The sequence below is a fragment of the Loxodonta africana genome, chromosome 1, assembly GCF_030014295.1.
Source record: "Loxodonta africana isolate mLoxAfr1 chromosome 1, mLoxAfr1.hap2, whole genome shotgun sequence".
Taxonomy (NCBI): Eukaryota; Metazoa; Chordata; class Mammalia; order Proboscidea; family Elephantidae; genus Loxodonta; species Loxodonta africana.
The window spans coordinates 57,906,943-59,025,261 of record NC_087342.1 but is presented as its reverse complement, the minus strand read 5'-3'; the positions used below and the strand labels follow the sequence as shown (position 1 = coordinate 59,025,261).

The 1,118,319-nt window shown below is 41.8% G+C and overlaps 2 protein-coding genes across 9 annotated transcripts; one reads left to right on the top strand and one right to left on the bottom strand.

Annotated features, from left to right (window-relative positions):
* Positions 1 to 274,035: 274,035 nt before the first annotated feature.
* DTNBP1 (dystrobrevin binding protein 1) lies at positions 274,036 to 467,133 on the top strand. Of its 4 annotated transcripts, none has more exons than XM_064280954.1 (10): positions 274,036 to 274,150; positions 312,853 to 312,906; positions 313,811 to 313,861; positions 331,096 to 331,156; positions 339,670 to 339,802; positions 359,247 to 359,379; positions 392,086 to 392,108; positions 453,306 to 453,461; positions 462,413 to 462,553; positions 464,496 to 467,133. In XM_064280954.1, exons 1-10 carry the CDS (start codon positions 274,095 to 274,097, stop codon positions 464,738 to 464,740), a joined length of 1,053 nt encoding a protein of 350 aa, XP_064137024.1. In that variant the 5' UTR covers positions 274,036 to 274,094; the 3' UTR covers positions 464,741 to 467,133. The 4 variants fall into 4 exon arrangements, with proteins under 4 accessions (XP_064137024.1, XP_023411575.1, XP_023411574.1 ...); XM_023555807.2 differs by lacking the exon at positions 274,036 to 274,150 and adding an exon at positions 315,578 to 315,644; XM_023555806.2 differs by lacking the exons at positions 274,036 to 274,150; positions 312,853 to 312,906; positions 313,811 to 313,861; positions 331,096 to 331,156 and adding an exon at positions 334,345 to 334,539.
* Positions 466,278 to 783,669, bottom strand: JARID2 (jumonji and AT-rich interaction domain containing 2). 5 transcript variants are annotated; one of them, XM_064280939.1, is made up of 20 exons: positions 782,923 to 783,659; positions 779,955 to 780,045; positions 650,992 to 651,127; positions 648,622 to 648,674; positions 615,251 to 615,392; positions 556,724 to 556,893; positions 538,235 to 538,411; positions 505,185 to 505,420; positions 494,944 to 495,982; positions 490,385 to 490,887; positions 486,624 to 486,716; positions 483,791 to 483,909; positions 483,598 to 483,668; positions 482,362 to 482,476; positions 478,275 to 478,380; positions 477,156 to 477,338; positions 476,485 to 476,615; positions 474,981 to 475,164; positions 472,156 to 472,263; positions 466,278 to 467,548 (listed from the first exon to the last, which is right to left on the bottom strand). In XM_064280939.1, the coding sequence occupies exons 4-20, from the start codon at positions 648,632 to 648,634 to the stop codon at positions 467,387 to 467,389; spliced, it is 3,552 nt and encodes a 1,183-aa protein (XP_064137009.1). In that variant the 5' UTR covers positions 648,635 to 648,674; positions 650,992 to 651,127; positions 779,955 to 780,045; positions 782,923 to 783,659; the 3' UTR covers positions 466,278 to 467,386. The 5 variants fall into 5 exon arrangements, with proteins under 5 accessions (XP_064137009.1, XP_064137015.1, XP_010594511.1 ...); XM_064280945.1 differs by lacking the exons at positions 615,251 to 615,392; positions 648,622 to 648,674; XM_010596209.3 differs by lacking the exons at positions 648,622 to 648,674; positions 779,955 to 780,045.
* Positions 783,670 to 1,118,319: the final 334,650 nt, after the last annotated feature.

Genomic DNA, 1,118,319 nt, shown 5'->3' with positions numbered 1-1,118,319 from the left:
AAAGATAAAGGGCATCCTCCTACCTTATCTTCTACATCCTTCTCAAGATAATGGTGGTAATGGCACTAGTAATAATAAAAATGAGGAGGATGATAGCTTACATTTACAGGGAATTTAATATGTGTCACTGTGCTAAATGCTTTACAGATGCCTTCTCATTTAACACTGCCAACAAAGTAATGAAGTTGGTACTATTATTACACCCATTTTACAGATAAAGAAACCGAGGCTTATATATGGTAGCTGCCTGGCCCAAAGTCACAATGCTGGAATTCACCCTCAGCCATCAGCTCAGGGGTTCCCACCCTTGAAGAACAACTCTTGCTTCTGTGTTCTTCTGCTGTTGTATCTCTTAAAACATCAACACAGTCAGTGGGAGAAATTGAAAGGGACCAGGATCTTCAGAGACTCTCAGACAGGCAAGCCCAGCTGCAGGTGGAGGTGGGATGATGTCCCACAGAGGATGGTAACAGGTAGCAGAGAAGAGGTGACCCTCTGGGCAGGCAGCTGACATACGACACAGGAAGAGAGCAGACCCAAGTTTCAGAAAGGTGGGAAGTATCAGATACCTGTGTCAGTAGAGCAGGCAAGGTCAATACCTGGACAAAGATTCAGGTACCAGTCCTAAGCACTGTGAGCGGGGGGCCAACTGGAAACTAGAAGTGGACCTTGGGCCCAGTCAGAGTGAATTGCTGCTGTGGTCCATACACACAAGGGAATATTATTCAGCTATAAAAAGAACGGAAGCTCTGGCACATGCTGTGACATGGACGAACCTCTTGAAAGCATTATGCCAAGTGAAATAACTTGGACACAAAAGGACAAATATTGTATGGTCCCGTATCTATGAACTATCTAGAAGAGGCAAAAGCACAGGGACAAAAGGTGGTCACTTGGGGTCGGGGCACGTCGAATGGGAAGTTACTGCTGAAGGGGTGTAGAGCTTCTGCCTGAGGTGATAAAACACTTTGGAAATGAATAGCAGTGAGGTGTGTGGAACATGGTGAATGTAATTAGTATCACTGGATTGTACACTTAAAAATGGTTAAAACGGTAAATTGTTTATGATGTATATTTTATCGCAATTAAAGTTTAAAGAGACAGAGAGGTGCTGAGTCAGCTGGCTATTCTTTGGATCTCCCTTGAATATTGGCTGACCAGTGTTTTCCAGACTTCTTCAATCCCAAGGCTTCCCTGAGTTCTTGGTAAATTTCACATTCCCAGGACCTGCCCTGAATCTCTGAATAAGAATCACTAGGAGTGAAGTCTGGGAATCTCTGTTTTTATAAGCACCCCAAGGTTGTTCTTACGATCAAGGAAGTATGGGAAACACTGAACGAGATTATCCAGAGTCTGGGAGTCGAATCTGTGCGTAGACTTCAAGAAGGCTTAGCTCTGAGGAGAGGAGAGATGTGGGGGCAGGAAATTAGACAGAAATCACTAACAGTGCCTGTCATGAATCGAATTGTGTCCCACCAAAATACCTGTCAACTTGGCTAGGCCATAATTCCCAGTATTGTGTGATTGTCCACCATTTTGTCATCTGATACGATTTTCCTATGTGTTGTAAATCCTATCTCTGTGATGTAAAGAGGTGGGATTAGCAGCAGTTATGTTGATGAGACTCAATCTACAAGATTGGATTGTGCCTTAAGCCAATCTCTTTTGAGATATAAAAGAGAGAAGTGAGCAGAGAGACAGGGATTCCTCACACCACCAAGAAAGCAGCGCTGGGAACAGAGCGCATCCTTTGGACTTAAGCTTCCTGTGAGGAGAAGCTCCCAGACCCAGGAAGATGGATGACAAGGACCTTTAGCCAGAGCCAACAGAGAAAGAAAGCTTTCCCCTGGAGTTGACATCCTGAATTTGGACTTGTAGCCTACTAGACTGTGAGAGAATAAATTTCTTTTTGTTAAAGCCATCCACTTATGGTATTTATGTTACAGCAGCGCTGGATAACTAAGACAGTGCTCAAAGATGTTAGGATGACCAGCTGTTCAGGTTTGCTCGGGATGGAGGGGATTCTTGGGACACAGAACTTTCAGCATTAAAATTGGAGCCATTCCGGGAAAGACCTGTTTCTATCATGAAACCACATCCATTCTTGCCATAAGCCTCACCTGACCTCAGAATTGGAAAACTAATTCTTTTCCCATAGAATCTGGCTTCCCTGGGCATTAAAAGGGAAGTATGGCTGAATAATTTTTATGGCTGAATAAAGCATTGCATATTAAATTGTATATGACTGATAGCTCCACTGGCCTCCCGGAGGTACTTGCCTTTTTTACAGAGAAGAACTAGAATTTGTTTTGCCTCCTGCATTGCCGTTGTAGCTGAAGTTACTTTCTGAGTATCTTCAAAAAAACAACAGTAAAACTCAGAGCCAAATTTCGTAAGCATGATACAAGCACCTGATTTGTAGTTTATTTTCAGTTTGCCTTTGCTTCTCACTAGTCAGACTTAGACATGAATTCTCATGGTCCCTTCAACACAATTTTAATTTCTTTTTAATTTCCTTTTTCTAAATGTAGGACTATGGCTTTAAGAAAAAACATTTCCACACACATCTGAAGTTGTTTGCTTGGGGCTGGCTAGGACAAATTAAAAAAGCAAGATGGATAATGAAACTAAATTTTGTACATAGATTTAATTCAAATTCCAGAGCAGTAGGCTTCACACACACAAAACAATTATAACAAAATATAAATACAGAATTAATGGAAGGCAGAAAGGCCTCCTCGAGTCAATGACAGACAGACACAGGCTTGACCTTGCCCGCCAGGCAGGGCAGCCAATCTCCTACAAGGAGGGAGACGAGGGCTTCTCACAGAACTGAGTCCACGCTGGACTTGATGTCTGCAGGGGAGTTTGCCTCACAGCAGCCACTGAAAAGCATCTCAGACATAACTTTCCCTCCAAGCCAGGATGAGAGTATTAACCGGGAGGGGACCTTGACTCTGGAGCCAGTTAGAGAAGAGACAGAAACAGAGCCAATCTCTCCACCTGGTTTTATCTCTATTGCTGAAGCCAGCTGTTGCTGGCTGCCATGGAGTAGGCCCCCAACTCACGGCGACCCCACGCACAAAGAACTAACCACTGCCCGGTCCTGTGCCATCCCCATGATCAGTTGTGGATCAGATCATTGTGATCCATTGGGTTTTCACTGGCTGATATTCAGAAGTAGGTTGCCAGGTCTTTCTTCCTAGTCCATCTTAGTCTGGAAGCTGACACCTGCTCAGCATCATAGCAACACATAAGCCTCCACTGACAGACGAGTGGTGGCTGCACTTGAAGTACTTTGGCCTAGGAATTGAACCCAGGTCCCCAGCATGGAAGGTGAGAAGAATACCACTGAACCATCACTGTCACCATTGCTGAAACTTAGTACAGGGTTAAAAGAAGAAGGCAGCCCAAGAGGAAGATAGTTCACATAGTGGTATACCTGCACAGAGTCTATCCTTGTGGTGCTCAGGTTTAAATCCCCTCTCTGCCATTCCCTAGCTGTGTGTCCTGGGGCAAGTTACTCAACCTTTCTCTGCCTAAAGTGAAATAGTAATATCTACCTTACAGGCTCTTGTGACGATAGTTAATGAATTAATGGATAGAGAGCACCTATATCAGTTGGTAACTGACATGCCTGTTTATGTTTCATCATTTATAATTGTCTCTCCTTGGCTCCGTAGACATTTGGGCAAGGAGTGAACTTTCCTTCCCCATCTTCCTCGCCCATCACAGCCTCAAGTGCAGTGTAAGCCCAGAGCACGTAGTCAAGGCAAAGCTGCTCTATGAAGGACTTACGGAATTACAGCCATCAGGGAGAAAAGAAGGGCATTACATTTAGAGGAGATTTTTGGTAAACTAGAGATTTTCCCAGCACTCCTGGCATTGAATCACTGCCAAATCTCAGGCAGACACCAAAAATTGAAAGCTCCAATTGTTAGAGTTCTGTTTTATTTTCTTTTTAAGAAATAAAATGGTGAGACTCACAAGTGATGTGTAAGGTCCTTTCAGCTCTAACCTTCTCTGACTCTGTCATCTACAAATCAGGTCAGAACGAGTGTTCACCCAGGAGAGCCATAAGGAAGGAGGACACACAATGTGGGATACAGGTCAGAAAAGCTACGGAGCTTAGAAGTCTGCAAAGAAGGGCAGGCCTTGATGAGGCCAGAGTAGTGAGTTCTGAGTAGTCAGGAATAGATAAAAATAAAAATAGCTAAGCTTTATTGAACACTTCCTCCATGCCAAGATGTATTCTAATCAATTTACCTGTTACTTCATTTAATGTCGAACTGCAAGGATTGCCTTAGTTATCTAGTTCTGCTATAACAGAAATGCCGCATATGGTGGCTTTAACAAACTGAAATTTATTTTCTCACTGTTTAGGAGGCTAGAAGTCTGAATTCAGGGTACTGGCTCTAGAGGAAAGCTTTCTCTCTCTGTCGACTCTGGAGGAAGGTCCTTGTCTCTTCAGCTACTACTTCCTGGTTCCTTGGAGATCTCCATGTGGCTTGGCATGTATTTTATAGCACCCCCCCCCACTTGTTTACTGTCTTTTATATCTCAAAAGAGATTGACTCAAGATACACCCTACATAATCCTACAGCATTAACACAACAAAGACAACCCATTCCCAAACAGGATTATAACCACAGGTTTAGAGGTTAGGATTTACAACACATATTTTGGGGGGATAAAATTCAATCCATAATGGGGATGAAAGGAGCTTATGTATGTAAAACGTTTGGCACAGCTACCTGGCACGTGGAAAACCCCTCAGAGTGGTGGTTCTTATTGTTGCTTTCTTGTAGTTGTTATTTGTGTCCTTCCAAATTTTGCCCCGGTATTGGTCCTTGTTCTGTTAATTGACTTTCTGATGGTGTGTTTACTCCTGAAAGCCTCTATCAGATGCAAACCTGCCTTACAAAAACAGAATCGTGGCAGAGAGAGTCATCTCTCTATCTGAGAGCATCAAGAATTAAGGTGGTAAAAACAGTTCTCATAGGACAGAGGTGTCATGAATTGAATTGTGTCCCCCAAAAGATCTGTCAAGTTAGCTGGGCCATGAGTCCCCGTATTGTGTGATTGTCCACCATGTTATGTGATTTCCCTATGTGTTGTAAATCCTATCACTATGATGAAATGAGATGGATTAGTGGCAGTTATATTGATGAGATATACACGATTAGATAGTGTCTTAAGCCAATTTCTTTGAAATATAAAAAAGAGAAGCGAGCAGAGAGAGCGGGCACCTCATACCACCAAGAAAGCAGCACCAGGAACAGGGCGCATCCTTTGGACAGGGGGTCCCTGCGTCTGAGAAGCTCCTCAACCAGAGGAAGATTGATGACAAGGAATCTTCCTCAGGGGCCAATAGAGAGAGAAAGCCATCCCCGGGAGCTGACACCCTGAATTTGGACCTGTAACCTACTAGACCGTGAGAATAAATTTCTTTGTCAAAGCCATCCACTTGTGGTATTTCTGTTGTAGCAGCACTAGAGCACTAAGACAGGCCTCATAGGACAGAAGTCTTAAGTCCCAGATGTGTGCTGCCCAGATGATCTTTGGTATTTGCACAAACCACGAGCCCATACCATCTTCCAAATGGCAGTTACAGAAAATTTTGACAGTTTACCAGTTCTGTTTTTAGTGGACCAGGAGAATTCCCCTCACAGATGTGAGGCAGGGTAAATGGGCTCTTGCTGAGTCCCTGGTGCGGTCAGCAGACCAGAGAGCACAATGAGAACATGAGCAGTGCTAGGGGACCTTCTCACAGAGGCCATGGCCTTCTCAGAATAGATAGTAACTTTGTCTACTGCATTGATCAAATAACTTCAGCTTTGGCACTCAACCACTATTTGTATGTATTCATCATCTATTTATACAAGTACGGTTTTTGGGGGGGTGGGGAAAGGGAGGAGTTAAGTTTCTTTATTTGTAAAATGGGAAGACTGGGAAGAAGGCTGCTAAACATTCTGCCGTCTCTAACATTCCATGATTCCCTAGAGTTTCCTGGTGGGAAAAAGAAACCAGGTAAAGTGTTTCTGGTGGTCTTGGTGTTCTGCACAAGGAGTTTTGAAGGGAAATATTTTCCACAGTGATTGGTTCATAGCCCAATTGTGTTATGTGTATTAAAAACCCATTTTTCATAAATTTATATAAATAATATAATATCATACAATAGAATGCAATAGAATACAATAGAATGCAATATAATACAATAAAATACAATATAATAGAAATAATGCAATAGATAATAATAGAAAAAATAATAGAAATAATATCTATAATAGAAATACTATAATAGAAATAATATGCTGTAATAGAATATGATAGAGATAATAGAATATGATAGAGATAATAGAATATGATAGAAATAGTATAGTGTAGCGTAGTGTAGTATAATGTAATATAGTATAAAAAAGAAATTTTTTTTGTATAATGTAATATAGTATAATATAATGTAATATAGCTTAATATAATGTAATATAGTATAATATAGTATAAATAACATAATATAGTACAAATAGTATAATACAGTATAAATAGTATAATACAGTATAATAGTATAATACAGTATAGAGTATAATACAGTATAAAGAGTCTAATACAGTATAAAGAGTATTATATAGTATAAATTGTATAATATAGTATAAATAAATTTAATGTAAATAATATAGTATAATATAAAAATATAATATAATATAAATAATATAATACATTATAAATAATATAATTTAAAGAATATATTATAAATAATAAAATAATATGAATAATATAAATACTATAAATAATGTAATGTAATACAATAATACAATAGAATATAATAAATAGAATAGAAATAATATAATAAATATAATATGGTTTTTATGATATTATTTGATATATGATATAATATAATGGATATGATATAATATAATGGATATGATATAATATAATGAATAGACTAGAAGAGATAGAATAGATAGAATAGAATAGAATAGATAGAATAGGATAGAATAGAATAGAATAGATTAATAGATATAATACAATAGAAATAATAGATATAAAATAATAGGTATAATATAATAGACATAGTAGATATAATATAATAGAAATAGTAGATATAATAGAAAGAATAGATATAATAGAAAGAATAGATATCATACAATACAATACAACAGAATAGAAATAATATAATCAAAATAATAGAAATAATATAATAGAAACGCTAGAAATGATAGAAATAATATAATAGAAATGATAGAAATAATATAATAGAAATGATAGAAATATAATACAATACAATACAATCTAATAGAAATAATAGAATATAATGGAATAGAAATAATAGAATACAATGGAATAGAAATAATAAATATAATATAATAGAAATAATGTAATAGAATAGAAATGATATACTAGAATAGAAAAGAAATAATACAATAGAATAGAAAAAAAATAATAGAATAGAATAGAAAAGAAAAGAATGGAATAGAAAAGAAATAATAGAATAGAACAGAAAGAATAGAAAGAATAGAATCGAATAGAAATAATAGAATTGAATAGAATAGAAACAATATAATAGAATAGAAATAATATAATATAATAAATAAAATAATATCACATAAATAATATATCACATAAATAATATCATACCATAAAATATCATATCATATAAATAATATCTTATCATAAATAATATCATTTTATATAAATAAGATAATATAATAAATATCATATAAATAGTATAGTATAACAAATAATAGAATATAATATAAATAATAGAATAGACTAGAATAGAATAGAAATAATAAATACAAGACAATACAACACAATATAATACGATATAATAGAAGAGAAATAATATAATGTAATAGAAAGAATAGAATAGAATAGAAATAATTAGAATAGAATAGAAATAATATAATATAATACAAATAATGATATAAATAATATAACATAATATAATACAAAATAGAATACAATATAATATATACAATATATTATAATATAATATAATACAAATACTGTAATACAATATAATATAATACAAATACTATAAATAATATAATAGAACTAATATAATTAATATAAATAAAATAATAGAATAGAAATAATACAATATAATATGAATAATATTAATAATGCAATATAATAGAAATAATATAGTATAATAGAAATAATAAATATAATACAAATAAAATAATATAATACAATAGAAAGAATATAATAGAATATAAATAAAAACCCATTTTTCAAGCCAACTCTCAGTGTCTTTCATTATAACCTGTGTCTGTCCACCTTGAACCACATTGCCATATGGTGCAATAAATAAAATTTCAAATCCACAGCCTTCAGTAATATATGTGAGCAAAATTATTTGTGCATAATTAAACCAATTACAGGCATATTAGAGAAACATGTTTACCAATTGGAACTATAAAACTATAAGCCAAGTCTAGCATTGGTCTTATTCTTGACAGGAGGAGAGATATTTCATAAACTCATGGACAATTTTCAAGTGGCTCAAATCAGCCCCCTGAAACTCTTCTGAGTCCCAGATCTGCTTTTTGTCTTGGAATCATCATCTATTTCATTAGTTCTCAACTTTGACTAAACATTGAAATCACCTGAGGAAATTTGAAAACACCCCACCGGTTCTGATTTAATGTGTCAAGGGCACGACCTGGGTATCAAAATTGTTAGTGCTCCCTGGGTGACTCTAATTGCAGCAAAATTTGTGAACCACTGATTTATGCTATTGTCAAACATAAAACTTGTTGCCCATTGAGTCAATTCCGACTCATTGTGATCCTATGAGACAGCCTAGAATTGCCCCATAGGGTTTCAAAGGAGCGATTCGTGGATTCCAACTGCAGACTTTTGGTTAGCAGCCACAGCTCTTAACCACTTTGCCACCAGGGCTCCGTATAGGCTTGTTTAAAAGACTATAGTGTGCCTTGCCCTCTAAGATTTATAAAATACCTCAAAATTCTCAAACACTGTAGGCTCTATTGTATTCCAGATAATGTACAGGGAGCGAGACATTTCCAGAACATTCTATGCTCTGATATCTTTTGATGTGTTGCATAATTATGTAACTCAGTGATGGGTAAACAAATGTTCGCCTAGATATTAATAGGGGCTATAGGAAAAAAAAAAAAAAAGAGGTTCAAAACCACAGAAATAAAATTAAATCACTCTTTGCTATGGGATTTCTCAGAAACTTTAATATACTAATGTGCATATAAACCTTCAAGAGCATTTCCCAAGCTCATTTGAATATAGAATCTTGTCCCATTTTCTCCACCACCCCAGTGCCTCTTAACATTTCCCAGAATATTCTACTGAACACTTTGAGAAACATTGATTCAAAAGGTCAGTGTTTGGGAAAGAGGGGAGAGGTGGGAGGTGCTGAAGAAAACACAGAGCACAGAGATGGCTCCAAGGACCAGACACCACATGGGGAACAAGGGTCCCAACTTGGCAGTTGACCTCAGAAGTCGATGGGTCCTTCTTCACTGTTGCCTATTGAAGTGAGTAAGAAGACCTGCTGGCACAGTGGTTAAGCAGTTTGAACCCACCAGCCGCTCTTCGAGAGAAAGATGTGACAGTCTGCTCCGTAAAGATTACGGCCTTGGAAACCCTATGCGACAGTTCTACTCTGTCCTGTAGGGTTGCTATGGGTCAGAATCAATTCAACAGGTTTGGTTTTATAGGAGTAGCAGGATGCTTAATTGCTCATCTCTGCCCATAACTGTGTGGGCAATATCTTTGGGTGGTGAGGAGGTCCACATGTAGGAACTGTAAGTGACTCAGGACACTTAGTGTCCCCATGAAGAGGGAGTGAGGAGGTAGCAGTGAGGTTCAGTGCTAGGTGTTTAGAGCTCTTCCTTGGCCAGAGCAGAGAGGAAAGCAGAAGCGAATTAAGGATATAATCTTGCTCTGACCTAGCAATTCTTAGGATTGCTCTACTAAATTCCACCAAATTCTGGAGGCATGAGCTTGTGTCACTTTTTTCGTCTGTAAAATAGGGATATATAATACCTAAATGAAAGGGCCGCATGTACCGTAATGACCCATGTACCATATTGGACATTACTTCTATTGCCATGGTTACTATTATCATCTCTTAGAATTCACTCACCATCTGAATATAATTCAGGGAAAGCTTGATTAGACAATTCATAACCATGGAAAATATTCAAAATAATTTTTTTCTAGTTTTTCATAAATGTCCCAAAGGAAGGAGAGAGAGAGAATGATTGAACAATTCAACAATGCGGGGGGCTCCTGAAGCTTTCCGAATCAACTATTCTGTTTTAATTGTTCTCCTCTGAAACCTTGAGAGTGAGCTGAAAGTTCATATCATTCCACCGTTTAATAGTTTGGTGTCTCCTACCATCACTTCACATATATCCTATTGACATACGGTTCCTTTGGGAGAACACCTTAATGATTAATTGTGCAGAAAACACTACTCAACTTTCTGCAGGTCGACGCTTATTTAGTAAGGCTAAATTGAAGGAGCACAAAATGAGTTGACAGAATATGAATTGTGTTTTATTTCCCTTTAGGTTTTTCTCATTGTCTCAGTTCTATTTTTTGCAGACATGGCTGTGAACGTTGCCACACACCTTAACCAGACATGCAAGGTCCTGTTGGCTGCTCAGAAGTTAGAACGTAGCTGCGTTTTAAGTCATAGTTCTTTTAATTAATAATCTTTCTTGGTCAACTGTTTCTCATTCTATTCCATTTGCTAATTTACCAGAATGCGTACTTTACTTACTCTCTAGTTGGTACGATAAACTCTCCGTTCTTCCTTTTATTGCACACTTTCGTAATGGATGTTTTTGTTTTGTTTCCCACTAAGCGCTTCCCTCCCTTCCCCTCCACCCTTCCTGTTTTGAAATCCTCCCTTTCTCTCTGTGGTGCCACTTTTAGGACACTTTAGGCTGACCCTGGGCAGCCTTCTATCATGGATGGGCTTATACCTCAGAGACAACTGCCTGGAGTCTTTCTTCCTGCTTAAACTCATCCCATGTTGGGTGTGATCAAACATGCGCCAACCAAAAACCAAATCAGTGCCCCAGCTTGCCTTAAAAAACAAACAAAAAACCATTGTCTTCAAGTTGCTTCCAACTCAGAGTTACCATATAGGGCAGAGAAGAACTGCCTCATAGGGTTTCCAAGGATCAGCTGGTGGATTCAAACTAGGTCACCTTTTTGGTTATTGCTCTTTAAAGTTTATAATAGGTTTCCCTACATTTTATAGAGCTTATGGCCCATCAACCCATAAACTCTATAAAATGTAAGGAAATCTATTATAAAATTTAAATAGCAATGTGCTAACTTAGGATATGCTATAAATTGTGTAGAAATGTACACACAGAGCCAAGTGTACTCTGCCTGAGGTACCCTCACCCTACCCTCTCCACCCTCAGTATTTCCATTGATTCTCCCCCTCAATTCTTCAAGGTTTCTGTTCAGACATCATCTAATATGGGACACCTCCTCAGAACTCTTTTAAGGAAACAGTCAGCTTGTCCCATCTCATCGCCTTATCTTGGTTTACATTTCCTTTTAGCACTTGTCTTAGTCATCTAGTGCTGCTATAACAGAAATACCACAAGTGGGTGGCTTTAACAAAAAGAAATTTAGTTTCTCATAGTCTAGGAGGCTAGAAGTCCAAATTCAGTGTGCCAGCTCCAGGGGAAGGCTTTCTTTCTGTGTCAGCTCTGGAGGATGGTCCTTGTCATCAATCTTCCCTGGTTGAGGAGCTTCTCAGGGCAGGGACTCCTATTCTCCTGGTTCTTGTTTCTTGGTGCTACAAGGTTCCCCTGCCTCTCTGCTTGATTCTTTTATATCTCAAAAGGGATTGACTTAAGACACAACCATCTTGTAGATTGAGTCCTGCCTAGTTAACAATACTGCCTCTAATCCCACCTGATTATCATCATAGAGAAAGGATTTACAACAGTTAGGAAAATCACATTAGATGACAAAATGGTAGACAATTACACAAACATGGCCTAGCCAAGTTGACAGATATTTTTGGGAGACACAATTCAATCCATGACAGCACTTATTAACTAATAACCAGTTACCATTGAGTCAACACCAACTCATGTGTGTCAGAGTAGAACTGTGCTCTGTAGGGTTTTCAATTGCTGAGTTTTGGGGAGTAGATCTTAAAGTCTTTCTTCCAAAGTGCCTCTGGGTGGACTTGAACCTCCAGTCTTTCGTTTAAAGTGACTTGCTCTCTCTCTTTTTTTACCCTGTTTAGAAAATATTCAACACCATATAAAAAGTAGTAAAAACCCCAAAAATCAAACCTGTTGCTGTTGAATTGATTCCAACTCACAGCAACCCTTTAGACAGAGTAGGACTGCCCCATAGAGTTTCCAAGGAGCACCTCGTGGATTTGAACTGCCAACCTTTTTGTTAGCAGCCATAGCACTTAACCACTGTACCACCAGGTTTTCCTAAAAAAAAAAAAAAAAGTAGTAGAGGATGTAATTCACAAACAATAAAAATGATCTTTTAAAATGATGGACCAGGGCAAGGTGAAAGAAGAAGATACGGAAAATACTTAAAATATGACTGTGCTATTTCTTTTGCTATGCTATTCTTGGGGATGCAGCGTGATATGGGGGAAAGTGCTTGGGTTTGAGAAGGCAAAGGCTTTTATTCCATTTCTGGCTCTGTTGCTTCCAAGCTCGATGGCCTTGATGCAATCCCTTATCCTTTGAACCTCAAGGTCTTCATCTGAAAATGGAAATAGTAGTTCCTACCTTTGTAGGATTGTGGTGAAAATCAGCAACAAAACATAGACTGTGCCTGGCACACGGTCGGCCTACATCAAATTAGAGTTACTATTATTATCTTGATCTAAATTCCATGAGTGGTATGTTTCCTTATTTAATTCAAGGAGGTGGTGGAATTTAATTTGTCAAATCAGCCTCAGGAATAACATTTCTAGCTTTGGACAGTAACTGAATCTACTTATTACCATGTAAGAGTAGGCTCATTTACTTTACAGTTACAATATTAAGGTAGATTTCTGGTTAATCAGAAACTGTTCAACCTTATTGATAGCATCTTGAAAATTTAAATGATAACAATAATAAAAAAATATCTTAGGAAAGCATAGCCTCACAAAAGGAGCCCCTGATCTCAGAAAAACAACCCAAAAGTACAGGACAAACTGATGATAGCTTCTTAATAACTACCCATTATCTGGGAGCCTGGCTTTTTTTTTTTTTTTTTAGTATTTCCCTTTTTGGTTATTATTAAATCAATTTAAAAATATTATTAAGTGCATGCAACTTGTCAGGTGCTCTGTTCAGCCTGGGATATCACTGTGAACAAATAGGACTAACATCTGCCCACCAAGATTAGAGCCCAGTGAGATATAGAGACAAGTAGAGAGGTACAGCATGATGGGTTTCTCTTATATATGACCTTTCTGGCCTTGGGTTTACAATTCTGCCAAAAGTGATTGGCTCGGCCACAATCTTACAAGGGATTGCTTAGTCAACTATGTAAATAGGGTGTGTAAAACCACCCAATAGGATTAAGTGACCTTGCAGGAATTGGTAGATTGCTATGCAAATTAAGTGATTGTGGCCTACCAAAGGGATTGGTCAGTTTTGCCATCCTGCTAGGCTTATAAGGGTCAATCCCACAGAGATTGAGGGAGGCCTCACTACCATCAAAAGGAATGGTCCCTGTGCTGAGAACCTCCTAGACACAGGAGAGAAAGAGTTGTAACATTGGAAATGGCATGAGACAGGGAGAAACAGTGGCAGCAGTATGAGTGGCAGGAACTAGAAGACTGGAGCAAGGCAGCTGTGGTGGGCTTGTCAACACACGGAGCAAGAAAGAGCTGAACGCCTTTGGACAGGAAGCTTGCTGGTGGAGTAGGGTGCCTCAGGGCACTTCTTGGCAGAGTTAAAGAGCTGTAACACTTGTTTGAGCAAGACAGAGGTCGAGAGAAAGCCTGGTGATGGGCATAGCTGAGACAAGGCCTGTCTGCCTGCAGGCATGACCAAGTTGCTGACAGCCATCCTGGTTGGAAGCTGTGTGGGTGGACATTCCGTATCCTGACTCCTGAGTTGGGTCTTTTTACTTCCAGTTGATCTGGATCCTGAGTTGTAGCCTATTACTTCCCTAATAAACCACATAATAATGAGCATGGTCTATGAGTTCTGTGTGTGTGTGTGGCCATTGCAATGAATGATCAAACCCAGTAGAGAAGTAGAGCGTGCCGTGGGCGGGATGGCTGGTGTCAGAAATGGTGAAAAAGTTAAGATAGTGGAGGTACATCTGACCTCCACCTCATAAGAACCAGCTTTGTGGTGATCCTCTGATTCTTATCCCCCATGAATGTAGACGAGGTCTGATGCTAGCAGGTTATAATGGGTCATTACCACACAGGGTGGTAAGAGCAGTGATGGACAGAAGAGAGCACACATGGCAGTGTTGGCAACCATGTGGGGTGCATAGATGTTTGTTTGTATGATTATGCTTCATACATGTTGCATATGTAATTCAGTATGTATCAAATCTTACATAATTAAAAAGATGAAGTATAGGGGGTTATGGAGGCAGCCATGGGGTTCCCCATTATAACCTAATGGCTGCCACATTGAAGCTGAAACCTGAATGATGGGTCAGTGTAAGCTAGAGAAAAGCAGACAGAAAGGGGAGAGTGTCCCCAAGCAGAAGGAGCACAGAAGAGAGGCCTGGAGGAGGTGAGAGAGAACAGGACATGTCTGGGCAAGGCAGAGTAGTCTAGAGGGCTGGAATGTGCAGTACAAGGTATGAAGAGATGAGAAATGGTGGAGGCCTAAGCAAGAGTCCAAACACAAAGAGTCTCGCAAGCCTGTTAAGGAAATGGAACTTGACCCAAGGGCAACGAGGAGCCATGGAAAAATTTCATACAACTGAGTTACAGGATCTGATTCATATTTGAGAAGAGGACTCTAGCTGCAGGGTGAATAGTGAATTGAAGGGAGTAAGACCAGAAGCAAGAAGACCCCTTGAGATATACTCGTTTACATGTACATTTTGTAAAGATCCCAAAGTTTGAATATACACAGCACTGGCAAGAGTAGAGAGAAGCAGGGAATATAAATCAGTATGTTCTTTTTAGAAGGCAATTTGTCAATTTGTAACAAAATAAAAAATGTATCTGCCTTTCCATCTAATAGTTCCACTACTTGGAATATATCTGGGAGATATACTTGTGCACCTGATAAGAGATCTATGTACAAGATGTTCAGTGCAGCACCTGTAGTTTAGAGTTTATAAAATGAGTTAGAATCACTCACACAGCCTAAAGATGGAAACAACTCAAGTGTCCATCAACAGGTGAAAGGATAACCAAAATGTGGTAGACACGTAATATGGAATATTACTCAGCCCTAAAGAGAAATGAAGACCTGATACATGCTACCACATGGATAAATCTTGAAAACATCACACTGAGTGAAGTAAATCAGACACAAAAGGGCAATACTGTTGGATATTACTGCTATGAAATATCTAGAATAGGCAAATGCATGCAGATAGAATGCAGATTAGAGGTTACCAGGGGCTGGAGGAGGAGGGAAGAGGGAGTTTAAAAAAAAAAAAGAATGACTGGAAAAAAGAATGAGAGGGCAGAAGCAGGAAAAGGACCCTGTGTGGTTCACTGCTTCCCTTCCCAGTGGCTTCCTACACAATCCTCTCTGGCCCACACTCCTTGCCAAGCCTCCATCCTAGCCACTTTTCTCAAGGATATTATGTGGCGACAGATATGCATCGCTGTGAAGCTAGAGGGGAAACTTAGGTATGAAAATACCTCTTAGATATGTTGTTAAGTGAATCAAGTATTAGGTATGATATTCTCTTACGCATCTAAAAAAGACACACACATATCCTCACTGACATGTACGGTCAGTGTCGTTACTCACAGATTCCTTATTTGCAAACTTTTCTTCTTGCTAAAATTTATTAGTAACCCCAAATCAATACTCACATTGCTATCATGATCATCTGTGGCTGGTGTAGAGTGAGGAAAAATATGAGTCTCCTGACACACACATGAAGCAATGCTTTGCCACCTTGTTACAGCTCTTATACTATAAACAAATGTCCTTTTTGCAGTCTATTTAGTGCCACACTTTTTATCATTTTTTGGTGATTCTGCTGTTTAAAGTGGCCCCCAAGTACAGTGCTGAAGCATGGCTAGTGCTACTAAGTGCAAGAAGGCTATGATGTGGAAGATAAGTTTCACTCAGACATGAGTTATAGTGCGATTGGCCATCAATTCAATGTTAATGAATCAACAATATGTATTAATAAAATGTCTTTGAATAGAAACACACATAAAACAAGGATATATATTAATCAGTTGACAAAATTGTTGTGACCAGAGGCTCTCAGTAACCTAACCCTGCATTTTTCTCTGAGCAATGGTTCAGTATTCACTCATGCAGGGTTAATGATGACTTTATAGAACATGTTGTTGTAGTTATTAGTTACTGACAGGTCCATTCCGACTCATGGTGACCCATGTGTGTAGAGTAGAACTGATCCATAGGATTTTCAAAGATGTGACTTTTCAGAAGCAAATCTCCAGGCTTATCCTCCCAGATGCCTCTGGGTGGGTTTGAACCGCTGATCTTTTGGCTTGTAGTGATGCCCTTAACTGTTTGTACCACCCAGGGGCTCCTTTATAGAGCATAACTACTGTGAATAATGAGAATCAGCCATATATCTTCGTAACTTCACAGAAAAATATTTGGAAAAATATACTCTGAAGAGGGAGCCTGAAGATTTGGAAGAGAAGAAAGCTTACTTTTCATTAAATATACTTTTTTATGATGTGATATTTTCATCATGTGTCTGTATTATTTTTTAATTAAAAACTGTGGAGATTTTTGTGTATACATGTTTAAGAAGGATAGTCCAGTACTGGCAAAAGATGGCATAACCTGCCATTCCTTGCCTGGGCCTGGTCAACCCTTTCTACACCCAGAGATCCAGTAAGGGGTTGTTTTCAGGCTGGTCTGCATTTTTCACTGTTTTCTAGGATAAGGAAGTGAAGAGAAAAAAGCAGAAGTGACCTATAGCCCTCAGAAGGTTGTTCTAAAGGCCTAATACCTGGGAAGTGCCTGGTCTACTTTGGAAACTTAGAATACTATGAAGTCTAAATATAAACCTTGTACTGTTCATTTCTCCATTCCAAAAAAATTTTTGGTTAAGCTTTGACACCTACTCAGATTATCTCCTTTTGGTCTTCGCCTTCCTCTAGCAGCTGCTAAAGCCCTTGGGCTTGGCTGGGCCCATAGAGAGTTGGAAATCAGGCCCTGGAAAGTCACCCCAGGGAGGACTTCCTGAATGCCAAAGGCTGCCTGTTACAGATTGTGCCCCCACTAAAATATGTGTTGTAATCCTAACCCCTAAAACTGTGGATGTAATATAATGCAATGTAATCACTTCCCATAAAGAAATCTAGTGTTATGCTAATGAGGCCATATCAGTATAAGTGGGTCCTAAACCTAATCACTTCTGAGTTATAAAAAGAGCAGATTAGACACAGAAGTGAGCACATACTGGGGAAGACAGATGCCATGTGAGAATCACCAAGAACCAAGGAAGACGTGGGGCAACCAACAAGGAAGGAATTGATGTGACCAAGATGCTCATTTGGACTCTTAGCCTCCAGAACTGTAAGACAGTAAATTTCTGTTCTTTAAAGCCACCCACTTGTGGTATTTGTTACAAGAAACGAATAAAGGAAACTAAGCAGCACAAGGAAACTAAGTCACCACTCCAGCCCACGTTTGCTCTCCTCCTCTGGACCCACCCTCCCCCTCTTCACAGGGCAAGTGTTTGTGTGAATAGCAGCCTCAACAGAGACAGTACATCCTCATCAGTGGCCGAAGAGTTTCAGTGTTCATCATGCTCAGGGGGTGAAAACTAGGGCTGGAGAAGAGGATTCTTTCCCAATACACACACAGGACACACAAAGTGTTTTTTTTTTTTAAACCTTTTCACTAGACTCTCAGAGGTAGAAGCATTACCCCCAAGGACTTCCCAAAGCCTCCCCAGCAGGTACGCTGAGGCCTGTGCTGGGAAAGTGATTTTCCTTAAGGTTAGCCCAGAGTGGGATCCATTCCATCCTCACGTTCCCGGCCCCCCTCCTTAGCCCTGTTTATAAAAAGCTCTTCATTTATACTTTGATGTGTACTTCAAAATACTCCAGGGGCCTTCTGCTCCATCTTCCAGCTTCCAAAACCTTGAATAAATGATTTTAAAAGTAGCTCAAAGAGTATTTGCTCTATGATGGGCGGTAGAGGAAAAGACAATGTTATTTAGAAAAGCAGTTTAAGTGGGCAGAAAGACAGGTGAACAATCTTTTTTTTTTTTTCTGAAAATCTCAAGTAATGTGTGTGTTCATGTAATAGCTAATGATAACTCAGCAAATTTGGCTCAGCATCAAATGAGAGACTCAGTAGCAGAATAGGCAAGTGGTAAGATGACCCAAGCCATGGTCTTTTCAGTCACCTCATATGTGTGTAAAAGCTGGACAACGAAAAAGGAAGACAGAAGAAGAACTGATACACCCCAATTGTGGTGCTGGTGAAGAATGTTGACTATACTGTGGGCCAAAAGTCAGTCTTAGCGGAAATACAACCAGAATGCTCCTTAGAAACAAGGATGATGAGACTTCTGCTCCCTTACTTTGGACGCGTCATCAGGAAAGACCAATAGCTAGAACAGGACATCGTGGTTGGTAAGGTAAAGGGTCAGCAAAAGCAAGGGACACTCTCAATGAGGTGGACTGACACAATAGCCCCAACAATGGACTCAAGCATACCAACAATCACGAGGGCAAAATGTTGTTCTGCTCTACATAAAGTTGTCATGAGTCAGAGCCAACTCGAAGGCAGCTAACAACGATAAAAACGGATGAGCGCCATGAGGCCTCTCTGTCCAGGTTCCTCTCCAACATTCCTGGCTACCAATCCAGCCATTTTATTGACAGCAATGCTTCTTAATATTGAGAGAGAAAAAAAAGCCCCTTTTGGAAAGGGGGAAAAAAAATTGTCTTGCAAACCTCAATTTAAAGAAGATTTATTTAAACTCTAATGTTTTATTGTATAAAAATTACACTGAATTTAATAATCACTGCAAAATAGTTTTGGTTTTATAACTGGCAAAATACTTTTTTTTTTTTTTTTTTGAGTGGTCTTGCAAATTGATTCCAACTCATGGTGGTGCTGTGTGTTACAGACTAGACCTGCTCCACAGGGTTTTCTTGGCTGTAATCTTTATGGAAGCAGATTGCCAGGTCTTTCATCTGCAGTGCTGCTGGAGGGTTTGAACCACCAATCTTTAGGTTAGCAGCCAATTGCAAACAACTTGCACCACCTGTACTGCTGTACTGTGAGTTTGCTCTTAGGTAGTCATTTCATTAATAATTAATCATGTCAAAAAGGGCAAGGTCATGGGGAAGTGGGACATAAGATGAATATGTTTTGGGTAGGGGACAAAGAAGGGAAGAATTGCCATTTAGAACTGTTGAATATTAAATAAAATTAACGATCTTTTGTGTCAGGTGCAAAAACCTTTCCGAGAACAAATAAATCAAAACGGGCATTTGTGCCAAGAACAAATCCTGACAGAACAATAGAGAATCTTTCAAAGTGTTCAAACCACAGAGACTCTCTGAAAAGCACAACTTGACAGTTAAAAATGTTTCTAACTCACCACACTAGACTCCACCGATTCCCAAGAAATAAGTATAGTTATAGAACCAACGTCCAAAAGACCTCAGCTTTGTAAGACTCTCCATTAAAGGCATACCTCAGATCCAATCATTATAAAGTCCCTACTGAAAATCCAACTGCTTTTAAAAATGCTATATTCATGCTGCTTCAGCCAGCTCCCTTTGGGTGCTCTCTGTTCCCAAACAGCTTCACATTCAATAAACCATGTTAACTCTAATTGACATGTTGATCAAATTTTTCTTTCCGACAGAACACTGCCAGAGTGGGTTACCACAATGGAGGAACTCTGGGCTGCAAGGAGGGTATTAGAGGGGTAGGGAGGGTTTGGAGGAACACCCTGAATCCTGGGTGGGTCGGGGGAAGGATGGCCCAAAACCAGAAGGGGGAATGGAGAGGCTGTCAAATCTAACTTTAACCCATTTTATAGAGCGTTATGAATTTAATTGTGCCCCCCAAAAAAGATATTTTGAAATCCTAACCCCTGTACCGTTGAATGTGGCCCTGTTTGGAAACAGGGTTTTCTTTTGTTATGTTAATGAGGCCATTCTGGGTACCATAGGTCCTAAACCTAATCTCTTCTGAGTGGTCTCATAAAAGAAGAAAACCAAGAGACAATACACTAAAACCAAACCCATTGCCTTCAAGTCGATTCCAGCTCATGGCAACCCTATAGGACAGAGTAGAACTGCCCCATAGGGTTTCCAAGGAGCACCTGGTGGGTTCAAACTGCTGACCTCTTGGATAGTAGCCACAGCTCTTAACCACTAAGCCACCAGGGTTTCCAAGAGACAATACACAGGAGGAATACAGGTGCCATGTGAAGATGAAGCACCTACATCTGCAAACCCAGAAACACCAAGGATTGACAGCAGCTACTAGAAGCTGAAACAGACAAAGAAGGACCCTCCACGAGAGCTGATGCCCTGACTTGAACTTTCAGCCTTCAGAACTATGAGAAGTAAATCACTGTTCTTTAAAGCCACTCACTTTTGGTATCCTGTTATGGCAGCCCTAGCGAACTAAGACACAGTGTTTCCTGAAGTTGCTTGGATTCTGTCTATTAAGGTAGAAAATGAAAACATAACCGTCTATAGCACAAAACACCACAGAGCCCCATCGTTTGCCTCCAGACTGTGGTGTAGATGTAGCTCCAGCACAGCGGCAGGAAATTGAGAGCACAAAGTAAGACATACTTTTTCTGTTATTAAGAGAACTCTCAGCAAAGAGAGACTCTCCACGTAATAAACTCACAGAGGGGAAAACGCCCTCCTAGGAGCCATGGCAGAGGAGGCTGGCGGCCAGCCAGGAAAAGCACATCTGTTGGTGCTCAGCAGGATGCCCTGGGTGGGTGATATTTAAAGTAAAATATAGCAGCTCTAATGAAGTTTCCACAGCGGTTATTTGGCAAATTGATGATTCTGCTGAAGTGAGGAGAAAGACGCGAGTGGGGGAAGGGCGAGACTGAGAAAAAGAACGTTTTAGTCGATGTAAAAAGAGGCAGTTGTGAGCTTGCAAGCCAAACACTTGTGATTTAGGTCAGAAAACCGTTATGATTTCAGGGGGACTCCAACCTTCAGGGCAGGGGGAGACCTGGCCTTACAGCCATACATTTTAAAGTGATTTCTGGTTTAAGGGCACTCACAGCACACATACTTAAAAGCATAGCCTCTGCTTTCAAGGGACATGTGATGTTTTAAAGGAAGCTCTAACTGCCACTAGAAACAGGCCTAAAATTAACAAGTGACTTTCAAGGACACATCCGTTTTTTATTGAGAGTCTAGCTAAACATGTGGTTGTTGTGACAGGGACTTAAAAACTATCATTTAATTATGTGTTCCTTCCCTTGTAAATGGGTTGTTCCATTCATGCCTGGGAAACTTGCTTGGGTCAAACTATACATAAAAAGACCACACCCAACATTCCATTTATAAAGGGCTGAGGGTTTCTGTCCTGCTCACAAAGGTGACAGTGAAACCAGCTTACTTTTCAGAGGTCAGAAGAGCCATCCTGTAATCTGTAAGATATTTGAGAAGAAAAGCTTTGTCCTAAGGTTTACTTAAGGAGCCCTGGTCACATAAATGGTTAAGCATTCAGATGCTTATCAAAAGGTTGGCAGTTTGAACCCACTCAGTGGCTGTGCAGGAGGAAGACCTGGAGATCTAGTTCTGTAAAGATTACAGCCTAGGAAACCCTGTGGGGAAGTTCTGCTCTGTCACATGGGATCCATATGAGTTGGAATTAATTGACTCAACTGCACCCAACAACAACAATGTTTAATTACTTTAAATCCTTTTTTGAGAGTAGGCTGGGTTAAATAATAAAGAAATGAAGAGCCCAGAACTCTCCCCTAAGCATGGATTCCAACAATCATCACGCTGAAACAGATCTGCTGAGTTTAAATTATGTTCAGGGAACAATGCTAGGTTTGAGAGTACAAAGAGGCATAACACAAGCTCTAGCCTCCTGGGACCTGCAATTTATTTGTCCATTCATCCCTTCACCCATCCATTTAGGCAGCAAACATTTGTTGAAGATCTACCATATACCATAAACATTTCCATTCACCAGGGAGAGAGAGGACATAAAGTAAAAACTCTCCCATCAAGGGCTTCAGAGTCTATTGGGGAAAGAAACAGGTAACAATTAGGCTGCACCATATAGATGCAAGAAAAAGGCCTCTGGGTGGGGCAAACAGTTTGCACTTGGCTGTTAACCTAATGTTGGTGGTCTGAACCCACCCAGTGGCGCCACAGGAGAAAGGCCTGGTGATCAGCTTCCATAAAGACTATAGCCAAGAAGACACTATGGAGCAGTTCTACTCTGTAACACACGGGGTCACCATGATTCAGAATCGAATCAACTAGACCGCAACAGGCTTGAGTTTATTTTGTTTTGTTTTGTTGTGACCAGGGCTATGGGATTATAGAGGCAGGAGAGAGAATTCATAGGAAATTAAACCATCTAAGGCTGTAGGAACCACACGTGTTCCAAGAGGCAGAAAGGTGGGGATTAAGCACACCTGAATGTATTGGGTTTCCAAGAGTATTAGAGAACAAAAATAGGAAAGGTATTAAAAAGAATTTCATGACTGAGATGTATATATACGTGGCCCATCTCTCTTGTTTCCTCCCCATAATTACCACTGAGCTACCAGACACAGCTCCTACGGTGATTTGGGGTGGGGTAACGGGTGGAGGCTTGGATGCTGGAATTGGAAGTAGGATGGATCCAATTGAAAATAAACATGGAAAGAGGCTCTCGTGGGTGATTCCCCCTTGAGTCCATATTGGAGCCCCCAGAGCCCGTTCTCTCCACTGCTTGCCGATCCCTGATCCTTCTTTACTGCTGCCCCCTTGTCTGTCCGCCCTTCTAGAAAATGATCAGCTTGGCTTGGCTTTATTGGCATTCCTAGATAATTCTTCGCTGAAAACTACTAATGAACCACCAGCCCCTTCTCCCTTAACAAGCCAGCAGCCCTCTCTTGGTTATAGACAGCCAGTATCTTCTCCTCTTACACTCTTTGTTCCAGTAGATATTCTCAGTGTTCTCCACTTCCTGTGGCAAGGGCTGTAAGAGAGCTCTTTGAAATAAAGGTATCTACACAAAGCGTTTTTATAATGAGAAGTTCAAATGTATAGAGACAAAATTTATTAGCGATTATCAGGGGCTGAGAGGAGAGGGAAATGGAGAGTTCTTGCTGCCTTGGGCTGTGGTTTATTTTCCTACAAGTCCTTTGTCCTTCCTCTGTGATCCCATAGTTCTGGTACTTGCATCGGTATGATGCAGCCTAATTGTTACCTGTTTCTCTTCCCCCATAGACTGTGAGTTTCTGTTTGGGGAGACGAGACACTTTTAGAAATAGTCACTGGTGATGGTAGCACAACGTGGTGAATGTCATTAATGTCACTGAATTGTACCCTAAAAGTTGTCAAAATGGCAAATATTTTGTTATATATATTCTACCACGATAGGATTTTTTTAAGTAGATGCTAATCCACGAGAAGAAATTGTAGAAGAAAATACCTTCAACGGAACTGCAACAGCAACAAGTTTAGATTACTGAAAGAGGAACAGAATCTAGGAGAAAACAAGAAAAAACTCCCCTAATATATTAGAAAGACTATGTCATATGGCGTATAGAGAGTCCTCTCAATAATGAGTATGTATTTGCATGTCTTGCGAAGGGAGAAATCAAGGGAATTGTCTCAAAAAGGTACATAAAAGAATGAACATCAGTAGGTAAAAAGAAATGTACTCTTGTTGATTAGTTGACTGGCTAAGGGTCTCGCTTCTGAAAAAACTGTGTACAACCAGGTTTTCATTGCTCTTATGCCTATTTTAGGAGCCTTGGTGGTTCAGTGGTTAAGAGCTTGGTTGCTAACCAAAAGGTTGGCAGTTGGAATCCACCATCTGTTCCCCGGAAACCCTATGGACCAGTTCTGCTCTGTCCTATAGGGTCGCTATGAGTCAGTCGACTCAATGGCAACAGGTTTTTTTTTGTTTAATGCTTGTTTTAAGGGTTCTTATTTCACTGGACAGCTCTACAGATGCCTCCTCTTTGTCTTTTTCTATGCCTTCCCCGTCTTCTTCACCTCTTGGAATCCTATCAGCCCTTCAAATCCTAGCTCATCTCTCCTCTCTGATGTGAAGACTTCCCTAACCACACCAGGCTCTCATCTGATTTGTTACTGCAATTACTTCTTGTACAGGTTATTGGCACTTTCCACATATTATCTTAGATATATATATGAGTAATGAGTATATTACTAAGATAGGTCTCTGTTCTTCAGGCGCTTACTGTCAAACTGTGGAGACAACATATGTATTACCGTACTTTTGTGCAAATAACACGTGCCTTCTACATTTCTTTACCAAATCACACCCTCCCCCAGCAAGGTATTTTAATAAGCACCACTATGTCAAAATTTTTTTTTTTTTTACATGTTGCTGTAAGCATAGTGTGCTTACAAAAATAACTCACAGCGGGAGGGCATAGCTGGCAAACAGGAAGCACACGTTATTTGCACAAAAAATACGGTATGTTGTCTTCTCAATTTGACGGTTAGCACCCCAAGAATAGGGACCTATCTTACTAATACACTTATTAATAGCAGTTTACACATTGATTTATTTAACCTACTGCATGATGGACAATGAAGATAGAAAGGCCTGGGGATCTGCTTCCAAAAGATCATAGCCATTGAAAACTCTACGGAGCACGGTTCTACTCTGAATCGTATGGAGTCACCACGCATTGGAATTGACTCAACAGCAAAGGGTTTACTGGCTCATTTGTAGAAAAGCCTCCATGAAGTGTGAGGAAGTGGGCCAGCACAGGGGAAATGGCCCTTTTTTTTTCAGAATAGTCTTTGCCCTGTGACTAATTAGCCATAAAAGGAAATGAAACAATCAATGAGGAAAGTATTTGAATTGTGTAAAATATATACCTCATCCGAACCACTGCTTAAAAATAATTAGGTACTTTTCCTTTGGTGTCCTCAAAGGACCCAGTCAGTTGTGCGGACTTCCCTAGTCAGTGGGTACGAACAGAGCTTGTGCAGGCCCTGAGGAAAATACATGCTTCACCATCTCTTTCAGGATTTCTGACTGTTCTGAGAATATTCTGATAATGAGCTGACAAACTGTTAAGGCCAGGAGCATTTGAACATGTGTGACAGCAAATACAGGAATACTCTGCTCCACTGAGAATAACAGTCACCCTACAGGTCAAGAAAATCCAATTTCAAAGAGCTCTAGAAGAATCCCCCATCCCCCACCCTTGAAAGGAGCCAGTAGAAAGAATTGGGATGAGGCAGATTACTATGAGAAGTTATGAAGGTCATAATTGGAAGAAATATCCAAGTCCTCCAGCTACCTTTTAACCCTTTCTAAACATATATGGGAGTCACTGGATGGTACGAATGGTTAACATACTCTGCTGCTAATCAAAAGGTTAGAAGTTGAAGTCCACGGTCCACCCAGAGGTACATCTGAAGAAAGGGCTGGTGATCTGCTTCTGAAAAATCAGCCATTGAAAAGCCAGTGGAGCACAGTTCTACTCCGACACACATGGGGTCGCCATGAGTTGGAGTCGACTTCACAAGTGTTTTTTTTTTTTTTTTCTCTTTTAAGGTTGTGTTTGTCAAAGTTTCTCATAATTCTAGAAGCTTAGTCAGTCTAAAGGAAGCCAGTGAAGTAGGAGAAATACTCAGAAGCTTCCCACCTCCCTTTGGTACATTTTGTTGCCTCCTAAACTTTATCTTCTGCCATCCAGGTGTCCTGTATCCTCTTGCTGCCTACTGGCTACTCAGAAAGACTAACCCCATACCCCACCACCTTTATACCAAAAACAAACCAAACCATTGCCATCGAGTCAATTCCAACCTATAGTGACCTTATAGGACAGAGTAGAACTGTTGCCCTACAGTCTTTCCAAGGAGCTGCTGGTAGAATCGAACTGCTGCCCTTTTGGTTAGCAGCTATAGCTCTTGACCACTGTGCCACCGTGGCTGTACACAGTGAACTGGAATCTTGCTAACTCAGTCTAAAGTGTGAATGACTGAGAGTTAGTTTACTGTGCTGATTCTCCCAATATACTTGCATTTTAAAACAGAATCTTATAAAGACAAATGAATCAAGTCTTTATAGTATGTTGTGAGGGTTAGAGGTGAGAAAACATTCTTGTTCTACCTAGTATATCTTCAGGGTGGTTTACATCTGCTGTATAACACTCCTCTGTAATAATTGATCTAGTAAACTATTAGATCAGGTTGAAGGCCTAGACTTTCCATAATATCAGAAATCTGGATTTAAACCAATCATGGAAATATGTGTTGATTTTTTTTAAGTGCAGACCATCACATTTTAATTCTCTCACAATTCAAGCCTAGAATAACAGAGTCAGGTTTTTGTTTTTTCTTTCTTTGGTACATTCTTGACCTATGAAATGAACAGTTTCTTTCCAAAACATCCTGTGACTAGGAGGGTGAAGGCAGGACAAATATGTAGTATTAGTGGGTGTGTTGTGGAGTAATTACATAGAAAAGGAAGAGCTCTTCGATGGGCTATATTTTTAGCTGTTTTTCACTGTGCTGGTTTTGACATTGTTGCTGTTATGAAATGCTGCATGACAAAATACTCCAATGCTTCTGGTTTAAAATCATAATTTCATTATTTTCACAAATGTGTGAGTCAGGAATTCGGGAAGGACCCAACTGGAAAGTTCATCTCTGCTGTACAGGCACTAGCTGGTGTGGGTTGGCTGAGGCTGCATGACCCATTACCAGATGGCTTATTCACACGATTGGCAAGCTGGTGCTACTACAGGCTGAGACCTCAGCTGTGGCTCTCAGCCAGAGGCCTTGGTTTTTCTCCTTGCTGGCCTCTCCACAGGGCTGAGTAGGCTTCCTCACAGTGTGGCGGCTGGGTTCTAAAAGTGAGTGTTATGAGAGACCAAGGTGGAAGCTGAAAGGCTTTTTCTTCTCACCTAACATGGAAGTCATGTAGCATTATTCCACACATTCTGTTGGTCAAGAAAATCACTAAGTTCAGCCCAGATTCAAGAAGAGGGTCATGAGACTCCAACTCTCAATGAAAGGAAGAGCAAAAGATTTGTGGTCATTTTTAATCTACTGTAGACATTCTCAGATCAGAACTATCATAAAGGTCATAAAACATTATTTACTATGTTATTAACACAACCACAGAGGAAGCTCTCTCCTAAAGTTACATTTCATCTTCCCCCTAAATGCAACTTTTCATCCATTGGCAACTGTATCACTGAAAAATTGCCTCATATGGTAAAAATTGCTTAGTCTTCACATTCAAGGGCTCTCTGGGTACTCATCTGGGCCTATGTTCCCACAGCTGGAGTGGACTCTTCATTTACTTTTCCTACAATCCATCTCAGAAGTGACAGAAAAGCTTTAGAGTTTTAAACTCTTGTGAGCAGTTTGGATTTAAAAGAGTAGAACAGGAACAATTCTCTACAAGACTTTATTTAGCAAATACACCTACATGTCCAGAGCACTGCTCTGTGCTCTGAAACAGAGGGAAGCAGAGGAGATGAGGAAGTCATTTTTGCTATCCTTAAAGTTGCTTCTGGTCTAATAAGGGAGACAGATGTGTTTATAAATAATAGAACAGAAAGAAAGCCTATAAACACTGACTGTGGGTTGAGAAAGGCAACAGCCAACTTGACCTATTGTGACTCAATTTGGGTGTTTGCATGCAGGTGGGGTAGCATTCCAGTGGCACAGAAAGTGGTCCACACTAGTAGAAAGTAGAGGTTAAGAACACAAGGTCTGAAGTCAAGCATATGGCAAGGAGAGTGGCAGCGTGCGTAATTGTTAAGTGCCCAGGCTCTAAAGCCAGACTACTAGTGTAGCCAGACTAGAGCCAGAGATCTAATCCTAGCTCTGTAAGCTGTGGGATTTTGGACGAGTTGCTTAAACTCTTTGTGCCTCAATATCCTTACTTGAAAGATAGGGATAATGATCATTAAAAAAAAAAAAAAAAAAATTTTTTTATCTACAAATAAAACCAAAAAACCAAACCCAGTGCCGTCGAGTTGATTCCGACTCATAGCGACAAAATTAAAAGAGTTCAGCTTTATAAAGCCCTTAGAATGGTGCCTGGCACACAGTAAGTGCAATGTGAGTGTTTTAAAATAAATATATATTAAGTCCTCAATAAGATAGTATTATATTAATATACATATTATATATAATATAGTATTATATATTATAATATTATATACACCGGGGGAGCTGGTGGCACAGTGGCTAAGAGCCAGAGCTGCTAACCAAAAGGTTGGTAGTTTTTGAATCCACCAGCCACTCCTTAGAAACCCTATTGGGCAGTTCTACGCTGTTCTGTAGGGTCGCTGTGAGTCGGAATTGACTTGATGGCAATGGGTTTGGTTTTTATTCTTGTTTATTTTTTATTGGAATCCCTGGGTCATGCAAATGGTTAACATGCTTAACTATTAACCAAAAGTGTCTTGGAAGAAAAGCCTGGAGATCTACTGAACAATCAGCCATTGAAAACTCTATGGAGCACAGTTCTACTCTGACACACATGAGGTGGAGATGAGTTGGAACCGACTCAACAGCTACTGCTTTATTATCTTATTGCAACCTGGGTCTGGAATTGGAAGACATTATCTTCATGTGTTATTGAGACCCAGTATTTTCACTCATCAGCAATTGTAGGATGCTCATACTTTATGTAAAGGAAACCTGTAATTTGGAAGTGGAAACAACTAAATATACATGTAAATGCCAATACAGTAACACAATATTGGATATGTGTAGAAAAAAAAAGACTCCTATTTAATTGTGTTGAATGAATGGAAAGTTTTACTGTTCTCTTTCTCAGGAGAAGGGCCTTGATGTTTGGATAGAATTTGAGTATTAATCATTGAATTGCGTTTGACGAATAGGTACAGAGTGCCTGACACTGTTCCAGGCATACAGTGTGAATGATATGACTGTGACATGCCTAATGACACAGCTGTGAGCAAACACTCCCAGACTGGGCATTCTGGTGGTGAGACAAAGAGGTAGGGTGTTCCAGGTGGGGACACGGCATGGATGAAGCAGAGACAGTTCAGGGGACACGGAGGAGACTAATCACATCAGAAGAGGTGGCCCCTGTAGTGGAGCCCAGGAGACATGGGTAGGTAGAAAGGCATCTTCATTCCCAGAGAGGAGGTCAAACAAAATGTCCTATGCCAGAGTTTTTAAACCCTTAGAGCTCCCAAGAAATGGAATGTATCTAATGCACAGGTAATTGATATTACAGGCTTCAGTCAAGACCAAAGAAGCAAGGTCAGGCACAGACTGCAGCAAGAGTTTGGGTTTCACATAACTTTCTGATTCTAGGGCTGTCAAGCATTAAAACAAGGCCAAGAGAATGTAGGAAGTTTTCCTTCCCTAGAAAATGTTAGAAATGTTTTTAGAATTTTTTAAAAATGTTTTTAACATTTTTTTTAATTAAAAAAATATTTTTTAATGTTTTTAAAATGTTTTTAGAAAATGTTAAGGGTAAAACAGAACATCAAATCTTGGGAATGAGTTAGAAAGAAAATACTGCTTAAAAAAAATCATTAAAGAATTTCTGTGCCTTTCAAGACTCTCATTCTAGAAGTCTGTGGAATGCTGTATGTTTACCATGAACTTTTCTGGATTTGGGGGGCTTTATAATTCCAAAAGAAGTCCTGGTGGTACATCAGTTAAGCGCATGGCCGTTAAGAGAAAGGCAGGTACTTGAAACCCACCAAGCAGATCTGAATGAGAAAGGCGCAGCGAACTGCTGTCTTAAAGAGTCCAAAACCCAAACCCCTTGCCATCCAGTGGATTCAGATCTATAGCGACTCTACAGAACAGACTAGAACTGCCCCATAAGGTTTGCAAGGAGCAGCTTGGTCCTTTTGGTTAACAGTTGAGCTCTTAACCAGTGTACCACCAGAGCTCCTCATAAAGGTTTATAGCCTAGAAAACCCTATGGGCCATTTCTACTCTATCATATGGGGTCACTATGAGTGGAAAATCAACTCCACGGTACACAACAAAAGCATAATTCTAATGACCGAAGTTGTTTTCCATGGCCCCAGGCCTAAAAGAATCTCAGATGGGCAGAGGGTTGAAGAGAGTAAGGAACTCTCAAATTTTAAGATTATATCATCTGATAAATGAGAAAAAATGGCCTGAAGAAGCAAATTCCTAAATCACACATTAAAGACAGAAATCAAAAAATCAACGGATGCTCCCAAGTTGGAGAACTGAGTAGTAAATCATCACATCCCAAAATACAGGTAAATTGGATTAAAATGAGACGTGAGAAACCATTGGAAAACAGACCAGAAGGTAGGAAGAGATTGGAGAATAACAGGAAACGTGAGTAATCCTAGATTCACATGTGAAAAGGCAGAGGCTGCTTGGTTCAAGGGTTTCTGACTAAATCACATGGCAACAGGACTCTCTTTGCCACTGAAAGGTCTACTGTGAAGTCAAGTCTAACGGGCATTTAATTAGGAACTTCTTAAAAGCTAGTCTATAAAAACAGTGCTATTTAAATTAATTCCATGAAAAACCAAGTTTGGGGCTCAATAACTCCCAAATTCTTCTTGCTGTATGAACCACAGTGGAAATGATTAAAAAAAAAAAAAAAAAATCTGCCTTAGAGTTTTTTAAATCAATTTATGCCCAAATCTAGGGTGCAATTCAATAATGCAGATAAAAGTTGCAAGCAGAGCCCTTCAGAACGTAAACAAAACAAGCTGTTCTCAATTCCTTTTCCGAAACCAAAGGAAATTTACTGACTACTTCCTTGACCTTCTGTGCTCTTTGGGGGCCTATACTCTAAAAACAGATCCCTGGTGGTACAGTGGTTAAACGGTTGGCTGCTAACCAAAAGGTCAGCAGATGAACCCACCAGCCCCCCTGCAGGGGAAAGACGTGGGAGCCTGCTGCCTTAAAGATTTCAGCCTTGGAAATCCTATGGGGTAGTTCTACTCTATCCTACAGGGTCTCTATGAGTTGGAACCAACTCAACGGCAACGGGTTTGATTTTTGGTTTTACTCTAAAAACAAGTCAAGCATTTAGATCACATTCCACATCCCCAGTGGCAGAATTCTGATTGGAATTTGATGTTTAGCTGCTGTGAAAAACATTATCCAGCCACCTTTGAAACTTTTCTGTCAATCTATTTTAATTTAAAAGCTAGTAAGTGCACACAGACTGTACATATGGAACTTTACAGAACGTGTTTTATTCCTGACCCCAAAGAGCTTGTGGCCTAATTGAACAGCTAAGACATGCACTCATGAAAAGTAAAATAACGATGTTGTTCTTAGGTGCTGTCCAGTCTCTTCCGATCCATAGTAACCCCGTGTACAACACAATGAAACACGGCCAGGTCCTGCACTACCCTCACAATCATTGCTATGTTTGAGCCCATTGTTGTAGCCACTGTGTCAGTCTGTCTCGTTGAGGATCCTCCTCTTTTTCGCTGACCCTCTGCTTTACTACCCACAATGTCCTTCTCCAGGGACTGACCCCTCCTGATAATATGTCCAAACTACACGAGATGAAGTCTCACCATCCTTTCTTCTAAAGAGAATTTAGGTTGTACTTCTTCCAATACAGTTTGTTCATTCTTCTGGCAGTCCGTGGTTTATTTAATATTCTTCACTGACACTGTAATTCAAAGCCATCCATTTTTCTTCAGCCTTCCTTACTCACTGTTCAGCTTTTGCATGCATATAATATAAGGCGATTGAAAACACCATGGCTTGGACCAAGCACACCTTAGTCCTCAAAGTGACATCTTTGCTTTTTAACACTCTAAAGAGATCTTTCCAGCAGATTTGCCCAATGCAATATGTGATTTGATTTCCTGACTGCTGCTTCCATGGGCATTGATTATGGATCCACGTAAAATGAAATTCTTGACAACTTCAATCTTTTCTCTTCGATCTTTTATCATGATATTGCTTACTGGTCCAGTTGTGAGGATTTTTGTTTTCTTTATGTGGAGGTGTGATCAGTTAAAGGCAATACATGATAAAGAGTAACCTGAGTAATGTAGATGAGTATTATAAGCATTCTAAGGAACAGGCATTCATACTGGGTTTAAGTGGTCCTAGCAGGTGAAACTAGAATTGGCCTTGAAGTATCAGTAGGAGCTGGTCAGGCAGACTGGGCAAAAGAAAGTTACTCTGGCAAAAACATAGGCTCAGAGATGGCAAAAAGCGGGTAGAAGGTGACTGGTCAACCTCTGAAAATCACCATGGTCACACAAAGTGACAATTTCAATTTTTCAAAACCCTTGCTATTCAATTCATCTATAATATTACACTGGGTTCGTGTTTATTTCTACCTCATACCATTTTTGTACCCTCCCTTTCCTACAGCTATGGCTGCTAACCAAAAGGTTAGCAGTTCAAATCCACGGGGCACTCCTTGGAAACCCTATGGGGGCAGTTGCACTCTGTCCTTTAGGATCGCTATGAATCGGAATCTACTCAACAGCAACAAGTTTGGTTCTTTGTTTTGTTTTATTCTTATTTGTACCCAACACATTCCACCAGAGCTGCCTAAAAACACAAACATCAAAAGCCAGAGTTTTTGGCATTAAGTCAGTAATAGATTTTTCCTTCATAGGTCAAGACATTGTTTTTGCCAGACAAAAGGAGAGGAAGAAGCAGTAAAGCTGACAGACAGCTTATAAAAACCACATGAGAGGACTTACTGTGTTTCCTTAGGGGAGAGTTACAAGAAATTGGATCATGGTTTGTTCTATTTGTGTCAGAACTGAACACAATTATTACACGAAGCTTGTAAAATTTTGGCTGCTTTGTCTAGCAGCATGTTTTCGTTTTTAGGGATTTGTAGTACGTCTTCAAGCTGCTCATGTGAGCATACATGAGACCTAGAACCTGCATCACATACATTTTCAATGGGACACCTAAACCAGAGCCACACAAGGGTGACTTGGTGACAGCAGAAGTTGAAGTGGCTACGATCTAACTTGTCTCCTGTGCTTATGATTATATTCCCACCATTCATTTTATAGTACTTGGGGTTTATGGCATTTTTGCACACCTTATTTCATTTAATCCTCATAATAACTCTAGAAGGTAGACATTGTTAGCTCCATTTTATAGCTATGGAGAAATTTAAGCCCAAAGAGTTTCTAAGTTACTAAGAGAGCAAACCATTATCTGGCAAGTCTTTTTGATTGCAATAAAAACGACTGTTTTGTGTGTGATCGCGGTAGTGACGTGATTGTTGTTGTTGTCGTTAGTTGCCATCGAGTTGATGCCGACTCATGGAGACCCCATGTGTACAGAGTAGAACTGCATTCCATAGGGTTTTCCAGGTTGTGACCTTTCAGACTTTACTTCCCAGGTGCCTCTGGGTGGGTGTGAACTACCAACCTTTCAGTTAGTAGCCTAGTACTTAACCATTTGCGACTACCCAGGGATTCCTGATAACATAATTAGATGTTCTCCAATGTTGCTGGATGTAGTAATATGTGGTTGGCATTAATAATGTTGTATAACCATATTACCATATTGATTACAATATGGGAAAGAAAGCAGAAATTCAAAATGTGAAAATCACATCTAGTATAGCCACATCAATGGATTTTAAAGTGTTCCCGATACTATTGACATGGTTGAAATGGAAAGATATTAACAAAGCAAATTCAAAAGTGAAACAACCAGCAATCATTTTTAAAGTTAAATAATTAAGGGTAAAAGAGAGTTTTCCTAAATATTCCCTAAATACCTACAATTTGGCTGTGATACAAGGAAGTATGGAAACATCTATATTTATGGTCAATCTCTAGCATATATCTCAAAAAGACGTAGATCCTTAGAACATTTTGGAACATTTTGATCTTCTGTTTAATGGATTAATTTACTAAATTAAATACGTTGCATATTGCTACACCTGTATACACATACAGACTATGTAAAAGTTACTAAGTACACATTCCAAGATTGTGTACAGAGTTCAGTTAAACGCAACTCAAGAGAGAGTTTAGAAGTTCAAATATAGCCATTTCCAAGACATTCTTTTTGTCCTGATATTAAGTGCAAATATTTTTTATTCCCCCTCCCCACCCTTTTTTAATCAGATTGAGTTAAATTCACTTCATGTATCTGAACTTACCTAGAGACCAGAAAGCCTTCCTTATAACTGTCCTCTGCCCTTCAACCAGATACTCCCTGGGCAGCTGTTCGCAGAAGGGGGTGATGGGCTTGAGGTTCCAGGAGAGACTGAGCATCTTCCCTAGTCTAGACATTAATCAGTAATTGCTTCAATAGTTTAAGATTGACGCAAAGACCATTCATCCATAATTCTGCACATATTATACCTTCAGGCATACGAAATGGGAGACAATTCTCTACAACTTCCAAGGGCCAGGTAACAGACAGCTTTTCAGTCATTTTTCCAGAGGCTACTTTTACCACGAAGTACATTTTCTTTCTTCAAGTGAACAGTTTTTGAACTATTCTTCCTGGAGTTCTAAGGGTTCCTAGGAGTTGCCCCAGGGGCCTCCAAGAAGTTTGAAGATGGTAAGAGCAGGCACTGTGTTTAATCCTTCATCTGACCTCCCCCTGTAGATGAGTGAAACTATTTTGAACATTGATATTCTTTGTAATGTTTGTCTAAAGGCTCCCAAGACCAAAACACTGATTGAAAACCATTGCTTTAAGGCTATTCCATATGGTGTCTCTAAATATCTAGTAGGGTATTATGGATTGAATTATGTCCCCAAAATACATATTGTAAATCCTAACCCCTATCCTGTGGTTGTAATTCAATTTGAGAATGGATTTTGTTATGTTAGTGAGGCAGTATTAGTGCAGGGTGTGTCTTAAGTCAAACTCTTTTGAGATATAAAAAGAGCAGACTGAGAAAGCAATGAGGCAAATAAGTACAGATGGGGGAAGGAAATGCCAAGCCACATGAAGATCAGAAGCTCGAAAGAGACAAGGATCTTCCCCCAGAGCTGACAGAGAAAGTCTTCCCCTAGAGCCTCCAAAACTGTTAGAAAATAAATTTCTGTTCATTAAAGCTACCCACTTGTGGTATTTCTGTTATAGCAGTACTAGATAATTAAGACATAGGGTCCATTGAAAAATTCTCAGAAGCCATGTCAAAACAAGTTTAAATCACTTCCACTTAAAAAAAAAAAAAATGCCATATTACTATTTTAGGAGAAAAATGAGGATGTCAAAAAATAAAAAGCAGTAGGGCTTCACTTTGTTTGGGCTTTATTGTAATAAGGAACTACCTTTAAAAATCCTGTGTTTGGCTGCCTAAGTGCCCATAACTCCCCCTTTCTGTTCTCAAGGGAAGCTATGGGAACTCAGAAAATGGCTTATTCTTTCTTTGTTGCTTCAAAGACTGTCTCTGCTTCACTTCTTTCTGCCGTTTCAAACCTGTTGGCTCATTCTTGCCTGAACTCAGTGGTATGTCACTAGCTTCTGTTGCATTCCCATCTCTCTGACTGTCCACTTGGGACTTGATATTCCAGACGATCCTTGGAGCCCCAGGTTGCCCTCCCCATGATACTACATGTAGACACCCTTTGCCAGCCTCTCCTTACAACCAGCCTCAATTCTCTAAACCTTATCCTTGTCCTACTGGAGGTCATCAAGAAAAGAACTCAGAGTCGATTTATTACACCAAATTAGAAACACCAGTCACTCTAGAAGTTAATCTTGAATATAACATTATGGAATCATAGAACAACAGGTCTTTGAGGGCCATGAAAGACCTGGCCAGTTGATCCCAAGGCCATGCCTGTCCTCTCCCACAGTCTTGGCGCTTACTAAAAATGACTTCCAATAGATCAAAATGAACTCCCTTCAGAGGAAAAAAAGCTGAAAGGAAATAAAATTAAAAGTTAACAGTTTAAAAAAAAAAAGACTTCCAAAGAATTCACTGCTTTCCTAACTGAATAATCATTCATTCCTACACTCCCTGATAAGATATTCATCAAATTAACTTATATTTTATAATTACCTTTTTTAAGTAGGAAACAAACATTTTGCCACATATTGGACACTGGTTGTTAAGACAGTGTGTAATAAAAAACTGAATCAACTATCAGAAAATTATAGGCCAGCTGCTTCAACCTTCCAAGCTTCAATTGTCTTCTCTGTGGAATGGGGAAAATAATGTTAATTTCTTCATAGGGTTGTTCTGGAGGCTTAAATGGGTTCCCCCATGTAAAGTGATTGGCCCACCAAACCAGTTACCATTGAATCAATTCTGACTCATGGTAGCGCCATGTGTTGCAGAAGAGAACTGGGTTTTCATGGCCCTGTCCTTTTAGAAGCAGATTGCCAGGTCTTTCTTCCAAGAAGCCAATGGGTGAGTTTGGACTGCCAACTTTTCAGTTAGTAGCTAAGTGCTTAATCATTTCACCACCAGCCTAGTATACAGGAAATATTCAATTAATTTGCCTTGTTCATGGTGGTTGTTGGTATTAGCAAGACCAGGGCTTTGAGTTTTCTGCTCGCTTAGTATGATAGTAAGTATCAAGTCACTTATACCCAGATTGCTGAAAAATCACTAGCTACTAGCACAGTGAATCATTTCCAGTTACAGTCCAAATCAGCATTTTTCATTTATATCCAGGATGTTCCTTTTTAACCACAATTCCTAAAGTTACTTCCTCGTATATGTGTGTGTGTGTGTGTTTAAACAAGGAAGCAAGCTAAAAAGGATTAACAAATGCTTTCCTATTTTTCCATTCCCTCTCTATCCCATGAGAGTCCAAAAAAATCACACATGCACGACATGGAAAATTTGTTTTCCAGGAACAATTTTGGTTAAGTTTTGGCATTGAGTGCTGACTTATTAAGAAAAAACAAAGTCTTTTTTATTTATTTAGCACTTTCTTCAAAATGTAGTCAAACCTTCTTTGGCTATGAGGCCTGATCAAATGCCCTCCTTATTGTTGTTTAATCTACTTCATTTAGCTTTGATTTTATGAAGAGCTCTCAGACATTTTTATTAACTATTTTTTAAATAAAAATGTCTAGAGTCTATTACTGTCATTTAGCAAACAAGGGGGACATTTATTCTTATAAAATGAAGTGTACCACCCCATTCATCAATAATTCCCATGCTTTTAATCCATAGATTAAAAAATAAATAAAAACTTGAGAAGGAACTTGGTAGATCCAAGTCCAGTGTGATGAAGCAGAAAGAATACAGCACCTGAGTTAGAAGACTCAGTTTTAAATCCCAGCCACTTTACATGGTAGCTGTATGACCTTGGGCATATGAAGCCTCTGATCTTTTTGAGCTTTTCCATATCCATGAAAAGGAAATGACAATTCCTGCTTTTCACTTCCCCAAAGGGTTCTTGTGAGGCTCAAATATGGCAGAGTATGTAGGAGAACTTTGGTGAAAATAAGAACTTGCTCCCAAGCCTCTTTCTCAACTCTTCCTGACTCCTCTAGTTGGATCTCCATTACTAAATTTGTTCAACAGCACAGCTCACTGGGGTGTGATCCTCTTGTCTAAGAAGAGAAGTACTCCAGCCTTTTATGGAATTACAACTTATTCATTGACGAGTCCAGACAACTCCTTCTGAGAGACTCCAAAGGGCTTAATAAAATCCGAAAACAAAAAACCTTCCAAACATAATTATCTTCTCAGTGTAATTCACTTATGAAAAACCCCATGTTCCCACTGTATCCCTATCAGTCTGGTCACTCTGTTATTCAACAGAATGACACAGTAAAAGTCATTTCATAGAATGTTGCTCTCTCTTTCTCATACCCACACACACACACACACACACGTGACTTTCTTTGTCCTGTTGGCAGCTATTCATGGTTGAATAATGAATTCATTTTAAAATTCTTAACTATCCCTTATACAAGATAACGTCTGGTAAAACCACATTTTAATAACATTTTTATTCATATGGATCATAGCTACTTTGTAAAGCTATTCGGATACTATGAGCATATAATATCTATTGAAAAAAAAAAGTTGTTGTTCTGTTGATTCCAACTCATGGTGACCCCATATGTGTCAGAGTAAAACTGCTCCATAGCGTTTTCAATAGCCATGACCTTTCGGAAGTAGATTGCCAAGTCTTTCTTCTGAGGTATCTCTGGCAGGATTTGAACCACCAACCAGTCTGTTAGTAGCTAAGCACTTAACGAATTATGCCACCGAGATAGCCTATAATTTCTGTATATATAGAGATAAACCTATATACGTCTACATAGAAAGAAAGAAAATTTTAAATATATTTACATATGTATATGTGTGTGATCTCTCTCTCTATATACAAAACATTTGGGAGTTTGAAATGGTTTATTTAAGTTTATTTTATTTAAAATATAATTACAGCAACTCCCCATCACCTTCCAGCTTGAAGGTCTAACCTAAGTCATCATTCTTATTGGGCTCCATGACATTTTTTTCTTTTTTAATTTTGGGATGGATTTTACTGACTGTAAAATTGAAAAGCACCACACTTGTGATATATGCTATTTTCTGACAAATTGGTTGTAGCCTATTATGATTAAAGAAAGTTGTGTTTGGCTGTCTTTCTGCTCCCAACCAAAGTCACAATGCTGCCTAAGCAGCTGCGTCTTCCTACTTGCTATTTTCATTATTAACCCCCATGGTGGCTTTTTCTACTTACTTTAATTTTTTAAAAATTTGCATTTCAAATTTAGAACTTATCTGGATGGCACAGTAACATCAGGCTCTCCGTCATTCTGAGGCGGAGAAACAGCCTCGGAGACGTAGAGGCTGAGTGTACACGGAAGTGTGAGGGGTCCTGAAATTACTGAAGAGCTTGAGGACCCAAGCATGAACCCCGCAGCCCAGCAACAACCTCCGCATCTAGCATTGCTATCCAAGTAACATTGACTGAAGGTGAATGTCAAGGACAGTCTATAAAGAGGCTGCATGGGGCACAGTCTCAGGTTCACAGGATATTAGCAAAGCCAGGCAGGAGCACTATAAACTACTATTTTTGATTCTCAGTCCTTTTCAACACTGGTTGTCAGAGTCATCTCTGTGCGCCCTCCCCCCACCAACCTTTCTTGCAACCCATCCACCCTCCCTCCATCTCCCAAAGTGCTAGGACCTATTAAAGGCTAGCTGTCTGATTGATTCTCCATCAGCTGTCTGAAAACTGGAAAATCGACCCACTCTTCCTTCTACCTGACCCCTAACAACCAACTTGACTTCGTCACTGATTTGGCTGACTTCATTGCATTTTTTTGTTTGTTTGTTTGGCACTGACAATACAGTACATGGCAAGAGCAACTCGGTTATGCTATTGGAAATGAAATCATTTAGCGGGCAATTAGTTAAATACATAGATTGGCTGCACAATTTTGCCCAAGTAGAGCATCATTACTATCTATCTCATCATCCATATAAAAAAAAAACAACGAAACCCATTGCCACTGAGTCCATTCCGACTCATAGCAACCCTGTATGGACCCTGTAAAAACCAAACCATTGCTATCAATTCCAACTCATAGCGACCCTATAGGACAGAGTACAACTGCCCCCTGGGGTTTCCGAGGAGCACCTGGCAGATTCAAACTGCCGACCTTTTGGTTAGCAGCAGTAGCTCTTAACCATTATGACACCGGTGTTTCCTAGTGCTCCATACAGTTTCCAAGGAGTGGCTGCTGGATTTGAACTGCCAACTTTTTGGCTAGCAGCCAAGCTCTTAACCACTGGTCTACCAGGGCTCCTCCATATATATCAGGGTTCTACAAATCTGAGGATGTATACCCGCGGATGTATACATCAGCATAAATGCCAAATTCCTTTGGCATCTGAGTGAGTCAGACTGCCAGCCCCCGGTCCCTTTCTACCTTCTCAACGCTTATAGAAGGTACTCTGTATCACCATAAATGGCAATATCCTCCTGAGCCAGTTATCAATGTATTGCCTCTCAGCTTCAAATTCATCTTTCAATACCTGCTCTTCACTAATGGACTGGACTGTTTAAGCATTTGCCCTTTACAGTGAACATGATGTAAACATTGTCAGTAGAGGGTGCTGCAGGGCGCTGCAGGACACTGCAGGAGAAAGGAGGCTTCTCTTGCTGGTTCCAGTTGCTGTGTTTTGATTTTCTTTGTTTCTACTGCATGGTCTGTCAAGGGCACGTGGGCGGGACACCTGTGGTGTTCTCCAGCCACACATTTGGAACATCAGCTCTCAGTGATTTTGCAGTCCCAACCCAGGCCCTCTGACCACCCAAGGTGGACACAAAGCGATCCAGGCCTTCACCCAGAGTGGCAACCTGATTCCCTCTGTGTACAAGCCCACTTCTCTGCTCACTTGCACCCCAAAGTGTTGCTGCTTCCTGCTTGCCCAGTGACTATGGAGGAGCTCTTGCTCTCACAACCCCAGTGAACTTCAACATCCAGTGGCTCCAAGATCAGACTTGGAGAGGGGTTTTTTTCTAAGTTTGTCCACTCTCCCTCATCCCTAGAGTGTCTTTTAGAGTTATCTTTACAACTAACTTAAATATAGTTTCCTTGCTACTATAGCTTAATAATTCTTTAAATTAAACTTCACTTGTTTAAATTTGCTATGTGGTTGCTTTCTCCTGACTGGACCCCAACCGATACACCCCCTTCCCATCTGGGAGTAACTTGGACATTCAGCAGCCTCCCAACCGGCCATTAAACTGTTCACCATTCACAACCTTGACTCTTTCGTGGACTTGTTCAATATTCATCAAGGTTCTGTTGAACGAGTCAGAAATAACTTGGTCAATAAGCGAATGTCCCTACCCAATGGCTTTGCCATGTCTCACTCAGTGAAGCCTATTCTCTCTGTGAATGTTTTCACCAGGTAAAATGGATAAAAACAAGTCGGTTTAAAACAGCACACCTTGAAAGAGACACTATCTAAGCCCCTAAGAAATTCTTTTTCTGGAGAGACCTATAGGGCCAATTTATGGTATAGTTTTTGTCACTGTTAATATCCATGAACTCCAGCTGAGCACATAGGCTCTACCATTCTCAAGTAACTAAGTAACCAGTATTTTTTTTTTATATTGTACTTTTTTTTTAAATAATTTTTATTGTGCATTAAGTGAAAGTTTACAAATCAAGCCAGCCTCTCACACAAAAACCCTTATACAACTTGCTACACACTCCCAATTACTCTCCCCTTAATGAGACAGCCCGCTCTCTTCCTCCACTCTCTCTTTTCGTGTCCATTTCACCAGCTTCTAACCCCCTCCACCCTCTCGTCTCCCCTCCAGGCAGGAGATGCCAGCGTAGTCTCAAGTGTCCCCCTGATCCAAGAAGCTCACTCCTCACCAGCATCCCTCTCCAACCCATTGTCCAGTCCGATCCACGTCTGAAGAGTTGGCTTCGGGAATAGTTTCTGTCCTGGGGCAACAGGAGGTCTGGGGGCCGTGACCTCCGGGGTCCTTCCAGTCTGAGTCAGACCATTAAGTCTGGTCTTTTTACGAGAATTTGGGGTCTGCATCCCACTGCTCTCCTGCTCCCTCAGGGGTTCTCTGTTGTGTTCCCTGTCAGGGCAGTCATTGGTTGTAGCCGGGCCCCATCTAGTTCTTCTGGTCTCAAGATGATGTAGTCTCTGGTTCATGTGGCCCTTTCTGTCTCTTGGGCTCGTAATCACCTTGTGTCCTTGGTGTTCTTCATTCTTCTTTGATCCAGGTGGGTTGAGACCAGTTGATGCATCTTAGATGGCTGCTTGCTAGCGTTTAAGACCCCAGATGCCACTCTTCAAGTTGGGATGCAGAATGTTTTCTTAATAGATTTTATTATGCCAGTATTTTTTTTTTATTAAGAAAAGTTTTGAGAGTGACAGGTGAGTAATTGTGGTCTCTATGCACCAAAGACATTGTGAATCCAGACACTAGTGATGAAATGGTAACTCTATCATCTTGTCTATTGTGATCCTTTCCACAAAACTGGCTCATAGGACAGCTTCCATTCCTCACTGATTACCATACAGTCACGGAATGCTACACAGAAAGTATTCATCGGCTTTCTAGGTAGTAATCTTTTTCCGAGGCAACTGCCAGTTTGGAGAATTCATTTTATTTTGTGACACTGAAAGCTATTTGATTTTCAGAGCATTTTCCTACTTAACGGCATAGAGATTGAACCTGTCTTTTTTTTTTTTTTTTTAATAATGAGCTTTAATTAGGAGAAACTTTTAATAAAATGGATGGTAAGAAGTTTTCATGGAGAGAAAAATCAATTTGAAAATAGCTCATTCCCATCAGGTCTTGTGGCTACTGAGAATGGAGTGAAGCCTATTTGGGGTGAAACCACCCTGAAATCATTAACTACAGCAGGAAAAACATCCCATTAGCAACAGCTGTCTTGGGTGATGAAGAGTCAATAAAAGCTTTTCCCTGGTAAATTGGACACTGCCCCATCGGGTTCTCAAGGAGCACCTGGTAGATTCGAACCGCCGACCCTTTTGGTTAGCAGCCGAACTTTTAACCACTACTCCACCAGTGCTTCCTTTCTGAAGATTTGAAAATTAAAGAAAAAAAAATTTATTAGATTTAGACTTTGACTCTCCCTATTAAAGAAGTAGATTTATATGTAACAAAGACAATGACCACTTATGTAGATGAGTAAAAAAAACAAACCACATCCATTGCCATTGAATCGATTGTGACTCATGGCATCCCATGGGTTACAGAGTAGAACTACACCCCAAAGGGTTTTCTTGGCTGTAATCTTTATGGAAGCTGTTTGCCAGGCCTTTCTTCTGCAAAGCCACTTGGTGAGCTTGAACAGCAGCTGATCGCAAACCACTTGTGCGGCCCAGGGACCTTAATGCAGATGAGTAGATGCCAGGAAAAAAATACCTCCAACAGTACTCCTTCCGTCAGTTTGTGCAAAGCATTCCCATGAAAGACTCATTCCTTTAGACCCTTAAGGGTTTGGGATCTCTAAAAGTTGCTTATTGGAATACAGATATTCCTAACAGGAATGACCATTTAAGCCCTTATGAACTCAATTTATCAGAGATAAGTCTATACAAACCAAAAAAACCAAACCCACTGCTGTCAAGTCGATTCTGACTCATAGCGACCCTATACAGCTGCTTTGTAATCATGGAGGTCCACAGGTGAAATAGACACAAGCTAGGTTGTTGGTGAGAGGGGCAGAGGTATCAGAAGAATTACCACGCACTTTCTCCAGCCCTTTATGGTTTATAAAGCTCGTTGACATGCATTATCTTGTTTAATTCAGTAAGAATTGCTTGAAGCACACACGGCCCACGCACTCTCCCAGATGGGCAAGCCAGACCATCGGGGTGCAAGACACCTAGAAACACATTCTAAGCAACTTCTGCAGGTTTTGTTTTTGTTTGTTTTTGGTTGTATTTCACTTTGAGGCAATTCCATCAAAAATCAATATAACAAATAGTCCTACGAAGCTTGTCATTGCATTGGACTAAGACAATTATCAAAGATTTTGCTCATTACCTTATGCACTGTCTTCTTTATGTGGAAAAATGTTCTTTTCCTGGTCTTGGAACCAGTGATGTTTGGTAGTTCTTTTGGACAACTAGTTTATTTTATGAACACCATGAATTATGTTATAGACTAGGTTTCCTTATATATTTTTTTGCTAGCTGCTCTAAAGATTAGGACCAAATTTCTATCCTACTCATCTTTTAATTTTCTTTTCTGGTTTCATTGTATGTTCCCATCATTGTTTATCTTTCATCTTTTATGCCTATTTTTAATGTCTGTTACTTTAGTATGTAGTCAGTGTGAGTCATGTGTGCCTGTTTATGACATAAGTTTGTGTGTGTGTGTGTGTGTGTCTATGGTATGTGTGTGTATGCTTAATAGACCTTTATTTATAAGCTGCTTTAAATCCTTTCTAGAACAAAGAAAACTGTAAACACACAAATAATTGGTTTCATTTACTTTAATGACAACCCTATGTGTCTAACCCTATGAGATGGATCTAAATATTCTTCCAATGTTAAAAATTAATAAAATGCAAAGATGTAAAATACCTTATCAATGTCACACAGCTAGTAACAGAGTTAGTCTGAAACCCAGTTTCTTCTTTCTTTTTAACTGAAAACCCCATTCTTTTCCTCTCATAATTAATACCATGTTCAAGGTGAAAAAGATACTGAAGGGAGAAATGGAAAATCACAATTTTTCCTAGAAAAAGTCATTTCCCATTTTGCTGTATAAACAGAATGTTAAAACGAACAGAATTAAGCCATCTTGGCTCCTAGAGTGAAATATTCCAAAATCTGGCTTCCTATAGGATCATGCCAAATGGGCCCATAAACTTAGTGGAGCCGCTTGGATAGCCACTCTATGTACAATAGAACCGAACTTTACCCAGACACTCAAGGACTCTCCCTCAGTAATTGCTAACGAGTTGGTTTTGTAATCTCTTCTTCATTCCCTGCATTCAGAGACTTGGGAATCGCACTTGTGTATGCTGAAGTTGATGAGTCGACATGACCCCTTTCTTTGCAACAAATAAAACATGAAACTTCAATCTCCAGAGCTCTTTGAACATTTATTTTTAATGAGTAGTGTTCCCTGATCAGACATTCAAATTACGAGGTCACCCAGAGAAGCCTGCAATCTGAACAAGATGCCAAATAAAACCTATGAGAAAAAAAATAGCCTGAATGAATGGTTCTCTAGCTGTCAAGATCAGTTATGTGTACTCGTTATATTTAGAAGTCTACCCGTACATGAAGGATACATACCGCATTTCTTATTTCATCTTTGTCTCTGTGAATATGGGAATTCATTGCAGGGTTGGAGAGAAGCTGGTGAAATGTTTTTGGCCTTGTGATTTCTTGGCCCTTGTTTCCAAGGCTAATAAATAACCTTATGTTGGATATCTAATTAGCGTTGTAATCTGAGTTAATAAGGCAGGCTATTAACTTAGGACAAGACTGCTGGCAATGGAGGATGGGTAGAATTAAAAATGTCATTCGGTCAAATACAGGCTGCTCTGGAGGAAGGGAATGGAAGAAGGTAAAACTTGGACTCATATCCTGAATTAGAAGAAGCCTTAGAGATCATCTAGTCCAAAGGATCTCAGTAACATCCTCCAAACGCTTCTCTTGATTCTGCTTAAATACCTCCAGTGCTGGGAAACTCGCTTTTTCTCCAAGTACCTATTCCATTTTCAAGGCATTCTTAACTACCGAGCCCTGGTGGCACAGTGGTTAAGCGCTCGGCTGCTAACCAAAAGGTCAGCAGTTCGAATCCACCAGCAGCTCCTTAGAAACACTATGAAGCAGTTCTACTCTGTCCTATAGGGTTGCTATGAGTCAGAATCAACTCAACAGCAACGGTCTTTAACTGTCCAAGGAAGTCTAATCCCAACCCAGGTAGGCCTGTCACCTAGAATTAAACACTTGGCAGCAGAGCACACTCTTCCATAAAAAAAAAATTTTCAAAGGACCTTTCCCTCACTCTTCTGAAGTAACTGGGAATAATCAAAGCACGTTCAAGTGTTTCCATCTGAAAGATGGCTAAAATGTCATTTGGGCTGACCATTGATTATAGGACAATAGACTAATCTGATGGAGTCCATAAGTGGTACAAGCAGTTAGCATACTTGGCTGCTAACCAAAAGGCTGGAGGTTTGAGTCCACCCAGAGGCGCCTTGAAAGAAAAGACTGGCAATCTAGTTCTGAAAAATCAGCCATTAAAAGCCCTAAGGAGCACAGTTCTACTCTGATACACATGGGGTTGCCATGAGTCAGAATCAACTCAATGGCGGCTGATAGGCTAATTTGAAAAATGGATAAATGTGTACTGCAAGAGAGCTGTTGGTAACCAAGTTGTCTTTGAGATTTTGTGGTCTCCACATGGGGGAAAGGGACACATACAAAGTTCAGTAAGCAGTCCCTTACACACCTGTATGGTTTTAAAAAGAAATTTCTAGCACTACGCCCCTGACAAATGGGATCAGTGGCCTCTGCTTGAACCATTCCAACAACAATCTATGTTTTTCTTCCTTTTCTTTCTGCTGCTTCTCTTCCTCCTTTTTTGAAACTCAGATGCACATAATTAAATTAACTCTAATCCTTGGTTCATGAGAGATTCTTTTCATTGGTTCAAGCTTGGCTCTCTTTTAAATTTTTATTTATTTAATTATCTATTCAATAAGAAAAAAAAATGTATCTATTCACTTATTAATAATGTAATGAACCCCCATGAAACTACCACCCAAGACAAAAACTAGAATGATGTTAATTTATATCTACCTATCTGCCCTCCGTGGGAGAAAGATGTGGCAGTCTGCTTCTGTGAAGGTTTACAGCTTTGGAAACCACGTGGGACAGTTCTACTCTGTCCAATTGGGTAGCTATGAGTTGGAATCAACTCGACCGCAATGGGTTTTTGTTTTTTTTTAATGCTCTTCATTCATCCTATCCCTAAGCCTTCCCCCACCAAAGATAATAACTCCTATATTATTTGTTTATATTATTTATAGAATACTATAGGTGGTGCAGCAGTTAAGAGCTCAGCTGCCAACCAAAAGGTCAGCAATTCAAATCCAACAACCACTCCTTGGAAACCCTATGGGGAAGTTCTACTCTGTCCTATAGGGTCACTATGAGTCAGAATTGATTCATTGGCAGTGGTTTTGGTTTGATTTTGGTTGTTTTTATATATCTGTAGTTTTATCACCTCTGTATGTATTGCAAGATATATTGTTTACTTTTACTTTTTAACTTTATAAAAAGAATATCATATTGTAACTGATATTCTAGAATTTACTTTTTTTTGGACATTTGGGTAGTTTCTAGGTTTTTTCTGTTTCAAATAGTGCTCGTACTATGTCTATTCTTATATATGTGCAAGAGTGTACCTATGAGAATTGCTGGGTGGTATCGTATGTGAATATTCAATTTTACAAGGTAAAGCCAAACTGTCTTACAAAGTGGTTACAACAATTTATACTGCCATCAACAGTATACAGTAAAACCTATGAAACCAAGAACGTGTTTAAGGCAGAAACCTGTCAGAGAAGAAAAACTCAAGTATTTTCCACTAGTAAAAAAAAACCCCATTGCCGTGGAGAACTGTTCAATAGGGTTTCCAAGGAGCACCTGGGGAATTCTAACTGCTGAACTATTGGTTAGCAGCCATAAGTCTTAATCACTACGCCATCAGGGTTTCCTTTCCACTAACAGACGGCAATCAAAAAGCTGTAAGGCTGCACCCTGTCAAAGGTGAAAAACTTGCGAGATCCAGAAAAACAAGGCAGCCCTGTCGAGTTCTGGCTCTCACAAGTTTCACTGTATAGGAAAATCTGTTGATCCACATGCCCTTTAATAGTTGTACCATCAGACTTCTTAATTTTTATCTATCAAATGTATATAAAATTATATCTCACTATGGACTGCACTTGTATTTCTCTGATCACTAGCAATATTAAACACATTTCCAATGTGTTTGCTGGCCATCTGTTTTTTGTTTAATATAAAATGTCTGTTCATGGTTTTTACCCATTTTCTTACTGAATTCCTTGCCCTTTCAGTAACGATAATGTAGGAGCTCTTTATATATTCTCGATATTAATTCTTTATCAGTTTTGTGTTAACATCTTCTCCCAAATTATGTCATTTTTTTCATTTTCTTTGTAGAATCTTTTCATAAACAAAAGCTCTTAGTTTAATAAAGTCATATAAATCAATACATATGAATATGTACAGCTTTTCACGTCTCTTTAAAAAATTCCTACCCTATCCCAAAGCATGATGAATGCTGTAATAAGCCACTCAGATCCCTGTTCAAAGATGAACAACTCCAAGGGCTAAGAGTGTTGCTGTCGAACAGTCCTCAGCTGAAGAGAGCCTCTTGGACCAAGGGCAAACGTCCTTCCTAGGCTGGCCTGGATCCAGTGATTGGAGTGAAAGTGTGAAGACTGGATGCCTTCATGCCAACTTTGATAGCTCTGAAAGGTCATCCCTTCTTCACAACTAATCCTACACTCTACCCTTTCCTTCCCTTCCACAATTATCTACCCTGAGAGTATTCCCTAATTACCTTCTGCAGGTCATCTCTGTCTCTGAGTCTGCTTCCCAGGCTTTCTTCGTAAACCACCCTGATCTCATTTTGGGGCAAATGCACCTATTAGGATTTTCTTATTCTGAAACACAATCAATCTCCTAGTTATCTCTACTCAATGATCCTAGTTTCTGTTCTTTGAAACTAAACAGAGAAAGCTTCCTCTCTCTTCCACATAACATCCCTTAAATTAGCAGAGGTCCCTCTATCCCAAGCCCACTAAAGCCTCTTTTTCCAGGCAAAAGAGCCCGAGTTCCTTCCGCTGTTCCATGTAAGACAGGGTTTCCAGACCTGTCTCATTCTAGTCGGCCTCTTTATTTTGTCCATATAGCTCTAATGCTCCCTTTACTACTTGATATTATTGAAAAATATTTTTTTCAATGAGTAAAGAACATGGTTGCTTTACTTGTTGATGTATACCATATGTAATGTTGAAAAGCTGGGACCAGCCCAGCCCCAGTATTTACTTCATAAACCAAAAACCAGTTGCCTTTAAGTCAGCTCTGACTCACTACGATCTCATATGTTGCAGAGCAGAACTGCATTCCATAGGGTTTTCAGTGGCTGACTGTTTCAGATGCATCTCACCAGGCCTTTCTTCCCTGATGCCTCTGGGTGGCTTCAAACTATCAACCTTTCTATTAACAGCTGCTTACTTAAATGTTAGCACTATCCAAGGACTCCACTCACTTCATACATGACCTTAAATGGAATACATTTGGAGTATTGAAAAACTGAGGGCTGAAAAGTGTCATGTCATTCATCTCATGCACTCTACTTGCTGGCGACTCAATCTGCTGAAGTAGAAATAAGGAATCTCTTTTTCTATTTGTTCCATTTTGTTTCTAACTAAAGTAGTTTACTGTTTATCATCCTCATTACCTCCAATTTCCAATATATTTACTTTAAAAATCCAGACTAAAGAGGGAAAAAAAGGGTACATCTAGACATTTCTCTATTCAGTATTAGCCCAAAGTAATACCTATTCTTTATAGGTAACTTAAAAAAAAAAGAGCTAAAACATCACCTACATTTACCAAATGGACATTGAGAAGATAACTGAGGTTTTAAAAACTGGGCTTAGAGCAAAGAAGTTTCTGGGATAAAATGAATGCTTCAAAGCTCAGCGGAGCAAGCACGGGGGTCTGGGGAACATGGTTTGCGGGGACTTCTAAGTCAATTGGCAAAATAATTCTATTATGAAATCATTCTGCATCCCACTTTGAAATGTGGCGTCTGGGGTCTTAAATGCTAACAAGCGGCCATCTAAGATGCAGCAATTGGTCTCAACCCACCTGGAGCAAAGGAAAATGAAGAACACCAAGCCCACACGGCAACTAAGAGCCCAAGAGACAGAAAGGGCCACATGAACCAGAGACGTACATCATCCTGAGACCAGAAGAACTAGTTGGTGCCCGGCCACAATCGATGACTGCCCTGACAGGGAGCACAGCAGAGGACCCCTGAGGGAGCAGGAGGATCAGTGGGATGCAGACCCCAAATTCTCATAAAAAGATCAGACTTAATGGTCTGACTGAGACTAGAGGAATCCCGGTGGTCATGGTCCCCAAACCTTCTGTTGGCCCAGGACAGGAACCATCCCCGAAGACAACTCATCAGACATGAAAGGGACTAGACAGTGGGTAGGAGAGAGATGCTGATGAAGAGTGAGCTAATTATATCAGGTGGACACTTGAGACTGTGTTGGCATCTCCTGTCTGGAGGGGGGATGGGAGGATAGAGAGAGTTGGAAGCTGGCAAAATTGTCACGAAAGGAGAGACTGGAAGGGCTGACTCAAGACGGGGAGAGCAAGTGGGAGTAAGGAGTAAGGTGTATATAAACTTATATGTGACAGACTGACTTGATTTGTAAACGTTCACTTGAAGCTCAATAAAAGTTAATAAAAAAAAAAAACTGGGCTTAGAGAGAACAGCACTGGTATCTTCTGCAGGCAAAATTGTCTTTGGTGTTTCCCATAATTTTGTCTGTATCTTGCTCCCACCTATAGATCTTTCTCCCTCCTGTCAACTATACCCAAGGTCCCATTAAGCTTCTGGAGGTTCTCCTGCCTGCTTACTCCCAAATGCCCCAAGTTGCAAAATTGACTTCTTTTATTCTGTTCCTGCTTGTGATGATTAAGATTGTCAATGGTTGGGCCATGATTCTCAGTGGTTTGGCAGTCATATGATGTTATGTTCACTTCCAGGATGAGATCTGGTATAATGTGATCACCTCCATGATGGAATCTACTGTGAGTAGCCAATCAGTTGAAAGGGAGTTCCCTTGGGCATGTGGCTTGCATCGAATATAAGCCGACATTCTGGCAAGGCTCGAGTTTTTGCTTGTTCTGGATCCTGCAGCTTCTGTTCATCTGACCTCCAGTTCTTGGGATTTGTGTGTGCAGCTTACCTGTGGTCTTGCCTGCCAATCTCGGGATTCACCAATCTTCACAGCCTGTGAGCAAGAGACTTGCTCTCTGACCTGCTGATCTTGGGTTCACGAGGCCCCTTGGCTATGAGAATCAGGGGAAGCCTCTATTCTGACTCTGAGGCTTGGGACATTCCAGCCTCTACAACAACATGAGCCATTTCCTTGCTATAAATCTCTCTATATATACTTAAAAGCTTTACTGGTTTTGCTTCTCTAGAGAACCCAGTCTAAGATACTACTCTTTCTTGAAAACAAGTCAGCCAAGCTAGTTGGATACAAGTGACTGTTCACCTGACCCTTCCCAGAGATGCTCTCATGTTAAAAAAAAAAAAAAAAGCAAAAAATGCTAATAATCCCCAAATATTAAAGAAGTACACATCCCCTGGTAGACACACTGAAAGATACAAAAAATCGCGACAGAGACTCCATCACAATGAAATAATTAGTATTAACATTTTGATGTATACCCTTCCAATCTGTTTTCTAGATCAATAGATACACTTATTTTCTTTTTCAAAGTTGGCATAATACCATTTTATAAGTCCCATTTTCACTGGACAATATGCCAGAAACATTTTCATATGTCATTAAGTGCCCGAGAACATGATTTCTAATGACTACTTTGTATTCTATCATATGGGTGCACCATGATTTATTTTACCAATTCCACATAGTTGAATTTGTGGCTATTTTCCAATTTTCTTATTTTAAATAACTCTGTAATAAATATCCTTTAGATAAACCTCTGCATACAACCATGTTCATTTCCTTGGAATAAATTTCTAGGAGCGAAACTGAGTAGCCACATTTTTAGTACCTCAAATAAATATATCTAAATAGTCCTCCAATTTACTGTGCAGCCAGCAGTGTTTGAAAAATATCTGTTTCCTTGCATCTTCAATATCGTTAAATGTTATCATGGAAAATAAAATACTTCCCAATTTGATTGGAGGTAAGGGGCTGTTTCTCATTGTGACATATGTCTTATCTATTTTCTTTGCTTACTGGTAAAGTTAATTTATTTAATAAAAAATTAATTGACCATTACTATACCAGTGCTCCCCACGCATCTGTCAGTTTCTTGTACTGCGGAGGGTTGTGTGTTGCTGTGATGCTGGAAACTCTGTCACCAGTATTCAAATACCAGCACAGTCTCTCATCGTGGACAGGTTTCAGCTGACCTTCCAGACTAACACAGACTAGGAAGAAGGACCCAGTGGTCTACTTCTGAAAATAATTAGCCAGTGAAAACCTTATTAATAGCAATGTAACATTGTCTGATATAGTGCCAAAAGATGAGTCTCTCAGGTTGGAAGGCACTCAGAAGACGAGTAGGGAAGAGCTGCCTCCTCAAAGTACAATCAACCTTAATGATGTGGATGGAGTCAAGTTTTCAGAGCCTTTTTACTCGCTGATGTGGCATGACTTAAAATGAGAAGAAACAGCTGCAAACATCCATTAACAATCTGGAATGTACAAAGTACGAATCTAGGAAAATTGGAAATCATCAAATATGGAATGGAATGCATAAACATCAATTAGTGAGCTGAAATGCATTGGTATTGGCCATTTTGAATTGGACAATCATATGGTCTATTATGCTGGGAATGACAACTTGAAAAGGAATGACATTGCATTCATCATCAAAAAGAATATTTCAAGATCTACTCCTACGTACAATACAGTGAGTGATAGGATAATATCCATATGCCTACAAGGAAGACCAGTTAATACGTCTATTATTCAAATTTACACACCAACCACAAAGGCCAAAGGTAAAGAAATTGAAGATGTTTACCAACTTCTGCAGTCTGTAATTGATTGAACATGCAGTCAGGGATGCATTGACAATTACTGGTGATTGGAATGTAAACGTTGGAAACAAAGAAGAAGAATCGGGAGTTGGAAAATATGGCCTCAGTGACAGAAATGATGTCAGAGATTGCATGACAGAATTTTGCAAGACCAATGACTTCTTCATTGCAAATACCTTTTGTTCACCAACATAAACTGTGACTATACATGTGGGCCTCGCTAGATGGAATACGCAGGAATCAAATTGACTACATTTGTGGAAAGAGACAATGGAAATGCTCAATATCACCAGTTTTAACGAGGCCAGGGGCTGACTGTGGAACGGACCATCAATTGCTCATATACAAGTTCAAGTTGGAGCTGAAGAAAACTATAACAACTCCATGAGAGCCAAAATACAACCTTGCGTATATCCCACCTGAATTTAGAGACCACCTCAAGAATATATTTGACGCACTGAACACTAATGACTGAAGACCAGATGAGTTATGGGATGACAGGTACATCATACATGAAGAATGCAAGAGGTCATTAAAAAGACAGTAAGAAAGAAAAGACCAAAATAGATGTCAGAAGAGACTTTGAAACTTGCTCTTGAACATCCAATAGCTAAAGCAAAAGGAAGAAATGATGAAGTAAAATAGCTGAAAAGAAGATTTCAAAGAGCAGCTCGAGAAAACAAAGTAGAGTATTACAATGACATGTGCAAAGACCTGGAGTTAGAAAACCAAAAGAGAAGAATACGCTCAGCATTTCTCAAGCTGAAAGAACTGAAGAAAAAATTCAAGCCTCGAGTTGCACTATTGAAGGATTCCATGGGGAAGATATTAAATGAAGCAGAAAGCATCAAAAGAAGATGGAAGGAATACACAGAGTCACTATACCAAAAAGGATTGGTCGAAGTTCAACCATTTCAGGAGGCAGCATATGATCAGAAACCGATGGTACTGAAGGAAGGGGTCCAAGCTGCACTGAAGGCATTGGTGAAAAACAAGGCTCCAGGAATTGACAGAATACCAACTGAGACGTTTCAACACACTGATGCAGCACTGGAAGTGCTCACTCGTCTTTGCCAAGAAATTTGGAAGACAGCTACCTGGCTAACTGACTGGAAGAAATCCATATTTATGCCTATTCTCAAGAAAGCTGATCCAATTGAATGTAGAAATTATCACGAAATATCATTAATATCACATGCAAGCAAAATTATGGTAAAGATCATTCAAAAGTGGCTGCAGCAGTACATCAACAGGGAACTGCCAGAAATTCAAGCAGAATTCAGAAGAGGATGTGGAATGAGGCATATCATTGCTGATGTCAGGTGGATCCTGGCTAAAAGCAGACAATACCAGGGAAATGTTCACCTGTGTTTTATTGACTATGCAAAGGCATTTGACTGTGTGGATCATAACAAATTATGGATAATATTGCAAAGAATGAGAATTTCAGAACACTTAATTGTGCTCATGAGGAACCCATACATAGATCAAGAGGCAGCCATTCAAACAGAAAAAGAGGATACTGTGTGGTTTGATGTTAGGAAAAGTGTACCTCAAGGTTGTATCCTTTCACTATACTTATTCAATCTGTATGCTGAGCAAATAATCAGAGAAGCTGGACTATATGAAGAAGAATATGGCTTCAGGATTAGAGGAAGGCTCGTTAACAACCTGTGTTATGCAGATGACACACCTCACTTGCTGAAAATGAAGAGAACTTGAAGCACTTACTGAGGAAGATCAAAGCCCACAGCCTTCAGTATGGATTACACCTCAATATAAAACAAAAATCCTCACAACTGGACCAATAAGCAACATCACGATAAATGGAGAAAAGATCGAAGTTGTCAAGAATTTCATTTTACTTGGATCCATAATCAACACCCACGAATCAGCAGCCTAGAAATCAAAGGACGCATTGCATTGGGCAAATCTGCTGCAAAAGACCTCTTTATTGTGTTAAAAAGCAAAGATGTCATTTTGAAGACTAAGATGTGCCTGTCCCAAGCCATGATCTTTTCAATCACCTCATATGCATGCAAAAGCTGGATAACAAATAAGGAAGACCGAAGAATTGATGCATTCGAATTACAGTGTTGACAAAGAATTTTGAGTATACCGTAGACTGCCAAAAGAACAAACAACTCTGTATTGGAAGAAGTACAGCCAGAATAATCCTTAGAAACAAGGATGGCAAGACTTTGTCTTACATACTTTGGAGATGTTATCAGGAGGGACCAGTCCCTAGAGATGGACATCGTGCTTGGTAAATAGAGGGCCAGCAAAAAAGAGGAAGATGGTCAACGAGGTGGTTGACACAGTGGCTGCAACAATGGGATCAGGCATAAAAACAATTGTGAGGATGGCACAGGACAGGGCAGTGTTTTGTTCTGTTGTACGTAGGGTCGCTATGAGTTGGAATCAACTCAACGGCACCTAACAACAACAAACCAGTTGGTGTTGAGTCAGCTCCAACTCATGGCAACCCCACGTGTGTCAGAGTAGAACTGTGCTCCGTAGTGTTTTCAACAGCTGGTTTTTCAGAAGTAGATCACCTGGACTTTTTTGGAAAGTTCCTCTGGGTGAACATGAACCTCCAACATTTTGGTTAGCAGCCGAGCGCTTATTTCATATTTTCATGCCCCTTCTTTTTTGGTTGTTTTTCAATTGGTCTGTTTGTCTTTTTGTCCTTGATTTGCACATTCTCCTTATGCATTAAGGATAGACCCCTTGCTTTCTATTTATGTTGTAGTTTATCCCATTTTTGCAGAGGAGATTCCCTGATCCTCTTCATTCAAATGACTCTAATTAAAGAAATTGGAGACAGAGCAAAAAAGTGATGTGGAATTTTTCATAAAATGGAAAGGAGAGGAATGCTTCCCCAAGCAGGTTACCCATTGCCGTCGAGTTGATTCTGACTCATAGTGACCCTATAGGACAGAGTAGAACTGTCACATAGAGTTTCCAAGGAATGCCTGGTGGATTCAAACTGTTGACCTTTTGGACAGCAGCTATAGCACTTAACCATTATGCCACCTGGGTTTCCCCAAGCAGGTTACCCAACTCAGCAAGCAGGTTAGAAGCCCAAATTAAGGAGGGAGGCTCTTTCTCACGAGCGCATGGGCTGCCAGGGCATGCTAAAGGCACACACTCAAGGGACAGCGTGACATGAACATTTCCAGCCCTGATTTGACAGGCCCCGTAATGGCTTCAGCCACTATGGTCAATGGGACAAAGGCCTCGGAGCTTTCCTGTCTCCTAAAAACGAGATTTCTATCAATTAGTATGTTTACTGTGTCACCACAGACAAAAGGAAGAAACAGCATTTCCTCCTGAGATAAACATTTCCATTTAGAGCTCGTTAATAAAACCTAGCTTAGAAAGTTGTAATCATAATTTAAGCAACAAAGACACACTTCCAGGTCAATGCTTTTGTGCGTTCATTTTCTTTGCCTGCTAAGGACCTTATTAGGGCTTTAAGACACATTTAAAACCTTTGCCTCAGCAAGACATCTGTGCTCGTTTAAATTCCCAGCATGCTAGTGTGGCTAGTATTAGCTTTTCCATGTTTAATGTTTATTTCTGACAAGAGAGAAATAAACGCACCATTCTTTGTGAATGGGTCCTCTGGGAACCAATAAAGAGCTGTAACCACAACGGGAGGGAAGTCCCCTGGGGACTGGATGTGAATAGTTGTCCTGAAGCCCGGAATAGTGAAAGAAAGACCAAGGTAACCTCCTATGTTATACTGTTTTTAGTGGACTTTTATGTGAATATTTTTATATTCTTAACCTCTACTGCACAAGGTCGGTACATTCTTTGAAGAAGGACATTCAATGACAACCATTTCAACAAGCACTTCCTCCCTCCCTGTATCACTCACCTCCAACCAAGAGCTTTGAGGCAAATCACTTATACATTGTGATGGTTAATTTTATGTGTCAACTTGGCTAGGCTATAGTCCCCAGTTGTTTGATCAAATACTATTCTAGTTGCTATTATTATTAAGTCATATGGCCTTATGCAGACCTTACACACTTGTGATTTTATCATGTGATTAAATCAGTTGGCCTCAGGTAGAGCAGATTACCTTGGGTAATATAATAGAAAGTAATTATATTACATCTAATTTAATGTAATGCAATCACCTTCCATAATGCAATCTAATGTAATATACTCAATCAATCAGTTGAGGTCCTACCAGTGTAGGGTAGATCCTAAATCTAATCACCTCTGAATTATAAAAAGAGCAGAATAAATGAAGACAACACAAACAGGTAGAAAAGGAAGATAGATGTCAGAGACAGAGAAATCTACAAGCCCAAGAACTCCAAGCATTGCTGGCATCCACTCGAAACTGAAATAGGCAAGAGGAACCTCCCCCCAAGAGCTATGCCTTAAATTCAGACGTTTAGCTCCAAAACTGTAAGAAAATTAATTTCTATTCTTTAAAGCCACCCACTTGTAGTATTTTGTGTGACAGCTATACTAGGTAACTAAAACACACATGTATTAGTGATAACAACAAATCCTGAGGCCAGTAAAGTGATGTCATTTTAAACAAGTTGCTGTCTCTGAGGAAAAAGAAAAATTACATGGTTAAGTCATCATTTTCATTCCCTTAGCCTTTGATAGTAGTAGGGGTAATTCATGTTGCTTGCTGTAACAAACAACCTCAAAATCTCAGTGGTTTAATGTAACACTCATTTATAGTCCTCTCACATCACAGTCCAGTGTGGGCCAGGCAGCTCTCCTTGGAGACTCTTCCAAACAGTAACTCAGGGATCCAAGCTCCTTCGATCTTGTGGTGCTGCCATCTTAAATATGGCACATAGCTGCCATAGAGGTAGCTGTAGAAGGATGAGAAAGAGTATACGGAGGAGGCAGAAGATGACGAAGAAAGTTTTGGGCTAAAGGGGTCTTTGGGGTCATACCGTTCATGGGTAAAGCAACTGAGATGTGGAAGAGGCAGTACTATATGGTCACTAAATCAGGCTTCGTTTTCTCCTTTCTGGGCACTTTCTAGTCTTCTTTGCAGTTAGGCTGGGGCACTGTTTAAAACTCAGTTACATGGAGTTACCCAGAAATCCATTACATTCTTTATCGTCTTTAATTACTAATGTGATATATCATTAAGTCATAAAAATGGGGGTATCAATAATTCTAGCATAATTCACTGAATTATAAAAGTAGGTCTGAGAATAATAGTTAATGACACAATTCAGAATAATGTCTTAACTGTAAATAGTAAGTAGGATGCCAGAGGGAATATAAGTTATACAAAGTGTGGTGGTTATGAACTTGGGTTTGAATTCTGGCTCCATCACTTACCACCTGTGCAACTTTGGACAAATTAAACTTTCTGTGCTTTAGTTTTTTCCTCTGTAAAATGAGATTTAAAAAGTACAGTTGTCTTTGAGGGAATTCTGACTCATGGCAATCCCATGTGTGTCAGAGTAGGACTGTTCTCCAAAGGTTTTCAACAGCTGATTTTTCAGAAGGAGATCACCAGACCTTTCTTCCATTTCTTCTGGGTAGAATAGAGTCTACATAACAGGGTTATTGTGAAAATTAAATGACTTGATATATTTAAAGGGCTTAGAACTGTATCTGGCACAAAGTGAGCATTCAGCGAGTGTTAATTATTGCCACAATTAACTATAATTATCTTAAGCCCTGATGGCATAGTGGTTAAGAGCTTGGCTCCTAACCAAAAGGTCAGCAGTTTGAATCCACCAGCCACTCCTTGGAAACGCTATGGGGCAGTTCTACTCTGTCCTATAGGGCCTCTGTGAGTCGGAATCAACTCAATGGGAGTGGGTTTTTTTGGTGGGTATTAACTATATGTGTTGGGACAATAAATTTGCGACTGTATTGATTTCAAACATGGAACCAAAAAAGAAAACGTAAATAGGAAGTAATCATAATGAATATTTGACAACTGGATTTTATCTGACCAGCATTCCATTTGCCCCTGTTTCCTCCTGACTTGTCTGTTACAAAATGATCAAATATTGACTTGAAACCTGTGAAGCTTTCTTACCAATTTTAAACAAACACAATGATATCTTTGGGAAATCAGTCAATTTTTTTTTCCAGAATAGCATAAATTAACGCTTTTTAGGTCAAAAGGAATGAAAAAAATAATGAAATTGTAAGACCAAATTGGAGCTATTGAATACTTATCCTTTCCAATGTGCTGCAAAAAAATCGGCTTCAATTGCTGGGTTCTGCTTTTCCACACTGAACTTTGCTGACCGTTGAAAGCAGAGTTGCTAAAATGAGTGTCTGAAATGAGGGTGGACGTAAAAACATTTTGTGTGTTACCACTAGTGCCAATGAAAACCATTTCTATAATTTCAAGCGACTAGTTCAATTGTAGTACAGCAGCAAGGTACTTAATATCTTGAATAGCCTGAACCTATCAGTTTGAGGGCTAAAATATTGTTGTTAGGTGCCGTCGAATCGGTTCCGACTCATAGCGACCCTATGCACAACGAAACACTACCCAGTCCTGTGCCATCCTTACACTTGTTGTTATGTTTGAGCTCATTGTTGCAGCCACTGTGTCAATCCACCTTGTTGAGGGTCTTCCTCTTTTCCGCTGACCCTGTACTCTGCCAAGCATGATGTCCTTCTCCAGGGACTGAGCCCTCCTAACAACATGTCCAAAGTATGTAAGAAGCAGTCTCGCCATCCTTGCCTCTAAGGAGCATTCTGGCCGCACTTCTTCCAAGACAGATTTGTTTATTCTTTTGGCAGTCCATGGTATATTCAATATTCTTCACAAACACCACAATTCAAAGGCGTCAACTCTTCTTCGGTCTTCCTTATTCATTGTCCAGCTTTCATATGCACATGATGTGATTGATAATACCATGGCTTGGGTCAGGCGCACCTTAGTCTTCAGGATGACATCTTTGCTCTTCAATACTTTGAAGAGGTCCTTTGCAGCAGATTTGCCCAATGCAATGCATTTTTTGATTTCTTGACTGCTGCTTCCATAGCTGCTGATTGTGGGTCCAAGTAAAATGAAATCCTTGACAACTTCAATCTTTTCTCCGTTTATCATGATGTTGCTCATTGGTCCAGTTGTGAGGATTTTGGTTTTCTTTATGTTGAGGTGCAATCCATACTGAAGGCTGTGGCCTTTGATCTTCATTAGTAAGTGCTTCAAGTCCTCTTCACTTTCAACAAGCAAGGTTGTGTCATCTGCATAATGCAGGTTGTTAATGAGTCTTCCTCCAATCCTGATGCCCTGTTCTTCATATAGTCCAGCTTCTCGTATTATTTGTTCAGCATACAGATTAAATAGGTATAGTGAAAGAATACAACACTGCCGCACACCTTTCCTGACTTTAAACCAATCAGTATCCCCTTGTTCTGTCCGAACAACTGCTTCTTGATCTATATAAAGGTTCTTCGTGAGCACAATTAAGTGTTCTGGAATTCCCATTCTTCGCAGTGTTATCCATAGTTAGTTATGATCCACACAGTCGAATGCCTTTGCATAGTCAATAAAACACAGGTAAACATCCTTCTGGTATTCTCTGCTTTCAGCCAGGATCCATCTGACATCAGCAATGATATCCCTGGTTCCACGTCCTCTTCTGAAACCGGCCTGAATTTCTTGCAGTTCCCTGTCGATATACTGCTGCAGCCGTTTTTGAATGATCTTCAGCAAAATTTTGCTTGCATGTGATATTAACGATATTGTTCTATAATTTCCACATTCAGTTGGATCACCTTTCTTGGGAATAGGCATAAATATGGATCTCTTCCAGTCAGTTGGCCAGGAAACTGTCTTCCATATTTCTTGGCACAGATGAGTGAGCACCTCCAGCATTGCATCTGTTTGTTGAAACATCTCAGTTGATATTCCATCAATTCCTGGAGCCTTGTTTTTCGCCAATGCCTTCAGAGCAGCTTGGACTTCTTCCTTCAACACCATCGCTTCCTGATCATATGCCACCTCTTGAAATGGTTGAACATTGACTAATTCTTTTTGGTATAATGACTCTGTGTATTCCTTCCATCTTCTTTTGATGTTTCCTGCATTGTTTAATATTTTCCCCATGGAATCCTTCAATATTGCAACTTGAGGCTTGAATTTTTTCTTCAGTTCTTTCAGCTTGAGAAACGCCGAGTGTGTTCTTCCCTTTTGGTTTTCCATCTCCAGCTCTTTGCACATGTCATTATAATACTTTATCTTCTTGAGAGGCCCTTTGAAATCTTCTGTTCAGTTCTTTTACTTCATCAATTCTTCCATTTGCTTTAGCTGCTCAACTCTCAAGAGCAAGTTTCAGAGTCTCCTCTGACATCCACCTTGGTCTTTTCTTTCTTTCCTGTCTTTTCAGTGACCTCTTGCATTCTTCGTGGATGATGTCCTTGATGTCATTCCACAACTCGTCTGGTCTTCAGTCACTAGTGTTCAATGCGACAAATCTATTCTTCAGATGGTCTCTAAATTCAGGTGGGATATACTCAAGGTCATATTTTGGCTCTCGTGGACTTGCTCTGATTTTCTTCAGTTTCAGCTTGAACTTGCATATGATCAGTTGATGGTCTGTTCCACAGTCGGCCCCTGGCCTTGTTCTGACTGATGATATTGAGCTTTTCCATCATCTTTTTCCACAGATGTAGTCAATTTGATTTCTTTGTGTTCCATCTGGTGAGGCCCATGTGTATAGTCACCATTTATGTTGGTGAAAGAAGGTATTCGCAATGAAGAAGTTGTTGGTCTTGCAAAATTCTATCATTCGATCTCTGGCATTGTTTCTATCACCAAGGCCATATTTTCCAACTACTGATCCTTCTTCTTTGTTTCCAGTTTTCACATTCCAATTGCCAGTAATTATCAATCCATCTTGATTGCCTGTTCGATCAATTTCAGACTGCAGCAGCTGATAAAAATCTTCTATTTCTTCATCTTTGGCCCTAGTGGTTGGTGTGTAAATTTGAATAATAGTCGTATTAACTGGTCTTCCTTGTAGGCTTGTAGATATTATCTTATCACTGACAGCATTGTACTTCAGGACAGATCTTGAAACATTCTTTTTGACGACGAATGCAGCACCATTCCTCTTCGAGTTGTCATTCCCAGCAAAGTAGATTATATAACTGTCTGATTCAAAATGGCCAATACCAGTCCCTTTCAGCTCACTAATGCCTAGGATATCGATGTTTAGGAGTTCCATTTCATTTTTGATGATTTCCAATTCTCCTAGATTCATACTTCGTGCATTCCAGGTTCCAATTATTAATGGATGTTTGTAGCTGTTTCTTCTCATTTTGAGTTGTGCCACATTAGCAAACGAAGGTCCCGAAAGCTTTACTCCATCCCCGGCGTTAAGGTCGACTCTACTTTGAGGAGGCAGCTGTTCCCCAGTCATCTTTTAAGTGCCTTCCAACCTGGGTTTTTTTTTTTTTTTTCCTTCCTAACTCAAGTAACTCAGAATTATTGCTGTTGTTGTGTGCCGTCCAGTCAATTCCAACTCATAGCCACCCTACAGGACAGAGTAGAACTGCCCCATAGGGTTTCCTACATGGCACAATGGCTAAGCACTCAGCTGCTAACTGAAAGATTGGCAGTTGGAACCCACCAACTGCTCCACAGGAGAAAAGACCAGGCAATCGGCTCCTGTAAAGATTACAGCCTGGGAAATCCCATGGGACATTTCTACTCTGTCCTATAGGGTCACTATGAGTTGAAATTTACTCAATGCCACACAACAATTACAACATTACAAGAACAGATCACCAGGTCTTTTCTCCCGCTCGGTGGCTGGTGGGATCAAACCTTTCCGTTAGCTTCACTATTGTGCCATCAGGGCTCCTTAACTTTGAATTAGTCCTTCTAATATGGATAAATATTCCCTGGGGGTTGGATGGTACTGACACAGGCAAATTCATGGCATGTGGTTGCTCTCATCTGGATTTAACTGCAGGTGAAACGTTATTACATAACCTGCTGAACTAGTGAGAATTACTACTACAGTTTCACCTAACCTTCTGAAGGAGTTTGGAATGATTTCTTTCCTTTTTTCATTGTTAAATAAGAAGAATCGTGTGAAAAGCACTATGGAAATTATGTAGCACCATAAAACATTGGTTATTATGGTTATTTCAAACATTACTCTGGTTGACGATACGGCTATATTGAAATATCTCAAAAAAAGTTAGCCAGGCCAATTCTTGGATAATACCAAGGGGCTAAAGATCAGACGAACAGTAGGTTATAACCAGGACAAACTTATGGAGATTCAACTTTCGTGTCTCCTTAGCAACTATGAGACCATTCAGTTGTTCAACAAACATTTATTGAGCGTTTACTCTGTGGCATGTGCTGTTTTATGTAATGAGCTTTCAGGGTTGAACATTATAGGCAAGACCCCCACCCAAGAGCAAGGGCTCTGGAGCCATGGAGGGAGATAGAGGGAACATGGGAGACAGTGGGAAATGGGGAGAAATGGAGACGGGTGAAATAAGGGGGTGGGAGAGAAGGTCTGGGACAGCAGAGTTTGGGTCATGTGGGGCTTTGTGTGTTGGCAGCTGGGGTGAAGATTTTAGAGTTTATTAAAAGGTCAATTAGAAGTTTCTGAGCAGGGAAGGAACAGAATTTGATTTATGTTTTAGGAGAGTCTCCTGGCTGCTGTGTGGAGAATAGACTATAAGGATGTAAGAATGGAAGCAGGAGGCCAGGTGGGCAGCTGTTACAGTTGTTTGGGTGAGAGGAGATGTAATTTGGAGTGGGATGTATGAGGAGGGACTAGAACATATCTGGGACATGGCTTGCAAGCACAATGGAAGAACATAATGATGTATTGGATGTGAGAGGTGATGGGTAAAGAGGAAAGAGGTCCTTGAACACCTGGGTGGGTGGTAGTGCCAGATGGAAAGTGGGGTGGGAGAGCTTGTGTGGTGGGAACACCGGGCACCTGACTAGAAAACCTGAGCTGCAGCCCCAGCTCAGCATCTTCCTAGCATTGTGACTGGGCATCGCTTCAAGTCTCATCCTCACTTTCTTGGTCAGTGGAATTAGAGTGACAATAACCTTCTTGATTACTTCTTATGGAGTTTTAAAGGATCAAATTAGATAATAAAAGAGCTCTAAAAGACATTTAAAAAAAAGAAACCCTGCAAACCCATTGCTTTTGAGTCAATTCCAACTTATGACCCCACGTGTGTCAGAGTAGAACTATGCACAATAGGGTCTTCAGTGGCTGATTTTTCAGAAATAGGTCACTAGGGCCTTTCCATCCTAGGCACCTCTCGATGGACCCAAACCTCTAACCTTTCGATTAGCAGCTGAGTATATTAACCATTTGCATCACCCAGTGTTGGGTGCTGTCGAGTCACTTCCAACTCATAGCAACCCTATGCACAATAGAACAAAACACTTCCTGGTCCTGCACCATCCTCACAACCATTGTTATGCTTGAGCCCATTGTTGCAGCCACTGAGTCAATCCATCTCATTGAGGGCCTTTCCCTTTCTCGCTGACTCTTTACTTTACCAAGTGTGATGTCCTTCTCCAGGGCCTGATCCCTTCTCCAGCAAGTGCTCTAGGGACTGATCCAAAGTACATGAGACGAAGTCTTGCCATCCCCCCTTTAAGGAGCATCCCAGTGACTTTACCCTATAAATACAGTTTATGGTAATTATAATAGTCAGCATATTCGGGGCCTGACATCTCAGTCATTTGGATAGTAGTGTTTGATAGAATTCTACTAAAGATTCAACCCATATATTTTTAAAGACCTGGTAAATCAGGATGCTCCCTTTAACTCACTAGTAGAAGAAGCAAAGTGAAAGCACAGCCATGTTGTATATCCACTGCCTCATCTCTCTTCCTGGTTACAACCCAGTGGCACTGGCTTCATGACCCCAGTGATTATATTCTTGATCTAATGCACTCTGACACTAGTTCCAGGAATTTTATGTTACATTTTTAAGTGGGATAGAAGTCATAATGTTCTCATGTCACTCCCAAGGTTACAAAGCTAGTCAGAAAAGAACTCTGAAACAGGGAAAAATCAATCTTTTCTAGCTTTCATGGAGTAATAGTCTGTAACTGACAAAGAGCTAAGGGCTTCCTCACAGTTTAATGAATTTTCAGAGAAACCAAACTCCTGCATTTCATTATGTCCAACAATGCTACCTTTGTCAAAATCTATTTCTTTCATTGTAGCACTGTTTATTACATTAAAAGAATAAAAATGATTGAAAAGTATAAAAGAATTGAGCTTTAAAAAAATGCTTATTTATTTGAATTATGGTATGTACCTACAAGGGGGCAGTGGTAGAATTCTCACCTTCCATGCGGGAGATGTAGGTGTGATTCCCAGCTAATGTACCTCACGAGCGGCTACCACCTGTCTGTCAGTGCAGGCTTGCATGTTGCTGTGATGCTGAACAGGTTTTATCACAACTTCCAGACTGTGACGGACTAGGAATGAAGGCCTCGTGATCTACTTCTGGAAGTCAGCCAGTGAAAACCCTATGGATCACAACAGTCCAATCCACAACTGATCATGGAGATGGCACAGGACCAGGCAGCATTTCATTCTTTCGTGCATGGGGTCACCATAAGTCAGGGACCAACTTGACAGCAGCTAACAACAACAACAACAATATACTTACAGTGAACTTATGTATGTTAAAAATGATTATGCCTATATTAATGTGGATATGTTTATAACATACTGTTAAGTGAAAAAAATGTCAGCTTATAGGCTTTAGGTAGAATGTCCCCCTCTGTTTATGTTTTTAAAATATATATTTATATGTGCATTATATGTGTGTGTTTCTTTTTAAAATATTGAAACAATTTCAAATGCACAGAAATATTAGCAGTATAGTACAAAAGGACTTTTTTCTTGAGTTATTTGAGGTAAGTTACTGATACGAAGGGCTTCAAATGAATCCCTCTGAGAGTTTGACTCAGTCCCTGGAGTTCAAGAAACATGGAAGTTGGCATTTGACTCCTGCTTGGAAGGGGAGCTGGCTGTTCTGGGAATGGCCTGCACTTCCCAATTCCTAGGGCAAAGTACTGGAAGCTAGGTGGTTTAAAACAACAGAAATTTATTTTCTCATAGTTCTGGAGGCCAGAAGCCTGAAATCAAGGTGTCAGCAGGACCATATACCCTCTAAAATCTCTAGGGGAGGGTCCTTCCTTGTCTCTTCTAGTTTCTAGTGTCCCAAGAGTTCCTTGGCTTGTGGCAGAATCACTTCAACCCCTGCTACCATCTTCACTGCTGTCTTCCATCTGCATCTGTCTCTGTATCTCCTCTCTTCCCCTCCCCTTCCCTCTCTTCTCTTCTAAGGGCACCACTTACCTTGGATTAGGACCCACCCTACACCAGCATGACCTCATATTAACTAAAACATCAGCAAAGACCCTATTTCCAAATAAGGTCTCATTCACAGGTGCTGGGAGTTAGGACTTGAGCATGCCTTTTTGACAGACACACTATTCAACCCATAACACCAAGGATGCCTAGGTTTCCCATGGAGCAGAGACGGACTCTGCAGGTTCCCTGCAGTGCTTTGCAGAAGGGAGCCAGACTGGGTCATCTTGAGAAGAACTCCACTCAGGAGGTATACTTGGAGAAGCCAGGTGACTACAGAAGCCAGTGGACCTGGCTGGAGGAGACATTGCCCACATTAGGGGAACTGTAGGTAGAGGTACCTGGTGATGGGGACACCTCCAAAAGAACCACTGAGGAGCCCCACAAGAGAGAAAAATCAGTATCTCAATCTCGTCACACCTAGAGGACCCAACGGTATATTACAACTTTACCAGTTAACCAGAAATCTATGTGCTACTGGCCTCTCCCCATTCTCCAGCCTGCAGCCCTGAAACAGCCTTATGCTGCTGAGAATGAGGAGGAAAAGAAGGAAGCAGGGAGTGGGTATCTGATCACGCCCTGTCCCTCCACGCTCACTCCCGGACTCCTAAACAAGAGCCAGGACCTAGGTGGAATGAAAGATTAATTGGATGAGACTTTGGATAGAGATGGACTTATTTCCTGAATCAGACTAGTAGACTTCATTTGGTATGAGAAGAAGTGATAGGACCCACCTAAGACTGTACCCAGGGGCAGGGAAGAACACATTGACAGGACCAGTTCAAAGAGGCAGAGTTGGAAAATGATAAAGCTATTCTGTTTGTCTTCTATTGAGTCCAACTTGTTCAATACACTGGATACATCTGACTTAACGTGAAACACAATATAGAGTTTAAGTAGGGAACCTATCTCTAAATGTGAGAAAGAATTCTGCTTATTTTTAATGGGCTAATATTCCTTTATTTATTTATTCATTTTTGCCAATTATCATCTATTGATAAATGACTAGTTTTCAAAACTTGACTCTGTAAACCTGTGCTTGGGAGCAGTGGTAGAATTCTCACCTTCCATGCAGAAGACCCAGGTTCAATTCCTAGCCAATACACCTCATGCACAGCCACCGCCCGTCTGTCAGAGGAGGCTTTCAGATTACTATCTATGATGCTGAACAGGTTTCAGTGGGACTTCCAGACAAAGATGCACAAGGAAGAAAGGCCTGATGACATCTTTCCAAAAATCAACCAATGAAAACTGTATGGATCACAACGGCCCAATCCACAACCAATCATGGGGGTGGGGCAAGTCCAGGCATCATTTCCTTCTGTTGTGCATGAAGTCACCACAAGGCAGGGGTGACTCAAGGGCAGCTAACAATGACAACAATAACCCTCTGCTACATTTCCCATTTAACTATTTTGTTTGTGTGTTTTAAGAATCCTGATAGCAAAACATTAATAATTTCTATTTCAAAAAACACCTCAGGAAGGACATTTCATTATCCATATGGAAGTTCTCTAACATACCTCAGAAGAAAGTGTGGTCTGTACATAAATCCTGAAATAACCCTTCATCTCAGGTGACACTGAACTAAGCTTGGGGCAAAAATACACTCTCTATAGCATTCTGTTTTGTACGGATATGACACTTATTAACAACTAACTGGCAAAAATAAATTGCCCAGGGCATTCATTTAAGTGTGACCTGAATTAGTAAGATCCCACATGCCAAATATCCGTTTTTTAACTTATAATTATTTAAAGATAATGATTCTTTCTAGAACTGAACAAATTCCATCTTTCCAGCTGCTTTTTATCATTTTATTCCATCCTCCTGGTTGTCCTAGAAACAGTACCAGAATTATTCATTTTTAGAAAACATTTTCTTATTGCCTGCATGGCAAGTTCCTCCCATTATTTTGGAAAATATATGAATTGAATGTTCTTTGAAAATAAACTACTTTGTAATACAGGAAAATGAACATTACAAGAAAATTACAAAGTTCCAAGTTCAAAAAAAGAAAAGGAAATGAAGAGGTTCATAAGAGTCAACTAAATTATTTTTTGCCAGCATGGTTTCCGGCATAGTCCTGTCAGATTTCAGGATTTGAAGAGCTTGTTTGCCTTTTGTGCCCAACATTTAACATGGTGGCAATGGTCGCAGAAGCTCACCCATTGGCAGATGTGTCCAAACGTCCTCTAGGAGGCCCACATGTACCTAGAGACAGTGGTTAGATAGGCAGAGGGGACTTCTGGGAGGTTAAGTGCTGTCTCTCCTGAGATGCTGAGATAAATGTGGAAAGAGACATCCTTAAGTTTAGGCCCAGAAGGAAAAGGTAGTTCTAAACTTTTGCTGTGCTCTCCCTTTTACAAAATCAAAAGCCCTAATTCCCTCTTCATGCATCCCATCCAAGAAAGAGAATGGAACTAAAAATCAATTTAAAAACTATCTATTGATGCCATCAAAACTAAAATGCCCTCTGGAACTGAAGCCAATTAACAGGTCTTAGTGTTGTTGTTAGTTGCCCTCAATTACCCTCTGACTCATGGTGACCCCATACACAACAGAACGATACATTGCCTGGTCCTCTACCATCTTCACAATCATTGTTGTGGCCACTGTATATTTTGAGTGCTTTCCAACCTAGGGAACTCACCTTTCAGCACTATAATGAACAATGTTCTATTGTGATCCATAGTGTTCTCATTGGCTAATTCTTGTCATTTATTATTGTTATTGTTAATTGTACTTTACATGAAGGTTTACAGAACAAGGTAGCTTCTCATTAAGCAGTTAATATACATATTGTTTTATGACATTGGTTAACAACCCCTCGATATGTCAACCCTCTCCCTTCTCAACCTTGGGTTCCCTATTACCAGCTTTCCTGCCCCCTCCTGCCTTCTAGTCCTTGCCCCTGGGCTGGTGTGCCCCTTTAGTCTCATTTTGTTTTATGGGCCTGCCTAATCTTCGACTGAAGGGTGAACCTCAGGAGTGACTTCATTACTGAGCTAATGGGTGCCCAGGGGGCCATACTCTCAGGGCTTCTCCAGTCTCTCACTGGCTAATTTTTGGAATTAGATCTCCAAGCATTTCTCCCTAGTCTGGAAGCTCCCCTGAAACCTGTCCAACACGGGTGACCCTGCTGGTATTTGAAGTACCAGTGGCATAGCTTTCAGCATCACAGCAACACACAAGCCACCACAGTATGGCAAACTGACAAACTGGTGGTAATAGTAGATTTTTACTCAATTCCTTCTTCAGATTTCAGTGCAATTTCAGAGGAACTACTTTAGCCACAAGGATCCCATTTATCTCATCCGCAAACACTCCTGTATTAGACCTTTACTTTAAATAACGCTAACATCTCAGGAGGTCATGATTTGGCCTTCAATATACCTAAAGCCTATTTTTGCTTTAAAAATATACATAGGCAAAACCCAATGCAATCTGGCCCCTTCAGGATCACCAGAACAAGACACATGTGTAAGGAAGACTGTAGATTAGGCACTTTTTGAACACTTCTAACCAAATTTGTGTCATTTGCAGCTACTACCATGTGGTGCAAACAAGAATCTCCCCCCAAAATCAAGCCCACTACCATTGAGTTGATTCCGACTCATAGCTACCCTATAGGACAGAGCAGAACTCTGCCCCATAGGGTTTCCAAGGCTCTCATCTTTATAGAAGCGGAGTCCACCTCGTTCTCCTGTGGAGAAGCTGGTGGGTTCGAATGGCTGACCTTTCGGTTAACAGGTCGGTGCTTAACCACTGGCCACCAGGGCTTCTCTAAATAAGGATACCTGAGTGCTATTTCTGGCTTTATCCATAACCAGCTAAGGAAGACTCTTAACTTCATGGCCTAAGTTACCAGACAACCCTAAGATCCTTTCTGACCTTAAAAAGGGTCTATGATTCTAGGTTAAGGAACTTTACACATTAACAAACGCATGACCAGACCTGTTACAATAACCATAAAATAATTTTACAGAATTCAAAGAAGTCGGTAATGTACCACAACTGTAATTTATCCATGACAAGAAGACAGTTTTATAATGCCTGAAATGGCAACGGTTCCAGCCATCGTTATTTTATCATGTGGAAAACAGTTACTCAGTCATTTTACTTTTAAACAAGGAGAAGATGCTGCTCTCTCTCTTGACCTTCACAATTAGGTCCTCTGTTCCTCTAATGCAGGAAGTTTCTTTGTTTTGTTTTTGTTTTACTTAGAGTGCTCTGTAACAGGAGAAAAGAAATCCGGTGGCAACATCAGCAAGTGCTCCTGGGGATGGTCTCTGCGAGAAATTTTTCAGGATTTCAAATTTCTGAGATTGAAGAGTATGAGACGTGTCTTGAGAACATGGTAAAAAATGATATATTTGGACAGAAATTTCTAGGGAAAAAAATAAGGGGAAAAAACACTGCCTTGATTTTGCAGTAAAATTGCCGTATAGATTAAAGAGTAGTTTAGCAGTCCCAGAAAATATCATGTCGCAGCAAAGCTGAGCAATTTTGTGTTGTAGATGAAAATGGGCTGCAGTTCTAAGTCACCCAGACAAAGAAGCCAGACAGACGCAAGAAAGTTGTGTAAAGAGAATGGCAAAGAAGAGAATGATGGGGAGGGAGGCAGCTACAATAAGCCACTTACTAGGTGTTCTCTCAGAACCCTGCAGTGGTTAAGCACTTGCTCATCTGCTAACCAAAAGTTGGCTGGTTCACTCCCATCAGCCACTCCATGGAAGAAAGACGTGACAGTCTGCTTCCGTAAAGATTAAAAAAAGAGAGAGAGATTACAGCCTTGGAAACCCTATGGGACAGTTCTACTCTGTTCTATAGAGTCGCTAATATTTGGAATCGACTTGACGGCAAGGCGTTTTGTTTCTTTTGGTGGGGGGAGGGTGCTTTTTCCTGAAGTCCCAGTTGCTGCGCTCTGGTCCCACAGAAGAGATCCTCATGTTTAAAGACCATCAGCTACAAGAACATCTATCCATCCCTTGATGGACAGGAATATTTTTACTGACGTATTGCAGAGAAAGTAACTTCCTGTGTGGCCCGTACAGCACCAAAGCACATAGCTAATCTATTTTGCTCACATTCTAAAGCTTGTCTGGGGTCCTAAGTACGAATGCAGAGGTAGGACTCAGAGAATCAGTGAACGTTGTCTTTAGTCATAGAGGACAAGCCTGTGATGGGGAGCCAGGGGTGCTATGAGGAAGGGGGGAAGGAGCAGAAAGGCAGGGTATAGGAAGTAAAACTTAATGAGCTCCTACTCCCTGTTAGGAAACCCCGGTGGAGCAGTGGCTAAAAGCTACGGCTGCTAACCAAAAGGTCAGCAGTTTGAATCTACCGGGTGCTCCTTGGAAACTCTGTGGGGCAGTTCTACTCTGTCCTATAGGGTTACTGAGTTAAAATCGACGGGACGGCAACAGGTTTGGTTTCTTTTGTTTGGTACTCCCTATTAGGCCTGTGCTAGGTCTTTTACACCTGTAATCCTAACAACAGTCCTGTGAGGTTGATGCTTCTTAAAGTAACTCATATGAGGCATCGGTGGTTCAGTGGTAGAATTCTCGCCTTCCATGTAGGAGATTAGGGTTTGACTCCCAGCCAACGCACCTCATGTGCAGCCACCACCTGTCTGTCAGTGGGGGCTGGCGTGTTGCTATAATGCTAATACTAGGTTTCAATGGAGCTTCCAGACTAACATGGACAATGAAAAAAAACAGGCACTGAAAACCCTATGGATCACAACGGTCTGATCTGCATCCAATCATGGGGATGGCGCAGAAACAGGCAACAGTTTCATTCTGTTGTGCACGGGGTCACCATGAGTTGGAGGTTGGCCTGATGACACCTAACAACAACAACAAAGCAACTTATAAAATCATGTAATCCCACTGATTTAAAAGATTGGTAGGTCAAGAAAGCAAAGAGAAAATGAGACGAATCCAGGGGTGAAGTTCATCCCCAAAATGCAAATCATAAGATCTTGTGTACCAGCTGGAAGTGGGGCGTAGTTTGTCCTAGCAGGGTCCTACCCTCACCATCTAGTACAAAGAGGAGCACACACAAGACCAGGTTTGTGACTCATTGTGTACAGAGGATAAAGGCAAGGGAACCGCCTTGGTATATGGAGGACAACTAATCTAAGAGAGAAGTTTCTGCCAGGCATCCTTGGATAAAGGGCTCTGCGTGATGTTGTGAGCAGTGACATCCCTACAGAAGTTGTAACAAGCAATTTCATAGGTGGTTTCACATTATGGCCTTTAGCGTGGGCAAATACAATAATGCCAAGTATGACCTGAGCAATGGGGAAGAATAAGGTCAAGAAGTTTTAGGAATCAGAATATGAGATATTCCACAACTGGGGTGGACTCTTCAAAAAAAATCGATGTCATTGAGGAAACAGGTAGAAGGACTGTTCTAGCTTAAAATAAACTGATAAAATATTGATCAGATCTCAGTTTAAAAAATCAGAGCTACAAAAGTAATGCTTGGTTCAATGGGAGAAATTTGCATATGGACTAAGTATTAGATGATATTATAAAATTATTAATTTTCTTTTCTTTTTATTTTTTATTGTACTTTAGATGAAGGTTTGCAGAACTAGTTTCTCAGTAAACAGTACACACATTGTTTTATGGCATTGGGTAACAAACCCATGACACATCAACACTCTTCCTTCTCAACCTTGGGTTCCCTATTATCAGCTTCCTGTTCTCTCCTGCCTTCTAGTCCTTGCCCCTGGGCTTGTGTGCCCCTTTGGTCTCGTTTTGTTTTACGGGTCTGCCCAGTCTTTGGCTGAAAGGTGAACATCAGGAGTGACTTCATTACTGAGCTGAAAGGGTGTCCAGAAGCCATAGTCTCAGGGTTTCTCCAGTCTCTGTCAGGCCAGCAACTCTGGACTTTCTTTCTGAATTAGAATTTTGTTCTACCAAATCGCCACCAGGGTTTCTTTCGCATGATAACTGTTGCACATTCACAATGACAAATGCCTTTCGTCATCTAGAGTGATTGTGGTAAGCATTTAATACTTTCTATAAAAAATACATACCATTGCATTACAAATTAATCTCCTTTATGTCTTCTTTATATTCTAATTAAAATAGTATGCTGATTTTAATAGTGTGTGTAGGTAGGTTATGTTTCCCATGAATTTCGTTTTAGGATAGTAAAAGGGGTCATTATGAAAATGTGGCATAAAAGGTCCTGCTGGGTCTATTCACTGAAAAGGACATCTCACAACAATGAGCACACCTAGTGCCCACATTTTAGTTTCTAAATATATACTCCACTAAAAGGAATTAGGTATCCTTAGAGAAAGGGCTGATTCTAGTTCTAAGAAGAGAAAATCAAAAATGCTTTCAAAGAGTAAAGGTGAATTACTTGGCTGAGGAGTGGACACCATACACATCCTTTTCAGACCAAACTACCAGTACCAGTTGCCAATGAGTCAATTCCAACTCATGGTGACCCCATGTTTATCAAAGTAGAACTGTACTCCACAGGGTTTTCAATGGTTGATTTTTCGGAAGTAGATCTCCAAGCCTTTCTTCCGAGGTGCCTCTGGGTGGACGCAAACTTCCCACCTTTCTGTTAGCCACTAAGTGTGTTAACTTAGGTCAAACTACACAGCCATTATTTTTAACAACTAAGCTCTTGAAAGAAATTGAGTAGTAACCCCCTTAAAGGGGATGTCCATTAGAGAACTGCCCGACGGCAGAGATATCTGAACCCCAAAGGTGGACCTAAATTCAGCACAAGATGGCCACTCCTTTAATTTGTGCTCAAGAATAGAAAAGTCACCAAGAGACAGATATTTAAAACCTATAGAGGAACCCTGGTGGCGCAATTGTTAAGCGCTTAGCTGCTAGCTGAAAGGTCAATGATTCCCACCCACCAGCAGCTGTGCAGGAGAAAGATATGGCAGTCTCCTTCCCTAAAGATTACAGTCTTGGGAACTCTGTGGGGCAGTTCTACTCCACCCTATAGCATCATTATGAGTCAGAATCGACTGGACAGCTGTGGATTTTAAAGGTTTCTTTTTAGTCTTCATAAGAAGAAATTTGCAGTGAGGTACTTTTCTTCTTATAGCATTTGAAGAAGTATGTGATATCTCTGATGGTAATTATAGGAATTACTTTCTTCTGGACCGAAATTGAGACATGGCTTGACAAAGAATCATCTATGATTTGAGAAGGTATTATAAGGAAAATTTAACAATTGTACAAAAACATCCAGTTAGTTAATGAGTAGTCTTTGCGGAGAAGAAGAAAATTTCACCATTGATTGTTCCAGAAAATATAGGACATGTTTGCTTTAAACATTGAGCAAAAAATACAAAGGGAAGCAACATTCATTCACTGAGCTAGTATTTATTAGATGTCTTATATGTGCCAGGTCTTCCACTAGCTGCAGAGGATAAAAGAATAAGAAACAGTATCTGCCCTCAAGAAGCACGTAAAACCAAACCAAACCCGTTGCTTTCAAGTCAATTCTGACTCATAGAAACCCTATTGGAGAGTAGAACTGCTGCATAGGGTTTCCAGGGAGTGGCCGGTGGGTTCTAACTACCAGCCTTTTGGCTGGCAGGTGAGCTCTTAACCACTATGCCACCAGGGCTCCATCGTTTAAGGGAAAACAGGGTTAGTTAACACACGTGCTATGTGTTATGTGTTTTGAAGACAGGGTTGAAGGCAGGCAAGAAGAGACATACTTGCTGAGAATCATGAATGGAGAAAGCCTTTACAGAAAAATCAGCTTTCATGGAGAGATATAAAAAGTAAAATTCTACATAAAACAAGGTCACTGCACCAGGAGGAGGGTGAAAGATACACCCCTACCTTAAAACACCATGCCGGAGCACCTGGGGGTACAGATGGTTAACATACCCGCCTGCTAATCAAAAGATTCAAGTCCACCCAGAAGTACCTCAGAAGAAAGGCCTGGTGATCTACTTCTGAAAAATCAGCCACTGAAAACCCTAGAGAACACAGTTCTATTTTGAACCACATGGGCTCACCATGAGTTGGAATCGACTCAGTTGCAACTGGTTTGGTTTTAATACTATGCCACAGGCAGAGACTTCCTTATGAAAAGTCTGTAAGAACATATGCATAGACTTGAAAAAAAAATCAAGACTGTAGAATAACAGATAAAATTAGGTCTATATGCTTCATGTACCCCATTAAAAATTGCAAAGGACGTTGGTTTTGTCTATGCATTCATTCATTTTTACTGTCCAGAATCTGAACTTTCTCCCCGTACGTGTGCATGGAGGATCCCTCTTTTGTATGAGTCTTGGTGGGAGTCCCACCATGGAAGCCAAAGGGGGCAAACCTTCTCTCCACCCATGGCAGTGAGGGTGTGGACACCTGACCTAAGCACAGCCCATCAGATGCTCCAGCCACAGACTCTGATTCCCAGCTGAATACATAAGGAACAGAGACAGCTTGATATCAGTTTTTTAGTCACAGTGTTTCATGGTGACAGTAGCTGCTATGTTAAGTCAGTGGTGGTGTCTAACCAGATGGTTTCTACAGCATGACCTTGAAGCAACTCAGCTTCCCTTGGTTCTTACTTACTTTCTGACCTTGTTTTTCAGCTTTCCCCATCAATTGCGAGCTTATCTCAATATTCTTGCTAAGGGTATGTAGCATTAAGTAATTTTTTTATACAGGAGGAGAACCAGTGAAGGTAAGCCAAATAATTGATGAGCAGAAAATCCTTCTTAGCCTTAAAAAATGGACAAGATTGATGGGCAATTGTGGGAAAAAAGACATGAAGAAGGCAGGGAGAAGTAGAATCAATGCAAGGCAATTTAAGAGACAAACTAGGTATGGAGAACCAATGAGAGGACTGCAGAACATATTGACAAGAATGCAGGGAGAGAGAAAATGATACTAACAACATGAGAGCAGGCTGCATAAAGAAAGCTAACACAGCGGAAGGGAGAAATGGCAGAAGCAAACTTTCCTAGAAGAATGTGAAAATATACCAGCTGATGCAGAAAAGGGAAGTTTATCATGACAGCTAAGCTCAATCTTAGATAAATCTAAACCAGACCACCCAAAAGAGGTATGAGAATGTTTCATCGATCCTTTACGTTATGTATATGACCAATGTGACAAGTTCAGAGACATTCAGAGTTGTGTGTTCTGCCACAAGTATATGGTAGAGCAAGTTTGTATTCAGATTTTCCTGATTCCAAGTGCCTTTTTCATGATGCCTGGTGATGCAGTGGTTAAGAGCTCCACTGCTAACCAAAAGGTTGGCAGTTTGAATCCACCAGTTTCTCCTTGGAAACCCTATGGGGCCGTTCTACTCTGTCCTATAGGGTCACCGTGAGTCTGAATTGACTTGACAGCAACAGGTTTGGTTTGGTTTGGTTTGATATGATGCCTCCCAGCTGGTTATTGACAAATTTTTGTTCCTTTGAATAATGCTGGAATTAATATCTTCCTGTTGATAGTTTTTTTCTTAGTTTGGATTTATTCCTTAGAATAGTTACCCAGAAGTAGAATTATTAGATCATATATTTTAGTATTCTAATACATATTGTCAAATTGCTTTCCAAAAGACTGATTCTTAACTATAGTTTTGTCAATAATGAGTAAGTGTATTTCAATAAACCCTCACCAGCATTAAGGATTATCATTTTCTTCCTAGTTTACTATTAAATTGTCTTCATTTTCTGGTTTAGACTTTTTATGTAACTGGGTAAAAAAAAAAATGACAAATCATATAAGGCAAAGATGCTTGACTTTTTAGTTTAAAAATGATTTTAGCATGATAGTATCCTAGAGGCCTATCAGTCACCATTCCTCCTTCCTTGCCGTCAGAACCTCAATGACCTTTAAGAATCCACATCATTCCACGAAACCAAGTGCCTGCAGGAAGGCTGGCCCCATCTTATCCCCATAGGGGTAAATCCTAATTGGTTTAAACCAAGCATGGTTTAGCTATCCATTGATGCTATAACAGAAATACCACAGGGGGATGGCCTTAACAAAGAGAAACTTATCCTCTCACAGTCTAGGAGGCTAGAAGTCCAAATTCAGGGTGCCAGCTCCAGGGGAAGCCTTTCTCTCTCTGTTGGCTCTGAGGGAAGGTCCTTGTTATCCATCTTTCCCTGGTCTAGCAGCTTCTCAGCACAGGTACCCCGGGCGCACTCTGTTCCCAGCTCTGCTTTCTTGATGTAGGAGGACCCTCTCTTCTCTGTTCACTTCTCTCTTTTATATCTCAAAAGAGATAGACTCAAGACACTCCTTATCTTGTCGATTGAGTCTTGCCTCATTAACACAACTGCCTCTAATCCTACTTCATTAACATCATAGAGGTAGGATTTATAACACATAGGAAAATCACATCAGATGACAAAACAGTGGACAATCACACAATACTGAGAATCATGGCCTAGCGAAGTTGACACACATTTTGGGGGACACAATTCAATCTATAACACATGGCAATTCCATTTCCCTTGCTTGCGATGGACTCAGAAAGTGGCATCTGACCCTATTCCAGGCAATGAGTAGGGAGTGTGATTCCTGAGGACAGCTTCTTTGCTCTTGTACAAGGGAAGAGAGAGTTCCCATTTCTGCCTCTAGATACTGGCAGATGTAAGGATGGGATGCCTGGACCTACTGTAGACATTTTGAAACCATGAAGGGAGCTAGGTGGCACACGGAGATTGGCAGGTCAGACAATATCGTGAAGGCCCTTAAGTGACCACTGTCAGAATGCTTTCTAGAAATTGGTTCATGCAACAGTAACTCCCCTTATTAGCTGGTAGCGTTGGCTCATGTACCTCTAGGAAGAACAGCACAGAGGAAAATCAACACTCTCTCGAATTCAAAGTCAATTTTCAAATGTGCACAGTTCTCAGGGCAAGAAGAGTGTAGAAAAAAAAAAGTTATCTAAAAATAGAAGAGGAAGCTGTCTTATTTTACTAGTGCTGCCATAACAAAAAATACATCAAATGGATGGCTTTAAAGAACAAAAGTTTATTTTCACATAATTTATAAGGCTAGAAGTCTAAATTCAGTGCGTCAGCTCTAGGGAAAGGTCCTTTTTTGTCTCTTTCAACTTCCATTAGCTACCAGAAATCCTTGACATTCCTGGGCTTGTAGACACACCTGCCTCTCTTGTCACATGGCATCTTCCTTTGTGTGTGTCTATGTCTATTCTGCTCCTTCTGTAAGACACCATTCGGAAGGGGTTAAGTTTAAAAGCTACCAACTCCGGTATAGCCTCATTAATGTAACAAAAGAAAATCCCTATTTCCAAACAGGGTCATATTTACAGGTACATGGAGTAAGGAGCCCTGCTGGTGTAGTGGTTAAGCACTCAGCTGCTAACCAGGTCAGTGGTTCAAACCCACCAGCCACTCCATGGGGGAAAGACTTGGCAGTCTGCTTCTGTAAACATTAACCCAAAACAAAACCCATTGCTGTTGAGTCAATCACAACCCTAGAGGACAGAGTAGAATTGCCCCATAGGGTTTCCAAGGAGCAGCTGGTGGATTTGAACTGCCAAACTGCTTTTAGTTAGCAGCCGTATCACTTAACCGTTGTACCACAGCCTTAGAAACCTTGTGAGGCTGTTTTACTTTGCCCCATAGGGTATAAGGGTTTGGGTTTTTTATTGGGTCACTATGAGTTGAAATTGACTGTTTTTTTTGGTGGGGGGGAGAGGTTTAGGAGTTTAGTTCAACCTAATTTTTTTAGGGGGGAACACAACTCAATCCATAACAGAAGCCATTAAAAATAGAGCAGCATATTTAGTGGGAAAGGATAGCAAACAAGAAAGATGAACAGACTCTACCTCATTGGAGAATTTCTAATTCCTTTAGAAAAGAAATACGTGTTATATCTGGCTATAGACAAGGACAGTCATGCCATCTTGGTTCAGCTTGGTTTTCATTGTTATTGTTACTGTTGCTTTTGTTGTTTGTTTTTATAGAATGGTAGCCAAGATAGCATAGCAACATATTCAGGCTACAGTTTAGACAAAGGAAGGGGTAAAGAAAGTAGAGAAAGATGTCTTTTATTCCACTTGCAGTTGTTATCTGATAGTCATAATAACGTTTAAGAAGGATAAGAAAAAAAAGCTTAAGAAACAAAGACAAAAATGAACACTCTGAGAACTGGAGAGCAGAGTTGATTCTCCCTTTGCCTCTTCTTGAAAGCCTCAATTCACCATATGTAAACGAAATGCAGGAGCCCTGGTGGTGCAGTGGTTAAATGCTCAGCTAATATTCAAAAGTTCAGCAGTTTGAACCCACCAGCTGCTCCGCGGGAGAAAAATGTGTCAGCCTGCTTCTACAAAGATTGCAAACCCTGTGGGGCAGTTCTACTCTGTCCTATAGGGTGCTTTGAGTCAGAATAGACTTGACAGTGATGCATTTTAAAGGAAATGCACAAAGGAGAAGTTTCAGGATTGAAATTGGGGCAGGAAAATAAAGTTAAAGTTCCCAAATTGGAAACTATTACTATTAAAGAGAAATCTAAAATCTGAGACAATAAAGTGTGCCCTTCAAAAGTCATAAATGTCTCCAAGAATTAGAAAGAGAAGAGCAAACCAAGCCTAAATCTACCAGAAGAAAGGAAATAGCAAAGGTAAGAGCAGAAAAAGAAATAAAATCAAAAACAGTAGAGAGAATCGATAAAACCAGAAATTAGTTCTTCAAGAGATCAATAAGATTGACAAAACTTTAGCTAGACTGACAAAGAAAATAAGAGAAAAGATGCAAATAACTAATAAGAAGTGAAAGAGGGGAAATTACAACTGACCTGATGTAAATAAAGAGAATTATGACAGAATATTATGAAAAACTATACAGCAACAAATGTATAATCTAGATGAAATGGACAAACTCTTCAAAGCACACAACCTACCCTAATTGACTCAAGAGGAAATTGAAAGTCTCAACACACCCATAACAAGTGAAGAGATTGAATCGGTGATCAAAAACCTCCCAAGAGCAACAACAAAAAATTTCTGGACCAGATGGTTTCACTGGAGAGTTCTACCAAACATTTAGAGAAGAATTGACACCAATATTGTTTTAACTCTTCCAAAAGATAGAGAAGGAAGGAATAGTCCCTTATTCATTCCATGAAATAAATACAACCCTGATACCCAAACCAGACAAAGATAACACAAGAGAAGAAAACTACAGGCCAATATCTCTTATGTATATAGATGAAAAATCTTCAACAAAATACTAGTGAATAGAATCCAACAGCATATTGAAAGAGTCAGAGACTGTGACCAAGTGGGATTTATTCCAGGAATGCAGGAATTAGAAAATCAGTCAATGTAATACACCACACTAACAGAGCAAAGGAAAAGAACCACAGGTCCATCTCTATGGATGGAGAAAAAGTATTTGATAAAATCCCATACCCTTCCTTATATGCAGGGCATATATGAAAAGACAACAGCTAATATTATACTTAAAGGAGAAAGACTGAGAGTTTCCCCTTGAAATCAGGAACAAGATAAGGGTGCCCGCTCTTACCGCTTCTCTTCAATATTGTATTAGAAGTCCTAGCCAGAGCAATAAGACAAGAAAGAAAGAAAAAAAAAGTTATCCAGATTGGAAAAGAAGTAAAATTATCTCTATTCACAGATGATATGATCCTACAAATAGAAAATCCCAGAGTCCCCCCCCCCCAAAAAAAACTTCTAGAGCTAATAGAGGAATTCGGCAAAATTGCAGGGTACAAGGTTAACAAACAAAAATCAGTTGAATTTCTATACACCAGCAATGATAAATCTGACAGAGAAATTAAGGAAATAATTCCACTTACAGTAGCATTTAAGAGAATAAAATATCTAGGAATAAATCTAACCAGGGACGTGAAAGACTTATACAATGAAAACTAAAACACTGCTGAAAGAAATCAAAGAAGACTTAAATAAGTGAAAAGACGTTCCATGTTCATGGATTAGAAGACTTAATATTGTTAAGATGTTAATACTACCCAAAAGGAAATACAGATTCAATGCAATCACTATAAAAATTCCAACGGCCTTCTTAACAGAAAGAGAAAAGCCGATCCTCAACTTTATATGGAATGGCAAGAGGCCCCAAATAGCTAAAGCAATGATAAAAGAGAAGAACAAAGTAGGAGGACTCACATTTCCTGATCTTAAAACATACCATGCCACATGCTCATGATGATGATGAGCATGCTGTATGGTATGTTTTAAGATCAGGAAATGTGAGTCCTCCCATGAGTGGGAATCGACTCAACGGCAGTGGGTTTGGGTTTTTTGTTTTTTCTTTAATGCAGCATGTAACATACTATGCAGCTACAGGAAACCCTGGTGGTATACTGGTTAATTGCTACAGCTGCTAACCAAAAGGTGGGCAGTTTGAATCCACCAGGCACTCCTTGGAAACTCTATGGGGCAGTTCTACTCTGTTTTATAGGGTTGCTATGAGTCGGAATCGACTCAACGGCAACAGGTTTGGTTTTGGTTTGTGCAGGTACAGTAATCAAAACAGCCTGGTACTGACTTCACCAAAAGAGTAAAAAGACTACCTACAGACTGGGAATAAGTTTTTAGCTATGAAATTTCTGATCAGCGCCTGATCTCTAAAATCTACATGATACTGCAAAAACTCAACTGCAAAAAGACAAATAACCCAATTAAAAAATGGGCAAAAGATATGAATAGACACTTTACTAAAGAAGACATTCAGGTAGCTAACAGATATATGAGGAAATGTTCATGATCATTAGCCATTAGAGAAATGCAGATCAAAACTATAATGAGATTTCATCTCACTCCAAGAAGGCTGGCATTAATCCAAAAAACACAAAATAATAAATGTTAGAGAGACTGTGGAGAGCTTGGAACACTTATACACTGCTGGCGGGAATGTCAAATGGTACAACCATTTTGGAAATCGATTTGCCGCTTCCTTAAAAAGCTAGAAATAGAACTACCATACGATCCAGCAATCCCACTTCTTGGAATATATCCTAGAGAAATAAGAGCCTTTACACGAACAGATATATGCACACCCATGTTTATTGCAGCACTGTTTACAATAGCAAAAAGATGGAAGCAACCAAGGTACCCATCAATGGATGAATGGATGAATAAATTATGGTATATTCACACAATGGAATACTATGCATCGATAAAGAACAGTGAGGAATCTGTGAAACATTTCATAACATGGAGGAACCTGGAAGGCATTATGCTGAGTGAAATTAGTCAGTTGCAAAAGGACAAACATTGTATAAGTCCTCTATTATAAGAACTTGAGAAATAGTTTAAACTGAGAAGAAAACATCCTTTTGTGGTTATGAGGTGGGGGAGAGAGGGAAAGTGGGAGGTGACATTCACTAATTAGATAGTAGATAAAAACTACTTTAGGTGAAGTGAAAGACAGCACACAATACAGGGGAGGTCAACACAATTGGACTAAACCAAAAGCAAAGAAGTTTCTGAATAAACTGAATGCTTCAAAGGCCAGCGTAGCAGGGGCAGGGGTCTGGGGACCATGGTTTCAGGGGGCATCTAAGTCAATTGGCATAATAAAATCTATTAAGAGGGCATTCTGCATCCCACTTTGAAGTGTGGCGTCTGGGGTCTTAAACGCTAGCAAGCGGCCATCTATAATGCATCAATTGGTCTCAACCCACCTGGATCAAAGGAGAATGAAGAACACCAAGGACAGAAGGCGATTATGAACCCAAGAGACAGAAAGGGCCACATGAACCAGCAACTATATCATCCTGAGACCAGAAGAACTAGACGGTGCCCGGCTACAACCGATGACTGCCCTGACAGGGAACACAACACAGAACCCCTGAGGGAGCAGGAGAGCAGTGGGATACAGACCCCAAATTCTCATAAGACCAGACTTAATGGTCTGACTGAGACTAGAAGGGCCCTGGTGATCATGGCCCCCAGACCTCCTGTTGGCCCAGGACAGGAACCATTCCCGAAGCCAACTCTTCAGACATGGATTGGACTGGACAATGAGTTGGAGAGGGATGCTGATGAGGAGTGAGCTTCTTGGATCAGGTGGACACTTGAGACTACATTGGCATCTCCTGCCTGGAGGGGAGATGAGAGGGTGGAGGGGGGTTAGAATCTGGCAAAATGGACATGAAAAGAGAGAGTGGAGGGAGGGAGCGGACTGTCTCATTAGGGAGAGAGTAATTGGGAGTGTGTAGCTAGATGTATATGGGTTTTTGTGTGAGAGACTGATTTGATTTGTAAACTTTCACTTAAAGCACAATAAAAATTATGGAAAAAAAAAAAAAAACAGCCTGGTACTGGTATAACAATAGACACATAGAACAATTGAGTATAATTGAGAGGCCAGAAATAAACTCACACCTCTATGGTCATCTGATTTTTGATAGGGGTGCTAAGTTCATTAGATGGGCAAAGAAGAGTTTCTCAATAAATGGTGCTAGGAAAATTGAATTTCTATACACAGAAAATGAAACAGGGTCCATGCCTCACACCATACACAAAAACAAACTCGAAATGGTTTAAGGGCCTAAATGTTCAAAGTAAAATAATAAAATTCTCAATAGAAAAAGCAGGGTCAATACTGTCAGTCCTAGCTTTTAACAATGGATTATCTAATATAATAACAAAAGTACAAGCAGCAAAAGACAAAATAAATAAATGGGACCTCATAAAAATTAAAAACTTTTGTTCATCAAAAGACTTTACCAAAAAAGCGAAAAGTTAAGCTACCAACTGGGAGAATATCTTGAGAAACCATATATCTGATAAGAATCTGATAACCAAAATGCATATAAAACTCAACAACTTAACAACGGAAAGGCAAAAAACTCAATCATAAAATGGGCAAAGGACATGAATAAACATTTCACCAAAGAAGACATACAAATGGCCACCAGATGCATGAAAAGATGCTCAGCATCATTAGTCGTCAGAGAGATTCAAATAAAAACCACAATGAGATGCCATTTCACTCCCATTAGGATGGCTAAGATAAAAAAAGAAAATAACAAATGTTGGTGAGGATTTGGAGAAATTGGAACCCCTATCCATTGCTGGTGGGAATGCAAAATGGTACAGCCATTCTGGAAAACAGTATGGCACTTCTTCAAAAAACTAAAAATAGAACTACCATATAACTCAGCAATTCCACTCCTATGTATGTATGCAGAAGGCTTGAAAGAAGGGACTCAAACAGAGACTTGTACATCAGCGTTCAAGACTTGTACACCAATGTTCATTGCAGCACTATTCACAATAGCCAAAAGATGAAAACAACCTAAACACCCATCAACAGATGAATGGATAAATAAAATGTGGTATACACATACAGTAAAATACTACTCAGCCTATAGGAAAAAGAAAGTCTTGATACATGATACAATGTGGATAGAGCTTGAAGACATTACGCTGAGTGAACTAAGCCAATCAGAAAAGAAAAGAAAAAAAAAAAAAGTATGACCATACTTATATAAAACAAGAAGAGGTAAATGCATACAGACCAAAGTTTATTAGTGGTTACCAGAGGCAGGAGGGAGGGGGGAAAAGGAGGATTAACAGTGATGGAAAAATCACATTGATTAAAGGGTAGGGTTGCACAGCTAATTATTGTAATTGCTGTCAGTAAGTTGCACACCTGTAAAAAGTTGAATGGAAAAAGCTGTGTGATACACTTACAACAACGACAAAAAAAAAGGTGGCTACTGAGGCTGCTTATGAACAACCAAGCACCTCACGGGATTTGGTTCCTTGGTTTGAAGGTTTACGGTTGTGGTTTCATGGGACATCCCAGTTAATTGGCCTAATAATGTGTTTAGTTCCTCTGTCGTAACTCCTAGTTCAATACATAGTGCCTGGGATCTTAAAAGCTTGCAAGCAGCCATCCAAGGCACAACAATTAGTCTCTATTCATCTGGAGCAACAAAGGAAGAAGGAAAGTCAGGAATAGAAGGTGGATACGGAAGTTGTGGCTAACTGCTTCCGTGAACAACTGCCTATTTGTCATTAGACCAGAAGGTGCTCAACTACCATTACTGAACATTTTGATCAAAGATTCTATAGAAAAATCATGATCAAAAGGAGGAAAATGCAGAACAGAATTGTAAATTTTCATGGACTCCAGACTTTTTGAAGCCATGCAGGGTGAATGAACCCCTGAAACTATCACCATGAGATAATCTTGAAACGTTAAACCATAAATATCCCCCTGAAGTCTTCTTAAAAACCAAACAAGCCTAGCTTAAAAAAAAAAAAAAGTTACCATCAATTTCAACTCATAGAGACCTTAAAGGACAGAGTAGAACTGTCCCACAGGGTTTCCAAGGAGCACCTGGTGAATTCGAACTTCCGACCTTTTGGCTAGCAGCCCTACCACTATGCCGCCAGGGTTTCCTAGTTTAGCTTAACTAGTAAAAAAAAAAAAAAATCTGCCTTGAGCATTATACTCTTTTAAGAACTCTATGGGATGAAATTGACAACAGCAACTCAAAAGATTAGGTAGGAACCCTAGGGGGCCATGAGTTTGTCTTAATGAAGGAGGAACAACTCCAAAAAAGGAGGGTGAGAATGGTTGAAAAACTCGAAGAATGTAATCAATGTCACTAAATTGTACATATAGAAAATGTTGAATTGGTGTATGTTTTGCTGTGTATATTCTCAATAATAACAACAAAACAAATAAAATTTAGTTTAAAATATCATAAATGTAAAAGAAAAAAATCCATAGACACCCCAACTGGGGGTTTTAATGGGGACCAAAAAAACCAAAACCAAACCCGTTCACTTTGAGTCGATTCTGAATCGTAGTGACCCTATAGGACAGATTAGAACTGCCCCATAGAGTTTCCAAGGAGCACCTGGTAGATTCGAATCGCCAACCTTTTGATTAGCAGCTGTAGTGCTTAACCACTATGCCACCAGGATTTCCTTAATGGGGACAGGGGGATACCAAATCACCAAAATTCTCAAAAATCACTCGAGAAAGTTCTAGAAATCCTAGTTATTCTGAAGGGATACAAATCATGTCAAAGGGAACAGGAAGAGGAAATGAGCGCCACATGACATAAAGAGCAATAATTAAGACCCATTACACTGGATGTTCAAGTAAACAAGCCAAGAATTATTTAACTAATTGGAAATTTACAATTACAGTGTTAAAGAAAGATGGATCATTCTTACCAAGAGGAAGAAGAAATGCAATGCAGTTTGGGTAAACAGAAGGGAGCAACTTCCCTAAAAACTCCCTAAAAACAAACAAAAAACTGTATACATTTTCAGTTATAAAAATCTTTTCACATTAAGTTTGATCTAAATGAGCAGTGGATAACTGGCCAGGATATAAATATATTACAACTGAAAAAGAAGGAAAATAAGCAAAAGTTACACATAGAAATTTCTCAGTCTTCAACTGGTCTGTGTCCCAAAAGTTAGCTTGGAAGTCCATTGTCCTTGAGGACAAACTCATTTTGACAAAGGGCACATTAATAATGGTGGATACATTCTATATACACACCACGTTGGTCAAGGTTTAAAAAGAGCAAAATCTGAAACGAGGGTGGGATGGGGATTTAAGAGAAAATGAAAGAACATCAGAGGTAATCCAGGATGCAAGAGCAGAGGTGGTGCCAGAATTAGTGGCCAGGTTTAAGGATCCCAAACACGAAACAGGCAACAGGAGCTGCCAGGTAGGGGTATTCCGAGGCTATGGATGGAGAGTTGGTAGATTAATCTGAATTCTGGAACAACATGATCTTGATCTCAAGAACCATAAATATTCCTCTGGAAAATGCTACTATCAGACTTCAAGATGCTATTGTGCTTTCTGACAAAGCACCCCTAATCGCTATTGAACAAATTGGTTTATATGAGAAAAATGCATTCCAGGCTCCAGTTTGGGATACCAAATCCCAAGTGGAAGGGGCTGTGGAAGACTGTGATTAGAACTTGGGATGGAACACAAAGGGACCTTGGAAATATTCAAGTCCAGCTCCCGCAAACTGAGGTGGGCATGGACTATTTTTGTTGTTAGGTGCCACCTAGTCAGTTCCAAGTCATAGAGACCCTACATACAACAACACTGCCTGGTCCTGCACCATCCTCACAATCCTTATTATGCTTGAGTCCATCATTACAGCCACTCTGTCAATCCATCTTGTTGAGGGTCTTCCTCTTTTTCACTGACCCTCTAGTTTACCAAGCATAATGTCCTTCTCCAGGGACTGGTTCCTCTTAACAACATATCCAACGAAGTCTTACCATTCTCGCTCCTAAGGAGAATTCTGGCTATATGTCTTCCATCGTTCTTCTGTCAGTCCATGATATATTCAGTATTTTTCATCAACACCATAATTTAAAGGCATCATTTCTTCAGGCTTCCTTATTCATTGTCCAGCTTTTCCATGCATATAAGGCAATTGAAAATAGCGTGTCATGGGTAGAGGTATGTGATTTACCCCCAGGTCACAGAGTTAGAGTTTAGATGAGAGGCCACTTAAGCAAATCCATAGGAAGGAAGTCCTCTCAGCCCTTCAAGGAGGATTAACTGCTCCTCCCTCTACCTTCACACACTTCTATTACTGCACTTAACAAAGTGTAACCAAGTAAACCTCTATCACACCTTCCTTTCCCTCTCTCCCACCTTCCACAACCACACTTCAGGGTAAGGACAATCTTTCATCTGTCTCTTTAACCACAGACCTTAGTATAATGCCCCATAGTTGGGACTTGATAAATGGTCATGGAACAAATTCATGAACATCAGAAATGTAAATGACATTGCAGGAGGATACCCAGGGGTGCCTTCAAAAAATGTTAGTTGTAGGGTTTAGTCATTGGCACAAAAGGCCAAACCAGGAAGGATCAGTGCCCAGGAAAAACAAAATATAAGCAACAACAAATACTTGTTAAATACCTCCTATGTGCCAGGCGTTGTTTCAGGCACTTGGGCTACACCTGTGAGCAAGGCAAAGCTGTCTTAAAGTCAATGAGCTCGCTCTGACAAAACACAGCTCACCTGGGAAAGGGTAGCTCAATGGATGAAGGTTCTGAAAGCTTAAAAGTGCGTTGAGGAGCTATGGAGGGAGCCGGAGATATTTATCCTAAAAAAGAGAAGTCTCAGGGAAGTGGTTTTCAAACTGCATTTATAATGTCACAGAGATGCCTTGGGTGCTACCAAAAAAAGATGAAGCAGGGTGGGAGTGGGTAGAACAACAGGCCCCAACCCAGCTTCAAAAGGACAGTTCTGCTTTTATCTGCTTTACATATTGGCTTGTAGCATAAGATTCTCATCAAAGAATGGCAGGCAGTGGGCGGGGAGAGCCCTTCTGCTAATAAAGCATGAAAATCACAGTCCAGGGTACTAAAAAAAAAACGATTTAAAAAAAAGAAGTTGCTACGGAGCCTGACTCATGGCAACCACATATGTGTCAGAGTGAACTGTGCTCCAAAGGGTTTTCGATGGCTGATTTTTCAGAAGCAGATCACCAGGCCTTTCTTCCAAGATGTTTCTGGGTGGACTTGAACCTCCAACCTTTAGGTTAGCAGCTGAGCACATTAACTGTTTATATCACCCAGGGACTCCAGGGTACTATGATACCAAAAAAAAAAAAAACCTGTTGCCATCCAGTTGATTTAAACTATGATTTTTTTTTTAGATGTTTTTAAATATTTGGAAGGTTGTCGTATGGAAGATTTAGACTTGCTATGTGGAAACCCTGGTGGCATAGTAGTTAAGTGCTATGGCTGCTAACCAAAAGGTCGGTAGCTTGAATCCACTAGGCGCTCCTTGGAAACTCTATGGGGCAGTTCTACTCTGTGCTAGCTCGCTATGAGTAGGAATCAACTCGACGGCAATGGGTTTGAGTTTTTGCTTTTTTTGTAACTCTAACAGTGAGAAACAGTAGCACAAGCCAGGTCTCAGGTCACAGAAGGGAACTAACACCAGAGATGAGTCCTGATTGTAAGGGCCTGTGTAGATTCCTATCCTACAGAGTCCTGTCGGCACAGCAGGGGCCACTCAAACCTAAGACCTAATTAGTACAACTCCCTGCCCTGCCCACTCCCAACCTTGAAAAGGGATTAAGAGGGCCTGAGGTGGGCAGCTCAGAAGTCTATTGCTAAATGCTCCTTGCTGTTGATTCCACTCTGATCCTGGGCTGGGTTTTTCTTGTCTTTTTCCTCAGAGGCCAGCCCCCTAACGACATCCCAGTTTCTGCATTGTCCCCACACATCCAAGCTTTAGAAATTTCCCAGTGCTACTACCTACTCTTAGAAGACAGTGATTTCATTTCTGAGTCCTAATCCTCTGCCTTAGTTTCCTAGGTCTGCCGTAACAAAATCCCCAAAAGAGAGTAGTTTAACAAACAGAAATTTATTCTCTTATAATTCTGGAGGCTGAGTCTGAATTCAGGGCATCAGCAGGGCTATGCTGTCTGTTGACTCTAGGGGAAGATCCTTGTCTCCTTCAGTTTCTGGCAAGGCTTCAAATCAGTTTATTTCAGTTTGGCTCCTGCTGGGGATTTGCCTTTCCACCCCAGATATACCGAATCAGAATCTACAGTTAACAAGATTCCATAAGAATCACCTGAGTATCTTGTTAAAAATCTTGTCCAAGTAAGAATCACCTGGGGCTCTTGTTAAACTACAGATTCTGATTCAGTATATCTGGGGTGAAAATGCAAATTCTCAACAAAAGGTTGAATGAAATAAACCAGTTTGAACCCCTGGTCTGGTAGCCCCAGGTATTTCTTGGTGTTTCTTGGCTCGTAGACAGAACTTTACATGCTGTCTTTCCCGTGTGTATATGATGCTTTGTGTCTATTCCCCCCTTTCTAAGACGCTTCTCAGAAGGGCTTAGGACCCACCCTATTCCAGTATGACCTTGTTTAACGTAACTGATAACAAAAGAAAAGACCTCATCTCCAATCACTGTCACATTCACAGTTACAGGGGTTAGAACTTTAACATATCTTTTTGAGGGCACAATTCAACCCCTAATACCCTCACTACCAGGTCCCTCTTACCATAGCTGTCCACCCATCTTGGTCCACTCCATAATGCCTGCTGCATGATTCCCTTAGGATTGAGCCCCACCATCTTTTGGAACCCCACCAGCCCTACTGCTAGCCTTCCATGACACCCTTCCTCCCATAACCCTGCTTCTCTGCCCACTACCTGCTACTCGGCCCCTGCTTGGAGAGTCAGCAAGGACCCTTGTGATTATATTGGGCCCACTCACGTAATCCAGGATTATCTCACCATCATAAAGTCCTTAACCTAAATCACACCTGCGAAATCCCTTTTACCATATATGCCATGTATTCAGAGGTTCTAGGGATTAAGACATGAACATCGTTAGGGGCCATTATTCTGCCTACCACAGGGAATCCCCAAAGGCACTAAAGTAGACTGAGCTTTCACAGATATCCCAAAATGCCATAAGTCAGCTAGTAGAGGGCTGATGAAATTTTAAATGCTTTAAAAAAAAATTTTTTTTTTTTTAAAACAGAGAGGAATGGAGCTGGCAAGCAGGCAAACAGCCCTCTCCTCATCACCTAAGAGGAGCGCCTTCTCCATGTTCTCAGTGCTGGTTTCCATATCTTACATAAACATGGGGGTTCCTGGGATTGTGGGCTTGATTTAAAATGCAAGGTGAGAGTCTCTCAGTCGTTTGCACAAAGTCTTATTAGCATTGCAATGAATAAGCAAGCAGTGTGGTGAGCGCAAGACAGGCAAGAACTGTAGAAGAGACGGATGTAGACCCACCTTTGATTAGGACCCAGCCTCATCACAGAAATTTATTTGGCTATATTTCACTCAGAAGATCCTGTTGACAGCCTGGATGCACACTGCTAGGTAATTACAGGCCTCTAAGAAATGAAATGAAATGACAGGGAGAGATGAGCATAAATGATAATGAGCCTGGCAACATCTCTGACTGACATCTCAGAGTTGTACGACACGACTGTTTATGACAAGGGGAGAAACAGGGAGGAAGGACCTGCCCTGTTCCAGTTGGTTCCCTTTGAGCCCTTGTTCAGGCTTTCTGTCTGTTGGAGAAGGAACCTCAGGCAGCTTATTCAATGTTTAGCTGGAAAGGAGCCTTAAAGGCCTAGGGTTTCTTGGAAATTCCAGGTTGGTCCATTTAAGAAGCAGTTGTTTTGTTGTTAGTCGTGGTTGAGTTGATTCTGACTCATGGCAACCCCAGACATGCAAAGTAGAACTGCTCTGTAGAGTTTTCAAGGCTGTTACCTTTTGGAAGCCTTTCATGAGGCCTGTCTTCTGGGTGCCTCTGGGTGAGTTTGAACTGCCAAGCTTTCGGCTAGTAGTTAACTGTTTGCGCCATCCAAGGCTTCCTTTTAAGAAGCAGAGATGTTTATATATATATATATATATATATATATAACCTTTTGTTGGACTCAGTTTCTCAGAAGATATATCAGTCCCCAATAGCCAGAGCGTAGAAATTGGTGACTAGATTATCCCACCATAACCAGGATACTCAGATGCCCTCCAGCCCCACCATTCCTGGCTTATAGAGACTCCAGACAGATCATGCCACAAGGATTCCATATAGATTTGTCAAGAAAACTAAACCGATATGATTCAAACATGTTTATCCTTTTCGATTTGATACCAAGTCATGTTTCAGACATGGCCTGAAGCCCACAGGGCATCTTCTAACACCTTAAGTGCCAAAGAGAACTATATTAGGCTCAATATAGTAAAAATTCCAAGTTTTTAGACTGAGTTAAGAAATCACGTTCATTAGGTGTTCTGTTTGGACATTTTTAGGTTGCTGGGACGAAAATAAGGAGCCCTCACGGCGCAGTAGTTAAGCACTCAGCAGCTACCCGAAAGGTGGACAGTTCAAACTCACCAGCAGTTCCATGGGAGAGACCTGGCTCCCATAAAGATTACAGCCTTGGAAACCCTGTGGGGCAGCTCTACTCTGGCTTATACCGTCTCTATGAGTCAGAACCGACTTGACAGCAACAGGGTTTTGGGGGCCAATTGCTAATACCAAATATCTTTAGTAGGGAAATATCTTTAGTGTTTCCTAGGTCTACAAAAGCCAAGTGTAAAGCCTGTATGTGGAGTCAGATGACCACAACTTCTGTTTTCAGCTTCTTTATGAGCCCTGCAGCCCTGAGGTTCCTCGTGTGAGAACACGGTTTTTCCACCGTGATTAGTGAGGATTATAGAACAACCAGAGAGCGGATTGTGTAACAAATCAGATAAGAAGAAAAAAGAGAGAAAGGAAATGTATGTCCACATAAAAACCTGCACACCAGTGTTTATAGCAGCTTCATTCGTAATTCCCCAAAATTGGAAAGCAACCAAGATAAGCGAATGGATAAACAGTGTTACATCCATGCAGTCAAGTGTTACTCGGAGATAAAAAGAAATGAGCTATCATGCTGCAAAAGACACGGAGGAACCTCAAATGCATATGCTAAGTGAACGAAACCAGTCTAAAAAAGCTATGTGCTGTATGATTCTAACTATATGAAATTCTAGAAAAGGCAAAACTATAGGAAAAAAACCCAGTGCCGTCGATTGAAAATATCTGTGACAGGAGTTAGTAAGGGGATGAATAGGGAAAAAGCCCAGGGCATTTTTAGGATAGTGAAACTATTCTGTATGACACGGTAATGGTGGATACATGATATTATTTATGAGTTTCTCAAAATCCATAGAACTTCACAACACAAAGAGTGAACCCTAAACTATGGGCTCTAGTTAATAATGTATCCATATTGGCTTATCAATTGTAACAAATATACCGCACAAATACAAGATGTTAATAATAGCAGAAACAATGTGAAGGAAGGAGAAGGGGTATATGGGAACTCTACTATCTGTGCAGTGTTTCTGTAAACCTAAAACTGTTCTAAAAAATAAGGTATGTAAAAAAAAGAGGATGAAATGATACTACTTTCTACCTGCTAAAATAACCTAAGATTTTTTGTAATACATAGGACAGCTGGTATGACTAGTCAGAGCCAATAGCTAAGCTAATTTCGTTTTGGATGTGACCTCAAAAAAGACTCATGAAGAAGGAAGCCCAAGAGGAGCAAGCACACACTTGGCTCTGAGGATGGGTTTATCCTGACAAGAGAGCCACGCTAAAGAGGACTGAAAACAGAGAGAGCAAACCAAAAAACCAGCTGCCATTGAGTCAGTTCCGACTCCTGGTGACCCCACGTGTATCAGGGTAGAACTATGCTACATAAGGCTTTCAATGGCTGCTTTTTTGGAAGTAGATCACCAGGCCTTTCTTCCTAGGCACCTCTGGGTGGACTCAGACCTCCAACCTTTTGATTAGCAGCCCAGCACTTAGTCCTTTGTGCCACCCAGGGACTCCTCCATATATTAAAAAAAAAAAAAAAAAACCCGTCGCTGTCAATTCCGACTCATAGCAACCCTATGAAGGAATACGGTAGGGTGGGGATTCCATAATGGGTTACCTAGAAATACCGAGGCTTAGGAGCACAGAGGCTTAGAATGCTTGTTCTGGAATAAGATACACTGGTGCTCTGAGACTTGGTTCCAAATTTTGTGTCTTCAGATAAAAAGCCAGAGGCACAGCTCTTATGGTCTCAGAGGGAAGATTAACAAAACAGCTTCCAGAAAACCCAAGCAGGACTATTTTGAGGGCAGAAGTGTCTTCACCACTATAGCCTGAGAATCACAAATAGCACGGTAACATTAAATAAAGATTATAGAAGCAGGAAAAAAAATTTTTTCCTAAATGCCATGGTAGGCAGAATAATAGCCGCCCAAGAATATCTACATCCTAATTCCCAGGATCTATGAATATGTTATGTTACATGGCAAAGTGAAATTAAGATTGCTGATCAGATGACCTTGAAATGGGGAAATTATTCTGGATTATCTTTGTGAGTCCGTTGTACTCCCAAAGGTCCTTAAAAATGGAAGAGAGGCAAAAGAGGAGGCCAGAGTGAAGCAATATGAAAAGAATTCGTCCCATGGTTGCTGCCTTTGAACATGGAGGAAAGGGCTACACAGGAGCTGAGAAAGGTAGGCAGTCTCTACAGTCTGGAAAGGCAAGGAAACGACTCTCCCTTACAGGTTTCAGAAGGCACGCAGCCCTGCCAACACCTTAATTTTAGCCAGTGGGACCATTTCAGACTTCTAACCTCCAGAACTGTAAGATTATAAATTTGTGTTGTTTTAAACTACTAACCGACCAGTTTTCATAGAGACATATCCAACTCATGACAACCCAATGTGAGTCAGCGTAGAACCATGCTCCTCAGAATTTTCTTTTTTTTTTTTTCTTCTCTTTTTTTATTGAACTTTAGATGAAGGTTTACAGAACAAACTAGTTTCTCATCAAACAGTTAGTACACACCTTGTTGTATGACATTGGTTAACAACCCCATGACATGTCAACACTCTCCCTTCTCAACCCTGGGTTCCCTATCACCAGCTTTCCTGTTCCCTCCTACCTTCCATTCCCTGCCCCAGGGCTAGTGTGCCCCTTTAGCCTTGTTTTGTTCCATTGGCCTGTTCGATCTTTGGCTGAAGGGTGAACCTCAGGAGTGGCCTCATTACTGAACTGAAAGGGTGTCCGGGGGCCATAGTCTCAGGGTTTCTCTAATCTCTTTCAAGCCAGCAAGTCTAGTCTTTCTTTTTGAGTTAGATTTTTCTTTTTTTCTACATTTTTCTCTAGCTCTGTCTAGGACACTCTATTCTGATCCCTGTCAGAGCAGTCAGCGGTGGTAGCTGGCAACCATCTAGTTGTACAGGGCTCAGTCTGGTGGAGGCCATGATAGATGTGACTCATTAGTCCTTTGAACTAAAATTTCCCTTGTGTCTTTAGTTTTCTTTATTCTTCCTTGCTCCTGAAGGGGTGAGACCAATGGAGCATCCTAGATGGCTGCTCACAGGCTTTTAAGACTCCAGACACTACTCACCAAAGTAGAATGTAGAACAGTTTCTTTATAAACTCTGTTATGCCAACTGACTCCTCAGAATTTTTAATGGCTGATTTCTCAGAAGTAGATCACCAGACCATTTTTCCAAAACAGCCATGGGTGGACTTGAACCATGAACATCTTGGTTAGCGGTGAGCACATTAACTGTTTGCACCACTCAAGGATTCCTGTTAAAGTCAGTAAGTTTGTGGTAATTTGTTACAGCAGCAATAGGAAACTCATACACTTGCCAAGCAAGTAGGAGAACACTCGGGATGTCTGAACTGGTCTTGATGAGAATGAGATGTATACACCATGCCCCTTCAGAGCAATGTAGGGTCTTTAAGGACCTCTAAACAGAAGTTAGGAGGAAAGAAAATGTTTTCAGACTCCCTCATTTTAATGCCTCTGACTGTTAAGCAGGGAAGTCTGACCTCCAATGGGGCTCAGGCACTTCTGCTAAGGATCGTGCCCAAGCCATGAAGAGACTTCCCTGACTAACATGACCTCTGTGCTGAGAAAGACCTGAGACATGCTACCTTTTTGTTTCAAAACTTTAATTTCATTTCTGACAGTCATCGTGTAGCAAATACTACCGGTAGCAAATCCAAAGGCCATCCTCCCATTCTTCCTTGCTAAGAGAGTGTCCATGTTGTCCAGGCATCCACTCCTTGCCCATGTGGCTCGGGATCAAGTGGTGACAGACCAAAGACAACCACAACAGTCTGCTTTGCCAGGGACTGCTGTCATCAAGGGCATATTGCAGTTATGGACAATGAGATGGAAGGGAAGTCTGCTTGAGAGCTTCCGGAAAAGGTTTTCCCTAAGCTTGTAAAGAGAATCATGGAAGAGAAAGGTCTTTTTTTTGTCTCTGGATGTTGTTGTGATGAGAAGATATTTCTGGAGTTAGAAGTCACCATCCCCAGACCAAGAAGGTGTGAGGCTGAAATAAAAGCCAGTATGTTGAGGATGGCAGATAGAAAGAACCTGCGTCCCTGATGATGTCATGAAGCCCCCAGATTAACCAACTCCAGAGCTTCATGAGACTGTAAATCCTTTTACTTATTGTTAGCTGTCGTTGAGTCTGCCCCCAACTCATGGTAACCCCATGCACAACAGAACAAATCTCTGTCTGGTCCTGTGCCATCCCCATGACCATTGCAGATCAGGTTGTTGTAATGATCCATAGGGTCTTCATTGACTGATTATCTGAAATAGATCCACAGCCCTTTCTTCCTAGACTGTCTTAGGGTGAAAGTTCTGCAGAAACCTGTTCATAGCAACACACAAGCCTCTGCTGATACATGGGTGGTAGCTGCACACGAGGTACCTTGGCCAGCAATCAAACCGTGGACTCCACAATCGAAGGCTAGAATTCTACCACCGAACCACCACTGCCCCTCATCCCTTTACTGAGGGATAATAAATTGGATTTTCTGTTGATCGCAACAGAAAGTATCCCACCTGGTGAACAGATGGTTAATTAACATTTTTAAAACATAAAAGTTAATGAGAAAAAGATGATTATTTCAAGGTTTTAAAAAATAAGCAAAAGAAAAGAACAGAAAATTCCCAAATGAGGAAAAACAAAGATACAGTAAACATTTAAAATCGTGTTCAACTTCACTAATAATTAACTGAATGCCAATAAAAATGACACAATTCTATCTTGCCTCTAAATTGGCAAAACCTTTTGCTTACTAATGATATCCAATGTTTTTGATGGTTTAGGGAAGTGGAGGAGAGCCCTGGTCACACAATGGTTAAAGCACTCACCTTTAACTGAAAAGTCAGTGGTTTGAACCCATCAGCCATTCTGAGGGGGAAAAGACATGGTGGTCTGCTCCTGTAAAGATTTACAGCCTTGGAAACCCTATGGGGCAGTTCTACTCTGTCCTATAGGGTTGCTATGAGTCAGAATCAACTTGACAGTACACAACAGGGAAGTGGATACATTATCAGGAAAGAATAATCACCAGGAAAGGACATCATGTTTCATAGAGGGTCAGCGAAAACAAGGGAAACCCTCAGTAAGGTGGGTTGAAACAATAGCTAGAACAATGTTGTTGTTGTTGTTAGGTGCCATCGAGTCAGTTCCAACTCATAGCAACCCTATGTACAACAGAACAAAACACTGCCCAGTCCTGCACCATCCTCACAGCCGTTGTTATGCTTGAGCCCATTGTTGCAGCCACTGTGTCAGTTCATCTTGTTGAGGGTCTTCTTTTTTTCCCACTGGTCCTCTACTTTACCAAGCATGATGTCCTTCTGGAATTATGGGCTCAAACATATTAATGATCATGAAGATGGCATGGGACCGGGCAATATTTTGTTATGTTATACACAAGGTCACCGGGAGTGGGAACTTACACGACAACAAAGAATGTAGAATAGAGAGGAGGGGAGTTGAGCAGGGCAGCCCATAGCATCAAGGAGCAGCTAAGCTGTACCCTAAGCACACATTGTCGTGAAAGCATGAGAATGTCCTGTGGGACCTCTGACCAGTGTGAGACCCTTCTAAGTACTTCCTGACATGCTAGGGAGGAAAATGAAGCTGTAAAAGGGACTTAACTAACTGCAGTCACTCAAGTAAGAAGAAGGCTGTCAAGCTAATAAGAAGGGGGTCTCTTATTGTGATCTCACCTGAGCCCACATGCGAGAGAGATCTGAGTGACATTTACTGCTGCGGGAGTCCTAAATCTGCTCATATCCTTTGACCCAGTAATCTTCTAAAATTTTATCCTAAGAAAATAATCAAGATTCACCCAAAGGTCTTTATAAAAGAATAATTGTCATGTTGTTGTTGTTGTTGTTAGGTGCCATTGAGTCGACTCTGACTCATAGATAGCAACCCTACAGGACAGAGTAGAGCTGCCCCACAGAATTTCCAAGGAGCAGCTGGTGGATTTGAACTGCCAACCTTTTGGTTAGCAGCCAAGCTCTTAACCACTACCCCACCAGAGCTCCATAGTCATCACAGTATTTTCATAATAACAAAATACTGAAAACAAAAATGTTCAGCAGTTGGGGAAAGGCTAAGTAATTTATGGTATGGCCCTCAGAAATTTATGTTTCTAAAAACTGTTTAATAATATGGAAAGTATTAAAAAATTAACTAAAGGAAAAACTAATATGAAGAAGAAAAATTTAATGTACATTATGATCTTAACTCCTTGTTTTTGCTTTTTTTTAAAAAAAAAAGCATGGAAAAAAAACTGGAAAGTAATGTACCCAAATTTTCACAGTAATTAACTCAGTTCTGTTTTTGGGGAGATAATGCTAGATTTCACTTTTCATTCTTTTATTTTTCAAGTTTTGCAATTGCTTTACCATAAGTGCTGGAAACCCTGGTGGCATAGTGGTTAAGTGCTACAGCTGCTAACCAAAAGGTCCACAGTTCAAATCCACCAGGTGCTCATTGGAAGCTCTATGGGGCAGTTCTACTCTGTCCTATAGTGTCACTATGAGTCGAAATCAACTTGACGGTAATGGGCTTGGTTTGGTTTTTTGGGTTTACCATAAGTTTGAGTTACTTTTATAATCAATAACAAGTTATAATGAAGTTATAAAAACTCTTTGCTAATGAATTTGAAAACCCCTATTCAAAATCTGATATTTCAAACTTACCATTTTAAGAGAAAGAAAAAAATAGAACACTGATGGGCATCTTGTCCAGACCTAACAGCAAATTTCTCCACCAAGTTCTTTTCTGCTAATCAATTTGCAAGACATTGTACAAGATGATTGCATTCCGAAGCAGGCTAGTCTAAAGCTGTTTCTTTGTGAGCATGCATTACATGTCTCTAATTTAAAGGAGATGATTAGTTCCATGCTGAATGACTTCATTGTCGTAAAATTTTCCTCTGAATTAAGATATTCAGTTTTAACATGAAATTGAAATATTATTTCTCTTCTCATCTTTCATTTGTCTTCATTTATGTAAACACAATTAAAATATACCTTTTCACACATTAAGTTGAATATATTATACATGTAATGTGTATCAATGTATATTAATATTAATTATATTATAATATAGTCTATATTGTAGTTTCTATATATATAGACAGTCATGTCCTAAGTAACATCTGTTCCAGCAGCATCCAACTGCATATATATCACTGGTCCCATAAGGTTATAATAGAGTTCAGAAATTCCTATTGGAGCACAGGATGCAGCAGACATAATTGGACCTAGCAGACACAACAACTTCCAGCACCCAACACATGTACCTCATGTCTCTTGTCCTGAAAGCAATTGCGACACCAGGCATATGATGGTACAGTAGGTACATAACTTGTAATACATATGTCTTGGTAGTCATAATAAATGCCTATGTTACTGGCTTATGTATTACTGTACTGTACTTTCTTTCATAGTTTAATTGAACTCTCCCTACTTAGAAATAAAAAGTTTTCCATATAACAGTGTATGCTTCGACTGGTAGGCAGCAGTATTGTGTATCTCTTGAGTGTTTTAGCGTTATCGCTCTGTTTAATTTTCTTTTGAAAATATTACTGTGAAGTGTATCATGGCTCCCAAATGCAGCAAAACCAGAGCTAGGGATACCAGCAGCAAGAAGCAAAGGAGAAGTATTGATTTGGAAGTGAAACAAAAGGCTATTAAACAACACGAAGGTGGAAAATTAGTAAATGCTATTGTTCTCAAATTAGGCGTTCTCAAATTAGGCATGTTTGTACAACCTCCAAATCACATAATGTCCTATTTCACAGAACGTTTCATAGATGGTAAACAACACATGACTGTATACATATATTTACAGCAACTGGTTTGGTTTTCTTTGGAGAGACGTAAGGCTTAGCTCAGCAGCAGGCAGTCTCAGGGTCAGAAAGAAGGTGATAGGGTCCTTCTGCAGCACTGAACTCCACACTCTTTGGGCTGCCATCCCCAGAGACTGCCAGGTCCGCCCCTTGGTGGAGTAGAGAGCCGATCAGAGAGCACATTAGAACTTGCCATTAAGTCAATTCTGACTCATGAAGACCCCATATGTTTCAGCGTAGAACTAGCTTGCCAGCGTCCCTTTAGCTGTGTTACCTACGAGTTATTCAATCTCAGAAGCCTTGGCTATCCCCTTCTCTTTCCTGGGCAGCAAGGCCTGACATAGGGTTTTCTAATGGCTGATGTTTCAAAAGTAGATTGCCAGGCCTTTCTTCCAAGTCACCTCTGGGTGGACTGAAACTAACCCTTCAGTTAGTAGCCAAGTGCATTTACTATTTACACCACCCCAGGACTCCATATTATATTAATATTATAATGGTATTAATGTTAGTAATTTTATTAATAATACTAATGTACATTAATACATATAAAACCAAATCTTATGTAAATCTTAAAAGTAAAAAATAAATAAAATAAAAATATTTAACCAAGCATTTATCCCCCAATTTTTATATTTATTATAATCCTGCCTCACAAGAAGAACAAATGAAATATTTACTTGAGTGCCGTGTAGCAACGAATAATAGTTGTTTGGAAGAGCCCCATTGATTCAGCTTTGCAGTCGGCTCTCTGGCCAGTCCTAATCCTGCACTCCACCAAGGGGTAGGCCTGGCAGTCTCTGGGGATGACAGCCCAGAAGGTGTGGGGTTGAGAGCTGCAGAAGGCCCCTATCCTCTCCTTTCTGCCCCTGAGACTCCCTGCTACTGAGCTAAGCCTTATGTCTCTCCAAAAAAAACCAAACCAGTTGCTTTTAAGTCAACTCTGACTCATCATGATGACTCCAGGTATGTCAGAGTAGAATTGTGCTCTATAGGGTTTTCACTAGCTGATTTTTCAGAAGGTCACCAGGTCTTTCTTCTGAGATGCCTCTGGGTGGACTCAAACCTCCAACCTTTTGGTTAGCAGCCAAGCTCACTAACTCGTTTACACCATCCAGGGGCTCCTACATTTCTCCACCAGAAAGGAACTTAAACACTCCAGATGATTAGGAGCTTGCCAGTGTCCCGTCAGCCCCATTGCCTATGAGTAAGTCATTCAAGCCCAGAAGCCTTCATCATCCACATCTCTTTTCAGGACATCAAGGCCTGACATGGATTCCTTAAGGCCTCCAAGGAGCTGGGCCTTCTTGGATCCAGAAGCTGGTTGAGAAACACAAGAAACATAGGGCAAATCGGCAGTTCTTCAGAGACCTCTCACCAAATGCTCGTCTCAGCCCATGGTTGTTGACTCCCTATCTTGCTCTTTCCCAAACTTCTCATCTTGCTCTCTCTGGCCTTTCCTTCAGTATCCATTCACGTCCCCCACACACCAACAGCCAAGCTCTCTCACTATTTTGCGCACACTCACGCTCTCCCACTTGCTCACCTGTTCTCTCTTTCATCCTCTTCTTTCACACAAGGATGCACAAGCATGTGCACACATGTGTACATACACATATACCAGTGTTTTTAGAAGATGAAGTTTTAAATTGCCCACTATCAATTCATGGAAACTTTTTGCTTTCATATTATTTGATTGTCTCAGTTGCTGTCTTCCTGCTCTCTCTGCTCTGGTTCTCCTCTTTATCACTATACCCATTGCCATCTAGTCGATTCAGACTCATGGTGACCATACAGGACAGAGTAGAACTGCCCAGTAGGGTTTCCAAGGCTGTAATCTTTACGGAAGCTGCCACATCTTTCTCCCACGAAGGCTGGTGATTTTGAACCACTGACCTTTCAGTTAGCAGCCAAGTACTTAACCATTGCACCACCAGGGCTTCTCTTTATCAGTACAAAATTCCTTAAAATGTTCTGGGTCCCTACAGGACAACAGTTGTGCCTTGAGCAAGGTCATGGAAGCTGCACAGACACATCCAAACTCCCTGAGGGACCAAAGTACTGGGTTGAGAGCTGCAGGAACCATGGTCTCGGGAAACATCTAGCTCAATTGGCATAACGTAGTTTATGAAGAAAGCATTCTATATTCTACTTTGGTGAGTAGCATCTGGGGTATTAAAAGCTTGTGAGTGGCCATCTAAGATACTCCACTGGTCTCACCCCTTTGGAAGTAAGGGAGATGAAGAAAACCAAAGATACAAGGGAAAGATTAGTCCAAAGGACTAATGGACCACAACTACCATGGCCTCCACCAGACTGAGTCCAGCACAGCTGGATGGTACCTGGCTACCACTACCAGCTGCTCTGACAGGGATCACAATAAAGGATCCTGGACAGAGCTGGAGAAAAATGCAGAACAAAATTCTAACTCACAAAAAAGAAAAAAATAAAAAGCCAGGTTTACTGGTCTGAAAGAGACTGGAGAAACCCCGAGAGTATGGCCCTCAGACATCCTTTTAGCTCAGTAATGAAGTCACTCCTGAGGTTCACCTTTTAGCCAAAGATTAGACAGGTCCATAAAACAAAATGAGACTAAATGGGCATACCAGCCCAGGGACAAGGACGAGAAGGTAGGAGGGGACAGGAAAGCAGGTGATGAGCAACCCAAGGTCAAGAAGGGGCGAGTGTTGACATGTCGTGGGGTTGGCAACCAATGTCCAAAATGATATGGGTATTAGTTGTTTAATGAGGAACTAGTTTGCTCTGTAAACCTTCATCTAAAGTAAATAAAAAAAAAAAAAAATTGTACCTTGAATATACACTGACTGAGAACCCACATTCACACATACAGATTCCCAAAATCTTTTCAATACCTCCGAGGCTCCCCTAGGCACCAAGGCAGGAGGGCTGGGAATCCTGCTGTAGGCCAGGGCAATGTCATTCTATCTCAGCTCTGCATAGAGCCAATCAGAGCACCAGGAAACTCCGGCTGCACCATACCATTGCATGATGATGATTTGCTCAGCTCAGAGAGTGCCCAAGGCTAATCACATTATTAAATTATAGGCTCAGCTCCTCCAGGACTCTGAGCTGATGTGTATCTGGATTGCTCTGATCGTTCTTTTGGTTCAATAACAACTCCTTTACAAGAAAAAAAAAAAAAAAAGAAGCCTCAGATAAATTGGGAAAGAGGGTTGGGTGATCAAAGCCCCATGGGGATGGTCACAGTGTAATCTCCATTTATGAGACGGCACCTCTCTGTGATCTGTCAGGCTCCCTGCCCTCACATACCTAAAACCCACTCCTGCAGGCCAGTTCCTTCCTGGCCTGGAACTCTACCCTGAAACCTGATCTTCCCAGCTGTGCTTCTGACCCTCTGCCTCATTCTTGCCAACCCCATCTTCTTTATGGCCTTTTCCAGCTCCATGAACTCCAACTTGTGGGGTTCATGGCTTTGCTGCAAATGGCTCAGTGTCCGGAACCTCAGCCTGGATGTCCCCTAACTTCAAGAGTGGGTGCTGCTCCTAGGCCAAATCAGGGAATTAGAACCCTAGAACTGTGACAGCCTCTGGAATCCAGTCTATCTTTGACACAGGCTTGAGACATCTCCCCTCAGGGAAGAAAGTCCTACAGCTCTATTAGTTTGCCCAACGTCTTTCCTGTCCCACCCTCCAGGTCTCCCCACCATCCCCAGGTCATTTGGTGGGGTAGAAAGCACGTAGAAGGGGATGAGTGTGGAGTCAGAAACACCTGGATTCCAGTTCCAGCACTGGTTTCCTACTAGCAGTACAACATCAGGCAGGTCACTTTACGCCTGTCTGTCTCCCCTACCTCATCTAAGAAATGGAAATAATACCTGTTTTGTAAGGTTTTAATGAGGATTAAGAGTAATGGATGCAAATATGATATTTGACACATAGTAGATGATCAAAAAAAAAATAACCACTATTATTATTCAGTCTCAGCATATACTTTTCTGGTGTTTCCCAGAAATTCTGGAGATTCTAGCCATATGGCTGCTTGCCTGCCACATCCAAGGAACTGGTAACAACCACAGCACATTCCTGAAGGTGACTGCAAGACTGGTAAATTGTCAGTTTTCCAGTAGCTCTCTGCATGCCTGCAGAGTATTGCTGAAATTTCTTAACTTGGATTTCTGCCTACATGTAATTTTCCTGAAGCCTTCCTTTCACAACACCCAGCCATCTAGTCATATACTAGAACTGGTTTGTACCGGCTAAAACCAGTTGCCATCAAGTCGACTCCAACTTATGGCAACCCCATGTGTGTGAGATAGAACTGTACTCCATAGGGTTTTCAATCTCTCTCTCTTTTTTTTTTTTAAGTAGGTTGTCAGGCCTTTCTTCTAGGGTGCGTTGAGGTGGACTTGAACCACCCACCTTCCGGTTAGCAGCCAGGAGCTTTTGTACCACACGGGGGCTTGCACTGGCTAATGAGAGCCCACTGTAAAATTTTCAGAAATTTTGCTTGTCAATTGAAATTAGCCCTGGGAGGAGTATTTACGCCAGGCACATCGGCAACCATTTACAAATAAGTCAGGTCTCCCCCTCACCAGATGTTTGTGGAACATTTACCAGCCCACCTCTGTACTCATCACTCGCTCCTGAGCCTGGTTCATGGTGCCACATTCCCCAAACCATGTACCTCCCACCAGCCCATTGCCTGTTACTGAGACCTCACCCAGGTGACACACATCTCACCCAGGTGGGACCTGGATCTGGTCTCCAGGCCCCTGTTATCCTAGTGTGGCATGGACAACCCCAGATCTGGTACCACCCAGTAGAAAAGTACAAACCAAGACATCTCAAGGGGACTCACTGCTTTGTTTATTCTCAAATTTCCATCCATTTGAGACAGCTCCTGTCAAAATAAAGGCAATAAACCACTTCACACATTCATCAGCTCAGGCTATAAACCTATAGGGAAGATTTCAGAGGTTCTCCTATTGAATAAACAGACCCTGTCAATGGTGTATATAAAAGATTCTGAAAAGACATGACAATCTCCTGATAATATTGTAATTGAGATGATGCCAGGTGGCAGAATGAGTTCCATCCCCAACTTTCTGTGGATTTCCGTGTGACCTTTTCTCCCATTTCTTGACAGATTCATCTCACTGAACATCTTGTGGAGAATATAAAAAAAAAAAAAAAAAAATCCCTTTTTTTCCTCTGTCATGCTAGAAATTTGAATCTCATGAATTTCTTTTCCTTAAAATAACAGTTGCTGCATATTCTGATCACTTCTTGTTTCTATTATGGGTGGTCTCGACACTCATCTTCTAAATAGCTTCATATGTTCTCTCTCCTTTCTACTGTCCTCCATAGTCTTGACTTATGAGTGGAAGACTACTGCTTTGAATGTATTCTAAGTTGACCAGAGCAAGGGAAATATCAAAGGGGTCAAATATTGTAGCTTCCGTGGGCATAAATTCAGAGTCTAGTTTTTGAGGCTTGACCATCTTTGATGTTTTTAAGCTAAGGAGGGCAGCTTGGGAAGTTCCTGGTAAGACAGTTATAGATTTAAGATGGCTTGGGAGAGTAACAATCAAATATTCTTAGTTATTCACAGGTTAATTCGGTTCACTCACATTACTTAAGCCTATCATGTTAAGAGTTGGTCTGCTAACCAAAAGGTCGACAGTTGGAATCCACCAGGTGCTCCTTGGAAACCCTATGGGGCAGTTCTGCTCTGTCCTACAGGGTCACTATGAGTTGGAATTGACTCGATAGCAATGGGTTTAGTTTTGGTTTTGTTATGTACCAAGGTCCTTTGGTGGCACAAACTGCTGGCGCTTGACTGCCAGCTTAAAGGTTGGCTGTTAGTACTCACCCAGCAGTGCTACAGAAGAAAGGCCTGGCAATCTCCTTCCATAAAGATTAAAAACCCTGTGGAGCACAGTTCTACTCTGCAACACTTGGGGTCACCATGAGTCAGAATCAACTCGATGGCAGCAGGTTTTGGTTTTACTATGTATTAAGTCCTTTGCTAGGCTTTGAGGAATAAGAAAGGGCTCCTGCCCTGGAGGAGCTTATAACCTATCTAGTAGGGAAGACAGATAGGTAGACAAGTAAACACAATAGGCTCTGATAGGTGCAGCAGTGTAGGTAGGAACAAAGTACAAAACCAGGAAGTAGTAAGGAAGAAAGGGAATGGATTTGTTGGACAGTGTATTAGTTTCATATTGCTGTGTATCAATTACCACAATCTTAAAGGCTTAAAACAACACAAATTTATTCTCTTACAGTTCTGGAGGTAGGAAGTGTGAAATGATTTTTAATGGAGCTAAAATCAAGATGACAGCAGGGCTAGTTCCTTATAAGGGTTTCAGGGGAAAATCCATTCTTTTGCCTCCAGCTCCAAGAGGCTGCTGACATGCCTTGGCTTGTGGCCCTATCACTCCAATCTCTGCTTCCATCATCATATTGTCTTCTCCTTCTCTGACCTCCTGCCTCCCTCTTATAAGTACCCTTGTGGTTACATTGGACTCATCCACATAGAAGCCCTGGTGGATAATCCAGGATCATCTTCCCATCTCAAGATCCTAAACTTAATTCACACCTGCAAAGTCCCTTTTACCATGTAAGGCCACATACTTGCAGGTTCTGGGGATTCTGATTGACATCTTTGGAGCACCATTATTCAGCCTACCAGAGGCAGGATAGGAGAAAGGGGACTTTGGTGAAACTTCTCCAGGTTTTTTAAAAGACAATGAGTTTCCAGGTTTCAGGCAAAGGTTGGTGGAATCATTGCTGAGTCTTGGCTAGATCTTGCACAGACAACTTCTTTTGAGCAGATGCTGCCCAGGATGCCACCTGGCATGTGTTTATCTCTGGAGGGTGTATCAGCCTCTAGCACCCCAAGGACTGTGGGGGCTTATCATGCTGGAGCTACCCAGTGGTTCCCTCCAAAAACTGGCTAGCAGTCTATCATAGAGGTAGACCACCAACCGCCGCCTTTCTCAAGTCCTACAAGAAAAGTGCAAAGGATTCCACAATTTTATACTGGAAAATAATGATGATAGTTTCAGAAGTTACCTTTTATTAACACTCATTATGTGTAATGAATGACTCTAAATTTTTATGATGAATTATCTCATCTAATCCTTAAAAATAGCCCCTATGATAAATATTATCTTCACCCCCATTTTCAAGATGAGGAAACTGAGGCTTACTGAGATTGATCAGTTCATCCAGTGCTACTCAACTAGCGGAGCCCTGGTGGCGCTGTGGTCAAGAGCTTAGCTGCTAACCAAAAGGTTAGCAGTTTGAATCCACCAGGTGCTCCTTAGAAACTCTATGGGGCAGTTCTACTCTGTCCTATAGGTCACTATGAGTCGGAATTGACTCACAGGCAATGGGTTTGGTTTTGGTTTGATACTCAGGCTGCAAGTACAGTAAAAACCAGCTGTTTTCAAGTCGACTGAACTCATAGTGACCCCACGTATGTCCATAGAAGTAGAACTATGCTCCATGGGGTTTTTGATGTCTGATTTTTCAGAAATAGATCACCAGGCCTTTGTTCCAAGGTGAACTTGAACCTCTAACCTTTCGCTTAGCAGCAGGGTGCTTTAACTATTCACATCACCCCAGGACTCCAGCAAGTACAGTAGCTCTGACTTAAAACCAGCTTTGTCTGGTTCTAAAGCCCTTGTTCTAACCACAAGTCTATTCCAGTGCCTAAATCAGCCAACTTCAAGTCTAGAGTTCTATTCTGTAGATGACTACAGGTAATGAAGTGGAAAAGAGCACGAGTCCTGGACTTTCGCCATTCATAAACTAATAAAACTGGGCCAATTTCTTAATTCTTGTGTGCCTTGGTTTCTCATCCATAAAATGAAGATAAAAATAGTACCTATATGGTAGGGCTATAATGGGGACTATATGAGATAATGTTTGTAAGTATTTTGTACCTGGCACACAGTATGTAATCAATAAATATTAGCTATTTTATTATTTAACTGAAGAAAAGTTACTGAGAGTATAGATAGACATATCTTCTTGAGAACTAGAGTAGGGAAAGTTATTCAATGACAAGGAATCATCAAATGAGGTTGGTGATAAGTAGCTTTGTGTACAAATAAATGTGAACTCTCCTACAAAGGGTCGTTGCGTGCCTTCGATTCCAATTCCTAGTGTCCCCATGTGACAGACTAGAACTGCCCTATAGGGTTTTCTTGGCTGTAATTTTTACAGGAGCAGATCACCAGGTCTTTTCTCCCATGGAGCCATTGGTGGGTTTGAACCACTGACCTTTTGGTTAACAGCTGAGTGCTTAAACTTTGTGCCACCAGGGCTCCTTCTACAAAGCGTATGCAGAGGCAATCACCATGAGAAAAGAACCTTTGTGTGTCAGGATGCTATTAAGCTGTTTTCTCTCAGCTCTAAACTCTCCCTCCCGACAATTTGTTCAGCCATTTCCCTTTGCCAGCTCTCTCTCTGCTAGGTTCTACCAACCAAACCGGTTGCTGTTGAGTCAATTCTAACTCATAGCGACCCTGTAGAACAGAGTGGAACTGACCCGTAGAGTTTCCAAGGAGCAGCTGGTAGATTTGAACTGCCGGCCTTTTGGTTAGCAGCTGTAGCACTTAATCGCTACACCACCAGGGTTCTACCAATAGTAGGCATTAGAAGAAGACTGGAAGACAGAAGGAGGAAGCAGGAACTTGCTACTTTCTAGTGGCCTGCCGTCCCTGTCAGCAACACCCAGGGAATGGCCCCTCATACTGGCAGCAGTAATTTGGTTACAGTAGCAGTTGGTTCCAAGCCCCAGCTTCTCACCACACACCCAGAACCTGGCTCACAGTGCCTCCTATCCCTCTGAGTGACATCTCCTCCTTAAGGGTCTGAGCTCCAACTCCAGGGCCCTCCTCCTCCAAGCTCCTGAGGTACCAGCAACAGTTAGGCAGTGTTATCTCCTCAGAAGTCTATGTCACAGCCATGTGGGAGCCCCATCCAAGCTTCTACATTTTGATGACCCCAACGTCTCCCCTTTGTTCTCCCAGCCCTAGAGATCACAGCTTCTTCCTGCAGTCACTACCTTTCTGTCAATTCTGTGTTACGTCAGTGTTCCCATTTTGCTGTTTCAATCCTCCAAGTGCTATTTAATCAATTCCCTATAATAATAAATTATTTCTGTTAAAGTAACTAGTGTGGATTCTGTTTCCTGACTAGACCCTGAATGATATGATAGATTAAGAGAGCTGCCGTCAAGTCCAACTCATAGTTTCATTATGTACAACAGAACGAAACGTCGTCCAGTCCCTTGTCATCATCCAATCACCAGCACGTTTGAGTCCATCCTTGCAGCTATTTCATCAGTCCATCTCGCCAAGGGTCTCCCTTGTCCTCTCTGGCCCTCTACTTCACCAAACATAATTTCTTCCTCCAGCAATTGATCCTTCCTAACGATGTGTCCAAAGCAAGTGAGTCAGGCATGATTCATTGTGATCCATAGGGTTTTCAATGGCTGATTTTTAGAAATGGATCATCAGGCCTTTCTTCCTAGTCTGTCTTAGGAAACACCACTGAAACTCGTCCACTGTGGGTGACCCTGCTCGTATTTGACACGCTAGTGGCATAGCTTCCAGCATCACGGCAACAAGCAAGTCACCACAGTACAACAAACTGACAGACTGGTGGTGGAAACTACATCTAGTAGTTTTGTGCAGACGTAAAACACCATACATGGATATTTGTATATACACACACACATACACACACACGTATATGCTTCATATATGCATATTCATAACACTTTCCTCAGCACGTTCCAGCCCTACTATCTGCTCCACTGGCCCTCATTAATGCTTTACATTTTCCAGATTCTAAGATGTATTAGAAAGAACTAGTTACAGTGTTCTAGATGCATCATCTTTTCCCTCTTACAAATATTAGCAGCTGTTCGATGCTCCTGTATTTAAAAACTTACAGCCCAACTCTTTTTATCATCAGTAATTAATGGTGTTAACACTTATTAAGAACTTACTGGCTTAAACAGGAAATTTTACATTTGTAAGATCTTTTTTCTGTTTTAATTCTACTTTAGATGAAGGTTTACAGAACAAACCAGTTTCTCATTAAACAGTCAGCACACACATTGTTCTACGACCTTAGTTAAAAACCCCACAACATGTCAACACTCTTCTAGACTTTGGGTTCCCTATTACCAACTTTCCTGTTCCCTCCCACCTCCTAGTCCCTGTCCCTGGGCTGGTGTGCCCCTTTAGTCTTCTTTTGTTCCATGGGCCTGTCCAATCTTTGGCTGAAGGGTGAACCTCAGGAGTGACTTCATTACTGAGCTGAAAGCGTGTCCAGGGGCCATAATCTCAGGGTTTCTCCAGTTTCTGTCAGGCCAGCAAGTTTGGTCTTTCTTTTTGAGTTAGAACTTTGTTCTACATTTTTCTCCAGCTCTGTCTAGGACCCTGTATTGTGATCCTTGTCAGAACAGCCAATGGCGGTAGACAGGCACCATCTAGTTGTGCTGGACTCAGTCTGGTAGATGTGGTCCATTAGTCCTTCAGACTAATCTTTCCCTTGTATCTTTAGTTTTCTTCATTCTTCCTTGCTCCCAAAGCAGTGAGACCAGTGGAGTATCCTAGATGGCTGCTCACAGGCTTTTAAGACCCCAGGTGCTACTCACCAAAGTTGAATGTAGAACATTTTCCTTATAAATTATGTTATACCCGTTGAGCGAGATGTTCCCTTAGAACTATGGTCCCCACAGCCCTCAGTCCAGCAATTCTGTCCCTCAGGGAGTTCGGATGTATCTGTGGAGCTTCCATGACCTTGCCTCGTACAAGTTGTGCTAGCTTCCCCAGTATTGTGTACTGTCTTACCCTTCAACAAAGTTACCACTTATCTATTGTCTATTTAGTGTTTTTCCATCCCCATCCCTCCCCTCCCTCATAACCATCAATGATTGTTTCTTTTTTTCTGTGTAAACCTTTTGATGAGTTTTTACAGTAGTGGTCTCATACAATATTTGTCCTTTTTGTGATTGACTTATTTCACCCAGCATAATGCCCTCCAGATTCATCCATGTCATGGGATGCTTCACAGATTCATCATTGTCCTTTATCTTTGTGTAATGCTCCATTGTGTGTGTGTACCATAGTTTGTTTATCTGTTCATCTGTTGAAGGGCATCTAGGTTGTTTCCATCTTTTTGCTATTGTGAACAATGCTGCAATGAACATGGGTGTGCATATGTCTGTTCATGTGATGAGTCTTATTTCTCTAGGATATATTCCTAGGAGTGGGATTGCTGGATCATATGGTATTTCTATTTCTAGCTTTCTAAGGAAGCACCATATCGTTTTCCAAAATGGTTGTATCATTTTACATTCCCACCAGCAGTGCAATCTCCTTGAAGCCTCTTCAACAATTGTTATTTCCTTTAAACAGGAAATTTTAAACCATTAGATGATATGAAATTCCCACATTAAAATTTTCACTGCTTCCTTCATTTCTTTAATGTCCATCATTGTCCACTCTGTGTCTAGTTCTTCTGGATGCCGCAGAGACAGGAAAGAAGAAGACAGACAAGGTCACAGGCTCATAGGGGAAAAGAAGGAGAATAAGGAACAGGGAAATGATGTGTACACAGACCTGTGGTAGGGAAGGCCACCTGTGTGTGAGGGTGATTACAGGCAGGGCAGAGGGGTGGTTACATGGGAGGGCTCCGGAATCCAACCTTCCAGTTTCAAATCCTGCCTCCACTACTTACTGGCCAAGAGACCTTGAGAAACTCACTAAAGTTTTCTGGGCCTCCTGTTTTCTCTTTTTATAAAATGGGATGCTCATTGGAAACGAGGGTGGTGAGACTTTGTCTCATATACTTTGGCCATGTTATCAGGAGGGATCAGTCCCTGGAGAAGGACTTCATGCTTAGTAAAGCAGAGGGTTAGCGAAAAAGAGGAAGACCCTGAATGAGATGGATTGACATAGTGGCTGCAACAATGTGCTCAAGCATAACAACGATTGTGAGCATGGCACAGGACCAGGTAGTGTTTTGTTTTGTTGTACACAGGGTCACTATGAGTCAGAAGTGGCTCAATGGCACCTAACAACAACAATATAAATACCTTCTTCAAAGAGTTGCTAGAAAGGCTAAAGGAGCAACTAAATAGTGCTAGGAGGGTGTAGGCACTTGATTAGTGCTTGCTGTTATTACTATCAATGTCATCATTACAGGTGTGTAGGAAGGTTCATTGGTGCTACAACATCTCATCCATTAATCTTCCAGGTAACTCAGGAGGGCCAGTGGTCAAATCCCACCACTTAGCAACTATGTCATCCTAGAAAATTTACAGAGCCTCTCTGAGCTTCCATTTCTTCATGTGTAAAATGATGATAGTGATGCCTGCCTCCCAGCGTTGTGGTGAGGAATGAGTGAGCCAATGCATACAAAACCACTAGCAACTAGTAGGTGCTTAAGAAATAGAGCTCATTTATCCAACAAATACATTTGAGTGTCTACAATTGGCCTGGCATTATTCTAGCTGATTCTAGCTGTGGAATACAGCAGTAAACGAGACAAAGTTCCTACCCTCACAGAGCTTACATTCTATGGGGCAGACAGACGGTAAGTACATGGACAAGCCAATGTATACAATTCTGTAAAGAAAAATAAAACAGGGCAAAGGGATAGAGTTCAGGAGGGCAGTGGAGCTATTTTAAGCAGGGTGTCAGGAAAGTACTCTCTGTGGAGGTAGTGTTTGAGCAAAGACCTGAAGGAAGTGAGGGAATTGGTTGTGCAAAGATTTGGGAAAGTCCGAGGAGAAAACAAGTGCACAGCCTGTGAGATGGGAATCAAACAGGGGTGTCAAGAAGCAGGAAGAAGCAATATGGCCAGAGTTGGGGTGAGGGGAGATGTTGCAGTGCAGGGACCAGATCCGGTAGGGCCTTATAGGCATGGTAAGAACTTTGGATTTTATGCGGATTATTAGGAGAGGCCATAGGAGGGTTGAGCTTCCCCTTGGCTCTGGAGAGAGGTCAAGGAGCCCAGAAGAGTGGAAGGAACAGAAGGGGGAGGTGGGGCGGCACTAGACATGATCTGCTCCCACATGGCAGGGCCAGCCCTGTGTAAGTAACCTGTGCTGCCTTAGAATTTCACACAAGGCTTTCACTGTGAGTGGCGCCTTCGGGTCATTTACTTTCATCTATCAATTACTAGGCAAGCGAGACACAGTCTGAATTTAAACTAAATGACAATCGCTTTATCCACCCACCACTCATTGAAAACCTCATCCACATCGTTATGGGGAACTGCAGGAGTTTCCATCCTTTCAGAGAGGGAGACATAAAAACACCCACATTGGAAAATAACCTTTCCAATTACCTTCCTGCTCCCTCCTGATGAGCCTGGCAGATTGTGAACCCCGTCTCCCAATCTCGTAAGCGTCTCCACAGAGCAAGAGACAGGCAGTACCTCTCCTGTTCATCAGCTCCTCATCCCCAGCTTGCGCAAAGCACGGCTCTTTGGTGTTATCTTCTTAATTGCATCTCTCATGCCCACCTTTTCTGCTTGAGGAGCTCTGGGTATTAATGGCTTCTGAGTCGCTTTGGGTAATGCTGACTGCTTTATCATTTGCCCTGTCACCAACATACTGATACAGGAGGCAGCAAGCAAGCAAATGGCTTTCTCTTCCATCACATCTGGCCTAAATCCTCACCGCTCACCAAGATGGTGTAAAACTTCTAGCCCTTTCTTCTGCGTATCCATTCCTCACTATCACAAGTTGCCACTGAGACTAAATTCATCACTGCCCATTGTAAAATCACCACCAACCACCTGATGTTTTATTAACCCTTTGCAAGCACCTCCCACAAAGGCGAATGACAGGTTGCAATAGAGGTGTAGTATCAAAGTACCAGCAGCGTCAGCATACCTGAGAACTTGTTAAAAATGCAAATTCTCAGACCCCCACCCCAGACCTACTGAATCAGAAATGCTGAGTGTGTATCAGAATCACCTGGAGAGCTGGAACACTCAGGTGTGAGAGCCACTGCTGAAGGGCTCTGGGTGGGAGCAGGAGGCCCATGTTGTTCCTCCAGTGGTCAAGACACTTCACCTTGTGGGTCACTTCACTTTGCAGTGCTCAGTTTTCACATCTACACTGGGAAGCTATAACTCAATCATCTCTATAACCATTTGCAGATCCAAAATACTAAGACTACATATGGAAGAGCCATCACTCATCTGTCAACTTGTCATACTATGGTGGCTTTCATGTTGTTGTGATGCTGGAAGCTTTACCACTGGTATTTCAAATACCAGCAGGGTCACTCAGAGTGGACAGGGTTCAGCAAAGCTTCCAGACTAAGACAGACTAGGAAGAAAGGCCTGGCAATCTACTTCTAAAAATTAGCCAATGGGAAAAAACCCCATTGATCACAATAGAATGTTGTCTGGTAATAGTGCTGGAAGGTGGGCCCCCCAGTTGGAAGGCACTTAAAATACACAGTGGCCACAACAATGAACTCAAGCATACCAATGATATGAAGATGGCACAGGACCAGGCAATGTTATGTTCTCTTGCACATAAAGACACCATGAGTAGGAGCCAATATACAGCAACTAACAACAATAACAAATAAAGGAGAGGGGAGAGGCCACGCTGTGAGATGACAATGAAGATAAACATTAATATTTACTGAGCCCCCCCTACAAGCCTAGCACTCCGACATTTTCATTGTCTATGAAAGTGGGCATATGTCAGAATACCCACTCACCCTCTAAGACTCAGCTTGGGTTTCTCGGACACACCCTCCCAGTTAGAGTTAGGTGTGTGCTCCTGGATTCACCATCTGCCATGTGTATACCTTTCTTGGCACCCACCACTGGACTTATGACTATCTGCCCTTCTCGTAGTATCTCACACTATGAGGAACTTAGATGTGAGCTCCTTGAGAGTAGGGAGCATATCATATTCGTGTTTGTATCCCAGCATCTAGTCAAATGTCTAACACTTAGTAAATGAGTGAATCAAGGATGAATAAATATGTGTTTGTATTATGCTCTTCACTCTGTGCTCAGAAATTCTGCAGATGTTGGCAGGGCAATGCCGTTGGAGCCCCTTCAGTCCTCATCTCCTCTCCCCTACTCACCCCATACCATTGCTGTTGAGTCGATTGCAACTCATAGCAACCCTATGGGACAGAGTAGAACTGCCCCATAGGGTTTCCAAGGCTATAATCTTTATTGAAGCAGACTGCCACATCTTTCTCCTGCAAAGCAGCTGGCAGGTTCAAACCGTTGACCCTTGGGTTAGCAGCCAAGTGCTCAACCACTGCACCATCAGGGCTCCTTCTACTCACCCCCAACCACCCTCTATTTGTTTTTATGCCTCTTTCCGATAAAATTGTATGTTGTGAGTCTCTTAATATTGCTTAAGCCACATTCCTCAGCAAAGTCCACACTCTGCATATCTTGTAAGCTCTGTCTTTGTCTCATCTCACAAAGACTTGACAAGTCCTTTACCTTCGCCAAAGATGTATAAAAAAACATGTCCTCTGAAAATATATTTTCAGACCTGTTGTTTTAAAGTGTGATACGAAATTCCTAAGTGGAAAGTGTAATACGACTATATTTTCATTAAAACTTTCCTGTACTTCCCCCCCACCTCGCCAATGCAACAGCTCTTACCCCTAACAGCCCACTCCCTCAATAACTGTTTGTCCCATTGTAAATTAGCTGGAAAGTTCAGCCTCAAGACTTCTTAATGAGTTGACGTTAGCATTTCTGTAAGCCAGTCACAAAATAAATATGCACTGTATAAAGACTTTATTACCAATTTTGAGACTATCCCCATAGACCAGGCATTATTGTGACCAAGGATAGCAGAGGAGGAAGCCTCCGGGAATGCAGATCTAAACAGAAATGACCCGTTGGATCAATACACTCTACGTGCTCACTAGTGTGTTTTCAGAAACACTGCTTAAGATGTTGTGGCAGGCAGAATTCTGAAATGGCCCCTGAGAGTCCACTCCTCCCTGGTCGTCATACATCTGGTCCCAGTTATTCGATCAAATACCAATCTAGATGCTACTGGGAAGGGAGTTTACAGATGTAATTAAGGTCCCTAATCAGTTGGCTTTAAGAAAGGGAGAGTATCCTGATGGGTGAAACCTTAAAAGAGACAGGACTACACCGGGCAAGAGAGTTGAATCAAGAGGAGGATTCAACGTGAGAGACATTCTCTGTAGATGCCTTTGAAGATGGAGAAGGCCACTGACTGCCAGCTAGCAAGGCAACAGGAGCTCAGGCTAAATGACTGCAAGGAACTGAGTTCTGCTAACAACCAGAATGAGCTTAGTCAAGCCTCCGGATGAAAATACAGTCTGGCAGACAACTTGTGAAACTCCGAGCAGAGAACCCAGCCATGCTACGCCCAAACTTCTGACCTACAGAACTATGAACTAATAAGTCAGCATTGTCTGAAGCTGCTAAACTTGGGGTGATTTGTTACACAGCAATGAGAAAATAACCAAAACCAAACCATTTTGCTGTCAAGCCAATTCTAACTCATAGCGACCCTATAGGACAAAGTAGGACTGTGCCATAGTTTCCAAGGTTGTAGTATTTAAGGAATCAGACTGCAACATCTTTCCCACTTGGAGCAGCTGGTGGGTTCAAACCGCCAACCTTTTGGTTAGCAGCCAGGTGCTTAACCACTATGTCACCATGGCTCCTGTGAGAAACTAACAGAGATGCTAATAGGTAACTTCCCCTACTTTACCCTAAAAGGTAAGTCTGATCTACTACGTTGTTGCTGTTGTTGTTAGTTGCCATGGAGTCAGCCCCTGACTCGTGGTGACCCCATGGTGACCCCATGGTGACCCCATCACACCGGAATGAAACACTGCCTGGTCCTACGCCATCCCCATGGCTGGTTGGGGATTGGACCACTTTGATCCACAGGGTTTTCATTGGCTGACTTTCAGAAGTAGATCACCAGGCCTTTCTTCCCAGTCCATCTTAGTCTGGAGGCACCACTAAAACTCGTTCGGCATCATAGAAACGTCCAAGCCTCCACTGACAGATGGGTGGTGGCTGTGCATGAGGTGCGTTGGCTGGGAACTGAACCCGGGTCCCCCACACGGAAGGTTAGAATTCTATCACTGAACCACCACTGCCTCTTGGCCTACTACACATACATCTCATATACTTCGCTCTTACCCCTCACCCCTACTGTCATTCGTAACCTTGCCAGAGAAGGATCCATGATCTGTCACCACGGTGTCCAGAAACATGACAAATCCCCCATTATAAAAGGAGGTAAACACAGTATGTGAGGACAGGAGGGGACCAGGCTGCTTTGTGACAGGCAATGTCCCCCTTACATTCCCCACCTTGCCCCTGATTGCAGGCATCATGTGTTTTTTGCAAGCTATCCATTGCTTTTAGGCCTCACATCATCTAGCTTATAACCTCATATCCTCACGCCGATGCCGCTCTGTACTCAGGACCCTGAAATATGATGGAGGCAGCCAACTGCCTTGTGACTTCCACAGCCCTCCAGGTGTCGGCTTCGTTTTATGGGCTGTAAAAAAAAAAAAAAAAAAAATTTTTTTTTTTTTTTTAATCAATGGCCTGACCTTGCTGGACTACAAACCCGAGACAGGCCCTATTCTTCACATTCCTCCACGTGCACACTGATGGAGAAGGAGAGTCATTTACAGTCACTCCTGCAGGAGGCTCTGTAAATCCCAAGGCTGAGTTTATAGGCTGAATGTTCAGCTGAAATATCCAGCTCAAGGCTGAGGAATTTCCCTGCGGGTGTGATTACAGGGAAAGTGAGGGCGGTGTTGTTTTTTTACTTTTTGGCCTGAGCAGTTAGCATTTAATGCAATACATCATGGTGACTCACTGGGGGAGGCTCTCCCACAGTGCTTATTAGCTTATTAAAATGAACACAGCTGTTCTCTCGGATCTAAATTGTATAATGATAACAAAAATAGCAATAATCATAAATCATAGGTCCGTGCAATCATTTCTCCTGGATCATTCCAGATTGGCCTCACCTGAATCTGTGAGGCATGGATGAGAAATCGTGATTACAAGGGAGATTTGCCTCTCCAGTCCAGGGAATTCATCCTCTCAGCCCAGATGGGTTCTGCCCTGGAACCTCAGGGGACAGTAGGAAGGGGGTGAGTGCTCCCCCTTGTGCACCCCAGCCCAAGGCCAGGCCTCTGTCACCTTCATTTGAGAGGTAATATAGCCTAGTAATGTGGTTCCCAAAGTTTTCTTTACACTGGAATCAGCTGGGGATCTTTCAACACTACTCATGCCTGGCTTCCATTCTAGATGTTCTGATCTAATTTGTCTGGGGTTATGGGTTGTTATGGATTGAATTGTATTCCAAAAAAATATATGTTGAAGTTCTAACCCCTGTACCTGTCAACATGTCCCTGTTTTGAAACAGAGCCCTTAAAGATGATATCAGTTAATATGAGGTCCTATTGGAATAGGGTGGGTCTTGATCCAATATGACTGGTATCCTTATAAAACGAGGCAAAGAGACACAGAAAGAGATACACAGAGAAAAAGACCATGTGGAGGCAGATCTAATAAGCAAAATATATATAAAACTTTGACAACAGTAAAAAGCCAAGTAACCAAGTCATAAAATAGGCAAAGGACTTGAATAGACATTTCACTGAAGAGGACATTCAAATAGCCACCAAACACATGGAAAGATGTTCAATGTCACTTGCCATCAGAGAGATGCAAATAAAAATCACAATGAGATACTATTTTACTACCACTAGGATGGCTAAAGGGAGGCCCGGTAGCACAGTGTTTAAAGCATTGGACTGCTAACCAAACGGCTAGTGGTTCTAAACCACCCAGAGCTTCACAGGAGAAAGATGTGATAGTCTGACTCCATAGAGATTTACAGCCTTGGAAGCCCAATGGAGGCGCTATGAGTCAGAATCAATTCAATGGCAATAGGTTTAGGGTTTAGGATGGCAGGTTTAGGAGGCAGGGCCAAGATGGCAGAGTAGTCAGACATTTCCAGTGATCCCTATTACAATAAAGACCCCCAAAAAACAAGTGAAGTGATTATATATATGACACATTAGGAGCCCTGAATATCAAAGGTAAAGTTAGGAAGTCAGACTGAGCGGGGGGGGGGGTGGGAAGGCGGGAGGGGGGGTGGGAGGGCGGGCGGGGAGAGACAGTTCAGAACTGGCAAGGAGTTGCTGGACCTGACTCGGCAGGAATGGGACCCCTCAGGCACAATCGCCTGGCGTGACAGTAGCGGTGCTGGTGGTGTTCAGGACACAAGTTCCTCAGGGAGTGACAGCAAGTCACACAGTCTACTCATGCCTCTGGAATCAGAGAACAGTGATCTAGGCAAAAGCTAAGTACTTGCATCTAATTTACTGTGTCACCAGCCCCCAAGCCATCTTTGGTGGTGGTTGACTTCCCTGGGCCTGAGATAGGTCCAGCTGTGCGCCCTGAGCCATTATCCAAGCATTAAAGAAGGAATAAATTAACAACTGGGGGACAAGATAATCTGCCACCTCCCCTAAGTTAAGAACTCAGGGCAGAAGCAGCTCCTGTCCAGGCACAAATGGTCCACGGACTTTGAATGCCTTTCGCCACTGCATGGACCTGTGTGAGCCCATTTCAGGAGCTTAGGCCCTTGTTGGCAGACTGCAACAGCATATGTGCCTGCAATCTGACTTTAACTGTTTCAGCTGTGCAGTGAAGAGGTTGGGGGGAGTTTGATGTTTGACACTGCCCTGCCTATTAAACAGGGCCCTCACCTACCCACATAAGGGGCCTGAGGACTGGTGGCTCCACCCATGCCACCTAGCACCCACAACAGGGGTCCAAGGCTAAGTGGTATCTCCCAGTCGTAAGAACCCATGGTCCAGCTGCAGAACCCACCCACCTGCGTGCTTTAGGGAACAGGGACATGCTTTCCTCATAGACATTCAGGGGATGGTTGTCAGCTCCCTGCCTTGCTCAGAGCATGACCTACTGCTACAACCAGATACCTGGGCCTATACAGATCACTCCGTCCCTATAAGACTGTGGGATAGCCTCCAACACACACTTGGCGACTGACTAACTGGACACCTAAGCCGAATCTATACAAGAAAAGTGAATGGACTCCTAGGATTATATACCTGGTAACAGCTCTAGTCATCTGGTGACAGGATGTTAGAGCTTCAAAGACACAAATAATCAAGCTAGCTCTCCCAAGCAGCCTATTTGGGCATATCAAAACAAAACAAAGCAAGAAAGTAGGATACAGTGAAATACATATATAAATTAATACAATAACTTGTAGATGGCTCGAAGACAACAGTCAATATCAAATTACAAAAAGAAGTAGAACATGATCACTTAAACAAGCTCTCAAAACAAAGACTCAAGAAACCTTCCAGACAAAGAGGTATTCCTGGAATTAACAGAGGCAGATTACAAAAGATTAGTTTACAGAACTCTTTAAGACATCAGGAAGGAGATTAGCCAAAACACAGAGCAAACCAAGGAACACACAGATAAAGCAGTGGAGGGAATTAAGAAGGTTATTCAAGAGCATAATGAAAAATTTAATAGGCCGCAAGAATCCACAGAGAGACAGCAATCACAAATTTAGAAGATTAACAATAAAATTTCAGAATTAGACAACTCAACAGAAAGATGAGCAGAAATGAGGAAACAGAAGTCAGAATTAGTAAGATTGAAGATAAAACACTTCGCACCAATATATTCAAAGAAAAATCAGATAAAAGAATTAAAAAAAATGAAGAAACCCTAAGAATCAAGTGAGACTGTATCAAGAGAAATAACCTACGAGTGATTGGAGTACCAGAACAGGAAGGGAGAACAGAAAATAGGGAGAATTGTTGAAGATTTGTTGGCAGAGAACTTCCCCGATATTATGAAAGATGAGAAAATATCTATCCAAGATGCTCATCAAACTCCTCATAAGGTAGATCCCAAAAGAAAGTCACCAAGACATATTATAATCAAACTTGCCAAAACCAAAGATAGAGAATTTTAAGAGCAGCTAAGGATAAACGAAAAGTCACCTACAAAGGAGAGTCAATAAGAATAAGCTCGGACTACTCGGCAGAACCCATGCAGGCAAGAAGGCAATGGAATGACATATATAAAGCACTGAAGGAAAAAAAATTACCAACCAAGAATCATATATCCAGCAAAACTATCCCTCAAATATGAAGGTGAAATTAGGACGTTTCAAGATAAACAGAAGTTTAGGGAATTTGCAAAAACCAATCCAAAACTACAAGGAATACTAAAGAGAGTCCTCTGGCTAGAAGATCAATAACATCAGGTATCAACCCAAGACTAGAACACAGGACAGAACAACCAGATATCAACCCGGATAGGGAAATCACAAAAATAAATCAAGATTAAAGATTGCACAAAACAGGGAAACAGCGATGTCATAATGTAAAAGATGACAACATTAAATCAATAAACAAGGACTAAAAAAATGTACTCATACATATTTCATATGGAGAAGAAGTCAAGGCAACATAAAGAAAAGGTTGGCTTAAACTTAGAAAAATGGGGGTAAATGTTAAGGTAACCACAAAAGGAGACTGACAGTCCTACACTTCAAAATAAAATACACACAAAAAAATGAAGTCTCAGCAAAAACAAAATCAACAACAATGAAAAAGAGGAAAAGACAATATACAGAGGAAAACTACTCAGCACAAAAAATTAAGTGAATCAAGAAACTGTCAACAACACACAAAAGAAAGACATCAAAATGACAGCACTAAAAAAAAAAAATCATACCTACCCATAATTATGCTGAATGTAAATGGACTAAATGCACCAATAAAGAGACAAACAGTGGCAGAATGGATTAAAAAAACATGATCCCAATATATGCTGCCTACAAGAGACACACTTTAGACTTAAAGACAAAAACAAACTAAAACTCAAAGGATGGAAAAATATATATCAAGCAAACAACAGTCAAAAAAGAAGAGGAGTGGCAATATTAATTTCTGACAAAATAGACTTTAAAGTTAAATCCACCACAAAGGATAAGGAAGGACACTATATAATGATTAAAGGGACAATATACCAAGAAGATATAACCAAATTAAATATTTATGAACCCAATGACAGGGGTTCAAGATACATAAAACAAACTCTACCAGCATTGAAAAGTGAGGTAGACAGCTCCATAATAATAGTAGGAGACTTGGTGAAGGACAGAACAACCAGAAAGAAGCTCAGTAAAGACATGGAAGATCTAAATGCAACAATCAACCAACCTGGCCTCATAAACATATACAGAGCACTCCACCCAACAGCAGTCAAGTATACTTTCTTTCCAATGCACATGGAACGTTCTCTAAAATAGACCACATAGTAAGTCACAAAGCAAGCCTTAAGAGAATCCAAAATATCGAAATATTACAAAGCGTCTTCTCTGACCATAAGGCCATAAAAGTAGAAATCAATAACAGAAAAAGCAGGGAAAAGAAATCAAACACTTGGAAAATGAACAACACCTTGCTCAAAAATGATTGGGTTATAGAAGAAATTAAGGACAGGATAAAGAAATTCATAGAATCCAATGAGAATGAAAACACTTCCTATCAGAACCATTGGGGCACAGATAAAGTAGTGCTCAGAGGTCAATTTATAGCAATAAATGCATACATCCAAAAAGAAGAAAGGGCCAAAATCAAAGAATTAGCCCTACAGCTTGAACAAAAAGAAAGACAGCACCAAAAGAAGCCCTCAGGCACCAAAAGAAAACAAATAATGAAAATTACAGCAGAATTAAATAAAATAAAGAACAGAAAAACAATTGAAAGAATTAACAAGACCAAAATCTGGTTCCTTGAAAAAGCAACAAAATTTACAAACCACTTGCCAAGCTGGCAAAAGAAAAACAGGAGAGGAAGCAAATAACCAAGATAAGAAATGACATAGGTGATATCACAACACACCTAACTCAAATTAAAAGAATCATATCAGACTACTACAAAAAGTTGTAATGTAACAAATTTGAAAACCTAGAAGAAATGGATGAACTTCTAGAAACACACTACTTACCTAAACTACCACAAAGAGAGGTAGAACAACTAAATAAACCCATAACAAGAGAAGAGATTGAAGAGGTAACTGAAAAACTCCTAACACAAAAAAGCCCTGACCCTGATGGCTTCACTGGAGAATTCTGCCCAACTTTCTTGGAAGAGTTAATACCACTACTACTAAAGGTATTTCAGAGCATAGAAAAGGATGGAATACTCCCAAATTCATTCTATGAAGCCAGCACGTCCCTGATACCAAAACCAGGTTAAGACACCACAAAAAAAAGAAAATTATAGACCAGTATCTCTCATGAACTTAAATGCAAAAATCCTCAACAAAATTCTAGTCAGTAGAATTCAACAACATATCAAAAAAATAATTCACCATGACCAAGTGGGATTCATACCAGGTATGCAGGGATGGTAAAACATTAGAAAACAATTAATGTAATCCATCATATAAATAAAACAAAAGCCAAGAACCACATGACCTTATCAATTGATGCAGAAAAGGCATTTGACAAAGTTCAACACACATTCATGAGAAAAACTCTCAGCAAAATAGGAATAGAAGGAAAATTCCTCAACATAATAAAGGGCATTTATACAAAGCCAACAGCCAACATCATCCTAAATGGAGAGAGTCTGAAAGCATTCCCCTTGAGACCAGGAACCAGACAAGAATGCCCTTTATCACAACTCTTATTCAACATTGTGCTGGAGGTCCTAGCCAGAGCAATTCGGCTAGATAAAGAAATAAAAGGCATCCAAATTGGTAAGGAAGAAGTAAAAATGTCTGTATTTGCAGATAACATGATCTTATACACAGAAAACCCTAAAGAATCCTCAAAAAAACTACTGGAGCTAATAGAAGAGTTCAGAAGAGTATCAGGATACAAAATAAACATGCAAAAATCAGTTGGATTCCTCTACACCAAGAAGGAGAACATCAAAGAGGAAATCACCAAATCAATGCCATTTAAAATAGCACCCAAGAAGATAAAATACTTAGGAATAAATCTAAGCAGAGACATAAAAGACCTATAGAAAGAAAACTAGAGGAAATTACTGCAAGAAACCAAAAAAGACCTACACAAGTGGAAAAGCATGCCTTGCTCATGGATTGAAAGACTCAACATTGTAAAAATGTCTCTTCTACCCAAAGCGACCTATAGATACAATGCCATTCCAATCCAAATTCCAATGACATTTTTTAATGCGATGGAGAAACAAATCACCAACTTCATATGGAAGGGAAAGAGGCCTCGGATAAGGGGAGCATTACTGAAAAAGGACAAAGTGGGAGGCCTCACACTACCTGATTTTAGAACCTATTATACTGCCACAATAGTCAAAACAGCCTGGTACTGGTACAACAGCACATACATAGACCAGTGGAACAGAATTGAGAATTCAGACATAAATCCATCCACATATGAGCAGCTGATATTTGACAAAGGCCCAAAGACAGTTAAATGGGGAAAAGACAGTCTTTTTAACAAATGGTGCCGGCCTACCTGGATATCCACCTGCAAAAAATTGAAACAAGACCTGTGCCTTACACCATGAACAAAAACCAACTGAAAATGGATCAAAGACCTAAATATAAAATCTAAAATGATAAGGATCATGGAAGAAAAAATAGGGACAACACTAGGAGCCCCAATACCTGGCATAAACAGTATATAAAACATTACTAACAATGCACAAACACCAGAAGAGAAACGAGATAACTGGGAGCTCCTAAAAACAAACACTTATCCTCATCCAAAGACCTCACCAAAACAGTAAAAAGATTACCTACAGACTGGGGAAAAAAATTTAGCTATGACAATCCCAATCAGCACCTGATCTCTAAAATCTACATGATACTGCAAAAACTCAACAACAAAAAGACAAATAACCCAGTTAAAAAATAGGCAAATGATATGAACAGGCACTTCACCAAAGAAGACATTCAGGCAGCTAACAGATACATGAGGAAATGCTCTCGATCATTAGCCATTAGAGAAATGCAAATCAAAACTGCAATGAGATAACATCTCAGTCCAACAAGGCTGGCATTAATCCAAAAAAACACAAAATAATCAGTGTTGGAGAGGTTGTGGAGAGACTGGTACAACCACTTTGGAAATCGATTTGGCGCTGCCTTAAAAAGCTAGAAATAGAATTACCATACGATCCAGCAATCCCACTTCTCGAAACATATCCTAGAGAAATAAGAGCCTTCACACGGATATACGCACACCCATGTTCATTTGCAACACTGTTTGTAATAGCAAAAAGACAGAAGCAACCAATGTGCCCATCAATGGATGAATGGATAAATAAATTATGGTATAGTCACATAATGGAATACTACGCAATGATAAAGAACATTGATGAATCTATGAAACATTTCATAACATGGAGGAATCTGGAAGGCATTATGCTGAGTGAAATTCGTCAGTTGCAAAAGGACAAATAGTGTATGATGCCACTATTATAATAACTTAAGAAATAGTTGAAACACAGAAAAAAATATTCTTTCATGGTTACAGGGTGGGAAGGGAGGGAGAGGGGTGTTCACTAATTAGACAGTAGACAAGAACTATTTTAGGAAATACAACACACAATACAGGAGAGGTCAGCCCAACTGGACTAAATCAAAAGCAAAGAGGTTTCCTGAATAAAACAAATGCTTCAAAGGCTGGAGTAGCAGAGGTGGGGGTTTGGGGACCATGGTTTCAGGGTACATCTAGGTCAATTGGCATAATAAAATCTATTAAGAAAACATTCTGCATCCCACTTTGGTGAGTGGCTTCTGGGGTCTTAAATGCTAGCAAGTGGCCATCTCAGATGCATCAATTGGTCTCAACCCACCTGGAGCAAAGGAGAATGAAGAACACCAAAGACATAAGGTAATTATGAGCCCAAGAGACAGAAAGGGCAGCATAAACCAGAGACTACATCAGCCTGAGACCAGAAGAACCAGATGGTGCCCAGCTACAACCAATGACTGTCCTGATAGGGAACACAACAGGGAATCCCTGATGGAGCAGGAGAGCAGTGGGATGCAGACCTCAAATTCTTGTTAAAAGACCAGACTTAATGGTCTGACTGAGACTGGAGGGGCTCCAGAGGTTGTGGTCCCTGGACCTTCTGTTAGCCCAAGACTGGAACTATTCCCAAAGCCAACTCTTCAGACAGAGATTAGACTGGACTGTAAGACAGAAAATGATACTGGTGAGGAGTGAGCTTCTTGGCTCAAGTAGACATATGAGACTACGTGCGCAGCTTCTGTCTGGAGGTGAGATGAGAAGGCAGAGGGGGACAGGAGCTGGCTGAATGGATACGGGGAATACAGGGTAGAGAGCATGAGTGTGCTGTCTCACTAGGGAAAGAACAATTAGGAATACATAGCAAGATGTATTTATGTTTTTGAGTGAGAGACTGACATGGTTTATACACTTTCACTTAAAGCACAAGAAATAAATAAAAATACTGATAATACAACAACAAAAAACAAAACAGAAAATAAGAAACATTGGGGAATATGTGGAGAAATAGGAACCCTTATCCATTGCGGAAAGGAATGCAAAATGGTACAGACACTATGGAAAATAGTGTGGTGATTCCTCAAAAAGATAAAAATAGAACTACCATATGACCCAGCAATTCCACTCCTAGATATACACCCAAAAGATTTGAAAGCAGGGACTTGTACACCAATGCTCATGGCAGCACAATTCACAAAACCCAAAAGGTGGAAACAACCTAAATGCCCATCAACAGATGAATGGATAAGCAAAGTGTGATACATACATATAATGTAATACTGCTCAGCCGTTAAGAGGAATGAAGTTATTATGCCGAGTGAAATAAGTCAATCATAAAAGGGCAAATATTGTATGACTTAAAAAAAAACAGGCAAATGTATAGAGACCAAAGTTTGTTAGTGGTTGCCAGGGGCACAAGGAAGGGAGTAAGAGGGGCACTGAGTTTTGGTTTACAATGATGGGAGAATCACATTGTAATTGCTGTCAGTAAATTGAATGGGCAAAAGCTGTGTGACAGATATATTTACAATGACAAAGAAGAGTAGCCGCTGAGGTTGCTTATGTACAATCGAACACCTCATGGGATTTTGTTCCTTGGCTTGGAGGTTTAGGGTCATGGTTTCATGGGACTTCCCAGTTAATAGGCTGATAACATATTTAGTGCTTCTGTTTTACCTCCTAGTTCATTGCACTGAGCTGCTAACGGAAAGGTTAGAGGTTCAAATCTACCCAGAGGTGCCTCAGAAGAAAGGCCTAGGGATCTGCTTCTGAAGCTCAATCATTGATAATCTTATGGAGCACAGTTCTACTCTGACACACATGGGCTTGCCATGAGTTAGAACCAACTCCACAGCAACTGGTATACCTGTGGAAGTAATCCGATGTAATGCTACCATTTTCCATAATGTAAACAGTCAGTTGAGGCCATACCAGTATAGGGTGGATCCTAACCCTATGCATGTCCGAGTTCTCAACAGAGCGGACTAGGCACAGGGCATGCACCAAGAGGGGAAGACAGACACCATCTGCTGACGAGGGAGGCAGATGGATCTACAAGCCTAGGCACTCCAAGGATTGCTGGCTACCAGAAGTTGAAATAGACCAGGAAGGACGTTTCCCTGGAGCCATACCCTGAATTCAACTTCTAGCCTCCAGAACGGAGAGAAAACAAATTTCTGTTCTTTCAAGCCACCCACCTGGGATATTTCTGTTACAGCAGCTCTAGGAAACTAAGACACTCTCTAAGCCTTAGTTTCTTCATCTGTAAAATAGGGGTAATAGTAATCTTGCTGTGAAGAGTAAATGAGATAGTGTATGTAAACCCCTTAGCACAGTGCCTAACACCCAGGAAGAGCCTAATATGTGATAGCTTACTAATAATATTATCAGTACAGAATTATCTCCCATCGCACATGTGGCTAAACAGTCACCTGGGCACTGCAAGCATTGCCTACCCAATGTCCATTATCCATTATCTCCTCCCTTACTAATAGAGCCCGTTTTCTTGGATACGACAACGTTGCCAGCCAAAAACATTGCATAATGGCAGCCATGGAATACAGCTCTGGCAGATGATCTCTAAACACAAGTCTTTGGGTCTAGGGTTGCCAGATTTAGCAAATAAAAATGCAAGATTCCCAGTGAAACTCGAGTTTTATATAAATAATGAATAATTTGTTAGTACGGTGAAACCAGTGAGAACTGGAACTCGACGGGAGGTCTCGCAAGTTTTCCTCCTTTGACAGGGTGCAGTCTTACCACTTTTCCATCTCTATTAGTGGAAAATATTTGAGTTTTCCTTCTCTGACAGGTTTCTGCCTTACACAGCTTCTGGCTTTTGCAGGTTTTACTGTATAAGTATATCCCATGCAACATTTGGGATGTGGTTATATTTTTTAGAAAAGTGTTATTTTATCTGAAATTCAAATTTAATAGACATTGTAGATTTTATCTGGCAACACTTCTTGGGTGGGACTTCTGACAAATCTCCGTAAGGGAGCGGGAGTAATCAGCTGGCATGTGCCATATTGACTTTAGCCTTTTCTTCTTTGTGCTGCCTGGAACCAGGTATCTAAGCTCCAGCAACTACTTGGTGAGCCTGTGAACCAAGGACCTGCTCTAACAATAATGGATCAAGAATCTAGGAAGAGTCTGGATTTCTGATAGCCCAAAGAGCCATGAACTGCCTACTCCAGATTTCTCATTATGAGAGAAAAATAAACCCCGTTGACCTTTCTTCCTAGTCTGTAAGCTCCTCTGAAACCTGTCCACGATGGGTGACACTGCTGGTATTTGAAATAGTGGTGGCATAGCATCCAGCATCATAGCAATACTTAAAGAACCACACTACAACAAACTGACAGACAGGCAGTGGAAAGAAGGGCCTGATGATCTACTCCCAAAAATTAGCTAATGAAAATCCTATGGATCACAATAGAATATTGTCTGATATAGTGCTTGAAAGGTGAGCCCCCCAAGTTGGAAGTCTCTCAAAATACACAGTGGCCACAACAGTGAACTCGAACATACCAATGACCGTGACAATGGTGCAGGACCAAGCAATTACATGAGTCAAAGCCAAGTCAATGGCAACTAATAACAACAATATTTATTGATGTCGCAGTTTTGCTTTTAATTTTTCTGCGACGTGCAGCTAAACTCAATTCTTAACGTATACAGAGTTAGAGTTCAGGGGCTCTGCATCCCAGCCTTGTGTCTTTTCACTTCACCCCTCCGGGAAGAATTGTTTATGAAGCACGCTGTCCTCCGTGAGTCAGCACCATATTTTTACCCTGTAATTGTAAAGCAGTAACCAGACTCAAAACTGCATTAGCAGTCAACCCACAAGACGGGTCCCACTCATTGCATCTGTACCTCTTTTCAACTCCTTCCAAATATTTGCTCCACCACAGAGTACCATCAGTCATGGCCATCGGCAAAGCTGAGGGGCCGCCCAGGGCCCAGACAGAAAGAGAATCCAAATGGTTTACTTTAAAGCAGTACAACAGCAAACAAAGACTCATGGCTTCCATTTCTGTAACACATCCAAATTGTTTGGGAATTTATCAAAAACACTTGGAAGATATAAACACTAAAAGAGGAAAAATCTATGAATTTGCTCAGCTGTCCACAGCGTCTTGTACACAAAGCTAAGCTGTTTAAGTGCTTGTACATGACTGCTTTCCTTGCCAGGGGGCTGAATCAGAACTACAATTATGCTTTGACCTTGACTCTGAGGTGTGCATGGCTGGTCCCCGAGTTTATCCAGATGGTAAGATTTTTGAGAGCTGGGAGCTTGTCCTCACCATCTTCAAATATGGTGAGGACAAACAGGTAATCCCTGTTGCTGAGCCCCATTTATAACCAGAGCTCAATAGACCTGGAATGGTTTAGTGGCATATGTCAGTGAAATGCGACCGGGCTTTGGAGAGCTTGATACATTAATGAATGGAGGGAATATTTTGTTTAATAAAATGCACTTAGCTTATAGATTATGAAAAGAGAGTTCATAATGTACAGAAAGAGTGCCTGGGTGGTGCAAACAGTTAACGCTCTCAGCTGCTAACCAAAAGATTGGAGGTTTGAGTTCACCCAGAGATGCCTCTGAAGAAAAGCCTGGTGGTCTATTTCCAAAAAATCAGCCATTGAAAATCCTATGGAGTACAATTCTACCCTGATGCACATGGGTCGCCATGAGTCAGAGCTGACTTGATGGCAGCTGTTCTGTTTTGTTTTTTTGGTTAATGTACAGAAAGAACAGTCTGGAAAAATTTTTTTTTTCATTTATAGCACTAATGAAGAGAAGAAATGGCACAGGTAATTTTAAATAAGAATAAGAAAAAGCAGGTGTTTTGCTGTTCGTAGCAGAGAGCTATTCTGAAGGGGCTCAGTATCAGTTCTTCCGGATGGTCAAGGCAATGGTCCAGCTACTATAGACTTACTCACAGACACCTGGTGGCTCAGCAGTTAGGAAATGACCTAGAGGCCTGACCAGGCTGCAGGAGAAACTATCAGACGCTTCGCGTGCCAGGAGTAATAAACTGTGCCCCAAGCCCTATACGTAAGCGATTTGTGAGTGGTTCCTTACGAAGTTGACACATCCATCCTAAATGCAGGGGGCCCTCTCTATCAGTTCACATTTCTCTGGGTGCCCGCCATGTTCTTCTCTGTCTCTGCAGCCAGGCTTTCTCCATGTGGGAAGAGGTATACCCACCACACTTGATCACTGATAGCTACAATGACTTCCCAGCTTTAGTTTTCATAGCTTCTGCACCTAGACAGCAATTCTCTCAGTCAACCTACTAGTTCTAAGATACCCTGGCAGGATGGGCCTGGTGTCAAGTCAGGTGTCCACTCTTGGACCAATCAATTTTGGCCAGAACCTCCAGGACCCAGAAGTGCAAACACAAGCAGGCCTGCAACCCTACTGATTCAGTTAGAGTTCTGTAAGAGAAGCAGAACCACTGAGATAGACATACATTCATACGTGTAGACATGTACATTTAGTCCAGAGATACTACCTTACCCAATTGTTGTTAGCTGGCATCAAGTCGGCCCGCTACTCATGGTTACCCCATGCACAGTGGACAAAACACTGCCCAGTCCTGTGCCATCCCCATGAAATGTTGTAGATCGAACTGTTGTGATCCATAGGGTTTCATAGGCTGGTTTTTGGAAGTAGATCACAAGGCCTTTCTTCTTAGCCTGCCTTAGTCTGGATGCACCACCATCATGGATTGAATTATGTCCCCCAAAACATGTGTGTAACAATTTGGCTGGGCCATGATTCCCAGTATTGTGTGGTTGTCCCCCATTTTGTGATTGTAATTTTATGTCAAAGAGGGTTAGGGTGGGATTGCAACACCTTACTAAGGTCATATTCCTGATCCAATGTAAAGGGAGTTTCCCCGGGGTGTGGCCTGCACCACCTTTTATCTTATAAGAGATAAAAGGGAAGGGAAGCAAGCAGAGAGTTGGGGACTTCATATCACCAAGAAAGAAGCACCAGGAGCAAAGTGCATCCTTTGGACCCAGGGTTCCTGCACAGAGAAGCTCCTAGTCCAGGGGGAGATTGATGACAAGGACCTTGCACCAGAGCCGACAGAGAGAGAAAGTCTTCCCCTGGAGCTGGTGCCCTGAATTTGGACTTCTAGCCTGCTAGACTGTGAGAAAATTAATTTATCTTTGTTAAAGCCATCCACTTGTGGTACTTCTGTTATAGCGGCACTAGATGACCAAGACAACCACTGACACCTGTTCAGCATTGTAGCAACATGTAAGCCTCTACTGACAGACAGGTGGTGACTACACCTGAGGTGCATTGGCCTGGAATCAGACCCAGGTCTCCCACACGGAAGGTGAAAATTCTAGCATTGAACCACCACTGCCTCTACCCAATTGTAGACACTGGTTGAACAGTCTCCACAAGGCTGTTTCTTCATGTCAGATGCCGGAAGTTGAAATTTGCCAGTCAGATAGAAGGGAAGAAGGAAGCAAAGTAGAGGGGACAAGCTGGAACCCCCGAGGTCAGACTGGCAGGGTTGGATTTCCCAATAAGCAAGTCCAATGGGCTTACCTGTGCTTGCTTACTAATCTCTACTGCCCAATTTCGCCTGTTTTTCACCACAGCTTTGATGAAACCCATGTGAAACTGGGCGCTACAGATTAGCAAGTAAACACAGTTAAGCCTATGTTAAAAAAAAAAAAAAATTTTTTTTTTTTTTTATACCTTGCGTACTAGTTAATCCGCCCCTGCAGACTGGAACGCATGTCATCCTCTCACTTCCTCCAACTGTGATGACCTGTTCAGCAGGACTCAGAAGCTTCCCCTCTTTGTCATGGAGCTAAACATTTACCAGGCTCAGAGGTCAGAAAAGCTGAGGGAGGATCTGGGAGAAAGTGGAGTAAATACAGGCCAGCTGCTGTCCCACACCAGCGACCTGAGCCCGCAGATAAATGACAACTTACCTGTGTTGGCACAGCACCTAGTGCTTCAGCACCAATCCACCCAGTCAAAAGCAATATGACCGCCACTTTACATCTACTCTCCAAATCTTGTGTACAATGTCTCTTGTGTCCCACCCTCAGTGACGATACATAAGGAAGGGAATTCAGAGAAGCATGGTTCAGCCTAGCCAAGTCGACATTACAACTTTTCGAGAGCAGCTCCTCTTGCAGAACTGCATATATCTACGCCTGAGGCAGCTTGCTCTTTTTCTTTCCCCACATCCCTTTGCCCACCTGTTTCCCACACTATTTCCTTTCCATTTTCTCCATTATCCAGGAAGTCCAAAGTGCTAGGTGGCTGGGACTGTTTCAAAAATTGTTAGGATCAGGATGGGGCCCAGAAGGGCACTGCAGACACCAAGCCAGGCCGTGTGGAACCTTGCTCTTCTATGGGCTGGAGACCAGAGGCACAGACCCTCCCACCCAGCACTGCTAGCATCCTGGGGCCAGTGTGAGAGGCTTGGAAGGGAGTTTGGTTCTATCCTTTGGAGTCCGGAAAGTGAGAATGAGACAGTTAATGACAATTTTACTTTCTCATATTTGGAAACATATTTACCAAGTATTGAGCAATATTCTTGAAATGGAGGACCTTTTTCCTCCTTCTCCAAAGAGACAAGTATCTTATTATTGCCAATGAAACTTTAACAGATTCAGAGAAAAGTGCTGTATCACCCCAAAGAGTTGTCTAAATCCAGATCCATCATACATTTTCCATGGAAATAAATCTCAATTGTTCACAACACTTTGTTGATCCTAAGCAAAAGATAGAAGAGACAAATTTTCAAGGGGAGCATTTGTCCTCAAGTAGAAATGCCTGTTTCCATGGTGACAGCCTATTAAGTCACAATTTGAAACAAGGGACTGAGAAAAGTAGTTGATCAGAGATTTCAAATTTTAAATCCATATCATTAGGGTGTTAGGGGATTTGGACACCTCCAGAATGACTATCATGAGTCATTTCATAAGTGCCATTCCTAACCCAGATAGGTGGCTTTATACCCAGACCTACCAGGAAGAGTCAAGGAGGACATAAGTTAGTGCAGTAACTGACCTTAAATTGAGGAAACACACCTTTCTTTGCCCAAGTAACTCAAACCTTTTTGAAGCATGACTTAGAAATTAGCTATTCAACAGGTGGGTTTTCCTTTCTTGGGGCCAATTAAATTTTCATTAGATCAATTATCACAACGTTTAAAAATACCAGTCCCAGAGTCCAACCCCCAGAGATTCTGATTCCATCAAATTGGGCTGGGACCCAAGCAGTGATATTGTTTATAAGTTCCCCCAGATAATTCTAGCATGTGTGCAGGGTTGAGGACCACAACACCAGAGTCTCTCTCCTGGTTAACCACTTTGTCTTGATAGGAGGCAGGTCTCTACTTCCCCTACTCCATTTATTGAGTATTTATTATGAAACAGAATAAAGATCTTAATTAAAATTATATCATTTAACCTGTTAGCAACCCTTGGTGGTTATTATGATCTCCATTTTATAAACACAAATACTGAAGTATGCAAAGGTTAAATATTTGCCCAGGTTTACATAGCTAAAAAGCATAGAGCTGGATTCAAGCACAAACCTGGTTCCATGGTGACACCAAGCCCATGCTTGTAATCACCATGATAGTGCCTTCTCCGTCACTGGTTAGCCCATTGGCCACTGAGAAAATTCCTAGCTGTCTAATTCTCATCTCCTTTACAGAGGAGGCAGAAGCAAGGAGAGAAGATAAATGCATTTCATTGGCTGTACTTTAGAGATATGATAAAAAAAATTCATGGAGCCTTAGTGCTGGTAGAGACTTTCAAGGACAACCTGCTTCAACTATTTCATTTTATAGTGACTATATTAGTTTCCTAGGGCTGCCTAACTAAGTACCACAAACTGGGTTGCTTTAAACAATAGAAATTTATTGTCTCACAGTTCTGGAGACCAGAAGTCCTAAATCAGTGTGTCAGTAGGGCCACATTCTGTCTGAAGTTTCTAAGGAAAGATCCTTTCTTATCTCTCCCAGCTTCTGGAAGCCCCAGATGTTCCTTGGCTTGTGTCAGCATTACTCCAACCTCTGCCACTGTTTTAACACGACCTTCTTCCCTCTGTGTCTTTCTCTCTCTGTCTTCCCACCCTAATGACCTCATCTTAACCAATTATATCTGCAATGGCCCTATTTCCAAATGGGGCCACAAAGGGAAAGGCAAAGGGAGAGGAAATGCTGGGGGTGGGGTGGGGACAGAAGGACCTCAAAGGCAAATGTCATTTTTCTACCCTTTGGCCTGGCAGAATAGATGGCCAAAGTGGTCTCGGTAGGACAGATTGTACATGGGCCCACTAGTTCATGGCCGTACAGTGAACATAGCAATAGTACATACAAGAATACGTAGAACATACAATATAGTAAATGTGATATAGTACATGCAATGAACAACATGCTGGGGGAACTATGAATTCAACTTTATTGAATCAAATCCTCTTGAATGCAGTGTATTCCACTGTTCCAGTTGGGATCCTGGAAAGAGGCAAATTCCATTCATATGCTTTAACGGAAGAGGCTTTAAAGAAGGTCCACAGCAAGGCGAAGGAATACAAGAGACCTTGAGCCGCCCAGAGACAACAGCAGAAAACTGTATCACTCACCCCTAGGCCTGAATGTTGTTGTCCCTAGGTGATGCAAATTGTTAATATGCTCAGCTACTAACCAAAAGGCTAGAGGTCCCAGTCCACCCAGAAGTGCGTTTGAAGAAAGGCCAAGTGATCTACTTCTGAAAAACCAGCCATTGAAAGCCCTATGGAACCCAGTTCTACCCTGACATCCATGAGGTTGCCATGATTTGGAGTCAACTCAATAGCAACTATTAGGCCTGTTGTTGTCAGGTGCCATCGAGTCAGTTCTGACTCATGGCAACCCTATGTACAACAGAACCAAACACTGCCCAGTCTTGGGCCATCCTCACAATCATGGCTATGTTTGAGTCCATTGTTAGGCCTGGAGAGAGAGCAATGAAGGAAGGGGCAGCCTATAGAAACTGTGGTCACAGAAGTGCACAGCCACTGTCATCATCGTGCTGCAAAGCAGACATGGCAGAGAAAAAAATACCTTGACCTCTCTTCTCCTACCTACCAGCCTTTTTAGGTGATTCCCGTTGGTTGGACGGCAGGAGAACCTGGATGTTGGAATTCTTAGGGATCAGCCATGCCAGTCCCAGAGAAGGGCGGAGAATGGATTTGAGGTGTGGCATATGGAGAGAACTAGCACACGCAGCAAGCCCAATGCCCTTGGCCCTGAGTTGTGGAAGTCTCAGAGCCCGCTGATGCATAAGGCTGCTCCTTGTCAGTGCTGGTGACTGCCACTTCCCCAGGAAGGGGGAAGATACTGGCTCTGCACAATATTGCTGCTACAATTCTAAAGCTTCTTTTTCAAATGCCTGGTAACTAGCATCTTTGGAATCTTTGTTGGGTGTTTTGTTTTGTAAAGCATGCAACCAGATGGACATGACTCTTTCAAGTAAGAGCAGATCTTGCACTCTATGCCCCTATTTTCCATGAACTAAAACGGCCTACACAGCCAGTTAAAGTATTTTTGTCCTTTCTAGATGTGAAAGGAAGCTTCAGAGATGTGGTTTGGCAGGTGAGTTGTTGAAATTCCAGGATATTTTGGTTTTTGAAGAAAAGAAGCACAGCATTGCACTGGACTACTCATAAGGCATTTTGCCTCTCCAAAAGCCAGGAAAATCACAAACCTATAGTTTTTTGAGCAGGAGAAAGAAAACGCAGGAACAAACAACTCATGATCAAAACAGAAAGTCATGTAAGATTAGAAAAGGTGCTTACAGAATAGATGGCACATTGCAAAACCTGGGGAAAGTGAGATTTTACTTGCTCAATAGCAGACTTGCAGTGCTTTCCTGCCATGGCCCCTCACCTCTGGCTGCACCCTGCACCTAGCCTCAGGGACCAGGGTCGTCTTGACGCTTCTGATTACCAGCAGGCCCTACCACAGCACCCCACAGGCTGGCTCACCCCCTCACCCTAGTTTGATGGGGTTCTAAGACTCCATCAAATCAAAATTGTACCACCGGTTTAAAAAAAAAAGCAAAAGCAATTTTCAAGGCAAAAAAGACACTACCACATCATAGATACACATCGATTTATAGAAACATAAAATTAGGAAAATATCTTCAGTCAAACTTTAAATTTTCCAACTTCCAGGTTGCCAGCTAGAACTTGTTTTCTTGATTACAGTTATTCTCATGAAAGTGCCAATGAGACTTAGTTCACATGGGGAGAATTTTTCTCTTCAAAAGAATAGTCTTTTAACCTAAAAGACTCTCCTATTTGTCGAACAGAAAAGAGGATATATTTTCAATCCAGAAATCCATCTTCAGCCATTTGGCATCTCACTTCCAAATACTACAGCCTACAGATTTTCATCTTAAGACCTCAAAGCATTTTATGGAGTTACCTTTTGTTTTCCAAGGGTATACGCTAAAGAAATAATAGAAAGGGGTGATCCTCAATCCCAATTTCCAGCCTAGCATGAAGAGGCCTCCTGAAGTCACCTAATTATAGGAACTATCCATGATTTTAAGTGAAGTGACACCAATGACAAGTAAGGTATGATACGTCTCTTTTAACATGAAGTAAAAAGGTAGACCTTATTACCTATAAAGACTTATAGGTGGTCCAAACAGTTTGCACAGGACTACTAACCTAAAGGTTGGTGGTTCAAACACACAGCAGCACCAGAAGAAAGGTCTGCCAATCAGTTCCCATAAAGATTACAGCTAAGAAAACTCCATGGAGCAATTCTACTCGGTAACTCATGCGGTCACCATGAGTCAGAACTCGACAGCAATGGGTTTACTACCTGTAAACCAAGGTGAAGGTTTGCATGTGACCAGTGCTAAGAAGAGAAATATGCAACACAGGACAGGTGATAAGGGGGTTTGCTTTGTGAGTGTCTAAGGCTGGGTTCTCTAGAGAAGCAAAACCAGTGACACATGTATTTATATGGAGAGAGATTTATCTCAAGAAAATGGTTGACATGGTTTTAGGGGCTGGCAAGTCCCAGTCTGTGGGTCAGGCATCAGGCTGGAGTCTTCTCCTGACTCATGTAGTTGCAGGGGCTGATGAATCCAAGATTGACAGGTAAGATGGCAAGCTGCTGGCTCACAGGCTGTAGAGGCCAACAAATCCCCAAATCAGCAGGCAATACCATAGGCCACTGGCTCAAGTCTCAAAAACCAGAGGTCAGATGATAATGAGCTGGATGTAGGATCCAGGGCAAGCAAAAGCCAGTGAGCTTTGCCACAACATCCATATATATTCTTTGCAGGCCACGCCCCTGAGGAGACACCTCTTAAGACTGATTGGCTGATCACATCAAATCACATCATGGAGGTGATTACAGTATATCACAAAATAGAAGTACATCATTACATAACTGCCAAACTACTGAGAACCATGGCCTAGCCAAGTTGACACACAACCTTAATGATCACAGTCCACCCCGTGTCAACTTGGCACCTGTACACACCTCCTTAAACCCTAGACAATCTGTAAATAAAGATTATTACAAAGTCATACTTGTGCCTAACATAATACAACAAACATGCCTATATCTGAAAATGCACTAGCCCCCTTTACAACTTATATATTATAAGCAAAGAAAACAAAAATATTTGATGCACACATACAAGGAAGAAATACTCAATCATTATAGCTCTCGTATCTTCAACTGGTCATGTGGTCGTAACTGGTATTTAGAACTACCTTCTTCCATCACTCATTCTGTATTCTCTTTACCTTCAGCAAGCACATCAGCTGGTTGTTGTCTTTGCCTGGTGGGGTGATCCAAACCTGCATTCCTGAAGGGTCATGTAGTAATCATGTCAGAATTGCGCTGCTGTAGTTCTCCATTGACTTTAATCACAGGGCATGGTAGTACTCAGAGATACTCTATGCGCTGTCCTGCATTCCAGATATACTCTTCTTTATCTCCATTGTGAAACATCAATCCAATTTCCCCTTGGCCGACAGGGTCACCAACACCAGCCAATATGGAAACTCCTTTCTTGGCCTTTTCATCCAGAGGCATGAGGAACCCAAAGTGGCCGGATGGCATTCTTAAATTCCAGTTCAATGGAATTCGTGTTGTATCACCAGGTGGGAGCATTCCTCCTTTTGGATCTAAGACCTCTAGACTCACAGAGTATAAAGTCACAGGGACAGGAAGCAAAAATTTTTATGAGTGGGTCACTTGGGGTAATAAAGAGTGGCACCACTTCCATCTCCACCCCTTGATTCCTGGAACCATGAATCCTGGCTATGGGAGAAACAGCACCATATATTGGATGCTGGTTTAAAGCATATACAACCTCCTGAAGAACACTGCCCCAAACTTGCAAAGTGTTGCCACTCAGCTGGCACTGTAATCGTGTCTTTAGAAAGCCATTCCATTGTTCTATTGAGCCAGCTGCTTGAGGATTATGGGAAAGATGATAAGACCAGTGAGTTGCATGATCAGGGGCCCATTTCCATACCTCATTTGCTGTGAAATGAATCCCTTGATTTGAGGTGATGCTGCGTGGGATAACATGGTGGTGGGTAAGGCATTCTGTGAGTCCATGGATAGTAGTTTTGACAGAGGAATTGTGTGCAGAGAAGGCAAATCTGTGTCCTGATTAAGTGTCTATCCCAGTAAGAATGAAATGCTGCCCTTTCCATGATGGAAGCGATCCATCATAATCAACTTGCCACCAGGTTGCTGGCTGATTGCCTTGAGGAATGGTGCCATATCGGGAATTCAGTGTTGTTCTCTGCTGCTGACAAATTGGTCACTCAGCAGTGGCTGTAGCCAAGTCGGCCTTGCTGAGTGGAAGTCCAAGTTGCTCAGCTCATGCATAACCTCTATCCCTGTGGCCACGGCCACTTTTTTCATAGCCCACTGGGCAATGAAGAGAGTGGCTGGGGAAAGAAGATGACTGGTTTCCACAGAATGCATCGTCCTCTCCTCTTGATGGTTAAAATCTTCCTCTGAGGAGGTCACCTTTTGGTGAGCATTCACGTGAGACACAAATGTCTTCACTTCTTTGGCCTGTTCAGAAAGATGTATGTCATACCTCTTCCCCATACCTCCTTGTCACCAATTTTCCAATCATGTTCTTTCCAAGTCTATCCAGTCAAACCACTGGCCACAGCCCATGAATCACTGTACAATTGCACATCTGGCCATTTCTCCTTCCAAGTAAAGTGAACATCCAGGTCCCCTGCTCTAAGTTCTGCCCATTAGGAGGACATTCTTTCACCACTGTACTTCAGGGAGGTCCCAGAAAGGGGCTGCAGTGCTTTAGAATTGTGCCTGCGTATCAGGCAGAACAATCTGTAAACTAGGCACGAGTTTTCTCTTCCTCAGTCGACTGATCATAAGGAACTCCCCATGAGGCCATAGGTGTAGAATGGGAGAGGGAAAGAAATGTGACAGGAGTGGAGACCGTGGGCAATTGCGCCACTTCCTCATGCAATTTATTTGTGTCTTTAGGTCCTGCTCGGGTCTGATCTCGTATATACCACTTACATTTAATGACAGAGTGCTGCTGTGCAAGTTCGACTTTCTGGCTCTGTGGGTCAGACAACACCCAGTTTGTGATGGGCACCTCATACCACATGGTGACTTGGTGGCCCATGCTTAAGCCTTCAGTCTTCTAAGGCCCAGTAACAAGCGAAAATCTGTTTCTCAAAAGAAGAGTGGTTAACTGCAGAGGATGGCAGGGATTTGCTCCAAAATCCTAAGGTTCTGCATTGTGATTCACCAACAGGGGCCTGCTAAATACCCCAAACAGCATCTTTCTCTACCACTGACACTTCAAGCAGCATTAGATCAGCCTCATCATATGGCCCAAGTGGTAGAGTGGCTTGCACGGGAGCCTGAACCTGTTGCAGAGCCTTCTCTTGTTCTTGGCCTCCCTCAAAACTAGCAGCTTTTCAGGTCATTTGATAAATAAACAGGAGTACTACATCCACATGAGGGATATGTTGCCTCTAAAATACAAAGAGGCCCACCAAATGTTATGCCTCCTTTTTAGTTGTGGGAGGGGCCAGATGAAATAACTTATCTTTCACTTTAGAACGACAATCTAGACCTGCTTCACACCACTAGACCCCTAGAAATTTCACTGAGGTGGAAGGTGCCTGAATTTTTTTTTTAATAATTTTTATTTTGCTTTAAGAGAAAGTTTACAAATCAAGTCAGTCTCTCACATATAAACTTATATACACCTTACTACGTACTCCCACTTACTCTCCCCCTGGTGAGTCAGCCCACTCCCTCCTTCCAGTCTCTCCTTTTGTGACTGTTTTGCCAGTTTCTAACCACCTCTACCCTCCCATCTCCCCTCCAGACAGGAGATGCCAACATAGTCTCAAGTGTTCACCTGATGCAAGTAGCTTGCTCCTCATGAGCATCTCTCTCCAACCCATTGTCCAGTCCAATCCATGTCTGCTGAATTGGTGCCTGAATTTTTGTCAGATTAATTTCCCACCCTCTCACGCACAAATAGAGCCCTGGTAGCACAGTAGTTAATTGGTCAACTGCTAACCAAAAGGTTAGCACTTCAAATTCACCAGCCTCTCCTTGGAAACACTGTGGGACAGTTCTACTCTGTCCTATAGGGTTGCTGTGAGTCGGAATCAACTCAATGGCAATGGCTTTTTGAGTTAGCATGTAAATGTTTTACCAATAAGTCCAGAGTCATTGATTGACACTACTTCCTTACTAGGTCCAATCAACCTAATGTCATCAATGTAATGGGCTGGTGTGATGTCTTGTGGAAGGGAAAGGGGATCAAGGTCCCTGTGGACTAAATTATGACATAGGGCTGGAGAGTTGACATATCTCTGAGGTAGAACAATGAAGGTGTATTGTTGGCCTTGCCAGCTGAAGGCAAACTGCTTCTGGTGTTCCTTCAAACCAGAATTGAGAAAAAGGCATTGGCCAGATCAATAGCTGCATACCAGGTACCAGGAAATGTATTAATTTGCTCAAGCAATGAAACTACACCTGGAACAGCAGCTGCAATTGGAGTCACCAGCTGGTTAAGTTTACGATAACCCACTGTCATTCTCCAGGATCTATCTGTTTTTTGCACAGGCCAAATAGGCAAGTTGAATGGGGGATGTGATGGGAACATCTTTCAATTCTTTGATGGTGCCAGCAATCTCTATAGCCCCTCCAGGAAGGCAATATTATTTTTGGTTTACTATATTCTTAGGTAGGGAAAGTTCTAATGGATTTCACTTGGCTTTTCCTACTATAATAGCCCTTAACTCCCCTTGTCAGGAATCCAACATGGGAGTTCTGCCAGTTGCTGAGTATATCACTTCCAATTATGCACTCTGGAACTGGAGAAATCACTACAGGATGTGTTCAAGGACCCACTGGGCCCACTGTGAGATGAGCCTGATCTAAGACTCCATTCATAACCTGACCTCCATATGCTCCCACTCTGACTGATGGGCCACAGTGACATTTCGGGTCTCCTGGAATTAGTGTCAGTTCAGAGGGTGTATCCGGTAATCCCCCAAAAGTCTGATTGTTTCCTTTTCCATGATGAACAGTCACTCTTGTAAAAGGCCATAGACGCATTTGGGAAAGGCTGGAAGAAAGACTAATAGTATAAATTTTTGGTAGTGTAGTGGGGTCCTTCCTTAAGGGAGCCCGATCTCCCCTTCATTCAAGGGGTTGTGGGTCTTTAAACTCACTCAAGTTTGGGAATTGATTGAGGGGCTGTGACTCTCTATTCTGGTGATTTGAGTTAGACTGTCATTCACTTGCCCTAGAATTTGTCCACTTGTATAGATCAAGTGAATATTTAGTAGATTTCCCATCTATTTCACTCCAGGATTATCACAACTATGTAGCCAATGCCATAAGTCCATACAAGTCAGACTATTCTGATTACTGCTTTGACTCCAGTGTCCATTATGATAACCACGCCCACCTTGTCTTTGTTGATTCAGTGCCACCACTTGGCCCCTACCCCCATGGGGTCCAAATACTCCATTACAGTTAGGTATCTTAATTCAGTTAAGGCAGTTTCCACTGTCAAATGTGACTTACATAAGACAGCAATCACAGCAGTCTTCAAGGATGCTGGGGCTCCTTTAAGAAATTTTCTCCTTGCTGTTGTGGTAAAAGGTGGGTCCTCTGGGAACTCCACATGTGGGTCTGTGGTTCTACCCTGATAAATCCATTCTAACATGCTAATTTCCCTAAGCCTTTAGATACCACTTCTACAGTATACCAAGGCAGATCTGGTACTTCAAGTTGATTTAATGTAGGCCACTGTGTAATCCATGCTTCACTGAACGAACCAAATAAACTATTAGATCCTTTCCTAACTTCTCGAGCTGAAACATTGAATGAAGAATCTGTGCTAATAGACCCATATTAATAAACTCAGGCTGATCCAACTTTATGTTCCTTGCACGGTTATCCTACACCCTTAATAGCCATTCTCACACATAATCCCCAGGTTTCTGTTGGTACGTATTAGAAAAGTCGAGCTGTTCTTTTGTACCTCCTCCTTCGTCACAATTTGTACTTCACCTTTTGGGGCTCACTGGGACTTAAGTCTAGTTATAAGTCTAGAAGCAAAAATGGGTGGTGGTGATGTATTCTAAGAACATTCAGCAATGTCATGTAAGGCATCTGCCTTAGGTAATGTCCCAGATGATGACTCAGACAATAGCTCTTCAGACACAGCTGGGTTAATCTCATTGGATGGGGGTGAAGGGGCTAATGGTTTTACTGGGGAGGGTGGTTTGGTAGACAAAAATGGAGTAATCTCTTCAGATGGGATTATTTGCCTGTATCTGCCTAAGTTTCAGGATCCCATTTCTTCCCAATCATTGTCCTCACTTTAACTTCAGGCACCACTCAAATTTGGGAATTCAACTCGAGTTGTAACTCAGCCACTCTTATGACACAGTTTGGTTTTTGGCAATATCAGCTGTTGCTACAAGAAATAAGGCTTCCTTTCAGAACACAAGTGACAAATTTGAGGTCATTTATGTGGTGCTTGGAAGCCCTGGTGGTGTAGTGGTTAAGTGCTGCTAACCAAAGGGTCAGCAGTTTGAATCCACCAGGTGCTCCTTGGAAACTCTATGGGGCAGTTCTACTCTGTCCTATAAGGTCGCTATGAGTCGGAATCGACTCGACAGCACTGGGCTTGGCTTTTTTTTTTTTTTTTTTGGTTTTGAGCTGACTCTGAAGCCCTGAGCTCATCTCTTTCTTTCACCACTTTGTCTAGTGAAAGATGGACCAACCAACCAGCTTCCTTATACTTTTCATTCTGACAAAATTGTAGAAAAGCATCAAACATACAATCACCCAGACTCTTGCTGCTCACCAATACTTGATTTATTAGTGATGATATTTTGCATATTTCTATAGCCACCTCACGCCATGGATTAGCAGTTCCTTTACTACTGGGAAACCCTAGTGGTGTAGTGGTTAAGAGCTATGGGTGATAACCAAAAAATCAGCAGTTCAAATCCACCAGGCACTCCTTGGAAACCCCATGGAGCAGTACTACTCTGTCGCATAGGGTCGCCATGAGTTGGAATTGACTCAACAGCAGTGGGTTTTTGGTCTCTACTACTGGAAGTATAGTCATCAACATCTTTAGGACTAACCTGACTTGAGAGCCAATTTAGAAAACATATCCTTACAATTTTGTTTCTCTAGAACCGCTCTTGATACCAAATGTCTTAGGCTGGGTTCTCTAGTTCTATAGAGAAGGAAAACGAGTGAAGGGTATGTATATACATAGAGCGAGAGAGAGAAAGAGAGAGAGACTTATCTCTTTAGATATAAAGAGATTTATCTCAATGAAATGGCTAATGCAGTTGCAAAGGAAGCTGGCAAGTCCCAAGTCCACGGGTCAGGCATCGAGCTGGAGGCTTCTCCTCACTCACGTAGCTTCAGTGGCTGATGAACCCAAGATTAGCAGGTCAGATGGCAGGCCACTGGCTCACAGGCTGTGGAGGCCAACAAATCCCAAGATCCACAGGCAATATGGCAGGCCAGTGGCTCAAGTCCCAAGAACCAGAGGTCCCATGATGATGAACTGGATGTAGGATCCAGAGCAAGCAAAACCCAGCAAGTTTTGCCAGAATGTCCATATATATTGGATGCAGGCCACATCCCCAAGGAAACTCCTCCTACAACTGATTGGCTGATCACATCAGATCACTTCATAGGGGTGATTACATAGTACATTGAAATGGAGGATAAATACATCACTACATAACTGCCAAATTACATCATTATATAAATGCCAATCTACATCATTACACAATGCCAAACTACATCATTATGTAACTGCCAAACCATTGAGAATCATGGCCCAGCCAAGTTGACACACAACCTTAACCATCACTGTGAGGAAGGTCAGCAAAGTCTTGATCTAAGATCTGAAAAATAAGTAAAAGTCAACTAGGCAAAGAGAGAGGGGAAAGCATGTGCAAAGGCCCTGTAGTAGAAAGGAGGGCTAATAGGAGGGGCTGAAAGAAGTCAGTATGATTGGGACATGGAGAGTGAGGAGGGAGCATACGGTAAGGCGGGGCCAGGGAGGTTCAGAGCCAGTCCATTCAGCATCTTGTAGCCCTAGTTCAAGAGTTGTTTTTGTTTGTTTGCTTGTTTTGTTTTTTCCATCCTTCAAGCAATGGGAGACCCTTGAAGGGCTTTAAGGAGGAAGATGCCATTAGTGAACTTGTCTTTCAAGATTAGTCTGGCTGTAGTATAGAGAATGGAACACAGAGGGCAAGAGTAATATGGAAGATCAGTTAATAGACTACTGCAATAGTTCAGATAAGAAATGATGGGAGTTTGAAATGGCCAGATTTGAGAGACATTTAGAAAAAAAAATCATTGAACCTGGTGACAGACTGGAAATGGCAGGGAAAGAGAAACTTATCAAGGATGGCACCTACATTTCTGGCTAGTGTTAACAATGGCAGAATCATTCACCAAGATGGGAAACACTGGAAGAAGACCAGTTTAGGGGGAGAATATGATGAGTTAAATTTGGAGTGTGCTGAGTTTAGGACGTCTTTGAGAAATCCAAGAGTAAAGACCCAGGAGAAAGTCAGATTGGCTGGTTAGAGGAGAGGGCAGGACTAGAAATGGAAATATGGGCATTATCTACATAAGAATATTTAAAACCATAGGTGTAAAGAGAGGGAGTATAGAGGTTAGGGAGGAGATGAGTTTGAGTAGAGTAGACTATGTCTACAATGGAGAGTGGTCAAAGAGGTAGGAAAAAAATAAAGAAGTGGCGGGGGGCGGGGGTTCAGTTTTCAGAAATCTAGGAAAGAGTATTTGAAGAAGGAGAACGTGGTCGATGGTACCAGAACACCTAAAAGGTCAAAAAAGATGAGGCCTGAAAGTTATGTCTTTTAGATTGGTTAGTGATCTTGGTAAGAAATAATAAAAGAATACTCAATTACGGTTCCCTGATTAAAATATAAATATATAGCCCCCATGTCTCTGTCAGTTTGTTATACTGTGACGGTTTGCGTGTTGCTGTGATGCTGGAAGCTATGCCACCGGTATTCAGATACTAGCAGAGTCACCCATGGTGGACAGGTTTCAGCTGAGCTTCCAGATGAAAACAGACTGGGAAGAAGGACCTGGCAGTCTACTTCTGAAAAGAATTAGCCAGTGAAAACCTTATGAATAGCAGCAGAACACTGTCTGAAGCCTGTAGAGGGTCAGTGAAAAAGAGGAAGACCCTCAAAGAGATGGCTTGACACAGTGGCTGCAACAATGGGCTCAAGCAAAACAACAATTCTGAGCATGGTGCAGGACTGGGCAGTGTTTTGTTCTGTGGTACATAGGGTCACTATGAGTCAGAACCCACTTGACAGCACCTAACAAGAACAACGACATAAAGCCTGGAAACATTTCAGTATTTCTTGAATGTGCTGTTACAGGAAAAAATAAAATCTGTGCTTTAGTGATCTAGAATCAATTGACTCGAGTTTAAAGTCCACTGGAGACTTGTAGGTGATTTTTATAGCACCCCTGGGTGGTGTAAACCGTCAATACACTAAGCTGCTAACTGAAAGGTTGGAGTTTCAAGTGCACCCAGGAGCATTTTGAAAGAAAGACCTGGTGATCTACTTCCCCAAAAATCAGCCATTGAAACCCTGTGGAGTACTTTTCTACTTTGACATACATGGAGTCACCATGAGTCAGAGTTGACTCCATGGCAGCTGGTACTGGTACTAGTACTGAAACTGTCTGGCTGTTTCCTATACACGTTTTGTTTGTTCTGTTTCTCTGGAGAACCCAGACTAATGCAGAAGAGGGCTAACTCTCCCTTCTGACTCTGAGAGAATGACGCACATGCTTCGTACTGTTTTCACATCAATGATCAAAGAGCTTTTTATGGGCTTCATGACTTAAGAACTGTTTTTTCTTTCCAAGATGATCAAGAACAAAAGGTGACACTTGATTTAGCTGCTACAGTAAAGTGCTATTTTAATAATAAGACCTTGAATTTCTTTCTTCCAAAGAGCTCATAGTACTCTACGTATGGATTTAATTTATCGCCACAAGATTTCAGAAAAGCCCTTCCAGATACCACTTCATCATGCATTTGGAGAAACTAAGGCACAGGGTAAGGTGCAGAGAAGGGAAATGACTGCTGTGCTTTGTTTTGGTCACTTGAGAGGCAACTTACCTGTTCTCACCATCAGAAAAGACACTTAAGATTCAAAATTGTCCTTCAAAATTTAGTTTGTAGCTCAGAAAGTAATAGAGTCCAGGTCTCATTTTCCCAGTTCTCTGATTTGTCTTATAAATCCGTAGTTCCCAAATCAGGCATCGATTAAATCTGCTTGTTAAAAGTTCACCTTTCAGTCCTATCTCTACCCAGGGGATCAGAATCTCCAGAGGGTAGGGACAGGTATAGGTAAGATGCACCCTCCTCCTTTCTGATGCTCCATTGGAACTTTGCTTGGCTGCATCTAGGTACTCTGCCTCCTGGACCTTCCAGTAGTAACAGTAACAGGACTTGCCATCTCTGGATCCGTTTGCTCCTTGGTATCCAAGCCTAGACCTATATTCTCTCCTGGCAGATAAAGTTGTGCTAAAGAATGGTTCCTCTGGCGGTTCTCCTAGTCACAAAAATTAGCCCAGGTGCTTCCTCAGGGAAACTAATGAAGCCCATTCTCCGTGCTTGGCCTCCAGTTAGTATAATGGATAGAGCGCGGAGTCAGACAGCCGTGGGAACTTGGGCAAGTCCTTAACCTTTCCCCTGGCCTGAGCCTCAATTTCCTCATCTGTACAATGGAGAAAAGGGGAATGTAAAAGCAAGGTTACTAAAAGGATCAAATTCAATTATTGTTAGTTGCCGCTGAGTGGCTCTGACTCACGGCAACCTTACATATAACAAAACAAAATGTTGCCCGGTCTAGTGCCATCTCCACAATTGTTGATATGTTTGAGTCCATTGTTGTGGCTAGTGTGTCAGTCTAAAGCTGGTCTGAAACTTACCTGTGGCATGGTTTTCCCAAACCATGATCACATGTCTTCTGTCTGTATACAGGTCTGCTCATCTGGAATATGCCTGCCCCAAAGCCCCCAGAGACACCTCCATTCTGTAGCAGACCATCTCAAACATAAGTCCAAATGTGACGACATGACAGATCAACTGGCAGAAATGGGATTTTATGTATTTTGTTCATGGAATAGGGGGTTGTCCTCACTGGAAATTCAGCTCTCAGGAAACAGTAGAGTGACCAACCATCCCAGTTTTCCTAGGACTGAGGAGGTTCCCTGGACCTAGAGCTCTCAGTTTTAAAACCATGAATATCTTGGGCTAGCTGAGACAAGTTAGTCACCCAGGTAGGGAAGGGATGGGATGTGACAGAAGACCTTTCCAGCCTCTTCAAACAATGTAACTGGTCATTTACCCTCCACCCACGGACAAAGCTGGCCCAGGTAACATTTGCTCCTTAGGAACGACACACTTCATGCTGGACTTCAGAGCCAGGCTCTTTGAAAACTAAAGAACACAGAGCAGCAGGGACCCCCCACACTGGAATCATGGGAATTTTCCCAGGTTTTTTTTTTTTTCAGTCAAATATTATGCACAGGGCTAGTCTTAGAGTAAATAAAGAAGGTAAAACTCATTGACTCGGCCTATCTGTGTGGCCTTGAGGAAGTCCTCTCTAAGTCTCTGTTTCCTCATCTGCGCTTGCACTTAGGTGATAACAATAACTACATCAAAGAGTAGTGGTAGATCCTGTAGGTAACAAGCCTGCTCTTAACAAAAGGCACTTAATTTATATCAGTTCCTCTCCCCATCTCCATGCCCATGATGAATAGTATATTCAGGGATGGTTTGAAGTCTTCTTCAAAACACTCTCCCATGAGTTTAAACTTAAACACTCACTCTTAGAACTGTAGAATATCAGAACTGGGGATCAGGAGAAGAGGAATCTTTCAGTGTTCTGATTTCCTCTTTCCCCAAAATGAGCCATGAGCCTTGTTGGTTTTTTGTTAGTTGCCAGCAAGTCAGTTATGACTTATGGTGACCCCATGTACAACAGAATGAAATGTTGCCTGGCCCTGCACCATCTTCATGATTGTTGACATACTCTTGTCCATTGTTGTGACCACTGTGTATTTTGAGTGTCTTCCAACATAGGGGACTCATCTTCCAGCACTATATCAGACAATATTCTCTTGTGATCCATAAGGCTTTCATTGGCTAAGTTTCACACACCAGAGATAGTATGATAGAATTTTGCAAGACCATTGACTTCTTTATTGCAGTTACCTTTTTTCAATAACGTAAATAGCAACTCTACATGTGGACCTCAGCACATGGAATACACAGGAATCAAATCTACTACACCCGTGGAAAGAGATGATAGAAAAGCTCAATTTCATCAGTCAGAACAAGGCCACCGGCTGACTGTGGAACAGACCACCAATTGCTCATATGCAAATTCAAGTTGAAGTTGAAGAAAATTAGAACAAGTCCACGAGAGGCAAAGTACAACCTTGAATATACCCCACCTGAATTTAGAGACAATTTCAAGAATAGATTTGATGCATTGAACGCTAATGACCAAAAGCCAGATGAGTTGTGGAATGACATCAAGTACATCATATATGAGGAAAGCAAGAGATCATTAAAAAGACAGGAAAGAAAAGATCAAAATGGATGTCAGAAGAGACTCTGAAACTTGCTCTTTAACATAGAGTAGCTAAAGGGGAAGGAAGAAATGACGAAGCAAAAGAGCTGAACAGAAGATTTCAAAGAGTGGTTTGAGAAGACAAAGTAAAGTATTATAATGAAATGTGCAAAGACCTGGAGTTAGGAAACCAAAGGGAAGAAAAAGCTTGGTATTTCTCCAGCTGAAAGAACTGAAGAAAAATTCAAGCTTTGAATTGCAATATTGAACAATTCTATGGCGAAAACATTAAATAATGCAGGAAGCATCAAAACAAGATGGAAGGAATACAGAGTCACTGTACCAAAAAGAATTGGTTGACGTTCAACCATTTCAGGAGGTAGCACTGATCAAGAACCTATGGTACTGAAGGAAGAGGTCCAAGCTGCACTGAAGGCATTGGCAAAAAAAACAAGGCTCCAGGAACGGACAGAATACCAATTGAGATGTTTCAACAAATGGATGCAGTGCTGGAAGCACTCACTTATCTATGCCAAGAAATTTGAAGCTCAGCTACCTGGCCAGCCGACTGAAAGAGATCCATATTTGTTGCCCATTCCAAAGACAGATGATCCAACAGAATGCAGAAATTATCAAACCATATCATTAATACCACATGCAAGTAAAATTTTGCTGAAAATCATTCAAAAGCTGTTGCAGCAGTACATAGACAGGGAACTGCCAGAAGTTGAAGCCAGATTCAGAAGAGGATGCAGAAAAGGGATATCACCACTGATGACACATGGATCGTAGCTGAAAGCAGAGAATGTTAGCAAGATGTTATCTCAGGTATCTAGTGCTGCTATAGCAGAAATACCACCAGTGGATGGTGTTAACAAAGAGAAATTTATTCTCTCACACTCTAGGAGGCTGGAAGTCCGAATTCAGGGTACCAGCTCTAGGGGAAGGCTTTATCTCTCTGTCGGCTCTGGGGAAAGATCCTTGTCATCAAGCTTCCCTGGTTGAGGAGCTTCTCAGTGTAGGGACCTTGGGTCCAAAGGACAAGATATTCTCTTGGCTCCTATTTCTTGGTGGTATGAGGCCCCCATGTCTCTCTGCTTGCTTCTTTTATCTCAAAAGAGATTAACTTAAAATACAATCTAACCTTGTAGTTTGAGTCCTGCCTCATTAACATAACTGCCTCCAAACCTGCCTCATTAACATCATAGAAGTAGGATTTACAACACATAGGAAAGTCACATCAGATGACAAAATGGTGAACAATCTTACAATGCTGGGAATCATGGCCTAGCCAAGTTAACACACATTTTTTAGAGACACAATTCAACCCATAACAGAAGTTTATCTGTATTTCATTGACTGGGCAAAGGCTTTTGACTGTGTGGATCGTAACAAATTATGGATAACATTGCAAAGAACAGAAATTTCAAAACACTTAATCGTGCTCATGAAGAACCTGTACGAAGACCAAGAGGCAGTCATTTGAACAGGACAAGGGGATACTGCATGGTTTAAAGTCAAGAAAGGTGTGCATCAAGGTTGTATCCTTTCACTGTCTTATTCAATCTGTATGCTGAGTAAATAATATGAGAAGCTGGACTATATGAAGAAGAATGTGGCATCAGGATTGGAGGAAGGCTCATTAAACACCTGTAATACACAGATGGCAAAACCTTGCTTGCTGAAAGTGAAGAGGACTTGAAGCACTTAGTGATGAAGATCAAAGTCCACAGCCTTCAGTATGGATTGCACCTCAACATAAAGAAAACAAAAATCCTGACAACTGGACCAATAAGCAATGTCATGATAAATGGAGAAAAGGTTAAAGTTGTCAAGGATTTCATTTTACTTGGATCCACAATCACCGCCTATGGAAGCAGCTGTCGAGAAATCAAATGACGTATTGCATTGGGCAAATCTGCTGAAAAAGATCTCCTTTAAGTGTTAAAAAAGCAAAGATGTCACCTTAAGGACTAAAATGCACCTGACCCAAGCCATGGTGTTTTCCATTCCCTCACATGCATGTGGAAGTTGGACAATGAATAAGGAAGACCAAAGAAGAATTACTGTATTTGAATTATGGTGTTCGCAAAGAATTTTGAATATACCATAGACTGCCAAAAGTAAGAACAAATCTGTTTTAGAAGAAGTGCAGCCAGAACACTCCTTAGAAGCAAGGATGGCAAAACTTCACCTCACAAACTTTGGACATGTTATCAGGAGGGACCAGTCCCTAGAGAAGGACATCATGGTTGGTAAAGTAGAGGGTCAGGGAAAAAGAGTAAGACCCTCAATGAGATGGATTGACACAGTGGCTGCAACAGTGGGCTCAAGCATAACAACGATTAAGAGGATGGCACAGGACCAGACAGTGTTTCATTCTGTTGTACATAGGGTCACTATGAGTCAGAACCGACTCGATGGCACCTAACAACAACAAATTTTCAAATTTAGATTGCCAGGCCTTTCTTGCTAGTCTGTTTTGGTCTGGAAGCTCTGCTGAAACCTGTTCACTCTGGATGACCTCACTGGTATTTGAAATACTGGTGGCTTAGCTTCCAGCATCATGTTAACACTCAAGCCACCACAAAAACTGACAGGTGATGTGCCATGAGCCTATGAGTAGTAAAAACCCAGATTCTCCAACCCAACCATTTGACAGCTAGGGAAACTGAGGCCCAGAGTACATAAGCGGACAACATGCCTGCTAGATAATAGAACTAAAACCCAGTCTTCTATTAGTTCCGTGCTGTTGCTCCTCCAGCAAACTATCTCCCTACGCTTTCTTTAAGGATTTGGTTTCTGTGACAGCGGAAAGAGGTGGGTAAGGCAAGAGAGAGTAAAAGCCTTAAGAAGATATTAGCACATTACTAATGTTTGATTAAAGGGTCCGCAAGCTGGTTTTGCTCGAAAGAAGTAGGAAGTACTTGTAGGCATCAAATGCCTCAAGAAGGACAATGGGGGAGGGGCAAGGAGATGGATTTAGAGCCACTAACCAGAAAGAAAGCGACAAATCTTACCCAACTAGTTGGCCTCAGGCTGACCTTGGTCAAGGGAATGTACTTGGCTGCTTAATGGCAGTGACCCAAACTTGATTGTTGATTACAAAATGAGTGCAATTCTAGCAATTGTGACGATAAACAAGAAGCGTGGCTCCCTCACCTTGAGAGGGGGAAGCAACTGTCCACTTACAAAGTGGGGTGCTTAGAGCTGGCTTTTCCGTACTGTCAAATGAGCAGCTTTCATAACTAGGTCATGGGTAATAGCAGGCTCACCTTTTTCATTATATCTGAATTTCTACAGTGCTTTTGCTTACACTCCAGGGCCTTCTCTCTAATTTAGGCTTCGGCCATAAGATGGCTCTTCCCTTGATAAATCATGCTGGTAATGTGAAATCACTTTTTAAGCAGAGAAGGAACTGAATGAGTGATGGAAAAGCTGCCCCCAATTTGCTCAGCCCGAGAATCTGACAGTTCAGAAGATAGTAAGTGCTTCTTGCAAGAATGGACTGTGAGATGGAGTAGAAAGTAAAGTCTGTTATTGCAGTTGCTACTTGAGCTCCTAGGGAGCCCTGGCAGCTCCTAGAGAACCTCATCACCTCGGCTGAGATGAGGACTGTGACCAGGATTGCCAGCCACTTCAACTATTTTTTTCCCTTAAACTGTAGATAAGAACCAGGATTCAGGGTTAATTCCCTTCTCCTTATTAGTATGTGAAGAAAACTGAGCCTGTTTATCAGGTTCTTAGGAAGTGGGAGATTCAGCTAGATTTAGTAATACCCTATGACAAAGACGAAATATTTCAGAGAATAACAGAAGCAATATATTACATGATATTCTAAAAAATGTGTTCAATCATGCATTCGATTAAAATGGGAAATAAATGATGGGTGGAATTGTATACAGCAAAAATGATTCCTCAGCTCTATCCATGACCCACTTACTACGAGCCATATTTAAGACATCAGAATTCCAATCTACCAAAAGAATTGGGTGATCTTTTGAAGTTTGTCAAAATAAGTACGATATGTAGTAATAAAATAATAATAATAGTAATGTTGTTGCTGTTAGTTGCCATTGAGTGGATTCTGACCCCCGGCGACCCCATGTGTGCAGGGTAGAACTGCTTCATACGGTTTTCATGGCTAGGACTTTTCCGAAGCAAATAACCACGCCTGTCTTCCAAGGCACCTCTGGGTTCAAACCGCCAGCCTTTCAGTTATTAGTCAAGCACTTAACTGTTTGTAACACCCTGGGACTCCATAGGACAGGCTGAAACTGCCCCACAGAGTTTCCAAAGAGCACTTGGTGGATTTGAACTGCTGACCTTTTGGTTAGCAGCCATAGCGCTTAACAACTATGCCACCAGGGTTTCCATAATAATAATTTAAAAAAAGAAAAAAAACCTATTGCTGTCGAATCAATCCTGACTCACATCGACCCTATAGGACAGAGTGGAACTGCCCCATAGAGTTTCCAAGGAGCACCTGGTGGATTCAAACTGCCAACCTTTTGGTTAGCAGCCATAGGTCTTAACCACTACACTACCAGGGTTTCTATAATAATAACTTATTTTGTGCCAGGGATGATGCTAAATCATTCCCATGCATCTTATACTTGACACAAAATAAGTATCCAATAAATGTTAAATATTGTTATAGTTTTCACATACAACCATTACAACCTCGTGACTTACGTGCCCTTATTGTTCCCATTTTGCAGATGAGGAATCAGGTTTAGAGACATTAGGTAGTTTGCTCAAGCTCACACAGCTATATGTATTGGACCTGAGGTATCAACTCATTTCTATTTGACCCCGGGAGCCCTTGCTTTGAACGATTTTGCTCCAGGGCCTCCCTGCAGTCCCTATTGCCGTTGTCCGAGCTGTCTCTGACCATGTGGTAAAATCAGTTAGGTAGCTGAAGGTAAGAATCACACAGGTTACATATATGAATTTTCGTATCATGGTTAAGAGTGTGGGCTTTGGAACCAGCTCTGCTCTCTACCAACCATGTGACCTCCCTCAAGTTACTGACCTCTCTGTGTCTCACTTTCCTAATCTATAAAATGGGGACAATAATACCTCTCTCAGAGTTTGAGGAAAAAATTAGCACCTAATAAGCTTTCCGCATGTTACCCACTGTTATCACTGAATGTACCTGCAATGTTAAGCTTAAATAGAATTTAAGCGACATACTTGCCTATATAAAAAACAAAAACAAAAAACCTGTTGCCATCGAGTCGATTCTGGCTCATAGTGACCCTATAGAGTAGAACTGCCCCGTGGGGTTCCCAAGGAGTGGCTGATGGATTCAAACTGCAGATCTTTTTGTTAGCAGCCAGTCTCTTAACCACTGCACCACCAGGATTCCGTAGTATTTGTTAGAAGTTGTAATCATGACTTAAGACTTTTTTTCACCTTGGAAAGACACCATCATCTAGCTGATGGCTGTAAATTCTAGACTCAGCCCATCTCAGCCCTGTGAGCGATGGTCCAGGAGTGCCTTAAGCCACAAGGGATCAGCATCTACTGTATCAAGTACTTCATGCCTTTGGAATTTGCAGACACTGATGCTCATACATTGTGCAAAGAGGACTAAAAGGACCAGCATCTTTTTCACACTAAACGTGTGGAACTGTCATTTCCAGTCACGGCCAGAGCTACCGTCTTCAGAGCAGCCAACTTAGTCAGCCTCTAGTTGAAGGGAGCAGGCTCCTGCCTTCATCGGAGAGATGGGAGACACGCCAGGCAGGCGCTCCTGCCAGAGAGTAGGAAGCCCACGTCTGTCATTCCTCCATTATAGCTTCATTTCTCTAGCTCTCCAAGGCCCTTTCTCCTGAAGAATCCGCTAATAGGATTTAAATATGCCTGGAGGGTTCCAAGCCTGATCAGAACACACTTTAGCTAACCAGTTGACATCTTCTGTAAGCATCCAAATGAAAAGTAAAATGTTTGCAGAGATTGGGCACTGGAGGGTGAGGGAGCAGGAAATGAAGCCAACCTAGGGGGTTCTGTGCTTATGGGGGTCTCCAAGCGCCCCCCGCCCCGAGTCATTAACACTGTGTCTTGAAGTCCAGCTGCTGTCGAGTCAATTCTGACTCATGGAAACCCCATGTGTGTCAGAGTAGGACTGCACTCCATAGGGTTTTCAACAGCTGATTTTCAGAAGTAGATCTCCGGGCCTTTCTTCTGAGGCACCTCTGGGTGGGCTCCAACTTCCAATCTTTCACTTAGCAGCCAAGTGCATTAATCGTTTGCACTACCCAGGGATTCCTTTGCCTATAAAGAGACATTCGGTGAGATTGAATTAGTTCTTTGTGCCTACGTGTATATAATTTCTGAACCTGTAACTCTCACAGTCTTCACATGGCCAGCATTGAGAATCCCAGGAAAAATCAGAGGCTTCCCAGAACAAATGAAGGGCCTGATTGTTCAATTATGTTTGTCATTAAACCATTAGTGATGTACACATTTAAGTGTAATTAAAAATCGGCTACTCCGCTTAATGGTTGTCGCAAAGGAGGTAACTCTTCAGTAATTTTAAACACTTAACCTCCAACTGTAACAGGAAACATGGTTCTTACCAAAGGCTGCAATATCACAGCTTTCTCATTAAATGCAGGAGTCTCTCAGACAGGGTGAACTCTCATCCTCCCTGTTAAAAGATGTTGTCCTCAAGTGCTTGCATGCTCATATTACTCAATTATTTTTAAGGTGAAGAGGCAAAAGAGGAGCTGAAGCTGGTGCATTGACCCAAAAAACCTGTTGCTGTCGAGTCGATTCTGACTCATAGCGACCCTATAGGACAGAGTAGAACTGCCCCATAGAGTTTACAAAGAGCACCTGGTGGACTCAAACTGCCAACCTTTTGGTTAGCAGCCATAGCATTAACCGTAGAATAAATTCTCTCTCCAGTTCTTTGTAAGCGTGAATGAAAAAGTTTCCTCATCCAAGAAAAAGTCCTTCAAGATTCATACTTCAAAGTTAATTTTGAAAAACAAGACTGTCTCATTTTCTAGTATATTGTGTTTGCTTTTTTTCCCTCCAAAGTATATTTGCTCATTCTAAATTCAAAGTGTTATAATTAGTTTCCAGAGGTGGGGGGGAACCTTATTGGTTTTGGTTTTTTTTTTTTGGTTGTTTTGTTTTTATTGAAGGATGAAACTGATTACTAAATTGTCATGTTGATACCTTAGCATACTCTTGCTCAAGCTCCGCCCTTAAAAATCACGTTTAGATTTTTCAGGCTTATCCTACCCATTCAGTTTGCTAGAGATGGAGATGCAACAGAGATAAAGGTGGGTGGGAGAGGAGCCCTGATCACCATCATTTCTTTCCTCTCCTTCCTAATACAGAATCCAGGAACTATCAGCCTAGTTCAAGGACTCAACTTTTGCCAAGGCCTCGAGAGCTCTTTCCTCTCCTCCCCATCAGGGAGGCCAGCAAAGGGGGAACACAAGCGGTGACAGCTACTCTGAGTCCCAGAGATCCCCTCTCCAGACTGGAAAAGAAGCACCCTTTGGACGCGAGAACACTGGGCTTGGCTTTGAATCCTGGCTCTACCCTTATTACCTGGTAAGTCTTGGGAATGTTACCTAACTCTTTGAGCCTCTATTTCCCCATTTGTAGAAGTATAGATAATCAGAGGTACACTACAGATTTATTATGAGAATAAAGGAAATCAAACTTGAAAGCAAACAACAGAAGGTATTTAGCCCATGTTAATTTCCTTCCTCTGATCTATTGATTACCAGCTTCTAACTCCCTTTACCCCCACGTGTCTGTCAGTTTGTCGTACTGTGGGGGCTTGTGGGTTGCTGTGATGCTGGAAGCTATGCCACCAGTATTCAGATACCAGCAGGGTCACCCATGTAGGATAGGTTTCAGCTGAGCTTCCAGACTAAGACAGACTAGGAAAAAGGACCTGGCAGTCTACTTCTGAAAAACATTAGTCAGTGAAAACCTTATGAATAGCAGCAGAACATTGTCTGATATAGTGCTGGAAGATGAGCCCCCCAGGTTGGAAGGCACTCAAAAGATGACTGGGGAAGAGCTGCCTCCTCAAAGTAGAGTTGACCTTAATGACGCGGATGGAGTAAAGCTTTCGGGACCTTCATTTGCTGATGTGGCATGACTCAAAATGAGAAGAAACAGCTACAAACATCCATTAATAATCGGAACCTGGAATGTACGAAGTATGAATCTAGGAAAATTGGAAATCGTCAAAAATGAAATGGAACACATAAACATTAATATCTAGGCGTTAGTGAGCTGAAATGGACTGGTATTGGCCATTTTGAATTGGACAATCATATAGTCTACTATGCTGGGAATGACAACTCGAAGAGGAATGGTATTGCATTCATCGCCAAAAAGAACATTTTAAGATCTATCCTGAAGTACAACGCTGTCAGTGATAGGGTAATATCCATATGCCTACAAGGAAGACCAGTTAATATATTATTCAAATTTACGCACCAACCACTAGGGCCAAGGATGAAGAAATAGATTTTTATCAGCTGCTGCAGTCTGAAATTGATCGAACATGCAATCAAGATGCATTGATAATTACTGGGGATTGGAATGTGAAAGTTGGAAACAAAGAAGGATCAGTAGTTGGAAAATATGGCTTTGGTCATAGAAACAATGCCAGAGATCGAATGATAGAATTCTGCAAGACCAACAGCTTCTTCATTGCAAATACCTTCTTTCACCAACATAAACAGCAACTATACACATGGACCTCACCAGATGGAACACAGAGAAATCAAATTGACTACATCTGTGGAAAGAGATGATGGAAAAGCTCAATATCATCAGTCAGAACAAGGCCAGGGACTGACTGTGGAACAGACCATCAATTGCTCGTATGCAAGTTCAAGCTGAAGCTGAAGAAAATCAGAGCAAGTCCACGAGAGCCAAAATATGACCTTGAGTATATCCCACCTGAATTTAAAGACCATCTGAAGAATAGATTTGATGCTTTGAACCCTAGTGAACGAAGACCAGATGAGTTGTGGAATGACATCAAGGACATCATACATGAAGAAAGCAAGAGGTCATTGAAAAGATAGGAAAGAAAGAAAGACCAAGATGGATGTCAGAGTAGACTCTGAAACTTGCTCTCAAAAGTTGAGCAGCTAAAGGAAAAGGAAGAACTGATGAAGTAAAAGAACTTAACAGAAGATTTTGAAGGGCATCTCGAGAAGACAAAGTATTATACTGACACATGCAAAGAGCTGGAGGTGGAAAACCAAAAGGGATGAACACGCTCGGCGTTTCTCAAGCTGAAAGAACTGAAGAAAAAATTCAAGCCTCGAGTTGCAATAGTGAAAAATTCCATGGGGAAAATATTAAACAATGCAGGAAGCATCAAAAGAAGATGGAAGGGATACACAGAGTCATTATACCAAAAAGAATTAGTCGATGTTCAACCATTTCAAGAGGTGGCATATGATCAGGAACCAATGGTACGGAAGGAAGAAGTCCAAGCTGCTCTGAAGGCATTGGTGAAAAACAAGGCTCCAGGAATTGATGGAATATCAATTGGGATGTTTCAACAAACAGATGCAGCGCTGGAGGTGCTCACTCGTCTATGCCAAGAAACATGGAAGACAGCTTCCTGGCCAACTGATTGGAAGAGATCCGTATTCATGCCTATTTCCAAGAAAGGTGATCCAACAGAATGTGGAAATTTTAGAACAATATCATTAATATCACATGCAAGCAAAATTTTGCTGAAGATCATTCAAAAACGGCTGCAGCAGTATATCGACAGGGAACTGCAAGAAATTCAGGCCGGTTTCAGAAGAGGATGTGGAACCAGGGATACCATTGCTGATGTCAGATGGATCCTGGCTGAAAGCAGAGAATACCAGAAGGATGTTTATCTGTGTTTTATTGACTATGCAAAGGCATTCGACTGTGTAGATCATAACAAACTATGGATAACATTGCGAAGAATGGGAATTTCAGAACACATTAATTGTGCTCACGAGCAACCTTTACATAGATCAAGAAGCAGTTGTTTGGACAGAACAAGGGGATACTGATTGGTTTAAGGTCAGGAAAGGTATGTGTCAGGGTTGTATTCTTTTGGTTAGCAGCCGTAGCTCTTAACCACTACACCACCACGGTTTCCGAAGCAGCAAAAGAGAACAATAAATACTAGGTGCTACTGTTTTTTTTTACTGTTATTACTATAGACCCCGACTGGTGCAAATGGTTAACATTCAGCTACTAATCAAAAGGTTGGCATTTCGAGACCACCCAGAGGTGCCTCAGAAGAAGGTTCTAGCAATCTACTTCTGAAAAATCAGCCATTGAAAACCCTGTGGAGCCCTGTTCTACTCTGACACACATGAGGTCACCATGAGTCGAAGTTAATTAGACAGCGACTGGAACTGGTATTATTATTAATAAATGTATGTTGATTTTATTTTCTTTTAAATCTTTACTTTTTAGCCCTGAAATGGAGAAGGTAGGAAAGTTCCTACTCTTTCCCCAACTCTTTTAGTATTTTTCTAGCAAGAATCCTCACTAGAACAGTAGCAGTTGAGGTGGGAGTCAAGGGTAGATAGAATTTTCTCAGAACACTTAAGGTATATTAAATTATTCTGCTTTTAATCATCAAAAGTGTTCTCATAAGCACTCTGGAGAAATAAAAAGAGCGACTGCATGTAAAGAAAGCGTTTACCTTTACATTCTTGTAAATCAACATCGATGGCACTTAGGGGCCTGGTGAGAACCAACACACTAGACATTATTATCAGTAGGGGACTTCCCATACCTGTCCCACAACCAGCCTAGATCCAGTAACAAGGGTAACAAAGACATTTTGTGAATTGATCATGCCTGATGCATTAAGTTGCAATGCTGATAACCTCCAACACTTCACTCTTAAAGTAAAATTGTTGGCTCAGTTCTCTGACCTTCTTTAAAAAGTCCATATATCACTATTTGGCATCTTCAGGTTTGACTCATTCAGGATATTGTGTTCTTTTCGTAAGTACACAATGAGCTAATGTTCTCTCAAGGGTATAGCTATGCACTTATGAAGAAAACTTTATAAGCTTTTCTTCTTAACTCTAATAATTGAAAATTAGCTTTCTCATAAAAAAACAATTTCACTTTTTCCTAGGGGCGTAGTACAATGGGAAGATCAGAGCGCATCAAGAAGAAAATACCAAGTTGCATGTTAAAAGTTTATTAAAGTGGTACAGAACTTTGAGCACCAGCGGGAACCTTCGGTACCTGCGCTATTTTCAAAATTGGAGCTTCCAGTGGTTGTCTTACATCTCAGTTCAAATGAGGTTAATGGATTTTCAAATCATCACTGGGGAAAGGCAGGCAGAACCTAGCAACTTTTCTACAATGCATATGTGGTTTTTTATCTTGTTTTGCAATTCTTTCCGTAAGTATCTGAACTTTTACTTATGTCAATCCTCCCTCTTTTCATTTCCTCCACTTAGTTGGTAATTTTATTGCTCTCTTCCACAAGAGGCAGGAAAACGTCAGATAGAATAGCATTTAACCTATTCCTGACTCTATTTCTTCCAGAAAAAGTTTTATATAGGCATTCTTTGCTTTTGAATACAAGCTATCCCTGGAGACTAGGTGGCTCACTATGGGACAAAATGCTAACTTTTCATATTCCTGGACCTTTGTTCCCAGCACTTAGTAGGTACTTGATAAACATTAACTGGCTACTGAATGAATATGCATGTTTAGTACCCTAAGTAAAAGCATCAACTGAGTAGGTAACTCATGAAGCAAAGGATGCGTCCTTCTTAGGCAGCATGAAAAGAACGGAGTGGAGAAATGCAGAGCACCAAAAATGTATCCACAATTAACCAGCCCCTACTAAACAAAACAGTTGGAAACCCTGGTGGCGTAGTGGTTAAGTGCTACAGCTGTTAACCAAAGGGTCGGCAGTTCGAATCAGCCAGGCGCTCCTTGGAAACTCTATCAGGCAGTTCTACTCTGTACTGTAGGGTCGCTATGAGTCGGAATTGATTCGACAGCTCAAGGTTTGGCTTGGTTTTGGTTTACGAAACAGTTAATGCCCTCAGCTGTTAACAGAAAGGTTGAATTTTTTAATCCAGCCAGAGGTGGCTTGGAAGAAAGGCCTGATGATATACTTCTGAAAAATCAACCACTGAAAACCCAGCGGAACACAGTTCTATTCTGACACACTTGAGGTTGCCCTGAATCGGAATCAACTTGATGGAAACTGGTTACTACATGTCAGGCACTATGTAGGCATGGGGAATATGGAAGTGACCAAAACAAAGTCTCTTCTGTCATGGGGCTGTCATTCTAGCCGGAGAAACATGCAATAAATAAGTAAACAAGTGTAAGTTTGAAGTTTGGGGCTCTTCGTGAGATGTAAGTAGACATTCACCCAAAACCAAACATGAACGTTAGTTGGCTGCCACGTCAACTGACTCTGGTCCTTTTTTTTTTATTTAATTTATTTATTGTGCTTTAAATGAAAGTTAACAAATCAAGTCAGTCTCTCATACAAAAACTTATATACACCTTGCTATGTACTCCTAGTTGTTCTCCCACTAATGAGACAGCACATTCCTCCTCTCCACCCTATATTCCCCACGTCTATTCAACAAGCTCTTGTCCTCCTCTTCCTTCTCGCCTCCAAACAGGACCTTCCCACATTGTCTCATGTGTCCACTTGAGCCAAGAAGCTAACTCCTCATGCTTCTGGTCCTTTTTGACCCCTTGTTTTAAGCCACATATTTTAATCTTTTCACAGTACACCATATTTTAAATGGAAGAAACCCATATTTTTAAGCCTATGTTTAGAGCTACCATTTTATTAAGGCCTTTCCCAACTTTCTAGCTGTACCCCTTGCAAATACACTGAACTTAAAAAGTTATGAGTTATAGACAACTCATCAGGCATGAAAAGGACTGGTCAGAGGGGGGGAGAGAGATGCTGATGAAGAGTGAGCTAATTAAATCAGGTGGACACTGGAGAGTGTGTTGGCAACTCTTGACTGAAGGGGGGATGGGAAGATAGAGAGAGAGGGAAGATGGCAAAATTGGCACGAAACGAGAGACTGAAGGGGCTGACTCAATAGGGGGAGAGCAAGTGGGAAAAGGGAGTAAGATGTATGTAAACCTACATGTGACAGACTGATTGGAATGGTAAATGTTCACTTGAAGCTTAATAAAAATTAATTTAAAAAAAAGAAAGCGTAAATAAAAAAAAAGTTATGAGTTATAAAATACAATATGTAGAGATTAGATTAGCCACCCCCAGGGAACTCTCTAGAAGTAGCCCACCCATCCCTGTGACTTGGAGGTTGTTTACTGATGATATTGTTACCAATCTTAAATGTAACCAGCATAAAATATAGTCTGGAAAATTGCCAGGATAGGCAAATATCAAGAATGATTTTGCTTTGCAACAACCAAAAAAAAAAGTGTGTGGTTACATATGCATATACAATGCATACAATATGCATATATCTGTATGGGTATATGTGTGTGTGTACATATGTATATATGATTAGATGTATCTATATGCATATGTATATACAGGTATGTGTGTGCATGCATATATATTCATATATATATATATATATATAGTAAACCATACAGTGGGTACCATTACAGATACTTCTTAGACATAACCAAACACCTCAAGAGTTTGGTTTTCTGGGTTTGAAGGCTTAGGACCATAGTCTCATGGGACAACTTGGGCAATTAACATAATATAGTTCATAAAGTTTATGTTCTATATCGTAGTTTGAATAGTGCCTGGGGTCTTCAAAGCTTGTGAACAGGCATCTAACATATACCTGTTGATCTCTACTCATTCAGAGCAAAAGAGGAAGGAAGTCAGAAACTCGGAGGAGGAACTAGTCTACAGAACTAATAGTCTACACGAATCATGACCTCATCTACCCTGAGAACAGAAGAACTAGATGGTACCCAGCTATCACTGCCAACCATTCTGAGCAGGGTCACAATAGATGGAACAGAACTCAAATTCTTAAAAAGTCTAGACTTGCTGGACCAGTTGAGACTGAAGGACTCTCTGAGACTATTGCCTTGAGATGCTTTTTAAACCTTGAACCAAAACTAGCCCCTGTGGTTACCTTTTAGCTAAATAACATGGTGGCTTATAAAATAAAGGATATAACCTGTGAACACTGTGCTTCTTTAAAATATCAACTATGTAAGACCAAATGATCAACAGTACCCTAAATCAAAGATGAGAAGGTAAGGGGACAGGGAGACTAGATTACTGGAAGCAAAACAACCAGAATGGAATTAATGAGAATGTTGATACATTGTGAAAATGTAACCAATGTCACTGAATAATCTATATAAAAAAAACTATATAGAAACTGTTAAATGGGAACATAATCTGCTGTGTAAACTCTCACCAAAGACACAATAAAATACTATTTTTAAAAAAAGAATGATCTTGAACATGTTAAGCTTAAGATGTCTGTTACACATCCAAGAGCAGCTATCTATTAGACAGATATGCCAGGCCAGAAGTGAGGTCCAGTACATAGGTAAAAGAGTTCGTCTTAGTTATCTAGTGCTGCTATAACAGAAGTATCACAAGTGGATGTCTTTAACAAAGAGAAATTTATTCCCTCACAGGCTAGAAGTCCAAATTCAGGGCACCAGCTCCAGGGGAAGGCTTTCTCTGTGTGTCAGCTTTGGGGTAAAGTCCTTGTCATCAATCTTCCCCTGGTCTAGAAGCTTCTCAGTGTAGGGACCCCAGGTCCGAAGGATGTGCTCTGCTCCTGGTGCTGCTTTCTTGGTGGTATGAAGTTCCCCTGTCTCTCTGTTTGCTTCTCTCTTTTATATCTCAAAAGAGATTGACTTAAGACACAACCCAATCTTGTAGATTGAGTCCTGTTCCATTGACAATACTGCCTCTAATCCTGCCTCATTAACATCATAGATATAGGATTTACAACACGTAAGAAACTCACATCAGATGACAAAATGGTGGATAATCACACAACACCAGGAATCAGGGCGCAACCAAGTTGACACACATTTTAGGGGAACACAATTCAATCCATGACAGAGGTCTACAGTAAAATGATTTGGAAATATGCTGGGTTAAGCATAACAACCTGCTTTATTCTAGCACTCAAAGTTTTTAACCCAAGTGTACTTTGTGAACATCCAAGAGAAGGATGTAAGTGTGGCAGACTAGTTTAGCCAAGGCACACTTATTTTGAGGAGCTTCCAGTCACACTATTATACCCTTTGGAGAATACTACTAAAGACAGATAATACCAGTAAGCAAGACGATGCTTATAACTGCAACGTCATTTTAAAGCAGGCAATTAAGTTTGGATTTTATATCTTTTAAACACAATTATTTTTGTGCCTCTTTGCTCTCCAAAAGGCTACAATTTGTTCTTTTGCTACCAGAAGGAAATGCTCTCCAAATACGGCCAGTCAGCTCTGAGGCCAGATATGTTTCCCCTTGTGAACTCATATAATCTCATTCTAGTTTGGAGATCAGATCCCTGTGAGGTTGGTTACATAAATTAGACCCTACAATCTTGATCACCTTACCACTTTGGTGAATAAAATAATTTCTGAACCTGCAGGGCGAAGGACTCAACCTCATGAAGCCCAACCTGAAAAGGTCCAATGTACCTTTATCCATCACTTCTCTTCACTCATTGAATTGTGTGATCAGGTTTTTTGTAGGAACTAGTTTTGATCAGGTTTTCTAGGAACTAGTTTTGATCAGGTTTTTTCTAGGAACTCTTGTCCTATCACCACCTCTGTACCCCTCTCTGATGATCCCATGTCCTCCCATAACTTAAACCACAGGCACACCAATAACTCCCAAATCCATGTCTTCATCCCCCAGCTTTCCCCCAGGTTATAGGATGATATTACCAACTGCTGTCCTCCATCTCTATTGCAGTATCCTAGAAGCATCTCAAACTCCGTATTTTTCAAACTGAGATCAACCTTCCCCTCCAAACCTATTCTTCTCTTGTAATGTTTATTCCAACATACAGTACCACCATGAACCCTGTTGCCCTAAATAGAAACGAGAATAATCCTCCCTACATTGCCTCTAACTCCTTCACCCCCATGTCCAGGCATTCATCAAGCCCCATTGTTGCAGCTTTCTACTTCTGTCCCCGTCTTCCTTTTCCTCTCCATCTTCCACTGTCACAGACTCATTTCAGTCCTCATCCTATCCTGTTCTGCCCCAACTGATTCATGAGACTCCCACTGGTCTTTCTGCCTCCAGTATGAGACCACCATCACCAATCAGTCTTTTTGCTACTGCCAGAGCTATCTTGTCAAATCTAAGACTGGTCAAGCAATTCCCCTGACTAAAAGCCACAACCAGCATCTTATCCAACCACCCATCTGTCAGTTTGTTGTACTGTGTTGGCTTATATTTTCCTGCGATGCTAGAAGCTATGCCAACAGTATTTCAAATACCATTAGGGTAACCCATGGTGGACAAGTTTCAGTGGAGCTTCCAGACTAAGATAGATGAAGAAGAAAGGTCTGGCAAACTACCTTCAAAAATTAGCCAATGAAAACCTTATAGATCACAACAGACCATTTTCTGACTCACTCCCTCTGAGCATGTTATCAGAAGAAATCAACCTATGGAGGAGGACATCATATTTGGTAAAGTAGAGGGCTGGTAAGGGCAAGCGGCACCCTCAGTGAGTTGGATTGACTCAGTGGCCAAAACAGTAGGCTTGAACATGCCAGCAATCATGAGGATGATACAGGACTGGGCAGTGTTTCCTTCTATTGTACATATGGTCACCATGAGTTGGAGTCCATTCAAGAGCAGCTATCTATTTAGCATCTTATCACCCCCAGAGTAAAGCCCACATGCCTTAGAATGGCATCAGAGCATATCCTAGTCTGGACCAACCTACCTTCTTTGCCTCTCCTCCCACAACACCCTCAAGGCACACAGAACTATTCTCACCATGACGTAACATTTCAAACCTCCATCTCAAATGAAACCTTCTTTGTAGAGCCTTTCTTCCTCACCCCTCAAGCAGTCAGATCCCATTCTCTCTGGACTCCTATGACCTTAATATGCAGCACAGGTTTTCTTGGGCATGGGCAGTCTGGAGACACAATGGCAGAATATAACCAACCAATCAGTGGGGTCCTAAACCTAATCTCTTCTGAGTTACATAAAAAGCAGCATAGACACAAAGACACACACACATAAGGGTTGAAGACAAACACCATGTGAAGGTTGTCAAGGCACTGAGGAATGCCTGGGGCTACTGACAAGGTAGGAATGACATGGTTGAGATCCTGATTTGGACTTCTATCCCCCAGAACCATGAGAAAATTAATTTCTGTTCTTCGAAGCCACCCGCTTGTGGTGTTTCTTTTACAGCAGCACTAGGTGACTAAGACACCTCAACACCTGCTCTGTGGCCCCCTGGTCACTGCATAGATGCATTCCCCACATACAGATGGTGCTCCTGGGCTGCCTTGCCTTTAAACTTCAGATACAGCTCCCAAGGGCGGCTCGGAACCTCACTGTTGTCAGCTTGGTCTGCAGCCACGCTTAAGGCAGAGAGAAATGTCCTCATCCAACTCATGCTAAACACTGTTAGGCCACAAAACGGAGTTTCCTGTAGCATTTCTTATGACGCAACTCTTGTCTTCTAGTTTGTTTGTTTACTTCCTTATAGCTCACTCTCTTCAGAGGAACCTGACAATTCCCAGGGTGACACCAGAAGACAGTGTGAACACTAACCTCGACAGCATTCCTCCTTGCCAGTCCTTAGCCAGTATCCCTAACCAGATTGTGCATGTTGATGCTCTCTCTTCAGAGTGACTTCCTTCTCCCTCAAGGACACCACCTAGTGAGTGAATTGCTTATAAGTCTTGGCATGGACCCAAAACATCAGCTCAATTTCTCCATGGAGACATCGTCTGCCCCAGGAAGCTCATCAAACTCCCATAATCCATGACATTAGCACCCTATGGCTCACCTACCCCACTGTCCAGGGATGGTTTACCCAATGAGGGAGGTATGCATGAGCTTACTTGTATTTACTTAGTAATTTGTAAGAAACCCATGTGAAATTGTGTGCTACAGATTAGTAAGTAAATACAAGTGAGCCTGTGCTGTGCATACCTTGCTTAGTGCAAGCCCGTGCTTACTGGTTAATACGCTCCTACCACTGTCACCCCCACAGTGTCCCTGATAGGTAGAGGTTCAGAGTTCCAGTTCTCTTTCTTGTTTCAGGAATACACAACTTTTAGGATCTTAGCACTTGCCATAATTATTTGAGAGGGAAGGGAACTAATATTTATTGAGCACCTAGTGTTGTGGATTCAGTTGTGACCCCCAAAAAGGAATATTGAAGTCCTAACCTCTGTACCTGTAAAGGTGATCTTGTTTGGGGAAATAGGGCTTTTCTTTGCAGATGTTATCAGTTGAGTTAACTGATAACTGGAGTAGGGTGGGTCCTAATTTTACTTGATTTGTGTCTTGTAAAGGAGCAGGACAGACAAGAAATAGGATCACACACAGGGGAGAGGCACCATGTGAGGATCTGTCTACAAGCCAAGGAATGCTAAGAAACACCTGGAGCTACCAGAAGCTGAAAGGAACAAAAATCTTCCCTAGAGCTGACAGAAAGCGTGGTCTTGCCAGTATCCTGAATTGGGACTTCTAGTCTCCAGAACTGTTTTTTAAAGCCACCTACTTTGTTGTATTCTGTTACAGCAGCCCTTAGAAACTGGTGGTGCAGTGGTTAAGAGCTACAGCGAACTACAGCTGCTAACCAAAACATCAGCAGTTCAAATCCATCAGCCACTCCTCAGAAACCCTATGGGGCAGTTCTACTCTGTCCTGTAGGGTCGCTATGAGTCGGAATCGATTAGACACCAAAGGGTTTGGTTTTTTGGCTTAGTATGATTCAGTTTTTGGATTAGATGCTTTACAAACATGATACTATTTAATCTTCATGTTGACCCTTTGAGATGGGTATAACTATCCGTATTTTGTTGTTATTAGCTGCCATTGAGTTGGTGTCAACTCATTTGTAACCCCATGTACAACACATCAAGCTCAGTCCTGCATCATCTTCATGGTCATTGGCGCGTTTGAGTCTATTGTGATGGCCACTGTGTATTTTGAGTGCCTTCCAGCATAGGGGATCATCTTCCAGCACGATATCAAACAATATTCTGTTGGCTCCACAGAGTTTTCATTGGCTAATTTTTAGAAGTAGATTCCCAGGCCTTTCTTCCTAGTCTGTCTTACGCTGGAAGCTCTGCTGAAACCTGTCCACCATGAGTGACCCTGCTGGTATTTGAAAGCCGGTGGCATAGCTTACAGCATTGTAGCAAAACACAAACCACCACAGTAGAACAAACTGACAGATGGGTGGTGGATCCCTATTTTACACATAAGGAAATAACTCAGAGAAGTGACGTGTTTGATCACAAGGTCACATGGTTAATGAGAGCTGGAGCAGGGATTGACACCCAGGTTTGTCTGATTCTGAAGTCTGTGTCCTCTGCTCTCCACCACGCTGCTTCATGTTTATTTATATGTCTATCTCCCCCTCCGCGCATGGGTTCCTCTTGGCAGTGACTGACTGTTATTTGTCACTGTATCTCCACAGCATCTGTCACACTCAAAGTGAGGGTTCAAACAATATTTCTCAAAAGAAAGAAGAAAAGAAAGGTGGCAGGGAGGGAGGGAGGAAGAGTAAAGACCTAGATTTGCCTTGCAATAAGTAAGTGCTTAATAAATGCTTATGAATGAGTACCAAGGTTTTAGAGGAGCCCTCAAAGCCATCCCCTCGGGCAACCAAGGGATCTGATTGGCAGGACTCAATTTATCAGCCTCCCACAGGCGAGCTTGTGAAACAGAGCAAGAATGATGTGGCTGGAGCTAATGTAATTTCAGATGAATCCATTAGAGTCCCTGGACTGCTGAAACTGGGACATAGAATTAAAGTGCCTTCCATAATTTATACTCAAACCCAAATGGGATGTATAAAGAGGAACTCTTGCTTTATATTCCAATACCTTTTCCTCTGGTCATGGAATTGGTTATTGAATAAAGAGCACTTCTGTAAGGGAGGAAAGCTGCCCACTTGGGGTGATTTAGAAGCAGTTTTTACCCAGTCCTGGAACTAAATGAACTGACCTATTGAGCTCTCCTCCAGTCTTTCGATTTTATGATTCTATTATTTGGGTTAACAGGAGGCATGAGGGGAGAGGCAGCCAGACGGGAGACAGTACCACCTGATGAGACACTGTCCGGTCCAAGACAGCGTAGAGAAACAGTGGGACTCTATTTCATCACGACCCTGCTCTGACCCTGAGACACTGTAATCAGTCCCTGTATATGAAGGTGCCAATGACTCCACAGCCTCTGTGCATAGGTGGGGCAGCCGGAAGAGTCTGAGGTCTGCGTCTGTGAAACACTGCTTATTTTACCATTCACAATGAGGAAAAAGGGAGATTTCAGGCATTTCTGTGTGGCGCAGAAATGGAGAGGAAAAACAAATTTTTAATTTGCTCCATTAAGTAGCCTCTGGGAAGAATTCAGGGGGATCAAATATGTGAAAAACAGGTGAAATGGTGCACTATAGATTAGTAAGTACAAGTAAGCCTGTGCTTACCTTGTTTACTGGGTAATCCATCCGTACTTAAATGGGAATGACTATACCTACTCTTCACAGAGAAGGAGTCCCGGTGGCACAATGGTTAAGTGCTCAGCAGCTAACTGAAAGGTCAACGATTTGAACCCATGGGAGAAGACCTGGCGATCTGCTCCCATAAAGGCTACAGCCTGGAAAACCCTACGAGGCAGTTCTACTCTGTTGTATAGGGTCGTTATCAGCAGGAATTGACTTGACAACAAACAACAAAATCAACAATTCTTTACAGACTTGTTTTAGGTATCAAATGAGATCATAGATGTGGCATAAAATGCTTTGCAAATTGTAAAGCCCTATAACATATTACAGGAAACCCTGCTGGTGTAGTGGTTAAGAGTTACAGCTGCTAACCAAAAGGTCGGCAGTTCGAATCCACTAGGCACTCCTAGGAAACCCTACAGGACAGTTCTACCCCGTCCTATTCGGTCACTACGAGTAGGAATTGACTCAGTGGCAACGGGTTTGGTTTTTTGTTTTTTTGTTTTTAAGGTATTACAAATCTCTATGCAAACATGCAAATATAAGTACTATTAACATTGTTGACATGAAAAATTACTTACCACTATTTTTTCACTAGTATAGATTTCTATTCTTTATATAGGATTTTCAGTTGACAGTTTCAATCCCTTAGTAACAAAGTTTCTTTATACAAAGTTTTCTTTACAGGATCTTTTTTCTCATTACAAAAAGTAATATATGCTCATTTTAGATAATTATAAAATATAAAAAGGCATAAAGAAAAGATATCACCTATAGTTCCCAAACCCAAGATAATCTATTGTTACATTTCCTTCCAATTTTTCCCCATGCATATTTTAGCAGAGTTATGATCATATTCAATTGAATATTCTGTTTCCTGAATTTTCCATTTAACATTATAACATATATTTATTTTCCAGTTACTAAAAGTTGTTTTTAAAATGCCTTAATGGTTGCGTAGTATTTTATTCTATGAGTCTACTGTGCTCTAATTAATCATCCCCTTTAATTAGCTATTAGGCTGTTTCCTTTTTAAATTATCGCACATAATGCAGTAATTAATTGTGATTAAATTTGTTCTGTATCTCAACTTATGAACAATGTATTAGGATACCAAACCCACTGCCATCAAGTCAATTCCGACTCATAGCGACCCTATAGGAGACAGCAGAACTGCCCCATGGGGTTTCCAAGGAGCAGCTGGTGGATTTGAACTGCTGACCTTTTGGTTAGCAGCCAAGCTCTTAACCACTGCTCCACCAGGGTATCATATTAGGATGTGTGTTAGAAATAGGAATCCTAAGAATACGAATTTTTTAAGGTTTTGATATATTTGCTGAATTACTTTTAAGACAAGTTTATCAATTTACCACTCGCCCGTCAGTGGTGCGTTAGTTTCCTGGGATTTCCATAACTAAGTACCACAAACTGGGTGACCTAAAACAGCAATTTTGTCTCACAGTTCTGGAAGCCAGAAGTCCAAAATCCGAGTGTCAGCAGAACCATGATCCATCCAAAAGCTCTAGAGGAAGAATCCTTCCTTGCCTTTTCTAGCTTCTCATGGTTGCTGGCAATCATTGACTTTCTCTGATTTGTAGAAGCATAAAATCCAGTCTCTGCCTCCCCCTTCACCTGACCTTCTTCCCTTTGTGTCTGGTGTTTTCAAATCTCTTTTTGTCCTTATAAGGACACACTACCCATTGTCTCGAGTTGATTCTGACTCACAGACGCCCTATGAGACAGAGTAGTACTGCCCCACAGGGTTTCCAAAGAGCGGCTGGTGGATTAGAATTGTTGACCTTTTGTTTAGCAGCCAAGCTCTTAACCACTGCACCACCAGGGCTCTAGTGGTTGGAACTGGAACCCACCCTAATCCAGTATGACCTCATCTAAACTTCAAAGACCCTATTTCCAAATAAGGCCAAGTAAGTTACCAAGGCTTACAACTTCAACATATCTTTTGGGGGGATACAATTCAACCCACAAGTGTTTCCATCGTATCATGAGCTCCCCAGCAATATCACTTCATGTTTTGATTGCTTTGTTTATAGCCTTAAAATAGACAATAGATTTCCAGAAAGATCGCCACTCTGTGGAATATGGTGGAGTGATTACCTTTTGGGGTTTTTTTAGGCAGGTCTTTTTCACATAACCAGGTTGGATATTTATTTTCATTCTGGAAACAGCACTGATTTTCTTTGAGGTGTCCCTGTTTGGCATCCTTGATGTGGACTCAAACTTCCCCAGAGCCTCAGGGAAAGAGCTTCTATCAGGAGTCATCCTGAAAAGGGGAAGTTTTTGAGCTTGATAGCTAGACAAAGCTAGATTCAAATCCCAGTTCTGCCACTTATTAACTGTGTCAACTTGAGTAATGTACTTAATCCTTCTAAATCTCACCTTTCTCCTCTGCTAAATGAGAATAGAAAACATGTATGAGTCAAGCACTTAGCCCAGAACATAGTAAGTGCTCAGGACATGGTAACTATAGTTATTCATGTTTATTACTGTCATCATTATCATCTTGCTGCTGATCCTTCCCAGTTTTTTGTGTAATAGGGCTCTGTCCTCCAGCTTGGGCACACCATGTCTGGGCACTGTTTCCGGGGCTCAAGCATATTCTGTCTGGGCTATGGCCTTGCTACTCAGCCATTTGTTGTCTAGGTTCCTAATATGCACGTTGCATGCCTGGACATTTCTAGACCCCTTGGAGAGCATTGATTTCTGCTTCCAGATCTTTCCCCCTTTGTCAGTGGATATCCTCTGCTACAGAGCCAAGCCCATACAGTTTGATTTCTTTCCTCTTGTGTCCTCCAGAAAGATATGTTGAATTCTGTCTTAGTCATCTAGTGCTGCTATAACAGAAATACCACAAGTGGATGGCTTTAACCGAGGTTTATTTTCTCACAGTTTAGTAGGCTAGAAGTCCAGATTCAGGGTGTCAGCTCCAGGGGAAGGCTTTCTCTGTCAGCTCTGGAGGAAGGGCCTTGTCATTAATCTTCCCCTGGACTAGAAGCTTCTCCATGCAGGAACCCTGGGTCCAAAGGACTTGCTCTGCTCCTGGTGCTGTTTTTTTGATGGTAGGTGGTCCCCAATCCTCTGCTTGCTTTCCTTTCCTTTTATCTCTTGTAAGATAAAAGGTGGTACAGGTCACATCCCAGGGAAACCCTGTTTACGTTGGATCAGGGATGTGACCTGAGTAAGGGTGTTACATCCCACCCTAATCCTCTTTAACCACAGGCAGAGATTATGATTTATAACACTTAGGAAAATCACAGAATGGAGGACAACCATACAATACTGGGAATCATGACCTAACCAAGTTGACATGTATTTTGGGGGGGACACAATTCAATCCATGACTAAGTCTTAAACCCCAGTACCTGTTGTCTTAACTATCCAGTGCTGCTACAACAGAAATACCACAAGTGGATAGCCTTAACAAACAGAAATTTATTCTCTCACAGTCCAGGAGGCTAGAAGCCCAAATTCATCTATATCTATTTTATCTTCTGTATTTTTGTTAATTTGGGGGCCCTGATAACACTTACTACAGTGAAATTTATTAAAGATGGCTTTCCTTTTATTTCTTCTTAATGTCAGAGCCATCTGCTTGACCTCCCTTCATGCATATTCATGGTGTCATTAACAGCTAGGTCATGCCCCTCAAGATAACAGGCATAGAACAATGAGTCCTGCATGACCTGGAAGTGTATGGTAAAATATCACAGTTTAAATGATATTCCACACAAGCAAGACAGAGATAGACTTCTTGCTGTTGTTACGTGCCATTGAGTTGACTTTGACTCATAACAACCCTATAGGACAGAAATGAACTGCCCCCATCGAGTTTCCTAGGCTGTAATCTTTACAGGAGCAGATGGACAGGTCTTTTCTCCCAGTATTGTATTATATATATGCCTATTGAAAACTCCTAGTGTGACATTCTCATACTCAGATTTACAAACTGGCCATGATGCTACTCAAAGACTTGACCTTCTCAAATTTTATCAGGCAGAGTGGTGATATAGCCTAGGGATGAGAAAGTTTTTTCCCCAGGCTCTTGAAGTCACTGGAGCTTTGAATCTTGAGAGAGATTCAGGGTCTTCTTGGGGTAGTCACCACAATCTAAAATTTAACATCCAGGATAGTGCTGAGCTCAAGATCAAGTTAAAAAAAACAACAACTTCTCTGTGGAATTCTAGAAAACTGAGAGCTGGGCTGTTCTTACTGTTGTTGCTTTATTTTTAAAGATTAGGATCTCATGGGAAATCAGATGCCATGGGAGACTGACATGACTAAATGATAAGCAAATGAAGGAAGTTAAGATAGCTAGAAACCAAATTAGAATCTCCTTAAATCTAACCAAGGTTAACAGCTAAGATTTGACCATCAAAAAAAGAATATTTACTTTTATTTTCCCAGGGAAAATGGGTTGATGCCAACGCACAAGCAGTAAAGAAAAATGTGCTTCGCAGCACTAGAGAGCTGCTTGACATACATGAATTATTTGTTATAATGATGGATGAGCAGAGAAAGACTAGTAATGAAGTGAAGGAAGATGAACTCTTCACTTGTTGGAGGTTGAGGACCTCAGAGCCAATGACGCACCAAAGTCCCACTGTGGTTTGGTCTCAGAGGAGGTTTGAGACTAATGTCTCAGAAAAAGGCAACTGTCAGTGCAGTCACGGAGACAGGCATAATATGCTGACCATGCTATCTAATTTTAATCTGGATTTCTAGACTAACAGCTATGTTCTTTGAGAAAAACATGCTTTTCCTCGGTGGTCAAAACCAGGATGTGAAACCATATGCCCCGAGGGGTCTTGACCAAGTGAGCATCTGCACCCTCAAAATATACATACTCACGAGTAGTGCTGTCTGGGTGCTGTCGCCAACAAGATATTTTTGCAAGTTAGACAAAGAAAATATACGTAAGCGTCTTGTAACCATGATGTAAGATCTGTAAACACTAACTATGCTATTAATAATCAGTAACCAGAGTGTGATTATTATAATATTCCTTGATTTTCCTGTAATTGCCCTCCCCATGGTTTGGTTCCTCTTTTCACCTCATAAGAACACTTGTATAACAAAACTTTCCCTTGACTACCTGGTTCCATTTTCAATGGGCTACACAGTTCCCCAACTGCAATTGTTTTAAACCATTAATAAATCTCTGTATTTTAACTTGAAACAGCGTTCAAGTTTTTCTCTACGACACTAGAAATTAGGTCTCTGACTCAGTCAGGGTTACAGCCTAATATCAAAGGGCATTTAGTTCCCTCTCCAGCCCACTGATGGCCTCAGAAGTCAATCACCCTGCACACCCCTCTCTTGGGGCAGTTTGTCTAGACTTAAACCCAGGAGCTTTCCCTGACCCCTTGGCTCTGTCCAGTGCTGGAATGCTGCTCTTCTAACCAGCGGGGGCAGCTCATTGTCATTCATTGCAAAGAGGGAAAAATTCTTTTCTCATGATCCTGTGCCTCTCAGCAAGGGTGACAAGACGAAACATGAATTTCACTTGGCTTCTGAATAAATAAAAACCTATTAGCCTACGTTTCTTAAATTTTTTTTTCTGCATCATATTCTCCATACCAGGAATCAAGAACTATGTTAGTCACCCCATTCCCTGAAACCAGTCCATTCCTTCACTTTCGAGAGTGTTCCTATTTCAGGAAGCTGTTGTCAGGGTTTTTATCTTTATATTATTCAACAACTACTGTGCATTGACTTAGCTCTGCAATGTCTGAGACTTTGAAAACTGTGTGGCCAGCATTACCATTCCTCCCTTATTCATTCACTTGCCCTTTTTAACAAACATTTCTTCAATTCCCTTTGATTGCTTTGTGGATTACAGATTCGGGGATACAAATACACAACTGACACCCCCCAAAATTTGATAATCAAACAGAAAGTGTGGGGGTAGGAAAGTTTAAGGTAATTCGGAAAGATTGGCTATCAGATATATGGGATAATTTCATAAGGCCTGGAAACCCTGGTGGCATAGTGGTTAAGTGCTATGGCTGCTAACCAAAGAGTCAGCAGTTCGAATCTGCCAGGTGCTCCTTGGAAACTCTATGGGGCAGTTCTACTCTGTCCTGTAGGGTCACTATGAGTCAGAATCGACTCAACAGCACTGGGTTTGGTTTGGGTTTCATAAGGCCTTTAAGAGTCTTGATTAAAGGTCTGAAATTCCTATATGTCCTTAAAAATACATTACAAAAACAAAGAAAACTTCCTACCAGCATTCAGAAAGGAAGGAAAAAGAGCGGGGTGGGGGGGTTGGGGGAAAAGACGGTTGTCCAAAGAGGAAAAAAAAATCAGACTTCAGAGTGAGTGTTAGAAGACAATGGTCCAACTTTCTGAGAGTTCTGAGAAGAAAAGGCTATAACTCAAGAATTCTGTACCCAAATAGAGTTGCCAGATTTAACAAATAAAAATACAGGACACCCAGCTACATCTGGATTTCAGAAAAACAACAAATATGTTTTTAATATACTGTATTTTTATGCAAATAACACACACAGCCTAAGTTTGTTTGACAACCACTCCCTCTCCCCTTGAGGTATTTTCATAAGCATTGCTATGCCAAATTTTTTTTTTACATATTGCTGTAAAAAAAATTAGCACAGCGCACTTAAGAAAATACCTCATGGGGGAGTGAGTTATTGGCAAACATGTGTAGAAGGCACATATTATTTGTGCAAAAATAAGATAAGTATGTTCCAAATATTACATGGGACATACTTATACCAAAACACTGTTCATTGTTTATCTGAAATTCAGATGTAACTGGGTGTCCAGTATTTTATGTGGCAAGCCTGATATAAAGGAAACAGAAAAACATGTTCAGACAAAAAAAGAGCTGGAAGATTTACTGCTCATGTATTTTTTCTAAGACAACTACTTGGAAATATTTACAAAGTAATATAAAAAAACCAAACCAAACCCAGGGCCGTCAAGTCGATTCCGACTCATAGTGACCCTATAGGACAGAGTAGAACTGCCCCGTAGAATTTCCAAGGAGCACCTGGCAAATTTGAATTGCCTACCCTTGGGTTAGCAGCTGTAGCACTTAACCACTACGCCACCAGGGTTTCCAAAAAGTAATACAGAGATGTTAAAATTAAGAACTGAAAAATTGGAAAGTCATGATTTAAGAGGACTACTGTGAGAACTAAAACCAAGTATAAATAATTGATGTAAATATGGTTAAGATTCTAGGAGAAGCTACATATTATTTAAAAAGTAATGATTGAAAATGAGTACAAATGCTCATAATTTGGAGTATATAACCTTAAATTCATCTCATAGCTCATACACATAGTGACCCTACAGGACAGTAGAATTATCCCATAGGGTTTCCAAGGCTGTAATGTTTACGGAAGTAGGCTGCCACATCTTTCTCCTGAGGAGCAGCGGCTGGTGGGTTCAAACTGCTGACCTTTCGATTAGAAGGCAAGCGCTTAACCACTGACCCACCAGGGTTGCTAGGAGTTGGAATCGGCTTGACGGCAAAGGGTTTTTGTTGTTGTTGTTTTTTAATCTTAGATTATGTTAACAAGAAGTGGTTGTGATTGGTGGCTGGAGATAAATTCTAAGCGTTTTCACAGCACATTTCATACATCATAGCAAGGTTAGAAAGTGGAATGATAGCATACCCTCTTATTTTTTGTAGAGCTCTGTTTATGTGTTATGTTATTTGAACACTATCTCATTTGGTTCTCATATAACCCTGCGTTGAAAGAATCAGTAAGGTAAGCAAATACACATTTTCTCAACTATATGGTTGGAAAAGTGAGGCTGAGAGAGCTTTAATGTATCACTCCATGTTTAAAAACATTTACTGTCAAGTTGATTCCAACTCACGGTTACCCCATGAGTGTCAGAGTAGAACTGCACTCTATAAGATTTTCAATGGCTGATTTTTCAAAGTAGATTGCCAGGCTTTTCTTCCAAGGAGCCTCTGGGTGGACTCAAAACACCAACCTTTCGGTTAGCATCCAAGCACATTAACAGTTTGCACCACTGCTAGTAAGTGCCGTGACCTTCTGTCTCCACATTCAGGGTTTTATTACAATCCAGAGTCAAATCCCCCACGTGTCTGTCAGTTTGTCATACTGTGGGGGCTTACATGTTACTGTGATGCTGGAAGCTATTCCACCGGTATTTCAAATACCAGCAGGGTCACCTGTGATGGACAGGTTTCGGCTAAGCTTCCAGACTTAGACAGACTAGGAAGAAGGACCCGACAGTCTACTTCTGAAAAAAATAACCATTGAAAAACTTATGAATAGCAGCAAGACATTGTCTGATATACTGCCAGAAGGTGACTCTTTCAGGTTGGAAGGCACTGAAAGATGACTGAGAAAGGGCTGCCTCCGAAAAGTAGAGTCAACCTTAATGACGTGGATGGAGTCAAGCCTTTGGGACCTTCATTGGCTGATGTGGCACAACTCAATATGAGAAGAAAAAGCTGCAAACATCCATTAATAATCAGAACCTGCAATGTTCGAAGTGTGAATCTAGGAAAATTGGAAATCATCAAAAATTAAATGGAACTCATGAACATCGATATCCTAGGCATTAGTGAGCTGAAATGGACTGGTATTGGCTATTTTGAATCAGACAATCATATGGTCTACTATGCCGGGAATGACAACTTGAAGAGGAATGGTGTTGCATTCATCCTGAAAAAGAAGATTTCAAGATCTGTCTTCAAGAACAAAGCTGTCTGTGATAGGATAATATCCAAACACCTACAGGGAAGACCAGTTAATACGACTATTATTCAAATTTACACACCAACCATTAAAGCCAAAGATGAAGAAATTGAAGATTTTTACCAACTTCTGCAGTCTGAAATTGATCTAACATGCAATCAGGATGCATTAGTAATTACTGGTGACTGGAATGTGAAAGTTGGAAACAAAGAAGGATCCTAGGCATTAGTGAGCTGAAATGGGCTGGTATTGGCTAGACAATGAATAAGAAAGACCAAAGAAGAATTGATGCTTTTGAGCTGTGGTGTTGGTGAAGAATATTGAATATACCATGGACTGCCAAAAGAACCAACAAATCTGACTTGGAAGAAGTACCAGAAAGTTCCTTAGAAGCAAGGATGGTAAGACTTCGTCTCACAACTTTGAACATGCTATTAGGAGGGACCAGTCCCTGGAGAAGGACATCATGCTTGGTAAAGTGGAGGGTCATCGGAAAAGAGGAAGACCCTCAAAAAGGTAGATTGACACAGTGGCTGCAACAATGGACTGGAGCATAACAGTGACTGTGAGGATGGCACAGGCCTGGGTGGTGTTTCGTTCTGTTGCACATAGGGTCACTGCGGGTCGGAACCGACTCGACAGCATGTAACAACAACAAAGCTGTTTAGTTGGGTTTGTCCGGCCCTCAAATCCAGTTTATTTTTAATTAAGGGATCAGGGATGCCTGCTCCCACCCATAAATACTTGTTGATAAATCAACATTTCTTTCCCAATCACTCAATTCAAGGGTTTATTGAATGTGTGCCCTGTACCCAATCATATACTTTGAGATATATGGAAATGGTATGATATATAACCTCTGTCTTCTAGAAAACCAACATACATGGAGCAACATGAAAACTTAGGGAAGGACTGTGCTTCCAAGCCAAAAACATTACAAAATAGTATTAACAGAATGATTATATACATAAAATATATATATATATATATGTGTGTGTATATATCTATACCTATCTATATATATCTATAGATATATAGCTGTTGTTTTAGGTATGCTTAGAAAAAATAACCCTGGAAAGTTCGAATAATGTGAAGCTTCATTTTTTTCTTTGCAATTTTTTTGTATTTTCCAGGTTTTCTACAATGAATATAAAGTACTTTAGAAATTAAGAAAAAACACACCTTGTTTTGTTGTCTTTAAAGGTGATATTTTAGGGAAGAGCAGAACTTGGAAACGTGGCCTTTGTAAAGAATTGTATATTACTAATACATGGTGGGTGAGCCCCTGAAATGTGGCTAATCCAAATTGAGATGGGCTCTAAGTGTGACCTATGTGCTAGATTTTGAAGACATAGTACACAGAAAAAAAAAAAAATGTAAAATATCTCAATTTTTTTTTGTTTTATCGATTACATTTTAGAATGAATGTTTTTGGATACATCGGGTTAAATAAAATACATTATCAAGATTAATTTCGTTTGTATCTTTCTACTTTTTTATATATGGTTACTAGAAAATTTTTATAGATAAAGCCGTGGATGTGCCATCAGCGTGCCTGTATAGCCCAGGTGTTGTGGACTGAATTGTGCTCCCCTCCCCAATTCCTGTAGCCCTAACCCCTGGTACATATGAACATGATCTTCTTTGGAAATAGGGTGCAAATGTGAACAGTTAAGCTAACATGAGGTCATACTGGAGTAGAGTGGGTTCTAATCCAATCTGAGTGGTATCCTTACGAAAGAGGAGAAAGAGACACAGAGACAGAGGAAGGATGGCCATGTGAAGATGTATCTAGAAGCCAAGGAAGAGCTGAAGCTACCAGAAGCTAGGAGAGAGAAAAAGATTCTCACTCAAAGACCTCAGAAGAAATCAAGATGGCTGATACCCTGATTTCAGGCAGGACTGTGAGACAATAAGTTTCTGTTCTTATAAGCCACCCAGTTTATGGTACTTAGTTACAATACCACCTACAATGCCCTAGGAATCTAATACACCAGAGGAGTTCTAAGTGCATGTGTTACCAAAAAAAGTGAGCTATTTCTATGTAAAGTGGGGGATAATTTTAAGTAGTGAATTCAGAAAGTCAAGAATCGTTGGGTAGAAACAACTTTAGGTTGATTTTTTTTCTTTTTTAAATCTTCTTCTACGTGTTAGAGAGAGAGAGGAAGATTTAAAAAAGAAAAAAATCAACTTACATGTTCGGTAACGCTGGTGGCATAGTGGTTAAGAGCTACAGCTGCTAACCAAAATGTTGGTGGCTTGAATCAACCAGGCACTTCTTGGAAACCCTATGGGGCAGCTCTACCCTGTGCTATAGGGTCACTATGAGTCGGAATCAACTTGACGGCAATGGGTTTTGGTTTTCTACATGTTATATTCTTTTCAAATAAGTGCTTTGAATTTTAAAAATTACAAAACAGAATTTAATTTTTACAGTTTTGGAGATAGACTTTACCGACAATTTACAGGCAGTTCAGAGAAAGGCAGCTGATGGATATGGAGGGGAGGATCATGGAGAAGGGAATACATTCACTAAGTCTAGAATGATGGTAGATTTAGTGGCACAGTGGTTAAGCACTCAATTGCTAACTGAAAGGTCAGCAGTTCAAACCCACTAGCCACTGCTCGGGAAAAAGATGTGGCAGTCTGCTTCTGTAAAGATTACAGCCTTGGAGACCCTATGAGGCAGTTCTACTCTGCCCTATAGGGTTGGTATGGGTTGGAATCAACTCGATGGCCATGGGTTTATTGGACAACAAGGCTCTCAGACAGCGCCGCTACTGTCCCGGGCAGGGGATGCATACTGAGCACTAGAGCACCCTGGCTGACAGCCTGAGCATGCCTCCAGCTCTACCACTCACACTGGCCAGCCGTTTAACTTCTTTGGGCCTCAGTTTCATCACCTGTAAAGTAAGTATAATTTTGCCAACCTGAATGTGTTGTTTCAAGGATGAAATATAATACTTTCTATAAGGTGCTCAGCACAATGCTTAGCACATCGAACAAAAGATAACATACGTGACGAATGTGCTTCTGAACTAAGATTGAACTAAATCAGATACACAAGACCAAATGAGCAGACCAGAAGGCAGGAACAGACAGGAACTGGTCGAAGGGACACAGGGAACCCAGGGTGGAAAGGGGGAGTGTGCTGTCTCATTGTGGGGATTGCAACTGTCACAAAACCACATACGTATAAATTTTTGTAGGAGAAATTACCTTGAGCTGTAAACTTTCACCTAAAGCACAATTTAAAAAAAAAAAAAGATGCCTAGCAAAACAAAAGCACTCAATAATTTATTATTATTACTATTATTGATACTATTATTACTATTAGTAGTAATATTACTACTATTATTAATTATAATTATTGCTAATTAATATTATTTAAATAAATTTTTTAAAAAACCATTGCCATCTAGTCAATCCCAACTCATAGCAACTCTATAGGACAGAGTAGAGCTGCCCATAGGGTTTCCAAGGAGCAGTTGGTGGATTAAAACTGCAGACCTTTTGGTTAGCAGAGAGCTGTTAATCACTGTGCAACCAGGGCTCCATGATTCAGGCCGGAGGTAGCATATTAGTTTCCTAGAGTTCTGTAACAAATGACCACAAACTAGGTCACTCCAAACAACAGGAAATTATTCTCTCAAAGTTTTCGAGTTCTGAAATCCAAAATTAGTATCACTGGACTGAAATCAAGGTATGGGCAGGGGCACACTCCCTCTGGAGGCTCTAGGGAAGAATCCTTTCTTGCCTCTTCCAGTGTCTTGTGGCTCCGGCTTTCCTTGACTTTGACCGAATCACTCCAAACTCTGCCTCTGTAGTAACACTGCCTCCTTCTTTTCTGTTTATGTCGAATCTCCTTCCCCCTCCCTCATATAAAGAAATGTGTGATTGCAATTCCAACTTACCTGGAGAATCCAGGCTTATCTCCCCATCTCAGGATCCTTAAATGAATCACATTTCTTGCCATCTAAGGTAATATTCACAGGCTCTGGGGATTAGTGGCTGATGTCTTTGAGGGCCCTCTTCAGTCTGCCACAGCTGGGAAGGACCTAGGCAGAGCTGGTCAGGGAGAAGTCCTGGTGCTCCCCTGACAGCAGGCTATTAACCCCTGATCCTGAGTGAGTGGGCAAGCGCTGAGGTGGGGTGAAAGGAAGAATTCGTGGGCTTGCAGCTGTGGCTATTTGACTTTTACCAGTTGTTTTTTGTTTTTAGTTTTTTTTGTTTGTTTTTCCAGTTGCCATGGAATTGACTCTGAACCCATGGAGACAAATGTGTGTCAGAGTTGCACTGTGCTCCATAGGTTTTCAATGGCTGATTTTTTGAAAGTAGATTGACAGGCCTTTCTTCCAAGGCACCTTTGGGTGGGATTCATGCCTCCAACTTTTCAGTTATAGCGGAGCGCATTTACCATTTGCACCACCCAGGCCACAACCTAGCTGAACATGAGCCCTGGCTGTAGGATGGGAGAAGCCCTGGCAGCACAGTGGTTAAGAACTTGGCTGCTAACCAAAAGGTCAGCAGTTTGAATTCACCAGCCACTCCTTGGAAACCCTAGGGGGCAGTGCTACTCTGTCCTATAGGATCTCTGTAAGCTGGGATCCACTCGACGGCAACAGGTTTGGTTCGGTTTTGGGTAGGATGGGAAAAGAGAGATAAAGGCAACTATGAGAAACTTTTTGTAGGCAAAACTGATGGGTCTGTTTATGGGGGATGAAGCACGAGAGACAAAGATCACTGGGTAAAGAGGAATATCGCTGACGCGAGGGCTTGTTTCCCAAGTAATCTGAGATTGAGGCTCCCAGTACATTTTCCAGTGCATTCTGTGTCCTGGTTCCTGGTGCTGCTGGACCAGAGCAGGACCCTGTCTGGAAGGGAGATGTTAATGACTTCACTTCTCAGTCTTTAGACCTGGACCTGATGAGGCTCCTGGTATGAATCTGCCAGCCACCGCACTGTGTTAGAACAGACTGTTTACCAACCTCTTGCAAACATTGCTAACCCCAGGGGACTGCTCTAAATTAGGAGAAAACAAGTTCTTACAAGACAGTGCCCAAGCCAGAAACTACTAATGGAGGGTTGCTTTTCAAAACCTTGTGAGTTGATTAGGAGGTCAATGAATGCCAGTTAGCATGTGAGGTTTATTTATCTGTGTTATTTGCAAAAGGAATGCTCTCAGGGGAATTTGAATCAGAGAGAACTGTTGTTCCCATTGCCTTGTGTCATGGATTGAACTGTGTCCCCTCAAAAAATCTGTCAACTTGGCTAGGCCACAATTCTCAGTATTGTGTGATTGTTCACCATTTTGTCATCCAGGGTGATTTTCCTATGCGTTGTAAATCCTATCACTATGATGTTAATGAGACAGATTAGCAGCAATTATATTGATGAAATCTACAAGATTAGATTGTCTTAAGTAAATCTATTTTGAGATATAAAAGAGAGAAGTGACCAGAGAGACATGGGAACTTCATACCACCAAGGAAGCAGCACCAGGAGCAGAGCACCTCCTTTGGACCCAGGGTCCCTGTGTCTCAGAACTTCCTGAGCCAGGGGAAGATTGAGAACAAGAACATTCCTCCAGGCAGACAGGGAAAGAAAGACTTTCCCTGGAGCTGACGCCATGAATTTGAACTTGTAACCTACTAGGCTGTGAGAGAATAAATTTCTGTTTGTTAAAGCCATCCACTTGTAGTATTTCTGTTAGAGCAGCACTAGATGTCTTAATAAGAAACAATTTGCCTCTGTGTTATTCCTGTTGGGATATTCCTAGAAAGATCATTCCTTGATGACCTTCTTCAAGTATCTATCAGAAAATCAGTATAGGTTTCAGTAATCTAGCAAGTCAGCTCCTAATATTTTAAATGAAAAAAATGACATGAATGTCCATTAAAATGTATAATTTGACCCAAAGCCTAGGGAATTGAGAGCTAAGGTGGACAGAGCAGCTCATACTCCATTCTTTGCATAAAGGAGTAATCAAGATGATGGTCCTATGCATGATAGGAAAATCTCTAGTCAGCATTACATAAAAAGTGGAATTGCAAAGCAGTGGAGTTTGTTTGCTACAAGCACAATATAGTAATAACAGGTTGCAGTAAGGCCATGTCTCATTCCACTCCACCTCCTGCCCCCACACGAACAATGTGAATTTATTTTGTTTTGTTGTTAACGCAGTTAAGGAAAGAAAACTCACAATTCAATAGAATCGTATCACCAAACAGCAACTAATGTTCTGTGCAGGACACTGTGCTAGGTGATAACACAGCATCAGGAAAACAATCCTCACCTTCCAGGAGTTAACAGTTGAAGGAATCCTTAACTTTCCATTGCCATTTGTTACTGATGCCTCCATTTGGTTTCTCAAGAGAATAGGAGTAAAAGACTGAAGAAAATGCTTCAACCTATATTTTTCTAATCCCAATCTCTAACAAATCCCATACTTCCCCCCTCACAGCAGGTTCTGGTTTTTTGTTTGTTTGTTTTGTTTTCCTTAAGAAATGGGTAATATATCACAAGGAATCAGATTTGTTTAATACTCAGCCAAACGCTTTTAAGAAATACCCTAAAGTTAGACCAATTATGTGGTCAAAGCAGCATCTTGCATCTGGATACTCTAGAACTACCTTCACCTCCAAGTTTCCTCACCATCTACTCCTAGCAAAGCTTATCCTCACTGAACGAAAATCAGACATTGGGCAGAAGAGGTGCCAGCAAGAAGATTCCTGGCCCCAATTAAGTTACTTTTCACACTCCAAAAGAGGAAAGCTGCTCTGAGTCTGGGATACAGAATAAAAAATAAGAACTAGGAAGTGTGGTAAGCCACAAGAATAAGCCCTCAGATTGTTGACTGCCAAGGGCGTGATTGTCTAAGATCCCCATCTGCTGTGCTCTGAAATCCTTCCCCACATTTCCGCAGGCCATGCTTTCCACCCTCCCCCGCCACCACCCCTTTTCAATATAGATCACACCTCAACATAAGAAAACAAAAATCCTCACAACTGGACCAATAAGCAACATCATGATAAATGGGGAAAAGATTGAAGTTGTCAAGGATTTCATTTTACTTGGATCCACAATCAACACCCATGCAAGCAGCAGTCAAGAAATCAAAAGATGCACTGCATTGGGCAAATCTGCTGCAAAAGACCTCTTTAAAGTGTTGAAAAGCAAAGATGTCACCTTGAAGACTAAGGTGAGCCTGACCCAAGCCATGGTGTTTTCACTCTCCTCATATGCATGTGAAAGCTGGACAATGAATAAGGAAGACGGAAGAAGAATTATAACGCCTTTGAATTGTGGTGTTGAAGGAGAATATTGAATATATCATGGACTGCCAAAAGAGTGAATAAATCTGTATTGGAAGAAGTACAACCGGAATGCTCTTTAGAAGCAAGGATGGCAGGACTACATCTTACATACTTTGGACATGTTGTCAGGAGAGATCAGTCCCTGGAGAAGAACATCATGCTTGGTAAAGTAGAGGGCCTGTGAAAAAAAAAGGAAGACCCTCAATGAGATGGATTGACACAGTGGCTGCAACAATGGGCTTAAGCATAACAACGATAGTGAGGAGGGCACGGGACCGCGTAGTGTTTCGTTCTGTTGTACACAGTCTCGCTATCTACTCGTGGGCCCCTAAGAACAACAACCCCTTTTTAAGCTGCTTCCAGTGGCGGGGACACTAATGCAGGCCCGGTCCCTGGGAAATGCTGGACTCCTCATGCAGGCAGCTTTTGCAGAACTTTCCACAGAATTGCACTGCAGTCAAAGTCACTTCTACCCAAACTTCTTTTCTTCCTTCCTGGGTGGGGTCAGATTTGCATCAGGCTCTGATGGCTCTCCCAGCCTCCTGCATTTTCTTGGACAGAAATTTCGCCTAATACATTTCTGGCACTTTTAATACAATCTTGTCAACTGCTTCTCCGAGGACCTGGACTGACATAAGAAAGGATCTGCCAGGGAGAGCAGAAAGCAGCCGGAGGAGAGCGAGAAGGAAAAAGAGGAGCCGCGGTATTGGTTTAAAGACCAAACTTTCTTCCTGAGTCAAGGACCACAGTCCCAGGTCTAGAGAGCAGCAGGCTCAGGGAGACTTCACTCAACGTCCATTGTGTTAGTTTTGTAAAGTGTCAACTTGACTAGGCTGGACCACACTTCCCAGAATTCTCTTTACTCGTATGTTTCCGGGTAGGATGGACTACAAGGGATATCCTCTCGCGAGAGTTGAAAGGAGGCTTGCCCGCCGCTCCGTTTTGTAGCGTAGGAATAGAGGATGCTCCTGAACTGCTGACTCACCTCATTGCCATGAAGCAGCGGCTGGCCATGCAATTGCTTTCCCTTCTATCTGCATATATCTTTAATTTTCCTGACTCCTCGCCCAGGTTTATGCTTGTTCAGCAACATGACACAGGGCCTTGCTTCTGTAGAATACCCTCGTTACCGCGGTCAGAGGAAGAGGGAACAAAACAGGACGTGGGTTTCATTAAGCCTAGGTGGGCTTCCAGCCTGTTCCCATGAGGTTCTGTGCCTGCCTGCCTGCCTATGGTTTTAGCATTAAATGAGGAGACAGCTTGTACAGACTGCAGCTTGTAGTTATCCAGTGGGTGAATCAGCCCCCAACTTAATGGTGACCCCGTGCACAACACAATGAAACGCTGCAAGGTCTTCTGCCATCCCTATGATCATTTGTGATCCACCAGGTTTTCACTGGCTGATTTTCAGAAGCGGATCTCCAGGACCTTCCTCCTAATCCATCTTATTTTAGAAGCTCTGCTGAAACCTGTTCATCAAAACAAGGGACAAGCCGCCACTGACAAACCAGGTGGAGGCAGCGCATGAGGTGCGCTGACCAGATGGCACTAGTCTCTGCATGGAAGGCAAAACTCTGCCACTGAACCGCCACTGCCCCCTGGAGACTGCTTAGCCAGAACCCAACCTTGTAAGCCAATTTCTAATAAATTACATCTAGCTTCTTCTCTGCTCTGAATAATACACCCATTGCGTGCCCTTCTCCCAGTTCACTTCCAGGCGGTGGTACACATTAGGGACTGTTACAGGGCACTTGGGCTTCTGCGTGTGTACAGAGAAACACGGTGCCAATCCACTGCTCTGATGTTTCAGGTCAGACCTGGACATCAACATCAAGGAAGGTGAAACTGCATTGTGGGGGCAGGTGACCATTCTCGCCCGCATCTGGCAGTGGGGAGGATGGACTTGCTATGCTACAGCTGCTAACCAAAAGGTCGGCAGTTCAAATGCACCAGACACTCCTTGGAAACCCTATGAGGCAGTTCTGCTCTGCCCTGTAGGGTTGCTATGAGTTGGAATCAACTCAAAGGCAATGGGTTTGGTTTATATGTAGTTATAGTATAAACACTTGGCCGTCGAGTCAATTCCAACTCATAGTGACCCCATAGGACAGAGTAGAACTGCCCCATAGAGCTTCCAAGGAGTGCCTGGTGGATTTGAACTGCCAGTCTTTTGGTTAGCAGCCATAGTTCTTAACCACTATACCACCAGGGTTTCCCAGTTATAGTGTATGTATAGGGTTTCCCCCATAGGGCTTCCTAGGCTGTAATCTATATGGGAACAGATGCTAGGTCTTTATTCCCATGGAATGGCTGGTGGGTTCAAATTGCAAACCTTTTGGTTAGCAGTCAAGTGCTTAATCATTGCACCACCAGGGTACACTCTCTGTCTTTCTGTCTCTCTCTACATATGTGTGTGTGTACATACATATGTCTGGAGCTCTGGCGGCGTAGTGGTTGAAAGCTCAGCTGCTAACCAAAAGGTAGGCAGTTAAGTCTACCAGCTGCTCCTGGAAACCCTATGGGGCAGTTCTCCTCTGTCCTGTAGGGTTGCTATGAGTAGGAATCGACGGCAACGGGTTTGGTTTTCTGGTTTGGACTCAGATAACAGCAGCAGCAAAGAGGTCCTCCCTACTCCAGTGTTTCCTCTTCTATCCCATGAAAGTCGAGGAGAGAAAGGGACATGGTTTTGCCAAACTCCAGGGCAAGGTCGGCAAATACGTAGTATAGCTTTTGATGCACCCATGGTAGATGCTACCAATAAATCCCAGCACTTTTTCTGCTGAGTCTAGACATGGCCCAAAGATCCAGGGGCTAGAGACAACATGACTTTGTTTTGTATTTTGTGTTTTAAGCAATGATATCCGGTTCTGTGTCCCCACCTCCCTGGTTGGGAGGGCATCCAAAAAGCAGTCATTACTGGACACCTACTACCTACCACCACCATCACCTCCCCATTGTACAGAACAGGAATCCTGAGGGTGAGACCTGGCCTTTAATCTAGTGTGGTTGCTATCACTTCCCTTTTTCCTTTTATTTCACAGCCAGTGTTGAGCCTGAGAAGCTCCCCAGTATTCCAGTTGGCCACATTCTGGGCCACCAGGCTCCAAGACCAAGGTGTTTAATGATCAGTCCCAGGCAGCCAGATGCCACAGCACTGGAGGTGTTGACAGCTTCTTGGGGAATACATGGAGGCAGGTAATATCTTGTAAAACCTTCCATTCTCTGAGTCTGAGAGAATCCAATTCTCCCTGGGTCTGGCTACTTCCTGTATTATTCAACCCCAGGAGCCTAGACCCACTCTTTACACCTATTAAATTTCCATTTTCTAAAATAACAGCCTATTCAATCTCACCTGAGTTTAGAGAAACCCTATGAGTATGTTACCTTCTACTCCCTCATGGAAAGTGTATGAATATTCATTTCTTTTTAATTTTAATCTACGGGATTAAAAATCAGGATAATGTTGGGAGGAAGAGAAACTGGGAGGGGTCACAAATTGGGCTTCTGGGGTGCTGGCAATGTTTTATTTCTTGATGTAGGTGATAATTATGTGAATGAATTCACTTTGTGGTAATTCACTGAGCTGCATATTTATGATTTGTGTGCTTCAATGTATATGTCATACGTCAGTTTTTATAAGTTTAAGAAAATCCAAATGTTAACAAAAAGATATACAGTAAAAAAATTCCTGTTTCCCTACTTATCTCTAGAAGCCCTGGTGGCGTAGTGGTTAAGAGCTATGGCTGCTAGACAAAAGGTCAGCAGTTCAAATCCGTTAGGAGCTCCTTGGAAACTCTATGGGACAGTTCTACTCTGTCCTATATGGTCTCTATGAGTCGGAATTAACTCGACGGTGTGAGGTTTGGTTTGGTGTTTCATACTTATCTCCAGCCCTCCTCCCTTAATGAATAGCCACATTTATAAGCCCAATACTTATAACATTTTGCTAGCCGCTAGTGCATGTAAGGAGCCCTGGTGATGCAGTGGTTAAGTGGCTGCTAACCAAAAGGTTGGCATTTCAAATCCACCAGCCTCTCCCTGGAAACCGTTTGGGCAGTTCTACTCTGTCCTATAGGGTGGCTATGAGCTGGAATCGACTCAACGGCAATGGGTTTGTTGTTTTTGGTTCAGTGCAGGTAAAGGTCTTAGAATAATCCCTAAACATGTAGTAAGTACTCAATAAATCTTTGCTTCTACTTTATATACTATATATAGCTTTAAATAAGAAGATTGAGGAAATTGAAGAGGGTGAAATAATATAGGGTTGATCCTTTAAAAATGAATTCACTAGTATGAACCACCATGGTCATCTTAATTATCAGGATCGGTAATAAATTTTCACTGGACATCTCTAAGTTTGGTACATAGCAACTGACAAATACGGAACGAAGTTATCAGCCCAGAAGTGCTCTGTGATGGTTAAGATTGTATGTCAACTTGGCTGGGCCATGATTCTCAGTGTTTTGGTAGTCTTATGTTGTGATTACTTCCCTGTTGCGATTTGATATGTGGTAACACCCATAATGGGATCTGCTCTGAGTAGTCAGTTCAAAGGGAGTTTCCTTGGGTGTGTGGTCTGCATCTGAATATAAGTGCACATTCTGGCAAGGCTCAGGGGCTTTTTACTCATGCTGGATCCTGCAGCTGGCTCCTGTTCATGTAACCTCTGGTTCTTGGGACTTGAGCTAGCATCTTGCCTGCCGATCTTAGGATTTATCGATCTTCACAGGCTACGAGCAAGAGCCCTGTTCTCCAACTTGCTGATCTTGGGTTCACCAGCCCCTCCAGCTAAGTGAATCAGAAGAACCCTCTATCCTGATCCATGAACTCAGGACGTTCAGCCTCTACAACTTGTGAGCCATTGCCTTGATATAAATATATATATGTGTGTGTATAAATGTGTGTGTGTATATATATACTTTACCGGTTTTGCTTCTCTGGAGAACCCAGCCTAAGACATGCTCTAACAACTTTTTAGACATCTGAGTTATACAAATCATTTTTTAAAAACCTCCTATAAAAAACTGTCAAGGAAATATTTAATTGATACTTATAGCCATCAGCGTATTTCTTATTGATTAAATTTATAATACTGAATATTTATATTTTATGTTTTTTTTCTATAGAGTTTATAGTTCATTAGAGCAGTTTATGTTATCATTGTGAACCATCCTCATACTTCTTTTAAAAATCTTGGAATAGAACCATTTGGGATGATCTTTTAGTTTGTAGCTTTGGAATTATATCAAAAATTGTTTTATTTCAAGCCCTGGTATTTATCGTTGACAGGTAGGCCCCGTTGCACAGAAGAAAGGGAAGGAATACAAGTAAATGAGCACTTACTAAGTGCTTCTACATGTTCATGAAGTCGTGGTGATACAGTGGTTATTAAAGTGCTTGGCTGCTAACCAAAAGGTCGGTCGTTTGAACCCACCAGCTGCTCTGTGGGAGAAAGATGTGGCAGCCTGCTTTCATAAACATCACAGCCTTGGAAACCCTATGGGGCAGCTCTACTCTGTCTAATAGGGTCACTATGAGTCAGAATTGACTCAATGGCAATGGGGTTTTTTTGTCTGTTCATTTGTTCGCTTTTGGTCTTTTGGTTTTCTGTGTGTTCTTAGGATGATATCTAATCCACACCACAACCTTGCTTTGTGGTATTATCTCCTTTGGGGGAACTAAGATGCAGAAGTTACATGACTTAAAAAGAGTGGGAACCAGCCATCTAAGATACAACTATTGTTCTCTACTTATCAAGAGCAAAAGAGTAAGAATGTAACCAAAGTCTCAGAGAAGAAACAAGTCTAAAAGGCTGATGATCTGCGTGAGCCATGACCTTATTTACCCTCAGACCAGAAGAACTAGATGGTGTCCAACTATCATGACTGACCATTCTGACCAGGGTCACAATAGATGGTCCCAGATAGAATGAGAGAAAAAAATACAGAACAAAACTGAAATTATTTTTTAAAAAAGCCCAAAGTAACTGGACCAGTGGAGACCAGAGGACTTCCTGAGACTATAGCCCTAAGACACTCTTTAAACCTTGAACTGAAACTATCCCCTGAGATCACCTTTTAGTGAAATAGCAGAGTGGTGCACAAAATAAAGAATATTACCCATAAGATTGCTGCTCTACTAAAAAACTATCTGTATGGGACCAAAAAGTCAACATTTCCTCTAAACAAAGATGAGAAAATAAGGAGACAGGGAAACGTGAGTACAGGAAATAGAACAACCAGAACACAAAGAGAATGTTGACACATTGTAAAAATGTAACTAATGTCACTGAACAATTTATGTGAAAATTGTCAAAGGGAAACCTAATTTGTTGTGTAAGCTTTCATCAAAAGTATGATAAAATATTATTTTTTTTAAAAAAGAGTAGGAACCAGGAATTGGATAGTGGAAGACTGGAAATCAGGCAACAAATAGGGTAATCCAGGTGAATAAAGACTGGATATCGTACACAGCTGTCTTTTAGATTACAACTCCCTGCTGTGCTTGAAGAGAGTATATATATGTATATATACACACACACACGCATACATGTATATACATACATATATATATGTATATGTGTATGTGTATATTTGGAAACCCTGGTGGTGTAGTGGGTAAGAGCTACAGCTACTAACCAAAAGTTTGGTGGTTCAAATCCACCAGGTGCTACTTGGAAACCCTATGGGGCAGTTTTACTATGTCCTATAGGGCCGCCATGAGTCAGAATCAACTTGACTGCAATGGTGGGTTTAGATATATATAGATATATATATAGACATCTATCTATATCTATATATCTCTATCTCTATCTCTGTCTCTATCTCTATCTCTATCTATCTATCTATCTATCTATCTATCTATCTATATATATATATATATATATATAAGGTAATGTCTAAGAATGCACCTACAGGAATAAATGTAGATTTCCTTTTGTTGAGTATGGTTCTGAGTGGGCATATAGTAAATGCTAACTAGCATTGTTTGCAAGTATAAAATTAATAACGGAGTTGGGTCTGATTAGGAAAATAAAATCAGAGCTTGTAGTGTTCTTGTGGTTACAGCCCAAGAAGTCCAACTTTCAAAAAAACAGTCTACTCAGTGAAAAAAAAAAAAAAAAAAATCCACCTCCCACCTGGTCACTAATTAAGCATTCATTAAACCAAGTAGAGCAACTTAAAATAGCACAGTGTCATCTAGTGAATAAACTAAAAAATAAAACTTTTTTCTTCTTGATCACCTTGACGAGCCAGCGTTGTGCTAGGCAACAGGATGACCAAGGGGCACAGAGTTTAACAACTATAGTTAACCAACTTCAAAGTGATAACAGTTCCCACAAGCCTGCCCTCACTTCTGACACTTACTGCAAGTTTGAAGGGGGTTCCCAAAACCACCCTCAGGTTTGATAATTCACTAGGAGGACTCACAGGACTCACTGAAAGCTGTTTTACTCATGGTTATGATTTAGTAGAAGGAAAGGATACACATTAAAATCAGCCAAGGGAAAAGACACACAGGGCAGATTCCAGGAGGGGTCCAGATGCAGAATTTCCAGTTGTCCTGTCCCCATGGAGTCACGGATGACGTTCTCTCTTCCCCACCATGATGTGTGACAGTATGCACAGAGTATCGCCAGCGAAGGAAGCTCACCTGAGCCTTTGGTGTTCAGAGTTTTTATTGGAGTTTGATCACATACTACCTGTGTGGCTGACCCCAAGTTGCCAGCCCCTCCTGGAGACTGGAACTAACACTATGTAGTCAAAGCCCCCATCACATTGTTAGACTCTCAGGTAGCTAAAGCCCCCAGGCAGACAAAGACTTTCACTGTCCTATCAGGTAAGACCTTTCAGGGGCCTAGAGATCACCTCCCAATAGCTGAGGGCAAATGCTAGACCTCTCCCATGAGTAAGGCTGATTCTTCACTGGGAATAAGGGCAATGAGACACAGTCTTACGGAGCATGGTGTGGGGCAGTGAGCAGGTAAACAACTATGAAGTGGCCTCTTACAGTGTGCAGGGCTGTAACTTTGTTTTTATTTTGTTGTTGTCTTAACTTTTTATTTTTAAATAATTTTAGACTTAGTGAAAAGTTGCAAAAATAATTTCAAGAGCTCACACATACTCTTGACCCAGCTTCTTCTAATATTAACAACTACAAAACCTAGTACAATTATCAAAACTAGGAAAATTAACATTGGCACAGTACTATTAATTTAGCAATAGACCTTATTTAAATTTCATGTATTTTCCCCCAATGCCTCTTTGTTATTCTAGGATATAATCTGGGATTCCACTTGGCATTTAGTTGTTATGTCTCCCTAGTGTCCTCCAATCTGTAACAGCTCCTCAGTCCTTCCTTATTTTTCAAGATCTGGACACTTTTGATGAGTACTGCTCAGTTATTTCATAGAGGTCCCTCAATCTGAGTTTTCTTATGTTGTCTCTTGATTCAATTAAGGTTATACATTTTTGGCAAGAGTACCTTGGAACTGATATTTTGTCCTCCTCAGTGCATCATATCAAGGGGTTCATGAGGTCAATGTCTTGTTACTGGTGATGTTCACGTTGATCTATTGGTTATGTGGCAAGTTTCGCCACTATAGAGGTACTATTTCCTCCTTTGTAATTGACACATATCTTGGGGGAGATATTTTGAGACTGTGCTAATATTTTGTTCCTCCTCAAACTTTTGTCCACTAATTTTAGCATCCATCAGTGGATCCTCTCTGTAACAATTATGACTGTGGTATTTGCCTAACAGCAATTTTGTATTTCTCTCAGCCCTTCCATATTTATTAATTAGAATTATTCTGTAAATAAAAGCTGTCCTTTCTCCCTCCATTTAGTCAATTATTTATATTACTGTGGACTCTTGGATATGCTGTTTATTCTGTGGGTTATAATCCAGTGCTATCAGTATTATTTTTGCTTAAATTGTTTCATCTTTGTTAACTAGGAGCTCCTTGAGGTTGACTCTTGTGTCCTTTTAAAGTGGCCTATCCTTTCTCAAGCACTTTCTTAATTTCTGGTACCATGAGAAGTTTCAGACTCATCCTGTATTTTCCCCTCCCCCCGCCCATCTTCTCCAAGTAGCCTGGCTCCTTTTTTTGTTGAATGTGGTGCAAACAGTTATACGTTCAACTACTAGCCAGAAGGCTGGCAGTTCAAACCCACCCAGAGGCACCCTGGAAGACAGGCCTGGTGATCCATTTCTAAAAGGTCACAGCCTTGAAAACCCTATGGAGCAGTTCTGCTCTGCACACATAGGGTCACTATGAGTCCAAATTGACTCAATGGCAGCTAACAACATTTAAGAACAGAGAGCTGCATGCTACTGGATGTCATTGCCCTTAAACCTTCTCAGGAGACAGAAAACATGTGTATGTATACTAATTCCTTCAGACATACTCATCTGTATATAGATATGTCCTCTATCTACCTATCTATGTATATAATAAAAACCATAAGTTCATGTTGGCACCTCCAGTTCCAATCCAGTGCAAGATTCATTCTATCCTTCTCCCTTTCATTATTTGTAAGTTTTTTGCCCAATGGTGAAATGTCTCATTTTCATGATTTAAAATATAGTCACATGTTTTTAGGGTGACCAAGCATCCTGGTTTGCCTGAGACTGAGAGGGCTTTCTGGACATGGGGCTTTGCGTTTTAAATCCGGGGAAGTCCTGGGCAAACCAGAGTGAATTGGTCACCCGATGCGTTTGTCCAAATTACATATAGAATAGTTACCGAATTGCTAACCTATATGCCTGTGGGAAACAGACTTCCCAACTAGGGTACGGTATTTATCTACAGTTTTTTTTTTATCCAGTCAAAACACTGTTTTCAGAGTTACTCAGGTTAGTTCTTTTCTTCCCCATTTCTTTCAGTGTGGTTATGTTATTCATTTGTAATGTAGTTAGGTTCATTTGTTTTTCCTTATATTCCATTTTGGGTTCCCTCTTCTTCCCCACAGCCCCCGTACTAGCTGACTTACTTACTTTAGAGGGCATACAAAAGATTACTATATTTCTAAGAGTCATCTCCCTGAGAACAGGAACAAGACATGGATGCCCTTTATTACCACTCCTATTTAACATTGTGCTGGAAGTCCTAGCTAAAGCAACAAGACAAGAAAAAGAAACAAAGGGCATCCAAATTGGTAAGGAAGAAGTAAAACTATCCCTATTCATGGATGATATGATATTACACATAGAGAACCCTAAGGACTGTACAAGAAAACTACTGGAACTAATAGAAAGATTCAGCAGAGTAGCAGGATATAAGACAAACATACAAAAATCAGTTGGATTCCTATACACCGATAAAGAGAACCACGAAAAGGAAATCAGGAAAGCAATACCATTTATAAGAGCCCCTAAAAAAATAATATAGTTAGGAATAAATCTAACCAGGGACATAAAAGACTATACTTCTAAGAGTTAGAACAATACAAAAAGGTCCTCAGAAAAGTGTGACAACCTCTTCATCCCTATGACCATGTTCCCAGTAGGCAACCAATTGTTTTAGTTTCTGGTTTATCCTTTCTGTATTTCTTTTGCACAAATGAGGAGATACATATGTATTTTCTTAAGTCCCTTTCTTTCTTTGATGAAGAGTAGCATAGTATAGACATTCTTTTTCATTTTGTTTTTTTCACTTAACAGTACAGTATATCCTGGAAATCATTCTAAGTCAGATCATGGAGATCTTCCTCAGTCTTTGTTATAGTTGCATAGTACATAGTACTTCATTGTGTGTATGGACATTTAGGTTGTTCCCAATATTTTGCAATCATAAATAATGTAGCAATGCATTTTCTTGTACTTATATATTTTCATATTGTTGGAAGTGAATCTTCAGGGTAAATTCTTAGAAGAAGGATTGTTGGATCAAATAGTAAATGCACATGTACTTTTGTTAAGTATTGAGGCAGTGACCTCTGAATACCAATTCTGCTACTTCCTGGATGAAATTTGGCCAACCTCTATCATCAGTCATAACCTTTGTTGTTGTTGTTAGTTGCGGTCAAGTCAATTCTGACTCGTAACCGTATTACTCAATATATGGCCCAAGAATTAGCAGCATCACCATCACCTAGAAGCTTGTTAGAAATGCAAAATCTCAGGTCTACTGCATCAGAATTTGCATTTTAACAAGGCAATTCCTATGTACATTAAAGTTTGTGAGGCTCTGATCTATAAAACAGGACTGATGGTAGTAGTAATAGTAGTTGTTGTTACCACAGATCAATGAACCTAGTATAAGAAAAAGTAGATAAAGCCTGAAACCAAATAGCAAAGCCTTTAGAGAAAAAACAACAGCCATTCACTCCTAACCACACCAATAGCTCACCCTTACTTTTTCCAAGTACTTGTAACTTCAGAAGGAGCCCCGATGACACAGTGGTTAAGTGCTTGGCCGCTAACCAAAAGGTTGGCAATTCAAACCCACCAGCTGCTCCCTGGGAGAAAGATGTGGCAGTCTGCTTCCGTAAAGATTACAGCTTTGGATGCCCTCTGGGACAGTTCTACTCTGTCCTATAGGGTCTCTGTGTGTTGTAATTGACTTGACAGCAATTGGTTCATTTTTTTGTTAGGGTGTAACTTCAGGAAGTCACTGAGAGAGGTAAGAGGAACCTAGTAGTAGAGGATCTGTGTCTCTTTGGTTGGAACTTTAAACCTTAAAGAAATTATTTCATCAGATGTATATGACAACTGTGATATGTTTGTCATCATATCATGGTTTGTTTTATGAGGGCCCACAGTTCAGGGACTACATTTCTTAAGGATTTCTATGCTTTATTGGCACCAGGCAAGAGCCATTGTTAGCCCTGGTCCATGAACTACAATTGGAACCACCTCTAGAGCTTTGTAAATGCAATGCCAGGCTACCCCACAGACCAATTAAATCAGAATCTCTCTGGGGTGGGTCACAGGCTCAGGACACCTGATGCTTTAAAACATCTCAGGTGATTCCAGAGTGCATTTGGGCTTTTTGGGGACACTATTGAATGAAATTAAACAAAGATTGTTGCCTTTTTTTAAATTATGCCTTTTTATTGAGAATATAATTCTCTACTATAATATTAGTATATACAGTTACTAACCAATCCTTTTAAGATTCAGGAAAAATTAAAACTTTTGTGCCTAAAAAAAATTCACAATAAAATTAAATTTCACATGACAGTGTAAGAAAAACATCTTATAGCATATAAAAGTCCAAAAGGTAATATTTTTAATATATTGGGCTTTCAAATATTGGTGAGAAAAAAAGATGAACAGTCTACTGTGAAAAAAAAGGGGGACACTAACAAGAAAAAATAAAGGATTCATAAAAGAAAAACATAAAAATAGCAAACATGAAAATATTCAACCTTTTTAGTAATAAAAGAAATGAACTTAATATACCAATTATATACCATTTTCCACTCAAAATTGGATATGTGTGTGTGTGTTTATGTAGCAGTATTTGTGAGATTTCAGAGAAATTGACCATTTTATAGCTGCTAATGATTTTTTTTTTTTTTAATGGTATAAAGTGGGACAAACTTTCTGTAAGACGGTTTTGTCCTACTTATCAAAACCTCATTATATGCATGCCCTTTGATCCAGCAATTCTACTTCTGGAAATTTATCTTGGAAAAATAATTAAGGATGTGTGCAAATGTTTAGCTAAAATGGGGATATTCATATCATTACGATTTCAGTAAACAAAAGTTGAAAAAGATGACGATGTCCAACAACATGTCTAGGTAATACATGGGCCCTCCATATAGCAGCTGCCTAAAATGATGTTGCAGAAATCAAAATCCATGATATAAGAAAAGGCAGGTTACAATATGGTACCTATGGTATGACCCCATTGTTGAAGCATACGTAGAAAAAGAACAGAAAGGATATAGACCAAGGAGTTAACGGAGTTGGGCAGAGAGCAGTGTGTCCTTTTTATTTCTTGTCTGTGTTGGCTGATTTTTCTAGGAGCAAATATTGCATTTGTGTTCCAAATTAAAAAAACAAACAAAAAACTTCCTTTTCCTAAAAGAAAGGGAGGAAAGGCATTACATCATTTTAAGAGTAATAGATGGTACCTTCTTAAATTTAGTAATCCCTTGAAAACTGACAACTATTTAATGCCTAACAATATGGAAATTCTTTTTTAAAAACTTTTTAACACATAGATATATGCATATACATATCATCAGTTTTATGAAGCATTATGCCATCCTTAAAAATAATTAGAAAAACAGTGTAAAATTATAAAAAATATGTGAGACAAGGTTAAGAAAATGAAGCAGAATACAGACTTGTTATAATACAATATTAAAACCCATTGCCTTCAAGTCTGTTTCAACTCATGGCTACCCTATAGGACATAGTGAAATTGCCCCATAGGGTTTCCAAGGCTATAATCTTAATGGAAGCAGACTGTCACATCTTTCTTCCCTGGAGCAGCTGGTGGGTTTGAACCACCCACCTTTTGGCTAGCAGGCGAACACTTAACCACTGTACCACCAGGGCAACCATAAAAAATAAAACTACACAGAGACAAAAAACTTGAAGAGACTATACAAACATGGAAATAGTTTTTGTGTTTGAAATGGTTCATAGTATTCTGATTTTTTTTTTCTTAAAAAAAAATTCTTTTATATTGTTTTTTATTTAAAAAAAAATCTCAAATTACTAGCATTCTCCTCTTTTCAACTCATTAGGCTAAAGTGGGAACTTTTCCAGGGAAATAGTATTCCCAAGTTTAACAAAAAATAATGCAGGACACATAGTTAAATTTTAAATTTCAGATAAACTATAAATACTTTTTCTAGTATTATATCTCATGCAATAACCAGGATATACTAAACAGTTCACACTCAGCTGGATTTCCTGTATTTTATCTGGCAAGCCCACCAGGTTGTTGTTGTTAAGTGCTGTCGAGTCCGTTCTGACTCATAGCAACCCTATGAACAACAGAACGAAGCACTGCCCGGTCCTGCGCCATGCCGACAATCGTCGTTATGCTTGACCTCATTGTTGCAGCCACTGTGCCAGTCCATCTCACTGAGGGTCTTTGTCTTTTTCATTGACCTTGTGCTTTACCAAGCATTACGTCCTTCTACAGGGACTGATCTCTCCTGAGAACATGTCCAAAGTATGTAAGACATAGCCTCGCCATCCTTGCTTCTAAGGAGCATTCTGGTTGTACTTCTTCCAAGATAGATTTGTTTGTTTTTTGGCAGTCCGTGGTATATTCAGTACACTTTGCCAACACCGCAATTCAAAGGTGTCAATTCTTCTGGAAACAGAAAACCAAAAAAGAAGAACACCCTTGGCGTTTCTCAAGCTGAAAGAACTGAAGAAAAAATACAAGCCTCAAGTTGCAATAGTGAAGGATTCTATGAGGAAAATATTAAACGACACAGGAAGCATCAAAAGAAGGTGGAAGGAATACACACAGTCATTATACCAAAAAGAATTGGTCGACGTTCAACCATTTCAAGAGGTAGTTTATGATCAGGAACCGATGGTACTGAAGAAGTCCAAGCTGCACTGAAGACACTCGCGAAAAGGCTCCAGAATTGATGGAATATCAATTGAGATGTTTCAACAAATGGGTGCAGCACTAGAAGTTCTCACTCGTTTATGCCAAGAAATTTGGAAGACAGCTACCTGGCCAATCGACTGGAGGAGATCCATATTTATGGCTATTCCCAAGAAAGGTGACCCAACCAAATGCAGAAATTATCTAACAATATCATTAATATCACACACAAGTAAAATTTTGCTGCAGATCATTCAAAAGCAGCTGCAGTAGTATATCGACAGGGAACTGGCAGAAATTCAGGCTGGATTCAGAAGAGGATGGAGAACCAGGAATATCATTGCTGCTGTCAGGTGGAACCTGGCTGAAAGCAGAGAATATCGGGAAGATGCTTACCTGTGTTTTATTGACTATGCTAAGGCATTTAACTATGTGGATCATGACAAATTATAGATAACATTGTGAAAAATGGGAATTCCAGAACACTTATTTGTGCTTGTGAGGAACCTGTACGTAGATCAAGAGGCAGCCGTTCGAACAGAACAAGCAGATACTACGTGGTTTAAAGTCAGGAAAAGCGTGTCAGGGTTGCATCCTTTCACCATACCTACTCAATCTGTATGCTGAGCAAATAATCCGAGGAGCTGGACTATATGAAGAAGAATGGAGCATCAGGATTGGAGGAAGATTTATTAACAACCTGCATTATGCAGATGACACCACCTTGCTTGTTGAACATGAAGAGGACTTGAAGCACTTACTGATGAAGATCAAAGACCACAGCCTTCAGTATGGAAAAAACCTCAACATAAAGAAAACAAAAATCCTCACAACTGTACCAATAAGCCACATCATGATAAATGGAAAGAAGATTGAAGTTGTCAAGGATTTCATTTTACCGGGATCCACAATCAACAGCCATGGAAGCAGCAGTCAAGAAATCAAAAGATGCATTACATTGGGCAAATCTGCTGCAAAAGACCTCTTTAAAGTGTTAAAAAGCAAAGATGTCACCTTGAAGACTAAGGTGTGCCTGACCCAAGCCCTAAGCAGCCCTGCCAGGAAGGAATGCAAATACTGACAGTGGAGCCTGGTATACTGCACCCAGGGCCCCTGGGTAACAAGAAGGGAGTTGACAGCACACCTTCTCGGGTAGGAAGAGGCAAAAATTTTTCTTCCTGCCCTGTGATGGTTAAGATTGTGTGTCAACTTGGCTGGGCCATGATTCTTAGTGTTTTGGTAGTCGTATTTTTTATAATGTGATTATTTCCCTGTCGAGATTTGACGCGTGTTCACCCCCGTAATGGGATCTGCTGCGAGTAGTCAATCAGTTGAAAGAGAGTTTCCTTGGGCATGTGGCCTGCATCGAGTGTGGGTAGACGTTCTGGCAGGGCTTGGGGGCTTTTGCTCATTCTGGATCCTGCAGCTGGCTCCTGTTTGTCAGACCTCCAGTTCCTGGGACTTGAGCTAGCAGCTTACCTGTGATCTTGCCTGCTGATCTTGGGATTCATTGACCTGCTCTCTGACCTGCTGATCGTGGGTTTGCCAGCCCCCGCGGCTACATGAAACCTCTATCCTGACGGATAGACTTGGGACGTCCCTGCCTCTACAACAGCGTAAGCTATTTCCTTGATATAGACCTCTCTCTATAAATATATATGTTTATGTGCTTTACTGGTTTTGCTTCTCTAGAGAACCCAGCCTAAGATATACCCCATGGTACATTCTCCCCTCCAACATTCTTATCATGGTCTGCTAAAGCGAAGATTTCTCCAACAGAGAATAGAAAGAGGCTAGAGGGAAAGGAAAGCCATTAAACCATTTTGGAAGCTATTTAATGCTTCTGTTACCTGGGCCTGGCCCACCTCAGCCAGACCTAGTTGGAAGGTAGGGTTTGCAGAGGGGGCAGTAAGCATGGGGACCTGGGAATAATGCAAGGAGAGAAGTAAACGTCCGCAGTACCATAAGCAGGGTAGAGACTGCCTTTTCTACACATTGGCCTTAAAGGAAATAAAACTGTGGGCCCATTCAGGTTCTAGTAGAACTGAAAATATGTCTGTCCAGGCCAATGCCAATTTTCTATTGCTGCCTCTAGGGCCAAACTGTAGTCCTAAGCAGACTCCAGATCTCTTTCTAAGCAGCTTGCTGCAGTGCTTAGTTCCATTATAAAATTTCTGGAATTCAAAGCAGCCATTTAGAAACACCATAAAAAGTATCCTGAGGATTTAACCAGCAAAAACCCCATAATCTGACAGATTTACTTGGCATGGGAAATGCTGGCTGCTGCCTGGCTTACCCTGCCCCACTAGCAATGCTCAGAGTTACCAGTGCAGGGGGCTGGGAGTCACCAGTGCAGGGCATACTGGGTGGGGGTGGGGGGCGCCTAGGCGAGCTCGTAAATTCACAAGCGTGTCCTCAGGGCCCTTTATCTATCATACGGAAGCAACTGCTACCACCTGACAACTGCAGAACATTTGAGTCCCATCCCTCCCACAGCATTTTCAATTGCAAATAAAAAAATTTCCTTGGTGTGCTAGAGTTTTCATTTCTCTATATGAACCCTCTGTATTTTTCCACCTGCTTCTACTACTTCCCCTCAAAGCCCTCGCTCTTAAGTGATTTGCTCCCACTGTGTTTAAATAACTGAAGACCTGGTGGTACAGTGGTTAACCACTCAACTGCTGGCTGAAACGTTCAAACCTACCCGCTGCTGCATGGGAGAAAGATGCGGCAGTCTGCTTCTGTAAAGATTACAGCCTTGGAAGCCGTATGGGGGCAGTTCTACTCTGCCCTATGGGAATTGACTCAGTGGCAACAGGTTTTTGTATTTACATACTTATTGACATCTACCCTCAGAATAGTCCTTGAAAATGCATAGAGGCTCCCAGATCCATGGTAGGTAGTAGAAACAGCATAGGATCTTTGAGGCAGAAAATCTGGATTCAAGTACTAACTTTGTTCCTTACTACCTGTATGACCTTAGAAGAGTTACTTAACCTCTTCAGATTCCCCGTCTCTTAAAATAGGATATGATCCATCCTGCTTAATGCAAAGAAATGATGGAGGTTTATAAGCTACGAACGTGCCACGATGATAATGGTAAACATTTATCACTATTTGTCATATACCAAATGCTGAGCTTTATGTGGTTTATCTCATATGACCCTCACAATAACCTCACAAGGAAAGTATTAGTCCCCATTTTAAAGATGATTATACTGAGGTATAGAGAGCTTAAGTACCTGTCCAAAGCATCATACCAGCAGTAAGTGGCAAACCTGGGATTTGAACCCAGCCATCCAGCAGCCAAGTATACTCACTTATCGGCTACCCTGTGCTGCTTTCTGATATAGTGTATTAAACTCATTGTTAGAAGTTGAGGCTGAAGTTGCTTCTGCCAACCTCACTGGAGTGAAGGGCAGGGTCGGGGCCATGGACTCTCTCCTACCACCCCTTTCCTCTGTACACTTCACTTTGGATCCCTTTGTGAGGCTGGTTTGGAGGAATCAGAACGACTGTCTTTTCTATGACCTTTTCCATAAGGCCTAACTTATGTTTTAGGAGACATATCTGGCTAGCAGCATACCCAAATTTGCATAGTAACAAGTTATGTCATAACAGAGTCCTACTATGTTAAGACAGATCACAAAGCAGAAACAACCCAATACTTTCATGGGCTTTACACTGGTAGCTGGGTGTCGCCTGGGATTTCTTCAATGTGAGTCACGTATAGACATGTTTTTAAGGAAAAACATTTGCCTGGATCACAAAGACTACCTCTATCAACCCTGTGTTTGAGAAATGCTGATGTGCAGTAGAAAGAGCAGCACCGAACCTGAACGTAGGATATACAGGTTCTTGTCCTGCCATTGCCACTACCCAGCCAGGTCACTACTGTTGTCTCATTTGTAAAATGAGGCAGCTGGGCCAGATCAGAGGTCTCAGGAGGACACAAACCCATAAATGGGGTAGGCAGGTGACCTGGTGAGGGTCCCAGGCAATAGTGAGCAGAAACACAGCACCAATTCACTGCCACCATGAGGGATTGCAAATGCTGTCTCACCTCGTCTTCCAATTTGTCAGGAGAATGTATTTATGTCTTTATGCAAAAATCTGCTGATTCTAAATGTTAGAAGCTAATACAACAATGTTAAATACTGAGAGAACCAAACAAAAAACTCCTCTTTAACTGAAATATCCATCAACCAATGAACAGATAAACAAAATGCGGTATATGCACACAACAGAGTATTACTTAACCATTCCATGGATAAGAATCAGCATAAATCCAATCCCCAGAATGTGGTGAGTAATCAAATCCCCACTTTTCCACTTCTCCCTTGTCCCTAACACCAGCCACCTACATGGCACTTTCTCTCTCAGACTGTAGCTAAAGCAGATCTCACAAGTTAAAAGGGCACAGTCCTTCAGACTGTCAAATAGGCAGAAGCCAGCTGCAAGTTTGGGGAGTCCACATGATACCCCAAACTTCTGACCTGCTGGCCACAGATTTGGGATTGTCCCACTGCCCCTTCAGGATGCCAGTGGCAAGCTTGGGGGCCTCCCGGGGGCTGCCTTACTTTCATCTACTGGCTCCCTCACTCCTTTGGGTTCTGCAGTTTGCTGGATTGACTCACAGAACTCACAGAAAGTACTATATTTAAGATTCCAGATTTCTTATAGCAAAAGGATACAAATCCGGATCATGACAAGGAAGAAACACATGGGCAAGGTCTGGCAGGGTTCCCAATACGGGGATTCTGTATCCAAAAGAGGGACACACTACCCCCCTACCTGCGTCTGTGTCTTTGACCAACCAGGAATCTCCCTGAACCTCCATGTCCAGAGCTTTCATCAGCCAGTCGTGACTGAGCCCTCATTGCATATGCATGATAGGTTAAATCATGCCTCCTGAGGTTGGTTGACATCAGCCTACCAGATGAGCCTTTTCTGGTCTGGCCACCCCCCCCCCAAAAAAAAAACCACTTGTTAGCACAAATCCTCAGGTGTGGGCTGGAGGTTTCAGATGAAGGCACCTCAATTACTCCCAGAGTTACTTCACAGAAACCAAGGACAATGGCAAAAATTGTTTTCCATTACCACCCAGCCATAAAAACAAACGAAGTTCCAGCACATGCCACAATATGGATGAACCTTGAAGGCATTATGCTGAGTGAAATAAGACAATCACAAAAAGACAAATATTGTATGATCCCACTTATATGAAATATCTAGAATAGGCAAATGAGTGGAGAGAAAAGTTTATTAATGGTTACCAGGGGCTGAAGGGGTGGGGAGGGGGAGCGGAACTGGGAGGTATTGTTGAAGTTATTACAGAAACTAAGTTTCGGTTTAGGATGTTGAAAAACTTAGAAGTGAATAGTGGTGACGGTTGCACAACCTGGTGAATATAATTAATTCCACTGAACTGTACACTTAAAAATGGCTAAAAATAAGTATTTTGTTACATATATTTTACCACAATAAATTTAAAAAATATATATTTTTTAAGCATCTCTGTGAGACAGAGCTGAGGCTTGAAAACCACCAGTGTGACTCTGAACTGGATCAAGAGTTTTCAAAGAGTTATGCCCACCAAAGGATTCCATGGAGGTTCCATGAAGGTTGCCATGGCGGGTGGGAGAAACCAACTCTTCCTCCATGTCAACCAGAACAGCTCAACCTGCTTTTATAGTGAGACTCTACCAAGTTGTTTAGGAAAAGATCCCACTGTTTACCAACGGAATAGCTGATACTTAAGAGCATTTCCAGCTCTAAGATCATGTCCACAACTCTAGAGGTAGATATAAATAGAAAAGTCTATATGGCATGTTTGTTAAAAAGAAAAAAGAAACGATTCCTTAGAACCAGAGGACTGGAGCAAGGAGATGCCACCCCTCTCAGAGGGAGCAACACTCTGGTTATGCTTTGGGGCTCACAGCTTTGGTGGGCTCAGTTTTGTGTTTTTAATTTTTTTTTTTTTTTTGGTGGGTTCAGTTTCAATATGCACCCTGACCACACCTATGCATTTCTCCAAAACTGAAGCATGAGATCGCAATTCCAGAAAGAGAAAATCAGCTTTAAAGAAATATCAAGTTCAGCCAGCCAGCCGTTCTCAGCCCCTCCCAAGTTCTTTGGGCTTATTTAGCAGTGAATGGTGGCGACGTTGCTTTCCTGAAATAGTACTGGAAAAAGTGATTAGTCTCTGAATGCAGTTCAGCCTCCCCTGCTTGTAACACATCTTCTTGGACCTTTCACAGCCCCCGTGTTTACCCTGTGGAGAAAGAGGCTGTCATGTTCAGGAATGCACACCGCAGAGCTGCTGGAGGTGACACAATAACACAACAGTTGGAGATCTTCTCCTGGAAGCATGTGAGGGAGTTTGTGCTGCATTGCACAGCTGAAAGGATGTAGGGTGTTGACAATCCTGGCAGACCCAACAGTTAAAACTCTCACTTGGATGTGGCAGTGAACCAGAGTGTTTGTGTATGTGTGTATTAGTTACAGACTTGTCTACCTTCTTTCCTCCAGTGATAAATGGTTTTACAGTTATTTTACCATGTTTTAAACCCCTAATTAGAATAGTCTGAGGAAACCAAGGAGCCCCAGGTGGTGTAAACGGTTACCGTGTTCGACTGCTAACCACAAAGTTGGTGGTTCGAGTCCACCCAGAGATGCCTCAGAAGACATGCCAGGCAGACTACTTCTGAAAAATCAGCCACTGAAAACTCCATGGAGCAGAGTTCTACTGTGACACGTATGGAGTCTCCGTGAGTTGGAATCGACTCTATAGCATCTTCTTTGTTTTTTTTTTTTTTTTTTTAGGAAACCAAAGAGGGGGTAGGAGAATAAAATTGAAGGAAAGGCATACAAAGATATTAGCAGGAAAATTTCTTGAACATTGCAATTTGATTAGCTTAATAGAGTTTCTCAAAGGGAAATAACTGGAAGGTCCATTATAGAGAATAATGTAAAACTGAGACAAGCAAAGCCACCTCATGGCATTTCATAAAAAGGAACTTGATGTTGAGTGATGACATGATGTTTTCCAAAACCTGCCCACACCTCTACGCCTCATCCCTACAAATCTCGAAACCTTGATTGGTGAGAAGATTTCCAGGATTCGCCTCATTTTCCACAACACCACAGCTTTCTCTTGAGAAGCAAAGATGTCTGACTCCCCGCATCTTCTTTCAGCTTGATCCAGTTTATCCTGTATCTAGTGTGAGGTTCGGAGTCCTGGTGGCGCAGTGGTTAAGAGCTTCACTGCTAATCAAAAGGTCAGCAGTTTGAATCCACCAGGTGCTCCTTGGAAACCCTATGGGGCAGTTCCACTCTGTCCCATTGGGTTGCCATGAGTCAGAATCACGACAACGGGTTTTTGGTTTAGTATGAGGTTGACACTGTTTCAGCAATGGTCTAGTATTTGTGTTTGTGCGTCTTTCTGTTTGTTTTCACCGGATGAAACTTACACGCCTGCATTCATGTCATCGACTTTCCTGGCGGTCTACCTAAATCACATTTTTTTTTCCAGAGGCGCTCGTGTGAGTTTGGGGATAGAAACACTCCAATAATGTACTTGGATAACTCAAGAGCTATATGGAAATTCTATCTAGCACCGTGGCATGCTTTTCATTCTCAAAAGCTTTAATAGTCCATTTTCCTTCTGAATTGAATCAATGGCATGGCCTTTCTTTGCTTTTGACGCAAACCCATAATTACAGGTGGTCTGCAAGGCCAGCTACACGCCTTTCTTTCCTGTGCTGTCTGTTCAGGAGCAGACGGAGCTGCACCCACATTGAGTGCACTATTAGTCTGTCATGAACTGGAGCTCAGACATGAAACATCACTGGCAGCTCTAACTCAGCCCTCATCTCTTCTGGTTTCCTAGACATGCGTGTTCTGAGTGTAAACCGAAGCACAAAAGTTGCTGACAAAAACACCATTACTTAGATGTTCACTGACAGACCCTGCATATTAGATGTTCTTTTGCCATTTTACGCAAATTGATGTTTTGGCAGGTGCCATTTTATTTGGTTGGCAGGACTTACTCTACTGTTTTTCTATTTGGCCCTCTTTGAACTTCCTCTACAAGGCACAGATACCCTGCTGGTGTTAATACGTAGCTTTGGTTGGCCAGAGGTGATCATCAAAAGCCAAAGTTAACAAGTTCTAGAAAAGACCCCAGCAGTACTTGCACAAGCTATTTCATGGCATTTTATAAGCTGGTTTAAATGTAGTTTAATTAATTCTTTTTCTATCCTCTGGTGAATTATTGATTCTTCAGCCTTGAGACGGAGATTCAAATACATACTCAGCAAAGCAGATCTGACGACCCTGTCTGCTCTAGTGGGAGAGAAACATCCATCGTCTCCGTAACAGCTCTGTGGGCTTCACTGAAGTGTTATTTAGTAGCCTCTCTGGAGAATCATGACACTCACTCACTCCTCCGCTATGACCCCCTGAGGAGAATTATATTTCTTTCTATTGTTATAAAGGAAACCCTGGTGACATAGTGATTAAGTGCTACAGCTGCTAACCAAAAGGTCGGCAGTTCAAATCCACCAGGTGCTCCTTGGAAAGCCTATGGGGCAGTTCTACTCTGTCCTATAGGGTCGTTATGAATTGGAATCGACACCACAGCAATGGGTTTTTTGTTGTTGTTTTTATAAGGAGATGAGTTTCATGGAAGAGTACAGTTATTTAGACAACTCTTGGCCTCTGCATTTGATTTAAGATGAAAAATAGGTACCTTTCATCAGTAGTATCTCCAGAGACTAAAATTTTCTGAGGTTGCTTTCTTAGGGAGAGTTTAGAGAGCACAGTGCCCCCACCCCCTTTTTTGGAAAATGCTTTTCCTTTGCAAGAAAGTCCTGCTGTTTGCATTCTGCCACTTAGGTTTACAATTTCTGTATTTGAATTTCTAAGCTGGAGTATACCACATAAGCCCTCATTTTCTCTCATAATCTTAAGGATGTTGGATATGGCTATGCCTATAGAACTTGATGGACTTCAAATCTCTTGGAGGTTGTGCTTTTTCAACATTTCCTTCTCTCAGCCTACCTCAGATTTTTTCATGTTCCTTTGACAGGCTTCATGTGAAGCCTGTCTGCTTCCTGTCTTTCAACCCTGACTAATTCACTCAGAAGAACTGGGAGTTGCTTTTCAAATGAGATGGCAGATAACTCTGTCTCCCTTGGAAACCATTGTATCTCTCTCAAACTTCTGTAGAAACTGCTAATAAAAGAATTAGAAGGAACTGGATAATGTTAACATTCTCTGTATCTTTAAAAGTGGCAGGGCAATCCAAGAAAGAGATCCTCTTCATCGTGTGTGGTAGGCAATGATGCACTGTCCAGATCCCCCTTCAATGAGGAACTTGCCCCCACCCACTACCAGCCCCGTCAAGGATTTCCTCAGCTGTGAAGAACCTCCTTGCCAGATCAGCCACATGCTGTGATTGATGTGGGTGTATAAAGGCCAGGCCATCTTGGCCCAACTTGGGACAACTCTGAAGGGCCATTCTAGCTCCAGAGGTCCCCGTGGAGTTGACTGAGGCTGTTGTTAGGCCTACATCACAGCTCAACTTCTCTTCTGCCCTGCTTTCTTCCACAGGTGTTGAATCCAAGGGCACTCCCTAATAAACATCCTGTACATTAAGCTCCATCTCAGAATCTGATTTTCGGAAGCCACCTTGTGACATGTAGCAATGTTGTTTATTTGGACAAAGGAAGCACTGTCATCTTTGTCATCATCAGATAGATGTTAGTCTGTTATCACTATCAACAAATCTGTCTCACTCTCTCTCTGCTTCATAGGATCATGGCTGTGGACTGAACTGAACTTTCCCTAGTGCTCTGAAGGAGAGGGAAAGGGGACTCCCAGGAGTCACCACTGGCAGTAGCAACAGAGCTTCTTCCCCATATCACAGAACCTATCAACTAGACAATCCAGTTCCTTTGGTTATCTTGAAGACACAAAGGGACAGACGCCCTAATACTAACTAGGATTTTACTCACTCATTATCCTGGCAGAATTTACTGGCCCAAGGGAAACCTGAAAAACACTGAAGACTTGAGAAGCTCCAAAAGGGAAGGATGCCTCTGTTGTTTGAGTAAAGGTGATTAACTTTGAAGATAAGAACTTTGTCCATTAGTTTAGAATTGCAATATTTTCAGATTCCTATTTTGTCCTGGCTAAGTGCCTATAGGGGAAACCCTAGTATCTTCAGGTTGGATAATTTGATTATAAGTACTTAAGAGTTAGGCAGACTTTGGATACACCATTGTTTCAACTTTTCTGTATTTTGAAATACCTGAATACTAGCTCTATCTTGCAATCTGTATGATTTTGAATAGGCTCATTACTTTCTGTAAGCTCTGGTTTTCTCGTCTGTTAAAAGAGAGGGTGGAGGTAATAAAACCTATGTCTTAAGACATTGTAAGGAATATGTAGTGTCTAGCATATAAACATGTAAGGGAAGATGTAATAAAATAATCATGGTGGGGGAGCTGGGCTGTATTTTAAAGCCACAGTGAAATGGTCGACAAAACAGAAACATCTCTCTGGCAGTGTTGCAGCATAAGAAATCACCACCCCGAGTTCTCAGCCTTTGGAAAATGTAAAAATGCACTGGGCCATCACAGCGTGACGCTGAAATCACATTCTGGCAAAATCTGGGACTTTTCTGAATCTGTTAGTCGTTCTCCTTTTGTCATTTATGTATTCCAGGTTTTGCTCTTCCAGCTCATTTCCAGTTAGTCATCCCCAAATGGGGGCCCCGCTGGTGTGAGGAGATAACTGATAAACAGACCACGATAACACCGCTTAAGGTGCCTCCTTTAGCTTCCTAAAAGGGCCTCTAAAGAATAGGTTCTTGAGATAAAGTAATTTGTTGTAATTACTTGATCTGTTAATGTGTTCCTAGTACATCCCAGTAGGTATAGTAACAAATACCAGGGACATTAAATCCCATTGTCTTAACTGGCCCAGCAGACTTGGCCTATATTGTCAACTTATCCATCAGATAAGTCTTCTTTCTTGACTCTTCAAATTAAGACACCAGCTTGACAAACCATTTTTTGTCCAACATTCTGCATTTAGTCTACTGTGACTTATAATTCATATACCTATATGGCTAACAGGGAACCCTGGTGGTGCAGTGGTTAAGCACTTGAATGCTAACCAAAAGGTCAGCAGTTCAAAGCCACAAGATTCTCCATGGGAGAAAAGACCTGACGATCTGCTCCTGTAAAGATTAGAAGAAAAAAAACTGTTGCCATTGAGTTGTTTCCTGTAGGACAGAGTAGAATTGCCCCCATAGGGTTTCCAAGGCTGAAATCTTCATGGAAGCAGACTACCACATCTTTTGCCTGTGGAGGCTGGTGGTTCAAACCACTGACCTTTCAGTTAACAGTCTAGTGCTTTAACCACTGCATCACCACGGTTCTCTCATAAAGGTTCCAAACCGACAAAACCATACCCAGAGCAGCTGGTGGATTCAAACTGCTGGCATTTTGTTTAGCAGCCAAGCTCTTAACCACTGTACCACCAGGGCTCCTCATAAAGTTTACAGCCTTGGAAACGCTATGAGTCAAATCAACTTGATGGCACACAACAACATATATTGAACACTTGGCGTACAGGCAGCAGATACAAAACTTTACATGTTAATACAACATCCCTAGGAGTTAGTTATTTTATTATCCCCATTTAACAAATGAAGAACCTGTATTTCCCCCAAGTAGACACAACTGTTAAGAGGCATATCAGGATTTGAATCCAGGTCTATCTGACACCAAAGTCCCAGCTTATAAACTCTTCAGGGCTTCCTAAACTTTTTTGACCCACGGATCTTTATGGCAGTCTCAGAAAGCCTGTGGATTCCTTCTTAGAATAATGTTTTAAAATGTAAAAAAGAGAGAGAAATTACAAAGGAAACCAATTATATTGAAATACAGTTATGATCAAAATGCTAAAAATAAACTTGTAATATAGTAATTTTATTAACATTATATAGCAAAATCTAGTGGCAAGTATAATAACTACCTAATTGCTAAAATAATTGTGGGTTTAAATAATATTTTGAGATAGCAGTAACAACCATGATGCAGTATAAGCATATCTATGATTTCTATCAGGAACAAGTCCTCCAAAAACTACTGGAGATTGATTCCTATATTCATAACTGAAAGCAATGCTAAATTTCTCCTTAAAGTTTGTTGAAAATAAGTAATTTTGTTCTGTCCAAACCTGTGGCCTTCTGAAATCTCTCCATGAACCCCTACATGTCTGTGGATTTCAGATTAGGAACTCCTATAAATATATTGGCTCTAAAAAATAACTTAAGACCTGTATTTCTGCTATATCTTTCATTTGTTCAACCAACATTTATTGAGCACATAGTATATGCTAGGTGTCTTAGGCTGGGTTCTCTAGAGAAGCAAAACCAGTAAAGCATATAAATATAGAGATTTATATCAAGGAAATGGTTGTAGAGGCTGGAACATCCCAAGTCCGTGAGTCAGGCTGGAGGCTTCTCCTCATTCATGTAGCCTCAGGGGCTGGCAAACCCAAGATCAGCAAGTCAGACAGCAGGGCCTTGGCTCACGCCGCAAAGACCAACAAATCCCAAGATCAGCAGGCAAGACGGCAGGTAAGCTGCTAGCTGAAGTCCCACAAACTGGAGGTAAGACTAAGAGGAGCCAGCTATGGAATCCAGAGTGAGCAAAAGCTCATGAGCCTTGCCGGAAAGTCTGCCAATATTGGATGCAGGCCACACCCACAAGGAAACTCCCTTTCAACTGATTGGCTACTAACAGCATATCCCATCATGGAGGCGATCACATTATATCAGATCTCATCATGGAGGTGATTACATCATCAGAGGACTGCCAAGCTACATCATAACTGCCAAACTACTGAGAGTCAGGCCCTGCCAAGTTGACATACAACCTTAACTATCTCACTAGGCATTGTGCTAAGTACTGGGTACTACATACTACTGTCCTAGCCTACCTAAAGAATCAAATCTATAAACTGACAATATACCTTAAAATGTAGAACCAAGGCATAAGAAAATCAGTGTGGATGTACTTGTTTGTGACATCTAAGTGTAAGATATTGTCTAAAACCCTCCCTCTGGCTAAGCAGTTTGAAACAGGTTTCTATAATCACATCTCTTTTATTTCTCGCGATTGTCTTCCACCATGCATCCATGTTTAATTTTTGGTGTTTTTTAATTAGCTGATCTATTAGTCAGGGACTGAGCAACTAAAAACAGAATATTTAATGCAGGGAATAGTGACATAGATGTTGGAGGAGCTGAGAAGAGAATAGGGAATGCTGGTGGCACAGTGGTTAAGTGCTACAGCTGCTATCCAAAAGGTTGGTAGTTTGAATCTACCAGGCACTCCTTGGAAATTCTATGGGGCCGTTCTCTTCTGCCCTATAGGATCGCTATGAGTCAGAATCCCCTCGACAGCAAAGGGTCTAATGGGAGCAACTGAAAGATTAGAAATGGAAATCCGTAACACCCATAGGCTCAAGAAATAAAGGGAAGAGGTCATGTTATCGGAGCCCAAAGGCTAAGACAGCCCACTGGAAGCTGGAACCACAGTGGGCCAGCCTTCAGCAAGAGTTGGAACCATAGAAAATGCATAGCCATGACAGAGACAGAGGAGTGGAAATACCTTGGCTTCTCGCGTTTCTTCCCATCCTCCAGTCTCCCACACTACCTCCAACTGAACAAACCTAACAGAAAGCCAGCTGGCATGAGAGCCTTAGGAGTGTGACCAGTAGTAGTCAGCCCCTTGCTGAACAGAGCTGAGATGGGGAAAAGCAAGGAGTGGGTTCAAAGGCAAACAGGCCCAGGACCAGCATAGTTGCACTCCTTGACACAGTGCTACTTCCTGTTCCTTCTCTTAGATACAGAATTTTAAAAAGATATGCTTTCATAAAGATATATCTGTTAAATTTAGTAATATTGGTAAGATGAAATTTCACCTAATGGTAGAATTTTAAGTTCACTTTTTTTGTCTCCGCTTTGTATTCTGCTATATGCATGAGGGTGTATGTATTTCTCCACCTTATTTTCCTGTTTCCTTATTAGAGTTATAGAAACTTCTTTTGTTACTGATCTTTCTTTACCATATTAATAGTTTCTGGATATTTTAGTCTCACCAAAACATACACTCACCTCAAATTTCATTTTAAAGCTCCCTCATCAGGCATAGTTTCCAGCTATATCATTAGTGTTCAGAAGTTAAATTTCATACAAAGTTAAATTCTGCCCTTTTATACCATCTCTACAGCGAATCTTTACTTCCAGCATCTTCCTTTAACTTGCAGATTTGAGACCTTCAATGGAAAAAAAAGAAATGACACCACTACCTGTGATCTACTAAGTCCTTTCATTTACTAGTGAGGGCTTCAGAGTCATTGAAGATATGCTCCACATTACTTCATATGGCAGAGTCAGTCTATCTAATATAAACATTGGAAAAGACAAGGTAGAATTAGAAAATACAAGAGACCCTGTTAAAAAAAAAAAAGAGACTACTCGACGGCACTGGGTTACTGGGTATGAGAAGTAGGTAAAGTGGCTGGATGAAAGATAAGTGTACAAAAACAATAACTTTTCTCTCTCTAGAAATCAGCATCTAAAAGTGGATATGAGAGGAATATTCCATTCACAACAGATACAAAAAACTATAAAATGCGTAAGAACAAATTTAATAAGAAAAGCAGAGTGTAGGATATTATCAGAATCTAATGAAGGATATAAACTAAGATATGCACAAATGGAAAGGCAAACCATGACTGGATGAAAAAATTGATATCACTAAAATGTCAATTCTCCCCAAATGAAGATATAAATTTAATAAAATTCTAATTAAAATCCCAAAAGAGATTCATCCTTGGCAAAGAGGAGGTAAGAAGGAAGGGACAATTAAATGAAATGATCTTAGAGTTTATATTAATGGATAAGTACCCAACAATAACAAAGAAATGTATGAAAAGGAAAATTAGTGAGGGGGGAGGGGATATGCCTCAACAGTTAAGAGTACACCATAAATCTTCTCCAAAAAAATTAATGTGGTATAGGCATAGAATAGAACAATACACCAAAATGTAACAGGACAAAAAATACAAAATTTAAATCCAATTTTATATGAGAATCCAGTATATGATAAAGAATACTTTTAAGTGGGAACATAATGGTTATTTAATAAATGGTTGTGACACAAATAGTTATCGAACTGAAAGAAAATATAATTGGACCTCCCTCTATCCTATACTGTGGGAAACCCTGGTGGCATACTGGTTAAGTGCTACAGCTGCTAACCAAAGGGTCGGCAGTTCGAATCTGCCAGGCGCTCCTTGGAAACTCTACAGGGCAGTTCTACTCTGTCCTATAGGGTCACTATGAGTCGGAATCGACTCGACAGCACTGGGTTTTTATCCTATACAGTAAACAAAAATAAATTCTAGATGGCTAAAGGGAGCCCTGGTGGCACAGTATTTAAGAGCTTGGCTGCTAACCAAAAGGCAGCAGTTTGAATCTACCAGCCGCTCCTTGGAAACCTTATAGAGCAGTTCCACAATGTTCTGTAGGGTTGCTATGAGTTAGTACTGACTCGGTGACACATAACAACAACAATAACAGAAGGCTAAAAGACTTAAATATAGAATAGCTTTAGAATTCCACAAGAAAATCTAGGAGACAAAATGTAGACAAAAATGGAAAAAGAGATCATTCAAATTTAAAAATATATGTATATTTTATCATAAATAAATGTAAACCTATTTTATAGCTGTATAAAACAGTCAACAACAAATATGCTTGGAAAGGTACTTGCAGTTTGGATGACATATAAGAGTTATGTATTATAAAAATATATATATACTATATAAAAATCTCTTTCAAATAGGCAGAAAGGAATTTAAAAAAAAATAATAAAAATTAAGCTAAGGATACGAAGAGACCATTCACAAGAGGGCAAATTCAAATGGTCAAATCAACACCATATGGAAAGAGCAAACTCACTAAGAGTTGAGAAAATGCAAATTAAAGTAACAAAAAGACATCACTTCATACTCAACAGAATGGTAAATATTTTAAAGAATGGTAACACCTGTTGCTGGCAAAGATACTGATAGAAATGTGAGTTGTTTCAGCTTTTTGAGAAAGCAATCTGGCATTATCTATTACATTTAAATACACACACAACTTTTGAGCATTTGAGGGGAAAAACAGAAAAACTCATACTTAATAATAAAGCATTAAAAATTTTCCCTTTGAGATGAAGAACAAGAGAAGGATTCTTGATAACACATCTCTAACTTAGCATTATATTGCAGGTGCTAGCCCGTGCAGTAAGGCAGGAAAAATAAGTGAAAATTATAAGAATTGTCAAATAATAAGAATTAGAACAGAATTAAGTGAAATAGAGAATAGAAAAACAGAAGAGCTAAGACCAAAAGCTGGTTCTTTGAAAAGATCAATAAAATCAATAAAATATTGGCCAAACTGATAAGAGAAAAACAGGAGAGGAAGCAAATAACTGGAATAAGAAAAGAAATGGGCACTATCACAACAGACCCAACTGAAATTAAAAGAATCATATGAGACTACTACAAAAAATTGTACTCTAACAAATTTGAAAACCTAGAAGAAAGGAATTTCTAGAAACACACTACCTACCTAAACTAACACAAACGGAGGTAGGACAACTAAATAAACCCATAACGAAAGAAGAGATTGAAAAGGTAATTTAAAATCTCCCAACAAATAAAAGCCCTGGCCCTGACGGCTTCACTGGAGAGCTCTACCAAACTTCAGAGAAGAGTTAACACCACTACTACTAAAGGTATTTCAGAGCATAGAAAAGGATGGAATACTCCCAACCCATTCCATGAAGCCAGTATATCCCTGATACCAAAACCAGGTAAAGACACCACAAAAAGAAGAAAATTACAGACCAATATCTCTCATGAACTTAGACTCAAAAATCCTCAGTAAAATTCTAGCCAGTAGAATTCAACAACATATCAAAAAAATAATTCACCCTGACCAAGTGGAATTCATACCAGCTATGCAAGGATGGTTCAACATTAGAAAAACAATCAGTGTAATCCACCACATAAATAAAAGACTAGAACCACATGATCTTATCAATTGATGCAGAAGAGGCATTTGACAAAGTCCAACACCCATTCATGATAAAAAACTCTCAGCAAAATGGGAATAGAAGGGAAATTCTTCAACATAATAAAGGGCCTTTATACAAAGCCAACAGCCAACATCATCCGAAATGGCGAGAGTCTGAAAGCATTCCCCTTGAGAACGAGAATCAGGCAAAGATGCCCTTTATCACCACTCTTACTCAACATTGTGCTAGTGGTCCTGGTCATTAGAGAAGTAAAAAGTAAAACCATGATGAGATATCACTATACATCCACTAAAAAAAAAAAAAAAACCCATTACACTTGAGTCAATTCTGACTCATAGTGACCCTGTAGAACAGAGTAGAACTGCCCCATAGAGTTTCCAAGGAGCGCCTGGCGCTTGGAACTGCAGACCTTTTGGTTAGCCGCCGGAGCACTTAACCACTACACCACGAGAGTTTCCATACATCCACTAGAATTGCTAAAAGAGTAACAATACCTAGTATTGGCAAGGATGTTGGGCAGTTAGAACTCTCTTATATTACTAGGGGGAATGTAAAATGGTACAGCCACTTTGGAAAACAGTTTGATAGTTCTCTAAAAAATTAAACATGTATCATATGACCCAGCCATTCTACTCCTAGGTATTTACCCAAGAGAAATGAAGACGTATGTCCATACCAAGACTGGTACATGAATATCTGTAATGTTCATAGCAACTTTATTTATAGTAGCCAAAATCTGGGGGAAAAACAAATGCCCATCAACAAGAGAATGGAAAAACAATTGTGGTATACCCAAATGATGAAATACTACCCTGCAATAAAAGAACAAAGTGCTGATATGCGTTATAACTTGGATATTCTTCAAGATAATCATGCGGAGTGAAAGAAGCTGGTCAAAAAAGAATACATACTTAGTAATTCCACGTAGATACAATTCTAGAACTGTACTGTGCAATGTAGTAGCCACTGGCCACATGTAGTTATTGAGCAATTGAAATGTGACCAATCCAAATCAGATATGCTATAAATATAAGATACATACCAGATTTTCAAGGCTTGGTGTGAAAAAAGAGAATATAAAATGTCTCATTAATAATTTTATATGGATTACATGTCAAAATACTAATATTTTTAATGTTATGTTAAATGAAATATCTTATTAAAGTTAACTTCTGTTTCCTCTTACTTCTTTAACATGGCTACTAGAAAATTTACAATTACATATGTGAATCACTTTTGTAGCCCAGGTTATATTTATTTTGGATAGTGTTCTTATAGAAAATGCAAAGTAGCTATGTTTTTGTTGTTGATGGTTGCCCTCGAGTTGATTCCGACTCATGGTGACCCTATGTGTGCAGAGTAAAACTGCTCCATGAGGTTTTCAAGGCTGTGACCTTTCGGAGGTAGCTCACCAGGCCTGTCTTCTAAGGCACCTCTGCGTAGATTGGAACCACCAACCTTGGGCTAGTAGTGGAGCACTATAGTGACAGAAAATAGATCAGTGATTGCCTAGAAATGAGGTGGGAGCAGGAATGGGGGGATGTACTACAACGAGGCACAAGGAAACTTTTGGCAGTAACGAAAATGTTTATGGTATTGATTGTGGTGGTGTCTTCATGAATGTATATATATGTCAAACTCATTAGATTGTGTACTTCAAATATGTATGATTTATTGTGTGTCAATAATACCTCAAGAAATCTGTAAAAAGTATTTTGAAGTTATTAACATGTTTCAGATTCCACATTGCAACTAACTTTTAGGAAACTATCACTTGTCAAGTTCTGGTGTAGTAGCAAAGAAGAATATCCATAATTATTTGAAAAAGCTATTAAAATACAGTTAAGTGATCGGCTAACCAAGAGGTTGTCAGTTTGAAACCACCAAGCCTCTCTGTGGAAGAAAGACCTCGCAATTTGCTCCCATAAAGACTATATACTAGAAAATCCTATGGGGCAGTTCTACTCTGTCAGATGGGGTTGCTGTAAGTCAGAATCAATCTGACAGAACCCAACAACAACACCAAATTAAATACACCTCACTTTTCAAACTGTATATCTATGTGAGGCCGCATTATTTTTCATATACTTCAACCAAAAATATCTAAACAGATTGAATGCAAAGGCATATATGAGGATCCTGATGTCTTCAATTAAGCCAGACATTAAAGATATTTGCAAAAATTGTCCCACTTTGGTGAGTGGTATCTGAGGTCTTAAAAGCTAGCAAGTGGCCCTCTAAGATGCATCAGTTGGTCTCAACCCACCTGGAGTAAAGGAGAATGAAAAACACCAAAGACATAGGAAAATATGAGCCCAAGAGACAGAAAGGGCCACATAAACCAGAGACTCCCTCAGTCTGAGACAAGAAGACCTAGATGGTACCTGGCTACCACCAATGACCCCCTGACAGGGAACACAACAGAGAATCTCTGATGGAGGGGGAGAAAAGTGGGGTGTAGAACTCAAATTCTAGTAAAAAGATCAAACTTGATGATCTGACTGAGACTGGAGGGACCGCAGAAGCCATGGCCCCCAGATTCTCTGTTAGCCCAGAGCTAAAACCATTCCCAAAGCCAACTCTTCAGACAAAGACTAGACTGGACTGTAAGACATAAAATGATACTGGTGAAGAGTGTGCTTCTTGGCTCAAGTAGATACATGAGACTATGTGGGCAGCTCCTGTCTGGAGGTGAGATGAGAAGGCAGAAGGGGACAGGAGCTGGTTGAATGGGCACGGGTAGTACAGGATGGAGAGGAGGAGTGTGCTGTCACATTGTAGGCAGAGCAACTAGGGTCATATAACAATGTGTGTATAAGTTTTTCTATGAGAATCTGACTTGAATTATAAATGTTCACTTAAAGCAAAATTTAAAAAAAAAAGATATTTGCAAAAATTGAAAACATTGCCACTCATCTGACTAAATCTTTGGTGTTTTGGAAAATGTAGTTATTTTTCACTAAAAAATAAGTTGTGTTAACACATAATGGGGTTTCTTGTTGGTTACTTATAATTGAATTAATTAATGAGTATTTAATTTTTTTTCAGTTCAATGAACTCTGTCCATTTTAAAGATAGAAACAATGAGACCATGTTTGTAAAGACAAACATAGTTTGTTTTTTTTTAACATGTCCTTGGAATCCTATAGAATGTCTGGATAGGTCTTGTGGTTTACAGGAGTGGTAACATCTACAAGAAGCTTTTATGCAAGTAAGAAGAAAAAATACACACGTGTGCAAACCATCTTCCATAAAACCAAAAAAAAAAAAAAAACCAAACCCATTGCCATCGAGTCGATTCCGACTCATAGCGACCTTATAGGACAGAGTGGAACTGCCCGCATAGAGTTTCCAAGGAGCATCTGGTGGATTCGAACTGCTGACCTTTTGGTTAGCAGCCATAGCTCTTAACCACTATACCACCAGGGTTCCCCACCATCTTCCATACAGCTGATTAAATATGTGTCTTTTTAAAATCAGTTTCTGTATAGCTCAGCCAGTTGGGCTTTTTGGAAAGTTCTCTGTGCTAGAAATGAACAAGTAATTTTTTCCCCTTATCAGCAGGAAGTAATCAGCAACCCAGCGCTCTCATGAGGATTAACATTGAACCCAATCTCATTGTTTTAGGAGGCTGTATCAGTCAGGATCCAGAAGGAAGACAGAAATCACACCAATTATTTTAACAGAGAGATTGTAGCATAAAGGACTGCTAGCCAGATACTGTAGAACTACAAAGGCAACGAGGGAACAGTAAGCTAGCAGAGAGACAGCATCCATACGACTGAGGAACTAAAGGAAGAAGTCCGAATTATCTAAACTTCAAATGGAGCCCACAGACTGGAATATGGACTTTTGAGGAGGGCAGCTGCTCAGATAATACTAGTGCCTCAGAAACCTGGGAGAAGAGCTCCATGGAGCTGGGATCCAGACCCCCAAGGGAGAGAGAGAGGGTCTCCTGTTGACTGAGGCCTGGTCCTGATAGCACATGCTAAGACTGATTCCGCAAGTTTCTGGAATCAGCTGCTGCTTCCCACAGGAACATGCTGCTGGGGTGAAGAGGTGTTGTGAGGGGGTGCTGATAAAACAGGAAGCAAACAGGAGAGCATCCTTTCTTCCTCTCCTAGCTTTACAGTCTCCCTCCAGTGCCCCCTACTGGCAGAGACTAAAGGAGCTAGCCAGCCAAGAAGAGAGTGGTTTACAGAGTCTCAGCCCCAGAATGGCAACACAGACCATAGAAGGATGGGTTTGAAGCTGAGAGACAACAGCTTAATAAAAACAGTGGCAGCGCTTAATTCCTCCCTCCTCCCGTATTATCTCCATAAACATGAACTTTGCATTATTTATTTTTACCCCCCATATCGCCTGAATGAAGCACATGTGTAAAATACTGATTAATTAAATAAAATTCACCAGACAATCAGAGAAGTTGCATGCTGTTCGATTCAAACTTTAAAATTTAGCAAGGTGAATGAAACCTTGTCTGAGGAGTTAACAGAAGCAGGGGTTATTTATTCTGAAGGATTTTTAAGATGTTCTTTTTTTAGCATAAATTTAATGGTAGCTAAAGATGAGATGATGCTTTGTGGGCCATGGTGTGAGATACAACAGATGAATTGTTTAATTCTGAAATGACCCTTTACCAATACTTAGAAAGAAGCAAAAACCCCACTCCGTATAGTCCTATGAAAAGGAGTAAAGAACAAGCAACTCATCGTCCCTGCACGTAGGTGATTTGATCACCTTCAAAATAAAAGCTCCAAGGATTAAGAATACAAACTCATTTCCTCTTTGCATAGTCAGTAAGAACATTAGACTGCATTTCAAATAAACCCAGTGCATTTCAAATATGAATACACTAATACACTTAATAAAGCCATTGTTTATTTAGCGGAAGGGAATCACACCACGCAAAAAAAACTTCTTAAGGTCAAACAGAACCCAGCCTGTGAAGGGTTCTCCTGGTCGGAGTCATGGTGAGGGGCCCCACCCCAGAACATTCTCCAGCATCCCTGCCCTCCGCTACTCCTGACTCCTTAGCAGAGATGTTTCAGATTTTTATTTCCCGAAGAGGGGAAAAAAATTCAAGAAGTTCTTATCACAGCATTCAAATTGAAGATCTTTTTTTTTCTAGTGCTTTCTTTCCCGTCAGTTTTACGTCACGCCTCTTCTTTCAGAGTGCACCCACTGTTTTCAGCATTATGCTCCAAGCTGTGGGGAATACAGAAGAAATCAGAGACATAGCTCCCGCTCACTGCTAGTTTTTTAATCTATTTGGGGAAGTAAGCCAACATCTACAAAACAATTTATTAATTCATAAAGTAGCAGTTGTCGTTAGATGCTGTCAAGTCAATTCTGACTCATAGTGACCCCATGCGATAGAGTAGAACTGCCCCCATAGAGTTTTCTAGGCTGTAAACTGTACAGGAACAGATAGCCAGGTCTTTCTCCCACGGAGCCTCTGGGTGGGTTCGAACCACCCCACCTTTTGGTTAGCAGCCCAGCGCTTAACCACTTTGCTACCAGGGTGCCTAGAGCAGCAGTATATGCTTAATATTATATATTAGCAAAGCAAAGTGCTGATCTCCCACAGAAAAAAACAGTCAATTCATCTCAGCTAAGCTAAACCAAAAACTTTTTCAAGTACCTAAGGAGCCTTGTTTAAATATCCCTGATGTAATGTGTGAGACTTCTAGGATCAAAAGATACTTTAAAAGGAAGATATCTATAAACTTGACTTTATGAACATTTCTAATTAAAGTTAAATTGTCATTTAGTGTTTGGGGGTAATTTTTTTTTTTTTTTAAGTGCCATATAGTAAATACTGAAGAACCACCTTGAAAAGTTAAAGTTATTATGGGGCTTCCCTTGTATGTAGCTGCCGAGCCTGGCCTTTGACCTTTCTTTAACCCAAACCTGGTTTTGCAAAGGACCCCGCCTGTGACCAGTGGTATATGCCATGCCACTCTTAAACTGGCCCTTTCAGTCTAAGCATTATATATATTTAGGGAAGGACCTGACCAAGAAAACCCAGAGCACCAACTCTAAGTAAAATTTGACTATGGACCCTTGCTCACCCTACCCTTACCACCAAATTATAAAGAGTTTTTGCCAAAATCCAGAAATTTAATGCTCTTAAACTCAGCAATTAATGTTCTGTAAACATATTCTTCCCTCAGTGAAATTATTTTAATATAGCAATGCTCTAGTCAAAGGCTATTGCCAGAAAACATCGGAGGGTTTGAAACACGTGGCTTCACAAATCTTTGTAATCAGCCAACTTCGTTATACCTTGCTGCTTAATAATTATTAAGATCTTATTAACAGTGTTGTTGTTAGGTGCCATTGAGTCAGTTCCGACTCATAGCAACCCTATGCACAACAGAATGAAACGCTGCCCGGTCATGTGCCATCCTCACAATTGTTGTTATATTTGAGCCCACTGTGTCAGTCCATCTCGCTGAAGGTCTTCCTATTTATCACCGACCTTCTACTTTACCAAGCAGGGACTGGTCTCTCCTGATAACATGTCCAAAGTACATGAGACAGTCTCGCCATCCTCACTGATAAGGAACATTTTGGCCTCACTTTTTCCAACACACATTTGTTCATTCTTCTGGTAGTCCCTGATATATTCATTATTCTTCACCAACTCCGCAATTCAAAGGCATCAGTTTTTCTTCTGTCTCCCTTATTCATTGTCCAGCTTTCACATGCATATGAGGCAATTGAAAATACCATGGCTTAGGTCAGGTACACCTTAGTCCTTGAAGTAATATTTTGGATTTTTAACACATTCAAGAGGTCTTTTGAAGCAGATTTGTCCAATGCAGTATGTCATTTGATTTCTCAACTGCTGCTTCCATGGGCGTTGATTGTGGCTTCAAGTAAAATGAAATGCTTGACAACTTCAAAATTTTCTCCATTTATCATGATGCTGCTTACTGGTCCAGTTGTGAAGACTTTTGTTTTCTTTATGGTGAGGTACAATCCATACCGAAGGCTGTGGTCTTTGATCTTCATCAGTAAGTGCTTCAAGTCCTCCTCGCTTTCAGCAAGGAAGGTTGCATCATCTGCGTATTGCTGGGCACTCATTGTTAATGAGTCTTCCTCCATTGCTGATGCCCTGTTCTTCTTCACAGAGTCCAGCTTCTTGGATTATTGCTCAGCATACAGGTTGAATAGGTATGGTGAGAGGATACAACCTTTCCTGACTTTAAACCAAGGCACTAGAGTTCTCTGAATATAGTGAAATGATACAATTTAATAGTGATGTAAGCTGCACATGCTCTGAGAAATATACCATTTTAACCCTGCTTTGAGGAAGTGAAAATGGTATCATACCTATATCATTATATCTTTCTCCCATATACATACAATTCAAATATAACCAATAAGGAAATATGCCACCATCCCAGAATTTTTTAATACCTTTTTTTTATTATAATGGGAATATGTGCTTATTGTAGAAAATTTGGACAATGATAGTACAAAGAAGAAAATAAAAATCACTTATAAACTCACAATCCCAAAATAACCACTTGTTAGTATTTTGGCTTATTTTATTCCAATATTTTTATGAATATATATTTTGAATAAAAACCATTGCTGTCTAGTCAATTCTGACTCATAGTGACCCTATAGGGCAGAGTAGACCCGCCCCATCAGGTTTCCGAGGAGCAGCTAGTGCATTTAAATTGCCGACCTTTTGGTAATAACTCTTAACCACTGAGCCACCAGGGCTCCATATAGATAAGATCAAAACTTTGTACCATTTCTATACTTTTTTTTAATGTAGCATTGTGACACTTTTGGTTTTTCCTCTATACTATGAGTGCACCATAAGTTACTTTATGATTTTCTATTGGTGAATATCTAGATAGCTCAGTTTTTCACCACTATTAGAAATACCTGATAAATATACGTGGACATTAAGTCTATGAAGATAATTTTTACACTTTATAGAACTAGCCCTGGTAGAATTATAAGGTCAAAGAATATAATCATGTTTAGAGCTGTTACTACCTATTGACAAATTGTTTTTCAAAAGATTTACACTTTTGGGCACAAGAATGCCCTCTTCCCCATACCTTTGGCAGGACTGAGTACTAATATATTTTTGAGGTGAAATGATTTCTTGATATTTTTAATAGATTTTATTTGTCAGAGCAGTTTTAGGTGTACAGAAAATTGTGCAGACAGTACAGAGCGTTCCCATTTCCCCCTCCCCCTGCACACTGCTTCTCCTGTTATGAACATCCGGCATCAGTGTGGACAATTGAGCTTACAGTTAGTGCAACTGAGGAACAAATATCGATGCATCATTATTAACTAAAGTCCATAGTTCACATTGTTGTTGTCAGGTGCCCTCAAGTCTATTTCCAACTCATGACAACCCCATATGACAGAGTAGAACTGCCACATAGGGTTTTGTAGGCTGTAATCTCTTTTTTTTAATTGAACTTTAGTTGAAGGTTTAAAAAAAAAACTAGTTACTCATCAAACAGTACACACATCATTGTATGACGTTGGTTAACAACCCCACGACATGTCAACACTCTCCCTTCTCAACCCTGGGTTCCCTATTACCAGCTTTCTTATTCCCTCCTACCTTCCAGTTGCTGCCCCAAGGCTGGTGCACCCCTTTAGTCTTGTTTTGTTCCATGGGCCTGTTCAATCTTTGGCTGAAGGACGAACTGGAGTGGCCTCATGACTGAGCTGGAAGGGTGTCCAGGGGCCATACTCTCAGGGTCTCTCCAGTCTCTGCCAGACCAGCGAGTCTGGTCTTTCTTTTTGAGTTGGAATTTTGTTCTATATTTTTCTCCAGCTCTGTCTGGGACCCTCTGTTGTGATCCCTGTCAGAGCAGTCAGCGGTGGTAGCTGGGCACCATCTAGTTGTACTGGACTCAGTCTGGTGGAGGCCGTGGTAGATGTGGGTCATTAATCCTTTGGACTAATCTTTCCCTTATGTCTTTAGTTTTCTTCATTCTTCCTTGCTCCCAAAGGGGTGAGGCCAGTGGAGTATCCTAGATGGCCACCCACAGGCTTTTAAGACCCTAGACGCTACTCACCAAAGTAGAATGTAGAACATATTCTTTATAAACTCTGTATGCCAATTGAGCTAGAGGTTCCCTGCCACCATGGTCCCCACAGCCCTCAGCCCAGCAATTCGGTCCCTCAGGTCCATGTGTCTATGGAGCTACCATGGGCTTGTGTTGGCTATAATCTTTACAGGGAGCCCTGGTGGCACAGTGGTTAAGCGCTCAGCTGCTAACCAAAGTCAGCAGTTTAAACCTACCAGCCGCCCATGGGAGAAAGACGTGGCTCCATGAGAGAAAGATGTGGCGATCTGTTTCAGTAAAATATTACAGCCTTGGAAACCCTATGGGGCAGCTTTACTCTGCTCTATAGGGTTGCTATGAGTAGGAATAGACATGACTGTAATGGGTTTATGGGTAACCTTTACAGGAGTAGATCACCAAGTCTCTTTCCTGTGGAGCCAGCGGGTGGGTTTGAACTGCCAACGATTTGGTTAACAGCCAAGAGCTCACTCTTTGTCTTATACTGCCCTATGAGTTTTGACAAATTTATACAATGTCATGTGGCCACCATTACAGTATCATACAGACTAGTTTCGCTGCTTTAAAAATGCCCTGTGCCCCACCTATTCATCCTCCTCTCCCGCTGAACCCCTGGAAAACATTGATTTTTTTTCAGTCTCTATAGCTTTGCCTTTTCCAGAATGTCATATAGTTGGACATACAGTATGTAGGTTTTTTGAACTGGCTTCTTTCACTTAGCAGTATACATTTAAGTTTTCCTCCATGTTTTTTTCGTGGCTCGATAGTTTTTTTTTTTTTTTGCTGAATAATATTCCATTCTATGAGTTTGTTTATCCATTCACCTTTTGAAGGACATCTTGGTTGCTTCCAATTTTGTGGAATTATTAATAAAGCTGCTGTAAACATTTGTGTGCAGGTTTTTATGTGGACATATGTTTTCTTTTACTTGGCATCTTAGGCTGAGTTCTCTAGAGAAGCAAAACCAGTAAAGCATATAAATATAGAGAGAGATTTATATCAAAGAAACGGCTCACGGGATTGTAGAGACTGGAACGTCACAAGTCCGTGGATTAGAACAGAGACTTCTCCCGATTCATAGCCACAGGGGCTGGCGAACCCAAGATCAGCAGGCTGGAAAGCAAGGCTATTGCTCACAGGCTGTGGATTCACATAGGTGCAGGGGCTGGCAAACCGAAGACTGGCAGTTTGGAGAGCAGGGCTCCACTCAAAGGCTGTGAAAATCGAGAAATCCCAAGATGGGCAAATGAGCTGATGGCTCAAGTCCCAAGAACCAGGGATCAGACGAACAGAAGGCAGCCACAAGACGAGAGCCAGCAAAAAAAGACAGAATGTCTGCTTATATTTGGATGCAGACCAAACTCCCAAGGAAACTCCGTTCCAACTGATTGGCTAATCACAGCAGATCCCATCATGGGAGTGATCACATATTAACACTGAGAATCATGGCTCAGCCAGGTTGACACACAATCTGAACCATCACACTTGGGTAAATACCTAGGAGCATGATTGTTGGGTCATATGATAAGCCTATGTTTAGCTTTGTAGGAAACCCTCGTAACTGGTTAAGAGCCAAAAAAAGGTGGGCAGGTCAAATCCACCAGGTGCTCCTTGGAAACTCTATGGGGCAATTCTACTCTGTCCTATAGGGTCACTATCAGTCGAAATCAACTCAACAACAGTGGGTTTTTTAGCTTTGTAAGAAATTGCCAAACTGTCTTCCCAAGTAGTTGTACTACTTTGCATTCCCGTCAGCAATGAATTAGAGTTCCTGTTACTCCATATCCTTGCCAGCATTTGGTGTTTTCAGTGTTCTAGATTTTACCCCTTTTAATAGATGTGTATTGGTACTTCAAGGAGTCCTGGCGGTATAGTGGTTAAAGCACTCAGCTGCTAACCAAAAGGTTGGTGGTTCAAACCCACCAGCCACTCTGCAGGGGAAAAGATGCGGCAGTCTGCTTCCGTAAGATTTACAGCCTCGGAAATCTTATTGGCAGTTCTACTCTGTCCTATAGGGTCACTATGAATAGGAATTGACTGGACAGCAGTGTGTTGGTATTTGTACCTCATTGTTGTTTTGATTTGCAATTTCCTAAGGAGCCCTGGTGGCCCAGTGGTTAACCAAAAGGTCAGCACTTTGAATCCACCAGCTGCTCCTTGGGAATCCTATGGAACAGTTCTACTCTGTCCTATAGGGCTGCTATGAGTCAGAATTGACTCAGTGACAATGGGTTTATTTGGTTTTTTGTTTTTGGAATGACATATAAAGTTGAGCACTTTTTCAGATGCTTATATGCATCTGTCTATCTTTTTTGGTGTAAACCCTGGTGGCGTAATGGCTAAGAGCTACAGGTGATAGCCAAAAGGTCGGCAGTTCGAATCCACCAGGTACTCCGTGGAAACTCTGTGGGACAGTTCTACTCTGTACTATAGGGTCGCTATGAGTCGGAATTGACTCGGTGGTAATGGGTTTGGGGTTTTTTTTGGTTGCTTTTGCTTTTTTTTTAATCTTCTTTGGGGAGGTTTCTGTTCAGATCTTTGCCCATTTTGTAACTGGGTTATTATCTTATTGTTGAGTTTTAAGAGTTCTTTGTATATTTGGGATACAAGTCCTTTATCAGTTATGTGTTTTGCAAACATTTTCTCCCAGCTTGTGGCTTGTCTTTCGTTCTCTTAATAGCATCTTTAGAAGAGCAGAAATTCTTAATTTTAATGAAGTCCAATTTATTAATTTTTATGGATTATGTTTTTGATATTGTATCTAAAAAGCCATCGTCAAACCTAAGGTTACCTATATTTTTTCCTATGTTATCTCCCAGAAGTTGTATCATTTTGTTTCTTATACTTAGGAAATTGTTTTGGTTTACATTATGGGATAATTAGTCAGTTTGAACATTTTACTCCCATTTTCTTGGTACAAGACTATAAAAATAAATCCTTGTAGAATAAAAAAACCCAGTGCCGTCGAGTCGATTCCTACTCGTAGCGACCCGATAGGACAGAGCAGAACTGCCCCGTAGAGTTTCCAAGGAGTGCCTTGACTTCCTGCTAAATTGTTACAGTGAACCCTTTCAGGCACTCAGAATAAAAAATAGAACCATGCTTCAATTGTCATTCTTAATTTGAAGGGTTTTTTTCCCTTGATTGAAAAAGGAATGGTTTATTTAACTTTAAATCATGGGTTAAAGCAAAATATTTAGTCAAGGGTAGTCGTTACATTTTTTTAAGCTGAAAAAGACCTCACTATATTAGGAAATATAAAATTACACACTGAGAAATGCAAAAAAAATCAACAATTCAGAATTTTTTTGGAATGTATTTATCCATTGGGAGGGGTAATTTTAATATCAGGAAAGGTTTCTAAGAGTATGTATACAATTTAGGGAAAGAATTCAGTTTTTGCATATACATGGCAAACAACTGCCTGTTCCAATCAGACTTTTCCTCATTGATTTCTCCATGTCTCCTATGCTGGGGAGCTAGAACTTAACATTCACAGGGAATTGACTTCCCTTTGTTAACTCTTCTAGTTACAAACATCATCTCATTCACTCACAAACCTATTTCTTAAAAGGCTACAGTTCATTTTAAAGAAGTATTTGAACATTCAAAATGGTGTAAAGTCTCAAAAGATTTCTTCATCATCTCAATACACACAAATGAGAGCTTAGATAAGAAGGCAACAACTGGGAGAAACTAAGACAATTTTTGACTGCAGAACCCCTGACAATCCTCTACTTCACCGCACATGGACTTGACCAATAATAACATTTTCTAAGGACATACTGTATGCATATCCCATGCTGTTCTTTATGTGTATTATTTCCAAACCACACAACGATCTTGCCAACTAAGTATTATTATTCTCCTTCTATAGATGAAGAGGAAACCCTGGTGGTATAGTGGTTAAGTGCTATGGCTGCTACCCAAGAGGGCAGCAGTTCGAATACACCAGGCGCTCCTTGGAAACTCTATGGGGCAGTTCTACTCTGTCCTATAGGCTTCCTATGAGTCGGAATTGACTCGATGGCAGTGGGTTTGTTTTTTTTGGATAGATGAAGAAACTAAAGCTTAGAGTAGCAAAAGCTGGGATTAGACCTACATCTGTCTTATTCCACAATTTATTCTTTTTAATAAATATGTTTTAATAAAATATTATATACAAAGAGTGCATAGAGATACACCCATTACCCATTGCCATTGAGTCAGTTCTGACACAGGCCTTATAGGACAGAGTAGAACTGCCCCATAGTGTTTTCAAGGGTGTAAATCTTTACAGAAGCAGACTGCCACATCTTCTGCCGAAGAGCGGCTGGTGGGTTCAAACTACTGACCTTTTTGTTAGCAGTCGAGCTCTTAACCACTGCACCACTAGGGCTCCTTGCGTAGAGATATATTACATAAAAAAAATAAAATGAACACCATTGTACCCACTCTCAATTTACCTATACCTAGAAGCCCCTACAGTAACCCTGGTGGTACAGTGGTTAAGTGCTACAGCTGCTAACCAAAAGGTCAGCAGTTCGAATCTACCTGGCGCTCCTTGGAAATTCTATTGGGCAGTTCTACTCCATCCTATAGGGTCGCTATGAGTTGGAATCGACTTCATGGCAATGGGTTTGGGTTTTTTTGGGTTTTTTTTTTTATATGTCCCTCCTCATCACGCCTTTCTTTCTTCTTCCCCTCCAGGTAGCTCTCTACTGAATTTTGAGTTACTAATTCATTGGCTTTTCTCTCTATAATTTTACCTCATATGTCTGTATGCCTGTATCCCAAAACAATTGATATATACGGTTTTGTACTTTATCTGTATGGAAATCATGAATAATGTCTGCCTTTCTCAGAAAAAAAAATTGCTTTGTTCTAAATTAATCACAGACCTATAATTGTATCTGTAGTTCTAGCCTTTTAAAACCAGAGTAAGTAGAAGCCTAGATTGATAGTTTTAAGGTTGGAGTCCAGGTTTAGCAAATAAAAGATTTATCAAATAAAAATATGTATAATATTTTAGTATATATTCCCATGCAATACCAGTATTAGGGGCATACTAGTACTAAAGACTTACTCGTTGTTTATCTGTAATTCAAACGTAACCAGGCATCCTGTACTTTATCTGGCAACCCTATTTTGAAGGGACTTATTACATCAGTCTTGATAGCTGAACACCAAGTGCCCACAACCCTGGAGGGTAATTAGCATCTTTCTAGTGTCTCCCTACCCCATGGTAGTGGAAATTATGTAGATTCTAGAGTTAAAAGATCCAAGCTTTAATTTACAGTTCTTAATTATGTGAACTTGGACAAAAAAACTAAAAATCTGTTTCCATCAAGTCAACTTCAACTCATGGCAACCCTACAGAACAGAGTAGAACTGCCCCATAGGTTTTCCAAGGAGTGGCTGGTGGATTCCAACTGCGGAACTTCTGGTTAGCAGCCCAACGCTTAACCGTTGACAAGTCTTTGAAGTCTCTAAGTTTTAGTTTGCTCATCTTCAAAACGGGCATCACGAAGACTTCCTCAAGCAAAGGAAATCCTCACCTATTGTAAAAGAAACCCAACTGATAACATCTAGAGTTGATAGACCAAGAAATAAAGCCACAAGCACATTACTTAGAGACACGTAGGTGACTCCATGAAATCCTGAGAATACCGAGAGTTCCAAATGGTCGCCTCTGAGGACAACAAGGGATGGAGGGTGGGAAGGGGAAGGGCAGGAAACGTCACTTTTTCATGATAAACTCCTTAGCAGTGTATTTCATGTTTTTTAACATCAGTTTTACTTTGAAAATTTTTTAATTGTTAAAATAAAAACTGAATGGAAAAAAAATAAAACTGAAGTTAAGTTTTAAAATAACAAAACAGAGATAATCGTAATACCTCTCACAGGGTTGAAGACTCTTAAGAAAATATCAAAGTTCTAAGAAAATTCCAAAGTCCATGACATGCCTGTCTTTTTAGATAAAGGGAAGGAATGGTATCACCCTGCTATCCCTGAAGACACTGACCAACAGCAGGATTTTCTTCAGCATTTTTGATAGTTCATTCAGCCCTGACCGGCTGCAGTCTGTTTAGTCTTTCTAGTCTGGTGCTCAGAAAAGTACAACGCTCCTAAAGGACTTTATATTTTTATGCCATTGATGAATTCAGTTACAGAATTTAATTCCAAAGAGGAAAATTTCTCATACACTTCTGATACAAAGCAGTGTCCTGAGGAAGACAAAGTGGCCCTCCCTAACTTTTTCTCTCAAAGGATGTAGACAGGCTACCAGCTTAAGTGAGGACCCGAGTGCCAGGAGCTGTGGAGCTGTCGAGAGGCAGCGTTCGTTGATAGCCAACAAAGGCAAGCTGCAGCGTCTTCTGGAGGGACGTGGGAGAAATGCAGGGAGGTAACTGGTGCTGCAGCATAGGAAACGATGTTTTCATGTGAGGTCTGCCCTCTTGTGGCCGGAGATGCCACTTACACATAGAAAATGCTTTTTTACTTCAATTGCGTCGGTATCCCCCAGGCGTCAGAGCTTTGTATCCCAAAAAGAAAAGAAAAAAAACAAACCTGCTTCTGTCAGTTGATTCCGCCTCATAGCGACCCTAAAGGACAGAGTAGAACTGCCCCATAGGGTTTCCTAGGAGCGGCTGGTGGATTCTTTTTGGTTAGCGGCCAAGCTCTTAACCACTGAGCCGTCAGGGCTCCAAAGTATTCCAAATAACCAAGTAAATAATTAGAAGAAGGAGAAATGAAAAACAGTTCAGAAGGCACACGTCGTTGAGATGTAGACAGGAGGTTGGGTCTCCACTTCTTTGAATTTCCCTCCTTTAAGCTTAGTTAGAAAACTAAGGTTTATACACAGAACAAAAATGCATTTAAGTTAAAGGATTGCCCTTCATTCAGAGTGTTTGTTCTGCCAAATTTTGGAGATTTTATGAAATGATGATATAGCAAATGTTAATTTTTTTTATGTTCTGTATCATTTCCCAAATGTTTTGGAAATTGTTACTAATTTGTTATAGTCCTCCTTCTAGGAACCACTGTTATACCCCACCAGGGCGGTCTCTATGATTCGTACTCACAGAATTACCTTCAGTCAGAATGGAAGTCCAGAATCATCAGATCCAGGACAAATGAAGTATTCTCTTCTCCATTTTATAGATCTGAGGCCTAGGCAGGTTAACCAACCTGTCCACAGTAATTCAGTCCCTTGCACATCACAAAAACTCAATAGAAAAAGCTGGAAAGCATGAAGGTGTGGGTGATAAGATAGATTTTCTACCATCTAACGCAACGTCCTTTCCACCACACCTAGATCATTGACATATGCAATGGGCTTGATTAAAAAACCATAGCTTTTCATAACAGAAAGGGGTAGGACTGGGGAGCTGACCAGGAGGAATCCAGTAGGGAGAGTCAGTGTTTGTCAAGCTAAGAGTGAGTCTTGACACTAGCTACACTTAGAAAGTATCACACTGGACCAAGGGGAAGGCTGGAGCAGTTGTTAACTCCTCATGATCCTCCCCACTGCTGACATATTACTGAGACGGTGGTAGAAAGCAGGAGAATAAGCCTTGTATGCTCCAGAGAGAAAACAGGCAAATAAAGGAAGAAATTGGGCAAGGGAAGGGGGCCTTAAAACTAGCTGGGATTAAAACCAGAAATTCTATAAACTGTGATGGCAACAGAAAGAAATTCTCAGACCTGAAATGACTCTGGAAGCCTATGGCTCATACGAAATTCTGCTGAAGGAAATGAAGCTATCCTGGCCTGTCTAAAATGGAGATGCCAGGACACTGGCAGACATTGTCAGAGGCAGCTTCCCACATGCCCTCACAGCTTAACTCTCAAGACTTTTGGAAAATCCACAAATAACTGAAATTGTTTTCTCCAATGACCTAACCAGAATCCAGCTGCTTAGAAGTGAAGATGGCAAGACTTCATCTCAGGTACTTTGGATATGTTATCAAGAGGGACCAATCCCTGGAGAAGGACACCATGCTTGGTAAAGTAGAGGGTCAGTGAAAAAGAGAAAGACCCTCAACGAGATGGATTGACACAGTGGCTGCAGCAATGGGCTCAAACATACCGACTACTGTGAGGATGATACAGGACTGGGCACCATGTTTTGTTGTGTATGGGGCTGCCGTGAGTCACAGCTGACTCCACAGCTCCTAACAATAATTCCAGAATAGATTAACCAGACTGCCCTCTTTGACAGCTCACAGCTAATCACATTTAATTAGAAAAAAACAAAATTCACTGTTTCCATACTGGCACTTTTTCATTCCCATCCCTTCTCCCCTATTTCCTTTATAAACTCTTAAGGAAAAAAAATTCTTAAAAGCCTGTGAGCAGCCATCTAAGATATTCCACTGGTCTAACCCAGCCTGGAGCAAGGGATAGTGAAGAAAACCAAAGACACAAGGCAAAGGTTAGTCCAAAGGACTAATGGACCATAACTACCACAGCCTCCACCAGACTGAATCCAGCACAACTAGATAGTTACCACTACTGACTGCTCTGACAGGGATTACAGTAGAGGGTCCTGGGCAGAGCTGAAGAAAAATGTAGAACAAAATTCTAACTCACAAAAACAGAACAGACTTACTGGCCTGACCCAAGAGTACGGCCCCCAGACATCCTTTTGGCTCAGTAATGAAGTCCCTCCTGAAGTTTGCCCTTCAGCCAAGATTAGACAGGCCTACAAAACAAAGCAAGACTAAAGGGGCACGCCAGCCCAGGGGCAAGGACTAGAAGTCAGGAGGGGACAGGAAAGCTAGTAATAGGGAACCCAAGTTCGAGAAGGGAGAATGTTGACATGTCGTGGGGTTGTTTACCAATGTCATAAAACAATATGTGTACTAACTGTTTAATGAGAAGCTAGTTTATTCTGTAAACCTTCATCTAAAGTACAATTTTTTAAAAAAAAAAAAACCTATCTGGGAAGTCAAACACACGTGGGGCTCGCAGAATATCCAGGTGCTGTGGGTACTGTACGGGAAGTTCTGAATAACTGCATTGTTAACAACTTCAAAAACCCAAGCATGTGTCAACATGCCCGCCAAAAAGTTCTGTAAATTTGAACTTCCATAAATTCTGCTTCACATTTCCACAAAAACCTTTTTCAAAAAACTGTATATTAAATATATGAGTATATTAAATAGTCACTTTATTAACTAGTTACTAGTTCAAGAGATAATAGTAAGAATATTGCACTCTAAATAATTTTCATGTTTTCCTCTGGGATGAAGTTAATCAAATTTCTAAGGATTGTTCTTCTTCAATTGATTGTATTTAAATCATGATCAAACTTTAATAAGTGTGTAATTACCCCTGCAATTCACTTACACAGCCTATGATTAACATTGTTTGAATAACAAGGATGAATGTGAGTGAAAGGCTTTCTTGATTCGATGTGCTGCAGACGCATTGCTATGGTGAATTCTACTGAAGCATTCCACAATAGTGGAAAGAGAGAAAGAAGTTAAAAGAGGTTTAAAAAGGTCATTGAAGCCATTGGAAATTAATATCTTATTGAATTCTTTATTTCATTGATTCTAATATGCACTTTTTCACATCTTAATGTATCTGAAAGTGAGATGCCTCTTACTATCACTGAAGCCACTTGTCAGCCTTCCCGTGGCCCTCATGTACATGCACATCAAAAAGTGCCAATCGCAGCTGTCTAAGATGCATCAGTTGGTCTCAACCCACCTGAAGCAAAGGCAAATGAAGAACACCAAAGACACAAGGAAAATATGAGCCCAAGAGAAAGAAAGAGCCACATAAGCCAGAGACTCCACCAGCCTGAGACTGGAAAAACTAGATGGTGCCTGGCTACCACTAATGACTGCCCTGACAGTGAACACAACAGAGAATCCCCGATGGAGCGGGAGAAAAATTCTAGTAAAAAGACCAGACTTAATGGTCTGACTGAGACTGGAGGGACCCCAGAGGTCATGCCCTCGGACTCTCTGTTAGCTGAAAACTAAAACCGTTATCGAAGCTAACTCTTCAGACAAACATTAGACTGGACTATAAGACATAAAATGATACTGGTAAGGACTGTCCTTCTTAGCTCAAGTAGACACGTAAGATGATATGAGCAGCCCCTGTCTGGCTGCAAGATGAGAAGACAGAGGGGGACAGGAACTGGTTGAGTGGACATGGGAAATACAGGGTGGAGAGAAGGAGTGTGCTGTCACATTGTAGGGAGAGCAGCTATGGTCACATAACAATGTGTGTATAAGTTTTTATATGAGAAACTGACTTGAATGATAAACTTTTGCTTAAAGCACAATTAAAAAAAATTTTTTTTAAAGAAGTGCAAAACAGGTGTCAGGGACTGAGGAAAACCACAGAGACAAAAGTTGACCTTTTTTTTTAAGAAGTTCTTGATTTTAAAAAAAAGACATTAATAACTTAATATCAAAAAATTATTCAGAAAAGCTAGATTTAAAGGTGAAGAAGTTTTAGAAATGCTTAGCCAATTCATTTCAAATACACTTTTTATATCTGTGCAAACAAGATATAGAAAAATTTTGCTAATAGGTGACTGGGATCTTCTAAAAATTGAACACTTATGCTCATCAAAAGACTTTACCAAAAGCATGAAAAAAGAAGCTACAGACTGGGAAAAAATTGGGGGCTATGACAAATCCGACAGAGGTCTAATCTCTAAAATCTATAGGAAAATCCAACACCTCTAGAACAAAAAGACAAATAATCCAGTTAAAAAATGGGCAAACAATATGAACAGACACTTCACCAAAGAAAACATTCTGGTTGCTAACAGACACATGAGGAAATGTTCACAATCACTAGCCATTAGAGAAATGCAAGTCAAAACTATAGTGAGATACCATCTCACCTCAACATTACTGGCAGGAATCAAAAAAACAGAAAATAACAAATGTTGGAGAGGCTCTGGGGAGATTGGAACTCTCATGCAATGCTGGTGGGAATGCAAAATGGTACAATATTTTGGAAAACAATATGGCACCTCCTTAGAAAGCTAAACATAGAAATACCATATGATCCAGCAATCCGACTCCTAGGAGTATATCCTAGAGAAATAAGAGCCATACCCATGTTCACTGCAGCATTATTCACAATAGCAAAAAGATGGAAACAACCTAAGTGCTCATCAACAGATGAATGGATAAACAAACGATGGTACATACACACAATGGAATACTATGCAATGATAAAGAACAATGATGAATCTGCAAAACATCTCACAACATGGATGAATCTGGAGAACATTATGCTGAATGAAATAAGTCAATCCCAAAAGGACAAATACAGTATGATACCAGTATTATAAAAACTCATGAAAAGGTTTACACACAGAGAAAAATGATTTTGATGGTTAAGAGGGAGGGGAGAGGTAGGGAGGGAAAAACAGTAACTAGACAATAAATAAGTGGTAACTTGGGTAAAGAGTAAGGGAGTTCACAATACTGGGAAAGCCAACACAACTTGACCAAGGCAAGGTCATGGAAGCTCCATAGATACATCCAGACTCTCTGAGGGACTGAATTACTGGGCTGAGGGCTGCGAACCATGGTCTTGGGGGATGTCTAGCTCAATTGGCATAGCATAGTTTATAAAGAAAATGTTCTACATCCTACTTTGGTGAATAGTGTCTGGGGTCTTAAAAGCTTGTGAGTGGCTATCTAAGATATGTCTACTGGTCTCACCCCATCTGGAGCAAGGGAAAATGCAGAAAACCAAAGACACAAGGGAAAGATTAGTTCAAAGAACTAATGGACCACAAGTACCACAACCTCCACCAGACTGAGTCCAGCACAGCTAGATGGTGCCCAGCTACCACCACCAACTGCTCTGACAGGGATCACAATAGAGGGTCACAGACACAGCTGGAGAAAAATGTAGAACAAAATGATAGCTCACAAAAAAAAGACCAGACTTACGGGTCTGACAGAGACTGGAGAAATCCTGAGAGTATGGCCCCTAGACACCCTTTTAATTCAGTACTAAAGTCACTCCTGAGATTCACCCTTCAGCCAAAGATTAGGCAGGCCCACAAAACAAACAGTAATACATGTAGCTCAACCATGTGTAAATGGGCACACCAGCCCAGGGGCAAGGACGAGAAGGCAAGAGGGTACAGGAAAGCTAGATGAACAGAAATGGGAAACCCAAGGTCAAGAAAGGGAGAGTGTTGACACGTCATGGGTTTGAAAACCAATGTCACAAAACAATATGTGTATTAATTGTTTAATGAGAAACTAATTTGCTCTGTAAACCTTCATCTGAAGCATAATAAAAAAATAATAACTGATAAATCTTGAAAAGCTCTCTATTAGTAAGTATAAAATAAAAATTCAAGTGATAAAGCATTTCATCATAGTTTAATTGGTGGCATTTTTTTCTCTATAGAATAATGATGTGTCTCATATTCACTGATGTCTTAGATTTAATGAGATGTGATAATTATTTTCTATAAAAATATTAAACATTTCCATTATTTTAGAAAGCTATCCATAGCTCATGATATTAAAACCAAAATGCGATTTCTTATTTAAAAGTCAGCAAATTTCTATTTCGTAGCATTTAGTTCTTTCTATACATGTTCATTGAAAACCTGCAAAAACAAAAAGCTACATTAGGTACAACGTTGAATACCAAAATGAATAAGATAGACCCTGTCTAAAAGAATTTACAATCTAGTAGATAAGTGATAGGAGTCCCTAGGTGGTACAAAGAGTTAATGCACTCAGCTGCTAACCAAAATGTCGGTGGCTCAAGTCCACCCAGAGGCTCCTCATGAGAAAGGCCTGGCAATCTACTTCCAAAAAATCGGCTATTGAAAACCCTATGAAACAGTTTTACTCTGACAGACATGGGGTTGCTACGATTTAGAATCGACTTGACGGCAACTGGTTTTAGATAAGTGGTATTACTGCTGTAGTGTGCTTCATTCATTCAAAAAAATACTTATCGAATAAATTTTTTTGTATCAGGCCCTGTTCTAGGGGCTTGAAATGCAACAGTAAACAAAACGAAATGCTCTACGCTCGTGGGACTTACATTCTAGAAGGAAGACATTCAATAATTTTTTAAAAATAGATAAAACAAGTAAATATGTATTATGTTAGATAATAATTAGAGCTAAACAAAAAAGAGAGAGAGAGAAACAAAAGACTGGAAAAGGACTGTGAGGAGGTTGAATTTTTAAAGGAGTATCTGGTAAGCCCTCCCTGAGAAAACCTGAAAGAAGTGAGGGGAGCTAAACGTGTGAATATCTGAGGCAAGAACATTCCAGGCTGAGGGAGCAGCAGAGGCCTTGGGGCAGAAGTCAGTGTGCCTACATCTTGGAAGAACAAGAAGGCCAGTGTGGCTGGAGGGGAGACAAGAACAAGAGTAGTAGGTGATGGAGTCAGAGAGGTAATGAGGAGCCAGACGAGTAATGAGGAGTGTCATGGATTCAATTGTGTACCCCCCAAAATACCTGTCAACTTGGCTATGTCATGATTCCCTTGTATGATTGCAGTCTACAATTTTATCTTCTAATATGATTTCCCTGTATGTTGTAAATCCTATCACTATGATGTAATAAGATGGATTAGCGGCAGTTATATTGATGAAGTTTACAAGATTAGGTAGTGTCTTAAGCCAATCTCTTTCGAAAGAAGAGAGCAGAGAGACAGGGGGACCTCATACCACCAAGAAAGCAGCACCAGGAGCAGAGCACGTTTTTTGGACCTGAGGTTCCTGCGCTGAGATGCTCCCAGACCAAGGGAAGACTGATAACAAGGATCTTCCTCCAGAGCCGACAGAGAGAGAAAGCCTTCCCCTGGAGCTGGTGCCCTGGATTTGGACATCTAGCCTACTGGACTGTGAGAGAATAAACTTCTCCTTGTTAAAGCCATCCACTTGTGGTATTTCTGTTATAGCAGCACTAGATGACCAAGACAAGAAGTCAATGGGTCAATGTGAGGGCTTTGCCTTTTCCTCTGAGTGAGGTAAGAACTCGTTCGAGATGTTTGAGCAGAGAAGTGACAGGACATGGCTTCCATTTTGAGTGGGAGCACTTTGACTGCTATGTTGAGAGGAGAGTGAAAAAGAGAAGGGCAGAAGCAGGGAGGGCAGTTAGGAAGCTACTGAAATAACCAGGTGAGAGGGGATGGTGTCTTCATGGTATGAACGGAGATGATGAGTAGTTGAATTCTGAATTATTTTGAAGGTGGCACTGACTGACAGGATTTGTTGAGGAACTGGATGTAGGATGTGAGACCAAGGGAAGAGTCACAGACGACACCAGGAGTTTGGCTCTGAGCAAATAGAATGGAATTGTCACTGACAAGATGAAAACAAATCTAGAAGGCACTGGTTCGTGAGGTTAACATCCGGACCTCAGTTTGGGGCACGTGAACGTTGAGGTATTGTGCTGTGAGTTAATTCCAGCAGGCCTGGAATTGGCCTGAACGTTTTACTGAAAGGAGAAATATACCTACAAGACATTGACCTCTGCTGTAGTGATGGGTGTGTGGAGTTTCAGGGTGGTCTATACCAGCTTGTTAGCATTATTTATTGTTAACAGTGAGATTGATGATTTGCACCTGGTCTCAGTGGGCCCTGCCTGTCCATAGGGGACTCTGTCATTGTGCCTGGTTGTATAAGAATACTATGTCTGGGTGATACCTATGGAATATAAGAGACCCCAGTCAAGACTTCATAGTGGACTCTCTGGCTATGAGATGTTCCAATCGTCCATGAGAGGTTCCTGATCCAAGAGAGAAAGCACGTCCAGTATGGCCCTAACAGAGGAGGGTAGTTGGAACTTACACCCTCTAGCCTTCCTGGATCCCTTTCCATGAGGCAGTCTTTGGCTGCGAGTTAAGTCTTTATTGCTATATTGTATCCTTTTCCTGTAATAAATTGTAGACATATAAGCACTGTTATGTTGGGTCCTGGAGTCTTCTTTAACAATTGGACTCTGCTCAACTGCCACCATTAATGCAGACGTCTATTAGACATTGAGAAACCCTGGTGGCATAGTAGGTAAGAGCAATGGCTGTTAACCAAAAGGTCAGCAGTTCCAATCCACTAAGTGCTCCTTGGAAACCCTGTGGGGCAGTTCTACTCTGTCCTATAGGGTCTGCTATGAGTCGGAATCAACTCAATGGTAGTGGGTTGGGTAGGTTATTAGACATTGCAGTAGGTCGATTACAAAAATGGACCTTAAAGCTCCACTACCAAGAGGAGATGGAGACAGTGGTGGTTCAATGGTAGAATCCTCACCTTTCATACAGGAGACCTGGGTTCAATTCCCAACCAATGCACCTCACGTGCAGCCATCTGTCAGTGGAGGCTTGTATTGCTGTGATGCTTAAGAGGTTTCAGCAGAGCTTCCAGACTAAGACAGACTAGGAAGAAAGGCCTGGCAATCTACTTCCGAAAATCAACCAATGAAAACCCCATGGATCACAACAATTTGATCTCTAACTGATCACGAGGGTGGCGCAGAACTGGGCAATGTTTTGTTCTGTTGGGTGGTTGCCGTCAGTCAGGGGCTGCCCGGATAATAACTAACAACAACAACATCAAGGGGTGAAGTGTATTTCTCTACCCTCTGAATCAGCCTTGTGACTTTCTTTGGCCTATAGATGGCAGCAGCGGTAACAGCATGCCAGTTCTGAACTAAGTCTCAAACTGCCCTGGGTGATTCCTCCCTCTCTCCTCTGCCTTTGCCATGAGAACATGTCTGGGCTAGCCTGCTGGACGATGAGCAGAGAGGAATCAGTCCACTTGGACCAACTGAAGTTCCAGACACATGAGAAAGCCCAGCCAAGATCAGAAAAGCTACTGAGCAAACCCACGGCCAACCACAGCTGCTCAAGTGAGCCTTACCAAGGCCAGTTCAAATCAGCAGAACTTCCCAGCTGACCCACAGACCTGTGAGCAAGAACAATTCCGTGTTATCATATGCTGCTGAGATTCTGTGGTTGCATGTTCCACAGCATGACTGTGGCAATAGATACCTAACACAGATCTCCCAGTAGAGATGTCAAGTAGACAGATATATGGGTCTGAAGTTCAGGGGAGAAATTCTAAGATCCATCACCATTGCAGGGGACACTGTTAGGGGCTCCGCCCAGATCCCCTTGAATGTCTTTTTACCATTTTTGAGAGCCCACTCGCCACTTCTGTGTGTACCTGCATCTGACGCCCAATACCTGAGTCTCTTCTTTGGAGACCTCCCCTTGGGCTACTGGAGCTGCTTTGCCCCCACAGGTCAATACCAAAACTGGTTGCCATGGAATCAATTCCGAAGCATAGCAACTCTATAGGACAGAGTAGAACTGTCCTACAGCGTTTCCAAGGAGCAGCTGGTGGATTCGAAAGGCCAACCTTTTGGTTAGCAGCCAACCTGTTAACCACCGCATCACCGGGGCTCCCCATAGCCCAATACACATTGACTCTGACTCACAGTGACCCCATGTGTATCAGAGTAGAGCTGGGGTTCATAGGGTTTTCCGTGGTTGACTTTTTGGAAGTAGATCACCAGGCCTTTCTTCCGAGGCACCTCTATGTGGACTCCAACCTCCAACATTTTGGTTAGCAGGTGAGCATGTTAACTTTTGCACCACCCAGACCCACCCCCCCCAAACCATAGGCAGAGAGCCAAAAATGCCTGGAAATTTACATGCCCCCCAGAACAATCTTTGTCTAATGCCTAACATAGGTGCATGGACAGAGAAGCTCCAGTGGGCCGGGGGTTGTGGTAGGGAGACTGGATGAAGGTATATGAGGGCCCAGCTCCCTTGCCTCAGGAAAACTCTGAAACACAAGTCCACGTTGCCTCCACACCTAGGATCAGATAAAAACTACCTTCTGCAAGTCTTTGCCTGAGTTCGCACCTTTGCTTGCCTTCCTTGCTTCCTCTCTTTTCCTCCTCCCCCTCCCTTACCTGTCTCTCTTGGGATCACTTCCTTAATGAGTCATTTGCACAAAAATCCTTGTCTCAGGGCCTGCTTCTGGGACACCAGCCTAAGATAAACTCATAAATGATCTTCAAAACCATGGAACTAAATGAACTGTAAGATATGGAAAGACTTGATATTCATATTTATTCTCTACATTTAATATTTTAAGACAGTTTGTTTTTAACTCTTATTTTTTTAACCAAGACAATGCTGAGTGTTTCTAAATATAGTCTACCCATGCATTGGAAACCCTGGTGGCGTAGTGGTTAAGTGCTACGGCTACTAACCAAAGTATCGGCAGTTCGAATCCACCAGGCGCTCCTTGGAAACTCTATGGGTCAGTTCTACTCTGTCCTATAGGGTCGCTATGATTCGGAATTGACTCCACAGCACTGGGTTACCCATGCATTGCTGAATTTATATAGCAAATATTCAAAATTCACCCAGAATAGGATTTCTTAACCAAGTCAACATTCCCTCAAAATATAAATACTGGCTTCTGGATGCAAATATAAAAATGGGTAGAGGAATATGAGTGTGTGTATGTGGGTATGCATGTGTGTGTATGTTGAGGTAGGGGATACAGGGCAGGGATAAAGGAGTCCTGTGAGTGTTGTTGGAGTCTCTGGCTGTTGCAAATGGTTAATGCACTCAGCTGCTAACCAAAAGGTAGGAGGCCACTCCTAGGAATATATCCTAGAGAAATAAGAGCCATCACACGAATAGACGTACGCACACCCATGTTCACTGCAGCATTAGTCAAAATAGCAAAAAGATGGAAAAAACCTAAGTGCCCATCAACAGATGAATGGATAAACAAATTATGGTACATAAAAAAAAAAGATTTTTTTTTTTAGATCTTTTTTAAAAAATCTTAAGATTTTTTTTTTTAATGGTACATACACACAATGAAATACTATGCAACAATAAAGAACAATGATGAACCCATGAAACATCTCACAACATGGATGAATCTAGAGGGCATTATGCTGAGTGAAATAAGTCAATCACAAAAGGACAAATTTGTATGAGACTACTATTATAAGAACTCAAAGAAAATGTTCACAAACAGAAAGAAACAACCTTTGATGGTTACAAGCAAGGGGAGGAGAGGAGGGGAAGTCACTGATTAGATAGCAGACAAGTGTCAACTTTGGACCAAATTGCTGGGGCTGAGGGCTGGGGACCACAGTCTCAGGGGACATCTAGGTAAATTGGCATAGTTCATAAAGAAAATGTTCTACATCAATCTTTGGTGAGTAGCATCTGGGGTCTTAAAATCTTGTGAGCTGCCATCTAAGATATATCTTTGGTCCCATCCCATCTGGAGCAAAGGAGAATGAAGAGAACAAAAGATACAAGGAAAACGTTAGGCCAAAAGACTAAAAGACCACATGAACCAGAGCCTACACCATCCTGAACCCAGAAAAACTAGAGAGTGCCCAGCTACCACCATCAACTGCTGTGACAGGGATCACAACAGAGAGCCCTGGACAGAGTGGGGAAAAATATAGAACAAAATTCAAATTCACAAAAAAAGACCAGACTTGCTGGTCTAACAGAGACTGGAGGAACTCCCAAGACTATGGCCCCCAGACACTCTGTTAACTCAGAACTGAAACCACACTGAAGCCCACTTTTCAGACAAAGATTAGACAGGCCAATAAAACAATAACACACATGAGGAATGTGCTTCTTAGTTCAGTCAAATATATGAGACCAAACAGGCAACTCCTACCCAAAAGCAAGACAAGAAGGCAGGAACCATGTGTTAGCCACAAGAACCATTCCAACAACTCCACCTGTACTTCGCCTTCTCAAGACTTCTTTTTCAGAGTGTGGATTTCGTCCTTGTCTGAAATTTCATCACCTGGAGGACATCTCTACTCATCTGTCAAGATTCAGCTAATGCCACTTCTTTAAAGCTCTTGCTGACTCCAGGAAAATGTAGACACTCCTTCCCCAATGTTCCTTGTACATTCCTGGTACGTCATAGGTACTCATGAAATAGTCATTGGCTCTTTACTGAAGAGTAAGCCTTTGTGACCCATCGTCAGACTCCGAGCTTCTTGGGAGCGGAGGCTGTCTCTTGCTCATCCTCCATCATGATGTTGGCAGAATGCACCATAGACACAAGCAGAGAGAGACTGGAGGCTGATCAGGAAGCTCTCAGAGTAGCCCAGGTAAGCAGACCTCACCTAGGTTAGTGGTACTAGAGAGAGGCAGCAGGGAGGAGGAGCTATAAAGGAAGGTTGGCAGCATCAGAACCTGCTTCACTTGGGAGACACTCTGGGGTGTTTGCCGTCAGAGACTGTTCATGTAAACTCCCTATAATGTTTCCTAAGAATTCTCCAGGGATATGTGAGTTTTCTAATTAGGTAATTAAGAAATTGTTAAGTTCTCCAGAGAATAGCTGAATGCCCTATATGATTTCTTCAGTTATAGTTTAGCAGAAGGGTAAGGTAAGTGTGCCAAAATTTCTTTTTCGTTAATGCCCACGAGTTTCAAACCAGAGCCCTGGTGGTGTAGGGGTTAAGAGCTCGGCTGGTAACCAAAAGGTCAGCAGTTTAAATCCACCAGCCGCTCCTTGGAAACCCTATGAGGCAGTTCTACTCTGTCCTATAGGGTCACTATGAGTCAGAACCAACTTGACAGCACCTAACAGTTTCAAACTGACAACGGCAATAAGTCAGAGTTGCTTCCAGAAGCTTTACTCTATCAGCTCCTAGATTCTGGCTTCCCTCTGATAGAGTTTATGTTTCGTTTTTATTATTCCATCTCCCAGTAGCTTTTGTTACGGATACAATAGACAATGCGGTGGATTTATTTGTTCATTCAAAGTAAATGAAGTGAAAAGAAAAGGCAGCATGCCAACTAATCACACTGTATTACAAATTTTACACCAGAAGTCAGGACATAAAAAATTTAAGATTCTCAAGGCATATGAATGTTAATTTCTCTGCCCTGTGTATGTTTTAAAAGATGTTTCAAATCTAATCCTGAATCCAGACTAATCAAACCTAAAGTAGATGGGATAGCATTAGCATAATTTATTTTTTGATTTTTTACTTCATGAACACTACAAACGACTATTTGGTGCACTCAGAAACGTTTACGAGGGGCTACTCCATGCCAAGACCTGTATTTTTCTATTTTTGTGGTTGTTGTTGTTAGGTACCTACCATCAAGTCAGTTCCGACTCATAGAGACCTTATGTACCACAGAACGAAACACTGCTCGGTCCTGCGCCATCCTTATAATCATTGTCATGCTTGAGCCCATTGTTGCAGCCACTGCGTCAGTCCATCTCGTTAAGGGTCTTCCTCTTTTCCGCTGACTCCGTACTTTACCAAGCATTTATTTACGAAGCATTTATATCTTTACATATCCAAAATTTTAATCTTCGTAAAACTCCTTCAAAACATATTATTGGCTCTGTCTTGCAGTTGAAGAAACAGAGGGTCAGAGTGGCCTGGTGACTTTGGGAATTCAAACCTGGCTTGCTTCAAGCCCCCTGTACCATGCTGCTTCTGTTTAAGTGAACTACAGCCAGTCCACTCCAACACAGCAGCACAACCCTAGGAAAATGTTGAAAAATCCTCCCTAAAACAGGCAAATAAAATGAAAGCTATCTTTCATGCTGTCCTGCGGTCCGTAGGGAACAAGCCTCAATGAGCTAAAAAACCCTGATCCGCAGCAGCAAACAGCATAACCACCGTAAAGGATATTCTCATTTTAGAATCATTTCCCCTTTCTCAAGTAACTGTTCTTCAGAAGCTCATGGCCCTGTGTCAAATGTCAACAGACAACACAACTGTCCCCATATTGCAGGGCTCTATGGGCTGCAAGGAAACCCTGGTGGCATAGTGGTTAGGTGCTGTGGCTGCTAACCCGAGGGTCAGCAGTTCGAATCCACCAGGCGCTCCTTGGAAACTCTACAGGGCAGTTCTACTCTGTCCTATAAGGTCGCTATGAGTTGGAATCGACTCCACAGCACTGGGTTTGGTTTTGTTTTGTTTTGTTTTTTTGGTTTGTGGGCTGTGATCCTGTAGCTTTCATAAGAAATCTCACATTTCATACGCGTGTTTTTTTGTATGTAATGATAAACACTTTGTAATTGTGTAGAACAATTCTTCAAGGCATTTAAAGATAATTGATTGCTGATTAATCTGTACAACAACCTTGTGGATAGTTTGGAGCTGATTATTGCTGTTTATATTTATTCTTGGTGGTGACTCAAGAAAATTTAGGGAGTCCTAGAGTCCCTTGGTAGTACAAATGGTTAAGCACATGTCTACCAACCGAAAGGTTGGTGGTTCAAACCCATCCAGAGGCACCTCAGAAGAAAGGCCTGGTGACCTGCTTCCAAAAGATCACAGCCATGAAAACCCTATGGAGCACAGCTCTGCTCTGCAGTATATGGGGTCTCCATGAGTCAGAATCAATTCTATGGCAACAAATTTTTTTTTTTTAAGCTGGACCCTGGAGCACCTGGGTGGTATAAACAGTCAACACACTTAGCTGCTAACCAAAAAGGTGGAGGTTCGAATCCACTCAGAGGCACCTCAGAAGAAAGGCGTGGTGATCTACTTCGGAAAAATCAGCCATTGACAGTCCTCTCAAGCGCAGGTCTTCTCTGACACACATGGGGTCACCAGAGTCGGAGTCAACTCCATGGCAGCTGGTTTTGGTTATCAAAAAAAAAAAAAATTTTTTTTTTTTTTTTTTTGGTTATCAGGACCCTGGAATTAAACCCTGACCTCTAGGTCTAAGTCTAGAGGTCTTTTGTGCACTTGAAAATGGTTACTTCTTAGTAAAGCTAAGAAATTGATAAACATAGATACCATCCTTAAGATTGCAGCATAGAATTAATATCCTTATCTTCTTTTCTACCTCTGATGTCATAGGGGAAGGAAACGATGACTTCTTGCCCTCCTACGATGGCTGGTGCCAAACACATAGTGCCACACATTGTCATTTTAACCCTCAGAACAATCACACACACTGTGTATTATTACCTCCATTTTACACGCAGGGAATTCAAATCTCAGAGACTTTAACGAAATTGCCCAATATTGCTCAGCTAGCAAGTGGTAGGTCCGGGATTCAAGCCCAGGTCAAAGAAAGCCCATTACTTTTTCGACCTCCTTAGTACTTTTTTTTTACTGTCTCTCTCTCTCCATTTTTTTTTTTTTTTTTGGTTAAAGACTGACATTTGTTAGTAAATCTTATAGATGGGGCAAGACAAAACATGAATAGTTAGCATTTACACGTAACTGTGAATTCTTATTTTAGCTTTCCTCCCAGATCTGTAATTAGAACGTGAGAGCTGTAATGTTGCCAAATTGGCTGGTTTGAAATTCCCTGCCTTTTTGTGGCCCACGCTCTGCTGGAGGTGAAAGCTATCAAAAGGTGAAGGAGAAAGCTTTTGAATAATTCACACTAGACCCTACGCATTCATACATTTAGGATTTGCTTTTATATCTCCAATACCATTTTAAAGAGTAAATTTCAGGTTTCATAAGTTTACACAGGAAATCCGTAATATTACTAAGAAGGATGGTTGCTGCATTTTTTCATCATGGAAGTTCAGGATGAATATTTTTATCATCAGAACAGACTAACGTGTCATTTCTTTCCCCAAAGCATACCTGCATCATGACAGAAATGTGTCAGGAGAATGCTAAACTGTTCTGTTCCTTTTTCAACAGAGATAATTGTATTTTTACGCAGATAACGGTGCACCCTCTATGTTTGTTTGCCACCTGCTCTCTCCGCTCCCCCCCGCCACCCCGGGTATTTCATAAGCTTGCTGTGCTAATTTTCTTAATAGCAACTTGTTAAAAAAAAAAAAAAAACTGGCATTGCAGCACTTACGAAAATACCTCGCAGGGGGAGGGAGCAGTTGGTAAACAAATGTAAAAGGTGCGCATTATTTGTATAAATATATGAGAGATGCAGAGCTGGTCGAGAAAAGGCACTGAGCAGCTGCTGACATGAAAAAGGGAAAGAATCAACGCAATTTCCTTTTATTGGAGTTTTTTTTTTTTTTAATCTGGGTTTATAATAAACAGAAGCAACATTTTTTAATGTCATGAAAGAGATTGTTCCAAAATAGCCTTAGGGTGTTAACTTCTTTGTTGATTTCTGTCAAAGTAGTTGCTTTAAAACCCATAGATCATAACAGAATGGAATATGATGAAGGATATATAACAGACTTTTAAAAAATTATATCTTGTAAAAACTGACAATTCATATGTGCCACTTTTAAAAAGCTACTTTTAGAAACTGTTAGGAAACTCAGGATATGGCGCACTAACAAAATAGAGCCAATGTGTAAACTGCCTCTGATTTTGCAAATATCCAGCTTACGATATTCACTGTTCTCTGCCCACTCCCATCCCCCCCTCAGGACCCCTAATTACACTGCTACGATACGAAGTAGATTCAGTAGCCTGAGAAAGGATGATACAACGACAAGAAGTTACTGTGCCAGGGAGCAGACTCTATAACTGTGAGATGGAAAACAGTGGACCTTGGAGTCAGCAGACCTGAATTGAAATATTGGCTTTACTATTTACTAGAATATGACCTTAAACAATTTACTTAACCTCTGTGTAGACCAATCAAATCAATGCAATCACAGTCCAATCTATTAATTCTGTTCCCCTCTGTAATAAAATAAACTGAAAAAGTTTAGGCCGAGCAGGGCGTTACTCTACCTCACTTTCCAGTGAAGCAGAAGACAAAATGGTTTGGAGATGTCACAAGTGCTGTACATTCTGACACCAGCTGCACATGAGCACTTCTTCCTCTGACCTCAACCACCCAGAGCTAGGTCAGATCTCCGAAGCTAAAGGGCACAGTCCTCCAGACTGCGAAGTAGGTCCAAAACCTCAGACACCAGGTGCAAGCTTGGGGGTCCCCATGACACTATCACTTCTACCTGCTGGCTGCAAAATTGGGGTTTTCCCACTACCCCCTTAGGATGCCAACAATAAGCCTAAGGTCCCCAGGGCTCCCTCTCACCTCTGACTTGTTGGTTCCCACTACTCTCTCATAATGACTCACAGAACTCAGGAAAGTGCTGTATTTACGATTACAGTTGTATTATAGCAAAAAGTACACAAATGAAGAGACACATAGAGAGAGGTCTGGGAGAGTTTCCAATACAGAGCTTCCATGTCCCAAAAAGGGAGGTACTGCCCTCTCACATGCATCAGTTATCTGTTAGGAAGCCCTTAGAACTTCCATGTCCAGAGCCTTTGTTGTTGTTGTTAGGTGCCGTCAAGTTGGGTGCAACTCATAATGACCCTATGTACAACAGAATGAAACACCACCCAGTCCTGCACCATCCTTACAATCATTGCTACATTTGAGTCCATTGTTGCAGATAGTGGGTCAATCTATCTCATTGAGGGTTTTCTTCTTTTTTGCTGACCCTCTACTTTACCAACCATGATGTCTTTCTCCAGGGATTGGTCCATCCTTATGACATATCCAAAGTACACGAGATGAAGCCTCACCATCCTCACTTCTAAGGAGCATTCTGGCTGTATTTCTTCAAACACAGATTTGTTCATTCTTCTGGCAGTTCATGGTATATTCAAATGCATCAATTCTTCTTCAGTCTTCCTTATTCAATGTCCGGCTTTTACATGCATGTGAGGTAATTGAGAATACCATGGCTTAGGTGCACCTTAGTCATCAAGGAGACATCTTTGCTTTTTAACACTTTAAAGAGGTCTTTGCAGTAGATTTGCCCAATGGAATATGTCTTTTGATTTCTTGACTGCTGCTTCTATGGGCATTGATTGTGGATCCAAGTAAAATGAAGCCCTCGACAATCTCACATTTTCTTCATTTTTCATGATGTTGCTTATTGGTCCTGTTGTGAGGATTTTTGTTTTCTTTATGTTGAGGTGTAATCTATACTGAAGGCTGTGGTCTGGTCTTTGTCAGTAAGGGCTTCAAGTCCTCTTCTCTTTCAGCAAGAAAGGTTATATCATCTGCATACTGCAGGTTGTTAATGAGTCTTCCTCCAATCCTGATGCTTCCAACTGTGATTCTTCATATAGTCCCGCTTCTTGGATTATTTGCTCAGCATACAGATTGACTACGTATGACGAAAAGATACAACCCTGCCTCAGACCTTTCCTGATTTTAAGTCATGCAATATCCCCTTCTTCTGTTCAAACGACTGTCCCTTCGTGTGTGTACAGGTCCCATATGACTGCAATTAAGTGTTCTGGAATTCCTATTCTTCGCAATGCTATCCATAATTTTTTATGATCCACACAGTCAAATGCCTTTGCATAGTTGATAAAACACAGGTAAATGTCTTTCTGGTATTCTCTGCTTTCAGCTGAGACCCTCCTGACATCAACAATGAGATCCCTTGTCCCACATCCTCTTCTAAATCTGGCTTGAATTTCTGACAGTTCACAGTCAATGTACTGCTGCAACCATTTTTTAATTGTCTTCAGTATAACGTTACTTGCATGTGATATTAATGACATTGTTCAATAATTTCTACATTCTGTTGGTTCATGTTTCTCTGGAATGGTCACAGATATGGATCTCTTCCGGTCAGTTGGCCAGGTAGCTGTGTTCCAAACTTCTTGGCATAGATGAGTGAGCACTTCCAGCACTGTATTGTTGACACATTTCTTGTCATTTCTTCTGTTTACTTTAGGTATTCTATGTTCAAGAGCAAGTTTCAGAGTCTCTACTGGCATCCAGTTTGGTCTTTTCTGGCTTTGTAATGACCTTTTACTTTCTTCATGTATGATGACCTTGGTGTCATCCTATAACTTGTGTCGTCAGCCTTTACCAACCCAGGAAAAAAAAAAAAGCCATTGCTGTTGGATTGAATCCAACTCATATAGGACAGAGTAGAACTGCCCCATAGGGTTTCCAGGGAGCAGCTGGTGGATTCAAACTGCTGACCTTTTGTGGTTAACAGCCATAGCACTTAACCACTGTGCCACCAGGGCTCTAGCCTTTATTGGGGCTTAATTATGTAATCATGGTTGATTGCATCAGGCCCCCCCTGAGGTCAGCTGATATCACATGATTGTGTTTCCAGCCTGCCGTCCTCCATCTGAGTCACATCATTAGCATAAACTTTCAGTTGTGGTCTGAAGACCTCAAAAAAGATTCCAATCACTGGGGAAATTCCAAGATTTTAGAGGTTATCTCTCAGGTTTCCGGCATGCATGTTTACGGCCGGAGGCTAATGAAACTTGTACTTATTTGAATTTGTGGCATCTTCAAGCCATTTTGAAATAGTACAGAACACCCTACTTGGCCTAAACTTTTTCAGTTTATTTTATTATACTGGTAGGAATTCAACCAATGGCAGAGTCATTTGGGTGAACAAGCATAACTAAATTTAGCTTTGCAGACAAATACAATAAAATCTGTAAATGAATTCTGGGAAACAGATGGCTAGAAATGAGTGGAGGGTGGAGGCTCCTTTCCAAGATGGATGGGAGGGTATGGGAGATCCCAACTTCACCATTCACAGGGAGAAGGCACATCGGCCTCCACTAGTGTCCAGTGAAACTCTAGGAATCAAACAATAGAAACACCAAAATGGCCTGAGAATTTCCTAGGTTTGGCATTGGGTTGGATGTTGGGATTAGGTTTGAGATCCCTCAGCAGAATAAAAAGTATATCATCCTTTTGATATCTCGTCCCCAAGTTCATGGTGCACATAGAGGAAGAGAGGGAGTTGAGAGCTTTATCAATAAGGTTTTTTGTGTCAAGCAACAGAAACTAATTTTGGAAGTATGTGGGGCATTTTTTCCAAATTGGAAAATGTGTACATCAGGGTTGTATCTTTTTACCTTGCTTATTCCGCCTGTATACAATAATCTGAGAAACTGGAGTATATAAAGGAGAATGAGGCATCAGAATTGAAGGAAGGCTTATTAATAACCTGTGATATGCACATGGCACATTTTTGCTTGGTGAAAGTGAAAATGACTTGAAGCACTTACTGATGAAGGTCAAAAACTACAGCCTTTATTATGGATTATGCCTGAATGAAAACAATGAAAATTCTCACAACTGGATTGATAAACAATATTATGATAGATGGAGAAAAAATTGAAGTTGTCACCGATTTCATTCTACTTGGATCAACAATCAATGTCCATTGAAGCAGCAGTCAAGAAATCAAATGATGTATTGTATTGAGCAAATTTGCTTCAAAACTTTTTTAAAGTTTTAAAAAGTAAAGATGCCACTTTCATGACTAAGGTGTGCCTGACCCAAGGCATGGTTTTTTCAATCACTTCATATGCATGCAAAAGCTGGATAATTAAAGAGGAAGCCAGAAGAATTGATACACTCAAATTGCAGAGTTGGCAAAGAATATTGAATATACCACGGACTGCCAGAAGAATGAACAAATCAGTCCTAGAAGAAATATAACCAGAATGTCCCTTAGAAATGAGGTTGGTGAGACTTAGGCTTACTTACTTTGGACATGTTTTCAGGAAAGACAAATCTCTAGAAAAGATCATCATAGTTTGTAAAGTAGAGGGCCAGTGAAAACAAGAGAGAGTCTCAAAAAGATGAATTGACACAATAGCCAATGGCCACAACAATGGATTCAAACATGCCAACGATCATAAAGATGGCACAGGACTGGGCAACATTTCATTTTGTTATACATAAGGTAACCATGAGTCGGAGCTAACACAACGGCAACTAATGACAACAACCTGGGCTCAGAAGGAGAGAAGATAAGCACAGATTCAAAAAAGACAGACTCAGACATCTCCAGAAGGTCTCAGAAACGAGAATTACTACAGGGCCTTCAATGGACATCACCACTAGAAATGATGAGCTACCCCAACCATTTTCATCACTATTTTCAAGAAAGAAGGTGGCAATTAGCCTAGCTAGAGTCCTGTGCAGGCCCTTGTCCAGAGAAGAGATGGATACCATGATTTAAAATCCCACTTGAATATATTCAATGCGAGAGGGGTAATTCCTCCAAATGAATGCTTTTACCCAAAGAAAGTGGAATGGGTAGTGGGCTGTCAAAACCAACACGCAACCATTACATAAGTCAACATGCAAGAACAATAGCACCAGTGGTTACATGAAGGGCCCTGCCTCAGCAGTCAGAATAATTAGGTGCATGGATTAGGGAGGAAGTAGAGTGCTGCTAAAAAAAAAATAGTACCAAAGGCATTGGTGAAAAATAAGGCTACAGGAACTGACAGAACACCAATTGAGATGTTTCAACAAATGGGTGCAGTGCTGGAAGTACTCACTCATCTATGCCAAGAAATTTGGAAGACAGCTACCTGGCCAACCGACTGGAAGAGATCTATATTTATGCCTATTCCCAAGAAAGGTGATCTCACCAAATGCAGAAATTATTGAACATGCAAGTAAAATTTTGCTGAAGATCATTCAAAAGTGGCTGCAGCAGTATATTGACAGGGAACTGCCAGAATACAAGCCGGATTCAGATGAGGAAGTGGAACCAGGGATATCATTGCTTATGTCAGATGGATCCTGGCTGAAAGCAGACAATACCATAAAAACTTTTACTTGTGTTTCATTGACTATGCAAAGGTATTCAACTGTACGGATCATAACAAATTATGGATAACATTGGAAAGAATGGGAATTCCACAACACTTAAATGTGCTCATGAGGAACCTATACATAAATCAAGAGGCAAGTTGTTCAAACAGAACATGGAGATACTGCATGGTGTAAAGTTAGCAAAGGTGTGCATCAGGGTTCTATCCTTTCACTATATCTGTTAATCGTATGCTGAGCAAATAATACAAGAAGCTGAACTATATGAAGAAGAACAGAGCATCAGGATTGGAGGGAGACTCATTAACAACCTGCCTTATGCAGATGACACAACATTGCTTGCTGAAAATGACAAAGACCTGAAGCACTTACTGATGAAGATCAAAGCCCACAGCCTTCAGTATGGATTGCACCTCAATGTAAAGAAAACAAAATCCTCTCAACTGGACATAAGCAACATCGTGATAAATGGGGAGAAGACTGAAGTTGTCAAGGATTTCATTTTACTTGGATTCACAATCAGCACCCATGGGAACAGCAGTCAAGAAATCAAAAGGCTTATTGTATTGGTCAAATCTGCTGCAAAAGACCTCTTTAAAGTGTTGAAAAGCAAAGCTGTCACCCTGAAGACTGAGGTGTGCCTGACACAAGTCATGGCATTTTCAATCGTCTCCTCTGCATGTGAAAGCTGGATGATGAATAAGGAAGACCAAAGAAGAATTGATGCCTTTGAATTGTGGTGTTGGTGAAAAATATTGAGTATACCATGGACTGCCAAAAGAATGAACAAATCTGTCTTGGAAGAAGTACAACCAGAATGCCCCTTAGAAGCAAGGATGGCGAGACCGCGTCTTACATACTTTGGACATGTTCTCAGGAGGGATCAGTGCCTGGAGAAGGACATCATGCTTGGTAAAAGCAAAAAAGAGGAAGACCCTCAACAAGATGGATTGACACAGTGGGTGCAACAATGGGCTCAAGCATAGCAATGATTTTGATGATGGCGCAGGACCAGGCAATATTTCAATCTGTTGTACATAGGGTTGCTATGAGTAGGACCTGACTCAACAGCACCTAGCAGCAACAAGTGTGGTGCTGTATTGCCAGATACATCAGGAGTGACTTGTTTTGCCCCCAAGAAGCTAAGAGGCAATTGAGAAAGAGAGGTCTGAGACAACCCTTGGGAATAATGGATTTATCATTACTTTACACTCCATCTGAACCTCCAAACTCCTTCAGCCATGTGAAATCCCAAACCCTGAAGTATGCTTTTACAAAGACCTAAGCACTTACAAAAAGGGAAGGGCTACTAGAAAATGAGAGTTCAAATTTATTAATTCTGTTTACTTTCCTTCGAATCTCAGTGAGGGGTTAGAGTATGAGTAAAGAAATGGGGAAGGAGTTTAGTGATTTGGTGCCCTTGAGAAGACAGGGCTGACTCAGGTGAAATGCAATAGTTTAGATGCTTGGATGCCAGTGGAGGAGGACAATGAAGACTGACCCGGGCCCAGGAAAGGAGGACGCTTCGGTCTCCACTGATGATGGACATGTTTCTCCATTCCCAGACCCAGAGCTCAGGATTCTCTTGTCATTTCAGCCACATTAGGGGCTAAAAAGCCTTCTGTAGAAGGGACCTTCAACCTAATCACCATTTATAGCTCTGTTTGTGGGGGTGGGAGGTACATCTTGTGTTTCTAAATACTGACTTGTAAAGTCTGAAGCATGACTTTTCATAAATTGCACAGTGTCTATAACACATCATTTATACGCTGTGATTTTGTTGGTTGATTTTATTCTGAGAGATCTGAGTTGGGGAATTCCACCATCAAGCAAACATTCATCTCTCACATATGTAATTTGGTTAGACCCTTAATGATACACAATGGCTTTTATCATGTCTGTCTTTGTCTTTATTTAGTCTGACTGATTTATTCACTGACTGTCTCAAACACTGTGCCTCCATGGGGTACAGATAAACAAAATTCTAACCTTATAAACAAACTCAAGGGTACCTTACACTCTCCTAGCAGCAATGAGAGACTGAGTAGCTTCTCTGAGGTATCCAATTAGGAGGGCTGTCTGCCAGACAAGGGCACCTCAGTAACAAAAAACAAAGGGAGTAAGATCAGAGTCACGTTACCCAGGTCAGGAAACTGCAGCAGGGAGGCATCCTCAAGGCCCTCTGTAAAGAATAATATCTCATGCCCAGTTAAATAAAATATCTTTGCCTTTTTCTCTAGACTGTCCTCTCTGCCTGATCCAGAAGAATCTAAAACAAGAAAAGGGAAGAAAAGAAAAAAATGAAAGCACAGATCAGTCCCTAACCTTTCCCCTCTCCATAGAGTTGATCTTGAGCCAGGGCTGGGCTGGAGAAAGGAAGGAAATGGGAACGGAGCTTTAACCTGGACTGGAGCACGTGTGTGTGTGTGTGTGTGTGTGTGTGTGTGTGTGTTGATAATATGAAAGTGTCTGAGAAAGCCATGCCTATGATAATATTGTTAGTTGCCATTGAGTTGCCTCTGACTCATGGCGACCTTATGTATAATAGAATGAAACATTGCCCTGTCCTGTGCCATCTTCATGATTATTGGTACATTTAAGTCCATTGCTGCAGCTAATGTGTCAATCCATTGCATTAAGGGTTTCCCCCTTTTTTCTAGCCCTCTACTTCAGCAAGCATTATGTTCTTTTCTAGTGATTGGTCTTCCCTGATGATGTGTCTGTATTGGACAATATTTCTTTGTGACTCAAAAGGTTTTTATTGTCTAATATTTGGAAGTAAATTGCCAGGCCTTTCTTCCTAGTCTGTCTTAGTTTGGAAGTTCTGCTGAACTCTGTCCATCATGGGTTACCCTACTGGTATTTGAAATACCAGTGGCATAGCTTCCACCATCATAGCAACATGCAAGCTACCGCCATATGACAAACTAACAGGTTGGTGGTGAATGACAACTTTATCATGTAAAAAATGTGATTACCATCCAAGGCACAACAATTGGTCTCTATTCATTTAGAGCAACAGAGGAAGAAGGAGAGGCAGGAATAGAAGGAGGATATGGAAAGGGTGGCTCATTAACTTCATGAACAACTGCCTCCTTCACCATGAGGCCAGAAGATCTGGATGATATCTGGCTACCATTACTGAACATTTTGATCAAAGATTCTGTAGAAGAATCCTGATCAAAAGGGGGAAAATGCAGAACAGAATTTCAAATTCTCATGGATTCCAGACTTTCTGAAGCCATGGAGGCTGGATGAACCAATGCAACTGTTGCCCTAAGATAATCTTTAAACCTTAAACCAAAGATATCCCCTGAAGTCTTCTTAAAACCAAACAATAGTTTAGCTTAACTGGCAAAAAATGTCTGCCTTGAGCATAATGCTCTTTTAAGAATGATATTTATGGGAACAAATTGACAGCAGCAACTCAGAAGATTAGATAAGAACCTTAGGGGACAGTAAGTTTAGGTTAATGAGGGCGGGACAACTCAGAAAAAGAGAGTGAGAATGGTTACACAACTTGAAGAATGTAATCCATGTCACTGAATTGTACATATAGAAACTGTTGAATTGGTGTATGTTTTGCTATGTATATTCTCCACGACAACAACAAAATAAAATTTTTTAAATGCAGTAATTGATCTTATTGCTTTCTTCATTAATTTAGCAGAACTGTCAAAGATGAGAAAACAGCCTGATGGCATTTTGATCATAAGTCACCTACATGGCTAACATGAGATTTCTTAGAAATAGTCAGAAAACTGAGATGGGTCTTGGAAATTAAGCTAAAAATTACTCCAGCTTTGTTAATTAGAAAACATCTAATTTATGATCTTTCTATACTTCAATTTTTCCTCCTGGTGAACACTGTTCATTTTGAAAATACAGGTAGTCCCCGACTTATGATGTATTTCAGTTATGACGAACCGCACTCACCACCGTCCATTTTTTGTTTGTTTTTGTACATTTTATCAAGAGCCCTGGTGGCACAGTGGTTAAGAGCTATGACTGCTAACCCAAAGGTTAGCGGTTCCTTGGAAATCCTATGGGGCAGTTCTACTCTGTCCTATAGAGTTGGTCGCTATGAGTTGGAAGCGACTCGAAGGCAATGGGTTTGGTTCATCTTATCATTAGTGATATGTACTATATACAATGTTGCAGTGCACAATTTGCTGATGCTGTCATTCTCATGCCAACCCCCAAAGACAAATGAAGATAATATTTATAAAGATACTGATAATAAAAGGCAATAGTAACGAATACTAAAAAAATGACATATTCGACTTAGGTCAGAACCAAGTTGTCAGAATGGAACTCCATCCTAGGTCCGAGATTACCTGTAAAGCAAAAATGGAGGGTTCTTTTTTGGTTATTATTGTCTATGCACCATCATGCAGTAACAATAGTCTCCTCTGTGAAGTGGGAGGGTTGCGTTAGTTCATCTCTAAGTGTCATCCTGGTTCTGAACTCTAAGAAACTTAATTTTGTGAAGAAACAGTACAGTGTCCCAAATGCCATGCTCCAGGCTGAGATAGCAAATGTAGCATAGGGTCACCACCCATTATCTGTTGCTGTCAAGTCAATTCCAACTAATAGTGACCCTGTAGGACAGAGTAGAGCTACCCCATGGGGTTTCCAAGGCTGTAATCTTTACAGGAGCAGGCTGCCGCCTCTTTCTCCCACGAACAGGGTCACTACTTGGTATTACAATGACTTAGACCCTGAGGAAACAGATAGTTTAGGTTGTATGTTGTTTAATGACTAATTGACTACTAATATTGGAGTTCTCAGGGATCATTTATCCTATTCAAACGAATACCTAAGCTGAAGTCACAACCAAGAGCTGTGTTTTTAACCTATCATTTTGGAATGAATAACTGTTAATTTTACTGCTGGGCAAAATAGAAGACACAGAATTAAAATATCAACAGATAGCAATAAACTAAGTCTAAGAAAAAAAATTCAGGTCTCCATGATCCCATTAAGTTTATTATAAAACCTACTTAATACCACTTGAGGAAATTCTATTGTAACCTACTTTCATTTCAATTTCTTTAAATAATTTGTGTGTATGTACGTGAATGTGTGTGTGTGTGTGTAGTTTATGAATGCTGGAAATTTCAATTTTGGGAAAAATGAACAAAAGACTTTGACATAGGGAACCCAAGGTGGAGAAGGGGAGTGTTGATATGTCATGGGATTGTTAACCTATGTTATAAAACAATGTATGTACGTTTAATGAGAAGCTAGTTTGTTCTGTAAACCTTCATCTAAAGTTCAATTTAAAAAAAAAAGACTTTGAAGTTTTATTTTAATTGTTGGAATTTAAAGTTTCGTTTCAACAGGATATGTTTAATCTAAACCATTGTAGTTTTGCACTTCCAGTAAAAGTTAATAAGGCACATTGGATTGAGTTTGTTGGCAGGAAGCCTGTAATTAATACTTGGCTGTTCCATTTTGGTTGGGCAGTTTTCCAAAAAATAAAAATTTAAAGGGCGGATAGTGCTTCACTGAGGTTTTCCTAGCTAGTGTTAAATACCAAAAACCAACTGCTGTTGAGTAGATTTCAACTCATGGCAGCCCCAGGTGTTTCAGAGTAGAACTATGCTCCAAGGGTTTTCAATGCCTATGGTCTTTCAGGGAAACCCTGGTGGCATAGTTGTTAAGTGCTACGGCTGCTAACCAAAGGGACAACAGTTTGAATCTGCCAGGCCCTCCTTGGAAACTCTATGGGGCAGTTCTACTCTGTCCTATAGGGTCGCTATGAGTCAGAATCGACTCAACGGCACTGGGTTTGGTTTTTGGTTTTGGTGGTCTTTCGGAAGCAGATCACCAGGCATTTCTTCTGAAGAGTCCCTGGGTCAATTTGAACTGCCAACTTTTTACCTTCTAGGTAATATCTGAGCACTTAACCCTTTGTGCCACCCAGGGTTAATTCTGATTATGAAGAGCAGTGGTGTGTCTGGATGCAGCCCCCACAGGGCAGATGAGAAAGCAAAACATGAGCAGAGTCAGGAGGATTTATTGGCATTCACATCAGTGGATTTCTGATGTTTGAAGCCACAGCTGACACTGATAACTCACTTCTGTTCCCATTTCAGCCCCTAGCTATTTTAGGGCAAAGAACTTGAGCCTTTACATCAGAGGTTAAATTTAGTGATGGGTGTTAAATGGGCAGCTAATGGAAACCCTCTTTCCACTCAAAACACATCATCAGGTTTGGGTCAGATAAATGCGCCTCAGATGCAAAAAGAACATAAAGAAGTAGCAGTGAAGAGGGAAATGGACCCCTTTGCAGGGTGGGTCTGATCCTCATATGAATTCCATTTGACCGTGGGTGAGTTCCAAAATCTGATTTGATTCAGAGCTGCAATAGTAAAAATGCAGTAAGGTGTTACAAACGTTTAGTGGTTGTATATTCTGTATTAGAAAATGAAGGCAGAACGGTATATGGTTTCCTAAGAGCAGACACAGCGTTTTAAAAAGAGGTAACAGTCAGTGTGACCCCTGTTTCCCAGCCTGTTCCCTATAGTAGCGCAAGCAAGATGCCAATATATCCTGCTTCACCCACTTGGATGGTAGAATTATTATTCAAATTAGTCTCTAGCTCATCTATCACTTGATTATCTTTTTTTCCTCCTTAGGGACCCTCTTCCCATAATAAATTCAGGAACTCAGAGACTGACTAGTTCAAGGAGCCAGACTTGCTTTCTTTTGCCTTATGGCTGGAGGTGAAACTCAAATTCACCCACTAGAAGCTAGAGGGTTCAATAACTACTATTAGATATTGGTTGTTCCATACTAAAATTGTCCTGGGCTCCCAATGAGATAATTTTTCATGACTCAGGTCTCTGTATACACACACGCACACACACACACACACACACACCACTTTCACTCCTCCCTTCCCCCAGAACCTTCGCTGTGCTCAAACCTGTCAGTTGCCAACGAGTTAGCTCTAACTCATGGTTTCCCCATGTACAATAGACTGAAACATCCTCCAATCCTGTGCCACCTTCATGATCATTGGTATGCTCAAGTCCATTATTGACGCCACTCTGTATTTTGAATGCCTTCCAACTGGGGGTGCGGAGGGGGTTCATCTTCCAGCACTATACCAGACAATATTCTTTTTCACTGGCTGATTTTTGGAAGTTAATCACCAGGTCTTTCCTCCTAGTCTGTCTTAGTCTAGAAGCTCTGCTGAAACCTGTCCACCATGGATGACCCAGCTGGTATTTGAAATACGGGTGGCATAGCTTCCAGCATCACAGTAACATGCACACCATCACAGCAAGATGCAAGCCACCACAGTACAACAAACTGGCAGACAGGTGATGAATGCTCAAACTATCCCATCCCTAATACAATTTAGGCCATGCAGTAGGGCCAGGTTGGAGCCCTGGTTGTGCAGTAGTTAAGAGCTATGTACAGCTGCTAATCAAAAGATAGGCAGTTTGAATCCACCAGCCACTCCTTCTAAACCCTGTAGGGCAGTTCTACTCTGTCCTATAGGGTCACTATAAGTTGGAACGGAGTCCATGGCAACGGGTTTGGTTTTTTTGGGGGCAGGGCCAGGTAATCAGAACCTCTCCCATTTCTCCCCCACCACTTCTACCAAGATGAGTTTCACCTTGGGTATCCCTAGTATGAAGTCTCCTGTCACCTGACCTCAGTGAGACCACCATGACCTGTTTGAAATGTTTTAGTAATGTTGGATGACTTGAAAAGGAAAAAAGGGTTAGGTCTCTATGTCTGCACTTTCAGGAGGATCCAAGGACTTTATGCAAATTTGCCCACAGCCACACCCCCACCTTTAACATCCACCTGCCGAAAAAGTTCTTTCACATTCTTCCTCCAGAACAATGGATGCCTGTTTGCATTTATCTGCGTTAACTGTAAGAGGTCAAGCAAATGATTCTTTTTAGAAGACCTGCTTCAAGATGACTTGCTGTCTCTGCCATTTGGACCCTGGTGGTGCAGAGGTTAAGTGCTACGGCTGCTAACCAAAATGTTGGCAGTTTGAATCTACCAGGCTCCCCTTGGCAGCCCTATGGGGCTGTTCTACTCTGTCCTACTCCTATGTCACTACGAGTTGGGATAAACTCCACAGCAGTGGGATTGGTTTGGTTTTTGGTATATAGTTGGAATCAACTGGAGAGAAATGGGTTTGTTTTGTTCTGTTTTTGTATAGTTACAGAGGAGCCCTGGTGGTACAGTGGTTAAGCGCTCTGCTGCTAACCAAAAGGTCAGAGGTTGGAACCTACCAGCCGCTCTGAGGGAGAAAGATATAGCAGTCTGCTTCCATAAAGATTACAGAGAAAACCCTATGAGGCAGTTCTGCTGTGTCCTATAGGGTCGCTATGAGTCGGAATTGGCTCCATGGCAGTGGGTTTGGTTTTGGTTTTATAAAGTCAGAATTGACTCAATGGCAATGGTTTATATGCTTCTCCACAGGGGAAAGACCTGGCCATCTGCTCCCATAAAGATTACAGCCAAGAAAACCCTATGGGGCAGTTCTAGTGTGTCACGTGGGGTTGCTATGAGTTGGAATTGACTCCACGGCACCCAATAACAGCAACAACATATGCTTCTTCTAGTAAAATGTTTGCAGACGCTGACAACAGTGATTAACTGCTTCAGAAAATCCTTTCTCAGAGATGCAATCTGCAAATCAGATGGGTTTTAGGACTGCTTCTGTGGCTGGGCACTCCAGAGAGGTCATTTCTACAAGGTAAACATCGGAGGACTCTGTGTGATGCCCTGCTCAGATACCCAGTTCTAAGCACCCATTGCCATCCTATAGGACAGAGTAGAACTCTCATAGGGTTTTCATGGAGCGACTGGTGGATTCAAACTGCTGACCTTTTCGTTGGCAGCTGAGCTCTTAACCACTGTGCCACCAGAATTCCCCAGGGCTCCTAAAACCCATTGCTGTCAAATTGATCCTAGGAAACTATGGGGTGGTTCTGCTCTATCCTATAGGGTCACTATGAGTTAGAATCGACTGGACGGCAATTTTTTTTTTTTTTTCAGGGCTCCTAAAACCAAAAAACCAAACCCATTGCTGTCAAGCCAATTCTAACTCATAGTAACCCTATAGGACAGAGTAGAACTGCCCCGTAGGGTTTCCAAGGAGTGCCTGGTGGATTCGAACTGCTGACCTTTTTTTAGCAGCTGTAGCTTTTAACCGCTACACCACCAGGGTTTCCTCAGGGCTCCTAGGTGACCCAAAATACTCCTGCAGTTCTAGGAGACAGTGCATTCTTAATCCTCTGAGTTTGAGGAAGTGAGGTGGGTAATGTCCTGAGGGTGAACAAGTATCTGTGACAAAAGGCAGAAACAGGCATGTTGGCTTGGCCAACAGGGAGGACAGAATCCCCAGCCTGAGCCTCGGGCCTCTCCTTCTTCTCCCTCAGAGTCAGAGCTCAACACCACCCACTCATGTCTCTGATTTACATTCACACTGGGAGATCTCTTGCCCCATTAAGGGGAGTCTCCTTCCACTTTATCCTTATTCTTTACGGTGGGATCCGGGGCAGGGACAGTGTAACCCTCTCCCAACTACCCTCTAGATGGCAGAGTATAAGGGTGTCTGGCACACACATTGCCAGCCCATCCCCTGCTGCTGTGCTCCTTCCACTGGTGGGCTTCCTCTCTTCTCTGTCCCCTCCCTCTAGGGCCTTGCCAGTCTGTGAGGGACAAAATGTCACGGCTCAGGGGAGCTCTAGCTTCCATATAAAAAAAGGCAACATTTGCCAAGAGAGGGGTGCCCATACCTCACCAAACCCATCACATACACCTTCCAGGGGGTTGTTCTGATGTGCCTGGATTTAATTTTCTGAGGTGGATACCCATTACAGGCCCCTTTTGTGATTCTTTCTTCTAAAGCAAAGGCCAGGTTAGGCACTCCTGTCTGGAGTGTCACAGCACTTTGTTCTTGTCGCCATTAAATCACTAATCACCTCATGGGTATTGTCTCTCCAACAGACAGAGAAGCTCTTTGCAGGTTGGTATGTGCCTCATGGTGCCTGTTTGCTCATTTGTAAAATGGGGAAATCATATGTGTAAAGTATTTAGCATCCTGCTAGGCACAAGTGAGGCCTCACTAAATGTTAACCATCATCATCATTATAATAATAATAGTGTAAGATAAAATAAATGCCATTACTATGTCCCTAGCATCTACTAGAGTGCCTAGCACACAGTAGGGTCTCAAAACACATTTGTTGAATAAGTGATGTTGCAGAAAACAATGAGGATATTAGTCTTGTTGGATCGAGGGCTGCATTTTAGGAAGCCATGGGGAATCAGCAGGCAGGTGCCATTTTACTCTCTGCTTTGTGGTCTCATATTCCTCTAGGTAGAGAATGGAGGGGAAAGGGTGGAGCTTCTCCTCTTGGACACTTTTCCTCCTGTGACATTTCCACTATTTAAAAAAGTTGGAGACTTCTGGAAAAGTTCTTCGTCGACTAGTTAATTCTTCCCCAGGGTTGGGTTTCCTCATGAGGTTCCACCAGGTGATGAGTGGTGACTAACTAGGACTGATTGATAAGCACCGTCATTAGACTTACTTCACGAGTAGAACTTTGATAACCGAGGTAGACCTCATAAGCTTTTCACTGGCATATAAAATGGTTAATTAAGAAAACAAATATAACTGTTCACCTCAATTTCTGTGTATAGACAGAGACAATACACTAGTTAAAAGAGAGGAACTCAGTATTTTTCTACATAAGGACTACTACTTTACTCCTTTACCCCTCAGCCCCCAGAGCTGAAAAAAATCAGAAAAAATCTTTCCCTAGAGCCTTCAGAGAGAGCTTGGCTCTGCTGGACACCCTAAACTCGGACTATTAACCTCCAGAACCGTGAAACAAAAAATTTCTCTTGTCTAAAGCCACCTATTTTGTGGTATTTTTTCCTAGCCAGCCCTAGGAAACTAATACAGCTGGGCACAATCAGATGGAGACTGGCACTTGGCCTAAAGGCAGACACGGATAGCATGTGGTAGTCTGGTACAGGAACTTTGCCTATATGAGGCCTTCTTTCTCTGTTAAAAGAGGAACTGGCGAAAGCATACATAGCCTTCTTCTTGAGGGCTTAACCACCGGTCACACGGGGAGGGACACAGTCGGTAGCAGCAGCAGAAACCAAGAGATACAGAAAGAGAAGGTGTTAAGCTGAAACCATGTGGCCGCAGAAGCCATGAAGCAGCAGAACCCGTGTGGTAGAGCAGAGCAGAAAGAGTGAAATGAGGAAGCAGAGAGCCAGAGACAGAGATAATGGGAGTGGAGGAGTCACTAGGAGAGGGACAATGGACACTTTCTCTGAAAGGACAGCTCCTAGAGCTGCTGTTTGGACACTGGCAGCTTGTTGTTACTTCCTGCATGGCAGCAAGAGCTTTCCAGTTCCACAAGGGCCGGCCAAGTGTCTAGACAAAGATGCTGCCCCGGGTTTCCTCACTTTGCTATGTATCCTGACAGAACAGCAGATCCCCAAACAGGTGGAACTCAGGGAGTTTTTAGGGACTTGAAACTATTCTGTTTGATATTGTAACAGTGGACACAGGACACTACTCATATGTCAAAGCCCACAGGACTGTACAACAGAGTGAATGCTAACGTATCTGTGGACTTTAGTTAATAACAATACGTCAATACTGGTTCATCATCTCTAACCAATGTACGACGGGGTGCAAGATGCTAATAGGAGAAACAGTGTGGAGGGAAGAGGAGTATAGGGGAACTTGCTGTACTTTCTACACAATTTTTCTATAAACCTAAAACTACTTTTTAAAAAAGGGCCACGTCCTCTGAGGTAGCCTGAACACACCTCTGCTGCTTGTCACCCGGCTGAGCCTCTGCCGCCACCTCTCCAGCTTTCACCTCACACTGCTGCCTTTGGAGTGAACCCTTAGAAAGGGCCAGTTGGGGGCTGCTGGGACTCAGGCTGATGGTCTGCAGCAGCAAACCTCACAAATGAAGCGGCAGGGCTGGTGCCCGCTTGAGTGAGCTGGGAAAGACGGGGGCAAACTGCAGCTTTGAATTCTGAAATTCAGGGGCTTGGCGGATTCAGAGGTCCTCTTTGCTAACCAAGCTGGCTCTTCTGCTGCTGTTCCCTGCAGGGCAGCTCTGTTCCCAGCCCTGAGTGCACATTAGAGTCACCTGGGAGCTTTTAAAACCCTACAGATGAAGGGGCCCCATCTCAGACAATGTAAGTCAGATTCACTGGGGGTTGGGGCCAGACGTAGGTATTTTTAAGATGTTTCCTAATTGATTTGAACACATAGGTAAGGTTGAGAACCACTAACTTAACTGAATTTGCATGACTCTTTCCATTTTCCTTAGACACCCTCGGTATCAGTTTCCAAAGACATGAGCAAGTCCTGAAGGCAGCAGGGTTTTCACTAGCTGATTTTCAGAAGTAAATTAGTAGGCCTTTCCTCCTAGTTTGTCTTAGTCTGGAAGCTCCGCTGAGACCTGTTCCACATCATAGCAACACACAAGCCTCCACTGAGAGATGCGTGGTGGCTGCGCATGAGGTATATTGGCCTAGAATTGAACCCACGTCTTCCGCATGGGAGGCAAGAATTCTACCACTGAACCATTACTGCCATACAAGCTGATACTTAGCTACAGGTAATAATTGTCCCAATCTCTTTTTTTTTTTTTTTTTTGCTGCAAATTCTTGACAGTGAGTTTCAGTTCGTTATTATGTTCTCAAAGAGATTTCTATAATGGTCGACGGGATGTAATTTCTGAGATGTATTTTCTCTAGGGGAAAGAATTTATTTGTGGAAGTAAAGGATGTGATCTTCTTCACTCACGTAGGGTCTTTACACTCCAATAATGGAGTTACTTGGTTGTTTGTGAATATCTTATAGATCACATAGATGCAAAGAGATTAACTAGAAACAAAAAAGGCTTCCTCATCTAATGCTCTCTGTAGTACCTCGCTCTCTCTTTCAACTCTGAGCAAAAAGATGAGGTTAGGTGCTTGACTACGTTTTATTATAGTGTGATAAGATTTTGGAACACAAACAAGATGCAACTGAGAAGCCTCTTACTGTTTTTTCAGTTTAACAAACCAGTTGGCCTCTAGTGACTCTGACTCACGGTGACCCCATGTATGTCAGAATAGAACTGTGCTCCATAGGGTTTTCAGTGGCTGATTTCTTGGAAGTAGATCACCAGGCCTTTCTTCTGAGGCACATCTAGGAAGACTCAAACCTCCAACCTTTCAGTTAGCAGCCAAGTGAATTAACCCTGCACCAACCAGGGCTCTCTCCATTTCTATCATGTTTAAAGCACTCATTCCAAACTTTGCTACCCTGGGTGTCACTCTGGACAGCTCTTACCTTCTCACTCCTTGGTCTATCAGCTTCTGTCTTTAGACTTTGAGGTCCTCCCGCTCCTCCCTTATCTTTTGTTCTTCATCTGAGCTCTGATTTTTGTCCCTGTGTGCTGGGATTCCCCTCTTCCACCTCCCTTCTTCCCATCTCTGCTTTTCTTTCTAGCTTTATGTGATTCACCTTATTCTTACAACTACTCTTTGCTTCACAAGAAACATTTATGCCTTTTAAATGGATTCTTCTGGCATCTTTATAAATGCTTAAAAATTAAAGATACCAAAAATATTTACATGCTGGGTTTCTTTCTGGATTGTAAATAACTTAGTAACACACTGCTTTCTGCATACCTGCAGGTACTTTTATAACTCTAAGTTAGGTTCCTGTAACTAAAATGATAATAGCGCCTTTCCAATTACTCAAAAGGCCTTTGCAAAGAACGTAGTGTTAAATCTGCTGGGTTCTATAGTTTCTTCCTTAATAATATCTTCTTGTTGGGTTCCAGTTCCACCAAATTCTCATTTTTTGCTTTGTCTACGGTAAGACTGTATTGAGTCAGGCAAGCCACCTTTCTCATTGAGTCTTATAGACACAGTGCTTCTTACACTTTTAACGTGAATATGAATTACCTGGGGAGCTTGTTAAATTCCAGATTCCGATTCAGTAGGTCTGGGTAGGGCCTGAGAATCTGCATTTCCAGCAAGCTCCCAGGTGATGCTGATATTGCTGGTCCAGGGAAGCCCTGTCATAGGGAGCTCCTTAACAGCTTTGTAACTTGTCCCAAACATCTCTCTGTACTTAGCGAATCAGTTCTTAAACTCTTAACCAATTCCTGAATTAAGATGAAGCTAATAACCCCCAATATTGATACCGGTTCTCTGATCGTACTTAAAACACACCCCAACCCCTCTTTTGTCAATCACTGCAGTTTCTGGCTGGTTGGTGTTACTTACATAAACATACGTGTCATATGCTTCAACTCTTGGTCCATAATCATTCTTACTGAACAAACGTTGTCCAACAGTAGTCCTTTTCTCTCTGCTTTCAATTTCTTAAACTTATTGTCTTAGTCATCTAGTGCTGCTATAACTGAAATACCGCAAGCGAATGGCTTTAACAAAGAGAAGTGTATTTCTTCACAGTAAAGTAGGGTAAAAGTCCAAATTCAGGGCATCAGCTCCAGGGGAAGGCTTTCTCTCTCTGTCGGCCTTCTCATCAATCTTCCCCCAGACTAGGAGCTTCTCCACACAGGGACCCCTGGCCCAAAGGATGTGCTCTGCTCCTGGCACTGATTTCTTGGTGGCATGAGGTCCCCAACTCTCCGCTTGCTTCCCTTTCCTATTGTCTCTTGTAAGATAAAAGGCCACACCCCAGGGAAACTCCTTTTACATTGGATCAGGGATATGACCTGAGCAAGGGTGTTACATCCCACCCTAATCCTCTTTAACCACAGGCAGAGATTATGATTTATAACACAGGAAAATCACAGAATGGAGGACAACCACACATGGCCTAACCTAGTTGACACATATTTTGGGGGGACACAGTTCAATCCATTATACTTACTTCCATTTCTTTCATAATAGATTGTCTCTTCTGATTAGCATGTTTAAAACACTCACTGTTTTGGGATTTGTCAGACCTGATAGGGTAAAGAGTGTTCATAAAACACCTCAAAACGAAGCACAAACTTTCCACAGATTAATTATGAAATGGTCAAGGCAAAAATGGTAGGGCACAGCCAGTAAGGCCATTCTTTAGTGTCAGGTAGAGTTTTTTGGGACTTTTTGCTCTGGTTTTGCACTTTCTTGGAATCTATAAAACAGTAAATTGAAAGCTAAGTAGTTTGTTTAATTGAATGGAAAAAAAAAATCTCATGTTTCCCAGTAACTTCGGCTTCCAACTTTCCATTGCTATCAAGTCAATTGTAACTCATTGTGACCTTTTAGGACAGAGTAGAGCTGCGCCATAGGGTTTCCCAGTAGCAGGTGGTGGATTCAAACTGCCAACCTTTTGGTTAGCAGCCAAGCTTTATAACCATGGTGCCACCAGAGCTTTCAATGGGTATGGCTTCCAAATCTACTAGATCCTAAGGTGATCTGCCTCTATGGATTTGATTATTTGATCTCTTACCTTGTGGTAGGTATTGTTTTGGGTTAGGGCTTGGTGGTGGAGGAAGGCTCCATAAATAGCTCTTTTCTCTCTTACTTGTTAGAGCCAATGGAGAAATGAGACATGGAGTCAGCATAACCCCAAAATCAAACCCATTGCGATTGATTCAATTATATGCGAACTCATGGTGACCCCATGTGTGTCAGAACAGAGCTGTGCTCCAGGCTGTGACTTTTTGGAAGCAGATTGCCAGACCTTTCTCCCAAGGCAGCTCTGAGTGAGCTTGAACGACCAATCTTTCAGTTAGTAGACAAGTGCTTAACCATTCGCACCACCGAGGGACTCCAGATTCAGCATGTTGTTTTTGTTAGGTACCATTGGGTCAACCCCATGTGACAGAGTAGAACTGCCCCACAGGGTTTCCTTGGCTGTAATCTTTATAGAAGCAAATTGCCAGGTCTTTCTCCTACAGAGCCACTGGGTGGGCTTGAACTGCTGACTCTCCAGTTAGCAGCCAGATGCTTAACCATTGCACCACCAGGGTTCCTTAGATTCATTAGGCAGGGGCCCAAACATCACTTTTATCCCTGATAAGGATGACAAAATGCATGGCTTATATTCTTGGGTAAGTAGAACTAATATTGAACCTCAGGTTTAGACTTGCCCATCTGGTTACAGAAGGCACTGGATCACCTCAGTCTCCTCCCCTGGCAGCATGCCTTTGTAGAGCTCAATGAGGACTTTTTGTTGGCAGCTTGCACCCAAGAAAAAGAAAACAGGGTGCGGCCAGGCTCCTTACTCCCTAGCTCACTGATCAGCGTGGTCACCTCTCCTCCAGCAGCAAAGGCCTCGAGCGTTACACTCATGGAGCTTCTTCCACATGGAAGAAAACGTCAGGAGTGGGAAAGAGCTGTTCCCCGAGCCATAAGCCGGGTATTTTATCTCATTTCTGCAACAAAATAGTCCATCAATATTTATTGTGTGTCTACTATGTGCCAGTCACAGTTTCAGGTGCTGGGTGAGGATACAGAGCTAAGCAAGACAGACAAGATCCTCCCTCTCTGGCAGTTTACAACAGGTTCTGCATTTGTCCAACCCACCTCACTCGCCACACCCAATCCCAGCCCTACTAGATCCCATTTTTATTTAAAATCTTGTCCATCATGGATTTTTGTCATTAATTTGATTTTTTAAAAATATCACATTAAAATATTATTTATCTTGATTATGGAGTTTCTTGGTGCCCCCTTAAATTTTACACCCAAGGTGAGTGCTTCACCGGCCTCACCCTCATCTCAGCTCTGGTTTAAAAGCAAATTTGTACACTAATCAATAAACAGTGTTTTATTAATTAAACAAGTATTAAAGAAATCACCAGATAGTGATGTGTACTAAGTTGAGGGACAGGCTGATGTGATTGGGAGGGTAACTTGGTCAGGGAAGACCAATTTAATGGGACGATATTTAAGCTGAGACCCAAATGTCAAGGAAGAGCCAGCCGTGGGGCAGTTTGGGGAAAACTTTATGAAATAGCCTCAAGGCAGACATGAGCCCAGGATTTTCAAGGAACACACACACACAAAGGCTAGTATGGGTTAAGTGTCAAGGACAAGGTAGATGAGTGATACTAGATTTGGATAGAGTGTCAGAAAGCATTCAAATGTTATGGTTTTGTAAGCTAGGGTAAAGAAGCAATCGAAGAATTTTAAGCAGGAGAGCAACATGATCTGATTGATCTTTTAAATAATTCTTTCGAGCCGCTGTGGCAAGGATAGATTATAGGTGTATGGATAGACAAGGGTAGAATCAGCAAGGGGTAGCAGTGTTTCTGCTGCAGTTTGGTGGTGTCTTGAAGTAGGGTGATAATAGTGAAAATGGAGAAAGAGGGAGATCCCAGAAATATTTTGGAGATAGAGTTGATAGGACTTGATGAATTAACATGGAGGACGAGGGAAAGAGAGGAATCGGGGTGATTTCAGGTGTTTTAGCTTGAGCAATTTTGTGGACGATGATATCCATTACTGACATGGAAAAGACTGGGGGACCAGCCGATTAGCAGGTGAGTGTGTCATCAAGTTTTCGATTTTGGGTAAATCAGGCTTGAGGTGCCTGATGGACACACGTTAAGTAACCAACTGGTATAAATTAACAGAGGGGAAGGAGGACAGGGCTGAAGATAGAGATGTGGTGGCAGCAGTGGTTTGACTCAATTTACAGCATAGTGATGGACAGAATAACCTGGAGAGAGTACAGATGGAGAAAAGCAGGGAGCCTTGGGAGCAGCTGTTGAAACAGGAAAAAGAGGGGACAGGGAAAGTATGGCGTCCTTGAAGGCAAGAGAAGGCTTGCCTCAGGCAGGGGGTGATCAGCTGCATCGAGAGCCACCGAAAAGCCGAGAAATGGACGGCCTTGGCAACATGGAAGTCCCTGGTGACTTGACAAAGGCCATTTTCTTTATTATGGAAGGGACAAAAACCTGATGGAGTCGGTTAAAGAGAACACGGAAAGTAAAGGTGTCAAGGCAGTTTACTGTTATTGGCATTTTATTTTACTTAATGACTGCATTTATATTTCATTTAATTAAGGAACCAGACTAAGAAAGATTAACTATCTCATCCAAGGTCAAAGCCAGTAGGGCCAGATCTAGGATCCAGAGTTCAGGAATCGTTTCGTTCCAGGGAAGTATTATGAAAGAGGTTAATCGTACTCTTTCTCAAACAGTAAAAATCAACGCTTAATTCGGTGGAGCGTTCGACTTAGACATTCTTCCACGATGACACTTCCATTTTAAAGAGAAAAACGAAAAAGCCTGGCTTGGGGTAGACTAAGGCCGAAGGCGCCTCTCGCCGGGTCTCAAGCGCGAGCAACCCCACCTCCCCTTTCCGCAGCCCAGCCGGTGGCGCGCACTGCGGCTGCGCGGCCTTGGGCGCGCGACGGGGGCGGGGCGAAGAGCGCGTGAGCGAGGGCGGGAACGCGGAAGGGGCTGCGGCGCGGGGATGAGGCCCGGGCTGGGGGCGGGGCCGGCTGGGGTGCAAGGGGCGCGCGGCTGACAGGTGCGGGAAGGGGGCGGCGGCGCGGCGGCGCGAGGCCTCAGGGCAGGGGACGCGGCGGCGGCGGCAGCAATGCTGGAGACCCTGCGCGAGCGGCTGCTGAGCGTGCAGCAGGATTTCACCTCCGGGTGGGTATACGGTGGGGGACGAAGGGACCTGAGGGGGCCGGGCCGCCGACGGGGACGTCGCCTCCCTCTCCCCGCCGCCCGGCGGACCCTGGCCCAGTCCCGCCCCTCCTGTCTCCGCCCCGCGGAGGAAAGTAACGAACTTTCCGGCGGCAGTCCGGGGGCCGAAAGTAACTTGCGTCCCAGCAGGCGCGGTGTGGTTCGCGCCCGTAGGCCGGGAGGTTGTCGGGAGCGGAGCGCGCCGGGGTGCATCAGCCGGCCTAGGAGGGGAGCCACGTGAGCGGCGAGCGCGCCCCCTTCCGCCCCTGAGGGCGCGGCGACCCTGCGCCTCCTCTTCCGCCCCTTGGAGCTTTCCGACACCCCAGGAGCTGACTTCTTCGCCCCCGCCCCAGCACCCCTGGGGCTGAGCCCATCGCCCCTCCCGAGGCCAGAGGTGCGCCCAGTTCCGCATCCTTCCCTGGCCCTGACCGAGCCCCCCGCGTCCTGCCTCGGCGCTCACGCTGGGCTCGCTGGCGAACCCCTTGGCAAGGCTTGTCGCCTCTTCCGTTTTTGCTTTGTCTTCTGCCTCTGCCCTGAGCTTCACACTTCAGTGAAGAAACTTCTTGGGCAAAGAAAACGAGAGCTCTAGCAGTTCTCTGAAGACTTAGTGGGCGAGGAGCACAGGCCAGTGTGGTTCGCAAACTTTGCGGCACGTTAGAATCACCTGGGAGCCATTAGCAATCCTGAAGCCCAGGTAGCTCCCCGTACCAGTTAAGTGATGGAGCCAGGCCTTGGTAGTTGTAAAGATCACCAGGTGATTTCAGCGTGAAAGAATGTGTGGGAACCACAGGCACGGATTTTGTCTCTACTACTTAGCAAGTTACTCGACCTGTCTTGCCTGGGTTAACACAACTGTAAAAGGGTAATAATGAGAACTAATCTCATGGGTTATAGTAAGGATCAATGAGTTACTATATGGAATGCATGCAGTAATCACTATATAAGTCACTGTTATTACTCAGTGCTTAATTCATTTAACTTTTTCATTATTTTAGAAAAGGGGCCACATTTTTTTTAAAAGGATCTCTGTCACCTTTAGCTTACAAATGCTGTGAACATGAGGGCACCTCAACCGTACTGTGTTTTAAATTTCTAACGGAAAAGATATTAGTTAAACTTATAACATATGGGACAAAAAATGTGTGCTGTTATTGTGTGCTGTTGAGTGGATTCTGACTCATAGCAACCCCATATGACAGATGAAAACTGCCCCATAGGGTTTCCTAGTCTGAAATCTTTATCCAGAGCATATTGCCAGGTCTTCTTTCCCTCCGAGTGACTGGTGGGTTCCAGCCACTGACCTTTCAGTTAGCAGCGGAGGGCTTAACCATGGCTCCATCAGGGCTCCAGAAATGTCTATACTGTTCACCTTTTGGGGGCTGAGTAGTACCAAACTGGCAAGTACTTGGTACTTACCAACATGGAAAGCATTTTTGATCATTTTAGTTTGATGTTTTTAATGTTGTAGATGCTCTAGGACTCACTCTTTGCTGGGTATGTTTGCATTTTTCTCCTGCATGTTTAGGAAAAAAACAACTCTTTTTCAGAGTGTAAATTAATATATTGAAAAAAAAAGTTTTGGGATGATGCTGGAATGGTCCACATGTAGCATGAGAATGGCCATAGATAAACGTGTCTGGATACACGCTGCTGTCATTGCTTCTAGGAATTCCTTGATGACATAACAGTCCATCCTCCTGGAAGTTACGCTAACTCTCCGGGTCATATGGTTGCCTCAGAGCCCATTTATACTCCTTACCTTTGCTTACGAAGGTAACTTACCTAGGAATATAGTCTCTGAGCTGACTGCCTAGGCCCAGGTCACTTCGGGAGATCTGGGAAACCCTAAGTTAAGGGCTTAGTTAGGGCGAGAGCCGAGAGTACCTGCTCAGGACCCTTTGAAACTGACTTCTGAAGATGCCATAAATGGGCCACTTTGGGGTTAGACATCCTGAGAGGGCTTCATTCCGTTTAGGCCCCTTGTTGGCTTCCTCCTTGTATAGGCCACTGTTGCTGACAACTACTGGATGATTAGCGTATGCTATTAGCTTGTTTCCTGGCAAAGAAATAACTCATCTCCAAGGGATGTCTCTATACCAGCTGACTGGCAGCTCTAAACTCTGACGTTCATGTTTTTTTAGTCCTCAATTTCCTGCATGATTTTTACTGCAAAAAACCCCACTTAATCCAGTTTAGTGAACCCGGAGACCATCCTATTTTATGTGATTGCATGTTTTGGATTGCTGAGAAAAGCTGAAGTTAAACGCAGCTCACACGTGTCTATTGCATGCTAACGGAAAGGCTCCGAGGGGTTCAAAAATGAGAGGTAACAGGGTACCTGCCTTCTAAAACTGTCAAATTGGACATGGGGTTCCCTAGAACACTTGGTGGCAGTGCCTGTAGAAGCCAGAGCTTTCTAATTGTTTCTAAAACGATTAGAAACTAAGTGTTGGGGTTGCCCCAGGGAATGGATAAAAAGCCTCCTGCTTTCCAGAACTACTTAGGTGCGGCCGTTTGGTTTCTGTAGTCACCCAGGGCAGCATCCTCAGCTTCCTACTCGCTTTCAATTCCTGAAAACTCATGTAACTGGAATTTAAATGTAGGCAGATTTACTTTTTTTTAAGTAAAATTTTATCACTCTCACAAGCCAATGTCATGTTAACGATACAAGCATGTCTGCTGAGCATATTGAGCTTTTACATTCATTCAGACTTAGCAAAGCTGCAGTAGTGTGGAGATTGCTGGTGGTCCAGAGGGGACTCTAGGTTGTCCACAGACTGGTGGCCTTTTTCACAAATTTTTAAAGTAACAATTGAGTCAAAATTAAGAAAAGCCCAGGAATTCCATTGTTTTCTTTATGCCTTAAGTGGCTGGTTTAAAGAAAGGCAACAGGACTAAGGGGATTGGTGCTGGGCCTTACTCAGAGATCCTCTCGCCTAAATGAGGCCTCGACTACTAGCTGAAAGGTTGGAGGTTTGCACCCACCCAGTGACAGGCCTGGCCATCCATTTCAAAAGGTCAGAGCCTTGAAAACCCTATGGAGCAATTCTAACTGCACACATGGAGCCGCCATGAGTCACAATCGACTCAACAGTAACCACCAACTCAAAACCAGTGAGTCCTAATTTGATCTTAACTCGGAATTCTTGAAGCCTTTTGCAGGGTTCACATAGAACATCTTTTTTTTTTTTTAGAGATTGTCCTGAGTTCTGAGGAAGACTTTCAGACATGAAACACAGACTTCAAAGCCACTCTGGTCTTCAGTTTTTTTTCCCTTGTAAGCGGCTATGAGTAAAGGCCTCAGGATTGAAGTATTCAGGCATGCAAAACCTTTCAGGGAGCTAAAAATGAGATTTACTGAAAGTTTGGACCGTGTCACAGTCTGGAGTTTGCTGTTTGTAATGCTCTGGGTTCCTGTGGTTAGGGATAGAAATCTGTTGTTATTTCTCATCGCAACCAGACAGTGGATGTTTCCCCTTCAAAGCCAGCACTGCCACCCTTCTCTTCCCGTAGTATCCTCAGCGTGTCCTCTCCTCTCCTCTCCCCTCCCGTAGTATCAAAACCTGCTCGGAGGAGATGACCTAGTCTCATTTACAGTGTGGAAAATGCTGAGGCTTTGCCTGAGATCCAGGATTACTCACCCTTTTAATTAGCAAAAAAAACCCCAATGGCCTACTCAATTTAATAAATATTTACTGAGTTGCTAGTGTCAGACACTAGGTTAGGCACGAAATGCCCTTTATCATAGAGACTTTTTTTCGTTTAAAAAAAAAAAAAGGTTTAGGAAGCCCGTATGCTCAGTTTTGCCTTGTTTTTATTAAGCAGTGCTTGTCCCTGGGTGGTGCAATTGGTTAAGCCTCAGACTACAAACCGAAAGGTTGTGCAGTTTGAACCCACCTCGGAAGAAAGGCCTGGTGATCCGCTTCCAATCCGTCTTGAAAACCCTAGGGAGCAGTTCTACTCTGATACACATGAGGTCACCATGAGTCAGAAATGACACCTTGACAACAGTTTCTTAATACAGATATTGGGCTAGGTCCTGGGGCTACCAAATTGAAACAGCTTCTGCCTTCTGGATGTTCTAGACTAGGGGTGTTGTAAAGCAAAGCTGAAAGACCTGTGTGTTAAAGGTACAAGTGATGTGATCCGTGAGCCCAGGTGGGAGATCATTAATTGTGACACATTTACAGAAAGCTTCAAAGAGGAGTTGGCTTCTAACCCTGGGCCTTGAAGGATTAGACAAAGAGAAAGTATTGTGCAAGGGCATTTCAGAGATAGAAACAGTCATGTGAGATGAAGCCAGAAGGGAAGTTTAGTGCCTGCGAATAGAGGGTCCAGAATGCTTTGCCAAATTTATTTATCAAATATTTATTGTGGGCTTGTTTTACACCTCTTTTCGGTGCCAGGGAACAAACCAGACAGCAAGTAATATTCCCAGTCTCCTGAGCTCCATTCTAGTGGCAGCAGGCAAAATATCTGGGAGGTCATAAGTTCTGTGGCTAAAAATAAAGTAAGTTGGGGGGAGGGGTGGGGTGACTGCTATTTTATATAGGGTGGCCCTGACTTCTTTTTAGGTTGACAGAATCTTTTGCAGGTCTTTGTTAATGGGAGAATTATGAGCCTACCTGTATTTCTGGAAAAAATAACTTGGGAGGCAGTGTGATGGAAGGATTAGAGATGGTAGACTATTAGGAGGCTATAAGTATGCCACGGCAGTGCTGGTAGAAATTCAAAGGAGGGAATGGAGGCAGCAGTCATTGATGGGATTTGGCAACCGTGGGATAACCCACCCAAACCGAACCCACTGACTCATAGCCACACTATAGGACAGAGTAGAACTGCCCCATAGAGTTTCCACAGCACACCTGGTGGATTCCAACTGCTGACCTTTCAGTTAGCAGCCGTCGCACTTAACCACTACGCCACCAGGGTTTCCAACAGTGGGATAAAAAAAAAAAAAAACCAAAACAGTGGGATAGGGGAAGCAAAAAGGCTGAAAAATCAAGCAGGTTAAGTTTGGAATATCTTAGATAAATGCAGCCTTTCCAACAGAAGAGAATGTAAAAATAGCCTGGAGCAAAAAGGGGCAGTTCAGGTGAGTTTGTTTGGAGGTAGCAGCTTGATGATCCAAGAAGCAGCTGGAAACTTAAGAAGCACTCCTGAGAGAGGTCAGAACTGAAACACAGTGTATTTGGCGTTAATTAGAAGAGCTAGTCTAAATTGCTCTCTGCTTTCTTGAGTCAGGCAGCTTTTGTCTGAGTCTCTCAGGCTTCAGAGCTTGGAGAGTGTACGCACTTTTCAGCGTGGCTGACATTTTGTCACCTTTCCTGTCTCCTGTTTTAAGAAAAGAAAAATTGAGAAACACTCGTGAAAGTATAACAGATTAGATTTATATTAGTAAATAGAATTTAAAGTTAGGGTAATGGAGACATGATTTTTAAATCGGTTAGAACAGCATGAAACTGGTGACCCTTAATGACAAAATATGTGAATTGATACATTTTTGTGGTGGTTTGAAGCCATCATTCTCACCTTGCACAATGGCTGGTGAGGTAGATGAGTAGGAAAGTGAGGTACAAATAAATGAAGTGACATCAAGGCCACCTCATAAGGTTGTCAGCTAGAGAAAACAGGCCTTCATCCAATCTTTGTAGTTGTCCACAGGCCACTCTGTATCTGCTTTCTAAACTTTTTATCTAAGTTAATTTTGCTAATCACCTCCATTTCTTAGTAAGATGCCTCCATCTTAGTATTTTCTACAAAGCTTGGAGAAATAAATGTGCTGATGTCAAACTAAGGCAAGCCTTTGCCACAATCTAAAAATAAATTATTGAATCGTTGTGATGAATTTGAGGTTTAGTGCTTTGGACTCCGAAGTGTGTATTAGTCATCGATTATAAAAAATAATTCCGGTGGCTCACGGAAGTCTGAATCTTAGTGTACTCACACAGCAGCTGTATGTCTTCTGGGGGTGTAGAAATGAGGGTGGGAACCCTTTTACAGGAACTGGTGCATTGGAGAACCTCTGTTGTACTTCACCGTGGCCCAGTCAGGACATAGTCTCTTAACTTCGATTGAGGGTGATAATTATTATACCTTTCATTTGAATTAGCTTTGTGGCTTAAAGAATGCTGCTAAAGCCATATTTGTAATTTTATTTAATTCTTGTGGCGAATCTTTGAGTACACAAATGTTATTTTGCATTCAAGAAAACTGAGGTATTCCATCTAGATCAGTATTCCTCCCCCCCACCCCCGTGTGTCCTGATATTTTGGGACATTCAATAAACTTTATTAGTGGGTTATTTCTGGCAAAGGATCAGTGTGAGAAACTTAAGCGGAGTTATCCCAAAAGAAATAGAACCAATAGAATATATATATAAATATATCCATTGCTGTAGGTTCTGACTCAGAGCAACTCTGTAGAACAGAGTAGAACTGCCCCATTGGGTTTCCGAGGGCTGTAATCTTTACGGAAGCAGATTGCCACATCTTTCTCCTGCGGAGCCACTGGTGGTTTTGAACCGCTGACCTTTTGGTTAACAATCAAATGCTTTAACCACTGCACCACCAGGGCTCCTTTTATCTATCTATAGATATTACATATCTCCATATAGATGGAGAGAGAGGGGGAGAGAGACAGAGACCTATGTATCTGCATATATATGTAGGGAGAGAGATTGGTTGGCTAGTTGATTTTGAGAATTGGCTCACACAGTTATGGGGGCTGGTAAGTGTGAAATCGGAGGGCAGGTCAACAGGCTGGAGTTGATGCTGCAGTCTTGAGGCAGAGTTTCTTCTCTGGGAAACCTTTCAGCTTTAGCTTAAGGCCTTCACCTGATTCAACAAGGCCCACTACATTGTCCTTTATGTAAAGTCAACTGATTTCAGATGCTAACCACATCTGCAAAATACCTTCACAGCAACACCTAGATTAGTGTTTGATGAAATAAATGGGTACTGTAGCCTACCCAGGAGTCCCTGGGCGGTGCAAACTGTTAACTCATTTGGTTGCTAACTGGGAGATTGGTGGTTCAAGTTTACCTAGAGGTACCTCAAAAGAAAGGCCTGGCAACCTACATCCAAAAAATCAGCCATTGAAAACCCCAGTGGAGCACAGTTCTACTCTGGCACACATGGGGTCACCATGTGTCAGAATAGACTCGACAACAACTGTTTTTTTGATAGTCTGGCCAAGTTGACATATAAAACTATTAGTTACTTTCAATTGAATTCTGGGTTTTGAGGACATATTTCAGAAATAACTCTTTTATTCATTTATTTTGCTTGTTGTCTATATCTGACTTTATATTTTTTCTTAATATCTTTTTCTCTACCGAATTTTCTTGATTATATCCAACTTTTCGTACTTTATCTCCATCAGCTTCTGTTCTGAAGTTTGGCAGATTGAAGATTTATATGGAGAAGGTGTGGTGAGAGCAAAAGAATATCTAAAAAGACTGTTTTTGTTTAAAAAAATATTTTTTATTGTGCTTTAGATGAATCTTTACAGAACAAATTAGTTTCTAATTCAACAGTTTATACACAAATTCTTTTGTGACATTGGTTGCAATTCCCGTGATGTGTGAATACTCTACGCTTCCACACCCCAGTTCCCTGTTTCTATCCATCCATTTTTCCTGTCCCTTCCTGCCTTCTCATCATTGCTTTTGGGCAGGTGTTTCCCTTTTGGTTTTGACTGAACTAAGAAACACATTCCTCAAGTGTATTATTGTTTGTTTTATAGATCTGTTTAATCTTTGGCTGAAGGTTGAACTTTGAGAGTGGCTTTAAGTTCTTACTTGAAAGAGTGTATGGGGGCCCATAGTCTTGGGGGTTGTTCCAGTTTCTGTCAGACCAGTAAGTCTGGTTTTTTTTTTATTTTTTTATTTTTTGGTAAATTTGAATCTTGTTCTACATTTTTGTCCTGCTCTGTCGAGGACCCTCTGTTGTGATCCGTGTTGTGATCCCTGTCAGAGCAATTGGTAGTGGGGCACCATCTAGTTCTTCTGGGCTCAGGCTGGTAGAAAGAGGCTGTGGTTCATGTGGTCCATTAGTCCTTTGGACTGTTATTTCCTTTGTGTCTTTGGTTTTCTTCATTCTCCTTTGCTCTGGTTGGGATGGGATCAGTAGATATATCTTAGATGGCCAGTGGCAGGCTTTTAAGACTTCAGATGTTACTAACCAAAGTTGGATGTAGAACATTTTCTTTACAAACTTTGTTATGCCAGTTGACCTAGATGACCCCTGTGACCATGGTCCCCAGGCCTCAGCCTCAGTTATGTAATCTCAGGGTGTTTGGATGTGTCTGTGAAGTGCCTATGACTTTGCCTTGGTCAAGTTGTGCTGACTTCTCCTGTGTTGTGTACTCTTTCCCTTCACCAAAGTTAACACTTACCTACTATCTAGTTAGTGATTTCCCCTCCCCTCCCTCGTAACCCATCAAAGATTCTTTCTTTCTGTGTGTTAACCTTTTCTTGAATTTTTAAAATCGTGGTTGTCTTAGGCTGAGTTCTCTAGAGAAGCAAAACCAGTAAAGTGTGTGTGTGTATTACACATATATCGAGAGAGATTTATATAAGGAAATGGCTCATGTGGTTTTAGAGGCTGTATGTCTCAAGTCCATGAGGTAGGAAAGAGGATTCTCCTGATTCATGTAGCTGCAGGGGCTGGTGAACCCAAGATCGGCAGGCCAGAGAGCAGTGTGGTTGCAGGCTGTGAAGATCAGTGAATCTCAATATCAGCAGGCAAGATCGCCAGTAAGCTGCTAGCCCAAGTCTGAAGAACTGGAGGCCAGATGAACTGGAGCCAGCTGCAGGACCTGGAACAAGCAAAAGCCCTGACAGGGCGAGCAGGAAGGAAGTAGGCAGAGGAGGGTGGGGAGAGGGAGGCCGCGGGGGAGAGGGAGGCCGCGGGAGCAGTGAGCTGCCACCGGCTCTGCCCCCTCCACCCGTAGAGGGGCATTTAGCAGATTCCATCATGCGAATGACCACGTATCAGATTTCAACAGGGAAGTGATCACAACATTATACAACTGCCAAAACACTGATAATCATGGCCCAACCGACTTGACACACGATCTTAGTCATCACAGTGGTCTCATACAATAGTTGTCCTTTTGTGATTGACTTTTTTTACTCAGCGTAATGCCTTCCAGATTCATCCATGTTGCGAGATATTTTTCAGATTCATTCATTCTTTATCGTTGGGTAGTATTCCATTGTGTCGTATGTATCACAATTTGTTTATCCATTCATCTGTTGATGAGCACTTAGGTTATTTCCTTTTTTTTTTTTTTTGCTATTGTGAGTGATGTTGCAATGAACATGGATGTGCATGTCTATTTGTGTAATGGCTCTTATTTCTTTATGTTATAGCCTTAGAAGTGGAATCACTGGATTGCGTGGTATTTCTGTTTCTAGCTTTTTAAGGATGCGCCAGATTGTTTTTCATAGTGGTTGGGCAATTTGCATTCCCAGTGCATAAGAGTTCCAGTCTCCATGTAACCTCTCTAACACTTGTTATTTTTTTTTTTTTGATCCAGTGATATTGGGGTAGGATGGTATCTCAGTATAGTTTTGATTTGCATTTCTCTGATGGCTAATGATTATGAGCATTTCTGCACGTGTCTGTCAGCCACCGGGATGCCTTCTTTGGTGAAGCGTCTTTTCATGTCCTTTGCCCATTCTTAATTGGATTATTTGTCTTTTTGTTGTTGAGGTGTTGAGGTATCTTGTAGATTTTAGAGTTTAGGCCTTTGTTGGGTATGTCATAGCCAAAAATTTTTTCCTATTCTGTAGGTTCTCTTTTTACTCTTTTGGTGAAGTCTTTTGATGAACATAACTGTCTAATTTTTAGGAGCTGCCAGTTATCTAGTTTATCTTCTGGTGCTTGTGCATTGTTAGTTATGGTTTGCATCCTATTTATGCCATATATTAGGGTCCCTAGCATTGTCCCTTTTTTTTTTCTTCCATAATCTTTACAGTTTTAGATTTTATATTTAGGTCTTGATAACATTTTGAATTAGTTTTTGTGTATGGTGTGAGGTATGGGTCCTGTTTCGTTTTTTTACGGCTGGTTATCCAGTTGTTTAAAAAGTTTTTTTTTTTTTTTTTTTTTTTTATGAAGGTTCAAACATACACAAAAATAGAACAACACAATGGACCCTATAATGGATTGAATTGTGTCCCCAAGCATTTGGGTCAACTTGTTAGGCCATGTGTGGTTGTCCTCCATTTTGTGATTTTCCTGTGTGTTACAAATTGTAATCTCTGCCCCTGGTTAAAAAAGATTAGGGTGGGATGTGACACTCTTGTTCAGGTCGCATCCCTGATCCAGTGTAAAGGGAGTTTCCCTGGGGTGTGGCCTGTACTACCTTTTATCTTACAAGAGATAAAAGGAAAAGGAAGCAAGCAGAGAGTTGGGGACCTTATACCACCAAGAAAGCAGCACCAGGAGCGGAGTGCGTCCTTTGGACCTGGGTCCCCTGCGCCTGAGAAGCTCTTCAACCAGGAGAAGATTGATGACAAGGAGCCTTCCTCCATAGCCAACAGAGAAAGCCGTCCCCTAGAGCTGATACCCTGAATTTGGACTTGTAACCTCTTTGTTAAAGCTATCTCCTTGTGGTATTTGCTATGGTAGCACTAGATGACTAAGACAGACCCTCATATATCCACTACTCAGATTAAACAATTGTCAGATATTGCCACATTTGCTTTGTCTCTCCTTTTATTTATAAAGACCAGACTTGCCATTATTTCTCTCATAATGTCAATTTGAATCTCTGAAAAGATACAGACATTGTATAATGTAATGACAATATCATATCTAACAAAATTAGCAATAATTCCTTGATATTACCAATTACCCAGTCCATAATCCAATTTCCCTGGTTATTAGGAATGCCTTTTTATAGTTGATTTGTTCAAATCAGGGCCAAATAAGTTCTACACGTTACATTTAGTCAAAGACCAATTTTTAAAACAGATAGTTGTTAAGGAGACACATGGGGAAACTCTTCCAACAATTTTATTTTCAGCTTTGTATAACATTCCTTTCCCTTTTATTCAAAACTAATTTTCTTTTCCTTTTTTGGAAGGGGATGGGAGATGGGGGGAGAACCACAAACTTCATATGTTATAATTGAGAAATTAAAAGTTTATTATAGAAATAAACATTCGAAATTCTAACCTAGAAATTTGCTAGATCGTATAATTAGAGTGGTTTAGAGAGGATCTTAGGTGCCATGGTGGCACAGTGGTTAAGTGCTTAGCTGCTAACCAAAAGGTCAGTGGTTTGAACCCACCAGCTGCACCATGGGAGAAAGATGTGCTAGTCTGCTTCCGAAAAGATTACAGCCTTGGAAATTCCCTGGCGCAGTTCTGTTCTGCCTTTTAGGGTTGCTATGAGTTGGAATTGACTGGGGGCTTAGAGAGGATCTTAGCAATTCCCTTTCTATATCCTTGTGACACCTAACCTCATGAAATTGTCCCGAATCACTAAAAATAATAGTAGAATCATTTCGAGTATGATACTCTGCTGTGTATGGTTATTCTAGGATAAACCTACCTGGAATGTCACAATTAAGTTCCTTGCTCCAATTTTGGAGTGGAGGTGATAGGGCATGGTTATCAAAATACATTTCTCTAGCTTTTGCTTAACCTTGGTTAAACCAAATTTACTAGTCTCCAAGATAAGTTTGGAAATTTATACTGTTTATGTGGGACAGGTTAAACTTTTTAATAAAATTTTCTAGATTCGTTTGAAGAGATGTATACAAACTAGTTTTGTATTAAAGGGATTGTTGAGTCTTTTGAACATTGTAGAGAAATTAACATCGGTGAATTTACCTTTTTTTCTTTGTGCTTTAAGTGAAAGTTTACAGTTCAGGTTAGTTTCTCATACAAAGATTTTTACACACATTGTTACGTGACCCTAGTTGCTTTCCCTGTAATGTGACAGCACACACCTCCTTTGCACCCCAGATTTCCCGTGTCCATTCAACCAGCTCTTGTCCCTTTTTACCTTCTCATTTCGCCTCTGGACGGGAGCTGCCCATTTAGTCTCATGTATCCACTTGAGCTAAGAAACACTCTCTTCATGAATATCATTTAATGTCTTATAGTCTAGTCAGTTCTTTGTCTAAAGAGTTGGCTTTGGGAATGGTTTTGGTTCTGGGCCAACAGAGTCCGGGGGCCATGTCTTCCAGGGTCCCGCCAGTCTCAGGCTGACCATAAAGTCTGGTATTTTACTAGAATTTGAGTTCTGCACCCCACTTTTCTCCTGCTCCATCAGGGACTCTCTGTTGTGTTCTCTGTCAGGGTGGTCGCTGGGCACCATCTAGTTCTGGTGTCAAGCTGATAGAGTCTCTGGTTTATGTGGCCCTTTCTGTCTTGAGCTCATATTTTCCTTGTGTCTTTGGTGTTCTTCATTCTCCTTTGTTCAGGTGGGTTAGGACCAGTTGATATATCTTAGATGGCTGCTTGCTAGCTTTTTTTTTTTTTATAATAACTTTTATTAAGCTTCAAGTGAACGTTTACAAATCTAATCAGTCTGTCACATATAAGTTTACATACATCTCACTCCCTACTCCCACTTACTCTCCCCGTCTTGAGTCAGCCCTTTCAGTCTCTCCTTTCTTGACAATTTTGCCGGCTTCCCTCTCTCTCTATCCTCCCATCCCCCCTCCAGACAAGAGTTGCCAACACAATCTCAAGTGTCCACCTGATATAATTAGCTCACTCTTCATCAGCATCTCTCTCCCACCCGCTGACCAGTCCCTTTCATTTCTGATGAGTTGTCTTCGGGGATGGTTCCTGTCCTGTGTCAACTGAAGGTCTGGGGAGCATGGCCGCCGGGATTCCTCCAGTCTCAGTCAGACCATTAAGTTTGGTCTTCTTATGAGAATTTGGTGTCTGCATCCCACTGATCTCCTGCTCCCTCAGGGGTCCTCTGCTGAGCTCCCTGTCAGGGCAGTCATCAGTTGTGGCCGGGCACCAACTAGTTCTTCTGGTCTCAGGATGATGTAGGTCTCTGGTTCATGCGGCCCTTTCTGTCTCTTGGGCTCTTAGTTGTCATGTGGGCTTGGTGTTCTTCATTTTTCTTTGCTCCAGGTGGGTTGAGACCAATTGCTGCATCTTAGATGGCTGCTTGTTAGCATTTAAGACCCCAGACGCCACATTTCAAAGTGGGATGCAGAATGATTTCATAATAGAATTATTTTGCCAATTGACTTAGAAGTCCCCGCAAACCATGCTCCCCAGACCCCCGCGCTTGCTCCGCTGACCTTTGAAGCATTCATTTTATCCCGGAAACTTCTTTGCTTTTGGTCCAGTCCAATTGAGCTGACCTTCCATGTATTGAGTGTTGTCTTTCCCTTCACCTAAAGCAGTTCTTATCTACTGATTAATCAATAAAAAAACCCTCTCCCACCCTCCCTCCCTCCCCCCCTCGTAACCACAAAAGTATGTGTTCTTCTCAGGTTTACTGTTTCTCAAGATCTTATAATAGTGGTCTTATACAATATTTGTCCTTTTGCCTCTGACTAATTTCGCTCAGCATAATGCCTTCCAGGTTCCTCCATGTTATGAAATGTTTCAGAGACTCGTCACTGTTCTTTATCGATGCGTAGTATTCCATTGTGTGAATATACCACAATTTATTTAACCATTCATCCGTTGATGGACACCTTGGTTGCTTCCAACTTTTTGCTATTGTAAACAGAGCTGCAATAAACATGGGTGTGCATATATCTGTTTGTATGAAGGCTCTTGTATCTCTAGGGTATATTCCTAGGAGTGGGATTTCTGGGTTGTATGGTAGTTCTATTTCTAACTGTTTAAGATAACGCCAGATAGATTTCCAAAGTGGTTGTACCATTTTACATTCCCACCAGCAGTGTATGAGAGTTCCAATCTCTCCGCAGCCTCTCCAACATTTATTATTTTGTGTTTTTTGGATTAATGCCAGCCTTGCTGGTGTGAGATGGAATCTCATCGTAGTTTTAATTTGCATTTCTCTAATGGCTAATGATCGAGAGCATTTTCTCATGTATCTGTTGGCTGCCTGAATATCTTCTTTAGAGAAATGTGTGTTCATATCCTTTGCCCACTTCTTGATTGGGTTGTTTGTCTTTTTGTGGTTGAGTTTTGACAGAATCATGTAGATTTTAGAGATCAGGCGCTGGTCGGAGATGTCATAGCTGAAAATTCTTTCCCAATCTGTAGGTGGTCTTTTTACTCTTTTGGTGAAGTCTTTAGATGAGCATAGGTGTTTGATTTTTAGGAGCTCCCAGTTATCGGGTTTCTCTTCATCATTTTTGGTAATGTTTTGTATTCTGTTTATACCTTGTATTAGGGCTCCTAGGGTTGTCCCAATTTTTTCTTCCATGATCTTTATCGTTTTAGTCTTTCTGTTTAGGTCTTTGATCCACTTGGAGTTAGTTTTTGTGCATGGTGTGAGGTATGGGTCCTGTTTCATTTTTTTGCAAATGGATATCCAGTTATGCCAGCACCATTTGTTAAAAAGGCTGTCTTTTCCCCAGTTAATTGACACAGGTCCTTTGTCAAATATCAGCTGCTCATACGTGGATGGATCTATGTCTGGGTTCTCAATTCTGTTCCATTGGTCTATGTGTCTGTTGTTGTACCAATACCAGGCTGTTTTGACTACTGTGGCTGTATAATAGGTTCTGAAGTCAGGTAAGGTGAGGCCTCCCACTTTCTTCTTCTTTTTCAGTAGTGCTTTGCTTATCCGGGGCTTCTTTCCCTTCCATATGAAATTGGTGATTTGTTTCTCTATCCCCTTAAAATATGACATTGGAATTTGGATCGGAAGTGCGTTAAATGTATAGATGGCTTTTGGTAGAATAGACATTTTTACTATGTTAAGTCTTCCTATCCATGAGCAAGGTATGTTTTTCCACTTAAGTATGTCCTTTTGAATTTCTTGTAGTAGAGCTTTGTAGTTTTCTTTGTATAGGTCTTTTACATCCTTGGTAAGATTTATTCCTAAGTATCTTATCTTCTTGGGGGCTACTGTGAATGGTATTGATTTGGTTATTTCCTCTTCGGTGTTCTTTTTGTTGATGTAGAGGAATCAAAGTGATTTTTGTATGTTTATTTTATAACCTGAGACTCTGCCAAACTCTTCTATTAGTTTCAGTAGTTTTCTGGAGGATTCCTTAGGGTTTTCTGTGTATATAATCATGTCATCTGCAAATAGTGATAACTTTACTTCTTCCTTGCCAATCTGGATACCTTTTATTTCTTTGTCTAGCCTGATTGCCCTGGCTAAGACTTCCAACACGATGTTGAATAAGAGTGGTGATAAAGGGCATCCTTGTCTGGTTCCCGTTCTCAAGGGAAATGCTTTCAGGTTCTCTCCATTTAGAGTGATATTGGCTGTTGGCTTTGCATAGATGCCCTTTATTATGTTGAGGAATTTTCCTTCAATTCCTATTTTGGTAAGAGTTTTTATCATGAATGGGTGTTGGACTTTGTCAAATGCCTTTTCTGCATCAATTGATAAGATCATGTGGTTTTTGTCTTTTGTTTTATTTATGTGATGGATTACATTAATGGTTTTTCTGATATTAAACCAGCCTTGCATACCTGGTATAAATCCCACTTGATCAGGGTGAATTATTTTTTTGATGTGTCGTTGGATTCTATTGGCTAGAATTTTGTTGAGGATTTTTGCATCAATGTTCATGAGGGATATAGGTCTATAATTTTCTTTTTTTGTAATGTCTTTACCTGGTTTTGGTATCAGGGAGATGGTGGCTTCATAGAATGAGTTGGGTAGTATTCCGTCATTTTCTATGCTTTGGAATACCTTTAGTAGTAGTGGTGTTAACTCTTCTCTGAAAATTTGGTAGAACTCTGCAGTGAAGCCGTCCGGGCCAGGACTTTTTTTTGTTGGGAGTTTTTTGATTACCGTTTCAATCTCTTTTTTTGTTATGGGTGTATTTAGTTGTTCTACTTCTGAATGTGTTAGTTTAGGTAGGCAGTGTTTTTCCAGGAATTCATCCATTTCTTCTAGGTTTTCAAATTTGTTAGAGTACAATTTTTCATAATAATCTGATATGATTCTTTTAATTTCATTTGGTTCTGTTGTGATGTGGTCCTTCTCATTTCTTATTCGGGTTATTTGTTTCCTTTCCTGTATTTCTTTAGTCAGTCTAGCCAATGGTTTATCAATTTTGTTAATTTTTTCAAAGAACCAGCTTTTGGCTTTGTTAATTCTTTCGATTGTTTTTCTGTTCTCTAATTCATTTAGTTCAGCTCTAATTTTTATTATTTGTTTTCTTCTGGAGCCTGATGGATTCTTTTGTTGCTCACTTTCTATTTGTTCAAGTTGTAGGGACAGTTCTCTGATTTTGGCTCTTCTTTTTGTATGTGTGCATTTATTGATATAAATTGGCCTCTGAGCACTGCTTTTGCTGTGTCCCAGAGGTTTTGATAGGAAGTATTTTCATTCTCGTTGCTTTCTATGAATTTCCTTATTCCCTCCTTGATGTCTTCTATAACCCAGTCTTTTTTCAGGAGGGTATTGTTCATTTTCCAAGTATTTGATTTCTTTTCCCTCGTTTTTCTGTTATTGATCTCTAGTTTTATTGCCTTGTGGTCTGAGAAGATGCTTTGTAATATTTCGATGTTTTGGACTCTGCAAAGGTTTGTTTTATGACCTAATATGTGGTCTATTCTAGAGAATGTTCCATGTGCGCTGGAAAAAAAAGTGTATTTTGCAGCAGTTGGGTGGAGAGTTCTGTATAAGTCAATGAGGTCAAGTTGGTTGATTGTTGTAATTAGATCTTCCGTGTCTCTGTTGAGCTTCTTACTGGATGTCCTGTCCTTCTCCGAAAGTGGTGTGTTGAAGTCTCCTACTATAATTGTGGAGGTATCTATCTCGCTTTTCAATTCTGTTAAAATTGGATTTATGTATCTTGCAGCCCTGTCATTGGGTGCGTAAATATTTAATATGGTTATGTCTTCCTGATCAATTGTCCCTTTTATCATTATATAGTGTCCTTCTTTATCCTTTGTGGTGGATTTAAGTCTAAAGTCTATTTTGTCAGAAATTAATATTGCTACTCCTCTTCTTTTTTGCTTATTGTTTGCTTGATATACTTTTTTCCATCCTTTGAGTTTTAGTTTGTTTGTGTCTCTAAGTCGAAGGTGTGTCTCTTGTAGGCAGCATATAGATGGATCGTGTTTCTTTATCCAGTCTGTGACTCTCTGTCTCTTTATTGGTGCATTTAGTCCATTTACATTCAGGGTAATTATAGATAAATAAGTTTTTAGTGCTGTCATTTTGATGCCTTTTTATGTGTGTTGTTGACAATTTCATTTTTCCACACACTTTTTTGTGCTGAGGCGTTTTTCTTAGTAAATTGTGAGATCCTCATTTTCATAGTGTTTGACTTTATGTTAGTTGAGTCGTTACGTTTTTCTTGGTTTTTGTCTTGAGTTATAGAGTTGTTATGCCTTTTTGTGGTTACCTCATTATATACCCCTATTTTTCTAAGTAAAAACCTAACTTGTATTGTTCTATATCGCCTTGTATCACTCTCCATATGGCAGTTCAATGCCTCCTGTATTTAGTCCCTCTTTTTGATTATTGTGATCTTTTACCTATTGACTTCCATAATTCCCTGTTATGTGTATTTTTTTTTTTAATTAATCTTAATTTGTTTGTTTTTGTGATTTCCCTATTTGAGTTGATATCAGGACGTTCTGTTTTGTGACCTTGTGTTGTGCTGATATCTGATATTATTGGTTCTGTGACCAAACAATATCCTTTAGTATTTCTTGTAGCTTTGGTTTGGTTTTTGCAAATTCTCTAAACTTGTGTTTGTCTGTAAATATCTTAATTTCGCCTTCATATTTCAGAGAGAGTTTTGCTGGATATATGATCCTTGGTTGGCAGTTTTTCTCCTTCAGTGTTCTGTATATGTCGTCCCATTCCCTTCTTGCCTGCATGGTTTCTGCTGAGTAGTCAGAACATATTCTTATTGATTCTCCCTTGAAGGAAACCTTTCTTTTCTCCCTGGCTGCTTTTAAAATTTTCTGTTTATCTTTGGTTTTGGTGAGTTTGATGATAATATGTCTTGGTGTTTTTCTTTTTGTATCAATCTTAAATGGGGTTCGATGAGCATCTTGGATAGATATCCTTTCGTCTTTCATGATGTCAGGGAAGTTTTCTGTCAGAAGTTCTTCAACTATTTTCTCTGTGTTTTCTGTCCCCCCTCCCTGTTCTGGGACTCCAATCACCCGCAGGTTATCCTTCTTGATAGAGTCCCACATAATTCTTAGGGTTTCTTCATTTTTTTTAATTCTTTTATCTGATTTTTTTTCAGCTATGTTGGTGTTGATTCCCTGGTCCTCCAGATGTCCCAGTCTGCATTCTAATTGCTCGAGTCTGCTCCTCTGACTTCCTAGTGTGTTGTCTAATTCTGTTATTTTATTGTTAATCTTTTGGATTTCTACATGTTGTCTCTCTATGGATTCTTGCAACTTATTAATTTTTCCAGTATGTTCTTGAATAATCTTTTTGAGTTCTTCAACAGTTTTATCAGTGTGTTCCTTGGCTTTTTCTGCAGATATCCTAATTTCATTTGTGATATCATTAAGCATTCTGTAAATTAGTTTTTTATATTCTGTATCTGATAATTCCAAAATTGTATCTTCATTTGGGAAAGATTTTGAATCTTTTGTTTGGGGGGTTGGAGAAGCTGCCACGGTCTGCTTCTTTAAGTGGTTTGATATGGATTGTTGTCTCTGAGCCATCACTGGGAAACTAGTTTTTCCAGAAAATCCGCTAAAAAAAAACTGCAGTCAGATCCCTATCAGAGTTCTCCCTCTGGCTCAGGCTATTCAGATGTTAATGAAGCCGCCTGGGGAGGGTGGGGGAGGGAACAGAGAGATAGGAGAGTAGCACCTCAGAATATAGCCAGAGTTGCTTATCTTGCTTGGAATGACTGTTATATCTGAGATTCCCGCGGGCGCGTCGCCTATGTGTGCTGGCTGTGTGGAGATTGCCCCCAGGGGGTCTGGCCCGCTGGAGTCACGGTCAGATACTCCGCTTCCAGCCCCACGCCCAGCGTCAAGGCTCCCCTACTGGGACGGTGCACTCTCAACTCCAAAATCAGTCGCTGCCTCCCGGGGACTTCTCGTCCCACCAGCCGCGTGGCCGTGCCGCCCCCGTGAACCAGGTGGGCCCCCTCCCGGGGTTAGTTCAGATGGGTGGAGTAGCTCCCCGTGCTTGTGCCGCGACCAAGTGTCCCGGCTGGAACGCTGTTCTCCCCACTCCAATACCAGTCGCTGCCTCCCGGGGACTTCTCCTACCGGCTGCGTCCCACGCCGCCCGCGCGACCCGGCTGGTCCCCTTCCTGGGGTTAGTTCAGGGGGTGGAGCAACTCTCTGTGTTTATGGCGTACCTGCGAGCAGTCCAAATCCCTGCAGGACGGTTCCCCGTCTCGGATGCTGCTCTTTCTGCTCCAAGATCAGTCACTGCCTCCCGGGGACTTCTCCTACCGGCTGCATCCCACGCCGCCCGTGGAACCGGCTGGTCCCCCTCCCGGGGTTAGTTCAGGGGGGTGGAGCAGGTCTCTGTGCTTGTGCCGTACCTGACTGGTACGCTGGCTCCAGGCTCTGGAAACTATCGCTGCTTCCCCGTATTAGTTCGTTCTCCGTCTCTAAATCCGTGTTTGTTGTTCAGGGTTCGTAGATTGTTATGTATGTGATCGATTCACTTGTTTTTCCGTGTCTTTGTTGTAAGAGGGATCCGAGGTATCGTCTGCCTAGTCCGCCATCTTGGCTCCGCCCCCCTGCTTGCTAGCTTTTAAAACCCCAGTTGCCACTCACCAAAGTGGGTTGCAGAACACTTTCTTAATGAACTTTGTTATGCCAGTTGACCTAGATGTTCCCCAGACCCCCGCCCCTGCTACTCTGTCCCTCAAAGTATTTGGTTGTATTTAGGAAACTTCGTAGCTTTTGGTTTAGTCCAGTTGTGCTGACTTCCCCTGTATTGTGTGTTGTCTTTCCCTTCACCTAAGATAATTCTTGTCTATTATTCTTGTATTCTAGTTAGTGAATTCCTCTCTCCCTCCCTCCCCACCCTCATTACCGTCAAAGAATGTTTTCTTTTGTATTTAAACCTTTTCTTGAGTTCTTATAAAAAAAAAAAATTTTTTTATAATAGTGGTCTCATACAATATTTGTTCTTTTTCAACTGAATAATTTCACTGAGCATAATGTCTTACAGATTCATCCATGTTATGAGATGTTTCGCAGATTCATCATTGTTCTTTATCATTGCATAGTATTCCGTTGTGTGAATATACCATAATTTATCCATTCTCAGTTGATGGGCGCCGAGATTGTTTCCATCTTTTTGCTATTGTGGACAGTGCTACAGTGAACATGGGTGTGCATATATTTATTCGTGTAACGGCTCTTATTTCTCTAGGATATATTCCAAGGAGTGGGATTGCTGAATGGTATGGTACTTCTATTTCTGGCTTTCTAAGGAAGTGCCAAATCAATTTCCAAAGTGGTCGTACCATTTTACGTTCCCATCAGCAGTGTAAAGTGTTCATCTCTCCACAGCCTCTCCAACATTTATTATTTTGTGCTTTTTGGATTAATGCTAGCTTTGTTGGGGGTGAGGTGATATCTCATTGTAGTTTTGATTTGCATTTCTCTAATGACTAATGATCTTGAGCATATCCTCATGTATCTGGTAGCTGCCTGAATGTCGTCTTTGGTGAACTGCCTGTTCATATCCTTTGCCCACTTTTTAATTGGCTTATTTGTCTTTTTGTTGTTGAGATTTTGCAGTATCTTATAGATTTTAGAGATTAGACAATGATCAGATTTGTCATAGCCAAAATTTTTTTCCCAGTCTGTAGGTTGTCCTTTTACTCTTTTGGTGAAGTCTTTTGATGAGCATTAAGTGTTTGATTTTTAGGAACCCCAGTCATCTAGTTCCTCTATTGGTGTTTTTTTTTTCCCCCATTGGTGTTTGTGCATTGTTAGTAAAGTTTTATATTCTATTTATGCCATGTATTAGGGTTCCTAGCATTGGTCCTATTTTCTCTTCCATGATCTTTATTGTTTTAGATTTTATATCTAGGTCTTGGATCGATTTCGAGTTAGTTTTTGTGCATGGTGTGAAGTATGGGTCTTGTTTCATTTTTCTGCAGATGGATATCCAGTTATGCCAGTACCATTTGTTAAAGAGACTGTCTTTTCCCCCATTTAATGGACTTTGGGCCTTTGTCAAATATCAGCTGCTTATAGGTGGATGAATTTACATCTGGATTCTGAATTCTGTTCCATTGGTCTGTGTATGTGTTGTTGTACCAGTACCAGGTTGTTTTGACTACTGTGGCAGTATAATAGGTTCTAAAATCAGGTAGTGTGAGACCTCCCACTTTGTTCTTCTTTTTCAGTAATGCTTTGCTTTCCATATGAAGCCTCTTCCCTTTCCCTATGAAGTTGGTGAGTTCTTTCTCCATCTCATTAAAAGATGCCGTTGGAATTTGGATCGGGATTTCATTGTATCTGTAGATAGCTTTGGGTAGAATAGACATTTTCACAGTGTTGAGCCTTCCTATCCATGAGCATGGTATGTCTTTCCACTTATGTAGGTCTCTTTTGGTTTCTTGCAATCATGTCTTGTAGTTTTCTTTGTATAAGTGTTTCATGTTTCTGGTTAGATTTATTCCTAAGTAGTTTATCTTCTTGGGGGCGATTGTAAATGGTATTCATTTGGTGATTTCCTCTTTGAAGTTCTCTTTGTTGGTGTAGAGGAATCCAACTTACTTTTGTATGTTTGTCTTGTATCCTGATACTCTACTGAATAATTAGTTTCAGTAGTTTTCTTGAGGATTCTTTAGGTTTTTCTGTGTATAAGATCATGTCATATGCAAATAGAGATACTTTTACTTCTTCCTTACCAATTTGGATGCCCCTTATTTCTTTTTCTAGCCTAGTTGCTCTGGCTAGGACCTCCAGCACAATGTTGAATAAAAGTGGTGATAAAGGGCATCCTTGTCTGGTTCCTGATCTCAAGGGGAATGCTTTCAGACTCTCCATTAGGATGATTTGGGCTGTTGGCTCTGTTTAAGTGCCCTTTATTATGTTGAGGAATTTGCCTTTTATTCCTATTTTCCTGAGAGCTTTAATCATGAATGGGTGGTGGGCTTTGTCAAATGCCTTTTCCCCGCAAATTGATAAGATCCTGTGGTTCTTGGCTTTTGTTTTATTTATGTGATTGATTACATTGATTGTTTTTCTAGTGTTGAACCATCCCTGCATACCTGGTATGCATCTCACTAGGTCGTGGTGAATTATTTTTTTGATATGTTGTTGAATTCTATTGACTAGAACTTTGTTGAGGATTTTTGTGTCTATGTTCATGAGGGATATAAAAATAAAAATATAAAAATGAGGGATATAGGTCTGTAATTTTCTTTTTTGTGGTGTCTTTACCTGGTTTTGGTATCAGGGATATGCTGGGTTCATAGAAGGAGTTTGGGGGTATTCCATCCTTTTCTAGGCTCTGAAATACCTTTTGTAGTAGTGGTGTTAACTCTTCTCTGAAAGCTTCGTAGAATTCTCCAGTGAAACCGTTAGGGCCAGGGCTTTTTTTTGTTGTTGTCGTTGGGAGTTTTTAAATTACGTTTTCAATCGCTTCTTTTGTTATGGGTTTGTTTAGTTGTTCTACCTCTGTTTGTGTTAGTTTAGGTAGGTAGTATGTTTCTAGAAATTTGTCCATTTCTTCTAGGTTTTCAAATTTGTTAGAGTATAATTTTTCATAGTATTCTGTTATGATTCTTTTAATTTCAGTTGGATCTATTGTGATATCACCTATCTCATTTTTTATTCGGGTTGTTTGTTTCCTTTCCTGTTTTTCTTTTGTGAGTTTGGCCTGTGGTTTATTGATTTTGTTGATCTTTTCAAAGAACCAGCTTTTGGTCTTGTTAACTCTTTCATTGTTTTTCTATTCTTTATTTCATTTAATTCTGCACTAATTTTTATTATTTGCTTTCTTCTGGTACCTGAGGGCTTTTTTTAAATATATATATAATTTTTATTGTGCTTTAAGTGAAAGTTTACAAATCAAGTCAGTCTCTGACATATAAACTTCCATACACCTTACTACATACTCCCATTTACTCTCCCCCTAATGAGTCAGCCTGCTCCCTCCTTCCAGTCTCTCCTTTTGTGACCATTTTGCCAGTTTCTAACCCCCTCTACCCTCCCATCTCCCCTCCAGACAGGAGATGCCAACATAGTCTCAAGTGTCCACCTGATGCAAGTAACTCATGCCTCATCAGCATCTCTCTCCAACCCATTGTCCAGTCCAATCCATGTCTGATGAGTTGACTTTGACAATGGTATCTGTCCTGGGCCAACAGAACGTTTGGGGACCATGACTGCTGGGGTCCTTTTAGTCTCAGTCAGACCATTAAGTCTGGCCTTTTTATGAGAATTTGGGGTGTGCATCCCACTGTTCTCTTGTTCCCTCAGGGGTTCTCTGTTGTGTTCCCTGTCAGGGCAGTTAATCAGTAGTGGCCGGGCACCATCTAGTTCTTCTGGTCTCAGGATGATGTAGTCTCTAGTTTATGTAGTTCTATCTGTTTCTTGGGCTCGTAATTACCTTGTGAGCTTGGTGTTCTTCATTCTTCTTTGATCCAGGTGGGTTGAGACTCATTGATGCATTATAGATGGCCACTTGCTAGCGTTTAAGACCCCAGACGCCACACTTCAAAGTGGGATGCAGAATGCTTTCTTAATAGATTTTATTTTGCCAGTTGACTTAGATGTCCCCTGAAGCCATAGTCCCCAAACCCCTGCCCCTACTTTGCTGACCTTCGAAGCGTTCAGTTTATTCAGGAAACTTCTTTGCTTTTGGTTTAGTCCAGTTGTCCTGACCTCCCCTTTATTGAGTGTTGTCCTTCCCTTCACCTTAAGTAGTTCTTACCTACTATTTAATCAGTGAATAACCGTCTCCCCCCTCTCCTTTTGTAACCACAAAAGAATGTGTTCTCAGTTTAAACTATTTCTCAAGATCTTAAATAGTGGTCTTATACAATATTTATCCTTTTGCAACTGACTAATTTCACTCAGCATCATGTCTTCCAGGTTCTTCCACGTTATGAAATGTTTCAGCGATTCGTCACTTTTTTATCGATGTGTAGTATTCCATTGTGTGAATATACCGTAATTTGTTTATCCTTTCGTCTGTTGATGGATACCTTGGTTGCTTCCATCTTTTTGCTGTTGTAAACAGTGCTGCAGTAAAAATGGGTGTGCATATATCTGTTCGTGTAAAGGCTCTTATTTCTCTAGGATATATTCTGAGGTGTGGGATTGCTGGGTCATATGGTAGTCCTATTTCTAGCTTTTTAAGGAAATGCCAAGTCGATTTCCAAAGTGGTTATACCATTTGACATTCCCACCAGCAGCGTATAAGCATTCCAATCCCTCCACAGTGTGTCCAGTATTTATTATTTTGTGTTTTTTGGATTAATGCCAGCCTTGTTGGAGTGAGACGGAATCTCATTGTAGTTTTAATTTGCATTTCTCTAATGGCTAATGATCGAGAGTATTTCCTCATGTATCTGTTAGCCGCCTGAATGTCTTCTTTAGTGAAGTGCCTGTTCATATCCTTTGTGCAAGGGCTTCTTTTGCTGCTCTCTATTTGTTTGAGTTGTAGGGTTAATATTTTGATTTTGGCGCTCTCTCCTTTTTGTAGGTGTGCATTTATTGCTCTAAATTGACCTCTGAGCACTGCTTTTGCTGTGTTCCGAAGGTTCTGATAGGGTGTGTTTTCGTTCTCCTTTAATTCTGTGAATTTCTTTATTCTGTCCTTAATTTATTGTATAACCCAGTAGTTTTTGAGCAAGGTGTTGTTCAGTTTCCATGTGTTTGATTTTTTTCTTGCTTTTTCTGTTACTGATTTCTGCATTTATGGCTTTATGGTCAGAAAAGATGCTTTGTAATAATTTCGATGCTTTGGATTCTGTTAAGGCTTGCTTAATGGCCTAATATGTGGTCTGTTCTGGAGAGTGTTCCGTGTGCATTGGAAAAGAAAGTATACTTGGCTGCTGTTGGGTGGAGTGTTTTGTATGTGTCTGTGGGATCAAGTTGGTTGATTGTGGCCTTTAGACCTTCTGTGTCTTTATTGAACTTCATTCCAGATGTTCTGTCCTTCACTGAAAGTGGTATGTTGAAGTCGTCTGCTGGTATTGTGGAGCTGTCTGTCTCTCTTTTCAATGCTGTTAAGAGATTGTTTTTATGTATTTTGGAGTCCTGTCATTGGGTTTGTAAATATTTATTAAGGCTATGCCCTCCTGGCATATTGATCCTTTAAATCATTATGTAGTGTCCTTCTTTATGTTTTGTGATGGATTTTGCTTTGAAGTATATTTTGTCAGAGATTAATATTGAAATAACTGCTCTTTTTTGATTGTTGTTTGCTTGATATATTTTTTCCATCCTTTTTAGTGTATTTACATTCAGCATAATTATTGATAGGTATGAGTTTAGTGCTGTCATTTTGATGTTTTTTTGTGTGTATTGTTGACAGTGTCTTTGTTCCAGTTAAATTTCTGTGCTGAGTCGTCTTCCTTTATGTATTTTCTTTTCATTGTTGTTGATTTTGTATTTGCTGAGTCTTCAAGTTTTTCTTGTTTTTTATTTTGATGTGTAGGACTGTTAGTTTCTTTTGTGGTTATGCCATATTTTTACCCCTGTTTGTCTAAGCTTAAACCAATCTTTTATTTCTTTATATAGCCTTGACTTCCTCTCCATATGAAAGATCTGTGACTACATTTTTTAGTCCTCCTTCTTTGTTTTAATGTTGTCACCTTTTACATATTGATGCCTCTGTTTCCTTATTTTAAGTGTTTTAGCTTTGATTTATTTTTGTGACTTCCCTATATGGGTTGGTATCTGGTTGCTCTGTGCTCTGTTCTAGTCTTGGGTTGTTATCTGATGTAACTGATTTTCTAACCGAGGACTCCCTTTAGTATTTCTTGTAATTTTGGTTTGATTTTTGCAAATTCCTTGAACTTCTGCTTATCTGGAAATGTCCTAATTTCGCCTTCATATTTGAGAGACAGTTTTGCTGGATATATAATTCTTGACTGGCAGTTTTTTTCCTTTGAGGCTTTATGTATGTCATTCTATTGCCTTCTTGTCTACATGGCTTCTGCTGAGTAGTCGGAACTTAGTATTGTTGACTGTCCTTTGTAGATGACTTTTTTTTTTTTAATAACTTTTATTAAGCTTCAAGTGAACATTTACAAATCCAATCAGTCTGTCACATATAAGTTTACGTACATCTCACTCCCTACTCCCACTTGCTCTCCCCCTCTTGAGTCAGCCCTTTCAGTCTCTCCTTTCTTGACAATTTTGCCGGCTTCCCTCTCTCTCTATCCTCCCATCCCCCCTCCAGACAAGAGTTGCCAACACAATCTCAAGTGTCCACCTGATATAATTAGCTCACTCTTCATCAGCGTCTCTCTCCCACCCGCTAACCAGTCCCTTTCATTTGTGATGAGTTGTCTTCGGGGATGGTTCCTGTCCTGTGTCAACTGAAGGTCTGGGGAGCATGGCTGCCGGGATTCCTCCAGTCTCAGTCAGACCATTAAGTTTGGTCTTTTTATGAGAATTTGGGGTCTGTATCCCACTGATCTCCTGCTCCCTCAGGGGTCCTCTGCTGTGCTCCCTGTCAGGGCAGTCATCGATTGTGGCCGGGCACCAACTAGTTCTTCTGGTCTCAGGATGATGTAGGTCTCTGGTTCATGTGGCCCTTTCTGTCTCTTGGGCTCTTAGTTGTCGTGTGGCCTTGGTGTTCTTCCTCTTCCTTTGCTCCAGGTGGGTTGAGACCAATTGCTGCATCTTAGATGGCCGCTTGTTAGCATTTAAGACCCCAGACTCCACATTTCAAAGTGGGATGCAGAATGATTTCATAATAGAATTATTTTGCCAACTGACTTAGAAGTCCCTGCAAACCATGTTCCCCAGACCCCCGCACTTGCTCCGCTGACCTTTGAAGCATTCATTTTATCCCAGAAACTTCTTTGCTTTTGGTCCAGTCCAATTGAGCTGACCTTCCATGTATTGAGTGTTGTCTTTCCCTTCACCTAAAGCAGTTCTTATCTACTGATTAATCAATAAAAAACCCTCTCCCACCCTCCCTCCCTCCCCCCCTCGTAACCACAAAAGTATGTGTTCTTCTCAGGTCTACTATTTCTCACGATCTTATAATAGTGGTCTTATACAATATTTGTCCTTTTGCCTCTGACTGATTTCGCTCAGCATAATGCCTTCCAGGTTCCTCCATGTTATGAAATGTTTCAGAGATTCGTCACTGTTCTTTATCGATGCGTAGTATTCCATTGTGTGAATATACCACAATTTATTTACCCATTCATCCGTAGATGGACACCTTGGTTGCTTCCAACTTTTTGCTGTTGTAAACAGAGCTGCAATAAACATGGGTGTGCATATATCTGTTTGTATGAAGGCTCTTGTATCTCTAGGGTATATTCCTAGGAGTGGGATTTCTGGGTTGTATGGTAGTTCTATTTCTAACTGTTTAAGATAACGCCAGATAGATTTCCAAAGTGGTTGTACCATTTTACATTCCCACCAGCAGTGTATGAGAGTTCCAATCTCTCCGCAGCCTCTCCAACATTTATTATTTTGTGTTTTTTGGATTAATGCCAGCCTTGCTGGTGTGAGATGGAATCTCATCGTAGTTTTAATTTGCATTTCTCTAATGGCTAATGATCGAGAGCATTTTCTCATGTATCTGTTGGCTGCCTGAATATCTTCTTTAGTGAAATGTGTGTTCATATCCTTTGCCCACTTCTTGATTGGGTTGTTTGTCTTTTTGTGGTTGAGTTTTGACAGAATCATGTAGATTTTAGAGATCAGGTGCTGGTTGGAGATGTCATAGCTGAAAATTCTTTCCCAGTCTGTAGGTGGTCTTTTTACTCTTTTGGAGAAGTCTTTAGATGAGCGTAGGTGTTTGATTTTTAGGAGCTCCCAGTTATTGGGTTTCTCTTCATCATTTTTGGTAATGTTTTGTATTCTGTTTATACCTTGTATTAGGGCTCCTAGGGTTGTCCCAATTTTTTCTTCCATGATCTTTATCGTTTTAGTCTTTATGTTTAGGTCTTTGATCCACTTGGAGTTAGTTTTTGTGCATGGTGTGAGGTATGGGTCCTGTTTCATTTTTTTGCAAATGGATATCCAGTTATGCCAGCACCATTTGTTAAAAAGGCTATCTTTTCCCCAGTTAATTGACACTGGTCCTTTGTCAAATATCAGCTGCTCTTACGTGGATGGATCTATGTCTGGGTTCTCAATTCTGTTCCATTGGTCTATGTGGCTGTTGTTGTACCAATACCAGGCTGTTTTGATTACTGTGGCTGTATAGTAGGTTCTGAAGTCAGGTAAGGTGAGGCCTCCCACTTTCTTCTTCTTTTTCAGTAGTGCTTTGCTTATCCGGGGCTTCTTTCCCTTCCATATGAAATTGGTGATTTGTTTCTCTATCCCCTTAAAATATGACATTGGAATTTGGATCGGAAGTGCGTTAAATGTATAGATGGCTTTTGGTAGAATAGACATTTTTACTATGTTAAGTCTTCCTATCCATGAGCAGGGTATGTTTTTCCACTTAAGTATGTCCTTTTGAATTTCTTGTAGTAGAGCTTTGTAGTTTTCTTTGTATAGGTCTTTTACATCCTTGGTAAGATTTATTCCTAAGTATCTTATCTTCTTGGGGGCTACTGTGAATGGTATTGATTTGGTTATTTCCTCTTTGGTGTTCTTTTTGTTGATGTAGAGGAATCCAAGTGATTTTTGTATGTTTATTTTATAACCTGAGACTCTGCCAAACTCTTCTATTAGTTTCAGTAGTTTTCTGGAGGATTCCTTAGGGTTTTCTGTGTATATAATCATGTCATCTGCAAATAGTGATAACTTTACTTCTTCCTTGCCAATCCGGATACCTTTTATTTCTTTGTCTAGCCTAATTGCCCTGGCTAGGACTTCTAGCACAATGTTGAATAAGAACAGTGATAAAGGGCATCCTTGTCTGGTTCCCGTTCTCAAGGGAAATGCTTTCAGGTTCTCTCCATTTAGAGTGATATTGGCTGTTGGCTTTGCATAGATGCCCTTTATTATGTTGAGGAATTTACCTTCAATTCCTATTTTGGTAAGAGTTTTTATCATGAATGGGTGTTGGACTTTGTCAAATGCCTTTTCTGCATCAATTGATAAGATCATGTGGTTTTTGTCTTTTGTTTTATTTATGTGATGGATTACATTAATGGTTTTTCTGATATTAAACCAGCCTTGCATACCTGGTATAAATCCCACTTGATCAGGGTGAATTATTTTTTTGATGTGTTGTTGAATTCTATTGGCTAGAATTTTGTTGAGGATTTTTGCATCAATGTTCATGAGGGATATAGGTCTATAATTTTCTTTTTTTGTAATGTCTTTACCTGGTTTTGGTATCAGGGAGATGGTGGCTTCATAGAATGAGTTGGGTAGTATTCCGTCATTTTCTATGCTTTGGAATACCTTTAGTAGTAGTGGTGTTAACTCTTCTCTGAAAGTTTGGTAGAACTCTGCAGTGAAGTCGTCCGGGCCAGGGCTTTTTTTTGTTGGGAGTTTTTTGATTACCGTTTCAATCTCTTTTTTTGTTATGGGTCTATTTAGTTCTACTTCTGAATGTGTTAGTTTAGGTAGGTAGTGTTTTTCCAGGAATTCATCCATTTCTTCTAGGTTTTCAAATTTGTTAGAGTACAATTTTTCATAATAATCTGAAATGATTCTTTTAATTTCACTTGGTTCTGTTGTGATGTGGTCCTTCTCATTTCTTATTCGGGTTATTTGTTTCCTTTCCTGTATTTCTTTCGTCAGTCTAGCCAATGGTTTATCAATTTTGTTAATTTTTTCAAAGAACCAGCTTTTGGCTTTGTTAATTCTTTCAATTGTTTTTCTGTTCTCTAATTCATTTAGTTCAGCTCTAATTTTTATTATTTGTTTTCTTCTGGTGCCTGATGGATTCTTTTGTTGCTCACTTTCTATTTGTTCAAGTTGTCGGGACAGTTCTCTGCTTTTGACTCTTTCTTCTTTTTGTATGTGTGCATTTATTGATATAAATTGGCCTCTGAGCACTGCTTTTGCTGTGTCCCAGAGGATTTGATAGGAAGTATTTTCATTCTCGTTGCTTTCTATGAATTTCCTTATTCCCTTCTTGATGTCTTCTATAACCCAGTCTTTTTTCAGGAGGGTATTGTTCATTTTCCAAGTATTTGATTTCTTTTCCCTCGTTTTTCTGTTATTGATCTCTAGTTTTATTGCCTTGTGGTCTGAGAAGATGCTTTGTAATATTTCGATGTTTTGGACTCTGCAAAGGTTTGTTTTATGACCTAATATGTGGTCTATTCTAGAGAATGTTCCATGTGCGCTAGAAAAAAAAGTATATTTTGCAGCAGTTGGGTGGAGAGTTCTGTATAAGTCAATGAGGTCAAGTTGGTTGATTGTTGTAATTAGATCTTCCGTGTCTCTGTTGAGCTTCTTACTGGATGTCCTGTCCTTCTCCGAAAGTGGTGTGTTGAAGTCTCCTACTATAATTGTGGAGGTATCTATCTCGCTTTTCAATTCTGTTAAAATTGGATTTATGTATCTTGCAGCCCTGTCATTGGGTGCGTAAATATTTAATATGGTTATGTCTTCCTGATCAATTGTCCCTTTTATCATTATATAGTGTCCTTCTTTATCCTTTGTGGTGGATTTAAGTCTAAAGTCTATTTTGTCAGAAATTAATATTGCTACTCCTCTTCTTTTTTGCTTATTGTTTGCTTGATATACTTTTTTCCATCCTTTGAGTTTTAGTTTGTTTGTGTCTCTAAGTCGAAGGTGTGTCTCTTGTAGGCAGCATATAGACGGATCGTGTTTCTTTATCCAGTCCGTGACTCTCTGTCTCTTTATTGGTGCATTTAGTCCATTTACATTCAGGGTAATTATAGATAAATAAGTTTTTAGTGCTGTCATTTTGATGCCTTTTTATGTGTGTTGTTGACAATTTCATTTTTCCATATACTTTTTTGTGCTGAGGCGTTTTTCTTAGTAAATTGTGAGATCCTCATTTTCATAGTGTTTGACTTTATGTTAGTTGAGTCGTTACGTTTTTCTTGGTTTTTATCTTGAGTTATAGAGTTGTTATACCTTTTTGTGGTTACCTTATTATTTACCCCTATTTTTCTAAGTAAAAACCTAACTTGTATTGTTCTATATCGCCTTGTATCACTCTCCATATGGCAGTTCAATGCCTCCTGTATTTAGTCCTTCTTTTTGATTATTGTGATCTTTTACCTATTGACTTCCATGATTCCCTGTTATGTGTATTTTTTGTTTTAATTAATCTTAACTTGTTTGTTTTTGTGATTTCCCTATTTGAGTTGATATCAGGACGTTCTGTTTTGTGACCTTGTGTTGTGCTGATATCTGATATTATTGGTTCTGTGACCAAACAGTATCCTTTAGTATTTCTTGTAGCTTTGGTTTGGTTTTTGCAAATTCTCTAAACTTGTGTTTGTCTGTAAATATCTTAATTTCGCCTTCATATTTCAGAGAGAGTTTTGCTGGATATATGATCCTTGGTTGGCAGTTTTTCTCCTTCAGTGTTCTGTATATGTCGTCCCATTCCCTTCTTGCCTGCATGGTTTCTGCTGAGTAGTCAGAACATATTCTTATTAATTCTCCCTTGAAGGAAACCTTTCTTTTCTCCCTGGCTGCTTTTAAAATTTTCTGTTTATCTTTGGTTTTGGTGAGTTTGATGATAATATGTCTTGGTGTTTTTCTTTTTGTATCAATCTTAAATGGGGTTCGATGAGCATCTTGGATAGATATCCTTTCGTCTTTCATGATGTCAGGGAAGTTTTGTGTCAGGAGTTCTTCAACTATTTTCTCTGTGTTTTCTGTCCCCGCTCCCTGTTCTGGGACTCCAATCACCCGCAGGTTATCCTTCTTGATAGAGTCCCACATAATTCTTAGAGTTTCTTCATTTTTTTAAATTCTTTTATCTGATTTTTTTTCAGCTATGTTGGAGTTGATTCCCTGGTCCTCCAGATGTCCCAGTCTGCATTCTAATTGCTCGAGTCTGCTCCTCTGACTTCCTAGTGCATTGTCTAATTCTGTTATTTTATTGTTAATCTTTTGGATTTCTACATGTTGTCTCTCTATGGATTCTTTCAACTTATTAATTTTTCCAGTATGTTCTTGAATAATCTTTTTGAGTTCTTCAACAGTTTTATCAGTGTGTTCCTTGGCTTTTTCTGCAGTTATCCTAATTTCATTTGTGATATCATTAAGCATTCTGTAAATTAGTTTTTTATATTCTGTATCTGACAATTCCAAGATTGTATCTTCATTTGGGAAAGATTTTGATTCTTTTGTTTGGGGGGTTGGAGAAGCTGTCATCGTCTGCTTCTTTAAGTGGTTTGATATGGATTGTTGTCTCCGAGCCATCACTGGGAAACTAGTTTTTCCAGAAAATCCGCTTAAAAAAAACTGCAGTCAGATCCCTATCAGAGTTCTCCCTCTGGCTCAGGCTATTCAGATGTTAATGAAGCCGCCTGGGGAGGGTGGGGGAGGGAACAGAGAGATAGGAGAGTAGCACCTCAGAATATAGCCAGAGTTGCTTGTCTTGCTTGGAATGACTATTATATCTGAGATTCCCGCGGTGGCGTCGCCTGTGTGTGCTGGCTGTGTGGAGATTGCCCCCGGGGGGTGTGGCCCGCTGGAGTCACGGTCAGATCCTCCGCTTCCAGCCCTACGCCCAGTGTCAAGGCTTCCCTACTGGGACGGTGCACTCTCGACTCCAAAATCAGTTGCTGCCTCCCGGGGACTTCTTGTCCCTCCAGCCACGTGGTCGTGCCGCCCCCGAGAACCAGTTGGGCCTCCTCCCGGGGTTAGTTCAGATGGGTGGAGCAGCTCCCCGTGCTTGTGCCGTGACCGAGTGTCCCGGCTGGGACGCTGTTCTCCCCGCTCCAATACCAGTCGCTGCCTCCCGGGGACTTCTCCTACCGGCTGCGTCCCATGCCGCCCGCGCGACCCGGCTGGTCCCCTTCCCGGGGTTAGTTCAGGGGGGTGGAGCAACTCTCCGTGTTTATGCCGTACCTGCGTCCAGTCCAAATCCCTGCAGGACGGTTCCCCGGCTCGGACGCTGCTCTTTCTGCTCCAAGATCAGTCACTGCCTCCCGGGGACTTCTCCTACCGGCTGCGTCCCACGCCGCCCATGGAACCGGCTGGTCCCCCTCCCGGGGTTAGTTCAGGGGGGTGGAGCAGGTCTCTGTGCTTGTGCCGTACCTGACTGGTACGCTGGCTCCAGGCTCTGGAAACAATCGCTGCTTCCCCATATTAGTTTGTTCTCCGTCTCTAAATCTGTGTTTGGTGTTCAGGGTTCGTAGATTGTTATGTATGTGATCGATTCACTTGTTTTTCCGTGTCTTTGTTGTAAGAGGGATCCGAGGTAGCGTCTGCCTAGTCCGCCATCTTGGCTCCGCCTCTGTAGATGACTTTTTGTTTATCTCTAGCCATTCTTAAAATTCTCTATCTTTGGTTTTGGCAAGTTTGATTATATGGTGTTTTGGTGAATTTCTTTTGGGATCTCCCTTGCATGGGGTTCGATGTGATTCTTGGGTAGACATCTTCTCATCTTTCATGATATCAGGGAAGTTTCTGCCAACAAACCTTCAACAATTCTCTTTGTATTTTATGTTATTTCCCTTCCCCCATCCCCCTTCCGGTACTCCAGTCAGTCATAAATTATTCCTCTTTATAGCATCCCACATAATTCTTAGGGTTTCTTTTTTTAAATCCTTTTATCTGATTTTTCATTAAATAAGTTGACATGAAGTGCTTTGTCTTCAGTCTCACTAATTCTGACTTCCATTGTCTCAGTTCTACTCCTATTGAGTTGTCTAATTCTGAACTTTTATTATTAATCTTCTGAGTTTCTGTTTGCTGTCTCTCTGTGGATTCTTGCTGTCTGTTAAATTTGTCATTATGCCACTATCGTAAGAACTCAAGAGAAGGTTGAAACACAAAAGAAAATATTCTTTGATAGTTATGAGGGGTGGGAGGGAGGGAGAGGAGTATTCACTAACTAGACAGTAGGCAAGAATTATCTTAGGTGAAGGGAAGGACTGCACACAATACAGGGGAAGTCAGCACAACTGGGCTAAACCAAAAGCTAAGAAGTTTCCTAAATACAACCAAACACTTTGAGGGACAGAGTAGCAGAGGCAGGGGTCTGGGGACCATGGTTCCAGGGGACATGTAGGTCAACTGGCATAACAAAGCTTATTAAGAAAATGTTCTGCATCCCACTTTGGTGAGTGGCAACTGGGGTCTTAAAAGCTAGCAAGTGGCCATCTAGATGCATCAATTGGTCCCAACCCACCTGGAGCAAAGGAGAATGAAGAACACCAAAGACACAAGGAAAATATGAGCTTAAGACAGAAAGGACCACATAAACCAGAGACTCCATTATCCTGAGACCAGAAGAACTAGATGGTGCCTGGCTACCACCAGTGACTGTCCTGACAGGGAATACAACAGAGAGTCCCTGACGGAGCAGGAGAAAAGTGGGGTGCAGAACTCAAATTCTAGTTAAAAGACCAGACTTAATAGTCTGAGACTGGAGGGACCCCAGAGCTCATGGCCCCCTGACTCTGTTAGCCCAAAACTAAAACCATTCCCGAAGACAACTCTTCAGACAAAGGGTAGACTGGACTATAAGACATAAAATGATAACTTGTGAAGAATGTGCTTCTTAGCTTAAGTAGATACATGAGACTAAATGGACAGCTCCTGTCCAGGGGTGAGATGAGAAGGCAGAAAGGGACGGGAGCTGGTTGAATGGATGTGGGAAATAGAGGGCGGAAAAGAGGAGCGTACTGTCACATTATAGGGAGAGCAACTAGGGTGACATAACAATGTGTGTATAAATTTTTCCATGAAAAATTAGATTGAACTGTAACCTTTCACTTAAAGCACAATAAAAAAGATTTACAGAAGAAAAAAAAAGTTGTCGTCATGCTCTTGTCTAATCTTAAGTTCCTCTGTTGCTTTGTGTGTTCCTTGGCTTGTTCTGCATTTTGCCTGCTCGCCTTCCTGATCTCTTGAAGAGTTCTGTGTATTAATCGTTTGTATTCTACCTCCAGTAATTCCAAGAATTTATCTTTCTTTGGAAGATTTCCTAAATCTTTGTTTTGGGAGCTTGCTGAAGCCATCATGATCTGCTTCTGTAATGTGATTCGATATTGACTCTTGTTTCCAAGCCATCAATAAGTTATATTTATTTTATGTTTGCTTACTGTGTCCTAGCTTCTTGTTTTGATGTGCCCAAATAGGCTGCTCGTGTGAGCTAGGTTGATTATTGGTGCCTTTGAAGCAATGATGTATTGTCACGAGGTGGTTAGATCTGTTACCAGGTATGTGAGTCCAGGAGTCCGTTTACTTTTCTTGTATGGATTCAGCTCAGGTGTCCAGGTAACTGGTCACCAACTGTATGATGTGGGCTCTCACCTACAGTCCTCGAGGGCAGGGGTGATTGGAGTAGGCACAGATATCTGGCTGCAGTACAGGGTCACGCTCTGAGCAAGGCAGGGGCTTACAGCTGCCCGAGTGTCTGTGAGGAAAGCATGTCCCTGTTCCCTAGAGTGTGTAGGTGGATGGGTTTTGCAGCTGGACTCTGGGCACCCAATGCTGTTAGCTGTAAGGACTGGGAGGCACCACTTATCCTTGGACCCCTGTCGTGGGTGGCTAGGTGGCGTGGGTGGAGCCACCAGTCCTTAGGCCCCTGATGTGGATAGGTGAGGACCCTGCTTAATAGGCAGAGTGGTGTCAAATGTCACGAACCTGCCACTCCACCGTATAGCTGATACAGTGAAATTAGACTTCAGGTATACACTCTGTTGTACTGTATTAATGAGGGCCTATGGTGTTGTAGTGGGCCCACACAGGTCTCTGCAGGGGTGAAAGGCATTCGAAGTCTGTGGACCCCTTATGCCTGTGCTTAGGCAAAGGAGCTCTGCCTGCTCTGAGTTGCCGGCTTATGGGGAGCTGGTAGATTATTTTTTCCTGTTTGTTAATTTGTTCCCTCTTCAAAGTTGGGAGGGTGACTCAGAGCACCTGAAGGATCCTACTTCCAACCCAGGGGAAGCAGCAATCTCTGAATGGGTGGAGAGCAGGGAGGGAGCAGGTAAATGGGAGAGAGTTCCTTCCCAAATGAGGTGTTTTTTTTTTAATCCATGCAGTAGGTTAGATGGATGTACTTATCTTTTGCCAACTGAGTGCTGCTTTTCACTGGTTCTGGAGGCTTGAGTAGACTCTCCACCACTCAGCTTCTACCGATGTGGAAAACGTGTCTTGAACACCACTGCATGCCTCGCTGCACACGCAAGCTGATCCAGCCTGCAGGGTGCCGGTTCCCACTGGGTCAGATCTAGCAGCTCCTTGCTGCTTCTGAACCATCTCTACCTCCCCCTGCCACTCAGTCTGATTCCTCAATTTTCCCTTTGATGGTCAGGGCTCCTAGATTGTCATATATAATCAATTCACTTGTTTTTTGGGGTCTTTGCTGTAAGAGGGACCACCGGAAGTGTCTGACTGTTCTGCCAACTTGGCTCCGCCTCCCATTGCTTTTACTTTTTGAAATAAATCAGAGTAATAGCAAAGTCTTTATATGGAACTGGTATTGCAATTTGATTTCAAAAATGCACTTGATCAGAAGTCCCCTTCTGGTATTCAGCCAGGCATTATTGACCAAAAAAAAAAAAAAAATTCTGTGTCAGGGTCTGTGTGTACAGTTGTGCATGTTGTATACTGCACAACATAGGGTGGAGACATTCATATGAGAGGCATTTTGTATATTAGGGTGGTTTATGACTGACGGCAGTAAAGTGTTTTCTTGAGTAAGGATCATCTATTCCTATTTTTAAAAAGGCTTCATAGGGACTAGTAGTGGTACTGTGGTCTATGTTTCAGTTTCTATTTAGAAATGAATATTTGTTGAAATAATTGAATTAAGAAATATTTTAATTGCAGAGCAATATCTCATTAATCTGGCAATCACTCACTTATTGGCAACCTCAGTTATCTGGAACAGAGTCCACATGCAGAAGGAAGTAAAAACGAGCCAGTGAAGCGAATATAAATTATACAAGGTCTGTGAGCTCATATTTTAGGTATAACCAAAAACTAATTACCAGTTGCTATTGAGTTGACTCTGACTTGTGGTGACCCCATGTGTGTCCGAGTAGAGCTGTGCTCCATGGGCTTTTCAGTGGCTGATTTTTGGGAAGTAGATTGCCAGGCCTTTCTTCCCGGGCATCTCGGGGTGGACTTGAATCTCCAGCCTTTTTGTTAGCAGCCGAACACATTAACCACGTGCACCGCCTGGGGAGTTTTTTATGGTAAATATGTAGATAACAAGACACTTGCCATTTCAGCAACCTTCACATGTTCAATTCAGTGACATTAAATACACTCCTCATGTTGTTCAGCCGTCGCTGTTAACCGTTCCTGGATTGTTGCATCCCAGGGACTCCATTTTATGGATAGAAGAGCCTAGTCAATTTTATAATGTGATTCTAGTCCATTCATCTGGCTGCCTGCCCAATAACTTAAAACTAGCAAACAGAAGGGATGGAGGCTGCTATAGTTATGTAGCTAGCAGATAGCTGATAACCAGATGGCCAATGGCAGAGACAGAAAATTCAGAAAAAAATAGACACAGGAGCCAAAACAAATACAAAAACCAACTGTAGAAGAGTTTCAAGTTAGTAAATGTGGAAGCATTCCTAACGCAGGGGCATCTGAGGAGAATGCTCCCTTGCTGCAGGACACAGTCACCAGTTGTTGTGGAGTCCCTTCTGATGTGTGATGACCCCATGTATTTCAGAGTAGAACAGCACTCCATCCAGTTTTCAAGGCTGCAGCCTTTCAGGAGCAGACCGCTAGGCGTTTCTTCGCATGCGTCTCCAAACGGCCAACGGTTCAGTTAGTAGCTGAGTGCTTAACCATTTGCGCGACCCAGGGATTCCCAAAATGCAGTTAGTGATGTTCATAATAATGACCCAGAGTTATCAGAAAATGTTAGAGTATATCAAGTCATCTTTAATGGAAGAAGTTTGCAATACATTTGAGAAAGCTTTTAATTGACAACTAAAATTTCAAAAACCCTAGTGCTTAGAGAGATTTGAGGACCTAGTTGTGGTATCACTCAGTAACATGTGCTGCCTGGGTGTCTTCACTACCTGTCATGTTTACCTCTGTGGAGCACTTCTCTTTGTAATGGGGTTTCTTTAGTCGGATTGCGTTCAGGAATCTCTTTCTAAAAAAAGGGATTTGAAGCAAAGAAAATTATAAAGGTGTTTGTTACAAATTTTTCATCTGCAGCCTGACATAGTAAGCTCTCGAAATATTTGTTGTCTGTAGAGGTGCTCAATTCTTTCCAAAAAATTAGTTTATCTGACATAAAATGTTAACAGCTCTGAAATTTATGGTTGGAAAATCTCCTGACCTGTACAAAACGTTCGGTGTTTTATTTGTTGAATCATAGGTTGAAGACTTTAAGTGACAAGTCAAGAGAAGCTAAAGTAAAAAGCAAACCCAGGTAAGCTTGTGCTAACATTTAGTTTACTACGTTTTAAATTTCATGCAACTTTGGGCTGTATTCATATAATTTTAGATCTTTTGAGCACATCTGACTAGAAAACAATTTGTTGATTCTTTCTAAATTGTGCAGTGAAATTTTCTGATAAAATAGTAAAATGAATGAAAAAATGAAGTGTAATCATTTTGCTCTATGAGAATCAATGACTGATCACGATTAATCATTTCTAAAAATTTTTTTCTATTATAATGAAATAGATCTGATTAAAATTAACTTAAAATAATTTGTATATTAAGAGCAGAAGTAAGAGTCCTGGATTATTGTACAGCAAATTAATAATGAAACAGTCCTTGGCAAGTGAGCATCTTTAGCTGGGTTACCTGTTTTATGTGAAAACACTGGTATTAGTTCTGCAATTTTTTCATTTTTTTAAAAAAAGCCAGTGGCCAAATTTCACTTTCAGCCTAGAGTTGATGAACTTTGATTTATTTTTAGTATCTAGCCCTGGTGTCACAGTGGTTAAGAGATTGGCCGCTAACCAAAAGGTCTACAGTTCGAATCCACCAGCCACTCCTTGGAAACACTATGGGGCAGTTCTGCTCTGTCCTGTAGGGTCGCTTTGAGTCAGAATCGACTTGACAGCAATGAGTTTGGTATCTTACTTTATGTTATGGTGCTTCTTATATACTAGAAACAATCTCAGTAGTGCAAAGTGACTGTTGATAGTATATTAACTTTGAAATAAAACACCACATTTTTCTAAAAGTTTAGATGAATTCTCATTATTGATTTTAAAATATCTCGTAATTGATGATGTCAAAATTCTTGTATCTAACTTGATTTTTTTTTTCCAATTGGCCTAAATCAGAAAATATTTTAATAAAATAAATATTTCTTTTGGCAGGACTGTTCCATGTTTGCCAAAGTACTCTGCTGGACTAGAACTGCTGAGCAGGTAAGTGTTTTCATTCAAACAGGAAGGCCATACTTCTGACTATTATCTAAAAATATTTTATACTTTTATAGATATAAACCTTGAAACAACTAAATTTTCCTTTAATGCAGTGATTGGAAATTATTCTTTTTCCTAAGGGGTTTTCGCTTTTCCTGGTGAGCGCAAAGACCATTCAGACTTCGAGCAGATAACTATTGCATTGACTAGTCAATACTTTATTACTTGTATTTATTATGTGTATGGTTTTGTTGTTGCAAGAAAATCAATTCTGAATTTGAGTCCTCAATAACTTCGTTTCTTATTTTCTAAATTTTATACCGTTTCTTCTCCAGTCCGTTCCTGTTGAAATTCTGCTGTGTAGACATGCAGATTAGATAGTAAAATAGATGGTTTTCTTCGACATGACAACAAAAGCACAAGCAACAAAAGGAAAAATAGTTAAATTCATCTTCATTAAAATGAAAAATGTTTGTGTTTCAAAAAACACTGTCAAGAAAGTGAAAAGAAAACCCACAGAATGAGAGAAGATATTTACAAATCGTATGTGATGAAGGACTTGAATCTAGAATATGTAAAGAACCCTTATAACTGAATAATAAGAAGACAAGTAACTCAATGAGGAAATAGGCAAAGATTTGAATAGACATTTCTCCAAAGAGGATGGATATTACCATTTGACCCAGCAACTTCACTCTTAGGTGTAGCATATATCCAAGAAAATTGAAAACATGCCTACTCAAAAATTCGTATACACGTGTTCCTAACGGTATTATTCATAATAGCCAAAAAGTATAAACCACCTAAACATCCATCAAGTGATGAATAGATAGAATGTGATAGAGCTATAAAATGTAATGTTATTCAACCATAAAAAGGAATGAAGTACTGATACATGCTACAACACAGAGGAAGCATTGAGAACATTATACTAAGTTAAACCAGCACAAAAGGCCAGTATCGTATGATTCCCTTTATGTGAAATACCCAGACTAGACAAATCTGTAGAGCTGGAAGGCAGATGAGTGGGTGTCAGGAGTTGAGGGGAAGGGGGGAATGGGGAGTGGTGGCTAATGGGTATGGATTTCTGTTTGGGATTATGAAAATGCTTTGGAATTAGATAGTGCTGATGGTTGCATAACCCCATGACTATGCTAAAAACTACTGAACTGTACACTTTAAAAGGGTAAGTTTTATGGTATCGGAATTGTACCTCAATAAAGCTGTGCAGAAAACAGGTATGTGGTTTATGTTGTTACATGCAGTTCTGTACTCAGTAGCATGCCATCTGATAGATGTGTGATAAAGGCCGAAGGTGTACTGCTTTTTCTTACCTGCATTTGTTACAGCACAATCATATATACCCATGCTTGGCTTTCTCTTTTCCAGTTCTTTACGGGGTTTCTTTTTATGGTTGCTAAATCTAGACATCTTTCCTCTCTGAAACGAAAAGTACTTAATTTCATATCAGTTTCCTGCTTGGTTTTGTTGAGTGGAGAACATACAGGAACATCTTTCAGGGTACAGCAAAAACTAATCAGTGGTGTACTATTACCTGCTTGTATTGTATCTATTTTTTTAATCTAGTATCTTAGTTGAAAGAAGTTCATTTCACTAAGTTTTCTTTTAGATGTTGTCTTAGTTATCTGGTGCTGCTATAACAGAAATACCACAAGTGGATTGCTTTAACAAACAGAAATTTATTCTTTCACATTCTAGGAGCTAGAAGTCTGAATTCAGGGTGCCAGTTCCAGGGGAAGGCTTTCTCTGTCGGCTCTGGGAGAAGGTACTTGTCATCAATCTTCCCCTGGTCTAGGAGATTCTCAGTGTAGGGAGCAGAGGTCCGAAGGACACGCTATTCTCCTGGCTCTTGTTTCTTGGTGGTGTGAAGTCCCCAAATCGCTCTGCTCCCTTCTCTCTTTTATACCTCAAACGAGATTGATTTAAGACACAACCTAATCTTGTATATTGAGTCCTGCCTCATTAACATCATAAAGGTAGGTTTACAACATATAGGAAAATAATATTAGATGACAAAATGGTGGACAGTCACACAATACTGGGCATCATGGCCTAGCCAAGTTGACAGATATTTTTTGGGTCGGGGGGGGACACAATTCAATCCATGACAGATGTGTAGACTGTGTGGTACTTTTTCATCATGCAATTGCATTTGGGGGAATTAATATGAAAATTTACAGCCATAGGAAGGTGCTGATCATGTGTCTATACGTTTCACAGCCTTCAAGTGGACCATCTCCCACTAAGCTCTTCCTATTCTGGGACCCAGAATTTCAGAATTGTTCATGAACCAGAAGCAGCTGTTTACAACCACAGTATGCTTTAATTTAGGTGTACTGTTTTATAGTAATTCTATCTTTTTTATTTTCTTACTTTGACATGTGTGTTTTGTTTTTGTCCCAGGTTACACTTTAATTTTTATAAAAATCTGAAAGCTGGATTCATTAATTTCTAGAACTTTTTTTCTTTCATCCAGTCTCATTTCTTGCAGACTATAATATAAAACTTTTTTCATTGGAACTAATATCGAATGGGAGAAAAGACCCTTTTAAATAGTGAACATTTAAATTATAATTTTTTAAGCAGTATGGTTCAACTCAGCCAAGAACTAATCTTTTATATTCTCGTAGCTCTGTTGGTGGTGGTGGTGGTTGCCATTAAGTCAGTTCTGACGTGTGGTGACCCCAAGTGCTACAGAGTAGAACGGTTCCATAGGATTTGCTCGGCTCTAACCTTAAGCAGATCACCAGGTCTTTTATTCTGTGGTACTGCTGGGTGGGTTCAGACCACCAACATTTAGGTTACCAGTCGAGCACAGTTTGCACCGCCTAGCTCCCTTCCTGTGGCTCTGTTGTTGTTGGGTACCTCCTATAGCTCTAAACCAAAAAAACCCAAACCCACTGCCCTTGAATTGATTCTGACTCATAGCAACCGTAAAGGACAGGGTAGAACTGCTCCATAGGGTTTCCAAGGCTGTAATTTTTCTCTGGTTAGGGGCTGGTGGGTTCAAACCACTGACCTTTTGGTTGGCAGCTGGGTGCTTTAACCATTGCACCACCGGGGCTCCTCCTTATAGCTCTAATGCTTTATAATTAGGATTTTGTCTGCCTTATAATTATTTGTGTACATGTTGATCTTCTTGACATTGTGAGCCCTTCCACTAATTCTATCATACACAGAATTTGTTCAGTAATTATTTGATGGGATAAATTATTTTAGTGTGATCCCTTCTCCATTTCTTCAGCATTGATTTGTAATTTTAAAGATGTTTGAGCACAAGAAAATTGAAGGAGTTTATGTTGAGGATTGTAAGGATGGTGCAGGACCCAGCAGTGTTTTGTTGTGTTGTGTGTAGGGTCGCTATGAGTCGGAACCGACTTGACGGCACCTAACACCACCACCACCACATCCAGGATCTTTATCCCAGTAAAATGGGGCAATAAGGTCATCCATCTTTGAGAATGATTGGATGGAGATGGGATTCAAAGCAGGATGAGCTGTACGATTAAGAATTACTGTTTTTTTCCTCGGGGAACATCTAGCTCAATTGGCATAACATAGTTTATAAGAAAACGTCCTACATTCTACTGTGGTGCGTAGTGTTTGGAGTCTTAAAAGCCTGTGAGCAGCCATCTAAGATATTCTACTGGTCTCATCCCCTTCGGGAGCAAGGGAGGATGAAGAAAACTAAACATACAAGCAAAAGATTAGTCCAAAGGACTAATAGACCACAGCTACCATGGCCTCCACCAGACTGAATACAGTACAACTACATCGAGCCTGGTTACCACCACTGACTGCTCTGACAGAGATCACAGTAGAGGGTCCAGGACAGAGCTGGAGAAGAAGGTAGAAAAAAAATTCTAACTCACAAAAAAAGACCAGACTTACTGGCCTGACAGAGACTGGAGAAATCCTGAGTATGGCCCCCAGATACCCTTTTAGCTCAGTACTGAAGTCACTCCTGAGCTTCACCCTTCAGCCAAAGATTAGACAGGCCCATGAAACAAAATGAGACTAAAGGGGCAAAAAAAAAAAAAATGTTTTTAAAAAGTGCTCACTGGCAGCTAAAGCTCATTCTGGGTTGGACAGCATGAATTGGTAATGGAGTTGTATGACTTTCTCCAATAGTGCTCAGTGTTGTAGGTGTTAGAACAGAGAAAATGAATGGTTGGGATAATCTAGGTTTAGAGAACGCCAAAGGCATGAGGAGAATCATGAATTAGGTGTTGAAATGATTCAAGAAGGTAGAAGTGAGGGAGGATGGTGTGTAATGGCAAGGAGAGTGGAGAGTATAGGTCATAGAAGAAAAGAGATAGTGAGATGTCATGGATTGAATTATCTCCCTCAAAAAATGTGTATATCAACTTGGTTAGGCCATGATTCCCAGTATTCTGTGGTTGTCCTCCATTTTGTGATTGCAATTTTATGTTAAAGAGGATTAGGGTTGGATTGTAACACCCTTACCAGGTCACGTCCCTGATCCAGTGTAAAAGGAGTTTCCTTGGGGTGTGGCCTGCACCACCTTTTATTCTTCAAGAGATGGAAGCGAAGCAAGCAGAGAGTTGGGAACCTCAAACCACCAAGAAAGCAGCACTGGAAGCAGAGCACATCCTTTGTACCTGAGGTTCCTGTGCTGAGATGCTCCAAGACCAGTGGAAGACTGATATGAGGACTTTCCTTCAGAGCCGACTGAGACAGAAAGCCCTCCCCTGGATCCGACACCCTGAGTTTGGACTTGTAGCCCTACTGGACTGTGAGAAAACAGATTTCTCTTTGTTAAAGCCATCCACCTGTGGTATTTCTGTTATAGCAGCACTAGGTGACTAAGACATGAGAGATAGTAGGGAAAGAATGATCTGGAGTCTAAATGACAAGTGAGGACTAATTTTGTCATTGACTTGGAAAAAGTAATGGAAAATTTTTTAATTAAATTTAAATTTTAAAATTAATGTGCCTGTTTCTTCACTCAGCAGACATTTAATGAATGCTTATTGTGTTCCAGTTCTGAGCTAGATACCAGGACAATAAAGATGAAAAATTAAAATTCATCTCAACAACTTTGGTGCCTAACAGTGCTGGCAGTCAATAAATACTTGTTGATTTTAATTGATACTTACACAATCTGATACATGAAAGAAAACTTAGGAGTTTCTGTTAGTCAACAATAACAGTAAGATTGTATTAATTGTGTGACCTTCTATTTTGCTTTTTATTACCCGTAGATCCTAGTACAGTCTGTGGGGATTATTCCAGGGCTTCAAACCAGTTGGTTCTGATTGGAACCCCTGCTGAGAATTGGCAGTCCCAGCAAGTTCCCAGGTGATGCTAATGCTGATAGGGACCAGTTCTGAGCATCACTATAGTGAAGTGGTTCCCAAAATGTATCATACATCAGAATCGCCTGGCGGTCTTGTTAAAATGTAGATTTTGATTTGGTATATCTGGGGTGGAAATACAAATTCCCAGCATTTGAACAAATCTGTTCAAAGCCCTGGATGATTCAGATTGATGCCTATTTAAGTTCAACAGAAAAATTGAGCCTTTCCATGCCTACGAGGAGAGCCAGTATAAACCCATGAAATATGTATTCCTGTTTAGAGAATTTTCAGTTGGATAGTTAGGATTATTCGATAAGACAGGAAATCATGTTTTACATCAGCAACTGTATGAATAATAGTTCACAAAGTTTATTTTTTAACTTTTCAAAATAATTTCAGACACAAAAAAGTAGCAAAAATAGAACAAGGAATTCCAGTTTCCTTAATATTAGTATTTTACATAACCATAGTACAATTGTCAAACTAGAAAATTTGATAAGTACCTTTAATTAATCAAATTTGAAACCTCATTCAGAGACCTTGTTCAGATTTAATCAGTTGTCTCACCAATGTCTCTTTTCTGGACCAGGATCCAACCCAGAGTCACACTTGGCGTTTAGTTATTGTCTTAGTTATCTAGTGTTGCTGTAATGAAAATATCATGAATGGGTTGTTTAATGAATAGAAATATATTTTCTCACAGTTTAGGAGGCGAGAAGTTCGAGTTCAGGGTGCTAGCTCTGGGAAAAGGCTCTCTCTGTCCACTCTGGGGGAAAATCCTTGTCTCAGTTTCTGTAGCGTTCTTCTTGGCATTCCTTGGAAATCCCCTTGTGGCGTCTGCCTTTCCCCCCATTCTAGCTCGCTTGCTTCTGTGCCTAAATCTCTTTTTATATCTCACAAGTAAGTAGGTTTAAAACACACCCTACACTGATATGGCCTCATTAACATAATGAAACCCTATTCCCAAATGGGATTAGGAGTTAGGATTTATAACAAATATTTTTGGGGGGTACAATTCGGGCCATAACAGTTGTCATATCTCCTTAGTCTCCTTTGAGTTCCTCCCTTGTCTTCCACAATTTTGGCACTTTGGAGAGTATTGACCAGTTGTTTTTCAGAATGTCTTTCAATCTGGGTTTACCCGGTATTTTCTCATGATTAAATTCAGATTAGTGCCTTTTGGGCATGAATACTAGAAGAGTAATGTTGTGCCCTTCCCAGTGCATCGTATCAGGAGGCACGTGTTGTTGCTGTGTCTCATTGTCATTGATGTTAATTTTGACAACTTGGTTAAAGTGTCTGCCGGGTTTCGCCTGTTTTTCCCTTTTTAATTAGTATCCTGTGAGGAGATACTTAAGATTGAATTTTACAATTCATTAGGATTCCTGCCTGAAGCAGGTTACCATTCTCTTTACCAAATGATGAAGAGAGTTTCAGTCATTACTTCTATATTTACTAAGTAGAATTCCACTGTAAGGAAGAGTTTTCTCTTCTCTCCATTTATTTATGTATTCAATCATTTATATCAGTTGGGAGTCTTGGATATTTGTTTTATTGAGTTATAATCCCTTACTACCAGTATTTATTTTGTTGCTCAGATTTTCCTAGATTTGACCATTGGAAACCCCTTCAGGTTGCCTCCTGTGTCCTTTTGACACATTCCCATTATTATTATCATTATTTTTTTTAGCTTTTTCTGAATTTCTGGCACCACAAGATGCTCCAGATTCATCTCTGGATAGTATTTTGTTTGAATTTTAGTAAAAATGTATATTACCAAACATTTGCCATTTCAACATTTTTTTACATTTACAATTTAGTGACATTAATTACATTCATCATGTTGTACAACCATCACCACTATCCGTTTCCAAATTTACCGTCACCCGTAACAGAAACTCGGGCCCCTGAAGGAATAACATTCCCTTTCCCCCTCCCTCCCACCTTTGGTTACCAGTAATAAACTTTGGTCTCTATATATTTGCCTAATCTAGGTATTTCATATACATGGGATCATACAATATTTGTCATTTTGTGACTGATTTATTTCACTCAGCATAATATTTTCAGGGTCCATCCATGTTGTAGCACATATCAGAACTTTATTTCTCTTTGTCGTTGTTGTTGTCAGGTGCCGTCTAGTCGGTTCCGACTCATAGTGACCCTGTGTACAACAGAACGAAACACTGCCTGGTCCTACACCATCCTCACAGTCGTTGTTATGCTTGAGCCCTTTGTTGAAGCAGCTGTGTCACTCCATCTTGTTGAGGCCCTCCTCTTTTTCTCTGACTGTCTACCCTACCAAGCATGATGTCCTTCTCCAGGGACTGGTCCCTCCTGATAACGTGTCTAAAGTATGTGAGACAAAGTCTCGCCATCCTCGCTTCTAATGAGCATCTGGCTATATTCCATTTTATGTATGTACCACATTTTGTTTATTCATTCATCTGTTAATAGACATTTAGATTGTTTCTACCTTTTTGGCTGTTGTGACTAGTGATGCATTTCTGCTCTCATTTCTTTTGGGTATATATCTAGGAGTGAAATTGCTGGGTTATATGGTAACCTACATTTAACTTTTTGAGGAACCACCAAAATGTTTTTCCTAGTGGCTGCACCATTCCCACCCTCAGTGGATGAGGGTTCCAGTTTTTCCACATCCTCATCAAAACTTGGTTCCCATTTTTCTGATTATAACCACCCTCTTAGGGGTAAAGTGGTGTCTCATTGTGATTTTGATTTGCATTTCACTAATGACATTGAATAAAGAAGGCTGAAGAAGAAATGACGCGTTTGAATTGTGTTGACAGAGAATATTGAATATACCATGGACTGCCAAAAGAACGAGCAAATCTGTCTTAGAAGAAGTACGGCTAGAATGCTCCTTAGAAGGGAGGATGTTGACACTTCATCTCATGTAATTTGGACATGTTATCAGGAGGGATCAGTCCCTGGAGAAGGACATCATCCTTGGTAAACTGGAGGGTCAGCGAAAAAGAGAAAGGCCCTCAATGAAATGGATTGACACTGTGACAGCAGCAATGGACTCAAGCATAACGATTGCACAGATGACACAGGACCAGGCAATGTTTTGTTCTGTTGTACATAGGGTCGCTATCAGTCAGAACCAGTTCGATGGCACCTAACAACGGCAATGACAGACATTGAGCATCTTTTTATGTGCTGTCTGGTCATTTGTGTATCTTCTTTGGTGAAATGTCTACTCGAGTCATGTGCCCATTTTTTTGACTGAGCTGTCTGTGGTAAATCATAGGAATACTTTATATATTCTGGATATTAAACCCTTAATAGATATATGGTTCCCAAATATTTTCTCCCATTCTGTAGATTGTTTCTTCACTTTGTTGATAAAGTCCTTTGCACAAATTTTTTTAATTTCGATGAAATCCAGTTTATTTATATTGTCTTTTGTTGCTTGTGCTTTGATGTCATATTTTAGAATCCATTGTTACAAACTAGGTCCCAAAGCATTACCCCTATGTTTTCTTCTAAGAGTTCTTCTGAGAGTTTTATGATTTAATTCTTATGTTTAGGCTGTTCATCCATTTTGAGTTTACTTTTGTCTATGGTGTGAGTATAGGTCTAGTGTCATTCTTTCCCATGTGAAAACCCAGTTGTCCCAGCATCGTTTTTTGAAAAGGCTATTCTTTCCCCATTGAATGGATTTAGCACTCTTGTCAGAAATCAGTTGACCATAGATGTATGGGTTTATTTCTGGACTGTCACTTCTATTCCATTGGTCTCTATTTCTGTCATTATACTAAGACCAGACTGTTTTGAATACTGTAGATTTACAATGTGTTTGAGATTATGAATCCTCCTACTTGTTTTTTTTTTTTTTTTTAAAGATTGCTTTGCCTAATTGGGGCCCCTTGCAATTCCACTTTAAGGATTGACTTTTCCATTTCTGCAAAGAAAGCTGTTGGAATATTGGTGGCAATTGCTTTGAATCTATAGATTGCTTTCGGTATTATTGACATCTTAACAATATATGAAGTCCTCCAATCCATGGACACAAAATATTTTTCCATTTATTTAGGCCTTTTTAAATTTATTTCAGCAATGTTTTATAGTTTTCGGTGTATAACTCTTTTACCACTCTGGTTAAATTTATTCCTAGAGATTTTATTCTTTAACTTCCTTTTCAGATTGCTCATTGCTGCAATATAGAGACTCAGTTGATTTTTGTGTGTTGACTTTGTACCCTGCCACTTTGCTGAATTCATGTATTAGCTCTAGTAGCTTTCTTGTGGATTCTTTGGGGGTTTCTATATATAGGATCTTGTCATCTGTGAAAAGAGATGGCTTTACTTCTCCCCATAACTTTTCTTTCATTTTCTTCCTAATTGCTCTGGCTAGGACTTCCAGTACAATATTAGATAGCAGTGGTGAGAGAGGTATCTTGTTCCTGATCTTAAGAAAGCTCTCAGTCTTTCTCCATTGAGTATGACATTAGCTATGGGTTTTTCATAAATGCCCTTATTGTACTAAGGAATTTCCTTCTATTCCTGGTTTGTTGAGTGCTTTTATCATGAAAGAGTGGTATTTTGTTAAATGCCTTTTCTGGATTGATTAAGATGATCATGTAGTTCTTTTCCTTTTTCTATTAAATGTGGTATAATTACATTGATTGATTTTATGTTGAACCACTCTTTGCATTTCTGGGATAAATCCCACTTGATCATTGTGTATATAATCTTTTTAATATACAGTGGGATTCAGTTTGCTAGGATTTTGTTGAGGGTTTTTGCATGTATATTTATGAGGGATATTGGTCTCTAGTTTTCTTTTCTTGTGGTGTCTTTGTCTGGCATTGGTATCAGAGTAAAGTTAGCTTTACAGAATGAGTTAGGAAGTATTCCCTCCTTTTCTATTTTTTTTGAAAAGTTTGAGAAGGATTGGTGTCACTTCTTTTATAAATGTTTGGTAGAACTCCCCAGTGAAGTCATCTAGTCCAGGACTTTTCTTTTGTTGGAGGGTTTTTGATTACTGATTCAATCTCTTCAGTTGCTATGGGTCTTGGAGATCTTTTGTTTTTTCTTGAGTCGATGTAGGTGGTGTACATATTTCTAGGAATTTGTTTATTTCATCTAAGTTATCTAATTTGTTGGTGTACAGTTGTTAATAGTATTCTCTTAGGAACTTTTTTTATTTCTCTTGGATTAGTTTTAATGCTCCCATTTTAATTTCTGATTTTCATTTTTTATATCTTTCTCTTTTTTTGTTGGTCTAGTTAAGGCTTTCAGGGATCTTCTGGTTTCATTGAATCTATTGTTTTTCTGTTTTTATTTCATTTATTTCTGTTCTGATCTTTGCTCGTTCCTTCTTTCTGGTAGCTTTGGTAGCAGTAATGGGGGAAATGAGGGCCAAAGGGAAATGAGAAACTACATTTGGTAGTTTGCTCTTTTTCTAGCTTTTCAACTTGTAAAGCAAGGCAATTGGTTGGTTTGAGATCTTTTCTTCTTTTTTAATGTAGGCATTTATTGCTATAAATTTCCCCCTGAGTACTGCCTTTAGTTTATACTGTAAGTTTTGGTATGCTGTGCTTTTTCGTTTGACTCTAAGTATTTTCTGATTTCTCCCTTATAACTATTGGTTATTTAATAATGTGTTGTTTAATTTCTACATATTTGTGTATTTTCCAGTTTTTCTTTTGTTGTTAATTTTTAGTTTTATCCACTGTGGTTGAGGAAGATGATTTCAGTCTTTTTAAACTCATTGTGACTTGCTTTGTGGCCTAGCATATGGTCTGTCCTAGATAATGATTCATGTGCATTGGAGAAGAATGTGGATTGTGCTTTTGTGCTATGTCTGTTAGGCCTAGTTGGGGTATAAGCATTGTTCAAATCCTTTACTTCTCTACTGATCTTTCTAGACTGAAAGTGGTGTATTATTGAAGTCTCCAACTATTACAGAATTGTCTGTTCCCTCTTCAATTCTGTCAGTGTTTGCTGCATACATTTTGGGGCTCTGATATTACATATATATTTATAACTGTTACATCTTGGTGAACTAACTGTTTTGTCATTATATAACATCCTTCTTTCTTCTTATAATAGACTTTATTTGCCTGATACTAACATAGCCACCTCACCTGTCTTTTAGTTAGTATTTGCATGGAATATGTATATTTTTCCATTCTTTCACTTTCATCTTCTTTGTGTCTTTGGGACTAAGACGTGTCTTTTATAGGCAGCATACAAATGAATGGGTCATGCTTTTTAATCCATTCTGCCACTCCCTGTCTTTTGATTGACCTGTTTAATCCGTTTATATTTAAGGTCATTACCGATAAGGATGGACTGACTTTTTCCATTTTGTTTTTGGTTTTTTGTGTGTAACTTAGATCTTTTTTGTCCCTCATTTCCTGCAATACAACTAACATTTACGTTTAGCTGATTTTTTTTTCTTCTTTTGTGTATCATTTTTAGATATTTTTAATTGTGGTTACAGTGAGAATTGCATTTAACATGTAAATGAGTAATTTGTTTTATAAGGATCAGCACAAAGCTGGTTCCATTGAGGTGGAGGTTAAAGATGTCCCAAATGCCCAACTTTTCCACACAGCTGTCCCACTCCATCGTCTCTAACATCAACTACTCCTCTTCCCCTCAGTACTCTCCTTCCTCTCTTTAGATTCCCTGATTCGCTGCAACGTCTCACAGAACTCATGATCTGTAGTTACAGTTAAGTGGTTTATTAGGGAAGTAACAGAGTACAACTTGGGATCCGGAACAACTCAGAAGTAACAGAAGCAACTCAGGATCCAGTTCCTCAATTGGGACAGCCTCTTCTTGTCCTCCGATACTGGGCCCTGCTGGGGGCCTTGCTGGTGCTGGGCCCTGCTGGGGGCCTTCTCTTAGCTCCATGGGTCACCAAGCCCCATCGCAGCCGTCTCGCTCCAGTCTCCTGGTCCTGCCATCTTTGCCGCTATTGCTCTTATTACTGCTGAGCTGCCATCTCTCACTGCCTTCTGTGTTACAGCTCCTCCCTCTCTCCATGTCTCCCTTTAAGCCTCGCAGGATGGCAAAACTGACTAATTCTGTCATTTTTTTTTTTTTTTTTCTGTCATTAGGGCCCCTTATTTGCATGGTCCCACTCCCACAAGGATGCCATGTCCAATCCCCTTGGTGGGCCACAGGTGCCTCATTTGCAAAGTCCACCCAGTCATTTGGTGGTAGCTACGAAGACTGTGGTTGGAAGGACCATATTAAGTAATTCGCTGCACTGTGGGCTCAGGAGTCCACGCACCTCCCTGTACTTCAGACCAGCCAGCCCTTTCTCATCCCTAGCCCCTGTGGGCTAGGTCAACAGGCACTACGCATAGGCTCAGGAGTCCACACACCTCCCTGCACGTCAGACCACCCAGCCTTTTCTCATCCCTAGCCCTTATGGGCTAGGTCGACAGGCACCACCCGTAGGCTCAGGAGTCCACACAACTCCCTGCATGTCAAACCAACAAGCCCACCTCTCCCTGTCATATCCCTAGCCCTGTGGGCTAGGTCAACAGGTGCCAATGGAACATGTCCAAACTCAGCCTGTCTCTTCATTGCTGCACCTCCCCGAGTTCCACTCATTGAGTGGACCAGGTGGTCACCACAAGCAGGCATACCAGGCTGTCTACTCACCAGCTTCCTTTAACTTCCCGTCCTAAAAAGAAGGTTCTTCTGATGGTTACTGACTGACTTTTCCTGCCTCAATGAATCCAAAGGCAAACCTCTTGCTCAGAATTCAAAAAGCAAACAATCATTTTTTCCCTGCAGGCCCTTCCTTCAAATGTAATTTTCCTGTTCTCACACCAGTTCTGGGTAGGTCTATGTGTCTTTTCAAATGCAAATTTTCTGGGTGGGGCTCAGATTTTTGACCTAAGTCCACTATAGTCTATACACAGGGCTACTGCATTCAAACTAACAGCCTGTTTTTCTTTTGGGAAAATCCTAGCTCCCCTTTTAGCATATTCAATCAAGTGTTGGCTGAAGGTGGAGCTACTTGCTCTCTGTAATCTATAATAATACCCAATATTCATTTCCATCATACATGTAGGTCTGGAGAAACATTCAGTATCCATAGTACATTCAAATAAACACATAACCCTTTTAAAAACATTCCAGTTTTATTTTCTCTTCTCTACACCTTAAATATCTTCCCACTCATATGCCTATGGCTTTGGGTCTCTAGCTGGGTAAGCCAAAAGACCCTGGCTCCCTATCAGTTACCAGTCTGGCTTTTGCCCCAAGGCGTTCCAGATGCAGCTTTTCTTCCCTCAGCTGCAGTATAAAACCTTTCTTTTCAGCCATTAGAGATAAAAATAACTAACGTAACCACCCAAGAACCCAAGAATGAAAAGTTTTATTTCCCATGCCACTTCCCCATGCTCCCGTGAGTCTGGAGCCATAGCAACAAATCTCGCCCCTGATGCCAGCTGTAGAAATGACATGGCAGGGTATCTGACTTCCTCTAACTTCATAAGGGGGAAGAAAGATCAAGATCAACAGCCCAAGGCTGATTGCTTGGAGTCAGAGGTCCAACATGCCTCTAACTTCCAACCTTTTAACCAATTCTGACACCAGTTGTCCCTCCCAAGGCACTCGCTACTTCTCTGCTGGGTTCAACAATTCATTGCAGTGAGCCACAAAGAACTCACAGACCATACTCACAGTTATGGGCATACAATCCAGGATATACTTTAATCAGGAGAGCCTCTTCTCAGCCATGCCTGCAGGTGGGCATCTCTCTGGCCATTGACACAGCCCCTATTCTGCTCGGATAAGTGTTACAAAGCTCTTTAGCTCTGCCAGTAGTGCCTGGAGGTGCCGCATTTCACCAGCAAGCCTCCTGCCCGAAGGCACTCAGCTTTCTTACTCCATTGGCAAACTCACTGCGCTGTCTGCTGCTGGTTTCTTGGTTCCTGCCATCTGATGCTACTATCAGACTTACTACTGCTTTGCCACCATCTTTCACTACCTTCCATTTTACAGTTCCCTCTCTCTCATTCTCTCTGTATCTCCTTTTAAGCTTAGGGGGATGCCAAACTGACCAATTTCCTCGTTAGGATTCTGTATAACTTATTTGTATGGTCCCACCCCCACAAGGGTGCCATGGACCTTATTTACATTATTAACAAGCTATCCAATCCCTTTGGTGGGCCACAAGTGCTCCATTTACATAATCCCACCCATTCATTTGGTGGAAGTGACAAAGACTATAGCTAGAAGGGCCATAGTAAGTAATTCACTGTACTACGCCATTTTAGTCTGCAACAACCTGGTTTAAATTGATACTAACTTTAGTAAATATGAAAACTCTGTCACTGTACCACTCCCCTCCACCCCATTTATGTTGTTATCGCCAGTTAACATCTTTAAACTTCATGTGCTCAGTAACATAAATTTATACTTAAACTTTTTATGCATTTGTGATTAAAAAGCATGCAGAACATAGTAACTAGGATTACCAAATTGGTCCTTATACTTGCCCATGAAATTACCTTTAATGAAGATCTTTTTTTTTATGTATGGCTCTGAGTTGCTGTCGAATGTTCTTTATTTTCCATCCTAAGGACTCCTATTAGCCTCTTTTGTAGCGCAGGCCTAGTGGTAACTGTTGCGCCTACTTACTGGGCCAAACTGTTGAGCCAAGGTCCGAGTCACCAAGAAAGATGATTTATACACAGCAGATGGAATAATGCTTTACTCACATGCAGAAGAGACAGAGCAAGGTCAGCTTCATTAGTAGGCGCCAGCAGGTCACTCCCCACAGCTAACACAGTGCTCATGGTCTGCACACATCCCTCCTTACCAGGGCCCCTGGTGGTGCAGTGGTTAAGAGCAGTTCGAATCTACCAGCTGCTCCTTGGAAAACCCTATGGGGCAGTCCTGTTCTGTCCTATAGGGTCACTGTGAGTTGGAATCAGGCTTGGTTTTTGGGTTTAGGAACAGATAAGCGTTGGTAAGATGCCATGTGATGCACACACATAAGCAGAACAGAGAGAGAGTTTTCTGTGTACCCAGAACAGGGAGGAAGTTTCCCTGATAAGGAGAAGAAACTGGGAGAGCGGGGAAGAGCATCTCAGTTCCCAGCCTCTGTTCTGTAATGCCCTGGGCCTAAAGCTTCTGTTGAGGTACCCAGGTAAGGGTCAGAAGGCTGTGCAATAGACTGCTTTACCATTTCCTTAACAGTAACAGACTCCTTCAGCTTTTGTTTTTATGCGAATTTCTTAACTTCATCTTCATTCATGAAGGACAGTTTTGCAGGAAAAAATTTTTTGGGTAACACTGCTTTTCTTTCAGCATGGTAAATATGGCATTCCACTGCCTTCTGGCCTCCAAGGTTTCTGAGGGGAAATTGTCATATAATCTTATTGAGGATCCTTGTATGTGACAATTCTCTTCTCTCTTGATGTTTTCAGGATTCTTTCTTTATCTTTAGTTTTTTAGAGCTTGATTATAATGTGTCTTGGTGTGGATCTTTTTGGGTTTATCCTACTTGAAATTCATTGAGCTTCTTGGATTTATAGATTCATGTCCTTTGTCATATTTGGAAAGTTTTCTGTCATTGCTTCATCAAATATTCTTCTGTCCCTTTCTCCCTTCTCCTTGAAATTACCATGAGTCAGATGTTAGTTCACTTGATGGTGTTACACAGTTCCATTAGGCTATGCTCAGTTGCCTTGATCCTTTTATCTTGTTGCACTTCGGGCTCAATAATTTCTGCTGCCTTGTCCTCTAGTTCACTGACTATTTCTTCTGCAAGCTCAAACCTACTATTCAGTTCTTACAGTGAGTTTTTCATTTCACTTATTTATCTTTCATCACTAGTCTTTTGGTTTGGTTTCTTTTTTATAGTGTCTGTCTCTATTTTTGTTCCTGTTACGGCATCATTTTCCTAATTTCTTTTAGTTTTTTGTCCATATCTTCCTTTAGTTCTCTGAGCATGTTTAATATTTTTGTTTCAAATTTTTCTTATTGGTCCATTAGCTGGGCTTTCACAGAGATAATTTCTCTTATTTTGCCTTCTTCTGTTTTCTTTTCATGGACCATCATTTCCAGTTTCTTTGTGTGCCTCATTTTTCGTTGAAGCCGAGGCATTAGAATATTACAATGTGTTAGCTTTCTCAGTTCCACCATATACACAGTGCTTTCAAAAGCGCCAATTTCTGCAAAAATCTCTTAGGCAGGCACAGCCTTTGGTCTTTGCTCGGCACTCCCTCCCTGTCCTGTGAGAGCTCTGATTCAGGCCATACCAAGGTTTCAGTCCTTCAGGCAGCTCCCAGACCAATCAGAGCAGATACACTGATCTGTCCACCAGCATAACCTGTCCTATTCACTTAGAGCTAGAGATGAGGGGCCCTTCTTTCTGAATGAGAAACTCTCAGGTGGGCACAGCCTTCAGTCTTTGCTCATTGCTCCCTTACTTGCCCCATGGGAGCTCTGATTTAGGCCAGTCTGAAGTTTCTGCCCTAGAGGCCACTCCCAGACCAGTCAGAACAGGCACAGTAAACAGTCCACCAGTAAAATCTGTCTTATTTACTTTAGAGCAGAGGTCCGGGGCCCTTCTTCATGCACAGGAGTACCGTGGGTTGGCTGGGGCTCCACCGCAGCCATGTGTGCTGTGACTGGTGGGGAGGGGTGGGGAAGTAGAAAAAGATTTTCCTACCATTTAAAATTCTCCCTCATCTTGTTACGGTTTGTGGCTCATTGATGCCTTCATTCGCCCACTTACTGGGTAAAGTTCAGATTTCTAGATACTTTTCTTGATGCTTATGTGGGAAGGTCAGGATCTTAGACCTGCTTATGTCGCCATCTTCCCAGAAGTCCTCTGTATTTTTTTATTTAATGTATGGTATACATTTTGAATTATTTTTGCTTTTCTTAGATATGAAGATACATGGGCTGCACTTCACAGAAGAGCCAAGGAATGTGCATATGCCGGAGAGGTAAACAGTATCCTAATATTATACCTGTGGGAAAATTTCGTTATTTACTTGTTTAATAGCTAGTTTTTAAAAAATGAAATTTATAAACTGTATTAAAATGTTTTGCAGGGCATCTAAAATTGAATTTAGTAGTCAGTGATGAAACTCACTGAATAAAAGCACATTTTAATAATGTCTCAGTGAAGTAATCTCATTTAGTTTAGTTAGGCTTAGAGAGTTTATTCCAAGGTTACAGGTAAGTAAATATTTGGTTCATCAGGTTATAATGCTTATGAATTTGAGTCTAATGACTTTGCAGTATATGTAAATGGTAAGATGCGATCTCTTTGCATCCACTATTAAAGAATTCATTATTATTTGGGTAAGAGCTAAACTTTGCTCGACTTGCCTAAATAGTTTACTTAGCTTAAATAAATACAAAAATACAGAAACAAGCAAACGGTTCACTTGTCATCTTCAGTTCACTTAGAATGAATATTCTCAAGCACTGCATATAGTATATATAATGAATAAAAGTGATTTATAATTGTTACACGTACTTAAACTTTTATTTGCCAAGGTCAAATATTCTGTGGTGTTAATTTCCATAGAATATTTTATTTCTTTGTAAAAACATTTTTGTGATTCTTTTAATTCATTGTGACTGATTTTCTTTACCATTGCCCTAAATTAGTGAAACTACAATTGTTATATAGAACATGGGAATACATATGATGAAATTTAGACATCAGTGTTTTGCTTACAAATTAACTGAGAAGAGGTGATTTAGGGTTCTGGCAATAAGGGAAACTAGATACTTAGAAAAGCCCTGCAACTGTAAAACACTTTAACGCTGGATAGATCTAAAAAAAAAAAATTTTATTTTAATTTACTAATCTCACAGAAATTACAGGAAACCCTAAAGGCCCGTTCCCCCCCCCCCCCCCCAAATAAACGGAACTGAAATGAGAGTAGTTTAGAAAAATGGAAGCTGGGGCAAAATATTAATACACGATGCTTGGAGATTTATGAGGGTAGGAAACTTTGCCTGTAGGAACTGAATCTGAGACTCCTGCATAAATTATGTTCTTGGACCTTTGAAGTAGCTTTACCACCAGTGAAAGATTAAGCTAGGAAAAAAAAAGACAAAAAACTACCTGCTGGCAAAAGTTGTCAACAAGGAAACCTGTCTTTCATAACAACTGGCATATATGTGGTCTCCTTTCTGAATTTGTCACATAGTCTTGGCCTCACCCGAGTGTGGGATTCCCACTTGTACTTCCAGCACAATCAGGGAACCTCTGTGATTAGAAATTAAAGGGCCACAAATGACTGTGTTCGTTGACACCAAACAGAACAAAGACAGATTCTCCTTGAATGAAACTTTTCTTAACCTAGGCCCCTTAGGATCCCCAGAGATTAATTCAACCACATAAGAACTTGGAATTTAAAAAAATGATCGAATACACAAAGAAATAAACCATGAAAAATATGAGTCACCAGAACCAAAAAAATTAGGCTTAGGACCACAAAGGACTTTGGATATTGCACTGTTGGATATGGACCACTCAATAGGTACATATAAAATGTTTGTAGGTATAAAAGATGAATTAAGACAAGTAAGAAATAAGACACTATCAAAAATTATTTTTTAAGGTCACTGAAATTAATAACTCAAAGAATGGGCTTAGATACAACTGAAGAAAGAATTAGTGGAGAGCCAAAGAAATTACCCAGAAAGCGTCTCTGAGACAAGAAAATAGAAAATATGAAAGGGGAGATAATAGGCGGAGGATAGGTATGAAAGGGCTTAGGTTTAACCAAGCGAGATTGCTAATGTCTGACGAATTTCGATCTGTAAAGTTGCAGTTTCACAGGATTTAACCTAATAGTAAACATTCTAGAAAGAGAACATGAGGGAGAGACAACATAGGGAAAGATAAATGATTGAGAATTTTTTAAAAAATAAGATATGTAAATCTTTAGATTCAGAAAGAACAACAAGCAAATGATAAATTCATGTCAAGGCACCTCGTATTGAAACTACAGAATACCTAAGACAAGGAGATCTTAAAACAGCTAGATAGAAAAGACAGATCGTTTATAACTAACTTCACAGCAGAGTTCGCTAACTTGTTAAGAATGAGAGCAAAAGTAAGACATTTTCAGATTAAAAAAGTTTTCTATCAACGGTCCCCCAATAAAGAAACTTCTGAAGAGTGTATTTCAGAAAGAAGAAAGATGACTTTGGAAGATAGACCTGATGTGTAGCAAGAAATAGTGAGCAAATAAAATGGTAAATACAGGTAAATTTAAATAAACAGTGACTGCATATATATGTGGGAAACCTTGGTAGCGTAGTGGTTAAGTGCTACGGCTGCTAACCAAAAGGTCAGCAGTTCAAATCTGCCAGGCACTCCTTGGAAACCCTGTGGGGTAGTTCTTCTCTGTCCTGTAGGGTTGCTGTGAGTCAGAATTGACTCGACGGCAGTGGGTTTGTATATTTATATGGAGGCTTCGTGGCACAGTGGTTAAGAGATTGGCTGCTAACCAAAAAGTGAGCAGTTTGAGTCCACCAGCTGATACTTGGGAATGGTATGGGTCAGTTCTACTCTGTCCTGTAGGGTTGCTATGAGTCGGAATCGACTTGACGGCAGTGGGCTTTTGTGAAACTCTTACGTATGTACACAAGGAGATTTGTACAAGAATGTTTATAGCAGGCTTTGTTCAACCTTTAGATAGTCCCACAGTCCATTTACGAGGTAAATTATGGTATTATTCATAAAATCAAATGCCATACAGCAGAGAAAAATTTTGAGCTACTGTATCTACATATATCAACATGGATGAATCCCACAAACAAGGCTAAATAAAGACTATGTCCTGTAGAGGAGCCCTGGTGGTGCAGTGGTTAAGAGCATGGTTGCTGACCAAAAGGTTGGCAGTTCGAATGCGCCAACCAATCCTTGGAAACCTTATAGGGCAGTTGAGCTCTGTCCTATGAGTCAGAATTGACTCAACAGCAACGGGTTTGGTTTGGGTTTTTTATGTCCTGTACGGGAACATTCACTAAAATTATTGTTTTGAATGTAAGAAGCATTTCATAATTATATATATATACATATAAGTGGTTATATATATATATATATATATATATATATATATATATATATATATATATATAGCGGAAAGAATTTCCTGTAAAATCTTTTGGTGGATTTATGCAATTTTGGGATTTTAAGGTTAATTTTCTTTGTTATAGTTGAAAAACTTGGTTATTTGAAGACCCACATCTGATTTAAAATGTCTCTGTTCCTTTCCAGAAATTTAGTCTCCAGCTCAAAAAATGAGAGTGTGTTTGAAAGCCCGCTGTGATGTATTGTTGAGACATGTGAATGTTGAAGGTGGATATCTCTGATACGCATGGTGCTCTCCATGTGCTCATCTTGTCAGGCTGTGTGTGTGTGTGCCTTTGGTGGCCTCAATCCATACAGCTTCAACCTACTGGGGCAAATATACTTATGGACTGTTCATTCAAGAATATAATTATCTTGTTTGACAAATTATAATTGTCTACTTTAAAATTTACCGTAAAATCTTAAAACCCTGAGCGATATCTTCCAAAACAAACAGCTATGGTCAGCAGTAGCTCTATTGTCTGACTTTTTCCTGAACAAATTCTTTAATATTTTTCCCCACAAAAAAAACCCAAAACCAAACCCGTTGCCGTCGAGTTGATTCTGACTCAAAGCAACCCTAAAGGTCAGAGTAGAAACTGTCCCATAGGGTTTCCAAGGAACGTCTGATGGATTCATACTGCTGACCTTTTGGTGAGCAGCCATAGCTCTTAACCCCTATGCCACCAGGGTTTCCTTCCCCCACAAGCATATATAAATTAATATATTGTTAATAATGATTTAGAGGTTAGACTTTGAAAGCAGTTTTCCAGTTAGACTCCCATTGTTTGTTTTCAGTTCCTTTTATTGGGAAATATTTGCTTGTCTTCAAATTGAACTCTTAAGATTCGTAGTTTTGTTTAATAATTTGATGTGTAAGCTGGTTGACTTAAACTGTTTCACTGTATTTGTGTTCAAGGGTGAATTTCCTCTGCCTAATGGAAAGTAAACTGGGTGTTGGAAATTCCAGTTCCTAGTCCAAAAAAAAAAAAAAAAAGTCCTGGCCACAGAAGTACATTTTGAGCTTGGGCGAACAACCTAGTCTCTCTTACTTTTCTTGTCAATGAAATGATTTATTACCACTTGCTCTCCTTACCACAGAAAGTTCTTTCTAAATCAGATGAAACAATATACTGCCCCCCGCCCAAATAGAAGAAAACAACCCTGAACTGTCGTAAGGTCCTGTCATATTGTAAATCAGAGGTGGTCCCTGCTTTTCCGTGGCTATTCTGACTTCAGTGTCTACCAGAAAGAATTTTTTAATGAAGCACTGTGAGTTTTTCTAGCTTGTGATACTGATTTCCTGGTTTTAAATCTGGGTTTATTCAGAGTTCTTGATTTGGAGGTGGAAAAATTGGACTCCTAAAGATAGCTAATTTCCTACCATTAAGCATAAAATTACACTTCATATAATGAACAGGTAACAGTATAGTTTTCAGAACCCTTTTCTATTACTAGTTTTTTGCTTTTGTTCTTCCTTTCATATGCCCCTATAGCACAATCCCTACAATATTGCTTAAGGGCGTGGATTTAAGTGTCAGGTTCCTTAGAATTGAATAGGTCCAGTGTGGCACATGGAAAGGGACTTAGCTTCGTTATGCCTCAATTTCCTCATCTGTAAAATGGAGGTGATGGTAATGCTGTGATGTTTAGATGAGATGATACATGAAAATTGCTTAGCACAGGGCCCAGCACCTGGTAAGTGTGCAAAATGCTTTCGTATTGTTACATAATTATTGATAATGATTTCTGAGAATTTATTCGACCTCTCATTCTTTTAAATTGAAATGATATTTTAGTGCATTTTGATATATTCTTTCTTTATACAGTCCTTTTTTTTATATCCTATATTCAGAATATAATTTTCAAATTTGTGAAAGACATGAACTGGACTATAGTTTTTTTAAGTTGTGGTAAATATATATAACATGAAATTTGCCATTTTAACCGTTTTTGTGTGTATAATTAAATGGCATTAATTATATTCATGATATTGTACAACCATCACAAGTATCTATTTCTAAAACTTTTTCATCACTCCAGACTACAGTTAGGTCCCTGAGTGGTGCAAGTGTTTTGCACTCAACTATTAACCTGAAAGTTGGTGGTTCAAACCCATCCAGCAGCACCGTGGAAGAAAGGCCCACAGTCTGCTTCCATAATATTTAAATATTTTGCAATTTAATTTTCAGTAAGAAATGGTTAATATCTAAAAATTATTTATTATAAAGTTTCAAATAATTAGCCTAGCTAACCAGAATTATTAAATTGAACAAACTGCTTTAAAGAGACACCGATGTACCAAGCAAAAATATACTATTTATCCTAAAGACAGCTCTGTCAAGCTCAGAGAACTTCTGAGACCTGACACCAGAACGTAACCACCCAGGAGGGCAGGATTTATTTTTCTGCTTTACTGTTGTATGTCCAGTGCCTAAAATGGTGCCTGGCAAATAGTGGGTGGTCAGTAGAAGCTTGTTGAATATTTTAAATGAATTTTGTAAACACAGAGGCTTTGCATCACAGCTGTATCAGTTATCACCCTTCAATACTTTTTAAACTACTCTTAGAGGTCTTTGTCATGGATTGAATTGTGTAGAACCAGGAGACCAGTGCCAGATAGTGCTGGAGCTGACGCACAGAGCGAGAGAGCTGAGTGCCTGTGCGCAGGAGGCTTCCTGGTGGAGTGGGATGACTCTGGATACTTACTGGTGGAGGTGCAGAGCTTTGGAACACCTGCCCGGCAGGGCAGATGCTGGGGCAGCCCAAAGGCCAGAGGGGCGGAGAAGCCAAGGAAGCCGAAGCTGAAGAGACAAGGAACACAGGAAGTAGAGCTACTCCAGCCTCAAAGGGTAGGGCCGGGATCTCTGGGGCTTCAAAGGGTGGAGCCACAGCCTACTAGGTTTCAAAGAGTCAGATCTTAACCAACTCCATTCGGGAGTGTGGGGCTGCTTTTCACAAGTGCCAGCAGGATGGAGCCGGATCCACTGCCCAGATCTGAGGGGTTGGGACTGCCATGCCCAAGGGACAGAGGAACAGGGCCTGCTGGGGCGAAGGGGGTGGAGTCCACCACTCAGACGGACTACGAGAATGGGGCCACCCAAATCTGAGGGAGCAAAATTGCCTTTCCGGTGGGCCTGGAAGGGCAGGGCCATTGCCTAAATGGTCTCAGAGAACAGAGGATTATTTTCAAGCCTTGAGAACTGATACAATGTGTTCTGCTGACTTTTGCTTAGGGCCTGTTATCCCTTCTTTCCCTCCACTTTCTCCAATTTGTAATGGAAATATCTACCTTGTACCTGTTCTACCATTGTACTTTGGAAGCAAATGATTTGTATTCTAGATTTTACAGATGAAGAGGAATTTTTGGATTTTGGATTTGGAATTGAATTAAGACTTCTGCTATGATATGGGGTGAATATGTTTTACATGGGGCAAGAACGTGAATTTTGGAGAGCCAAAGGGTGGAATGTCATGGATTGAATTGTGTCCCCCAGAAGTAAGCGTCGGCTTGGCTAGGCCATGATTCTCAGTGTTGTGTGATTGTCCACCATTTTGTTATCTGATGTGATTTTCCAGTGTGTTGTAAATCCTACTTCTATGATGTTAATAAGGCAGGATTAGAGGCGGTTATGTTAATGAGGCAGGACTCAGTCTACAGGATTAGGTTGTTTTAAGTCAACCTCTTTTGAGATATAAAAGAAGCAAGCAGAAAGCCGGGGACCTCATGCCACCAAGAATGAAGAACCAGGAAGGGAATGCATCCTGTGGACCTGGGGTCCCTGCGTCAGGAGCGTCTTAGACCAGGGGAAGATTGATGACAAGGACCTTCCTCCAGAGCCGACAGAGAAAGCCTTCTGCTGGAACTGGCACCCTGAATTTGGACTTCTAGCCTCCTAGACTGTGAGAGAATAAATGTTAAAACCATCTACTTGTGGTATTTGTTACAGCAGCACCAGATGACTAAGACAGTCTTTATAAAGATCAGTTGACAGTAGGCATTTCTAAATACACAAAATTAATGAGCAGTGCAACTCAAGTCAAGCTTGTTGTCACCTGCCCCGCTCAGCTGAGGCTTATATGTGAGAGATGATATAGTTATCCCACCAGTTTGGGGTAAAAAGCAATAGAGAGCTGTATTGAGCATGGGGGAGAATGCAGAGATAAGCTGTTTTCTAACCTCTTTATTATGGTAGCTTATTTTATGGTTCCCTTATTTCAAATATTGTGAATTCCTAGAATATTAAAATGTGGAACAAACACAACCTAGCACTATGTACAAATAATTTAATGTGTCATTTTGATGCATTCATTCCTCTAAAGTTTTTTATATTAGTGGGATTCGGTAAGAATCAGTTGTACTCAGATCCCAACTCTTGAAGAATCTTAATCTTGGGATGTGTAAATTATCTTTTTTTTGGTTTTGTTTTTATAACTTAATTTTGAGCTCAGTGACTTATATATAAAATTCAAGTGCATTTTCTTCTGTTATGTAATGAATTTCACGATTTTTAAGTTTTGTTGTACAGAAATGGGTGCATCTCACAATTCTTCCCCGTAGTTGATTTTTCAGAAGATGACCTCTCCTTGCTCTTTCCAAACCTTATTCTAGGCCTGTTCCCCACTCACCATGTTAAAACCAAAACAAAATTGTCTGGGAAAAAGTGATGCCTGTCATTTTCTTTACAATCTTCAGGAAAAGAAGTTAGAATTATCTTAGGCTAGCCTAGTATCAAACAACCCTACTATCAGAAACTCTTTATCTCCAAATTCCTTCTTAAATCCTTTCTCCTCTTTATGGAATTGATCAGTTGCCTCAATAATTCCTTTATATGCAAGTACCATTTACCTTGCTTTAAGCAATAAGTGTTCTCGTTTAAATGTGAATGGAATCATAGTATATTCTAAATGCATCAGGGGACTTTTCTCTTAACAGAATTTCTTCTGTAAAGCAAAGAATTACCCACTAATTATGTTTTGGGTTTGTTTTTGTTTTCCTTTTCCTTCTCAGTTGTTAGTGGTAGTTGTTTTATTTTTTCTAGATTTGGCTTTTCAAATTCATGGTTTACTTAAAAACAGGGTATACTTAGAAGTGATTTTTAAGGTCATTTCTGAACTTTCTCTTCTCTGGGTTAAAATGCAGTTACACAAACAATAATTTGAGGTTTCCTGCATTAAATGTCAAGTTGGTTCTTTTCTAAAAAAGAAAACAACCTCAGTCTTCTCTAACATGTACTGCCATCGATACTCAGTAGAGGGATTGTTAAAGATAACATTGACTAAATCTCATCATGCTAACTGTCATTTCTTTGTGCCTAAAATCTGGTTTGGCTTTGCCATTTCTCTTCTGTGTTGCAGCTGGTGGATAGCGAGGTGGTTATGCTTTCAGCACACTGGGAGAAAAAGAAGACCAGCCTAATAGAATTACAGGAACAGCTCCAGCAACTTCCAGGTTTAATAGCAGATTTAGAATCCATGACAGCAAACCTGAGTAAGTTTTATATTCGTATCTTGGCATTACTTTTAGAATTGAAGATAATTTGTGCAGGACTTGTAGAGTTTCAAGCTTTATAAAGTAGATAAATTCTTGTTTAACAGAAGTTTTGGGAAAAAAGCGAGTTCTAATTAATTTCATATTTGGATTGACTGAGCATCAGGCAGAAAACGATTTAAAGTGTGAAAATAATTTCTAAAATATACCAATAGCTTTTTCTGCCTCAGTTCAACTCAGGGAAGCATAATCACAGTTTTGCTGATTCTTGAAGTGACTCGATGTTGTCTTTATTGGCATTAGCACCCTTTGTTTAAAAGCATGAACTTAGAAAATCTAAGGCTAGGGTGACTTTGTCCTGACTGTGGGATGTTCTTGCTTTTAGTTGTTGTTGCTTTTCAAATTCAGTGTCTGCTTAGAGCTTCATATCTTGCAGTATGCTACTTTCTCCACACACTGTTAAGGGCAGATGAACAAATTCAATTAAATGAGGAAACCAGTATGGTTAAATGTATACCTTGTGGAAATTTATTTTTTATTTTAATTTCGATGGATTATGCTGATATTCTTTATTTCTTAGATTTATGTTCAGAAAATTATCTTTTGTGTTTGACACTGCCACATCTTAATATTGTGGCTAACTTGGTGTCAGTCGGAATCCACTTGACGAAGATTGTTCCATTTTCTGGTATTTTTTTAACCAAGCTTAAGATCTCAGTGAAGTAGGAAGTAGGACCTGTCTACACAGGAGATAAACTCTTCTTGAGCTAATAATCTGACCCTATCGTCTATTTCTGTTTTTCAGTATTACCTTATTAGAAACAAACCAAAATTATTTACGGAGCAAGTAGTTATCAAATCATAGAACAGTTTTTGTGGTGTGGATAAAATACGCACATGGTATTTGGAATGTCCCTGGGTGGCACAAATGGGTAACGCTCAACTTCTAACCAAAAAGTTGGCGGTTCAGACCCACTCAGAGGCTCCTTGGAAGAAAGGCCCAGTTATCTGCTTCTCAAAGGTCACAGCCTTTAGAACCTGTGAAGCGCAGTTGTACTCTGCAGCACATGGGGTTGCCTTGAATTTGAATTGACTCGATGGCAACTGGTTCGTTGGTTTGTTTTAACTGAGCACCTGCTATATGGTTAAGCGCTCGGCTGCTAACTGAAAGCTTGCCAGTTTGAATCCAGGCGCCTTGGAAGAAAGGCCTGGTAATCTGCTTCTCAAAGGTCACAGACTTGAAAACCCTATGGAGCACAGTTCTACTCTGCAACACATGGGGTCACCATGAGTCAGAATCGATGAAATGGCAGCTGGGTTTTTTACTGTGTTAGAGATTATTAAGTTCTGTATAAACATCTTTAAACCTCACATCCCTACAAAAGTAGCTTTTATTATACCCCCTTTACAGATTAAAAAACCGAGGCTTGGAAAGAATGTGACTTAACTCTGCGTCACAGAGTTGCTAAGATATGGATTCTGGATCCCAGCCTAGGGGATGTCATCCTCAATGAGGGTGGGGCAGTTAGGATGGCAGCTCTAATAGGCCTTTGGACAATATCTTGCATAAGCTATGTTGATAAAGCCACCTGACTGTTACAAGTGCCTTGTGGGGCCGGTGTTCTGTTATTTCTGAAGGTAAGACATGGAAAAGATGTGAAAAATAGCCGTGGTTATTCTCTGCATTATTTCCCTCTTGAGGATGTAGGAATAATTCTTCTCAAGCTTTGGATAACTAACTGATATAAATAGCCTCCAAAATATTTGGAATTTTCTTTTTCGCCACCTTCTTTTAGCTTTCTATCCTGTATCCCTTTGAGTCGCTTGCTTTTTATTTGTTGTATATTGCTTTGCAGAGGCTTAGATACTTTCCTACAATAACCTCCCTGCTTTTTTTTCCCACCTGAGAGTAACTTGTTTATAGATAGTTGTTCTTTGTTTAATACCACTCTGCTAATTAATTGCATTTTTGCCACAGTTCTAATGATTTTCATGGTTAATCCTACTTAGGAGATGCAGTCTTTCTCTTTCTTAAAATAGAATGTATTGCATTTCCATTGCCGTTTGGGATTCTAAAATCCTGGAAAAAGGTTTGATATGTAGTGTGATACGTGACCTTCCTCCTTAGAAACTGCATTTTGACTTTTTAAGCGAATGGGATGTGCTTCCCGAATGTTGAATTATCTGTCTTTACTAATCTGAGAACAGCTCTGTAGCTAAAGGCAAATTAAAGCTGAAGCGTTTTCTGAATTACTATCCTGGGTAGTCACTTCTAAATACTCGAAACAATGTTTTTTCCTAGTCTACGTCTAGTTTATATTGAGCTCTGTTTGGAAGGTTAATTCAGATTAGTTAGAAACAAACAAACAAAAAACCAAACACATCTTCCTCAAGTTAACTTTGGCTTATGTTACGGGGTTTTCTTGGCTGTAATCTTTACAAAAGCAGATTCCAGGCCTTTCTTCCTTTTGGGTAACCCAGGGACCTAGATTGTGTATAAGATATCTCTGAAATCTATACAGTTAGTTTTTATATGTATTGCCAATATGAATTATCCATTAGCACTTAAAATACATGCTGCCTTTGGGTTTTAATCTGTTGGTGTTATTTGCCTTACTGATGATTACTATCTTTAGAAGATAACAGGTCAAAACTAGGAATTCTAAAGGCCCAGCATTTGTTGAAGGAGCCCTGGTGGTGCAGTGGTTAAGTGCTCGGCTGCTAACTGGAAGGTCTGTGGTTTGAACCTACCAGTTGGTCTTCTGGAGAAAAGACCTGGCGATCTACTCCCGTAAAGCTTACAGCCTGTGAGTCTTAAGGGGCAGCTCTACGCTGTCCAGTAGGGTTGCTGTGAGTCAGAATCGACTGACAGCACAAAACCACAGCAGTGACAGTATTAGCTGGCTTCGAGTAAGCTCATAGAAAGATGTTCTGGAACCAAAACTTCTGGCTAAGCATTTTAAGCTTTGTGGAATCCATGTTGATATTCTTATTCTCTGCAACAGGAAAGCATTTTGAAGCAAATATGATGGGGTTGTATCAACATATATCAATATCATTAATGCACTTTATGAATCCATTTTAATGAGTTTATTCATTATTCTTAGTATATTGGAAGCACTTAAAGTTTTAAATGTTTACTCATATACTGCTGGATTCTTTACTTTTATTTTGGTAGCTTCAAAATATGTCCTATCATTGCCTAAATACCTTGATATAATATTCTAAAGCTTTAGATAGTCAAACAATAATAAAAACTAAAAACAACTTAGAAGAAACTTGTAACCAGCCTACATTTACAGAATTCCCGTAACTTCATTGAACTTTATACCCTTTCACTGTCACATCTGATACCATATTCAGTCAATCCCCCCATTTTCCAGGCCACTTCCCTTTTTTGGTCTTTTATTGCTCTCTAGAGAGTCTGTCGTTATTAAAGAGTAAAGGATTTATACGACGTGATCAACCTGGAATTTTGATGATGCTTTTAGCTATGTTACCCCGTGGCTTAATGAATATGACTACAGGCTACCTGGCCCCTCGGGAACTGTTAAGTAAGAACGGGTAATCCATTCATGTTGTTTTCCTTTGGCATATCACTCGGCTTACCAAAGCCTGTTTAATTGATAATTACTAGTCAGGTTTGTCATTTTAAAAAGAAATGATAACGTTACACTGGGGACTGGCAAAGCAAGAGCTCTGGACTCAGATCACCTGGGTTTGCATCTTGATTCCACTACTTCCTGGCTGTTGAAACCTCATGCAGTTTTCTTAATGGCTCCCAGCTATAGTTTCCTCTTCAGGGAAATGAAGATAATGGGAGTACCTGGCTCACAGGGTTGTTGGAGGATTAAACGAGGTGGTAAAACTTGAGGCACCTTGCAGAGACTTCTGCTGTGTGCTGTGTGCCGTGCGTTGTGCGCCATGGATAGGCCCAGGGAAGCACTGGTGAACGAGACTGGGCATCTGGATCAGGATTCAGGGTGGGAGCCTCACTAGCCTTTCCAGCGTTACAAAGGCATCGTTCTCCTCCTACAGGAGAGTCTGGGTGCGGTTTTACGCAATTGAGCTTGTACAGCAAAATAGTTTAGGATGCCAGACCACAGCATTAAATGTGATTGGATGAACAGTGGCGTCATATTCTCTACATTGGCAGAAAGTATATAAGGGTGAAGTGGAATGTTTTCATCCACATTCTGTGTACTTTCTTAATTTGGGACATGATCACTGTGCATTTTCTCATAAAACTGGGAAGAGATGTCTGAAAAGTATTTATTAAGTTCTCTTCAGCTTCCACTAGAGGGTAGTCTAATCCCACGCCTTTATTGATGTTTGAAATGTCAGGTGCTTGTCTTTTTTTTGCATTCTATGACTTTTATGAAGTGTGGACTACTTTAAAAAGACTGTTGCCTTCATCTAGAACAGAAGGTTCTGTTACTTTGGAGATAACAGTGATGTGAGAGAACGACAGCTGTATTGCTGAGTTAGCATCTTCGTTTTGATCTGACCCAACCTGATGCGCTACTGTTTTGTTTTCTCCTGTACAAAATTTGAGAGGGCATCTATCAGGGAGACTGTTAGTAGTGTTCTGTGAACAAGATTATCCTACAGTCCAGGTTACTTTCTGAGATTGGATCTTTCAAGAGGTACACTGACTCTCGTTAGACACCTTTTAGTATACTACATAGATCTCATTTGTTCTGTAATGGCTTTTGCAAGTAACACATCTCTTAACGTTTCTTTTTTTACCATAAAAGTATAACTTAAGCAGCTGGAGAATCTTGTAGTCATTTAGTACCTGGCTGCTGTGACCTGTGGGTTTGCAGCCCAAGAAGATTTCTTTGTTTCTTAAGGCTAATTATTTTGTTAGAGAAGTACTCAGTAAGTGTGAAATAATTAATTTTGGTGTGTATCTTCTTTCTCTGTGTCAGGGGTTACTCTGCAGATAATATGTATTGAAACAAACGGCACAAAGGAAAATTCCATACATAGTCCTCCTCTGGGGCAGTCTCCTCACAAAGATTTGTGAAGCTCCTTTGTGCACAGCTGTCAGCCAATCCCAAGTGGATTGTCATAATAAAATTCCACCTATCTCTCCCACTGATCACTAAATGAGACATATGCTGTTGTTACAGTGAGCGAAACGGTGAGGTTTGAGTGTCTTGTAAAGGAGTATTTGTGTCCACAGACACCTGCTCGTGTTTCATGTACATGAATTCTAAGTTTGGTTACCGAATTTACTCATATTTGCGATTTGTTTTGTAATAGGAAATTAGTAGGTTGTGACAGGGAAATTACATTTCTGCCAATTTAAGTTGAATGTAAGTATTCAGAATACACATTGCATATATGCTTGCAATTATAAAAAAATATATAATTTAATTTAATAATATTTATATTTTTTATATTTATAGTTTAATAATATTGTTTAAAGAGCTCTTATAATTTCATAATTTAATAATATTATTTAAAGAGCTCTTTTAAGAGTTTTTAATGTAAGAAAAGAAGAAAATTTATTTTTATTAGTACAATTCTACATTTTACTACTGATTTCAAGCCTGTTAAAACTTAAAATGAAAAATTGCCGTAGCTTCTACTGCTTTAGCTCACTGGTAATACGGTCTGGTTTGACTACTAATAAAGTATGATCGTATCATTTAATGTTTTCTCATTTCTCTGTCCATGTTTAATGTACTCTTTTACAAAATGTCACATGATCTGTTAATATTAGATAAACATGAATTACAGATTTGCTTTCTTGGTGATTCTTTTTTTAAGTTTTAGAGCGATAGAATGTCAGCAGACATTTTATTTATTTTTTTATTGTGCTTTTGATGGTTTACAGAACAAATTAGTTTCTCATTAAACATTTAGTACACATATTGTTCTTGACATTGGTTTCCAACCCCACAATGTGTCAACTCACTCCTTTTCTTGACCCTGGGTTCCTCATTTCCATTCGTCCAGCTTTCCTGTCCCCTCCTGCCATCTTGTCCTTGCCCCTGGCCTGGCGTGCCCATTTAGTCTTGTGTACATGGTTGAGCTACGTGTTATTATTTGTTTTATGGGCCTGTCTGATCTTTAGCTGAAGGATGAACCTCAGGAGTGACTTAAGTACTGAGTTAAAAGGGTGTCCGGGGGCCATACTCTAGGGGTTTCACCAGTCTCTGTCATACCAGTTAGTCTGGTCTTTTTTTGTGAGTTAGAATTTTTTTCTATCTTTTTCTCCAGCTCTGTCAGGACCCTCTCTCATGATGCCTGGCAGAGCAGTTGGTGGTGGTAGCCGGGCACCATCTACTTGTGCTGGACTCAGTCTGGTGGGGGCTGTGGTAGTTGTGGTGCCTTAGTTCTTTGGACTAACCTTTCCCTTGTGTCTTTGGTTTTCTTCATCGTCCCTCGCTCCAGATGGAGTGGGACCAATGGAGTATCTTAGCTGCTCACAAGCTTTTAAGACCCCAGACACTACTCACCAAAGTAGGATGTAGAACATTTTCTTTATAGACTGTTAAGCCAATTGAGCTAGATGTCCCTGGAGACCATGGTCCCCAGCCTTCAGCCCAGTAATTTGGTGCCTCAGGAGAGTTTGGATGTGTCTATGGAGCTTCCATGACTTTGCCTTGGTCAAGTTGTGCTGACTTCCCCAGTCAGCAGACATTTCTTAATTGAATTAAATGGAATAGGTATGAGGGATACAGAGGTGCATAAAATACATCCTTTATCCTTGAGACCCTTACTAATTCTTGAGGAAGATGATATTATACAAATCACTGTATAACGTCAGTTGTATCAGCCATATGTGGAATTCAAAGGTCTGTGGAGACTCAGAAGAGGAAGCGAGCCCTGTGGGTAGAGGGATAGCATTGACCTGAGCCTGAGGAGATAGCCTGGGCCTGGGCAAGGGGGCAAACAGAGGCATTGCAGGGATATGCAAAGGCAAGGAGTCAGGAAGGTGGGGACTCCTTTAGGAATGGTGAGTGGCCCTGTCTTGCTGTAATGTAGAATATGTGAAGGAAAATAGGAGTCAGTGAGATTCTAAGAGTAGGCAATGGCTAGAGGGCAATAGGTATTTAATGCTAAGTTTAAGGCTCTTAACTTGATTCTGAAAGTACTGAGGAGCCTTTGAAACTTTTTAAAGGGGCGAACATAAATGTCGCTTTGATAGTAGGAAACAAAAGGACTGTCCCCAAGCATTTTTAGTCTAACTTTCCTGTTCTACACAATGCCCTGGTGCTGCTGGCCTGTTCAGAAGGATGTGTGGTTTGTTTCTCTTTAATGGTTCCAGGTTGATATCACACCATTCACATATTTTCACCTGGCCCCCATGTTACTAACGGAGGAGTGACTAGGGTGGCAAACACAACTTGTACCTGGAACAGAATTCCTTTGTGAGAAGTCATTTGGCCTGCCTTGGAATCTAATTTATTCATATTCCTGGTCTCATTAGCTCTGTAGTCAACCATCTGAGCTAGAATATAATGACAGTTGCCACTGGTCCATCTAAAAATGAAAAAGGTAAGAAGAACATGTATTTTTCAATATAAAGTAATTGTTGACTCTGTGACTGTATGCTTGCTGAAGGTGAAGAGAACTTGAAGCACTTACTAATGAAGATCAAAGACCACAGTCTTCAGTATGGATTACACCTCAACATAAAGAAAACAAAAATCCTCACAACTGGACCAATGAGCAACATCATGATAAACAGAGAAAAGATCGAAGTTGTCAAGGATTTCATTTTACTTGGATCCACAATCAACAGCCATGGAAGCAGCAGTCAAGAAATCAAAAGATGCATTGCATCGGGCAAATCTGCTGCAAAGGACCTCTTCAAAGTGTTGAAGAGCAAAGATGTCACCCTGAAGACTAAGGTGTGCCTGACCCAAGCCATGGTATTTTCAATCGTATCATATGCATGTGAAAGCTGGACAATGAATAAGGAAGACCAAAGAAGAGTTGACGCCTTTGAATTGTGGTGTTGGCGAAGAATATTGAATATACTATGGACTGCCAAAAGAACGAACAAATCTGTCTAGGAAGACGTGTGGTCAGAATGCTCCTTAGAGGCAAGGATGGCGAGACTGCGTCTTACATACTTTGGACATGTTGTCAGGAGGGATCAATCCCTGGAGAAGGACATCACGCTTGGCAGAGTACAGGGTCAGCAGAAAAGAGGAAGACCCTCAAGGAGGTGGATTGACACAGTGGTTGCAACAGTGAGCTCAAGCATAACAACGATTGTAAGGATGGCTCATGACCGGGCAGTGTTTCGTTCTGTTGTGCATAGGGTCGCTATGAGTCGGAACCGACTCGACGGTACCTAACAACAACAACATGACGTATTTTCTTTTTAGAAAAATCATTTGAAGGTTAATCCCCCTCACCTGTAAACGCATTACCATCAAGTCGATTCCGACTCATAGTGACCCTGTAGGACAGAGTAGAACTGCCGCATAGGATTTCTAAAGCTGTAATCTTTACAGAACCAGACTGCCGCACCTTTTTCCTTTAGAGCAGATGGTGGGTTCAAACCACCGACCTTTTAGTTAGCAACTGAGTGCTTAACCACTGCACCACCAGGGCTCCTTCCCTCACCTATAAACAAATTTGATTCCCTGTTGCCAATTCTGACCCTATAGGACAGAGTTAAACTGCCCCATAGGGTTTCCAAGGAGCAGCTGGATTCAAACTGCCAGCCTTTTGGTTACCAGCTGGCCTCTTAACCAGTGCACCACCAGGGCTCTTCCCTCACCTATAAAAAAAAAAAAAAAGAATATAGGGGGTCTTATATTCAAGAACATTGGCTTGAATATAATTTACAAATATTTAAGTTTGTCAGAAAAAAATGAAAATGTTACTGATATTTTGATCTGAGTCCCAGCTCCACAGGTGGTGTTTATTACATCATGATCATTATTGGTCAGGAAAACTGTTCGTGTTAAATGACTTCTATAAAATTTAATCTATAAAATTTTTTCTCTGTGCTTTTTAAAATATTAATTCAACCATTAATTGTTTACTTGCTGCCACATGCTAAGTTAGGTGCTTTACATACTTTGGCTTATTGTATCCTTAGCCCCTGTCTCACAGATGAAGCATCTCTTCTGCTGTTCTCCGTAAGGGGCAGAGCTGGGCTTCCATCCATGCTTGCCCTTCAAAGCCCTACTCCTAGCCAGTCCTCTGTGTGCTAAGGATAACATACATGCACTGAAGGAGCCAAGTAGCTTAGAGTTAATGGATTCCATATTAAACTAAATTATTCTGGTTCTTATCCATAATCAAAGTAAAGTAGCTTTTTCGATAATCCGATTAACTCCGATCACCTTTTGTACATTGTAAGATCCTGTCAGATCAGTTATAGCAAAGTGAGCTGAATTTGCTCTTTCAGTGCCAGGAGCACCAGCTCCCAGGCTAAGCGTCCTAGTCGTTTTTCGATTTAATAAAATAACGAAAAATAATCTAACAGAATAACATCATTTTACCTGTTTTCCCCACATAAATTCCTTATGTACCATTTATGACGTTATTAAAAATTTTATATATAACTACTCATTAATATTTAGATTTTGCATATTTAATTGTTTCAGTTAGGCTTTGCACAATCACATATATTAGCCGTTTCATGTGGTCTCTGGAGGTAGATTTAAAACTGTTTTGAACTACATTATTTTTATCTGCCTTTGGCAGACTTACCAATGGCTTACAGTGGTACATGGATACAATAAAAGTCAGTACCTGAAATGTCTTTGGAGTGCTAAACTACTTGTTATCACACTTTTACTTTTCAGCAAAATTTTATTAAAAAAAAAAAACTAGGCCTTTAAGCCATAGGCCCCACCTTCTACCTTCTGTGTAGAAGGGAGGATGCGAATTTTTAAAATTCGGTGCCTTTCCTAAAGTCATGTTACAGGGCAAGGCTTCCCAGCTTGGGACTAAGCCCTGCCTAGGTTCTTACCTTCTTCTGACCAAGAATGACCGGAGAGGCTCAGAGGTTCCACACGAACAAAGGTTTATTAGGGACAGAAAGTAAAAGGCTCTCAAGGGAGGGAGTGTGAGGGGTTTCCACCTATGCTAGTCTCTAGTCTCTCAGTGAACAAAGGATTCCCTAGGGCTTATAAAACTTTCCAGGTGTGGGGGGAGGCATCATCTTTATTCATTAGATGGGCGGAGATTTCTAGGAGCAGGGGAGGGATTATGAAAATCAAATGCACGTGCAGTTAGAATTCAAGATGGACTTCCTGACAGGTTGCTGGAACCAAGATGAAGTCTGTCACAAAAGCTGCTGGGATGTCGAACAGGACTTATTCTGGAATGTTGTGCATGCGCGATGCCTCTGGATCTTGGTTTGAGCCCCGGCGAGGGGTCCCTGCTCATGTTTGTCTCATGTGGAAGGTCATCCATAGGCCACGTTGATCTTTACTGCGCATGCTCAGCACCTGGTGAGGCCTTGAAAAAACAACTCAGGAAGATTATCAGTAATTTATAGCTGGTCAAGCACACAGGGCCTTGAAATGTAGCCCCTTATCTTGTCTAAGCACTTAGTTTGTTAATGACAAGTAGTTTTTGGGTGCCAGCAGTAAAAGTTATATGGTGGTCTGCACTTAGGTTTAGGTTTAAATATAGCTGGTCGAGCACACAGGGCCTTGAAATGTAGTCCTTATTTAATTCAGCCAGCTGCATCTCTTCTCTGTCTCAGTCACACAGGCAGTGAAGGGCAGTCACTACCCTTTTAAAATTTAAGATAAAATTAGAAAATGTGAATGCTTGTAAAAATGTCGTCGGGGTGGTGTCTGACCTCCTCCAACCCCACAAGGGGGAAGGAGAATCAAGATCGACAGCCTAGGGCTGATTCCTGTAAGGCAGTAGTCAGTCAGACTTGCTTTCTCTCTCCACCATCTTGACCAACTCTAATACCAACCGTCCCTCCCACAGCACTTTATACTTCTCTCCTGCATTTGATAATTCATTGTGATGGCCACATAGAACTCACAGACCATATTCATGATTATGGGGTTTATTAGGGAAGTAACAGTTGCGATTCAGCTTCTGGAACACTCAGGATACAGTTCTTTCATCAGGACAGCCTCTTCCCAGCCGTGCTAGCAGGCACACCTCTCCCTCGCCCTAGGCCTCTGCCCAAAGACACTCAGCTTTCCCTCTCTCTGGGCTGGGAAGTCCACCATGCCTTCTCCTGCTGCCGGATCTCTCTTGCTGGGTCTCTCCTGCCACTGCTTCTCACTGTCTTCAGGGTTACAGCTCGCTCTCTCTCTGTCTCCTGGTCCCAGGGGTTCCCAACGCTGGGATCCCGGGCCCAAAGAACACGCTGGCTCCTGGCTGTTATTCGTTGGTGGTGGTATGTTCTCTTCCCTGCCTCTGGGGTGGCTTATTTCAAGTCCGGCGGAATGGCAAAACTGACCAGTACCCTTGGTGGGTCACAATTGCCATATCTGCACAGTCCCGCCCAATCTCTTGGGGTGGAAGTTCTAAGACTGTGACTGGAAAGACCACACAGAAGTGATCCATGGCACACCTGGGCTTTTCTAGCCATGGTTCTTTCATACTTGGAGGATAACGTCCCCCTCCCAATCATTTTACCAGTGCAAAACAGTCATTAACAATTAGTCCTGCAGTGCAGAGTCCTAAGGATGAGGTTACTCAGGGACCAGCCATTCAGGTCTGCTGCAGGTTTCCATCTGATCTGGTCAGGTTCTCCGAAAGTCAGGTTCTCAGCTTCATCCTTTCTGTTATCTGATAAAATTTAACTGAGAGAAGTTTATTTCCTTGCTCTGAGCCTCAGGAGGTATCAGCAGAGCAGAACCTTTAATGGACGTTAGGTTTGGCCACTGTACTTCAGTCCAGCAGTGCCTCCCTCTTAGTCCACCCTTTCACAGCTACTGCTTCTACAATTACAGTTTTTATAATCACAGTTAACCCTGTTAACATTCAGCACTCACAGCTGGGTCAAATAATCCTATAAACATCTTCCCCCACCATCTCTTCACCAGACCCATCAGGAAACGAGGGTCCATTCAGTGCGAATGCTCCTTTTTCCCCCTCATTTTGAATTTAAGTACACCCACGAAAGTGTGTTAGCCAGCTACTTCATGCCTTTATCTCCCCATATTTTATATAGCCAGTGTTTAAATTGCCTGTCCCTGTCAAACAAGCACTCTGAGGAGACAAGCATGTTCCTTGATCTTGAAGAATCTCCTGTTCAGTTGGAACTTTAAGCACTTGGCATCCATAAGCAAAGTCCAGTCCAGAGCAAGCCATCAATTCGCACAATCTATACCAGCTCACGGTGTCAAACATCTTCCTCTTCATTTGGTCGGGTTCTGGTCAGCTCGTCCCTGACCATCTAAGCTAGGTCACAGTGGGTAAGCAGCCTTCGGCTGGAGAGTTCACACACACCTCCCAGCACTTCAAACAGCCCCTTCACAATGCTCCTGGATTTAATAGATCTTTAGTTCAAAGATTAGTTACAAATAGGTAAGAACTTGCATCTTAATTAATCCAGAGTTGCTTGTTGAAATTCAAAGAGTTTGCTTCTAACCCGGACGCTGTGAAAGCTAATTTAGACTCTGTGAAAAGTTAGCAGCTGACTGAGGCAGTCAGAGCATTGTAACCGAGTGATGCCTGTGTGAGAGAAACTGGGATGGAGAGTGCCTCGCTACTCCTCTGCTGTTCTCTTCACCCGGATTGCTGTTTCTCCCAGACTCAGGTGTCCCTCTCCTGCTCAGGCTTCCGCTCATCCTCATCTATGTTAGATGCCACTCCCCTCCTTCAAGTTCCTGCAGCACATCTTGCCTGGCTTTATCTTGCTGTATTGTTAGTGAGAACCCTCCCCTCCACTGTACGTTCCTGAGCACAGGACTGTCTTCTACATCTTCCTATCCCAGTGTCTGGCACAGTGGTTGGCATATGTAGTGGGTGTTTCGTAAACAGTTATGATGCCGTATGAGCTTTATGTAAGAGCTTTCATACCTAAACTTTCCCATTGTACAAGAAAGCCACCAGTCCTGCCCCTTACCACTGAAGTCTTGGTTTACTTAGCATTCTCTCCATTGGAGGTCTTTGTGGTATAAGGGACTCAGTTTTAACTCCTGACTGCCCTTCACTACCTATGTGACTTTAGGTTAGGCACTGAATTAATTTTTCTACGCTTTGGTATTGAATGTTTTAAAAGCTCAACTCAACAGCAGTGGGTTTGGTTTTCGTTTGGTGGCCTCAAGGCAGAGTAATGAAAGAAAAGTGCACGGTGGAGCAAGCTGTAACCCTCCCCACTAACCCACCAACTAGCCCAGGGACCTGTGCTTACTGACTTTTTGTATCATCTAGGGTCGCTATGAGTCGACGGCAGTGGGTTTGGTTTTTGGACGGTGCCTTGACAACTTATGTATATGGTGTGCTAGAGACAAAACAAGTGCTAAAAGAGCTTAGAATCTCAAATATGAAATTGTGTTCATTATAATTTGTATTCTACTACTCGTATGTCTGTCATACTGTGGTGGTTTGCATATTGCTGTGATGCTGAAAGCTATGTCACTGGTATTTCTAATACCAGCAGAGTCACCCATGGTGGACAGATTTCAGTGGAACATCCAGACTAAGACAGACTAGGAAGAAGGACTTGGCGATATAATTCTAAAAAAATCAGCCAATGAAAACCTTATGAATAGCAGCAGAACATTGTTTGATATAGTGCCAGAAGATGAGCCCCTCAGGTTGGAAGACACTCAAAAGATGACTGGGGAAGAGCTGCCTCCTCAAAGTAGAGTCGACCTTAATGACGTAGATGGAGTTAAACTTTCGGGACCTTCACTTGTTGAAGTGTCTCAACTCAAAATAAGAAGAAACAGCTGCAAACATCCATTAATAATAGGAGCAGTGCATACGAAGTATGAGTCTAGGAGAACTGAAAGCTGTCAAAACCGAAACAGAACAACACACAAGCCCCAGAGGGTCAGCTAGGTAACTGGGATCTTCTAAAAATTAAACACTTATGCTCATCAAAAGGCTTCACAAAAAGAGCAAAAAGAGAACCTACAGATTGGGAAAAAATTTTTGGCTATTACAAGTCAAAGGTCTGATCTCTAAAACCTACAAGAAAATCCAACACCTCTACAACAAAAAGACAAATAATCCAATTAGAAAATGGGCAAAGGAAATGAACAGACACTTTACCAAAGAAGACATTCAGGTGGCCAACAGACATGTGAGGAAATGCTCACGATCTCTAGCCATCAGAGAAATGCAAATCAAAATCACTCCCAGCATTACTGGCACAGATCAATAAAACAGGAAATAACAAATGTTGGAGAGGCTGCAGGGAGATTGGAACTCTTATGCACTGCTGGTGGGAATGCAAAATGATACAACCGTTTTGGAAAACGATACGGTACTTCCATAGAAAGCTAGAGATAGAAATACTGTAAGAGTCGTCACAGGAATAGATACATGTACACCCATTGTTCATTGCAGCATTGTTTGCAATAGCAAAAAGGTGGGAAACAGCCTAGATGCCCATCAACAGATGAATGGATAAACAAACTGGTACATACACACAATGGAGTATTACATGATAAAGACCAATGATGAATCTGTGAAGCATCTCATAACATGGGTGAATCTGGAGGGCATTATGCAGAGTGAGATATGACAATGAGATCACTATAAATACTCATGAAAAGGCTTATGTACAGAAAGAAACAATCTTTGATGGTTACCAGGGAGGGGAGGAGTGGGGATGAAAAAACACTTACTAGACAATAGATAGGTAGTAACTCTGGTGAAGGGTAAGACAGTATACAATACCAGGGAAACCAGCACAATCTGTACAAGGCAGGGCTGTGGTAGCTCTGTAGACACATCCAAACCCCTTGAGGGACTGAATTGCTGGGCTCAGGGTTGTGGGGACCATGGTCTCGGGGAATATCTAGCTTAATTGGCATAACAGTTTATAAAGAAAATGTTCTACATTCTACTTTGGTGAGTAGCATCAGGGGTCCTAAAAGCCTGTGAGCAGCCATCTAGGATACCCCACTGGTCCAGCCCCTTCAGGAGCAAGGAAGAATGAAGAAAACTAAAGACACAGGGAAAAGGTTAGTCCAAAGGATTAAGGGACCACATCTACTACCGCCTCCACCAGACTGAGTCTAGTACAACTAGATGGTGCCTGGCTACCACCACTGACTGCTCTGACAGGGGTCATAATAGAGGGTTCCAGACAGAACTGGACAAAAATGTAGAACACAGTTCCAACTCAAAAAGAAAGATGACTTGCTGGCCTGACACAGACTAGAGAAACCCTGAGAGTATGGCCTCCAGTCACCCTTGCAGCTCAGTAATGAGTTCACTCCTGAGGTTCATCCTTCATCCAAAGATTGAACAGGCCCATGGAATGAAACAAGACTAAAGGGGCATACCAGCCCTGGGGCAGGGACTGGAAGGTAGGAGAGAACAGGGAAGTTGGTAATAGGGAACCTAGGGTTGAGAAGGGAGAGCATTCACATGTCGTGGGGCTGTCAACCAATGTCTTACAACAATGTGTGCACTGACTGATGAGAAAATGGTTTATTCCGTAAACCTTCATCTGAAGTTCAGTAAGAAAAAAGAAATGAAGCAGAACACATTAAGATCAATATCCTAGGTATCAGTGAGCTGAAATGGACTGGTATTGGCTATTTTGAATCAGACAATCATATGGTCTACTATGCCAGCAATGATAGATTGAAGAGGAATGGCATCACATTAATAATCCAAAAGAACATTTCAAAATCTATCCTGAAGTACATCACTGTCAGTGATAGGATAATACCCATATGCCTACAAGGAAGACCAGTTAATATGACTGTCATGGATTGAATTGTTTCCCCCAAAATATGTGTCAACTTGACTAGGCCGTGATTCCCAGTATTGTGTGATTGTCCTACCCTTTTGTCATCTGATGTGATTTTCCTATATGTTGTAAATCTTACCTCTGTGACGTTAATGAGGTGGGATTAGTGGCAGTTGTGTTAACGAGGCAGGACTCAATCCACAAGATTAGGTTGTGTCTTAAACCAATCTCTTTTTGAGATATAAAAGAGAGAGGCCAGCAGAGAGACGTGGGGACTTCATACCACCAAGAAACAAGAGCCAAGAGAATAGCATGTCATTTGGACCCGGGGTCCCTGAGCCTGAGAAGCTCCTGGACCAGGGCAAGATTGATGACAAGGATCTTCCCCCAGAGCAGACAGAGAGAAAGCCTTCCCCTGGAGCTAGAAGTCCTTAATTCGGACTTCTAGCCTCCTAGACTGTGAGAGAATAAATTTCTCTTTGTTAAAGCCATCCACTTGTGTTATTTATGTTGTAACAGCACTAATTAACTAAGATAATGACGCTTACTCAGATTTACTCACCAACCACTCATGCCAAAGATGAAGAAATTGAAGATTTTTACCAACTTCTGCAGAATGAAATTGATCAAACATGCAATGAGGATGCATTGATAATTACTGATGATTGGAATGGAAAAGCTGGAAATGAAGGATCGGTAGTGGGAAAATATGGCCTTGGTGATAGAAACAATGTGGAGGTTGCATGATAGAATTTTGGCAAGACCGATGACTTATTTGTTGCAAATACCTTTTTTCAACAAATAAATGATGACTTATACCTGTAGAGGAACCCCTGGTGACGTAGTGATTAAGAGCTACGGCTGCTAAGCAAAAGGTCGGCAATTCAAATCCCCCAGGTGCTCCTTAGATACCCTGTGGGGCAGTTCTACTCTGTCCTATAAGGTCGCTGTGAGTTGGAATCTACTCAATGGCAATGGATTTTTTTTTTTTTTTTTAATACCCGTAGACCTCACTAGATAGAATATACAGGAAGTAAATCAACTATATCTGCAGAAAGAGACAACAGAAGACCTTGATATCATCAGTCAGAACAAGGCCAGCGGCCAACTGTAGAATAGACCATCAGTTGCTTATATCATATGCAAGTTCAAGTTGAAGCTGAAGAAAATTAGAACAAGTCCACGAGAGCCAAAGTACAACCTTGAGTATATCCCACTTGAATTTAGAGACTATCTCAAGAATAGATTTGACTCATTGAACAATAATGACTAAAGACTAGATGAGCTGTGGGATGACATCAAGGACATTGTACATGAAGAAAGCAAGAGTCATTAAAAAGACAGGAAAGAAAGAAAGGCCAAAACAGATGTCAGAAGAGACCCTGAAACTTGCTCTTGAAGGTAGAGTAGCTAAAGTGAATGGAAGAAATGATGAAGTAAAAGTGCTGAACAGAAGATTTCAAAGGGCGGCTTGAGAAGACAAAGTAAAGTATTATAATGAAATGTGTAAAGAATTGGAGTTAGAAAACCAAAAAGGAAGAATATGCTCGACAGTTCTCAAGCTGAAAGAACTGAAGAAAAAATTTGAGCCTCGACTTGCAATATTGAAGGTTTTATGGAGAAATTATTGAATGATGCAGGAGGCATCAAAAGAAGATGGAAAGAATACACAGAGTCAGTGTACCAGAAAGAATTGGGCAATGTTCAGACGTTTCAGGAGGTATGGAAGGAAGAAGTCCAACCTTCACTGAAGGCATTCATGACAAACAAGGCTCCAGGAATTAACAGAATACCAATTGAGATGTTTCAACATAGGGATGCAACGCTGGAAGCTTCCACTCATCTATGCCAAGAACTTTGGAAGAGAGCTTCCTGGCCAACTGATTGGAAGAGATCTGTATTTCTTCCCATTCCAAAAAAAATTGATCCAACAGAATGCAGAACTTATCAAACAACATCATTAATATCACATGCAAGTAAAATTTTGCTGAACATAATTCAAAAACAGTTGTAGCAGTTCATTGACAGGCAGCTGCCAGAAATTCAAGCTGCATTCAAAAGAGGATGTGGCATGAGGGATATCATTGCTGATGTCAGATCTTGGCTGAAAGCAGAGAATACCAGAAAGATGTTTACCTGAGTTTTATGGACTATGCAAACACATTCAACTGTGTGGATCATAACAAATTATGAATAATGTTGCGAAGAATGGGAATTCCAGAACAGTTACTTGTGCTCATTTGGAACTTGTACACAGACTAAGAGGCAGTCGTTTGAACAGAACAAGGGGATGCTGCGAGGTTTAAAGTCAGGAACAATGTGCATCAGGGTTGTATCCTTTCACCGTGCTTAGTCTGTGTGATGAGCAAATAATCCCAAGAAGCTGGTCTATATGAAGAAGAATGTGGCATTAGGGTTGGAGGGAGACTCATTAACAACCTATGTTATGCAGATGACACAACCTTGCTGGCTGAAAGTGAAGGGGACTTGAAACACTTACTGATGAGGATCAAAGACTACAGCCTTCAATATGGGTTGCACCTCAGCATAAAAAAAACAGAAATCCTCACAACTAGACCAATAAGCCACATCATGATAAATCGAGAAAAGATTGATGTTGTCAAGGATTTCATTTTACTTGGATCAGCAGTCAGTGCCCTTGTAGCAGCAGTCAGGAAATCAAAGGACATATTGCATTGGGCAAATCTCCTGCAAAAGATGTCTTTAAAGTGTTCAAAAGGAAAGATGTCACTTTGAGGACTAAGGTGTGCCTGACCTAAGCTATGGTTTTTTCTATTGCTTCATTTGCATGTGAAAATTGGACAATGAATAAGGAAAACTGAAAAAAACAAACAAACAAACTAATGCCTTTGAATTATGGTGTTGTTGAACAATTTTGAATATACCACCGACTGCCAGAAGAACAAACAAATCTCTCTTTGAAGCAGTACAGCCAGAATGCCCCTTAGAGGCAAGACAGAGAGACTTCATCTCAGGTACTTTGGACATGTCATCAGGAGGGACCAGTCCCCAGAGAAGGACATCATGTTTGGTAGAGAGGGAGGGAAAAAGAAGAAGACCCTCAGTGAACTGGTAGGACACAGTGGCTATAACAGTAAGCTGAAATACAGCAATGGTGGTGAGCATGGCACGGGACTGGGTAGTGTTTCTTTCTGTTGGACATACGGGTTGCTGTGAGTCGAAACCGACTCAGTGGCACCCAAGAACAACATTGTTTGTATTAATTATAGTTGCTGTATTCTCATTGTTTGAAACTGGTTATTCATATGTAATATGGGACCATTAGGATATAACATTAGATTAATCAAGATACTGTGTTTCTTCATCATCCTGGTTGAGTATTTAAAATGTTTTAGAAAATGACATTTTGACAAATGTTCAAAATATACTCAGAAAAGATAATTTGAAGTATGCTTGATGCTGGATGGTGTATTTTATATACTACAAGAAAGTTTACTAAAGGATATTAAGCAAATGTGAAGACAATCACACCAGGTTAAAATTTTAACTTTTTGACACTTTTTCTTGTCTTCATGATGAAGGATTCTGACTTTGACATTTGTTTCTTTTTATTTTATATACTTTCAGCTCATTTGGAGGCGAGTTTTGAGGAGGTGGAGAACCACCTGCTGCAGCTGGAGGATTTGTGTGGGCAGTGCGAACTAGAAAGATACAAACATATGCAGTCCCAGCAACTGGAAAATTACAAGAAAAATAAGAGGTGAGTGTGACGATCAGCCACGGTATTCATTTTCAATCTCTAAGTTTTCTGTGTTGTGTTACACGCTCTTCTTCATAAGTTTGAACTGACAGAAGACAAAGGTTTCAATACGTAAAGCACATATTAAGATTTCCACATTTTTTTTTTTTTTTTTTTGATACCTTATCTGTTGCTAAGATGGAATAGTGGTTGAAGTGCTTGGCTGCTAACCAAAAGGTCAGCGGTTTGAAACCACCAGCTGCTCCAGGGCAGAAAGATGTGGCAGTCTGCTTCCGTAAAGATTATAGCCTTGAAAACCCTGTGGGGCAGTTCTACTCTGTCCTGTAGGGTCTCGGTGAGTTGAAATTGACTCAGTGGCAGCGGGTTTGATTTTGGGTATCTGTTGCTGTTTTATGGAGATAAGTTCTAAAGAGCTAGTTAATATAATTAATTAATATAACTATGTAATAATTTAATATAAACAATAATACAAATGTGGAGGGGAGCAGAGCAAAGGGGCAAAGTTTTCCAAGAAAGTAGGAGCCGTAACTTAATTCTCTACAAGTGGCAAATGACAGAGCTACTTTTTCCTTCCTCTTTCTCCACTTCCACTCTTTTTATTACTAGAGCAGGAAGAAAAGGAACTGTAACATTTTTTAAACCTAGGACAAACTTCAAGGATGAGAAATTTAAATTAATTAGCACCGTGACTAACTTTCCCAGAAAAAATTTATGTATCTGTAGAAATTTATTTAATAGTTCTGTATAACATCTTCACAAAATAAATATTTATCAGTAAATGCCCAAACACTTTGCATCTAATTGCTTAGTAAGATATTAGACATGTGATTGAAATTGAAGGGATGCTCTTATCCTGAGATGATTACTACTGGTTTAATTCGAAATTTTTATTAACAGATTCTTAGTTACCTAGGGCTACCATAACACAAATACAATAAGTGGGTGGCTTTAAAGAACAGAAATTTGTTTTCTCACATTTTTTGAAGGCTAGAAGTCCAAATCAGAGCATTGACTCCAAGAGAGGGTCTTCTTTATAGGTAGCCCCAGGCATTCCTTGGCTTGTAGAGGGATCTTCACATGGTGTCTGTCTTCCCCATGTGTGTGTGTGTCTGTCTGTCTGTCTTCCCCGTGTGTGTGTGTGCGCGTGTGTGTTTATTCTGCTCTTTTGATGGGACCACTAGAAGGCATTAGGTTTTCAACCCACCCTATTCTGGCATGACCTTATTAACATAGCAAAAAAACCTGTATTTTCAAACTGTGTCATATTTACAGGTAAATATGGAAACCCTGGTGGCTTAATGGTTGAGTTTGGCTGCTAATTTTAAAGCTCGGCAGTTCGAATCCACCAGCTGCTTCTTGGAAACTCTGTGGGGCAGTTCTACTCTGTCCTATAGGGTTGCTATGAGTCAGAATTGACTTGACAACGGGTTTTATTTCCATATTTACAAAACTTTGGGAGGGGTGGGGATACAATTAAATCCATAACAACAGAAATTCAATTTGTTTTCTTTAGTATGAGAACACTTTGAAGACCTGAGCTTGATTTTCTTCTCTGCTGCTTTCTACCTGCGTTGTTGTTGTCACTAGGTGCCCTGAGTCAGTTTCACCTCGTACCAACCTTATGTAAAACAGGATGAAATGCTGTCTGGTCTTGTGCCATTCTCACGATTGTTAGTAAGTTTGAGTCCATTGTTGCAGCCACTGTGTCAGTTCATCTCATTGAGAGTCTTCCTTTTTTTCTCTGACTCTCTAGTTTACCAAGCATGATGTCCTTCTTCAGGGATTTGTCCCTCCTGATAACATGTCCAGAGTATATGAGACAAAGTCTTTGCCATCCTTGCTTCTAATGAGCATCCTGGCTGTACTTCTTCCAAGACAGATTTGTTCGCTCTTCTGGCAGTCCATGGTATATTCAGTATTCTTCACCAGCACCATAATTCAAAGGTGTCAGTTCTTTGGTCTTCCTTATTCATTGTCCAGCTTTTGCATGCATATAAGGCAATCGAAAATATCAAGGCTTGGGTCAGGCGCACCTTAGTCATCAAAGTGACATCTTTCCTTTTTAATGCTTTAAAGAGATCTTTTGTAGCACATTTGCCCAATGCAGTATGTCCTTTGGTTTCTTGACTGCTGCTTCCCTGGGCATTGATTGTGGATCCAGAAAAAACCTGACCTATCCTTCCTTAGGGTTAGTTACTTATCTGTAAAATAGAGATAATGATAAAGGGCTATTGAGAGAGTAGAGCAGTTTTATTCAGTCAAATGAAGATTGATCATAGATATCTTTTAAATAATAAATCATGTAATAGATGGTCCCAGATAGAATGAGAGAAAATTGTAGAACAAAACTAAAAATTCTTTCCCCCCCAGACTTAAACTGGACCAGTAGAGACTAGAGAATCCCCTGAGATGTACTTTAAAGTTTTAACTGAAGCCGCCCCCGGAGGTCACCTTTCAGGTAAATAACAGATTGGCTCATAAAATAAACAATATCACCCATGAGTACTGTGCTCTTTTTAAAAAAAAAAAAAAATGATCTACATGAGACCAAAGGGTCAATATTTACCCTAAAGCAAAGATGAGAAGGGCAGGGAGGCTAGATTAATAGAAATGGAACAACCAGAATGGAAATAATGAGAATGTTGATACATCTGGAAAATATAAACGATGTCACTGAACCAGTATGTATAGAAATTGTTAAATGGGAACTGAATTTGCTGTGTCAACTTCCACCAAAAACACAATAAAATATTTTTTTTAAAATAAATTATATAGAACATTTACTATTCAAAGATGTTTTATTTACATATTTAGCTCTGTCTTGGTTACTTATATTCAATCTTGAGCTATCAAAATTGGGAGTATAATGAAGGCTAGTGTAAGGATACCAAAATCTTTTTTATTAATAGAGCTTCTATTTAACACAGTGGATTGAACACAGTCATTTATCTCTCCACTATACTGAAACCCTACTAAAATGGTAATAAAGAGCCTTTTTAAAGTCATAACTCAAAAGAACAAAAAGAATGAAAGAGTAAATGACAGTAGACGAGAAATGTCATCAATTTTTTTGGTAAGTGGATGGATGAGTGGTCACCAACAGCACAGCAGTGAAGGCTGAAACCTAAGCTGGAATTTTGAGTCCTGTAGAGGGGAACTCTGACATAAAGCAAGCTGGTGTGTACCACAGATTCTAGAAAGGCTCAGGAGTGGAAGGCACCAAGAACCTTAAAAGGCAAAGTGTGCTGAAAACAGAAGGATTGGTTGAATGTACCGGTATGGACAGTTAGACCCCCTGATCATCTCTTCAGTCAGATGATTACCCTAGCCCTAGCTCATCAAGAGACATGGGGCTGGACTCAAGAAGCTCCAGACTTGAAGATGCTAGACGGATTGTAGGCAGGTAGAGGTACTACCTACCACCTGTCAGTTTGTCATAATATGGTGGCTTGCATGTTGCTGTAACGCTAGAAGCTACGCCACTGGTATTGCAAATGCCCACAGGGTCACCTCCACAGGTTTCTGTGGAGCTTCCAGACTAAGACAGACTAGGAAGAAAGACCTGAGGATCTGTTCCCAAAATCAGCCAGTGAAAACCTTATGGGTCACAGCAGTATAGGTCTAGTAAAGTCCTGAAAGATAAGTCCCCTAGGTTGGAAGGCACTCAAAATATACAGTAGCCGCAACAATGGACTGGAGTATACCAACAATCATGAAAATGATACAAAACCGGGCAATATTCTGTTCTGTTGTACATAAGATCACCATAAGTTGGAGCTGATTCAGTGGCAACTAACAGCAACAAATGTTATACTGTATTGAAGACAGAGGGAGTAAGTAGAAGTTTACATTTTAAACAGCGAAACTCTTTAGACCTCTTTCCCCACTAACTTCCAGAACTTGGGCAGCCAAATTTATATATTCTGTGCAGAAGACTGAGTGAGTTCATCTGGGAATCTGACGAGTCTGAGAGAAAAAAAAACTTGTAGATACAGACAATTGAGAAGTTCTCTGAGAAAACAGCTGGGTATTCATCTTAACACCCTTTGACGGTGAGCCCCACACCCCTGTACGTGATTTGTAATCAACTTTTTGGTGCCTCATTCTTATTAAATATGAACAGGCAACTGAGGAATGATATTCAATTGAGGAAAGCCTCCAAACAAAAGGAATCAAAATAAATATAAAATAAGCAGTAATAATAATAATAAATAACAGAAGAATGAGAGACTGTGAGGGGGACAGAAGAAAACTAAAAACAAAAATTGTAATTAATAACCTCGGGTATATGAGGCCATCTTAGACCATTTTGTATCCATGAAACAAGAACAAGATGCCATAGAAAAGAAACAATTAGAGAACAAGACAGAGCTCTTAACAATAGAATGTTTAATAGCAGAAAACTTCAGCTGCAAGGTTGGAAGATAATGCTGAATAGAAGAAAAGGCTGAGAAAAGTATACTGAGAAAATCAGAGAATTCACTAAGGCCCATATCTGAATACTAGGAGCTTCAAAAAGAGAGGAATAGAGAAAGGGAGAGGAAATTATTAAATAAATTGTACAGAAAATTGTCCTGAACTGAAGGACATGAATGTTTGAATTTGAAAGTACCCAGCAAAATGAGTGGAAAAAGATGTATTGTTAATACATATCTTTGTAAATTTCACTACACTAGAAACCCCAAGATCATAAAAGATTCAAGAAAGGTCTTTTGTTAAGTATCAGTAATGACAAGGAACTTTAACTTTTCAGCAGCCGTATTGGAAGTAGAAACTGGGTTCCACTTAGAATTTTTTTTTTTTTTTTAATAACTTTTATTAAGCTTCAAGTGAACGTTTACAAATCCAATCAGTCTGTCACATATAAGTTTACATACATCTCACTCCCTACTCCCACTTACTCTCCCCGTCTTGAGTCAGCCCTTTCAGTCTCTCCTTTCTTGACAATTTTGCCGGCTTCCCTCTCTCTCTATCCTCCCATCCCCCCTCCAGACAAGAGTTGCCAACACAATCTCAAGTGTCCACCTGATATAATTAGCTCACTCTTCATCAGCGTCTCTCTCCCACCCGCTGACCAGTCCCTTTCATTTCTGATGAGTTGTCTTCGGGGATGGTTCCTGTCCTGTGTCAACAGAAGGTCTGGAGAGCATGGCAGCCGGGATTCCTCCAGTCTCAGTCAGACCATTAAGTTTGGTCTTTTTATGAGAATTTGGGGTCTGCATCCCACTGATCTCCTGCTCCCTCAGGGGTCCTCTGCTGTGCTCCCTGTCAGGGCAGTCATCGATTGTGGCCGGGCACCAACTAGTTCTTCTGGTCTCAGGATGATGTACGTCTCTGGTTCATGTGGCCCTTTCTGTCTCTTGGGCTCTTAGTTGCCGTGTGGGCTTGGTGTTCTTCATTTTCCTTTGCTCCAGGTGGGTTGAGACCAATTGCTGCATCTTAGATGGCCGCTTGTTAGCATTTAAGACCCCAGACGCCACATTTCAAAGTGGGATGCAGAATGATTTCATAATAGAATTATTTTGCCAATTGACTTAGAAGTCCCCGCAAACCATGTTCCCCAGACCCCCACGCTTGCTCCGCTGAGCTTTGAAGCATTCATTTTATCCTGGAAACTTCTTTGCTTTTGGTCCAGTCCAGTGGAGCTGACCTTCCATGTATTGAGTATTGTCCTTCCCTTCACCTAAAGCAGTTCTTATCTACTAATTAATCAGTAAAAAGCCCTCTCCCACCCTCCCTCCCTCCCTCCCTCCCCCCCTCGTAACCACAAAAGTATGTGTTCTTCTCAGTTTATACTATTTCTCAAGATCTTATAATAATGGTCTTATACAATATTTGTCCTTTTGCCTCTGACTAATTTCGCTCAGCATAATGCCTTCCAGGTTCCTCCATGTTATGAAATGTTTCACAGATTCGTCACTGTTCTTTATCGATGCGTAGTATTCCATTGTGTGAATATACCACAATTTATTTACCCATTCATCCGTTGACGGACATCTTGGTTGCTTCCAGCTTTTTGCTATTGTAAACAGAGCTGCAATAAACATGGGTGTGCATATATCTGTTTGTATGAAGGCTCTTGTATCTCTAGGGTATATTCCTAGGAGTGTGATTTCTGGGTTGTATGGTAGTTCTATTTCTAACTGTTTAAGATAACGCCAGATAGATTTCCAAAGTGGTTGTACCATTTTACATTCCCACCAGCAGTGTATGAGAGTTCCAATCTCTCCGCAGCCTCTCCAACATTTATTATTTTGTGTTTTTTGGATTAATGCCAGCCTTGCTGGTGTGAGATGGAATCTCATCGTAGTTTTAATTTGCATTTCTCTAATGGCTAATGATCGAGAGCATTTTCTCATGTATCTGTTGGCTGCCTGAATATCTTCTTTAGAGAAATGTGTGTTCATATCCTTTGCCCACTTCTTGATTGGGTGGTTTGTCTTTTTGTGGTTGAGTTTTGACAGAATCATGTAGATTTTAGAGATCAGGCGCTGGTCGGAGATGTCATAGCTGAAAATTCTTTCCCAATCTGTAGGTGGTCTTTTTACACTTTTGGTGAAGTCTTTAGATGAGCATAGGTGTTTGATTTTTAGGAGCTCCCAGTTATTGGGTTTCTCTTCCTCATTTTTGGTAATGTTTTGTATTCTGTTTATACCTTGTATTAGGGCTCCTAGGGTTGTCCCAATTTTTTCTTCCATGATCTTTATCGTTTTAGTCTTTCTGTTTAGGTCTTTGATCCACTTGGAGTTAGTTTTTGTGCATGGTGTGAGGTATGGGTCCTGTTTCATTTTTTTGCAAATGGATATCCAGTTATGCCAGCACCATTTGTTAAAAAGGCTATCTTTTCCCCAGTTATTTGACACTGGTCCTTTGTCAAATATCAGCTGCTCATATGTGGATGGATCTATGTCTGGGTTCTCAATTCTGTTCCATTGGTCTATGTGTCTGTTGTTGTACCAATACCAGGCTGTTTTGACTACTGTGGCTGTATAATAGGTTCTGAAGTCAGGTAAGGTGAGGCCTCCCACTTTCTTCTTCTTTTTCAGTAGTGCTTTGCTTATCCGGGGCTTCTTTCCCTTCCATATGAAATTGGTGATTTGTTTCTCTATCCCCTTAAAATATGACATTGGAATTTGGATCGGAAGTGCGTTAAATGTATAGATGGCTTTTGGTAGAATAGACATTTTTACTATGTTAAGTCTTCCTATCCATGAGCAAGGTATGTTTTTCCACTTAAGTATGTCCTTTTGAATTTCTTGTAGTAGAGCTTTGTAGTTTTCTTTGTATAGGTCTTTTACATCCTTGGTAAGATTTATTCCTAAGTATCTTATCTTCTTGGGGGCTACTGTGAATGGTATTGATTTGGTTATTTCCTCTTTGGTGTTCTTTTTGTTGATGTAGAGGAATCCAAGTGATTTTTGTATGTTTATTTTATAACCTGAGACTCTGCCAAACTCTTCTATTAGTTTCAGTAGTTTTCTAGAGGATTCCTGAGGGTTTTCTGTGTATATAATCATGTCATCTGCAAATAGTGATAACTCTACTTCTTCCTTGCCAATCCGGATACCTTTTATTTCTTTGTCTAGCCTAATTGCCCTGGCTAAGACTTCCAACACGGTGTTGAATAAGAGCAGTGATAAAGGGCATCCTTGTCTGGTTCCCGTTCTCAAGGGAAATGCTTTCAGGTTCTCTCCATTTAGAGTGATATTGGCTGTTGGCTTTGCATAGATGCCCTTTATTATGTTGAGGAATTTTCCTTCAATTCCTATTTTGGTAAGAGTTTTTATCATGAATGGGTGTTGGACTTTGTCAAATGCCTTTTCTGCATCAATTGATAAGATCATGTGGTTTTTATCTTTTGTTTTATTTATGTGATGGATTACATTAATGGTTTTTCTGATATTAAACCAGCCTTGCATACCTGGTATAAATCCCACTTGATCAGGGTGAATTATTTTTTTGATGTGTTGTTGGATTCTATTGGCTAGAATTTTGTTGAGGATTTTTGCATCAATGTTCATGAGGGATATAGGTCTATAATTTTCTTTTTTTGTAATGTCTTTACCTGGTTTTGGTATCAGGGAGATGGTGGCTTCATAGAATGAGTTGGGTAGTATTCCGTCATTTTCTATGCTTTGGAATACCTTTAGTAGTAGTGGTGTTAACTCTTCTCTGAAAGTTTGGTAGAACTCTGCAGTGAAGTCTTCCGGGCCAGGGCTTTTTTTTGTTGGGAGTTTTTTGATTACCGTTTCAATCTCTTTTTTTGTTATGGGTCTATTTAGTTGTTCTACTTCTGATTGTGTTAGTTTAGGTAGGTAGTGTTTTTCCAGGAATTCATCCATTTCTTCTAGGTTTGCAAATTTGTTAGAGTACAATTTTTCATAATAATCTGAAATGATTCTTTTAATTTCATTTGGTTCTGTTGTGATGTGGTCCTTCTCATTTCTTATTCGGGTTATTTGTTTCCTTTCCTGTATTTCTTTAGTCAGTCTAGCCAATGGTTTATCAATTTTGTTAATTTTTTCAAAGAACCAGCTTTTGGCTTTGTTAATTCTTTCGATTGTTTTTCTGTTCTCTAATTCATTTAGTTCAGCTCTAATTTTTATTATTTGTTTTCTTCTGGTGCCTGATGGATTCTTTTGTTGCTCACTTTCTATTTGTTCAAGTTGTAGGGACAGTTCTCTGCTTTGGGCTCTTTCTTCTTTTTGTATGTGTGCATTTATTGATATAAATTGGCCTCTGAGCACTGCTTTTGCTGTGTCCCAGAGGTTTTGATAGGAAGTATTTTCATTCTCGTTGCTTTCTATGAATTTCCTTATTCCCTTCTTGATGTCTTCTATAACCCAGTCTTTTTTCAGGAGGGTATTGTTCATTTTCCAAGTATTTGATTTCTTTTCCCTCGTTTTTCTGTTATTGATCTCTAGTTTTATTGCCTTGTGGTCTGAGAAGATGCTTTGTAATATTTCGATGTTTTGGACTCTGCAAAGGTTTGTTTTATGACCTAATATGTGGTCTATTCTAGAGAATGTTCCATGTGCGCTAGAAAAAAAAGTATATTTTGCAGCAGTTGGGTGGAGAGTTCTGTATAAGTCAATGAGGTCAAGTTGGTTGATTGTTGTAATTAGATCTTCCGTGTCTCTGTTGAGCTTCTTACTGGATGTCCTGTCCTTCTCCGAAAGTGGTGTGTTGAAGTCTCCTACTATAATTGTGGAGGTATCTATCTCGCTTTTCAATTCTGTTAAAATTTGATTTATGTGTCTTGCAGCCCTGTCATTGGGTGCGTAAATATTTAATATGGTTATGTCTTCCTGATCAATTGTCCCTTTTATCATTATATAGTGTCCTTCTTTATCCTTTGTGGTGGATTTAAGTCTAAAGTCTATTTTGTCAGAAATTAATATTGCTACTCCTCTTCTTTTTTGCTTATTGTTTGCTTGATACACTTTTTTCCATCCTTTGAGTTTTAGTTTGTTTGTGTCTCTAAGTCTAAGGTGTGTCTCTTGTAGGCAGCATATAGATGGATCGTGTTTCTTTATCCAGTCTGTGACTCTCTGTCTCTTTATTGGTGCATTTAGTCCATTTACATTCAGCGTAATTATAGATAAATAAGTTTTTAGTGCTGTCATTTTGATGCCTTTTTATGTGTGTTGTTGACAGTTTCATTTTTCCACATACTTTTTTGTGCTGAGGCGTTTTTCTTAGTAAATTGTGAGATCCTCATTTTCATAGTGCTTGAGTTTATGTTAGTTGAGTCGTTACGTTTTTCTTGGTTTTTATCTTGAGTTATAGAGTTGGTATACCTTTTTGTGGTTACCTTATTATTTACCCCTATTTTTCTAAGTAAAAACCTAACTTGTATTGTTCTATATCGCCTTGTATCACTCTCCATATGGCAGTTCAATGCCTCCTGTATTTAGTCCCTCTTTTTGATTATTGTGATCTTTTACCTATTGACTTCCATGATTCCCTGTTATGTGTATTTTTTTTTTTTAATTAATCTTAATTTGTTTGTTTTTGTGATTTCCCTATTTGAGTTGATATCAGGACGATCTGTTTTGTGACCTTGTGTTGTGCTGATATCTGATATTATTGGTTCTCTGACCAAACAATATCCTTTAGTATTTCTTGTAGCTTTGGTTTGGTTTTTGCAAATTCTCTAAACTTGTGTTTGTCTGTAAATATCTTAATTTCGCCTTCATATTTCAGAGAGAGTTTTGCTGGATATATGATCCTTGGTTGGCAGTTTTTCTCCTTCAGTGTTCTGTATATGTCGTCCCATTCCCTTCTTGCCTGCATGGTTTCTGCTGAGTAGTCAGAACATATTCTTATTGATTCTCCCTTGAAGGAAACCTTTCTTTTCTCCCTGGCTGCTTTTAAAATTTTCTGTTTATCTTTGGTTTTGGTGAGTTTGATGATAATATGTCTTGGTGTTTTTCTTTTTGTATCAATCTTAAATGGGGTTCGATGAGCATCTTGGATAGCTATCCTTTCGTCTTTCATGATGTCAGGGAAGTTTTGTGTCAGGAGTTCTTCAACTATTTTCTCTGTGTTTTCTGTCCCCCCTCCCTGTTCTGGGACTCCAATCACCCGCAGGTTATCCTTCTTGATAGAGTCCCACATAATTCTTAGGGTTTCTTCATTTTTTTTAATTCTTTTATCTGATTTTTTTTCAGCTATGTTGGTGTTGATTCCCTGGTCCTCCAGATGTCCCAGTCTGCATTCTAATTGCTCGTGTCTGCTCCTCTGACTTCCTAGTGTGTTGTCTAATTCTGTTATTTTATTGTTAATCTTTTGGATTTCTACATGTTGTCTCTCTATGGATTCTTGCAACTTATTAATTTTTCCAGTATGTTCTTGAATAATCTTTTTGAGTTCTTCAACAGTTTTATCAGTGTGTTCCTTGGCTTTTTCTGCAGATATCCTAATTTCATTTGTGATATCATTAAGCATTCTGTAAATTAGTTTTTTATATTCTGTATCTGATAATTCCAAGATTGTATCTTCATTTGGGAAAGATTTTGATTCTTTTGTTTGGGGGGTTGGAGAAGCTGTCACGGTCTGCTTCTTTAAGTGGTTTGATATGGATTGTTGCCTCCGAGCCACCACTGGGAAACTAGTTTTTCCAGAAAATCCGCTAAAAAAAAACTGCAGTCAGATCCCTATCAGAGTTCTCCCTCTGGCTCAGGCTATTCAGATGTTAATGAAGCCGCCTGGGGAGGGTGGGGGAGGGAACAGAGAGATAGGAGAGTAGCACCTCAGAATATAGCCAGAGTTGCTTGTCTTGCTTGGAATGACTATTATATCTGAGATTCCCGCGGTCGCGTCGCCTATGTGTGCTGGCTGTGTGGAGATTGCCCCCGGGGGGTCTGGCCCGCTGGAGTCACGGTCAGATCCTCCGCTTCCAGCCCCACGCCCAGTGTCAAGGCTCCCCTACTGGGACGGTGCACTCTCGACTCCAAAATCAGTTGCTGCCTCCCGGGGACTTCTCGTCCCTCCAGCCACGTGGCCGTGCCGCCTCCGAGAACCAGTTGGGCCTCCTCCCGGGGTTAGTTCAGATGGGTGGAGTAGCTCCCCGTGCTTGTACCGTGACCGAGTGTCCCGGTTGGGACGCTGTTCTCCCCGCTCCAATACCAGTCGCTGCCTCCCGGGGACTTCTCCTACTGGCTGCGTCCCACGCTGCCCGCGCGACCCGGCTGGTCCCCTTCCCGGGGTTAGTTCAGGGGGGTGGAGCAACTCTCCGTGTTTATGGCGTACCTGCGTCCAGTCCAAATCCCTGCGGGACGGTTCCCCGGCTCAGATGCTGCTCTTTCTGCTCCAAGATCAGTCACTGCCTCCCGGGGACTTCTCCTACCGGCTGCGTCCCACGCCGCCCATGGAACCGGCTGGTCCCCCTCCCGGGGTTAGTTCAGGGGGGTGGAGCAGCTCTCTGTGCTTGTGCCGTACCTGACTGGTACGCTGGCTCCAGGCTCTGGAAACAATCGCTGCTTCCCCATATTAGTTTGTTCTCCGTCTCTAAATCTGTGTTTGTTGTTCAGGGTTCGTAGCTTGTTATGTATGTGATCGATTCACTTGTTTTTCCGTGTCTTTGTTGTAAGAGGGATCCGAGGTAGCGTCTGCCTAGTCCGCCATCTTGGCTCCGCCTCCCCCACTTAGAATTTTTACTTAGCCAAATTTTCATCAAGTGTGAGGCATTGCAAGGGCTGAAATTTAGCACATGTGCATACTTTGTCAGGAACCTACTGGAGAATATGCTCTACAAACAAGAGAATAAAGCAAAACCAAGGAGGATTCAACACAGAAGAGAGATGAACGGCTCTAAGAGATTTCAACTCAGAAGAGAAGCAAAGGACCCCTCAGACTGATGGTGAAGAGAAGTTTCAGCAGGTCCAGAAAAACATCAAAGGAACCCCGGTGACACAGTGGTTAAGTGCTCAACTGTTAACCAGAAGGTCACAGTTTAAAACCCACCAGCCGCTCTGCAGGAGAAAGTTGTGGCAGGCTGCTTCCATAATGGTGGTTGTTGTTGAGTGTCTTTGAGTCAGTTCCGACTCAGCAACCCTGTGTAAAGCAGAACGAAACACTGCCTAGTCCTCCACTATCCCGACAATTGTTGCTATGTTTGAACCCATTGTTGTAGTTGTGTCAGTTCATCTTGTTGAGGGTCTTCCCTCTTTGTCTTAGTTATCTAGTGCTGCTATAACAGAAATACCTCAAGTGGATGGCTTTAACAAAGAGAAGTTTATTCTCTCACAGTCTAGTATGCTAGAAGTTCGAATTCAGACTGCCGGCTCCAGGGGAAGGCTTTCTGTTTCTGTCAGCTCTGGAGGAAGGTCCTTGTCATCAGTCTTTCCTTGGTCTGGGAGCATCTCAGTGCAGGAAACTGAGGTCTGAAGAACACACTGTGCTCCTGGCACTACTTTCTGGGTGGTACGACGTACCCATGTCTCTCTGCTCACTTGTTTCTTTTATATGTCAAAAGAGATTGGTTTAAGACGCTATCTAATCTTGTACATCTCATCAATATAACTGCCACTAATCCATCTCATTACATCATAATGATAGGGTTTACTAACACGTAGAGAAATCACATCAGATGACAAAATGATAGATCATGAAATACTGGGAATCATGACCTAGCCAAGTTGGCTAGTGTTTTGGGGGGGCACAATTCAATCCATGATGCTCTTTTTCTCTGACCCTCTACTTTACCAACAGCCTCAGAAACCCTCTGATGCAGTTCTACCCTGTCCTATAAGGTCTCTAGGAGTCAGAATCGACTGGAAGGCAAACAAGTTTAGAGAGACCTCCAGATTGAAGCAGGCAGGGAGAAAGAACTTCCAGAGGATTCCAAGAGCAATGTTTCCAAGGAGGCCAGTGGGGGGTGGGGGGAGAGAATGAAGCTAATAGATGATCCGATGTGTTTGACCATACTGAGAGGAATTTTATAGCTCTGATGGAGAGCTTGAGGATGAATTAGATATATTTCTTAATAGCAGTCTCTGGGTGGCGCAAATGGTTATGCCCTCGACTACCAGCCAAAAGGTTGGTGGTTCAAACCCACCCAGAGGCACTGAGAAGAAGGGCCTGGAGATCTGCTTCACAGCCATGAAAACCCTATGGAGCAGTTCTGCTCTGCACACGTAGGGGCAATGAGTTGGAATCGACTTGATGGCAATTAACTACAACAGATTTCCTAATCAAACAACAAAGTAATTATTAACGGTAAGGAAAAACAAAATTTTACAAGCAAAGAAATGATGGCTCAGTTATAAAAAATACTTACATAATATTGTAACAAGATGTGGACTACATATTTAAGCCAGAATTGTGATCTAATTTATTGGGAAGATGGGGGAGAGGAAACATGTTCATGTCAAGGGATTTAAGAAAGCTAATCATCATCTTTCATCGCTCCTTCATAATAAGAGATTAGAAAAGAAAATTTTTTTTGATAGAAAAAATGAATAAATATCAGTGTTGCAAATTAGAAAAAAATGGAGGTAAATGTCAGAAGAAATAACTGAATTGAATTTGGCTGCTTGTGGAAAGCGGGGTGGAAAGGTGGAGAAGACTTGGGCACTGGCGATTCTTTTTGCTATAAAGAAACCCTTGTGGGTGGTATTTGACATAAGGAATGTACATGTGTTATTTTATTTTGATAAACATAAAGATTGAATTAAAAATATTTTTATTAGTTGTACCATTCCCTGAAGTGTTTTACATGGAATACTAGACTGACAAGATTGCCTTAGATAAAATATTCTATGATCAAATAAGTTTCAGAAGCATTTTCTCCTATATTTGCCTCATAGCTTTGCCGTTTATGTTAGTCTATTATACCCGTTGCTGTCAAGTTGATTCCAACTTAGAGCAACCGTGTAGGACAGAGTAGAAATGCCCCATAGGGTTTCCAAGGCTATAAATCTTCATAGGAGCAGACTGCTACATCTTTCTCCTGTGGAACAGCTGGTGGGTTCAAACTGCTGACCTTTGGGTTAGCAGCCGAGCACTTTAACCACTGTGCGACCAGGACTCCTACTCTATTAAGGGCTCTGAGAATTCGCAGAGTAAAGAAATCTGTTTGACTCAGCATTTCTCAACTTACCTGCTCACAGAACCAGTTTGTGTGTTCTACACATTGAAATTTTGTCCCCTGGTATTCTGCATAACGTAGCTGGTGAAATTTTCAAATTAGCAAAAATTAAGTTTTTTATTTTCTGATACATAAGAGAATGGTTTCTTAAAAATAAACCACCTTCATTTTTAATAAGATGCTCTGAAAACTAATGAATTTCCTTTTCTTGCTCTGAAAAAGAAGATAAGGTGTGATACAAAAGGTTGGCTCTGTGATGTTCTGTCATACATTTGACGGAGCATCCCCAGTACAGAGACTAGATTCCAGACCCTTACAAAGGGAGGGCTGCGACCCATTTCCAGCAGTAACGGTGGCTGACCGTTGCGGTGATTCTCATAAGGGAAGAGAAATAATACAGCTTTAGAAAGCTCCTCTGGGTGATTCCAATAGCTCTTATATACCTCTGAGAAATGTTATAACAGATGGTTTACCCCAGCTATTTCTGCAAGGAAGGAGATCTTTCTTCAGCTTGCTATCTAATGAAAGTGAGCTATAAGGAATAGTGTAGCTGTATGAGGAGCCCTGGTGGCACAGTGGTTAAAATGCTCAGCTGCTAACCAAAAAGTCAGTAATTTGAACCCACCAGCCATTCCTTGGGAGAAAGATGTGACAGTCTGCTTCAGTAAAGATTTACAGCCTTGGAAACCCTGTGGGGCAGTTTTTGCTCTGTCCTATAGGGCTGCTATGAGTCAGAATCAACTTGACTGGAGTGGGTTTTTTTTTTTTTTTGGTGGTAGTTATAGGGGGAAAAATCCATAAATTGCTTTTCTTAATAACTGTTCTGCATATAAGTGATATTATTACTGGTACTTCTTATGGGCAAGAAACACACACCACCTTGATAAATAGTAAAACGTTGGGTGGGAGATAAGATATACCAGTAGGCAGAAGGCAAGGAATGATACCAATAGCTAAATTGTTGGATAGTTTAGAGGACAAGTGTATAGCCATACGAGTTTAACTCCTGAGCCCTTTGAAGAGTCTTTTGCAACCAATAGGAAATATATTTTTCATAACAGAAGAGTTAATATTTAGTATATGAGCCCACATAGAGAACTTAAAACCATTTATGTGGGTGTGTTCAGCTAGCAGCTGGAAAAACAGGCTTGAGATTTAGGAGTCAGCTTACATTCTTAGATGCAGTGTGTGGGGGTAGACTTGAGAAATGTATAAAGAAAAAAAGAATTTCAGATAATATAGGCTTTGAAGAAAATGAAACGGGATAATGTTACGGTGGTAAGGCAAGGGGAGGGCTACTTTAGGGTGGGCAAGGAAGGCCCTTTTGAGAAGATAACACAAGAACTGAGACCTGAGTAAGAAGGCAGCCGTATGAGGATCTTAGATTATATAATTCCAAGTAGTAGGAACAATAGATGAAAAGACCCTGAATCACACAACAGGTAGATTTAGGAAAAAAGTAGAACTTAAAGAGAAATGTAGACTCTTAAAAACAGTCTAAATTTTTCGTCTTTCCAGTACCACCCATAATGTTCCTTGGAATTCTCACAGAAATTCTACCAGAATAATTAGTTATTTTATACTTAAAATCATACATAATGTGTAATGTAATTAAAATATTTATTTCCAAACTTCTGAATCCTGTATGCTTTCCTTCAGTATGCAATAAACCATCAGAATTTCTCCAAAAATAGCTATGTCTTGAAGAAAAACAGTGATTTTAGTAGTGCTACCTAATTATAAATGACTCATAATTTGAACACAATTCTTCAGTTGGACTTGAAATCTGCTCAGGGACATACTAAACTCAGAAACATTTTTCACTGATTCATTTAGACTTTGATGGTGTCTCTTAGGATCTCTCCTGTGAGTGGTGGTCACTGCCATTGATGAGATGTGTGCTCATTGCATTTTTTGAGAAAGTCATATTCCCTTTGCTTTACGTTTATGTATCCATTACGGTTAATACTAAGAGACTGTGCCATTCTTTTTGTTTGTCAGTATTTGTTGGTAGCATGTGGACTGTAGACTAAGTTTAGATAATCTTTAAAGCAAAGCAGGGCGTTCGTTGCCATGTGTTTCTACCAGATGTGCTTTTTTGCAGCTTTAGATTTTCCTTTGACCAAATCATTTGTGGGTTAAAAAAAAAAAAAAAGTAAATACCTTCACCTCTATTCCTGGAAAACACCCTTCAATGTACATTTTAAGCACTTTATTATTAAGATATCATTATCAAAACCCTTGTGGTACCTGGGAACACTCAACTAGAATGGTCTAAGAAGCTGCCAGGCTATTACATAGTCTTCCGACTTTACACACTTGCCCTGGATCCAGCTGCCAGTCCGATCCTTGTTTTCTGTAAGATTCCACCCCTCCCCCCACTTTGAATCTCTGTATATTTGATTCCTAACTGAAATTGTTCTTTTAATTTTTCTGAATTATGGTTGTTAAATGTTTTGCTGTAATAGTCTTTACCTCCGGGGAAGCATTACCAGCTACAAAGTTTTTTTTGAATAAACACGTTTTTTTTATAAGGTACCTATCTTCTAAGTGTTACGAATCTCTGGACTAAATAAATCAGCTCTACATCCAAAGTGTTATAGTTTTATAAGTGATAATATGTACAGTAATTCAAAATACTAGGTGTCTTGAGAGTGGGGCCTTACATCTTTTGTTTATCCTTAAATGACAACAGAGCATTGCAGTGTATTGGTTATTATGCCACTTATATCAATTTATTCTTCATCAGATCAAAATTTTTAATTTCAGAGGTGAATTCACAAGATAATAATCTGAGTCAAATATATTGTATTACCCATAGTTTGAAATACGAACACTGTCCACAAATGTTTAATTCACAAACCTGAAACTTCTAGCTGTAAAAATGCTTCAATCAGTCACGTTAGGGAAGACATCGCTGTCTTCTATTTCATTTAGCACCATTTGCTGCAAGAAGCACACAAAGTTATACAACTAATACAATTTGAAAATTTTTTTCTACTACAGGGTTGGTGATAACTCCTGGGGATGTATAATGCATTAAAAAAAAGAAAAAAGCTCCTCATTTTCTACTTATTTATTTTTAATGTATTAGAAATCATAAAATGATATTGTAGACATCACTCCTACTCTGAAAAACGAACGTAGGGGCTGAGTGAATCAAAGTGTCTGGGTGTATCTTGCCTAGAGGCCAAAAAAAAGAAAAAAAACTACTTAACTAATCACCACTGCCTTTTTCTTATGTGGTATTGGCCTCCAATGTTGTGTTTATAATTTATCAAGTTGTGATTGTTTTGTTATTGTTTATGCCAAATATCAAGTGCCAAGCTTGAAGTGACCTCGAACTTTTTTTGCAGTGTGATTAAATTTACTTCAGGATCACTTGTGAAAACCAGATTTGAAAAGCCACAGTATTGATGGTTAAAAATTACACTGCCATTCTTGATGACTAGAGCTTTGTTGGCACCTTAGATGCAATTGAAACTATGCTGTATTTATTACATGTAAAAAGTGTAATAAATACTGTATATCAGTTAAAAATTAAAAAAACAAGGCAAGAGCTTCGGGAAATGACTGTCCAAACTAAGCTCCTAGGTGGGTAGTGGGCCAGAAGGTTGACCGGCACTTCTGTTTCAGAAAGTTGCGGAGGAGATGTGGGAGAACTTGGCAGGAGTGTAGCATACAAGCCCGGCTTTGCTGAGAGGAAACCAGTGGCATTCTCTTGGGTGAAAAGGGCTCTGAAACCAGAGGAGAAGGCCTAAAGCGTCTCATTCAAAGGAGATAGGCAGGGAGGCAATAACGTACCTTTAAGGTTCTGCTTGGATGCTGAATGGAAAGCTGATCAGGAGAACTTTCTCTCAGGCAATACTTTTACAAAAAGGGAGTTAACTTAGCATCTGCCTAAGATGGAGTGGGGTCTCTGAGTGGCCCACACAGTTAAGTGCTGGGCCATTAACTGAAAGATTGGCAGTTTGAACCTGTCCAGAGTTTTCTTGGAAGGCCTGGTGATCTGCTTCTGAAAGGTCACAGCTGTGAAAACCAACCATACGGGGGGCAGTTCTACTCAGAAATGCATGGGGTCTGTGTAAGTTGGAATTGACTCACAGGCAACTGATTCGTTGGGGTTTTTTTGTTGTTGTTTAAGATGGAATAACAATGACTAGATTTACACTAGGTTTACTCTCCCACCTGATACAACTAAATGAAACAACAAAAAAAAAAATACCCAGACAAAATTAATGAAACAACAGTTTTGGAGACATTGGGCATCAGGCACGAAAGGGTGGTGATCCTTGATAACAGGAAACAAGTGAGGGGAGCCCTGTGATTGCCTCAGCATACTGCCTTGTGAGAGTTTCCAGGCTGCAGTTGGGGATGATGGGCTCAGGTGAAGCCTGGCCAACTCTGAGCAGAGACAGACTGAGCATCTGGGGAGACCAGGCAGGTAGAGTTCACAGAACAGAGTACCGGGGCAGAGAGCACTTCATAGAGAGGAACCTGGAGCTCTGTAGAGGGTTCCACAAGAACGTTCAGCAGAGAACTGCTAATGCTTGTGAGGAAACTACCCAAGGCAGGAGGAAAAAATACTCAAAAGGATTAGTTAACAGTGCCTGTCCCCAGTAGCCAGACTAGAAAAACTTAGAATTCACAAGTATTGGAAAGAGAACTCAGGAAAGTATTACCCAGATAGGAGGAATAACCAGCCCCCCATTGAGCACTGTGCCAGACCTGCTTAACAAATTGTAAAAGCAAGACTCAAAAGGATCAAAGCATTTCCAAGTAAATTAACTCCATCTCAAAACAAAGCTCGAGAATTTTTATAGGTACACAAAAATATCCAGGCCCCAACAAGAAAATCGCAATGTCTGGCATCCAATCAAAGATTACCCGGCATGCCTATTGAAGAAAACCAATCAGTCAAATCCGATTCAGAACTGACAAACAGACATTAGAGTTAGCAGACAAAGACTTTAAAAACACCTATTGTAACTATTCTGTGAGTTCAAAATGTTAAGTAGAGACATGGGAGATAGAAGAAAAAGGCCCAAACTTGTGTGTGTCTTCTCCATTTTCCCCTTTTGTTTCCTGTCTCCCTACTACATGCTAGGTTGTAGATGGCTCACAGATAGTTAATTAATCAAAGCTAAATTGATCATTTTATTTATTATAATACAGTAATCACACTTGCTAGGCCATTGACCTCTTGAAAACAGACTGAGAGCTGTGAATTTGTTGGTCTCATGAATGTGTAATCAATCTTACATTTTCTTTGCTAAATTATATCTAAATTTATGACTTGGCAAGGAATTCCATTTAACCAAATGCTTGTTCTAAAGTGTCTGTGGGAGAATAAATCTTGGCAGTTTCAGACTTTATAATGCAGTCATGGGAACAGATGTAGCTAGAATATTTAACAAGTTATTAGATTCTTAAGTTGTCAATAAACATAGTTAGGACTGACATGTAAGTTCTTTAAGCTTTATTTTGAGCAGTGAATATCTGTTTGCCATCAGTATTAAATATTCATGTCCTGACCTAATTGTTTTAGAATAATAAATGTTCTTCTAATTGGTTTATATTACTCTTTTCCTGAACTTTTTCTCCAGGTTGTATAAATGCCATTTTATAGATTGAGATTCATAAAAGTTTTTGTTTTTAATGGAGAAGATGTAAACCTAAAGTATGTCTTTGAGTTGGGGTGTAGTCAAGACTAGACATAGAACAATCTCGAAGAGGGTTTATTAAAGTAAGCGAAGGGTAATTATCTGATTATCCTGGGTTTAAAAAAAAAAAGGTAATCCTTTTTCTTTTACATATAGATTGGTTATAGCTTGTGCATTATAATTTAGAGACTGTAAAACTCTTCAGTGTTCTACAACCTGTTTGTTAAATTGGGAATGTTTTACATCTTATGTGACCCATAACCATTTGGGGTTTATTATGTTTCCTCCCTGGTTACTGTTTTATTCAGAGATGCTTTAAAAAATGTGAAATCAGTTATTTTAATCTCCATTTAAGCATGGTTAAAACCAGTGTGTGACCTTTTGCCTTTTTTTTCTGGTGTTCGGGAGGGATTCTAGAGATGGGACAGGCAGAGGCATGCTCAGTGGTCTGCTCTGTGTGTTCTGACATCGGTGGTGGGAAAACGATGGGGAAGGCAGCCACGAGAACCTGAGAGTGATCCTCCTCTCTGTCACAGCCCCTAACTCTTGACCCCTGGGCTTGCTCTGTTGTGGCTGTGTGCTGTCGAGTCCATTCCCGCTCATAGTGACCATATCTGACAGAGTAGAACTGCCCCATAGGGTTTCCTAGGCTGTAATAGTTATGGGAGCATATTGCCAGGTCTTTTCTCCCTCAGAGCCTCTTGGTGGGTGTGAATCACTGACCTTTCCAGTTAGCAGCCTAGCGCTTAAGCATTACACCACTAGGGTTCCTTCGTGCCTGCTCTGGCACGGTTATATTGGCTGAGTATTTCTGTGGCTAACAAACATTTCTTGCCTGTCTTCTACCATTTCTAGTCTTTATTTCTGGCTCAGAAAAAGAGCACTGTTAATTGTTTCAAAGGGCATGAACTCATTTGCTACTAGAGAGGTTTCATGCTGGATTTCAGAGAGGGGTGCTTGCCTCCAAAGTGAGCAACATTTTCATTTCTCTCTGGAAGTTTCATATCATTTTTCTGTTTATTACCAAATCTTAGTTTTATACTAATATCAAACAAATGCTTTAATATCATGTAAAACAACAAATAACATCTTTGAGGAAAAGAAGATAAAAGTTGATATACAGCTGTAAAGGATTAATTCAGTTAGGTAAAGGATTAATTCAGTTAGATTTGAAAATTTATCAGTTGACGTCATAGTTTATGCTTTTACATGGGTTAAAAAAAGATGAAACGAATTCTTTACAATTGTAAAATAAATAAAACATTGAACTGATTCAGAGAAAGTTAAAATACTATTTTATCTCATAAGTGAAGTTTAAGAAATATTTATTACATAATTACTTTTACAATGAACAGACCAGGTATATGGCAGCCACAGTTAAATTTATTTAATAGAGAAGAAAAAATTGTATTAAGGTATAATATTAAGACATTGGTAAAAAGTGAGTCCATGATGTTCTTATATATTTAATCTACTTGTCCTTAGCTTTGTAGGTAGCTAGATCTGTTGACAAATTAATCCTTATTTACTTGATCCCTTGAAACTGTCCTTTCTTGACTTTCACAAAATTCTGTCCTCTATCTCAGGTTAGTTTTTAATTTCCTTTGTCAGTGCCTTGATGTTGGATTCTCTTGCAGTCTGTTCTTGGATATTGTACCCTAAATAAGCTCTGCCATATCCTTGGCTCATCTACCACCCATATGGTAATCATTGCCTTCAGTTCCGGTCTCTCCTTTACTTTCAGAACTAGTTGGCACTTAGACATTTCTCCTTGGATATTTCCAACAAACTTCTCAAGTGCAGCGTGTCCAAAAGTATCTTCCACAGCAAAATTGACCTTAAAATAACATTTACTGAGCAGTTACTATGTACCAGGCACTATGCTTAAAAACTTTAATCTTAAAAACTTTATGAGAATTCATAGAATTCTCATGAATTCTCATAATGACCATTTGAATGAGTATGATTTCCTCTTTTACCAATAAGAAAAATGAGACAAGAGGAGATTAAATAATTTGCTGGGGATTGCTGAGCCAGAAAGTGGCAGACCTAGACCAGAACCTAGGTTTTTTTTTTTACTTCAAAGTCTATTCACAACCTTTATGTGGTGTATTGTCTCCACACGAAGCCATTCAAGCTCTGGGTTTAATTAGGTGCCACGGAGTATGAAAAGGATCATGTTTCTCCTTGGGCGCAACCATTTTAGCTCTTACGACTGGCTTATTTTGTGCACAACCACTTTATTTCTTACGACTGGCTCATTTTGTGCACAACCACTTTAGCTCTTACGACTGGCTCATTTTGTGCACAACCACTTTAGCTCTTATGACTGGCACATTTTAAGAATGAGCAACCAAGGTTTTCCAGTGATCAGGCCACTTGATCAGAAATACATCTGTAGATGGGATGAGTGATTTTTTTTTTTTTTTTTAACATCTACCTTCTACCCTGTAACCACAAACCCACCAGGCTGTAAGAATATGCAATTTCAGGTGGTACAGAATGACTATAGAATTCTGGGAAACAGCAGGCCACTGACTTGGTAATAATGGTTCTTTTTTTAAGGAAGCTGGCTAGCCAATTTGGAAAAAAAAAAAAATCCAGTAATACAAAAGTGGTATAAATCTTTTAACAATTTTATAATATGTATGTATATAATCCAGTTAGTTGTTACAGGCTAGTTGCTGAACACTTTTCAATAACCAATCAGTTTAAAAGTGTTTAAAACAGACCTGTTTTTGAAAATCACAAGGCGTCGTCAAGGGCATGTTGGGGTTTTTGTTTCATGTTTACATTAATAATGGTGACTTTCAGCTTCAGTTTCAACAGTTTTCTTTAGAAAGAATGTACTTTCACCGAGCTGGGTATACCCAGACGTTGCTCAGAAATTTTGGGGTGCTCTTAGCTGCTTTATCTAAATAGACTTGGTAGTTTACTTAGATGACTTTCTGGTGGGGTTGAAATATCTCAGGTGGGCCCCAGCTTGCCTTCAGATAGACTGCGTTTGGCTCTTGAACTGCATTCTGGATGCTAGGATTACACAGTTGGAGTCAGGAGACCTGGGTTTGTTCTGGCTTTATTAGTTATGAGCTCTGTGGCCTTACATCCTCAGGCCCCATTCTCCTCATGTATTAAATAAGGATGAATGATACCTATAATAGGGAATTATGGGTAGTGTGAGATAATGTATATAAAGTGCCCTGTATAGTATATGATGTACAGTAGGAAGTCAATAAATTCCACTTACCCCCAATTCATTTTTCTACTTGCTCACCCCCTCTCACCACAACAAGCATGGTTTTCCAAATCAAATAGATTTTCATGAAAAATAAGTTTGTAAAAATAATCTTCTTGCAAGTTTGAATGGAATTTAATCCATACATAAGTTAGTGCTGACATCCAACCAGCCCATTTCCTAAGGACCTTCATTATCTTTTATGGGGTTGGAATCGACTGGACAACAATGGGTTTTTTTTTCAAGTCTTCTTTGTTACCACATCTCTCAGACTCTTCTCAACTTTAAATGCCAGGATTCCAGTATCTGATGATCTTATTACTATCTAAGCTTATGTTTGCCCACAGTAAATAAATGTATAAAATTAATTTATAATATATGACTAGCATGGTAAATAAGGGTTTTGTGCAGTTTTTACAATGAGCTAGTTGCTTTTCAAGAGGTTTTGTTTTATAGCTAATGTTAAACATCCCTTCCTCTGTAACATAGCCCCTGGGCAGGGTCTGTGTGAGTAACAAATGACAACAGGGACTTCTAAGAAACAGAAGGCCTTGAGAAAACTTAACTTAAGCTAGAAAAAGATCACCTCCCCTCCAGCCCTTCCCCAGCCCTCTACCATCAATCCCTTTCTACCCTGTCAGCCACAAACCCGCCAGGCCTGTCAGGTACACAAGTACTGTGTGATTGTAGAGTGCTGGGAAATACCAGACCACTGACTTGATAATAACAAGAGGTAGGGTGGTTCTTTTTGAGAGGTTTTGCGAGATCTTTCCCATGAACGTAGTCCAGCGATAGATTCTGTCCATCAGCCGTAACAAAAGGACATTAAAGTGTGTTCCGTATCCTGATGAGCCTTTAAAATGATATCCCCTAATCACTTACAAGTGTGAAGAAAAATACTAGAGTTGATTTTGAAGTTGGTATTTTGAATGGGGTATTTGAATGTGGTAATATAGAATTATTGTGTTAGCTTTTTATCATGGGTTTTCCTAGGGAAGCAGTTTAATATTCAGAAGAGTGTGTTTCCATCTGTGAAATGATTGTGCTTATGGAGACATTTATCCAGTGGTTCCAGCCTGTTAGCTTTGCATCTGTGAGTCTGATGCAGTTGATTTCTGCACAGAATCAAATTTAATACACTTCTAGTAACATTCCATATATTTATTTATTGTGTGCTGTTTATTTTATTTTTATTCTGCCCTCATAACTCAACCCCTGTAGAGAAAATGATAAAACAGCAATTTTACCCTTTGGAAATATTATTAGACTTTGAGTCTGGTATTATTTGTTGAATGTTTTAGTTTCAGGGTTTGTTACGCTAAATTTTGTAAAAGCGTTTGCTAACCTGAATAATTTTTAAAATATGATAAAATCTTGAAAGAAGGCGTTTCAATTCTTTCTACTTATTTGATCTTCTGAAAATACTGTTAAACTATGAAAAATAAGCGACTCAGATATTTGAAAATGCAAGTGACTAAAACAAATTGTTATCAAATGAGATCATGTGTGACCAAACCTTATAAGGTACAAAATACTCTGTAGTTATAGCAAAGGCTTCTTTGAAGAGATTCTCTTAGTTATTCTGCAGCCATAGTACTTGATAATCATGGTTTGCCGAGTGTCTTTTGGGTCCAACTCTGCACATACTTGGAGTGGGAGAGAATGAGACACGGCCTCTGCACTTCAGGAGCTCTACAGCCTAGCTCTAGAGGTGATACATACTCAGAAATAACCACATGAGGTGTTATAGCACTGACAGAGTAAGTGCTGTAGGAATGGAGATAAGGGAGAAGTCTCCAGTTGGGTGTCAAGGAAATGTTCGTGGAAAAGGTGAACTTGAAGTCTGTGTTACTCTGGTTATTGTTATCATCATTTCTAATAGAGTTTGAAGGAGAATGACCAGAATTCACACCTCCTGCTTACCTACGCATTTTCATTTGGTTAACTGAGAGCTGGTATGATACAGAGGTTGAGAGAATGAGCTCTGGGGCTGCCCTCTTAACCTCTGTTTTATCCCTCTTCTGTAAAATGAGTATAAGTAACACTGCCTACCTTGTAGGGTTATTTTGAAGATTAAATAATTTAATACACATAAAGCACTTGGGAAAATATCTGCCATATTCCCAATAAATAAAAAAATAGTTTGTTTTTTTTTTTATCATAAGTTATACTGGTCCTTCAAAATTCAGTTCCGTCCTTCTCCAGGAAGTCTTTCCTACCAAACCAGAGTCTAGGAGTTGCCCTCTCTCCCCTTTATTCCCAGAGTATCCTCAGCATGTCATTGTTGTTGTTAGATGAGACCCCATGTGACAGAATAGAACTGCCTAACAGGGTTTTCTTGGCTGTAGTTTTCATGGAATCAGATCGCCACATCTTTCTCCCACGGAGACCCTGGGTGTGTTTGAACTGCCAATCTTTTGGTTAGCAGCCAAGCACTTAACTTGCACCACCAGGGCTCCTTCAGCATGTCATTACCAGAGCACAAATCAATGGCCTTGATTTTTTTTTTTTTATTTACTTTTATTGAGCTTCAAGTGAACGTTTACAAATCAAGTCAGTCTGTCACATATAAGTTTATATACACCTTACTCCGTACTCCCACTTGCTCTCCCGCTAATGAATCAGCCCTTCCAGTCTCTCCTTTCGTGACAATTTTGCCCGCTTCCAACTCTCTCTATCCTCCCATCCCCCCTCCAGACAGGAGATGCCAACACAGTCTCAAGTGTCCACCTGATACAAGTAGCTCACTCTTCATCAGCATCTCTCTCCTACCCACTGTCTAGTCCCTTTCATGTCTGATGAGTTGTCTTCAGGAACGGTTCCTGTCCTGGGCCAACAGAAGGTTTGGGGACCATGACCGCCGGGATTCCTCTAGTCTCAGTCAGACCATTAAGTATGGTCTTTTTGTGAGAATTTGGGGTCTGCATCTCACTGATCTCCTGCTCCCTCAGGGGTTCTCTGTTGTGCTCCCTGTCAGGGCAGTCATCGATTGTGGCCGGGCACCAACTAGTTCTTCTGGTCTCAAGATGATGTAGGTCTCTGGTTCATGTGGCCCTTTCTGTCTCTTGGGCTCTTAGTTATCGTGTGACCTTAGTGTTCTTCATTCTCCTTTGCTCCAAGTGGGTTGAGACCAATTTATGCATCTTAGATGGCCGCTTGTTAGCATTTAAGACCCCAGACACCACATTTCAAAGTGGGATGCAGAATGTTTTCATAATAGAATTATTTTGCCAATTGACTTAGAAGTCCCCTTAAACCATGTTCCCCAAACCCCCGCCCCTGCTCTGCTGAGCTTTGAAGCATTCATTTTATCCCGGAAACTTCTTTGCTTTTGGTCCAGTCCAGTGGAGCTGACCTTCCATGTATTGAGTATTGTCCTTCCCTTCACCTAAAGCAGTTCTTATCTACTAATTAATCAGTAAAAAGCCCTCTCCCACCCTCCCTCCCTCCCTCCCTCCCCCCCTCGTAACCACAAAAGTATGTGTTCTTCTCAGTTTATACTATTTCTCAAGATCTTATAATAATGGTCTTATACAATATTTGTCCTTTTGCCTCTGACTGATTTCGCTCAGCATAATGCCTTCCAGGTTCCTCCATGTTATGAAATGTTTCACAGATTCGTCACTGTTCTTTATCGATGCATAGTATTCCATTGTGTGAATATACCACAATTTATTTACCCATTCATCCGTAGATGGACACCTTGGTTGCTTCCAGCTTTTTGCTGTTGTAAACAGAGCTGCAGTAAACATGGGTGTGCATATATCTGTTTCTGTGAAGGCTCTTATTTCTCTAGGGTATATTCCGAGGAGTGGGATATCTGGGTTGTATGGTAGTTCTATTTCTAACTTTTTAAGATAACGCCAGATAGATTTCCAAAGTGGTTGTACCATTTTACATTCCCACCAGCAGTGTATAAGAGTTCCAATCTCTCCGCAGCCTCTCCAACATTTATTATTTTGTGTTTTTTGGATTAATGCCAGCCTTGTTGGAGTGAGATGGAATCTCATCGTAGTTTTAATTTGCATTTAATGGCTAATGATCGAGAGCATTTTCTCATGTATCTGTTAGCTGCCTGAATATCTTCTTTAGTGAAGTGTGTGTTCATATCCTTTGCCCACTTCTTGATTGGGTTGTTTGTCTTTTTGTGGTTGAGTTTTGACAGAGTGATATAGATTTTAGAGATCAGGCGCTGGTCGGAGATGTCATAGCTGAAAATTCTTTCCCAGTCTGTAGGTGGTCTTTTTACTCTTTTGGTGAAGTCTTTAGATGAGCATAGGTGTTTGATTTTTAGGAGCTCCCAGTTATCTGGTTTCTCTTTGTCATTTTTGGTAATGTTTTGTATTCTGTTTGTGCCTTGTATTAGGGCTCCTAAGGTTGTCCCTATTTTTTCTTCCATGATCTTTATCGTTTTAGTCTTTCTGTTTAGGTCTTTGATCCACTTGGAGTTAGTTTTTGTACATGGTGTGAGGTATGGGTCCTGTTTCATTTTTTTGCAAATGGATATCCAGTTATGCCAGCACCATTTGTTAAAAAGACTATCTTTTCCCCCATTAACTGGCACTGGGCCTTTGTCAAATATCAGCTGCTCATATGTGGATGGATTTATGTCTGAGTTCTCAATTCTGTTCCACTGGTCTATGTGTCTGTTGTTGTACCAGCACCAGGCTGTTTTGACTACTGTGGCTGTATAATAGGTTCTGAAATCAGGTAGAGTGAGGCCTCCCACTTTCTTCTTCTTTTTCAGTAGTGCTTTGCTTATCTGGGGCTTCTTTCCCTTCCATATGAAGTTGGTGATTTGTTTCTCTATCACATTAAAAAATGACATTGGAATTTGGATCGGAAGTGCATTGTATATATAGATGGCTTTTGGTAGAATAGACATTTTTACTATGTTAAGTCTTCCTATCCATGAGGAAGGTATGTTTTTCCGCTTAAGTATGTCCTTTTTAATTTCTTGTAGTAGTGCTTTGTAGTTTTCTTTGTATAGGTCTTTTACATCTTTGGTAAGATTTATTCCTAAGTATTTTATCTTCTTGGGGGCTACTATGAATGGTATTGATTTGGTTATTTCCTCTTCGATGTTCTTTTTGTTGATGTAGAGGAATCCAAGTGATTTTTGTATGTTTATCTTATAACCTGAGACTCTGCCAAACTCTTCTATTAGTTTCAGTAGTTTTCTAGAGGATTCCTTAGGGTTTTCTGTGTATAAGATCATGTCATCTGTAAATAGAGATAATTTGCTTCTTCCTTGCCAATCTGGATGCCCTTTATTTCTTTGTCTAGCCTAATTGCTCTGGCTAGGACTTCTAGCACAATGTTGAATAAGAGCGGTGATAAAGGGCATCCTTGTCTGGTTTCCGTTCTCAAGGGAAATGCTTTCAGGCTCTCTCCATTTAGAGTGATGTTGGCTGTTGGCTTTGTATATTAAAAAAAAAAAAAATTTTTTTTTTTTAGATGCCCTTTATTATGTTGAGGAATTTTCCTTCAATTCCTATTTTAGTGAGAGTTTTTATCATAAATGGGTGTTGGACTTTGTCAAATGACTTTTCTGCATCAATTGATAAGATCATGTGGTTCTTGTCTTTTGTTTTATTTATATGGTAGATTACATTAATGGTTTTTCTAATATTAAACCAGCCTTGCATACCTGGTATAAATCCCACTTGGTCGTGGTGAATTATTTTTTGATATGTTGTTGAATTCTATTGGCTAGAATTTTGTTGAGGATTTTTGCATCTATGTTCATGAGGGATATAGGTCTGTAATTTTCTTTTTTTGTGATGTCTTTACCTGGTTTTGGTATCAGGGAGATGGTGGCTTCATAGAATGAGTTAGGTAGTATTCCATCCTTTTCTATGCTTAATGGCCTTGATTTTTAATTGTTGCTTTACTTCTCTGTCTCTTCCACTAAAGTTTCTTGAGGTTGTGAAGTGTGTATAGGCCAGACCTTAGCATTATTTTTAACAGTATTCCTAGAGTTCAGTGATTTTCACTGAATGGATGATTTAATTCAATAAAGATTAAATATATTCAGTATAAGAAGATGGATGTTTTTACAAGGTTGATGGCGATGATGGAGAGAAATGAATTCAGGATATGTTTTGAGATATAATTGATAGCATTTATCGATGGAATGGTGGTGATGGATAAATCAAAGCTTGAGCAACTGAGTAACGATACTGGTTGAAGAAGGAATACTGGGAGAAGGGTAGGTTCTGCTTTGCGAATGTTTGAGGAGCCTGCTCCACTTTTGAGTAGAGCTGTCAAAATAGGCAGTTGGATATGAGTGTGGAGCTCAAAGAAGAGATCAAGACAGGAAATATAAATCAGGAAGTCAATAACATATAGATGATATATAAAGCTTCTTAGCAGGATCAAATAACCTTATGAGGGAATGTTAAGTTCAGAGGAGAAGGCGGCCCAGAACCACACCTGCAATGGTCTAGCATTTAGTGGCCTGGAAGGGGGTTGGAGAAGCCAGCAAAAGAAGCTGAAGCAGGAGAAAAACTGGAACAAAGTATCTCAGTGAATGGCCAGTTGGGTCAAATGCAGCTGAGGGATTAGGATGAAAAGTGAGAAGTGTTCATTGAATCTGGCAACATGATGATTGTTGGCTGACCTTGACTCTGCAGGGATGGAGTCCAGAAGCCAAACTGGGATAGGTTCAAGAGTGAATGAGAAATGAGGGAGTAGAAACCTGTAGAAGCTAAATCCTTGAGTAGGCTAAAGGGGATAGGGACCCTGTCTTCAGCATCACCGGCTTTAGTTTCCCAGCCTCCCAGGTCATTTCATAAAGTCCCAAATGGAACTCAACGCACTGCCCTCTAAAATCTCTTCTTCTTGCTAAGTTTCCTATCTCTAGTATTAATGAATTTTCCTTCCTTCCAGTGATCCAAGCTAGACCCTTAGAGTTTTTGTATTCTTTTCTTTCCTCCATTTATCCCCACTTAATCAGTTGCCATGGGCTGTTGAGTCTTCTCCACAGCGTTTTTTGAATAGGACTCCTGCTCTTCATTGCCATTGCCACTTAAGCTGCTCAAGCCAGGCGCTAATTAGCTTTTCCCCAGACTCCTCTAATAGTTTCCTAAATACAGCCTGCTTTTTATCCTCTCTCTTGCCAGTGCAGCTACCCATCACAGCTAGAGTATTTTTCCTCAAGCACAGCTTTACTCATGTTTTTTTCCTGCTAAAAATAAAACCAGGTCCTTGTAGCCTGGCACTTAGAACCTTCTACCTTTATAACCTTACTGCCTACCACTTTCTTTTCATTCAGCCTGCTGCTCTGAAGTATCTACTGTTTCCTAAAGATAACCTGGCCTCTGCCTTCATTTTTCACTGTTACCTCTGCTTGATCTGCCTTCCCTTCTCAAATCCTCTACATCTTCCGTGTTTCCAAATGCTTATTACCTCTGAGAAATGACGGAGCACACCCTAAAAATTATGAAATTCCCAGCATTTCAGTGCTACTGTTTTAGTTTATCAGTTCTGTAGAAGTTCCACAATATTCGTTTACTTAAAACCACAATTATCTGAATCACCCCTACCTCAGTCAATCTTATTTCTTAGGACTTGGGAACAGGAATGACTTGCTCTCTGAAAGGAAGTTTCTTGAAAATGTTACCAGTAGTTGTGGAGCTCTGGGTCATGATACTCGGTAAATAGAGGATGCGAGAAAGAGCGCCCTGTTAGGCCTGTCCTCTTTTCTCAACAGCGGCTTCCTGTGGATTTGATGAAGGAGCCAGAAGGCTGGAGGATGAGCATGGCCTGTCCAAATGAAAGACAGCTTTCCTCAATTGGGCAGTTTCTCATTAATGTAATAGACACTGGGTTCCTTGTTTTATGGATGTTGGTACTTAGGGATGGGGGCATGGGAACAGCAATGTGTGTGAAATTATTACTCTTGAGTTTCAGCTTTTAAAAACAGGAGGTACTTTTAGAAATCTTGCTTTCTACACGTTCTGAAAGAAGAAAAGCAAAGAAGTTCTCTAATGATTGTAATTATAGAAATAAGAATTACTTATTAGAATATTGAACTTAATGTTCTGTCAGACCCCCATCAGTGGCTTTAGGGAATTGCTAATGTTAGGCCACAAGTGAGAAGTAAATTGGAGGTAGTTTCAAGATGTTCTCTGGTGATGTTCTCTGGTGATAGCTTGCCTTTGTGTTAGGCCCCAAATGCCTTTCATCCCATTTTTTAGTATAAACCAGGTTTTAGGGATGTTTAATTTGTGCCTTATTGAGCTTTTGACAAATGAAGTTGGACTATTGGCTGAAAGGAGACAATTGCACAATTTTTAAAAGATGGGATTGAAAATAACTTTCTCTTTTCTAGTGATTGAACTATGGTGCTGGGGCATTATTGTATGGAATAGGTATGTTTGGAAAAGAGTGTGATGGCCATCTGGTTTAAGACCTTCACTTTGCCAGTCCTTCCTACCAGCTGTAAGTGTAGTTGACTAGTTGGGAACGTGAAGGATATTGTAATTAGTGGCGTGTAACACTGCGAATGTTGTTTGAGGAGAATTCAGAACAGCTCTAGATTTTTAGTAAAATCTAGAGTGCAAATAAAAGATAAATGTCTTATATTTTGAGTGGGAAAACAAACCTTTACTAATAAACTTAATCTCTTCAAAATTAATTTTTATTAGCACTGATAATGAGAAAACAAATATATTACAAAATTATAAGGGAAAACCTAAGGACAACTTGCTTTGACTTCTTTGTAAAAAAACACTTTGTTTTACATTTGTTCTTTTTTCTCCTGCTGTACATTTCCCCAGGGAAACCTTGTATTTCAGCAGCATCCTTGATTGACATTGACAAACCAGAGGCCTTCCCCAAGGCTTACCCTTTCATGGCAGGATGAACTGTGGACCTCACTCCTTTGATATGTGCCTTCCCCTTTCATTTGAAAGGGAAAATATATATGAGATGGCTTGTAGCTAGTGTTAAAATGCTATGTTTTCTTATACTTCTAATACTTTAAATTTGGTAGAATTTTTTGAGCAATTAGTAGAGGAATAACAAAATAACTGAAAATAGTTGCTTTAGGTTGATGGCATTGGTAATTTCTATAAAGCATAATTGATAGGTGAGCATTCAGAAATACCACTCTGGGCATTTAAAGTACATAATAAGTTTTTATTATAATGTAAGAGCAGTTTCTGTTGGGAATAGATTGTTTTAAATTTGCATTTTCTTTTTTCCTACAGGAAGGAACTTGAAACCTTCAAAGGTAATGTGTTTAATTCTTTTCTGAAAAGTAGTTGAGAGTTAATTGATGTCAGATGTTCTCACTTGATGATGAGAGAACTCATTCCTTTTTTAAAAAAATCTGTTCATATCAAAAAGTAAAAGTTTCCTTAATACTGTTTTTGTAGGTTTTATTTCATCACAGGTGGTTTTGATCTTTTAGCTATAACACATGCTCCAAGTGAGAGTTTCTGTTAATGGCCATTATAAGTAGTATGTCAGGAAGGGATCCTGCCAACCTTGAGGTTGCTGAGAATCTTTGTCCAAGAAGATTCTGGCCTCTTTTGTGGAAAGTATGGGTCCCATACAGAGGAAGTGGTGATAAGGATGTGCCCCTGCAACTGACCTAGCAGGTCACTTGACCCTCCTCAGATGTTTTTCATACTGGGACCCACAACAGCCACTACCTTGTAACTTTGACTAAGTTGCATACCTTTTTCAGGCTCAGTTTTTCCATCTGTAAAATTAGAGGCTCTGATGAAATATATTCCATGATTCTGAAATCACCCAGCATTTAGGGAACTTCTGAAGGAGGAGCATGGAAGAAAAATTCTTGGTCCTGTTGCCCCTTACTGGTCATGGAGAAGCACTAGTGAAAAACAGGGAAAACCACACGCTTTGCTTTCCAGAAGCTCAAGGCCCTTCCAATTTGCCATTTTTCAATTTTTTTTAGTTGCCACCAAGTTGGCTCTGACTCATGATGACCTTACATATAACAGAAACATAGCCTGGTCCTGTGCCGTCTTCACAGTCATTGGTATGGTTGAGTCTGTTGTGTCAGTCCATCTCCTTGAGAGTCTCTGTCATTTTTGCTGACTCTCTTCTTTACCAAACACATTGTCCTTTTCTAGGGATTGGCCTTTCCTGCTGACGTGTCCAACGTAAGCAAGATGCACGCTCTCTATCCTCCTTTCTAAGGAGCACTCTTCTTATATTCTGTCTTTAGGTTCCCAATTACTCATTTGCAATTAAGTAGTGGAAATCACCATTCTCAGAGAGACTTATTTCAATGAGCAGGAAGACTTGAATTCATGGCTTTGAACTGGTTCCTTCCTGTTTGAACCCCTGCTGAGAATTTGCATCTCCACCCCAGCTATACTAAATCAGAATGTACATTTTAACAAGATCTCCAGGTGATTCTTAGTATGATAAATTTTGAGAACCACTGCGCTACTAGTGATTCTCAGAACTGGTCCCTAACCAGCAGCATTAGCATTGCCTGGGAACTTGTTAGAAATGCAGATTCTCAGCAGGGGTTCCAACCAGAAGAACTGGTTTGAAGTCCTGCTTGAATTGCTTTTTAAATCACTTCTGATTTAATTGCTTCAAGCTTAATTATATTTCACATGTTTACTAGCATTGACCTTTAGATTTACTGAATAATTAAATATGCTCTGGTATATCATTCTTAGTGGAATTGTTTATGTGTTTGATCTGTTTGATGGTTTTAGAAAAAATGACTAACCCTCAGGAAAAAATGTATAAGGGCTTATTCCTAGTATGGCTGTAAGCAAACAGAGTTGTTTTGGCAATTTCTATTTGACTGACTGCAGTTGTAGTAAATGATTAAGTTCATGGCCAGCTTGTTGAGGTTGGTGTTAAATGATCATGTGACGTGTTATCGTGGCTATCATTGTTCTTATTCAATTTGTGAACCACTACCCATGTACATTATTTTTCATCAGTAGTTTGAAATTCTGGTAAAATGTTTTTTTCTCTCTCATTCTTTCTTTTGGTTGACTAGTTTAGCATCTTATATAATGGTAAGAGATGGGTGGGGGGGGGGGCCAATCAAGTTAACACTGAAAGACAGGCAAGGACACAGATTATGTAAAATGTCAGTTTTATTTGCCTCTCAGTACTGAGATGTTCTTTTTTATAGTATGACAGTATTCACGGAATAAAAAGAAAAAACCAGCAGGATGCAGAAGGTCAGGTAGAGTTGCATATTACTTGATAGAATAATTCAGTTTCCGTTGCAATATCTTGTTTATACACACATCCATAATTATATGCGTCATTTAATAGCTGTCAGATCCACCCACCCACAGGCCAGTTAGCTCTCAACTTTGAACAAACTCTAAATTGATTATTGCATCTCGTCTCTTTTTTTTAGTATCAATATTCATTAAAAATTCTTTCTTCTTGAGTACTTCGCTAATATCTCAAAAGCATGAATAGTATATAACCAGAAAAAAAGAAAAATATGACTACTCTTCCACGGCATTCGTGCAGAAATAAATTATTCAAACATATTGTAACAATTTATTATTTTGTGAACATTACCTTTGTTTTTCTTTTTCAAAGTACAAGAAAACAAAAAGTTTTACTTCCTCTAATTGTGTGTTTTGTTCCCCCCCACCCCCAACTTTTGGTTGTGTTTAGCAGCTCTTTTCTAAGTTGGGAAAACATACATTTGATTCCGACTCATAATGACCCTACAGGACAGAGTAGAACTGTCCCACAGAGTTTCCAAGGAGCGCCTGGTGGATTCGAACTGCTGACCTTTTGGTTAGCAGCTATAGCTCTTAACCACTATGCCACCAGAGTTTCCAAACCCAAAGTTAGTAACCCCTAAAGTTAATAATATAGGTTGGTATCCTTCACTGAGTTCTGGGTTCTCCCATCTGTACTGCTTTGGGGTTAATGAGTTAGGTCCACTCTTACACCACACACAGCAAATATGTACAATATTATTAAAACCAGTTGTTTGTATTTTACTACTAGCAGCAGGAAGGTTTTCTTTGTTCCTCAAATACTGCATTCCTTTAAACTTTTCCAGTGGCAGTCACTTGAATATTAGCCTACAAAAAGAGGAGAATAGGACCTTAAAAGTCCTAATTTTATCATTCCATGGGGAAGAACTTTCACTATTATAAGCACATGTAAAGTAACTAAAGGTTTCACAGTCCTTAAAGACATGGGAAATTTGCCGTGGGCAGACATGCTTGTTGTTCAGGAATTATTATGTTTCCACTTTAATTTTCAAAAGATTATCATCCTATATATAAGTCTTAAAATTACTCTTAAGATTTTTCAAGTGCAAGTCTAGAAGTATTGTACCACTGAAAAGAGTAGAGGTAAGAATATCCAGGTTTGGATTGGGTATCATTCTTACTGCCATAAGATCCCTGACTTAACATGTCTTTAATGTGCAGTCTTGGTCTTTACCTTCACTCAAGTGCCTCTTCAAAATTAGCCATCATTCTCCATTTTGTCGATAAAACATACCGACTGGTACCCACAGAGTGCTGAATGCTCATGACTGGTAGACTGCTCTCCAGTACATCCAGATACTTCTGCTTCTACCAGTTCAGTTGAATGCTTACCCAAAGTGAGTTGTGTTTGCTCCTAAACTCATTTATGCTAGAGTTACATGCTATTGTAATGTGCAATTTAATTAATATTAGGTAAAATGATGAAACCTCAGAGTTGAGGAGAATCATTTGTGAGAAAACTAAATTGGCTGCTTTGGAAAGACTTAATATAGGTAAGTAAAAAACCCAAAACCAAACCTACTGCCGTCGAGTCGATTCCAACTCATAGTGACTCTATAGGATAGAGTAGAACTGCCCCATAGAGTTTCCAAGGAGCGCCTGGTGGATTCAAACAGCCGACCTTTTGGTTAGCAGCTGTAGCTTGGAACCACTACGCCACCAGTGTTTTCATAGGTAAGTAGCTTTTTAAAAAAATTGCTGGAAAAGGCATACTTAAGAATTGGAAAAGATTTGGGGAAAAAAATCATAAAAACCCTGCAAGATTCTATATACAGATTATAGAACGTGTCTTAAATTTCTGTTCTACTTTAAAGAAATAGAGTGAAAATTTTATCCAGTGTAATACAGATGGGTGATTTATGTAGGAATTTTTGGTCAGTGGGACCCATGCTTAAAGAATTCATAAATTTTTTTTTAAAGTATGGTTATATTTCAAACTAAAATGTTCACGTATATATTTTAATGGATTCCTACGTTAACTGCTTTTTTTTTTTAATTAAACGACCAATATAGGTCCCAATCGTATCATAATAAGAGGTGTAGTTCCCTACTCAACATAAAATTCCATGAGCATGCCAGAAATGTGACTAGCCCATGGAAAAGGCAGCTGAAGCCTGCATGATATAGTATGATCACATTTAAGACTTAGCTCTTGAAAACAGAGCTAGTGAAAAGGACCAGGCCAGGGTGATCTGAGAAATAGGAGGAAAGCCAAGACAATTCAGTGCCTAGAAAGCCCAGAAAGGAGAAAATTTAAAGGAGAAATGGGTATCAGCTATATAATACAGAGAAGCTGAGCAGAATAAAAATATATATATGAGATAGTAAATAGGAAATTGGTGCTCAGAAAGAGCTATTTGTAGAGGGAGAATCCAGGCTGCATGTTAGAAGTATATGTATGAGAAGTTAGGAAGTAAAGTCTACATGAACTAACTATTCTTTTATGAACTGAGGGAAAGAAATGAAAAGATAACCTCAGATAGAATCAGGGTTAAGGTCAGGGAAAAACGTGAAATTGAAGATGTTAAAGGAGGTGATTGCAGTCCTAGAGAAGGTAGAAAGAAATGATATACAGGTAGGTCATTCTTCCCTTTCCCTGAAACCCTAGAGAAGGATGGCTGATAATATAGCAGAAAATTAATGTGGAGGGAGGAATCATTTTTGAGAATCCACCTGAGAAAGGATAGCTGAATTCTGAGCTATACTCAGAAGCCAAAACAAAAGCCAAAACAAATTACTTTGGTGAAGAGCATATATGATGGTCCAACGGGGATGGTCATCTTGGGTGCTAAAAAAAGTATGCTGAAAGTGTTTAGCAGTGGAGTTTAGGCTGGGGAGGAGAGGCGAGGCCTGGCTAGACCAGCAAAATAAACAGGATTAGAGGTACTAGGGATGGTGTATATCATAAAGACCAAGAATATTTTCAGTGCTTGAGTTGGATCTTGTGGTCAAAGAAGGGAATTTCAGTTTGAAATTTTGAAGGTGGAACAATTCCCAGTGATGAAGAAGGTTAAATTCAAGTAAAAATAATAGAAGTTACCAAATTGAGTTGGTGATCTAAATCAAAGAATTCAGAGACTAAGGTTAGAAGTCTCGCTTGTTTGGATGACTCTTGGATATGAATTTTGCATACTACTGACTTGGGTGGCCCTTAACATGTCACAAATCTGGATGATGATAATAGATGGTAAACTTGGGTAGAATTTGTTGTTTCAGTTCAAGAATTAGCTTACATTTAAGGCCTTAACTATCCAGCAGTCATTTGACAATAGTTAAGTGATGGGGACTCAGTTTGGGTGATACGGTGATGACTCTGACAGAGCCTTTGTCCTCAAGGAACTCACAGGCTTATAGAATAGACGGACAAATTTAATTTTAATATACTCTAAGAATGTGTTATTGTTAGCTGTCATCGAGCTGATTTTGACTCATGGCAACCCCATATATGTTAGAGTAGAAATGTGCTCCATGGAATTTCCAAAGCTGTGACCTTTTGGAACCTGATTGCCAGGCTTATCTTCTGAGGAGCCTCTGGATGGGTTCAAACTGCTAAGCTTTCTGCTGGCAGTCGAGTACTTAACTATGTGTGCCACCCAGGGACTCCTTACTATAAGAATGTACTACAGTGAAAATAAGCAGACTGAGATGGGAGTAATTGACTATTTAGAAAGAGTGACACTAAGCTGGATCTGAATGATGAGTTCTTACCAGGCTGAAGAGGACATCCTGGGAAGAGGTATGGACAATTGCAAAGATGCAGAGATGTTTATTTTATCTTGAGAGTACAAGTTGAAATGTAATTTCTTCATGGGTATGGGTTTTGGACAGGAGGGAACTGCAAATAATTTGTTACTGCTGAAGCATATGGTGTGTGGGGTGAAGCAGTGAAAGATGGAGTTGGCGACGTAGGCAGGGAACAAACGATGCATAGCCTTTCATGTCATGCACAAGACTGCGACCTTTTCCTTTGGGCCAGTTTGCTCCCAAGAGAAATGAAAGTATGCAAGACAATAGGAGTGGAGGAGAAAATTGGAGCTTCTATTTATGTTTCTTTTTTATGTCATCCTTTTAAATTACTATTTTTATGTATATTATATAAGAAGTTAGTACAGGAATATGTGCATATGGTATGTAAATATACACATTTGGGGTGCATGTTAGAAATTTTTGCTCTTGGGTGGTTGCAGGATCAAAAATCTTAAGGTGACCGTTGTAGCTGATCTGGACGGAGTGGGAGAACCCGAAGGTTTTACTCAGGGCAGCAGGATCAAATTTATATTTTAGAGCAAGTTTCCTGGCATCAGTATAGAAGTTAGATTGAAGAAGGGTAAGTCTAGAGCAACAGAAACTAGTTAGGAAACTATTAGAAAGATTTGGATTAAGGCAGTGGTAGAATGGAGAGAAAGACAAATGGAAGAAATTGAGTAGGTAAAATAAGAAGAACTTGATGACCATTCTGAGAAGCCTAGGATGAATTCCTAGGATTCTGGTTAGGACATTTGGGCAAGTAGTTTTCTCATTAACCAGCATGTGTAGTACAGGTAAAAGAGCAGGTTTGTTAGTGCATTCTGTCGATTTTATTTTTTGGGGTGGGTGGGAGGGTAAAATTATCAGTTTATTAATGACTTCAGGCAAATGCCAATAACCCCACAAAAGTTCAAAACATTTTGATGTCAGCTAAATTGAAAAATACTTTTAAAAACCTGTTTTGTCAGGGTTTAATTTACAACCATGTGATTCATCCACTTTAAGTGTACGATTCAGTGGTTTTTAGTAAATGTGTGGACTTCCGGCAGCTGTCACCGTAACGCAGCTTCAGAGCATTTTCATCACCCACAGTGATCCCTTTCTGCCTGTTGGCAGTCCATCCCCGCTCCCACTGCCAGCCTCAGGATATCATAAATCAGCTTTCTATCTCTATAGATTTGCCTTTTCTGGACATTTCATTAATTTTTAATACATTTGTAGAGTTACGCAACCACCACCATAATCTAGTTTTAGAACATTTCCATCACCCCAGAAAGTTCCTTTGTGCTTGTTTGCATTCAGTTTCTATTCCTACTGCTGCCCCCAGGCAACCACTGATGTGTCCTCTGTCTCCATGGACTGGCCTTTTCTGGACATTTGATATGAGTGGGGTTATACGATATGTGGTCTTTTTGCATTTGGCTTCTTTTACTTAGCATAATATTTTTGAAGTTCATCTGTGTTGTAGTGTATGTCAGTAGATCGTTCCTTTTTGTTTTTTAATTAACATGAAAAAAAAAAAACCCATTGCTGTCTAGCCGATTCTAATTCATAGTGACCCTATAGGCCAGAGTAGAACCGCCCCACAGGGTTTCCAAGGAGCGCCAGGTAGATTCTAACTGCCAGCCTTTTAGTCAGCAGCTGTAGCACTTAACGACTACGCCACCAGGGTTTCCAATTAATATTCTGTTATATGAATATACCTTATTTTGTTTATCCGTTCTCTAGCTGATGGACGCTTGCATTGTTTCCAGTTTTTTACTCTTATGAATGTTACTGCTATAATCGCTAATATGCAAGTCTTTGTGTGGACATATATTTTCTTTTTTTCTTGGGTTGATAGCTAAGAGTGGAATTTCTGGGTCAAATGGTTAAGTTTTATGTTTAACTTTTTAAGAAACTACCAAATTGTTTTCTAAAGTGGTTGTACCATCTGCCTTCCCACCAGCAATGTATGAAGGTTCCAGTTTCCCCTGTTCCTCGCCAACACTTGTTATTGTTGCTCTTACGTTTAAGTCTATGATCTATTTTTTCCCTATGATACATTTAAGTTAATTTTTGTGTGTTGTGTGAGTAAGCATCTAAGTTTTTCTACATACTGATATTCAGTGGTCTCAGAACCATTTGTGGGGAAGGTTGTCTTTTCCTCCATTGGATTGCATCAACACCTTTGTAGAAAATCGGATGATCATACCTGTACTTTTCTGGACCATCAGATCTGCCCTTATTGTCATTACTATACTGCCTTGACTACTGTAGGTTTGTATTAAGTTTTTAAATCGGAAAATATAAGTCTTCCAACTTTCTTCTTTTTCAGAATACATATGAATATTTTAAATTCGTTGGTTTCTGTATAAATTTTAGAATCAATTTGTCAATTTCTAAAAAAAAAATGCCTCTTGAGATTTTAATAGGAACTGCATTGAATCTATAGATCAGCTTGGGGAGAATTGCCATCTTAACAGTCCATGAATACAGACTGTCTCTCTGTTTATTTAGATCTCGATTCTTCTCAGCAGTGTTTTGTAATTTTCAACATACAAGTATTATGCTTCTGTTAAATTTATTCCTAATAAATGTATGTTTATTAAATGTATTACTTACGTTTTTTAAGTAAGCATAATTTGTTAAGTAAATTCTGTCTTGAGCATTTCAAATTTGAGGTGTTTGAGACTTTACAGATGACGTGTCCAGTGGACAGTTGGACCTCAGGAGATAGATCTGAGCTCAGTTTGGAAGCTGTCAGCATACAGGTGGGAATGGGAACCTTGAGTTTGGATGGAGTTGCCTGGAGAGAGCAGGAAGAATAAGAAAAGATGGAGATGGATGGAAATCTAGGAAGCACCAACATTCACAGGACAGGCACAAGAAAAGAATGAGGTGCTTATAATGGAGGCTGAGAACAGTCGGCCACTGAGATAAGGGGAAGAATGTGGTGTTAAAGCTGAGGAAGGAGAACATGTCAAGGAAATGTCAAGAAGCAGTGTCATATTGCTGCAAAAAGGGCACAGTGAAATATAGTCTGAGAAAGTTCATTTAATTTGGCAGTTAAGCGCTAGTTGGTGACCTTAATAAGAACAATTTCAGCAGCATGGGGGTGTGTGTGTGTAGATAGCGCACATGCCGGTAGGGTAGGAGTTGGAAACAAGTTGGCAGAGGATTACGAAATCAGTGGAATGTTCTGCCTCGTTCACCCTTCTGACCCTGGTGCTTGGCACATTGGTACTTAATATTTGGGAATGACTGGTTCAGTGAATGAGGAAGTTGAGACCGTACTTTCAAAAGCTAGGGCGGGCTAAGGGGAGGAAGAATAGAAGTTAGAGGGAAGGGTTTAAGGGGAGGATTTTTTTTTTTTTTTTTAATTTGGGTGAAACTTGAGTGCCTTTGTATGAAAAGTGAGAAGGGGCAGTAGAAGGTGAGAGGTTGAAGATAGAGGTTGATTGATGAAGCTATAATTCAGAGCCGACCAAAAAACAGAAAAAGACTGCTGACAAGTGTTTGTAACTGTTGGAATTTTGATGATTTAAGATACTTATTAAAAATACATAGCATATTTCAAGTCACTGGTTAGTGTTTGCTGAATTTGAAGGAACGTTTAGGCTAAAGCTACAATCAGAATGAAGTGAGGGAAATTTAAAGATACTTTATGTGTTTGGAAATGAACTATATCCTTAATTTTTTTTTTTTTTTACTTTCAGATAGCAAGGTTTCTTCTCTGTTTTGCTATGTTAATTATGCATCTTTGTTTCTAGATTACAAATTCAGATGGGTTTAGTGTGTTTTCAACCCCCCTCCCCTGCTTTGAGTAGCATTTGGTTCGGTCCACATTTGTGCACACATCTTTGTACACCGGAGCCCCTGAGAGCTTGCACTGGGCTTTGACAGAGGCAGTAGATTCCGACGTACGTCTGTTTAAGCCATCAAAAGAAAACTAACAGGCTTTCTACAGTTTCTGTGGAAAAATCTGCTTCCAGCTTCCGCCTCACTTCCTTTGTTCTCCATCCCAGAGGATGCACCTCCGTGGAGCTGCTTGCTAACTGGAGGCTTCCCTGGACCAGCCCTGAGCTGCTGCGCACTTGTCAGTTCTCACATCCATGTCAGCTCCCGGACCCACCGAAAATAGTCAGAGGAGTCCCTGTAGGTGGAACTTTATTTCATGTTTTCCTCAGCTGCTTTTCTTTAAAAAATTTAATTCCATGCTTGGGTACATTGCAGCATTTGTACGGCATGCAGATGATACATTATTAGAAAAAGCAGAAATTAAATTGCAGCTTGATTTGAACCAATAAGCAGTACGTTGTAACGAGAGCATTATTAGTTTTCTTTACGTTACCAAGAGGTAATAATTCATTAATTCCTAAAGCTAACAAGTAAAAAACGTGGGATGGAAATCTGGGACTTTTGCTTTTGTAATATTGGATCTTATGACCTATCAGGTGAAATTCATCAGACAGACATTTTAATGAGGCAGCATTTTATATTAAAAGATAAATGTAAAATACCGGGAAGGCAATGCCAGCTGTTTTAATAACGAGTCCAGTTCTTAGGGGTGCAGCTCCATAAAACCCGTTCAACATCCCTTGCTGCTAGTATGTTCATTTTCTAAGAAGCAGTTAATATAGTTAAATACGTGGGCCATATCCAGTGATACTGTAAAGTTAAAATTTATTCCATGCTACTCTACGGGTTAGTCTAAAATGGGTGATTTTCAAAATGGGTTTTGAAAATGTCAAAATGTTTCATAAAAGTTAAATATATATATGTATTCTTTGTATAATTATACAGAACTTCAGTGTACCCTTTCATTCCCTGTTGGCCAGAGGCCAGGGTTTTAGCAGCTATCTATGTGTGGTGCTTTTATGTACGTATTATGCAAGGATATTTTTTTTTTTTTTATTGAACTTCGGAACTTACTGCAGGAAATTAAATATTGCTGGATTTTTTTGTTGTTGTTGTTGTTGAATAATTTATTATTCCATCGATAGAGATAACAGAGGAAGAACTTTAAAATGCCGTATGGTGCCTTTAAAATGGCATATGCTGTGACATGTTACGCACCGTGCCCTGTCAGGTAGAAATCCACTTGTTTTCAAAGGAAGAAATGAAAAGAAGTGCACGTGGTCCCTCATCTCTCATCTGCCACAGTAGTCTGTTGTTGAGGTTACCAATTAGAATAAAGTAAATCAAACTGGAATTAAAGGAAAAGTTCCTTCTTTTTCTCCCTCTCTCATGTCTATCTTTGTAGAATATAGCCAAACTGAAAGTCATTTACCTCAGACAGACGTATCATTAACTGAATTACAGTGACAGCTCAGGAATTCATTATAAAATTGGAGCAACAATGGAGCGGAATTCTAATGAGGTATTACCACTTCTTTGCTTATTATTTGCTTGCTGAGTGTCCAGGGAAAAACTGGTAAGAATGAATGAAGTAAGAACTTTGTTTCTTTTTAAAGTATTTATGGGGAATGTAATCAATGACATGTTTTTCTTTTCTTCCCTCAGTCGTACTAAATGGTTCTGAGAGTGAAGATTTGAATATGCCATAAAATTTTTTAAAAATGTAGTTATTCACTTAAGAAATTATTCCCTGAAAATTTCTATTTGTTGGTGAATACTGGCAAGGTTTCTAAAGTTTCTGCTCTTCTTTAGCAATATAAAATTTTTCACATGTAAGTGTGTAGAAGTAAATATTCATTTCTAAAAAGCTGGCTTATGTTTCTATGTTAGTGTTTAAATACAGTTAGTATTTCTGTCTTTTAGTACAGAAATATTTATATCCTGTCTGTTAATTTTGGCTCCAAGACAGTTTATTTTTAAGACCTAGTTGATTCTTTATTCTGTTACCCTTTCATGAGATATCATATGTGGTGTGACCTGATAAATCACCAGAACTTTCTAAAATAATGTTTTATATTGAAGGGGAATTGGAACTCTAGCAGCTTGTTTAAATAGTAAACTGCACAAAAATACTTTTGAGATTAGGGTTGTGATGCCTGTTACCTTTCTGAGATTTCTTATAGTGGTTATATACCACTATTGTGTGATCAGTAATTATAGCAATAGAATATTTTAGAAATGTATCGAGGCAGTTTTTTTGTTGTGTATCATGTGTGTTTAGAATCATGAACAACTACAGCTGTTTTGTTTCATTACCTTTTTGCTGGAACATGTTATAAACTTGACAGCAAAAATTATACCTTTCAGAAAACTAAATGCCAGTACCATGAAAAGGAGAGTTCTATGAAAATGTTACCTGTCAGGCTCAAAAACAGGTTTTATCTGTTGAATTCATATGGAGCTTCATGACTTTGTCTCAGCTCTTTGGAGGCTTATCCTGTTGCTGGCTGCTGATGGAGTTTGTAGGTTCTCAGAAGACTGGCAGTTACCTGATGGTTTTTATAGATTTCCAGGGTAAGGGAGAAGTCAAGGGGCCAGCTGACCTGAGGAACTCTGCCTTGTACTTAAATATTCATCTGGGTTTCCTTGTAGAGGTATTCTCATGGGAAACAAACACAAAAACCAAACCCATTGCCATGGAGTTGATTACAACTCTTGGCAACCCCATGTGTTACAGAATAGAAGTGCTCCATAAGGTTTTCTTGGCTATAATCTTTATGAAAGGAGATTGCCAGGCCCTTCTTTGGCAGCACCACTGGGTAGGTGCAGACCTCCAGCCTATAGGTTAGTAGTTGAATGCAAACCATTGGTGCCACCCAAGGACCTGCCATGCTCATGGAAAGGATACCATAAATAAAGATGTATGAAGTTTGGTTAATTGGATTATATTTGAGGACTAAAAACGTGTTTATTCTAGGTAAGGCAAATAACTCAAGAAACATTGGAACAATATTGAGCTGTTTAAGTCACTTTTCTATTTTTCTTAGACATTATTTAAAGTATGTATGTAAGACAAAAAGTATTAGAATAGGATACTTATTAGTATGCTGTTCAAACCCACCAGCAACTCTGTGGGAGAAAGATATGGCAGTCTGCTTCCCGTAAAGATTGCAGCCTTGGAAGCCCTATGGAGCAGTTCTCCCCTGTCTTATATGGTCACTATGAGTTGGAAATGACATGATGCAACAAGTTTTTTTTGTTTTTAGTTTTAGATAAAATGGAATTGAGTAGTTGGAAACCTATTTAAAGATGACTCATCGGTTCTATTTACGTTTATTTTTAATTGAAAAATATAAATATTATAATAAAAACTGTCAGTAATTTCAATGATGTGATCAAAAAATAAGCAGTAATATTTGAATATGTGAGCTGGCGGTCAGAATTTGCTGCTGTTGTCATTTAATAAAACTAGTGTGGTAGAAGATACCTGCCCTATCACTATCAAATATAATTCTGTTATTTCTATTAAAATTATAATACAGAAAAGAAGGAAACTACTACTCACTAAGCATTTATAGTGTGTTAGCTGTGTGATTTGATATCTTAGTACCACAGTATTTCATTTAGTATTACAGTAACTTGTAAGATGAGAAGAGTGAGACCCAGAGAGGTCAAACAAGCCCCCTGCGTCACCCAGCCTACATTTGAGCAGGGATTTAAACCCAGGAATGTCTGCCTTCAAAACCTGGGTTTTTCTCACTTCACCACAATGATTCCTGGGAAGTGCTGAAAAGTAAACAATAAAATTTAATCTTCTGTGTTGACTTTTTCTTAGGTATTGCATTTATCTAGTCCGTTTCCCATTCTCTTCCAGGTGGATTTCAGTTCACAGACTTTAGACTAATAAGCTAAATAGCTTATTGAGCTTTCACCTTTAACTTGGTTTTAAGTGGTCTTGCCTTGTAGCTCTCCTTCTGTCGTACCTGGGTGTCTTAGAGACAAAAACAAGCACCCACCCAGTGTAAAAGACACAACTTCATTCATGCTGCAGAGCCCTGGAGGGTTCCTCTGAATTTGAGATGTGGGGTGAGACTCCGAACAGAACTGGAGAAAAGACTCTTAAGGCCAGCAGCCTCCCTCCCCACACTGGGCCTGAGTCTGACATGTAAAAAGATACATAATTCTTTTGAGTTCAGATACTGATTTCCTAGTAACTGTCCTGAAAGGATTGCCTGCAGTGTCCCCATTTTCTGCTTCCGGAATAATATCTTAGAAAAATCTTTTAAGCCATGTAACCTAGCACCCTATCCTACATAGAACCCCTGTGCGAGCAGTTCCGAAAAATGTTTACAGTTTGTTGAACTGTCCATGCTCTCCTCTCCTGTCCTAAGTTTCAGAGTCTTAGTTCCCTAAACCTTCTTTTTCATAACATCTCCTCGAGATGCTTTACTCTCCTGTCACCTGCCTCTGGGCACATGCTAGTTTTCGAGTCAAACCCAAAAAACCAAATCTGTTACTGCTGAGTGTATGCTGACTCACGACCACCCCATGTGTTAAAAAATAGAACTGTTCCATAGGGTTTTCTTGGCTGTAATCGTTACAGAAGTAGATTGCCAGGCCTTTCTTCCGTGGCACTGCTGCGTGGGTTTGAGCTGCCAACCTTTAGGTTAGTGGTCAGGTGTGAACTGTTTACATCATCTGAGGGCTTCTTCTCAAGTTCTCCAATACTCCTTAAAAAATGTGCCTAGAGCTGCAGAGTGCTCCGGAAATGGTGACTGTTAACCGTAGTTTTTAGCCACTTTTTCACCTGCTTAGCTTATGTTTAACTCGTGTTCAACCACCGTGCCCACATCTTTTTAATGTGTAAGTACCCCTAATCTTTTTTTTAAAAAATGACTATGAAAGCAGTATACCTGCATTGTAGACAATTAGGAAAATAAAAAAGCTACGAAGAAAAAAAATTAAATCACTAATCAGAAATAATCTCAAATATTCTGAGGTTTTAATATATGTATCGAAAGTTGGGATATGTACAAAGTTGGAATATGATATAAAACTTGTACCTTGTTTTTTCACCTTATGAAATGAGTTTTCCCCATGTCATTAATTTTTTTGAAAAACACCATTTTCCTATTGTTGGAAATTTAGGAAGTTGCCCGTTTTATGCTAATTATAAGTTATACTGTAATAAACATGTCTATGCACACATACTGTTTTCCTAGGGGCAGATTTCTTAGCGCCTGACAGCTCAAGTTGCTAACCAAAAGGTTGGCAGTTCAAATCCACCAGCTGCTCCTTGGAAATCCTGTGGTTCTACTGTGTCCTATATGGTTACTTTTACATGGAATCAACGGCAGTGGGTTTGGGTTTTTAAAGGGTTACCCATTTTTTTAAAGGTTCTTTAATGGGTAAAAGCCCACTAGCTTTTAAAAAGGTTATGCCAGTTTATGCTTCCATTAGCAGTATATGTGACTGTATGTAGTTCATGTACCCTCATCAGAAATGAGAATTTCTCTCCTTTACTAATATGGGGCCCTGGTGGCACAGTGGTTAGAGCTCAGGCTGCTAACCAAAAGGTTGACAGTTCAAATCCACCAGCCACACCATGGAAACCTATGGGGCAGTTCTACTGTATGGTATAGGGTTGCTAATAGACTTGACAGCAATGGTTTGGTTTTGGTTTTATTAATATGACAGGAAAAATAACATTTGCATGCCCCGATTAGGGTCCGTGCCCTGGAGCAGTCGAGCCAATGAAACATACTCCAAGTCAGAAAGAGTGAGAAAGTTTATTAAGGAGATGTCTACATCACCGGGGACCCAGCAACAGCACAGACTGTCTCTATGGAGTCCCAAAGAGCAATTTTACATTAGAGTTTATATAGAATCTTACAAGGGTTAGAAGTGCCTTTGTAGTTAGTCTGCAGATGGCCTGGCTGGAGGAGTTACTCATTACAAGATAGCGACAAAAGACTCTTTATCAGACTAAAGAGATACATATCAGATACCTGGGCTCTGATTTTCCTGTGGTGGTGGAGGGGTTGTAAGTCACAGGTGGTCTGACAGAACGAAACAAAGTTATTTGCATCAGATTAAAGCAAAGAACAAAGTCGTTAATGTTAGGTCAAAACAAAGTCATTAACAGAGGTATGTGAGGAAGGAGGCGGGCAGAGCAAGGCGAAGAACTTACAGGTTCATCATGGCATTAATAATGCCAAGCTCTCAGTCACTCATTTTGAAAAAGGAGAAAACATGCTGGGGAGTATTGGGGGTCACAGTGGTGAGGTTAAATATGGTTTATTAACTTTTTTTTTTTTAATGAACTGTTCATGACTTCTGGCCATTTTCAGTTGGGTTTTAGTTATTGATTTGAATGAGGTCATTACATATTAAGGATATCAAGTCGTCATATTTATTGTAGGTATTTTGCTCCAGCTGGTTATTTGCCTTTTAGTTTTGTTTGCTTTTGTATTACACATGGAAGTTCAATATTTTATGTATTCAAATGAATGTTCTGTTAGGATTTCTTCCATTGTTTTTATGCCCAGCAAGTTTTCTTACAGTCCTAAGAAATACACATTGACCTGTGATCTCTTCCAGTTTAGTCTAGTTTCATTTTTATTTGCTGATTTGACTCTTGTTTTGCTGTGCAGCCTCTGTGATCCCCTCATGCCTTACATCCATCCCTGCTGACCACGATCTCCACAAGAAGTCCCCAACTGCCAGGCTGCCTTTCATTACCTCAATTCTCATCCCTTAGTTAGTCTGACTGAGTACTGTGCCCTGCCCTAACTGCTGTGCCCTCTGGAACTCAGAGTAGCTCCTTAGCAGAATCCCGTGTCCACAGTCTCTTCACTTTACCTTCTTCCTCTACGGCTTTCCCTGTGGTCCACTCAAGCCCTGGCCGTTTTTCCTCCACACTCTACATGGTAAAGGGTGTGGAGGCCAGGTGTACCCACCTCCCTGCTCACTGTAGTTCCCATACTGTTGCTTCTCTCCCCTCTGTAGCCCCTCCTCCAGCCCCCTGTTTTGTACAGCTGGTGTGCCACAAGTGTTTTTCACACTTTTAAATAGTTGGGGGTAGGAGGAAGACTATGGAACAGAGATCTTTTATGGCCTGGGAAGCTTAAAACATTTACTATCTGGCTTGCATTATTTCTCTGTTGCTGTGTTATGAATTAACGCAGCTTAAGACAACACCCAGCTGTTATTTCAGTTTCTGTAGGTCCGGCACAGTGTGGCTGGCATCTCCCCTCAGGTTCTCGCAAGCCTGAAATCAAGGTGTTGGCTGGGACTCTGGTCTCATCTGGAGCTCAGGGTCTTCCTCCAAGCTCATTTGGCTTATTGGCTGAATTCAGTGCCTTTAGGTTGTAGGACCAAGGTCCCAGTGCTCTTGTTGACTGCCAACCTGGGGTTGTTCTCCCTCCTACGTCTATCATGTCATAGCTATGTGGTCGCCTCCACAGGCAGTTCACAGCGTAGCTGTTGTTTTCTCCCAGGCCAGCAGTAAGTGTCTCTGCAGCTTCAGATCTTACCTTATTAAGGGCTCGCCTGGTTGGGTAATTCCCACCCAGGATAATCTCCATTTTGATTAACTCAGAGTCAACTGATTAGAGACTTTAATTACATCTGCAGAAATCCCTTTTGCCATAACCAAAAAACCCAGTGCCGTCAAGTCGATTCCGACTCATAGCGACCCTATAGGACATACAATGTAGAATAACCATGGGAGTGACATCCCATCATATCCATAGATCCTGCCCTCAGGGGATTATACGGGCCCAGGGTGTTTACTCCAGGGGACGGGAATCTTGGGGCCGTCTTAGAATTCTGCCTTCCACATGTCCCTTGACGGAAAAAGTTTATTGACCCCTGGGTGAATACTGTGTACTCACTGTCCCTCTTTAAGTTAGTCATGTACCTTCCTCTTGATCATTTCCTGTCACTTACGGAAGATTTAAGCACTTAGGTCCCTGTCTTGCTTTCTGTTACTATACCTGCCTTCATATTTGGTGACTTCCAAATCTGCATAGGTAAACCGTACCCTGGACTCTCAGTTCCTGTACTCAGCGCTTTTTTCCTGTATTCCACTTTAGCCACCTGCTCTCAGTCATATTCTGATTTGCGCGGTAGCCACTTGGCTACCACCTGCTCTCAGTCATATTCTGATTTGCGCGGTAGCCACTAGCCACATGGCTACCGCGCAAATCAGAATATGACTGAGAGCAGGTGGCTAAAGTGGAATACAGGAAAAAAGATTTAACAGTTGAAATGTGGCTAGTCTGAATTGACGTGTTGTAAGTGTAAGTTTGGGTTAAGTGTAAAAAACACACCAGACTTTGAAGATTTAGTATGAAAAAAAGAATGTAAAATAATCTCAATAGTAATTTTTTATATGGATTACCTGTTGAAGTGATAATATTTTCTATGTATTGGTTTAACATCATAAAAAATCAGTTACACCTGTTTTTACTTTTTAATATGGCTATTGGATAATTTAGAATTACATATGCAGCTTGTATCATATTTCTGTTGGACAGTGCTGGTATAGACCTTGTCTTATCAGGAGCCATCTACCTTCAAACTTTGTAGTTTAAGCATATCTCCACTTAGTATTACTTTTTGTTTTTCTCACTTCCTCTTCAACAGTCTTTGGCCCCCCTGAAATCTTAAATCTATTTACTCTTCTTTCTTGTCCATCACAACATCTTGCCTTCCCCACCTCTCCTTCATTCTCACTTCCTTCCTTCCCCAGGTTGAATTTCTTGGGTTCTTACTATACTCACCCCCTTACATACACGTACTCTTAACTCCTTTGCAGTTCTCTGCCTCTGTTATACTCAGTTAGCAAAATCTAATTGGTTACATTCAATTCTGCCTCCGCGGTGCTTGAACTTGAGCAGTTGAAATGTAGCTGGAAAAAAACATGCAGCGTTTCCCTGAGGCCTCCCTTTGAATTTTGTCCAGATTTGCTAGAGAGCCTTTAGCAGTACTGGCAATCCTAATGCATTTCCCTCCTGCTCCTCTTTCCTCAAACTGCCGACATCCCATTCCTACTCCTCCTTGGTTGACTTCTGGTTTCACTGAGAAAAACAGAAGCAGTCAGAAGAGAACTTCTGTGTGTCCCCACCATGAACTTTCCCTGTGTCTTCTTATTCTTTGGCTTCCTTCCTGGTACTGTGGGGGCTGTCCCTGCTGCTAAAGCCAGCCCTCCATTTGTGTACTGGATCCTATCTTTTCTCTTCTACTTGAAGACTTTGCTCTGGCAATTTCCCTCTTTTTCTACATCATCAGTTTTTACCTCTCTGCTGAATTTTTCCCTGTAAATATTCGGATTTTCCCCATACTTCGTTGTTCTTTTTTCTGTCTCCTTTGCCTCATTGTCCCTACCCCAGATGTTGAAATGCCTCTAGGTTCAAACCTTAGACCCTTCTTTCTCCTTCTTTGGTCTCATGCAGCCCCAAGACTTTAAATACCATCTGTATGCTAATGATTCCCAGTTTTAAGGCTCCCATCCTGACCTCCCCCTACATTGTAGACTGGCACATCCAACTCCCAAATTAAGAGCTCCACAGATGTGTAGACAGGCCTCTTAAACTCAGTGCGTCAAAACCTGAAGTCCAGATTCTGACTCGCTCACCCTCCTGGCCTCTCAGTCTTCCCTATGTCATGAAATGATACCACCGTTCACCCCAAGGCTTGGGCTGAAACAAACCAACAACAAAACAATAAAATGCTGCTTGATTCCTGTCTTTCTGTCACGCTTAGTTCATCCTTGAATCTTGTCAGCTCTACTTTAAAAGTACAGACCCAGACTAACCATTTCTTACTGTCTCCTCTCACAACCACCCTAGTCCCTGTTGCCGTACTTTCTCACTTGGACAACTGCTGTTACCTCCTTTCTGGACTTCCTGCTCCCTGCTCTTTCCCCTCCACAGAGAATATCACTTACTTACCCAGAACTGTTGTCCAGTTAGGGTCTGTGCCCTGGAGCAATTGAGTCAGTGAAAGGTATTACAAGTCAGAAAGAGTGAGAGAGGAGATGTATACACCACCAGGAACCCGACAGCAATACAGACTGTCTCTGTGGAGTCCCAAAGAACAATTTTACATTAGAGCTTATATAGAATTTTACAAGGGTTGTAAGTGTCTTTGTGGCCCTCAGATGGCATGGCTGGAGGAGCTCTTCACTACAAGATAGTGACAAAAGACTCTTTATCAGACTAAAGAGGTACATGCCAGACATCTCTTTAGTAGGCTAAAGTTATACATGTCAGATGTCTGGGCTCTGATTTCCCTGTGGGGGGGTCGTAAGTCACAGGTGGTCAGACAGAACAAAACAAAGTTACTTGCATCCGATCAAACAAAGAACAAAGTTATTAGCATTGGGTCAAAACAAAGTCATTAACAAAGGCATGTGAGGTAGGAGAAGGCAGAGGAAGGAGAAGGATTTATAGGTTCATCATGGTGCTACTTATGTCAAGCACTCAGTCTCCCATTTTGAAAAGGAGAACACATGCTGGGGAGCATTAGGGTCCCAAAACCGTCGTGTGGTTTCCTGTCACGCAGGATAAAAATGAAATCCTTCCGAAGCTTGCAAAAAAGCAGTTGCTGTCGAGTTCATTCCAACTCATGGAGACGCCACGTGTGTCAGAGCAGAACTGTGCTCCATAGGGCCTTCGGTGGCTGATTTTTTGGGAAGTAGATTGTCAGGCCTTTCATCTGAAGTGCCTCTGGGTGGACTTGAACCACAGCCTTTTGGTTAGCAGCTGAGCACCTTAGCTGTTTGCACTACCTAGGGACTCCAAGGTCCTGCATACTGTGGTCCTTTGCCCCTCCCTGACCTTATCTCCTCCTGCAGGCCTGGCACACCTGCTCCATCGCTCTGCCTGCACTGCTCTGCCCCCAGACCTTAGACCTGCCCGGTCCTGTCCTACCACCTCCTCAGAGAGGCCTGCCCTGGTCCTTACACATCAAACTGCACAGTCTCTCCCTTTACCTGGCTTTATTTACGACATGTATTTATTAATTTAAGCAAAATGCAAACCTGGCAGACCTTTACGTGGCATTTCTATTAAGTTGAAATTGTCTGACAGTGTAGACTGCGAGCTCCCAGAGGACAAGGATCCTGTCATATACCTCTGTGTAGGCCTAGTGGCACCAGCAATTAAGCACTTGACTCCTACGCCAGAGGTGCCTTGGAAGACAGGCCTGGAGATCTGCTTCCGAAAGATCACAGCCTTGAAAACCCTGTAGCGCAGTGGTACTGTGCACACGGGGGGTCACCATGAGTTGGAATCGACTCGATGGCAGCTAACAACAAACCTAATACCTAGATCAGGGTCTGTCATGTGGTAGAGACTCAGGCAATGATTTATGAATGAGTATAGGGTTGCTATGAGTCGGAATCGAGTCCAGGGCGCAGGTTTTTTGGTAAATGGCAAATTGGTGAATATGACCCTGAGGAGCAAGGCATAAAACGGGACAAAGTGAGGATAGTGGGTCTTGGGCTTCCAGCTGACAGAGGCAAGATGGGCCTGTTTCAGAAGCTCCCTTGGCCATTTGCCCCGTGGGTGGGGTGAGTGAGAAGGTGAGGCGGGTTCAGAGGCAGCTTGTGGTGTAGCTGCTAGATAGGAGAAATGGTAGGGACACTGGGCTGGGCGAGCTGCAGGCTGGTTTTGCCTTTGTCAGTTGCGGTCACTAGCTTTACTTCCGCAGATGATGTGCCTGGAGGTGAGGGCAAGAGCGAAGCCTAGGGGAGTGTCTGTGGTACGTGGACAAGTTGAAGACTATTTGTGCATTGAAGTTTTAGGGTTTGTTTTTCTGAAGTTTCTGCTGTTCGTAGGACTTGAGCGTTAAAACATAAAAACCATAAAACGCTCCCAACAGAAAGCTTTAAATGTGTCCATTATAGGGCTTACCTCAGAGAATCCAAAAAAAAAAAAAACCCAAACCTGTTTCTGTCGAGTCAATTCTGACTCATAGTGACCCTGTAGAGAATAGGGTTGCTATTTTGCAGACCTGTCCCACAGCCTTGATCCAGGGGCAGATTATCTAATAGACAGGGTAAGCACAGTGCTTACCTTGCTTACCAGATCATCTGTAGTGAACAGGTTCCTTTTTTTTTTTTAACTACATCATAGGTACTGCTTCTAGGTATGGCTGGTACCGCTCTCCCCCCAACCCCACAGCACCTTCCTACAGAATCAAAACCTCTTTTCAAGACTGTAAATTTGACGGGGGCAAGTGACCCAGTAAGCAAGGTATGCGTGGGCTTACGTGTGCTTACTTACTAATCTGTAGTGACAGTTTCACATCTGTGGTGAAACTCATGTGAAATTGTTCACTACAGATGATCTAGTAAGCAAGGTAAGCACAGTGCTTACCTTGCCTATTGGATAATCCGCTCCTGGCCTTGATCAAGCTGCTTCTCCCTCTCCTTCCTTTCCTGGGGCCACAGTTTTTTAGCAGTTACATTGTCACTGCCACTTTTGCCAATTCCATTATTTGTGCCTTTGTGATACAACACCAAAATGGCAATTACAACTGCAACCATTACCGTAAAATCTGAGAACTTGTTCTGTGGATTTGAAGTAGTCCCAGCATCGTGGAGGATGAGAGCGTTATTTGGTTTTCTTTTGCTTTCTGGCTTTTCACGTATTCAGTCTTCCCTCACGTTGCCTTGCCTGAGCGTCAGCAGTTTTGCTTTAGAGAATTTTGTGTTGTTTTACACTGTAAGGAACAGATGTGTTTTGTTTTCTTAGACCTCTGGTAGCAGATTTATATTTCTGTACACCTGTTTTCAGATTTAACACTGGAATAGCCCAATAAAGCTTTTCTTTTTCCCCCTCCTAAGTTTTTTTAAGGTAGGTTTGGGAAACCCTGGTCGTGTAGTGGTTAAGTGCCACGGCTGCTAACCAAAGGGTCGGCAGTTCAAATCCTCCAGGTGCTCCTTGGAAACTCTATGGGGCAGATCTACTCTGTATTATAGGGTCGCTATGAGTCGGAATCGACTCGACGGCACTGGGTTTTTGGTTTTAAGGTAGGTTTGAATGACTGATGTGGCTTGTATGGAATATTTTCCAGAACAAGACTCTTTTATTGACATGACAATATTAGAATACTATGTGCTTTGTATTCAGGGGATGTATAGCAGAAAATTGTGGTTATATTGATAGAATAAATCTGTTTCCGGGTCACGATTATGAGTCCTTATAACCCCTTGGGGGAACACATTTGGCCACGGTCAGAATCTTCTCACTCATTTTTAGGGTTGTATTGAATAGTATTAGGAAACCTGGTGACATTCCATTTTGATTGAGGGAAATATTAGAGGGTCTTACCACTAACTGGAAACCCTGGTGGCTTAGTGATTAAGAGCTACAGCTGCTAACCAAAAGGTCGGCAGTTCGAATCCACCAGGTGCTCCTTGGAAACTGTATGGGGGAGCTCCACTCTGTCCTATAGGGTCTCTGTGAGTTGGAATTGACTCAACGGCAACAAGTTTGGTCTTTTTTAACCACTAACTAATAAATGGGTTAGTTTTTTCATGTCCTATTAACTCCAAAGAAGCTCTTTTAAATAGTAAGGCACTTCATTACCCTCTGCCTCCCCCACAAGCATGTTTTGAGCCTTTCGGTGGAACAGCTTGCCAGGGTAGTGCTCTCTGGGTGGGACTTCTCACTCCATTTTTTGGTTAACCATAAGCTGTATCTTCCTGTAATGAAAACAATGGTAAAGCTCTGTAAGTTAAGGTGACTGTTCACATGTAAATATTAATTGACCATTTTTAATCATAAATATAACTTCAAAACTCATGTGGTTTCAGAAAGTTTATTAACAAATGTGCAATAGTAAGATTAAAATAGGGTAATAAGCTAGTTTTTTGAAAAATACCTTGAAATTATAATGTGAAAAAAATCTCAAAATATTTAGAGTTTGAGGATGAGCTCCTACTTTTAGAATTTCCAGATTTCTTCTCTCATTGCTCAAATATTTGTTTCCTGCTTGGCAAGTGTAACGACAGGACATAAAGATGTATGAGGCAAAGTGTCTACCCTGAAGAAGCTGACAGTGCAGTCGGGAGTCAGCAGTTCTAGGACCATGAGTCAAAGGTGTGGTAGCCTGGCTGATTCACGGTCACACTAGATGGTGGCAGCAGTGAAAGGGTGCCCAGAGGAAGGCCACCCAGCATCCCTGCTCTCCACGTCACTCAGCCTGTGGGAGTCTGAGCATCTGACTTGAGAATGTAACCCCTGCGGCTGTGAACCCCAGGAGCAGTGGTGACAGAGAGAGCAAAGGGGAGAAAGGGAAGAATTGTTCATGGATCAGCGACTCACATCTTCACAGACAATAAGGTGAGGTTTTTTTAATGTGACAGGGAATATACTTTTTCAGTCTTTTAATTTAGATTGACAGTTTTTTAAAAATAAATTTGAACTACGACTAGCTGAAATCTTCTCTTTGATCAAGTAAGGCCGTTACAAGAAGTATAGTAAAACCTGGAAAAGCTGGAACTTGTGTAAGGCGAAAACCTGTTAGAGAAGGAAAATGCAAATATTTTCCACTAAAATGAACAATTGAAGAGTGACAAGACTGCACCCTACCCAAGGCGGAAAACTTTTGAGACCTGGAAAAACAAGGCAGTCCCGTCAAGTTCCAGCTCTCACAGATCTCATTATATTACGTGTTCTTTTATTTCCTCTTTAGTAGAAAAGTTTTCAAACGCATACAAAAATAGAATAAATGGTATAATGAATCTATGTCCCCATCAGCTTCGCCAGTCATCACGTGGTAAGGCTTGTTTCACCTGTACCCCTGCCTGTCCCCTCCCTCACCCCATTATTGGAAAGCACATTTCCATATGTCCTATCATTTCCTCTGTAAATACCTCAACATTTTTTGTCTCTAAAAATAAGACTTTTTTAACATAACCACAGTACCATTATTATATCTAACTATAACCCGAAACCAAACTTGTTACTGTCGAGTTGATTCCGATTCATAGTGATCCTATAGGACAGAGTAGAGCTGCCCCAGGGAGTTTCCCAGGCTGTCGTCATTACAGAAGCAGACTGCCACATCTTTCTCCTGCTGATTGGCTGGTGGGTTTGAACTGCCAACCTTTTGGTTGGCAACCAAGTGCTTAAACACTGTGCCACCAAAGCAAAAAACCCCATTGCTGTCGAGTCAATTCTGACTCATAGTGACCCTATAGGACAGAGTAGAACTACCCCATAGAGTTCCCAAGGAGAGCATGGTCGATTCAAAGTGCTGACCCTTTGTTTAGCAGCCATAGCACTTAACCAGTGTGCCATCAGTGTTCCCATACCTAGATATAATGATTAATAAGAATTATTATCATAATCCTTTAATACTCATTAATATAGAAAGATGTTTTAAGGTTAGGCTTCTTAGATTAACGAGCGAAATAGATGTTAAGCCATATATTACATTTCTGTAATACCTAGTTTACTAAGTTCTAGTTTTTTTTTTTTTTTTTTTTAGTGTATTTAGACTGTGTAGTTTTGAATTACTCTTCCTACTGTCTGGTATTTAGTTAACAGACTGCCTTAGTTCACATTCAAATGTTATTATTTTATCAGAAACTTAATTTACTATTTATAATCCCTTTTAAGTGAAAATTTACAGAAAGCTGTAGGTATATGTAGTTGGCTTATTTTTAAGTACTCCCAGAAAGAATAGAGAAATAACTTAAGAACGTAAAGTATTTACTCCACAAACAGAGTTGGCAAGTCTTGTGGATCTCCTGGAAGAGGAGAATTTACTTTTTATCTGTCATTGAGTAGAACGTGGAGCTTTTGGTGCTTGCCCAGAAAGGAAGAGGCAACCTTTCTTATCCAGGTGCAAAAATAGAGCATTGTTGCTCTAACTAGCTCATTGTCCTTACACAAGCTGACAAAATAACAGATGGTTTCAGGTTCCTCTTCTTTATCCTCCTTTTGTTCTCTTGGGCAAAGAAGTTAGGCGAATGAACAGAATTATTTTGCTATTTTTATAATAAACTTTTAAAAGTAGGCTATATATGTTGCTCAGAAATTCCAGGAGTATCCCGTTGCTGTTTCAAATTGCTTTACCACGTTACCCTGTGAAATAGAATTAAACACGTCTGTCCTTTGTAGGGCTGAAAAGCAGCAGCAGCTTCAAAATACAGCAGTCAAAGTTGTATCTTAGACATCTCTTTCCACCTTTTAAAAAACAATTTTATTAACCTCTATTCCTACAAGTGCGTAGAATTGATTCTTTAATTAATATATTTTTTAGTTTATTTTGTTTCTGCTAATGATATGATTTCATTCTTAACTGCAGTGTTGTATTGTGACTTCCTGTGGTTTGAGGCTGCAGGATGGAAACAAAATGGCTTAATGAGCAAGACTTCTCAGGTGAAAAAAAAAATTGTGAGAGGAGGAAAACAGCCTCAAATTTGAGTTTACATTTAAACCTAAAAAGAATTGGGCTGGCATTGTAATGTAATTGGCTTGAAAGTTTTGCAGTGTCCTGGTAGTGCATCTGTATTTCAGCAACATTGGTGGAGTAATATCTGAAACTGTCTTTTTTCTTGTCTATCTCTGTTTTCTAGTCATGACATAAAACTGTTTAGGAGACCTTTCATAATGTCAACATTGTGTGGATTAAGAGAAAGGGATGTTTGTTTTGGTTAATAGTCTAATCATTGCATCAAATAAAAACGTGAAACAGTCCAAAGAAAGCATGTTGTACGTTACTGAACAGATCTGGCTTTTGCAGAAGAGTGATTTAAATCCTAGGTCTTTTTTTTAAGCCTTTGTTTGAGATTGTGAAGCTCATTTTCATGGGAGTCTCCTTTGGTAGGGTGTGCGCGTGTATAGGGGAAATGTTCTGTTCTTTGGCTTCTTCTGTATTGATTTCAATTTTCAGTTTAATCTAAAAGACTATTGTTAGTAAATCAGGAATTGATGCAGTCAGCCTCTAAACACCAGAGTAGATCACAATGGAAAAAAATGGTTTGGTGAAAATAGGAAGAGAGTATAGCCATTGTGTTTCCAGATTTTTTAATAAAAAATTAATTACTTGGATTTAAATTATGTTTGTTGTATGTTTTATAGAAAGTGAAAGCAGGCTCTTTGGGAATGATGTGGGTGATTCGGCTTTATATTTCTTATTATTTGAAGCACTGAAGTAAAACAAGATCATTGTATTTTGGTAACTGTAAAGGTGGAAATAAGAACCAGGTTTTGTTTTGTTTTTTAAACGAATCTCTGCCGTAATCAGTGTCTATTGATTCAACAAAGATTTCTGCCTGCTTCCTGTTTTTTTTCTTTTTTCCTTCCTTGTTAAGCACTGGAGCTTCAAAGCTGAGAAGATTCTTGCCTTCAAGGAGATGACAGGCTAGTAGGAAAAGAGAGGGAAAAAAAAAAATCTTAAGGCAGTCTTTTTAATCAGGGCATATATACAAGGGCATTTGAAACACAAAGGAGTCTCAAGTTGACTCTGGGCTGTTGGAAAAGGCACTGTGAAGACTTTGGGCTAATGGTCATTTTACTCTGTACATCATCACAAGAAGTAAATCATAGGATCCATTTGTTGATTGCTGAGTATGTGCCAGGCACACTGCTGGTTAGTAGGTATACAGATATAATAACTATTATATATGTATAATGTACATATATTGTATAATACGTGCATGTGTGTGTGTGTCTGTCTGTAGAAAGAGGGCAGGGGAGATACCCTCTTGGAGTTTAATCTAGCAGAAGAGAGAGGCAATTCACAAGCAGTAACCATCATTATCACAGGTACATAAGTTAGATTGGTGAACCTATTGCCATCAAGTAGATTCCCACTCAGCAACCCTATAGGACAGAGCAGGACTGCCCATAGGGTTTCCAAGGAACGGCTCGTGGATTTGAAATGCGACCTTCAAGTTAGCAGCTGAGCTCTTAACTACTGAGTCAGAGTGTGGAAAGGGCCAGAATTATCTGAGACAGTGACTATAAAGTTTCCGACTAAAGGATGAGGAAGTGAGAGCTTATATGAATAAAGGGGGTAAGAAATTTCTAGGGAGAAGAAACAATGTTCTAAAGCAGTAAAGAACTTGACAGATTTGAAGTAAGGAAAGAAGGCCCATGTGGCTGGAATGTGGTGAGGCTGGAGAAGTTGGCAGAAGCCAGAGGGCCTTATGGGGCATTATACAGAGTTTACGTTTCATTTTGATTGCAATGAAAAGCCAACAAAGGATGTTAAGTAGTGGATAGGAGGGGGTAGCATCTGATTGGTCATTTTAGAAGATCGCTGATTGCTGGGTGGTGTGGATTGAATTTTGTCCACCCCAAAATATGTGATGTAAACCTGTAGGGTCTCTAAGAGTCAAAATCAACTCCACAGCAACGGGTTTATGCCTGTGGTTATAATCCCATTTGAGAATGAGTTGTCTTTGCTATGTTAATGATGCTGGATTCCTATAGAGAGTATTTTGAGTCAATCTCTTTTGAGATACACCAAAAAACCCTTTGCTGTCAAGTCAATTCCGAGTCATAGCGACACTACAGGACAGGGTAGGACTGCCCCGTAGGGTTTCCAGTGAGTGCCTGGTAGATTCAAACCACCGACCTTTTGGTTAGCAGCCATAGCACTTAACCACTATGCCACCAGGGTTTCCTTTTGAGATTTTTAAGAGATTAAATAAGCAAACTGGAGAGAGAGGTGGCAAGCCATGTGAAGACTGCCCAAGAGCAGAAGCTCAGAGTAGATGAGGACTTTCCCTCAGAGCTGGCACCATGAATTCGTACTTCTAGCCTCCTAAACCGGGAGAAAATTTCCTGTTTGTTAAAGCCTCCCACCTGTAGTGTTTCTGTTATAGCAGCACTAGATAACTAAGACGCTGGGTGTGTGGAAAATAGATTGTAGAAGGGCTAAGTGGAAGCAGAGAGCGCTTGGAGCGGCTGTAGTAGTTGAGACGTGACAGGGAACAGGGCTGAGGGGGACAGCAGTGACAGAAGTGAAAGTGCACCCCAGAGGTGATTTGGAGGCGGAATTGAGAAGGTGTGGAGGTAGCTTAGATGCTGGAGAGAGTAGTCAGCTTTGTCAACCTCACAGTAATGTGACGATAGAAATATGTCCACTGGATTTGGTAACATGTAAGCCATTGGTGACCATGAGAAGAACCATTTTAGTGGAGTGAGGGAACATAAGCCATATTTCGTATGTGTTATTATTAATCCTCACAGCAACCCTTGGTATTCTTGTCACTGTTTTACTGAGTTTGCGAGATATCAAGTAACTTTCCTAAAATTAACCGGCAGTTCTACTCTGTCCTATAGGGTTGCTGTGAGTCAGAATTGACTCAATGACAGTGGGTTTGGGTTTTTTTTTTTTTTTTGGAAAGTGGTGAAGTGGTGTTTGAATATTATCTCCTTGATGTCAAAGCCTGTGCTCTTTCTACTGCATTAGACTGCCTCTTATGAATGAAGTGAAATATCTGTGGAGTACTCTGCATTTCCCCGGAGTTCCTGCTACTCTGGACACTTCAGAGTAAAGCCTCTCCGCTCCCTCTGTCTATACATGAGCACATGAAGCTTTTTTTAAAAAAGTTTTATTAAGGGGTAATTTATAAAACTCACTCATTTTAGGTGTATAATTCAATGATAGTAAATTTGAAGAGTTGTGCAGTCACCACCACAGTCCAGTTGTAGAGCATTTCCATCACCCCAAAAAGTTCCTTCCTGCCTGTTTGTGTTCCATCTGTGTTCCCACTGGCACCCCCAGGCAACCACTGATGTGCTTTCTGTCTCTGTAGATTGGCCTTTTCTGGACATTTGATAGAAATGGAATTATAATATTTTTGAGGTTCACCTGCGTTTTTATTTTTTTATTATTATTCAGTTGTATGAATATATCATGTTTCGTTTATCCATTCACTGTTTGACGGACACTTGGGTTGTTTCCAGTTTCGGGTTATTACGTATAGTGCTGCTATAAACTTTTGGGTGCAAGTCTTTGTGTGGATATATTTTTCATCTCTCTTGTGTAGAAATGGAATTTCTAAAAGTGTTTTTTTTTTTTTTTTTGTCATATGATAAGCTTATGATTAGCTTTTTAAGCAGCTACCAAATATTTTCCAAAGTGGTCATACCATTTTACATTCCCACCATCAGTGAATGAAGGTTCTAGTTTTTCCTCATCTTTGCCCACATCTGATTTGCCAATATGAAAGTTTGTGGCTTTTCATTGTCTTTTACATTTTTATTATGCTATGCTTTCAGTGAAAGTTTAAAAATCAAGACAATCTCTCATACAAAAACTTATATACACTGTGCTATATACTCCTAGTTGTTCTCCCCCTAATGAGATACCACACGCCTTCTCTCCACCCTCTCTATTTCTGTGTCCATTCAGCCAGCTTCTGTCCCCCTCTGCCTTCTCATCTCTCCTCCAGACAGGAGCTGCCCACATAGTCTCATGTGTCTTCCTGATCCAAGAAGCTCGCTGCTCACCAGTATTATTTTCTATCCTATGTTGTTGTTGTTAGGTGCCATTGAGTTGTTCCGACTCATAGCGACCCTGTGCACAACACACCAGAACACTGCCGGGTCTTGCACCATCCTTACAATCATTGTTACGTTTGAGCTCATCGTTGCTGCCACTATGTCAGCCCACCTCATTGAGGGTCTTTCTCTTTTCCGCTGACCCTATACTTTGCCAAGCATGATGTCCTACAGGGACTGATCCCTCCTGACAACACGTCCAAAGTATGTAAGACACAGTCTCACCATCCTTGCTTCTAAGGAGCATCCTGGCTGTACTTCTTCTAAGACAGATTTGTTCGTTCTTTTGGCAGTCCGTGGTATATTCAATATTCTTCGCCAACACCACAATTCAAAGGCGTCAATTCTTCTACGGTCTCCCTTATTCATTGTCCAGCTTTCACACGCATATGATGCGATTGAAAATACCATGGCTTGGGTCAGGCACACCTTAGTCTTCAGGGTGACATATTTGCTCTTCAACACTTTAAAGAGGTCCTTTGTAGCAGATTTACCCAATGCAGTGCATCTTTTGATTTCTCGACTGCTGCTTCCGTGGCTGTTGATTGTGAATCCAAGTAAAATGAAATCCTTGACAACTTTTCTTTTCTCCGTTTATCACGATGTTGCTCATTGGTCCAGTTGTGAGAATTTTTGTTTTCTTTATATTGAGGTGCAATCCATACTGAAGGCTGTGGTCTTTGATCTTCATTAGTAAGTGCTTCAAGTCTTTTTCGCTTTCAGCAAGGAAGGTTGTATCATCTGCATAACGCAGGTTGTTAATGAGTCTTCCTCCAATCCTGATGCCCCGTTCTTCTTCATATAATCCAGCTTCTCGTATTATTTGCTCAGCATACAGATTGAGTAGGTATGGTGAAAGAATACAACCCTGACGCACACCTTTCCTGACTTTAAACCAATCGGTATCCCCTTGTTCTTGATCTATGTAAAGTTTACTCATGAGCATAATAAGTGTTCTGGAATTCCCATTCTTTCTATTCTATAGTCCACTCCAATCCCTGTCTGAAGAGTTGGTTTTGGAAATTATTCCTGTCTTGGGCTAATCGACTCGATGGCACTGGGTTTTGGGTTTGGGCTAACAGAAGGTCTGGGGACCATGACCTCCAGAGTCCTTCTCGTCTCAGCAGACCATTAAGTCTGGTCTTTTTACAAGAACTTGAGGTCTGCATTTCACGGCTGTCCTGCTCCCTCAGGGATTCTCTGTTGTGTTCCCTGTCAGGGCAGTTATGGGTTGTAGCCAGGAACCATCTAGCTCTTCTGGTCCAGGCTGATGTAGTCTCTGGTTCATGTGGCCCTTTCTGTCTCTTGGGCTCCTAATTACCTTGTGTCTTTGGTGTTCTTCATTCTCCTTTGCTCCAGATGGGTTGAGACCAATTGATGCATCTTAGATGGCTGCTTGCTAGTGTTTAAGACCCTAGAAGCCACTCTCCAAAGTGGGATGCAGAATGTTTTCCTAATACATTTTATTATGTCAGTTAACCTAGATGTCCCCTGAAACCATAGTCCCCAAGCCCCCACCTCAGCTATGCCGGCCTTCAAAGTATTCGGTTTATTTAGGAAACTTCTTTACTTTTGGTTTAGTCCAGTTGTGCTGACCTCTCCCGTATTGTGTGTTGTCTTTCCCTTCACCTAAAATAGTTCTTGACTACTATCTAATTAGTGAATACCACCCTCCCTCCCTCTTTCCCCACTCTCATAACCATCAAAGAATATTTTCTTCTTTGTTTAAACTATTTTTTGAGTTTTTATTATAGTGGTCTTATACAGTATTTGTCCTTTGGCAACTGACTGATTTCACTCAGCGTGATGCCTTCCAGATTCATCCATGTTAAGAAATGTTTCACGGATTCATCATTGTTCTTTATCAATGCATACTATTCCATTGTGTGAATATGCCATAAGTTATTTACCCATTCATCCACTGATGGGCACCTTGGTTGCTTCTATCTTTTGCTATTGTAAACAGTGCTGCGATGAACATGGGTGTGCATATATCAGTTCCTGTAAAGGCTCTTATTTCTCTAGGATATATTCCAAGGAGTGGGATTGCTGGATCATATGGTAGATCTATTTCTAGCTTTTTAATGAAGCGCCAAATCGATTTCCAAAGTGGTTGTACCATTTTACATTCCCACCAGTAGTGTGTAAGTGTTCCAGTCTCTGCACAACCTCTCCAACATTTGTTACTTTGTGTTTTTTGGATTAATGCTAGCCTTATTAGGGTGAGGTGGTATCTCATTCTAGTTTTGATTTGCATTTCTCTAATGGCATTTCCTCATGTATCTGTTAGCTACCTGAATGTCTTCTTTAGTGACGTGTCTGTTCATATCCTTTGCCAATTTTTTAATTTGCTTATTTGTCTTTTTGTAGTTGAATTCTTGCAGTATCATGTAGATTTTAGAGATCTGATGCTGATCTGAAATGTCATAGCTACAAACTTTTTCCCAGTCTGTAGGTAATCTTTTTACTCTTTTGGTGAAGTCTTTGGATGAGCATAGGTGTTTGATTTTTAGGAGCTCCCAGTTATCTAGTTTCTCTTCTGATGTTTGTGTATTGTTAGTAATGTTTTGTGTACTGTTTATGCCATGTATTAGGGCTCCTAGCATTGTCTGTATTTTTTCTTCCATAATCTTTATGGTTTTAGACTTTATTTTAAGGTCTTTGATCCATTTTGAGTTAGTTTTTGTTCATCGTATGAGGTATGGGTCTTGTTTCATTTTTTTGCAGATGGACATCCAGTTAGGCCAGCACCATTTGTTAAAGAGACTGTCTTTTCCCCTTTTAACTGACTTTGTGTCTTTGTCAGATATCAGCTGCTCATATGTGGTTGGGTTTATGCTGGAATTCTCAATTCTGTTCCATTGGTCTATGTATCTGTTGTTGTACAAGTACCAGGCTGTTTATGTGAGGCCTCCCACTTTGTTCTTCTTTTTCAGTAATGCTTTACTTACCAGGGGCCTCTTCCCTTTCCATATGAAGTTGATGATTTGTTTCTCCATCGCATTAAAAAATGTCGTTAGAATTTGGATTTGAATTGCATTGTATCTATAGATGGCTTTTGGTAGAATAGACATTTTTACAATGTTGAATCTTCCTATCCATGAGCAAGGCATGCTTTTCCACTTATGTAGGTCTCTGGTTTCTTGCAGTAGTGTCTTGTAGTTTTCTTTGTATATAGGTCTTCTGTGTCTCTGATTAGATTTATTCCTAAGTATTTTTATTTTATCTTCTTGGGGGCTATTGTAAGTGATATTGATTTGGTGATTTCCTCTTTGGTATTCTTGTTGGTGTAGAGGAATCCAAATGATTTTTGTATGTTTGTCTTGTATCCTGATACTCTACTGAACAATTAGTTTCAGTAGTTTTCTTCAGGATTCTTTAGGGTTTTCTGTGTATAAGATCATGTCATCTGCAAATAGAGATATTTTTACTTCTCCTTTACCAATCTTGATGCCCTTTATTTCTTTATCAAGCCTAGTTGCTCTGGCTAGGACCTCCAGCACAATGTTGAGTAAGAGTGGTGATAAAGGGCATCCTTGTCTGGTTCCCGTTCTCAAGGGGAATGCTTTCTGACTCTCTCCATTTAGGATGATGTTGGCTGTTGGCTTTGTATAAATGCCCTTTATTATGTTAAGGAATTTTCCTTCTGTTCCTGTTGTGCTGAGAGCTTGTTATCATGGATGGTTGTTGAACATTGTCAAATGCCTTTTCTGTATCAATTGATAAGATCATGTGGTTCTTGTCTTGTTTTATTTATATGATGGATTACATTCATGGTTTTTCTAGTGTTGAACCATCCCTGCATACCTGGTATGAATCCCACTTGCTCATGGTGAATTTTTTTTTTTTTTTTTTGATATGTTGTTGAATTCTATTGGCTAGAATTTTGTTGAGGATTTTTGCACCTAAGTTCATGAAGAATATAGGTCTGTAATTCTCTCTTTTCGTGGTGTCTTTACCTGGTTTTGATATCAGGGATACGCTGGCTTCATAGAATGAGTCTGAGAGTATTCCATCCTTTTCCTATGCTCTGAAATACCTTTAGTAGTAGTGGTGTTAACTCTTCCCTGAAAGTTTGGTAGAACTCTGCAGTGAAGCTGTACGGGCCAGGGCTTTTTTTTGTTGGGAGTTTTTTAATTACCTTTTCAATCTCTTCTTTTGTTATGGGTCTGTTTAGTTGTTCTACCTCTGCTTGTGTTTCTAGAAATTCATGCATTTCTCCTAGGTTTTCAAATTTGTTAGAGTACAATTTTTTGTAGTAGTCTGATATGATTCTTTTAATTTCATTTGGGTCTGCTGTAATATCGCCCATCTCATTTCTTATTTGGGTTATTTGCATCCTCTCCTGTTTTTCTTTTGTCAGTTAGGCCAGTGGTTTATCAATTTTGTTAATTTTTTCAAAGAACCAGCTTTTGGTCTTGTTAACTCTTTGAATTGTTTTTTCTGTACTCCATTTCATTTAATTTTGCTTTCTTCTGGTGCCTGAGGGTTTCTTTCATTGCCTTCTTTCTATTTGTTCAAGTTGTAGGGATAATTCTTTGATTTTGGCCCTTTCTTCTTTTTGGGCGTGTGCATTTATTAATATAAATTGACCTCTGAGCACTTTTTTAGCTCTGTCCGAAAGGTTCTGAAGTGTTTTCATTCTCATTGGGTTCTATGAATTTCTTTATTCTATCCTTAATGTCTTCTATAACCCGGTCTTTGTTTGAGCAGGGTATTGTTCAGTTTCCAAGTGTTTGGTTTCTTTTCCCTCCTTTTTCTGTAATTGATTTCTACTTTTATGGCCTTGTGTTCAGAGGAGATGCTTTGTAATATTTCAATGTTTTGGATTCTGCTAAGGCTTCCTTTATGTGGTCTCTTCTAGAGAATGTTCCACGTGCACTAGAAAAGAAAGTATAGTTGGCTGCAGTTAGGTGGAGTGTTCTGTATATGTCTGTGAGGTCAAGTTGGTTGATTGTGGCGTTTAGATTTTCCATGTCTTTAATGAGCTTCTTTCTGGATGTCCAGTCCTTCACTGAAAGTGGTGTGTTGAAGTCTCTTACTGTTATCGTGGAACTGTCTGTCTCACTTTTCAGCGCTGTTAGAGTTTGTTTTATGTGTCTTGCAATCCTGTCATTGGATGCATAAATATTTAATATGGTTATATCTTCCTGGTATATTGTCCCTTTAATCGTTATACAGTGTCCTTCCTTAACCTTTGTGGTAGATTTAACTATAAAGGCTATTTTGTCAGAAATTAATATTGCCACTCCTGCTCTTCTTTGTTTGTTGTTTACTTGATATATTTTTTTTCCATCCTTAAAGTTTTTGTTTGTTTGTGTCTCTAAGTCTAAGGTGTGTCTCTTGTAGGCAGCATATACACAGATCGTGGTTTTTTTTTTTATCCATTCTGCCACTCCCTTTATTGGTGCATTTAGTCCATTTACATTCAGTGTAATTATGGCTAGGTATGAGTTTAGTGGTGTCATTTTGATGTTTTTGTGTGTGTGTTATTGACAGTTTCTTTTTCCCACTTAATTTTATGTGTTGAGTAGTTCGTCTTTATATATTATCTTTTCCTCTTATTTGTTGTTGTTGATTTTGTTTCTGCGGAGTCTTTATTCTTGCATTTCATTTCAATAAGTAGGATTGTTAGCCTCCTTTGTGGTTAACCTTAATATTCACCCCTGTTTTTCTAAGTTTAAATCTAGCTTTTATTTCTTTATATTGCCTTGACTGCCTCTCCATATGAAAGATCCATGATTACATTGCTTAGACCCTCTTTATTGTTTTGATGTTTCTTCTTTTACATAATGATATTGCTTTTTCCCTGTTTTAAGCATTTTTTTAATCCTGATTTATTTTTGCGATTTCCCCATCTGGGTTGACACCTGTTTGCTCTGTCCTGTTTTCTAGTCTTTGGTTAATATCTGTTATGATTGGTTTTCTAAGGAGAGAACTCCCTTTAGTATTACTTGGAGTTTTGGTTTGGGTTTTACAAATTCCCTAAACTTCTGTTTATCTCAAAATGTCCTCATTTCGCCTTTATATTTGAAAGACAGTTTTGCTCGGTATAATTCTTGGCTCGCAATTTTTTTCCTTTAATGCTTTGTATAATTCATCCCATTGCCTTCTTGCCTGCTTGGTGTCTGCCACATAGGCTGAGCTTATTCTTATTGACTCTCCTTTGTAGGTTACTTTTTGTTTATTCCTAACTGCTCTTAAAATTCTCTCTTTATCTTTGGGTTTGGCAAGTTTGATTATGTCTTGGTGACTTTCTTTTGAGATCTACCTTACGTGGAGTTCGATGAGCATTTTGAATAGATGTCTTCTCATCTTTCACAATATCAGGGAAGTTTTCCGCCAACAAATCTTCAACAGTTCTGTCTGTATTTTCTTTTATCCCTCTGTGTTCTTGTACTCCATTCACTTGTACTTTATTTCTCTTGATAGAGTCCTACATGATTCTTAGGGTTTCTTCATTTCTTTTAATTCTTTTATCTGATTTTTCTTCAGACATATTGGGGCCAAGTGTTTTATCTTCAATATCACTAATTCTGCCTTCCATTTCCTCAGTTCTGCTCCTCTGACTTTCTATTGAGTTGTCTATTTCTGTAATTTTATTTTTAATCTTCTGAATTTCTGATTGCTGTCTCTCTGTGGATCCTTGCAGCTTATTAAATTTTTCATTATGTTCCTAAATAGCCTTTTGATTTCTTCAGCTGCTTTATCTGTGTGTTCCTTGGCTTGTTCGCCTTCTTGATTGCCTTCCTGATCTCGTTCCTGATATCTTAAGAGTTTTTTATATTAATCTTCTGTATTCTGCATCTGGTAATTCCGGGAGTGTACCTTCATTCATAAGATCCCTTGGTTCGTTGTTTTGAGAGCTTGTTGAAGTGATCATGGTCTGCTTCTTTATGTGATTTGATACTGACTGTTGTTTCCATGCCATCTATAAATTATTGTATTAGTTTGTTTTATGTTTGCTTACTGTATCCTAGCTTCTTGCTTTGTTTTGTTTTGATATGCCCAGATAGGCAGCTTGAGTGAGCTAGCTTGGCTGTTTTCACCTTTGAAGCTCTAACGTCCTGTCACCAGATGGGTAGAGCTGTTACCAGGTATTTGAGTCTAGGAGTCCATTCACTTTTCTTGTATGGATTCAGCTTAGGTGTCCAGGTAGTTGGTCATGACGTGTGGTACAGGCTCTGTCCTACAGTCTTAGAGGGGCAGGGGTGATTGGTGTAGGTATAGGTATCTGGTTGTAGCAGGGGGTCATGCTCTGAACAAGGCAGAGGGCTGACAACTGTCCCCTGAGTGTCTGTGAGGAAAGTATGTCCCTGTTCCCTGGAGTGCACAGGTGGGTGGGTTCTGCAGCCAGAGTATGGGCACCCAGTGCTTTTCATTGTAAGGAATGGGACTTACCACTTATCCTTGGTCCTCTGTCACTGGTGGCTGGGTGACGTGGTTGGAACCACCAGTCCTTTGGCACCTGATGTGGATAGGTGAGGACCCTGTTTAATAGGCAAAGCAGTGTCAAACATCAAACACCCACCTCTCCACCGCACAGCTGAAACAGTTGCAGTCTGCCATCAAGGGCCTATTCTCCTGAAACAGGCCCACAGAGGTCCAGGCAGGGGGGAAAGTTATTCGAAGTCCATGGACCGTTTATGCCTGGACAGGAGCAGCTTCTGCCCTGATGTCACCAGGTCAGTGGAGCTAGCAGATTATCTTTTCCTCCAATTGCAAATTTATTCCTTCTCCAAGGCTGGGAGAATGGCTCAGCACACGCAGTAGGGCCTGTGTCAATCCCAGGGAAATCAACAGCCACTGAAGCTGGCTTGGGTGCTGAAAAGGCCTGGTAAAATAAACACAAGTACTTTGCTTTTGTCGAGAGTACCGGTCTTTTTTGGTTCCAGAGGTGTGAGTAGACTGTGCAGCTCGCTGTTTCTCCCTGAGGAAACCACTTCTGGAACACTACCGTTAGCCCCACTGCGGTCACTCCAAGGAATGGTGCCTGAGGGTTCCTCGTGATTCAGGTCTGGCAACTCCTTGCTGCTACCGAACCGTCTCTCCCTCCCCCTGCCACTTGGTCCATTTTCTAACTTTGCCTGTGATGTTCATGGTTCCTAGTTTGTCATAAATATAATCATCTCACTTGTTTTTTCGGGTCTTTGTTTTACGAGGGATCACCAGAAGCATCTGACTACTCTGCGATCTTGGCCCTGCCTCTTTTCATTTTCTTAATGATGTCTTTTGAAAAGTAAAAGTTTTTAATTTTGATTAAGTCTGTTTTACCAGGTTTTTGTTTTATGAATTGTGCTTTTACTGCTGTATTGAAGATCTCTTTGTCTAACCTGAAATCATGAAGATTTTCTCCTAGATGTTTGCCATGAAGTTTTATGATAGGTTGAGTTTCACTTAATTAGGGAGGTCAGTGAATTCTTCTATGAAGAAGTGGTACTTTAGCTGAGACCTTAATGTTGAGTAGGCCCTAACAGGAAGCAAGAGATTCCAACCAAAGGAGACAGGGGCAGATTATCCAACAGGCAAGGTAAGCACGGTGCTTACCTTGCTTACCAGATCATCTGTAGTAAACAATTTCACATTAAAGATGTGGTTGTCCGATCTACCTCAGTTGTCATAACAAAGTTCATTAAGAAAATGTTCTGCATCCCACTTTGGTGACTGGTGTCTGAGGTCTTAAAAGCTTGAGGGTGGCCATCTAAGATGCATCAATTGGTCTCAACCCACCTGGAATAAAGGAGAATGAAAAACACCAAAGACACAAGGAAAATTTTAGCCCAAGAGACAAAAGGGCCACATAAACCAGAGAATCCATCAGCCTGAGACCAGAAGAAGTAGATGGTGCCCAGCTACCACCAGTGACTGCCCTGACAAGGAACATAGCAGAGAGTCCTGATGGAGTAGGAAAAAAGTGTGGTGCAGAGTTCAAATTCAGGTAAAAAGTCCAGACTTAATGGTCTGACTGAGACTAGAGAAACCCGCAAAGACATAACCCCCAGACTATCAACCCAGAACTAAAACCATTCCCGAATCCAACTTTCAGACAAAGATTAGACTGTAGTATAAAACATAAAATAATACTCATGAAGAGTGTGCTTCTTAGTTTGAGTAGATACACGAGACTAAGTGGGTGGCTCCTGTCTGGAGGTGAGATGAGAAGGCAGGAAGGGACAGGAGCTGGTGGAATGGACACGGGAAACATGGTAGAAAGGGGGTGTGTGCGGTCACATTATAGGGATTGCAACTAGTGTCACATAACAATATGTGTATAAATTTTTGTATGTGAAATTAACTTGAGCTATAAACTTTCACCTGAAGCACAATAAAAAAAAGAAAAAGAAAAAAAAGATGTGGTTGTCCACGTGAAATCCATGTAAAATCATTCACTGCAGATTAGTAAGGAAGCAAGTAAATCTGTGCTTATCTCGCCTACTGGGTCATCTGCCCTATTGGGGATTATAAATCTGAAAAGAGGCTTTGATTCTGTAGAAAGGTGCTGTGAGGTTGGGAGAGAGAGATGCCAGCCACATCTGGAAGCAGAATCTTTGCTGTGGTGGAAAAATGTGAAATTGTTCACTGCAGATGATCTGGTAAGCAAGGTAAGCCGTGCGCTTCCTTGCCTATTGGATAATCTGCCCCTGAAAGGAAACACCAAGTGCAAAGCCCCAGGCTGGAGGAGTTTTGTCAAGTTTGACAGCTAAATGGAGACCATTAAGGTTGGAGTTGAGTGAGTACAGAAGGTGATGAGACTGGGAAGGGAATAGGATCAGATGATAGGCAATGTGAAGCAACACTTCAAGAGCAGTGGACGTCATAGAGGGGTAACATGATCAGATTTGTTTTTCAGAAAAATTACACTGGCTGCTATGTGGAAAATGAACTGGAAAAGAAGAAGTGTGATTTGGATTGACCAGTTTGGAGGCTATTGACCAGAGAGTTGGAGACATAGCAGGTTAGCCCCAGGGCAATTGGAAAATTGAGAATGTCAGAGGGGCATTTGAGAGCCTGTCTGCCTTGAATTCTCCATGGTCAAGCGTCCCAACCATGAAATTATAATGAGGGTGATTAAACTAGTGTCTGTGGCTTCTACCCCATTGCCCCGCACATACCCCTTTTCAGCTCTTCTCACTGACTTTTCTTTACCAGGAGAAGACAGTCTTCATAGCCTGTACACAGCAATTTAAACATCTTCATTGCCTTCTTCCTCCTTCATAAGACTTTGGGAAACATTTGGAAAAAGACAAGTTATTGATTCATCCATACATCTATTCATTCATTTCATTTAAAAAAAAAAAAAAAGTACTTACACTATGTCCAGCACTCTGCTAGGCCCATAGAAGATCGAGTGCCTTCATCCTGGGAAGGAAAATACTTAGGTAAAAGTGGGTTGTGGTCCAGGGTCATAGTCTAGGATTGACCCAGCAGTGCTGTTAATTCAAGAAGTTATCATTAGGGAAATGTTACGGAGCCTGGTGAATACAAGAGAACAATGAGAGTGATAGAAACTGTGAGCTATAATCCACTAATTCAACAAAAGATAATTGTGAGATGTTATCAGGGATTGCAGAGTCTAACTTTAGTTAACTCTCTGCTTTTATTTTAGTTCTGAAATAGAAAATGTAGAGGAACCTCTTCTGTGATTTTCCCAGAGTGTCCTTTAATTGACTCAGTGAATTAGTAGAAGCAAATTACTATTCCTCAAAGGGATTACAATAAATCTAATTCATTTTATCTTTCAAAATACAACAGAAAGCACTGAGATTTCCAAGCAAATGGTGAAAAGTATCTGCTCAGAAAATGAAAACATGTATTATTTTTACACAGTGCTTTTCATTCTGTCTATGAAATTGGTGCCTGGGAACATACTTCCTTTTATTCAGTTTTCTGATGTATACAGAGAGAATCATAGGTTTCTCTTCATTTAGGACATAAAAAAATGTAAGAAAACCCACCGCTGTTGGGTCGATTCCAACTCATAGTGACCCTATAGGACAGAGTAGAACTGGCCCATAGAGTTTCCCAGGAGCGCCTGGTGGATTAGAAATGCCGACCTTTGGGTTAACAGCCATAACTCTCAACCACTACGCCACCAGGTTTCCAGTTTAGGGCATAGAGAGAGGTAAATGAAATGCTGCTATAAAAAAAAATTAGAACGTGATGTTGAAGTCCCTTTGCTGGGTCATTTGAGCTTCTTAATGTCTTAAATGATAAATGTTTAGGACCTTTTTGACCATCAAAATTTAGAGTCTCTTATAAATTGGAAAATATTTTCTCTCTTGTATGCATATCATGGTTATAAACGGAAGAAATTAGGCTTAGGAAAAATGAAAAAGATTTCCTAAATTAACTGTCAGGCTTCTGGGTCTTTTTCTAAGGGAACTGTGTGGGCTTTTCTATGTAAGTTTAAGAAATGGCAAAGCTGTCTGAGCAGAAGAGATAAAGCTCACCGGATTGTGAAGAGCAGAGGAACAGGCATTACCTGTGTGTGGTGTGGAGGGTGGAACAAAGCTGTTCCTCAGGGTGGGAGAACAGTAGGTAAATGACACCTAATGGCCTGGGATGGCATTTTCACCTGCATATGCCCAAGTGCTAATCAAATTGCTTATCTTCAGCTTATCTGAACTTAGAACTGAATGGTATCTTATATGATACCATCTTGCATAATGTGAAATTTATGTTTAAAAGTGTTTTAAATTTTTAAATCTTTCTCCAGGGCTTTTGTTTATATGTTAACAGTACGTAATGATAACAGGGCAGTGGTCCAGGATAGGTCCCAAACCATCTCATAAAAGAAACTTGACTTGCCTTACTTGATCTTTAAGCAAAGATGGCAAGAATATTTTAATAATTTGTTTTGTTTTTGTTATTGGGAGTATACACAGCAGAACATAAACCAATTCAGTAGTTCCTATGTGCACAATTCAGTGACACTGATTACATTCTTCTAGTGGTGTCGCTCTCCTCACCCTTCTTTTCCAAATTCTTCCTTCTCCATTAACGTGAACTCACTGCCCCCTAAGTTTCCTATCTAATATTCGGGATGTTCTTGTCAGTTTGATCCCAGATAGATAGTTCTTAGAAGAGCACAGTAAACCAGACATTCTTTACTAGTTAAGCTAAACTATTGTTTGGTTTTAAGAAGTCATCTCACGGCAGTAGTTTCAGGGTTTATCCAGCTTTCATGGCTTCAGAAAATGTGGAGTCCATGAGAATTTGAAATTGTGTTCTGCATTTTATCCCTTTTGATCAAAAGTCTTCCACAGAATCTTTGGTCAAAACGTTCAGTAATGGTAGCCGGACACCACCCAGTCCTTCTGGTCTCATGGCAAAAGGGGCAGTTGTTCCTGGATGCTATTAGCCACGCATTCTGTTTCCTTCTCCTATTCTGACTCTTCTTCTTCATTTTTTGCTCCAGGTGAATAGAGACCAAATGCACCTTGGATGGCTGCTTGCAAGCACTTAAGACTCCGTTGCACAGCTGATTAATGTAATTGCTGTCAATAAGTTGTACACCTCTAAAAAGTTGAATTGGCAAAAAGTCATGTGATCCATGTATTTACAACAACAAAAAGAAGCTGCTGAAGCTGCTTATTTACAAACACCTCATGGGATTTGGTTTCTTGGTTTGGGGGGTTAGGGTCATGGTTTCACGGGACATCCCAGTTAATTAGCTTAATACCACATTTAGTGCTTTGGTTCCATCTCTTCGTTCACTGCATAGTGCTTGGGGTCTTAAATTTTTTTTTTCCCTCTCTTGCTTATGATCATATACAAAAAGACTTAACTGGTGAAATGCAAGTAATTTTTCTAAACTCATTTCCTGAATGCTCTGTCTTCTGATTCCCGTTTCGTAATTAATCATTGATTTGCTCGTTTCACAACCACTTTTGAGTTCCTACTTTGTACCTAGAACAGTTGAGGACAACAAAGTGGCCCAAGAAGATAACCTATCTCTGCATTGGATTGGTTGGCAAGTCTTCATTCTGTGGGATACTGGCATGTTATCAGGACAGTTCACCAAAAGGACATTATCACATCACAGTTTTCAAAACACTGTGGGTCATATTTTAGGAATGTTAGCTCAGCTTGTCAGTTATGCTTTTCTTAGAACAAAATAGGCTTCTTGTGTGTGAACTGCTGTCATTTTAATTGGGTACATATGATCGAATTCCCATAATCTCTTGGGTATTTTGAACCTTTCACTGAGAGAAAAAAATCTCCTCTTACAAGCTGTGTGCTATTCTAAATACCTCACCATGTGCAGTCTCTGCCGACTGGCAGTCGTTGCGAACCCCAAGGAAAGGTTCACTGCGTCATTTTGTGGATGTGAATTTTGGGTGAGTGGTTCAGAGGCCGTAGGGGTGATTTGTTATCTTTGGAATGCTGTTTTTAATGCCTTACGGGTTTCTCTGCCAGCTAAGAGTTGGGTAATGTCATTTTTATACTAAAATGAGTCCTGTGAAGTGCAGGCGGTTTTTTGTTTGTTTGTTTTAAGGCTATTTACTATGCTGATTATATGGACCAGTTTGACATCACTGTCCACTGCCTGTTCCAAAGCCTGTAGTGGCCACTTCCTGCTCCCACTTTTAGCCTTGATGATTATACATGTTTCTTCTCAGGCCCAATAATAGCATGCTGGTATTTCCTGTTGGCTCTTGGCTGCTGCTTCCTGAGCTGCTCTGTGCTGTTTATCTCCTGCGCCGCTGCATCTTGAACATCTGGCCTGCTGTGACTGCCTTCTGAAGGCCTGCCACCATCTGCTGCAGGACTGTTCTTCTCCTGCTCCTGACATCTGACATTTACTGTGCAGGCCCCATGTTGGGATTGCCACCAGTGCTTCATCAGACTCCCACCAGGCACTGACTCCGTGACAGGACTCGGGCTGCAGATGTGAAAGACTTCGTTTGTCTCTGCCCTCTAGGCCCTCGGTCTGAGGGAATGGTGGAAGCGGCAGCAGGGAAGATGGGAGTTACGGTGGGAACAGGGAGGAAAGAGAGCTTCAAATGACCTGGTTTTGTCAGAGAAGGGGCCAGCTGAGCTAGGACACGGGGGACGAGCAGAAGTTTGCTGAGTCAGATACAGAGCCAGAGGCCCCTGCGAGGAGAGAGCATGGCTTGATCGGAGACCATGGGATCCTGGTTGTCAGTTGTTTGTAACTGGGAAAGCATTTGCTGTGGGATACTTTTCTGCCCATCGTGTAGTTGAAGGGCCAAGAGAAAACAGGCAGGCAGAGGGTAAAATCACCACAGAGCACAATTTTGAATCGGGCGTAGTACATCTTTGACAGTTCATACTTGGCTTTTTGGTTTTCTGGTCCTCTTTTTGGTGGGCATGAACACACTCATAGTGGCCAGAGTCCATGCTGAGGCTCCCACTGGGCCGCCCTCTCTGTTGCCCACCTACTGCGCCATTCTTCAGAATTATCTTTCTGCCCCTTCTTTCTGTCTCTATAAAGCTGTTAGTCTTAGAGAAGTGTTGGGGAGAGAGCAAGCATAATCAACTAATTCACATTAAATTTCGGATGTTAAAATTTTCTCAACCCTTTGCCGTCTAGTGGATTCTGATTCATAGTGACCCTATAGGACAGAGAACTGTCCCATACAGTTTCCAGAGTGGCTGGTGGATTCAAACGGCTGACCTTTTGGTTAGCAGCCGAGCTTTAACCACTGTGTCACCAGCTCCCAATTACTGTCTTTTACTTTCAAGTATTTTACTTGTTTAAAAGGGACATGCTAACCCATATAAAGCTCTAATTCATGCAATTTCAGGAAGTATTACAAAGTGAAGTGAGGAAATTCTGACCGTGGGGCAGACTGCCCCACACGTCCACAGCTCCCCTCGTAGTTCCTTCTTTATGCAGCTTTTCTTCTGCTTCTGGACTTGAGGATCTGCTAACGGCCAGCCCTGCTGGCCCACCACCAGCCTCCGTGGGAAGCATAATCCAGATCTCATCCCCATCTCATTAGCTGGCAGTGAGGGACCTGGGGTGGAAGGAGAGGAGACCAGGGCAGCCATTCGAAATACTGACTTACTCATAAGTCATTCATTTGTATGCCCTCCGGAGCTTGTACTAGGAAGTGGTAAATCCCCATTTCTAATATATTTTCTGGAAATAATGAGGTTTCCAACAGATATGTTCAGCTTTCAAGTGTGCTGAGATTTGACTGTCACTGAACCTCTTAGAGGCAGAGTATTTCCAGCTTGTGGGAGGACATTTTTAACAAGAGTCCTTTGAATCTAAAAGCGAGTTGAGCTTTGTGTCCTATATGATAAATATTTTTATTATAAATATATGCAGTATTCTGTTTCAAATGTGTGTATTGTGAAAAATAAAATTCAAAGTAATTTAAGTGTTAATTAGTTCATAGTAGATATTTGTTGTCATATATTTTCTCAATAAATTACCAGTAAAATGTACATTCTTGAAAAGGTTGGGAACCGTTGTCCTAGATGGCAGCTTTTGGAATACTCGATTTGAAATCAAAGCAGCATGAGGAAAAAAGTCCTCCAAAAGTGATCATTTTGAAAGTCATTGTTTTTCCATAATATTTAAAGTTTCAAGAAATCTAACACCTGAATCATCTTAACACTGGGCATTATTACTTTAATGTATAATCTTAAACTAACAGAGTTTTGATTTCCTGGAGTTCCACTGATGGATCGTGAGGACTTGGGTGTATAAGTGGTTAGGTCCTCCTTTCAAAGCGGGGACTCACCTTTGGCCAAGAACAGTTCATGAAGTAGAAGTGGGATTGGCAAAGTCAGAACTGGCGCCAGTGGTGGTGGGGCTTGGGTGGTCAGAGGGCAGCAGCCCCTGCCCTAAAAGGGTAAGAGTACTTCCTCACTTTAGCTTTACTCATGGAGCTTTAAAGGCTTTTGGATCCTATAGTGTCCTATTAAAATGCAGATGTTTCTTGGCGACACTAACCCTAGAATCACAGTCTCAGCTCTGAAGAGCTGGGAAGGCTCTTGTCTTGATAGAACTTTTCACAGGGATTAGTCAACATGTAGCTGAGTATGAGTCAGAATCAACTTGACGCCAATGAGTTTGGTTTTTTTGAGCTGAGTATAAAATGTTTTTTTTTAATAAAATGCTGGAATAATAGATAATGCAACCTAGTGAGGGCAGGAAAGTTAACGCCAAGAGAGGAGACCCAGGGCTGCCGTGGGGTGTCGGGGAAGGAGGCATGCCGCCCAGTGCACCTCCCTTGTCCAGAGCCACCCTGCCCGTTTCTGGACTTTTCTCTATTTCAAATTTCCTTTAAACAGAAGAAAACCATTTTTGTTTCTCACATAGAAATGATCCAATTATAGACCCTCAGATGGCATTCCTTTGACAACATTTTTTGGGGTCAAACATAAAATTGTAAGTGGTGTTACTTGTGACTTCATTTTATTTTGGCTTTAACTCCTGAGAAAGCAGTCAGAGCTCTGAATTTTACTCATTTTGATAGGGTCGCTGTAAAAGTTAGTTCACACGTGCCAAATGGTTGCTTGTTCCTGGATGAGTAAAATACAGAAATATAAATTTTTAATAATTAATGATAATTTACACTTATTATCTAGACCAAGGTCACAGCCTTGAAAACCCTATGGAGCAGTTCTGTCTGCACGTATGGTGTTGTCATGAATCAGAATCGACTGGACAGCAACTAACACAACAACAATTTGTATCTCAAATTTTTCTCTCATGATAAAAAAAAAAAAAACTGTAGGCTTCAACACCGTGACTAATCTCTACCCCACTGAGTTTTTTTAGTTACCATTGCCTCATTTTTGTTGGTGTGTGCTGTCGAGGCGATTCCGATTCATAGTGACCTTATAAAAAAAAAAAAAAGTGGAAATATTGCCTTTTTCCTCTTTTTTCTCCCTCCTCCAGTCTCTTTAAAGGGGACATGAGTTTTGGAGATTTCTCAAGATCATTTTTAAAAATGGCAGCCAGTCTAAATCACTGTTAACCATAGAAATGAGAACTGTCTTACTGAGAAAATAACGTCAGCACCAGGGGTATACTGAAATCCAAATGTCAGGAGCAAGGGGGTGCGTTTGGGTCTTGTGTCCTTAAGTTATCTGTTGGCAGAAAAGTTGTTCCTTCCTGCCAAATGTTAAAGATGGGAAGAACTGTTCTTTATTTTTAAACTTTAGAATTTAGGAATTGAAAATATTGATTAGAAACCTAAATGTGATCTATCTTAGCACATAAACAGAGTATGTGTAATGGCACAAATCCATAGCAAGGAGAGCTATCTTAAAACTTTTTAATATGAGATTACATTGAATAACAAGCATACCAGGTTTTCAGGATTGGAAAATTTCTGGTTGGTTCAAACCTTTTATCCATTGATATTTACCATTTAGTTGTCAAGGATTACCAGTTGTCAAAGCATTAGAATGTTACTAGTATAAAAATTATCAATAATTAAGAAGGCTCTCCATGGTCTCGGGGAATATCTAGCTCAATTGACATAACAGAATTTATAAAGAAAAAGTTCTGTATTCTACTTTGGTGAGTAGTGGCTGGGGTCTTAAAAGCCTGTGAGCGGCCATCTTAAAATAGTCTGCTGGTCTCACCCCTTTGGGAGCAAGGGAGAATGAAGAAAACTAAAGATACAAGGGAAAGATTAGTCCAAAGGACTAAAGGACCACAACTACCACAGCCTTTGCCAGACTGAGTCCAGTACAACTAGATGGTGCCCGGCTACCACCACTGACTGCTCCGACAAGGATCACAACAGAGGGTCTGGGACAGAGCTTGAGAAAAATGTAGAACAAAACTCTAACTCACAAAAAAAAATAAAGACTGACCTGACAGAGACTGGAGAAACCCTGAAAATATGGCTCCCGGACAAGCTGTTGAGCTCAGTAATGAAGTTACTCCCGAGGTTCACCCTTCAGCCAAAGATCAGACAGGCCCATAAAACAAAACAAGATATTAATGTCATAACCATGTTTGTATTATTATTTTTGATGGCTGTGTTATGTTCTGTCAAGTGGATTGTCATTTAATACAGAAGTGAGCTTCTTTGTGGACATAGCCCTTTTCTTCTTATGGATTATGTCCTTCAGATATGCCTTCAGAAGAGGGGTCGTTAGATTAAAGTGTATGGCTTTTTTGTGGGTTTTGATGCATATTGTCAAATTGGCTTTCTAAAAGTCTTATGCTATATCACTAGTAATGAGTTTTTAACTGCCCAAAAATGTTGCTTGATTTTTGATGCCATGCAAGGATGAACTTTCTTTTCTCTTCTATTAATTGTCCATTTTTCTCATTGAAAAGATTCTAGTGGGGTCTTAATTTTTCTCTCGACAGTTTTGTTTTCTGTGGTAAAGGTATTGGTCTTTTGCCATTTGTGGCAGCTGTTTTTCCCCAGAGTATTTAGTGTTCATATTATATAAAATCTGTCGATCTTTGATAATTCTTGCCTTGGTCTTGGGAACTTTAAAAATTTGTTTTCTTTTCACTGTAATCCTTATTTCAGTTTTTGGTATTCAGTTCATCTGGTATGCCTCTTAATTGATTTTCTAAATGCTGACTAGTTTTCACAATACCGTTTATGAATTCTTTATTTCCTTATGTCTCTGATACATCTTTTATTATATTGGTTTAGTATATAATTGAGTCTGTTTGGAGGATATTCCATTTCAGTGATCTGTCTCCTTTGTTTTCCATAATGTTTAAATCATTGTTTTATAAAATGTTTTAGTATCTAGTAGGGCTAGATTCACCCCTCCATTTTTTTTTTTTTTAAATAATATTCTTATATGATCAAGTTGTGATATCAAAATTACTAGGAAAATCCATTAGGCAGCATTTCATCTTTTGCCATACCCATAATATTTGAACACTTGAAATAAACTTCAATTTCTCTGTTAGATTTTGATATTTAACAATCTCATTTTTTGTGTCAATTTCTGTAATTTGTATAATTTTAAATCAAATGATTCATTGGTGCTTCAGAATGTATTAGCATGCATTTGGGTCTGTTGGCCGTGCTTTTACAACTCTTCTGCGTCTGATGGTGCGTTCCCTTTCTCATATCCCATTTTGGGTGGTGTACATTTTCTTCTCTAAAATTTTTATTTCCAGGCTTTGTCTATTAGTTTTAAATGCAGATTTATTTTCTGTATCGTTATACATGAGCATCTGAATAGAGGTGACTGGGAAACCTCCCCATGCTGTCTCTGAAGACTGAGGGATGAGAACCCACCCTTGGTTAGACCTGGGTTCCAGGAGGGTTTGTCTCCTGCTCCATGGAAGCTGCCGGGCATTGCACAGTGGGTTCCACAGAGTGGGATGGAGTTGTTCCCAGGGACTCCTGCCCTGAGGGAGGGGCTCGTCTCCCATCAGTGGGAATGGTGACAGGTGACGCTTGTTTATGATGATGTGCTTTGGTTGCCGCTGGAGCTTTTCTGTTTGGGGATGATTTTGTGGATATTTGAAAGGGAGTGATGGAGAGGAAGTTTTTGTCATTTCCATGAATTGTGCCAGCTTCCGCATATACTTATTTTTTCCCATAATGTAAATATCTGTACAGAGTGAGAACATGAATGACATCGACGCACAGATGTAATTCGCCTAGAGCAGTGCTTCTCAGAGTCTGGCCCTTGGACCAGCAGCATCGGCATGACATGGGAATTGGGTAGAGATACAAATTCTCTGGCCCCTAAGAATTACTGAATCAGAAACTCCGGGCATGGGCCCAGCAATCTGTGTGTTAACCAGCACTCTGTTTTTTTTTAAAGCATGAGAAAGGAGCCCTGGTGGTGCAGTGGTTAAGTGCTTGGCTGCTAACTAATTGGTTGGTGGTTCGAACCCACCAGCTGCTCTGTGGGAGAAAGATGTAGCAGTCTGCTTTCATAAAGATTTACAGCTTTGGAAACTCTATGGGGCAGGTCCACTCTCTCCTATAGGGTCGCTATGAGTCAAATCTACTCAACGGCAGTGGGGTTTTGTTTTGTTTTCAAGTTGGAGAGTGGAGCAGTAGTGGTTCACTGGTAGAATTCTCCCATTTTATGTAGGAGACCTGGGTTCGATTCCCAGCCAATGCACCTCAGGCACAGCCACCAGCACCTTTCAGTGGAGGCTTGCTGCTATGATGCTGAACAGGTTTCAGTGGAGCTTCCAGACTGAGATGAACTAGGAAGAAAGGCTTGGCAATCTACTTTGAAAATCAGCCAATGAAAACCCTAAGGAGCACAATGGTCTGATCTACAACCAATCATGGGGATGATGCAGGACCAGGCAGCATTTCATTCTACTGTGCTCGAGGTTGCCATGAGTTAGGGGCCAACTCCATGGCAGCATTATGACAGTGACATATTTTGAGACCCACTAGCCTAGAAACACGGTCTCTCTAACCCCTTTGGTTGATAACTGAATTACACTCATGGGCAGCTAGTTTATACTTTTTTTTGTTGGAGTCTTTTCATGCAGCATTGAAATAACATCTTTTGAGTTTGAAAGGATTCCTGTGGTGATCGAAACTCTCTAAGCATCTCCCCCCCACCCAATACTTGTTAAAAATATGTCAATGCCCTAGGTAAAATTCAGGAAAGTGTCAGATGTAGCTTAAAAATTCTAGGAAATTGGAGTATTGTCTAAATATCCATAACACAAAGCTTCTAGCATGGAGTTTTTAATCTAACAACAACAAAAAAAAAAAATTGAAAACCATCCAAAGAATGGGATAACATGATATACTCTTGGTATTGTACGCAGTGTATTTATTTATTAATGTTTCTGTAAAAAGCATCTTTTGTCAAAGATGTATTTTTCTTTTGTCAATGAACAATAGCATTTTCAAGTGGAGTTGAACTGCGGCCTTGAACTGTACCCATCTTACCCTTGCACTTGGTGTTGAGTCAGTTCCCAGAGGAAGTACAGCAGAGCTCTGCTGCTCACCCCCCCCCCCAGCTGAGCCGGGGGATCTTGAACACGGCAGTGACTCCCCAAACCTCTTGACACAGCGGAATGTGTTCTCACCTTTCCTTCAGTATTAAGCATTTTGGTCCTAATCATTCTTTAAGCAATGAAATGACCAGAAAAATGAATGCAAAAATACCTGTAGGTTTTTGTTAACAGTTGAATCTAATTCTCTTGAAATGTCATCATCTAATTCAAAAAGTCCGACATTCCTTATTTCTCATCTGATTTTTACATAATTTTACCAAAAAAAAAAAAGAGAGATTTGGGATTACTCTTCCTGTCCCAATCCAAAGTAAATAAAAATAGACCTGTGGCATTTAAGAACTGGAAGTGACCCTCTTATCCATGTCATCATATCCCCTCCCTACCTTTACTGATGGAAATCTGAAGCCTCCAGGGGTGAGTGGTGGCTCAGAGAACCATAGCCCAGACATGGGCGCAGAAGTCGAGACCTTCTAGCCACCATACCCAACCAGAAAACCCTATACCCCTCCAATAAAAAAAGGTAGTCATAGCTGAGCATTCTCTCTCAATGTTTCCAGCAAATTTTCTTGTATTTGTGTTTCTGTAGTCTAATACTCTAGATAGTGGTCATTTCCTTCAGGGTAATTGATAGAAATTAGTAAGGTGTTCCGGAAGCTGAGATACTAGTGTTTCCTGTAACATGGGTTTAGGAAACGGCTCTTCCAGGAGCTGCTCGGAAGGACTGACTTTGTGAAGCCTCCTCGGGAGTCGCGATGAGTTCTCTGAGGTCTGAAAGAGTTATTTATTCCGACTGACTACAAAATCTGCCATTATTCTCAACTACTGTATTTTAGGTAAGGATGATCCTTTCTTAGTTGCATGTAGAAGAAATAAAATGTTGCCATGTGGTATTTGATAACTGCATGTAAGAGGCGTGTGTGTGCGTGTGTGTGTATTGGAAGGAGGGTGAAGAAAGGTTCTGTAAAATGTCACTTAACCTTTCTTTTTAAAAATGTATCAGTAAGCATATACAGGAGAATTTTTTTCCAAATATCAATTCTGAGGAATGAAAGCTATGTAATACTTTTAGAATATTCACAGAGATAATGTATGGTATAAATTAATTATGTCTGTCTTAGAAACTAATTATTGATGAAGTCTAGATAGAAAATGTTTTAAAAATTGTAGAAATACAAGGCCACAGAACTTGATATTTTAAAAATAGATGTATAAAAGAAGTCCTAAATCTGGGAAAATATAATTAAAGATCTTTTTTTCTTTTTGGTCCAGTTTGAGATCATTTGTATTCATTTGTTAAAGTGGGCAGGAGTTGGGAATTCTTAAAAAATTATTGTGCGTGCCTTATTTTGAAAATTAATTTAAGATAGAAAGAAAATATAACTGTTAAATGGTAAAACTTACAGAATAGGTGGGTTTTAAAACTGGAAATAACCTAAGAAATCTTGTGTATTTTGTTGTCTTCTACTTACAAGTCTTCAGTTCCTGAATAAAAATTTTCTGGAGTTAAAATATATTTTACTAAGCCCAAATGTAAAGGAAAATAAATTAGGGAATAAAAGGAAAATGCCTCAAGGAAGTGAAAGTGCCTTTAGAAAAACAGCAATTATTAAAACTATTTAAGAGGAAGGTGAAACTTGTTCCTAACAGACACTTATTCTGGGGAGAAAGAGCAGGGAAGGATACAGGAGTTGGCAGATTCCCTGTATAACAATTAGTGGTCCCCGTGATAACGCCAAGTGCTGGCAAGGATGGAAAAACTCGACCACTGGCTTATTGATCATAGGAGAATGTAAGATGGAATAGCCGTTCTGGAAAACAGTTTGACGGTACCTTTCAGAACTAAAAGTGGACTTACCATATGACCCAACAGTTGCACCCTTGGGCATTCATCCCAGAGAAATGAATTCTTTTCATGCAGGAACTTGTACATGTATGTTCCTAGCAGCTTTATCTGTAACAGCCAAAAGCTAGAAACAACCCAGATGTCCTTCAAAGGGTGACTAGTTAATGAATACCATGAAATACTACTCAGCAATAAAAAAGAACAAGTTAGCAATATACACAACAACCTGGATGAACCTCAAGGAAATTATGCTGAGTGAAAAAAGCCAACCTCAATCACATCTGTATAGCATTTGCGAATAACCTGTAGATTTGGGGAAGAGATTAGTGATTGGAAGGTTAAGGGTGAGGAGAGAGGTGATGATGCTACAGTTATTTTGATTGTGGCAGTAGCTACTCAAGGCTACACGGTGATAAAATTGCACAGATCCACACACACACATAAATGAGTGCATTTATGATTGGTGAAATCTGAGTAAGCTCTGTGGACTGCACCAACATCAATTCCTTTGTTTTGATATTGTACCATAATTGTATAAGATATTAACACTGGGGGAGGCTGGGGGGATGGGCACACAGGACTCCCCATACTTTTCTTTACAATGTCCTGTGAATTTACAATTATTTCAAAACAAGTTAAAAACAAAAAAAATTCTTCCAGTGGTACCAAAAGGTTAAAAAAAAAAAAAGACTGAATATTGCAGTTTCATATTGTTCAACCTAAAGGGGAGAAAAAACCCTCCGATGGTTATACGCCAGATTGCTTGGGGTGCTTCTCTCTTCGTTCAAAGGCATTTCCACTTTACGATTTGTGCTCTTTTATAGTTAAAATTTTCCACAATGTGTATGCTTTGTTCTTTTGATCATAAAAACTTATTAAATGCCAATAATTACAAACATAAAAATATATTAGTAGGTCCCCATTTTTACTCCGTCACATTCACAGAGCTTTCAGTGGTCATGCGGTTCACCAGCCCTTTGGCAGTGAGGTCTGTATCAAAAACATTTTGGGAAGATATTTGTTTACCTATTTGTATTTAGAAATTTGTATCAAAATGTACAGAGATTTCACAGTTCACCCTTGATCATGGCACAAAGTTAAATTTCATATTCTCTAGCTCAACATAAAAACATCTGAATTGTAAATAAATTATAGATTTTTAAATTTAGTCAGTCTTGGTTATTTACCTTCAGTGGAAAATGCTCTCAATCTTTAATACAACGTAGGGATTATCAGAATTTTTCTCAGTTCACATTTTTTTTAAATGCTGTGGTTTCACAGTGAAATGTATCCTGGATTCCTCATGTCGTCCCTTTCCTTCCTAAAGGTAATTTGGGGACTTTCTGTCACAAACACCTCACTGTCTCCTACTGCTTAGCAGTTCCGTTAGAAGGCTTAGTGGTGGAAAGGTTAAAACTGTCCCTGAAAAGAGCTTGATGGATTTTTTTTTTTAATTTCGTATATCTTATGCCACCCTTATGCCCTATTAAAACATATAATTGAAAATGGATTATATCATTGTCCCTGGTGATGGAATTTTGTGGTGTTTTGAGTAATTATCCATTTGAAATTGATACTGTTGGCTGAAGTGGAAGTTGCAGTCAGATAAAACTTGAGGGATGACCTGAAGTCAAAACAAAAGGAGACATAGCCCTGGGCTGATAATGAAATTAAATGATTACTCCTGACTCCTGGTAGAAAACCTGCTGTTTTTTTTTTCTGGGGTTTTCCTTTTTAATTCTAAGGCCATTTGTTGAAGTCCTTTAAATCTTTGTGTTTCTCTGGCTTTCAACGAGTGTAATAAGTGACATCTTAAATGTGAACAAAGGGTCGTTTTTCCTTGTTGAATAATGTCCTACAATTTAGATTTTTCCCTAACATTCTAAAATTCAGGTGGTATTAAACCTTGGAATTTGAAGCGTTCACTTCAGGTATTCTCCCATCATTCTTGCGCTCCCTCATTTGTTTATCGGCTGGACACGGCTAACTGATGATTTCAGGACGCAGGGCGACTTGAACATCCTCATTCAGTCAGGGAGCTTAGGGTGAACCTCTCGTAGCTGCTGAGCAGCAAAGCTGTTTTTAAATGTCTGCCATATGCTTTCTTATGATCACCTGAACGTACAGCTGCTTTGGTGTGGTAACTCTGCTCTGCTGTGATCCTTGCTTACTGGTTGACCCTGAGACACAGAGAGGCTCTGAAGTAAAGTCTGAGTGAACATAGGGCCAAAAAAAAAAAAAAAAAAAATCAAACCCGTTGCAGTAGAGTCTGTTGTGACTCACAGCAACCCTATAGGACAGAGTAAAGCTGCCCCATCGGGTTTCCCAGGAGCGCCTGGTGGCTGCTGACCTTTTGGTTAGCAGCCATAGCACTTAACCACTACACCACCAGGGTTTCCTAACATAGGGCAGGTATAGATATTTTAAGTAACTAGTGAGTAACAAAGAAGCCCTGGTTAGCACTCAGCTGCCAACCAAAAGGTTGGTGGTTCGAACCCACCACCTGTTCCTTGGGAGAAAGATATGGCATTCTGCCTCCATGAAGATTACATCCTTGGGAAGTCTATAGGGCAGTTTCTGTCTGTCTCATATGGTCACTGTAAGTCGGAATTGACTCAGTGGCATTGGGCAGTGAGTGACATGTTTTACAGCTAAACAGTGATTTCTGCTAGTTGTTGTTTTAAAGTCATTTTATGTTACCTAACCCCATCCTCCCCTTTGTGAGGGTTGAGACATGATTGGATTGCATCCCAATATAGAAACTCTAAGATAAAAACACTATGTTGTTGTTGTGAGATGCTGTCAAGTTGATTCCAACTCCATGTACATCAGAATGAAACACTACACAGTCCTGCGCCATCCTCACAGTCACGTGCTATGTTTCAGCCTGTTGTTGCAGCCACTGTGTCAGTCTATCTTGTTGAGGGTCTTCCTCTGTTTTGCTGACCCACTACTTTACCAAGAATGACGTCCTCCTCCAGGGACTGGTCCCTCCTGATAGTGTGTCCAAAGTACACGAGACAAATTCTTGCCATCTTCGCTTCTAAGGAACATTCTGGGTCTACTTCTTCCAACACAGATGTTTGTTCTTCTGACAGTCCACGATATATTCAGTATTCTTTGCCAACACCAAAATTCAAATGCATCAGTTTTTCTTCGGTCTTTCTTGTTCATTGTCCAGCTTTTGCATGGATACAAGGTGGCTGAAAATGCCATGGCTTGAGTCTGGTGCACCTTAGTCCTCAAGGTGACATCTTTGCTTTTTAACACTTTAATAAAAACACTATAGAACCAATAATTCAGAAACATGAAGGAACTGAAATCTTAAGAAGAATGAAATTCAAATGATATATCCATATATCTACCTATAGAAAATCGTAACTCAGTTAAAATATGGTCATTAATTAAAACCCCTTTCATGGTTTCTATATTCTTTGTTTTTGAGCTGCTTATTTTGGAATTAAGATAAAGACTACAGCCTTAAGTATGGATTACACCTCAACATAAAGAAAACAAAAATTATCACAGCTGGACCAATAAGCAACATCATGGTAAACGGGGAAAATACTAGAAGTGTCAAGGATTTCATTTAACTTGTATCCACGGTCAATGCCCGTGGAAGCAGCAGTCAAGAAATCCAATAATGTATTGTATTGGACAAAGGTACTGCAAAAGATTTGTTTCAGGTGTTAAAAAGCAAAGATGTCACCTTGAGGACTAAGGTGTGCCTAATCCAAGCTGTGGTATTTTCAATTGTCTCGTGTATGCAAAACTGGGCAATGAATAAGGAAGCTCAAAGCAGGAAGAATTGATACATTTGAATTATGGTATTGGCGAAAAATACTGACTATACCATGGATTGCCAGAAGAATGAACAAATCTGTGTTGGAAGAAGTGCAGCCAGAATGCTCCTTAGAAGCGAGGATGGTGAGACTTCGTCTCACGTACTTTGGGCATGTTATCAACAGGGACGAGTTCCTAGAGAAGGACACAAATGCTTGGTAAAGTAGAGAGTCAGTGAAAAAGAGGAAGACCCTCAAGGAGATGGATTGATACAGTGGCTGCAACAGTGGGTTCAAATATAACAATTGTGAGGATGGCTCAGGGTCTGGCAGTATTTGGGGTTGCTGTGAGTCAGAACTGACTTGGTAGCACCTAACAACAACATTCTGGAATTATATTAAAAGAGTAACTGAACTTCATTCGAAGTGTTTAAAGCATACTTACATATTTTAGGATTTCTTATTCTAATGTACTTTCAGATATGAAGCACTTCATCATACGGTTTTTAAAAAAAATTTCATGTCTCTTATGTCACCCTTTTGCACCATTAAAACATGTAATCGAGAATTGATTATACCATCTTCACTGGTAATGAAATTTTGTGTTCTCCCTAGTTATCTATTTGAGATTGATACTGGTGGCTACGGTGAAAAATATGAAAGGTACCCCTAAAGGCTTTTTTTTCCCCTCCCTTATGACTCTAAATTCCTTGCAGATTTATTACGGGGCAATGAGAGGCAGTTACTTCTTTTTAAGTATCTAAGTGGGGCTGAGAGTTCGGGTGATTTTCAGTGTCATACTTAGTCCTGCGTCTTGGTCATATGTCATATCACTCTCTTTTCAGGAAGAGTCTGTTTTGAATAATGCTGGTATTAACTGTCAGCTGTTGGCCAGCAGCTGCTGTGTGCCTAGTGATTTTCATATGTTATCTCTTTTCATCCTGCCAGCAACCTTATCAAAGAGGTGTATTACCCGTCTTTGACAGAGGAGGGAGCCAAGGCTCAGGTTAAGTTTGTTATAGATAGTAACAGATGTCTTGGCTGAAGCTTGAAAGCAGAGCCTGAGACAAAGATTTTTGCTGTAGGTGGTTTATTTGGAAGGTGATTCCAAGAAGCAGGAATCAGGGAGTAGAGAAATGCAACAGCAAAGGAGAAAGGCCAGTAAAGCCAATACCGAAGTTGCTGTGTGGCCAGGGATCCCTGAGAAGCATTCAGAATGCAGCCTAGAATGGTCCATCCAAAGGAAGGAGATTGAGCATTGATACACAGATTTCTGTCACCGGGTTGACAGCTGCCATAATTTCCTAGAACTTCTGAGCTAAGCTTGCTGTGGGTCCTCTGGGATTCAGCGACTGCCCTGAGCAGAAGGCGTTGCAATCACAGGCGTGGCCTTGAGGTGGGACCTTGCAGGCACAGGAGTGAGCTCACCTGGAGCTGTTCTCCAGCGTTGCAGCTGAATTCAGAGGTGGGCTGAGGCACCATCGTGAAATGGGTACCAGAATTGTCTGCCAGAAGGGGCAGGACCCACGTCTGCACGCATCTCCGTGTACACACGGATATGAAGTGGGCTTAAATCTGTAATTTAGGATGGCATGGGAATCCAGAGTGGGTGTAGTAATGACAGCGCATTATCTCTCGCTGCAAAGACTGACTTTCCTGTTTGTGTGACTTTGGTTAATATTAGTTTGTATTCCTTGCATATATGTAGATTACATTACCAGAAGAAAGCCCAGAACATTTCAAGTATTAGAGACTATAGCTAGTTTGGGATTAACAATCTGCTCCTCGGGTGGGGCCTTTAGAATATATCATACATACAGGATTATGTTGTGCTCAGGAGTCATGAAAGGTGAGGCCTTGTAGACCATTGTAGTTCTTTGTAAATTCTGCGGAGTTTAGTTTTTTAAATCACTTGATTAATACCCCACCAGCTGACTCTCCCCAAAGTTGAACCAGAGGGAACGCTGCCGTGGGTGAAGTTCTTTTTTAATGTTTTGGGCACTCAGTTTATCCCAGGACACAAGGCAGCTGAGCCTTTCTGCTGATGGTTAGATTGTCTGGGACAACAGCACCCTGCCCTTCCGCCAAACGCAGCCTAGCCCGTGTCTGCCACAGCCTGGGTGCTCTGAAAAACTTATTTAAATAGAAGAACCCAGGTTGTCCTCCTTCAACTCTTCACCAGCCAGAATCAGGCAGAGGCTAGGAATTCATACAAACAGCTTACTGGAGTAATCCCATAGTACTGGTTAATGGGGCACCACAAACTTGGCAGCTTAAAACCACACAAATGTATTAGGTCACAGTTCAGTAGGTTAGAAGTCTGGGCATGGTGTGACTGGCTCTCCGCTCACGGTCGTACAAGGCTGAAATCAAGGTGTTGGCCAGGCTGTGCTCCTTTCTGGAGGCCCTGGAGGAGAATCCGCTTCCGAACTCATCCAGGTTGTTGGCAGAGCCCTGGCTTCTTGTGGTTGTAGGACTGAGGTCCGTTTTCTTGCTGGCTGTTAGCCAAGGACTGGTTTCGGTTCCTGGACACCTCTCACATTCCTAGCTACATGACCTCCTTCAGCTTCAAAACCAGCAATGGAGAATGTCCCTCATGTCAAATCCCCTGCATGCTTTGGATCTCTTTCACCAGGAAAATCTTAGTTCTGTTTAAGAGCCTGATTATTAAATATAAAACGACTGAGGAAGCATCTAAAGATGGAAGGAACACATAGAGTCACTATACCATAAAGAATTGGTTGACGTTCATCCATTTCAGGAGGTACCATGTGAGCGGGAACCAATGGTACTGAAGGAAGAAGTCCTTTTAATCAGTCTGTATTCCCACCATATGTTTGTCCGATTCAAAATGGCCGATACCAGTACATTTCAGCTCTCTAATGCCTAGGTTAGCAATCATTATGTAGTTCCGTTCATTTTTGACGACTTCCAATTTTCCTAGATTGATACTTTGTACATTCTACGTTCCAGTTACTAATGGATGTTTGGAGCTATTTTTTCACATTTTGAGTTGTGTCACTTCAGCAGAGGAAGGCCCCCAAAGCTTGATTCCATCCACGCCATTAAGGTCGACTCTACTTTGAGGAAGCTCTTCCCCAGTCGTATGCTGAGTGCCTCATCTTCCAGCACTATAGCAGACTGTTTTGCTGCTATTCATAAGGTTTTCACTGGCCAAATTTTTCAGAAGTAGACCACCGGGTCCTTTTTCCTAGTCTGTCTTAGTCTGGAAGCTCCACTGAAGCCTGATATTTCAGTATTTTCCAAGTCTTTACCTCTTGCAATTTTTAAGCCAGCTACAAAAGTTTGAACCCAGTGATGTGGAAACATTAGGATGGAGCAACAAATTCTACTTGTATTAGTTGAAGGATTGAGAAATTAGCCTTGAAAGCTGAACAGCTGTTCATCATGTCTCCGTGGGAGATGTGGATGGGTTGCCACTGCAGGCAGAGGGAATGGCGTATGCAGAAGTGTGGGAGGGGCCTGACTTGCACAGTTCCTGAGAAGAAGCTCGGCAGGTTGGTGGGAGAGGAGGCGGGTTGTATGAGCAGTCGGGACATCAGCCCACCTTTGTAAAAGGAATGTGTCATTATCAGTTTGGAGGGTGATGTTGTTGTTAGGTGCCATCGAGTCAGTTCTGACTCATAGCGACCCTATGTACAACAGAACTAAACACTGCTGGGTCCTGTGCCATCCTCACAATCGTTGTTACGCTTCAGCCTGTTGTTGCAGCCACTGTGTCAATCCATCTTGTTGAGGGTATCCCTCTTTTTCGATGACCTTCTGCTTTACCAAGCATGATGTCCTTCTACAGGGGCTAATCCCTCCTGATAACATGTCCAAAGTATGTGAGACATAGTCTCACCATCCTTGTTTCTAAGGAGCATTCTGATTGTACTGCTTCCAAGACAGACTTATTCATCCTTTTGGCAGTCCATGGTATATTCAATATCCTTCGCCAACACCACAATTGAAAGGCATCAATTCTTCAGTCTTCGTTATTCAGTGTCCAGTTTTCACGTGCGTATGAGGTGACTGAAAACACCTTGGCCTGGGTCAGACGTACCTTAGTCTTCAAGGTGGCATCTTTGCTTTTTAACACTTTAAAGAGGTTTTTGCAGCAGATTTGCCCAGTGCAATGTGTTGTCAGCTGCTTCCTTAGGTGTTGATGGTGGATTCAAGTAAAATGAAATCCTTGACACTTTCAATATTTTCTCCATTTATCACGATGTTGCTTATTGGTCCCAATTGTGAGGATTTTTGTTTTCTTTATGTTGAGGTATAATCCATACTGAAGGCTGTGGTCTTTCATTTTCATCAGTAAGTGCTTCAACTCCTCTTCACTTTCAGCAAGCAAGGTTGTGTCATCTGCATAACGCAAGTGTTTAAAGAGTCTTCCTCCAATCCTGATGCCCTGCTCTTCTTCATGTTGTCCAGGGTGGATGCTAGTAGGTATTTATGCCCACCCTGTACCTCAGTCCGTTTTCAAACCCTAACCCGAGTTCTTGTTTCCTTAGCTGAACTAGATGCTGAGCACACCCAGAAGGTTCTAGAAATGGAGCAGACCCAGCAAATGAAGCTGAAGGAGCGGCAGAAGTTTTTTGAGGAGGCCTTCCAGCAGGACATGGAGCAGTACCTTTCCACAGGCTACCTGCAGATAGCAGAGAGGAGAGGCAAGTTGGGAGGGCTGGCAGAGGCGATGGGCTGTGCCACTTGCTCCCCAGGGTAGGGGGGTGGGGGATGCTGTCCTCGGGAGTCACATCCTATTGTTAGACTCTAGACATCAAAGTAGGCATCACACCATGTGTGTCTTGTTCTTGCCTTGCCTCTTCCTATAGCTCTAAGATACAGTTGAAGAAATTGTTTAGCATATCTTTTAGAATTGCAAACATAAATTACGCTTATGGAAAACCTGGAAATTGTTGTAAAAAAAAGTTTAAAAGACGAACCCATAATTCTACAAAACAGAAGTAGTCACTATAGTGTTCAGTGTGGTTCTCACCGTCTCCGTGCGGGTGTGAGAGAGACTATGCTGATGTAGTTGCTATCTAACTACATCTGTGTGTGGCTTTGTGTCTAACTTTCCTTAATACCGTATGAGGGTCTCCCCGTCTTAATAATTCTTTAACAGGGTCTGCTTTAAAGGCTGCACAGTCACCGTCAGGATGTATACTAGGTGGACATTTAGGTTCTTTATCTCTGTGTTACCTCTGTGCCTGGCGCTGCCACGAGCGTCAAATACATAAATGTTTGTCTGCAGCTCTGACCGTTCCCCAGAATGAACTGAGCAGGGAGAAATCAGGGTGCTGGGCTCCTTCCATCTGGCCTCTCCTTCTGATGACCTGGTAGTTGAGCAGGCAGTGGGGCTGGGCAGTGGTTGCTGGGCAGCTACATGTTCCCCGAGGCCGGGTTAGAGGGTGGGCCCCTCCCAGCTGCAGTGCCCAGCCCGATGTGGCAGCCTCGCCATCAACCCCACTAATGTGGGGCAGTGCCCGGAGCGTGCCCGTTTCCCTGCCTGTCTTCCCTGGGCTTCTCATCACCCCTGGAACCCCCAAATCTCTCTGTACTCTACCTTCAGCCTTTTCCCTGGCTTACCAGGCTCTGACCTTTGTTCCCTAAACCTTGCCCCCTCCTCCCTCCATTGTCTGTCACCCTCACCCTGTTGCTTCATGGTAGTTTGATTCTCTGCCCCTCCCTGGGGAGCTTCAAGAAGCCAAGGAATGAGGAAGGAAACTACCGTAGACAAACAGATCAAAAGTTACTACCTGAAGGCCTTGGGATGCACTGGGGGCACCCACGATCAGGTAGCGCTCTTAACCCCAGTGGGCTGGGTGTAGGTTTGAGGTTTAACATCCGCCCCTCCACACACTCAGCTTCCCGTTTTGTACCCCAGTGATACACAGCCTGTCTCCCTCTCCAGGTCAGGCTGCAGGTTTTCTCGGGGTGTTAGTCCGTATCTGGTGTGGGACGTAGAGACGCAGCCTCCTGTGGCTCCTCTGGGCAGAAGTGCAGGGTTTGCTCTGGAGACCTGTGTCCTGTCCTGTCAGAACACACGCGTCCTGGCCCGCCAGAAAACGTCAGCACGATGAGGGGCTGGGGCAGGGTGTGAGGAGGCGGGGCACGAAGGGAGCAGCGGCAGGACTTACTGCTGACTGCTGAGCTCTGTCACTGTCCAGTTCAGAGATGCCACTGAGCCCCGGGGGCCTGTGTTGTGCACGTGTTCAGAACCAGAGGAGGCAAAGAGAAATCAAGGTCCCGCTTAAAAAGCTCCTTTCCAAGAGGGGACACATGCCCAAATGTGAGTGGGAGGAGGCGGCAGTGGGAGCATGCGAAGGGGCAGAGGGGCCTCTCAGTGCATGGGGAGGCCTGGAGGTGGGCTGGGTGTGGGGTGCAGGGTCCTTGGGTGCCTGGCAGGGAGGGGACTCAGCAAATCCTGTAGAATGGGTATCAATAAATATCAGGTAGGTGAACTATGCTTTTGAGAATCTCAAGAATGATTTTAAGTTTCAAAAAGTGTTGGGCTCTTTTTTTTTTTTTTAAGATAAAAAAACAACATCAGGTACATGTTGCCAATACATGTGGTTTTGAAAACACTGAATTAAAAAATTGGAGGATTTTTTTTGGCTTGCTTTCTTGACTAGGGCCGAAAAGATATCCACAAATAGCCAGGCCTCTCTCGAGGGCCACGCCGTGGGTTTCCCAGCCTGACAAGTCCATTTCTTTTAGGAGGATGCTTCCTCTTCACAGATGAATATGGGGCAGGCAGTTTAATTTACAAGAATCAATTTTAAAAAAAAGCCCCACAGTAAACATGGTGCTTTGGATTCATTCGGCTGCATCAGAAATAGCAGTCTAAATTTTTGTCTCACTTTCCAAAGTATCATTTTTTTTTAAAGATTAAGACAAAGCATGGAAAATTTTATTCAAAAAGTTAGAGTAAAAGGGCGCTGGGGCACTGTGACCCATTTGCAGTGCAGTAGGGCCTCGGCGCAGAAAGGGCTAGGCAGGGCCAGGGCGCCTGGCAACAGAGGAGACCGTTATAGATCCCAGGCAAACCGCTCCGCGGAGCGCCCAGCACAGCTCAGCGTGCTGTTAGGACATAATTCAGGACTCTGTAGGACCTCGGCTGGGCTTGACCTTCTACCTGCCATGATTCCTGTTTTCTCAGGAAGTGTAGCCATTTTCATCACTTAGCGTCGGGGTGTTTTGACTGTGCCGTTATTCATAGATAACCTTGGAGGTGCTCTATTCTGTACCTGTGTTTTCGTGTTCTCTGTACTCCCCAAATTAGACTTCGGCTTCCTGTGGCTCCCGTCTGAGCTTGTAGAGCCTCTGGAGCCAGGGGGTGCCCTGCTCTACCCAGAGACTGGCTCTGCTCTCTGATGTCCCAAAGTGGGCCTGGTGTCCTGGGGAAAGAGGTGGTGTCTGGGCTAGTGAGAGGGTTAACAATAGGCCAGACCAGCTGCTGTCAAGTTGGCCCGACTCACGGTGACCCCACGGGTGTCAGAGCAGAACTGTGCTCCATCCCGTCTCCGAGGCTGCATTTTCAGATGCAGATGACCAGGACTTCCTTCTGCGACGCCTGTGGGTGGACTCAAACCTCCAAACTTTCAGTCAGCGGCCAAGCGCGTGAACCGTTTGTGCCACCCAGGGACTCCAAGATACATTCTAGAATTCAAAAATACCTCAAAACACACTTCCCAAGTTATGATCTTAACTTTGTGCAGTCATCTCTCCATGAGGTTTTATTTAGAGCTTTGAGACTTCCTGTGACTGGTGACTGGTTTTGGTTTTAATTGGGAAGTATTTTAAATATCCAGAGAACTGAGAGTAATATAGCATACCACATTTCCAGATTTAATATTCTACCATATTTGCTTCAGGTCTTTAAAAAATCATGTTTTGAAATATTTCAGACATGTGAAAAGGTATAAAGAGTAATACAAATACCAGTGTACCCACCACCCAGCTCAAGAATCAACACAGGTGAAGGCTCCCGTGTGCCTTTCTCCCGTGCAGAGGTGACTGTCCTGTTTTTAGCCTTTGTCATTCCCTTGGTACGTACCCCAAAACAGTCCATGGTATGCTCTGCACGTTTTAAAACCCATGATACAAGTAGCATCGCACTGTCTGTGTTCGTGCTGTTCACATTCTCAGGCAGGAGTTTTGGATGATCACCCATAGCGGAACCCAGCACCATTCTGTTAAACATTTCCATTGAGTGTGGCTATCTAACTTATTTATTCAGTGTTGTCCCGATGGACATACAAGTTGCCAGTTTTAGGTTCTTAAAAAGAATGCCGTTATGGACATTCTTACACTAGGTTTCGGCCCACACATGTGTAAGCTTTTTTACGGCAGAGGTCGTGTGACTGGAAGGCTGTGAAAATACAGCCTGCTGGGCCCACCACCGGCGTGTTTGAGTCAGCAGGTCTGGGGCCAGCCTGCGAATCTGCATTTCTAACAACTTCCCAAGTGATGCTGAGGTTGCTGGTCAGGAGACCACATCCCGAGAGCCACTTCTTTAGAGGCTATAACTAGAACAGTTACGAGATCATAGCATACACACAGCTTCACTTTTACTGGATTTGAGCAAATTGCCCGCCAGAATATTTGTACCAGTTTACAATCCCCCTCACCTTGTCCCAGTATTCCTATTACTTCACATCTCTGCCAACACTTGGCATTTGTCAGACATTTCAATTTTTGTCAGTTTGTTCACGTGAAATGGCCTCTTATTTTGGTTTTAGTTTGCATTTCCTCGATTGCCCATTTTCCAGTTGGTTGTCTTTATGGAGTCTTATCCGTGTGGCTGTTAACCTTCGCTGATTATATCTGATACAAATACCTTCTCTTAATCTGTGGCTTGGCTTGTCTTAGCTTGACCTTTGCTAAAAAAAAAAATAACTCTTGATGTTAATGCAATCAGCCTTACCAGTTTTTGTTTATTTATGGCTTGTACTTGCGTATCTTTAGTCCTTCCTGCTCCAAGTTATAAGGATATTCTCCTGTGTATTGTTGTAAAAGTTTTAATGTTTTCCATTTTATATTTGGATTTTTAATCTACCTCCAGGTGATCTATGTATGTGTTGTAATAACCACGTGTCTCAGCACCAGCGATCTGATTCCCACTGCCTTCTGAGTCTTTGCTAGGCTCTTTCTTCTCTTACACTTATTTGTTTAGCCCTGAGCCAAAAAAACATACGGTCTTAATTACAGTTCTTCATTAAGCGGTGGTTCTCAACTGGGGGTGATTTTGCCCTCCAGGGAACATTTGGCCATGTCTGGAGACACTTTGGTTGTCACGGGGGTGATACTGGCATCAAGTGTGTAGAGGCCAGGGCGGGTGCTAGACAATCCTACAAAGCACAGGACAGCCTTCTCCCCACCCCCCAAAAGAATTAAACAGCCCCAATTGTCAGCAGTGCTGAGGTTGAGAAGACCCTGTTTTGTAGTAAGTCTGGACACCTGACTGAACTGTTGCCCTCGGCACACTTTCTATGGAGTTGCCTAGGCTATTCTGGGCTCTTTGTTCTTCTGTATAAATGTTAAAGTCAGATTTTCAGGTTCTGTGAAAAACCCTGCCTAGAGTTCGATTGCAGTTGTATTGTATTAAATTTATAGATTAGTGGTATTGAATCTTTCTGGCCATGAACATGGTGGTCTCTCATCATGTATTTCTGGAATGCTGGGAGAATTTTTCTCTAAAAATGTCTGAGACCAGTGATTTCTTTGTGGGAGGAACTAGCTATTCTTTTCTCTATGGTTGTAGAAGTTGCCTATTTTTCTTGAGTTAATTCTGGCAAATTTTTTGTGGAATTTCTCCATTTTGCTTTGAGTTTTCAAAGATATTAGTGTATGTTCATAGTATTCTTTTTAATCTTTACTGTGTTTGTGGTTTGGTTAGCGGTTGCCTTTCCAGTAGATTGTGCTTTTTCTCTTCATGAATCTTACCCCAAACATGCCCATTTTTAAGGTTTTTTAAAACTTATTTTTGTTATGCTGTTGTCTTTACTTTCTGTTTCATTAATTTCTCCTCTTTAGTTTTGCTTTCGTCAGAAGGTGGTTGTTTTTTTTCCCTAAGTTGAATGTTTAGGCTTGAGTTCCAGCCTTCCCACCTAATAAGGCATTGAATTCAAGGCCATGATCAAGGCCACGATGTTCTCACTAGGATGCCCCTTCAGCTGAACCCTAAAGTTTTGATATATGATAGTTTCAGTATTCATTATTTCTTAACTGACTTCTGAATTGTTTAGGTATGTTGGGGTAGGGTTTTTAAATAAACATACGAAGGTTTTTCCAGTTACCTTTTGTGACTGATTTTTAATGATATTTCATTGTGGTTGGAGAACGGAATTTTACCTTTGTGATGAGACTGACTTCACGGCACGTTAGAACAAGATTCTAGATGATAGCACGGACTTTTATTGTTCATGTCATTGTTTCATTCTCAAATATCGAAAAGCTGTGTAAACCTTCCACAAACCACGATTACAGATTTGTTAAATTTTCCTTTAAAAATGTAGCTACAAAAATATATACTCACATAGAAGTTCAGAATTACCTTCCTGGTGACTTAAACTTTTAAAAAAAAAAAAATCATTAAGTACTTTTTCTAGTAATGCTTTTGTACCCTTTTAAATTTATATTAATACAGCTGGCATTGACTTTCTTCTTAAAGTTAGTATTTTTTTGTCCATTATTTTTTTTCTTTCTTAGCGTTTGATGTTTCTGTGCCCTTACGTTTTAGGAGTATCTCCTACAAACAAAATGCAGCTGGATTTTGTAATTTTAATTCAAACATATCTCTGTCTTTTAACTAGAAAGTTTGGTTTATTTCTGTTTACTGTGATTACTGAACTACTTAGCTTCATTACCATTTTATTTATGCTTTGTTTTCCTGAAAGCTTTTCCTATCCTTTTTAATCCAATTTTTCTCATCTGTTTTAAAAGTTATATTCCTGTCTTTTACAGAAGTTGGTACAAACCAAAAAAAAAAAAAAAAGGCAGCAGCTCCTTCCCTTCCTAAAACAGAAATCTAAGCAAAGGCCAAAAGGCCTTGCTGGAAGGCCTCCAAAGCCGCAAGACAGAGCCCTCCCTCTTGGCATCCACCTTCAGGCAGCTCAGACAGTGCAGCCCCAGGCACCTCGCAAGTGTGTCCCCAGGAGGGAGGAGTCACTGCCACTCATGATGCCATCATCACGTCCACAGTCTTGAAGATCTGGAACACACTTGTTCCTTGTGGGTCTCAGGACCAAAGAGGCTGTGAATCAGCCATATGACATTGGTGTAGCCAAGGTCAGCATCCTAGTCCAGCCTGGCCGGGAGCAGGCAGGCTTCAGTTGGTCCCTGACTATGTCACAGCTTTGGGTCATTTGAGTCTAGCCTGCTTGTCCTAATTATAATAAACTTTCCTTCCACTTATTAAAAATAAGTTGTATACTCTTTAGCTCTTATTTTAGGAGCCCCTGTGTGGCACACGAGGTTACACGCTTGACCACTAACTGAAAGGTTGGCGCTTCAAACCTACCCAGATATGTGCTCTGCTTCCAAAAGGGGTCACCTTGAGTCAGAATCGACTCAGTGGTAACTGGTAGCTCTTATTTTAGTGCTAAATTTAAATGATTTTGTCTGTAATTCCTTCCATGTAAAACAGGGATCTGACACTGCTTCAACTCTGATCATACCCCTCCTCTCCTGTTATTTGGTATCTTAATTCTGCCCCAGTAACTTCTCAGATACTATTATGATTATTTTATTCAGTTTTAGATTTGCTCACTAATTTCCAAGTCTCTGCTTAACGTGCTTTCTTGCATGTTAGACCATCCTTCTGGGATTCCTTCACCATCTTACTTCTGCTGAAACATCAGCCAATAAAAACCCTATAGAGTAGTGTCTTACTCTGACAGACATGGTGTCCCTATTAAGTCAGGATTAACTCTACAGCAACAGGTTAACTGGTTTAGTGAGACAGTGGTTCTTGTCTGACAGTGCCTGTTTCTCATTATTGATCTTGAATGCTATTTTCACTGCCTCTTTGAACTTACTTCACATTGCCTGTCAGTTTAATTTCCTTTCCTTAACTTTCCTAATCTGTCCTTTTTCTCTGGCCATATGTAGGGAGCGTTTGTCTTTGATGTTGGGTAGTTTCATTGCAGTTGATATAAGTGTGGATTTATCTTGCTTGGGATATATTTTTGCTTCCTAGATCAGGGACTCCCAGGTCTTCCATCAATTCTGGAAAATTATCAGCTTCCTTAAATATTGCTGCTCCCCAATTCTCTCCATTCTCAACTGTGAACATGTAAAATACTTTTTCATGTATCTTCGGCTCTTTCACGTGTTCCATTTTTTTGTGCTGTATTGTGGGGGGATTTTTTCAGTTTGTCTTCTAGCTTACTAATTTTCTATTTGGCAATGACTAATCTTCATTTTCCTTGGAAGAAAGGCCTGGTGATCTGTTTCCAAAAATCCCCAAAACCGATTGCTACTGAAAATCCTATGGAGCAGTTTTATTCTGACACATAAGGGGTTGCCATGAGTCATAGCTGACTCAACGACAGCTGGTTATCTTCAATATAACTTGTTCCCTGAGGTTTTACTTTCCCTATCTAAAAGTTATTTGGCTCTTTTTCAAGATTCTGGCCTTTCTTCTATTTGAAACCGTGTACATTTTCATGATCCCATCCTTTCTTTCTTTCAAGTTCTTAGGGGAGGATGCTAATACCGAGTTTGTTTCTATCACCCGTGGTGGTTTGTTTGCAAATACAGATCACAGATTTTGGATCTGAGTTTTGTATTTTGAGTTCCTATTCCTGGGAGGCCTCCAGGGTTAAGGTGTGCTCTTCCAGGATTGTCCATTCAGGCGGGATTTGTGTTTGCCTCTGCCAGGCCCGGGAGGCCTTGGATAACTGTGGGGTTCTGGGCCACAGAGTAATGTAGACTCCAGTCCCCTGTGGTACCGCTCACTCAGGCGGGGACATCAGCCTCTCATACTCTTCTCTCGTGGGCCAACTTTTCCCTTCTGGTCTGCGCTTTCATTGCAGGCAGCTCTGGGTCCCAAATCCCCATCTTATAAACGTCTAAACCTTGTCTTCTATGGAGATCAAAGCTTAAATTATTGGGCTTGAGAAGCGTCACTAGACAGCTTTACCTTACCTCTTACAGTCATTTAGTATTGGGATGCCTGGAATTATAGGATCATACCGGCCCATAAACGGGTAGCTGCAGGCAGAAAGCAGATCCGTATCTAAGGGAGTGGTTTCTGACTTCGTGCCGCAAAGCTTCTCCTCTTGCAAGCACCCCACTCCAAGTGGGCACCTCCAGCCAAGAACCGTGTCATGCAGCAACAGGTCTGCCTGCAACACCTGGCTACAGATAAAGAGAATTACCTGCACCACAGGAGATGCAAAGTCATGGGGAGCCAAGGTTGAGCTGGGACAGATTCTATTCAGAAGTATGAGGCAGGGATATGTCACTTATGCTTCAAACAGAATTTAAAAAATAAACTGGGAGTAGCAGGAGATACACCTAGAAAAACACAATGTAGCTGAATGTAAGTTCAAGTTCACCTTTTAAAGTACTAGTGAAAAAACAATTTCCTTCTCTTGTGATCCGTTCCCAGAGCCCATAGGCAGTATGTCATCCATGGAAGTGAACGTGGACATGTTGGAGCAGATGGACCTGATGGACATATCTGACCAGGAGGCCCTCGACGTCTTTCTGAACTCGGGTGAAGACAACGCCGTGCTATCCCCCATGTTAGGTAAGTGTCTTAGTCATTTAGTGCTGCTAGAATGGAAATACTACACGTGGATGGCTTTAACAAAGAGAAGTTTATCCTCTCACAGTCCAGTCAGCTAGAAGTCCGAATTCAGGGCGCCAGCTCCAGGGGAAGGCATTCTCTTTGTTAGCTCCGAAGGAAGGCCCTTGTCATCAGTCTTCCCTTAGTCCAGGGGCGTCTCAGCTCAGGAAACTCTGGTCCAAAGGACACGCTCTGTTCCCAGAGCTGGTTTCTTGGTAGTATGAGGTCCCCATGTGTCTCTGCTCATTTCTCTTTTTTGTATCTCAAAAGACACAGGCTTAAGACACTATCTGATCTTATAGACCTTATCAATATAACTGCCACTAATCCATCTCGTTACATCATAACGATAGGATTTACAACACACAGGATGATCGCATCAGATGACACGATGGGAAACAGTCATACAATACTGGGAATTGTGACCTAGCCAAGTTGACAGGTATTTTGGAGGGACAGTTCAATCCATGACAGTAGGGTTGGCAATTCTGCATACACTTCATCCCGCTAAAGGGAAGACAGAGTGACTTGACCAGGTACCATGTAAGCCCACAGTCAACTTCTTATTCCACTAACTCGTATTTCCCACACACCTGTGTTAGCAGTAATGACGCAAAGAAACATGGGTTTGTTCAGTTGTGGATTTTAAGTGCTCCACCCACACACCTGCAGAGAATAGGGAGCTTTTTTAATTCATGTTTTACCTCCTGCTCTCAGAAATGATTTTGAGGTGAGTTTTTGTGGTAGACTAGGTCTCTCCTGTGAGGTGCCCAAGCTTTGCGCCTGGTATAAGAATGAGTATCTCCCCCTTTGTCCAGCAGATACTTATTTGAATGTCTGCAGTGGAAAAGGCCATGGGTTCAGCACTGGGACTGTATTTTCAAAAATGTAATTGCAACCCAAAATTTTCACAAAATTGAATATTCATCAAATACTTACTGAGGCACTAGATGTATACCTGGGCTTGCCACATTTTACATCTCAGACCTGTCCCTGTGGGTGGGTCTTTATATTAGCCATACAAAGAAAGCTCTGCCATGTTTTCCACATACAGAAGCCAGAGAGTAAGGCTGGCTTGGAAAGCACCCCACAAAGGCTGTGTGGTACCTTAACACGAAGTTCTGACTCCCTAAATGCACGACTAGATTAAGAAAAGCCGTTTAAGGGCCTGGAGGAACAAGACAGTAGACAGCTGTGATGCCCAGAGTCTTATCTCAGACCCTCCAGCAGCACTGGGCCACCTCTGGAAGCCCACCATTAGCAAGGTTTCCACTTCCCGTAAGGTCATACTCTAAGTTTTTGTCAACTTGTGATCTTTAACGTCTTGATAAATAGCTACATCATCTTCTTCCAGCAAACCTTAGGCTGGTGGTGCCCAGGGAAAATGAGGGCTTGGATGCATTTGCCCTTCTGTCCCAGAAAGTCCTGAACATTGTAAATGGGGTTAATGCTGCCTCCAGGTGTGACCCTAACTCTGTCACCTGCATACAAAGAGCTTACTTTAGTTCCCGTGAAATTGGCCAGCTGCTAAAAGGTCATTGGCTTCTCTGAATTGTATTTGAAGGGATAAAGAAATCTGGATTTATCAAGGTTACGTGGAATGCTCTGCAAAGACGCCGGCCCTGTGGCCTCTAGCAGACCGTCTTGCAGGTTATCGTACTTTTAAAGGACATGTGATCTCTCCATCCAGCAGAGACGACCGTCTCCTGAGGGGCATAGGGACCATCCATCACTCTGGGCTCACTGGCTAAGGCAGTTCTGAACTGAGGAGCAGCCTGGCTCTGCAGGCCACAGGTCCCCAGAACAGCAGGCTTTATGCCCCCTTCATTCTGTGTGTTCAGGGGCAATTCTGAATTACAGTAATTTTATGACAGGTTTTTTTTTCCCCCACTTTATTTTACAGGGTCTGAATCCAGTGTATGTCAGAATGAAATCACTCTTCAGGTTCCAAATCCCTCCCAGTCACGAGCCAGGCCGCCTTCATTGTCCTTTTCTGGCCCTGACTCAGCACCCCCGGACCCCAGTGAGGGTGGGGAGCAGCCACTGGTACAGCCTGACGAGGAGGAGGTCTACGCAGACACTGCCCTGGCTGCCTTGGGCACTGATGGGAAGGCCGCCTCAGATGTTACTGATGACAGTGACTCCTAAATCAGAATATTCGTGTTCTCTGACCACATCTGAGTGACGTCTCAAGCCGTGTGCAGACTACGGCCTCTAAAGTCAGGTTGTTTTAGGGAGGTTCTTGATTTTTACAACATTGCCAATCATGTTTGAGAGGCTGAAGTGTACAGCTAACAATAAAGTTTGAGGACTGTAAGCATTAAAATGAGAGAGTACGTAGCCAATTTGTTGTATGAAGGAAGGCTGCCAAGTATATCCATCTGTGAAGCCAGTGTAACTAACTCCCTGAGCCTCCGAGTGCAGCTGGGGTCAGTGAGGGCCACCTGGCCTGACCTGCCAGTCCACACCTATGCAGTCTTGATTAAAAAAGAGTGAGTGGCCTGCCTCATACAGACAGAAAATCCTACTTTCCTTTACAGTATAACCTATTGTAGTCAAATTCAGCTCTAACAAAGCCTGGTATTTCATTTGATCGTTAAAAATAAACAGGCCAACCTACTTTGATACAAGAACACACACATGGCCCAAAGGAGCAGAGGTAAGCCTGTGGCAAGAACAAGATTGACTCCTGTAGGAAAGCTGGTCCTGTGGTGCTGTTTTCTTCCAGCACCACTCACAGCCCAGTCTTGGTGCAGGATGGTCCTAGGAAGGACAGACGCTGTTCAGCAGAGGGTAACAGCCCAGAGGGAGGGAGGGGGCTGCAGGCAGGGGCCCCGTGGGCCACGTGCAGAGGAAGAGTAACATTTGGTCTTGCTCAAAAGGGATTCAAACGACTTGAATCCTGATGGAAACCCAAGTGAGCAACATTAAGATGCGTGGTCTGCTCCGCTCCGGGCAGAGGCAGTGGAGGACGCTCAGCCCTCTCGTCGGCAAAGAAAGGGCTCGTTTCATTCACTCATCTTCCACAAGACAGACAAATGTCCAAAAAACTTTGTTTTTATTATTAAACCTTGTAGTACAAACCTGAAAGGTAAACAAAAAACTGGCAATAAACAACATGAAGCTCCTCCCTCATGAGGGAAGATGCAGAGCAGCGCTAATAAATTAAACGTCAAACTGTGAGCCGTAGGCAGAAGTTTACTGTCCAAAAGAGGGAAGGTATACAAGCAAGGCCATAAAAACCGGACAACCACATCGGAAAACACTTGACTCTGTTCATGTCATTGTTAAATATTCCAAAACAGTTCAGTCTTCCGCAACAACAACCAACAAAATGTGTCACAGGACTCTCCTGACATCACCACCAGCAAGCTCAGTGCAGCATGGGTGCTACAGGACTGACGGGTTCAATTATGAAACAAAGAACAGTTTGTGAAAACATTTTCCCTTTTTTATTCCACACGTACTGTACACACGACCGGAGAAGGGCGACAGCTACTCCATTATTATTTGTGTTGTTGTTCAGTGATGTAAGCAGCACTTAAATGTTACAAGAAAAACCCTGTAAGCATCCAATCCAACCGATGAAGAAACTGAAATGTAAGGCTTTTCTTCATCTCGTCTTTCCACCCCCTCCCCGCCCCTACCAAGAAAAAGGCTCAAGTATTTAAAACAATTTACAGGCTTATGTACAAAAGGGATGGGATTTCTTTTTTTTTTTTTCCTTTTTTTTTCTTCTTTTTGTTACAACAGGAAGAGAAAAAATAGACAAGATGAGCGCAAATGCATTTTCACATTCAAAAAGAACGGCAGACCTCCTAGTGGCTCCAAATGTGACCATAAACAAAACAAACCCAAAAAGAAAGATTAATGCTGACTGACGGTGAGAGACAACAGCTGTGAGATGAAGATGGAATGTCAGAATAAAGATTGCACATCTACGACAAAGAAGCGCCAACGGCTTCTATCACTTTTTCCTTTTTTTCTTTCCCCCTTAAGGATGCTATTGAAGGGTTTTTTGATAAAGTAGCCAACAGCACCAAAAAATAACAGAATGGATTTCCTAATGAAATCAGGCACAGTTTTCCCTCACGTGACCCCTCCAAGGCAGGCAGTCTTTTTCTTCTCTCTCTTCTTTTTTCCTTAAACAGATGCATAGTGATGTGCTGGTAAAGAGAACCTAGTCACTCAAGTCTCCTCATTTTGCCCATGGTTAGCAAACGTCCGCCTTCAGCTGCCATAACCGCCCAGAGACACAAAATGGGGGTTCTCCGGTTTTAAAAACTACAAACTCATCTTGCACATGACAGAAGAAAAGACAGCCAAAGTAAAGCCATTTCTTTTCAAGTTTTGTGTGTGTGTATGTCTCCTATCCCTTTTCCTCTCTAGAAAAATCTGCTCACATGACTGATGGTTTTATAATTTGTTCTTCAAACTTCACCCTCTTCAAAAATGGGTTAAAAAAGCCTTTTTTCCCCAACAGTTACAAAAAAAAAACAAAAAACAAAAAAGGCTTTCGTCAGCCATCGGGGTGATACAAATTAATATAGCCCCTCACGGGTTTTAAAACAGTGAGTATACGGCAGTTTCCAAAATCCGACTGCAGTATCTAGGTATTCTAAGTACAAAAAAAGTTCAACAGTTTAATGCTAAAACAAAATTAGTTCTCTAAAACCAGAAGAAAATCTTCTTTAGAGCTAGTGCAAAGACAGCTTGTATCCTACAGCAAGTACTCCAAACTAGAATATAATAATTACAAAAAAATATATATAAACGGACAGACTGTTGGCATCTTCACGACGAGCTGGAGGAGGACAGCCGGGATGGTGGCACGTCCACGGTGGCTCGCTTGCGGGGCCCTCTTTTTGGTGTGGGTTTACTGAGACAGTTCTCTATGCTGCCATTCTTACCAGACACTTTGCCACAGATCTGATTGACCAGGCTGACAATCTGCTCCTGTTCAGGGGTGAAAGAAGACACAGAATTAACACGGTGGGCAAGAGAGAGGAGTCTGGGGCTCCATCCAGTCATGGGGGCTCTCCCCCCGGGCGGGGGGGAGGCTTTAAAACCCTCCCCAGCGTGTGGCGGGCTCGAAAACAAGTTAGAATACAACAAAGACACCTTGTCAGGGAGAGACTGCTGCCATTTCCCATTTCAGCCAGCCTGGCATGGGTGAGGGGACAGTCCAGAAAGGGAGGTGGCGGATTAAAAATCTGATAGGCTAAAAGCTTGTGAATGTATTAAGTTCACTTAGGATTTTCTTCAGAGCTGCGTTCAAACGTGTGCTCACAGCCACGGCTGTATCTGAGGTGTGTACGCACGTCTCCCACCACCCGGCCAGATTCCCATCAACAGGCCTGTTCCCACAGCCACACAGCAAGTCCAATCGCCTCATCCTCATATCACTGGCATCACCATGGTCTACCCTCCTCCCCTGCCTTGGAGCTGAAAGAGGTCCCTCAGCTGCGAGCCCCCCAGTCCCTGGCCAAGCACCTGCTGCCCAGTGAGGCACTGAACCCAATAGGGCCCCAGTTCTCTCTAGTTCTACCTGGATGATCACAGAAATAGGCGCCTAACACCCACACTCAAGCCCACTTAACCTTACCTTGCAAATAATGCAAACATTTGTTTATAAATACCTCACTCCCTCCTTTTCTTCACTAAAGAGGAAATATTTCAACAAATAAAATCATCATCCTTGTAATCCACCCAAGAGAACCATTTACTTGTCACTATCAAATATATTTGTAACTCTTGACAACTCACCCTAGAATCATCCAGCGCTAAAAGAAAACATGGAAAAAAGATTATCACGCTGGTATGTAACTCAGCATATACTTGGTGAGCACCTGCTCTAGACAGAGAACCATGAGAAGGTGTGAGGAGGACCCCCTGACCTTGGAAAGTCCCCGCTGGAAGTGGGCGCCGGAAACAATTGTAGGAAGCGCTTGTCACTAGAGTTAACCTGTCCTCTGAAGAGCAGGGTCATGCACTTACGATAAGCATGCTAACGAAGGTTTAAAGAAGAGCTCTGAAAGCTAGAGCCACCTTGGCAGGATGAGGAGGGTAAAAGGCTGTGGGGCCCTTCCTCCTGTCTGCTGCAGACACTCCCTCAAAGCTCTCGTGCTGAAATCCACAGTCAGTTCGGAGCCTGCCTGCCCCCAAGGCCTAGCTGGCTGCAAGTCAGGTGGACGTGGGTCCATCTGCCCAGACAGCCAAATGGCCACAGGGCCCAATCCACAGTAAAACCAAGCCTGAGGCCAGCGGCTCCTGTGAAGACAGTGCTTCTCAGCCCCGGTGCCCTAGTGGCACAGACAGAGCCGAGCACATGTAGATGCTGCCATTTCACAGGGGCCTTTGCGAGGCGGAAAGCCATGGGTAGCTCCCAGCAGCAGGATCCCTCTGGCAGGCTGTCCCAACTCACAAACCCAGGACAGAGTGGGTTTGTCTGCTAGGCTCACCAGGCTTAGAACGAGAGAGCCTGGGGTCACACAGCCATTCTGAAATCCACCAGGGGCTAGAAACCAAACCCCCACCCCAAAATACAGTTCAACCCAAAAGGGAATTTATGAGTTTTCATTTAGTAAGTAAGTTACGCCACTAGCCAAGATGCTTCCAAATACTCTTCCTCACTCATCAAAACAATGGTTGAACTTCAGGCTGACAAGCCCTACGTGTTATTAATCAGGATTTTGCTTACATCCAAACACCAGTCAGAAGCCAAGCTGGCGGTGAACGCTGGAGCCACACTCTGTGGAGAGCTTCAGATGTGGCACGAGGAAGCCTCGTGGTGCCTGTTTCCGCACTCTGCAAACGCCAGAGAGCTGCTCTCCTCACGCACTGAGGGTTTATTTTTAACTGTGTTCTGACATTTACTGTTAACGTGGAGAAGCAGGGACGGCAAAGTGGTTATTGCCGCTACCGAACACGCTCTTTAAGAAACAAAGATGATGCAACTGGATCTATTTTCAGCTTTCCAATCTTATAATTTAGTCAAGTTATCAAGTCCAACCCGCCAACTGGATCCACCTCCTGCGCCACCCCCAATGCACCATACCCTCCCTGGACTGGAACCTACAGTGAGTGCCACCTGAGACACCGGTCCTGCCCAGTGCTGCCATATGTAATGGCTGCGGTACAGTCTCCTTCTGTGCCCAGACTCCTCTCTGTGGGGACTCATGCCCAGGACAGGGGTAGACCCTCGGCCAGCACCTCTGGCCTGCCCTGTGCAGGCTGAGCACTGGCACTGCCCAACTCGAGAACACAGGTGGGCACCCAGCTCGCAGGCAAAGGGGGTACGTACAGCAATGTAACCAGTGTCTAGAAGATGGCACTGGGGTGTCTTCAGGAAGGGCACGACACTGGCGCCCAGAGCTACCTGAAAGGTGACAACCCGAGAAAGGCTCCAGGTCTCAGATCACTAAGTAAGACATGCCCTCTGTAAGGGCAGAGCGTGGACTTTGAGAAACAGCTGTGTTCACCTACAAACGACTACCACGGCAGTCTGACCGCATTTAGGATAAACACACTGACAGATGTCAGATCACTGAGACAAAGGAGGCACGTGCTTGCGCCTGTGACAGAGCTTTGCTGGTGCTCCACATCTGCTGAAGGATGTGCTCTCGTCCCACCCGGGGGAACTGAATGGACTCGACACAGGCACAGGAAGGGGTTCTGAGCAAAGAGTGACCTGCTGCGTGAAGAACAGAAAACGGAGCAGCAGAGTGGTTAGAATGGGCTGGTCTGGGGGTTTAATCTGAAGGTAGCATCAACATCACTTGCTGATGAACTGGGTTGCTGAGTGAGAGAAGAAGGTTCCATGTTTCCATGAGGGTCCCCTTGAGTGATGATAAAGGGCTTGGTCCCTGTGGCCCTCTACTGCTGCAGCCCTCCTCTCAGAGCTCAGAAGCTTCCAACTTGAGATTAGACAGTGAGCTTCTATGATGAAAAAAGATGCTGAGCTGCTGTGTGCACTGTTGCTGGGTTCTGAGAGGGAAGGTGAAAAAAGATGGTAGGCTGAGCCTATGATGTGCGTGCACCATGATTCCACACATGAGGGTAACGGGCTCTGGCACCACAACCAAGCATGAAGGGGGACTGTAAGGTATACCTAAGGCTCCTCTCCTCTACAGGAGTTGGTTTACCACCTACTGATTCCACAGTAACTTCTGAGCAAAAATGCTCTGTTAGCTACACGTTCTACAGACATCATACTAATACACGTAGAACTACACAAATGACCTGGTTAGCTGGGGCCCAGGAAAAGGGACTAAATAACTCATTTTTTATGTCAAAGGCTCTGCAAGGGCTGCAGCCAAGGCGTGGACAGCTGCACCACGTGGTCCTCCGGGACCCTGAGCCAGAAGCTTCTCTGTGAGAAATGCTGAGGCAGGTTTCGAAGCCCACAGCTAAGGGAGTAGTGTTCCTAGTGACACCTCCGCAAGGTGGCCTCAGCTGCCCCTCAGCACCTCCCTGTGTCCAGTGGGCCACAGCTGGGGGGGGGGGCGGGGAGCAGCAAGGCCTGGGCTGCGCCTTCACGCTTGACCCATGTGAGGGTGAGTATGGGCAGCCATGTTCCCTCTGTGTTGGCCCGGCCCCCATGGCCAATCAACATGGGTGCTATGGAAACCACCGACCCAGATACTGAACCGAATTCCTTGTCAATTAAAGCTCAGGCACCCAGTCACGTGGCCTGAGACACTTTGAGCTCGGAGTGGAAAAGCAGAGCTGCCAGCGCTCCTGTCCCAGAGGAGCTGCTGGTGCACAGGACTAGGAGTGGGGCGTCGCAGTGGCGACAGGAGGGCCCTGCTGACCACGACAATGGTGACTGCCAAGGGAACAGGAGGCAGTTTTATAGAACTACAAGCTCATCAGACAACATTGGGCTGAGAAGGCTGCAGAGGAAGCTACGCAACCAACCACGGTCCTTGAAGCAAAAACGTAGCGTTCTCACACAGGAGGAGAACAGTGGCCGTGCTGCCCCGCCTCTGCACTTTAGCATGGTTCTTCCTGATGGGCTGTGGTTCCAGGGCTCCCTGTACTCATCTCTTGTAAAGAGACAGGCAGAACACTGGGAGAAGGTCCCGCCTACCTTTCCCCTGGTTGGGGGGCACAAGCAGCCTCACTTCCCAAGAAGTCCCCACCCCCACAGTCCAGCCACTGCTCAGGAGACAACCAGGCAGCAATAGGGGCTGAGGGGTTCCTGTTAGCTAAGTGAAAGGAGAACGAAATCTGGCTCAAGATCTTGTGTTAATCAGAAGAAAAACTAAACACATAAAATGTTCCTGATGGTAAACGGTTTCAGTTCCTGGGTTTCTCTAGGACAGACTGAGGACCTGGTATCACTACACACAGCAGAACCTCCCCAACTCCTCAGCACCTTCCCATCATGTTAGGTTCTGTCTGGCTAGAAGGTGCTCAGGACTCTGTGGCCACAGAGGCTCAGGTCACACCGAGCTCCTGAGGGGGGATGACGGGCTTGTTAAGCCACACACACACAAGGTGACACTGTCACTCCTGCCTGTGTGCCCCTCCACCAGGCATGCGGGGCAAACATAACTGACCTCATCGTAGCGGTACATCAGTTTCAGCCCTCGGCAGGACTTCTGCTTCTCCACATGGCGCAGTGCACACTCCAGGCAGAACACGACGTTCTCATTCTCCTGTACGACCTGATGGAGGAGAAGGAGCCCTGTGGTTCAGAAAGTGACTCCAAATGATACGATGTGGGAGAATGGGCATTGAAGGGTGATCCCAGGCACAGGGGCCTGAAGTGAGGGGAAGAAGGAGGAAGGGGCTGCCAGGCATTGAAACAAAAAATTTTACTTATTGACTAAAGAAACAAACCGTAACAAACGGTCTGGAACAGGGTCAACTAGGAAAATCAGTAACTGAAAACGTCTCCCCATCTTCGTCTTAACTAGACCTTGCCCCTTCGGGTACAGGTTCCTGTGAGAGGTTCTAGTCACCATTTGTGTATGACCTTTTGAGTTCTAAGGGCTTCTATGATTTTTTTTATTGCTCTAAAACAACGCAGGTGAGAGCTGCAAGAATGGGTGGGACTAAGAAGGGGGCAAGACGTGAGCACACACCCGGGGTTCTCCAGCCCGGACTCCAACGACTGCATCCACACTCATCCTGAAGCCTCTACCTCACCAGACTCTCAATCCTCCTCAACCAGACAGTCCCCAGCAGCCCCCATATCCCTGGGACGCCACCCACAGAACCACTAGGTGCTGTATGAAAGCACCTTCCTGTCACCTGCCAGAGACACCACAAGCGGTGAAGAGAGGAGGTCTGATCTGTCCCCGACCCTCAGCATGGGGACATCTGGGTCTGAGGGTGAGGGAAGGAAGAGTCGTCTGACTGCCTTGTAGGAGCCCGGCCCCTCACCCTGCCCCTGGGGCTAGCCTGAAATAATAAAAACAAAAATTGTGTTTTAACAAACAAGATACAAGTGGTTCATGGGCTCTTTCCAGAAAGGATTTAGGAAAAAACAGAACTCCAGACCTGGGTTCCTGTCCTCAACATGTCAAAGCAAAGAACACAGAACACACTGTTAAGAAAGGTTGTGACAGACATACCACCTTCTAAAGACATTTGGGGTTGAGGGCAGACTTGGTGATCCAAGTAACGAAAGTAAAACGCTGGGATTCACTTGTCACTTTAGGATATGCATTTTACGAACATTCAGACTAGTAGGAAATAATGCCTGGTGAAAGGCGACCACTCCAGGAAAAGCCCCCACTTCAATGCCCTGGGCCCCTGGGGGATTAGGGCCGTCCACACACGAGGATGTTTGTCACAGCACACTCCCCAAGTACGCAAAAGCTCTAACGTGAAAAGTATGATCCAGAATTATGCAGCTTTTATGAGGGATGTTAACAAAACATTTTTTAAGACCTGTGGAAATGCCTGTTTTTTCGAAAGTATACAATATAGCCTGGTTCTCAAGTGACATCTTTTAGAAAAGACCAGACAGAAAGCATACACAACAGAAGGTGAGATTCGTTTTTAATGGTTTTCTGACCTTTCTAACATTATACAAAGAGCATCCAACTCAATGAGGGGTGACAGTACCGTCCCTCCTCTCTGTAGGCAGGTGGGTGTGCACTGGGGCCTGGAGGAGGGAGGAATCACACAGTGCTCCCAAGTGTCGCTGGGAGGCTGCACAAAGCCAGGCGGACCTGGTCTCTGTCCCGGCCCACCACTCACAAAGCAGAGCAAACGTAGGGAGGCTCTGTGACACTCGGGGCTTTGGCTACTTCATCTAAACCACGAGGCTAGCGCAATTCCTGACACAGTCTGCTTCAGGAAAGAGAACTGCATGCATGGAGCAGCGGAAGGTGGCACTGGAGGTGGCAAGGCCAGACCACAGGGCTGTGTGCCAGGCTATGGGGGCATGTCACCACTGGCTGCTCAGTGTTGGGCGGGAGCATCCTAACCAGAGCACAACATAAGGCAGCTACCCTACAGAGAGGGTATAACACGGACCGAAAACACCAGTCCAGTCAGCAAGTCAACAGTGCTTTTCTGACCCTGTGGTCTGGCATGGATGATCAAAAACCTATGCGGTAACAGGTCTCCTAGCAGACACTGGGCCAGGCAAAGAGCCAAGAGGAGAAAAGCGTGGCGAGGGAGGCTAGGCCCCTTGGAAAAGTGGGAGGCAGGGAGAGAAGAGGAATGGAGCTTTAGCCGGCTGAATGGGATTTGCCTGAAAACCCCCCAAGCAGCTGTGAGCAGAGATTGGAAGGCTGGAAACAGGAGAAGGTAGCTTAGGAGAAAGGCTAGTTTAAAATACAGATTCCAAAGTTTTCAGTGGCAATACGATTGGTTACATAGCTGAATAGAAAGTGAAACACAGGAGAAAAGAGCAAAGGGCAGAAATGCCAGGATGTGTCATGGGGGCGGGTGGAGGGGGAGGAGCGCCCAGGCTGCAGACAGCAGGGACGGCCTTGGGGCAGGGTACCTGCTTCACCACAGGAGGGCAGCTCAACAAGGGGACCGAAGAGAGAAGCAGAGTGCGTGAAGATAAGGTGTGGGAAAGACCCAGGCAGGAGGACAGTTATGCAGCAAAGGAGAGACACTGAGCAGGAACCCTCAGTGGCAGCAGGGTAGGGTAGGGTAAGCTGGGGCGGCTCCTTCTGGGAGCCTTCACATGGAGGAGGCATGGTGGTGAGGAGACCCCCGCAGCCATGCCTGGGTAGATGAGGGCACAACTCTGCCAAGGCTGAAGAACCTGCCTGAGGTCTGGCAGTAGGTTATGGAGGTGGGACATAAATACTTGAGTTTCCTCATACTGAAAAAGCCTAAAGGCCTCCCATAAAGGCGGGGCCCATGTAGCTGAGGTGAGCCGCCCATATCCCCCGGGAGCTGGGCCAGCACTCACCATGGAAAGGTAGCATAAGTGTTGGCAGATCTGACACCGCCTCTCCGACGTCTCCAACTGCAGCCATTTTCGAGGCTTTTTCTTCCCATCCGCCACCGTGCTGCTGCTGTCGTGGCTGCCATAGCGGGCGGAGGAGTGGAGGCCGGCCTCGAACAGCTGCCTCCGCTGCCGCAGCTCCGTATCCCTGGCCAGACAGAAGGGCCGGGGCATTAGGCAGTTGTGCCCACAGCGCCGGCACAACACAGCAGCCTGGCTGGGCCTCTCGTCTCCAGAAGGGACCTGTCAGCATCCCTAGGCCAACTCCTCCCTCCAAGCATGCCCCTCTCCCTGCAGGAAGGAGCAGCAAGACCTACTGGAACTGGGAGCCTAGCTCTCCTTCCCAAGGTCCCCTGGGAACACATGTCCTTGGTCCAAAGGTTAGACAACGGCCCCCTCTCCACCCTCCCCCGGCCAAGCTACTATGATGACTTCCCCTTCCCTACGGCTAACACATCGTTAAAGCTAAGTAATAGGTCTTCCTTTCACTCCAAGCCAAAGACTGATTTAACAAACTATTTGTCAGTCTGATCAAAGGTTCGATCAACACGAGTTGAAACCCACATGCTGTCCATCAGCACTACCAGGATCTCCCCTTGGAAGGCTAAATGATGGGAAAAGAGAAAAGGGTTACACAGGAAGCCAGCAAAGTCACACTTGTCTTCAGTTTCTGTGTCAACCTGAGTGAGTTCCGAGGATGCCTGTGGGATGAAAGGTGGGCTGCAGCCTTGGGAGTCCGGTGACCGGCCACATGGGTGCTGAGGTGCAGCTCCTGAAGCAAATGGCCCACCACTACAGACACACACACACACACTTGGCAGAGCACTGAGGGGTGGGCACGGTGGGTCGCCCTTTACCTCCTGCTGGAACCAAGGGCACAGAGCCAGGCCCTCGAAGCCAGGGACACTATTTCCGCTATGTGAAGAGGCCCTGTGGGGGCTGAGAGCTCACCTCTACTCGCGCTCACACAGCGCTAACCTCAGCACCATGCACCTTGCACCAGCACCTCAGGAAACTGACTCCAAACAACAAGCGAGAGGTGAGAAGGGAAACACAGACGCACCACACCCAGTCTCCAGTCGCCAGTTGTCCCTGAATCAAGTTATTTAGTTCAAATAAAAATCCCAGTTGCTGTGAAGTCGATTCCAACTCATGGCGGCGCCATGCGTGTCAGAGTAGAACTGCACTCCACAGGGTTTTTAAGGCTGGTTTTTCAGAAGTTGACCGCTAGGCCTTTTTTCTGAAGCACCTCTGGGTGGCCTCAAACTTCGAACCTTGTTCAGTTAGCAGCTGAGCCACCCCGGAATCCCAAAAGTCTTCAGCCACCTGGAACACCACCAAGTGGGCCCTGCAGTTCTGAGCGGCCTGGCGGCAGGAGGTGGGGGATTTCTCACCAAAGACCACCACTACCTGCCCCTGCACCTCTGGGGAGCCCCAGGGGTCTCCCAGGGCCCAGAGTCTGTGTTACCTGAGCTCATCAAGAAGGGCCGAGATGGTGCTGAGAGTGGGACCGTTCTCCTTCTTTGCTTCTGCCTGGGCGATCTGGTAGAGAAGCTTCTCCATGGAGAATGGCTTCGCTATATGGCGGCGCTTCATTTCCTGAAAGAGGCAGCACCTTCCATTGTTAGGGCAGGTTTCCATGGCTTGATGGCTGTGAAGGTTTTTCTTTATAAAGTGGGGACATCTCTGAAGTTTCAAATTTTGGGGTACATCAGGACGTGGAACAATTGCGAACTGTACAGTGACCATGGTGGCCTGTGGGAGAGACTGGGGTCTCAGCAATACCCACAGGACAGTCCTGCCGGCAGTAAGGCAGGTGGGCTGCAGGGTAAAGTTGCCAGGATTTTATACGTGCATGTGTTTCAAGTGTCTACCTTCAGGACCTTCAGTGCAGTGTTCCGACACAGAAGTGGACTGTCTACCTGTCCTGCACGTTACCCTGGTCACCCACAGATCAATGACACACTTCCAAAATTCTCCAGGATACAAACAAAGCCCTAACAATTTCCCTTTTCCAGAAAATACCTTCAGGTTGTAAAGACACAGTCTGAGATAAAATACATTACCCGAAAACAAAGCCAGCCACGGGTGTGTGTTTATGTCCCATGCAGGCACACAGACGGGGAGAAGCAGCCTTACCTTGGCAGTTTCAAAGCCCATGCTTGTCCACTGGGTGGTAGCGAAGTGCACGGTCTCAGAGACGCTGTAGCCACAGCACACTTTGGACACAAAGGACCCCGGGAAGCAGACCACGAACTGGCCACTCTGCTGCACGGTCCGGTGCACCTTGATGCCTTCACGACACAGCACCTCCGGTGAGATCTGGGAGCATAGTGGCAGGTGTGGGGGTGCGCCCCTCCTGCATCTGACCTCTCTCCCCTGCAGGCTGTTGGCCCCTCCATCGCCCCTTTGACCACCGCCCCACACGACCTAGCGGGGCAGAGACACAGCCTCGCCACTTCCTGTACCCTGTCTCCTAGGAGGACATTAGAAACCTAAGAACAGGCCAGCGCTCAAGGAGACAGCATATTTTTTTCTCCTTTAGAAATTAAAAATACTAATTCCAAAGAACAACAAGAGAGTTCTAAATCGACACTAGCCTGAGAATGACAGCTGACTCACGAGGGGCAGGGCCCAAGTGCAGCCACAGGGGGGCCAGGCTGAATGTGCCTCCCTCACGGGGTCCTTCTGTCACCTTGACTCACTGCCAGAGTTGGGAACAGGACAAATGCATGCCCAAGAGGGCTGCTGGCTACACGCCGGAGCCAGGGGGAGCCGCCGGGTGGAGCCCCAAAGAGACAGGAACTCTGAGCTCAGCAGGTCAGGACACACCCCCAGGCAAAAAAGCCTCCCAGGAACTCAACATCACCCTGACTTTCGGAAAACGGGGTAAGATGCCTTTGTACTCACTTCCTTAATATCAAGAGTTCCTTACCCACTGCCCGGGAAACTAAGGTGCCCCCAACAAAGCCAGTCAGACCGCCATACTGAGCCCAGGGTTGCCACCCTGACACCCACACACATCTGAATCCAGAGTGGAATGGTGTGAGCACGAGCCTGACACCGGTGCCACCCGGTATTTGTTCAGTGTGGTCCTTGGACAAGAGGACACAGGACACATTCAGACTGGGACCCCGGAGGGTTATTTTGCTTTGTCTTCTCTGCTTTTCCAAGGCAGGTCAGTGAAGAGGGAGGCTTTGTAAGCCAGCCTGAGCCAGGCCATGACCCCTCACTGCTGGTGCAGGGCAGGCGGCGTACCATGACGTTGCTCTCCAGCATCTCCAGCCCGGGCGTGCCGTTGGCCTGCAGCAGCGTGTGCACCACGTCCTCCAGCTTGTTCTCCTCCGAAGCAGGAATGCAATACCTGGGGTGTGGAAATGCCTGGTCACAGAGGCCCCTGAGCAAGACAGGGACTGAGCAGCCCTGTTCCCCCAAGGTGAACGTGCCCACTTTTTCTGGGCCTTTTCCCCACCTCTTCTACCTTCCCCAGCCCCTCCCACTCTAAGAGTGAAGGGTGGGTGAAGGCACAGACACGTGGCTTCAGTGTCACCCAAAGGACAGGAGGAAAAGGGTCCATCATGAGGACCCACGAAAGTGAGCACCTTTGGTGATTTCAAGCAGCACCCCTGGGTCCCCTGCATCCCACTTCACAGGCAACACCATCCACTCCCCAAGGGCCTTGCTGCCATTTCCGCCAGCTTGCAGCCAAATCGCAGCTCCACGACTGATTAAAAATGCTCATCTTTTGTATATATCTGATCTACATGTGAGCCAAAAAGCCTTCAAACCAGAAACAGATGTTAGCAGCCCCCACAATTCAGAACCAGACCCGGCTGCAGACTCAGTCAGTTCTGAGCGTGCTGAGGCTGCATCTCAGCTCCCAGCCAGGTCCTGGTTGGCACTTTATACAGAAGGCATCACAGACCCTCAGAATGGGGCAGGAGGACCAGGACAGAGTGCTCTTCATGGGAGGCCCCCACGGTGCCCCAGTCAGGGCAACCTCATGAGGCCTTGACCAGCCCAGGAAAGGATCCCTTAGTCTTCAAAACAAGGAAAAGCCAAAAAGGAATCAAGCATGTGCACTGCTTCATACCAGCTCTGGCCAACAACACCCCTAGTGTCCCCAGGGAGGGAGGCAGTGGGCCACTGTGAAATGCTGAGGGGGTGGGCAGACCTCAGAGACACCGGCTGCTGGTCCACCAAGGCACCTCTGTGCACAAGGACCCCACCCCTTCAACCCTGGGCATTGCGGAGATGGCACTAGACACAGGAGACAAACAAACATAAGAGGGCCTGCAGAGGACAAGCTCAGCCCAGCAAAAGCCAGAGGGTGGGTGGTAGGGCTCCTGGGGCTCACAGGGGTGGGAAGCAGAGCTCATGAGGCCTCAGGGACCAGCACCTGGACCCTCTGGCTAGAGCTGAAGGAGCCTGAAGGGAAGCTGGGAGATGAAAAAGCTACACTCACAAGGGTGGGTGGAGTTTTTGCTTATGTCCTCTTAATCTGTCTCCCAAGAGGGACCACCTGGGATGCAAGTACTATCCACAGTGGGGGAAACCCGGGGACTACGAAGCAGTCCTGAGACAAGGCAGGGACTGGAGGCTAGGCCCATGCCTCCAGGCTTTTCCTGGGCTCAGCATGCTGTCTATGGACAAATGGCCAACTCCTGAGCAGGTGACACAGAGGGGAGCCTTTTGTCCCAGAGCAGATGACAGGACTGTGAGGCCATGGGCCCCAGCAGGAGAGGGGAAGTACTCTGGGGAGTCACTGTGCCCAATGCCTCTGGCACTCCCAGCAGCTTCTCCTCCTGCTCTCACTCTCAGTTCCAAAGGAGACATCAGTCTACTCTCCAGTGGCCGGCTGGGCAGGCAGCCTGCCCTCCGCTGCACTCGGGTGTCTGTTGAGACAGTTTTGCTTTGAGGCCAAACCCTGGTGCCAGTTGCTGAGTGGAAGGAGTAGCCAATCACCACACTGAAGTTAATTTTTTAAATCTTTAAGTTACTTCAATGCCAGCATATTCTGTTACTGATTTGTGATTTAAATACAGAGTCTCTAACCTAAATCGCATGTTTTAAGAAAAGCCACACACCATAAACTTCTCTGATCATATCCCGACCTCCTTTTTATTCCCTTCAATGAGGTGCCAGGGATTTTTCTTCAAAAGGCCCACAGAATCTCACATTTCACTGTCTCTGACTCAGCATTCGAGCAAGAAAATCAACCAGCATGACCCATGCTGTCACTATAGTATTTTCCTTCGTCACCTTGGGGGTACATGTCATATAACATGCACTTTTTCAGATTAAGAGGCTAAGGATCTCCAGACCCCAAGTCTACACCCACAGACTGCCCGGTCCTGCCCCAGTGCCTCCCATACAGAAATGGCCCTAATGGTACAGAGACTCCTGGGACAAAGTAGCTCTTCACCCTGACAGGAAACATCCCTGTGGTCCACTCTCTGTCTACCTGGTCTACCCATCCTGCACCTCGAGACCACTGTCAGTCTCAGCTCCCACTACCTGTCAACAGACACTTGCGACCTCACCCCCAAAGACCAGCTGCACAAAGTTCAAGACCATCTTCCTCGGTATACGGACCCTTCAGGTGGTTTTCTTCATGTACTGCCCATTTTTCAATATGACTGCTCACTATAACTTGGCTTAGAAGCAAGGCAAGTTCTAATTAAGAGACGGCTGGAGACACTGGCTCCTTGGAGGAAGAAGTTTGGTTCTAAGAGTTTGTTTATTTTAATAACTAATGCTTAATCACCCCATTAGAACAATAAACACAGTTACCAGGGGATGAAGGCAATGCCGGTAGACTCTCAGACTACAAGACATCTGATTACTGGCAGTAAATTCCCATCTGCCACTGTAAACAAAGACACAGAGAGCCCAGCCCACTGCGTAGGACTTGTTACGGTGGAGACTGAGAGGGGTTACAGGCAGATAGCCACCCAGAATGCATAGCCGCCCAACACATAAACTTGTGCAGAATAAATGACATGTACCTCTCGGCACAGCAGGAACTAGATCTCTGAGGCAGAACCCTAGGTTCCTTATTATCAGCCTTCTTGTCCCCTCTTGCCTTCTAGTCCTTGCCCCTGGGCTGGTATGCCCATTTGGTCTCATTTTGTTTTATGAGACTATCTAATCTCTGGCTGAAGTGTGGACCTCAGGAGTGACTTCATTACCGAGCTGTAAGAGTGTCTGGGGGTATTAGCCAACTTTTTCTGGCAATGCTACTACTGTTTCTTATCTTTAATATGAAAAGGACTCGTTGAATCAACACCAAAAAAGATAAGTACTCCAGAAGAAATAACAAAGATCGTTCAATAAAGAATTTGGCCTTGCTTAAAGGACGGATTAGTTGTTCCTTTAAAATCTCTCTCTACTGGCACCTGCAAACGTCAAGCATATTCATGATGACATCATTGCTGCTCCTGTCAGCATAAATAAATGCTATACTGAACACAGACGCCCGGATAAGCATGATCACTTTTCTGTAAGAGCCTTGGCCAAAGGCCAGGGTATGGCCTGCACAGTAAAGAATTTGGCCTTGCCTAAGGAGAAGGTCTGACCTTTCCCTGGGCTTTGGGGAGGTGATCTCTGAGCCCTTGGAATGTTATGTTTGATAGATGAGTATCCGTTTGCCTTGGGGCCTTGAGTCATATTGAAGAGTCTAACGATGTGACTTAAGGTGGGGGCTTTAGGTCACGAGCCATCAGCAACCTGGAGCCTGAGATCAACCATATGGGCAATCAACAGATCAATCAATCATACCTACATAATGGAGCCCCAATAAAACCTCCGAAAACTGAGGCTCTAGTGAGCTTCCCTGGTTGGCAATACTCTGCGCACTGTGACACGGTGATTCCAGGAGAGTAGCATATCCCGACTCCATGGGGAAAGGACAACAAAAGTCTTGTGTTTGGTATTTCTCCTGAGTGTGCCCTACCCACTGACTGGTGTTTGTCTGTAATAAACCTGAACCATGACTGTAACAGCTTGCAGGGAGTTCTGGGAGTCCTAGTGAATTACTGAACATGAGGGTGATCTGGGGGACCCTCCTGAACTTGCACTTGGTATTGGAAGTGAGGGTGTTGCTGGTCCAAGTCTATGCAAAGACACAACCAAGTAATTCACAAAAGGAGTATAAACAGCTAAAAAGCATATGAAAAGATGCTCACCCTTGCCGGTCATCAGAGCAAATTAAAATAATCTCTAACACCTCGAATACCCACAAAAAACCCAGTGCCGTCGAGCTGAATACAGAGGTAGGAAATTCCAAGCTGCAACGGTGCACAGGAGCCAGGAGCAAAGCATGAGAGCGGCCGTGTGTACTCACCAAATGCAATCAGCACCAGTGTGTAAGTAGTCAATATATGGAAGGTGATTTTGGTCTCGAGACCAGCATGAGGTAGAAAAGACCATGCCAATATTTAGCCAGGGAATAGTCACTCCTAAAACATAAAAGGGAAAATGTTACTTTACAGGATTTCAATGACGTATTACAGTAACAGCAATTAAAAATCCCTTCTCTCTCCTAAAACAAGAGAAAACAACAGAAGTCAACAAACAGGACTCATTGAGAAGATGGGATCTGCTCTTTCCTGCTAGTTATACAGAAATTAAACTAAGAACATGGGCACTGTCTGAAAACAGTAGTAAAGAACATCTTAATTCATGAGAAGTAAGTTGGGCCCACAGAGCCCTGGTGGCGAAGTGGTTCAGCACTAAGCTGCTAACTGAAAGGTCAGTAGATTGAACCCATCAGCCACTCTGAAGGAGAAAAATGTGGCCGTCTGCTTCCATGAAGATTACAGCCTTGGAAACCCTACGGGGCAGTTCTACTCTGTCCTGTAACAGTTGGCATGAGATGGAATCAACTTGAGAGCAACAGGTTTGGTTTTTTGGGGTTTAAGGTGGGACCAAAAAATAGCAGTATGATGATGGTGTTAACGCTGAACCTCAATACTGAGAACTGAGGTACCAAACTTAAGCTCCTCTTTGTGCTTGAAATTAAGCACCTCTGTTCAGAGTTGCCTTGAGCAATTGCTGCCAACTAGGGTAAGGCTGGTCACAGGGTTCCCGGCTTGGGTCAAAACTGTTTTCCCAGCAACAGGTTCCAGGCTGCCTTCTCCAGAGGGCCTAGCCTTCAGTGGCTGCAATTCCCACAACCCCTGGCTTTCTCTGGTATCTGCCAAGAAACAATCATTTACGAGCTTAACTGGAAACCATGTAGTAGCCTCAAAACATCTGGCTTTTAGCTTTTAAAGGCTAAAACCTTTTGAGGTTTGAAGTTCAGCATGAAATTTCTGCCTAGCTTCTAGATTCTGAGATTTGGTTTACACCTCTCCACGTTTTTCCTGACTCCATCCCTTATGCCACATTCCTTTCTTTTCTAAAAATCAAAGTTTGATTGTATACTCTCTGCTTTAATACCCCTGTCCATTTTAAGGCTGTCTTCATTGAAAAGGAATCTTCCCAGCTCTTGCTCTCCAAAGGGCAGAATTCATTCCCGAAGCTGCCCAGGGAAGGCTAGAGCCAGCCACCCTGTAGATGGCCAGCGCATCAGGCTTACCAGGCACAGCACCGAGGTGACGCAGGATGGATCCTGTGTTATTGGGGAGGACTGTGAGGTTCCATCCATGCCTGCAGAGGGAAACCAGAGGGACATTACATACAGTGGACCAGAACCCTAGAGAAGATGCTGGCTATGGAAAGTTAACGCCCTGTGACCTGTCAGAACTCTGGACGACAGAGTCCAACTTTACCTTGAAAACGGCTCTGACTTTCCCACGGGGAATCCGCTTCCATGCGTGTTAGTGTCCACCTTCCCGCAGTGGACAGCCACATGGCAGTCTTTCTCTTCCACTAGCCTCCAATACTCTTGCTGCAGGGAAGGGAGAGGGTCAGGGTACAGTTCAGCTTAACACCCAGACACTGACTTACAATGAGCAAGCCCATCACAGAACAGATGCCAGCAATGACAGGAAGGAAACTGAAGACTTCCCACTATCCTTCTCAGGTTGTAATTAATAAGGTCCCCAGGTCTAACATAACATCGTCCAACTCGCTTGCTTTGGTCACAGAAGGCATCATGTTTGGTGAAGCAGACAGGCAGTGAGGACAAAGGAGACCTTCCGCGAGATGGACTGGCACAACACCTTCAGTGATGGGCTGAAATGGTGAGGATGATGCAGGAACAGGCAATGTTTCGTTGTGTTGTACATAAAGTCACCGAGAGTCACAATCAACTCAACTGCAACTTACAACAGCTAGGTCTAACACCTAGACATATACAGGCACTGAACACGTCTAATAACCACGACTCCTGACTTGTACGCCGGGTTATCAGCCCTGGCTGCATGATGGATCAGTGGAAGTAACGAAGGAATACTTAATGCCCAGGCTATATAACCCAGGCCAACCAAATCAGAAACAGAGGTGCACTGGCGGATGGGCAAGGCCTGTACACTGGCAGTTGTAACAAGTTTACCGGGTGATTTTCACGAGTCTGGTCTAACCAAGTGTGGGGGTACAGAGAGCGTCAGAAATGTGTTTTGCAAATAGGTAAGCAGACATGCTTGTTTCCCTCTGAGTCCACTCTCCCAGACTCAGAGGCACCTTTTTCACTTTGTATCCAATTATCATTTCAGAGCCACAACCTCACCTTCCCCAATCTTGGCAAAACCTGTTAAGCTGAAACAATGAATGCATTTCAGGGCAGCGGCCTAACTAACACACACTTGACATCGCAGCATACAATCTCAAAGAAGTGCTGCTAACGATACCACAACACAAGTTCTCACGACACTATAAATTCTATAAATTGGGAGCTAGCTCAGGTGTTGACAGTCCACAACGCAAGAATAAATTCCAACATCATGAAATGACTGGATCCTGAAACTGATTTCCTTGAGTCCCAGGAAAGCAGCAATAGTCTGTCACAAGGGGACGACCCTGTGGCCCATGCCACTTAAGATGGTGCACAACCTCTAGGTGATTTGTGGGGAAGCCAGTTGCTCACTACCAAGAAGAGGAAAGCCTCGTTTTCTCTAGAAGACCCACAGCACAAGAAGCTTGACAGCCCTGGACTGAAACCTCGGATTTTAGCAAGTCTTCCTTTACTGTTTTGCTATTTATACAAGAGGTGATGCAAAGCCAACAGGGAAGTCTGAGGAAATTAATTCCCCAAGGAAACTATGTAATAAAACAAGCTATCTGCTCTTTATAATACTAATTATAATAAACCCACAAGGACATATATCGTACAACAAAAGCCTCCTTTCCCAGATCAGATTTTCTTCTTCAACATCCCTACCACAAATGCCACAGGGCCCCGGAAGCAACTGTGGCAGCCACGTGCCCCAGAATCAGGATCCAGTTGACACTGGGGTTTGATGGAGTGTGAGGTGGCACAGCCCCAGAGTAGTAACCACAGCCACATGGGGGGTGAGGGTGTAATCAAAAGTAGGCACGGAGTGGGGTGGAGGTGTCAGTCTACAGATTAGTGTTCAAAAATAGCACCGTGGTTACAGAGCTAAGGCAGACTAGGCCGACGAGCTGAGACCCAAGGCCTCAAAGGAACGAAAACCAAGCTAAGAGTGCCGTTGAATTTACTACGTTAGGAAACCAGGCCTGAGCACCAGGACTGGCTTCCTTGGCACCACATCTGGCCAATTTCATGTGTATGATGGACCTGGTTTAGCTGGGGCTGTCCTGTCCCATACCCCAGGAAACTCCACATGTCCTGGGCCGAACAGCACACACACATCGGACATGCCCACACTGAATTTTACTGAAAAGCTGTGGTACATACAATTACAGACCAAGAAAAGGAGACGGGACACCACGACAGACCAAAGACAAGCTGCAGTCTAAACACACTTCTGCTTCCCAGCTGGCAGCTGCCCTGTCAGCAGCAACACAAGTTTGGCTCCTTTTCCTTTAAATGACCAAGTGTTGTGAGGGGCCTGCTGACATCAGCCTCCTCCAGTTCACACAGACTCAGCTGGGCACTGGCAAGGGAAGAAAACAAACAGATTCAGGCTCTGTCCTACAGCGCCTCAAACGAAATCTACCCCTAATTGGTTTGAGCAGAGAGCTGTGCGTTGTCTTTCGAACCTCACACTAACTCAAAGAACAGAGTTGGCGGAAGCACAAAAATGGCAATCTGCCAATCCCATTAAAAAAAAAGAGAGAGAGAGAGAGAAGAAAAAGCACACTGTAGTTTGCAGGGATTCCAACCATTCTCTTGCGTAAGAGACACAGAGAATGGAGAGAGTGTGTGTAGTCATGGGACTGACGGGGGGCGGGGGGGGTGCTGGGCCCAGAGTTAACCCTTCGACTCTGCATCTCAGAGCCCCCAGATTTGGGCAGGCCAAAGAGAAGCCGGGAAGGTTCCATCTTCATCACGCTGTTTCTGACTTTTGAACCACGATGAGATTAACACAAGTGAAAACTTCTGGCGACCCCCGTGTGCACATTCAACATGGAGAACAAACTTAGCCAACGTCCAAGTCCTCTCAGGCCACCAGGCATCGGGAGACCAGAGGGAGAGAGCCCGGACCGGCAAGAGGCAGGACAGAGGTCCGCTTCACTCACCTCGATTTCAGCTGGTGCAGGCTCCTTGCTAAAACACATGTTCATGATATTTCTTGCTGTTCGATAAAAAGTTGTTAAAGACACAGACCTTCCCTGAAAACCAAACAAGCACAGCAGAGTAAAGTTTAAGAAACAAAAGGTAAACCTTAACTCCAAACGAAGCCACCTGCCGCCACCCACCTCGGGCCTCCGCCCTGGTACTTCCTGGCTGCCAAGGCCACTCAGCCTCCAAGTTAAAGGTGCTCAGAGAAGGCAGGGAAGTATTTGCCAAGAATCATCATCAGTGCCAACCAAAGGGGATGAAAAACTCCACTAGCCACCACCACCCCACGAGCAAGCTGACAAGTCATCCTCCAGAAACAGAGAAGTTGAGAACTAAAGGCCAGAGTAGATGAACACCTGAGGTGTAAGAATACACTTCTAGAAACCATGGCTTTCACTTCATGGGAGAAATGGGCACAACATAGAAAGAGAGGCACAAGTTCTTCATTTACTCCCTGTAGGGGGCAGTATAAAGGCTGACGTTGGCTTATTTAACCAAACCTCCCTTACTCCGCGTATTTCCATGAAGAAACTAAGAGCATCAAGACTGCATTGATGCAACTCATAAACCAGGATCCCGGAGGCAGGAAAGGGGCACCCGCCTGTTAGAAACCCCTGCCAAAAAAAACCCAAACCCGTTGCCATCAAGTTGATTCCGACTCATAGCAACCCTGCAGGACAGAGCAGAACAGCCCCACAGGGTTTCCACATAGCACCTGGTGGATTTGAACTGGATAGCAGCCGTAACACTTATCCACTGTGCCATTAGGGTTTCCTAGAGACCCCTGGAGGTCCATAAAGACAAAAAATGAGGGTAACTTCCACACCCTGACGGTTTTGCCACATGAAAACTGGCCACAGGAGCAGCCTGGCCTGATCCCCACTCACCGTCCCCTTTGTGTGTTTCCCTGCAGCAGGCAAAGGAGAGCCTGTAGAGGTTCAGGCTGCTAATACCACCTGCTGTTGTCCTTTCCCCAGTAATACTCAAAATGAATTGCTCACTTTAAGAAAATACCTTACTGTTTCTTCTAATAGACACGTCATTTTTTTAAACTTGGGAATCCTGAATTATTTCCTATTTTTAACTATCACAGAGAAACTATTTTGTTCTTGCTCTACACAGGCGAGCCTTCTCAGATTCACATTTCCCCCTTTCATGGCCAGGCACTTCCATTCCTTCCTTCCAGAAACATTTATTCAGTGCCTACTGTGTGCCAGGCCCAGTTCTCCAGACAGGAGATAAAGGAGATCTCTACCCTCAGGGGCTGCCTTCCAGCTAGGGAAAGCGGCCTTTAACCTAGGAGATACACGGGGGGCGGTGGGGGCAGCAGTGCTACAAGGCAGAAGGAGTTACAGAATGTGGCCAGGGAGGGTGGTCAGGGACAGCTTTGCTAATGGATGACATTTGAGCATCTCCAAAAAAAGCAACAGGTCTAGAAGGAGTTCTGGACTGTTCTTCCTTTGGATCTTTACGGTGACAGATACAGTCACAGTGATCAACACATAGATTTCGGTGTTTGGCTTTGCTTTCTAAATGGGGTTCTAGCGAAAAGAAAACATCTCCATACAGTTTCAAACTTTCCAGACATTGTTTCTTACAAAACAAAAACGGAATCACTGCAAGGGACCTGATTCTGCATTAATTAAGCAGAGTGCAGTAGACAGAGAACCTGGAATTTGAGGACACTGCCACCTAATGGTCAATGCCCCAGGGTCCTGAGGGGCTGCAGGGAACCATGTGGCCTGACCCCACTGGCTAAGCAGGGACCCTCTGGCTGTGTACCTCATCAGCCACCTGACTGCCACCACCACCAAACTTAGGAAAACCTAAAAACACCCTTGAACAGAGCCTTTTTTTTTTCCCCCCTCCCAAAAAAGTCTTACTTGGACCTAACTCATCCCTGTAGCACTACCCATTGCCGTCAAGTTGATTCCAACTCCCAGTGACTCTTTAGGACAGAGGAGAGCTGCCGACCTTTTGGTTAGAAAACATGGCTCTTAACCACTACACCACCAGGGTTTCCTAGTCTCACACCATTAACCTTCTTAAATAAATAGTAACAGAAGTCGAAAATCAATCTCATCTAATGAGTGACAGGTTTAATGAGCAGCTTTAACTAACAGCAGGTATATAAGGCCTGCTCGGGTGAACATTCAGGAAACAGACAAAAAAGAGCTTTTGAGTTTATTCACAGTCTGTGTGGCTTCTCTTTTTTCATGAAAACATTTAAAATTTCAAGTACAAGAAGGCTACTATCAGGCTGCAGTCAGCCATTCTTTGACCCAGCGCACCATCTCCACAAGGGAACACTGGGTAAGGCCAGTGGGGATTGGAGCAAAATGACCATTTTGAGCAAAGGAGACCCTTTCTGGGTCTAAGAATGGAAAAACGTCTAGGCAAGCAGGATCATCTCTTTCCAGAAAGGCTGTAAGAGCTAAATAAAGTCTAGGAAGAAAATTAAAGTATGGCAGAGATAGGGAAGGTGGAGGTATGAAAGCTGACCCTGGACTCAGAAAGCCAAAAGACAGAGTGAACTACAAAGCAATGCACAGATTCTTGCTATGTATTTCTGAGAAGTCTCGGCCACTCAGAAGCAGGGCTAGCGCCTGCAGTAACACAATGGCAAAAGCCTGGTAGTTATGTGAGGTGACACCCTGACTCTGACTGGACTCTAACAGGCAATTTCAAAGGCAATGGAAACAAATTAGCCCACGTACAACATGACTACATCAAGGTCTCATTAAGGGAGTGGGAGCACTGTTGCTGGGTAAGGACCCCTGAGGCTTCACCAGAAAGAGTTCTGCTCCTAGTAAACCCAGAACCAGGATCACCCCTTAAAGCTCAGTCAATTCAGATGGCTATTTGGAGGGCACAGCAGGGGCCTGTAGGCAGGGGAGGGAGGCAGCCCCACCAGGGGAGGGTGGGGGAAGCCACTGCAGAGCGGCACTGCCACCAAGGGCGGGCCGCCAAGTTGAGCGTCAGCACCACTCTGCCTCACTTCTTATAGGAGTACGTCTTCTCAGCCAGCTGGCGGTTCGAGATTTGGCAGAACTGGGGAAAACACTGTAGCGTTTCCTTTGTCAGTTTCTCCCCACCCACCTCGGCAGCACCTTAATGGTGCTAGCCACCTTGATAGCTTCATCAGGGACTGCTCCACAGGGAGGGCTGGAAAAGCCCGGCTGAGGGAATGGGGGCGGGGTGGCAGGCTGTGAGGAATAAGAATGAGGCGGAGAAGAAAACTCAAGGGTCTGGTCAGTCTGAGAAGCCCCGACCACTCCAGGCAGCTCACATCAGAGCAGCAAGCACAGACTTGGGTGAGAAGGAAAAACTAAATTACACTGTAGTTGCCTAGCAGCCTTCCAACACACCATTCACTGAATGAAGAACACCACGGCTCCAGAGGGCAAGAGGATCACTAGTGGCAGAGCCGGGCTGCCCTGAAGCTGGCCCGGTGTTTTCAGGCCTGAGCCCTGGCCACGAGGACACCCAGCATCCCAGAATTCGTTACAAACCCAGCATTTCCCATGGGAGACTGCCTGGCTGCTTCTCTGCCCCATGGTTAGGCCACCCCTTGCTCTGCCAGGACATTCTGGGACACCGTTTCATCCACACAATTCCCTTTCTGCCCCATCCCTGAAGCCTGGGGCGGGGACCCGGGACTCAGCCCCCGTGGAACCTGACACAGGGCAGGATGCAGGGTGATGGGCAGAAGGCCTACCTTATATATACACTTGTGGAAGTCACTGAGGACACCTTTATCCTCCTCCTCCTCTTTGACCACTTCCTTTTCCTGAGCAAAGAGCCGCCGTCGGCCCGTTTTGAGCTGGGCCTGACCCACCTCCTTAAGCTTGCTGCGGAAGCCGTTCCTGTGGGCCACGCCGTTGATGAGCCCGTTCTTGGGCTCGAAGCGGGGCAGGGAGTGGAACTTGCTGTGGTCATGCTCCGTGTGGCCCTCCAGGGGCCCCTTCCGCCGCTCCAGGCTCTCCTTCTCCATCAGTACCTCCTTCTCCAGCCGCCGGTGCTCCTCAGGCGACAGCGAGTCATAGGAAAGCAGGTACTGGCAGTAGGCCTCCTGGAGTTTGGCCAGCCGGTCCTGGGCGGTCTTGGGGATACGCAGCATGTCTGCGAGTTTGTTCCATTTTTTGAGGTCAGTCACCTGCTGCATGCCGCCCATCTCGTTAATCAGCCGGAAAAAGCAGGCCAGGTCGAGCTCACAGCCTCCTGGGTCGGAGCAGCCGGGATGGACAGGGAGGGAAACACAGGATGTAGCCAGTTAAAACGACAAGGAAAAACACCTTCTTCATCCCACAGACAGCTCATGAACACCCACCATGTGCCTGAGACTCCTGTAGGCTGTGAGGTTCCAAAAGTGAACAAACTTTCTGGCCCTCAGGGCGCTTGTATTTTAGACAGACAGACACTAAACAATGCTGGGTAACAGTCACACGCTGTGAAGCTGAATAAAGCAGATGAGATGAGGGACCAGAAAGTAAGAGGGGGATGACCAGGGAGGGTGTCCCTGAGGCAGAGGCATGAACGACAGGGGACCTGGTCGTGCAGGTGTGTGGGGGGAACATTCCAGGGTCTGAAGTCAGCACAGCTGTGCTGTGGCACCCTCAGACACACCAGAAGAAGCAGGTCAAAGAGACGGAGGTGGGGAGGGAGGGACAGGCCCTGGCTCAGCCTCTGGCCACATAGGTGGCCCAGCACCCACAGAACAGCTCAACATCAGTGAGCTCACCCACACGACACCCATCCCAGTCCCCCAACTCCCCTTCTAACACACACAGAGACACATGTGTGCGCACATGGGTAATTTATTTTCAATCCCACTGCATTTCCACGGTGACAGGCAACGCTGGAGTGAGGGCCCTCAGCTCCTACCACCACCCACTCAGAGAGGGACCACTTGTAACAGAAAGACACATACTCCAATTTTCACTGCATCCCGTGATCAAACAACAGACCTGGACAACTGCACAAAATTCAAACGTGTTTACTTGCAAATCCCAGGGACCCTATCTAGATGTGATCCAGAAAATCTACCTCCCTCTGACCACTGAGTGGACAACAACCTTCCAACAATTGCCCGTTGGCTATTTTGAGGTAGGTATTCAACAAAATGCTAGGTGAGCAAGGGAAAAATTAAGAAAATTTTAAATTTGTGGAGGGAAACTCTATGGGGCAGTTCTACTCTGTCCTATAGGGTCGCTATGAGTCGGAATCAACTCGACAGCACTGGATTTGGTTTTGGTTTAGGGCTATTTTTACCGCTCCCACAACCTAACCCTCAGAACCTCCCTCGGTGCATGGAGGAGGCCAACCCAGAAGACACCGGGCCCTGAAGAGCCAAGCGAGGGCTTGGACCACCACAGGCAAAGAATCCGCCCGTCTATCCCCAAGACCAGGGCCTGGGAATGAAGGCTCCTGGGTTCCACTTACTGCACTGAAGAGGAGACCTGGTTGTCTGTGGACAAGTGAGCAGCAGGCAACATCAATGAGGAAACCTTCCCAACTATTGAAATGAGGGTGCCTGAGATTCCAGGGTGTACTCAGGGGTCTCACAGACTATCAGTCACAGGTGACCCCAGTCAGCTCTCTGACCTCAACTGGGGGTGTCCCGGGGTGGGGCATGCTGTCCTGTCTCTTGGAGGCAGTAATTGAAATGGTCATATGAACCTTGCCAAAGTAGCTCGGGTTACAGGTCAACCAAGAACGGAGGAAATCGGAAATGTTATCTTTTTCTGCAAGTGTTGTTGTTAGTTGTCAAGTCATTTCTGACTCAGAGAGACCATGGGTGTGTCAGAATAGAACTGTGCTCCACAGGGTTTTCTTGACTGTAACCTTTACAGGAGACAGACTGGCCAGGCCTTCCTTCCACAGACCTGCCGGGTGGGTCTGAACCACCAACCTTTCAGCTAGAAGTTGAGCACATAATCATTTGCACCACCGAGGGAATCTCTTAAGTAGGTCACTAAAACCCAATAGCACGTGCAAGTTATCTAGTGCTTGCAAATAAGTTATTCGGTGGAAGCCTCACCAATTATGATCATCCTCATTTAGGGAGAGGAAACAGACTCACAGGAGTCGAATTAGAGAGGCCAGGAGGTTGGTTAGTAGCCAAGGGCCTCCTCTCACAAACTCCATGCTCTCCCACCTCTCCTGAGGCAGGGTAGGCGTGTAGGGGTGGGAGGGGAGCACACTGACACACACAAGAGACGGTACACCCATCCTGGTGGGTTCTGGGAAGTTCCTTCAAAACTACCAAGCACCTCCCACTGCTAGATGGCTGAACCCAGGTCCGTAGGTCTGAGTTCAATCCGGGCCCCATGCCAGGTCGGTACCCCTTTTAGATTGCTATGATGCTGTAAACTCTTACACGTCATGGCAAAGAGCATAAAAACGTACACTACAGTTGCTTTTTGTGCCTCAAGGTTACCGAAATGAAATTAACATGAATACCAGGGTGCTGGAAATCCTTGTGGCACAGTGGTTAAGAGCTATGGCTGCTAACCAAAAGGTCGGCAGTTCAAATCTACCAGGTGCTCCTTGGAAACTCTACGGGGCAGTTCTACTCTATCCTACAGGGTCGTTATGAGTCAGAATCAACTTGTCAGCAATGGGTACCAGGGTGCTGATGGCTGTCATCGATGCAACCTGTGCTGCTCCACAAGTATCCGTGCACACAGCAGGAGGGGAACTGGGGACGTTTTATTCCAGTCCCCAGGTCTTGCTCTGGTCAGGACAACCCGGGGCTACAGGCTCCCATCTCTGGGTGCCCCTGTGGCCTGTGCACTTACGTGGCGCAGCCAACACCAAACCCGGTGCTCTTCCATGGCTCGGGCTGCTCGGCAACCACACCAGGATGGGTCCCTGCAGCTCCACGTCACTGTGTCTATCGCATGTCACTCATGACAGCAGACCCCAAACCAAGAATCCTTTCAAATTAAGCAACTCTTACACAGCATTAGCCTTGACAGCCACCTGCCCAGAGGAATAATGAAGCCTCCATTTTTGCAGTGAGCCACATCTTCCTGCCAATTCGTGACACTTTAAATGATTGTTCAGTGTCTCCTTGCCTCTGAGAAATTGGATCTTCAAAATGGACGCGGGCACACTCCTTGCTTCCCATCCTGGGTCTAAGGCTGAAAGGGAGTGTGAAACCTTTCCCTGCAGACCCAGAAGGGAAGCACTGCTCTGTGGAGCCCTCTCAGGTAGAAAAGGGAAGGGGGCTACGAGAGGACCTGCGTATGGACTCTGCCCGTAGTCTCCATGACCACCAGGATGTCCGTCCCCTAAGGGAGCCAGAAGCAGCTCTATCAGAGTGGCACCTGGTTTAGGAAGTTAAGCTTGCCTCTTCTGTGGCCTCCACAAGGCCCAAGAGATCATCTGAGAAACAGAAGTTTAAGTAGATATGGCCAAAGAAAGCTAAGAAGGCTGGGAAGATAAAGAAGCAGGAGGGAGACAGGCTGCAGGCTATGAAGGGCAGCGGTCTTCCCTGATTCCCCTGGACACTGCTCTGAGCCCAGGTGGGAGGCCGGGGTGCGATGGGCAGGACCCTGCAGCAGCTGGCGAGGCCTGTGCTGTGTCAATCAGCAGGTGCCAGGACAGGCCAGCTGCTAAGCGAGAGCCTGATACCTAAACTCTCCAACACCAAGATGGACTGAATGGTGTCCACCAAAAAGGTATGCTGAAGTTTTAACCCATGTCCCTGTGAAGGCAACCTTGTTTGGAAACAGAGTCTTTGTAGGTGCTATCAGTTACCACGAAGTCAAGGTGGAGAAGAGCGGTAGAGTTCTAATGCCACAGGAGTGGTGTCCTTATAAAATGTAAGAGACAGACAGACACAGACAGAGGCAGAGATGTGAAGTGCTGCATCTACAAGCATCGGAACATCTTGAGCCCCCAGAGGCTGGGAGAGAGGCTAAACACATTCTCCCTCAGAGCCTCAGAAGGAATCAACACAGTTCATCTTGAAATCCAGCCTCCAGAACCGTGACACAGTATAAACAATCATTAAAAAAAGATTCTGTGTTTGTAAGCTGCCCAGTCTGTGGTACTCTGCACGGCAGAGCTAGGCAGCGAACACGAATACCAACTCTCCTGCAGCCACAAACACCCAGGACCTGAGGAAAGAAGCCGAACGAGCTCACGGAGGCCCACTCCTCCAGGGGCCTCTGCAAGGGGCAGAAAGGAGACGCCTCCGCAGGGGTCTGGTGGCAGGCGGGGAGGGGAGTCCAGCGGGCCCACGGAGCGGGCCCCGCGCCTTGGCCTTACCTATGAGCGGGAGCTCGTCCATGGTGATGCCCTGAGATTTGAGGTGCTTCTTGATGCAGGCCAGCCGCTGCACGTTGGGGCCCCAGCGTCGGCCCAGCTTGTGGATGTGCTGGATCTGCGTCACGAACCGCATCTCGTCGTTGAGCTTGCACTCGGGCCGCCAGTCCGGGGGCGGGATCACCCTGCACATCCCGAACTTCTCCACCTGAGCGCGCACCGACTCGATGTAGATGAGCGGGTCGTGGAACTCCTTGGCGGAGGGCCTGAGCACAGGGATCTCGTCCATCGCCGCCCACCCGGACTTACTGCAGCCCTTTTCGTGCTTGCCCGACGCCGCGTCGTGGGGCTTGTGCAAGGACTCGGTCTGCGAGGTAGAACGATTTTCACAGGAGGCGTTGTCCGTCTTGCCGTGTGCTTGTTTGCCTGGCGTGCTCTTCCCGGCCGTGGCCCGCTTGGGCCGGTTCCGTTCCAAACTTCTCTCCGGCACTTCCTTCTTCACGTGTCCGTTCAGCAGAGGCTTCTCCGTGGGGGCCGCAGAAGCTGCCTTCCGGCCTGGGGCCTCGGCAGCCCCAGCCACCCCTTTCATTTTCTTAGGGGGTGACTGCGGTTTCTCCGCCTGGTGTGCCTCTTCCAGTCTCCTCTTGGAATTCCGCAGCCCCTCCCTCAGCTGCCGCCCCCCCACCTCCTTAGTGCATGACTTTGGGTTCAACCTGCCACTGACCTTGACGCCGTTGACGGCAGGTCCCGTGGCCTTGGACACCCCTCCGAGGGATAGCACCTGTTTGCGGGTTTTTGCATTGCTACTTTCAGTTTTCCCTGAGATTGTGTGGTTGACAGCTGAACTGGGCTTGTGGTGATTGAGTTTGGCTTCCTTGACCAGTTCTCTCTTGGCTTTGGTGTATGTGACGGTCCCCTTAGTCACCGTTGCAGTGTACTTCACAGTTTTGGACGGTGAAGGTCTGACTTCTCGCATCTTTTTGGCACTGCTCGCACTTGCACCCAGGGACGACATTCGAGTGACTCCATTCACCTTAGAGACCTGGGGGAGCAGCAGGAGGAGCAAAGGGGAAAAGCAGAATTAGTGCCTGCTGAGATGGCCGGGGACCCGAAAACACAGCCAGCAGTCTGCCTTCAACAGCATGGGGTTCCCATACAAAGTCGTGAACTAAAAACGCTGCGACACTCAGTTTTACAATGCCAGTGCTACTGCACACCTATCTTTCTGAACAAAAATCCCCACACTGAGACACGCGCTCCACAGCTGTGATTCCTGCTGCATTTCAACATTCGTGTCTGTTCCCACGGCTCTTCCAAGAAACCTGGCGGTTTACAATGAAGGCCCCTTTGTGTGCTTACACCAGTCACCACAAGGTTAGAGATGATGACAGCAAGACCCTGCCCAATTTGGGTTTGTATCCCCACCCAAAACAAAACAAAACACTTTTGTTTATCTATCCCTGTCTAAAGAAAAAAACATGTTTTCTGTTGTCTAGGTATTCCATATACGCATCATCTACCCACAGAAATTTAAAACTTAAGTACTAAAAAAACAAAAATTACAATCCAACCAAAAGAAAAGAACACACATCTGGCTTGGCTACGGCACGGCCATCCTCTAACCCCAGAAACATGGCTGCTAATGTCAGCATCTGCCTGTCTGTCTGTCTCTCATCACCTTGGAGATCAGGCCCTACAGTGTGCCTCACTGGATGTAACATGGGTACACCTAACCTCTGTGGTGAAGCAAAACACTCACGTTCTCTTCTGCATGTGTGGGTCCTATCTTCCCACCTCCAACCACGGGAACTGCCCAAGCAAAACCAGCATCTCTGCACTGGCCTGGACAGCTGGACACAGGGGCAACGGGTGGTCATGAAGACCTAGGTCACGTACACAGGGGCCATAAACAGGTAGGACATGGTTGGCATCAGGAATGCGTTAACCTCAAAACAAGGAGGAAGGTGGGACCACTACAGGAGCCGCTGGGCTTGCTGGACTGGGGGCAGATATGCCACTGCACACAGCTGAGCAGCCTTTGACAATTTATGTAACCTCCCAGGGCTCCAATTTCTCATAAGAATTCAGAAAGAGGGACTCCATAACTACCACCAAACACCCCTCTAAGTGAGGGACCCTAAGAATTACACACTTACTAGGGAACAACAGAAGCAGTAGCCCTTTTTTCTCCCCCAAGAGGAACGTGACAGGGTGGCAGGGGTCTGTACGCAGGGTCGAGAATGCTTACGTTTCCTCATTTGTAAGATACAGTGGTAGTAAGATGCTTGGTTCTTCAAATGCACTGTGCCTGGCTGAGTGGGCACCGAAAGCAGTGGGTAAGCCCTGCTCAATGCCTACACAGGAGGTTCCCGGAGGGTGGGAACTGGGTCTTCCTGACCTGTGCACCTCTCACCAGGTGTAGCCCTGAAGGATATATACAGCACTGAAGTGGGGGAAAGAAAGAAAAAAACTTCCTGCAGGTATCCAAATCAGTGTTCCCCACACATGACTACGTTACAGACTCCTCGGTGGGTTTCTTAAACAGATGTCTGGATTCTCCTCCCCACTCCCCCTCGCTTGGTAGGTCTGGGGAGGACCCTGGAATGAGCATTCCTAACAAGGCCCCAGGTGATACTGTGCTACTGGACTGGGGACCCCTGAACCTAACTAACACTTTGGAGCAGCAGTTCTAAAAACATGCAAAAGAAATCGTTAAGATTTAAGACTAAATGTCTCTAGATGTATCAGTGGTTCCCAGTCCAATCAAAGCCATAAGTCCTTGATACAAAAGTGTATACCATGGGCCACTCCAAGGACATTTAATGAACCAGGCCTGGGGCCAGGATCGAAAGTCCCCTGGGAGAGGCTGAAGAGAAGGCCAGGGCGAACATCCATCCTTGACCCTAAACTGCTAACCGCCCTCTACGGGATTGATGGGAAAGAGATAATGAGAAATTTTTACCAAAAGCAACCTGGCAGTGATACATTGAAAACAAATTTGGAAAACCAGAGGTGGGGACAGAGACAAACAGTCCATGGGAAGAAACACTGATGTGGAGTAGGAGGCATGGTATGGAATGCAAACACCTCTAGTTTGTAACTGTTCTAGAGGTTCTGTTGACAACAAAGGAAACCAAAACAAACCCTTTAGAGAAACAAAAACAGTAAAATCCTGCTGTGGCTCAGAAAGACTTTTCCATCACAAGACACACTTCAGAGAAGGGCTCTGTTCTCCAGAGCATGGAGACAAGACCCCTTTCGGTTTCCAATCTTTTAACCATTTAGGGTATAACTTGTTCCAACTCTACACCACTTCACCCTTAAGGAGGCTGCACAATATGGCGTAATCTCTTCTGAAGCTGGAGAAAGAATCACCCGTGAAAATGGGAAACACTGCCCAGTGTTGCCTATTGTTCTCCTCACACTCTCAGCCCTCAGTAACTGCTGAGGTTTATGTCAGGGCTTCTCAAACTTGGGACCCCCGCCCCCCTGCCGAGGATCACCCCCCTAGCCGGGGGAGGGCTTTTAAAAAATGTGGTCTCCCTAGTCCCACACCCAGGATTCTGATTTAGTTGGAGAGGGTATGAGCCAGGAATCTACTTTACAAGCTCTGGGGGCAGGTCAGTGTTCCCACTCAGCTCCTGCCCTTCCCGACATCCTGATTACCAGCAGGGGCTGGAAAGCCAGAATCTAAACCTCCAACATTCTAACCTCCATGAGAGTGCAGGGGCCTTGGATCCATCCCCCTGACTTCTTGGGGGCACCGAGCTATGTCACAGGGAGGTGAATTTCTTGTATGGTGGAGTTCTCCATCTTCAGTGGCAGAAGGATCATCTTGCTGCTCATGCTGCTTATTGCCAAGATACGCAGCCAACTTACTTGTCCTATCTGAAAATTGAGTTACCCTACTCATATTCTTCCCCACAATTGTAACACTTACCGTCACAAGCATCCACGCAAATTTGCACATGTGTGTCCATGTAACAAGCTTGAAGACTAAATATACCTCCCCCCACGACCAAGGGCAAATGATGAACGTAAATTTGGAGAGAAGTAGCTGAGAAGATCAGAAAGGACATGTTTCACTGACCATATTCCCTCATCCCACTCCCCAGCCCACAACGAGGGCCCACGTTTTATGTCTACCAGTGGAGGCCATGATGCAGCTGACAAGCTAACGCAGGAACCAACAACCTGTCCCCAAAGCAGTGCCTTGTGTCCTCAAGGTAGGGATAAAACAGAGCCAACGACCTGGCCACTTCCACCGTTGGTAAAAACACCCAGGATCCACCTTGCTAATACCAAGATGCCATTCCTTGGCCTGTACTTGTCTCTAAAGATCCATTATGTAATTGGTACCAAAGAAAACAAAGCAATGGAGGAAGGCGTTTTCCTACCTTGCTACTGAGGTATGTCCCCCCCCACCCCCCTGCCATATCAAATAAAACCACACACGCTGAGTGTCAGCTTAACCAAAGGCCAGGTCCCAAGGCCAGCTCGCCACCACGGAGGTCTGGAGTCACTGCTGCACATCCTGAGGGTCATGCGAATTCAGTGGGAATTAACACATGGTTGCTTAGGGCAGAACCCACCCATTGCACACTGAAGACATTCACGCGGAATAGCATTATGTGAAGTTGCCCTTCTCTCAGCTCTGCTGGGGATTTCTGGCTTTGCACCCCACTCTACACGTTCCTCCCACCCTCACTGCAACCTTATCCCACTCCAGGAAGTGAGGTGTCTGTAGTGTGTTCTCCTTGGCCCTCAACCACCCACTGACACCACAGAGTCATCAAGATTTACAGCAACCAGTCCCCTGAGGAGGCTCAGGCTGTGGAAAGGCACAGCTCAGCCAGGTGCCTCTGGTCCTCTCTGGAGGCCTGCCCTCGATGCTAAGGACCACAACAGTGACTTCTCAGGAGCAATGTCATGGGGACTGCTCCTTACACCCAACCACCTCCCTGTTAACGGTAGCCAGGCCCCCCTCCTGGGTGCCAGCAGCCCACAACCACAACCTCCAATCAGGGTGGCTACCCTCTGTTCCACCAAAAGGTGAGGTAAAGTAGGAGCAGAAATCCCACTGGTTACAGATGCAAGGAAGGTATTCATCATCTAACGTGGAAGGCTGAGAGCTAAGGGAATTTACAAGATTTATATTCAGCTGAACTAATTCTCACATCTCCCAGAAAAATAACAACTTACTCTTCTTACAGAAAGGGTTCAAGGTGAGGGATATGAAACCCCCAGGCTATCCAGCACTCCTTCCTTTTTAACAGGCAAACTTCCATTTTAAACACACACACATATGATGTGACCATGTCCTCACTGTAAGGATATAAACTCCACCCCACCCTCACTGCTGGTACCACACCACCACTCTCACACACGATGGTAGGATCAATTCAATATAATGACAAATGAAAAAGGCAGAGCAGAAGATGAGAAATGAGTTGACAAACGTTTTCAGTTCACTAAATGAAAATGTTTTGGTCGCCCACAACGACTGCTCAGTCTTTAGCAAAACCGTGGATTCAGCTGTCGCACTCTTACCCCACGAGAGGGCACCATTGAGCTGGATGACTCTGCCCATCCTCTCAAAACAGGGGAGCAGGGAGCACGCTCAACAGAGAGAAATGTTTCTAGGTTTGGGGTAGTTATACTTTTGTCTGGGTTTCCTTTTGGACTTTAAGACTTGAATTAAAGAACAAAGGTGCCTGAAAGGAAGACTCCACTGGGCGGGCAGTGAGTTATGGAAAGGGAAGGGAGTTCTCCTGGTGTGGCAGGCTCCTTCTTTAGGAAAAGTGCAAAAAGTGGCATTCATAAACATCAGTAACCAACTGCCATCAAGTGGACCTCGGCTCATGGCGGTCTCGTGTGTGTATCAGACTAGAACTGTACTCCATAGGGTTTTAATGGCTGATTTCTTGGAAAGCAGATCACCAGGCCTTTCTTCTGAGGTGCCTCTGGGTAGATTCAAACCTACAACTTTTCAGTAACCAGCTGAGAGCAATAACCCTCAGCACCAGCTAAACCAAACCAAACCTACTGCCACTGAGTCGATTCCGACTCATAGTGACCCTATAAGACAGGGTAGAACTGCTCCGTAGAGTTTCCAAGGAGCGCCTGGTGGACTCGAACCACAGGCCTTTTGGTTAGCAGCCACAGCTCTTAATCACTGTGCCACCATGGTTTCCAGCACCACCCAGGGACTCTTTAACGAGGACAGTGGAAGCAAACATTCACTAGAGCAAGGCCACAGCCAACATTGTACTCCAAAGCTGGATTCTGGCAGGGTCACTGGGTCTTTTTGAAACACCAGCTCCCATTCCAGGCAATGTAACTGAGTCACAAAAACCACAGGACAGACACGTGTAATTCAAACCACACATATAATCTGATGAAATTGAGAAAAGGGTCTGAACCACTTTTATAGCTAGTGCCATTTTCTGACACACTAGATGTTCATCTTTCATTTTCCAGAACTTTAGCGTATAGGGTTCCAAAGTCTTTGGTCTGAAGAGAGCTTAAGCCTCCTCTCTGAATCCTATGAGGCCAGGTCTCCTCTGCAAGCCTGGTAGATTTTCACATGAAAATTAATGCCCCCAATGGTAATGCAGTGCAGCCCATCTTCTTCCTGCCAGTTGGTCTGCTGACTGGCCTGTGTGAGGGGATGATTTTCCTTCTTCAGCTCAGCCGCAGCAGTAAGAACAGGTGAGCACATTCAGGTAGCTGCACAATCCAACCCACATTCCAGCTCACAGATCTCTCACCCATTTCTGTACAAGCAGAACCTCGTCATTACTCTCCTGGACAACTACCATTTCAGAACTCTCTCTAGGTATAATCTCATCTGTTTTACCTTCCTGAATTTGTTTCTGTCTTTTATTGTATTTAAGTGGGAGTAACTATTTTAGGGAGATAAATAAAAACCTCATTAACTCCTTTGCTAGAAACCTACCAGATCGAAATGATTATCTAGAAGCAGCGGATGCCTCCCAATGGAACATATTCCAGGACCTGTTACACCTGGGGAGAGTGGTGGTTCAGTGATAGAACTTTTGCCTTTCATGCGGGAGACCAGGGTTCAGTGCTTGGCCAATACTCCTCATGTGCAGCCATCACCCATTTGTCATGTTGGCTTGTGTGCTGCTATGATGCTGGACGGGTTTCAGCAGAGCTTCCAGACTAAGTCCCACTGTGAAGACAGACCTGGCGATCTACTTCCCAAAAATCAGCCAATGAAAACCCTATGGATCATAACAGTTCTAATCTGCAATTTATTGTGGGGATGGCGCAGGACTGGGCGGCGTTTCATTCCATTGTACGTGGGGCAGCCAGGAGTCGGGCACCAAACTCTGTGACAGCTTATCACATCCACACTGTTATCCTCTTAGTACTAACTTTCACATGACGGAGCTATAAAGAGGGCTACTCAGGCCTCTCACATCAGGACAAAAGCATACATGAACTGAACATTACGTGCTCTGGGTGTCAATGAGAGGCCTTTATAAGGAGTAAAGAGCGACTAGTAACCAGCTGCCGTGGAGTCGCCTCCGCCTCACGGCCACCTCAGGTGTGTCCGAGTGGAACTGCACCGCGGGGTTTTCAATGGCTGACTCTTCAGAAGGAGATCACCAGGACTTCCTTCCAAGGCATCTCTGGGTAGACTCGAACCTCCAACCTTCTGGTGCGCAGCCAAACATGTAAACTGTTCACACCACCCAGGGACTCCTTACGAAGCACAGGGGCTATCATATAGGGTTATTCAGGGTAACGGGGGATGTTTTAGTGCCATAAAACATGATTTGTGAGATAGGGCCTCTAGACACATCGTTAGAGCAGAACAGAACAAAGTCACATATCCCTCCATTCCTTCCACTCAAGTTTCGTGCAATCACAAGTATTCCCTTACCTTTATGCTGACAAAAAAATAAATCATATCTCAGGTGAAAGATGAGAGTATCCTTTGGGCCTACGTCTTCTATGCAGGTGAAAAGATGAAAAGGCAGATTCTAATCACTTGCATCAACCAGACACAAAAGAATCCGCAACTTCCTTTTGTTGACCTTATTTTCTAGGGCACTTAACTAATGGCACTTGATGGTTTCAAAATGATCCTTTCAGGCTCCCAGTGAACAACAGGGCACAGAGAGGTGAAGTATCACATACAGAGACTCGGTGAAGGTCAGTGGCAGAGGTGAACTACAACTAGGATCCCTGGTTCATCCCATTTGGGGAAGGGAGGCAGGGTGGGGGACAGAGCAAGAGAAGAGGGTGATGGAAGGAAATCCCACTGAAACACCTGCCCTGTCAGTTAAACACCCACTGAGGGACTTGTCATCTGTTCTATGACACTATCCACAAACATTCTCACGTGAATCAAGAAGGCATGTTATGTGGATGACAGAAGTCTGCTCTGTAGGGGACACCCCAGGGTCTCACCTTCATGCCACAGAGGAAGGGGCCCCAGGGCAATCCGAGGGCAAGGCTGTGCTTCCCACTCCCCTCAAGTATCCTATAGCTAGCTCTCTCATTCAATTACCAAGGAAAATCTCAAACCGAAGGCCACGAGGCCAGAGTTTATCATTATGTTTACTCAATCCAACCACACACGTGAAAGTGAAAGAGAAAAGGAGGCACGTGTACTTGTGTGCATGCGTGTTACTGTGATTACATGTAAAGAAACAGTCACCCGCTCACCCCTTCCTTAGGTCCCCAAAGCCCTTCGTTCCTGCCCACAGAGGGCTCCTCTGGGCTTGGGAGGGAAGACCTGAAGCTTGACTGGATTCAGCTCCCAATCCTCACTTGGCCCAGATTATGCTCTACTAAGAACTCGAGCACTTTATGCTCATGCCTCCTGAAAAGCAAAATGGGACGGACAGAAAGTCCACGTTAAACAAGCCGACCGTGTGGTTCCAGGGCAGACAGGCAAGTGGCAGGGCTCTGCCCCTCTGAAAAGGCAGACCCACTTTGACGTTGCTTTCCTTCATATGCAAAAACAGCTGCAGAGAGTACTGGCTTAAGTTCCTACTGGGCCAGAAGCTCTGGGCTTTGGGAGGAGAGCAATTCATCAGACAGAAACCCCAGGGGGTGGCTCTCCCTGCACTCTGTCCTCATAGTCCTGAAAATCAGAGGCCTGGTGCATGGCAGGCCAGAGGACCATGGGACTCAGACCATGTCCGCTATGGCTTCTGGTTGTTCTCTGGGAAAACTGTGAGGTCTGTGTTTCGGGGAAAGTGGCCAACTTTTAAAACATGTTAAAGGTCACCTGTTTAATATTAAAATTACATTGCAAAGAATGAAGGCGTGGCTATTTGAGGAAGTGGAAACAACAACTGTGAGGCCTCCACTCAATTTAGGAGCTGAAAAATATTTGCAAGTGAAAGATTAATACATGACTGTATGTACATATTCCTATCTGCCTATCTAGGAATAGAAACACATTCACGTGCGCACATACAGAGACATCCTCTAACCATATCAAAAATAAGAAAGACCTGATGTAAAGAATGCTTTAACAATAAGCATGAATTCTAGTATCCTCCAGCTGTTTCTATTCCCAACCCTGCCTCACTCTGAATTGATCTTTAATGACCATGCTCTCCCATTTATTCAAGACAATTTTAACTCTGTGTGAAAATCCCTGCTAAGGAGAGCCCAGAAGCCCTGGTGGAGCAACAGTGAAGTGCTAAGTCAAAGGTTGGAGGTTTGAATCCACCCATGCTCCGTGGGAGAAAAGACCTGGTGATCTGCTCCCATAAAGATTACAGCCTAGAAAACCTTACGGGGCAGTTCTGCTGTCACATGGTGTTGCTATGAGTTGGAATAGACATGGCAGCACCCAACAAGGCAAGCTCGCCAGTGACCAAGGCTCGTTGGCCAAGGTGTGAGGAATGCGACCAGGAACACCAAATCCCTACTCTGTCAGGCAATGCCCCTGTCACCGTGGGCCTTTATCCCCAGTAACTGCCTCCCAGGGTTTTGAGAAATCATAGACCAAGGATAAGAACATTTTGATAGCAACAATGACCAACGCCTGAAGCCATTCTTTTGCACTAAAAGGATCTATGTCTAATCTGACCAGGAAATGAAGAATGGCCTCCTGCTTTCTGAACCCTCTAGAAATGGGTTTCTCGAGGCTAGTTACTCACATTTCCCCTTTAGTGAACTGGTGAGCTGGGAGGTGGCACTCAGCACAAACGCAGGCACCCTCCTGGCCAACCCACTGCAGGGCTGGGCTTTACCTGTTTCCGTAAGTCCTGAGCCGACCGATGCTGAGGGGAGTGGTGGTGGGTAGCAGCGAGCCCCTTGGCGGAGGAGCCCATGGAGGGGGCTGCTGGGGGGTGGGTTGTGGAGGTTGGCTCCCTGCGGCTGTCAGCCCGGTGATCACTGTGCTTCTCCTTCCCAGGAGTGGCCTCTTTGCTTTTGTGTTTCTGAACAGGTTCTTTCTCCCGTGTCGACCTGGTGGAACCATTGAAAACTAGAACGAGAGGAGAAATGGAGAACAAAGTCACCACATTAACTAGACTACCACAACCATGGTAATGACACTTCCTTAAGACAAAAAAGCATCAGAAAAAGAAAACATTTTGGTGAAACATCGAGTATCTTACATTCTCAAGGGAAGCCCCAAATCAAAACACAACCACCACTAAAACAAACTACAGGAATAATCCTAAACAGGCAGACACAAAAACATATCCTAGGAATTATTTGCTTTGGCTGATGCAACGGAAAACTCCATTTTAAAAATTCCCTAGCAGCCCTCCGAGTATCAACACCACACCTTCCACATAAAGAGAAAAATTAAACTGAGGAAAATAACACAAATATTCACATTCCGAGAGAATAACCACATTTCCTATAAACATACCGGGATCCTGAACAAAAAGTAAGTTATGCCCTCAGGTTTACAAGTTAAGCATTTCGGGTCAGGTAGGCAGCGTGTTGCCTCACCCGACCTGTGGGTGACAACATGGCAGGGAGGAGGGTCAGGCACACACAGACAACATTCTTGCTTTGTAAGTTAGAAGAGTAACAATAGCTAATGTTTATTAAGTGCATTCTGCCTTTCGGTCCTCTGAACATGGTCCTCTAAACAATCCTGCGAGTCAGGACATTATCATCAGGCCAATTTTGAAGATGAAAAGTCAGGCCTGCGGTGGGAGCACCCTACACGAGCAGTGAGCAGGTCCCCCTGCCTCCCAAGCCCACCCCTGCCCTCTTTCCCCACTCCTCAGAGGCTGATACTTGTTGTCAGGTGCCTTCCGACTTAGAGCAACCCTACGAGACAGAGTGGAACTGCCCTATAGGGTTTCCAAGGCTGGAATCTTTATGGAAGCAGACTGTCATCTTTCTTTTCAGCTGGTGGGTTAGAACCACTGACTTGTTGGTTAGCAGCCCAGTGCTTAAGCACTCAGCCACCAGGGCTCCTTCAGAGCCTGCCACCAGGCTCAATCTTCAGATCATGTGTCAGACCAGATCCTAGCCAATTTGGCACCTTACATCAAAAGACAGCAGTGACACACAGGGTTTGAACAGGTTTCTATAAGCGTCCCCAGTGAGTTACCTTGCTGAGTAGGTTTTCTCTTCTACTTTACAGCTGGGACTTACAATCCCCGGCAGATTCCTGGCACCCAGCCCCTCCATGGAATAACTGAATCTTTCCTGTCTGTCCTGTTCGCACCCGCAGGTTCAGTCATGCAACCTCAAGCAGCCTAGCCCATCTGCCTACTTCATCCTTAGGGAAAAAGGAGGGCCAACCCTTCCTCTGTCTGCTCTGCCCCTTGACCATTAGGTAGCCTGGGAAGCTACAATGTGCTACTGCAGGCCTTTATTCCAGGCTCCAGGGCATTTCAAGTCAGGGGGAGCCTTAGAAGTTACTGTCTCTAATGGTGTTGTATCTGGCCACTGAACCAACCAGGATTAATTCCAGATAGAGAACTCACTGCTGGGGCAAGCCAGCTGTAAAGAAAAAATTCTTCCTTCTTTGAGTTGAAATCTCTTCCTGCTGGCTTCAGGAAGCAGGAGTGCAATCTTGCCTCCATCGACCTGCCCTCACTACAACTGAAAAACAACTACCATACCCTTTTGTAGGGCCCCCCCTTCTCCGCAGTGTCCAGACCCACCTCCTTCAACCACCTTCTCTTTCACATTATTTGTTACCAGTTGTATCAGCTGCCCAGGAGTACATTCTGACTCATGAGGATCTCCGGCAGGCACAGAACTGTGCTTCACAGGGTTTCCAATTGTGCTTTAGGTAAAAGTTTACAGCTCAAGCTAATTTCTCATACAAAAATGTATACAAATATTGTTATGTGACACTAACAATCCCTATAATGTGACGCCACATTCCCCCTTTCCACCCCGGGTTCCTCATGTCCATTCAACCAGCTCCTATCCCTCTCTGCCTTCTCATCCCCCAAATGGTTGGGACTGCCAATTTAATTTCATGTATCTGACTTAAGAAGGACCGTCTTCATGAGTATTATGTTCTACAGTCCAGTCTTATCTTTGACTTGAAGAGTTAGCTTTGGGAATGGCTTTAGACCTGGGTTGACGGTGAGGTCGAAGGCCATGTATTCTGGGGTTTGTCCAGTCTAAGTCAAGATATTAAGTTTGATCTTTTTGCATGAATTTGAGTTCTGCACCACACTTTTCTTCTGCTCCATTAGGGACTCTCTTTTGTGTTCCCTGTCAGGGCGGTCATTGGTAGTAGTCGGGTACCATCTAGTTCTTCCGGTCTCAGCCCCATGGGGTCTCTGGTTTATGTGGCCCTCTTGTCTCTTGGGCTAATATTTTCCTTGTGTCTTTGGTGTTCTTCATTCTCCTTTGTTCCAGGTGGGTTGAGACCAATTGATGCATCTTAGATGGTGACTCACTAGCTTTTAAGACCGCAGAGATCACTCACCAAAGAGGAATACAGGACATTTTCTTAATAAACTTTGTTATGCCAATTGACCTAGATGTCCCTCATAACGATGGTCCACAGATCCTTGCCCCTGCTACTCTGTCCCCCAAAGTGTTTGACTGTGTTCAGGAAACTTCTTAGCTGATGGTTTAGTCCAGTTGTGCTGACTTCCCCTGCATTGTGTGTTGTCTTTCCCTTCACCTGAGATATTTCTTGTGTACTATCTAGTTAGTGAATTCCCCTGTCCTCCCACCCCACACTCCTAATCATCAACGAATGTTTTCGTCCATGTTTAAACACTGAGTTCTTACAATAGTGGTCTCATACAGTATTTGTCCTTTTGTGGCTGACTAATGTCACTCAGCATAATCCCTTTCAGATTCATCCATGTTGTGAGATGCTTCTCAGATTCGCCACTGCTCTTTATCATTGTGTGGTATTCCATTGTGTGAATATATAGTAATTTGTTTATCCCCTCATCTGTTGATGGGCATGAGGTTGTTTATATCTTTCTGCTATTGTGAAAGTGCTGCAATGAACATGAATGTCCATCTATTCGTGTGACAGCTCTTATTTTTCTAGGATATATTCCAAGGACTGGGATTGTTGGATCATACGGTACTTCTACTTCTAGCTTTTTAAGTTAAGGGCCAAATCAATGTCCAAAGTGCTTATACCATTTTATGTTGCCACTGCAGTATGTAAGTGTTCCAGTCTCTCCAAAACTTCAACATTTATTATTTTGTGTTTATTGGATTAGTGGTAGCCTTGATGGGCTGAGATGGTATCTCATTGTAGTTTTGATTTGCATTTCTCTAATGGCTGATGATCGTAAGCATTTCCTCATGTATGTGTTAGGAATATCTTCTTTGGTGAACTGTCCCTATTCTTTGCCCATTTTTTAACTGGGTTGTCTTTCTGATGTTCAGGTTTTGCAGTATCTTGTAGATTTCAGAGATTAGACCCTGATCAGTTATGTCATAGCCAAATTTCTTTTTCCCAGTCTTTAGGTTGTCTTTTTACTCTTTCGGTGAAGTCTTTTCATGACAATTAAGTGCTTGATTTTTAGAAGCTCCCAGTTATCTACTTTCTCTACTGGTGTTTGTGCACTGTTAGTTATGGTTTGCATTCTGTTTATGCCATGTATTAGGGCTCTTAACATTGTCCCTATATTTTTCTTCCATGATCTTTATTGTTTATATTTAGGTCTTTTAACCTTTTTGAGTTGGTTTTTGTGCATAGTATGACATATGGGTCTTGTTCATTTTTTTTATAGCTGGATATCCAGTTATGCCAGCACCATTTGTTAAAGAGACTTCTCTTCCCCCATTTAACAGATGTTGGGCCTTCGTCAAATATAAGGTGCTCGTAAGTAGATAAGTTTACAATGGAATTCTCAATATTGTTCCACTGGTCTATGTATCTGTTCTCGTACCAGTACCAGGCTGTTTAGACTACCGTGGCAGTATAATAGGTTCTAAAATCTGGTAGTGTGAAGGCCTCCCTCTTTGTTCTTCTTCAGTAATACTTGACTTATCTCGGGCCTCTTCCCTCTCCATATGAAGTTGGTGCTTTGTTTCTCCATCTCATTAAAAACTGTCATTGGAATTTGGAAACAGATTGCATTGTATCTATAGATCGCTTTGGGTGGAATAGACATTTTTACAATGTTGAGTCTTCCTATCCACGAGCAAGGTATGTTTTTCCACTTATGTAGGTCCCTCTTGATTTTCTGCAGTAGTGTCTTGTAGTTTTCTTTGTAAAGGCCTTTTAAGTCTCTGGTTACATTTATTCCTAAGTAGTTTATTTTCTTGGGGGCTACTGTAAATGCTATTGTTTGGTAATTTCCTCTTTGAAGTTCTCTTTGTCAGTGTAGAGGAATCCAACTGATTTTTGTATGTTTATCTTGTATCCCGATACTTTGCTGAACTCTTGTATTAGTTCCAGTAGTTTTCTTGTGGATTCTTTGGGGTTCTCTGCGTATAAGATCATATCATCTGCAAATAGGGATACTTTTACTTCTTCCTTACCAATTTAGATCCCCTTTATTTCTTTTCCTTGCCTTACTGCTCTGGCTAGGGCCTCCAGCACAATGTTGAGTAAGAGCGGTGATAAAGGGCATTCTTGTCTGGTTCTTGTTTTCAAAGGGAATGCTTTCAGACTCTATTTAGAATGATGCTGGCTTTGCATAAATGCCCTTTATTAAGTTGAGAAATTTCCCTTCTATTTTGCAGAGAGTTTTTACCATGAACAGGTATTGGCCTTTGTCAAAGGCCTTTTCTGCATCAATTGATAAGGTTATGTGGCTCTTCTCTTTTGTTTTATTTATGTGATGCGTTAGACTGATTGTTTTTCTAATGTTGAACCATCTCTGCATACCTGATATGAATCTCACACAGTCACGGAAATTATTTTTTTGTTGTGTTGTTGAATTCCATTGGCTAGAATTTTGTTGAGGATTTTTGCATCTATGTTCATGAGGGGTATTTGTCTATAATTTTCTTTTTGTGTGTTGTCTTTAGCTGGTTTTGGTTTCAGGGTTATGCTCGCTTCATAGAATGAGTCTGGGAGTATTCCATCCTTTTCTATGCTCTGAAATACCTTTAGTAGTAGTGGCATTAACTCTTCTCTGAAAGTTGGTAGAATTCTCCAGTGAAGCCATCAGGGCCGGGGCTTTTCTTTGTTGGGAGTTTTGTAATTACTTTTTCAATCTTCTCTTTTGTTATACATTTATTTAGTTGTTCTACCTCTATTTGTGTTAAATTTAGGTAGGTAGTGTGTTTCTAGAAATTTGTCCATTTCCTCTAGGTTTTCAAATTTGTTGGAGTAAAATTTTTCACAATGTTCTGATTCTTTTAATTGCAGTTGGATCTATTGTATCACCCATTTCATTTCATATTTGGGTTATTTGCTTCCTCTCCTGTTTTTCTTTTGTCAGTTTTGCCAATGGCTTATCAGTTTGTTGACCTGGAGAATGTTCCATGTGTGTCTAAAAAGAAAGTATACTTGGCTGCTGTTGGGTGGAGTTATTTTGTTTATGTTTATGAGATCAAGTTGGTTGACTGTGGCATTTAAATCTTCCCTGTCTTTATTTGGAAACCCTGGTGGTGTAGTGGTTAAGTGCTATGGCTGCTAACCAAAAGGTCGGCAGTTTGAATCCGCCAGACGTTTCTTGTAAACTCTATGGGGGCAGTTCTGTTATGTCCTATAGGGTTGCTATGAGTGGGAATCAACTAGACAGGAGTGGGTCTTTTTTTTTTTTTTTTTTGTCTTTATTGAGCTTTCTGGATATTTTGTCCTTCACCGACAAGTGGTATATTGACGTCTCCAACTATTATTGTGGCGCTATTTCTCTTTTCAGTGATGCTGAAGAGTTTGTTTTATGTACTTATATGGAGCCCTGTCATTGGGTACAGAAACATTTATCATGGTTATATCCTCCTGATATATTGATCCTTTAATCATTGTATAGTGTCCTTCCTTATCCTTTGTGGTTGATTTTGCTTTAAAGTCTATTTTGTCACAGACTAATACTGCTATTTTTTTTTTTTTTTTTTTTTGGTGATTGTTTGCTTGATCCTTTGAGTTTTAGTTTGTGACTTTGAGTCTAAGGTGTGTCTCTTATAGGCAGGATATAGAAGTATCTTGTTTTTTTTTTTTTAATCCATTCTGCTACTCTCTCTTCATTGGTACATTTAGTCCATTTACGTTCAGTATAAGAATGGATATTAGATATGAATTTAGTGCTGTCATCTTGATGTCTTTTTTTTGTTGTTGTTGCTGACAAGCTTCTTTGTTCCACTTAATTTTCTGTGCAGAGTTATTTTTCTTTATGTATTTTCATTGTTGCTGATTTTGTATTTGCTGAGTCTTTATGTTTATTTTGATATGTAGGATTGTTAGTTCCCTTTGTGGTTACCTTAATATTTTTTATCTCTAATTTTCTAAGTTTAAACCAATATTTTATTTCTTGATATTGCTTTGACTTCCTCTCCATATGAAAGTTCAAAGACTACATTATTCAATCCCTTTTTTTTTTGTTTGTTTTAATGTCATCTCTTACATATTCACGTCTTTTTTTTTTTTTTTCCTATTTTCATTCTTTTAGCTTTTATTTCTTTTTATGACTTCCTTATCTGGGTTTACATCCAGTTGTTCTGTCCTTTGTTCTAGCCTTGCGTTGTTAACTTATGTTATTGGTTCTCTAACCAGAGGTCTCCCTTTAGTATTTGCTGTAATTTTGGTTTGGTTTTTACAAATTCCCTTAACTTCTGTTTATCTGGAAATGCCCTTTCACTATCATATTTGAGAGACAGTTTTGCTGGGTATATAATTCTTGGCTGGCAATTTTTTTCATTCAGGGCTTTATATATGTCATCCCATTGCCATCTTGCCTACATGGTTCCTGCTGAGTAGTCAGAGCTTAGTCTTACGGACTCTTGTTTGTAGATGACTTTTCTTTTATCCCTAGCCACTCTTAAAATTCTCTTTTTTATTTTTCAAGTTTGATTATGTCTGGGTGGCTTTCTTTAGGCATCTACCCTGTATGGGGTTCAATAAGCTTCTTGGACAGATATCTTCTAATCTTTCACAGTATCAGGGAAGTCTTCTGCCAACAAATCTTCAATGTTCTCTCTGTATTTTCTGTTATTCCACCGTTCTGGAACTCCAATCACTCGTAGATTATTTCTCTTGATAGATCCCACATAATTCTTATGGTTTCTTGATTTTTTTTTTAATTCTTTTATCTGATTTTTCCTCAAATAAGTTGGTTTCAAGTGCTTTATCTTTATTTTCACTAATTCTGACTTCTATTGCCTCAATTCTGCTCCTATGACTTTCTACTGAGTTGTCTAATTCTGAAATTTGACTGTTAATCTTTTGAATTTCTGTTTGCTGTCTCTCTACGGATTCTTGTAGTCTGTTAAATTTGTCATTATGTTCCTCTATTGCTCTGTCTGTCTGTTCCTTGGCTTGGTCTGCCTATTGCCTGATCTATTGAAAAGCTCTGTATATTGATCTTTCGAATTCTACCTCTGGTAATTCCAAGAAGTTCTCTTCCTCCGGGAGGTTGCTTGGTTTTTTATTTGGTTTGCCTGCTGAAGCCATCATGGTCTGCCTCTTTATGTGACTTGATATTGACTGTTGTCTCCAAGCCATCAGTAAGTTATCATATGTTTGCTTACTGTGTCCTAGCTTCTTGTTTTGTTTTGATATGCCCAAATAGGCTCATCATGTGAGCTACTTTGATTATTGGTGTCTTTGAAGCATTCACATCCTGTCACCAGGTGGTCAGAGCTGTTACGACGTATGTGAGCCCAGGAGTCCGTTTACTTTTCTTGTGTGCATTCAGCTCAGGCATTCAGGTCATCAGTTACCAGATGTGTGGTGCAGGCTCTCACCTACAGTCCTAGACAGGCAGGGCTACATAGGGGTGACTGAAGTAGGCACAAGTATCTGGCTGCAGTAGGGAGTTATGTGCTGAGCAAGGAAGGGGCTGGGAGGCACTACTTATTCTCAAACCTCTGTCATGGGTAGCTGTGTGGAGTGGGTAGAGCCACTAGTCTTCAGGCCCCTGTAGGGGGTAGGTGAGGACCTGCTTAATGGGCAGGGTGGTGTCAAATGTCATGAATCTGACACTCCCCCTTAGATATTGCAGTTAAAAAAATAGGCTTCAGGTATTTACCCTGTTGTACTGTCTTAATAATAATTCTGCAAAGCTAAACAAAACTGCCAAAACTTAGGTTTGAACCAGGGACCTTTAGATCTTCAGTCTAACGCTCTCCGAACTGAGCTATTTGGTTAAGAGCTATGGCTGCTAACCAAAGAGTCTACAATTCCAATCCACCAGGCACTCCTTGGAAGCTCTATGGGGCAGTTCTACTCTGTCTTATAGAGTCACTGTGAGTCGGAATTGTCTGCAGTGGGTTTGGTTTTTTTGGTTTACTGTGTTAATGAGAGACTACCTGTTGAAATGGTACCACACAGGTCTATGCAGGAGTGAAAGGCATTCAACGTCCATGAGCCCTTTATTCCTGTGCCTAGGCAAAGAGGCTGTGCCTGCGCTGGGAACCCAGGGCAGGGGAGCTGGCAAATTATTTTTTCCTGTTTGGTAATTTGTTTCCTCTCCAAAGCCAGGAGAATGGCTCGAAACACTCGACAGGTGCCACTTCCAGCCCAGGGAGTGCATCAATCATTGAAGCCTAACTAGGACTGAGGCCGATCAGGGAGGGGGCAGGTAAATGGGAGAGAGGTACTTCCCAGAGAGAGGAAGGGTCGTTTTGACCACAAACAGCAGGTAAGACGCCTGCACTTAACTTTTGCAGATTCACTGCTGCTTCTCCTTGGTTCTGAAGGCTTGCCCAGTACGGAAAACACATCCCAAGCACTACTGCTAGCTTCAGCCCATGCACGCCAGCCGATGCAGCATGCAGGGTGCCAGCCAGGAAAGGTCTGGCAAGTCCTTGCTGCTTCTGAACTGTCCCTCCCTCGCCCTGATGCTCAGTGCGACTCCTCAACTTTGTCTTTGATATTAAGGGCTCCTAAATTGTCATACGGAAACCCTGGTGGCGTAGAGGTTAAGTGCTACGGCTGCTAACCAAAGGGTTGGCAGTTTGAATCCACCAGGAGCTCCTTGGAAACTCTATGGGGCAGGCTACACTGTCCTATAGGGTCACTATGAGTTGGAATCGACTCGACGGCACTGGGTTTGGTTTTTGGTTTAGATTGTCATATATAATCGATTCGCTTGTTTTATTGGGTCTTTGCTGTAACAGGGACCACAGGAAGTGTCTGACTACTCCACCATCTCGGCCCCGCCCCCTCCACAAGGTTTTCACAATGGCTTTTATCTTCTGGAAGCAGATCGACATGTCCTTCTTTCAAGGCACGTCTGAGCGGACCTGAACCTCCCACCTTTAACATCCAAGTGCGTTAAACACGTGTACCACTCATACGTGTTGCATGTGTTCTCCCCTTGTTTATCATCTGCTTTTGTTACGGTGCTAAAACTTTGCCTTTATGCTCTGAAAACCTCTGTATGTTGAGAATCATAAAATATTCCTCTGAGTTTCCTTCTAATCATTTCCTGATCCAATCTCTCACATTTAATTCTTTAATCTACTCGGTATTATTTTGTCTATGGTTGTAAGACAGATTTACATTTTCCATACCTAGAAAACTACTTCCAAACTATATATTCGTAATACAGTTTAAATAATGAAGAAAAGGCCACATCATGCCAAAAGATGGTATATGAGCCTGTGCTGTACCACGTTCTACTGGATAGTCTCAGTTATGTAGAAAATGGAGAGCTTTAAATGGTTGCCATTTATTCTAAGTATAAGTAACTACACATTGTCACAAACCATCAATCATACCCAAGCTGGCAGTCTCTGTGCTTGCTTTCAAGACAAATTAAAAGCAACATCCATAAGAAGTCATTCTTCAATGTGATTAAAAATCAAGCCAAGGAACGTGAGCCTAGGCAATTCTTGACCATTCACCAATTTTCTAAAGCAGTAAACACAGCTCCTTTGTCAAAAGACAGCATGAGTAGGTTTTGTTTTTTCAATCTCCTATTATTTCATACTTCTGTTTTGTTACGGCCACTGAGGCTGCCTCACGGTGCAGCCTGCTATTAAGGAAGCACCAGTTCTCTAATTACTTCTCCTTGTTCAGTTAAAAAAAAAAATATCCCCCCCCACCCCCGCTTTGGGTCCCTTCACACACTCTTACTTGCAGTTCAATTCCCAGCCCTCTTGTCTTACACTGGGCAAGTTATTTAATCCTCAGTTGGTTCTTCTGTAGATTGGGGATAACAAATACTCACTTGCTGGGTCAAGCTGGGAACTAAATGATAAAGTATGTAGTACAAGGTCAAGCACAATGTCTAGGATTCAGTCAGCAGTCAAAATCTGGGAGACGTTATTACGCCCCATCTGAAAGCGCAATCTCAGGTTACCACACAATCAGACTGTGGCCAGATCTATGGGCCCCTCTTCTGCCTCCTATCCCTTCCTGTACGTACAGCATAAACAAAGGACAATCATATGGCTGGCCTGCGCAAGACCCACCACAGCCTCTTATTGCTGCAGGTCGTTAACTCCAACTCTAATCATCACTGCCATGCTCCCCCCACCAGTACCCTCTATAGGCGTCAGTACCTTCTATAGGCGTCACCAGAAAAGCCCAGCAGAACCACCATTTGTCCCCAGGGCTTCCCCACTGCCTACCAATATTCCTTTCGTGGAACTGCTATTCTACAGCTCATCAGTGGCTCCTGTGTCTGCAGACACTTGGTGGACGCAGAGACCTTTCATGGGACGTGCTAGGTCAAAACTATTTTCATAATAGCACTAAGGCATTACTACTTGCCTTTTCACTATGCTAGTATCTGCACTGATGGTGCAAAAAAACAAAAGTTGGTTAGTCATCCAAACCAAAAAACCAAACCCGTTGCTGTTGATCCAATTCTGACTTAGAGCAACCCAACAGGACAGAGTAGAAGTGCCTCATAGGGTTTCCAAGGAGTGCCTGGTGGATTTGAACTGCCAATCTTTTGGTCAGCAGCTTAAGCTCTTAACTTGCACCAACAGGGCATGAGGGAGATGCAAATCAAAGCCACAAAATAACACTCAACCAGGGCAGCTAGAATTAAAAAAAAAAAAAAAACCGATAAGCGTTGACAAGGATGTGGAATGTGGAATCCTCACACAGTGCTGGTGGTAATGTTAAAAACTGTCTGGTGGTTCCTCAAAATGTGAGAGTAACTATGTTACCCAGTAATGCCATTTCTAGATATTTATCCAAGAGAAATAAGAACACATGTCCACGTGAAAACTTATACACAAACATTCACAGCAGCGTTATTCAAAATAGCCAAAAAAAAAAAAGAAGCAACCCCAAATGCTCATCTACTGAATGGATAAATAAAACGTAGTGTGTATCTGTACAATGGATATAATCTATACACTACTCCATTCAATGGAGTATTAGTCAACTATGAGAAGGAATGAAGTCCTAATACATGCCACAACTTGGATGAACTTTGAAGACATGCTGAATGACAGAAGACAGACACAAAAGATGAGACGCTGTATGATTTTATTTATATGAAACGTCCAGAACAGGCAAATGCACTGAGATAAAAAGTAGAACTGTGACTGCCTGGAACTGGGGAGCTCCGGAGAAAATGAGGAGTGACTGCTAACGTGTCTGAAGTTTCTTCGCGAAGTGACGAAAATGTTCTATAGCTGACTGCACCAATTGCTGTACAACTCTGAATACAGAACTAAAACTCATTTGATTATATACCACAAATGGGTAAATTATATGGTATATGTCAGCTTAAAAAGAAAAACAAAGCTAAGTACAACTGCTGATACCTTAGCACGAACCAAGGCAGTGACACACCGAACTACACTAGCGGTCATTGTGTTCCTCACCACCTGGCACCAACAGTTTACTAAAAAGGAAAGACGCCAGTTTCGTTTACAAATGCCCTTGATGAAGCAGCATGAACTGTTAATAGTATTAAGTCCTGGCCCTTGAGTACACACACTCTGTGTGACGCAACGCCAAGTACACAAGAAGCACTTCTCTAGCATGTATGAGGACCGCCTCCAGGAAAAAGCTGGGAGCAATTGTTTATGTTCTAAGTTAGCTGTTCTTTCACGGAATGCCATTTCTATTCTAAAGAAGCACCGATCAGCTATAGTGAGTGAGACTTGGTTATTTGGCAGCCATCCTGTCTCTTAAATAAATTTTTTGTTGCCAATGATGGAATTCGTGCTTTCAAACAAAATTAGAAATTTTGGAAAACGTGGTATCTGCCACCATGCGTCTGACAGCCTCTCAGTATGTGAAGGCTTTCCTGATGAGATCGGTGGCAATGTGATTCTTTGACACTGTATAAATCAAGGTCCTGACAATTGGAAGATCTACGTAACTCAACCCCAAAAATACTAAACACGTTGCCGCTGAGTCGATTCCAACTCACAGCGACCCCACAGGACAGAGAACTGCCCCATAGGGTTTCCAAGGGGTGCCTGGTGGATTTGAACTGCCGATCTTTTGGTTAGCAGCCATAGCTCTTAACCACTACACCATCAGGGTTTCCCTACGTAACTCAGTAAATGATTATTTCCAGATGACCAATGTGTGAAGTCACAAAATCGGGCATGGGTAAACGATCTCTTCAAAATGCAAGAGAGACCAAAGGCTTTCAATGTCAGAAGAGTATGAAAACTTCAGTGATATGGGTTCAGGTTCCCATAGCAAGTCACCTTTAAGAAAATTCCACCTGTTGAGTCTAGGTGTAATATCATAGAATAGAACATACCTAAAGACATATGTTCCCTAGGCACGTTTTCATCATGCACTTAAAACAGTATATTTGCAAGAGACTGTCTGAAGAGTCTAGTTATCTTCTATTAAGCCACACATGAAAGAGATTTGCAAAAACATAAAACTATATCAACTCCTCTCACTTGTAACAGATTTATGTGCTATTTTTAAGGTAACAAATATTAAGCATAGAAAGGAGTTCTGAGACAAAAAAAAAAAGTCAGAGATCCATTGGTTTCAAGAGGCTTTGATGGACCTTTGGGCTTATTCTAACACAACACCTACACCCCAGCCTCCAAAGATGCTCAGGCTCTGAGATGACGCTACCTAAATCTTAACCCAACAAAGTCATTTTGCTAACCATCTGACCTTGGGCTGGTTACCTGCCCAAGCTTTAGTTTCCCCATGTGTAAAAATGGAGATGATAATAGTATCTACCTTACAGGGGATTTGAGGATTTTTGTTTTTGAGGACTCAGTGAGGAAATAATCTAGAAAGGGGCTCAGTGCGGCACTGGACAAATGTTAGCATGTTGGGGTAGCCACCCTACTTCAGAGGGGGTCAGTGGCCAGTTGCGTAAGCTTGACACAAACAGGAATAGTGTGCTCATGGTTCTACACCACTCCCTTATAAAGGAATCTCAGAGGCTGCTAAACTGGGGACTTCAGGAAATTTCATTTAAGAATGGCACTGTGCCTGAGATAATCTTTAAACCTTAAACTAAAAATATCCCTTTGAAGTTTTCTTAAAAACAAACAATAGTTTAGCTTAACTAGTAAAGACTGCCTTGAGCATTGTGCTCTTTCAAGAACTATTTATATGGGATCAAACTGACAACAGCAACTCGAAGGATCAGATAGGAAAGTTGGGGGCAAATGAGTTTATGTTAATGGGGAGGAACGACTTAGAAAAAGAGGGTGAGGGTAGTTATACAACTTGAAGGATGTAATCAATGTCACTGAACTGTACACAGAGAAATTGTGGAATTGGTGTATATTCTCAACAATAAATTATTAAAAAAAAAAAAAAGAATGGCACTGTGATTAAGAAGTAATATCTTTCTGATGGAAAAAAAAAAAATCACAGCTCTTTCATCAGCATCATCAACCTGGAACAGAAAACACAACTTCTTTGTCTCTACTGTAAGGCCTTGGAGGACTTTCTACCACCACCATTACCACACCTACTCCTTGGGGAAAATGCTTTGGAAAGCAAAGCCCTGCAAATCAGAGATGAAGCTATGAGGTGCTGCAACTACAGAAAAGGAGACCCAAAGGGGAGAGGGAGGCATGGCCATGGACATACAACAAACCATGTCTCTGTGAACCTCAGCAGCATCCTCTAAACAATATGTTGATAAGAACTGAAGGGGAAACGTTTTCAAATATACAAAATTAAACATGGAATCAAATTAACTTTGATTTGCAAACAAAGAGACCGTTTTCAAGCAAATCCACCTCACGATTTCACAGCAACAATATACCAAAACGGCCGACACCGCCAACAAGTCAAATCGTATGTTAAATGGGAAGGGGCTAGCGAGGGTCGGACTGGGCCAAAGACCAGGTGTATTTTGTACTCAGCAGCTCATTAATTTTAAGTGTCGTGGGAACCTGCTAGTTTTACCCCTCCAAGTAATTACCTTTTGTCTTAACTTGTAAGATTCTTGAGCAAAGGAGAGTAGGGGAAAGGAAAAACATATTCACTCTCACAGTGAAAGACTAACCCCTGTGAACATAAGGAGACAGAAAGACAGAGAAAGTTAGATGTATAGAAAGTTCTCCTCACACCATCCCCAATTAAAATAATTGGACGACTTTCTTTAAGAAGGCGGAGGGCATTCATTCACCCCTTTGAACCATATTAGGAAACTGTATTGTACTCAGATACAAACAGCTTTACATTAATGAACAGAGGCAAATACATTGATTTGTACACACATACTCTAAAAGTTAAATGGCCTGTAGACAAGTGTTTTCACACCACAGCAAGCAAAGTCTTTAAACCCAAAGGCTAGCCATTTCATTCAAGGTCACTTCCTCCCTGAAAAGGGAAGATTTGCTCCTAGTGAGGGATGAAGAAGAAATGGGCTAGAGAAGTTACTTTAGAAACACTGGCAACAGCAACCCGCCATCACTGGAAAGGTGGGAAGCTACGGTTTCCACAGAGGAATTCACCAGAGAGCTCTAGGAAGTCAGAACTAAGCAACGTTCCCCGTTCGCACATGTAATGTAGATCCCAACAAGCTTCCCTGGTGACATCATAAGGCTATCTGTGAAAGGTCCATCACAATGTCTTTAAAACTTCAGTGCATACATGGGCTGTTGGAGGGATGTGGGCCCCTTGGTTCTGATTTCTAGCTCCCCAGCTCATCTGCTGAGAGACTACAACCACCTCAATCCCCTCAGTTACAAACCAACTGCCTCCCCTTAGGTGCCCTCCAGGAATTGCTGAGGAGTTTTAAATAAAGTATATAAAATTCTTTGTGTTCTTTAAAGAAAGGAGTTATGAAAACAGAAAAAGGCCGATCTTTTTAAAAGTTCCTGCAACCCACATCTGAAAAAATCATTCATTTTAAACCTAGCTGACAAGGCTGGCACATCAACTTCTGTCTGTCTGCCTGCCCTTCCCAACACCAGACGCCTCTGTCTTGCAATTACCTGCGCTAATAAAGGCACCTCGTCCAAATGCCAGGAGGCAATCCTGCTGTTATTTATTAGGCCAGCAGGAAACAGGAGTGCTTGCTTGGTGTCTCACAGAGTTATATCATATCCCATGATTACTCAGTGGCTGACCTAGACTAATAGGGTTCTCAAGCCTTAACCTCCTTGAAAGAAAAATATGAACAAGAGCCATTAGAGAGAGCCAGCCTCAATGTCTGCCTGCATAGTAACTAAAGCCAAGAAGTACTGAATGAACACAAGACCCTGATGACTCTCCTGGACTAAGCCCAAAATGACATCAAGTAAGACCTGCTTCTTATTTTACTGTCACCCTCCAAACAAACGGAAGGGACAAAAAAAGAATCATGGTAAATAAATAAGAAACGTGTTATGGAAAGGAAAGAACCACTCCAAGTTTCTGATCTCCAGCCAGATATTTAAATGTAAGCTTCTTGTCATTGCTAGGCGTCCAGGCTCGGGGAAGACAGAGACTCCATCAATTGGCTGGCATTAAATCCTTGTTACTGTACAAAAGCAGCACTTGCTCCCTGGAGCCAGTTCAACTCTGAGTCAGTATTGTCTGAAAACAATGGAATGTCTGCCAACCTGTCCCAACAGTTCAAAAGGATTTTAATGCAGCATTTCTGAGTGTTGTAACCCCGTCTGCCCTGGGCAAAAAACAGCTCTGCTAACTCAGCTACTGCACCCCGGGTGAAACTAGGAAAAGCCACACTGGCAGAGCTGAGGTCAGCAGAAGCCCTGTTAATAATGACACTCACAATGGAGGCTGGATCAAGCCGAAAATACAAGAGATGAAACCCACAAGGAGCCTCCATGCACCCCAACTCCAGTATGATAAGCAAGACTACTGGCTTACATGGGCTTTGTGAAAGCCTTTGGAATCTTCACACAGTGAAATCTTCATCATTTTGGTTATAAATAGAAAAAATAATCTATATACAGAATCTTAAAAGTAAATTAAATTTTGGTCCTTTTCTATGTACGGGCTTAATAAAAAAAAAAAAACAGACTAGGATATATTTGTCAGTTAAACTTGTTTCTGACATGTTTCTAATAACTTCTGATACTAAAGTTGGAAAGGGCACCTTTATGAAAATATAAAGGTCAGAGCAAGAGGAAGACCATAAATCAGGAGGAATGGCTCCTGGCATTGAAAAATGGTTTCTTGGCCCACAAAGGAGCTGAAGAGAGGAGGAGACAGATAACCTAGTGGTGAGGGGCCCACAGCGGGGCACACATCAGTTGGTTCTCTCACATCTGCATTCCCGGTGTGCCAGAGACGGGTCCACAAGTGGGGCCCGTGGACCAAGCCCTTCCGGGGCAGGGGCAGTGGGGCCAACAGGAATCTCATATGCTTTCTCATGATCAAGAAACAAGACCCAAGACCAAGAACAGAATTCAGAGTAACAGTTGGAAGGGGACATGGGTTAACTCTTTGAGAACAAATTAATCAGTGTTTTGCAGCTTGGGGTTTCATAAAACCCTATATCCAAGAGGACAGAGTCTAAAAAGCCAACCACATCTGAAGTAAACAATAAGATTTCGGGCCCGCCTTTGCATGTGAACAAGGATTCAGTAACTACTCACAACACACCTGGAAAGGAACACCGTGGAAATGTGAATGCCTGAAGAGTTAAATTGAATGCATCCCATGTACACAGTCATACGAGTTACAGAAGAATTTCCGGTCGAAAATATTAGAAGAGGAAAAACTAAAAGCTGAAATACATACACTGTAATAAGGATTGATTTCAAGGCCCCCCCCCCCCCCCCGCCAAAACACACACACACACACACTCTCTCTCTCTCTCTCTCTCTGGAGGGCCACTACTCTGTCATCACACAGATCTCAATCCACCCTCTCTAACTGCGAAACAAATGACTTTCAAAAATTCTATAAGCACATTTCAGAGTCTCTGAGAATGTCACAACTTCCTGAGCGGCTAAAGATCTCAAGGTAAGACCAGATGAATTTATCTGAAAATATGAGATGTTGAGTGATTTGGTGAACAGCAGTGATTTCATTTATAGTATGTGTATGTACATATAAACATCTCCTAGAGACAATTACATAAGACAAAATTTATTAAAATTCTGACAATTTAATACATGGCAGTAAATTCTTTAGAACTGTAGAGGCACCACAGGTCTTTCAAAGAAAGAGACATGGGGTATGGGAGCTCAGTAACAGGAATGGTAGCTGCCCTCCACTTTGAGAATTCATGCGCCAGGCACTGTGCTAAGGATATCGATGACCTCACTTAGTCCTAACAGCTCTTCTTTTGAACAGCTTTATTGATACATGAGGTCCCTGAGTGGCAAAAATGCTTTGCACTCAACTACTAAACAGAGTGGTACCGCAGGGGAAGGAAGGCCTGTTGATATGCTTCCCCCCAAAAATTGGTCAATGAAAACTCTATGGAGCAGTTCTACTGTGAAGCACATGGGGTCACCATGAGTCGAAATCAACTTGATGGCAACGGCTTTGTTTTTTTAATTGATGTATAATTCCCATACCATGTCGTTTGCTCATTTAAAGTGCACAACTGAACAGCTTTTAGTATATTCACAGATAGGTACAACCATTGGCCAAGTCAATTTACAACACTTACCTCACTCTCAAAAATAAACCGTTTTCATCAGCGGTCACTCCCCATTTCCCAAGCAACGCTAACAGCTTTCTGAGCCAGGTATTACCAGCATTACACAAAGGGAGAAACTGAGGGTAAAAGAAACTAAATCACTGGCAAGTGGGACATGGTTAGGACATGTGTGACCCAGGAGCTTCTCTTGAGCTATCAGGTGCATGTCTTAGCCACTGTCACTGAAATGTACACACAAGCCTCACAGTAGAAGAGAAGGGCTCCAAGACTCCCATGAAATGGCCATTCCCAAATTAAAATAGGTGGTCTCTGGCCAGCTAGCCTAAGTGGGTATCTATCCTAAGGTCCTCCCGTGGACACATGGAACAGCTGCTTTAGGAAAGTGAGACGGACTGGAGATATGGTAACTATGGTAACTATACTGATGCACAGGACACAACTCATTCTGGCAAGGTCGACGTGTCACAGCACTAACAGTGTCAACCGCTGGCTCTTAGCCAGCCCTCATTATACACCAGGCATTTGACATATATAAGTTTTTGCGATTCTCTTTCCAGTTACAAGGTTGTTGCAGGCTTCCAGATCATTTTAATCACAGCCTGAATTAATGATAACAGCCACTACTTATATGGTGCTTTCTACCAGCCAGGAACTAGCTAGCTCCTATCAATTAATTTAATTCTCACAAAAACCCTAAGAAAAAGGTACTCTTATTATCTCTCCTTAGGGTCCAGTGGTGGTTCAGTGGTACAATTCTCCACTTCCATGTGGGAGACCCAGTTCAATTCCTGGCCGATGCACTTCATACGCAGCCACCACCCATCTGTCAGCGGACGCTCGCATGTTGCTATGATACTGAACAGCTTTTAGAGGAGCTTACGGACTAAGATGAACTGGGAAGAAGGTCCTGGTGACCTACTTCCAAAAATCAGCCAGTAAAATCCCTATGGGTTCTCAACAGTCCAATTCGCAATTGATCATGGGGATGCTGCAGGACTGGGCAGTGTTTCGTTCTATCGCACACAGAGATCACCATGAGCTGGGGGGCAACTTTCACAGCGGCTAACAACATTAGAAAGCTAAAACACAGGAAAGTTGTCCAGGGTCACAGCCACCAGTAGGAAGAAAGCATCCAGAATTCCTGCCCTCCATCATTATGCCAAGTAGCCTCTAGCAAACGACACTGCCCCAAAACAGAAAGAGGTGGTTAGGAGCACACTGTGTAGCCTGATGCTGCGGGTACTACTGCTCTGAAAACACAAGCTCCAATCCCATCTATAGGAATACTGGAATATTCATTTGCCTCAGGGAAAACAGAAATGCCCAACATTATAAAAAGGATATCCCATGAAAACATCAATTACAAAGCAAAAACCAGCATTTGTTAGCTAGAGAGTATCTCCTTGTTGTGCATGGTTATGGCGAGCCCCCCACCCTCCCCTACAAAGAAAGGGCTGAACACACCTCCAGGCAACCACAGAGCAGAAATGTGGTAAACTCGTTCAAATGATTGCTTTTTGGCCCTTACAGAATATGCCCCTGGTGTGAATCCAAAAGCAATTAAATCATTCCAGCTGGGTGTCCAATGACATATTGTTTTAAAAAGTCTTTGGAGAAATGTCCCTCTTCCCAAAGAGATGGGTGCAAAAGGAAACAATGGCATCTTCTATTTCTTCCATTTTTTATCAGGGCTAAAACATTTGAAGAATATTCCATATGTGGCTTATTTAAGCAATTAACTTTCACAAAGTTCTCCTCTGCAAAGGATAACAATGGAGTCACCACAATTTAACACTGAGGAAAAACTAAAGCCAAACTCATTCCAAGCTACTTTTATTAACTTCTCCAGTCTACCTCAATTACCCCACTGGATTAAAAAAACCAATTATGAGAATGATAAAAAAAAAAAAAAGAGCCATACCAACTTGTAATATAAATATCCACAAAGCTGTGTTTTGATTGTTGTTTTGTTTTCATATGATTATTACCTAAGGGCTCTACTGTTGAGATCAATTGAAGTTCTGTATTATGGAAGAGGATTCTGGAAACACTGAAGAGCTATCAAAATAGAAGTTGCTGGAGGGAACTGATATCGTAATCCTGGAGTGTAACCCAATGTTGTGAGCACCTGTGACACTGGCCGTGTCATTTCAGAGTATGGATTTTAATGAACAAATCCATTTCCATTAGGATGGAAATGTTTGCTAAACTAGATTAAACATCTGCCTGGGGATGCCAGGTTGAGCAGGAGTCTGCCAGGTCAGGACTCCCACCCGAAGGAAGATAAATGTGGTCACAGACAGGCCCAGTGAAATGCACGTTTCTGTTTCAGAGGCTGAGATTCTCTGAGGGTGTATATTCTCTCCTGTATCTTCCTCCCAGGAGGCCAGCTGTCCTGGCCCTGCCTGCATACCCTTTGAGCCCTGGGTGATCTTGGTCTGTCTGAACTCCTGCTGCTTCACCCAGGTTCAAGTTTTGGATAAAGAAAGGCACCATCCATCAGCTCGTGTTCTAGGTTCTTCAAACAAACAACCCCTAAATAAAGTTCTTCTGCTGGCTATCAGCCTCGTCGGGGCTCCTGGGGCAAAGGCACCCCAGTAACAGAGTATCAGCTGTCCACACTTTGTCTTCTGTGCATTTATTTCCCAATGTTTCAGGAGGGTGATCCGTCTGAGGGGAGACACAGATGTGGCTGGATTTCCTGGCACATCTCAATGTCTCCATCCTATGAAATAAGGAATAGCACCACTATGACAAGAGAAAGACGTCGTCATGGAGAGGGCACAAAAAACCAGCTTGCTCGCCACTCTCTCTTGTGAAAAAGCTCACAATTCTGAGTACCTGCTTGATGGCCAAACTATTATCCCCTTATTCAGGTTCTTCCTGGTAGAAAATCAATTTTAACACCTGCACATTCTTCATGCATGTCTGAAACCAAAGGAAACAGAGATGGCCTGTTCCTCTATTTGACTTTGCAGAAAATGAAGGAGTCAATTGAGTCACCAGAGGGGAGAGGGGAGTCCTTGTCTCACTCACAAACTTTCTTCCCACACATTTGGAGTACCTACTTTAATCTAAACCCTGGTTCTTTTTGGCTTATGTCACCAAGAGCCAACTAAAGTCAGGGAATACGGAGAGGGAGTGAAAGGGAGCACCTGAAGTAGGACACAGCACCGAGGGCTTTCTGACAACACAGGTGTTAACGCCGTGGGGCACTCTGATCATCGCCCCTTCTGGGGAGCAGCACCTGAGAGGCCCCAACCTGGCCCTGGTCCCTTCTAACACCTCCCAGTGTTCATTAGAAGGTAATTAGGTATCAGTGCCTAATGAACCTAACCAAGCTAGGACCTCTGCAGGTGCTGTCAGAAAATAAGGCAGCAATTTTCTGAGCCTGAAGAAGGCTTCCTCTGAAGCCCAGACAGATGAAGGGAAACCTGGAGTATGCCTTGGGGTTCTCCCCCTCAGGCCACATCAGGTGCGATGGGCTGGTCCTGGGTGTAGGTCCAGGTCTCACATGCAGGATCATCTACCAGCAAGCACCCGTAACCAGTTTAAAGATAAAACTACTGGCCCAGCTCCAAGCGAACAGAATAGCTAGACATCTGCATCCTAGAACTCTCTATTTCAAGTGAACTCTCTACAGTGATACCTATTTCATTCTGTTAAGACATCACATTTAAACAAATACTGTCTTTTAAAACTTAAAAAAAAGAAAAATACTCATAATGAAACCCCATTACGAGGAATTTCAAGGAATTCTGCTCTACCTTTCTGAGTCTCTGAATGGTGCAGTTAACGCACTCACTGCTAACGGGGAGGCTGGAAGTTCAAGACCGCCCAGAGGTGCCTTGGGAGAAAGGCCTGGAAATCTACTTCCAAACAATCAGTCGCTGAAAACTGTATGGAGCAGTTTTATTCTGACACACATGGAGTCACTATCAGTCGAATCACCTACATGGCAACTATTTAACAGATGCTCTACCTTTACAAAAAAAAAAAAAAAAAAAAGCCCTCAGCTAAAGATCAGCATGAAAGACAACTTTTAGCTGTAATGGAAACTCTTGCCAACATTTGATTTGTATTTATTAAAACAAACCTCTCAGTGATCCCTGCCTGACCACTTAGAGGATTCTTGTGAAAACCACTAGAGTCCTGGGATTTATTGGTGACATTCTGCAACGCATACTTTGATTGGAGGATGCAACAATAAACTAATTTTCCTATGGGGTATAAGAGATCTAAGAAGACAAAGCACAGATGAGAAAGAGAAAACGTTGAAAAGGGGTGAGATAGAAATGTTTCTACTCTAAAAAAGGCAGCAATGACTCAGGAAAATAAGAGTGAACAGAACAGCATTTTAGTCAGGGATAAGCACCCAGATGCTCTTTGAAAAGTCTTGAACACACAGCAGTGGACACTGCCCATGATAAGAGATCTGAATGGTACCTACCTCTGTACGTGAGATGCCCTCAGTAACTATTTCTTTATGCTAAGAAATGAATGAATGATGAACTGAATGAATGCCAGCCTACTCTAACCTGCACATTTCACTGAATCAGAAGTTAAACGCCTTATGCATGAACACACGGCTAATTACTAGCTGAAACAGGGCATGAAACAAGGCTCCTGATGATGATTTCATGATGATGAAGACCTTTGTAGGAACAGACAAATACGCTGGACAAGTCGGTATTATGGTATTACTTCAACTTTTCAGAAATGGTTGCCCAGAGAGCAATTCTGAATATGAGAACATTCCACAACAGAATCTCTAATCTTCTAAGAATGCTACATTTAAGTTTTACCACTTTTGGGTGATGAACTTCTGTCTTAGTCATCTAGTGCTGCTATAACAGAAATACCACAAGTAGATGGCTTTAACAAAGAGAAATTTATTTTCTCACAGCCTAGTAGGCTTTAGAAGTCCAAATTCAGCTCTGTCAGCTCTCGAGAAAGGTCCTTGTCATCAATCTTCCCCTGGACTAGGAGCTTTTCCAGGCAGGAACCTCGGGTTCAAAGTACACGCTCTGCTCTCGGCACTGCTTTGTTGATGGTATGAGGTCCCCAACTCTCTGCTTACTTCCCTTTCATCTAAGGTAAAAGGTGGGGCAGGCCACACCCCAGGGAAATTCCCTTTACATTGGATCAGGAACGTGACTGAGCAAGAGTGTTACATTCCACCCCAATCCTCTTTAACCACAGGCAAAGATTATGATTTATAACATACAGGACAATCACAAACTGGAGGACAACCACACAATACTGGGAATCATGGCCTAAGTAAGTTCACACATTTTTTTTGTGGGGGGGGGGGGACACAATTCAATGCATGACAGCTTCCAAAACCAATAATTCTTTTCTGTACTGCTGAAAATATTAACAACCTTTACCACTCCTTTATCTTTACATTCAACCAGTACCTCTTGCCTGGGGACACTGAGCTACTGAACCCACTACACCAAGCATCACTAGTACTTGTTTTTAACAACTGCTGACTTTGATTGGTTTGCCTTCTTTAAATAAAAGCAGAATGCAAATAGAGTCTAAGGCAGCACAGCCAACAAAGTAACTTGAGCTCAGTTCTTTCCTGAAATACTGACTAAAATCCATGGCTGAAGCTGGCCTTCTACAAAGCTGACACTTCTGTCTCCCGGTGTCATTTGGAACTGAGGAAGCATTTCAAACAGCCTGTATATTTCTGAGCTGACTCCAGCCCACTGCCTCCACTGGCTTCACAGGGAATCACTGCCATCCAGATGGGTTTTATTATTCGGCTTCCAAGACACTGAAGCCATGTAGCAATAGCACGACTGGAGATGGAAGCCAAGATGGGGCCAACTTCTCGACACTGTATACTGGATATTAAGAAAGTAGGAAATTCACATTCACAATGCAGACTCTACCCATCACCAACAGCAAGTGCTCAGGCTTTCATCCTTACAGCGGAAAGGTGGAGAGGCCAGAGCACCGCAAGACGCGTTTCTAAGACCTTGACTCTTGGCTGAACTCTGCCACTTATGTCAACGGGGCAAGACCTGGGATAAATCCTCCATTTCCCTGACCACCTCCCAATGACTCTGTTGTACAATAATGGAATCAAAAGAGAATATAGATGAACATACCCTGAAAACATCATGGAGAACAGCCCTCAATCAAACTCTCAAAAGAAAGGAGGTATCTGAGAGACCACCTAATAAAATAATCAGAAAAATTTCCCACTATGAGCAGGTCTACACACACGGTTAACAGACAGCCTACACACACGTCAATTAATCCCTGCCCTACACACAAGGAACTGGAAAATATTAAGCAACTGGCTCAAGGGCAGACAGCTAGCAACTGATAAAGCCAGGATTCAAAGCCAAGTAGGTCAGAAACTGAAGCCCTTGCTTTTGAATGGTGCTGTTCTTTCAATTCCTTCAACTCCTAGTTTTACTAAACCAAAAAAAAAAAAACCAAACTCACTGCCATCGAGTCGATTCCGACTCATAGCGACCCTATAGGACAGAGTAGAACTGCCCCATAGAGTTTCCAAGGGCCGCATGGTGGATCTGAACCGCCGACCTCTTAGTTCGCAGCTGTAGCACTTAACCACTATGCCACCAGGGTTTCCCCCTAGTTTCACTAGCAATGCAAAAGTTCGAAGTTCACCTAACAAACTTGGTATTTGCCAAAATGACTCAAGATCAGGAAGCTTCAACTAATTCACTCAAGGTCTCCTCCCAGACCAGTATAGCCCACAGTGTACTGGACTGACTGAAGACCTCTATGTTTCAAGGGCACCCCTATCTGCAATGACACCAAGCCATCCCCAATGTGTCAAAATCTCTATCGAATTTGATTTTTCCACTTCACATCAGTGACAGTTCCTTGATTAAATAAAACTTCAAATCACGCAAAGGCAATTGAGGAATCTCACTAAGGGTCTTCTTGCCTCTAAGCTACCACCACTCAAATCTAGCCATAAAAATGCTATTTTAGTTCAACTTTCCAAAAAATAAACATGATTCATATATACCTTTGCCAAAAAGAGTCCAGCTGGAGGAACTAAAACTCCTTCCCTTCAACATGGAAGGGGAAAAGACAGAGATAGAAAGAAATAACATAACTTTCACATTAAAAGATGACTACCTGAAACTAAAGTGGAGAACTGGGTCATACATTCTCTTCACATGCACTTAGAAAAGATCTGTCATCGGGTGCCCAAAAAGAGAAAACAAACACACACAAAACCCACAAACACATACAAAAACTGTACAACACCATTCTTAACAGAGCCCAAATGAACACTGGAGCAGCTTAGCTGCTTATACCCAAGGAGCCCTTGCTATCATAGACCTGTATACCTGGGCATGAGAGGTAGGGTTAGAGAGCCAAGTGGCAGGACACAAGACGGGAATACACTGCGGACAAATGACAGGAAGAGCATACGTGAGAAACAGAAATGGCGCAGGGGGTGGTGCTTATGAATGGGGCATTAAAACCTGTGCGATCAGAACAAACATATGGATAGAGCCTGAATTTGGGGGGGGGCATTTCTGACGGGGTCACCAAGGAAGCATCCTGTACCACTCGCTCCATGGGGTAGAGCCTATATGCCTTCTTCATATAGGGTCTAGCACAGGGTCTTAAACATTTCTTAAATGTACAGAAGATAAACTTATTTTATGTCTGACAGAAAAATCAGATCCATAAAACTCCATAAATGCTTAACCATGGCCAATAGGGTAAGGGCCTACCCTCAAAGACCCTATGATTATGTTTTAGCACTTTTTCCAGTGAAATATGATTTCTACCGATTCATCCCAACCACTCCATAAGTGTAGCAATTTTAGGAACATGCAAACATAAGTTTTTTTCTAGCAATCTGGGCATAACCTTTGCTGAAAATCCACAGAACAGTTTCCCTGGAAAAATTATAATGGTGTCAGATTGGTGCTTGTGAATATTCAATTTGTTTTGAACTGCGCTTCATGGGTTGCCATGAGTCAGAACAGACTAGCAGATGAACCGAGTTCTAGATGGAATGCCAAGAGGAGTGGGTACCTGATCTTGGAATGGGTCTGAGAGGCTTTGCAAGTATCAGGCTGGGGCTTCAGATAAGAGTATGAGGCGGCAGGAAGGACTGGCATCTAGGAGAGACCAGCACAAAGGCAGATCGCACGCGCCCGTGATCACCTCTCGCCACAAGCTCAGGTGCATGCAGACAAACTACACAATCCACACATTCTCACCGTGACGATTTCCAGGGCTCTGCTAAAGTTAAATCCAAAGGCAAACCAAAATATCTGAAAATGCAGCCAACCTGTTCCCAGCTCAAACACTGACACAATCAAAAAGGCTGAGGTTTAGTGGATGGGCTCCTCACAGCCCCTCATCTGAACTGCCAAAAAAAGGAAAGGGCTTCGCTCCTGGGAAATAAAACAAAGTCTACTATGACACCCTTTCATACACAGTATCTAGAATACAGGTAAAAATTAGAAGACATAAATCATCAATAATCAAGAAAACAAAGTCACAACAGAAAATGATACTGGTGAGGAGTGAGCTTCTTGGCTCAAGTAGACACAAGAGACTATGTGGGCAGCTCCTGTCTGGAGGCAAGATGAGAAGGAAGAGGGAGACAGGAGCAGGTTGAAAGGATGGGAGGAATACAGGGTGGAGAGGAGAGTGCTGTCACATTAAGGGGAGAGCAACTACGGTTACATTACAAGGTATGTATAAGCTTTTGTATGAGAGACTGATGAATTGTAAATTATCACTTAAGACGCAATAAATAAAAACCAAAGAAAAGTCATTAGCAACTTTGGTTTCAAAACGTCTCATTAAACAAAGCGCAAAAAGTGTTTGTAAGAACAGACAGTCCTTGGGGTTACGGGTGTTCGACGTGCATAGAACCCGTAGTTACAAACCAACCCCTGCTCCAAGCCCTATTATATTAAAAATTCAAGGTTCACAATTACAAATGGGCGCTACTTTGCAATACTCATCAAAACATTATTATTATTATTATTATTATTATTATTATTATTATTATTATTATTATTCATAGAGAGATAGTATTAGATGTTTTAGTGTATCTGGAAGGGTTTCTTTAATGATTTTTATGCATAGAAAGGAACACTATATCCTATATAAGATAAAAATTTGACTGAGGTCAGATACGAACCGTAACTAACTGAAGTACAAATCGGACTGCGGTGCAATTAATTACTTTTGTGTGTGGCTTTTCCAGTCATGGCCTTGTAACTCACACCCAGGTGATCGTGTGTTAGGGTAATTTCGGCCTACCAAAGGGATTGGTCAATTTTGTCGTAAAAGAGAGCCAGCTGCAGAGCAGAGCAGAGGAGCCCACCACCACCAAGGAAGGAGATACCAGCAGGAGAGACCCAGCAGTAAGAGACAGTGTGGTGGGCTTCCCAGCCTAGAGAGAGAGAGTGCTAAGGGCCTAGGGCCAGGGACAGCTTGCCCATAGGCACAACTGGGGAGACCCTATCCTGATGGAAGAACTGTATCCTCAGTGTTCCTGAGCGTGAATTGCAACTGTTACTTCCCTAACAAATTCCACAGCTGTGAGTATTGTCTGTGAGTTCTGTGGGGCTATTGTAATGAATTATCGAACTCAGCAGAGAAGTAGAGTGCTCTGTGAGGGACAGCTGGATCAGAATTAGCAAAGGTAGCAGAGAAAGGAGGATTGTCTGGCCTCCGCCTTATGGGAATCAGCCTTGGGCTGTTGATCTCAGTTCTGCTTTCCCCTTGTGAAGCTAGAGGAGGTCAGACATCACCCCCATGTCATTTTACACTGACTTAAAGACAGGCTCAGGAACAAAACTCCTTCATAATCCTGGGACTGCCTGCCTGCTGATTAACCTACCCGCTTGCTTTTGCTTTGCTCCCTATTATTCCTCTACCATATTCTATGTCCCCAGTATAGGAAATGAACAATAGACAGCTGAATCAGAGAGGAGGAAGAAGATAAGTGCAGAAGCACAAACTCAGAAAAGGCAGCAAGAGGGGCACACGTGGAAAATCCTAACCTGAGACAGCCATACCCCTCCCCCAAAATCAGGGAGTCCTCCAACACCAGAACCAGAGACACCCACTATCCTACACAGACCCAGACCAAAAGACATAAAAATTCTTTAGTACAGAAAAAACCCAAAAGGATTGTCGAAAACTTCTGAAATAACAAATCCCCCAAAATTCAAAACCCTTTTTAACCACAGTATGGTTTCCAATCAAACATTAACTGTTTAAAATAGTAAAATTTCATAACATTTTGAAAAACTAGAAGTTTATCTGTGTACACATGCACGTACAGACACATATACATGCGGACAAACCAAGAAACACTTTTCTCTGATTGTCATGACAATGACAGTGGTTAGGGCATAATTGCTATCCTCTTTCCTGTGATGGAGAATTGGCCCATTCCTCCACCCTCTCCCCGCCCCCCTCATGTATCTGCTGGCGGATACTCTCTCCCCTTCACGTAATCACCCTGCAGCTCATGGGAAAAGAAAATTTAAAATAATAAGATCCATGCCCATGAAACATGATAAATTTTGACATTAGAAGTTGAATCTATGAGCAAATTGCCTAGTGAACCACAAGGCTCTTTGTCAAGGCAGAAAAAGAAGGGAGCTGGGGACCCAACCACAAATCCAAGAAGCACACATGGGATTAATTTAGCCCATCAACATGACTGATGAATTCACCTGGCTAATTATAACAATTATAATAAGAGGTAATAAGAGGATGAAAAAATATAGATGTATCTTCAGGAATCATTCTGATCTTACACTGATGAAATGCATTTCTATCACATGGACACACAGCAACTAACAGATCTAAAATTAAAGCTAATTTCATATGTTTTGTTCATATTTATTTACTCAATTCTCTATTAAACCAAAAATAAAACATCTCAGGTTTAAAAAAACAAAGAAAAAAAAAAGACTCCCACCAGTCTCCTTTCTTCTATATTCCCTCCAGAAAGCTCATCCTTTCTGACACCTTCTACTAGCAGCTCCAAGGTAATCCCCGCACCGTTCATTCTATGTACTTCTGTTGTCTTTTATCATCACCTCAGCCTCAGCAGATGATAATGTTCATATCCCCCCCGCACCCCGTCATGGGTTGGATTACGATCCCCAAAAATGTGTGTATCCATATGGCTGGACCATGATTCCTGGTATTGCGTGATTTTCCTAGATGTTGTAAATCCTGCCTCTATAATGTCAATGAGGGAGGATGGGCAGCAGTTGTGTTAGTGGGGCAGGATTCAATCTGCAAGATTGGATTGTCTTGAGGCAATCTCTTGAGAAGAGAGTAGAGAGACAGGGGGACCTCATACCACCGAAAAAAACAGTGCCGGGGCAGACTGAGTCCCTTAGACCTGGGGTCCCTGCGTGGATCATCTCCTAGTCCGGGGGAACACTGATGAGAAGCCTGACAGAGAGAGAAAGCCTTCCCCTGGAGTTGACGTCCTGAATTTGGACTTTTAGCCTACTTTACGGTGAGAAAAAAAACTTCTCTTTGTTAAAGCCATCCACTTGTGGTATTTCCATTGTAGCAGCACTGGATGACTGAGATACCCACCCCCCCAATAACTCCCTTCCTAATTTCTATTCTACTACCTTCAAGCCTGCCTATCCAGTCAGTTGTGAAAACCTGATCACGTTTAACTTCAAAATGCCTCTTGCACACATCTATACCTTAGCCTGGCTGGAATCCTCTGACTCAAGTCATTTTCCCTTTCGTTTCAGACTAAACTTGGCTACCCAGAGGAACCTCTCTGAACTTGATCTATTTCATTTTGTTTCTACATTTTAAAATCAACAAAAGGTCTCTATTTGCTACAAATTAATATTTGAATTCTTCTTCCTGTCCAAAAGGGCTCCATTATCAACGTTATACTTCCCTTTTAAATCACCCCAAAGTACGTCCTTCACACTGATGGGACAACTTCTCTAGCATCCCTCTACAACACTGCATGTTGTTCCTCCCTAGAAACCTCACCTCTAAGCCTGTACCTATTACAGCTCACACATGCAGCCCTGTGTCAGCTATCAAGATTCCCTGCCCACCCTAGAAGTCACGGTCCCCAGACCCTCTGTTAGCCCAAGACTGGAACCATTCTCGAAGCCAACTTTTCAGACAAGGACTGGACTGGACTATAAGACAGAAACCCTTATGGTATACTGGGGCTAAGTGCTACAGCTGCTAACCAAAAGGTCAACAGTTCGAATCCACCAGGCACTCCTTGGAAATTCTGTGGGGGCAGTTCTGCTTTGTCCTATAGAGTCACTCTGAGTCGGAATCGACTCGATAGCAATGGGTTTGGTTTGTTTTGTTTTTAAGACAGAAAATGAAATTGGTGAAGAGTGAGCTTCTCGGCTCAAGTAGACACATGAGACTATATGGGCAGCTCCTGTCTGGCGGGGAGATGAGACACAGAGGGGGACTGGAGCTAGTTGAATGGACACAGGGAATACAGGATAGAGAGGAGACGTATGCTGTCTCATTAGGGGGAGAGCAGCTAGGAGTACATAGCAAGGTGTATGTAAGTTTTTGTATGAGAAGCTGACTTGATGTGTAAACTTTCACTTGAAGCACCAAAAAAAAAAAAAAAAAAGATTCCCTGCTGACTATAAAACAAAAAAACAAAACCCAAAAGCCAAACTCAGTGCTGTGGAGTCAATTCTGACTCATAGCAACCCTATAGGACAGAGCAGAACTGCCACATAAGAGTTTCCAAGGAGTGCCTGGCGGATTCAAACTGCCGACCCTTTGGTTAGCAGCCGTAGCACTTAGCCACTACGCCACCAGGGTTTCCATGCTGACTATAAAAAAAAAATAGCTCCATGTAAAAACCTATTTCCTGAAATGTGTAGTTAAAATGTAGTTACCATTTTGGAATCGCACACTGGCAACTTTAGCCCCATCTCCCCAACTAAACGGGTTAAGTGCTAATAAAGGTTCATGTCTTCTACTAAGTCTATAATCTGCCTAAATGCAGACCTAAACAAGAGCTGGGTTAGATGAACGAACAATCATTAAACTGACAAGGCAGAAATGGCCAATGCTGAAAGCGAGACACAGATTTCCATCCCTTCTAAGCTTTGTTAAGACAGCTTGTCCCAAATCTCCGTTTTCCAAACTCCAGAAAGACAAGTGGTAGCTCCGTGCAAAGCCTTTAAGGGAAAATGAGAAATCTCCCTTTGTCTCAATTGCTTATACACAACACTGATTCTATGCCATTTGTAAACTGAGACTTTCTACTTCATAAGGCCTCTGTGAGTCCTCAATGAAATATGAGGTGCAGCTCAACAAATAACAGCCATAATTTCTCCCAACACCCCATTCTCTTTGCTTCACTCCCTTTTTTTACTTGCTCTGCCTATCCCATGCTATTCCAATTAGTTCTCTCATTACTCTCTCTGCAATCTCTCCATAGCTCATTCTCCTTTTTATATTTATATTATACCCTATTTATGCTGCCAAGAACCAATTCTTAGTCTCCTGTTACCTCTGGGCAGGTAACTGCCTACAGTTAGAGCTTTCCAATTTGTTTCACTTTCTTCAAGTCATATCCCTTTATAAAATCCTTGTAATCACTGCCAGCCTAATCTTTTCCAAGCAAAACTCCAATTAAGCCTCTTGCCTGTCGAGAAACCACTGGGCACTTTCTACAGCCAAGTTATTTAAAAAGAGACTTCTCTAGCTGATACTCAAACCTGTCATCCCTGCCTTTCTGGCTACTGCTCCCGTGCCCTACAATGTTAGAGGGAAAACTGGTCTCCTTCATAAAATATGTTCTTCATCTGGATTCCATATGATGAACAACAGTCTTTCTATACTATGTCCACCTGCTGAAATCTCAAGGAAAAATTAATCTCCAAAGTGTCTTCACAAAATCTTCTTGTGTCACTGTGATGGGTTAATATTGTTCCTCCTAAAATTCATGTCCATGAGGAGCCTAAGGTTGTGACCGTTTGTGGAAATAGGCTCTTTGCATATAGAATTAAGGTAAAGATTAAGACAATATCATAGGAGATTAGGATGGGCCCTATATACAATGAGTGTGTCATTATAAGAAACAGAAAGGACACGTGGAAAGACATGAAGGCCATGTGAAGTTATTGGGGTGGACCTTGAATCCAATGATAAGCATCCTTAAATGAGACTCACAGAAAGAGAAAGAAGAAAAGGCCAAGTGAAGATGGAGGTAGAAGACTGAAGTGATGCCGCCACAAGACAGCAGCCCCCAGAAGTTGGGCAAAGCAAGGAGGAATTCCTCTCTAGAGCTTTTGGAGTGAGCGTGGCCCTGAAGACACCCTGAATTCACAGTTCTGGCTGAATCCAGAAATGTGAGAGAAATTTGTTGTTTTAAGCCACCAAGTTAGTGGTAATTTGATATGCCAGCCCCAGAAAACCAATACAAGTGTTCCCATTTAGATATGATTTATCTGCAGTTCCTAAGGAATTTATCACACTGACCAACATAAGAGTATTCATATTCAACTATCTATTCCTCTAGAATACCCTTGATTGTACTGTGTTGCACTCACCTCTGTGCTCGTGAAGTATCTGGCACTTAGAGAAGTATCCAGAACTAACTCTGCCACCAGCTAGCTCTACAGTCTTCATCACTTCACCTCTTGTCAACAGATGATCTCTTCCAGTTATCTCACCAAAAGCTTTGGATTTTACCTCATAAAAAAAAGCAAATTCCATTGCAGACTTACCATGCCCGTTGTGAACATGCTTGTGGGTTTTTCCCTTCCTGGGGGTTGACTGGCATGAAGATGAAGCATTGTTGGCGGCTGCTTTGATGTCTTCCGTCTCGTCATCTTCGTCCTCAACGTCCTCTTCCTCCTGAGAGCTTCCAAAATATACCATGCTGTTGGGCAGCGCAGGAGAACCTGGTGGGTGTTAAGAAAGATGGCTCAGAAACACAGGCCTTCGTCTTCACCTCTCCCAGAATCAGCACGACAACGGAGACATTTATTACGTCACGGAACAATGCTGAGCATATAAAACAAATCTATTCATCTTCACTGCCGTTTTAAATTTATTTTTCAAATATCCCCCAGGAAATAAAACTCCATCTGTGTCCTTTTAAAAGATTTCAAGCAAAATCCCCCAGCAAGGGGATGATGCCATTCACCAAACTAATCAAAATGTTTTTTTAAAAATCTCATTTGACTAGTTCTTGAGGGGGAGGAAAAAAAAAATCAAGGTTTGACGTGAGCAAGTAAAATTAATTTTAAAAAAGGGAAAACTACCAACACTGTTGGGAAGAAACTATTTTGGCATAAATTTAACTTAACAGGAGCCTTGGCGGCTCTGTGGTTAAAATGCTCAGCTGCTAACCAAAAGGTCAGAGTTCAAACTGACCCACCACTGCATGAAAGAAAGACTTGGAAGTCACCTTCCATAAAGATTTATAGCCTTGGAAATCCTATAGGGCAGTTCTACTCTGCCCTAAGGGTTGCTATGTGTTCAAATCCACTGGATGGCAGTGGGATTGGGGGGTTTTTGTTTAAAAATATAAATTTTTGTTTGTTTAAAAATATAAATTTAAGCAGATGGCCATATAAGTGAAACAAAACACAATCAAAGAGAAGCAAGTAAAAATAGAACATAATGTTTCCTTAAATAAGGTGACTTCCTTATATTTATAGGAAGTGAACAAAAGGCAAGGTTCCCAAAAATCAAAGTGTATTTGGAACTTCAGTGTTTTGATTAGGAAAGCAGCATACGTTGTTGTTGTTAGGTGTCATCGAGTTGGTTCTGACTCATACAGGCCCTACGTACAACAGAGCAAAACACTGCCCAGTCCTGCGCCATCCTCACAATCACCACTATATTTTAGCCCACTATTGCAGTCACTGTCAATCCTTCTCTTTGAAGGTTTTCCTCTTTTTCACCGATCCTCTTCTCTACCAAGTCCTTCTCCAGGGACTGGTCCCTCCTGATAACACGTCCTGTGAGATAAAGTATTATCATCCTCAATTCGAAATAGCATGTTAGCTGCACTTCTTCCAAGACAGGCTTGTTCGTTCTTCTGGAAGTCCATGGGTATATTCAATATTCTTCACCAACGCTGTAATTCAAAGCCATGAATTCTTCTTCAGACTTCCTTATTCATTGTCCAGCTTTCACATGCATACGAGGCAACTGAAAATATCACGGCTTAGGTCAGGCGCACCTTAAGTCCCCCAAAGCGGTATCTTTGCTTCTGAACACCTTAAATGGGCATTCTGCTGCTTCCATGGTGTTGACTGTGAATGCACATAAAATGAAATCCTTGACAACTTCAATCTTTTCTACATTTATCATAATACTGCTTACTGGTCCAGTTGTGAGAATTTTTGTTTTCTTTATGTTGAGGTGTAATCCATACTGAAAGCTGTAGTCTTTGATCTTCATCAGTTAAGTGCTTCACGTTCTCTTTGCTTTCAGAAATCAAGCATCATGTCAATTCCTAGAGCACTGGTTTTCGCCAACGCCTCAGTGCAGCTTGGATTTCTTTCAATACCATCAGTTCTGGATCATATACTACCCTCCTGAAATGGCTGAACGTTGATCAATTCTTTTTTGGTACAGTGACTCCATATAGTCTATCTTCTTTTGATGCTTCCTGCGTCCTTCAAGTAGAATCCTTCAAAGTTGTAACCCAAGGCTTGAATTTTTTTAGTTTTTTTTCAGCTTGATAAATACTGCATGTGCTCTTTCCTTTCAGTTTTCTAACTCCAGGTCTTTACCATTTTGTTATAATACTTTACTTTGTCTTCTCGAACCGCCCTTTGAAATCTTCCATTCAGCTCTTTTACTTCATCAGTTCTTCCTTTCACTTTAGCTACTCTATGTTCAAAAGCAATTTTTAGAGTCTCTTCTGACACCCATTTTGGTCTTTCTTTTCTGTCTTTTTAATGATTGCGATGGTTAAGATTGTGTGTCAGCTTGGCTAGGCCACAACTCTCAGTGTTTTGGCAATCATATAACGTCGTGATCACTTCCCTGTGGAGAGCTGATACGTGACTGCCCCCATGGTGAGATCTGCTGTGAGTAGCCAATCAGTTGAAGGGGAGTTTCCTTGAGCGTGTGGCCTGTATCAAGTAGGCAGTCATTCAGGCTTTTGCTCACTCTGGATCCTGCAACTGGCTCCTGCTTCTCTGACCTCCAGTTCTTGAGACTTGAGCTAGAGGCTTACCTGCCACATCTTGGGATTCATCGATCTTCACAGCCTGTGAGCAACAGCCCTGCTCTCTGCCCTGCCAATCTTGGGTTGGCTACGTGAATCAGGAGAAGCCTCTTTCCTGACACATGGACTTGGGACATTACAGCTACTAACAACTGAGTGAGCCATTTCCTTGATATGAATCTCTCTTTCGATATATACACATACATACATATGTATATATTTATACGCTTTACCGGTTTTGCTTCTCTAGGGAACCCAGCCTAAGACAATGATGTCATCCTACAACCGGTCTGGTCTTCGGTAATTAGCGTTCAATGTGTCAAATCAATGCTTGATATGGTCTCCAAATTCAGGTAGGATATACTCAAGGTCATATTTTGGCTCTCGTGCACACTTGTTTTAATTTTCTTCATCTTCACCTTGAATTTGGATATAAGCAATTGATAGTCTGCTCTATGGTTGTTCCCCGGCCTTGTTCTAACTGATGATACTGAGCTTCCCCACTGTTTCTTTCCACAGATGTAGTTGATCTGATTCCTGTGTTTTTTCACCCAGTGAGATCCATGTGTACAGTCTTCTGTTTACGTTTTTGGAAAAAAAGGCATTTGCAATAAGTAAGTCGTTGGTCTTGAAAAATTCTATCATGCGATCTCTGTATCATTTCTTTTACCAAGGCCATTATTTTCCAACTACCAATCCTTCTTTGTTTCCAACTTTTACATTCCAGTCACCAGTTACCATCAATGCATCTGGATTGCATGTCTGATAAATTTCAGACTGCAGAAGTTGGTAAAAATCTTCAATTTCTTCATCTTTGGCATTAGTGGTTGGTGCATAAATTTGAATAACTGTCGCATTAACTGGTCTTCCCAGGCACTCAGATATTATCCTATCGCTGACAATGCTGTAATTCAGGATAGATCTTGAAATGTTCCTTTTTGATGACAAACGGGACGCCATTCCTCTTTAATTTGTCACTCCTGGCATGGCAGATCATTTGATCGTCTGAATCAAAATGGCCAATACCAGTCCATTTCAGTTCATTAATGCCTAGGATATCGACCTTTATGCGTTTCATTTCATTTCTGACTACCAATTTTCCTGCATTCATACTACATACATACATTCAAATATTAATGGGTGTTTGCAGCTGTTTCTTCTCATTTTGAGTTGTGGCACGTCAGCAAATGAAACTTCCAAAAGCTTTGCTCTATCCACGTGGTTAAGGTCAACCCTACTTTGAGGAGGTAGCTCAGCTCTTCTCCAGTGGTATTTTGAGAGCCTTCCAACCTGAGGAACTCTTCTTCTAGCACTGTATCAGACAATGGTCCACTGCTATTCCTCAGGTTTTCATTGGCCAATGTTTTTAGTAGTAGATTGCCAGGTCTTCCCCCCAGAGCTGACAGAGAGAGCCTTACCCTATAGCGGTTACCCTGAATACAAACTTCCAGCCCTCCAGAACTGTTAGAAAATAAATTTCTGTTCTTAAAAGCCACCCACTTGTGGTATCTGTGACAGCAGCATTAGTAACTAAGACACCCATTAAAAATTTTAGGGAATAATACTACCAAGAACAGAAGGCGTAATGTGAAGTTCATATCTTTTCTTGCCCATTTCCCTATAACTAATATAATCTAAAATTCCAGTGACACCAACAAAGATACAAGTAACCAATCTGTTCTCCCTCCCAAACGGAACTCTCAAAATTCAAAAACCATTCCTGTCCAGCTCTGGGTCTGCCAGGTCTGTAGGAAGAAGATGGGAACGAATGAGCCACTACAAGGAGCTGATGTGACCAACCAAATCTCTATCTCACGAAATTGCACAACTACAAAGACAAGGCACATACCGCCACAGTCCCCTTCCTTCTGTTGCCGCATGATCCACTACTACCACTGGGTAGAAATTAAACTCCAAAGGGATTTATGTGGCAAAAAAGACCATTTGTGGGTAACGGAACTGAATACAGTTTGACAAAAGCCATTTCCCAAGGTTTTCTTTTTGCAGCCTCTGTGATTTCAGAACTTGGGTGAAAATCATTTAATCAACTAGGGATTAGAGATGAAGTAAACAACGGAATGAACTATCTCTAACCACATTCCTGCTAGAACAACATAATACACTCTTGTTGTAAGTGGATTAGAATTAGTAACAGACTAAACTAGAAAAAGAAGGAGAAATCACCCTTTCTGGCTTCTTAATTAGGGGTTCTCAGGCAGAAATCACATTTTACAGGTGTATTTATGGGGGCTGGAACCCTGGTAGTGCAATGGTTAAGTGCTCAGTTGTGAACTGAAAAGTTAGGGGTTTGAACTCACCATCTGCTTCAAGGAAGAAAGATGTGGAAATCTGCTTCTGTAAAGATTACAGCCTTGGAAACCCTATGAGGCAGTTCTATCCTGGCTTTATAGGGTCCCTGTGAGGTGGAACGAATTCAACAGCAATGGGCTTGTTTTTGTATGAAGAGTACCTCCATCGGCAAATATACCAATACTGTCGATTCTCTTTCCTAAGCTTAAATTTTAAGTACTTACGATGAGGCAGAGAAATCTTATTTCAGCATTCAAAAAAGGTTCAAGTCATTTCACCACAGATCCAACTCATTCCAGCAAGTACATGGCAACATAACTTGTGCCAGTTAACACCTGGACTCTACAGTTAATTTCCCTCTCTTGTACAATGAGAGGGGATGGGTTATATAATCTCTTAAAGTTCCCTCCAGATCAAAATCTCCATGGTGAATTTCTTATAAGAGTCTTCCTATACTATATCATCAATGCACTGACTAGCAGCTGAAATCAGAAAGCCTGACTAGAATGAAAATGGGTGGATTTTTGTATAGATCCTGTAGGAACTTCTGCCATTTGCTGAAAGGAGGCAGCACCAGGAGAGTGAGAAAGGACAGGCTAAGGAGAGGTAGCCTGGGAGGTGAGCACTACCCTTGTCTTAGTCATCTGGTGCTGCTGTAACAGAAATACCACAAATGGGTGGCTTTAACGAACAGAAATTGATTTTCTCACAGAGTAGGAGGCTAGAAGTCCAAATTCAGGGTGCCAGCTCTAGGGGAAAGCTTTATCTCTCTGTAGGCTCTGGAGTAAGGTCCTTGTCTCTTCTGAGCTTCTGTTCCTGGGCGATCTTTGTGTGTCCTGCCATCTCTTTTCCCCATCTCAGCTTTTTTTTTTTTTTGCTTGCTTGTTTAATCTCTTTTATACCAAGAGATTGACTGAAGACACACCCTATACTAATAGGGTCTCATTAACATAACAAAGACACCCTACTCCCAAGTGGGATTATAATTGCAGGTATAGAGGTTAGGATTTACAACACATATGGCGGGGGGGGGGGGGGGGGGCGACAATTCAATCCATCTAGCCTCCTTTTTCCTTCCTCAGCAGAAAAGATAATAAACTCTGCAACTGAGGCCTTGTGGGAGCAGTGTGAAAATAAGGGAAAAGTACGATCTGATAAAAACGTTCGGTGTTTCAAAAAGAAATCAGGTAAAATCCACATAGAGCACGTGGGATTATATTACTGTAAGAAATTAACTTCCACTTAAAGAATCTCTTAATTTTTTTTTTTTTTTTAAACCCAAGCCTTAGGTAACAGCACAAAGAAAGTAACACATTCTTTAAGGAACATTGTGAGAGACTGGAGTGAATGTCTAGAAGCGCTGACTGAATTCATCCAGGTTTCATTAATGGCCTAAAGAAAGCTTATACAGTAAAGTCTTCAACAAAAGCAGAAAACAACCAATCTTATGGCTGGATTTGTCTTCAGAGCTTCTCAACAAATACAAATAAAACCAATCTAAAACTATCCTAAAACAAAGTCAGAGGCTGATGTAAGAGACATATAATACAGAAAAGAGAAGGACACGAGATGTGGGAGTTTCTGAGGTACTAGCCTCTGAGGTACTAGCTCCCTAACCAAAAGCCTCCAACAATAAAAAGTCCTTCTCTTGGAACTGACTGTGGTGGGAAAAGACAGGATTTCTAAATACGGGCAGGAAAAGGGTAAAAGTAGACTGGCTTCACCCCCAAAAGACAACCTGGATTCTATTCAGATGACTGACACACTGCCCTAAACCTAAAGGTAAATCATCAATAAAGAAAAAAGGACATGAAGGGTTCAGAGACCAGACAGTGAATAGAGGGAACAGTATGATAAAGGAAAACTTCTAGGAGAAGGGAAAGTAGAGGAAAAGGATTAAAGCCTAGTAATACAAACTTCAGGTAGAAAACTCAGTTTGCTCCCAGGGGCACGAGGAGCATTCCCCTTAGTTAAAGTATTTGGGCTTGCACAAATTCTCCCCTCTGGCAGACAGCACTCACCAAGGACAACACTCCACCTGGATATGGCTTTTCTGTCCTTCTAGGCATGTTCTCCAAGAAGCCTCTACCAATCCAATCCACCAGGAGTAGCACTCATGAACAGTTAACATTTCCCCTAGAAGGAACAGACCTCCAGAATTTTGCTAGGTTCTCTCATACCTGTACGTATCATTAGCCTTGAAGTCCTTCGCTCTGTAGTCAAACCCGAGCAGGCAGAGAAGCCTAAATCCAGCTGAGTCTAATGTTCCATACATCAAGACCACATTCAAATGCTGTCACCAAGTGATTCTTGGTCAGTCCCCCCAAGACCACCACCAGCATGTCCGTATGTAAAGGAGCAGAGGAGCCGAGTAAAACAGAAAGCTAGGATTTCAGACGGAGAGAAACCATGGCACTTACGAAAATGAAGCAAAGTCAACTTTCTTCTTTCTGACCCAGACAAAAACAATAAGACAAATTTGTATTTCACACAAAAGTGAAAATTATCAAGGTGATGGAGAGATTCCAACTGTTACAGGCTAGTACTAGAAAGTACCAAACATATATAAAAAACAAAACTCACATCAGCATTAAGACATTTATGCACAGCAAATTTATTTCCTCTTAACTTAAACACAAGCTTGATAATCTCATTTTCAAAAAGTTTAGGGGAAGAAGAATCTGCTAGACAAAAAAAAAAAAAAAGATACCAGTGTCACTGAATAACTTGTATAGAAATTATTGAATGGGAACCTAAACTACTGTGTAAACCTTCACCAAAGACACAATAAAATATTATTTAAAAAAAAAGATTTAGCGAAGGTAGTCCAGAAACACACAGCTGCCTGAGCTATCACTGGTAAAAAATTTTCCACACCCTCTGTATAAAATGGGTGAATGTGTGTATTATTACTTGTGCTGAGCCCATAGAAAGTTAAACTAATATTCAGTAAGCATATCTGAAAACAGAAAAGTGGGCATACTTTTAAATTTTCAATAAAAATAGTTTGAAACTTATGTAGATACAGGCACTTAAGGGGTTAGCCTCTTATCTAGAAAGCTTACATGGGAACACTTCTTTGCCCCAAATGTCAGAGGAAGCCAGCTTCTGAAAAGCTCGTTGTAGATTCAGCATTCAAGAAAACAGGAATGAGGCTACAGGGATGACCTGTCTGAGAGACTTGTGATTCACAAGGTGAAAATACATCAGATGGCTTTCTAAAAGGAGGCCTGTCCTCAGCGGGGCCCACCTAACCACCTGCTGCAAAACAACAGCAAGTATGGTGAAAACTGGGGGAGACAGGGTCCTTCAGAAATGGCTCAGCTGCCCTGGTTTCTAGTCATGCTGTTGTGTTATCAAGTACTCTCAACTTGCACGGAACATACATGGCAAGCCTGGTTTATAACATTAATTAATATGTGAGAGAATCTGACTTTATTACGTGGAAATACATGTCTCCTTTATACTCTGTAGTTCTAGGAAGGGAACCAACAAAAGGTGAATGTTTTAGATAGTTAAGGATTTCATGTTTTTTCTCCTTTTCGGTTTTTGTGCGTAGGGGTGGTTAACTTTATAAACAATGCATTTTTTTTAAAGTATTAACTATATATGGTTTTCTATCAAAATTACGGTCAGATTTTCTCTCTCGATTATTCAAGTGCATTAACAAATGTGAAAAAATCTGAACTTGGATCAGAGAAGTGGAATTGGGAGTAGGGAATGCCTCCGCACTTTGCCAAAGCCGTATTTCATTACTTTTCAGAATTAGCTGGCAATGTCTCCACAATATTTACTGAAGTGCAAACCAAATGTTTTCATCTGGACAAAAACCAAACTGTGGTATGTTACAACCACAACAGAAATCATTTTAATCCAAAAGCTTGCTTTCTCTAATTTGGGCTGTGGTTTCTATAAAATTGGATTCTTCTCCATGAATCATGTACACAGACAAAGCCCTCTTTCCCATTTTCTTCTCTCCCCCCAACCAGTTCTTTATTTTAACAGTCAAACACAGCTCAGCTCTATTTTGGAAAGAACCTAGAGGGATTCCCTGCACACTATCATTTAGCTGGGGAGTCAATTCTATGGCTTGACCCAATAAGCATGGGCTGACTGCACTCCCCTCCCCCACTGGTACAACTTGTGAGTTGTTTTCAGGGCAAATAGACAAAATGAAAAGTAATCAGCCCCTAATATCCCACCTACTATAAGTACAAAACTTCAAAGTGATCTCGTAGGGACTGGGGCAGGAGACAGAGTAGAAGTTACTACAGTAGCCGCCCCCTTATCCGCACTTAACGGTGGTTCCACAACGTAGAATGAGTACGTAGCATGATGAGGCCTTGCACCATCCCGCTCTGTCATTCGCATAACTTTCATTACAGTATATTGTTGTAACTGCTCTATTTTATCATTAGTTATTGCTGTTAATCTCTTCCTGTGCCTAATTTATAAATTAAACTTTATCATGGTTATCTATGTATAGGTCAAATCACAGTATATACAGGGTTCGGTACTATCTGCGGTTTCAGGGGTCCACAGGTTGTCTTGGAAAGTAATGCTGCATATAAAGAGGGACACTACTGTACTGATTAACTGAGTTAGAAGGAGGGGTAAAGAGCTATCTGTTGAAACTGGAGAGTCCAAAAACAAAGCACTTGCAACAATTACCTTCATTCATTCATCCAACTATGCACCAGGCACTGTTGTAGGCACCAATGATCAAAACAGACCGTATGTCTATACTCATCTGGCACACGTACGCACACATACACAGAAAGTTCCCTGAAAGACTGTAGGACAACTGTAACACATTTAACGGCACTCTCTTTTGTCCCTTTCACGTCTGCCTTTATACCTTAGAAGGGCAGAACTTACAAGTGGGATTTCCCATACTTCAACTATTTGCAGGTTCTTGGTGCCGTTGGTTCTGATTCACAGTGACCCTATGTATAGAATAACAAAACATTGCCAGGTCTTACGCTACTCTCACAATCGTTGCTATGTTTGAGCCCATCGTTACACCCACTGTGTCAGTCCATCTCATGGAGGGTCTTCCTCTTTTCCCCTAACCCTCTACTTTACTAAGCACGATGTCCTTCTCCAGGGACTGGTCCCTAATAACATGTCCAAAGTACGTGAGACAAAGTCTCACCATCCTGACTTCAAATAGGAGCATGCATAACACCATAAAATTATTTGTCATATCCATGTCCACCATCAATCACTTAAATGATTTCTTTCTATTGTATCAATAAAAAACTACTATTGCTTATCCTAAAAAGTAATCATTAAAATAAATAAAATGACCATAAAAATAAAAAGGGACACATGCAGCAGGTTCAGGGAAACAGCTCTCCAGGGCAAATATGAAACACAAGGGACACCCCCACTGCTACTGATAAGGAGCTGACTGGGCATCCTGGGACTGAAGCCATCCTGTGATTGTCCATCCTTTTAACATGCACATATCTAAACAAGACATCAACCCTTGGAAGGGACTCTGCATGGATTCCAAAACCTAGGATCAAGCCTCAGCTCTGGTAACCTCTTACTTGCCATGAGACCTGGAGTTTACTCATCTGTACAATGAGCTAAGGTCTTCAGCCCTAACAACTGTACGGCCCCAGGTTGTTAGGTAATGTATGCAAGGGCACTCTGTAAGCTGCTAACACTAAAATGACATCATTAGGCTAATATATGAATTTGGTGACAAAAACAATTCAAACCTATTAGAACAGATTGTCATTCTTGAGAGCAAAGACTATTTGGTATCTGGGAAAGTAAGCAGAATGCTGACAACGATGTGAGGGCATGGGAAAACCAAAGTGTATTCAGTGGCTAAAGTTTCCGGGACTTGGGGGTGAGTGTATTCCAGGACTTGGGGGCGAGTGTGAGGGTAATGTCATGTGAGAGCTGGAAACCTTCAGCCATGGAAGTCTTCTTAAAGACGCACAAGAAATGAAGTAAGGACCTCCTCCTCCTCCCTGTGTGGCCCCTCAGAATTCTTCCTCTCCTGAATTACAGCAGGGAATTCCCTACATCAGGGGACTTGTTCTATCTACAAGAGCCCTAAAGTGTGGGACTTGGCAAGGAGAACTCCATGGATAACACACCACTCTTCCTGACAACAATGCCAACCTCAAACCTTGATCTAGCCAACAGCAAACAAAGGACATAACTTCATAGTTAAAAGCTAGAACTCCAATCTTCTCCACACTGTTCTCTGCACATCTGGCTTAAAACATATACAAATATGCATCAAAGCAAACGCAACAAAATCCCTGAAACCTCACCTCGAAGAACGCATAAATCAAAGAATACATAAATCCTATCACAGAGCATCATGAAGGTGTTCAACCTACAGAGCAATGCTGTCAGGCGGGTATTTTCTCAAGTGCAGAAGGGGAAACAAACTTGAAAATAAAGCAATAAAGGTTACGTAACACAATGTGAACACTGAACTGCGTTCTCTCCACCACATGACAATTCCTCAAATCACCTCAAATCCCAGCGGAGAGACACAATGAACACCCCCAAAGGCGCACCTTGTCTCTGGGACACGGATACAGCTACTTTGGTGCCCGCAGAGTAATGCTGTACCAGCAACCATCACAAACCAAAATGAGACTATGTCATATACCTTCTCTAACCACCACACATCTATCAACGGAAAATCTCACTATCATCAGTCCAAATAAGGCCAGGGGCCAACTGCGGAACAGACCATCAATTGTTCACATGCAAGTTTAAGTTGATGGTGAAGAAAACTAAAACAAGTCCACGAGAACCAAATACGACCTTGAGTATATCCCATCTGAATTTGGAAACCATCTCAAGAATAGATCTGACACAGTAAACACTAATGACCAATGACCAGACAAGCTGTGGGATGACATCAAGGACATGATATGTAAAGAAAGCAAAAAGGTCATTAAAAAGACAGAAAAGAAAAGATCACAGTGGATTGTCAGGAGAGACTCTGAAACCTGCTACTGAATGTACAGCAGCTAAATTGAAAGGAAGAAATGATGAAGTAAAAGACCTGAACAGGAGACCTGGAAGGGCAGCTCAAGAAGACAAAGTATTATAATGAAACGTGCAAAGACCTGGAGTTAGGGAAGAACACGCTCGGCACTTCGCAAGCTGAAATAACTGAACAAAAATTCAAGCTTCGAGTTGCAGCACGGAAGGATTCTGTGGGTAAAATATTTAACAATGCAGAAAGCATCGGAACAAGACAGAAGGAATACAGAGTCGCTGTATCAAACATAACTGGTCGAGTTTCAACCATTTCAGGAGGCAGCACATGATCAAGAACCAGCTGTACAGAAGAAAGCAGTCCAAACTGTGCTGAAGGCAGTGGCAGGGAACAGTCTCCAAGGATTGACAGAATAGCAATTGAGATGTTTCAACAAACGGCTGCAGTGCTGGAGGTGCTCATCTATGCGAAGAAATCTGGAAGACAGCGAACTGCCCACCACCTGAAAGAGATCTGCATTTGTGCCCATTCCAAATAAAAGTGATCCAACAGAATGCAGAAATTATTTAACAATGCCATAAATATCACATGCAGGTAAAACTTTGCTGAAGATAATTCAAAAACGATTGTAGCAGTACATCAACAGGGACTGCCAGGAATTTAAGCCAGATTCAGAAGTGGACAGGGAACAACCAATATCATTGCTTATGTTACATGCATCTTGCCTGAAAGCAGAGAGTACCAGAAAGATGTTTCCCTGTTGTTTTATTGATTACACAAAGGCATTTGACTGTATGGATAACATTTCAAAGAATGGGAATTCTAAAACAATCGTGTTCATGAGGAACCTTTACGCAGACAAAGAGGCAGTTGTTCAAACAGAACAAGCAGATACTGCATGATTTAAAATCAAGAAAGGATTTCATCAGGGTTGTTGTATCCTTTCACCATACCTATTCAATCTGCATGCTGAGCAAACAATCCGAGAAGCTGGACTATATGAAGAAGAACATCAGGATTGGTGGAAGACTCATTAACAACCTGCCATATACAGATGACACAACCTTGCTTACTAAAAGCAATGAGAACTTAAAGCACTTAATAATGAAGACCAAAGACTACAGCTTTCAATATGGATTACACCTCAACATTAAAAAAAAAAAAAATCCCCACAAATGGATCCATAAGCAACATCATGATAAACGGAGAAAAGATTGAAGTTGTCAAGGATTTCATTTTACTTGGATCCACAATCAACACCCATGGAAGCTGCAGTCAAGAAATCAAACAATGTGTTGCAATGGGCAACTCTGCTGCAAAAGACCTCTTTAAAGTGTTAAAAAGCAAAGGTGCCACCTTGAAGACTAATGTGCACCTGACCCATGCCATAGCATTTTCAGACACCTCATATTCATGTGAAACCATGACAATGAATAAGGAAGCAGAGAAGAATTGGCACCTTTGAATTATGGTACCGGTGAGGAATACTGAATATACCATGGACTGCCAAAAGGATGAACAAATCTGTCTTAGAAGAAGTACAGCCAGAATGCTCCTTGAAAGCAAGGAAGGTAAGATTTCACCTCATATACTCCAGAAATATTATCAGGAGGGATCAGTCCCTGGAGAAGGGCATCATGCTTGATAAAGTAGCATGTCAGCGAAAATGAGGAAGGCTCTCAAGGATACAGACTGACACAGCGGCTGCAACAATGGGCTCAAACACAGCAAGGACTGTGAGGATGGCGCAGGACTGGGCAGTGTTCTGTTGTACATGGGGTCAGTGTAAGCTGGAACCAAATGGATGGTACCTAACAATAACCTCTCTAAATGAATCTCGAAAAGGACAGAAATTAAGGAGGGGCCAGCAACGATTCTGAGAAGTACTACTGAATCTGTGCCAGCAGCCACTGGGAGCCTGCTTCACCTTCAGGGCGGGCAAAGCGTGGTCAGAGGCCGGATGGATCCCACAGTGAGGGCTGGAGAACGGCCAGTCCTGTGAGCGAAATGCTTCGGAGTCTTAACCAGCAGTCAGAGTCACAGAGCAATTAAAAGGGACCCATCCACCCCCTCCTCAGAGCTTAAGAATTTTGAGGTTTCATATTTCTTCATAACTAGACTGATAAACTGCTAGGAAACAAATTGCTTGCTCAGCAGAAGTGAGCCGAGTAACACAGACTCGAGTGGAAAACGTTAAGGCTGGTGCAATTTGGAGAAAAGAGTCTGGTTACTGAAACCCTGGAGGCAACAATCATACTATTTTGGATCATATTTTCAACACTACCGTTCTCAAAATTAAGATGCAACAGCTCTCAGAAGGGACCATCAAAAAAAGTTGTGTACCGCTGTGATAGTGTGCCTTCTTCCCCAAAGAGTTTCTATAATAAAAAGTATTCCCATTTTGCTCAAGGAAGTTCATTATTAGCACCATAGTGTTCCTTGCAATTGGGGGATTATTTAATTGCTTTCTGGCAGGTTAATCCCCTTTCATTCTGTGACCTCAAAATCACCCCAGGCTTTTGCATTTGCCCTACTTAGAATCCACTGTCCCCAATACTGAAGGCCAGTACTACATCAAAGAAAGCACTGCGTGCCAAGAAGGCCAGCAAATATCTTTCGGGCAAACTCCACGGGCGGGCTGCCTTGTCTGTTACCTGAAGGCCTCCCCACCCCCAGCCAGTCTTTTAGATTGTCCCTCCTAAATCCCTTTTAAAATCAAAAGCTTTCCACTCCCTCTGCCCACTTCTGCCCGAACTCACTGGGAAAATGTCAATATATGACTACATCAGGCCCCATTCTGGGCCTGTTTTATACCATTAACTTTAACTCCATGGCAGCTGTGTGCTACAGACACTAGAATACCCATTTTACAACGAGAAAGCTGAGACTGAGAGCAATGTAAGTCATCTACCCACAGTCTGCCAGACTTCAGCCTCTTGGCTGTGCTCCCAAGCCCTGAGAAGGCCACCTACCACCTCAATCCACTCTGAACACAGTTCCAAGGCTGTATCTCTAAACCCCATGCATATGAAGCCTCAGTGGTGCTCTTGTATGTAGCCCAGGGCTCGCAGAATATGACACATTCTAATAGTGCTTTATGAGTCCCTGGGTAGTGCAGATGGTTAACTTGCTCAGCTGCTAAACCGAAGGGCTGTAAGTTTGAGTCCACACAGAGATGCCTCAACAGAATGGCCTGGTGATCTACTTCTGAAAAATCAGCCACTGAAAGCCCTATGGAGCTCAGTTCTATCCTGACACAGGGGCTCAATATCTGTCAGAGTCATGTTTTTTTTTTTTTTTTTTAACTCCCTTGCTTTTATCTCCTGGCCCTCCACACCACAAACCCCAGTACCAATCCATTACCCTTCTATGCCATGACAGAGGCTTCTGTAAAACTTCTTCCCAGTCCCAGCCCTTTCTGAAAAGGTTCCTAATACGCCCTACTAACCCCAGCTCAAATGTCACTTCCTTTCCCCATGGTCATGGCAGGCAACCTAGGAAGAGTCCCTTTCTTTCCTGAACATATTTGGTCCCCACATCTACATTTGGTATTTTCACGCAGTATTTTGTAACTGTCAACTTCACCTACCACACTGATCCAGCTTTCCTGCTTCCAATCTCTGTTTTCTCAGTGTCTAGGCCTGGTGGCAAAAGGTCAGCAGTTTGAATCCACCAGCTGCTCTTTGGAAACTACTCTGTCCTATTGGGTTGCTATGAGTTGAAATGGACTAGATGGCAAGGGATTCAGTTTGGTTTTGGTTTTAGTGTGTAAAAAGCGTAAGAGAAAGGTCTGCTAAATTAATTAGCAATTGAATGATAGCTGATCACTGAGGATCCTGTAAGGCCAACTGCTAGGAATTCTCCAACACAGGTCTTTAACCAGCTGAACTGTTAACCCACGGTAAGAAGAATGAGCTGTGTGTAGGTGTACACGCTTCAGGAATCCCCTTTGGGAATCCCCCTAGTTTGCAATGCCCCATAAAGGGAAAAATGTAAATAAGAGAATCATTTAACCTGCCACTGCTCTGCTGCGTCAAACTTTTTAATCTGTTAATAATCAGAGTCAGAACAAAGAGAAGAAGACAGAACTCATTAAGAGTAACAATGCTGGTAACAGGAAATAAAGCACTGGGACGAATCACTCTGCACAGGGCACATACCCTCCCCTCCGCATGGACTAGTGAAAGATACTAATTATGCCTCTGGCAAGAGACATGCGGGACCCCTCCAAAGCAGCTATTTAAAGATAAATACACTGCAGGCAAACACTTTGGGCACGCCCGTGCTATTCATGCCGTTCTCCTTCCCTTTAGAAATTTTAGGTCATGATATTAAATAGAGAAGAAGCAGAGCCTTGCCAGACTTCCCTGATAGGCCTCTGAGAGCTTTAAAACAGACTGAAAAATCTCTAAAGCTTTTTAATCCTGCCTGGTGTGTTTACATATATACACTAATCCCGGTATTAAACGGCTATAGGGTCATTTTTCAAGGTTTTCGTTGAAGGTACCTAATGGGTTGCAGGGAGAAGGCATAGTCTCAGGCTCTCATTAATGGATAATGAACACCAAGGTTTAAAGGAGCCCATCCCCTGTCTTTCCCTCAGCCTTTAACAGATTCCAAATTAGAGCAGTAACTATTAAAGGTAATAATTGGGGACTGGAAAGAAAAATGACCTGTAAACCTTGGCAACAAACATCACTTCCAGGTCTCTGATTGGATTCCTTCGTTATTTTTGCAGCCAGACTTTCTTTCTGATAAATAATGAGCTTATTAAAGACAGCCTTCTTTACACGTACAGTGCCCGCTGCCACCCACGGGTGATGAAGTGACTGGGCTCTATATGCTGAACGTTAGGTTTGGGGATCTGACAAGCTCTATTAGGTTTGTAAGCAGAACCAAAAGAAAGAAAGAAAGAAACAGAATTAGAATGAAGGTATAAGAATGGTAATCAGATTTCCAACTGACAACTTCGCCTGAAAAGAATTCAGAGGAGGCAAAGATTTAACTGAGGTATAGGGTCACTATGAGTTGGAATCGACTCGACGGCAGTGGGTTTAGTTTTGGGTTTGAATGCATCATCTGCAGCTGGTATTAGAAAGTTAGAAATATATCTAAATGTAAATAAGGAATCAGATCAATTACGAAGCATCAACAAAGCAGGACACTGTTAAAACTATTAAGATGGTATGACAAACAGGCATCTATGTGATACTGTCAAGTAGGAAAACTAAGATGCAGAAACAAACGCATAATGCAACACAATTTCAGGGGAAAATTGTCTTATACATTTCCATAGAAGGCTTAGTAAGATATTCACACAAGGAACTGGTTAACAGTGGTTTTATCTGGGAGATCAAAGGGAGGGCATTGTCAGTTTGTTCGTTCTGCTCACTCACCGATCTCACCCGTGAGAGACATAAAATACTGTTATGATTAAAAAATTTAACACCTTATTTTCCAGAATTTAAAAATGAAAGAAAATTATTTGAGTACCACCCTTTTTACAATTCGAAATACGAGTTTTAATTACCTCAACCAAATCACCTATTAAAATATGCCTTCTAAGGCCATCAGATACACCAGATTCCCAAGGACATGACGATATCGTACAAATTACCTGACATTTTAGGCTTTTCGTGATCTCACAAGAAAACGATTTTTTCTAAGTCAACAGTGACTCTCATTTCACAAACCTCAGGATCGAGAAGGGACAGGAGGAACAGTAAGAGAGGTGAATACTCTGGGTCAAGTCCCTAGTATATTTCAGCTACAAATGAAGGTAGGAGTAAATTTCCCAGACACTCTCTCCTTCTATCATTTGCCCTACAGGAGGCTCCCAATCTCTTCATCAATTTTGTGTGTTCTTCCCTCATAAGTGTTACAAAACTTATTCTAATCAACATTTCCCCAAATAAGTCCGTTTAAATTGAAATGTATCCATTACCACAAAGTGTTACGCACGATGTGCACTCCGTTCACTGTCTGGTTCACATACATGGACCAATATTTTCATTATTAACTATCCTTAGAAACTATTACTACAGTGAAACCTGAGTGCTGGAACTCAACAGGACTAGCTTCTTTTTCCTGGTCTCGCAAGTTTTCTGCCTTTGACAGTGCTTTTCTATTGCTCTCTATTATTGGAAAATTTTTTTTAGTTTTCCATCTCTGACAGGTTCCAGCTCTCACAGGTGTTACTGTCCTATGTGTCTTTAGCTATTAGCGGCCCGGCAGAACACTGAAGCCTCCGTCAGTGTGGCTTTCTGCGCAGACCTTACAAAGTATGAAGAAAGGAGACTTCAATCCACCTACACCTTCCCTACCAAAAGAAAATTAGAAAACGCAATTTGATTTGGTAACGCCTGTGTGTGATGATTGGATGGGGTAGGAGGGTGATGTGAGGGCGTAAGGTGGGAAAAGTCTAATTATAAAAATTAAAACTAAGCAGTGCTCTAATAGGAAAGTAGGATCTCTGTATCCATGTGTTGAGGTAAGCCAAGAAGGGGGATTTAAGAGTTGTATGAAAAAGGGAGGAGAAAATATGAAGTCTCAAACATACAGCTGGTTTAAAGACCCCACCGATAAGGTAAGGTTTCTCACTTTAAATTCTCCCTCGAACCAGGCAGAAGATTTAAAAGATGTACCAAAGCAAACATCTATTCCATGTGTACGGTTTTATTCCTTCTTTGTTCAGTAAGGCTGTTCCCCCCAAACTAACTCATGATGCAGCCTTACCTCGAAGGCAGAGAAAGGTAAGAAAATCTTCTGTCTTAGGCTTCCTTTTAGAGAGGTCAGAGATTTGAGTAGCTGGAGGGGGTAGCAATGGCTCCACTATCTTTACTGGAGTTGTGCTGGGACTATTCGGCTGAGATTGAGCAAACTTCCTTTGTGCTTGCAGCCTGGGCCTGTAAAAACAAAAGAAGATTAAAAATAGATTAGAGAGAGATCAGAAAATATAGACCTATGTGTACCAATAAAACCACGACACAGAGGGCAAAGAAGACCCTATTTCAACTACTACTTTCTATTAAAGTTCTCATTCTCTCACATGCTCATAGACCACAGACTGCAATAAATTTGGTGAACGGGCTTTGATATGAAATATGTGCCATGAAGGTGTATATACGCACGTATATACATGTGCACAAACTAAACACAGGCCTGTGTATTTCAGACATTTCAATGTTTGACCATACTGGATTAGACACTTTGGTACTTTTAACTCAGCCCGCAATAATTGTAAAGAAAAATCACACTGCCACATTTATACAGTCTTTTATGCTTTAATCTGATACTGTCACAACTACACACACAATTTCCTTCATACTGGCCATTCCTACACTCAGTTCACCTTCGCCTGTCTATACATCACCATCCCAGTCTTCTATCCCAAATGAAGTAGTCTCTCTGCCTCTACTCTCTTCTGACTCCAGTTCAGCCACAGAAGTTTGCCACAATAATTAAAGCCTGTAACACACACACACACACACACACACACACACACACACACACACACACACAAATACATCTCTATATTCTCCCTTCAAATTATCAGTTACCCTTTGCCTATAGAAGGTCTCTGGTAGATGAAAGCAGGTTGTAATTGAATGCTAACTTAAAGGTTGGTTGTTCAAACCCACCCAGCAGCTACACGGAAGAAAGTCCTGGAGAGGTCCTTCCATAAAGATTGCTATTAGTTGCTATCAGGTCTCCTTGGACTCACGGGGACACCATGTGTACAGAGTACAACTACTCCATAGGGTTTTCAAGGCTGTGACTTTTCAGAAGTAGATTGCCAGGCCTGTCTTCCAAGGCACCTCTGGGTAAGTTTGAACTGCCAACTTTTCAGCTAGTAGTCAAGGCTTAACCATCTGCACCACCCAGGGACTCTTTCTGAAAAAATTACAGCCAAGAAAGCCCTATGGAGCAGTTCTATTCTGTAATACATGGAGTTGACATGAGTAGGAATTAACTTCACAGCAATGGGTCTTCTCTGCCTATGGAAAAAGTCCTTAATTGGGGATTAAGTTAAATCCAGTAGTCCTTAGTTTGGAATTAGAAAAACTGGCCTGAACCTACCATTCTGGCCTCTTCCCTATCATAATCCTTCCTCATCCTACACAGATATTAACCACCTACCTTACCCATCTGCTATCTACAAAGCACAACTTAAGAGTTCCATAACTAAACACCTTTGATCTACGAAATCTTATGTGTCAAACATCCCTTTCTACCAATACGAATCCTAATGAGTCTGGCAAAGGCTTCTTTCCTAATACGGTAGCCAACGGTGAATTCTCCTTTCTCTATCCTAGTAAATACACTAATCTATTTCACTTTATGTATAACCAGCCTGACATAAATCGACATGAATTGTGTCATATTTGCTCTTCCTTTAACTATAGAGGGTTCGGTTCTTTTCAGAGCAGGAAGCATTTTAAGGGTGAGAACTTGCTTGTGTGCTGTTTTATACCATCTATCAAGCCCTGCTTATACAACTGCTAAAGAAATATTATTCGAAGGTACAGGGAAGAACAAAGAAGCAAGACACAACCTCATGAAAAAGGGCTTCAGGATCTGACTAGAATCTCAAATGAGCATCAATCACTGTGTGGGACTGAGAACACCACCCCTCCCTCTCAAGGTTTCTTTGAATATGAATATTATGTAAAAAGTAAGAACAAATCAGATATATTTGTAAAGCACAAAAACACCTCCCCTGATATTATCATTGGTAGTAGAGATTACGTAAAATCAGAAGCATAGTCCCTAACACACAGCTCATGTCCAAAATATCATATTTTAAAATAACGTTCTAATATTTAACAAATATTACACCAAAAAAGACACATACACCGTTTTCTACTTGGTAAAAATTAGCACTTCTAGTGAATTTAACGCCAACCTCTCCCCCGCAAAAAAGGTAAATGCCACCATGTTACCAGACGTTTATATTTTCTTTCCTTGATTAATTAATAAAAAATGTTTCCTTGAGTCAACTTATCTCTCACATTAACCTTAAACCCCTTGCTTTATGACCAGTCTCTGCTTACACAACCAAAAACAACAATACTATGATTTATACATGAGGTCATATTCCCTCACATATACAGGACATTAAATCAGAAAAGAGAAAGCATGGCTACTTAAGGTACTTACTGGGCAATCTAGAGTCTTTTTTTAAAAAATCTATGACCATGAAAGCTAATCAAAAACACATTTAAAAAAAAAAACCCCACTGCTGCTGAGTCAGTTTTGACTCACAGCAACCCTACTGGACAGAGTAGAACTGCCCCATAGAGTTTCCAAGGAGTGCCCGGTGGCTTTGAACTGCTGACCTTTTTGGTTAGCAGCCGTAGCTCTTAACAACTACACCACCAGGGTTTCCAAAAAAGCACATCAGTACCCAGGAAAAACCAAAGGCAAACAGTTACTATAGCAAGGTCTTAGTCAGTAGAAAGCTTAAAAAGTTTCATAAAAATTCCCAAATGTTTTAAGAAGTAAGGCAATGCCACTATCTCCTGGTTTTGAAGAACAAAGATCTCTTTTTGGCAGACAACTACCTGTGTATATACAATAAGAGACACACCAGAAAGTGTGTGCTGCGAAAGCGACTAAGGCCAGGAGTGGCCGGGGCTGGGCAGAACTGAAGAATCAATAACAGTAGTGTACGGTGCTTCTCAACCTATCTGAAATGAGGATGGGTTTTTTTTCCCCTCCTTCAAATTTTCTATCTGTTGTTACAAATGTCTTTTTAAAGCACAAGCACAATAAATTCCAAGAAATAAAATACAAGCCCAAATTTATTAAGAATTTCAGCAGACATAAAACCACTCTGTCAAACTGCTTTAAGTTTCTCAATGCTCACTCTCAATTTCTGCACTAACCTCACTGGCTCCAGGCAGCAGTTCACCTTAAGCGCACCTCTTCAGAGGACAAACAAAACTATAGAAAATCCAACCACGTGCCAACACCACACACAGCAATACAATACCACCTTCAGGGTGAACCACCCCAAAGAACTATTCTCCTTTTCCAACAAGGCTTCTGCTTACCAACAATCCCCCCACCCCGTTTTCAAAACAAAAGAAAACCCAATGTTAATTTTTCTACTTGCATATTTCATAATGTGTACACCTCCATTTAAATGAGCACAAATCACCGTCTGAGTATTGCAGGAATTTTAGAGAAATATTGCCTGCATGTGAACAGGATGTTAAGTGTTTATTGCTTTCTCAAAAGTCAGCAACAACAAATGCCACACATTATGAAAAGACTGTGCAGCCATAATGGAAAAACAAACACACAAACACAGATGACGCACAGATGACAGAGTGGTATACTCTAAAGATATTTTACAATTTCAGGACCTTGAAGATAAACTACTTCTACCACTGTTCAAATAAAAGCCACTTTGTGCCTGACGACTTCCCCAGTGAGACCATGAAAAATAAGGCAATAACAGATTAAAAAGTAGCAGCAAAATAAATTACCCCTCAGAGCCAAGCTCCCAAATGATTAAGTATTTTTTGAGACCCGGAGGAAACCAGGAACTGAAGAACAAGAGAAGCCAGTATCTTCTTTCGAGAGGCCGAAAGAAGCTGTGCTGTCCACAAAGGGCAGGTCTGCAGTTTGGCTTTTCATCCTGCAGGGACCCATGAGGATTCAAAAGGTATTGACTTTGGTTTACTGGCCCCATAGGACAGAGGGGCTTGAATGACACGTCTTAGAGCCAAATCCTCGGAGTAAGCACTATTATCAGGCAGGTGTGTTTCAGGGACAGGTTGGTTCATTCCAGAATGTTACATGCAAGGAAATGGATGTGTGTTATCTAAAATCAGAGAGAGAAAAAAAAAAAAAAGGAGGGGGGCGTGTGCAGAAGTATTGAAAAGGGGAAATTCCGCACCTGGAGATAGTGGGGGCTGAAGAGGCAGGTTAACATGTGACGTGGAGGGGAAGGGCGAATCAGGACAACCAAGCAAAGAAGAAGGAGGTGCTCTCAGATGGTATGCTGGTATGCTCTAAAAACAGATCAACTGGGCTAGACGGCGTATCCACCTGCTGCAGCATTTGCCTCTTCCGTCAGCTGACATTTTAATGGAAAAACAAAATGTTCCATTATTAGAGAAAAATCCTTTAAAATGAAACTATCATTCAAACTAAGAGAGGGTTAGAGCCCCTGGTTGATGCACTCAGCTGCCAACTGAAAGGGTGGTGGTGAAGTGCACCTAGAGGCACCCAGGAAGAAAGGCCTGGTGATCTACTGCCAAAAACTCAGTCATTAAAGGCTCTATGGAGCACCATTCTATTTTGACACATATGAAGTTGCCATGAGTCAGAAAGACTTGATGGCAAATGGTTGTTAAAGAGAGGCTAAGAATCATCATAGGGGTAGGCGATACTGAGAATGTGGGGCCTCTAGAGCCGTCCAGCTTTGATTTTGGCTAGGGTTGCCGTTACTGCCTCCGAGTAATAGGAAGAAAAGTTGCATAAAAGGTGTTTTCCCTCAAACAAATTACAGGGGCTACTCGAGCATGATTTTATTTCCATATTTGTGGCTTGTTAACATACTTAATATAATTGGTCAAGAAAGGATTTTCCCTCACATAAGACTCCTTAATTCCAAGAACTCCAGGTATACTCTTATGCCAATGAAACCAATTAAACAGATCAAAATAAAGCCAACTTGGTAAATCAAGTGAGAGGAAATGAATCAATGTATTGAGAGGCTAATACTTCATTTACGGAGTGGTGAAATCTGGAGTTGAGGGCAGTGGGGGAGAGAGAAGGGGAGTTGTCTCCAGGCAGGACATCAATTTCATACACCTTCAACGGTGTAAACGTGTGTACGTGAATCAAAGCCCTAAAATATTAAAACGGCAAGCTCACGAGACAACAGGTGACTACTCCATTTAAGTGTTATGGGTATATATTAAAAGCTATTGGCTTTAATTTTTTTGAGGACTCTTTAGTAAGAAGATGGAAGTATGAGACCTGCCTAGAGCCACATAGCTTGGATGGCAAAACCCAGGATTCCAGAGCAGAGTCTTCTCTGTCATGTGGGAGGTGAGGCAAACCTTGCCTCCTACTCTGTAAACTAACTCCTGGGTTCAAGAGCCTGTGGCCCAAAAATCCAACCGGCTTGTGTAAATTGCATTTGTGAACTGCATTCAATTTAAAACATCCGAAAAATGACGAAATAAAATGCTAAAAAGCCAATTTACTTCTCTTCGGCAAATGGTTCTGGGAAAACTGAATTTCCCCACGTACAAAGAATGAAGCTGGACCCTTACCTCACACCATGTATGAAAAAGGGGTCAACAGCCTAAATAGAAGAGCTACAATCATAAAACTCTTAGTATCAAACCTCATGGGAAATCTTCACGGTCTCAGTTTTGACATTGGATTTTTCGATACAACGCCAAAAGCACAAGCAACGACAACAACAAAAAAAAGTTCAACTTCATCAAAATTAAAGCTTTTGTGCATCAAAGGACATTATCAAGAAAGTGAAAAAATGGCAGGAAATATTTGGTAACCATCTATCTGATTAGGGTTTAGTGTCCAAAATATATAAAGAACGCCTAAAACTCACCCGCAAAAAGACAATACGATCTAAAAATGGGTAGAAGACTGGAAAGACATTTTTCCAAGGAAGACGTGCAAATGACTAAGAAACACATGAAAAGATACTCATCACCAACAGACATTTAAGAAAAAAACAAACCCACTGCCGACGACGAGTCAATTTCGACTCATACAGACCCTACAGGACAGAGGAGAACTGCCCCACAGAGTTTCCAAGGAGCACCTGGTGGATTCAAACTGCTGATCTTTTGGTTAGCAGCCCTACCTCTTAACCACTATCCCACCAGTATTTCCAATTAGATATTACGGAAATGCAAATCAAAATAACAATGAGACAGCCTTCACACCTACTAGGATGGCTACAAAACAAACAGGAAATAACAAGTACTCTGGAAAACCGTGAAGACACTGAAACCCTTATCCACTGCCAGCGACTTGGGAAAGGAGAGTGAGGAGTTACTCCTTACTGGGTACACAGCTTCTGTTGGAGATGGTTTAAGTTCTGGAAATAAGTAATGGTGATGGCTGTGAAACATTGTGGATGTTGCTAATACCACAGCAAAATGGCAAATTTTGTTAAATGTAGCTTATCACAATAAATTATTTTTAAAAATCAATTTACTGACCTAATTCCACAGAGCATCATTCTAGAAAGAAATGCCCTTTGCCACTCCATTTCTTATATTACTCCTACAACAAATGTTGAAGGAATCGTCAAACGGAACCTTGATTCTTTGTCTCTATTATTTATAATTTACCATTTATAACATAATTTCCTTTATTATGAAAATCTGTTACAAACCACCGCCTTTCTATATAAATTATAATTTATCAGCCTTTATTATTTACAAAATAAGGACTTTATTCCTGGCGTTCCCTCCATCTGGAATGCACCTCCCCATCTTCCTCTTTATCTTGCCATGGCTAGCTCCTTCTCACCACCCAAGCCAAGATAAGGGAGGGGAACATTCCAGCCCTGTCACATTTATAGAGGACACTTCTTCCATGACTGCCCAAATCACCTCCTCAGAGAGAGGTGACCACCTTGAAGTAGTAACCATCCAAGACGCACATCTCAAACCCAATTCCATGCCTCTGCCCTTTTGCTCACCTTCACAGAACTTAATGTGGATATGATCTTGTTACCTGACTCCTCACTTGTGTACCTCCTTCTCTCCCCACTGCACACAGGCAGCCGCAGCTGCTTATCCTTGCACAACCTCTAAGTTTCCTAAGTATCTGGTGAGAGAATGAGTGATTACATCTCTAGGGCATGTCATAAATGCCACTGAAGAACCAGAAATTTAAAAAGGAAAAAAAAAAGTATCATTCCAAAGACTTCAATAGGAATTTATACTCTCCACTGCAGTCTCCTCTGTATGGCTGGTTTCTGCATGTAGGTGTTACCACGAACAGAGCACAAGCCCTCCACAAAAGGAACGGTGAGTGTAACACACTGCTGTACTGTTCATGAATTACACTATACATCATTTGCTACTTAGACATCACTTTTTTTTTTTTTTTTTTTTGAGCAGAGGGGCAGGCAGGCTGAATGGTAATCCCGAAGTTCCAGGAAGACAGCTGGAAGTATCTGAACCAGACCCAATAGTACTAGAAAGAAAGAGGCAATGCTATTCTACGCCAGGTGAAGTTGCTGGGCATCCAAATATAAGAGTCTTTATTAACCCCAGGTAGACAGGAATCAGTTTCATTGCCAAAACCAGTTACCATCCAGTTGATCCTGACTTACGGCAAATTCTTATGTGTCAGGGTAGAAGAGTGCCGCACAGGGTGTTCCAGTGGCTGCCATCTTTCAGAAGCAGATCACCAGGTCTTTCTACCAAGACTCCTCTGGGTGGACTCGAACTGCTAACCCTTCTGTTAGCAGCTGAGCACTTAACCATTTCTGTCCCACGGGGACTCCCAGATTCATTAAGGAGCCTTTTAATAAGCGCTTCCGAAGCACCTGCACTCGTGGCCACAATTTCTACCATCACCATGGTCATGATTTAATTACTAAGAATTTACTCAGGCCATCATTACCACAGTACAGCAAAAGTTAAACAGAGCCTGCCTCTGGCTCTCAGCCGCCACGTGGCCTGTGGGATCCTCTCAATTGTTTTCCATCACATGGCTATCCACGTGCCACACGGAGGATGTGCCTGACGAAACCCGTGCAGCAGAATCACCACGTATCAGAGACCATGCTACATGATTAATCAGAGTGAGTGTCAAGAACTGTTAGAAATTAACCTGTTGCTGTCTACTATCAAGTCGATTCTGACTCAGAGCAAAACTGTCAACTGCCTCATTAGGTTTTCTAGTCTGTAATATTTATGGGAGCAGATTGCCAGGTCTTTCTCCCATGGAGCTGCTGAGTGGGTTCAAATCACCAACCTTTCGGTTAGCACGTCACCTTTGTGCCACCAGGTCTCCTTCAAAATTAACCGAGAGGGACAAAAGGTCCCTATCTTCCTCTGTACCCTCCTACTCCCTAGAGTTACAGAAAAGACGGTCTTTTGCTCCTGACCTCCCAAAACCTCCTCTCCTTGGGGTTCGATCGCACGTCACAGCCACAAGAATGTTTTGCTTTATCACTTAAAAATTTGCCCAAGTAAATCCTCAAAGATTTTTCACTTTCAGGTGAAAAAAGTGTATCATCTTTATGGGGACAATGAAACACGCCAAAATAAACACTAGCCTTATTTTGAAAGTTAACAAATAAATTGAAAGGCTGAGTGTAAAGCAGCCCTGAGCCAAATGTGCCCTTTTTTCCCCCCTTTTTGTAATACTCTCCCTGTCAAACCCCCTCCAAAAGCATGCATTTATAGAAGCTTCTGGGCAGCCTGCCATTAGAAGCCTCACAAGAGGGTGGCACTGTTTCCGCAGGCTTCCTCTGGGGTTATCTACAGTCTAGAATTAACCAGCTTATTGGTATCTGTGCACTCAATCTCTAGGGCAGCCCTAAATATGGCACAACAGCAATTTCTAGGTTAATTAAATTCCATTTCAGTCCAGGATTTCTGATCGTTGACAAACCCGAGAAGGACATAGCGTATGCACACAATTGGGCCGGAGAATGCAGGCGCAAGGGGAGCCAGGCGGTTTAAAGATGTGCACAGCTGGTCCCTTGTTGAGGGACGTGTATGCCAAAGCACCATTTTATTAACTTAATTTTCCAATATTAAAAACATAAGCCAGCAAATCCAATTATTTAGATTACATCCCCATTCTAAACAAAGGGCAAGGAATGGGTGGGAAGGGAGGGTCTGCTCATTCAAAAAATAAGACACTTTCTGTCTGGCAAATGCAAAATGACCAGCATAGCTGTGCTCTTTGTGCTGGTGTGGGAGCCGGCCCTGAAGCTTTGCCAACTGACTGAAAGGCCTATTCAAAAAAAAAAAAAATTCCTGTGTTTCCATCCCCCGAATAATTACCCACTCTAGTCTACCCACAGACACACACACTACAAACCTGGCAGTGCCTCAAAGAAACCAGAGTGTGCCCCTGCGTGCGTGCTCTAGAGGATGTGGGGGGTCGGGAGAGGGGATACCCTCTACCCGGGGCAAGCTGCCCACCAAATTCAAATGCGAGTGCAGTTGCGGGCACACCACCCAGGATGGTTGTAAACATCCTGAATAGTAAAGAGAAAATAAACACATCCTCAAGTGAACCCAGAGGCTAGCAGAGGCCAACTCGTACTAACCTCTGAAACAAGACGTACTCCCCGTAGATTAAACTCTTCTAAACTCGACCCCACTCTGTGCCCATAGTTGTAACTGCTGACTTTTTCCAAACTGCAAGGACATTACATGACGACAGAAAAGGGAGTCTGGTTAGCTCCGTGAGAGGTTTTCCTACACAGAAGGCCTGCTGTATGGTAGTTCTGGAGATCCAGCCATATTAGTTCTGATGCCTTGTTTCTTATGTTACGTGTAAACAGATGAAATTGCTTATGCAAAACCACAGGATATTAAATACGTGCAACCCTTGCCTTAATTAAATTACATAGGGAGCCATTTAAAGTTTGGTATAACCAGAATTGCCTAAAGGAACATTTTGTTGGTTCAGCCCCCTAATGATCAATCTGTATAAAGTTTTGCTTGGTCATAAGTACAAAGAAAAGAAGAGTGGCATCACAAACCCTAGGCTTTTCTCCACCATCCAGAGCAAGCTGGGCCTCAGTTTTATAAGTAAGAAAAAGGACAGAGACTATAAAATGGTAAAAACTCTAAGGCCCCTTCTAATTCCAGGCTTCTCTGATTTCTCACTATATCTATAAAATGATGGATAGTTAAATATAATAATTCCTGTAATCTTTCCTTTTGGATCTGTTGTTGTTAAGTGTTTCTAATATACTAAGAATAATGAATAAACTCATTAAAAATGGATTCATAAAGTACATTAACAATACAGATATCATGTAGATACACCTACCCATCAAATCTGGCTTCGAAATGTTATCCTGTTGTAAAAAGTATCAGCATTGATTCCACAAAGCTTAAAACACTTAGCCAAAAGTTTCACAGTTTCAAAACATCTATGACCTTACGCTAAGGCAACAAATGCTGGTGGTGGTGTTTTGTGCTGCCGAGTTGATTCTGACTCACAATGACCCTAACGGACAGAGTAGAACTGCCCCAAAAGGTTTCCTAGACTGTGATCTTTACAGGAGCAGATTACCAGGTCTTTCCTCCTGCTATCACCTACTGGGTTTAAACCACTGGCCTCCTGGTTAGCAGCAGAACACTTAACCATTGCACCACCAGGACTCTTCCTAATTTCATTATTCTGGATGCGAGAAGTACTGATCTTTTTCCTATGCCCAGAGGATCTCCTAACTGGCTATGTTGCTAAGCTAAAGATGCCTCAACACCAACTCTGTAACTACAGGTTGCCAGGTAACAGAGAAAAATACTTTTAAATTTTGAGAAGTGTCTACTGCCTAGCACTTTAGAAGGCAGAAATTAAATATATATAATCTTTTTAAAACATTGTCTCCTATTTCCTTTAAACTATTAAATAGTAGCAATAAACCCCTTCCCCTTCCTAACACTTAATCCTTTCAGCGAAGAATAAAACACTCATGAAGGGAAGCTCATAACTAACTTCCTTCAGAGCTCTTAGGAACCCTTAGGAACATCACTGTAATTACTTATAGATACACTCACCAGCTTTGCCTACCAAAAAAAACCAGGGAGAAGGCAAGAGCTGCAAACACTACCACCACATGGGGAAGATGCCACAATTCTCACAAAAAATCATATTCCCACAAGAACTCAGGCACTGGACAGGCATCAGAAGAGAAACGTGGGCCTTTACTTTTCCTTACTCATTTTTTGAAGCAGGGGAAATTATGGGAAATGAAGGAGAAAAGAACTTCAAAGTTTATTAACAACACTAAATATCTACAAGCTATTCTCAAATAAAACATTACTTGGCAGACATAAACCAGGTATGAGTGACATTTCACATAAATTTAAAGTAATACGCAATCCAGCTTGTGATTCAATTAATAAAATTATTCAATCATGTTTTTTAAAATCTTATGCTGCACCCTGAAATGTCAAAGAACCAAGACTGCTTGGAAATCATGACTCCGTCATGATTAAGAAAATTTTTGACATTGACTTCTTTTGTGTTCTAGAAAGCACCCATGTCAAATTTGGGAGGGATCAACATTAATCAACAACTGAAGAGCCAACAAAGCCCTTTTGTTCTGTCAGTCACAAATGTCACAGTTGTTACAGTTTACCACCTATGCAAAGCTCCTGTTCCACCACCTCCAGGTGGCATAACCCTCTTCTTAGCAGGGATCCAAACTCCAAACCCAAGATCTAAGAGCTGCAAATTCGCTTCCCAACAAAGTCAGTCAGTTTCAGGGTAATCTTGATCAAAAACTGTATCTTACAAAAGAAGTGACTACGTAAGGATAACAAGGTCAGGAGAACAACACACAGAGGTGAAGAATCTGAAGAATCTGGTCAAAGAAATCCCTAGTATGTTACTGCAGGTACAAGGTGTGAGCAAATTATCTAAGGTACATTGAGTTTTAAGAGCCAGTTAAAATGTTAATCTGCCTTTCCGCCCTCTCTGAAGTGGGACTGCCCATTTAAGTTTAAATATTTCAACAAAAGACCCTAGCAGATTCTCTACTTTACTTTATTCAATACCCACTTGCAAACTGCCAGAAATCTCCTTTAATCCTGGCAAAGATGATGCTTTTCCCTGAGTGAAAGAGGAGAGATTCATGTTTTACTTCCTTCTTGTAAAGGCGCGATACGAAGAAATTACTTCCTAAAATGCTACGCCGCTCATTCACGAAACACCTAAATCTGGCGGGATCCTTCTAAGAGTACAACTGAGAAATTAATCCTGCCGAAACTTCCCACCAGAAACAACCCAGACTGAGTTGTGTGGGGGGTGTGATTGTAGATATCCACTCAGCACACGACAGCACTCATAAAGCCAAACAGTCCCGGAATGATCCCTGTGTAGGCTTCAGATTCTTGCATCCTCTGACTCTCAGAGGGTAAGTTCACTAACAGAGATACGCTTTCTTGAAGGTTAACAAGCAGAAAAGAAGGCCGGGACAATTTCCCTGCCCACTCCAAAGCTCATGAAGTAGCCAACAAGCACCAATAGATGGCAATACAGAGTCTTTAGACTGGAGCTCTGGGATTACTCCAGAGGAGAATGGAATTCTGACTTGCTGAATTATGACAAGCCCCTAGCATTAATCAATTTTCAGGACTTGCACGAAAATGTGGTACTAGCCGCTATTAATGGAAAAGGAAACATGAACTTTATTAGCAATACCTTTTCATATTCCACTGACTCAATGCCTCAAAGTTCCTTGCTTTAAAACAAATCACTGTACTTCCCTTCGTGTACAGAGGGGAATATAAATGGAAAATACATGGTACCTCACAACAGAGCCTTCTTACATACCAAAAAAATATGCCTAGCGCTAAAAATCCACGGATGGTTGTCTGAAGTCCCACCTTCCCCCACCATTAAGAAAAGACAGGAAAAGATAATGCTAAAACTCAACACCATGGTTCTAACACATGAATCCTTCAGGAATGAGCCCAAAGTATGTACTTTGGGGCTGCAACAGAAGATTTATTTCTTAGGCTGAAACACATCATCTGCTATTTTCAAAGTATGGGGCGTTACTTAAGCTATCACCAATTGAAATGCTGAGTGAAGTTTGTTCTGTAATAAAAGAATTCAAAACAAGTCATGCATTGTCTCTTTCTGAACGTTTACAAAAGGTTTTTATGGCAATTGCCTGAAGATGAACAAACAGGATCATAATTAAAGAATCTGCTAATAGCTAATGAATATGAGAAGAGCAATTATCCTCCCTTTTAGTGCTTTTGCTTTGTGATCCTGGAGTAATGGAACATTCTCCTACTGGAAAATGGGAGCTCACACGATCCTGCAGCCTCAGTTGCTAATCTCCGGCTCTGAGTCACTGGCAGCTACCAGGAAGCTTATAGGAGACACATCCGTAGCCTAGAAGTTTAAATAAAAGCCAAGGAAACTGTATCAATTCAAAGTAGGCAAAACGGGGTCACGCCTTGGAAATCACCTTCCTTCCCAACAATGCCTAGAACAGCCCCTCAACAACCTTGAGTTTTTATCAAGGTTCAAGGTTACACAGGGTAACTATATTACAGGCCAAGAAGTGGAAACGTCTTTCCAAATGGCATTGCCAAGATAAACCAAACTGACTGCCCTCTGCAATGGTTAAGATTGTGTGTGGACTTGGCCAGGCCATGATTCTCTGTGTTTATATGTGATCCCTCCCATGATTGAATCTGCTGTGAGAAGTCAAATCAGTTGAAAGGGAGTTTCCTTGGGGGTGTGGTCTGTATCCAAATATAAGCAGGTGTTCTGGCTTTTTTGCTCACTCTGGATCCTGCACCGCCTCCTGTTCCTCTGACCTCCAGCTCTTGGGACTTGAGCTATCAGCTTATCTGCAGATCTTGGCATTCCTTGATATTGGGAACCTGCCGATCTTGGGTTCGACAGCCCCTTCGGCTATGTGAATTGAGAGAAGCCTCTATCCTGATACACAGACTTGGGATGTTTCAGCCTCTACAATCACCTGAGCTGTTTCCTTGATATAAAACTCTCTCTACATATCTTTATATGCTTTACCAGTTTTGCTTCTCTAGAGAACCCAGCCTAAGACACCCTCTTAAACCAGACCAACCTGAGGGTGTGTATACACATGTATGTGTCAACTCACACCTTCCGACTCACTCACAATACTGTGTGTCATTTATGTTCTTAATCACCATTCCATGACCTAAGACGCCTTTCCCCAGTGCAAAAAACCTCCTCCCAGCTCTTCCTCATTGGCCACCTGGCAGGCCAGTCTCCTCTCGCGGGATGTGAAAGCACAGGCTCTCTCAGGCTCTCTCATAGATTTCCACTCCATGGACAGAGAAGGACATGTCTGCTGACAGCAGCAGCAGTAGATGGCAGGTACTCAGTGAGCATCTGCAGGGAATGGTCGCCATTAATTGTGTATGAACCCTCAGAGGGGTCCAGCAAGAATGTGTTCTAACTAGACCTTGCATACATCACGTAAGGGAAAAGTCTTTCTCTGATTCACAAGGGGCCCTGATGCCAAATTACAACCATTCAACCAGTGAAACCCCTGGCTGAAGGTACAGAATTGCTGGTAATAGGATGAAGACTCCAGCCACCTTGTGACTTAGAGGTCCTTCCCAGGGACACTGTATTTCCATTTGCAGTGATACAGTAAAAGTAGCTCAACAGACATTTTGTGGATTTGAGCAAAATCAAGAGCAGATAGTCCCACGTGAATTTAGGGTATGAGAAATTCCGAAAAAGCCCTCCTTCTCACCCACTGCTGAGGCACCCCTTTCCCACCATGCATTTAAACTCCTTGACAATGTCTGATCCCCATTAAGCCTCAGGAAATGTCCGAGAAAAGACACCCAGCCTCTTAAACAGGACTCAAGATAAACAACCAGGCTATATGTATCACTTCAGCAACTCCACTGGCCTGAAAAAGACTTCCTGTTCAATTAAGTCCTTCATTAATCCCTACTGCTTGAGCCCATTTTCCTTGTCTGTAGACAGAAAACGATAAAGTCACAAGGTCAGTTTCCTTGAGCGCAGCTTAAACCCTCCAAAGACAGCTGCAGCCAGAAATCTCTCTTAGGTGTCTTCACAAAGCCTCAGTGTTGTCTGGTTTATGCACTACATGGCATGGGGGCAGGCGGGCGGCGGGGGGGGGAGGGCGGGGGGGCGGCCCACAAGACACGACAGAAATGTCCAGATAAGATAATCAAAAGGAGTCCTGGTGGCACAGTGGTTAAATCACTCCGTTCTTAAATGCAAAGGTCAGTGGTATAAACCCACCAGCACCTCCAGGGGAAAAAAATGTTTCAGTCTGCTTCCATAAAAGTTATAGCCTTCAAGACCCTATGGGGCAGTTGTAGTCTGTCCTACAGGGTTGCTCCAAGTCGGAATAGACTTGACAGCAATGGGCAAAATGGAGACTTAAGCCTAGTCTCAGTGCGTCCCTTTCACACTAGGCAGCATCAATCTTTGTGATCTGTTTTGCCTGGTTTTCCCCTATTCTACCCACCAACCAGAATCAAAACAAGCTATTTCAACTGAGCAAAAAAGCAAGAAAACATTCAAAAATAAAAATTCAAAAGTTGCCATCGAGTCAATTCCGGACTCAAGACAACCCCATGTGTGTCCCAGTAGAATTGTTTTCCACAGTGTTTTCGATGGCAGACTTTTGGGGAAGCAGATCACCAGCTTTTCCGTTAGAGCTGCCAAGCGTGTTAGCTGTTTGCACCACCACCCAGAGACCTGGTCTAGGGGAACTTAAATTAACTTCATGGCTATTCTCAAGAGATGCTACGCCTTTTTTTTTTTTTTTTTTTTGTGGGGGGTGGGGTAGGTAGGGACCACAACTAAACATGTAGCCAAGGGGTTACCAAAAAAAAAAAAAAAAAAACCATTGTCATTGAGTTGGTTCCGACTCATAGCGACCCTATAGGACAAAGCAGAACTGCCCCACAGAGTTTCCAAGGAGCGCCTGGTGCATTCGAATTGCGGACCTTTTGGTTGGCAGCCATAGCACTTAACCACTACGCTACCAGGGTTTCTGAGGAGCTATTAAAAAGGGTATGATAAGGAGAAAAATTTTCACATTTTCAAAAGGGCTTCAGAAACAAGGATATGCTGAAGAACATGGAAATAACATCCTTCCCTACTCTGCAATTCATTAATTAATAGATGAAACAGAACCTAAACAAGGGCATTCTTCCCCAGTGCAGTCTTCAGCAGTGCTTTCTGCCAGCAAACTGACCAAAAACAGAATCACATTCATAAAGATACGGGTGACAAGCACCCTGGGGGTAGGGACATAACAAATCTCTTTATAACGAGTCTCCTCAATTCTGCTGCCTAAATGTGTCCTAATGGTCTCACTTTGATCAAAGAGGCATCCATCTTTAACTGCGTCAATATACTGCCAAACACCACACTCCCAGCCACAGATCAACAATGGGAAGAGGTGCTCTCACTCCATCCCCAGCAATTTATAAAGAAGCCTGGTAAAGAGAACACTTCCAGCTGTACAATTCCAGCCTCCTACCCCCACACCCAAAATACCCTCAGAAGGCAGCTACCCGAGCTTCATTCCCAGAGAAGACTCTGAGGAACCTACTGGGTTTGAAAAGGGATGATGACTCACTTTTCCCAGCTGCTTCTTTCAATTGCTTTCCTCCTGGTTTTTCTTGCTTTGGTTTCATGTATTTTACACAAATCCAAGTATCCCAGATTAGATCCAGAACTTTCTAACATGGACATTTTATTGGAGATGGAGCGTACAGCAGTCTCACATCACAGAGTTTTGTTTTGTTTTTTATGTCAGACGATTTTAAATATAAAAACTGTTATACAAATAAGCCATGCAGGTAGGAACTGAATGCTTTCCTGGAGCCTCTGGTGCTAAGTTAATTCTAAATTCCATGACCTCTCAGTTCTAGGATGATAAACCCAAGCTACGAATAATAAAACAAAACAGTACTGAGTGACAGACATAATAAGCAATGAAAACTGTAAACGTATTCACAAAACAGGAAGGCAAGGACTGAACAGCAAATTCAAACTGATAAAAAAATGAATATCTATTCTTTCCTCACTCAAGTTTCTGCTCCAATGACGGAGATGAGAAGATAAGCTCAGAGCTATTTAATATGCTGAGGAGGATCCCCCAAAATTTAAGTGCAAGTAAGGGACAGTACATTTGAGTAAAGAGCGGTGCAAAGGCCTGGGATAGAGATAGTCAATGGTCCAACTGACGTGAACATTAAAGGGGCCAATAGAAATGTGCAAGTAAAACAGACACACGCACACATATACACCCTACCTCTCAGGTCTAAACAGGCCTTGGTTTTCATGAAGGACAGCCTAATCCAGTCCCAAGTATGACCTTGGCTAAACCAGGGAGTCAGCTGAAATTGCAGCTTTTGCCATTCCCTGCCAGGCCTGAAACAACTTCCCTCTGTAATAGAAATCAGCTTGGGAACTCTGTCATTCACCATGCGCGAGAATGTTCCAAGAGGAAAAGTAGGATTTATGCCCCTCCCTCTCTTCTAGAAGATGCTTCAAGGCAAACAACTAGAGACAAAGATAACCTCCCAGCCCTGGGCTTCTAAGAAGAATCTATGCTGCTTAGAAGAAAACCGCCCAGGAATGGCAGTAAAATGGAGAGCAGTACAATGGAAAGTGGAGTAGGCTGTTAATGGGTCTGCATGTGTGGGCCCATTTAGAAATCCCAAACCCTAAAGTCCCACCTAAGAGGCAAGCACAGAAGGAACCACCACATACAAGTTGAGAAGGAATCACACGCTATCTCGGTGAAGGACAATCAACCAGAGTCCCATTCACTCAAGAACTGAATGCGAAAACATAAATAAAATAAAAACTCAATTATGGAACAAAACTACACAATAAAAGCTACCTATCGATAAGGATTCAAGATGGTGGCCTAGTTCGATGCACCACACTGTCCCTCTACAGCCTAGAGAAACAAAGTGTAACAGATACAGATGACAACCCCAGGACTCTCAGCATCAAATGAAAGGACATAGAATCAGATCACACACCGGATGGAAAAGAAAACTTAACTAGAGCAGCAAACAGAGAGAGATACGGAATAAAGGTGCCCTGCCAGCCAGTCTGGCACAGCAAGACCATTTTTAGACAAAGCCAACAGCAACCCTGGGTGAGGAGTATATGAAAACAACATCACACAGCTCCTAATAGGAGACAGAGAAACTGTGAAGACATACCCAGAGTGAAGCAAGGCACGCAGGACATGAACTGGAGCTAAGGAGGGAAAGTACAGGAAAGGGGATGAGAACTTCAAGAGTAGGGAGGAAATCAGAACAGGGAGACTCCCCAGCAGAGGTACCTCACCAGTAGGGTGAGCAACAGGCAAGCCTCTCTGTTTTTTTTTTTTTTTCTTTTTCTTTTTCTCCCCCTCCCCCAACTTCCTACCCCACCCCTCCCCTGCAGAAGAGAGCACCAGCTCTGATGTATCAAAATAAAACAAAATCATTAATACATAAAATAACACCTCAAAGTCTCGGAGACAGCAATGTCAGACCATATAAAGAAACAAGACATGATGGCTCAACCAACTAACCAAAATGAAGAGGCTGAAGGCCTTCCAGGGGAAGAGAGGATAACGAAGCTGCTGATAAGGAATCCAAAAGGCTTATACACAGAGTCCTCAAGGAAAACACAACAAAATCCTAGAAGAATTCAGGAAAAAAATACAAGGATAAAATTACAAATTAACTAGACAATTACAAATCATATAAAAACAGGAAGTAGGAATCCAGAACATTAACAATATCAGCAATAAATAAGTCAAAGAATATAAAGAGAATTAAAACAATGGAAGAAAGAATTAGCAAAATAAAGGACAAATAGTTTGATACCGATTTGATCAAAGAATAAAAAGAAAAAGTAACGGAAAAAAATTACGTGGGATATTATGAAGAAGAATAATTTACATGTGATTGGAATACCAGAACAGGAGGAGACCAAAAAAAAACACCCCAACAAGGGAATTTTTGAAGATCTCCTGAAAGAAAAGTTCCCCAATATCATGAAAGCAAAGAAGATTTCCAGCCAAGCCAAACAACAAACCTCATGTAGGATAGATCCCAAAAGAAAGTCACCAAACATATCATAAACAAACTTTCCATGTCCAAAGATAAAGAGAGAATTCTGATAGCAGCTCAGGAAAAAATAAATATCACCTAAAAAGGGATTCCAATAACACTAAGCTCTGATTTCTCAGCAGAAACCATGCTAGCAAGAAGATAGATATTCATACACCTACAATGAAGATCAGTTAATACATTATTCAAGTTTACTCACCAACCACTAAAGCCAAAGACAAAGAAATTGAAGCATTTTACCAACTTCTGCAGTCGAAAAATGATTAAACGTGCCATCAGAATGCACTGAATATTACTGCAGATTGGAATGCAAAAGTTGGAAGCAAAGAAGTGACTGGTAGTTGGAAAATATAGACTTGGGGACAGAAACAATGCCAGAGATCACATGACGGAATTTTGCAAATTTTTTTTTTCCACCAAAATTAATGGCGACTATACACGTTTTTTACACGTGGACCTCACCAGATGGAATACACAGGGATCAAATTGACTACATCTGTGGAAAGAGATGATGATTTTTTTTTTTTTATACACGTTTTTTACACGTGGACCTCACCAGATGGAATACACAGGGATCAAATTGACTACATCTGTGGAAAGAGATGATGGGAAAGATCAATATCATCAGTCAAAACAAGATCCAGGGGCTAACTGCACGTACAGGCCATTGATTACTCATATACAAGTTTAAGTCGAAACTGAAGAAAATTAGAACAAGTCGACAAGACCTTGAGTATACCCTACCTGAATTAAGAGACCACCTCAAAAATAGATTAGACATATTAAACACTAATGACCGAAGGCCACACAAATTGAGGAATGACATCAAGGACACCATACATGAAAGCAAGGGGTCACTGAAAAGACAGGGATGAAAGAAAAGATCAAGATGGATGTCAGAGGAAACTCTGAAATTTGCTCTCGAACATCGACCAGCTAATGCAAAAGGAAGAAATGATAAAGTAAAAGAGCTGAACAAAGGGTGGCTCAAGGAAACAAAGTATTATAATGCCATGTGCAAAGATGAGGAGACCAAAAAAAAAAAAAGGAAGACCATGCTCCACATTTCTCAGGTTGAAAGAACTGAAAAAAAGAAAAATTCAAGCCTCGAGTTACAATGGTGAAGGATTCTATGGGGAAAATATTAAATAACGTAGGAAGCATCAAAAGACAGAAGGGATAAACGGAGTCATTATACCAAAAAGAATTAGCGGACATTCAACCATTTCAAGAGGTATCATATGATCAAGAACCGATGTTACTGAAGGAAGAAGTCCAAGCTGCACTAAAGGCGCTGGTGAAGGACAAGGCTTCAGGAATTGATGGAATATCAATTGAGATGTTTCAACAAATAGGTGCAGCACTGGAAGTGCTCACTTGTCTATGCCAAGAAATATGGAACACAGCCTCCTCATCAACCGACTGGAAAACATCTATTATTTATACCTATTCCCAAGGAAGGTGATCCAATTGAATGCAGAAATTATCGAACAGTATCATTTATATCACATGGAAGCAAATTTCTGCTGAAGATCATTCCAAAGTGGCTGCAGCAGTATACAAACAAGTAGCTGCCAAAAATTCAGGCCAGACTCAGAAGATGACATGAAACCAGGGTTATCATTGCTGGTGTCAAATGGATCCTGGATGGAAAGCAGAGAATACCAGAAGGATGTCTAACTGTGTTTTCTTGACTACACAAAGGGGTTCGACTTTGCGGATCGTAACAAATTATGGATAACATTCCGAAGAAACTATACATAGATCAAGAGGCAGTTGTTCGGACAAAAAAGAGATACTGATTGGTTTAAAGTCAGGAAAGGTGTGCGTCAGGGCTGCATCCTTTCTCCACACCTATTCCATCTATATGCTGAACAAATAATCCAAGAAGATGGACTCAGGGCATCAGGATTAGAGGAAGACTCATTAACAACCTAAGTTGTGAAGATAACACAACCTTCCTTACTGAAAGTACAGAGGACTTGAAGCACTTAACTGATGAAAATCGAAGACCACAGCCTTCAGTATGGATTACACCTCAATATGAAGAAAACAAAAATCCTCACAATTGGACCAATAAGCAACATCATGATAAACAGAGAAAAGATTGAAGTTGTCAAGGATTTCATTTTACTTGGATCCACAATCAACATCCATGGAAGCAGTAGTCAAGAAATCAAAACAGAGCCAAGATGGCAGAACAGACAGATGCTTCTGGCAAGCCATCTTTACAACAGGGACCCAAAAAAACAAGTGAAATTAGTATATTTATGTCAAGCTAGGAGCCTTGAACATCAAAGGCAAGCTTAGAAAACGAGCTGAGGGGCAGAGGAAAGAAGAGACATTTCAGAAGCGGAGAGGAGTTACCGGACCTGAATCACAGGGAGCCCTCAGGCACCATTCTGGGAGCTGTGGCAGAAGGCTGGTACTAGCGTTTGGCCACAGTTTCCTCATGGAGAAGCAGCCAGCCACACATCCTATTCAAACCTCTGGAACCAGAGAACAGTGCTCTCGGCAAAAGCTAAGTACTTGCCTATATTTTACTACCCGTCCCACGCCCACCCTAAAGCCGGCGTCAGTGGCTGTTGATTCCCCTGGGCCTGAGATAGGTCCACTTGAGCACCTAAAGCCATCCTCCCGGCCCTGGAGAAGGAATAAATTTGCAATTACTTGCCAGCTCCACTAACTGGGGGAGCTGAGGGCGGAAGTGGCTCCTGTCCAAGAATAACGGTCCATGGACTTTGAGTACCTTTCCCCTCTACATGGACCTGCGTGGGCCTATATCAGAATAAGCCCTTGCTGGTAGACTCCAACCATTTCAGCTCTGCAGCGGAGAGGTGGCTGTTAGATGTTTGACATAGCTTTACCTATTAAACAGAGTCCTCACCTACCCACATCTGGAGCCTAAGGACTGCTAGCTCCACTCAGGTAACCCAGCCACCCACGACAGGGCTCCAAGAATAACTGGTACCTCCCAATCCTTACAATCAAAATCACTGGGTGCCCATGGTCCAACTGAAGAACACACCCATGTATACGCTTTAGGGAACAGAGACACGCATTCCTCAGAGACACGTAGGGGATGATTCTCAGCCCCCTGCCATGTTCACAGTGTGACCCTCTGCTGCAAACACATACACGTTTATCACCCCTGACCCTCTAAGACTGTAGGACAGAGCCTGTACCACACACTTGATGAGCAGCTACCTGGACACCTGAACCGAATTCATACAAGAAAAGTGAATAGACTTCTAGACTGATATACCTGATAACAGCTCTAGCCGTTTGAGAACAGGACATTAGAACTTCAAACGTGAAAGTAATCAAGATAACTTATTCAAGCAACACATTTCGGCATATCAAAACAAAACAAAGCAAGAAGCTACGACACAGTAAGGAAACATAAAATAAACTAATACGATAACTTATAGATGGCTCAGAGACAACAGTCAATATCAAGTCACATAAAGAAACAGACCATGATCGCCTCAACAAGATCTCAAAACAAAGAATCAAGGGATCTTCTAGATGAAAGTGTGTTCCTGGAATCAACCAGAGACAGAATACAAAAGTTTAATATACAGACATCAGGAAGGAAATCAGGCAATACGAAGAACAAGCCACTGTACATAAAGATAAAGCAATTGAAGAAATTAAAAAGATCGTTCAGGAACATAATGAAAAATTTAGTAAGCTGGAAAAATCCATAGACAGACAGCAATCGGAAATTCAGAAGATTAACAATAAAATTACGGAAGTAGACAACTCAATACAAAGTCAGAGAAGCAGATTTGAGCAAGTGGAAGGCAGAATTTCTGAACTTGAAGATACAGCACTTGGCAGTAGTATCTTTGAAGAAAAATCAGATAAAGCTATTTGAAAAAACAAAAAAACTTTAAGAACTCATGTGAGACTCTATCAAGAGAAATAACCTAAGAATGACTGCAGTGCCAGAATAGGGAAGGATGACAGAAAATACAGAGAGAATTGAAAATTTGTTGGCAGAAAACTTCCCTGATCTTGTGAAAGATGAGAAGATATCTATCAAAGATGCTCATCGAAATCCACATAAGGTACATGTTAAAAGAAAGTCACCAAGACATATTATAAGCAAACTTACCAAAACCAAAGATATAGAATTTTAAGAGCAGCTAGGGATAAACGAAAACTCACCCACAAAGGAGATCCAGTAAGAACAAACTCAGACTACTCGGCAGAAACCACGCAAGCAAGAAGGCAATGGGAATGATTTATACAAAAAAAAAAAAAAAAAAAAAAACAAAGGAAAAAAACTGCTAGCCAAGAATCATATATCCAGCAAAACTGTCTCTCAAATATGAAGGTGAAATTAGGACATTTCCAGATAAACAGAAGTTTAGGGAATTTGCAAAAAGCAAACCAAAACTACAAGAAATACTAAAGGGAGTTCTTCAGTTAGAAAATCAATAATATTAGTTATCAATCCAAGATTAGAACACTGGGCAGAGCAATCAGAAGTAAACCCAGGTCGGGAAATGAAAAAAAATAAATACAGATAAAAACACGCTCAGAACAAGGTAACAGTGATGTTATTATGTAAAAGAAGACAATATTAAAACCATAAAGAGGAACTAAGAAATGTAGTCATAGATCTTCCATATGGAGAGGAACACAGGACGAAAAAAGGAAAAAAAAGTTAGGTTTAAATTTAGAAAAATAGGGGTAAGTAAGGTAACCACAAAGGAGGCAAACTATCCTACACATCAAAATAAAATACAAGAAAAAAATAGACTCTGGAGAAACAAAATCAACAACAATAAATATGAGGAAAGAACAATATATAAGGATAATCAACTCAGCACATAAAATTAAGTGGAAAAAAGAAACTGTCAACAACACACCAAAAAAAGACATCAAAATGACAGCACTAAATTCATACCTATCCATAATTACCCTGAATGTAAATGGACTAAGTGCACCAATAAAGAGACAGGGAGTGGCAGAATGGATTAAAAAACACGATCCATCTACATGCTGCCTACAAGAGACACACCTTAGACTTAGAGACACAAACAAACAAAAACTCAAAGGATGGAAAAAAATATATCAAGCAAACAACAATCAAAAAAGAGTAGGAGTGGCAATATTAATTTCTAATAAAATAGACTTGAAAGGTAAATCCATCATAAAGGATAAGGAAGGGCACTAAAAAAAAAAAAAAAGGATTAAAGGGACAATACAACAAGAAGATATAACCACATTAAGTATTTATGCACCCAATGACAGGGCTGCAAGATACATAAAACAAACTCTAACAGCATTGAAAAGTGAGATACACAGCTCCACACTAATAGTAGGAGACTTCAACACACCATTTTTGGTGAAGGACGGGACATCCAGGAAAAAGTTCAGTAAAGACACGGAAGATCTGAATGCCACAATCAACCAACTTGACCTCACAGACATATACAGAACACTCCACCCAACAGCAACCGAGTATACCTTCTTTTTCAGTGCACATGGAACATTCTCTAGAATAGGCCACATATTAGGCCATAAAGCAAGCCTTAGCAGAATCCAAAACACTGAAAAATTACAAAGCATCTTCTCTGACCACAAGCCCATAAAAGTGGAAATCAGTAACAGAAAAGGCTGGGAAAAGAAATCAAACGCTTAGAAACTGAATAATACCATACTCAAAAAAGACTGGATTATTGAAGACATTAAGGATGGAATAAAGAAATGCATAGAATCCACTGAGAATGAAAACACTCCTATCAGAACCTTTCGGACACAGCGAAAGCAGTGCTCAGAGGTCAATTTATATCAATAAATACACACAAACAAAAAGAAGAAAGGGCCAAAATCAGAGAATTATCACTACAACTTGAACAAATACAAAAAGAACAACAAAGGAAACCCTCAGGTACCAGAAGAAAACAAAAAATAAAAACTAGAGGACTAAATGAAAGAGAAAACAGAAAAATAATTCAAAGAATTAACAACACCAAAAGCTGTTCTCTGGGGAGAAAAAAAAAATTAAGAAAATTGATAAACCCTTGGCCAAACTGACAGAAGAAAAACAGGAGAGGAAGCAGGTAACCCAAATAAGAAATAAGATGGGCAATACTGAAACAGACCCAAATGAAATTAACAGAATCATATCAGATTACTATGAAAAGTTACACTCCAACAAATTTGAAAACCTAGAAGAAATGCATGAATTCCTAGAAACACACTACCTACCTAAACTAACACAAACAGAGCTAGAACAACTAAATAGACCCATAAACAAAAGAAGAGACTGAAAAGATAACGAAAAAAAACTTCCAACCAAAAAAAGCCCCGGCCCTGGACGCTTCACTGCAAAGTTCTACCAACTGTCAGAGAAGAGTTAACATCACTACTACTAAAGGTATTTCAGAGCACAGAAAAAGATGGAATACTCCCAAACTCATTCTATGAAGCCAGCATATCCCTGATACCAAAACCAGGTAAAGACACCGCAAAAAGAGAAAATTACAGACCTATAACCCTCATGAACTTACATGCAAAAATCCTCAACAAAATTCCAGCCAATAGAATTCAACAACATATCAAAAAATAATTCACCATGACCAACTGGAATTCATACCAGGTATGGAGGGATGGTTCATTAGAAAAACAATTAAGGGATGGTTCATTAGAAAAACAATTTAAAAAATTAATCCATCATATAAATAAAACAAAAGATAAGGATCACATGATTTTATCAACTGATGCAAGAAAAGGCATTTGACAAAGTTCAACACCCATTTATGATAAAAACTCTCAACAAAATGTGAACAGAAGGAAAATTTCTCAACATAATAAAGGGCATTTATAATACAAAGCCAACAACCAACATCATCCTAAATGAAGAGTCTGAAAGCATTCCCCTTGAGATCCGGAACCAGACAAGGGTGCCCTTTATCACCACTCTTATTCAACATTGTGCTGGATGTCTAGCCAGGGCAACTAGGCTAGATAAGAAATAAAGGGCATCCAGATTGGCAAGAAAGAAGTAAAAATACTGCTATTTGCAGATGACATGATCTTATACACAGAAAACCCTAAGGAATCCTCAAGAAAACTACTGAAACTAATAGAAGAGTTCAGCAGAGTATACAAACATACAAAAATCAGTTGGATTCCTCTACACCAATAAAAAGAAATTTGAAGAGGAAATCACCAAATCAATACCATTTACAGTAGCCCCCAAGAAGATAAAATACTTAGGAATAAATATTACCAGAGATATAAAAGACAAAGAAAACTACAAAACACTTCTGCAAGAAAGCAAGAGACCTACGTAAGTGGAAAAACATACTTTTGCTCATGGATAAGAAGACTTAACATTATAAAAATGGCTATTCTACCAAAAGCAATCTACAGATTTAATGCAATTCAGGTCCAAATTCCAACGACATTTTTTAATGAGATGGAAAAACAAATAACCAACTTCATATGGAGGGGAAAGCAGCCCCAGATAATTAAACCATTATTGAAAAAGAAGAACAAAGTGGGAGGCCTTACTCTACCTGATTTTAAAACCTATTATACTGCCACAGTAGTCAAAACAGCCTGATACTGGTACAACAACACATACATAGACCAATGAAACAGAATTGAGAATCCAGACATAAATCCATCCACAGATGAGTTGATATTTGCCAAAGGCCCGAAACAGTTAAATGGGGAAAAGACAGCCTTTTTAACAAACAGGGCTGGCAAAAAAATGAAACAAGACCAATACCTCACTCCATGCACATAAACAAGCTCAAAATGGAGCAAAGACCTAAATATAAAATCTAAAACGATAAAGATCATTGAAGAAAAAATAAGGACAACATTAGGAGCCGTAATACATGGCATAAACAGTATATAAAACATTACTAACGATGCAGAGGAAAAACTAGGTAACTGGGAGCTCCTAAAAATCAAACACCTATGCTCATCCAAAGACTTCACCAAAAGAGCAAAAAGATTACCTACAGGCTGGGGAAAGGTTTTTAGCTACATTTCCCATCAGCACCTGATCTCTAAAATCTACATGATACTGCAAAAACTCAACTACAAGAAGACAAATAAGCCAATTAAAAAATGGGCATATAAACAGACACTTCACTAAAGAAGACATTCAGGTAGCTAACAGATACATGAAGAAATGTTTATGATCATTAGCCATTAGAGAAATGCAGATCAAAACTACAATGAGATTTCATCTCACTCCAACAAGGCTGGCATTAATCCAAAAAACACAAAATAATAAATGTCGGAGAGGCTGTGGAGAGACTGGAGCACTTACACCCTGCTGGTGGGAATGTAAAATGCTACACTACTTTGGAAATCGATTTGGCGCTTCCTTAAGAAGCTAGAAATAGAACTACCATATGATCCAGCAATCCCACTCCTTGGAATATATCCTAGAGAAATAAGAGCTTTTACACGAACAGATATATGCACACCCATGTTCAATGCAGCACTGTTTACAATAGCAAAAAGATGGAAGCAAACAAGGTGCCCCTCAACAGATGAATGGGTAAATAAATTATGGTATATTCACACAATGGAATACTACATATCGATAAAGAACAGTGATGAATCCGTGAAACATTTCATAACATCGAGGAATGTTGAAGGCATCATGCTGAGTGAAATTAATCAGTTGCAAAAGGACAGATATCGTGTTAAGACCACTATCATAAGAACTCGAGAAACTGTTTAAACAGAGAAGAAAATATTCTTTAATGGTTACGAGAAGGGGGAGAAAGGGTGGGTGGGAGAGGGGTATTCTCTAAATAGATAGCACATAAGGACTATTTTAAGTGACCAGAAAGACAACACACAATACATGCAAGCTCAGCACAACTGGACTAAACAAAAAGCAAAGAATTTTCCCAAATAAACTGAACGCTTCGAAGGCCAGCATACCACGGGTGGGGTTTTGGGGGCTATGGTTTCAGGGGACATCTAAGTCAATCGGCATAATTAAATCTATTAAGAAGACATTCTGCAACCCACTTTGTAGCATGGCATCTGGGGTCTTAAATGCTACCAAGCGGCCATATAAGATGCATCAACTGGTCTCAACCACCTAGATCAAAGGAGAATGAAGAATGCGGAGGACACAAGGCAATGAGGAGCCCAAGAGACAGAACGGGCCACATAAACCAGAAACTACATCAGCCTGAGACCAGAAGACCTAGATGGTGCCCGGCTACAACCAATGACTGCCCTAACAGGGAATGCAACAGAGAACCACTGAGGGAGCAGGAGATCAGTGGGATGCAGACCCCAAATTCTCGTAAAAAGACCAGACTGAAAGGTCTGACTAAGACTAGAAGGACCCTGGTGGTCACGGCCCCCAGACCTTCTGTTGGGCCAGGACAGGATCCATTCCCAAAGCCATCTGTTCAGACAGGGATTGGACTGGACAATGGGTTGGGGAGGGATGCTGGTGAGGAGTGAGCTTCTTGGATCAGGTAGACACTTGAGACTGTTGGCATCTCGTGCCTGGTGGGGAGATGAGAGGGTTGAGGGGGTTAGAATCTGGCGAAGTGGACAGGAAAAGAGAGAGTCGAGGAAGGGAGCAGGCTGTCTCATTAGGGGGAGAGCAATTGGGAGTAGGTAGCAAGATGTATATAGGTTTTTGTGTGAGGGACTGACTTGATTTGTAAACTTTCACTTAAAGCACAATAAAAATTTTAAAAAAAGGAAATCAACAGATGCACTGCATTGGGCAAATCTGCTGCAAAGGACCTCTTTAATGTGTTGAAAATCAAATATGTCACCTTGAAGACTAAGGTGTGCCTGAACTAAGCCACGGTATTTTCAATCGCATCACATACATGTAAAAGCTGGACAATGAACAAGACCAAAGAAGAACTAACGCAGAATATTGAAAATAAATCATGGTCTGCCAAAACAACAAACAGATCTGTCTTGGAAGAAGTACAACCAGAATGCTCCTAGAAGCAAGGATGGCGAGACCGCATCTAACATATTTTGGACATGTTGTCAAGAGAGATCAGTCCCTGGAAAAGGACATCATGCTTGGTAAAGTACAGGGTCAGCGGAAAACAGGAAGACCTTCAACAAGATGGACTGACACGGTGGCTGCCAACAATGGGCTCAAGCATAACAATGATTGTAAGGATGTCGCAGGACCCAGCAGTGTTTCGTTCTGTTGTGCATAGGGTCGATATGAGTCAAAACCAACTAAACGGCACCTGACAACAACATTATGTTTACACTATACCGTAGTTTATTAAGTGTGCAATAGCAGCATGTCTAAAAATACAACGTACGTACCTTAATTAAAAAATACTTTATTGCTAAAAAATGCTAGCAATCATGTTTTTGCTGGTGGAGGGTCTTGCCTTGCTGTTGACGGCTGCTGACCCATCAGGGTGGTGGCTGCTGAGGGCTGGGATGGCTGCGGCAATTCTTATAATAAGACAACAATGAAGTTGCCGCATCGACTGACTCTTCCCTTCACAAAAAAATTTCTCTGTGGAACGTGGTTTGACAGCATTCTACCCACATTAGAACTTCTTCCAAGAACTGGAGTCAATCCTCTCAAAACCATGTTTATGTGATATTCTAAATCCTTTGTTGTTTCAACAATATTCACAGCATCTTCACGAGGAGTAGGTTTCATCTCAAGAAACCACTTTCTTTGCTGATGCAGAAGGAGCAACTCCTCATCCGTTAAAATTTTGTCATGAGATTGCAATTCAGTCACATCTTCACACCCCACGTCTAATTCTAGTTCTACTGCTATTTCCACCACACCTGCAATTCCTTTCTCCACTCAAATCTTGAACCCTTCGAAGTCATCCATGAGAGTTGGAATCAACTTCTTCCGAACTCCTGTTGACGTTAATATTTTGACCTCCTCCCATGAATCACAAACGTTCTTAATGGCATCTAGAATGGTGAAGTCTTTCCACAAGGTTTTAATTGCTTCAGAGGAATCGCTACCTATGGAAGCTATAGCCTTTTGAGGTGTATTTTTTAAATAATAAGACTGGAAAGTCGAAGCTACTCCTCAATCTATGGGCTACAGAATCAATGTTAAGTCATGAAAACAACATTAATCTCCTTGTGAGATTAATATATCTATCAGAGCTCTAGGGTGACCAGATGCATTGTTAATGAGGAGTAATATTTTGAAAGCGATCTTTTTTCTGAGCAGTACAACTCAACAGTACTCAGTAAACCACGCTGTAAACAGATGTGCTGTCATCCAGACTGTGTTGCTCCATTTATAGAGCACAGGCAGAGCAGACTCAACATAACTCTTAAAGGTCCTAGGATTTCCGGAAGGGTAAATGAGTACTGCCTTCAACTTAAAGTTAAAAGCTACATTAGCCCCTAACAAGAGAGTCAAACTGACCTTTAACTTTAAAGCCAACCACTGACTTCTCCTCTCTAGCTATCAAAGTCCTAGATGGCATTTTCTTCCAATGTAAGGCTGTTTGTCTATAGTGAAAACCTGTTGTTTAGTGTAGCCACGTTCATCAATTATCTCAGCTAGACCTTCTGGATAACCTGCTGCTTCACCTTGCACTTTCATGTTATGGAGATGGTTTCTTTCCTTCAACCTCCTGAACCAACATCTGCTAGCTTCAAACTTTACTTCGGCAGCTTCTTCACCTCTCTCAGCTTTCATAAAATTGAAAGAGAATTACGGCCTTCCTCTGGATTAGGCTTTGGCTTAAGGGAACGTTGTGGCTGGTTTGATCTTGTATACAGACCACTAAAACTTTCCCTACTTATCAGCAATTATGCTGTTACACTTATCACTCATGTATTCACTGGAGCGGCACTTTTAATTTCCTTCAAGAACTTTTCCTTTACATTTACAACTTGGCTGTTTGGCATAAGAGGCCTACTTTCGACCTATCTCAGCCTTAGATACGCCCTCAGTGCTCACTAAGTTTAATCATTTCTAGTTTTTGATTTAAAGTGAGAGGCGTGCAACACTTCCTTTCACTTAAAGGCTCGGAGGTCATTGTAGGGTTATTAACTGGCCTAATTTCAATACTGTTGTGTCCTCTGAGTAGAGGACAGAGACGGGCAACAGCTGGTCAGTGGAGCTGTCAGAACACACGTAACATTTATCAGTTCAGTTCACCCTATTGTACAGGCACAGTTCTTGGCGCTCCAAAAAAATTACGATAGTAACATCAAAGATCACTGATTACAGATCACCATAACAAATATAATGATCAAAAAATTTGAAATGTTGGGAGAATTGCCAAATTATGCCACAGAGACACGAAATGAACACGTGTTGGAAAAATGGCACTGGTAAGACTTGCTCGACACAAGGTTGCCAAAAAACTTCAATTTGTAAAAAAACGAAGTATCTGTAAAGCATTAATAAAGCAAACCACAATAAAATGAGGTATACCTGCAACAGTAGAAGACTTGAACACACCACTTTCAATGAAGGACAAAAGACACAGAAACTAAATGATACAGAAGACCTAAATAATACAATTAACCAACATGAACTCATATACATTGTCTTGGACTGGATTCTCTACAAAAGCAAAAACAGTGAATCATCTATAAAGAGAGAGAGAGAGGGAGAGGAAAAGAGATCCAAATTCGTAGATCAGGCCAGAGGCTTCTCCTGACTCACGTAGCTGCAGGGGCTGGCAAACACAAGATCCAAACCGCAGAGGCTAACAAATTCCAAGATCGGCAGGCAAGCTGCTAGCTCAAGTTCTAAGAACCAGAGGTCAGGTGAACGGGAGCCAGCTGCAGGATCCAGAAAAAATAAAAGCCCTTGAGCCTTGCCAAAAAGTACAGGCCACACCTCCAAGGAAACAACTTTTCAACCGATTGGCTAATCACAGCAGATCCCATCACGGGGGTGATCACATTCTATCAAATTTCATCATGGAAGTGATTACATCATTATAGGACTGTCAAACTACACAACTGCCAAACCAACCAGTGCAAATCATGGCCCAGCCATGTAGACACACAACCTTAACCATCACAGACATACAAAACATTCCACCCAACAGTAGGCAGTACACATTAATCGCCAATGTACATAGATCATTCCTCAGAATACACCATATTTTATGCCTCACAGAGATACAAAGCATCTTCTCTGACCACAATGCTGTAATTGTTGTTGTTAGGTGCCATGAAGTCAGTTTCAACTCATAGCACCCCCAGGGACAACAGAACGAAACAGTGCCCCAGTCCTGCACCATCCTTACAATTATTGTTATGCTTGAGCACACTGTTGTAGCCACTGTGTCAAATGATCTGTCTTCCTCCTTTTCGCGGACCCTCTGCTTTACCAAGCATGATATCCTACTCCTGGGGACTGATCCTTCCTGACTAACATCTCCAAAGTATGTGAGACAAAGTCTCACCATCCGTGCTTCTAAGGAGCATTCTGGTTGTACTTCTTTCAAGACAGATATGTTCATTCTTTTGACAGTCCATGCTATATTCAACATTCCTCTCCAACACCACAATTCAAAGGCATTAACCTGAGGAGCTCATCTTCTGGCACTGTACCAGACAATGTCCTACTACTCATAAGGTTTTCACTGGCTAATTCTTTTCAGAAGTAGACTGCCAGGTCCTTCTTCTTAGTCTTGGTCTGTAAACTCAGCTGAAACCTGCCCACCATGGGTAACCCTGCTGGTATTTGAATACCAGTGGCATCACAGCTACACACAAGCCCCCACAGCACGACAGTCTGACAGACACGTGGGGGAATGTCATAATGGCTAGAAATCAGTAACAAGAACAGGGGGAAAATATCAAACACATGGAAACTGAATAAAACCTTGCTGAAAAACCACTGGGTAATAGTACAATAAAACGAAGTAAAAAAAATCCTAGAATCAAATGAGAATGAAAACACAACATACCAAAACTTGTGGGACACAGCGAAAGAAGAGCTTAGAGAATTCATACCAATAAACGAAAACATCAAAAAAGGACTAAAATCAATAGCTTAACCCTACAATGTGAACAAATAGAGAAAAAAAGAGCAGCAGAAGCCTAGTTACCACAAAAAAAGCTAAATAACTAAGATTAGAGCAGAAGCAAATGAAGCTCTTGTTGCTGCTGTTGTTAGATGCTGTCGAGTCAGTTCCGACTCATAGCAACCCTACGTACAACAGAACGAAACATTGCCCGGTCCTGCGCCATCCTTACAACCGTTGTTATGCTCGAGCTCATTGTTGCAGCCACTGTGTCAATCCACCTCGTTGAGGGTCATCCTCTTTTCCGCTGACCCTGTACTCTGCCAAGCATTATGTCCTTCTCCAGGGACTGATGCCTCCTGACAACGTGTCCAAAGCATGTAAGACGCAGTCTCGCCGCCCTTGCTTCTGAGGAGCATTCTGGTTGTACTTCTAAGACAGACTTGTTCGTTCTTTTGGCAGTCCATGGTATATTCAATATTCTTCGCCAACACCACAATTCAAAGGCATCAATTCTTCGGTCTTCCTTATTCATTGTCCAGCTTTCACATGCATATGATGAGATTGAAAATACCATGGCTTGGGTCAGGCCCACCTTAGTCTTCAAGGTGACATCCATACAGAAGGCTGTGGTCTTTGATCTTCATTAGTAAGTGCTTCAAGTCCTTTTCACTTTCACCAAGCAAGGCTGTATCATCTGCATGACACAGATTGCTAATGAATCTTCCTCCAATCTTGATGCCACGTTCTTCTTCATATAGTCCAGCTTCTCATATTATTTGCTCAGCATACAGATTAATAGTTATGGTGAAAGGATACAACTCTGATGCACACCCTTCCTGACTTTAAACCAATCAGTATCCCCTTGTTCTGTCCGAAAAACTGCCTCCTGATCTACGTAAAGGTTCCTCATGAGCACAATTAAGTGTTCTGGAATTTCCATTCTTCACCATGTTATCCATAGTTTGTTACGATCCACACAGTTGAATGCCTTTGCATAGTCAATAAAACACAGGTAAACACCCTTCTGGTCTTCTCTGCTTTCAGCCAGGATCCATCTGACATCATCAGCATCTGGTTCCATGTCCTCTTCTGAAACCAGCCTGAATTTCTGGCAGTTCCCTGTCAATATACTGCTGCATGATATTCAGCAAAATGCAAATGAAACAGAAAACTGAAAAACAATAGAAAGAATCAACAAGACTAAATTTGGTTCTTTGAGAGGCTCAAAACAGTAGAGTAGCCACTGGCCACACTAACAAGGATAAGAATGAGAAGATGCAAATAACCAAAATAAACAAATGAGATGTTTGACATTACAACAGAACCAACTGAGATAAAAAGGGTAACCGAGTACTAAGAAAAGCTGTACTCCAACAAATTTGAAAAGCTAGAAATGAACAGATTTTTAGAAACACATTATCTACCTAAAGTAACACAAACTGTTTAAGAACATTTAAACAGACCCATAACAGCAGAGAAAACTGAAAAGTTTAAAAAAAAAAACAAAAAAAAACCACTCCAAGCAAAAACAGCCCAAGCCCAGATAGCTTCACTGGAGAATTCCACCAAACATTCAAAGATGACACCAATCCTACTCAAACTATTCCAGAACACACAAAAGGAAGGAACACTCCCAAATTAATTCTATGAAGACAGCACAACCCTGATACCAAAGCCAGGAAAAGGTACCACTAAAAAAGAAAATTTCATACCAGTATGCCTCATGAATATAGTCATCAAAATTCTCAAGAAAATCTTAGCTAACAAAATTCAACAGTATTATCCAAAAAATAATACGCCATGACCAAGTGAGATTCATATCGGATGTGTAAGGATGATTTAACATTAGAAAATCAATCAGTATAATTCACTGTATAAATAAAACAAAGGAAAAGAATCACATGATAATCTCAATGCAGAAAAGGCATTTTTTAAAGTTCAACACCCATTCTTAATAAAAACTCTCAGCACAACAGTAATAGAAGGAAAATTCCTAAGTATAATTAAGGGCATATATACGAAACAACAGCCAACATTATTCTCAATGGAGAGAGCCCAAAAGCATTTCCACCTTGAGAAAGGGAACCAGACCAGGATGCCCTTTTTCACCACTTGTATTCAGTGTTGCACTGGGAGTCCTAGCCAGAGCAATAAGGCAAGAAGTGCAACTATCCCTGTTTGCAGATGACATGATCCTATACATAGAAAATCATAGAGTCTTAAAAGCTTGCAAGCAGCCATCTAAGATACTACTATGGGTCTCATCCTGAGATAAACAGAAAGAAACCAAAGCCTCAAAGAAGAAACTAGTCTACAGAGCAAAAAATCTACATGAACAACAACATAACCCATCTTGAGACCAGAAAAACTAGATGGTACCCAGCTACCACTACTGACCATTCCAACCAAACACTCAATACATGGTCCTGGAGAGAATGGGAGAAATATGCCTCCCTGGTGGTATGAGGTCCCCCCATCTCTCTGCTCACTTCTCTCTTTTATATCTCAAAAGAGATTGACTGAAGACACAATCTAATCTTGTAGACTGCGTCCTGCCTCATTAACATAACTACCACTAATCCCACCTCATCAACATCACAGAGGTAGCATTTACAACACATAGGAAAATTACATCAGATGACAAATTGGTGGACAATCGCAGAATACTGGGAATCATGGCCTAGCCAAGTTGACACCCATTTTTGGAAGACACAATTGAATGCATGACACATACCATGTGCCCATCAACAGATGAATGGATATGTAAACCGAGGAACATACACACAATGGAGAGCTACGGAAGCAATGCTAAAGAGTAACGAATTCATGAAACATCTCACAACATGGATGAATCTAGAGCACATCATGCTGAGTGAAATAAGTCAATCGCAAAAGGGCAAATATTATATGAGACCACTATTATAAAGAGTTTGCACAGACAGAAATGATCTTTGATGGTTACCAGAGATTGGGGCGGGGTGGAGGGGGAAAACCACTAACTAGACAGTAGACACTAACTTTGGTGAAGGGAGAGATAATACACAATATGGGGGAAGTCAGCCCAACATAATCAAGGTAAAGGAAGACAACTAAAAACTATGCAAGAGTAAAAGGCAACAATAGTAAATACTAATACATATATAATCCTGCAAAAACAGTAAGAAACAATAAAGTACGAGTGGATACATAGGTACATATGTAAGCTGAGCAGGAGTGGAATGGGATATGGAAGTACACCCACATATGTGCTGTGAATATACCTATGTACGCAGTAGTGCACACAGGGGACAAAGTCATGAAAATATCTTAGCCATAACCATGCAACTTCCCAGGCTTGAGGGCTATGGATCACAGTCTTATCTTGGGTGACATCAAGGTCAACTGGCAGATCACAATTCATATAGACAAGGTTTTACATCTTACCTAGGTGAGTAGCAACTGGAATATTAAAAATTTGTGAGCAGCCATCTAAGCTACAACAATTGGTCTCTCCCCGTCCAGTGCAAAGTAAGAGTGAAGAAAACAAAAGACTCCAGGAAACAATCCAAAGGACTAATGGACCACACGAACCATGGACTCCACTAGCCTGAGGCCAGAGGAACTAGATGGTGCCCAGCTACCACTACTGACCACCCTGACCAGGACCACAAAAGTAGATCATGGATAGAGTGGGAAAGAACAAAATTCAAACTCATTAAGACCAGAATTATTGGTCTGATAGAGACTGGTGGAACACCCAAGACTAGGGCCCTTAGACACCCTTCAAACTTGGAACTAAAATCACTCCTGTAGATCACATTATAGCCACACAACAGACAGGCATAGAAAATGAACAATAACACCAGTGAGGAATGTACACAGCAGAGCAATCAACTATACAAGACCTAAAGAGTAGCATTTACCCAAAAGCAAAGTTCAGAAGGAGCAGGTAAGCTGAGCCAGTAGACACAGAGAACCAAGGGAGTAAGGGGAGAGACTGCTGATAAATTCAGGAGTTTGCAATCAGTGCCATGAAACAAGCTGTGTATAAACTGTTAAATGAGAAACTAATTTGCTCTGTAAACTTTCACCTAAACAATAAAATGTTCCCCCCAAAAAAGGTATCAAAGCTTCAGCTCATGCCACCTAGACTCAGAACCCTAGAAAAAGAAGCATTCTTAGAAATTTTCCAATCCTATGCTTCGTATAATGGTGTGGTGGGCTACTGGAAGCCACAAATTGTAACATCAATTTGACCCAGTGACCTCACTAGGCCATTTCCAGGAATGTGGCAGGCTAAGATACTCAGACTAAACCAAGCAAACCAGAACTTGCTTTTTCTGGTATTGAGAGTAAAGAGGGGAAAGATGACAGGCCAAGGCTCCTCAGCCACCTTCGAACCCCAATGTGGGGAACTCTAATATAACAGGAGGCTCCCCCCGCCCTTTTTTTTTTAACATAATAAAGCTGCAATTCCAGCTTATTTGGATTCCTTATCTCAGGACAAGGGTCAATCCTCCTCCCCCCACCCTCAACTCCAAGGAAATACAGAATAAGATAATTGGTATGGACCAGAACAGAAGGAACAAACTGCTGTCTTTCCAGAGAAGCTCTCAAAATAAAATGGCCCTGATGAAGACCTGGAACCCAAAAGTCGTATCTCAAGTCTTGAATTTATTTCAAATTTAGTTGGAATGATAACGTCATAAGGTGTCTAGCAAAAGCAAATACAAATATTCTGTGAAAAAGGTTTCTTCTTCATATCAGGACTCAGACAACCCTGCACAAGCTAAATACTCCTTACCGAAGAAACAAGACACCATGCGTAAAACCGAGCAGAAGTGGACCTGGGAGAACTCCAGTAATTTGAATCACCAGGCTATGTTTAAATAAATAAAAAACAAATTTGACAATATCTGCTGATCAGGAATCTATCCAAAAAGAAATCAAATGAAACTTCTATAAATAAAAAATAAACTAACAAGAATTAAAAACTTTATTGTTAACATTCTTTCATTAAAACAAACCCAGATCGATTTACAAAACAAAGTAAAAACTTCATGAATTAAGAGAGAAGACAAGACGTCGAACAAACATGCCAACGGTAGAGGAATGCCCTCTCTAGGTCTGAGCATACAGAAGTCTGAGGAACAGAGTTTTAGAGTTGAACATCTTCCCATCACCTCCTGAGGGATGATAAAACAGACTCTGGAAAGATACAGTGAAACCCATGAGAGCCAGAACTGGACTGGATGGGACTGCTCTGTTTTCAAAAGTTTTGCTCCTCTGACAGAGTGCAGTAACCATTTTTCTATTGCTCTCTATTTAGTGGAAAATACAGTATTTGAGTTTTCCTTCTCTGACAGGTTTCTGCCTTACATAGGTTCTGGTTTTGGCAGGTTTCACATTATTTAGAGACTTGACAACGATTAGGCTACTTTTGAACACTGTTAGAGAACGTTTTATCGTAACATCGTATGAACATATTTGAATTCACATAACAGAACTGTGAGGCTTGCACTTGGATAGATATTTGAAATGGGTTCATTTCCTGTTGTGCCTCTGTTGTCTTGGCAGTGGTGCATCGATCCATTCCCTCCCACATTTCTGAGTAAAGAACTGATCCAAAATTGTCCTAGCAAAATTTTTTTCTCTCTCCCCCCATCAGCTCTTCTAGGGTCGTGGCTCCAGGCCAATGTCCGAGCAACTCTAGGATACCCCTACTCCCACACCTAAAAAGCTTCATAGGCTAAAAAGACAACAAAGTCCATTTTAAAACCTAAGTCACTGAGAAAATAGGGATCAGTATATGGAACTGCCCTGCACAGCAAAGAAGACCAGAAGCATGAATTCTGGGCGCCAAGGGACACGTCTATGGTGCTACTTAGTGTCATCTCTCCTCCTCCGGTCTAAAACACAACTTGCTTTGCACTAAACAGAAGCTGTTAGGCACGTAGTGAAAGGTGGAGACAGGCTTATGAGGCATGTATATATTTTATGGGTACATTTCCCCTCTGGGTATAAATTAAATGAAGTCTTGTACAAGCTGAAACGTGTGAAACCAAGGCAAGAATGAGAAGTCCACTGGCACATTTTATATACACATATATATATACACACACACACACATACACACACACACATTATCAACAGCCCCACCTGCTACACACACACACTACCTGGAGAGAGCTATGGGAAAAATTTCTAAGGCCTGGGAGAATCATAAAAAGAGAGATGTGGTGAATACTGGATTCTTGTCTCATCACCAGCTAGACTGCCATCTGTGAATACCAAGTATAAGACGAAAGAAGAAATAACTTACAGGGAGATGATAACTCTTGAAGGTTTCTTCCCTAGAGCCCAGAAAGAACAGGGGAAACCATCAGCAGTCCGCTACTGGAAAATGGGTGTGGGCGGGGAGTTGTGGATACACCTACCTGGCCATAGGAAACACTACGTACTACCAGCTAGAGGGAGCTGGGAATCGGCTAACAGGTGTAAAATTGAAGCCGGCATACCACCACCGCTTGCAGGGTTACTCCGAGATGAAATGGCACTGCCCACCTGGACGAGCTGTTTACAGCAGGAAAACACCTTCCCTCAGCTGGCATGCCCTGAGGTAGGGCGGGCTGCACGTAAGCAACTGTCTTACTGAAATTCCACCAAGAAAAAGAAGCTGGGGGTGAGGAGCAGGCGGCAGGCAGCCAACTCCTAGTCTATAAATAATTTCAAATAAGCTGCAAGGAAAGGAAAAGAAATTATTGCTCTTCTCTTTCTGCACAAGCTGAGGAAGGAAATATTTAGGGGAGATGTTAAAAAAAAAAATCTCAAAAGGACAAACAAGCATGAGACTATCTGCTAGGGCCTAAGCGCAAAACTGGGGGGGCGGGGGGGAACGGAGAAGAGTAACTGATGAACATGTAACGCGCTTCCCACACTGGTCTGAGCAAAGGTTTGCACACGAATCCAAAACAGAAATCAAAATAAGCACAGAGCACGTGAGAGAAAAAAGAGCCAATTAAACGCTTATCAAAAGGAGTCACACAAACCGCCAATTCAGTGACGCAGAAATAAGAGATTATCTGTGTGGGATCCAGAGTTCCAGGGGCAAAGCGACATCTACTTGATAAAGGTTAAGGGATTCCCAAGATTTTTTTGGTTAACCAACCACAAAGATAATCACTATGTTATTTACACAGCTAATATATAGAGTGGATACCAAACCAAAAGCCAAACCCACTGCCGTTGAGTCAATTCTGACTCATAACGACCCTACAGAACAGAGTAGAATTGCCCCATAGAGTTTCCAAGGAGCGCCTGGTGGATTTGAACTGCCGACCTCTTGGTTAGCAGCCATAGCACTTAACCACTACGCCACCAAGGCTTCCATACAGAGTGGATATTTATCATTTATTGAAGAACAGAAGCATGCCAGGTGCTTTAAATCATATATAACACTTTAACCTTAGAGCCCTGTTTCTCACAGAGTGATCATGAGACCAGCAGCACCAGGACCGCTTGCAAACTTACCGGATAGGAAAATTCTCGGGCTCCCCACAACATCTACTGAATCAAAACCTTAGGGTCAGGACCCAGCAAGCTGTGTTTTAACAATCCCTGCAGGTGACTGTGATACATGCTTAAGTCTGAAAGTCAATGGGTTAAGGTATTATGGAGGCCCTGGGTGGTGTAAACCGTTAACACAGTTGGCTGCTAACGGAAAGGTTAGAGGTTTGAGTATACCCAGAGGTGCCTCGAAAGGGAAGAAAGGCCTAGTGATCCACTTTCCCAAAAAATCAGTCATTGAAAACCACATGGAGCAAAGTTCTACTGTGACATACAAGAGGTCACCATGAGTCAGAGGCAGGTTAGACGGCAACTGTTTCTATATAAGGTATCAGTCACCATTTATCTGAGAAGGAACTGGAGGCTCAGAGACGTTAAGCAGCTTTAAGAGCGTAGCTGCAAACTAAACATCTAGCTTACTCCCAAGCCTGAGCTCTTTCTATTATGCCACGTTACAAGGACAGTCTCCCTGAAGTGGTCATGAAGCCCAGTTTAACTGGTGAACCAATATCAAAGGCCTATTTCATATTCCAAATTAACAAGAATGGAAAGTGATTTTAACTCTGGATTCATCTTTTCACTTTGATAAATTCTACTTCCAAAATAAAGGGGACTACACTCGTGCCACATCAACTGGAGGAGCTAGTTCCCTTAGCAAAAATGTATGGGCACTGCTCAGCATGGTTAGCTTGCTTCCCTGGTCAAGAATTCCTGGGAACAGGCCCCATGTTGGTTTTATTTAACAAGTGCTTCCATTCTCCACAGCATACCTTCAGTGGCTGTTTTAAGAGGATTGCAAACAAAGCAGCAAGACAGACTGCTCACAGTTCTGTCTCAAATTCCCTAGAAAAAGGGTTAAAATCAAAACAATGGAGATGGGACCTCTGTGGAAAATCCATGGTATCACTATCCTAACTGACATGTTAAGTTTCTTCACTAGAAGGAAACATGCTTATTGGTGGTCTTAAATACATTGTTTGTTTCTTGTAGTACAAGAAACCCTGGTGGCGTAGTGGTTAAGTGCTACAGCTGCCAACCAAAAGGCTGGCAGTTCGAATCCACCAGGCACTCCTTAGAAACTCTATGGGGCAGGTCTACTCTGTCCTATAGCATGGCTATGAGTTGGAATTGACTCAACAGCAATGGGTTTGGGTTTTCTGGATCTGAGGCTTGAACCAAGAAATTTGATTAGCATGTGAAAGTACCTGGTTAACACCAAAGGGTAGCAGCAGTGGAGGAGGTGGTGGTAGTGGTGGTGACAGTGACACAAATGTGTAAGCCTTTAATGTGCCTTCAATGTATGTTTGTTGGCACAATCCTTCAGGACTTTGAAAATAAATGTTCTCCAGGAGAAAGAGAAAGCTGTACTTGCTATACCCTCCTCTCCTAGTCTTCTCACAACTTCCCAAACCTACACAGTAGGAGTTCTTTTAGAAGACATTTCTACTTTGGCTGTTTAGAAAAGGAGCCCTGGTGGCCCAACGGTTAGGTGCTTGGTTGCTAACTGAATGGCTGAAGTTTGAACCCACTCATCTGGTTCTGTGGGAGAAAGATCTGGTGATCTGCTCTGGTAAAGATGAAACCCAAACCCGATGCTATGAAGTCAATTCCAACTCACAGCGACCCTATAGGACAGAGCAGAACTGCCTCGTAGGGTTACCAAGGCTGTAATCTTTATGGAAGCAGACTGCCACATCTTTCTCCCACAGTCACGAGGTGGGTTCGAACTGCTGGCCTTTCTGTTAGCAGCAGAGCGCTTAACCACCATGCCACCAGAGTTCCTTCCCAAAGAGATTACAACCGAAAGAACCCTGTGGGGCAGTTCTACTGTCATATGACATAGCTATGAGTCAAAACAGACTCGACGGCACCTGACAAGAAAAAAAGGTTAGTGTACATTCTGGTTCATAAACCATTTCAGGTACTAATAAACAGTCTAATCCTAAGGACGGACTCTTCCTCAGTCCTCTTTAAGCCTTAGATTTCTCATTTATAGAACAGGGGATGATCCCAAATACAGGTGTTCCATATATTTATCCTAGCCCACTTCAATGAGATTGGACTGCAAGGGGTATAAGAAGATGAGAATTTGGAAGGAAATTATGGCAAAGGTGGTTCGGATCCCTACAAAAAGGAGTAACTACAAGCTCCAGAAAGGCCAAGTGCCAGTCAGTATTACACAATGGCATTTGCCTGAACAATAAGCAGATTACAGCCCTGCAGTGTACCAACAGTCTGCAGGCTGTCACAGTGATAGCAAACATATTTCTTCGGGGCTGAATAACAGGCTGAAGAAATCTGTAACTATATTCTAGAAAATGAATGAGGAATTGCTCTGAGAAGTACACATAGTTGGAAAATGCTAGACTCCTATCCTGCATGGTCTGAAGTCGACTAATAAAAAATGCTTAAGTTAATACATACACCACAAATTAATCACAAAGTACCTGCATCCTGCTCATGGTTACGTAAAGCATCCTCTACAGACCTTTCATTTGTCTAAGAGTCCATGGAAGCTAAGGGGGGCTTTTGCCTGGGAAGGATGCCTTAGGAACCCCCCACCCACCCACCCCCAGGTAAGCAGGCACTGACAAAGATGGTCTTTCCCACGAGATTACCAATGACCACCACATGGACTTAATTACATCCTACTACCTCAGAGCCCCACCATCTGTATGTCAGTTCATCATACTGTGGAAGGGTGCATGTTGCTACAATGCTGAAAGCTATGCCATTAGTATTTCAATACCAGCAGGGTCGCCAGTGGTGGACAGGTTTCAGTAGAGCTCCAGACTAAAAGACTAGAAAGAGTCAGTAATCTACTTTCAAAAATTAAGCCAGTGATGTCTCCTGTCTGAAGGGGATATGAGCAGCAGAGGGGGTCAGAAGCTGGCCGAATAGACACAAAAGAGAGAGTAGAGGGAAGGAGTGCACTGTCTCATTAGGAGGAGAGGCAACTAGGAGTATACAGCAAGGTGTATATAAATTTTTGTATGAGAGACTGACTTGATTTGTAAACTTTCAATTAGAGCACAATAAAAAAAATTTTTTTTTAATTAAGCCAATGAAAACCCTATTGTCTGAGATAGTGCTGGCAGATGAACCCCCTAGGTTGGAAGACACTCAAAAATACACAGTAGCTGCTACAATGGACTTGAGTATCAATGATCTCAAAGATATGCTGCAGGACCCACCAACATTTGAGTTCTTCTCTACATGGGGACACCACGACTCAAAGGAGACTCAACAGCAACTAACATCAAAGCCAATGCTTGCTTAGTGCATTTTTTCAATTGTGTTATCAGAGAAGCAATTTACTTAGCAAAGCACCCATCCTACTGTCCTGTACTATTGTCAGAACAGCACTTCATATGGACGCCAGCAGCATCTCCAAAGGTTTCCATCCATTTTGACATATATCTGAAACCAAATATACATAGCAGGAGAGAGGACTCATTTTTAAAACATGGTTTGTTTTCTTTGTAAATTTTTTGTCTCTGCATTTTATATATAGGTAGACGACAGGAACTAACATTAAGGAAAACTCCACATCATCGAGGCTTTCTATAAAGCGATTCGATATGGGATTTAAATTTTACACACACACACACACACACACACACACCCCCGCCCCGAAGTTCTTCTTCTATCTCTGGGAAAACCACAATCTGAGACTATTAGTTCACGTAAGATAAAAGTCAGATATACCTACTACCACTGTACCTCTTAAAAAAAAGTACCTCTTAAGAGAGTAATATTATCATGGGCTCAGATGCTCAATTTAAATATTCTGAAGTGACCAGAAAGCAAGTATCTGCCTTACTCTGACATCACTGAATGGGTGACATTCCAAGGACTTCAGGCAAGAAGACGACATCTTTCTTTCTCTTGTATCACTAATTAAAGATGGCTGATGGCAACCGAATGACCTTATACTTTGAGGACTCCAGAACCTATGAAACTGGAAACAGGGGCTGGCTTTCTTATATCCCTAAATGAGATGTCCCAAGAGAGGCGCTCAAGAGTAAAATAAAGTTTACAAGTTACATTCTGGTTTCTCAACAGATGAGTGTGGTGTTTTGGGCCCACGGAATATTCATGGAACCAGAGGGAGATAAGAAAGATGGAGAAATAAGTTGGGGGGGAGGGGTAGCAAGAAGGGGACCACGCAGTATATTACTACCATAAAAAGTTGGGCTCAGTTCTCACCTGTTTTAAACAGAACAAATTGTATAGATAATACTTCAAATACACACATACCTCCCAATACAATGGATGGTGCAAAAGATCTGGACAATTCTAAATAGCAGATTATCTTCAAAGCTCAGAAAACTGACTTCTGAAATATAATGACTACCATAGAAAGATCTCCTTTCCTTACATATGATTTGGGTACTCTTCGATTTTTCTTTTCTTTTTTTTAAATTATATTATCAAAAGCATACAAAAACTTATTCCACCTAAACACAAGACTAGTCTCATCTCTCAGGGATGTGACGGTCAAACTCTTTTAAAGTCTGAACAAAGAAATTTGACAAATCAAGTCAGCAGAGCCTGGACAGTGTCAATCACCTACACCTCTCCCAGTCCCAACACAGATTGATGGCGTTGGTTCTACACCAATACTGTGGAATGAGCCTTAAACCAGCAGGACAGAATCTATCAAGACATTTTATGAGGATTAAAGTCTTCCAAGATTCTGACTTTGCAAATCACAGCAACTGAGCCTAAAGCAAAGGAGAAAGTATTTCTGCCTGATATTTACTTATTCTAATAGCAGAAATGAACTAAAATCTCTTCCTAAACAAGTCATTTGGGTTGCTGTCTTCCCTCTTCAATCTATACTTTAGAACCTCTCCAGCTAACCCCCCAAAACTCCATCATAAAAATATAAGGGAAGGTGAGGGGGAAGGGGAAGGAAAAGTATGGGGTGCAGATAGTGAAAAGGAAGGCACTGCTTTTGATTGAGCTGCTAATCAGAAAGTGAGGTGCTAACATCAAGGAACATCCTGCATAAAAAGACATGTCTAATAGCACCCACATCAGCACTCACGTGTGAACCCCAAGGGACACTAATGGCTGCCGTCTCCTTCACAAGCGAGGTGATTCCAGGTCTTCACAAACACGGCGTCTACTGCCTTTCACTGGGGACGACTGGAACCAGTGTCTTCACTCTAAACTTCACCCAAGAAGATCGCGGACCTGATGAAACGTTTCCGGGGGTTCCGAGACTACTGAAACTACCAGTGAGACGTTCAGATTTGTCTTTTGGGGGTGTGAAAGGTAAGGAGGGTAAAAACACGTGACAGAGACATTCATATTCAAAAGACTAGGAATAGCTGTGATACAGTGGGAAGAAAAGAAGCTGGTACCCAGTTGTTTCCGTGGCAACCACAAAGAATGCTAGACCACAATTTGCACGGGAGGTGGAGGCAATATCCCTGCAATCTGAACTCCGAGGTAACAGAGAAAGGAAATGGCCACAGCAGTAATAAAACGGCCTCAAATGAGGTTCTAGCCATTTTCTTTAAACAATTAGATGTGGCAGAAGGCTGCATGCTTACCAGGAAACATCAGCAAATTATGGGGGTGGATACTCATTCCCACAAGTGTCTAAAAATGTGTCATCAGCAACAACTAATCACCAATTAAATCAGATGCGTCTCTGCCAAGCTTGAAGACTGCACAGGACACTTAGGCTCTGAGGCAGGCCCCGTGCTCCCCATTTCCTTCCTTCTTCTTTGACCCTCGTACAATAACCTCTGCAGAAGTTGGTACGTGTTTCTGCAGAATTGAGGACCAAAGATGTCTGAAGACACAAATCCGTATCTAGCAGGAAAAAGATTTCTATGCAGTGTTATTCCACATACATCAAAGTGTACACACACACACACACGAAAGAACAACCGTTGCCATTGATTCCACCTCATAGCAGCCCTATAGGACAGAGTACAACTGTCCCATAGTTTCCATGGCTGTGATCTTTACGCAAGTAGACTGCCACATCTTTCTGCCACAGAGCAGGTGGTGGATTCAAACCGCGGACCTTTCAGTTAGCCGCCGAGTGCTTAACCACTGTGCCACCAGGGCTCCTACAAACAAAGGTACTGCTCCCAAATTACTCAAGTCAGATATGGGGTGCCTTAATTCTCCATCTCTGTCTCTCTTCTTGCTCTCCCCACCACCCCTGCCCCAATGGTAACTTTAAAACTCAGGACAGGATAATGCCGATGTAAACTTATAAGTCTTCTCATCAAACCCATAAAATGACAGTGGCAGCTTTCAAAAACTACAAGTCTTTCCCCCTCTAACTCCCTTTTGATTAGTCAAGAACCTCCTTAAGTATTTTCTTCCACTGATGTTTAAAAAAATTAAAAAATTAAAAAAAAAAAAGATGAAATAATGGGATTTGTTGTTTGAGGTGAAGTCCTGAAACCCTCTTGGAGTTCCCTGTTCTCTCCTAAAACTGAAAAATGCTAATGCAGTTGTTCAGCATTCATTCAATAAAAAGACAGAGGCAGTGCCTGAGCCCTCTAAGCACATGCTGGCTTAGACTGGTTTGGGGACCAAGTCTAAAGCATACCACACACTCCAACCCAGTGTTGAGAGATGTTATTTCATTTAATTCTAAAACACAGCGGGTTGTTGGATATTTCAAGTTGGCCTAGGTGGTTCCATCCAACCCAAAGCCTGCACTGCCCCCACTCCACCCCCAAATGCCTCTGTCCACCCTGTGCCATAGAGTCAATTCCTACTCATGGCAACCCTATAGGTCAGCGTAGAACTATCCCATAGGGTTTTCAAGTCTGTAATCTTTACAGAAGCAGACTGCCACATCTCTCTCTTGCAGAGAGGGTGTTGGACTCAAAGTGCCAACCTTCCAGTTGGGAGCCAAGTGCTTCACCACTGCACCACCAGGGCTCCTTAGTACCTCTGTAGGCCCTGCCAATATGGCGCTTCCCATACCCAGGAAAAGGTGGGTGAGGGGGCCCAGGGTGTGCCATGTTCTTACTACAAGAGAGATTTCTTAAATCAACTCCCAGAATGAGGTTCCCTCCAAGACAGAAAACTGGACTGGGGCCTGCTCTTTTTACTCAAGAACCATGTGTGCCCTTTTAAAGCATCAAGTAACCTTCTTACCTCAAAGCTCACTAGATTGGTAAAGAAAAGTTAATAAATCCTGCACTCTCCCAGAAAAAGAGCATACCTCTGATGCACACAAGCTTTGCTGAAGCAAGCTATCACAGCAGAACAAAGATCTACTTCATGTGTCAAGCCTCAACCTCCACCCAAGGATTACCGGAAGGCTCAACCTCATCGACCCCTGGCCCTTCTTGCTCTGCAAGTCTCAAGCAGCTGTCTCATCTCCTGGCACATAGCCCAGCACACCAGATGCTCATCTTGTTATGAGCAACATCCCATCCAGCCACTGGGTGGACGGAACCCCAGGCACTGGGCCTGTCCCTTCACGTTAATCTAGCTGTCAGCCTGCAGTTGGCAGGCCCTCGTGTTCTGTCAGTAAGTCAAAGAGCACTTAAGTCACCAAGAAGATTCCACCACGGGGCTTAGAGCATGGCTAGAATAAAAGACTCCCTCCTCCTCCTTTACTCTTATTTTCCTGCCCCATAAAAGAAAAAACTAAGTGCACATGTCACCATACTAAAGATGTCCCCACTTCCCTAGACACTTCCTTCATCATTCGGCTCTGTGTCCCTATAGGCTTAACATGCTCCTCTTCTGTGGCTCTTTTCACACTATATCGCAAAGTATTTGCTTCTCTCTTTTTTCTCTCTAGGATGGGAATTTCCTGTAAACAAAAATCAGGCTCTACAACTGTTCAGACAGGGATTGGACTGGAGTATAAGACAGAAAATGATACTGGTGAGGAATGAGCTTCTTGGCTCAAGTAGGCCCATGAGACTATGTGGGCAGCTCCTGTCTGGAAGGAAGATGAGAAGGCAGAGGGGGACAGAAGCTGGCTGAATGGACATGGGACTACACGGTGGAGAGATCGAGTGTGTTGACCCATGGAGGAGGGCGGGGGGTGCAACTAGGAGTATATAGTAAGGTCATATAAATAAAATTTTTATGTGAGACTGACTTGATTTGTAAACTTTCACTTAAAGCACAATAAAATTAAAAAAATCAGGCTCTAAATTAATCATCTTTAGATCCATACCATGGAGCCCTAGTGGCACAGAGGTTAAGAGGTGGGCTGCTAACCAAAAGGTCGGCAGTTCGAATCCACCAGCCATTCCTTGGAAACCCTGTGTGGCAGCTGTACTCTGCCCTGTGGGATCATTATGAGTCAGAATCGACTCGACAGCAACAGGGTGGGTTGGGTTGGGTTGGGTTGGGTTGGGTTGGGTTGGGTTGGGTTGGGTTTGGTTTGGTTTGGTTTGGTTTAGATCCACCCTACCCTGCTGCTATGACAGAGTTACATAATTAGACCTCCATAAAGGGGGTTGCCTAACACCTTTAGAGACTGTTCAAGTGAACAAACTACCAGGCCTAACTCTAGAGAAAGATGACCCGGATAGAGACTCAGATATGCTTCCTGTAAATTGGAGCAATACAAAACGTTGCTTTGTAACCCCAAATCATGCTACATGATAATCAACCAAGCAGTTAAAATTCCCAGACAGGAAGGGAGGAGGGGAAGCTCATAAATCTCCTATAAATAATTTAACATGCAGAAACAGTCAGACGTTATGTTTATCTGAGTAGCTAATGAACAGGCTCTATTTCACGATCAGGGGGAAGACAGGGCTCTTCTTTACCAGAGACACCCAGTGTTTTGTGTCCCCTACAGGAGGAAAGAGAACTTCCTGAGAGTTACCTGAGAGGTCTCTGAACATAAGCCCAAAGGACTTGCCTGCAGGAAAAGAAAGCATGGCCACGAGTGTGTCCTACCCTGCAGTTAGCACAGCTCATTTGTGTTTCCGGCACAACCAGAAGGGCTTGAGAGCTCTGTGCTGTCCAACCTGACATGTCGAACCAGGGCCCTCAAATTCATTCTGGTGACCATTTTTATCCGGGAAGACACTTAGGATCAAGGTAAGGAGCTGAGAACTAAAAAATACAAACTCCCCTTCCCACAACTTGGAATGTAGCAGGACTGGTGAAGCACAGCCACAAGCAGACACCTCCAAAACTCACCAACTCCAGTCAACTGAACTATTCATCCAGAGGCAGGGAGGAACAACCTGTAAAATCATAGAGTGATCACAGGTCTCCTGGAACAGCCACCTCAAACAGGATAGTCAGCTAGGTCAGAAACATTCTCACATTTAGGCTACCCCCCAAGTGCCCTTACACATGAAAGCATGATCTCTAACCTCAAATACTGGAGAACTCCAGTTATTAGAAGATATCAGAAACAGCAACACTTTCCAAACATGAATTGCTCAAGATAAGCTAACGTCTTCTCACTTTCTATCACTTAGTTTGCATTGAAAATTTATTTTCATTTATTTCATAAAAGAAGGAATACAAACAAGGGCAGAGAAGAGTGTTTTCTTGGTTAAAACATATGAGGATAACCACTGGTTGTGCACTGCACAAAGTGTCCAGTGAGGAAGTAGGTGGGGTTGAGATCCAGCTAACATTCAGCTCCCTATGCCAGGTGCTGGCCCAAAGGGAGCGTCCTTCTGTAATTTGTACACGGTGGGTAGCTAGCTGAAAGGATAACCCCTACATATGATACAACCATCTACTACACATGTTTATGGGAGGCGACAGGGAAAGTCCAGGCATTACAGCAATGAAGACTTGGGTTCAAATTCTGACTCTGCTACTTATGAGAAATGTGACTTTGGTCAAGTATATTAACCATTTCAGGACTCAGACTTCCTCAGCTGTAAAACAGGGAAAATAAAAAACCTTACAGGTATCTCATGAGGGTTAAGATAAGATTTATTAGTACAATGTCTTATATTCGCTAAGGGGTGGTTACTGCTAATGGGCAGCCTCTTTTGGAGACGGATTCTGAAGCTTCAAAGAATCTGAAAGGTTTCTAATAGTCAAGTGCTCTATTGCACAGTGAGATCTTCTATTTATATGTCAATTGCTTCCTTATTTGAAATTTTCATCAGGTCAGAGCTCACCTGGGCTATTCACTTTTTTCTTTTTTAATGACTAACAAAATTACACTAAAAGGTTATGAATTGTGATCAAGTTTAAGGGCAAACACAGTGGTAACATTTCCGGGGGGGTCTCTTTCTCATTTTTTCTCTTTCTCTTATTGCACATTCGAAGACCCACTGCAAGGAACTTCCATTTCGGGCCTCAACCAACTAAAAATCCAAACAAGACAATGGACTTCATACAACGGAAGACTGTGATCCTTGAGAGATAGGCAACAGATGACTGCCCAGCTTACTACTGCCTTAGAGAATGTCCAGTCCATGGTGCAAGGAGGTGATAACCACAGGGCAAAATCTGGAGATCTGCAGATGGTGCCCCTCAAGTCCTCAGCTGAATACTGACCAGTACATGCGTGTGAGGAGCTACTCAAGGGAAAGTACCACCAGAAGGATTAGAGGGCCAAGAGTAGTGCCTGTTCCTATTAGCCAACAAGGAAAACATAACTGACAAGGCATCAATCAGGAAAGGTACTCAGAAGGGTTTGCCTGAGTAGTGGGAAAAACACAGCCCTATATTAACACAAAGGAGCCCTGGTGGCACAATGGTTAAGTGCCTGGCTTCAATCCAAAAGTTCGGTGGTTTGAATCCATCCACAGGAGAAAGATCTGTCGATCCACTGCCATAAAGATTACAGCCTAGAAAACCCTATGAGACATTTCCACTCTGTCACATGGGAGTTGCTTTGAGTCAGAATCAACTTGATGGCACGTGACACCACCACCACCACATAAACACTGCTCTGGCTTGACCTAATGAAGCTTAAAAGCTGAACAGGAAAGGATCAGACTGTTTCCTAGTAACTTAACAAATCTCAAAAAACATTTAGTGAAATAAAAAAACATCCAGTACCCAAAGGAGTAGTTTTTTTTTTTTTAATTACGGGGGGAGGGGCACTCAATCCAAATTTACCCAAGAGTGACAGGTGATACAATTAGTACACACGGTCATTAAAATATTTACTGTAACAGTATTTGTACATTTGAGAAGGTAAAGACTGAGGATGTTGAGGAGAGCCAGTGAAGATATAAAAAGACCCAAACCAAACTTCTAGAGATAAAAAACAAAAACACCTGAGATGAAAAATACAATGAACGGGAGTTAACAGCAGATTAAATACTGCAGAAGAAACCACTTACAATACATGTTAAGCAAAATGAAACACAGAGAAACAATGCAAACCAGAAGGCAATGCAACATCTTTAAAGTATGGAGGAGGGGGGAGTGTTAACCAAGAATTCCATAACCAACAGAAAATACCTTCCAAAAATTAAGGTGGATTTCTCAAAATTAAAAAAAAAAAAAAAAAAAAACTAACGATGGGTAAAGGCCTTTTCAGATACATAAAAGCTGCAAGATTACAGGCCACCAGCAGACCTATATTAGAAATGTTAAAAGAAAGTCCTTCAAGTGAAAGGAAAATGATACGAGGAGACCTGGATCTCTATAGGAAGGAACCAAGAGCACCAGAAATGGCAACCACACACGTAAACAAAGAAAGCAGGTAGGTACTGTAGTATCCACACCACTGGCTGGATACATATCTACAATGACTTCCAAAATTACCTTTTGCTGTTATCAGTGCAGCCATGAAAAATTCTATTCCCACATTTTGCCCTTTGTTTACTTCCTATTAGTAGTGACTATATTTCAGTCAAAACAGCTCTCTAATTTAAAATTAGAAATAGTGCTAATCTCTCCTTTGTAAAACAATCTCAGCAGTATAACAACAGTGGAGGCTTTTAACCCTAAATCAAAGTTCAGGGAAACAGGTCAAAGCTGTTGCTTATTTTGCTTTGTTTTCGGGGGACAGGGCATTTAACACTACTGATGGATTTGTTAAAGGGATATGTAAAAAGCTGCTAAAAATTTACAGTTCTGATGGATGTCAATAGTTAGTTCTTAAGGATTTCCTCTCTTGAATAAATTCAATTTGTAACAGTGAGTGCATGCTGCCAAACAAGAATCCTATGCACCTGAGACTATGTTCCCTTCAAACTTGGAAAGCAGGAAAGTATTTTACACCAGCGAAGTAACTCAGAACGAGAAGACTAAGGAAAACAGTAATACTGATATATCAGCTGTGAAAGGAACACCTGTTAAAAGCCTGGGAGAATTCTGATCATTTTCAACATCTATTCACATTCAACAGCTAAACTTCATTAAGTCACAGCACCCACCCCCCAAAATAACTCTTTACATTGAAAATTCAACAGTCTTGAACAGGACTAAGTAACTTTGAACTCAGTAAGTCTTACAGTATATCAAAGGCCTAACTAAAATAAAGCAGCTCTTTTGTTTGACAAAAAGAAAAGAGTTATTCCCCTGCAGCAGCATCTGCACTTTTTTAAGTATTCCTGGAAAAATATTTGGAGTTTGTTTTATAAAGTGTATTAGCATACAAAAAGTAGTATACACTGAACAACCTACTAGGTTGTTATATTTTATAAGCGATCTCAGTATTAAGTACTAGAGAAACAGAGGTTGTTCCCAAAGGAGTGGCAATGACTAATGTGTGAATAGCTCCAACGGAATCTGCACACCAACCCCGGCTTCTCAAACCACAATCTTACCCGACTCTTGCCAGCTTCGTTCATGCAAATACCTGGTCACACCAACCTCTGTGGAAGAAAGTCACAGCGCAAGAGTCCTTCCTGTGACTTAGTAATTTCAAAGAGGGACACGTGCCCACACTTTTCCACTTGCCTACAAGATTGCTGTGATGGGGCACCATGGAGAAAAGATATAAATCACAAATTGTATTTAATCATAATTCCTCAAACATATATTTGAGAAATTGCCAATGAACATGCTTATTCACATGTAGCAATTCATGTCTCACGTATACAGATGATAGCTGTTAACAACTAACGCACATATAAGGGCTCATTATGAACTAATATGTTCGATTCACAAAATGCACCATTTGAGGTGGTTTCTACCGCCATACACATTTTACAGATGAAGAAACTGAGGACCAGAGAGGTTATATAATCTGCTCAAGGTCACAAAACAAGTAAATGGTAGAGCCAGAATAAGACAACCTAGTTCGGCTCCAGTCCATGTTATCAACCACTACGCTACATATAAAGCTTCCCAGAGATCCCTAAGAAATACCACTGTTTTTAAAATTTTACTACCTATTCCCTCCACCCATCTACTCTACCAAAAAAAAATAAAGTAAAATAAATACAGGTTTCCACCACTATCTGCAAGTACAGCATTCCTATGAAGCCTTTCATAAGCTGAGATGGCGACAATCGAAGAAGCAATTACCCTTAGTTTTTTTATATGAGACATTCTTTTGAGTGTTCCCAGGCCCAAAAATAATCTACCAAATCATACCAAGTAACACAGAGACTTTTCTGATATCTTAGGACACATCTTGCTAATGGATGCACAAAATAAATCAAGAAAAAGCACGGATGCTCACAGAGATTAGATTACCTGATGCCCAGTACAGTTCCCTAGGAAGGAGCTGGGCAGAGCCAGTCTTGCCGTTCAGGTACGCACTGCCTCTTTAAAGGCTCACTGCAAAACAAACGCTGAATGCTATTTCAGCCTTTTATCACAAAAGTGAAATTCCAAGGATTTCTTTCAGCTATCGACAACAGGTACTAATGTAAAAGTTCTGTAAAAGTCAAGTGGCATAAAGAGACCTTTCAAAGCGCAGTGATACCTGTGAATTCTGCTGTATCTTTTGAAATCATCAATTTTGGATCCTCCATTTACTTACACCTGAAAGAATACCATCACCACCTACTTCTTTCTACCAGTCAAATAACCCCATCTCCAAACTCATTCTCCTAAGAGTTCCTGACGGTCAGTCCACACCTGCCTGTTATCTGTCTGTTCTGGCTTCTGCAAATACTCAGATACTTGAAGGATCAACACAAGTTTTACGAAAACAACCAAATGTAACAGAACGGCCAATATAAGGTCATAGCAGGTAAGGATAGGCATGGACACCAAATTCGGAAGGGAATTTCCATTCCACACAGGAAAAAAACTCCATTAATGTTTAATTTTTTATAATTCACCTACCACAATGATCAAAAGAAAATTAACACTAAGGAATTGAAAGAACCCAGCATTCCAGGTGATCTGAGTCCAGCCTGCCCCCATTTGTTGGGCTGCCTTGTCCACCGAGTAGGCAGAGAGCTTCTAAAGAGGGGCTGACTTTTCCCTTTTCCAAAGAATGATTTTAGATAATAACCTTTAAATGGTTAGTTAAAAATACCTTTTCTAAAAAACCTCCATAAAGAAATATACCAAGGAAAAGAATAACAAATTCGAGAAAAAGGCAAAACCCTATAGGAACTCTGGACGTTATTGCTTTTATATCCGCCCAAAAGATTCCTAACTTCAAGGAAAAGCGATGGCAACAAGTACATCGGGAAAAACACAGTTTAAGGGGTTTACTGCGGAAAAACAACACGTAGTAAACACATGAGATGCTTTGGCTGGAGATTTGTTAAAAACATGCTACAGGCATCATTTGACAAAAAAACATGCTAGTTCCAATTCGCAGGGTGGAAAATGAGACCGGCTAAGGTCTGAACTGAGGTCTGCACTGGTCTCCCCACCCCACATACACAGATAAATTTTATTTTTCAGAAGAAGGAAGTCAAACAGAAATTTCCTTCTTTTCTTTCTCTGCTGACCAAGGCAAAATGCATCATTAACTCATCCTAAAAGCACCTACCTAAAATGATGTACACGTCAGGAATAATTTTACGTGTACAAGAATAGCTAGCAATTCATGTAATTTAAAAAAAAAAAAAAGAGAGAGAGAGACAATACTTTTTCCAAAGCAAATGCATAAAATGTGACCTGAATTGTTTGGATTTAGACTTTGGCTGGAGATTTTTTAAAAACATGCTACAGGCATCATCTGACAAAAAAAAGTACTAGTTCCAACTGGCAGGTTGGAAAATGAGACTGGCTAAGGTCTGAAAAAAAAAGTCTAAATGCCAAAAAACCAACACCATGCCAGCTGCAGTCAAGTCAATTCCAACTCAGCAACCCTACAGGACACAGGAGAACGTTTCCATAGGGTTTCCCAGATGCGCCTGGTGGATTCTAACTGCCAACCTTTTGGTTAGCAGCCGTAGCTCTCAACTACTACGCCACCAGGGTTTTCTCTTTTCTTTTTTGCTGTTGAGTCAATTCTGACTCACAGTGACCCCATGTATTACAGCGTAGGTCCACTCCATAGGGTTTTCAATGTCTGTGATCTTTCAGACATAGATCACCAGGCCTTTATTTTTTCCAGAGTTGCCTTTGAGTAGATTCAAACCACCAGCCTTCAACCATCTTCATCACCCAGGAACTCAAATACCGAAAGGGAACCTTCAAACATCCTCATCCATGTATCTATGATGTTCAGGGAATTTTAGACCCAAAGTAAGAAATGTTACCTAGTCAACAAAGCAGGCAGTGCTTGAAAGGCATTTTAAAATAACCACTTTAGGCAGTTACTCTGAGCTTGACTTGAGATCTTCACCAGGGACAGCACACTCCATCAGCTTATTAGAAAAGGTAAACTGTCTGTGAGGATGGAGGGAGGCTGAGCATGCAATCTCAACAGTACACTCACAAAGCTTCAGGAGTTCAAGCTCCACTTCATCCATCATCCTTCAGAAGGCAAGGTTCGTACTACAACAACACAATACCACTGAGGAATCAAAAATTAGTGCTTAAAAACCTGAAGGTATTAATTTAAAAATGATCGTTCATCATATACTTGCTAAGAAAACTATACCCTAACTACACAACCCGTTTGAAAGCTACAAATGCCCCTCTCTTTCTTCTGTACTCAAGGCTACTCCAATCAGACCCACATCTACCTTAGCCTGTTAATCCTTTGTCCACACATGTCTCTGATGGATTTCACTACTAGAGTGTGACTATAACCAAGTAATAAGCTCTTCTGAGTCATTAACATGAGTCCATATGAATTCAGTATAGACAAGAGATTTGGCTCACTAATAATTAAAGCAGATTTGCCTTGGTAGGTTTTCATTGACAATAAAAGCTCAGTATACAGCTACCATACAACATCATGGTCCCACTGCAAAGGGGAGGGCACCAACACCGTCATCTCGGAGAGGCACTCGGAGGAGGGGAGGAAGAGCCACCTCCAAGTAAATGAAGCCTACTGATCATCACCATCACACCACATGCTGACCAATTCACAGCCAATGGGGAGCATGAGGGACAACCACAGAGCTAAAGGAGCCGGTACTGTCATTTCCATTCACAGACTTATACAATTCTGCTCCCCAAATGGAGATGAAAGATGACACCAGAGGCATGAATACCCACCGAAGCTCGGAAGCATGGATAATAGATGTTATTATTACATACTCCAATAATTTCCTGATACATTATTACACAGCCTTGAAGTCCCTCTTTTTTATGATGATTCATCTTTAAAATGGAGGGAAGGGGTGGGTTGGGGAAAAGGTTCATTATGGCATTATCCGTAATATAATAGGCTTGTCATTAAGATATTTGCCGAAGTGCCTTTAAAAAGAATAACACACAAAGCCCAGTGCACTGGCAGATCAAAATGTACTAATAACAAATCTAATGGCATCTTCTAGGACATGGCACTGAGGATTGAGACAAAATGAGGACAGAAGTTAATACAGTTAAAACACACTCGGCATACTGTGAGCTAAACAAAGACACTGCATGATAGATGAATAAGACTGAGCTATGCGTTTCAAACCTCAGATCCCAAATACAGCTCTGTTAAGCAGCTAATCTTGTCCTTTTCTCAATTTCCCATTAATACACAGTTGTTCATGACATACACACGGCTAGACAGTTTCCGAAAAGTAACTCTAACTCTGCAGAATAAGTAAACAAAGAGACCAGATCAGGGAATTTTTTTCTTCCTCCCTTTTCCGAAACTCTCAAACTAACAGATTCTAAGAAAAGGTCATCAATCTAGGGATCCAGGGAAAATATCGAGTATGTGAATGGGAAAGTAATGAAATGAGATATAAGTTCTAAAATGGAAAAAAAAAGGGGTAAACAATGCATGCAATATAAAATAAGGCAGACACTAGCAATGGGTTTTGAAAACACCAAATTAAAAGGAGTATTATACAATATCACTGCCAGTATTTGACCATGAAACCACAAACTCTTATCAAACTACGATGGCCAACTTCCTTATAAAACTCTTCAGCATATTAAAGAAAAGTCATACAAAAATATCTGCTGATAAATTAGTTTTAAGAACCAATTCCACAGCTACTAACTTGGTTGTAAGTCAATGGATTAAAATGCACAGGACGTAATTTTACTTCCCCAACAAGAAAAAAAAAAAAATTTTTTTTTTTTTTTTAAAAGAAACACGTTTAATTCTTTGAGTTTTTAGAAACAACTCCTTTCAGAAGTAACAAAATACTGTTCAATATATTCTTCAGGATTGCTACCGATGGGACTCCATTAAAATGACCAGTTAAGGCAGGCATAACAAACTGGCAACTTTGGGGGAAATTCTTATGGCAGCAACATGTTTAGTTTGGCTCACAGAATTTTTTGGCTTATTGATTTTTAATTAGAAAGACTAAGCCATATTTAAAAACCAGGAAGCTTCAGACAAACCTCCAGAATTCTGGCTCCTCTACTGAAATCAGCTGATCAGGTGCAGGGGCTTATGTTCCGGTGTGGCAAAAGGCTGCACCTGAGTTTGCAGCCCCTGGTCTCGGGTGCCAACGTTTTCCGCTTTGGGTACTAACCTTTTCCTCGACGGCCCTTCTTCAAAATCTGAAGAACTAACATCGTTGCTAGTAGAGGACACTTGGGATGCGTCATCCTTCTCATTCTCTGACTGTTCTGATGCTGGTCCTAATCCCTTAGACTGGCCATTACCAAGGAGCCCTACAGATGAGAGAAGGGGACAAACACTTAAACACATGACATCAGGAAGCAGCACTGGCCCACAGTTATCCCTAAGCAATGGCTGGTGAAGAGACAAAGGAATGTGGATAGAAGAAAATCAAGAAGTACATATACCCCTTTTGAATGGGGGGGGGGGGAGGGCTCAAATCTCTTCCTACTTTTAAGAGTGAAATGCCTGAAGGCGGGGGGGGGGAGAAAAAAAACGAACGGTGGAAAAATCGAGCAGATATTTGTAATAATAATATACTTCCGGGCTCTTTTGTAAAGTACGTCTTCGGGACTGGGGGAAAAAAAAAGGATTGGGAGAGGGTGTCAAAAGGAATAAAGACATTTCAAATATTACCAAACTACTTATCCTACAACTGCTACATATTTAGTCTAAAAATGCTGAAATTGACTTTCGAACTTTCTATGGACAAGATCTCTTTCAATTGCCTTCAGGAATCACTAACTACCTCACAAGAAAAAAGAATCATTATCTTGTAGACCATCTTACGTCTTTAACTAGAAATTCTATGGAACCAGTTGCTCTTCACAACAATCTATTATAGACCCTAACCAAGATTTGTCTTTGATTGTTCCAAAAGATTCTCTATGACTACGTTTACACCCACCATCCACGGATGGAGCAAGAGTCCTGGAGACTCTGGCTATGCTTTTGGTAATCAGAATGTAAAACAGGCCCTAGGGAAGGAGGTGCTAGCCCTTGGGAGATTCAAGAAACAAGTACTATTACAAGCAGTAAGGCCACACTGGTGGGTGAAGGCTGAATAAAATCCCTGTCTTCATGCCCAAGACTCCCTTGCAGCTAGGGTTTTGGGATACAATTTAGGTTCTGCAATGGAATGCTTATGCAGGCACAAGTGTCTACAGTGGCTAGAAGCCACTGTCCACTTTCTGGTCATTGGCTTCGTGCTATAAGGAGCTGGCCACTGGCAGCAATGCTAACCTATCTTATCTGTAGTTTCAGAGCTACAATGTTTGACCTTGAAGCCATAAGTACAGGTTGGCCCCTGGATTTTTGCTCTTCCAGCCGTTGCACCAACTTCCCTGTATTAAGTCACTTTCTGATGGAAATTAAAATGTTTCCTGTTAGTTCCATTAAACACTATACAGAATATTCTGTATGTTTGACAAAATGTTCACGATAAACACAGTATACTGCAACGAAACCATGCCGCCTTACCTGTTTAAGTATATATTCCTCCATCTATCTATTTTTACATCATTTCAGAATGAGCAATAATGTAAATTTGGAAATCTAATAAAATGGAGTACGTAAAATTTCAGGCTATCACTTAGACAATGTGGATTTAGGATTTATAACTACAATGCAGAAATAAAAACATATACAAACTCCCAAGAGAAAATGTGGGAGTTTTACACAGTAAGGCCAAAGGAGGCATAATTGTATGGAAGTCTATGAATGTGATCAACATTTCAGAGAGAACTGTGCTATCCGTTACAGCAGCCACTAGTCCCATCAGCTAGTGAGCACTGGAAATATGGCTGGAAGGCTACTGTGAATAAGGACATTAAATTTTATTTAATTGCAATTAATTTGAATGTTTCACATTGTAACATCTCAATAATTTCATAAATTGTTGAAATATTTTGTCTGTACTACATTAATTCAAATATATTTTTTACTACATTAATTCAAATATATAAAAATTAACATCACCTGTTTATCCTTGTAATGTGGCACTCCAAACCAAAACCAAACCCATTGCCGTAGAGTCGTTTCCGACTCATAGCTAGAGCAGAACTGCCCCATGGAGTTTCCAAGGAGCACCTGGTGGATTTGAACTATGGACCTTTTGGTTAGCAGCCATAGCTTTAATGACTACGCCATCAGGGTATATGATTCAAATAATATTTCTAATAAGCAGTGCTAAATTAAAGCGCTTTAGTGATGTCTTTACAGGGGCGGCGGAATGACAGCCCATCCAAGCAGTTGAAATGATACAGACAAAATGTAGTCAAGTACTGGTCCAGGGATATAAATCATATTTGTAAAACAAAGAGGAGATACACAAATTACCACATTGAAACGAATGGGAAATTCCAAATAAAAAAATCTGGTTACAGAATATGTAGAATTAATGAGAAAAAAGAAGTGTGCGCGTTTTAAGTGTGTGTGTGTGTGTGTACGTACTCTTGGTTTTAGCTGAAATTGTTCGACAGTCTATACGTACAAGGAATAAAAGGCGTGGTGATCTACTTCTAAAAGTCAGCCACTGAAAACCCTATGGAGCACAGTTCTACTTTGACACACACGAGGTTGCCATGAGTTGGCATCAGCTCAACAGCAACTGGGCGGTGCAAACGGTTAAGCACTTTACTACTAACCAAAAGGTTTGGAGTTCAAATCTACCCAGAGGTGCCTTAGAAGTAAGGCCTGGCAATCTGCTCCCAAAAGGTCATAGCCTTGAAAACTATGGAGCAGTTCTACCCTGCAACACACGGGTTTACCATGAGTCGGAATCAACTCCACAGCAACTAATAATAATAACAATAGAAAATAAAGAAGGAAAGGATGGTAGGAATCTGAATTCACTTACTTAACTACTATATGTATATCCCAAGACACTGGGGATAGAGGCATAATCAATACAAAACCTACGTGAGAAGAATCCAAGACACCCACTTCTGTATGTAGCAGTTGGTAATAAGGGAAAAGAGGGAACTTGGCGCTTGTCCAGCAAGGAGAAAGTGACAGGAGAGGGTTGGAGATCGCAAATGAAGGAAGAGGGGCCATACCATACAAAACCAAAAGCAAGATTTGCAGTGCACCTAAGGGGGCAAAAAGGGCGGTGGTGGTGGTGGAGGAAGAGGTTGCTCTGAAGCTATATTTGAATCAAGAAAGAAATAAGAAAGGAGTAGGTGCTATATGCCCTTTGTTACCCAACAGTTTCTCAAGTATTTGCTGAGTGAGTGAGCGAGCGAGCAAGCAATCAATTTAGCCAACTAACACGAGAAAGTTAAGCTATTCAATGACCACTTTACTTTTCCTTCCGACAAGAATAACCTCGGTAGATCCTGAGGAGCAGCGGGGTTCTCAAACTTGAGCAAAGATCTCAATCACCTGGGCGCTTTGCTAAAACACAGTTGGTCTGGCCTTACTCCCAGAGTGTCTGAATCTAACAAATTCCCAGGTGATACTGCTGCTGCTTTTGCTGACCTGAACTTTAAGAACCGCTATGTAAACTGGTATATGTTCTGCTGGATATATTTTCAGTAACAGCAGCAACAAATAAAATAATTCTTTTTAAAAAAAATAACCACCATGTAAAAGAAAGTAAGTACAAGAGAGCAAGATAAGGATTAAAAAAAATCTCGTTGCCATCGAGTCAATTCCGACTCACAGCGACCTTACAAGACAGAGTAGAGCTGCCCTGTAGAGTTCCCAAGGAGCACCTGGCAGATTTGAACTGCTGACCTTTTGGTTAGCAGCTGTTGCACTTAACCACTATGCTACCAGGGTTTCCAAAAGAAGCACTAGGTACCATAAAAGCAAAAAAAAAAAAAAAAACAAAACAAAACAAATTGCCTTCGTTGATTCCGACTCATAGAGGCCCTATAGGGCAGCGCAGAGCTGCCCCATAGGGTTTTAAAGGAGCAGCTGATGGATTCGAACTGCCAACCGTTCAATTAGCAGCCAAGCTCTCTAACCACTACACCACCAGGGTACCCTAAATCACTATAAATCTCAGGGCTAATGGGAATTAAATCCCAGGGAAATAAAGGAACCTGATACAATCTATCACAATCCATCCACACTCAAAATTCTGTTTGGGGCAAAGAAGGCCTGCTTATAAAACTTCTCACAAAAAAGTAACACACAGTGAAAATGTTGTGTATAAATGTAAAAATGGGAGGAAAAGTGGGTTAAAAGACTCTACATGAAAAATACCTGGGAGTTTTAATTGATTGTGTGTGAACTCAATATGAGGCCAAACAGAGGCTGCTCCGAAAAAAAATATAAAAGCATTAAAAGAAATTAAAATAGTGACCCCATTGTCTCAGTCCCTAATCAGACTCATCTGCAAAAGGACTCTAAGACTTCCCCCCATTTCGAGGACTAAAAATGACTCTCTGAACCAGAAGAGACATGGATTACCTAAATCCGATTCATTGTCCAGATTAGGGAAATGGGCTCCAAGCACAGGGCATTAATTGCCCACTGTGCAAGCTAAAACACCCACCCCACAGTGTTTCATGGCCTCTGCAAAGGGGCTGGACTGTCTTATTCTGCATGTGATCAACTACATCTTTTTCGATTTTGAGTACCTCCACTCTACATATATCAGCACAGATAAAATTTACATTTTTAGGTAGACAGTCAAATGGATAAGTCTGTGCTTTCTCTTTTGCTTTCATTATTTTTTTTCCTTAAATGTCTTCAGCATACTGACAGCCCCCCCCCTTTTTTTTTAATGTTTTAATTCAAATCATATAGCCTGCCCAATCCAGAAGAGCCAGGTCAGCACGATGGGATATGATGCCACAGGGCAGAACAGCCTTTCTGATAACATTAAGACAAGCTAACGTGGGCTGCCTTTTATTTCTCCTGTCTAACAAAGCCCTGCCACCAATTTTTTAAATTATTATTTTTAGTCAACAAGAAATAATGAAATGGCATCCCCTCCTACAAACATACAAGGCGGTTTTATTTTTTCGAACCCCGCCCCCCACCAACACAAAGCTTTGTTGGGGAGACGAGGTTAAATAGAGGAAACTGAATGGCCCAAAGATTTCAGTCTCTTCACATTAGCATTCGTTCTCCTCTATTAATATTCAGTAGGTTGAACTTAAATTAAAGCATGTCTATTGTCTTTCACAAAAGCAATAAATATGAGCTGAAAACTACACATCACTCTGGTGAAGGCTGCTTGGGGACTGTGCCTGCAACCTCTGCGAGTCACCATCAGCTGACGGGAGCAGCGTGTCACAGGCCAAAGCCCACTCAGTCACCACAAAGCCACATCCATTCTCACAAGCTGAGAACCCCTAAGAAAGCAAATACAACAGAACCCTGACATCAATGGCTCTCCACATTCAGAAGCTTTTCATCTCTTCTCCCAAATTAGTAAGAAATGAAAAGGCTATCAAGGCCGCGTAAGGCAATACAACAAAACTGGCTTCTTTCTGAATCTGGGACAGCAGCAGAAAGGGGGAATGAGAACCAGTGTCCTTCTTGGAAACATGTGTATGATCTTCCTCCTTTTGCTTTAACTGGCGGAGGAGGGGCAGTGGTATGGAAAAATAGAAACACAAATTAGGCCAAAGATTCCTTCCACTGAAGGAACTTCAGAGCTAAGCAACTGATGAGAACTATAGACTTCAGAACACAAACGCATTGATAGATAATTCATTCCCAACATCTGAAAAAGAGGGACTAGAACTTCCGGTCCTTATAAATTTTGTTTTAGCCTCCCCATCCCCACCCCAGAAGATTACTCAGTTCTCCCATCAGCTACACATACATGACAGAATTCAAAACCAAAGGAAAAATCGAGCGTCTCTATTCCACAAAAGTGATGCTGCCTAGAAGGGTTAAATAAGAAAGAAAAAACAAGGAGACCTCTGAAACTGTTCCAGTGCTTCTAAAACATCTGGAGCACGCCAAACTAATTAGCATATTAGGGAGAGTCACTGTATTTAGCTTTGTTGTTGAGGAGATGCACAAAAGGTAATTTCTGTATTATAGAGCCAGTGCCGTCTGTCACCCTGTCACTGGGACACAAGGTATCACATTACATATTAAACAGTCATGCATCCAAAGACAGCTTTCATTTTCGGCAGCAATTTCTTAGTAGGGGTTTTTTTTTTTTGGCGGGGGGGGGGGCGGTGAGACGGCGGTAGGGTGCTACAGCACTTTGAGTTGAGAGAAAAATTATAAAAGAGGCCTCCTGGACTGAGGTAGGACTCTCCCTGAGGTATTCAGAACGTATAGTTTGCCGTTGTCATTATGAAAAAAAGTCTATTTTCACTGAAATTTTTAAATGGCTTAACTTATAATATTAGAAATAAGAAGAAAAACTGAATTTTCTTTTTAAATAGGGTAGGTAGAGTAGGGAGTTTAAGCCCAATTGTACAGTTTAGGTCACCAGCTTCCGACCGATGCTAAGGTTACAGGGAAAGAGGTGAGGGTGCACAGGTCTGTGAAGCCAAGCCCAAGCTTGTCCAGTGACACGTTCTCCATGGCAAAACAAAGATGTGCCTGAGAACAAATGACAGTCATGGGGCAGGGTATCACTGATACACTCATGATCAGCGATGCACAAATGAAAATGGTTTAATACCTCGGCTTATCGCAAATAATTACCCCCCCTCCCTCATTCAAATCCCTGAGCAGCCTGGGGCTCCCCTTTGTCTACTCTTCAATCAGCAATGGCGACTCCCCACTCTAGTCAAAAAAATCTAATCCAAAAATATCCCCACTGATTCCCTCAAAACAGCCCAAGATAGAGGGGGAACATGGTTTGTTAGTCTGAGGCCTCTCCCCAAATAAAACTTGTAATCCCATAAGAGCCGTTTACCACTAACAGACTCTTTCCCCAAAAAACATTTCTCAGTGATCTAAACCTCCTCTGCATGCCCCTTTTTTTGTTTTGTTGTTTTTTGAGAAAATGAGGTAGATACAAACCTGGCACAGTGATAATTATCAGGATGGAGAAGTTAGGCCACTGGGTAGGTGAGGAAAATGTCTGACCTTATCTTTTTTTTTTCCCTCTTTCAGAATCAAGCAAGTGACTGAATTTGAAGAAACACTAGCAGCAAAAGAAACAGACCACCCTTGAGACCAGAAGGCATTTCTTCACCTTCAACCACAAAGGAACAAACCTACCAGGCATGCCATATTTCCCTAATGAGCAGATCCTTGCTAGTACTTCAAATGGGCCCTGTTTTAGCTGTCTAAATCCCTAAATGGCTGAACACCACTGAGAGACAAAAGACCTTTCCTTCTCGCATCCTCACCAAGAGCTACCAGACAGTTGGAATACTCCCTCAGTGAGGGGTTCGGACAACAACAAGCTGACAGGTGAGCTGTACTGGGATACATTAGTCTCTCAGTGGATGGAGCCTCGGTCTCCAAGAAAGATTTCTGGACCGACCCAGAAGTTATTTCATCTCTGATGATTGCAACAGTGAGTAAAATGTCCTGAGCATTTTGGCACCACGACTTCCTTACTTCTTTGGGGCAAGACCCTTTCTCCCTACACTCTAGTCCTTTTCACACATTCCTTGCCTTAATGTGATTCTTCTAACAATCAGAACAAGTGTAGTATCTATTGGATAATAACAACTACTGAATAAACAACGACATTACTCTACAGTGAGAAGCTCTACTTTTGCATCCAATCATAACTCCTCTATCCCAAGCCACAACTCCTCTACTCCATACCTCATCCCTAACCCTTTAGTTGTGTACTGGCAAGCCAGGCAAACACATGCCTATCAGGCCCCTAGTTATAACTGCCCACCAGGAGCAGGGTTCCACAGCAGAAAGGAACCTGTACTGACCACACCAAGAGATCAAGAGCAGGCTTCCCCGTGAAGAAAGGTGATTAAAGACACCAGAGGACTTAGGCGGCTATGCAAAGTGTAGAACAATGGCTTCCTTACAGAGCATGGGAACTTCAGAGTCATGCAGTAGAGGTGAGCACAAGGGCATTTTTTATATATTTTTTGGTAGATAAAGGAGACCAACAAGACACCTTAAGAAAACTTAACAGGCCAAGACCTCATTTTACAAATCATGCTACTTGCACTTTTCAATAATCTTGCATATGTGCAGATAACTAACGACATTCCACTTTTAAAAAATTATGATGCACACACACATCCTTAATGCTTTATGTAATCACTGCATTTATCCCACAAATGGCATCAAAAGAAACAGTCTCTGAAATATCAGCAAACCTCTACAAAGGTAAAGCAAAGCCGGCTTTAGCGCGAGGCAACAAAATGCCATAAAGTTACTAGTTTGTGTACCAGTCTTCATGATACAGGGATAAAATGGGCACATTCTACATATGTGTGTCCTGATGAATGTTGTAATTTGTGTATAAGCATACAACCATGCCCCCCCTCGCCCAGACCTCTCCGGCTGCCTTTATTCCCCAAGACAATAAATATGAGGCACTTAGAAGTTCCAAGTTGTGTTTTGTCTGTAGCACGACTGGGAGGGGCAGTGGTTTCCCAGTTCTCTCATTACCTCACTCACATACAGATCCAGCTGCACACCCACTTTTCAGATGAATATATTTTGTAAAAGATTAAGTGGTCTATTCAAAATTAAGAAAAGCCTGCTGGTGGTAAGCTCGGAAAGGCCTACTGCCTCCCGGAGCAACATTCTTTCCAATAGTGAAATATCATGGAAGTGGCACAGCAGGTACAACTATAGGAATGTGGCAGAGGAATCTGTCAAGATTTGAAGCACCTTAGGGTCGGCTCCTAAAATTCACGTGTGTTTACATCAAGTAACACAAACATGGATTAACACACAGAATATGGAAGAATCATGAGCACTGGAAGTTTAAAGCTTTATGGTCTAACCCAGAATCACCTGGGAACTGCGGACAAGATCTATTTATCCAAGCCTCAGTTTCCTCCATCATTCAAGGGAAGAAGACAAGAAGGTCGGGAAAGAGAAGATTAAGGGAAATGAAAAGCATGCATGCTGTTTATAAACTTAACCAAGGCTATGGTGAGGATGAACTAATTAACTTTAATCAAACATCTATTTTTAAATTCTGGGAAATGATCAAATAAATTGGCAATAAAATAAAGGGACGAGACATAGCCGGATGATGTTCAGTCCCCAGAGAAATGTCTAAATTCATACAAGCCTGGTTAAAACTGCCGGTTTGGCCGAAATGGTCAACAGAGCTTAATGCTTTAATAGCGGCCTTAATTCTCTCTTGTAAATTTCCACAGTGCCTTTGCAAGGAGCCACCATTGCCCCTGGGGAGGATATCAAAGCTAAAAAAAGATTAATATTAAGCAAATCGCAACACTTTTTCCATATAGCACCTTGCCATCCATAATGGATTTAATCAGGACCCCAGCAGGGAAACCCACAAAGGCCTATTTCTCCAACAAAAGCTATACCAGCCTGAAACAAATCGAGAGTTATTTGGTTTTGATTTTATTTAGAGGAACAGACCTTCTATCCCAGGCTCCTCAAGATAAGCCACCAAAAACTGCACCTGACAGACCCGTGGAGCAGCCATCCTCAGAGCCGGATCATTGCAGAGAGACAGAGGGAGAGGAAGAAGGACAGAGGGAGGGAGGGAGGGAGGCAGAGCGGCGGAGAGGCAGGCTCCAGAGCACTTGTCAACAATCCTCGGGCTGTCGTAATAAGCAGGCGGCGGTGCAGATTCCGCACGGCAATAGGACAGCCAGAACAGCACTGGGGCCCAGGGGGAGGGGAGACGGCAGCCAGAGAAGGTTATTTATGTGGATGGGAGGGAAGCTAACACCAAAGAGGAGGGGTCTCCGGTTTTTTTTTTTTTTTTTCCTCCTGATAAATTAAAATGAGAAAAATGAAAAGACCCGACCGGCTTTTCATCCTACAATTCCCCCAACCTGCAATGCAGACAAATCAGAATTTCTCACGGTGGGGTGGGGGGGAGGGCGACTTTACAGGAGGGGTATTTAGTTTAATTGTCCTCACTTCTGCTTGCCCAGTCACACCCTACCCCACCCCCGGACAGCAGGCTCAATGACACGTTTTCAAAAGCATCCCTTTGTAATATCATAATTTGTGGCGTTCAGCACTGTCTTATTTATTTTTATTTGTTTTTTTGGCTGGAAAAGCTGGGCAGCTCTCCAGACAGACTGCAGAAATCTCTTTCCACATGCTCCTCTAGGCACCTCCTCCCACCCACCCCCACCCCTTCCTACAATTCCAGCTACCACGGTGCTTCATTACTTATGAAATGACCTAATGATACTCAACACACATGGGCCAGGGCTGCCCACCCCACCCCCAACACACAGACCAACCCCCTGCCCCTCCCCAAGGCACATAAATTCATCTAATCTAATAAAACAGAGGCTTGTGTTCCTCATTGTTTCTTAAGGATCTTTCACAAAACAGGATCTGTGGCCTGACAGCTGCTTGGAAGGGTGAAAGGTGAGACTCCAACTGGCCGGCTCCCTAGCCTCAGATCACTGAAGTAAACGTCTCCTTTCGTATGTCATATGCTTTTTGATTTTTAAAGTCAATTCTTTTGAGGCTTTTAACTTTAGCTGGCAAATCACACGCTCTGAACAACACCCCACTCTTTTCTTTATGCCCTTCCCAACAGGGAGAAAAGATGGTGGCACAGCCCTCTAAGAATCTGCATGCACAACACTCAAAGTTTTCCTCACAGATTCCTCCAAGGAGACTGGGCGAAGAGCGCACTGACCTGTAGTTGGTTGTTGTTTCCTTCAACCATTTAATAAGCAGCTTCTGTGTTCTAATGCTTTATGCCCATTAACCTATTTATACCTCATAAAAACCCTAAAGGCAGACATTAGGTTTGCTCAGGAGTGAAGTCACCTAGCATGCAGTTATCCAGACTGTCTGATTCCAAAGCAGGGCTTCCAACCAGTTAATTCTAGTTCCAACTCCTGCTGAGAATTTGCATTTCCACCCCCAGATATACAGAATCAGAATCTACATTTTATCATGATCCCCAGGTGATTCTTATGTATAATACATTTGAGAACCACTTCTAACAGTGGTTCACAGGATTGGTCCCTTATTGCAGAATTAGCATCTCCTGGGAACATGTTAGAAATCCAAATTCCCAGCAGGTGTTTGACCTCCACTATTTATGAAGGCCTCCTGTTTCCTAAGTCACCAGGGCTTATCTAAGTACTCCACCTTTAAACAAAAAATATCATGAGGTAGGTAACGGTCTTTCTTAATCTCAACTTTTAGTTCACCACTTTAAAATCAGAATTATAGATATGACTTCAGAGATAATCTAGTACAATCTCCCACTTTACAGATGAAAAAACTGAGCCGTAGGGATGTGTGCTTCTTAACCCTAATCACAGGGCTAGTTCTTCATCATGATTCCATAGACAAAAGGCCATTCAAGGCCCCTGAGACATTCAGGAACAGGGTTGTGTTAAGACTCTGGAACAATCCCATGATACAATTCCCTACAGAACATAAAGCGTTGGAAATCCTTCTCCAATCATGTCACCCCCAGGGTGAGCCCACAGACCCGACCTTTATTTTAATGTTCTCCAGCACTGTATTTCCCTGTGCTGGTGAACAATCGTCTGGTGTGCACCCCACTGCAGCGTAAGTCATATACCGTCAATTAAAGGACGTTCAGGGGAGGACTGCTTGGCTTTTTTCTTCTTCCTCCAACTGGGACTTCTCTTTTGGCTCCTCCACTTATCAAAAGCACCCAAAGAAGAGAACTGGAAATGTGCGGCAGTTATTTCGATGTATGGTAATTCTGATAAAAGGTTCATTAAAAAAAAAAGAAAGAAAGAAACCAAGAGATATAGACAACTGACCAGAAATGAAGTTTGAGGGCTCTGTATGGACACTGATTGCTCATACACTCAAACACTGACACAGGCCCAGAGTTTTTAGCCACAGGCAGTAAACACTATCTGCTCTTTTCCTATCTACCCTCCATGACACCATAGCTTCCTCCTCTTCATGCCAACTTAAAAAAAGTCACAAGTTATTGAAGCTGAAAAAGATAAAGACCTAACAGGATGTTGGGCACAAACTGCTTTTACCTCCTAAAATTAGCATCTCGATCTTGCATTCAGCATTCCCTAAAATACATGTAACTCAGACATGTGTCCACTCTGGCCCATGCTCTGTGGTCCGGTTCAGAAGCAGAGTTGGAAAACTCTTCATGAACTTAAATAAGTTATGAACTGTTTAGATAAAATGCTAGTCCCCTGCTAAACAGCAAAGGTAGGAACTGTTTAGGCTAATAACACTCTCTAGGAGGCAAGGAATAAAACTGAGACTGGGCCCAGTTTAAGAGCAACGCACACTGAATATTTAAATACTATAAAGAGGAGACAGTAGAAAGGATGAGACTGAAGGGAATATTTCACTGTTAGAAGTTAATATAATGACAGCACACCAGCTAAGTTTCAACATTTAAATAACAGAGCAAGACCCAATTCTTAAAGGAAGACTCTGCAAATATTATCAACTTCAGTCTCCCCTACTTTATAGAAGATTACCTGTGAACCCACATCCCAGCCTAACTACTGAAATGTGACCTAATCATTACCTGTGTTCCTACCACATTTCATTATTTTTTAAGCCATATCACAAATATGTATGCCTAAATAGTATACTGTTTCACCGTTTTCCTTACAGCTCCGACCCATTCATTTTTACTAACCTATAATAATAATAATAAAATTTATAATAATACTGCAGTGAATGAATTTATTGCAATTCTCTTGTCCAAGGGCATCTAAATTATGGCCAGTATTTTGCTATCTTGAACAAGGCTGCAAAATACCTGTTTCCTGGAAAGCAGACACTAGACTTTCTCCTGCATACATACCTACTAGTGGAATTAGTGGCAATCCTTGGGCATGCAAATGTTCAAATTTTAAAGAAAATGACAAATTGGTTTCCAAAGGAAATTTATATCCATTTTTACGTACAACCAATGTATCATTGTAATCTCTACGTGCTTAAATATAAATAACTACCCATGACATCAAAGAAAAAGGTACTCTTCTCAAATTTCTACTTCAGAAGGATCTCATGTGCTAAGAAATGCTATGAAGCCAGCCAGGAACATGGCTGCCATCCACCTAATTATCACCTACACCCCAGGACACCTGAGGACATGAGGCTTTTCTCCAGAAGCAAGCATCTACCTCTGTCTACAACCATTTCATTAGCACTGAGCTGGGCCAACTCCAGCAGCCCTGCCACACGCACTCACCATTTAAACACTGTACGACCGGGGCAAACCTCAATCTAGGGTTTTGATAAAGCTGAGAGGGCAATTTATTTGCACGTCTTAATCAAATTTGGATATCTAATAGCGTCCCTGTGTTGATTAATTAAACAACCTGCTGTGTCAGAAGAATAAGACCTTCATGTATCCAATCACAAATGTAACTTAGCCCACACTGAGAGCTGGGACCCATCTCATTAAGGGAAAGGCAAGCCTTCCAAGACTTGGGGCAAATCAAGGAGTACCCCTTATCGTTCATGACCTGTCTGAAAAAGCTTTTCAATTTCCGACTACCTATACGAACTACTGCCTGCCCAAGGTGGGGCCTTACCAAGTGAATCCCATGCAAGTATTAAAAAAAAAAACTAATAATAACAGACAGGTAAGACAGGTGGGGAGGGGGGTCTGGCATGCATGAGATTAGAAGAACGTACAAGCTTGTGGAGGCTGAGAGTTTCATATACAAAATAAAGGATCTTAATGAACACACTACAGTGACCATGTATTCATATACTTATTTCCCTATTATCTGTATTGATCATACACACCTAGGTTGTAATGAGAACCAATGCAGAAAAGTGATCCACTGTGCTAATATCTGATGGTCAAGAACAGGCTGAAGTACAAGCACACGACAGTAGCAGTCATAATAATAAATACTTGTTAGAACGATATTAAAGTACAAGTTAATACGCTGGCACCACACCACGCACAATCAGGTTTGCCCAGAGTCTGGCCTGGACTCCTTCCAAAGGCGTCTGGTAATTCCTAAAGCACCAACGGCGCAGAACTGTATATTGCATGTGGCTGGCCCTCCAGCCAACGTGACTTCAAGGGCACACCGTACAATTATAAAATAATACCAATAATTACAAGGAAACAGTAGGGAGAACAGGGTCAGGTGATGATACATTAACCACTGAAATAAACTTGGTTGCCATGGATTTCTGTCACTACTAATAGTGAAATGGTAACACAATTAAACCAGAAAGTTCAAATTAAGAAGCTATTGGAAAATAAGATATTATTCCATATGAGATTTTTTTTTTTTTTTTAATTAAAAGAAGAGGTTTATTTATTGGGGAGCTTATACAAAGGATCTTCGAGGTTCAGAGTGGTAATACAACCTTGGGACAAGGCTGCCTGGGTCTAATACTTATTCTAACACTCATTAACTTTGTGATCCTTATGGAAAATTGTTAAAATCTCTCGTGCCTCAGTCTCTCCGCAAGTTTAAATGAAAGTAAGGGAAACGCCAGTTATGGGGGCATTAATTATACGTGTTAAAGTGCTTTTGGTACACAGGAAATGCTTTGTTAAGAGCTATTTATATGCCTTAATAAGCTTACATGTTAGTGGATTATAAAATCTTTTTTTCAATTATATTTCTAATAATTTGATTGGGGAAAAAAACAGAAAACAAAATATACTTTAGTGTTTAGTATTACTTGAATATAATTCAGCTAATGGACTAAAAAGGGGAACACAGAAATGATGCTAGGTAAAGACGATTATAAATATTCTGAGAATATTTTGAAAAAAGGCCCACAATATTATAAAACAGAATTCAATCAGAACCACAATATAGCCATTTTACCTACTTAGGAACAATGAACAATTGTGGTTTCGAAATACTGAAAACAAAGGGCTAAATTAAGATCACAATTGAAGAGTAACTGACCACCTTCTCAAATTTCTCATTCTGACAAAACCTACACTCTCATGGCTGCTAGTCTGACAATAAGCTGATTCGATACGGTAACAGATGCCAACAACCTTTTAAAAGGAAACTGGCTAATTCATTCCACTTCTAGAAGTTAATACTAAGGAAATAATCAGAGAAACAAAGACATATCTACAAGGATTTTAACATAGCTTGTTTTAATTATTTCTTTGCTGCTTTTAATTATATTTGCATCAATTAATTAGGGAAAAAAAAGGACTTGTAGATCAGCTTCTGGAGCCACATAATGGACTGACTAGGAGTGTTGGTTCTGAAACCTGGCGACATCTCAGCATAGTCCGCGAAGACACCGGGCCCTGCGTGTATAGAGTTGGCACCTTCTCTTCATTCCCAGATCACTCAGGCTTCAGTGCTTTTGTACATGCTGTTTCCTCTTCCTAGAATATTCTATCTTCTGTCTGCCTAGCAAGCTCCTGCTACTCCTCTTTGAAACAGGATGTTATCTTCCCCAGAAGCCTTCAATGACACCCGCCACCTGCTTTCTAGGTGCTTCTTCCATGTAATACCAGTGGCAACAAAGCAAAGTTCCTGGAAGAGAAAAATCGCTGATGCTGAATAAAATCTGTCGCCTTCGAGCCAAGTCTAACTTACGGCGTCCCTATAGGACGGAGTAGAGCTGCCCCCCTAGGGCAGCTGGTGGATTCGAACTGTTGACGTTTTGGTTTACAGCCTTAGCTCTTAACCACTGGGCCACCAGACCCCAGATGCTCAATAATACTGTAGAAAGAGTAGTTATTCCTGGAGGCCATTTCAGAGCCTTCATCAGGCTGAGGGGCTCTCACAGCCGAGGCCCTGTTCAGTAACTTGTCAAGCATTCAACCGTACCCATTCCACATTCACTGTTACCTTCTTGGAGAGGAAAATGTTTCAAAGAATATTACTTAACCCTTTGTGTTTAAATTATTGGCCAGGAACACCTCACTTATAATGAACTACGATTTCTCAGCACTCATTTTTCAAAGTTAGGAATTCTTGGGAAGAAGATGTAACCTTCTAATTGTCAGGTGAAAATATTTTATGAATATCAAATTTAGCAATTGGGAAACAACACCGTTTTCTAGATATTTAGTGCTTTATTAGTTAATTTTGTAGTTTTTGTTTTTGAAGCCTTTAAGTATCTAAAGCTATTCTGTGTCTTCCTTAAAATATTTTTACTACGCATCGATAAAGAACAGTGACGAATCTGTGAAACATTTCATAACATGGAGGAACCTGGAAGGCATTATGCTGAGCAAAATTAGGCAAAAGGACAAATATTGTATAAGACCACTATTATAAGATCTTGAGAAATAGTATAAACTGAGAAGAACACATACTTTTGTGGTTACAAGGTGGGGAGGGAGGAAGGGAGGGTGGGAGAGGGTTTTTTACTGATTAATTAGTAGATAAGAACTGCTTTAGGTGAAGGGATGGACAATACTCAATACACGGAAGGTCAGCTCCACTGGACTGGACCAAAAGCAAAGAAGTTTCCAGGATAAACTGAAGGCTTTGAAGGTCAGCGGAGCAATGGCGGGGGTTTGGGGACCATGGTTTAAGGGGACTTCTAAGTCAATTGGCAAAATAATTCTATTATGAAAACATTCTGCATCCAACTGTGAAATGTGGCGTCTGGGGTCTTAAATGCTAACAAGCGGTGATCTAAGATGCATCAATTGGTCTCAACTCACCTGGATCAAAGGAGAATGAAGAACACCAAGGTCACACGATAACTAAGAGCCCAAGAGACAGAAAGGGCCACATGAACCAGAGACCTACATCATCCTGAGACCAGAAGAACTAGATGGTGCCCGGCCACAATCCATGACTGCCCTGACAGGAAGCACAACAGAGAACCCCTGAGGGAGCAGATCAGTGGGATGCAGACCCCAAATTCTCATAAAAAGACCATACTTAATGGTCTGACTGAGACTAGAGGAATCCTGGCAGTCATGGTCCCCAAACCCGTTGGCACAGGACAGGAACCATTCCCGAAGACAACTCATCAGACATGAAAGGGACTGGACAGTGGGTAGGAGAGAGATGCTGATGAAGAGTAAGCTAATTATATCAGGTGGACACTTGAGACTGTGTTGGCATTCCCTGTCTGGAGGGGGGATGGGAGGATAGAGTGAGTTGGAAGCTGGCAAAATTGTCACGAAAGGAGAGACTGGAAGGGCTGACTCATTAGGGGGAGAGCAAGTAGGAGTACGGAGTAAGGTGTGTATAAACCTATATGTGACAGTCTGACTTGATTTGTAAACGTTCACTTGAAGCTCAATAAAAGTTAATAAAAAAATAAAAATATTTTTGTTGTGTAATCCTTCTGACTCATCTAATTTTGTTTCTTACTAAGAATCTGAAATTAAGTCAACAGTACATGTAATCCTACCACCGTTTTAATGAATTAAATTTACACACCAGAAGGAATCATTGTTAACAATTTGGTGTGTATTCTTCCTGGTACTTTCTTTAAAAGCCTTATATACCACAGTGGAGACTAGAAATAACCTACTGTCCTAGTGCTAAATAAAGAGCATGATTTTTCCAAATAAATACTGCACATGAGTTTTAAAAATCACATTCTCAAAACCTTCAGTGACACATGGAAGACTCATCATGTTTCACATTGCAGATATTCCACTGTGCAAAATCATGAGATGAGTTACAAACCAATGAAGACCAAACAAACCAGCAGAAAAATCACACAAAGTAGCAGTAAACGGTATTCTTCTCAGTGGCAATCTTCTTAATAATTTTCTAATATGTCCAATTTTTCCCCAATTAAAATTAATTACTTTTAACAATATGGCAAAAGGGACACTTTTTTAATTGCTTAAATGGTATTAACAGGGAAACTGGGAGCGTTGACAGCATAGAAGTCGTAGCCAATAACAGAAGAATTAGTTGATGGAAGTTAAGACTAAAATATTAAACACTTTATGTGGAGCTAATGAAAAACCTGGATAAGGTGAAGGACAAGGCAGACACACATAATCTTGAAGTATCGGATTGTTACACTGTAGAAGGATAGTATGAATAGAATGACGTTAATATCATTAGCAAAAATATTCCAAAATTGCCTAAAACACTAAAAGGCCTTTGAGTAAAATATTATTTGCTTTTTCAGGTTTGTCAGAATTGTCTACATAACAAACCATGAAAGTAGCTAAAATGAACGACAATAGCCATCCAGGAAGACTAAGCATGCCTCCTGCCAGAAACAACAACAAAAAATCAGTGCATGGGGATAAAGGGGAAAAAATTCACCACTATGTTCATCCCTTCTCTAGCTATAAACCAAAAAAAAAAACAAACCCAGTGCCGTCGAGTCAATTCCAACTCATAGCGACCCTACAGGACAGGGTAGAACTGCCCCATAAAGTTTCCAAGGAGCGCCTGGAGGATTTGAACTGCCAACCTTTTGTTTAGCGGCCATAGCACTTAACCACTATGCCACCTGTGCTAATTCAATAGCCTCTAGCCTAATACGGTTTTTCAAATTAACTAAAATTAAATAAAATCTAAAATTCAGTCCCTTAATAACACGAGCCAGGGTCCCAAAGCCCAAGATTCACACGTGGCTAGCTACCAGCTACCATACAGGACAACCCAGATACAGATCATATCCACCATCACAGAAAGTTCTACTGGACAGTGCTGATCTACACATTTTTCCCCCCCATTTATTCTCAAGATCCTAATGCCAAATTTGCAGGCAGCCGCAGTCTCTCTTACCCCTCTACTGTCCTCTGCCAGGAGCTTAGATCCAAGTGAGACCCAGTCAGACACAGGTGGCTTCTTTTCAGGGGGCAAGGCGAAAAGGAGAGGGGCAGGCTGCAATTCAGCAGCAGATGGCTCAAGGTGGCAATCAGTCTAGCTTTTAGGAAAAGGGAGAAAGGAAAACAGAGCTTGGAACCGTTCAAAAGCCACAGAGTCACTCAGAAAACTAAAAAACGGCAGAAAAACTTCTCCATTTGCAAAGCAATTACCCCAAAGGGTGATTCTTATCACAAATGGTTTTAGGTCATCCTGATGTGGTTTGAGGATAGAGGAAGGGCTCTGAGGCCAGCAATGTTCAATACCGTGAACTTAAAGGGGGGCCCAGGAAATTACTCTGAGGCAGACTCACATCGTGTTACCTCAGGCTACAGGCGCGCACACGAGTGTAAACACACACACAGACAACTCTGGCACATTGCCTTGGTTCCTTCACAAACACCCACTACCTACTTTGGTGGAGCCTACACGCTTCTACGATTCCTCAAGAAACTGTGGGCCTGAACTCCTGTGCACACACGTGCGTGCATGCGTGCATGCTTGTGTGTGTGAGAGAGAGAGAGAACAAAGGGGAGGAGATACACAATACAGGACAGAGGCAGTGCCTGGCCAAGGATGAAATGTTTCCTCTAGATTACCTGGGCACCAACTCCTAGCCTAAAAATGCTTCTTACGGCCCAGTGGACCCACGAAGTTGGAAGATGAAAACGGTCATACACTATAAACATCCATATGACACCCATCACTGAAACAAAACCAAATGGGAGAAAGGGGTCTCTGTCGGCTTACACAAAAACCTCCGCATGCTTTATTTTACAAAAGGAAAAACCCAGTAAAGGGATAATTTGCACACAGTGACACCCAGACACTGGTTGAACGAGAATGCAATCCAATTTGTCAGTGCTGGTTCCAATGTATCAGTTTTTTGATATACTCAATATTGCTTAAAATGGCTAGAATCCAGGAATTCTGGTTAAATATAATTTGACAGATTGCAAAGTGAATGGTTTAATAACATAGTCTCTATCACTTCTGAAAAGCTGCTGGAAATGGATAAGCCTTAAAAATTGCCTTTTCTTGACCCTAACCTAGAGCTCCTTCACCGCAGTGATGTACTTGGTGGTCACGTTCCCCTCTCCTGGCCTCCAGCCTCTCCCCTCCATCCCACCTGGCTCTGATCCACCTTCTTTCATGTACCACATGCCAGCTCGGAACCACTCCTCTAGGGCTCCTCAGAGACTGTAGAAACAAGTGTTCTGTGTGGGTAGGGGCACTCTGCACATACAAACTTATCAGCTTTTACCAAGGCCAATGAGAAACAACCTGCTGGGAAAACTTAAATAGGCAGCTCTTCTAGCTGGGTCAGAGCTGGGGCTCTACTCTCAAAGCCTAGGGTGAGGCCTAATTACACGATACCAGCATCCACACACAGGGAAGATGGCCAGGCAATTTTAATACACTCCCTTCAGTGTACTGTTTTATAACACTGCTACAGCTTTTATGGGAAGTAATTAGGTAATGTATATCTAGAATCTCAATAAATCATCTCATTAATTGAAGAATACCACCTCAGAGGAAGAAATTACTACCCCCATTTGCAGAAATGGAAAACAATGAACATGTGCCCAACAAAATGGGGGCTCCAAATTTCTTTGTTCTTTTAAACCTTGATGAGACTGTGAGGCCACCCTTGTATGGACGAGAGCAGGATTAAAAAACAAAAGTTGCCGTGGAGTCGATTCTGAATCACAGCAAGCCCGTGTGTGTCAAAGGAGAACTGTGCTCCATAGGGTTTTCAATGGCTGATTTTTCAGAAGTAGATTGCCGAGCCTTTCTTCTGAGGTACCTCTCAGTGGACTCAAACCACCCAATTTCCACTAGCAAAGCAAGTTGGAGGGCTGTGGTCTTAAGATCAAGAATTCATGCCCGGAACTGGCAAGAGGGTGAATGTACAGCGATTCTCTCCAATGGTTTCACAGCTCCAAGGCCCCGAACTCAGACCACTGCAATTCACTCTGCCCTCAGTGTTACAGTGTCCCCAAGGAAAGGCGCAGTTTGAGTTCACCTAGGCGCATTCTTTTAAGGCTGTAAAACATACAGGTGTTTTGAACTCTCTTGGAGGGGGAAGACATACACCAAGTCAACTCGCCGGACAGAAAGCACTCACAGAGCAAATAGAAAATGGAAGGAGCGTGTGTGACTGGTGCGCCAGCAGTGGCAGCTGGCATCCTCCATCCACTACCAAGAGCAGCCACTTGATGGCAATCTTAATCTATTCCCTTGGAATCCTTCCATGAAGGGAGACCGCAAGAGAGTAGACAAACCAAAAGTAGGCTGCCCAGTGTGGACAAAGGTAGTAGAAAAGGCACCTTCACTGAGCAACAGCCAAGGCAAGAGATGAAGAAATAAACTATCCCAACACCTATCTCCCTTGGTTAATCTTCATCGCCACGTCTTCATGGACCCCGCTGGGTTCTATGTAGAGGTGAGACTCAGACACATATCGGCAACATGGGAATCTCTGAGGCTCCATGCCACATTCACACCAGGCTGTATCACCAAATGAAGGTGCAGGTCAGATAGACAGCAACCAACAGGACAATAAAACAACTGCAAGCTCCTGTATCTCAGCATCTTGTCCCCTGAAACCATAAGGGAAAGGCAAATGAATAAGTAAGGCTACTTTCCCTAGTAGGAAGTACACCTGTTGACAGAGAACCTGAGCACTTTCCTTCTCACTATTTAAATTATAAAAGATAAAAAAATTAAAAGCTATGGGCATCTATTGGAAAAAAGACTCTCCAGGAAAAAAAAAAACTGGATTACACTGTAGACTGAGTTCGCTACACATTTCTATTTTCAGTAGCTGTGAAGATGAACACAAATGCTCTCTGAAAAATCAGAATGTGAACAGGAAAGGGGGGAGAAGCAGTATTGTTATATTATGGGAAAATAATTTTCACTACCTTAGCATGGACAATGACATTCCTCTCCGCCCCCGCCCTCACCCCCCAACATACACACACACACAATTCAATCTGGCCCTGTGAGACAGCGTTGCAACTCTTGGCTTCTCAATTTATAAGAGTTCAGGCAGAGTGTAGAGAGTTTGCCAACATTTTCCTCTGAGGGATTCAGAAAGTGCCAGCTGAGAGCCTTCCAGCTCACCCTTTAAAACTCTGCAACACTTTCCAACTGAGCAAACGGGAAAGGCCCTGTTCAAATAACACTAGTAACAAAGAAGTCTTAAGTTGGGTAAACTTCTGGGTAAATTACAGGGTAAAGCCACTAGGGAACAAACTTGGAAATTTAAAAGGTTGATCCTCCCCAAAATTACCAGACTTCCTACACACCAAAACAATAAGAAAATATATATATATGGAATAATTACACCTGCCTTAATCTTGTCTGGACAATATTCGCCGACCTTTGTAACCCTCTAGAATCACTCTAGAAGGAGGTGAGATACAACTCTCAAAAACACAGGTTTAAAATTATGAGTTCCTTCACGAATACCCCAATAATATACAGGAAGGAAGGAGAGTGCCAGAGGTGAGAGTTAAGAGTGAGTCAAGCGTTGCCAAAGTGGAAACATAACTTCTTGTTCTAGAGACCCATGGAAACAGCCACTTTAGAGAGCACCAGACACTTCCCTGGGCGCCAAGCAAAACCAGGATTATCGGCCTATCTGCAAAAGGATAACGTGGACCCAGATAAGGAACAGCCCAGAAGACAAAGACAGAGACAGGTCACCCAAGAAGAGGACCTGTGTGTAGAAACAGGTCAGTGCAGGAAGACCCCAATCATCCATCAGATCCAAAGTGTGAATGAGCCAAGAACTCTGGTAACAGGTTAGGAAACAGAGTGCCAAGTAGGTAGCCTGCAAGAACCAGGGACAGGTTCTCCTTGGATGTCGATGACACAACACAGAGACAGATGGGCTGACTGATGGACCAGGTGGTGAAGACACTGGTGACTCCCCTCGTCGAAGGCCAAGAGTGAGGTTATAAAACAGCTTGTGCCTCCCTCCTCCAATGAGGGACCAGTGCACTTTTACGACATTCCGGAAAGAAATGATGAAGAAACCAAACTCAGGACTCTGCAGAAGGGTCCTAGAGACTACAGAGAAAGCTAGAAGGATATATGACATTTGGCAGCAGGTGAGAGTAAGAAACAAATTGTAAATTAAACGACGCATGGACTGCAGGGTAATTTCCCAAAAGCATATCTAGTAAATCTCTCTTTTGGCTTTAAAGACACACCATATAGGACTCTAAACATTTAATGTGGGTCAAGTAATAACAGGTTATTTCCAAGAGCTAAGTAAATGGCCCTCTCAATTGGGGGAAATGCGATCTAAGAAACTCACAAGCAAAGCAAAACCGCACTAGTCCCTTGTGGTAAATCTGACAGTAAATAAAGCTCCATAAATACACTGTTACAGAATTCAAATCTTGAAGTAGGTCAGATTTAGAAACACACCAGGCCTTTCCTTAAGTACAAGGAGATGAGTGACATTAACATCTTACAAGAATGAGCACAGATAAACAAATCCCACTAGTAAGCGAGTTACCTCTGGCTGGGAGCAGCTCCTGGCCTTGGCTTTCCACATATGCTGGGAAGTCTAAATGGTTGGAAAGCAAGGCCCCAAACTACTGTCCCACCACCATTTGTCAGCTGGTTGTACTGTGGTGACTTCAATGTTGCTTTGATGCTGGAAGCTATGCCACTGTTATTTCAAAAAGCAGCATGGTAGACTAGTTTCAAGACAGCTTCCAGACTGAGAGACTAGGAAGAAAGGCCTGGCAATCTATGTCCAAAAACTAGCCAGTTAAAAACGCCTATGGATCTCAACAGAACATTGTCCGAGACAGTGCTGGAAGATGAGCCCCACAGATTGGAAGGTACTCAGAATATACACTCGCATGGGACTGTTGTACATGGGGTCACCGTGAGTCCGAACTGACTGGAAGGCAGTTCTCTATCTTTATCTAAACTACTTTCACAGCATGATGTTCCAGAAAATAAGATGAGTTAAAAAGAGCATTTGTTGCCGTCGAATCAGTTCCAACTCACAGTGACCCTATAGGACAGGGTTGAAGTGACTCAGGGTTTCCAGGGCTGTAATCTTTATGGAAGATGACTGTATTATCTTTCTCCCTAGACCTCAAAATGTTCTAAAATAATCCCACCATTTTTCTGAAACATCTGGGAACATCCTTTCAGGGTCGCTCAACTGCCATTTCCCTCCCAACCCCTCATCAGGCCTTTAAAATCTTTGCTTGCCCTCACTTCCTGAAGGCTCCCGGCCCCCTCTGCCTTCCACAGCAGTTCCCTTGCACATGGATCATACTATTCTCACCTTGAAGATACAGATACAGATCCTTCCACTTAGGTGAAGCTAAGCAGTCTTACAAAAGCTGGCACTCGATAAAGACAAACCCAAGTTTAATCCCATACACTAGAGAGGCTCAGTGACTTCTCCAGGGTCAAACAGCTATTCCAGTTTCCTGACTTACCAGGAAAATGTTCCACTATCAAATATGTACACAGGGAAAGATTTTACAAACTACCACGGGAAAGAACAGAATCTACAATTCAAACGAAATAAAAGCATCGCCATCTCAAAGCCCTACAGAGCACTAGCTCTTCACCACCACCACAAGGAAATGAACAGAAAGCAGCAATCCTACCCCTATACTGCCAATGGCTTCGCATCCTTAAGGCTGAAATGCAGATCACGACCCCTCACAAGCATCAACCTAACTGAAAGGACAGTGAATATCACAGAACATGACTTATAATGCCTCTTTACATGCTCCTGGGGAAAGCCACGTCTGGGTTCCATAATTTGCAAAATAAAATACCAAGTCTCATAATCTGCACAATAAAACACTAAGGCTCACACCAGTGGTGGGTGAAGAGCCAAAAGAGAAAGGGGACATTAAAGAGGATTGGAGCTAAAACTCTTCGGAAAGCCCATTTAGTCTGGCTTTCCCCAACAGCTCAGAACCAAAACTGCAACACCAGCCGCTGGCATTAACAGAGGATCTGGATCCTACAGTCTGCCAGTCTTCTCAACTGTGGGGTTCTTATTCAAACAAGCCCTTCATGAACTACTTAAGGGGCATACATAAGGCATTTCAGTTGCCAGGAGACACTCTCAGGCATCTGGCACATTCTGGGGAAACATCACAAAACCACGTACAATCAGAAAAGCTCCTAAAAATACAGATAACGGTGTTGACAATCCCCTAAACAAGTACCTATTTTAAAGAAGGCAGCTGGACTGGAAGTGGCAAAAGGAAACTTTCTGGAAGTAGTAAATGGAAAGTCCTGTATTTACATTAGGGTGTTGGTCACACAGGTATATATGCACCTTTGTCAAACCTCAATTGTACATTTAAGATGCATGATTTCACAGTATATGGTTAACATGCTTGGCTGCTAACCAAAAGGCTGGAGGTTCAAGTCCACCCAGAGGTGCCTCAGAACAAAGTCCTAGAGATCTTCCCAAAAAATCAGTCACTGCAAACCCTACGGAGCATAGTTCTCTGACACATGTGCGGTCACACCATGAGTCGAAACTGACTTGATGACAACTGGTTGTTGTTTTGGGGGTTTTTTGTTTATTTAGTTGGTTTGTCTAGTTTGTTTTTTGTTTTTTTAAGTTTTTCTTCATTTTCAAAAAAAACATACAAAATCTATGATTTAGAGTTCGGAGCCCTGGGTTTGGAGCCCTGGTGGTACAGTGGTTAAGACCTTGGCTGCTAACCAAAAAGGCTGAGAGTTCGAATCCACCAGCCACTCCTTGGAAACCCCAATGGAGCCACTTCTACTCCATCCTACAGGGTTGCTATGAGTCAGAATCGACTGACAGCAACAGGTTTGCTTTTGGGGTTTTTTTGGCCCTGGGTTTAAACCTTGATTTGACCACTTCCTAGCTATGTGGCCTTCAGCCAGGTACTCAGCAACTCTGAGCCCCGGTATCTACTCTAAAAAGTACAATAATAGTACAATTATCACAATGCCATAGGAATGAAATGAGGTATCATTTTTTTTTTTTATCCCTTAAAAGCCCAACTGTAATTTAAGCTACCACACAATGTGTCTTGGAACTAAATGGACATTCAACAAAAGTGCTTCAGAAAGAACAAACAATGTTCAGAAAGGATGGTTCTTCTTTTCGTCTACTGAACACGGAGGAGTAGGGTACAGGGTGGCCCATCCCAAGACTCTCTATGAAGGTGAGACTTTAAAATAAGTCATAATTACAAATAAAGGTCCCCTTTGGTGACAGCAAAACAGCCTGGGCTGACATCTGGGAGACTAGAGTGTTGAGATGTGCATATCTTCAAAATGAAATCAGGGATTCAATTTTTAACAATCTCAACTTTGCCAGAGTGTATCACATCCACAGCACAGCAAAGGGGCACTGGACAGGGAGGGGCAGGGATGGCTAGTGTACAGCCAAGGGGTATGCACTCTTCATTCTTCCTCAAACATCACATGCTTCATGGAATGCCTTAAAAAAAAAAAAAAAAAACCCACCACTGTGGAGTCGATTCAGGCTTGTAGCTACCCTACAGGACAGGGCAGGACTGCCCCCATAGGGTTCCAAGGCTATAAATCTTTACGAAGCAGAATGCCATACTTTTACAGAGCAGCTGGTAGGTTTGAACCACTGACTTTGGGTTCGCAGCTGAGCGCTTTAACCACTGCACCACCTGGGCTCCTCGTGGAGTACCTAGGCCTTGTGAGAACAGCAGCAGTCAACACAGTTCTCTCAGTGAATTTACCATCTACTGTGGGGGAGAGGGCAATAAACACACACAGAATACAATGTCAGGCAGTGACAAATGCCGTGCAGTTTAAAAATATCACAAGGTAAGGAGCCAAAGAGGAACAGCAGCAGGTACAATTTTTAATATGATGCTCAAGGGAAGCCTCTCTGGTAAGGAGGCATTTGAACAACGAGGGGTGAAGTCAAACAGGTATTTGAAAGGAGAGAGTTGTAGATAAGAGGGGCCCGGAAGAGCACCTGAAACAGCAAGAAGACCAGAATAGGTGGGGCAGAAGAAGGGAGAGAGGTAGGTGGGATCAGAGAGCAAGTGTCCAGAGTAAGGACTTTTGACATCACCTTAGGAGAGATGGGGGGGGGGGGGGGCGGCCTTCAGCGTTGGGGGGCAGGAGCAGGGCATGCTCCAATCTGCATTTTAAAAAAATGGCTCTGGTTGCTGCACTGGGGGGTGAGGGGGTCACAGAGGCAGAAGCATTAGGAGGCCTCAGGACTGTACCAGCCCATGCTAGAGATAGTGGCAACTTACACCAGTGCTGGTGGCAGTGAAAATGGTGCAAGTTCAGATTCCGAAGATTATTTTCAGTGTAGAGTAAGCAGCTTTGCTAAAGAATAGGATACACAGTCTCTGAACAAGAGACAGAAGCAACAGGTGACTCCAAGGGTTTGAAGCCTAAGCAACTAGAGGAATGAACTGCCATTTATTGGCAATGGGAAGAAGGCGGGGGGGGCAAATGGGAGAGTGTGGAGATGCAGTTTGCTTTAGGACATGCTACGTTCATGAAGTCTATGAAAAACTCAAAATGCAGACAACAGGTAGGCAGCTGGACACACCAGTCTGGAGTTCAAGAGAGGTCCGACTATGTCGAATGCTGATAAATTGACAACCAAGGTGTGTACTGGCTGAAGGGGGACCTGGCGACCAAGGTCATTAGTGTCCTTGAGAAGTGGCTGACTCTAGGGATTCAAAAGAGAATGGGAGGAGACGGAGGATATTAGTATGAATATAAATACAAGTACTTGCACACTGACAATTCTGACATTTTCCTTCAAGGACAACTTGCTGTAAAGTTGAGAGAAAGAAATGGAATAGTAAGAGACAGGTGTGAGGTTGGGGGAGGCTTTACTTTATTATGGGAGAAACAACATGTTTTGCTCACTGATGGGAATGATCTAATAAAACCCGTTGCCATTGAGCTGATTCCGACTCATAGTGGCCCTGCAGAACAGAGAACTGCCCCACAGGGTTTCCATGGAGTGGCTGGTTGATTCGAACTGCTGATCTTTTGATTTCCAGCCAAAGCTCTTAACGACTGCGCCACCAGGGCTCTGATCTAGTAAAAACCAACAAGTAATGAAGAAAGGAGGGATATGTTCCAGAGTGATGTCCTTGTAGAGACAAGAGGCTAAGGGATCTAGTGCAGAAGTGGAGAAGACAACTAGAGGCTGAAACACCCTTCAGCTTAAAAATCACTTAAAAACCACAGTGGATTTCCTATGCTCACGCATTCCCCACTCTTGAAACCTGGGCCTCTCTAAGAACTGTAACAAGCAGGAAAACACCACCCCAGAGAGGACTGTCCGCTCACACATACACACACACCCACCTTTCCCTAGGTAGCCTCCCCATCGTAGGTGACATTGCTTCTGTTGTATGGCCCTCCTATGAGGTGATGAGAATGTTGATGTACTCCCGGTAACAAAAAGCACAGCTTACACAATTGACAAAAGGATGTCAGCTGAGGAAACTGAAAGGGCAGTGGAGCTAAGGCACACTCCACAGGCACCTTCGTTCCTAACTTGCCATGAAATACTCTGCAGCAGCCATGCCTACAAGAAGTGTGGCTCCTCGCTGTCATTTAAATTGGACTGCTGGTTCCAATCAGTCTTCAGCATGATCCATTCCTTCCAGTTAAGCTCATCATCAAGGCTCAAAATTCTTATCTGTAAAATGATGAGTTTGACCTATATACCTTTCCAAGTCCCTTCCTGCTCTAGTAATCCGTAATTCAGTGGCCAAAAGGGCTGCAGAGGGACTTGCCAAACTCTCAGTGCCACAGCTGCACAAGGAGCCTGCAGAGTCAAATACCGATTTGCTAATTTTTATGGGACAGTTCTACGCTGTCACATGGAGTCACTTTAAGTTGAGAATTTGACTCAGCAGCACCCAACACCACTGTGGTCACTAAGAAAATATCCCTGTTCATAGGGAAAACACCTGAATTAAAAAGGGTAAAGGCCCCAGAGTATGGCCCCTGACACTCTTTTAGCTCAATAATGAAATCACTCCTGAGGTTCACCCGTCAGACAAAGATTAGACAGGCCCATAAACAAAACAAGACTACAGGGGCACACCAGCCCAGGGGCAAGGAACAGAAGACAGGAAGGGACAGGAAAACTGGTAAAACGGACTCCAAGGCTGAGAAAGGAGTGTTGACATGTTGTGGGGTTGTTAACCAATGTCATACAACAATGTATGTACTGTTTGATGAGAAACTGGTTTGTTCTGTAAGCTTTTATCGAAAGTTCGCTTAAAAAAAGGGTAAAGGAATGAAGTAAACAAAGTACTTTCAAGTGGTTCAGGAAAAACTAATTATGTATGTGTGTGGAGAATGAGAGCGAGGGGTAGGCAGGAAGGGAAAATGGCAAATATGACAAAATATTAAAAACTGGTTAAGACCCTGGGTATATGGGGTTCTCTCTTTTATTCTTACAACTTTTCTACAAGTTTAAAATTATTGAAAAATTAAAATGTTTTAAACCCCCCTCCCTAAAAAAAAAAAATTACCGATTTGCTGGTCTCCATCTGTAAGCCTAACACCAGCTTCTCCCAATACCAATTTTGAGCTCTTGCTCAGAAAGCTCCCCCAGCTTCTCCAACGAAGCTTCTCCTGGTAGCCAAGATTGGCCCTTGAACGTCACCCTGCCTCCTGCTAGCATCCTCACAGCATATCAGACACGTGATGCGTACGCTCGCTCATACACACATCCCCATGATTTTTAAAACTTTTATTCTGCAGTCTTATCTATATTTCACTCAATTTAAGTCTCACGTACCTTTCATGTTAAAACATGCATCTCTAAAATTGGAAAGCACCTTACACTCACGACTTAAACTGATATTTTGGCTTTCTTTCTTTCTTATTGATACACATTAATAATGGTGCATCGCTTGACAGAATCTTAGATCCAGTGAAATAAGGTGTTATGGCCCATCCAAAAAAACCAACTAAAGCTTGGGTTTTGTTACCCATAATGCCTCTCACATACTAAAAAATTCAATCAAATATTTTCTTTATCAAGAAAAGCCCCATCTACATACTTGTGTGTCATAAATAAACTGAGTTCAACACAGCTGCAGAGGGAAAGAAATTACATCTTCACAACTTGACCACTTTCCAGGAGAGATGCCACTTTCTTTTCAACAACGTATGAGTTTAAGTTGTTTCCAATGAGGTATATTTTCCCTTCATTCCACCCAGCTTTCTTTCACATGGGCTGTGATTCACACATCAGAGACTGCAGCGTCAGAGAACCCCAACCAACGCACAACCCTGACTGCAGCTACTGTCGCAGAGGAAACTGCGCTAGTGCTGGCCTGACACTTGCTCAGGCTAACACCAGAGCTCACACATCAGCAGTTTGAGCTGCACAAAGCGTAAGGGTAAGCTGTTTTCTTCAGAATAAAAAAATAAAATTACCTGTCAAAGAGACCATCTATAAACCTGCGGAACCCGAAAGCTTCCGCCCCAAAGCAGAAGGGAAAGGTGTCTCCCTTGCAGAGAGAAAGTAACCCACACACCCATACATTCACGACATTCATTTCAAACGTGGCTCCCAAAGGATTTAAAAAAAAAAATTTTTTTTTTTTTACTTTGGGAAGCTTCCATTAATCAGACATTGTCGCCTGGCTTTTTGATGATCACAAACAAGTCACGTTTTATTTTATTCTGTGGATAATGAATTTGCAGGAGATTGGGACACATTTTTCACTACATAGAGATCAGGAACTATCTTCGAGAATGACTAAAAGATTCTGAAAGAGTTCCAAATTCTGTATCTCTTTATGTAGATAATTTTATTTAAGTTCTGTATCTGTACTTTCAAGCTTTGGTCCTTGGCAGCTGATGCCACAAAGTCTACTGCCCACTCCCAGCACACTGCAGATATGACGGGTGGCCCTTTTAGGGTTTCCAGCTAAACAGCAGTACCACAGTATTACAAACACACATCTCTACTTCTAGGTAAAGAAACTGAAAGGCATAATGAAAGCACCTGTGTGCAGGCAACGATTCCAAAGGTTGCTTTTTTTTTCCTTCCCTCTGACTACCCATTCAATTCCAAGCTCTAATAAAACTACAGAAACAAGCTCACATTATCAGTAAGATAGGCTCCCTCCCTTCCAAGGTCTTTTTCCCATGAAATTTTTGGCACATCTCCTTCAAAAGAAATTGTTACTAGAGGGAAAAAAAAAAAAGAATCTTCCAATGATGTCTTATTTTTGCAATCCTGTTTTATGTAAAGTTCTAAAATTTCCTCTATTCATTTAAGTGGTATGTAAAAGCATGGAATCTCTAATCCAGAATCCTGGCTTCGCCACTTAGTGGCTGCATAGGCAAACTGCTACTCCACAAAACTGCACAGTCTCACTTCTACCTAAGGGTTTCTCCTGAAGGTTAAGTGAGTTAAATACAGATAACATGCTTGAAGCATAACTGGCAAACAGCAAGCACACAATATGAGTTAGCTGCTGGCGCTATAATAATTATTTATTGTCACAACTACTGCCCATAATAAAAATCTAACAAAAAGGATCCAGGTTCCCTTAAAGCTTGTCAAGACTGTGCAGCTGGTCAAAGAGCTTGCTGGACCTCAGATGACACTCATAGGAAGCAAATGCAATTCAAATACAGCTAATAGCTCCCCTTTTACTGTGTAATTATGCGTACTCAGTATTTGTATACCATGTTATTATTTAAATGTCCCCAATTTCAGCCCCAGCAGGCCAAGGGCCCTCAAAGGGTATCCAAGGTCTCAGCCTCTGCCAGTCCTTTCCTAAGCTTTTGTCAATTTACTACAACCAGAAAATGTGGCATTGTCTACAGCAGGAAGTAGACAGGAGGCTCGCAATCAGCCAATCTTAACGCCACCTCCCCTAAGCCCTGCTATAACCAACATGCTGCAGCAATGGCTTCAGTTCCAACACAGATGATCCACACAGCTGTCCAAGACTCACATTCGCTACCTGTAGTTGGGGGAAAAAATTCATTCCCTGTCACTTTAGAGCCACAAAAGCAAGACGGATAGCAAACGTGGGTTTTATGACATAAAATACAAGGTATCTCTACTATCTCACAGCACCTTGGGTTATTACTACTATCCCACACCTGCAGAAAAAGGCTGGTGCAGCTCTTGGCTAGTCTTAGGCTGTTAACAGACATCAGAGACAAGCCCCCTTCACACAAATGGTAAGGGCAAGGGCCTGTGAGCTCACCACCCCCGCATGCCAACTGCTTAGCAGAAGTGATGTCAATTTGTTTTCAAATTAGATAAAAATTATGTCAAGCCTATTCTATTGTTAATGAAAAACATTGGGGGGGGGAATGGAACTTTCCCAGGAAGCTCTGGCAGAGCCAATAATCCAGAAATATCTTTGTTTAAAAATTGAAAGGGGATAAAACAAAACCCTTTGCTTTCAGTACTACCGCTAGAAAGATGTGGCATAATTTTTACCCATCCTGTGTTCTAAAATAAGTACTGGACACAGAGTTACATGACTTTAGATGTGATCGTAATTCTGCTACTGAAAAATAAATAGCTGTGTGACCTTAGGAAAGTCACAATCACATACAGAGTGCCTTGTCTGACAGTCACAGAAGCCTCACAAAACAGTATAACTGAGCTTACAAAATTGGGGGGGGGGGAGGGAACACGCAAGGTTCTCAAGTACCCAAGGTCCCCAAGCTAAAATACATGAAAAACGGAAGCAAAGGGATAGAATAGAAGCTCCCCATATCCTGGGAGGAGGAGGGGGGAAGTAATTCAGACTCATGGCAACCCTACTAACTAAAAACTATACACAGGGTTTTTAACGGCTGAGTGTCAGAAGCAGATCACCAGGCCTTTCTTCCAAGGTGCCTCTGGGTGAACTTGAATCACAACCTTTCAGTTAGCAATCAATACCCCTGTACCACCCAGGGACTCCACCCACCACCCTATCTGGTGTAAAGACACATGCACTTGCCTTTGCCCCACACAATTTCAGTTTCCTCCCAAAGAGGGGTCTAAACTAGACAGTCCGAAAACTCGACCACCAGACTAATTTCCGTGGCAATTAAAACTGGACCAATGGTATTATTTCAACTTTTGAAAGGGAACCTCACAGAAATGAGGGCCCCCCCGGAGGTATAAATTAACATATACCATGCATACTAAACAAAACCCCCCCTCTACCTAGCTATTTCTAGTTTCACTTGCCCTGCAATGAACGTATAGCTTTGGACAAGGTCATTCTATTGTATAGTATATGAGTAGTAACCTATTACACACACACACACACACACACACCCAGAGAGAATACTGCTTGCAATCACCCTTACTCCCAACACCATAAGCCCAAGAAAGTATTGGATGCCCCTTGCTCTCAGCTTTCACTGGATCACACCTCCTGCATGGAGCAAGCCTGCGATTCCAGGACAAGTGTGGCTACAGAGACGGAACTTATTCCCATGGCAACTATTCTGGCTTTTTGTGCTTTCCAGTGGTCCCCAAACAAGAACACACACTCTGTTTAGCGTGTTAGCTGACTTTTAAGAAAATTATTCTTAAACACACATAAGTACTGAAACAAGGAGATGCGTTTACTTAGAACTGCTATGGAAATTCAACATACGGAATGGTAAAAAGGTGGTCTTGGAATGCTGCCTGAACACCAACACTAACCAGAAAAGGGCATATCCACAGCAATTTCACCACGAAAGAGAGAGCCTTGATGTCTGCTTAAAAAGAAAAAAAAAACGACAAAAGTCTTTTATCAAGGTGGAAGAGAAAGTATCACCACAAATACTAACTTTTTTTTATGAAGGAGGTGCAAGAATTAAAGTCTTCAATGATCCCAACAGAGAGCTGTCTATGCCAGCTTTTCTTAGAATTCTTTCCTCAATGTTGTCAAGCCCTTAACTATGCCAATAAAAACTACAGCTACATTTGGCTAACTGGCTGGCAGAGCTCGTTGCTTCTTGAATGACAAACTTTGGTTTTTTGTTCTTTTACCAAATTCCACCTTCGGGAAACTCTGGACACCTGGCTAACTTCTCTATTTGGAAGCTGAGTTTTTCCCCCAGTAAAAGAAAGCATGGGCTGTTTTTTTAATTCAGTTAGAGAATCAAAGAAGTTATCACCAGCCCTGAATAGCAAGATATGATAACATTCCTTATTACAATAACACCTAAAATTATAGCAGCAATTCTTCTGCTATGACAGTATGATTCAATGACACTCTCCCCCCAGCACACATACCCCTCAAAAAGCTTAAATCAAGCAAGAGGCTGATGTTCAATGCGAAGCAATAACAATAAACAAGAACATATCAAACGCTTTCTGAACAGACACAGGGCTTAGAATTTACTGCATTCCAGGCAGCCAGTAGATAGATGGGATCTCTATCCATTGGAGACACAGATAAGAGGGTAGGGTATCCATTAGGAAAATAACATGTAGAGGCCCAAATTTTATATTTCTGACAGTTGATTCCACTAATCTCAGAGAGAGTTTATACCTGACTTATTTTGCTTCTGAGAATATGGAAGAAACTCAAAATGGTACTCTCATAAATGTTGGCTCAGGATTTTTTTTTTTTTTTTTTGATGGGGAGAGCTGTCTGACTAAGGCACTGTGGCCTTGATTGTTGACAAGAAAGAAAAAACGGGAGGCGGTCTGTTTCTTGTTTTAAGGACACAATACTGGAAAAAGAGAATAACACAACTTTTCCCATCTTGGGTGAGTAAGGCAGACTCCAAATGCCAGTAGAATTCAAGGAGGCCATCTCGGAAACCCTGCCACGAACCTATGGAAACGAGGCAACATCAGGCCCTGTCTGTAAGTACTAGCTGCAACAGGAGACTCCCAGACCACTCACAATGAGGCTGGAAAGAAACTGGAAACCGTAACTGATTGTGTCATTCTGCACACCCCATATACTGTTAACCAAAAGACTTCCTCAAGGGAAAGACCTTCTAAAATGAGAACAAAACCTCCTCCCTTCTTCATCTCTTGCTCCGACTAAAAACTCAAACGTGTTCAATTCATTCATATTTCTTAACAATTTCAAGAGATTAATGAATACTACAGAAACTGGTGCACCATCGCAGCCACTGCCTCTGAAAAAAAAGATAATATAGTACCAAAGGGTTGTTTCTGATACGGTTTTCATTGGATGATTTCATCTGACTATTAAAAAAGACATCAGAATTAACTCAAGAGGAACAAGTGTCCTTCCCTGTTTCAAGGACCCATTTGAGAATCACCCCAGACAGAGGCACACATCTAAATGTACAGGAATTCCATTCCACTGTACCGTATTTTCAAGCAACTAACACACTCCTTCCACGTTTGTTTGCCAACCGTGCTCTCCCCCTGCGAGGTATTTTCATAAATGCCAATATGTCTTTTTTTTTTTCTTTGTTTCTTTAACATGTTGCTGTTACAATAAAAATTTTGGCATAGCACACTTACAAAATACTTTGGTTGGGAGAGGGACCAGTTGGCAAAAAAGCATAGACAGCACGTATTATTTGCGTAAAAATACAGCATACCTGCTGCCTTGCAGTGACCTGCCCAGCCTAATCATCAAGGACAGAATCAACTACTCAGGGAGCAGGGAAGGGCAGCAGGCGAGCAGGTTTATACTACTTCCCATAAAAAACAGGATGAGAACTAAAGGCTCCATGTTTCAGCCAGATAATCGAGGGGGCTCTGTACTCCTACTTGGGTAGAAAGATACCTATAGTACCTATAGGAAAACCTATAGTCAGGGTCCACAGTCAACCTAGCTAGATACTGGATCGCACAGCCCTGGTCTTCTTAATAGGGAACAGATTAAATAAGGCACCTTGCAAACTACATTATACAGTACATAAAAGAACATAAAAATAAATCTATAAGTCCAACAGGATTTCAGAACACACAGTCACATAGTCTACAGACTGCCAAGAGGCGCCTAGCCCAAGCAGCACAAGATGCCCAGGATACGTCCAATTCAGAAAGAGTAGTGTCCAGAGACATCCTTCAATTCCATCAAAAGAGTCAACTCACCATTCACCGTTTTGAGGCTCCCAGCAAGGCCTTCACCATGCTGCCTCTTCTGGGCATTCTTGAACTCCTTCAGAGACAAATAAAGGACTTTACGTACCACCCTTTCTTCTGACCATGGAATCCCATCACTGTCATCCTGAAGAAACAGAAGAGGAGGAGTTACTTAATAGCAATCAAATTTTTATTCTGACTCTTGTTTAAAAAACAAAAAAATGCAAACAAGTATTGCATGGCTGAGACCCGAAATACGAGAATCAGAATCATATCATGTTAAAAGGGAAAACACTGGCCCTTCAAGCAAAAAAGCTAATCCACAGGCTGTTGAAGGGACTGAAAGAAATACACGAACATCTTCCTTTATATACTCAACACCCAAATACACTCATTAACTAGTAATACTGGGGTTTTATATTCCCGGCAAAGTTTACAAAAAAGAGGCTTTTAGGCCCAACAACCAAAAGTGTAATGAAGCATTTTTACTGGAGTGTTTTAAGCTTAGTAATACCAGAATGCGTACTGCACTACAAATACGTACAATGGTCTTTTGGAACGCTCTGGTGTTGCCACTGGAGAGTGTTGCCACTGGAGATCAGGAGGTTGCAACAAAATATGGACCCTGCCTTCAAAGGATTTACAACTCAGAAGTGACAGTGGAGCTGCACTGGCCTCTTAATAAAATGACAAACAAATGAACAGAGCAGAGAAACCACTGCAGGAAAGGACAAGGAATCACGGTGGAACAGAGATGGGGTGGTGATTTAAAACACACACACACACACACACACACACTAACAACAGGCTTTGAAGGCCTAATTCAAAAGCTTGGTTTCCTTATTAGCAAAATGAAGGCCAGGTGTTTGTGGGGTAAAAGAGATGACAACAGGAAAGGAAAACAAAAGAAAAAGCAGCCAGCACAGAGAACATCCCAACAATCCCAACAGTAAAGATATAAAGACAGATTAAAATTAAAGTAGCACAAAAGAGAAAAAAAGTTGGCAGGTAACTGAGATAGAACAGGAGACGAGCCTGAGGAGATGAATACGGTTGATACCCGTGACTGAACTGAGGTAACTGGGGAAAAGATACCTGCTTTAGGAAACCAGAAGGAGAAACCCAACAGAATTAAATTTAGGGATGAAAGTATGTGAGCTTCCCAGATATTTGGGGCCTTAAAAGAATATGGGAAAGATGAATGCTCTGGATAAAAGCAAGGTTTTGGATATTCAGGTTCCTTTTGTTCAACACAGAGCCCGTGCTGACTACCTCTGTGGCTGCACTAGGACAGACGACCGAAGACCTCCATGGAACTCCATGAGCACACCACATTATCAGAGGTCTTGCTCAGCTCTTAAATTCCTACACTGGCATAAACACAAACTACATCTTAGAAATCCAACCACATACAGACGCTAAGCCAGAAATAACTTAGGCTGCACTCTTGTTGAGCTTCAAGGATTTCCTAGAATGAAAGAGCAATTCTGCATCTTCTATAATTAGGGGAAGAAAGGTCTGAGGAAAGAAGAGAGTTAGGACTTTGACCTTCCACTAGAAGGCCTTCATTACCATAGACCTGGCAAGAGAGAAAGCTGTTTTCTGGACATCAGCTCTAGAAGAAGGCACCCCCCTGTCTTCCTGATGGCTCTCCTGAGGGAATCTAGTCATCTACAGACCTGGGCAGGGATCAGAGTTCAGACCTGAAGACTAAGAGACAAACCCAGCAAACTTGAACGCAAACTGACAGGAGCAACAGGCATAGTTCTGAAACCACTTCGGGGGGACAAGTCACTAAGACCTTCAAGAAAAGCCTTCCAATCATACCATTAAAACAGAAAAACATAGGCCTCTGACTAGGCCCCATTTAAGGAACCCAAATAACCAAATGACTAGAATGTAGACGATTTAGCTACATGCAACATGAAAACTGCCACACAGCTGATAGTTGCTATTTTGATACCAAGTCCCTGGAGTTTGCATGCAAGCTCCCTAGCACACTCTGCAACAAATACGTCTTAAATGCAGGGGGTGGTGGTTAATGCTTTTTAGGGCTGAAATCCACCTTTCCAGCACCCGCTGTCTATTCTGTCTGGCAGAATTCGCTTCACCATCATCCATAACAGACACTGGTGTGAGACAGTAAGGCCGCTGTTTCCTGCATAGACACAGCTGATAAATTACAAAACCCCAAAATAGCTTTCAACGTGAAACTCCTGTGAAGATTTACTGCCTCCTGTTCTGGCTGCTGACTTCATCCTGACTTCAGGTTCCAGAGGAGAGAATTATACCCTACAACTAATGTCTAATTAAAACATAAACCATGTGAGATGAAAACTCCCGTGCAAAGGAAGACACATTTAAGGTTCAGTTACTGACACAAACAGCTTCATTACACACATTAAAACCCACTGCTGTCGACTCGATTTCAACCCTGTAGGACAGACCAGAACTGCTCCATAGGGTTTCCAAGGCTGTAAATCTTTATGGAAGCAAACCACCACATCTTTCTCCAGTGGAGCCGCTGGCAGGTTCGAACCGCTGACCTCTCAGTTAAGCAGCTCAGTGCTTAACCAACTGTGCCACCACGGCTTTTCTTTAAATATAGGAAACACAAATCCATGACATGGAGTATGGAATCAAACTTTTAAAATTATTATTTTCAAGTGTTATTTCATAATCTAGAATGATGTCCAAGACTTAATGCTTCCCTCAATGGTGAGGTCAAGTCGCAAACCTGGTAGGTAAACTAAACTGGCTCTATTCTGTTTCCAAGACATGTACACGTAGGTAAAGAAATTAAGAATATTCAAAATTAAACTGGCTCTCACAGCTGCAGAGTCATGATGACTCACCTCACACTCACCTCACATTTCCGCCTCAGAGTGGATTTCTAGATGCAGAAACCAAAAGAGTACCTGCACCCAATCCTAAGGCCAAAGAAGGCTGTCCAAGTTTGGGTGTTATGGGAGACCAGGAAGAAGGTGTTTCCAAGTTTTTAACACTCACTATCCTGTGGTTGGAAACCCTGCTGGCGTACTGGTTAAGTGCTATGGCTGCAAACCAAAGGGCTGGCAGTTCCAATCTGCCAGGCGCTCCTTGGAAACTCTATGGGGCAGTTCTACCCTGTCCTATAGGCTCCCTATGAGTCGGAATCGACTCGACGGCGCTGGGTTTGGTGTTTTGGTTTTTTAATCCTGTGGCTGGAAACCCTGGTGGTATAGTGGTTAAGAACTACAGCTGCTAACCAAAAGGTCGGTAGTTCAAATCCACTAGGCGCTCCTTGGAAAACCCTATGGTGCAGTTGTACTGTGTCTTATAGAATCGCTACGAGTTGGAATCGACTCAATGGCAATGAGTTTGGGTTTTTTTTATTCATCCTGTTCAGAACAGCCAAGGTACTGAATGCTCTAGAAAACACCTTAGACATAACTCCATCATTAGAGGTCAAGAGACACAAAATACAAACATTAGTCTCTCTGTTAAGAGTTTATTTTGGCTCCCAAGGACAGGGCTTCCTTTCTCCACTCCTTTTTTCATAAACTCTTGTCTTATTTAATCAATCATTGAAACTGTTTTCATGTCTGCCTCTACCAAAGCTTTGGAAACACTGGGGCAGCCCTACTCTGTCCTACAGTGCCCCTCATGAGTTGGAATGGATCCTACAGCAATGAAGGGAATCACTATACTCCAGGAGATCAAGAACTAGCTAGCTTCTCTAGTTCACCACTGATTCCCCCACACCTAAAATATGCCTGATGTTCTAGGCGGTGCATATTTCTGGAATCAATAGAAACTCAGCCAATTTCACTTTTCCCACTTACTTTGAGCCATATTGCCCTGCTAGTACCTGCCCTAAGGCAACATCCAGTAAGCTTTTAGTGAAGTGCCTGAAATACTTTGTTCTTCTCTTCTTAAATCACTTAACACTCCCCATAGAGACTGATCCAAAAGGGTCCGGGCTCCACCCCTCATTCTTAGCAGACAGCTTTTCATCCTACTAGAACCATCCACCCTACACACTGGTGGCCCCAACCCCTTCCCTCTACTACCTAGTTCCTTTCAAGAAAACAATGCCCATCTAAAAGTTCACCTGGTCTTACAGGGCCCAAATCTAATAACCGTTATCCAAACCGGTTGCTCTTGTCAAGTCAAGTCCAATTCATAGAGTAGAACTAACTGCCCCATAGTGTTTTCAAGGCACAGGCTGCCACAACTCTCTCCTGCAGAGGAGCAGTGCAGCTGGTGGGTTCGAACCACGGATCTTTCAATTAGTGACCTGAGTGCTTAACCACTGTGCCCCCTGGGCTCCTTAATGACCCTTATGCTCTTCAATATTAACCAACTCCTTCTTAAAGCACTCTGCTTCTGCTGCTCCTCTTCCTACCTCCCTCACCACACCTATACAGGCTCCTTTCCCTCTGTGTGCTCCAGGATTCTCTCCTTCTACATCACTCATTCCCAAATCACAATTTTCAGATCAACGGATAACCCAACTCGCGCCTCAATGTTCAAAAATCCCAACTAAGACCTTTTCACTGTCCTATTCCACCTTAGGCCATGTGGCTCTCATGCCCTGAGATGGAGCCACTCCTGAAGGCCCCATTAAGTCAACCACCTAATTCCATTCCAGATTATTCCTCAGCTTAATAAAGGAAGATATAGGAGGAGGTGCCATGGAGACGACTTCAGCAGCTTCAGTCTGATGCTAATTAGTTAGCCAGAACGCCTGTGAGTTTTTTTGATGCATTTCATTAAAGATGTAAAACACAGCTACTGCCATTTGGGGTTTCCAAAAGGAAACTAGGTTAACGACCCAAAACAAAGTTGGAAAAGCACAATCCAAGCTCCCAACCAATGTACCATCTTTCTTCCTTCCTATCATTTACTTGTATTTCCCAACCCTAAAAAAATACTTCAGAAAACAATGATACAATTAAAAATATTTGGATCTGCTGGGGCAGTGACTTTATGTTGATGGCGGTAGAATAATCTGGAATAGCATAGTGAAAACAGTTTCACAGCTTGAAGAATGTAAACAATGTCTCTGTGCATGTAGCATTTGCTGACACAGTATATTCTTTGCTGTGTATATTTTCACAAATAAAAAATTTTATAATGTATGATATAATATTATATAATATCTGCTGATGGAAAAATAAGATCACACAGTAGATTCACTTAACATTGACTGCTATGAGTCGATTTCTTTGGTAAATGGAAGACTGTGTAATAAGGCCTTTAAAAGTAGAGTGACAGGGTTCTCTTTTAATTTGCAAAAATTTTGCCATTCTTGGAAATAAAAGAGGCCTTTTCTCATCAAAAATGGCAAATAGTCATTTACTGAGTTAAAAAAAGAAAAAGTACAACATAACCACAACTTGCTCCAAGTTTTATAATACACCAGGTAGGTAAGGGGACACAGGCAGCACCATCTAACGATTCCCTAAAGCTTACAGCCTTCTACCACCTCCTATATTCTTGCAACTTATAGTGTGGTTCACAGACCACCAAATATCTTGTTAGAAACGCAGGCTTTTGGGCCCTACCCTGGACCTACTAGAAACCCTGGTGACACAGCGGTTAAGAGCTACAGCTGCTAACCAAAAAAGCCAGCAGTTAGTATCCACCAGACACTTCTTGGAAACCCTATGGGGCAGTTCTACCCAGTTCTACAGGGTCACTAGGAGTCAGAATCAACTCAATGGCAACGGGTTTGGTTTTTGGTTTTTCTGGACCTACTGAATCAATATCTGCATTTTTAAAAGATGGCCAGGTGATTCCTGCGCACATTAAAATCTGAGAAGCGCTGCTGTATACTAGTGCCCCACCTCATGCCCGTTTCACATCACTATTCTAATTTCCATCAGAATGCAGGCAAAGGAAAAGATGAACTAAAACCCTAACAAAAAACTGGTATGTCAAGAGATTAAAGCAAGCCACTGGAATTATCTGTGGGCTGCCATTGTCCAAGCAGTACTATTAAAGACTTAGCCAAAAAAGATGAGTTGATCAACCAGCGGCATTCCCTATGTGTTCCAGGGTTTCTGAAAGACATGTCTCCAAGTGGCGGAAAGCTGACTACCTCAGAGAGCCTCTGCAATGCTCAACATCTATTGTTGTTAAGACCTCTGCTGTGAGATGAATTCTTCTATCATCTACTGCTGCCATTTCTACTGTCAGGATTAAGAAGCCTATACTAACATACACTAAGAGGCCCCTTCACATATAAGAAGGCCACCCAGTTTTTCCTTTAGACTTCTCTCCACCAAGCAAGGCTAGCTCATCATTCCTTATGTAACATGGCCTCTCAAACCTTCCCATCACCCAATTTCATACTTCCCCTTTAAAATTTGACTCAGAATTAAGCATACATTCCAACAAGTGAATAACATTCTAGAACAGCGCCAACATATACAGGAACATCATTTCTAGCTCCGTGAAAAAAATCCAAAACATAGGATCAATTTTAGCAGCTACGTTACACAGTAGTATTTTATTAAGCTTGCATTTAACTATACCTCTATGGTGGTTTTGCTTCCTTTTTCAGATGGGAGAGAGATGGAAATATATTTACTGCCTCACAGTACAATAAGAAGGCGCCAGTCACAAAAATCACAGCTCCTAGCTGTGAAATTCTTTTTTTATGGTGCTTTCAACTGCTAAGCCCCTACTGCCCACCCCAAGCCACTAAGAGAAATCCATGTGTGTGTGATAATATATATAAACTAAGTTTTCCTCAAACCCAGGTTAAGGAATTTTATAGATTTCAAAAAATAAGGTATATGGTAAAGGGTACGACAGTACACAATACTGGGGAAGACAGCACAACCTGTACAAGGCAAGGTCACAGCAACTCAGCAGACACATCAAACTCCCTGAGGACCAAACCGCTGTGGGGGATGATGGTCTCAACTGGCATGACAGATACTCCACTGGTCTCACCCCTTCAGGAGCAATGAAGAAAACTAAAGATACAAGGGAAAGATTAGTCCAAAGGACCAGAACTACCACAGCCTCCACCAGACTGAGTCTAGTACAACTAGATGGTGCCCAGCTACCATCACTGACTGCTCTGACAAGGATCATAATAGAGGGTTTCGGACAGAGCTGAAGAAAAATGTGGAATGAAATTTTAACTCACAAAAAAAGACCAGACTTACTGGCCTGGCAGAGCCTGGAGAAACCCCGAGAGTATGGTCCCTGGACACCCTTTTAGCTCAGGAATGAAGTCACTCCTGAGGTTCATCCTTCATCCAAAGATTAGGCAGGCCCATAAAACAAAACAAGACTAATCGGGCACACCAGCCCAGGGTCAAGGACTAGAAGGCAGGAGGGAACAGGAAAGCTGGTAACGCGGAAGCCAAGGTCAAGAAGGGCGAGTGTTGACATGTTGTGGGGTTATTAACTAATGTCATATGCATACTAACTCTTAAAAAATAGTAGTAATGATGAAGTTAATCCTCCCCATAAAAAATAAATAAAAGCATACATATACAAAGTTATATTTAAAAAATAATAATAATATTAATAAGCTACGGAATCTGTTTGATGCAGGTGGCTGTTTTTCCAGTCACCCACCCTCATGGAGAAGGATGGGGGAGAGGGTATAAGCATGAAGATAGTTACACTGGAACTGTTTCTGATATACTTCAGTTATGTCCAATCTCATGTGACAGGGTATAAAGCCAAATCAATGCTAAGTCTGAATAAAGTCCAGAGTTAGGCATCATAACATAAATTTGCTGACCATTCGAAACGTCTCTATAGGACCCGTGCTCTATCAACTGGATTATTAATTTGATATACCACAAAGGCACCAAGAGTTCTTATAATTTATTGTCTCAAGGCTTAGCAGATTGTTGATGGAGTAAAGTCACGCATTCCACAAAACCACAGTCCCAGGCAGAGCCTTCACAGGCTGCTGCTCTCCAACTCTTCAATGATATGGGCCGCCAAAGAGTCTCTTCAGAGCACTCACAAACATTAGTCCAAGAAAACAGTGACATCCAGACCTGTAAAGCTTGCAAAACAGGTGCTAGACAGAGGGAACTATGCTTGGAATCACAAGGAAGGAATATTCCATCAGATTATTAAACAAGTGATGAGGATTATAATAATAGCAAAGTCTACAAGACGCTCACTATATGCCAGGCCATTGTGTTCAGGACTTAATGCATTTAATGTTTCTAATTTCTCAACACTCAGTCTTCCATTAGCACAAGGTCCACACCACCACTCCTTTCTCCTCTTGGTTTAACATGCACGGGAAAGCACTAAAATCAGTATCAGGCCAATGACTGCAATGTCCCAGAAAACCACAACCCTAAACCTCTGAACCAGGAAGACAAACCCCACAAAGTGTTCGGGTGTACACAGCAGTGTCGGAAGCTTTGGGTTTTTTGTTTAACACAACATCTGCCAATTAACAAACCAACCAATCCACTCCCTCGTAGCGACCCTGTAGGACGGAGTAGAACTGCCCCACAAAGTTTCCAAGGAGCACCTGGTGGATTCATACTGTGACCTTTTGGTTAGCAGCCATAGCACTTAACCACTATGCTACCAGAGCTTCAGGTATAGCTTAGTGATATCAAATGCACTCGTCATGTTGTATAACCGTTATCCTTAATCAATGCCAGATTTTCCAACACCACGAACAGAAACTCACTCCTTCCCCACTACTTCGGTTCTACTTCCTAGTGAGTGGCCCATCCAAAGCACAACAATTAATCTATATTCACCAGGAGCAGCAGAGGAAGAAGAAGGGTCAGTAATGGGAGGAACTGGAATGCATATCTAAATGCCGTCAGGAAACTGCCTATGCCGTGAGACCACTAGAACTGGATGGTGCCCGGCTACCATTATTGAACATTTTGACCAAGGATTCTATAGCAGAATCCTGATCAAAAGAGATAGTACAGAACAGAATTTCAAATTCTCATGGAATCCAGGCTTTCTGAAGCCATTGAGGTTGGATGACCACTGACACTATTGCCCTAAAGACATCTTAAAATACTGAATCCAAACTATCTCCTGAAGTCATCTTTAAACCAAATAATAGTTTAACTTAATTAGAAAAGAATGTCTGCCTTCAGCATTTTGCTCTTTTAAAGAATACTGTGTATTTAAATTGACAACAGCAATTCAAAAGGTTAGACAAGAAACTTAGGGGGTCACTGAGTTTGTGCTAATGACAGAGAAATAATTTGGAAAAGAGTACTGAGAAAGGTGACACAACTTAAAGAATGTAACCAATGTCACTGAGTTGTACATGCAGAAATCATTACAATGGCCTATATTTTCTTGTATAAAAATTTTCACCCACCACAAAATAAATACTACTAATAAAAAATATTTTTAATTGCGTGGGAAAGGAAGTAAGCCCCCCCTTTAAAAAAAAAAAAAAACCACTTTCAGATTCAGTTATATTTAGGAGATGAGTTTGGTTGTTCTGCCCAAAGGTCAAGCATATAGACAGTAATGAGAGCTGACACATGAATCAGTCTGCTCAAGACGTCACAGGTGCGAGATCCACGTCACAGGTGCGAGATCCACGTCACAGGTGCGAGATCCACGTCACAGGTGCAAGATCCACGTCACAGGTGCAAGATCCACGTCACAGGTGCAAGATCCACGTCATAGGTGCAAGATCCACGTCATAGGTGCAAGACGCGAAAAGTGAAATTTCAAACTCAGGAATGTTATTTAAAGAGAAAACATCAAATGTGTAACTGACACTCCTAAATAAAAGCACACTAAAAATTACTAAACATATAAAAAGTTCAAAGAAAATAATGTATGTAAGGAATGGTACAATTATTTGTGGTATCTCCTCTATATATACTTTTGCTTCTACACAAATAATTTCTTTCACTTAGAGAAAGAAAACAAAAGTTTTCTCTCATTGACCTCTATAGCTACCTTATGTAATAGAAGGGGGAGGGGGGGACAAAAAAAACCATTGCTGTCAAGTGGATTCCAACTCAACAGTGACCCTACAGAAAGAAAAGGGGCATCTCTAAAACCAGCCTTGGGCCATGCATCCGTGTCTCGGTTTTTATCTTGATCCAGGAAAATAAAACAAGGATCAGACAACATGGTTTAGAAAAACAGCTTATTTCAGATCAATTAAAAAAGCATTTTCTAACAATTACAGCTATTTAAAAATGAAACAGGGCTGCAATGGGAGATAGTTCATTTCCTATCACTTGTGTGCAAAGTTACTAAGACATCATAGGCAGGGTGAACAAGTCATTAGTCACCTAAACCAGGGCGCATTGTTAATAATGACGCCAAGGCAAGAGGTGGAAACTGGGACATGGGTTAGCAGATGATACTCGGCCAATTTCAATAGACCTGAATCCATTAAAAAAAAAGATATACACTGACACAGGGATTTTTTTTTTTTTAAGCTACTTCACCAAATAAAAATGAAGCCAAGACACATCAGGATTAAAGTGTGATAAACATCTGTGTTTCAGGTAGAATTTAAAGGCCTCCCTCCAATGTCTGAAATGTCAATCTGCTTATAAACAGAGACACCAAGGAAGAAGAGGGTGGAACCAGGCACAGAGAAGGCATTGCACTTCCACGTAAAACACTCCTGGGTCCAAGGCGAGGGTGCCCCGAAGTTCAAGCTTGCAATGTGCAAAATGAAAGAATAACCTTTCATGTCCACAAACAGAAGAGTATCTCCTAACCTGACACCTTTTTGTACTGAAAATTAAACAGGCTAAGACAAACGATTCAGTACCTGATTGCAAGATCCGCCGGAAGAGTTACCAATAAAACCATCTACACATACCCGATTCTGCTCTGCCCCGGCAAAGGTCTTGTGGTACAAGGATTTGTGACTTTTTCTCCTTAATTATTTTTAAAAAGAAAATTGAGTGAGTCTGAAGTCCAACACCCAACCTTACTTAAGCTGCATCAACATGAAATGACACACCACGGAGCAGGGGTGAGGTGGGGTACAGGGAGGAGTTTTAAATGACAGTTACACAGAGCTGACAAGTAAATAAGAAAACAAAATTTGAAGGACTGGTTCTCCCAGGGAAAATGATTGGAGGCCTGTACAAGAATGCCTTTTATTTTCAGAACAAGTTTCACATATACCTGCTGTGAAGTCATCCTACTTAATGCAATTTGTTGCTGTTTGAAATGCCAACCTATTCCATCAACAGTTTGAGGAGAGAACAAAGAAGGCATCAAAAGAAATGTGTTAGGGCTGCTGATTCTTAAACAAGCTCTCGGCACATCTTGGATACAAACAAGGATTTACAGCACCAAAAGACACAGAGAGAGAGGCAGACACACACACAAAGACAATCAAAAAAGTGTACAAGTTAGACTCAGGCTAAAACTACTGTCTAGTCCCTTTAAACAAACAAAGACTAAGACTTCCTCCCCTTAGAAATCTCTAAGATCAGCTCTATGCTAAACCACTTTAAAAAAAAAAAAAAAAGGTCTCCATAAAATGTTTGAAATTGCCAATACTCAAAACATCAAAGAGAAACCAGGGAGAAACACACACCTACAGAAAAGCTATGTGGCTGTGGACTATCCTGAGAGAAGCCACTGAGTGATGGAACTTGTTAATGATGTCTTCTTACCTTGACTTTAAATTAAAAGCACTTAGAACAGCAAATTTCCATAAACCAAGATATGCTTCCTGGGTTAAAGTAAACGGCCTGAAAATGCTTATGCAAGGAAAAGTTTTACTTCTTTAAAGCTCACATTAAGTAATGTGTACTTACTTTGATTGTCGGCTATTTAAAAAAGCTACAACTGAAATTGGATTAAGAACTTCTACTGAAGACGATTTATTACATAACACAACTCTGAGAGCCTGAATCTGCGACCACCAACTGAGCCTTTACAAAAATCTGCTGGGCCGCTGCCAAGTCAGCGCTTTTCAGTCTGAGCATGTCAGATGTCCGCGCCAGCCGTCACGGCAGCAGCATGTGCCGTGACATCCACAGCCTGACACGCTCATGGTTAAATGGTACAGTCAGAGAACAGAGTGCCAAGGGCCACTGAACACACAGTTAAAACCTTGATCTTGATCTGACAGGTTATTTTCTCAACATAATCAAAAAAAAAAAAAAAAAAGACCCAACATCTACAGCAGAAATTATAACCAAGAAACCAGCCAAAGCCTGGATAGCTGATCACATCTGGGGGAGGGAATGGGAAAAATAATGAAAATCAAATTACAAATAAATTCTTGGCCTGTGTCTTGGAAGAAATAAATCAGAATGAGACAAAATTCAGTGTCCGTGATGCCTTTTTTTTTTAATACCAGAACGTGCAGCTACACAACCACTTCATTTTTTGAATTAACAAATCGGTTCCCAAAGGAATTCTATCTGATTTGAATCTTTTAATCATTAAAGCCCTTTATGTTAATAAGGATATGAAAATAATCCCCAAATGGAACTTCATAACTGTACCGTTGAATATAGTAGCCACTAGCCACATGTAACTATTTACATTCAAAATTAAAAATTGTTCCATAAGTCATACTTGGCCACATTTCAAGTGCTCAGCAGCTACATGGCTAATGAATTAGACAGCACAACTATAGGATGTTGCCATCATCACAGAAAGTTCTACTGGACAGCATTTTTCTAGAGGTTAAACTTGCATTAAATTGGACAGGAGTTCAATTGACAAAGTGTGTTACCTGCTAACACATTTCACAATATCCTTCACATTCTTCAGCTATGAACCTTATACCCTACTTTGTTTAACGTGAAAATTCTGGGAAATTAGAAAACCCCTACAGGAAAATTAGAGCCAAAAAAACAGATAAGAGCTACTTAAAGTGCTCAACTTAGTGTAACCACAGAAGAAAAGGGAGCCCTGGTTATGCAGTGGTTAAGCACTAGGCTGCTAACTGAAAGGCCAGAGGTTTAAACCCACCCAAGCAGCTTTGTGGGACAAACACAAGGCGATCTGGTTACTTAAAGATTACAGCCCAGGAAACCAATGGGGCAGTTCTACCCTGTCATACAGGGTCACTATGAGTCGAAAATCGACCAGCTCAACAGCACCTAACAGCAACATACAACACTCCTGAAAGTGTTTCCAATTCTGCCTGCTACATCCTGTCTTGCTGTTTTGCTGGGAACGTACAAAAAATTCTAAAGATGAAGTATGTTGTTGTGTGCCACTGGCTCCCTTACAACTCATACACACCCTGCAGGACAGAGCAGAACTGCCCCATACAGTTCCCAAGGCTGTAATCTTTTCGAAGCTGCCACATCTTTCTCGGGCAGCTGATGGGTTTGAGCTGCCAGACCTTTTAGTTAATGGTAGAGAGCTCTTGCCATCAGAGCTCCTTAAATAGGATCATTCATTCTACAATGCCTTGATTCCAGATTCTCAGAATTCTCTGCGCCTTATATTTCCTCCTCTGTAAAGCAGATTGTCTAGGGCGGTGGTCCCTAGCTTTGAACTTTCATCATAATCACCTGGAAGGCTTGTTAACACAGATTGCTGGGCCCCACTACCAGGGTTTCTCCCAGCTACTGCTGATGCAGGATCACACTTTGAAAACCACTGACGTACACTAGCGTGGCATGTATCTCACTTCCACCCTTGTCTTTCCATGAAAAGTGTTCTACTGCCATTAAAAACATCACAATTGCCAAATCTAATGCAAACTTTTCATTGGCAGCCTTACTCTCCTCCTGGTTTTCCTGCCACGCTCAAATATCCTTTTTGCTATTTCCTCTCATCTACCACCTTAAAAACTCTAGGTTTTTCTGTTTTGCCCTTCCCAATCACTAATTATGATTTAAATACCCAAGACTACCAAATCCTTTTCCTGATGGTCCCCTCTCTCTCCACCCCACCCCCGCCCTTAAACACACACCTACCACCTTGTGTGCCTATGTCAATAGCACCTTTAAAGCCTGAAGCTTCTGGATCTTCTCACTGTTCACATTCACTCTTTAAAAATCTAGGCAATGCTATTTCCAAAATCTCTCTTCTTAATACACGCCTCTCCATTCACTGAACTCGGACTTAAAGCAGGGCCTCATCTCCTCTCCTATGAAAAATATCTTCCATGTCTCTACCAACACCAAGCCCTAATGCAATCAAGCTAGCCACACAGTTTCTCTAAATACACAGCCACACTGCAATGTTTTGTTCCTAAAACCATCGATCCCTGTCACTCATCCCCCTACTCAAAAGCCTTCCTTGGCTCCCCAATGTCCACAGGGGAAAATTCCTACTTTCTTAGCATGGCCCACAATGGAGCCAACTTATGTTAAAGACTGTAGTCCCCCCACAACTACCAATCCCCTAAATGACACACTGTAAACTCAACTAGGGGCATCCTCAAAATAAATCGCAGGCAACAGTAGTCTTAGTATTCATTAAGTAAATACTGATCAAGAGGTAAACTGTTCTCAAAAGACAGATAAAAGTTCCTTCTTGATCTGACAGGTTATTTTCTCAACAAAATTAAAAAAAAAAAAAAGACCCTAGAAATAAACTATCAATTAGGCTCAATTTACCAGCTATGGCTGTTTGAGCATTGACCTTCAGCTCTTCCTGTTAATGCTGCACAGATTTCAAGATCTTAAATGACCAGGATCCTTAGCACCGTATCTCCACTGTAGTTGAACCAACATCTTTCCTACATGTTAAACTGTTTCTAAGAAGGTGGCATCAGGATTGGACGAAGACTCATTAACAACCTGCCCCATGCAGATAACACAACTTGCTTGCTGAAAGTGAAGAGGACTTGAAGCACTTACAAATGAAGATCAAAAACTACAGCCTTCAGCATGGATTATACCTCAATACAAAAAAAAATCCTCACAACTGGACCAATAAGCAACATCATGATATACAGAGAAAAGACTGAAGTTGTCAAGGATTTCATTTTAGTTGGATCCACAATCAACACCCATGGAAGCAGCAGTCAAGAAATCAAAAGACGCATGGCATTGGGCAAATCTGCTGCAAAAGAGCACTTTAAAGTGTTAAAAAACAAAGATGTCACTATATGAACCAAGGTAGGCCTGACCCAAGCCATGGTGTTTTTCGTGGCCTCATATGTATGTGAAAGCTGGCCAAAGAATAAGGAAGACCGAAGAAGAGTTGATGAAGAAGAACTGAAGCCTCTGAACTGTGGTGTTAAGGAAGACTATCAAATACACCATGTACTGCCAGAACAGACAGATCTGTCTCAGAAGAACTATAGCCAGAATGCTCCTTTAGAAGGGAGGATGGCGAGACTTCATCTCACATACTTCAGACATGTTATCAGGAAGAAGGACATCATGCTTGGTAAAGTAGAGGACCACTGAAACAGAGAAGACCCTCAAGGAGATGGACTGACACAGTGGCTGCAACAATGGGCTCAAGCAAAACACCAATTGTGAGGATGGCACAGAACCAGGCAGCATTTTATTCTGTTGTACGTAGGGTCCCTATGAGTCGGAGTGGACTCGATGGCACCTAACAAGAACTGTTTCTACTCCAATAACAAGATGTACCTACATCACTATTTCACAATGGTTTGTGAAGATGACAATTATTTGTCACCTAAATGCCACTGGTCCCTGCAACCCCAGCTAGTTCCAGTATCTCTTCCTTCATGCAGAAAGGTGGTTTCCTGCCGTTATTTAGCCCTATAAAGGTGGAACGGTTTACTATGTTCTGGTCTCAACGAAAAGATGCATGCTTACTTAAAATTGGCTAAGCTCCCCCAAAGCCATGAAGGTTGACCCAAGAAAGGTGACACGGCTTGTGTACAACCTCACTGTAAAGCAAAGCAGTCAAGGAAACCAAGTACGGCTGTCCATACTTGTCATGATTCTTCCCATCCTGACATTTCAAATGGTAAGAGAAACAAAATACGTGTAATAAGCAGGGTGGATTTAAGTAGAAGTCTGCCATTTACACTTCAAACAATGCATGTGAAAGAATAAAGCATGAAGTGGGGGGGGGGGGTGACAAATTTATTCTAAATAACGGAATACCTCAGAGCAGAGTGTTGAGCAAAGAAGTAACAGCATTTGATTTACATTTTTAAAAGATCCCACTGGTACTGAGAATAAACTATAGGGGATGGAGGGTGGGTTCAGTGTGGAGGCAAAATGTGAGGATCATGATGGTAGCAAGACACTGTAACAACTGGTTAGATTCTGGAAACATTCAGAAGGCTGAGCCAAAAGATTCATGTGGAATGTGTGAGAAAAAAGGAAGTCAGAGATAAAGCCAAAGTTTTTCATCTAAGTAAATGGAACTGTCCTTTGGGGGAGGGAGGGCCAACTCCCTGTAGAGAGCATTTGGGAGAAGAAAAAAGGGAGGGAGGGAGTGACCAAGAGATTAGATTGCACTAAATTTCAGTTGTCTACTACAGTCCAGAGCTGGAGATACCAAATAACCTAGAAAACACCTAATGTATCAGAGCTGAAGATAAGAATATATCTGGTGGCTTAAAAATCAAACCTGGACAGTTAGAACCAAAATTTAGGTATCCTAATTTATTGACGTTCTACTCTGTCCTATAGGGTCGCTATGGGTCGGAATCGACTCGATGGCACTGGGTTTAATTTATTGAAGGACGGAAAACCATAGTTTACCTATTTGTTTAAAAGTTAGGAGTGGAGCCAAGTCAGGATTGGCTGACCTGGACACATTGTTTTATCACTAGAAAGGCTTTCAGAGCCTTCAGGAAAACCATGCTTTAACATAAACACTGAGTGAAGACACAGGACAGAGCATGAAAGGAAGGAATGTTTCACGTACTCCGCAGCCATTCTTTAAAAGTCTACATCTGACATCAAGCCCTAACTTCAACAAGGAAGCAATGATGAAGCACTGCTCGACACACCAGTACTATATAGCTCAGTCACTGCTGCTACAGAAACGTCATCAGTAGTGTTAAGTCATAAATCACTCACATGCACACATACCCTTTCCTGCATTTAGGCTTCAGTGCAAGTAATAAAAATGACTGACACACTTACCCTAAGCAGAGACACTGACCTACGGCCTCCACTCACCAAAATACGTTCAAGGCTACACAGACAAGTTTTCTCGTGGTCACAAATGAGAAAAAGACAAATAAGTTTAAATATGCAAAGTACGTAGGTTAGGCAAAAGCACCACCTTTTTTTTTCTTTTTCCCCTCAAGGAAATCTGAAAGGATCCAGGCCAGCTAGCCCTGGGTAGCAGCTCCTGGATGGGCCAAGCAACAGAAAAGCTGTCAGGGCCAAGAGAACACAGCAGCAGCGCAGAATCCAAAGGGACCTCATTTCAAAAGTAAACCCAATGACTTGGAGTCCACAGATAATGCTGCTGGTGTTATACTGCTCCATAGGGTTTTCTGTGGCCATTCAGAAGCAGACAGCCAGGCCTATCTTCCAAGGCACCTACCTCTGGGTGGGTTCGAACCACCAACTCTAGTAGCACCTAATTGTTTGTGCCACCCAGGGACTCCTGGCATAGATAATAATTTCTGCTAAATAATTTTATTATGGTAATAAATTACAATTCATAATACTAAGTGACTCGCCTATGAGTCACACTCCACGGCCATACCTATGGTGTGCTTCCCATTTTCATTTCTTTGTCAGTAAAGCCTGAGCTCCTGAAGCAAAGATTCTCACTCTTCACTGGGCTTCCAGGAAACCATGTTCCTTTCTCAATCTCCATTGCTGACTTCTCCTCATCTTCCCCTAAACCAGGACTTCCTAACCAAGTTAGTTCTGGTTCCAAACCCTGCTGAGAATTTGCTTTTCTAACAAGTTCCTAGATGATGCTAAAGAGGCTGCTGGTCAGAGATCTATCCTGAGAACCACTAGTAGAGCAGAGGTTCTCTAAATTTATTAGCCATATGAATCACCTGGGGATTGTGTTACACTGTAGATTCTGATTCAGTACATCTGGGGGTAGAAATGGACGTTTGGTGTGCTCTAGTGCCTTGCTACTCAAACTAAGGTTCACAGGCCACCAACACCAGCACTCCCTGGGAGCTTATTAAAAATGGAGCACCTCACACCTGCCCAGACCTACTGAGTTAGCATCTGCATTTTAACAAGACTTTCAGGTAAGTGGGGATCACATTCGATCAGCACTAGGAGCATTTCTCTGAACAGCGGTTCTCAACCTTGTCTGCAATGGAAATAAATCACCTAGGGAAGATTACAAACTACAAAACCCACTCCCTTTCTGATTTAACTGTCTGGGATGTATCCTGAGAGCAGGGAGTTTTCTAAACTCAGAAGAAGTGCTCTAGAACTCAGCCCTTGTACCTCCCATCTCTCTACACTCTCTCCTCTGATGAAATCATGTATTCTTACTGCATTAAAATCGTCCCTGGTGTTGCAAAACTGTTATAAAAAAAAAAAAGGTACACGTTCCAGTCCACCCAGAGGCACCTCAGAAGAAAGGCCTGGTGATTTACTTCTGAAAAATCGAGTAAACCCTAGGGAGCACGGTTCTACTCTGACACACATAGGGTCACCACGAGTTGGAATCGACTCTACCACAACTGCCCCACCCCTTTAATTCTTACCCATTACTGTCAAGTTGGTTCTGACTCATAGCAAGCCTGCAGAACAAAGGAGAACTGCGCCGTAAGGTTTCCAAGGCTATAAAGTTTTGCAGAAGCAGGCTGCCCCATCTTTCTCCAGTGAAGCACCTGGTGGGTTTGAACTCCCAACTTTTCAGTTAGCAGCCAAGCACTGTAACCACTACGCAATATTCTAGTACTTCCCTCATTTCTATCACCAAGCCTGGTACACATTAAGAGCTCAACAAGTATTTGCATAAGTGAAGTTTTTTTCTTTTTAAATAAAGCCCATATAACTAAGGCAATCAGATAACTACTCTTCTCACAGTTTACACTTTCTTTACAGTCAATATATTTACTCTCTGGAATCTGGAGAAATAGAAATTTAGAATCACTCAACAATTCAGTGTCAGTTTTAGCTGACACTGAAGTTTTCATTCACTGAAATTAAAACGACCACCTAGTAGAATTAGGGAACTGAACCAAACCGCTATCATCATCTACGAGAAGCTTCAACTGAACAAGGAAACTCTCATGAACCCTGCCTTTCTATGAGTCAGAGCCAAGTTCTGGCGTACCAAAATTGAACACAGAAACAACGCCGTAGTCCGAGTATCAGGAAGCTAGGTTGTGAACGCAATTTCACATGGGTTTTGTTCACTACAGATTAGTAAGTAAATGCAAGGAAGCTCATGCTTCCCTTCCTTACTGGGTAATCCATCCCTATCAGGGATCGTAAATTTGAAGACAGGGCTTTGATTCTGTAGAAAGTTGATGTGGAGCTGGGGGAAAGACGGATGTGAGCCATGCCTAGAAGCAGAATCCTTGATGTGGTTAAAAAAAGAAGAAGAAGAAGAAGAAAAAAGGTGCAAATTGTTAGCTACAGATGACCCAATATTCAATTGGGTATTGGATAATCTGCCCTGGTAATCACTGGTTCATCTGTATCAGGACGGAGAGATACGTAAAAGCAGGTCATCTCTGACCCAGTATTGCATCGCATCAGGAACTCATAACTTATTTTAAATAAAGGTAAATTTACTACAAGGAGAAAAAATATTTATATGCATTTTGACCTTTTCTCATTAAAAGAAAACAAGCTACTACGGAATACACCAAGCTACCAAGTACCTGAAGTACACACTGTTCCTCAGTGGTGCGCTGTCAGAGTAGGCAGCATCAGTCTCTATTCTCAAGTCTCCTTCCCACTTATTAGATATTTCCATTTCTGTTTCCAGATGACTGAACCTCTAGGCTACGTCAAAAGAGCCCTGGTGGCACAATGGTTAAGTGCTCGGCTGCTAACCCAAAGGTTGGCCGTTTGAAACCACCCAGTGGCTCTGTGGGAAAAAGACCTGGTTATCTGCTTCTATAAGATAAGAAAACCTCATGCAGCAAGTTCTATTCTGGCACATGGACTCACTATGAGTCAGAATTGGCTCAGAGGCACCTAAAAACAACAACAAAATAGAACCAAGAAAGGCTGAGTTCCCTCTAGCACCCTTTTATCCCTAAGGGTCCCCAGCTCTATGACAAAGACCTCATCCACACCACACACAAGAGCAAACAGGTCTCCTGCTACCAACATGATAATAACAAAGCAAGATTAAAATTGTTTTATCCTTAAATTTGATGCTTAAAGGAAGTGTTAAAGGGGGAAAAAACAAATCTTTTCCTATACAAATCCCTCCCTCTCCGCCCCCCCATCCCCACCCCGGCCTTTTGAAAGCCAGGCGCTGTTTGACAAACTTTTCAGACCATGTTACAAAAGCCCTGACCTCATAGAAAACACTTTCCAATTTTAACATACATGCCCACACAAAGAGACACAGCAGGAACTCCCCAAGGGCCAGAATCAAATGCTCTCTAGTAATTACCATAAATAGAAAAAGGAGATGGGCTTCCTGAGTCAGAGTACAAGGAAAACCAGCAGCAACAAAAACATCATAAACAAAATTAAATGGCCAACAATAAACTGGCAGGAGAGTAGAATAGCTTCTCGGTGAGAGACAAGGAAACGCATGTAGAAACGCTTAAGTGGGAGAAGGGGCTATCCATGCCTCTGCAGAGGGCTGCAAGGATACAAAACCAAACTCTTAGAGACAGATCGTTTTCTGCAGGACAAACAGGGTTCACGGAAACATAATTTTTTTAAAAAAAAAATTGTTTTATGAAAAATCCCACAACCTAGAGCTTCAATAAAATTTAATCTTTCCCCAAAGTTTGGCATAGAGTTGCCCAACCAAGAGTTTGCTAATCAACAAGTTATTAAAGTGGTGATGCTGGGGATTTTTTTTTTTTTTTTTCCTTAACCCATTAATTAAAATTACTTCGAGGAATTCGCACTTAAAAACCAGCCTGAGAGCTTCTCAGTACCTCTCAAATGAGCCGGTCCAACAGTCACCCAGCTCGCCCAGTTCAGCCCATCGTCCTCACTAGCCCCTGCTGTGATTATCGGTTTCAAAGTATGATTTACGTTCTTTGAGATAAGCTGCTTAAATCCTACCGATGATGACGTGTGACTAAAGCCTAGAAAATACAAACAATGAATGAGGAGCATAAAAATAATTTTACACACTGGCCACATAATCCTCACCAGTCTGTAAATTTGAACAGTCTGTACTCAGCTGAACAAAAGCTTTTTTCTACTATGAAAACTGTTAACTTTGTTAGTGTAACTTCTAGTGTGGTGTACCGTTATGGCTGCATTTCTTGAGCTTCTTTCCGGAGCAGGGCACCATTCTAAGGGGTTTACGTGAAATAATTGAAGAAGAAAGCACAACTGAGGTTAGAAGGCTTGCCCTAGGATACTCTGTGAGGCCTTTCTCCCTAGAGATGATTCGAGCAAGACTTTCACTTTACACTGAGCAAACCGGCTTAGAGAAAACCAGTCTGAAATCTTCCCTCTTAGCTCAGCCTTTAGAAAATAAAGTTTTAACACAAACAAGAGTTCCAAAACATCAGATCATAAAAACAACTCAACTCCACTTTGGTCCTGTAGTAAAATGTTCACACTATTAAAGTATAATATACATTTTCTTCCAAAACCATGTGTGAAAATTTATTTTTTAAAAGTTTTCCCTTACATATAAATCATGTACCACTTGACAAATAAGAGGTAAAAATGTATATACTAATTACAGATTCCATTAAATTAGACTTATGCATACCATGGGAGTTTCTGTTACCAAAAGACACAAATTAAATATTGAATATTGGCATGGGTGTAGAGAAATTGCTGGTGGAATGTTAAATGGTGCAGCCACTTTGGAGAACAGTATGGAGGTTACTCAAAACAGTTAGACAAAACTACCATTTAAAAAAAAAAAACCAGTGCTGTCAAGTTGATTCCTACTCATAGCGACCCTATAGGGCAGAGCAGAACTGCCCCACAGTTTCCAAGGTGTGCCTGGCGGATTCGAACTACCGACCCTTTGGTTAGCAGCCATAGCACTTAACCACTAAGCCACGAGGGTTTCCAGAGCTACCATATAACCCAGCAATTCCATTTCTAGGTCTGTATCTAACAGAACTAAAAACAAATGCTCATACATGCTTGTACATGATTTATCACAGCAGCATTATTCACAATAGTGGAAAAGTAGAAACACCCCTTATGTCCATCAACTGATGAACAGATAAACCAAATGTGCTACATCCCAACAATGGAATATCATTCAGGCATAAAAAGAAATGAAGTACTGATAAGTGCTACAATATGGATGAAACGTTAAAACACTGTACTAAGAGAAAGCCAGACATGAAACGCCACAGCTTGACCCGATTTATATTAAACATCCAGAACAGGAAGAGACAGAAAGCAATTTAGTGGTTGCCAGGGTCGCTATGAGTTGAAATCAACTCCAAGGCATTGAGTTTTTGGTTTTGGGGGACTGAGGAGAGGGAGGAATGGGGAGTGGCTGCTAATGGGTATGGGATTTCCTGCGGGGGGCGGGGGGGGAGGAATATTCTAGAATTGGGATAAAAGGAATTGTTGCATGGAATTGTGCTAGTGCTAAAAGCCTCTGAATTGTACACTTTTAAGATATTTAAAGTGGTGCATTTTATAGTATGTGAATTTTATCTTTTAAAAAATGAACTTAAAATACGATCTTTAGTTTATTCAGCTTGCAAAACAAAACCATAGGCACTTTTTACCAAGTACAAATTTTACAATTTCTTAATACAAAAAATATTACTATTGTAGGCTCTGAGAACAAAAATTAGCTTATTTTGGTTTATCATGTTCATTAACAACTTCTAATACTATACTATCATTGAAAATAATACTTTATCAATAAAATGTACAAGTTGATACTACCCTTTTCATTTATACTATGTATGAATCTAAAATTCGTTTAAATAGAGGTCTCACTTTTCCGGACCCAGTAAATTTCTATATACCAAAAGAGGCTGGATGTGTTAATTTCCTACTGCTACTATAACAAAGTACCACAAACTTGGTGGTTTAAAACACAAATTTAATTTTCCTATAATTCTGAAAGTCAGAAGGCCAGAATCAGTTTCACTAGGCTAAATTCAAGGTGTTAGGAGGGCTGGTTTCTTCTGGAGGCTCTGAGGAGAGGATCTTGATTTCTTGCCATTTTTTGCAGCTTTTAGAAGTCTGCCCGGATTCCTTGCCATATGGCTCCTTCCTCCATCTTCTAACCACATCATTTCAAACCCGAGTCCTGTTATGGCATCACCTTTCTCCAATCCGCCTACTCTTCTGATCACATTGGGCCCACCCAGATAACCCAGGACACGTTCACAGGTTCCAGGGATTAGGACTTGGACATCTTTAGGTTGTGGACTAGGACATTCAGCCCACCACAAAGTACTAAACTGTACAGTTTCAATAAGAGAACAGCTGGTGCAGTCCATTGCTGAACTCTGCAACACATATAGGAGGATGTGCTGCAAAGAGAGGGATGCTATCTTAGGCTGTAAATGAGGATGTTTCAGGACACGAGCAGATTTGTTTCTACTTTAGTGTACATACACAGTCAGCTCCCCAAGTCTCCTACTCATGAAGTACGAACACCTGAGCGGGACCATAATAACTGCTGAGTCCCAGGCTGACGAAAAATGACCATCCCCAAAGCTTGCTGTTTCCCCTAAAAAGCTAGAAAGGTAACTGAGTGTTGTGACTGAAAGGACATCCCTCTCCTTCCCCCACACTGAAATCATGGGGGCGGAGGGATGGAGAACTGGCTGGAAGGAATTCCTTTAAGGAATAGGGTTAGTATAAACTGATACGGTTCTTCTCTTCTAAAACTACAGCTGGTAATTTTACTTATTAATTTACCTGCATCAAATGGTGATTTTAATGTTCAAAAAGAACGCTCCCAGAGTATTTTTTAGCTTTTCCCTAGATTTTAAAAAAAAAAAAAAACCTGTTGCCATCAATCACGTCACTTCAACTCACAGCAATATACATTTTTTTCCAATCTCCAACTATAATTTTTGAAAACTAGTACTTAAGTTAAAAACTTAGGGAATATATGAACAGGTCACAGCTTTCTCAGAGATGACAGAAAAAACAGTGTGACTTAATCAAAACCAAGATTTCTAATCTAAGACATATAATGGCCAGTAAACACAAGACATGTTCAACATTATTAGTCATTACGGAAACACAAATCAAAAACACAATGAGATACCACCTAGTGGTACCATACTAGTGGATGCTAGTGTGGTTATTACCCAAAAGACAGGATAACAAGCACTGGCAAAGATGGGGAAAAACTGGACCCCTGATAAAATGGTGCTGCCATTTAGGAAAACAGTTTGATGGTGCCTCAAAATTAAAAACAAAGAATATGACCTAGCAATTCCACTCCTGGGTATATACTCAAGAGAAATGAAAACATATGTCCACAGAAAAACCTTGTACAATACTGTTCATTCATAGCAGCATTACACATGATAGCAAAAAAGGAGAAATAACCAATATGTCCATCAACTGATAATGGATAAACAATGTAATACAGTGTACTACTTCACAATAAGGAGGAGTAAGTACTAACTATAACCTATCTACCTATATAAAGCTATTTTTTTTAAAAAAAAGTCCCCTCCCCACACTAGAACCACATCTCAAGTTCCTCCAAAGGTGATAAAACCCGTGGCATAATCTGTATGTCTGAGAGTTCTTTTTTTTTTTTTTAACGCACCAGTTTGCCTTTTGTGCCTGTAGCAAACCTGTTATGTGGCATTACGTATATTCACAAAACTCACTGTACTTTGCACATTCATCAAGTTATTTACTCTGCAGTGCATTTAGACTTATAATCATGTCTGAAAGGTGAAAGGCTGAAGTTGGATGCTACCTTTGGACTGCTCTGCCAGCTGGAAGCATGCCGTCCATGGTCTGTTCCCTATGTGACGGGACAGCCAAGTGAACTGCTTAATAAACACTTCATGCTTACAGCAGGTAAGGGAGAGAGAGAAGGAATGGGGGTGGGAGGCAGAGATGCAGCAGTTTCCTTTATATCCCTGACTTGGGCGTCCCACACCACCTGATTCAAGGCTGTACAGGGAGCCACGTCAGGCCTCCTTCTTTGGGAGCCTGTGTGAATCAAGAAAACGCTTCACCTCTAATAACAGTGCAACTGTTACTAAGAAACAACTTATAGGCAGAAGATGATGTGACAATAATGTTGGGGGTGGGACGGGGTGGGGTGGGGCGCAAAGAGTTTGTTAACAATCCAGAGGGTATTCTTGTTAAACCCTACCAACAGTCTCAAAGGACTCTCAGCAAAGCATAATTGCTCAGTTTTATAGCAGTCTTTAGTATTCTTACGTGCCAATAAATTAATGTGAGTCCAAGAAGCAAACTGCAGGATTTCAGGGAGATGGGGCACATGCTATGAAGACAGTGGTTTACGAGAAGTAGTGTAAGTGGCAGCGTCGCAACTGTGTTCCTGGGTTACATCTATGACAGAAATGAGGGTGAGTATATGTTTTCATACCTCAATGGCCTCAGATTCAGCACAGCAGTTTCCCTTTTAAAAAGGATCTATACAGGAGTATCTGCTCCCTCACACCAACCCTCCAGCCAAGCCAAAACCAGTCCGAAGAGAAACTTCTGGGGATGTGATTAACACAGAGGAGCAAGGAGAGGGAAAGTCAGGAGGCTGTTGATCTCCTAGCCAAAGCGGCTACGGATGTCAAAATCGCCAATTTATAAAGCTGCACAAAACCATGCGTGGAGAGATGGACCACGCAGCAACTTTTCAGGAACCTAGAATAACTTTCCCAATTTAAGCCATCAAGTGGACACTTTTTGGAAAATTAGCAAATGCAAAGGGGGTGGTGAAGAGGCCTGGCCCCAAGAATATAGCTGCAACTAAAAGGCTACAGGATACTAGGCCTGCATGACAGAAACGTTACTTCTCGCAGCAGACACCTACACACACACACACACACCTCAAAATTTAACATGCTCCACCAGGTCACATGTTACATATGAGCAAAGTAAGAACCAAAAAGGCTAAATCACGGTCAGACAGTCCTACCAAGAAGGCAGAGATGGGAACCGAGACCTCCAGCTTCGTTACTCTAACATGGTACTACACTGCCCCCTGACAGAAAGGTTTCGTGTTTGTGACTTTCAAACTATAACCTCAGACTTCTTGACTTACCCATCAGCGTAAAACAGTTATTGTGCTCAAATCTTACTCTCTTTTTCCATAGTTAGCTCATATTTACCTTTCAAGTATGGGCTGAAAATGCCTATTCACCTCAAAAGAGACTTCCCTGAACCACACTCCCAGACTAGAACAAACTTACTCGGAAATTCTAATTAAAGCATGGCTCCGCCACTAGAGTGTAAGCTCAATGAGGTGAGCTGAAGTTTGACCAGAATGGCGACCACAGTAAATAGTCTTTTAAGTTCAGCAACATTTCTTCCTTCACCAAAAGGTATACCTATGACGATAGCTTTGTGGATGAGGATAAAGCCGATTCCCAAGAGTTGGAGATCAATCATATTCCTGATTTCCCACTTCTCTTCTTCTGACTCTAGCTGCCCACAGGGCACACACTTTGCCTTTCAAGCCCTAGCTATCCAGAGCCAGGTCAGACCTTACAAGGCCACAGACACTGGGTTCATTAATTCGCTGGAATGACTCTCAGAACTTTAAAACTACTGGTTTTATTACAGTAAAAGGATATAAATTTGAATCATCATGAAGAAGGAATGTGTTGGCACAGTCTGGAAGGGTTCCCAGTGTGAACCTGAGCACATCACCCTCCCTTTGCGATCCAGAAGCTCTCTGTGCTTTCATGTTCTGGGCTTTTACTGGACTACAAAAAACTACAAGATACGCTAAATCATGCCTCCTGAGTCTAGCTGGTATCAGCCTCCCAGGTGAGTCTTTTCTGGTCTGGCCAACCGCGTTCACCAGCACAGCGCCTCGGGTGTGGCCTGGAAGTCACAGACCAGGGCACCCCAATTACTCCAAGGGTCATTCTCCAGAGCTAAAGACTAAGGCCACCTTACTTGGGGTAAGGCTAGGTTTTTTTACCCCACAGCCTCATCACCAAAATAAATAAATCAATAAAATTACCCAACAATAGTTTTAACTACAAAAGAATATATGCATGAAAACAAAAGCCTGAATGAACAGATCGCTTTTTTGTTGTTGTCGTTCCCCTCAATCCACCAGCTTTCCCTCCGTCTTGTTGATACAAAAAAAACTGCAGCCTAAAGGAGGGGAACTGAAAGGCTTAGTGTTTCCTCAGGTTTACACTTCCCTTTATAGTATTTCTTCCTTTTTCCTCCGGAGCTCCTCAAGGCTGGCCAAAACCCACTGATGATCTTTTGCCAAAACTGCAATTATGAAGCTGACAATGCCAAAACCCAATCCCACTTCTAAAACCATGCCCTTTAATTTGTACTCTACCTCCAGGCTGAACACTCCTGAAAATAGAAACGGGAAGATTCCAACCTGGAAACAGTTCTTACTGAAAACTTCTCTTTACTTAGTCAACCCAGTTACGTCCACTTCGCTCACATGCGCCTAATTACGGCACACAATGTGGTTGTGGCAGTAAAAGGAGATGCTAAAAATTTACCCACCCACAAAATTGCATTCTCAAATGGAACATTTTTTGTTTAGCATCTCAGATCACCAAAAGGAAGTCACCATCTTGATTAGCGAATAAAAGCTAAAATAGCAAGTAAGACTTGCAGACCAACCAGGACTACTAGTATCCTTTCCACATCTAATCTACAACATCACTCACAGGTGAAATCCGCTTATTTAAGAGAAATGCTAAGCAGACCACCACAAACTGCAAGGTCAGCATGGTCTAAGGGTTCGCGCTAAAAACGTTTTCCATTCTTAATGCAGGCAACACCATTCACTGGAAAACCCTTTTGAACTATGTCCGTGGCATTCCTTTCATAGCCTTAATGAGTCAAACTTTATCACTGATTGTCTCAGATGGTAGACTACTCTTTGCCTCTTCCACTGAAATAAATAATTTATCAGATTGTCTTATGTTTTTCTCTCTCTGAAAAGGCAGTTGAGTCCTGGTGGCATAGTGGTTAAGAGCTTAGGCTGCTAACCAAAAGTTCAGCAGTTCAAATCCACCAGCCACTCCTTGGAAACCATATGGGGCAGTTCTACTGGGTCCTATAGGGTTGCTATAAGTTGGAAGTGACTCGATGGCAACGGGTTTGGTTTGGTAAGGAGGCAGTAAATCAAAGAAGTGCTAAGCCTCAGCAGCAGAGCACCTCCTGGTTAGATCTCCCCGCCCTGCTCTCCTATTGTAGCTGCTTGTCATCTAGCACTGAGCTGTTCCTGTCTGCAAAGGCTTGAAAGAGCCGTGGATGGTGCAGTGGTTAAGTGCTTGGCTGCTAAACAAAACGTCGGCGATTTGAACCCACCAGCTGCTCCTTGGAAATCCTATGGGGCAGTTCTACTCTGTCCCATAGGGTCAATATGAGTCACAATCGACTTGATGGCAACGGGTTTGGTTTTTGGTTCGGCAAAGGCTTGATGATAGCTTTTTCCTCCCTCTAATGGTTTCAATGAAGAATAAAGGAAAACCTCGAGTATGGCATTTTTACACTTAAGAAAGTGAGAGCAATACTTTAATAATGTATAACTCAAGAGAAAATGAGACGAAAATCCACAACTAGACCAAAAGATGAAATCAAATTAAAACTTTAAACCATTTCTATGAGCTTTGAAATGCTGAAATCAGTCAATGGAAATTTCCCAAATACATTTTAGAAAATACTGAGAATACTGACTACCCCCCTAAAAAATGTATCTGCTGCAATGAAAAGTCAGAGAAAATGCCTATTTAAGAGAAACAATAAAATTTCCTTGTCCTGTAGAAGGGATTTCAAGCCACCACCAGTAACAACAGATAGAGCATAAATTTTAAAGCCCAAAAGAATTAACTTTTGGTGGAACTGGTAAAGAATGTCTTATTCTTTGTCTTGTTTTCTTTCACATCCTCAAAAATAAAACATCACACAGTATACCCGAGAGTCTAAACCACTTATAAAATGGGCAATGATATCTTTCTCACAAATCTTCACCAGCCAAGAGTGTAACAAGGGAAGGAAAAAATGGGTTCTGAAGGTTTAAAACGTTAAAATACGTAAAAGAATGCTTCCTTGCCTAAAATAACCATTTTTCTCAAGAGCAAGCATGTGCTGTCTTTTCCCCCTTACACTTACATCTATGTCAGTCTTTCTCTTCTCTCACTCTCGCTCATTAAATCTTCTATTATTTTTATCAGCATATTTCCCTTTCTCCATACTTTAAAAAGACTTAGGATAACATATTCCATATGCTGGCTGGGTCTTTCTCTCCCCTATATCCTCACAAAAAATACAGCCAAGCTCTCTCAGCCAAATCTTCAATTACAGTGGCTACAACTTGATGACTGTCATTTTACATGTGATCTCGTTTAGTCAGATGACTTAACCCAGTTGGGAGAGTCAAATACTGCCTTAGGAAATCACTGCAACTAGTTTTTCCAAAAATATCTGAGTCAGAGCACGGTTTTAATCTTTTCTGATATAAAATAACTGAATTACTTCAGCCAAGGTTTTTTTTAAAATGTTTTTGTCCACTATAGTCAAAAGCTATCTGTAAATTAAAAAAAAAAAAAAAAATCTGTAAATTACAATCAGCCAAATGCTTAGGTCCACTGGGGCGTATTCAGAACAAATGAATGTGAGCCATGCCCCTGGAGGATGCCAGGAAGGTTTCTTTAAATGATGGCTCCCCGTCCCTTCTCCCAGAGAAAGAAAAATTCTTCTCACAGAGGTATGTACACAGGTGCATCAACCAAATGCACCAAAGGCAGGAAGAAGAAGGAAAAAAGCCACACCAAAGCCGGCTTAATCTGCCCTACAAACCAGAGAACCATCAGAATTTGTTAATTGAAAGCAGAATCTGGGAAAGCCAAGAAAACTTAAAAGAGGTGCAAACGTTTATAACAAGAAGAGGAGACCCATGGATTTAATTACCTCCACTACACATGACAGTGAAGAATAAATGGGAAAGAACCACAAGACAGTACACAGTGAAGAAAAAAAAGGTAAATGTTGCCCGTCATTCGCGTTAACAACAGGAGTTTCCAACACCTGCTGTAAGCTACCATGTAATAAAAAACGAATTACTTTCCTAACAAAGACATTAATGCAGGCCAGGTTCTTTTTCAGGCACATTTTAAAGTATTTTAGGCCATCAAAGTAACATTCAGCAAACAGAAGCTTCAGTGAACAGGGGGAAATAATAAACATTTATCAGAATGGAAAGAGCCTGAACCTCTTCAAAGCTTCCAGGGTATATCCGACAAAACACGCTGTATTATCACTGCAAGGTAAATCCACTTAATAATAATTATTTCAAATACAAACAGCAGAATAACAAAAACAATGAACATTTATTGAGTTACTATATGCTGTCCTAACATCTAACACATATCACCACAATTCATTCTCCGAAGCACCCCATGAAAGTAGAAGGCCAACATCCAATGCTACATACATAGCTAGTAAGTGGCAGAGCAGAGGTTCCAGCCTCAGCAGCTCATTCCAGAGTCTCCACACTCAACCTTCTCAGTCCACCTGAAGCGCAGTGAGTCTCCAACTGTACCTACCAACCCAAGGGTTATGTTAAACCACAAGCTTGTCCATGCTACCCTAAGAATATATAAGAAAATAGAATTTTACTCTTGAAAAGTGCCACCTCACGGGAATAAAATTAAGTCAAAATTTGTATCAAGGCAGAGTAAATTTATTAAATTCATAAAATGCACGGATGGTCTACTTTGTTGCCACAATGCCTGTGAGGGCACTGCGGTGCAGTGGTAGTAGTCTCGCCTTCCAAGAGGGAGACCCGGCTTTGATTCTTGGCCAGTGCACTTCACGCACAGCCACTAAGAGTCTTTCAGCAGAGGACTGTGTGTCACTAAGATGCTGACTAGGAAGAAAGGCCGGACAATCTACTTCCGAAAATCAGTCAGTGAAAAGCCTATGGGCTGTGGTGATCTGATCCCGCTGTGCATGGGATGCCCATGCGTGGGGTCAGACTCTACAGCACCTCCCAAACACAACCATCCCTGCTTCTGGAAGAGAGCTGCAGCACCCAAAATCAAAAACATCGGCTGCACAGAGATAAATCACACCTGACGTGCATTATCTCTACAACAGCGAATTTGTTTTCCTGATTAAACTTTGGCAAGCAAAAAAAAAAAATTAAAATCTATCTTCAATGATCCATATGAAAGACATAGGCTGATAATCGAAAATAGCAAATAATGCAAGCTTTTAAAAGTATAGGATGTTATTAGTAGCATTTGTGGACTTTAAGCTAACTGCTCTGTAGGGTTTTCAGAGCTGTGACCTATCTGAAGCAGATGACCAAGCGTTTCTTCTGAGGCACCTCTAGGGGGGCTCCGGCCGCCAACCTTTCAGCTAGTAGCTGAGTCCTCGGTGGGTTTAGTCACCCAGGGGCTGGGTGGGGTAAACCCTTCAAATTCCCATCAACTATATTCACGGAAAGAAACAAACACAGATAATTTACTTCTGAAATCAGAGGCCCTGGGGCTTGAAATGTTCTGAAAATGGATTACTGTGGTGACTGCCTACCGCTACTAATTTACAAAAAAAAAAAAAAAAAAAACAGAGACTTTTACACTTTAAATGGGTGAACTGTGCAATAAGAGAATTACAAGAAGTTTTTTTTAATGTACAGAGAATTCAGACTTATGTCTGACCCTCCTTCACAGATTATAATTGTTTGTCATTATGCCAGTTGAGCCTGCCAGAGCCACACTCTCCCCCACCCCCAGTATAAGCACAGAAATCTCTATATGCCACAGTGTGCTGAATCTCTGTTACATGGAACATAACAGAACGGAGGAGAGGAAATTATACCACTTACGAGCCACCCACTCAGTGAAAAACAGAACTAGTGAACATGTCCTCTTTCATCTACTTCCAAAAATTGCTCTGGGGCGGACCAGTATCTTTATAGTAAACACTGAAAGTGAGTTTCACAAGCCAAGCCACCTTCAGAAATTATAAAATCACCAGTCACTCCCAAGTGCGACAGAACTGTGTACTTGCTTAAAATTCAAGCTAACTTTGCATTCGACTCTAGGATATATGCATGTCTGTTTTAATACAAACATCAAGTTAAACTGTTGCTCAGGACAAGTGCCAAACAATGGGCTGTCATATAGTTGAGGAACAACCAATGGCTGTGTGTCTCCATCACCCTGGAAGATCGCCACCACCAACTCTCATCCCCAGATCCACTTACCAGGATCAACAACATGTAGCTTAAAACCCTGAACCTATTTAAAAGGCTCTCCCAGGTGAATCTAAAAGTAGCACTCCTCTTTTTACAGAACGAACCTCTATAAAATTAAGTCCAGGGCACTGAAGCTATTCAGCAATTATTAATTGCTGTGTTTTTTAATCTAATAATTCACTACCGGCTTTTCCTTGTCTAGCTGGCTTATGGTCTTGTTATCACTATGCCAAGATCAATGTACATTAGTCTAAACAATCTGATCTTAACCAGACGCTGCATCTGTCAAAGATAACTGAAGAGCAACATTAACTCAGAGAACATCTGCTCAATTCTGGAGGGCAGAGGGACAGGATATAAAGCTGCCTTTCTCCCCCTCCAAGGACACTGATAGAGCCGCACTTAGCACCAGACTCTCTGATGGACAACAGCCACATTTTACCCCAAGAGCTTATCATACTCTCAATACACCTCCAACACTTTATATAACACCACCCAGCTTTTTGGAACTTTTTAATACAATATTCACCATCTGTGAATTGCACCAGCAATAATAGAGCCCACCAAAATCATAGGGCTGATTTGGTTGCATTTGAAGAGAACTTAATTGACAAACTTTCTGTGAAATTAACTGGGAAAATCCCAGAAATCACAAAATCAAAATTGAAAAGCCTACATAACAGCACTTTTTAACCCTTGACTTGGTAGTTAAGTCAAGTAGCTGTTCACAATGACCTCGATGCTTTTACCGCCCCAGGTCTCAGGTGGAGTCCCTGGGTGGTGCACGCAGAAGGATGCACATGGTGGTGCACGTGGAAGGATGTTCAAGTCTACCCAGAGGTGCCTCAGTAGAAAGGCCTGGCCATCTACTTCTGAAAAATCAGCCACTGAAAACCCTGTGGAGCACAGTCCAACTCTGACACACGTGGGGTCAGGACCAGAGTCCACTTCACCGTAACAGCTTCTGGTCAGGCCTTAAATGACTCAGCTTAGAACATGCTCATGGACAAAAACAAACTAAAATCAAGGCATCTAAGGAGTGACTGACTTAGTACCTGTGACTGGCCTAGCTTAAGTCTTATGTGTACTAAACGCCTAATGATGAGCAACTGAGGACATAAATTATCAGGGTGGAGAAGGGTCAAGATTCCTAATCATGTTAACTCTAAAGGAGAGGCTATCTGAACAATCTTATGCAAAATATGTGCCACTATAGGCCATTTCCTAAGCTTTTTCTATTAATTTTGACAAATTAGGAAACCTCGCATCTCTATGGATTTTAAGGTTGTCTAAAAAGTCAGACTTATGGAAAGCCTTTCAAAAATGTGTATATTTTGACCAAGTAATTTACTCCCTTTTATCCTGAGGCGATAAGTATGAAGATGCACCGAGATTTAACTTGGAGGATGTTCACTACTGTTTTATTTATTACAACAGAGAATTAGAGGAGACTTTAAGCTATCCCAAAGCTCTGGTGAGCTAAGGCTGCTAACGAAAAAGGTAGGCAGCTTGAATCCACTAGCTGCTCCTTGGAAACCCTATGGGGTAGTTTTACTCTGTCTTATGAAGTCCCTAGGGGTCAGAATCGACTCAATAGCTACAAGGTTTTGTTTTGGGAGGGAGAGGTTTTTGCTTTTTGTTTCTGTTGGGGGGGGGGGCATTGTTTAAGCTATCCCAAAACTAGCAGGCTATGCGGCACAGTGGCTGGACTGGCTGACACACCTAGGTGTCAGACCCCCTTCGTATCTATCTGCTATACCCCTAAGGAGCACTGAGACTCTTAAACCCTAGTTCCCACATCTGTGAACAACCACAACAGGGTTGTTCCAGAGACTAAAGGAGCAATCGGGTAAGATCACATCACACACACACAGGAGCTGTTCAGTAAACGCAGGGTTGCACTGTAGTGACTCAGTTCAGCTGCATGGTAGAATGTTATGCAGCCAATCACAAAGAAAGTTGCCAAAAATTATTTGAGAACAAAACTTTAAGTTGAAAATGCATTACTCCTGTAATATAAAATGCTATTTAAAATAAATCAAACACCAAACAGGGCTTATCAAGCTGAACCAAATTATACTCTTTCTACAGGTCCTGCTTGAGCCATTCTTAGTACTGCACACCCCCAAAAAATATTCAATTACATAATTCCATTTTTTAAAACTGAGTATCTATCATAACCAGGTACTATGAGGTTGATTTGACCTGTGCCTGGGCACTGTTCCAAACCCAGTCTTTCACCAATCTGATTTCTCCTCCCCCTTTACGGAAGAATAACGACTAATCCAACAATCTGTGGCAAAATTAATTGGTTCTCCCATCAATAATTCCTAGGGTATATTACTACCCAAAGGAGAAAAATCTAGTATATATACTTTTCTGATGACAAAAACAGAAGGCCCAGCCAGTGAAGAGTGGCTGGTCTTGTTGAAATAACTGTTTATGGAGTTCCTATAATGTGCCAAGGAACGCTGGTGGCACAGTGGTTAAGCACTTGGCTGCTAACTAAAGGCATGGTGGTTCGAACCCACCCAGCTGCTCACAGGAGAAAAGACTTGGAAACCCTATGGAGCAGTTCTACTGTCTCATATGGTCACTGGGGGTCAGAATCAACTCAACGGCAGTGGGTTTGTGTATATGTGTGTCTGTCTGTGTTTGGAGTGGGGGGGTTGGGTTTTGTGTGTGTGTGTGTGTGTGTATGTGTGTGGTGGTTTGTTTTATAATGTGCCAGATTCATGAATAATAGGCAATATTCCCATCAAAACTTCCCCGCCCTAGGAAGAGACAGGCAGCTTCCCTATCTATTGCAGAGAAGCTGAAAGTACCTCTGCTCAAGGAAGCCTCTGTAGATCTAACAGGAGCTAATTCAAAGAAAAACCATAACTACATGTAAGAACTGACTTTTTAATTTCCCACCACAAATGTGGAAGAGTAGGAAAGAGCCTGTAGGGGGAGGATGAACACTCATGACACAAAAGAGAAATGGGCTAAGGAGGGGTACCAGTTCTGCACTAATATTTCATACTTTTCTATCGACAAAGAAACATCTCAAAATTGCACAGAAAAAAACCATTAGGAACTTTTACATAACAATGAAAACAACACTTTTTTTCCGATATTGCAAGGGCAGGAAGGAGAGCGTGGGTATAGAAGACAAGACTTCCTTTTGAAAACAGTCTCCTTTATTTTTACTTTTTTAAGATAAAGGTGATTGGGTTTAGGTGGAAGTTCAAGGTGGTGAAGACTTGGACCAGGTTTAAACTATTCTGGGGAGATAGCCACATCCAAATACAGAGCTTGGAAGCAAAATTCCGTTACACTCCCCAACAGGTAAATTCAGGACTAAAGACAGATCATGGACATTTGCGATCCAGGGACATGATCTAAAACTATTTCACATTTTTAGAAGGGAACTACACATTTTCCCCTCTGAAGAGGAAGTAAGACATTTCTGACATGCACGGAACCATGGAGAACTGGGATAAAGATGATGACATCAGCTCCAGCTTCACAAATTCACCTTCACCATCACGGCTGTAATTGTAATACACGTATGTAACATCAGCAGGGCTCCAGAGTCAGACAAATCAAAGTCTACTCCAAATAAATCAAATGTTTCCTACAAATCATTTCAACAGCTCTTCCAATATTCATTCACTACAAAGACCATTCAAGTATGATGAGTGGTAGACTCTATAGTCTAGGGGTTGACATACTCAGTCAAGGAGTCAACACTACCTTTTTTTCATTAGCACTGGACTGATGGTTCATAACCACTCTTATACAGCTGGTGAAATATGTGCCCCAACTAATGAAAAGCAAAGAATCAAAAATACCATCCATGTCACATAAGACACAGAGTCAGAATAAGGCTTAGAAACAAGGCCCTAATTTTACCAACTGGGTGCTCTCTTTTGGCATCAGCTTCCTTCATGTGTAAAGTAAAGGTGACACCATCTGGGGTTCACCAGACTGTTGCAGGGCTAAGGAGATGACACGCATCTAGGACATGACAGGCCCTTCATGGGCACCCAAAATTAGTTGGCCTTATTCTTTTACTGTATAGCTATAACATCAGAAAATAGTATCTGCATTAATGAACAGAAACCCATAATCTGGAATACATATAAGAGGGGAGATCAGAATTACAGAAATTGGTGTTCACATGAGACCTACTGAATCATTCTCAATAATTTAGATTAAGTTAACCCTGGCCTGTAAAAAAAAATATATATATATATATATATATATATATTTTTTTTAAAGTTAATCTGTTCTGGCCAAAATAAAAAAGGTGGTAAAAATCCAATGCTAGTTCCCAATCCTGACTGTGCATGGGAAAAACCAAGAGCATGTTAAAAAATACATCACCCTGGCTGCACAAATCTATGTGTGAAAATACACAGAACCGCATGTCCCAATTTTTTACTTTCTAATTTTAAAAAGAAAAAAAATCTGAATTTCATCCCCAGAACCAATGATGAATTGGAACACTGAAGGGGGTATGCTTTTAACAAGCCCCAGAGAGTAACTTTCAACATTTGGGAACTGGTACAACACTCTTTCCCCAGGCAAGGAAAAAAAAAAAAGGCTTCCTTACTTATAAAACCCTGGTGCACCACTGTATATAAGCCCATTGCCGTCAAGTTGATAAAACTCATAGTGACCCTACAGGACAGAGTAAAACTGCCCCACAGGGTTACCAAGGACTGGGCTGATGGATCCAAACTGCTAACCTTTGGATTAGCAGCCGAGCTCTTAACCACTGCGCCACCACATCTCCTCTCACTGTATAAATTCACAAATCAATTGTTTTAAATGTATGCTTAAAATATACACAATAACATTCTATAACTACAGTTCTGAACGCTATCTATTATTACTTTTCAGCTTGGTAATTAAAATCGTTCATTCCAAAATTTGAAAAGTCAGGTTTGCTTAATTCTGTGTTCCCATTTTTAAGAATAACATACTGAAATTTTAGAAACAACCATTTCTCAAACACCGGCATCATAAAACACATGAACACATTGGATTTGACAGAAGTTTCATTTGCTCCCACGGTCAATCCACCTGCTAGGCTCTTTTTTCACCGTTGGAGCTAGAAGCCCAGCCCACCTGGACAGTATTCACCAGAACAGGATGATGACGGGGCCATACTTTGGACAGCCACATCTGCTGAGGACAGGCAAGCCTGTTCAAACTGCAGCTCAGCAGAACACTGGGCAGTCAGGTAGGAATGGATACAGACCTAGAATTGGGCCTTCTTCAGCGTAAAGGCGGTGGCTGAAGCCATGGTTGAGCACACTTTTGCACAGGCAGTGGACGCCCTGAGAAAAGAGGAAGTCTGAGACAGATGCTCAAGGACACCTCAGTATCAAGAGACACGCAGATAAAGAGGAATTGCAACAAGAGAGTGGTCAAAGACAGGAAGAGAAAAAAGAATAATGGTGGTTCCAGATGCAAAGGGAGGAAAAAGAATTTTTAGGAGGAATGATGCATAGAAATGGACTATATATGGTAGGACTATAGGTGCATCCCTAGGTGGTGTAAATGATTAAGTGCTTGGCTGCTAACCAAAAGATTAGAGGTTTGAGTCCATCCAGAGGTGCCTTGAAGAAAGAGCTGACAATTTACTTCCAAAAAAAAAATCCGCCACTGGAAAACCTATGGAGCAGGGTTCTATTCTGACACACACGGGGTCACTATGAGTTATAAAAAAAAAAAAAAAAATCAACTCAAGGACAACTGGCTTGTTTTTTTTTGTTTTTTAAATAGAGCAGGAAGGGCCCTGACCTAAAAGATCTGGGTTCAAAGCAGATCCCTACTTACTAGCAAGATGACCCTGACTTCTCTAACACTGTCATGTACAAAATAAGGGGTGTGGACAGAATTATCCTCAGGGTCCCCTCCAGTTCTACAGACTGGTTGACTTTCAATTATGGTTGTCATTAGCTGCCACAGAGTCAGGCCCCAACTCGTGATGATCCCGTGCGTTACAGAGTAGAACTCTTCCATATGGTATTCTGACTGTGCTCTTTAAGAAAGCAGTTCACCAGGCCTTTTCTTCCATGGAGCCATTGGGTGAATCTGAGTCATCAGCCTTTAGGTTAGCAGCCAATCACAAACTGCTTGCACCACCCAGAATCCGTGACTTTCACTTAACATTTATAAAAATGAAGAGACAAGAGACTAGTAAATATTAATAATCTGCATCAAGAAGAAATTAAATATATCTCACTGGTTTAATGTCATTAATTTTTTAAGGTAAACCAATAAAAGTAAATTAACAGCAGCATCCCTGAGCCTAGATGGTGTCATCTGCTATTCCATTCAAGTTCTTTAAACGGCAGGGGCAGTCAGCTTTGAACAGGAACAAGAATTTTCCCCAAGTTCCGCGTTAGCCCATATTTTATTGTTATTCCATGTAGAATTTCAAAAGGGCCTTCCGTTGCTACGGTCATACCCCGTTGGATGTTACAGCTTAACAAACTGAGAAAGAGGCACTCAGAACATGATGTCTTCCAAGAAGTCCTTTGGCAACACTAGCTAATACCTGCTTAACCCACCTGGCAGTACATCTACTGGATGCCACACGCCCTGGGGACACTGACTGCAGGAAGGCTTTTAAAAAGAGCAAGTGCTAGGTCAAATGAGTATGAAGAAACTGCTGCATAAATTAAACCAAGCCCTGATCAGCTTGAAAATTAAGATGGGCTCAGGAAAAAAACAGTGGGAGTAAAAATAAGCAGGGAGTAAGTAGAAATTTTATTCCCTTCAAGAAAAGATCCTCACATTTAAAGTATGTATTCATATATATGTATGTATGTATTCGTGTGTGTGTGTGTGTATATATATATATATACGCACACACAGAATACATTCTGTAAATAGAATTATCAGGAAGCATTCTGTAAGATTTGAACTGTTCCAAAGAAAACTCAAAAGGGGCTCACATTCTGCTTGGTGGCAAGAGCCACCGCCCCATAGGAACCCCTGCGATTATAAGGTCAGATTTAGATGCCTCCTCAGAGACATGATTCGTTGATGTATGATTTATTTTAATTAAGCAACACAGTTTAAAGTCATCAAGGGGCTTTAATTAGAGGAGGCTGCCATGTCTTCACACTGTCAGATCAATTCCTGTTTGCACATACACGCAGACTTAAACACGCACCGAGAAAGCCTCTGCACCCAGAAAGCCTCTGCATGTAAACAGCAAGCCCTTCTTTGGGGCTATGAACTTCCGTACTCTAAAACGTTGTCTTTCAAAGGTTTGCCCGTTTAATGTGTTTCGCTTGTTTGTCCCACACCAATCAACAAAGACTGAAATTAAAACCAAAAATACGCCTCTCTTCTATTCCCCAAGGAAACCCTGGTGGCATAGTAGTTAAGTGCTACAGCTGCTGACCTAAAGGGTCAGCAGTTCAAATCCGCCAGGCGCTCCTTGGAAACTCCATGGGGCAGTTCTACTCTGTCCTATATGGTCGCTATGAGTCGGAATCAACTCAACAGCACTGGGTTTGGTTTGGTTTTGGTTTCCATTCCCCAAAATGTCCTGCTTGATAACCGATTCCTTTAGTGCTCGTTGGTACGTGGCTGAACTCTCTACCTTCTGGGCTACATTTCCCTTGTCCAATATTCCCTACTCATTTGTACGTCCTGCCACACACTTGGAATCTCATTTCTGATTTCCCTATGATAGTCACACAGAACTCAACCTCCATTTCCTTTCCTTTCTTTCAACCTACACAATTCTGAACAAATCTGGACCCTCAACTAGCTGTACTCCTTTCCACTAGGACCATAACTCCTCCAGATAGAATCACCAGGAAAAGGACTATCCAAAATATTCCTCCTTCCCATAAATAAAAGACAGTAGGGAAGAAAATATTTGCAAATCACGTATCAGATAAAGGACCTGAATCTCGTTATATACAAATGGATTTGAAGACATTTCTCCAGTAAAGATATACAAAAGACATACAGAGTTAATTACCAAATGACCCAGCAGTTCCACTCCTAGATAAATAGAAAAACAACCTGTTCCTGTCTAGCTGATTCTGACTCACAGCGACCCTATAAGGACAGAGTAGAACTACCCCCACAGAGTTTCCAAGGAGCGCCTGGTGGATTCAAACTGCTGACCTTTTGGTCAGCAGCCATAGCTCTTTACCACTACACCACCAGGGTTTCCAGATATATAGGAAATCATTTAAAAATACATGGGCAGATAAAGCCTTGTACAGGACTGCTCACTGCAGCATTATTCATAGCAGCCAAAAGGAAATAATCATCTATCAATTGAAGGATAAATAAAATGTGGTATATTCACATACCAAATCCAAAACCAAAACCCAACTCATAACAACCCTACAGGACAGAGAACTGTTCTACAAAGTTTCTAAGGCTGTAAAACTTTAGGGATGCAGACTGCCACATCTTTGTCCCGTGGGTCAGCTAGTGGGTTCGAACCGCAGACCTTTAGGTTAGCGACCATGCACTTTAACCGCTGCACCACCAGATTATTATTGGGTGATAAAAATGGATTAACACATGCTACAACATGGATAAATCTTGAAAGCATTATACTACGTGAAAAAAGTCCACTCATTAAACAATGATTCCATCTATATGAAAAGCTCAGAATTGGGAAATCCATAAAGAAAGGAAGCAGATTAGTGGTTGTCAGGATTGGAAGAAGGGGGCATGCGGCATGACTACTTATAGGTACAGGGTTTCTTTTATGGGAAGATGAAAATGTTCTGAAATTAGATAGTGAATGTACTGAAAATCACTGATTTATTGTAAACTTTAAAAGGGTGAATTTTATGGCTAAGTGAATTATATCTCAATGAAACTATTAATTAAAAAAAAAGAAAAAGAAGAACAGTGGTAAGGAAGCTTCAAAATACCAAAGGGAGAAGAGAACAGAAAAAGAAAAGTATGTATGTATTCAACACTATTTTTCCTCCCCCCACTACCACCCTGAGCAGCAAATCCACACAAGGAATGTGTCCTTTTGCAGCCCTGCAGGGTCTGAACAAGGAAGGGAAGCCCTCAAATCTTGCTGCAACACAGGAGAACTGGCAGGAGACCAAGGAAAGCAACTGTACTTACATAACAAGCACCCACCAATATACCCAGCCAATGCCTTTTCTATAAAGGCCGTGGGCTCTTCTCCTGGAACTGAAATCCAGGCTTTTGTCATTATTACAAATATTCTTTAGAAGTATAGAGAAGTTAGGGGTAATTTAGAAGGGAGGTATTAAACATTGCTCCTTTCACATAATAAAGCTGTTTTTATACAGTACTGTTTTAAAAGACCTGCCAGTTTGATGAAAATAAAATAAAGATTTGATTGTAACTTCTGAATCTTTTATGTTCATATTCTATTACATGGTGTATTTTAATCCATTAATAAAAGAGGAAAGAAGTGTGTGGCATGTTTAAGCTCAAATTACTATTCAAATATATCTTAAAAATTAAATTCATGAGGCAAATTGCTAGTTTCCACTTTTCTGAAACAACCGTTTGACCCCTCTTGTAAAATATCAGTATCAATAATTTCAGCCCGGACATTCTTATCATTCTTTGATGGTACTTTTTCTAGCCAATTTTCATCTTCTTCCTTCTTCTACACTCTTACGCACACCTCAGTTAGAGCAACTGGTTTTCAGTTTGGCAGTGCTTCTATTTTTACAATCAGCTTTCTCATGTGTTTCAGTTAATGGTCTGATTCTGGTACCTATGCCCAAGTATATGACTATAATGGATAAACAGGTAAAATAGGTATAATGGATAAATACGGAAAATGAATACTGGTATCTGGCATGGTCCCAAATATCAAATAGGACAATGTGGTCACTAGTAAAGACGTACTGCCATCTCTGGAAAACTTAAACCTGTTACTCCTTTTTATCTACTTCCTTTTCCCTCTATTAGCCCGCCCGTTTTGCTTTTCTAAAAGGGGGATAGAGAGAATTTGTGTTCCAGAACCACCTTCATTCATAGAAAAAGGACTGTGCAAGTTTTCTCTCCACTTATCAGACTATCTTGACAAACAAATAAAACACCAAACAAAATCTCATACAACTTAAGTCATTTTTAAAAACACCGACCACTTTGAAATATTCAGCCCTTGAGGGCAGGAAAGCAGAGAACTGAGAGGATTTTTTTTTTTAACCAAATGTTTTAGGAAAGCCTGTGATGTCATTCTCTCATTATTAAAAAATACCTCTTTGCACCTCTTGCATTTTTTCGTTGACTCACTGAAAATAATGGCTGAACTGAGAAGTATCTGACCACACTTTTCTCATTGTTCATGTTGTAGAGTGTTCAAGATGTAGTTGTTTTAGCACTGTCTTATTTGATACTGGTTTTTAACATATTAGGCCCAGGAAAAATTTTTGAAATATACATCATCCCTCTAATAAACACCACACACTAACCTAAATTTTCCAGCCTAAGCCATTTATAATCATATTTCTTCTGGAACAAAAATGCACTTAAACAATTAACATTACTGGAAATTAAAATGAAAAAAGGACGGGGGAAAACCCCACACACTGACACCACATTTCCTCCGGTAATTTGAAGTCATGACCACTGCGTTGTATCAAGCTGGCCACACAAGTGGATCAACTTAACCATTCCGGTGCTGGCGCAGGATGTGGACACGGTGGTATTAATGAGTGTGCAAGCTTGCAGTGTAGCCTCACCAGCCCAAATAACCTCCTGGCCACACAAGTAGAAAATAATTAAAACAAGCACGATTCCAATTTAGCTTTGTAACCAGATGGTGAATGAAAAAGCAGACAAAGACTGTTTTGTGAATAACCTGGGGAAGAGCCCCTACAGTTTCTTTTAAAGTTACAGTTTCTTTTAAAGCCTCACTTGTGAAATCCAAGAGGAAAGGGGGACACAAAGGGTCTCACCAGAATTCGCTCCCAGGGCACATACTGATCAAGACCAAAGAACATCACAGCTCCTTCCTGAAATGAATACAAAGTTTCATTTCTGTACAAACCCAGTGAGAACGAAGTGAGACCAAGCTCCTGCTGAACACCTATTTCTCTGTTTCGAACGAAATATGTAAGGTTAAGTTTTTCCAATCAAAAGACAGGATGACAGCGGGACCATGAAGAACATAAGACACCACCAATATGCTACAAAGGTGTGTCAAATTCAAGAGACAATATTTGCAACCCAACACAGACTCATGTCCCTTCTTTTCCTCACCCAAAGAGAATCACGTATTTCATAGACCTAAAGAATCCTAACATTGCAGATCAGTCTGGACATGGGAAGACAAAACCCTTAACGGCTGCCTGACCTTCACAGACTCAACAACAGTGAATGCACTTCAACCAGCGTGCTAAAGATAAGCACTCCCATTCAAGAGAGGGCTTCCAAAACTGTCTGCTCCTCCCACCTAACGGGTGAGTACAGCAAGAGCGCACCATCATACAACCCAGCACATTGCGTGTACACGCACTTCCCCTGCGAAGCCTGCCAGGAGTGCAGAGGCAAAATCATCAGCACATCATTTCAGCAAATCCCCACAATCATACTCAAATATCCCAGCCATACTCTTATAAACCCTTACGTGGACCCTTTTGGCAGCAGCTGCCCTATCCAGGCACGCTGCCCTCTTCTGAAACCCCTCCCCCCACCCTCCACACCCTGGGGATTAATCACAACCACAGCAGAAGAATCCAAGGCCATAGTCCACAGGATGGTAAGATTACGAGCAAGGAGGCAATCAGAGGGCTAGGGGGACTACCAGAACAATGCAAACAAAAATATTAACAGGACATTTGTTTCTGCCTCATCAAATTCAAGAACCACACACAGGCTGTTTGCTTGGGCTCCTAAATTTGGTTTCTGGCCTCCTTGAGCCAACAGGCTTACAATGGTTGTTTTCCTGTGGTCCCAAGGGAAGGAGGCCTACCAAAGAGCCCATTTTGAGGGTTATTTGATTTGGAGACCTAGGAGTTCACTTCTCTGGCTTTTACTGCAGGCCACCGCGCAGCACTGTGTGAACAAGTGTGTCCCCATCCACGCAGGGGCCACCGCGGCTAGGGAGCCAATGGAGAGTGTTTTACAAGTTTACATACCTGACAAGCCAGCCTCCTGCAGCAGCGACTTCTCACACCCTATAAAGAGGTGCTCTCTGTGGTAAAGGAAGTCACCATCCATTTTAAATTGAGGGGAGAGAGGGTCTTGACAATCTGAAGTCTCATACTCTGAGTCTCATCATGACCGTGTGCGTGCTCTGAAGTTGCAGCAAGATGGATTCAAGGTCTGGCTTCATACAGCACATACCAGCCCTGGTACTTTGGGTTTCAGGTCTGCCGGTAATGCTGCTGCCAAATTAGCCACAGGCCCACACACTCAACAGCTTTGTCCCTACAGGACAATATATATTTAGTACACTAAAAAGTAAAACTTAGAATTGTAAAAATATTTATCGATGCGTTCAGAAAATAAGGAACTCACTATGTTAACATAAATAACATTCTTATGAAAATTGTATTTTCTGCAACAAGAACAATTAGTGAGAAAAGTGGCACTGTTTTCCGTTTTTGCAAATCTTTTCAATGTCTGGCTTATTTGAAATCAGCTGGATTCTTTTAAGTGAATTCAATCTAATGTGGTATCGTACATCATGTAGTATCTGGGACCACACATTTGGGAGAGAAAAAAGAAAACAATGTCTTGATGTCATTATAATGACCCTGCAAAACCCCAGAAAAGGTCTTTGGACTACACTTTGAGACCCGTTCAGAGAGAGAAAACCATCTGTGGGAAAAGGCAGAATTTCCTTGGATTGCTGATGCCAGGCCTACAGAGGACCTTCCATTCTTCTTTTCTTGAGGTAAAATGAGGCACAGGGTTCAAGTGCCCAGAGTCAGCAAAGAGCACAATCCGTCGCCCTATATATTCTTCTTCCCTCACGAAGGAAGCGCCCGTGTAGCAGCGATGGTGTAACCGCCTCAAACATTCACATACATAAACCCAACACACGCCGTGAATACTCATGATGCACTGTCTTCTAGACTTTGGATCCTGAAGATGAAATCAATTTACTAGCTCTAACATTTTTCTTTTAAATTTAATAGAAAAAGTAAGATAGATCAACGTTTACTGTGGATAACAATGAATGAAGGATTAAGTGGTGTACACAAACACTGGTTTTCAGTTACAAATTTCTTAGTGCATATCAAAGTCAAAGAATTAAAAAAAAAAAAGCAATGCCCTCAAATGCAAAGGTTGAGGTAAATTCTAAAAATCTTTCTTAAAAAGAGAATAGAAAACAAGCAAACAAAAGAAAGACATGAAGGTAGTAGGCCTGGCCCTAAGGGTGGGTCTGGTGACTAAACAGGAAGGAAGGAAACTTATGAGGGAAGAGGAGGGTACAAAACAGCACAGGAGCAAGAAGAACAGAGTCTCCAAGGCCAAAACCTTGAGAGAGGCAGGGAGTAGGCCTGTGACCAAGCAATGCCTTCTCTAACCATCTATCCCATTGATCCTTCCTACTCAAAAGCTTAGATACTTTTGTGAGGATGGTCAATGACTGAAAATGGGATGTGGGACAGTCAACGGTGAACTGCACATCATAGACTTACAATGAAGCCTTTTTTTTTTTGGCGGGGGGTGGGGAGGATTAAAGTTGAGCCATAGAAGTACTAAATATATACATAACATAGAAGCTCCTACCCTTCCAAACTTTGAATTCATGAACTTTCACAGTAAAGCCGGCTACCCCTCCAACGGTTGTCTGCAGTGGGCCCTTGCATGCTTCTGTTACAACCTTTAGGAACGTAACCACACAAACTCAGGAGGGCTGCCACACGTTAAGTGAAATAAGTTACAAAATGTTGGTATAATCATTTTTAACAGGAAAGAAATGGAAATTACACACACATACAAATACATAGACAACCTGTGCTAGAATTTCCTCCAGACAAAGGACAAGGGCAGGTAGGGTAGGAGGCAACCGATTTTTCAGACGAAGATCTTCAGGCTTTTAGGGCAAGATGTCTCTGGGTAGACTCCAACCTCTGACCTTTCAGTTAGCAGCTGAGCCTGTTAACAGTATGCACCATCCAGGGACTTCAACTCCTACACAAGTCAGATATGTTTAGTGGATGCGGAAAACCACCCAGGAGAAACGCATTTGGGAAGCCGGGCTATGCCCGCCTGCCCAGCAGGCAAAGGATCACCACCCACGCTGATCTAACAGGCTCCTTACCACAGCCCCAAAAAGTGGGTAAGAAAAATAGCACGTAACAATTCTGTTAGAAAACCTGTAACCACGATCCGCTGTGGGGAAAAGTAACCTATGTAGTCCTGGTGCCTGACACCTTAGCATCTCATTTAACTGCATTACTAGAACCAGCCTGCCATCACGACCAAGTCACAGGCAGTCAAATCTCCAACGAACCAGATCACTCACGACGGCTTGGGATTTTTTTCTCTCTAGTTTAAGGACATATTATGGTTATGTCTGATAGTCTGAAATTTGGGTTGTTTTTAAGTTTTATTTTGTTTGAAGACATAATCTAGAAGTAGCTAGGAAATTATTCCCTCTTCTCTATGATGAAATCTCCCCGGCTACCACCCCCAGGTTTCCAGATGCCTCATATAAGAATCCCACTGAGGAACTGCTGGCTCTTTGCTCTTTTTTTGCTAAATGATTCTCTAAGAGGGTTTTGGTGTAGTTCAGTCAGTGGCTTCAGGCCCATGCTCCCTAACCACTAGCTAAAATACAATTCCGGATTTAGGTTTAAAGGCATCCCTGAAAACTGCATTTATTGAACATTTACAATATGCCAGGCACTATTCTAAGGAGTTATCATATAACTAAAACTCATTTAACCCACACAACACGGTGTCACTATTTATTATCTCCTCAAATTTTTTTTTTTTATATATAAGAAAGGGAAGGGAGCCAGAGAGGTAAAGAATGTTATTTAAGGTGCACACCTAGGCAGTTGGTCAAGAGCTTCTCCTGGATAAGGAAAGTGTCGTGTGCCACAAAAAAAAAAAAAAAAAAAAACCTTTTTGCAGGCAGTTGCAAATCAATAATACATTACAGAGTAATTAGTATAACTCTTAACATTTGCACCTACGCCTGTTCTTTAGGCAGGTATACGCATCAGAATCATTACCCATAAAAACCCAATGCCATCTAGTCGATTCCAATTCATAGCAACCCTTAGGGCAGAGGAGAACTGCCCCATAGGCTTTCCAAGAAGCACCTGGTGGATTCGAACTGCTGTCCTTTTGGTTAGCAGCCGAACTCTTAACCCCTATGCCACCAGAGTTTCTCAGAATCATCCCTCTTTTAAAATCACAGATGCTCACAAACCTTATCTTACCATTCTTTGAAAACTAAGCTCCAGCAAGTCATCACTGTTACTATTCTACACATTTTTCTATGTTCAAAATTACTTTTTTTTTTCATTCTACCAATTCGAGGCTATCAAGGTTTCCCACCCTTCCAACACCCCCTAGACCTAAGTTTTAACAGGTCCTAAGTACTCTTCAAATGGTAAAATTAGACCGCTATTCTTACTCATACTCCACTATCACTGACCAACTAACTTCTCATATCTTCAAGGAAAGGACTTTTTTCTTTTGTGGTTTGGTGTTGTTTTTAACTTGCTTAGGAACTGACCCCGAGAAAAATATACAGCAATTAGTTTGCAAATAAGTGCTAGGGTAATTACATGAAGAACCAAAGAAAATGTTTTCTGCTGTTATGAGACAGGTAAGTACCTTGTCGCTTAGTCTTTGGTTCTGAATAGACAACCTGATTTCACTGACGCCAGTATTTAAACACAGACACGGAGCAGAAGCCATAAAAAGCTGTAAACCATTTGTTTCATGACCCAACCAAGAAGATGTTCAAACCTGTTAAATATTTCCTGGTCAAACATCTCCTGAATTGCACTGCTATTAACACATAACCCTTTGTTAGGTTTGCAGTTTCACATTGACAAAATGTGTACCGTAACCAACATTCTGGATACCCCATGTGGGTGTAATAGTTGTGTGCCGTCAAGTTGATTCTGACTCACAGCCACCCTACAGGACAGAGTAGAACTGCCCTGTAAGGTTTCCTAGGCTGTAATCTTTACAGAAACAGATTGCGAGGTTTTCTCTCCCTTGAAACCGCTGGGCAGGTTCAACCAGCAACCATTCAGTTAGCAGCTGAGTGCTTAACCATTATGCCACCAGGGCTCCTTAATTTACAAACAACCATTAAGAATTAATTGCTTCTTTAATCCCACAACAAGAAGGTGGCTGATGATATTAAAACTGAATGGAATACAAATTGACATGGGGCCAAGCATTCTATAACTGGTTAACATTCAGAAATTACAACTTGAGTTCCTTAAGAGATCTAGTCATCTTTCTTCCTAATTTTGGAGTTTCTGACACTGAAATTTAAAACTCTGGCTTTTTTTTTTTTTTTTTTTAATCTGCTCACAACACGCCTCCAGCGTCCAAAGGACTGCCTTGTACAATCAATGTTTCTTGAATGTTATTCATTATGACACATTGCCTTCCCCTCCCCAAATTAAACAACTACAGTTTCTCTCCAAACAAATGGGCAAATGCACCAAGATCAAAGAATCACTCTAAACTACAGATCTCACGTCAACAGGATATCAAATTCTTCCGTGCCTTTGGCTGAAAATACCATAGGCTTTTTTATTGGTTTTTCATATGCAATGCATGCACGTTAGAAATCACACGGTTAATTCCACAAATGAAATATAGTAATTACTTCCCATATTATCCTTTCTGAATAACATCTAATCTAGGTGCTCAAGAAAGACTCCTGATTAGATAAGGAGGTAACATTTTATGTCATTAGCTATACAGTTTCATCTTGTTTAAGAACTACATTGTAATGAATACCAGGTGAGTTTAAAGTACAGTTGCTTTCAAAACAACCTCCAAATCACATTCGTGTACCCCTTCAGTACTGAGCAGTCAACATTTCACCTTGTACTTCAACCCACTCACCTGATAGGCCCCCAGTCTATCAATCCACTCCAAGTTAGTACACAGTACAATCAGAAAGTTTCTTAAAGCTTATTTTTCTATTCTCACCCATACATGCCATGAGCTGCCTAATTAAATACATTTTCCCCTTTCCTTCCAAATCGGTTTAACAGGGTTAACCTAGCCTGGATTACTGGCATATAACCAAGACGTTACTTGAGTCTTAATTAAATATTAATTCATTGCAATTGTGGAGAAAATTAAAACAAGCAATGCCCTTTCCATTCTCTTCACAAGCTCCGCAACCACTGCCCAAGTTTCCTTCCAGACAGCTTTCAGTGCGCGCTCATCAACACAGCATCAAAAGCTACCAGCTCACCCTGCCAAAGCTAAAAAAGCGACAGACAACGGACAAGGTTTCAATTTTTCAAACAAACTGCAATGATGAGTGAGCCTAAATTAAACATGGTCTAATAATACAGCTGCGTCTACTTAAAATTACCACCTTGTATTTACAAAGACGCATTCCCTAACCAAGGGGTGACTGAAATACCTCAGTGCTTCACTCCAGTTCAAAAAAGGAAAGAGCCCAAGGGGCTGAAACTTCTCTGAAATCAAAAGGTAAATGAAACAGTGGAGCAAGATGCTTGATTATTGCATCACATTTACATAATTTGCAACCGTTGATTAAGATAGTTTTTCATCACAGAACGTTTAAGAGCCATTTTCACAGGCCTTTTCCTGTACTCCCTCAAGTACAGACCTCGTATTTCCCAATTTTGTTCCAGAAACCAAAGACATATTTCGTCGGCACTAGCACACAACAACAAGTGGCAAGTGCAGAACCACGGAGTGAAAAGGATTACTCGAGACACAATGACTGTCGGACATCCTTTAAAAATTATGTTTAAGGGAGCAGCACCTTATTGGTCCACCAACACGAAACCTTCCCAAGTTTCTAAGCAGCATGAAATGTCTGTTGCTGGTGTCTCATGAACCTCTTTGATGATTCAGAATGTTCCAGTCTCTGGTTATCCTTTAAGGCCTTAATTTATACATGTGTGCACATGTGTGCACGCATGTACTGTGGTATTGTATTATGTAGATACGTATGAATATGTAGGTGGGCCTGTCTGTGCAACCCCTCCTTTAAGAAAGTGAACAAGCCACCGAGCCAGCCATCCTGCTTTCTTTAAAACCACAAAAAGCCTGCTTTTTTTTCCCCCGTTAGCACAAAAAGCTGATTGGAACTGAATGTCTAGGGTGCTTCCTTATGCCCTTTTAATAAAGCCAACCACAGTAAAGAAAACAGAAATTAGTGGGAAGCCCGGCGCTTTCTGCCACTGGGATTCGCAGCGGCCTTTGGACAAGCCATTATGGTTGTCTGGCTCCAGTTCTCTTCTCAATAACCATCCTCCCTTTTTCCTGCATACCCCACCCCACCCTCCAAGATCAAAGGCAACACTTACTGTTTACAACATCCTGAGCAATCCGGGAGTCCCAAGAGGTTTTTGTTACCTTTCCCACCCCTCATTGTCTGCTCCAAGAAAATATTTTCTAATGAGGCTGGCCAGTCCTGGCCTAGTCACACCAAATGATGCGCCTCAGAAACACCCTACAATTAAAGGGGTGGGGATGGGGGTGTCTCTGGTGAACGTCATGATGAGAAGCAGCTTCAGTTTCCCAGCTAACTGCTGGGCTGGAGTGCTGCGAAGCCAGGAGGGCAAGGCCCTCTTATTGTAGGCAGGTGCCAACAAATTGGGGGGCAGGGGAGGGGAAGAGAATTGAGAAACCACAAAAGTTCTTGTGAGATTGTTAAATCGTTCCAGATACTCTAAAACAAAATCCTGGTTTTTGTTTGTGTTTTAATGTAGACATCTACAAGCCTCAGGGCACAATTGCTCTTCCACCCTAGCAGGATGCTTCACTGTGAAGAGAACGCCACCAGGCAGAGCACAAGGTATACAGCTCTGTTTAGCTTCTCCTGCAGAAGAAAAGCTAATGGGACTACCCTGTCCTCCGCTCACCTTTTAAACCTGATACGCAGGCTCTGTCAATGTATCACCCGGCCTTCCCCTGGATTTCGGCTTTCTCTTTGAAGTTTAAAAACAAAGCCAGAGCAAGGTCTGGTTGTTTAATCATTCCTATCCTTACTGCTGTAGTGTTCACGTTTATCAGAGGCTGCTCGACGCCGGGTAACATCAGCATGCCTCCTCAGCACCAGAGAAACAGGCTGGACCTCAATGGCTCTGACTTGTTAGCACAGCCCTGTCATCAACAAACATGGCAGGAGCAGGCAGGCAGGTCTCCAGGGGCCAGGAGGTGCTAAGTGCCTTGCCCAAAGTCATTCTACTGGTACCTGGAATGAAGCTGAACCAAAACCAAACCCGTTGCTGCTGAGTTGATTCCGACTCATAGAGACCCCATAGGACACAACAGAACTGCCCCATGAGGTTTCCATGGAGGTCTGTGGATTCAAACTGCCAACCTTTTTTGTTGTTCTTAGCAGCCGTAGCTTTTAACTACTGTGCCACTAGGGCTCCACCTCTCTACTCCTGCCCTTGGCTAGCTCTCAACATCCAGTTTTGTGAGCTGCCTTACAGGTAATAAATGGCCTCCAAGGACACACCAACCCTGGGGGTGAAGGGTGGGTGGGTAGCTAGAACACATACTCAGGCAGCCACAATTATTATCTCACCAAAAGAAACTAATGCAGACTAAAACCCGAAAGGTACATTCCATACCTAACGCCCCAGGGAGTCAGAGGGCATCTCCCAACTGCAGGAGGAGCCCGTTCATAAACACTCGAGTACCTTTTCTGATCACCTTTAATGATCATGTCATCAAAGTAAAACTTCAGGTTTATTAAAGTAAAAGATAAAAAATTTCCTAGGGAGTTTTGGGGGAAAGTACTTTACCACAATGTTTGCTAAGTACCTCAGATCTCAAACAGAAGTGTTACTTTACCTGTAAATCTACGTATCACCTTTAAATGACCCCCCTCAAGTGACACCAAACCAAAACCACCTGTTATCCTAAGTGAGACTTTGCATTTTCATGTAAAGGAGGGAAAAAAACCCAAAATGCTAGCACTGTCTCTATGCAGACTATCTTTGAACTGGTCCCAGTAGCTATGTTTCCTCTTCTCAAGGGGATTTCAGAGGGAAGCAAGAAATTATTTCTCTCTGAAAAAAATTCTATTGCTAATAGAATCAAGTTAAATGGTGCAACAAGGTATGCTTTCTAATTATAAATAACTGACAGAAATGTAACAGCACAGCCACTAATACTACCCCCACCAGGCTCGATTCCAGACTAAACACACAGTCTACTCACAGCAACCGTCTAAGAAAGGTGCTACTATTATCCCTATTTACACACAAACTGAGGCACTGAGAGGCTAAGTGCCTTGCACAAGGGTCATTCCACTAGGAAGTGGAAGAGCTGAAATTCAAGCCAGAGCAGCTGACTTACCCAAACTCTTAACCATTCTCATTAACTACATTATACCACTTCAAAAGTCTGTTGTAAGTGAGCAGTTACTGAGCTCTTTAAAGGGGATGATGACATTACAAAGCAATTTTTAGATAGATTGGTGGATGGGTAGGTAAGAAGACAGGTCTTAGCATTGAGAGGGATTTCCTCATTTTCTGCCAGACCCAGAGTCTTCAATAGCTGTATTTAACAGAGATTACCCCAATGTGGCCTCTAGGCTCACCCTGCCTTCAGCTGGCTCACTCACCAACATTCTCTGTGTCTTTCAACTGACCCAACCTAAGACACATACACAGCAAACACTAAAATACATTAGTATTATTAGTCATTTCACGTTGGTTGCAAAAGGGAAATAAAGATGGCTCCGCTTTTCTCTCTGCCCTATCACTACTACTGGAAACCCTGGTAGCTCCGTGGTTAAGGGCTAGGGCTGCTAACCAAAAGGTCAACAGTTTGAACCCAACAGGTGCTCCTGGGTTCTCTATGGCGCTCTATGGGCCAGTTCTACTCTGTCCTATAGGCTCGCTATGAGTCATAATCGACTCAACGGCAACAGGCTTGGTTTTTTTTGTTGTTGTTTTTTTTGTTTTTTTTTTCTTGGTTTCTCACTACTATTACTAGCAAGGACGGTCCAAAACGTCTTCATTTTTAAGCAATACAAAGCGTAAGCAATACTACTGTCCTAAGCCACAAGCCTTGAAAGTTATTACACAAGCAATCTTCATTATAAAATATAACTGGCAGCCTCTGTTGGTTAACAAATGAATCAGAGTACAGCATCTGCACTTCATAAAATCTCTTCAAGCACGAGACCCTTTTAGACGCAAAGACTGTATTATCAGTATTAGTTGAGGAAACACTTAAAACATTTGTGGAAAGGAATCAAAACAAAGCAGAACTGGTGTCAATTATTTAGGTTCTAATCCTGGCCTTCTGACATGGAGTGAGGAAAACTCCAAGCTTCTGTCCTCAGCCAGTGGAGAATCCATCTGAAGATAAGAGGATTAATTTTAAAGCATCACTTTCTTCTTTCACAGATTTGGAAGCTGTAAAAATTTCTGTATTTCCAAAGTCAGTAACAGCAAGCACTGAAGATTTCAACAGCACACTGGGCCCAGCTAGCACACACCACAGGACCAGCTTGTTAGTTACCATGCTGTCCCAAACCTGGTTATAGTTAAGAGGAAAAAATCTCAAAACTAAATTAGATAAGAAAGAGCTGGGCAGAAACTCCACTCACTTCTTCAAGTAGCTCAGGACTACCACAACTATTGGGGTCCTGCAGCCTGTACATGGCTTGAAGCAACTGAAGATGTTTCATTCATTTTGGCCATACCCCGCTTTAATTACTAAAGTATTCTAGTTGCACTCTAGGCACACAGGTTTTGTGTAAATATACCAGATTCCATACTAGACCCGTAACAGAATCAAGCAACATTCCAAGGGACCAAAGCACTCAACCCAAATCAAAGTTATTCTAAATGGTGTCTGACCCTCCACAGTCCTATAGCAAGCCCACTGACTGGCCTCTTAAAGATGGTTGTAATAAAAACATGTCTAATTTCTTCTTTCTAGTAGAATCACCTTAAGTACGATGGTGATTTCTAGAACAAGCACACTGCTTTTTCTTCTATTTCTTGTGAAAGTCCTTCAACAGTGGCACCTAGGACCAAGCAAGAGATCTGTGCTTTTTAAGATCATTATCTTCTTTCTGTTGTGTAAACAGTTGTAAAAAGGTGAGTCAACTCATAGTGACCCCACATAACAGAATGAGGTTTTCTACGCTACAATCTGGTAGAGCCACTGGGTGGGTTCGAACCCCCAACCTTTCCGTTATCAGCAGACTACTTAACCACCGCACCACAAGGGTTCAGGTTCATCTGTGTATTTTTTGCTTTACCTCAGTGTCTAGAAATGAGGAATAACAAAAGGAATTAATAACACACTAAATGTTTGTTGTGCATGCATCTCAGAGTCACCAAACTTTTCCCCCAAGGTCTATTTCTGACATCTATGGTCCATGGATTGCCTCTGCCATTTTTCAAATTCCAGCTGCCTCTCCGCTTACTCCAAGATGGCTCAACTGCATTTCTAGAGGTCTGTCAACCTCTGCAGCCCCTTGGTGGCTGAAACGGTTTGTTCTCAGCTACTGAAAGAAAGGTTGGCAGTTCAAACCCACCCAGCGGCACCACCAAAAAAGAGCCTAGCAATTTACTTCCATAAAGATTACAGCCAAGAAAACCCTACAGAGCAATTCTACTCTGAACACATAGAATTGTCATGAGGTTGAATGGACTCTACAGCAACAAATCTTTTTGTTTTTGTTTTTTAGGATGCGAGTTGGTCAACCTCTGTGTACACATACCAAACTATGAGTTATGTCTAAGGCATACTTCGTACTTAACTATAAAAAAAAAAAACTATCCTGCCTACAAGAAAGTCACAACTACTTACTTCATTCATTCATTCAAGACATACTGAAGTTAAGCACCATGTGCCACTGTTTCAGGTGCTTGATGTAAATCAGTGACCAAGACCAGAAACATTTCTGCTCTGGTGGAGTTTATACTCTAATGGAGAAAACCAAAAACAAGTATATAATGAAGGTGATATCTCAGATAGTGGTAAATGGGGCATGTAAACAGGAAATGTGATGGAATAGCTGGCAGGAGGGAAACATGACATGGCCCATGCAGGAGTCACCGTCACACTAAGAGTCGATCAAGACCTCATTCGAGTGCAGCCTCTGCCCTTCACTACCTGAATTACCTTAGCGCCTTGACCTCTGCAAGCCTCACAGACATCCGCACCTGTGAACAGTACCGCCTTGTTTTGCAGTGTCAGAGAATTAGAGAGGCTTGCCTTAGCTGCATCTTGAACCTTGGGCATTTGAGTCCAACTGCAGTATTTTCTCCCCAAAACCAAACCTGTTGCCATCAAGTCGATTCTGACTCACTGTGACCCTACGTAAGACATCAAAAAGAGAAAAACAGCAGCAGGTATCTCCATGAGGGCTTCTGGGCAAACTACAGCCAGGAGAGGGTAAAAGGCTATTTAGGGTGACAGGCTAGAGATAATTACCACTCCTATCCTCCTGGGTCCAGGACAGGCCTCAGCTGACATCAGAAGAGAGTCTTAGATAACAAATACACAGTGGATTCTATGTGCTGTGAAGTACCCTCAACACTGAATTCATAAATACTGAACCAGCCTTGTGGGACAGAAGCTCAAATTTTTCACTGCTCCACACATGCTCACATCCACAAATGGCCACAAAAGCTGAGTACTAGTTTTAGGGTTACAAATAAATTTTAGCACACAGGTGAATTTATAAACGCAGAATCCTCGAAGAAAGTGGGAAGATACTAATTTTCTAATAATCAGTACTTAAAACGCATGTCAAATCGACAGGTTCATGTGTATCAGCCAGGAAGTACTTCCAGTTCCCACTAAGACTGGCGGCAAACTTTTCCTTCTCCCCCTTTGCAAGTCAAAAAAGCGAGCGCCCCTAAGGAAAACATTTCTGAGAGTCTGCACACCGTCCTGCGAATTAAACAGAAGTGGTTCCCAACGTCACAGCGCTCACAGACAACACGCTGCTCAAGCCCCAATGGCAGCTCTGGTTTCAGCAGCAAGGTTTGTCTTTTCAGTTTTGACGGCAGATTTCCCAGAAAAGCTGTCTCACTTCAAAACGTTAGGCCATCAATGAAGAGGTAAAATGTAAGGTCTGTAAGAACAGTTTTCCAAGCTCTTTAGGATTTGCTCAGGGCCTCCCGGGCCATGCCAGGCTGGGACCCTGGTGGGCCATGGTGGTTTCAAACCCATGTCACCTCCCACCTCCAGACACTTGTTCTCAACAAAGCACTTTCTCTGTACAACAACAAAAAAAAAAAAATGAATTTGAGCTGTAAACTTTCACTTAAAGCGTAATTTAAAAAGAGAGAGAGAGAGAGTATGTACCAGCAGGCACATAGACCCACTGAAGGGGGGCATTTTCACCTGTTACAACTGCACCAGCAGAGACTACTGGATCTTTTCCTGTTCACTTGAGGCTCCATGGTCCCTTGCTGTTCTCAGGGCTGTGAGAAGAACCCATTTCTCCCTTTCCATCAAAAGAAAGTAAAGAAATAGGGTCCCCAGTGCTGAGGTCTGCAATATAAAATTAAAATCCTTTTACAGCATTGAGTTCTTTTTCAAAAAGATACGTTTTTAAAAAAAAAAAAAGGCAACACAAACAAAAATCCTCCCTACTTTGTGGAAGGCACTCTAGAATTGAAGGCTGCAGTCTGGGGAAAGAATGCTAAAACAGAGTGAGAACGACCAGATTTGGTCCCAGCCCTAATATTTGCAGCTGTGGGTCTACTCACATGTTTGCTTTTCTCCCTTTGTAGGGTGGGGAAATCTGGCTGGATCATCTCTCCAATTACTTCACTCTTTGAGTATGTGTGAATGATAAAGTTGCTTAAATGCCCAGTGGATAAATAAACTCTACAGAAAACAACGGGAGGCCCAGGCAATTCTTACTAAGGGGCGGGGAGGCATGGGTGGGGAAGGGAAGAAGGTATTTAGTTTTTTTTTTAAAAAAAAAACTATTCAGCTATTAAGAGGACCAAACTACAGATAATACACAACATGGATGACTCCAAAGAAACATAGACAAAGAAATCCAGACACAAGAGGGCTTCTATTTATACAACATTTTCAAGCAGGCAAGATTAATTTATAGCGTTAGAAATCCGGTTAGTGTTCGCCTGGATAGTGGGAGGGGCGAGCAGGGTCCTGAAGTGATGGGAATGTTGCAGTTCTTGATGGGATGGCAGTGCCTAGGTGTATACAGTTGTCAACAGTTATCAAACTGTACACTTAAAATGGCCACATTATACATCAACCAGGTTCAATTTTCCAAAATTCAGAACTGACCAATTTAAAAGCAGGGCAGGGGTGGGAAGGCAGAATGAGTTGTGACAACTCATTAGGCTAAACTGGCTTCTCTAGAAAGTAGCCATCCAAATTACATACAAGTCAATGCCAAAAGCCACACCTTTGGAGACACAATCCAGGGACTGCATCCAAATGTGGAAAACTCCCCATGTTCCACGCTGTTAAAAGTGACTTATTAAGCAAATACTTACAATACAAACTCCCCTTCAGAGCTTGGGTACTTAAAGGAAATCTAGATTTATATCTTAAAAAAAAAAAAAAAAAAGGAAGAGATGCAAAGAAAGAAAAAGTCACTTTTTTCCAAGTTGAATCACAGAACAAGTTGTGGTTTGTGTCAAAGAATTTTTCTTGCGTTGTGCAGAAAAGATGTTATACAACTATGGGGAGGAAAGGCTTCCTCACAAGTTTTCAGGCTTATTCAAGCCAAATATACCAGAGAAGAGATATCCCACACTCAAGGAAGGAGAAGGTGCTGGAAGCAATCCTTTGGGGGTAGGAAAAAGGTCTGATGATCTACTTTGAAAATCAGCCAATGGAAACCTTACGGATCACCAGAGTTCAATGCACAACACATCACATGGATGGTGCAGGACTGGGCAGTATTTCATTGTGCATGGGTTGCCATGCATCGGGGGCCAACTGGATGACAGCTAACAAGAAGAGCTATCCTGTACGGTACAAAAGTGTTGTACTAAACCATCTTAGCATTGGACCACAATCTCTCCATCCCAAAGGAACCCAGTTCTCACATTCACTATGTCAAGAATCAAGACCAGCAGACACAAATACCATGAGGGCTCTTACAAGGGGGGAGGACTGTGGTCAGGTAGCTTTGTGGGAGACAACTCAGAGTCTGAGCTTTCTGTTGTTGTTGTTCTTAGGTGCCATCAAGTCAGTTTCTACTCACACCGAGCCCACATACAACAGAACCAAACACTGCCCAGTCCTGTGCCATCCTCACAATCGTTGCTATATTTGAGCCCACTGTTGCAGCCACTGTGTCTATCCATCTCATCGATGGTTGTCTGCTTTCTCTCTGACCCTGTACTTTACCAACCACGATGTCCTTCTCCAGGGACTTGTCCCTCCTGATAACATGTCCAGTATACGTGAGGCAAAATCTTACCATCCTTGCTTCTAAGGAGCATTCCTGGCTGTTCTTTGTTCTTCTGGCAGCCCACGGTATACTCAATATTTTTGCCAACACCATAATTCAAAGGCATCCATCTTCCTTGGTAAACCCTGGTGGCGCAGTGGTTAAGAGTTACGGCTGCTAACCAAAAGGCTGGCAGTTCAAATCTACCAGGTGCTCCTTGGAAACCCTATAGGCAGTTCTACTCTGTCCTATAGGGTCGCTATGAGTTGGAATAGACATGATGGCGATGGCAAAGGGTTTTAACCCTCTTTGAGTCTTCCCATTCATTGTTCAGCTTTCGCATGCATATGAGGCGAATGAAAGCACTATGGCTTAGTCCACCTTAGTCCTCAAGGTAACACCTTTGCTTTTTAACACTCTGAATGCAATTCATCTGAGCAGGACAGAGAAAAATCAGAACAAATTCCCAGAGTTGGAATTAGCAGCCTCCAGCCCACAAATGAAGTCAGCTCAGCTCCTGGCACAAAAGGATTTACAAATCATCCTGGCAGTGGTCACATCCAAAATTCATTTTAGGACAATAACAGTGGTCTAAATCTCAACTTGCAGAATCCTGGGCCATCCCAAGAGGTCAAAGGGTCCCGAGTATTTACAAGGCTGAAATCCCATCTCCTGGAAGGGATCACTAATGCCTGAAATTAGAGGGCTTAGCCCGCTCCGCTCCCTTTGGACAGCTGTATAAGCTTACAAAGCATCCCCTTCTCTCCAAAACTAACCAGCAAGAAATGCAGGCGGTACTGATTATAGAGTACTGAGTTTCAGCTTACAGTGACAGGAAAATCACATGGATCAAGGTTAGGGTTGCAGAGCCAACTAATGTAGCTGCTGCCAGTAAGTTGTACACCTGTAAAAAGTTGAATCGGCAAAATCTGTATGATACATATATTTACAACAATCACCCCCAAAAAAGTTGCTGCTGCAGCTGCTTATGTACAACAAAATACCTCATGGGATTTGGTTCCTTAGATAATAGGTTTAGAGTCATGGTTTCATAGGACATTCCAGTTAATTGGCCTAATAACGTGTTTAGTGCTTCTGTTCTACCTCCTACTTTGTTGAGTAGTGTCAGGGGTCTTAAATGCTTGCAAGTGGACGTCCAAGGCAAGACCATTGATCTCTCTATTCACCAGAGCAACAAAGAAGAAGTAGAGTCAGGACTAGGAGGAGGAAATGGAATGTGTGGTTAATTGCCTCCATGAACAACTGCCTCCTTTGCCATGAGACCAGAAGAGCTAGACGGTCCTCAGCTACCATTACTGAACGCTGTGATCAAAGATTCTGTAGCAGAATCCGGAACAAAACCAGGAAAATGCAGAACAGAATTTCAAATTATCACTGATTCCAGACTTTCTAGAGTCATGGAGGCTGGATGCATCCCCGAAACTGCTACCCCGTGACAATCTTTAAACCTTAAATCAAAAATATTCCCTGAAGTCTTCTTAAAACCAAATAATAGTTTAGTTTAATATCTGCCTTGAGCATTGTGCTCTTTTAAGATCTATCTATACAGCATCGAAGTCATAACAGCAACTCAAAAGATTAGATAAGAAACTTAGGGGGGCAGTGAGTTTTTGTTTAAGAGGGAGGAACACCTCAGAAAAGAAGGATGAGAAGGAAAATATTATCCTAAAGGACCACATGAACCACAGCCTCCACCACCCTGAGCCCAGAAAAACTAGACGATGCCCAGCTACCACCACCAACCACTCTGATGGGGATCACCGTACATGGTCTCAGACAGAGCAAGAGAAAAATATAGAATAAAATTCAAATTCACAAATGAAGACCAGACTTACTGGTCTGACAGAGACTAGAGAAACCCCCGAGACTATGGAGACTATGGCCCCCAGACACTCTGCTTGCTAACTCAGAACTGAAATCATTCCTTAAGCCCACTTTTCAGACATAGACAGGCCTAGAAAACAAACACATGGGAGGGGCGTGCTTCTTAGTTCAATCAAATACATGATATCAAATGGGCAGCTCCTGCCCAAAAGCAAGACGAGGAGGCAGTAAAGGACAGGAACTGGGCGAATGGACACAGGGAACCCAGGGCAGAAAGGGATAACATGTTGTCACACTGTGGGGATTGCAACCAATGTCGCCAAAAAAAAATAAACTGTATAAATTTTTGAATGAGAAATTAACTTGAACTGTAAACTTTCACCTGAAGCACGATGTAAAAAAAGAAACTAATAAAAGCGAATACAGTTTGGGGCGGGGGGGGGGGCAGAGTAGGTGGGGCACAGGACATTTTAAAGGCAGTGAAACGAGTGTGCATGATACCACAGTGGTGCATTTTTCAAAACTCACAAATAGATGTAACAGAGTGAATTTTAATATAAACTGTGAACTTTAGTTAATAAGGACCTATCACTATTCATTCTGCATAATTTTTCTGTAAACTTAAAGCTGTTGTTTTAAAAACTGAGTGTATTTTTTTTAAATGAAAGAAAAAAAAGATGAGAATAGTTGCACAAAAATATAATCAATGCCACAGAATCGTTAAACTGGTGAATATTGCTGAATTGATGTATATTCTCAGCAACACAAATAAAATCGTTAAGGACAAAATAAAAGTAGAAACATACGCAGGCAGGGAGCATGGGTCAGAGCTGGGGAGGGGACACAAAGAGAGCCACAGCACGGCCTGTGCCATCTCCGAGACACCCTACACTACAATACTGTCTGTTTGACTCACCTAGCCTTTTGCTGTGAAAACTACTATTTCTGCCTTGGCTGGGTATGGGAGGGAGCAATTTGTGAATGCTGTCTACAAATGCTAAATTCAACAGCCAGTATTTTCCGCTGTGACCAGCCATTCGTAAAGAATACTGATTTTCTTAATTTCATTCTGCAAAGTGGCTATGGGAGGAAGTGTTGCTTTTACACCGCTCTGCAGGGCTATGATAAAAACTAATATTCATGTGTGTTTACATAAATCACATGCTTGTTTGCCCGAACCAGTACTAAGAGGCAAAGGCACTTAAGCAGCACCTCTGAAAATTAAATTAGCTACCCGGAGTGTGTCTATGTCACCAGAGACGCCCAGCGCATCCAGTCAGCCTGGGAAAACCTCAGTGCCGGTCCACAACCCAGAAGAAGCATTAGCTACCTCTCCAGTTTTGCCACTTTTTCCTCGACTCTTATTTGGATGAAAGTGTCTAGGCACCATTTTTTAAGTAAGGCAAGTAATAACATCTTTACTGGACAAAGTACAGATATACCTCATCACCTCCAAAGAGTCCCCCTCCCTACTCCCCAAACCTTTCTGTCCTCTCACCTCTGAGCCCTGACACTTATGCTCTGCTGCTCGCCAGGCCCATCTTCACCTGGTTAATTCCCAGCCTCACATCTCTAAGCTGGGTCATCCAGAAAGCCTCCTTTCACCCCTTACTACCAAGCAGTTGTCCATCCAAAGCGTGCCCACGACACTCTGGACACTTCATCTGTCAAAGTGCCCATCCCTCCTCCTAGAACGTACTAGCCACTGTTCATTACTGAATGCATGGCACGTAGCACGTGCCTGGCATATGCTAGAAGACCAATAAATATTTCCCAAACAAGAATAAAACTCTACTTGGCCCACCCAGAGACAAAACACTGCTGATTTTGGTACATATCTTTTTAGTACTTTTCCTGAAAAAATAATTCAATGTATAAAACAAAGTAAGATTAAACTGTACATATGGTTTTCTCACTTTTTTCCCCCATTTACTACATTGTCATTAAATATTCTTGCTACCATATCATTTTAATGATGGCATGGAACAGATGTTCCATAATTTACCAATCCCTTATTGGTTACAATTTTTCACTGTGATACAAAGTGAAATACACTTCATAAACATCCCTGTGGACAAATCTAAATAAATTCCTAAAAGCAGAGTGGCTGAGTCAAATGGTAATGCAAAATATTATGGCTTTTTATATTCATAGTACATACCAAAAGCTTACACCTTGGGGCATTATTTTTTAAGGATACTGACAGAATCTTCACATTCAGAATAATAAGGGACCTGAAGTCTTCATAGAAGAAATGACTCAGGGAACAGAGGCCAGAGAAGATAAGCACCGAGATTGTTAGATGGGAGACAGATAATGTTTAGTTACTCCTGAAGACAAAACTGGAACCAATTCAGGGAAATGTGGAGAGGTACTCCCCTTAAATTCAAGAGAAATTTCCCAAAGAGCTATCCAACAGCAACCTTCAGTTGTTCTAAGCATTCAGGGTAAGGCAGGAAGCAATCCTCACAATGTAAAGATACTGAGCCAGATTCACCAGAACGTCAGTCAACCAAAAAGGTCACTCGTGTTTAACTACTACTGTTTCAACCCTCCAGAGTACTCACCATTTCATTCTTTAAATTAAACTGGAAAAAAGTCACAATTAAACTTTCCTCAATTAGCTTATGTACTATCAGAGCACATACCATATTTAAAATCAGAAAGGGGGAAAAAAAAGTTGCTGTCAAGTCGATTCTGACTGATGGCGACCCCGTGTGTGTCAGCAGAACTGTGCTCCACAGCGTTTTCAATGGCTGATTTTTCGAAGTAGATCATCCCGGTCTTTCTTCCGAGGTGCCTCTGGGGTGGATTCAAACCTCCAACCTTTCGGGTTAACAGTGAGTATGTTAACTGTTTGCACCACCAAGGGACCCCAGGCCATATTTACTGCAAACAAACTGCTTATGAGAGAACCAATCTCACCAAAAAGCAGAAAGTCATAGTGGAACAGTAGACTGAGTCACTGACCACTGTGTAGACCTCAAGGCTTCTCAAATTAGGGAGGATTTGACTTAGCCTCACAGTGAGAAATATGTAATAAGATTTCTCTCAGAGTACAGAACTAATGACAACACTTATTTGTTTTAATTGTCTAATCTCCCTCTTTTTAAAGGAAGGAAAGTATTCAACGGATCAACTGTCACTATTTAACCACAGGGGAGGAAATATGATTGTCTCTTCCTCAATTTTTATCAACGTTCATATGCAAATGAAGTCCGTTTCTAAGAGTTTTTTTTTTTTTTTAAAGGGTATTTTTTAAAGGGATGAGAAAAATAACATTGTGCTTCAGCTTTTGTGAAAGTCTAGTTTCTTTAGAAAGGCTGGGATTAGCAAAAATGACAAACTGTGTGCCGACATTAAGCAAGTTCTTGTTGGCTACAATAGAGCTCTGGAGTCACACTGGTGCCTCTAGCTTCAATTTCCACATCTCTAACATACAAGATCATCCTCATATGGACGTTATAAGGATTAAATGAGCCAATATACGTAAAATGCTTGGACCAGTACCAGGCACACAGTGCCCCATAACTGTCAGATACCAATCATCACCATGAGGAATGAAAATAATGAGTAGCCTTGAGCAAAAATTAAATAGTCTCTCTTCTAAAAGTTCACTTCTTAATCAGCAGCTTAAAACTCAGACTACAGGCTCATCATAGAAACAACATTTCAAATAGTGGTTGCGTTCTCAAACCAATACGAAAGCATTAAACAAGACTCACTGGGGTAAATAATTAGAAAAGAATGAAAGGATTAAGGAAGAGACTAGAAGTTGCTAAGGGACATTAGAGAAAAAATAAATAGAAGTCCCTGTATCCTTTCTGGAGATCCTTTAAAAAATTAAAGCGGATGGCATGGCCACTACAATGCAGTGGCCTAACCAGCAGAACAAAAACTCAGGTTTGAATGGGAAACAGTGAGCCAGGGTCTATAGTTTAGCAAGTGCTTGTTTTACATTGCTGGAAGTCAGAATTTCTTGGACCCTAAGAATTATGCAATGTAATAAATTCTAGGTTAACTCAGACCAGGCCCTGCTATCCCCGTAAATATGGGCAATGGATAGATTTCTCATTTGCCTCTAAGTTAATAAATCTTCAATTAAACTAATCACATAATTAAAGAGAGAAATGGGTGAAGTGCGGTAATGCACAAAATTTCTCCCCACACGCAATTTTTTTTTTTTTTTAACGAAATTGCATCATCAGAAAAAGAAAACGTCCAGATGAACTTCTTTCCAAAACCTCAAATCCTATAGAGTGGAATCTCCAAAATGGACCCATCAATTTCCTCTTGGATGAGGTACATATTTTTAGAAACCACAAAACCCCTTCTCAGGAACAGAAGTCCAAGGAATTTTAAAATTTTAGTGTCAATGTTAATTTCAATATACTAAAAACAGAACAGCGACAACAACAAACCACATGTTTAAGCTTGAAAGTGTAATGATGAGGTCAGGAGGAAAAAAGGGCTACTAATCTTCCCCACCTTCCATTCATTCTCCGTTCCGCTTCTTCCTGTTTTTATCCCTAGGTTCCCTGCACACTGTTTTGCCTTCCTCCTGTGAAACAAGGCCTTCCCACGTCTGTGTAAAAGTCCAAAACAGTCCAAAGGAGGCTACGGTGTTGAAAGCAATCCAGGGAGGGAGGCGTAGGGTCCAGTTTCTTGATCTGGGTGCTGGTAGCACAGTTCAGTTTGTGAAAGCTCCAACCGTATGTTATGACTTGTGCAAATGTATATGATTTGTGCGTGCTTCAGCACGGGTCCCTTCGATTTTTAAAAGTTCAAACGTTTTTTTAAAGTACCAGAAAGTGAGTTTAAAAAAGTGCTGCCCCATAATTTAGACTCAATGCCAAGATCCTTAAGGTAAATACTGCCACCCCAACCACCACTGCCTGGTTGTCAGTAAGTCAGGAGGCTGACTGGTTGGTGTGTGAGAAGGGACTTGAAGTTTTTGTTGTTGCTGCTGTACTCAAAGGATGATCGGGACATACCAGAAGATTCTCCTCCCTCAAATAAAAACATCCTAACTGTGAAACACTTAAAGGATCTGCTATTTGTGATCTCAAAGTATGAATACCAAGTTACTTGCCAGTAAAAACCCAGGGAAACTGTAAGCTTTAAGGAACTGCTGGTAGAGTTTCTAAAAACCTGACATTTAGGAAGGAGACACATTTCGTCCCATGAGTGGGCCTCTAGAAATGTAAACTGAATTCTTCTTTGCATTTTAAAAATTGCAGCCAAACCACAATAGTAAACGTTAGTCAATCTTTTCCTTTAAAAAGTTCAGAATAATGCATACATGTATAACATAACGTGTATAACACAAATACCCTGAAGAGACGGTGAAATCCCTTGTAAACACACATACGCTGCTCGAGTAATTCATAAGACTTCATCTGAACTGGTAAGTAAATCTCTCACATACAGAATGTTAACAATGAGGTACTGAAGGAGTGCTCCGACAAGACCAGAAAAATTAAGGCTGAGAGCCCTTAAGACCCCTTGAACTCTGTTTATTCTCAGTCAACAGTGACATCTGCTTCTGCCTATTACCCAACGATGAGCTCGTGGCCCAGTGGGAAATAAGCTGCGTTACTCACGCAGCAGAACCCCATTCTAGCTTGAACCTAAACTCATCCACACATGGACTTTTTTTTATAAGAAAACTCAGAAATATTCATAGAGCAGGGAATACAACCAATTTTAACTCGAAGCAGAGCTATTTTGTAGGAAAAGATGATGATGATGAAGGAGAATAGGATTTATCATGGAGAGGACTGTGAGTAAACAACCCAAGGCCTCTACTTTTTTTAGGGGAAACTCCCCAGAGTGGGGCCTTTCCCCTCCCTGAAGTGGTAAAAGATGAAGTGGTGTCAGCACTCTCCTGCCCCCCTTCTCCGGCTCAGCCCTGGGACAGTGGCTACAGGGGGAGCCCAGATCTGAACTGCTCTCAGGAGACGGGGGCAAGTGCTCAAGATAACCAGCCAACATAAACCTTTAGTGGACATTTTTAAACCCTTCCACACAACACCTCCTTAACCATTCCTATTCCGTAACAACGCTAGAGTAATAGGGCTAACATTCCAATAAGAGAAGGCCTTACAAAAGCCTACAGCAACTTCCTGGCATGGGCTCATTGTCTTACTGGAAGTTAGTAACAGGCAAGGAGCCCCATCAAACAAATCCCAGACTGGTGGTGCTGGTTCACAGTGGGTGCCCCTCAGGCCAGTCACCAAGACTGTGGTGACCACAAACAGGTTTCAAATGCTCTGTCACAACTGGTCATAAAAGGCCTTCACAGAAGAGAAAGGGGCTAATAAAGGGGATTGAACACATGGTAAAAACAGGTAGTTGCTTGGCCATGCTCTCTTCAGCCACACTACACAGTAAGGACACATCACCACAAACCTGGAACTAGACTGCACCCCTCCCCGGGCCAGCATACGCTCTGGACACACACAGTGACTCTGAAGGAAAACTGAGAAAGACTGTTCAGTGGCCACAATTTAAGAAAACCAATATTCAATGAATTGGCCAGGGCCACTGCAGCCTCAGGTAAATGCAGGACTGGGGTAAACATCTTTAAGAGACACAGAGCAGTCTCTGGGTGCATTTTAAACCCCACAGGGTAATGTTCAATAAAGGGTTAGAGGGGAAAAGGCCAAGGTACAAAGGTCACAAGTAAAGCACCCAAAACCGTTGCCCTCGATTCCAACACACAGTGATCCTATAGGGCAGAGCTGAGCTGCCCCATAGGGTTTCCAAAGAGTGCCTGGTAGATTCGAACTGCTGACCTTTATGGTTAGCAGCCGTAGTGCTTAGCTACTACTCCACGAGGGAGTAAAGCATTAGTCATCCATAAATGGGGAGAGGTGTGAAGGGCTGTTTGATAATGGCCTGGTAGCTCTGCAGAGAGGGCTTAGAGCCTTCACGAGCTGGTTTGTCCTCGTACCTCAACAGGAGAGAGTCCCACTAGCAGTAGGACAGGTATCTCAACAAGGAAAAGACTACACAGAGACTGAGAAACTTCTTGGCCCCCCTCCTTTTTTTTTTTTTTTTAATGAAGAAATTATCACATCTCCAGAGCTCTGGTGATGCAGCGGTTAAGAACCTGGCTGCTAACCAAAAGGCCTGCAGTTCGAATCCACCAGCCACTCCTTGGAAACCTTTTGGGGCAGCTCCACTCTGTCCTATAGGGTCACTATGAGTCAGAATCCACTCATTGGCAAGAGGTCTGTTTTGTTTTTTGTTTTTTAAATCCTCACAGCAAGCCCATCTGGGAGATTCTATGATCATCCCTCCATTTTCAGTTGAAGAAACTGAGGCACAGAGAAGATAAGCAACTTGCCCAAAGTCACACAGCTAAAACAAATGGTAGAGTTCACATTTGAACCCAGTGCTCTTAACCATCAAATTACATGCCAGGTTTAATGTCATTTTCAAGAACGCCTATGACTAAATCTACAGCCAAAATTAACCCAGGTGAAGTAAAAAGAAGGTACACCTAACTGTAATAATAATACAAACAGGGTAACTTCTGCACCTAGAAGCATCATTGTCCAAAGTTGAAAACATCTGTTCTCTTCAACTACTAACCGCAGCTACAAATTCACCTTGTTCACTAGTTCAACCATTAAGTGGTTGGGTTTGGGTTTATTTCTTGGGCATGGGGTGTTGAGACCAATATTAAAAACACTAACAAATTATATTAATCACGATTATCTGAATAACAACAAGCGAGGCAACTCTTCTCACCCTGGCTCTTATGTGGCTGGGTAAAGGACAAGAGCCACTTTAAATGTTGCCTCCAATTAACTAATTAAAAGAAAATGGGTGAACTTCAGAAAAATCAAGCCCTAAGACTAAAAAGCACCCTTAAGAGGAAAGGCGACAGCAGCACCCCCGGTACTACAAGTCGAAAGGTTAGAAGTTCAAACCCATCCAGAAGTGCCTTGGAAGACAGTCCTGGCAATCTGCTTCCAAAAGGTCACAGCCTTGCAAACGCTTTGCAGCAGTTCTACTCTGCATACACACGGTCCCCATGAGTCGGAAGTGACATGAAAGCGACTAACAACAACAAAATCGTATAAGATCTATATCTTACAATGTAATCATACCTTCTACCGGAAATCAAGTAGAAGTTGGAAAGTAAGGGAAGCAGTTGCTACTGTCACAATAAGCACCACATTTCTCTAATTTACCTTTATAATTATAATTAGAATTACCATTTTATTCTAATTCCTGTCATCAGGCATGAACAAGCGGAAATTTATTGACGAGCCTTTGTAAAGTAGTTGGCCTTCCTGAGCCATGGGAAACCCTGTTTCAGGTACGTGGAAAACTCCCATTTACTAAAAATGGATCACTATAGAAATCAACAAGGGGGCAGGCGTGGCTCAGTGGTAGAATTCTCACCTCCAGTGTGGGAGACCCAGGTTTGATTTCCGGAAAATGCACCTCACGTGCAGCGACCACCCATCTGTCAGTGGAGGCTTGTATGCTGTTACGATGCTGAACAGGTTTCAGTGGAGCTTCCAGACTAAGGGGGACTAGGAAGCTGGCGATCTACTTCTAAAAATCACGTAATAAGACCCTACAGATCACAACCAACGGAGTCACCATGAGTCCGGGACCAATATGACAGCAGCTAACAACATAAAAATCAACAATGCTAACAAAATAAGATTTTAAAAAATGGAAAACTGAGAGAGTCAAGAAAAAGTACTGTGACCATATTCGATCAATACAAAGCATGTCCATAAACCTCCTGAATATCAACAATGCACAGACAGACATACACCATTAGGCTTTCAGCTACTGAATCAGCAGAACAGTTCTCTCTTCGTCGCTCTAAAGGCAACACATCTGTTAATTCTAAAATCAAGGATCTGAAGATCAATCTTTCCTGCACAAAGATCAAAAAGTACCACATGCCCCTCCTATATACACCACTTTCTTCTCTTCAGAGAGATTTTTCCATTAAGTTACCAGTGCCCCCCCCCCAAAAATAATAAACATTTCTTATCTATGTTACCAAGTTTTTTTTTTTTTTACTGCTGCAGAAAAATAAGTAGCTCTCTTTCCTTATTACTACCCGAGGAGGGCAGCCCCATTTCCTGATCTGACCTTAATATGTAATTTCCCTTATATGTTTCAAACACGCAGGACAACAATAACACTACATTCATTCTACCTATCAAAGCACAGTGGAAAAGGTAACTGAATCCTCCCACACAAACCGCTTTCTAGAACTTACTGGCTGTAGAGTTAAAACCATTAAACAAATAAAAATTTGGCCAACTGTCCCCCACTTAATGTTATACTCTCATAATGGGAAATGGATTACAATAATCCATTAGGGTAATGTAGCCTCCATAATCAATAAATGTCACTTCCAGTCACTCAGCTAAAACCTTGGTGAGAAGGCTAGAAAGACAGGAAGATATAAACGAGATTCAGTAAACACACTGATTGATGACTGATTTCAGCCCAAAATGTCTGCAACTGGTGACAGAAAGTGAAATGCCCATGATTAAATTGATCTCAGTGCTAAATGCACTAAAATTCTGCTAAGACTCTCACCAGCCTTTGAAAAGAGAAAAAAAGAAAAAAAATTGTTTAAGTGAAAAGGGTTCCAGTTGCAATTTGCTTACTCAAGTCACACCCTACCATTTTGAAGATTTTCTCTTTACCATGGCCCCTCTGTTTCTTTGAATTTTTAAAGCCCTGGGATTTGGGCAATTACAGCCATTTCAAGAACTGTTACTGAAAACTCATTTACCTATAAACTGTTTTAAATCTTTGTCTTTGATTCTTTGGTTTGTAGAGGAAAGGGTAAAGAGAGGAATCTTAGCTTTTCTAGTAGAATCTTCTCACTCCACTATAGTTTGCTTCCTGGCTATTAAAATGTATTCATTAAACAGTTATGTGCCAGGCACTGTGCTTAATCATTAATAACACTTTATCGCTGATAGCATCTGGGTAGTCCTAGCTCTGTAGTCCCTAGCCTTTCTTTAAAAGCTATTTCAAATTAAGAATACAAACTTTGTGCTGTTACTGGATCCCTTAACATCCCAGAGATCTGTGGATAAAAGAAAAGAGCTGCTGACTTCCTTCATCTCCTGTCTCTGTCTCTCTCCCTCCGTCCCTGTCTCTCTCTTTCTCTCTCTCTCACACACACACCCAGAACACAAGCAACAGCACTGACAATATGGGGGCATTTGCTGTTTCCAAACAGGCTCTAGCACCCAGTAATTGGCTCATAAATTTAATTCACAACTTGAAACAGAAAGGGGCCAAAATAAGCGATCTGTAGTTTTAAATGTTGCCATGACTCTTTTGGCTGCAAGCAGTTAAAGAAGGCCTTGCAAAGTCATGAATTACGGGTTCAGTTTATTACTCTGAATGAGCTCAGAATAGGCACAGCATTTCAGAGGCTGCAGATGAGAAGGGAAGGTTTCCAGGCCCAAAGGCTTCCACAGAATGAAGCTTAAATGTCACTTCTCCAATCATGTTGGAATGACCCTTTCTGCTTGCAAGCCCTTCCGTTCTTCCACAGCACAACTTAAGAGGTGGAGAATTCCCCACACGTATTACTATCCACCTTTCCTTAAAATGGAAACCCTGGTGGCATAGTGGTTAAGAGCTACGGCTGCTAACCAAAGGGTCGGCAGTTCAAATCCGCCAGACACTCCTTGGAAACTCTATAGGGCAGTTCTACTCTGTCCTATAGGGTTGCTATTAGTCGGAATCGACTTGATGGCACCGGGTTTGGTTTTTTTTTTTCCCCCTTAAAAATGTGGACATGAGTGGTACAAGTAGTGAGCACGCTTGGCTGCTGACTGAAGGTTGCAGTTTGAGTCCACTCAGGTGCCTCAGAGAAAGGTCCTGTGATTTACTTCCCCCAAAAATCACCCACTGAAAACCTGATGGACACAGTCCCACTCTGACACACATGCAGTTACTATGAATTGGAAGCTGCTCCACAGCAACTGGTTTTCCTTAAAATATAGTTTAATATAGTCAGGTCTTCAAGCAGATATTTTAAATGCTTATGAAAAATGGGCTGCAGCAGTCAGAGAATTAAGGCAAAGATGGAAGGGCACACATCAAGCTTTCATTGCTAAAAATTTTTCAAACAAATGTCAGCTTACATATAAATACGAGTCCCACGCTATCCCTATGCCACAAAAGGGGGATAAATACACACTCCGGAATTTGTAATTTATTTCTGCAAATACTAGAACAATGAGAAATCACATTTCAAACAGGAATTCCATGCCGCTTACTCCTAGGAAAAAGAAGTGGGAAGGGGATATGGGCAGTTCAAGCCCAAACCCATAGGCCTAAAACACTGGTACTGGCCAGGCAGGAACCCCACCCTCTCAGGGAAATTGATAATCAGGAGAGAATTGAGCACTCAGCCTTAGGGCAAGCAGGTCAAACTAACAGAATGATACTAAATATCTTATCTATTTCACCCACTACCACACCTACTCCCTCCCCCTTCCTTTGATGTGGGGAAAACTGGCAGAGGTTGCTTCAGAAATGTCTGGCCAAATGAAGACTGCTCTGGGGGCTGCAGAAAGATGGCCCCCAAGCTGTGGTGCAGAGAGGGAAGTGAGACGAATAACGTAAGTTTTGTGGGAGCTGAGCTGACTTGCTCTTATTTCCCCCACAGGCTTAAAAGAGTGAGAACCAGTGACTTTGAATGCGGGCCAACCTAGGTTTGAATTCCAGCTCCTCCCCTTCTCCAAACTTTAAATTCCTAACCACAGAAAAGGGGTTAACACCTACTTTCAAGAGCTGAGGGGAAGGCTTGATGAAATAAAGCATAAGAGCACATAGGCTCAACAAATGTTTGGGTTCCTTCTAAAAGGAATCCAACCACCCCTTCCTTCCCAAAGAAAGTATTTCATCAGTATGTGACCATTATGACTCCACCCAGAGATCAGTGTCATTGCTTCCCCCTTGTCAAACACACCTGTAGCTCTCTGTTGCATAGAAACCTAAAGTTTCAGTGCTAAAGTCTCGAAGTTCACCCTACTGACACTTTTTTTTTTTTTAATTGTGCTTTAGGTGAAAGTTACAGTTTCTCATACGAAAATTTATACACCCATTGTTGTGTGACCCTAGTTGCTCTCCCTATGTGACAGCACACTCCTCCCTCCTTTCCACTCCAAATTTCCTGTGTTCATTCAACCAGCTCCTATCCCTTTCTGCCTTCTCATCTAGCCTCTGGACAGGAGCTGCCCATTTAGTCTCCTCTATCTACTTGAACTAAGAAGCACACTCCTCACAAGTATCATTTTATGTCTGATATAGTCCAGTCTAATCTTTGCCTGAAGAGTTGGATTCAGGAATGGTTTTAGTTCTGGGTTAATAGAGAGTCCGGGGTCCATGTCTTCAGGGGTTCCTCTAGTCTCAGTCAGACCATTTAGTATGGTCTTTTTATACGAATTTGAGTTCTGCATCCCACTTTTCTCCTGCTCCATCATGGACTCTTTGTTGTGTTCCCTGTCAGGGCAGCTATTGGTGGTAGCCAGGCACCATCTAGTTCTTCTGGTCTCGGGCTGATGGAGTCTCCTGGGCTAACATTTTCCTTGTGTCTTTGATGTTTCTCATTCTCCTTTACTTCAGGTGGGTTGGGATCAACTGCTGCATCTTAGATGGCAGCTTGCAAGCTTTTAAGACCCCAGACACCACTCACCAAAGTGGAATGCAGGGTCTTTTCTTAATAAACTTTGTTATGCACCAAATGACCTAGATGTCCCCTGAAACCGTGGTCCCCAGACTCCAGCCTCTGCTATGCTGTCCCTCGAAATGTTTGGTAGTGCTCAGGAAACTTCTTAAGTTTTGGTTTAGTTCAACAACGTCCCCTGTCTTGTGTGTTGTCCTTCCTTTACCTAAGATAATTCTTGTCTACCATCTAGTTGGTGAATTTCCCTTCCCCTCCCCACCCTCGTAACCATCAAAGAAATGTTTTCTTCTGTGTTTAAAACTTTTCTTGAGTTCTTATAATAATGGCCTCATACAACATTTGTCCTTTTGCAGTTAATTTCACCCAGCATAATGCCTTGCAGAATCATCTATGTTATGAGATGTTTCACAGATTCATCATTGTTCTTTATCATTGTGTGGTATTCCATTGTGACACCCTTATTTTTTACACATTAGTTGGAACAACAGGCCCAGACTGGAACCCAGTCAATGTTCTTTATACTACTTCAGTCTTTCCCAAAGGGGGTTCCAAAAAAACCCTAGACACCAAGGGTATTATTTAAAATACGGGCTTCCTGGTCAAATTTGAGAAATGTCAGATTTAAGCAGGTTTTTTTTCAGATTTGTTCATGCGTACTGTGTTCTCTGAGACAGACCTCAAAATTATTTGGCCACTAAGGTTTCTCCCCCACAAAAAGCTGCGTATTTCTCACAACACGCTTAGGGGATACTTCACTCTTGCCTTTTATTCATTTGATGGGGGGGGGGGGGTGGCTTTATTTGGGTCTTTATTTGGAGGAGAGGGTGTTTTTCTAAGTAATATATGAATAAATGTTCACTAAAAATGTAAACTATACTACTGTGCAGGATGAAATATGAAAGTGGTGTAGCTCAGAGAAACTGAAAAAGCAAGCATCTTAATCCTTTGAGGCTTTAATTGTACAAATGACAGGTAGTTAAGAAAACATAACCAGAACAACTAGTGGAATTTCAAGTTGTGACTGTAAAAGTGGGCTCTTCAAAATCTTAGCAGAACTGTGACTTCACTAAAAATCGTCTAACAAAAAACTAGTACTCACGTGAAGAGTACTTTTTTTTTTTTTTTTTAACTATCAATAAAGATTCCGGAAAAATAGAAGCGGGAAAACCTGAGAGTATACCCAATAAAGCAAGTTAACAAACTGGTTAAAAATAGCTTAAACTACAATTCAAATACATCTCAGATGTGTCTGCGCACAGAATTCGATTACTATAGGAAGAGGGCTTAGGAATACTGCAGAGTTGTAAAATTGGGCTACTGGTGCTGGTCATTTTCTTTTTATCCACTCTCTGAATATTCTGTACTACATTTATGCTACTTTTCAAAAGTGAAAACATTAGCATTATTGCATCTGTTGAGAAATCAGAGGGTTTGCCAAATAACCTAATATTTGCTTTTTAAAGGGAGAAACAATTATTATTACTGTTTCCACTCTCTGGCCAACTCCAATAAATTGGTAGGGCTGCCAAGAGCGTTGTGTCCAGGACCTGCCTGGTACATCCAGCCCTGGTACAAAAGCTTAAGTGGATAAAGAACAGGTGGATGAGAGCTGAAAAAAACCCGTAACATCTGGTTGAAAGCAAACCTATGAAGATGCCTTGGTTCACAGGTACAAATTACGAACTGCTGAAGCAACGTGGAGATACACCACAGTTACTCAAACTGGGTGAAGACTTCACAGATGGAAACAGTTGGGGGGAATATAAGGAGGCAGATACGAGGAAAAGGCCAACCCTGAGGTGCTTAGGGGCACTGTGTGGAAACGGGGAAGATTTTTTTTAAACCTTTACAACACCATTAAAAACCCTAAAAATGATTGAGATGTATAAGTACAAGATGACAGCCTGCAACATTCTGCTTTGCCAGAAAATAAGGAAATGCTCAAAGATGACGAGGGCCTGTTGAAAGGACTCAGGTGACGGCTTAAAGGGACCCAATATTAATGTCCTCATTGATAACCTGGATTATTGTTCTATAAGAGAATATCCTTGTTTTTATGGATGAAAAGGCATTATATAAGCAACTTACTCTCAAATGGTTTAGAATAAAATTATGTATGGGTGAAAGGGGGAGGGAGATATGGTAACACAAACATGATAAAAATGTTAAAATTCAGGAAACTACCATTTTCACAACTTTTCTATAAACCCAAACTCACTACTGTCAAGTCAATTCCAACTCATGGCCACCCCATGTGTTACCAAGTAGAACTGCTCCACAGAGTTTTCTGGGCTGTAATCTTTATGAAAGCAGGTTGCCAGGCCTTTATTCCACAGCACCACTTTAAAAATATATATATTGCTGTCAATTCCAACTCATAGTGACCCTACAGGACAGAGCAGAACTGCCCCGTAGAGTTTACAGCATTACTAGGTGGCTTCAAAATGCCAACTTTCAGGTTAGTAAACCAAAAAAAAAAACCCATACTCACTGCCATCAAGTCAATTCCCACTCATAGCAACCCTACAGAACAGGGCAGAACTGTCGCAGAGGGTTTCCAAAGAGCAGCTGGTGGATTCGAACAGCTGACCTTTTGGTTCGCAGCCAAGTTCTTGACCACTGCACCATCAGGGCTCCCCAGGTTAGCAGTCCAGTGTAAATCGTTGGCGCCACCCAGGGACCTAACTTTTCTTTAAACCTACAAATTTTATTTTTAAAAATTACTACAAACTACAGTTGCGGGGAGGGGAGGAATAAAGGAAAAAATGTCACCAGAAGCTCTGAGAGACATGGGGGATTATCAGTGGTTTATACTGATTCGCTGCTATTGTTACTATCTTCTCTAGCAAAACCGTATCACACCCAAATACTCAGAAAGGATTCCATGAGAACATACACCACCAACATCCAACTGTTTAAGCAGCTACTTATGCCAAGAATAACTTTCAAAAACAGCATCAGCTTCATACTAGTAACCATGTTACTGACAAAACCACTTACATAAATGTCACTGAAGAGAGGGTTGGTTTTTTTGTAAGTTATTTAAAAGATAATGAGAAACGTTTTTTAAACTAAAAACAAGCAAGATCAGAAAACGAAGGAGATTGAAAATTTAATCAAAATACTTGTTGTACAGGAAGTTCTAGCCACACAAGAGGGAAGAAAAGCCAGAGGCCCAACAAATGTGGTCCTTATTCTGTATGATGGAAGCTTCTGGGTATCAAGAAGTAAAGTTTACGTGAGGCATAAAATGTTTTGTAAACTCATCATAATATGGCAAACTCCTCACAACAAACACTTCTAGCATTACACAAGTTATGTATTTCCATTTTATCACAGAACAGTTAAACCATCGTTAACTAGACAAGCTTAGAAGAAATCTTCAAAATTCACGCGTCTAGAACCCCACAAGGAGCCCTGGTGGCATAATGGTTAGGTCCTTGCTTGCAAACTGAAAGGTGGGTGGTTCAAACCCACCAGCTGCTCCACAGGAGAAAGATGTGGCAGTCTGCTCCCATAAAGACTACAGCCTTGGAAGCCCTACTGGGCAGTTCTACTCTATCCTGTAGGGTCACTACACTTGGAATTAACTCGACAGCAATGGGTTTTTTGTAAAGTGCCATCACACAACCTTCATTTAAAGGGCCAGAATAAAATGCCTATTGAATGTGGGGGGAAAAAAATTTTTTCCCCAATTAAAAAGGCCCTAACATGCTAACTGCTTAACTTTTTGAAATCTTACTACTTATATAAACTAACTTCATTCCCATTAGAAACGACACAACTGGTCACACCAATGGTCCATATAAGGATATGAGACTGTTCAATACCAGAGAAGTTACAAACTAGCACAATAGACAGGATCTCCCAGCATAAAACTACACAGCGTAAAACTCTCAGGTTATATAAGCCCTTGTCATAATTTGTCAGTTTTCTCTTTCAAGAAATTAGATAATGAATTCCCTGAATTCATTATAACCAAACTCGATGCCGATTCACATTCATATTGTCGATTCTGATTCACAGCGACGTTACAGGAGAGGGTAGAACTGCCCCCACAGGGTTTCCAAGGAGCAGCTGGTGGACTTGAACTGCCAAATTTTTGGTTGACAGCTGAGCTCTTAACCACTGCACCAATAGGCTTCTGCTCCATGATTCCCTCTCTGTCCCAAGCTCCCAGATGTCTTCCAGGTGACACTGGGGATTTCTCGCTAGAACCTCCAAGGTCAGACACGTTATGCCTTCACGTCCTTCCCCCTGTGTCTCTATTACCACAAACCAGGTTCGTGCCCTTTCATCAGGGCTTGGGATGGGTACCGCCCCATAGTTCACTCACACCCCAGCATAAAAATCTAAACGTTCAGTGGTGCCTGATGACCAAGAGGACCAAGTAAGTCCTACCTCTTCAGCTTCATCTCCCTCCACACTTGCAACCTTTGCACTCCAGCAAATGCACACACTGATATACACACACGCACACAGGCATGCACACACGAGTACATGGGCACCCACATGCACATGGGGCACAAATAAGCACACGCCACTCTGGACTCTTTTTTTCTCCCCTCTGCCCGCAATGTCCTTTCTCATTCTGCATCTCTAATCATGCAACTAACTTCTACCCAACCTTCCCGCCCTACCTCCACGAAGCTGTCCCTGACTCACCCACCACACCCCAAATGGTTTCGGCACCCTCCTCCTCCTGGAAATCAAAGGCTCAAAGAAGAAACTAGTTCACGGGACTATTAGCCAAACCCTTCTAGCTAGATATCAAAAGAACTAGGTGGTGCCCAGCTACCACTACTGACCAGTTCTGACCAAGGACACACACAGAGACAGAATGGGAGAAAAATGTAGAAAAGAACTCAAAATTCCCAAAAAAGGCCATACCTGCTAGACCAACAGAGACTAAAGGAACCCTGAGACTATCACCCTAAAATACCCTTTGAACTTGGAATTGAAGCTATTTAGCAGGTCACCACCTATCGGCCAGATAATAAATTGGCTTATAAAGTAATTATCACCCGTAAGTAACATGCTCTCTCAGACAATTAACCATTCGACATCAAGCAGTCAACATGTGCCCAAAAAATGAGAAGGCAAGGAGGGGAGGGGAAAGGAAGCTAGATCAATGGAAACAGAACAAACATAATGGAAATAATGAGAATGATGACACATTGTAAAAATTTAACCAATGGCACGGAACAATATGTATTATTGACAGGGAACCTAATTTTCTGTGTAAACTTTCATTTAAAGCACGGTTTGGTTTTTTTTTTTTTTAATGAAATGAAACTGCTTTTTGAAAGGCGAAAAAAAAGATATACCCACGTTGAAAAAACAGACTGATGACTCTGTTATATACAGTTGAACACAGCTTCAGTAAGATCCAACAATGCCACACAGGTATTAACGCAAAACAAAGAAAAATCTATATTCAAACAAAAAACATGTATTTGCATGGGAGGAAATAACAGCTTTTAAAAAACGACAGCAAAATGTTTACAACAGTTGTGTGGGGCAGTGGAATTATTTTCTTTTCTGTGGTTTCTGTGTTACTACTTTCATAATTTGGGGAAAACCCCATTATCTTAAAATATGCACATATGTACCATGGGGGAAGACAATGAATTACAACTACTGAGATGGATGGTCTACCTGCCTGTTCAACACACTATTCCAGGCCATTAGGATTTGGGAATGTCAGGGGTTCTGGGACATGCCTACATTTGAAGGTCAATTCTCCTCAGTCTATGAAAACCCCATTCTTCGCTTAACTGCTGTCCCAACTCTAACATAGTCAGAGAAACCAGATAATTTAGGTTGGTTAGAACTACTGAGTAAAAACAGATTGTACCTGTACCAGTTCCTTCAAGCTTCACTGTCATAGCAAGGTATAACCTGTGTGAAGAGGAGATGAGGAAAGGAGTATTTGTAACCTAAGAGGACCAATACTTTAACCAAGATGTTACTCAGTAACTGTACAAGCCCAATCTAATGTGAATTTTTAAAATACCTTTACGTGCATCCAAAAACTCACTGATGGGCTCTGTTTACTGACTCTGGCCACTACAAACTATTTAAAGAAAGCACTATGACTGGTTAAGATTGAAAAGACTGAGAATTAGCAAGGACATGGAGCAAATGGAACACCCAGGGTTGCAAAATAGTAGAAGCACTTCGGAGAAACGTTTGACACCGTCTTGTAAGCACAGACTTACTTTATTGCACAGCTAAGTATTTACCAAAGGGAAATGGAAACCTGTGTCTACACATAGATTTAAATTCAAATGTTCTTAGCAGCTTTATTCCTTACAGTCAAAAACTGAAAGCAACCCACGAGTCCATTAGCTGGTAAAAGATAAACAAACCATATACAATGGAATATTATTCAGTAATGAAAAGGAATGAATTACAGATAAATGCAACAATCTCAAAACATTATGCTGAAAAGAACTATGTTTATCCACAGTGACAGAAATCCTAACAACGGTTGGGATGAAAGAAGACCGACTGAACAGGACATGAGAGTGACGAAAATATCTTATACCCTAATAGAGTAGTGATTACATGAGAATATATGACATCAAAGTGCAAAGAACTGCATACTTGATGGAGGGACAGCATTTGACTGTATAGTACATTAAACCCAAAAAAACCAAACCCAGTACCATCAAGTAGATTCCGACTCATATCGACCCTATAGGACAGAGTAGAACTGCCCCATAGAGTTTCCAAGGAGTGCCTGTACATTACGCCTCAATAAAAACTGAAACACCAAACCCACTGCTGTTGAGTCAATTCTGACTCATACTGACCCTACAGGACAGAGGAGGGCTGCCCCGTAGGGTTTCCAAGGTTGTAACCTTTACAGGAAGCAGCCTGCCGCATCTTTCTCCCATGGAGCTGCTGGCGGGTTTGAAGTGCAGACCTTTCAGTTAGCAGCTGAGCACTTTAACCACTGTGCCACCAGAGCTCCTTACACCTCAACAGACATCTGCTAATATGACTCTTAGGAAAATTTAGTAATCTTCTCCCTTCCGCTTTCCAATAAGATGGGTGGCTTATTCATTTATATATTTTCCCCCAACCAAAGCAATACAAGTTTCCCAACTAAGTCATATTTTGACACATGTAAGAGCAGAAAGACCAGCTTTACAAAGCAAAATAATAGTTTTCTTTCCAGACTTCCCCCACTGCACCCAAAAGCAGCTCACCAGACTGTGCACAGTATTCTGACACACCATGCATTCATCACGCCTCCTTCTTCTTCTTGCCCACCTTAGTCCTTTCCTCTGGACTCACCCTTCAGTGGAAGGTAACTGTGATCACATCTTAAAGGCCCAGCTCCAATGCTGCCTCACTGAAGGGAGCTGTCATTGGTTTCACACCTCCTGGGCTTTCCTCAGGCCGCTGGCTCCTTCTACCCGAAGTGCTATCAATATCATCCAAGATAAAAGTACTGCACAAGCTCTGCTAGGTGGTGCATGCTTGGCAGCAAATAAGACAGACAGCAACACTGCTCCCCTGAAGCTCACACAGTCTATTGGGGAAACAGGTGTTATACAAATAATTTAATAAATTTCCATGATTCAAAGTACTGCAAATGACTAGAGCGTACTGCTATGGGCATGTACACAGGGGCTCCTACCCAGGAAATGACATTTAAGCTGAGACCTAAGTAAGAGTTCGCCTGGAAGCATTCGAGACAAAGGAATCATTCCAGAAGGAGGATGGAAGGAGTAAGGTCAGCTCAAAAAGGAGATGGGTGGAGGTTTTTAATTAAATCCAGAAACTTGGACAGGAAAACAATTACATGTTCATTTTCACTAATGTCTAACTGAAATTTAGCACTTCCTTAAACTGTAAGTTTAGGAACAAACCAGCAATTGTAGCACCTGTGCATTTGACATCAATAATTTAAGAAATCACAAATATTCTTGTATCCCATTAAAGTGGCTGCAGGTATCCTGAAATACTGTTTGCTCAGTTCACTACTCCAAAATTACAGTAATTAGACCCACCATTAGAGCCTGTTATTTAATAAAGGATACAAAAGCACATAATACCATAGCACAAATTTTCTTCTAATATCTTGATGGCTATATTTCAACGTAATTGGCTCCCTTTGTAATCCTGTGTGTTTTAATTTTAACCATCGGGAAACATTCTAAGGAGAGTCAACAGACTTCGCCAGAGTGCAAAAGGTTAAGGAGCTTTGGGACGGGGACGGCCATGTAGTTGGAGCAGAGAACGAGAAAGGCACAGGGTTTGGGGTTTTGGTTTTCTTCCAGGCTTTTTTGGCCGGGGGGCGGGGGGGGCAGGGGAGGAACAGATGCAACAGGGCCTGGCCAGCCAGCATGCTGAACTTTGGTAACAGCAATGGAAGGCCACTGGCAGGCACATGGAAGTGGTAACATGATTACTGTCCCTGCTATCCGGACTGAGGGAACAAAGAAAGATAAGGAAGATACAGGGAAATAAGGGGCAGTTAATGTTCCCTGGTGTGCGGTTCTAGTGGCCTGTGCTATAGAAAACAGACTCATCTCAACAGAAATACTGTACTAAAGGGAGAAACTCCAAACATTATATAATCAAGATATAAAGGTTAACCCTGCTGCACACTGTTAAACTTCAGAACTTGGAGGTTGCTGAGTCAACCAGAATAAAACTCCTGTTCTTTCAGTGGGTTTTAATATAGAAGTCTGATGCATAATGCATGTTTTATAATGACAAAACTCTAGGAGATTCCAGGGCTTTCCAAATTGTTTTACTGCAATATGAATTTTCTTAAAAAGAATGCATTGCAAGAAACCACATTTCCTGTATGCAAGGTGGAACGATTTAGCATGGGAAGCAAGGCACTCAACAGAGGAGAAAAAAAAAGGCTAGAAACATGAGACATCTGCCTTCTTTTCTAGAGCTCAGTTATCCTTATTACGGAATATGTTAGAAAACTAGAAAATAAGCAAAAGATCTCTGAGGAATCAAAAGCAATTCCAAAGCCCATGCACAAAAGCACGGCTTATTACAGACCCCAGCCCCTCACCCAGGCACTTCCTAACTTTACACAGTAAGAGCCTAGTTAACTGGCTTCCCAAATTATAATTAATCGTATGTTGAAAATACACAAGATACACTGACAGTAGCAATCCTAGGTGGCAAATTTTATTAAAAAATCGGGAAAAAGTCGAGTTCATGAAAAAAAGCAAGCCTAAGGCCGTTGGTCTGACATGTTTTTAAAGCACTTAGATCCTTTACAAAGAATCTCACGTGCACTAAGAACAGATAACAAGCAAGCTGAAATAACACGTGACTGAAATCTAGGTGAGGAGCTCAGAGCCAGGCCTCAATGGGACTCTACTGTGCAAATCTGGCCCCATCTAAAGCTATTTTAAGAATAGACACCTACTTAACTTGTAAACTTTTGCTTAAAGCACAATAAAAATTATTTAAAAAAAAAAAAACAGACGCCCAGTTTTATCTGTTTTCTTCTACCTTTTACATACACACCACACACACCTCCTATACCCTATACCTTTAAAATAGTATAACAGGTGTTAGATCTTACAACACAGAGAGAATTTAACCTAGATTATTATGCTTTACTTATCTGGTGCCCTGGTGGTGCAGTGGTTAAGAGCTCAGCTGCTAACCAAAATGTCTCGTGGTTCCAATCCACCAGCCACTCCTTGGAAACCCTATGGGCAGTTCTACTCCGTCCTATAGGGTCACTAAGAATTGAAATCGACATTAACACCGTGTATTTGTGTGTGTGTGTGTTATGTATTTAGGTGGATTAGAACCCAGAAGCTCTGGTGCTCATAGGCCAGAGCTGTTCCTTCCTGCACCCATGGAAGTACTGATACATCTCTGAACACAGGGTGGTGATGAGCACAACAATAATTGAGGACCAAGACATTAAAAAATGAACCTTCAGCCTTTTGATATTTACACAGGGACAAACCCTAAGGTATCCATAAAATGCCGCCATCAGAAGTAGTCATTACTGGAGACTTTCAGGGAGCTGAGGTTTTATACCATTTTAATGGCTGATGTGAATGAACAGAATAAGAGGAATAGAATAAAATAAATGGAATAAGAAGTTGGAGGGTGGTATTATAACTACATGGGAAGTAATAAAGAGAAGGTGAATTTCTCAGAGAATATTTCCATATTAAGTCAGAAAAATATTCCTAAAACATAAAATCTGGACATGATAACAGAAAATGGTAACAAAATGGATGACAGAAAAGTTTGAAACTTCTGTATGAGATCAGGAACTATAAACACAGTTAAAGAAAAAAAGTACAGTCTTGAAAACATTTATAATATGTTTAATAAATGACCAGAACATAAGCAGCTCTAACAGAAAGCATAAGAAAAAGACAACCCAATATAAAAATGGGTAAAGGTTATAAAGAAATGTTGGCCAACAGATCAAAGAAAAAAAGCTCAATACAGAGAAATACATACTAAAACAATGATGTTGCATGTTTTATTCAGAGTGGCAAAAAACTAAAGATGTATAATACCAACTGTGGGCAAGAAGGGGGAGAAATAAAAACTCTCATACCCTGGTGATGGGACTGTAAATTAAAACTTTTAGTAAGAAAAATCTCTTCCAACTATGGAAATTAAGCACATATCCTTGGACCCTGTACCTCTAACTCACTCCTGTGCTAATGCTGGCACATGTGTGAAAGATGTACATAAAGAAATATGTTTACTGCAGCATTATTTAAAATTAAATAGTACAAACAAGTATTTAGGAACGGAACAATCCAGAAGGAAGTGGTTAAATAAATTACAGTTCACTGGTACTATCTAAGGGGCCCTGGTGGTGCAGTAGTTAAACACTCAGCTCCTAACCGAAAGGTTGGTGGTTCAAATCCACCAGCTGCTCCACAGGAGAAAAGATGTGGCAGTCTGCTTCCATAAAGATTACACAGTCTTAGAAACCCTACGGGGCAGTTCTACTCTGTCCTACAGGGTCACTAGGAGCCAGAACTGACTCAAAGGCAATGGCTTTTGTTTTGTTTTGTTTTAGTACTATCAGATGCTACCCAGCATTAGAGTTAAGGTACGATCTATTCGTAGTGGCATGGGAAGATCTTCCAAGTAAGAAAGAGCTAAATCACAGAACATGACCCCATTTATTTATATAAGTTACTCAACAAGTCCCCCATCCCCAAAAAGAAAAAAAAAACCTATGCACATGCCTATATAAATATGTATATGTAGACTGGAAGGATGAACAAACCACTGACCGAGGTTACTTTCTGAGGAAGTGAGTGCAGTTCACAGGAGATGAGAGGGGAGCTACCTATTTTGGCTCTGAACACTTCTGAATTTGATCCTGAATTGTGTTTCAAATCTGAATTTTGTATCCAGTGATGTATTCACTTCTTTTCCTTTGGACCCAAAGCTGTCTTAATGGCATCAAGTCAAGCAAACTACAGTGAAAAATGAAGACACTGTGGGGCAAATCCAAAGAACTCCGTACAGACTGAGTGGAAGCCAAAGCCAAATGTCCCCCAATTGCATTATTCCATTCATGCCTTCCACCACACTTACAACATCGACACCCTTAAACTCTCTAACATCCCCCAAATTAGCCTTTCCAACACCAGTTAATGGATGAAAACTGTTTGCCCTTACACGATACCATTACTCAGTATCTGCATGGATTTCCTACCTAGAGATACACACATGTTGCAAAATAGCAAAACTCACAGATCTAAAACCAAAGGATTAAGGCTCTACCTTTACATAACATTTTAGGGTTCCGAATACAAGGTACTGAATTAACTACCCTCAATGTGGGCTCAGAATTTTAGATTTTTAGAATTACCAACAAGCCTCCTAGTGATAATATAACATCTGGGTCTTTGTTCCTTTCACTGACATCTTAGCCAAATCTGTAGATCTTTTTTTAATGCAGGAGGAGAGAACCAGGAGGATTATAAGAACAAGAGCATCCGAAACCTAGGGATTTTTTTTTTCCCCCTGAATTGGAAGGAAAAAAAACCCGAGAAGCAAATTTCTCAACTTGGCCCTGGCTTTAGTTTAACGCGAACGAATTTAGAGAAGCTACTTTACTGGAGCTGAAAGAGAGCCAACATTTACTTTGGCAGAAAAAAACCAAAGTCATTGAAGTTATTTTTTATTACTAGTAAAGTGCTGCAACAGGAGCAACGGCATGTTTATTTTATCCTTTTTTAATGGATAACTAAGAGGACTATTTCAAAATTTCCAAAGTCACAGATGTGAAGGAAGAGAGTAGGCAGTAAGTAATGGGCTGCTTTGTGTCCACACAACACAATGTATATGTTGAGTGTCCAGGAGATCATCAGACTGTAAGTTGGAGAGCAGAGGATTTAATCAAATTTAAGCGTTTAAGAGTCCAGTGTTAACTTGGAACCCAGAATCAGAATAACCGCCACCATTTTCCAACTGCCTGCTAAGTGCCAGTAAGTACGGATGAAAAGATGAACCACACAGGTATTTGCTGTGTCAACGCAAGAGGTGCCCTCACTCAGTATAATCATAGTCTTAAAGGGCCATGCCCTTGACAGGAAAGAGGCAGGGAGAAATGAAATGAGCGTGTACGACACAGATGATGAGATCAGGGAAGGCTGAATTAGTGAACAGTTTCAGGTATTGCATAGTTTCAATTTTATCCCATAAGCCATGGAGAGCTACTGAAGATTTCTGAGCGAAAAGGTAACTTTTTTAAAGAAAAACTATGGCAACAGTAGGGAGATTAGAGGGCACTGCCTTATCAATACCAATCAACACAAACACAAATAAATAATGGTATAAATTCAGTATAAGAAAGCTGCGCTTTAGAGCCTGTTACACCGCCACAGAAGTCCAAACAGCCTGGTACTGGTACAACAGATACATAGACCAATGGAACAGAATTGAGAATCCAGACGTAAATCCATCCACAGATGACCAGTTGATATTTGACAAAGGCCCCAAAACAGTTAAATGGGGAAAAGACAGTCTTTTCAACAAATGGTGCTGGCATAACCGGATATCCATCTGCAAAAAAATGAAACAAGACCCATACCTCACTCCATGCACAAAAAACGAGCTCAAAGTGGATCAAAGACCTAAATATAAAATCTAAAACGATAAAGATTACTGAAGAAACTATAGGGACGTTTGTCGTCGTCGTGTGCCGTCGAGTCGGTTCCGACTCATAGCAACCCCATGCACAACAGAACGAAACACTGCCCAGTCCTGAGCCATCCTTACAATCGTTACATTTGAGCTTATTGTTGCAGCCACTGTGTCAATCTACCTCGTTTAGGGTCTTCCTCTTTTCCACTGACCCTGTACTCTGCCAAGCATGATGTCCTTCTCCAGGGACTGATCCCTCCTGACAATGTTAGGAGCCCTAATACATGGCATAAACAGTATACAAAACATTACTAACAATGCAGAAGAAAAACTAGATAACTGGGAGCTCCTAAAAATCAAACACCTACGCTCATCCAAAGACTTCACCAAAAGAGTAAAAAGATTACCTACATACTGGGAAAAACGTTTTAGCTGTGACATTTCCGATCAATGCCTGATCTCTAAAATCTACATGATACTGCAATAAGACAAATAACCCAATTAAAAAATGGGCAAAAAATATGAACGGTCACTTCACTAAAGAAAACATTCAGGTAGCTAACAGATACATGAGGAAATGCTCACGTTCATTAGCCGTTCCCAAAAAAACGCAATGCCGTCGAGTCAATTCCGACTCATAGTGATTGCCATCAGAGAAATCCAAATCAAAACTGAAATGAGATTCCATCTCACTCCAACAAGGCTGGCATTAATCCAAAAAACACAAAATAATAAATGTTGGACAGGCTGTGGAGAGAATGGAACACTTATACACTGCTGGTGGGAATGTCAGATGGTACAACCACTTTGGAAATCAATTTGGCACCTCCTTAAAATGCTAGAAATAGAACTACCATACGATCCAGCAATTCCACTCCTTGGAATACATCCTAGAGAAATAAGGGCCTTTACACGAACTGATACATGCACACCCATGTTCACTGCAGCACTGCTTACATCAAGAAGATGGAAGCAACCAAGGTGTCCATCAACGGATGAATGGATAAACTATGGTATATTCACAAATGGAATACTATACATCGATAAAGAACAGTGATGAACCTGTGAAACATTTTGTAACACGAAGGAATCTGGAAGGCATTATGCTGAGTGAAATTAGTCAGTTGTAAAAGGACAAATATTGTATAAGACCACTATTATAAGAACTTGAGAAACAGTTTTAACAGAGAAGAAACTATTCTTTGATGGTTACAAGAGCGGGCAGGGAGGGAAGGTGGGAGAGGGGTATTCGCTAATTAGATAGTAGATAAGAACTACTTTAGGTGAGGAGAAACACAACACACAATACAAGCAAGGTCAGCACAAATGGACTAAACAAAAAGCAAAGAAGTTTCCTGAATAAACTGAATGCTTCAAAGGCCAGTGTAGCAGGGGTGGGGGGTTTGGGGACCATGGTTTCAGGGGACATCTAAGTCAATGGGCATAATAAAATCTATTAAGAAAACATTCTGCATCCCACCTTGGAGAGAGGCGTCTGGGGTCTTAAACGCTAGCAAGCACCCGTCTAAGACACATCAATTGGTCTCAACCCACCTGGATCAAAGGAGAATGAAGAACACCAAGGACACGAGGCAATTATGAGCCCAAGAGACAGAAAGGACCACATGAACCAGAGACTACATCAGCCAGAGACCAGAAGAACTAGATGGTATCTGGCTACAACCAATGACTGCCCTGACGGGGAACACAACAGAGAACCCCTGAGGGAGCAGGAGAGCAGTGGGATGCAGATCTCAAATTCTCATAAAAAGGCCAGACTCAGTGGTCTGACTGAGACTAGAAGGACCCCAGTGGTCATGGCCCCCAGACCTTCTGGTGGCCCAGGACAGGAGCCATTCCTGAAACCAACTCTTCAGACATGGATCGGACAGGACAATGAGCTGGAGAGGGATGTTGGTGAGGAGTGAGCTTCTTGGATCAGGTGGACACTTGAGACTATGTTGGCATCTCCTGCCTGGAGGGGAGATGAGAGGGTAGAGTGGGATAGAAGCTTGCGAAATAGACAGGAAAAGAAAGAGTGGAGGGAGGGAGCAGGTTGTCTCATTAGGGGGAGAGCAATTGGGAGTATGTAGCAAGATATATATAACTTTTTGTGTGAGAGACTGACTTGATTTGTAAACTTTCACTTAAAGCACAATAAAAATAAATATAAAAAATAAAAGGTTATGCTGGGAAAGCTAAATGAAGTAGAGAGTGGAATTTTAATGCAAGCCCTGTTAAGCAAGCAAGCATTCATGGAAGTAAAGGCTTTTATAATTAGCAAGAAGGAAGATAGAGAGTCAATACATTTGAGCACATTCATGACCCCAGCCCCCATAACGTCACTGAATACAAAAGGCAAACTATACCACGAAGCTAACGTGTAAATACACACACATATTAAAGTCAGACTCAACAAAATTTTTAAAAACTGATGTTATCAAACTCTGGCAGAGATGTATATTACCTGGAACACATATATTACTGGTAGAATTGAAGTGCTCCCACCAGTTCAGAAAAGAGATTAGCATTTACTAAGGTTGAAAATGCACGTACCCTACAACCCAGCAACTTAAATCTTAGGTCTATGCATTACAGATCTTCCTATACAGGTGATTCGGGTCATAGCTACATTGTCTTTACTAGCAGAAACAAAAAAGGAAGCTTGTTGTCCATCGGCATTGTTTATATGTATGTATAAAACCAAACTGGTTGCCACTGAGTTGATTCTGACTCATATCAACCCTATGGGACAGAGCAGAACTGCCCCATAGGGTTTCCAAGGAGTGGCTGGTGAATTCAATGAGCCTTCCACACTTTCCGGTTAGCAGCTCGCTCTTAACCACTGCGCCACCAGGCTCCAAGTATCTCATTTAAGCCTTTGTTCTGACGCCTCAAAGAAGCTCTGTGTATATGTGTATGAACTGCTATATGAAGTATATAAAATGAAATTCTACCTTAAACATTCACTCCCCACCTATACTGACTCAAAACAACAGCAACTTGAAAGATTAGACAGGAAACTTAGAGGGCAGTTCATGGGGTAGGAACAATTCAGAAAAAGAAGGTGAGAATGGTTATATAGCTCGAAGAATGTAATCAACGTCACTGGAATTATAAAGGTAGAAATGGTTGAACTGGTGTTGTTTTGCTCTGTACGTTCAATAACAACAAAATAAAATAACATTTGCTCCCTAAATATTTTTTCAAAACGTAAACTAGGCTTTTCCCTTTCTAAGGTGGACAACCCTACAGTTTCCCCTCTTCCTTGTCCTCTTTCAGTGTCCCCACTATTATGGCCTTCTACATCCTTTCCAGGTACTCTTGAAAAGGCAGACCTGATTGCTGCTGTTGCTTTCTTTTTTTTTTTTAATACATAACAACATGGGGTGGCCCTAGGGTGATTCTTCCCCACCCTCCAAATTTTGAGAACCCAAGGTCTCTTTTTAATATCAGAATTCTTTTTTAGTCTCTAACCAGAATTCCTTCTTTACACTCTGTGACAATCTAGCTTTCCTGCTCCTTCAGTTAAGAAACGTATCCATAATCTCCCTTCCCAACCTCCAACCCTCTCTCACAGGGGCTGAGGCCCATCCATCGAAAATCCCAGGCATTCAGGGGCCTTCTGGGACATTCAGAAGCAGGGGCTAGGTGAAGACCCCAATGGCCACCAGCAACCGGTCTGGGGCTCTGCAGCCGGATTTATACCAATTGGATAAACCTCTACCCCAACCCGCTCCCCTTGCAATCAATTCCTCATGCAGCAGGCTTGGGTGACACCATGGGAGCTGTGCCTCAGACCCTTCTCTCCCAGAAAGGTACCTTCCTTCATTTGTCAGCTACATCGATCCTACCAAATTCACATTTCTTACTAGAGTTAGTTTTCCCCCTCATACTTTTTTGTAACATGCTCCGAGAGTGTGCTGTTTGAAATCACTTGGATTCCTCTACATCAACAAAAAGAACATCGAAGAGGAAATCACCAAATCAATACCATTCACAGTAGCCCGCAAGAAGATAAAATACTTAGGAGTAAATCTTAGCAGAGATGTAAAAGACCTATACAAAGAAAACTACAAAGTACTAGTGCAAGAAACTAAAAGGGTCCTAAATAAGTGGAAAAACATACTTTGCTCATGGATAGGAAGACTTAACATAGTAAAAATGTCTATTCTACCAAAAGCCATCTATACATACAATGCACTTCCGATCCAAATTCCAATGACATTTTTTAAAGTGATGGAGAAACAAATCACCAACTTCATATGGCAGGGAAAGAAGCCCCGGATAAGTTAAGCATTACTGAAAAAGAAGAAAAAAGTGGGAGGCCTCACTCTACCTGATTTCAGAACCTATTATACAGCCACAGTAGTCAAAACAGCCTGGTATTGGTACGACAACAGGCACATAGAGCAATGGAGCAGAATTGAGAACCCAGATATAAATCCATCCACATATGAGCAGCTGATATTTGACAAAGGCCCAGTGTCAGTTAATTGGGGAAAAGATAGTCTTTTTAACAAATGGTGCTGGCATAACTGGATATCCATTTGCAAAAAAAGGAAACAGGACCCATACCTCACACCATGCACAAAAACTAACTCAAGTGGATCAAAGACCTAAACATAAAGACTAAAATGATAAAGATCATGGAAGAAAAAATAGGGACAACGTTAGGAGCCCTAATACAAGGCACAAACAGAATACAAAACATTACTAAAAATGACGAAGAGAAACCAGATAACTGGGAGCTCCTAAAAATCAAACACCTATGCTTGACTTCACCAAAAGAGTAAAAAGACCACCTACAGATTGGGAAAAAATTTTCAACTATGACATCTCTGACCAGCGCCTGATCTCTAAAATCTATATGATTCTGTTAAAACTCAACCACAAAAAGACAAACAACCCAATCAAAAAGTGGGCAAAGGATATGAACACGCACTTCACTAAAGAAGATATTCCGGCAGCTAACAGATACATGAGAAAATGCTCTCGATCATTAGCCATTAGAGAAATGCAAATTAAAACTATGATGAGATTCCATCTCACTCCAACAAGGCTGCCATTAATCAAAAAAAAACACAAAATAATAAATGTTGGAGGGGCTGCAGAGAGACTGGAACTCTTATACACTGCTGGTGGGAATGTCAGATGGTACAACCACTTTGGAAATCTATCTGGCGTTTTCTTAAAAAGTTAGAAATAGAACTACCATACAACCCAGAAATCCTACTCCTCGGGATATACCCTAGAGAAATAAGAGCCTTTACACGAACAGATATATGCACACCCATGTTTATTGCAGCACTGTTCACAATAGCAGAAAGCTGGAAGCAACCAAGGTGTCCATCAATAAATGAATGGTTAAATAAATTATGGTATATTCACACAATGGAATACTACGCATCGATAAAGAGCAGCGAGGAATCTGTGAAACATTTCATAACATGGAGGAACCTGGAAGGCATTATGCTGAGCGAAATGAGTCAGATGCAAAAGGACAAATACTGTATAAGACCACTATTATAAGTTCTTGAGAAATAGTATAAACTGAGAAGAACACATTCTTTTGTGGTTATGAAGGGGGGGCAGGGAGGGAGGGTGGGAGACGGTTATTTACTGATTAGTTAGTAGATAAGAACTACTTTAGGTGAAGGAAAGGACAATACTCAATACAGGGAAGGTCAGCTCAACTGGACTGGACCAAAAGCAAAGAAGTTTCCAGGATAAACTGAATGCTTTGAAGGTCAGCAGAGCAAGGGCATGGGTTTGGGGACTATGGCTTAAGGGGACTTCTAAGTCAATTGGCATAATAAACTCTATTATGAAAACATTCTACATCCCACTTCGAAGTGTGGCGTCTGGGGTCTTAAACGCTAACAAGCGGCCATCTAAGATGCATCAATTGGTCTCAACTCACCTGGATCAAAGGAGAATGAAGAACACCAAGGTCACACGATAACTATGAGCCCAAGAGACAGAAAGAGCGACAGGAACTAGAGACTTACATCATCCTGAGACCAGAAGAACTAGATGGTGCCCGGCCACAACCGATGCCTGCCCTGACAGGGAGCACAACAGAGAACCCCTGAGGGAGCAGGAGATCAGTGGGATGCAGACCCCAAATTCTCACAAAAAGACCATACTTAATGGTCTGACTGAGACTAGAGGAATCCCGGCGGTCATGGTCCCCAAACCTTCTGTTGGCCCAGGACAGGAACCATTCCTGAAGACTACACATCAAACATGGAAGGGACTGGACAATGGGTTGGAGAGAGATGCTGATGAAGAGTGAGCTACCTGTATCAGGTGGACACTTGAAGCTGTATTGGCCTCTCCTGTCTGGAGGGGAGATGCGAGGGTAGAGAGAGTTAGAAACTGGCAAAACGGTCACGAAAGGAGAGACTGGAAGAAGGGAGCAGGCTGACTCATTAGGGGGAGAGTAAATGGGAGTATGTAGTAAGGTGTATATAAACTTATATGTGACAGACTGACTTGATTTGTAAACTTTCACTTAAAGCACAATAAAAATTATTTTAAAAAAATAAAAAGATTGTGCTGTCTCTCAAACAGGGAGTTGTTTCTCTCTATCCATCCATTTTGTTTTTTGCTGATTTTCTCTTGAAATTTCTCCAATTATTTCTAACTAGATAGAACCCTTGTTTTGTTTCAGACTTGGTTAGCTATTGTTAAGTTATGATGAAATAGAGACTTTCATATGGTTTTCTTCTTATAACACTTTTGAATGGATGTAATAATAATTATTCAAATAGTAACATCACATTTTCCTTCATTAAGGAATTATTTTCAAAAGGTACCTTAAAATGCATTATGCTGACTACTAGCCTTCACTACTAGTTCTACGGAAACCCTGGTGGTGTAGTGGTTCAGAGCTACATCTGCTAACCAAAAGGTCGGCAGTTCAAATCCACCAGGTGCTCCTTGGAAACTCTATGGGGCAGTTCTACTCTGTCCTGTAGGGTCACTGAGTCAGAATGGACTCAACAGCAATGGGTTTGGGTTTTTGTTTGTTTTGTTTTTTTAAACTAGTTCCTCTTTTCATTAGGGGAACCTGAAAAAGACTGGCCAACAGCCCTGATGAACTTTACCCATCAGAAAGACCTTGGGAAACAGGAGTTATCTCTTTATTAAAATCAGCACGATGGAGAAAACTAGGCTTCAACTCTACTTCTCCCTACACCACATATTGCTTCAGGCCAATTGTCTCAATAGCTCAGTCTGTTAATCAGTAAAATGAAAAGAATAAATTTTACTTTGCAAAGGTGTATAAGAATATAGAGTTTATATACTTTAGCCCTTAATTCTATTTAACAGGCAAGGCACTCAAAATACGGTAGCTACTACTGTGAAGAGAATTCAACAAAGCGCTTCTTCTATGAACTCATTCTTGAAGGCTTAAAAATCTGAAGGAACTAGGGTGGCCATGGGTCAGAATTGCCTTGACAGCATCAGGTATCTCTTTTTTAATGAGATACTTGTGCACTAAGCTTAGAAGCAAGGGGCACAGTGGGTACTTCCCGCCACCATTGCTAACTGAGTGGTCAGGATCAGCATGAATCCACTTCCCACCTGGACACGGATCCAGGCCTCACCTTCCCACTTCATCATCACTGCACCTCCATCAATAGCTAGGAGACCCCAGCTACCTACCCAGAGTGAGGTCTAGGTGGGAGCTCTCCAGCTAAAGAGTACCAGGTCTCTTTTAGATTGCAAAACAGAAGACTCCAGCCACAAGCTTGGGGAGTCCACACAACACCCCAACATTCTGCCACCTTGCAGGCCACAGATATAGGAATGGTCTCCCTGTACCCCTTCAGGATGCCAGGTATGGCTTCAGAAGTCCATACAATACCCTTATGACCTGCTGGCTCACCCCCGGCCCCTGTGGTTTCCATAATTTCCTGGAACAACTCACAGAATCCATAGAGCGGCATCTACACTTACCAAACCCACTGCCGTTGAGTCGATTCCGACTCATAGTGAACCTACAGGACAAAGGAGAACTGCCCCGTAGGGTTTACCAAGAAGCAGTTGGTGGATCTGAACTGCCAGTCTTTTGGTTAGCAACCAAACACTTAACCACTTGTGCCACCAGGGCTCTGGGCATCTATACTTACAGGTACCTATTTGTTACAATCAGAAAGGACACAAGTGAAGAGATGCATCAGGGCGGAGCCCTCAGCTCAGAGATTCCACAGCCCCCAGGACAGCAGAAGGTGCCTGCTGCTCTCCAACCTGAAAGAGAGCTTCAGGGCCTCTCATGGACCTCACCATGTGCCCATGATATATTATAGCAGGCCATCACACTTTGGGAGACTGAGGCCCCAGGTAAGCTCTCTTGAGCTGGTCAGCCCCCACTCACTTGCCTCAGCTGTGGTCCAGCTCTCAGGAGCCAGGATCACGACCAAACTGTTTGCTGCAAAGTGGTACCACACCTCGCAACACAGTAACAAGATTTTGCCTTATTGAATGTGTTCCCTTCTCCTTAAGGTATACATACAGCCTGTGTGCTGATATCCTTTGTAACCTGGGGAAAAGTCCAGAAACCAAGTAAATTGTGCCAAGCCTAATTCCAAAAGATACAAACACTAAATCACTGTTATTTTAGCAAGTAACGCACCCAAACATATAACCTGCATAGCGCGCCTAGGAACGTAGTGACTGCACAAGGGTTGGTAAAAAATGTATAAAACTCACGTTATTTGTGTAAAAATGTGGTTCTCCACCAACTTTGTCTATATTCACTGACAGTTTAAAGTGGCACAGATGGATCAAAAAATACCTGCCCCCAAAATGCAACACCCCAGCATATTTTTCCTCCAAGAACAGTCTCTGTCCCAGCTGAAGAGACTTGAGTTATTTCCATAATTAAGCCCACAGTCCAGATGGGGTGGGGGTGGGGGGTCTCAAAGCTAACACAAAACGGGCCTAGTAAAAATTCTAAACATACAGACAAAACTTGGGTTCTCTAGCCATACCACTGCCAACTAGTTGTATATTCTTAGACAACCTTTTTGAGGATGATTGCCCATCTCTGAAAATGGGAAGACTCGACTGGACAGACTTCTACCCGTTAACAGCCTCCCAATCCTAGAACTCCTTCTGGTCTCCCAGTACGCAGTATACGACAGTGACAAATCATACGGGACAGACCGACAGTGATTTCTGTAATTCCCTAAATGCATTGACAGGTAAATGCTTTGTCTCTCCAGGGACATTTTAAACTCCTTCGTGGGCAAAGAGTATGTCTCCTGGGCCCTTTTAAATTTCCCACACCATGTAGAAAGCTTGAAGCATTATAACAGGCATGCAAAATCTAATGGAGCTGGATTGCCCTGTTTTTTCTGCAAATCAGCTAAAACTGGACTGGACACTCAAGGGATGGAGAGGAATGAACACAAAATTAACTAGGACATTAGTCAGGTCAAACTTTAGTCAAGTTAGGTACCTTAACTAGGGAAGGGAGGAAATGTCTATTTATCTCCTTCCCTCCAGCACTGCCTCTTTTCCTCATTAGCATCATGGAGAGAGGAATGCAAGGTCATTTTTGCTTTTTTCTGAAAATTCAGCCAGTGTTTTTTTTTTTCCTACAAGCTGCTCTGTGAAATTCTACTTCTATACCAAAGCACTAAACAGCCACACCAAAGCACTTGCTAATTTTTTTTTTTTTCCTTTCAAGAAGATACCTCCACTGCCCCCAAAGCCTCACTATTCATAGCTTAATTTGGGAACCCCATCAGAAAAAAAGGACCAGAAAATTGCCTGTCCCGGTCCACGCAGCACCTTCCCTGTAGCAGTGACACAAGCAATTAGGCTAATAGGCCTGTGTCCCGAGAGAAAGAAAGGAGATAAAAGTCTCAACTTTTCTAAATGGAATGAAATTTTCCCTCACTACAGAAGCAAGGTTCAGAAGGGAGAGAAAAGGGAATCACAGTACAGTTAAATTCACTATTTAATAATACAAGACCATAATCAACTGCAAGTCCTTGAACTTACATTCTGCCTTTCTACTGGGATGCTTGTGTAATTTCAAATATATTACTGTAAAATCCTGGTCACTGGAGAGGCAAGGGATGTGGGGGGGGGGTAGGAGGACAAAATGGACTTTAATTAAAATATGAATAATCCAAGTCCAGCTAATTCAAAGCATCTGACTCCACACACCTACTCAGCTGGGAAACAGCAGCTGCTTCCAATTACAAGCGATTTTGAATTAGCTGGTATCAGTATCTAATAAAGAAGCTATATATGTAGGAAATTTTCCAATTCTGAACATACAGCTGTGCACACCGCCTCTTTAAAAAAAAAAACCCACCAAAGACCCAAAGGTCTGTCTATACAACCTCTTTCTAGGTCAGGCCAAAATTCTCCAGCTTGTTCTTAGGGCCCTTGCCTCTAACCCCAAGCTGTACTTCTCCAATCCTGGACCCTGAGCCAGGAGATGCTCATGGGAGATCAAGCAGCTCTTCCCACTACCCATACATATGCCTCCTGTGGCTCCACTGGCAATGAGGTTGTGACCCCTAGTCAGGGAGACCGAGGTAACCCAGCAAACAGGTTTTTAATGCTAGAACTGCCATCCAGTAGGACCCAGACACGAAATGAAAAACCTAAAGGGATCCTATAGGCCAGTGGCCTAACCACAGATGGCAAAGCTAAAGTAAAGGGTAACTAAAACCAGAGGTTTTTTACCAGCTCCCCTGCAAAGAACATTCCAGAAGGACCACCGGCTTCTAACTGCAGGTGGAGCTTTAGACCATCAGATTGTTAAAGGCGTTCTAAGGGTCCAACTGACCGGATCAGGGAATGAGGGAATGAAAACCTCTAAAACCCCCTTCCTAGACCCAATCAAACACCAAAGATGGCAAGGATCACCCGACAGAAAAATCCAGAATTATCAGTGAGCTAACCGAAAAGCTTGCTCTGGTCTTCTAAATTACCCCCTTTATACATTAATATTCACAATTCAAAAATCGCCCCCTCACCCCCCGGGGCTGCTGTATAGCAAATCACTCTAAAAACATCAGTTACTAGGCTGTGTTAAATTATCTGAATGAAGGAAAATAAATGCGGATCTAGGAGCCCAGCGGCATGCTGCTGAATTGCCCTTTTCCCTCACATTTGTTTTACAAATAGGACATGTTTCTTCAAAACAAACTAGTAGACATTACATGGAAACAGTTAGCTTTTCTGTGAAAATAAAAACAGAACCACACGCAAAAAAATAGAATTACATAATTTTATAATTAACATATAAAACAGACCAGTGTCTTCATACACCTCTGAAGAGACACACAAAACAAAAACATTTAAGGACATGCCCAAAAATCTCTTAACATTATAAAAATATATAGATTTCTCAGTGCTCAGAAACATAATTTTTAAAAAGATAACAAAGGAAAATAATATAGACAGAAATGATTTTCAAAGAGATACAGAAAGGAAAAAAATGAAATGGTATGTTTTCTGCCCCAAGAATGACACTGATCTTCTAGGGACACAATGCCAGGGCCCTAGCAATTTACACGATTTTTTAAAAATCACTTTCTACATGCTTCAAGAAAACTGCCCTAGAAAAACAATTTTTTTTTTAAAGAACAGAATGATTATTTGAAGATTACATCTTCACTTTTAAAAACATGGGCTTCTCAAGGAAGCAGCACATTTCTATCTTTAATTAGCTGGCTACTCAGTTCAGTGTGTTTACAGAGAGCCCGCTCTTTGTATTCAATATTTTTAGCAAATGAAATGCTTAAAAAAAAATAATTCCAAGACCACAGTGAACATTAGCTTGAGGGAGGCCAGGACACCCAGCATTCTCACGTGAGGAAGCTGCAATATCTAGATTCCTGTCTCAAGGCAGAAAAAATCCCCCGCGCTGCAGGAAAAAAATGAGCAAGTAAAAAAATGGAGCCACTCGGCACCCAAGATCTACAAAACACCATATTCTGATCAGTCAAATCACTTCTCTGTAAATTGCTACTTACTAGATTTTGTGGGTTGACAAACAACACATAAATATAAGCCCTTAACCTAGAATCACAGCTTTTAACGTCACAGAAAGAAATCACTAAGATCACCACTTTTAACATCTTAGGGGGGCAGAGGGATGCTGGATTTATAAATTCAGTGACAGTGTGGCAAAAATAATAAATAAGGCAGTAATAACAGAAATTAAATGTACAGCAAGGGTGACAAAAATTCTTTGAGACAGATACTATTTATAACCCCTATTTTACAGATAAGGAAACTGAGAGATGGATTAAGTAAATTAAAAGATTAAGTGACAAGAGTCAAAATTCAAACCCAGGGGATCTGGCTGCAGATTATAACCTGCCTAGCCTAGATGGTTGATGACAAGCACAGGCTTTCAAATGAAATGTGACCTGTGTTCGAATTTCAACTGGCCATCTGAGCCTGGCACCATTCTCACCTTCGTTCCCTTACTGACAGTTTGTGGAAAACGGTTACTTCACAGGGTTGTGTGGTAAAACACTGAACTTAACGCGTTTAGCTAGGTGCGCATTCAACCAATGGTAGCTATTACTCAATAGGGAACTTTTCTTTCTTTAAAAGACATACACACTTTGAAGCAAGTTCTGTAGGGCTCCACACAGAAATTCCTAAGGCTGCTCTATGTTTACCAAATGAGACATGACAGAGTTTTGGAAAAAGTATGGTAACACTATACAGACAATGCATTATAGCTAGCTGACCATAAGGAAACTACTCCAGGCTTCCTTCCAGGATAAAAACTGAAACATGGCCCTCGGAAAGGAGAGCTTATGGGGCGCTGGGCCAAACGGGGCTTTTTCAAGCAACGCTTAGGGGCTTTACAATCCCATCACTGTTTTCAAACATTTCCATATAAATTGTGAGAAAATGACTAACACGCTCTTTGGCCCCTACTGGTTCAGAAAGCTGGATCCCCTAAAATGACATGGTTTTCCAACTTTATTTGTAGCAGAGATCCTACTGGGAACTTCCGATGGATGAAGAGGTGGTCTAGTAGGGACAGAGACATCAGAAAAGACAAAAATCGCTGTACTAGATGAACACCTACAGAACAACGTTACTCCTAAACTCTGGCAACTCTATCAGTATCCCCTTGGAGCTTGTCAGAAATGTAGACCCCAGCACCCCACCAAAAACCTAAATTTTAACAAGATCCCCAGGTGATTAGTGTGAGAAACACTGGCCTGAACTTCATCTCAATCCAGGATGCTGAAAGTAATCAATCTCAAGTCTTCTCCCTTTCTCAAAGAGAAAAAAATTTAATTGGACAAATAGCACAAAATAGATCACTAGTAAATATTTGGAAAATGAAAACTGAATAAAATGAAAGAGAAGCCAAGCTGCAAATGTCTAGGAAGACAAAAATCAGCGTTCTGAAGGGGAATTCTATGTTCCAATCATATACTACTTCACAACAAGGAAAACTCAACAGCAGAAATGTAAAGTAACTTATCCATGGTACCGCAGCTTTTTCTAAGCAGAACAAAAAAATCTAAATCTAAAAAAAAAAAAAATCTAAATCTAAACTACCTCTATAGCAAGGTTACTGGAAAGCCTGGAGTCAAAAGGTACAGTTTCAAGTTCCACTACGTATTAGCCTCTCAGAACCTGCAACCATTAAGATTCTTAAAGTTATCAATTTCTACACATATGAAATGAGAGATTGTCAACCTACCTAACAAATGATTAGGATCAAATATACAAGGATCCAAGAATGAATCTGAGCAAATAATTTCAAGTGCTGGGATCTACAGAATAAGTACTAATGAGTAAGTATATTGTATGTGTGTTTTCCTGGTGTCCATATCCCTTACGCGTTTTTTTAAAAAATTTTTTTCTATAGAACTACTAAGGAAAGACATGAAAAGGCTCGGTGAAGCTCAGTTTTTCCTGGCAAAACACGACCTAAGGCCACTTCACCCAATATTAAATTTGCCTATCTTCAAATCTGTGAGGTAAACTCTTGAGTTTCCTTCCTGTTGACAATCCAGGGCCTGACTAGACTACTAATTCACTTCTAGACACTGATTGGGCTCTGTGGTCTGTACAGCCAAGGAAAGTACTTCAGATATACATAAATACTGCCTGAATGACAGAGAGGCTGTGTTTATCTACCAAGCAAATGCAGTTGCTTATGAGCATTTGTATGTCTCCTAGATCAAAAAGGTTAACTTCTTTCTAAGAAACTGGCTTATCACTCAAAATGCTGAGGGGTACATCCAAAGGATACTAAAAAATTAAAAAGGCAATGTCAGAAAGCCGTTACCAGATCAGAACTTCAGTGGCTTGGTTTAGTCAGGCTTTCAGACTAGGAAGTTTTGTGTTTTTTGTTGTTGTTTGTTGTTGTTTTTGGAGGGGGGAGGCACCTCCAACAAGAAGGGAACAAACCACATTTTGGGGCCACCATGAGATGATGGCTCAGCAAATCTTTTGATGTACTCTAGGAGATTCCTCAAGCACAAACCAGACAACCAGAACCTTAAATTTCCTAACTGGTTCCCACTGGCATTTTCCACCTTGCCTGCCACTGGCAGACGCCTGACTTTAAGAGGTTTAACAAAAGAGTTACAGCCCCCAACTTCCTTGACTTTTATTAAACTTGGCTTCGACTTCTGAAAAATCCTCAAGTTTTTATTTTGTTTTGTAGTCCCACTAATGCTTTTAAATGAGAGATGCTGTGAAAAGCAAATTCTTTGCAGCTGCGTGTGAGTGGTCTGCCAACTGAAGCACAGGAAGAAGCTCTCCCATGTTAAAAATTTCCAACTGGGAGATTTACAAAACAGCAGGGGAGAATGGATGGAGGCGAGGGAGACATGTGCATGTGAAAGGTCTGCAGAAAGCTCCTTTTTTTTGTTTTTAAGTCCCAGGAGCCTTTGGAGGCTTGTCATGCTTCAGCGATTGCTACTCCCCTCCCATTTTACTCCCTTTCTAAAGGCACCATCCTTTCCATGCAGGCTTTCAGATATAAGTAGACATTCTGCAGAACCACTTCTTAGCTGTTCCTTTCTTTTACCCCCATCTCCCCAGGCCTCCCCTATAGTCACTCTGCCACAACTGGATAATGGAAAGAAGCTTAACAGGGAGGTAGCAACCATTTTGCGCTGACTAAATGAAGTCCCGGAGTTAAGCGGCACTCCTAGGAAGGAAATGACAATCATTTTGGCAAATGAACTTTTTATTTTCTATTCGCAGCAGCAAGATAACCATTGTCAACAGTGAAAGCTCAAAAATGAGCTTTCCGGTTGTGTTTAGAGCTTTTAGGAAAACCTAGCTTTACTCTCCCAAAAAGCTGATCCAAGCCAAAAGTACAGTCTAAGAGAATCTGGGAGTCTTAGTTTTAAAATCTGTAACATAAGAGTTTTGGTCTTTCCAAAGAAGGAAAAATGGAGATTGACCATTCCTTATGACAATTTCTAGTAAGCACCAGTGTCCCGTTATCTTCCATCATCCATCACCTCGGTGGGGTGAAGGGGGTTGTCCCCATACTTCATGTATTTCCACTGTGGCCAGAGAATATAAATGTCTTTATTAATCCTGGGGTTAAAACTTAAAAGTTCTGATCCAGTAGCATTCTGGTAGACTGTGCCAATTTACATTTCATGAAACAAACTTTTCTTATACCAAACCCTCAGATGAACAGGCATTTACCTGCAGGGCCACCAGTAACAGGACTGTAGGAATAATACATATCTCTCTGGAATTCACAGTACCCCAGGGGCTGTCTGAGGAACGGCCTGGAGCCAGGAGAGTGAAATCTCTTCCCGAAGCACACCAGACTTCCCAAGGTAGGTGCACCAATAAAAATCCTGCATAAACACTTTCAACAGCATGGTTCAACAATCAAACAGGACATCCACTGGGGCCAGCATGTTCCATTCCCAGATACTCTGAACCTGTCTACATTTTACTCAAATTTGAAACCTGATTCTAAAATCAACTTTCTACCTGGACTATATGGCATGACTGCCGCCCTTCCAGGGAGTATGGGCTCCCCCATGAGCACTGGATCAGCACCTAGTGCTATTTACAGCCAGCTGGCTAGGATTCTGAGGCTCCTTTTCCAGTTGCTGGCATCCTATGCCTTTTGCTTTCTCTCAAGCAGCTTTTAGCTATCACTATGGGAAAAGGGAAAGGCGCTCCCCTTACAGGCCAGTCGCCTCCTAAATTTTTTTTGATAGATGGAAGCTCTCTGTGGAGAGCGCTGAACTCACCATCTCTCCTCACAGCCCCGAAGAGGACAAGTTTGCCACACGGCCAGCTGTAATATTTCAGTAGTCATCCAAACCCTCCATCACAGTAGCTGTAAGCGATGCTGCTGTGCAGGCGGCAAGGAATGCCAACAACGTACAGGGCACAGTTATACCTATGTGAACACCTGGTCTTCACTCAGGGAAGCATTTTTACAGTGGAGACCTAGTTAAGCTTCCTGGGCACAGTAAGGAGTTTTCTACGAAGCAGGCCACTGAGGAGGTCTCCTGGAGCCATGAGATGACATTCTTGTGAACACGCATGCACATACATGTGCATGCGTGCGCACACATACCATGTATTCACTAAACTGTTTCTCAAACCCCAACCTCCCCAACAAAATGGAGAGTGCAGTACTTTTTAACAAACTAGAACAAAATGTTTTGCCTCAGAGTGATTCAAAAACGCACAAGCGGTATTCATAAAAGATTCTCAAAGCCCAACATACAAAACAAACACCCTTGCCAGGAGAAACAGGTCGAGGCCCAATCAAGCGCTACTAGGCGGAGAACAATGACCAATGACAATGAAACTGCTGTTTCATTAAAGCCTGCAAATTAGTCCTTCCCCAGGGGGAGAGGATGTGGAGTTCACTGTCTGCTATTTTCCTTTTCATTGCTTCTATTCCAGGGTGAGCGTGCGTGTAGGGGAGATGTTAAGAAGTAGAAACCTAGGCTGAAATTTTCATTTGTTCTTTGTTGCACTGCAAGTTTACTGAAACGAGTTAAAACACACTCGTCAGAGACCATCCTCTCCCCTCCAAAGAGACCTCTTCAAAAGGGGGAATGGAAGAAGCATGGTCGTTAAATGCCCCCCTCCCAACAGGGGACATATTAGGATCCCCAAACTCTGCTCTACCAGCACAAACGCCACATGGGACTAATCGGACCCATTTGTCCTCTCGGGCTCCTGACTAGACACTTTGTAGGGTAAAATGTGGAGACATAAAGAACTGAGAAGAGAATATGTGACAGTTATTGGAGATAAAACTGATCAGTACTGACCTTTAAATTGGAGACCCCAAGCCTTGTGCCATCTTTTTTATGAATATGGGAGAGCACTTTGGGACCTTTCCAGCTAAGAGGAAGGAAGCACAATTATTCATCACCGCTGGCTGAGAGACCTGACAAGCTCAACTTTTAAAACTGTACAGACTAGCCACCGTCATCGACCTTCAGCCTCTAGGAAGCATGGCTTTCAGGAAGACCCCCTCAGAAGGGGCTGGAAAATAAATCAGGTTAAGATCAAAGGTGGGCTGCGACAATTCCACACTGTCCCATGAAAGATCACGGATGATCCCAAACTCCTGCTTGCTCAGCCCAAAAGAGACTGGGCATGCTGCCAAGGCAGCCCACCATGTCCCTCAGGAAGGGAGCCGCCTCACACTGTTAAAACTGCATCCTCTGTGGGCCCTTCAGGAATACTCCTTCACTGGCTGGAAGGTGCCCTGTCCAGTGAGTCTTTCATCCAGCCAAGAAGTAGCCTTCTCTTCTGTATGAGGACAATTCCCAAAGCAATGTCATCTCCCAAAATAAACCTTAGACAGCCAAATCTGTAATGTTCTGTGCAGGTATCTGAACTCCCAGCTGACAGTCTTATACCTACTTGGAGTTAGGTGGATGATTAAGACTTTGAAACTACAGAACTCTAGAAAACTGACTTTAAACCAAAAATGTAAACCTTGAGGTGCAGAACTAAAAGGACAAGAACTCAGCACCCCACTTCATCCAAAAGATGGTCAGTCTGGCGCAGTGACTGTTAAAGAAAAGGGCTGGACTGGATCCGGCCAACATTACAACAACAACCAACTGGTCCTGTTCCTTTAGTCTTGTGCTTTTAAAGGGCAGACGATGTGCCAACTATTTTAAAGCCCCAACACACTAATTCTGTAAACAATAATGGCTACAGCCTGCACACTGCGCACTGGAATGGATTCCTCAACTTGGCCTCATCACTTATGCAGCTGATGAAACAAACACTGACAGCTTTTTTGCATTTGTAAAGGCCCCACAGCAGCTGTGGTGATCCCACCATAGAGCAATGAATTAAGCCTGAAACCCAGCTGGGTCTGAACAGAAGCCTTTTTTGCACAATACAGCAAGACTATCATTGTTAACCTAGGCATTATTGGGAAATATTCTGCATGACATTATAGGGCAGTTCTAACTCAATTCTTAAAATTAGCTCTAATAAGCAATTTTAATACGACGGATGTGGTATTCGTTTTTGAAATAGCAGAAGTATGTGTATACGTTATAGGTGCACCACACAAAGGCACCCCAGCAGAGTAGAACACCGATTTTCAGTTTAAAAACGCAGTTTAAAATATTAACTCCTTCTTAGGTATAATCACACACAAACACACACACATACCTTCTAAATCGAGGCATGTACCTAAACCTTGCAAATTCTTGGCTATCTGGCAACTACAGAGAACATATTGAATATAACCATCTGTCAGGACGCCCCATTATTAAAAAAAAAAAAAGGGCAAATTAACGACCCGAACACAAGAGTCGATGTGCAACAGAGCACCTTACCAGAAAAACCAGAGAGTGTGAGAAGCATGATTAACACCATTAGTAAAGAATTTTTTGACCCAGAAACCAAGAGCAGTGTAATAAGTAACATTCCAAATACTGACAGGCACATTAGTTGGTCTCTGGCTTCCTATAATCATGAAATCTTGAGGAAAGGATGGGACACGCACACCAAGACGTGCACTTCCAGTCAGAGGATCGTAACCTGCACACTTCACTTCTCAAAGGCCATCAGTCCACACTCCTTTCCCACCCCCACCTTTCTACTTCTCTTCTATCATCCTGTACTTTCTCTGAACACAAAACAATGAGTAAAAACAGCCCTGACTTTTTATTAGAGACCGATCTGATCTGACCCAATTTCACACCAACTTGGGGAAAATTAGACAAAATAAACATGATAAAGTCAGAAGTAGCAAAATAAATACTGCATCATCCCTCTTCTTTAAAAGAATTCCCATTTCTTAAAGGAGCATATCATGAAGGGTGTTTAGGGTGTTTGAGCATTTTTGGTTTAGGTAAAGCAGGCAAGAAAAGGAGAATTTCTAGCCAATCATTCTAGTCCCCAAAATCCTTTGCCAAAGAATGTTAACACAGATAATCACAAGAAAGTCACAACCAAAAGTAAGGCAGGAAAGCAAGTCCCTCCCACAAGAGAGTAAACCACACGCAGCTTCAAGGCTCCTCTGTCCTCTCCGTGGTCCCAGAGAGGAGCCAGGCCCCAGGAAACCAGGTCTCACTCTACCTCTCCCAAAACTATACATTGAATGTTGTGGAGGGATTCACCTGAAGACCCACAACTACAGCCAAAAAGCACCTGAGCTCCCTCAAAAATCAAATCATCCCAAGATGAAATTCTGAGTCTCACCACAGTTTCACACTTAAAGCAAGTGGAGCATATGGTTCTAACCTAAGCAAGTGTGAACAATTTTTACAGTTTGCAAAGGGGTAAGGGAAATAAGAGCACTCTTGGCCACCCACCCACCCACACATACTAAAGAGTGGCTGTCAGGCAGAGAGAAAAGTGAGGAGCCCCGCCCCCGCCTGCCGGCCAAAGGCAAGGCAAATGCCCAGGGCGAGGCATCAGTGTATAGTGCACAACTGAAGAGAACACAGGGGCACATGGTGAGAGAAACACCTTAGTGACAAACAGGTAAGTCAAAGAGCAGTAGATAAAGTGAGTAACAGTGTGTATGTGCAGGCTTTTCTACCTCCTGAGATATAAAGCTCACATTCGCTTTGGGTATATGCCCAAGAGAAACACTAATCCTACATCTACACAAAACCATGTGCACCTACGTTCAAAGCAGCAATATGCACAACAGCCAAAAGGCAGAACCAACCCAAGTGTCCATCGACAGATAAGTGGATAAGCAACAAAATGTGGCGTATCTATGCAAAGGAACACTATTCGGCCGTAAAAAGGAATGGAGTTCTAATACATGCTACGAAGTAGATGAACCTTAACTGAATTAATTATGCTCAGCAAAAGAAGCCAGACATGAAAGACCACACACTGTATGATTTCATTTATGTGGTATGTCCAGAAAAGGCAAATTCGGAGGGAGAGAAAGTGGGTCAGTGGTTTGCAGGGACTGAAGATGGGGAGAAACGGAGACATTGTTAATGGGTTGAAGGTTTCATTTTGGGGTGATGAAATATTCTAGAATTGATTGTGGTGATGACTCTACAGCTCTCAAAATACTAAAATCCACTGAATTGTTTTAAAAAGGAAAAAAAAAAAAAAGGCACATTCACCTCCAAAATTACATAGGGAAACACTGAGATGCCTAAAATACCTTTTGTCTTGAATTAAACTACCACTAAAGCACTAAGAGAAAACTAACTGAAGAAGTGCCAAAAGAACTAGAATAAGTAAGGAATATACCAAAAAAAAAAACCAAACCCGTTGCTGTCGAGTCAATTTCAACTCATACTGACCCTATAGGACAGAGAAGAACTGCCCCCATAGGGTTTCTAAGGGGCGGTTGGTGGAATCAAGCTGCCAACCTTTTGGTTAGCAGCCACACACTTAACCGCTGTGCCACCAGGGTCACAAGTAAGGAATATAAGAATGTTTAAAGGGGGGGGGCTGACACTTTGCTAAAGATACAGGAGCTAAGGACAGCAATGTGTGCCGTGAATTTACATACACATACACAAATGTACTGTAGTAGAGTAAAAACTGCTATAAGCGGCAACTTTAATCTCCCAACAAAAACTGCAGTTCTTGAGCTTCCAAAGCCAGACTGTCAAGTTGTCCAAAGCCAGACTGTCATCTTAATTAAGAACCTGGAGAGTCCACCATCTAAATATACTTATTCCGTGCCAGTGACTATTAAGTCAAGTCCCTTAAATTAGCTTTAAAACCATCCTTGAATTCTTAAACTGGGTAGGAAATGGTGAGAGTGAAAGAGGGGACTCCAAAAGTAAATTAGGATTACTTATCAGCTTTAGAAACTCTGGTGGCATAGTGGTTAAGTGCTACGGCTGCTAACCAAGGGGTCGGCAGTTCCAAATCTGCCAGGCGCTCTTTGGAAACTCTATGGGGCAATTCTACTCTGCTCTATAGGGTGGCTATCAGTCAGAATCAACTCGACAACAGTGGGTTTGGTTTTTGGTTTTTCTTTTGGTATCACCTTTAGAAATCTTTTTAACACTCAGCAGGGAAGATTATTTGCTGCTGTTGGTAGAAAAGAAAGCAACTATGAACCATGCTACTTCTAAGAAAAAACACCATCCAAGATGTTGCCTCGTTCACATAAATGCCTGTCCAGAGAAACAAGCTGTTATGCTGGGCAAGGTGACATCTTCTGTTCTTTACTGGGATGACCTCTGTGTACAAACTGTGTCAAAGGGCTCATCGTACAACAGGTACCATTAAGGTCTTCATGTGTATTAAACAACTGTAAGCAAACAATGTTTGGCTATAAAAGCTTTGCAAGTCAAAGATAACGGCTTTCCTTGGAAAACTTGAGTGTTCTTTAATAATCATCATTATTTATACTCCCAGGAGGCTTTTCCTACTTCTCCAATAAATTCTGAAAGGAAATAACAGGACAACTTCAGCAAGTCTTCTGCAACTGTGAAAGGAAAAAAAAGGCTAGCTGAGTACAAAATGTGGTTTCATTTGGGGGTGTATCAGTGTTGAGGTAGTGACTGGATCACTTAATTGGAGTAAGGACTAGGATTGGAATGAAGGGAAAATCCCCACGTTTTAGCTTCAGATATTTCCAAGTCAGATCCTTCCCATCCCCCGATGCTTCTAGCTTACCAGGGCCCAAAGAAAACCCATTTTAATAGCATCATTAGATTTCCGATTTATCACAAGTACGGTAGAGTGAGTAGTACTGCACTCCTTATCTCATCTAGACAAGAACTAACTTGGTATAACATGACGCTTTACAATTTCTTATAGCAGGAGTTTCTGCAGGACTAATTACACAGGGCTGCGGAAAAAAACAGTTCAGCAAAATGAAAACAAGTATTCTTCAACCTCTTCAACCATAAGACTTGGCCCATGGCTTCGATATGCCAAGAGCCCAGACTCCGGGGCTATCAGGCAAAAGCCAAATGTGTTCTTTATTAAGAGGTTTCCTTTCACTCTGTCAGCCACCTTTCAGATTCCAGCTAAGTTTAAACCACGATGGTTTGGAATCCTAACAGTAGTTTTGAGGATTATGATACAGAATGAGTATTTTCAGACGTTTTTAAAGACAAAGAACACTGAATCCTGTAAAAACATCCACCAATTGCGCACTCCAAGTAACTGGAGTTCAGAAGTCCGTTATTAAATCCAGACCCTCCCTGGCCCCCTGCACCGTGGAAAAAAAGCGATAAACTACACTGGCATTAAAAGAGAAATTTGATCTCTGCCATTCAACAATGTATTCACCACTGGGGATTACTTTCATGCATCCTTAAAATTCCTCCAGATTTAAGAGTTGTCAGGGTGTCAATACCAATAGGACTTAACAAAACTCGCCTTTAATTAAAGTTTTAGGTCAAGTTTTTAAAAGCTAAAACAGAAAACTGTTCAGCCCAAAAACTGCTGGTTCAGAATGACAGCTGCTCATACTACGATCTGGTTGTCACTTCTGGGATTTAGAAAGTGAACTTCAAGATGATCAAAGCAGAAATTATCTGCGCCTTGGATGACAGCTCACTGTGGCCTTAAATCCTGGTTGGAACGAGGTGTGATATATGTAAATAAGCATATAAAAATAAAACTCCCACTAACATGTAACCAACTACCAGTCCCAGTGAAAAGGCCAAAGAGTGGGGAGAACTGAATGTTACACAAAACCGCACAAAAAGAATCAGGGACGTTAGGGCACGTTAGTTCAATTGTGCTTCCTTGTCCCCCGCCACACCCTTCCCGCCCCTTTCTCAAAGGTAACAATCATGTCGCCATTTCCAAAATATTAAAAAGCCAAACCCACCATTTTGTTTGGCATCTACCAAAGGCAGTGGCCTTTGAAAAGGAGTCCCGTGGCATGCGTGGAGGACCAAGTTTTGTGATGTCATGGTAGACACAGTTCCAGCTCAGCAACATAACCAAAGCCCTTCAAAGCAGATGAAAGCCATGTGCTACCAATTTAGCTGGGACTCCAGACCATGGCTCCTTATTAGATGCCTTCCATTCACATTGGCCCTTTCATCCTCCAAAATCAAGATATTATTACAAGCTGAAAATAGAACAAACGGCTTTAGCGCTCTGGGCATCGTAAGAATGGAAAAGGGGCAATTTGGGTAAAACCAATAAACATGAAGCTCCACCTCATCTTTAAAGGGAGGTCTTGACTGGAGAATTTAAATGGAATGCGAAGAAGCTCATCCAGAAGTGCAAAAAAACACTGCTGCTTTTTAGCAGGACTGTGACACCGCCTCAGTCTCATACACCACGGGGGTAAAAAAATTAAATTACACTGTATGAACAAAGTGTGCCTGGGTAGAGATTTACACTGTATTTTTCCATTAAAAAAAAAACTCTTGGCGACCCTGTTTCAGAGTAGAGATGCACTCCAGAGGGTTTTCATGGCTGTGAACTTTCAGAAGTAAATCACCAGGCCTTTCTTCCAAGGTGCTTCTGGGTAGACTCAATCCTCAAACCTTTCGGTTAGTAGCCAGAGCACATTAACAGCTTGCACCACCTAGGGACTCCTAAAACCAGATGCCATCATGCTGACTCTGAATTAGGTTTGCCAGAGCAGAAATGTGTCTCAGAGGGTTTTCAGTGGCTGATTTCTCGGAAGTAGATCACCAGACCTTTCTTTCAAGGCAGTTTGTTTGGGTTTGAACCGCCAGTCTTTCTGTCAGCTCAGCGATTTTAACAGTCTGTGCCACCCAGAGAGCTCTGTACTGTTTCATAAAGCAAGCCTTAGTCCTTTTTCTCAAACAAACTGGACATGCTGTGATCAGCAGATGACCCCAGAAACACTATTTTCAACCTCAACGCTGAAGAATTACAGCCACAAAAAGATCTATAGGACTTACATAAGAACCTAACCCTTTGCCACTGAGTCAATTATAACTCATAGTAACCCTACACAATTGCCAAGGCTGTAAATCTTTATGGAAACAGACCACCCCATCTTTCTCCTGCAGAGCAATCGGTGGGTTCGAACCACTGACTTTTGGTTAGCAGCCAACCGCACCAACCAAGACTCCTTTATATAAGAACCAAGCCAACAGCCACTGATTCCTACTCACAGCAACCCTACAGGACAGATTAGAACTGCCCCATAGGGTTTCCGAGGAGCAGCTTTGGATTAGCAGCCAAGCTCTTAACCACTAAGCCACCAGGACTCCAATGAAGGTATTACTCTCCCCATTTTACAGATGAAGAAACTGAGACTTAGAGGAAGTTGACTGACCCAAGGTCACCCAATATAAACAGAGCCAAGGTTCTCAATTTCACTCTGTCACCAGAGGCAACCTCTCTTCCCACAGTGTTTTCCATCCTGCTATCAACGGAACTGGAAGGTCTCTTAGGACACGGACCATGTATTTTCTAACATCTATCAGAGAGCCCAGAAACCTTGGTGGCGTAGTGGTTAAGTGCTATGGCTGCTAATCAAGAGGTCGGCAGTTCAAATCCACCAGGCGCTCCTTGGAAACTCTACGGGATAGTTCTACTCTATCCTATAAGGTCACTATGAGTCGGAATCGACTCGATGGCAGTGGGTTTGGTTTTTGGGTATCAGAGAGCCCAGAGCACAGCAGGCAATCAGAAAGTATCAGCTGTGTTTAACTGAAGGCACAGCCCAGCACTCCTCACAAGCAAGGGTGATGTGAAAACAACACAATTCTGGGTCACTGTTATTAAGTACATCCATTTCTCACCCCCCCCAAAATTTCCTAAATATAAAAATGTAATTGTACGATTATCCAGGTTCTCACCTTTCCTTTAGTCCTACGTAGTTCTTAAGAGCAATACTGTTATACCAGGTACTTTCACGTATCTTATCTCACTTAGTTCTAACGCCCTGTGAGAGGCTAAGGAGACAAAACAGAAACTTAAATAAAACTCAACCGACATCTTTACCGCTCCTTACAAGTGCATGTATTGGTTTTTAAAAGCCAACAAACAAACCAACTCACTGGCCTAACATGCTTTGCCTGTAGGACTGTAAATTAGCACAGCCTTTCTCCGGAAAGCACTGTGGTTCCACGGATCTAAATGTGAACACGGCCACTCTGGAGTCAGTAATTCCACTTTTCGAATTCGCAGCTAAGTGCAAAAGCACACATGTAAATTATACATATACACATGAAATTAAATGGGCACGCCAGCCCGGGGCCAGTGACATAGGGGAGAGAAGGCAGCGGGGGACAGGAAGGCTGGGCAAATAGAAATAGGAAACCCAAGATCAAGAAGGGGAGAGTGTTGACACGTCGAGACGTTGGCAACCAATGCCACGAAACAATATGTGTATTAATTTTTTAATGAAAAACTAATTTGCTCTGTAAACCTCCATCTAAAACACACACACACACACACAAAAAAAAAGAATGACAAGGGAGGAAGGGACAGGAAAACTAGGCCAATGGACGTGGGGAACAAGGGTGGAAAGGGAAAGGGGGAGAGTGCTGACACAATTCGGAGATTGCAACCAATGTCACAAAACAATGTGTGTAAAGTTTTGCATGAGAAACTACTTTCTGCTGTAAACTTTCACCTAAAACACAATAAAATTTTTATACGTATACACGTAAAGCCGGCTGTACTCATCATTTTATACAAGAGCCCCCAAATTGTGGAAAGCCATCAACAAAGCACAGATCAAATCAACTGCAGTGTATACATCAACTGAGTGCCTTGCAGCCCTTAAAAATGCTGCATAACTGTATTTTGATATTGAAATACAGTACAAATGCAAAAACAAAGTACCAGCACCTAACAGAATAAGCACTTATACGTCAAACTGTAGTGCTTGTGGAAGTATGCCAGCAATGCTATTTCAATGACTTTTAGCTTTGTGTGACTGTCTGATTTGCATTATTTTTTATACAGCGAAAAAGCCATTTTCAAAGGGGGGGGGCGGAATGTGTTGTTGCTGTAATTAGGGATTGGGATTCTGTGTAGATTTTTTTTTTTCCCCATGAAAATAATGACTCCTGTTAGCTCGGATAACTGAGAATCCATCTGAAAGGAAGGGGCACCTATCTGAAGAAAATGGCCTTCTATTTTTTTTTACCATATAGAGTGGGAGTCAGGAGCTAGACTGCAATGTCTTAGCTGTGCCATGGATAAAACGTGCCACCTCAGACAAGTCACATAACAATACTAGACATACCTCAAGTTTTCTCAGCTCTAAAAATAAAAAGTCCTTTTAGTTCAGTTAGGTTGTTAAATGAGGCCAATCCTCAGTTACCAAAAAACCAAACCCCTTGCTGCTGACTCGATTCCGACTCACAGTGACCCTACAGGACAGAGTAGAACTGTAGGGTTTCTAAGGAGCAGCTGGTGGATTCAACTGCTGGCCTTCTGGTTAGAGCCAAAGGCTTAACTGTGCCACCTGGGATCCTCATTCCCACTACCAAGTAGTATCTGAAGTACTCCAAAAGCTTTAACTTGACAAGTATTCCCCCGGCTGTGTGCTGCATGCTAGATATGAGCCCAGAACCAAAATGGCTTCCAAAATTCAGCCCCTGCTCTTGTGGGGTTAATAGGGTGACAGACATGTAAACAATTATAGCACCCAGAAGTAGGTGTGAGGAGCCTAACAAGCAGAGAGAAGGAAATATGCCCTGCCTGATGGGGGGTGAGGGGTGGCAAGCTGTTCGAGAAGGCCTCACTGGGGTGAAGTCTCAGGCGGTCTGTTCATTGGCAGGTGGAGTGCAAATGCAGAGAGGCTGGGCTGAGGTGAAGCACCGGATATAGGCGGTGGAATCGGGGATAGATTGGGCCCAGGGTAAACCAGTATAAAAACCAGGCTTTTTATACTGTGCTGAGGACAAACTTTATTTGGACTTGATCCTGAAGGCCATAAGGAGCCACTAAATGATTGATAAGAAATTCAATTTATAAGGAATCCTCCCAGATCAGCTTTTTACATCTTTAGTTAAAGACCTTTGCACACAGATCCAGCGTCACAGTAATCTTAATTCTTATTCTATCCCCCTTTCTAACTCACCACCAATACAAGTTTGGGAGTCAAGAGCTAGATAATGCAGAAGAGATTCAATCAACCAACAAGGGTGGGGTGGGAGAAGATTACATCACCTCTAAGCTTTAAAGCCTCATTCTATGCCCCACAATGGACTTTATAGTATCTGCTGCTATTCACGTGATTTATTCAGCAGTAAAGTGTAGGATCTGTTTGATTCAGAAGGCTGCTGGCAGGACTGATGTCTCCAAGTTCCTGGTTTCCAACTGTGTAACAATACCTTGAGCATCTGTACGGTAGTATGTAGTCTACAAAGTGCTTTCACATCAAAAATCTCACCAGCTGACTGGACTGCACGCAAAAGCAGGACAATGAATAAGGAAGACCAAAGAAGAATTTATGCCTTTGAATTATGGTGTTGGCAAAGAATAATGAATATACCATGGACTTCCAAGAGATGAACAAGTCTGTAGAAGTACAGCCAGAATTTCCCATAGAAACAACGACAGTGAGATTTCATCTCACATACTTTGGACATGTTATCACAGAGGACCAGTCCCTGGAGAAGAACATCATGCCTTGGTAAGGTAAAGGAAGATCCTCACTCAACGAGATGGACTGACACAGTGGTTACCAGAAACGGGCTCAAACATAGGAACAATCTGAGGACAGCCGTGATTCCTTCTGTTGTACACAGGTGCACTATGAGTTGGAATCAACTCAAGAGCACCTAACAACAGCAACAATTGGCCTAATATACCCAGGGCTTCTGTTTTACTTTTACTTCCTAGTTCATTAGTGCCTGAAGTCTTAGAAGGTTGCAAGCAGCCATCCAAGACACAACAATTGGTCTCTATTTGCCTGGAGCAACAGAGGAAGAAGGAATAGAAGAGGATATGGAACGTGTGGCAAATTGCCTCCATCAACAACTGCCTCCTCTGCCATGAGACTAAAACTAGATGCTGTCCCACTACCGTTACGGAACATTTTAATCAAAGATTCCATAAGACTTAATTCCAACTCACAGCGACCCTAGAGGAGAGAGTGGAACTGCCCCATGGAGTTTCCAAGGGCTGCCTAGTGGATTCGAACTGCTGACCTTTTGGTTAGCAGCCATAACTCTTAGCCACTATGCCTAAGTAGACAGCCGACAAGAAATTATTTTAGGTGAAGGGAACAACAACACACAATACAAGGAAGTCAGCACAACTGGACTAAACCAAAAGCCAAGAAGTTTCCAGCATATCGCCTAACACTTCAAGAGACAGAGTAGCAGGGGTAGGGGTCTGCGGGTCATGGTTTCAGGGGACATCTAGGTCAACTGGCATAACAGTGTATTAAGAAAACATTCTGCATCCCACTCTGGTAAGCGGTGTCTGCATCCCACTCTGGTAAGCGGTGTCTGCAGTCTTAAAAGCCAGTAAACGGCCATCTAAGATGTATCAATTTGTTTCAGCCCACCTGGAGCAAAAGAGAATGAAGACCACCAAAGACACAAGGAAAACATGAGCCCAGGAGACAGAAAAGGCCACATAAATCATAGACTCCATCAGCCTGAGACCAGAAGAACTAGATGGTGCCCAGCTACCACCCAAGGCCACCCTGACACAGAACACAACAAAGATTCCACAGAAGAATCTCAATCAAAAGAAGAATGCAGAACGGAATTTCAAATTTCCATGGAATCCACACTTTCTGGAGCCACGGAGGCTGGATGAATCCCTAAAATTACTGCCCTGAGATAATCTTTAAACATTGAACTACAAATATCCCCTGTAACCTTCTTAAAACAATAGTTTTGCTTAACTAGCAAAAAAAAAATGTCTGCCTTGAGCATAAAGCTCGTTTAAGAAATATATATGGAATTAAATTGGCAAGAGCTACTTGAAATACCAGATAGGAACCTTAGAGGGCAGTGAATTTGTGTTAAAGGGGGAGAAACAACTTAGAAAAGGAGGGTAAGAATGGCTGCACAACGCAAAGAATGTACTCAGTGTCACTAAATGGTACATGTAGAAACTGTTGAATCGGTGGTACGTTTTGCTGTAAATATTATAAAAGAACAACAAAGTATATAACTTTAAAAAAAAAAAAAAAGAACGAAAAAAATAATTCTGGGGGACAAAAAAAATCTCACCAGCCCTCGCAGCAACTAATTTTGAGGTGCATGGAACAAGTTTTCCTGATGAGGAAGCAGCTCAGAGAGGTTGTATGGCTTGCCCAAAGTCACACAGCCAGTTTAATGCAGAATCCAAGCTTGAGTTCAGCTCATATTGCCAACTTTGTCTGCAACTGCAGAGATACCTCATACATTCAAAACAAGCCTGACCAAGCCTGAGGCATTTAATCACTGAAGCCCACATGCTAATAATTAGACATATATAACAAAAGTAAGACTCTCCAAGCTTTAATAATGTCTATCTCTCAGTGCTACTCAGCAGAATAACAAGCATTCCAGTCAGCCCCCTTCTGCAAACCTATGGAAAGACGAAATGCAACAAACATGCTTAGGCCTAATCCTTTCTCATTTCCCCCTGGCACCTGTTTCTGCCCCCACAGGCCCCAGAACTTTTAACAGATGGCATAAATGAGAACCAAGAGATAACACAATCAACCACTGTACATCAAGGCCTAACCAAAATCGTGGTTAGGAAATATAATGGATAAAGAGCCAGCCAGACTACAAAAGAGAGCCGTTAAAAGGGTACAAAAAGGTCTCCCATATTCTCCTGGATGATTCAGTCACTCGGGTTAATGTCCCATTAAGCAGAGGAGACACAGAACCTACCCCTCTTATTCCTTCCCAAAAAAGTGTTGCTGGAAAGGACTCCTGGTCGTGTTTGCTGAAGTGTGTATGTAAGGAACAGACTTATCGCGAGTGTGGAGGAGCGAAACTGTAGGTATTTTGTTAACCTTCTAGGACAATATTTCAGTGCTCACTGGCCTTCCTCTTCATGGGTAGTAAAGTTTGACAGACTTACAAAATTAGAACTTAAAATCCAATCTGGGCCTTTTAGGCAGCACCAGCTCTCGAGAGCCTCTACAAGTAGGGTTCCCCTTTCTCTAACACCCTCACATACATCCTGTGAATCCGTGAGTAGTTATATATAACGTTCCCCTTACTCATGCTGCCCCATTAACATATCTGGGCAGACACACAATAGCTCAGTTTACCAAATGGCCCAAACCCTGGTGAGGATTGAGGGTAAACGATTGCCCCAGTGCCCCAAGATTCCCTACGCAGCCAAGTCAGGCACAAGAATACAAGGGCAAGGAAACTTGTCCCAACCTTGGGAAAGCAAGCCAGTTCCCAGAAATGAGAACTTCTGCAGCCCAGGCTGACCCTCAGGTACAGTCAGAGGGGTGGGTTGGGGGGTGCTTATAAAAATACAGAGCACCAACCATCCCGAGGGGTACTAGAATCTCAGCCCTTCTCCCAATGATGACTCAAGGAGTCAGCCAGCTGGGGATAAAGGGGTAGCTCCACCAACTGGTGCTTGAAAAAACAACAAACACACTTGAGGCTGATACTCCCTGGGTTTCTAGAGGCTAACAAACTGACTTAACTTCCCCAGCTTTCTGACATTTAAAAAAAAAAAAAAAACTCTACACATGCTGCCAAAAGCCCCGTTTATGACCTTTGTCTCCTTTTCAAGGCTACATTTACACTTAACTCTATTTCACCTGGACTGAAAAACAGGAATAGGAGATATAGCCTTTAACTATGTGGCCAGAGCTTCTATTCACCTCAGTTTTCTATAAAATGGACTTTTTTCGTGTGAAATCACTATGGAAACAATAAATGTGGGTGGTTATTTCTGAATAAACTAAAGTCGTCTTCTCTTCAGGATGTTTTTGAGCAGAGTGGGTGTTATAGGATCACCTAGAAGTGTTTTCTACAATCCAAGTTCTTCTGGCACATTTCCTCAAACAGCAAAGAGAGTCCCAAGAGCAGTGATATCTGTGAAAAGCAAGACAAACTGGGAGAAGTGGACGGAAGCCCAGAGGGAGACCCAGGTGTTAGCTTCTGCTGCTCACTCAGGTTTGACCCAGACTTCACCTTGGGGGCGATATCTATAAAACATAGATCCATTCCTTTCCCATCCCAGACTCTAAATAGAACAAGAAAGATAAAAAGATAAAAGCCACTTCCGAGGGTCGAGATGAACAAAAAGTCCAGGGAGCATGCCAGATTACCTTGAGCAAAAGCAGACCCAGCCAGGTCTGCCACTTCTGTCGACAATACAGGGTCACCTCAGCTTTTAATGATTTATTCTGCATCAGAATTGAATGAAAAAACCCTTAGTAAAAAGTATGAGACAGCCAGAAGGCTATAGGGTCCACTCAAGTCCCAGAAAGAATAAAACCTAAAAGGACAACAAGAAAAATACCCACCCCAAAAGCGGGACCAAGATGGCGGAGTACTCAGACACTTCCAGTGAACCCTCTTACAACAAAGACCCGAAAAAAAAGTGAAACCATTACATTTACAACAAGCTAGAAGCCCTGAACATCAAAGGCAAAGTTAGAAAACTGACTGAGTGGCATGGGGAAGGGAGAGATGGTTCAGACGCAGAAAGGAGTTGCTGGACCTGAACCCTCAGTCGCCTGGGACACTCAGGCTGAGGTGGGCTGGTGGCAGCATTCAGCTGCAGTTTCCTCAGGGAGAAATAGCCAGCCACACAGCCTACTCACACCTCCAGAACCAGAGAAGAAAGGCGCTTTCAGCAAAACCTAAGTACTTACATATATTTTACCATGCCTACAGCCCCCAAGCTGGTTTCACTGGCTGTCGCTCTCCCTTGGCCTGAGATAGGTCCTGTTGCACATTCTGAGCCATTCTCCGAGACTTAAAAAAGGAACACATTCACAATCAAGGAAAAAATAATCTGCCAGCTCCACTAACCTAGGGAGCTCAGAACAGAAGCAACTCCTGTCCATGCATAAACGGTCTGTGAACTTTGAATACCTCCCCCGCCCCCCGCCCCCCCATATGGAACTGTGTGGGCCTATTTCAGGAGAATAAGCCCTTGTTGGCAGACTGCAACTGTTTCAGCCATGCAGTGGGGAGGGGGGTGTTTGACGTTTGACACCAATTTGCCAATTATTAAAACAGGGTCTTCACCTACCCACATCAGGGGCGTAAGGACTGGTGACTCCACTCAGGTCACCCACCCACCCGAAACAAGGGTCCAAGAATAACTGGTACCTCCCAGTCCTTACAACCAAAAGCACTGGGCACCCATGGTCCGTCCGTCTGGAGAACCCACCCACCTGTACGCTCTAGGGAATAAGTACACTTTCCTCACAGGCACTCAGGGGACGGTTCTCAGCCCCCGTCTTCTTCAGAGCATGACCCCCTGCTGCAACCAGATACCCGTACCTACACCAATCACCCCTGCCCCTCTAAGGCTGAAACACAGAGCCTGTACCACACACTTCATGACCTGGACACCTGAAGTGAATCCATACCAGAAAAGTGAATGAACTCCTAGGCTCATATACCTGGTAATACTGCTAGCCATCTGGTGACAGGACGTTAGAGCTTCAAAGGCAAAAATAATCAAGCTACCTCACTAAGCAACCTATCTGGACATATCAAAACAAAACAAAGCAAGAAATAAGAATATAGTAAGCAAATATAAACTAATACAATAACTTATAGATGGCTCGGAGAGAACAGTCAATATCAAATCACGTAAGGAAGCAGACCATGACCACTTCAACGAGCTCTCAAAACCAAGAATCAAGGGATCTTCTGGATGAAGGTACCTTCCTGAAATTAACAGCTGCAGAACACAAAAGATTAACACACAGAATTCTTCAAGACATCAAGGAGATCAGGCAATACGCAGACCAAACCAAGGAACACACAGATAAAGCAGTCAAAGAAATTAAAAAGGTTATTCAGGAACATAATGAAAAATTTAATAAGCTGCAAGAACCCACAGACATCAATCAGAAACTCTTGAGATTAACAATAAAATTACACAATTAGACAACTCAATAGAAAATCAGAGGAGCAGAACTGACCAAGTGCAAAGCAGAATTGGTGAGGCTGAAGATAAAGAACTTGGCACCGATATATTTGAAGAAAAATCAGATAAAAAAATTAAAAAAAAATAAAGAAACCCTAAGAATCATGTGGGACTCTATCAAGAGAAATAACCTACAAGTGATTGGAGTACCAGAACAGGGAGGGATAACAGAAAATACAGATAGAATTGTTGAAGATTTGTTGGCAGAAAACTTCCCTGATCTCGTGAAAGATGAGAAGATATCTATCCAAGATGCTCATCGAACTCCACGTAAGGTAGATCTTAAAAGTCACCAAGACATACTATAATCAAACTTGCCAAAACCAAAGATAAAAAGAATTTTAAGAGCAGCTAGGAATAAACAAAAAGTCACCTAAAAAGGAGAGTCAGCAGAAACCATGCAGACAAGAAGGCACTGAGATAACTGATATAAACCACTGAAGGAAAAAATATTGCCAACCAAGAATCATATACCCAGCAAAACTGTCTCTCAACTATGAAGGCAAAATTAGGACATTTCCACATAAACAGAAGTTTAGAGAATTCGTAAAAACCAAACCAAAACTACAAGAAATACTAAAGGGAGTTCTCTGGTTAGAAAATCAATAATATCAGACTAGAACACACTGGACAGGGCAACCAGATGTCAACCCCGATGGGGAAAACACAAAATACATCAAGATTAAAAAAACCACTCAAGACAGGGTAATAGTGACATCATTATGTCATTATGTAAAAAAAAACAACATTAAAACAATAAACAGGGACTAAGAAATGTAGTCATAGATCTTCCATATGGAAAGGAAGACAAGGCAATATAAAAAAATAAAAGTTAGGTTTAAACTTAGAAAAAGAGGGGTAAATACTAAGGTAATCAGAAAAGAGACTAATACTCCTACTCATTAAAATAAAACACAAGAAAAAAATTAGACAGCAAAAACAAAATCAATTACTACAAATAAGAGGAAAAGACAATATATAAACTACTCAGCGCAAAACATTAAGTGAGAAAAAGAAACTGTCAACAACACACAAAAAAAGACATCAAAATGAGAGCACTAAACTCATACCTAGCCATAATTACAATGAATGTAAATGGACTAAATGCACCAATAAAGTGACAGAGTGAGGCAGAATGGATTAAAAAAACACGATCCTTCTATATGCTGCCTACAACAGACACACCTTAGACTTAGAAACACAAACTAAAACTCAAACGATAGAAAAATATATCAAGCAAACAATCAAAAAAGAACAGGAGTAGCAATACTAATTCCCGACAAAATAGACTTTAAAGTAAATCCACCACAAAGAACAAGAAGGACACTATATAATGATTAAAGGGACAATACACCAGGAGGATATAACCACATTAAACATTTGTGCACCCAATGACAGGGCTTCAAGATACATAAAGCAAACTTTAACAGCGCTGAAAAGTTAGATACACGACGACACTTTCGGTGAATGACACAGCATCCAGAAAGAAGCTCAATAAAGACACATAAGATCTAAATGCCACGAACAACCAACTCAACGTCATAGACATATACAGAACACTCCACCCAACAGCAGCCAAGTATACTTTCTTTTCCAACACACATGGAACATTCTCTAGAATAGACCACATATTAGGTCATAAAGCAAGCCTCAGCAGAATCCGAAACATCGAAATACTATAAAACATCTTCTCTGACTAGTAACGCCACAAAAGTAAAAATCATTAACAGAAAAAGCAAGGAAAAGAAATCAAACACGTGGAAACTAAACAATACCCTGCTCAAAACTAACTGTATTATAGAAGACATCAAGGATGAATAAAGAAATTCAGAGAATTCAATGAGAATGAAAATATTTCCTTATCAGAACCTTTGGGACACAGTCAAAACAGTGCTCACAGGTCAATTTATATCAATAAATAAAATAAAATAAAATAATTTTTTTTTTTTTAATACACACATACAAAAATAAGAAAGGACCAAGATCAAAGAATTATCCCTACAACTTAAACAGAAAGAGAACAACAAAAGAAACCCTCAGGTACCAGAAGAAAACAAGTAATAAAAATTAGAGCAGAACTAAATGAAATAGAGGACAGAAAAACAATCAAAAGAGTTAACAAGACCAAAAGCTGGTTCTTTGAAAAAATTTTAAAAATTGATAAACCATTGGACAAAAGAAAGTAAAAACAGGAGAAGCATATATAACTCGAATAAGAAATGAGATGAGCGATATCACAACAGACCCAAATGAAACTAAAAGAAGCATATCAGACTACTACAAAAAATTGTACTATAACAAATTTGAAAACCTGGAAGAAACGGATGAATTTCTAGAAACACACTATGTACCTAAACTAACACAAACAGAGGTAGAACAACTAAATAAACCCATAACAAAAGGAGATTAAAAAGGTAATTAAACTCTCAACAAAAAAAAAAGCCCTGGCCCCAATGGTTTCACTGGAGAGTTCTATCAAACTTGCAGGGAAGAGTTAACACCACTACTACTAAAGGTATTTCAGAGCAGAGCAAAGGATACAATACTCCCAAACTCATTGTATGAAACCAGAATATCCCTGACATGAAAACCAGGTAAATACACCACAAAAGAAAATTGCAGACCTGTATCTCTCATGAACTTAGATGCAAAAATCCTCAACAAAATTCTAGCCAACAGAATTCAACAACATATTAAAAAAATAATTCACCATGACCAAGTGGGATTCACATCAGGTATGCAGAGATGGTTCAACATGAGAAAAGCAATTAATGTAATCCATCATATAAATAAATAAAAGAACGAGTTTATCAATCGATGCAGAAAAGGCATTTGACCAAGTTCAACACCCATTTATGATAAAAAAAAAAAAAAATTGTCAGTAAAAGAGGAATAGAAGAAAAATTCCTCAACATAATAAAGGACATTTATACAAAGCCAACAACCAACATCACCCTAAATGGAGAGGGTCTGAAAACATTTCCCTTGAGATCGGGAACCAGACAAGGATGCCCTTTACCACCCTTATTCAACATTGTGCTGGGGGTCCTAGCCAGAGCAATTAGGCTAGACAAAGAAATAAAGGGCATCCAGGTTGGTAAGGAAGAAGTAAAGTATCTCTATTTGAAGATGACATGATCTTATACATAGAAAACCCTAAAGAATCCTCAAGAAAACTACTAATTCAGCAGAGCATCAGGATACAAGATAAACATACAAAAATCAACTGGATTCCTCTACACCAACAAAAAGGACACTGAAGAGGAAATCACCAGATCAATACCATTTACAGTAGCCCCCAAGAAGATAAAATAGTTAGCAGTAAATCTTAGCAGAGATGTAAAAGACCTATACAAAGAAAACTACAAGACGGTACTGCAAGAAACCGAGAGAGACCTACGTAAGTGGAAAAACATATCTTGCTCCTGGATAGGAAGACTTAACATTGTTAAAATGTCTATTCTACCAAATGCCATCTACAGATACAACGCAATTCCCATCCAAATTCCAACGACATTTTTTAATGAGATACAGAAACAAACCACCAACTTCATATGGAAGGCAAAGATGCCTCAGATAAGTAAAGCATTACTGAAAAAGAAAAACGCAGTGGGAGGCCTCACTCTACCTGATTTTAGAACCTATTATACCGCCATAGTAGCCCAAACAGCCTGGTACTGGTATAACAACAGATACATAGACCAATGGAACAGAACTGAAAATCCATCCACATATGAGCAGCTGATATTTGACAAAGGCCCAAAGTCAGTTAAACGGGGAAGACAGTCTCTTTAACAAAATGGTCCTGGCGTAACTGGATATCCATCTGCAAAAAAATGAAACAAGACCCATACCTCACACCATGCACAAAAACGAACTCAAAGTGGATCGAAGACCTAAATATAAAATCTAAAACAATACAGATCATGGAAGAAAAAGTAGGGACAACACTAGAAGTCCTAATGCATGGTGTAAACAGTATACAAAACATTACAAACAACGCAGAAGAAAAACTAGATAACTGGGAGCTCCTAAAAATCAAACACCTATGCTCTTCCAAAGACTTCACCAAAAGAGTAAAAAGACTACCTACAGACTGAGAAAGTTTTTAGCTTTGTCATTTCCAATCAGAGGCTGTATCTCTAAAATCTACATCCTAAAAAAACTCAACTACAAAAAGACAAATAACCCAATTAAAAAATGGCCAAAGGACATGAACAGACACTTCACTGAAGAAGACATTCAGGTAGCTAACAGCTACATGAGGAAATGCTCATGATCATCAGCCATGAGAAAAATGCAAAACTACAATGAGATACCATCTCACTCCAACAAGGTTGGCATTAATCCAAAAAACACAAAATAATAAATACTGGAGAGGTTGTGCAGAGGCTGGAACACATATACACTGCTGGTGGGAATGTCAAATGGTATAACCACTTTGGAAATCGATTTGATGCTTCCTTAAAAAGCTAGAAATAGAACTACCATACAATCCAGCAATCCTACTCCTTGGAATATATCCTAGAGAAATAAGAGCCTTTACACGAACAGATATATGGCACACCCATGTTCAAGCAAGGTGACCATCAATGGATGAATGAATAAATAAGTTATGGTATATTTACACAATGGAATACCAGGTATCGATAAAGAACAATGATGAACCTGTGAAGCATTTCATAACATGCAATCTGGAAGGCATTACATTGAGTGAGATAAGTCAGTTGCAAAAGGCAAATATTGTACAACACCACTATTATAAGAATTTGAAAAATAGTTTGAGAGAAGAAAATATTCTTTCGTGGTTACGAGAATGGGGAGGAAGAAAAGGAGGGAGAGGGGTTTTCACTAACTAGATAATAAATAAGAACCATTCTGGGTGAAAGCAAAGACAACACACAATAGAGAAGAGGTCAGCACAACTGGACTAAACCAAAAGCAAAGAAGTTTCCTGAATAAAGTGAACGCTTCCAAAGCCAGCGTAGCAGGGGCGGGGGTTTGGGGACCATGGTTACAGGGGACTTCTAAGTCAACTGGCATAATAAAATCTATTTAGAAAACGTTCCGCATCCCACTCTGGAGAGCGGCATCTGGGATCTTAAATGCTAGCAAGGCCCATCTAAGATGCATTACTGGGTCTCAGTCTACCTGGAGCAAAGGAGAACAAAAAGCACCAAAGACACAAGGTAATTATAAGCCCAACAGACAGAAAAGGCCACATAAACTGGAGACTACATCAGCCTGAGACCAGAAGAACTAGATGGTGCCCAGCTACAAGGGATGACTGCCCTGATAGGGAACAGGAGAGACAACCCCTGAGGGAGCAGGAGAGCAGTGGGATGCAGACCTCAAATTCTCATAAAAATTCTCATTAAAACTTCTTTTAGAAATTCATTAATAGTCTGACTGAGACTAGATGGACCCCAGAGATCATAGTCCGCAGACCTTCTGTTAGCCTAAGACAGGAACCGTTCCCAAAGCCAACTCTTCAAACAGGGATTGGATTGGAGTATGGGACAAAACTGATACTAGTGAAGAGTGAGCTTCTTGGATCAAGCAGACACATGAGACTACGTGGGGAGCTTATGTCTGGAGAAGACAAGGCAGAGTGTGTCAGAAGCTGGCCGAATGGACAGGAAAAGATAGTGGAGGAAAGGAGTGTGCTGTCTCATCAGATGGAGAGCGGCTAGGAGTGCATAGGAAGGTATATATAAATTTTTATATGAGAAACTGACTTGGTTTGTAAACTTTCACTTAAAGCACAATAAAAATTAAAAAAAAAAAAATCCCCATCCCAAAAATGTAGATAAATAGCAATGCTTAAACCATAATATTAGGAAACCAATTTCAACATTGTTCCCACCTCTTGGAATCAAAAAAGTGTCTAATGGTAAGGCAAGTATGCAAAAGCCTGTATGGACAAAACTCACCCGCTGCCCTTGAATCAACTGTGACTCATGGCGACCTCATAAGGTTTCTGAGGCTATAAATCTGTACCAAAGCAGACTGCCACATCTTCCTCCCCAGGAGCCACTGGTGGTTTCGAACTGCCGACCTTTCAGTTAGCAGTCAATCACTTTAGCCACTGCGCCACCAGGGCTCCTTTTCTGGACAAAAAGAACCAGGAAAATGAAGGCTGGGGCCTGGAAAAGGAATCGAGGCTTTTCTGGGAAGTCAGAGAAATGAGAACAGTTATCTGGAAAATGAAAACAAGATTGTTTTCATTAACAGGTAGGCTTAAGGATTTTAAATGCTACAGACCTTCTGCAGTATCTCACAGGACAAAATAATTTAAGTTTCTGGATTACAAGATACCTGCTTCTCACCTCCATGAGCGAGGTGTAAAATCTTTCTGCCCACCTGCCATCCAGTCAATAGTACAACTTTTTTTTAACTCATCTCAGTAGGACCACTCGTAACTGATCCATCATTTACCAAGGCTACGTGGCATGCATCTAATAGGGAGTCTAATTTAATATTTGGGGATTAAGGCTAAGCAGGTGGCTTAGCGGTTAAGTGCTACGGCTGCTAACCAAAGGGTCGGCAGTTCGAATCCGCCAGGCGCTCCTTGGAAACTCTATGGGGCAGTTCTACTCCGTCCTATAGGGTCGCTATGGAGTTGGAATCGACTGGAGGGCCCTGGGCCAGTGGGTAGTTTAACATTTGGGGATTAAGGCTAAACACAGTACAAGTGCTCTTATCAGAGGTGATGGAGGCCAGACATTGGTTAATCCATGGAAAAAGTTAATGAGGCAGGCCACCATTTAAAAAAAAAAAAAAAGATTCATTTCTTAACATTTTATTTTAACTTAAAACATATAAATATACTTTTTAGTTGTAAACTTTTTGATGCACGGTCTTTATTTCTGAGTACAGTAATTTCTATGAGTCTTCTCAACTCTAGTAAGTTCTGGTGTTCCTCATTAGGCTTTGTTCGTTCGTTTATTGGGGAAGCGAGTTGAGCATAACTGAAGTTTGGTTCTTAAAGGCGAATCAAGGAAAAAGCAATGCATGTGCAGAATCCTTACAGATTTCCTCCAAACCTTTTAAATGTCTGGCCCACATCTAATTTTAACAGCCTTATTTTTTACAAATTCATTTTTATCAAGTCTTCCCAAAATATTCAACTTAAATGTTTCATAGAAAATGTCTTTCACACTCATTCAGTGGTTCATGTAATACTTAAGAGTAATTACAGTAAGTCCAACTGGAATAACCAGATTTGGGAACAAGTAGCTGACACTTGGCAAGCAAAAGAGCTTTTACAGGTGGGAGCCGAAGGAGGGCAGAGACACATCCCAGAGCGGCCCACTGGCCTGGGGCTTCATGCCGGATTTTCAACCGTCAACATGGCTGGTGGGTTGGTTAGGAGAATTCTTATCATACCCTGAAGGAGACTGAGAAAGATTAGAATACAAGCCAAATTCCAAGACTAAATTGCTTTTACACTGCAGAGCTTTTAACCATTCAGATAAACAAGTCAGGAGTCTGGGTCTCAGACCATCACTTTCAAGGGCAAACCACTAGATGAAAAACAGCCCAGCCTGGTATTTACAAAATGTTTAATGTCCTCGGCTTCATATGACTTCAATGTCTTCTCTGAAAAGAGGAAATGATTTTCTCTTTTCCGAGAGTTTAAATAACCTTTGGGGCAGGGTATATATTAAGATTAACACTGGAGTTATTTCCAAGGCACTTGGAAGTGAGTCAACAGCCCTTAGCCCAGCAACAGGGATTGGTTTAACCTACTATGAGAGGAGAAACAACCATTGTACTAAGTACCAAATAATTCTATTTGGCTTTTTGGGCCAAGGGCTATAGGGACACAAAAGTCACATATTAGCCTATAGTAAAGACAGGTAGGAATAATCAAGGTTGGACTATTTTCGATTTATTTTTCCTTTTAGTGATGCACTTTGTCCTCTTCACTTGATAGTGTTCTTTCTGTATTCTTCATAGCAATAGCTGTTATATAGCCTCTGCCCTATATTTATATAACGAAGAGAAAGGTAAGCACAAAGAAAGCCATGTGAACAGACTCAAAAGCCGAGAAAAAGAGAAAGCAATTAAGTAACTCGTAAGATGTGTCCCCCTAGAACTGTAAAAACCAGATTGGAGAGTTAAATGGGAGGAGGGGAGGAGACTGGTTCATAAATTCAACTACTCTATTTTGGTGTAGCTCTTTTCACTTTTCTTCTTTACAATTTTATGTAATTACGATTATAGTAAATCCTGCTTTTGAATCTTATAATGCAACTTGTTCCAGTTTTTTAATCATACTGCCTTTTAAATCACAAAATTAGATCTTTAAAACTTCCATCATAGTGGTACAAGTTCTACTTGAGCTGTCCTAGAAATCAAACTGGTAATTTGTTCTCGTATTAACTGCATGAACCACGTCTTGTGGAAGAGATGTTTTGGCTTTGTTTTGTTTTGATTTGGTTTCCATCTCGTACCTGCTATAAAAGCATCAAATATCAAATGATTTTGAAGCCTGGATATCCTGGCTGACATTCTCCCTAAGAATAAACCACGAATGGAGTTATGGAAATGGCAGAAAGTGCCCCCAGAGCAAAACATGCAACTGTTCTCACTGTCCAAGTAGACTGGGACTCTGGAATGCAAATGTTTTCAATTATTTAAGGTATTGTAGCGGGACTTGTGCCCAGCACAATTAAGACAGGATTACACTGCAATTTACGAGTTTCTCAAGGATGTCGTTTAATATGAAATATAACGATCGTTTCTCCCAAAGCTTATGGGTCTACAGTTTCAAACCCCAAACTCTGCTCTGCTAAACAGTAAATCCGCTGGCATCTAAGGCGTCTGAGACCAACTGCAGAAAATGTGATGCCTTCCCCCAGCTCAGGTAAATAATACCACCTTATATAGACAGAAGACTGTTTCATATCTTTCACTCACGTCATCTCACTGATCTTCTCAACGACTTGATGAGGTGGCAAAGGCAGGTAATGTTAGCCTCTCTCACTAGGTGATACGTTCTGAACAACAGCTAGGACAAGAAAACCGAGACTTAGAGCCCAGAGATCTTTCAAATAGAATTATCGATGACAACTCTTCCCTCAAGTCCAGCCTCACTAGACATAGATCTGGCCCAGCAAAGAAGGAGCGCCCCCCTCCAGAGGCTTCCGAAAAAGTGCAACAGCTGACAGGTAGCCTACTGTGCTGTCACCCTGAAAGGCATCCCCTGCCACATCCTGCAAGGACACCCCAAACCCGACTCAATGACAAGGTGGCCGAATCTGTCCCCCAACAAAGCAAAGCTTTCCCCAAATGAAGTTCACGTCCTTCCTTTGAAAACCGTTGGTGAGGAAACACAACTCCCACAGTATTAATGCAACACCACCAGGAGACCTGGAACAGAGAAAGCCAAAACGTTTCTGCAGAAAGGAGGCGTTTCCTCTCTGCTCCCCACCTCCTAAATGTCATCTGAGAAGGTCTGGGGCCACTGGTTTTGGGACGAAAGGCTCCCAACGCTCACCTGGAGGGAAGCACACCGTTTCGGGGCGGAAGGCAGAGGCACAGCGCATCCTCTTCCTCCTCCCACGCGGCAGTCACAGTCGCGGTCGCAGCCCGCCGCCGCCCAGCTCCTCCGCAGCCCCCGCCTCCGCTCTGATCCCTCCTCCCCTTGCGGCCCCGACGCGCCTGGAACCTCCCGCCCGACTTTTGACGTCACGGAGAAGGAGGAGGAGGAGGAGGAGGGGGGGGGGAAGGTTCCACCCCGGCCCGTCCCTTTGTGACGTCACAATGACAACAGAACGCGGCCGGGAGCGTAGGGGAACCGGGAGACGCGGGGCGCGGAGGGAGGGGGCGCCGGCGGGAGGCGGGGAAGAGCCGGGGGAGAGAAGGAGGGGGCGCACTGACGTCTCGCCAGCTTAACCTGTTGCTCTCAAGGCTGCCTTGGAGGCGGCGGGTAGGGCTGGGAGAGCCGGCCGGGCCTCCGTCAGGCTGGGCCGTGCGCGCGGCAGGGGGTACCGGCGGCAGCTGTGCGCGGCGCGGCCCCCTCCCCGGCACGCCCCCGCCCCCGCCCCCGCCCCCCGCCCCCCGCCCCTCCCCGAGCCGTGCAGGCCGCGCTCCGCCAGGCGGCCGGCGCCCGCCGCACCCCACCCACCCGCGAGCCGGCCCGGGGCGCCTGGCGCCTGCCTCGCGCTGCCGCCGGGAGCCCGGAGACTGCCCCCTACAGGCCGCGCGGCCGTCAGCCCCGGCCCGGCCAGCATCGACCCCCGCGCGCCCTCCTTCCCCTCCCTCCTGATCGGCTGGAGCACGTCGGGAACACGGGCTCCGCTCCCGGAGCGTTAACTCGTGCTCTGCCTCCTGCGGCTGCCGCCACTGACGGGGTGGCTGCCACCCGGACTGAACACTCCGGCGGCCGCACCGCTCGCGGACAGGCAACAAAAAAAATCCACTCCACGCTGCTCTGCAACTTAAAGAGACCCGGGGCGGGGTGGGGTGGGTGGGGAGTGGTTCTTGTCCAAGTTCTGCCCAATTTGCTTTGTGGCTGCATCCGCAACGAACGTGCCCTGGGAAGGCTTCCACGCTCAAAGGCAAGGCTGTCTCCATGCAGTTTATCCTGCCCGAGTTTAAACTAGTCCCTTGCATTCTAGCCAGCCCTCTGCAATGCGGATGTATTTTAATTCGTAAATTTTTTATGGAACAGCATTTTAAGTTGGACTTGATTATTTCACCTGGTATTTCTTTCAGAGTTGCAGTTTAAGTGTCTCCATTAGGGCCAGCCCTCTAGAAGAGGTATTCATTCAGCTTTTCCATTAAATATATTTCTTACAAAACCAGTGCCCCAAAGGTCATCTCCCACTACACCAACACTTACGAAAAAGGGAAAATAGGAACACCCATTTGTCGACTCGAGTTAAATAAAACTTTCTTATAAGGTTGCATTATCCCTAATATAGGTTCATTCGGTCTTTTTAAAAAATGGGTTCTTTCATTTAAAGCGTGCAGCAATCACTGATCAGTCGAGCGCATATTTGGTTAATCCCTCTGTCCCCCTCTCTCCTCCCTCCCCCTAAACTTTAAAAAAAAAAAAAAAAGGCCACTACACACAAAACAAAAACACTCCCCATGCCAATCAAAATGTAGCCGTACTGTGCACAAAACAAATTTAACTCTTCCAAACCATTTCAGTCTCTGAATATCCAGCCAACTTCAGAAGCCCAGTCAACTGGGAGAAATTATTTGTAGTCCCATATGCATTTACACACATACTTAACAGCCAGTGTCTTTTTCCCTCTAAAACTGGAAACCGTGAATTTTTAAACAAAACCAGCCCCATTATTAAAGTCAATCCCAACAAACGTATTCGCTGTAATGATTCCCAACTGGTTTACGCTGCGAACCAGATAAGCCAAAACGACCCCATACATTAAATCTGATGTGCCAGTACGAGGAACAAGATCGCCATAATCGGACTCTCGACTGCAACTTACAAAGCTTCCAACACACTAGTGTTACACGATTTTCCAAATAACATTAATAATAATAACAGAGGCTCATCTGCACACAAAGTGCAATATAAGGCCAAATTCGACCGAGAATGCAGTTTAGTTACATTACCGCAGCCCTCCCCCACCCCCCAAGCACCACCAAAAATCCCTTGCCTTTCATCTAAAACTAGATTATGGTTGTGTCATTCGAGGTCAATTTATTCACTTGAGGTATCTCTATACCAATCTGTTTTTTCAACCAAACTAGGCAGACACGACTTTCCCTGAAAAGCCCTCTTTCAGAGAAGAAACAGCCTTATCGGACGCTGTATTTAAAACCCTTCAGCTGCAGAATTATCTATAAACTTGACATTCACAGCCATTGCTTAAAACTGCAAGTCAAAGGATGTGTTGTTAAGAGCACTTACGTATTTCTTCTGAATGATATTCCTCTTGGGTCTTTCCTTGCTCATTCTGAGATCCAAATGCTGATTGCAAAAGAGGACAATTGCTTCATGAATTTAAAGCCGTCAGAAATTTGCAAAAAAATATCCTGGTGGTTTTTATTGTTGTTGGTGGTGGTTGATCTTGTAATCCGACTTTTCTTCCTCTTCCCCCAAAGCCAGATTCGCCTTGAAATAAATCCGAAATTGGGAAGGAAAAAAAAACAAAAAACAAAAAAAGCCAAAGATGAACGAAGCAAACAAAAAAAAAATTCACTTTAGTAAAACACTCATAATGGAAAATTTCCCCCGAAACACACAAAAAAAAAACCGACGCCCTTGACTCCCCCCTTTTTTCCTCCAAAAACTACATCAGCGAAACGTGAAGGTCTTTAGCATCTGATCTGTAGTTACATCTTGGAAAAGAAAAGGGAAAGATAAATAAAAAATGTTGGAAGTCACGTTTGTGCTGCAGCAGCAGTGCGAGCAGAAGAGTCAACTCCAGCGGCGGCGGCGGCGGCGGCAGCACCACAGCGAGGGCTCGCCGAGTCTCTTTTTTCCAAGCCCCCTAACCAATGAGAGAGAGGCTATCCAGCCCAACTTTAAATGGACTCTGCTTTTATACAAGTTAGGGCTCCTCGGGTAATTCCCCGTCGGACGCTAGCCGAAAACTCCCACAGCTGAGCCACCAGGCGCCCGCCTACCCCGGCGGCGATCGTCCCTGGCCCAATCCAGAGGACCCCCGCAGCCCCGTCGACTAGACAACCGAGAGGCCTCGACAAAATCTGCCCAGGCAAGCCCCCCGGCACCTCTCCCACGCCGAGCCTTGGAGTGGAATTGAGAGAAGCTCCCTAGCTCAATGCATGGCACGCTCGGTCGCTCCACCTCACCCCTTTTCCCTAGCTTGCCGCTCACCCCCCCAGCCGCCAGACGCTAGACCTCGCCACTGCCTTCGCTTCTACCTGCAGCCGGGCTGCTGGGTATGAGTGCCCCAGGACGCCCGGCCCCGGGGAGAGCCGCCTATTCCCGGGGCACCTTAGAATGATCCCCTTGATCTTCTGGAAGTTGTAGTCCCCCGACTACAAAATGGCTATGGCCACGGGAGCTGGGAACTACAATTCCCAGCCTGCCCCGCAAGCCTGTCACTCAATTCCTCTCCCTTCTCTCCGTCCCCTCCCCCTACCATCTCTGCCTACAAACGCTTGGACGTGTCCCGCGTGCGACACTGCTAGAGGCTGGCTCCGGATTGGCCCGCAGAGCGTGTGGTCCGCGAGCGAGGAACTCCCCTTGCCGGCTCGCCCCCGCCCCCCCCGGGTCCCACCTCCCCCGGAGGCTGCCAGCCCCCTCTCCGCGCGCCCCGCCCCCACCCGAGGCTCGAACCGCCTGTGGAATCGAGGAATCGCGCGCGCGCGCCGCCCGGAGCCGCGGGGAGGGGCGGGAGGCTTCCCCCGGGAAGGCCTTGGAGCGTGGCGGCACGGGGGGCGGTGTCATTGAGAGGTTGGAGCCCGTCCTAAGTCAGACTGGGCCAGGCACCAAGAGGAATCCTCGGTGCGAACTAGTTGATCGGCGGCGCCTGCTGCTTGTGCCATGCAGCCGGTGTCACCTCAGGACACCGCCTCGCGTATTCGCACAGAGCCCACTCCGGTCTGCCTTCAGGGTAGCCTGAGGTCACCTCTTCCCGCGCCACCCTCCTGTCGACGCCCCGAAGCCGCACACGCCCCCACGCGCGGGGGTGGGCAATCCCGGGTGGCCGGGATCACCGTGTGTCGAGGTCACCTCCCGGCTCGGCACGCGGCCCGGCATTCGCGAACGTGTCGCCACCGGACGAGCGAGAAGGGCTTCCGTGGTGGCCAAAAGTGAAAGCCTGGCGGCTGACTACTATATAAAAAAGAGCCGTCTTTAAAGTGATTGAATGGGATTGTTGCTTTTACGGGCATATTTGTGTCGGATATGTCCATGAGCGAGACTGAAACATTGAGGTAAAAATAAGTGAAACACGGAGACTGAGCCACCCAGAGATGCAAAATGTAAGGAAGCATCTGGAACACCGAGTGCCAGGAATATCAACTGAGTTAGCCGGGAGAGCTGGCTTTTTACCTGCGTGTACCCCCTCTGCCCCCTTCCCGCCGCAGCCCCCTTACTTAATCGCTGAAATAAGTGAAGTAACAGGCCCCGGTGTATGTCTTTGAGCCTTCACCTTACTAACAACTTTGTCAAGTCTCACATAGCCATTCTGAATCGTTAATTTTCTTGTTACAACTGTGGTTTTGGAGAAGTAACGTTTTAAATCACCTTCAGAATAAATGAAAAGTGAGATACGCCTTCCCTCATAACTCATTCCTGTAAATTTTATCCTTCTTCCCATTCATTAGGGTCTGTTTACTTCAAAAGTACAAATACTCGGGTAATACATTCGTTAGATTTTATTTGCGCTAGTTTTGAAGAGATCGTCCTGATGTCTAGAAAGATCTCAGAAACTGAGGGTAAAATGGCTGGATTCAAATCACCCGTTGGCCACTTCCGGAAAGGTACCCCTGGCCTCTGAACTTGTCAGTTTTCTCATCTGCAAATCAGTGAGACTCAAATCTTGCGGTGAGGATTATATAATAATATCTACCTAGCTAAGTACCAGGAAGGTCTTTGGAAGCATCCTGTAAACATAAGTTGGATATTAAAGGCTTCTTAAAATTCCTTTTTATTATGACCTTATCTGTTTTTAAAAATATCTGAGTGCTTTCTAAAATAAACTAATCTTGTCTTATGTTCATTTCATAATCAGAAAATACCTTCCATGCCTTAATATTGCAAAATTTCTTTGCAGGTGCCATTTACTGGGAATGACCCAATAGAACAGACCCAATTTCACAGTTCAGTATTGGCCACCCAAGTGATAGTTATAAGGTTATAAGGAGGTGTTTTCAAAAGACTTTCTGATCATTATGACCTGTATACTGAGGATCACCACTTCTCCACACTGTTATGGTTTTAACCAGCTTTCTGGGGTTTTAGTGTCAGATCTGTCATTCCCTAGGCAAATAAAAAAAAAAAAAAATAGAACAAAGATGGGTTTCTTCTTGGTTCCCTTAGCTAGCCCCTAAGATTGGGCCTCTCAGTGCTGGGCCTGTGAACTCCCCTGCTGGGCTACCAACTTCAAATTACCATGAATTTACAAGTAGTCTGCTTGTTGAGGCCTGAGGGCAGGGGAAAAGAAGGAATTTGCTCATTTCCAGAAAGATCTGGATAACATTGGTGTTGTTTTCCCTGAAAAGGAAAATAGATTGGCCTTTTTAGCAGTTGAAAGCCTTTCCTGTTGTGGAAATTATCTCCTAATGAATTCCCTTTCCCTGCCATCTTGTCAAAGCCATATATGTTATCTTTACCTTCTTTTTCCTCTTTCACGTTTTCTCTAAGTATAATTCACTCTTCGTCCCAGTTATTTTAAAGGTTCAGATCATTTCTCTTAACCTCTTTGAGTCAAGGGGTAGGGAAAACACCTCACTAGGTACAATGATTTTATTTGGGGCTTTCTCTGAAGATACAGAGAAAGCCCAAAAGTCCTTTGTTAAGAAGCATACAGCTCAGTAGAAAAGATACACTTTAAAATCGATAGCAATAGCTCTAAAAAACGCTGTATCAGCAATATAGAAACAATGCTAAAGGGAATCAGAGCTGAGGTGATCAGAAATTAGCGGGTTTTGAAGAATGAGTAGGGGTTCAGCAGTTTGACGTAAGCAGAGCAACTGTCCAGTATATATAAAATAAATAAATAAATGAGACCTGAAGAAGACTGCCATGTTATGGATGAGACACAATATTTGTTTGGGAGTGACTAGAGATGAGACTGACAGGCAGGAAGGAGCCAGGACCTTCCAGAAAGTCTCTGTATGCCAGGCAAAGGAGTTTGGATTTTGTCCTATAGGCTAAAAGGAACCTTAGGAGGATTTTAACTAGAGGCATAAAGCAGATGGGTGTTTTCGAAAGGTAATTCTGACTGGGAGAGAAAGAATTGAGGATTGGAGAACAGAGACCTTGGAGGCAGTGAGACCTAGACGCCACTTGCAATGTTCTTGCATAAGTGAGTTGAGAAATGGTGATAATCAAGTTGAAGAGGGAATACCATACAGAAAACAGGTTGAGAGATACTTAGAATGTCAAAAACCCATGGGGCTTGGGAACTGGTTAGCTGGAAGGAATGGTGAATAACAGGGTCCAGTCTCAAATTGCTCCTTAATTTTACCTTTAATGCTCTTTTGATCAGATCAGTTATCCACTCTCAGGAGAATAGGAACAAGATGGGAATAAGAGAAGTAGAGGTGACAAGTCATCAGACACAAATATGAGCAGGCACTAGTCTGGGTTCATATCTGTATGGGCAAGCATTTAATTAACCATCCTGTCCACTATTCCATTTACTAAAAGAAGTGGCAGGGAAATAGTTAAAAAGTTAATAAGGACCCAAGTACAGAGGAATAATCCATATTCTTACCTTATATGCATATTGAGATGTTCCTCTTAGTGCAGATGACACAAATTATCCCACATGCTTTCAAACCCCAACCACATCCATTGACCTCCCAAGAAGTAACTCAAGATTCATCTTCTCCAGAATCTCCACCCTTTGCATCCTTATTTACTTACCTTCTCCAATGACTTTTTTATGTTCCCATCTCTTATCTCCAAATAAAAAATAAGCTTCTGAAGGTCAGAGATGGTGTCATCTACTTCTCATATCCTCCCCAAAGCTAAAGATACTTAAGAGAATTTGGAAGCTGTCCAGTGAAGGCTTAATGTTGAGTATTTCACCAAACTGTAATGCCCAGCTATTTGGACTGTCAACAGCCATTTAGTCTGTTATTATCATCCCCAATTCCATTTTGCAACACTGCTATTTTTCCTCTGCATTATCCAAATCCAATATAGTGTTTTATACTCTTCAAGGCCCCAGCTCCAGTCTTATCTCTAACCCAGCCTGGCTGTTTGACCTACTCATTCCTGGAGTTTTCATTGTCCATGTTACTTCGGCCACATTTTCTGAGCTTTAAAATTTCGTTCTGTGTTGTATTGTTTTCTGACTATGTCATTTGTATATCTTGCTTCTTCTAGTTAGATCAAAAATTTTATGGGGGCATGATTTGTCTCATATTGAGGCATCAGTTGGCGATGAGACCCATCACTAGATTGGAATCAGATGTTTCTAATATTAACTCTCTGAGTGACCTTTAGCCATTCATTTGACCCCTCTGTGCCTCAAGTTCATCACCTGTAAAATGAGAGGGTTGAATTCCGTTACTAGCAAAGACGTTTGTGGATCCAACATGCTCTAATCCTGCTTTGACCTTTGTACTGTGCTTCCTTCTGCTCCTTGCAGTGATGGCCCCAAAGTAGACATAAATACACAGTTTTTAACTAAGAATTGCTAGTGAAAGCATCTTTAGACTTGTATGTTATTAATTTCCTAATATCACTGTTATGGATTGAATTATGTCCCAGAACAATGGAATCTTAATCCCTAAACCTATGGATGTAAAACCATTTGGGAATAGTTTTCTTTGTTATGGTAATGAGGCCATATCAGTGTAGAGTGTGTCTACTCACTTTTGAGATACAAAAAGAACAGATTAGGCAGTGTGAAGCAAGCACAGAGGGGAAGATACATGCCACGTGGAGATTGCCAAGGAATCAAGGAAGGCTGACTCGATAGACACGGAAAGAGATCGTCCCCCAGAGACAACAGAGGGAGAGCCTTCTCCTAGAGCCAGTGCCCTCAACTTGGACTCCTAGCCTCCTACATAGTGAGAAAATAAATTTCTGTTGTTTAAAACCACCCACTGTGGTATTTCTCTTAGAGCGTCACAAAGAAACTGAGACAGTCACCTTGTACTTCTCCGAGATATGTAATACCTTTCACTTATATAAGTTTTTCTTTTTTTTGTATTGTGGTAAAATTATATTATTACAAAACATTTGCCAAAATTCGACATTTTTTACATGTACAATTCAGTGCCATTGATTACATTCCTCAAGTTGGGCAACCATCATGACTACCAGTTTCTAAATTATTTCACCTCTATTAATAAAAACATGTGTATAACTTCTTAGAATGTTTAGAGTACACTCTCATAATAACTTCTTTTAACCCATAAAATAACCAAGGTCAAGACAGGTGCTATTGTCCCTACTCTACCAACATGAAAATAGAATATTAAGAGGCTGTGATTTGCTTAAGGTCATAAAAGTAGTAGGGTAGCAGAGCCAGAAATCAAGCTCAGGGCTCCACATCCCTTGGAGTCCACCTTCCTTGCTTTCCGAAATGTGACTGAAGAGACGTTTTTCCATGAAATGTTATTAGCTGAGACTGAACGACAACAAAAAATTCTTTGATGCGATTAATTTGGGAATTGCTATTTTTCAGGAAGTTAACCTGATTACTGAAGGATTCTAAAGTCCCAAAGAGGCATATAGTTTTCCAAACTTACTTGGCCACGGACACCTTTTTGAAAGGATCTGGTATTCATGAAACTTTCTTAGAGGCATGCTTCCCCTAATATGACGAATTTGTGCTTCATAAATGATGGCTGACTGACAATAATTCTTGCGTAAGTGACTGACTACCCTAAATGAAGTTTCTAATTTTATATAGGTCTGTCTTCATAAGTGGGGGGAAGGGAGAAAGGAGGTAAAAAATCATCTTTGACTGACATCTGGTTTATAAATAACTGTAAGCTAGTGTACTCAGAAGGTGGGGGCTTCTATAGAAAGAAGGTAGAACAGCTATTTCAGGCCTACTGAGATTTGCAAGAGTATTTTAAAACACACTAGGAGGTAAACTCAGAAGTAAACAGCCATCTTAACAGTGAGTGATGTCAAGGAGACATTCCTTCTTTTTGTTCTTCAGTGTTTCCTGCCCCTGAAATTACAGTCTTATTTGTCAAAAAAAAAAAAAAAGCCTCACTAAAATGCCACAGTACAGGCCAGAGACAATAAAATGAGGTTTTAAAAATCTACTCTTGGTCTGTGGACCTCATTTATATGAGTCACTGGAAGTCCCTGGTTCTTTGGATTATTTTAAAAATTTGGACTATCATTACTATTCTGGTTCGATGTGTCTTGTGTTATTGAAAGAGAGCTGGCTCTGATTCAGAAACTCTGGTAAGGCAGCCAAGATGGGAAACCTGCAGTTCCTAAGAATAGAAGTTACTGTTTATAATAGTACTGTACTCTGTGTCTGGAAAAAAATTTATCAGTGATCAACTAATCCACAAGGGGGATCATTATAAGGCAACTGAGGCACAAAGATTCCAGGGCTCCCATATGTAGGCAGGGAAAGAGGGAGGAGCTGTATTAATCAAGGCCCCTTGGAGTCGCAAGTGAAAGAAGTTAAAATGAAAATGATTTAAGGAAAAAAGGGGAAGGGGAGATTTGTTGGTTTTTCTGAAAAATCCAGATTTGTAGTTTCAGGGCTTCAAATGATGTCATCATCCTTCCTCCCTCCCTACTTCTCTCTTTCTCTCTCCATTCATCTCAGCCTTGTTTTCTTCTGTCAGCCTCTCCAAGTAGCGGAAGAGGGAAGATAGCTCCAGAGAGAACTTTTCTTTCCCACCGCGGAGGCAGCCTGGGATGGAATTTGGTGTCAGAAGGAGTGAGGCAACAGCACTCTGAGCAGCAAAAAACAATAGGAATCCCAGTCCACCACTGAAGTCATCAGTTCTTCACTTCGTCAGGGTCACGTGGGAGTAGGAGGAAAGTACCCTCTCACCAATCAGAAGCCTAGTGAGTTACTGGATTTCTAGACCAGTCCAGCTCAGTGGAGCTATATTGTCGTTCACCCCAGTGTCCACTTTCACAGACATGTGCCAAGACGCTGGTTGATCTCCACACTGAAAACTTGGGTCCATAACCTCTACTCATCCATGTACTGCTAAACAAAAACAGCCAATCCCCTGTAAAACTGTGACATCTACAAAGCTTCTAATCTGTTTTCCAAAACCGTAAAGTTTTCAAAGCCCCAAATTCACTGGCACCTTCACAGAAACCCAGTACCATCTTCTTTTCTAATCCTACGCACCTAAGCACACAAAGTAAAACGGAAGAGATTCACACATTGACGGTTACACCATGACTAAAATTTAGTGGATTATTTCCATTTTGCATTTCTCTGAATTGTCAGGCTGTTATTGTTTGGTGCCACCGGGTCATTTTCAACTATAGCAACCCAATATGACAGAGTAGAACTGCCCCCATAGGGTTTTAAACACTGTAATCTTTATGGAAGGAGATTGCTAGGCCTTTGGGTGGGTTCAAACCACCATCCTTTCAGTTAGTAGTCAAGCGCTTAACCATTTGCACTAGCCAGGGACACTTGGAGACCTATTAAGGATGTAAAATTAAATAAAACACAGACCCTGTCCTCAAAGCATGCATTCAAAGCATTAAGAGTTCTGCTCCTTGTGAAAGGTATATGAAGTAATATAGAACTGGGAACGATATTTGAGGGTAGAAGGGAGCCTCTATGCTATACTCAAATGAAGGCTGGTCAGGAGCTGCTCTGTTCTTGAACCTTACATTAGATTGCAGAAGAGGTCTCTCTCCTAATCCTTAACTTCACTCCTGATCTACCTACCCCTTAGCACCAAGACTTGAAAATGCAAAGGATCCAGAAGTCATCCCTTCTCCTTTTTTTTCCTTTTCTCTCCTTCTAGTTTTTATTCATTCATTCATTTGTTCATTCATTCAAATAGTACCCAGTGCTCATCCTTACTCTGCACTTTGCCTTCAGTGGATCCTTGCAGCCAGCACCCTTTTGTGAGCAACATAGAGCTTCTGTTGCCCTGAACCAACAGTCCACAGAGATGAAAAGCAGCTGGGATAGGGAAAGAGGAAGAGGGATTGAATCTAGGTAAACTCCAGGGAACCCAGGACAAGGCAAGGGAGCCAGGCTGTCAGAATCTGGCCTCTATTATTACAAAATGATGGTGGGAGCAATGGTGGTTCAGTAGTAGAATCCGAACCTTCCGTGCAGGAGACTCAGGTTTAATTCCCACCAACGCACCTCATGCACAGCCACACTTATCTGTCACTGGAGGCTTGCACGTTGCTTTGATGCTGAACTAAAACAGACAAGAAAGAGAGGCCTGGCCATCTATGTCTCAAAAGCAGCCAATGAAAACCCTGCAGATCACAATGGTCCAGTCCACAACCAATCATGAAGATGTCTTAAGACCAAGGTAGTATTTTCTTCCATTGTGTATGGGCTGGCCAGGAGTTGGGGCTGACTCAATGGCAGCTAACAACAACAAATTCCAGGAAACCCAAGACAAGAGAGCCCCGGTTGTCAGAATCCTGGCCTTTATTATTACAAAATGACACTGTTTTTATGTGTCCGTTTGTTCATATATACTAGTTCTCCAGGGCTGCCACAACAAAGTAGCACAAACTGTGTGGCTTAAAACAGCAGCAATTTACTCTGTCATAGCTCTGGAGACCAGAAGTTCTAAATCAAGGTGTCAACAGGGCCAAGCTCTCCCTGAAGGCTCTAGAGAAGAATCCTCCTTTGCCTCTTCCAACTTCTGATGGTTGCCGGCAATCTTTGGCATTCCTTGGCTTGCAACAGCATCACTCAAATTTCTGCCTTCATCTTCACATGGTCCTCTTCATTTTTGTCCAGACTTCTCATAACTCCACCACTCATTGGGTTAGTGCCCACCCTAATCCAGTATGACCTCATCTTAACTAGATTACATCAGCAAAGTCCCTATTTTCAAATAAGGTCACATTCATAGGTACCATAGGTTAGGACTTGAACATATTTTTCGGGGAGGCACAGTTCTACCCACTATAGTATGTGTATGAGATAAGGAAGGTGAGGATTTTCATGTTGTGTGTGGTATCCAGAAAACCTTGGGCATTTATGATTCTAGACAAATACAAACGCAAACACTATAAAATTAATGTGCTTATTTAATACAGCACAGTTTAATGGCAAGATTATATTTGGAATCTTAAGCCTTGGGTTTTAGGCTCAGCTTTTTGTGACCTTGGACAAGTCGTTTCTCTAGGTCTCACTTTCTTCATTCGTGGAAAAGGGGACTGACCTAGATCAGCTCTAAAGACACTTCCAAATCTAATATTCTATGATTATATGCAAAATAATACCAACCTTGTGATGTGTGATCATACCAATTTTGCACAACATGGTTAATTTTGCTATAGATTATGAGTAAAATAGTAAATTCTTAGATATGCTCATAGTGCATACACTCAGGGTACATAAATAGAACCACTCTCAGAGAGGTATAAAGAGATAAGTCAGTGGATGTATGATTGATAGATGATAGAGAGAGACGGGTGGGTGGATGGATAATGGATAGAAGAAACGAACACTGGTCACAGATTATGCTTCTGGCACTCTGTTCAGGTCAATATTTCCTAGGATAAAGCCAAGGGCCCAGTTGTAGAAGAATCTATATCTTGCAAGTAACCTTGAGTCCAAAATAGGTCCCTAAGGATTCTCTTAATCTATAGGACAGGAGCAATGAAAGGGAAGGAGGCCAGATTTCCTGAAGTTGCTACAGAGCAAATCCTCTAAAACTTCTCAAGCCATGTCAGTATGCCTGGGGTCTCCCAAACTTTCCAGGCCCCAGATATCCACGGTCAGAGTGACATTCTTTCTATTCTCCACCCACCCACTTACAAAGTACCTACCACTTACCTAGCAAAGTACCTATCACATTAGAGATAAGTACTCATTAAATAAATGAGTAGACACAGGCATTGTGCCAATTACCATTTTGTTTGCAAATAATTCTCTACATCTGGGGTGCTTTCAAATAGGTCAGCTACTACTAAGGAGTTGCAATTATTGAGGAAGTGAAACTGTTTGACAAGTGGCATTTAAAAGATCTCCATTTTGCTTTCAAGACAGAACTCCTCTGCTATGAAATGTCCAAAGAGAGGATGAAGTGAAAAATTTCATGTTAGCTCAGTAATGTAACATTCCCAGACATTTTTCCAATGGCAAGTCTAAAACTCAAGATCAGTATAGATATGATACTTGTCTGCTGCCTTGCAATTTTAACCTTCATATATGAAAATGAAACTGACCAGTAAACAAAAGAGTTTAATGTTGTTTTTCTAGTGATGAGACTAGGCTGTTGAGGATCTGTTCTCTCACCCACTTCCCCTACGACTTGACTTTGCAAGGTGAAGTGGGTCAGATTAAGATCCTTTGTAGGATTTTAGGAAACCCTGGTAGTGTAATGGTTAAGTGCTAAGACTGCTAACGAAAAGGTCAGCAGTTTGAATCCACCAGACGCTCCTTGGAAAAGGACTTTAATCAATGGGATGACATCAAGGACATCATATATGAAGAAAGCAAAAGGTCATTAAAAAGAAAGAAAAGACCAAAATGAATGTCAGAAGAGATTCTGAAACTTGCTCTTGAACATAGAGAAGCTAAAGCACGTGGAAGAAATGATGCAGTAAAGGAGCTGAAGGGAAGATTTCAAAGGGAAGTTCTCGAAAACAATAGAAAGCATTGTAATGAAATGTGTAAAGACCAGGAGTTAGAAAACCAAAGAAGAACACGCTCAGCATTTCTCAAGCTGAAAGAACTGAAGAAAAAATTCAGACTTTGAGTTGCAACATTGAAGGACTCCACAGGCAAAAAATTGAATGACACCAAAAGAAGATGGAAGGAATATACAGTCACTGTACAAAAAAAAATTGGTCTATGTTCAACCATTTCAAGAAGTTGTATATGATCAAGAACTGATGGTACTGAAGAAGCCTAAGCTGCACTGAAGGTGTGGACAAAAAACAAGACTCCAGAAATTGATGGGATACCAATTGAGATGTTTCAACATATGCATACGATGCTGGATGCACTCACTCCTCTATGCCAAGAAATTTGGAAGACAGCTACCTGAAAAATAGACTGGAAAAAATCCGCATTTGTGCCCATTCAAAGAAAGGTGATCCAATAAAATGCGGAAATCATCAAACAATATCATTAACATCACATGCCAGTAATATTATGCTGAAGATAATTTAAAAATTGTTGCACCAGTGCAACATTCACAGGGAACTGCCAGAAATTCAAGTCAGATTCAGAAGAGGATGTGGAATGAGGGATATCATTTCTGATATCAAATGGATCTTGGTTGAAAGCAGAGAATACCAGAAGGTGTTTACCTGTGTATTATTGACTATGCAAATACATTAGACTGTGCAGATTATAACAAATTATGGATAACATTGCCAAGAATGGGAATTCCAGAACACTGAATTGTGCTCATGTGGAATTTGTACATAGACCAAGAGGCAGTTATTCAAACAGAACAAGAGGCTGCTGCATGGTTTAAAATCAGGAAAGGTATGCATCAGGGTTGTGTCCTTTCACCATACATCTTCAATCTATATGTTAAGCAAATAATCCGAGAAGCTGGACTATAAGAAGGATTGGAGGATGACTCGTTAACAACTTATGATATGCAGATGACACAATCTTGGTTGCTGAAACTAAAGAGCACTTGAAGCACTTACTGATGAAGATCAAAAACTACAGCCTTCAGTATGGATTACACTTGAACATAAAGAAAACAAAAATCCTCACAACTGGACCAAAAAGCGACATCACGATAAAGGGAGAAAATATTGAAGTTGTCGACGATTTCATTTTACTTGGATCCTGTAGGATCTCTAAACCTTAAAAATGTCACACGCAATTTACAAAACTAAATGTCATCCTCACCCAGTTTTGCAAATTAGCAGCATTGATGAAAAAAACAAGTAGGACATCGAGAAGAAACCTCACTCAGTCCACTGCTTTGTGTACGTGTGTGTTCCCTTTTAATAGTGTTTGGAAAGAGTGTGTTTTTACCTTCCTCGGCTCTCAGACTTCAATAGGATTTGCCAACACTCTAGCCTCAGGCCGTAGGCCTTGTCCATCCAACCTTACCGGTCTAGCTTTCCCATCTCCTCAATCTTTTTTCATTCAGTATTTTGTATCAGTGTATTAACCAGTTGCTATACAGTTCACTTTGATGCATGGTGACCCCATATATGTCAATGTAGAATTGTGCATCATAGGTTGCCCCCCCTTTTTTAAATAATATTTTATTAGTTTTTCAACAGATGATTACACAGCAGTTTAGGCTCCCAACTGCATAGGATTTGCAATGGCCGATTTTGCTGAAGTAGATTGCCAGGCCTTTCTTCCAAGGCACCTCTGGGTGGACTCAAACCTCCACCTTTTGCTCACCTTTTGCATTAACTGTTTGCACCACCCAGGGATTCTGTATAAGTGTGCTAGAAACAAATGTATAGCAAAGGCTAGGTATAGGATCATAACTAGGAGAGATATTTATACCCCACCAAAAAAAAAAAAAATTGAAAGAAAAAATGCCTCCCCCAAAACGTAATCAAAATAAAAATGGGAATTCTATATCACATTTAATCAGACAAAGACCTATTTGTCTACGAGGGAATATAAAGGTAATTATTACATTATTAGTAAGACAGAGACATATTAGCTCGGACACAAAGACTTAAGGAATTCTCACGTATAATTCTTTATCTTCTCTCCAAGGAGGAACAAATGAATAGACACAATTATAATTAATAGTGTTTTAAGATGTTTCTCTGTCTCTGGATGCCTTGGAGAGAATACAACAAAGCAAGGGCTACCTGTCATCATTTAAAGCGTAGAACTACATGTAGGTGTAAAGAAATTGGCTGATTTTTCAGAAGTAGATCGCCAGGCCTTTCTTACTAGGTGTGGCTGCATGGATTCAAACCTCCAAGCTTCCTGTTACCAACCAAGTATGTTAACCATTTGCACCACCCAAAGACCCCTCTCAAGAATTAGAACCATCGATTGGCCATTTGAGGCTTTTTGTTTTTTTCTCCTAATGAATCCTATTGTCAATGAGTCAATTCCAACTCAGAGCAACCCTACAGGACAGAGTAGAACTGCCCCATAGGGTTTTGAAGGAGCGGCTGCTGGATTTGAATAGCCGGCCTTTTGGTTAGTAGCCTGGGCTCTTAACCACTATGCCACCAGAGCTCCAATGAATAGGGGAAGAAGGATTTAGAAAAGATAAAATGTCTTTCTCTGTCTAAAAACTTTTCTTTTCCCCAAAACTTCTTTAGTTAAGAATCAATCTCTGTCCCTGCTGGAGTGAAGCAGAGTGAAGAAAACTAAAGACACAAGGGAAAGATTAGTCCAAAGGACTAATGGACCACAACTACCACAACCTCCACCAGACTGAGCCCAGAACAACTAGATGGTGTCTAGTTACCACCACCGATTGCCCTGGCAGGAATCACAATAGAAGGTCCTGGAAAAAAAATGTAGAACAAAATTCAAATTCACAAAAAAAATAGACTAGGCTTGTTGGTGTGACAGAGATTGGGGAATCTCCCAGAGTATAGCCCCTGGACATTCCTTTAACTCAGTTCATCCCTCAGCCAAAGGTTACCCAGAACCACTGCTGTCGAGTCAATTCTGACTCATAGTGACCCTAAGGTCTATAGGGCCAACAATAACACAAATGAGGAATGTGCTTCATGGTTCAATCATGTATATGAGACTAATGGGCACACCAGGCCAAAAGCAAAGACAAGAAGGCAGGAAGGGACAGGAAAACTGGACGAATGGGGACTGGAAACCTGGGGTGGAGAAAGGGAGAGTGTTGACACATGGCAGGGTTGGCAACCAATGTCTCAAAACAATTTGTGTATTAACTGTTTAATGAGAAACTAATTTGCTCTGTAAACTTCACCTAAAGCATAATAAGAAAAAAGAGGAAGAAGCAATGTCTGCCTTGAGCACTGTGCTCTTTTAAAGAACTATCTGTACAGGATCAAATTGAAAACAGCAACTGGAAAGATGAGATGGGAAGCTTAGGAGGCAGCAAGTTTATGTTAATGAGGGAGAACAATTCAGAAAAGGAGGGTGAGAATAGTAACACAACTTGAAAACTTGAAGAATGTAATCAATGTCACTGAATTGTACATGTAAAAATAGTGAAATTGGTTTATGTTCTGCTGAGTGTATTTTCAACAATGGCAAAATAAAATAAATTATTAAAAAAACAAAAAGGAAGCAGGCAATCTATTTGATTTTGTTGATTTAATAGATGGTTTTACATCCCTAAAAGCTGCTTAACTGGCTTATGTTATTTATTGACAGCCCAAGTTACTACATAGGTGAAGAGAGGCACTTAATATCTCCTTTCTCACACTCTGGTCAGGGTTGAACACAGTTCATTTGCTGTCCTTTTGGGAAGTTAATTGACCTATGCAGTAAGAGTTCTACTGTTAGAAAGCCATTTTTGAAAAGAAAACTATTCCTTCGGGGTAGGTAAGATGCTCCAAGGTCTAGGAATCTATTTTTTTAACAGGAAAGTACCCTGAGTGAGGTATTAAACCATTATCAGTCATTAATAGGGTAGCATGAATTAAGTAGTAAAACCCACTGCCGTCCAGTCAATTTGGACTCTTAGCAACCCTATAAGACAGAGTGGAACTGCCCTATAGAATTTCCAAGGAGCTCCTGGCGGATTCGAACTACTGACCTTTTGGTTAGCAGCCGTAGCACTTAACCACTATGCCACCAGGCTTTCTGAATTAAGTAATAGAGATTAACAAACCAGATTTCAAGCAAAGTCTAAGGAAACAAAATGACAATGTGTTCATCCGCATAGTTCTCAAACTTTAGGGTAGGTAAGAATCTTTTGCAGTCACTGAGTGGTGCAAACAATGGGCTTGGCTGCTAATCGCAAAGGTTGAAGGTTCAAGTTCACCCAGAGGCACTCAGAAGAAACTTCTGACTCATGGAACCTCTGTGCTCTCATTAGACACTGTGTCACGATGGTAGTGTGAGCAAGTCACGGGGTATGGGTAAAGTCCTGCCTGGGAAAGGTAGGGCCTAGGTTAGGTATTTGGGGCAAAAGGGTTTAGAGGAGTAGAAATTTGAGGAGAATACAAGGGGGAGGTAAGTGAATGCCAGAGATCATTTATTTTAGCTGAGTTCTGCTTATAGACAATTACTGTCCTTTCCACTTGTTCTTTTCTGGAAGGTACTATGTACTCAAAGTATCTTTAATATCTGAATTTTCTTAATAAAATGGAGAAATCATCACATGCTCTAGTATGTATTTGATGAAGGAAAAACAGTGGAAATATAAAAGCTAATTGAAAGGAAAAGTCCTGCAGAGACACAAGGTATTATTGTAGGTATCTTTTAGTATGTAAGACAAATATATATTCCAGAAATTTTTATTATGAAGCAGATTTTGTATAGGGAGTTTGCTTTTCCTGGGTTCTCATTAGGATACTAGAAATGCATTCTTCTGGAAAATGACTTTAATATAAACTTTTGCAATAGCATCTTCATGCCCAATCTCAAATCACGCCACCTACCATTCTACAAGCTACGGTTGGTTGTCCTCAAATAACCTTAATTACCTGCTTTATCAAAACCTGATATTGTGCCCTAATTCACTAAAAATGTGCGGTGATGACCAGCTGTTGCTAGGCCCTGTCATCAGGTGAGTGGAACTGGTCCTTTGCCATGCTCTGTCAATGCTTTCAGGCTTAGGCCCAGTCCAACAGACTCTTGGATTCTTCCCTTGCCTTCCCTACCCTCTGATTATTCAGCCAGGAATTCACTAACTCGAAATTACTGCATTCTTCACGTTTCTTCCTATTTCTTCTTTCTACTTTGAAACTCATAAAAACTTGTTTAATCTTTCCTCCCCCCCCCCAAAAAAAAACTAGTCTTCAACAGATTTGCTACTTAAGGGTACGCCTCCTTCTCCATCTCACCAAAAGTTTTTGTCCAGCTGTTCTTTCAACACCCCACACTTCCAGAGCTCAGTAGACATACATGGCTACTATTAGTGTCAACTGTACTCAACAGCACAGTTCCATAGCTTCAAGCAGAATAATTTATTATTTATAGATTTATGAGCCTACATTCATGAATGACAGACATGAAACTAGGGACAGTTGAGACTAGGCATAAGAGCCTACGTTTTGGTTTAGATTATAGCGTGATCAACCAAGGGCTTTCCAGGTATTAGTACTGAAAGTCCCACACCTGGGGAAGCCCCTGAGTCCTGGGCAAACTGCCATGGTTTGTACCGTAGCTTAGTCACTGGAAACTGTAAGTTCCATGAAGGTAGAGCATTTGTTCTACTGTCAACTGTCCATCCAATGATGGGCAGAAGAGACCCTCAATAAATATTTTCTGAATAACATATCAATGAATGTCCTCTGAACAAAGCCTGCTCTAATGGTACCCATTCCTCTGAACTCTTGGAAGAAAAAAATACCAAAAACTCAAACCAGTTGCTGTTGAGTCAATTCCAGCTCATGGTCACCCCATGTTTTGCAGAGTAGAACTGTGCTCCATGACGTTTTCAATGGCTATAACATTTCAGAAGCAGATCACCAGGCCTTTCTTCTGAGATGCCTATGGGTAGTTTCCAACTGCCAACCTTTAGGTTAGTAACCCAGCTCTTGACCATTTACCCCATCCAAAGACTCCTTTGAGAGAAAAAACATGGTATAAATTCCAGGTATCCGTTGCCATCACCGTTATGGACTCTGCTTCTCTGGTTCACAAAGGAGTCGTGGGAAATTCTTCCAATTCTTGCCAGTCTCAGTCAAAAGCATAAGTCTCAGTAAAGACCCAGAGGCTGTGATTTTGAAGGCAGCTGCAGTGGGGAATCATGGGAGTGGCACGACTTCCAAACTCCAAGGTTAATAGGCTGTGAATTGCCACTTTCTTCCCTCATTGTCCGTGCTTCAGCAGTTCCTTTAACCTACTGTCATTCAGCTTGGGGAGGAGAAGAAAGTGGGAATAGCACCAGCTGCAAGGGCAGCTTACAACAATGCTCTCTCCTCCCCTTGCCCCCACCCCTCCTACCCCACTGCCCCCCAAAAAGCACCAGGCACACAGTTATACAGTAGATATTTATAAGGCCTGTCCAATGTGAATTCAAATTTACTTCCAAGTCATTAAGGCCAATTACCCACGTTTCGGCCTTGTTCCCTGCCAAACTGATATTTCTTCCTATAGCAAATTTGATAACTCCTGGATAGTGCTACTCAATCACATTTAAATTGATTCAGATTGTTGCACGGTTTGGGATGAATGAATGAATAGACTGAGTCATGAGGTATAGGTCTCATGGAGGACCCTTTTAATTAGAGAATAACTCAGTCCTATTGAGCAGAACTAGTTTCCTCGGAAAGCACTAGTACAAATACTGTTACTACAGTATTTATATTCTTTAATTGGCCAAAACTTACAAGAATGTAAATGTTTCCTTTGTCTTTATTTTTGTCATCAGGGATCTGGTTTTCTTTCTGCTCCAGCTTTAAAAAATGTATTGAGTTACACTCTGTGTATAACACTGTGCTGGGATTTGAAGAGGTTAGAAAAACAATGATAAAACAGTCTCTGTCCTATTGGAGACTACTATCTACTTGAAGGAGAGATATGACACATGGAATAAAAACAAACAAAAAAAACGACAGAAAACATACAGTAATGGTTGTGATTAGGTTATAAGAGGGTACAACCAAGTGATTCTCCAAAGGAGGTCTCCAAAGAGCAGAATCAGCATTACCTGGGAACTTATTAGAAATATACATTCTGGGCCTCTGCCCCAGACCTGGAGTCCCTGGGTGGTACAAACTTAAGCATTAATCGGCTAACCATTAGACGTTCCTACTCAGAGGCGCCTTGGAAGAAAGACCCGGCAATCTATTTCAAAAAAAATCAGTCATTGAAAACCCTATGGAGAATATTAATACTTGATGTATGCCACAATATGGAAGAACCTTGAAAACATCATGCTGAGCAAAATAAGTTGCAAAAGGACAAATACTGTATCATCTCACTTATATGAAATAAGCAAATATACAGAAACCAAAGATTATCAGTGGTTACCAGAGGTGAGAGGAAGGGGGAAAGGGAAGTTTGTGTTTGCAGGGCATTAAGTGTATGTTAGTGGTGGTGGAATGATTTGGAAAAGAACAGCGAGAAAAGGTGTTCACCCCGAAGAATGTAATCAATGTTACTTCATCGAACATGTAGAAATTGTTGAGATGATGTATGTACGTTTCTCACCATACACACACACACAAAGTTAATATTGCCAAGCAAAATAAAGAAAATCCTACAGAGCACAGCAAATTGGAGTAACATTTCGACTAGAGAATCAAAATTGTTCCGAAGATAAGAGAACCCAAAAACGCTCTTACACCAAATCGCATCAGCGTTGCCATGGAAAAAAGTGTTGGAACAGCACTGATGAACAAATTTGTGGCCAGGAAGGATGTTCATACAGCATCGTCTTAAAGAACAATTAAAATAATTACCGCTTACCCTGAACATAGCTCCCCGTCTGACCTTTGGAGGCCGTTTCCCAAAGTTCACGAAATTCTTCCAAAGAGCACAATGCCTAAAACAGAAAGGCCTTATTTTATTGGTTTATCTAGATCATTGTTTGACTCGAAAGTGACTTTTAGGAACCACTTTTTTCAAGGCTTAAGGTTCAAAAGGACACCTAAGGCAAATGGCCTGGGTGGGTCACCCCGACTTCACAGATCCAGAAACCTGGATTCCAAGAGAATTAAAACAGTTTCTCAGGCCTGACAGCAACTTCCTTGATTTCAGTTTCCCAAATTGCCTAGTAAACCTCTGAAAAAGTAACTCTCTTTACAACTAGAGTAGTTTTTTTCTTTATTATTGTTCATCTAATCATTATTTCTGTTAACTCCCTTCATTAGATTGTAAACCCCATGAAGGCAGAACCATCAGTTCTTCCTTCCCAGCTTTATGCTGAAGATAAAAAGTTCAGTATGTTTCCTGCTGTTCCTGGATTTTATATTTCTTCCATGATTCGTTAAATATACACTAAGGGTCTGTTTGCTGTCAGTGCTTTACACTGAAGGGAGTTAAAAAAAAAAAAAAAAAAAGTTGCCCTTAAATTCTAGTTGTAACAAAAACATGCTCTCAAGAAAAATGAAATAACAGCACAAGGTGGCATAGAATTAAGTGCAAATAAATTGATAGTGAATGCCATAGGATTCAGGAAGGGGGAGAAAGAGACAATGCTGACAAAGAAGGCTTCCTGTAAGGGGTGGAGCTTGAGGAAAAAAAAAAAGCCTGTAGCCATTGAGTAGACCCTATACTTTGGAGAGATTTAACCCAAATGGAAACTTTTGGGAAAGGGAAAAGGGGCAAGAACAAAGGGGACAAGTGGCCTGGAGCAAGATATGTACATATTCAAGGAACCTCACTGTAAAGGCCTGACTAAGAGTTGCCCTTGAAGCAGGAAGTGTCCAGGGGCGTCTGGAATGTGAGATTCTGTTACAAGTTTCTCCCTTAAGTGTATGCTTTGTTTTATTTTGTTTTGGGGGCAGTGCAGGTTATGAAAGAAAGATTAGACTGAGAAGCTTGTGAAGAAGGGATTGAAGGTGAGGAAGAAAACGAGGAAAGGCCGCGCTGAGGGGCTCTAGGAATAGGATCAGTACTTCAGCCCCACATAAGGGTGATAATAACTCTGACGACTGAAGTAGAAGAAAGGGCTTCTTCCTTGAAGGAGCTCACAGTGTAGTGGTGAGAAACAGAATAAGCTGATGCAGTGCGGGTGAGTGCTACCATAGATGGCTTCAGAGGGAACTTTGAAGATACCCAGCCTGGGCTAGTCAGGGAAGGGCATCCCAGACAAGAACAGCGTGTGCAGAGGGTCAGAAGCCCAAGTAAGGGGCACGCTGCAGGCACCTTAAGCAAATTGGTTGGCTCTGGGCCAAGGTTGGAAGTGAACAAGCGACCAGACAAGTGAGTTTTGGAGAGATGGACAGGGGTGAGATTATGAAGGGCCCAGAGGAGAGAAGCTTAGGGCTTATTTCAAAGCTGTGAAGGGAGTATTACATGGCCAGGAGAGCAGTTTGGAGACAGCACTCTGATGGGGGCCTGAAAGGAAGAAGGCTTCTGGCAGGGCATGTACAGGGGTGAAAGGTCAAAGGCCAGACTTTAAAGTGGGGGTGAGGGACTGTGGGAATGTCAAAAAGCTTTTGGGAGTGTTGAATAGGAAAATTAATAACGGATACCTTATTTGGATTTTGGAGCCTTGGTGGCGCGGTGGTTAAAGCGCTCGGCTGCTAACTGAAAGGTAGGTGGTTGGAACTGCACAGGAGAAAGATGTGGCAGTCTGCTTCCATAAAGTTTACCCTTTGCCCTTGGGTTGATTCCAAGTCATAGCAAACCTACAGGGCCGAGTAGAACTGCCCCGTAGCATTTCCAAGGAGTGGCTGGTAGATTTGAACTGCCTACCTTTTGTTGTCAAGGATTTCATTTTACTTGGATCCACAATCAACAGCCATGGAAGCAGCAGTCAAGAAATCAAAACATGCGTTGCACTGAGCAAATCTGCTGCAAAAGACCACTTTAAAGTGTTGAAAAGCAAAGATGTCACCTTGAAGTTGCGCCTACCCAAGCCATGGTATATTCAATCGCCTCATATGCATGTGAAAGCTGGACAATGAGTAAGGAAGAGGGAAGAAGAACTGACACCTTTGAATTGCAGCGTTGGCAAAGAATATTGGACATACCATGGACTACCAAAAGAACAAACAAATCTGTCTTGGAAGAAGTATAACCAGAATGGTCCTTGGAAGCAAGGATGGCAAGACTGTGTCTCATACCTCATCAGGAGGGATCAGCCCCTGGAGAAGGACATGATGCTTGGTAGAGGGTCTGTAAAAAAAAAAAAAAAGGAAGACCTTCCATGAGATGGATCGACACAGTGGCTGCAACAATGGGCTCAAGCATAACAAGGATTGTGAGGATGGTGCAGGACGGGGCAGTGTTTTTTTTTTTTTTTTGCCTTTTCTTTAAAATTGTGCTTTAAGTGAAAGCCTACAGTTCAAGTTAGTTTCTCCTACAAAAATTTATACACACATTGTTATTTCACCCTAATTGCTCTCTCTATAACGCGCGACAGAACACTCCACCTTTCCACCCCGGGTTCCCCATGCCCATCCAACCAGCTCCAGTCCCTTTCTGCCCTCTCATCTTGCCTCCAGACAGGAGCCTGGGCAGTGTTTTAATCTAGCAGTGTCACATCCTGGATAGCTGTCAAACCATTACCTCCTAATTTAAATCTTAAAAGGTCTCTTGGCTGCAGGTGGGTAGAGAACAGGCCAGAAGTAAACTGTTATCAGTTTATCTCAGTGGCGGGGGCGGGGGGGGGCAGGGTTCAATCAATCACCTTAAGATTATAGCCAATGGCTGATCTACATTTCTCCCTTCTCTTTATAAGCCTCACTGAACCTAGCTTCTTCGACCGTCTGGAATCAAAATGGTTTCCCTATCAGCGTATAAAATAAGTGCTCAGAATAAACCTTACATTCAAATTTTGGTGAGTCTTGATTATTTTTCACAGGTGGAAGAACTAGCAAAACTTGGTGACAGTTAGTACGAAAGGTGAGGACAGAGAAGGGTCAAAAGAAAAAACCTCAGAGCTTTTTGAGCCTGGGCAGCTTAGAATGCTGTTACTGTTGAGAGAAATAGGGAAGTTAGGAGGGGAAACCGGTTTTTGGAAGGGAAACTGGGGGTGGGGGAAAGATAATGATTACAGTTTGGGACACGTTGCGTTTTCTCCCTTGAGCTGGTGTATTTGGTTTCTATAGTTGTTCCTTCTTCCCTTAAAACTTAGTTTCGGTGCTTAGAGAATTAAAAAAAAAAAAAAAGAAGCAGCCAGTTTCGTATCTTGCGTAAGATCTAGGTGCATCTATTTATACAACCTAAAATTGTCCCAGAGACTAAGGGATCAATAGGCAACTGAGTTGATTTAGATTTTAAGGGACAGGAGCTAAGGTGATGAGGTGCCCCGAGAAGTTCTGCCTGCTGTTTCATTCTTGTCCTCTCCGGCCTCCCTCCAGTGAAGGGAGACTTGGAAACCTCTTTTGGTTGGCTAGACTTTGTTCTCCTGAGGAGTCTTTAAGAATCAGGGCTTCCTGATGGACCTGTCAGACTAGAATCACCAGTCTCATCCTGGACCAAAAGAACCAACTTTCTGAACAGACACCTGCTCTCTGGGGACAGGAACTGAAGTGTTTGCAGCCTTGTATACTCACTCACCTCAAGTATTTTAGAGTCTGAATCCAGCTAGTGGCTGGGGCTACCTGTTGGAGAAAAAGAGGTCAGCCTGACTCTCAGAGCACTCCAGTGGAGAAAGCCCCATAACTTAGAGTCAAGGCAGGGCAGAACAGCCTGACCCTGGCTCCTCTCCACTGGAGCCGGAGCAGAGCCAGTTGGGATGAGGCCAGCTGACCTCAGGCTCCCAACAAACTAAAACTACAGGCTTTTTTTGCCTCCTTGACTCTCATAAGAATGCAGATTGCCCTGACTGACCTCTTTAAGCAAATTAATAAGTTTAATTTGGATTTCTTGGGGTTATGTTAACCCCACATGGGTGATTTCTTAGGAAGACTGAAGCACTGCTGAAAAAATAACATTCCCCTTGGAATAAGAGTCACTTTCTTAGGTTGAGATTTGATACAACTGGGGGCAGCTGCTCTGAAATTAAGGAGAAACCCTGGTGTCATGCTTAACCCTTCCCTCTCCATCCTTCTGGCTCCAATAGCCAGTCACCTGATTCTTCTGCCTATAAAACCAAAAACCAAACCCATTGCCATCAAGTCATTTTCAACTCATGGTGGCCCCATATGTGTCAGATTAGAACTGTGCTCTATAGAGTTTTCTTTCATATTTTGTTGTGTTTTGGCAAAGGTTTATGCAGCATTTTAGGTTCCCATTCAACGATTTCTACACAAGTTGTTCAGTGACATTGGTCACATTCTTCACAATGTGTGAAGATTTCCATTATTTCTGTTCTGGTTGTTCCATTTCCATTAATCTAGTTTCCCTGCCCCCTGACATTCTCATCTTTGTTTTAAAGTAATTGTTAACTGTTTGGTCTCATGTAGGTGACTTTCTAAAGAGCATAGTACTTATGGGTGATATTCATTATTTTTTAAGCCAATTTGTGATTTAGCTACTAAGTGACCTCGGGTTAGTTTTGGTTCAAGGTTTGAAGAGTATCTCAGGGCAGCAGTCTTGGGGAGTCCTCCAGTCTCAACCAGTTCGGCAGGTCTTTTTTTTTTTTTTCTTTTAGGAATTTGAGGTTCTGTTTCACATTTTTCTCACATTCTATCAGTGTCTATCTATCAGTGGCCCTGCTTAGAATGGTTGGTAGTGGTAGCCAGTCATCATATAGCTCTTTTGGTCTCCAGGTAGATGAAGCTGTGGTACATGGACATAAGGTTTTCAGTGGCTGATTTTTGGAAGTAAATCACCAGGCCTCTCTCCTGAGGCGTCTCTGGGTAGACTTGAATCACTAACTTTTCAATTAGCATCAAGCACATTGAAGTACCCTTCAAATTCATCTACTTCTCTCCACCTTCACTGCTAACCTGGACCATTAACACTTGCCTGTTTACTGTCATGCCCTCTATATTGGTCTTCCTGCCCTTACTCTTGCCCGGCTACAATCCATTCTCTGCAGAGAAACAAGATTGTTCTTGTCGTCATACAAATCTGCTTATGACCTGTGGTGGAAGTGGCTGCCAACAATTACTTCCATTACTGTAGTGTGCACTGTTCCCATCACGAGGTAGAACCTAGTTCCCCTCGTCTTGACTCTAGGCCTTCTATCTTATTTTTACCAACAGAACATGGTGGAAGGGATATTCTGAAACTTCTAAACACAGGCTTAAGAACAGCCCAGCCTCTGTTTTCACTCTGTTGGTAGTCAGCTGCTGTGAAAAGGTGTTCAAGCCACATTGTTGGATAAGAGACCAGATGGAGAGACAGAGGACCGGCCAGCCCCCAGATGTTGCAACCACCCTAACTGAGACACCAGATACGTGAGTGAAGCCATCATGAACATTCCAGCCCCAAAGACCTTGGATTCTCCTGTCCCCTTCAAGCCACCCTATCCGGCACCATATGAAACACAGAAGAGCCATCTCTGCCAATCCCTGCTCAAATTACAAAATCACTGGCAGACAACTGGTCCTTGTTTTAAGCCACTAAATTTTTTTTTTTAGTTGTGCTTTAGGTGAAAGATTACAGCTGAAGTTAATTTCTTATTCAAAAATTTATACACATATTGTTTTGTGAAAGCCACTAAGTTTTGACATGGTTTGTTACACAGCAATAGATAGCTAAAACACAGCCTAATCTTAAAATGAAGTCAAACTTCCGTAGAATTGTGCTGACCTTGTCTTTACATCCTCAGCCTCATCTCTCACCAGTCCACCTTATCTTCCACTCTAGTCCTTTGCGCACTTGTATATCTCTCTCTTCCTTCATCCCACCTAGTCAACCTTCAGCTCTCTCCTGTCTAAACATCATGTCTTCCAGCAAAACTCCGATTCCACATTTGAAGGTCTTATCGAGGCTTTCCAGAGCACCTGTATTTATCTTGCCATAGCACATGGCAGATCATGTTACGATAGCCTGGCTACCTATTTTTCTCTACCATTAGATTTTCAACTGTATGAGGGTAGACGCTATCTGCCTTTTGTATAATTGTATCCCTTGTTCCTAGTGTACTATCTGGCATGATATGTGCTTATTTAATATTTGATGAATGAGTGAGTGAGTGAATGAATGAATAAATGAGTGGCCCACCAACTAAGGGGCTAAAACTATGGAATAGCCTTTTTATTCTCAATTATTTTTATCCTTCTTATCCCATTCCTGATCATCCCCAGCAGATACTATCTTCTAAAAGCTTTGTCTCGTATTCTCTGAATCTTAAATTTCTCTTCCCAAAATAAAGAATAATGCCCAAAAGGAACATTCTCCTTAGATTGATCAATTATACAAGATCAAAAGGGTAACATTTGCCCAAAAGAAAAGATGAGAAGGCAGGCAGGGGTAGAAACTCAAGATGAAAAGAAAACAGGGAACCCAGGGCAGAAATGGGGAGAGTGCTGACACATTGTGGGAAATGCAACCAATGCCATGGAACACTCGATATACAAAATATTCAGTGGGAAACTAATTTGCTCTGTCAACTTTCATCTAATGCACAATTAAGGAAAAAATTCTTTACTTCAGCTGTCTCCAAAGGGACAATAACTGGTTTTCATAATGATGAGTCTGGGACACGAGAAAACCTTAAAGTGATGAATCATCAAAGAATTAAAGTGTAGCTTTAATTTTTGATAATTTAGAAAGCTAATTTGACAATCTACATCTGTAACTCTCAATCAACCCAAATGTTAAAAACTCCCAAACAACCCAAATGTTCATCTTTGGTGAGTGAGGGGGGAAAAAAAAAATTCTTCCTTTTTTAAGTGTTTACTTTCTTACAGGGGATTTTGTGTCTGTTATCCACCTGATTCTCAAAACTCAGAGAGATGAACAGAAGAGGTGGTGGCAGTACATTTCTATTCTTCAGGTTTGGAAGCAAAGGTTGCATGGCTGTCCAAGATCACATAGCTGGTTAGTAATACAAGTGAGCTAGAATTCCTTCTGCTAATGACCAGCCTGCTGCTTAGCCCCGTATGATCTTGGTGACAACGGTAGGAAAGTCCTGTCTATTGGATAACTGAAAGTTGTACTTGAATTTGTTATTTTTCTTTATAGTATTCAACTTTTCAAATTTCCTTCTCATTCTTTTTTTTAATTCAACTTTTATTTATAGAAAAATGTAAACAGATAATATGAGCACATACTGTTTGCCTGGCTTTTTCTTTTAATAAATCCTTACACCATAAGCTTCTGCGGTAGTACTATTATCCTCAGTTTACAAATGAGGAAACTGAAGCACAGAGAGGGCTCCCCTGCAAAAACCTTTCATCCCCTAATCTTCTCCAATTCCATCTCGGTAAATGTCACCACCATGAGCCATCCATCCTCTGGTTCTGTTTTGTTTTTTTTTTCTACCACCAAAATACACCCTGAATCTAAATCTGTCAGCTTCTCTGTGTCTCCATGTATTACTCTCATCCTAGTTCAAACCACCATCACCTTTCACCTGAGTTACTGGTTCTCTGCTCAGCTGATTAACGTAATTGCTATCAATAAGTGTACACCTGTAAACAGTTGAATTTGTAAAAGTTGTGTGATAGATTTATTGACAATAACAACAACAAAAGAGCAGCTGCTGAGGCAGCTCATGGGATTTAGGTTTGTTCTACCCTCTAGCTCCCCTAGCTCATTATATAGTGCCTGGTGTCTTGAAAGCTTGGAAGGGGCTACCTAAGGTATAACAATTGGTCTCTATTTGCCTGGAGCAACATAGGAAGAAGAGTCAGGAACAGGAGGAGGAATGTGTGGCTAATTGCCTCCATGAACAACTGCCTCCTTTGCCATGAGACCAGAAGAACTGGATAGTGCCCAGCTACAATTACTGAATATTTTGATCAAAGATTCTCTAGAAGAATCCTGATTGAAAGGGGGGGAAATGGAGAACAGAATTTCAAATTATCATGGACTCCAGACTTTTTGAAGTCATAGAAGCTGGATGAACCCCTGAAATTGCTACTTTGAGATACCTTAAATCTTAAACAAAAAATATCCCCTTAAGTCTTCATAAAACCAAACAGTGGTTTAGCTTAACTTTGTCACCCATAAGCATTGTACTCTTCTAAGAACTATCTCTATGGGATTAAACTGACAACAACAATTCAAAAGATTAGATAGGAAACTTAGGAGGGCAGTGAATTTATGCTAATGGGGGAGGAATAATTCGGCTAAGGAGGGTGAGAGTGGTTTCACAACTTGAAGAAATATAATCAAAGTCACTGAACTGTAAACATGTAGAAATTGTTGAACTGGTGTATGCTGTCTTGTGTATATTTTCAACAATAAAAAATAAAATAAAATTTTTGAAGTTATAAAAAGTCACCCCCTCCCCAAATCCAATCATGTTATTCCATTCAGTAAAAGTCTCCAGTGACTTCCCATAGCACGACTCCACCTTATCTCCTACTACTTTTCCTTAGGTAATGAGCTCCAGTCACCCAAACCTTCTGTCTGGAGCAGACCAACCTCCTGCATTTGTACTTGCCATTCCTGACATTGGCTCTTCTCCTGATTTCCCCACACCTGAGACCTTCCTACAGGTCTCAGTTCAAATGTTACCGTCTTTGCAAGACCTTCTCTGACCTCCATTCCAGTGCTTGGCACCTTACTCTGTGCTTATGTTCTTCATAGCATATGTGTCTCATTTGTTTCCTCTTTGTATTTTTCACCAGAGTGTAAGTTCCATGAGTATAGAACCCTGATGGTAGGTGCATAGGCCAAAAATTTCAAATTAATTTATCAATAAATGTGAAAAATAAATTTCAATCCAGGCTCCAGAGCTGAGCTCTTTGGTTATATGGGTAACCTTTTGTTCAAACCAAGGAGCTAGCTCCTTTTGCCTCAGTTTGGAGGGGAGTTGGACAGAAAGGAGGCGAACTACCTCTCTCACCAGTATCTGTGAGTACCCAAAATAGTTTTCTTCATATACTGTTTCTAAAGTTTGGTGCCCCTCTCTTTCACCTGAAGGGTGGAGAAATGGCAAGAAGTACAGATGTGACATCCACCAACAGTAGAACTATTTTAGAGAAGGACACTCCATGTCAACCTTGGAAACAGTTCTGCTGAGAATTAAAAATACCCAAACCAAAACCAAACCCACTGCCGTAGATTTGATTCCAACTCGTAACAACCCTAAGACAGAACTGCCCCATAGGTTTTCCAAGGCTGTAACCTTTACGGAAGCAGACTGCCACATTTTCCTTGCTCAGAGCAGCTGGTGGATTCTAAACAGTGACCTTTTGGTTAGCAGCTGAGTGCTTTAACCACTGAACCACCAGGGCTGCTTATTAAAAATACCCAACAGTACTAAAATAAAGTGCTTGAGGGTGGGGCAGGGAGGCAGGGGGATTGTCTTTGGGAGGGTCTAGGGTGAAAGGAATCATGTAGATTTAGATAATGGGCATTGTTCTGAAAGAATTCAGGAGGCTGTACCTGTGGGCAAAAAGGAGAAACCTGCCTTGAAGGCAAAAGGGGAAGTTAGAAAAAAGAGATTTGGAATACCCTACCTTTTGGACTGTGTGCTTCTGATCATGGAAGAAAATATTTAGGAAGTTTTTTCCTTTATTTTATTTTGTGTTTATCATTATCTTTGCTAGCCTCGGAGGCTTCTGCTTACTTTCAGCTGATATCGTCAGAATATGCAGGGAAACATTTTAAGAAACTTTCCCAATCCAATCCCAGTTCTTTGAAATTTTCCTTAGAATGCAAATAAAATCACTTACCATCTGGATATACTGTAATTAAAGAGAGGAAGGGGCATACTTCCTTTTTATGTGTGTGTGTTGGTTCAGAGTCATTTAAATGACAGGGGAGGATCTGGAGAGGGGGTAAACAATGGAGGTGGTGACCATTGTGGTGGTAGTGAGACCGAATTCAATAAGAGAAAATAATTGAAGCTGGATCAAAGACATCAAATCCCACAAGATTTGACATTAGGCAACTCTTTATGGTAAAATGTTAAATACTTAATATTTTATTTTCAGTGCAGGTCATCTTGCATCCTACCCCAAAGCTATGCAAATGTTCTTAGAACAAATGTGCATATGCTTATTAGTTTTAACAATCCACTGCTCAGAGTTAGTAAAGGGTCAGGCCCAACCTGACTCCCTTGAATGAATAAGCCTCATTTGCACTTGTGGTGACAAAAACATTAGTTCTCAAAGAAAAAGGAAGGAACTGGGGTGGGGGCGAGAGGGATAATAAGAGGACTTTCTATTTGGTGAGTAATGCTGACTCAACCACTTCTTTTTTCCCCATATATTTATTTCCCTGTGCTCCTGTGAGTGTGGAATACCCCCGCCCCCGGGTTTTAATTTGAGACTGACTCATCATCCAAAAAGTAATCAAGACAGCTCTAGAACTCAAGCCAACAGGAACAGCTAGTAGCCACCCAACCTCCCTATCTTCACTCACTTCAGTATACAAGTGGCTTTTCTTGTTTGGTTAGGTAAACTCCTTGAGAGGGAAAAATTGAGTTGAAAATTTGTGTTATTTTAACCATTCTGCTTATTTTTACCCTATCAGATGGGAATTTTATTCATCTTCCTAGAGCAATACTAACTCTTGAAAGAACTTCTGAATTATCCCTTAAAAAAAAAAAATACTGTAAACTTTCATTTCAAGCACAACAAAAAAAATTATATATATATATATATATCGTGTGTGTGTGTGTGTGTGTGTGTGTATTGATTGAAATAAGAATTTCGTAGGCGGTGGATGGACGAATACGGTTAAGGAGGCCGTGTTTCCACTACTCTTCCAACCACCTTGTAATACAGCCCTTCTCTGGGGATGCAGTGTTGAAACTCTGGGGCTCAGGCTTTTTTCCAGTTGATGAAATGCTTCATCATTACTGCCATCATCAGCTAGGGTGAAGATGCATCTTCAGTAATAAAGCATGACTGTAATTCCTCACCTTCTGGCTATTATTAATCATGATTCATTTCATGAAAGAGGGAACAAAAGCCTCCGTAGGCTCAAAGCGTATCTAAACTGGAAGGATTTCAGATTGGGCGTGCGTGAGGCTTTCCCTTTCTGAAGGGGGAAATGAGTGTATTCTCAAAGGGAAAGAGGTCTGGCTCTGGGAAACAAGAAAGCCAGACCAGCCTCTCCTATGGCAAAGGTCTTATTTATAACCATGAGAAAATAAATTGCCCCTTTTCTGACTCTCCATTAACAATCTGGATTGATTTAATACTCTACAGTGATGTTATTTCCTCCTCTTTTCCCCTATAAAGTGAAGGTTTGTCCAAGTGCCTTGGGATACATGTTGTTGTTGTTGTTAGGTGCCGTTCAGTCAGTTCTGACTCATAGCGACCCTATGCACAACAGAACAAAACACTGCCCGGTCCTGTGCCATCCTTACAATCGTTGTTATGCTTGAGCTCATTGTTGCAGCCACTGTGTCAAACCACCTCCTTGAGGGTCTTCCTCTTTTCTGCTAACCCTGTACTCTGCCAAGCATGATGTCCTTCTCCAGGGACTCATCCCTCCTGACAACATGTCCAAAGTATGTGAGACGCAGTCTCGCCATCCTTGCCTCTAAGGAGCATTCTGGCCTCACTTCTTCCAAGACAGATTTGTTCGTTCTTTTGGCAGTCCATGGTATATTCAATATACTTCACCAACACCACAATTTGAAGGCGTCAACTCTTCTTCAGTCTTCCTTATTCATTGTCCAGCTTTCACATGCATATAATGCAATTGAAAATACCGTGGCTTGGGTCAGGTGCACCTTAGTCTTCAAGGTGACATCTTTGCTCTTCAACACTTTGAAGAGGTCCTTTGCAGAAGATTTACCCAATGCAATGCATCTTTCGATTTCTTGACTGCTGCTTCCATGGCTGTTGATTGTGGATCCAAGTAAAATGAAATCCTTGACAACTTCAATCTTTTCTCTGTTTATCATGATGTTGCTCATTGGTCCAGCTGTGAGGATTTTTGTTTTCTTTTTTTTTTTTTTGTTGAGGTGCAGTCCATACTGAAGGCTGTGGCCTTTGATCTTCATTAGTAAGTGCTTCAAGGCCTCTTCACTTTCAGCAAGCAAGGTTGTGTCATCTGCATAATACAGGTTGTTAATGAGTCTTCCTCCAATCCTGATGCCCCGTTCTTCTTCATATAGTCCAGCTTCTTGGCTTACTTGTTCAGCATACAGACTGAATAGGTATGGTGAAAGAATACAACCCTGACACACACCTTTCTTGACTTTAAACCAATCAGTATGCCCTTGTCCTGTCCGAACAACTGGCTCTTGATCTATGTAAAGGTTCCTCATGAGCACAATTAAGTGTTTTGGAATTCCCATTCTTCCCAATTTTATCCATAGTTTGTTACGATCCACACAGTCGAATGCCTTTGCATAGTCAATAAAACACAGGTAAACATCCTTCTGGTATTCTCTGCTTTCAGCCAGGATCCATCTGACATCAGCAATGATATCCCTGGCTCCACTTCCTCTTCTGAAACTGGCCTGAATTTCTGGCAGTTCCCCGTTCATATACTGCTGCAGCCGTTTTTGAATGATCTTCAGCAAAATTTTGCTTGTGTGTGATATTAATGATATTGTTCTATAATTTCCACATTCGGTTGGATCACCTTTCTTGGGAATAGGTATAAATATGGATCTCTTCCAGTCAGTTGGCCAGGAAGCTCTCTTCCATATTTCTTGGCATAGATGAGTGAGCACCTCCAGCGCTGCATCTGTTTGTTGAAACATCTCAATTGATATTCCATCGATTTCTGGCGCCTTGTTTTTCGCCAGTGCCTTCAGAGCAGCTTGGACTTCTTCCTTCAGTACCATCGGTTCCTGATCATATGTCACCTCCTGAAATGGTTGAATATCAACTAATTCTTTTTGGTATAATGACTCTGTGTATTCCTTCCATCTTCTTTTGATGCTTCCTGCATTGTTTAATATTTTCCCCATGGAATCCTTCACTGTTTTTTCTTCAGTTCTTTCAGCTTGAGAAACGCCGAGTGTGCTCTTCCCTTTTGCTTTTCCATCTCCAGCTCTTTGCACATGTCATTATAATACTTTACTCTGTCTTCTCGAGAAGCCCTTTGAAATCTTTTGTTTAGTTCTTTTACTTCATCAATTCTTCCTTTTTGGGATACATACCTAGCCTGAAATCACCGCTCTTGCTACAGAATGACTCCGGGGCTGCACACCTGGAAGGAATCATATAGATTATCTCACCCACCTCCTCAGTTCAAAGACAGAGTAAAAACAATGTTGTTAAGCTATTAATGGATCTGCCCAAGAACACTGCTACTTGAGGTCAGAATTGAGACTGGAACCCAGGGCTTTTATTTTTTCTAATTGAACTTTAGATGAAGATTTACGGAACAAACTAGTTTTTCATCAAACAGTACATACATTGTTGTATGACATTGGTTAACAACCCAACGACATGTCAACACTCTCCCTTCTCAACCCTGGTGGAACCCAGGGCTTTTGGCTCTTGGGCCTGTGTTCTTCCCACTGCAAAGGACTTCAGCTGAGTTTGGATGCTGGAGAGTTCATATATCACACTGGAGCTCAGTAAAAGGCGTGCCTAATTACTAAAAAACAGGCAACCTGCCACGTGCTTAAGATGCACTGTGATTAAGAGGGCAGGCTTTTGGGAATCAGCGGACCTTATTAAGTCCATGGGCTTGGGCAAATTATTTAAAGAGAAAATATAATAAACTAGAAAACCTCAGTTTCCTCATGTGTAAAATGGGTCGAGTAGCATTATAATAGGCAATGGTCGTTGTAAAGATTAAAGAAGATAATATTGGAGTCATTATTCTCTGTCCTTGAGCTTAGACAAGGTACCCCAGCTGGAGCAGGACTCACAAGGACTCGCAAGGACGCATGGACTGGGCCTTGAGGTATAAAGACGATAGCTAAGATAATCTTGGAAAATATCTTTCAGGGAACCTTTCACATAAGCCAATCAAACAGAACTCAAAAGACTTTCTACTCTTCTCTTTTTCTATTAACATTTAGTGAATAGAAAATTTGTTGGACCAATGAAGACCCTCCTGACTGTCCTTACTGAAACCTGTACCAATGATTGTTAAGATAGGCAATTCAAAATGTAAGATCACAGTTTCTAGCCAATCCATGAAAAGGTGAAGCTTTCAATGGTTTTGCCCATTTGTAATGTTAATATATACTGATGATTCTGTAAGGTTCCTTGGACTCGGGCAGACGTGGCTGTGGTAGCATGCTTGTCCGCTTTCCCATTCTTGCTTGCTCTGTAATATTCTTTGGACTTGGACAGACATGGCTCTAGGAGCATGCTTGTCCGTTTTACCACTTTTGTCTTCTCTGTAATATTTCCTTGGACTCGGGCAGACATGATTCTGGGAGCATGCTTGTCCACTTTTCTACTTTTGCCTTTTTGAATATATGCAAAATAAAACTTTCTTTTTACTTTACTAAACTTTGTGATGTTTTTACCCTACAACAGTGCTCAGCATAGTGCATAGCGTATAGCTAGCACTCAATAAACATTCGTTTGCATTGTATTGTGGAAACCCTGGTAGCGTAGTGGTTAAGTGCTAAGGCTGCTAACCAAAGGGTCGGCAGTTCGAATCCGCCAGGGGCTCCTTGGAAACCCTATGGGGCAGTTCTACTCTGTCCTATAGGGTCGCTAGGGTCAAGGGCACTGGGCTTTTTTTTTTTTTTTTTGGTATTGTATTGCTATTGTGATTAATAAATATTAGGGGATGAGGAGTTTATGGATTTTGCTCCCAACCATATCTTGGCAGAGCACTCTGTCCTTCCTTTTCAGTAAGACAGCTCTCCCTTGCAAAGAGGAGATGGGCAAGGTTGACTTTTCTATCCTCAGTTTAGCAATCATTGGGGTGTGCATGGTGATGATTCAAGGACTCTTGGAGACAAAGTGGTTCATCTCTCCCCTTAGCCCAGCCTTCAAGAGGCTGGGAATCAGGGAAGGCTGGTTACTGCTGCTACTCTCCACCCTCTTTCTGCCCCTCCCCTTCCATTCTTCTCCCTTTCCCTCCTCCTCTCCTTCTTTGCCTTTCTCCCACTCTCCTCTCCTTCTTTTCCTTTTCTTCTCTTCCTCAGTTGCTACCACTGATCCGGCACTAGGAAGACTAAGAAATAGGCTTTTTTCTAGTGCTTATTAAAAAGAATTAGCTACTGGTTGTTAAAAAGGATTTTTGTTTTCAGAGGTATAACGGACACCCAGATGTATCTCCAGAAAGAACTTGCTGCTCAGCTGTCAGCCTCTGACTGTTTCCTTTAGAGTCCACCTCTCCTTTTGAGCTGAAATCACACCCTTCTCAGGACAGCCCCACCCCACTCCGTCAGGGACTGAGCAGGTAGGGGTGAGAGGGCTTCGCTATTTCTGCTCCACGAGGTACTCCTCTAATGGGCGCTCTTTGCTCTACAACATCATTGGGCTGAAAGACACTGGTCTGCAGGCTCCCCCTGACCAATCCTGCTCCCCCCTCTTTTCTTTCACAGGTATCCCCTGGGAAACCTTTTGCACTTCCAACTCCATCCCAGCGTCTGCTTCCCAGAGAACCCAAGAAGCTATGCTAATGAGCATCCCATGCCCAGGGGGCATATGTGTGGGGCACATGTGTGTCAGGCAGGGGAGCAGATGACATACAGTGGGACAAGGCTCAGCAGAAAAGTGCTGTCTGAGCACCAACAGCACACTGGGCTCTGAACCCTTTGTCTGGACCAGTTGCTGTGGAGTCGAAACCTACTCATGGCAACCCCATGTTTGTCAAAGTAGAACTGTGCTCCATAGGATTTTCAATGGCTGATTTCTCTGAAGTAGATCACTAGGCATTCCTTCCAAGGCACTTCTGGGTGAACTGGAACTTCCAATCTTTGGGTTAGCAGCTGAGTGCATTAAATGTACTACCCAGGAACCCCTTTTCATACATGGTTTAATTTAGTCTTCATAATGAAACTGAATAGGCTTTATTATCTCCAACTCATTGCTGTCAAGTTGATTCCGACTCATAGCAACCCTATAGGACAGAGAAGAACTGCCTCTATAGAGTTGCCAAGGAATGGCTGGTGAATTTGAACTGTTGACATTTCAGTGAGCAGTCAAGCTCTTAACCAAACCACTGAGCCACCAGGGCTCCTTATTACCTCCATTTACTATTAAAGACACTAGAGCTCAGAAAGGTTAAGAAACTTTCCTGAGGTCACCTAGATACTCAATGGTGGAGCTGGCTGGTATTTGAACCAGCACTTGTGCTCTTTCAGCTGCTCTGCCCAGTGTCTGGCAAAGAGTAAGATTGCTAGAAAAGCCCCTGCTCCCTTTCCTAAAGCCCCCAAAGCAATAGTATCTTCATCAATCCTGTGTAATTCAATAAAAGCCAGGAAAATCATTCAGTGTGGCGTATAGGATAGAAGTTAGAACCTCTCATTTCACCCTACAAAAGCCTTCCTATCCTCTTACTCTGATTGACCCATTTCTCCACATGCCATTTCAGACAGAAAAAGAGCTTAACCGTAATAAAGGTAAACACCATATAGTTTATTATAAAGTAATAGTAACATGAAGTTAGCTCACATTGAATATGAGGGCTATCGAAATACATACTTTATCATCTACGCACATACACATATTTCCTCTCTTAGTATGTGTTAGTACATCTGCCTTGCTAAGAACTCCCTCCCCTTGTGAGCGTTCTTGCGGGCCTGTCCTCCTGCTGACCCTGAACTTCAAGGAGGAAGCAGATGCTCAGCTGCTGCTCAGCCCTCTGGCTATACTTTGAGCCTCAGAGAGACAAGCAGGTACATGATTTTCTGCCCTGTTACAAATAGGGGAACATTAAGGGGTAACTTGGATTGTATGTACTATGTAGCACAGCTATATGGGGTTTGACTGTGTCTCTGTGTTTTGGCTCAAAGGAAATTATAAATGTTATTAAGAGTTGTTTATGCTCCGTCTTGCAGGAGGTTCATTTAGACCCTTGATATATAAATGCTAGACTTGTCTGAAGGAGGAATGTTATTACCATTTACTGATGATTAACTATGTGCCATGATAGGCACTTTACATGCATCTATTCTTTCAACAGCTTTATAAGGTAAGTAAAATTGTCCCATCTTGTTTATGATCAAACTGTGATTCAGAAAGGTTAAGCAATTGGCTTAAGGTCACACAGCTAATTGGGGTCTTGAAAGCTTGGGAGTGGCCACTGAAGATGCAACTGTTCTCTATTGGCCTGGAGCAGTAGAAGAAGGAGACCTAGGAATTGGAGAAAGAAAAGGATTGCAGGTCAAATTGCCTCTGTGAACTACTACCTCCTTTGCCATGAGACCAGAAGAATCGAACGGTGACTGGCTATCGTTACTGAACGTTTTGATCAGGGACCCAAGAGATGGGTCCTGATCAAAAGGAGCAAAAATGTGGAACAGAACATCAAATTCCTATGGAAACCAGACTTACTGGATTCATTGAGAGTGAGGGGACCCCTGAATCTATTGTCCTCAAATAATCTTTAAACCTCGAACCAAGGAAGCTATCCCATGAAGCCATCTGTAAACAACACAACAATTTAGCTCAATTAATAAAGAATGTTGACTCTTTAAAGGAGCAAAATGTTAATCATCTCTATATGAAGCAAATTGAAAACAGTAACTCTAAAGCACAGATGAGAACTTTAAGGGGCATAGAGAGTAATAGTGGTGGTGAAACAACATGGGTAGAGATAATGCGGTGACACAATGTGAAGAATGTAATCAATGGCATTGATCTGTACATATAGAAATGGTCGAGCTGGCGTATGTTGTGTGTATTTTTGCCAAAGTGAAAAAAAAAAAGATCGTATAGCTACTTAGAGGCAGAATTACGATTCAAACCTAGCTCTTGCTGACTCCAAAGCGTGCTCGTGCACAATGTTATTTAGCTTTGCGGAGAAATGAGGTTATGGTGCCCTGAACCTTCATGTTTCAAAATAGATATTAAAGCTGTTTAATATCTGTTGTATCCTCCGAGAAACTTAGTGAGACAGACAATTACGTCTTCCGTTCTAAAACATGCTTCTCTTTTTACCCCCCATTCTCCTCCACCAGCTTCCTCTTATAAGGCCAACATTCTTCACATCTCATTGTCTCCTCAGCGAACTTCGGTTGGGCTCCTGAGTACACCTTGTCTCAGAAACTGTTCATGTCAGTGTTAGTGGTGACCTCCATGTTGCCAAATCCACTGGACTTTTTTTTTTCTCCCTCACTTTTTTGGGTTTTTAAAAATATTTGACCCAGTCGATCCCTCCCTTTTTATGAAAAGAGTTTCCTCCTTTGCCTTTTGGGATGCCATATACTCCTCTTATTTGCTTTTTCATTTCTTGCCACCCCTCAGTCTCCTTCATGGGCTTTTTTTTTTTTTTTTTTAAATCTGTTGGTGGCCCATATTACTAGCTGTTTCTGCAATAACCATTCCTCCTTCTTCCTTACCAATAATGCCCCAGTGGTATCCAGGGCAACAATGGGCCTGTTTTCTGGACTCGCCTGGAGTTATGGGTATACACATGTCATAGTTCTGACCAATGAACAGTTGGTTGAGTAAAGACTTCTAGAAATGCTTTCAGTTTCTCTATAAAAGGGAATTGGCTTGCCCTTTGCCCCTCCTCCTTCCTGCCTGAAATGTGGTTGCAAGCCTAAAGAAGCAGCAGCCATTTTATGACCCTGAAGCCACAAGGATGAAGACAAAGACTACGTGTAAAGATGGCAAAAGAGAAAGATATAGGCACCTGGATCCCATAATGTATAATTGATCAGCAGGGGCAGATTATCCAACAGGCAAGGTAAGCACCATGCTTACCTTGCTTACCAGATCATCTGTAGTGAACAATTTCATATTTTTTCACCAGATCAAAGATTCTGCTTCTAGGTATGGCTGGTATTTGTCTGTCTCCCAACGCCACAGCACCTTTCTGCAGAATGAAAGCCTCTTTGAAAGTTATAATCCCTGATGGGGCGGATGACCCAGTAAACAAAGTAAGCAGGGCTTACTTGTACTTATTTACTAATCTGTAGCGAACAATTTCACTACCAATGATCTGGTAAGCAAGGTAAGCACCATGCTTTCCTCCTCAGGAGAAAAGACCTGGTGATCTGCTCCCATAAAAATTACGGCCTAGGATACCCTATGGTGCAATCTACTGTGTCATACAGGGTTGCTGTGAGTTGGAATTGAATGGAGGGCACAGAGCAACAACACCCCACTCATAGCTTAGACACCACATAGTGAGGACTGAAAGGATTTACCCGTCTTAGAGCTAATCATTTACATTAACATGACTTTACCATTCCGTTGTCCTCATTAGCATGACTTTACTATTCTGCAAGTCACTTGCCCAGGCAAATAGCTTAATTGTTCATTACAGGAATCTTCTGAAAGATTCATCAAATTTCCAATATGACCCATCAACACACATTTTATGCCCAAAGATTCTTTGAATATCTTGCTTCAATATCCTTGCCTTGCTATTTCCAGCAATCCTAAATTGTTGTATCATGATCCTTACTCAATTTTAATCAAGCCTCCTCATTGAAAGGTCTGCCTTGTGTTGGGGATATTTGGAAAGTCAGCTTCTGACAGCACCATCATCTTCTCACTAGGACCACTTCAATAACATCCTTATTAGTTTCCCATCTCTAAGCTGCAGTCCTTAAATCTATTTTCCACATAGCAGCCAGAGTGATCCTTTTCAGAAACACAAATTGGACCTCATTATTCCTCTGCCACAAACCTTCTATATTGGAGACCTCCAGTCCTCTCAGATTCACTTCTGATTCTAGCTGTGATGGGGGCCAGGGTGGGAGGTGGGCAGCCCCAGGAGGGGTTCTAGTCAATTCCTACTGACAACAGCTACCTCCTGTGCACACCAGGGACTCCTCCAATGATGCAGACACTAGGGAGCTGGAGCCAAAGATAAGCAGTCCCACTGTCGGTGGATACAATTCTGGGAGGCATTCTGTATGCTTCTTAGTTGGTCCAGGGGGATGACACCCCTGTTGCTTCTGTTGGTTTTTCCTTCTTCCCTGTCTTACTCTCTTGATCTCTCCTCTTTCCTGGGATCATTCCAAGTTAATTACATGCACATTTAAGTTTTTGTTTCAGGCTCTGCTTTCTTGGGGAAGCCAAGATAAGGAACCTTATAATGGCTTTCCTTTTCACGTGGGATAATCCACACTGTGCCAACAAATCCCCACTTAACCTCTTCTGTTTTACTTCATTCTACTCTCCCCATCTTGTACTATACTGTAAGCACATTCCAAAGAACCAAACCTGTTGTTGTTGCTGTCGAGTTGATTCCAACTCATAGCTACCCTATAGGACTAAGTAGAATCACCCTGTAGGGTTTCCAAGGAGAGGCTGGTGAATTCGAACTGCTAACCTTTTGGTTAACAGCCAAATGCTTAACCACTACACCACTAGGGCTCTCTCTCTCTCTATAGAACAAAATATTTTCTATTTCAACATTTTTTACATGTGTTATTCAGTGACATTAATTATATTCATCATGTTGTGCAACCATCACCTCGATCTATTTCCAATTTTTTCCATCACTCTTAAAAGAATCTTAGTATTCCCTCAGCAATTATTCCTCTTTCTCTCCTCTCTTCTGCCCCTGGTAACCACTAATAAACTTTGGTCTTTACACATTTGTCAAATTCTTGATATTTCATATAACTAAGATTATACAATGTTCATTCTTTCATGTCTGACTTATTTCACTTAGCATAATGTTTTCAAGGTTCATCTACGTTGTAGCATGTATCAGGACTTCATTTTTCTTAAAGGCTGATCAATATTCCATTATATGCATGCACCATATTTTGTTTATCCCTAGTTTCCTGAATATATAAAAAATTATACAAAAAATCAAAATGCCAGTTTGTGGATTTCAGGGGACTCTGTCCTACTGTGTAACCAGGGTTGTCCATCTCCGGAGTAAGTAGATACATCCAAGAGACCAAGGCTCAGCTTGGAAGAGTGCTTGGCCAGTAGGGAGTGAGAGCAAAGGGGAGAAGGAGCACCTGACTTCCTAGTGCGTGGACATTTCTGTGGGGATCAGTAATATCAGCCCCTTAGAATTGGGACTTCCCCTTGAGTAGCATGCTGACTTGGTCAACAAAATTATTTTACTGGCATTCCTTTCTCTGGAGCTGAGCAAAACCCCCTTCCGCCTTTACTGGTTGGTTCCCTCTGTTCCCTTTCATTCTGTAGGAGCATGGTTCACGGTATTACACCTAATCATATCATAACTTAAAAATGTCATTATATTCTATCTAGTAGGCTTCATAGGAGCCCCTGTATGGTGCAAATGGTTAACACGCTTGCCTGCTAACTGAAAGGTTGGAGGTTAAAGCCTACCCAGAGGTGCCTCAGAAGAAAGGCCTGGTGATCTACTGCCAAAAAATTAGCAATTGCAAACCCATGGATCACCACGAGTCAAAGCTGATTGATGGCGACCAGTTCTGGTTAGTACGCATCACACAGTTTGGGAGATACCCAGTCTCCCTGATGAAGGCTGTTGAGGTCCTAGTTTCATCAACAATGCATTTTCTTTTTCTAATCAGATTTTGTAATTTTAACCCCCATTACCAATGTGTTATGAATTAAATTGTGTCCCCCAAAAATGTATGTTTTAAATTGTAACCTATATGCCTCTGCTTATGTTCCTGTTTGGGAATGGGTTGTCTTTTTTATATGAATGAGGCAGGATTAATGTAGGGTATGCCTTGAGTCAACCTCTTTTAAGATATAAAAGAGATTAAACAAGCAAGCAAGTCAGCAGAGATGGGAGAAGAGAGATGCCAAACCACATGAAGATCTCCAAGGAACCAGGAAACAGAAGATGAAGAAACAAGGACCTTCCCCCCAGAGCTGACACAGAGAGAAAGCCTTCCCCTGGAGCCAGCGCCCTGAATTTGTACTTCTAGCCTCCTAAACTGTGAGAAAATAAATTTCGGTTTGTTAAAGCCATCCACTTGTGGTATTTCTATTACAGCAGCACTAGGAAACTAAGACACAAACTAATACTCTTCCTTGTGGAATATTTGGAAAATACAGAAAGGCGTAAGGAAGCGAACAAAAAATAAAAATACCACAATTCTACTAGAAATAAATATTGTGATATACGTCTGTAGACTTTTTTTCTATGTGTTATTTCCCTGTACCTAAAACAACAAACATGCTTTAAAACTCTCCTCAAGTGTGGGTGACTTCCACAGGTGCTGCTCTTATCCTGGTCCTGCGGGGAGACACATGATTCAAGTCTGACTAGTCACCCTGGCAATGGGGGTGGGCACGTGATTCAAGCAGGTCCAGTCAGGGTTCTTCCCTGGGATTGATATACAGACTCTGGGAGTCCAGTCAGGAGATGAAGAGAAGAGAAAGAGAAAACAAGAACTGGTGATCACATGTAAGCACCTGTCTCTTTTCAAGCCATCATATCCATTAACTTCCCAGTTTGCAGACTCCAACAAATTCCTTTTTCTTAAACTGCTTTTAATTGAGTTTCTAATATTTGAACCAAGCGAGTCTTGTTTACTATATGAAAAACCAAACCGATTGCCATCGAGTTGATTCTGACTTACAGCAACCCTATAGGACAGGGTAGAACTGCCCCATAGGGTTTCCAAGGAGCAGCTGGTGGATTTGAAATGCCGACCTTTTGGTTAGCATCTGAGCTCTTAACCACTACACCACCAGAGCTCCATTCATTAGTATAGTGCTTATAAATATCACCTCATTTAATCTTTCAAAAAGTTTGTGAACTGGATATTAGCCATGTTTCATGGATAAGGAAATTGAAATTTAGAAAGATTAAATATCTCGCTGAAAATCATGTGGGCAGAGAGTTTATTTGACTTTAGACCTGAATTCTTATTCTTATAATGTTACAGTTCCGCATTTCCTATTAGAATATCCATTTTCTACCCCTGTATAGGTCCTGGCTAAGTGTAGAAATAATCAACGAAGCAAGCACATCAATTATGAGTGTTTCTGTTTATGGAATTATAAAATTCTGAGTATGAAAGGAATTTTGAAACTATCTATTCCTATACTACCACCACTGGTTGCTGTCAATTCCAACTCATGGCAATCTCACGTGTGTCAGAGCAGAACCATGCTTCGTAGGGTTTTCAATGGCTACTCTTTTGGAATTGGATCACCAGATATCCTCTTTTTACAGGTAAGGAAACTGGTGCCCAGAGACATGAGGCAACTTGCTAATTATTCTTCCCTTGCCTCATACCCTCCTTAGCTCACCCTCACTGCATACAGATTAAATTCTAAATGTGGCATATAAGAGTCTTCAGGATGTATCTTTCCAGATTCATTTCTCACCAAGTCACTCCTCCCTTTTGTTGCTCTAGTAGTAGCAAACTTCTTGTAATCCTCTGCGAATGTTGTATTACTTTTTGACCTGGTGGCTTTGCTGATGCATCTGTCCCCTGATGAACTCTTACTCAGCTACCAGCTTCTCCAGTAGCCTTCCCCAAGCCCCAGGTTGCCCTAAACCCTCACCACTCTACCTCCATAGGTTTTGTGCATTCATCTAATATAGCAGTTGCCCTAAATATTGAAATTAGTGGAATCCCCCAAACTATAAGATGCTTTAGGTCAGAGATTATGCCACATTCATTCTTATAACCCCAGTCAGTATACCTAGCACCCACGACCTGTTTGTCAGTTTGTTGTACTGTGGTGTCTTGTGAATTACTATGATGCTATAAGCTATACCACTGGTATTTCAAACACCAACAGGGTCACCCATGGTGGACAAGTTTCAGTGGAGCTTCCAGACTAGGAAGAAAGACCTGATGATCTATTTCTGAAAATCAGCCAACAAGAACCCTATGGATCACAACAGAATATTGTCCAATATGGTACTGGAAGATGAATCCCCTAGGTTGGAAGGCACTCAAAATACGCAACAATGGACTTGGGCATACCAAGATTGTGAAGATGGTGCAGGATTGGGCAACATTTTGTTCTGTTGCCCATGGGGTCTCCATGAGCTGAACCAACTTGATGGCAACTAACAACAACGTACCTAGCACAATGTCTGGTATGTAATTGTTACCCTATGAATGTTTACTAAACTAAACTGAATTGCTTTTAGTCACAAGTTAATGGAGTAATCAGGACAGTATTATGCTTTTTCTGCTTCATCGTACTGCATTTCAAAAAATACTTTATTTTTGTCCCAAAGTCCAATTAAGATTATAAAAATTTGCCAGTGGATGTTTTTCCTGTTTGGAGTTACTAGGCTGTGGCTTATTAAGAGAATGCCATGTCTTCCTTAAGCCTACAGATCACCTCATTAAGTTTCCCTTTCATGCATATATGTGTCTGTGAAGGGAGTCATGCTTATGTTTTGGGGCATTTCTAATTGATTCACAACACAATTCAGTCCTCCAGAGCACATACCCAGATGGGGAACATTAGAAATAAGTACAGGCTTCTACTATTTTTGTTCATTAATATGAGGAAACTCTACAAATATTTCTTCACGGAAAGTTATGGTTTAGAGCAGAGAGATTGTATTACAAAGATCCCGTTTTTTTCCTCTCCACTCCCTCGATAACTGGTAGAAGCTAGAACATACAGGATGAAGTCACCCGAAATACTGACCAAAAAAAAAAAAAAGCACCTAAAATCCTTCTTTCTTTTCAACACTATCATGTCATTACTGTACTGAAGACTTCAAAAGCTATGACAGCAAGAACATGTAAAATAAACACATAGTCTGATGATGAAAATTATCGACACAGTTTAGTTTCAAGTAATTAAAATTTTTATTCATATTTTAAAATAACTGATTTCTACTGAAATGCAATCAAAAATTAAAAATAAGGAAAGATACATCTAAGTTCAACTAAAAATAGAGGAAACACAATAAATTGGAATCTAGAAGTCATTTTTTTTTTTTTAGAAGTCATAGCGTTTGCTTTCGCTGCATATTCAAGACAGCAGAAAGCTCCCCTAAGCTAAAACACTCAGAATTTATTCAAAACGAATGATTTATCGCTATTGCACTTTTTTATCATCAACATGAATTCAAATGGATCAGAAATATAACTTTGAAAAATAATATAAAAAAAGGATGATTGAAAGATAACTTTGAGATAGAGAAAACCTTTCTGAATATGACACAAATGGTCCACGTAGAACAAAAACTTCTGTATGGAAAAAAATTTCACTATAGACAAAAATCCAAGGACAAACTTGGAAAATTTTTTGCAAAGCACATGACAAATATAAGGTTAATATCTATAATTCACAAGGAACTCTTTTCAGATCAATAAGAAAAAGCACAAGAGAAAAAAAATGGCAAAATACATAAACTGGCCACTCACAAAACAATAAATAGAAAAAACCAATAATAATTTCATTTTGTATACTCATTAGCAAGGGAAATTACTTTCTTTAACTAGCAATTAAAGAATGTAAATGAAATGTTATATTCTATCATATTGCCAGAGATAAAAAAAATTGACAAAAGATTGGCAAGGGAGTAAGAAAATGGATACCATAATGTCTTTATAAATTGTAGTTTAAATTTATCTAACCTTTCTGAATTACAGTTGTATAATATGTATCAACATTTAAAATATGCATTCTCATTGAACCTCAAATCCTACTTTTTATGAATTATTCTCACAAGTACAATATATACACATGAATGTTAATTGTGTTATTTTTTATTCATTTTTATTAGGATTATGTTGTTATGCTGTTGTTAGGTACTGTCGAGTTGGTTCCAACTCATAGTAGCCCTATGTACAACAAAACAGAATAAAACGCTGCCCTGTCCTGTGCCATCCTGACAATCATTGCTATGTTTGAGTCCATTGTTGCCACCTCTGTGTCAATCCATCTTGTGGAGGGTCTTCCTCTTTTTTGCAGAGCCTCTACCTTACGAAGCACGACATCCTTCTCCAGGGACTGGTCCCTCCTGATAGCCTGTCCGAAGTATGTGAGACGAAGTCTTACCATCCTTGCTTATAAGGAGCATTCTGGCTGTACTTCTTCCAAGACAGATTTGTTAGTTTTCAAGATTATACATGTACATAATTTCAAGAGTCACACTAAATTCTACAAGGCTTGCTACTCAAAACAGCAACCCCGATCATCCCTACCTATTTTCTACTCCCCAGACACTTTCAACATTTTCAGTTGATTATTTCAGTATTCATCTTCATAATTTTAGATAACAAGGCCTATGCTTACTTTTTTACTTTTCAGTTTTAGAAATTGTCAGTTGATTTCCTAATAGGGAAGTGAGACCATACCTCTTTCTCAGCCCACCCAGGACAGAAACTTCCAGTCCTCCTCATTCTCCCAATATAGTTTTTATTATAATTTACTTCGGGTCAATATTCAGCATGTACATTATCGTTATTACATAAACACTAATCATAACTTAGTCATATGGTATAACGTGATTCGTTTTTATTCCTTGCACAAAATTTGTTTTCCCTGTTAATAACTGCCCTTTTCTTGACTTCAGTTTCTATGTACTTACCACTACTCCGCCTCAAGCTTGTCTTTCATTTGCATACATCAGCAACTTGAGGGACTCTCATAGTGATCAATATGGGGGAAATAGAAGTTTACTTGAGGGAGAGTCACACAAAGGTTCAGAGTTCAGATTCAAGTCCTAGCTCCTCCACTTTCCCACTGTCATTTCATCGCTGAGAGCCTTAGTTCCTTCACTGGGAAGTTGGTGGTAATAGTAGTACCTACGTTGTACTTTTTATTATTTTTATTATTTTTATTATAAGGAGTATGGTTAAATGAGTAGCAACGGTCAGCACACAGTAAGTACTTACTACAAGTTCTTATTTTAATTATTCTCTAAGAACAAAAGAACTAGGAATTTAAGTGACTGATCTCCATCTAGAAACTTACTACTTTGTTTTTCCCTTGTTTTCTTTCCTGATTAAGCAATACGTATTCATTGCTAGACTATTCGGAAAGTACATTAAATTATAAAGAAGCACAAAAGAAAATTACCGATAGTCCCACTACGCACTATGGCATATTTCATACCAGTTGATTTTTTAATAAAAACTTTTTTTTTAATTTCACGATTAAGATTAGAGTTGTTACAGAATTTTGAATTCTGCTTTTTTATTCTTGTTGCTTAACATTGTTATAAACATTTTCACATATCATTAAACATTTTTATTAACATATTTAAAAAATGAATATTGCATAGGATTCCATCATAGGGTGACCATCCATTCTCGTTTGCCTAAGTCTGAGGGTGTTCTGGGGATGTGGGACTTTTATGGAACGTCCTCAGGCAAACCAGGATGAGTTGGTCACCTGGCTTTTACAAACTTCTGTAATTGGATTATTAAGATGTTTCCATTTTTTACCTTCATAAATAGCACTGAGGTGAATATTTTAAATACTTTAAAGTTGTTTTATACCTGTCCTCCTCCAACTTCTTGAGGGCAAAGATTTTATCTTTTGCCCTAGATTTTTCTGCTTAACCCACAGGGCCTGTATCAGTGTGTAGATGCTCAATAGATATCATATTGGTTACACAACTTGAAGAAAGTAATCGATGTCACTGAATTGTATATGTAGAAATTATTGAGAGGGCATGTTCTGCTGTGTATTTTCAACAACAAAAAATAAACTAAGTTATTTAAATAAAGTATCAACCGACTTTTTTTTTTTTGATTGTACGTTAGGTGAAAGTTTGCGGAGCAAATTAGTTTCTCATTTGATAGTTCGTTCCATGACATCAATTTCATTCCACACAATGTGTCAGCACTCTCCCCATTTCCATCCTAGGTTCCCTTTTTCCTTTCATCCTGGTTTTCCACAGCTTCCTGCCTTCTCATCTTTGCTTTTGGTCAAATGTTGCCCTTTTGATCTCCTGTAATTGATTGTTCTAAGGAGTACTTTCCTCTCAAGTGTTATCGTTTAAATTATGAGCCTGTCTATGGTTTGGCTGAAAGGTGGTCTCTGAGAATGGCTTCCACTACAGTTCAGAAGGGTGTCTTAGGGCCATAGCCTCAGGGGTTCCTCCAGTCTCTGTCAGACCAGTAAGTCTGGTCTTTTCTGTGAATTTGACTTTTTGTTTTACAATTCTTCTCCTGCTCTGCTGGGACCCTTTGTTGTGATCCTAGTCAGAGCAGTCCGTAGTGGTAGTTGGGCACCATCTAGTTCTTCTGGTCTCAGGGTCGTGTGGGCTGTGGTTCATGTGGTCCATTCTCCTTTGGACTAATTGCTCCCTTGAGTCTTTGGTTTTCTTCACTCTCCTTTCCTCTGGATGGTAAGAGACCAATTGTTGTATCTTATATGTTCATTAGCCAGCTTTTAAGACTCCAGACACTACTCCCCAAGGTAGGATGCAGAACTTTGTCTTTACGAACTGCATTGTGCCAATTGATGTAGATAATCCCCGAGTCTTTGGTCCTTTGCCTTTGAGCCTAGGAACTTCTTCCCTCGAGGTCTTTGGTTATGTCTAAGAAGTTGCCCTGACTGTGGCCTTTGTGTGCTCTGTTGTCTATATTAATATATAAGTAGCACCTACAGTTAAAAAAAAAAAACTATGTAGAAATATTTACCACCAAACCTATATCTGCAGGTGGAGTGCTCCCTTATACCATCCCACACCTCTTGGCACATCTATATCTAAGCATCCATTAGTGAATTAGTGTTTGTTAATACTATTGTTCAGGATTGTCTATGCTATGGTAATTACCATTGTTGCCCTTTGTTCTTGTGCTCCTCTCGGTGTCCTTCCATGCTTTGGTCATGTTTTGCTTGCTTCCCCCATATTGTGTATTGCCTGATTGACTGTTTAATGGAAGAGAAGCAACATCAGAAGCCCAGCAATGCATGTAAGCAGAGAGCTTCCAAATCAGTTGGTATTTTCTGTTTTCTCCTTCGCCTCCAGCTTTTTCTGAATAAGGCACTTTAGAGATGTGTTTCACAAGCAGTGAAAAAACTTTCATGATGTAAAGATACTCAACAAGGTGCTTCATTTCTATCCTTGTGTTTCAAGTGACTCTCCCTGAAATAAGGACAAAAACTAATTAAATTCACTTATTAGGCTGTTTAAGATTCTGAAATGCTTTATGATTTTTTTTTCTTCTGGATGTCATTTCCATACCAGAGTAATTATGAAGTCTGTCTCAATACTGCTAGTCTGGGTGTTTTGTATTTCATGAATGGCCTTAAATTGATGAGTCTTATGGGTATTTGTTGTATTTTCGAAGCTTTTTTTAAGGTAGCACTGACACATTTCTATGCAAATAAAGTGTATAGAATGCTATTGTTTTCCCTGAGCCTATTTGGGACTCCTTCTCACAATCTTGGATATTGTGTCTTAAAAAAGTACTTATGTTGGATCTGTCTTTAAGACTTTTATGAAAACATATTAGAGAAGTAGACAAAGGGGGCTATTTTTCCTCTTTGTTCCCCAATTAATCAACAGTAAAAGTCCTGCCCTTGCTTTACCCCACTCAGGCTTGGAGACAAATTTGACTTGTGAATCTGGCTATGCTTTTATATTTATGTATACAGAAATATGACAAAAATACAATTTACCCCCACTTTTGTGGTCCGTTTTAAATTTTTATTAGAATATTAATGCTAGAAGATATTTCAAGAGGTGTGGTCAAAATCTCTGCCCCAGGACATCTAAAACCATAAATCATCCAAGGCATATGGTGATCCAGCCTATCTATTTTTAGTGCTTTCTGGGGATGGAGAAGGTGCAAACTCTCCTTCCTTGTCTGTGCTAGTGTTAAACGACCATGACAGTTCACAGGTCTTCTTTGAGTCTTCCTACAGTCTCTGTGGAGATTAAAACCTTTCCTGCTTTATTAATGCCTTTAAAAAAAAAAAAGTTATAGCTACATAACTTTGGAGCAGTAGAATTATTGGCGGAAGTCGGGGGAGAAGGCAAGAGCAACAAAACTACTTGAGAGACATCTTAGATTACTGATTCTTCGGTTTCGAACATTGTGATTTGGATTTCAGTTTCTAGAGGACAGTCATAAATTAGAGCTTCCATTGTTTAAGAATTCTCACCGTTCTTTGAATCAGTGTGTTAAAAGAAGTGATTCTTAGAGACAAAGAAAACCTGGTATGAGGAATGGATCTAGTTAACATTAGATGCAATACACAGGGCTGCTACCAGTAATTGTGACCCCAACAGCTCTAGCGGGTCTAACTTTCTAGTCACATAATAATATATCGCTATTATTAATTGTAACTTCCTAAACATCGGAAAGGGGATAGTGGTTAAGTGCTACAGCTGCCGACTAAATGGTGGGCAGATTGAATCTGCCAGGTGCTCCTTGGAAACTCTATGGGGCAGTTCTACTCTGTCCTATAGGGTCTCTATGAGTCAGAATCAACTCACCACACTGGGTTTCGTTTTGGCTTGGTAAACATATAATATGGTAAACATATATGTTGCTATTATAACAAGATGATAAAAACACTTAAGTTTACTGGGCACCAGTCACTGTGCCCAGAAGTGCCCAGAGCTTTACTAAATCAGTTGCCATCAAGTCCACTCTGACTCGTGGTGACACCACGCACTCCCTAACGTTATCAGGGGCTGGTTTTTTGGAAGATCGCCAGGCCTTTCTTTGGAGGGGAAACCCTGGTGGCATAGTGGTTAAGTGCTATGACTGCTAACCTAAAGGTCGGCAGTTCAAATCCGCCAGGTGCTCCTTGGAAACTCTATGGGGCAGTTCTCTGTCCTATAGGGTCGCTATGAATTGGAATCAACTCGGCGACAATGGTTTTTTTTTTTTGGAGGAGAACATTTAAAAATCAGTTGTAAACAACAACCCAGGGAAAAAAAAGTGGGGAGGGCAGCTACAGATGCTGATACTAATTAGATATAAACAGTTACCTCATAGCAATAGTTCTCTTGGTTTGGGGCTTAGGGCCATGGTCTCATGGGACAATCCAGTCAATTGGCATAATACAGTTCTTTACATTCTACCTCCCAGTATGACGAGTAGTGGCTGGGGTCATAAAGGCTTATGAGCAGCCATGTATGATACAATTATTGGTCTTTATTCATCTGGAACAAAAGAGAAAGAAGGAAATCCAAGAATCAGAGAAGGACCTGGACTACAGGACTGTCTACAGGAACCACTTCCTCCTTCACCTTGAGACAGGAAGCACTAAATGGTTCCTGGTTATCACTACTGAATATTCAAAGCAGGAGCACAATAAATCAATCCTGATAAAAAGGGCAAAAATTAGTAGAACAGAACTTCAAATTCTTAAAGAATCCAGACTTATTAGACACACTGAGGCTGGAGGAGACCCCAAGACTATGACCCTGAGTTGCACTTCAAACCTCCAATTGAAATTATCCCCTGAAGTAACCTTTTAAAATAAGTAACAGTTTAGCCCAAAGAGTAGAGATTGTCACCTTGAGTATTGCATTAAAAAAAAAAAAAAACAACTGTATAAGACCAAAGAATCAACAGCTATTTTAAAGCATAGATAAGAAGATTGAGGGGCAGAGAGATTAAGTAAATGGAAGTGAAACAACTAGAACAGAAATTAAGAGAATGTTCTCATAATGTGAAGAATGTAACCAATGTCATTGATCATTTATGTCTAGAAATTGTGAAATTGAGTGGATTTTGCTGTGTATATTTTGCCAAAAATAAAATTAAATATATATTTTAAAAAATCGGTTGTATTATCACAATTTGTTCCCAAACGGATTAGCAAAAATCTTTTGTCTAATCACGATTGTAGAGGCAATGCCTTAGTCCCTGCTGATTAAAAAAAATAAGCATCAATCAATAGCAATTTATATGAAGACCACTATGGATTGAATTATGTCCCCAAAATATGTGTTATAAATCCTAACCTCTGTGCCTGTGGTATAATCCCATTTGGGAATGGGTTGTCTTTGTTATGTTAATGAGGCAGGATTAGTGTGTAGGGTATGTCTTGGGTCAATCTCTTTTGAAATATAAAACAGGTTAAACAAGAGAGAGCAGCAGAGATGGGGGAAGAGGGATGCCAAGCCACACAGAGATCTCCAAGGAGTCAGGAAACAAGCTGAAGGGACAAGGATCTTCCTCCAGAGCTGACAGAGAGAAAAAGCCTTCCTCTAAAGCCAGTGCCCTGAATTCAGACTTCTAACCTCCTAGACTGCAAGAAAATTAATTTCTGTTTGTTAAAGCCATCTGCTTGTGGTATTTCTGTTATAGCAGCATTAGATAACTACGAAAAGGATCAAGATTTCATGTTTTTCCCAGGAAGAGCAGGTAAGCATCTCTCCTATACACACACCAACACTACCTTCCAAGCTGAACTCAAAGGTAAGCCATTTTGTGTGGTCAGAACAAACAATTTATAGTTTCAGGTGTGTCTACAGAATTCCTCACAGTAATATTCGATCCCATGCTGTCTTACTTTCCTAGTGCTGTTGTAACCAAAACACTACAAGTACGTGGCTTTAAAGAACAGAAATTAATTTTCTCACAGTTCTGGAGGTTAAAAGTCTAAGTCAGGGTGTTGACTATGTCGACTAACTCCTTCCTTGTAAGTAATCCTGGGTGTTCCTTGGTTCCTTGCCTTGTAGATGATCCTCACATGCTGCCTGTCTCCCCCCTCCCTCGCCCTTGTATGTGCATGTCTTTCTGTCTAATCTGTTCTTTTTATAACTCAGAAGTTATAAAAATGTTATTAGATTTAGAACCCATCCTACTTAGATATTATCTAAGTAACATAACAAAGAAACCCCTATTTCCAAACAGGATTACACCTAGAGGTATAGGGGTTAGGATTCCAACACATATTTTGAGGGGACATGATTTAATCCATAATACATGCCCTATAGAGTTACTTATTACTGAACTGGATTCCAATTAGGAGAGCCAGAACCAACAAACCACCAGACAGATGAGTGAGGCCAACTTAGACCAATCAGCCCCAATCAAGCAGCCAAATAACTGTAGTTCACATGAGTAACTTCAGGCAGGACCAGCAGAAGAATCTCCAAGCTGAGCCCAATTCAAATTGTTGAACCACAGAACTGGGAACAAATAAAACTGTAATTGTTTTAAGCCACTAAGTTTTGATGAGGATTGTTATACGGCAATAGATAATTGATATGGAGCATTCCAGGCAGAGGGATAAGCATGAGAAAACGACTTTGAGGTGAGATTGGAGCAGAGATAGCAAGAAGTTGTTGATAAATGAGGCACGAGAGATAGATAAGGGCCAGACCATGCAGAGGCCTGTAGGTTCCATGAAAGAACTTTGTCTTTTAACTTAGCAGAAATGAGAAGCTAAGGAAGGACATGATCAGATTTGTATTTCAAAAAATCACTCTATGTGGAGGATGTTTTGAAGGGTTACTAGACTATATGACATCAGAGTAGTTTATGGTAGAAGTCAGAAAGATAATGGTGACTGGACTGGGATCATGGTAATGAGTGTGAAGAGAAGTGGACATTAATGAGGTATTTAGACGGTGAAATCAACAGGGCTTTGTGATTAATTGGAAGGTAGTGGGGTGGAGAGGTTTGTGGATGAGAGCTTGTATTTCTGGATGAATGCTGGTGTCTTTCACTGAAGACAGAAACAGTGGAAGACTTTGCTAGGGATGAGGGTTATGGGAATCAAGAAATTCGGTTCTGAACTTCTTGAGTTTAAGGTGCCTTTGGATACTTGTGATGGTCAATTTTACGTGTTAATTTGGCTAGACTTTGGTTCCCAGTTGTTTGGGCAAACACTAGTCTAATTGCTGCCATGAAGTGTTGTTGTTAGGTGCCGTCGAGTCCGTTCTGACTCATAGCAATCCTATGCACAACAGAACAAAACACTGTCTGGTCCTGAGCCATCCTTACAATCATTGTTATGCTTGAGCTCATTGTTGCAGCCACTGTGTCAATCCACGTCTTCGGGGAGCTTCCTCTTTTCTGCTAACCCTGTACTCTGCCAAGCATGATGTTCTTCTCCAGAGACTGATCCCTCCTGACAACATGTCCAAAGTATGTGAGACGCAGTCTTGCCATCCTTGCCTCTAAGGAGCATTCTGGCCGCACTTCTTCCAAGACAGATTTGTTCGTTCTTTTGGTAGTCAATGGTATATTCAATATTCTTCGCCAACACCACAATTCAAAGGCATCAGTTCTTCTTCGGTCTTCCTTATTCATTGTCCAGCTTTCACATGCATATGATGCAATTGAAAATACCATGGCTTGGGTCAGGCACACCTTAGTCTTCAGGGTGACATCTTTGCTCTTCAACACTTTGAAGAGGTCCTTTGCAGAAGATTTGCCCAATGCGATGCATCTTTTGATTTCTTGACTGCTGCTTCCATGGCTGTTGATTGTGGATCCAAGTAAAATGAAATCCTTGACAACTTCAATCTTTTCTCTGTTTATCATGATATTGCTCATTGGTCCAGTTGTGAGGATTTTTGTTTTCTTTATGTTGAGGTGTAATCCATATTGAAGGCTATGGTCTTTGATCTTCATCAGTAAGTGCTTCAAGTCCTCTTCACTTTCAGCAAGCAAGGTTGTGTCATCTGCATAACGCAGGTTGTTAATGAGTCTTCCTCCAATCCCGATGCCCCGTTCTTCTTCATATAGTCCAGCTTCTTGGCTTACTTGTTCAGCATACAGACTGAATAGGTATAGTGAAAGAATACAACCCTGATGCACACCTTTCTTGACTTTAAACCAATCAGTATGCCCTTGTCCTGTCCAAACAACTGCTTCTTGATCTATGTAAAGGTTCCTCACGAGCACAATTAAGTGTTCCGGAATTCCCATTCTCCGCAGTGTTATCCATAGTTTGTTGTGATCCACACAGTCGAAAGCCTTTGCATAGTCAATAAAACGCAGGAAAACATCCTTCTGGTATTCTCTGCTTTCAGCTAGGATCCATCTGACATCAGCAATGATATCCCTGGTTCCACGTCCTCTTCTGAAACCGGCCTGAATATCTGGCAGCTCCCTGTCGATATACTGCTACAGCCATTTTTGAATGATCTTCAGCAAAATTTTGCTTGCGTGGGATATTAATGATATTGTTCTGTTATTTCCACATTTGGTTGGATCACATTTCTTGGGAATAGGCATAAATATGGATCTCTTCCAGTCAGTTGGCCAGGAAGCTGTCTTCCATATTTCTTGGCATAGACGAGTGAGCACCTCCAGCGCTCCATCTGTTTGTTGAAACATCTCAATTAATATTCCATCAATTCCTGGAGTCTTGTTTTTCGCCAATGCCTTCAGAGCAGCTTGGACTTCTTCCTTCAGTAGCGTCGGTTCCTGATCATATGCCACCTCTTGAGATGGTTGAACATTGACTAATTCTTTTTGGTATAATGACCCTGTGTATTCCTTCCATCTTCCTTTGATGCTTCCTGCGTCATTTAATATTTTCCCCATGGAATCCTTCACTATTGCAGCTCAAGGCTTGAATTTTTTCTTCAGTTCTTTCAGCTTGAGAAACATTAAGTGTGTTCTTCCGTTTTGGTTTTCCATGTCCAGCTTTTTGCACATGTCATCATAATACTTTACTTTGTCTTCTCGAGAGGCCCTTTGAAATCTTTTGTTCGGTTCTTTTACCTCATCTGTTCCTTTTGCTTTAGCTGCTCAATGCTCAACAGCAAGTTTCAGAATCTCCTCTGATATCCATCTTGGTCTTTTCTTTCTTTCCTGTCTTTTCAGTGACCTTTTGCTTTCTTCATGGATGATATCCTTGATGTCATGTCACAGCTCATCTGGTCTGCGGTCACTAGTGTTCAATGCGTCAAATCTATTCTTCAGATGGTCTCTAAATTCAGGTGAGATATACTCAAGGTCATATTTTGGCTCTCGTGGATTTGCTCTGATTTTCTTCAGTTTCAGCTTCAACTTGCATATGAGCAATTGATGGTCTGTTCCACAGTCGGCCCCTGGCCTTGTTCTCACTGATGATATTGAGCTTTTCCATCGTCTCTTTCCACACATGTAATCAATTTGATTTCTGTGTGTTCCATCTGGTGAGGTCCATGTGTATAGTTGCTGTTTATGTTGGTGAAAGAAGGTATTTGCAATGAAGAAATCGCTGGTCTTTCAAAATTCTATCATTCAATCTCCGGCATTGTTTCTATCACCAAGGCCGTATTTTCCAACTACTGATCCTTCTTCTTTGTTTCCAACTTTTGCATTCCAATTGCCAGTAATTCTCAATGCATCTTAATTGCATGTTCGACCAATTTCAGAGTGTAATAGCTGATAAAAATCTATTTCTTCATCTTTGGCCCTAGTGTTTGGTGTGTAAATTTGAATAATAGTCATACTAACTGGTCTTCCTTGTAGGCGTATGGATATTATCCTATCACTGACAGTGTTGTACTTCAGGATAGATCTTGAAACATTCTTTTTGACGATGAATGCAACACCATTCCTCTTTGAGTTGTCATTCCCATCATAGTAGACTATATGATTGTCTGATTCAAAATGGCCAATACCAGTCCATTTCAGCTTACTAATGCCTAGGATATCGATGTTTATGTGTTCCATTTCATTTTTGACAATTTCTGATTTTCCTAGATTCATACTTGGCACATTCCAGGTTCCAATTATTAATGGATGTTTGCAGCTGTTTCTTCTCATTTTGAGTCATGCCACATCAGCAAATGAAGGTCCCAAAAGCTTTACTCCATCCATGTCATCAAGGTCGACTCTACTTTGAGGAGGCAGCTCTTCCCCAGTCATCTTTTGAGTGCCTTCCAACCTGGGGGGCTCATCTTCCAGCACTATATCAGACATTGTTCCACTGCTATTCATAAGGTTTTCACTGGCAAGGCTTTTCAGAAGTAGACTGCCGGGTCCTTCTTCCTAGTCTGTCTTAGTCTGGAAGCTCAGCTGAAACCTCTCGTCCATGGGTGACCCTGCTTGTATCTGAATACCGGTGGCATAGCTTCCAGCATCACAGCAACACACAAGCTCCCACAGTACGACAAACTGACAGACACGTGGGGGACCATGAAGTAGTTACATGCAATTAGATCAATTGGCTTTGGGTAGAGCAGATTACCTTCTGTGATGTAACGTAATGTAATACAACGTAATTACATTGGAAACCCTGGCGTCATAGTGGTTAAGTACTATAGCTGCTAACCAAGAGGTCGGCAGTTCGAATCTACCAGCTGCTCCTTGGAAACTCTATGGGGCAGTTCTGGCTCTGTCCTATAGGGTCACTATGAGTTGGAATTGACTCAATGGCAGTGGGCTTGGTTTTTGGTTACTGTAATTACCTTACAGGAAATATAATCACTCTCCAAAATGTAATCTAATGTAGTGTAATCTTCAGTTGAAGTCATACCAGTGTAGGGTGGATCCTAAACCTAATCACTTCTGAGTTATAAAAAGAGAAGAATAGACACAGGGACATTCATAGAGGGAAGACAGACACCAAGGAATGCCAAAAATCCCTTGCAGACACCAGAAATGGGAGAGAGGCTCACAAAAGGAACCAACGTGGCTGAGACCCTGAGTTAGATTTTGAACCTCCTGAAGAGTGAGAAGAAAATTTTTGTTCTTTAAGGTTACGACTATGTGGTATTTGTGTTATAGCAGCACTAGGTAACTAAGACAGCATCCAAAAGAAACATCCAAAGGAAAAGCTAAGTAGGCAGTTGGATGTTTAAATCTAGAGCACAAAGGAAAGTATTGCTGTTAGAAATTCATGTCTCTATCTCCTAAAATTTTTGATGTGTCTTTTTTTCTCAAAAATATTTTGAGAATTTTCAAATCTGTGGGAAATTTGAAAGAATGGTACATTGAACAGCCACGTGCCATTCTCCTAGATTTACCAAGTGTTAAAATTTTGCCACACTTGTGTTATCTCTCTCTCTGTATATAATTATGCCTATTTTTTGGTAAATCGTCTGAAAGTATACGGCAGACATCATAACACTTCCCTCATCTAATTCTTTAGTCTGTCTCCTAAGAAAAGGGATATTCTTCTACTTAACCACAATACTGTTATTCACCCAGGAAAATTAACATTAATTCAATAATATTATCTAATACAGAGTAAAATTTAAATTGCCCCAAATTGCCCCAATATATCCTATATTGCTTTCACTTCTCTGATCTAGAATCCAATCAAGGTTCACACATTACACATTCCATATGATTGTTCTGATTTATTTTTAAAACAAAAATGAATTCAAATAATTTGTTTTCATCTGTGATTGAGAATCTTTTTTGTGATCATCATAAGAGACAGGCTCAACTTGACCTTGGAAATAAACGCATTGTTGTATTATAATGGAAACAGCACTGGGCCAAGCATTAAGCCAATCAAGACTTGCCCTTGCAGTGATTATTTGCATAAGCTCAGGTAAGTGACTTGCCCTCAGGGCCTCATGTTGTCACCTATAAAAGCCGTATGATATGGAAAGAGGGACACAAGAGTGTGAAGATCCAATTGTAGTCTTGGTTCTATACTAATTGTGTGAATTTGAGCAAACCCTTGCCTTCTCATTCATTTACAAATTAATTTGAGGGCTTCTCAGGTGCTCCTGTGATGAAGACACAATGGTCCCCCAATAGATGCTCTGCTTTTCTTCCTTGTCATAGAACCCCATTGCTACCCCTAATAAGCCTATAGTTCCTGCAGTCTTTGTAGGAACCCATGGCCTTGTGATTCATTCTGGTCAATGAAAGTGCCACTTTTGAGAAGCATCCTTAAAGGAGGGAGATGTGCATCTTCTTCCCACTTTCCCCACCCTGTGACTTGTAGCTTGGTGGGGACCCATCTTTGCCCATGTGGACAGAGCAACATCTGGGGGTGGCGGAATGGAGACTGGGGCCACCCCACCATCTTTACAATCCTGCTAGTATCTGAGAAAGAAATAGACTACTGTTTGTTTAAGTCATTTTTGGAGGAAGGTGGATCTCTGTTATATGTAGTTGAACTTAAATCCTAACCAATATGATGTTCCTGGCAAACATTTCAAATTGAGTAAAAGAGAATATAATGAAAATTAACTGTTCTTATCCTCCAGACACCTCAGGGTTGCTTTTAAGACACCATACTATCAGAGCTGAACACCGAACTCCACTGTGAAGTGACTAGTCCCTAAAAGAATGGGACCAGACTGTCCTTTGCTATGATCATTGCACCTTTATCGATACATTTGAGGATATCGCTCACTTCAGTAGTTGCCAGATCACATTGCTGACTTTTTGAAATGCTCTGTGATATCTAAGACCACCTCAAACTCCACCTCCATCTACTGAGCCATGTTTGAGGATTTCAGACTCAGTTCTAATTTCATAGCATTTTCTGATCTATGAACAATCTTCCTAAGCAAAAACTGAAGTGATGTAGGCTGTACATTCTCTTCTTACCATACACCAAACTTCCACACACACACAAGCCAGACTTCAATGGGATTTAGAGCTTTTGTTGAGAAATATAGTAGTTCTTGATTTTCATTATTATTTCACATAATAAGCAAAAGTGTAAACTTGGAGTCCATAAAAGTCAAACAGCCTGAAGAACACATGATAATTATTCATGAACCTTATTGTGAGGTGGAGGGTACTGGGGGTGTAGTGGTAGAATTCTCGTCTTCCATGTGGGAAACCTGGGTTTGTTCTAGGCCAGTGGACTTCATGCACAGAGACTGCCTGTCTATTGGTGGAGGCTTGTGTGTTGCTATGATCCTGAGCAGGTTTCAGTGAGGCTTCTAGACTAAGGTGGACTAGGAAGAAAGGCCTGGTGATCTACTTCTGAAAATTAGTCAATGAAAACCTAATGGGATGGCACAGGACCGGGCAGCATTTTGGTCTGTAGTGCGTGGGGTTGCCATGAGTCGGGAGCTACCTTGATATCAGCTAACAATTGTGAGAACAACTTGTCCTTCATGGTGTTACAGTGTTCATTAGCATTGTGGTTAATACCCAAATCCCACCAAAGGATTTTAAACTAATCTGTAAACATAGACGCACAAACACGCACATACGTACTATCTTAGTCATCCAGTGCTGCTGTAACAGAAATACCACAAGTGGATGGCTTTAACAAAGAGAAGTTTATTCCCTCACAGTCCAGTAGGCTATAAGTCCAAATTCAGAGCACCGGCTTCAGGGGATGGCTCTCTCTGTCAGCTCTGGAGGAAGGTCCTTGTCATCAGTCTTCCCTTGATGTGAGAACATCTCAGCCCAGGAACCTCAGGTCCAAAGGACATGCACTGCTTTCTTGGTGGTATGAGATTCCCAACTCTTTTCTTACTTCCCTTTCCTATTATCTCTTGAGAGATAAAAGGTGGTGCAGGCCACACCCCAGGGAAACTCCATTTACATTGGATCACTTTGGTGACCTGAGTAAGAGTGGTGTTACAATCCCACCCTAATTCTCTCAATATAAAATTACAATCACAAAATGGAGGACAACACAGAATACTGGGAATCATGGCCTAACCAAGTTAATATACACATTTTTGGGGGACATAATTCAATCCATGACACATACACACAATGCCATCTATTTCTCTAGAATATAACTGGGTTCACATGGGGATTAAAACTAAATATAGAAATAAATAGATTATAGGAAGTTTGGTTGCATTGTTATAAAATCATTCATACATGGACGGGTCCAACAGTTTACCTGGCACCATTTTTGCCACAACTGAAGAGATTCATCCTATTTTATGGAGAAAGTTAGGCAGAGAGTTGGATGTGGAATCTCATAATCACATTTGAGCTCTGGCTTAGTTGATTCTGAAAGAATTCAACCAAATTAAAGCAATGCGCTAAAGAATACTATTTTGAGCAAAATATTTTGTGAAATAGCATAAATCTGTTGACTGCAAATAACTAGTCAATTGGGCATTCCATTACTATTTAGTGAACATCTGTAGAGTGAAGGGGACTATTGTGGTGGAAACATACCACAATGTGTGTATGTCTTCTTTGATTAGGGCCTGAAATCTTTGTTGTAAAAATATTGTTTTCTAATAGTTGCTTAAAATTATGTTAAAGTGATCACTTTAAATATACAAACCAAAAAACCAAACCCAGTGCCATCGAGTCGATTCTGACTCATAGCGACCCTATAGGACAGAGTAGAACTATCCCATACAGTTTCCAAGGATCGCCTGGCAGATTCGAACTGCCAATCCTTTCGTTCGCAGCCATAGCACTTAACCACTACGCCACCAGCGTTTCCACTTTAAATAAAAAAAAAAAAAAAATAGCAATGGGAAAAACAGAAAAAAGAATAGCATGGAAAAAGAGGGATTTGATCCTTAGATCTCCTTTTAGTCCCCACTGCCCATTCCTAAGGGTATGTGAGGCCTTTAAAGGTCTAGCCACTGCCTCCCTCTGCAGCCTCATGTCTTACCTTGCGTCCCCTCACGCTATCCTTCAGCCACGTTGAACTATAGCTCTCTGTGCCTATGCACAAGTTGCTCACTGTTCTTGAAATGCATGTCTCCTCCATTTTGTCTCAATGTCTTTTCATTCTTCAAGACTGGCTGTAGACGTTGCCTCCTCTAGAAGGTCTTCTCTGATCCCCTCAGACTGGGATATGTGTCACTTCTACGCGATTCCATAGCACCCTGTGCTGTTTCTATCATTATGTAATCTCATAGTTTTCTCATATTGTAAGGATGGGTAATAACAATAAGGTAAAACGTGTAGCATCTTACCTATTTAGTTATTGTTCACTAGACAGCAGTTAGTATAACATTTATCTGTTGTATTATAATCTTTCTTACCAGTCTGTCTTTTCAGATTCTTGAAGACAGGAAATGTATCTTCTATTTGTAAGTCTCCAGAGCCTAGAATGGTATCCGCATGTGGGTTTATCAAATCACTACACTAAGAAATGGATAATTCATGGGACCCTAGAAGGAGAATGAAACTTAGGAGAACATTGAATCCAACCTCCTGATAATTGAGATTATTATTTAAAGGGCACTGCACAACTCATGGAAACCCTGGTGGCATAGAGGTTAAGTGCTATGGCTACTAACCAAAAGGTTGGCAGTTTGAATCCACTAGGCACTCCCTGGAAACTCTACGGGGCAGTTCTACTCTGTCTTCTAGGGTCGCTATGAGTCGGAATCGACTTGACAGCAGTAGGTTTGGTTTGGTTTTTTGGCACAATTCGTGCACGTAGTGGGCACTCAATAAATGTTAGTTCTTCTTTCCTTTTCCCTCATTTTATAGGAAAGGGAGTTGAGGCCCACAGAGGTGAAATAATTGGCTCAGTTAAACAGCTTGGAAACAGAAGAGACAAGCACCATATCTTCTGGTCTAGTGTGTCCTTTTTACCTATAACATGGGAAACAAACAATGTGGGAGTGATCCTTGACCCTAATAGTAATAGGCTTACGAATAACTTTTTATTATGGAAACATTCAAACATACACAAAAGTAGAAAAGATAGCATAATGAGTCTTATACACCCATCATTCAGATTCAACAATTATCAACTGGCTGCCAATCTTTTTTCATCTATATCTTCCCTCCTCCTATCCCCAGATTTCACCCCCCATCTGTCAGTTTGTTGTACTGTGGTCTCTCATGTTGCTATGATGCTGGAAGCTATTCCACCAGTATTTTAAATACCAGCAGGGTCACCTATGGTGGACAGGTTTCAGAGCCTCCAGCCTGAGACAGGCTAGGAAGAAAGGTCTGGCTATCTACTTCTGAAAATTAGCCAACGAAAACCCTATGCAATATAGAACATTGTCCTATATAGAGCAGAAAGATGAACATCCCAGGTTGGAAGACACTCAAAATACACAGTGACCTCAATGATGGACTCGAACATTCCAATAATCATGAAGATGGAGCAGGACCGGGCAACATTTCATCCTGTTGTATGTGCAGTCACTACAAGCCAGAGCCAACTCAACAGCAGCTAACAAAAACAACAACCCTGCATCAGGAGAACTCTCTTGGGTTATCCTGACCATAACAATCAGGACAGAGCTGGTTCCTATGAGGCAGAAGTCAAAGATACTCCCATTCTCTGAATTCTCCACCATTTCTCACACCAGCCATTTCTCCCATGACACTATTGGGTTTGATAATTCATTGGAAAGGTATTAGAGAACTCATGGGAACAACATAACTGCAATAACAGAGAAAGACATAAACAGAAAGATACACAAAAGGTTTGGGAGTGATCCCAACACAGGGCCTCAACGTCTAAAAGGAGCCGTGCTTATGTCTCAACCCTCTTACCCTTCCGGAAAGCCAGAGTTCATTCTGACCCATCAGTGATTGTCCAAACGGAAAACTCAATGATGTTACTTGGTGGGCTTGGATATTGGTCTCTCCTCTCCGTTCTTGGCCTGGGTTCAATCTTCATTCTTTACTGCCATCACCTGGGTCTGCTTACTGTGTCTGTTTCTTTTGGTCCACCGCAGCTGCTGCCTCTGTTGCCTTGCAGGTTTACACCATCTGGGAGGGTAATAGCACAGGGCTTGTGGTCAAACCGCATGCCCCTCTCCTGCCTCTGGTTGATTAGGAGGCCTCATCTGAGCTTCTGTGTTCTAGAGTTTTTTATCAGGCACTGGGGCCGGGGGCGGGGGTGGGGGAGTCAATCTGTGTAAAGGTCAACTACAGCATAGCTCCCCGCCAAACCAGGTAAAGTTCAGACCAAGTAGGGCTTTGGAACTACAACCAAAAGGCCAAATTGTTTTTCTAGTTAGGTGATTCCACATGTACAAACCCCCAGATTATTTTGAGGCAAATTCTAGACACCATATTAGGGTCTAACTGTATTTTTCATGAAACTATTCTTTGTAAGTTTAGTCTCTAGAAATAATCAACTCGAAAAAGATTTCAATAGGGTAAAATCTCAGTTCTCGTATTAAAAGATATTGGAAATCAGATTCTCAACACACCCATGTTATGTGCAGACGTTTAGAATCTTGCCAAAGTGTGGATGTCAAAGTGTAAGTAATACCTGATTCAGCTCAGTCTCTAGAGATCAGTAGGTTTCTTCCAACCCTTATTTCTCTGCTCGGTTTTCAAGTGGTTAAGTGCTTGGCTGGTAACAGAAAGGTCAGTGGTTCGAACACACCAGCTGCTCCAAGGGAGAAAGATGTGGCTTCTACTTCCGTAAAGATTATAGCCTAGGAGAAACCCTACAGGGCAGTTCTACTCTGTCCTACAAGGTTGTTATGAGTCAGAATTGACTCTAAGGCAACGACTTTGGTTTTTTTATATACCATTACCAACCTATCTAAATCATCTTCTGTCCTTAGACCCTAATGCCAACCTTTGTGCTTTTCTTTGCATAGTTTTCACTTTCTAGAATGCCTTCTCTCTTCCCAAATCAGCCCTTCAAGATCCATTTCAGGAACATTATCCCATCTGAGGCTTTCTTAGATTATCTCACCTTTGGAATGCAATTGCATCCACAGCACAGCATGATTTAGTTCTTCTTTATTACGTCATTGTTCCACACATTTCACTTTTGCCTCCTTAAGAAGATGGTAGGTTTCTTGTGGGCAAAGATTCTGTCTTAAAATATTTTTTTGGTGTTTCCTCTCATTAGTCTTGCCCCCGTCCTCTAACAGTATACAGCTGAGCTGTCCTAGTCACCTAGTGCTGCTATAACAGAATTACCACAAGTAGATGGCTTTAACAGAGAAATTAATTTTCTCATAGTAAAGTAGGCTAAAAGTCCAAATTCAGGGTGTTAGCTCCAGGGGACAGTTTTCTCTCTCTGTTGGCTCTGGAGGAAGATTCCTTGTCCTCAAACTTCCCATGGTCAAGGAGCTTCTTGGGTGCAGGGACCCTGGGTCCAAAGGACACGCTCTGCTCCTGCCGCTGCCTTCTTGGTGGTATGACGTGGTCCCCAACTCTCTGCTTGCTTCCGTTTCCTTTTATCTCTTGAGAGATAAGAGGTTAAGCAAGCCACATCCCAGGGAAAATCCTTTTACATTGGATCAGGAGTGTGGCCTCAGCAAGGGTGTTACATCCCACCCTAATCCTCTTTAACCACAGGCAGAGATTATAACACATAGGAAAATCACAAAATGGAGGGCAACCACACATGGCCTACCCAAGTTGATACATATTTTTGAGGGACACAATCAATCCATTACAATAGCATATACTAAGTTGCTCATCATAAAAACACATACAACCCTCCTCCAAAAAAACAAACAAAAAAAACTCATCGTCATCAGGTTGATTCCGACTCATGATGATGTCATGTGTTTCAGAGTAGAACAGCTCCGTAGGGTTTTCTTCGCTGTAATCCTTACAGAAGTTGATCGTGGAGCTTTTCTTCTGTGACATTGCTAGGTAGTTTCAAACTGCCAACTTTTAGGTTAATAATCGAGCGCAAACAGTTTGTGCCCCTCCCCTCCCAGTTGGTCTTCCTAGTTTGTTGATGAATCTTTGCATACTCCCATTTTGGGCCATTCCTATCCATAGCTGAACCTGTGCAGTGTTCTTGCCAAAAGAACAATCTTAAATCTGAACTGCTGTCTTGATCCAAGTTCCAGTTTTCAAGAAGACAGAGAACAGAGGACATCACAAGGATGCATGCAACAAAGTCTGGATTGTGGGAAACTTTACAGGAAAATTTTCTTCAATAAATAAATTACAGTGGGGCAGGGGACGGGAGCAACAGATGGAGAGGTAGCAGATAGATTTTAAAAGGCCCAACGTACACATCAGCCAACCATAGTATGTGGGCCTTATGTGAATCCTGATTCAAGCAAACACACTGAACAGAATTTATGACATTTGTGAGATAATTAAACACTTAGTGGTTTAGGATTTGAAGACTTTTTTTCAGGGGTAGTAGTTGTCTTGCTTTTAAAAAGTCCTTATCTCTCAGAGTTCTGTCTTAGTTACATAGTGCTGCTGTAACAGATATACCACAAGTGGGTGGCTTTAACCAACAGAAATTTATGTCCTCACAGTTTAGGAGGCTGTAAGTCTGAATTCAGGACTCTGGCTCTAGGGGAAGACTTTCTCTCTCTGTCATCTCTGGGGAAAGGTCCTTGTCTCTTCTAACTTCTGCTTTTGGGCAATCTTCATGTGGCTTGGTATTTCTCTTCCCCAGTCTCTTGTTAGTTGCTTGTTTAATTTCTTTTATATCTCAAAAGAGATTGACTCGAAATACACCCTACAATAATCCTGCCTCATTAACATAATAAACACAACCCATTCACAAATGGGATTACAACCACAGGCAGAGGTTAGGATTTACAACACATATTTTTGGGCAACACAATTCAATCCATAATAAGACCCATACTGAAATGTTTATGGATGAAGTGATATAATGTCTGGGATTTGCTTCAAGATAAATGGGAGGGGAGTGGAGGGTGGTACAGCTGAAATAAGATTGGCCATGAGTTATTAATTGTTGCAGCTGGCTGATAGACACATTGGGGGTCATTATAATATTATGTCTACTTTGATCTATGCTGGACATTTTTCATAATGAAAAGTTTAAAAAAAACATTGTATCTTGAAGAGAATGTGTTGATCATCAAATACTTCTCTCTCCCCCTCCCTTCCCTTTTCTGCAGATGAGGACATTTGTGGTCCAAGAGCCAGGCATGGAGTCCGTCCAGGGCTGTTTACACTGGCACTTTGTGCCCAATGACACACTGCTAAGGTTGCATATGAATCAGGTATCCCTTCGCCACTCTTGTTGATAGATTTATCTGGCTGCGCTGCTTAAAATCTGGGTAGGTGTTTGGAATCCAGACACACAAAGTCAGGGATTTGTCCTTGTGCTTGTTCTGTGCATGCATGGATTTATTCAGCATTACCCAGCCTGCCTCAGGCGAGACAGGGGCCCAGACTGAGGATGGCGGAGGTGACCCTCCCAGTGTCCTGCCTAGGGGTTGTCAACTGTCAGGGGGACTTCACCCGTGTAATGGAGGGGAGGACTGGCAAAAAACAGCCTTGCATTAAGCTCTGTAAGAGGCTGGTTCATCCTCCTGGGGAATAGAAAGTAAATTGCTTCTCTTTAGGAGTTGAATTAACTCTTTCAGGGCAATAGAATTAGTTCAGTAATGACTATCCCATTGCCTTTGAATTTCCCCAAATGGTATTTTTAATGAGCCCTGTCTCCCCATTGCTACCAATGCCATGATTTAACGGAATTGACTGGTAAATTCAGCCAACAACAGGTTTGACTAATTTTTTTTTCTCGGAATAGACCAGGTGTTCTGTGAACAGATCAAATCGACTGCTTGTTTCAGAACTGAGAAGGTGAGCCTCATTGGAGGCCGCCTGTAGACGAGCCCTCTAATCCTGATTCATTTACAGAGCAGGGATTGTGGTTTCTTCCACCCCAGCCCATCAGCTAGTCTTTTGTGTTCCTATCAAGTCTTAGTTCCTTGTTTCCAATTTGCTACATAATTTCTCTTCAGGCTGTAGCTTCAGAGAAAAAAGGAGTAACAGTAAGCAAGTTTTAACTGACAGGTTTTGAAACCTGAAAGTTAAACATCTAGACAGGTTAGCAGTTGCATTTAAAAAGCTCTAAAGAAGATTGCAGTTGAATTGATTTTCAACTTTGTAGGCAGCCCTGTTTATAATTGAACAGCCCTGAAATTACAAGAAAAGGTCTACTTTTATTTGCAAAATATCTCATCTCCTCCAGCACCACAGAAGGTTGGAGAGCTAGGAAAAATAAGGATTTTTTTTTTTTTTTTAAATTAAACACAGCCTTGGGAGGTTTTAAAGGACTTTTCTTCCCTTTTTTGTTTTTAAGCAGAAAAGTAGCGCTCTTGCCTACAACTGGCCTTTTAAAGAAAAGCTGCCTAAGATAGGAGAACTGAGGCCTGAACTAGGTTAGTAAATGGCTCCCGTTTGAGAAATAAATTTACTCTGGGAGACCACCAGAATGTCATTTAGTGCCTTGCAAGAGATAATTAAACTAAATATTAGGCTGGGGCCTGGAAAGGGTTAACTGATGTCTTGAGGTCCACAGTTTATTTTAGAGAGCATTGGCTTCACCTCCGCCACCTCCCCCCACCCCAGGAGGGAGCCTTTGTCCCGAGCTCCCCTGAGCTGGGGCTGTGCAGGGGGAATCAGACACGCTGGACTTCTCAAAGATTTAAGTGTCTTCAGAATCGGGCTCTGTCTCTGCAGTCCCCCTAAGGAGTCTACAGTCTGTTGAATGTTAGCACACAAATTTGTCCTTCGTGTGGCTGCTGTGTGCTGGTTAACTCTTAATAAAACCGTGAATTCATAAAGGCAGGAGAGCAGCACTCTGCGGAGTGTGGGCTTTGGAGTCAGACACATTTGGGTTTGAATGCTAGCCCAGACTTTTACTAGCTGGGTGGCCTTGAGCACATTATTTAGCAACTGAAAACTTTACTTTCTTTTTTTATAAAATGGAGAAGATAAGACTAGGTATCCATAATGAGTTAGAGCTCTCGAAGGGGGAGGTTCAGGAAGGACTTGTAGCAGAGGGCCTGGCACAGAGTGAACTCTCCGTGTTAGCTATTGTTGTGGATCCCAGGTGGTGCAGTGGCTAAGAGCTCGGCTGGTAACCAAAAGGCTGGCAGTTCGAATCTACCAGCTGCTCCTTGGAAACCTTGCGGGGCAGTTCTACTCTGTCCTATAGGGTCACTATGAGTTGGAATTGACTCTACAGCAATGGGATTTATGGTTGTTGTAGAGTCCCTGGGTGATGTAAATGGTTAATGTACTCAGCTGCTAACTTAAAGGTTGAAGGCTTGAGTTCACCCAGAGGCACCTGGAAGAAAGGCCTGGTGATCTATCTACTTCCAAAAAATCAGCCACTGAAAAGCTTACGGAGCACAGTTCTACTCCGACACACATGAGGTCGCCCTGAGTCAGAGTCGACTCGACTGCAACTGTTTTTTTTAAAATTGTTGTTATTTTTGTTATTACAAGGCCTTTCTCTGGGCCCTGCCTCCCTCTCTAGCTTTAGCTTTCACTTCCTAATGAAATCCTCCACGTCCTCTCTGTGAAAATCTACAGGTTCTCCAGTCAAAGCTAATGACCCCCTCATGTGTGTTACCACCACAATTTTTAGGTGCCACTGTTATACAACTTACCACGTTGTGTTATAACTGCTTGTTTACCCCACCTTAATGGTTGTCGTAGGAATGAAATAAAATAATGTATGTGAAACACTCAGCTCCATGGCCGAGGTTCACACACAGGACGCAATCAATGAAGTGCAACATCATTTGATTTATTACAGATCTGTCTCAGTAGATACCCTTTGATTCACCAAATACTCATTGAATGTCTACTGTTAGCCTTTATCTCATGTAACCCTCACCACAATCCTGGGAAGTTTTGAGTTGCTTTCCCAATGTCACAACAGAGGAAAAGGGAGCTTGGAGCACTAAAGTAGTTGCCCCAAACCAAGTGGAAATAAAAGGGTAGAGCCAGGATTTGAATCCCAGTCTATGAAACTGGAATGATATGCTATTGATCTTTGAATTCTTAGCACCTAGCACAGTTCCTATCTATTGTTGTTGTTGTGTGCCCTTGAATCAATTCTGACTGATAGCAACCCTATGGGGTGTAGGACAAAGTAGAACTGCCTCATTGGATTTCCAATGCTGTAATCTTTACAGAAGACTATAACATTTTTCTCCAAAGAGCAGCTAGTGGGCCTGAACCTGTGACCTTTCGGTTAGCAGCTGAGTACTTAATCACTGTGCCACCAGGGCCCCTTGCATAGTTCCTAGCACCTGGTAAATGCTCTGTAAATATTGGAGTCAGCTGTAATTCTTCACCCTGCCAATCTGGAGAAGACTCCAGTGATGCTTATTTCCTTCTGCCCCACGCGTTGGGCATTTGCTTGTTTGCCTCAGATCCATTCCTCACATTTCCCCCCAGATCTGCTCTGGATTGTGCACAAGGGACAGACAGCCAAAAGCCATACTTCCTAGACTCCGTTGCCAACTGGCTTCCAGCTAGGCTTAGCCAATGGGAGCTGCCTCACAGGAGCTGAACCCACGGAGGAGATGGAGCCACAGCCAAAGATGCTGCCTAAAACGGAGAGGAAGGGGGAAGGCTACTCTGACTTCTCCCTTCCTCCTGCCCCCCAATCTTCTGCCAGTGCCTCCCACTGGCTGAACACAGCCGGATGCCAGTTGCCAGTTGGGAAAAGGAGTTTGCACAGCTCATTTTCCTCATGATACTGCAGAGGGACAAGGAATGGATTTGAGAGCAAACAGGCAAACTGTCCCTCCTTCTCTTAGATCAAAGTTTCTTCTAATCAGGGGTGCTTTGAGTTGGATATTTCTTCCAATTCAGACACAAAAGGTTAAGAACTGGAAGGGGATATCTGGAAAAGGAGATAGTGGAAGAGAAACCTGTGGAGTTTGGTGCTTTTTCTGTTACTGGCATACCTAACCTTTCCTGGTTGATTGGGGCTGGCTGGGCAAGTCAAAGTGTATCTTTAAAGCAGGGGCTCATATAGGTTTTTAACTTGCACGTAATTTTTTTTTAATATGTCCATTTATCCCCAGAAAAATGGCCACTTAGCCTGAAGATGTCGTATTCACTTAAGACTCTCACTAGAGCAGCCACGGGAACATTCTCCATGAATTTGTGGCAGAATGAGACTTGTCAATAGCTCCCCTAATAAATATAGATTAAAAGGATATCCAATATCTGTGTTAAAGCCACCAAGGAATATAAATTTGCAGCAAGAGATCGAGACTCTAATGAAGGCAGCAGGAGACAGCTTTAAAGACAATTCCCGGCTGCAGCTTGATGATGAAAAGCAGTCTTAACTGTGCATTTAATTTCTTTTGTGGGTTCAAAGCAGATCCCTGAAGTTTTATTCAAGGAAGGTTAATCATGATAGTCTTTGGAGCCTATAAAGCTTCTAATATTGGGTGGAGTTAGTAAAAGATATTTGTGTGAATAATAATGTTTTGGTTATTTTGTGTCCCCACCCCCCCAAAAAGGAACCCTGACAAAATATCACCTTTGTCACCGTCTTTGAAGAAACATGGGAAAAAATATGGGATTCATTAATACATAGCATTCATTCTTTCATTGTTTTGTGCCTCGGTGGAGCACGTGGTATGGGGTCATGTCACAGCACCCTCTGTCTCTATCTGCCTCTGTCTTCTCCCATCTCTATTAGGGCTTCCAACCATCTCCAGTCCCTCACCGCCCTCTTCACAGCCCTGTGTGGTTCTGGCCCAGCCAGTCAGCCTAGCTAATTGTTGCCAACCTTTTGATTAGCAGTCAAGCTCTTGAGTACTGTGCTGCCAAGGCTCCTGGCTAATTGTTCCAACAGATCAAACCAATCCTGTTGCCGTGAAGGCAATTCTGATTCATATAGACCCTGTAGCACAGAGTAGAACTTCCCCATAAGTTTCCAAGGAGCACCTCGGTGGATTCGAACTGCCAACCTTTTGGTAAGCAACCATAGCTCTTAACCGCTATAACCAGCTAATTGTTAGGTCCTAACAATTAACAGATAGCTTTCCAGGGATACTTACTTTTTTTAAAATTGTGGTAAAATATATAAAATTCCCATTTTAACCATTTCTAAGTATACAATTCAGAGGCATTAATTACATCCAGCATGTTGTGCAACCTTTACCAGCATCTATGACTGAAAGTTTTCTGTTACCCCAAACAGAAGCTCAGGACCGAGTATGCAACTATACCCCATTTCCCCCCTTTTCTCAGCCCCTAAAAAAAAATTGAACCAAACCTGTCGCCGTGGAGTGGACTCTGATTCATGGTGACTGTACAGGACAGAGTAGAACTGCCCCATAGAACTTCCAAGGAGTGGTTGGTGGCTTTCAACTGCTGACCATTTCGTTAGAAGCTATAGCACTTAACCACTATGCTGCCAGGGTTTCCTATCCTCAGACACTGTACCGCTCCTGGTAACCACTAATATACTTTCTGTCTCTGCATCTGCCTTTTCCAGATATGTCATTAAAGTGGAATTATACAATATTTGTCCTTTTGTGGCTGGCTTATTTCACTCAGCATCATGTTTCCAAAGTTCCTCCATGTCATAACATGTATCAAGACTTCATTTCTCTATATGACTAAATAATATTCCATTGTACGTATACCACTATCAGTTGCCGTCAGCTTGATTCTGGCTCATGGCAACCCCATGTGTGTCAGTGTAGAGCTGTGCTCCATAGGTTTTCTTTTTTTAAAATTGTGCTTTAAGTGAAAGTTTACAATTCAAGTCAGTTTCTCATACAACAATTCATGCACACATTGTTATATGGCCCTAGTTATTCTCCCTACAATGTGACAGCACACCCCTTCTCTCGACCCTGTGTTTTCTGTGTCCATTCAAACAGCTCCTTTCCCCCTTTGCCTTCTCACGTCGCCTCCAGACAGGTGCTGGCCACATAGTGTTATGTGTCTACTTAAGCTAAGAAGCACACTCCTCACCAGTATCATTTTATGTCTCATAGTCCAGAGTATTTTTTTTTTTTTAGTCCAGTGTAGTCTTTGTCTGTAGAGTTGGCTTTGGGAGTGGTTTTAGTTCTGGGTTACCAGAGAGTCTGGGAGCCATGTCCTCTGTGGTCCCTCCAGTCTCAGTCAGACCATTAAGTCTAGTCTTTTTACTAGAATTTGAGTTCTGCATCCCACTTTTCTCCAGCTCCGTGAGGGATTCTCTGTTGTGTTCTCTGTCTGGGCAGTCATTGGTGGTAGCTGGGCACTATCTAGTTCTTCTGGTCTCAGGCTGATAGAGTCTCTGCTTTATGTGACCCTTTCTGTCTCTTGGGCTCATACTTTCCTTGTATCTTTGGTATTCTTCATTCTCCTTTGCTTCAGGGGGGTTGAGACCAATTGATGCATCTTAGATGGCTGCTTGCTAGGTTTTAAGACCCCGGATGCCACTCACCAAAGTGAGATGCAGAACATTTTCTTAATATACTTTGTTATGCCAGTTGACCTAGATGTTCCCTGAAACCATGGTCCCCAGACCCTTGCCCCTGCTCCTCTGTCCTTCGAAGTGTTGGGTTGTGTTCAGGAAACTTCTTAGCTTTTGGTTTTATCAGGTTGTGCTGACTTCTCCTGTATTGTGCGTTTTCTTTCCTTTTACCTAAGATGATTCTTGTCTACTGTCTAGTTAGTGAGTTCCCCTTTCCCTCCTTCCTCATCCTCATATCCTTCAAAGAATATTTTCTTCTGTATTTCAGGCCCCCAGGATTTGATTCAGTTGTTTTGTATTGAGGTCCAAGAATCTTGAGTTTTACCAAATGCCCCAAGCACATCTGTGGTAGATAGTCTTCAGAGTACATTTTGAGATATACTGTTAGGTTATCAGATCAGACGTGACCTTACACCAGGGTATTTTCATTTTATTGGGAGAGGAATAACTCTTCGATTGTGAAATTGCAGGCATTAGTAATTCTCATGGCTACAGAGATTCTGTGGGAAACTTAAACTGAAAAGCAAAAACCCAAATCCATTGCTGTTGAGTCAATTCCAACTCATAGTGACCCTGTAGGACAGAGTAGAACTACCCCATAGGGTTTCCAGTAGGGTTTATGGAAGCAGACTGCCACATCTTGCCCCTGTGGAACTGCCAGTGGGTTCCAACCGTGGACCTTTTGGTTAGCAGCCAAGCACTTAACCACTGCGCCACCAGGTTCCTTGTGAGGAGCATAGCTTCCTGACAAATCCTATTGTAAGACTTGGTATGGTTCTCCTTTCTTCTACTGTGGTCCCCCTTGAGTTGGAATCAACTCAAATGCAATGGGTTTTTGGTTATCTCCCCCTATTAATTAACTACAGTAATGGCTGTGGGGTGAGGCCACTGAGGTCTAAGCGGGTTGTCAGTCTGGTTAAGAATGTACGAATTTGAAGAGTAATGACCCTCACTCTCCGGTGAACTACTTTGTAATTTTGTTAGTTTTTTAAATTTGTTTTTTAATTTAAGACAAGATGAGAAGTAATCAAAACCAGTTCTCAGAGCTTGCCTTACATGTAAGAATTTGGTTCTGTAACATGAATTGAGGGGAATTGGCTCCGGTGTTAAAACATGGCTCTGCCATCTGCCAACGTGCCTGAAATTCTACCATTACAAATGATGGCCTTTTAACCCTAGAAAATCACTAGGCTTCAGTAGTCTAATTATTAAGGTGCACATACTTTGAGGTCAGATAACCTTAAGTCGCAGTTAGTGTATATTTTGGTGAAATCTAAGATGACTGAAAAACAAAAAAATCCAAACCCATTGCCATGAAGTTGATTCTTACTCATGGCGACCCCATGTATTGACAGAGTAAAATTGCTTCATAGGGTTTTCTTGAATGTAATATTTATGGAAGCAGACCACCAGGCCTTTCTTCTGCAGTGCCACTAGGTGGATTTGATTCACCAACGTTTTTGTTACTGACTGACACCAAACCGTTTGCACCACCCAAATGAATGGGCAGAGCGTTAGAGAAAGGGGAATTTTTGCCGGATAGTTATGTTCCCAGGTAGAAAAAAGTTGTGTTTTTTTCTTACTTACTGTAAGCACTTATACTGTAAACAAATCAGAATATTTCAATTGAAGAGGAAAAACAAAACAAAAGAACACCCAAATAGAAAACCCAAACTCATTGCCATAGAGTCAATTCTGGCTCATAGCAATCCTATAGGAGAGAGTAGAACTGCCCCATAGGGTTTACAAGATTATAATCTTTACAGAAGGAGCCCTGGCAGCACAATGGTTAAGCACTCTGCTGCTAACCAGAAGGTTGGCAGTTTGAATCCACCGGCTGCTCTTCGGGAGAAAAATGTGGCAGTCTGCTTCCATAAAGATTCATAGTCTTGGAAACCCTGTGGAGTAGTTCTTTTCTGTCCTACAGGGTTGCTATGAGTTGGAATTGACTCGACAGCAGTAGGTTTGGTTTGGTTTTGGTTTAATCTTTATGGAAGCAGACTGCCGCATTTTTCTCCTACAGAGCATCTGGTGGGTTCCAACCACTGGCCTTTCTGTTAGCACCTGAGCGCTCAACTACGGCACCACCGGGGCTTCTCCCAAACAAGTGGGAGTGGTTATTTGAATGAATTCCAGACAAACTCTGAAAATAACTTCTCCAACGTTTTAAATCACTCTTCAAAACCTGAATATGCTGAATAGTAGAAATATGTTTTTACTCTATATGTTGACATCAATATATAGTAAAGTAACAGTATACTTATTTTTGTATGATGTAACACTATGAAAATCCATTTAAAATGTCATTTTAAAATATTGAAGCCTACTCTACTAGGTTTTGAAACATCAAGAGAAAGTATTCAACACAATTTTAAATTCTGATATTAGAAAGAAAAACTTTCAGAATAAAAAGTATGTATGAGTCAGTCACGTGTTAAATGATGCTACAGCTTCATGTAACTCTAAAAAGTTGTCTCTTTTTGAGCAGTTATAAGCTCTATGAGGAGTCACAGACCAGACTTTTTTTTTTTCTCTCACTTCTTTATTCTTTCCTTCTCTCTTCGTATTTTACCACTTACCTCAGTTGGTAAATTTTCTACAAAAGTTATTCCTAGCATATGTGCAACAAAGGTGGTGTCTGAGCTGAGAACATCAAATGGACTGGAGGATGAACTTGTCCTAAGTGACATTTTCTAGAAGCCAGAGGCAGCAAGCATGATTAGAAGATCTCATTTCCTTGGGGTGACTCTGAGGAATCGCCTGACCTTGGCAGTTATCTTTGGATGCCTTGATTTCCCCACGGATAAAGAGGAGATAACAATGCCCATTATTCAAAGAGGATTTATAAGATACCATCCAAGAACTGTACTGAAGCCTTGGATAAAAGCCCTTTATGTGTGCTATTGTTTTGGTTCTCATCAACATTATTATAGTTACACTTGGTGACTTTACCTTGGCTTAAAGCTTTCCAGTATGCATCTATTTTATAAGAACTGGGGCTTTTTTTTTTTTTTTTTACATTTATTCTAAGACAAGGTGAAGGGGAAGGAAATTTCCCTAAAAACCCAAATAAGTACTATATTATGGCCAATTGAAAGTTTCTATTGATTTAAGTATTTTCTGACTTTAGTAACAATGATTTTCTGAATAGAATCTCCTGTTTTGAGAGTTTAGAATTTTATGTGTCATTTTAAGCTCAACTTTTATATCCCTGCTTTACACAGAAGCATAAGTTGCCAACCTGTTAAGGATTCTCGTAAGATATGTTGTAGCCATTGAAAATGAGCAATTACTTTTTATTCAAGGAATGAAGAGGCAACAATTTGAGCCATGCCTGCTATGTCTAATCAGATGGGTTTTTATCCAAGACAATTTAGGGTGTTTGCTTTCTCATTGTTCAGATTCTAAGCTATGGTGATAATAAGTGCAAACAGGTACTCAACTGTGGCTGTTTTTAATACTATTTCTAAGTCACTGGGTGTACGCATTTTGCTTGGAGAATTGCACACTTTGCAGCAGGCACTTGCACATTGATCCCTGTGCGTGGCTGTAATGGGAAATGTTTGAGTCTGGTTGGGAAGGTTTGTTCAGTGTGTAATCCGTTCCTAACACAACGGTCAGATTGAAGGAGTTTCATTACATGGCTATGTATTTCTTCTTTCTTTGGGGAATATGAAAGGTGAATGCAATATTTGCCAGTTTAAAGTTACCACAAAACTTCATAATCTTAACCTCAAAATCTATCCCTAAATTTATACAGAGAACCAGAGGCCTTGAGCTGGCTGCAACAGCCTGTTTGATTTTGGTTAAGTTCCAAAAGCCAGTGAGAATTCAAAGCAGGGCCGGGGGCAACTCCACACGTTAATCCAAGCCCCCCCGCCCCCATTTCCTTTCCTCTTGACTCGTCTAGCCATCCTTCGGTGTGAACTGTAGTATATATCCATTTCAATAGCCCTAGACACTGTGGATTGCAGAACAATGAGGAAAGCGTCTTTCCTTATTGATACTGACAGGTCTTTTGGTCAGAAAATGTCCCTCAACAGATGTTAGGGAAGGTGATCATAAAGGAGAAAGTTTTCTGTTAACAACTTTTGAGGCATTTTATTTCTAGCTCTTGAAATTCCACTGGATGAGGTTTTTAATTTGATTTTTTTCTTTTTTTTTTTTTTACCTTCAGAAGCTTCTCTTGAGGGTTTAGGATACAGGAAAAGTAGTTACGGTTAAAGACAAGTTGCTGACTTTGCTTTTGTATTAGTCGCTCATTCTCCATCTTGTCAAAAGGAAACAAAGAAAGAACATGAAGGACAATTATGAAGCAATGCTGATAATAAAACAAGAATATGTCTTGAAATTTCACTTTTCAAGGTACTGTATTTGGAAATTGAATAATGCTATTTAAAATATCTAAGCACTCTGGATGTATTTCAGTCCAATAATATTGTTGGAAGAGTGTTTTAGGTTATTTTAGCTCTGACTTATGAATACATACTATTGATATTAAAAATAATTGAACTCTGACTTCGAAGGCCCAGAAGCGAACTATTGCTTTAGTACTGACCTAGTCTGAAATTCACTCTCTGTCAAATCAAATGACTTATTGCATTGGGCAAATCTGCTGCAAAAGACCTCTTTAAAGTGTTAAAAAGCAAAGATATTACTTTGAGGACTAAGGTGTGACTGACTCAAGCTGTGGTATTTTCAATCACCTCGTATGCATGTGAAAGCTGGACAGTGAATAAGGAGGACTGAAGAAGAATTGATGCCTTTGAGTTATGGTGTTGGTGAAGAATATTGAATATACCATGGACTGCCAGAAGAAGGAACAAATCTGTCTTGGAAGTACAGCCAGAATGCTCCTTAGAAGCGAGGATGGAGAGACTTTGCCTCACACACTTTGGACATGTTATCAGGAGGGACCAGTCCCTGGAGAACGACATCATGCTTGGTAAAATAGGTCAGTGAAAAAGAGAAAGACCCTCAATGAGACGGATTGACACAGTGGCTATGATGGGCTCGAACATAGCAATGATTGTGAGGATGGCACAGGATCAGGTAGTATTTCATTCCATTTTACACAGGATTGCTATGAGTCAGAACCAACTTAATGGTACCTAGCAACATCAAATGGGCCTCCCAGAATTAAAGAATCTAGACTAAAATTCCTAACAATGTCACAAGCATTTTCCATAAATAAATAAAACTGGAGGCTTAACACTGTACAGTAATGTCTTCTTTCCCAAGGCGATTTATTCTGTATAACACGTATCAAACAGGAACAGAAATGGTATGCTGACTGTTTTGGTCATCTAGTGCTGCCATAACAGAAAAACCACAGGCGGATGGCTTTAACAAAGAGAAATTAATTTCCTCAGAGTGTAGTAGGTTACAAATCCAAATTCAGGGCGTCAGCTCCAGGGGAAGACTTTCTCTGCTCTGGAGGAAGGTCCTTGTACTCAATCTTCCCCTGGTCAAGGAGCTTCTCAGGCACAGGGACCTCGTGTCCAAAGGACATGCTCTGCTCCTCGTGTTGCTTTTTTGGTGGTATGAAGTCCCCAACTTTCTGCTTGCTTCCCTTCCCTTTTATCTCTTGATAGGTAAAAGGTAGTGCAGGCCACACCCCAGGGAAACTCCCTTCACCTTGGATCAGGGCAGTGTTCTGAGTAAGGGTGGTGTTACAACCCCACCCTAACCCTCTTAACATAAAATTACAATCAGAAAATGGAGGACAACCACACACTACTGGGAATCATGGCCTAACCAAGTTGATACGCACATTTTTGGGAGGACATAATTCAATCCATGACACTGTCACAGGGTATAGTGATGACTATTGTGGGTGGCTTTGGTCTCAAGTAACCCAGAGCCCAAGTGAGTCCTCTGCTTGCTGAGAGACACATTCCAAATGTCCCACTTTTTCACCCTACCTCCTCCCCAGTTCTGAGTTTGGCAGGAATGGAGTGCTGTCCTGCTGATGTTTTCATTGCAGTTCTCCTGAACACTCCACAAAGAGTGTGATGGTTAGAAGGGGCTGTCTGATCGTGTGAATGCAGGGCCAGGCTTGAGTGTTACGGCAGATTGTATTTTTTAAGGCTGTATATTACATGATCTTCTTGCAATGTGACATTGACATTTCTCCATCATGAAGTTATATTCTGTACTCTGGAACTTGGAAAGATTTTTGTAACTGCCTTGACCAATGGAATGCAGTGGAAGTGATGTGGATTGACCTCTGGGGCTAGGTCATAAAAGGCAGCCCAGCTTCTGTCTGGCTGTCTCTCTCTTGGAATGCTCACCTTTGGAATTCAGCCACCGTGTTGTGAGGAAGCCCAAGCCACATAGAGGAGCCATTTTTAGGTGCCTCAACCCACAGGCTCAGCTAAAGTCTCAGCCAACAGCCACCATGAATTGCCCAATATGTGAGTGAATGAGACTTCAGGTAGTTCTAGTTCCCAGTCTTTCAGTCTCCCCGATGATGTCCCAGACATTGTGGAGCAGAGAGATTTCCCTGCTATGCCTTGTCTGCATTTCTCACCCACAGAAATTGTGAGAGATAATAAATGATTACTTGTATTTTAAGCTACTAAATTTTGGGCTAATATGTTACATGGCAATAGAAAATTAAAACTGTTTTCCAGTGGTTTCTTTGAAGCTTATGTAGTTCTTCATTGCTTCTTCTGTGGAGTTAGCTTAGGTAACTTGGAAGTTCACTGACTGGCCCCAAATTTGTCCTGAGCTACTTCTATATCACCCTTCTTGATCTCTCTGGATTACCTTGAGTCTCAGAGGGCCACATTACACTTTCTATTTCTGGGGTGATGCTAAGCCATGGACATGGTGAGAATATGTGTGACAAGAAAGTAATCTTATCTCAGCTTTTCTCCTCATGCTAACGACCAGTTGTGTTGAGGAATGATTTTTGAATTTATAGTGAGTCCAGTTCTCCACAATCTTAAAAAACTTAACTAGCACAACAATATTTCATAATTTTCCTTAGGTGGTTAGTGTTGTAGAACACTCCCTAAAATAGTCCAGTCATGCCACTTCTCCTCTCAAAAAACTTCTAAAGCTTTTTCGTTTCGCTCAAAATAAAAACCGAGGTTGTTACCATGGCCTAAGTGGCTCCCCCCTGGTGCTCTCTACCCTTTCTCTCTGCTTAATTTTCTCTATAACGCTTATAACCATTAGACACACTATCCATTTTATTTATTCACCTGTTCATTTGTTGACTACCTTCCCTTGCTAGAATGTCATTATAGGAGGGTGGCTAATTTTGCCTGTTTTGCTCACAGCTGTATTCCAGCTTCTAGAACAGTGCCTGGAACATATAAAAAATTCAACAAATATTTATAGAGTGAGCTAATGACTGAGCAGCACCATATTCACTTCCCTCCTCTTCCTATATTTCTCTTCTCTCCTCTTTTATCCATCCTCTCCTTACCCAGGCAACCCATCTTGGCTCCTTCTGTAGGCTCTGTAAATTTATTTTACTGCACTTTCTAAAACTGGGAAGACCAAACTCAGAGTTCATATAATCCTGACCAAATTTTGAAATTACACAAAATTCCAGTGGACACATTTTACGGGAATTAATTAGTTCTTTGAAATAGAGTCTACCTCTTATTTCATATGAATAAACGAAGCCTAGGAAAGTTAATGGTGATTTGCCTTCATGTGACCATTGGGGATGTCCGCAAAGCTATTTTTTCTCATTTTACCTTTTCCATAAGATCACTGGGGGTAGGTTCACCCATAGACAGCAACTTGCCTTAATTAGCTAGGTAGTAGATGCAACTGCCTAGAAGGCATTTCACTCAGCAGATCAGAAGAACCCTGTCTCCTCCTTCCCATCCCTGGCTGGGAAAGGTGGCTCTCCTCTGCCCACAGCTCTTTGTGCTTTCTTCTCTTGGAGTACTCACTCTCTGTTAGCCTTGCCTTGCTGATCTGGTGTTGTTTGAGGGTTGTTGTTGTTGTTAGCTGCTATCAAATTGGCCCCTGACTCATGGCGACCCCACGTACAATGGACTGAAATGCTTCCCAGTCCTATGCCATTTCCATGATCGCTTGCAGATCAGACCATTGCGATCCATAGCGTTTTTGCTGGCTTATTTTCAGAAGTATATCACCAGGTCCTTTTCCTAGTCTGTCTTTATCTGGAAGTTCTGCTGAAACCTGTTCAGCATCATAGGGCTGTGCAAGCCTCCACACTGGCAGATGGGTGATGGATGCACATCAGGTGCATTGGCTGGGAATCAAAGCTGGGTCTTCTTCATGGAAGATGAGAATTCTATCACTGAACCACTACCGAGACCTCCTGCGAGGGTAGGGACAGTGCTAGCTTAATGTCTGGATCCACAGTGCCCAGCAAAGTGCTAGGCCCAGAATAATTGCTCGGTGAACGTTTGAGGCGTGTTTAGTAAGCGAATGTGTGCTTGGTGGTACCCACCCACTCCCTGACTCCTTTCGCCCTCAGCATATGGTGCTCCATTTTCTTGGTCACCAGTGCCGTGGGGAACACAGAGATGCACATAGCTAGCTCCTTTCCCAAGGAAGGACTTGCTGCTGTAATTCAGAGAGTGTAGTCAGAAGGCTGCCTTCGTCTGCTTCATCTATAGAGAACCACTTTGCCCACAGTAATCCCTTTCGGGGGCAGCCTGCATCCCATGACTGACTGGCGTAGTGTGGGGTATAAAGGTTCAGCCATTTTGGCCCAACAGGGGCCAACTCGGATGGGCGCTATTCACTCCAAAGCTTTCTGCCAGGTTGGAGAAGCTGTGTTGAGCCTGCATTGCCATTCAACTTCCCTTCTGCCCAGCCCTTCTTTGCCCTCTTCCTTTCACAGATATTGGTCCTTAATGAAATTCTTATCCTCAAAGTCCACCTCGGGATCTACTTCTGGAGAACACAACCTGCAACAACTTGGTGTTACCTTTAGTAGGGGATTATCTTAGCATTCATAATTCACATCGATGGGTAATTTTTTTTAATTAATTTTTTGCTTTGAATTTAGGTCATATTTTGCTTGCTAAAGATGCATTTTTCTGAATATACATATATACCTTTAACATTTATTTTATTGTGGTAAAATATATATAAAGTTTACCATTTTAACAATTTTAAAGTATATAATTCAGTGGCATTTACTACATTTGCAATGTTGTGCAACCATCGTCACTATCTAGTTCCAGAACTTTTCATCACCCCAAAAAGAAGCTCCATCTCACTAAGCAGTCATTTTCTATTCCCCACCCTCCCCAGCGCCTGGCAACTCTTTGCCTACTTTCAGTCTCTATGGATTTGTCTATCCCAGATATTTCACGCAAATGGAATTGTGCAATACATGGCATTTTGTGCCTGGCTTGTTTCTCTCAGCATATTGCTTTCAAGGTGCATCCATGTCATAGCATGTAACAGGACTTCATTCCTTTTTTATGGCTGAATAATATTCCATTGTATGGGTATACCACATTTTGTTTAACCATTCATCCATTGATGGACATTTGTGTTGTCTCCACCTTTGACTGTTGTGAAGAGTGTTACTATGAAAGTTCGTAAAAAAGTTTTTGTTTGAACACCTGTTTTCAGTTCTTTTGAGTAAATACCCATGAGTGAAATTGCTGGGCCATAAGGTCATTCTATTTTAGCTTATTGAGGAACCAACAAACTGTTTCCCACAGTGACTGTACCATTTTACATCCCACCAGCAATGCATGAGGGTTCCAGTTTCTCCACATCCTTGACAACGCTTGTTTTCTATACATTTTCTTTACAAATTATAGCCATCTTAGTGGGTAAGAAGTGGTATCCCACTGGGTTTTGATTGCATTTTGGATATTCAATTGTTCCTACACCATTTGTTGAGGAGACTATTCTTTTCCCATTGAATGGTCTTGTCACCCTTGTGGAAAATCGATTGACCATAGATGTACAGGTTTATTTCTGGACTTCAATTCTAGTTCATTTACCTGTATGCTGTCATTGTGACAGCACCACATTGTTCTGATTACTGTAGCTTTGTAGTAAGTTTTAAAATAGAGAAGTATGAGTCCTCCACTTTTATTCTTCATTTTTAAGATTGTTTCCACTCTTCAAGGTTCCTTTCAATTCCATATGAATTTTAGGGTTAACTTCTCTATTTCTGCAAAGAAAGTGCATTGGAATTTTGATAGCGATTTTGTTTCATTTACAGGTTGTTTTGGGTAGTATTGCCATTCTAACGACACTAAGTCTTCAAATCCTTGAACGCGAGACATTTTTCCATTTACTCAGGTCTTTTAAATTTTCTTTCAACAATGTTTTGTAGTTTTTAGTTTACATGTCTTTCACCTTCTTGGTTAAATTTATTTAAATTTATTCTTCATGATGCAATTATGAAGGGAATCGTTCTCTTAATTTCCTTTTTAGATTGCTCATTGCTAGTGTGTAGAAATACAATGGATTTTTGTGCATCGATCTTGTATCCTATGTCTTTGCTGAGTTCATTTATTAGCTCCAACAGTTTTCTTGTGCATTCTTTAGTATTTCCTGACTTTATTTTACTTAAACAAATACATTGACTTTTATGTCCATCTGTCTTGGCCAACCAACTTTTCCCTCTTACTGTGTGTGTCAGGGTTTACATGTCTTTTAAGATGATCTATATCTTTTATTGGTCATGTGGCTTTCCATAATCTTATATAAGAAACCCCACAGCAATTAATTATGGTGATTTGGAATCTTCTGTAGCTATTGATGCTTCCTACTGGGCATACAGTTAAACTTTCTTTTCCTCCTCTCTGCCTTTATTAAATACTAATAATACTTGGTATTTCCATTGTGTTTTCATATTGAAGGAATTTCAAAGACTCTACAAACGGTTACAGTGACAAACCCCTGATGGCTAGTTGGTGAAGTTCTCCACAATAAAGATGAAAGAGAAGGGGCAATACTCATAGGAAAAAAAAAAAAATCCAAAAAACAAAGAAAAAACCTCTCTGTGCTGATTAGGGTAGAATCCAGGTCTATTGACAAATGCTGCTAGAAGAATGACCTTTCTCCCACCCCCTTGCTGGGTTTTAGTTCCTTTGAGGAGTTGGAACTTTGCTGGGCAGCAAAGCTATTAAGTTTGATGTTACTGTTAAGGAGATTCCCACTGCTTCTGTAACATGAGAACAACTTACCTGGTGAACCAAGGCGGCATTGCTCAACCAGATCTAACTCTTCTCAAGATCTTTCTTTTCTCATTCTGCAGATAGTGACTGATTTACTGACACACTCAGTTTATATCCAGTTTATTTGTTCATTCATTCAGGGATTTATTTCAGGCCTACTCCGTTGTCTGTGGTTGCTGTCTAGTGGGCTTCAACTCATGATGAGCCCATGAACAACACAATGATACGTTGTCTTGAAGAAGTATTGATATAAGAAAGAAATTTTATTCTCTCCCCCTTCAGCCCTTACCATCCCATTAGTGGGATTGCTATGTCAAAGAGAACGTGCACTTAAAAAGTTAATAAACCCACTGCTGTAGAGTCAATTCTGACTCATGGTGACCTTACAGGACAGAGTAGAACTGTTCCATAGGGTTTTCAGGGAGCACCTGGTATATTCGAACAAGTAGCTTTTTGGTTAGTAGCCATAGCACTTAACCAGTACGCTACCAGGGTTTCCCAAAAGTTGCTAGATATTGCAAATTTGCATACATTTCTATGCCCGCCATAGGAGTACAAGACCATCTTGTGACCCAGAGTTTCCTACTTTCATTGGACTGTGGAAACTTCTTTTTTGGTAATGCCTATTAATATCCTATAGAGCTAGCGCCCCAGAAAACACAGCTTTGGGATAATGATCTATTTTAATCTTCTTACAATCTGTATACAGTGTGCATTGCTGTTCTCATTCTGTAGCTGAGGAACTGGGGCTCAGAAACTTGATCACCTCTAATGAGGTGGATTCCATCTTTAGCTCCAACTTGCTGGCATCTGTGTGGATCTGCCAGCTCTTGTGGAACTCTGAACACTTTCTTCTAGAAGCATTTTGAAGTGCATGGTGGTTAGGTTTCTATGGCCTTTTTAGCACAGCTCTTTATTTCCAGTACTTTGCAGGTTATTTATCAGTTGCTGCGGATTTTCCCTTTAATGTTAGCTGCCATGTATAGCAGAGTTTCAAAAAATAATAATAACAGTAATTGTTGTTGCTGTTAGTTGCAGTTGAGTTGGCTCTAACTCATGGCAACTCCACATATAACAGAACAAAACATTGCCTGTTCCTGTGCCATCTTCATGATCATTGGCATGTTTGAGTACATTGTGGCTATTGTATCAATTCACCTCGTTGAGGGTTTCCCTCACCTTTACTGGCCCTCCACTTTACCAAACATGATGTCCTTCTCCAGTGACTGATCTTCCTGACGATGCATCCAAAGCAGGCAAGTCAAAGTCTTGGTCAATATCCTGTGCTCCATGAGGTTTTTGGAAACCCTGGTTTGGGTAGTGGTTAAGTGCTATGACTGCTAACCAATAGGTCGGCAGTTTGAATTTACGAGCTGCTCCTTGGAAACTCTATGGAGCAGTTCTACTCTGTCCTATAGGGTCGCTGTGAGTTGGGATCGACTCGATGGCAGTGGGTTTGGTTTTTTGGATTTATGGGGTTTCATCGGCTTATTTTCTTTCTTCTTAATTGTGATTTAGATGAAGGTTTACAGAGCAAATTAGTTTCTCATTAAACAATTAATACACATATTGTTTTGTGACATTCGTTGCCAACCCCATGATGTGTCAACACTTCCCTTCTAGACCTTGGGTTCACCGTTGCCAGCTTTCTTGTCCCCTCCTGCCTTCTCGTCCTTGCCCCTGGGTTGGTGTGTCCATTTAGTCTTGTTTTGTTTTACGAGCCTGCCTAATCTTTGGCTGAAGTGTGAACATCAGGAGTGACTCCAGTACTGAGTTAAAAGAGTGTCTGGGGGCCTTACTCTCAGAGTTCCTCCACTCTCTGTCAGACCAGTTAGCCTGGTCTTTTGTTTGTGAGTTAAAATTTTGTTCTACATTTTTCTCCAGCTCTGTCTGGGACTCTCTTTTGTGATCCCTGTCAGACCAGTTGGTGGTAGCTGGGCACCATCTGATTGTACTGGACTCAGTCTGGTGGAGGGTGTGGTAGTTGTGGTCCATTAGTCCTTCGGACTAATCTTTCCTTTATATCTCTGGTTTTCTTTATTCTCCCTTGCTCCAGAAGGGGTGGGACCAGTGGAGCATCTTAGGTGGCTGCTCAAAACTTTTAAGTCCCCAGATGCTACTCACCAAAGTAGGATGTAGAACATTTTCTTTATAAATTATGTTATGCCAATTGAGCTAGACATGCTCTGAGACCACGATCCCCATAGCCCTCAGCCCAGTAATTCGGTCCCTCCGGGAGTTTGGCTGCATCTGTGGAGCTTCCATGACTTTGCCTTGGTCGAGTTGTGCTGGCTTCCCCAGTATTGTGTACTGTCTTAGCCTTTACCGTAGTTACCACTTATCTATTGTCTATTTAGTGTTTTTCCCTCCCCTCCCCCCCCGTTAGCCATCAAAGATTGTTTCTTTCTGTGTGTAAATCTTTTCATGAGTTTTTTTTAAAAATAGTTGTCTTGTACAATATTTGTCCTTTTTGTGATTGACTTATTTCACTCAGCATAATGCCCTCCAAATTCATACATGTTGTGAGATGTTTTGCAGATTCATAATTTTTCTTTATCATTGCTTAGTATTCCATTGTGTGCATGTACCATAGTTTGTTTATCCATTCATCTGTTGATGGGCACTTAGGTTGTTTCCATCTTTTTGCTACTGTGAATGATGCAGCAATTAATGCTGCATATTGTTTTGTTTAGTATTGGTGTATATATGTTTATTCGTATGATGGCTCTTATTTCTCTAGGACATATTCCTAGGAGTGGGATTGCTCGATTGTGTGATATTTCTATTTCCGGGTTGTTAAGGAAGCGCCCTATCATATTCCAAGATGGTTATACCATTTTGCATTCCTACCGGCAGTGTATAAGGGTTCCAATCTTCCCACAACCTCTCCCAAATTTATTCATTTTCATTTGTGCCAGTAATGTCGGGGTGAGATAGTACCTCATTGTAGTTTTGATGTGCATTTCCCTGATGGCTATTGTGTCCCCCCAAAATGTGTATCAACTTGGCTAGGCCATGATTCCCAGTATTGTGTAACTGTCCACCATTTTGTATCTTACCTTTATGATGTTAATGAATGCCTGGTGGCATAGTGGTTAAGTATTGGCTGCTAAACAAAAGGTCAACAATTTTAATTCAGCAGCTGCTTCTTGAGTCAGAATGGACTCTATGGCAATGGGTTTTTTTTTTTTAATGATGTTAATGAGGTGGGATTAGAGGCAGTTATGCTAATAAGGCAGGACTCAATCTACAAGATTAGACTGTGTTTTAAGTCAATCTCTTTTGAGATATAAAAGAGAGGAGTCAGTAGAAAGACATTGGGGACCTCATACCACCAAGAAACAAGAGCCAGGAGAATAGCTTGTCTTTTAGACCTGGGGTTCCTGCACTGAGAAACTTTTTGACCAGGGGAAGATTGATGGCAAGGACCTTTCCCCAGAGCCGACAGATAAAGAAAGCTTTCCCCTGGTGCTAGCATCCTGAATTCAGATTTCCTGGTTTCCTAGACTGTGAGAGAATAAATTTCTCTTTGTGAAAGCCATCCACTTGTGGTATTTCTGTTATAGCAGCACTAGATAACTAAGACACTACCCGAAAGTTTTCTTTGGTGAAGTCATTGGCTTATTTTTGAAGTAGACTACCAGGGCTTCTAGTCTGTCTTAGTGTGGAAGTTCCACTGGAACCTGCCCATTACGGGTGACCCTACTGGTGTTCAAAATACTGGTAGCATAGCTTTCAGTATGATAGCAACATGCAAACCACCACAGTAAGGCAAACCAACAGACAGGTGGTGAAATAACAATAATAGCCATCATTTATTGAGCATCGACTGTATGTCAGGAGCTTTGAAGACATTATTATTGGTCCCAACAACTTGCAATGGAGATATATTTCTAGGAGGGTATCGTTATATTCCTTTGAAGTTCCAAAAAGTTGCTACTTACCCAATGTAACACAGAACCAGGATTCACCCAGCTTTGTCTGACTTCTCCATATCACACTTCCTTTTGGGGAAAACATGTTTTTGTGCCCTAAGCAGCAATTAAGACTTGGAACATACCTTGCTCCAAAGTTTACTGTTGTCCATATTCTGAGTCTCACTGACAATGATTGGCTGCCTTTGTCTCCTTTTATTACCCAGTTTCCATTTGCATACTGATAGATTAAGATTGGCCTTGGTTTAAACAGAGAAACTATAATGTTACACATGTATTCTCAATCCCCCTCCCCCTTAAATTTCCCTTCTCTTTTTTCCCTTTCTCTCTATCTTCCTTCATTTCTGATAAGACTGGTGAGGCTTTGTCACCTCTCAGAATATAGTATTTTTTCCTCCTACCCTCCCTATTGGTCATCCAAGACCTTGTAAAATAAATCAAGATGGGAAGAGAAAGTTAGTGATTCTCATTGTTTTAACCCTGCAGCCCTCCCTCTCTCTCTCCCCTCGTTAGAGCCATAACCTAACTTTTCTACATCTTTCTTTAACTTCTTCCTGCCCCATCCACCCAAGTAGGGAGGTATTCCTGGAAGGGAGGAGGACTAGGGAAGGATGATAAAGACCTAGAACAGGCAGGTGTGGGATGGGCAGGTGGGTAGGTAAGGGGGCATTCTGGCAAGGCACAGGATGGAAGAGAGGGGGTGGTCTAGACGTTACAGAGTGGGCTGAGGACATACAAGTGAAAGCTCCAGGTGTGGCCATGAAGAAGCAGAGAGAAGAGCAGTGGGAGAAGGAGATAGAAATCAGAAGGCAGGAAGGAGCCTGCAGGAGAGGCAAAGCTAAGGAGCAAGCCTGGTAAGGCAGAGGCAGGTGACAACACAGACATATTAGAGAACAGAAGGGCATTCAGGGAGGAGGGTGAAGGCCACATAGGGTCGACCTTTTTTTAAAGGATTAAAAATGAATCACTGTTTTCATAAGCATCAGTGCACACGCCATATGTTAGGTGTTGCTAGAGTGGAAAACACATAACACCGACTTAGAACAGGCCCAACAGGCTCCACCTGGAAACCCCACACCCTGATGGAGGGCTGGTGAGAGGGCTCCGTGGGTTTAGGTTCCCCTGGCGATGAGGTAATGCTTCTCAAGCGTCTCTTGGTGCCTGGTCCTCACCCCCATCTCTGCTATAAAGTAAAACCCAAACCAATGTAAACCCTGTAAACCTTTCTTGACTGCTCAAGGTTAGAAGAGAAGCTGAGGTTAGCTGCATCACTAATGACAGAGTCCATGGTCAGGGCTCAATAAACACTTGGTAATTAATTACAGAGGGAAGAGAAGCAGGATAGTAATTTAGGTCATACGCTCCTTTGAAAATCTGATGAAAGCTACAGACCCTGTGCTCAGGAAGAAAGCACATGTGCATATATATAACCAATTTTATTTATATAATGTCAGGGGTTCATTAAAATCTTGAGGCCAAGGACAAGGGGGTCCATGGATTGAGTTTGTATTAATTTCCTGTTGTTGTTGTTCGCTGCCGTTGAGTCGGCCCCCTACTCATGGCAACCCCATGTACGACAGAACCCAACGTTGCCCAGTCCTGCACCATCTTCACTATCGTTGGTATGCTGGAATCCATTGTTGTGGTCACTGTGCCTTTTGAGTGCCTTCCAACCTAGAGAGCTCATTTTCTGGCGCTGTACCAGGTAAGGCAGCCCTGGCGGTACAGCAGTTAAGAGCTACGTCTGCTAACCAAAAGGTTGGCGGTGTGAATCACCAGGCACTCCTTGAATACTCTGTGGGGCAGTTCTACTCTGTCCTGTAGGGTCACTATGAGTCAGAGTCAACTCGACAGCAACAGGTTTTTTTTTTTTTTTGGTATACCAGATAATGTTGTGTCGTGGTCTGTAGAGGTTTTTATTGACTAATTTTTGGAAGTAGACCATCAGGCCTTTCTTACTAGTCTTCCTAGTTTGGAAGCTCTGCTGAAACCTGTCCATCATGAGTTACTCTGCTGGTATTTGAAATACCAGGAATATAGCTTGCAACATACAAACTGACAGATGGGTGGTGGATTAGTAGCCTATGTTTACCGTAACAAAGCACCACAGACTGGGCAGCTTATAAGAACAGAAATTTATTCTCTCACAATTCCCGAGGCCAGAAGATTGGATTCAGGATATTAGGAGAGGCACGCTTTCTCTGAAGGCTCTAGGGAAAGATCTTTCCTTGTTTCTCTCAGCTTCTGGTAGCCCCAGGCATACCTGGGCTTCTGGTGCCGCATAACTCCCTTGTCCGGTGTCTGTCTTCCCTCTGTGTCTCTTCTCCTCTTTTAAAAGGATACCACTCATATAGGATTAGGACTCACCCTACTCCAGTATGACCTTGTGTTCACTTAGCTGATAACATCTTCAAAGCCCCTTTATCCAATCAAGGTCACCTTCACAGGTACCAAACCGAAAAAAATGAACACTAAAAAAACCAAACCCGCTGTTGCTGAGTCAATTTTGGCATAGCAACCCTATAGACAGTAGAACTGCCTCATAGGGTTTCCAAAGAACAGCTGGTGGATTCAAAATGCTGACCTTTTGGTTAGCCGCTGAGCTCTTAACCACCGTGCCGCAGGGCTTCTCATAGCAACCAGGGGGACACAATTCAGTCCATAGCAGTTTATGGAGTACTTTTGCATCCGTGATCTCATTTTATTCCCCCAAACCTCTGGAGATGGGGCAGATGCTGCCAGCATTGGACTGAGGAGGAGACCTAGGTAAGAGGAGAGGTGATTTGTCCCCTTATCTACCAGGCAGCAGTGTGGGACTAGAACTTAGAGCTTCTAACCCCAAAGCCAGTCTTGTTCCATTACCACTGGGAATTTGGACCTTGTTATTAGGAAGACTAGCTTTTTATTTTTTCTTAACTTTTGGTGATTATCAGGGCTCTTGGAAAAGGAAGAAATTAGATTGTGTTTCCTCTTTACCCTTTAACTGAGTCAATGGCTCATTCTCTATCTTTTTCTTCCTTCCTTTACACTCAAAATAGAAGATGGGAAAAACCTAGTGGATTTGACATCCAGGAAGAAACTACCACATGATGAAAGTTGGTAATATCAATAGCAGCCACAAATATCACAGTGGCTGCATCTTTCCTTTTGCCAGAAAAACCTGCTTTATCACAGGGACCATGTTGGGTTTCACGTATGATTGGATGGTAAATGTTAAAGAAAGCAATCTGGACACTGAATTCTCGTGCAGTCTACGAACCAATTCTTGTGCAGTCTACGAACCAAAGCATGAACCAGGCAATATTCCAGCCCCTTGCTGGTCTGAAAACCCTCCTTATCAAGTAGGTCATCCAATAGCTTTAGGATTTAATAATGGAACAATGTATGCTGCTATCAGGGAAGTCATGGAAAATGAGTACAAGGCTGCATGGCATTTACACTTCATTAACCAATGAACCACTGTGAGTTTACATTTTGTTTTGCTGGGATTTTAACAGCTTTAGTTCCTCCCCCCCTTCAATATCTCTATAAAGTCATTCTGTATACTCAAATCTTAAGCATTTTTCACTAGAGTAGTAGTTCTGAAAATATAATGTACATATACCAATATTCATTGCACCATTCACAATAGCCGGAAGTTGGAAACGATCCAAGTGTCTGTCGCAGATGAATGGATAAACAAACTGTGGTCTATCCACACAATGGAACATTATTCACCCATGAAGAGAAATGAAGTTCTGATACCTGCTACAACATGGATGAACCTTGAAAACATTATGCTAAGTGAAATAAGTCAGAAACAAAGGACAAATACTGTATGATCCCACTTACATGGAATATCTAGAATTTGGCAAATGCATAGAGACCAAAGCTTATTAGTAATTCCCAGGGCTAGGGGGAAGATGAAATGGGCTAGTGCTGAAGGAGTACTGAGTTTCTGTTTGAGGTGATGAGAAAGTTTTGGAAATAGTGGTGATGGCTATACAACGTGATGAAAGTAATATCGCTGAATTGTACACTTAAAAGTTGTTAAAATGACATAATTTTTGGTTATATATATTTTACCATACACACACACACACACACACACGCTGCATATATATATATATATATATGCAAATATGGATACATATTACATAAACTTCCCGGTGAATTTATTAAAAGCTCCTAGGCCCCAACCACTAGACTACATGCTTGATTCTGTAGATCTGGCATGGGCCTGGGGGCTACAACTGAAGAAGGTACAGGAGTGATTTTGTCGTAGAAAATCTGGGGCTGAGCTTTGAGCAACTCTGACCTAGGGATCAGCGAGGTTTTGCCTGACACCTAGTGCATACCTAGGGTGTACAGATTCTCATATTGTGCTCTGTAATTCTTGCTTCATTTTTCTATCCTCCCACTTTTCAAGGACCCATGACCTCCTTGAGGGCAGAGACAAATCTAATGTTCAGAGTCCTGGATCCTGGCATAATTACTGGTTGTTGACTGGTTGGGCAAGTAGAAATAGGAATTGAAATGATAAACCAAAAAATTCCCATTGCCGTTGAGTTCATTCCAACTCGTAGTGACCTTATAGGACAGAGTAGAACTGTTCCATAGGGTTTCCAAGACTGCAGTCTTTATGGGAGCAGAATGCCACGTCTCCTGCAGAGTAGCTTGTGGTTCTAAACTGCCAACCTTTCAGTTAGCAGCTGAGGGTTTAACCACTGCATCACCAGGGCTCATTTAATTGAAATGATAAAGGATGAATATTAACATGCTCAAGCGTTTTGATTTAATACTACAATCACAAAATAAGAAATCTTTATTTATCTACTAGAAATTCTGTCACGGATTGAATTGTGTCTTCCTCAAATATGTGTTGGAATCCTAAACTTTATACCCATAGATGTAGTCCTATTTGGAAATAGGGTTTTCTTTGTTACGTTAATTAGATCACACTCAAGTAGGGTGGGTTCTAAATCTAATCACTCTGACCTATAAAAACAGCAGATTAGATGCAGAGACAGGCACACAGCGGAAGCCAGACGACATGTATGGATCATCTACAAGCCGAGGGACACCAAGGATCACTGGCAGATACCAGAAACTAGGAGAGAGGCCCACAGAAGGAATCAACATGGCCTAGACTGTGATTTGGACTTTTAGTCTCCAGAACTGTGAGAAAATAAATTTCTGTTCTTCAAAGCCACCTACTGCGGTATTTGTGTTCCAGCAGCACTAGGAAGCTAAGCTAAGACAAATCCCACAGACCACAAAACGCTAAACTGAAGGAGTTTCTATGGTGCCCATTTTAGTGCACATAGTAATTCATTGCTTCCTACCCTTCACACTACTCCATGGATGTACACTTTCTTGAAGTAAGACATTTTCTGCTGTTTGGGAAAACAACAGCAGGGTGTAACAACATACTTTGTATGAGTCACTATGCTAGGTGCTGTGGGAGATAAAAGAATGAAAAGATCTTGCCCCCTAAGAGATTACAGTCTGGTAGGGGGAAAAAAAGTGCACAAGCCCGTGGGATTACAAAACAAGGCAAGACATAGTGAGTGCCTGGAAGAAGAGAGGAGTTGATACCTAAAGTCACCAGTGGGTAGAATTGGCTGGGGATAAAGAAGGGGACTCCAGGTTTGAGCAAAAGCAGGATAGAGTGTTTGTAAACATCTGTTAGTTAGATTTTTTTTTTTTTTCTTAGCCAATCTAGCATTGTTTTCCCTTTTTCTGATAACAGCAATTGTATGTGGGCTAAGTGGTGTTGGCCTTTCTCTAGCCACGTTGTTAGCTGCTGTTGATTTGACTCTTAACTCAAGCTGGCCCTATGCTCACTAGAATGAAATGCTCCTAGTCCTGCGCAATCCTCGTGATTGATTCGGATCGAGCCACTGTGATCCATTGGCTGATTTTTGGAAGTAGATTGCCAGGCTTTTCTTCCTACTCTGTAAGCTCTGCTGAAACTTGTGCAGCATCATAGCAACCCACAAGCCTCCAATGACACCACCTCTATGGGTGGTGGCTGTGCCTGAGGTACACTTGCTGGGAATTGAACCTGGGACTCCCGCATGAAAGGTGAGAATTCTACCACCAAACCACCACTGCCTTGGCAAATGAGCAGACTTGAGATCCTGGAATTTGGAACTTGAACACAGTGTTTCTACAATAGAAAACCACTGGACCTGAGTTTTTCTGATGGTGGGACTCTAAAAACAGTCTTTTAGACCCTGTTCCCTGGATCCAGATACCTACCCTTTCTAGGGCCTGAATCTTCATGCCTTCCTTCAATTCTTCTCGGTGCATGTAGCCAGAGTTGGGGAACTTAGCCTGAAAAATGGATGCAAAGTGTGAGAAAACACAAGTTTTATTCAGGGCACATGCAGATGCTATGTTCATTTGGATGAAATGTGCAGTTCTGGTACAGCAAACAATGCAGAAAGACTCCATAAATAAGTTGAGATCAGACTGTGGAAGGCTTTAGGAAGTAATGAGTTCCTTGTTAGTGGAGATATTCAAGTCTTGGCTGAATGACCACTTGGTATGGCTGTCACCTAAGAGATTCAAGCATTAGACAAGATGACCTTTAATTTCCTCTTCAACCGAAAATTCTAAATCTAGTTGTTAGTCACTTGACTGAGGACCAAAAATTATACCTGGAATCCGAGGGCAACCACAGCATAGCCTGAAGAAAAATGTAGACATGAGTTTATCCAGGAATGTCTGTGCTTCCTCGAACAGGTACCTCAGCTGTTACAGAATCTCAGCTCCGCACATGTAAACCACCCCGGAGGATTTGGCCAAGTGTGCCTCCATCTCCTCAGAGAAAGATAATTTTGCTTTCCCTGCATGAGGTAATAATTTGTAAGCCATATGTGTTACTACTGGCTTTTAAAGCGGCAGTGTCTGTAATAAAAAATTCAACTTACGGGAAATTTCAACCACCTTTCTGCATTTTTTTTTCTGCATAGTTCTTTCATTCCCAGTGGGGTTTGCTGGGGCCTTGAGAAAGGAAGAAATTTCATAGTAGTCGTCATTTCAAACCAAGCTGTTGGAGTGTAGTCGTGACTGAGGTTAGGGTGAGAAGCAGGAAATAATGAGATGAATTTACGATTTATTTCAATCTCTTCAATTCTCAAAGTGAGTTTTTAAATATGTTTTTCTGGATATCAGTTTACCTACCCATCAGGCTTGTTGTTGTGTGCTCCTGGAAAAAAACAAAAACAACAACACTGTGATGGTCTGCGTATTAGTTTCCTGGGCTGCCATAACAAATTACCACAAATCAGGTGGCTTAAAGCAACAGAAATTTATTGTCTCACAGTTCTGGAGATTAGAAGTCTGAAATCAGGGTGTCAGCCATGTTGATTGCTTCTGAGGGTTATGAGAGAGAATCTGTTTCATGCCTGTCTCCTTGCTTCTGATAAAAGTCAACAATCTCTGGTGTTTGTTGGCTTGTAGGTGTCTCACGCCAATCTCTGCCTCCGTCTTTATGCGGCCGTCTTCCTTTTACGTGTATGTCTCTCTCCCTGTGTCTCGTCTCCTTTTCTTGTAAGGACACCACTCATATTGGATCTGCAAGGAGCCCTGGTGGTGCAATGGTTAAGAGCTTAGCTGCTAACTGAAAGTTTGCAAGTTCGAACCCCATTAGATGCTCTATGGGCGAAAAGACTTGGCAATCTTCTCCCTTAAAGATTACAGCCTAGGAAACCCTATGGGGCAGTTCTACTCTGTTCTATAGGGTCACTATGAGTTAGGATTGACCCGACTGCAAACAACAATAACATTAGCAGCAGCAACATCATTGTTTTCAATTAGGATGCTAAAGTGTGACAATGTGAACTAATTACTTCTGCAAAGATGATCTTTCCAAATAAGGTTGTATTCATAGGCACTGGGGTCTAGGACTTGAACATATCTTTTTGCAACACAAATCAACCCATGACAGTCTGATCTTGACCATTCTGGTTCCTAGTTATGGGTTACACATCAGTCTTTACATTTTTCCACTGTTTATCACTGCCAAACGTAACTAGGAGCAGATCACTTTTTCTGTTTTTAGCTTTTCATTAAGGAGGGCATCCTTAAAACTATCACCTCTCAGGTTTCTGTGTCAAGATGGCTTTTCATTCAGCAGGCACATAGGCATTCGTCGTTGTGCGCTAAATGTGGCACGATTTAAAATTTGGTGGAATGTCTTATAAATAACATGGCTTTGCCTGGAGCCTATTGAACATGGAAAAATGACAAAGTGGATATGGCTAGTGTTATCTTCAATACTCATTCAGTGAACACTTAGCGAGCATATAGTGTGTACTGGGTGGATTCTGGAGACAATGATAAATAAACATGGTCCCTGCTGTTGAACAACCCAATGCAACAGGAGGGACCAACACATATAAACAACTGATTACTATTCGAAGTGGTTAGGTAGGAATGCATACGTAAAGTACAGATAAAGGAAGCCATTCTTTTTGCACAGATCTAAGATGGGTGGTGGAACTCTGGTGGCACAGTGGTTAAAAGCTTCGCTGCTAACCAAAAGTCAGCAGTTCCAATCCACCAGCCGCTCCTTGGAAACCCTATGGGGCAGTTCTACTCTGTCCTACAGGGTTGCTATGAGGCAGAATTGACTCCATGGCAATGGGTTTGGTTTGTTAAGATGGGTGGCAGTGGTGATTCAGTGATAGAATTCTTACCTTTCCTACAGGGGACCTGGTTTCAATTCTCGGCCAATGTACCTCATGCGCAATGACTACCCATTTGTCACAGGGTGTTTCGTGTTGCTATGATGTTGAACAGGTTTCAGTGGAGCTTCCAGACTAAGACAGACTAGGAAGACCTGGCAATCTATCTCAAAAAAATTAGCCAATGAAAACTCTGTGAATCACAGTAGTCTGATCCTGTTTCTTTGGGGTCTACTCAGTGGCAGCTAATAATACCCAAACAAAATGAATGCTCTGATGATTCCTTTGTAGGAACTGAAATTGGGAGGAATTCATGGAAAGAAGGTGGAGAGGATATTGTAAGTAGACGGAACAATATGAACAAAGTCTTAGAGGCAAGACCATACGTGACTTCTGTAGGAGAGAATGGGTAATGTAAACCTTGCTACCCAAAGTGTGATCCCTAGGGAAGCGTGTTAATATTACCTGGAAATTTTTTAAAAAGTTAGATCCTAATTTAGTAGGCTGGAAAGGGGCCCAAGATTCTGCATTTCTCCGCAGTTCTGAGGTGATGCTGATGGTGCATGGGCTACGCTCTGAGTAGCACGGGGCTAGAGTGTCTGAGCACAGGTTTGAGGTGTGGAGTCACAGGAGAAGGGGCTGTGGATATCAGGATCCAGTCTGGGAAGGTAGTCCAGACCTCACTGAGGAGTGTGGAGAAGATCTGATAGGCAATGCCTTTGGGGTAAAATACCTGAGTTCTATTTTTACCTTTGCAATTCTCTTCCTTTACCCATAGACATAATTTCTTAGGACTGTTAATTATTGTCAGTCATGTTCAACTACTTTGAATTCTGTGGTTAAAAGGTATTATTGAAAGGCTATAAATATGCTGGTTTTTGGGAGGTTAGAGTGAGGCTAAGAGAAATGACTAAAACAAACACCCTGTGGTGTCAAGATACAAAGCAGATGGCCTGTGTCCTAGCACACTTGAAATAGCGCCTCCGAATCTGCTGGAACAATTGTTCATGCATTTATTCATTCAATCATTTAGTCCTGTGCCTAGCTGCATATGCTAGATACTAGGGGCCTCCAGAGGGGGGTGGAGGTGGAAGGGTGAGGAGGGGAGAAGGGACCATTTGACCTGGATTTGAACCCAAACTTGGAAAGCAGTTCTCTCTAGCCAGATAACTCTAAGACGGAACACGAGAAAAAACAGGATCAGGAATATATGTAGGATTTGAATAATTGTAGAAGAAGAGTTTAATATAGGGTGCCAATGAAGTGTCCCGGAAGTGTGGATAGATGATGGATACAGTTGACAGTTAAACCAGTCTAAATGTGTGCTTTCTGAGCAGTGTTTGAAGAACGACAAGATCTAGATAGGATCTAATCTGAGCAAGACATGGCGCAACACACCATCTTGGAAGGATGACATTTTAGCTTGGCCCAATTTACAATCTTAGTGCAATTAATGGTACCTAGATGGACAAGTGTGTAGTTTTTTTTTTTTTTTCTTTTGTCTAATTTCAGCCTAAGATGGAAAGGACCTGAAAGTTTGCCAGAAAGTGGGTTGCCAGCTGATGGGAAGATTATGAAAGTATTTGGGAATCCCCTTATCCATTGCCCTACTCAGACAAAATAAAAGAGTGTGGATGGCAATAAAGACTAAGACCTGAGATTTTCACCTGTAAAAGGCCTCTCATTCCTTTATTGACTAGCAACTTTGCGCCAGGTGCTTTTTATAGGATATCTCACTTAATCCTGTAAGAGCCTTATGATCAGTTACCATGACTGATATTTGACAGTTAAGTAAGTCAAGGTGCAGAAGAGCTAAGTAACTTGCCCAAGGCTTCTCAGCTAGCCAGTCGCAGAGTCAAAATTTGATTCTGGGCCCCTCTGGCTGCCTGTGCCACTGACCTTACAGTGCAGTGACCATCTGCCTTGTCGTTGGGTGCTGTCGAATTGGTTCTGACTCATAGTGACCCGTTGTGACAGAGTAGAACTACCCCGTAGGGTTTTCTAGGCTGTAATCTTTATGGGACCAGATTATCATGTCTTTCTCCCATGAAGTCACTGGGTGGGTTTCAACCACTGACATTTTGGTTAACAGCTGAGTGCTTAACCATTGTGCCTCCAAGTCTCCTTACCTGTGCTTTAGATACTTCAATTTGCCTTGAAAGATGTACAACCCAAAACTAAAGTTTTTAGGAGCAAGCCATGGTCCCTGTACTAGTAGACCCAGTGAAGTCATCGTGTCAAGGATGGGGGTTCTGAATTCCTGGGAAATTTTCTTACGGGAAGGATATCTTGAACCCCTAGAGAGGTTTTTATTCCTATAGAAAAGAGTAAGCCTTGGTAGTGTCAACGGTGTCTTGAACCCCAAGGAAGCCATGTTCAGCTCTCTAGGGATAGAGTATTCTTTGTTAGAGAAACTATTCCAGAAGCGTTGGAGATAGTGCGTGAAACCACCATTAGAAATCCGGAAAATTAAGATGAATCAAAGATCAGGGATCAGGCATATTCTTGAGCGTTGGACTACCATCTTCTCTTTTCTGGGAAGACTCCAAATGTATCTTAAGGAAAGGGTGAATTAAGCCCCTAAAACAGAGTCCTCTCCTCTCCTTTTTTTTTTTTTTCAAATTGTGATAAAATATATATAACATAACATTTGCCATTTTAACCATTTTAAGTGTACAATTCAGTATTATTAGTTATAATCACCATGTTGTACAACTATCACCATTATCTATTTCCCAAACAGAAACCTAGAACCCATTAAGCATAAATAAATTGAGGCCTCTCTCCCCCAGCCCCTGGTGGTGATAAATAAATTAGGGCCTCTCTCCCCCAGCCCCTGGTAACCACTAATAAATGCTGGTTTCTATGCATTTGCCTTTTCTAGATATTTCGTATAAGTGGATTCAACAACATTGGTCTTTTGTGTCACATCTTTCTCTCACAAAGCAGCTCAGGGGTTCAAATGGCCAACCTTTTGGTTAGCAGCAGAATGCTAACCACTGCCCCACCAGGGCTTCTCGGATATTTCATATAAGTGGTATTAAACAATACTGGCCCTCTTGTGTCTGACTTATCTCACCCAGCATAAAGGTTTCAAGGTTCATCCATGTTGTATCATATATTGGTACTTCATTTCTCCTTATGGTTGAATAATGCCGTATGCCTGTACTACGTCTTGTTTATCCATTCATCTGTTGACGGTCATTTGGGTTGTTTCCACCTTTTGGCTACTGGAAATAGTGCTGCAATGAACATTGGTGAACACCTATCTGATTCCCTGCCTTCAAGTCATTTGTTACTAACCTGCAATGATGGGTGGCCCCTGTTTTAAAGCTTTAAATTACAGGTGAGCAAGCATACATCCTAAGAAATGAGTTTGAATTTGCTCCACAATACACAGTACACTTATGCAGGAAATTTCATTTAATTTTTCCAAATAAAATTAAATTTGGTTCTTTGGGAACCACCTTCTAGGGTTGGTAATTTGACCAATATCAGTTGTTTATGTTGAGTCTCTCCATATCCCTAGGTTTGTGGTCCTCAGAATGAGGTCCTCAGAAACCTGTTAGAAATACAGAATCATGGGTCCCACTTCAGACCTACTGAATCGGAATGTGCATTTTGACAGTAGATCCAGGGGATTCACATGCCTCTTATAGTTTGGAAAGCAATGCTATAAGAGACTTGGCGGCAAGGAGCCCTGGTGGCACAATGGTTAAGCACTCTGCTAACTGAAAAGTTGGTGGTTCTGACCCACCCAGCGGCTCCCGGGAAGAATGACCTGGTGACGTGATCCCATAAAGATTAGAGCTTAGAAAATCCTATGGGGGCAGTTCTACGCTGTCACACAGGGTCACTATGAGTCGAAATGGAGACCTGGTGGTGCAGTGGTTAAGAGCTCTGCTGCTAACCAAAAGGTCAGCAGTTCAAATCCACCAGCAGCTCCTTGGAAACCCCATGGGGCAGTTCTACCCTGTCCTATAGGGCTGCTAGGAGCCGGAATCGACTCAACGGCACCTGACAACAACAACAACATGAGTTGAAATCTACTTGATGGCATCTAACAACAACCAGTATAATAAAGTAAGAAAAAAAATCAAAATATATAAAAACAAGAGACTTGGAGGCTGATGGAGTCCTAAAAATTAAGGAAGGGCCACTGGTCCTCAGACTTTCATGGTTCTTGCTGAAACACTTACTATCTAGTCTTCTGAGCTTCATTAGAAGGCAGGTAGTTTCACATCCTCTGAGCTTGTATTGCCCGGTCAGAAGTCCTGCCATCACTGTGGCCCGGGGTGGGCAGGTCTCCACCCCTCTCGAAGCACCAGCGTCCGTTTCCCACCCAATCACACCCTAGACATCTCCTCCTGAATCACTATTACTGATCCTAAGGAGGTAGGGAGTAGCACCCAGGTGAGGTGCCTCCCAGGTAAGGCGTCACTTAGGCTGGTTCCTTAGCAATCAGCAGGACACACTTTCTTTTTCGCAAGACTCTGAAATGGGTACCAGGTGTGGTTGGCTAAAGACACCTGTCACAAGAAGTACACCCAGTTCTAGCAGGGAACCAGGGCCAGGTGCCAGCAGCTCCTCTGCAATGTGGGGAAACACTAGTGGAAGAAAGAAGTCCAGACTTGGGCTTAGGCTGGACCACGGAAACTGGGGTCTTGGTTGACTTTTTGTCCTATGAAATAATCCGGGTGTGAGTTGGCTGCTTAAACTCTTTCTCTAGGCTCGTGATTGTTGTTGTTAGCTGCCACTGAGTTGGTCCCCTATTCATGGCAACCCGTGCACAACAGAACAAAACTCTGCCCAGACCTGTGCCACCTCCAAGATCCCTTGTGGATCAGACCATTGAGATCCACAGGGTTTTCGTTGGCTGATTTTTGGAAGTGGACTGCCAGACCTTTCTTCCTAGCCCATCTTAGCCTGGCAGCTCTGCTGAAACCTGTTCAGCATCCTAGCAACACGAAAGCCTCCACTGACAGATGGGTGGTGGCTGTACATGAGGTGCGTTGGCTGGGAATCAAACCCAGGTCTTCCGTATGGAAGATGAGAATCCTACAACTGAACCACCAGTCCAAAAACCAAACCAAACCTGTTGCTGAGAAGTTGATTCTGACTCATAGCAACCCTATAGGACAGAGTAGAACTGCCCCATAGGGTTTCCAGGGAGTGGCTGGTACGTTCGAACCGTTGACCTTTTGGTCACCGGTTAAGCTGAGCTCTTAACCACTGAGCCACTGGGCTCCACTGAACCACCAATTCCCCCATTTCTCCAGGCCTGAGCTCACATTAGGAGCCCTGGTGACTCAATGATTAAGTGCTCAGTTACTAATATAAAGGTTGGGGATTTGAACCCCCGCCACGCCACAGGAGAGATTTGGAGATCTCTGCTCCCGTAAAGATGACAGCCTAGGAAACCCTACGGGGCTATTCTACTCTGTCATACAGGGTCTCCATGAGTTGGAATTGACCTCACACAGCACAAGCTCATGTTATGTGGGCAATGACTGTGTTTTCTGAACCAACATCAAGACAGGCTATCTAACACAGGGTTTTCAGTGACATTTGGATGCTACCTTCCCACCCCCCACCCCCAGAACAGACAAATAAGAATTTCCAGGACATTTCAATTATTTAATGTGATATGGCGATAGAAATTTTGAAATTAAGACTGATTCAGGAAATCCAAAATCTGAGCCCTTTTTTGGTGGGCGATTGATGTTTTGGGAGAAATAATTGTATTAGAAATGCGAATCCGCTTTGATTGTAAGTGAAAATAACTGTACAGAGGTGGTCACTGTGTTGTTAACTAAGGTTCTGAGGATTCATTTATTGTTACTAGGTACCACATCTTAAAGGAAGGAAAGAAAGAAGGAAAACAAACAAAAACTTATAAAAACTTCGCATGAACTAAGTTTCTGCATAAATTTGCACTAGGTTCCAGGTTTTATTTATTTATTTTGTAAGTAAAGGTGAGATTTAAAAGTGAATTTGAGCCATTTCTCAGGAGTATTGTGTGGGATTGCCATTGTCTAATCCTTATGGACCTTTTGTTCCTACAATTAGAATCACTACCTAAGATGCTCTTAGCTATGGAGACCTAATATTTAGATAGACCTTCTTTAAAATTGCTGGGTTGAGAGAAGTCAAATTCTCCTGTGAGTCTACAAGTCTTCAGACCCAGGGTGAAGGCTCTGTTTCTCATTTAAACCTTGTCAAACTGAAAAGAATAACTTGATTGCCCCTGATTTTTGCATATGTCAGCAGAGTAGAAGCTTAGTCATGCAAATCCCTCTTACTTAGCATATTCCTAGCTCAGATGTACAGAGAACATGTTTCCATTTTTTATCTGTATTTGTAGTGGAAAGTAGACCTTCTATTGTGCTTTTAAAGAACAGATTTCAGAACAATATTTAAAGTATATAACCCGGGTATTGGAAAAAGTTTTTTTGCTTTGAAAGAAAGAAAAAAAAAAACCCACAATAATAGATTCAGTCTGTCAGTTTTTATTTTCAAGGAATATTTTAACTGTTGAGGGACTTCCCAGCACCTACCCTTTAATTATTGTCTGGATACTGTCAAAGAAGGCCAAAGCCATTTTGAACTAATGATTTCCTTTGTAGACTCACCCAGACAGCAATATATGTCAGTCCTTGAAGGGCTGTGGCTCTTTTAGAACTTCAGGGAATGTGTTACATTCTCATTTACTTTGCAAAGAACACAAAAGGCAAGCAGGAGAGTACACATTTATTTTGCAGACCTAGGTGAGGAGGAACCAGGTGCAAGCTTCTACTAGCTGCTGTCGAGTTGACCCTGACTCATGGTGACCCCATGCGTGTGCTCCATCGAGTTTTCAACAGCTGGTTTTTCAGAAGTAGATCACCAGGATTTTCCTCTGAGGCACTTCTAAATGGACTTGAACCTCCAACCTTCCCATTAGCAGCAGAACACATTAACTGTTTACACCACCCAGGAGCTCCAGGGAAAAGTTAGTGCTTAGGAAAAATTCGTTGTAAGTGCAGTGAGGGTTGGAAGAGTGAAGAAGACAGGTGATGAACCATCTCTCTGGGGAAATGGAAGGTGAAAAGGGATGAACGGAAGGAGTAAGGGGCAGGACAGACGGACCAGAGTTAGGAATTAAGTGAGCTTCCTGGTAGGGTGGTGATAAAGGGCACACCAACAGGGAAATGGTGGATAGGCCACACCCAACAAGAGAGTGTAGAAAGGTCACTAGCCTATTTGCCTACATCTGGCAGCCATTTGCAGCCTTTGTCTGAATCCAGCTCATAATAAGCTTGGAACAGTTCCCAGCAAGGAGAGGTTAGGTTCCTCACCTTATCACAGAAGGCAGAGTTTATGGCGGGCTGCAATGAAACATTATTCGGCCATAAAGATAGATGAAGTTCTAATACGTGCTAGGATATGAATGAACCTTGAAAACATCAAGCTGAGTGAAGTAAGTCAGATACAAAAGGACAATATTGTATGACTCCACTTATATGAAATATCTAGAATAGGCAAAAGCATAGAGACCAAAGTTTATTAGATGTTACCAGGTGCTGGGGGGATGGGAAGATGGGACGTGTTGCTTAAGGGGTACTGAGTTTCTGCTTGGGGTGATGGAAAACTTCTGGACACAGACGGTGGTGATGGGTGTAAAACATGGTGAATATAATTAACATCACTGAGATGTACAGTTAAAAATGGTTAAATTTCATTACATATATTTTACCACAATAAAAATAATTAAAAAAAAAACAAGTTTATGTTGACAAAGAGGGTAACAGTTGAGTCAAGAGCACGGAGCTGGGGTATACTTTAGACAGTAGATCGGAACAGTTGCATTAGAAGGTCATCATATTTCTAGGGCAGTAGCAGGACCCAGAGTCAAACCCAGATCCCTCCAGTCCCCATTTTGCACTCTGCTATATCTGTGTTTTACCTGTCTTTGAACTGCTTTAGGGAGCCCTGGTGGCGCAGTGGTTAAGTGATCGGCTGCTAACTGAGAGGTTGGCAGTTCAAATCCACCAGCTGCTCCACGGGAGAGAGATATGGCAGCCTGCTCCTGTAAAGATTACAGCTGTTGCCCCGGACACCCTTATAGCTCAGTACTGAAGTCACTCCTGAGATTCACCCTTAAGCCAAGCCCATAAAACAAAATGAGACTAAATGGGCACACCAGCCCAGGGGCGAGGACGAGAAGACAGGAGGCGACAGGAAAGCTGGTAATGGGGAACTCAAGGTCCAGAAGGGGAGAGTGTTGACATGTTGTGGGGTTGGCCACCAATGTTACAAAACAATATGTGTATTAATTGTTTAATGAGAACCTAGTTTGCTCTGTAAACCTTCAACTAAAGTACAGAAAGAAAAAACGGTTACAGCCTTGGAAACACTATGGGGCAGTTCTACTCCGTCCTATAGGGTTGTTCTGAGTCAGAATTGACTTGAAGGCCACGGGTTTTGTTTTGGTTGACACCACAGTTAAGCACTTGGCTGCTAACTGAAAGGTTGGTGGTTGGAACCCACCCAGCATCTCTGTGGGAGAAAGACCTGGAGATCCGTTCCTATAAAGATTATGGTCTAGAAAACTCCATGGGACAGTTCTACTCTGTCCAAAGGGGTTGCTATGAGTTGAAAATCTATTGGACGGCACCTAACAACAACAGAACTGCTTTACAAATTAGCACTAGCATATGATATTGGCCTAGAAGACTGTCCAGATGTGGCCTAAGAAATATAATGCTATATAGAGAAGCAGCATACTAATAAATTTTAGAGAGAGACTTTACTTTCCCTTTTATTGGGTTCTATCAGTCTGGTGTAGTCCCTGTGTGGTGTACATGGTTAATATACTTGGCTGCTGACCAAAAGGCTGGAGGTTTGAGTTTATCCAGAGCTGACACGTCAGAAAGACCTGGTGATCTACTTCTAAAAAATCAGGTACTGAAACCTGTACGGAGTACTGTTCTCCTCTCACATGTCGTCACCATAAATTGGAGTTGATGGCACTGCAATTGGTTTTATCAGTCTGGGTAGTGAGTGGGCACAAGGTTTTGGAGAAAAGTTAGGAGTGGGAGCAAGCAGAACTTTGGAGACTGAACCAAGCGTCTGTGCCCTCAAATATTCTTTGACAAGTGGCACCTGTGAAATGCACATGAGCCTATGATTACAGCATTCTTCTCTCTGGAAAAAACAAAGTGGCAAGCTTCTTGCAGTTCTTAATGAATAACCCCTCTTTGTTTCTGTCAACAGTGGAGTCAAGTGAGTGGTTCCAGGGGCACCTAAATGAATCAGCGAACTGGTAGAGACTTGTTTCAGGAGCAAGCTTCATACTGGGGCCGGCGGCAGGTCAGGAAATGAGAATGGCACCTGGTCCACAGCACAACCAACTTTGTCTTCTGCGATTTCTTCTCTAGACCATTCACCCATTCGGCAAGAATGTAGATAACAACTGCAGCCTGTCTAGTGTTGCATGGCTGTGCTACAAGTGACCCAGGGCAGTCAAGGTAGGTCCCTGCCCTTAAGAAACTTCTGCTCTAAAGATAATCCAAGACGCATATTTGAAGTACTCAGGAAATAATTACAAGGTAACTCGCAATTTTTCCTCCTTTGATGTAGAAGATCAGAAGGGCCAAGGTACAATGGACCGTCCTGTTGGTGCCTGTTTAAATTGCCCAGGTGTTCCCAGAGGCCTCAGGACTGAAGGTGAAGAGGAGCCAGGACTGGGTTTTTGTGGCTCTTGACGTTCCCACTCCCTGCCCTGGATCTGCTGCCTCCCTGGGAGCCTGGGAATTATACTTCTGGCTCTGACTCACCAGTATGCTGTAAAGATGGGTGAGACATTGTCTGTCCTGCCTCTTTTGCCCTTTGACAGAAAGGCACCTCTAGAAATGACTGCAGGGTGTTAATGCTGATTATAGCAGTTTCGATTTGCATTTCCATAAGCCAGACAACCTAATCCACTCTGTCTAAACATGGAAATCCCATAACTCTGCCCAACTCATCACTCTATTAATCCACTTAACCCTTGGCCAATACATAATCTAAATATTTAATCTTGTCTGTTTGTTATCTGTGTTTATTCCATGTTCATTCATGGTCTGAGTCTCCTCTCCGTTTATCCATTTGCTTCAACTAGGAGTACCCCAGGAAAGGAGGAAGGGTGTCTTATCCATTTATTTCCGTTCTAGTAGCCAGTACTAAACAGGGCACATAGAGGCTCCTTGAAAAAGAGGAAGGCCCTCAATGACATGGATTCACACAGTGGCTGCAACAATGAGCTCAAGCATAACAAAGATTGTGAGGATGGCACAGGACTGGGCAGTGTTTCGTTTTGTTCTGTTGTACATAGGGTCACCATGAGTCGGAACTGACTCAACAACACTTTACAACAACAGTAGGTGCTCAACAATTGTTTAATATTGAAGGGCAAGCACCTTTTAGAGTAATTTTTTTTTTCATCTGCAGAGAGATCTTTTATTATTCAATGGCCACCCCATGCCTGGCATATAGTGCAAATTTAATGAAAACGTGAATTACTGATTTTCTTAGTTAACTAGTGCTGCTATAACACAAATACCACAAGCGGATGGCTTTGAAGCACAGGAATTTATTTTCTCACAGTTCCGGAAGCTAGAAGTCCAAATCGAGCTCTTAGCCATGTCAATCCCTCCCTTGTCGGCTGTCCTGGGCAATCTTGGTTCTTGGCCGTTCTTACATGGTATCTGTCTTCCCCAGTATGTGCCCCGTATGTGTCTAATCGGTTCTTTTAAAACTTGGAAATGATTAGATTTAGAACAGACCTCCCACTTTGGAACGGGTTATTAATATAACAACAACAACAAAAAACCTTTCTAAACACAATTATACCCACAGGTATAGAGGGTACAGGGGTCAGGATTCCAACACACATTTGCAGGGACACAATTCAATCCAAAACAATGATCTTTGACTCTACCGTATGTGATAGAGCACACAAAAGAGAAATGGGTCTAGAAGTCAGGAGGCCTGGAATCTTTTTTTGGTTCTACAATAAGTTGGCTGTGTAAGTTTGATCAAGTCATTGAAAGCTCCTAGGCCTCAGTTTTCTCATCTGTCACATGGATGAATAGGGTTATGTACACTCCAAGCTGCTTTGACTCTGTGTTATGCCTAGGCCTGGGGGTCATGGTATAGAGAGAGGCATGAGGCAGGGTCATCAAGTGTTGGAATGAGCATTCCTCCCACCATTAGCACTCAGGGATCAGGGGAAGTGGCCGGAAATTAGGGGTGCCTGCTCCCCTCAAAGCCTCCTACTCATTCTCACTGTCCCTCCCAGCCTGGGCTCGTGACTCCAGACATCTGCTCATTCCATCTGCATCAGCTAATGTTTATCCAGTGCCCCCTGGACGCATGAGCCTGGAGTCACCTGGGGGAAGGCATGTGTGGAGGAGGTGGGAATGAGTCTTGATTACACCAAAGCCTCCATATGGACTGTACTTTTCCCATGCAAAACCCAAGCATGTGGGAGGTAGAAGGAGAGCGAAGGAGAGTCTAATTTATTGCTCAGTCATGTTTATTTTCGCTCTTGGCTGGTTTAGGGCATTTTTCTTAATGTAGTAGGGTCAATTTTATCAACTTCAAGGATGCTTGAAAGCTCTGTGTGTATGTGTGTGTGTGAGAGAGAGGGAGAGAGGGGGAGTTATAATGACTTGAGTTTCTGCCTTGTTTTATCTGGTGAATTTTTTTCCACTAAAATTTTGATTTTGAACCTAAACCATTAGTCATCCTGGCTAAGTGTAACTTCCTTCTTACAGAAGGCTACACTTATTCCATTCTATAATGATCAGTTTAATCTGCTCAGATCAGAAATTAGGGTTTGACTTTGCTATTTCTAAATGAGGCTTCCTTAACTACTTTTCTCCACCAATCATGATTCTGGAAATCCTTTATTTCGGCTAACAGCCAAGTATGTTAAGTTTGCACCATTCAGGGACTCCAAATAAAAATAGTACTAACTACTATTTATTTATTTATTTTTAATTTGTATTGTGCTTTAACTGAAGGTTTCCAAATCAAGAGTCTGTCATATAAAAATTTATTGACACCTTGCTATACACTCGTAGTTGCTCTCCCCCTAATGAGACAGCACGATTCTTCTCTCTACTCCCTATTTTCGTGTCCATTCGGCCAGCTTCTGAACCCCTCTGCCCTCTCATCTCCCCTCCAGACAGGAGCTGCCCACATAGTCTCATGTGTCTACTCGATTCAAGAAGCTCACTCTTCATCAGTACCGTTTTCTATCTTATAGTCCAGTCCAATCCCTGTCTGAAGAGTTGGCTTTGGGAATGGTTCCTGTCCTGGGCTAACAGAACGTCTGGGGACCATGACCTCCAGGGTCTTTCTAGTTTCAGTCAGACCATTAAGTCTAGTCTTTTTACGAGAATTTGAGGTCTGCATCCCACTGCTCTCCTGCTCCCTCAGGGGTTCTCTGTTGTGTTCCCTGTCAGGGCAGTCATCGGTTGTGGCCGGGCACCGTCTAGAGCTTCTGGTTTCAGGCTGATGTAGTCTCTGGTTTATGTGGCCCTTTCTGTCTCTTGGGCTCATAATTACCTTGTATCTTTGGTGTTCTTCACTCTCCTTTGCTTTGGGTAGATTGAGACCAACTGATGCATCTTAGACAGCTGCATACTAGTGTTTAAGACCCCAGACGCCACTCTCCAAAGTAGGAGGCAGAATATTTTCTTAATAGATTTTATCATGCCAATTGACCTAGATGTCCCCTGAAACCATGATCCCCAAACCTCCGCCCCTGCTGTGCTGGCCTTTGAGGTGTTCAGTTTATTCAGGAAGGTTCTTTGCTTTTGGTTTAGTCCAGTTGAGCTGACCTTGCCTATATTGTGTGTTGTCTTTCCTTTCCCCTAAAATAGTTCTTATCTACCATCTAATTAGTGAAAACCCCTCTCCCTCCCTTCCTCCTCACTCTCATAACCATCAAAGAATATTTTCTTCTCTGTTTAAACTATTTTTCAAGTTCTTATAATAGTGGTCTCATACAAAATTTGTCCTTTTGCAACTGACTAATATCACTCAGCATAATGCCTTCCTCATCCCTCCATGTTATGAAATGTTTCATGGGTTCATCATTGTTCTTTATTGATGCGTAGTATTCCATTGAGTGAATATACCATAATTTATTTATCCATTCATCCATTAACGGGCAACTTGGTTGCTTCCATCTTCTTGCTATTGTAAACAGTGCTGCAATGAACATGGATGTGCGTATATCTGTTCTTGTAAAGGCTCTTATTTCTCTAGGATATATTCCGAGCAGTGGGATTGCTGGATCGTATGGTAGTTATATTTCCAGTTATTTAAGGAAGCGCCAAATCGATTTCCAAAGTGGTTGTACCATTTTACATTCCCACCAGCAGTGTATAAGTGTTCCAGTCTCCCACAACCTCTCCAACATTTATTATTTTGTGTTTTTTAGATTGATGCCAGCCTTGTTGGAGTGAGATGGAATCTCGTTGTAATTTTGATTTGCATTTCTCTAATGGCTAATGATCATGAGCATTTCCTCATGTATCTGTTAGCTACCTGAATGTCTTCTTTAGTGAAGTGCCTGTTCCGTACCCTTTGCCCATTTTTTAATCAGGTTATTTGTCTTTTTGTAGTTGAATTTTTTTTTAGTATCATGCAGATTTTAGAGATCAGATGCTGATCGGAAATGTCATAGCTAAAAACTTTTTCTCAGTCTGTAGGTAATCTTTTTACCCTTTTGCTGAAGTCTTTGGATGAGCATAGGTGTTTGATTTTTAGGAACTCCCAATTAGCTAGTTTTTCTTCTGCATTGTTAGTAATGTTTTGTATAGTGTTCATGCCATGTATTAGGGCTCCTAGCATTGTCCCTATTTTTTCTTCCATGATCTTTATCATTTTATATTTTATATTTAAGTCTTTGATCCACTTTGAGCTGGTTTTTGTGCATGGTGTGAGGTATGGATCTTGTTTCATTTTTTTTTTTTTTTTTTTGCAGATGGATATCCAGTTATGCCAGCACCATTTGTTAAACAGGCTGTCTTTTCCCCATTTAACCTACTTTGGGCCTTTGTCAAATATCCACTGCTCATATTTGGATAGATTTATGTCTGGATTCTCAATTCTGTTCCATTGGTCTATGTATCTGTTGTTGTACCAGTACCAGACTGTTTGACTACTGTGGCAGTATAATAGGTTCTAAAATCAGGTAGAGTGAGGCCTCCCATTTTGTTCTTCTTTTTCAGTAATGCTTTACTTATCAGGGGCCTCTTTCCCTTCCATATGAAGTCGGTGATTTGTTTCTCCATCTCATTAAAAAATATCGTTGGAATTTGGATCGGAATTGCATTGTATCTATAGATGGCTTTTGGTAGAATAGACATTTTTACAAGGTTGAGTCTCCCTACCCATGAGCAAGGTATGTTTTTCCACTTACGTAGGTCTCTCTTGGTTTCTTGTAGGAGTGTCTTGTAGTTTTCTTTGTATAGGTCTTTTACGTCTCTGGTAAGATTATTCCTAAGTATTGTATCTTTTTGGGGGCTACTGAAAATGGTATTGATTTGGTGATTTCCTCTTCAATGTTCTTTTTGTTCTTGTAGAGGAATCCAACTTATTTTTGTATGTTTATCTTGTATCCTGGTACTCTGCTGAACTCTTCTATTAGTTTCAGTAGTTTTCTTGTGGATTCTTTAGGCTTTTCTGTATATAAGATCACGTCATCTGCAAATAGAGTTACTTTTAATTCTTCCCTACCAATCTGGATGCCCTTTATTTCGTTATCTAGCCTAATTGCTCTAGCTAGGACTTTCAGCACAATGTTGAATAAGAGTGGTGATAAAGGGCATCCTTGGCTACATTTATTAATGGACCTCTTTAAGGTGTTGAAAAGCAAAGATGTCACCTTGAAGACCTAGGTGTGTCTGACTCAAGCCATGGCATTTTCAATTGCATCATATGCATTTGGAAGCTGGACAATGAATAAGGAAGACCAACGAAGAGTTGATGCCTTTGAATTATGGTGTTGGTGAAGAGTATTGAATATACCATGGACTGCAAAAGAACAAATAAATCTCTCTTGGAAGAAGTACAAGGAGAATGCTCCTTAGAAGCAAGGGTGGTGAGACTGCATCTTACCTATTTTGGACATAGCATCGGGAGGAATCAGTCCCTGAAGAAGGTCATCATGTTTGGTAAAGTACAGGGTCAGCAGAAAAGAGGAAGACAATGAGATGGTTTGACACAGCAGCTGCAATAATGGCCTTAAACATAACAATGATTGTGAGCATGGTACAGGATGGGGCACTGTTTCGTTCTGTGGAACATAGGGTTGCTATGAGTCAGAACTGACTCAACGGCACCTAACAACAACAACAATTACTTATTAAGCACTATGCCAGACCTTTTGCTTAGGAGTTGACATAACTTGAGGTAGGAAATATTATCTCCATTTTACAGATGAAGAAATTAATGTTCACAGAGGTTGACTAGGATTAACACACAGGCAATTCTGGATCTGTTCATCTTATGCAAACAGAGTCCCAAGCAAACAGGATTCAAAGCATGTTTTGGACAGTAAAAGGCAGAGTAAAAATGTGCCTGATTAAGAACTATCTTTATGGGATCAGTTGACAACAGCATCTCAAAATATCAGGTAGGAACCTTAGAGGGCAGTGAGTTTATGTTAATGGGGGAGGAACAACTCAGAAAAGGAGTGTGAGAATGGTTGAACAGCATGAAGAATGTAATCAATGCTAATAAATGGTACCTGCAGAAAAGAAAAAAAAGTGCCTGAGTTGAGAGTGTACCCAGGGAGGGCCCCAGGCAAAATTAGGGTTGTATGCTCTTTGAAAGGAGCCTGGTGGTGCACTGGTTAATCACTTGGCTACTAATCAAAAGGTCAGCTATTCAAACCCATGAGTGGCTCTGTGGGAGAAAAGGCCTGTGATCTAGTCCCATAAAGATTATAGCCTAGGAAACCCTATGGGGCAGTTCACTTTGTCATATAGGGTTGCTATGAGTTGGAATCGACTCAAAGGCACACAACAACAACATGCTCTTATGAAAGGGAGTCCCTAGGTAGGCAAATAGTTAAGCTCTTGACTACTAGCCAAAATGTTGGTGGTTTGAATCGACCTGGAGGGACCTTGGATGGCAGGCCTGGTGATCTGCTTCTGAAAGGTCACAGCCTTGAAAACCCTACGGAGGAGCCTACTCAGCACACGTGGGGTCTCCATGAGTTGGAACCAGCTTGATGGCAATTAATAACAACAACAGCTCTTAGGAGAAGAAGCAGCAAGTAGGAGGAAGAGGTTCCAATAGAGTTATTCTTTGTATTGGTTCTAGTGCAACAAGACTGTTCCAATGCTCCAGCATTTTTCCCAGGGCTGTCTCTGTGTGGTCAATAGTGTCAAGTTCAGTTCTTGGGAAACAGTTGTGGTCACTTTTGCTGCACTCATACGTGTTTCAGCATCAGAAAAACTTACCTTCCAGATGGTGCATCCCTAGATGGTGTTTCGGTTCATTGACACACAGTGTTAGGCCCTGTGCTAGGGACAGTGGTTGCAAAGATGAATCAGACCTGCGTCCTGCCCTCAAGTGTCTCACAGTTTGGCTCTACTCAGGGTCTCCCAGCACCAGCTAGACTGAAAACATGACACTAGTTTCCTAGTGCTGCTGTAACACAAATACCACAAATGGCTTTAAAGAATAAAAATTTATTTTGTCACAGTTCTGGAGGCTAAAAGTCTTGGCTATGTTGATGTCTTCTGTGGGCCTGTCTCCTACTTTCTGATGTCTGCTGGCAATCCTTATAGATGTCATTTATCTTCCCCTGTGTGTGTGTGTGTGTGCATGTGTGTGTATGTGTGTATTTCTGTGTCTATGCTGCTCTTTATATAGCTCAGAAGTGATTAGGTTTAGGACCCACTGTACAGAGTACGACCTTAACTGATTAATTTATTACATTACATTATGGAAAGTGATTACATTACATTAAAAATAAACCAAAGCAGCTAAAGCTAGTCCTGAAGTCCACCTTTCAGCTAAAGATTAGATAGGCCTATAAAACAAACAGTAGCACATTCAAAGAATGAGCTTCTTAGGAGACCTACTGGGCAGCACCTGCCCAAAAGAAAGATGAGAAGGCAGGAGGGGACAGGAAACCTGGATAAATGGACATAGTGAACTCAGGGTGTAAAGGTAAAGGGGGAATGTGCTGACACATTGTGGGGATTACAGCCAATGTCACAAAACAATTTGTGCATAAAGTTTTGAACGAGAAACTAATTTACACTGTAAACTTTCACCTAAAACACCATTGAAAAAGAAAAAATCAATCCAGTTGATGGTTTTGACTCACAACGACCTCATGTGTGCAGAGTAGAACTGTGCTCTGTGGAGTTTTCATGACTGTGAATTTTTGGATGCAGATGGCTGGACCTTTTTTCCGAGGAGCCTCTGCGTGGGTTACATTACATTAGATTATATCCACAGTAAGTTTTAGGGTTCCAGTAACTATTTTTTGGGGGGCACAATTCAATCCACAATACTAGGCGGGGGCTGCGTGGTCTCCATGGTTCTAAGTGAATCTCAGGCTGCAGAGTAGTCATAGCCCTGGTTGCCTTTCCAAGCATGGAGTTCTATATGATCCTCACACTGCTGAGTGACCGTCTGAGACTTCAGGTATACCCGAATGCCAGCTCCATCAGCAATACTGGTGGAGTGGAATGTAGAGCGATGATTAATTCTTTGAATGTACGTTCTGTTCAATGGCCATTCAGTAATCACTTTTTATGACTACGCATGACAACATTTTCTGTGTTAAGTTTATGTTCTTGTGGAAAGGATGCTGTCTGCCAAGCCCTCAAGGCATTGCCAGCGTGCTACTTACTTTTAAAAATCCCTTTTTGATGATTAGGAAAGAGATGTCAAACATCCTAAATCATGAACACTTCCTTTGTTTGCTACCAACCTTTTCCCTCTTACTCCTGGGAAATAGTAGGAGAGGAAAAAAGTTAGGATTCGAGTTTTTAGGGTGATAGAGATGTGGCCACACATGTTGCAAGGGGCATTTTAGGCACTCAAATTGGTAATGACTCTGAAACATTGTAATGGTATATTTTTATTTTTTGCAGTTGAGTTTCTTCAAAAAAAGTGAGAATGGTTTAACCTTTGGTCCTCCCAGAATTCATATAGGGGAAGTTGTTTCATTATTCCTATAGATAAGCATATATAGAATGGTTTCTGCTTTATGGTACTAAAAAGTTTTTGGTTCTAAGACATTGGGTGAGAAATTTATTTGGGCTATGTTCAGATATTTATTTTGGTTTTGTTTATATGTGGATAATTCTGGGAGAAACTTGACCAAAAAAAAAAAAAAAGAAGAAGAAGAAATTGTACAGTGCTAATGGACCATATGGCCCAATGAGAAAGTGACCTGGGGTTCATTTAAGAAACATTGATATGCTATGTGCCATGGGTTCACCGAAGCTGCACTGAAGGCACTGGTGAACAACAAGAATCTAGGAATTGACGGAATACCTGTTGAGATGTTTCGACAAACAGATGCAATGTTGGAAATACTCACTCGTCTGTGCCAAGAAATTTGGAAGACCACTACCTGGCCAGCTGACTGGAAGAGATCCATATATGTGCCTATTTCAAAGAACGGTGATCCAAGGGAATGTGGAAATTATTGAACAATATCGTTAATGTCACATGCAAATAAAATTATGCCAAAGGTGATTCCAAGATGCTGCTGGCTGCAACAGTACATTGAAAGGGAACTGCCAAAAATTCAAGTTAGATTCAGAAGAGAACGTGGAACAAGGGATATCATTGCTGATATCAAATGGATCTTGGCTAAGAGCAGAGAATGCCAGAAAGATGTTTACCTTTCACAAGGCATTCGATTGTGTGGATCATAACAAATTATGCGTAACATTGCAAAGAATGAGAATTCCAGAACACTGAATTGTGCTCTTGAAGAACTTGTGCATAGACCAAGAGGCGGTCATTCAAATCAGGAAAGGTGTGTATCAGGGTTGTATCCTTTCACTATATTTATTCAACCTGTATGCTGAGCAAATAATCTGAGAAGCTGGACTATATGAAGAAGAAGGAGTCATCAGGATTGGAGGAAGACTCACTAACAACCTATGATATGCAGATGACAATCTTGCTTGCTGAAAATGAAGAGGACTTGAAGCACTTACTGATGAAGATCAAAGACCACAGCCTTCAGTATGGATTATACCTTAACATAAAGAAAACAAAAATCCTAACTGGACCAGTAAGCAACATCATGATAAATGAAGAAAATATTGAAATTTTCAAGGATTTCATTTTACTTGGATTCACAATCAACATCCATGACAGCAGCAGTTGAGAAACCTAACGACATGTTGTATCGGGTAAATCTGGTGCAAAAGACCTTTTAAGTGTTAAGAAAACAAAGAAGTCACCTTGAGGACTAAAGTGGAGCTGACTGAAGCCAAGGTGTTTTCAGTCACCTCATATGCATGTGAAAGTTGGACAATGAATAAGGAAGACTGAAAAAGAATTGATGGATTTGCATTATGATGCTGGTAAAGAATATTGAAAATACTGTGGACTGCCAGAAGAATGGACAAATCTGTCTTTGAAAGAAGTACAGTCAGAATGCTCCTTAGAAGCAAGGATGGCAAGGCTTCATCTCATGTACTTTGGACATGTTATCAAGAGGAACCAGTCCCTGGAGAAGGACATCATGCTTGGTAAAGTAGAGACGAAGATCCTTAATGAGATGGACTGATGTAGTGGCTGCAACAATGGGCTCAAACAGCAACAACTGTGAGGATGACACAGGCTGGATAGTGTGTACATAGGATCGCTATAAGTTGGATCTGACTCAACAGCACCAGAAACTACAACACAGGCTTGCCATGAGTTGGAATGAACTCTATGGTGATAAGTTTGTTTTTGGTTTGTTTATGTGCCAGGTGGAGTCCCTGGGTGGTGCAAGCAGTTAACGCACTTGGCTGGTAACTGAAAGATTGAAGGTTTGAGTCCACCCCGAAGTGCCTCAGAAAAAAGGCCGGGCAATCTACTTGTGAATAATCAACCATTGAAAATCCTATGGAGCACAGCTTTACCCTGAAGCATGGGGTTGCCATGAGTTGGGGCAGCAACTGTTATTTATTTATTTTAATGTCCTAAGTATGGTAACCCCGGTGGCATAGTGGTTAAGTGGTACAGCTACCAACCAAAAGATCAGCAGTTCGAATCTACCAGGTGCTCCTTGGAAACCCTATGGGGCAGCTCTACTCTACTCTGTCCTATAGGGTCGCTATGAGCTGGAACTGACGCCAGGATGATGGGATTTTTTTTTTTTTTTTAAGTATGGTAGGGAGCCCTGGTGGCACAGTGGTAAAGAGCTTGGCTGCTAACCAAAAGATTGGCAGTTCGAATCCACCCATTGGTCCTTGGAAACCCTATGAGGAAGTTCTACTCTGTCCTATAGGGTTGCTATGAGTTGGCATAGACTCAATGGCAATGGATTTGTGGTTTTTGAAGTATGGTAGGTTTTTGACAAATTATTAAATAATTGTTTGTTTGAATGAAACATTTTCCTTCTTGGTGCTTCCAAACCTGTCCATCAAGGAGAGGTGAAGCAGGGCTAAGGCAACGTCCAGTTTCTGTGAATAACAATCATAAAGTATTTTGAGATCCTTGGGCCTATTCAAAGATTTCTGAGTATCTCTTTGGAAAACAAAAATGTATAGGTACATGCCCAAGCCTTAAACTTTTGTGTATCAATTGATTCTGCAATTTTGCTTCTAGAATGTATCCTAAGGAAATTATTGTAGATGTACCCAAGGGTTTAGCCTCAAGGATGTCCATTTCTGCATTGTTTACAGTAGTGAAAATTGAAACACCACGAATGCCCACCATCAGAGGATTGTTTAAATAACACATGGCATGTCCATAAAGAGAGATATTATTATGTCATATAAAAGATGCTGGAGAAGAAAACTTAGTGACTGTCTTAGTTATCTAGAGCTGCTATAACAGAAATATCACAAGTGGATGGCTTTAACAAAGAGAAATTTATTCTCTCACAGTCTAGGAGGCTAGAAATCTGAATTTAGGGTGCCGGCTCCAGGGGAAGGCTTCTCTCTCTGTCAGCTTTGGAGGAAGGTCCTTGTCATCAATCTTCCCTGGTCTCAGGGCTTCTCAGCACAGGGACCCCGAGTCCAGAGGATACACTATGCTCCTGGTTTTGCTTTCTTTTTTTCTTTCTTGTTTTTTCTGCTTTGCTTTCTTGGTGGTAGGAGGTCCCCTGTCTCTCTGCTTGCTCCTCTCTTTTATATTTTAAGAGACTGACTCAAGGTACAACCTAATCTTGTTGACTGAGTTCTGCCTCATTAACATAACTACTGCTAATACCACCTTACTAACATCATAGAGGTAGGATTTACAAGACGTAAGAAATTCACATCAGGTGACAAAATGGTGAACAACTGTGCAATACTAGGAGTCATGACCTAGTCAAATTGATACATATTTTTAAGAGACACAATTCAGTCCATAACAGTGACAAAAAGTTAGGAAAAAAAGTATATGATTCTATTGTCATTAAAGAATGCATATTCATGCATAGTTAAAAAGACTGTAAATGTATGTGACAAAATGTTAATGGTTATCTTTGATTGGTGAGATTATGAGTGAAATTATTGATCTTACTGTTTTTTGAACAGTTTTTATGGTAAATATTTTTGATATAGGTAACAAAACATCTGCCATTTGAATAATCTTCACATAGACAATTTACCAAACCCACTGCTGCTGATTCGATTCCAACTCATAACGACCCTGTAGGACAGAGCAGAACTGCCCCATGTGGTTTCCGGGGCTGTAAATCTTTACGGAAGCAGACTGCCACACCTTTTTCCCTTGGAGTGGCTGGTGGGCTCGAACCGTTGACCTTTCAGTTAGCAGCCAAGCACTTTAACCACTGTGCCATAATTACTTCCCTAATATACAGTTTAGTGACATTTAATATGTTCATCATATTGTTTAATCAGCACCATTAGTGATCTTATCTTTGAATGTCTATAATGATCACTTTTTTTTTGCGGAAAAAAAAAATCTACTTAGAAAAATTTGCATAGGAAAAAACTAAAGGAATAATTCATCTTGGATACAAGCTCCAATAGGTCAATGGATCTACAGTGACCTCCGGTAGCTCAACTTGATGATAACATATATAGGTAAAAGATATTTGATTTCAAGAACTCCATATGTTCTAAAATCCAGAGTTTTATAATGAATTAAAAAAAACATGACTTAGAAATAATTTTTCCTCTGGCACAACTCTGAAAATCACTCAGGAATGAACTCTGTTTTGAAAATCACTCAGGAATGAACTCTGTTTTACTCAGGCAGGGCAAATAATGCCTACAACTTTCGTAGTTATATTATAAGTGCAAACAAGGCATTGCTGTTGCTGTTGTTGTTGTGTGCCATTGAGTCTATTCTGACTCATAGTAATCCCAGATGACAGAGTAGGTTTTCCTAGGTTGTAATCTTTGTGGAGGAAACCCTGGTGGCATAGTGGTTAAGAGCTACTGCTGCTAACCAAAACGTCGGCAGTTCGAATCCACCAGGTGCTCCATGCAAACAGTACGGGGCAGTTCTACGCTGCCCTATAGGATTGCCGTGAGCCAGAATCGACTTGATGGCAACAGGTTAATTTTTGTGGAAGCAGATCGCCAGGTTGTGTTCCCCCAAATACTTGTTCAAGTCCTGACCTCTATACCTGTGAATGTAATCCCATTTGGAAATAGGGTTTTCTTTGTTATGTTAATGAGGCCACATCAGTGTAGGGTGTATCCTAAGCCAATTGTCTCTCAGTGATACAAAGAGAAGTGTAGGCTCAGAGCCTAACAGGCACAAAAGTGGGGAGGAAAGATACCAAGTGAAGATGCCAAGGAGTGAAGGGAAATTGGACTCCATAGACAAGGACCTTCCCCCAGGGAGAGAGATTGTCACATGCATTATTATATTCAATCCTTTTTGCAATCTGGTGACTATCACTATTTAGAAATGAGGAAAGCAACTTGACTCAATATGGTAGTATATCACTGACGTAGCTGAGATTTGAACCTAAGTCTCTGACACTAAGTCCTATTCTTTCCCCTAATTTTCTGTTTTAGGAGTCTCATTAGGGACAAGGTATTATGTAATATTTGACTGGTAATTTCCTAGATTATGTTGACATGGCTCGTTTTTATGTGAGGAAATTTAATTTGATATTTCTTTTACATGGTATATTTTATATAAACATCTTTAGATCTTTTTCAAATTTGTATTTTACATGGTCTCTAGAGGTAAACATTAATGCAGTATTACCTTAAAATTGAGCATACTTTTTTATTTATAACATCCCTACAAAAATTGTAAACATTCTCAGTGGAGTGAATTTTTAATCCATTTTGCAACTTGAGAACCTGAGATTGGACAGATATGTAAGACTCTAATGACAGAAATAGAAATTGAAAACATGAATCTTGAGTACCTAATTCCATGTGAGAAATTATTTGTTTGGCAGACTTGCAATAGATTTTCTGTGATTTCATGATTAGACAATCAGTTCGGGTATAGCTCCAGCAAATGGCAGGTTAGGGGTTGTAATTGGAGTTCTTGAGAAAATTTGACATTACTAGGATAATGCTGTTTTTAAAAAGAAAGTCTCTAGGGAATTGACACATATTATCTCCCAGTTCCTAAAATTACCTTTGTGGGCTGAATAGTCCATTTGTGTCACTTATTGCCATCATTATGGCTAATGAGAGTGCTAAGGAGAAACTGAGGCACTGAACTGAGCAGTGAGGTGTCTGAGGCCACATAGGTGGTGAGGACTTACCGCTGTATCCTCTGAATAGGGATGTTCAGCACCAGATGGGAGATAACTTAAGCACTAAAGTCTTAGAAGTCAAAGACAGACTAGAGTGATGGCCCTCAAACTTTATGAGGGTGAGGACCCCTTGTTAATATCAAAGAATTTATGAGCCCCATGTGACAGTCGTTATACTTTTAATTATCTTATTGTTCGAAACTACTTGGTATAAGGATGGTTTTGCAGCCTCCTTGAAATTATCCCCTAGGGACCTGTGGCCTATAGGGTAGGAGCTACAGGAGAGGAACAATGATCCTGTTTTTTTTGGTGCCCAGCCCAGAAACCAACATCGGGAATAGTCTTGCTTTCCATTTGACTCTCTTTGCTTTTCCTGTCCTCCTTGATCTGAGCTTTTGGAATTAGGAATATGATAGTGGGTTCTTAAGAAAACCTTCCATTTTTTATGTCTGGATATAGTTATTATTTTTAGCTGCTGTCGAGTTGGCCCCCAAATCATGGCGATCCCATATATAATGGAACAAAACGCTGCCCTGGTCATGCCCCATGCTTGGTTGTGGATCAGATCATTGTGATCCATAGGGTTTCCACTGGCTGATTTTTGGAAGTACATTACCAGGCCTTTCTTCCTAGTTTGGGATCTCTGCCTAAACCTGATCAGCATCATAGCAACATGCAAGCCTCTACTGACAGGCGAGTGAGTGGTAGCTGCCCATGAGATGTACTGACCAACAATGGAACCTGGGTCTCCCTCATGGAGAGCGAGAATTCTACCATTGAACCACCTGTGCCTTGTGGCATCTGGACATAGCCTCCAGGGAAGTTAGAATGGAGTCCATCACACACCAGGTACTCCTGTTCTTAATCGGGCGTGTGGTAAGACAGTTTTTACTGATTAATTTGCTTCCCTTTGTATTAGTAGAGCCGTGGTGGCTCAGTGGTTAAAAGCTCAGCTGCTAACCAAAAGGGCGGCAGTTCGAATCTACCAGCTGTTCCTTGGAAACCCTGTGGGGCAGTTCTACTCTGTCTTATAGCATTGCTATGAGTCAGAAAGGACTTGACAGCAATGGTTTTGGTTTTGTGTTAGTGAACTTTGAGGTAGGGAAATTGTCTTGCCAATTCGTTTCTTAAAAGAAACTATGCAGCAATATAAACTAGTCTCCAGATGCAGTAACAAATTCCTTTCCGCCTCTTCACCTATATTTCCTAAATTTTTCACGATCTTGTATATTATTTGTATAATAAAAATGAATTTAAAAGGATACCAACTTTAATTTTTCTTTTTCGAACTCTGTGTTATGTTTTTTTCCCCCCTTTGCCATTCTTTTAATGCTAATAGAAGAAGGCATGTTACTAATTGTGATGTTTGTGTGAGACCACGTGGCCTGGAGAAAGATTGTATGCCCCGAGGGTGTACTTGGATCTGAGGGGGCGAGATTGGAGATCATGTTTGTGGCTTGGTGGATGTTTGGAAACTGTCTAGCAAGCCGATGTGTATTATGTATAAAAACAATAATTTTCCAGACAAGCCTTTTTGTTGTTGTTATTGTTATAGTCTGTCAAGCTCAGTAGTGGCTCAGCGTGAGCTCAGCAGTGATAAGAGTAGTTGACAATTGAGATAGACTAGGGAATGGTTCATCTCTGATACACTGGCTCAGTGGGAGGTTCGGGGTTTGTGTGGCACTGACATGATAATCAAAACTGAAATTTTGCCCATGTGATATAGACACTGTACCCAGGCCAGGCTGGTTTCTCTTGCCTCTGAAGGATAAATTACACTGTTTATTCTTGTCATGTTTATTAGCTCTGCCTGACCTGATTTCCATCACCCAGAGTATGAAAACACAGTGTCCCAAGTTCTCTGGCTGAGGTGTCACTGTGTATTGAAATGAACAGTATTTCACACAAGTCTTTATTCTGTTTCTTATCCTATAGGGAAAACTAGTGACTTAGGAGACTTCTTATTTTCTTTGGTTAATGGCATTTCAGAGCAGAGCGTGGAGGGAGATAGAGAGAAATACCAAAAAACTTACTCTGTGGGCCAAGTTCCACTTACTGTGGGCTTCCCCAGCCATGCCGTGGGCTTCATTGTCTGATGCAGCGGTCCAGTTTCTTTAGGAAGAAATCTTCTCGTCATAAAAGAGGCCAGAGCTGCAGAATGCCTCCAAGCCTCTGACACTGTATCTAACACGAGTGATGATTCATTCTCATATCTAGCCTGAATGTCTATAGGACTTACTGGCTTTGGTTGTAAAGCAAATTCTTCTGGCTCAACAGCCCTTCCTGGCCTTACAGCCACAGAGGCCCTGGGTGGTGGAAACGGTTAATGTACTTGGCTGTTAACCAAAAGGTTGGAAGTTCTTGTCCACCCAAAGGTACCTTCGAATCTACTTCCAAAAAATCAGCCATGAGAACTCTGTGGAGCATAGTTCTACTCTGACATCCCTGGGTATGTCATGAAACACACTGACTTGATGACAACTGGCTTTTTTTTTTTTTTTTTTTAACTTTACAATCAGTCCCATCTGGATGTCCTCTCCCTCCTGCTCCACTCCAGGGCCGCTGGCTTGTCCATCTTCCTTACTGCTGCTGCTTGGACTGCGGTTGGGCCAGTGGTGTGCTGATGCTGTCTTGGGCTGGTCCCATCGGGACCTCCAGCATTTTCCTGGTGAGGCTGCTCTCCTGTGTCAGTACGTTATACCAGTGCCAGGATTCTGTCAGGACGTTCGTTGCCTGGCAGCTCCTGGTGCTATTGCTGTTGGCTAATTCTGTCTTCCCATAGTCCTCTACTCATTCTAAAGGTTAACACGCACCTGCAGTGTGCCAGGAGGCAGCAACATGAAGTTTCCTTGGACCATTGCCATGCTCTCACCTCAGCTTCTGGATATGCCCAGAAAGTAGAGTATACTCAGGAAAGGCATGATGGGTAGTGGTTAAAGGCACAGGTTCCGGAGCCACTGACTTGGTTGTTTGGTTTGTTCGTTTTAAATACTATTGTGATAAAATATATACCAAAAAAACTCATTGCCATCAAGTTGATTCCAACTCATAGCAACCCTATAAGATGGAGAAGAATTGCCCCATAGGGTTTCCAAGGAGCAGTTGGTGGATTCAAACCGCCAACCTTTTGATTAGTAGCCAAGCTCTTAACCACTCTACCACCAGGGCTCTGATAAAACATATATAAGAAAATTTGACATTTTAACCATGTTTAAGTGTATAATTCAGTGACACTATTCACATTCACCATGTTGTACAACCATCACAACTATCTATTTCCAAAACTTTTTCATCATCTGAAAGAGAAACTTTGTACCCCTTTAGCAATAACTCCCATTCCCTTCCCCTCAACATTTTTTTTTTAAAGGTAAAAAAAATATATAACAAAACATTTGCCAATTCAACATCTTTTCCATGTACAATTCAGTAGCGTTGGTTACATTCATCACAACGTGCAACCATCACCGTTGTTTACAAATTATTCCACCTCCAGTAACAGAAACTCAGTGTCCCCTAAGCAATGACTTCTCCTTTTCTCCTCCCTCCTGCCCCTGGGAACCACTAATAAACGTTGGTCCCTATATATTTACCTATTTCAACTAAGTGGGATTATACAATATTTGTCTTTCTGCGACTGACTTGTTATTACTCAGTAAAATGTTTTCAAGATTCACCCATGTTATAGCATGTATTGGGACTTCATTTCTTTTTATGGCTCAGTCCCCTACTGGGTTTTAATTCCAGCTTACTAGCTGAGTGACCTCGGGCTGATTACTCTCTTTCTCTGTGGTTGTTTCCTCATCAGTAAAATGGGGGTAACACAAGTATATCTACTACACAGGGTTGTTTGGAGTATTAAATGAGTTAATATAGGTCAAACACTTAGAATAGTGCTTGTTGTTGTTGTTGTTTGGTGTCATCGAGTTGGTTCTGACTCATAGCAACCCCATGTACGACAGAACGAAACTCTGTCCGGTCCTGTGCTATCGTCATAATTGTTGTTATGCTTGAGCCCATTGTTGCAGCCACTGTGTCAGTCCATCTTGTTGAGGGTCTTCCTCTTTTCTCTGATCCTCTGCTTTACCAAGCATGATATCCTTCTCCAGGGACTGGTCACTCCTGTATGTGAGAGGAAGTCTTGTCATCCTTGCTTCTAAGGAGTATTCTGGCTGTACTTCTTCCAAGACAGATTTGTTTGTTCTTTTGGCAGTCCATGGTATATTCAATATTCTTCCCCAACACCACAACTCAAAGGCTTCAGTTTTTTTTTGGCCTTCCTTATTCATCATCCAGCTTTCGCATGCATATGAAGCGATTGAAAACACCCTGGCTTATGTCTGTCCGGTGCACTTTAGTCCTTAAAGTGACACCTTTGCTTTTTAACACTTTAATAAGTTCTTTTGCAGCAAGGATAGTGCTTGGCATGTGGTAAATATTTATCGCAAACCAAAAGCAAACCACTGCTGTCGAGTCAATTCTGAACTGCCCCTTAGGGTTACCAGGGAGCGGCTGGTGGATTTGAACTGTTGACCTTTTGGTTAGCAGCCATAGCACCTAACTACTATACCACCAGAGCTCCATTTATTGCATGTTAACTATTATTATTTTTCTACTCGGCACACGTGTAATTGAATACTTCCTTCTATAGTTCCAGGTTTCCAGTGATCCTTTCCAATCCCCACGATAGAGAATGGGCCTCCTTTTTTCTTTGTTTAGAGGGCTCTCTCAGCAGAAGTGCTGGGGCCCAGATAATGCAGCCGATTTAGCTCCCCTGCCCCCAGATTTCTTCTTCTCTAGGTCAGTGTCATCCAAAATGAGGGCCACTAGTCACATGGGGCTATGGAGCACTTGAAATGTGGCTAGTCCGAATTGCGATGTGTTGTAAATGTAAAGTGCCCAGCAGATTTCCAAGCCTTAAAAAAATAAAACAAAACCTCATTGCCATCCTGCAGATTTTGACTCATGGCGATCCCATGTGTTACAGAGTAGAACTGTGCCCCATAGGATTTCTTGGCTGCTGTCTTTATGGCCTACTCTGTCCTCTAGTGTCGCTATGAGTTGGAATCAACTAGATCGCAATGCATTTTTTAATCTTTATGGAAGTAGATTGCCAGGCCTTTCTTCCACAGCACCTCTGGGTAGGTTTGAACTGCCAATCTTTAGGTCAGTAGTCGAGCCAAAACCATTCGTGTCACCCATGGACCTTTCTTTGAAGACTTATTACATAAAAAAGAACGTGAAATTTATCTTATTAAAAATATTGAAACTGCAAATGTTTTGTGATATATATGTAAATGTATATGTATTTACTATAATAAAAATATGATTAAAAACATTTAAAGCAACTTCAAAAAAGCTTATTTATAATTTTTTAAATTACATGTTGAAATGATAATGTCTTGGGTCTATTGAGTTAAGTAAAATATATCATTCAAGTTAATTCCCCCTGTTTCTTTTTTATTTTTCTTAATGGAGCTACTAAAAAATTTAAAATTACATCTTTGGCTTGCATTGTATTTCCGCCGGACAGTGTTGTGCTAGGGGGTTGATAAATGTCTTAAGGTCTACATTGGGGTGGTTGGAAACACTGCCCTGCTTTGCCCCTCGACTGTGGCTGATGGAGTTTGTGGGCCACTTCCCTTCTTCCTCGGTGGGTGCTCCCCCAGAAGCTCTGTCATCCCTTCTGCAAGTTACTTCTCTGAGGCCCCTTCCCTCTGTCCCTATGTCCCTATGCGTTTGTTTGCCCCCAAATATGGTTACAGTTGAAATCCTCAGGACATGTCGGATCTTGATATAAATCACTGGATGTTGCTGAATTGGGAATGGTGGTGGGTGAGCCAGGGACTCTGGCCTTGTCTCTGGCCTTGCTGGAAGCCCTGTGACCTATTCAGGTCTGAAGTTGACCCTGACAACAACCTGTGAGGTAGGGAGAACAGGAGTCACAGTTTGGTAGATCAGATACCACTAGATGAAGAGGCTCTTCACCAGGGGCAGGCAGTGAGTGGTGGGGAAGCTGGAATGCAAAGCGGGGCCATTTGACTCCAGAACTGGAGTAAGATCTTTTTGGGGGGCAATTTGCCCAGAGGAACTTACCATTTCATTGTTTACAGCGCTACTTTGGGCTAAGCTTCTCTGGTTTCCGAAAATGTTTCATAGCCCACTTTGGTCAAGATTAAGTGTGGTCAGAGCCGCCAGGGGAGCTTAACAGTCATTTCTAATTGTTGTGTGGATGAGGATTGAAATCAGGACTCAGCTTGAGAAATCTTCCTTTATTCCATAGACTTTAACAGATTCCGTTAGATAAACAGGAAACCCTAGCGGTGTAGTGGTTAAGAGTTCGGCAGCTAACCAAAAGGTTGGCAGTTTGAATCCACTAGGCGCTCATTGGAAATATTATGGGGCAGCTTTATTCTGTTTTATACGGTTGCTGTGAGTTGGAATTGACTCAACTAGATGGAAATGGGTTCTTTTTTTTTTAGATAAACGTGTGTTGCTCTCTCCCCAAAAACATTTCCAGCATGGATGAAGGAGAAAAGTCTTATCGAAATATATCTTTTTTTCCATGATGTAAATACTTCTCGTTTGTTGTTTTGAACTCTGCTAACATTTTTGTTTGCCTGGCATCGGGAAAAAAGTGGGAGTGTACTTTCAATATATTTAGTGTCCAACTGTCAAATTGTATAACATATTAGCGAAAATTAGTTGGAAGAACCAGTAAATGAGTTAGTTCTGACTCATAGCAACCCTATAGGACAGAGTAGAACTGCTTCACAGGTTTTCCAAGGAACAGCTGGTGGTTTCAAACTGCTGACCTTTTGGTTAGTAGCCAAGCTCTTAACCACCACTCCACCAGGGCTCCAATTGGAAGAAAGGTCTGGCAATGTACTTCTGAAAATCAGCCACCGAAAACCGTATGGATCACAATGGTTTGATCCGCAACCCATCACAGGGTCGGGGCAGGACCCGGAAATATTCTGATGTGCGTGGGGGTCACCATGAGTCAGAGGCTGACTGGATAGCAACTAACAACAGTAAGAAATTATTTTCACAAAGTAAAATAAATGAATGAATGAAACAATGAATGAGTAAATAACCCAACCCACTGCTGTTGAGTTGATTCCGACTCACAGTGACCCTATAGGACAGAGTAGGACTGCCCCATAGAGTTTCCAAGGAGCGCCTGGTGGATTTGAACTGCCAAGCAATAAATAAGGAAGCATAAAAATAGAAGTTTCCCCATTTCCTTTCTGTGCCCCAGCAGATCATCTGGAACACATTCTGGGGTGTGGATACCCTCCTTTGAAGACCACAGCAACATGCCGAGAGCACTTTTTCGAGGATGCAAAACCTCAAACGTGTAAGTCTTTTGTTCTGCGCTTATTAGTCGCAGAACAGAATTACCATTACAGCTGGAACTATCAATTTGCTTGCACCAAATCTACACCAAAGGACTAGAAATATTGTAAATACTGTATAAGACTTATCAGAAGCTGGGGCTCTTTCCAGATGAGTATTGCTCTGGCAAAGCAACAAGATGTTGATGACGTACATTGTTTTCATTGTATTTCTCAATGTATGCACTCCTTTGCTTTCCTCGGTAATCATCAGTATATGAAAACTTCCAGGCTGGCAATATTACCAACATAAGACACAGAAGATTTTCTGTCAGACTCTGTTTGATGGCAAACACACAAATCATGGCCCAAAATGGAAGGATAAAGGCACGTATATTACTTGTAAAACATGGGATACATAATCACCACACAGAAAAAAAAAAAAGCCAAATACCTGTATGCATTTTCTGTTGTTGTTGTTAATTGCCACTGAGTTGGCCCTGACTCCATGCTCGGTTTAGTCAACCCCATGCACAATAGACGCTCCTGCGTCTTCCCCATGACTGGTTGTACATTGTACCGTTGTCACCCACAGCGTTTTCATTGGCTGATTTTGAGCAGTTGAACACTAAGCCTTTCTTTCTAGTCTGTCTTAGTCTTGAAGTTCTATTGACATCTGTTCAGCACGGCAGCAACATGCAGGACTCCCCTGACTAATGTGGTGGCTGTGCGTGAGATGCAGTGGTTGGGAATTGAGCCCCTGTCTCCCATGAGGAAGGAGAGAATTCTGCCACCGGACCACCAGTGCCCCCATGTGTTTTTTACCTGACATTAATTATTTGTGTGTTCTTTTAAAGAAATTATATGACTCACTTAGCAACTTCTTCAGATTTTAGAAGTTTCTAGGTGCAGCCCTCAGCAGGGAGACCTTCCCGACCCGGACAGGATCTGCTTAGATGGCGAGTTACGCAACTGGAAGCGGCCTTTCTCTGCCACTTCCCGCAGTCGTGTTGTGAGGATTAGTGTAATTAGAGCCTGTGCTTGTACAGCACTTTGACATTCTCGGATGAAAAGTGCCAGATGAGCGTAAAATTTTATAACTGCAACGGAATCCAAGCAAATAGCATTGTAATAAATGGGTCTTGTTGCTGATACTGCATTTAAGAGTCCCCTCTTTATTATCTCCTGTTTACTCTGTGTGATGAACCGAGGTGATTAATAACAATGATAATAATTACTCCGACAGCATTTTATGCTTTCAAAGGGCTTTACAACTTGTTCATTATGTAATCTTTAATCTTCACAGTTGCTACTGTGCTAAGTCAGTACTGTTTTTGAAAATTTTCATAGAAATAGAGAAATTCGAGGAACATAGACAGAGGCTAACGTGTTCTCCACCTCCCATCTGTCAGTTTGTTGTATTGTGGTGGCTTGCATGTTGCTTTGATGCTGGAAGCCACGCCACTGCTATTTCAAATACCAGGAGGGTCACCTATGGTGGACAGGTTTCAGTGGAGCTTCCAGACTAAGACAGACTAGGAAGAAAGGTCTGAAGAGCTACTTCTGAAAAGTAGCCAATGAAAACCCTGTGAATCACAACAGAATATTGTCTGCGTTGGGAGATGAGCCTTCCAGGTTGGCTGGGCAACGTTTCGCTTTGTTACACATAAGGTAGCCATGAGTCAGAGTAGACTTCATGGCAATTAACAACAGCAACAAAGTTTTCAAGTTCATATAGCAAACCAGCGCAGAGCTGCTAGATTTTAGTTTGGAAAGTAAAGATTTATAATAAACTGGAAAAGACGATGAGGTGGATGGAGGAGGAGAAAGGTTGGGTTAACAGTGGTTGCCATGTTTGAGTGGACTAGATCTCCGATTGCTGTGCTCTGGAACTGAGCTAGGGGTGTTTGACAAGTCTAAACCAAAGACCAGCTTGGTTCAGAACGCAGAGATTGAGGTTCCTACCTCAAGGAGCCCACCTTGAGGGCTACGGTTTAAGGCCTAGATGCTCAGGTGGAATTTCTTCAGTAGCTTTTGTTCATTCAGTCGGTATTTAACACATGATCAAGGTTGATCAAGGGGAGTAGGGCTTTATGTGGTGGCTAATTGGGTGCTATAAGGGACAGACCCCCAAACTGTAGTGTCAGCAACTGTGCGTTGTATAATCAGCTGCTTTGAATGCCCACTTGGGGATTCGCCCGAGAGAAGCCTGTGCAGTAGGTATCTGCAAGACAAGCAGTGTGTCAATTACATTGTGGATGACCAGATTTATGTGCTTGTTGGCAGTGCTGCTGAGCTATTGATCATGTCTCATGGATAGGCCCCACGTAAACCAATAGCAAAGGGCATATCTCATGGACCGTCCTAGCAAAAAAGGTCACATTTCTCCCTATAACCTCTGCTGACATCTAAGGTCATGGAAATGAGAATGGATACACAGAAGCATTAAGAAACAATTGAGTACCAACCTATGTATTATTACTATTTTTTTTTTTTTTAAATAAAGTTGTAACCATGTTTTCTGAATGAGGGAAACCAGGTTACTCGTCAGCATCTGGAAATGGCATATTTCACATAAAAAGGCACCCATCCCAACATTTCTTTTAATGACAGAGTGAGGCTGTCACGGCATTCCTTTACTTTTACGATACTGTTGTTTAGATGGGCCATACGTGTAGATTTCCTATTACTTGCTGAGCTACATACCTCACAAAGTGTAATACGTCTCATGTCATAATTAAATGTCGTCAGGCTAATGGGTATGAGTGTTTTGAGCTTTATCACTAATTGCTGTGTTAGCATGAATTAGACAGTGAAGTAATTAGAAGCCCAAATGCAGCTGTGTCTTATGCGAAGTGGTTTCTGGGGTGGGCTGTGTGTTTGTGTGAATGAGAGCGGGCTGGTGGGAACCCATTCTACACCTCTCCCCCTCATTCCGGAATTGTCTCAAGGTGCTCACTATTCTCTCTGTTGGTGGAGAATTCTCTAAAATGATGTACGCAGTGGAAGCTGTTGTATGTGAGAGGGATTCCAAGTTTCTCCAAATAAGCAATTTTCTGTAATCAGTCAGCGGGGAAAGCTTTGCTCTCAAAACCAGGATTAATGAAAGACAGGTTTTGGAGTTTAAAGAAGGCATGTTTACATTCAGGATAGATTCCTTGGGGTTGGGATGTGTATGTTTAATGCGGGGAGAGGGGCTGGGGAGGTGTGTAAAGAATAGTGAAATAGTAAAGCATTTGTTTTTAGCTTGGGTTTTTTTTTCCCCCCTAATCTTTCCACATTCATCAAATCCTTAGGGACTCATGCTGCCAATCACGAGACAGTTGAACTTTTTCTCCACCCTTGTCCCTCCCCTCCTCGCCTTCTTGGTTTTGTACCAACCAGGAGCCAGAGGAGAGGCATACAAAAATCATGTTCTGGCATCCATCTTCCCAGGAAGTTAAAGACACAAAGTGAGGCTTTCATCCCTATGCCCCTGGGTCTAGAAGAGACCCCACAACCAGGGACAGATTACCCAATTAACAAGGTTGGCAAGGGCTTAATTGTGCTTACTTAGTACTCTGTAGCGCATAGTTTCACCTGTTTTCACGTCAAAGCTGTGGTGAAACCCAGGTGAAATTGTGCACTACAGATTAGTAAGGAAGCACAATTAAGCTCGTGCGTTCCTTGCTTACTGTAAGCTGGCTTACTGGTTAGCCAGCCCTGCCCACAGATCTGTCCTGGTCTCCCCTCTAACCCAGGGCTCCTCAGGATTGCTTCACTAGTCAGTGGACACCTTTTTATTTCAAGGGGTGATGTATCCACTCTGCAGCTGATTTTAATCGGCCCAGGTTTCTGTGCCACAGGGCTGAGGAAGACAATTTTAGAGCCTCAGGGAAAAGTCTGTCCTCAGATAACTTTTATCAGCTAGAGAGGCGATTACTACCAGCTTGATTTCTCAGGCAATTTTAATTCATGGCTGCCTGGCAATAGGGAATCTGGGAGAGCCTCTTTCCCTCTATTGAGTTAACCCACAGGCTTTTTTCACAGCCCCAAGACACACTGCATGTCTGGCCTATACTGGTTTTATTCACCCCAGCTATTTCTTCCACGATGGATTTACATGTGGGCCTCCCTCATGTTTGAGGGGCTTTTCACTGTGGTTTTAGCTCTTGTCCTCCGAGGACTGCCATAGCCCACGGAGTTGCTCCTTTTCTATGATAGGAACAGGAGCATGAAAAAGACTCTGTGCTACTTGCCTGACAGTTTTGACAAGCCCTGTCAAATTCCCATCCCCAGAGGTGCCTCTTGCCCATTAGGAGGCTGATTGCTTACTGGGGAGCCTCCTGAATTCCAGCAGAGACAAGATCAAGGCCTAATGTGAGCACGGAGCCTCCTTTTCCTGGATCAACACGTTTTGACAGAATGGCTTGTCAACAAATAGGCCTGGGGTAGGAAGATAAAGAGTCGTCATTTAAAAGTAAATGCCCTTATTTCTGTTCACAATTCATAACCTCCTTTTTCACTGGTTCCCTCCCATGCTCCCTTCTCCCTGATTCCCACATTTTGCACACGGGCGAAGCGCTACAAAGCCATAACCGGAAGTCCGCCCGCAGAGCAGTTATGCACTGGTTTTGGTTCTTGGTGGGGGTCTCCTGCGTTGTGTTTTCCTAGAAATCTCCCCTCCCACTTTAAAAAAGTTGGTAAGAATAACTTTGCCAGGCAATGTGAAAGCGTGGCAGAGGCGGGTCACACAGCCCTGACATGTGTATCTCCAAAATGGCAGGTGGTTGTTAGTTGCCTTTGAGTTGGCTCTGACTCGTGGAGACCTTATGTAGAACAGAATGGAACATCGCCTGGTCCTGTGCCGTCTTCACGATGGTTGATATGTTTGAGTTCGTTGTTGTGGCTGTTATCTCAGTCCAAATCATTGAGGGCTTCCTTCATTTTCACTGGCCCTCTACTGTACCAACCATGATGTCCTTTTCTAGCGGTTGGTCTTTCCTGATGATGTGTCCAGCACAAGCCAGCCGAAGTCTTGCCATCTTTGCTTCTGAGAGGGTTCTGGTTGCACTTTTCCTAACGGACAAGAGGTATCTTTAGTTCCCTCTTTTCTTGGCAGGCCATGTTCACCATTCTTTGTGTATTTGGTGAATTTTAATTCAAACAGTTTATGTTCAATACAATCCCACAAACTCTTCCTTACTTGGCAATGCATCCTTCAAGTCTCAGAGTTTCTCCTATGTGCTTTTATATTACTCCGTATTACTACCAGCCCCCCGCCTCCCCCGGCATCACAGCACTCACCACTTTGTGCTATTATTGGCTGTTTTATTTTCTATAAATCTCTTGTTGATGAATCAGTTCTGACTCATGGCAGCCCCATGTGTATCAGAGTAGAATTGCGCTCCATAGGATTTTCAAGGGTTAGCAAAAAAGTTTAAGCGCTTCTCTGAAGACAGGCTTGCTGATCTGCTTCCAAAAGGTCACAGCCTCGAAAACCCTACGGAGCAGTTCTACTCCACACACATGGGGTTGCCGTGAGTTGGAATTGACTCCACAGCAAGTAACAACAACTTCTTTCACAGTGCCACTGGGTGGATTTGAACTGCCTACCATTTGGTTAGTAGCTGAGTGCAAACCCTTTGTGACTATATCCCCCATAAAATCACAAGCTAAATGAGGGCAGTGAACGTGCTTATCTTTTTCATTACGGTATGCCATTCTCTAGCATGGGGCTTGTCACACAAAAGATACGGTCTTAGCTAGTGCTGCTATAACAGAAATTCCACAAGTGGATGGCTTTAACAAAGAGAAATTTATTCTCTCACAGTCTGGTAGGCTAGAGGTCCGAATTCAGGGTGTCAGCTCCAGGGGGAGGCTTTCTCTCTCTGTCAGTTTTGGGGAAGGTTCTTGTCATCAATCTACCCCTGGTCTAGGAGCTTCTCGGTACAAGGACTCTTGGTCCAAAGGGCTCACTCTGATCCCGGCACTGCTTTCTTGGTGACATGAGATCTCCGTGTCTCCCTGCTTGCTTCTCTCTTTTATGTCTCAAAAGAGATTGACTGCAGATACAACGTAATCTTCTAGATTGAGTCCTGCCATACATAACTGCCTCTAATCCTGCCTCGTTAACATCACAGAGGTAGGATTTACAACACATAGGAAAATCACATCAGATCACAAAATGATGGACTATCACACAATACTGGGAATCATGGTCAAGCCAGTTGACTCATTTTTTGGGGGACACAATTCAATCCATAACACAGGCTCAATAAATATTTGTTGAATGAATGCATAAATGAATGTGTGCTTGCCTTGCGTAAGATACTGTGCTAAATTCCTGCAGGTTGACTCTGATCTTTAAAAAGTTATTATGTGAAAAGGACAAGAGAGCCTACTTCACAAACTCTGACAATAAAGTGCAGAATAAGAGAATTGTCCCCAAAGAGAATAAAACCAGTTACTATAGTGGTGATGGTCATGGTGAAGAGGTAGGAGGGGAACAGAAAAAGTTTCTTATAAGAAGAGTTTAAACTGGGCCTTGAAAGATGCGCAGAGCCTTGACAGACCAAGATGAGGCTGAATGGAGGCCTCAGGCAGAAGAAGAATATGGTGGGCATTTGTTATTTTTGGCCACACAGATCCATTCACCCTATTCTCAGTAACAGCTGCTGGTTTTCTTTGGAACCTCCATCCCTGATGGACATTCATTGGTTCCAGGAGGGCTGATGCTTGGGACCAGGCATGACCAATGAGACTTAAGACCAAAGATGAAAGAAGAGTTGGACAGACAATGTAATAAAGAAGATATAGCAATGGCAAATAAGTATGTGAAGAGATGCTTATCTCAGTTATCCAGTGCTGCTATAACTGAAACACCACAAGTGGATGGCTTTAACAAACAGAAGTTTATTCTCTCACAGTCTAGTAGGCTAGAAGTCCAAATTCAGGGTGCCAGCTCCGGGAGAAGGCTTTCTCTTTCTGTCGGCTCTGAGGGCAAGGCCCTTGTCATCAATCTTCCCTAGTCGAGGAGCTTCTCGGCACAGGGACCCCAGGTCCAAAGGACATGCTATTCTTCCGGGTCTAGTTTCTTGATAGTATGAGGTCCCTGTGTCGCTCTGCTCACTTCTTTCTTTTATATCTCAAGAGAGATTGATTTAAGACACGACCTAATCTTGTAGATTGGGTTCTACCTCATTAACATAACTGTCTCTAATCCTGCTTCATTAATATCATAGAGGTAGGATTTACCACGCATTGGAAAATCACCTTAGATGACAAAATGGTGAATAATCACATGGTACGAGGAATCATGGCCTAGCCAAGCTGACACACATTTTTGAGGGACAAAATTCGATCCATAACAATGTTTAACACTGTTAGTCACCACAATGAGGTATCACCACACACCCACTAGAATGGCAATGGCAACAATACCAATACCAAATGGTAAAGTGTATGTGAGACAACTGGAACTCTTATACATTACTGATGGCAGTGTAAAATGGTGCAACCAATTTTGAAAAAAGTATTGTCGGTTCTATATATATATATGTATATATCCAAGTTATATAAAATAATCTAACAATCCCTCTCTTAGATATTTATGTGAAAGAAATAAAAAACAAAATAAAAAGTATTATGTCCATACAACGAAATACTACCCAGCAATAAAAAGGAACCTAAAACTTGAATGAATCTTCAAAACATTATTTGGAGTGAAATAAGCCAGGCACAAAAGATTATGTGCTTTATCCCATGTATATGATGTTCAAGCATAGACTAATCTATGGGGATAGAAATTGGAGTAGTGGTTGCTTCTGGGTGGGGAGGTACATTGATAAGAAAAAGTTCTAGGGAACTTTATTGGAGTATTTGTACATATATTTGTCAAAACACATTGCAGTGTACACTTAAGATCTACGCACTCTATATGTAAAGAATACCTCAATTTTAAGAAGGAAATTTAGAAAAAGCTAAAAGAAGAAAAAACTTTCCAATAATTCTGTCACCCAAAGGAGATCACTATTGACATTTTGGCATGTTCCATCTAGTATTTTTATTTTATATATACTTAAAAAAAAAAGTAGATTTAGAACTATATTTATATTTAATGATTTTCCCTTTGGGACAAAGGACTAGGTTTGGCCTTTTGTTTCTGGTTTCTGAAAATAGCCTGAGCAATTAAGGTGCTCTTTGTCTTTCTAAAATAGCCAGGCAAGTAGGGGCTACATAGGGCCACACCTGGAGAACTAACCTCAGGAAGGGAGGAGGCATAATTCAATCAATCACGCCTATTCATTGATGGGTTGATCTTAACTATGCATTAAGGCCCCAGTCATGTACATTCAGTGAGATTCTAATGACTAGGGGACCCTGGACCTTGGAGCCTCCTCTTTTGTGGCCCCCTGGATTTTGGGATTGGTGAGACCACCCACGAATGGGAGATGGTGGTCCTTCCACGGGGATAAAGGAGGCCCCGTACTGAGAACTCTCCCTGACCTTGCTTCTCTTAGTTTGTATCCTTTCTGGTTATAATGAGTAGGTAACTGTGAGCATAGGTAATAGCTTCTGTGAATTTTGTGAGCTGTTACAGAGAATTAAAGGGCAATGAGATTCTGACTTAGCTCAGGGTGCCTAATTCAAAGGAGGGCTACACAGGCGGTCATAAGGACAGAGTCCTAATTCATGAGGAACTACCTTTGGGTGGCTGGTGAGCAGAGGTGAGCTGAGCAGGCAGTTGATTTGTGAAGACCCAGCTCTGGGTAATTGGTGACAAAGAAAGTTGCCAGGCAGTTGATGAAGAAGTTCAGGGTCCTTCTACCCTGTGACCTAGCCCTAGGGGGCTAGAGGAAGAGAGAGGGGCTGGCTGGTCTGAAGTACAGGGAGTTGTGCAGACTCCTGAGCCTATGACTGATCCCTTATGACCCCGCCTTGGTGGCCAGGGATGTTTTGACCTAACTCTGTGTGGTTAGGGTGAGAGGTGAAGGGCTACTGAAGTGGCTGGTGACGAGGAATGAAGATGTGGGAAGGTGAAGCCTGGATTCCTTTCCAGATGGGAACTGGATTTATGCTGATCCTTGCCATGCAGTTAGTGATAAAGGTGGGATTTGCTCACCTTGCCCCTTTAATAGTGCAGTTAGCGACAGTGGCAATATAGTCCTTTTTTTCAGGTAACGTTATATTACAGGCATTTACCATGTTTTAATGTGGGTTAAAAAAAATACCATTTTTTTAACGGCTCCATATTCCCATGAGTAGCTGTGCCCTGGCCCTCTTTCTCACCATCTCTTGCTTGTTCTAACTGAATGGTGTCCAGGTTTGTAGCTTGAGCCACTGGGTTATTGTTTATGACAAATTCCCAGAAATAGAATGAATAGATCAAAAAGAGCGAACACTTTTACATTTCTTGATGCATATATAGTTTAAATGTTAGTTTCAATGACTTAGGAAGATTCAAGCGCATATATGCAGAACTAAAGCAGCTAATGTCAGGCCATTTTACAATTTTTTTTCTTTTTTTAACAGACATTCTGTATTAGCCATAAACTCAAATTGACTAGGTCCCCAAATCTCTAGTTTGCTTTGTTGTCTATACTGGAGTCAAAGAGGGTACACATCTATGATGACGTGAATTATTTGTTGTCATGTACAGGGATAGCTCAAATATTCTCACAAATGTTGCCCATCTAATTTTAATATTTTGAATTAAAAAAAAAACATGTCAATGCTGTTAGATTAGCATTGGTGTTACTTTATTGGTGAGTCGCAACTCCTGAAGAGCTGTAGGCTCAATAGCTTAAGTTTTGCTCAATTCCTTGCTAACTGAAACCTCTTAACTCTGCTCAACAACCCATTGTGGGGGAAAATATGTGATGTTAAACTAGACCCGATCTTTTCTAGGATTCTTTGCCTGCTTGTCTTCTCATCAGTAATTTTCCCTCCACTTATGTCTCTTCACTCAGTGTCATCTATGAAAAGGCTATGGCCAAAGCCAGAAAGGGAAGGAAGCTGGTATTCATTGACAACTTATTCTGTGTCCAATACTTTATATAAGTTTCCTTATTTAATTATCACAATTGCCTTTGAGGTGGACATCACAATTTCCATTTTACAGAAGAGGAAACTGAGGGCCAGAGAGTTAGGCAAGTTGCTTATTATAGACATCCCCATAGCTGTTCAAATAATAGATGTTTATGGTCTGAAGATAAAATAGCAAGTCAAATCCTGTGTTGTCTCCACTGTGCCAGCCTCTTCCTGGAAAAGGCCCAGAGGCCCTGTGCAGAAGGAGATAAGGATGACGCAGCTCCCAGGGATAAGCCGAGGCACAACTGCGTTAACAACAATGCCAGGCACCAGTGTGTCTAATAGGTGGGTGTTTGAGAACAAAATATTTGCCGGGTAGGCTGAGACTTAGGTCATGCCTACACTAGTCGTTCCATTATACAGAGCGCTTCATCCTTCCGTCCAAGTGTGGCCCCATCAAGATACCTGGATTTCCACAAAGTTCCTTTGAAATGAAGGGAAAAAACAAATGACTCTCCATACTGTAAATGTTGACCTATTTTCTCCTTTGAGCTACCCTTTCACAGGGAACTGACTTTTAGCCAGAAAGTTAGAATGATGCAGACTTGATCGAGTTTAGTGGCAGTTTCAGGACTAGATTTTGGAATTTTCTTCTACCCTAAATTTTTGCTGGAGGAGAATTAAGTATCAGTGACCTATTTGAAATCCTTAGGTCATTTGGAGAATGCTCTGATACCTCAAGTAATACCTCTATCAATTGATTTGTTTGCCTAAGCTTTGCCTGCTTACTGGGGACAAGCAGAGCTTCCCGATCCTTTTCCTGTGGAGGCCACATAGGAAAGGACAGCATTCGTAAGGCAAGCGGACTGGGCTGCTTTGGGCCACAGGTGGCAGGCTCTGGCCACCCCAGCTCTACCTCATTACTCTGAGGGCTGAGGGGATCTCGACCCACTGTGAATCATGCTCTCCACATGCTGGTTGGGAAACACTGGGCTACAGTACCAGCAGAGACCTCCAAGTACTAAGCCTTAGGGTAAATAAATGATTTTCAGTAAAAATTCCAGGAGTCAACTTCCACATTAAAATCTAGTCCTGGAACTGCCACTAAACTCTAGCAAGTCCGCCATCATTCTGAGTTCCTGGCTAAAAGTCAATTCCCTGTGAAAGGGTAGCTCAAAGGAGAAAAGAGGTCATTGCCTCAGAGTTGATTCCAACTCATAGCGATCCTATAGGACAGAGTAGAACTGCCCTGTGGGCTTCCAAGGCTGTAATCTTTGCAGAAGCAGACTGCCACCTCTTTCTTCTGCTGAGCAGCTGATGAGTTCGAACCACTGACCTTTGGGTTAGGAGCCAAGCATTTCATCAGTGCGCCACCAGGACTCCTTTTTCTAGGTTAAGGGATATGTTATTGTGGTCTGTCTTGCTCTCTCTTTTTTAAGTATATTTAATAGTAAAAAAAAGTTTGAGCTAACACCTTGGATTTAAAATCTTCTCTTTATGCTGATGGGACTACTGTGTGTATGAGTTCCTGGGTGGTACAAACGGTTAATGCTCGGCTGCTAACCAAATGTTTGGAGGTTCAAATCTACCCAGAAGCACCTTGGAACAAGGTCTGGCAATCAACTTCAAAAAAATCCGCTGTTGAAAACACTATGATGTTAAAAAACAAAACAAAAAACCCCCAGTGCATTCAAGTTGATTCCGACTCATAGTGACCCTACAGGACAGTAGAACTGGCCCATAGGGTTTCCAAGGAGCACCTGGTGGATTTGATTAGCAGCCAAGCTCTTAACCACTGTGCTGCCAGGGCTCCCCTATGATGTTATGTTGTATGTATTTTTACAACAATAAAAAAGCAAAACAAAACCCTACGGATCACAGTTCTACTCTGACACACATGGGGTCAGCATGAGTCATAATCAATTCAAGGACAATTGGTTTATTATGTGCATGGGGTCACCATGGCTCAGGGGCTGACTCTACATCAACTACCAAGTGGGGAAAGGGATAGTGAAGGACAGAGACAGACAAAGACAGAAGGAGGGAGAAATTTCTTTTCACCAGCAATAATCAGAATCACTCATCCACAGATCACAAATTGTTAAAGAACTTCTTTGAAATTGCCCAGCTTCAAACAATGTTCTGAATACTATTCATATAAATTCAGTATCTATGTTGATTATGAAAATAAGTAGCAACATGAAACAACATACAAAAGAAGGACTGTGAAGTCAGTGAGGTTGGGATATGAATCTCAGCTATGGTTTGTGACCATGAGGAGTTGTTAATCATTCTGTGAAATGGGAATAATAATGTAAGCTGTATGAGGCTATTCTGGTAACTAAGTGAGATAAGGCATGCGCAGCATTTTCAATGGCTTTGATCTTTCAGAAGTAGATCACCAGGCCTTTCTTCCAAGGTGCCTCTGGGTGGATTTGAACCCCCAACCTTTCAGTTAGTGGCTGAGCACTTAACCGTTTGTAGCACCCAAGGCTCACATTCGGTACTCAACACTCACTGATTCTCTGCATGGCAGTTCTCACGCTGTGGCACCAATCTTAAAGCAAAATTCTCTTGGCAGTTTGGTAATTGGCATAGTCTTTGAAATGGTGTCTGTTAGGGACTGAATTGCATCTTCCCAAAATTTGTTGTGCTGTTAGGTGCTGTCGAGTCAGTTTTGACTCATAGTGACACATGTACAACAGAATGAAACACTGCCTGGTCCTGCTCCACCCTCAAAATGGTTGCCATGTTTGAGCCCATTGTTGCAGCCACTGTGCAATCCATTCATTGAGGGTCTTTCTCTTTTTCGCTGACCCTCGACTTTACCAAGCATGATATCCTTCTCCAGGGACTGGTCCTTCCTGATAACCTGTCCAAAGTATGTGAGATGAAGCCTCGCCATCCTTGCTTCTAAGGAGCATTCTGGTTGTACTTCTTCCAAGACAGGTTTGTTCATTTTTTGTGCAGTCCATGGTATATTCAATATTCTTCACCAACACCATAATTTAAAGGCACCAGTTCTTCCATCTTCCTTGTTCATTGTCCAGCTTTCACATGCTTATACGAAGAAATTGAAAATATGGCATGGGTCAGGCACACATTAATCCTCAAGGTGACTTTTTAAAAAAATTTTTTTAACACTTTAAAGAGGTCTTTTGCAGCATATTTACTCAATGCAATGCATCATTTGATTTCTTGACTGCTACTTCTATGGGCGTTGATTGTGGATCCAAATAAATGAAATTCTTGACGACATCAAACTTTTCTCTGTTTATCATGACATTGCAATTGGTCCAGCTGTGAAGATTTTTTTCTCTATGTTGAGGTGTAATTTATATTGAAGGCTGTTGTCTTTGATCTTCATCAGTAAGTGCTTCAAGTCCTCTTCATTTTCAGCAAGCAAATTTGTGTCATTTGCATAATGCAGGTTGTTAATGAGCCTTCCTCCAATCCTGATGCCTTGTTCTTCTTCCTATAGTCCAGCTTCTCAGATTATTTCCTCAGCACACAGATTGAATAAGTTTGGCGAAAGGATACACAACTTTCCTAATTTTAAACCACGCAATATATCCTTGTTCTGTTTGAATGACTGCCTCTTAGACCACAAGCACAATATTCTGGAATTCTCATTCTTCGAAATGTTATCCGTAATTTGTTATGATCCACACAGCTAAATGCCTTTGAGTTGTCAATAAACCACAGGTAAACATCTTTCTGGTCTTATTCTGCGTTTAGCCAAGGTCATTAATGATACCCTGGTTCCATGTCCTTTTCTGAATCTGGCTTGAATTTCTGGCAGTTCCCTGTCAATATACTTCTGCAACTGCTTTTGAATTATCTTCAGCAAAATTTTACTTGAGTGTGATATAAATGATATTGTTTCTGCATTGTGTTGGGCCACCTTTCTTTGGAATGGGCACAAATATGGATCTCTTCCCTTTGGTTGGCCAGGCAGCTGTCTTCCAAAAATATGTGTTGTAAATCCTAACCTCTGTGCCTGTGGTTATAATCCCATTTGGGAATGAGTTGTCTTTGTTATGTTACTGAGACAGGATTAGTGTAGGGTGTCTTAAATCAATACCTTTTGAGATATAAAAGAGATTAAACAACCAAGCAAGTGAGAGAGATGGGCTAAGATAGATGCCAAGACACACGTCGATCTCCAAGGAACTGGGAAGCAGAAGCTGAGAGGGAGGGGCTTTCCTCCAGAACCTACAGAAAGAGAAAGCCCTCCCCTAGAGCCAGCGCTCTGAATTTGGGCTTCTAGCCTCCTAAACTGTGAGAACATAAATTTCTGTTCACTAAATCCACCCATTTGTAGTATTTCTGATACAGCAGCACTAGATAACTAAGACACTGTCCAAAACAGATCCATCTCACCATGAATTTTATGACTTAACAATCAGCATTTCAAAAAGGCCTAATTTGACAGCGTAAGGGGGAGGAGGGAAAGGTATCGTGTTTGTAAATGTAGGCAAAACGTGGATTCCATGAAAGCACCTGGCCATTGAGTGTATTCATCCAATAAATGCAAAGGGATCGCCATGCATTACTGAATCTTACAACAGTGCTATGAAGTAGGGTCATTAGTCCTATGTTACAGATAGAGAAACTGAGGCTGAAGATTAAGTGTCCAAGGTAACTTAGTAAGTGACAGAACTAGGATCAATACCAGTTCTTCCTGACTCTAAAGCCTCTCCATTTTTCAGGCTTATGAATACAACACAATAACTTAGATGGTTCTTACATTTGATTAAAACATATAATTGCTTGAGGGTCAGATGGTTTTTTTCAATGTCCTTCCTCGGAGGCGGTTTTTGGATTCAATATTGGCCTGAAAGTTGAGTATTCAATATAACTCTCTGATATAATTTAAAGTGAAGTCCTAGCGCAATAAGGAAGAGTAATAAAGTTAATAACATCACCTAAATGTTAGTACTGTTAACAGGTTGAGTCACGCATTATTTTTAAAAAATTTTTATTGTGCTTTAAGTGAAAGTTTACAAATCAAGTCAGTCTCTCACACAAAAACTTATATACACCTTGCTACATACTCCCAATCGCTCTTGCCCTAATGAGACAGCCCGCTCCCTCCCTCCACTCTCTCTTTCATGTTAATTTCACCGGCTTCTAACCCCCTCTACCCTCTCATCTCTCCTCCAGGGAGTAGGTGCCAACATAGTCTCAAGTGTCCACCTGATCCAAGAAGCTCGCTCCTCACCAGCATCCCTGTCCAACCCATTGTCCGGTCCAATCCCTGTCTGAAGAGTTGGCTTTGGGAATGGTTCCTGTCCTGGGCCACCAGAAGGTCTGGGGTCCTTCTAGTCTCAGTCAGACCATAAAGTCTGGTTTTTTCACGAGAATTTGGTGTCTACATCCCACTGCTCTCCTGCTCCCTAAGGGGTTCTCTGTTAAGTTCCCTGTCAGGGCAGTCATTGGTTGTAGCCAGACACCATGTAGTTCTTCTGGTCTCAGGCTGGTGCAGTCTCTGGTTTATGTGGCCCTGTTTCTTGGGTTGTCATACGTATTTTTATTGTTCAAAAATTGTATGTTATAGGTATTATGTTATATAACCTGTTTTGAAAACTTTAGAGTGTGGGCATCTTTCTTTGGAAATAACTGGATATTTACATCATCACCATTAAGATAATGGCTGGGTAATATTCCATTGAATGGGTTACTTCATAATTAATTAGACTCCTACTGAGAGCACTTGAGATCTTCTTACTTCTCTGTCTAAAGCAATTCAGTTCATAAGCACATAGCCTTCCGTACTTGGATGGCCCTTGAGGACAGCAATTTATCCTTGGTGGCTCAGACACATAGTCAGGATTATGTTCTTTAAACTTGAAGACTAAGATTATGTCCAAAAATCTCTGAGGAATACTCATGGGCACTGTTCATGGCAGCAAGCCTCACATGCCTTTTGACTTCTCAGCTTTTCTGGGCCTGAAGCGGTTCCATGCTTTCCTTTCTATACTGAGGCAAGACCTAGGACTTTAGTTGATTTCCTTTTCTTCAGGAGCCAGCTTATCTACTCTGTCTCTTGGGACTACTCTTCCGCAACCAGCCTGGCTGCAGAAGAGGTGGCAGGCTCCCCTACATCCAGTATACATGCTTGTTTTGTTTCAGAGGTTTTTTACTGTTTATTACCAAGGGGAAATTGGACAATACAGATGCCAGAATCTTACAATGTTCTTACTTTTTTGGTGTCCAACTTCATTTGAAGATGGTGATTAAAAACCTTTTGTAGTACTCTCTTTTATTCCTGGAGTAGGTCTCACCAACCCCCAAGTTCCCAAACTCTTCTGATCCCACCTTCTGGCCTGCTGTTCCTGGAGCACGTCCCTCTTCCTCACATCAGAAGGAAGGAGCAATCTTAGTTCACAAGAAGGAAAAATATTGGCTCACAAGAGGAGAAAAACCAGCAACATAAAGGGTGTAGAAGCTGTTTAGGATTGAATTGTGACCTCCAAAATGATATGCCTCTTCCCTGGTACCTCTGAGGACCTAAAGTTTGGAATTCATGCCTGACCTGAAGTCATTCCTTCTGGATATTTCCTAGGAGTTTTGTGAGTCATGTAAGCATAAACATTTTTGAAAACATTTTAGAAAAATTTCCTTCCACGCTAACTGAAATTTTAAAAAAGAAGATTTGGCCTTAAAGGGATAGGTTTCAGACATCTCAGAAGTTTACTTGTGTAGAACATCTTGTCTCCAAATAAATAAGACTTTGCTATGTTCATTTGTGAGAATGAGAAACAGCTCAGCTTTGTGTTCGAGGGAGGGCGTTGGTATCTCAGAGATCTGAGTTTATAGGCTGAGATGTACTAGTTATGTCCCTTTACCACTCTGTGTCTGTGTCTTCATCTATAAAACATGATAATAATATGAATCTTGCAGGTTTTTTGGAAGGATTAAATGCGATGGTGAGTGTTTAACTCTACTTATAACGTCAGACCCCCACAACTGATCAAAAGATAGTAGCTTTTATTGTTGCTAGCTGCTGTCATGTCATCTTCAACTGGTGGTGATCCCATGTACAATAGAATAAAACATTGCCCAGTCCCACACTATCTTCACAATGTTGGTATGCTCCAGTCCATTGTTGTGGCCACTTATTCTGAGAGCCTTCCAACCCAGGGGTTTATCTTCCAGCATTATATCGGACAACATTCTGTTGTGATCTACAGGGTTTTCACTGGCAGATTTTTGGAACTAGATCATAAGGCCTTCCCTCCTAGTCTATGTTAGTCTGGATGCTTTGCTGAAACCTGTCCACCTTGGGCGACCCTGCTGGTATTTGAAATAACCGTGGCGTAGCTTCCAGGAGCATAGCAACACACAAGGCACCGCAGTATGACAAACTGACAGATGGGTGGTGGTATCTTTTATTAGTAAGATATTGAATCAGGGCAGTAAATTCAGACATCAAGACTGGCCATCCTCTGGGTCTAAGTGTCTGAAATGGTCATTATTCATTAGTTAGCTGTCCCTGAGGTGCTGCCCAGCTTCGTGTGTCTTAAATGTGCTCTGTGGAAAGGACATGCAAGAGTTAAACAGCAATCCAGTTTTTACACTGTTTTTCTTCTTTGTTCAACATCAAAGTGGTCTGCAGTCCATTTTGCCAGTTTATACATATTGTTGTACTCAAGGAAAGGCTGCCTGGTTAGCTGTGACTCCCTTCTAGGCTGGCTTAAGAGACCAAATGGATTCTACCCCTTGAAGATTTTAATGATAAGAGGGGGAAAAGAAGTACCCTCCCTTTTCAAATGAGACTTTGTGGAGGCCCAATAATAAATCATTCGTTCCCTCTAAATGCACTCTTGTATTCACACAGGCACACACTCACATGGTTCCCACTTGAAATTTCTCATCAAGAGCAAATAGCTCCCAGCATAGAGGACGTTGGAGTTGCAAATTCAGCCTCCTGTTCATGCCATTGGGAGGCTTCAGCTTGTGGCCACCCCTGGGTGGACAAAGCTTGTGCCGCACCGGAAATAATGGCTTGTTTTGTGTCCTACCCCACCCCAGCCCATCGCGATCCAATTTCCTTCCACTATGAACTTCATGAGAGGACAAACCAGCAACATAAAAGATTTGGAAGCTGTTAGGGATTGAGTAAAAGGAGCCCTGGTGGCACAATGGTTATGTGCTTGGCTGCCAACCAAAAGGTTGGTGGTTTGAACTCACTCAGAGGCTCTGTGGGAAAAAGATGTGGTGATATGCTTCCATAATGACTGCAGCCAAGAAAACCCTATGGGACAGTTCTACTCTGTCCTATGGGGTTGCTATGAGTTAGAATGGAAACCCTGGTAGTGTAGTGGTTAAGTGCTCCAGCTGCTAACCAAAAGGTCGGCAGTTCGAATCTACTAGGTGTTTCTTGGAAACTCTATGGAACAGTTCTACTCTGTCCTATAGGGTCACTATGAGTCGGAATCGACTTGATGGCAGTGGGTTTGGTTTGGTTTTATGAGCTAGAATTGACTTGATGGCACACAATGACAACAAAAATGGATTGAGTAAGATGTCTCTGTGTGGTGGAAACTGTTAAATGCTCGACTAGAAACCAAAAGGTTGGAAGTTTGAACCTACTCAGAGGCACTTTGGAAGACAAGCCTGGTGATCTGCTTCCAAAAGGTCACAGCCTTGAAAATCTTATGGAGCAGGGTTGCCATGAGTTAGAATTGACTCGATGGCAACTACCAACATGGATTGAATAATGGCCCCTGGGTGGTGGAAATGGTTTGAACTCTACTACTAACCAGCAGCTCTGTGGGACAAAGATCTGGTGATTTGCTTTCATAAAGATTACAGCCTAGGAAACCTTATGGGGCAGTTCTACTCTGTCACATGGGGTTGCTATGAGTCCAAATTGACATGACAGCATCTAACAACATCAATAACAACTAACCGAATGGTTGGTGGTTTGAACCCATCTAACAGCCGTGCAAAAGACAGGCATAGTGATTTGCTTCCATAAAGTTTATAGACAAAACCCTATAAGCTCAGTTGTACACTGTACCACATGGGGTCAACCTGAGTCCGAATCAACTTGATGGTATGAGTCATGGGTCATGGATTGAATTATATCCCCCCAAAAAGATATGTTGAAGCCCTACCTCCTAGAGCTTGTGAATATGACTTTGTTTGGAAATAAGATCTTTGAAGATGTATCAGTTAACATGAAGTTATACTGGGGTAGAAACAAAAATAAAACCAAACCCATTGCCATCCTGTCGATTCCTACTTATAGCAACCCTATAGGACAGATTAGAACTGCCCCATAGGGCTTCCAAGGGGTGTCTGGTGGATTCGAACTGCTGGCCTTTTGGTCAGCAGCTGAACTCTTAACCACTATGCCACCAGAATTTTCTACTGAAGTAGAGTGGGTCCTAATTCAGTCTGAAAAACCAAACCAAATCCGTTGCCATCAAGTCTATTCCAACTCATAGCTACCCTATAAGACAGAGTAGAACTGCCCAATAGCGTTTCCAAGGAGTGACTGATGAATTCAAACTGCCAGACTTTTGGTTAGCAGCGGTAGCTCTTAACCACTGCTCCACCAGGGCTCTAATTCAATCTAAGTGGTGTCCTTACAAAACAGGAGAAAAGACACAGAGAGACACACAGAGGGAAGACAGCCATGTGAGGGCAGAGGCAGAGATGGAGTTATGCTGCAGCTCTAAGCCAAGGAGCACCAAGAACTGTTGGGAGCCATCAGGGCTGGGAGAAAGGCATGAAGCAGATCCTCTTGCAGAGCCCTCAGAAGGTTCCAACATGGCTGACACCCTGACTTTAGACTCCTAGTCTCTAGAACTGTGAGTTATAAACCACCCAGTTTGTGGTACTATTTTACACAGCCCCAGAAACCCAAGAGAGAAGGTTGGTCTGCTTTCCCACCTGTTACACAATTCCTGCAGTTGCCTCGGATTCACCCCGCAACCAACCCCTCCTTTCCCAGGGAAAGTTGTTTAACCGCTGCCGTTCAGCAGGTTTGTCCAGGCCTGAAGGAAGATCGACAAGCTGTGGAAAAGAGGGGGCAGAAGAAAGCAGCTTGGCTGAAGAGCTGGGCTTGCACTTGCCTGCCTGCATCTAGCCCTGCTCCCCGCCTCCCATCTGGTCAGTGGAGATCTGGGGGTGCCCTAGGGCCTCTCCCAGCCTGGGTCCTCTTGGCCGCCCTCCCTGGCCTGTCCACCTAGCCTGTGGGAAGTGGTGCTACCTCTCCCTCAGCTGGAGCCCTGTTGAAACTGCCAGGTTCTCCTTCCGTACAGGTGTGCAGCTGGGATAACCAATGATTAATGCATGTGTCGGGCAGGGCCTTCCGGGTAATTTGATTTGCTTGATATCTGGAGTGATTGCCCCTCTTTCTCTTCTCCTTTTCTTGAGTTGTTGGCAGCATTTACCTTGACTGATGTTTTAAGTTGATGAATGACACTTGTTTTTGGTGTTCGTTTCCGCCCAAGTTTTAATTAAATTTTGCAAAAAGCTTCTGTGATTATGCATCTGGGTTTCTCCCTCATCCTACTTCTGAAAAGTTATTCAGCTTTCAGAGCTTTCCCTGTTTCCTTCCTCTTGTCCTTACCTCACCCAGTGTTAATAGGCCTACAGGAGGCCCCAGGATCACAGCCATTACCTCTGGATTTGGTGGTCTGGAAGGGTAAGAGTCACATCCTGCCCCTAACAGAATCTACTAGGCCTGAGGAGGGGACAAACTCCCTGGAAGCTCAGCCTGTCTGCTGGAGAAAGGCTGTGCTGAGTCCAAGGTGATTGAACACCTGCAAAACAACCGCTCCAAGCAGATGCTGCCAGCCCCTTCCGGAGGGCTCTGTCTCTATGAGGGCAATGGTAGAGGTTGTGTTTTATAGTATACATATCTATGTGTTTATATACATACATAACTTTTTATATATACACATAACACACATATATAAGTCTATATATACCCATATATACCCTTTGCCATCGAGTCGATTCTGACTTGTAACAACCCTATAGGACAGAGTAGAACTGCCCTATAGGGTTTCCAAGGAGTGGCTGGTGGATTCGAACTGCCAACCTTTTGGTTAGCAGCTTGAGCTCTTAACTAGTGCTCCACTGGGGCTCCAAATCTATATATAGATCTATACATATATATGTGTATGTATATATATAGACACACACATATATACATACACACACACACACACACACACACACTCACACACACAAGAGGACTAAGGTGCACCTGACCCAAGTCATGGTGTTTTCAGTCACCTCATATACATGTGAAAACTGGACAATGCATAAGGAAGACTGACGAAGAATTGACACCTTTGAATTACAGTGTTGATGAAGAGTATTGAATATACTACAGAGTGCCAAAAGAACGAACAAATCGGTTTTGGAAGAAATATAGCCAGAGTGCTCCTTAGAAGTGAGGATGGCAAGACTTATTCTCGTGTACTTTGGACGTGTTATCAGAAGGGATCAGTCCCTGGAGATGGACATCATGTTTGGTAGAGTAGAGGATCAGCAAAAAAGAGAAAGGCCCTCAATGCGATGGATTGACACAGTGCCTACAACAATGGGCTCAAACATGGCAACTATTGTGAGGATGGTGCAGGACTGGGCAATGTTTCGTTCTGTTGTACATAACGGTTGCTATGAGTCGGAACCGACTTGACGGCACCTAACAACAATAAATACATATATATATATGTAGTATATATAATTTTTTATATATATGTGTGATATATGTATATATATATAAACACATAATTTTTTGAGTGGAAATGAGAAATGACTTTTAATACATTGCACTCAGAATTACTTTAGAATCACACGTTGTGAAGGGTTGGATGAAATGAACTCTAAGTTCCCTTTCATTTTTATCATTTTGCAAACCCTGAAAGGTGATTTCAGCAATGTTCAAGCTGTATGATCTGGATCAAATGACTTAATCTCTCTAAGCCTTTGTTTCCACATCCATAAATGGGGAGAATTCCAGAAACTGGCCATGCAATTGCATGGGGCTGACAAGTTCAAAATCAATAGGTCCTTCAGGCTTGTGTCTGAAAATCTGTAGGCCAAGTGACAGGAAGATCCATAAGTCGGGTGATGGGAAGGGTGTGTTTTTACAGATTTTTTTTAGAGAGCAATGTGAAAGACTAAGCATCCATATATTTTCCAATTGAAAGAATACCTACCTCGCCGAGACAACAAGAGCAATGGAGTAATGGATTAGGAAATAGATGAACTAAACCAAGCCTGGGTTATAATCTGCCTGCAAAGTTGAGATAAAATTAGAGCAAGTGCGTCTGGTTCAATTTATGGTGGGTGTGCAGTTAGGTCCAAGAAGTAAACCGAGCGTGCTTCTAAGGTTGAAGAAATTGGCTAAGCTTCTGCGAATATATAATCCACCTGCTTTTGCTTAGTTTGCCTAAATTAAACTGTTAGAAAACTCGTAAAGAAGGTAATTCTTGGCTATTCTGAGTTAGAAGAAAAAAAAAACTTACTCTCACGAAACTTTTGAGAGAAATTTCAGGCCCAAGGGGGTAAGGGGATGAGTTAGACATATCTTCATGGTTTTGACATGGACTTATTAAGCCTGTGCTGGGTGTTGTAAGGACGTAAATAATTTAAGATGTAGTCCTTGCCTGCCCTAATGTAGCTTCAAAACTCTGGGGGACAAAAAGGCTAACACGTTTAACGTAGTTAGAGGCAACCAGGAATCATTTCGATGACTAAGGTGGGTCTGACCCAAGCCATGGTCTTTTCAATTGCCTCATATGCATGCAAAAGGTGGACAGTGGAAAAGGAAGACGGAAGAAGAATCGACTCATTTGAACTGTGGTGCTGTGAAGAATATCGAATATACTGTGGGCTGCCAGTCTTAAAAAAAAAACAAAACTTTTTTTTTTTTGGAAGAAATAAAACCAGAATACTCCTTAGAAGTAAGGATGGTGAGATTTTGCCTCACTTACTTTACGCACATCAGCAGAATGATCAATTACTAGAAAAGAACATCACGTTTGGTAAAAGGGTCAGAGAAAACGAGGGAGCCCCTTTATGAGATGGACTGACACGATAGCTGCAACAATGGGTTTGGGCATACCAACCATCATGAAAATGGCGCAACATTTCCTTTTGTCGTAGATGTGGTCGCCGGGAGTCGGAGCTGACTTGACAGCAACTAATAATAACCCAGTGCTATGAAAATAGCATGGAATAGGAATAGGGATGTAGATTCTATTTTCTCCCCTGCCAATAATGACTCCTAGAAGTTCGGCAAGTAATCGCCCAGGCTCGCTTCCTTAGGGGAGGTGAACTAAATAATCGCTTAAAACTCCCTAGAGCCTTAATCTTCAGAATGTGATTAAGAAAACCGCTAGATATATTGTATAACACAGTGATAAGGGGAATGATGCAACTACGGATGCTGTGAGGCAGAAGTCAAAAACGGCATGATCATTATATATTGGAAGAACTTAAGGAATTGGGACTCGTTTTGGACTTTGAAAGGTGGGCTCAAAACAGAGAGTAATTGCAAAGTGTGCTTGGAGTACAGGCACTAGGTCAAACAGTTGGAGCAGTTTGTACAGGATATTGAGAGGGAAGTTGGAAAGCTGAATTGGGGCCAGAAGGGGAGGAGTATGGTCTTGAATGCTGAGCTAAGGAGCTTGAGCCTGTCAGCAAAAGGCGGCTATTGATGGCACGACATAACAGAGAGGAGGCTGGCCAAGGTGTGTTTCTGGGATAGTGTGGAAACATACCTGCCTTCATTTATGGCATAAGCACTGACCTATCAACGGTTTTAGAAGCTTCTACCTTGGCGGATTCCATTTCCTCCTGGCCTGGGTTGTTCCCTTTCTTGGTGGTGCGCAATCATCAAAAACGTTTGGGTCAGAAGAAGGGGCAAAAAGATAAGTAATGGCCTGTGGGAAGGTGATAATTACATTTGAATTTTAAAATTGAGTGAGAAAATGTTTATTCTTTATATAGGCTACTATGCAATTGTTGCTGCCCTGCAGAGAACTTCCAGCAATTGATACTCATAGATGACTCCAGGTTACTTGGATGAATTGGAGAAGGGGATCTGAGGGTTGTAGAGGGTGTGGAACCAGAATGGCTTTCTTGACAGCTGCTCAAAACTCTGTGATCATTAGAGAAGGTGTTGGGCGACACTGCAAAGGCGGAGAATCCATCCTCTCCCCTCCCTACCTGTTTCTGGGTCTCTCCTCTGCTTCCTCTTCCCACTCCCCCAAACAAAAAAATCTGCTTTCACAGAAGGATTATGTATCTGAACAAGCCCTGCTGACCTTAAACTGATGGGTTGTTTCTCCCAGGAGTATTTGCATTTTAAACCTCATCTCTTGTTAGGGAATGCACTTGCTGTTTTTGTTCTTAGGTGCCGGCAAGTGGGTTCTGACTCATAGCGACCCTGTGCACAACAGAATGAAACACTGCCCAGTCCTGCACCATCCTCACAATCATTGCTATGTTTGAGCCCATGGTTGTAGCCACTGTGCCAGTCCATCTCCTTGAGCGTCCTCCGCTCTTTCACTGACCCTCTACCAAGTGTGATGTCCTTCTCCCGGGACTGGTCCCTCTTGATAACATGTCCAAAGTACGTGAGAAGAAGTCTCTCCATCCTCCCTTCTAAGGAGCATTCTGGCTGTACTTTCAAAACAGATTTATTCGTTCTTCTGGCAGTTCATGGTATATTCAATATTCTTTCTCAACACCATAATTCAAAGGTGTCAATTCTTCTTCAGTCCTTTTTCATTGTCCAGCTTTCACATGCATATGAGGGGATTGAAAATACCATGGCTTGGATCAGGCATACCTTAGTCTTCAAAGTGACATCTTCGCTTTTTAACACTTTAAAGAGGACTTTTACAGCAGATTTGCCCAACACATCATGTGATTTCTTGACCGTTGTTTCCACAGGCATTCATTGTGGATTCAAGTAAAATGAAATCCTTGACAACTTCAATCTTTTCTCCGTTTATCGTGATATTGCTTATTGGTCTGGTTGTGAGGATTCTTGTTTTCTTTATGTTGAAGTGTAATCCATATTGAAGGGTGTAGTCTTTGATCTTCATCAGTAAGTGCTTCAAGTTCTCTTCGCTTTCAACAAGCAAAGTTGTGTCATCTACATATCACAGGGTGTTAATAAGTGTCCCTCCAATCCTGATGCCGTTTTCTTCTTCATACGGTTCAGTTTCTTGGATTATTTGCTCAGTATACAGATTTTAAAAAAAAAAAAATTTTTTTTTTTTATACAGATTGAATTAGTACAGTGAAAGGGTACAACTCTGATGCACACCTTTCCTGATTTTAAACCATGCAGTTATGGGTTTTTAGTATCCTCCTTGTTCTGTCTGAAAAATTATCTCTTGGTCTATGTACGGTTCTTCATGAGCACAATTAGGTGTTCTCGAATTCCCATTGTTTGCAATGTTATTCATAGTTTCTTATGATCCGCACAGTTGGATGCCTTTGCATAGTCAATCAAACAGAGGAATACAATTAGACTTTGGTAAATGTCAAAGGGATGGTGACATTAGTGGTTCAGTGGTAGAATTCTCATGTGCATGTGGGAGGCCCAAGTTCAATTCCTGGCCAATGCACTTCATTTGTAGCCACTACCCATCTGTCAGTGGAGGCTTGCATGTTGCTATGATGGTGAACAGGTTTCAGCAGAGCTTCCAGACTAAGGTAAACTAGGAAGAAAGGCCTGGTAATCTCCTTCTGAACATCAACTGTGAAAATCCTACAGATTTGTCATGGATTGATACAAAAATATATGTATCAATTTGGCTAGGCCATGATTCCTAGTATCGTATGATTGTCTACCATTTTGTCATCTGATGTGATTTTCCTGTGTGTTCAAAAACCTATCTCTATAATGTTAATGAAGTGGGATAGGCAGAAGTTATGCTAATGAGGCAGGAATCAATTTACAAGATTGGATTGTGTCTTGAGCCAATCTCTTATGAGTTATAAAAGAGAGAAAGTGAGCAGAGAGAAAGGGGGACCTCATATGATGAAGAAAGCAGCACTGGGAGCGGAATGCATCCTTCGAACTGGAGGTTCCTGCACTGAGAAGTTTCCAGACAAAGGGAAGATTGATGACAAGGACCTTCCTCCAGAGTAGACACAGAGAAAGACTTCCCCTGGAGCTGATGCCTTCGATTTGGACTTGTAGCCTACTGATGTTGTTGTTAGGTGCTGTTGAGTCAGTTCCGACTCATAGGGATCCTGAGCACAACAGAACGAAACACTGCCCAGTCCTGTGCCACCCCTACAATCGTTGTTATGCTTGAGCTTATTGTTGCACCCACTGTGTCAATCCACCTCACTGAGGGTCTGCCTCCCCTCCGCTGACCCTGTCCTTTTTCCAAGCATGAGGTCCTTCTCCAGGGACTAATCCCTCCCGACAACAAGTCCAAAGTATTTAAGATGCAGTCTCGCCATCCGTGCTTCTAAGGAGCATTCTGTTTGTACTGCTTCCAAGGCAAATTTGTTTGTTCTTTTGGCAGTCCATGGTATATTCAATATTCTTCACCAACATCACAATTCAAAGGTGTCAATTCTTCTTCGGTCTTCCTTATTCGTTGTCTAGCTTTCGTATGCATATGAGGCAACTGAAAACACCATGGCTTGGGTCAGGCACACCTTAGTCTTCAGGGTGACGTCTTTGCTTTTCAGCACTTTAAAGAGGTCGTTTGCAGCAGATTTAGCCAATGCAATGGGTCTTTTGATTTCTTGACTGCTGCTTCCATGGCTGTTGATTGTGGATCCACGTGAAATGAAATCCTTGACAACTTCAATCTTTTCTCCGTTTATCACGATGTTGCTCATTGGTCCAGTTGTGAGGATTTTTGTTTTCTTTATGCTGAGGTGCAATCCATACTGAAGGCTGTGGTCTTTGATCTTCATTAGTAAGTGCTTCAAGTCTTTTTCACTTTCAGCAGGCAAGGTTGTGTCATCTGCATAACGCAGCTTGTTAATAAGTCTTCCTCCAATCCTGATGCTCCGTTCTTCTTCATATAGTTCAGCTTCTCAGATTATTTGCTCAGCATACAGATTGAATAAGTATGGTGAAAGGATACAACCCTGATGCACACCTTTCCTGATTTTAAACCAATTAGTATCCCCTTGTTCTGTCCAAACAACTGCCTCTTGATCCATGTAAAGGTTCCTCATGAAAACAATTAAGTGTTCTGGAATTCTCATTCTTTGCAATGTTATCCATAGTTTGTTATGATCCAAACAGTCGAATGCCTTTGCATAGTCAATAAAACACAGGTAAACATCCTTCTGGTATTCTCTGCTTTCAGCCAGGATCCATCTGACATCAGCAATGATATCCCTGCTTCCACATCCTCTTCTGAAACAGGCCTGAATTTCTGTCAGTTCCCCATTAATATACTGCTGCAGCTGTTTTTGAATGATCTTCAGCAAAATTTTGCTTGCGTGTGATATTAATGATATTGTTCTCTAATTCCCGTATTTGGTTGGATCACCTTTCTTGGGAACAGGCATAAATATGGATCTCTTCCAATCAGTTGGCCAGGAAGCTGTCTTCCATATTTCTTGGCATAGATGATTGAGCACCTCCAGCGCTGCATCCATTTGTTGAAACATCTAGATTGATATTCCATCAGTTCCTGGAGCCCTGTTTTTTGCCAATGCCTTCAGAGCAGCTTGGGCTTCTTCCTTCAGTACCATTGGTTCCTGATCACATGCTACCTGTTGAAATGGTTGAATATCGACTAATTCATTTTGGTATAATGACTCTGTGTATTCCTTCCATTTTCTTTGGATGCTTCCTGAGTCGTTTAATATTTTCCCCATAGAATCCGTAAGTATTGCAACTCGAGGCTTGATTTTTTTTTCAGTTCTTTCAGCTTGAGAAATACTGAGCATGTTCTTCTTTTTGGTTTTCTATCTCCAGCTCTTTGCACATGTCATTATAATACTTTATTTTGTCTTCTCGAGCTGCCCTTTGAAATCTTAGAGCTGCCCTTTGAAAGTTCTTTTACTTCATCAATTCATCACTGCTCGATGTTCGTGAGCAAGTTTCAGAGTCTCTTCTGACATCCATCTTGGCTTTTTTTTTCTTTCCTGTCTTTTCAATGACCTCCTGCTTTCTTCATGTATGATGTCCTTGATGTCATTCCACAACTCATCATGTTGATTTGTAGCCTACTAGACTGTGAGAAAATAAATTTCTCTTTGTTAAAGCCATCCACCTGAGGTATTTCTGTTACAGCACCACTAGATGACTAAGACAGGATCATAGAATATTGTTCGAGTCTTGCTTATTTTGGGCGCCTCAAGAACATCATGTTGGGTAAAGTAGAGGGCCAGCAAAGGTGATGGAAACCTTCAAAGAGATGGATTGACACAATGGCTGGAACAATGGACTCAAAGAAATCAACAGTCATGAAGACAGGTGGGACTGCTTCATTCAGGTGCGCATGGGGTCACCATGAATTGGTAGCTGACTCAACGGTAGCTAACAACAACAACAATTGTCAAAGGGATTTCAGCATTTGACATTTAGGTAGAATAAGTGTGGGAAAATCTTTCCTCACCTCCAGCCCTAAGTAAATCTTGCTCAGGTGCCCCTCTAACTCACACCCCATTTTGGGGCTTGAGGAAGAAGGAATTGGCCCTTTGGGGAAGGCTTTTCCTTATAATGGAGCCCTGGTGGTGTAGCAATTAAGTGCCCAGGTGTTAACTAAAAGGTCAGCAGTTCAAACCCACCAGCTGCTCCATGGGATGAAGATATGGCAGTCTGCTTCGGTAAAGACTACAACCTTGGAAGCCATATGGGAGCAGTTCTACTCTGTGCTGTAGGGTTGCTATGAGTTGGAATTGGCTAAACAGCAGTGGATCAGCAATGAGTTTTTCCTTATAACAGAAAGAATGGGAGCAAGGCATTAAACATACAAAGAATGAGAGAATCTTTGCCCCGGTTTTGCTCCTTCTTGTTGTCACCTCTGCTAGAGAGAACCCAGGCACTGTCCCAAGGGTCTGTGGAGAACCTTGCAGATTGTAAATTTTTCTGGGATGGGGGATGTGATGGTTAAGGTTGTGTGTTAACTTGTCTGGGCCATGATTCTCAGTGGTTTGACAGTCTTATGATGCTGTGATCACTTCTGTGATGAGATTTGATATGATGTGATCACCTCCATGATGGGATCTGCTGTGAGTAGCCAATCAATTGTAGGAAGTTTATTTTGGCCTGTGGATGCTTTGAATGTAAGTGGATATTCTGGCAAGGCTTGTGGGCTTTTTCTTGTTTTGGATTCTACAGCTGGATCCTATTCATCTGACTTCCAGTTCTTGGGACTTAAACTAGCAGGTTTCCTGTGGTCTTGCCTGCTGATCTTGGGATTCACTGATCTTCATAGCCTGTGAGCAAGAGCCCTGCTCTCCAACCTACTGATCTTGGGTTCACCAGTGCCTGCGGCTACCTGAATCAGGAGAAGCCTCTATCCTGACCCATGGACTTGGGACATTCTAGCCTCTACCACCATGTGAGCCATTTCCTTGCTATAAATCTCTCTATAAGTATATATATATATATATGCTTTACTGGTTTTGCTTCTCTAGAGAACTCAGCCTAAGACAGGGCAGTTGAGAACATGAGACTATCTAGAGATTTTAGCACTGAAGAAATTCCCTTAGTTTTACAAAGCTTGACAGACCTGCCTGCTTAAGGGATACCTCAGCCTTTTGCATGTACAACTGAAGTTGCTCCAGAAACCTGCTTCTCTAAATACTGTGAAAACCAGTGCAGCCTTTTGGTGATGAGGGTAGCTTCAGGAATTCCCATGTTGCCTCCACATGTCCATGGGACACAGAGGACGCTCCATCTATCCCAGGAAATCTCCAAAGGTAGAGGTGACAGGGGCTGTTTTTTTTTAAAATTGTTCTTTAGATGAAGGTTTACAGAACAAACTATTGTCTCATTGAACTGTTGGCATACATAGTTTTATGACATTGGCTAACAACGCCATGACATGTCAACACTCTCCCTTCTCAACCTTAGGTTCCCTGCTTCCAGCTTTCCCGTTCCCTCCTGCCTTCTAGTCCTTGCCCCTCTGCTGGTGTACCTCTTTAGTCTCATTCTGTTTTGTGGGTCTGTCTAATCTTTGGCTGAAGGATGAATCTCAGGAGTGACTTCATTACTGAGCTAAAAGGGTGTCTGTGGGCCATACTCTCAGGTCTTCTCCAGTCTCTGTCAGGTCAGTAACTCTGGTCTTTTTTTTGTGAGTGGGAATTTTGTTCTACATTTTTCCCCAGGACTCTGTCCAGGACCCTCTATTGTGATCTCTATTGGAGTAGTCAGTGGTAGCTGGCAGCACCATCTAGTTATACTGGACTCAGTCTGGTGGAGGTCATGGTAGGTGTGGTCCATTAGTCCTTTAGACTAACCTTTCTCTTGTATGTTTAGTTTTCTTCATTCTTCCTTGCTCCCAAAGGGGTGAGACCAGTAGAGTATCTTAGATGGCCTCTCACAGTCTTTTAAGACCTCAGACACTTTTCACTAAAGTAGACTGTAGAACATTTTCTTATTAAACTATTTTATGCCAGTTGAGCTAGATGTACCCCGAGACCATGGTCTCTACAGGGGCTGGGTTTTTCTGTGCTTCACGACAGTGGGGTAGGAAGAGAAAAGCTGGAGGAGGAAGCAGTCATAGGGGCATTGTGTGTTCAAGGAGGTGGCAAAAGAATTCTTCTCTTTGAAAACCTAATTAGGAGGACAAAAACTGTAGTATGGTTGTCAAAAATTCAGTCAGTAAGTCAGTCAACAAACATTTATTGAGTACTTCTTGTATGTTGAGTTTGGGGGATAAAAAGATAAAGAAATGTCTGTGTTTTCTGCATGCTCACAGTCAAGCATATAAGTATATAACCATTTATAATTGTTGCATATAACCAACTATAATTGTTGAAGCTGGCTCTGACTCATGGTGACCTTATGTATAACAGAGCAAAACGTTGCCCAGTCCAGCGCCATCTTTGTAATCACTGGTATGTTTGAGTCCATTGTTTTGGCTCTTGTGTGAATCCATCTCCTTGAGGGTTACCCTCATTTTTGCCAACCCTCTACCAATTATGATATCCTTTTCTAGTGATTCGTCTTTCCTGGTGATCAGTCCAAAGTAAAGATGTCAAAGTCTCACCATCCTCCCTTCTTGGGGAGCTTGAATTGTGTACTGAAGGTTTTAAACAGTGGTAAGTGTTAAAATGGAAACAACTTTAGAGAGAGGCAATAGAGTGCCTTATGCTCACCGCCAGGTAAAAGTGATTACCATTAAGAGCAGACGTTTCAGAGCTAAGAGGGGAGAGGGAGCCTGTGGACAGTGGGTGTCTATGTGTGGATGTGGGTGGGGTACAGACAATGGCCCCTCTGACCTATGATGGGCCCTATGCCAATATTCCCCTGCCCCTTCTGTGGGTAGCTACCTCCTGAGCTGTGCTCTGATCTCTAACTTACCAACTTTTTCTGTTTCCCTGATTCCACCTACTCTCTGGCCCATCTGACTCTGGGAACAATTGAAAAAGATTAGCGGATTTTGGGTTTTTATATAATATGGAATGAAATATGGAACATGCCTTTAGAGTTTGTCTAATTTTCTTCCTGTCACCAAGGTGGTGTTAAGAAGTGTAGGTAATTTTGCAATTGCTACAGCTGCTACTGAATGTAGATTGGAAAAATGATTTGCTTGAGCAATGTGGCTATCAGATAAATCCCACAAATTTGTCTCTTTAAAAAAATGTGCTGTTAAAAAAAGATCAGGTTGCTGCCTCGTTCTTTGAGAGGGTGGGGCCACAGACTCCAACTTCATTTGGAAGGAGATCTGTCCGTTTCTGTCCACCAATTCAGAGGACCATTGATATAATAAGAATTATGAAAATATCCAGCTCTTTACATCTGATAAAACCCTTTTCTTTTTCATGATTTCATTTAATCCTCACAACAACCCATGAGATGAGTAGACCCGTTGCCGTTGAGTTAATTCTGACTTATAGTGACCCTGTAGAACTGAGTAGAGCTGCCTCATAGAATTTTGAAGGAGTGCCTGGTGGATTCGAACTGCCAGCCTTTTGGTTAGCAGTCATAGCTCTTAACCACTACACCACTAGGGTTTCCGAGATGAGTAGGGTAGGGGGTTATATTATCTCCAGGTTATACATAACAAGAATGAGAGATGAACCTACAATTGTGCAGCTTGTAAGAAGAGGGTACATCTCTCAACCTCTAAATCTACACAAAAGCCTATGCTCTTTGGATGATCCATTTGAATATATAGTCCAACTGATTTTTTTTTTTATTGTGGTAAAACTGTATATGCAAAGTATTTGCTATTTCAACATTTTATGTGTACAATTCAGTGACATGAAGCTACCACCACTCTCTGTTTTCATCACCTTTAACAGAAACTCAGTGTCCTTTAAGCAATAACTCCCTTCCCCCCCACCTGCCACAGTAACCACTAATAAACTTTTGTATCTGTGTGTTTGCTGTTCTAGATATTTCATATTTAAGTCAAATCATGCAGTATTTGTCCTTTTGTGACTGACTTATTTCATTCAGCGTAATGTTTTCAAGGTTCATCCAAGTCGTAGCATGTGTCAAGACTTCATTTCTCTTTATGGCTTAGTAATATTCCATTCCCCCACGTGTCTGTCAGTTTGTTGTACTGTGGAGGCTTGTGTGTTGCTGTGATGCTGGAAGCTATGCCACTGGTATTCAGATACCAGCAGCGTCACCCGTGGAGGACAGGTTTCAGCTGAGCTTCCAGACTAAGACAGACTAGGAAGAAGAGCCCGGCGGTCCAATTCTGAAAAGCATTAGCCAGTGAAAACCTTATGAATAGCAGCAGAACATTGTCTGATATAGTGCTGGAAGATGAGCCCCCCAGGTTGGAAGGCACTCAAAAGACGACTAGGGAAGAGCTGCCTCCTCAAAGTAGAGTCGACCTTAATGACGTGGATGGAGTAAAGCTTTTGGGACCTTCATTTGCTGATGTGGCATGACTCAAAATGAGAAGAAACAGCTGCAAACATCCATTAATAATTGGTACCTGGAATGTGCGAAGTATGAATCTAGGAAAATCGGAAATCGTCAAAAATGAAATGGAATGTATAAACATCGATACCCTAGGCATTAGTGAGCTGAAATGGACTGGTATTGGCCATTTTGAATCAGACAATCATATAGTCTACTATGCTGGGAATGACAACTCGAAGAGGAATGGTGTTGCATTCATTGTCAAAAAGAGCATTTCAAGATCTATCCTGAAGTACAACGTTGTCAGTGATAGGATAATATCCATATGCCTACAAGGAAGACCAGTTAATACGACTATTATTCAAATTTATGCACCAACCACTAGGGCCAAAGATGAAGAAATAGAAGATTTTTATCAGCTGCTCCAGTCTGAAATTGCTAGAACATGCAATCAAGATGCATTGATAATTACTGGCGATTGGAACGCGAAAGTTGGAAACAAAGAAGAAGAATCAGTAGTTGGAAAATATGGCCTTGGTGAGAGAAACAATGCCAGAGATCGAATGATAGAATTTTGCAAGACCAACGACTTCTTCATTGCAAATACCTTCTTTGACCAACATAAACGGCGACTATACACATGGACCTCACCAGATGGAACATACAGAAATCAAATTGACTACATCTGTGGAAAGAGACGATGGAAAAGCTCAATATCATCAGTCAGAACAAGGCCAGGGGCCAACTGTGGAACAGACCATCAACTGATCATATGCAAGTTCAAGCTGAAACTGAAGAAAATCAGAGCAAGTCCACGAGAGCCAAAATATGACCTTGAGTATATCCCACCTGAATTTAAAGACCATCTCAAGAATAGATTTGATGCATTGAACACCAGTGACCGAAGACCGGATGAGTCGTGGAATGACATCAAGGACATCATCCATAAAGAAAGCAAGAGGTCACTGAAAAGACAGGAAAAGAAGAAAAGACCAAGGTGGATATCAGAGGAGACTGAAACTTGCTCTTGAGTGTCGAGCAGCTAAAGCAAAAGGAAGAATTCATGAAGTAAAAGAATTGAACAGAGATTTCAGAAGGCCTCTCAAGAAGACAAAGTATTATAATGACATGTGCAAAGAGCTGGAGATGGAAAACCAAAAGCGAAGAACACACTCAGCATTTCTCAAGCTGAAAGAACTGAAGAAAAAATTCAAGGCTTGAGTTGCAATAGTGAAGGATTCCATGGGGAAAATATTAAATGATGCAGGAAACATCAAAAGAAGATGGAAGGAATACACAGAGTCATTATACCAAAAAGAATTAGTCAATGTTCAACCATTTCAAGAGACGGCATATGATCAGGAACCGATGGTACTGAAGGAAGAAGTCCAAGCTGCTCTGAAGGCATTGGCGAAAAACAAGGCACCAGGAATTGATGGAATATCAATTGAGATGTTTCAACAAACAGACGCAGGGCTGGAGGTGCTCACTCATCTATTCCAAGAAATATGGAAGAGAGCTTCCTGGCCAACTGATTGGAAGAGATCCATAATTATGCCTATTCCCAAGAAAGGTGATCCAACCAAATGTGGAAATTATAGAACAGTATCATTACTATCACATGCAAGCAAAAATTTGCTGAAGATCATTCAAAAATGGCTGTAGCAGTATATCGACAGGGAACTGCCAGAAATTCAGGCTGGTTTCAGAAGAGGACGTGGAACCAGGGATATCATTGCTGATGTCAGATGGATCCTGGCTGAAAGCAGAGAAGACCAGAAGAATGTTTACCTATGTTTTATTGACTATGCAAAGGCATTTGACTGTGTGGATCATAATAAACTATGGATAATACTGCAAAGAATGGGAATTCCAGAACACTTAGTTGTGCTCATGAGGAACCTTTACATGGATCAAGAAGCAGTTGTTTGGACAGAACAAGGGGATACTGATTGGTTTAAAGTCAGGAAAGGTGTGCGTTAGGGTTGTATTCTTTCACCATACCTATTTAATCTGTATGCTGAAAAAATAATACGAGAAGCTAGATTATATGGAGAAGAACGGGGCATTAGAATTGGAGGAAGAGTCATTAACAACCTGCGTTATGCAGATGACACAACCTCGCTTGCTGAAAGTGAAGAGGACTTGAAGCACTTACTAATGAAGATCAAAGACCACAGCCTTCAATATGGATTACACCTCAACATAAAGAAAACAAAAATCCTCACAACTGGACCAGTGTGCAACATCATGATAAATGGAGAAAAGACTGAAGTTGTCAAGGATTTCATTTTACTTGTATCCACAATCAACACCCACGGAAGGAGCAGTGAAGAAATCAAAAGACCCATTGCATTGGCTAAATCTGCTGCAAAGGACCTCTTTAAAGTGCTGAAAAGCAAAGGTGTCACCCTGAAGACTAAGGTGTGCCTGACTCAAGCCATGGTATTTTCAATCACATCATATGCATGTGAAAGCTGGACAATGAATAAGGAAGACCAAAGAAGAACTGACGCCTTTGAACTGTGGTGTTGGCGAAGAATGTTGAATATACCATGGACTGCCAAAAGAACGAACAAACCTGTCTTAGAAGAAGTACAACCAGAATGCTCCTTAGAAACAAGGATGGCGAGACTGCGTCTTACATACTTTGGACATGTTGTCAGGAAGGATGAGTCCCTGGAGAAGGACATCATGCTTGGCAGAGTACGGTGTCAGCGGAAAAGAGGAAGACCCTCAATGAGGTGGACTGACACAGTGGCTGCAACAATGAGCTCAAGCATAAGAACGATTGTAAGGACAGCGCAGGACCGGGCAGTGTTTCGTTCTGTTGTGCGTAGGGTCGCTATGAGTCGGAAACGACTCGACGGCACCCAACAACAACAACAACTTTCCATTGTATGAATATACACATTTTGTTTATCCATTTATCTGTTGATTGGCAATTGGGTTGTTTCTACCTTTGGCTATTCTGAATAATGCTGCAATGAACATTGGTGTACAAGTATCTGTTTGAGTCCCTGCTTTCAAGTGTTTTGTGTAGACACCCAGGAGTACAATTGCTTGTAATTCTATATTTACGATTTTGCAGAACTTTCAAAGTATTTTCCATAGTGGCTGCACCATACTATAAGTTCACCAACAATGGATGAGGATTTCAGTTTCTCCATATCATTGTCTATACTTGTGTTTTTTTTTCATTTTTCTGGTAATAGTCATCCTAGTGGGTGTGAAGTGGTATCTCATTGTGGTTTTCATTTGCATTTCCCCAGTGACTAATGATGTTGAGCATCTTTTCATGTGCTTGTTGGCCACTTGTTTATCTTTTTTGGTGAAATGTCTATTCAAGTTCTTTGCCCATTTTTTGATTTAGTTGTCTTTTTTGCTGTTGTTGAACGGTAGGAGTTCTTTTTATATTCTGGATATTAGGCCCTTATCAGATATAGGACTTCCAAATATTTTCTCCCATTCTGTATGTTGTCTCTTCATTTTGTTGATAAAGTCCTTTAATGTACAAAATTTTTAATTTTGATACAGTCCAATTTATCTATTTTGTCTTTTGTTGCTCATGCTTTTAGTATCATGTCTAAGGATCCATTTTCAAAAACTAGGTCCCAAAACATTTCCCCAATGTTTTGTTCTAAGAGTTTTATGGTTTTAGTTCTTACATTTAGGTCATTAATACATTAAAAAAAGTAAATTTATTAAAAAATATATTTTTGTGTGTTAAAACTGAGAGTTTACACAGCAACTTATGTTCCCATTTAACAATTATTTCTACACAAATTATTCAGTGATATTATTGGTTACAGTTTTTACAATGTGTCATTATTCTCATTCATTCTGTTCTCGTTGTACCATTTCATCTTTGCTTTAGAGTAATTCTTGACCATTTGGTCTCCTGTAGTTTTTTTGTTTGTTTGAAGAAGCTCATTACTCACAGGTGATATTCTTTATTTTACGATTCAATCTGTTGTTTAGCTAACAGGTGACCTCAAGGGATAATTTTGGTTTAAGGTTTGAAGTGTATTTCAGGGTGATAGTCTTGGGGGTCCTCTAGTCTCAATTGGCCCAGTAAGTCTGGACTTCTTAAGAATTTGAGTTCTATTCCACATTTTTCTCCAGTTCCATCAGGATCCATCTACTGTGGCCCTGATCAGAATGGTCAGTAGTGGTAGCCGGGCACCATCCAGTTCTTCTGATTCATTGATATACCTTGAGTTAATTTTTGTATATGGTGTGAAATATGGATCTAGCTTTATTCTTTTGCATGTGTAGATTTAGCTGTCCCAGCACCACTTATTGAAGAGACTATTCTTTTCCCATCGAATGGACTTAGCACTCTTGTCAAGGTCAATTGGCTGTATATTGGTGCAATGAGATTCACACTGTGGAAGAGAAGCAGGAAAGGATGGTTGCCATTTATTTTGAGCTCAATTGCCAGGGATAGGGGGAGTGTTTTTTTTTTTTACCTCTTTCAATCCAAGACCTGAGAACTCTGGAACCAAAGACAAACAAGCATTCTCAAAGGGCTGACATAATAAAATTGTGATTGATCAGAGTTGCTTTTGGTGTTTAGGGCCTCTCTCTCTTTGATGAAGTCTTTCTCTTCCTTCCGTGTGTCTCCTGCCTGCTCCCTGAAGTTACAAGCCCCATTTTCTCCGTTGTTCTTAGGTGTCGTCAGTTCGATTTTGACTCATAGTGACCCCATGTGATAGTGTAGAATAACTCCATAGGGTTTTCTAGGCTGTATTCTTCATGGGAGCAGAGCAGCAGGTCTTTCTACCATGGAGCTGCTGGATGGATCCCAGCTACCAACCTTTCAGTTAGGAGATGAGTGCTTAATTGTTGTACCACCAGGGCTCCTCTATCCTCTACTGTCTGTTAAAATCAACACTGGGAGAAGGATCTGGTCAGTCATTTGTATCCTGTGGCCTGAATCTCCACAGCCTTCTGCAGCCCATGGTAGACGTGGTGTCCCTGTTATTACAGCCTCTCAAAAGTCATGGGTCCTTGTCCTCGTGGTCTCACCAGGATCTCCAGTGCCCTGTGGAAACTCGCCAAGGTATTTTAGAGAATGCTCCAAGGTGTCCCACAGGCACTACAAACAAGCCTGTCCCTACTCTGCGGCTACTCTGTCTTATCCCCACTGTGGTGCTAGGGCCCTTGGGTGTCCAAACCCCTAGGCATCTAAGATATGCAATGGTCTGTGGAGATGGGGAAGGGACACACCTGCTATCTTTCATATTTACACCCTGCTGCAGGGGTGTCTAGTCTGGGCAGCTAGTGTCCCAGTGTTTCTCAGAATTTCAGCAAAAAAAGCTTTTTTGGCTGCTTACAGAACTGCTGGTCCACTTTAGATTGAGTTATGAATGCAGGGTTCTGGTGAAGATTAACTCAGATACCACGTGTTCTCAGCACACACACTCCTGAGTGAGCACAGATATCAGGCTGGACTTAGACTCAACCCCCCTGTCTGCAAAGGACAATGGGTGATAACTGGGTCAAGATCAAGCTCCTGGGCCCTTATCTGCTGTGGGTGAGTTTTCTCAATGTAATAGCTGATAAGAAGAGTGTCAGTTATTTATACTGCCCCGTTAATACTAAAATGTGAATGATAAAAAGAAAAAAAATCCAGCATTTGTTGATTATCGACATTGTACCAGTCATTTTGCTAGGAGCTTTACGTCCGTTACCTCCTTTTAATTCCCAGCACAATCCTGAGACAGCACAATTTCATGCATGTGGGGTCAGAGATCAGTAGGGAATGGGGACCTCATGTTGCTCAGTGTAACCGACTTTACCTTTTTGTGCCTTCCACCCTCATCTGTAAAATGAGACAGGTAGACCACACATTTTTAAAAAGACTTTTTTTTTTTTTTACTGCCTTTGGCTTTTTTTTAAATTGTGGTTTAAGTGAAAGTTTACAGTTCAAGCTAATTTCTCATATGAAAATTTATAGACTTATTGTTATGTGACATTAGTTGCAATCCCTATAACGTGACAGCACACTCCACCTTTCCACCCTGGGTTTCTTGTGTCCATTGAACCAGTTCCTGTCTCTTCTTGCCAAGAAGCCTTTCAGACTTTTAAATTCAATTTTGTTGCCTTTCTCAGGAATATTTGCAACTTGAGAAAAGTAAAAACTTTAAGCCAAAAAAAATAGGACTTGTATAAATATAAATATTTATCTATAAATACATAACTATATATATTATTATGGTGTTGGTGAAGAATATTGAATATATCATGGACTGCCAGAAGAACAAACAAATACGTCTTGGAGGAAGTACAGCCAGAATGTTTCTTAGAATTGAGAATGGCAAGACTTTGTCTCACTTACTTTGGACATGTTATCTCCAATACCTGGAGAAGGACGTCATGCTTGGTAAAACAGAGGTCAACGAAAAAAAGGAAGACTCTCAACCAGATGGATTGACACAGTGGCTGTAACAATGGGCCCAAATACTGCAACTATTGTGAGGATGGTGCAGGACTGGCCATGTTTCACTCTTGTACACATGGGATGGCTATGAGTTGGAACCAATTTGACAGCACCTAACAATGACGACATTATTATTCTGAGAAAGGAGTTATTGAAAAGGATCAATTAAGCTTATTTTTTATTTCAAATTACAGAAATCTCATCTCAGACTGGCTTAGAGAGTAAGGAGGACTTACTGGCTAACACATGAGGCATTGTTTGCTTTCTTTGTTCAATGGTAGATCTCTTGACTTCCATGCATGCAACCTGGGCTGGATTCCTGGCCAGTGAACCTCACGTGCAGCCACTGCTCATCTGTCGGTGGGGGCTCGTGTGTTCCTGTGATGGTGAACGGATTTCAGTAGAGCTTCCACACTAAGACAGACGAGGAAGAAAGAACTCGAGATTTACTTCTGAAAATCAGCCAGTGAAAACCCTATGGATCACAATGGTCTGATTCACAAGCATTCATGTGGATGACACAGGACCGGGCAGTTTTTTGCCCTGTTGTGCATGGGGTCACCATGAGTAGGGGCTGACTCACTGGCAGCTAACAACAACACCATTGGCTTACAAAACTCAAAAGTCTAAAACTGGCTGTAGGGTTCAGAAATGGATCCTTATCTCTACAATTTCCAGGCTATGCCCTCCTGTCAAAGCCGTGGTGGCGCAGTGGTTAAGAGCTCAGGCTGCTAACCAAAAAGGTCGGCAGTTCAAATTCACTAGCTGCTCCTTGGTAACCTTATGGGGGCAGTTCTCCTCCGTCTTATAGGGTCCCTAAGAGTCAGAATCAACTCAAAGGCAACAGGTTTTTTTTTTTTTTCCCTCTTGTAACCTGTGTCCTCAGGTAGGATTCCTTCATTTGCATAGTGGTTGCCAGCAGCAGCAACAGGGGCTACACCCATCATAGAGGAAGAAACACTGCTTCCCATAATCATTGAATAGTTTTTGCTTTCACACCGATTGGCTCATCTCTGAACTGTTGTTAGGTGCGGTCGAGTTGGTTACAACTCATGGCGACCCTACGTACAACAGAGTGAATTGTTGACCTGTCCTGCACCAGCCTCTCAATTGTTGCTATGTTTTCACCCATTGATGCAGCCACTGTGCCATTCTAGCTGGTTGAGGGTCTTCCTCTTCTTTGCTGACCTCTACTTTACCAAGCATTGATAGCCTTCTCCAGGGACTGTTCCCTCCTGATAACATGTCCAAAGTATGTGAGACCTAGTCTCACCATTCTAGCCTCCAAGGAGAATTCTGGCTGTACTTCTTACAAGACAAGTTTGTTCATACTTCTGGCAGTCCATGGTATATTCAATATTCTTTGCCAACACTATAATTCAAGGGCATCAATTCTTTTACTGTCTTTTGCATGCTGAACTAATCTAAGGAAATACTATGAATTACCTTGACATAGGCCCAGCTTGTGGAGCCCTGGTGGTGAAGTGGTTAAGATCTCAGGCTGCTAACCAAAAGGTCAGCAGTTTGAATCCACCAGTAGTTCTACTCTGTCCCATAGGGTCGTTATGAGTGGGAATCGACTCAACAGCACACAACAACAATAGACCTAAATTATTATACATCCTTAAATGATATATTGGATTTTGAAAACCAACCACTGTGGCAGAGGGAATGACAGTATACTGGGTGATATATGCAAATCAGGGTCTACCCTGAGGGCTGGGGACAACTTCAGACCCACCCAAAACTGCAGGAGGCTGAGAAGTTTCTCCAAAGGGAACTCTGGCCAGTGTATCAGTCAGGAGAGACTAGGTTATGCTGCAGTAATAAGCAGTCCCAGGACCTTAGTAGTTTGAATGATAAAGTCTTGTTTCTTGTTCATGTTTCATGCAGGTCAGCAGAAGGACTCTGCTCAAGGTGGTCATTTCAGGGGCCAGGCCAATGGAAGTTCTATCTCAACAATCAATTTTGACTATATCAACTTTCACTATTACTGCAGCAGGGGAAGAGAGTTGGAGAGACCAGCGCCTGTACTTAAATGCTTCAGCCTGGAAAGGACACACATCACATCTGCTCCCATCGCGTCTTTGAAGATATTATCAGTCAGGTTAACAAGAGGTCACACTGAAGTAGGGTAGATTCTATTCCAATATAAATGATGTCTGTTTAAAAGAGAAGAGACACAGAGACAAGGAGAGAGAGGAAGGACATCATGCAGGGTCTTTATGTGGTTTAAGTGAAATCACATTTGTGAAAGTACATTGTATATTCATAAATGCTTATACTTTTTGAGTTATTTTTCTTCCCCTACTTATACCAAAAAGATGCATCTTCAAGCCAAGGAATGCCAAGGAATACCTAGCAATGCCTAAAAAACCAAAACCAAACCCGTTGCCATCATGGCGACGCCATAGGACAGAGTAGAACTGCCCCATAGGGTTTCCAAGGAGTGCCTGGTGGATTCGAACAGCCGACCTACTGGTTAGCAGCTGAAGCTCTTAACCACTATGCCACTAGGGTTTCCTAGGAATGCCTACCCAGACCCAACCCAGTGCCATCGAGTCAATTCCGATTCATAGCGACCCTATAGGACAGGGTAGAAGAAAGAGGAATGCCTAGGGCTACCAAAAGCTGGAAGAGACAACGAAAGAGCTTCCCCTAAACTGGACACAGAGCACATGGCTGTGCTGATGCCCTGAATTCAGATTTCTAGCCTCTAGAACTGCCCCAGTAGATTCCTGTTCTTATGTGTCACTCAGTTTGTGGTACTTTGTTATGGCACAAAGTCACGCAGCAAAGTCATCCTCATGCTGTTCATTTAGAACATGTTGATAAAATTCCAGCCCCATTTTCCACAGAGGATTTTTGAGAAGACCCAGGAATTAGTATTCCCGTTATGTATCCCCAAATATGTATTAAGTCCTTACAAGGTGGGAATGAGGCGCTGTGCCAGGTGCTGAGGGGATGCAAAGATTAATTCTGTGTGTAGGATTCATGCATGCGTGTGGCCTGTTGGCTCTGTGTCGGGAAGGCTAGGGGCTTACACTCCTGTGCAGCCAATTAGTAACACTCTTGCTATAGGTGGTGCAGACAATGAAGCATACATGAGCTGGGAAGAAGGGGAGAACTCAGAGGAAGATGGGAGTCCCCAAGAGGATCACAAGTGTCTGCTCCCCTTCGGTACCCCTCCCACTTTTGGTGGCCCCATCAAGGGAAGCTGGAAGTGGGTGATAGAAGTTTGGGTGGGCCCCCAGTGATGGAAATGCAGACAGAAAGCACACCATGAGTGTTTTCATCTTGAGTACCCAACTGGCATATGGTAGTGTACCTGGGGGCTGGTGACTTACCTATTCAGGTAGGGAAAGAACAGCCTTTTGTGGTTTTGTAAATCATTCTTTAGTTCCAGGTTCCAAGCCCTGGGGGAACAAGGGAAGAATTTTACAATAGCTTCTTCACTTTTGGAGATGTCGGCCCCCTCCTGAGTGGGTGCTGTACTTTTTGCCCTCACAGACATCTCTCTCCCTTCACAGCTCTGATCCAGTGCTGCTTGTTTTCCCTGATGGTTTCTCTGGAGCAGGGCTTTTGCAGAACCTCCCAGGGAAGTAGGGAGGGCTAATTAGATAACGCTTGTGAAGAACTTGGAGTTCCTTGGAGATGGGCTTTTTCTCTACGTATTATCAATTGTGGCGGAGCACAGCATTTCCGAACAAACAATGGGGGCCTGTTCAAATACGCACAGTAGAGGGAACGGCAGTCGGGAGGGCTGGAGAGCAGAAAGGGCCTAAAACACCCTGTCCTCTGGGAAGGCCTCCAACCTCGGCATGTGATTTGGGGGCTCAGAGCAGAGGGCAGGGACTGCCATTAAGAGACGGAAAACGGTGGGACCTCATCTTGATAGATGGTACTTGTGGAGAAGGATATTCCCATTAAACCCGCCTATTTTTTTTTTTTTTATGGTGGTAGTAACACCGGAGCTGAGACTAGAAGTCAGTTAGCGTGAGTCCTCTGGGCTTCTAAGACAGACCAGGAAGAAAGGCCTGATGACCTGCTTCCAAAAATCAGTCCCTGGAATCCCTATGGATCACAACAACCCGACATGCAACGAATCATGTGGATGGTGCACGACCAGGCAGTGTTTGGTTCTGTTGTGCATGAAGGCTGATCTGATATCAGCTAACAACAACAACCCTGTGTAAATAGTTGTGACTCTCCTCACTGGAAGAGTTAGCTGGTAGACCTTGTAGCTCTGTTCCTGCTGACCTCTGTAGCTGCCTGGGTGGGTAGGCAGTGGCTGCAGCCTAGGGGTGACCCTAAGAGTCCAAGAATCTTCAGTTGCTGGCCCCAAATTCCTTCACTGACATAGAAAGCCAACCACGTTGAGTAGGCCCTGACTCTTTGCTTCTGTTTTGGGAAGTCTGTATGCTTACTCCCAGCTTCTCTCAGAAGCCAAACCTTTTGCTGCCAAATTCCTTACACAAAATGCTAAAAGACACAAAAGAGCTTAGAAGCCCAAAGGCTTGGTAACAGTAGCTATGTGAAGCTGTCTCTGTGTTTAGAGAGAGAACAAGTATTTCTGAATATCAGTATGATGAGTTGTTACTAATTTCTCCTCATGAAGCATTGTTGTTAGCCGTTGAGTTAGGCCCCCGACTCACAGTGACCCCATGCACAACTTAATGAAACGCTGCTTGGTGCTTTGCCATCCCCATGATTGGTTGCGTATCAGGTCTTCGTGATCCGTAGAAATTTTCTCTGGCTGATATTCGGAAGTAGACCGCCAGGCCTTTCTTCCTAGTCTGTCTCAGTCTGGAAGCTCTGCTGAAGCCTATTCAACATCATAGCAACATGCAAGCCTCCACTGACAGAAAGATGGTGGCTGCTCATGAGGTGAATCGGCCAGGTGTGTTGGTCTCCTGCACGGAAGGTGAGACTTCGGCTACTGAACCATCGCTGCCCTCACCATGAGTCCTTAGGTGACATTTTATTAGAAGACACCCAAACTTGTCATGGGTCAGTCCCATAAATTACACATGGGAAAACAAGCAGACTTAGTACAGGTTAGCAAAATCCCAATGCATTAGATCATCTGGCAGGCTTCTTTCCTGGAAACATCTTTGCTGGCCTGTCAGTCATTCCAGCAACCTCACGGGTAGACATTACAGAGCTACTGGTATCCTCTTCTCCCCAACCCCTGAATAATTTCAGATCAAAAACCAAAAACCAAACTCATTGCCATCGAGTTGATTCTGACTCATAGTGACCCTATAGGAGCCTACAGGACAGAACCACCCCAGGTTTCCAAGGAGCAACTGGTGGATTTGAACTGCTGGCCTTTTGGGTAGCAGCCTGAGCTTTTAACCACTGTGCCACCAGGGCCCCAATTCCAGATCACAGGGCCTAAAATAGGTACATTTTAGGCACCTAGACCTCAGCTTCTGTTTGTCACGTGGATGGACAACCCCCCCAAAAGATAGCATGTTACCAAAGCCAGTTGTACTGTACTACTTAAACTAGCCTTTAAGAGTTTTAAAGCTGGCTTTTCTACAGCTGCTTAGCACTCCCCCACCCCACCCCCAGCGTCACCTTTCCGGGTCTGGGTGAGGAGAAGGCAGAGTGGGGGAAGCTGGGCATGGCCACAGACACCTGGCACTATGTTGGGTTATATCATCTTTCAGAACTAGTGCAAACCTCCGGTGACCTCACGGATGAACTTCTAGAAGGCCTGTTCAAAATAGTACCCAGAGGGTTTGCCTTCGGGGAATCCCTTCCCCCACTGGTATCCGCTATCCTCTATCCCTGGGAGGGACTGAGACAATTAACCCTGAACAGAAAGCCTTCTTTATTTGTGTCAGTTAAGCTGCCCTGTGGTCTCAAACCAACCAAGGTTTACTGCCTCTAAATATTAAGAAACAGCAATTTAGGATGCAAGAAGATACAGCAACTTCAGTGTGAATAGCTCATTTAAAAATTCAGGCTGCTCAAGACCCAGCGGTTCTAAAGTCATGACTTCTGGTTATGACTGGTTATGTATGCTGATATAAACCCACAGCCATTCCCCAGGTGAAAAACAAAATGTAAGTATTAATTAACTTGGGTAAATAAGGATTTTATTTACAACAGGCAGCCTGTAGAAGTCTTTGCTGGTGCAGGCATTTAAAGTGTTAAGTGCAGGCATAAGTAGGACCGGGCCTTGGAAAATTCTCGGGTTAATTAATTGGGCAAACTTGTTTGAGTTGGCTACTCTGGCTGCAGTCCTGAGCCAGGTGCTGAAGGAGATGAATAAAAAATAGTTCTTACTAAGGATGAGGAAAGAGGACTGATTGTTACGGTATAGCTCTTAGGCACAGGTAACACTCAATCTGCGTAATCTTTTTTTTTAATTTCGTTGTGGTAAAATACATATGACATAAAATCTTCCATTTTAACCATTTTTAAATGTACAGTTTAGTGACATTAATTACATTCATAATATTGTGCAGCCATTGTTGTCGTTAGGTGCCATTGAGTTGATTCTGACTCATAGCGACCCTATGTACAACAGAACAAAACACAACCTGGTTGTACCATCCAAAATCGCTGTTATGTTTGAGCCTCTTGTTCCAGCCACCTTGTCAATCCATCCTGTTGAGTGTCTTCCTCTTTTTCTCTGATCCTCTGCTTTACTAAGCATGATGTACTTCTCCAGCGACTGGTCCCTCCCGATATGTCCAAAATATGTGAGACAAAGTCTTACCAACCTCACTTCTAAGGAGAATTTTGGCTCAGTGCAATATGTTGTTGGATTTCTTGACTGCTGCTTCCATGGATGTTCATTGTGGATCCAAGTAAAATGAAATCCTTGACAACTGGAATCTTTTCTCTCTTTATCATGATGTTGCTTATTGGTCTAGTCGTGAGGAATTTTGTTTTCTTTATGATGAGATGTAATCCATACAGAAGGCTGTAGTCTTTGATCTTCATCAGTAAGTGCTTCAAGTTTTTCATATAGTCCAGCTTCTCAGATTATTTGCTCAGCATACAGATTGAATAAGAATGGTGAAAGAATACAACCCTGACACACACCTTTCCTGATTTTTAGCCACACAGTATCTCCTTGTTCTGTTTGAACGATTGCCTCTTGGACTATGTACAGGTTCCTCATGAGCACAATTAAGTGTTCTGGAATTCCCGTTCTCAAAGTTATCTATAATTTGTTATGAGCCACAGAGTCGAATGCCTTTGCATAGTGAATAAAACAGAGGTAAATATTTTTCTGGTATTCTCTGCTGTCAGCCAAGATCCCTCATCCCACATCCTCTTCTGAATTTGGCTTGAATTTCTGGCACTTCCCTGTCGATGTTCTGCAACCATTTTTTAATTATCTTCAGTGAAATTTTACTTGCATATGATATTAATGATATTGTTCAATAATTTCCACATTATATTGGATCACCTTTCTTTGGAATAGGCACAAATATGGACCTCTTCCAGTCTGTCGGCCAGTTAGCTGTATTCCAAATTTATTGTTGTAGACAAGTGGGCGCTTCCAGCATTGCATCCGTTTGTTGAAACATCTCATTTGGCATTCGGTCAATTCCTGGAGCTTTGTTTTTCACCAATGCCTTCAGTGCTACTTGTACATCTTCTCTAAGTACCATTGGTTCTTGCGCATATGCTACCTGCTGAAATGGTTGAACGTTGACCGATTTTATTTGGTAGAGAGATTCTGTGTATTCCTTCCATCTTCTTTTGATGCTTCCTATATTGTTCAGTATTTTTCCTGGTAGAATCCTTCCATATTGCAACTTGAGGTTTGAAATTTTTCTTCGGTTCTTTCACCTTGAGAAATGTCAAGTGTGTTCTTTCCTTTTGGTTTTCTAACTCCAGGCCTTTGCACATCATTATAATGCTTTGCTTTGTCTTCTCAAGCCGCTCTTTGAAATTTTCTGTTCGACTTTTTTACCTCATCATTTCTTCCTTTTGCTTTAGCTACTCTAAGTTCAAGAGCAACTTTTAGAATCTCTTCTGACATCCATTTTGGTCTTTTCTGTCTTTCCTGTCTTTTTAATGACCTTTTGCTTTTTTCATGCATGAGGTCAACCCACAACTCGTCTGGTCTTTGGTCATTAATGTTCAATGTGTCAAATCTGTTCTGGAGAGTGGTTCTAAATTCAGGTGCAATATACTCAAGGTTGTACTTTGGCTCTTGTGGACTTGTTTGAATTTTCTTCAGCTTCAACTTCAACTTGCATATGAGCAATTGTTAGTCTACCCTGCTGTTTGCCCCAGCCTTGTTCCACATGATGATATTGAGCTTTTCCATCATCTCTTTCCACAGATGTAGTCAGTTTGATTCTGTGTATTCCATCTCGCAAGGTCCATGTGTATAGTCACTGTTTATGTTGTTGAAAAAGGTATTTCCAATAAATATTTCGTTGGTCGTGCAAAATTCTATCATGTGATCTCTGGCATTGTTTCTATCACCAAAGCCATATTTTTCAACTTCTGATCCTTCGTCTTTGTTTCCAACTTTTGAATTCCAATCACCAGTAATTATCAATGCACTATGATTGCATGTTTGATTAATTTCAGAGTGCAGAAGTTGGTAAAAATCTTCAGTTTCTTCATCTTTGGCATTCCGAAAAAACAAAGCAAACCCATTGCCATTGAGTCGATTTCCGACTCATAGCCACATTGAAAAAAACAAAACTCAAACTTGTTGCCATCGAGTTGATTCTGACTTATAGTGACCCTTTAGGACAGAGTAGAACTGCCCCATAATAGCCGAGCTCTTACCTGCTATGCTACCAGGGCTCCATAGAGGAATTAGTGGTGTGTAAATTTGAACAGTAGCTTTATTAACTAGTGTTCCTTGTAGGCATATGGATATTATTCTGTCAATGACAGCATTCTACTTTAGGATAGATCTTGAAATGTTATTTTTGACAATGAATGTAAGCCATTCCTCTTCAATTTGTCATTCCAAGCTTAGTAGGCCATACGATTATTCCATTCAAAATGGCCAATACCAGTCCATTTCAGCTCACTAATGCCTAGGGTATTGAACTTCAAGTGTTCCATTTCATTTTTGTAAACTTCCAATTTTCCTCGATTCATTGAACCTGCCCACCACTTGTCTGTCAGTTTGTTGTACTGTGGTGACTTCAGCAAGTCGCTTAACTTCCTTGGTCTCCTCAGTTTTCTCATCTATAAAATAAGAATAATAATTAATCTATAGGATTCTCATAAGGATTGCAGAAAATAATATTAATAATTGTCATTTTTGAGCACTTATTGCCAAGTACTGGGCTAAGCACTGTTATGTAGATGACAAATTTAATCCTTATGACACTGTTATGGGTTCAGTTTTGTCCCCCGAAATGATATATTGAGGTCCTAACCTGCAGTACTTGTGAATGTCACTTCGTGAGGAAATAGGGTCTTTGAAGATGTTACCAATTAGATTAACATGAGGTCATACTGGAATTGGGTGGATCCTTATCTTATATGACTGGTGTCTTTTAAGAAAAGGAGAGAGAAGGAGGCAGAGAGAGAAGATGGCCATGTGAAGATGGAAGCAGAGAACGGAGTTATGTAGCCATAAGCCAAGGACTGCCTAGGGCTACCAGAAGCTGAAAGAGACAAGGAAGAATCTTCCCCTACAGCCGTCAGGGAGAACATGGCTCTGCTGGCACTAAATTTGTGTTTCTAGCCTCCAGACCTGGTAGAGAATAAATTTCTGTTGTTCTAAGTCTTGTACTTTGTGATACTCTATTATGGCGGCCTTAGAAAAGTAATACAGACACCTCATAGAGTAGGTAATATTACTATTCTGATTTTACAGGAAACAGACCCAGGGGAGGCTCCATCACTTGTAAATGGTGGAGCTGGGATTTAATTCCTGGTCTGCCTAACTCAAAAGCCTAACTCCAAACTCCTAGCACAGTGCCTGACACAGTGCTCAATTGTTATCATGATCATTATTATCAATATTAATGGGTGTAGGTGAGGAGAGAGGGAGGACAAAGGAGCAGAGGTGAGCATGAGTGACTGGACAGATGGTACTGCCATTCTCTGGAAAGCGAAGGTGACCTGGGAGAACTATGCAGTTGGGGTAGGGGATGGAATGATGGACTTGGCTTTGGGCAGCCTGCCTTGGGAAATTCTGGCTTCTCTTTCCATGCATTATCTCAGTTAACCCTCACACCAACCCTATGACTTAGATATTATTTCTTCTTGTTCCTAAAGTATGAGCTGAGGTATTTAGTGGGTAACATTTCTAGGGAGACTTCCTGTCACCAGGGTAACTGGGAAGATTAAAATGCCATTAAGGGCTCAAAATGAGTCTCAGTGGTGGAATTTAAGACACTTTAATGTGCTAGGAGATTTGCACGATTCTCGTCACAGTCTTAACCTGTCTGGTGACTGGGTCTAGTTTCGTTTTTTCCCCGTAGAGACATATGGGGGTGGGGGGGCAGTGGTGATTCAGTCTTAGAAGTCTAGCCTTCTCTGAGGGAGACCTGGATTCGATTCCCAGCCAATGCTCCTCATGTGCAGCCACTACCATTTGTCACTAGGGGCTTGTGTGTTGCTATGATGCTGACCAGGTTTCAGTGGAACTTCCAGACTAAGATGGACTAGGAAGAAAGGTCTAGTGGTCTACTTCTGAAAAACAGCCAGTGAAAACCCTATGAATCAGAACAGTCCAATCCTGTTGGGCATGGGGTCATCACAAGTCAGTTACCAACTTGATGGCGGCTAACAACAACAGCAACAACAAAAGACATATAAGAAACAATGGATGAGGTTGTGGAGGTGCCTTGAGGTGAGGACACCCAGCGCCTGGCTCAGGACCAGGGTGCAGAATTAATCCTTTTTACCTTCTTCCTGGCTCATCATTTGCAACTTGGTGGGATTGAATTCATTAGTTCTTCTCCAGTGAGCAAGATATGAGATAGCTGAGAGGGTGAGGGAGATGGGGAAGTATCGAGCATTAGGGTGTGTTGGGGTTACTGGAGAGGCTGAAACAATGTGCCCCCAGGAAAGGGAAAGGACCCAGGACAGAGAGACAAGATGACCTGCTTTCCACCTCACTATAGAGTAGATGGCTGGCCCTGGTGGCTGTAATGTCAGTGAGAGGAGTGTACCTCAGGGGCCTAGCTGATGGGAGAAGGAGTGCTCGAAGAACTTGGCGTGTTTGTTCCAGAGACTTCTGCAGGTGCAGCAGAATCACTCTTCCCCGCCAAGCTTGTCCTTGGATGGCTCAGAACACTGTGTGTTTGAGCTGGCCTTTTTGCACATCTGCCCTGGAGTGACCCCGCTGGCTTGGAGGGTGAGTGAGCATGCATAGAGGAGGGAGACTGGGAAGGGCCAGCCTAGACATTCAGCCCGGACTTTGAAAATGGTTCAGAAAACTTTTGGTATTGGGTGTGAAAAGGAGTAGCTCTTCATCAATCACTTGTCCTGATAAACAGGGCAGGGGCAAGAACTGCTGAATGCTTATGAAATGTTCCCTTGACATATCTAAAGGAACTTTTACATGCTTTGCAAATACTTCAGTGTTACAGAAATACACAATATCCATAATGAAGTCCTGCTTCACCTCCCCTCCACCCCAATATAACCACTTACTTTGAAGTGGGAAGTGGGTGCTCTGCCTCCTGCACACTGCAATTTTTAGTAACTTAGAAGGTGTGATAGTTAAAGTTGTGTGTCAGCTTGGCTGGGCCATGATTCTAAGTGGTTTGGCAGTTATGATGCAGTTTGGCAGTCGCATAGTGATGTAATCACCTCCATGATGAGATCTGGTATAGTGAGACCACCTCCATGGTGGGATCTGCTGTGAGTAGCCAATCAATTGAAAGAGAGTTTCCTTGGTGGGGGGAGGTGGCCTGCATCCAACAGAGGTGGACTTTCTGGCAACGCTTGAGGGCTTTTGCTCACTCTGGATCCTGTGGCTGGCTCTCGTTCATCTGAGCTCTGGTTCTTGAGGCTTGAGCTAGCAGCTTACCTGCTGTCTTGCCTGCAGATCTTGGGATTCTTCGGTCTGAGCACGCTGTGAGCCAGAAGCTTGCTGTCTGATCTGCTTATATTGGGTTCTCCAGCTCCTCCAGCTAAGTGAGTCAGGGAAGCCTCCAGTCTGACCTGTGGACTTGGGACTTCCCAGCTTTGACAACCACGTGAGTCATTTCCTTGATATAAATCTCTCTATATGTATATTTATGTACTTTACTGGTTTTGCTTCTCTGGATAATCCAGCCTTAGACAGAGAATTTCTCTGACAATAACAAAAATACATGCCCATGAAATGGGATGGAATTTGGTGGAGTGGAAGGGGCACTGGACTGAGAATAAGGAAATCTGAGTGCTTAACTAGATCCTGCCACTGACTTGATGTCTTGCAGGGTTCCATATAAGACCCCAGGGTTCCATATAAGACCTCAGTCTGGGCCCATTTGGGGCAGGATGGTATTGCCATGGGGGAGCATGGTGACCAGGAGATCCATTCTGGCCCATCCCCATTCCATCTATGATGTATCTGGTCCTAGCCCTGTCTAACCTGTTTTCTATTTGGGTTTTGATGTTTTTCTGTTTCCAGGATATTGATACTTGCATCATCAGCCTTCTTAACAATTTGACTACTGGGCTAGCCCTCTCTCTGTCTTGATGTATTTGGGCTAATCTCATGGAACTTCTATAGGAAATCAGTGTTAACTTGGACAAATAATCTCCAAAAGGAGGGATTTGATAGTAATAATGACCATTTACTGAGCACTCATATGAACCAGGCATTATGCTAAGCATTCTAGATGCACTTTCAAGGAGCCTTGGTGGCTCAGTGGTTAACTGCTTGCCTGTTAGCTTGTTCAAACTGAACAATTTCTCCACAGAAGAAAAGACCTGGCGATTCGCTCCCATAAAAATTACAACCTACGAAACCCTATGGGGCAGTTCTACTCTATCCTGTAGGGTCACCATGAGTTGGAATAAATTTTCTTCTCCCAACATTACTATGAGATAGGGTTTAAAGTATACCAATGAGGGTGCTTTTGGCTGCAAGTTATGGAAAAATCCAATTCAAACTGGCTTAAACAATAAGGATGTTTATTGGCTCACATAGCTCACAGGCAGTCCAAAGCATAATGGGCTTTGGAGTTTGTTGATCCTTTGTCTGTAAGAATGCCTTCAATGACTCAGGTTCCTTCCATCTCTTCGTCGTACCATCAGCAGCGTAGACTTCATCCTAAGTTTGAAAGTTGGCTGTTGGCAGCAGTGAGGGCTGCTTGCTTTCTTTTTCATGTTTAGTTCAAGGGAGGGGTCACTTCTGAAAATTCTGTAAGAGGAACTGTCCCAGAAACCCTGGGCAAGCCCCACTTTCTGTCTTATTGGCCCAATTTGTATCATATATTACTGAAGAGGATGATAGGGCCACTCTGATTAATTTAGTTAAATAAAGACCCATCCTTGGAGCTGGGGAAGTAGATTCCCCTGAGTCACACTGGCCACATGCAGGAGAACAAAATCAGAGCTCTATCAGAAAATAGGAAGAAGGGACTTGGGATTTGGGTAGGCTATGAACAACGTCTACTACAATGAGGTTAACTAACTTGCTTTAATACCTTTAAAAATTTGACTTATTTATATAGCCATTTTCAAAGGGTACTTTATAAGCACCAATTAATGTTGAGGAATATTTTGACTTAAGATATCTGATTGTCAGTTTATAAGGGGAGTACTTCACTTGCAAAGTTCCAGATCTCTTTCTGATTCCAAAATATGCAAGAGTACAAGATTTCATTCCAAACAAGTAATAAGATTAAATAGTTTATCCGTAATAAAAGCTGCAAACACAAGCCAATACTTAACTTCTCCTGAGTTCACTTATTAAAGCAAACTCCCCCAATATACCTTAAATTGGGAAAAGAGCCAATGTATCAAGTAGACAGTTTTCAGTTTCAATAATAGCTCAAAGTGACTTAAATAATGAACGGAATATATTGGCTTGCATCTGCTAAAAATTCCAGCTCTTCCTACAGAGTAGGCTTCCTACAGCTCAGTAACATTACCAATGGACCTGTTTATTTTATTCTCTCTTTCCTCCCTTCTGTGGTTCTGCTTCATCCTAAGGCTAGCTCCCCTCAGGGTTACAAGATGGCTGCCAATAACTCCTGAGGCTACCCACATCCCTATTCACATTGGGAATGACTGGCAAAGGGAAAGATTTAAAGAACAAGGGAGCTTCTTTCCCAGAAGTCCCCAGCAATGTCTCCTTGAAGCTAATTGGCCTCAACCAATCTCTGTGGCTAAGGGGAAAGAATAGTTCTTTTGGTTGAACCTACATTATATATTTCACCCCTGGAAATGGGTCCTCAGTGGCAAACCAGGGCCTGCAGGAAAGGGAAGGGGGAAATGACTCTGGGAATGTAATCACAACGGTCAACTGCAGTAATTTCAGGAAGAAGTTTTTGCACCCAGTTGGCTAACTATTCCTCACAGATTCCCAGAAACAATGTAAACAGTGATATAGAGGAGAGGGCCGTAAGAGCGGAATAAAGAGAAAGAAGGCAGTAACCAAATCGTAGGCACAGGTAGTTGGGACTTAACAATAACTCTGTAGCCAACTCCATGTGTCTGTAGGTGGGAAGTTGTAAAATTGTGTCCTGACAGGGCTTATTGAGTCCTCCTTACCCCTCAAGGCCTCCTCTCTCCTCTCTATTTATAGGACATTCTCTTCCAAGCCTCTCTGAAAGTCTCAAACTCAATTTAATCTTTCTTGTGCTTCTTTGAAGCTCTAGTCACTGGCTAGTATTGCCCGACACAGTGAGGTGTAGCTTTTACCTTAAAAACAAACAAACAAACAAACAAACAAACAAAAAACTCCATTAGAAGAAGCCCACCACTGAAGATACTTATTCCTCAACAGTGATGGGACTGGCCTAGGTATTGTCTTTAAACAGTCTCTTACACTTTCACCCACCACCTGTCTCTCAGTTTGTCCTATTGTGGTGGCTTGCAAGTTGCTATGATGCTGGAAGTGATGCCACTGGTATTTCAAATACCTGCAGGGCCACCTATGGTGGACAAGTGTCAGCAGAGATTTCAGACTAAGACAGACTAGGAACAAAGGCCTAGCAATCTACTTCTAAAAATTAACCTGTGAAAACCCTGTGGATTACAACAGTATATTGTCTGATATAGACATGGAAAATAAGCCTCCTAGGTTGGAAAAAAAAGGCACTCAAAATACACAGTGGCTGCAACAGTGATCTAGCATGTACCAGTTATGTGAAGATGGTGCAAGACCAGACAACGTTTTGTTCTGTTGCACATGGGGTCTCCATGCTTGAGAGCTGACTGAATGGCAACTAACAAGAACAACAGCAGACATTTACAATAGCTTGCAAAAAACAGATAGACTCTACACGCCAAGGAGTAGAGGGCCCACGTTTTTTAATTTTTTATTGTTCTTTAGATGAAGGTTTATAGAACAAACTAGTTTCTCATTAAACAGTCAGTACACACATTTTTCTATGACATTGGTTAATAACCCCACGACATGTCAACACTCTCCCTTCTCAACCTTGGGTTCCCTATTACCAGCTTTCCTGTTCCCTCTTGCCTCCTAGTCCCTGCCCCTGGGCTGGTGTGCCCCTTTAGTCTCGTGTTGTTTTATGGGTCTGTCCGAACTTTGGCTGAGGGGTGAACCTCAGGAGTGACCTCATTACTGAGCTGAAAGGGTGTCCGGGGAACTTACTCTCAGGGTTTCTCTAGCCTATGTCAGGCCAGTGAGTCTGGTCTTTCTTTTTGAGAGGGCCCTGTTTTGCTTTTCAGTTATTCATTCAACTTCATTCATTTTACAAATATTTATTGGGTGCCTACCATGTATCAGGCAGTATTATATGCAGTGGGCTTACGGAGTTAAATAAAACTCTCAAAGTCTCATCACAGGGAGTTTTCATAGTAGTGGAGGAGATAGAAATAAAAAATATATTTACACTATAAAGCTCAAAATCAAAAAGCAAACTTGTTGCTGTTGAGTTGATTCCAACTCATGGCAACCCCATGTGCTACGGAGTAGAACTTCTCCGTAGGGTTTCCTGGGCTGTAATCTCTACAGAAGCAGTTACAACAGGCAGTCTTTAGGTTAGTAGTCCAGTGTATGCTCTGTGCACCACCTGGGGATCTACTACAGTAAAATCTTTGAAACCCAAAACCCATGTAAGGCGGAAACCTGCCAGAGAAGGAAAACTCAAATATTTTCCACTAAAACAAGTGATAGAAAAGTGGTAAGACTGCACCCCATAAAAGGCTGAAAACTTTCGACACCCTGAAAAAACAAGACAGTCCCATCAAGTTCTGGCTCTCACAGGTTTCACTGTCTAAGATTCTCCAAAATAAAACCGAACCTGTTGCCATCGAGTCAATTCCAACTCATAGTGACCCTAAGATTGGGAAAGATAAATGTTGTGAAGAAAAAGCAAGCAGGACAAGGGGCAAAGAATGTGTGTGCAGGACTGTTACTTTGGAGGGGTGGTAAGGGAAGTACCAATGCACAGTGCTTAACCGTGTCCAAGACAGAAGGAAACCCTGAATAATGAATTAATTAGTTAACTGACCAGGTCTGCCCTTTCCCCAGAAGCAGACCAGTTGCTTTCAATCTAGATTGAGTACAAACTCTTTAGTCTCCAAAAGAAGGATTAAACAAGCCATTCTGCCTTAAAACTAAAAGGGTAGAAATGCAGAGGAATATATAAATATTCATTTGTCTTTGAATTCTTTGCCCATTTACAGATAGGTTTATGAGTGGAGAGTTAGTCCTTAGCGTTCATCTGCCTGTTTGCAAATGAGCGTTTTCCCCGAATGGGCCCAAATGGACCATCCTCCCTTCACTCCTGGGCAAGTAAGTGAAGCCCGTGTGCATACAGGGAACGAAAGCACCAATTTGACCCAAGCTGCCTTTGACCTCCATGTTTATGTGGGGATTAACAGTGGAATGAGTTGTTACTGAAAATATGTGCTTTGTGTATTTAGAAGATAAGTATTTTTTTTATTGCTAATTAGTGTTGGTCTCACACACATTTGTCCTGTGGGTATGTCATTCATTTTTCCTTTCAAACCCAACTGCCTTAATTAATCTTTCTGAGTTCACCCTCCTTACAGTGTGGCTGCATCTCAGACTGTTAGGCGCTCTGGTGATGGGTTTTCTACTTAAGAAACCTTGAATTTTAAAGCTAAATGCAGAATTGTATCCTGTTAAAGAACTTATCAGTTGGAAACTACAAGAACTAGCCTCACCATAGGGAACCCACAAAATGGGGAAATGGATGACTATTGTACCACTTACATTCTCTTCTTAATTTATTTATTTTGTTGTTTTTGAGAATATCCACAGCAAAACATACACCAATTCAACAGTTTTCACATGTACAATTCAGTGACAATGATTACATTCTCCAAGTACTGCTTACATTTTCTAAGACCTAGACCTGGGGTCATTTTCTCCACGAAGCCTTTCCTGAACTCAACCTCTCTCTCCAAGAATGGGACAATGCTCCCTCCTTTGTGCCTATGTAAGACTTTCACCCATAGGTAACAGTGTATCTCTGATTTAATTTTTTTCCCCCAATGGCTGTCATCTTTCAGAAGTAGATCACCAGGCAGTTCTTTTGAGGCACTTCTAGGTAGATTCGAACTGCCAACCTTTTGGTTAGTAGCCATGTGCTTAATGAGTTTGCCACCTAGGGTGCCTTCTGATTTAAATTTAATTTATTGCAACTGCTTGTTAACTCATTGTTATGGATTGAATTTTGTCCTCCCAAAAGGTGTGTCAATTTGGCTAATCCGTGATTCCCAGTACTGTGTAATCGTCCACCTTTTGTCATCTGATGTAATTTTCCCATGTGTTACAAATCCTACCTCTATGATGTTAATAAGGCAGGATTAGAAGTAGTTATATTAATGAGGCAAAACTCAATCTACAAGATTAGATTGTGTTTTAAGTCTAAATCTTTTGAGATATAAAAGAGAAAAGCAAGCAGAGAGACAGGGGGACCTCATACCACCAAGAAACAAGAGCCAGGAGAATAGGGTGCGGTTTGGACCACGGGTCCCTGCACCTGAGAAGCTCCTTGCCTGGGGGAGATTGATGACAAGGACCTTCTTCCAGAGCTGACAGAGAGAAAAAGCCTTCTCCTGGAGCTGGCACCCTGAATTCGGACTTCTAACCTCCCAGACTATGAGAGAATAAATTTCTCTTTGTTAAAGCCATCCACTTGTGGTGTTTCTGTTATAGTAGCACTAGATGACTAAGACACCCATCTACCAACCCTGTCCCACCAGCCACTGAGCTTGTGGAACAGAGGTACCATGCCTGGCATACACTAGGTACTCTGAAAGGGTAGTTCTTTAAACACAAAATGAAATACTTAATGACTTTAAATCAGATCTCAGACTCATATGACTCTTTTAAGACAAGAGAAAGTAGACTCCAATGTTTAAGAAAAGAAAAGCTAATTAATGACAAGTTTAGCACTGAGAAAATTCTGTCATTGAATTTTTTTTTTTTTCCCGAAGATGAAAAAAGACTGCTATGATTCTATTTATAATAGCAAAATATTTTTGGGGACATTAGTGTCCCTTGATAATAAGTTTGAGAAGCATTACCTTAACAAATAAACATCCAATATCAATATAAAGAACCAATTGCTGTCAAGTCAATGGCGTCTCATGGCAATCCATGTGTGTCAGAGTTCAAGTGTGTTCCATAGGGTTTTCATTGATTTTTCAGAACTAGATCACCAGGCCTTTCTTATAAATAACATACTAACCTTAAAATAGTAATAAAAACAATTATGACGTTTGTATATCATTTTACTGCTCTCAAGGGTGATCATACCTGTTTTATTGTTCAACACTACAAAGAACTCTCAGAGGTAATTATTATACATCTCCCTACTTAAGGCAGCCCTGGTAGCACAGTGGTTACACACTCGGCTACTAACTGAAAGGTCAGCAGTTCAAGTCCACTGGCTCTGTGGGAGAAAGATGTGGCAGTCTGCTTCTGTAAAGATTACAGCCTTGGAAACCCAATGGGGCAGTTCTACCCTGTCCTATAGGGTCACTACGAGTTGGAATCAACTCGTCAGCAGTGGGTTTATCCCCACTTTAAATGTGAAGCAAGTGAGGTTGAGTTAGATTATTCCAATTTACACGTCCAGCAAGTAGGAGAGTTGGAACACAGTTTCAAAACCCCCACATGCTGTTCTTAGGTTGTGTGTGTGTGACAGAGAGAGGGAGAGAGGGATAGAGTATAACCGGTGGCACTTGTGTGTAGAGAAGGGGACTGCTGATGTCTGGAGGTCCTTCCCAAGTGGCTGGGTTTCAGTGAGTTTCATTAGTTCTAATGAAGTTGTGGAAACTCTAGTGGCGTAGTGGTTAAGAGCTATGGCTGCTAACAAAAAGATCAGCAGTTTGAATCCACCAGGCACTCCTTGGAAACCCTATGGGGCAGTTCTACTCTGTTCTATAGGGTCACTATGAGTTGGAATTGACTTGACAGCAACAGGTTTGGTTTGTTTGTTTTGGAATGAAGTTATTGGAGTATCTGCAAACCCAGGGAGTCTGGTGGGTGTGAGGCAGGGCTAGAAGGCAGGGATTTCAAGTCCTGCCATATCTTGTCTTCAGTGTAATTCAATCTGTATTTGTCATGACTGTGTCCTTGCTGATGGATGGCCTCTGATAGGCTGTGATGATAAGACAAAGACCAGGACAGGGCAGGAATTAGGCAAAGCACTCATCTCTCTTGTCTGCTTTCGTTTGTGTTTCAGTTGCCCTCGGCTGGTTTTTTTACCTGTCTCTGTGACCCTAGCCAGGATGACCCTTCATTGTTCAAATGAGGTCAGTCTGAGAATAAACAGCCCCAGGGTCACTGAAAACACCTGTGGCAGGACAGTGGCAAGTATAGGGCCACAATCCCAAATCCATCATCCTTGGGGCCAGGTGGGTTTCAGGGTTCAGAATGATACCTAACATCCTGGCGGAGTCTCTTGCGGCACTGTGTAATCAAACATCTTAATATTTCTGCAGCAGAAAAGAAGGATGGTCACACTGAATGAGATAAAAACTCTAAATAGGCTCATGTCAGTTCAGGTCAGGTCTGGATACCAGATAGGTAATGAAACAACTTGTGGTTTTCAGAGCTTTTTGAATTTCAGAATCGTGGATAAGGAATCTCTGAGTGATGCAAACAGTTAATGTGATCGGCTGCTAACTGGAAGGTTGGAGATTTGAGTCCACCCAAAGGCTCTTTGGGAAAAAAAGCCCTGGTGATCCACTTCTGAAAAAAGTCAGCCTTTGAAATCCCTATGGAGCACAGTTCTACTCTGACACATATGAGGTCAGAATAGATTCAACAGTGACTAGTTTTTTGAGTTTGGGTAAGGAATTATAGGCCCTGGTTGCACAGTGGAAACCCTGGTAGTGTAGTGATTAAGTGCTACAGCTGCTAACCAAGAGGTTGGCAGTTCAAATTCGCCAGGTGCTCCTTGGAAACTGTATGGGGCAATTCTACTCTGTCCTATAGGGTTGCTGTGAGTCGAAATTGACTTGACAGCACTGGGTTTGGGGTTTGGTTGCACAGTGGTTAAGTGCTCTACTGTTAACCGAAAGGTTGGCTGTTTGAACCCACCAACCACTCTGCAGGAGAAAGATCTACCAGTTGGCTCCTGTAAAGACTACAGCTTAGGAAACCCTATGGGGCAGTTCTACTCTGTCCTGTAGGGTTGATACGTGTCGAAATCAACTTGATGGCATATGACAACAGCATCTTCTCTACATCCTCATTGTCTTGTTTTGTCCTTATCATTCAGCTCAAAGACGAAACATTCCTGTTAGCTCGTTGGAGTTGACGACTGCCAACATTAGACTCCCGAGAGAGACATGGTACATCATCATCCTCTGGAGACATCACAACATGTGGAAGCTGCGAGTTGGCCCCAGGAGCCTTGGTGGCAGTTCAAACCCACCAGCTGCTCCTTGGAAGAAAGGCCTGGTGATCTGCTCCCCTAAAGATTACAGCCTAGAAAACCCTATGGGGCAGTTCTAGAGAATGACCTTTACCTGTTAATAATCAGAAAGAGTGAATAACTTCACAAACTGAGGGGACTCGGGGCAGCCCCTCTGCATAGTGACCACAGCAGGGAGCATGGGACTGTTCACTTTATATTCAGGGTCAGATGACAAGACTGCCGCACCCTGGCTTTATGTTGGGAAGGAGCGATGCGAGCAGGCTTATGGATGGCTGAGATTAGAAAACTAAGGATTTGGGTTGTGTGTCTTAAATGATAAAAATCACTGAAAGTGTTTTGAGCAGAGGCTGGAGGGATGGAAAACCCAAAACCAAACCCTTTGCCATCTAGTCAATTCTGACTCATAGCAACCCTATAGGACAGAGTAGAACTGCTCCATAGAGTTTCCAAGGAGCACCTGGTGGATTCAAACTGCCGACCTTTTGGTTAGCAGCTGTAGCTCTTAACCACTATGCTACCAGGGTTTCCGCAATATGTAAAATGGGGCCTAAAAAAAATAAGCTGCTCATTGTTTGCTGGGCTCGCCATCCTCTTGCAGTGCCTGGCACTTAGCTCCTGCTCCGTGCTTTGCCTGAAATGCCTTTCCTGGGCTCCTTCCCCAGCCAAGTCCCACTCATCTGTTAGGACGCAGCTCAGATGTCACCGGCTTTGTGGAAGCCTCTCCCTGACCCCTCTGGAGAGAGCCTTCTGCTCCCTTCTGTGACCCCGCAATCCTTGCATGCACCCTGACAGCGCTGTTGCGCCTGCACTGCAACTATCCTGCACCTTTCTGTCTCCCTGAGGAGAACCACGAACTCCCCCAGGGCAGGCACTACGCCTTTTTCATTTTTTTGCCTGGCACCTGGCATAGCGCTTGGCTCATAGAGCTCTAAGTAATTATCAGCCAAGTGAAGGCTTGTATGTCTTCTATCACCTCTTAATATTCTCTCTACTCCGTGGTTGTTTTTTTTTTTTTAATCAATCATCCCAATATAATTGGAACAATAATTTTTTTATTGTGATAAAATATATATAACATAAATTTTCCATTTTAGCCAATTTTAAATGTACAGTTCAGTGGCATCAATCAGGACCGGGCACTTTCCGTTGTGTGTGGGGTTGCCGTGAGTCAGGGTCGACTCAAGGCAGCTAACAACAACAATTATACTCACAAGGCTGTACAGCTACCACCACCGTTTACTTCTAGCACTTTTTCATGACCCCAAACAGACACTCAGTGCCCTTTAAGCAATAACTCGTGTTGCCTTTCTCCCACTCCTCCTCCCAGTCCCTGGCAGCCACGAATCTGCTTTCTGTCTCTATGCATTTTCCTGTTTTAGATATTTCATATAACTGGAACCATATAGTATTTGTCCTTTTGTGGATAAATATTATACGGACTAAATTTTGGGAACTAGGTGTTACCACCATTCTGCAATAAAGAACCATGGAATTGTGTGAAAGTAAGACTCACGTAAAGGTTGAAGCGTCGTTATCCGATGGCACTGACCATTTCAAGCCATGTCATCTAATGACCAACCTGCATATTGAGACTCAGCAGTATAGCATAAAGGTCAGGAGCTCAAGATCGGAGTCAGATACTCTGAGTGTAATCCCAGCTCTAGCCTCTGAGCCTCAGTTTCCTCATCTGAAAAATGGGGGGTGATATCTAGTTGGTGTAAACAGCTAACATGTTTGGCTGCTCACTGAAAGGTTGGAGGTTCGAGTTTATCCAGAGGTACCTTAAAAGAAAGGCCTGGTGACCTACTTCCAAAAAAAGCAGCCATGGAAAGCCCTATGGGAAGTGAAACTCTTGAATGATGCCCTTATGTTGGATACATGATATGAAGCATTTGTCACAAGCAGTACGACTGTACAATGCAGAGTAAACTCTAATGGCCGTGAACTTTAGTTCATAGCAATGTATCAGTATTGGTCCATCAACTGTATCAAATGTCTCACGGTAATATATTAACAACAGGGGAAACTGGTGGGGAAGGGGGGAAAGGATATACGGGAACTCTGGACTGTCTGTACAATTTTTCTGTAAACCAAAATGGCTCTAAAAATTTAAGTCTATTAATAACAAAAGAAAGAAAGAAAGAAAACCCTGTGGAGTACAGTTCTACTCTGACATACATGGGTTGCCAAGAGTCAGAGTCAACGGTCACTGGTTAATAATGTTAGTACCTATCTTATTACACTCTGGGTGGGAGTAGTGGAGATAATAGGTGAAAAAAAGTACTTAGCTTGCATATAGAAGACACTCAATAAATGTTATTCAATTACTAGATTGAGGTAAGAGAATAATCTACTAATGTGTAAATGTTACCAATGTCACAGCTGAAACACAGCTCCAACTGATGAGAACTTGAAGTGTTAGTTTTTCTTTTTTAGTAACTTTCTCGTACATGTGAAGCTGGCTTCCTTTAGGTCATGTATTCGTACTGATTTGCAGGCATCTATTAAGTTTTTATCAGAATAATTGAATTGTAGAGTTTATCAGTCATCAAGTGAAGTGTTTTCAACCTGGGATACCCAGAGGGCTTGAGTTCCCTAAATATAGCAACGAGAGTGCTCAAGCGATTTTCAATATTTCAGGAAGTCTACCAGAAGTTGTTGTACATCACCTACCTGTTGTAAGAGGGTACAGCATACCTGTACAACTGAAATGATAAGGAGACTTTTTTTTCCTTTTAAAGGAATGATATTTGCTACATGAGATATCCCGTAGAAAAATGAATTAATATATAGTTTGTTTTATAGATCAAATTTTTACAAAATATAGGGAACACAGGGGAAAGAATAAAAGTGGCTTACTAATGTGTCCCCGCCAATTTATGTTATATCATGTTGTGTTGTGTTATGCTATGGTCTCTCCAGGATCAGATTAAAAAAAACAAAACAAACAAACCACCAAACCCGTTGCCGTTGAGTCGATTCCGACTCACAGCAACTCTATCCAGGATCAGATAAGAGGTCCAGAAAAGTTCAGTAAATTGTCCGTGGTCACAGTCATTTAGTGGTGGAGCCAAAATGATTACACGGATTTTGACTCCCGATCCAGGACTCTTTCCCAATCAATCTCCTATTTTCCATGTCTTTTGAGGATTCAAACATTTGGCTGTTATCGTACATCATTTTAACCATAGAAATATGAACTGAACAGATGCTGCCTCTATAGTCACAGAGCTTATAGCCGACGGGGGGCGGGGGGGGGGCGGGAACGTAGCTTAGGACTCCTTGGGCAGTAAGTGGCAGAAGTCCAACTCTAGCAAGAGTGGGAATTTATGAGAAAGATCTTGGTATCTCACGAAAGCAGCGCAGGAGTGTGGTCAGCAGCTAGGAACGCCAGAACCAAGAGGTCCCACACTGCTAGGACCATTCTTCATCTTTTGTGTCTGACTTTCTCCCTTTAAATATTGATTTCCTCTAGTTCCTGGGTCCACATAGTGAAATAACACGGCCAGCATTAGCTCCAAGGAGACCTAAAGATGAGAGCTTTTTTCGATGGGGGATAGACAGGATGTAAATGATTTAGAGGACAAGAAAAAGGCATTTAAGTTGGATGTGCCCTGAGGCCGAAGGATCAGTCAGGGGAAGGTGGAAGGTGGGAAAGGTGATGGGGGTGGGAGGTGAGGGCTGAGGCCGAAGAGGTTTACAGGATCTGATCATTCGGGACCCTGTGAGCCATTTTAAATATAACCAAAAACCAAAAACCAAACCTGTTGTCTTTGAGTCGATTTTGACTCATAGTGACCCTACAGGACAGAGTGGAACTGCTCCATAGGGCTTCCAAGGCTGTAATCTTTACGGAAACAGACTGCCACATCTTTCTCCCATGGAGCACCTGGTGGGTTTGAACCGCCAACTCAAATCTCCAACCTTTCGGTCAGAAGCTGAATGCATTAACTGTTTGTACCCTCCAGGGACTCCATAAAGAAATTAGGGCCCACCATACTCTAGTATGACCTCATTTTAACATAGCTAATTACATCTGCAGTGATCCTATTTTCAAATAAGGTCACATTCTGAGGTTCTGGGACTTAGAACTTCAACATACCATTTTGGGAGACACAATTCAACACATCATAGCCATTATCATCAAAATCAAATATGGTTATTGGCATGGCCTCTCTCCCTTGGGCAGTCTTACTACCCCGTGTCCCCTCTCGAGACTGCAAACATTCTGTCATTTCTGGTTGGTGCCAAAGTCAAAGGCAGCTTTTTTCCCTAGGCCCTTCTGCTTGGTCCCTGAGGTGAGAAGGCCAAGGCTTCACCCTACCTGAGGAGAAGGAAGGGACCTGCTCTCTCCTTAAGCAAGCTCAAATTGGCAGCCCAAGGTTAGCAAGAAAGGCTTTCAGCAGCCTCTTCTCCAGAACCTTCCCCAGGACTATTGCAGGCCAGCCCCTGTCTGGTGATCCAGAGGGATAGGACCCTGGAGGAGCTGGCTTAGAAAGGGGAAGTGTCAGGAAGAAAGAGGCAGGAGCACCGGCAGGCCTAACCTAAAGTCGCTGAGCATCTTTGGGCAGGAGACAAGCCTATGTCAAAATGAAAGGGCAGGGCTGGCGATGCCGAGGTGAAGAGGCAAGGTGCGAGCTCACCTCTGATGTCTTGTCCAGCAGCGCCCTGCATTTGTTCTCACAAGGAGTCACTCTATGCATTCTTTCCCCACAGTGGAATCCAAGGCAGGGAGTTGCCTTACACCTGGAATCATATGCAGCTGTACACTGTACTGATGAGCAGTGACCTTGGAGAATGACACTTTCTGTCATCCTGGGCTGACTTCTTTCTACAAGCAACTTATGAGGTTTCAGTATTCCTTTTTGTCTGGCCCACCCCCACCCTACTCATGTCTCCTTTACACAGTGTTTTACATGGTAATCCCTTGAGGGTTCAACACTGATTTTTTTTTTGTAAGCCTGAATGAAAAAACACACATTTTCTTACCTCTTCATTTTTAATTATCAAAGCACTGAAGCATTTGATTTGAAAGCAAAACAAAAAGCAAATGTGTGAGGCCAAATTATGCCCTCCGTGGAGAGGAACTGTGTGTGTGGGTTAAAGAACTGAGTCGGTTCACAAGAAGAAAATAACATGGATTTTTTTAGAACAGAGTGGAAGAGTAGGTCCAATTTGTCCACCTATCAACCCGGTCAGTGGTGATGTCTGTGCAAAGGCACAGATACTGAACTCATACCCCGGGGAACATAAGAAACTTAGGGTTCAAGAAAGTGTGTGGAAACACTGGGTTGCCATGAAGACGTTGTGAGAGAGAGGCCATGACTTTCCTTTCCACATTCCAGTCAAAGTTACTGGATTACCAAGTAAAATTTGTCATTTTGGTTGCCTTGTGATATATGGTGGGGGTAAGAATTCAAATTTGATCATAAAAAACTTGAGCTTAGAAAAGCATCTTAATGAGTTATTTTTTGTTTGTGAATCAAAGCTAGTAGAATTTAAAAATAAAAAGTAAAAGGACATTCCTTTCACTAACAGAAACGGAGAATTTGTATCACTCCTCACAAACGAAAAAAAAAAAAAAGACAAACCAAACCCATTGCTGTTGAGTAGATTCTGACTCGTAGGAACCCTACAAGACAGTAGAATTGCCCTATACGGTTTCCGAGGCGGTGATCTTTATGGAAGCAGATCACCAGGTCTTTCTCCCAGGGAGTGGCTGGTGGGTTCAAACAGCTGACTTTTTGGTTAGCATCTGGGCTCTTAACCAGTGTACCACCAGGGTTCCTTTATCACTTGCCATACTGAGAAGATAACTCTAAAAATAAATATACTGAAAATAAAACAGCGTCTTTACACTCTCACTCTAGCTAGGTATCATTGCCTGATACAAGGCTCTGTGCCTATTTTCTTTGCAAAAAAAAAAAAGAAAAAGAGATATTAGTGAGTATCACAGAGGTGTTAAAGAAATCAAGTCTCAAACTAAGAAATTCTTCCTATGTGATTAAAAAAGAATTGAAAAGGGCATAGCTCTTTCATTACATGTTTCAATGTTATTTAATGCCACGTCCTTGTACCCCTGAAATCACCAGCAGTATTTATCTCATAGTTTAGAAACTGCTGCCCAAATCACTTTTTTTCCCTTTTCCTTCCACTAACCTTGCCCTAGGAGTCCCTGGTTGGCACAAATGGTTAAGCACTTGACTACCAGTCGAAAAGTTGGTGATTGAAACCCACCCAGAGCCGCCTCAGAGGACCGACAGGTCTGGCGATCTGCTTCCAAAGGGCCGTAGCCTTGAAAACTCTATGGAGCAGTTCTACTCTGCACACATAGGCTTGTCGACTTGATGGCAACTAACGACAACAACCTTGCCTTGCAAAATACTGGTCCAACGTCAGTCCTGCTATTCAGCCTCAGAATCTTAGGATGCTTCAGCGCTAGAGAAAACACATGCATTAATCAGGGTTCAGTGCAGGAAACAGAAGGCACCACAGGGATGTCAAACAGAGGTTTAATGCAAGGAAGTGGGTGCTAATAAACTCGTGAAGATTTACCGGAGTGGAGGTCAGGTCACCACTGGACTTTTGGATTCACAATTATACTTGTGATAGAATTGGAAGGCGTTGCCTCTTCTGCTGCCGTTTGCACTGTTGCCTCAGACCCACCAAGCTGGTGCCCAGTCTGCGGAAAGTGCTACAAAGACCCTGCTTATCAGCTGCCCCTACCAGAGAAGGTGGCCTCTGGCTCCCTTCTGCCTTTCCAATATTGCATGAGTGCCTCTCATTGGTAATGCCTAAATCAAATCTGGAATCCTATTTGCAAGGATATCTGACTTTTTTTATGTGACTTTTAGCCTTCCAGCCCATGTAACAGGTAATATGTAGCATGTAACATGTAATGTGTCATATGACATTGGAGGACGTGAGAATAGATGCCAAGTACCAACAACACAAAACATGGCAGCCTAACCTGTTAAACCCATTGCCGTAGAATCGATTCTGACTCATAGTGACCCTCTAGGACTAAGTAGAACTGCCCCACAGGGTTTCCAGGGAGCCGCTGGTGGGTTTAAACTGCTTACCTTTGGTTAGCAGCTGTAGCTCGCTGTGGCTCTTAACCCCTGTGCCACGGCTGGGTCCTCAGAGCTGCCAGGTCCTCGGTTATGACCAGACTCAACAGGTTCCTCTCAAATTTCCCTTGATAACTAGTCTCATTAGATTGTGTACGTTTGGAGTATCTGTTTTTAAAAAACCCAGTCTTTTTTTTTTTTAGCTGTGATTTGTGATTTTAGCATTCAATTCTTTCATCCAAATCTAGCCGCAAAAACTGGGGGGCATTGAATAGTAGCTACATTTTAACTACCGTTACATTACTTTATCCCTAATAGCTAAAACCTTGGAGCCTATATTTAAAGACAGATTGTGAAAGCAGAATTTGCAAATCCATTCAGGAAAATATGCATCGAAGATTTCCCGTTTTCTCCGTGTGTGAAAAATAACAACTCTTCCTCCTTATGTATACAGAACAGAGAGGTAACTCTGTATGTGGTCAACGGCAAACAGACTTCAATGTGGGGCCAATATCATCACGGCAGAAATGAAGGCAGAGGGTTGGAAAGAGGATTCTCTAGGAAGTACTGCCCCAGGGAAAATCATTGTTTGCCGTCTGAAGAGATTTAGCACAATTATGCTTTGAAACTCATCATTTTTAATAATCTCAGCTTCCCTATTCCCTGGCTTTGTTCTTCTTACTTTATAGTTTGGGAGTGGATTTCCTGAGGAACTGAACTAAGTCCCTCTTGCCTTCCCTTTTTACCCCATCTGGCAGCAGAGGGAAGTCCAATAGCCGGTGTTTTAAGTGCCTTATCAACTCCTCCTATGCCCTATTGGAAGTTTTTCTTTGACTCATCAGTGGTAGGATAGAAAATGTGGCAAGTTATTGTATTTCGTAAAAACACGTTCTTTCCCCTTTACACTTGTTAACCCTTGACGCTTACCTGGGAACGTTGCATAGAGTTACATCCTTGGCATCTGTTTATGGTGAGATATCTAATCCCTGTAATTAAAATTAATGATAATAACCAGGCAAATCCCTTAGGAGCTTCTTGACCCACCTCTTGTAAAAGGGTACTTTGCTATGAAGACGACCATTTCATACCGTGAGATTCTGCCTGTAGTGCCTCTCATACCACACTCCAAAAGTAGAAAACAAAATAAACCAGGTAAAAAAATTATCATCCCTTATTACGGTAAGCGGATAGAACGCTGCAGAACCAGAAGAGAGTACAGTCAGGTGTCCAGGCGGATGAAAGAAAATGTTAGCTTCTGGAAATGAGGCTGACGAAGTGAATGAGGTGGCTGTAACTTATCCTCCTCCTTGATTTGGAGATAGTTTACTTATGAAATTAAAGCGCCAGGAAGCAACCATCCTAAAATGTAACTATGTCAGATGAGATGTAATTGAGGAAATTGTAAAATGCCCATCATGAGGTAATGTTGTAATGACAGTAGCTTTTGGTGGCTGATAAGGAATATTGAAAAGGGTGCCGGAGTGAGAGAATGACAATTTCTCTTGCAGTGACGCAGGCTTCGGGTGCTCTGACGGCACACTGAAGTGTTCTTTTCTTGATGGGTAGACACCTGGTGGTGCAGAGGGCACATCAGACTGTCACAGCCAGAAGCTATTCCCGAAGAGCTTCCCACTCTTCTTAATCGGCGTCTGTATTCCTCCAGCAGTTGAATGATCTTAATTCCATGACCCAAGTTAATTTTTCTACTGGGAGGACAACATGCCCAATAGAAGCTGGGTTGAGAATATGGTCTAAATCTTGTCTCTGCCACATACGCCATTAGGACACAGTTGTTTTCAGACAGCCCACTGAGTCCTTTTCCTCATGTGTAAAATTAAGATGGTAATATTTCCCACATGGAGTTGTGAAATTTATACAGGTAATGATTTTGTAAGGGAGGTGTTCTGGATTGAATTGTATCCTCCCCCCAAAAGTGTTCATCAACTTGGCTAGTCCGTGATTCCCAGTATTGTGTGATTGTCCACCATTTTGTCATCTGATGTGATTTTCCTATGTGTTGTAAATCCTGCTTCTATGATGTTAATGAGATGGGATTATCGGCAGTTATGTTAATGAGGCAGGACTCAATCTACAAGATTAGGTTGTGTCTTAAGTCAACCTCTTTGAGATATAACAGAAAGAAGTGAGCAGAGAGACAGAGGGACCACATACCACAAAGAAAGCAGCTCTAGGAGCAGAGTGAGTTCTTTGGACCCGGGGTCCCTGCACTGAGAAGCCCCTAGACCAGTGGAAGATTGACGACAAGGACCTTTCTCTAGACCTGACAGAGAGAGAAAGCCTTCCCCTGGAGCTGACACTCTGTATTTGGACTTCTAGCTGCCTAAACTGTGAGACAATAAATTTCTCTTTGTTAAATCCAGCCACCTGTGGTATTTCTGTTATAGCAGCACTAGATGACTAAGACAGGAGGCACCGATGGTTCAGTGGTAGAATTCTCGCCTTTCACATGGGAGACCTGGGTTCAATTCCTGGCCAGTGCACCCCATGCACAGCCACCACCCATTTGTCAGTGGCGGATTGTGTGTTTCTATGATGCTGAACAGATTTCAGCAGCACTTTCAGACTAAGATGGACTAGGAAGAAAGGCCTGGCAATCTAATTCCAAAAATCAGCCAGTGAAAATCCTATGGATCACAATGGTCCAATCTGCCAAACGATCATGGGTATGTCACAGAACTGGGCCCTGAGTCAGGGGTCAACTTAATGGCAGCTAACAACAACGATGTATTTGAAAAGCTCAGCACCTTTCCACCGCCTCACATACCTGAATATTCTAATTTGGATATTTTATTTCTCTATATAAATTAACATATTTGCATTCTGCTTTTGTTCATTCATTTTTCCTCCCCCTCATGCAATTATACACCAAATGTGTTTTAAATGAAATTTATGCGAGTCTAAAGGAGCCCTGGTGGCATAGCGGTTAAAGCGCTCAGGCTCAGGTGCTAACCAAAAGGTCGGTGGTTTGAAGCCACCGGCCCCTCGGGGGGAGAAAGATGTGGCAGTCTGCTTCCATAAGAATTATAGCCTTGGAAACCCTAGAGATCAGTTCTACTCTGTGCTGTAGTCGGAATGGACTCCATGGCAATGGGTTTGGTTTTTTTTGGTTTACGTGCATCTGGGTGTTGTGAGTTGAACACACAACTCCCTGTCTATAGGGGAGGAACCACTGAGTAACTCGGATAAGATGTCCAGGCAAACTTGACCCTTTGACACAAGATGAAGGCCCTCTGTCACTAAGCTGGGCATCAGAGGGAGGGCATCTGGCATAAGGCTCCTTGGGCTCCTAGGGCCTGAGTTTCTTCTGGAAGCCTTTTCAGGGAGCCTTGACCTTTCCTTTGCGCTCTCACCAAACTCTGTAAATACTTCCCACACAGACAGGTCAGAGCAAGGTGCTGTGAGAGAACTCATAGGCTAGAATGAGTGAACTTCAGATTCTAAGAGGCTAAGAGAGTCAGTAAAAATAATGGGGGAAGGGGGAAGGGGGAAGGGGAAGCACAGCAAAAGAAAACAACCGTCATCAATAACCACCTATAATTTGGAATAATGGAACATGCATTAAATTCACTCTGTTCTTCTCACTCCCAACTTAGTATTTATAAAACCATTTCTGTTCCTAGATGGTAGCTTCGGCAGATATTTGAAATGATACATACTTTTGATAGAAAGCATTTAGCAGCAGTTTTACTTTTCCTTCAGTGCAGGTTCAGGTAGAAATCAAATGATAGCTTTTTCTCTGCAAAATTTGTTGAGTTCTGAAATGTATTTGCTAATATCCGCAAGGTCGCTCGCTCAACCTAAGTACTTTACTAACAGATGGAACTGAAACTCTTTTTCTCCTTTGTCAAAAATGCTAACATTTCCTCCCTGGCTCTCCCCCAATCTCTTTAAGAATCTTTGGTAACACACACGTTTGGAAATAAAGATGCAATTCTTGAATCTTCTATGTATTTTCAGTGGTGTGTAATTCATGTTGATTTAATGCATGAGCACAGGTTTTATTTATCCTCCGTGCAGTGGGATCAGGGAAGTGCACGCGGGAGCTCTAGGTGAATAATGCCGTGCTACTCAAACAACATCTGTTCCCTCAAGTCAGACAGCCCCACTGCGCTCGAGAGTCGAGACAGGTTGGTTCTGGCCAGCTTCTCTTCATTTACTTCTCGTATGTATTGATACATATTTATATCCTACTATGTAGATTCAATCAGTATTTGTTGAATCAAATTATGTAAATGTTTGTTCTCCCATCGTATGAAAATGATACTGGCAGGATCGAAGCTCTCCAATCCCGCTGTAGGTCTTATTTATACACCTCATAAAAAATACTAAGCTCTGAGGTATCTGTAGAATCACAGCTTTCGTTTATTGCTGGGGAAAAATATTTACAACCAGGAATGTGGAATTTCATTTGTTTTGACACATTGTGGGAGGTGTTCTCAGAAAGGTGTTTCCAGAAAGTGCAATGTCATTGCCCGTGGATTGTATTTTGGGATCACCAGTATGTGCAGGGAAAATGAACAGACGGTCCCAATGACCTCTTCCCCGACAGCACTGGGGGCACTCCCCACTCCACACAAGTGTTCAGTCTGAGCCCACACCCTTTCCCTCGCCTGTCTAACGTTTCCTCACCTCCTTTCTTTTCCTCTTTTCATCGTTTCCTCTTCATTTTCTTCTCTCCTTCTTCTCCTTTTGCTTCTCTTTCCTTGTCTTTTAATTGGCCTTTTGTGAAATAAAAAGTTAGGTGCATTGTTGGCCAAGCTTTATTTTTGTCTGATGGGGCTGAGTGTGCAGAGATGGTGACAGGAGACAGTCATCTCTTATAGTGGCAGTTGTTTGGAGAAACTGCCTCTCACAATTAACCTACTATGTGGGAGAAGCAAACAATATTAAAGCATGAGCAGACATGACTCCCCCCCAATTTTTAGGGAAGATTCGGTTTCTTCCCACTGACCTGGCTATCCCAGTTCAGGCTTATGAGTAGAGGAAGCCTTGACTGACACATTCAAGAAGGGGTGTGAGCTGTTAATCAGTTGCTGTCGAGTTGATTCCAGAGTCAGAGGAGAACTGTGCTCCACGGGGTTTTTAACGGCTGATTTTTCAGAGGTAAATTGCCAGGCCTTTCTTCTGAGGCATGTCTGGGTAGACTCGAACTGTCAACCTTTCAGTTAGCAGCAAGTGCTAACCATTTGCACTACCAGGGACTCCATGAGCTCCTTAAAGGAGGACAAAAAGTATAGCTCAAGGGAAGACTCCAGGGGCAGTGGCCAGGGCAGGGAGAGGTTTTCCTCTGCCATTTCACACTGACTAGGACGACTATTTTATATATATATAAATTATATATATATATATATTTATACAGAAAACTCTAGGCCTCTCTTCCGAGGCACCTCTGGGTGAACTTAAACCTTCAAACTTTTGATTAGCAGCCAAGAGTGTTAACTGTTTTCACCATCAGCCTAACAGAAGCTGGTCTTAACGTACCTAAAAGAGCAGTGGGCTTGAGCCAGACAGCTGGTTGATGGCAAGCAACAGCCAAGGAAGATGTATAGAGCTTCTCAGCATTCCCTGGGGCTCTTAGAAGCCTGGGAAGGAGAATTTTTTAAATGATTGGTCTTTGGATGACAGTTCGAGTTATTTGGACAGTAGAAAGAAGTGTAATCTCACAGAACTGAGAAATTCAAGACATCTGACATGGACCACCAGAGTAATAATAATTCCCATTTAATGAATGTTTGGATCAACAATCAATGCCCCTGAAGGAGCAATGAAGAAATCATCGGTGTATTGCACTGGGCGAATCTGCAGCAAAAGACCTCCTTAAAATTCTGAAAGCAAAGATGTAGCTTTGAAGCTTTGCCTGGTCCAAGCCATGGTCATTTTAATTGCCTCATATGCATGTAAAAACCAGACGAAAAAAGAAGACAGAAGCATTAATGCATTTGAATTGTGGTGCTGATGAAGAATATTGACTATACCATGGACTGCCAGAACAATGAACAAATCAGTCTTAAAAAACTACAACCAGAATGCTCCTTAGAAGCAAGGGTGGCGAAACTCCATCTTCCTTACTTTGGACACGTCATCAGGAAAGACCAATTCCTAGAAAAGAACACCCTGGTTGGTAAAGTAGAGGGTCAACGAAAAGGAGAGAACCCTCCATGAGATGAATTGATACAATATCCATAAAAATGGGCTCAAACATATCAAAGATTATGAAGATGGCATAGGACCGGGCAACGTTTCGTTCTGTTATACATAAGGTTCTCATGAGTCAGAGCCAACTCCGTGGCAATTAACAACGACAAATGAATGCTTACTGTGTCTGGGGTACTATACCAAGAACCTGGTCCAAATTAAGTAATTCAGCCCTCACAACAACTTTATGAGGTATTATTCACACTTTAAAAAAAAAAAAAAAACAGATGAAAAATTTAGTGTCGAGAGATTAAGTAACTTGTTCAAAGTCACACAGAAAAATACGTTTTGGAGCCAGGATTTGAACTCCATTAGTTTGATTTTGGAGCCCGCACTCTTGGCCACAACGCCGTGATCACCAGCCCAGCTAGTAAAGGAGAACCAAGAAGTGGGCACTCGCTGGGGGCATGATTCATATCTCAGTTGCTGGTTTGCCTCTGATCCTTGCACAGTTCTAGCACAAAGCAGGTGCTTAATAAATGTTTGTTGAATCAGTCCCTTTGCTCAAGGGGATTATATTCTTCTTGGAGGGAACACTATTATGCCTGAAAGAGTTTACAATTTAGAGCGAAGTACCAAATGCCAAAATACCATGGGAGAGTCATAAGGGAAGAAAACATACTCTCATTTAGCAGACTGGATCCTATTAGCTCGTTCTCTTCCAGTGAGAAAACCATCAAAAATCAAATTAAGATCAGAAGGTTGTTTGACGAATACAGAACCCAAGCAAAGGAAATTGAATTTCCTAGAGGGTATATTTTCATCACATGGTAGCTGCCCTGGTGAAACATCCCCCTTCAGCAAGGGAACTATTTGCCCAGTGGACTGAATGTTTATGTTGGCCAGCTGTGCTCCTCTCTGGTCAGTCCTGGAAAAACACCTCCAGTGGCTTGCCCTCCAGCTCTCTTTCTAGGCTCCGTGGTAATTCCGCTTTCTGTTTGCACTTGTCATTACAACACACCCTCCTTGGTTTCCACACTCTTCTCGCATTACGATTTCAATGTCTACAGTTTATTTTACATGGATTAGGGGGCCTGCTCCTCAGGACAGTGGGTGACTTGTCTCCTGATCACATTTTAGGGGGTCTCCGTGACTTCTCCAGTGAATGGATACTTGTTAACCTTAATCAAGGAATTAGCCGGTTCTGGGCCTTAGTTGTTTTTACCTTTTTCTAAAGCTCGTATTAGAGTCTATCTTTCAAAACTGTGGCTCTCTGAACAGTTTAGGATGGATGTCTTCCATATACATAATGGTGTGTGTGTATATATATGGTGTGTATACATACAAAATGGTGTGTATATATAGAATGGTTTGTCTATATAATGGTGTATATAGATATAATGGTGTGTGTGTATATATATGTATACATATGTGTGTATGTATATATATAAATGGTGTGTATATATATATATATATATAATGGTGTATCTATGTAATGGAGCCCTGGTGGGGCAGTGGTTAAGAACTCAGCTGCTAACCCAAAGGTTGGCAGTTCAAATCCATCAGCTGCTCTTTGGAAACTCTACAGGGCAGTTCTACTCTGTCCTACAGGGCTGCTATGAGTTGGAATCGACCTGATGGCAACGAGTTTTCTTGGTTTATATATACAATGGTGTGTGCGGGTATGTGTACGTAAAAAAAAACCCCAGTGCCGTCGATATATGTGTATATACATATACATATTTACATACAGGTCCCTGGGTGGCACAAATGGTTTGCACTCAACCTAAAGATTGGTAGTTTGAACTTACTCCAGAGGTGCTGCAAAAGAAAGGTCTGGTGATTTGCTTTCATAAATATTATAGCCAAGAAAACCCTATGGAGTGGGTCTACTCTGTAACATACGGGGCTGCTATGAGTCAGAATCAGCTCCACAGCAAGGGGTTTGGATTTTCGGTTTAAATAAATATATATAAATAATTAAGCTTAACCTTTCAATTTTGAAATCATTGTATGTTCACATGTAGTTGTAAAATATATTAGCGTTTTCCCCAGTGGTAGTATCTTGCAAAACTATAGTACAATATCACAGTCAGGATACTGACACTGATACAGTCAAGACACAGAACACACCATACCACAAGGATCTCTCCTGCTGTCTTTTGATACCCACACCCTTCCATCTAACCCTGGCAATCACTAATCTATGTATTCTCCATTTCTATAATTTTGTCTTTTCAAGAAGGTTCTATAAATGGAATCATACAGTATGTAATCTTTTGGGGTTGGCTTTCTTCACTTGGCATAATTCTCTGGAGATTCAACTGGATTGTTATGTGTATAAATGGTTTGTTCCTTTCTATGAGTAGTATTCCATGTATCTGTGTCTGTCATTTTGTCAGTTTGTCGTACTGTGGGGGCCTGTGTGTTGCCGTGATGCTGGAGGCTATGCCACAGGTATTCAGATACCAGCAGGGTCACCCATGGAGGACAGGTTTCAGCTGAGCTTCCAGACTAAGACAGACTAGGAAGAAAGACCCGGCAGTCTACTTCTGAAAAGCATTAGCCAGTGAAAACCTTATGAATAGCAGCAGAACATTGTCTGGTATAGTGCTGGAAGATGAGGCCCCCAGGTTGGAAGGCACTCAAAAGATGACTGGGGAAGAGCTGCCTCCTCAAAGTAGAGTCGACCTTAATGACGTGGATGGAGTAAAGCTTCCTGGACCTTCATTTGCTGATGTAGCACTACTCAAAATGAGAAGAAACAGCTGCAAACATCCATTAATAATCGGAACCTGGAATGTACAAAGTATGAATCTAGGAAAATTGGAAATCATCAAAAATGAAATGGAACGCATAAACATCGATATCCTAGGCATTAGTGAGCTGAAATGGACTGGTATTGGCCATTTTGAATCAGACAATCGTATAGTCTACTGTGCTGGGAATGACAACTTGAAGAGGAATGGTGTTGCATTCATCGTCAAAAAGAACATTTCAAGATCTATCCTGAAGTACAATGCTGTCAGTGATAGGATAATACCCATACACCTACAAGGAAGACCAGTTAATACGACTATTATTCAAATTTATGCACCAACCACTAGGGCAAAGGACGAAGAAATAGAAGATTTTTATCAGCTGCTCCAGTCTGAAATTGATCGAACATGCAATCAAGATGCATTGATAATTACTGGCAATTGGAATGTGACAGTTGGAAACAAAGAAGAAGGATCAGTAGTTGGAAAATATGGCCTTGGTGATAGAAACAATGCTGGAGATCGAATGATAGAATTTTTTAAGACCAACGATTTCTTCATTGCAAATACCTTTTTTCTCCAACATAAATGGAGACTATACACATGGACCTGGCAAGATGGAACACACAGAAATCAAATTGACTACATCTGTGGAAAGAGACGATGGAAAAGCTCAATATCATCAGTCAGAACAAGGCCAGGGGCTGACTGTGGAACAGACCATCAATTGCTCATAGGCAAGTTCAAGCTGAAACTGAAGAAAATCAGAGCAAGTCCACGAGAGCCAAAATATGTCAGATGGATCCTGGCTGAAAGCAGAGAATACCAGAAGGATGTTTACCTGTGTTTTATTGACTATGCAAAGGCATTTGACTGTGTGGATCGTAACAAACTATGGATAATACTGCAAAGAATGGGAATTCCAGAACACTTAATTGTGCTCATGAGGAACTTTTACATAGATCAAGAGGCAGTTGTTTGGACAGAACAAGGGGATACTGATTGGTTTAAAGTCAGGAAAGGTGTGCGTCAGGGTTGTATTCTTTCACCATACCTATTTAATCTGTATGCTGAACAAATAATCCGAGAAGCCGGACTATATGAAGAAGAACGGGGCATCAGGATTGGAGGAAGACTCATTAACAAACTGCGTTATGCAGATGACACAACCTTGCTTGTTGAAAGTGAAGAGGACTTGAACCACTTACTAATGAAGATCGAAGAACACAGCCTTCAGTATGGATTACACCTCAACATAAATAAAACAAAAATCCTCACAACTGGACCAACGAGCGACATCATGATAAATGGAGAAAAGATTGAAGTTGTCAAGGATTTCATTTTCCTTGGATCCACAATCAGCAGCCATGGAAGCAGCAGTCAAGAAATCAAAAGACACATTGCATTGGGCAAATCTGCTGCCAAGGACCTCTTCAAAGTGTTGAAGAGCAAAGACGTCACCCTGAAGACTAAGGTGCCTCTGGCCCAAGCCATGGTATTTTCAATCCCATCATATGCATGTGAAAGCTGGACAATGAATAAGAAAGACTGAAGAAGAGTTGACGCCTTTGAATTGTGGTGTTGGCGAAGAGTATTGAATATACCATGGACTGCCAAAAGAACGAACAAACCTGTCTTAGAAGCGTGGCCAGAATGCTCCTCAGAGGCAAGGATGGCGAGACTGCGTCTTACATACTTTGGACATGTTGTCAGGAGGGATGAGTCCCTGGAGAAGGACATCATGCTTGGCAGAGTACAGGGTTAGCAGAAAAGAGGAAGACCCTCAATGAGGTGGATTGACACAGTGGCTGCAACAATGAGCTCAAGCATAACAACGATTGTGAGGATGGCGCAGGACCAGGCAGTGTTTCGTTCTGTTGTGCACAGGGTCGCTATGAGTCAGAACTGACACGACGGCACTGACAACAACAACAACAATTCCATGTATGGTATTCCATAGTTTAACTCATCACTTGTTTCCAGTTGTTGACTGTTACAAATGCGGGCACGTTTTTTCTTTCATTTACTTTTTTTTTTAATTGTACTTTAGATGAAGATTTACAGAACAAACTGGCTTCTCATTAAACAATTAGTACTCATATTGTTTTATGACATTGGTTACCAACCCCGTGACATGTCAATACTCTCCCTTCTCAACCTTGGGTATTCCCTATTACTAGTTTTCCTGTCCCCTCCTGCCTTCTAGTCCTTGCCCCTTGGCTGTTGTGCCCCTTTGGTCTCATTTTGTTTTATAGGCCTATCTAATCTTTGGCTCAAGGGTGAACCTCAGGAGTGACTTTATTACGGAGCTAAAAGAGTGTCTGGGGGCCATATTCTCAGGGTTTCTCCAGGCTCTGTCAGGTGAGTAAGTCTGTTTTTTTTTTTTTTTTGTGAGTTAGAATTTTGTTCTACATTTCTCTCCAGGTCTGTCCAGGACTCTCTATTGTGATCCCTGTTAGAGCAGTCAGTGGTGGTAGCCAGGCACCATCTAGTTGTATTAGACTAAGTCTGGTGGAGGCTGTGGTAGTTATGGTCCATTAGTCCTTTGGACTAATCTTTTCCTTGTGTCTTCAGTTTTCTTCATTTTCCCTTGCTCCCGAACGTGTGAGACCAGTGGAGTATCTTAGATGGCTGTTCAGATGCTTTTAAGACCCCAGAGGCTACTCACCAAAGTAGAAAGTAGAACATTATCTTTATAAACTATGTTATGGCAATTGAGCTAGATGTTCCCCAAGACCATGGTCCCCACACCCCTCAGGCCAGTAATTCGGTTCCTCAGGGCATTTGGATGAGTCTATGGAGCTTCCACGACCTTGACTTGGACAAGTTGTGCTTGCTTCCCCAGTATTGTGTAGTGTCTTACCCTTCACCAAAGTTACCACTTATCTATTGTGTGGACAGGTTTTGATGTGAACATATGTCTTCATGTCTCTTGGATAAATTTGCAGTAGTGCAATTGCTGGGTCACATGATAGTTTCACGTTTAATTTTTTCAAAACTACGTCTTCCTTGCTTTCTGCAGTGGTTGTACCATTTTACATTCCCATCAGCATTGTATTAGTGATCCAGTTTTCCACATCATTGCCAGTATTTGGTGTTGTCACTATTTTTTATTTCAGCCATTGTGATAGGTATGCAGTGCTATGCCATTGTGGTTTTAGGGTGCATTTCCCTAATGGCTAGTGATCTTCAACATCTTTTTATATGTCTACTTGTCATCTGCATATCTTCTTTGGTGAAGTGTCTCTTTATGTCGTTTGCCCAAGTTCTAATTTGATTGTTTGCTTTTTTACTGTTGACTTTTGAAAGTTTATACAGTCTAGATACTTATCTTTTTTCAGATATCTGATTTACAAATATTTTCTTCCACTCTCTAGCTTGTACTTTTATTCTATTAACAGGGTCTTTCACTGAGCAAACATTTATAGTTCTGATGAAGTCCAGCATCATTTCTTTCCTTTTATGGAATGTGTTTTTGGTATGAAGTCTAAGACTATTTGGCCAGCTTTGCATCCTAAAGGTTTTTTTTTTTTTTTTTCTAAAAGCTTTATGGTTTTTATGGTTTACATTGAAGGCTGCAATCCATTTTGAGGTGATTTTTCTGTGAAGTGTGAGATTTAGGTTGAAGTTCACTTTTTTTGCCAATGGACGTCCAATTTCTCTAGCACCATTTGTTGAAGACTATCTTTCCTTAATTGACTTGCTTTTGCACCTTTGTCAACAATCAGTTGAGAATATTTGTGTGGGTCTGTTTCTGGTTCTCTATTCTGTTCCATTGATCTATGTGTCTGCCCCTCAACACACAGTTTTGATTACTACGGCTATATAAGCCTTGAAATAAGTTAGTGATTCCTCTCACTTTATTCTTCTTTTTTAAAATTGTTTTAGCTATTCTAGGTCCTTTGCCTTTTACATACATTGTAATCTTGTCTATATCTTTAAAAAATTCTTGCTGGGATTTTGATAGAATTGCATTAAAACTGTTTGTCAATTTGGGGAGAATTAACATCTTTACTATGTTGAGTCTTTCACTCTATGAACACAGTATCTCCCTCCATTTATTTAGATCTTCTTTGATTTCTTACATCCAGTATTGTTTATTTTTATTTTTCAGCATACAGTATAAAACCTGTAATACGTTTTGTTAGATTTACACCTATTTCATTTTTTTTAGTGAATATAAATTGTACTGTATTTTTAATATTTGTGTACATATGTTCATTGCTATTGTTGTTGTTAGGTGCCACTGAATCAGTCCCGACTCATAGCAACCCTATGTATAACGGAAGGAAACACTGCCTAGCCCTGTTCCATCCTTATGATCATTGTTATGCTTGAGCTCATTGTTGCAGCCACTGTGTCAATCCACCTCACCGAGAGTTTTCCTCTCCTCCGCTGACCCTGTCCTTTTTCCAAGCATGAGGTCCTTCCCCAGGGACTGATCCCTCCTGACAACATGTCCAAAGTATGTGAGACGTAGTCTTGCCATCCTTGTTTCTAAGGAGCATTCTGGTTGTGCTGTTTCCAAGACAGATTTGTTTGTTCTTCTGGCAGTTCATGGTATATTCAATATTCTCAAACACTGCAATTCAAAGGTGTCAATTCTTCTTCAGTCTTCCTTATTCATTGTCCAGCTTTCACATTCATATGAGGCAACTGAAAATACCATTTCTTGGCTCGGGCACTCCTTAGTCTTCAAGGAGACGTCTTTGCTTTTTAATACTTTAAAGAGATTTTTTGCAGCAAATTTGCCCAATGCAATGTGTCATTTGAATTCTTGCCTGCTGCTTCCATGGGTGTTGATTGTGAATCCAAGTAAAAGGAAATCTTTGACAACTTCAATTTTTTCTCTGTTTATCAAGATGTTGCTTATTGGTCCAGTTGTGAGATTTTTTTTTTTTTTTTTTTTAGGTTAAGGTGTAATCCATACTGAAGGCTGTGGGCTTTGGTCTTCATCAGTAAGTGCTTCAGGTCCTCTTCACTTTCAGCAGGTAAGTTTGTGTCATCTGCATAATGCAGGTTGTTAATGAGTCTTCCTCCAATCCTGACGCCCCATTCTTCTTCATATAGTCCAGCTTCTCGAAGTATTTCCTTAGCAAGCAGATTAAATAAGTATCGTGAAAGGATACAACCCTGATGCAAACCTTTCCTGACTTTAAACCATGTAGAATCCACTTGTTCTGCTTTAACAACTGCTTATCTATCTATGTAGAGGTTCTACACCAGCACAATTAAATGTTCTGGAATTCTCATCCTTTGCGGTGTTATCCATAATTTGTTATGATCCACACAGTCAAATGCCTTTGCATAGTCAATAAGACACAGGTAAACATCTTTCTGGTATTTTCTGCTTTCAGCCAGGATCCATCTGACATCAGCAATGATATCCCTCATCCACGTCCTCTTCTGATTCCAGCTTGAATTTCGGGCAGTTCCCTCTCGAGGTATTGCTGCGGCTGCTTTTGAATGATCTTCAGCAAAATTTTACTTGAATGTAATATTAATGCTATTGTTCAATAATTCTCATATTCTGTCGGAACTCCTTTCTTTGGAATGGGTAGAAATATGGATCTCTTCCAGTCGGTTGGATAGGTAGCCGTCTTCCAAATTTTTTGGCATAGACAAGTGAGCACTTTCAGTGCCGCATCCTTTTGTCGAATCATCTCAACTGATATTCCATCAATTCCTGGAGCCTTGTTTTTCGCCAGTGCCTTCAGTACGGCTTGGACCTCTTCCTTCAGTACCGTCAGTTCCTGCTCGTGTGCTGCCTCCTGAAATATTTGCATGTCCACCAGTTCTTTTTGGTATAGTGACGCTGTGTATTCCCTCCACCTTCTTTTGATGCTTCCTGCGTCATTTAATATTTCCACTGTAGAATCCATCACTATTGCAACTCGAAGCTTGAATTTTTTCTTCAGTTCTTTCAGTTTGAGACATGCTGAGTGTGTTCTTTCTTTTTGGCTTTTAACTCCAGGTCTTTGCACACGCCATTATAATACTTTACTTTTTCTTCTCAAGCCACTTTTTGAAATCTTCTGTTCAGCTCTTTTACTTCATCATTTCTTCAATTTGCTTAAGCTACTCAATGTTCAAGAGCAAGTTTCAGAGTCTCTCTGACAACCACTTCGGTCTTTTCTTTCTTTCCTGTCTTTTCAGCGATCTCTTGCTTTCTTCATGTATGATGTCCTTGATGCCATCCCCAAACATGTCTGGTCTTCGGTCATTAGCGTTCAACTCATCGAGTCTATCCTTGAGATGGTCTCTAAATTCAGATGGGATACACTCAAGGTTGTACTTTGGCTCTCATGGACTTGTTCTAATTTTTTTCATCTTCAATTTGAACTTGCATGTGAGCAATTGATGGTCTGTTCTACAGTAGGCCCCTGGTCTAGGATATCCTATGGGACAGTTGTACTCTCTCCTATGGGTTTGATATGAGTTGAAATTGACTAGACAGTACACAATAAAAACAGCTTCATGAAATGCAATGGGAAATGTTCTATCCTCTTGTATTTTCTGAAAGAGATCTTGTGGAATTGGTTTTAATTCTTCAAACAATTGATAAGATTCCCCATTACAACCATCTGGGCCTTCTCCCTTATGCCCTTATATTTATAAAATAATCTTTTAAAAGTATTTTTAAAAAATATATTCAATGCAATGTACATATTACATGATTAATTTTAAAGGACAAAACCTAAGTTTCCAGAATGAAACACACGCTTGAAGTTCTGTCTACAAAGTATAAAATTGCTCTTTACAACTTTGGGATAAAATTCCTTCTCAGCCAAAATTTCACGTTTCCTTTTACACCTTCTCTGTTTGCTTAGCAATAGGCTAAAAATGCAAGAAATATCTATGTGACAACTTTAAGACTGAAGTGTGAATGCTAGCAATATAGCCTCTGTTTCTGATACATAAGCGTGACTCATGTTATACGGGTCTCTTACCAATATGTGACCTTGGACAAACGATTTACTCCTTCTAAGTCTTGGTTCCCTCATCTTGGACAGCTATGATCATTGGACAATTGAACAGGTACTTGCCTCATGGAACTGTAAGGAGCATAGTAAAAATAAAACAAAACCAAAACAAACCTGTTACCATTGAGTCGATTTTGACTCATGGCAGCCCCATGTGTTACAGAGTAGAACTGAGATCCACAGAGTTTCTTGGCTCTAATCTTTTATGCAAGCAGATCCCTGAGCCTTTCTTCTGCAGCAAGGTTGGGTGGGTTTGAACCACCAACCTTATGGTTAGTAGGCAAGTGCAAACCATGTGCACCACCCAAGGCCTCCTGGAGCAGAGCAACAACAACAAAAAGAAACCAAACCCACTGCTATTAAGTAGATTCCAACTCATAGTGACTCTATAGGACACAGTAGAACTGCCCCATAGGGTTTCCAAGGAGTGGCCGGTGGATGTGAACTGCCAGCCTTTTGGTTAGTAGCCGAGCTTTTAACCACTGTGCCACCACGGCTCTGGAGCAGAGCAAGTGCCCAGTAATTCCCAGTTACTGTTGTTGTTATTATCCTAACAAAGTGAAAAAACTGACTTCCTTTAATTGTTCCCATTTTTAAGCAGGGGAAGAGAGTCACTATGTTACTCTCTTTAGAAGCTCATTGGCCTGGGTAGTGGGGTTTCTCAACTGCAGCACTGTTGACATTTTGGGCCAGATAATTCTTCATGGTGGGGGCTGTTGTGGGTGTTGTATGTAGCGTGTTTAGCAGCATCCCTTATTTCTACTTACTACATGTAACATTTCTCTCTTCATCACTGTAATCAAAAATGTCTACATTCACAAAAAAAAAAAAAAGTCTCCAGGCATTGCAAATGTCTCGTGGGGTGCAAAATCTCCCCCAGTTGAGAACCATTTGCCTATAGTTCTGTGAAGTCTTACTTAAACATTTTTTGAAATTGACATGTGCTTGTGGGGAAAGTTTGGACAATAATGCAGTGGAGGTAACCGTGCTGTTTTCAATCACAGTAAACTACAGCTATTACTGCCCCTTGGGGAACGATGGAATTTCTCTCTGGAGGAATTTTTTGTTTGGTGACATACCTTGACAGGTCACTTAATGGATGAAATGCAAGGGGAGGTCCTTCACCCAGGCTGGTGGGTGGGGTCATGGAAAGGAAGAGGTAGTTACAGGGCTCTGCCTGAGGAATGAGGAGGGATTTGTGGATGCTAATGGTGGAAGAGAGGAGAGGTGAGAAGAGGGAGGGGTGTGAGGGAGGGGTAGTGGGGCTGAGCTGCACGGTTGACAGGTGGTGGTGAGGGAGGGGCTGTGCAGATGTGGGTGGGTGAGAAATTCACCGGGTGCAGCAACTGGAGGAATTTTAAGTGCTGAGATGAGATAGCTACATTTCTCTGCCGCCCTCACCAATTCTCGCCTCCACGAAAGCCTGTCACGCACACGTCGTGTGTGTAAATGGTGTGTGTGAGTTTGTCGCAAAATATGTCTAACACATCATGTCTCTCTTTAACCACTTTAAGTGTACAATTCAGTGACATTAATTAAATTTTCAAAGTTGTACAAATATCACAAGTACTTCCAAAAGTATTCCACCACCACAAGCAGAAACTCAGTGCCCCTTAAGCAATTAACCCCCATCCACTCCCTCCCCCTCAGCCCTCGGTAACCACGAATCTACTTTGGGTCTCTGTGTATTTGCCTAGTCTAGATACTTCATGTAAATGGGGATCTACAATACTCGTCCTTTTGTGTCTGGCTCATTTCACTCAGCAGCATGTTTCGGAGGCTCGTCCCTCTTGTAGCCTGTATCAGAACTTCATTTCTCTTGATGGCTGAGTAGTATTCCATTGTATGGATATACCACACTCTCTTTATCCATTCATCTGCTGACGGGTACTTGGGTTGTTTACACATTTTGAGGGTTGTGAATAGTGCTGCAGTGAACCTTGGCTCCTGTGAAAGGTGTTTGAAGAGAGAAAGAAATAAAAGGGACCAATGGCAGGGAGAAGAGAAGAGCTGTTGAAGGTGAGACTTCATGAGGCTGAGCGTGCAGGGGGAAGAGCAAATGCAGCAACAGATCTGAGGAGCCAAGCCCTCTGGGGTCCATCACCATGGGGGGAGGATTCCAGACTTCATCTTGAGGAAGGACCTCACACTTTGCTCTGAATATGAGTCAGGGGATTTGAATGGGATTTAGGTAAATTTCGAAGGATACAATGATTTACGATACCATCTGTATATAAAAAACTATAAAGTAGGAAATATACGCCACATCCAGAAAGCGCCAGGTGCTGTATTTCCTTCCAGTATATATATATTTTAAGTATGTTCTTAATATCGCTAATCTTGATGTAGGTCATTTTTCTTGTTGGCTGCATCAGTTCTCTGAGGGAGTGGAAGCCATTTTCTGTTCCTCTCAGTGCCACCATTCCATGCCAGTGTCAGGTAGTGACAAAGTTGCTGAAAGGGGAGCTGCCTGGCACCTCTGGAGCAGTTGTGTCCTACAAGGACAAGGCCATCCTGCTCTGCCTGTGAAAGGAGCGTGTATGTGTGTGTGTATACATGCGTCTTCTGGTGTGTGTGTGTGTCTTAGTTATCTAGTGCTGCTGTAATAGAAATACCACAATGGATGGCTTTAACAAGCAGAAATTTATTTCCTCACAGTTTAGGAGGCTAGAAGTCCAAATTCAGAGCACTGGCTCTTGGGGAGGGCCTTCTGTCACAGTAGGCGCTGGAGGAAGGTCCTTGTCTCTTTGGCTTTTGCTTCCTGGTTCCTTGGAGATCTCCATGTGGCTTGGCACCAATCTTTTTCTCTCCCATCTCTGCTTACATAATCTATTCGTTTTATCTTTTGCAAGAGATTAACTCAAGACACACCCTACACTAATCCTGCCTTATTAACATAACAGAAAACTCATTCCCAAATTGGATTATAACCATAGGCATAGAGGTTAGGATTTACCACACATGTTTTTTTGGGACACAATTAAGTCCATAACAGCACATGTGGTGCGTGTGTGTGTGTGTGAGTGTGGTGCATGTATGTACATGTGTGTGGTGTATTTGGTGTGTATATCTGTAGGGTGTATATGGGGATGTGTGTGTGGGTGGGTGCGTGTGCACGGTGTGTTTGGCGTGTATGCCTGTGGGATGTGTGTGTGTGCGGTGTCTCTGTAAAGTGTATATGTGTACGTGTGTTGTGTATGTGTGTGTATGTATGAGCTGTGGTTTGTGTGTGTGCGGTGTGGATGTGTAGTGTGTTTGGTGTGTGTGTGAGTGTGTGTGGTGTGTAGTGTGCATGTATGTGTGGGGGTAAGTTCCAAAAACCAAAACCCGTTGCTGTCAAGTCGATTCCGATTCATAGTGACCCTATAGGACAGAGTAGAACTGCCTCATGGGATTTCCAAGGAGTGACTGGTGGATTCGAACTTCAGCCAAGCTCTTAAGCACTGCACTACCAGGGCTCTGGGGGAAGGTTAAAGAAACCAAAAAACTCAAACCTGTTGCTGTTGAGTCAATTCCGACTCATAGTCTCTAATTCTTTGACTTTTTTGATACTCAGATCCCTTTACACGTCTCTCAGAGAGTTTAGTAAAAAAGTCTTTTGGTTTTTCACTGGGACTCTGCCTGTGCCTCAGGCAGGAGTCCTCATGAACCAGGCCCAGTTGTTACTCTGAGATGGAGGGCCAAGAGACTTTGTACTAGGATGAAGCTCTCAGTTAAGATTAGTTCTCTCTCTCCCTGAACCTCCACAGACCCACATGAGACCCCAGCCTTCAGGCACCATTACCAACCCCCAACATGTAAAGAGTAGCTTGAGCCACCTCCCCATCTAACTGGTTTCTCCAGATGTTTTTTTGGCAATCGACCAATTTCCTGTCCAAGATAAGAAAAACAAGAGACTTGGTCTACAGACCACAGAACCAGTTAAGACCAAATCTGGCCCACCTGACATGCACAAAACCATCAAGCCCCGTCCTCTGGGTGACCCCAGAACTTTTCTCCCACCGGAGGGAATGAAACTTTAGCGGCCCAAGATTGGGGGAAGATTTTCAGAAGGTCCAAGACTAAGATCATGTTTGAGAGACCCTTCCCCCCTTTCTAGGCTGAGCAAGTGTAAACAATGGAATCACCCCCTGGACCCTTCCCCCTAATAAATGCTGTTTCAGCCATTGTTTGGGGAGCCATCTTGGCGACACAAGTTCCTGTGTGTTCCTTTGCTTGGCCCACCAAATAAAGCTTCTTCTTTCACTTTCACCCATTTCCTGTCTCTATCTTTCACCATGCTGAGCAGACCTGGGACAGTCCAGTTACACACATACAAATAGTTTACTTGTGGTGCTGCCCCACAGGCTGTCCAAATGTGTCTGAATCCTATCAGGAATAGCTTAAATTCATGTTTAACTTTAAACCACGACAATACTTTCTCAAGCTTCACTACCATCCGCCAAGTCACACACGTCAACACAAACACCCATTGTTGTTGTTAGGTGTTGTCGAGTCAGTTCTGACTACTAGTGACCCTATGAACAACAGAATGAAACACTGCCCGGTCCTGCCTATCCTCACAACTGCTGTTATGTTTGAGCCCATTGTTGCAGCCACTGTGTCAATCCATCTCATTAAAGGTCTTCCTCTTTTTTGCTGACTCTCTATGAAGTGTGACATCCTTCCCCAGGGACTGGGCCCTCCTGATAACATGTCCAAAGTACACGGGACAAAGTCTCTCCATCCTCGATTCCAAGGAGCATTGTGGCTGTACTTCTTCCAAGACAGACTTGTCCATTCTTCTGGCAGTCCATGGTATATTCAATATTCTTTGCCAACACCATAATTCAAAGGCACCCGTTCTTCTACAATCTTCCTTATTGTCCAGCTTTCACATGCATATGAGACAATTGAAAATATCATGGCTTGGGTCAGGAGCACCTTAGCCCTCAAAGTGACATCTTTGCTTTTCAACACTTTAAATAAAAAAAAAAAAAAAAATTCTTTTTTTTAAGTACCCATTTTAAAAAACCGTTGCCGTAGAGTCAATTCTGACTCATAGCGAAGCTACAGGATAGATTAGAACTGCCCCTATATGGTTTCCAAGGAGCAGGTGGTAGATTTGAACTGCTGACCTTTTGGTTAGTAGCCCGGCTCTTATCCACAAGGACTCCAAGGTAGTGGTGACTCCAGGTAAAATTGTGAGAGAGGAGGGTATACAGGCCACCGTCATCTTCAGATTCCCACCCCCCAGCGCCCTGCCTCCATTCTTGTGGCCATAGCTCTGCCATCAGGGAATTTGGAAGCCTGAACACTAAGCTTTCAAAATTATAGAACTGAGATGATGGGTGAAAGCAGATCCTTTATAAACTTCCAAAGGCCAACCCCGGTGAAGGGCCTCCATTTTTTGTCAGAAGTCAAAAGAACTAGGAGAAATGTGCATTTCATATATGTGGTGCTAAAAGATAGGAGTTGAATTACTTGAAGTCCTACACTCTGCTGGCCTCTCTTTCTGCCAGAAACCACTTAACCTGGTTCTAGGTGGAGGGTTACCTGCTGGTGAGTCAAAGTCTTGAAATTCTGCCCGGGAGCCTCCCGCATCTCCCTTTCCTGGGGTCTTGATAGAAAGGGGAGGCCAGTGGAACCTAATCAGATGCACACTGTCATCTGGAACTGGTTAAAGTCTTAAGGACAGATAGAAACCACGTTGATAGCATTGATTGGTTCCTTATTTCTGAGTTGGGCTTGCTTCATTGTTTAAGATTCCACCCTAATTTGTTGAGATTTTCTTTTCGGCATTGTAAAACGCAAACTTATTTGGTTGGATGAGAAGAGAACCTTTTAAACTGGGCTTTGAAGTCTGCAGCTTTGTAATGTGTAAGCCATCTGAATGCCTCTGCTCTCCTGCCTCCTCTACCCAACACACAGCCACAGATTATCATATCAAAGAGTGGGGGGTGTCCGCTCGGACTGCAGTCCTGGCTTGGCCCACTTTAGGATGTAAGGAGATACAGAGCCTCTAACATACCCCTGCTCCTTGGGGTGGTACAGTCACCCATTTCAACTTTAATTCCATCTCTTCTCCCCTTCTGGATATGCACTTTGGACAATTAGAAACACACCACACACACACACACCAAACCTCATTCTTAAAGACGAAAGGTATCAGGAATTTAAAAAAAAAAGGGGGGGGAAGGGATGCTTTTTAGGGGGATAAAGCCCTCTTTTCCTCTCATTCCTCTCTAGAATCCAAAAAGACTCCCACAGACAAATACACTAAGTATTCAATAGCTATTTTAGTGCCTTCATTTTGACTAATTGCTGGGTTAAAAAAGAACCTTCAAAAAGGTTGGCGGAAGCAATTTAAAGTGAATTTTACCATTGCCCTGGGGTGTTGATCCAAAATAATCGCAAGCCTTTATAGCCAAGCTGAGCTGTAGTTTGCCTGGTTATTCTTACCCTAACAGAAGACTCGAGCAGTGCCTAGGATTTCATCCCTGGGAGGGGGTGGCCTCTGTGGCTCCAGCAGCAGCAGTGTCAAGTCTTTGGGGCCCCCAAATGGGCATGTAGCTGTGGGTGACCTTGGATTAGATGGGGAGAGAGGCGCCAGAATTGACAGAAACCAATGACTTCTAACATCACCTGTCGTGGAAATAAACAAGAGGCTCCAAAAATTAAACTGGGGACAAAAGACAGAATGATCCTTATAACGAACTGATTTTGAAAGAAAATAATTTGGATGCTTTCATACTAAAAGTATATATAAGATTGATCTTTTCACCTAAAACACGATAACATTAAACGAAAGAAAAAGATCTATCTTCTTGGCAACTAAATTACATGATTTTTTTTAATTGCTGAACTATATAAGGGAAAGTATATAGCAATTCATTAATTGTACCCCAAAGTGTCAACTGTTTCAGGAGTTAAAAAAAAAACAAAACCAGGGAGCAAATTCATCAAAATATTAATAGAAGATTATGGATTATTTATATTTTTTATATTACCCAAAATGTTTTACAATAAGTATGTATTAATTTTATACAAAAAGTAACATGTTATTAGTAAATGCCAGGGCCTGCATTTGGAACTGGACGGCATTGGTAGTGGAGTGGTAAAATTCTTGCCTTCCGTGTGGGAGTCCCTGGTTTGATTCCCAGCCAACGCACCTCGTGCTCAGCCACCATCCTTCTGTCAGTGGAGGCTTGAGTGTTGTTAAGATGCTGAACAAGTTTCACTGGAGCTTCCAGACTAAGATACTAGGGAGAAAAGCCTGGTGATCTTCTTCAGAAAATCCAAACAAAAACCTCATTGCTGTCAAGTCAATTCCAACTGATAGCGACCCTATAGGACAGAGTAGAACTGCCCCACAGGGTTTCCAAGGAGCAGCTGGCGGATTGGAACAGCCGACCTTTTGGTTAGCAGGCAAATGCATAACCACAGTGCCGTCAGGGCTCCCCAGCCAACGAAAACCCTATGAATCAAAAAGATCTGATCTGCAACCAATCATGGGGATGGCGCAGACCATAGTAGCGTTTTGTTCCTTTGTGCATGGGGTCACGATGAGTAAGGAGCAGACTTGGGGGGGCTTACTGGATGGCAATACAAGTTATGGATACCATAGGGTTTAAACTAGAAAGAGCTTTGGGTACTTATCTATTTCTCCTCTTCATTTTAAAGTTGTGGAAACTGAGGAACAGAGAGGTTAAAGCTAAGGTCATGTAGCTACTTCTCAAGAGGCCATGGTCTAGGGCAACTCAACCCAGTTCAGTAGCCATCAGCCTCACATGACTGTTAAGCACTTGGAATCAGGCTAATTTGAATTGAGATGTGTGGTAAGTGTAAGAGACACACTGGATTTAGGAGAGTATTTTTCTCCATGTATTAAAAAAATGTAAAATGTCTTATTCATAATTGTTTATATTGATTACATGTTGAAATGATACTTTGGATATATTGGGCAAAAAATTAATTTTGCCTGTTTCCTTTTACTCTTTTTTTAGTGTGGCTACTACTAAAAAATTAAAAATTACGTATATGGCTTGTGTTATGGATTGAATCGTGTCTCCCAAAAATACGTGTTGTAAATCCTAACCTCTATGCCTGTGGTTACAATCCCATTTGGGAATGGATTTTCTTTGTTATGTTAATAAGACAGGATTAGCATTGGGTGTGTTTAAATCAGTTTCTTTTGAGATATAAAAGAGATTAAACAAGCAAGAAAAAGAAGCAGAGATGAGGGAAGAGAGATGCCAAGTCACATGGAGATTTTCCAGAAGAGACAAGCACCTCCCTCCAGAGCCAACAGAGAGAGAAAGCGTGGCCCTAGATCTGGCACCCTGAATTTGGACTTCTAGCATCCTAAACTATGAGAAAATAAATTTCTGCTTGTTAAAGCCACCCACTTGTGGTATTTCAGTTATAGCAGCACTAAATAATGAAAATAGCCTGCATTATAATTCTGTTGGACAACATGGGTGTAGAATACAAGTCTTTATTCTCAGTCCATTATTCTTTTTCCTTATACTACTTTGAAATACCCGTTGCTGTCAAGTTGGTTCTGACTCATAGCTACCCTATAGGACAGAGTTGAACTGCCCCATAGAGTTTCCCAGGTGCGCCTGGTGGATTTGAATTGCCGACCTTTTGGTTAGCAGCCATAGCACTTAACCACTACACCACCAGCGTTTCCTACTTTGAAATACAGAATGTTAAAAAGATAAGGAAAAATTTTACTCCCCCTTTTATAGAATTAGGTTGTTAAACATTACTCAAAATTACAATATTATTATTGATTTGATAATTTCTTGTTTTGTTGAAAATACATAGTTTGTATCTTCCAGAATTAATGGAGGTTTGTTTGTTGCCTAATCACACAGATATTCACACTTGAAGAGTAATATTTTTGTTCTTATGCATCAATACCACTGGTGTTCAAGTAGCCCTGCTTGCCTCTTTGTCAGAATTTTTTTGTGTGTGTTTAATATACAGAGAACTCAGAACAAAAACATAAATAGGGGTTTGAAAAGCAATTTAGGAAAACTGAGGGAAGTTAGTTCTAAATAATGATTTACAACTTTCTGCAATGCAAGCAATTCCTAAATCATTTAAAAATCCTGTTCTTTTTTTTTCATTTAATTATTATTTTTTAATACTTTATTGTGGTTTTGGTGAAAGTTTACATAGGAAATTAGGTTCTCAGTTAACAATTTCTGCACATATTGTTCCATGACGTTGGTTACATTCTTCACAATATATCAGCATTCTTGTTATTTCCATTTTGGTGGTTCTGTTTCTGTTAATTCAACTTCTCTGTCCCCCTTTGCCTTCTCATCTTTGGTCTAGGGTAAATGTTAACCATTTGGTTTCATCTAAATGATTATTTTGAGGGACACCGTACTCACAGGTGATATTCTATGGACCAATTTGTCATTTGGCTGAAAGGTGACTTCTGGGAGTGGGCCATAGTCTTGAGGGTTCGTCTAGTCTCTACCAGTCTAGTAAGTCTGGCCTTTTCTTGGGAATTTGTGTTTTGTCCTACATTTTTCTCCCAATATATCTGGGACCATCTGTTGAGTCCCTGGTCTGAATGGTAAGTAGTGGTGGCCGGGCACCATCTAGTTCTTCTGATCTCAAGGTAAGAGATGTGGTTGTGTAGACCGTTGATTTTGTACACTAGTTTCTTCTTTGAATCTTTGGTTTCCTTCTTTCTCTTTAGTTCCAAATGAGTAGAGACCAATAGTTGTATCTTAGATGGCCACTCACGAGCTTTTAAGACCCCATACACTACACACCAAACTAGGATGTTGAACAATATCTTTATGGACCGTATAAGCCAATTGACTGAGTTGCTCCACAAGCTCAAACCTGTTCTTTCACTTAATCTAGTCTTTTGTCATTTCCAGTGCTCTTCACCCCCTTGCCATGGAGTAGACTCCAAGTAGAACTGCCCCACAGGGTTTCCGAGGCTGTAATCTTTATGGAAGCAGACTGCCACATCTTTCTCCCATGGAGTGACTGGTAGATTTGAACTGCCAAGCTCTTAATCACTGCGCCATCCGACACAGAGGGAAGTGTATGTATTATTTTCCTAGGGCTTCCCTAATAAATTGGGTGGTTTGAAATGACCAAAGTGTATTGTCTCAAAGCTCCGGAGGCTAGAAGTCCAAATTTAGGGCTATGCTCTCTCAGAAGACTCTAGGGAAAGATCCTTTCTTATCTCTTCTGGTAGTCCCAGGTGTTCCCTGGCTTGCAGCTGCAACCTAACTTCATTTCTGTCTCTGTCTTTGCAGGAATTTCTTTCCTCTGTGTCCCTTCTCTTTTATAAGCACACAACTCATCCACTATGACCTAACTTCTTCAAAGACCCTGTTTCCAAACTAGGTAGCAGGGGTTACTTGGATTCCGTCCCTCTGTGTCTCTCTCTTTCATAAGAACACAAGTCATTTTAGATTAGGGCTCAGCCTACTCCACTATGACCTGACCTTTTCAAAGACCGTAGCAAGGGTTAGGATTTTTAACAACATATTTTTGGGAGGATACAATTCTAACCATAAAGCATATTAGAGATTTTTTTCTTTTTAAATCAGTTAACAGAGTGACTGGTTTTGGAAAAATTGTTGCATACATGTATATATATGTATTTATATGTCATATATTTAAACTGATTTTTCATATATATGTATTGTTGTTGTTGTTAGGTGCTGTCAAGTTGACTCTGACTCATAGTGACCCTGAGTACAAGAGAATGAAATGCTGCCTGGCCCTGTGCCATTCTCACAGTTGTTGCTATGTTTGAACCCATTGTTGAAGCCACTGTGTCAATCTATCTCATTGAGGGTCTTCCTCTCTTTTGCTGACCTTCTCCTTTACCAAGCATGAGGTCCTTCTCCAGGAACTGGTCCCTCCTGACAACATGTCCAAAGTATGAAAGAAAAGGTCTCGCCATTCTTGCTTCTAAGGAACATTCTGGGTGGACTTCTTCCAAGACAAATTTGTTCATTCTTCTGGAAGCCCATGGTATGCTTAATATTTTTTGCCAACACCATAATCTGAAGGCAGCAACTGTTCTTCCATCTTCCGTATTCATTGTCCAGTTTTCACATGTGTATGATGCAATTGAAAATACCGTGGTTTGGCTCAGGGGAACTTTAGTCCTAAAGGTGATATCTTTGCCTTTTAACACTTTAAAGAGGCCTTTTGTAGCAGATTTGTCCAATGAAATAAGTTGTTTGATATCTTGACTGCTGCTTCCACAAGTGTTGATTGTTTTTCCAAGTAAAATGAAATCCTTGACAACTTCAATCTTTTCTCTGTTTATCATGATGTTGCTTATTGGTCCAGTTGTGAGGACTTTCGTTTTCTTTATGTTGATGTGTGTTCCATACCAAAGGATTTAGTCTTTGATCTTCATCGGTAAGTGCTTTAAGTCCTCTTCACTTTCAGCAAGCAAGACCATCAATTGCTCATACGCAAGTTCAAGTCAAAGCTGAAGAAAATTAAAACAAGGCCAAGAGAGCCAAAATACAAACTTGAGTATATCCTACTTGAACTTAGAGACCATCTCCAGAATAGATTTGATGCATTGAGCACTAATGACCAAAAACCAGACAAGTTGTGAGATGACATCAAAGAAATCATATATGAAGAAAGCAAAAGGTCGTTAAAAAGAGGAAAGAAAAGAGCAAAATGGATGTTGGATGTTCGAAACCCAGGGACTGCCTGTGTATAATATAGAGTTCACACAACATCCACATCACATAATGTTTTATTTTACAACATATATTGTTGTCATTAAGTGATACATGACTGTATATATACATATATATATCCTTATCCCATAAACGACACTAAAACAAGTGCATATGTAGACAAATTATGTATAACACATGAAGAATGGGAATTTCAGAGCACTGTACTAATGAGGAATCTGTACATAGATCAAGAGGCAGTCATTCGAACAGAACAAGGGACACTGTGAGGTTTAAGTCAGGAAAGGTGTGCATTAGGGTTGTATCCTTTCACCATACCTATTCAGTCTGTATGCTGAGCAAATAATCTGAGAAGCTGGACTATATGGGGCATCAAGATTAGGGGAAGACTCATTAACAACCTGCATTATGCAGATAACACAATCGTGCTTGCTGAAAGTGAGGAGGACTTGAAGCACTTACTGATAAAGATCAAAGACCACAGCCTTCAGTATGGATCATACCTCAACATAAAGAAAGCAAAAATCCTCACAACTGGACCAATAAGCAACATCAAGATAAACAGAGAAAAGATTGAAGTTATCAAGGATTTCATTTTACTTGGAAAAATAGTCAACGCTCATGGAAGCAGCAGTCAAGATATCAAACAACTTATCACATTGGACAAATCTGCTGCAGAAGACCTCTTTAAAGTGTTAAAAAGAAAAGATATCACCTTGAAGACTAAGATGCTCCTAAACCAAGCCATGGTGTTTTCAATCACCTCCTATGCATGCGAAAGCTGAACAATGAATAAGGAAGACAGAAGAATCGACGCCTTTGAATTGTGGTGTTGGCGAGCAATATTGAATATATCATGGACTGCCAAAATAACAAACAAATCTGTCTTGGAAGAAATACAACCAGAATGCTCCTTAGAAGCAAGAATGGTGAGACTATGTCTCACATACTTTGGACATGTTATTAGCAGGGCTCAGTCCCTGGAGAAGGACATCATGCTTCGTAAAGGACAGGGTCAGCAAAAGAGAGAAAGACCCTAATGAGATGGATTGACACAGTGGCTGCAACGATGGGCTCAAGCATAGCAACAATTGTGAGGATGATGCAGGACCCAACAGTGTTCTCCGTAGGGTTGCCGTGAGTGGGAACCCACTCACTGGCACCTAAGAACATGTGGACACAACCACAGAGAGAGCTGATTGCTCTGCCAGCCCTGCACCAAGGACACACGTCCTACATCACATCCAAAGATTCAAGCAGTACCTCAGTATGGCTTTCTCTGTGACCAACAGTAAGTACTAGGTCCTATGGGGTAAGGTGGGGGTGTGGTGTGGGTTGGGGGTGGGAAGCTGGGAATAAACAAAGATGGCCTTGGCCGTAAGAAAGCTTTAATCTCGTTAGGAAACAAACCTCAACTGCAGGCAGGCTTACAGAGCAGTATGCCCAGCATGGACTTGTGTAGGGTAGGCACTAGGTCTACCAGCTCTTATGGAAGGGAAGTTTCAGAGTACTTCAGAGGAGCTTGAAGGCCTGCAAGGAGGAGGTTGTACTTGATTTGGACTCTAAATAAGTGGGTTAGTATTTGCAGGAAAAGAGCGGCAGGGAGGGGATTCCAGGCAGTACTGGCAAAGGCAAGGTGATGGGAATTGACAAATCGTATGGGGCAAAAAGGAGGCCAATAGGAAACAATATTTATGAAAGCAAGTACTCATGTCTCTCGTTTACTGTGATATGTTGAGTGCTTAGAACAGTGCCTGGTACATTGGAGGCACCTGCTATTCAGTGTGAAAATGAATGAATATACTGGTACCATAACAAAACAAAATAAAACAAAACTACAAGAGAAACAAAGGAGGGATTGCTCCAGGGGCTTTTTCTCTGGAGCAAAGAGAGGCGGGAGTACTCCTGGGGTCCCAGAGATCAAACTGGGGTGGTAGGTAACAAATGCCACATGTCTCCCCAGTGGCTGGCACACTGTGTCCAGAGGCTTCCAGTTGGATGATGACCCAGCCCAGGCTCAGAACTGAAAAAGAAGAGGGAGGCAAGGACCATGTGATTGTGCCTCTTTCCTACCCTTGTCCATAGGCTTTGGATGTCCAGTATCTCTTTGATGTTTGAAATAACTTACTCAAGTGAGGTGAAAGAGGAAGAAGGACATGGCATTTATTGAGCATCTACCATTACAGATTGAATCGTGTCCCCTTAAAATATGTGTTGGAATCTTAACCTCAATTGCCTTGAATGTAATCCTTTTTGGAAATAGTTTTCTTTGTTATGTTAATTAGGCCATACTTGAGTTGGGTGGGTTCAAAATCTAATCACTTCTGAGTTCTATAAAGAGCAGCATGGGCACAGAGACACTTGTACACACAGGGGAGGACAGATGCCGTGAAACAATTGTCTACAAACCATGGAACCAAAGGACGTCAAGAGCTTCGCGTTGTTGTTATTGTTAGTTGCCTTCTAGTGGATTCTGATTCATGGTGATTCCACGAGTGCAGAGTAAAACTCTGCTCCACTGGGTTTTCAAGGCTGTGATATTACGGAGGCAGATTGCCAGGCCCACCTTCTGAGGTTCTTCTGGGTGGGTGGGTTTCAAATCACCGACATTTCAGCTAGTGGTTGAGTGCTTCATCATTTATGCCACACAGGAGCCTGTGGGGCTACATACAGGGAAGGAACTGACATGACAGAGACCTTGATTTGGACTTTTTCGCCTCCGGGACTGTGAGAAATAAATTTCTGTTCGTTAAAGCCACCTACTTGTGGTATTTCTGCTGTAGCAACACTAGGTAGCTAAGACAGCTCCTGTGAGCCAGGCATTTCCAATTCCATCATTTAGTTCTCACAAAGATTAGATGAGGCAAGCATTCTTAGCCTCCTTTATAAAAGAGGAAACTGAGATGGCCCAGGGAATTCTTGTAACTTGCACAAGATCCCACAGGCAGAAGGTTGCAGAACAAGGTCTGACCTTGGACTCTAGCCTTTGCCCATTTGGAAGTTACAGCTTTATCTGCATCATTAAAGTGTACACCCAGGTTTAATGTGGAAAATTGGGGACTACATTTATGCATACTGTTGGCAGCAGTTGATTTTGTGGTTTACACAATTGGAAACGGGAGAAGGTTTCAAGCTCTGTTTTGTGCAAGATTCAAGTTGCATAAAGTGGTCAACAGTCATAAATTGGTTGAATTCTTTTCTGGACACCAGATTCTAACATTGTTTTGCGTTTTGTTTTGGTCTTGTGTTAATTAAATGCTAACAGAAGTCCAGGGTGGATTGGTTTAGAAGTAACAGACACCAGGACCCATTTATAGTTCCTCAACCTTGAGCACGTCAGTGTTCAAAAGCAATTTTAATCTGAACTGTTTAACAGTGAAGTTGTATTTTATGCCAGTTATCACATTGCCAGATAGTTTTAATCCATATTAAAATATTAAACAGAATTTGGTGAGTCTCATTTTGGACTGGTTTTGAAATTAAGACATGTAGGGAAAGAAAATGGTTTCTTCCTTTCTAACCCAACATTGTCCTTTATTTTTCATCAGTTGGCACTAGGGATTGGTGTGGTATGGATGGGGGTACTGTGTGTGTGTGAAAGGAGAAGAAGAGAAAGAGGAAGAGGAGGGAAGAAAGGCAGAGAAAGTGAAGGAAGAGTGATCTTACATCTAAAAGCAAGTTCAGAAATCTAAGTCTTTGGTTTTATTAAGAAGATCAAGATGTAAACTCTCTGGGTGGGGCAAATGGTTAACACACCCAGCTGCTAACTGAAAGGTTGGAGGTTCAAGTCCACCCTCAGAGGCTTCTGGGAGGAAAGGCTTTGCAATTTACTTCCAAAAAATCAGTCATTGCAGAGACTAGAGAAACCCTGAGAGTATGGCCCCTGGACACCCATTCAGCTCAGTAATGAGGTCATTCCTGAGGTTCACCCTTCAGCCAAAGATTGAACAAGGCCATGTAACAAGACAAGACTAAAGGGGTACACTAGCCCTGGGGTAGGGAGTGAAGGCAGGAGGAATAGGAAAGCTGGTAATAGGGAACCCAGGATTGAGAAGGAAGAGTGTTGACATGTTGTAGGGTTGTTAACCAATGTCGTAGAACAATGTGTATACTGTTTGATGAGAAACTAGTTTGTTCTGTAAACCTTCATCTAAGGTACATTAAAAAAAAAAAGTTCCCAAATGTGGGCAGTAAACAAAACAAAACAAAAAAACCAAACATGCAAAAATCAGTCATTGAAAACCCTATGGAGCACAGTTCTACTCTGACATACATGGGGTTGCCATGAGTTAGAGTCGGCTCAAAGTAGTCCTACCACAGAGTAGGTGAGTGGAGGAGCACCACTGGACTCTGGCAGGTCCCCTCACTCTTGTTGCAGGGCTCCCTGACCTCTCTGTACCTTCTTAGAAGTGATGGAGCCCAGGCAAGAAACAGATGCCACGCTCAAAACTGGATAACTTGAGGAGAGTTTATGAAGTATGGGCAGGGCAGGTTGCAAGGGAACCACGAGGAAGAGTACAGTGTGCCAGGGCAGGTCCTAATAGAGAGTCGTTATCACTTTAAGGCTGAAGGAGTGAGGGAAGGGAGCAGTTACCAGAACCTGGAGAGGGACAGCTATAAGGAGAGAGGGCTGTTGACAGGAGCTGTGACCCTCAGCTGAGGGGCTTAGCCAGCTCGCAGTGACCCAGGAGAATGAAGAGGGAGCTGATAGAATGAAGACTCTAACCTTACTTTCCTCTCTATTACTTGTTGGTACTCCCCATTGGCCAAACCCAACTAGATCAGATACCAGGGATAAGGGAGCCATTTGATGTAGTCTATAGAGATTTTTTTTTTGGAGAAGGAGGTGGGCAGTAGATCTAAAGGGGCAAGAGAATGATACCCAGTACATAAAATTAGGAGTGCAATTCAAACATAAGAGGAAAAAAAAAAAATCTAGAGTGTAACTTCCCGTAGCTTCCTAGGCTCTACTTGAATGTCTGAGGTGTTTGGATAGGATTATTTTATTGTCATACGATCAGGCCCCCTGAGTTTTAGTCTTTCTGCACCTGGCTCTGAACAGGTCACAGTCTCTTTCAGAGATTTCATGATCAGGCTGACTCTGGTGATTAGGTAGTGACCTTGTCAATTACCACCATGGCTGGGAAGACAGGATGTCCCCCATAGCCATCTGGCCATTTGCCTTGTACAATTGTGGACCTTGATGTTAATGAAACTATTAGGGGTTTATTCTAATCGGTACAGTGAAATGTGGTGGATACCGTAGAATTTCCTTTTGGTTGGGCATTGAAACCATATATGAGCCTTTGGTTGCTCTTGGCTTTCATCTGAAGTCATGGGAGAATGTGGCTTCAAATGGAAAAAATGTGCCTCCCTGGTAGCCTGGTGTGGTGGAATATAGCTCTTCCATGCATGACTGTTATTTAATTTCAGGTGCAGGATATATTGAATTGCCCACTTACGTCTTCCTTTTCCCAGCAGTCACACAATCTAGAAAACTGAGAATGATCTAGCTGTGAAGAAGGCCCTGGTTGGCAAGATAGCTTCATGTGTGTAGGACATGTATGTTCTTGGAGGAGGGTACCAGGGATAGTTGCGTGATTTGAGAACATCACTGGTTTCCTGAGAAGCCTTTTTTGAAGTCTGGTGTGGAAGAGGGGGTGAACTTTCACTGTGAAATCCTGGTCTCTATCCTGTCTCCTTAGCTTACGTAGTGGATAAATTATACATGTAATTACTCAGTAGCCCATAGACTAGATATACGGGATGATTAGAGAGCCTCTTACTTTATCTTTGGTCATTTCTATGATTTATAATATTGTGTTGAGGCTATATAAAAGTGAATGAAAAATGCTGTGTGTTTCTTTATTCTTTTTTAATCACTAGAATGAAATATATGTGGATTTTGAGAGGTATGTGTTTTTGAAGTCAGATTGCTTGGGCTTGAATCCTGGCTGCTATGGATTGAATTGTATCCCACAAAAAAGATATGTTGAATTCGTAACCTCTGCACCAGTGAATGTGACCTTGTTTTGAGAAAACAAAGACTTTTTCTTTGTAGGCGTTAACAAGGTCAGTAACTGAAGTAGGACTCATCCTAACTCCTCCTGAGTTGGCAACTTATAAAACAGAACAGGCGTAGAAAGAGAATCAGAAGCAGGAGGAAGATGCCACGTCAAGATACATCTACAAGCAGCTAAGGAACCCCAAGGAACATCCAGGGCTACAGAAACTGAGGGAGACAAGGAAGGATTTTCCTTTAAGCTGAGAGAAAGAGAGAGAGCATAGCCCTGTGAACGCCCTGAATTCAGACTTCTAGCCTCCAGAAGTCCATTTTCTACTCTTTGAAGTCACCTACCTGGTGGCATTTTGTTATGACAGCCCTAGGAGACTAAGACGCTGCCTCTCCTCTTGTCTGGCTGTTGGAACCTAGACAAGCTGCTCTCCAAGACTCAATTCCCTTATACGTAGGATAGATGGAAAGTACATGGTAGCATTAGGCTCCATAGCGTAGGACAGAACTTCCCAAATAACAGTTGCTTAGTCACATAAGAGGTTTTTTCTCTTATGTAAGATAAATCTGGTGGTAGATAGCCATGGGCTGGAATGGCAGCTCCATGGTTTTACCAGGAACCTAGGTTTCTTGATGCTCAATTAGTTTGTGGTTTCCATTCATAAATTACAAGGTGGCAATTGGAGCTCCAGCCATCTCATCCACAGTCCAGGCAGGAGAAATAGGAAAGGACAAAAGGAAGCACATGCTCTCAATCTGTCCCCCTTCCTTTCTGGAAGTTCCCCTCAACATCTTCTGTTTGTTTTCATTTCATTGGTCAATGCTAATTGCACGGGAGGCTAGTAAATTAGTGTTTTTGTTGGGCATAGTGAAGTTTCACATAAAATAAAGGCTCTTTCCTAAGGAAGAAGGGGAGAATGGATCTTGGGTAGGCAGCTTTCAGACTCTGCCACAAGAGGTGGAGGCATGCTTTTATGAAATTGGGGTGATAAATTCATGTAGGTGCTTAGCAGGATGGCTGGCACTTGGTAAGCATTCATTTTGCACAATATGTAATTATAACCTAATTATAAAGCAATTGGACTTTTTAAAAGTAGCCAAATTCAACAGAAAAACATTTACATTTTTTTTTGCCTTCAAAGGTAGTTACCTTGAAGGGAACATATGATTTCCATTAATGTTATAGTTATATTTTTAGAAATGCTTCCAAAGCCACTTTACTATTTATGCCAAAAAAAAAAAAAGGCTTTTTGGGTCACATGTCATTTTAGTCAGCTTTGTCATCCATTGTATTCACCAAAATTAGCTTTGAATGGCACTCAAAGGCTGACAATTATTGACCTATGAAAATATTTTTTAAATGTCAGAAACTCTGGTTCAGTTATCTCCTATTTCCAGAAGCCAGGTCTCCACATCTCCCACACTAGTGGGAGTGTCTTAGTCATCTAATGCTGCTATGACAGAAATACCACAAGTGGCTGGTTTTAACAAAGAGAAGTTTATTTTCTCACAGTAGGCTAAAAGTCCAAATTGAAGGTGTGAGCTCCAGGGGAAGGCTTTTCTCTCTGTTGGCCGTCTCATCAATGTTCTCCTGGACTAGGAGCTTCTCCATGCAAGAACCCCAGGTCCAACGGATGCGCTCTGCTCCCGGTGCTCCTTTCTTGGTGGTATGAGGTTCCCCTGTCTCTCTGCTTGCTTCTCTCTTTTATATCTCAAGAGATTGCCTCAAGACGCAATCCAATCCTGTGGGTTGAGTCCTGCCTCACTAACACAACTGCCACCCATCCTCCCTCATTAACATCACAGAGGCAGGATTTACAATGTATAGGAAAATCACACAATACTAGAAATCATGGCCTAGCTCAATTGATGCCTACATTTTTTGGGGGACATAATTCAAACCATTACAGTGAGATATTGATATGAACATAAATGAGGAAAATGTATGGAAAGCAGATTTGCCTTAGCCATGAAGATTGTTGTTAGCTGTCACTGAGTCAATTTTCAACTCATAGTGGCCCCATGTGACAGGGTAGAATTGCCCCATAGAGTTTTCTTGGCTGTAATCTTCGTGGAAGCAGATCACCAGGTCTTTCTCCTGCAGATCTGCTGGGTGGGTTTCAGCTGCCCACCTTTCAGTTAGCAGCCCAGCCCTTAACCAATGTATCATCAGCGCTCCTTCCCATGAAGATTAGTACAGTCTAAGGCACTTACTATCCTTTGTATTAACCTTTGGTGAAGTTTTCCTGGTAATTCATGCTTGTAGATGAACTTGGATAGCAATCCACTAGAATTATCCAGATATTCCATTTCTTTATTGAAGGCGGTTGAATGTTTTTATAAGAAAAATTGAGTTTTTTTTTTTTTAAATCTATGGTCAGGACTTGAAAATATTTCTGTAAGACTAAAACTTTATGAAGACGCAAGACTTATTTATGTACTAACTCATATGATGATTTTCATGAAGTCGGCCCAGTGATTTCAGATTAAAAACATGTCATGATGTGAGTTCTGGTCATGTACTGGTCAACTTGAGGGAATGTGTTATATTACAAGATACATCCTTTGATATGAAGTCTACCTTGAAATCATTCAGTGTAAAATCTAGAAGCAACCTCAGATATCACCTTGTTCAACGTTTTATTTTATATAAAAATGAGGAAAATGATTCTAGTATTTGAGTGACTTGCCCAGGGTCTCATAGCTCACATACGACAGAGAAGGTACCAGAACACAAACCATCTGGGTCCTAATACTAGGCCTCTTTCGCTACCCCAAGTTTCCTTCTCCCTCACTTCAAGCTTGACTTTGTTCTGTAAAGTTTTCTCCAACTGGAGCAGGGAAGATGGAACTCTGGATCTGAGGATTACAAATCTTGGCCTCTTAAGAGGAATGAGACAATGACTGCTACTTGTCTGTCAATATATTCTTCTCTTCCTCGTAACCGATTGCCTTTGAGTCAACCCCAACTCATAGTAACCCCCTGTGTCTCAGAGGAGAACTGTGGTCCACAGTGTTTTCAATGACTGATTTTTTTCTGAGGTACATAGCCAAGCCTTTCTTCTGAGGCACTTTCGGTTGAACCTCCAACTTTGGTTAGCAGTTGAGCGTGTTAACCAGTTACAGCACCCAGTGACTCCCTTTTTTCCTTACAGAACTCCCAGTTTTTGCTGGGCATTTGTCTGCCCAACCAGGTCACATTTCCCAGGCTCCCTTGTAGCTTGGGGTGCCAAGTGATCGTTCTGGCCAATGGGATATGAGTGGAAGTGAGTGGATGCAACTTCTGTGGCATGCCCTGTTCCCTGTCCCCTGGCTGATTGGGAATGTTGAGACTGGAGCAGACACCTTGGACTCAAAAACAGAAACCATATAGTAAGGATGGCAGAGTCACCTTACTGCTCTGAACAGTCCATCTCTGGACTATTATATGTAAGAAAAATAACATTCTGTCTTTGTTTAAGCCACTGCATGTTGGGTCCCTTTGTTTATGGAAACTGTGATTGGACCCTAGCTAAAGCATGTAGATAACAACCTATATTATAGGGGGAAATAGACTTTTCCCTCTGAAGGTTGCAATTCGTGGAGGTCAGTTTTGCTTAGGCTCAGATTTTGAATTCGCACCCTTGTTTTACTTGAACTCAAGAGCATCCTTGCTAAGAAGCAAAATGGCTCACCAGAAGTCACGTTGACTTGGGAGTTTTACTCAGGGCTCTGTCATTAGTTTGCCACGAACTTCCAGTGCTGGGATGGGCCTTTTCTTCTTTAGTTAGAAATGAAGATTATATTCATTTATCTCCCAGAGTATTATGAGTAATACTTAATAAAAATGGTTGTCAAGCATTTGGCAAATGCAGGCCTTCTGCCTATAATGCTGAACTAATAAAATAGCTTCCTTGGCACCCTGAACCTCTAATGAATTGTTGATAGGCCTTTTTACTGAAGAGAACTTGACATTGGCATGATCCTCCTGACCTGATGAACTCTTGCTGTCTCGATCTTTAGAACTCGGTGGGAGTATTAACCTTCCCCTTAGATCCTTGCTTAGCACAACCATGATGAAGAAGGCCCCAAGTGGACAATTCCATTCTTTTTTCTAGAGTTGTTGTTTATATCAATGTTCTGGTGATGTGCTTGAACTTAGAAATGTCAAATAAATTAGTCTTGCTTTGGAAACCCTTCCCATGTGACCACCATCATGCTTGCAAAGAACAAAACCGACTTTGGATCATGTGTTAGGCATTTTTTAAAGAAAGCCTCATGATTGGTATAATTGCCGTGTTAAGTCTGTGTCACATACCTACAATAGCTCATTGTGATGGCAGAACTGGGCTCCCAATATTTGGCTGTGGAGACCGTTACTTAAGTAGATGACTCTTGACCCTTTTCTTTCAGCACTTCCAGAAGTTTGCCAGAAAGTACTCGCTTGTGCCAGCCGATTCTTAACGTTTCCCTCTGGGCAGCCTCTGCTCTTTAGTTCACTTACTTTGGCCCATTAATCCTTCTTTTATCCTAAGCATCTCTATAAGTGATAGATTTGGAACACTTTCAAGACCAGATCCGTCTTTCTACGGAGCATAAATCTGTTCGAGTGTAGTAACAGTATGTGAGAACGCAGTCCAAACACATTTTAAAAAGTACAAAATAGGGTGGCAGGACAACGAGAGAACAGCATCATCACCCTAACAGCCCCTCGTGGAAATGATTGGTTGCTATCAAACCCCACTTGCCAGAATTCTAATAATGTTGGCATTCGAAGGGGTTAGGGTTGGACGAAATTACAAGGCAGTTATCTTTTAATGTGACACTGTAGTCCACACTGTATCACCAGTTTTAATGTCCTTTGAGACCAAGGAAGGAAGGAAGGAAGGTGCCTTAGTTACGCAGTGCTGCTGTGAAGAAATGCCACAAGCGGGTGGGTTTAAAGAAGAGAAATTTATTTTCTCACAGTTCTGGAGGGTAGAAGTCTGGATTCAGTCCATGGCTCTGGGAGGAGGTCCTTCCTTGTTAGTAGTCCCAGGAGTTCTTTGGAGTTCCTTGGCTTGTAGATGATCGACATGTGGCCTCTGTCTTCCCCTGTGGGTGTGTCTCTCTGTCTATTCTGGTCTTTTTATAGCTCAGAAGTAATTAGGTTTAGTACACACCCTACACTGGTATGACCTCATTAACATAACAAAAGAGAAATTCTATTTCCAAACAGGATGTTATCCGCAGGTAAAACCTGTTTCCCTCGCATCCTTTCCAACTCATAGCGACCCTACAGGACAGAGTAGAACTACCCCATAGGGTTTCCAAGGGGTGTCTGGTAGACTTGAACTGCTGACCCTTTGGTTAGCAGCTGAGCTCTTAACCACTGAGCAACCAAGGCTCCATACACAGGTATAAGGGCCAGGAATTCAATACATATTTTAGAAGGACACTATTCAATCTATAACAGAAGGTAAGGGGTAGAGGGAGAAAGGAAGGGAGGTAATGGTGTGGGATAGGAGATGACAGACAAAGTAAGGGGCTGGAATTCACACTCACTGCGTATTCTGAAGAGGGCAATGGTGGTTCTGTGGCAGAATTCTTGGCTTCTATGTGGGAGATCTGGGTTTGGTTTTCAGCCAATAAACCTCAAACGCAGCCACCACTTGTCTGTCAGTGGAGGCTTGAGTGTTGCTATGATCTGAAAAGGTTTCAGTGGAGCTTCTAGACTAAGACACACTAGGGAGAAAGGCCTGGCAATCTATTTCTAAACATCGGCCAATGGAAATCCTATGGATCATAACGACCCTTTGTGCTTGGGGTCACCATGCGTCGGGAGCTGACTCAACAGCAGCTGACAACAACAACAACATATGCTATGAATATTATATCATTTAATTCTCCCAACAACCCTGTGTAGTAGGTGTCCCCAGTGTACAGAGGAGGAAGTCAGGGTTCAGAGAGGCTAAGTAATGTTCAGGTAAAAAGTGTTAGACAGAAGATCTGAATCTACATTTACCTGGCTCCACAGCCATGACACCATATTGTCTTTCTGGAGAATGGAAAAGTGCCAGAGGAAGGAGAAGAATCCAGATAGCAAAGCCAGTTATCCCAGCCAGTTTAAACAGATGCTGACAGAAGAATATTGCTTGGAACACAATCAACTTAAACAGAAAGGAAGAGAGAATGAGGAGCTAGCTTGCAACATCCCCAGAGCAGACCAGATGTAAGAGTAAAGCACTACAGCAAGGATGCCTGAATTAGAGAAAGGAATCAAGCCTGTAGAGCATGGTAGAGTATGTAGGGGAGTCTTAGGTGAATACTTAACCCACAAAGTAAGAAGATTTATGCTTACTAAAGACAACCCCGCCTGTGCTTTAATAGGATGAGACCTTTGGGAACTGTGGAAGAGAGTGAATGCATTTTGCATTTGGGAAAGATGTAACTCTTTGAGGGCAAGGGGGTGAACCATGGTAGGCAGAATTCTAAGATGGCTCTCCAAGATCCTAGCTCTTGGTGTACACACATCTTCTCCCAGTTATTTAACCAAACACTCACTAGGTGCTGCTGTGAAGGGGTTTTGCAGATGTAATTAAGGTCCCAAATCAGATGACCTTAAAATAGATTATCAGGTGATTTGACCTAGTTGCCAGCCAGTTGCCATCAAGTTGACTGGTTGACTCCTACTTGTGGCAACCTAATGTGCGCTAGAGTAGAATTGTGCTCTGTAGGATTTTCAGTGGCTAAGTTTTTGGAAGTAGACCAGCAGGCCATTTTTCTAAGGTACCTCTGGGCAGCCTTGAACCTCTAACCATTTGGTTAGCAGCCAAGTTCATTAACCATTTGCAAACCGTTGAGACCTAATTGCAGGAACCCTTTAAAAACAGAGAATTTTCTCTGGCTGGGTACAGAAAAGGAAGTCAGAGAGACATACTCCAGATGGCTTGGAAGAAAACAAACATCAATGTTGTGAACTGTCTATGGGGACCAAACGACAAGGAACTGTGAACAGCCTGTACAAGTTGACAGTGATCCCTGACTGACAGCTGGGAGGAAAATGGAGACCTCAGTCCTGTAATTGCAAGGGAATTAATTCTGCCAACAGACAATGAGTTTGGAAGAGGATACGAGCCACAGCTGAGGTTGCAGCCCCAGCTGACCCCTTGATTTCAGCTTGGTGAGATCCTGAGCAGAGAACCTAGTCACACTGTGCCCAGATATCTGACCTATAGAGACTATGAGATAATAAAAGGGGATTTTTTACATCGCTAAGTTTGTGGTAATTTGTTACGCAGCAATTGAAAATGAATGCACGTACATTCCATTTGGGTGGTTCCCTCCACAAGCCTATGAAGATGGTAGGGCAAGTATTTTATATGAAGGAAATTGATAAACAATGTTTACTTAACTAATTAGATATAGAACTGAGAGTAGTCTGGTTCTTTTGACCCTTACGGCAATTCAAGGACCTACCATAGCCTGCACATCCCAATGATAAACTCATGAACGCTTTTGTTACCAGGACAATGCATTTGACCATATTTTGGTTCAATGGCAGAGGAAGTAATACGGCAGAGAACATTGCAGGGGAAGAGACGGGGAGGGGAAGTTGATAAGGGGCTCCATCTTTGCTCTTCACATTGTTCCTTAATTCTGTGTCTTCTTTCTTTCTTTATTTTATTTTGTTGTTGTTGTTAAGAATATACAAAGCAAAACATACACCAATTCAACAGCTTCTACATGTACAGCTGAGTGACATTGATTACATTCTTTGAATTTTGCAACCACTCACACCCTCCTTTTCTGAGTTGTTCCTCTGCCATTAACATAAACTCACTGCCTGCTAAGGTTTCAATTCAATCTTTTGAGTTGCTGTAGTCACTTTGATTCCCTATAGATAGTTCTTAAAAGAAGATAATGCTCAAGACAGTTTTTACCAGTTAACTTAAACTATTGTTTGGTTTTAAACAGACTTCAGTGGATGTTTTTGGTGTAAGATTAAAGAGGACTGTTAGTCCTCCTCTAATATCCACTCCTCTTTCTTCTATAGTAATTTGATGCCCAGTCTTTAGCTGGGTTCATAGTTGCCCTGAACGAAGACGCTATTTGTACCTCTTGGGTAGCCAGGTGTGGTCACGGGACTAAGTTCTGCCCTGTAGTATGTGGGGAGAAGTGATTGTGCAACATCTGAGTCCCCTGTGATTGGGATGCTGGTGCAGTGGTGCTCCACCTTGGACCAAATGGCTAAAGAGAACATCCTAGAGAAACAATGATACAAAAAGAGTATGAGGCCCTGAGCTGGTAGCTGCCGTAGCATCTTTGGATTCTTTGGTCAAGCTTGGATCGTCGAGTGAGAAAGAATAAAAGTCTACTGTTAAACCACTGTTGTTTTGGATCTTTGTTACATCAAAAACAAAACAAAACAAAAAAATCAAACCTGTTTTTGTCAAGTTGATTCTGATTCATGGTGACCCCATGTGTTGCAGAGTAGAACTGCTCCATAGGGTTTCCTTAGCTGTAATCTTTATGGAAGCAGATCCCAAGGCCTTTCTTCCATGGTGTTGCTGGGTGGGTTTGAACTTCCAATCTTTCAGTTGGTATCCAAGTGCAAACTGTTTGTGCCACCCAGGGACCTTCAACTATACCTAAAAAAAAAAACCCCAAATCCGTTGCTGTGGAATTGATTCTGACTCATAGCGACCCTATAGGACAGAATAGAACCGCCACATAGGTTCCCAAGGAGTGGCTGGTAGATTTGAACTGCTCACATTTTGGTTAGCAGCCTAGCTGTTAATCACTGCACCACCAGGGCTCCAAACCTAAATACGTAAATCCTAACTAATACATTTGCTTGTCAAAAGCTCTGGGAACATTAAGTTTATTATTCAAATGTGACAATATGTGCAAGAGTTGTACAAATGTCAGCTTTACCTGTAAGTGTTCAGTCTGTGGACAATAACTTGTTGCTTTGCTCTTTTCAATTTTCTGTGACTTGGTATCTCCTCTTTCTCTAGAACCCATCTTTGGTCCCTCTGGCTGATTTAGAGCCTTCTTCGTGATCTTAGAACCCCTTGGAGCAATGGTTAAGTGGTTAGCTGCTAAGTGGAAATGCTGGCAGTTTGAACCCACCAGCCACTCCTTGGAAGAATGACCTGTCTATATGCTCCAGTCAAGATTGCAGCCAAGAAAACCCAAGGGGCAGTTCTACTCGGTCACAGCGGTCGCTGTGAGTTGGGATCAATTCTGTGGCACCCAACAATAACATGTGTGTCTTTGCAGTGGGACTTACCACGCTTCGCTGAGATGTCTCAGTTCTTGGCCCCTATCATACTGGATTGAAATTGTCTGTTTCCTGGGTTGCGTCCTCACAAGACTGTAAACTTCCTAGGGGCAGGTGCTGTCTCTTGTCCTGCCAGAAAGCCTGGTACACATTAGGTTCCCAGTAAATATTTGCTAATGATCATACACATGAATGAAAGAAGGAAAGGAGAGATGTGCGGAAATCATCGTAATCTGAAGAGTTTGCAATGATTGTCTCCTTGTTCTACCTGAAAACTCACTTCTCTATGTGTTTGATGTTGGCACACGTGGGACTTTGCAGTATAGATGTCTGATCTAAAGTAAGCTTTTATTTGGGGGGGGGCACACTAGACATTTAAAATTAAATGCCCTTTATTCTTTGTACAAAGAGGTTTTAAACTCAGCCATCATCATAAGCTTTCAGTTCCGCTTTTCTCTTATTCTCCTCGTCCAAGCCATTTCCTTCTGTCCCCACGACATCCCCTATCTCCATCCCTTTATTTTCGAGAAGCAATCATGTAGTAAATCCCATCCTACTGAGTCAAATTTAGGTCATCTTTTATTTGGTCAAAATATAGTCTTACTGGCAAGTGGTCTCACTATTACTCAGGAAGACACATATTGTTTTACTTACAGCCGTGTAGTACTTTATGTTCTCATATAAATGTTATGCCCGGATTATAGCTGAGGCAAACTGGACTCCATTTCTTTGAAAAAATAATGGGAAATCAGGTTCTTTCTATCCACCTTCCTGACAGTTCTCCATTTCTCAAAGGGGTCGTTGCAAGGCCTGTGCGTGCAGCTTGGTAAACATGCTCTCTGTTGGTTTTCCTATTGGTCAGCAGGAAACCCTCAGCCAGGAGAGGGGGTGGGGCAAACAATGTTCCACATGACAGGAGGATGGAGAGCTGCTTTGTGAGGTACTTTCAGGGAGAGTGGTTGACAAAAGTGTCAGGTTTTCTTGGGTAAAGATCTTGGAAGGTAGTTAGGAAAATGTTGACATTTTCTTTAGGCAAGGGGTTCAGAGGAGGTAGGAGAATCCTGGCTGTGGATTTGTGCATCTTCGTTACTGTTACCATCATTAATCCTCTTCTCAGGGGCTGTCTTAGTTTCCTCAGGCTGCTATAATGAAAATACCACATGTGGGTGGCTTTAAAGTGCAGAAATTTAGTATCTCACAGTTTTGGAGGCTAGATGTCCAAATCAGGAGATGGGCTCTAGGAGAGGGTTCTTCCTTGTTGGTAGCCTGGGGGTTCCTTGACATTCCCTTGCTTATAGATGGGTCCTCAGTTGGTGTCTTAGTTATCTAGTGCTGCTATAACAGAAATACCACAAGTGGATGGCTTTAACAAGCAGAAGTTTATTCTCTCACAGTCTAGACGGCTAGAGGTCCAAATTCAGGATACCAGCTCCAGAGGAAGGCTTTCTCTGTTGGCTCTGAGAGAAGGTCCTTTTCATCAATCTTCCCTGGTTGAGGAGCTTCTTGGCACAGGGACCCCAGGTCCAAAGGACACACTCTGCTCCAAGCGCCACTTTCTTGGTGGTATGAGGTCTCCCTATCTCTCTGCTCACTTCTCTCTTTTATATCTCAAAATATATTGACTCAAGATAAACTTAATTTTGTAGGTTCAGACCTGCCTCAATAGCATAACTGCCTGTAATCCTGCCTCATTAACATCATAGAGGTAGGATTTACAACACATAGGAAAATCACATCAGATGACAAAATGGTGGACAATCACACAGTACTGGGAATCATGGCCTAGCCAAGTTGACACAGATTTTTTGGGGACACATTTCAATCCATAACACTTGGTGTCTGTCTTTTCCCTGTGTGTGTGTGTGTGTGTGTGTGTGTGTGTGTGTCTATTCTGCTCTTTTTATAAGAGGCCACTCAGAAGTGATTAGGTTTAGGATTTACCCTGCTCCTGTATGGACTCATGAACATAACAACCCCCCCTCCCAAAAAAAAGAATTGTCATTGAGTCATCTCAACTCTGACTCATGCCAACCCCACGTGTGTCAGAGTAGAAGTGTGCTCCATAAATTTTCAATGGCTGATTTTTCAGAAGCAGATCGCCAAGCCTATCTTTCGAAGCTCCTCTGGGGGGACTTGAACCTTCACTCTCTGGGCTAGCAGCCAAACATGTTAACTATTTGCACCACCCAGAGACTCCAAATGTAAAAAAAGAAAAACTCTATCTCTAAACAGGATCATATTTACAGGTACTGGGGGTAAGGACTCCTGCACATGTTTTTGGGGAGCACTACTTAATCCATACAGGGATTACTGAGGGAGGGACTGCTCTGTTGAGCGTTCTGTGCATGAGGGCACGTGTATTATTACTTTGCTTAAGCTCCCCCTCACTAACAAACGGTAGAGCCAGAAGAGAAGTCTGGCCTTCACATCCAGGTTCTGTGTGCTGTACTCGTTGGCTCCTCTAAATATATTACTGTGTATTCCATCCCTTCTGTATTTACCACACGTCTTTACCTTGTACTTACACATATACATACATATGCATATATACACCAATACTTTCACAGGGCCTGTGCAGGAACATAGTTCTGGAACTTCTTTCACAGAATTGTACAAACAGGAACTGCATTCCAGAACCTTGTTTTTAACAGAACTCAGTTGTCTGTATAATGAAACACATGCGACTTACAGATGAAATTGAATGTCCAAATCGAGTAAGGAAATATGCTCGTTTTCGCCTGTTTCCCATCTCACTGTGAAGCAGTGGGAGTCATACTTTGGTCAAATGCATTATTGAGGGACTGTGCTTCCTCCAGGGTCTGACCCGAGGCCGGCTTGTCCCAGAGGCAAACCCACCCGGGAACCTCCAGAAGGCAGGAAGAGACAGGGAAGTGTCGGATTTAGTACTTACTGGGTTGTTGTTGTTAGGTGCAGTTGAGTCTATTCCGAATCATAGCAACCTTGTGTGATAGAGTAGAACTGCCCCAAAGGGTTTCCTAGGCTGTAATCTTTTCGGGAGCGGATTGCCAGGTCTTTTCTCCTTCGGAGTTGCTGGTGGGTTCAGACTCCTGGCCTTTCAGTTAGCAGCCAAGTGCTTAACTGTTGTGCCACCAGGGCTCCTTACTATAGCCAAATGGTAACTTGACTATTTCTCCCATCTCCCCTTGTCTGGGGACAGTGGGCAGGCAACTGTCCTCAGCAGAGGGGCTGTTGATGGAGACATGGGAATCAAGTGACTGTCTGTACTGCCAGTGAAGAGAAAACCCGGGGCAGAGGCCATGCAGAGGCAGCAGAGCACAGGGGTGAAGAAAAGAGTCTTGGCTTCATGCCCTAGTTGCTCTAGCCGTGTGACCTTGGGCAAATGACTGTAAACCTCAGTGTCTTAGTTTTAAACTTGTCTCATCAGGTTATTGTGAGAATTAAATGAGACAAAATATGAATTGTGCCTGGCACAAAGTAAGCTTCTAATGAATGTTAGCTAGCAATATTATGAAGACGTGGCCAGAAGGCACAATTTCTTGCAGGTCATTTTTTATCAGATACTATAGGGATTGATTGTATTATGATATTAAATAGTTTATATATTTTGACCCCATATCAATTGATACTAAATGTCAATATTATGAAGATTCTGATTATGAAGTTTTAAAAGTTAAATAGCTCACACTAGTGCGAGACGTTAATACTAGGAGAAATGGTGCGGGGGCGGGGCGCTGGTGGGGGGTGTATGGGAACTCTTTGTCCTTTCTGTATAATTTTTCTGTACACCTAAAGCTGCTCTAAAAAATAAAGTCGGTTAAGAAAAAAAAAAATTGAAATCAAACATCTAGCTATTTTCCATTAAATTGTTATATGTAATATTATTGCGGAGCCCTTGTGTCACAGCGGTTAAGGTCTTAGCTGCTAACCCAACGGTCAGCAGTTTGAATCCACCAGTTGCTGCTTGGAAACCCAATGGGGCGCTTCCAGTCTGCCCTATAGGGTCACTATGAGTTGGAATTGACTTGATGGCAATGGGTTTGGTTTTTCATTGTAGTAGAATCATAAAACATATATATATCTCTCACATCTATGTATTGCATACACACATACTGTTTTAAACAAAAGATTGCTGTAACAACACTGGCATTTATTGAATGTTTGATATGTGTTGGGCACTATGCTAGAACTTAGACTTCTCATCTCAGTTATTCCTTACAATAACCTTATGAGAGGAATACTACTGTTATTATGTTCATTATACAGATGAGGACATTGAGCTTTAGAGGAACTCAGTGACTCGCTAGGGTTTTCTGACTGGGAAAAGCCAGGCACTTTGACATACAGAAGGAAGTTTTGCATTCAGGGCCTTCTTGTATGTTAGCATTTTGGAAATGGTTTTTATTATGCTTCTGTTTGATTCAAAGATTTTCTAGACTGTCAGGTTACATAGGCCAGAAAAGAAGTTTCCTGTAGGTTGGAGCAGTCCTCTCTGGTCAACCTTTGTTGCATTCCTCCCAGACAAGAATACAATGCTGATCTTTCAAGGGGCTTTGGGCTTGGGTCCAGGAGTACAGAAAGGTCTTAAACCCAAGACTTAGAAAAAACCCAGAGAAGATTCAAGATGCACATGAGTAGTAATTTCCTGGTTGTGCATATGATACACATAGCAATATGCAATACACGAATTCATCCCATGGGTTATTGCTCCTTCCAGAACACAGAGCAGAGAATGGCCAGGAAACCACCTGCCTGCTCCCATCTGTAGTCTTTTCTAGTTCTTTTTGTCTTTAGCTTTCCCAAAACTGACCACATTGGGGAAATGGAGGCAATTCAGTGTTATACTCCATCTGTCACTCTAAAATTGTTTCAGGAAAAAATATGCCAGTGAAATCTGAGGCTGCATGTCTAACTCTTTGTCATGGCTTGTATTGTGTCCCCCCCCCCAAATATGTGTCAACTTGGTTAGGCCAGGATTGCCAGTGCTGTGTGGTTGTCCTCCATTTTGTGATTATAATTTTCCTATGTGTTGTAAATCCTAATCTCTGCCTGTGATTAATGAGGCAACATTAGATTTTGTTAAAGAGGATCAGGGTAGGACTGTGACACCTTTACTAAGGTCACATCCCTGACCCAATGTAAAGGGAGTTTCCCTGGAGTGTGGCCTGTGCCACCTTTTATCTTACAAGCCATAAAAGAAAAGGGAAGTGAGCAGAGAGGGGGGACCTCATATCACCAAGGAAGCAGCACCGGGAGCAGAGCGCATCCTTTGGACCTGGGGTTCCTGTATGGAAGCGTCTAGTCCAGGGAAAGATGACAAGGACCATCGTCCAGAGCTGACAGAGAAAGCCTTCCCCTGGGGCAGATGCTCTGAATTTGCACTTGTAGCCTGCTAGGCTGTGAGAGAATAAATTTCTCTTTGTTAAAGCCATCCACTTGCATTTTTGTTATAGCAGCACTAGGTGACTAAGAAACTTCTCAGGAACACGGACATCTTAGCAGAAGGCAAAAACAAAAGGATTGTACTCCATCAATTGTTCTTAAATTTTTTTTTTAATTTATTTTATTCTAGTAAAATATATCATTTTAGCCACTTCTAAGTGTACAATTTAGTGGCATTAATTATACTGACAATGTCGTGCAACCATCACCACCATTTGCTTCCCAAACCTTTTCATCACCCTGAACAGAGTTGTACCCATTAAGCAATAACTCCCCATTCACCGTTCCCTCCACCCTCTGGTAACCACTCTTCTACTTCCTGTTTCTATGTATTCACCTGTTCTAGATTGGGTTTAGATACTTCCTATAAGTGGACTCATACGATGTTTGTCCATTTGTGTCCTGCTTATTTCACTTAGCATAAAGTTTTCAGGTTCATCCATGCTGTAGCATGTATCAGAACTTCATTTCTCTTTATGGTTGGATAATATTGCATTTTATGGATATACCACATCTTGTTTATCCATTCATCTGTTCATGGACACTTACTTGGGTTGTTTCCACCTTTTTTCTATTGTAATGTTGAATGAACTTTGTTGTACGAGTATCTGTTTGAGGCCCTACTTTCACGTCTTTTCGGTATATCCCTAGGAGTGGAATTGCTGGATCATATGATAATTGTCTGTTTAACTTTTTGAGGAACCTCCAAGCTGTTTTCACAAGGGTTGTACCATTTACATTCCCGCCAGCAATGCGTGAGGGTTCCAGTTTCATTTCTCTACATCCCCGCCAACACTTGTTATTTTTCGTTGTTTTTTTTTTCCAATTATTTTTATAATAGCCACTCTAGTGGGTGTGCCAAACTTTTTTTTTTTTCAAGCAACAAAGTTATTTTTTCAAGGTAAATTAAAATTTATATGGAAGCTCAATAAAGAAAACAAGACAAACTTGGAGGCCTTCTGGCTGGAGCAGTGTGGAGGAGTCTGGAACAGTCTTGTGTGGCTCCTGCTTGCTCCCTGGGCAGCCAGCGAGGGCCTCTCCCCAGAACCCAGTGGGCCCTGGGGAGCCCAGTTATAAACCATTTCGCCAGACGATCTTTTAAGTTCCTTTAGTGAATTTAGATCTCTAAAATATAGTAATTAAGTGAGGGACAGAATAGCACATATACGTCATGGCTCAATTCCTCTCCCCAGGACTTTGTATTTCTCTACGTGCGTGGACACATTCAGAGAAAGAATGCAGAGATCCATACAACATCTGTGACAGTGGTTGCTTAGAGGAAAGGCAGAGGGATTGGAGCAGAAGAGATCAAGGGGGATTTCAAATCCAAATTGCTTCAATATTTTTTGCAGTGTTCATTCATTTAGATATTACTTGTATAATTAAAAATACATTTAAAAGGATGGACAAAATACCTCTACCTGCATATACATCTGCAACCAACAAAGTCCAGTTATTACCTCACACCATGTTGGAAAAGTTGCGTCTTTATACCTAGGCACGCTCGTACGTGGTATACATTTGCCAGCTTTGAGTTATTTGATGTACACATTTCTGATTTATTTATACCTGTTGATACGGTGTGATTCTTTAAAAGGGTAAGCTGATTCAAGACTGAAGGTACCTTTTAAAAAAGCTCTTTTGCTGCTTCTTTCCTCTTCCCTTAATCAACAAGAGGTCACATTATAGCGAAGGTGGACTTGACCCAAGGATGTTGGAGTAGATTTTAGGAAGGCATTTCTCTCATGTTGGGAGAAGGTGTTGTACTTCTCCCTCTAAGAGTGAGGGTTTCCCTCAAGTCCAAAAGGAAACTGAGTAAACTGTTATTATTTTTTTTAAAGAAGGGTTTATAGCCTGTCATTGCTTTTACCACCTGCTGCCAAACAGGTTTCTATTTCAAAGGAGGCATGGAGGTGCGTGAACAGTTAAACAAACTTTGGTAGATCATACAATGGAGTACAATTCAGTGACGAAAAGAAATGAGCTACTGAGCTAGGAGGAAACATGTAGGAAGCTTAAGTGTACGTTGTTAAGTGACAGAAGCCAGTCTGAGAAAGTATAATTCCAATTATATGACATTCTGGACAAGTCAAAACATAGAGACAGTGAAATGATCTGTGGTTGCCAGGGATTCAGGGGGAGGGAGGAGGGATGAATAAGGGGAGCAGAGGGCATTTTTAGGGCCGCAAAACTACTCTGTATGATACCGTAATGGTGGCATGACGACGGTGACATGCAATAATACATGGTATCAAGCATTAATGGTGACATGTTAATGATACATGGCATTAAGCATTTCTCCAAACCCATAGAATTGTACAGCATAAAGAGTAAATCCCAATGTAAACTATCGACTTTAGTGAATATAGTAGATTAGTGTTGGCTCATCAGTTATGACAAATGTACCATTCCAATGCAAGATATGAACCACAGGAGAAACTGTGTGCGGGAGAATGCTACTTTCTGCATACATTTTCTGTAAATCTAAAACTGCTCTAAAAAATAAAGTCTATTTAAAAAAAAAAAAAGCACTGGTCTAGCTATAAGGGCCATTCTTGGGATGGTTGGGGCAATTTAAACACAGGGTTATGTTATGTAGCCTCGTTCTGTTAATGCTAACTTTCCTGGTGTGATCATTTCAGTGTGTTTACATAGGAGGTGTCCTCATTCTTACAAGTGCTGACGTTTTGTGAGGGAAGTGTCTGTAGGAGACTCTTAAAAGGCTCAGCTGAAACTAAATACAAAGAAAAAAAATGAGAGAAAGCACGTATATATAGAAAGAGTCAGAGCAAGTATAGCAAACTGGTAACAAGTGGTGAATCAGAATGAGGGCTATATATGGGTGTTCGCTATACTATTTTTGCAGCTTTTCTGTAGGTTTGAAATTTTTCAAAATTCAAAATTGGAAACAGGGAGAAACTAAAGCACTGATCTCCGGCATGATGATATATTCCATCCATGGAGCTTTCTTCAGGGCTCTAGCGCCAACTTGGACCTTCCCTATCAGGCATGTTGCCTTTTATATCTAGCAAAAAACAGTAGGTTTTCATGGCATTGGGATCCAGCCTCTTTCTTTTATTCTGACCTCCTCTGTCCCTTCAGTTTATTAAAATAACTCATGCTTAAATCAAAATCTGAACTTTGGGGAGACCAGTTGGCTGTGACTTTTCTTCAACCTTTACAGAAGTATTGTGTAGCCTAATGTCCACTGTGCATTCCGTAGGACGTTCTGTGATTTGGACGTTGTTCGAATACCATATTATTTACAGGAAAGAGGCTTGCAGGACGGTCACCTGGCAGGCCAGGAATCCGTTCCGCCAGTGCTGCGCCGTGGGGCTGTGCGAAAACTTTGGCTCGGCCACCACCGGTCCTGCGTGGTCGCCGCCTGGTCTCCAACAGCCCTGCCGGCCGGTCCCCACTGCTGCCCGGGTAGCCTGACGCAGGCTGCCTCCAGGCGCGCTGCTGGCTCCCTTCCCTTCCTGCTTCCTGCCTCCCTTCCCTGCCCCCTCAATGATCTTTAAACTTTTCCAGCCCGGCTGCTCTGCGGCTGCCACCAGGGAGGAGCTGCGGTCTCACCCGGGAGCGACGCCCAGGGCCCCCTGGCTGAGTGGGGCAGCCGCTTCGTGGGCCATCCCCCTTGGCAGCTCCGACTGCGTCTGAACCGGTCCTGCCTGAGGCCGAACGCGGTGGACAGGCAGCGGAGGATGGGCTAGGGGACCCCCTCCCCTGGCACCCCAGAGTCGGGGCTGACGTATGACAGGCAGAGCTAGAGAGAGACTGATGGGATCTACAGTACTGGCAAAATACGTCTGCTACGTCCTTCGGGATTTCTGAACTCTTATAACCTCAGGAAGAAAAAAAAAAAATTTTTTTTTTTTTTTTTTGAGACCACAGAAATACACGTGGTGGAAGTTGCCTGAATTGACCTGCCACACAGACAAATGTATTCATTTGTATCTAAGCACTATCAATCCCAGGATGAATCGTTTTCTTGTATACCACTAAGAAATAAAAGAATCTGTTAATTTTTTAAAATTAATTATAAGACTAGGAGCCCTGGTGGCACAAAAGATAAAGCTCTCACCTGTTAACCCAAAGGTTGTAGGTTTGAACCCACACAGCAGCTCCACGGAACAAAGACCTGGCAATCTGCTTTTTTAAAGATTAGAGCCAAGAAAGCCCCATGAGGCAGTTCTGCCCTGTAACAAGCAGTTTCTAGGAGTTGGAATCAACAGTACACAACAACGATAATTATAAGATGTCACCAACTGTAAGATGGGAAATTTGAAAATAATTGCATTTTAGAATTGATGAGGTTTAGTATATCACCAGGGTTACAGGGGGTGGCAAGGCAAAGCGTGGGTGGAGACAGGCAGGTTAATGACTGTTAGTGGAATAACTCTCAGGGCCAGTTCTCCAGCTGGGTAGTGTCTACACAGAAGCCAAAACCACACCCGACTCAGGGTGACCCCATGTGTGTCAGAGTAGAGCTGTGCTCCACAGGATTTTCAGTGGCTGATTTTTCAGAAGTAGATCACCAGGCCTTTTATCTGAGGTGCTTCTGGGTGGATTGGAACCTCCAACCTTTCCATTACATTTACCCATCATTAAGTCCTAAAGAAAGAGAACATTTTCCCAGTAAGAGCTATCATTTATGAGTATTAATTTCATCATGCCCATTCCTACAAGTTTATTTTAAGTCAAGCACTTTGCATACAACATCTCATTTTATCCTGAAAACAAACCAGTGAGGGGTTTATTACGATCCTATCTTTGGAGATGAGAAAACTGAGAGAAAGATTACATAGCTTGCCCAGTGCCATTCAGGGGGAAGCAGCACTGTGTTTCAGAAGCAAGTGGACTGATTTAAAAGTCCACAGTGGTAATCACTGTTCTGTACTCTGTTTGCTCCAAGTGCTAAAACAGCACTGAGGATAAATGGTGTAGTCATATAAATTTTTAAATATAAGAATATACATAGAAGTTTGGAAACCTGGGTCCCTCATGAAGGAGGCCTTCCTTGATCCTCCTGTGTTAAAAAGCCATAACCTTCCTGCTCTCACACTTCCTAGCCCCTCTTATCTTGCCTACTTTTCTCCTATAGCACTTACCACCACCCCTATTGTTTATTTATTTGTTTAGTGTCTGTTCCTTCCATGAGAGTATAAGCTTTAGGAGGGCAATGTCATTGTCTGTTTTGTTCATTGCTGTGTTTCCAGCATCTAGAGCAGTGTCTGACACATATACCAAAAAAAAACCCAAACCCATTGCCATTGAGTGGATTCCGACTCATAACGACCCTACAGGACAGAGTAGAACCGCCCCATAGAATTTCCAAGGAGCACCTGGTGGATTTGAACTGCCAACCTCTTGGTTAGCAGCTGTTGTACTCAACCACTAGGCCAAGTGGGTACCAAAATTTGTTGTATGAAGGGATGAATGGATTCTAGTGCTAGATTTACTACTCATTAAGAGGTCATTCTGATTCCAAAGACCTTGGTTCTTAACCTCCAACCTGCCCATGGAGCCCTAATGGAGCAATGGTTAAACGCTGGGTTCCTAACCAAAAGGCTGGCCATTTGAACCCACCCAGTGGATCTGTGGAGAAAGACCTGGTGTTTGGCTCCCAAATAGATTACAGCCTAGTAAACCCCTATAGGACTGTTCTACTCTGTCACATGGGATCACTATGAGTCAAGATCAACACGATGGAACCCAACAACAACGACAACAACCATCTGTCCATGACCCTCCCTACCTGCTCTTATCTCTACTTGTCCTTCTTGGCATCCTTCCTGCAGCTCTTTGCAATAGGAGACTATATGTGCATTGCTCATTCTTTTCTTCATTCTCATCTTGTCAAAATTAAAGTTAACTTTAATTATTGGTTCTCTCCAATAGTAATTCCCTCCCCTCCCTCTTGTATAGAGTGAATAACTCTTTAGATCAGCTCCTTGGTTAAGAGGTGAGGAAAGCAAAGGAGAGAGAAGGACACTAATATGGTTGAGAGCTTTCACAGGTTATCTCTTCAACTGATACCTCAGTGCTGATGGGAAATCATCACACATTCTCTCAAACTTCCCCTTTCCCTTCAAATCTTTTGTCCCGGATTATCTATCCCTCATTCTCCAAAGATATCTTGTCCCGTACTTCTTAGACCATATAGGACTCCCCCAACTTCCTACAACCCACCGTTTCAGCTTCCCTGCCTGCATCCAAAGCAGCTTTGCTACTCGCTGTCTGGCCCAAGAGAGTAGGAGGTTCAAGTCCTACCTGAAGCCGGTTCCTCCACTCTCCTCCATCCTCTGCCCCTTCCCTAACGCTTCACTCTGTAATTGTCTTTTCTCTTCCAGAGCTTCAGTATTTGTCTTTCTAGTGTGTTGTTTCCACCAAAATTTAAGCCAACTCAAGTTCCTTCTATCTGAAAATATATATATATATTGCAGTGCAATGAATTACTTAATATGGCCCTTCTAGCCATCGTTTTTGGGACTCACATACAATGACTGAGTGGGACTATGCAAATAAGATATATGGAACCCTAAGTACTGTTGTTTTTTTTTTTTTTTTAAATGAAGGGATAATTTGGTTTTGGCATCCCGCTAGGCTGAAAATGAACCATCCCAGAAATGGGAGGAAAAGATCTCACTACCACCAAGAAGGAAGAGCCAGGAGTGGAATGTGTCCTTTGGAACCCAGATCCCTGCACAAGAAGCTCCTAGAACCAGGAGACAGAGGGAGAGCTGTAACATCGAAGACAGTGAGAAGTGGTGGCAGAGGAATGACGGTAGTAGATGCAGGAGACCAGCACGAGCCTGGCAGGAGAGGATGTGGTGGGCTTCCTGGACCAGGGAGTGAGAAAACTGAGTGTCTTCTGGCAAGAGCCTTGCTGGCAGAGTAGGGTGCCTCTGGGCACTTGGAGCTAGGTTTGCTGACCAACGAAGCTAGAGCTGAGAGCCTTCAGACTGAGGCTTACTGTTGGAGTGGAGTGTTTCTGGGTACTTACTGGCAGAGCTAAAAGAGCTTTGTAACACTTGCTTAAGCAGGGCAGAGGCCAGGCTGAGGGCCAGAGAGAGACTTGCCTTCCTGCACGGCTGAGAAGATGCTGTCCTGATAGAAGAACTGTATCCTGTGTGTTCCCTAATCTGAAGTGTAACCTGTTACTTCCCTAATAAACCTCATAACTGTGAGTATGGCCTGTGAGTTCTGTGTGGCCACTGCAATAAATTATTGAACGCAGCAGAGAAGTAGAGTGCTGTGGAGGGATGGTTGGTGTCAGAATTGGTAAAGATGGTGGAGAGAGGAGGCATGTCTGACCTTGGCCTCATAAGAATCAGCCTTGGGCTGTTGATCTTGATTCCTCTCCCCTCTTGTGAAGTTACGGGAGGTCAGACACACCTGCCACACCATTTTTACAATATATATATGTGTGTGTGTGTGTGATTTTGCACAAATGTGTAAATCTGACCATATCATTATATAGTGCCTGTGCGTTCATTTTATAAAGGGATACTTTTTTTTTTTTTGGAACAATAAGTGGATACAATGTAATTTCTTTCTTCTATCATGTTTCCTGGCCTTTAATTTCTGAGATGGGGCTTTGAGGTTTATTATTCCAGGGGAGGAAAGAGCTGACCCCTTGTCTCTTTAGCAAGACAGTTGGTTTGGTCCAGCAGACCAACCTCAATGGTTCCCTGCCTCCAGACTCACGTTACTCCAATCTGCTCACCACACTGCAGACTTTTCTACGTAACAAATCTGATCATCTTGCTTAAAACTCCCAATGGCTCATCACTATCCTCAGGGTACATTCCAAACATCTTAATGTAATTTATAAGATACATTTTGATTTCGGCTCCCCACTTCACTTTTACCTCTTCAAGAGGTGTAGCAAAGGGGAGACAGAGGGGAAACTTGAAAGTTGCCCGCCGGGCGCAAGCCCAAGGAGGTGCCAGGCTAGCTGTGGAATGACATTCCCGGGCACCACAAATATGAAAGACACCTGACTGAGGCAGCGGGACAAGAGGGGGAATCTTAGTTATCTAGTACTTTTGTAACAGAAATACCACAAACGTGTGTCTTTAACAAACAGAAATTTATTTTCTCACAGTTTAGAAGATTAGAAGTTCGAATTCAGGATGCTGGCTCTAGGGGAAGGTCTTCTTTCTTTGTCGGCTCTGGAGGAAGGTCCCTGTCTTTTCTGAGCTTCTGCTCTTGGGTGATCTTCTTGTAGCTTTGGCATCTCTTGTAAGATAAAAAGTGTGACTCAAGTAAGGGGGTGACTTAAATAAGGGTGGTAAGGGTGGTGACTGGGGTAAGGATGGTGACTTGAGTCATAACCTCTAGTAAGGCAGTCACTCAAGATACATCTCACCCTAATCCTGCCTCATTAACATAATGGACAACTTACTCCCAGATGGGACCACAGCCACAGGCATAAAAACCAAAACAAACCCATTACCATCAAGTCCATTCAGACTCATAGCGACCCTATAGGACAGAAGAGAGCTACCCCATAGGGTTTCCAAGGTGTGGCTGGTAGATTCAAATTGCTAACCCTCTGGCTAGCAGCTGAGCTCTTAACTGCTGCACCACCAGGGCTCTACCACAAGCATAGAGGCTAGGATTTATAACACATCACAAAATGGAGAATAATTACGTCAGATCACAAAATGAAGAACAACCACACAATACCGGGAATCATGGCCTACCCAAGTTGACACATATTTTTTGGGGACACAATTCAATCCATAACAGGGGGGATGGCATTTCTACTGATCCATGCCCGCTATCAATGTCTATTCATCTTGAAATTGGGGAGGGAGGGAAGGAGAGGACGCAACTTAGAGATTGCCTCTGGGCTCCTGTTATCCTCCTGTACAGACCGTGTTATTGTGCTTAGAGGTTTATTGTCTTGCCCTGGGAGAAAGATTATACTTCCCCTGTCCCACTGATGTCAAGCTTGGGCACATGACTTGCTTTTGGCACTTCCAGGCAGAAGTTTACTAGCCAGCGTATGGGTCACCATGTTCTCCTTTTCTTCCCTCACGAGACCAGTAATATTCCACATGGAGGTTATCCCTACCATCTTCTAGCTTCTAGAGTGAAGGCAGGAGTGCCTGTGCATGCATGTGTGCACACACACACATACACACGTGAGTAGGCCTGCAGCTGATTCTCAATGGACATGTGACATGAGTGAGAAATCAATGCTGTTGTAAGCCACTGAGAGGAGGGGGTCCTTTGTCACTGCATCGTAGCCTGGCTGGTTCTGAGTGTTCTACCTCTGTAACCTCGTTTCTTGCCATTTCCTCCTTTTATCTTCTACTCTATGCTGGTAGCTTTTTTTTTACTCCACTCACAGTAAAACACATTTTACATACTCTCCTGCTACTAATATAGATTTACATAGCTATACACATACATGAAACAAAAACTCTACAAAAATATCCTAAGTATATGCAATTCACTATGATGCTTTCTATGTTATTTCATTTAAGTAAAATGCTGGCCAGGACCCATTAAATTAATTTCATAACTTATTGATGAGCTATAACTCTGCCGAGAAGGTACCTATTCTAGGAGAACTCTTATTCTGGAAGGGTGGCCAAAGTGGTCCCATAGCACCCAGTGTTTCACTGTTTTGTAACTGGTTCTTTTCTTGTGTGAGTTCCACAAATTGCCTGTAAAGTCCTTGAGGACAGGGAATAATTCTTATCTTTTATGGTGCCTCCTCTGCTTATTATGATGCTTGCCATATAGTATGTGCTCAATAAATATCTGTAGTGTGAAAGAAGGTATTTTCCCCTGTGGTTGTTTTAAAATATGCCTGCAAATCATTTGTCATCCTTCCCTTCAGAAAGTAGACCTTAATTCTCCTCCTTTTGAATGGGGGTCAGATTAAGTGACTCTGTTCTAACAAACAGAATGTGGTAGAAGTTGCACAAAGTGACTTCAGAGGCTGAGTTATAAAATGGTTATAGCTTTTGCTTGGGCCTCTCTCTTGGATCACTCACCCTGGGGGAAGCCAGCTGCCATGTTGGGAGGCCACTCAAGTAGCCTGTGGAAAGTCCCACGTGCAGAGGAACTGAGGCCTTCAGCCAATGGCCATGTGAGTGTGCCATTTTAGAAGTAGCTCTTCCAGCCCCAGTCAAGCTTTCAGATGACTGTAGCCCCAGCCAATGTCTGTCTGCAACCTCAAGAGAGACTGCGAACCAGAACTATCCAGCTCTCTAGTTTCTGACCCAGAGAAACTGTGAGAGATAATAAATATCTCTTGTTTAAGGCAACTCATTTTTGGGGTAATTTGTTACACAACAATGGGTAACTAATGACTTGAAGATAGTAAAACTGATGCTTGTAGAAGTGAAGTAAGCCACTCTAGATCACAGGGCTAATTAGTGTAAGTAGGGACTTTCAAACACACAGCTCTCAAGCTTTTTGACGTCATGAGCTTTGGCAGTGTAATAGTCATCTGTAGGGAACATCATGGCCCTTCGCTGAAAGAGTCCCTCAGAAATAGTCCCTAGGAACTGTGCATCAGCCTTGCTACTCTGGGGTTTACGCCTTGGGTCCTCCTCTTCATAACTAAGTTTCAAGGAATAAAAGAGAGCGAAATTTTATACGATTGAAAAACAACTAGTACATCCATGTTCACTGCAGCACTATTCACAGCAGCCAAAAGGTACAAACAGCCCAAGTGCCCATCAACCCATGAATGGACAAACAAAATGGGAGGTACCCCTCTAATGGGATGTTATTTAGCCATAAAGAGAAAGGATGGATGAACCTTGAAAACATTATGCTGCATGAAGTAAACAACTCGGACACAAAAGGACAAATACTGTATGATCCCACTTATATGAAATATCTACCATGGGCAGATTCAGAGAGGCAAAATATTTCCCAGGGTCGGAGGGAGGAGGAATGGGAGTTATTGTAGGAATGGTACTGAGTTTCTGTTTTGGGCGATGAAAACTTTGTGGAAATGGCTAGTGGTGATGGTTGGACAACATGGTGAATGTAATTAATGTCTCTCAACTGTACACTTAAAAATGGTTAAAATGTTGAACTATTGTTATATATATTTCAGCACAATAAAACAATACAACAACAATAGTAACAAAATAGCCAGCCTCCTTTTTTGGCCCTTCTCATGCTCTTCTCTTGCTGTCTTGCTTCTCTGGAATCATCTTTACCCCTGTCAGCCATTTGACAAGGAACCTCACTTGCTCCTGGCTGGAAGACACCGATGGTTCTGGGCAACACTTAAGTTTCATTTCAGAGTGAACTCTTTTCCAGACAGCTTTCCACGGTTGAGAACCCTCATCTGCAGGGATCGGAGTGCTGGGGCTGCTTGGCTGAAGTGCGGGGCTTGTCGCTGAGAAGTGATCATTTTGTCTTTGTGCCCTCCAGTTTAGATCTCCCAGCCCCCTTCTGCCTTCACCGAGGTTGAGCTGTGTCATTCGAGTTCCTCTCCCTCCACATTGATTTCCTGTTTGTGTAGGTGCTTTGCTGACTGACAGTGTATCTTGGAGAAGTCTCTTCTCTAAATATCAGTTTACTTATCTGTAAAATAGGTATAAGAGTACCTATCTTGAAAGGTTGTTCTAAAGATTAAATGGCAGATAAAGCACGCAGCACAGTGCAGAGCTCAGAGTCCTGTTCATCAATGAGAGCTTCTCTTTCAATGATTAACTCTTTTGATAATGGGAGAGGAGCTTTCCAGAGTTCTCTCTTTGCCCATGGTTGTAACCACTGGGTCAACACATCTCATTGAGAGTCTCTTTTTCTGCTGACCGTCTACTTTACCAAGCCTGATGTACTTCTCTATATGTAAGGTTGTTATGAGTTGGAGCTGACTCAACGGTACCTAATGACAGCAACAATTTTTGCCCATTGCAGAGCTTGTTCCCTATTTGTCATGTGGTCTAAAATTGCTTCTTTCCTCTGTGTTGTTTTCCTCTTTGTCCCTATAGCAGGTGCTGTATTTTAGACCCACCATTTGGGGTCAGCTTGCTCTTCTGCTCTTCTATCTATCCCCAAACCACCCTGCACCAAGCCAGCCCCTCCCACCTTTTGGTTTTGTCTGTCTTCTTGTGTCAATTTTCATTGCCCTCCCCAAGGGCCATTACCCCTCTGCCATCTGCCCTCACCTGGCCCAGCTGTTGTCAGGTCACCTAATCCTTTTACATTATTCCCTTCCCAGGTAATCTACAAGTGCTGTTTTTTTCCAAGTAACTCCCACAGATGCCTCCTCCGTTTCTTTAAAAATATTTGACATTGATGGTTTAACACAACTCTGGCTCCAGCAGATGCCTCCTCCAAACTCCTAAGCCCCACTCCCCTTCAGGGAAGAGGGGGGACTATCCCTCACCCTACTGAAGAAGCACCAACTACAATCAGGAGCAAAGATATGGTTTTCAAAGTACTAATCTATCCAAACTGATTATAGAGGCAAGAGGTCCTCAGAAGTCCCCAGGGGCAGTCTCAAGGACACACCTGACTCATTGTGAATTTTATTACTGGTTATTTGACCCATTGCAAATTTTATCACTAGTTTGCATATTACCTGGGGATATGCTCCTGTCTATCCAGTTGATTAAAACCAGTTACCATCTGTGCTCCATAGGGTTTTCAATGGCTCAGTTTTTAGAAGTAGAACACCAGGTCTTCTAAGTTGTCTCTGGGTGGACTAACCTGTTGCCATCCAGTCGATTCTGACTCATAGGACCTACAGACTTTCTTAGCAGCCAACTGGGTATCTCTTTGCACCCCCCAGGGAACCTACCCTGTTGATTAGAAGAGACCTGATAATATTTCAAACTGAGTTTAGGAATAATTTTTTAAAAAATTCTTTTCAATACGCTTCCAACAGGATTAGAAGAGTAATGTCTTAGGGCACAAAATAGTTATCCCCCTTCACCCCTTTCACTCAAGAGACTTTCAAACAAACAAAGTTCTGGAATAAACATGGAAATAAAGTTGACTGTCCTTTGCTCTTTTGTCAGGAGTTAGCTCCAAGTGCTCAAATAACCCAGTGACCATATGTTGCATTGGTGTTTTGAGGTGACCAGAGTAGGCCAGTGGGGGCAGGGACACAGGGTTGTCATTGTCACCCAGAGGCAACTGAGCAGGGTCAGTCCTCATTCAATTCCTGCCTCTGCCTTTAAATTCCATTGCCATTGAGTTGACTCTGACTCATAGAGACCCTAAAGGATAGAATAGAACTGCCTCATAGGGTTTCCTAGGCTGTAATCCTTATGGAAGCAGACTGCCACATTCGACAGGTGGGTTTGAACCTCCTACCTTTCGGTTAGCAGCTGGGCACTTTAAGTACTGTGCCACCAGGGCTCTTTTGCCTTTAACTAATTGCTTGATATTGGGCAGAATCCCTTGGTAGTGCAAACTGTAACATGCTTAGCTGCTAACTGAAAGTCTGGTGATTTGAGTTCACTCAGAGGTGCCTTGGAAGAAAGGCTTGGTGATCTACTGAAAAATCAGCCATTGAAAACTCTATGTAGCGCAGTTCTACTCACACATGGCATCTACACGGGTCGGAATGGACTCAGCGGGAACTGGTTTTCTATATTGAGCAAGTTACTTATCTGGACTGAGCTTCAGAGTCTTCTGCTGAAATGGGATAATGATATCTCTGTCCCTGGGCTGTTTTGTTTGAATGGGGCGTCACACACGTGGGAGCACCAGGGAAGGCACGGGCGCTGGGTGAATGGCCGCTATTGTTGGAGGAGGGGAGGGCAGACGAGTTGCCCGGGCAGTTCTGGTCATGGATGAACTGTGGCTCTCTACTCAGCCCCGAGCTCTGCTAAACTGCTCATTTCAGGCAAGGTTAGATGATTCTGCAGGGCCAAGGCGAACAAAGACCACTTTACTGCCTATTTTATAGCCTGTGACTTTTAATGCCTCCTGCAGTTGACAGTCATTCTCCCTGAAGCCAAAGTGAACTTGTTACCCTGCAGTCTGCTTTGCATTTAAATAGCACTTTGAATTTCCAAGGTGCTTAACGGTCATTCATTTATCCTTTCCTTCCAGGTCCCACTCTTTTCTTCTGTTTATTTATAAATAAATTTAAAAACAACAACAACAACAATAACAACTTAGCTTTACAGACCCTGGAGCTCCTTAACACACTGAGATGGGCCCAAGGTCACAGAGCAGCTTGGGGAGTTACGACTGGATTCGTTTTTACATCTCGTCTTCCAGCTCTGTGCTAAGTTCACTGTGAAGTGTTACTTCTCACTGCTCAGAGGTCGTCTGAGGAGATCAAAGGACTTCTGGGGCTTTGGGAAAGGATGCTCAAAGTAAGCGTCTGCTAGAACTGCTTTTACTTCACTTTGGGCAAAATTTTGGGAAAATGTTCATGTATTAGCCCTCGAATCTTAGTATTTTGAACCATCATACCGATCCTGTTGTTGTTCGTTGCCACCGAGTTGACTTCGAGTTGCCCAGTCCTGTGCCATCCTCAAGATGGTTGGTACGCTCAAGTTCATCGTGACAGCCACTGTGTATTTTGAGTGTCCTCCAACCTAGGAAAGAACCCTGGCGGCGTAGGGGTTAAGAACTCGGCTGCTAAACAAAAGATTGGCAGTTCACATCCTTGGAAACCCTACGGACAGTTCTACTCTGTCCTATAGGGCCGCTGTGGCACCTTGTGACAGTAACAACAACCAGCCTAGGGGACTCATCTTTCAGCACTCTATCAGACAAAATTTTATTATGATCAAGAGGACTTTCATCAGGCCTTTCTTCCTCATCTGCCTGGAAGCTTTGCTGAAATCTCTCCACCCTGGTGACCCTGCTGGTGTTTGAAATATCGGTGGCATAGCAACTAGCATCACAGCAGCACAAACTGACAGAGGGGTGGTGGATATTCATCCTAACAGGGCTTGCACCAACTGGTTGAGGACCTGTGCCTCATGACACTTTGAGTCAGGCTGCCTGTCGTTCAGTGGCTGATGCAGCCAGTGGGCAAAACAGCTGGATCAGCTTTCCCCGACTCTCTTAAAAGGAATATGTTTTATAGGCAGTTGCCTTACCCTGTCAGCCTGAAGTCAGAAAAGGTCTTCCCACTGCTCCCAGAGCACTCATCCCTCTAGCACCCACACCTTTCCCTTCTCCCAGGTCTGCAGCCTCGCAATTTTCCTCTCCTCCCAGCTTTGCTCAAGTCTGCCTGTGACTTCCCACTATTTTCCAGAGAGTCACGTATTGTTTCTATGTAAAATGTGTAATATTCCTACCCCAATCAAATCATTCGCCAGGAACAGCAAATTCAGAGGTGAATTTGTAGCTTTATCTGCTTGAAACCTTTTAAGTTTCATCTCACTGTAGTTTCTGCTGTTTAATTTTGTTGAGTAGTTGAAGTTTTCCTTTTGTTTCGTTTTCCTCCTTTTTAAAGTGGTCATTCTTTGACCCACACCTAACATTCCAGGTAAAACTCATGTGACAGAGAAGGGAACATAGCTGGGGTGGGGCCAGTGGTGGAAGGCTATCAGACTCAAGTACCATTTGCTTTTTCTTGCTCATTCTCTATCTCTCTCTCTCTCATCTCTGTTTCCCCTAAAAGCCCAGTTTATAGATTTATTATTTATATCTTTATAGTGCTCAGAGGGAGATAAAACCCAATCCAAGCCAATCCTTGTCCTCCAGGCAAGCTGATCAGCAAACCAATAAACCGAAACCTTTTGGACTTATCGTGACCCTATGTATTAGAGTAGAACTGCTCCATAGGGTTTTCTTGGCTGTAATGTTTTTCTTTTTTTTAATTGTACTTTCGATGAAGGTTTACAGAACAAACTAGTGTCTCAAACAGTTAGTACACATATTGTTTTATGGCATTGGCTAACAACCCCATGACATGTCAACACTCTCCCTTCTCATACTTGGGTTCCCTATTACCAGCTTTCCAGTCCCTTCTGCCTTCTAGTCCTTGCCCCTGGGCTGGTATGTCCCTTTAGTCTCGTTTTGTTTTATGGGCCTGTCTAATCTTTGGCTGAAAGGTGAACCTCAGGAGTGACTTCATTAGTGAGCTAAAAGGATGTCCGGGGGCCATACTCTTGGGGTTTCTCCAGTTTCTGTCAGGCCAGTAAGTCTGGTCTTTTTTTGTCGGTTAGAATTTTGTTCTACATTTTTCTCTATGCCCAAGACCCTCTATTGTGGTCCCTGTCAGAGCAGTCAGCATCTAGTTGTACTGAACTCAGACTGGTGGAGGCTGTGGTAGTTGTGGTCCGTTAGTCCTTTGGACTAATCTTTCCCTTGTGTCTTTAGTTTTCTTCATTCTCCCTTGCACCCGATAGGGTGAGACCAGTGGAGTATTTTAGATGGCCGCTCACAGGCTTTTAAGACCCCAGAAATTACTCACCAAAGTAGAAGGCAGAACATTTTCTTTATAAACTATGTTATGCCAATTGAGCTAGATGTTCTCTGAGACCATGGTCCCCACTTGGCTGTAATCTTGATGTGGGACTCCTTGTTTGGTGCAAAAACTTAAGCATTCAGCTACAAGCCAAAAGGCTGTTGGTTGGAACTTACCCAGAGGCACCTCAGAAGACAGGCTGGGTGACCTGCTTCCAAAAGGTCACAGCCACTGAAAACCCTATGGAGCAGTTCTGCTCTGACGCACATGCTGTTGCCACGATTCCGAATCCACTCCATGACAAGTAACAACAAAAATCTTTACAGAAGCAGATCAAAAAGGCCACAGGACGCCTGGGTGGGTTCGAACCACCAACCTGTATGTTAGTAGACAAACACAAACCCTTTGTGCCACCCAAGGACAATCAGCAGGAATGTCTAAAATGTCTGAGGAAAGGCTCTGGCCATTCCTTGGGCACTAGAAGTGTGCCTCAGCCTTCCCTGTTACTGCTATGTCGCCATGGTGCCTTGCTAAGGTACCCGTGTCTACTTTTCCATTTCCTGGAGTTTACCAGGATATGGTTAGGAGAGATGACCAATATCCCTTACTGAGAATGTCAGGGTTTTTGAATTGTTATTTTTGTCTCATTTATTTTTCTTTCTGCAAAGTGGCTTCTTTTAAGCTACCTGAGAGCAAACTCCAAGCACAAAGGTCGCCCTTCAGAGAATGGCAGGTGAGGGGTTGGGTAGCAAGATAGGTTAGAGCAATAAGTGCAATCCTTGCTTTTTACAAGGGACAGAGTCCCATGTCCCTGAAAAGGTTCCTGCTACTACAGTACCTAGTATTTCTGTGAAATTTGAAGAGATTTGAGAATATGAAGAATTTTACATTGAGAATGTAAAAAAAAAAAGGCTTACAAATATCTTGCAAGTTCCCTGAGCTATGGTTAAGGAGCACTTCCAGGTAGACAAAATGAACTCAAGAAAAGGAAGAGATTCAAATTAACAATGCACAAACCAAACAAAAAACCAAACCCACTGCCATCGAGTCGATTCCGACTCATAGCGACCCTATAGGACAGAGTAGAACTGCCCCGTAGAGTTTTCAAGGAATGCCCGGCAGATTCGAACTACCGACCTTTTGGTTAGCAGCCATAGCACTTAACCGCTACGCCCCCAGGGTTTCTACAATGCACAAACTGATAAGTATTTAGCAAGTACCTACTATGGTAGGTAAAGCCCTGGTGGCGCAGTGGTTGAGAGCTACAGCTGCTAACCAAAGGGTCGGCAGTTCGAATCCACCAGTCTCTCCTTGGAAACCCTATGGGGTGGTTCTACTCTGACCTATGGGGTCACTATGAGTGAAATCGACTCCATAGACGGTTTTTTTTTTTTTACCACTAGGAACTAGGAACACTGAGATGAATAAAAGAGTTGTTGCCCTCAAGGATCTGAAGTAAATCACAATAGAACACGATGGAAATTACAATAGAAATATGGATAAGGCTAAGAGAGAATAACATTATCTAGAAAGGGAGGACAATATAGTTGAAGTTCCTAAGAGGATGTTAACTTTGAAGGATAAATAAAAATTCACCAGTTTTGGGCAAAGGAGGACATCAGAGGCAAAGGAATTGCATGTGGTGTTTAGGAAACTCTGTGCTGAACAGGTTTCAGTGGAGCTTCCAGACTCAGACAGACTAGGAAGAAAGGCCTGGCAATCTACATCTGAAAATCAAGAAGTGAAAACCCTATGGATCACAACAGTCCGATCCAGTTGTGCATGGATCCCCAGGAGTCAAGTACCCTCTCCACGGCAGCTAACAAGAAGCTACCTGGCCCATAAGATGGAAGGGGGGTGGGGAGATGAGACTTGAGCCACACTAAGAACGTTGGACTTGATTTCTCAGGTGAAGGAGATTCAATGAGAAGTTTTAAGTGATTGAAACTGCTTTGCCTCAGTTTACAAAGCAGCTGCATGCCAAGGCTAGAAATAGGACTCACTTAGAGTCCTTGCTTAGTAACTCTTATTCTGTTATATTACGGCGATGGTTCTGTTGTTATCAGGTATATTTGAATTTTTTGTACCCATCCCCACTCAACCATGCTGACTTAACCTCTTTATTACTCATGGGCTGGTTATTGGAGTTTGGAACTAACCTCAAATTTGCTGGGGGATATGGCTAATTCTTAGTACCATATTAATGTGAAGTATGTTATAGAATATATAGGAGTTTAGGCTGTGTGTTTGCAGGGGCAGTGTAGTTCAGTGGTGGAATTCTCAACTTCCATGTGGGAGGCACAAGTTTGATTCCTGGCCAACGTACCTCATACACGGCCACCGCCTGTCTGTCAGTGGAGGCTTGTGTGTTGCTATGATGCTGAACAGGTTTCAGAGGAGCTTCCAGACTAAGGGAGACTAGGAAGAAAGACCTGGGAACCTACTCCTGAAATCAGCCAATGAAAACCCTGTAGATAAAAGGATCCAATCTGCAACCGATTGCGGGAATGGCGGAATGGCGTTCCATTTCATTGTACAAGGTGATGAGTCAGGGGCGGACTCAATAGAAGCTAACAAGGAAAAGCTGTATGTAGAAGCAAAGGAGGGAGAGAAAGGACATAATATTGCCAATAAACGTATTTGATGACAACTCTGAGCATGCTGTACAACAAACAGTGGCTCATTGCAACATTTTTTGAATGTTGGGAATTAAATTTTTTCCCCATTGCACTCTGTTAAAGGTCTTCATAATAAAGTGCATAGGAAGGAGGGAGTTACTGGGAAAATATTTCGTATTATCTGTGCTTACTCTGGGGTAACAGAAAAGAGAACAGAGCTTGAATCCAGCCCTGTCTTGCAGTCTTAAACAAATTAACCCACCACTCAGAGCCCCAAGCCAGTCCTTGCCCTGTAGGCAAAGTCCATCTGCAGTTTCTCTCTCTAACCTATCTTGCTACCTAACGTTTACCTGTCTTTCTCTGAAAGCCTACCTTTGTCCTTGGAATTTGCTCTCAAGTAACTTAAAGGAAACCACTTTGTAGAAGACAAAAAATAAATAAATAAGACCAAGTAGTGATGAGAATACCAGTTCTTTGGAGGGTTATGAGTATTGTGGCAAGCAAAGTGCTCAATTACTAACAGAAAAGTTAATGGTTCAAACCCACCCAGAAAAGGAAAAAAAAAAGCCCAAACATGTTGCCGTTGAATCGATTCTGACTCACAGTGAACCCATAGGACAGAGCAGAACCGTCCCCGTAAGGCTTCCAAGGAATGGCTGGTGGATTGGACTTTTTGGTTAGCAGCTGAGATCTTAACCACTGTGCCACCAGGGCTCACATTAAAAGAAAGGCTTTGGTCTTGAAAACCTATGGAGCAGTTCTGCTCTTTGTACACGGCCTCACCATGAGTCAGAATATACTCGATGGCGACGGGTTTGTTTTTTTGGTGTTGTTAAGGGTCAAGGATGTGGGCTCTGATCCTAGCTCTGCCACTTCTTATTTGTGTGAATTTGGGTAATGAACTTAACTGAGTCTCAGATACCTCATCTCTAAAATGGAGGCAGTGATGCATACTTCATAGGATTTTTGGGCATATCAAATGAGATCCAAACGTAAACTCTTCATATAATGTCTGGTATGTAGTAACCACTCCATAGATGTGAGTTATTAGCGACAATTACTTCAATAATGAGTAACACAGACGATCGAGGATTGACTCTGGAGAAGTTGACTTTGCAAGACTCTGTGCCAACAGGCTTTGTATGAAAATCAAAAGGATTTACTTCAAAGAAAATTTACCTTCCAATTCTCATCACAGAAAAATGTGGGGGAAATGTGTGCGATTCAAGCGTCATTGAAATGGATATGAAATTTGAATGATTTGTTTCTCAGGCTCTGAGAGGCTTAGAGAAATTGATGAGCCCCTCCTCACAGCCTCCCTCTCGAGCTGATCCACCTACCCACCCACCCACACGTGCTGTCACGTGGAGGAGAAGAGAGCCGAGCTCTTACGTTGTAAGCGAGCACTTTCTGTCCAACAGCACAGGGAAGGCACCCCAATAGCGCAGGTGTCAACCGGCTGTCCAGGACATCTACACAACTACCACCCCTGCAACACAGACCTGCAAAGCCAGGATTGCTTGCTGTAAAACCAAAGAGGGAGTATAGTTGATTTCATTGGATGATAAATGAGAAAAACAATCCATTTTTTTCAAAAAAAGCAGCCCAGCACTCCTGATGTGCTATAAAATGGATTTAAATCCATAGGCGAGTAGGAGGAACTGGAAATGGCAGGGTGGGATAGCAACAGTAGCTGTCTATTGCCTACAGCTAGATTAGCTGTTAGCACCACCAACCATTTGTTGTCATCATCAGCATTAACATGCCCACCTCTTCCAGGTGCTGTGTTGGACTGGTTAAACGTATGTGCTTCTCGGTGCTTGGAAGAATTTACGCAGAGATGAACCCACTAGTCTGCCCAGGCCGAGCTTGTATTATTAGCAGTTAATCTCATTATCTGGTTCAGTGGTTTGTAAGGCGGCAGTATGGTTGCCCTGGTGGCACAGTGGTTCAGAGGTCAGCTGCTAACCAAAAGGTTGGCAGCTTGAATCCACCAGGCACTCCTTGGAAACCCTACATGGCAGTTCTACTCTGTTCTATAGGGTTGCTGTAAGTCAGAATCGATTCAACGGCAGCGAGTTTGGTTTTGGGTTTAGTGGTCAAAAGGTAGAATTCTCATCTTTCTTGCAGGAGACCCGGGTTCAATTCCTGGCCGACGCACCTCATGCACAGCTGCCACTTGGCTGTCAGTGGAAGACTGCATGTCGCTATGGCGCCAAACAGATTTCAGAGGAGCTTCCAGGCTAAGATGGACTAGGAACAAAGGCCTGGCAATCTACTTCCCCAAAATTAGCCAATGAAAACCCTGTGGATCACAACTATCATGGGAATGGGGATGGCGCAGCACTGGGCAGAGTTTTCTTCAGTTGCCAAGAGTCAGGGGCCGACTAGATGGCAACTGACAATAACAATAGCAACGGTGGTTTATAAGTGGTTTCATCATAGGTCAGGCATTTGGCTGCTAACCAAAATGCTGGCAGTTTGAATCCATCAGCTGCTCCTTGGAAACCCTATGGGGCAGTTCTACCCCATCCTATAGGGTTGGTATGAGTCAGAATCGACTCGATTGCGGTGGGTTTGGGTGTTCTATTTATTTATTTTTTGGTCAGCGTAGATTATTTGAAAGAGTACTGAAAACAACCCCATGAGCTAGCATGCTGTTGCTGCTATTAGGTGCCATGAAGTTGTTTCTGACTCATAGTGACCCTATGTACTACAGAACAAAACACTGCCTGGTCCTGTGCCATCCTCACAATCGTTGTTACGCTTGAGCCCATTGTTGCAGCCACTGAGTCAATCCATCTCATTGAGGGTCTTCCTCTTTTTCTCTGACTCCCTTCTCTACCAAGCATGACGTCCTTCTCCAGGGTAAATGATAGGACTGGTGTTATCATCCTCATATTGCATGCAGGGACTAGAGTCTCGGAGGGGCAGAATGACTTGACAAAGCACTTGTCAGTGGTTGTCCAATGTGTCTGGGAACAAGGTAGGCTCCCCCAGTCATAATCCTGAGGCCAGAAGGCCTGAAGGAGAGCAGAGAGATGGGACCACAACCAACATGTCCTCGCTGGAGCTGAGTCTGGGGTGGATAGTGCAGGCTGAGATGTGGGCCCCGGGCAGGCGAGTGGAAGGTCAGAGCAGACATAAATGGCGGTTGTGGTGTAGGGGGAGGGAGCACTGTGGGGGAGGTAAGAGGCAGCGTTAATTCTAGAGTTTGGTTTTCTATACCTGAGACCTTCCCCCAACATGGATCTGCGAGGACAAGTTGAGCCCAGCACAAAGGGCTGACAGTGGGGGCCCACTGAGCCCCATCTTCTGGTGGTCCATCACATTCTTCTTACCCAGCATCATGCTGCATCCCCACTTAGGCCCACTGCCTACACTAAGCTTCCTAGGACTTCCCTACTGCCTGACTTAGCATTTTATTGGCTGTTGTGTATTACACTGCTTGTTAGCTGTTCCTCAGAGACCACACCTGAGAAAACCAGTTGGCGTTGGGTTAACCCACATCAGAGCCTTGTAGAAGCAGCCTTCAGGAAGTGTGGGCAGTTCCAGGTGGAGGGCCCTGCTTGAGTCCACACAGCCTCCTGACAACACTTCTCGGCCCTAGGGAAGACCCTATCCGCAATCCTGCCGTGTGTCCTCAAAACAAGGGCCACTGTGTCCCAATGCCATGAAGGCCTGTGGAACTGCACCATTGCCAACACCCAGCAACAGACCCTACTTCCAAGTAGAAGGAGAACTTGAGAGACAGCAACCTTAGGTGAAAAACAAATTAGCTTGTCAAAACTTCCTCTCAGAGTGGGTGAATGCCAGAGATTCTTGCATAAGGAAGCATCATTTCTTTTTTCTCCATGTGTTCCGATTTGTGGTTCCAAAGCTACTCACAAAGTAGCACCGGTTTATACAACTGTTGCACATGGTGGCTGAGGGATGTCTTACAAAAATACAGAAGCCTCGTTCTTGTTGTTGTGAGCTCTGTCAATTCCAACTCATAGTTACCCTATAGGACAGAGTAGAACTGCTCTGTAGGGTTTCCTAGACTATAATCTTTATGGGAGCAGATTGCCAGGTCTTTTCTCCCAAGCAGTAGCTGGTGCGTTCTAACCGCCGACCTTTTGGTTAACAGCCGAGTGCTTAGCCGTTGCACCACCAGGGCTCTTAAATGTGTATATTTTTAGAATTACAGGCACCATGAGTGATGCTGACTCTTTACATTGGCAACTGGATGGACATTGAACCCTGGAATTGCAAATAATTGAATTTTGATAAAAACATTGAGTAAGATGTAAATTAAACTTTCATAAAGAATTAAAAGTGTCTTCATTTAAACAATGATAATTTTAAAACATTTAGACATTTGTATTTTGTCTTTAATGATTTTGAAGTTTTAGATGAAAACATGGAAAACACATGAGAAATAATTCTAATTTTTCCATTTACTTTCATTAAGTTTTGTGATGAAAATATATTCAAATTGTTAAAGGTCATTATGATCCATAAAACACAAATTATGTGAAAATTATGATTGTAACAAAATGAAGATTTTGCTGAAACAAAGGCAAGAAAAATAAATGTCGTGGAATAAATACGTAATGCTAATGAAGTGTGAACATGTTTATTTTCCTGTTCAGCCAAACACCTCCGGCCCATCAGCAGAACACTCTGACCTGCGCAGTAATAACCAAGTTCAGTTGCTCTTGATATACTGTCTTTACAACATATCACAAATTGTAGCTTTACACAAATTTTAAAATTTAGTGGTTAAGGACGGTATATTCGACAAGACAAATAAAAAATATTACTTGGCAGTGTGTTTAATTGGCTTACAGCTTTTAAAATACTAAGACACTTAGTACTTGGCCCTCCGTGTACACTATTTTCTGGGCCCTGCAAATCTTAGAGGGGGCCTGAGTGTGCGGGGCGCCCTGATTACAAGAGGTTGACCAGCCTGAAGGTACATTCCTGATTAGAAAACTCACAGAGCCGGGGGCTTAACTTAACCAGTCTCTTAACTCAAAATTTTTTAAGTAAAAGCCAAACTACTTCCTTCCTTTTGCCTCTGTGCTTGCCTAAAAGCAAGATTGATCACCACGGGAGCCACCAGGGAGAATTCAGCGCGGGCTCCAGCTCTTCCTCCATCTACTCAAACTAGCACGATCTTATCTGAAATTTGGCCCCAACATGTGACATCAGCACTTCCATCCGGTCAGGAAGGATGTTAAAAAGAAAAAAAACAAACAAAAACAATTTGCCATGGAGTTGACTCTGACTCCTGGCAACCCCATGTGTGTCAGAGTAAAGCTGAGCTCAAAGGGTTTTCATTGGCTGATTTTTCAGAAGTAGATTGCCAAGCCTTTCTTCAGAGGTGTCTCTGGGTGGACTTGAACTTCCAAACTTCCAGTTGATAGCTGAGCGTATTAACCATCGTTTGCACCACCCAGGGACTCCATGGGAAGGGTATAGGCTTCATCAAACCGGACTAAGTGATCTTCCAGGAATCGATACCCAAGACATCTACCTAACAAAAGAAACGAAGCAAACTCTTTGTACATAGAATAAAAAAATCTTCAATTAAAAAAGAAAAGTAAAAGGCAGATTTCCTAACAGAGGTGTTGGTGGCAAGGAAGTTTCTCTGAACAAGTAACTTTTAAACTGAGAGATAAGGATGAGTAAGCAAGGCCAATAGAGACCGAAAGAGGGCCAGTGTGTCTGAAATGGAAGCACGAGAGGTGCAGGGGCCCCAAGAAGCCAGAGTGAGAGGCTGGGGCCTGGTGAGCCCATTAAGGAGTTTGTATTTTATCCTCAGAGCAATGAGAGGGAAAAGAGTATATAGGATGTTCGAAGTGGTGTGATCCACAGATCTTCACGGCTTTGGGACATAGTTGCGTTTGTACTGAGGGGACACCCTTCTGAGGCTGCTTCTACAGGCTCTGATCTGGGTTAACCCCAGTTCCAACTGCTTTTTCTTAGCACAATGAATGTTCAAAAAGGGGTTCTAAGGGTGAAGTCAATGGTTTGTTGATTAGCTTTATGGCTTCTAGAAATGCACTCTTGGTGAAATTACAGATACTCAGCAAATAAGTATTGTTTAGAATATTTTAAGACTCCCTAACTTGCACGAGGAGGTCCTAGGTGGTGCAAAGATTAACGTACCTGCTTGCTAACTGAAAGGTTGGTGGTTTGAGTTCACCCAGAGGCTCCTTGGAAGAGAATCCTGGCAATCTATTTCTCCCAAATGAGCCGTTAAAAACCCTTCATGAGCACAGCTCTACTCTGACACACATGAGTTGAAATCAACTCAATGGCAACTGGTTTGATTTGGTTTGGTTTAACTTGCATGAAGGGTCAGTGGTGGTTCAGTGGTAGAATTCTCACCTTCCGTGCAGGAGACCTGGACTTGATTCCAGGCCGGTGCGCTTCAAGCACAGCCACCACCCATCGCTCAGTGAAGGCTTCCGTGTTGCTATGATGTTGCGCAGGCTTCGGCAGAGCTTTCAGGCTAAGACAGAGTAGGAAAAAAGGCCTGGAGATCTACTTCTGAAAACCAGCCAATGAAAACCATATGGATCATAACCAATCATGGGGTTGGCACAGAATTTGGAATATCATTCGTTGTGCGTGAGTTTGCCGTGAATCGGCGCCAACATGCTGGCAGCTAACAGTAACAACTTTATGAACAGAGCATGAGACTTGTGGGAAGGGTTTTTGAGGCTCGATTTCCAACCAGTGTCATGCTCAGCCTTGGGTTTGGAGGATTTCTGCTTGCTGCCTAATGCCAGTATAAGAGTGAAAGGCAGTTGTCGTGGATTGAATTATGTCCCCCCCAAAATGTGTGTATTGAATTGGTTAGGCCATGATCCCCAGTATTCTGTGGTTGTCCTCCATTTTGTGATTGTAATTTTACGTTAAAGAGGATTAGGGTTGGATTGTAACACCCTTACCAGGTCACATCCCTGATCCAATGTAAAGGGAGTTTCCTGGGGTGTAGCCTGTACCACTTCTTATCTCTCAAGAGATAAAAGGAAAGGGAGGCAAGCAGAAAGTTGGGGGGCCTCATACCACCAAGAAAACAGTGCTGGGAGCAGAGCGTGTCCTTTGGACCTGAGGTTCCTGTGCTGAGGTGCTCTCAGACCAAGGGAACACTGCTGGCAAGGACCTTCCTCCAGAGCCGACAGAGAGAGAAAGACTTCCCTGTTGCCAGGGCCCTGAATTTGGACTTCAAACCTACTGGACTGTGAGAGAATAAACTCTTTGTTAAAGCCATCCACTTGTGGTGTTTCTGATATGGTGGCAAAAGATTCACTAAGACGGCAGTGAACTGTTCACTAGCCTGAAAGCATAGAGAGTGAGGGCCTCTGCACAAACAGACAGGTTCTAGAAAATGTGCTGTGCTTACTTGCTAATAAAGTTTATGAAATGTCATAATGTGGTCTGAGACCTGCTTTCGTTATAATTTGGTAGTAAGATTGTGAGAGAGTTGATGGCCCTCACACTATTCATAAATTGAGTCAAGCTTAACCAAACTCACTTGGGTCAGTTTTGCAACATGTCTAACTAGGGTGGGTCACTCTAGACTTTTTCTTTGCCAATATTTGACAAAGGCAGGTGGTTGGTTTGTTTGGTATTCTCTAGGGTGGCTTTTATATACAATAAGTACTTTCCGCAACTACTGTTGTTAGGTGCCATCCAGTTGGCTCTGACTTATAGTGACCCTATGTACAACAGACTGAAACACTGACCAGTCTTGCGCCTTCCTCACAATTGTTGCTATGCTTGAGTCCATTGTTGCAGCCACTGTGTCAATCCATCTTGTTGAGGGTCTTCCTCTTTTTTTGCTGACACTCTACCAAGCATGATTTCCTTCTCCAGGGACTGGTCCTCCTAATAACATGTCCAAAGTATGTGAGATGAAGTTTTGCCATCCTTGCTTCCAAGGAGCATTCTGGCTGTACTTCTTCCAAGACAGATTTGTTCTGGTAGTTCATGGTATATTCAATATTCTTTGCCAACACCATAATTCAAAGGCATTAGTTCTTCTTCAGTCTTCAGTATTCATTGTCAGCTTTCACATGCATACGAAAACACCATGGCTTGGATCAGGTGCACCTTAGTCCTCAAAGCGACATTTTCTTTTTTTAATGCTTTAAAGAGGTCTTTGCAGCAGATTTGCCCAATGCAATGCATCTTTTGATTTCTTGACTGCTGCTTCCATGGGTCTTGACTGTGGATCCAAGTAAAATGAAATTTTTGACAACTTCACTATTTTCTATGTTTATCATGATGTTGCTTACTGGTCCAGTCGTGAGGATTTTTGTTTTCTTTATGTTAAGGTGTAATCCATACTGAAGGCTGTGGTCTTCATCAATAAGTGCTTCAAGTCCTCTTCACTTTCAGCAAGCAAGGTTGTGTCATCTGCATTTTGTGGGTTGTTAATGAGTCTTCCTCCAATCCTGATGCTGCATTCTTCTTCATATAATCCAGCTTCTCGGATTATCTGCTCAGATTACAGATTGAATAAGTATGGTGAAAGGATACAACCCTGACGCACACTTCTCCTGATTTTAAACCACCAGTATCCCCTTGTTCTGTTTGAATGACTGCCTCTTGGTGTATGTACAAGTTCCTCATGAGCATAATTAAGTGTTCTGAAATTCCCATTCTTCACCATGTTATCCATAGTTTGTTTTTTATGATTCACACAGTTGAATGCCTTTGCCTAGTCAATAAACCACAGGTAAACATCTTCAGTTAAGATCCATCTGACGTCAGCAATGATATTCCTCATCCATGTCCTCTTCTGAATCTGGCTTAAATTTCTGGAAGTTCCCTATTGATGTACTGCTGCAACCGCTTTTGAATGATATTCAGCAAAACTTTACTTATGTGTGATTTTATTGATTTTGGTTGATAATTCCTGCATTCTGTTGGATCACCTTTCTTTAGAATGGGCACAAATATGGATCTTTTTCAGTCAGTTGGCTGTCTTGCTAATTTCTTGGCATAGATGAGTGAGCGCTTCCAGCGCTGCATCCGCTTGTTGAAATATCTCAATTGGTATTCTGTCAGTTTCTAGAGGCTTGTTTTTTGCCAGTGCCTTTAGTGCAGCTTGGACATCTTCTGTCAGTACCATTGGTTCTTGATCATATGTTACCTCCTGAAATGGTTGAACATCGACCAATTGTTTTTGGTATAGTGACTCCATCTTCTTTTGATGATTCCTGCATTGTTTAGTATTTTCCCTGTAGAATCCCTCAGTATTACAACTCAAGGCTTAAATTTTTTCTTCGGTTCTTTCAGCTTGAGAAATAAGGAGTGTGTTCTTCCCTTTTGGTTTTCTAACTCCGGGTCTTTGCACATTTCATTATAACACTTTACTTTGTTTTCTCGAGCTGCCCTTTGAAATTTTCTGTTCAGTTCTTTTACTTCATCATTTCTTCCATTTGCTTTAGCTACTCTACCTTCAAGAGCAAGTTTCACAGTCTTTTCTGACATCCATGTTCATCTTTCCTTTCTTTCTTGTCTTTTTAATGACCTCTTGCTTTCTTTGTGTGTGATGTACATGTTGTCATCTGATAACTCACCTGGTCTTCAGTCATTAGTGTTCAATAGGTCAAATCTATTCTGGAGATGGTCTCTAAATTCAGGTGGGATATACTCAAGATCTTGCTTTGGCTCTCACGGATTTGTTCTAATTTTCTTCAGCTTCAACTTGAACTTGCATAGGAGCAATTGATGGTCTGTTCCACAGTTGGTCCCTTGCCTTGTTCTGACTGATGATATCGAGCTTTTCCATCATCTCTTTCCACGGATGTAATCAGTTTGATTCCTGTGTATTCCATCTGGCGAGGTTCACATGTATAGTTGCTGTTTATGTTGTTGAAAAAGGTATTTGCAATGAAGAAGTCATTGGTCTTGCAAAATTCTATCACTTGATCTCAGGTGTCATTTCCATTACCAAGACTGTATTTTCCAACTACTGTTCCTTTTTTGTTTCCAGCTTTCGCATTCCAATCACCAGTAATTATCAATGCATCTTGATTGTATGCATGACCAATTTCATACTGCAGAAGTTGGTAAAAAATCTTCAATTTGTTCATCTTTGGCCTTAGTGGTTGGTGCATAAACTTGAATATAGTCGTATTAATTGGTTTTCTTTGTAGGAGTATGGATATTATCCTATCACTGACAGCATTATACTTTAGGATAGATCTTGAAATGTTCTTTTTAACAATGAATGCAACACCATTCCTCTTCAATTTGTCATTCCCGGCATAGTAGACCATACTATTGCCAGATTCAGAATGGCCAATACCAGTCCATTTTAGCTCACTGATGACTAGGGTGTTGATGTTTATGCGTTCCATTTCATTTTTGGTGATTTCCAATTTTCCTAGATTCATACTTTGTATATTCCATGTTCCTATTATTAATTGATATTTGCAGCTGTTTATTCTCATTTTGAATCGTATCACATCAACATATGAAGGTCCCAAAAGTTTGACTCCATCCATGTCATTAAAGTCAACTTGGTTTGGTGGAGGCAGCTCTTCCAACCTGGGGGGCTCATTTTCCAGCACTATATCTGACAATGTTTTCACTGGCTATTCATAAGGTTTTCACTGGCTGATTTTTTCAGAAGTAAACTGCTAGGTCCTTCTTCCTAGTCTGTCTTAGTCTGGAAGCTCCACTGAAACCTGTCCACCATCATGATGCTGATATTTGAAATACTGGTGGCATAGCTTCCAGCATCACAGCAACACGCAGGCCACTACAGTACGACAAACTGACAGACACATGGGGTATGCAAGTACTATGGGGTTTAAAAAATCGATATTTGATTTATTAAATTTAGAAAACTAAGAAACATAGTTTCCTTAAACATTTAACATTAACTTATAAATCTACTCATCTATTTATAATTCTGGCATATTTTTACACCCAAAAGAGACTTTTGTAAATTAGTTAATTATATTCCCTGAGACATTTTTAGCTGCATTTACAAATTTAAATATGTTTGATTTTCTTTTTAAGCATATCAGTTGTCTCAATAACAAACAAAACCTTCCCAAGGGTTTAAATAGTTTTTATAATTTAAATAAACTAAACTTACAAATATGGTGAATCTTAAGGTCTCTCAAATGTCCCCAAACTGTTTATAAACAGTAATCTTTAATTTAGCAAATGCTACAACCAATGTTTGTTAAACACCTACTACGGGTTCCTTGTGCTTGTTATGGGTTGAACTGTGTTCCCTAAACTGATACGTTCAAGGCCTAACCTCCAGTGCCTGTGAATGTGACTTGACTTGGTAATACCATCTTTGCAGATGTAATTAGTTAACATGAGGCCGTACTGGAGTAGCTTGGGCCCTAATCCAATATGACTGGTGTCCTTATAAAAGAGGAGAAGAAACACAAATAGGAAAGACAGTCTTGTGGGACTGAGGCAGAGTGGAGTGATGCTGCCACAAGCCAAGGAACGCTTGTGGCTACTAGAAGCTGGAAGAGACAAGGAAAGCTCTTCTTCTACAGCTTTTGGAGAGAGCATGGCTCTGCTGACACACTGGTTTCGGGCACCTAGTCTCCAGAACGGTGAACCATCCACTCTGTGGTAATTTGTTGACCAGCCACAGGAAACTAATGCAGTGGCTGAGCTTCACCATTGAAGAAAACAGAGACCCTGCTCTTGTGAAGCTTACATTCTACTTAGAGGAGCAGGAGACAGATAATAAATATATATGTCAAATAGTATCTTAAAAGAGGATAAGTGCTTTGGGGAAAAAAAAAAAAAAAGGGTAAGGGGATCAGCACTGGGGAAGAGAGGGAGCAATTTTGATATTAAATAGAGTGGCCAGGGTAGACCTCATTGAGAAGGTTATATTTGAGGCAAGTCTTGAAGGTGAGGAGTAAACCAAACCAAAACCAAACCTGTTGCCGTGGAGTTGATTCCAACTCACAGCGACCCTATAGGACAGAGTAGAACTGTCCCATAGGGTTTGTAAAGAGTGGCTGGTGGATTCAAACTGCCAACCTTTTTGGTTAGTAGCCAAGCTCTTAACCACTACATCACCAGGGCTCCAAGGAGAGGAGTAAAAAAAAAAAGTCAAAATCAATTCTTCAGTCATTCATCTAAAATTGGAATTTGAAGTCTAATCTACTAAATATTTTCCAGATTCTTTTAAATATTACAAAACTTCATACATACCCAGATTATCCCTAACATTTAAAGCATTAATACCATGAGTTTGATTTACTTCACTAATTTCAACCTCCCCAAAGTTTTTTTTCCCAAAGTTAAAAGACTTTCCCATTAAGGAAAAAATTGACTTTCCCAAGAAAATTGGGGTTTCTGTCTCAGTACACTGATGTTGCCTTGGGACCAGAGAGATATTTGGACAATACAACAGTCTGAGTATTGCTCATGACACAGAACCGTTTTTACCATCATTATAACTTGGACTCCATAACTTGCTAAGGTGTTTTCACAGGCCTGATCCCTTTGGTTAGAGTATCTATTGCCCAATTCTTTCTGATTTTAATTTGCAATGTTCTTCCTGGTTTAAGGCTAACTTCTTTCACTGATTGGTGGGATTTTGCATTTCTTTTGTTCTTTTAAAGTATCTACTGTCTTCCCATTTGGCTATGTGGTAATTTTAAAACATTGGGGCATATACTTTGATACTCCTGATATCAAGAGGTTGGGTCAATGTACCCTCCACTTGGATCTGGACAGGCTTGGTGACTGCTTCAGCCAAAAGAGTGCCCCAGAAGTGATACTATGTGACCTCCAAGGATAAATCATAGGAGACCAGATAGGTTAATTGGAACACCTGCTCTTGGAGCTCTAATCTACTACGTATGTAGAGAAGCTTGATTACTCTGAGGACCCCATGTTGTGAGGAAACCCAAGGTATATGGAGAGACATGTATAGGAGCTTCAATCAACAGGTTCCAGCTGAGCCCTGCCTTTGACTCATCCCAGTGAAGAAGCTTCCAGAAAATTCCAGCCCCCAGTCACTTAAGTCCTTTTAACTGAGACCTCAGAAATCATGGAGCAGAGACAAGTCATCTTTTCTGTTTGCTGTCTGAATTCCTAACTCTCAGGATCTACAAGTATGATAAAAGTAGTTATTGTTTTCCTCTACTATGTTTGAGTGGTTTGCCATGCTGGAATAGATAATTGGAATGGGCACCAAATTGGAATGACAGATACTTTAATGTCATTCCATCAGATTCCTTTCTAATCTCTTTGAACTTTATTAATCCATGTTTTAGTTTCTGTTACAGATATTTAAATTTTGTTTAATTGGATTCTGCCTATCTCTCATGACTTTAATTTGTTCTTCATTTACGACACCATTAATGACTGGACAGAGCAGAGTTGCAACTAATCAATTGTGTGATTAATTGCTTAATATATATTTTCCTCTCTAGTTTGTAATCTGCATGAGGGCAGGGTGTGTCTGTCTTATTCCCAAGCATCTGGCACAGGGGCTGGCAAACTTTTTAAGTAAATGTTTTAGGCAATGATGTCTTGTCATAACTACTCAACTTTGGTGTTGTAGCAAAAAAAGAATGCATAAATCAACAAATGTGGCTCTGTTCCAATAGCGCCTTATGGACACTGGAATTTTAATTTCACATTATTTTCACGTGTCATGAAATATTTTTCTTTTGATTTCTAAAATATCATTTAAAAATGCATATTAGTTTCCTGGGGCTGATGCAACATGTTAACACAAATTTTGTGACTTAAAACAACACAAATTTATCCTCTCAGAATTCTGGAGGCTAGGAGTCTGAAATCAAGGTGTCAGCAGGGCCATATTCTCTCTGAGAGCTCTAGGGAAGACTCCTTCTTTGCTCTTCCTAGTTTCTGGTGGCTCCCAGTAATCCTTAGCGTTCCTTGCCTTGGAGCCATATTACTCCAATCTTTGGCTCCATCCTCGCATGCCCTTCTTCTCTGTGTGTTTCTGTGCCCTAGCCTCTTCTTATAAGGATGGTAGTTGTTGGATTTAGGCCCCACCCTAATCCAGGACTAGTTCAACCCAAGATCTTTAACCAATTACATCCATAAAAAACCTATTTCCAAATTAGGTTATGTTGTGAGGTTTGAGTGAACGTGAAATTTTGAGAGACACTCTTTAACCCACTAAAAACTGTAAAAACCATTCTTAGCTCGCAGGCTGTACAAAAAAAGGTGGCATAATGTACTGACCCCTGATCTAGTACATTGTCTTGAACATAGTAAGTTCTCTGAATATTTGTTGAATGAATTAATTAAAAGTTACTAGAAAAGGAAACATGCCAAGGTCTTATGAAATTGACACAAGAAAAAGACATAAAACCGAGAACAGATTACCCATTGCCACTGAGTTGATCCCGACTCACAGTGACCCAAAAGACAGGATAGAACTGCCCCGTAAGGTTTCCAAGGCTGTAATCTTTATGGAAGCAGGCTGCCACATCTTCCTCCTGTGGAGCAGGTAGTGGGTTCGAACCTCCAGCCTTTTGGTTAGCAGCCGAACACTTTAACCACTGTGCCACTAGGGCTCTGATAAACAAATTAGAGACATAAAAAATTAAATAAGTATTATAAAGAATTACTAATATGAGAGTCCCTGGGTGGTACAAAAAGTTAATACTCTTCCCTGTTAACCAAAAGGTTGGAGGTTTGAGTCCCTCCAGAGATGCCTCAGAAGAAAGGTCTGGATCTATTTCCAAAAAAAAAAAAAAATCAGCCATTGAAAACCCTGTGGTACCCAGTTCTACTCTGACACACATGGTATCACCATGAATTGGAGTCAACTTGACAGCAAATGTTTTGGTCTGTAGACCTCAAGGTATTAGCTGGCAGGTAGTGTTTGTAATTTTCAAAGGCTTTTTTTTTTTTTTTGCAATGGGATTCAAGTGGACAGTAATACAGGCTGGCCCTTGTGCATTTTGGTATAATGGTGACTTAGTATTATTGTTTTTGAACATTCCGGTAATGAGTAAGATCCTATTTTATCATGGCCCAGGCTGGCATGGGCAACCGATAGTACTGTGTAAAAAGCTTGGTGTGGTGGTGGGGGGTCCTCTCCTCCCCCAGTGCTGGGGCCAACTTGCTGGGCCTCCGGTTCCTGCAGGGACAAGACTGTGAGCTCAGTGACAGCAGGCATCCAATTGAGATTCTAATATTGCAGTTGGGGCAAATTTGTCTTTGGCTCCTTCTATCCCCCCCACGTGTTTGTCAGATTGTCGTACTGTGGGGGCTTGCATGTTTCTGTGATCCTGGAAGCTATGCCACTGGTATTCAGATACCAGCAGGGTCACCCATGGAGGTCAGGTTTCAGCTGAACTTCCAGACTAAGACACACTAGGAAGAAGGACCCGGCAGTCTACTTCTGAAAAGCATTAGCCAGTGAAAACCTTATGAATAGCAGTGGAACGTTGTCTGATACAGTGCTGGAAGGTGAGCCCCCCAGGTTGGAAGGCACTCAAAAGATGACTGGGGAAGAGCTGCCTCCTCAAGGTAGAAAAAAAAAAAAAAAAAAAATAGAGTCGACCTTAATGATGTGGATGGAGTCAAGCTTTCAGGACCTTCATTTGCTGATGTGGCACGACTCAAAATGAGACAAAACAGCTGCAAACATCCATTAATAATCTGAACCTGGAGTGTACAAAGTATGAATCTAGGAAAAAGCAGAGATTGTCAAAAATGAATGCATAAACATTGATATCCTAGGCATTAGTGAGCTGAAATGGACTGGTATTGTCCATTTTGAATCAGACAATCATACAGTCTACTATGCTGGGAATGACAACTTGAAGAGGAATGGTGTTGCATTCATTGTCAAAAAGAACATTTCAAGATCTATCCTGAAGTACAACATTGTCAGTGATAGGATAATATCCATACGCCTACAAGGAAGACCAGTTAATACAACTATTACTCAAATTTACGCACCAACCACTAAGGCCAAGGATGAAGAAATAGGAGATTTTTATCAGCTCCTGCAGTCTGAAATTGATTGAACGTGCAATCAGGATGCATTGATAATTACTGGTGATTGGAACTCGAAAGTTGGAAACAAAGAAGAAGGACAGGTAGTTGGAAAATATGGCCTTGGTAATAGAAACGATGCCGGACATCAAATGATAGAATTTTGCAAGACCAATGACTTCTTCATTGCAAATACCTTTTCTCACCAACATAAACAGAGACTATACAGATGGACCTTGCCAGATGGAACACACAGGAATCAAACTAACTACATCTGTGGAAAAAGATGATGGAAAAACTCAGTATTATCAGTCAGAACAAGACCAGGGGCTGACTGTGGAACGGACCATCAATTGTTCATATGTAAGTTCAAGCTGAAACTGAAGAAAATCAGAGCAAGTCCATGAGAGCCAAAATATGACCTTGAGCATATCCCACCTGAATTTAGAGACCATCTCAAGAACAGATTTGATGCATTGAACACTAGTGACCAAAGACCAGATGAGTTGTGGAATGACATCAAGGACATCATACACAAAGAAAACAAGAGGTCATTGAAAAGACAGGAAAGAAAGAAGAGACCAAGATGGATGTCAGAAGAGACTTTGAAACTTGCTAATGAACGGCAAGCAGCTAAAGCAAAAGGAAGAAATGATAAAGTAAAACAACTGAAGGTTTCAAAGGGCAGCTCAAGAAGACAAAGTAAAGTATCATAGTAACATGTGCAAAGAGCTGGAGATAGAAAACCAAAAGGGAAGAAGATGCTCGGTGTTTCTCAGGCTGAAAGAACTGAGGAAAAATTCAAGCCTCGAGTTGCAATAGTGAAGGATTCCATGGGGAAAATATTAAACGACACAGGAAGCATCAAAAGAAGATGGAAGGAATACACAGAGTCATTATACCAAAAAGAATTAGTCGATGTTCAACCATTTCAAGAGGTGGCATATGATCAGGAACCAATGGTACTGAAGGAAGAAGTCCAAGCTGCTCTGAAGGTGCTGGCAAAAAACAAGGCTCCAGGAATTGATGGAATACCAATTGAGATGTTTGAATAAATGGATGCAGTGCTGCAGGTGCTCACTTGTCTATGCCAAGAAATGTGGAAGACAGCTTCCTGGCCAACTGACTGGGAGAGATCCATATTTATGCCTATTCTCAAGAAGGTGATCCAACTGAATGCAGAAATTATAGAACAATATCATTAAGATCACATGCAAGCAAAAATGGCTGTAGCAGTGTATCGACAGGGAACTGCCAGACATTCAGGCCGGTTTCAGAAGAGGATGTGGAACCAGGGATATCATTGCTGATGTCAGATGGATCCTGGCTGAAAGCAGAGAAGACCAGAAGGATGTTTACCTGTGTATTATTGACTACGCAAATGCTTTTGACTATGTGGGTCATAACAGATTATGGATAACATTGAGAAGAATGGGAATTCCAGAACACTTAACTGTGCTCACGAGGAACCTTTACATACATCAAGAGGCAGTTGTTCAGACAGAACAAGGGGATGCTGATTGGTTTAAAGTCAGGAAAGGTGTGCGTCAGGGTTGTATCCTTTCACCACACATATTCAATCTGTATGCTGAGCAAATAATTCGAGAAGCTGGGCTATATGAAGAAGAACGGGGCATCAGGATTGGAGCAAGACTCATTAACAACCTGCGTTATTCAGATGGCACAACCTTGCTTGCTGAAAGTGAAGAGGGCTTGAAGCATTCACTTACTAATGAAGTTCAGAAACCACAGCCTTCAGTATGGATTGTGCCTCAACATAAAGAAAACAAAAATCCTCACAACTGGACCAATAAGCAACATCATTATAAACAGAGAAAAGATTGAAGTTGTCAATGATTTCATTTTACTTGGATCCACAATCAACAGCCATGGAAGCAGCAGTCAAGAAATCAAAAGACACATTGCACTGGGCAAATCTGCTGCAAAGGACCTCTTCAAAGTGTTGAAGAGCAAAGATGTCACCCTGAAGACTAAGGTGTGCCTGACCCAAGCCATGATATTTTCAATCCCATCATATGCATGTGAAAGCTGGACAATGAATAGGGAAGACCGAAGAATTGATGCCTTTGAATTGTGCTGGAGAAGAATATTGAATATACCAGGGACTGCCAAAAGAACTAACAAATCTGTCTTGGAGGAAGTGCAACCAGAATGCTCCTTAGAAACAAGGATGGCAAGACTGCATCTTACATACTTTGGACATGTTGTCAGGAGGGTTCGGTCCCTGGAGACGGACATCATGCTTGGTAAAGTACAGGGTGAGTGGAAAAGAGGAAGACCCTCAACGAGGTGGATTGACAGTGGCTGCAACTATGAGTTCAAGCATAACAACGATTGTAAGGATGGCGCAGGACCAGGCAGTGTTTCGTCCTGTTGTGCATAGTGTGGCTATGAGGCAGAACTGACTTGATGGCACTGAACAACCTAACCCTTCTATCCAGCAGCCGTCTCACACCTATTGGCCTTACTCTGCAGAGCCCCAGGTCCGATCACATTCAGGCTTGCTGATCCTGGTCTCTTCCCCTCTAGTTAATATCTTTACCTTCTGGGTGGAGCCTGGTTCATCTAAAACCAGTTGTCCTGGGTCAACTCCTGTCAGAGCAGAACTGCGCTCCACAGGGTTTTCAATGGCTGATTTTTCAGAAGCAGATCACCAGACCTTTTTTCCGAGGTGCCTCCTGGGTAGACTTCAACCTCCAACCTTTTGGTTGGCAGCCAAGGGTGTTAACTGTTTGCACCACCCAGGGATTCCTAGTTCAGCTAGGAAGTTACTGATCTGATTAAAATAAAACACACAGAAGCTTCACACTTCTGGGGAGTGTTTGCATTTTAAAAGAGAATTTGGTTGTCTAAATACTTTGCTAAATAAAAGGAGACTCTGATGGCATAGTGGTTAAGGGTTTGACCACTAACCAAAGGTCTGCAGTTTGAATCTACCAGGTGCTCCCTTGGGAACTGTGTGGGCCAGTTCTATATATCTGATAGAGTTGTTACAAGTTGGACTCTTCCCCCACCCCTTGGTTTTTATTTGAAGGAGTCCTGGTGGTGCAGTGGTTAAAGTGATTGGCTCCTAACTGAATGGTCTAAAAAACTCCCCAGTACCATCGAGTTGATTCCAACTCATAGTGACCCTATAAGACAGAGTAGAACTACCCCACAGGTCGTTTCCCAAGGAGCAACTGGTGGATTCGAACTGCTGCACTTTTGGTTAGCAGTCATATCACTCAACCACTGCACCACCAGGGCTTCACAACATCCTTAGCACTTATTTATTTGTCCCAAGTGCGTGTGTGACTGAGACAGGGCAAATCAGAAGATCACCCATCAGTATGTGTGATGAAAGAAACAATATCCAGTTTTCTATGTTGTGAGCTAAGCTAATCCAGTGATACAGCTTCCTATTTTTTCAGGCACACAGAATACCAAAAGGTCAGTGGTTGGAAACCACCAGTGGCTCCCCTGGAGGAAGATGTGCCAGTCTGCTTCCGTAGAGATTTACAGCCTTGGAAACCCCATGCGGTCACTGCGAGTTGGAATCAACTCCACAGCAGTGGGTTTTTGGTTTCAGTTTGAGGAACTTCCAGGTGTACCTTATCTAACCCACGGTTATTGGGATTATAAAAGACTCTACACCCACCTCCACCTGTACCTTGGGATGCAGGGTGTGTGGTAGCAGCATTGGCAGTGCTACCTGTAACACCTGGGAGCTTATTAGACCTGCAGAATCTCGGGCTCATCTCAGGCTACTGCATCCGAATGTGCATTTTGAATAAGATCCCCGTGCACATTCAAGTTGAAGAAGCATCACTCCACTCTGTCTTCCCAGGGACACCCGAGGCTGTACTCTCACCGGTGAGAACAATAAGTGTCTTGATTCTTCACTTGTGAGAACAAAGTGACCCTTGCCCTAGAGTTATATACTTTTTATATCAGTGGTTTTCAAATTTTATTGTGTATAATATGCATCTGGGGTCACCTGTTGACAATGCAGATTCCCTGAGTAAAATGCAGAATCTGATTCAGTGGGCCTGGGGTATGGCCCAGGAATTTGCATTTTTACCTGCTGTTCAGGTCGTTCTGATGAAGGGGTCCTAGTTTTACATATGGAGAAACCTAACCCTTAATCTGTCCCAGCTCTGCACAGCATTTTTCTTGGAAGAGCTGTAGAACATTAAAGATTGAAGCCTGCCTGCCCTTCAGCAAAGAGGAGATGCTGAGATGAGATGGAGTCTTCCCCTACAAGCTCTAAGTGTCAAAAAACCAAAAAACCAAACCCAGTGCCATAGAGTAGATTCTGACTCATAGCGACACTATAGGACAGAGTAGAACTGCCCCGTAGAGTTTCCAAGGGGCGCCTGGCAGATTTGAACTGCTGACCTCTTGGTTAGCAGCCATAGCACTTAACCACTACGCCACCAGGGTTTCCATAGAGGATAAAGTCCTTGTTATTTACAGGCTGCATCTTCTGCCTCCGTGTCTCTTGAGGAAATCTGAAAACTTTAAATTTCAGAGTTGGTTTAAGGCAAGTAATTGGAAGTTATGTTTACCACCTGGGCACCTGTTTCACTCTCTGCAAGAGAAACATGATTTTTTTTTTTTTCCTGTGGCCCTTGCTCCCTCCCTCCCTCCCTCCCTCCCTCCCTCCCTCCATTCCTCCCCTCTGGCCCTTGGGACCCCAACTTGGGCTGCTTGCACTTAGTGGAGACTGGGGAATGGCCGCTGCCTACAGCAGGTGAAAGCTTTGCAGGTAGTTGGTAGAGAAGAAGATGGAATTGCATCACATTTTTGGTCTCTCCAGAGTTATTTAAATTAGAGACAGTGAAATCCTTGGCTGTGGGGAATTAATTGAATACCATGAGCCCAGAACTGCTAAGAAAATATCTACCCCAAGATTTTCTGGAAGGGCACAAGTAGCTTACTTTTCCAGCTTGCCCTACTTTCTCCAGGGTTTTGAGACAAGAGTAAATGTGGTCCTACCTTACGCTGCGTAGCACACAGACATAGGAAAGAAGGAGAGACATAGACGTAGGTACCACCCATGCCTGCTCCTGAGTGTGCTTAATTGGAGAACCAATGTGTCAGAATTGCTTAGACTGAACTTTTGAAGGCTGTGCTTATCCCTCAGGCCTTTTGTATCTTTAGGAAAGGGCTGTTGACTATTCTAGAATGTGTGTTTTATCAGGAATGTGATGATTGCAACCATGTGTGATACGTTCCTTTACCTGATGCGAGGACTGGAGAGAACAAAGACCCCTAGGAAATACATGTGCATTTGTTGTTCAAACTAAGTGATTTCCCGACATTCTGTCGTACCCCAACACTGGGCTGAGATGCAGTCACTGTGTGTGTCTTGGAGCCTGCCCTGTATTTCTTTGTTTCTTCAGTTTTTATGAAAATGCCTGAAATGTCCCCCTTCTGAGCTACCTTCCTACAGCAGGGAAAATCTCTCCCAATCTCATTTATTTGGATCCCACTGCCCAGTCCTTCTGTTTGAGCCACAAATGGTGCCTTGGCCCTCCCCCGATGGATTCATCGTGTTGATTTAAGCCAATATGGCAGAAAATCTGATGTTATCTGTAGCTGCTACACTATAATTCAAACAAGCAGTCATTAACCCTTACAATGATCCCCCATGAAAGCACTGTGGCCTTCCCCATATTCTGTTCATCAATAACCATGGTGAGAGTTGGGTTTCTTCATTTTATTTAGCATTTGTTGGACATTGGCAAGTCATGCATTCAGTAAATACACATTTATTGTACCCCTGAAATGTACCAGGCAAATAAGTAAACGTGGCCATCTCTACAGGAGTCTCTGGGTGGCGTAAATGGTTAACATGGTCAGTTGCTAACTGAAGATTTGGAGTGTACCCACAGTGGCCTTGTAAGAAAGGCCTGGTGATCTGTTTTCAAAAAATCAGCTATTGAAAACCCTATGGAGCACAGTTCTACTCTGACATACACAAATAGTTTGTTTTGAGTCAAAGCTGACTGAACAGCAACTTGGTTTTTGGTCACGTCTGTAGTCTCTCTGGAACCCCTGGTGCTGTAGTGGTTAAGTGCTATGGCTGCTAACCAAGAGGTCGGCAGTTCAAATCTGCCAGGCGCTCCTTGGAAACTCTATCTTCCAGGGTCTACTCTGTCTTCCAGGGTCGCTATGACTCGGAATCAACTCGATGGCAGTGGGTTTTGTTTTGGTAGTCTCCCGGGAGCCCTGGTAACTCAGTGGTTAAGACCTCGACTGCTAACCAAAAGGTTGGCAGTTTGAATCCACCAGCCACTCCTTGGAAACCCTGTGGGGGCAGTTCTACTCTTCCTGTAGCTTCGCCATGAGTCGAAATTGACTCGACAGCAATGGGTTTATAGTCTACTGAATCAATAGATACTTTAGGGAATCTCCCATCCTTTAGGAAAGCTTTGATCCATGAGTATTGGGAAAGGTATTCTGCCTCAGCTCTGCCCTCGAGCAGAGGAAAGGTGCTGGGAACGGTTTCTTCAGTCTCTGAACCATAACCGCAATTGGCCAAATCATGTTAACCATTGCAAATTCTTAGAATACCAGATATATAACCAAGACAAAACCAAACCCAGTGCCGTCAAGTCGATTCTGACTCATAGCGACCCTATAGGACAGAGAAACTGCCCCATACAGTTTCCAAGGAGCACCTGGCAGACTCAAACTGCCAACCCTTTGGTTAGCAGCCATAGTACTTAACCACTACGCCACCAGGGTTTCCACCAGATATATATGTACAGCTTATTCACTAACACCAAAATATTAACAGTTTCTATACTAAGTTCTAAGTCTTCCTGGAGTTGAAAGGTGTTGATCCATTAGGGAAACCATTGTGTTCTTTAAGCTGTTTTGGGGACACATGGTTAGCCGCCTGAGTTCATGAAGATGAGGGTTCAGCTGGAACACTGAGTATACTTCTGTTGGTGAACATGACAGGATGGATGGAGACCTATTTACAGCCCATAGTTGGTGAGTGGAAACCCTGGTGGTGTAATGGTTAAGTGTTACAGCTGCTAACCAAAAAGTTCAGCAGTTTGAATCTACCAGGCACTTCTTGGAAACTCTATGGGGCAGTTCTACCCTGTCCTATAGGGTTGCTGTGAGTTGGAATCAACTTGACCGCAATGGGTGGTGGTGATGGTAGTTGGTGAGTCTGATGGGACAGATGAAGATCCATTTACAGTCCATAGCAGGGAGGTCCAGTGCTGCTTGCTACCCACATGGTGGGCATTCATGGTCTGCTTGAAGAAGTTTACTGTGTACACCAGCGTAATTACTTGATTGGATTTTGTACTTCTTTGGCTCTTATGAAGAAATGTCTTTTCCATCCAGCTCTAGAAAATCTTTGCACTGAAAGTAACCTGCATTCTTTTACACAAAATGTTTGTCTCTTAGGACCACACAACTCTTATAGGTATTACCAAGCTATCTGATTTCTCTCTTAGTATCTTTTGGCTTTGCCTATTTAACTGATTTGCCTACAAATTGTTTTTTTATTTGGTCACAACTTCCATTCTATTGGGAGCCCTGGTAGCATAGCGGTTAAGAGCTCAGCTGCTAACCAAAAGTTCAGCAGTTCGAAACCACCTGCTGCTCCTTGGAAATCCTATGGGACAGTTCTACTTATCCTATAGGGTTGCTATGAGTTGGAATCGACTTGATGGCAACGGGTTCCATTCTACTGACACATCTCATGAAGATGGCACAGGAGGGCAACACTTTGTTCTGTTGTGCATAAGATTACCTTGAGTCAGCCAACTTGATGGCAGCTAGTAACAATAACAACGTAGTGCATGGCACCCAGTAGATGCTCAGTCAATGGAGATTATTATTATTTTAGATATATGACTAGGATCCCCAAACCATTAAGAGGATTCAGTGGTTATACTAAGCCTTTAACAAATGCTGGATACTGGACAAGGTGTGGAGTCCTTGAGTGGTGCACATTTAAGTGCTTGACTATTAGCCTGTCTTAGTTACCTAGTGCTGCTATAACAAAAATAACACAAATGGATGGCTTTAACAAACAGAAATTTATTTTTGCATGGTTTAGGGGGCTAGAAGTCCAAATTCAGAGTGCTGGCTCCAGGAGAAGGATTTCTCTCTCTCTGGGCTCTGGAGGACTGTCCTTGTCTCTTCATCTTCTGCTCCTGGACAATCTTCATTTGGGCTTGGCTCCCCTCTTCACCCATCTCTGCTCTGCTTTTATATCTCAAAAGAGATTGACTCAAGATACACCCTATACTAATCCTATCTAGTTAACATATCAAAGACAACCCATTCCCAAATGGGATTATAACCGCAGGCATAGAAGTTAGGATTTACAACACATATTTTTGGGGGACATAATTCAGTTTATAACATAGCCAAAAGATTGGCAGTTTGAGCCCACCCAGAAGCCCCTCAGAAGACGGGTGATCTGCTTCTGAAAGGTCACGGCCTTGCAAATCCTGTGGAACAATTCTGTTCTGAACACATGGGGTCTCTGTGAGTAAAAATTGATTCAACAGCTACTAACAACATCAACAATAGACAAGGTATAAAAAAGAAGAGATAGCCCCTAAATGGTAGGTGTAAGAACTCAGCAAGAGAGAGGAAACGGATAAGAGGCAGCAAATAAGCAGAAAATACCCTATAACCATATAGAAGTATTCATATTTAGTAAAATATTTTCAGCTTCAGCTTACACAAAAAACCAGTGAAGTATCCCATTGAATACACAAATGTGTTACTGCAGGGAGATAGTGATTCAAAAAGAGATGTTCTTCATAAAGAAATAGAGCCCAGCCTATTCAAAAGCAGTTCCATTTATTGCAAAGCTGCATTGAACAGGGATCGTTTTTAAGGGACTACTGTTAAAAGCAAGATTATTATCTTCAGCATTTAGGTGGCGTGCTGACTGGGGCCATGACACCCAGGCACTTAGTTGCTCCCATTATCGATGTACAGTATGATCTTTGGAAGTTTAAAAATAGCTTTCCCAACCTTTTATGGCTTCCCTTGCTTGGGCTATGGCTGTGTGCTGTGGAGAATGTGGGGCACCCTGCAGGGAAGGCTGATGTGTTGGAAACTTGCTGTCATGTTGACCTTTAGAGGGGTCAGGCTGCAGGACCACCCTGGAGCTGTGACCACATTATAACAAAGTCCCTTGAAATCACAGGTAAGCTAGAGTTTGGAGGAATGCAATGTCCTGGGAACATGATGGTTGTTCCAACTGAGACATTTGGGCAAGTCATTAATCTTGTCTAGGTTAGATAACCAGTTGGGGACCTTGTGTGATTCCGAATTCTTATTCTTTAGCTCAGTTCAGTTTAATAAATATCCATCAAGCACCTACTACGTTCAACTGCAACAAGGGAACCATACATACCAACGATCATAAAGATGGCATCAGACTGGGCAATGTTTTGTTCTGTTACACATAAGGTCACCATGAATTGATGGCAATTAACAACAACACTACGTTCAAAACTTAGTGCTAAGTGCTAAGAACATAAAGAGGCATAAGACTTTCTCTGCCTTCTGGTGGGTGGGGGGTTGGAGAGAGAGAGAGAAACAGATCCTTTCAGCATGGTTTCTCAAATCTTACTTTCTACCAGAGGTCTCAAACTGCCATGCTTACCAAGGCCAGACACAACTTGCAAATGGGTAGCATACATTCCATCTAGATGTGTGGCAGCAACTTAATTCCAGCTGTTACAAGGCCCAGCCTTACCAGAACTTTCTGTTTCTCAAGAGGAGCCAGTGATTTGGATTTTTATGAGATATATCTCAATCTTTCAACATTAGGAAGTGTGCAGGCCAACCCCAAATACATCTGCAAGCTGGGTCTGGTCTGGAAACACCAGTAACCTGAGCTCCAAGTATGCAGAATGAGAGAAGAATGGTAAACTTTGTTTCAGTTCTTTCATGATTAGGTATTTGACCAAGATCTTCCTTTTTTGATGGGTTTCAGTCACTCATGAAGAAAAAACTTTCTAATAGAACAGCCCAAAGACTTTAGCAGGATGCTTTTTGAGGTGATGAATTTCTCGGTACTTAGATATATTTGAACAGATACAAGCTCATGCTAGGGGGGCATGGTGGAGAGGGTGTTCAAACAAGAAGATCTTCCAAGGAACACATTGAGCAGGGAAGATAGAAAAAGTCATGAGTAAGTGAAAGCTAAATGGCGCAGCGGTGGCTCAGCGTTAGAGTTCTCACCTTCCAAGTGGGAGACCCAGGACTGATTCCTGCCCCATCACCTCATGCACAGCTACCACCTGTCTTTCATTGGAGGCTTGTGTGTTGCTATGATGCTCAACACGTTTCAGTTGAACTTCCAGACTCAGATGAAAACCAGTCAATGAAAACCCGGTGGGTTGCAGTAGTCTGATCTGCAATCGATCATGGAGATGGCACAGGACCTGGCAGCATCTCGTTCTGTTGTGTATGGGATCTCCATGAGTCGGAGGTCAACCGGATGGCAGCTAACAGTAACAAGTGAAAGCTAGGGTATGGTCAGCTCACAGTGACAAGAGTAGCACAAGCTGAGACTAAGAGTTGAGCCGCCATGATGGCAGAGCCCTGGAGCTGGGGGCAGTGATTGTCTTCTTCCAGGGTGGGGCCACCGTGGTTGCTACTGAGTCACCAGAGAGAGCTACTCTTGGTCTATGGTACCAGAACTACTGCTGGTTTCCAAACGAGGCCTTCTGGGGCTATCTAGATCCGTATTGTTAGGTATGATAACCATCAGACAGACGCATGTGGCTATTTAAATTTAAATAGATTAAAATGAAATAAAATTTTAAATGCAGCCCCTCAGTCATGTTTGCCACATTTCAAGTGCTCATGGCCGCAGGTGGCAAGTGGTGGCTACCATATTGGAAAGCAGAGAGAACATTACCATCATTACAGAAAGCTCTACTGGAACTTTCTGTGTACCTCTGTTCTATACAATTGAAAATAATTGTAATAATAACCAGTTGTCCTCAAGTTGATTCTGACTCATGATGATCCCATGTGTGTCAGAGTAGCACTGTGCTCCATAAGGTTTTCAAACATTGTTCTTTTAGAATTTGATTGCCAGACCTTTATTCTGAGAGTAATTGGAAAGAGTCTCCATAATACAATGGCTTTAAGATCCCTTTCAAACCGCACGTTCCATGAGAAGGGTGGATGTATCTGTCCTGAGGTGGTCTAACTGACAATAGGCCCCAAGGTGATTTCGTAAAACATTAATACCTAAAAGTAGGAAAATGTCCGTTTACAAAGGAAAGAAGTCGTTTTCGTTGTTCTATTTTGTTTCTTTTTCTGTGATATGGGGGCTTCACTTCATCTGGAAGACAGGCCGTGTTTTGTTTTTAGAAAATGATTTCAAAGGCCTTTGGTTAAATAATGGCAGATCAAGGATCTTCTCCAGACATGGAGATGTTTTAGAGGAGAGGGGCCGATGATTTAAAAGTTTGTCTTCTTTGTAGGAGGAAATACATTTTTGCAGACTTTTTTCTTTCTCTAGGAAAAGCTTTTCTCTCCTTGGTCTTGGTGGAGTTGGAGTATACAGAGACTTATGGGGAAAGGAGAACTAACCCCTGGAAAATAAGCCTGAGACCAGAGCTTAAGATCCAAACCCGCAGCCTGGGGCCTGTGAGTTTGAACAGCCATATCAAGTATCCACTTTTAGGGTTTCTGGGTTGCAGTTATCTTTGGTCATGTCCTAGCCTTTAATAAAGTGTCAAATGTTACAGTTTGGTATTAACTACCTCTGTGGAGAATTGAGGGGGAGGGTTTGTGCCCAAGCTTGGGGTGAAAAGGCACAGGGAACAGCAGCTGCCCAGAGAGTCGGGTTTCAGGGCAGCAAGAATGGTGGGCCAGATGGTGGTTGAGGTGGCAAACGACAAGCAGAGCAGATGTGAGGGACATTTGGGCTTTCCCTGGGGATACCCAAAGAGGTCTGGAGAAGGGAACCTAGTAAAAGGCTGGCTTTCCTACCAGCAACACGCTGGGGCTGACTCTGAGATAATTTGGGTATAAAAAGGAAGTGGGGCATTGTTTCATTGTCACAGGCTGGTCAGGTCTGAGATATCTGGGTTCTACTTCCCTCCCGAGGTCACATCTCAGGGCTGGCCACTTTGGAGCATTCTTCCCACATGCCCCTCCCCTCTGGTAATTCTAACTTTTTGTATTTGGGGCACTCTGGTGGTTCACAAAGGAGCCCTGGTTGTGAGATGGTTAAGTGCTTACAAAAGGTCTGTGGCTGGAACCCATCCAGTGGCTCCACACGAGAAAAGACCTGGTGAACCTGGTGATCTACTCCCGTAAAGATTACCGCCCCCCCCCCAAAAAAAAACCAAACCCATTGCCGTCAGGTCGATTCCAACTCATACCAACCCGGTAGGACAGAGTAGAATTGGCTCATAGAGTTTCCAAGGAACGCCTGTGGATTCAAACTGCTGACCTTTTGGTTAGCAGGCATAGCACTTAACCACTATGCCCCCAGGATTTTCACAGCCTAGGAAATCCTGTGGGGCGGTTCTATTTTGTCCTATAGAGTAGCTATGAGCCAGAATTGACTTGACAGCACACACAAGTGTTTTACAAGGAGTTCCCAGGTAATGCAAATGATTAACTCTCTCTGCTGCTAACAGAAAGGTTGGAGGTTCCAGTCTACCTCGGGAGAAAGGCCTGGCCATCTATTTCCAAAAAATCAGCCATCGAAAATCCTATGGAGCATACCTATACTCTGACACACACTGGATCTCTTCTTTGCTATTGGAAAAAACAAAAATAAAAGAGTTACCATCAGGTGGATTCCGACTCATGGCGTATCAGAGTAGAGGCTGTTATTTCGGAAGTAGATTGGCAGACTTTTCTTCTGAGAGCAACAGGAAAGAATCTCCCTAGTATAATGGTTTTAGGAGCCCTTCCAAACCACATGCTCCATGAGAAGAATTGGAGTCCGTCTGACCGACACCAACTGTTTTGTTTTAGTGGCTCACAAAACATTATCCCTGAGGGTGAAAGTGGCAGTGGCTTGCTGCTAAGCTGACCTTGAAGTCTAACCACTGAATATTCTGGTAGCACATTCTGTGAGATTCTGCAAGAGAAGTAGAGACTGCAAGAAGAGGGCCTAGAGGCACAGGGCAAGGGTAGGACAAAAGTTAAAGAGAAGTTATAAACAAAAGGTCATAAGGAGGATTTTTCATTTCTTTCTTTTTTGTGTTAAATGCTTTGGTAAAGGTTGAATGCGTTTGTAATTCTTCTTTTTGGTCTGAGTCTGGGCTCACTTATCTGTAAATGAAAGGGTTAAATCAGATTACCAAAAAAAAAAAAAAAAAAACCCCAAACCCACTGCCGTGGAGTCAATTCAGACTCATAGAGACCCTATAGGACAGAGTAGAACTGCCCCGTAGTTTCCAAGGAGCACTTGGCGGATTCGAACTGCCAGCCTCTTGGTTAGCAGCTGTAGCACTTAACCACTATACCACCAGGGTTTAGCCATTTTCAATCTGTCCTCATTCATGTCCTGGGGTTCCAAGGACTTCCCTGAGGCCTCAGAGGAGGAAGCTGAGCAAGACTTCAACCAGAGGAGCTTCACTTTTACTTAAGATTTCATTGGAACACAGGGTTCCAGAGCAAAATGACATTTGAAAACCCGTGACTAGATGCTCTCCAGACTCATTACTGGGTCCGTCACCCATTGCCATGGAGTCAGTTCCAACTTATAGCAGCCCCGTAGGACAGAGCAGAACTGCCCTGTAGGGCTTCCGAGATTGTAAATCTTTACCGAAGCAGACTGCCACACCTTTCTCTCGCGAAGTCACTGGCAAGTTAGAAACACCAGCCTTCCGGTTAGCAGCTGAGTGCTTAACCACTGCACCACCAGGGCTCCTTATTACTGGACCGCATTATCTATAATGCACCATGAGTTAATTCCTTTGTTTTATAAATGTTATAATTGTCATGCAAATCACGAAATTATTTTGTATTTACTCTCTCTGTGTATTGATATATAAAATGGTATTTTAAAAAACAAATTTCTGAAATAACCCACAATTTGGCTACCCTGTTTCAGCACTAGCTTTTCTTCTTCCTCTCATTCTGGACTCTTCCTCCTCTGTCGTCATCTTCTTCTTTTTTAATATACTGGTATACTGAAGTGGCCCAGATTTTTCTGCACCTCTGAGAGGCCTCTGGTACTGGGTGTAAACAGTGCTATACTGGGCTCTGGGGAAGTGACATGAAACAGGATAGCTAAGAGGGATATGGGAACCCTGGTGGCGTAGTGGTTAAGAGCTATGGCTGCTAACCAAAAAGTTGGCAGTTCAAGTCTGCTAACCACTTCTTGGCAACTCTATGGGGCAATTCTACTCTGTTCTATGGGTCAGAATTGACTCCATGGCGGTGGTTTTTTTTTTAACCATTTGGTTAGCAGTCGGTCACTTTAACCCTTGCACTACCAGGACTCGTTCAAACTAAAACTGGCTCAGAGCAACCCTACGGGACAAAGTAGAGCCACCCCATATAGTTTCCAAGGAGTACCTGGTAGATTTGAGCTTCCAGCCTTTTGGTTAGCAGGCAAACTCTTAACCACTATGCCGCCAGAGTCTCCTATCTAGCAAAGTATAGAACACCAAATTCCCTTTTAAAATGCAAACTCTCCCCAGGAGTTTGAAGGTTTTGTGTGATTTATTTCAATCAGATCCATAACTTCTAGCTGAACTAGGAAGTGGTTGGTGCCAACAGTTAATCCTCTCAGCTGCCAGCCAAAAGGTTGGAGTCCACCCAGAAGGCACCTCAGAAAAAAAGCCCGGTGATCTACGTTGGAAAAATCAGCCATGGGGAGCCCTACGGAGAGCAGGTGTTCTTTGACAGACATGGCATAGCCATGAGTCAGAGCTGACCCAGGACAACTGGTTTTAGCTGAACTAGGTGCCACTCAGATGGTAAAGGTATTAACTAGAGGGGAAGAGACCAGGATCTACAAGCCTGAGTGGGATCTGCCCTGGGACTCTGCAGAGAAAGGCCAATAGGTGTGAGAGGGCTGCTGGATAGAAGGGAGTCAAAGACAAATTTGCCCCAATTGCAATGTTAGAATCTTGATTGGATGCCTGCTGTCACTGGGCTCACAGTCTTGTCCCTGCAGGAACTGGAGGCCCAGGAAGTAGGCCCCAGCACTGGGGGAGGAGAGCAGCGTCACCACCATATCAAGCTTTTGACAGTGCTATGCTAGCCTCGGCCATGAGAAAATAGGATCTTACTCAGTACTGGAATGTTTCAAAATAATAATACAAAGTCCCCATTACAGGAAAATGCTCAAGGGCCAGCCTGTATTACTGTCCATTTGAATCCCATTGCCAAAGTCTTTGAAAATTACAAACACTGTCTGCCAGCTAATACCTTGAGGTCTACGGGCTAAAACATTTGCTGTCAAGTTGACTCCAATTCATGGTGATACCATGTGTGTCAGGGTAGAACTGGGTACCACAGGGTTTTCAATGGCTGTTTTTTTTGGTTTTTGTTTTTTTTTTTTTGGAAATAGATCCAGGCTTTTCTTCTGAGGCATCTCTGGGAGGACTCAAACTTTTGGTTAACAGGGAAGTGTCTTAACTGTACCACCCAGGGGCTCTTATATTAGTGATTTTTTTTTAATAATACTTATTTAGTTTTTTATGTCTCTAATTTGTTTGTGGGAGCCCTGGTGGCGCAGTGGTTAAAGTGCTCAGCTGCTAACCAAAAGATTGGCAGTTCAAATCCACCAGTTGCTGCACAGGAGAAAGATGTGGCAGTCTGCTTTCTTAAAGATTACAGCCTTGGAAACCCTAGGTGGCAGTTCTAGTCTGTCCTATAGGATCGCTAGGAGTCGGAATCGACTTGATGGCAATGGGTTTGGTTTTTGTGTCTTTGGTTTATAAGTGATATGGACAATAAGCCTAGGTAGGAGCCTGATGCTGGGGTTCAGGTATGAGATGATGGGCACGGGCCATGGGGATGGTGAGGGAGCAGAGAGGGGACCATTATGAGAGCCACCACCCCAGATGGATGGATGAATGGATGGGTCTTGGAAGATACTTTTTGGCTGGTTTTCTCCTTAATTCAAATGCTTCTGGGTTATCTTTCTTGGCTTATGTTGATGTGTTCATAAAAGGTAATTTCCTCCTCCCTCCCCAGATAACACATACAGTAGAATCCTCAACTCAAACAGAAGGCAGTGGTAGAATTCTTGCCTTCCATGTGGGAGACCCAGGTTCGATTCCTGGTGGATGTGTAGCCACTACCCACCTGTCACTGGAGGATCACACGTTGCTATGACGCTGAACAAGTTTCAGGGGAGCTTCCAAACTAAGAGTGACTAGGAAGAAAGGCCTGGTGATCTTCTTCCAAAAATCACCATAATGATCATAACGGTCAGATCTGCAACTGATCAGGGGATGATGCAGGACCTGGCAGCATTTCATTCTACTGTGCATGGAGCCTTCATGTGGTGGAGGCTGACTGGATTGATGGCACCTAATAGCAACAACAACAACAACAGCAGCCTCAATAGATAAGACTTTGGCATTATTTTTATTATCTATGTCAGAGTTTCACTTTAAGAATGGCCACTAATTTCTATGTATTGGGAATTAGAAATTAGTGTCTTATTGAATGCAGATGAGACTATCTTCACTAATGAGGAAAAATTTAATTAAGACAACCTGCACATTCTGAAGCTGACATAAAGGACGGTAGTAAAAATGCATGGTTTTGTTTCTACTCCTTATTCTTCTTTTTAATCAGTTGAATTTTTTCCTGAAATTACGCATATACATGTAGTTTTGAGCTCAAACTGAAGCCAACTGAAGGGAGTTACAGCAGAGACTCGGTTGGTGGATTAATTAATTAATTGCCCTGATGTTTGGGTTAGGGTTGTTTGGGGGGTGGTGATTAAATGTTGGAAAAGTCTCAAGTATGTTCATCAGCAAGACTTACTGGTTAGATCACTGCCTTTAAGGTGAGGCTTCCCAAACAAGGCAGGTGGAAAACCAGACCTAAAATCACCTTCTTTGATTGCTAAAACTTGTCTTCATAGCTGCTCACATGAGGTGTTTTCCACAAAAGACAGAGCCAGGAGGAGGAAAGGGGAAATGAGAGTGAGAAATAACATTAAAAGCTTACATGAAGGGACTCAGTTTTAATTAATTATTCAAAAATTAGGAGCCAAAAACTTGTTTTATGGTTATTTTCTCTTGTTCCCTTCAGCTAACTGGTCATGACAATCATTTCTAGTTATTTTTGACCTTTTCACTGCTCCCTTTTATGACATTTGTTTTAAAGTTTCTCCTTATTCCAATTCAGTCAAGTAAAATTTCTTGATTTTGAGAATTTGAGAAATTGGCCAATGTTCCTTTGAATCAGAGATTCTTAACCTTTTTTATTTTGATTTTTTTTTAATACCATGAACCCTTCATCAGGCTAGTGAAACATATGGAACTCTTCTCAGAAGTGTTAAAATCATAAAATAAAATATGTGGAATTATGAAGAAAACCAATTATATGAAAGTACACTTGTGAAAATATTTTAAAATACCCAGTTTAACATATAGTAGTACCTGTGCTTCTCTATCAGTACATTAAACAACAAGATCTAACAGCAGATCTAATACCCTGTCTTAGTCATCTAGTGCTGCTATAACAAAGACCACAAGTGAATGGCTTTAATAAAGAGAAATTTATTTCCTCACAGTAAAGTAGGCTAAAAGTCCAAATTCAGGGTGTCAGCTCCAGGGGAAGGTTTTCTCTCTCTGTCAGCTCTGGAGGAAGATTCCTCATCCTCGATTTTCCCCTGGTTGAGGAGCTTCTCAGGCGCAGGACCCCAGGTCCAAGCGCTCTGCTCCTGGCCGTTTTCTTGGTAGTATGAGGTCCCAACTCTCTGCTTGCTTCCCTTTCCTTTTTATCTCTTGAGAGATAAAAGGTGGTGCAGGCCACACCCCAAGGAAACTCCCTTTACGTTGGATCAGGGATGTGACCTGGGTAAGAATGGTGTTATGATCCCACCTGAGTCAGCTTTAACATAAAATTACTGTCATAAAATGGAGGATAACCACACAATACTGGGAATCATGGCCTGATGAAGTTGACACATATTTTGGGGGGCACAATTCAATCTATGACATACCTATCGTAATTTTGAAGTAGTAATATGCACAAATAATATTTTGAGATATCTGCAACAACCAACAACAACTGTATGTGACAAAGCCATAATACTACTATCACTGCTGTGGTTTGTTGCCTACATCCATAATAGAAGAAAATGCTAAATCTAAGAGGTTAGTGAAAATAAAAATATATTTTTTCCCCACAATTTCTGAGTCCCCTGAATTCTATCCACGGGCTGCTTAAGGTGCCCAAGAACCCCAAGTTAAAACACTTGTGTTAGAAATTGCTTTAATCAAAGATCTACTTCCTTTCTTGGTATTTCTTCAGCTGATGGTTCTAAGCAGAGTGTTCTAAATATATATTGTACTCAATATTTACTGTTTTTATTTTATTGTTTTTAAAAAAGAGAATTTATATCCTTCTTATATCTCTTACTATGTGAGAAGTACCGTTGCAAGTATTTTATAAATATTAATTAGTTATTTACAAATATTTACAACGGTTAATTCAATATTAACATATTTCTCAATTGTTTGGAATACATTTATCTTGAGGCTTTCCTCTCTTTCTTTGCTCTTTGTCTTAGTCATCTAGTGCTGCTATAACAGAAGTACCACAAGTGGATGGCTTTAACAGAGAGAAATTAATTTTCTCATAGTCTAGTAGGCTAAAAGTCCAAATTCAAGGTGTCAGTTCCAGGGGAAGGCCTTCTGTCTCTGTCAGCTCTGGACGAAGGTCCTTGTTATCAATCTTCCACTGGCTAGGAGCTTCTCTGTGCAGGAACCCTGGGTCCAAAGGACGTACTCTGCTCTCAGCACTGCTTTTTTGGTGGTATGAGGTCCCCACTCTCTGCTTGCTTCCCTTTCCTTTTATCTCTTGTAAGATAAAAGGTGGTGCAGGCCACACTCCAGGGAAACTCCCTTTACATTGGATCAGGGATATGACTTGAGCAAGGGTGTTACATGCCACCCTAATCCTCTTTAACCTCAGGCAGAGATTATGATTTGTAATACATAGGAAAATCACAAAATGGCGGACAACCACATGATATTGGGAATCATGGCCCAACCAAGTTAACGCATATTTTGGGGGAACACAGTTCAATCCATGACACTCTTCTTGGTCTTATGGATTTAGCAGACAATCCCAACACTCTCTTCTTTTATAACAAAAGAGTCTCTTTGTGTAATTATGACATAGTAATAGCTTATACTAGTATAGCTTTTTGCCATTTTTCTTTGCATTTATTCTGCTTGGGATTCATAATTTTTTTTACTCATTTATTTATTTAATTCCACGACTTGTTGTCTTTTGATAGTTTTGGAGGATTCTTCGCCATTGAATCATTGATTCTGTCCCATTCTATTTTAACCCCCTCTGGTTCTACAATTACATCTATCTTAACTTTTTTTGGGTAAACCTTTTTATGGGATGTAAACCCTAAATGTCTCGTATGTTCTTTTTCTCTATTTCTTGCCCATTTTGTTCACTAAACGTGCATCTGGATGTTTTCTACTGATTTATTTTCCAGCGCACCAATTCTCTCTACAGCTGTGTCTAATTTGCTGTTAAATTCATCTATTTAGTTTGCATGTTTCAGTGCTAAAATTTTCATTAGATTCTTTTTTAAAGAGCCTATTTCTTTGACTGAATTCTCCATCTTTTCTTGGACATATTATCACAGCTATTTAAAAGCTTGTGTCTGATAATCTGAGTCAGATTGTCTGATAATCTGAGTCAGATTGTCTGATAATCTGAGTCAGATTGTCTGATAATCTGAGTCAGATTGTCTGATAATCTGAGTCAGATTGTCTGACAATCTGAGTCAGATTATCAGAATCATAACTGAGTCATTTGTGAGATTGTTTCTATTGTCTATTTTTGTTCCCTTGGTTCTGATTTTTTTGTTGTTGTTGTTATGCCTGTTAAAGTTTGATGCCCAAACATGGATAAAAATTATAGAAGTTCTGAACGATATTCTCTTTTTTCAGAAAGGATTCTGTCTATGGAGGCAGCTAGAAGTAAATCTGATTACCTTAGTCAAGTGGTGGCTACGCTGACTTGATTTTGGGCTGCATTCTTTGCGAGGCTGGTTCTGCCTCTGGCTTATCCTAACACCTATGGATCCCAAGTGAGAACATGAGGGTTTTGTTAGCACCCTGCTCTTGGTGGATCCTGAGCTCCAATTCTTGTCACTCCAACACCTTGAGATTTGAAAGTTCCACTTAGTCGCTTAGCTGCTCTGCGTTAGGCCTCATAGCTTCTTGCCTTGCATAGTTTAAGAATGAGCAAATGACTGGGTGGAAAAACAGTAAAAAGCCTCAGGTTTACCCCACTGTACTGCTCTTCTGTCTGCCATTTTGGCTCTCAAACTCTGCTTGCCTTGGCAGATCCCGTACTAGTTTCCTAGGGCTACTGTAATGAATTACACAAATTTAGTGTCTTAAAACAATGGCTATTTATTCTCTTATAACCCTACAGGCTAGAAATCCAAAGCCAAGGCATCAGCAGGGCCATGTTCCCTCTGAAGGATTTAGGAGAGGACCCTTCCTTGTCTCTTCCAGCTTCTGGTGGCTCCAGGCATTCCTTGGCTTGTGGCTGCATAACTCTAATCTGTCTTCATCTTCACATGGCCTTCTTCCCTCTGTATCTGTGTCTCTTCTCCTTTTCTTATAAGGACACCAGTCAAAGCTACTCCAGTATGACATCATGTTACTCCAGTATGACATCATGTTACTCCACTATGACATCAAGTTACTCCAGTATGACATCATGTTAATTAATGACATTGCATAGACCCTATTTCCAAACAAAGTTGTATTCACAGGTACTGGGGGATTAGGACTTAAGCATATCTTTTCTGGGGATGCATTCAACCCACAATATTACCCAACTCCAATTTTTGTTTCCCTAGTCCTCAGGGATTGCCAAAAGCTCTTCATAGATCCTCAGCCTCTAGCTCAAAGCTGCTTAAACATCGGCCAATAAAATGTTGGCTTGACCTCTATGAGCGTTCCTTCTCTCTGGATCCTGGCACTTCTGAATAGCTCAACAGTTTTCCAGTGCCTCCAAACAGATCTTATTTATTTATTTGTATTTTATCCAGATTTTCTAGTTGTTCTGATCCAGAAGCAGAGAAATCCACAATTAAAAAATTCTTTCTCATAAGTTCCATTCTTGATCTTCACAAAATGACGTAGAAGGTCAAGAATGGGAACTTATGAGAAAGGGTGTGGTGGCCACTCCCATTTGAGAAAAGAGAGAATGTTGACTTGCTGAGGGTGGGTGAGAGGTTGGGAGAGTGGAGAGGAAAAATCCTATCTGTCTGAAGGTAGGACTGAGCCTAGAACCTACATCTTTTGGCTGCTGGTGTAATATTTCCTTTACACCATCTTGCTTCTCCATGCAAAAGGCTTATGAATATAATTACTAGCTTTCTCAAACATTTCTATAAATTGACTATGTAGGGACCATCTTTGCCTTAGCACAGAGCTCTCAGAGTGTAGCACTTGTTCTCGTCCAACTGCAGCATCAGCATGAAAATCACCATAAACTGGTTAGAAATGCAAATTCTTGGGTCTCACCTCAAACCAAGCCAAAAACCAGTTGCCAGTGAGTCAATTCCAACTCACGGCAACCCACGTGTGCAGAGTAGGACTGTGCTCTATAGGATTTTCATGGCCGTGACCTTTGGAAAGCAGATTGTTGGGCCTTTTTTCTGAGACACCTCCAGGTGGGTTCAAACTGTCAACCTTTCAGTCGGTAGTCAAGCGCTTAGCTGTTTGCACTATCCAGGGACTCCCAGAGCCCACCCCAGGTCTAAGGAGTTAGAAACACTAAGGGTGGCCGACAAATGCTCCAGGTGATTCTGACACACCTCCAGCTTGAAAACCACTGGTTTTGCAGCTGGGGAAAGAGCTGCTCCAGTGCGGAGTTAGCTCAGCTGGAAATTCTGGACATGCTGTTCCCAAGTTCTTTTCTAAAGGATGACTCTCCTGAGATATGAGGTTATGACAGATTGCTGGATCTATTGGATAACCGCATCTAAATCAATGCTTATCTGTCTTGTGGTATCATTTGGCATTCAAATATCGCCTACTCATCTGAGGATTTTTAAAGGAGGCCACTTTCACTAGGAAGCTTTACTTGAGGAATGAGAATCTTTACTAGTCTGGGCCTCAGTTTTATTATCTCTAAAATGAAAAACTTAGATTCCTTTTTTTAGCTCTGAAAGTCTGTGCATCCATATGAATGACTCAGAGCAACTAATATCCCAGCTGTGGACTGCCAGAAGAATGAACAAATCAGTCTTAGAAGAAATACAACCAGAATGCTCCTTAGAAGCGAGGATGGAAAGACTTTGGCCTACTTACTACGGACACGTCATTAGGAAAGACCAATCACTAGAAAAGGCCATGATGTTTGGTAGAGAGTCAGCAAAAACATGAGAAACATTCAAAGGGATGGATTGACACAGTAGCCGCAACAGTGGACTCAAACATATCAACAGCCGTTAAGATGGCACAGGACCCAGCAACTTTTCATTCTGTTATACATAATGTCTCCATGAGTCAGAGCTGACTCAACAGCAACTAACAATAACACATTTTCTAAGATTGCCCTGTACTGGGCAGTGTCTCAAATTAGAAGTTTCTAGAAGTGATGGTGAGGTTTGTATCCAATCCTGGCTGTATTGCCCCAGCCCTGACTGAGTGTGTGTCATGGGCACGTGCTTGATAAATGTGGGAGGATTTAGATTAGAATTGGCATATTGTTCCTAAGAACCCAAATTTCCCCAAGCCCAGGAAGTAGCTTCTTTGTCAGCTTCTGGGTAGCCCCAGCAGTTGGTGGGGCTCAGTGTTACATCCCGCTCCTTCCTCAGCAGTTGTCATTACAGTACTTCATGTTTACGGTGAGCAGCACGGTCTCTTCGTCTACATAAGCTCTTTTCGTCACTTCACCACAACCTCACAAAGCAGGCAAGGAAGGTTTTATTGTGCCCATTTTTCTGTTATTGTAGAAGCCTCTAGAAAGTTAAATACTTGCCCACGGTCCCAGCTGATCAGTGGAGTTAGGAGTTAAGAAGAAAAATCACCTGGCCAGTACCAGAGTACCCTCCTCTACCCCAAGTCTTTGCTTTGGGACTGGTAATAAGAAGGAGAAAAAAGCACATGCAACAACATAGACTACTGAACAATGAGACATGACTTGGAGTTTCTACCCTGGGTGGCCAGAGAGGCTCTACCCCAATACAATCAAATTTAGTTTTGAACATGATGAGTTGCTTAAAGTGTCAAGTTGGGAAGGAGTACGTGAAGAGACAGAATAAGACCTGTTCGATTCCTGTATTTCTTCCTTGTAGTTGCTGGAAATCTAACTGAGCATGTTTCTGGGGAAATTTAGAAGCTACTGGTTACTCTTATAAACGGGAACTGTGGCTTCGCCTACGTGGAAGGAAATCAATAGCAGGCTGAGGGCTGTTGTGGGTAAAGCAGGTTCTGCACATTAAATTTGTAGAAGCAAGTCCTCGCCATCATTTCATGTCTTTTACGGTGTATTTACTATGTATTACTGTAATTATTTTTAAATGACCATAACTACTATTAGCATGTGACAATGCCTCATTAGAATGTGTAATTGTGTCTGTCAGAAGTGTTATTATTATGTGTCGTTCAACAGAATAAGAACCCGTTGCCATCAAGTCGATTCCAACTCATAGCGACCCTATAGGACAGAGTAGAACTGCCTCATAGGGTTTCCAAGGAGTGCCTGGTGGATTCAAACTGCCAGCCTTTTGGTTACCAGACATAGCTCTTAATGACTACACCACCAGGGTCTCCTTTAACAGAATATGGGGCATTAAATCTAGTCCTTTAGATTCTGGGCTACCAATTCTCCAGGAAGAATCCTAAGCCCCAAGCAGTCAGTTCATTTATCTTCTTATGTCTGAGTGAAGTTGTATTTAAACTATTTTAAAAAGATGGTTAGCTTATTTATTAAACACACATACATACAAACATACAGTCTGGTAACTAAAGAAAGTCTATAGTTCATAAAAAGACAAGAAGGAATATTAAACGCGTTTTCCTAAGTGAAAGAAGCCAGTCTGAAAGGAGTATATACTGTATTATTCCACCCATATGACATTCTGGAAAAGGCAAACTTGTAGACACTAAAAAGATCAGTGGTTTCCAGGGGTTCAGGGGAAGTGGGGGAGGGATGAATAGATGGCACACAGGGCGTGTTTAGGGCAGGGAAACTATTCTGCATGATACTACTGCAAAGGTGGACCCATGGCATTATGCATTTGTCAAAACCCATAGGACTGTACAACTTGAAGAGTGAACCCTAATGGCATCTATTGTTGTTGTTATTGTTAGGTGCTGTCGAGTCAGTTCTTACTCATGGCAACCCTATGTACAACTACGGAAACTCTGGACCTTAGTTAATAATAATGCATCAATATTGGTTCATCAGTTGTAATGAATGTACCACAGAATGTAAGATGTGCACGGGGAAAGGGGCCAAATAGGAACTCTCTGTACTTCTGGAACAATTTTTTATAAACCTGTTGTTGTCGTTAGCTGCTAAAGTCAGTCAGCCCCTAACTCATGGTGCCCCCATGCACAATGAGATCAGACCACCGTGATCCGTAGGGTTTTCATTAAAATGGCTCTAAAACATAAAGCCTATTAATAATAATAATAATACAAGTCTACAGCCAATCCTTGCCAATTTGCTATAATGTCTTACAAGTGACCTCTAGAAGGTTGCTGCCTCTGTCAAACCTAAATCCTTTTTAATGCATATAAAGCTGGTCCTTCTCCTTTTTGCCAGAGCACAGCTAGCTGTTCTCAAGCTTGACGGTTGCTTTTGTGGCATATGGTTCCGCTTCTCTTCCAGGAGTGGTAATCCCCCAGAAGTCATTTAGAAATATGTGGGGGAGGGCTTTCTTTTGGGTGTGACAACATCTAGGGCACTATGGGCATCGCCTATTGCCTAGGCTGAGGTGGGAGCTGCTAAAGGTCTCACAGTGCACAGTTCAGTCTTGTCTAATGAAAAACTGGCCTACCCCAAATGCCAGTGGCACCCCTGACAAGAAACACTTCCTTAAGCCTCTTTCTCCCTGGGCTGTGGTATACCTTGAGATCTTTTGGTTCTCTACAATAGTTAGGTTTCCTTCCCAGAAGTGTTTCTCAGGAGATGGAAGGCTGGGCAATTTGTCTCAAGATGTGTGTGTGTGTGTGTGTGTGTGTGTGTTTGGTCAGATGAGTTTGAGGCTGTGGGTCTCAGTTTTGTGTCTTTGGTCTTGAGATTACATTGGGTCTCCTTCAAACATCAAACCCAACCAACCCCCTGTCTGAGACAACTTATTTATTTGTTCTTTCGCCCTGCTAATGGGCTTGCAACTAGTGACAAGATGTTATCACCCTGGTTTTATAAAGGTTGTTGCTGTTAGTTGCTGTGTAGTTGATCTTAACTCATGGCAACCTCATGTGTGCACAGTACAACTACTCCACAGGGTTTTCAAGGCTGTGCCCTTTCAGAAGCAGATTTCCAGGCCTTTCTTTTGAGGGAGGGCCTCTGTGTGATTTCGAACTGCCAGCCTTTGAGCTAGTAGTCAAGTGCTGACCATTTTCACTTTCCAGGGACTCCATTTTATAAATAGGGAAACGGAAATGTGAAGAAAAACTAAGGGGCTTACCCAATTTAATTAATTTCCTCCTCCTAGTGTCCTCTTCTGAGGAAACTTGCCTTATCTATAGCCCTGGTTGAGTGGAGGAGATCTTAATTCTCATCTCACCTGATGGGACCCAGTGTGGACATCTGACTGGGAGGGCTGGCCTGCCACTTGTGTCTTCATGGCTTAGCTCAAACAAACTAGGTGGCCCGGTTAGATCACATCCCAGAAATTTGTGCTGAGATCAAGAGGAATGTTACCTTAGGTGGTGAGCACTGGAACTGAAAGTTTGTGGAGATTTAGGGCTGAGGTAAATGTTCTGGTCTGTAAGGTGAGCAGCAGAGGAAACTCGTTGGGAGAAAAGAGAATGGGGACAGAAAAGCAAAGAGAGAGAAAAATAGATACTGACCGAGAGCCTTAAATTATGGCTGTGCTTTCCCATTTCCAGAGCTTCTCCACCCCAGCCTCTCTGGGATCCAGTTTCAAGTTCAGGTCCCTGTGAGGCCTACTTGTACTTTAGCTGAATTACATGAACAACTGTGATTTCCTATTGAATTCTTACAACATGCTCTCCTCCTTTCTCCAGAGCAAACTTTGAAGAGTCTCAGTTTGAGGCATCAAGAAGGCTTACTGGAGAATACTACAGAAAAAAAGGGAATGGATGTTTATTCAATTCTGAGATCCTACCTCTGAAAAATGTCTCCTGTGAGCCTGAGGAGATGTTTTGGGGCCACTTTTTATGAAAGAGGGTAATCCGAGAGGACATAACAGAGAAGGATTATTTTTAGAGCTTCCTAAATTTCTAGATTTTATGTTTGCCTGGGGTTACCTCTGAGCATCATATCTTTCACGATTTAAGAATTCCGATTGCCTCCCCAAAGCCACATCTCCTGTCATTGGTGTTTCCTTTTCTTCTTTAAAAACCAAAACCAAACCAAACCAAAACAAAAAACCCCAAACACCAGTGTTACTCTTAAGGCTGGAATGGTTGTTTCTATAAAGGACCCTGGTCCCTAGCCCCCTTGATGCTTTCGTAATATAAATGCAGAACAGACACCTACTTGGAGGAGAACGAAAAGTATGCTTGTTATGTGTTTCAACACAGATACACTTCAGATGTTGTTGTTGTTGTTATTATTCTACATTGAGGGTCTTGCCAGCCATTCTGGTAGGAAGTTACAACACCTGGTTTACATTATTATGACTTGTATTTAAGACTAGTTCACAGGCGTTTGGGCAGGGGATGTGTGTATGCTGGGGAAGGCGGTATCCGATTCTTACTGAATTTTTTTTTTGATTTATGTCTCCTTTCTTCTCTTTCCTGTTGCATTTCCTTGATGTCAGCTTCTCCCTTCACAGCTGCTGTTGCTGCTGGTCTGGGTGGGTGTGGTCTTGCCTCACCAAAGGGACGAGTAAAGCCAGATGCTTAAATCCTTGGAGGTATCCAGTGTCTATAGCCCTCTCTTGGCCTTTCCCCCATCCTGGGTACCATTTTATTTAATCCCGTCAAGTAATAAGTAATCTGGGTGGGACAGGATATGAATATGTGCAGGTGGGGGCTTTCCAGCTCTGATCTCTTACTCTTTCTTTCTTTCTTTGATGTTCTCGTGTGCTTGCACAACAAGGGAGCAGGATCTTGATCTCTGAGGTGACTTCTGGTGAAAAATGGTCTATGTTTTTGGATGACCACTCTAATTTTGTAGCTAATTGTGCCAATGGAGGGATTGTTGACCCAACTGATTTAGTACCAATGCACCACTACCCAGTTTGCCATACTATGGTGGCTTGTGTGTTGCTGTGATGCTGGAAATTGTGCCACTGGTATTTCAAATACCAGCAGGGTCACCCATATGAACAGGTTTCAGTGGAGCATCTAGACTAAGACAGACTAGGAAGAGAGGCTGGCAGTCTGCTTCCAAGTATAGGCCAATGGAAATCCTATGGGTCACAATAGAACATTGTTTGACTTGCTTGCTTTGAACACATCATCAGGAGGGATCAATCACTGGAGGAAAACATCATGTCTGGTGACACAGCGGGCTAATGAAGGTGTGGGAAAACCTCAGTGAGATGGATTGGCACAACAGCCATAATGATGGACTTGAATATGCCGGCAATCACAAGCATGAAGCAGGACTGGGCAAGATTTTATTCTGTTGTACATAAGGTCACCATGAGTTGGAGCCAACTCAACAGTAGCTAACAACAACAGCAGCAAAAAGAGCTGGGGGTTGCTTGCTCTGAGTAAAAAAAGTTTTATGACAACAATAGTGTTTGGAGAACAAAAAGTTTTGAACTTGGTGCTGCAATCTTCCATTAGCTTTTTCCTCCAATTTACCAAGGTCATATTGAGGAGTTATGGATGTGTACATCCACTGATGAGCCTTTATATTGCTGGAGTCTTATAGGCGATAACTAATATTACTTTGCACCCACCAGGATAAAGTCGTTGGGTTTCTCTGCATGTTCCCGTTGGGTAAGTTCAGAAACTCTGTTTTATGACTTCACCAGGGACCATCATCCTCGGAGGGGCTGATGCAATCTAATCTCACTCCCAACAGGATGATTTGTGTAACTCAAAGCTGGGGTGTTGCTTTATTATGGGGCTATATTTATTACGACTACCCAGAGCTTCCCTTCCCCAGCCTCTCTCCTCCTGGTGAAACATAGGTATCAGCTTTCCCCCTCTGCTCTGGATTATATGACCCCAAATGTAGTCTCTAGGCAAAATTGGATGCAGAATTTCGAACCTCCTCAGGTTTCATTGAAAGAGCAGCTGAAGCTTTACTTAAGATTTTGTATGGAAGGCGGGAGAGAGCACTTAGCCCACATGCTCAACTTAAAATTAATATTAGTTTTTTCTGTTCTCTCCAAAGTCCCTTTATTCCACCAAATGCCCAACTTTTCTGGCTGTTCCTTTCCCACCCCACTGCCCCAGATCTTCCTGTCATTTTCAAATTCTTCATATTTTCATCATGCAGAACAATTCAATTGTGGCCAATGCCTGATCAAGTATACAGACCCAAATCCATTGAAACGTTTATAAAACAAAGGTCCCTGAGGTACTGGAGGGGGCAGCATTGATGGTCCAGTAGTAGAATTTTCTCCTGCCGTAGGGGAGACCTGGTCTTGATTCTTGGCCAATTCATCTCATGCGCAACCACCACTTGTCTCTCAGTGGTGGCTTGCGTGTTGCCATGGTGCTGAACAGGTTTCAGCAGAGCTTCCAGACTAAGATGGACTAGGAAGAAAGTCCTGGTGATCTACTTCTGAAAATCAGCCAATAAAAACCCTTTGGATCACAATGGTCTCTCCACAACTGATCACAGGGATGGTGCAGGACTGGCAGCATTTTTGTTCTGTTGTGCTTGGGGTTGCTATGAGTCAGGAGTCAACGTGATGGCAGCTAACAACAAGAACAAAGTATTGGAATCCAACTTCCTTGGAAGGAAGATCAGCATTATTATTTATTGCTTGGGATCTCATTCTTCAATCCACGTGGCTAATCAATGGATTTCTTCCTTGTAAATATAGGACTGTCCCCCAAGAGGAAGTCTTATTCTAGCTGCCAAAGGAGCAAAATTTCCTCTGTCTTATTACACCCGAAACTGGAAAGCAAAACTAGTCATTAGAATGTTGCTCAGTTTTCAGAAGATCAGACAGAAAATGCTTGAATGGCTGTGAGGAAGACTTCTGTCTAAGTGGTAGGCAGGCCTGGGATTTGCTTTCCAAGCTGGAGTATGTCACTCTAACGATGGTGTGGCTGTGGCCAGATTCATGGATGGGTGAACCCTAACTATCCCTTTCTCCCAGCTCTCCTTCTGGCCTCCATTCAGACCTTCCCTAGTGTTCTGGATATGTCATTATAACACTGTTCCTTTCCTTCAATGCTTCCTCAATAGAGTAGGATCTCACATTTCGTTGATTTCATTTTGTAATATGGTGGGTTGCTTCTTGATGGTGCATAGAGACGCACCTCTATCTTATGGGTTAGAGCTGGCCTCAACTGTCTCATAGGATGTACTACTTCAGAAACATTCTTGGAGGTCATCAGTCTGCTCATAGACTCATTATAGCTATGAGGACAGGGACAAAAGTTTATACTATTCTCCTACGGAGGATGAAGCTAAAGCTCAGAAGAGTAAAATTAGTTGCCCAAGGCCACATAGTTGGTGTTGTAGCCAGAACTAAATTTCAGGTCTTTTGATGTTTTGTTGATGTTTCTACCATATCTCATGGCCTTCCTACCAGTACAATTTGTGTTTTTACTTTTTTTCGTGTCTCTACAACTAGACCATAGTTGTTGTTGTTGTTATTAGTTGCTGTCATCAGTTCCAACTTATGGAGACCCGATGTTGCAGAGTAGAACTGCTCTGTTGGGTTTTCAAGGCTATGTATGGCCTTTTGGAAGCAGAATACCAGTCCTGTCTTCCAAGGTGCCTCTGGGGGGACTTGAACTGCCAACATTTTGGCTAATAGCCTAGTGCTTAACCATTTATGCCCCCCAGGGAGCTTAATTAGACCTGAGGTTTCTCGAAAACAGGAACTATGTTCTCTAGGACATAGTTAGGTTCCCAGCTGGTACCTATGTTGTTTATCATTTCAACAGACATTTTTAGAGCGCTCATTATGTTGTTATTATTGTTGTTAGTTGCCATCATTGGCTCCAACTCATGATAATCTCATGTACAACGGAATGAAATGTTGCCTGGTCCTATCCTGTCTTCGTGATTGTTGGTATGTTAGACTGTTATACATATGTTGTCAATTCTCATTCTTTGCAGTAGTTACATTGTTTAAAAGGAGCCCTGATGGTGCAATGGTTAAGTGCTAAGCTTCTAACTAAAAGGTCGGTGGTTCAAACCCACCAGCCACTCTTCGGGAGAAAAGATCTGGCTATCTGCTCCCATAAAGAATACAGCCTTGGAAATCCTATGGGACAGTTCTACCCTGCTCTATGAGTTGCAATCAACTTGATGGCATACAAAAACAACAACATATTTTTAGTCATCACAAACACTGAACTAGTGAACACTGAATCATTGTTTCTAAGGGAAATATAAGGTTAGGTTCCTGTGAGCCTCTGGTCACAATATTTTTATCAACCAATCAATATATGGCCTTGTTTTATGTTGATTCATTAACTTTAAATTTACGGGCAATAGCACTATAACTCACGCCTGGACAAAGCTTGACCAATATACATAGTTTCTCATAAGGCCTGTGGCGGCCTTCTTACACTTAGAAGCAGTAGACAGCACTTCAGCACTAGGCTTGGGAGGAATTTTAAACAGTGAAATCACCAACAAAAAGCAAAAAAAAAAAAAAGAAAAAATGTGGCACTAAATACGGGCCATGAAAAGGATACTTGCTTTTGGCACGAGAGCTGAAACAAGAACGGAGAATGCTGCCATGTTCGACCTCAGGTGAGAACTTGTGTGTTGGGCTACTTGACTTTTTCATCACTCTATGCACGTCTATGAATGACTGTGAAAACACCACAAGCATTAACCTTGGGGTTACAAATATATTTCAGCGAGTAGGTGAATTTGCAAATATGGAATCTGAATTATGAGAATTAGCTCTGTATGTATTGGCGATGAAAGTGTAGAACATGAAATAGACACACTTTCTTTTCTTAAGAAGCTCACCATCCATGATACCAAAAACCAAACCTGTTGCTGTCAAGTCGATTCTGACTAAAAGTGACCCTATAGGACAAGGTAGAACTGCTTCATACGGCTTCCAAGGAGTGGCTGGTGGATTCGAACTGCTGACCTTTTGGTTAGCAGCTGTAGCTCTTAATCACTGCACCACCAGAGCTCCATAACAAAAGCACAGAGAAAGTATATATAAATGCAAGGTGAGGAGAGAGAAATTTCATCCAGAGGCTCCAGAAGCTTTATGGGAAATGTAGGATTGGGTCTGGGGCTCACACAAGAATAGAATTTCACTGAAGTAGTAGTGAGAGGGAAGGGGATGTTAGTAGCTTCAGCAAACATTTGGAGGCAAGAAAGCATGAGGGCTGATCAATAGGCTTCTGTGGCTGAAATGTGGGGAGCTTTAAGGGTAAACAGGAAGGCTCCATGAGGGCTTTGCGAGTGAGCCTTTGAGCACAGATGGAGCAGTGTAATAATGCATTCCTCTACCATCTTTCTGAGAGGAGAATAGGCATTTAATGAATGGTTTGTAGAAGAAATTAATAATAAATATGCCATGGGTTCACTGCAGAAATTATGGCATCCTCAGGCAGTGTATTGACTAAGGGCATGGACTTGGGAGCCAGACTGTGTGTGTTAAACCTGAACACCGCCAGTTATAAGCTGTGCAACCTGGGAAAGTTTTAAACTTCTCTGGAACCCAGTTTTCTCACCTGTGAAATGTGGATGATAATAGCATATACCTTATAGGGTTGGTACGATGACCAAATTATGTAAGTTAACATATGTAAAGCACTAAAATTTTAGATAGTGCCTGGTTCATACTCTGCCTATAATATGTCTTAATTATTTGTGCTATTATAAGTATTATTACTGGCCTTGCATACTGTCACAAAGGAGCCCTCATGGTATAGTGGTTAAGCACTTGGCTGCTAACCCAAAAGTAGGTGGTTCGAGCCCACCAGTCACTCCATGGGAGAAAGATGTGGCAATCTGCTTCCATAAAGATTACAGCCTTGGAAACCCTATGGGGCAGTTCTACTCTGTCCTATAGGGTTGTTATGAGTCAGAATTAACTCAACGGCAGCGGTTTTGGGTTTTTGGTTTATACTGTCGTAATAGGAAAAGACCTATCTTTTCTAAAATGTGTCCCACTACATGCTCCACTTTAACAATTCAAAGGCCTTTCTTAAAATACACGTGTAATTAAGAAGCCAACTGTAAGGTATTAGTCATTAACTATTTAGCAAGAATTCTGTTACCTAGTAGAGCCCAGAGGAAATGGGCTATATAATGACAAGTCAAGGGAATTAATAATAATACTGTTAAATAGGTCACTTATCTGAAGGGGGAGGGACTTATGGAAATGCAATTGTCTAGACTCTAGCAGTGTTTTCAAACCTTATATTTGGAGGAGGCGTTTCAGGGGTTCCACACATATTTCTTAACGTTTTATTTAAAAATAATCTAAACTATTAAAAAATGTGCTTCAAAATAGTCCAGTATATACACAATGTCATATGTTAACAAACTGGAGATTAAGGACATGCTATCATTGGCTATCTGATTAATTCCTTTTTTTTTTTTCATATAGACCTTGGAATACAGCTTCTTCTGCATCTTTTATTTAATTGAAGAATATTTTGAGATTGTTAGGCAAACTGGGAAGTAGTTGCAAATGGTGTTTGTTTTTAAACACATCTTTGTTAATCAAAACTTTCTTGATATTTGCAACTAAAACAAAATATAGAAATAAGTTGGATGATTTCAGTAGCTCCCAATTTAAAATTTTAATGTTCACCATTTTTTATGTTCTTATTGACTTTATAACTAAATATCATTCGAGTCTATGAAATAAATGTCTACTAGTAAAATCTACTTTATCACTGTTGTGTATTAAAATTCTCTGTATGATGGTTTTATATAAAAAGGGGGCTTTGCTGCTAAACAAGTTTAAAAGCCATTAATTGGGAAAGTAACTTTGAACTTGGGGGATGGGATAACTGAGAAAAGGAAAATATCTGTAACAAAGCCTTTGCAGTTGGTTATAGAAGAGGCATGGTGCCGCCTTCAAGTCCTGACCCCACGGATGCTGACTCAGAGAAAGGGAGGTAGAACAGTGCAGGCTAGAACGTTTGGGACATCAAGATTTTTGGTATCTCTAAATTTTTTTTTCTTTTAACAGTTGTGTTTTTAACTATTTCCACACAATTCTAGAAGAACTATGACATGTAGGTAACATGTTGCAATTCTTCTGAGGCACACATTTTTAAAATACTTCTGTACAAATGCGTTAATCAGAAAAGTAATTAAAAAATACTGCAAGATAAAAATTGAGGCATGAAAAAAAATTGGGGCATGAACTTGAATCACACTTACCACCAGGCTGGGGGTGGGGGCAGCAAGAAGTGATTCTAGTGAGGGGGCTCAGCAGATCCATCACTCAGCTTTCGTCAGCCTCTTAATTCAGCTTTGTTCTCTATTTCTCCTGTGTGTGCTCTAAGTCTTTTGTGTTGTAATAGAAACTCGATTTGTGTGTGTATGTGTTTGGAGTGGGGGGAGGTGAAAAGTGGCCCTGAGGCTCCTTGGAGAAATGACTGATTGTAGCATTGGGACAGGAAATATACAAGGTGAGCTGGGAGTGTCTTGTAGTGCCAGAAAGTCAGCAAGTGCTGTTATGTATGTCTACAATGTGATGATCACAATTCACATAGGTGTGAAACAGGCAGTGTGTGACTCAAACATTCGGGTCAAATTTTAAAACTGACAAACTTCTCAGTCATTCTGTACAAGTTCTAATATTATAGCCAGCTACCTCCTTGTAAGACAACTGCCTCTCTCTGGTAAGGTGTGACATAACTTTTAGTTTATCTGTGTTAATAGGTCCTTGACTTTGACTTCAGTTACTGTCTTAGGCTGAGTTCCCTAGAGAAGGAAAACCAGTAAAGCATATAAATATCTATATATACCCAGTGCCATCGAGTTGATTCCGACTCATAGCGACCCTGTAGGACAGAGTAGAACTGCCCCATAGAGTTTCTAAGGAGCGCATGGTGGATTTGAACTGCCGACCCTTAAGTTAGCAGCCATAGCACTTAACCAGTGCACCACCAAGGTTTCCATCTATATATATATATTTATGTAAAGAAAACAGCTTACGTGGTTGTAGAGGCTGAAACTTGTCAAATTTGTGGGTCAGGCTGGAAGCGTTTCCTGATTCACGTAGCTGCCGGGGTTGGTGAACCCAAGATCAGCAGGTCAGACAGTAGGGCTCTTGATCACAGGTTGCAAAGACAGAGGAATACCAAGATTGGCAGGCAAGACTGCAGGTAAGGTGTAGTTCAAGTCCCACAAACTGGAGGTCAGACAAACAGGAGCCAGCTGGAGGGTCCAGAGTGGGCAAAAGCCCATGAGACTTGCCAGAATGTCCACTTATATCTGATGCAGGCCACATGCCCAAGGAAACTCCCTTTCAACTGAGTGGATACTCATAGCAGATTCCATCATGGAAGTGACCACATCATCACTTGATTGCCAGATGACATCATAATTGCCAAACCACTGAGAATCATGGCCCAGCCAAGTTGACACAAAACCCTAATGATCACAGTTGCCGTGATGCCATGTGTGTCAGTCACCCCCCTGAGAGATCTGATCATGTAAGACCAGAGGGACTAAATCACATAAAACTCCAGGCTTTTATCCCTTTACCAAGAGTAAGTCAGAAGCAACTAGTCTCCACATCTGTCTGTCTCTTAAGCTCTCCGAAGACCCAGTGCTGCCAGCCCTAGCACTGAGGGTCCTCCACTGAGGACATGTCACTGGTAAGCTTGCATTCTGAGACCTTTCTTTAAAGGCAAAAGCCTGAATTCTAAAGACCTGGACTGTAACCATTGGACAATATAGTAATCATTAATCCTGATTCTCCGGTCATAATTGAGTGTCTTGTGGTCTTAATTGGAGGCCTTGCCAAGACTACCTTGCAATAAATTAAATGAGCTTATGCATTATAAACTTGAGCATTTCTTTACTTATCTTAAAATTAAACCCCACAGGTCAAGAGCTCAAAAAAAAAAAAAAAAAAAAAACAAGCAACCCATAATTATGGGGTACAGGGTGGGGTGGGGTCAAAGGGACAAAGTAACCAACTGAAAGAGCTCCTAATGACCAAACTAGAACCATGTGAGCAACAAAATAAAGACTGTGGTATTAGATTCTAACCCAAAGTATAAAACAAATATCATCCAAGAGTCCATACTGATAAAAATAAATGATTAATTAATGAATGTGGGGAAGAGACAAATCTCTCTCATGCAGATAAATTCCAGATAATTTACATACATAGACACTCTGCCCTCAGGGAGGGAGTGCATGACTCCCCACTCCTTCAGTGTGAGCTGCACACAGTGACTTCCTTCCAAAGAGCACAGTATGAAAAGTGGGAAAGCAAAAGAGTAGCTCCACAGTGGAGAAAACTGACAAACTATCCTTTATCCGGGTGACCAAGGTCAACATCAACAGTCATAAATCATGTTGATAGACTGTGTTCTTGATGTAATGTGATGAAAATGCCACCTTACTTCTGTGGTCTTCCTCCCCAAAACCCATAACCCCAGTTTAATCACGAGAAAAACACCAGACAAACCCCAACAGAGGGGCATCCTACAATATACCCAACCAGCACTCCTCGAAACGGTCAAGGTCATCAAAAATAAGGAAAGTCTGAGAAGCTGTCACAATCAAGAGGAGCCTAAGGAGACATGATGACTAAATGTGATATGTCCTGGTTGGGATGCTGCAACAGAAAAAAAGACATCAGGGGAAAAAACCTAAGGAAATTTGAATAAACTAGGGACTTTAGTTAATATTATTATATCAGTAAACCAAACCAGTTGCTATCAAGTTGAAATATTGGTTCATTAATTGTAACAAATGTACCATACAAATGCAAGATGTTAATAACAGAGAAAACTGTGTGTGGGTTAGGGACAGAGATAGTGTGGGAACTGTGCATACTAGCTGTTCAATTTTTCTGTAAATCTAAAACTTTTCCAAAAATGAGGTTTATTAACAAAGCCTGTTAATAAAAAAAAAAGGCCCTGAGGGAAAAATGCAACTGCTAGTGCGGCTGAAAGGAGCCCTAGTGGCGCAGTGGTTAAGTGCTCAACTGCTAACTGAAAGGTCGGTGGGTTGAACCCACTAGCTGCTCCATGCGAAAAAGTTGTGGCAGTCTGCTTCCATAAAGATACAGCTTAGGAAACCCTATGGGGCAGTTCTCCTCTAAGATTGCCATGAGTCAGAATCAACTCGGTGGTACACAGCAACAACAGTGCTGCCGATGGAATGAAGAGGTCTCAGAAACCTGGTTCTCAGGCAGACAATAGAAGTTTCATGGGAGAAATTGGACTTGGGGATTTGAGAAGATCTGGTGACAGACATTGTATCCTTTGTGAATGTCGAGGGCTTACTATCTTCAGTAAAAGTTCAGCAACCAGGACGTTAGTAAGTCAATACTTAGAGTCTTAGTTTTCATCTGAGTAGTGGCTCTTTTTGGATGTGTTCTTTTTCCAATTTGTCGAATGCTGACTCCCAGAATATCACCAATGCAACCTGTTAAGACAAAGCCGAGTAGACAGAGCTTGGGCAATGTCCTGAGAGGGAATGGCAACATGGAAATTTATTGAGAATTGGAAGTTTAGTTAAGGCAGGTCTTTCAAAGTGGGGACTTGATTAGGATTTGGTAAGGGTTATGATCCAACAGTCCAGAATTAGTGGGACTATCCGGAGGTTCAAAAAATATTAGGGCTCACACAGTCTGTAGAAGTTTGTTATGGAAGGGTTAATAAGTATTTCTGGCAGTTCCTGTAAAGAATAATCAAGACATTTGCCTGGGCAAGAGTCTCCCGGAATAGTAAAGTCATACTAATGAAACAATGGGAAGCTCAAGTCATTTCAATGTAGACTGTTAGATGGGGCAGGTGGTGGGGTAGGTAGTTTCAGTCTTCAGCATCCAAAGCTGTTGTGAAGGTAGACGGTTTTTGCTCTCAAGATTTTACTGCAAGATCAAAAGAGAAAAAGTTTGATATATATTAAACAAAAATGGGATTCATACTTGCCTTACTTTCTCTTTTAACTAAATGATCAATCATGGCCGTCGCTCCATCTGCGTCATGTCTTTTAATGGTGGAATCTTTACAAGACTTTGAGACCCAACATGCTTTTGACCTGTGGCTCTGACTCTGATCACTCACATGTGGCAGAACTGGCAATGGGACAGATTATTCAACCATCACTCTGCTGTCTTATTTTTAAGCAAAACAATCCTCTCCAGATAAAAACAGTAACTCTTTCAACAGAAAGAAGTCCAGTTCAATCCATCTACTTGAATCTCATCCCAAGTCTTACAGATCTTACTTCAGTCTAGACTTGGCTTGGTGATGAGATGCTCTTTCAACACTGGGGCCCCTAGAAGCGAGATGGGTCCCCTCTACAGATTTGGGTGCACATAATCAGGACACTAGAAGTCTTTGAAACTCAGAAGCTGGAGGTCACTCGACCAACACCACACAGGCAGCTTTATAAAAGAAAACTGCTTGGCTGAAGAGTCAGATAAGGGGTGTGGCTTCGAAGACATACTCCCTCCTAAGGAGTGACTGAGCCCCTGGGTGGTGCAAAGTGCTAAGTGTTCAGCTGCTAACTAAAAGGTTTGTAGTTTGAATCTACCTACAGATGCCTTGGAAGAAAGTCCTGGAGACCTACTTCTGGAAGAGCACAGCCCCTGAAAACCCTATGAAGCACAGCTCTACTCTGAAACACATGGGGTGGCCTTGAGTCAGAACTGACTTAACACTACTGTTCTGTCTTTGTCTTTAAGAATTGACAGATCAAGGGGGTTGAAGTCAGCTCTGTCCTCCTTGCTCTACAAGACAACTTCTGAACAAGTGCTGGAGGTTAGCGTTTATCAACATATAACATGGGATGTCTTTCCTGTAAGGGTCCTTTCTGGCCACTCTGGTGTATGTTTTAGCCAGTCTCAGAATCATTTTCCCCCATCTTGTTGAAGAGGCCAGAGATGTGCTGCTAGAGTTTTCCGGAATGTTCTGGACAGACCATTTTAATACAGCCACCAAGCCCCATTGCCTCACCTAAATTGCCTCGGAATACCAAGCCCTCCCCACTCTTGCCTTCCCAACCACCAGCCCTGTTCTCTCCCCTTAGCCCTTAGCAAACTTAAACCTTTCTTCTGTCCCTATTTTTATTTTTTATTTTTTGGTTTTTAAACGGCAACACAATCTCTCTCTAAAGCAGGCTTTACACGGCCCGTAGGAGCAGCTGACAAAGAGAACAAGTAATTTCTTAGCCTTTCAGCTCCACACTGCTTCTGCGTTTTGTGAGGAGCCGGTGCACCTGTTGTGATAAGCAATACTCCCTTCATAAGCCATTTGAAAAGAGGGCAAGCTCTGCACCCCACACCCGCCCTCTTTCTTTTGGTGAATGTTAATAATTTTAAAAGGAGTGAGGGGAAAGAAAGAGACAAGTTCTCTGGATGGAATCTTTAGCCTGACGCGGAGCTAATAACAGGAGAGGCGAGTGGCGGTCCTCACGGACTTCATTAGGGGCTGCTGCGCTGGGCCAGGCTGCAGCAGGCTGGGGCTGGATGGCAAGCTGGCTGGGATTGGAAGTGGGGCTTTCCTAGCCCTGCCTCTGTGGGCTGTTTTGGTTTATTTGTTCTGTGGTTCTCTAAGCTTCTTTGTTTAACCCTGGTTGGTAAGTCCCAGGAGGCTTGGTGCAAAGCAACTTCTCCCAGTAAAACAAATGTTGGCATGAGGCGAATAAGGGGCTTCGCGTTCTCCTAGGGTGGGTGGGAGGGTGCGCATGTGGTCTCTTCCGTTTTTCTTCTCTTTTTCAAAATCTATTAATCTCATGCTGGCAAAAGGCATGGGCTGGACAGGCTGGAGGGTGGAAATTCTGTTTAGCCGCAGACAAGTGGAGCTCTCAACTGCCCAGTTGTGTGTGCCTCAGCGGTGAATGGAGGGGCCACCTCTTGGGGGGAAAGGAGCCCCAACTCTGTCCATTGAGTCCAAGCAGAGTCTTTGCCATTCTGTCACCTCCACCCTCACCTTCCTGTGTTGGGCTGAGATTGTGAGCCCGGGAGATCTTGGTGAGCCTGAGGTGGCTGTAAGAGGCTGTGACTTGTAGCATTCCCCCCTGGCTGCAGTGCCCGGTGAGGTGTGTTTGACTTAAGGGGCATCATGTCTGCCTTCACTGCACTGACTGCCCTGAGATGCAATGCCTGCGTTCTTACCAGGATCCCTCTGTAGCTTGGGAAGGTTTTGAAGACACCAGCTAGTCCGTGATATTCTAACACCCAGCACAGCCCCTGGCTCCTAGAAGGCCTGCCAAAAATATCTTGTTATGGACTGAATTGTGTCCCTCCCAAAATATGTGTTGTAGATCCTAACCCCTATACCTGTTGTTATAGTCCCATTTGGAAATGGCTTTTCTTTGTCATGGTAATGAGGCCGTATTAGTATAGGGTGTGTCTTGTATCAATCTCTTTTGAGTTATAAAAGGAGCAGATTAAGAAAGCATTACTGAACCCGGAAAGGTGGGTCCTTGTCTGGGGCGCTCAGACTTGCCAATTATCTGGACACTGGTCTTTGAGAAAGTGACTTTACCACAATGGGCAGAGCAAGGAGCCGGGAGGGAGTTTCTCAGATCCCGCTTACCAAGCTACGAGGAAGCAGGGCTTATATGTGATTTGGGCAACAAGATGGTGGCCATGCAAGTGTTCTGGGGAAGGAAAGCTCTAGAAGGAGGCCAGAAAACAGGAGGTGATGTGGTTCTTGTCGGACCTCTGGCTTTGAAATAGGGTCCGGGTGATGATTTTCCTTCTGATTCATTCCTCCCATTGCTGTGTCCTCTGCTGAGGTCAATTAGGGGTCACAGCTGACCCTTCTGTGCATGTGGGGCAGGCCAAATCTGATTTGGGCTAGTTTAAGGACTAATGGAAATTTACTGGCGTTAGTAAGTTCAGGTTACGAAAGGAAGCAAAGAAGCAGAGATGGAAGATAGATGCCATACCACATGAGCATTGACAAGGAACCAAAGAATAGAAGGTGAAAAGACACACGGACTTTCCCCCAGAGCAGAGAGAGAAAGAGAGCCTTCCCTAGAGCCAGTGCCCTGAATTTAGACTTCTAGCCTCCTAATCTGTGAGAAAATATATTTCTGTTTGTTATGTTATCCACTTGTGATATTTCTGTTATAGTAGCACTAGATAACTAAGACATACATGGTGAATAAATAATTGAATATTTTACTCTGGGTGTTGTTGTTGTAGTTGTTGTTAACTGCCATCAATCAGCCCCCAACTTATGACAACTTCATGCACAACAGAACGAAACATTGCCTGGTCCTGTGCCATACGCATGATTGATCGTGGATCAGACCATTGTGATCCAGGGGGTTTTCACTGACTGATTTTCAAAAGTAGATCACCAAGCCTTTCTTCCTAGTCTTAGTCTGGAAGCACCTCTGAAACTTACTCAGCATCATAGCAACATGCAAGCCTCTACTGACAGACTGTATATGAGGTGCTTTGGCTGGGAGTGGTACCTGGGTCTCCCAGGTGGAAAGTGAGTGTTATACCACTGAATCACCACGGCTCCCTTTTACTTGTATTTAAATACAAGTGGTCCTAACCAATTTGTGTATTAGTTTTTCCAGTTGAGATCTGGGAAGGGAATGAGGGAATGATGGGATTCGATTTTGAGGATGGTGTAGGGCATTTTGGAGGGACGGGCTGAGTCTGTGTATAGGTCTTGAGCTGTGGATTTAAGATGGGGTATGGAGTTTTTTTTTTTTTTTTTTTTTATGGAGTGGGGAAAGGAGAACTAGGGCTGTGTGCCTATTCAATATGTTAGCATTTTATTTGAGGCCCACCTCACTTTGTGATTCTACGTGTGTTTCTTCTCATCTGGCTTTCCTTGTGGAACACAGTGGGCCAACCTCCAGCCTTAGTCAAGCAGAGGGTGATCAAGAGTTTTCCTTATCTTGTACTAGGCATCAGGGAATTGTAAGGTTTTGAAGGCAAGTGCTAAGTTCCCAGAGATTGGGCCATGTAGCTACCTCTGCGTGGCTGTGGTTGGAATCTTATTCCTGAACTGCTATTGGTTCTACCACTGGCCATGCCCACACATCTATGGTCAACTGATTTTTGACAAGGGTGCTAAGCCTATTCGACAGGACAACAAGAGTCTGTTCGATAAATGGTGTTGGGAAAATTGGATTTTATGGTTTTCCCTGCTCAACTGCCTGCCAGTGGCAACTTCTTGTAATGCCTGCTTTCACGTATTTTAAAAAATGGTACTTAAATGTATATTCTCCTATTCTGCCCCAATTGATATATAATCATTATATAAACATTACCAAAGAATTTACAGCTACACAGGGTTGGAGATCATCTTAAAGGGAGATTTCCTGGGTTAAAAGTTGAGTCAGTACTTATCTTAATAATAAACAGCATAATTTCTACCACACATCTACGGTCAACTGATTTTTCCCACGTGTAGAAAAATGAAACCAAATCCATTCCTCACACCATACACAAATTCAAAATGGATTAAGGACCTAAATGTGCAAACTAAAACCATAAAATTTTTAGAAGAACAAGCAGGGGCAATGTCGTCAGTCCTAGCTTTTAACAATCTGATATAATAAAAGCACAAACAGCAAAGGGCAAAATAAATGGGACCTCATAAAAATTAAAAATTTTATTCATCAAGGGACTTTACCATAAAAGTGAAGAGACAGGTTGCCAACTGGGAAAATATCTTCAGAAACTGTATATCTGACAAGAATTTAACAACAAAATATGTATAAAACTTTGACAACTTAACAAAAAGACAAATAGCTCAGTCATAAAATGGGTAAAGGATTTGAATAGACATTTCGCCAAAGAGGACATTCAAATGGCCACCAAACATATGAAGAGATGCTCAGTGTCATTAGAGAGATGCAAATCAAAACTGCAATGAGATACCATTTCACTCCCTCTAGGATGGCTAAGATAAAAACAAACTAAAAACAAACAAGCAAAAAAACAACCCAGAAAATAACAAATGTTGGTGAGAATGTATGGAAATTGAAACATTTATCCATCGTTGTTGGGAATGCAGAATGGTGCAGCCGTTGTGGAGAGCAGTGTGGCTGTTCCTCAAGAAACTAAAAATAAAACTATGACATGATCCAGCAATTGGACTCCTGGATATATACTCACAAGACTTGAAAACAGGGACTCAAACAGACTAGTACACCAATGTTCATTGCAGCCCTATTCACAATAGCCAAAGGTGCAAACAACCTCAATGCCCATCAACAGATGAATGGAGAAACAAAATGTGGTACATACATGCAATGGAATATTAGTCAGTAAAATAAATGAAGTCTTGATACATGCTACAGTATGGATGGAGCTTGAATACATTATGCTGAACAAAATAAGCCAATCATAAAAGAATAAATACTGTATGACCTCACTTATGTGGAAAGAAAAGAAATGTAAAGAGAACAAAGTTTATTAGGGGTTACTAGGGGTGGGTGGGAGGGGGGAAAAGAGGGGTTAATGGGTCGGGGAAAAATCACATTGATTAAGGGAAGTGTTCCATAGCTGATTATTGTAATTTCTGTCAATAAGTTGTACCTCTGTGAAAAGCTGAAATGGCAAAAGTTGTGTGATAGATATATTTACAATGACAAAAAAAAAAAAAAAGAGGAACTGCTAAGGCTGCTCATGTACAGCCAAATACCTCGTGGGATTTGGTTCCTTGGTTTGGAGGTTTAGGGTCGTGGTTTCATGGGACATCCCAGTTGATTGACCTAATGGTAGGTTTAGTGCTCCTGTTCTACCTCCTATTTGGTTGCAAGTGCCTGGAGTCTTAGAAGCTCGCAAGCAGCCATCTAGGGCACAATGGTTGGTCTCTGTTTGCCTGGAGCAACAGAGGAAGAGGGAGAGTCGGGAATAGAAGGAAAATATGGAATGTGTGTCTAATTGCCTCCATGAACAACTGCCTCCTTTGTCGTGAGACTAGAGAAGCTGGATGGTGCCTGGCTACGTACCATTACTGAACATTTTGATCAAGGGTTCTGTGGAAGGATATTACTGAACATTTTGATCAAGGGTTCTGTGGAAGGATCCTGGTCAGAAGGGGGGAAATGCAGAGAATTTCAAATTCTCATGGACCTTAGACTTTCTGGCGCCAAGGAGGGTGGATGGACCCCTGAGGTTATTACCCTGAGATGATCTTTGAAACTCGAACCAAGGATATCCCCTAAAGTCGTCTTAAACCGTAACAATGGTTTAGCTTAACTAGTAAAAAAAAGGTCTGCCTTGAGCATTGTGCCCTTTTACGAACTATCTACATGGGATCAAATTGACAACAGCAACTCAAGAGATTGGATTGGAAACTTAGGAGGCAGTGAGTTTCTGTTAATGAGGGAGGAACAACTCAGAAAAGGAGGGTGAGAATGGCCGCACAGCTTGAAGAGTGTAATCAATGTCACTGAATTGTATATGTGAAAACTCTTGAATTGGTATATGTTTTCTGTGTATATTCTCAACGACAACAAAACTGAGGGCAAAAAGGGAGTAAAAATCATTATTTCTAAATAGTCGTTGCATTTCATAAGAATATTAACCTTTATAATGGTTACTAGGGGGATGGTGAACCTTCCTTCTCTATGAATTTTTGGGATGGGTTGCCTTTCCTCTGAGGACAGTTCAGGATCTTTCTGCCCAAAAGCCCCGGGGTGGACCAGATGGTTCCCAAAGAGTGGGAAAGAGGGGGTTTCAGACTTGTGCACACTCAGCATTAAATCATATTGAACTGCAAATTGAGAAAGCACTGGCTTTTCAATTCTGTTTTATGCCGACTGATTAAGTCAGAGTCCCGCTTTGGTCCCAAAATGTCCTTTAACACTTCACTAACACAAATTCTTCCTTTCCTCCAACCTCCTCTGCTTAGACATTACTATCATCATTTGGTAAATAAAGACAGAATAAGCCCCAGGCTTCCTGCCTTTTAGTATCGTGCTGGAATTCATAACATTGTTCTCAGTGTATTTATTTTTATGACTCTCTTCTATTTATGGCAAGTGATAATGGTTTTCAATTCACTGTTCGTGTTGGAATTTTTATTTAAAATGAAGATATCCGTATATAAAATATGAATTGACTTTTAAGGACTATATCAAGCAACAGGTAGAATTTGAACTTGGATATGCCATAAATTGGAAGGTGGTGTGCTGACGACTGTTGGTGAGAAACACTGGTGTAGATTGCTTCTTGTTCTTTTCTAGTTGTAGTAGTCTTATGAGGGAGAGGTGGCTCAGTGATAGAATTCTCACCTTCTATGAGAGAGACCTGGGTTTGATTCCTGGGCAACTCACCTTCTGCGCAGCCACCACCTGTCTGCTGGTGGAGGCTTGGGTGTTGCTATGATGCCGCACAGGGTTCACTGAAGCTTCCAGACCCTAAGACAGCTTAGGAAGAAAGCCCTGGGGATCTACTTCCAAAAATGAGCCAGCGAAAGCCCTATGGATCACAATGGTTGATCTACAAACTGTCAAGAGGATGATGCAGGACCACACAGCATTTCCTTCAGTTGTGTAGACAACAATGAAGAGGCGGTAGTCCTTGAGCAATTTTTATCCCAGCCACATATATATATATTTCACTAAGGGGAAAAAAAAAAATCTAATGCTTTAGGCTGGTAATGAACCCTCTGGTGGGAATTTTCATTGGGTCATCTGATGCACTCATGTAGCACCTTTGGTGAATATCAAACAGTAACTAACCGTAGATTACAGTTAACATACACAAATATCACGCTGTTCATATGGAAGTATTTTAGAATGAATCCTTACGCAGACAACAATGTCATCTTTGTGGAATTGACGTTGTCAGTGGAGGCAGGGTTTTAGCTGCTGCTCTGCCTCACTGGACCCCCGCAGGGACTAGGAGTAACACCTTCACAGTGGTTTTGTGTCTTCATAGGCATTGCTACAACTACTTGTGTCAGTCCAGCCAATTACAAACAGGTTCTCATTCATTACTTGGATTGCTTCCTTCTCTAAACTGGAGATGGTAAGCTCACTTGCTATCGTTTGTTGTACAGTTTGTCGTACTGCGGAGACTTGTATGTTGCTGTGATGCTGGAAGCTATGCACCAGTACTTCAAACACCAGCAAGGTTCCCCATGGTGGTCAGATTTTAGCAGAACTTCCAGACTAAGACAGACCCGGAAGAAACTAACCAGTGAAAACCCTATGGCTCACAACAGAATATTGTCTGAGAAAGTACTGCAGGATGAGTCCCCTAGGTTGGAAGGCACTCAAACTACACAGTGGCCACAACAATGTACGTGAGCATACCAACAATTGTGGAGATGGCACAGGACTGGGCAACATTTTATTCTGTTCTGCATGGGGTTGCCATGAGTTGTAGCCAACCAGACAGAAGCTAACAACGATAACCACAACAAGCTCACTTAAATTATGAGTTTTCTTTTCCTTTGGGAAGCTCATGAGAAAATGTGTGTTAAATTGCTTCACACACTGTAAAAGTCAAGCAAATGTAAGCTACTTTTGTTATTATTACCATGAAGGCCCAGTAGAAGCAAAGAATTTTGGGAACCGTCATTTCCCTGGGGCGGATAACTATATTACCTGTAAAAAACCTGAAACCCATTGCTGTCAAGTCGATTCCGACTCATAGCGACCCTATAGGACAGAGCAGAACTGCCCCCACAGGGTTTCCAAGGCTGTAATCTTTACAGAAGCAGACTGCTACATCTTTCTGCCACATAGCAGGCCGATGTGTTTGGACAGCACATCTTTTGGTTAACAGCTGAGCGCTTTAAGTACTGTGTTACCAGGGCTTCTGTATATCACCGGCACCTGCTAAAATGAAGGAACAAATTTAAGTCCTGTCTTCTCTGCAGTGGTTAAACAAGGTCTGAGAAAGTAATCAGAACTAGAAGGAATATTTTCTAGTTCAAATGAAGATCTCTGCTATCCTCTAAACGTATTCATGTAGTTCCAAGGTTTAATGGCCAATCTTGTGAACACAGAGATTATTTATTAACGCTGGTGTTGAAGATAAAGACAGTTGGTTTGTCAAAAGCAAGACCATAACTCTGTAGTTTGCTTTTATCTGAAAACTTTCTGCTCCCATTTGGCTTAACTGATACCAACCAATGAGCTGTCCTCTATCTACCTTGTGTATTTCCGCCAGCATTACTTGGCTTAAAAAAACAATGCATTTGCCTGTCACATATGAACTAAATGCTCTCCTATTATTTTAAAAAATGTTCTATTATCTTTTAACTTTTTATTTTAAAATAATTTTAGGCTTACCAAAACTCAATGCTGTTGAGTTGATCTCCAACTCACAGTGACCCTACAGGACAGAGTAGAACTACCTCATAGTTTCCAAGAAGCACCTGGTGGATTCTAACTGCTGACCTTTTGGTTAGCAGCAGTAGCACTTAACCACTACACCACCAGGGTTTCCTTAGACTTACAGAGAGTTACAAATAGACTACAAAGAGTTCCCGTATACACTTCACCCAACTTCCCCTAACATTAGCATCTTACATCTCCCTAGTACAATTATGAACACTAAGAAATCAGTATAGTACTGTTACTAAATGACACACTTTATTCAGATTTCACCAGTTTTCCCACTAATGTCCTTCTTCTAGGCCAGGCTCCAATCTAGGATCCCACATTGCATTTCGTGGTCAGGCCTCCTTAGTCTCCTCCAGTCTGTGATAGTTTTTCAGTCTTCCATTGTCTTTCATGACCTTCACATTTTCAGGTGAGCTGGTCTTTTATTCTGTAGAATGAGCCTTAACTTGAATTTCTCTGATGTTTTTGCATGATTAGATTGAGGTTATGAACTTTTGGGAAGAATACCACAGGGGTTTTGTGCCCTTCTCAACACATCATATGAGTGGTACATGATATCAACGTGTGTTCTTGGTTGATGCAGTTCTTGGTTAAGGTGGTGACAGCCAGGTTTCTCTACTGGAAAGTTTCTTTGTAATTAACAAATATTTTATAGGAGACCAGGAGTCCCTGGCTGGTGCAAACATTGAGGTGCTTGGCTACTAACCAAAAGGTTAGTGTTTTAAACCCACAAAGAGGTGCCTTGAAGGAAAGGCCTGGTGATTTGCTTCTGAAAGGTCATACCCTCAAAAACCCTATGGAGTGCCGTTCTACTCTGCACACGTGGGGTTGCCATGAGTTGGAATGAACTGGACAGCAGCTGGTTCTTTGGTTTGCAAGGGATAACTTGAGGCGATGCAAAAATCCTCTTTCTACTTAAAATTTTGTACATTAATTTTAGCATTATTGGTGAATTTTGCTTTTAGCAATTATTACTGTGGCATTTTAATGGTGATTTTGTATTTTCCTTATTCCTTCAACATTTATTAATTGGATTCTTCTGTAAGAAAAATTGTCTCATTTCCTCCATTTAGTTATTTATTCAGTCATTTATATATGTTGGTGTGGATATTTACTTTATTTTTTGGATTAGAATCTAATACAGTCATCCCCCATCTGAGGTTTTGCTTTGCACGGTTTCAGTTACCTGTGGTCAGCCACAGTCTGAAAATGTCAAATGAGTAGGTAGTGTGATAAAGTCTGGTGCCATTCCGCTCCATCATTCACATAACTTTTATTACAGTATATTGTCATAATTGTTCTATTTTATCATTAGCTATTGCTGTTAATCTCTTACTGTACCTAATTTACAAATTAAACTTTATCATAGGTGTGTATGTATAGGACAAAACACAGTATATAGAGGGTTCAGTACTATCCCTGGTTTCAGGCATTCACTGGGATCTTGGAATGTATCCCCTGCCGATAAGGGGGGACTACTGTATTGCTATTTATTTTGTTGATCAAATTATTCCAGCTTTGGCCTTCGGAAGCTTTCTCAGGTTGGCTCCCATGTCCTTTTGACATACCCCCATCCTGTTTGTTATCTGCTGTTGAGTCCATTGCTGACTCATGGGGAACCCATGGGCAATGGTATGAAACGCTGTCTTATCTTGTGCCTACCCCATGAATGATTATGGATTGGACCATTGTGATCCATAGGGTTTTCACGGACTGATTTTTGGAAGTAGATCACCAAGCCTTTCTACCTCATCTGTCTTTGTTTGGAAGCACCTCTGAGACCTGTTCAGCATCATAGCAACACGTAAGCCCCCACTGACAGATGGGTAGGCTGTGCCAGAGGTGCGTTGGCTGGCAATCAAGGCCTGTTCTCCTGCATGAAATGTGAGAATTCTGCCACTGAACAACCATTGCCCCCACCCCAAATTCTCTGATTGAATCAGATTCTTATAAAAAGCCAGAAGGGGAGTGAAAGAGAGAGACAGAATGCCTTATATTTCTTTTAGGTCCAGGGCACGTTTGCCAGTGCTTATTTTCTTGGCTGACGAATGCTTTTTTCTCACCTTTTGACATAATCCTAATGGTCCCATTAAAATACATTTAGCCTTCTCTCTTGCCTCCATCTGCCAGCACTCAGTGTTGTTTGGTGAGGGGAAGGCAGGTTTTAAGTTCCGAAAGGCAGAGAACAGGCGAGGTATTCGAACAGGATCATATGTCTCCTGTTTTTATTAAAAAAAAATCTCCCCCCGTTTTTATTGCTGAGTGTTAAATTGCAGCTGGAGAGAGCGAGGCTGTGACAGCAGAAAGGCGTCTCAAGCTCCGAGGTTGCCCGATACCCGCGAGAGCTATCCGAGGCGCTTGAGGAACTTCTTTCATTAGGAACTTCTTGGAGCAAAAGTACTCCGTCGCTGTTATTTTTGGAAATTCCGATTTAGCCTTGTTTAGACGACTCCCGACATTTCTTCCATTTCTTGGAGTGGGTGATTTTTGTGGCTGTACCTTGGGCTCAGCTTCATAAATAAATGTCAGAGTGGTTCAGTCTCCTACAGACTTTCTGCCAGTGGAAGGAGCTGGGAAGAGCCAAGGTGGTTGCATATTAAGGGCAAATAGAGCTCATGTACAGTGAAAATGAATTGTATTTACTCAGCCTCTTTAGACTCCAGCTCTTTGCCTAACGGTGGGCAATCGCGGCAGCTGGAGTCGGTAAGCCATGGTGCTGGAGTGCCTCTTATATTCCCTTCTCTTTCACTGGGAATGACACACAATTCCTTCCAGGAAACAACGTGTGCGCACCACGGCTGGCCATAGTGAACTTTAGGGAGGGTTGCATGGTGGTTTGAGTAGGCCGGCTGGAGCATCCTGTGGAAAGATTTGCTTGTTACTGGGGGAAAGAAGCAGGCAGGTAGAATGGTTGCGAGCCCTTCCTTTGCAGGGAAATAGAGTCCAATTTCTGACTCAAGGATTTGGGCTGGGGCTTGGGGATACTCTGAAAATGCCCATTATGTCTGGCTACTGATCCGGACTGGAGGAAGAGTCTCCTGAGAGGTGGCTGGTTCAGGGAGGGGCTCAGATCCAAGGTAGGTCCTCAGGACCAGAAGCTGCTGCTCTGAGTGGCCAGAAAAGAAATGGCTGATGCACTGGTCTCCTCTGATTGGCGTTTGGTGTTGTTAACTGCTGTCCAGTCGGTCCCCAACTCATAGGGACCTCATGCACAGTGAAAGGCTGCCTGGTCCTGTGCCATACCCATGCTTGGTTGCGGGTAGGATCATTGTGATCCACAGGATTTTCATGGGCTGATTTTCAGAAGTAGACCCCCAGGCCTTTCTTCCTAGTCCATTTTAGTCTGGAAGCGCCATTGAAACCTGTTCGGCATCACAGCAACACGCAAGCCTCTATTGGCAGGTGGCTGTTGGCTGCACATGAGGTGCACTGGCCAAGACAAACCCTGGTCTTCTGTGTTGGAGGCAACAATTCTACCACTAAGTCAACACTGTCCCCTGATAGACTGTGTGGCTGATTAACTACCTAGCTAAGGCTCTGGGTCCCCAGTATCACTTGATGCCAGGGCTTTTCAATCTCGGCAATACTATTACTATTTGGGCCAGATAATTCTTTGTTGTGGGGGCTGTCCTGTCCATTGCAGGATGTTTAGCAGCATTTTTGGTCTACCCCTTAGAGGCTAGTAGCACCCCGTATCCCAGTTGCAACAAACAAAAATGTCACTAGATATTGTCAAATGTCTCAGTGGCGGGGCGGGGGGAGGGGGAAGGGGAGGACAAAATTGTCCCTGGTTGCGAACCAGTGCATTTTGTAGAAAACAGTAAACACTGCCTCTCCCCCAGCTCCCAAGTTTGTATCTTGGGAAGAGAGTAGGTGGGATGTCAGATAATAAGTTTTAAATAATGGCAGTCCCTGGGTTACAAATGTGTGACTTACATACAACCCATAGTTATGAACCAACCCCTCTAAAGCCTATTATATTAAAAATTTGAGGCATGTACAATGATTCATAATAACAAATGAGTGCTACTTTGTGACACGCATCAAAACATTATTATTACTGTCTTATTATGTTAAAGATGTATCTGTAAGTGTTTCTTTAAAGTTTTTTACGCATAGAAAGGTATACTGTATACTAAGACAAACATTTGACTAACTCATGATAGATATAAATTGTACCTAACTCTTCTGACTTATGTACAAATTTGACTTAAAGACAAACTTAGGAATGGAATTCATTTGTAGTCTGCGGACTACCTGTATTTGAATACCAGGTTCCTTCATTAGATTGAACCTCATGAAATTGTCACTCTTTTTGGATGTCAGAATGGTTTCAGATTTGTCCAAACCTCAGTCATGAGGGGCCTAAGGACAGAGTCATGACCTATACTGTTTATTAAACATCCTGAGAAGGACTTGCATTGTTTGAGGCAGGTGGGTGGGGGTGAGGAGAGGAGAGATGGAGAATGAGCTTAGAGTGAGCCTGAGAAGGGAGACAAAAACATTTAAGAACATTCGAGAGAAGAGTAGGTCAGGGATAGGTTTACATGTTCCTTGCTGTGGGAAAGGAGGATCACATTCCCACTGTGGTCATATGGCAGAAGGATCATTCTGGAATTGAGGGAAAGAGGGGAAAGGAGCTCATGAGATACAGGGAGGTTTGGGGGAGAATGGGCTTGTAGGAAGGGAGGTTGGTTTTAGGATTCTTAGAACAACAACAAGCTGAAGTTCTCCTTATTCCCTTTCGTTTTATAAGGCATAGTGTCCAGGGAAAACCCTGGGGACAGCAGAGGATTTGTGCCAGAGACTTGAGAACAGAGAGGAAAGGAGAGAGTAGCCGTGTCTGGCTCTGCCCTGGATATATTCCCTTGACTTGCTGGCTCATAGGAACTACTCACCTTGCTTGGTAGAAGTTATCACCTCTTGATCTTCTCAAGCTCAAGATCTGCCAGCACCTCCTCTCCCTCTTTGGACTCTGGCACCATTGTTTTCATATTTTTTCATATGTTGTTAACACAGCACTAACAGGGAAAGTTCCTCAAAAGAGGTGGGCTCTGGTCCTTTTTTCCACAGGTTCTTTCATTCCTGCTGTCCTGTTGATTACAACTCATGGTGACCCTATGTGTGTCAGAGTGGAACTGTGTCCACAGGGTTTTCAGTGGCTGATTTTTTGGAAGTAGACCACCAGGCCCTTCTTCTGAGATGCCTCTGGGTGGACATGAACCTCCAACCTTTCAGTTAGGAATGAGCTCGTTAATGGTTTGTGCCATCCAGGGACTCCCTTGCCTCTCTATCATGCCTCAATATACCCTTTTGAAAACTGTCTTCCTGCTTCATTACAAAATTGTTTGATTATTTACAATCTGATCAGTTAGAAGCCCAGTTTGAGGCAAAATGGGGAGGGGATAGTAGAAGCCTGGGAAACTGGGACAAGTGAGGTATATGACTGTGTAAAGAAAATGACTCAAATAAATAGAGCAAATCCCAAGATGGAAGCATTGTAAACTCAGAGAGTGAGAAGGGACCTTGGATGCAGGTTTCTGTGTCTTCCTTTCATAGATAAAGCAGTTAGGGCCCAGAATGGCCTCCTGACTCACCCATATCGCACAGTTAGTTCCAACACTGGCCTTAGAACTTAAGTCTTTTGAGGCCACAATAACCAAAAAAGAGCAGAAATGGCAATGTTAATGTCTGATAAAATAGACTTTCAGGCAAAATCCACCAGAAACAATAAGGAAGGACATTATATAATGATTAAAGGGTCAATCCACCAGAAGGACATAACCATAATTAATATATGTGCACCCAGTGACAGGGCTCCAAAATATGTAAAACAAGTCTGACAGCATTGAAAAGAGAAATAGGCAGTTCTACAATAATAGTATGAGACTTCAAAACATTACTTTCAGAGAAGAACAGAACACCTAGAAAGAAATTCAACAAATATACTGAAGACCTAAATGCCACAATCAACCTACTTGACCTCATAGATATATACAGAACATTCCACCCAAGAGCAGTAAAGTATACATTCTTTTCCAACACACATGCAACATTCTCCAGAATGGACTACTATTTTTTTTTTTTTAAATTTTTTTATAGTACTTTAGTTGAAGGTTTATAGAACAAACTAGTTTCTCATTAAACAGTTAGTACACATAATGTTTTATGATATTGGTTAACAACCCCATGACATGTCAACACTCTCCCTTCTCAACCTTGGGTTCCATATTACCAGCTTTCCTGTTCCCTTCTAGTCCTTGCCTCTAGGCTGGTGTGCCCTTTAGTTTTGTTCTGTTTTATGGACCTGTCCAACCTTTGGCTGAAGGGTGAACCTCAGGAGTGACCTCATTACTGAGCTGAAATGGTGTCTAGAGGCCATACTGTCAAGATTTCTCTAGTCTCTGTCAGGCCAGCAAGTCTAGTCTTTCTTTTTGAGTTAGAATTTTGTTCTACATTTTTCTCCAGCTGTATCTGGGGCCCTCTATTGTGATCCTTGTCAGAGCAGTCAGTGGTGGTAGCTGGTCACTATCTAGTAGTACTGGACTCAGTCTGGTGGAGGCCATGGTAGATATGGTTCATTAGTCCTTTGGACTAATCTTTCCCTTGTATCTTTAGTTTTCTTCATTCTTCCTTACTCTCGAAGGGGTAAGACTGGTGGAGTATCCTCAACGGCCACTCATAGGCTTTTAAGACTCCAGACACTACTCAGCAAGGTAGAATATTTTCTTTAACTATGTTATGCCAGTTGAGCTAGATGTTTCCTGAAACCATGGTCCCCACAGCCCTCAGCCCAGCAATTCGGTCCCTCAGGGAGTTTGGATGTGAGAATAGACTACATTTTAAGCACAAAGCAAGCCTTAACAAAATTCAAAACATAAAAAATAGTGCAAAGCATTTTCTCTGATCACACTATGAAAGTAGAAGTCAATAACAGGAATAGCAAGGAAAAAAAAAGTTAAATACATGGAAACTGAATAACACTTTCCTTAAAAACCACTGGGTAATAAAAGAAATCAAAGATGTAATAAAAAAATTCCTAGTATCAAATGAGAATGAAAACACATCTTATCAAAACTTCTGGAACACAGCAAAAGCAGTGCTCAGAGGTCAATTTATAGCAATAAACACACACATCAAAAAAGAAGAAAGGGCCAAAATAAAAACATTAACCCTACAACTCAAATAAATAGAGAGCAGCAAAAGGGGCCCACAATCACCAGAAGAAAGAAAATAATAAAGATTAGAGCAGAAATAAATGAAATAGAGAACGGGAAAAAAAAAAAAAAAAAGAATCAACAAGACCAGAAGTTGGTTCTTTGAAAGGATCAACAAAATCGACAAACCATTGGCCGGACTGGTAAAAGAAAGGCAGGAGAGGAAGTAAATAACCTGAATAAGAAGTGAGGTGGGGGATATTACAACAGAGCTAACTGAAATAAAAAGTACCTAATAGAATATTATGAAAAATTATACTCCAACAAATTTGAAAACCTAGAGGAAATGGACAAATTTCTAGAAACACACTACCTACCTAAACTAACACAAACTGAGGTAGAAAAACTGAACAAACCCGTAACAAAAGAAGAGACTGAAGAAGTAAAAACAAAACAAAACAAAAAACTTACCAACAACGACAAAAAAGCCCTGTACCAGACAGCTTCACTGGAGAATTCTACCAAACATTCAGAGAAGAGCTCACACCAGTACTACTCAAATTTTTTCAACGTTTCCAAAGTGTAGAAAAGGAAGGAATACTCCTGAATTCATTCTATGAAGTCAACATATCCCTGATATAAAAGCTAGGCAAAGACGCTAAAGGAAAAAAAAAAAAAAAAAGCAGATTTTACAAATGAATATCCCTCATGAATACAGGTGCAAAAATTCGCGACAAAATCCTAGCCAATAGAATTCAACAGCATATCACAAAAATAATTCATCATGACCAAGTGGGATTCATACCAGATATGCAAGGATGGTTCAACATTAGAGCACACAACGGCCACAGTCAGGGCAACTTCTTAGACAGAACCAAACACCTCGTGGGATGAAGTTCCTAGGTTAGAAGGAGGAGGAACATAGACTTGGGAGTCATCTACAACATAGTTCATAACGAGAAAGTTCTGTACCCGACTTTGATGAGTAGCGTCTGGGGTCTTAAAAGCTTGTGAGCAGCCATTTAAGATACATCTACTGGTCTCTCACTGTCTGGAGCAAAGGAGAGTGAAGAAGGCCAAAGATTCAAGGGATCAATTAGTTCAAAAGACTAACGGACCACATGAGCCACAGCCTACACCATGCTGAGACCAGAAGAACTAGATGGTGCCTGGCCACCACTACCAACCACTCCAACTGGGATCACAAGACAGGACCCTGGACAGAGAGAGAGAGAAAAACTGTAGAACAAAAAATCAAATGCACAAAAAAGACCAGACTTACTGATCTAACAGAGGCTGGAGGAACCCCTGAGACTACGGCCCTAAGATACCCTTCTAACCTGTAACTGAAGCCATTCCCAGAGACTACCTTTCAGCCAAACCATAGGCCTATAAAACAAATAATAACACCCGAGGGGAATGTGCTGCTTAGAACAATCAATTATGCAAGATCAAAAGAGTGACATTTGCCCAGAAGCAAAGATGAGAAGGCAGGAAGGGGTAGAAAATCAGGAAGAAAGGAAAGGGACAAACTAGGAGGGAACTGGGGAGAGTGCTGACACATTGCGGGGAATGCAACCAATGTCATAGAACCCTTACGTACAAACTATTCAATGGGAAACTGATTTGCTCCGTAAACTGTCACCTACCACAATCCAAAATCAAACCCATTGCCCTCGAGTTGATTCTGGCTCACAGCAAACCTATAGGACAGAGTAGAACTGTCCTATAGAGTTTCCAAGGAGCTCCTGGTGAATTGAAGCTACTGACCTTTTGGTTAGCAGCTGTAGCTCTTAACCACTACGCCACCACGGTTTCCTAATGCATACTAAAAAATTAGAAAAAAAAAAAAAAAAGTCTTTTGAGGCCTAAGTCCACCTTCTTTTCCCTGAATCTCCCATGCGCTATGGGACCTGATGAAGGATTGCAAAGCCCCATCGTTCCCAGACCAAGAGTTTCAGCTCCCATATGGAGGGAAGGGCTGATCAGACTTCTGCTTTGACTTTTCTTTCACGTAGCTTCTAGTTCAGCGCAAGGAGTGTCTCAGAGGTGAAAGGTGTTAACATGCTCAGCCTCTAACCAAAAAGTTTGAGGTTTCAGTCTACCCAGAGGTGCCTCAGAAGAAAGGTCTACCTGAAAATCAGCTGGTGAAAACCCTAGGGATCACAATGACCCAATTCGCAGCTGATTAGGGGGATGTTGCAGGACTGGGCAGCATTTCATTCTGTTGTGCGTGGGGTCGCCTTGAGTAGGGGCTGACTCGATGGCAGCTGATAACAACAGCAACATCAATGAAGGCAGCAGGTGTGAACTGGAGTTTGGCTTCCTTTTTCTTTCTTCCTAGCGTGATGTCTGGGTGGGGAGAAACAGGTTGAGTTGATTAGGGCATCCAAATGGAACAGGCCTGGGAAGAGGCTCTAGGCTGTGCTGAGGCGTTCACAGACCAGGGCAAAACGTAATGCATGGGTTGTTCCCGGAAGAAGATAAGTCAGAGACGTCTGGAAGAGTCCTGACTCTGGAAACTAGCAAAGACTGAGGTATTGTTGGCCAAAATTAGGGTCAAACCCCCCAAAACCATGTCCCCAGGACATTCTGTTAACCCAGAACTGAAACCATTCCCAAAGCTCAGCTTTTAGACAAAGATTAGACAGGCCTATAAAGCAAACAACACACGTGAGGAACAGGCTTCTTGGTTCAATCAGATATAGGAGACCAAATGGGTAGCAACTGTCCCAAAGCAAGATGAGATGCAGGAAGGCGCAGGAACTGGAAGAATGGACACAGGGAAGCTGGGGTTGAAAGAGGGAGTGTGCTGTCACATTGTGGGACTGCAACCAATGTCGCCAAACAATATGTGTATAAACTTTTGAATGAGAAATTAACTTGAGCTGTGAACCTTCACCTAAAGCACAATAAGATAAATAAATTAATTAAACAAACAA

Coding starts and splice junctions, on each gene's coding strand:
- DTNBP1 (XM_064280954.1), top strand. CDS start 274,095: ATGCTGGAGACCCTGCGCGAGCGGCTGCTGAGCGTGCAGCAGGATTTC. Junction 359,380..392,085: donor AATTACAAGAAAAATAAGAG/GTGAGTGTGACG, acceptor TTTTTCCTACAG/GAAGGAACTTGAAACCTTCA. Junction 392,109..453,305: donor GGAACTTGAAACCTTCAAAG/GTAATGTGTTTA, acceptor TTGTTTCCTTAG/CTGAACTAGATGCTGAGCAC.
- JARID2 (XM_010596209.3), bottom strand. CDS start 782,967: ATGAGCAAGGAAAGACCCAAGAGGAATATCATTCAGAAGAAATAC. Junction 538,412..556,723: donor TACCTTTCTCTGCCTTCGAG/GTAAGGCTGCAT, acceptor AACACCCACCAG/GTTCTCCTGCGCTGCCCAAC. Junction 483,669..483,790: donor AAGTCAGAGCCGTTTTCAAG/GTAAAGTTGGAC, acceptor TTCCCTCTGCAG/GCATGGATGGAACCTCACAG.